This window comes from Callospermophilus lateralis, chromosome 12, assembly GCF_048772815.1.
Source record: "Callospermophilus lateralis isolate mCalLat2 chromosome 12, mCalLat2.hap1, whole genome shotgun sequence".
NCBI classification, from domain to species: domain Eukaryota; kingdom Metazoa; phylum Chordata; class Mammalia; order Rodentia; family Sciuridae; genus Callospermophilus; species Callospermophilus lateralis.
This window is the reverse complement of record NC_135316.1, coordinates 106,951,196-108,062,921: the sequence shown is the minus strand read 5'-3', so window position 1 is coordinate 108,062,921 and position 1,111,726 is coordinate 106,951,196. Positions and strand designations below refer to the sequence as shown.

General features: G+C 42.6%; 4 protein-coding genes across 6 annotated transcripts; 2 read left to right on the top strand and 2 right to left on the bottom strand.

Moving 5' to 3' along the window:
• Nucleotides 1-240,994: 240,994 nt before the first annotated feature.
• Nucleotides 240,995-274,801, bottom strand: Tnfsf13b (TNF superfamily member 13b). 3 transcript variants are annotated; one of them, XM_076872529.2, is made up of 6 exons: nucleotides 274,461-274,801; nucleotides 274,302-274,366; nucleotides 268,031-268,087; nucleotides 244,692-244,804; nucleotides 244,460-244,610; nucleotides 240,995-241,472 (listed from the first exon to the last, which is right to left on the bottom strand). In XM_076872529.2, the coding sequence occupies exons 1-6, from the start codon at nucleotides 274,799-274,801 to the stop codon at nucleotides 241,360-241,362; spliced, it is 840 nt and encodes a 279-aa protein (XP_076728644.2). In that variant the 3' UTR covers nucleotides 240,995-241,359. The 3 variants fall into 3 exon arrangements, with proteins under 3 accessions (XP_076728644.2, XP_076966809.1, XP_076728646.2); XM_077110694.1 differs by having other exon boundaries at nucleotides 274,302-274,389; nucleotides 274,481-274,801; XM_076872531.2 differs by lacking the exon at nucleotides 268,031-268,087.
• A 24,558-nt stretch (nucleotides 274,802-299,359) lies between these two features.
• Abhd13 (abhydrolase domain containing 13) lies at nucleotides 299,360-311,789 on the bottom strand. Its single transcript, XM_076872464.2, has 2 exons — nucleotides 311,533-311,789; nucleotides 299,360-300,536 (listed from the first exon to the last, which is right to left on the bottom strand). The coding sequence occupies exon 2, from the start codon at nucleotides 300,514-300,516 to the stop codon at nucleotides 299,503-299,505; it is 1,014 nt and encodes a 337-aa protein (XP_076728579.1). The 5' UTR covers nucleotides 300,517-300,536; nucleotides 311,533-311,789; the 3' UTR covers nucleotides 299,360-299,502.
• A 2,968-nt stretch (nucleotides 311,790-314,757) lies between these two features.
• Nucleotides 314,758-321,241, top strand: Lig4 (DNA ligase 4). The gene is made up of 2 exons (XM_076872139.2): nucleotides 314,758-314,804; nucleotides 317,823-321,241. The coding sequence occupies exon 2, from the start codon at nucleotides 317,848-317,850 to the stop codon at nucleotides 320,581-320,583; it is 2,736 nt and encodes a 911-aa protein (XP_076728254.2). The 5' UTR covers nucleotides 314,758-314,804; nucleotides 317,823-317,847; the 3' UTR covers nucleotides 320,584-321,241.
• Nucleotides 321,242-529,160: 207,919 nt separating this feature from the next.
• Nucleotides 529,161-1,086,784, top strand: Nalf1 (NALCN channel auxiliary factor 1). Its single transcript, XM_076872665.2, has 3 exons — nucleotides 529,161-530,096; nucleotides 1,063,967-1,064,138; nucleotides 1,086,495-1,086,784. The coding sequence occupies exons 1-3, from the start codon at nucleotides 529,161-529,163 to the stop codon at nucleotides 1,086,782-1,086,784; spliced, it is 1,398 nt and encodes a 465-aa protein (XP_076728780.1).
• Nucleotides 1,086,785-1,111,726: the final 24,942 nt, after the last annotated feature.

Sequence of the window (1,111,726 nt, the reverse complement as noted above, 5' to 3'; positions counted from 1 at the left end):
TCACTTCTCTCATTTTTAGAGAAAACAGATCTATTTTGCTGCCTTCTGTCTGCATTCTTTTTTCTTTGTGCTACGGGGAGAGTAGACGCTTAGATAATTGGAACAGAATGGAGCCAACAAATAGGAAGACACAAATCCCACACAAGTACAGCCACCAGATTGGTGACAAAATCCAAACAAGGACAGCCAGCAGATTGGTGACAAAATCCAAACAAGGACAGCCACCAGACTGGTGACAAAATCCAAACAAGGACAGCCAGCAGATTGGTGGCAGAGGTGTAACATAAACCATTGAAGAAGCATGGCCTTTTCCATAATGATGCTCAAGCAATAAAACATCTACAGGGAGAAAAGTTACCTGTACCTCAACCTTGAAGCCTTTATCACAACAATCCAAATGTATCAGATTTCAATGCAAAACAAAAGACTACAACATCTCCAGAAGATAACAAAAAATCTTTGAAACTCAGACTTCATCCAAAAACATGATTGAAAAAAAGAAAAGCTGATGAATTGGACTTCATCAAAACTAAAACCTTTTTCTGTGTGATAGACACCATTAAGAAGATGGAAATAAAAGAAAATCTTAGCAAATATAAAAAATGGAGATAATTCCCTGCATTCTATCAGCTCATAATGGAATGAAATTAGAAATCAATGATAGATAAGAAAATAAACCACTCTAATACTTGGAGATTAAATTATGCCCATTTGAATGATGAAGGGATAGCAGATGAAAATCAGTGGAGAAATAAAAGAAAATCTTAGAAGTTAATGAGAAACAACATATCAAAATCTCTGGGTCAGTATGAAGGCAGTTGTAAGAAGAAAGTTCATGGCATTGAGCTCATAAATTTAAAGAACTAAAAGACACCAAATAAATACTCTAAAATTACATCTCAAGGTGCTAGATAAAGAAGAACAAAATGACACCTAAATAGTAAGAGACAAAAAATAATTAAAATAAGAGCCAAAATCAATGAAATTGAGATTTTTTTGGTTTGTTTTTTTTTTTTTTGAGAAGATAAACAAAATTGGTAAATCTTTAGCCAAATGAATAAGAAAGAAATAGGGGGAAAATCAAATTATAAAATCTAAGATGACAAAGAAAATATCACCAGAACACTACTGAAATCAAGATGATTATCAGATGGTATTTTGAAAATTTTTACCTTAGTAAGCTAGAGATTCTTGAACATATTGACACATTCCTAGAAGCATATGACCTACTCAAATTGAGCTGTGAAGATGTAGAAAATATACATCAATTTCAAGTATCAAAAGCTTTCCACAAAACAAAAGCCCAGGACTGAATGGATTCTCAGCTGAGTTCTACAAGGATTTTTCAAGAACTAATATCAATCCTCCTCAAATTATTCCATGAAATACAAAAGAAGGAAACACTGCCAAACTCATTCTATGAAGCCAGTATCTCCCTGATGCCAAAACCAAACAAACAGACATCAAAGAAAGAAAACTTCAGACCAGCACGCTGGATGAAAATAGGTGAAAAAATTCTCAATAAAATGCTGGCAAACCAGATGTAAAAACACATTAAAAATAGTGCCCCATGATCAAGTGGGTTTCATCCCAGGGACGTAAAGTTGGTTGAACATACAGAAATCAGTAAATTTAATTCACAACATTAATAGACTTAAGAACAAGAATCATATGATTATCTCAAAAGATGCAGGAAAAGCATTTGACAAAGCATAGCACCCATTCATATTTAAAACACTAAAAATTTAGGGATAAAAGGAACTTATCTCAACATTGTAAAGTTATATATGAAAAATCTCAAGGTCAACGTTATTCTGAAAGGAGAAAAACTGGAAGCATCTCCTTGAAGAAACAGAAACAAGACAAGGATGTCCTTCTCACCACTCCTGTTCAACACAGTCCTTGAAACTGTAGCCAGAGCAATCGGGCAAGAGAAGGAAATGAAGGATGTGAATAGGAAAAGAAGAGCTCAAATTATCTCTGTTTGCTGATGACATGATTCTTTACTTAGAAGACCCCCCAAAAACACTTCACCAGAAGACTTCCAGAACTCATAAATGAATTCATCAAAGTAGCAGGATACAAGATCAACATTCAAAATAAATTGTGTTCCTCTACTCCAATGATGAATCTGCTGAAAAGGAAATTAGAAAAACTATCCATTCAAAATAGCCTCAAAAACATAAATAAATAAAATACTTAGGAATAAATCTAACAAAACAGGTGAAAGACCTCTACAATGAAAACTTTAGAATACTAAAAAAATAATAATAATAATTGAAGAAGACCTTAGAAGGTAGAAAGCTCTCCTATGTTCTTGGATGGGCAGGATTAATATTACCAAAAGCACTGCATGATTCAATGCAATTCCCATAAATTTCCAATTACGTTCTCCATAGATATAGAAAAGACAGTCATGAAATTCATCTGAAAAAATAAGAGGCCCAGAATAGCCAAAGCAATCCTTAGAAAGAAAAGTTAAGCAGGAGACATTACAATACCAGACCTCAGATTATACCACAGAGCTATAGTAACAAAAACCACATGGTATTGGCACCAAAACAGATATGAAGAACAATGGAACAGACTAGAAGATACTGAGAAAACCCCACATAAATACAGTTATCTCATGCTAGACAAAGGTGCCATAAAAGATAGACTCTTCAAAAAAATGGTGCTGGGAAAAGTGGAAATCTATATGCCACAGAATGAAATTTAACCCCTATCTCTCACCCTGCACAAAAGTCAACTCAAAGTGGATAAAAATTTAGGAATTAGACCACAGACCCTGAAACTGCTAGAGGAAAATACAGGCCAAACAGTCCAGCTCAGGAACTGACCAAGACTCCTTGTGCACAAGAAATAAACTAATCAATCAGTGGATGGCATCAAAATAAAAGAGTGTGAAGACTGGGCCTACAGGATGGGAGAAATCTTTGTCAGAATGGGCATTAATATCCAGGATATCCAAAGAAATCAACACCAAAAAACAAAATCAGCAAACGGTCAAAGATCCAAACAGACGCTTCTCAAAAGAAGAAATAAAAATGGCCAATAAATGTATGAAAAAATGTTCAACATCGTTAGCAATTAGAGAAATGCAAATCAAAACGACACTGAGATTCCATCTCACTAAAGTCAGAGTGGCAGTTATCAAGAATACAAGTAACAACCAATGTTGGGGAGGCTGTGGGAAAAGGGAACGCTCCCACATCACTGGTGACACTACACATTGGAGTAGAACTCTGGAACCCTGTGTGGAGATTCCTGAAAAAAAAAAAAAAAAAACTAGGAATGGAGCCTTCATACAACCCAGGTATCCCACTCCTCAGTATAAATCCAAAAGATTTAAAATCAGCATACTTCAGTGACACAATAAGCATCAGTGTTTATTGCAGCCCAATTCATAATAGCCAAATCATGAAGCCAAGCTAGGTGTCCTTCAGATGAATGGATATGAAAATGTGTACATTTATGCAATGGAATATTACTCAGGCATAAAGGATAATGACTGATGGCATTAGCTGGATGGAAATGGATGGGGTCAGGAGACTACCATGCTAAATGAAATTCCCCATATGTCAAATGTCAAGTGCTTTTTTTTTCTGATATATAGAAACTAATTCAAAATAAAGGGGGAGGAGTAAATAAAAAAGAACAGAAGAAAGATCAGTGGAGTAGACAAAGAGAAAGGAGGGAAGGCAGCAGGTAAGGGACAGGGAAAGACAGTGGAATGAATCTGACCTGACTCTCCTCCGTACATATGTGATATACCACAGGGATCCTCCCATCATGCACACCCACAAAACACGAGTTAGGAAAAACCTGTAAGTATGGAGCAGAAAGACCAGCAGATTAGGGGAAAGGGAAGGGGGAGGGAGGAGGGGAGTGAAAGGGGCAGTACTGGGGACTGAATTAGAACATTATGTTCCATGCTTTTATAATTATGTCAGGTGAATCCTATTATTATGTATCCTGTATGTTCCTTTTAGCTAAAAAGAAACTGTAAAAAAAAAAAAAAGAAAAAGAAAAAAGTTATAGGATATGAGGGAAAAGGTACATTGCTGGTGGGACTGCCAATTGGTGAACCAATACAGAAAGCAGTGTGGAGTTTCCTCAGAAAATTTGGAATGGAACCACCACTAGACTCAGCTATCTCATTCCTTGGTTTATACCCAGCATACTACAGTGACGCAGCCACATCCATATTTATAGCAGCTCAATTCACAATAATTAAACTATGGAACCAACATAGATGCCCTTCAACAGATGAACGGATAAAGAAAATGTGGTACATATACACAATGGAATACTACTCAGCCATAAAGAAGAATGAAATTATGGCATTTGCTGTAAATGGATGGAGCTGGAGAATATCATACTAAATAAAATAACCCAATCCCAAAAAGCCCAATGCCAATTCACAATGAGGGTGAGGTAGGGAAAAATAGAGGTACTTTGTATCAGGTAGCAGGGAAGGGGATATGGGGAGAAGAAGGTATAGTAGAATGAACCGGACATTGTCACCCTATGTGCATAGATGACTACATGACAGGTGTGATTCTATATCAGGTACAACCAGAAGACTGAGAAGTCATACTCCATTTATGTAGGATGCGTTAAAGTGCATTCTGCTGTCATGTACAGATAAAGTAGAATGAATAAAAATTGTAAAAAGAAGTTATAGACTGAGAAATATACTGGGAGTCCGTGTATCAAATCTCCTAGAACACATAAACCCTCAGAACTCAACAGTAAAATCTATCAATTAGAAAACTTAAAACGCACTGGAGAGACGATTCTCTGAGACCCAGGACAAGGGCACGAGGGGAGACGGCCATCGTCTCTGGCCCCCAGAGAGACGTGAGTGAAGCCCCAGGACCCGCACACACTCGGCTCCTGGGAGCTCAAATTAAAGGACAAATAGCAGCACTGCCCGAGGCTGCGGGCGGAGGGCCGCTGGACCACGCTGCAGATGCGGCTGGTGACCTGCTGCAGCCGCTCACAGAAGAGTCTGGCACTTTCCACACTGTGCGGTGACAGTTCTGATGAGATCCCACAGCTCGTGGGGACCACTTAGGACGGTTCTGGGCGCTGAGGCCTGGCCACCCCCCTGGGGGTCGGCAGGAGCCCCTTCCCCCCAGCTGGGCTGCGAGAGGGATCTGCGGGGAACAGCCACTGTCGGGGCTCAGCCCGCTGTGCCCTGCAGCCCCAGGACGGAGGCACGAGGGTCAGCGCCGGGGGCCAGCTGTCCTCTGCGCTGGTCAGTCTTGATGTTTTCTCCTTCCCGAGTGGAGCCCGCAAAGCGGAGACGAGTGCGCTCCGGCGGCAGGCCACCGTCTTCCCGCTACAGTCGGAATGGACAGCTCACTGACCAATGTTGCCCCGAAGAAAAGTGGACAATCAGAGGGAAATAAACACACAACAGTTTTCCTGGTGAAAGGGAAGAGAACTTGGAGGGAGACTCTGCAGATCGGGGAGGCTCGGTCAGGGCCTCAGACGTTCCGCGCAGTGAGCAGAGGCCGGGGCACCCCAGACCCCTGCGCTCCTGGTCACCCGTCCAGGCGGCTGCCCCTCGCCTGGCTCCTCAGGTCTGGGCAGCACAGGGACCGGAAGGCGTCACCTCCATCTCATTGGCCACCGCCACTGAGCCTACACAGGAACCAGAACCATGTCCTTTGACCGAAAAGGGAAACTGCATGGTGTGGTTCCGACTGGGTTGGCTGCAGGCGGCACCAGGACCACCTGGCTGTGGGGCCCTGGCTGCTCTACGCCCCCAGCCTTGCACCCCGGGGGTTTCTCTGATGAGAGTCCCTGGTGTACCCTGCACCTGGACCTTCCTCCCACGCCCTGATTCTGACATAGTTTAAGACAATGAGCTGTATCCTCTGGAGTTTTCTACTAATGTTCATAATGGACACTGAGAGAATTGAGTCGCTCCTAGATGCAAAATTTATACACCTTGAACACATCTACTGCTGTGAGCTTTCAAAAGTAGAAAATAATGTTTAAAGCACAAGAAATAATAAGACACACATGAAAAAGAATGACTTTGGACCTTTATTTTACACCATGTACAAAGATTAACTCAATGCGGATCATAGACTTGAGACCGCAAACTCTCTGAAGAAAATGTAAGGAAAGAGCTTCATGGAATCAGACTTGGCCATGATTTCTTGGGGTTGGCATGCAAAGCCCAGAAAACAAAGCAGTGACCAAATTTAAACATTTTGAGTATCAGAGGACACAAATAATTGAGTGAAAAGAAAATCTATGGAATGAGAGAAAATATTTGCAGGTCATATATCTGATAAGGAGTTAATATCCAGGATATGTAAAGAACTCTTACAACTCAACAACAAAAAACAAATAACAAGATTTTTTAAAATGGGCAAACCCTTGACAGACATTTCTCCAAAAACAAATGAGTAATCTGCACACAGAAAGATATCCACGATCCCTAATTATAGAAGAATGGGAAGGCAAAACCACAATGCAATAGAACCTCAAGTTCATGACAGTGACTGCTACTGAAGCAACCAAAGATGGGGGGCTGGTGAGGATGGAGACCCTGGGACCTCCTCGCTGTTGGAAGAATTGCAATAGGCGAGTCACTAGGGAAACATTTTGGAGTCCCCTCTAATACCAGCATATCATCTTAGACTTTTACTCCTGGGTATGGATCTAAGACAATCGAAAGCCAGGTCCTAAGCAGGTATTTCCCCACCCATGTTCCTAGCAGTGTTACAACAGCATGAGGTGCAGCCACCCAGTGTCCACAGCCCAGGGACCAACAGGACAGGTGCACACAGGCAATGTCACTCAGCCTTCCCAGGAAGTCCTGAGCCCTGCTCCAGCAGGGGTGGACCTGGGAGGCATCATGCTAGGTACAAGGAGCCTGTCACTCACAGACGCATACAGTAGGGCTCCACTTTCACTCCTCAGAGTGGCCAAACCCTTGGCACGGCAGCTCCAGGGACTGAGGGAACAGGGAGCTGTTCAGTTTAAGTGTTTATGAAAATGGAGCGGCCATCTCATCTTGTTTCCCACTTTATAAGAAGGTTTGTTACAAATGCTGACAGCCTAAGAGATGGCTGTCCGGGAAGGAAGCGCCCCTGCCCCGCACAGGTGCGGCTTTCACTCCCACAGGCCCTGTCTGCCCCCACCAAGGGGATCTTATTCTCAGAATCCTTTATTATAAAGAGCTTCCAGAGACTTCTTTTTTTACTGCATATACAATGATAATGAAACAAAAGAACATCGAGGACTCAAAGACAAGAGTGCAATCAGTTTCAGCACACTCCCCCAGAGCCCCAGAAAGCCCTCGTCAGCACTGGAGTCTTTGGAAAGAGCCAGATTTTAATGTCCTTGTAATCAAGCTGCACAAACATATCCCTCTCTATAGAGGCAAAAAGGTAGAATGGAATTCCATTTGGGCCTAGAGAAAAAATATCCCATGATTCAGTCCACGGTGCTTCCTTCACTGAAATGTTTCTCTGAAAGTGGAAGAAGCAAACAAACCATTTAAATTAACCTAAGGTTTAAATTCCTCTCAAGAAAATCTACAGTGTTTTTCATGTTGCTACTTTGCTGCTATCGTGAAATTTTAAAAAGATTTATGGACCTAGAGGCTCTGCCTCGCATTCCCATCCGATTATTTGAGCATGTTTTCCTAGTGGGAGGATATGATGAATGCCATCCTTTTAAGTTAAAATGAGAATAAAACACACATGACATAAACATTCCTGTGTACACATATAAAATCTATATCTTTGCATATCGATATATGCTCTTCTACATTGAATACTTCCCTTGCAATATTTTTTAATGACAAGTGACCTGATTATGATAAACAGCTCTTTCCTGGATATGGATTTACAGTCATCACACCTCCAGGATCAAGGCTTAACCTGGTGGGCACAGCAGCCACTGGCTGGGCAACCCCTCCACATCTGGGACCTGGGTGGCCACAGACCTGCAGCCCCACCCGTGGAGATCAACTGCGTGGTGTTGGGCCTTGCTCCATCACTGGCTGGGCACAAGGCTGACCGAGGGCTTCTCTTCCCCGAGTCTCAGTGACCTCATACGCATGAGGTGTGGCACAGGGCCTGCCTTAGCCCCGCACACCCGAGGAGGACTTCTCTCGAGAGGGTCAGCACATTCAGATCAGAACAGCAGGTGACAGCTGCTGGATCTCATGCCACACTGGACCTCGGGCCTTTCTTGTCCTGATGCCCCTGACAGCTGAAGGCCATGCTCCCTCCCGCATGGCTTAAGGATTTGGAAATGCAGATTGCTGCCTTGTTCCCTTCCAAAAGAAGATGAAGCATTGGATTAAAATAGCTTCCATCAAGCCCGGAGTCACGGCCCAGACAGGTTGTGATTCAAGGGTGTTCTCTTTGGGTTCATACTCAAGAGAATAAATTTAGATCTCTACCCCAAATATACATTTTTTGACTTTTTGGTGCTCTGAACTCAGGGATGCCTAACCACTGAGCTGCATTCCCAGCCCTTTTTTAGTTTGATTCTGAGGTAGGGTCTCACTAAGTTGCTTAGGCTGGCTTTGAACTTGGGGTCCTCCTGCCTCACCTCCGGGCTGCTGGGATTACAGGTGTGTGTCACCATGCCTGGCCCAAGTGGATACATCTTTGGATCCTCAACTATTGAATAACCTTGTGCTTTGAGTCCACATCTACCTGTGTCATCCTTCCTCGTCATCTTCAGCTCTGGTTAGATGAGACTCAGCTCCCTATTCCAGCCAGCCCAGGTATTGGATAGACCAGCTCCCCACGTGCACACCTCCCAGACGCACAGCCTCCAGATCAGCACCCTGCGTCCCCTGTAGCTGACTCCCGTCAGATGGCCCCAGGGACCTTCAGTCTGCATCCTGAAGCCACGTGGCAAAATGAACAGGGCCCGTCGCACACAGGGGACCAACAGCACAGGCTTTCCACTAGCAACTCCTCTTTAAATTCCTTCCTCTTGAGTCACAAGAGTGCACATGTCCACGCGACTCCAACTTCATGGCTGCAAGTAAGTATTTTGGAAGGCATCTCATCATCTTCCTGAGCCTTGGAACATTTTTATTTAACATCACTTTGATATAAAATATTTTCTGTCTTGAAAAGGATTGAGACAAAATTGAATTCTATAGTTAATATTTAATTTTAGCTTTATAATCTCTGCCTTTTCTCCCCTTTTTTGTTATAAATATATTTAGGTGTAAATAAGATGCTAAAATTTCTTTTTTTTTTCCTAGTTTATATAGCAAGAAGTCTCACCTGATTAATCATTACAGACTTTAAAACTTTATAGGAAATAAGGAAACACTATACTACAGGGTCACAGAAGGAGCTCATTTGATTATGTCTAAATAATATCAAATTCACCAGCATTATTTTGACAGATTATTCCTGTCACAGAACATTTTTGTAAGATAAGAGTCCACCACATCTTAAAGCTAATTAATAAATTCTACAGGACACCCTTAGTTGATCATGAGTTGAAGAGAGGCAGGGGGTTGACTTAATGTCCCATGGATTCTATTTTCACGATTTTAATGACTTCCATCTAACGTAACATCTTCATGGTTGGTTTTCAATCAAAAAGAACAAAACCGTTTATCAAAATATAAAATGAGGTTACGTAGCTTATCTGTGTGCCTCTGGAATCTTTGGAGAGATGTTCAAAATTAATTGACTCACGAGGGAAAACAGTGTGTTAAACTCTACAATAAGCACAGATGACACCTAAGTGGAACGGGTTGGGGGTCTCACATCCCACCAAAGAAGCAAAGCTTGAATAAGGAAGCCTCCCCCTTCATAAGAGGGGCGTCCTTCCTCTCATGGAAGGGCCACTCCTGAACCAGGCGGACTTGCAGACACACCCTGGGAACCAGGAAGAATGGGCTCCTGACCCAGCAGCAGGGCTACGGGCAGCAGTCTGAGCCTGGACAGGGCTGCGGCAGGGCAGCCTCACTGTGTCCTCACCTCTCAGCCCCGGGAAAGGCTCTCGTCACTCGCGCTCTGAGCCAGGAAGCTTCTTTCTCTACCCTCCAGATTCTGCCACTTGTCACAAGGAAAAAGAGGGTGTGCAAGCTGTCATGGGGGAGGGGGGCGGAGCGCTGGGCTGTGGTGCCCTCTGCTCTGCATCGCCATGAATTCCACCCCAGGTTGACCTGCCTCGTGTTCTGCGACGTGGTGTGTTCTGCAGCCACAGCCGGGAAGGAGGACAGCCGCTGCAGGTCTTCCCAGAGTCCTGAAGGGGAGCAAGACTGTAGCCCTTGTTTTGTGGGAGGAGGAAGGAGGCTGGTACGAGGGGATCTGAGGCAGGTAGTGGGCAAGTCCGAGATCCTGAATGTTCTAGCCACAGGAGGGTCTGTCTCAGGACACAGGATATGGCACGTTATTAAATCTCACAATGTTTGGGGGCCGTTTTCAACACTGAAAACTACTGTAGATAATATTAATTATTGGAGAATGATATCAGTCGAATTATATTGTTATGTTGTATACATGAACAAATATGTAACAATGAGCACCATTGTGTACCATTATAATGCACCAATCAGCATGGGGGGAACTATTAATTACCATTATGTGAACTGGTTACTTTTGATGATCATTTTTATTTATCAATATTATTGTGTCATTAACATGTCAGATCATATTAATGTAAATTTGGCTTTAACATCAAGTCAAGTTTATTGCACAATCAGCTTTCTTTGCCAGAGCAATAGCCCACCATGGATGAGAAACAGCAGAAGATCCGTGAGGGCCACAGTCCTCCGGTCCCCACTGAGCAGTCCCTGCCATCTGTTTTCTTGGGGTGCAGGAATGAGGCACAAAACTGCTTGACACTGTAGTGCAGAACCACACTTAGCACCTTCTAAGATTTTAGAAAACTGTAGTGAACGCACACCACTCATATTACTCTATTTATAGTCTAAATTGCTACTGTTATCTCCATCAGAAAGCGGGAGCTCAGAATCCCCGCAGTGTGTCTGCAGGGCTGAAATCCTACTGGATTGTTAGGCTCCCGTGTTCTGGCATGCTCCTGTATAAGAGCCTGACACTGATTGCTTTTCCTCAACAATGATAGATGGCCTGCTGAAGACCACCTGTGCAAGTATAGTTCGTAAATGTTCATTTATGTTTGAATCCATAGTTGAAGACAGAATTAAAACAAGGTAATAAAAAGTAGAAAGATATGTTAAAAGTAGCATGTTGTAGGCTATTGCTTACAAATAGCAACTCAAGTTCATTAAGAATTCCTTTTCTATAAAGCAATTTAAAATATAGACAGATTATGGGCCTTCCATTCAAAAGTAGCATAATAACTAGTTATTTAAAGAAAAATATCCTTCCCATGTGTTAATATTCTAAAGTATGAATAAATTTTAATATTTCAGCACATGGTTATAATCATTTAGATATGTGAGAGATACATCAATACATGAGTGGGTGGATGGATGCATACAGAGACAGACAGACACACGGACATATGTTCCAAACATTTGTGAGCAGGCACCTGCATGGGGAGTGGAACGGAGGGAGCACAGGAACCTGGGGTCAGAGTGGGGGGACCCCCAGCTTGACACTGTGGATGCCTCTGAGCTAACATTGCTGGACCGTATGCACCTGAAGGCCCATCCGCCATTCATTCCATATTGTCCTCTGCCCACTTCAATACACCCTCCTCCTCTTCTGCTAAGAGCCTGTGCAAAGAACAACGGCCACTTGACTTCCCAGAATCACGGGCTTCTGTCTCTGTCAGTCCTCATTCTAGACAACAAATAATTCAGGTCTCTTAATTCTCCTTATTTGGGGGACCCCTGAGCCTCTGGCATTTAATCACTCTTTTCCATACCTTAACTCTTTTTTTTTTTTTTTAAAGAGAGAGAGAGAGAGAGAGAGAGAGAGAGAGAGAGAATTTTTTTTTTTTTTTAATTTTAGTTTTCGGTGGACACGACATCTTTGTTTGTATGTGGTGCTGAGGATTGAACCCGGGATGCACGCATGCCAGGCGAATGCACTACCGCTTGAGCCACATCCCCAGCCCCATACCTTAACTCTTAGCAAAAGGCCTTTGCAGCCAAGTTAAAGCCGTGGCCAACAGGGAGTAAGTGGGTGTGGTGCTCACTGCTGACCACAGGACTAGCAATGTCTTCCTCCTGTGTTTAATCAGCTTGCTTCCCAGCACACAGAGCTTCTGATTTTGCTTTTTTACCACAACTATCTGTGGAGGTGACGCATTGCTTGAACTTACCCCAGTGACCTCCAGACAGTGCTCTGACTGCCTAAGTCAGTTTAAAACTTGAGAGTTGAAGAATTATTTAGATGGACCCTGTGGTTGCAGGACCCTTCTTTAGAAAGCAGCACCTGATCAGTCTGTGGTTTGGAAGAGATGCTTCAAAGCACTGCACAGGAGGGCCATTGTCACCAATCCATCACAGGACACCACGTGTCTCATTCAAGCATTCATTTATGACAATTTGTGAAAAACAGTTTCCCGTATGTCAAGCCTCCTCCAGATCTGTGTTGCTGTTGTTATTATCATTTTCACTTTTCAAGCAATCGGGAGATGCCAAAAGACCACAAAACACCGTCCCAACATGTAGCCCACCGTGATTTTTTTTTTCAGTCTTGTTGTAGATCGGACAAATTATGGAGGGCTTTCTGCACATGTGGAGGGAAAGATGGGTATGAGATTTCAAAGATGTGGAGGCAGATGCAGACACCACCCATAATCTACTTTGACACAGTGAATCAAAAACTACTCATGTATTTCCTGTCTTACAAAAGTGAAATCCTGTGCACCACCGTCTTCTCCACCAATTGCCCGATCCCTGCTTTTCTTTTCAGGAGCCAGAGCTTCCACGCGCTCAGAATGCTCATCGCCACCCGACTGGTGCTCAGCCACTGCAGTGTGAACTCCACCTCCACCTGTCCCCTGGCGCCACTCATGGCCACTTTCGCCAGTGACCTCCTTGTCTGCTGCGCCAGTGATCTCCCCAGGCACGGGCTGCAGTCCTGGCCCCACCTGCCGTGCTGCTCCGCACACCCTGCCAGTTGACACAGCATCCCTCCTGATCTCGCCTGGAGACCTCACACCTGCTTTCTGGACACTTTTCCCAGCTGCCTTTCTAAAGGAGCTGACCTGAGCCGTCCTGCCTTGATGGTTGTTCCGCTGCTAGAGCACCTTAATCAACGTCCCACGTCTGCTGCAAATAGACACCATCCTGAGCTTCAGATTGGTGCCCATGACTAAACACTGACAGGTCTCCTTGGACATCATGGAATTTGTCACGTCCCAACCTGTGTGCTTCACACCTGAAGGGGAGAGGTCACACCAAGGACACAGGTGCTTGAGCAAGAATCCAAGTGCTGGCATTATATATCTGCGTTGTTTCCTCCTCCGTGACTCCTAAATCTGTCCCAAGGCCTGGGGCTCGCGGTACTTGATTCTCACATTCACCCACTGTCCTCCATTCTCGGGTGGCTGGGGGTACCTTGAGAGCCACCCGACTGGCCTCCTGGACTCCGTGGCTGCTCCTGCCCAGGGTTCTCTGCCCTTCATCTCTCTAGCACAAATCTTTGCTGTCTGCTCTCAGGGTTAAAGTGTTTCAGAGGTGTGGGCCTGCTGTCAGGAGACGTCTAGGCTCCTGTTTCGGAGTTCCTCCGTGATGTGGACACTCGGATGGGGAGGGAAGACCACAGGCGCAGTCTGGACACCCCAGGCTGGCTGCGCTGGTTGGCAGCCCAAGTGGTCTGCTGGGCTCTGATGGCGTCAGTCTGACAAACAGCAGAGGCAGAGACATTTCTTGGGAATTCACAAATGAAGATGGCAGAGATGGAATGATTAACTTCAGCAGGACTCGGATAGAGGAGAGAAGACGAGCAAGATGGCACCCAGAGCTCTCACTGTGATGGTGAAACATGCCAATTCAGCCTTATAAAGCCTCTCCAGTCAGACCAGGCATGGGACCCCCCCCCTCCACCTTGACCGAATCTGTCACCTGGACAGTTTCCTGACTGCCCCCCCCAACCTCCCTCAAGTCCCACTCTCCAGGCTCTTGGAATGGCAGATCCAAACCCAGACCAGTCCCATGGCTTGCTCTTGAAGACCACTCAAGGAGCAGACCCCCGGCAGAGGGAAGCCAGAGACAGCATCGCGGTTGTCCGATGTCCCACTGTTCCTTTATCAGCACGTGGCAGGGCCTTTGCTGGCTGTTGGGGTAGTCCAAGCCTCAATGCTGGGCTGCACCCAGCCTTCTGTCCCCCGTGCTCACTGTGAATCCCCAAAGGCCTCGCGCTCACTCCCGGGAGCCGGTGCGCTGTGCGTGCTCTCCCGCAGAGCTGTTGCTCCTCCTGTCTCCTCCCAGCGCCGTCTCACGGAAAGGCATGGAGCTGCTTACTCACACCAACCTCCCTACAGACTGTGGTCCTCACAGAAAATAAGTCTATTTATACAAATCCATTGACTGCACAGAATCATGTCCGTCATGAGTGACAGGCACAACAACAACGGAGAACTGAGCCAGGAGCCCCGAGGAGCAGAAAAGTCCTGTTACAACAGGGGGGTTAGGAGGCTAGCCATGGTCACCAAGTCCACCATGCAGTGAGGTGAGACAGTGGGAATGACAAAGGGCGTGATGTCTCACTACAGTGATAGCAGGGAGCCAGACTGCAGGAACGGGGGACAGGTGCCCAGGAGCACAGGCGCAAGACTCTTTCAAGAAGTTTGGAAGCAAAGGTAAGTGGTGCTGAGACATCAGCTTGAGTAGGCGAGAACTTTGTAATAAAAAGCAGCATCGAGCTGTCCCTTTAAGAAGAATTAACCAAATGGGAGACAAAAACTTGAACTTTGAGAACCCTGATTTTGGAGTTAACAATCACGACGAGCTCACTCCCGCCTCGGGGCCTTTGCACTTGCTATTTCCTCTGCAGCAGCTTCTTCCTGAAGATCTGCGCTCCTCCGACTCCTCCCTCCCTTCATCAAACACTCAGAAATGATTAATGGAAAGAAAATCTTCCCCACAGTCTACTTAGAATAGTTTCTTACCCTTAGTCTGCTCCAGGACACTTATTAGCTCTTCAAACTCCTTCACTTCCTTCGTATCAGCTGCTGCTACACAGATTTTTTTTTTTTTTTTTTTGGTCATATCTGTTTATTTTCTTGCTCTTTGTCTCACGGGCATGGGGTTTCAAGACAACAGTGACATGAGCTGGCTTGTTTCTCAGGTACCTTAGTTCCAGCACTTGGAAGAGACCAGGCATTCAATAAGACTTTCCAAAGGAATTCACAAATATGTGAATGGATGAATGAATGGGTGGGGGATGAAACAGAAGGAGACGAGTCCACACAGCTCAGCTGGGTCACTGTGGCCTGTTACGGCCCTGAGTGACAGAGAGTGAGCCAAGATTGGCAGGGTATAGAGCCTCCTTCACCAAGCTGCCTCAGGGGACAGCATCACATTAGAATGACAGATGTCAAGGGATAACATGGGTGTGGGACCCTCCAGATACAATGACAGTCCTTTAATAATGCAACGTCAGCTCGTGATGCACCAAGATCCACAGCTAGACCCCGCCTCGCAAGCAGCCAGGGAAGTCTGCAGGAAGTCAAATGCACGAAAGCTGCACAAGTGCACGCGCAATTAAAATTTCATTATATCATGACCTATTCTTCAACTCTGCTTCTTGACTGGTGACACGGGAAGGAGATGTGTGTGTGCATAGTGCATATGTATACATAGTGCATATATAGACGCACACATTCATCATTTAAATGAGCACGTTATTTCATATATCTAAGGAGAGACAGGTCTAAATTTTGATATGGACAGAGACACAGGTATCTAAGATTCAGTGTTTTCCTTTAGCAGCACAGTTAATGATCTCTTTCTTTGTCTTTTTCAGCATTTGGGATTAAACCAGGGAGCCCTCTACCATTGAGCTACCCCAGTCTTTACCTTTGAGTCAGGGTTTCACTAAGTTGCTGAAGCTGGCTTTGAACTCATCCTCCTGCCTCAGCCTCCGGAGTCAGTGGGAACATAGGCATATGCCATTGTGTTTGGCTTGATTTATATTTTCTTCTCAACTGTGTTATATCTATTGTTCCAGACATATAACTAGTACAAAGACATCATTTATTGGAATAGAATTTAATAAACTAGTGTTGACATCATGTACAAGAATGGGAAGTTATACTCCACGTATGTATAATATGTCAAATATACTCTATGCCATGTTTATCTAAAAAGAACAAAGAAAAAGAGAAAAAAAACAGTGTTGATAAAATTAACAAAGGATTCTTTTATTATATATATAATGATATAAAGGTAAGTATCAGTTTGAAGCAGTTTTGTTGTGTGTTGAAACTAAATGTATTTAATAGACCATAAGAACTACAAATTAACAGATCTTATTCTGTTTTTTTTTTTAATTTTAAATTGCTGGATATGTTTTATAAAACACCCAACTTTGGATTTGTTTTTCTTTTAAGTATAGTTGAAATTCATTTAATATTGAATGGAAAAGAAAATATGTGAGATTACCTAGGAAAATCACGAGACTTTCAATCAGAGAGGATGGGCCTTATCATATGTCTGCAAAGTCAGAGGAACCAAAAGCTGCGCCTGGGACTAGACAAATGGATCGATGTGACTAACCAGAGCTAGAAGCAATTATATTTAAGAATTAAAAATGTGACAAAAATGGAATTTCAATGAAGGTTGTACTTGTAGAAACAGAAAGGGAATAAAAAGTAACCAAGCCTCACATCCAACATACATTTTCAAAGATAAAAATTATCTTTACAAAGATAAAATTAACTTTAAAAGATAAGAATTATCTACTTCAAAGAGAAAATTAATCATTTGGCCTTAGGAAAATAGATCACAGAAAGCAACAAGTACATCCAAAATCCACGAGAGAAGACAGTTTTCCCCACCATCAGTAGAAAGTTAGTGGCAAATAACCACCAGAAACACCAATAAAAGACTAAAACAGGAACTCTGCCTTCAGAACACACTGACCCAGAGAAACTGGAATGTTTCCTTACATGAAAGATTACATAACACCAATAAGAAAAAGAATTTTAAAAGTACAGTGTAAATAATGAAAGCAGATATGAGGAAATAGAGCTCTTCGAAAATGGGGAAAGCCTTAACACTAGGAAAACAAAGCCCAGATGTCCCTGGAAATCATCTTTCAGCCACGAAGCTGCATCCTCGGGACAGAGAGGCCTTCATGTTCCCACAGCTCACGCGACTCAAAATGCTGCAGCTTATTAGAAAGATGTCTAGCAGCTTCTACAAACCTAAGCAACACGTGCCATTTAATTCAGCATTCCTGCTTTTGTGAGTCAAATCTCTTCTATCAAAAGCCAAAATGTTTAGCTCTAATGTTTTAATACCTGTCAAAAAGGGAAGAATTTAATAAATGGTTTAATAAATGTGGTGGAATATTACACAGTTATCAAGTATCCGAAAAGAATATTTGGATATATTATTTTGGGCCTAAAAGGATGTCCATGATGTTGAGGGAGAAAGAGGGGCTGTAAGAGGGCCTCTGGGCCCACAGTACTGATGTGTGTAAGAAGACGCGGGTGGCGTCTGAAGCTGCCGGAGAGCATGGGGTCCTCGGGGGAGGGAGGTATGGAGGTCAGCCCTGAACGAGGAAAGGAGGCAGCAGTGGAGGCAAAGGAAGTCATCAATGAAGTCAGGGAACATCCAGAGCGCCAGGGAGCACGAGGCGTGGTCAGGTGGAGTCAGCTCAGGAGGTCTCCCGAGCACCGAGTCTTGCCACCTAAGGTGGTCTGAAGTGGGCACAGGGAGGCGTGAACGGTAGCAAGAACAGAGCCACAGGCAGAGATGGGAGCCGAGAGCTAAGGCACACATGCAGGCCACCTACACGTGGAGGCCATCTGTCCAGGCACACCCACGACGTCAAAGCAAAGGGTGGGACTGAAGGACTAGGGGACCCATGGAGTCAGCCGTCTGATTATGTGAAGATGGCATATGGGGTCACCTAGTCACCTGATGGAAATGCTGGAAGAGAGACTGGTGACACAGGAGAGAAAGGGGGTGGCAGAAGAAGGAGGGAAGCCTTTGGGGAGGCGAGAGTGGACAGGACCAAGGGCACGCTGGCTCTCGGTGGGTTTGGGGTGGGCCACTCACCAGGGCAGAAGAGCTTGGGCAAGGAAGGTGCATAGGCAGACGTCTGTGAGATCCAAGGCTCACCTCATCTGGATGTTTCTGTTTTGCACTGTGGGGAGCGAAGGGAAGGCAAGGACTCTGGGCAGCAGCACTTGTGCATGGTCAGCGTGCAGGAGAGCAGTGTCCACCTGCCTGCTGGAGACTTAGGATTCTGACTCTAAAAGGAAATCAGTTTGCTTTCCCTCCAATGACCTTCAAGATCATCCAGCTTCTTTGGTGTGAGGACAACACCCTGGCAGACTGGGTTCAGCCTGCGGCAGGCATTTGCCACTTGAGGGACGCGGAGGGCACTGGGATCAAGACCTGGTGACTTGGGGTTGACCCTGCCTGTGAACTGAGCAGAGTGCCAGTTACAGGGAAGGGAGGAGCAGAGGGTCTGTGCAAGTCCAGGGAATGCACAGCTGCTGCCCTGCAGGTGGACAGGTGCAGTGTAGGGCAGAGCAGAGCAGGAATTAGTGGAGGTAGCATCCTGAGAATCAGGGGCAAGAAGAAAAGAAGGGTGACCTGCTTACTATGGCATATATCAAGCTCTCTGTCACAGTTCCTTCTTGGTTGAATCAGCAGCCAGGAGAATACCCACTTCATCCTACTTTAACCTAAACCTATTGCAAATAGTGCTTCTCTGAACCCAGGTGCTCAGAGAGCTGAACCAGGAGAGAAAGGGCTGGGCAGAGTGGCAGCCGTGCTCTGCTCCTGGAGGCAACTGGAGCAAACTGAGCAGGTAGACTTCTAGCTTCTGCTCCTGTTTGCTAAGACAGAAACAGAAGCAGAGCTCCAAGGTCATACAGAGCAATACAATTAGGAGCCCATTACTTCCTGGAGTTCCATTTCTCATTCCTCCATGCACCACAGCTGAGCCATCTGGCCAAGTTCATGTTGCCTCTGACCAGGGCAGACGTGGTGTGGCCAAGGAGGAGTGCATACGCAGACACAGGCACAGGACTGAGGTGGGCTCTCACTACAGATCCACCTGAAGGTAGTCTTAGTCACAGAAATAAATGAAACATCTGTATTTTTGTAGAAGTGGTTTTAAATTATCTTGATATAGCCACAATAAATTTCTGGAGCTTAGCTTTTACATTCTATATAAAACATACTGAACCTAGAATTCAGTCCATCCCCTGCAATCAGAAATGATAAGGATCTAAGCCATTTATTTCTATGAATATCCTCTTACACTGCCTAAAAGTTTTCCTTCTATGACTGTGAAAGTAAAATATCTCCATTGTAGGCCATTTTGAAAATAGAGTGATTTCTGAAAATCACATAAACTCAAAAACAGGAGATACCTCAGGTAAATTGACAGGAGATCTTTCGCACACAGGTGATTTAACACTGAGTCCTGAGCACTCCCCAGGCTACTGAACGTTCCTGGTAAACAGTGATCTTGGTTGCCGGACATCACAGGAAGCCTTCCTTCCTCTGTCCCCTGTAGCACATGGGACACTGTGGCCACTCACTGCAGAAGTTCCTGCCCCTGCCCTGGAACTCAGCCACTCCCTGCTTTGCCTCCTGTACTCGGTGATAAGCCAGGGCCAGAAGGAAGAGAGGAGGTGATAGCAATGAGGTCAAGGGAGGTGGGAGAGAGGGGAAAGAGTGGGGCAGCTGGGCGTTGCCTGTGGATTAGCTTGGCAGGGACAAGGAGCCAGCCAGGGGTCTCGTGCACCAGGAGCAACCACTAACTCGCACACCATGGCGCTTATCAGTAAACCTTCTCAGACCACAAAGGCCTTGCTTTACCCTCATAGGAGAACCACCCTTTGGATCCAGCTGAAGACACATTCTGAGCACCCTATGGAATCCCTCAGCTGGCTCAGCACCAGGGACACTGACCTCTGGACTCCTGGGGGCCCATCTTGCCACCCTGCAGAGGGGCAAGCTGTAGGTGAGGCTCACGCTTCCTAGTGACTCACAGGCCTGCTACATACACTCAACTGGGAAGAGGAGAAGCCTTAGGCAGCAGTGCCTGACGGCCTGGATAAATCCATCAGGGATGTTTTATCAAAGCATTTGGAACATTTTCATGAACAAAAGTTATTAATTTTCATTAATGAAAAATTATTCATCCCTTAAACCATTAACTCAGATTTCATCTCTTATACTGATGATTCTAAGAATGACCTCAAAGGCTTCCATTGACTAAATAGCCTCACTTTTAGTTTCCTGTAATTCTGTACTCAAACAATCCAACTCAACAAAAAGTAAGATGAAGTGGGAAGGGTCACTTTACAGGTTGGATGACCACAGCCCCCACTCCCCCCACGTCCTTGTCACTCTGTCCCTTTTGCTTTGCCCAGCTTCCTCAGCTGCCGTCTGTCTGCCAGGTGTGTTCATTTTCCCAAGTGAGCACCCAGTTTCCTTGTGGGAATGATGCAGAGGGTTTTAGGAATTTCCTCTGCAGAGGCACAGACAGGAAAATAATGGCATTGAGTTGGTGCAGTAAAACATGAGAAGCGACATGAAAACCAGCCGAGAGCGCTGTCCAGTGTGTGCCACCCACATGATAACCCCAAGCTGCACGAGGTCAAACAAAGGACAGTACATGACGCTTAAATATACTGCATGTTCCCAATATTTAGTAATCAAAGAGCTCATCTACAAACTTACAAGCTGATCAGTGCATTCTTTTTGGAGTTAAAATTGTTCTGCCAGCTAAAAGCACTCTGCTTTTGGCAAGCTAAAGAGTAACATTTTATCTTCAGTAATTACAGAGTTGTAATTCCTATATTCATTCTCCTCCAAAGACAAGAGAAAGTCACATATTCTCTCTTTCTCAATCATTATTTAGTGTCCTCTAGGAGAACACTCAACATTCTTCTGAAACATGTGTTCCCTTCACATGTTACCTAGTTTAACATTGTGATGTCCTTTGCCAGCAAAACCTTAATCCTACCAGGAAACCATTTTCTAAAATTGTCATCTGTCACTTTAAGATCATCATATAAAGGTACAGAAGTTTTCAGAAGTGCTATAGAGGAAAGGAATTGAATCTAGTGAGCCACTTTTGCTCTAAATATGTCTTCCTTCTCATTACCATCCGGAGGGGTCTAGATGCAGGTATTAGCTAGCTCAGGAAACCCTGCTGATATTCAAGCCATGAAGAAATCCCCAATGAGCATATCAGAAAAGCCAGTGGCAAACTATTTTTTCACCAGATGAACATCAGGGGACAGCATTTGGTACAGAGTCACTGGAAGGTGCACAGCCCAAGGACAAAAGTTCACAGTCAAGGATAACCCTGAAGATCAAGCCCACCAGGCAGCATCAAATGCAGGCTGCATCGGGGAAACTCTAGAGGAAACATGTAACTACACGACTTCAGACATGCATTTATAACTGCATTCTGTGCACTTTATTAATATGCACTAATGCCCAGAAATATTTTATAGGATTTCTATGTCTTGCTCCCCCCACCCCTTTTTGTTGCTCTACATATCTTTAAAAATAAAGCTAAAGTTTTAAAGATATCTGTAGTATAGCAATTGGATGAATATGGAATTATTTCTAAATCAGAAATTAAAAGAAAATATATTCAGCCTGTATGGCTTCCGGAGTCACCATTCTCCGTCACTCATCCGGGGTGTGGTACTCCAAAAGACCAGCCTAAATTTTGGCATCTGCATAAAACAAATGCTTCAAGAAGACAAACGACCACAGGAGCAAATCATCAAGCTTACTTACAGCACTTGATAAAATGATAGTGAGACATCTTTCCGTCTCAGGCAGGAGGCTTGCTGCTATGGTTCCAGCATTCTCTTCTGCTACAACTGTCGTCCCCGGGAATGCATTATTCAGAGTCCTTACTCAGGTAACACTTCACCTCGGGATGCATTATTGAACCTAGGCTCTGTTCCATGATCCAGCAGAAAGCTCCCAACTCATTCTCATTCCGCAGCTGGAGTTCAGAGAAGCCTCTCGGGTGGGTTCTGAGCCACCGCGCTGCACGTGCTATTGTAGCACCCTTGATTGACACGCTCCTGGTGCCAGGATCCCGGGAAGAGTCAGCGCTAATTGGTGCTCTCCCGCGGCCACAGTCTGCCGCACGCACGCCCCGCGCGGAGGTGTGCTGCAGTGCGGCTCTCCGGTCCTGCCTGTTAATGGCTTTTCAATAGCTTTCGGATGGCAGCAAACTAAGCTGATGAACAGGCAGGAGGTAAGTAACCGAGCAAGAGATCCTCCATCTATTTGTGCTTATTGTCCATCATCCAAGCCTGACCAGATTCTTCGCTGCTGGCAAAGCTGATTATTTTTAGTTGCCACCAGTTGCTGTGTGTGAATAGGAAACTGACAGCAAGGGCTCAAAATAACCAGCTCTTAGAATCAGAGATCCTCCGATCTGCCTCTAGTGATGAAGAATCTGCATTATGCTTCACAACACATCCTTTTTGGTTATCTATGCAGAATGCAAAACTTAAATTATCCACGAAAAGCTTTTGGTCTTGCATGGCTTTAAAATTTAGAATTTTGCTACCTCTGCAGGCTGCAATGAATTTAACTGTACAACCTTAACGGGGTGAAAGAAGTCTGACTGAATTGGAATCAGAAAGAATGACTTTGTGACATTTGCCAGTCAATGGATGGATCTGGAGACTATCCTACTAAGTGAAATAAGCCAATCCCCCAAAACCAAAGGTTGAATGTTTTCTCTGATATGTGGAAAAGCTAACCCACAGTAAGGAGGTGGGAGGGGAAGAATACAATGAACTCAGAGGATTAGACAAAGGGGAATGAAGGGAAGGGAAGGGGGATAGGAAAAGAAAAGCGGTGGAATCTGACATAACTTCCCTAGTTACATACATGAGTACACCACAGTGAACCTTACCATGGTGTACATCCACAGACTGGGTCCTAATTAGAAGAGATACATTCCATGGTTGTATAATTATATCAAAATGGACTCTACTGCCATGTATAACTAAAAGGAACCAATAAAATATTTTTTTAAAATTTTTAAAAAGCACAATTTAAAAGTCATTTCAAGTAGTGCTGTTTGTCAAGTACATGTGTTTCCATGTTATCTGAAAATTACTGATGTCAAAGTAAATTACTCTATGTAACAGAAAAAAAAAGAAATACAGGTTCTCCAAAGGTCTACTGTAATAAATATAAATACCATATCACAATGTAATATAATGCAATAGGCATGTTAATCACACAAAAGGTCACACTTAAGTTGTAATGCAAAATTGTGAGGTTTTTTTTTTTTTTGCAGATTGACACGTTTTATGATAATCCTCTCTTAAAGCAAGTTAACATAGTCAAGAGTTTTTCAGAGTTTTAAGCCATTGAAAGGGTAAAAATGAATGGTTTGTCGAACATTCATATATTTTTGTAGTAGAAACATAAATCTTAGATTCCCTTACTAAGAAAAACCCAAAAGGCAATGCTTTCATTAAATAAGATTATAAAACTAAAATTAAAGGGTTATGATTATTCACTGAATTGCCTTCTGGGCATTTTAAAATGTGATGTAAAAGAAAAAGATGTAAGTTTCTATCAGAACAGTTCAAATCCAGGTTGTGCTGCTAACCAAGAGTCACATAGACCTCTTACCCAACCTCCTGGACCCTGGGTTTCCTCATCTGCACATATAAGTGTAATTTCTAATCCTCATTCTGTAGGTTGGAAATAAAGCATGGAGAAATTATAGTTTATATTGTTGGTGATCAATAAAAAGTTATCATTAAAGCTAACGGGAGAATTATGTGATCCTCAGTACACTGAACCTTGGTTTCTCAGGAACTAGGATGGGGATGCACAACCTTCTGCAGTAATGCCGACCCTTTTTTATTTATTCTTCCCACCATTAGTTATTGAGAGTTGTTGTCAGACAAGTCTCCATGTTGGGCACTATTCAGGAATAAATCTATGGCCTCAGCCTGTGCATAGTCTAAAACAGCCTTAAATCAGGGATACACAGCCCACTTTTTAAGGTTTTCTTTTGTGCTTTGTAACTCCAACAACCTGTAAGCAACAACAGAGTCTATCATGCCATGCGTTATCCTGTCATCCTCCTTAGTCAGCCCAGACCTTCACACATGTGACCTTCCCTGATGGGGTGCATGTGGCCCTGTCCAGGGTCTCTCTGAGGAAGGTCCTCCCTTCAGATGTCCCCACTCCTCCTATTAGCGCATGCTGTCTGCACACCTCCCTCCTCCCCAGCCGCTTCCGTTTCTGCATGGGTGCCCAGCACAGATCTCCACAGCTGAGTCCTGGGATACCAGTCACTCTTATTTTTTGTACCAGGGAATGAGCTCAGGGACATTTAACCATTGGAACACACCCACAGCTTTGTTTAACATTTTATTTATGTAAAATTGTATTTATGTAAAATCGCTAAATTGCTGAGGCTGACTTTGAACTCTTGATCTTCCTGCCTCAGCCTCCCCAGCGTCTGGGATTACAGGTGTGCACCATTGTGCCTGGCCACTCACTCTTTAAAGTGGAGGAGCATGGGGGACAAGAGGCAAAAAAAAAAAAAAAGTCATTGAAAATATGATTGATTTGAGCCCCAAAACCTGTTTTTAAATGACTTAACCACCTCTGGTAAGGATCCTAATAGTACCTGGGAGAGTAAACATCCCTTCCCATACTCCCAGGGCTCATCAGCAAATAACTTTGTTTTTCACTTAGTTGTTTATTCTGGAAACATTTGGCAAGTCATTGTTTTGGGCCTCATCCCTGCCCTCAAAGTGCTCATGCCTGGTGACATGCAGACACGGAATCAGATCAGATATGGAACTGGATGGCCCAGCGGCACATTCGAGGAATCACAAAATTGGAAATGCAGGCCCTGAAGCCACACGGGAGCAACACCTGATCCCCTGAGGCCTCCAAGAGGGATCCACCAGGAGCACTTGCAAAACATGCTTCACACGCATGACCTGTGTTCGCCTGGGCTTCTACACACAAAGAAGAGGCCCTGCTGTCTCCTGGTCTGTGGAAACCACACAGGCAGGTTCTGAACATGGGGTGAACTATGTTTGCCACATGGAACTACAGCTCCACTTTTTTTCATTGTTATAAAAGAAAAAATCTGTTTCTAATGTGGAAATTAATACTGAGGGAAAATAGAGTTGGCTCCATTAACTTTGCTTCCTTCATAAAAAAGGAAAAAAAACGGTAATTTTACATGTATTAAAATTTCTTGATCTATGCCCATCCCTAAGAAACTCAGCTCAACCACATGGATCATTTTGGAGCTCCTTGAAATCCTACATTTTAGATATAATATCAGTTAATGATGGCAGCAGTGAAAAGCTGAGGCTAGAGTAGACATATTGTTAGCAATTTATCCATTTTGAAGAATTGGTCATTAAGTACAAAATTAAATCCATACATTTGAAAAAAGGGGGTTGTTTTTCATTGCCAGAAAACTTACCAACAAATAAAACACAGATACTTTATTATTTTTAGGATTATTACAATACACTATTGTTCTCACTGAAATGTCACACATTTCAAAAGCAATTTTGAATTGTCAAGAATCTTCTTCTCTTTCATACACAAACAGCTGCTAACTATTCATACTACTTCTGATAAAAACATGATTTTTTCTTTCAAATGTTAGCATTATTATACACCAGATTTTTTTCAAATAAGGCGGAATCATTTCTCAACCAAAAAACCACCCATAAAACTGTAATGATTCTAGTCAGAGACAAGCACTTTAAAATTACATATTTGCTTAGTAAATATACATTCATATGCCTCAGGTGAGACACTATTCGACAGTCTCATTTATACACAGCCTGTTTGGAGTGTGTACAACACACAGGCCCATTATGCCAGTCTGTTGATGAATAATTCCTAAATCTAATTGTTTCCATATTTTATACCTTATTAAGTAATAGCATTAAAACTGAAGTCCTCAAACATTTCCATTAGTAGGGTGTATATGCAAGGTAGATTACAATAAAAATTCCAAATGAGGAAGAAGACTGCACATGAATTTTTCTATAAGGCAAATTCAAGCTCTGTGACAGGCATTCTAGCCTCTGCCCTGGGAACAGATTGCAGCTCAACACATTAGACGCTGATGAAGAAAATCCCATTACGTTTAGGAACCTCACCCAGGGGTGAACCCCTCACAATGGCTGCAAAGTACACGTGTAATATTCCCTGTCAGGAGAGTTGACCTCTTCCAGGTGGATGGTGTTGAGATCCCTCCTGAGAACATGACCCTTGTCTCATGATTCGGGGTCCCATGAGGCTTACAGAGTTCTTTTCTGAAAGCAGCAGAGAAGGCATGACCTGAGTTGTCAAGAAGAAAAATGCGAAAGGAAACTCAGCTCTTGCTGTAAAGCGGGTCTCACTGGTTAACCAAGTGCCTTTCCACCGGGATTCAGCCTGCCTTGCTTGATTGGCAGCTACCTGCCTTTCTGGTCACGTCCCTGTCCTTGGTGTGCCCACTACTGATGCTGACCTTGAGCTCAGCCAACCTGTTCAGCCACTGGCTGGCCCATGCAGGACTCCACAGGACGGTGTGCCCACGCCAGCCTCTCACATCTCCCTTGTCTCCAGCCAGAACAATGGTCATTAAGTTAGACTTGGGCAATCAGGGGGCCCAAAGAGGGGACTGACATTGCAGATCTGCATGGCAGGAGGAAAGCAGAGTGTCCTCTCTGAGTCAGCAGAGCACTCACCCAGCTCGCCTGCTTAAAGATGAACGTGCTATGTATGAGCCAGAAAACACTCATTACCATTGATTCTGGTAGTTTCATAAAATAGCAATAAAAATTTCATAGAACACAATTTTAAAAATTGCTCCACAAAAGACTAAAGATTGCTTTTCATGTCACATAATATAGAGCAATATAAAAAGATAAGCACATGTGTGCATTGGTATGGATACTGGGCAACACAGCCACATGCACGGGCTGTGATAGATGCTCTAATTGCTCCTTATGGGCATCTGCTCACCCACTTTCCTTTGGGGATATTTTCCCCTAATCAAAATGAAATGTTTTGAACTTTAGTGAACACCAATTAAATTGAGTATCTAGGAAAGAACATTTGTGAAGCATTTGTAAAGCGTTTCACTTGAATGCCAAAAACCATGTTGGAACCTCTCCGGCAAGTGTGACGACTACCAGGAAGCCCTTTCCATCTTCAGATGTGTCTCCCTCCCTGAACCCTGACCAGGAAGCGCGTTCACTGCTCTGAGCTGGGTCGGGTTGGCAGGGTTGGTTCAGGTGTGTGCGTGCGGAGCCCAGGCACGTGGAAGCGTGGGGACAAGTGCGTGTGCTCTGCCTTGCTCCCCATCACCCGGAGGCAGGCAGGAGCTTTCTGTGGGTGAGAGTGTGGACAATGCCGTGAGCAGGGCAGCCACGGCCCAGCCTATGCAGTCAGACCCCACCCACAGAGTGGCCCTCCAGATGCCCAGCTGAGCAACAGTGATCACCTGAGAACAATCTCACTTCTATTAAAGGAGTTCTCCAGCCATTATCTGTGCCGCTCCTCCTTGCTCCCTGATCCTTACACGTTGGTCTCACCCCCTCCCCACGCTGCTTTAGCTGACCCAGGTCCTCTCACCACCTCCGCACGCAGCACCCAGCGCCTCCCCACGTACACACAGGGTTGTGTATGTGGGTTGTTCAAATTCACTTCAAGCCCACCGGACCTACGACCTCCTCTCGGTGATTTTGGTGTAAGTCAGCCCTCTCTGAGGCCTCTGCTCACTTTCTCCATGGAGCCCTTTCACTCTTCACTTGCTTTGAGTGGCCGTGTTTTCCCAGAGGGTGACCAGTTATTTAAGGCTGAGACTGTCACCTCTCCCTATGTCCATGAGATCCACAGCATCAGTGAACACTCGGGCCACAGAGAAGAGCCAGAGAAGGCCCTCCAGCTTCCTCCGACCCTCGACGTGCCCAGGAGGGTGTTCCTAAAGGCAGGGCTCCAGCACCCTCGGCAAAGGCTCTGTTCTTGAGAGAGGGCAGAGGGAGTGGAAGGGGCCGTCTTCACGTATGCCGTGGATATGAGCAGAGGTCCTTTATGTCACTTTTCAAGGTTTCTTAGGTCAGCACTTTTAAAAGGACCAGAGGGGGACTTGGAGCAAGTTGACGTCCTTCTTTTAAGTGAACCCCGGGTTGCAGGTTCCCCTTTAGGCTAATATGGAAAAACTGGTCTCTAGAGAAGTTCCTAAAATTGAAAACAGTCTTCAAGTGATCTAGACAAAGAGCCTCATAGTGAAATGTCCAGATTCACAAATGATATTAGATTATTTCCTCAAATTAAAGTCCCAAGCCTTGTGGGTCAATTACAGTGGTACTCATTGCTGGGATTTAGTTATCCACACACATTTGCTCACATCTGTGCTGAGAGATCAAAGGCACCGGCCGCCTGGGCTGACTGCAGAGGAAAGAAGCCTTGGGAGACCAGCGAGCGCAGCTCTGCAGAGAGGCGGAGGGGCACCGCCCGGACCTGGCTGCAGGTCTGAGCCATGAAGCGGGTGAGTCTGCCCTCCGTCTCCCTCTCCTCCTCTCAGTGAGGGATGGCAGATGTGCCAACAGCCTGAGGGATCCTACAGTCCTCTACTTTGGTGGCTCCTCTCCCGTGTCTCCGTGGGTACTACCCGCAGGGCGATATCGGCTTTCCTGCCCAGTTCTGCAAGGCCCGGGGTGCCGGAGACAGAGCGGGGCCTTCTGCCCAGAGAGTGGCCCTTTCTCTGGCCCTCGACCCATGAGGTCCCATTGGCTGTCAGAATCTCTCCTGTCTCCTTTGCCATCCCTTCCTCTCCTTCCGCTCATCCTCTCCCCCACCCCATCGTCCTGCTCAAATGGACATCTGCAGGGACGGCACAAAATGGAGCTCCAAGGCCACTCCGCTCCCCTGAGTGAGTGGGGAATGGGCAGCTCTTCATCACCAAGGCTCCTCTGGGGTGGCCCTTCTGTACTTTCACTCCCGTGCCCATCGTGGGATGTCCGTCCCACCTCTGCCACTTTCTGAAGACAGACCACTGTCTGAATTTCAGACCCTCAGAGGAAGAAGAGACTCTGATGCCCCCACGCAGGGGTCTGCCCAGGGGCCAGGCACACAGCCAGGCAGCCCCGACATGGTGTCTAAACACCTGCACCCCAGATGTCTTGTTAAGCCAAGGTTTTCTTTATATTGTGATAAACGTGTCCTATTTTATTGAGCACATCAGCACCCCTTGGCCCAACTTCACAAGTGTCGACAGCTAGTAAAACCCACTCACAGTATTCATTCCCTGCTTATGATCAGGCAGGAGCTAAACAAGTAATCAAACAGTATGGGATTCTGTCAGGGCTGGAAGCTGGGTGAGATATATAGGATAGTAATTAATGAGACCTGACTCCACTGAGCTTACAAAGATCAGGCACCAGGAAACAGGAGGTATGCAAGACTGTGCTAGGAATGCCTGGCCTTGTGGTCTGGAGTGTTTCTGAAGAAGCAACCCCCAGGGGACACCTGAGGCGGGAAGAAATCGGGGACAGGAGGCTGCAGAGGCTGTGTGGGAGGGTTTGTGGTGTGCTCCGGGGAGGTTGGCATGGCTCAGGAAGCAAGTAAAATGGCCTTGTGAGAGGGGGCTCCCAGGGTAGCAGGAAGCCAGGCTCCATTATTCCTCCTGGTTCATAGAGGCTCAGAAGATTTTAACCAGGGAAGTGCTGTGACTAGATCCGCAAGTTCTCAGTGTCACTCTCACCACTGGAGTGACTAGAGCAGGAGAAGGAAGGGAGGCGTGTGGTTGGGTGCTGAGGCCATCCAGCGAGCAGGCGGCCTGAGAAGTGAGGGGAGGAGGAGCTCACCCCACCTCCACCAGACTCTCCTCCCCAGATCTCCTTCCTTCCACCTCTCCTTTCAGACTCTCCGTCCACAGGGCCCTCATAACCTGGATCTGGTGTGAGCCAAGGTACTGGTTTGTTGGTCCACCCAATGCCACCAATCTTGGAACTCTCTCTTCCCTTTGATGTCACTATCCTCAGCCTGGCTGCAGAAGGGTCATGCCAGGAAATCCCCAAACTGATGCTCCAGTCCTCTGCATCTCTGCTTCTCTCCTCCTCAATGTGCTTCAGCCTGAAACCTCAGAACAGCCCTGAAACTCAGATCCTCAAAACATAGACGTGTGCACTGTGATTCCCTTTAGCACTTTCAGACTAAATATCAGGTTCATTGTTTTTAAATGAGGAAATCATATATAAGCTTCCAAGTGAAAGGTTCTGGGAAGTGATTTCAAATTTTTCTTTATGTTTGAGTTTAAAGGGGAAACAGAAAGCACTTATTGCCACAGCCCACCCCCAAATCACTTGGTAGGTACCACTGACCCTCATAACGGAGTGGCCAGCAGCCACTGTTACCTTTATTAACAGTTGAGAGGACTGAGTCACAAACACTGAGCCAGACATCCAAGGTCATTCAGCCATGAAAGAGCAAGGCTGGACTCACCAGGACCTTCAGACTACAGAAGGCAGCATGGCCGTGGTCAGCCCACCTCCGCTCAATGGTGCAGCCGTGTCTTACAGTTAATTCTTGGATTCTGAGTGTGTCTTGCACCCCTAGCATGAGCTCTTCTTCTGACTGGAGGTTTCCTTTCTGCCGTCTCCAGCCTCTCCCTCCCGTGCATGAGGAGCGTCCACCCTACATGCCAGGCACATAGGGGAGGAGGGGCGAGAACAGGAAGTACACCCTGAAGAGGTCTGCAGAGAGGGGAAGGAGAGCTGGGGTCACTAAGAGGAGGTGGACCCAGCGTGTGAGGGCCAAGGATGGCCCACCACCTCCCCTTCCCCCCACCCCTTTCCTCTTGGGTTGTGGCAGCTGCCCTGACTTGCTGCAGCGATGCCTCCTGATTCTGCCTCCTACTGCGGGTTGTTCACGTCCCATGTGTTCTCCTCTCAAAATGCGGACCTGATGCTCATACCGATGCTCACTTCCTCACCCTGCGGCATCCACCAGGGCGGACTCGGCCACACACAGAGCTGGTCTACCCAGGAAGCGAGGAGAGGGAAAGTGCTGGTCAGGGTTTACAGATGGGAAGCAGGACTTTATCAAGGACAGAGTGGGACATTTTTATGCCTGGGATTTAAGGGATGGAATTTCAGATTCTGATAAGTAGCTAAGCCATAGCAATTCAATCACCATTTATCAGCATGTTAACATAGTATGACCACCAGCAATCATAACAGAGTTGTTAGAATCGTAAGAATCATTCCCAGACACCGAGGACACTGATGTACATCTCTGGATCCCAATGTATAGGTGTTAATTAAGTTACTTGAATCAGGATATAGTGTGATGAGTGTGAAGAAATACCACCAAAATAAAAATCTCACATGAACCTGATGGGGGATATTTTGAGAGTGTCAAATTTATGACTTCATACATTTACATGAAGTTCAAGAATAAGCAAAGATTTATGATGGTAGATGTTAGAAAAGTGGACTGTTGACAGGAAACAGTCTCGAGGGAGATTTCAGGAATAATGGAAATGGTTCTTATTCTGACCTGTGTGGTCATCAACAGGCATAAAGATAGAAATGGAAAGATTTATTAAGTTGCTCTTGTAAGATCTGTGCATTTTGTGTCATGCAAATCCCGTCTATTTTAAGTGCTACAGAAGGTGATGCTGTTGCTGGCACAGTAGCAACTGACACAGCAAAAATAAAAGATCATAAAAGAACCTCAGGTGTGTGCACCTTAAGAAACTCAGACGTATCAGCTCATTCTGCATTATTCACTCATGCAAGGGCCCCTGACGGACAGCCACTCTACGTAGGTCAATGCATACTTATAAATGCTCTTAGTGATGTCCCAGCATGTGCTCTAAGGCGGTGTGGCAAGGGCAAAGGTAAGCTCCAACCAGTGCATCATTGAAGCCCAGCTCTCCAGCCTGGGCCATCTTCACCTGTGCATCCCCCGCAGAGCTTGGGAGAGGCTCCCCAGCTTTCACGGGGCTTCCTGAACCCTGAAGTAAGGACCCCTCTTGTAGCGGAGCTGGCTAGCAGATTTTAAAGAGTCGCTAAATCTCAAGACTCAGTGAAGATTACATTCAAGGAAGACAAGATGGACAAGAGGAAAACAAAATAAATAAAAAAATTTGATTCTGATCCAAGCTGGAAATGATGTGGGCTTGAAGGAGTCACTGTGGTGAGTGTGGCACAGACAGGAGGACCTGAGCGAGTGGTGACTTGGAGATTGATGGGAGTGGGAAATGGGAATGTTCCCGAGAAGGGAGAGGAGCCTGGCCAGCGGCATCAGGAACCCACAGTTTGTAGACAGTAGAGCTCTGGGGCGGGGGAGATACCAGGGTTACAGGTACAGTTGTGACCCTGTTGAGCACACACAGAGATGCCTGCAGTGAGTCCCAGGAATGCAGACCCCACAGGCACATACTAGAAGGAAAACGCTGCCAGGCCAGGGAAGGCCAGAGATCCAAGCCTGTCCCCAGGGAGCTCAGTCTACTTACAGCGCATCACACAGACACCTGTTGATAATCAAGTTAGTCTTAATTTCTTCCTCCACAGGTGTGGACACAAACTCAGCCACATTCATCTTTGCACATGGCTCTTCAACCAGGGCATTAAGAAAATGGCTCATGTGGATACAAATCAATGTGCGAGAGAAGCAGCGGTTTTGTTAATAAGTCCACTGCACAGTATTCTCTCCTTCCTCCCCCTTCTCCTGCGTTCTCACATCCAGCAAAAACACAAGGAGAGAAACAGTCAGGTCCTAACTTCTTTCTCTTTGCATCATTCCCATACTTTGAGTTACTGCTGGACTCTGGCAAGTTTCTCAGAACAATAAGTAAGTCCTAGAATACCTGGCATTTAGTGGGCCTTCAACAGTGGGTAACAAATTCAGATCCTGCGCACAGAACTTTATGTGCCCTGAGAGAGAGCAGCTGACACGGGATCAAGAGAGAACCGGACAGCGGCCGTGGTTCAGTTCATAAAGCATGGTCACCCAGGACTCACCCCTGAGGGCCAAGACTGAGCCACATGAGGAAATGCAGCTGGACTGCCCACTGTACCCAGTGGACAAAAGCAGGTAGAACAGCACAAATCAGAGCCTCCAGGACCAACTGAAAGATTCCTCGCTAATCCTGTCACTGAGTATGTCAGTCAGCTTTTTGTTGCTGACTAAAACACCTACAAGACAACTTAAAGGAGGAAAAGTTTATTTCGGCTCATGATCAGTTGTCCCATGTCCCTGGGCTTGAGGTGAAGCATCGTGGTGGAGGGCATGGTGAAGGGAAGCAGCTCACGGCAGCCAGAAAGCAGAGAGAGAGAGGCCAGGGACAAGATATCAACCCCTAAGAGACACCCTGGTGACCTCCCCGCTCCAGCCACACCCTGGCTGCCTGCAGCCACCACCCAGTATAGTAGTCCTTTCCAAGTATCAATCCACTAAGTGGATTAATTCACAGGTTAGATCGTAGCTTTCATGATCTGCTCAAGTCACCTCTGAATATTCCTGTGTTGTCTCACACATGAGCTTTCAGAGAACACCTGGCCCAACCGTAACACAGCCGTAAATCCAGGGACCATGAACAGGTTTTCTTTTTAAATGGCTCGTACATAAAAGACTTTCATTTGAAAATGTTGCTCTTTTAGTATTCAATTTAATAAATAGTTACTGAAGGACTATTGGGTGCCAAGCCTTCTTCTAATGGCTGATTAGAGTAAGATGAAAAATGTTACGTCCCATCTCCAAGGCACTCACAAGTTGGGGGAAGGAGGACAGCGCTGAACACCTCCACCTAAACACAGAGCACAACTGGGTAGGCCACGTCACGGTGTGCACGTGAGCAACAGAGACAGCGTGATCGTCCTGCACAGGGACACAGAGGCTGCCTTTGAACTGAGCGAGGAGGGTGCACAGAGTGGCCCAGATTGCAGTATGGAGGGAGAAAGACACATGATTTGCTTTTATGATAAATGATTGTCCAGTGTCAAGGTAGACGGTTGCAGATGAGGCATTTGAAAATGAGACCCAGAACAATGTGAATGCTTCTGGCAACCACTGATCTGCTTTCTGCCTCTTCAGATTTACCAGCTCTGGACATGTCAAGAAAAGGGAATCACACCGTATGTGGCCTTTGGGGTCTCTTCTCATGAAGTATGATGCCCCCCGCCATATCACACTGTCTTCACCACTCCTGCTTTGGAGTTATCTTGAAATCAAGATGCTTTGGTTCTATAACTTCTTTCTTGGTACGTTTTACGTAGTTGGGGTACCTTACATTTACACGCTAATTTAAAATTAAAATTGCCAGTTTCTACAAAAAGACCAGCTGAAATTTTAGTAGGGATTGCTTTTCATCTCCAGAGTAACCTGAGCCTCACGGCCATCTCTCCAATATAAACTCTTTCAATCCATTAACATAGAATGGCTTTCCACTTACCCAGGACTTCTTTAATTTCTTCAATGACACAAACAAAATGTGTTTTGTTTGATCACATATCATGTAAACCAGCACAGTCCATCTGTCAGTCCTATTTTTTGGTGTGGATTCCTTTTTGTATATGCAAGGGCATGTCGTCCGAGAGCAGGTAATTCTCCTTCTTATTTTCCACTCTGAATCTCTTATATTTTCTTGCCTCAGTGCCTTGGCTCCAACCTCTAGTAAATTAGTGCACTGCAAAAGTGAGTGCAGACATCCTGGACTGATTCCGGGACTCAGGGTTAAAGATTTATCAGATTGAGGAAATGTCTCTGTATTCCTAGTTTATCAAGTGTCTTTAAATTATAAAAATGTATTAGTTTTGCCTTATGCTTTTCCTGAGTCCATTGAAATGATCGTGTTGCTTTTATATTTTCCCTATTGAGAGGATGCACTATGTTAATTGGTTTCATCTGTTGAGCCAACCTTGAACTCCCACGTGATTCCAACCTGGCTGAGGGAACAAACCTTCAGATCCTTCAGGATTTGATTGCTAGTGTTTGGGTTAATCCTTTCCTTTTTAGAATCCTAAGAAACACTGTCTCTAGTCTTCTTGGAATGCTTTTGTCTGGGTTGAGTGCTGGGGGGATGTTGGCAGCAGAGAATGGATTGGGAAGTGTTCCTGCCCCTCAAGTGACACGAGGTGGTGAAGGTGGCATTACACACCAGAATTAACTTCAAGCACATAGCCAGCAGGGCATGCTAACCAGTCAGATGTCAAGAATCCGAAAGAAGGAACAAACAAAATGAGTTTTTGAGCATCTCAAACATATCCAGAAATGAGGCCACATTTAGATGCAACCCCTCATTTACATATCCCCAATGTTTTTACAGGCAGAATGTCACACCCAGAAAGATTATGCAGATTTTTCCAGACATACAAATGTGCCCTACTATATTCAGAAAAAGCTAAAAACAATTATTTTAATCAACTCGAGTTTAATGTTAACCATCCTAAGACAATGTGTCCGCTCTGCTTTCTTGACCTTACAGGTGTTCACAAACAGTCACACCTGCCTAAGCCAAAAACATTGTTTCACACCTGCAGAGAGGCTGACTTGATCTCTCTTGCCTCGATACATAAATACTGCAACACTGTCAAATGCAAAGTGCTCTTTCTTGCTCAGAGTCTTTGTGTTGGAACAATTCCCCCTCCTCTTCCAGTTTAACTTCAAGAATTAGTTCAGATAAAAATTAGCCTTTCTTGGTTTCTTTTCTCACTTTGCAGGGGAGGCAGAATCCGCTGACAGAGGAGCAGGAAAACAGAACATGTACCATTCCTGGCCTGTTACATTGCTCACAGCCTGAAAGGAGAGCGGGAATGTAACTGGAGAACGCTGTCAAGGACAGGACCATGACTCTGCTCTCCACACAATGGACCCACAGCTTCACACCTGAGAGATGGTTCTCCTTCCTCTGAGCTCCCTGCACTTCCATCAAGGACTGTCCAAGAACCTGTCATTTTAAAACCCATGTATCCATTTGCTTAGTGTCTCCTATGACCTCCGATTGGGCAAAGAGCACGTCTCGTCTGACATTTTAACCTAGCTAGAGACTTGGCACGTGCTAAATGTCAAATCAATAAAGAGTCAGTGACTTGGTATCTTTAAAATGAAGTCATTTCTGCTGAGACTGTGCAGAGAGTAACCACAACTCTCCCGCTGATGTCCACGCCCGAACATGCTGCTCCCGCAGGATCTGACCGTTGCCCGCTGGACCTTGGTTCGAGCGGACTGCTAGTTTTGTTCCGGTCTCACTGTGTTGTCCCCTTCCCATTCTTCCCTCTGGAGGATCCCTTTCCTCCCGGGGGTCCATTCAGTCACCCAGCAGTACTGTGCAAGGCGGGGTACGGTGAAGAGGACGTTGCCATGCCCGTCCCCAGCAGGTCCAGGAGGTCTGACTGGACAGGCACTGAGACTTGAGCATTATGGTCTGCATCATCCACTGGAGGAAGCCTCCAGCTGACCAAACCAGAAGGCTGAGAGGTGCAGCTACACTCACGTCTCCCCACACAGGAGCCACTGTCAGGGTGCACACACGCACACAAGACAACAAAAGAGGAGTAGGGGTCACCCGTCTCCTGGGGAGCCCCTTATCATAAAGCTAGAACCCAAGAACTCGGCAGAGAGGATTCTTCTGTTTCCCGCTTCTTGCCTGTTTTTTTAAAACAAGTGTTATGTCCCAAACCAACATCATAGAGCCACAGTGTGACCCCAGCTCTTCTCCATTACAAGCTGGAGCCTGTGGCCACTGCAGGTCTGAGCGGCACTCAGCTGGGCAGAGGATAGAGGTTCAGGTGGATCTGGAGCCGCGGCAGGACCGTGGCAAGGCGTCTTTCCAGCAGCCGCTAATTACTACCTCTCTTCATGGACAGGCACCCATGGTATTTATTCTGGTTTTATGCTTTTAAAATGGCCCTAAAAAAGCTTTCCTCATATGTGGCTCTCCAAAGACAGTAGTATTCAAATTTTACAGGGCTCTTGGTGAGGCAGATGGTAAAACATAAAAGTTGTTCTGATTTTAAATTGAACCGAATCCAATCCTGGCTACGTGTCATTTTCCTAGTAGTTCCAAATTAATTCCCATCTCATTTGTTTCACTGTGACTTCCAGTTTAGGACTTTTAAAGATGATTAATCTGATTCATTGAAGAGGGGCTTTTTGTCCAGGTCCTTTTTTGCCTCTTTCTGTGGAGCCACAGACAGGAGCCTGAGCCAGGCGTTTCCCGGGAAGGCTCTCGGGGTGGTGTGCTCGGGGCTCAGATTCTCTTGATTGGGAAAAATTAAATTATGGCCCCAAATTTTGACACTCGAATTAATATCTCTGTACTGGCTGACCCTCACCAGTGGGGCTGCCAAGCCACCCGACGCTCAGATCTCGGAAATGATACTTCAAATTCAGAGATGACATGAAATTGTTTTCAAAAATGATATATATGATACTTAATGAACATCTTTAATTTTTAAAGTTCCCATAAGAATTCATCACTGAAAACATTATGGCTTTTTGTCCACTGGGGACTTTCCTATTATCTCTTTTATTAAGATGAATCAGCTTAATTTTTAATTAAAGTGTCTGAAAATGAACTTCCACTTGACTTTTATTTATCTGGAGGGGAAAGCACACCCTAATGCAGACAAGGCGAAAGTAAAGGCAAAAGCTCTTGTCTTTTCTTTTTAGCACCGGCCAGGTCTGCGCACACAGTTCTCTCTTACGCCTCAAGGTCACCTCTTCCCTGTCAAGGCAGCTCTTGGCCATTTGCTTATCAGGGCCTCTGCCAGGCCCAGTTGCACTGGAGCCCAGAGGAAAGGGAACATAAAAGAAGGATTTACTCTGAAGTGCAAACGCAGCTGGATGTAAAGGCTTGGATGGTTCCCACGTAGGGCACCGTTGTCAGCATCTTCCCTGCAAACTGGAAATATTCCTTAGAGGACCTGTGCTCCCTGCACCAGGGCTCTATCTTACTGTGTCACCAGATGAGCCAACATGTTGCAGGTTGCAAGAGAATGACAGAAAAAAACCTTCCCCACATGCACTCGAGGTCCCGAGTAGCTCTAAGGAGTCCAGCAACAAATTTGTATCCCAGACCCACCCTTGAAAGGAAGAGCACCGGCGGTGGCTGGAGCAGGGGCAGCTTTGAGAGGGTGCTGGAAGGGGGAGCCTCCAGCTTCAGGGAGCTGGTGCACTGAAGCTCTCTGTGCATGAGCCAGTTGTCCCCAGGTCCTCATGCGCATCCCCTCCTTTAGTCTGCACCAAATCCCTGTGGAATATGCCAGCTATTTCCACCATGGTGTGGATGAAGAATCAGTGCCCAGAGAGGTCTGTATTCCCAATGGAACTGAGTGCAAGCCCTGGACATGACGGTCCATCTCTGAACATCAGAGCAGCTTCATTCCATGCACTCCCCTAGTGTCCTGAATTGCGCTGAAGGCCTTCTTTGTTAGAACATGATGTGAATCCTTTCATTTAAGGTACACAGTGTTCCCTGACCATGGGTGTGAACTCCTGCTTGAAGACGGAGTGCAACCTCATGAGGCTTCTACTCAAATAAGTGCTGATCTCCGCAGAACGATCTTCCATGTTCCTATATATTTGCATAGAAGCCAGGGGCCATCAAGGCCTGTCTCAGGCACAGAAAGGATTCGTGTTGGACTCAGTTCAGATTTACACATGTACAGATTTTACAATGTAAGACAAGGAGGGGAGTGGAATTCCCATGCAGGCACACAGCTGGGTCTTGGCTTCTGCTGTGCCTTGTTAGTCCTTCTCTGATCTCCCTCTAGTGACTTCAGCTAGTACTGCATCTACTCGTCAGCTGAAGAAGGCTTCAAAATTGATCCTTCCTTCATTCCCTCAGCTGCCTCCAGTGAGCACCTTGGGCCTCACAGCTGGCTAGTGTCTGTGACTGTGAACAGGACACTCGGGGTTCCTGCCCCGGGTTCGGGGGTCAGGAGTTAGCAGGAAGAGATGAGCTACCCGCTGGCCCCAGAGCGTTTTCCTTTCTGTGCCCCCATCTGTGTGCCCACTCCAGTACCCTCTCCCCAGCAAAGCCCGCCCTGAGCTCCTGATGTTGCAGAGTCCCCGCCAGAGCCAGGCTAGGCAGGAAAAGTGCCCATGGACAAAGACCAGGAGGAAGGGGAAGCATCCTTCTGGGGTGACGAAGTCAGGCTGGGCTGCTGAACCGCTCTATGCAACACTGAGGCAGCAAGGCAGGGTCTGTGGGGAGGGTCACCTGTCACCAGGGCTCAGAGATGAGACCCTTTCAATGCTCTTCCATAATTGAAGATAAAAATTTCTTCAAACCGAAAGGACATCTTTCATACATCATTCTCTGCATAGAGTGGGCAGATCAATTCAGCCATTTATCCAAGTTGTGCATGGATATATATGAGTGCACAGAGCATTAGTGAAAATACTAATGAGTAGGGTGAGATGAGAGAAGGACAGGAAAGATGGTTTAATGTAGGGAGTGTTCTGGCCTGTTTGGAGGAAGTGGATTCAAGATGAGATGTACACAATGAAGAAGTATTAGTTACAGAGAGAAAAGGTAAGCCCAGAACACCACTGTAGCATGTGGGAGTAAACACTGCAAGATTAGCTGAATCACACATCACACGGGACTGCGAATCCCAGTAGGAGTCTAAGCATTTCAGTCAATAGAGGGTTGCAAGTCTAAACACTGCCCAAGGCTACCTTGCATGACAAAAATGTTAATGGGAACCTTCCAAAGCAGTGATGGAAATGAAAATTAGAGTTTCCAGAAACCTGCAAAACTGAAAGTGATAATTACCAACCCTTAGAATTGCAAAGTACTGTGGGAAAGACCTGACTGGCTGAGGAGCAGCCTGATCATGGAGACGGTGACCATACTTGACCTTCCGAGATGGCCATGAGGGACAGCACCTGAAGATCAGAGAGCCGCGGGGAGAAGAGAGAGGAAAGGGTGAGCCCCACTGGGAACAGCTGCAAGTTAAAATCTGCAGGGGCATCGAGGCTGTGGAGCTGTGGCCAGGTGTGTACTGCATTGAGCTACTGACTGGCTTTGAAGAACAGGTGAGTCAAGTTCAGTCCCCAAAAGTTGCATGGGTTACAGAGGGGGTGTGGAGGGTCTTCCTTCCCTCCAACACTGCTGTACAGACGTCAGCACAAGGGACATTGGCATGTCGGGTACTGGAACATGGAGTAGGTCAGGTGAGCAGTACTCCCACTGGATGAACAAGGAGAGATGACTAAGACAGTCCCCTTGAACAAAGGTAATTACTGGGGGCACCCAGGGCCCTATGTAGTATGATCCTTTCACAGCATCCACATTATCTATGAGCCAATCCTTTAAGAAATGAAATAAACATATAACTGTGACACAGGACTATGATGAAGGACACAAGGCCACAGCTGCCTGTGGCCGAAACTTGCCAGGAATGGCTAATTTTCGACAGCATAGTGCACTGGTAATTCTTGGAAATTCAGGAATTTTTCCAGGTGGATTGAATATTTCAAAACTGCATTATCCTGGTGGGACATTCCAAATCCACACAGCCCTCTAGACATGAGCCAGTCCATCAGCCCATCCATGCAGCTACCCATGCATTCAATACGAAGCTGAGATGCCACATATTAGGTAGAAGTTCCAGGTGGAGAGACAGACATTACACCTGCCCAGGCCACCCAGGTGGCAAAGGAAGAGAAACAGTTGCAATCATGTGTAATAAGTGCTTACTTAAAACCCTGCAATAAAAAAAGAGTCAGGCAATAGAAGATTCACCAAATGTCAGAAAAAGTGAGCCATTACCCTAGAATGGATTCCATCCATAGACAGCAGGCTCCATTCCTCGGGGCTCTAGGGAAGGCTGAACATCGCGGTGGAGTATGTGGCAGAGGGAAGCAGTTCACATGACAATCAGGAGCGGCAGAGCAGAGAGACTTCACTCACCAGATACAAATATACAGCCCAAGCCACACCCGCTAGCTACCACTCAGTTAATCCCATCAGGGGGTTGGTTCACTGATGGGTTAAGGTTGTCACAACCCAGGCATTTCTTCTCTGAACGTCCTTGCATTGTCTCGCACATGAGCTTTTGGGGGACACCTCCCATCCACACCATCACAGTTTGTTTCCCCAGTGAGTTTTGTGGGCTACCTCCACTGTTGTTCACTCACCTCTGTTTTTGTCTTTACTTCCCTAGATACAATGATTTCCTCACCCGTTTTACTGCATTTCTCCTCCAAACAAGGTAGTATTTTAGCTCCCAAGCTCCCCCAAGGGAGCCTCAGTTTCTTGATACAGGGTCATCTTTTCATCTAAATATCCCCAGCATTTCTTATTAGGCTACAGTATAGACATTCAACAAATGTATTGAGTGTTTGTTGTACCAGTTAAGCATCACTAGTTCTTAAGAAAAAAAAAATTGGAAAACGTATCTATTTAAGGTTTGTCTTAAAGAGAAGAAAATAGCTTCAGCACATCTGTGAAATGCAGGAGGACTCTTGATTAATGCTTTTGCCCATTACATCTGGTCTGATCACAGTCACCAAACCTCTAAATATAGCTAAATATACCCAGTGTCATGACAAATTGGGCAATCAAATGAACCCGCAGTGAGGGGAAACCAGCAAATTTATCCAAAGGAAGCTAAACAGGATTTAAAAGCACAGTAAGAGAGTATATTGCAGATTTTAAGACAGTGACCAATGCAAACATGGAAAGCTATCATCAGGCAAATTTTTTTGAATACTTTACATCAAAAAGAATGAACATCTACAAAGTCCAAAGTTGTAGATTCAGTAGATGAATAACATCCTGGATGGAGTCTGTGAATTTTTGCCACTATTGGCTTAATTTAGAAATAGAGTATAACTAATCTCAGAGCCAGTTAGCAATTCAGAACACATTGCTATGCCTATTAGGAAAAGCAGTCAATTTAATGCTTCAGAGATGGATTACAGCCTTTTAGGATGATGTAAATATGTCCAGGATTTCCTTAATGAGCAGAACTGGCTCTTCCCCTCCCCCGCCATCCGCAGCACAATCAGGACACAGAGCAAACCTTCTACCCTCAGCTACTCCTTAGGCAAGATCAGCATTTCACAGTGTTTCACAGTAGCCTCCAAGAATACACCTTTTATAACAAAGAGCAGATCCTCCAGGCGTTAGTTTAGACTCTGAGTGTAAATTCCCATTAGTGATGGTTTCTGGTGGGCCCTTCCTTTATTTTCAGAGTGTGCTTAGTCCATCAGGCTTTGGAAACAAGAAGAAAACCCAACAGGAGACTTCCCGCTTCTGTCTCTAGCTATGCTCCTGCAACTGAGGGTAGGGCTTTTCTACAACTGCTCCACCACTCAGCCCAAAGTGTCGCATTCTCTCTAATTTTGCTCTAGATTTAGGAGAAAATTTTTAGTCAATAAGAGAAGGATTCAAGAGAAGAGAGAGAAAGTGGTTTAAGAACAGAAGTTCTAAAAATAATGAATCACTTCAAGGAACAAAATATTTGTCCAGAATATTAGGAGGCTAAACCATCCATTTGTAATGTGGCCTTATTTAATATTACAAAGTCACATCAGAATGATTTCTCAAAACCTGACTCGAGGCCTAAGTTACAAATAACATGATTTTCACCACAGTTTTATGTTTCCACTTACTAGTAACATGTTCTATGATGATTTTATTTTTTTTTTTTTAATTAATGGGGCTGCCATTAATATAATGGTTGCTAAGGTTCAAAGTATTTTCACTTCAAAGTACTTGATGATGGTGTATAATTAAAACAGGTTTTAGGACATTTGTGTTGCATGGGTTTTAGAAAGCTTTCTAATCTTCTACTTTCTCATAGTCCAGAAATCTAACAATTTAGTTGCAGTGATACAAGAGACACAAATCTCCAAAAAGTACTCAGTGACTGGATGGAAGCCCACACAACTGTCTTTGACCCATCTGTCAAGAAAGTGGTACTCTTTTTATAAGGCTTTGGTGTGTGAACCCAGCCTGCTGAGTTCAAAGTCACACAGGAACCCTTCAAGCAGAAAAGATATGCATTCCATCTTTACCCTCTCCATATTTCTTTCCATAAAGGAAGGGGAAAAAATGATCATGGTGAAAATGTAGTAAAATATTACCATTTAATAAGACCTGCTAAAACTATAAAGTTGAGATAGTTGATTTACTTATTAAAAAAAACATTGTAAAATAAATAAATGGTGAAACTGTCAAGCAAGACTGATTTCACTATCAGGGCTCTGCCATGGGCTACATTTATGCAATTTCCCATAAGCAACTATAAATCGAAAGAAAACAGGGGCTGCCGTTAATATAATGGTTGCTAAGGTTCAAAGTATTTTCACTTCAAAGTACTTGAATTTCCAACAGAAAGTCAAATCACCCCGCCAGGACAGTAAGTCTAATGTAGTTTTTTCCCCTACTGTTCATTTACTTTTCCAGTTTTGCTTCTCTCCCAGGGAGCTATTTTTAAACATAGTAAATTCTATAGTAGCAAAAATTTCTAAAGATGATAGATGGAACTTAAAACAAAGGCTGAGCTTTCTGAGTGCATAAGGGTCAACAGCAGTAGTATTAATAGTACAACTTTAACAAAAGAAAGCCATTGGCTGCTTGCAAGGTGCTGGGCACTGTTCCGTGAACGCTTGGTATGCCAGGAGCAGAGAGAAGCATAATTACCCACATGTCCTACAGGAGGCTGTAGTCCAGATACATTCAGTACATTAAGCAATGCCAGAGATCACTAAGTATCAGAGCCAAAATATAAACTCAGCTCTGACTGATGTTTTTGCAAACCTTATTTCTATGCTTTTTTTATTGGTGCTTTATAATTGTAAATAACCATGGAATTTATTGTTCCATTTTCGCACATGGACACAATGTAACAATATAATTTGGTCAATATCACTCCCCAGCACTGTTCCCATCCCTCCTATCTCCACCCTCACCTGTCCATCTCCTCTGTTCCACTGATCCCCCTCTGATTTTCTTCAGATCCTCACCCAACCTTTCTTTTCCTTTTTCCTATCTTCCACATTTGAGAGAAAACATACAACACTTGACATTCTGAATTTGGCTTATTTTGCACAACATAATGGTGTCTAGTTCCATCAGTTTTTTTGCAAATTACATCATTTTATTTTTCTTCATGGATGAATGAAACTCCGTGGTGTATATATACCACATTTTCTTTATCCATTCACCCACTGATGGACACCTAGGTTGGTTCCATAGTTTGGCTGTTGTGAATTGTGGGCTACAAATATCGTTATGCATGTATCACTATATAGTATGATGACTTTAATTCTTTTGTGTAAATACCAGGGAGTGGTATAGCTGGGTCATATGGTGGTTCCGTGCCTAGTCTTTTGAGGTGCCTCCATACTGATTTCCATAGTATTTGTACTAATTTAAAATTCCATTTTTTTAAAAAATTTTATTCTTGGTTGTTCAAAACATTACATAGTTCTTGATATATCATATTTCACACTTTGATTCAAGTGGGTTATGAACTCCCATTTTTACCCCATATACAGATTGCAGCAACTGTATGAAAGTGTTCCTTTTTCTCCACATTCTCTTCAGCATTTATCATTGTATTCCTCATGACTGCCATTTGACTAGTGTAAAATGAAATCTCATTATAATTTTGATTTGAATTTCCCTAATTGCTAATGATGTTGAACATACTTTCATGTATTTGTTGGCCATTGGTATTTATTCTTTTGAGAATTATCTGTTTAATTCACTTATCCATTTATTACTTGGGTTGAATTTTTGGTGTAAAGTTTTTTGAGTTCTTTATATATTCTAGATATAGATCCTCTGTCAGAAGAGTAGCTAGCCAAGACTTTCTCCCATTCTGTAGGTTCTTCACATTCCTAACTCTTTCCTTTGCTGTGCAGAAGCTTTTTAATTTCATATCATTGCATGTATTAATACTCATTATTTCCTGAGCTTTGGGATCCTGTTGACAGAGTTGTTGCCTGGGCCTATATGCCATACTGATGATGACCTACGTTTTCTTCAAGGACTTGCATAGTTTCTGGTCTAACTCCTAGGTCCTTGATCCATTCTTAATTAAATTTTGTGCAGAGTGAGAGATAGGGTCTTGTTTCATTCTTCCACATGTGGATAACCAGTTTTCCCATCACCATTTGTTTATAAGGCTGTGTTTTCTCTGATGAATGTTTTTGGCAACCTTGTCAAGGATCAGATGACTCTGTCTGTTGAGTTTGTCTCTGAGTCTTCTAGTCTGTACCATTGATCTATGTGTCTGTTTTTAACTATACAGTTTTTGTTACTCTAGATTTAGTATAATGTAAAGTCAGGTATTATGATGCCTCCAGAATTTTTTTTTTTTTTGGCTTAGAATTCATTCCATTGGTTATTCTGGATCTTTAAATTGTCCAAATGAATTTAGGATTGTGTTTTCTAGTTCTGTGAAGAATGTCATGGGATTTTTATGGGGATTGCATTTGAATCTGTATATTACTTTTGGATATGAGTGATTAGTGGCTTCATAGAATGAATTTGGAAGTATTCCATCCCTTTCTACTTTATAGAATAATTTGAGGAGTGTTGGCACTAATTCCTTTTTAAATGTTTGGTAAAATTCAGCTGAGAATTTATCTGGTCTTGGGCTTTGGAAGTTTTTTTTTATTTTCCCTGCTTCAATTTCATTACAAATTATTGGTCTCTTTAGATTTTCTATGTCCCCTTGATTCAGTCTTGGCACATCATATTAGTCTAGAAATATGTTCATTTCTTCTAGGTCTTCCAACTTATTGGAGTATGTTTTCAAAATTGTCCCTAATGATCCACTGAATTTCTGTGTTTTCTATGGTGATTTCTCTTTTTTCATTCATGATTTTATTAATTTGGGTGTTCTATCTTTTTCTTTTAGTAGTTTGACTAAGGACTTATCAATCTTGTTTATCTTTTCAAAGGACCAATTCTTTGGTTTCCTTGACTCTTTGTATTTTCAAGCTCATTGATTTGGACTCTCATCTTAATTATTTCCTTCCTTCTACTGATTTTTGAATTGGTTTGTTCTTTTTCAAGAGTCATGCAATGCATCATTAAGTTGTTTATTTGGGATCTTTCTGATTTTTTGATGTAGCCCTCAGAGCTATAAACTTGCCTCTTAGACCTGCCTTTTTAGCAGCCCAAGAGGTTCTGGGTGTGGTATTCCTATACTCAGTTGAGCCTAAAAAATTTTAAATGTCCCTCTTGATTTCTTCTATGACAGATTCATCATTCAAAAGAGTATTGTTCAGTTTCCATGTGTTTATATAGTTTCTGTAGGGTTTTATCTTGTTAATTTCTATTTTTTTTCCATTTTGATCTTATAAGATGCAAGATACTAAATCATTTTTAAAAATATTTGTTAAAAATTGCTTTGTGGCATAATATATGGTCTATTTTGGAAAGGATTTCATGAGATGCTGAGAAGAATATCTCTTCAGCTATTTGGGGATGAAATATTCCATAGATTCTGTTCAGCTCATTTGATGTGTAATATTTTTCAGGTACAAGGAGTCTTTACTGAGTTTATGTCTGGATGACCTATTAAATGATGAGAAAGATGTGTTGAAATCACCCAGTATTATTGTATTATTTTCTATGTGAGTCTTAAATTTGAGTAGTGTCTCTTTTATGTACTTAATTGCACCTTCATCCAGGGCATAAATACTTATTATTCTTATAATTTCTAATTAGATGATTCCCTTCACAAGTGTTTCTTTGTTTCTTCTCATTGATTTTGGTGTGAAGTCCACTTGTCAGATATGCGAGTAGCTACTCCTGCTTGTTCTCAGGCTCCATTTGAATGATGTATCAATTACCATCCTTCACTTTCAGCCTGTGACCATCTTTGTCTCTAAGAAGTGTCTCTTGCAAACAACATATCATTGGTTCTTATTTTTTAGTTCATTCTTCCAACCTATGTCTTTTAATTGGAGATTTGAAATCATTTACATGTAATGTTATACTAGATGTTTATTACTCCCTGCCATTTTGATTTATTTTTAATATTTAATTTGGTCTTTTTTCTCATGTTCTTAGCTATTCTTCAAATGCAATCTGTTCATTTGAGAGCTCCAGGATTTGTTTTTTATTTCTTCTGTGTGAAGTGTTTAAGTTTTGTGGTGCTGGTTTAGTTGTCATGAATTCTCTTAGTTTCTGCTTGCCTTCAAAGGTTTTTATTTCATCTTTGATTTTGAAGGATATCTTTGCTGGATATAGTTGCCTTGGTTGACAGTTATTTCCCTTCAGGACTTGATATGCGTCATTCCAAGCCCAGAGCCTCCTAGCTTTTAGAATTTGTGCTGAGAAATCAGAAATGATTCTGTTTGGCTTGCCTCCAAATGTGACCTGAGATTTTTCTCTTGAGGCTTTTAAAATTCTATCTATCTTTGTTCTGTATTAGGCATTTAATTATAATATGTCATGTAGAAGTTTTTTTTTCCCCCAAATGATGTCTATTTGGTGTTCTGAATGATCTTTTGTCTGCATGACCATCTCATTTGGAAGGTTTAAAAGTTTTTGTTATTATCTCCCTGAAAATGTTGTCCATACAATGAGCTTACGTCTTATCACCTTCCTCGTTTACAATGATTCTTAAATTTGGTCTCTCAGTGTTGTCTCAGAGTTCTTGCATATTTTGATCATGGTTTTTCTTTTCTTTTCTTGTGATAATAGGGAAATTTTTGTTTGTTTGTTTGTGACAGGGATTGAACCCAGTGAGCCTTTACCACTGAGACATATCTCTAGTCCTTTTTGTTTTCATTTTGAGATAGGGTCTCACTAAGTTTCATAGGGCCTCACTAAGTTGCTGAGGCTGGCCTCAAATTTACAATCCTCCTGCCTCAGTCTCCTGAGTCACTGGGATTACAAGCATCCACCACCGTGCCCAGCTTCCTTATTTTCTTTTCTTTTATGTTGTCTGAATGTTCAGGCTAGCCACTTTGTCTTCTAATCCTGAGATTCGGTCTTCAGTATAGTCCACTCTATTAAAGAGACTTTCAACTGAACATTTCATTTGATTTATTGTCTTTCATTTCCAAGATTTCCGTTGGTTCTTTTTCAGTATTTCTATCTCCTTATTAAATTTCTCATTCATATACTGTACTGATTTCCATAATTCACTCAGTTTTTTTTCTGCATTCTCTTAGAATTCATCGTTAACTACTTTTATAATGATTCTTTTGAACTTTTTTATCTGACATTTCATCTCTTTCCATATGTTTGGGGTCATTTGAGTTAATTTGTCCCCTCACCAAGTCCAAACGTGAATGAGAACCTGCCATGTGTGCATGCTCTCCCACGTGCTCTGGTCTTGACCTGGGATGGCACTTGGCTGACAGATTCACAGCCTTGGTGGGCATGCCCCTGCCTTCCCAAGGCACTTATGGAGAAGAAATATTTATTCAAGGAGCAAATGAAGTGCAGATAATTTTCAACATTCCAGTTGTCTGTGACACCTGTTTTCTGCACTTGACCTTAAAGCAGTGGACCTGTCGACCAAGTGATATGGTCTTCCATTCCAGTGGGTCAGGACAGCATGAGTGTACACCACACGTGTCCTTGGCCACAAGCAAAGTCAACACGTGCGTGACCACTCCTCCCTATCCCACCCTTAGCGCCCTTCTCCCCTATGAAACAGCAGGTCCACCAGTGAAGGAGGGCCATTTTCAGCTCCCACATGACAGGATCAGTGAAGAACAACCCAGCAAACAGTCTCAGACCACCACTTGAACAAAAACCCTTACAAACATATTTTTCCACTGCGGAAGAGAATTTCACTTTTGGATCATTCTATAAATTTGGAATTTTTGAAAATTAGGAACATACAAAATCTTTTCAGACTACTTAACACAAATGAAAATTTTACTACTCCTTTGTCAGAGATGAGAAACTTGTACTTCAGTAAAACAAATTTATTTCTACTTTATCAGCATTTAGCAAAAATTCATAAAAAATCACAACTCAGAAAAATGTACATATATTCTAAAATTTCTGTGAGTTTGCACAGAATCCTGTTCTACCTTTGATCCTCTCTCCCTTCCCTCCGTCACTCCAGTGTTTGTTTTGTGGACTGCCTGATGCTCAGTCCCTTGGAGGCAGGGCTCTGTATTAATCGTTCCTTGCCTTACTCACGATGCCTGGTTTGTGGCAGGTGCTCAACACAGATTTGCAGAGTAAAATCTGACAGTAGCACTGTTGCTGACCACCACCAACAACCATCCTGAATGTGCTAATGACAGGTCACCCGCACAGAAGAGCCACCTACAGGCATTTCCAGGCGGACAGTGTGGTCCTGGGTCAGGGAGTAGCAGAGCTGCAGGGAGAAGCTTTCTAGGGCTGGCAGGAAGCACCATCTCTGGCTGTGCCTCCCTGTTTCTAAATACACCTATACGGTTTCCCGAATATAAATAGTATGGGCTGCTTTCCCATTTTGAAACCATTCCATAAATATGGGACCGTTAACTATCGTTACGCAACACAGTGTAAAGTTATCCATCTTGACCAGAACCACACAGAACGTGCATTTTTGCAAGTTCTAAAATAATAGCATATTGTCAACTCCAAGTGCTTCAAGCTGATCACAGAAAGGGAAGGTGGACGCAGGTGGGAAAGCAGAGCCGGATGGCAGGGCAAGAGAGGGCAGGAGAAATGACGGCCGCATTTTATAGAACAGGGCAACAGGAAGCATCATCTCTGGTTGGTAAAACGAGGTTAAGAGTTTTTTTTACTTTGTTTTATCTTGTATTAGTGAGTTATATATATATATAACTGTGGGTTCATTCTAACAAAATTATGCACTCACGGAACATGATCAACTCCGTTTCAGTCCCAGTAGCCCCTTTCCTCCCCTCCCCTCCTCCCTCTTCGTATCTCTCCTTCCTCTACTGACCTTCCTCTCACCCCATGGTTGGCTTATTTCTCACTGGTGTTCTACATACACATCGTGTGGACGCACCATGGTGTGCTCAGATCCACACGCAGCACGACTTTGTGAAACCCGCTCTGCATTTCCCTGCTTTCCTGGCCCTCCTCACTCTCTCCCCCTCTTCTTCTCCACTGAGCTTCCCCGATCTTCATGATATCCCATCCCCCTCCCCTTATTTTGCTCAAACTTCCACAAATGAGAGGAAGCATCCTACCCTTGATTTTCCCTTCTCTCTCACCCTGCACAAAAGTCAAATCAAAGTGAATCAAAGACTTTGAATTTAGACCATGAATGTTGCAACAGAGGGTCAGCTCTTCTTCATATTGGTGCAGGCACCAACTTCCTTAACAAGACCCTAGATTCAAGACATAAAACCAAAAGAAACAACAAGTGGGATGCCATTAAATTAAAAAGCTTTGGCACAGCAAAGGAGTGATTTATACTGTGAAGAGAGAGCCTGCAGAATGGGAGAAGATCTTTGCCAGCTACTCTTCTGACAAGGGATTAATATCCAAAATATATAAAGAACTAAAAAAACCCAATGCTAAAAAATGTCAATAAATGGGAAAAGAACTAAACAGACATTCTCAAAAGAAGAAACACAAATGGCCAGGAAATATATGAAAAATGTACAGCATCTCTAGCAATTAGGGAAATATTTGCAAATCAAAACTACACTAAGATTTTATCTCACTCCACTCAGAATGGCAATTATCAACAACATGAATAATAAAAGCTGGCAAGGATGTGGGGGGAAAGGCACACTAATACATTGTTAGTGGGACTGTGAATGAATATAACCACTGTGAAAATCAGAATGGAGATTCCTAAAAAATAAAATACAGACATATGACCCAGCTAACCCACTCCTCGGTATATATCCAAAAGAACCAAAGTCAGCATACTATAGTGACCCAGGCGTATGAACGATGACAGCAGTGTAATTCACAACAGATTATGGAATCAACCCTGATGCCCATCAACAGATGAATGGGTGAAGAAGATGGGTATATATACCCAAGGCATTTTACTCAGCAATACAGAAGAATGGAATGATGGCATTTGCTGGTAAGTGGGTGGATGGAACTGAGAACATCATGCTAAGTGAAATAAGTATCTGTTTTTGAAGTTCCAAAGGCAACAGGAAGGAGAAAAAGTAAAAGTCGTACGTATACTCCACAGAGGGGTGACGGAGATGGGGAGGAGCCTCAGTGGAGAAGCGGGAGGAGCTGTGCCTGAGGATAGGGTTTCAGCCCTGGTCTTGAGAAAGTGATTATACACTATTTAGGGATTTGGAGGAAAATCCTCATTGAAGATCTGGACACAGAATATTTTAAATGTTTTACCTCAGGTACAAATCTAGATGAGGATTTCACGGGGCAAAGAGATTGTAGGTTTTCATTAGGAACTTCAGCATCCTTTAGTTTAGTTCAACTGTGTATACCTATCACTTTGAAAGAAGCACATTTTTAAGTGAGCAACAAAAATGTCTAACTGATGAATTTGTTATAAGATGCAATGATCTGATGCATAAAAGAAGTAACAGTCTCACTTACAGGAAGCATGCATAAATGGTGACTTTTTTTTTTTAAGTCACCATCAAGGTTGAAAGACTTAGGCACTCTAAATACGATCCTACAAAGATTATACCATGTTTTGTTAAAATATGATATATGAGAAGACGTCATGTCTTGTAAGAAATGAGTGCAGATTTTCTATTGTGTTATGTACACTATTCTGTTTTTTTGTTCTTGATTTGTAAAAATTGTTATTTTCTACTATGAGCTTCAATCTTGGATCACACATAAGAATTTGCCTAAGCATTTATAACTGAGAAAGTCACCTTCTCTATTTGTCTTTCACAACTTTACCATTATTTACTCTTCATGAAAGAGTTCCAGAATTTGGAATTTTCTCATTTTGTTTTAATTTTTGCTTTAATTATATCTAAAAATTTGGGGGAGACAGGACCGGGGATTAAACTCAGGGGCCCTCTACCACTGAGCCTGTCCCGAACCCTATTTTATGTTTTAATTAGAAACAGGGTTTCACTGAGTTGCTCAGTGCCTTGCCATTGCTGAGGCTGGCTTTATACTCATGATCCTCCTGCCTCAGCCTGCTGAGCCACTGGGATTACAGGTGTGCACCACCATGCCTGGCTAGATATAAAATTTTAAATCAATTGATTGCATTAGGCTGAACCAAGTCTATAGGAAAGCAAAACAAACAAACAAACAAAACAACAACAAAGAAAAACATTCCATACTGAAATAGACACACGCTGAAGTTGAAGTAAGGGAATTAAAATTCACTTGCAGAATACGCAGGGTTAATTCTGCACGGGTTTCTCCTGCTGTCCTAGGAGGAAGCCTGGACTGGTGCTGACCCGCTTACCACAATGTGGGCCAGAGGCCCCACCGGGAGGGAGGTAGAAGCTTGGGAGTCTCTGCTGTCCCTAGGGCCCCTGCAAGCAGATCTGCCCATGCCAGCCACCCCTCCCCACACCCAGGCCCCTCCCTGTAAGTCAGTCTGACTTTAAAGCAGAGAAGCTCTGGTTGCTGAAAGGCAGCCCTGCCGCGGTTGCCACTGATCTTCTGTGACTGGAGTGCAGCTCTTTAATTAACAGGAGACTCCTCCCTCAGCTCAAGGTAGAAACAGAAGCTTGAATTTGTGCAGCGCTGACTCGGGCACCTCTTCCATGTGAGAAAGACCCGAAGAAGCCAGTGTGAGGAACTCAAAATCACTGCACTGAACACCATTGAAGGTTCACGGTAAGAGGACGTCACAGGGCACAGGGTGAACTGGGGAGGCGCAGGCAGAGGCAGGGGAGACTGGCAAGTACCAGCTTTGTGTAGCAGAAGGACCAGAGAACACTCGGGGCCAAGTCCTGGGTGTGGGTCAAGCTCTCCTGGCAGGTGCAGGGGCTGGAGGGCACAGTGGCTAGACTGCCAGGAGGCAGGGGCAGCCCGGCTAGTCACCAGTGCTGCGTCAGCTGTCTTGGCCAGCTAGGAATGTGATCTTCTAATATCAAACTGTCTGGGAGGCAAGCTCAAGGGCAAGCTCTGAGTTGGACTCCTCCTAAGACCCATCCGACCAGTGTTCCCCTAGTCACGTGGGGGAGGATTTCAACTGATTCCATTAATTCATTCAACTCTGTGGAATAAATTAAGTAAGCCTAATACTCCTATGAAAACTGGAGCAAAACTCATAAAGGCAATGTGGTTCCTGAACTTGCAATCTGGACATTCCATGCTCTGTTACTGGTCAATGAAACAAAAATCTACCTGTGAAACAATCAAAGCTGGTTTAAAATTAGGAGAGAAGGAGTACAGAAAGAACAAATTCTCAGCAGAAGTCAGAATTTTGACACTTTTATTTCTAAGAACCCTGCCAGCCAAAATCCCCATGAATTATACAGGCTGAATATATTTTAAGAAAGTTCAAAGACAGGAGAGGAATCAGTTAAATTTTTTAGATGTACAATCCAGAATTCACCGTACCTACCTTTCAGCAGAAGCAATTCATGACTGGTCATAAAGTAGCAAGAAAATTTCCCTCTCCCTCCACCTGGAACGCGCCCCAGCTCACAGCACCCTCAAGATCTCTATTGAGAAGAGCCCTCACTAGTGCTTCCCCTGCAGGCGCACGAGCTCCCGCCGGAATGCTCCTGGGGGCTCACCACCGTCCTGGATCAGGAGGGCTATGGCACAAGACCTGTCACTTGCTCAGCAGCACTGGCGGGAAGGGCTGAGAGAACTGATCCCGCTCCAGGGACTACAACAAAGGAGGCATTGAAGTGCCCATGGGTAGAGTTCTAGGGTTTTCTGAAAGTCCAGAGCCAAAGTGACCCTTCAGGGGAAGAGGAGCTTGGGGAATTCCAGGGTCAGCAAACTGGAGCCAATGCACCCACACAGCCTCCGAAATATTTGTTAGAAGATGGCAGAGAGCAAATCTCCTGGCCAGCGAGGAGAGCGGCTGCAGAGCTGGGACACCAGCGGGGCTCAGGATGAGCTCTGCTGGGGACGGCGGAGGGAATCTCACCCAGGCGGGAAAGAACGTCCATGTGTTGGCCAAGACCCCAGACACCTGAGGCGGAGCCTGGGAGGTCACAGGGCGAGAGGATGCTCTCCCCAGGCCACAGTGGGGCACCGCAGAATGGGTCCTGCAGGGCTCGGGCTTGTGTTGAGTGATTCAGGACTGGGTTCGAGGAAGCAGGGATTTCTGAAGACTGATGCCGTCAGTCTTGGACATTGGATTCATTCTCTGGGGGTTTTAAGGAGGATTACGTCTAAAGCAGGTAGACAAGAGCTGCTAAGGCTGTATTTCTCCCTTTAAAACATATAGGAAGGGGTACGGTGGTACATGCATCTTCAGAGGCTGAGACAGGAGGATCGCGAGTTCAAAGCCAGCCCCAGCAAAAGTGAGGCACTCAGCATTTCAGTCTCTAAATAAAATACAGAATATGGCTGGGAATGTGGCTGAGTGGTTGAGGGACCCTGAGTTCAATTCCTGGAACCCCCCACCACTAAAAAAAAACATTAAAAATTAAATAAAATATACAGGAAAATGATTTATCTATGGAGCTCCAGAGTGTGAAGACTAGATCGAACACTTTGCCATGAATGGAGTCTCAAGTGTGTCCAGGGCAAGGAGGCTGGAGCCTCTGCAGGCCACAGGCCCAGGCCTGCATCTCCCCGGGCACTCACTCCCAGGGCCCATACAGAGTGTATGTCAGCTCTGCCAGCCCAGCCTGCCCCCTGCGACTTTATGCAGGTGAAATTACACTAGCATGGAAACACACGTTGGATCTTTACCTGCTCTAGAACAGTCTCTTGTAGGTTTTAGCTCAGTGTGCTATGTTCACACTGCGTAACTCAGGATGAGTGCTCCTGTGAGAACTGCCAGCCCCTTTCCTAAGACTCGGAGTCTCCCCTCCTTAGCGACTCTCCCCGTGTTCACGGGCAGCAAGACAGACAACCCTGGGTCACAGGGACACTGAACCACTGGTGCCTTTGTGGTGTTCACAGGATCAGCCGCACAAGGTGCATCAGATAGGGCAGCTAAGGTGAGGACAGAGGGCATCTGATCTTCAAGGAATGTTGTAATTTTCATGGGAAAGAGTACAATGTCCTGTGAATTCTAAGAAATAAGGACATAAGCATTTCCACTTCCAGAGCAGCAAGGTGGCTTTGCTGTTTATTAGAAAGTAGCTGCTATCAAGTCCTATTGAGAAGGACCCCAGGCTGCCACCAAAGCATCCAAGGCCAGAGGAGTCCTAGGGACCGGCTGCACACACCCACACATGCACACCAGTGCTCACGCATGCACAAGCATACCTGCACACATGCTGTGGGCTCCCTGAAAAATGGGCCAGCGTCCTTTCTTTGTTTTCATTCTCCAGTCAAATGCTCTATTTATAGAGTGCAGATACTGGCCACTAGCTGCTCCCCTCAGACTGGAAAAGTTCACCCGAGTGAACCAGCAGAGAGAGGCACGCAGGGCAAGCTCTTTCTTTTCTTCCCTTCTCTCAGCCATGTTACATTCAAAGTCAGGACCTTTTCCAAATTTGCTAGAAAAAGACAGAATCAAGAGCCAAATAAAAGCCTATTTAACTTCTTTTTATTTGAAACTTCAAAGTAGGTCATTTACACAGTGAAAAGGACAAGGAAGAAAAAAGAGAAAACAGAAGAAAAAAATAAAAACTAAGGCTCAACAACCACAAAGCCTAAATCCAAACGCTTTTTCCCTAAAGCCCATTGTCCAGTATTGTCACAAGAAACTAAGTCATGAAATTGGTTTTTGTTGTGTTTCCTTCCAATCATTATGAAAGGCCTCTGACTGTAAAGAAAAATGGGAAGGTTTTTTTAAAAAAATAGCCTAGCGTTCAAGAGGCAAGCTTGGAGACATTAACCATTCACAAGCCTGAAAACGAAATCTTTCCTTTAAAAAGCTAATGAATCAGTATTTTCTGTTGAACTCAATTTTTGATTACATTTTCAAAGGCATCTGGATGTTCTTTTACATGCAGGAAAAGGTTGTGTGTGTTTTTACCAACTAGCTCCATTTACTGGAAGACTGCATTTTCTTTTCAGCTTAAACATGGTTTTCTTGGCTGCAGAAAGGAAGCCCACACTTCAGGGCATGTCTCTGTCCCCTCTGGACAGGGCTTCTCACACTGCAGGGTGCACACATTACCCCAGGGACCTTGGTGGCTGCAGAGTGGGATCCAGTGGGGACCTGAGACGCCCACCCAGGAACTGCAGGGGCCTAGAAGACCCCTGGGCAGCCTGGAGACCAGTTAGGCACAGGTGCTGGACCCTGAACTTCTTTATTGTAGGTAGATTCAAGAAAGGAGCACTATGCTCGGTCTTGTTTTCCAGGACACCATAACTAAGGACCACAATCTGCAGGTGGACGTCAGAAATCTGTGCTCGCCTGGGCTGGAGGTGTTGTCTCTGGAATCAGAGGGTCAAGGGGATGCTCCCTTCCAAGCCTCTGGGCAAGACTCCCTCCCTGCCTCCGTCTCCTGGTTTCTGGGTGCACAGCAATCCCGGGGTGCCTTGGCGGGCAGGTGCATGGCTCTGAGCTCTCCATGGGGACATGGCCCCTCCCTTCTGCGTCTCTTCTTCTTGGTGCTTCATGTGGTGTCCAGCTCTACCTGTCCTTATAAGGACACCTGTCATTGGATCAGGGCCCACCCAACTCCACTGTGGCCTCGGTTTTACTTGATAAGATCTGCTGGGACCCTATTTCCAAATAGGGTCATATCCACAGGTACCACAGGTTCAACGTGTCTTTGGGAGGGACACAATTCACCCCAAATGTGCACACCAAAGTTGGAGATCCTCTAAGGCTTCCATCACCACAATGCCTGCTCGTTAGCATCACCAGGGGAATTTATAAAATCCCACCACTGCAGCCAATCGAACCCAACTCCCTGGGGATGACACCAGGCGCTGCTCTTCTCTACATTTCCAAGTCACCCCAGGACAGAGAGACTTTTAGGGCCCCCTTCATTAGACTCAAGTTTTAGAGATGTCTATGAAAATGAGCAATGGTTTAGTGAAATGTTTTTTGATAGTATGCATTGGGAAAAAAATGCCAGAGATTTATACTGAAAATATATTGTTTAGGAAACAGGGTTTTGATATGGCCTGGAAGAACCTACAAGTTTCTCTTTGCTGTGAGAGTAAATATGAGATCATTTTAATGAGTATAATATGGATGATAGAATGTTTAGCCCTGTATATAATCATCACAGACATTTAGAAATACACGTAAAAGAATAAGGAAGAAGCACATATTGAAGGAACTGGTGCTAGGGAAGCTAATCTGAATAAATTTATGATATCATAACACCTTTTCAAGACTTTCCCATGGTGATAGATTTTTAATTTTGCTCCAAAGTGACTAGAATATTGAACTGTCTTTGAATTATTCTCTCCAGATTAACCCTAATTTTCCAGAGTCATGATTCCAGAAAACTCTTGGTAATGGTTTCTAAATGTCTCCAATAGATAAATGTAATTACTTGGCAGAGAGAGAGAGAGAGAGAGAGAGAGAGAGAGAGAGAGAGAGAGAGAGAGAGAGAAGGCTGGGGAGAGTTAGGATGAGGTTTAATATACACAGCCAGGCCTGGAGCCCTGGAAAATGCTTTGAAAAGAGGTCAATAAGTAACATTGGTGTCGTTTTCTTTTTTTGGATTGAAGATAATTCTTTTGGTATTTGCCTGGTGATTGTTACAGTGATTAATGCTAAACAGAAATTTCATGAAATAGTGAATCTCCCTGTGTTTTTACGAGACGATATAAAGTAAGGAACTAAAGAAAGAGCAGCAGAGTGCGATTCAGAGGAGAGTCAAGAGCATGTTCAGGAGAACCTCAGGGAGCAGTAAGCAGGGGCACCCGGGATACAACACGAATGTGGAATCAGACTGGACACACGCTCCAGGGTGACAGTGTAGGCTGTCATAGAGCTGCGCAGGAGGAACAGGGAAGGATAAAGCAGCCAACGCGTGCTTTGTGCAGAACCAGGACCTAGTCCATCACCCAAATCAGAACCCTGAGGAGGAAGATGCTATGGATTATTATGCAGGGACACTGGCCACCAGAGGACTGTCCTCCAAACCTGGAATGGCTCCTGAGGGTCACTCCACACCCCTGCTGGTGACTCAAAGCTGCCTGTGCCTTCCAAGCGACAATGGCCTTAGGCCTGAGCCTAAGCAACCCATTTTAAAAACTCCAGTTGGAGACCTGCAGTCTCACCAGGTACACCTAGGAGCCCTGCAGTGTGGCCCTAACCTGAGAAACAGAGAGTGAAGCCTCAGGCAGGCTGTCCTGGGCTGATGGGGGAGAGGCGGGAAAATCAGGTGGGGCCCACCAGACCAGAGGTTTCACCCCAGGGTAAATGATGTCACTGAGAGACCCAGTAGCAGCTGATAAGGATTGAAAGGGAGGTCAAAAGCCCCCAAATTTGGTATGAATAATAGAGCAAATGAACAGACTCTCAGCCAGCTGACACTGTTGCCCTCACGCTGAGAGTCTGATGAGGACCTGGACCCACATCCCAACACTTTTCATCATCTCTGCATCTTCCTCTCTGCTCTCGAACTCTACAGCCACATCTTGACCCTGGTGAGAGCCCGACTTCTCCCTAGGACTCTCTCCTCCACGGGTCGTCAGCTCCACCCCAGGAGAAGTCGGCTTTGGTTCCTGACCTGGTCACTGTGGTCTGAGTGAGGGTGCATCTGCTGGACTCAGAGCCTAAGGCCTGAGACGTTTGAACTGACACTTGAGCTTAGCACGCAGAGGGCGTGTCTGTCGTGAGCCGGTCATGATGGAGTGTGTTTGCAGGGCTCAGAATTAATCTAGAATTGTTCACTGTGGATTAATTAATTGAGAATTGCTTGCTGTGAATCGATGATGTCTATTGCAGTGCCTAGCGTTAAGGATTGCCGTTTTCTTGATTAAGAACCTATGGAGTGAAATTGTAGTGAGTGATTTGAGTGAATAAAGCATGGACTAGGGCAGAAGCATGTGGACGTTCTATATTTCTCCCCCACGACTGCGTACTTCACACTTGTTGCCCATCGTGACATCCCATCACCAGCCCAACCTGAGCAGGCCAGCAGCCTCTGCTCAGCATCAGCTTGAACGCAGCCAGTCACCATGCCCCAGGCCACGCAGCAACAGAGGACTGTCACACTAAGAAGTGACACATAGCATGTCCTCTCAGGTCTCATGGGCCCAGCGGGCCACCCAACTACAAAGAGGCTGAAATGGCAATCCTGCTTTGTTTCTGTCTAGAAAAGGAAAAGGAAACTCTGCAAAGAGACTGTCCCGAGTCAACATCTGGGAGTTTGTCCTTGTGGGGATCTTTCTTTTCTTTTTTGACAGGAGGGGGGGGGGGCTCCACTACCTTTCTTCTGTCCTTCAGTAGGATTTTCTCTCTGACTTCTGTCTTGCCTGGTTTTTACAACTTTCTAAAAACTGCAGTGTGTGCACCTACTACAGAACACGCTGCCACTCCAGCCACACGCAGGGCCTTCTCCCTCCTGCCTGGGCTTAGCACTCAGCATGTGATGGCACACAGCTTTACCCAGCCTCTGCGCTCTGCACAGCCCGGAGAGCAGCCACATTTGTCCAAACAAGGGAAACTTCTCTTTCCCAAACAGGCAAAGTGGTACCACCCAGATATTGCTCCTTTCAAGATGCGCAACTTGAGTGGATTGTATTTAATACCCTGAGGTTGCATTTAATGTCCCGGAGGACAGAGGCATGATTCCACCTGCTGGAGGGTCCCTAGAGTATGGGAACACGCAAGCACAATGTATAAGCTCTGCCAAACAGGCTTCAGGGCTGCTGTTCCCAGAAATGGCACCCAAGGCCATTGTTTACAGGGTAGCATCCTTCTTTTTAGATATTTTGTTTCCCTGATACTCTGCAGTATGTCTAGGTTACATTTATAAACAGGAATAATTTGTTATTTTAGAAAAAAAAGAACTGGAGTGCTTCGTACTGACTGAGGCCCCTTTCCTGGTCTTTTCTGGGGGCTGACCCAAGGCCCAGCTAGCAACTGCTTAGAGCTGTGCAGTGGCTGCAGGCTGCTCTCCAAACAGCAGTGAGCCCCCTGGTATTAGCAACCTGGTCTTCAGGGGCAGAGTCCGGCACAGTGGGGCGGCGTTCCCATTCCCACAGCGAATCTTCATGGAATAAACTGACGAGTCTGTGCGACGCAGCGTGGTGGACAAACTCTGCAGACAGACTTTTTTCTCAGTGGTTCCCCAAACCAGTAAATGCTGACGTCAGCTTATGCTCTTCCATGAAAAATACCTTTGAGTTCGGAAGACATTCTGAGTACACCAAGAAAACACTGAATTGTGCCCTTTGAAGTGTTTGAATTTTGTTATCTGAGTTTTATCTCAAAGGAAAATAAAAAGAATGAGGTGGTCTGTGAACCTCACTGCACGGGATTTAATCTGGCATGTGGGACTCTACTGGGAACAGAACTGACGGAGGCAATTTGAGAAGCACATTTTATACTGGGTTCTCAGCCGGGATGGGTGGGACAAAATGCAAGTCAGACACCTGCTGTGTCCTCCAGGTGCTCCTGCCACGCTGCAGGACTGCTCACGCCTCACTAGGAGACTCCAGCCTGGAGTCAGAGGGAGGGGTCGAGATGGCCCTATGGGAGCACTCGAGGAGGGGCTTATCCTGATGAAGGAATATGGGAAGCTCTTGCAGAAGAGGAGACAGTTGACGTGGGTTTTTGAGAATGAGCAAGGGCAGGCACACGGGACACTGGTGAAGGGCCTTCTAGGCAGCGGGATCCCCTTGAGCAGGGGCCTCAGGAGTGCAGAGCATTTTGAAGACTGTCACATGACTAGGTGGCATATTTGAACTATGGGCTCCCTCTCCTTCTAACTCTGCCAGTGGTTTCTATTAAACATCATAACTATTAAAAAAAATCCCTTTTAAATCTTAATTAAAATCCTATTTCTAACGTGTAGCATGTAGTGTGGGAACACATGTTAAAATTTGCTGTTGGGTCAAAGCGTATAATTTGAGACCCAAGTAACGCACAGAATTTAAGGTGCTAAGATATCATAGGTATCTTGCCAACGCAAAGAGCCCCAGGCTTGATTCTTCAGACATAGGCTTGCTATTACTTAAAGAATAAAAATAAAATGTAGACGGAGGATGTAGATGTCCTGCTGGAAGGGGATATTGGCAGTTTTATATTTGCCTCCAGGGAGAAGGAAATCCACGGCATAGGATCCAAATCTCCTGTTCCTATTACACTCCTTCTTCTGCCTCTGACCCTTGGCCAACCTGCTGAGTTCTGGCAGTGTCCAGCCCATTTTCAAATAATCATTCTGTCACAAAGATGAGGACAGTTTCCAAAGCAAAAAGATTTTTAAAAAATGCTAAATAAGGTTCCATGAAAAGGAAAATTACTTCTTCATATTTAGTGTAAACTTTTTTAAAAATTTAATTTGTTAATTTAAATTTAGCTCAGATGCAGCATTTCTGATCGAATTCCTAGGACTTTGATCCACTTTGAATTGACTTTTTTTTTATACCTTTATTTTATTTATCTGATGTGGTGCTGAGGATCCAACCAGGGCCACACACATGCCAGATGAGCCCTCTACCGCTGAGCCCCAGCCCCAGACCTGAACTGACTTTTGTGCAGGTTGAGACTTAGGGGTTAAAATTCATTCTACTACATATGGATTTCCAGTTTTCCCAGTACCATTAGTCTAAAAGGCTACCTTTTCTACAATGTGTGTTTTTGTCACCTTTGTCCAGTAGGAGATAGTGGTCTGTATGTGGGTCTATCTCTGTGTCTTGTGTTCTACTCCATTGGTTTCCGTGCCTGTTTGGGGCTGGTGCCATGCCGTCTCTGTTCCTATAGCTTTGCTTTTCTTGTTAAGGGTTGCTTTAGCTATTCTGCGTCTCTTATTTTTCCAAATGAATTTCAGAACTCCTTTTTCTGAATCTGTATAGCACTTTTGGTAGTATGGCCCAGGAACTGACTTCGTTAACAAGACTTCAAAAGTGCAAGAATTAAAATAGAAAATCAGTAACTGGGATGGCATCAAATTAAAAAGCTTGAGCACAGCAAAGGAAACAATCAAGAGCATGAAGAGAGAGCCCATGGAGTGGGAGAAGATGCTGGCCACCTGTTCCTCAGATGAGGCATTAATATCCAGGATACACAAAGAACTCAGAAGACTTGACATCCCCCCTAAATAAATAAATAAATAAATAACCCAACAATAAATGGAGAAAAGAACTAAACAGATACTTCTCAAAAGGAGAAATATATATGGTCAAAAAAAAATATTAAAAAATGTTCAACATCTCTAGCAATTAGGGAAATGAAAATCAAAACTTCATTGAGATTTCACCTCTGGTCAGAATGGTGATTATCAGGAATAAAAATAAATGTTGGTGAGGATGTGGGAAAAGAGTACACTCATACATTGTTGGCAGGACTGAAAATTAGGAAAGCAGTATGGAGAGTCCTTAAAAACATAGAAAAGAATTCATCATTTAACCCAGTTATCCCTTTCCTCAGCATATATCCAGAAGTTTTAAAATCAGTATACTACAGTGACAAGCCACATCAATGTCATAGCAACACAATTCACCAAAGTCAAGCTATGGAAACAATCTAGGTGTCCTTCAACAGATGAATGGATAAAGAAAATGTGGTACATATACACAATGGAATATTACTCAGACATAAAAAAGAGTGAAATTATGGCATTTGCTGGTAAATGGATGGAGCTGGAGAACATCATGTTGAGTGAAATAAGCCAGACCCCGAAGGTCAAGGGTTGAATGTTTTCTCTGATATGTGGAAACCAGATGAAAATAAGGGCTGGGGGCAGGATTAAAACATAAGAGAGGGAGAAAGGGAAAAAGAGAGAGGGAATTTCATCAAAATAGAGGAAAGAGTAATGGAGTAGACAAAGTGGTTGAGGAGGAGGAAGAAGGGACAGAAAAGGGAAGAACAAGAGTGATTCTGACCAAACTTTGGTCTGTGTGCCTAGATGTGGCACCAGGGGTCCCAGCAGTGGGGTACCCACAGGACACTATTTGTTTTTTAAATTATAAACTGTAAGTGGATTGGGGTGGAGTGGAGGGCGGGGTGGGGTGGGGATGAAGCTGGGGACTAAATTGGAGTGGGCCGGTTCCTCACCTTGGTGATGTGATGAGTCCTGGTGTTGTGCCCAACTAAAAGGAATAAAGAACAAATCATGTAAGGAGAGCCTGCCCCATTACAGTCTTGCCCCTAGTAACAGGGCAGTAGGAACCACACTATTATGTTAATTATGATGCTCTAATAAAATCATTTTTAAAAGAGAAAAATAAATCAGAGTGCAAAAAACGTTTAATTAATGATGCTGGAGAAGAACTTCCTAAGAGCTCATTATTAGCGTTTTCTTGTATTTATTGATTTTAAGTATGTTTTTCAATTATTCTCACTATATCTGGAAGGTGTGTGTGTGTGTGTATGTGTTGTATGTATGTATATCACAAATGGAAATATATATAACTTATGCATTTCATGAATATGATATCATTTAAAATAATTAGCACTATTGAAGGTTTACTCTGTGCCAAGATCAATCCTCAAAATATATTCTATATTAACAAATGGAATCCTAAGTAGCAACTAAATTATTTTTACATCCTTTAATTTACTGTACTTTTGGAAAAAACCTATTTAGATTTTTATCTACATAAAAATCAAAGTGCAAATAAATTCAATTAACGGTGATAGGGAAGAACTTCCTGTAAGCTCACCATTAGTCTCATCTGAATCCAAAGAAGAACCATAAGTTATCGCTTGTAACTGAATAACAAACTTGTTATAAGGCTAAAGGGGTAAAGTCATTGAATCGCAGACTTTGCTTTGACCCTGCTGATAAATTACACCTTTATTGGGTAAACCCTAGGATAGAATTCAATTTATAATTATTCCTTAAAAATAAAACTTTAGGGGCTGGGAATATGGCTCAAGTAATAGCACGCTCGCCTGGCATGTGTGAGGCACTGGGTTCAATCCTCAGCACCACATAAAAATAAAATAAAGTTATTGTGTCTACCTAAAGCTAAAAAATAAATACTAAAAAAAAATAAAAAATAAAAATAAAACTTTAAACATATTATAGCTAGTTACAAACTATAGCAATAATTATTGTTACACTATTTTGTCCCAAATTGCTCAAGAGATAGGCATGAACTTGATCTTAAACAATATTTGATCAGAAACCATAAACAATGGAAATTATTTTATCTAATTATAGATACTGAAATTGGTTCAAGAACAATTTTAATGGAAATAAATCTCAAAGTTTCACTCTTTGCTCTATACCCTTCCTTCTTAATCCTTTGTGGGTATCTTCTCAAAAGAATTTTAAATATCTTTAAATTCAAATCAAATAGCAAAGTATGCAAGCAAACAAGTTACTAAATAGCGTGGTTCTGTCTTTACATAAAATCATGCACATGTGATATCCACATATACTTCTATACACAACACCTACAGGGACAGGCATGAGAAGGTTAGTAGTTTTTGTTTCCTGACTAGCGATAGTGGATGTAATTCCTCCATTTTTCTTTTGTTTGTTTTACATTGTAACAGAATCAGCTTTGCAGTTTAGAAAAATTACAGAGGAGTACAAAATCCCAAAATGAGTAAATTATTGCCATTCATCATTCTAGCATTTTGTCAGTAGGTCCATTTGAAATTCATTAAATGCTCCTCCACATTTACTAATATGAATGTAATAATGCATGCCATGATTTTATTTTAAGTAATTCTAAAAGTATTCTCTGTTTAAGAAAAATAAGCCCTTCCAAACCATTGGAAAATAATAGGTGAATGGGTTTTAATATTCCAAATCCACTATGTATATTGTGGTGGTCATACTTTATACTATTAGTATACACTTCATATACTATTCAGATATGAAGTTTCAATCTGCAATGTACTAAAATGTTCAATTTTAGCAGCTGATAAGATCTTGGAATCATGTGCCACAAAAGCTTTCTGAACCAGTGTCTTCTAGAACCTCGGCATCTGCACGCAAGAATTCTGAGTGAACAATGCCGTCGATCCTGTCAGCTTGATGCATGAGACATTTCCCATGCCCAGGATGATTGACAAATGGCCCCAGAGAGCAGTTCTTATATTACATCCTGAGCACCTTCTTTGATCAAAATATGTAAAGAAAATAAACATGTACATATTACATGCACTTTCAAAAGCAGAAATGAAAGTCACTATTGTTCCTACTTTTTATGTAAACTGTAACTGTCAAAAGGCACGTGTAGTTTTATAAATGTTTAAATATTATTTCTCTTTGATAGATTGTATTCTTTAATATTCCAATATTTACTCATAAGCTTGATCTATAGAATTTTATGAGTGTTAAAGTCAAATAATACTATTGCCATTTGATGTTTTTCAGTGGATTTTCCAGACATGACTCCATTTGAGGTAGACGACCACATAACCCTAGGACATCATCAAAGCAGACGATATGTGCATGATTCGGCACCTTCCAGAACCACTCATAACCTAGGCACCAGCACTGCCAGCTCAAGACCCTGCCTCCCCCGTGAGAAGTCCTCCCCTTCACCCCAACCCACCTGTCTCTGGGGCACTCGCATTCTTCATCTGCCCTGTCCTGCTCATCACCCTGAGAGTCTCCTCAGTCTTCCCGTAGACACGGACTCCATCCCGAGGGAGCACAGGAGCTCCCGTGGGCGCCCTGCTGGCTGCCCCCACAGCACTGCCTCCTACTGTCCCCCCAGGAGTTGAGACAGTCACATGCATGCCTCTGGTTCCCCGGCCCGTCTGGCGTGCAAGGTGCTGAGCTGGGTGTGCCACCCGCCGCCTGGGGTGGGAACAATCCTACTTCTTTTGAAGAGCCTCCCGTCTGGAGGCTGTGCTCTTGAGAAGGCCTCATGTGGGGTGGGTGCAGCGGGTAAACGTGGGCTGGCAGAACTCAACCAAACCGGGTGCAACGACAAAAGAGAAACAAATGCCTCCGTGGTGTGAGTTCAACACACTCTGACCACTTTCCATTTTTCCTGGGTGTGAAACAGTCTCAACCATCAACAGAAGATCCCAAAGATAGAGCAAGAGGAGGATCACTGGGGGAACAATCAATTTCCAGAAAAATATTTCAGATTAGGAAAACATTCGGGTCTTCCTATAACCCCCAAATGGGCTCAACGGTACCCAGAAATACATTCTCCAATGTCCCTAAATAATCTACAGTGTCTCCCCGGAAAACGATGAATATGCATCGTTGATAAACACATTGCCGTGCTGAAGGGGTCTAAGGAGCCTCTGTGTTTCTACCTGTGCTGACAAACTGCACCCCTTCCTAACACTGCCCAGGACTGCCCCAGGAGAAAGAGGACACTAAACCCTCGTGGGAACACAAGGACAGGAGGTACAGGCACACCCAGAGGCAAGGGGCACAGAGCTACAGGAGAAAACACACTTCAAGTACTGGGGAACCCCCTTGAGTGAGAATTAGATGGCACCAACTGGAGTGCATGTTCAGTTTGGCTTGTGTATTATGTGTGTATGATTCAGAATTCTGACAGCCAAAAGGAATTGCAACCTGGAATCTCTAAGGAGAGCCACATTATTAAGATGTGCTTCCATATTCATAAATTCTGCATTCGTTTCATCCTTTTTGCTTTATGACTTTAGAAAATCATAAATAATCTTAATTTCTTGTGTCTCTTCACTTTTATAAAATAGATACTCAAAATATGAGCTCTAAACCATTTACACTCACCGTGTTGCTCATCTGTATCCACATGGCATTAGTATGCATCCAATGTGTCTCAAAGCTAATTGAATTAAAACACCATTCACATCTTCTGCCATGCAAAGCAAATTCTTTACATCTTGTGTAAAACATGCTTGCTGAAGGCTGATAAATTCAGATACTTTATTTTCCGCAATATTCTCATACTCTCTGTAGAATCTGAATGTTAAATATGTGTAGATTCCTTTTCAAATTGTCAAGCTGTGCAAAACAAGTAGACATTTTTCTTCCATAGTTTCTAACTGATGTCCCTTCCTTCTGCAAATTATCCTGCCCAGACACAAACTGCCACTGGGCTGGTTTCCACCCCACCCGGGAAATGGGAGTGTCCTAGGAGCACAGGCCCCTTGGTCCCTAACAGGTTGCCCTTGTGTGGCTGCATGGTTTACCTACACCGATGAGTTGAGTGCTGGAAGACAGCTGTTACCACGGAACTGAACTTATCACTTGGTAAACACAGGGATGCATAAGGGACTGGGCCAACCAGTTGGAAGATAAACAACTTTAGATATTTGAGGGGCGATTTTTAAAACTTACGCTTCGATTGGCATACACCTGTCTTTGGGTTTCAAGGTTCACTTGAAGGACTTAAAATGCAGAAGCCCCAGGTCTACTGCACGGGAGTGGGTTGGTGAATAGACACTAGACCAGCCTCGTGCCGCGCCTGCTCAGGAAAGCCCTGGACCTCGGCCATCGTGTACACTGCACCCGAGTATTTTGGGATGTGCATGTGGGGACCTGGAGTGGAACTCGTTTGTCGAGTCCATTTCCACGTTTTCTGATGGAGAGAATTGTTGCCACGGTAAAGAGGGCAGGCCAGGCGGAGGGAATGACATGCACAGCTGCTGTGGTCAGGTGAGGCAGGATTAGCACGTGACCGGCAGTGATGTGGGTGCAGAGTGCAGGGCCGGTGGGGAGAGCAGGGAGGGAAGGAGAGAGGCGGTGCAGGTGGGGAGCTCTGCATCAAAGCCCTCCGTGCTCACCCAGGCCAGTCTCTCAACAGGCGGCTTTCTGATGAAATTCACACTGTGTTCCTTATTCTTTCTCAAAAGAGAGAGAAAATAACACTAACCATCTAGTGATTCCCACTTGTGCCTATCCTTAGGCATCTCATTTTAATAATTAGCTTTATTTGTGTGACACGTTTCCTAGAATGTCTTCCTAAGCCTTTCGCATGTCTGTTGCCTTCTCTTCAAGAGTATCCACCATCCCTCACAGCACCGGCTAAGAACTTTAGGAACGTACCGGTGAAATCAATCTGAAATATTTGTTGCTAATCACTATTTATGTTTCATTTAGCTCCTAAGTTTTTGGTAATAAGTATTAAAGGGATAATTCCCAACAGACTTGAAATTTTATGCAAATTTATTATGATTGCAAGCTCTTAGATAGAAAAGAATACTTCTTTGTGAATTATAAACATGTACATTCACCAGAAAAATACTTCTATGCCTTTTTCTTTTTCTTTCTTTCTATTTTTTTTATTTTTGCAACATTGTCTATCTTGTGAACGTGCTGTTACGATGACTGACAACTGTGTATGGAACCAGAATCGAGAGAACTTAAGCGTAATGTTTGTTCTATTGGTCACTCTACCTCTCACCACGTGATGAAAACTGCTGTTTAAAGGACAAAAGTGTGTAAAGACAGATTCTTCTTCCTTTTTTCTTTCTTTTTTTTTTTTGCTTATGTTATTGGTATAGTATTACTATTACCATAATTCAGTAATATTGTACTTCATGTATTTATGAGCTGACATCATGTAAAACCTCTATAGTTTCCATAGGCCAATACTTTTTTGAGTTCACTTATTCAGCCCCAAAACATCAACAAGGAGCTGGAACGAGGCCTAGGGATCTAGAGTGCAAATTATAGACCTCACCCCTCTGGAGACTGTAGTCTAGCACAGAAAGATACAGTTGAGTGATAACAAATTTCTGGATTCTGCCTTGGAAAACTATCTTGAGAATTCAAATAGCTGCATGCATAGCGGCAGGCACAAGCTATCAGACTTTATATCCTCTAGATGACCAAGAGTCAAATGCTGACTTCTGGTGTTGCTATTATCACACAATTTTCCACTCCGAGAAATAGAGTCTGTTAGTGTTTACAGATCCCTGGATCTACAGGTTATTATAGATCTAATTAGACCTCTGATGGGAAACCACATAACTCCACATGGTTTCTTACGTATGGATTAGAGTCTCTGTAAATATTGGTTGGAAGTATTTGTCAGGAAATGACCATCTATAAGCATCAGTTAAGATGTCCAAAGAATAGGCATGACCCATAATTCCTCTATGGCATTCCTCTTTTTGATGTGCTCCACACTTGCCTTTGGCATTTATGGGAATTCAACTAGAAGCATGAATCCTACAGATGAACTGCATCCAAACAGCCTCCAGCCTACCGCTCTTTGGAATCATCCTCCTAATTGGTCATCCCTCAGTGTCTGCAGAGTTCCTCTCAGGATCCTCGGTGACACCCAACTCCATAGATGCTCAAGTTGCTAATGGGCAAGTTGTAGTATTTGCATTCAGTCTGTGCACATCTTCCCACTCTTTAATCATCTCCAGATCACTTACAAGTCATAACATAGTGTAGATGCTATGCAAATTGCTGTTATCATGCATAATTTAAAGAATAACAGCATGAAAAAAAATCCATGCATGTTCAGTATGAATGCAGATTTTTTCTTGGATATTTTGATGTGCAGCTGGTTGAGTCTGCAGGTGCAGAATGTGCAGATATGGACAGGACAGCCCTTCCTTTCTAAAAGCTTCTCATTTTAGTCATTGAGGTTGTCCCAAGGACAATGATCGACTCTGAGAGACCCAGGCAAAAGATATACCTGCACATTGAGATGGACACATAATCTGAACTGAAAATAAATTAGTGCATGGGTTTGGGCCACAATGATGTCCAACCCCCCTCCAGAGGCCCACAGTCTTTCTCCCTTGATGGGCATAATGGGTGGTGTGAAGGCCACTGCATTTTCCTCCAGCACCAAGTCCCCCATTGACCTCTGTATTCCTTGCTCTCCAAATGCAAGCCCCAGGCTGGTACAGCCATAGCACCTCCTGAACTTTTCCTACTGCTTCAGGCCATGAAGCCTCCATTCCCAGGTGGCGTGGCTATTGATGGTGGAAGCCAGGGCTTTGGGAAACATTCCAGAAATCAGCAGTAATTGACTCAGACTTTGCCTTGAATGACATTTGTGGCCCAGTTTTCTTTACCCATGAGCACCTTTCCTCTGATACGATTCCATCGCCAACCTTCTGGGTCCACACAGCTCAGCCCCTGGTGAACGAGTCTGGCCTTTCTCCTCTGCCCCTAACCCCACAGACCACAAGAATGTAAGAGATGTCACCGGCAAATACTCCTCTAAACCCCCGATGCCAACAGAGGGCACAGGCAAGAGTAGGTGGGCTGGTCGGTGTCTGCAGAAGACAGAGCTTCAGCAGTTACTGCTCTGCACAGAGACAACGGGATGCCAAAGGCGGAGAGGTAAGGAGGAAACACAGGCTGGCAGTGAGCTACACAGGAGCCGCATCTGCAGGGGCGGGTGGCCTCTGGGGCAGGAGGAGCCAGGCAGGGTCAGGGCTGGAATCAAGGCTGGTGCGTGTCCTGCAGGGAACTTGATGAAGCTGGTTCTTCAGGTACAGAGAAAACCCAAACCTGGAATAATTTACTATTATATGTGACTACTGGCAGAACTGCCAACGCCAAAAGTTCTGTTTTAAAATTAACCATGTAATTTTTAAAAGAGAACTATCACGTGCACTCTACGGCAGGCATCTACATAAAATTCTGCTGACCATCCCTACGAAATATCAAGTGTTTATCCCTTCATTTTGAATAGATCTTGCTAGTGCTATTTATAATACAAACAGAAGTATAGCAGAAATACACTTTCTTTGAGGCTTAGAGATATAAGTCATATTGCAGTTGGCAAATGATTTAAATTGATGCATAACACATAGATAATTATCTTTAGAGTTTTTGATGGAATGCTTATTCATGCCACACAGGTGGGTCTGATCATCTCCTTGCCCACAAAGTTCCACACGTGAGTACAAGGGAATGTGTGTGCCTCTCCTTTCTGTTCTTTAACACGGGAAACCTGAATCATTAACCCCTTTTAAATTTTTCCTTAATTATAAATGGAAAGTCTTCATAAGATTTTAAAGATGATTTTTCATTGATGATGTTTACAATTTTCGGATGTTACAATAACAAAATATATACCTGAGTGAGAAATGAATGCCAGGTAATTACTAGGACCCATACACCATCCGTAATCACAGACATGCCACAAACCTGAGAGAAGAGCAAGGATCTTGGGGTGTGGAGATGTTGTGGTGCTCTTGGGGACGTCTACTTGGAGCTGAACCTGAGAAACCTGTGGTCTCGGGGTGCCTGAGGCCTTGGTCCCACGGTCATCCTGGTGGGACAGATAGAGGCTGATGGAAGCAATCAGCCTGGGAAGAATCTGGACGCATTCTTAAAAAGGAGGCACCCGGGAATGCACGGGACCAACCAAGCAGAAAGACCTGGCATTGTGGGCTGGGGTCCCGCTTAGCACGTGTCTTTCCTGAGGGCTCATTTCCAGTCAGAGTCTTCCAATGGGCACCCAGTCCTGGAAACTCCCTTGATAGTTTATTTGTATAGTAATTCCTGTTTGATTTTAAAACGGGAACTGTGAAATGAATTGCAATTAGAAAATTTGTTATGTAAACATAGAAATAATTTTTCATTATCTACTTTTCAAATGACAGGTGACATAACATTTTTAGTATTTTTATTATTGAATTAAATATGGGGAAGCTACATAGTTCCCACAACTCTACTGTCATTTTAGACAAACTCCAACAACTTATGTCACCTGTCTGAATGTCAAACACCAAGTCATATTTACCTCAAAACCAGAGTAGCATTGTCAAATCCTCCTTAATTTAAGGAGGAGCACAACATGAAAGTCATTTCTTCTGGAGTTCACACTTTCTAGATGTGCTTAAAAACTTCAAGATATTCCCAGAAAAGCAGTGGGAAATCCATACTAGCTTAGCAAAGGGAAACCATGGGAGGGGACTAGCTGGAATATTTACCTCCTGTGTGACGCTACTGCAGTCAGCTCCTCATGCAGAATCAACAGAGTCAGATGATCAGAAGAGGATCATGGGGAGGTGGAGACACCAGAAATAGGTTTTAAAGTTGTGACAGGTACAGAATACATAGATTCCCTGGGAATGAATCATTAGATAAACTTTTGTTAAGTACTTTCTCAGCACATGGCCCTGTGATGGTGTGGAGGTGACGCGACACCCCGAGTCTCCTGTGTTAGTAATGCTCAGAGGTCAACTGATGACATTAGGAGAGCTGTCACCTGCCGTGGATCACTCAACCTGATGGATTAACCATCTCAGGTTATCATTAGTTAATAATCTGCAGTACTGGGCAGTAGCTGCAGGCAGGTGGCTGTGACTGGAGGAGGTGGGTCGCGGGGCTTCCCTTGGGGGCTAGATCTTGTCCCCTGGGCTCCTTCTCCCTCCCTCTCTGCTTCCTGCTGCCATGAGGTGGACTTTCCCTCTGCTGCGGTCTTTCTGCCATGGTGTCCTGCCTCACCTACTGACCCCGGACTGAACCTCTAAAGTCATGAGCCTAAAATCAAGGTTTCCCACTCTAAGGTGACCTCATGGGGCATTTGGCCACGTGATATGACTGCTTGGTCACCTCTAATGCCAGAACAGCTGCAGCCTCAACTGGACCACAAGACACAGCAGAGCCAAGGTGTCACAGCCTCCAGCAGCACGTGGCAGAGAGAGGACACCGATCTAGGAGGAGGTGCTATGAGTGATGAGGACGGCATACAACAGGGTTGGACGGGCCCACAGTGGACAGGGGACACAGCGAGACCGTGAGGCACAGGGAGAGTTAACCTTGGCAAGAGGGGTTGGAAACGGTGCTCCAGAGGAGGAAAGAAGAAGAGTTGAAGGCAAGGAGGTGGGTGGGTAAAAACGAGGGCCTCTGAGCCAGAGCCCCTGCAGGAAGCTCACTCACCTCCTGACAGCCCCACAACCATCTGCAGGTCCTAGCAACACCCAGGCCCACAGCCCACCCCCAAGACCCTCCCCTGTTCAGAGGGTCCACCTGGCCTGCTGTCCTGAGAGTCACCCAGAGAGCCTGTGGGTCACGTCCACGCGGCACTGTTGGCTCAGTTTTGTATGGACATCGAGAGGTGGCGCATAACCCCTCACCTGAGCTAGGAAGGCGGCCAAAAGCCTCCAGACAAAGACAATCCAAGAAGACTGTGCGGTGAGTGACTCCTTGGAAAACTGACTCAAACGAGAAGGCACCAGAAAGCTCCAAAACTCAAAATAAAACCTGACTTGGGGGCTGGCTGTGGCTGAGTGGTAGAGCCCTTGCTAGCTTGTGTGAGGCACTGGGTTCAATTCTCAGCACCACATATAATCAAATAAAAGTCCATCAACATGTAAAAGATATTTTTTAAAAAACTGATGCACCTCTGATATTAATAAAAGTATAAGTTCCAGTCAAGTTTTCAAAGACCATATGTTTGTATTGATAGCATAACCTAGATTATTATAACAATTAAAATAATTTTATAACTGAGTAATTGTTTCATGAATGAAAAACAATTAGCAAAAATTAACCTGCTTTCCAAACAACATAAATTCTTGCACTTTTTCATAAGGATAATGATTTTCCTAATTAATGTTGTTTTCCATCCCACATTTTGTCTTTCAGCAACTGAGTTCCTGGGATAACAACACACCAGTACTGACTAGCTGGGTTGCAACTTCCTGGACAGAAAGGCTGAGCAGAGAAAGGAGAAAGCACACCACAGGCAGTGGCCTGTCCTATACCTTTGCCAGCAGAGATATAAAGAGGCCTCCAATACCATCAGACAGTTCTGGAACTCACATCAAGGGACAAAAGGGTCATGGCATTGTCAACTAAGGCAGAGAACCTGTTGGGAGAGAATTTCTTTTGTTGGTGTGCTGGGGGCAAGCGCCTCTCCACCCTGGGAGAGGGACCACTTACGCAGCTTGGCACCCCTACATTATGGGTACAGTGGGCATGGGTGTGCCTCCCCCAGAAATCTAGGGTGTGTGAAAGGGCTGATGCCCACCCCATAGTGGAGCAAAGGCCCGTGGCCTGCAGCTCTGGGCCGTGGTGCGTGGTGTGGTCTGGGGACCTACCTGGGTCCTGCAGGAGACAGGAGGCTGCTGGCCAGCTTAGCTCCCATCCAGAGGCTGCCTGAGGCAACCAGCTCCAAGCAGATGGAGAGCTGGATCTGGGTCACCAGATCCTTGGGGGCTGCAGAAGTGGACCCTGGGACACAGGACATCCGGGACCTCGAGGTCCCCACCATCAGGGCCGTGAGCGTTTGCCACGTATGAGGCTGGCCCCCTGTAACAGAATCCGTCAGGTGGGGCCGCGGCTGTGTGCCTTCCTTCTTGCCCTACCCGCCTGTGAACCTGCAGTGACTGAAGATCACATTCAGCGAACCAGGAGGAGGAAAGGTGAGAAGAGGAGGAATCCGCCCCTCACCACCTTCTCTTGCCTCTCCGTCCCTCTTCCCAGCAGCAATTAGCAGGGCCTCAACGGTGGAAAAAGATCTCAACTTGAAATCAGCTTAGAAATGCCGAGGGCTTTCAGTCAGTGGCCAGGTCAAGTGGTTAAATGAGAAGCTGGAGAAGTCACGGAGGGCCTTCTGCTAGGTAAGAGCTGGCACAACTTTCTCAAATCTGTCAGAATCCCCTCCATGGTCAGGAGACCCTCAGTGTTCTCTGCACAAGCTTAACGGCTCGGGGGGAGGTAAAGCGACTGTAAAGCTCATCTGTGACTTCCCATCAAGAACCTGCACGCACACAGACCTCAGACCTCAAGGATGGCTCTGGCCACTGAGATTCCCCGCTCCCGGGGACAGCTGACAGGACCCTATGCTACTTCCTTTCTTCCCCTAACCATGGAGCTAGAGTGTCCTGAACTCCCCTAGAACTAGAGAGAGCTGGTGTCAATGCCAAGGGAAAGCAGAGGCCCAGGAGGACGCTGAGAGCAAGCCCCACCAGCGGCTGGGCCCTGGAAGGACATCAAACCTGGTCTCCCACGACTGTTGGCCACTCCGTGCTTACGGGTTGATAATAGAGAAAATGTGTATGGGTAGAGAACAGAACAGAATAGGAGGATCCTGGGGAGCTGATGAAGTCAGGTGCAGGCTCAGACATGTCACCTCCCTCCTGACTCCCTGTGCTCCCAGACCTCAAGGGGCACCTCTGTCAGAATCTACCAACATCTGTCCCTGGTCTGACTGAGGATTCCCATTTCTTACCTTGATAATTTAAAAGTGCGGTTAATGACTCAGTTACTAAACTATAAATATCAGAAGCATAAATGTTGCACATGTGAACTATGTCAGTTAATTTTTTAAATAGATATATTTGAGTTTAGCATTTTAAAATATGCCCCACTTCTAAAAATTATGTTTTAGGGGCTGGGGATGTGGCTCAAGCGGTAGCGCGCTCGCCTGGCATGCGTGTGGCCCGGGTTCGATCCTCAGCACCACATACAAACAAAGATGTTGTGTCCGCCGAAAACTAAAAAAATAAAAAATAAATAAATATTTAAAAATTCTTTCTCTCTCTCTCTTTAGAAAAAAATAAAATAAATAAAAATCATGTTTTAAAAATGCAACCTTTTTCTAATGAATAAAGTAACTGAAGTTTATTGCAAAAATATTACTAAAGTTGAGAAGGTAGGAGAAAAGCCACCATGATCTCAGGCCACGGTCTCGTGTCTGGCAGCTCACAGCCGTCACTCCCCCTTTGCAGCTGGGTTATGCATCCACATCCATCTGGCCTTTTGTGGCCTCACTCAGTACTGGGAAGCATTTTGGATGTGGCCCTGTGATTTGCGTTGACAGTGGACTCTGGGGGGAGGGACCAACAGGCTAGTATCAGATGATCTGAGAACTTCTGCTTTCTCATAGATGCTTCTGACTTGTTCCAAGCAGAGTGGCCCCAGGCAGCCTGGGTCTGAGGAGGGAAGACCAGTGCAGCTCCTCTTCAGCAGACCCTCACGCCCCGTGCCAGGTCACGCAGTGAAGGAGGCGTGTGATGGCCACACAGGGCTGTGTGCTGCTTGTGGCTGCAGCAAAAGCCAGTTAACAAGACCGCCCTTAACGTCCTTCTTGGTCTCACCTGCTACGACACAGCTTTTGATCTGATGTTCACAGTGTGCCCCTGGAGGTCATCCACTCTGACTAGGGAGGGCGATCAGTGGAAGAGTACCAGTCCAGCAGTACATCCCTCGGGACAGGAGGAGGAAGTGGGTGTTCTTCAAGTGGAGAGGAAAGACCTAAGGCTCAGGGACGTGGAAGAGCATCAACAATCTCAGCTGTGCTTCCCGGGACCCCACGCTTCACTCAGTACAGTCTTTCTGAAACTTGAAACTGTACTTTTCCTCTAAACAAAGTAAGTGTTGCTTCTATCTGAAGTTACTTAAGTGACACAGGTGACACCCAACACCTAGAGACAGCAGACTTCAGAATGCAGGCTGCTTCACTCAGCTCTTTTGCTTATGTGACCAAATGACCTAACAAGAGCAATTAGAGGAGGAAAAATTTGTTTGGGGGCTCATGGTCAGAGGCCTCAGTCCATAGATGACCAAGTGCATTGCTCTGGGCTCAATCATGGTGGCCCATCTTGGTGGGAGGACATGGCATAAGAGACTGGCTCCAGGAAGCATAGAGAGAAAGAGAGAGCTCCACTCAACGAGGTTATATAAATAGAAACCCCAAGGCGTGCCCCCAATGACCCACTAGCCCCGTCCTCTAGCCACACCCTCACTAAGCACCAGTTAAGTCACAACTGTACTGTATGTAAGTTTTTATCAGTCATTAGTCTCCTAATACGGAGTAATGCACTGATTACGTTAAGGCTCGCTTAACCCAATCCTTTCACCTGTCTCACACATGAGCTTCCAAGGGACACCTAATACCTGACCATAACCCAGGGCTTCCTCGTCAATAACTGACATAGGGTGGCGGCAGGAACCGCGTGGAAACGTTTCCTGAGTCAGCTCAATTCTGGGAGGACCTACATGGAAAAGAGGCCCGGGAACTCAGGGTTCCCAACTTTGCTTTTGAAACTGCAGAGCTCCTGACTCATTGCCTGGCTCTGTTCTGAGGTGCACGGGCGCTTCACAGGTACATAAAAATCATCTCAAAGGAGATCATGGTCCCAACTGTACAAGACCAAGCCATGAACTCTCTGGAGGGAAACAGGAGTCTCTTGGTGGCCTTGGGTCATGCAACTTTTTTTAGATATGATTTCAAAAGCACAAAGAAGCAAAAGGCAAAAAGAAGCAGGAAAATTGGAATGTATTCATCAATTTTTTTGTCACCGTGCCCTAAATTCCTGACATACACAAGGAGGAATGACTGATTTTGGCTCATGGTTTAGAGGTTGAGTCCATGGGTGGTTGGCTCCTCTGCTCTGTGGGGAGGCAGAACTTCAGAGCAGAAGGGACCACAGAGGAAAGCGGCCCATCTTGGGCGGTCAGGAAACGAGAGAGAGAGAGAGAGAGAGAGAGAGAGAGCTGCTGTGAGTGGACCACCTCCTCCAACCAGGTCTTACCTCCCAATAAACACTCCAATCACTACTCCATCAGGTGGATTAATCCACTGATGAGGTCAGAGTCCTCATTCTCCATGACTTCCTAAAAGACCTGTCTCGGAGCATTGCCACACAGGAGACCAAGACTCCAAGCACATGAGCCTCTGGGGGAAATGCCAGCCCATCCATAGCATGGACCATATCAAAATTGATAACTTTGGTCGTGCATTTGACATCATCAGTAATACACTCCATGTAATGGAAGAAATTATTTGCAAAACATATAAGTAATTGATTTCCAGAATACCTAAAGAATCTTTACAACTCAATGATAAGAAAACACAAGTAAATATTGGGCAAGGACTCTGAATAGACACTTCTCCCCGCCAAAAAAAAAAATTCACAAATGGCCAATAAGCACATGAAAAGATGCTCACCATAATTAGTCATTAGGAAAATGCAAACTGAAGCCATACTAAGGTACTACTTCACACCCACTTAGGATGACTATGATCAAAACTCAGGCAACAGTTGTTAGCATATGTAGCAATGATAACCCTGAGACTTTGCCAATGGGATTTTAAAGTGCTGCTGTACCTTTGGAAGACAGTTTGACACTCCTCAAAATGTTAAAATTGGAGTTACCACATGACCCAGTGATCAAGTTTCAGGTGCAAAAAGAATGAACGTCTGCATTCTTGAAAACTTGAATGTGGGTGTTTATCACCCCATTATTCACAATGACCAAAGGTGGAAGGAACACAAGTGTCAATCAACTGACAATTGGGAAACTCAAATGCAGTGTTTTTGAAAAATGGTACTGTACAGTGTCAAGAAGGAAATAAGTACTAATGCCTGCTACAACACAGATGGACTTCGAAGATATTATGCCAAGTGAACAAAGCCAATTACAAGGGGACACACATGTGAGATTCAATTTGTATAAAATGTTGAGAGTCGTGGGTGGTGGCCTAGAGCTGGGTCAGGGGTGTGGGATGGGATTCTCTGTAATAGGAGGGGATTTAGAGGTGGTGGCAGTAACATCTTCAATTAGTGATGGATGCGATGATATGACTCCGTGAACGTGCTAAAGTCAGGAGGGTGGCCCCCTGGTTTGTGACGCCATCTTGATGAAGAGGTACAAGCAAAGGTGCCCTCAGCTGTGCCCAGCTGTGGTTCAAAGTCTGCGGACACCAGTGCAGAAGCCAGGTCCTGTCAGCCCTCCTCATTTACCCAGAGCCCACGGGCACCCTGCACCCCTCGTGGCTCTCCTGGTGGTTGACAGGCGCCCTCCAGTCCCCCAGTCCCACCTCTGCCCGAGTTCCAGCAGTCTGCAGGTGACTTCCACTTGCTGGGTGTTGACACAGGGACTGGGTGCATCTTGCCACCTCAGCTAGTACCACTGCTGTCCCCTGTCAGCTCCCAAGTCGAGGGTCTTCTCCCCGGGGTCTGGGGCATCAAGTTTTGCCCATTCTTTTGGAGCCCCCTTTCCTGCCCTTCCTGGCTTCTCCGGCGCTTGGCTCCCCCTCCCTAGAATCTGCATCCAGTGTTGTCCAGAGTGCCCTCAAGGAGGCGTTTAAAATGAACACCTTTGTTCTATTCCTCCCTCCTCTTGTTTAGTTTTGAATATGCATTTTGTTCTGAAGTATGAGTGTCACAGCTCCAAGCAGGTTTACAGAAAAATAAAAATAGGCCATAGCTCTTGCTACAAATGTGTGTGATCGAGTGCAATATCAAACTTGATCTACAGCATCACTTGAATGTTCTAATGCCTTCAATTAAATATCAACCTATGATCAGAGTTTTAAGCCATGAAACAAAGGAGAACACATCTTACCCAACCCCAGATTTAGTTAAAATGTGTGTACTGTTCCATAAGCAACTTGAACGCTTTCACATGGAACTGCAGGAGAGACGTAGGCACACCGAGGAGCCCTGCTGTCCTTCAGTGAGTTCCATTTAGTCACCAAGAAGAAATGCATTGTTAGCAGGGTTTTTCTGGGATCTGGCAAACATTGCCCTTGGAAGTCTATGCCAAGAAAATAAAAGAGAGCAAATATTGGTTTCTGTTATGTAAACAAGTCATGCTCTTCTGCTCTACAAGTTGAACTAATGGGAAAGTCGACAGCCCTTCGTGTGTGTGGGTCCCCTGAGCTAGACAGGCTCTAATTCCAAACCGATTATGCCTGACAGATGTATTTTGTTAATATCAGCTGCACTTAATATCAGAGAGAGGCATTTCAGCAATTTACACATCACAAAAGACCCTGCTTTTTAGTGTTTTCAACAACGGATGGGGTAGACAAAGCACTGGGTTATGTGTTGAATAAGGGAAGGAAGAAAACAACATCCATTTTATCTGATTACTCAAAACAGACATAAAATTTATCATGAAGATTCCACTGAACAAGTTCAAGTCATGCTATTCCCAGAGTGAAAGTGTATAAAAACTAGATGATAAAAATGATTTCTGAATGCCATAAAATAATAATCATGGGAATAAACTTATTTTTGTGAAACCCAACCATGGGCTTCTTAAGTACTAAAATATTAAAAGTTGCTTCCTTTTCTCTGATTTGTCCTACTCAATATTTGGTACTATTCCATACAAAATGTAATTTACAATTGTCATCCAGAAGTAAACGTATGTACATATGGCAACTTTCATTCACATTCTCTAAAAAGCCATTTCTCCAAGCATGTGAATCTCAGATAAGCAGAGAAGCAATCTAACTTCAAAGGTACAGAACTTAAAATATTAATCTCAAGGGTAAAATTCTACATTAGTTTCCAAAATTAAATGAATGGAAACGAAATTAACGTTACCTGAAATAAGTGCAAAACAGACATTACATAATAAAGCATGAAATTTGCATAATACATTACATTTTCAAATGCTGTTTCACTGGAATAGCCAAAGCCAATATTTACTATCATATTCATAATATCTAAGTAATTAAAATGTGGTTTCCTGCCATAAATTTTTTCCTGACAAATTTGGCTTAAACGTATTCCTGGGTACCACTGAATCAATTTCACACTTACTCTTACAGCTCTGTCTCGGGGAGGGGTCCATTCATTGGTCCGCTGTTGCCATAGCAACTCTGCAGCATGGGAACATGCCCGCTCAGCCCTGCTGCTCAAGTCGTGCACAGGGTGAGCTGCATCATCTGAACAGACAGCACTGACTTCAAAGATACGGGGCCTCTGATGCTCACCCCAGCCTGACACTTGAATATAAGTGATGATGACTGATGAACACCAGAAAAGCAAGTCTAAGAGTTCTTGACGTTGAAAAGAACATTTTAGGTGTGTATCTAAAATTGTCTAAAACCCCTAAGAACATGAGCTAACTTGTGTCATCATTCTGAGAGATGCTAGAGGGCCTTTAGTTTGCTATAACAATTTTTAAGTAATAAACTTCCCGATTGCATATCTGGTGACGGTGGTGTACTTTCAAATAAAATGTTAATTGTCTCAAAGCTTCTGATTCCTAGTCACAGAAAATTTTGTCGTCAGCCACTTTGGTTTTCTTACAGGATCGCACTGGTATAGTGAATATGAGTTTGCATTCAGTTTTCTAAGGCTGCGCTAACAAAGTGCCACAAACTGGAGGCATGAAACACAGAAATTTAATCTCTCGGTTCCCCCGAGCTGCAAGTCCACTCAAGATGTCAGCAGGCTCACTCCAGCTCTGGGGCTCTCCGGGCAAATGTTCTGTTCCTGGGGTCCTGGGTTTGCCCGTGTGTCTTCACATCCCTCTCTCTGTGTCTGTCTCTGTGTCCCTGTGTCAGAACACCAGGGCTGATGGGTTGGGCCACTCTAATGACTTCATCGTAACCTGATCATCCACAAATACCTATTTCCAAGTGAGGTCCTTTGGGTTAGACACTCAGCACTTCACAGCCCCAAGTCAATCCTTTACAGTGCTATTGAGAAAACGTACAGAATAAAGAAAAACCAAACGTCTCATCAGTTTGCTGCTCCATTCATCTGCGAGGAGGGGCAGCCACAGGCACTAAACCTGCTCGCTGATTCGTGACTGATCTTTAGCACTCAGCGAGGGATGGGAGAGTACGCCTGCCTCAGAGCTCAAAACCTGAGCTCTCACAGGGCAGAGACCCAGGCCCTCTGTCCCCTGGGCAGGTACACACAGGACAACTGGGAGCAAGAGAGGGAAGGCAGCTCTGCCATGGTGCCTGAGGAACTTTGCAAATGGCACATGCATTCGTCACCCAGCTGTGGAACCTGGGGTGGGAGGAGGTCCCCTGGCATGGGACACGGAGAAGGCCTCCACGCTGCAGGTGCCCTCGGGCACAGTGGCTATGCAGTCTTAGAGAGCTCATCCTGAAGAACTGACGGAGCCGCGGTGCTCATGTCTCCCTCCCCCAGCTGCCGTGGGAGACCCTGAGGAGGTGCCCCTTCTCAGGATGGGAGGTCATCAGGTAGCACTGCCCTTGCCTCAGTGGGGACCGGGAGCAGCAGCACACAGCCCATGCCTCCTGGTCACTAGCAGGACGTGAAAGGGCAGGACGGCAGGGGGATTCAGGAAGCCAGCAGCAATCACAGAGCCAACCTGACTACAGCACCCAAGTGCCTCTCGGGGAAAGGGAGAATCCACGCCTGGGAAAGGCAGGCATCAGCCAGCATCTTTATCTTTGCTAGTAAAAGAATTTGATTGACTCTTGTTTCTGGAAAAGTGGACTCTAATTTTTTTTTCACTTTGCTCAAAGACTCCTAATATTTGAAATTTTTAAGAAAACAGCCAATGATATTTTAACTAATGATTACCCAGATTAATCTCAGCAGTTGCTTGACATTAATTGCTTGGTTGATTCCAATTATCGCTAGCCCTACTATGTAATAATGTATGTGTATGTATATAATCATATCTGCTTTATCATCATATGACAATCAGATCAAATAAGAAAGAAAACGCATGTGCAATACCAAGTTCTCTTCGGGTAACCTCTCTGCCTTTAACTAGTGTAGGATGTGTAAACATTTCAACTTTTGAATTAAATATTTGCTTTTTCCCACCCATTCTATACACCTTCCCTCTTTTCTAAGGTTTTATAATAAACATATCATTTCCCAATTTGGGGAAAGAAATCAATGGCCATCTTTCCTGCCACCAGGTAAACCCCAGCCGTCCAGTTCACATGAGGCTCAGGTACGAGAGCTGGCATTGTTTCTACACTGACAATGTCAGTCTGTCCCAAGGAGCAGGACAGATCTTGCTCTGTGAAACTTTTGTCTCCACTTTGCATGTGTGTTTGTGCATTCCTTCATGTACCACTGCCCTCCAGAGACCTGTGGCATTCTGCTGGCCCTGGTGACCCACCTGGGTCCAGCCCACATCACCCTCATTGGTAAGTTTCTCAGAGAACTTCAGCTCACTGCCTGCGGACAAGAGCACCCGACCAGGCTTGTCAGCACTTGGCTGAAGTGACGAACAGTGGCTTGAAGGACGATGCATGGATCCAACATTCAACCATCCTTTTTTTAAGAATAGTCAGTCAATTAACAACTATTCATTAAGGACTTGCAGACTGTCCAAAGCTAGCAAATAAAATTGAATTAACAGATAAACTGGGGCTATGTATGGCCCAAGAAGTTTGCATTCGTTAGAAAATATACGAATCTCTTTCCAAGTTTATGAAAAACTATTGCCAAAAGAAGAGTAGAGACAGGCATTTTCAGATGGGAGATGACTAACGCAGACCCCGGGATCCAGTGGAAACACATTAAAACTGCTGCAATGTAGATAATAATAAGAACATGACCAGGGCGGAATGAGACGCCCAAACTATGGGTTAGAACTGGGAGCCACAACAGGCCGCTAGTCAGGCCAAGAATGAAAGCCACACGGAGGCAGAAATCATGGAAAAGACGCGGTGGCCTGTGCTGACTCGGATCTGTGCCTGTAGCTGGAGACAGCACAAGAAAAAGGCCAGGGAAGGAAGCCCGAACCAGAAAATGCAATCAGAGTAACGTCAAATATGGAGTCGAAAACCTTCAGAAGGGCCACGCCACAGCGCTCCACCTCCTTAACTCGTGGGCGGGTGATGGCCACGCTGGCTTTGCTCCACGAATCAGAGGATTCAATATATATATATATATAGAGAGAGAGAGAGTGCCCCGAAGAGGAGAGGTCTCAGGAGCTCCACCTGGCACGTGGAGGAAGGTGGACCTGTAGCAGCCTGGCTTTGGACCTTGGAATGATGCGGAGATGAAGCACCTTGGTCTAGACCCAGCTCCCAGGGAGACGCACAGCACAGAGCCACCAACAGAGCCCTCCTCCTTTTCTCCCGTGGGCACTAGAGCTGTCAGCAGCAGACCACACGTGCAGAGAGGGGAAGAAGGCCCCTGGCCTGGCCCTGCAGAAGCTGAGAAGAGTGCGCTACGTGGGTCCCCTGGGGGCTTCCTAGGACACCTGGGGAAGGCCCATTCCTGGAGTGGAGCCAGACACTGTGCGACAGGGAGGGGAGGTGACCCCAGAGAAGAGCATCTGTTCCCAGCACCTAGCCTCAGGTCCCAACCGAGGGAATGTCTTAGCCAGGGGTGACTCAAAATACCAACAGACAGAAGGTTCTAGCAACATTCCTCCTCAAAGCTGTCTCCAGTGTGATGGGAGAGAACAAAACAGTGAGCATGAAATCACAGGGAAGAGTGAGTGGCACCAAGACGCAGCACACAGCGGACACCCTGTCTCTGTGGTTCTGATCCAGACTGGAGCTGACAAAGACACTTCCTGGGTGTGAAGGCCTGGGCCTTTAGGGGAGGGAAGCGGGTCTGTTAGAGGGAAGGCGGGCGACACTGCTCCTTCAAGCTCAGGCTGAAGTTCAACTGTCATTGCAACACCACAAGGAGGCAGGGCCTCCAGGAGGTAACTAGAACACAGGGCTCCGTCCTGTGGCCGCTGGTGCCTGGAAAGGTGAGGGCAACACTCGCTCTCTCTCCTGTTCTCTCCGCTTGGGCCATTGACAACAGCATGAAGACCCTCAACAGATGCCAGAGACCAGGCATGGGACCCCCAGGGCCGGAGCTCCAGTCCAACATGCTTCTGTTTGTTACAAATCATCCAAGCTCAGGTCTTCTGTTTTAGGAGCACAAAACAGCGAAGACAGGCACAGCAGGAGTGTGGTGACCAGCTAAACCAAGGTACACCTCATATCCAAACCATAGCAAGGAGGAAGGGCTGAGCCCCATGTGTGTGTCAGGGTGCACAACTACAATGTGCATCTGTGCTCAAGGACATATATCTGAGGATGTTTTGAGAATGATCAATTACTGTTACAACGACCAGATACAGTGATAAATGGGGTGAAGTCAAAAAGGGTGAATGTGGACGGCCCGTAAGCTGGTGGCATGTGAGGTTCAGGGAAGGTGCACAGGTGTTTTCCGCACAGGTAAGGTGCAGACAGGGAGCTACACGCCTCCGGCAGAACCGGGACCAGCTTTACCGAGCTGCGGGACATGCCGACATGCGGAAGTCAGAGGGCATAGATAAAAGTAAAATACATCTCCACAGACAAAAACGCGGCTCGTATAGAAAGTGAGGAAACTTCTGGGTGGTGGCTTTGTCATTCATACTTGGCCACCGGGGACACTGAGTATGTTCCTAGTCTGCCCCCACATGTCTTTGCCCAAGGAAGCCCAGGAGGCCGAGGCTGTTGAGGAGCCTCGAGAGCACAGCAGTGGGAACCCGCCCTGCAGTGGAGGAAGCTCGTGGTGCCACCGGCCAAGACACCTGGGCCCCTCTCCCACCTCACCAGGACCCTCATACCCATACACTGTCATCAGTCCCCCACACTCAGGCACAGCAGGCCCCCCTGCCTGCTTCACCTGCCCTGGGAAGGCTGGCTTATTCCTGCCCTCTCCTGCTCTTGCTGAGTCTTTAATTAATTGAGTTAAGAGAGTGATTCAGGCATATTGACACAGCGTGTGAGCTTTCCTGTTCTGAAACTTCTGGGACAGCCTGGTTGGTAGCGTATGCCCCTACTACATCAGGATTATGTCACAGATAATAGTGATCATGAGGAAGTCTGGTGTGCTTGGGATTTTAGAAGTCATTTGAAGAGTGATGAGGCTCAGGTTGATCAATAACATGCATCAGATCATAAAGGTCTTTCCTACCGAGCTTTGGGGTGAAGAATGTATCCCTGGGTAAGGCAGAATTCTTGGAGGGCTTTGCAAAGCAAACACACAATCGTGAATGGGACAGTCCTGATGACTGTGGGGAATGACCTGGAGGGGACCCTGGGAGAGGTGGAGGAGACAGTCGACAGAGCCCTGCTTATTTGAGAAGACAAAGAGACCAGGCCAGAGTCGGAACCGTGAGGTCGGTGAGAAGGAAACAGGCTCAGAGGCGGGGGAGAAAAGGGGGTGCCGTGAGCCCTGACGAGTGTCAGAGAGGTCCGACCAGCCAGCAGGAGCACGTGGGGACCCAGAGAGCGAGCTCAGGCAGGAGAGGGTCAGGAGGGTGAGTCTGCAACTTGCCAAAAGACAGGGCAAAAGATGCAGATGAAGATGTCACCAGGTACACTTGCAAGATGACAGTGCGGAGGTAGATGGGATTCCTCAGGGGGACAGTGTCCTGGGGAAGCAGATTCAGCGGGAACAAATGGGATTCACTGGAACCCTGATATTTAACAAGAGTGTGAATTAAAATGGGCACATGAAGGAAAGCCAGGAGGAGGTGCCATATCAAGGTCCCAGTCCAGGGAAGACGTGTTTGTAAAATAGCAGTGCTGCAAAGCCGGGGCTGACTCTGACACTGACACTTATCAAACACATAAAACACCAGGTGCATTTTTACCTGAGCATTGTGCCTGGGGCCCACCACTCCTCTTTAAGATACCTTCTCGGAGTAAGTTAACATTGCTGGCAAAAAAGGAATGAGAAGAACAGCATTGTGCTTTTCTCAAAGGGGCAATAATTCCCTTACAAAGCATTAGGAAGAAATTCAATAATTTTTTTTTTAATTGAAAAGGCAAATTCAGAGGTGAGGGGCAGCACTGGTAAGTCTAATAAAATACAGACAAACGACGGTCGTTACTTCCATCTTTCCAGTCAGTCTGTCTGTTGCGTATTGGCAGACCTCTCCCTGCGCTAGATCTCACAGCCCTGTAAATGAATCGCTATTGCTTGCCTGAGTTAAAAATCAGATGTGACACCAACACTCGGCCAGGGAGACCTACAGCCAGGAGGGCCTGTGCCCGAGCAGAACAAGAACGGCATGGTGACTAGAAAGAGTGTCCCTGCACCATGACCACGGCCCAGGCCCAGCACAAAGCAGCAGCGTGGTTTAGGTGTCTCCAGGAGTTAGGTGTGTCCTCAGACTGAGTTAAAAGACGCCACCGAGACCAGGGTTGATTCTTCAACAGAGAGCAGGCCTTAGGCATCGCCACAGACTGAGTTAGGCATCTCTACAAACTGTGAGTCAGATGTCATCACAGGAACTCAGAGGCGGACATCTCCGCTTTCCTAAGTTACCCAGCACATAAGAGGCAAACCCGAGTCTGACTGTGTCTCTTGTCCAGCTCTCTGTGCCTTCCACATCCGGCCCCAAGGGGACAGACCCTTCCCGCCCCTCCTCCACCTCCTCTCTCAGCGACTCCTCTCCCTGCTTGTCTACCGTCTAAGGTTCTCCACAACCAGACACATCTGGTGACATGTCCCCCATCAAAGGCAGATCGGTGGCAGGTGAGACCCCAACTCCACATCCTACCTCTAATAAACCAGGTCACAAGTGAGAGTGCTAACGTAAACATGTTAATACACAGAAGTGCTTAAAACACTAAGTGTTTAACATGAAGCACTATGGAATTTCAGAAGCAAAGATCGTTTTCTTCTAACAAATTATGTAATTCAGAGCATTAATTTTAAAAAAGTCAATTTGCCTAGTATATTTACTTTGTTAAGAAAGAGAATTTGGGGTTCTATTCTACCAAAATAAGATCTTTCATATTACCCTTAAAATATGTTAAATTATTATTGGATATTATTATACATTTTACAATCTCAATAAATATTCATTATTGTAATTAATTCTTCAACACTCGAAAATTTTTTTTCCTCAAGCAAACCATCCTGGGGAATTATTCTTTATTATCCTTCCCAAATATTCACTTGATATTTTCTATAGAGAAATGCTTACCATATCTAATATTGAAAAATGCTTTTTAATAAATCAAGTAAGTAGAATATTTAGGGTAGAATAAAATGACTGATTTACATGGAATGCAAAGCAATGTTTATCTGTCAATATCTGTCTTCAGGAAGACTCTGACACAGTCAATTGTAATAAAATGTCAAAACCATTACAAAGTAATAAAATCTTATTTTAAAAGTAATTCATATAAAAAATAACAATAGTCAGGGCTGGGGTTGTAGCTCACTGGCTCGCCTAGAGCACTCACCTAGCACGTGCGAGGCCCTGGGTTTGATCCTCAGCACCACATAAAAATAAATAAATAAAATAAAGATTTAAAAAAAGCTTTCATTTTAAAAAAAAAGTAACAATAGTATCAAATGCAGATGGGCCTTCCCCGATTTACATCTTTATTCCAGTTAAAGAAAACTGTTCCTCAACTATATTATTCAAAAATTATAAGAATAATCAAAATCACCCATAATTTTATTATGGGAAGTATTCCAGTACCTGGTCAGAATATCAGTAATAACATTTATACAAACTGCAGTGTATTTATTATTTCCTGGAGATTAGAATCTGTTATTGCTAATGAAGACTAATCCCAAAGATAAATTTGCATATTTAACTCACTTCAAGAAATGCTGCGGAATTGAAGACACTAAAATCATGGAACCCAAAACACCAACAAATCTTTAGTTAAAAAATAAATAGTAGTTTTTGCATGTACAGAATCTGAGAACTTATTAATTTACATTCTGTCAATTTTGTATGTTAAAATGTGAAAAGAAATATTGAACCCATGATATTTAAAGCATAAAACAAAAAGTATGAAATAAAACAGCCTGATAGCTAAGGTCAGATGTCTGTCAGGGTTGAATATCATGGTACATCAGAACCTTAAGTTACCTGGGAAGCTGAGGTAGAGGAACTACAGTTCAAGGCCTGCACAAGCAAGCGACTGTCTTAAAATGAAAAATTAAAAGGGTTGGGGATGTAGGTCAGAGGTAGACTGCCCCTATCTATCTATCAATCTCCAGTACCACAAAAAGAAACAAAAAGATAAATTCCTTATAGACCATTGCATACTTGTTTCTATTCTAATGTTAATACAAATACATGAATATGCAGATGTATGACATGTGTGTATATAGACACACACACACACACACACACACACACACACACAGGTCTTCAAAGCCACTTATATAAAATGTGTAACTCTTTTGTTTAAGTTACCCAATTTTACTTTAAGTAATATTGTGACAAATAGCCATGGTTAAGGGGTCATCCAAGGATATTGAGAAATTCTGAGTAACATGTATTCAGTAACAGCCAACTCTCCTTTGGAAATCTTTGGAAATTTCCCTTTGGAAATCTCTGAGGTCTTCCAGACAGCTCGTGTTTCAGGCCAGATGGAATGAAAACAATACCAATTTCATTGGGACAATTATCTCACCTAAGATAAATATTGCCACCTAGCGTGTAAGTTCTGATTGACAGAGTGATTTTTTTTTTACTAATACAATGAATGTTTTAACATCTCGAAAATTTAAATTTTGCTATATATCTACAAACCTTTTTTCCAAATTGATTTTGAGACTTGCCTCATAGTTCTTCGTATGGAAAACACAAAGCTTTGTATTTCTGATAGAACCAGGCTCTTTCAATGGTTCTTTCTAAAGTGAATCTTAGAAATCGATCCTGCAGCCTTCTTGTCATGATGAATGTGGAAACCAGGAAAGAAATGTGTATGTGGCACTCCTAGCTAAAGCAGCTGACTCTGACATGAAAACCACTATACTAGTTTTCAGTGAGTGACAAAAAAGATCTCCAATTTTTCTAGGCCTTAGTAGAATTGAACCTTGAAAATCACAGTCAAGAATCATGCAAATTGTAAATGATTCCGTCCTGTGGGACACTGCCAGTAGCCTGTTGACCATTCAGGTTGCTCCTGGTCATTCCAGGTTCACTGTTCTTAGATGACATCATCAAATGCCACTTTCAGTAAAATGAAGACTTTTTCCATGTCAGCAAAAAAGCCTCTTTAACAAATTGTGCTGGGGAAACTGGAAATCCATATACGGCAAAATGAAACTAACCCCCATCTCTCATCCTACATAAAACGCAACTCAGAGTGGATCAACAACTCAGGCATTATACCATAGACCCTGCACCTAACAGAGGATATTAGGCCTCAATCTACATCATGTTGACTTAGGAGCCAGCTTCCTTGTCATGACAATTCAAACACAGGAAGTAAAATCGAGAATCAATAAATGGAAGGAATCAAACTAAAAAGGTACTTCACAGAGAAGGAAACCATCAAGAAGGTATAGAGCAAGCCTACAGAATGGGAGAAAATCTTTACCACATGCACCTCAGACAAAGCATTAATCTCCAGGGTATATAAAGAACCCAAATAACTTAACACTAAAAACCCCCAAATAACCCAATTAATAAATGGGCAAAGGAACTGAACAGGCACTTCACAGAAGATAAATACAATTGGTCCACAAATATATGAAAAAATGTTCAACATCTCTAGCAGTTAGAGAAATGCAAATTAAAACTCCACTGAGATTTCATCTCACTCCAGTCAGAATGATAATAACCAAGAATACAAGTAACAATAAATGTTGGCAAGGATGTGGGGGAAAAGGCACACTCATACACTGCTGGTGGGACAGCAAATTGGTGCAATCACTATGGAAAGCAGTATGGAGATTCCTTAGAAAATTGGGAATAGAACCACCATTTGACCCAGTTATCCCATTCCTTTGTTTATACCCAAAGGACTTAAAATCAGCATACTACAGTGACACAGCCACATCAATATTTACAGCAGCTCAATTCACAACTAAGCTATGGAACCAACCTAAGTGCCCTCAACAGATGAATAGACAGAAAATGTGGTACATATACACAATGGAATACTACTCAGCCATAAACAAGAATGAAATTATGACATTTGCTGGTAAATGGATGGAATTGGAGAGTATGATGCTAAGTGAAATAAGCCAATCCCCAAAACACAAAGGCCAAAAGTTCTCTGTGATATGCAGATGCTGACTTACAATAAGAAGGGGCAAGGAAGAAAGAAGTACTTTGGATTAGACAAAGGGGAATGAAGGGAGAGGTAAGAAGGGAAGGGGAATAGGAATAGAAAAGATAGTAGAATGAATGGGACATCACTTTCCTGTGTTCTTATATGAATACATGACCAGGGTAACTGCACATCGTGTACAACCACAAGAATGGAAGGTTGTACTTCATGCATGTATAATATGCCAAAATGCATTCTACTATCATGCTAACTAATACAAACAAATAAAAGATAACTTATATTAAAAACATAATTTTTGCAGTTGTTTTGTTCAGAACAAGACCCTAACAAGAGCTCAAATGATCCATTATGTTAGTATATCTTAAATAATTTTTAATCCTAAGCCCCTCTCCCCACCTTTTTCTTGCAACTAATGTGAAAGAAACTAGGTCATTGTCCTAAAGAGTTTCCCATATAATTAATGTTTCTGATTACCTGTTTCCATTGTGTGTGCAACAGATCCCTCTCTTCTTTAAGCACTTAACTGTACAGCTGTTCGGTCCCATATGAAGCCACTGGCCACATGTGCCTACTGAGCTTGTGACATGTGACTGGTCTGTGCTGAGATGTGCTATTAAGAGTAAAACACATACCAGATTTCAATGAGATGGTTAAAAAAAACCCTCAATAATGTTTATAGTGATTATAAGTTGAAATAACATTCTTCTTATATTGGGTTGAATAAACTATATTTGGGGAGAGAGAGAGAGAGAGAGAGAGAGAGAGAGACTTCTCTAATACCCTTGTTTTGCACAAGAGCTATAGTTCTGTTAAGGTTCTGTGAAATACCAGCTTTGCTCAGAGTAAAATATGAAACAAAAGCCAGGCAAAATTCCCACTGGACACCCCTTGGTGTCTCTACCAACTGTTGACCGCAGCTTGGCTGCATGGATGATCATGACGCCAAATATGTGGCGGCTGTGTTCTTCACTGCAATCTGGTTTGTTCAGACTTGTTTGGTACTGGGGTCAGAAAAGGGATGGCTCTGGTCACAAATTACTGAAAGCAAGCTAATAATTATCCCTCGCTTTCTCTAATCCTTTTTTAAAGAAGGTTCTCTGATGTTGAGCATTTGTGTTGTAGATTTATTAATTTGGATTTTAACGATAGGCACAAGTTGAATAATCTTGACACACAACTGTCATCTTGCCATGAGATAAATGATTTATCACTCTCTCCAAGTCATACTTCCTCTGGACCTTTTGAAAATTATGCAAGTGTACAGCCAAAGAAAAAGCAAGGAAATGTGAGTCTCTTTCCTCCCAGTGGACCGAGTAACAAAAGACAAAATGAAATATTGATCTACTCTTTCAACAGAGACTGCTAAGGTTTGCAGCCAACCTCTTCTTAGCTGTGGACAGAGCAAAACCAAAAATTGATTATCGCTCACTTCTAGTCCTCGGTTTCATGGATCTTCAATGGTTGACTGATTAATTAAATACGGTAACAGAATTCCAGATCAGAGCTCCCTTCGTAAGCAGGCCATTAATAAACCCATTTTTCAATGTAGGAAACATCCGCACACAACCGCATAATATTCCTTCTTAACTACAGCATTTCATTTGGCATTTGACAGATCATACGTTATCTGATCCACAGGGAAAAGGATCATCAATTTGCAGTTCTTGTCTGGTTTCCTGGACAAACCGTGAAGTCTAATGCGTGTTTTCTGTCTTTCATGATTCATTCGCTAGAGGATAAAAGGCCAGCTCTCTAGGAACTGGAAACAGAACAGGGAGGAGTCTGCACATTGCCACTTGAACAACACCAGAGAGATGTGGCCCCACACTGCTGAGCAAATACGACGGGGGGAACTTCTTGGGTCACAAGGCAGCTGACTCTTCCACAAAACAGATATGAACATTCGATGTCTGTGCCCAATGCAAATTACTAATGCTAAGAAGGACAATTTCCAAAGGCAGAGTCTTTGCAAACACTGATCAAATCCATTTCTTCTGATTGAAAAACAGCTCATAAAACACTGGAAAGCAATTTTTCTGACAAATGATGTCCTGGGCACAATATATTTTTTAAAAATCTGCTAACGTAGCAAGAATGCTCCAGGTGAGGCATGTGGGCTGGGACACCCCCCAGCAGAAGGCAGAGTGGGAGAGGTGCAGGCTAGGACAGTGCACGTGGCTAACGGGGCACGCGGCTCACTGAGAGAGCACAGCACAGAGCCCAGCTGTGTGACAGGGGGTCCGACTGTTGATCCTTCCACACGTTGATTCTGAGTGTTCTAGCCATGGTGCTGAACGCGGGGACAAGGAAATCTGATCCTTTGGGCTCTCAGAATGGAGCCAAGGGAGACCAGATCAGCCCAGCAACAGACATTAGTCTTGACAGTCCTCTCCCAGTGGTAGACCCTGCATCACAGGCTTCTCTGGAGCAAACACACCCCACACTCCATGTCACTCACAGCTCAGCGCTTCAGGGAGGAACAGTCGACATTGCCTGTCTCCCCCGAACACTTTCACCCACCCACTGTCTGGATTCTGTCCCCCTTTCTGCACCCACACAGACCACTCATGAGATTTCTCTGGCCAGAGTCACCAGTAAGGAAGGACTGCCACTTCCCACCGAGGAGGCTTGCCACGTTGACTCTCTGATTCTTCTTCCCCCAGTGCTAGACCTTCCTGGTTCTCTTTCTAAATCTTTGACTACTTCTCATCCCCCTTGTAGTCTTTCTACCATCTCCAGCTTTTAAATAATGCTATTTCTCCTGCTCCTACTGCAGAACCTTACATGCTAAGACTTTCAATTATTGATACACGTAACAGAAAAAGCCATAATTAAGAAAAGTCCCCAAACCTAGACTTCCTTTCATTAATCCTCTTCAAAAGTAATTTTTTTCCAGTAGTCAAACTGGCCAATCCATTCCCCTTTCCAGATTTCCATCAGTAAACAACTGAGTTCACGGATATTCATCTTCCCTCTGTGAGGACAGTGTGCAACATGGGTGGGATCACAGTGCGCTTCTGTCGCTACTGGGATGCCGGCCTCACCAGACTCCAGAGTGTGTGGGACGTGGTTCAGGAAACAAAGATGGTCAGCACCGTTTATGTCCTAGGCTGCTCACCATCTCCTGGAACACTGTTTTCAAAACCCGTCTCTTCCCCAGCTTCAGTCATTTAATAAACCCCTCCTGTGGGGAATGCCAGGGCGGCAGCTGCTAAACCAGACTCTTGAGCTATAATGAGCTAGTTGTAAACTGTGGCTCTTTGATTATTGGCTAAAGAGATCCCATCAAGAGGAAGATTATTTCCCTCTTCTCCAAGTGACCTGGGCAAGCCGGGCTGGAGTATGTCACCAGGGAGTCAATAAATAGCTGCTCTTACTTGGCCTACATCAGAGGTTATGATGCTGTTAGTTCTTAGAAATTGCTGTGTCTAGCAAGCAACAAAAATGAGCATACATGTCTGTGTGTGTGTGCGTGCACACACACACACACACACACACACACACACACTAAGCAAGTTGTGTTCCACAAACATGATATTTCCTTGCCTGAGCTCAACAGCTCTGACAAGATTTCTGTTCCAGATTTTCTGGAGAGATGTTATCAGGGTCACTTAAACAGTTAGTCCAGCATTGAATAAAACCTCGGAATGTACTTAGTATTTTAGAATGAGCACCTGGTTCTATACAGAATGTACAAGGAGGCATGGCCGGCGCCTTCAAAAGCTAAAATTCTGGTGAAATAATACAACTCTTAAATACTGACTGGGCATGGGCTGCATCAGAAGAGTGTTCCTCCCATCATCTTTTGTAGCCACAGACTAAATTCTGCCCTGCAGAAAGAAAAGGAGAAATCAATGTGATTCTCAACAAGTTCCCAGGAAGGGCATACACTTCTCACCTTTTCTTCATCCTCAAAGTTGGAATGCCAGAATGCTCTCGGGAGCTGGAGCTACCATCTTGGCCCTGAGAAGTTTCCAGTTACAGGACCCTGGTCCAGGAGGGTTATGTGCATGTCAATAGACAATAGGGAAAAGCAACCATTCTCATTATCCAGGCCAGTTACTCTGGGTGGTTCCTGCCACCTCATCCCAGCCCATTCTCTGATAGCACAAAGAAGTCAACTGAGGTCTGTGGATGTTTGAGGAATTCTTTCCACACCCACTAGTTTCCTTTTATCTAAAGAAATAAGAAAAAAAAAATTATGACCTTCCCAGTGTTGCTTTCCCATATAGAGATTTGCTGGCTACAGCCACGAGCTGGTGGGTCAGAGAGCCCTCTCCGAGGTTCCCCCTGCAGCTGAGTGAGTGGAGGGGTTGTGCTTCACCCTCCTGCATGGAATTGGGGAAACAATTGTGATTCTTTCACAGGGTCAAGGCCACTCAAAGAAAGCACAAGGGGTCAGCCACCCTGAGGGCAGCATGGCTCACTTCTGCTCTACCTTCTTGCCACAGCAGACCATCACCAGACCCCAAACCTGTCTAAGAGCAACCAGCGGAGGTGCAGGATGTTCTGAGCACCGGGCTTCTTCTGGGGCCAATGAATATTTTATGGACATGATAGATATCCTTCTCCAGAAGTTTTAGGATAGTCGAGATAAAACTTTCCCCTTTCAATAACAATAAATGGAGATGTTTGTCCAAAGGACAGAAATGGTTTTGGAAAATGACCCTGAAAGATGATGGTACAATGATCATCTTGTGTGGAGAGTGTCTCCTGAATTTTTCATTGATGCAGTGAAGCAGTGAATGCAATTTTTAGACCTAAGAATGGTCCAAGGTAAAGAAAACATAAAACCAGAACTGACAGGCAAAAAGGAGCCCCTTAAAATCAGAACCAGCAACATTTCAGTCCTGCATGATGATGACAGTAATGAGCTTGAGTTCTAACACTCGCAATGATATCCCGCCTATCCAAGTCAATATCAATAAAATCTGCTCTAGCAACTGTACAAAAACAAGGGGTGAAGGAAGCCTTGTGAGACTCCAGTGGGGGAAAAGACTCAGTGCTGAGACAGGAGACTGGTCTGCAGCGTGCTGTGTGTATCCAGCTGAACACGCACAGATGAAAGCACTAGAAGACAACATGTGCAATTCTATGCGAGGCACCTGCTAACAGAGAAAAAGGATTCACTCAAAATGGGTGAAATGGAACCCAAATGGAAGAGCTCTGAATTTGTTTTTCTTTGTTTTTTTTTTTAATTGGAGCTTTAGAGTTATACATAGATTTTGTATTTTTGTAGTTGCTTTTTGGTAGGAAATGCAGTACTTTGGACCCAGCCTGTAAATAAATAGTATGGCCACCAGTCACGGCAAAGACCTCAGGATGAGAAGGGCTTGTACACAGGGGCTTGGTGCCACATGAGAGAACCATTTTATTATATGGTGGTTTCGTTTACCACAGTTATCAATGACAGAAAGGTTTTTCTTCACTTGTTGACGCTTGTTTTTCTTTCTTTCTTTTTTTTTTTTTTTTTCCTTTACTGACTCTTATTTTCACTGTCATGGAGGACCAGCATTCATTTTCCTAGACAGAAAACTCAGAAGCACATTTTAGATTTTTTCCAGGTTGCTAAGGCTTGGATCTGGAATGTGCACCCAAAGCTGACGTGTTGAAAGATGGTTCCCCAATGCAGCAAGGTTCAGCGGAGGGCTCTCTGGGGCAGCGGTTGGATCCTGAGGGCTCTGGCCACATCAGTGGTTTAGTCCATTTCATGAATTAACCCATTAACAGCAGGGTGGACTGTTGAGAAGTGGACCTAGTTGGAGGAAGGTGGTCACTGGGGGTGTGCCCGGGAAGGGTTTACCTTCTCCCCAGCTCCTCTCTCTCTGTCTCCTTCTGCTTTCCAGCTGCCATGAGCAGAGGAGCCTTCCTCCACCACACCTTCCACCATGATGCTCTCCTACCCTCAGGCCCAGAGCCATGGAGCCAGCCAACCATGGACTGAACCTCTGAAACCATAAACCTAAATGAATCTTTCCTCTTCCACGTTGTTCTTGCCAGATAGTTTGGTTTCAGTGATTAAAAACCTGATTTGAACACAGGGCATTCTTCATCCTGGATATTTAAAAAGTATATCATGACCCAGAGCCTCCAAATGTCGTGCCACAGAAAAGTCAGTTCTTCAGCATTGTTAGTTCTATCTTGAAAATCCCTCTGTTCCTGGGTCCCTCTTCACTTCTACCACTTACACAGTGTAGTGGGGGTGACTGTAATAGTCCACTACCTATACACGTCGACTGCAGTTGCCCCTAGCCCTTGATCATTCCTCTAACACATGACTAATTCACAATTTCTAAGGTATTGTTCTGATAATGTCAAATTTCAATTTCCCCAAATATTTAATGAGATGCATCTAAAATTAGACAAACTGAGTTGAAGGACACAATCCTCCACATTGTCAAATCTGCCCGGGCTTTACCCTCCACTGCAAGGGACTGAGGTCTGGCTGCAAAGTTAGAGGCAGTGTCCACTCAAGCGGTCCTCACTTAGGACATCAGCTGCAAGATTAGGGGGCTGTGCAAACCACCCTCAGGTTTGTTAACTCACTTGACCCACTCACAAAAACTCTCTGGAAAGTATCATGCCCGTAGTTACATTTATCAAAGGAGAACATACAAGGAACAAGTACCTACAGGGGAGTTAAGGAGGGCTGAGAAAAGGACACTCCCAGCATCCTTGAGTCCATGCCCACAGGGGACTGCCAACCCAGGACCTGCACCTGAGCTCTGGTTCCTTACAAAGCCATGGATGCCGACTCGTCACCCACTGGGTTGACTCAGCTTCTAGGCCCAGAGACTAACCCTGTGCAACCCAAAGCCCCCACCAGAGTTGCAGAGCATCTTACCAACATGGCCAACCCCCTGGGAGTCCCAGTGTGGTCCCAGGGGCTGGCACCACCAACAAAGACACCCTACATGAAAACTCCCAGAGTTCCGCGGCTCCCTCTCAGGATCGAGAACACAGACCAGACTTCTCCTGCACTGCAGCCCAGGCCCTACTGCCTGGACTGCCCACTGCCGCAGTCCGGCTGCAGCAAAATAACCGGGGGGTGACGAATAACTTGTGTACGTTGATGCAGCAGGAATAGGAGCCGTTTATTGTAGGATAACAGAGGTATTTATACATTTTGCACAGCTTATCTTAATTAGCATAAACTAGATACAGCAGTCAACCAATCAGGAATCTCCACACTTAATGGCTCGCTTTTGTTACTTTACAAACCACTCCCTCTGGCATTTTGCCAGGCGCCATCCAGACTTGTTTACAGACTCTAACAGCCCACATCTACAGAGACCCATGGGACAGCAGAAGGACCAACCGCTGCCCAGCTCCATCCCTCCCCACCAGCAGTCCCACCACACAACCTGCTCCATAATTTAAAAGGAAAATGGCAGTTACAGGAGGGGACCCCTCATCTTGCCGTCAGTGAGCCAGCATCTCAGCCTCACTTTTCCTTCCATTTACACGAGGCAAGTGTCGCTTCTCACAGCAAAGCCAGGGACCTCTGGTGCCCAGGAGTCACCTCTCCCACTCCTGGCCATCTCTGCCTGCTCCTCACTTCCCTGCGCCTCCTGCCACGGCCACTCCAGGTTTGTACAAATATTATGCCTCCTACCAGGAAGGTGAACCTTTCTGAGTGCTTTCTAAAATCAAGTGCAGTGAAAGAGATTACTAAAGAAAAGACCTAAGCTGTGGAGGCCATCACAGTAAGCGGTCCCTGGCACTGAACTGGACATGATGCTCAAAGGCATCCAAAACAAAAGTAACAAAATCTAGAAAATCTGGGCTAAATTTCTCACAGATAGTTAATAGAATCAGCTAAACCAATAAAAACTTTATGACTGAACTGATCATGGGTAAAGACAATTTTCTAAAACAGGATATATAAAAACAGTTGTTAGAAACATAAAAACCTCCCTATAAGTGTGTATAATATAATAAATAAATGATACAATTTTATTATAATTTGAAGATAAATACTAAAACTTAAGTTGTCACCATGAGCCAAGATCTTAGCTACATGTTGAGAACATCACATTGATCGAAATACATACATTTTCAGTCGGCACAGATCCCCTACTCCAGCAAGGCAGAGGCCCGTATATTAGGATGCTCACAACATAATGAAATTAAAAATCTGTTTTTAGAAATCTGCATCTATTATTACAGCAAATGAGGTAGCTTGATATCTGATCTCTGAAAACCCAATTCCACTAAAAGAAGTGATGTCAGAAATAAGGACTGGACCTATGGCTTTGACTTAGATAGGAGGTGTCCCCCAACTCATGTGCAAGACCATGCAAGAACGTTCAGAGGTGAAGTGATTGGGTTATGAGAACCTCACCTTAACCAGTGCGTTAACCTCCTGCTAGGAACTAACCAGGGGGTAACTGTAGGCAGGCGGGGTGAGGCTGGCGGAGTAGGTCACTGGGGGTATAGCTCTGGGGTGTGAATTGTGTTCCTGGTAAGCAGAGAGTGCTCTCTCCCTCCATCTCCCTCTCTTCCTCCCTCCCTCTCATTCCCTCTCCCTTCCTCTCCCTCCCTCTCCCTTCCTCTCCCACCCCCTCCCTCCCCCTCCCTCCCTCTCTCTCCTTCTCCCACCCCTCCCTCCCCCTCCCTCCCTCTCCTTCCCTCTCATTCCCTCTCCCTTCCTCTCCCACCCCCTCCCTCCCTCTCCCTCCCTCTCCCTCTCTCCCTCCTGGGGGCCATGTCCTGAGCTGCCCTTCCACCATGATATTTGCCTCACCTCAGACCCACAGCTATGGGGCCAGCTGTCTGGGAACTGAGACTTCTGAATCCATGAGCCAAATCAGCTTTTCCCCCTCTACGACTGTTCTTGTGGGGTCCTTAGGCCCATGTTGGGAAGGCTGGCTGAAGTGCCCACCCATAGGGCCGCCCCTCCCACATTCCAGCAATGGCTGCCTCCTCCTCCTCTGCAGCTTGGCACAGCCACCTTCTCTTTTCATCTCTTCTCATCTACCACCTTTCCCTGCGCCCCCATTTTGCTCCACTTCCCCCACTTCTCCCCTCACTCCCGGTGTGTGGTTGTCCTTAGAGCACGCTCAGTGGACTCGCTCTTCCTTCCTGGAACTGCCTCCCCAGAACTTGACAAGAGACCTAGGCAACTGCTGGACACTGCACAGGGGAACACAGATGCTCCCCCTCTGCACCGCTCCTCTGGGCAGCACTGAACTGGGACTGGAGGCCACCCGATCAGTTGGGAGGGTCCAGGGGTCCATAAAACCTTGGTAAGAGAGGAATCAAGGGAACACTCTTCAAAGACCAGCTCCTCCCCTATCACCATCTAATAGAGGGGGCCCAGGGGAACACAAGTGGCCCCCAAGTGGGTAACAGTCTGCTCCACTGAGCCAAAATCACCCCAAGACTGGTTCCAATGAACTAAGGAAAACCCACAAGAGGTGTGTGTGTTCCAGAGTTATAGATGAGAATGCTGGTGGTTAATCAGATCAGTGTTCATTAAAGAGATGTTATTCAAGATGAGGCTGCAACTTTTTTTTTCCAGAATCAATTGTAACAACGTACCTTCCACTCAGTTTTGCACTCCACGATTGTCCAGTTCAAGAGAAGACCCTGAAGTTGCCTTAGTTGGGAGACCCTACTCTTCCTAGTTAGGTGATCCATTTGATTTTATCCAACATCTCTAGCCCATGTGCACAGGGCACCCTGTTGTACCTGGTGGGACAAAGATTTGGCCCTGATGGCTTTTAATAGAGGAAATACAAATGCAAAACCCTGTAAAGGTTCTTTCTCTCTTCCCTGCTATACCAGCAGGCAGCACTTTATCAGGGTAGGAACCTTGGTTTAAAGGGAAACTATATAAGATATCCCGATTGACAGTTCAACAAATGAAGAGTTCAAGAATTCAATAAAAAGCAGTTTCTCTTGGGGGACCATTTCAGGTGACTGAACATTAAAAATATATATATACGAAACTTTCCCTGCCTTAAATACCCTAGCAATCCTAGTGATCTAGAGAAAGATGAAAATCACAGACCAGGGCAAACTGTATGAGAAAACATTCAAGAGCAGGGCTAGGTAGCGCACACCTGTGATCTCGGAGACTCGGAGCTGAGGCAGGAGGGTCACAAGATGGAGGACAGCCTCGGCAACTAAGTGAGACCCTGTCTCAAATTAAAAAAAAAAAAAACATAAAAAGGAGTTGTGGGTATAACTCAGGGTACATACCACTGCAATTCCCAGCACTGCAAAAGGTAAATAAGTAAGTAAAATCATGATAAAATGACACAAACACATGCAGCATGGAATTATTTGAAACAATAAGAGCAATTGGTGGATGGCCCTGCGATCTGGAAGTGAGGAGACTCCCCTAAACTGGAGAGGATGAGCGAGAAAGACCTTCTGAAGAAAACAGTGTTTGTGTTTTGAAGGATTTGGGAGCTGGAAGAGAAAACTGCAGAGGTTTAAAACGAAGGGCCATGTCTTGGACCTGAGGCTACTTCGGAGCCACCTCTGCTGCTCCGGGAAGCTTATCCCCAGCTGGCTGAAGTCCTGGCCTTGTCCTGCCCTCCCCACGACACCAAGTTATCAGTTTCTGTTCCGCTCGCACAGTCTTAGGAGAACCTCAGCAGCTGAAAGATCCGTTTGTTAGAAACAAAGCAAGAGAGCAAGAAGAAAGGCAGAGGACAAATGAGATGAAATAAAATCATGAAGCACAAGGAGATGACCCGCCCTCAGCCCCAGCGATCAGCATCGGGGAGCTGCGAGCCCCTGGTTAGTGGCTCCCGGGATTTACACATGCTGTATTGACCCAGGCCACACACGCCTCGGCTCCTCCCTGGGGTAGCGACTTGTCTCGCTCTTGGCATTGGACCTAAGTCTGTTGCTCCAGTTCTACCCTCCTGTCCTGATAAACAGCCTCAGGTTGTGCCATCTGGTGCCCTGTCTGCCGGACTGCCCTTTTGGGAGCTCTGTCCTTCTGCGTAGTCACAGGGGCTTTCACCTAATAAAACACCACTAAATAACGGTGTCTCAGGTGGTGACAGGGCACAGATCCCTTCCCACCGAGCCTGAGGCTTGTCCTCAGAACAAGCTATTGTCCCATTCACAGCAATGCCACTTCCTCCTGTTCCACTGGACGCTCGGCCACCCTGCGGGTACCAATTTTCTATATGTCAAACTAAATGGAATCAGGCCCAGAGAGGGAGCTGTCCCTGCAAAGTGTTCACAGCAGAGACACAGGGAAGCCATGTGTCATAAAATCAGAGACGGACTTGGGAAGTTTCTCTGTGCAGAAAAAACCAACACCCTCCCATTCACAGAGCGAGCTCATTGCCACCCTTGCCCACATTAAGGAACCTAAAATAAATTTCTTTTTAAAGCACAGTCTATCATAAAGTGGGCAAAGCAAACAGGATTAATGCTAAACTCAGATTTCTACATCAGCAGTCCTCACAGTGAAGTGTAGGTTATAAAACTAACCTCTCACCTTCAAAGAATCCTTTTTCTTGTTTTCCTGGAGTATACTACTACCCTTGGGGCGTTAGAAAGGCCACTGTACACAGAATGAGCACTTGCTGGCATTTATTCAAATTTCCAGGTAATTTCAAGCACCTACAGAAATCTGTGTGAAATAACTCCTTTAAGGAGAGTCTATAAAAATGAAAAATTACATATCCCTTATTTTTTGGTTCAGCTATCACTAAAAACTAAACCAAAGCTAAAGGTTACAAGCCTTGATCAACAGTTTAATAAGGAAGCATGTGAAGAATCAGTGGCTATAGACATAGAGAATATAAAATATCAAAGCATGCATCTGCCCAATGAACCTTATTAAAAAATAAGGAAAAGTTTGGCAAAATGTACTTAGCAATTTTCAGTTTTAAATTGATTCTACACTTAATCTGCATCTTGTCATTATAAATTGAATTTCTAGAGAAACACAATTTGTTTGCTCAGGGCAAAAAAAAAAAAAAAAGTCTTCCTGTAGATATTGAAAGATCAGTTTTAACAATGTAAAAAGTTCCAAGTACTATGTGTCTGATAGCTTACTGTAAAAAGGTACATTTGTTAGAAGTTCATCTTAGAGAGCTGAGCTTGTTCTCTTAGGTTACAAGCCATTTTGTTGTAGAAGTCTGCTTTTACATACCAACCTCATGATAATTAACTCACCATCTGTGGTCACACAGTGTTTTGCAACTTCATCCAAATCTAATGACTCGACCTCATTTGTCAGTGAAAGAACAAGATGGCAGCTTGCATTGGCTTTTCCAAGCTCGGCCAGTTACAGAACTGAGATTGGAGTCTGCATTTGTCTGTAAATCTGTGCCTTGCCCTGACGCTACTCTGCTTTCTCACAAAAGGCAAGTGAGATGACCAACAAAAGAAGGCAGAAACAAAACAGAATATTCACAGGAAAAGCCAACAGTTTTGTTAACGAAATACAAAGCTCAAATTCAGTGGGTTGAAAAGTAAGTGAGAAATTGGAGCTAACATATAAATTATATACTTAAGATTATTATCCTTTTAACTTTATCATTTAAGTTAAAATGATTTCATTTATAAAGATTAAAAACATAGCAATATTCGTTCAGTACCAATCCTGTTTGTTTTGCCTTCTTGTGGTTTTTGAAAAAGTTCTATTTCAACACAATTAAACAAAAAGTAGTGTCTACAGGGAAAGGCATCCCCACAAAATTGTTGCCATGAACAAATCATATTCAAGTTTCACTTGCGCTCAATTTTTTTCTAATCCAAAATAAACGGAAAGATCACTCTGTGCCTGTCTGAACATTTTCTACTTTTAAAGCTCATATGCTATAATTATAAGCTCACACTTTTTGAAATGTACCTATTTACTCACTTTTATTTAACAAAAATTCAAGTACTACCAAGTGAGGGAATTAACAAATGTCACAATGGATTTCTGAGATGACAGCATGTATATATTTTTCATCAAATACAACATCTCTAACAAAGCTTCTAGGGTGTCAATCTCTCAAAATTGCAACATACGCTTCCAAGAAAAAGAATAAAGTATCTATCCAGTTATTGGGAATCCTAAAAGGGTAGTGACGGCAGCCTTGTCATTAGAGGGTGGTCACCCGTGCGTGTGTTGAGGGAGACAATCTGTAATTAATTCTGCACTCACCAGCTGCTCTCTGCGGGCCCCCCTCCTCCCCCCTCAAAAAATCAAATGTGAAGAGATGAAAAGCAGAGCTTGCTGCCAGGCTTGAGAAACGCCCAGGAAGTGGTGTTGCTCACACAAGACAATTAGGCGATGCGTAAAGTGGGAAACTGATGAAGTCTCCAGCCCCTGCAGGCTGAGCACACTCACCTGAGGTCCAGAAATGTATGGAGCTAAAGTGAGGATCCTCATCAGCGTCTCCTAAGTGGACAAGCAGACGTGATGTGCTACACAGTCACACAGCAACACACTACACAAGTGTGGTCCATGAAGCTGTGGCCACGGGGGGACAAAACAGGATTACAGAGAGGGGGCTAAAGTCCACCCCAGTGATTTTCAACTCTGGGTGACTTTGCCCCCTAAACATTTTGGCAAGGGCTGAAAACATTCTCGGTGATCAAAACTGGGTTGGGGGCTTGCTTCTAGCATCTAGGGTAGAGCCAGAGACACAGGATAGACCACAACAGCCATAACCTTGTTCAAAACGTTGGCAGCAACGAGGTCAAGAAATCCTGACCTGCACATCGAGATGCTCATGAATGTCACCGGAGATTTCTCCAGTGACACCTGTAAAGAATCAGAAGCCTCCAGGTTGGCCCAAAGGCACAAAATGGCTACACCAGCTTGTGATTGCTCGCCAGGATTGGAGGCCCGGAGCAGAAACCACTTCTGCAGCGCCATGTGGTCAGAGGGAAAGTGGGGACCATGGAAGGCTACTGTGAAACCCAGAGGAAAGGCCAGCATGGGTTAAGAAATGCAGCCACCTTGCACACAGCCCCAGGGCTGCACTGGTGAGCTTCTCATGCCATGACGAAATGCCTGAGGAAGACAAACGAGAGGAACAAAGGTTTTAAGGGTTTCAGTCCACAGTCAGCTGGACCCATCACCCTGGGCTTGAAGTGAGGCAGATCCTGAGAGGGCCATGTTGGAACACAGCTGCTCATCTCATGGCAGTCGGTAAGCAGAAGTAAGGGAGGAAGGGCCAGGGGCAAGACATGTCCTCCCAGGGAATGCCCCAGTGACCTGCATCCCCCCACTAGGCCCCCACTACAGTTTCCATCACCTCCCAACAAGGCCACCAGCTTACTAATCCCTCAGTGGACTCATCCACTGCTGAGGTCAGGGCCCTCACAATCCAATCACTTCCAAAGGACCCACCACTGCTCTGGGGACCAAGTCCTCAACACAGGAGCCTTTGGGGGACAGTTTGATCCAAACCACAACAGACTGTGAGCAGAGCACAGTGTTCAGAGTTGGGGTGGATGGTATTCACATTCTCTACTTTAATTATCTCCGTTTGTTATGGTTTGTATGTGAGGTGTCCCCCGGAAGCTCATGTGGGAGACAATGCAAGGTTTAGAGGTTAAATGATTGAGTCACGAGAGCCTTAACCTAATTATTTAGTGAATTGGTCCCCTGATGGGAAAGTGAGTGGGGTGTAGCTGGAGGACGTGGGTCCCTGGGGGAAGCTTTTGGGGGTATATATTTTGTATCTGGGGAGTGCAATCTCTCTGCTGTCTGATCATCATGTAGGCTGCTCTTATCTCCAAACTCTTCCACCATGGTGCTGTGCCTCACCTCTAGCCCTCCGAAATGGAACCAGCCTTCCATGGACTGAGACCTTTGAAACTGTGAGCCCTCAAGCTTTTCCTGCTTCAAATTGTTCTTTTCAAGTCTTTCAGTCACAGCAACAAAAAAGCTGACTAAAACAGAAATTGTCACCGAGAAGTGGGGTTGTTGCTGTGACTAACCTGACAGTGTGGTTCAGAAGCTTTTTGGAATTGGTGGGAGAAATTTTGAGATGCTCAGCAGTGCTATCTGGAAATGCTTTATATTGTTGTAAGTGAAGTTTAATGATCAATTCTGGTGGGAGCTCAGAAGACCAGATAGGAACCGTGGACAATGGGACCACGGACAGTGAGGACAGGGCTCAAGAGGGTTCAGAGAGGGAGAATTTTACTGTAAATTGGACTAGAGGGCATTCATGTGATGCCGACTAAAATACCATTACAAACAGGAAATGTTTAATACCAATGAGCATGTGGAAGCTGGTAGACCCAAGAAGCATCGCCACCTCCTTTACTGCTTCCCAATGCACACACTAGTGATGTTTTCCTTGAAGCAGCTTCATAGCTCTGCTAAGTGGGAAAGGTTGGCTTTCCTCTCAGACCTCATTCACAGTGTGCAAGATGGTGCGGAGTGCTCCCTGTGAGAACTGCTCATGCATACATGAAGGACTACATCACAGGATCTTGAGAGTCCTGAGGCTATGCACAGTCTGAACTACTGGGGTGATGAGCTTGAATGAGTTGGCAGGTGGTGGGAAGGTACTGAAGGTTTGGGGTATGCAAAATAAGGACCAAATGGGTACCAAGGAAATGAATCAGGTAGTGATGTGAGATGGAAGATGAAGGGAAGGCACCCCGTCCTGGGCTCCTCTGACATTCTGTGGACTCTGGTTCCAGGGCAGATGGCTGTCTGGCAGCTGCAGCCCACCCAGCCCTGCGGCCTCACAGGCTCTTCTTCCCTCTCTCCAGTTACACTGTGCATTCCAGAGGCTCTGAGCACAGGCAGGTGTGCCTGGGTCTTTCTGGCATATGGACATAGATAAAAGGAGGAGGGAAGGAAAGAGAAAGTGGAGGAGGTGAAGGAGGGAGAGAGAAGAAAGAGGAGGAGGAGGGAGGGAGGGAGGGATAGAGAATGAGGGAAGAGGCACCTGAGGAAGAGGGAGATACTGACTGCACCCCCAAACCCTGATGGACGCCAGCCCCGCTGAGCAGTGGGGTGGTGGCGCAGGCGTGGTGGCTTGGCACGCAGGGCTGATCAGCGTGATCACTGCAGTATCTCCACTTCCGATAACGTATACTTGGATTCTTTGAAAACATTTCTCTCCTATGCTTCGTCCATCCTGCAGAATGTTAAATGCCCATTGATTTAAGTGTGTCTGAGACTGAAGGAAACTCAAACGTATATAATAACTTAATGAATTGTAAAAATGTTTCTGTTCCAGATTGTCAGGAGATATTCCCAGGCAATTTTCTCCCTGACAAATACAATTGTGCTCAAAGTGGCCTAATTTTCAAATTCAGATATCAAGATTACTTCTTCCTTCAAATGAGCAGTTTATTGACAAAGTGCTGAAACTGTAAGAAATTCAAATTAACAACGGTGATATTAAAAATAATTTCTAATACACAAATAAAAGGTATATTGCATTATATTTCAACCACATGTCTAAATTGGATTCTCCAAGTGAAATGACCTGTAGTTTCACTATAATTGCAATTGCATATTTACCCACAGAGGTACACAGGGTAATATGTATGCATGTGCATAGAATTCATATTAGAGTTTGTAAATAAATGGCTCTCAATGCATCATTTCACTTGATTCTCACTAAAACTGAAGCATACCAGACAGGTTTTATGATAACAATTTTACAATGATAACACTGTGACAGTAATATGAAATGACCTGCCCAGGTCACATTCCAGGAGAGAGGGGAGGGAGGACCCAGGGCAGCAGAGCAGGGGAAACCCAGAGAGACAAGATTCACTCTAAGTTCTATTCTCCCATTTCTTATTTTCTCAGTGACAGTATGTTTAAAAATTCTAGTCACTGCCACATAAACTGATGGCCCTAGGATTACAGTGTCCAGTCATAATGTAAGATTTCAAAACAAAGTAAAGAGAACCACTCTTTAGATTTTAAGAAAAATGTAAGATTCCTTGAAATATTCTTTGTTAAATGAAATTTTTCATAAAATAGATACAGTATTAAAATGTAAAAGTGTTTAAATTTTCAAACCTTTTATTTTCATTTACTTATATGATGCGGGTAACTCCAGGTCAATCTGTTAAAGTGAATGGGAAGTGGAAGGCATGTTTACCTCAAATCCTACAGGCAGACTTCCCACTGCTAGTTTTACCTAATGTCCATTCTTGAGGGAACTTTTGTAAGCTCTTGAGGGAACGTTTGGGCTTTCCGTGTTAGTCTGTTTTTTCGGGGGGGAGGGGTGGTTGTGTATGTGTGTGCGATTTTTTTGTATTGTTTTTTCTGGACAAGCAAAGCTTGCTTTTTCCATTATTTACATTGCACAGATTCATGTGTGATGGCAAAGCAACCAATGTGCTGACACAGGCAGTTCTTACAAGGGAAAGAATAACTAAGGGCGTTAAATCCACAGCATGAAAAGAGACAGAGAGACAATGGAGGCAGAGAGAGAAGGACTGACTTCTATCCTTCAGGAAAAGTCACCAGCCTGCCCTATTTTTAAAAGCAGGCTCTGCTCCACGGAGAACTGGCTTCTTTACGCTGCCGTTGGTGTGTCACAGATTGTTATTGGCCACTGACCTGAGCCATCTGCTCTGCAAGATTGAACCAGCCGCGCTCACCTGGGTGGAATCTGGACCTCTTGCCACTGGCAAAGTGATCAAGGTGTAGATGTAAGAAGTCGGTTAGGCTGCTGATCTCTGGAAAAGAGGAATGCATCTAAAGAGTGGGATTTATCTTTTCTATTCCTTCAGCACTCTCAAAACATCATTTATTCTAATATGCTTAAGATGAGTGTTTTGTATTTTTAGGGGCAAAAATTTGAGGGCAGTAAATTTTTGTGCATTCTTTGGCCTGATGGAGATTTTTTTATTCTATTCAATACTCTCAGGAAATTAAAATAATCATTGAACTTCTAAAACACAGGGTATCACTTAGATACCCCCTTCCTGCTGTATTGCCTGCTTGTATCAAAGGGTTTGGGGGCTAGAACACTGAAGCAGATCAGAGTGGAAGTTATCACTAGGGCAAGTGACCATGCCCAGTGTTCTTCTTTTTCAAGTATGCCTCCTTAATGGTTATTTTTTCCTTTGTTTTTGACTTTTTTCCTTTTATAAGTAGCAATTATTCATGTGGAAACACGTGTTTTTGTCTAAGATTTGCACATGGTGAATGGAAACTACAATTTAGAGCTAAGAAATAACTCTGTTCAATAAGTAGAGTAATGCATTGAGCAGAATACTTTACCAGGTTTTCCTTATTTGAGGATTGAATTTTTCCTGTCTCCCTGGAAAGGGAGGTAGACAAAAAGACCCTGAGAAGTTGTCCTTTAACCCAGAATCTTAGACACTGGGGCAGATCATCTCCCTGTTTGTCTCAAGGCTCTGAGGGAACACTCCTTGGGTTGCAAGATCGTCTCTTCCTTTCCTGGGAATTTTCAGTGTCTAATTTATCTTAAATTCTGAGTCGTGTGAAGTGTGCATTACTATACTCTTCCCTACCCGTCTGTGGTCTCAGGTCATCTACATAATGAAAGACATGACATCCCTTCTACACTTTTCCAGGCAAACCTTCCCAGGACAGCTTTCCCACACTGCTCTTTCTGGGCCTTAACTATTCTAGTTTATTTCTCTGTATCTATTCCTTTGTCTCAAATCTTAATGTTTGAAGATTCCCAAAATTGAATACATTATTCTAAATGCTAATCATTGGCTTAGGACGTTAGACACAATGCTTCAATTTTACGAGCACACAGCATGTGCTCTGGTGGTGCTGGGCTTAGAATGGTGAGCCGTAGTCAATGAACACCCACATATTTATCCCAACTGTTCTCTTGTCAAGACAGGTCCTTAACACTCTGAATTTATACCATTGGTATTTTGAATCAACCAACTGGGGCTTACAGTTCTCCCTAGTAAGTTTGCTTTTGCTATTCTTGGCCCCAAATATCAACCTATCCAGATCTTTCTAAATGTTGACTGTAGAGTATTCATTTTCATGACGCTGCCTGCACCACCTGGGTATATTCCTTACAGACGTGTATACAAATATGTACCTAGGAGGGAGGTCGGGACCTGACGGAGCAGCTACCCATGACACTCCACTGCAAGCCACATGCCTGAAGCCCAGTCCTGGTCCACTCACCGGAGGTGAAAATCAGGAAACAGGAAACTTGTGCAACCCACACAGATGATTCCATTCACATGAATTTCACAGTCACACTGAGCAACACTACTGCATCCAGAGGTGCAGATCAATAAATAGCAGAAAAGCAGGGATGGCGTGCGGGGGGCACTGGTTATAACAGTCTATTTCTGAATACAAATGTTTACCATACAGTAATGTGTTCAGTGCACGGCTATATTATGCACTTTGGCTACAGATGTTATAGTTTCCAATAAAATAACTGAGGCTAGATACAAAGACCTCACAGTCATGGCCGTTCTGCTGTGGCCCCCATTCCACGTCAGAGGGGCCGGGGGCTGAGGGAACACTTGGCCACTGCCTCCTCTCTCTCCACATCTGTGCATCTTGTAGTGTCTTCCCTAAGAGGGTGGCTCCTGTCAGGAAAGCGCAATGACTCAGCAGGACAATGTGGAGAGGGAGAGAGGGAGCCGAGCTCAATGATGGGATTCTCGTCCACACTTGATCAAGCCACACTTCTGCACCTGAAAAGCCACCTGAGGGGGACTCACCACGTCAAGCAGGATTCTGACCCACTGAAGTCAATCACCATGCACTTCCAGAGGCTGAGTCAGACAATTTCACTCAACCATATGGCTACCAAGCAACAGGGAAGACAGTGAAAGAAATCGTGATTCATTTGCACTCATTTGCACACACACACACACACACACACACAACCATTCACACCCATATAGACAATGTAAGGAAGAGTTATATACAAAGGCGTAAAGTGTAGACCTCCATAGAGTTGTGGGGTGTGAATGATTTCATTTTTCCTCTGATTTATTTCTCCTTTGTAAATGTCCCATGCCAGCCACAAAGCTTTAGCACATTCTACGTGAACGCAGCACCTGCTCCTGCAGTACCCTTCTGGTTGTACATACATTTGACTGTCTTGATATTTACCTAGGACTCCACTTGAGTTTGAATTGGCTCTTTATGATTCGTCCTTGATCAACCTTCTACTACATTCCTTCCTGAATTATGATATCTCTCTGCCTGTTTTTCATCTGTGTCTCACTGATGCTGATCTTTGATGGCTCAAGGCTGACACTGCCCCCATTAAACATCTGGTTTTAAAGAAACCTGGCTTGCCCCCACGCCTCTTGTCTTGCTCAGATTCTCCTGCACACAAAAGGAATCACAGCTGACTGGGCAGTGGAGTCATCGGCAAAATCCAAGAAAGTGGCAGAATGTGTTGTTACAATCAGACTAAACCCAGTCTGTGGAGTGATGTCGTCAAGGTGGCAAAAGGAGCATCCCCATACCTCATTCTTCCACAGAGGCAGGGATGAGTCAGCCTCTGTGTCTGATGTAAGCTAAAGTGTCTTTATGAGAACTCCAAAAACCAGTGAGAATTTTCCAGGACCCTGGGTGAATACGCACTCAAAACAGCTGCATTGAAATAGTTAAGAAAAATCTTTGCATTCTCAGAAGAGCACCACTGTCCACTGGGTACAGTTTAGCACAATTGGGAGTAAGTACACATGCACAGCTTCCTCCTCGGGAAGGAAAGAAAAGAGAGCAATGTGAGCTTACCCACATTTCAGGGATTACCCAAGGCAAGGCTTCTCTTTCTCCTGACTGGGAACAGTAATGAAACCAGCTTTCTTTGGATTCCTGGAGGTCACTGGGAACAAAAGACAGTTGACATGTGTTTTAGTCAGCATTTTCACCCCTATGACTAAAAGACTGGACCAGAACAATCATAGAGGAGGAAAAGTTTATTTGAGGGCTCATGGTTTCAGAGGTCTTAGTCCATAGAAGGCTGGCTCCGTTCCTCAGGGCTGGAGGGGAGACAGAAGATCATGGTAGAAAAGTGTGGCAGAAGGAAGCAGTTCACATGATGATCAGAAAGCAGAGAGAGACCCCACACTCCAGATACAAAATATACACCCCATAGCCATGCCCCCAGTGAACCATTTCCTCCAGCCAGACCCCACCTGCCTCCAGTCACCACTCAGTTAATCCCATCAGGATCCATTCTCCTCCAAATCTTCTTGCATTGTCTCACATGCAAGCTTTTGGAGGACACCTCATATCCACACCATAGAAACACGCTTGCTGCTGAACCACAAGGAAACCCACAGCACCGTAGACGAGGAATAGAAGGTAAGCAACAGGAAACACTCGGTAGTTAGGAAATCACACACACAAGCCTAGAGAGTACATTCCCAGAAAGTTTGAGAGTTCCAGAATCTGAAACCAGGATGATTGGTGAAAGTTTTTCCTGGCAGAAATCCTTACAAAATGTGCAGAGAAACAGGGAGACATAGATCAAACCAAAGAACAAAATTAATCTCCAGAAACCAACCCTAATGAAATTGAAATTTGTCAATTACCTGATAATGAATTCAAAGAACCATCTCAACAAAGCTCAATGAGCTTAAATAGAGCACCAATAACTATTAAGAAAAATCAGGGAAACAATGTATGAAACAAAATGAGACTATCAACAAACAGAATGAAACTATAACAAAAAGAACAAAAGAGAAATTCTGAAGCTAAATAATATAGAATCTGAGCTGAAAAAAATATCACTAGAAGGGTTCAATAGCAGACCAGGTCATTGAATTCAAAGAGAAATCACTTAATTCAAAGAGAGATCATTTTATTTATTTTTTAGTTGTAGTTGGACACAATACCCTTATTCCATTTATTTTTATATAGTGCTGAGGATTGAACCCAGGGTCCCCGTGCATGCTAGGCGAGCGCTCTGCCACTGAGCCACAAAACCAGCCCCAGAGAGAGATCATTTTAAATTATTGATTCAGGAGAGCTAAAAGAAAGAAACGAATGAAGAAAAATGAAGAGAGCTTAAGGACTTATATGAGATACCACTGCATAGAACAAGATGTATATCATGGATATCTCGGAGCCTCCCACAGAAATCAAAAAAAAAAAAAGGAGCAGAGAGATTACTTGAAGAAATGCTGGCTGAAAACTTGAAAACTTCTCAAATTGGAGAAGAGAAATGGACATCCGAATTCAAGAAACTCAACAGGCTCTGGCTCCGATGAGTCTAAGGTCTCCACACTGGGACACCTGTAATCACACTGTCCAAAGTCAAAGACAAAGAGCAGCAAGGACATGTAATTAACACACGGAAGGAAGCGCTCATGAGGTTATCAGAAGCCTTCTCAGAATCACCTTCCTCACAGAAGAGAATGGAATGATCTACTCAACTTGCTGGAAAGAACAAAGAGAGAATCCAAGCAACTACACTATGCATGGTTTAACTGCCTTTCAACAATGAAGATGAATCAAGACTTTCCCAGATAAGCCCAAGCTGAGGGGGTGCCTCCTCACTAGTGCTGCCCATGAGCAGTGGTGGAGAGTCCTTCAAGTTGGGAGGAAGGGTGGCAAATAGAGACAGAAGTCATGCAAGAATGGGAAGGCAGATGGAAATACAGAGACAAACGCAAAACTCTTCAGTGGTGTAAAGCGACTTTAATTCTGTTATCATATTTAAAAGTCCATAAGGTTAAAAAACTAAATATTTTGAAATACTGAAAATGGTATAGTATGAAGAATGAAATCACTGATATCTGAAAAAAATTAAAAGGCCTGAGCACAGAAATAGGGATAAGCTTGAAAATCTGCTAATGGATACACAGTGACAATAGGTCATTAGTGACACCAAGAACAGAAAGAAGAGGAACCATAAAGGAGAGAGGCCTTTTATGTGATGGAAGGTAAATTGTTACTGGGGTCACAACAGATGTAATGATAAGATGTGGCTGTGCTCCCCACAGCAACTACAAAGAAATGCCTATGGAAGGGACCCAAAAGAAGAGGGGAAAGCGCACAGACCATGTCCCTGCAAGAAACTCAAAGAAACAGAAAAGGAGGTAGCAAAAGAAAAGACCAAATCTGATGTAAGAACACAGTAAAGCTATCAAAATGGTGATACTGCGTCTTTCCTCATCAGTAACAATTGTGAAGGTAAACGGATCAAAGTTTCTGACCTAAAAACTTAAGAGTTAAGAAACAAGATCCAATTATATAAATACAGAGACTCACTTTTGGTGTAAACATACACATAGACTGGAAGTGAAAGACAGAAAGATATTCTATGCAAATACATCCAAAAGAAAGGATGGCTACACTCACATCAGACAGAATAGACTCCCCCCCCCCCGCCTCTTTTTTTTTTTTTTTTTTTTGGTATCAGGGATTGAACCCAGGGGCGCTTAACCACTGAGCCACATCCCCAACTCCCCAGACCTCTTGCCTATTTTTATATTTTATTTAGAAACAGGCTCTCACTGAGTTGTTTAGGGCCTTGCTAAATTGCTGAGGCTGGCTTTGAACTTGCAATCCTCCTGCCTCAGCCTCCGGAGCCACTGAGATTATAGGCGCACAAAAAACATGCCCAGCCAGAATGGATTTTTCAGTAAAATTGTCACAAGAGACAATCAAGGAAATATACAATGATAAAAGATTTGATTCAACAGGAAGAAATAGAAATTATAAATACATATGTACCCACCAAGAGTACACCCAAATAATGGAAGAATTTAAGGAGAAAAGAGGCAGCATTGCACTAACGTTAGATTTCAATGTCCTGTTTTAAGAATTGATAGAACAACCATATAGAAGATTACTAACAAGAAAGAGAGTTTGAACAAAACTATCGAGCAATTGGACTCAGCAGGCACTTACTTATAAAATACTCCGCCCAACAATAGCAGAACATATTTTTTCCTCAAGCACACACTGAACATTCTCCAAGACAGACTACAAGTTAGGACACAAATTAATTATTCATAAATTTTAGAAGTTTGAAATCACACCAAGTATCTTTTATGACCACAACAGAATGGAAGTAGAAATTAATATAGAAGGCCAACTGAGAAATCCACAAGTATGTGAAAATTAAATAACATAATCCTGAAAACTACTGGGTCAAAGAAGAAATCACAAAGGAAATTAGAAAATACCTTGAGGCAAATGAAAATGATGATATATTGCAAACTACAAAATGTTTCTGAAAGAAATCAAAGAAAATACAAATAAATGGAAATATATTCCATGTTCATGAATTGGAAGATTAGGTTGTTAAAACGTCCATCCTATATAAAGCGATATAGAGATACAACAAAAACTCTCTCAGAATCCCAGCAGCACTTGCACAAATAGAAAAGAAATTCTAAAATGCATATAGAAACTCAAAAGGTCCCAAATATCCAAAATAATCTTGGGAAAGAAGAACAAAGATAAACATCACACCCTTCCTGATCACATAACGTGTTAAAAGCTACAGTGAGCAAAACAGTATGGCAGCAGCTTCAACGCTGACATACAAGCCAATGAGTGAGTTGAGAACCTGGGGAAAAACCTTACGTATCGAGTCATGATCTTTCATAAGGAGGCCAAGACTACACAGTGGGGAAAGGAAAGGAAAACTGGATTTCCATGTGCAAAGGAATGATACTGGAACCTTACTTTACACCATGTACAAAAAACAAAGACCTATACAGAGGTTCCCAAGCTATAAACTCCTAGAAGAAAACACAATGGGGAATCTCCATGATGCTGATCTGGTGTTTTAAATATGACACCAAAAGCAGGAGCAACAAAGACAGGCAATGAGACTGTATCAAGCCAAAAGCCTTCTGTGCAGCAATTAGTCAGCACCCTGGAAAGAGCCTACAGAAAGGAAGAACAGTTTGCACACCATATATCTGATAAGAGGTTCAGAACCCCAACTCTTTAAGCCAATAACCAAAAGCAAAACACAAACTTGATATAAAATAGGCAAGGGACTTCAACAGACATTTCTCCAAAGAAGATATCCCAGATCCAACAGGTATACGAAGAAGTGCTCAACAACTTCACCAACCATCAGGAAACTGCAAATTCTCACCGTGACGAGGCATCCCTTCACACCTGTTAGGGTGGCTATTCTCAATACATAACCAGCTTTGGCAAGGATGTGGAGAAAATGGAACCCTCACCATCTGTTGGTGGGAATGCAACGCAGGAAGCCACAATGGAAACCGGGTTCCTCAGAAGATCAGAAGTAGAAATACTCTATGCCCCACATGAGATCCGAGCACAAGATCTTGAAGACCCATCTACAGCGCGCTCCCTGCAGAGTCATTCACAACCCACATTTGTGGGAGAAAACAACCCACATTTCCACCAATGGATGAATGGGTGAAGAAAATGTGGAGTATGTATGAATACATATAGTGTGTGTGTGTGTGTGTGTGTGTGTGTGTGTGTGTTTACACTGCTCACAAAACAGATGACCCTTGAGGAGGACATTGTGGTAGGTGAAACAGGTCAGTCACGAACAAATGAACACCACAGGATTCTTGCATGAGCTCCCCGGAGCAGACACCTCAGAGACAGAGGGCTGGGTGATAGAGCTGTTGTTCAATGGGTACAGATTTTTAGTTTAGCAACATAAAACATTCATAGAGATATGTAGCAAATAATGTTCATGAAGTTAAACACGACTGTACTGTTCAATTGAAAACTCTTAGGATGGCAAAGTTTATGTTATGTGTTTTTAAAGACAATTTTCAAAAATGACTCCAAGTAAAGCCCAAAACAACAACAATAACAAGAAATCAGTTAAACTTTACCATAAATTCTTAGAACACATGATCCTTAGAAATTAGCTCAGATCCAATTTTATAAATAAACAGACTGGAGCCTTAAATTTTTTATTCTCAGACTCAGTATTCAAGTAAGTTTGCAATCACTTGTTTTTATCAACTATTCTGCCTCCCCAGGTTGTAAAGGTTTAATAATTATTTGTGATGTGTGTGAAATATAATATGTATATTTCACTTTTTATGGGCATGTGCATACCAGTTCTAAGCTTCGTGGATGCTTCTTTGTGAACTGGGGGCATCTGATGTACCCCAGATCTCTGGTATTTTGAAACTCTGTCACGGACCAGAGATCACCGGGGCACTCACATTTGCATGTTTTTTTGTTTTGTTTCGTTGTACCAGGTATTGAACCCAGGAGAGTTCTACCACTGAGCCAAATCCCCACCCCTTTTTGTTTTCTATTTTGAGACAGAGTCTCACTAAGTCGCTGAGGCTGACCTTGAACTTGTGATCCTCCTGCCTCAGCCTCCCAAGCCACTGGGATGACAGGCTGTGCCACCACAGCAGTCTCACACTGGCAGTTCTTTCAGAGTCCTGGCCCAGGATGGATGCCAGCCTCATGTAAATTCACTTAAAAGGGCTGGATGCCTTTGTTTTCATTTTTCACCTATTTTGGGCTTTAATCCAAGATGATGATTTTTTAAGCTTTTTCTTGATGAAGAACATAGAAGACAAAATGACGATGAATGGTTTCAAATCACTTTTAAACCTTCTCTCCTTTTTATCCCACCAGTGCCAAGCAGAGGCTGGCCACTCTTCTGCTAAGCACGTGGGGTGAGCCTGGGTGTTGTCAAGGCCGTCACCCTCCAGCCACTGAGGTGCCGTCCTGACGTTCTGCTGAGCTCACACTACTGTTTCCATTTTTCGTGGAGGTTTTGCACCTGGGGCCCAACCAAATGTCACCTCACAGGTGGGCTCTGAGAGGGGGATGACATTGCTATGTGACTTTGCTGCTTCCTTTTAACAACCAGGAAGCCGTTATCTTGCCTTCAGTCTCTCCTGCTCCATTTGTGTCTGACTCTCCACCGTCTGCCCACTGGGCTGTGCTCATCTTATCCTTCTGAAATCCGCTCTCCTGTGACCTGCCACGCACCGAGCTGTCCCAGTGTGATACACTCTAAGCAGTTTTTTTGAACCTCCTTCTGCAGTGTTTTGCTTTCCATTTTTGCAGTCATCAGCAGGGCCTCAGGCACGGCAGGCAAGAGTGCCACCAATGAGCTTCGCTCCGGCCCATTACAGACTAGATGCTGGACCATGTTTTTCTAATATTTTTGTCATACACCTGTCAGCATCAATTTCTTACCTATTGATCAGAATGAAGCCTAGAGCAGTTATTTTTATTTTGGCTTCACATTGATAATCTTGTTAGAAGGTGACTCAAACTTCTGAATAACCCTTCAGAAGAAGTCTTTCGAGCCTACGGCCTCTCCACAGAGGTCGCCCTACCTGGCCTTTGTGGAGCTCCTGCTCAGCCACAAGGCTGGCAGTGTCCTATCACATGGTCCTACGGACACCCCTCCAAGCCACTGTGCCTGTCCCATTTCACAGACGAGGCCCCAAACAGCTTTTTCCTGCTCTCATCATCTTGGACTATGGTGGAGCCATCAAGAATTCCAGCAGCTTCTCCACCTCAACTGAGCGCTCTTACGCACCACATTAAACTAGACTGCCATTTTCACCTCGATGTGTGTTTAATAATGCGTATTAGGAAACGATCTCGCCTCCTTATCTGAGTATGCACACATCCATAGCTTCAGCAGTCTCCCTTCCTGAGAAATAACTTGTTTTGCGCTCACTCCAGAATTCGTTATTTGTTTTTGTACATTGTAAAATAAAACCCGCAAGCTTCACCATATAAAATCTATATCACCTATATAAAACATTTTCTAAGCACTCATTTATAAGTCTCCTCATTTCCTAGGCTCTATTTCTTTTGTCTGGCTCTCATATTCAGTTTTAAATCTCTGAAATAAATGTAAAGTTAATGGCTCTCTGTTCCAAATAATATAGATAAAAGGCATATTAATAGACTTTTTAAAGAAGATTTGGGAGCTCATGGAATCACTGCTACCCAGGACTCCCAGCCACATATTACTGAATGATTATAACTGGGAATCTAAATTGGAAAGAAAATGAGTATGCTGAATAAGACTTTATCATTCTTAAAGGAATTATTAAATATTTCAAATGTGTTCATTAAGGGCATACAGTACCACATGCTAGAGTTTTAACCTCCAAAGGTTTATGTTTAAAACACTAATTCCAGGAACAAAAATGAATTAAAAATGCTTTCTATGTTTTAGTTATAGAAAAAGAGGGATTCAAGGGCTGATTTTTATTCATAATTCAATGTAACTATTTAAAATTTGCACACCAAACTCATCCTTATCCACACCTTCAATATATGTTTTAACAAAAGTGCCACAATAATATTTATGAAGTAGTAACTGACTTAGTTTAATTACATTGCTTACCAGTTATTATTTCTGCCATGGTAACTATTTGTTGATAAATGATAAACATCAGAAACTTGGGAAATAGATACGACACCATCTCTGAGAATGGTATGAGCTATGACTTCTTCTTTTTTTCCATTTAGAAGCCTGTAAGTCCACAATTTATTTTTTATATATCCTTTTTCATCTGGTAGTACATTTTTTTGCCAAAGACCATATAAAGTATGCCAAATGTGAGCTTCAGTTCGCACTGTTGCTGGGGATCAGGGTTTGGCAAGCATCTCCTATAAAAGGGTCGCCTAGTAAATAGCTCACGCTCTGTGGGCCACGGGATGTGAGTTGTTCAACATTGTTTGGGCTGTTTTGCTTTAGCCATAATTTTAAACTCTAAAGCGCTGGCTTAGTTTACCGGCTGTCCACAGAGAGGCCACAGCTTGAATGTGGCCTGGTGGTATGGTTTGCCGCCCCCAGCTATAGATGGTCTTCCACATGGCACTTGTTAAAGAAGCAACCTCCTGTTTTCTTACAAAGTGACAGGTGTACAGGGCAAATAATCCTAGTATTATGCAAACCTGGGCACACCACAGGCTGGCAGTGTAACTGAGGGAGGCCCTCTGTCTCCCAGCGTCTTCTTTCCCTGCTTGTAAGATGAGCAGGTGACTGTAGAGGGAGGGCGAAGGAGAGAGAGTCGGGATGAGCAGGACAGGATTGGGATGATGGCACAGAAGAGAAAGGCAACAGAAAGGTGACAGGGGCTGCATCCATCCAGAGCTCAGGGAGCTGCGAGCTGCAGTCTCCAGTGATCCTGCTCAAGGTCCCAGGCAGCTTCCTTCTTCATGTGCATGTGACACCTCCTAGATGTCCGCAGAGATCAGAGAGTGGTGATCACGGTGCAGGGGGAAGGCAGGCATTCCAACAGAGGTTCAATGTGGGGGGAAACACCAGGATGTGCGGGCAGTAAGGAGGCGCCAAAGAGTACAATCACAGAGGGTGGGGAGATATTTGGGGAAGATGGTCTAGATTTGATTCCAGCTTAGCACAGCAAGAGGAGGGTCATGTCCAGAACCCAGGGGAATGCAGAAGGCCAGTGCCTGAAGAATTGCTATGTCCTATGTGGAGTAATACAAACCAGTCAATGTTGTCAAAAGTAAGCATATGACTCAGGAGAGAGGAGAGAGGAGGCAGGAGGTGGGCAGGAGGGGTCAGCAGGGGCCACAACATGTGTCATGCAGAGGAGAATGCACTTCACACTGTGGTAGCAGGAAATCATTTAAGTCCTTTAAGCAAGCAGTCTCACAGCTGAATTTGCATTTAAGATAAATCATTCTGGCAACTGTAAGCCTGGTTCAGAGGGGCACATACTGGAGCAGGAAGATGAATTAGGGATGGTCCCTGAGCCCTGGCTGCAGATGATGAAGCCTAGATCGGGGGCAGTCATAGAAGGTCAGAGGAGGGAAGACTAATTTGAGCAACATTCATGAGACAAACTGGAAAACCTTGATGATTGATGGAAATGAGAAGTGGGGGAGGGAAGGGGAAGAGCAGCGTGGCCAGGACACACAAGCAGGAACCTCAGAGCCTGGACGGAGCAGAGAGACTGGAACTCAAGCTGAGGCATCAGTATCCGGGTATGGAAGGGGCATCAGCAGCCAGGTATGGAAGGGGCATCCTCAGGGAAGGTGCCTACAGCCAGATGGAGGGGTGAAGGCAGAAAGCAGGTCAGCCTGGGAGTGCAGATGGGGAACTCAGGCACACACCCAGGGGAAGCTGAAGGCGATTCGCAAAGTGGGAGAAGCAGAGGCCAGAGAAGGAGCATGCAGGGCAGAGCTGAGGAGGTGAAGGGAGAAGGCCAGGCCAGGATCAGAGGAGCTGGACCACAAAGGCTGCAGAATGAACTTGACCAGGTGGAGAGAGTGAACATGGCAACGCTTCCAGCATCTTCCACATCCACCAAGATAAAAGCACGGGCAGAAATTAGAGAGACCAGATCATTTTAAATAGCTGTTTTAAAAACACAATTACAACTGGGCATAGTGGCACATGCCTATAATCTCAGCAATTTGGAAGGCAAGTTCAAGGCCAGCCTCAGCAACTTAGTGAGGCTCTAAATAACTTAAGTTGTTGTCTGTAATTCCCAGTACAAAAAAAATCAAAAACATAATTATATATAAAGTATTACAGTTCTGTGTAGAATATATCTGGCCATATAGCAAGGCTCTGTGTCAAACAAACAAAGAGGTTGAAAAGGTTCTGAGGCTGACAGTTGACAAGTGTGTGTGAAAATATCAACATTTAGATTATGTCTATTTTTAGTTACAGTTAGATACTGTTAATGTAAAGTTCCCTAGAACTGGCAGCCTGGTGCATTATTGGGTCTCTGGCTATTGTAATAACAAGAATAGCAAGTAAGAGGCTTGCTTACAGACTCCTACCTACTAGGAAAGAGAGGCGACTCCAGCTACATGGCGGAGATACACTTGAATCCTTGAATAACTATCACCCTGTGGTTCTCAGAGGCAACACTAATGACAATGGCCCAGGGTTTCACTAGGACCAGGGATAGTTGGAGACATGCTCTCCTTTTACCTCCAAAGAACCTAGAATTGAAGGCAAGGAGCACCCTGCCCGAGTCCTGCAAGATATAGACTATTCTTTTCAAAGTCAAATTATTGTACACTTGAAACACTGTCCATTTCTAGGAAATATCACAACAGAACTGCTGATCCATTTTTATCACTGTAGACTGTCCAAAAATCATTGTTTGTCACACTTCCTTGATAAAAGTCCATTCCTAAGAGAGGAAAGTTGAGTATAATAAATTCTTCACTTAAGGTGGCCCATTAGTTCTCTGTGGTCAAAAGCATTTCTTAAATCCCTAGGGAGCCTCTGCTAGCAAAGGCTTTGGGACATGAAGGTGGAGCAGCTATGGAGGCACGACACATGAGGCAAGAATCGGCCTGTGTAGCACAGCCCCAGCAGGACATCTCATTTGGCGGGGGGTTTATGAGAGCAAGAAGGACCAGGGTTACATGGTGGATACAGGGAAAGGGGAATGAACAACCTTACCTCCCCAGCATCTTTGGCAGGGCAGGTGTAATGATTAAAGAAGATATTAGATGGAGAAGTAAATGAGGAGAGGGAGAAGTGTCCTTGCCATGAGCATTTCAATGTTCCTGGGGTGAAGCCCGTTTACCCTATGACTGCCTCCTCCCCTCTGTGACTTCAGGTAAACAGCACCTGCTTTCACTGCATGGCTTTGATTTATTTTTAAGCCCATCTGGTCAATTCACATGCATTTTTTTTTTAAATCCAAATAAGGCTTCCTTATTCTGTTAACATGCTCAGTCTTTGCTCTCCAGAAATCTTACAGAACACTGTATTGTACCTGGCACAGAGTTCGATATAGAAATGAAGAGTCCCTAGGAGAAAGGCTGGGATGGAGAACTGCATGCAACAGCGGTAAGGAGAGGACAGAGAGCATCCACCCCTGGCAGGTCTCTAGGAGGCTGTCACCAGGTACCCCCATTCCCACTTCCCTGACACTCCAGGGTGGTGGGAACAGTGAGCCCAGTAACCCTGCCAATGTTTAGCCAGGAGATCATCAAAACATCACTCCAATTCTCTGGGCCTTGGTTCCTCACCCCGTAGTACTAGCAGCTTGAGCCAATCATTTTTCAAGTTCCTGTCCACCCTGGTATTTTCTTATTCTATGAACATGTGCTGTCACAGGCTTGGATTGCCCAGGTGATAAGATCTGGAAAGAGCAGATACATTGTTGAGGTGCTTAGCTGAGCACAGCCTCAAATTTTAAAAAGCATCTTTTCCAAAGAGCCCAGTTCCAATGCAATATCTTTTATCACAGGAATATTTTAACACATTTGTGACATATGGGTTGTGTACATACATAGAGACATATACCACATGTATACTTGGATCACATATACATTTTACATGTGGTTATTAGTTTTACCCAACAGATTTTACTTTCTGATCTCCTAAGGAGGATGAGATGTTTCTACTTCTATTTAGTTTCCTTCAAGAACATTCATGTCCCGCAATGGGCTCCTATTGAGTCAACACACTCCTTTATCTGCAGGAGTGCTGAACTGCCCCCAGAGCACATTGATGACCTGGAGTAGGAGCTACTGGAGCTTATATCTTCAAGCTTTTCAGCCCAAGGGAAGGGGATCTTTAGAGTATAAATTACACAAGTAAAATACTTCAGCTATTTAGTGTGTGCTAAACAAATCATTTCATTAAATCCTCCCCCATTCTCACAGGACAGAGATGAACTAAACCACGGAATTGTGCTCTCTAGATGACATTTTAGTGATTAAACTAATTTCTTTCCTTTGATAAATAAATATCACATCCAGATGATTTTCATAGCATGCAATTTAGTCTCTGGGACATATAACACTGACTCTACAGCAATGACATATATCCTGGTTTCCAAACAAGTCCACCAAACATAAACCTCATATGCTCACACAAGCTGACCACATGTGGCAAGAGACCAGCGATGTTAATGGTTAAGTACCTATCACAGGTGCATGTATAGCATCAGCAATCTAAAACAACTTCAAACACACATAGCCTGGATCTATGGATGGGATAAATTGCCTTCAAAGCTTTTAAGAACATCAAGGAAAAAATACAACTTATTCTGGCAGCTATGCAATAATCCCATGAGGAGGAATCTTGATGGTCCAGCTGGACCTCTGTTTGCCCCCTACTGAGTCAGTGGCTTGGATTCCAGGATCTCAAAGATGACTCGGGGTCCCTTGTCCTTCCTCTTGATTCTACATGAAAAGCTCTGGGAGAGCACTGGAGGGCTGCAGCAGCATCCTGCACAGCCCTAAGAATGCAAGCAAACAGTAACCATCACCCCTGTTTGGATCGCACAGGATTCCTGGGGTTCCCAGAGAAAGCCACACACAACTCCTGAGAGGTGGAGAGCTTCCCAAGCTCCCGCGCTAGGGAGAGCACAGACGTGGCTTTCCGCTCCTTCACTTCTCTTGGCCAATTTGGAGCAGCCAAGTTTGACTTGGTCCTGCTTAGCAATGGCTTTTCCTTCGACCGCTAAATAATTCTTCCAGGTGGCACAGGACTAGCACGCGCGGTGTTAATGCATTGGCTCACTGCCCCCAGGCAGCTCTGAGCTACAAGTGAGTGTTTACTGGATTTCTATAAAATCACAGAAATACTAAGAAAACTAAAAATCATCTCCATTTCCTCTCCGGTTGTACCAGGCACCCGATAAGCCGAGCACTTCCACCAACCTACTTGGCTTTACCTCGCCAGGAAAGAGGGGGCGAGGAACCCAGAGCCCCTAGTAGGTACCCTGCCGCCCGCGGACTTGCCCATCACTTAGTCGCCCGCCTCTAAGACAATAGAGCCGACATGGCCCAGTGGGGGTCGCGGTGAGGGGTCAGCAGGATCAGGGGAAGGGGCGACAGCTGGAGAGCCCTCCTTCTCTCATGCATCTTTGTTCTCCAACAGTCTCCCTTTCCATCCCCAAAGAAAAGGAGAAAGAGGAAGCACATCCCCCGCCGCCCCCAGGAGCGGTTGCATAGGTGACCGCGCCGCTTCTGCCATCTCCCTTAGCAACGCGAGGCTCCACGTCCCTCTCGGTTGCCAGCTTCGCCTCCTCCTCCTGGGCTAGGTCCAGAGTTCAGAGGGCTGCTTCTTTCAACCTCCGAAGTCACGCCCTAAGGGTTGCGGAGTGTCCGCGATCCCTTTCGCTGAACCCAACGGAGAAGCCTCCTCCCCACGCCCCACTGGCGAGCCCAGCCTGCTCCGCGCTGGGACTGGGCTGGGGACCCCGCGAGGCAGGTCGGACCCCCAGCGCCCTCCCTGGGACGCGAGCCCACCAACCTCCAGGCCCGGAGGCGAGGCTGCCCCGCCAGGCTCCCCGCGCCAGGGACCGCGCGCCCGGCGGCCGTCCCTACCTGCAGGGGAAGGGTCCGCGGGACTCGGGTGCCCGCCCCGCAGCGAAGGTCCGGACTCGGCTCGGGAGCAGCCCCGCGCGGCGGCCGCGGATGCGCACGGCCCGCGGCTGCAGACTGGAACCGCCGCCCCGCCGCCCCGCGGGCTGCCGCTCGCTCCGCCCGCCCCTCCGACCCGCAGCCGCGGCGTCGCGGCGACACTGCCCCCGCCGCCCCGCCCCTCCGCGGCGCCCCCCGCGCAGTGCCGGCCGCAGCCGGTCGTGGTCTCGGTTCCAGCGCCCAGGCGCCGCGCCCAGCTGCCGGCCTCGCGCGCGGCTCACTTTCCTGCCTCGCCCAGCACGCTGACCCGCCTCCCCGTCAGTCCCGCCCGGTGCCCCGCCAGGTCTCCCGCCCCTCCGTCTCACGCGTTCTCACGCGTGCGGGGAGACCGCGCCTCTCCCGGGGCTGGCTCCGCGATCCTCCCCGGGGCCTCTCCCACCCGACGGCGGCTGGGCTCCCGCTTCAAACTTTTCCGTCCTGACTTCTGCAGGAACCGAACCCTGCCTGGAGGGGTGATCCCCCTTGGGCAGTCGGACCAGAACAAAGGCCATCGCGGGGACTGTGGCAGTTGTCGCCAAGGGAGAGGAGTGACCCCTTTTAAAGCTACAGAGACCAGCACAGTCCTTCCCCTCTCTGGCATTCAGCAGCCTCCTGAAATCTGCTCCCAAATGTGAACTTCGGCGTGGGACAAGAGGAGCAAGTGCCAGACGAGCCTTTCCCTGGCGAACCGCTAGCCCTCTGCTGCGATTGTCAGAGCGTTGTAATGCATTCGCTGTGACAAAATGCAAGGTGTACCACCTCCAGTTTGGTTCTGTAAAATGACCCATTGTCCAAATTTTCCCATGAGGGATAGATATATGTATTTTAATTCTGGGGTTAATATGGTGTGCATGTGTGTGGGGGTGTGCGCGCTGGTGGCCACACATACCCACACCCACAATATTATACATGCACACACATATATAAAACAGCAGGGGGCCTTGTACATAATGCACACCCAATAACTATTCAAACGAGTTTGTAACCAATTCATTGTTAGATATATTTGGGTATATTATATGATACATGATTATATAAAATAGAATGGAGAGTTTTATGCATGGACTATCAATTTCATTCATTTATGGCATTACAACACTGCATTTTCAGGAATGGATTAAGTACTTGAGATACTTTCTAAATTGCCATTTATTTATCATACTTTAAGTGGTTTGAAATATATTCTGTGAATTTTAAGATACTGCCAATTAAACTAATTGACTTGTAATTACCATGAGACTGTATGTACATGTTTTCCATGTAGAAGGTGGCAAGGCTTGTTTCTCCAGTTGGAGTTAATTCTTCTAAATATAATTTGCAAGACTATCAAACTTATCAGAATGATTTAGTATATTACCAAGAGTAAGTAAGCTGGCAAGAATGGCTGTGAATTAGAAGTAAAATAGCTATTTCAGCATCTATTTGTTTTCCTGGTATTCAATTTATTTGGCACCAGAAAAACATAAATGTGGTGTGAGTGATATTAGCCATTTCTATGTTCATTCTGTTGCATAGTATTTGAAGTCATTCTTTTCTCTTTATACTGTAAGATTTCCATAGGAAAAGACACCATGCACAACTTTAGCTCCATAAAATCATTTCTAGGTACCAGAGTTTAAGACTCTACAGACATCAAATAAACAGTGCCCCTGAAATTCTAATATATGTTCAGCTTGAGCATGCATATTCTGTGATGCTAAAGAGTTCATATTTATAAATTATAGGTTACATTCTTTATATGTTTATATCTATCACATATCCAAGTTTCCAGGTCAGTGACTGAGTTATAAACCTAAGAGAAAACATGAAGATAAAACCATGAATCATAATTGCATGTATGTATCTCAGCTAGCTCCATCTCACTCTGCATCATGTGGTAACCTGAGTGGCATCAGATACACACCTGAATTTGATCAGTCTTTAAAAATGGTCATGCTTTCTAAACAAATGGGCAGCATCTTATTAAGAATGTCAATGTTGGGTCAGTTTCCAAAGGTGAGTTTTGTCTCTAGAATGATGTATAAGCACTGGTGTGTGTTGGTGATCTCTGCTCACACAGAGTCAGTCTGTCCCAGAATGGCCAGTCTTTGGCCAGCACAGAAGCATCATCCACTGTTATCTGTCCCAGCCCCAGCAGGTGCCCGGAGGATCTGCGTAAATAGAAGCCTAAGAACATAACTGTGGTTATACTCTGAATTGAAGTTTTAGCCACTTTCAGGACTACCATTATTAGTTTCATCTGGCAGAAAAGCATGTGAAGTGAATTATTTCATTATACTTATAGTCTACTGTGCCTTGTATATGCCTCTCTCAAATGAACAGGACACTGGAATGTGGAAATAAAACGATTGGCTAATTCTCAGCAGTTATTTAGGAAACAGACATTCACTCCCCATAAACCATCACATTGGCATTAAAGCTGTGTCCCTAATGGCATTGGATGTACCAGTAAATGGGAGACTTCATATATATTGTTAGGAAACAACACAATTTGATCAACACACAGTTAAGACTCCTGCCTTCAACTTCCTATGAAAGTCAGGCTTCTCCAAGTCCATTTTAAGTTCCCTGAAGATATGGACTAAGTTTGATGTCTCTTCAACCAGCAGAGACGGAAAGCAGTCATAACTGAGATTAGGCAAATATTAAATTCCACACAATAAAGACTGATATTTTATCATGTTGTTGTAGCTGTTCCTGAAACCATGTGCCAAAGTGAATTTTAAGAAGCACTGGGTAAAAGGACCAAATATTCAAAGAATTTTATATTTCTAGAATTTTATGTAAAATTAGAAAATCAGGAATGCACCTCTTCCTTTAAATGCAATTGTCTATATATGACTTCAAAGATTTTACTACTTTCTATTTACTCTTTCCCTTTACAGTTGAACATCCTGATGACTGGTTTCAGCAAAGAACATGACATTTTTTGTACATAATTTCTCACTTTGTCTTCCCTGTATATATTATCAGAACACATTTCCAGTCATCTATATACACATTTTATTTTTATTTTTCATCATTTTCTAAATATTCAAAAAATTGCATACTAGAGCAAAATGGCAGACTAAGAGTGACTGGTTTGTGCTCTGACCACTACAGGTGACTCTATGACAGTTCCAACTGTGTTTAGGCATCCACCTGTTACTAACATAAGTTGTTTATTTGGGGCTATTACATATAAATAAAGAGTGCTGTTCTGAATATCCATGTTACGTTTTTGTTTGGACATAGGCCTTCTTTTCTTCTGGGCAAATAGCTAGCTATCGAATGATGACTTTAGATAGATCGGATGATGGGAGTAAGCTTGATGTTTTGATATTTGCCTAACAGTTCTCCAGAATGGTTGCACTACTTGATCTTCAAACCTGCCATGCGTGAGAATTCTGGTTTCTATGTATCCTTGACAGCACTTGGTATGTTGTCTCTTTTAATTTAAGACATCCTAGTAAGTGTGTGATGGTACCGCATTGCAGTCTAATTCCATTTTCCTCAGGACTATGACACCGGCCACACTTGTACATGCTCAGTTGTCACCCACACATCTTTGGAGATTTGTCTATGCAGACCTATTGCCTGTTTTGCATTGGTGGTTTTTATTTCTTATTTTTGAAACTTGATAATCATTTACATGTTTGTAAATTCCTTCACCAGAAGTGTTTCTTACAAATATTTTCACCCAGAATGTGACATATGTTTTCACTCTTTTAACAGTGGATTTCAAAGAAGTTTTTAATTTTGATGAATTTGTCAACTTTTTCTATTGTGTAGTGGACTGTTTTGTCCAATCTCAGAAATCTTCGCCTGATCCAAGATTCCAAAGATTTTTCTCTTATTCTTTTTTTTCTAAATATTTTATAGATTTACATTTAGTTGTAAGATTATTTTAGAGTTTATCTGGTATGCACTACAAAGTATAGAATGAAGTTCCTTTTTAAAAAGTACTCAATTTTTGGACCTCTAATTATTCTTGTTTCATATCTTAATAAGACTATCCTATGTCTGCTAAGCTTATCTGCACCTTTATAAAAGATCCATTGACTACAGATGTGTGCATCTACTTCTGGACTTTATTCTATTGCTCTGATTGTATAAATTTACACTAGTAAGTTATCTAATAGTAAAGTCATCTAAATAGTAAAGTCATCTACATAGTAAAGTCATCTAGATAGTAAAGTCATCTAAATAGTAAAGTCATCTAGATAGTAAAGTCATCTAATCTAGATAGTAAAGTCATCTAAATAGTAAAGTCATCTAGATAGTAAAGTCATCTAATCTAGATAGTAAAGTCATCTAAATAGTAAAGTCATCTAAATAGTAAAGTCATCTAAATAGTAAAGTCATCTAGATAGTAAAGTCATCTAATCTAGATAGTAAAGTCATCTAAATAGTAAAGTCATCTAAATAGCAAAGTCATCTAAATAGTAAAGTCATCTAGATAGTAAAGTCATTTAAATAGTAAAGTTATCCAAATAGTAAAGTTATCCAAATAGTAAAGTTATCTAAATAGTAAAGTTATCCAAATAGTAAAGTTATCCAAATAGTAAAGTTATCTAAATAGTAAGTTATCTATATAGTAAAGTTATCTAAATAGTAAAGTTATCTAAATAGTAAAGTTTTCTAAATAGTAAAGTTTTCTAAATAGCAAAGTCATCTAAATTTTTCTTGGCAGTAATACTTTTACTGTAAGTTGAATTACTTTGATAGAGTACTTTACACATTGTTTCTTTGTGAAAGATTTAGTTGTTTATGTCTTTCCAATAATTTACCTATTTTATATAAGCTGACTGATTAATTGGCATAAATGTGTTCTATATAGTCCTTAATTATTCTTTTAGCATCTTTAGAATGTGTAATGAGGTTCCCTGTCTCATTTCTAGTATTGGTAATTCATAAGTTTTTTTTCTAGTGATTGTTAGGAATAGAATATTACCAATTTTATTGATCTTTTCAAAGAGTAACATCTGGTTCTATTGATTTATCTCTTGTTCTTCTTTTTTTAACATGTGACTTATTTGTATTATAACTGTGATCATTTTGTTTCCTAAGATTTGTTTTTATTTAATATTCTATTATTGTCTTTATTTTATATAGTAAAAATATGAAAATTAATTGGAAACCTCTCCTTTTTATATATGCATTGAGGGCTATAAATTCCTCCACTAAAGACTACTTTGGCTGCCTCCCCAAAATTTTGACATGGCTTTTCATTTCCACTGTCTTCAGCTATAATTTCCCTTTGGGCTTCTTCTTTTGAAATATGCATTATTTGGGTCAAATTATTATTTGATGTCCTAAGGTTTGGAGATTTCTGAGATATCGTCATGACATTATTAAATAATTTAATCCCATTGTGATCAGCAAAGTTATCTGTGATTACAATTGTTTTTGAGTCTTACTGAGTCTCATTTTGCAGTGCAGAATATGGTCTATCATGTTAACTGCTTCCAGTTGACTTGAAATAAGTACATATTCTGCTGTTCTTAGGTAAAGTGTCTAAAATATTAATTAGATCATGTAGTTGACAGAGTTGTTAAAGTCCTTTGTGGTCTATTTCATTAATTATTAAGAGATGAATGTTGTATCTACAAGTATAATAGTGGGTTTCTATATTTCTTCTTGTACTATCAGGTTTAAGTTTTTATTTAGAATTTCTATTTTTAGTGCATGAATATCTAGAATTGTCATATTCCTGATGAGTTGATCAATTTATCTTTAAGAAGTGATCCTCTTTATCCTTAGTACTGTTCCTTGATGAAAACTCTGCTCTCTGTCCTTGTTAACAGGGCCACTCAGCTTTCTGTTGATTGGGGTTAACCGGTATCTCACTTCTGGCTACTGTAACACAAGACATAGACAGGCCTGAACGAGGAATACTCACTTCTCACAGTGAAGCCTAGGAAGTCCAGGCTGGGGGGTCATCACCTGGGAAGGCCAGGCTGGAGGTGATCACCTGGGAAGGCCAGGCTGGAGGTGGTCACCTGGGAAGGCCAGGCTGGGGGTGGTCACCTGGGAAGGCCAGGCTGGGGGTGATCACCTGGGAAGGCCAGGCTGGGGGTGGTCACCTGGGAAGGCCAGGCTGGGGGTGGTCACCTGGGAAGGCCAGGCTGGGGGTGGTCACCTGGGAAGGCCAGGCTGGGGGTGGTCACCTGGGAAGGCCAGGCTGGGGGTGGTCACCTGGGAAGGCCAGGCTCGGGGTGGTCACCTGGGAAGGCCAGGCTGGGGGTGGTCACCTGGGAAGGCCAGGCTGGGGGTGGTCACCTGGGAAGGCCAGGCTGGGGGTGGTCACCTGGGAAGGCCAGGCTGGGGGTGGTCACCTGGGAAGGCCAGGCTGGGGGTGATCACCTGGGAAGGCCAGGCTGGAGGTGGTCACCTGGGAAGGCCAGGCTGGGGGTGGTCACTGTGCACATCTGTCCTTCTGCAGACACCAGTCCTCTTCTCATCACACAGGCAGGGAGACAGATCTCCTTTCTCTTCTTGTCTTTATAGGACATTATTCCCGTCACTAGGGTCTTGACCTCATGACTTAATCTAGCCCTAGTTACATCCCGAAGTCCCATGTTGAAGAGTAAGGATTTACTGTGGAATTTCTGAGGGGAAAGAGGAGCATAAACACTCAGGGAGTGACAGCTCGATGACATACCCTGTCCAATGATTTCAGTGTTCATAAAGTTTGTTTCTTGTAGGAAACATAGTTAGGTCCTATATTTTACAGAACCATACATGTCTGCACTTTCATCATTGAGCTGAGACCATTTACGCTTATCGTGTGCATACGTAAGTTACAATATTGTTACCAAAGCATGTTTTTAAATGTTCTATACAAGCACCAAAGTCACGGGGCAGAGGAAGAGGGCTGTGGCATAAAGACTCCCTGCATCTGATTGGCTCATCCAATTAGAAAGTATAACGAAAGTAATTTAACTATCTGTAAATCCTCTTAAGGACTTCCATCTATAAAACATGCCCCACTGTTACTCTGAGTGGGATCTCTATTAGAAAATATGCAAACCGCGTGAGACTTGTTGATCTTCTTCGTGTGTTTACGTCAGATCATCTATTTAACAATGTCAAAGCCACGAGATGTCTCAGTGATATTGTTAAGTCACTAGTCTCTTATGTGATATGATGAGTGAATGACACACAAGTGCAGGAAAATATTACACAGGTTGGCTAATTCTGAAAACAGAGAGACTGGTTTAGTTTAGCAGTCCCTTGATAGAGAAATGCCCTTCCTCCCTGAAGTCGGGCCACTTATTAGAGTCACCATTTCACGTTCATCTCTTACTCCACAGCTTCAGAGGCATAAAAACTACTTAGATCAAAGTCTTGAAAACATTAAATAGGTGTAAATTTGTGCATTCAAACATTCTGTGCTTTGCTTAAAATCAAATAATGCCTTGTCATTAAGAGAAGTGCTTCCAGAAGAAAATTGCTAATGAATGTGGAGAATGGGCATTAAATTTAGTTATTCTCCAATAAAGAAAATAGTTCATTAAAATAATTGTCCTTGAAACATAAACATTACTCTAACCTTCCATTCACATTTTTAATCTAAACACACATATGTGCTGAATAAGTGCTGCCACTTAATATGTTCAAAACTGATTGCCATGTCTTTTGAATTTAACTTGGGTTAAACATTTGCTTGGTATATATCCAACACATTTGATTCAATGTGTTTAAACAAGTGATTTAAAACATCGTCATGAGATAAGTTAAAATTCTACTGGTTAAAAGAATAGGCAGCTGGGCATAGTGGCGCATACCTGTAATCCCAGACTCGGGAGGCTGAGGCAGGAGGATTGCAAGTTTTCTTTTCTCTAGAAGTAGCAAGGTGCCTTAACTTCTCATTTTGACCCTGACACAGTTTTAATATCAAATTTCTGCAGGCCATCCGTGTGTCTTCAGGGGCACCATACATCTATGCAGTAGCGTGCATTTCAGGACTCCCAGAATCTTCCTGCGGCAGACAATGACAGCATGGCCCATAGAGAAGGCACAGTCCCTTGAGCCATTAGACCTAAGTCCACAGCTCCAGAAGCATTGTGTGGCTCTTGCCCACAAAATCCTTTAAATACATTATTATTGACATTATTGGTTGATTCTCATCATTGTTTCCCAGCTCACAGAACAGCCTTCTTGACCAGTTGAAGACAAGCTATGTGCAAGTGAGGGGGAAAACAAGAGAGGAAGGCCGCTGTGGCTTTCATTTTTCCCCCAAAACCAGAACTTGCTTGTAACTTTCATCTGCATCTTCCATCTCTAATCCTGCCATGAATTCCCGCATTCTGGTACCACCACAGATCAATTCAGAGGCAGCATAATCTGGATGGATGCCTCCTCTAGTATTGGGTGGAAACCATGAATTGATGAGTGTGGTAGACCTGTGGCTCCTCCACAGTAGCCCTGGCCCTCACCTCCCAGGGAGCCATGGCCCAGAGTCACTGGAAGTGTGGGGGACTGGCCCCTAGAAGCTGTTCCAATGTTTCTCCATAATTTTATTATCTTGGCTGGGTTTCAATTGACTTATATTCTCCTCATTATAGGCACCTTTCTTTCCTGCTTCTCCGCCTCCTACCTGGTTATTTTGATTGGACGTTGTACACCATAAGATCTTGGGGGTTTTGTTTGGGTTTTGCTTTTTTCTTGATTAATATTATTGCATTCTTACAAACAGTCTTGATCTTTGTTCTGTGACGTAATTAAGTGACTTGAAGATAGTTGATCCTTTTGGATTTTGATCTTAAGAGGTTGATCTGGACAAGACAAAGGTTTAGTCTGGGTCTAGTTTTCCCCATATTGTAGATAAAACACCTGTGATATATATCTACCACAATTCCAGGAATTATTATTATATATCTACCACTATTCCAGGATTTATTATTATATATCTACCACTATTCCAGGAACTATGAGATCCCCTACTGAGGCCAGTGTAAATGGTCCCCAACTCTGCCGGAACTTCACTGATTGTTTCTGGTGCCTCTTCTGAGTAGGGAATTCCTGGCTCAGGCACCTTCCTACTGTACCTGAGTTGATGGGCCCTCATGTGAAGAACTGAGGGACATCTGCAGGGATCTGAGACTCTCACCTCTGGTACTCCACCTTGGGAACTCCAGCCTACATGGTGACCCTCGGCCCGTGGCCAGCCCCAGGTTCCCCTTGGTATGTCTGCTGAGCGTGAGGGCTGGTGTAACCACACCCACACAGCCTGCTTCTCATCTCTCAGAGATCACTATCCTGTACTGATGATGTCCAGCATCTTGACAACAGGCATTTTACATATTTTGGTATTCCTTTTTATTTGTTAAGGCAGTGGAGTAAATGTGGTGCCTAAAGTCCTTCTTGACCAGAAGTGAAAATTCTTGCTGCGTGTTTTTTAATGCCATCATCAAATCGCCAGTAAGAATTTCCTTGAAAAATGATTCAAATATAAAAATCTCTGTAATGCCAAATTGCCTATATGTCATAAGGGGTGAATGAATCAGTTTAAAAACAAATTATCTCAAGTGTAGAGATACATTGGTTATGAAAATAAGAGAAGAAGATAAGAAAATATCCAGAGCAAATGATAAGAAAGAAAAAGTTTGATTATGTTGTAGATTATTAGTAAGGACATTCCACATTTTAATTCACACTATTCTCAAAACTGATATTTTTCTTCATAGTAGCCAATTTCTCAAGATTTATAGACAATCTTAAGTTTTTGTAGCTATTTCAAAGATAAGACTATGCCATAAATGAGTAAGAGATAAAAATCGAATTCTCTAACCCCAAAGTTATCTAGGCTATGTTATCTGTAGCTTTCATTTTCACCCAGATGGTAAGAATTTAGTTTCTTTAAAAAAAAAAAAAAGTACTAAATACTACTTCAAAGACTTTGTATCCATACACATTTTTACCTTTTCATCTTCAGTCTGATTCTGAGTTGTTTGCCTCTTTCTTTTGCCCATCAATGAACATAAGTTACCATGGATACGCTGATACCATTGTATATGCTAAGCTTACTGACGAGCAAGAGGTGGCTTGGGCAACTTAAGGCATGGTGTAGAGATTAGAGGGCTCTCCTACATGGTGTAAAATCTATTTCTGAACAGGATTTTCTCATGTTAACAATTTTATAAAATGTAGGAATGATCTGGAAACATTTTTAACTCAAAAATTAGATTCTTTTTAAAGACTTTCTTACTTTCTAAGGTGTACCTGCGTTTCTTTGTATGAAATATCTGTATTTGTGGTGTACCATCACTCACTGGGGTTGTTTCCTCATTTCAGCTTCCAGGGCTCAATGTTGATGATTAACAGTCCTGAAAACCCCGAGGTAAAAAAAGATCACTCCATGTCTCTGCTAAACCCTCTTATTGGAAGAACATGACCAAATGTGCAGATTTACATGGAAAATGTACGAGAGCATCCAAGACTCAGCAACTTCTCATTTGCTGAATAAGCGTCAGATTGCTGTCCCGTGTTTGTGTCTCGCTTTGCCAATGGTGACAGGTCTTTATTACGTGGTCTCTGAACCTCGGGTGTCTCAGAAGCATAGCTGGTCCCTTTCCTTCCCAGGACCCGTGTTCTGTCCCCTGTTCTAGTGTCCAGGGTCTCGTCTCCTTAGGCACAGTCCCCAGTAGGCTTTCTGGCTGCTTGGACTCTGATTCCGGTTTAATCACCCCTCACTCACCTTAGGTTCTCTTCGGGTAAACGCGTCACACCTGGATCTAAGACAAAAGGAGCTCCCAACCCTCGTCTGCGCCCACCTTCGTCTGCAGTAAGGCTCCCTCTCCAGATCCACACTGCCATGGTACAGCTGACTCTGCCCTCACCTGACCCCACAGGCTTACGCTAGAGCGCTGCGGTCCATTTCTGCTCTGTCACTCACCCTGACTAGTTATCATGTCACCAAGCTGGGCAGGATAGCTCATTAGTGATATCCGCATGTTTTCACAGATATGATCATGACCAACCTGAGTACTCAGATTTATTTTAATTCCAGCAACTCGTGAAGAAGATTGATATATGTGTATTGACTGTATTGTTGAAATAAGCCGAGTCTGACATATTTGGTCATGTACATAATTATTATTATGCTTTGCACTAATTAGATGAGAAAGGTGAGTCCTTATTTTAGACTGTTTTAACTAACATTATTTTCTGTGTCAAAACAGTTTCTACTTTTTCAATTTTTTTAAATCTCACATTTATAAAGAATTCCATAGGAGATGCTGTTAATATCTTATATTTAAAGTAATTTTTCCAGACATTAAGAAACCTCAGTCTTAGGTATTTGCTCTTTATATCCTTGGGTCCTCCTGTCCCAATCCACCTGTCAGAGCCTTGGGTGGTCCTAGTCATCTGTGGGAGTCTGGTTCATCTTCCTGCAGGTCCCCAGAACACATTGCTGACTCTCAAACTACTGTTTCTGGATGCTGTGGTCCTGCCAGGTGTCCCAGCAACTGCAGAAGCAGAGAGGGGACAAACGTTGTGCAAAATGACAGCACCGTCGCTCCACAGCCCGGAACAGAGCCTGCGAGGAACTGGCTTCAGAGCTGGGATCCAAGGAGCGGGACTTGCAAGGTGGGTACTTAAGGAATCCAGGAGGAAGAGGGAAGGAAAGGGAAGCCGTGGCCTGTCTCCATCAGGGGTGGCCTTTCTGATTCTGCTTCTCTGCTTTTTATGGAGCATGAAAATAAACAAGAAGTCTCAGCGTCATTCCTGGGCTCAGGTATGAGACCACCCCGAGGCTCCCCTTCTCCTCCTATTCAAAGAGCTTTGCCTAATACTCGCTGAAATTTTCCTTTTCTTCTGACAAAAGCAAAAGGGAAAACTTTTTAAAATAAAAAAATGTCACAGAGAGCTGGAGCTGAGCAATGGTAGGAGAAGCTCCCTCGCCATGGGCATCTGTGGGGGATACCGGGAAGCCTTATGGGGTGGGGAGGGGCAGAAGGCCCCGCAGGCCTGGGGGAAGCAGCTCTCCTGATTCGGTGGCTTACCTGATCTTCTCAATCAAGAAAACTGGGTGGAGAGATGCTCCTGGGAGGGTGCCAGAGGCCAGCTGGGCTCTCAACCACGGCTGGCCCCACTTTCCACACCCAGGTCTTCCATGGAAATGCGGGTTTGCAACTGAGACCCCATTTGTTTCAATGTTGAAATCTTAGAAATCAATCATTTTGCCTTGTTTCAAATAAATGGCCTACATGCCATTACCTCTGGGCGTTTTAGAAATTTCTTCATACCAGAATGCATTTGCCAGAGAAAATGAGTCACCATTTCCAATAAATCTTTAAAGGAAAACGTGGTATATTTTAGCCATTAGATTTTCATGTGGTTATTCTCATCCTTTTATTAGAATACTGTCAAGAATATATGCAAAAATATCATTAGTCTCTGAAAACACCATGTTCAAATCTTAAATCTTAACAACAACATCTTTTCTTTTTTAATAATAACAAGAATAATGGTGTGATTATTACCTGTGCCTCTTGAATTTGGTTCCATCATAATATGCATTTTTAAATCGACACAATGTATATATTATTCATGTATGTATTATATATATAATGTGTATATACAATGTCTACTGTTTCAAATAAAACTTGCTTATAAACAGTATCTGCAGTATCTACTTTTAAAAATTTATTCTTCCCCTCTTTCTGAAAGGATGTAAGACAGTTTACAAGGAGAGATGTGAAATTAATATGTTTAACAATAAAGGTCAAAGACAAAGAGAAACAGCAGCATGAGATGAGAGAAACACTTGGTACACAACAGTGTGTATGTCGTCTTACAAAATAGCACCTAAAATAAGTGATTGCTTAATAATACAGTGAGAAAGAATGCCTCTAAATTTGGACCTCACAGTTGTTTCAGAGATCCTAAGCAGGAAAAGTGATTGTAAATGTTTCAACATTCATGTCTTTTACAAAATAAGTGTGTATTCTTTCCTGTGGCAATGACACACTTTCTTTTCTTGTTATTTTGATCTGGAAAAAAATGTCCTCCACAGGGTATTATTTATTAATAGACATATATAACCAGGTTGTCTAAAACACAGTATTTCAAGAGTGATGGTGAGGAACCTTGCTGGTTGTAGTACACCTGTTCAGAAAATGCTAAGCAAACCACCACAGTATCTTAATCCTGTGTGGGCTCTAAAAAGATTGATCTCAGACGCAGGGAACAGAAGCCTGGTTTCCAGATGCTGGGGATTGCAGGAGGAGCATCGCAGACATGCGCAGGTCAAAGGGTATATAATTAGATAAGTAGGAGGAATACACAAAAAGATTTACACAGGGCACAGGGGTTTTGCATAATGACAATACATTGTATTCTTGAAAGTGCAAAGAAAGTGGACGTTCCATGTTTTTAACAAAGTGACAACACAGAAACAAAACAACTAATCACTTTTTGCAGTTCTATACAGCTTAAAAACTGCTTGTACATAAAATATAAAAAATGTATGAAATCCCTCTTTTCACTATAACATTCTCAAATTGAATACACCTTTGCTCCTATTTGATATTTGAGCCTATGGAACTTGTAACTCTTGAACAGCTTACCTAATTAGTCAGAAGACAAGTTCGGGACTCAAATTCAGATCTCCTGATTACAAGTATCACAGTCTCATTTGCCCCTCCTGAATTTGAGACAAGCTAGGCTTATATGCTAAACCTATCATTTATATTTGTATTTTATATTCAAAAGTTTTTCTTGACTAGAAATATGTTAATGCATTGAGAGAGTTTCACTGTTACCCAAACTCTACCCAGGGAATTCTCTGGAGTATGAAAGCAAGTAGAATTTCTGGTCTCCGCGGAGGTTCTATAAAACAAGGCTTCTTATCCTGTACTGCACAGGGATCACTTGGACATTCTGCTAACATTCACATTCTGACTCAGCAGGTGCAAGGGGCTGGTGCTGGCATCTTTGCATGTCCCACCACACCAAGTTCCCCTCTGGATGTCCCACTGTAGCTGTGTGGTTCTTTTCCATTTACAGATTTCAGCATGAAGTATCTCTTTGAGAATTTCACAGAAATTCCATGTAAGGTGTAGGCTATAGATTGCCATTATTGATCTTAGTTTACCTATAAAACCGAGTCTGTCAAAGAGGTCAGTGGGTGCTCAGAACTGTGCAGCTTGGTGGAAAGGCGATTAGAAACCAGGCAAAGGGCTGATTTTCTGATTGCAAAGCTCATTCCACCTTCCATCCACTGCCTCAAGACAGAGCCCTGGGACCACTGAGCACTGTCATGTGTGTCCACACCAAGACACTAAAGATGCACGAGCACAGGAGGTGGCTCATTTTGCAGCTGCAACTTAAAAAGCCCAGCAGCGGCTTAGAGCCCCACGACCCACTTACAGTCTAGCCCTTTACAAAGCAGGCTGCAAAGGTACCACTGGCCAGGGTGCTGCTCATAGTGTGTCTGCCCTGGGACCCAGGAACATGCTGGAATGGTGCAGAGCGATCCTCATGGTTGAAGCCACTTCTAGTTTATGGCCCAGAGCTGCCCTTTGCTCGACCCACCTCTCTTCAGCCCGTCTTTATTTAGCCTTCATGCATCCACATCTCTTCACTGGCTGCTGTTGAATGATAAGCAGTCCTTTCTCACCTCTTAATGTAACTTTGACTTAGCCTTCTTTTCTCTTCTATTAAAGATACATAAGAAAATAATTTCCTGTAGGATTAGCCAAGTGGTCAGAAATATATTGATTCTTTTGTTCCTTTTTCTTTCATTTCCTCATGAGAAAAATGTGGTATGTCCGGGTTTTGTAAAATGTGTTTGTTCTTTAATCTCTTGTTTCAATTTTTACCGCCTCTGTCACTTTCTTTGAAAACGGCCTTCATCTTGGTAGGGAGAATCTACGATGCTTGGATGATTGGCTCCTCAGCCAAGGGCAGCTCCTTGGGGTACTGTCTTCACACTGCAGGCCCAGAAATGTTGAATGATGGTCATAATGGTCCAAGCACCATTTCAGGGTAAGTTTAAAAGTTGTGGCTGGCATCTACTGGTAAAGGAAGCACCATAAACCTCTCCGAGAGAGATGGAAGTGCTTTCCATGACAGCAAGGTGGTCTTCCCGCACAGGGCGGTGCAGCTCTTCCCACAGTCCCCACTGTGGAGGCAGAGATGGCTCCTGATGTCCATAGTAACCTGATTAAAGAAACAGAGCTTACAAGCCAGGTCTGCCACCACCAAGGAAGATTTAGAAGGGAATATCGCAGACTGTACGACCGTCTTCCCCCAGCTATTTGTTCACACAGTCCATGCAGCAGGCCCTGAGAAGACAAAGGAGAACAAAAAACTCGCTGTTCAAAATAACTTAGCAATGTAATTTCATGAAAATGAAGAGCAACTCCATGTACTTCATGTATGTATATATACACTTACACTAACCTAGGCCTGTATATAATAGAACAACTATACATATAATCACGAGCACATATAGAAATAGATGTCATTTAAAATACAGGTTTCATCGTCATTCAGCTATGGTGACCAACAGACCAAGAGGTGTTATACTTACCTGCCCATGGAGAGGGATCCAGGTCCCCACAGGGGAGCACAAGGGTCAGGCCAGGGGCTGAACAACAAAGTGAGACTTCTGAAAAGAGACTTTGTTGTGGCTCTTCGGGAAGGAATGGATGACACAGGGTCCGCAGGCTTAGGACTGGTTGGTTGGAATCACTGCAACAGGCCCTGGAGCACAGGATCTGTCCCTAGTGTCTGGGACCTGGCCCTGGTATGCTCAGAACAGGGGGTGAGCCAGGCCAGAGTGTGATGGTTGGGAGTGTGGGCTCCAGGTCAACCTGTTCAGTATGAAAGGCATGTTCTAGGTCTGAGCTGTAGGATCTCTAGGAATTGGGTACCCTGGGAAGGCCCGTCTCCCCAGGGTCATTTGGGGCCCAAGAGTGCAGAAATTTTTTTAAAAAAAGCATGGTTAGTGTAATATATAATAAATTAAAACATTTACGTGAATAGTTCTCTTTGTTTGTATGTATCCTCCTTTAAAGTTGTTCTAAACTATGCTTATAAAGCATTTTTACAAACAATTTCTTGCTGGATTGACATGAGTTCCTGCCATGAAGATAAAGACGTGTTATCTGCATCTCACAGAAGGAAAGCAATCCATTTTCCTCTGGGGTGTAATTCCCCTTCTGCGACACATTTCAAATGGGTAGACATTTATTTAACTGTTAAAATGAAACCATAACATAACTAGAATAAAATACAGGGTGAGTTGTTATACAATATTTGTTTGAAAGACTTCTGAAGATAACCACAGTTTTAGTTATCTGTTGATGTGTAACAACGTTCTCCAAATATCAGCTGCATAAAACAGCAAACATATGTCATCTCAGAGTCTGTGGGTCACAACTGGGAGAGGTTTAGCTTGGTGGCTTTAATTCACATCCTTCAGGGCCATCTTTGGAGCTGCTCCATCTCATATGAAGAAAGCATACAGGAAAAGAGGACCCTGGTACTACTCAAGACCTCTGCATCAGCAGGTTAAAGCCCCAGAGCACACGACAGACTGAAGAAGAGCTGACAAAAGCTTGTCAAGGGTCTAAGGGTACGAAGATCCCTGTATGATCAGGACAGGGGATGAGCCAGGTAAGTGTACAAAATCAGTAAGAAGCCAGGCACAGTGGTGCAGGCCTGTAATCCCAGCAGCTTGGGAGGCTGAGCGAGGAGGATCGTGAGATCAAAAGACAGCTTCAGCAACAGCGAGGCACTAAGCAACTCAGTGAGACCCCATCTCTAAATAAAACACAAAATAGGGGTGGGGGTATGGCTCAGTGATTGAATGCCCCTGAGTTCAATCCCTGGTACACCCTGCCACGCACAAAATGAATAAGAAAAAAAAAAAAAAAGAAACAACTAAACTAAAAAGAACTTCTAGGAGGCTAAGGTCAATTCAGAAAAGAAAGAGACATATCCCCACCAAACATAAAAGAAAATATTCAGTAATATTAGCAATGAAAGAAACACCAATTAAAAACGGAGACCGTACACTCAAATATCAGAGAGGTAAAATCTGAGAAGCCTTACAGCACCTGAAGGAGACAGGGGACTACACATGCGCTGGTACTGTGTCCACGTTGGCTTAAGTTTTCCAGAAACAAGTTGCCCACTAGTGCGACAACCTTGAACGAGCATTTGCACATTCTGCAATTTGTACATTTGTACATTCGGAAGCGCACGTCCTCGGCAGGTGTGGTGAGGAGGTATAGAACACAGATGCAGACGAGCCGCCGAGGGGTCTATCATGCAACCACTCACACTGACAAAAGCACAGAAGTGTTGAGAATACCAAAAACCGGGGGAGTCACGACATATTCTTCTGGATGCAGACTGCCCTTCTCCCTCCTCCCACACAGAAATGCGCGGTTCTCCTCCGGGTGCAAGGACCTCAGGAAAGGGCCAGAGCTCAGCTCACAGCCCTGCGGAAGCTCAACTCTTCTCCAGAAGCAAAAGGGAAGCTTTCGGTTTTTCCCTGGAGAGAAAGGGGCAGAGCAGAGAGCAAACACGCAGAAGGACCGAGAAGCAGGGAGGGAGGGGAGTGCCCTCCACCAAGTGGGGACCCAGTGCCTTTAATGTCTGTCCCTCGACCCAGAAGCCTGTGAAGGGAGGTCTAAAGCCAGTTTCCAGCACTGAAAGCCCCCATCCCCTGAACCTTAGTCAGTCACACACAAATGTCTTCTGTGCTGCTTTTTTTAATTTAAGGAAAATAACTGAAATTTATATCTGGGTCAGTGTAGCACAGACAAGAAAATGTTATGTGTGACACTAAGAAGATTCTAAGAGATCTCATCTAATAGAAGGCTGAACATAGGACCCGGATTGACGGTGAGAAAATAACACCCCTAGTAATTTACAGAAATCCTGTTAAGGCCATTGAACTCTCTACAATCTATTACATGGGGATTTTGAGCCAATCTTATCTACAGCTCAGGAAGGAGGGTAACCCCAATTGCTATTTCCATTGTCCAAATCAGAGAATTCTTATGCAATTCTTCTCTTACAAGGTTTCCGAAGAATGTGTAATGGCAGGCGACGTCGAAGTTTATATCATCTTGAACAAGAGAGTGCAGAATTGCATAGCTGGTGTTACAATTTAATCGTCAACACATTTGTATACATAGAAAAGAGGACTAACAGAATATAAAAATGCTCACAGAGGCTGTCTGTGGGCAGAGGTGTTGGCAGTGATTTGCTTATCTCTAGTTTATATAATAAAAAGAAGCAAGGTTTTTGTTTGTTTGCTTTCCATGCTGGGGACGGAACCCGGGGTCTCGTGCACCCCAGGCAAGGCTCTGCCACTGAGCCACCTTCCCAGCCCAGTGGTGCTTTCTTCCTGAGGAAAGAGGATGTGTGACCCCTTCTTAGGGCTGTTGGTGTGTTTGTGGGTTTGGCTCAGGCTCCCAGGAAACAGGACCTGAAACAAGAATGCTCGTCACGGGGGAGGGATCCTGAGCCAGGGTGTTGGGTATCGCAGGCATCGGACAAACTCCTGTTCCCTTGGAAACTCGTCCTTCTGTGGCTGTTAGAAGTTTGGTTTACAAATTGAGTGTACACTCACAGTTGGTTCATAGCATTTGGGACGTTTATTCCTGAGCACGGTGACTGGAAGCCTCGCAGGTTACACAGCTCTCTTCTGGACGCCTGCTGTCCAGTGTGCGTGACTGCAGGGCGCAGGCTGAGCTACCTGTGCTTGAGAAAGCAGACTGAACTCCTCCACAGGGATCCAAAGGCCATGACTAAGTCGACCCTTGTTTGGAGACAAGGTGTCATCTCAAACTGCTTCTTACTGACCCTTTGCCCAACACCAATTGACGTCACTTACTGGAATGATCCATCCAATTTCAGGGCAGCTCTACTTTCTCATTTGCTTAGGCCCAAAACCTTCACCCTGCAGCCTTCCCTTTTTTTGAGTAATTCCTGAGCAAAATTCCGTTGGCAGTGCCTTCATGTTAGAGGCTGACTTCAATCCACGCGTCCCTGGGGCCAGCATCCTGGCTCAGCCATCGCCGACTGCAGCTTGGGCTGTGGGATTAGCTTCTGGGCTACTTCTGCCCTCACTCAGTGTCGTCTCGTAGTCCTTCTCCTCCTTCTCCTTGTCTTCCTCCTCCTCCTGCTCTTCCTCCTCCTTCCTCCTCCTTCTTCATGTGTTTTTCACACAGTAGCTACAGTGATCTTTGAAAATCCGCTGAGGTGTTGTTTCTCCTTTGCCCGGATCCCTCCAAGGCCCCCCACTTGCTCCCAGGTCCTGAGAGGGCCTTGGTGGCCCTCCTTCTGTGGTCATCTGCAGCTCCCCCTCCTGTGCTCACTTCCCCGAGGCTGGTTCCTGGAGCCCCATGCTCTGCCCTGCCACCATCTGCAGAGGGTACACCCCTCACTTCCTTTGGGTCCTTTACAAATGCAGCCTACCAGGGACACTTCCTGCCCAGTCCACTAAAATCCCGCTGCGCTGCCTCCCTCCTCTTCCCCGCTCTATTTGTTCCCAGGGAGAGTCCTCACCTATCATCTTGGTGGGTCTCGCTTCTTTGCTCCCCACCTCAGCAGGAGTCTGCTCTATAGAGGAGGAGCATGGTCCCTGTTAATTCCTCTGTCCTCTGTGAGCAGGGCACTCAGTTGCTGCTCAGCTGTGTCTTTGAATGGAGGAATGAGTCAACAGGGACTACTGTCCACATGTCTACGATTTGGGAGACATTAGCTGCAGTGCTCCTACTGCCCCACTGCCCCAGGGGAACACAGGGATGTCTTTTCTTTTCCTCCACATTTTTTAATTGGTGCCTCATAGTTGTATGTAAAGGTAGGATTTGTTGTTACACATTAGAACATCCACAATACTATTCCGTTCACTTGATCTGTTTTTTAAAGGAATAAGAGTAGATCCAAATCTAAGTGATTAACTACGAGAAGCGGACACCCGTGTCCCTCATGATCAATATTGGACAATTTTCAGCCTGGATGAAGTTTCAGTTACGTTCAGCAGCACTGGAATGTTCAGAATTCAATATCGCTCGTGTCAGATTTACAGAATCATGGATTTACTTTTTAAATTTGTAATCGAGTTTTCTTGTCAAACCATTAAACTCTGTGAGTTTCATTTCCCTCATGTAAGAATTTGCAAGAGGATAGCAGCACGGCCCCCCCCCCCCGGGGTGGGGGGGGCTTATGAAGACCAAATGCAAAGATAGATGCAAGAGTCCTTTGGCAGGCAGAGGTGGAATTAGTTGTACATCTGGTCACCTATATACCTTTACCTTGAGGGTCTGAAAATTGCACCTTGTCACTCAAATAAATACTCTCCTCCAGCTCCATGTATTTTGCTGCAAATGATGGGATTTCATTCTGCAAGCAGCTGAGTGGTATTCCTGTGTGCATGTCACCACATCTTGTTATCCTCCCATTCCCTGGTGGACACTTCTGCTGAGTGCATGTCTTTGCTGAACGTGTTGTGAAGAGTGTTACAATAACACGGAGGTGGAGGTGTCTCTGATGCACTGGTTCTGTTTCCTGTGGACATACACCAGCAGCGGGAGAGTAGAACCATGGCCGCTCACTCCTTTGTCCTATGAGGAGCCACCACCTTTTCTCCTTAAGGGTGATACCAATTTACTTTCCACCAACAGTGCCCAAGACTTTCCTTTTCTTTCCATCTTCACCATCATTTGTTAATCTGTCTTCTTAATAATTGCCACTCTGACTGGGGGAGGCCATGTCTCACTGTGTTTTAGATTTGTGGTTTTTTCCGCTGACCCGTGATGCTGGGCCAGTTTCATGGACTTGTTGGTCATTTGTGCATCTTCTTTTGAGAAAAGAGCCCAAATTCTCATTCATGGAGAAACTAAAAATGTTGGTCTCAAAGAAGAAGATAGTGATTATTAGAGTCCAGAAAGGGTGAGTGGGGGTGGGGAAAGAGGCTGGATAATTGGTACCAAAGTACTGCTATGCAGGAGGAGCAAGCCCTAGTGCTCTGCAGCAGGGCAACCCAGGTTAAAACGACCTATCATACATTCTGGGAAGAACTAGCAGAGAGGAAGGAGCCTGATGGCTCCAAACACAGAAATGGGCTTGGAAAAAAGAGCTTCCAACCCAGCTCCCTGCACTGAGCCCCAGGTGCAGGCTCCCTCCACAACCAAGGTGTCCAGGAAGCCAGGTACCGCAGGGGACCCTTGGAGATGCCCCGGTCTTCTTATCCTGATTTTTACAAAGCTGGCCTCCTTCCTCACAGAGAACCTGTTCCTTCCTGCCCCTCTGTGATCTTGCCCCACAAAGGTCTCTGTCTCCTCTGTCTTCCAATCTGTCTCTCTACTCTTGCTGTCTGCATAGACAGATGCTCCAGTAAGTCCACAGATGTTGTCTTCCAGTCTCTGACTGCATCTCCTGAGCTATGACTCTCTTCCATTTTCACGTGTCATAAATTACTCTCTGTACATCTCCTATTTCATTTTCTTTTCATTCCTCCGGGCACTGGAATATGGTTTTTGTCTCAACCATTTTATTACAACCACATTTCCCAAGGTCACCAATAATCTCTATGTTATCAAATCCTGCTTCTCTGTTTATGCGACCTCTGTTGTCCCGGGCCCGTGAGCCCTTCCTCCTCTCTGTAGTCTCCCTCCCCCGCTCTTGGCAACAGCCCCTCTCCTGGCCTGCATCTGAGGACTGTGAGAAGGTGGTAACTTTCAGGCAAGGAGCTGAGCCCTCACCAGGAACCAAGTTTTCTAATACTTTGACCTTGGACTCCCCACCTCCAGATTTGTGAGAGAATACATTTCTGTTGTTTAAGCCCCCCATCTGAGATACTTTGCCAGAGTCCTACCAGAGGAAGCCAGTGATGGGAACCTACTGAGCTGAGTCAGTGTGGTTTAACAGAGACCCCAGCTGTGCAGCATCCTGAGTGTCGATGGCACCCCCCACAGCCCTCGGCAGGGCTCTCGGTGGGCATTTGAGGACCCTGTGGGTGAACGGGTTAAGTAATGTTTAAGCAGTATGTATACTCAGTTCTTTTTATCTCCCTGAGACTTATTAGCACTCTGAGTATCAATTCACTAGGAATGAATAATACCTTGAATGACATCAGCTTCCGTCAACATGTAAGAGGTTACTATGGTAATGGGGCCAGTTTTCCAGAGCACAGAACAAGGACCATGCTTGATATATTAGTCAGCCAGGGAAAACAGTCACATACAAGCTACAGCATTCATTCAGTGAATAGTCATTTATACAGCATGCATGTCAGCAATTCCGCTGTGTCTTTTTGAATATCAAAACTTTGGCAGTTGTATTGAGAAACTTGGCAGATTTACAAAAGTGTTAACACTCATTTTCAGAGCCTAGTTTTTTTTTTTTATTATTCATTCTTTATTTCTTGGATCCCATATTTTCAACAGGTTCACAGGGCTTCCAGCTCCCATGCCAAAGGAAATGTTCTCTACTTGGCTCTGCTCTGCTTTTGACTGCAAATTCAGCAGATTTTTCTCTATCACTGAGAAATTACCTTTTGTTGTTGTTAATTATATTTGACATTTTCTAACACACTTCCATGACCTCTAGATATTCCTGTATGATTTTAAATGTACACAATTAAAATCCTTGGCTCCTACTAATTATTCTTCAGTTCTGCTTAATTGCTCTTTTTCAAAAAGTCTACAAAACAAAAGAAAAGAATGAAAGTCTATTAAAATACAATAACCAATCTGGCCTCCCATGGTGTGAAGTAGGCTTTATTTCAATATGTGAAAGAGAGTCAGCCCCTGGGAGCAGATTCCTGGAGAAGGGAGGTAGTCCATAGAAACCAGAACCATGGCAGTGGCAGGTGCTCTACAACCAAAGCACCCCGTGCCCTCCCCATCCTGCTCCAGAATGTCATTCTGAGAGTGCAGAACAAACATTTGCTAGTTTCAGCACAATTTTTTTCCCTGAAAGACTTTTACCAGTCACTTATACCATTTTATGGATAAAACTCTCAAATCCGTCTTTGGGTAGAACTTTCAGCAGGCTGAAGCCAAGTTCTGCAGGGCCCAGGCCACCTGGACAACTCCAGGTATTGCCCATGATACCTGACAGGTAGCACCAGACAGGCAGGTCTGCAGACGCAGAGCTGGATGAACAGGAAGGTTTCGGGGTCCCTGCGAGGGCCCGGACCCAGAAGTCCCTCTACTCCCTTCTCCACGGCTCCTGTGGACCACTGTGGGGGAGGCAGTCTTCCCCACCCCACTCCAGCTGAGGGTTTACTGGAGGAAATGGGCCTTGCAACACAGGCTTCTGAGCAGTATTTTAGGTCACTCTCATTGATACGGGTACTGCTGAGTCAGAGGGAACTGCACATCATGTTTTCCTTAGAAATTTATTCAGTTTTCTATGACCCACTTCAAACATTTTTTACCAGGGCTGAGGAAAGTTCAGGCCTTTCTTTTTTTCTTTTCTTTTTATTTATTTATTTTGGATGAGGAAAGCCCACAACGTTTTCGTTTTTCTTTGCTTTAGTCAGACACATAAAAATGTATGTTTAATGCAAGATTTCATGCCATTGTATGTTTGGACTTACCCATTCTTTTTACATGGAAATAGAATGACTTTCAGAAATTATGATGAACTTCAGCTAACATGAATGTCAGGCTAACATGCCCTTTCAACTCAGAGTCTCTCATACCGATTACTTAATTTTAATGTGAAACCATTTAAAAGTCCTGGAGTGACCCGATAACTCTGTTGTAGTTTCAGAATGACAGAGCTCCAGTGTCACACGTTTGTGCACCAATGTCGCGTGTGGAATGTTCAGGGGACTTTGAGACGGTGAGAACAAGTAGGCGATGCTCTCGGGAGTGGTGAGCGCTGTCTGCTGTGGACCTGCTGTGGCCTTCCCCGGGAGCATCCGTACCCTGCTCCGAGTGGGAATCTGGCTGTGACCTGAGTGAAGCTGGACCACACAGCCTGGCTGCAGTACAGGAACTGACAACAGCCTTCACTTGAACTTGGCTGTTGCCATTTCACCAAGCAACATTGTCAAACCTGTTAACATCTAATGCAAAGTGTCCCCAGGAGATGGGGACAGGTGGCACCTGGGGCCTCGTGGGGTCTCCCTGCCTCCTCGCACACTCTCGGCATATCCCCATCCTGGGTTCTCCAGCAGCAGGCCTGCCTCATCCAGGGTGCAGCCCCAGTAATCAGGGTAGGTGGCAGGTGGCTCAGCACCAAGGCATGTCCTGCTCACACGTGGGCATGACCTGGATCCCCCTGTGTCACTTCTCACTGAGCTTCAGTCCTGCTCTCAAGGCCAGAGAACAGGTCTTGCTGTGACCTGCCTTAGACATGACACTCTGAAAAATACTCCCAATTGCCATGAATTTAAAATCTGGGAGGTAGGTGCAAGGGCTCTTCGTGGGCCTGTCAGGGTGCCTCAGCAGGGCAGACCCTGCACAGGGAAACTGGTGGGACAGGGACAAGGGCTGCACTAGATTCCAACTGAGTTCAGGAAGAAAATCAAGGTAACACGGCATCCAGTAAATGCTGTGGTGCCTTGGAGGCAGTTCAAGCAGAGTCACCTGAGTTAACACCTTCTGAGAAGCTGTGGGTGTGCACGCCGTGGGCCTTGGTGTGCTGGCCACGGGCATGCACCATCCCCAGTTCTGTAATTCTGTTGCTGAAAGTCAGCGTGTCCCTGTGCACAGCTCAAATGCTCTGTCCTCAGTTTGCTCATCTGCAATATGGGAAATGTAGTACCAATAGCTCACGTGCCCTCTGAGCAGCCAGCCAGCTCTCGAGGTCGGTGGCAGCTGCCTATGGAGTCAAACGGCCTTAGTAACAAGGATGATGACCATGACAGTGACCATGTGGACAGAAGGACCTGGCACAAGGCCACCCAGATTCAAATGAGGGAGGGAGGGGTAAGAGCCATGTCCACACTCTTGAGCAGCACCCCAGACTGACTACCAGTGGACCCTGGAACCTGGAGACACAGCAGGAGGCTGAGAAGTCCTGGAGTCCTGCATGGAGGGCAAGCCTCAGGACACAGGGCTGCTCTCCTGTCCACTAGTTTCTATATAAGACATGACTCCGCGGGGGCACGAGCCTCACTGAGAAGCCACAGCTTCACTGTCATGCTTCAGTGTTTTCCATGAGAAGAAGAAAACAACAACCCCACACTCTGAGTCTAGAAGAGACTCCACGTCTCAGAGTAAGAACAGCTCACCCCACAATTCTGCTGCTCCATCCTGCTGACGTCAGGAGCGTGAGAAGACTTGAATTTCTGCATCATAAACTGTCCTGGTACCTAATGCAAAATTCCACCTGAGGATAAATGTAAGGTCCTTTGCCTTTAATTACTTTTGTTGTAGTGAAAAATGAAATGATATTAGGTCCCATACCTATAACAAATTTTCTTGGTTTTGAGACTGATTTCTATTTAAAGTATTAAAATAATGCAGTCATACACCTGGTCCTCTGCACAAACTTTAAATATCACTGAATAGGGGGCTGGGGTTGGGGCTCAGTGGTAGTGGGCTTGCTTAGCATGTGTGAGGTTCTGGGTTTGATTCTCAGCACCACATATAAATAAGTGAATAAAATAAAGATCCATCCACATCTAAAAAGGATATTTAAAATAAATAAAGAAATATTACTGATTATATAATTATTGTTCATGTCTTTGTCAAGTGGTTAAGTCCTGAGAACCTATAGGGTAGACAAGCTGCCCTCGTGGACTAAACATCTTAGTAGGGGGAGGAGAGAAAGAAATGAAAGAACAGGGGAAAGGAAAGAGAAGAAAAGGAGGAGGAAGAAGGAAGGAGGAAGGGGAGGAGGGAGGGAGGAAGAGAAAGAGACTGAGGAGAACACCACTCTCTGTGAGCACTCTGACGGGGAGGGCAGCTGTGGGGGGGACCCTGGGCACTGGCTGACCTGGGCAGGCTGGTTAGGAAAGGCCACCTGTGTTTGTGAATTAGCTTATGAAATAAATTCTACATATTTCTCCATGAGAAAGACAAATTTCATTTTTATGTTCTAGTTTCCGTTTACGGGAATAGCTCTCCAACATTAATTATTTCTAAATAGTCTCCACAAAAAGCACGGAAACACACTTGGCAGTTGGCTTTTCCTTCTCTTGTTTTTTCAGAATTCGGCACCACTAGAGATCTCAAAGAGGTGCCCCCGACCACACAGGTCTTCAAGAAGCACAGACCGACTCTCCCTTGGTGGCACGTTGGGCCTAGAATTCAGAGAGCAGTTTTAATTCCACCTTATACAGTTTCTGTCTGCTGAAGAGACAAACCTGGCCCAAGTCTAGGCCAGGTCCAACCTTACCCTAGATAATGTGGTCCGGGTGACCTCTGTGGCCAGGCTGAAGGCTTCTATTGTTTAGCAAACATTATTTTCAACTGTACCTAAGTGTGAGCGTGGAGGAGTACTTTGGGAAGTTAAATATTTGATGGCTCCTGGGATCTAGAAGATCTAAAGATTTTAAGTTCTGAACAAAACAGGTCACCAGCAGCTCTCCAGACAGCTCCTTCAAGCCACTTGCATGCCCCAAATGTCCACCCAGGGACCATGTATCCCTCCTATTGTAGGAAAATGTTTAGTCTTTTTTCCCTTTATAACTATAAAAGCAAGCCATGAATAATGTGAAGAATTTGAGGAAAAGGGTTATGAAGTAGGAATTCCTTAAATCTCCACCACTCAGAAATATGGCCATCATATTTTGGCATATATTCTGTAAATGATTCTCTTGCAAAATTAGAGACATCATATCCTACTAGATATTTTTTTGCTATTTTAGAAGATATCATGACACTTTTTCTTGGTCTTTAAATATTCTTCAAGGAAACAACTTTCAAGGGTTTAATGACTGTTTTTAGAATAAAAAGCATGGTTGTAGAATGTTCTCTCTCACAAATGCACCAAAACTGGTACTTAATTACTGCTCTTATTATCTGACCTTTTTGCTGGTTCCCAAATCGGGTAAGTAGAAATGGAATTGACATCCTCACACATAAAGCTCTTTGTGTATCTCTAATGATCTCCTTAGGATAAATTAGAAATGTGGTTGTAAAAGACATAAAATTTTTAAACGCATTTAAATGCATAATCAAATTGTTTTTTAGAAAAGGTCATCTGAACTCACACTCCCACAGGCAGGGGATGATATTGCTGACATCGTGACTTTCATAGGGACGGGTTTTTACTTTGCTGAAGTCTGAAGGACCTTGGAGCATTTGTAGAGGACAAGAAAGCACAGATATTTGACTGAATGACAGAAACCTAACATGAGGCCAAGGCAGGGCTCAGATAAAATTCATTGAACTAAATATTTATGACATTAGACGAGAATGAATTAAATCAGACCAAGACACTTCCTGGGAATTTAGTAAACTCAAGTCAAAATAAAACAAAGGAGAAGACAGCAGAAAAACTATTAATAAAAAAACCAAAAGAAGTACACGGTTGCCTTCTATATCCACAGATTCAACCAACTGTGGGTTAAAAGTATTTTGGAAAAAGATCACCTCTGTACTGAACATAAACAGACTTTCTCCCCCTTTTTATTAGTGCTTAAACAACATGGTATGGTGACTATTTCCAGAAAATTTACGTTGCATTAAGTATGATTAAAACATACAACAGGATTTAATAGTCTATTTGCAGATGCTTCATTTTATATAAGAGAGTTGAGTATCTGCAGATTTTGGTATCCTGGGGGAGTTGTGTCCTGGATCCAATCCTCTGTGGATACCAAGGGACACCTATCTTAGAAACTTGAAACTAAAAAGGGACAGAAAGCGTATCAGAGAAGGAGAGCTAAAAGTTGGTCCCGGGTCAGCCTGGAGTTGGCCCTGGTCTGCTCCAGCAGAACTCCCTCCATGTCCTGAAATCTTCTCCTCCTTGCAAAGAAGACTCTAAGGGATGCATTTCCGGGCCCCCTTTCCACGTAGGCATCCCTGGGAGCCCACCAGGAAGAGGTGTCACTCAAGACTAGACAGGCGGGGAGGAAGAGCAGGGACGCGGATTTCTACTGGAAATTGGTGGCCATACTCAGCAGATGGCCCTCTGGTACAGGTTTAAGTCAGCAGGAGATGAAAACATGGCAACTGTGAGTTTGGAACCCAGGGCCGTCTCAGGGATGATAACACCTTGCAAAAGAGATTGATTTCAGGAGGGTTATTATAGCTAGGGTTAAATAAACTAGGAATATAAATCAACTCAAAAATACTATCTTGTTTAATTTCTGAAGAAACAATATTTGAAAAATTCCAATACCATTTCTGATTAAAGGAAAGCATTTTTATAAAAAAGGAACATAAATATCCTGTCACTTGATGAAAAGGAAACATGCAAAGCAGACGCTGGGTGGTCTCCCAGGAGCAATCCCAGGAGCGGCTACATCTAGTCCACAGGGTTGGGGTCCATTACTAGTGCCTCCCTCGGGCATTCAATTTCCAGGTGTGCTGGTTGAAGCAAGGAAGGAAGGAACAGGTGCTTGTGAAATTAGAAGGGAGATGGCAAAATTATTATTGGCAGCTTTTAATAACCCTATACCTAAATTTAGCAAAATCAAATGAAAAATATAGTAAATAAGATTATTAAATAGAAGTTATAAAGAAGTTGGTTTCATTCATATGCCCCAGTAAAAAGAATGCTTACTATTTTTTTTCTTTATTTGAATGAAAATATCAGATTTATAATAATGTCCCCCAAAGGGAGGTGGAAATATGTTGACAAACTGAACCGGAACTCTGTCGCAGGGTTGGGAGAATGTTAAGACCTCAATGTGATGTAAGAAAGAAGACAAAGAGGACCAAATAAAGAAATATTTGCAACTCATGTGAGAAAATTGAACTTTCCTGAAAATGTGAAGTCACTTACAAATTGACTGCACACACCAATATAAATTAATAAGGCATATGATCAAAACTGTATAAAAAACAGAAATCCTGATTAATATATGGACATATTATTTGTCTTTACTAATTGTAAGGAAAATAAAAATAAAAGTGCCACTAAAATATCATTTTTCATTCTCAACAAAAATTTAAAATGTAACAAACAAAACCACATATTGGCAAAGTATAAAAAATCAGATACAACCCCACTATTGTTGCACCAGTGCATTAGGTTAAAAAAAAAAATCATAAAAACTGTAGGGAAAAACGTTTTAAAATAATGTGCCAAATTTTAAGCTGTATGCTCTTTGACCCCACCCTCCTTTTAGAAATGTCACAAAACGCACCATAAACCGCACACTGATCAAGTGTTTGCAACTCACAAACGTTTCAAAAATAGTTTGTTTGATTTATTTTAAAATATATATATAGTCGTTCCTGCTGCCTATGCCATTTTCTGCCTTTGGAAAAGTTGTTGGTAAGATCGGAGGACACTTGTGATCCCACTACTCTGTATAAAACCAGACAGAATGGGTGCTGAGCCTTTGAAAAGCTGAGTAGCTAAGATTTGCAAAAGCACCTTGCTGCATTCTCGGTGCCCCTGAGAGCTGGCTCTGAGAGCTTGGTGCCCCTGGGAGCTGTCCTGACCTCCACCAGGGCCCCCTAATGTGAAGGGATGGTGGCCTTTTTGCTTGAAGTATCCCTGGCCCCTCTGGTTCTTGCTGTCTTGGGGGTCTCAGGCCATCAGTTAACCCATCTGACCTGCTTTCCAATGGCTCAGCTCTCTACCCCCATCAGGATTTATGATTACTAAGGCCTCTCCCTTCTTATATCAATAAAGGAGTAAAGAAAGAAGTGTTGCAGTTTGGTTCCTGAATGTCCCCAAAGGCTCAGGGGTTGCTGTCTTGGTTGGGGGCCCGTTGGCAGGTGGTAGAACCTTTCGGAGGTTGGGCTGAGTGGAAGGGAGGGAGGTCGTGGGGAGCATGCCCTGAGGGTGAGTTCAGGACCCTGGCTCCTCCTGTCTCTCTCCTCAACTCCTGGCCACCACGAGGTGAGCAGCCCCACAGGTGGCCCTGCCTTGATGCCCTGCTTCCCCACAGGCTCAAAGCAACGGGCAGACCGACCATGGACTCAGACCTCTGCGGCCATGACCTCTCCTTTCCAGTGGCTCATCCCAGGTGTCCTATCAGCAATGGAAAGCTGACCAACACGAGAGAAAGGAGACCGTGGCCCTCTTCAACCCGGGGCACACAGTAGGTCGACTGGGAAACGCGCCTGCTCTCCCCTTCTGCCTCTGTCTCCGGGGTCCCCTCCATATACTGACACTCTTCAGTGGGGACTGTCTTGCCATATCCAGCTTGACGTCTTGACGTCTCTGTATCTTTTACTGCCGGTCAACTCACCTACTCTTCTGACCATGTCATCTTTCAACCCCACTTCCGGGTTCTAGAACGCTCCTCTTTGTGGCTCCTTCTTGCTCGACTTTATAGACTCCTTTCTTTCCGCTTTGACCCAGAAGTTCATTTCAGCCAGGTTTCTCCTTGGATGATCCCTTTGTGGGTTTCATACGTTCCGTTGGCTTCCGTATACACTGGTGAGTTGTAAACAGGTGAGGTGGCACATCTCCACCTACAGACCCCAACGTCTTCTAGTTCCTTCAATCTTAATACGTTTGAAACTTTCGGTTTTATTACCCCAAGCCTGTTCCTCCTCCTTCAGCGTCGCCTGTGTCCAAAGACAGGCTGGCACAGACTCTATGTGTTAGGTTGTGGGGTTTTTTGTTTGTTTTTCCCCTCAGAACAAAGGGAAAACATATCCCCCAGCCCTCCCTGCACCCAGAGGGGTCTTGTGGCTGAATCTGTGAGGGCTGAGGGCCTTTCCCTGACCTCCCACACTTCTCACATACTCAGCAACAGGGGGAAAGCTGCAGTTTGGGGGAGTCTGTCCAGTAGGGAGTGCTGGAGAAGTAAAACCGAGTAGTGCTGAGCCAGGGTGCTCTTGGGCTTGCTCGCTGAATAACACAGTCACCAAGCCCCGAACACCCAAGGGACACCTGCGAGTTTTCCCTCTGACACAAGAGCCAAGGAGCACTGAGTCCTCATCTGCCCTTTGTCCCAAAGCTGCCTTCCAGCCCAGACTCCATGCCTATCTGAACCCCACTGTCCCCCTCTTTAGACTTGAAGTCCTCAGCTTTGCCCCATGCTGTGGCCAGGTGGCCTTCCTAATTGCAGGGTTTATTCTGTTACCTAAAGTCTGTCCTCCATCTCTGCAGAGCAGACTCTATCTCCACAGCACTACATAACGGGCCCTGCTTACCTGCTCTGCACTTCCCGGCCAGCCCTAAGTCTCACCAGCCGGTCCTATTCCACACCTGCGCTTGCTGCTGTCTTGCCTCTGGCTTGTGGCTCCTGTGTCCACACCCGCTTCCCTCCCCGCTCTGAGTCCTACTTACTCTGCAAGATTGGGCCCAGTGCCGCTTCCAGACACTCCCCTGCCCTCCTTGCCGCTTCCCCCACAGTGAGCGCTCCCAGGGCCAGGGTGTCCTGCTGCCCTGTGGCACTGTAATGGCCTGTGCGCTGGCCCCCGTCCACTCACACTCCCTGAGAACAAAGTGTGCATTGTGACCTGCATTCTGAGTCCTGCTGCAGAGCCCAGCATCTCCAGGGTGCAACCTGAGTGCTAACTGAATGAGTGATGCCCAAGGAATGTGTTTGGGTCCACTGATCATGGGGTCTTCAACATCGGGGAAGACACTAAAACCAGCAAGTGTTGACACCTCAATAACCTTACTCTTTGCTTAATTGTAAAACCCATAAGTCATACGTACCAACAATAATGATGTCTTACAATTCATTTCTCAGGAGGCTTATTGGAGTTGAGGTATATGTGGAACTTGATTTTTCCAAATCCCCTACATCTGCTCTTGTGATTGCTCTGCCTGGATTTCTCTCTTCCTTGTCATCATTCAAAAGCCTTCTTTTCCCTGAAGAAAGGTCCAGTGCCCACCCTTCTCACAGGCGTCCTCCCTCCTCTGGCCAGTGACCTCATTTCTGTGTGGTTCTGTAGGTTTTGTTCCATTCTGCCATTTCAGGCTACCGTATCTTGTGCACACAGTGACAGCAACCTCTACTGTTCGTAAGTGACTTAAGTGCACGGTTCAGATGGCTTCACTTTTAGACCTCCAAAGTTTGGTAGAATTCTTTGCGCAGAGTAGGTACTTAATCAGTCTTTAAATGAGAGGTAGCAGGCTTTCAACTTCAAAACCAGCAAGTTAACAGTTCACAGAAGATTCTAGAGTATAACAGTCATTTCCAATGCAGAGTTGTAGGAATTGTGCTAAGCTTTTTATATATATGAGCTTAATTCTCATAACAACTATATGTACGAGCACAACGAATATCATCATTTTGTGATTTCTCTCTAAGGATCAGGGAGAAAAGTAATTTGCCACACTGTACACAACCAATAAACAGTGTGATCTCAACCCAATGCCACACCCTTTGGGGAGTTATGTATTGGCAATACATTCATCAATTAGAGAAAGAAAAGCTGTTTTCCTTTAAGCAATCTAGTTTAGTTAATTTACCCAAAACTTGAAAGAGACTTTTAAGAATCATGGTTAATTTGATCGAATATCAACCTATTCATACATACATATAAGACTTGTGATGGATAGCTAATGCTTTGAAATAATTAATTTCCAGGACTCAAAGTATGCAGAGTTCGATGGGAATCAGGCCTGCTGAACAGTGGTGACGATCTTGGAAGGCTTGTTTCCTTCAGGGCTGGACGTGGTCTGTCTAGGCGGGAGACGGCAGTCACCTCTGCTCTTCACAGGTAATCGGTCAGCGTGGCCTCCCCTCAGTGGTGAGGACGCATCTGCTGTTCCCACACAGAATCCTCTGCACGGCCCGCCACCCTCCATCACATGTGGGCTCATTGCATGTCCACAGACAGACAATAAGGGCCCCTCTCCACTAGGAAGCTCGTTGACTTTGGGGTGTCCTGGAAGAAATCTGTGTTACAGAGAAGAGGTTGTCCTACTTCTCCCAGGCTGGCCGCGAGCCTTCCTGTCACTGTCACCGCGTGCTCTGAGGATATCATGGATGAGGAGTCAGTGATAGGGATGCTTGCAGGGACCTTTCTGCCCACCCCCCACTCTCCGTGCCCAGCTGAGTCCACAGTTTGGGGCAGGCTGATGAGCAAAGAGGAAACCATCACCAAGCAGCGGATCGTCAGAACTCGGCGGGGAGACCTTGCAGCTTGAGTGAGAGACCTCAGGCTGTACCGAATACGGCAGGAACACACCAGGTCTCACCTGGATATTTAAGGACATCCTGTCATTTATAGCTTAAATGAAAACCCTTCTCCACTCTGGGGACTGATGGAGGAACCAAAGTGGTGGCCCGTGTTCTGCCGTTTACTGCTGGATCAGTGGCCTCAACGGTCCCATCTCCAGCCCTTGGCTATGTTCCCTCACAGTGCTGCCCACTCAGTCTCTGCTTGGCCACTTGACCCCTTTTGGCTAATGGTGTCCAGCACAGTAGTGCAGCAGAGGCTTGAAAGTTGGTTCTTGTTCACTTCTGCCACCACCATGAGTGAGTGCCCAGCTTAGACCACGGGATCATAAGTGACATGTAGACCAGAGCAGTCGGCCCACCAGAGCCATCCTGGACCCGCCACAGAGCAGAGCAAGGCAAGCGAACACCACAGGAGCCACCAGTTGAGACTAGCCTGTCCCCAGCCTTCAGGCTTAGGAGCTCAATGCATGTTGACTAAGTCATTAGGTTTTAGAGTCAAGGTTTCTGCTTTTCAATTTATCTCAATTTCAACACAGAGCAATGTCTCAATGCATTATTTTGCACATAAAGTGTATTTCCTTAAGCGTCTCACCAGATCAAAAACTAAGACATAGACTTTATCCAGTTCACCACTGTCACCTGGGTTCCTACACATACCGGAGATTTAATGTATTTTTGGCAAATAAATTAATTCAGAAATGTGTGGCACACAGGATACTTTTTGCAAGCTGGTAATGGGAAGAGAAAGGAGGGACAAGCTCATCACCATCCTTGGGCTGGGGTCAGGGGTACACCAGGTGCCTGCCCTTCTCTTTGATAAGAAGGCCTTCTTTCCACTGCAGAGGCCGCCCTCAGCCCTGAGACCGCTCTCTTTAACACTGCGCCCTGACTCCTGTCCCCACGGCTCTCTACTCTAGCTCTCTCTATTGATTTTTCTTCTGTGTATCTCTACGTTGGTTTTTCCTCCATGTCTCCCTTTCTATTTCAACAATCTATTTGGGGATTGTCTGACTGATTGGCCTGGGTTCTGCTCTCCTTCACCCTGCTTCTACTAGTGCTCTCGTTGACCCCAGAAATACGCCCATCAGCATGAGTCACGGTGATTAACCTCGTTCTGAAGCATGAAGCATCCAAAAAGCTGTTATCACAGGGAATGTGCTAGCACAGGAAATGGGCAGCAAAAACCAAAATGTGTCCAGGACAGCGATGTGGCTAGAGGAAAGAAGAGCCCACTAGGCCCCGACTCCAGGTAAGAGGAGAGGCCAAGACAGCAGAACCCTCATCCACAGCTCCAGACAGCACGGTGGGTCAGGATGTGCCAGTCAGAGCATTCCAGAACGCTACCTCTGGAGGGATCCAGGTGTTCCGTGGGGAGAAGGCACAAGAGGTGGGCCTGGCAGCTTTGAGAAATTAAGTGAGGCCAGGCAGGGGGCAGAGGCTGCACAACCTACCTGCAATGTGCAGTTTTCCATTTGATAGGGGGCAGTGACCTGAGATCCCAGAAATGTGTGTTGACTCTTTGGGGCTCATTTTTTACTCATATAGTTAGAGAGGAATGTTTAAGGGAGTGTCCTATAAGCAAGCTGGGGATTGCCTTGAAATAGTGACGTCTTCAGCCCTCTGGGAGCCTGGGGAGGCTCCGGCAGAAGCCAAAGGCTGGTTGGTCAGCCTCAGGGGCTTGGCCTGGGCCCCTTTCCTCAGTCAGAGCGTGAGAACTCAGTCTCACCTGGTGCTCCACTGTCTTGCTTCCAGCACACCAAGGCAGCTGCAGAGTGGCCTCCGCCCTTCACACAGAGGCAACAGAGCTCAGAGTGTTGGTATTCCTGGTTTCAAGATGTAAAGAGGAAACCTAAAGAGTGGTGGAGAAGGGTCCAGGGAGGCCAGGAGGGGGATCAGATCAGATCCCTAAATCAGATGCTGTGACATGGTGTCCACTAATGAGCCCACTTAGCAATGTCCAAGCTAAGTGGATGCTGCTAAGTGGGCTCATTTCTTCATCATTATTTCAAATTACTTAATTTGAAGGATGTTTTGGGTTTTAAGTCCATTTGCATTTCTACAATATAATTTCAACACGTGTACATTTTTGCATGGTTATAAAATATTTATTTAAAATTTTACTATTTCCTTGTATGAACAAGGTTTCTTGTTGAGTGACAGGAATTTAAGATCCATTTTTTTTTTCACTGCCTTGCTCAGACACTGAAATGTGGATATTTTGAAGGCGAAAAAACAAGCTGATATAAAAGTTAAGGACACAGAACCTAGTGTATCATGCAAATATCTGAAAAGTTATTTGAAAGGTTGGCATGAATTTAATACTTGACATTATCTTTAATGTTGGTATCTCAGTGTTTGTCAAATTACTGTTAAGAACTGTAAAGATTCTGGGATTTTAATCTACTTGTACTCTGCCAAAATTTCAAAGATAATGAGAGAAGACATGAGACTCATGGGTTGGAGACGAAAGAAAGCTGATCACTCGCAGTGACACTAGTATTCCCACTAACATTGTGCTATTTTTGCATCAGTTCTCAAGTGCTTCTAGGCAATGTAATCAGGGACAGGTAACACTGTATACACACTGGGTTGCATTACAGCACAGGAATCCTGAATTTAGGGAACTCACGTGTTTGATGCAGGACAGTTGGCATGCTTGCCCTTTGCCCCAGAGAACAATACTACTTATTTTCTGCAAACATCTGTGATTATGCTTGTAAGACATACACAATTGTGGAAGAATCATGGATAATTGTCTCTCAACAATTATAAAGTGTACTGAAAGAGTGATAATGTGTTTCTACAATGCTCCATATGACCATGCTGTCATATTTCCTCAAACTTACCCAGGGTGCCACAGAAATAATACACTTTTTATGTGTGTCATTATATGGTAAATGTAAGAAAATAATGAGTTTGCATGCTGGAAATCTTGATTCACTGGCTGCAGCATTAGGCTCCAAGGGCTTCCATGACAAAATAACACAAACTAGGTCATTTGAAATAACAACTACGTATTCTCCCATAGCTCTGCAGGGCAGAAGTCTGAGATCAAGCAGCTTGCAGCCTCACACTCTTCCTGAAGGCTCGGGAGGCCTTTACTGAGCCCTCCCTAATTCCTGTGGATTGGCAGCAGTCCTTGGACTTTCCTGGCTTGTAGATACCTCTGTCTCTGTTGTCACATAGGATCCTCCCATGTATCCCTGTGTCTCAACTTGAGTCATCTGCAAAGATTTTGGTCCCCAATAAGGTCACATTCAGAGGTACTGACAGCTAGGAATTCAACATTATCTTTTTAGAAGACACCATTCAACCCACAGACGATGCTTGAGGGACGAGCTCCAGGTTATAAATAATGCGTAACTCAAGGAACAAGCAGGTGGAGTCAATACTCTTTCCTTTCAACAACCTCGATGTCAAGAAAAATTTGAAAAGATAATTAGTTCACACTTGCTCTCTTCTTTTCACCTACAGAAAACTGGACATGGAGCCATCTGGGAACTGGGAAGAAATTTTTGTGTTTGAAAAGTTAAAGCAAGAAACAAATCGCTAGTAACCTCCCATCGTCTTCTGTCTCTGTCTTGGGGGAAATCATCCTAACCGCACATATACACTTACAATTACCGAAACGCTCCATTACCTGAGCTGATTTCAAAGAAAGGATCATATCAATACCTGAAAATTTCCCCTCCCAAGGAACATTAATAAGGCTCTGTTAAAACACCTCTTTCTTCAGGGGTCTTTTTCAAAGGCACCAAGCCCTGCTCTCCTCTGACACAGCCATTGGGGTCAGCTGAGTACCTGCCAATCTTTCCCCGTTGTTGAGAGCCACAGCCGAGTTGGGATGGGCATGGCATTTTGCCAGAAGGAGTGGTTGAGAGGTGAGCCAGCAAGCCATTAAGAGGATGATAATTAAGTTAAGCTGTGTATAATTGCTGTGACTGGATGATGCTGGATTGAAACAGGCTGTGTATTGAGTTGTATATAGACCCCTGCGGTCCAGCAATAGGGTGGCTCCACAGTGGGGTGGCTCCTGCTGCCTTGGTGCCCGCTACTTTGGAGTTCCCGTTGAGTTCTCATGAGGTTCCCCTTGAGTTCGTGTGGAGCCCGGTGGAGGGTGAGGGAGTTCCCGGGAAGTGCATGTGGAGTGCGGGTTTGAGTTCGGGCAATAAAGTTGTTCCTGTTTGAACCTACAAGTGCCTCGTAGCGGCTCGGTTATTTTGTGCCCAGCCAGACTGCGGCACCCCATTTTTAATTCTAAGCAGTTGCCCTCCCTCTGTTCACCTCCGCCATGGTATTGCCACTCTGCCTCCTGCTACTTTCCCTTTTGAGGCTGAACCATTCCCTCACCTCCAGCCCTGGAGTCCGCCATCACAGATGGATCACACATCCATGCCCCACCGTGCATGTCCATCCAATCCCTGCAGAACGGGTTTCCCATTGCTGCATCATGCCTGCAGGAGTGACCACCACGGCATAGGCTCAGGGTGGTGCCTGGGACCCAGTGTGGCCCCTGCCTGGGGCCCTGTCCTGCAGCTTGTCACTGTCCCAGTCCTAACTACTTGTGCCAGGTGGACTGATTTCTCATTGGCACCATCTCACTCCCTGTCAACTCAGCCTCCTCCACAGTTGGAGTTTAAGTCTCAAGGAGAGCTTAATTCTCTGAAAAGGGCTCCAGGTCCTTCCAATACACATACTATATTGCTGAAAAAGCTCATGAAATAGTCTATCTAGTAGATACACCCCACTCAGCCACACAAAATGGCCCCACGCTTCCCTTTTGTGCCCTCGTGACAAAGTAGGCCCCGTATCATTTCTCTGTATTTGTGTCCCTGAGAATATTTCTAATTAAGCTTGCCAAATACTAGTCAGCAACTTCAAGGCCAATTGTTGGAGAGCTTTTCCATTAGGAAAAAAAAAATCAGATTTATACAAAAGAGTAATCGCATTAAGATGAATTCCATATCCTCATCCTTCAGTTTGAACAACTAACATTTTTCCAATCTTGTTTTGTCTGCTCCTCACACAGAAAGCAAATGTCAGCTGTCATGTCAGTTAATCTCTGCTAACCTCGCCCTCTTCTTAATGCTCCAAATAAAATGGCTTTTTACAAACCTACATCACTGCAATGAGGGGCATGAAGAAGCCGAGTGGGGGTGTGAGGTTGGTGATGTGACCTGCACAGTTTCCACCTAGAACACAGCACAGTGGAGTTTTCCACCTCCACGGTCCTCAGAGATGACTGAAGCAAGCCAGGAGCTGCTCAGGGTAGGTCTTTTCATGTCACTGTGAACAGAGCAATTAACAAGCCTTTCTGCTTGGCCCTAACTGACCACATTGACTCTTATCTTAAAAAATTTAAACGGTAAAACTGTTTAACAGTAGGTCGAAACCCTAAAATAAAGGAAAACATGCTTAGTGAACTTCCAGAGAGCAAGTGCTGGAGTTGCCAGAGGCGGCACATGGCGCCAGCATCCTGGCCCAGGTCCCACCCAACTCAGCAATACCCAGGTGCCCGGCTCACTCCCTGGTGTCCACAGACTCTGTGGTTGAAACAACAGCCACTAGATTCCTCCCAGACCTGGAGCCCGAGATCCTGCCAGGCTTGGATTTTCCTGAGGCCTCCATTATGGTCTAGATGCTGTCTTCTCCGAATCCTCACGTGTTTTCCTCTGTGCGTGCTGACCTCTTCTTGCAGGAAAACCAGTCCTGCTGGATTCAGGCCCACTCCACTGACCTCATTTTCCCTCAGGCACCCTCCAAAGTCCTTGTCTCCAAGTACAGTCACGGGCAGAAGTACTGTGGGCCAGGACTTGAGCAAATGAGGGCTGGGGGAACCCAGTCCAGCCCTGAAGGATGGCTCAGCTGACCGAGGCATGAGGGTTAAATTAGGTAAAGTTTGCAAAAGTTGCTGGCAAACTATGAAGCACCTACAGTATATGCTTATGGTGTTGTTATGACCTATCTATCAACCTACCAGAGCTTAATTATGTGAATCAAATGCATTCTCTGAGGAGCCAGTGGTTGTTGAAGTCTTGGGTTTTAGGAATTCATCATTCTAAGGAGGAAAGAAGGTTAGCTTGGTTTATAAGTGGCACAGAAAGTGGCCAGATTTGAAATAGGTCAAACTCTAGAGACACCACCTGGGAAGGAGCCGTCACCGAGGTAGGTGGGCTTCGAAGGAGAGTCAGGGTGTTGGAATGGAGACGTTAGGACCTGTTGTCACACATTGTCCTCCTGGTGTAGAATGAAGCCTGGCTATACCACAGATTCTGCTAAAAGTGTGCAAAATGGGGTTAAGCAGGGAAGCCCAGCCAATTAAAGAGGATGTTAAAAGTCCGGTAGATGAGTTTTGGTGTAGTAAAGAAAGTTACATCCAAACGAAGGATATTATTTCCTCATCAATTTGAATATTCTTTAACTGTTTCCTAAAATACAGATGATCCTAAAAGAGGGAGTGTGGGGGTTGACTGTTGAGTATGAAAGGTGTATCTAGACATGGTCCCATCTCTCCAGTTTCGTATCAGGCAGTGTATTAATTACCTAACTGTTCTGTAACAAATCTCCCCAGAAACTCGGTAGCTTAAAGCAACAGATGTTTGTTTATTGAGTCGGTTTCTGAAGGTGGGGCCCTCCCAGGAGGTCACTATGGCTGACCTGGCAGTCTTCTGAGGCTGGCTGGGCTGGAGGCTCTGCTTCTGAGCTCCTCACGAGGCAGGGAGAGGCCGTGACTCCCTCTGGCTGTGGCTGCAGATCTGTTCCTTGCCTGCTTCCCTGTGAGCTACCAGGCCTGCAGCCACACACACAGTCACTGGCTTTGAGAGAGACCACATGGCTGTGCACCTTCTGGTCCACCCCAGCACCTCTGTCTCATTCTAATATCAGAAAGAAGTCCACCTGTGCAGCCCACACCCAGCGGGAGGCTGGGCAACAGAAGAGCTCTGCAGGCACACTGGCCGTCCAGAACCGGCCCGGCAGTGTGGTCTGAACGCCGGCCCTCCCACACTCAGCTGAGACTGGACTGCAGTAGTGATGGTGCGGACGGGGCCACAGGCGCTCATCCCTCACAGGAGTGACTGCTGCTTGGCCAGGACCAGTCCCACCCCTTTCTCCCTCTCTGCCCTTTCATCTACACCATCAGAGGAGCAAGAAGGCTCTCTTCAGAAGCCAGGGCCTTGACCTTGGACTTCAGCCTCAGAACTGGGAGAAATAAGATTCTATTCCTTATAGACCACCCTGTCTCTGGTAAGGGACTGAGATAGACAGTCAGCAAGCAATAGGGCATGCTTTTGCTTCTGAAAGTATCAGCTTTGGCCAACGTTGCATTAAAACCTGTCCTTCATGTTAGCAAGGTGAAACTGCCCTCACTTCTCTCTTTGAGTTACGAAAACAACAATGTTAAAATCATTTGGGGGGGGGGGGGTTGTTTGTTTTTTAAATATCTTTTTTGTGGAATGAGTTTCAAATTGAACATTTGAATTATCTTGAAGCTCATTAACCAAAATTAGTTAATTTTGTAGTTCTGTAAGCAAAATATCAGGCCTGGAATAAATAGGAAGATTAGGTTCCTACAGGTGTGAGGACAGGAAGTGTCCAGGAGGAACCAGGTGTAGCATGGATGATAGCAGAGGTGGGTGAAGAAAACTCTGGTAGTATTCTTGATGTTTTTACTTTAACAGAATGAGTGATAAGGCATTGTTTAAAGACCACTTCACATGCAAATTATGTTAGGAATCCTAAGCAAACAAGAACCCTTTTATAGTGCAGGTGAGATTTATTATTTTCAGTACTCCAGACAGGAGCAATCAAGCTGGATGGTAAGGGTTCGAGGTGATCCTGGCAGGAGGCTCCTGCAAGCTTCCTTCAAGGAGACAGATGGAGAATCCAGATCCTGTGAAATGAAGTGAAAGTGAAGAATCTGGAGCAATTGTCACTTTTAACTTCTTGGACTTGGGGTCCAAATTGGATGTCAGGCTCGAACAGCACCATCCCGAATAAATAAGATGAGCATTTTTCATGAGAAAAATTAGAAATCGTGTATCTCAAAATATAAAAAAACGAGAACAGAGTAAATCTGAAGTTCCTTGATTTGCAGAAAGTAGGAAATAAACAGGTATATAAAACCGTCAGTCCTCTGTCACTAGCGTTCCCCCCCAAAAACAAACTTTTGGAAACTCTGCAATAAATGCTTTGAGTTTAATGATTTTGTGATCTATCAATACTGGTGATTTATTAACATCATCTTTCTTAGAGAGGTGCCAATTTTCAAATTTAAGGAAAGTAGTATTGTATTTATTTTGATAACAGCGATATACATTGAGAGACGTGTGCGTGTGTGTGTGTGTGCTTGTGTGTGCATGTGTGTGTGCTTGTGCAGAGTGAAAGGATCAGCCACGGCAACTTCCAGGTTGCACATGGTCCCAGGGTATAGCATAGCCCTGAAGCCCAGTGTTACCTATTTAGCAAGTGTCTTTTGACTTGGGAAACATAGGCACTCCTTTCTCGTTGGTTAATGGCAGAACTGCAGTCGGGTTAGGAAGTGCCCAGCAGGGTCACGTCACTGACTGGGAGGGTTCCCATTGGCACTCGAGCCTTCTGGTGAGGAAACAAAGGCTCCTCAGCAGAGCTGGCCTCAGGTCAGGGACCACACCTTTGCCCAGGGCTCCCACCTAGAGGAATAGTATCCTTGTCTCATGGTCTGCTATCACTGCTGTGAAACGCTTCCTAAGGTTTGGTCAAGTAGGCCCTGATTTCATTTTGTTCTTGGCCCTGAAAATGAGGCAGGCAGGTCCTTCATATACAGCTGTGTAGTGTTAAAACAGGACCTGCAGGGCTGACGTCATTTAGTGCAGGACTTCCCACCTACGGCCTGTGCGCCTTGGGGAAGGATCTTCACCTCTCTGTCCCTCTGTTTGGTCACCTCTGTGGGGGTGGTAACAAGTCCACTCCTAGGATTCCCAGAAACAGTGCACAGAGCACCCACCACAGAGGTGGCCCAGGATGGCCCCATGAGTGGCAGCTGTAGTGGTCATTGCTGCTGTCGCCAGCTCTGCTGAATTGTTAGGGGGGTGGGTAGAGCCAGTCCCTGCCGTGAGCCCTGTCACCAACACTAACTCACCAAGTTGCATATGGAAAGTGACAAAATCGATACATCAAAGATCGAAGGCCACTTCTTACATCTTCAATGAAATGATTGATTTGGGACCCACTAGTTAATGCCCCCTAGATCAACTGTAGATACCCACATTATATTTAAGGCTGGAGAGAACTTCCAGTTTGTCTTATCAGTGGATTACAAATAGGTGCTTCTTTTGCTCAAAACAAACAAACAAACAAACAAACACGAATGATTGGTAATAAAGTCATTGATCCTGTTATGGGCTCTCCTAAATACAGAAGCAATTAGCTGGGGTGTCTGGAGGCATGGGGAGGTGACAGGATGTGGCAGGGGAACATGAGAGTATGGAGCACCAGGGTCAAAGGCGTGTGTTGGGGTGGATCCCAGGCTGCTCTCTGTTTCCTGCAGCAGGAGAATTTTTGTTCAATGAATCCATGGGCCCTTGTCCTATTAAAGATTCCCATGTGAATAACTGGGGTAGTCCTATGTCCTGTGGCTCTCAATTCCAAGGCAATAAGATGCACAGGAGTGACTACATTAAAACGGCGATGCTTTTTGCTCATGGCTGAGGGATACAGCACCTTTAGATTTTTGCCTTCTATGAATACATGAATTGTCAAGGCACAGACCGGTAAAGATTAATATGGTGATAAAATACACTATAATCCCATGTGTAGGGAATTGTGAGTTCAAATACTACACGAGACTTTTAAAAATGTGTTAATCAATGTGAATCCTAATGACAGCCCATTTGCACACCCAAAATGATTCTTCCTTGGCAGAGAATAACAACCAACTTACGGGAAAAGCTGCACAAAATGAAATTCGAGGAGGGTCATGAGTCCCCTGGGTGACAGGTGTTATTAAAATTTGAAAGGACATTATTGTTACAGTTGGGCAGGGAATTTTGAATGTTGGCATTGTGGGCCATTAGTGCCATCTGTCTTGCTCTATGGTCCTACTGATATTAAAGGGAATGGGAACAAGCTGCTACATACTGGAAGAAAGGCAGAATACGACAACCACTTAGCGCGACACCTACGTGTTCAGTGGTACCACTTCTGAATTTCAAACTCTGGTTCTGTCCATCTGTCTTTGAATCAACTTGTTTTTCTCCCTTCCTGTTCACATCTTTCCAGTTTCCAGTGCAGAGTGCAGGCCTCCCTGGAAGCCACATCAGTTCTGTGCCTGTGTCATGTGCATGGAATCACACGGTGATTCCCCTAACAACAGGCTCTTGGTCAGACATCCCCTACGATGTAGCCTGGCTTTTTCCTATCACAGTGGGGCTGCAGTGCCCTGCACACTCTGGTTGGCTGAAAATATCTTCTCAGCAAGTTCTTTTCCTCCCCCAATAGTGGCTCTCCTGCATCCCTTCAAGTTTTATCACATCCTGGTGTCATCCAGGTGCACTGAACGTCAGCCACACTGGATTTGTCTACTGCCGATTGCAAACCGTATCTTTTTGTAATCTAACAGTCTTTTCTAACACCATTTCCCCGGTTTCCACCGCAGTCACTGCTGGCTGCCTGCGATCCAGATTGCTGGGCTATGGATCCATTAACTCAAATTACCCAGGCTAAACATTACCTTGTTATTTCCCAGGTGCATTTTTAACTTCTATTGTTCTGCTTTAGATATTAGGTCTCTTTCCTTGGTGGTGCTTGTAGCATGTTCCAAATTGGGATTAGTTCAGAAAAAACAAAAGGAATTGCTCTTTGTCCTCATTTTTTGAGCCAAAAATAAAGATGCAGAGTGAATTTGGTTTAGTGTTTACTCTTGAGGGCCTCAAGCAGTAAGTCACTCTGCAATCAGAACATCCTAATTCTGCTAGGTTTATTCGTACTTGACTCTTCAGCTCTAAGTAATTATGGGCTAATTTCGTTTCTTCGGTCTTTCTTCCTACATATTATGGGCCACATCTTAGCGAGGTATTTTGAAATAATTTTATTTTTAACCTTGAGTGATACTTGGTGCCACGTGTTTGTGAGATAGAGTAAGTTCTAAGTGTTTGTAGATTCTTCTGTTAATTAACAAAGCGCTTCTGAGGAAAAAAAAAAAAAGTCTATGCCCCAAAGCACTACCTTGATTAGTCTTTGTGCTCATTTTTAGTGTTTTGCTTAGAAAACAGGTGCTGAAAAGGTATGAAACCAAGCAAAATATCAAATGACACATCTGAGCATCTGTGGCATAATCCTCGTACGAGGTTTTGTGGTTGAACCTACCTCGCCCAGTCTCCAGGCTGCAGAGCAGCTAAAGGAAGGAGTGTCCTGTGTGGGAGGGTGTGCAGATGGGGTTTACATGGAAGGACTGAAAGACACAGGAGTGACTGACTAGGAAATGAAGGCTGAAACGTGACAGCTGCCTTACCTGTGACCGTGGGTCGTGCTGGGGAAGAGGGATCATGCATATAATGGACTATTTCAGGATGAGGAGAGGAAACGGCCGAGGTTGCAGAAGAGTCTGGGAGATGACTGTTAAAGATGACCCTCGGGTGGACTCCCTGTCAGCCGTTGACTTGGGCCACCGTGACCCCCAGGGGCTGTGCCGTGACCTGTGCTCCTTTCACCCTGGGTTGGCAGGACTCCTCTTTGCCTTAGCTCTGGCGGGAAGTTCAGGGAATTAGGAGAAGACATGGAATGCCCCCACCTGGGAGCACGACCAGACGTGGGTAACAGCAGAGGGAAGGGAATCAGGTCACCCGCCATCTGCCCTGGGTCTGTGGGCATCCGGCCAGGGCCAGACCCAGAGGCAGCCTCCAGACTCCTGTGCCAGCCAGCAAGCTCCTTTCTTTCTGGTCCCTGCTTCCCCTGGGAACCAGCCCCAGGCTCTGGGGAGTTGGAGAGTGGACCTGAGTCTAGCTGGCCCTACACTGCTGGGCCTTGGGCCAGGATGGACGGCACCTGCTCAAACAGACGTGCGCTTACGTGGGTGCATCTGCGACTCTGACGTATGGATTTCCATCTGATGTGCTACTCATCCAGCATAATGAAGTCATCTGGTTATAAGAAAAATGTCTTAAAAACAAGTTTGAAAAGTGGTAGGTACTCTCACCTCCTCCCCAGCCAATGGAGATCCCTCCACAGATGTGTCAGTGGCCACACTTGGCGATATTTTCTCAGTGACACAAAGGGACCCCATAATTAGTCACCCCACTGGAATGGCCTGGACCTCAGCCTGTCACATGAGGCATCCTTAGCCAGGGTTAGATGGGGACAGCCTCAGAGGGCTCAGCTGCTATCCAAGCTGACTCAGTTACCCGGCTGGAGCCTGCGCAGCCTGAAGTCCTCAAACAGTATGTAAATAAGTGTCACTGTGGGTCTATAAAACTGTAGCTATGGACCAAAATCTGGATTTCATAATTTTTCATGTATCATGAAATTTTCTTCTTTTGATATTTTTCAAACCACTACTTTTTAACATCAGGACCATTCATAGTTTATGGAACAAAGTACGCATTGGGATTTGGCTTGTAGGCTACAGTTCGGTGGCCTCTGTTGTAGCATATTAAGAAACTAGTGCCATTTTGGAAAATAGATTTGGAAAGATATGCCGACTCTCACTAGTCAGGGCTAAGAAATGCTATCAGTGACTGGGCTCGCCATGGTGCATTCTTCTGAAAGGTGATTTTTCAAAGCACAGGGCAGTCATTGAAGATGGCCACGGTTCCTGTCTCTGTTCTTCAATGGTCAGGCCTGAGTGGGCGCTCTGGGAGCTCTGTCCTTACGGCAGCCTGCAGGGCTATCCCTTAGCTGCCGAGGCCCTGGGGGCTGCTTGTTGGCAGGAGCACTTGTATTCTGTTAAGGAAGAATGGAAATTTCAAATTATTAAAGTTCAGATTAATTAAAAGAGTTATTCTAACATACCTGTCAACAAAGAAGTCTTAGTGATAAATTTTGATCCCACCAAAAATCTGAGAATAGCTTATCAGTCTTGCTCAAATAGAACCTGTTAGCTGCTGAGGCATGCAATAATAACACAATTTGGTGTAGACACTGTTGATTTCCCTTACATTGGCATAACCCGGGAAGGACCACTGGGGCTCTCACTTATTCATAACTGTTTAGAATTAGGTAATGAAAAGTGACAAGGTTATCTAAATACAAATTCAATGTGGGCTTAATCTCATTCCATTTTAATAGAAATTTCAGCCAGAAGCTGATCTACTCTGAAAGACTCCTCTTACTAGAGGGCTGTGGTTTCTCCTCCCGTCTCTGATTCAAATATCAGAGACAGAAATGAATAACTAAATAGATCTGTGATAACACAGTTTATTTACAAATAAGATGTGCTGGTTTTAAAAAAAATGCAGAAACAGCAAAAACACAGAAGAGTTAGCATTTCCAAGCGATATAGAGAAACATGACACACTTGAAAGTCAGAGAGAGTGCGTTGCTTGAACACCGACAAATCCCTGCTGTCCATCACAGTTTCAGAACGAGGATAAAGACTGAATCCATCCAAAGACAATTTATTCTGTGGCAATTTGAACCCAGGATGATATAATTCTCGCTCAAACGATTCTAGTCTTCTCTACCAATGGCAGAAGTTCAAGGTGAGCAATATCCCATTTCTAATCATGAAACAGCCTGGTAGACATAAATTCATATTAGTTTTGTCCCAAATGCTTATATTCTTAGCTTTGCTAAACTCTTATCAGTATGTGTTGGCACTATTATATTCTCTCTTCACTGCATCATGTTGTTAAATTTTATGCATCTGTCTTACTTTCAGTTAAAATAGAAACATATGAGTCTCACTGATAAATGTAGATGTTTCTTTGTTTTGAGATGCGACACAATGCAGGGGTCGGGAGGCAACAGCTGAAGGGGCAGGAAGGGAAATGGGATTCCAGGAACAAGCAGGCTCTCTGTCTTCCAAGGAGACATGTGAGAAACGCTGAAGAGATACTCAGAGTCTGCAAGATTTAAATCCCACGTTCTGCTTTTTATTTTTGTAAGAAAAATATAGTTTCTCACCACTGACTGAGTCCAGTTCTAAGTTTAAATAACGGCACCAATCTAAGCTTATTTCAGTCTTGGGCCCCTACTGGATTCATTTTGAGCATCGGGTGGTAGGACAACCTACACGTGGACCAAACGTCCCATGTTTCTATGGCAGCAAAGTTGGGGGGAAAGTCTGTTTTATGTTTTTATACACATATTTTTTGGTAACTTTTTCATTTATAAAATTAACAAAATGTGGGCCTCTGGCTTCTTGTGTAGAAGGCATCTAACACCCATAAGCATAGGAACCCAGGGAAAGGCATTTCCTCCCAGGCCTGCCTCTGACCAGGTCTGGGGCATGCTCCTTGTTTAGACGGCAGGAGGTACTGTCCGGATCCCTAGCTCACCAGGGCTGCCTGCCCAGTAAGAACGTCCTTCCCCTCCTCTCCAACTCCACCAGGCCAGGGAGAACGGCAGAAGGCCAAGCAGGGTGAGCTCGGTGCTGCTGGGTGCCCGTCTTCCCGGGGTCCAGGGCTTTCCCTAGAGAGGAGAGACAAGTGTCACACTCCTCAAGCTTCCTGTGACTTCTCTCTTGGCTTTGATGACATGTGTGTCGCCTGGTATCCCAGATTCTCCGTGGATGGTGTAACTTGCTCCAGTCCCTGAAGCCAGGAAAGCAGCAGGATGTCTGCAACTTGCCTGTAGGTTTCAATTTTCAGAACTGTGTCATTTAGTTGGAGAGACTGAATGCCTTCTACTTGTCTTGCTGACAGAAATGAGTTTTGTGGGATTAAAACGTGTGAAGTGGGGCTAGCATTGGCCAGAGCAGGATATCATATTTGAAAGGAAGAGATAATACTACATTATGTATAGAAATAAAAAACAAAAATCCAATTAACCACAATTAAAATAAAGCCTGAGTTCAGCAAAAGGACTAGTCAAAAATTTATAAACACATAATAAATAATTTTAATATTACCAACAATAAGCATATTCACCAAGAGGCTAAGTTAAAATGGGGAAAATAGAAATTAGAAACCTTAGTAACATAAAAATATTTGAAATATGCATATTTTTCTAGTATAAAAATTTATTATAGGAATAAAATGATATAAAAAGAAAAGATACTTGTGTAGGCCTAACTAAAACCTAGATTTCCACCATTTCAATAAGCATGCTGGTGTGGTTTTATTCTGAAAATATTGTTTGATTCTAAAGCTATTTTAATACAGTCCCCATGAGAGAACAACTAACGAACAGATGTAAACAACAGAAAATATCAGAGGACATTATTAAAGTGCAATAATTAAAACCAGGAAGTATCGTTCCGATCCATAGGGAAAGGACATCATGGCCAGGGTGAGTGGGGGGCAGGGGAGGGGTCCTCATTTATTGCTGAAGAGACGCCATACCATCTGCTGTGCTTGCTTCTGATATTTGAGATAAAAGTTTTCCTTGACACACAGGCAAAACACACATGGGTCCAGGATTGTGACATAATTACATGTCAATATCATTATACATTTAAAGCTTTAAAATTATTTACTCTTTGAATAAGCCATTTATTTCACTTTTAGGAATTTACCCTGAGGAAATATGGTATTGTTCTGACAAGAGTGTTCATTGAAGCATTACTGAGCAAGAAAAAATTGGAAATTTAGAAATAACTATTAGGAATTAAAATAAAAACAATAAAAAAGGATAATAGTAAATAAATAAATAATCTGAAGTCACTAATGCTTTGAGCCTGTTCAGTTTGAACACTGGTTTAAGAAAACCCTTAGTCATATCTTGTCGTTCCTAAAATCAGACATTAAACCCATTAAGGCTTGGGGTGATTTCACACTTCCTAGATTAACTCAGCTGCGGTCCTGTAACTTCTACTTTTGTCAAGATTTTCAACATCCATCAAGATGTTGGTGCTTTCCCCTTTATACATTATTATATTATGTATTAATTTATTTGTAAGCAAGCTATTTCTCTACATTCTAAAACTTTTGATAAGTCCTTTTTTTCTATTTTAAATGTGATCTCAGTTCAAATTTGGACATGTTTTCCTAGATAATCATTTCATAAAATATTTACATTATTACCTTAGAATTTTGGCAATGTAATCCCATATAACTATTTTAGTTTCTTTACAGTTATTTTTATTTTATGTATTTTGGCTCATTTGTCTCGATTAAATTACTTCATTGCTGCTATGCAAAATCAGTTCTTAAGTTTACAACTCGGTTCTACAGTTTCTGGATTGGTAATTAACTGAAGCTTTTCAGGAAATGGACTGAAGCATCCATTTCCTTCCCCCCACCCCCACTCAACCTGTCCATGATGTCCTTTTCCTACGGATTGGAACAATACTTCCTGGTTTTAATTATTGCACTTTATTAGTGTCCTCTGATAGTTTCTGTTGTTTACATCTATTCAGTCAGTTGTCCTCTCATGGAAACTCTGTTAAAAGAGCTTTAGAATCAAACTATATTTTCAGAATAAAACCACACCAGCATGCTTACTGAAATGGTGGAAATGGAGGTTTTAGTTAGGCCTACACAAGTATCTTTTCTTTTTATATTATCTTATTCCTATAATAAATTCGTGTACTAGAAGAATATGCATATTTCAGATATCACGTTACTAAGGTTTCTAAGGTAGACTTTCCCCACTGTAGCGTAGCCTCTTGGTGAAGTTGGCCTCTTTCTCTTGCACTCTGTGGGATTATTGGAATTGCTGAGTCAGAGCCCATTCTGCTGTTGGGTCTCTCAGTTGTTTTCATTCTAAAATGACCTTACTCCTTGTGTTTTCTGGCTCTCCCTTGACTCAAGTCCCACCTTCCCTGCCGCAGCCCTCCAGGTCTGTTTTAAAGGTGTCTCCTCCCCAGGGGACTGTCATTGTCCCTCCAGGCCACGGGTTACCATCTCCTTGAAGTTCCTGAAGGGGAGTTGTCGGCAGTTTTCTGACCTGTGGGAAGGGTGAATTCCTGTTGCCAACTGCTCACCCCCTGGGCTGGGGTTGTGGATCATCCGGAGATGTCTGCCCCTCTCCACCTACAGCCACTGTGTGTCCCAGCCTTTGGCAGTTCCAGAGTTAGTGTATCTTTCCCATGGAATTGCCCCAGTGTGGAAGATTCTGTGGTCACTAAATGTTGAACTCCTGTCAGGCAAGTGTCCGCTCTGCCCCCCACCAATCCCTGGGGACAGATTAGTTTCCTGCCTTCCTTTATAGACACTGTGAACCCTTTGGGCCACGTTGACTCGGGGGCTCCTATCAGATTCCAGTGAGGACAGCCACAGCCCTTCTCCTGTCTTCCACCCCTCACTCTGCACAGTCGCCAAAATAAAATCTCACCAAGGCCAGAGCCCATGGTGCTTCCCTTGAAGGAAACATACACTAGGAACGTGGTGTTAGGATGGGCACAGTATTGGTGGCCCTGATTTGGGACAACTCTAATCCAGTGTCTTACGTTGACTGTTAATCATTACAAAGTATGCTTTTGTCTTTCAGCATTTTTGGCTTGAGTTCAGCCTAGTGTGACATATTTTATGATTCCTAGATTCTTTTTGTAGGCATTTGTTAATTATTTTCCTTTTCCATTTTTCCCAGATTTCTTTAAAAGCATGCGCTAGACCTCGTTGCGCTGTGTTCCTGGACTCCAGCTCCATTTCCACTTGAGAAGGCAGGTTGCATGCCGTGTGCATTTGCTGATACCTCAGGAAAGTTGCGGTCAGTCTCTTCCTTCATTTCTTTTCCTTTTCCACTTCCTTTTTAGTAATGCTTCTGTTTTTGACTGTCATCTCTGTGATGTTACTTTGGTGTGTGTGTGTGTGTGTGTGTGTGGTCTCTGGGTGTTTAGAAGAGCTGTGGTCTAGGTTTATCTCATCATAAAGATTCCTTTGAGGTTTGACAATGCAGTTTGTAGGCAAGTACTGGATGCTGGTGAGTGAGAGGGGGGCTCGGGGATATGTTCCTCTCTTTTCCTTTAATTCAGATGAGGAACATAAAGCATTACAAATTGTTCCCCCAATTTTTTCTCTTCGTCTTCTCTATGCCAATAACACAACTGATTATGTAGTTATAATTTGTTTTCTAAAGGATTTCTTTATGTTCCTAATCTTGAACTAAGCCATCGCTTGAGGTGGTCCTGTTGAGTCCATGAAAGAGGAGACAGTAGAAACGCTCCCCTTCCCTTCCATCTGCAGACCACGCAGCTGTGGAGGGGCGCCGTGGGAAGAAGGCTGAGGTGTCCGGGGAGACTCAGGACAGACAGGACTCAGGGCCTCACCTTTTCATCTCGCTTGAGCACAGAGGTGACTGGGGTCGGAGGCAGCCTCTCTAACAAACAAGTGACAAATACGTTTGATGACTGGATCAATGGGCTCTCTGGAAGTCCATCCCCATCATCTCCTATGTATAAAGAAGAGAAGGTGGAAATCACATTTCCCAGAATCACTTGTAGCTAACTAAGATCTGCATGCAAATCTGTCACCACCAACAGGACGCACATAAAAGAGTACCTTGAAGCTGGATTAGCAGATATTAAAAGCCAGCCTAATTAGAACCAATGATCCATTATGTACCTCAAAATAAGATGGCCATCTGGTTGCAACTGGAAGTAGATGTTAGGAGGCCACACACATCTTTATGTTCCTGCAGGATGATCTTCAGAAGGACGAACCATCCATTTATTTTTAAAACAATTAAAACAAATCATACTCAATATCTCTAAAAGGTACAATGGTGAAAATGGAATTTTGATTCCCTGCTGATTTTCCATGCACACAAAACCAGTTATTGAAGTGCTAAAAATAGTTTTTTTCCAAAACAGATTAGGATGAAATCATCTAAAAACAACACCATTTTCAGTAACAGTATTCTCAAACTGAAGAAAAATGTGGGCCACCATGAACAATTTTTCACATGAGCCTTAAGTGATCTTGAAACCACCTAAAGAATCATCAGATACACAAGTAAGAAAGAGCTCACAGAGAGTAGCAGAGTTTGGACAACACTTCTTACAAAGGAAATTTCAAAAGCAATTCTCATACTTTGAAGTATTCCATAATTTACTTAAATAATAGAAAGCTAAAGATAAATTGTTTTTTTCTAATTCAACTTTCCCAAAAATAGATGTCAATTCCACAAATACTTACTGAGCATCTAATATGTTCCAAATTCTTTTCAGGGCATTAAGGATATAGTGGTGAGTAAGAAAGACACACCATTCCTCAGAAACCTAGCATGCTTTTGGAGGAGGGTCTGAGCCCATGGCTTGCTGGTGTCTATGTGCTGACCCAGAGTGATGCTCTACTATTGCTTATGCAGAGACCCCCCACCATGGAGCAGGAGCCCCACCTGTCCTCAGCCTCCAGCTTAGTTCTTCAATGGCTTTCCTCAGTCTAGCAGTAGAAAATAAATATTATGCAAACAAATGTATAAACCAAAAAAGAATCTACCCTGGGCAGTCTTTTTACATAATTCAACACCTGCATAATGTGAGCAGGTAATTCTAGTATAAATAAAATCTTCAGTTTTTGATGCACATAGACAGGTAAAAAAAGTGACTATTTCAGGCAGTGAAAAGTCTTTTAAGCCTAAATTAATTACACAACTCACATAATTTTAGAATTGCTCAAATTGTAAGCTTCTACTGTAGAATTATCATTTAGACATTTTCTTTGAAGTATTTTTAGCAAGAATTTATCTATAGAAACTATGTTTGGATTCAGATTATTAAAAGGTGTGCTGGGCATCCAGGTTACACCTGGTTAGCAGCAGGCAAGTCCAGCAGGTTGGACATGTTCACTGGCTCATGTCCACCTGCCCCCTTCAAGGGCCAACAAGGCAGCATAAAAGATTTAGGGAGCTGGCAGTGGTATCATCAGGAGGAAGAGCCCGTGGCTTCCGCCCAGAGGCTTGCTGAAGCACATATATTACTATGATGATAAATTGTTTAGAATGAATTGCATGACATTTTCAAAAGTACCATATTTAGGAACTTTAATAAGCTAGGCATTTGAAATATTAACTATAGTAATATGTATATATTTTTTAAAATTTTAGATATTTTAAACCTTAATGTGTTCTTGGTTCTAGCTACAATATTTCTAGTTTCCTGTTCACTTTAAAATATATATAAACATTTGCATACCAAGACTAGCTACTTAAACAAAATCAGCTCCTTTTTCTATATAAACTGTTAAGGCTTTTGATGATTTAATGTACCTGCTGTCTACTGTGAATTATATTTTAGTTCGGCACACTTTATAAACTACAGGAAGAAATTAGGATTTTTTATCATCTATACTGTCTGTAACAATTAGTTTTTTGTAAACTTGGATCCAGAACTTAGCATATATTTTACTTCCTGGGTAAACATTTTTAAAGAACAGAAAATGAAATGTAAATTTGAGTTATTGTGTGAAAGCCAATTATTATTTTATTTTATAATGTATTCAAGTTCTGCAAGAAGAAGAAACTAATTTTAGCTGAATTCTTAAAAAAGAAACGGCACTAGCAAAGCTTCTTAAATTAGTAAAATCCAAAAATATACAACTTCCTTCTTTAATCCTGAATTTGTTAGACCTTACTTGGGTGTTAATTCCAACGTATGCTCTTAGTTAATATTTAAATACTCTTCTCATTTGTATATTTTTTACTCTTTTGTTCTGTTTATGGTTCTTTCTGAAATAAGGCAATAGCATAACTGAGACCGTGGTCAATTCCCACTGCTTTCCTACCTATAGAGGCTAATCATGAGTCAGTTTGTCCTAACAAAGCCAAGACATTGATTAATCTCAGACAGACAGTGTCAGCAGAACACAGGTCACCATGCCGTGTTTGCCCACCTGTGCCCGGGAGGTGGGAAGCAGGTTCCCCTTGCAGCAGGAGATTCAGAGATCAGCTCTGCTGGGAACCGGAACTGCAGGGAGGCAGAGGCTGGAGGAACATGCGATTGGCTGGTGAAATCCAAAATGCATTCAGGGACCAATGTCCTTAAGAGAAGCTACATGTCAAAGCTTTAATCAGTAAAAAAACTCCCATATCTGATAGTCCACGAATTCAAGAGATGATGTCAACTTGAAAAATTCACGTATCAGCCTCTCTCCAACTCAGCGCTGCCGCCCCAGTCCCTGGGAGCCACTGTTCACTCCCTGGCTCCCCAGGAGAGATCACGCCACATTCCTCTCTCCACGCTGGATATTTTACTCAGCAGAATGCCCTCCAGGCTCAGCCATGGCAGGATCTCCATCTCTTTCTGGTCAGATTGGTCACATGGTGACTACAGTTAACGATGATGTGTCATGTTCTTGAACATCGGACAGGGAGTGGATCTGAGTGTTCTCATCACAAAACGACGCTGTGGGAGGTCAGGCACACACTGACAGCTAGCTGTCCTCATCCTGCACGTGCGTGTGCACAGTGAATATACACAAGTGTATCTGTCAAGGAACAGCACTTCTCAGTGTTCCTCTTCCCAAAACAGTGGGCATCACCCGGAGGAAGAGCCCTGTGGCTTCCGCACGGAGGCTTGCTGAAGCACAGCGTGAGTCACACTGCGTCTACGGGTCATGTGTGGAGACACGATTCACACGCCAGAAAGCTCACCCTTCTGAAGTACATAATCCAGGAGATGCAGTCCTCGCCAGATCCTAGTCCCACAGCGTTCCCACCTCCCTACCCATTAACAGGCACTCCCCTTTCCGTCTCCCCTCAGCTCCATACCATCACTAATGACCCTTCTATCTCCACAGATTTACCCATCCTGGACATTTTACATAAAGTGCATCAGACATAGTGGCCAAATTCTGTTCTTTCAGGTACACTTAATCCTACATAGAGGAAAAGTAACATTTTGCTTTCATTCACTTAACATTTTAAAAGTTGTATAAGTGAGTTTGTGAATTAGAGAAGGGCAGATCCCTTAGCTAAAGCACACGTTATATGGTTGAAACCCTTTAAATTTCATAAGGGAAAAGATAACTGGTCATTGATGATCTTACTGTTTACTTTCTTTTAAAGTGCAGTACTCTAAGGCATCCCATGGGGACTCTAGTGAATCTGGAACAAAAAATTAGGTGAATTCATTTTCCCATAAAATTGATTCAGTTGTCAAATTATTTTTGAGGCTCTGCATGAATAATCAAAATCAGTGTTATGGTTTGGATGTGAGGTGTCCCCAAAAGCTCACGTGTGAAACAAGGCAAGAAGGGTCAGAGGAGAAATGATTGGGTTGTGAGAGTCCTGACCCAATCAGTGAGTTAATCCCCTGTTGGGTAACTGAGTGGTGACTGAAGACAGGTGGGCTGTGGCTGGAGGAGGTGGGCACTGGGGTGTGGCTTTGGGGGTCTCTATTTTATTACGGAGAGTGGAGTCTCTCCGGCTCTCTGATCATCAGGTGAGCTGCTTCCCCCAGCACACTCTCGCACCATGATGTCCTGCCTCGCCTCAAGCCCCGAGGAAGGGAGCCAGCTGTTAATGAACTGAGACCTCAAAACCACGAGCTCCACAGTGACCTTTTTCTCCCCTGAAATTGTTCTTTTTTACAGTAGTAGAAAAGCTGACTGAAACCATCGGTGAAGAACTAATTACTAACACATGTGAAGTTGCCATGCATTCTTTTTAAAGAATGTGTTTGTTCTGTCTCCACCGAGGCTAACTACTGGAAGAAAGGTCATTGTCCTGCCTGATCCTGTGGGGGAACCAATGAAGACCCTAGAGCAAAGGGAGGGAGGAAGCCATCGCGGGGACAGAGTAGCCCAACCCCATGGCAGACATCCCTGCTTTCCTGTGAGAGAAAGGTCTGTGGCCGCCGGGCTGGGTAGTTAGGACCAAAACCCCACCTAGTGATCTTAACTACAAGAACCCGTGCGGCAGTACCTCGTCAGCCAAGAGAGGAGGAAACCTCCTTTCAGAACTGCCTCCTCATCAAAAGTGCGGCTCTTCCTGCCTGGGGTGCTCAGACTCCTCACACCAGAGCCTACTGATGGGAGCAGAGACAAGAAACAAAGGAAATCCACAGGTGAACAGCAGGTGGCCCGTTTCTGCTCCATGCCATCCTTTCCTCTCCGCCCCCCCATGTCACCACTCAGTAAACTGCCCCCCCTGGGCCAGCTGGGTTTGAAGCCAAGGCTTGAGTTACACATGAGATTCCATCCCACTCTTGTGTCATTTCCAATGGTGCACTCTAATGTTGGGGTTCCCATCGTCTTCTTACATTAACATAGTGTCTCTAAGAGACAAACAAAGTATCCAAGACACATGGGGTGTTTTCACCAAGTGCCAGATGACAGCCCTACACATCTAGAGAGGAGGACAGCTCCGAGAGTGGCGCTGTGGAGATGAGGACCAATTAACTTTATTTTGCCTATATTTCAAGCTCCAGGGATCTTGGGATGCTCTGGGAATGCACTGGCGGGAGAACAAGAGCATTGGTGTTGAAGAACTGTCTGTGGAGAACGGCAACAACCGTCCTCAAAGATGGCCTAAAACCTAAGGTGCAGAGAGGTTTGTACGAAAAGCTAGGAGGCAGATTAGTTCATATGAATGTTGGCACAGACCCGAGTCCTGAAGAATGAGTTAGCATTTCGCAAGGAGAACCAAAGTCCTCTTGCAGAGAAGCAGTAACCTACAGTGCAAGGAAGAGAAAATGTCAAGGTGGGAGAAATGCGCCTGGCTCAGCGCGCCTGGAGCACAACAGTTGCACACAGGAGGCAAAAAGCAGGCAGGGGCTAGTTCATTAAGGGATTTTTTTCCCACTGATAAATGGAGTTTGTATGTTATCTAATAAGTGAAAGAGCCATTGGAAGAAAATATGGAGAAAGGCACGACAGCGTTGCTCTCCCCTAAAGAGTCATTTGGTAACAGCGGGAAACGGGCTGATGCTGCCAGAGGGCCCTGCCAGCGCGTCTGCACACCCCCTGCCAGCCGGCAGACCCTTTGCTCCAAGACACCAACGCCTCCCTCCAGTTGTAAGCCACTTCTTTACTGAGTGCAGCTTCATTTAGTTGATTTTCTTTTAAAAATACACTTTCTTGAAGAAGAGAGTAAGGCAATGATTTCCAGGCTGACTCCAGCGCCATCTCTCCCTGTGCGCCAGCTCCTGGGGCAGCCCTGCCAAGGGGATGGGCAGAGTCCCCCTCTGAGGAGGAGAGCAGGAAGGCTGCAGAGACCCTCACAAGTTAAGTCAACAGCTAAATCGGAACTTCCTGGGTGCGGCATGTTGGAGACCCGGAGTGAGGGCCAGGTGCTCATACAGTTGGGCCCAGGGGATGCGTGAAGGTGACAAGCTCCTAGACAGGGTACACAGAGAGGTGTCGCGGCTTGGATGACTTCAGCTGGTGTCGTCAGGCCAATCAGGAAATCACAAACGTGCAGCCTTGTCTGGCCAGAGAGGGGGGTTAGAGAGGCAGACCTGGAAGCCACCACCACACGCAGAGGGAGCAGGGAGGGTGCAACCCACGGAAAACAGACAGCGAACGGGGTGTGAGGAGAGCAGCCACACAGCACATGTGTGGATTTTTCCAGAATCAGAAAAATCATGGAGGAATGGTGTCCCCAAAGTAAAGGGTGGGGAGAATGTCAACAAGGGGAAATGGTAAGCAGCTGCCGATGTTCCTTACCCCAAGTTCAGGGCACTGGTTTTCCGTTGCTACATAGAACATAAAATTAAAGGCTTGTACCAGCCCTCATTGTTTCCATGGGTCAGGGGTCCACCCAGGACCTCGGGATGCTGTAACCCAGGTGGCAGCTGGGCACTTGACTCATGCGGAGGCTTGGCCAGGGGAGCCCCACTGGCAAGCCCACTCGGCTCATTGGTGTGTTCCCTTTACTTGGGTCTCGTGACCAAGGGCCTCACTTTTTGCTAGCTATTGACCAGGCCGCTCTGGTCCTACAGACCCTCACGGTTCTCCGCTGATTCCTCGGTGTGGCTTCTCATCTCATCAAGCAAGAACCCCAATCCAGTGTCCCAAGAAGGAATCTTGCCTACTGTGAGGTATGGTGCATGGAACAGCCTTTGCCGTAGCCTCTTGGTTAGAAGCAGGTCACAGCTGCTGCCCTCAGTCAAGGGAGGACTGACAGAAAGGTTTGAATTCCAGAAGGAGAGATCGGGGAGCGTTACAGCCGAGTTTGTGCACAACATTCAGATGGTCTAAAAGAACCAGGGGTTTGGTTTGTCTGTTAGGAAACCCCAGGCTCCCAGAAGCATCTCTGTGAGTCAGTGGGGGAGGGGGGGGCAGGAAACAAATCACACTGAGCAAAAGACAGACGGGCGATGAGGAAATGGAGACAGCAAGGATGAACAACCACTCCCAGATCCTGATCCACAGAGGGAAGGGAGAGGCAGTCCTCAGCGGGTGGGTAGCAGGAGGGAGAGACCATGTCGCATGTGTCTCTGATCCTTAGCATCAGCTTGGGTCTGGCAAAGAGCAGCTGTTGATGACCGCAGCCAAGGAGGTCACTGCAGCTGCTCCAGGTGGAGCCAACTTCAATACAGCACTGTGTGGAGGAGAAGCAGGCAAAGGAGGAGAAGGTCAAAGTCGTGGGAGAAAGCTTGGTCAAGGGGTCGAGGACCCTGGGAACAGGAGGCCTGGTGCCCAGGCAGTGCCAGAAACTAATCTCCCACTTTCTCACTGGCCTCTGGTGCACTTGCCCCCCATTCACAGGCTGAGAAGTGGCGAAGGGGCCGCCCCAGGACCTCCAGCCTCCTCCAGGGCCCAGGCTCTGTGGGGCTGTGTCCCTGTTGCCAGGACAGGCTGGCTGTGAACCTAGCTGAGGTCACCTGCTCTGCCAGCCCTCTAAAGATCCCGTGCCCTGCTCAGCACCACTCTGCCGTCTCTGCCTCTCCAACTTCCCTTTTAGCAGTCAGGCCCGTCGGCATGCACACACTTTTTATTTCTCCCCATGGGGGCCCCCCGGGCTCAAGACTGAAACCAACAGAAACCTCTGCTGGTCCCTTTCCCAACTCCAAGGACTTCAGCTTCCTGTTTCTCCTCAAAGAAAAACTTCGAGAGACATTTTCACTCCTTATCTCCAAAGATGCATATATGAATTCTTTTTGTTTGTTTGTTCACTTGGATTTTTTAATCAGGATGGTGACATGTGAAAGAGAGTCCTCCTGTGTGTTCCAGTTGACATTTTACCATGTGGGAAATGCAGGGTAAACATGATCACTCTTTTAGAAAATTAACTTGATTTAGAAGGCGATAACTGCTACTACCTGTTCCCTGTGAACCCAGAATCCTGAAGGGAACCAGGTCTATCTGCTGTAGCATCTCAGGGATGTGATCTCTTCAGGCAAGAGCCACACTCAGAGCTGGGACATGTCTTGCTGTCAGGGTAACAGTTTCATCCAGGGCTGAGCAAACAGATGGTGCTGTCCTGTGCACATTCTTGGGTGCAGAATTCGCAGTGAAGACCATCCTGAACAGGGATCATCTGCCCACACTGCTCCACTCAGAGAAAAGACCCTGATAAACTGCAGGCTTTGAGTTGTCAATCTTAGTTCACTTCTTTGTCTTCCAAAGACTTGTTGGCCTTTCTCTTTGAATTTGATGCCGCAGTTTTATTTAGACTGTGCTTTGGAACTAGAGAAAAAGTCTCTGATGTATTCTGGCCTTGAGCATTTTCACTGTGGTTTAAATTTGGCAAGCTTAAATCTTTCTTTATCCGGCCAAGATCCGTTATTGAAACAGTAAATAGTTTTTGTACTTCCAGTAATTTTTGCTTTCTCCTCATTTCCAGCAAGTAGCTGGGATTTGTAATTCTTTTCAAAATTCTTCCCCAGGGGGCTTTGGCTGGGATGAAAGCATGAGCGGCACCGCTCCCTGTGTGTTGCAGGAGCCCGCAGCTATCAGGAGCCCATTTGGCTGGTTCTGAGCGGGAGGAAAACCTTGGGAGACTGCAGAGGGGACCCAAGACACCCTGCAGGGAAGCAAGGCCCCTGGTTCCTGTAGGCAGGCTTTCCTGGACAGGGGCTCTGTCCTGTCCATGCCCCTGGGCTTGGGAAGTTCTAGAGCTCTTCAAGTAGAAAGCCTCAAATAGAAAATCACGTCCGTGTACTAAGGGTGGTAGAAGTGTGGTCCCCAGTTGTGCCCAGCAGGCTCCTGTGACTTCGGAATGTGCAGGGGGCAGGATTTGGGGCAGATGGAAGAGGAGGAAACTCCCCATTTTCTTATGATGTTTAATAAAACTCCATAGTTATAGCACTTCAGGCCCTGGGAATAACTAATGGTGAACTTTCTGGGCTCTCCTTGGGCTCAGAATGTTTGGCATACCACAGTTTGGGGGATACTCGTGCCTGCTGACTGAGTGTGGGGATCGGGACTCCCACCAACTTCTCTTAGAGGATGCCTTGGATCCTGTTGACTTTCGCACTCTTGTTCTCACGTGTATTATTTTATTTTAATGACATTTTCCTTTGGGGGCTGCAGACGCTTTCCCCAGAGTTATTTTCCTAAGTAGAATTTAACATTCAGTGCTTCTGTCTCAGAAAACAAAAGTGAGGACGAGCCGTAGGGGCACAGTGCTTTTCACTATGTATCTTGACTGACTTGAAGATTCAAATAAAATTTCAATTTGAATCACATTTTACTTAGTTATACTTAATTTCTTAGCTGCCATTATTTGTTGCATAAAAATAGTTGCTCAAGATCCTTATTAAAGGCTGATTCTCTCTCTCTCTCTCTCTCTCTCTCTCTCTAACCTTTAAAAACACCCCCAAGGAGATTTTGTGTGGGTGCTTATTGGAGTAGATAAATCTTGACGTGGCATTTCTGGATTACAGTTACACTTTTCATTTGATCATTTTTGCCAAATAAACTTCCACAAAGTTAGCACAGTTTATTCTCCCACAGGGAAAAAAACCAAAGCGTACGCGTGTCGTTCGAGCTCCACAGCAAGGGAGCTTACAACCCATGGCTGCAGGTGCGTTCCAGGAACGATTGATGTGTGTTTTCCCGACCAGCCAGGACCTTCATGAACGAGTGTCTCCCTGCAGTGTTCCCAGCACATGTTCTTGACAAGCGCATGGTCCCTGGGTCCCCGCCCTCCACCCAGATGCCCAGGCTGCTGGCCTGTGAGGGCTCCTCCCAGCAGCAAAAGCATCAGTGCTGCCTTCTATTTCTGAGTCCCATTCTTGCTCAATTTTGATAAAGAACTTTGCTGACTGACTTACCAGCTCAGTCATGCTTTAAGTTTGAAAATACTGACCAGCCTTTTGTCAGAGTCTTATAGTGAAAAGGTTTTTCATGATTGGCTCTACTGCCGGCTCAGGACTCTTCCTGCCACTATACGTTGTGTCTAAGGTCCCTTCTATTCATAAGGTGTAAACTCTTCTGCAGTCTAACTTGTCACACTTCCATTTTATGCAAAGGGAGGAGACATTTCTATGGACAATGTGATGCTTTGCATGAAGAAATTCTGTTGTCTAGAATATATACCTAGAATTTCTGGGTCCCATGGTAGTTTTATGTGTTCAATTTTTTAAGAAAATTCCAACCCATGTTCCAAAAAGGCTACACCATTTACATGCCACCAGTGATATATGGTGATTTCAATTTTTTCCCATCCTTGCCAAAGTTTTTCATTGTCTTTTTATTTAGCCATCCTAGTGGGTATGAAATAGTTTCTTCCTGTGTTTTGGTTTGAATTTACTTGGTAACTAATTTTATTATTGAATAAGCACATCTTTTCATGTGCTTATCCACCACTGGTATACCTTCCTTGAGTAAATGTCTATTCAAAGATCTTTGGTCATTTTTATTGGCCTATTTTTCTTTGTATTGCTGAATTGTACAATTCCCTTATACATTGTCTGTGTACATATCCTTTATCTGGTATGTAATTCGCAAATATTTCTTCTGTTCCATGGATTTTCTTTTCATTTTCATGTTGACAAATTTAGAAGACCAAATCCTCCTTAATATATATTTTAAATTAAAAATGGATGGTACATTTTACTATCTGATTTTTTATTGTTCAAAGATTATTTTATATAACATATGATGTCCAAATGCTGAGGTATGCTTGCGTTTTCAAAATGAATCTGAGTGGTCATGGGTACACACAAGCACACACACACATGTCAGCATGTAGGCATCATTGTTCTTTATTTTTTGTTTGTGCTTAGCTTCTTTGTTCTGCCAAATTGCCAATATTACATTTATAGCAGTTAAGTTTTTGTGTTTCTAACATTTTCAAAGAAGATTAAAGCATTCTTACTCAGTGCATGAGCAAGGTAATGTGTCAGCTCTCTGCACCTTATGTGACAAAAAGAAACTATTTTACTCTGGCACATACACTTCCATGAATGTTGGGACAGCTCCCATAGAAATTTAGAGCTTCAGCTAAATTTGAAAAACCTGGGTAGATGATACTGAGCTCCTGTCCCCATTCTGTAACAGTAGGAGCTGGGTCCTTGTATCCCCTTGAGACAGGGCAGTGCCACCTTTCAGAATGTTGATCACCATCCAGCCATTAACCTGGACTTCCTGTCCCTATAGATCTTCACAGTAAACTTATTCCTGTCTTGTCTGTTCTTATACTTTGTGGTATTTCTTTATGGACCATATTTATTGTGTGTGTGTGTGTGTGTGTGTGTGTGTTTGTGTGTGTGTGTATATGTGTGTGTGTGTGTATGTGTGTGTGTGTGTTTGTGTATGTATGTGTATGTATGTGTGTGTGTGTGTGTGTGTTTCCCTAGGTCTTAGGGAATAATGTTTAACAAATTGGGATGGACAATGAGGTCTTGGTCAGATTTCTGATTTCTGCCCAGTCCTGGTTGGAGCTTCTCATATCTGCTGCTGGAGAGCAGATCCACATACAAGCCCGGGTCCACCTCCAGGTCCAGCAGGAAAATGGCTTTGATATTGTATATCAGTGTCTCCTTCCTTCAGGATCCACAGGCTTCCAAGTCCACTTCTGGCACTGGAAACATATTGGTGCACAAATGGTGACTGACAGCCCCTCCCTTAATTGGATTTTGCCTGTCAGCTCTGCCTATTGTCTACTTGGAGGTTCTACACCCTACAGAATGCACCACACCGCTGGGTCCAACCTATTTTCTGTGTATTTTTTTTTAAAGATTTACAGTTTCTCTTACTCTATTTCTGGGACCAAGAACTTAATTATCTCCTTGTCAGGTCTTTGAGACACAGGTAAGATGTTAAATGATAGAAAATATCTTCTTCCCACCTTTTAAAAGATGTTTTCTGTTTCCTGAAGGGAATCTCAGATCTCACATGAGTGGAGTAGGTTTTTCTGCACGCCCCCCACCAACCTGATAATTAAAATTTGTTCTTCCTAGGGGCTGAGATTGTGGCTCAGCAGTAGAAAGTTCACCTAGCACACGCAGGGCCCTGGGTTTGATCCTCAGCACCACATAAAAATAATGAATGGAATAAAGGTATTGTGTTCAACTACAACTAAAAAATACGTATTTTAAAAAATTGTTTCTTCCCAGCTTCTGTCAGGAGTTGACAGCCTCCGTTCCAATTTCTGTGTCTTCTTCACATTTCTGTGTCTCCTGTAGCTACTGATGGGTGAATGGATGGTGCTCACACCCTGCAGTGGAGACAAGAGGGTGCTGGTGGTGAAGACGACATACAGTGTGCACTCCACACTGTCTCAGAGCCAGCACTCCCTTGTGGGCAGACATCTGCCACCTGCTCTGGGATCCAAAGCCGTGTCGCCAGTCTCTCTCACATGTTTACCTTTCTCTCTTTGTATCCACAGTGGATCTATGCTCATTTTGCTGGGAGAATTTTGCTTGGCCTGAAATCTGGTGGATGTTAGATCTGGTTATTTTGCAGATACACTCCACTTTGTGGAGCCCTAAACTGTGTTGAGCATTCTGCAGGCATTTGCATTAAGGAGTTCATGCAATCCACATCACCTCTAAGAAGAACCAATGCTTTTCATTTGGTGCTAATAAAAAAGAAAGTCAAAAATAGGCAAAGTCCCCTTGATTAATGCAGGAAATAAAGTAAGGGACTTGTCTTTGTTTGGAAACATCTGAATTGTGTGTGTTTTTGTTCACTCCTATGCACCGGAAGATATTTAACTAACTCTTCTATAATACATATCATAATCAAGATCTGAAAGAGAGAACACAGAAGATGGATGCTTCCATGGGTGCTTCCCAAAAGGGTGGCCTAGTTAAGGTATTGGAGTTTGGTTGTTCTGTTTTAAAGGAAACAGGTGCAGAGACATTAAAGAATTTGGCAAAAGCCACAGGGATATGAATGGATAGATATTATAGCTATTTTACAATTATTCAAGAGTTAGATTTTTATTTTTTAATATTCTTTTTAGTTGTAGGTGGACACAATATCTTTATTTCATTTTTATGTGGTACTGAGATTCGAACCCAGTGTGCCTCACACATGCTAGGCGAGTGCTCTACCACTGAGCCAAAACCAAGAGTCATTTTTTATCTTTTGTAATTCTGGATAGCAATTAACTCTTTTCCCAGTATTAATAAATCCCCAATCTATTTCAGGATATAAAACTCAACCTCTTCCAGGATATTTCACAAGCCATTTTGACTACTTTGTCTTTCCACTGGGATGCAAATAAAAACATGCAGCTCAGCTGACAAAGATCTGTTCCAATTTCTCAGATCACCAGCTATTCTAATGATCTGGGCCCCAGCACCAGCTACTTACCACCCTTCCTTGGGTTTGATAGAAGTCGTGTGTGTGTGTGTGTGTGTGTGTGTGTGTGTGTGTGTGTGTGTGTGAGAGAGAGAGAGAGAGAGAGAGAGAGAGAGAGAATGTATATCATATATGTAACATGTACACTTAACAAGACAACTTTTCCTTTGAACAGAATCCCACAGAGCTTTGCCAACCAGGCATCTTTCAGATATATGCACGCCACTGTCCTCAACACAAGTTAATGTATTTTTGAAATAGCATCCACCAATAATTTTAAGAATCTATATAAAATTTCTATAAATTGAGAATACAATAAATTATTTTTCACTCAGTTATAATGTTTCTTTAAAAAGTATGTGTTACATTTACATTCACATTTTAATGATTTATTATAGTAACCTTGTGACAGAGCAGGGTTTTTGTGCTTGGTATACATTCTATTAAAAACGGATATAAGGACTTGATTAACTTAAATAAATACAGTTAGTTAAATTCTATCTAATTTAACTAACTGTATTTCCTAAAATCCAGAGCACTTCATTGTAAAGCACCTATTTAATGCATGACGGAACTCATTTTGAACATCCCGGTGATGCAGGGAAAGGAGACCTGTGATGGAATCACCTCTCCACCTGGGTGTGGGTGGCGTGGCATGAGCAGAAGTAATGGCAGTTTGGATTTAATTTAAGTCGCTCAATTTCACTTTCATTAATCTAATTACCCAATAAAATCCTCACATTAATCTGTTCATGGCAGCTGCTTCTGATTTTAAAAGTTTTCTATTAAGAAGTCAAGCTTTGCGGATCACCCAGAAAGGGAGGACTCCCCAGGTGGTGTGGAGCTGGAGGGGCCACTTACTTCCAGGGAGGTGGCACTGGGTGGGCTATAGTGCTCCCAGAGGCTGCCAGGCCCCGCACACGGACACCGTGGAAATTCAGACTCCCAGGGAAGTAGGTCTGCCATAAGTGGTCCCCCATGGGTCCCACCAGAGCCCTTCCCCACAGGTGAGACCTCCCAGACGCCCAAGCAGAGCAAGAGGAGTGGATGGCATCCTGTTGGTTAGGTCAGCATACCCTGAAAGTGTCCTGCATGAACCCTCTGGAGTCACACCCAGATCACAAACCAGACCTTTGCATTCATGAACCATGTAGGTTTTCGTCCATGGTGAAAATCTTAAATGCCTTAATAATTTAAAATACCTTAAAAATAGTTTAAGGTTGCATAACTACCACTTGAGACATTATTTATATCTCTATTTAATTCTTAATATTCTTTTCACCAACTCTTGTACAACTCACAGAGATGTTGGTTTATGTGTCGCTATTTGATATTAAAATCCTTCATTACAGGACAAATGGAAACTCTAAGGAAGACACGGTTTTCATTTTTTTCCTATAAAGTATCTGTGCAATATGGTTTAATTAGTTACTGATTTAATTGACATACGAGTTTAGTATGTGGCTGGGTATATATTTTGTTTGATATTTTTGTCTTCAATAAACTTATCATAAGCACACAACTTTGCACAAACTTTCACAAAACTTTTAGAGCTTCAAAGAGGCATCAGAAATAATACACTAAATTTATCAGTGATATTTGGGAACAGTGACAAATGTTAAATTGAATCAAAGCAAGATAAAGTATCTACACGTTCATATAAGAAATACTTATTAAGCTCCGCTTTGTCTCAGTCACTAGAAATACAGAGGTGTGGGTGGTCTGGTTCACAAGAGGCCGATGGTGGGGAGGAGACTGGCAAAAACCACGCATTCAACCTTTATGAGGAGCGCTTTCCTGAGGACAGGACGGAACAACTTGTCGTGCAGTCTGGGTGGGAGCCTTGCAGGTCAGCTCCCGGCCTCCCGGAAAGACCCCAAAGAGCAAGCAGAGGCTCACCTGAATCTGAAGAGGGAAAGGAGGTTTCTGCACTGACGAGTTTCTGAGGCTCCTCAAGCCAAAGCAGCAGCCTCTGTAGGGTCAGAGGTGGGAGGGATCGTGGAGGACCCTGGTGTTGCGTTCTTCCCCATGGCTGCGTGAGTGGGAGGCTGTGTGAGCCAGGAAGCCAGACTGGACAGCACGTCCGAGGCCCGATCACTGAGGAAGTGTGAGTGTGGGCAATATTTTAGAGCCCATTGCAGAGAGGGCTACTGCTGTTTTCAACTTAAGCTTTTTTGTTTTTATATAATCATCTATTACATTCAGCTTTAGGAAGTAATCAAAAGGAATCTCCTATATTCTTTACCCAATTTCACCCCCATGTTACATCTTAAAAATTGACAGGAAACTTTTACGTTAGGACGTTGGTCTGTGGGTAACGTGAGACGGGTGGTGAGAGGTGCGAAGTGTCAGGGAGCTTTCTGGAAGGCTGAGCCGTGCCCAGCAGAGAGAAGGAAGACAGTGCCTAGGTTGGTGCCAGGATGGGTGGGCAGGAGGGCAGATTTGTAGCACCCCATCAGCATGAAAAGCCTTAAAGCCTGGGTAAGGGGCTGGATGTCAGGACTACAGAAAAAACAGACCTCCAGTGTTCCATCTTTGAAGTTGTGATGATTCCCCAAAGTAGAGCACAGGAGGGAATGGGCGGTGGTTCTGGTGCACGGTGGGAGAAGCACCCTCTCATGGAAGGATGCCTTTCAGCCCAGTGGAGCTTCCGCTGGCGCGTAGGCAGATGTCTTGGAAGACGGGCCTCTCCCAGTTCCTGGGCAGCAGAGCCGCACCTCCAGCAACCACCCTGTGCACGCTGGCCTCACCCCATTGCCCCCCGCCCCCAGGGCCTGGCACTAGCTCTCTCCAGGCTCCAGAAGCCTTTGGTCTCAGTGGCCTTGAGCCCATCCCCTCGTCCCCAGGTTGAATGGAGCCATGCCTACTGCTCAACCCCACGGGGCAATTGTTCTTAGACAGTTGTACTAAATAAAACAGAATCCTAGGGATTGTTTTTTTCTTTTTCATTTTAGGTAAATAAAATATTAATTTTAAAGCCTCAAGTCATGGGACCCAGAAGCACCAATAATGAGCAACACACAAACGCACACACACACCACAAACAAAAAAAACAGAGCAAAACGAAAACCTCCCCCAAGCCTAATAATAAATGTATCATGGCCAAAGGTCCAAACTCACTAAGTATTGTCCAGTATAAATTAGTGAGTGAAGTCATCACTTAAAATTTTAGGGATAGAGTGCTGGGCATGGTGGCTCTGCCTTAATCCAAGTGGCTCCAGAGGCTGAGGTAAGAGGCTCACAAGTTTGAGGCCAGCCTCAGCAACTTAGCAAGGCTCTAAGCAACTTAGTGAGACACTGTCTGAAAGTAAATAAATAAATAAATAAGGCTGAGGATATTGCTCAGTGGCTAAGCACCCTGGGTTCAATCCCTGGTACCAAAAAGAAAAAAAAAAAAAATAGGGATAGAGAACTCGGACGTTGAATGCCTGCTTGCAGCCATGTTGGACACAGGGTGCAGCACAGCTGGCTGCCGCAGCTCACTGACTACCTAGTCAACCAGGCCAGCGGCAGGCAACGTGCAAAACGTCAGGACACTGCTGAGACAGCAGGAAATAGGGCAGTCACTGGACCACAGTTTGTCTACCTTCTTGTGCCCACTCATCATCGGACGACCTGACAAAGATGCACCTCCTAATCCATATCTGGAGTGGGGGCTGTGGGTCTGCATTCCTAACAAGCCCCCAAGGGCAGGGCCCGGTCTCCATGCCAGGTATTGGCCACGGTGGGTCAGCTTATGCACTTTAGGAATGAAACGACCACTGTGTGCTGCGTCCTCGCAGGGCGTGCTCTCCTCACCTGGTTTGTGTTCCCTGTGCAGTGGGGTGGCCAGGGTTTGGTGTGTCCCCTATGCGGTGGGGTGACCAAGTTTTGAGTCTTCATTCGAAAACGAAGACCACCTCCCACACACACACATCCACACACACACAGAACTGAGGCAGTCACTGGACCACAGTTTGTCTACCTGTGGTCCAGTGACCCCGGCCCCTGAGGACATTGCAGCTCGTAGGACTTGTCCCAGACGCCAGACCTTCTCTCAGCAGTCCTGAATGAGGCCGAGGGTGGCCCACCAGAACTCAGGGGTGCTTCTGGGGGAGGGTACAGTGTCCTGTGGTGGGCAGAAAGGAGAAGCCCACTCTGAAGAGCTTCTAGTTGGTGGGAGAGAGCCCAGCAGGTACCAAAAGCAGATGTCCAGAAGAAGGCATCCCCTGGCTCCTGACCATCCACACAGTGACGTCCCTGGGCTGAGTGTCCCATCCTCAAGGGAGAGGATGGTCACAGCTCCCTCCTCCTTGACCTGTCTCAGGATGCCTTGGTCTTCAGAGGTGCCACTTTTCATTCTGACCCCCAGACCACATTGGATCCAGTTTGTGACATCATGACATTGAACAGGCCGCAACTCTGCACCCTGTGGTTGCTTCAGGAGCCACAGAAACCAGTCCACATGCGTGCAAAGATCCCACAGCGTGGGTGTGGATGCTGAATTTCATGCATCAGAGAAACACAAAAGTATAGAAATGGTTTCTGCGGTTCTATGGCTGTTGTCATGGGAACTTGATCTACAGTGGGGCTCCTAACACCTGGCCACCTTGAGGTAACAGGTGACACTCTACATGGTGCAGATATTATCTAATTTAGCCACGTAAGTGTGCTATGTGGTGGTGCTGTCTCCTTTATGCACATGTGGGAACCAAGCACAAAGATATTCCATAACTTCCCAAGGTCGCACAAGGTCGCACAGATGCCTGCATCAAGAGAGTGGTCTCCAGAAACAGTCTTTCAGTCACCATGACCTCATGCCCCACAATCATGGCTCAGCTCCTCCCCTGAAAGTCCAGCCATTTCCAAGGGAGTGTTGATCACATATTCAAACTGCTAGCAAGGGTAGTTCTTTCAATAGTGCATAACTGGAAGTTGATTGCAAACCTTGATTTGGTGTTTAGTCACTCTGCCTGGGACTTCGGAGAACATCAGTGCTTCAGTAACAGCTGCAGCTCCATATGTTAAGTGAATTCGGGTCGGATTGTTCTCGCATGAACACTGAGTGCTAAAAACAGTGTAATTAGAAGCTAGAGTTAATTACTAAGACTTGAAAATTTTTAGAAACAAATATGAGAAAAAAAATGTGCTATTTAAAAACAAAGACATTTGTGGGGGGGAAAAAGATATTTGGGTTTATTGCTTTTTGGCTTTAACTTAAGAATTTCTGATTGTCTCCAAGAAATAAATTCTGGGTAATAATGTGGTTTGCTTTATATATAAAATTGTAATAAATGATTTTCAAAAGCTAAAATAGTTTAGATCAATGTTCTATAGTCACATATGTGTCACAATAAGCAGTGAGGTATTCAAGTTCTCACAGAGAACCTGGTAATGTTCATTTTTCATGGTAGAATTATGAATTAGAAGAAGTATCAGATTTTATGTGTCCTGCCTTTCTTCTTCCAGTCTGGCAAATGGTAATAGAAATGAAAACATAAATCTCCTTTTATTTTACAGATGGAAAAGTCAAAACCTAAAGGCCAAGCAACTGCCCAAGACCATAGCACCAGAGACCATAGACCACAGGCCATAGACCATAGACCATAGGCCATAGACCACAGGCCATAGACCATAGGCCATAGGCCACAGGCCACAGAGCATAGGCCATAGACCATAGGCCATAGACCATAGGCCATAGCAGCAGGAACGAGGTAAAGACCATCACAGAGGGCTGGGGATGTGGCTCAGTTGGTAGGGTGCTTGCCTCGCATGCACAAGGCCCTGAGTTTAATCCCCAGCAACACCAAAACAAACAAACAAACAAACAAACAAACAAACAAACGCCACACAGAGGTTTCAAGTCGAGCCTCATCTATCTAAAATGGTAGTGGCTCCTTGGGGCTGCTGAATGTGGGGCCCTGGTGGGAGTCCTCTGACAGGCTGATGGACCGGCAAAGCCTGCCATGTGCTGGAGGGATGACTGGCCCACAGGCAGGCCATGTTCACTGACCCCTGTTGAGAGGAGGGCTTGTGGCCTGCTAACACGGAGTCCACATCCGGGTCAAAGGTGTGCTGCTACACAAAGTCAAACTGTAACTGTTTGCTTACACTGATTACAGGCCAATGTTCATTTAAAAAAGTGGCTATTAAAATAGATAAAATTTTATATTTTAAACATAATGAGACTGTATTGCAATGGTGAACACTTTTTTCAAATTATGAAAACATTTCTTATTACGACTGAATTGTCCAAGGTTTATCTCAGAGCAGGAATGTTGAATATGTGGTGTAAATGGCATTGCTCAAAATGTGTTGTTTCCTAACAAAAACTTACTCTGAAACAAATCATGCTATTACAGCCTTTCAGCCATACCCTTGAATCTGAAGTAGCTCCTATATGAATGAAAGAGTCTATGGGTTACGATCCCAAGTGAATAATTCTATTCTCCATTTAACATCCAACAAAAATCAGCATAATTTCACTTGTCACGTGATGGGGAGGGGACACAATTAGATCACTAGTCACTAGCCTTCTGCAGGGAAATGAACACAGTAACACAGAACGCGGTACACCATCGTGGTGATGGAAGCCCACTGTGAGCGGCTGAGATGGGTGAAAATGAGTTTAAGACACGATCAAAATAGATTCATTTCATAAGTGTGCTGCATAAAATGGCAGCACTGAGTGCGAAGATGTGTGATTCTAAAATAAAATGACTCGAGTATTTTTATGACTCCACAAATAGCTGCTCTATAATAGTGCACTGAATTCAGCATAAAATAGAGATATCCAACAGCCAGAAAGTTAGATTTATTTATGAAAGAAAAGTAAATATTTTATATAAAAAAATCACAGAAGTAAACAAATCTGACTGTACATGCAATACATGGTTTTAAAGTAATATTTGCTCCAAAGAGAGATTGAAGATTTGGGAAATTATACAGTATTACAAGTATTTTAATGGATAATTCAATATCAATGTTAGTGCATTTTAGGGCTCACCTGTATTATGATGATGTTTCTTTATACTGGGAATTGAACTTAAGGGTCCTTCACTACTGAGTTACCTTCCCAGTTCTTTTTATTTATTTATTTATTTTTATTTTGAGTCAGTGTCTTTCTAAGTTACTGAGGCTGGCCTCAAACTTACAATCCTCCTGCCTCTGTCCCCAGAGTCACTGGGGTTACAGGTGTGTGTCACCACACCCAGTTGATTTTTTTTTTTTACCCAGTTGATTTTAACACGATTTTTAAAAAATGTGATCTATTTTGTCTTTAGTTTTTAATGTAACGTTCTCTAAATTCACAAACACTGCACAAACATTGCTACTTGGGCTACTGTTTTCTAACTCGGTGGTTCTCAACTGGGCCACTGTACTCCCCCAGCCTCCAAGGTCTGTCAGCAATCCTTGTAGAGATTTTTGCCTGTTACGTCCAGGATGGAGGGGCAGGGGCATTTGCATCTACTAGTAGAGGCCAGGGATGCTGCTCACGACCTTAGGAGGCTGAGTACAGTTGAGATTATTCAACCCGCCCCCCAAAATGTCAATCTTATCATGCCATGGAAACCTTTTCTAACTGGATTACAGACTAGAATGACGCTATCTTTCAAATTTTTGAACTATCCTAGTTCAGAGGCTACACCATACCTAAAGACCTCTTCTAGTACACTGAGCAAGGGATACAGCACAGGTGTCAAGAGGGAAAGCTCTGGAGAAAGATGAGATGATTGGAGAAATAAAAATGTATGCATTTTATATCCAGCTGTCCAATTCATATCAACTAAGCACAGTGATTCCCAAGAAGGGAACTGGTCCCTATTGAAGTGATTGCTGTGGAAACAACTCAGTTGAGCAGAATAGAAGGACCCTTGTCCTTAGGCTCAGCGACACCGCCCAGGAGGCAAGCCCAGGCCTAGAGACAAATGGTTCCCAGGATGACTTCCCTTCTCAAGCAAATCAGCGGTGTTTCTGAGCTTGCAGAGGAGGACCGGCCGATTATCCATGTGGGTTTTCGAAAAGGCAGAGCTTCTCAGAAATGCCTGATTTTGATGATTCCCAACAGAGCCCTTAGTGCACTAGTCAGTTTAACAGAATATGATATATTCACACAATTTGGCTCTGAAACGGACACACTTTTCTCTGATGTGTTTGCCGTGGTGTGTTCGGTGGGGGCGCTTCACTCACGGAGAGGTCATCACCCCTCCCCTCCCCGGGAGCACAGAAAAAAAGAATCGACACTCAGCTTGGAAAACACAGATGACACCTCTCATTTCTCTAAATAAGGTTGGACTGGACATTGACACTTTGTCTCCCACACCCACAAGCATCGAATTCCTGGTCAAAATATCCATTTTCCACAGCTAGAGATGTCGCTCATTGGTAAAGCACCCGCCTAGTAGGTGCAAGGCCCCGAGGTACATCCCCAGCACCACACACACACAAATTCATTTTCCAGACTTCAAGTATCTCTGTAGTAGCTACTCTTAAAAAAAAAAAAAAAAAAAAAAAAAAAAAAAAAAAAAAAAAGCAGAGGCACAAATCCTAGACACTGATCCTTCTCCCTTAACAAATCGACAAGGAAAGCTGTGAGGCTTTGGGCTGGGGATGTGGCTCAAGTGGTAGCGCGCTCGCCTGGCATGCGTGTGGCCCGGGTTCGATCCTCAGCACCACATACAAAGATGTTGTATCCGCCGATAACTAAAAAATAAATATTAAAAATTCTCTCTCTCTCTCCTCTCTCACTCTCTCAAAAAAAAAAAAAAAAAAAAAAAAAGCTGTGAGGCTTTAATAATGACTAAGATAGATGTGGACACAGGAAATCCAGCAGTTTTAGACTTGATTTATATTAATAGCTTCTATTCCATTTTCTCCAAACCTTTCAGGAAATAAGCAAGCCTGAAGTTCAAGGGCCATGCCCCTGTGCCTGGGTGCCAAGCATTGAATTACTATTGGAAAAGGCCTCTCTTTTCAGATTGAACTTAATGAGAGTCATTAAGATATGAAAAATAATTTAGAAAACAAATTAAGGGTTGGGGATGTAGGGAAATGGTAGAGTCTTGGCTGGCATGTGTAAGGCCCTGGGATTGATTCCTACTACTTAAAGAGGAAAAAAAAAATAATATAAAATGCACAGCAGCCCAAAGAAGGCTAATGATTTAGTGACTTTAACTGTACAGTCTCTGCTTTGGCGATTCAGGATAATGGGAGAGTTGGTGTTTAGACAATGCCATTGAAGGCCACCCTGGGACTAAGATCTGAATTCTGGAGTCACTTTGTACCTATGGACAAGTTGATTTTAAAATTGAAACCAAAAAAATGCAAAGAAATTACAATAACCAAAACAACTTAAAAAAAAAAAAAAAGAATGAATTGAAGGCTCACAGTGCTCCCTTTTAACTTGTGTCGTACGGCTGCAGTAGCCCGGCGTCTTGGTGAAGGAGAGACACACATCAACCACCAGACACAGACACAGCACTTCAGCAGAGGAAGGATCATCTTGTCAACAAGAGGCAACTGAAGAATTATAAAACTATGCACAGACAAACAAGAGGAACCTCAACATAAACCTCACCCCGGCTAAGAAAAACAGCCTCAAAACTGATGATCCAACTAATGTAAAAAATAAAACTATTGTTTTTTTAGAAAAACAGAGAAAGACTTTATGACTTTGTGTTAAGCAAAGAATCCTTGAAGATAACATCAAAAGCACAACAGTAAAATAGAAAAAATAGATCGGGGTTGATAAAATTAAAAATATTTTCTCATAAGGACATGGTTAAATGAACAAAAAGACAGTCTATGGATTAGGAGAGAATATTTGCATATTACAAATATAACAAAGGACTTTTATTCAGAATATTTTTTAAAAAATTTCTAAACTTCAGAGTAAGAAAACAGTCCAATGAAAATGGGGAAATCTTTGAGTAGGCACTTACCTAATGAGTAGATGAACACACGCAAAGATGCTTAATGTCCCTAGCCGTAAGGTAAATGCTAGACAAAACCATAATGAGATAGCGCGACACGTCCATTAGGACGGCAAACACTTTAAACGGACGGATGGATAACAGATGATGACCCTAAATGCTGGAGGGGGTGCAGAGCAACTGCAAATCTTCAACCCTGCTGGGAACTCAAACCAGCTTGAGGGCTCTCTGGGGAAGTTTGCAGATTGCTATAAAATCAAACATAAACTTACCCTGTGACTAGAATATCACTCCGAGGGATTTATTTTAAAAAAATGAAGAATGATATTCACTGAAAAGCTTGGGCAAGAATGTTTTAACACTTCTATTCATAGTGGCCTCCCCCCAAAAGAACTCCCAATGTCTCCTAATCCTCAAATTAATGAAGGAATGGACAGACTGTGGTACGTCCCAAGTTAGAATAGCATTCTGCACCTAAAAGAAATCCACTACTGCTGTATTCAGCAACATAGTTGAATCCCAAAGACACACCCGAGGAAAGAGACCCAGCCCCAGAGATTCCATAGGGTTTCACTGATATGGCATGCCGGAAAAGGAACAAGACAGAACCGAAGGCAGACGAGAGGTCACCAGGCACTGGGGCAGCACTGGGTCTAAAAAGGGCAACGTCAGGGAGTGGGGGATGGTGGGACCGTTCAGTACCCTGACTCTGGTGGTGGCACAAGTCTACCTATGTGCTGAGGCTAACAGGACTGTATGCACAAAGAAGGTGCTTTTAGTTCAGTGTAAATAATATACATATATTTAATCTGCAAAACAAATTGCTTTGCTGGATTGTCTTTCTGATTTAGGAGGGGAATAACCGAGTGAAGTTTTCCAGGAAAAAAAATAACTTACTTAGGCAATACCCCATACGGCTGGCATTCAATATCCATTTATCACCAAGCTCTTATTACAATCATGAGAAAATGTAGAAGAAAAGTCTAAGCTGGATGTTAAACGGCATTAGAGGGGACTGGGGATATAGCTCAGTTGGTAGAGTGCTTGCCTCTCATGCACAAGGCCTTGGGTTCAATCCCCAGCACCACAATAAATAAATAATAAAATGCATTGGAATCTGCTGCCCCACCCCGAGTTGGTGTGTCAAGAGGCTAGTGTGCTGTGTTGGCCCCAGGGGATCCTACTGGCCGTGGGGCCTTGGGAGCCCTTGGATCACGATGGTGGAGACGGCAAGATATGATGAGTGTTCCTGAGAAGAGACTTGAAACAGATGGTCTCTCTCCACCATGTAAGGACACAGCAGGGGGTGGCTGTCTCCGAGCCAGAAAGAGAGCCCTCACCAGAACCCTGACCTTGGACTCACAGGCCCCAGAACTGTGAAAACAAAACCAAACCAAACTCTGTTGTTTAAGCCACCTCGTCTATGGCATTTTGGTGTAGCAGTCCAACCTGGCTCTTCTAGAATTCTGATCTGTTCTGCTACAAGAGGGAGGATTCAGAAGCAGAGCCTTGACTGATGACAGCACCCCAGCTGAATGGAGTGAAGCTACCTTAGGTGACACTTATGTGATGTTCAACAGTGCACTCAAGGCCACCTTGGAGGTTCACCTAGAGGCCAGACCTGGGAGCCAACCTTGGATTTGCCCTCTCCCAGGAAACACCTGTCAAACATGATACAAACCACACTTTTACAGCCACACTGATACTGAGCCCCACAAGAGGAGAGAGAGGGCTGACTGTCCAGTCCATCAGACCTTGCAATGAGCCTGGAAACCCCAGAACACCTCGGGGAACTCTAGCCCACATACTTTCCTTTAATAGCCAAGTGAAGTCGATATTCTGTCTACCACTCGACAACCTTTTGACTTTTCATCCATCTCACCTTCGATTGGCCTCCAAATGAGAAATGCCCTCTCCCAGATCAGGTAACAGGCTGAACTCCTGACACATGAAGAACACTGGCTCCTTTCTCAGAGTTGGAATAAGTGAAAGTGAAGGGAAAACTAGAAGCACTTAAGAGGTGTGTGCACGGACCCTCAGAGGATGGCTTGGTGGAGTTCGTGGAAGACAGGAAGTAGAGAGCGGACTGATGGGTCATAATGGAGAGGTCTCCCAGGGCACAGGAAGGAGCTGGATGGAAAGGGGAGGGTCTTTTTTTTTTTAACTGCAGAAGTTCCAGTGCTTTGCTAAACTTTCCTGAAGGCTGTGATTCTCCCCAAAGGGAGGTTCTAAGCAGAAGAGCTAGAGCGGAAGAATGGAGTCAACAGCCTCTCTACAAAACCACCTCCAGAGAGCACGTGTGTCCAGGTAACTCCTAAATGAGGTTATCCTCAGAGGCCCCTGTCAGGGGAGAACAAGGACACTGGAGGTCTGGAACCCCAAGGTGAAGCCCACTCTTTCTTCATATTCAGGGATGCACCAAATCACCTGCTGGTTCTTGCCTGCTCATGGCAGAGTTTACAAATTTCTATTCTTTGGCTTAAATGTGAATCGCCAAAGAAAAAATCATTTCAAGAGCCATTGTGATATAAAGGGGAAAGTCAAATAAACAAAATGACCCAGGAAAACAACTCAAGGAACAGAAAACAACAACAAATAAAAGGCAAAATATCAAGTGGGAGGGAGGGAGCTGCAAATTCAAGAAATGAAAGAGGAATACATAAATTGGCAAGAAGAGATCATATAACATTGACTGTCAATACAGCAGGTACGACTCGCAATTTATAGGAATTTTCAAAGCCAAAGGACACAAAATATTAAGGAATGATTCTTATAAATTACTAAGCTGATGGATAGGAGAGCTCGAATAGGAAGAAGCAATGGGGAATTCAGGAGGGCTTTGTAGTAGAGAAGACTGTAGAAGAGAAGGTGATTCCTCTTCTCCTGGGGCACACCAGGACACTGTGGGCACTTGTTGTTATTCCCCAGGCACTTTGGCACCTCTGCCATCTCCAGCTCCAGTTCCGCCTCATCTCTATATCTTGTCAACTCTCCATCTCCAATTTTTCTCCATGTCTATCATCTCCATCTCCATCTCTATATTCCTTTACTGCCTGAGTTCAGATGGCTTATTCAGATACCGAAAGCTGTAGAGACGGTGGAGGCGCCTGAAGGAGAGAACTGAGGTTCATGGATGGTCGATGTGTGAAGAGCCCTGGTCACCCACTGCTAAGCCAATACTGTGAAATGAGCAAGAGATAAGCTTTGTTGTAGGAAGCTGAGATTTGGGGACTTTTTATCATCAGCTCAAATACTCTGACTAAAATAGAAGTTGGTACCTTGCCTTGAGCTACAAATACAATAAAAATCTAAAATATGTGGCCTTGGTATTGCAATAGGGTTGGGTGGTCATCCAACCATTCTGCTGGGTCAATTCCAGGAAGTTCATGGTATGCGATGGGACACATCCAACTAGACTTCAGTGTGTACACTTGTGTAGCAGGGACATACGTTAAAGATGAAAAACAGAATGTAAAATGGGATGTTGGTCCAGTCGAGTGCATGTGTCCACACAGCGAAAGACAGAATGCAACACAGATGAGCCTGAAGGACATTGTGACAGGTGAAATAAGCCAGGCACAGAAAGCTAAGTATCCCAGGTTCTCATTCATATATTAAACCTTAAAAAAAAAAAAAAAAAGTGTTCTCATGGAAATAGAGAGGAGAATTGTGAATTGTGGTTACCAGAGCTGGGAAGGGCTGGTGGTGGGAGGGAGGACAGGGAGACATTGATTAATGAGTAAAAACTTTTAGATGGAGGATTGAGTTCTAATACCCAGAGCACAGTAGGGTGATTATAGTCACCATATATTTCAAAATAGCTAGAAGAATTTTGAATGTCCTCAACCCAAATGATCCATTTTTAAGATCATGAATATGTTAATTGCTATGATTCCATGGAAAATTCATGCACAGTACCCCATAAATATGTCCAATTTTCATGTCAAAAAGTGTCAGTTTTTAAAGGTTAAATATTAACAACAAAAGCATGTGTTCCTCCAGAACACAAGCAAAAGCAAGCAAGCAAGCAAGAAAGAGATCCTATGGAGAAATTGTAGAAACAAGAATAGTCTATAAAAATCATGGCCTTGAAGGGTCAGTGAAGCTTAGCTTTTTGAACCAAATAGCAGGAAGACAAAGAAAAAGGAAATGACCCCAAAGCCCACTGGTGGAAGGTGAGTAAATGAATCGGTGCACTCATCGGTGGGACGGGACCCTGGGGCTCTACAAGGATTCCTGCAAGGGCGGGCAGCAGAGGTCCAGGCCGCTGGTGTCAGGGTAAGTGCACTGTGAGCTGCACGTGAGTTAAGGTGTTTAGTAACCATACTGCATGAAGAAAACTCCAGATGAAACCACCTTCGTGCATTTTATCAACGCAACAAGAAATCGGCATGAAGCGCTTTGAGGTGTTTACATTCTCAGCTTGCCTCTACACCCACTTGCATTTCACTTTACAGCCCATCTAAGTTCAGACCCTAATGTTTCAACAAACTTCTCAATCAGTTTGACACATACAAAGCAGATTCACGTATTTGCTTCAAATATACCTAAAAATTTTCCAAGAAATATGCTAATTATGGCTTTCTATCAGGGCATCACGAGGGCTGACTGGCCACAGGCATTGGACATCCCAGTTCTTGTTTTGGGTGGTGCCGAGGGTGCAGCCTAGGATCTTGGGAAAACCAAACGCAGGCTCCACCTCTGAGCCACGCCCCAGCCCCTATGTCACGGTCTACAGCTTGACCCCGGTGGTTGACTGAATGAGTGTGTTCACCTTGCACACGCCCACCCTGTGCACCGGATTCTTCGATTACAAAAAGAACCCATCGCTTTGGTTCTTGGCTTATTCCCGAGAGCATGCACGTGGGGCCGGGACCTCGAGTTCTCATGTGTGGCACTATTTGCTCTCATGAACATCTGTATTTTGACATTCTCTTCATTATCTACAAAAAATTCAAGCCTTCAAATGTCGAGTTTTTGCTGTGTTCGGTGATCAGATGAATGCCATCCATTAGTGGAGGTTTACCCCAGGGGTGGCATTGCCAAGTTAACTCACCCAAGGAAGCAGGCCAGGATGGGAGAACTCCTAACGGACAGTTCAGTGGTTTTATGATGACAGATGTTTCGTCTTCTGTGTAAAAGGCTTTTGAGAACATAACAGCTGCTCTTGTTTTTAGGGCTTTTCTCAAGAACAGTTAATTCTCTCAACTCTATAAAGTCTAGCAATATGCCCCACTTTCCTCATGGATAAACTGAGGCAGAGAGAGGTCAAGGAATTGTCCAGCATCCTGAAGGAGCCTGCAGGATGCAGCCCAGGCACTGGCTTGAGCTGCTGCTATGGTGAAGGGAGGCCCCAGGCACACCTGCTGAACCCCTTCCTGGGCACCGTGATATTGTTCGAATGTGTGTCCTGAAATATTCATGGGCCCATCAACATCTTATCCACTTTCTGTAAATATTTAAGTGCAATGGACACAGGAGTAAAGTAAATAGGAACACAGTAATTCTGTTTCCCTGCCATGCTCTGCAATCAGTCAGTTCCAGAGAGACCTCACGGAAATTCAAACAACTCCTGTGCCTCAGCCCTGCCTGAGCACCCGGCCTCTGCTTTCTCTCCACCTGGCTCTCCTCTAGCGGTCAGGCTAGGCTGGGGTGGTCACCTCACTGAGCACGGCAGGTGCAAGACCTGGCCACACTCAGCCTCCTGCCCGTCCACCTCTCTCCATCGAGGCTGGCTGTGACCTGGCCTGGAGTCCAGGTCACTCTACTTCTTCCTTCTGTTGAAGAAGATGGTTGACCTGTTTGTGGCTGAACAAAGATTGCCTCACTCTGTTTTCAAACTAATTCCTAGAGAAGAGCCTAAAGCCTTTCTCCTGTCTGCTTTCACAGGGTGGGCAAAGCCAGGATTTCTGGACCCACCCTGTGACGGTCAGAACCAGTTCAGTCAAAGTGATAATAATCAGTGACAAATAAGAAATAAGAATAACCCCCCACCACCACCACCACACACACACACGCTCAAAAAACCAGTAGGACTCAGAAACCACTTATTCAATTACTATAATGTACATTCTCCAAATAATTTTCCTCTGGTTCCTTCAGGACAGAGAGGAGTTCCCCAGTGTGGGGATGAGACCTAAGCATAGGTTCTGGTGGGCCTGTTGGAGCCCATCCGCCGGCGCTGCCTGCTTTACTGGATGTGTGTGAACAGTCTCTGGCCCTCGGATTTGAGACTAAGATTACTTTTCAAAAATAAACTCAAAGACGGATGATAGATTCTGCCCAGTTCACATCCACCTTGCCACCCTGCTCTGGTCCCATCTGTCGTGCATTCACACTGTCCCTGAAGACTGGTGCTGGGACTGATGAGCCATGATGGGCAAAGTCCAAGTTGACGTGGGCCCTCCCAGACACCCCGACTGAACAGTGTCAGGGCAACATCGGTGACAGCAGCTGGGGGCTGGCTGTTGACTGCACCAGGGACGAATGAGTAGCTGCTGGCTGACTCCACAGAAGGAAATCCATCTCTTTCAAGCACATTTTCAAACAAATCCTGGATTACATGGATGCTTGAGAACTAGAAGTGAAAATACTTTTTTATTCTTGGGGGGAAATAAAATCGTCAAACTTCTAATGCAATAAAATTAGCTTGCCACATCCATCCAAAAATCATCGACTTGCCTCAGCAAGAGCACAATCTATAAGTTCCTGTCTGATGCCAGATTCTACGTTTTAATTAATGTCCTAACTATCTCCACTCTAAATTTGGGAATAATGTTTTAAAAGCCCTCCATGTTACACAAAATGGAAACTTCAGACGTGCATATGTGATTCAATAGATGGCTGTTTCTATTGTGGGTGAGAAACATTTTATTCCTTTTATCATTGGTATTTTGAACTGGGTCTTGGGGGAACAGATTTTAAGATACGTGGTGTTTGTTTCCAAAGCTTCTCTCCATGGGTCCTATAGACCTCACTTCCTTACATCTCAAACTGTCCATGACTGCAATCATGTTATTTTCTGATCTGTTCCCACTTATTAGAGGGAGGTGTGCTGTGTGGGTGTGAGAGGTAAGAGGTCTAAGCATGATGGGCAGCGTGGGAGGTACTGGAGATGGAGGAGGAAGCACTTTGTACACCCAGCACTCTGCTAACCACGCGGTTCTTAACCCACCCCATAGGAATCTGGGGGCTGCTCTAGAAAGTATCAATGCACTAAGGCCAGAGGCTTAGGCCAAGTTTCTGATTGAATTGCTCGGCACTGTGGCCTGGGCTTTGGAAATTTAACATGGCCTCCTCCACCCTCTGGTGATTCCAGTGTCTAGCCAGGCAGAGAGGTCCTGCCCCTGCACCACCAGCAGGGACCACAGTCGATTTTCCCAGTGTCCTGGAGAAGCAGTCAGAACAATTCACATTCTCTCTTTTTCAACAGTGGGAAGTGAGTATGGAAACTTCAGAGCTGGGCTCAAATCTTAGGACTCAAGGTCACCGTCTCCCCGTGGGTCTCACATGCCCTCTGGCCGGGTGCTGATGGGGAGGAAAGCACCTCTCAAGTGTTGATCCCGGCTCTAGCGTGCTGTGTGGAGTGAGCTGTGTTTCACTGATGGACTTGGTTTTGTAGTTTTCTTCACATTTGAAACCAGTGACACTAAGTCCCTAAAAGGTGGGGACAATGCAAAAGAAAGGAGGAACCTCAGAGAACCCCTGGTGAGGTTAAAGCACACCCCTCCCTCAGCCCAGCACAAAGCACTTAGCAAAATGGCACCAGCAGGAACTAACCCAGAGCAAACGCGTGGACACTCCAGAGCGCTGCGGCCCTTAGCGTTTTGCTGATGGTGACAGCAGCTTCTAGTTACATAATTTTATAGCTACAAAAACGGTTGTCTAATAACGTGTCACACCAGATGCCATGTCACTTCCACTCAGAGGTTAACAACAGTGACACCAGTCCATCTGTGGTTCTAAATCACTGTCTTCACCTTACAGTGCTGTCTTTCTGGAAGGAAGGTGACATCTCTGACCCCCTATGGGGAGGGCATGTCGGGAGCTTCTTCACTGTGTAGATGTGGGATCAACCCGTGGAACAGCCTTCCCTCCTCTACCCTCTGCTGGTTTTCAGTCTTGTACTTTGACTTTAAATCGAAACTCTTAATTTTATATTGTGAACCTACGAGGACTGATGAGTGGGTGATTTGTTAGTACTCTGTCACATGCGAGCCTTCGTCCTCACATTTAGAAAAATTTGAAAACAGCACGTGTTCCAAAGACTGTATGCAGTAAGGACTGCATGAGGTCGTTCAGGTGCACGCGCTCGGCAGGACAACCGCGGCCCAGGTCAACTCAGCCAGGCCCAGCGAGAAGGCCGTGGCTTGTGTCTGTCGAGTGCGTCACAGCAAACGCAGTTTATAAATCTCCCTGAGACTCTGCCGTGTTCCCCTGACTGTGCAGCAATCCCTCATCGTTCTGTGATTAGCTATGTGCCCAGGACTGTCCCGTTGGTCCTTCTAGTGGTACTCCATCCACTCACGTCATTTGCATGCTTCATTATATTGTGTCACTGTACTGGGGGGCTTTTAGAGGTACACCCTGCCCCATGAAAGGGACAATGCTCTGGAATATGCGAATTTTAAAAGGACCCTCTGCTATGGTAGGAATCAACAACTGCACAGATGACGTCCATCAGAAGTCTGCGCCCAAACAGCTGCGGTTTGATGAACTACAACCAGTTGTCCCAGATACTATTTCTAGCACCACACACTCTAAATAAGGAGGCAGTGATCCAAGTACAGCTAAAAGATCATGTGGAGATTCTCACAATATAACGGAGCTGCTTCTCGTTCTGTTTTCGTTTTCTGCAAATAACTAAGCCCTGATGGAGTTGACAAATGCACCTTCATGGTAGGATGGATGAATAATGATGGAGATAAATTGTCCTGAATGCAACTTCAGTGGTCTCATCGAATTCTGTAAGAATCCTGATTTCAGGATCACGACCATTTCTGGTAAAAGAGGAAAACAGATGATTATAAAATTGTTATTTCTTAACAAGAAAATATCTACTGAGTACTTGCCAGTGTCTAACCTTCTTATGAATTGTGCAAAACTGCACAAAGAATATCTTTTCCCTGTGCTCAAAACCCACAGCCTACTCTTTTCAATCTAAAATATCAATTTCATGATATAAGCATGTTATTCTTAGATATTGGAGTGGCTTCTTTCTAAAGGCTTGACAAGAGACCACATGAGCCAGAATTCCTCACACAGTTGCAGACGTCTCCTGCAGGCAGTGGGCCACACCTTGGCGACAGCAGGTAACTGCTCCTTTTCCACTGAAGTTCTCACTTATAGATACCTCCTTTTTTTCTACCAATACGCATATTTCTTATTCTGCATAGATTAAATCATATGTATCTCTGATGTTTTTATAAACTTTTGGGCATACTCCCTATTTTCAAAATTTGAAGTGAAGAAGCATATATTCTGCTTCTACTTCAATTTTATAAGCTATCAAGAATGCCTAGATGGAATGTTTACTTAGAAAATTAAGGGCCAAAACAGAATTTAAAACTGAAGAAAAATACAGATTTTAAAAATTATCTTTTATATTACAAATACTACATATAATTTCTCAGAGTTTACATTGGTGATTTGTAAATTATAGTATGCTGCCTCATATAATTATTTAAATTTTAATTTATTTCTTCATTCAAACATTAAACAGTTGTCATTCTAGTGATACCTAGTTAATGCTCTTACTGCTACATTCACCATTACTTTTCAATATATCTATTAACAATTTGAACTTTCTTAATTGTTTATACATAAACCACCATCTTCACAAATTATTGCACTTGATTTGGGCAATAATAAATATCTGACTATATTCAACAAAGAAATGCCCATGTATAAAAACATAAGAAATGCTCATGTCAAATTCGACCCACAGTAGTTTCTTTAAGGTAAACACTGACAATGTCTTAAGATACTAACAATATTCTGAGATATGCAATTATTTTAAAATCTTAAAATTATAGATGTTAACAATATTTTTAAATGGAATGCTAGTCTGATAAGTAACTGTAAAAGTCAACTCCAAGTTCTCACAATCATTGATACAGAAAATTTCATGTACACCAGATATAAATAATGGTGCAGATGTGGGAGCAATATTTTTGTTGAATAGGTAAGTATGTATGTATACACATATACACATGAAATATATGATTTCACACATTTTAATATATAAGTATATTAATTTCATATTGCAATAGGCTCAAGTGTATGTATTTACTTCTGTGACAATATTGTGCCAGCACAAGGGCTGTGACTGAACATCTTGTTCTCCCTGCCTCGCCCCTTCCCCTCTCTAAGCAGGGCAGGCATGGCTTCCACAGCGGCATGCAGTCCCCTCCAGTGCTGAGCTTCCCCAGCCAGGTGGCCCACTGTGTCTGAGAGAGCTGCTCCCAAGGTGGAGCCTGGTTTTCTCTGACACCCAGAGACTCCTGCTGACCTACGCTGTACCCTCTGACTGGCCACGCCTCTGCTCCAATCCCTGCCTTTGTCTCTTCTTATAAAGACTTTTGCAAAATCTAACTAATTCTCTTGAAGGTGCCATTCGGTTTGGTAGCTTGAAATAATGCCAGTTTGTTGGTGAGTTCCATATTTACCATGTTTATGTCCTCAGCTCAGACTGTCCCCCAGACTTCAGAAGCAGATGCTCAGGGTCCACTGGTCCTCCATGTGTAACTATGCCAGCATCAATAGCTTATGTCCAAAAGGAAGGGGCCGTGTGTGTCCCCCGCGGTCCCATGATGTCCAATCTCAGGTGACTGTGACTCTGGCCTACAACCATTCTAGGTGTCTCTTCCTCTGTGCCCCTCATCTCCAGGCTTCGTTAGAGACCTGTGCCGTCTCTTGTCACTGTCCTCAGGGCAACTACCCTGCACCCTGCCCCAGTGCATCTCTAACTCCTTCCCCCACTGCTGCCTCGGTTTCTCGGTGTTTCTATTTATTTCTCTGCGTGTTCTCACGTCACAGTCAGATCTCATTACTCCTCAACGAGAGATCCCATCTGAGAGCAAAGGCCAGGTTTCCTATCTGACTTCATCCTGAGGTTGTCACCTCCTGCCTGCCCTCTCCAGGCGTGTGGAGAGCCTCACCCTGACACTGTCCCTCTGCACACTGACAGGCACCCTGCACCCCAACACCTAGCCACTTGCTGATCCCCCGGCCTCCTCCTGCAGCCAAGGACCATGTCCCTCACTTCCTCCAATTTTCATTCAAAAGTCATGGCCTCCCTGAACCTCCCTCTCCTAAACCTCCCACTCACTCCTAACGCCCGCTCTGACGTTCCGTACACACGAGCCCTCATCTGCCCACATCTTCTGCTGAGCATCACTGTTTCACAGACTCCGTGTTTCATCTATCCAAGTTCTTTATTGTCTGCTCTCTACTGGGACATCAACGCCTTTGGCAGATGTTCCTGTCAGTTTCACCTCCTGTTTCATCTCTCCAAACCAGAACAGGGCCTGGCACCTACGAGGCTGTCAATTAAAATTTGGTTCACAATTGCACAGAGTCCTTTAGGATGAGTCTTAAAGATGTGGGACCTAGACAGCAGGACTTGGGTGCAGTCCTCAAACAGCTGGTCGAGAGAGTAAACTCAGCTAAAGAAATAAATAGTTTACCCTTGCATTGGAGTCAACTTGGGTGGTCAGTTAACTCCTAGCCAACAACTACAGACGCTATGTCCCTCCTCCTGCCTGAATCAACCTGCTTCTGTATAAAAAGCAACTGGAGCAAAAGGTTGCATGGTCTTGTCTCATGGAGTTGAGGACAGCTGGGTCATCGTCCCTCCTGGGTGAATTGTCCCTTCTACATGACCCTCTGTTTTCATCTGCAGCAAAAAACAATCAAAACAAAGAACATGATAGGAACGTGTGGGGATGGAAAAGACTGCAAAGCCGCTTTCTGGTCGCTGACCACTCACAAGGCAGAGCTGGATTAAAATTTAACAAATGTCTGCCTGCGTCCAGGGTCTGTTCTGCAGAGACGGGTCTAGCAACACTGCAGAGATTGTTCCTGGGGAGGGGCCGTGGTGCTTCCATCTTGAGCACTGTCAGGCTAACATCTCGCACTCACTCAGACATGAGGGTTGATGGAGTGAGACGTGAAGCTTTCAGAAAAGCTCTTGCATCCCAATTTTCTATTGAATATTTTAAATAAAAGCTGATGTGTCACCCAAGTGAACCATTAGATGAAAGCAAGGGACCAGGCCAGTGTGTCTGTCGGGCTTGCTTGTGAGTCTTCCCCCACCGTGGGCTGCTCCCTGCCCCGAGGAACCCCGAGGAACCCCGAGGAAGAGGACGCTGAGCCCATCTCCCTAGCTGCTCTCAGGCTCTTGTGGGTGGTTGTTCAATCACTGGGTCCCAGTGACAGGACCTTTTACCACCCTGTTTCCTATATACCGAATTTCAAACTGTGCCAGCGGCCTCCCACGTCCTCTTCTCTGACACCATGTAGTCTTGGACATTTGTGTCATCACTTTGGACAAAAGTGCCTTCCTCAGCTGGGAGACCTCTGAGAGTCTCTGGAGAGAGTGTAAATAAGTTCTGGCTCCATTTTGACTTTAAATAGCACAGCTCTGGGGGGATTATTGAAGAAAGAGGTAAACTTGACAAAGTCTTTGAGATGTATTTTCAGCCTAAGAAATCCCAGCAGCAGGATGACCCTCCTTTTCCTGTGGCAGCCAGGGGATTCCGGACTCCTTGAAGCACTGCAGAGGAGACTTGGGCTCTTCAGAAAAAGAGAGCTATCCCCAGGGGCAAGAGGAGGAGCTGGGGGTGGGCGATGCTCCAACTCCTGGCAGAGCCTGCTGCACCTAAAGAGAGAGTGGCAGGACTTCCCTCCAGACCAATCACCATGCCCCTGGTCCCTCCAGGGACACCATCCCAGCACTGCACCCTCTGCGAGTCTCTTGCCAACAGCTGAGAGAGCTGCCAGCACCTCTGCCTTGCCACCCAAGGTCGCGCCTCATCTTCACGCCAGCCCAGATGATCCACGTCCCCTGTGGCTGGGTTGACATCAGGCCAAGAGGATTAAGCAGTTATCATCAACACTACTCAGTAAGAATGGCAACATGAACCACTAAGAGTTCCCAAACTTGTTTTATCAGAATGGTTTATTTGACGACACATTTCCCATTTTTTCTCGCAGTGTTTTCATTCTAACTCTCCACGTGCTCCTCCTGCTCTTCCCCCCCAGGTGCGTCCTTCCTTCTTCACGGCACCCATCCATGGAGGCTAGTTAAAACTCAGATTGTCACAGGACTCGTTAAAGAAACAGATGCCAACTTGCTGAGGTCCAAGAGTGTTCCGAGAAGATCTCGCAACTCAAGAGTTCTTTTTCCCCTTTGTTTACTGTAATATAAAATCCCACTGTTAGATCCATGTTCTTTGGGTCAGTTGCCGTCTTCACCCAAGCATGTTGAAGGGCAACGTATAAGCTTCTAGGGATCTAAAAGCTCTACAGATCTGAGAGGTGAGTATGATGCAACCATCGTTAACTTCATAGTTGTTCTCTCTCTGTTTTTATCTATTTTTGTGTAATGTGTAGAACACACCAATTTAGAAGGGAATAAACTGAGGTTTAGAGAATTGAAGTGACTTGTCTTAAATAAGCACCTAATGACAATCAGATTCTAAATCTGGTCAGTAAGGGGCCAGGGAGAGACACCAAAGGCCAGCATCAATGTCCTCTGGTTCAGGACTCCTATCAAAATGCCTGGGTGACTCCTCCAATCCATCAAGACGACAGACCCAAGGCCTGGGTGTTAAAGGCTCATGCTTCCCACAGGGCTCCCTTCCAGCCAGCTGCCTGGGCCTGGTGAGCAGGAAGTCAAAGTACAAACTCTTCTCTGCCCCGCTCTGTGACTCCGGGAAAATCACTTCATCTTCCTGAATGCTCAGAGTCCTGATTCATAAAATAATTCTGAGAATAAACGACTTGGGAACGAAGCATAAAATAAGAATAAACATTCCTTTTAGAGCATTTGAAAAATCCAAAGTGAGAATAACACATTCACTCATAACAGTAGAGATGGTACCAAGAGAAAGCCTCAGGAGAGGCCCTGCCTCCTGGACCTCCCGTCTCCACAGAGCTTGCAGAAGAGAGGAGGGGGCCCCCTAAAACAGGAACACGGACGGGTACTGGTGCCAGGCCTTCGGATTTGCGTGTACTCTGGATTTTGCAGAGACATTTTGCAGGACACCGTCTGAATCGACTTTAAACCTAATCTGCTCTCTGACTTTACACCGGCCGTCCTGACCAAACAGTCCCCGCCTGGTGTGGCAGCTGCGCCCGCCTGCCATCTGACAGCAGCTGCACTAGAGCTGGGACGGAGCACCCACCACAGCTGCGCCCTGCTGCAGACCAGGGCAGGGCTTGGACTCGCCTCCCTCAGGCCCCGAGCGCTCTGGCTGGGCTTTGAACAGGCCATCTTCAGGGTCCCTGGGTGTGTCCCTTATTGGAGAGCACCCTCCAGGTTAGGTTAAGAGGAGTCCTGAAAAGAGAACTGGCTCTGGAAACCAGAAGGGCGCGTTGAAAGTAGGAGAAACCCAGGTGTGGAGGGAAAGGGCCATGGCAGCCCGACCTTGGAGCAGGAGGGAGGGGGGGGGGGGAGGGAGGGAGGGAGGGAGGGAGGGAGGGGGAGGGAGGGGGAGGGGGAGGAGGGGATCTGGGGAGCAGCACAGGACATCCACAGGGACTCAATGAGGCTGGGCACCTGAGGGGAGCTGGCAAGTTTGAGGGAGGGGTGTCGGCCCTCAGTGACTGAGGGCGGTGCCGGTTCTGGAACTCTGACTTCCCCCAGGTCTGCCCAAGCTCTGGCCCTGTCCCCTGCCACTTTCAGTCCCTCCCCTGCAGTAAGTCTCGGCATTTCTGCCCGCCTCCACTGGCACAGATATGGTTACTTTTCTTCTACTTAATACAAAAAGGGAGTCCCCACTTTTCCTCCAGGCTTGACTTCTGCTGCGCTGTGTGTGACCTGCTGGGCAGCCCCCCTGCGTCCCTCCTACCCGGGTCTCTGAGAAATGCCGAGACCCTCTCTTACCTATGGAAAGGCTGCCGCCGGCCAGCCCTGTTCAAGAGGCTCCTTCCCACAGAACTAAAAGGCCATTTTTATCTAATATTTTATCTCCTGGGTACTGGGGCCTGCTTCTGGATTCTACTCAGTTAAAACTGTTTGCTTTACTATGTGGTTAAACTAATCTATTTATCTGTCTTTGTGCCAGCACCATACTGAGCCGACCCCAGTGGCTGGATAGTGTTGACTGACATCTGTCAATTGGTTTTAAGAGTGCTTGGCTATTCCCAAAGGTTGGCATCTCATATAGACTTTGAAACCATTTAATTCAATTCCAAATTGGATACATTTTCTTGGCATTTTAATTATAATCTCACTAAATTTACATATTTATATTGAAAGAATCAACTATTGAGGAACAAATAATGTTTTCCAATGTAATTGGCTTTTTTTAAAAATGCCAAGTACATTCAGATTTCCTTGTTAAAGGCCTTATCCATTCTTCTCCAATAAGGACGTGACAAATCATAGTAGCCATTCTGAACACCTCAAAGCAATTTTGCCTAGAAAGGGAGATAAGTATCAAACAGAAATAGTGGTGGGGGGCTTCTGTGCAGCCGAGGTAATGGCAGTCACTAAATCTGAATCACGTAACGGTCTTTTAAAACACAGTATAGCTCGACATCAACAACAAACAAATAAAACCTTACAACACTGCCTTAGCAAAACGAAATAATGGAAAACACAGCAAATCGAACCAAACTAATGACCATTGAGACCTATCATATCAGCCAGATCAATATTATCAATTTATCTCACAAAACAAGATAAACAAGGGCCAGCCACAAGCCACACACAAGAGGGACACTCAAAACAAAGCGATTCAGAAGAGCTTATGGCCTACAAAGTGTGCAAGGAAAACAGCATCGATGGGAAAACTGGGATGGGGATCCGGACAGCAGACCAGCAGGAATCTGAGTCAAAAACATTCACTGAGATGAATTAAACATCATTTAGTCACCTTCCATATTTCATACTAAGATGTAGGAAGCGTAAATACTTATGCACCAAGTAACAAAACAGCTCCTGCATGAGGAAGAAGCCCTGGTGGACATGCAAAACAGAAATGCATCTCAGAGCAAGTGGTATCCATGGACTGGACATGAGTCAGGGTGTCAAAGACCCCAGTGTAGCTGAGGACAGTGGTCCACACGGGTAATCCCAGCGGCTTGGGAGGCTGAGGCAGGAGGATGGTGAGTTCAAAGCAAGCCTCAGCAATTTAGCCAGAACCTATCTCTAAATAAAAATATAAAAAGTGGCTCAGTGGTTAAACCCCCCTGGGTTCAATCCTTAATACAAAAAAAAAAAAAAAAGATCCCCATGTAATTTTAGGAGGCCTCCCCTTGGCAGACACTATTTCCAGACATATATACGAGAAAAAAGTGGATAGTGCACAGGTGCATGCCAGAAGAGTACAGAGACATCTAGCCACAGCTAGAATAATTTGAGCACTAAAATATAGTACTGGTTATAACCTAAAGTTTAAAGTAAATATCCATACAAAAAACTGACTGAAATAAATAAAAGTCTGAATAAATAAACAGAGGATATGAGGCAAATCTTCCATACAGAAGAATTCCAAATAATTTAAGTAGATACTCTGCCCTCCAAGAAGTGGAGCGGGACTTCCCTCTGCACAGGTGCTCAGGAAGGAGGCCAACCTCAGCAGCCCTAAGTCACACTGGCAATGTGTACGCTCCTGTGACCCCACAAGTGGCACTTCACCTGCAATCTTCGGCCCAGCAACCCAGGATTCCAGTTTTTTTATGAGAAAAACAAGACAACGCCCAACAGGGCACATGCTGCACAGCACCTGGGCAACGTCCTCACAACCCTCAAAGCCAGGATGCAGGAGCTGGCCAAGGGGGGCCAAAGGGGACACCGCAGCCTGGTGGGATGAGTTCCCAGGCTCCTGTGACCCCACGGATGGATGGGGCTGAGAGGAGAGCCTAAGAGGAGCTCAGGTCACTGGGGCTCTGCTCTCAGCGTGGGTCAGCCATGGCAGTGGGAATGGGTCACTCAGGGGCGGGTTCCCGCTGTAGGGGTGAGCTGGCCTCCTGCCCTCTCTCTAGCCATGTGATCCTCCCACCATGCTACCCCACAGCAAGAAGCCCCCCTCCAGAGGAGAAATGCCCTTCAGTCTTAGACTTCCCAGTCTCCGGAACCATGAGCAAATCCAACCCTGTTGATGATGAATTACCCAGGCTGGGATATTCCGTGAGAGCCGCACAAAGTGGATGAGGACCTGTCGATTCTAGTGGGGGTCCTGGCACAGAAAGCACAGTAAGTGAACACTAAGAAAAACACATCAGTGCTGGTTCATTAATTGTAGCACGTGGTGCGGAGTAGGTGAGGAACTCTGCACTATTTTCTTTTTTCTCCTGTAAATCAAGAGCTGTTCTAAAAAATATCAACATTTACTCAAAGAAAGAGAAAGCACAGTGAGTTTGAGCTACCCAAGGGTTCAGATTTCAGCATGGTGTTTCCAAGTTTCTACCAGGACACTTTTCAGGATTCGTTGCTGGCAAATCGTGCCAAGATTTTCTGTTCTTGGGGGGTTGGGGCGGCATGGGAGAGGAGGCAGAAGATGCACCTTGAAACATTCATGTACTTAAAAACCCAGCCTCAAGTAAGGTCGTGTTCTAAATAAGGAAAAAAAAAAAAAAAGTCATTGCTCATACATACGGATTTACCAATGGCGAGGAAGTCATTTGATGATTTTAAAAATACCTGGATGGAAAGTCAGGTTTATGAGCATTCATACTAAATCATGCAATCAATAGGTTTTATAACAAAGCATTAAAATAAAGAGCCATCCATCTACTGGAGCTAAAGAGCACTCCAGTTGACAAGATCGGGAGCATCTCTGTCCCGCCTCTGCCTTCCCTGTGCAGAGGAGCTCACGGAGCGGTAAACCCCTCCACTCCCACCTGGGACCCTCCACTCCCACCCGGGACCCTCCACTCACGTCCCATCCACTGCTTCAGCTCTGTACTCCTGGAGGATTAAAGCTACTCCCACCAGCCAGGGAGGTGGCGCACACCTGCCACCCCAGTGACTCCGGGATGGGGCAAGAGGATCACAAGTCTGAGGCCAGCCTCAGCAACTGAGCCAGACCCTGTCTCAAAACAAACAAACAAACAAACAAATACTACTAATAAAAAGGGCTGGGGGTGTTAGGACAAATGACACACAGTGACGAAGGGGCAGACGGAAAGCCAACCTCGGGTCAGCAAGCTGCTCTTTATTCAGGATTCAGCAGCAGAGTCGATTGGTGGAACCTGGTGTGGCGCGTTTTTCAGGGCAGAAAATGGCCACCCGCTGAAGCAAGGGTCTGGTTATACAGGCTTCATTTAGGGTGGGGCAGGCAGGTAATTCCCGGGGTGTCACGAGCCCTTGAGTTATGTGTGGACGATTGCACACAGTAGCCTCATGAAGGAACCAGTCTGGCACTGGGAACTCCCCGTGGCACCCCCACAGGGACCGACCACCGGATGCAGGTGAGCTTCCCCCTCATGCTCTGCCGCCAAGATGTCAATCAACCTGCTGACTGCCAGGCACCGGGAAGGAAGACTCTGCCCCTGAAACCTCATCCCTGCCTTTGATGGACCCCCTTAAATAAACACCACAGCCATCTTTTGTCTAGTTCCAGAACCCACGTGGACGAGATGTATCAGGGGCTTTGCATTCTGTAAATATATTTCTGAGTATTTGTGTTTGGTTACTTACTAATTCTCTAAGATTGTAAGTTTTAGGGGTGGCTTGGATGCCCCTGGGCAGAGAGAACCCCGCAAAGAGACGCTGGCCGTTACCCCCTCCTTCAATACTGGGGTTTGTTGTTGGGATCCCACTGATTCACTAGGGTGGGACAAGAATGTGAACAGGGAATATCCCGGGGCTTATTGCATGGGCGTCAGGGGCCAGTCCCTTTTGTGATCCTTCACTCTGGCTGAGGCCTGGGATTTGAAGATGGAAGCTTAGGGAAATGTCCTTGGACTGACTTTCCATATCCTTCAGGGGTGTAGCCCAGTGATAGAACTCCCTGGGTTCAATCCCAGCACCAGCCAGAGGACAGGTGGGCAAGAAGGGAAACTGGGAGAAGACAAAAGAACTCACACCTGACTATACTTGACTCCCCACCCTAAGGGATCAGCTGAACCCAATAAACCCCAAGAATTACCTTTCTGCCCACCCTATATAAGGCCTATAAAAGGCAGGCCCTGGCTTGGCCCCAGGCCCTTTCTGTCCTGAAGATGAGCCTGGGGGTGTTTGGCCGACTCCTCTGCTGACTGATGAAGACTTGCTAGTCCAGGGTGGCTTCCTGCCTTGGTCTTTGTGCTCCTGTTCTTGGGTTCCTAACCGGGAACCTCCTTAAAGCTCCTCTGTGCTCTCACGGGGTGGGCAGAAGCCAGGCTCCCACCTCCCTGGGTTCTCCAGGACTTTTCTCCCTTCTCTCTCCTGTACAAGATTTCAAGATCCTCTCGGCCTTAGAGAGGGAAAACCTTGGTCTCCCTTCCTGGGCCTTCAGGGTGGCAAGACGCCCTGCACGCCTTCTCCCTCCTCCTGCTTTCAGCCTGGCGGTCATTTTCTGCCGCCCTTGGGTTACACTTGGAAGGAACGCATAGCAGCACAAAGCAGGAGCCAGGAGCCAGCCAGGGCTACCCACAACAGCAGGTGCCACAGACGCAATCCCGCCTTTGACTAAGTGACCAGTTCCTGGTTTTCAGAGGACAATTGGCTGTTCTAAGAGGTCCCCAGCACAGCTTCCTTCTGTTGGCTACTTAAGAATGAAGAAGCAGGCCTTGTCAGTGTCCCCCACCTAGTGGCAGCCCTCAGGAAGACCTAGAGCAGCCTTCTGTGGGGGAAATGGAGAATCGGGATAGACTCCAAGTTTCCTGGGGCCTCAACAGCTCCCTATGATGGATTAAACCACCAGAAAGATTCCTGAATTTTTTTTTTAAGCAATGAGAATGAGACCGTGAGGCTCTAAGTCATGCTTAGTGAAGAAAAGCATTTCTTCTAATATTAAAGTTAGATGAAAGATCAACTTAAAATGCCTTCATACCGCACAACTACCTTAAGTAGATCATCGCTCACCTTTTATTGAGCCTTCTTTCTTCTCTGGAAAACAGAATCTTAATTTCCTGCTGCTGGAAGCTTGGTTTCTGGATAGTAATCTCTACTACCATGGGTTGCACCAAGCATCCCTTGTCTATGCAAGGTGCTGCCCAAGGCTTAGGATTTCATGTTTATTTCTTGTCTAGTCCTTCTTCAATACTGGGAGTCAAACCCAGGCCCTCCTCCTCACTAGGCACGTGCACTAGCACTGAGCTGCACCTGCCTCTGGCATTAGATGTTTAAACAAGCACAGATGTGGGTAATGTTCCGCACGTTGGAAACTATTTTTCCAGTCCTGACCTTTTCTTCTTACAAACTCCAAGCAAATGATCATCATCCCTAATGACAATCTCCCTAATGAAAAAGAACCTGTTAAGCTTACTTCAATTAATTGGAAGTAGTTACACCAGGCACTGGGTTAAGAAATAGCATATGATTAGGCTGAAAGCAATTTAGCCAAGTAATTTGGCTTACTGCAACCGAGTAAGATGTTCGACATAAAAGCTTAACAGAATGTTTTACAAATGATTTTTTTTTACATATAGAATGTCTTAAAAAGACTTGCTAAAATATCTAAGTGTTATTAAGAACTTGAGGAGAAAGATTTACACTTGTTGCTTAATTTATTTCTAAAATTTATATTGCTACTTTGTAACAAGAAGAGTGAAGAAAAACTAGAAATTGTGAAGCTTTGGGTCATTAGCTTTGAAAGTGGTTTTTTTTTTGAGGAGGGATAATATTTTTCTACTTCAGTCTGTTTAGAGAGTTAAAACAACTAAGAAAAGCATAAAAAGAAATTGAAGATTGATAAAGATCTGAAAATTTGATGAACATATTTTAAGAAAATGAAGATTTGTCACTTGCTGGACAATGGATGGAACTCGACTACCGTATATTAGGCAAAATAAACCAAACTCAGGAAGTCAGGGTCATGTTTTTTCATATGTGAAAGCTAGAGAGAAAAAGAAAAGGTAAGGTGTCCACAGTTACGGGCATGGCATTAGAGAAGCACGCAGAGGCGAGTATATGAAGCAGGTGTATTTAAAAGGGGTCGCATAGACCTCTCCCGGGAGGGAGAAGGAACCATACCTGGTACCATGGCATCCCAGAAAGTGAAGGTGTCTTGCCTCTTCATAGGTCCTAGGCTTCCTTCATCTCCTTATCCCTCTCCTTCCTGCCCACAGGATCAGCCCAGCAGATGTTGGTGGGATGGCCAAAAGGTAGAAGCAGATGGGCTGGAGGGGCCAAGGTAGAGCAATTCAGGGGCAGGAAGGGGACTTAATTAACTCCCTGTAGGGAGAGACCATCCCTGGGACAGGTGACCTTAGCAGCCAGTTGGAGCTGAGGCAGGTTATGACACGGGTGGAGGAAGGACTCTGAAGGCATCAGCATCTCAAATTTTTTTTGGTGGGTGGCGGGGTACCAAGAATTGAACTCGGGGGCACTCAACCACTGAACCACCTCCCCAGCCCTATTTTGTATTTTACTTAGGGGTGGGGTCTCAGTTGCTTAGTGCCTCACGATTGCCGAGGCTGGCTTTGAACTTGGGATTCTCCTGCCTTAGCCTCCCAAGCCCTGGAATTACAGGCGGTTGCCACTCTGCAGGCAAGTCATCAGCCTTTTAGTGTCTCCTCTGACCCTTGCCTAACTGCCCAATCCTGGCTTCACTCATGAAAATTGAAAGGGGGCCAGCGGGAGGGAGGAAGGGAAAGGAGAGATAGTAGGGATTGGATTAGCCAAGTTACGTAGTTATTTCATGTACACATACAGATACATAATAAGAATCCCACCATAATGTATAATTATAAGGTACCAATAAAACATGGAAAAAATATTTGAAGACAGAAAGTTACAAACTCAAATTCAAAACTACAAACTCAAGTTACAAAAGAACCAGTATTCAAAGATGAGATGCATGTGTTCTCCATTTTGACTACAGTGTTCTGGGGCCCAGTTGACTAAGCAATATTGGTCCCACTGCCCTGGGCAGGTGGGGACTGTTAGTTGCAGAGCAGGATAAACAAACGTTAGCTGCAGGGTGGGCTGAACACTCGATCCCCATCTGTCTGGTTCCTTCTCGCTTGGTTGCCTCAACGCTGAACGACCCCCACCCGTCTGGTGCAATGGAAACCCACATCTGACCCCTGCCCCATCTGCCTGAAGGCAGCAGATGACACCCTTAGCAACTACTGTAGGATCCAATCACTGTAGCCAACAAGGCAGCCTGCAGACCCGAAGACCCCATTTTGGCTATAAAAACTCTCCCTTCTCTTTCCTCCCCTCTCCCCTGACCTCATTCTCTCTTCCTCCCCTGTCAGACACCGCTGCAGTAAAGATCTCTTGGTCACAGCAAGCAGTTTCCAGCTACAGCCAGGAGCACTACCTGCCGCAGGCTTCCCCCACACGGATGGCCACTTGTCACAGGTCCTCAGGAAAGATGCTGGGCAGCAAGAAGCGTACCTTAAAAAATGATTCACATTTCCAAGAAAGAGTGGGCAGGTTATCTAAAGAAAATTACTTAAGAAGTGTGGCAGGGGCGGGTGGTGTCCTGCCTTCCCTCCCCTCTTTCTTAAAGGGAGAGGGTGGACTCCTATCTCTGCTCTTCAGTTTCCCTTCACTTCCTCCTGGCTGTCCTCTGAGCAGGACCAGGTCCCTCAGCTAACCCCTCCGAGCGCCGCACTACCTGGCACCCCTTCTCCACGGCATCCTCCACTGCTGCCTCAGGGGCTCTGCAACCAGGCTGCAGAGCCCCTGCCAAGCCCCAAGCGAGTGCTTTAACATCTCTTCTCAATAACTCACCTGATGATACCCAAGCTCTCCCGGATTTCCTCTGCACACTTGTGGGGTCAGTGGAAAGTCCATTCTTGGGGTGTTTCCTTTGAGGATTCCCTCTCTCCTCCACAGACCTGTGTTACCAGCTCTTGTTCCAGTTTCCTAGAACAGAAAGACCAGGTTATTCCCCACGTGCCACATGTGGAGAGAAAACCCTTGGAGTCTGTCTCTTTCCCCAGGGCACACACCACCTCTGGGCAGGTGCAAGTTTTTTTTTTTTCTCCTGGAGCTTTGTCCAATGAGATTAGTCCATGTCAGCAGAGACTGGACGGAACAGCTCTCCAGCTGTCACCCTGCCTTCAGCTCCCTCGTCAACACCAGTCCAAGGGAGAGAACACCCACTACAGGTGGGGAGGAAGTAAAGGGCATGCCCCCAGCTTCTCCTGCAACACCAGTAGGCAGGCGCTTGGGCTGCGACACTGAGCCCAAGAACAGGGGTGGAAGAAATGACTGCCGTTGTTAAAGGATTGGTTGTGTTATTAGGAAACAAACATTGTATTTCTATGTTAAAACATGTAACAATCTCTCACAAAGGCCATTTACCCATAAGGAATGAAAGAAATAACCTCTTCACTTCTAATCACTGTGATGTGAATTGTCTTACCTGGGGTCGAGATTAGCTCCTATGCTTGTTGACATCAAGTGCATGGAGCCACTGAGCTGATGTAATGGGAGCTGTGGACACAGAAAAGGTACTTAACAAATTCTTCACGGGCATTGCCATTCTCTGTTTACCTCATGTGTTCAAAAAGTACCTTATTCCTCTAGATAAGAGTCCAACAAAGCATATGAAAGGTCCTTTATCAAGCTACCAGCTGTATCATAGGTAGAAAGAAACTGATACAGGGCAGGAAAACAGAAATAAGAGCCTCCCAGATTTTCCTGTTAGAGTTTATAGGGGGTGGGGAGTAGGTTATTTCTTCAATAATTGATTTTTCTTAATCAAAACATATGAACATTAACTTCTATGAGTAAAACACTGTGAAGCAATGAGATTAAATGAAAGGGAACAAGACAGAAACAGCTCCACCCTGATCAGCTCCAGTCTCATGAAGGTGGACATGGAGATATGAATGATCACCATACCACCAAGCACAGGAACTGAGTGACATGTTTTCTAAACTTATCTCTAATTCTCACCTCAACGCTGCCACAGATCAGTATCCCTGCTTCACAGATCAGGAAACCAGGACCCAGGGAATGGAGACCTTGCTCAAGATGGACATCTAAAATGAAGACAGCTGGGATTCAAACCAGTTAGTCCCTGGGTCTCCAGTTCCCATGCTGCTGTCATGGCATTAGGATGCTTGTCAAGGACTTGTAATAAGACACATGGAGTTTATAGTGCTGTGCTGCTGCAGAGGCTTAAGCAATTCCAAACGGGGAGCTCTGTAAAACATTCCTGGCTGAGACGGTGAATTCCTGCACAAGCAGAAATGCTGGTATTCAGTTGTTCAATCAAACAAAATAGAAGGTATTCCACCCCCAGCTGCTGAGTTAGATAGAGGTACACCCTCCCGCACAATTGTTATTGCACAGTTTGCAGGTCAGAGGTGGTGGGGGTGAAGGCTACAGAATGCTTTTTCTGACTGAAGACTAAACTGCACTAAACTGCGTGTGCATGGCCCTTGAAATAACCAGTAGGCCCTGAATTGCTATATTGTTTTGGTTTGGGGCATTAATTCAAAAGAAAACCGATGATCTGGAACTCTGAGATACATGTGAATAATGCAATCATTAAAATTATAATATTTCCAGATATTGGTCGTATAATCTAAATTCTGCGATTTCTCTGGCACATTGTTGATGCAGTCCACAGCGTGGAGAAATGCTCTCACTCGGGTGCCCCTGGCCAGCCCAGCTCCAACAAAAGCAAGTGAATCTCCTAAAACTGCCTCCAGGGCCCAGGGCCTGTTGAACTTACCTCATTATTCGACTCAGAAGCTAATTAGAAACAAGAAAGCGAGAGGCAGGTGCACTCTTTACCATGAATTAAAGCAGCTTGGACTTAACAATGTGAAGGTTATGATAATTTAAGCTTGAATAGAGCTTCACGTCCAAGAATCTCAGTGAGACTGTAGGTATTCAATTTGAAGAGGATGTCTTACCACTGTACAAAGGCAAGAAAAGAAGCTCAGAAGCTGGCTCTGTCCACACGCAAATGGCAGCTCCCAGGAGAAGAGGGAGGGGTTTCAATGGTGGGCAGAGGGTGTGGGCCAGCTGCCCTCCACAACGCCTTTGGGTCATTTTCTTAATTGACATAACTGTGCATATTTATGGGGCACAGTGTCATATTTTGATACACGTATATAACATGCAATGACAAAATAGTAAACTGTATTCCCAGCACCTCAATGCTCATCACTTCAAAATCCTTTCTCCTAACTATAGCTCAGTTTATAGCTTCAAAGTGGCTCAGGTAAACTATTAAGTTACCTCTGGGCTGTAGATATAGTTCAGTTGCTTGCTCAAATGCACAAGGCCCTGGGTTCAATCCCCAACACCACACACACAAAAAATTACCTCATTCATTATTGACTTTTTTACACTGAAGACTAGAACCACCAAGTTCAGAATGGCGTAAGACATCGGACCTTTGGATTTTTGACACCCATTTGATGGGGGAAAAGTATTGAGAAAGAAGGCAAAAGAACCCAAGTCCTGCCTCACACTCAGTAAGTCCCAGCCCTCACTAGGTCCCCAAAGGAAAAGCAACGTGTGCCTTTCTTCATAGACCTACCTGATCAGCTGACCTGTGCTCCTGTCCACAGCACATCATGCAGGAAGAGCCCAGCAGAACAAAGGGGCTCATCTCATGGCACAGTTGGGAAGCAGAGAGACCAGGGAAGGGGCCACAGAAAAGATGCACCGTCCAGTGTAAGCCCTCAAAGACCCACCTCCCCCCAGACATGTCCCCCATGCCCACGTTTACCACTCAGTCCATTCAAACTAGGATGAACTGATTTGGTCACAGCTCTCATAATTTAATTCACCTCTGAATATTTCTGCATTAATACGGGAGTTGGGGGAGTTACTTTGTACCCAAACCATACATTGTCCTTTCTCAAATCTGTTTTTTTTTTTTTTTTTGGCATCTTTCTTAAATACTAATTGACTATAGATATGTGGATTCACTTTGGGGATCTCCAACCTGTTCCATTGGGTGGTATGTCAGGTTTAATGCCAGTACCAAGCTGCCTTGGTTACTATATCCCTGTAGTGAGATCAGGTATTGTGATGCCTCATGATTTGTTCTTTTTAAGATTGCTTGGGGTATCTAGGTTTTTTTTTCCATATGAATTTGGGGGTTTTTTTCCTAATTCTATAAAGAATAACTTTGGTATCTTTATGGGAATTACATTAAATCTCTAAATCACTTTGGGTAGTGTGAATGTTTTAACAATTTTAACTTTTCTAATGAACACAGGAAGTCTTTCCGTGTGTGTGTGGTGTATTTGTGTGTTTCATCAGTGTTTTGTAATTTCCATTGCAGATGTATTTCCTTTCCTCGCTTACATTTATTTCTGGGTAACTTAATTTTTGTACCCATTGCAAGTGGGATTGCTTTCTTGATTGCTTTTCAGCAATATCATTTCAGTGTATAATGCTTCTGGTTTTTGAATGTTGATTTTGTGCCCCTTGTTTTACTAGGATTATCAGTTCTAACAATCTTCTGGTAGAGTCTTTAGGTTTTCCTTTGGCTTCCCCCTTTCCTGTCTGCCTACCTCTTACCTTAATTTCTCTAGTTTCTACTTCCAATTCTACATCGGAACTGGAGCAGCGTGAGTGGAAACCTTGCCTAGCTCTGGATCTCGGAGGAAACGCTCCTCGTGATGCTCTCCGTAGGCTTGTTGTGACCTTTTTGAGGTGTGCTCCCTAGATTCATCATTTGTTGATGAGTTTTATCCTGAAGAGATGCTGGACTTCATTGACTCTCTTTTTGTAAATATTGAAATGATCACGTGGACTAGGGCCTTCATTGTGTGCATCTAGTGTATTGCCTGTCTTTACTTGTTTCTGTTAAACCCTTCTTGCATCCCTGCAATGGATCCCACTTGATCATCGTACATCGTCTTTGGGAGGTGCTGTTGGATTTGGTTTGCTAGCATTTTGTTGAAATTTTGCATCTGTTTTGAGCAGTATTGGTCTATTTTCTTTTATTGTTGTGTCCTTGTTTGGCTTTGGTGTGAGGGTAATGCTGACCTCGAAGGATAAGTGTGAAAAAGATCTTTTTCATTTGCCCCCCCCCAAAAAAACTTAAAGATGGCACTTAAGTTGTTCAAAGGTAACATTCTTGTCTGCTTCCATAAGCCTCCACCTCATTTCCTAGGTCCTTCCTTCCTCCCTCCCTCTCCCTCTGCTTTCTTCATTTCCTGACTAAAATATCTTAAACTACAGGACATCTAAGTTTAGCATCAAGGCTTATATCTTCAAATGTTCACTTACCATCTTGGGGAAAAAAGCCAATGTCAAACTCATTACCCAAGTGAAAACAGTTGAAAGTCTAGATAGCTTCAAAGAATCAGAAGAACAAATGAGCACTGGATCCACAATGTGCCATTAAAGACAACCATGGCAGTGGGCACCGACTCTTGATGCTCAAGTCCACCATGCAGCCAGCGCAATGGTTTCATTAATGAGGTTCTTGGCAGAAAAGTTAGCTAGCAGAGATCGAAATAAAACACAGACTCAGTTACCTTTTTCTATGACCAGGTCCGAGACGGCTACCCTCTCTGGTTCCCACCTCTAACCGCCCGGTAGGGCAGCAAGGATGACGCAGGGCTAGCAGGAGAGAGAGAGTGAGCACGCCAGGGAGTAGCCTTTTATTGGGGAACAAGAAATTCAGGGGAAAATTCCATCCAATGAAGGTTGAAGGGGGGCCGCACTCCAAGGTCAGGGTCAGTGATTGGGCCCCCAGGGTCAGTGGTCAGTCACGCCCCCACACGGACGGGTTCTCTCATCAGGAGAGGGCCGGGAAAGCTCCGACACAGCCAGAGCGCCTCAGACCCAAACCGGGAGTCGCCAGTCACGTGTGAGAATGGCTCCCCACACTCCTGGTTGAGTCTGGGAAGCCAGGAAACCTAGCCAGCACGTGGTGAGAGGAACCACTCTGAGCAGAGTGAGGGCCTACGTGGATGACCACACCGCGACGGCCTGAATCATGTCACCCAATTCATCTTTATGCCCAGCCCCCATGTGACTTTCTTGGAGCCACAACCTGTAAAGAGGTCAATAGGACAAATGGGGCCATGAGCATGGGTCTAATGCCACAGGATGAGGTCCTTCAAAGATGAGGGGACAGCAGATACACAGGTGCGAGGACTCATGCCTGTGTCTGCAGCTGAGGAGAAGCCTCAGAAAGTAGACTCTACTGCCCCCTGAGCCCCTCGCTGGCTCCAGAGCCCTGAGAAAGCGGCACCAACGGTGTTTAAGCTGTACCGATGGTGGCGATTGTCAGGCAGCCCACGGGCATGAACAAATCACTGTCACGGGTTGGTGCTCTCCAAAACACTCACAACCCCGGGAAACCAAGGACATGGATGGGAGGAAGGCAGACCTGTTTTCTTCCCACTTAATCTATGATGAACTCTGTCAAAATTGGGTAATTTCCCAGGACAGGGCTCACAGATAGGCTTGTCTGCAGCTTGCTAGCAAACATTTCTACAACTCGAGTGTCCTCTAGCCCCAGATTCCCCCGATTGGTGGAAATAACAGTAGGAAAGAAAAAAAAAAAATACCCAGGAGTGGCCAGTATTCTCAAAGAAGAGAGAAGACAGGCGGCGAGCTGAAGCGAGGAAGATGCCCTCCACCTCCTGGAGGTGCCTGTGTCCCCTCCCCAGGCAAGGCTTCACGCAGCACCGCCGTTCCCCAAAATAATTCCATAAACGGTTCAGGAGTCAGACTAACCAGCACCAAGGGTTAAGCTCCAGAGCAGCCATGAGGCTCAGAGCAGTAGGGACAACTGCGAGATGCCTGGGACCCTGAGGTGCCCGCGGTATGGCTTTGGGTTCCTCATAGTCCTGTCTAGTTGTGAATATCCAGGAGGTGACATCCCTTCACCTCCACCCCTTCACCCTACCATAGTCCCACACATAAATTCTTCTTTCTTAGCTGCTTTTATTTAATAAATAAAAGTTGTGCATGCTTATGAGGGACCATGTGACGATTTGATGCAGGCACTGTGATGTTCAGAGGGGGCACATACCTATCTGCTCAAACATTAGCATTTCTTTGTGTGAGAACACTTCAACTTTTCTTTCTAAAGTTTTTGAAATATGCAGTGCATTGTCATCATCTGCAGTCACCCTGCTGGACAAGAACACCCAGAACTCCTCACTCTGGTCTAACAGTACCTTAGCACCCAACAATCGACCTGCCCCATCTAATCTCCCTGCCTCTGGTTACCATTGGCCTACTCTTCACTTCTATGGGATCAACTACTTTAGATTCTACCAATGAGTGTGGCCATCCAGAAAAGTAATTCCTGTTTTTAAATAACTTGAGGCCATGGTAGGACAAATTTTTAACTATCACCAATATGAGGTTCCTGGGGTGTTTGGTTAAAATGGAAAGCTAAAAAGCACTTTAGATTTGGAGCTGTTCAATTTGTTTGAATTGGTCATAAGATGGATACTTACTATACTGGTTCTTAAAAGAATTAAGTATATAAGAAGTTATATTTATCTCAGCTTGACAATTTAAAAACACTCGCAAACTTTAAAAAAAAAAATTCTGTAATGTGTTATGAAGAATAGAGTGGGAATTTCCAGCAAATTTGTGAATAAGAAACCTCAGGGGAAAAGGAACAAGTAGTGAATGTCCTTGGTCACAGAATGGTCCTGCACAGCGCTGAGACACGGGTCTTTGGACAAGACTAGAGACCTGTTTCTCTGCTCTCACTTACGTGGTGATGCTTGCCTCTCTGAGGAACAATGGTCAGCTCTGTCAGGAAGTAGACGTGCCATCTTGGGGCAAGGCGGGACAATCACAAATGCCCTGGTGTTGATGTATCTGCTTCATTGTGGACATGACAGCCTTCCTTATGCAAAAGTGTCATTAATGTTTGCTCACAAGAGGGGGGGTGGAGGGAGAGAGAGAGAGAGAGAGAGAGAGAGAGAGAGAGAGAGAGAGAATATGTATGTTTTTGGTAGAATTACTGCTAGGAAGGAAAAAATTACTACTTTGGTGAAAATACATTGGTAAATCAAGAGTGAGACTCCTCAGAATGCCAGGATGTGGCAAAACTGTTCCATAGATAGAGGGGAGACATGATCCCCTGAGACTAGGAGGCCCTGGGAGAGAGAGCCGGACCCTGACAGAAAAAAGCAGGGAGGCACGGGTCACATGTTCACAGATCTGTCATCTGGGTTGTCATGGGTCCTCACGATCCTTCAAATCCTCTGGGGGAGAAAAGTTATGAAACACTTAAGAAGAATGGGCTTGAAATAGAACACAGTAAACAGGACCAAGGTCCTGCATCCAGGACCTTGCTAAAGCCTTCAGAATTTGAACCAGGCCAGACCTAAAAGATGTCATTGAATGTGACAGTTTTAAGATGTTGGTAATCTCGAAGAACATTTTGAGAAAGATTGGTATGTACCCACGATGCTACTTACCCATCTTTTATTCTATAGAAGTCTTTCAATTAAGGAAACATCCAAGCTCTCCCCCAGAACATTTCCAAGTCATAGCGATTAAGTAAGATTAGTTAACCCCTATGATCTTGCCCTCAAAGATGCATTTTCCTTTTCATAAAGGAAAAGGCTAAATTCCCTCTAGATTTCTGTGTGACCCTTGAAGGAATTGTTCCATGCTAGTAATAAGGAGCATCCAGGGCTTACTCGGGGCTGGTGGACAGGCACTACCACTTCAGAAGACAGTTGTGCAGTTTTTAAGCTAATCAGAGTCTCAGCTCATGACTGAGGACCATTCTAGAAGGCATTATTCAACTGCATTGAAAACTTGCATCCAACCAAAAACCTTTTACATGAGACTTTAAGCAGCTTTCTTAATTGCTCAAAATCAGGGGCAACCAAGATGTTGCGCGGTAGGTGAATAAGCTGGACCATCCATATAATAAAACGCTACTCAACAGTAAGGAGAATGAGATGTTAAACTATGAGAAGATGTGGAAGAACATTAAATGAAAACAGCTAAGTCAAAGAGCCCATCCAAAAAGGCTTCCATTGTGTGACCTTCTGGAAAAGGCAAAGTAAACGCATCTGTAAGTACCCTGGACTTGGGGGCAGAGGGAGGAAGAGATGGAGTGGTGGAGCTCCAGGGATATTAGAGCAATGACAGTCCTCTGTCATAGTGGGGTGACAGACACGTGACACTGTTTGTCTCACACAGAACTGGACAACTTAGAGTGAGCCCTAACATGAACCATGCACTGAAACTGTTCACTAAGGGTATAAATGTAGCACAATAATGTAAGATGGGAATCAGGGGAAACTGCAGGGTGGGAGAGAGCTCATGGAAGCCCTGGGCCTTCTGTTCAGTATTTCCCCAAACCCCGAAGCTGTGTTAAAAATTAAAAGTAACATAAAGGCTATCAATTTTTAAAAATTAGATAATAGATTAAATTGATTTAGAATAGTGACTGATAATTTAAAACATTAAAACAAAGGCAGTCAAGAATGCACTGCATGCAGGTGTCAGAATATCATTAATGTATTTAATTGACAGATATCATTTCACATTGGTCCAGAATGTGCATGCTTTCAGCTGAAGATAAAAAAGGATTGGTAATCTGAGAAGGGATTAGGAAGTCGAGATTTGAAGAATTGGGCGGGGGGGGGGGGGGGGGGGAGTCAGATCCAGGAAAAGTCCGTTACCTATTTTCTGGTAAATCCAGGTCCAATTACGCGAGGAGCTGTCCCCTGAGCTCCTTTGTGTCCTTCCTCCCCTCTGCCCAATGCAACACAGTCCCCAGGCATACAGCTGGACGTCCTGAGGACTGTGAGCAGTCGCTGTCCCCAGGCATACAGCTGGACGTCCTGAGGACTGTGAGCAGTCGCTGTCCTCAGGTATTCAGCTGGTTTTACGAAACTGAAGTGGAACTAAGGTTTCCAGCAGAAACAGACGGAAGCTGGATAGGGTTCCACGGTGTCATGGCTCTGTAGTGCGGCTGGCGCCTGCCTGGTCCCCGCCTTCTTCAAGTCCTGACCTCCAGGCTCTTACTGCTGCTCCCTTGGCCCAGTCCCAGGGGCCAGGTGGAGCGCCGCGGCTGCCGCCTGCTTCCCTCTAGTGGCCGCGCGTGGGAGCGCCCAGGCGAATGGGGAACCGGCGCAGCGCCCCACCTGGACTTTCGGATGCGTTTCCAAGTGAGCGCGCAGGACAGTCACCCGGTTTCACGACTAGACAAACATCTGAGTTTAGAAGTCATCCCCGGGGAACCTGCCACACGCCACCTGAGAGGTGATGGCGTGCCATGATTTGATGAGAAGGGCCCCAGTCCTGTGCGGCTTTGTTCCTCCAAAGCACCGGCCACTGAGTACCCGCTAACCGACTGCGCCACCGCAGCATCCAACACGGGGCACTTGGTGACATTGAGGGAAATACCTGGCAACCCCAGGTGAAGGGGCGCCAGAGGTCGCCGGCTACTCCTTAGGGCTGCCAAGGTCATGTAGCACAGGGAGGCAGGCTCCGCCGGGCCACAGAGGCGGGACAGCACCTGCTCCCAGGCGCACAGCCTTGCCTCCTGAACACCAGCAGGAGGGGCGCAAGCTCCAATAGAGTCGGTGAGTAAGGAGGGCAGGTCAGTGTCCAGCTGAGCCTCCGTGATGCAGTCCTGCTTCACAGGAAGGGCAACAGGGGAGGCCTCGGACGCTCTGCGCCTCTGACAGTCTAGAAATCCAAATCTGTTCAAAAGTCTAAGGACACTGGAATGCTCCCCCAAGAGTGCTTCAGGGCTTTCCTCGAGAAAGTTCTTTTATCACACCTACCTTCCCCTCAGTTTCTTCCTTCCCTGGACTCTAATTTCAAGTTCCTTATACTTAAGTGTATTCATATGGTGAACTTCCGCTCCCTGACCCCTCTCAGCAGGAACCTTGGTGGCAGCCCACACCCAGCCCCATGAGGGAGGCCAGGGGCAAAACTGGAACCTTCTGAATACAGCTCATCATGGTCTTCCACTTGAGCAAGTGCATGAGCTCACTTTCTCTCCCTCTCTCTCCCTCTCTCTCCCTCTCTCTCCCTCTCTCTCCCTCTCTCTCCCCTCTCTCCCCCTCTCTCCCCCTCTCTCCCCCTCTCTCCCCTCTCTCCCCCTCTCTCCCCCTCTCTCCCCCTCTCTCCCCCTCTCTCCCCCTCTCTCCCCCTCTCTCCCCCTCTCTCCCCCTCTCTCCCCCTCTCTCCCCCTCTCTCCCCCTCTCTCCCCCTCTCTCCCCCTCTCTCCCCCTCTCTCCCCCTCTCTCCCCCTCTCTCCCCCTCTCTCCCCCTCTCTCCCCCTCTCTCTCCCTCTCTCCCCCACCCCTTTTCTCTCCCTCTCTCCCCCACCCCTTTTCTCTCCCTCTCTCCCCCACCCCTTTTCTCTCCCTCTCTCCCCCACCCCTTTTCTCTCCCTCTCTCCCCCACCCCTTTTCTCTCCCTCTCTCCCCCACCCCTTTTCTCTCCCTCTGCAGTTAGAAATGATCACTACAGGAGATGCGGGTTTCAGACACTGAAGGGGCCCAGCTCCTTACAAGTCTCCGTGTGAAATCGGATGATCACCTTCTGTGGCTGGCCAAGGGGATGTGTTTAGAAACATCTGGTTCATTTTTACTGTGACATTTGGACTCTCATCTGGAAGCCTTTCAGTTTTCAGGCTTCCCCTTGAGAAAAAAAATTAAAGAATTTGTTTTAATTTTCAAGAGTCAAATTGCATGTATTTTGCAATAGTCTTATTGGAAAAGCAAATTAAACATGATTGTGTTTGCTTTTCATCCAACTCCCTAAACCAGCTCTGTCCACACTGAGTTATGCCCTCTATGCTGGAGGGCTATCTGGACACCACAGCATAGTTCTTCCTATGGAACACCCTCAGAAGAATTGGGGGTTCCCCATTTGGATGGAAGCATTGGGGGAGGTGTCCTGAGGGAAGCAGGCAGATATTGGTCACCACCTGAATATCCCACCTGAATATCCCATGTTTTCACTATCTTTTCTTTTTCTTTTTTTTTTTTTTTTTTTTTTTTTTTTTTTGACATCACTCTCCACTGAAGAATTGCCTGAAACATTGCTGGGATGAAGTGGGCATTCGATAAATACTTAAGTAAAAGCACAAATTCCTGGGCCCTTCAATCTAATGCAGTCTGGCCCTGATTACAGAAGAATTTTTTGCTTCATTCCATTGAAGTTTTCTTTATTCAGTTTGCTGAAAGTGTTTATCATAAATATCAAGTTGTACAAATATCTTTCTGGACCTACTGAAGTGATTTTTTTTTTCCTTTTAATATTTTATTGCCATCAATGATGTATTTTACTAAGAGCTGGAGTTTTAGTTCTCCAAGTTACTGAAATAATCCGCCCCTGAAGGCTTGGGAGAATTACATATCTTGACCTGACCACTTCTTTCTATGCAAATTGTAAACTGCTAGTGAAGTGTCCCTTGTCCTGTGTGCTTGGCACCAGAAGTCATTCAGAGTTCAGTTTTTCTTGAATTTTGAAGTGTTTACACAAAACGGATTAAGATCCTAGAGTAGACTCGGGTCCACACACAATCCACTCAGGTTTGACAGCACCTTTCCACCCAGCCTAGGGTAATCTGTGGCATCCCCAGCACGCACACTGGGCTGGTCACACGTGGCCAGGTGTGGGACTTTCCACTTGTGAATCTGCACTCTAAGCCTTTGGATTCTGAAACATTTTCAGTCTAGGGACGCTTAGTCTGTGCTAGAGATTCAGCACTCTAATGGCTATCTTAAAATATTCATTCTTGTCTATTTCTTTTTCTTTCTTTCTTTTTTTTTTTTTTTTAGTTGTCAATGGACTTTTGACTTATTTATGTGGTGCTGAGAATTGAACCCAGTGCCTCTCACATGCTAGGCAAGCAGTCTACCAATGAGCTACAACCCAGTCCCTCTTGTCTATTTCTTTATTAATTTTAGCAAATTTATTTTTAAAAATCTCTTTTGTGTATTACAGCTTATTACCAAAGTTTATTAACAAAGTTTGTTCATGATACTTTTCCTAGGCCATTTTATCTCTGCATCTACAGTTTTGTCCCCATTTTAATGTCTAATTAGGTATGTTACTGAATTTTTGTTTGAAAATATTGCCAATATATCATACTTTGTCTGTAGAAAAATTGTTTTTGGCCTTGATCTTTAGTTTTTAACCTTTTTTTCTGAATTTCTTATTTTTAATTCTTTTTGGGGGGTGGGGTGCCAGGTTTGAACTCGGGGGCACTCAACCACTGAGCCACATCCTCAGCCCTATTTTGTATTTAGAGGCAGGGTCTCACTGAGTTGCTTAGTGCCTTGTCATTGCTGAGGCTGGCTTTGAATTCGAGATCCTCCTTCCTCAGCCTCCTAAGCCACTGGGATTACAGGCCTGCACCCTGCATCTGGCACTGCTTATACTTCTATTGGTTTTGGTTTCTAGTTGGTTTGCTATCTTGCTCTTGTTTCTGTCTGGTTCTTGCTATGGATTCTTAGTTTCTTGCTATGGATTCTTAGTTTTTCAGCCATTCTTCTTCCCTAATATAAGCATTTAAGTTCATAACATTTCAAATATCTTATTAAATTTCAAGGATTTTTTTGGGATGTATTTCATTATCATGTAACTTTAAATATTTTCCCACTTCCATATCCTTTTTCTTTAACCCATAAGTTACTTAGAATGACTTTTTCTACTATAATTTCTCAATGCATATTTTTTGACTTTTTAATTAGTGTTTTCTATTCATGAAGAATGCTGTGATAAGATCATAACTGGCATAAAGGCAGCTACTTAATATTAAATTCTGCCTTACAACAGCCTGTGGTCGATTTCTATAAGGTCTCAACTTTATTTAAGGGATGGATCAGTGTTACTGTCCTGATTTTGATCCTGTACTGTAAGATGTTAACAATTGGTGAATGTAAAGAGGCTTCTTTGTGCTGTTTTAATTTTTTTCTAGACTTCTAAAAATCCAAAATTACCTCAAAATGAAGTCACAAAATCTTACAAACGTGTCAACCTATGAACTCGGAGGTCAAGAATCCCTGCCTTCTCCAGACCTGTGACGCTCCTGTCTTTTCAATGCCATCGTCCCATCTCAGATGATAACTAGTAACAGGCTGAATCTTCAGTTGTACCTGCTAATAACCAGAGAGCAGGGTCAGGCCTGATGTGATAGGACACTGACAAGACGGCCTCAGGGACCATGTCCAAGCCTGTCACCACCCCAGGTCATAATCGGCCCCTATGGAGAAGAATGTTTGGCGGGCTGTAAGACTTCCAATACCATGGACACACACATGCCTGCACACACACATACAAGCCGACGTAGAGACATGGGTAAAATCTCATAAGACATTTTGCTGCTATAAATACAACTCTAGAGATAATGGTATAACCATTATACCATGAAGAGTGTCTGCTAAATAGTTTAAAATGGATCTGGGTCTATGCATTCATTTGTGAAAGCAAACCATGGGAGCTCTTGTAGATGAAAGAAATGAGACAAAAAACTTCACCAACTGCTCTGCCATATACCAGGCACTTCAGTCTCTGTATTGTTATCGTGTATTTTTAGTCCTCTGAAATGGCAAATAGGCCACTGGCTATTCAGAATCACAACAGCACAACAATCACAACAGCACAACAAACAGGCCTTCACCAGGAAGCCACCCCTTCAGTCCTCTACTGGCTCCTGTCTTTGTGACTAGTTTTAAATACAATGTGTGATTGAGGCAAGACCTGGCAAAAACAAGATAAGAATTAAAATTAGATAAACAAAGCAAATTCCTAAAACATTTCACATGCATGAAATTTGGTGTGCAGGGGGGAAATGATCTATTCTGAACACATTCCAGATCATTCTGCACTGAGACAGTGAAATAGATGGGGGTGGGCAACCACACCAAGGGTTCACCGGTAAATAGCTCCTATTCTTATTGTAACTTTTAGAAAAGTAGTCATAAATACAATATCACCTCGTTTTTTAAATAACAGACAATCCACTGGGATATGGTGATGGAGAAGGTAAGAAAGTCAAGACGATCCCACTCCACCTCTGCTTCTTCCTCATCTGGGAGCAGATCAGCAGGGTCTCCTCAGTGACCAGAGCTGCTGGCTGTCCCTCTCCAGGCCCTCACACCTGGCCTTGACCATAGGAGAAGAACCCAAAGGAAGAAACTGCTCGGAGGGCCCGGGACTCTCTTCTTTCTTTCTTTTTTAAGATATTTTTTAGCTGTCAATGGATTTTTATTGTACTTAATGCAGAGAATCGAACCCAGAGCCTCACACATGCTAGGCAAGCACTCTACCACTGAGCCACAGCCCCGCCCTTGGGACCCTCTGCCTACCATGATTAATGTGTGACAGATTATCTAATTTATAAAGGCTTACAAAATTAACTTATAGGAGTGAATGTGTCTGTGGTAACCGGGAATAAATGCTGTTTTCCAATCCACTGTAGGCACTAGCACAAGGAGAGCCGAGTGAGGTCCCAGACAAAGAGGAGCGTGTTTGCCTGATCGAAGCAAGTGGCAGTCATGAGCCAAGTCAAGTGCTGCTTACCACAGCCTGGCTGTTGGATGTTCTGCAAACGGTTTACCACTGGGGCGGCATCTCCCGAAGCTGAGCATCTATTTTATGCAGCAAAAATTCCACTTTCAGATCCACATCCAGAAGACACAAGTGCATGGCTTCCTCAAAATATTTTAAGAAAACGTTCACAGAAATATTACTCAGATCAGCCACAACTGGAAATACTCCAAAGACCCTTCCATAGTGAAAGAGAAATGCACTGTGAGTTATCCTGGAGTGACAGTCTGTGGAGCTGTGAGCTGGAAAGAACAGCTACATGCAGCATCATGGCAAACGTCACAGTTAGAATGACGAGTAAGTGCCCGTGGACTCAGACGAGAACATCCCGTACCAACAGTTAGGATTTGTAAGCCGCCCCCTAAAGCCCAAGGGTCGCAGGCTTTGTCCCCAGCTCATGGCACTACTGGGAGGTGGTAGAACCTCTAGGAGGCAGGGCCTGGGAAAGAGGTGAGGTCCTGGGGCATTCTCTTGAAGGGGACATGGGGACCCAGCCTCTTCCTGACTGTCTTTGCCTCCTGGGGGCCATGAGGAGGCCAGTTTCCCTGCTGTGTGCTCCTAGCGGGATGCCCTGCCTTCCCACAGGCTCAAGGCCTGAAACCATGAGCCAAAGCAAACCTTTTCTCCTTAGAAGTCGTTCATCTCTGTTCCAGTAATGGAAAGCTCACCAGCACCCAGTGCGCCCTGCAGAGCTGGAGAGGGGAGACCGCGCCTGGCTAGCAGTCAGCAGGGCGGTAGTCACTGAGGACAGAGGAGCAGAAAGACAGGGTGTGGCAACGGCTGTGTTTAGAGCTGCACAGCATTCCCAGGATATGACCACTTTGTAAAGATGCACCCTTGTGTCTGTGCCTTTAATTCAATTGAGAATTCAAACAGATCTGTGCATTCTTCTATCAACGATAGAAACGTCCATAACGCACCACAGGGCAAGGACCTCTTCCCACAGTGACTCAGAGCATTTCTCCAAGTGCCATTGAGAGCTGCAAATTATTCCCTTGGGATGTTCTGCTAATTCACATAGTTCCCACACAAAGGAAGCTTCAAACAGGTGTTTGTTCTCACTGCTCTTGACTTAGGATTTAAGGCAAAAGGATATCTAGGTGGGGCCCATATACTTAAAAATGTTTTGTTATTAGGAAAACCTAGAATGAAATCATTTTTTTCCCCCTTAACTGAGTTAAGGAAGAAAGAAGGCAACTCGGCCAACTACGGCTGCAAGAGATTCCCACATGCACTGTTCACCTACTCTGGATCCCATTTCCTGTTTTTTGTTTGGGTACCAGGAATTGAACTGGGGGCACTCGACCACTGAGCCACACCCCCAGCTTTATTTTGTATTTTATTTAGAGATAGGGTCTGAGTTGCTTAGTGGCTTGCCATTGCTCAGGCTGGCTTTGAACTTGGGATCCTCCTGTGTTACCTCCCAAGCTGCTGGGATTACAGCTGTGTGCCACCACACCCAGTCTATTTCCTGGTTTTTAAATAAACTTTTACGTAACCACAGTGTTTTCCTCATAATACATACAAGGAAAACGGGATTCATATTTCAATAATGGTTTAAACTGAAAGGAAAACAAGTTAAAACTATTTTACATGGCCACATTCTGCATCCACTGACAAAATGTTAATCTTTTAAAGCTATAGATGCACATGTTGTAGACTGCAATAGTGTACAGTGTGAGCCTGTGACATGACTCCATGTTACCTCTTTAAACACCTGTTGCTCCAGGAGACAGGATAGTAAGTGGGTATAGAGGTGAGCAGACCTCTGCACATGTGGAACGTATTAGGGGTTCCAGACACTGTCACCCACTGGCACATGTCACTTTGCAATACTTCAGTGGTTCACCTGATTGTCAAGTGACAGCTACAGGAAACCAGACATGTTTCAGACAAATGCAGTTGGACAAGGAGACAGAGGTTCTGAGTCGTATTATTGGGCCATCAGTTAGCAGCCAGCAGGGGAGGGGACCAACCACTCCCGCAGCGTCAAAGCCCTCCTCCTCCTATGACTACTTCTTCCTTTTTTTTTTAAAGAAAATTTTTTTAATACTTATTTTTCAGTGGACACAACATCTTTTTTTTTTTTTTTTAATGTGGTGCTGAGGATCGAACCAGGGCTGCACGCAAGCCAGGCGAGCGCACTACTGCTTGAGCCACCTCCCCAGCCCTCACTTCTTTAAAAAAAAAACAAAACAAAACAAAATGAATTGCTAAATATATTTTATTTGAATCAACAAGGAAAAACTTAAGAACCAGAGATTTAAACAAAGTTTGGTTTTAGACACAAAATTTTAAATCACTTTCTTAGTTTTGAAAAGTCTTTAAAAACTTTCTACATGGAAAGTTGATGTAGACTGGGGCATTTTTTTCCCAAATACTATTTAAACAAACTACTTAGTGGAGTTTACTCTTAATGAGATAAGATGACAAAATACAAAGGAAGCAGCTGTTACAAAAATGTTAAGTACTAGGCATTGTCAAGTATGATTCCTGATAAAATTAGAATCACGATCATGTCTTCTGAGATGTTGGAGCTTTGCAAGAGTACATGCTCCTGACTCCAGGGTGCTAAGGCCTTCAGGGACACCTCCGCTTCCATAAAGCAAGTCCAGGTGTGTGTGAAAGGCTGGGTACGTGGACTACAATAGCAGCAGTTTGAAACAGAAAAACCAGAAATAAAGGGAAATTATATTACTTTATCATAAATGTCTTCATTCATTTCTCTTGGAGACTTTACTTTATATAAGTGCAACTAGTTATTTTTAATTAGTGCTTTATATGCATAAGGTGAAATTGCCCTATATCTAAATGTTTGAAGTGAAATTAATTATAAAAAATACATACATGCATATACAATGGAGAAAATTCTTTTCCTCCTGTGAAATTTCTGGGTAATAGATAATATTAGAGGTGAAAATTGCAAAGTTGAACCAAGCAAAAACTTAAGTGGTACATTTACCTCTTTTCAGTCCAATTGTTTAATATTTAAAATTGAACTTTTTACAATTGTTTGTTATTTTAACTGGAACCTAAAATCAAAACCACTAAACTTTCAATTATTTTTCTTGTACTTAATGCAAAACTTCTAGAGTTTTTTTTTAAACTTTCTATGACATTAACTTAAAGAGGGGCCTTTTTAAAAAAAAAAAAAAAAAAAAAAAAAAAAACAACAAAAAAAAAACTTATATGTGGTGCTGAGGATCGAACCCAGGGCCTTGCATGTGCGAGGCAAGAGCTCTACCGCTGAGCCATAACCCCAGGCCCAAGAGGGGCGTTTTTAACAAGAAAAAATGAAACCCGAGACTGTCCATAGATGTCTCCATGTCCTACAGATGTGGGCACAAGTTCCAGGGGACATGGTGGAAGATCACTTTTGGAGAAGTCACTACTGCTCTGTGAACCATGTCCTTCCTCTGAGAGAAGAAGCTGTGGTACATTGTTCAAGATAGAATTATACTGAAAAGTCTTTCTAATTCTATCTTTCTGAATACGGGCTCTATTTCTTGTAATTCACATGACACTCTTTGGCTGTGGTTGTCTGTTAAATTTCCTGTTTTGGGCCACTTTCAGCAAACCAAAATAAACAGCTCACAGAAAAGGCTATGGTAACTACTTTTCCCCTTTGGCATTTCCAGTTAAGTGATTTCCCCTTAGATGTGCAGAGGAAGAGGGGCAAAGAGCCACAGACACAGCATAAGTGGGTCACAGAAGTTTCAATGCCCCAAAAAAGGTGCCATCTCCGTCCCGTGAAATCTTTGCATCTTCTCGTGGTATTGCAAGTTGAAGTTCATCTCCTTCCTCCAGCTTCGCAATGCCTGGGGAAGAGTGATTTACAGGAATTTAAAATGGTTGTTTTGTGATAAAGGAAGAAAACAACTTAGAGCAAAATGTTTCAGGAAAAATTATTAAAATAAGGAATCACACTTCAGGGTGCACCAAGAGACCAGCTGCAACACTATTGGCCTTAAAAGTAAAATAAAATAAAGAAATATGCAGGAGGAGGTACAACAGATACAAATAGGCTTCTCATCTGTTTATAAAATGAAGACTCAGAAAAGGACCCAAAAATCAAATTTCAGAAACAAGTTAAATAAGTTATGTAGCATATCCCTTGATAGAATATTACATAGAGAAGGGTTTTGCTTAATTTTATTGAAAAAGGAAACCTTTTCTAATACTAAATAAAAATGCAAAAATAAAAATAAAAATACACAGAGGATGATCTTAATTATACTTTTAAATGTGCATATAGAAGTATAAATATTAAGAACTTTAAAAAAAAAAAAGCTATTGCTTAGTAAAGCACATTGGTTGGCACAGATTTCCTCTAGAGTTCCTGCTATGGTGTTAGGTGTCATTTTGGATCACTTTTTAAATTTTTTTTTTTTTTTTTTAGGGTTGATGGACCTTTATTTTATTCACTTATTTATATGTGGTGCTGAGAATTGAAGCCAGTACCTCACACACATGAGGCAAGTGCTCTACCACTGAGCCACTCTTTAGGGGAGAAGCCTTCCTTGTATTAGGTTTCCTTAAATAACCGTTTGCCTTATAATCAAAAGAAACAAAGAAATTAGCTCCTTAAAAATGACCAAGGTATCTGTGTGTCTAATTTACAATGATGTATCCAGTGAATTAAGAATACAAAGTATAATTCAAGAACTACAGTAAATATACAGGGTAATTGTTGGCTATCATGAACAAAAAAATATGGAGAACAGGGGCAAGGAGTTGAAGAACAAATACACCAAATAACTAGGCCCTAAATGGTCAAGACCTACACGTAACAAGTTAGAAAGTGGTGCCTTGTATCGTTAGCACACAGTGAAACTGACTCACATACACACCTCTACTCAACCTAAGGCTCAAAGCACCAGATCTCCTGGGTCCACACAGCCAGCGTTTGTCTATAGAATCTATTCTATGTGCTAGTCACCCTTCCAAGCAGGTAGGAGCAGTGATGGAGGATGGCAGCTTCCTGTCCCCAAGGTCTTGTTTTTATGGTAAGGGGCCAAGACAGAAACAGTGTCTGTTTTAGACATTGTTTAGGGTAGTGAATATACTTTCTAGAATCATTAAAGCATTTGAAAATTGACTATATTAAATAGTTAAATAAATCTTGATCTCTTTTCTGTTTTTCTCACTTATTAAATACACTTTTGCTTATCGTATAAAGGTAATAGCTCACAGAGCACTAATTAATAATAACTCAAGATTAAGAGTATATAAGTTTTATTTAAAGCTCTGACACTGTTTGGGACTATTTCTACTCTTCCAACTGTAACAGTTGGCTGTAAGTTTTTGTATAATAATTATATTCAATTTACTAATAGTGAGTAAGATTCAGCTTTAGGTACATTAGTGGTCCTTAGTAATTTGTTGGGCTTCTTAAGCTGTCCCTTTCAGTTTTTTCAGGTAACTATGGAAGTAGTTCATGCAATCATACACTATCATGCAGTTTTTAATGACTTTAAACAAATTCAATCTAAGACATTAAAATTCCAAGTCTTAAGATTGTTAGAGAATTGTTCTCCTATGTAACACTGAGTTATTAGTACTAAGAAATATCTTTAAAATCAAGGCAATTATTGTTTTAACAGGCACCCAGGCAATCTGGCAGCATACTCTCCAAGGAAATGAATGTGAGATGAGCAGATGATTAGAAAATTTTAAAGAGTTGTGAAACTCCAAGTACTAATGCATATAAATAAGACAGGAGTGGCCTTGACATTTATAAAGATTTTGCAATATCAAAATGCTAGTCAGCACTGGGCACAAAGAAAGTTGCCTGTATGAAAACTAGGGAATTCCAATTTCACAGACTTCCTCCTGCCCCCACTGTAGCTATTCACGTCCAGAATGATGCCACCTTCCTCACTATGCACCATTGTCCTATGTCCTGTGTCACTATGCATCCGATTCTAACTGATTGACTGGGTGTTTGTTTGGAACTGCCTTTAGAATAGTTCAAGTATTTCCCAATCCTGTGGCCACACTGTGTGCCCTTCCCAGGCACTGTCTGAGGCTGAAGACGTTCCTCGGGGCTCTGAACCGATGTGTCAAAATGTCCAAGGTGAGCATGTTTTTAAAAAACCAGCCTTGAAGAACATGAAATCAACCTCCCCAAATAAAACAGCCCTCCCAGGCTGTTACCAAGCCTGCTTCCCTGTGCCTCTGCTCTCTCCTGAGTTCAAAAGCAGGGTCACTCCTACACTCACATCCCAAAGTCACCTGCCAGGTGTCCCTTGACACCAGAGGCCACCTGTATGAAAGGAGAGATGGTGTGCACCCTGTCCTTTGTGCACTCATGCCCACCTAAGGCAATTCTTCCCAGAAGTTGGAAGTTCTGCTGGCTCCCACTGTGGACCAGACTAGCTGGTTTACTCCAAGTTCTGGAACTTTGCAGCTGTGCAACCTGGGAGAAGTTATGTTACCTCTCTGTGCCTCAGCTTCCTCCTCCCTTAAGTGGAAGACTCAGTGAGCTCCAGGGAGAGTACCTGGCAGATGGAGATCTGTGTTAGGTATTAGGGTAGTTGTTGTATTGTTGGAATTGCTGTCAATGTAGAGCTCTATGGAGTTGCTCTGCTTTCTAAATGTATATAAAAAATGTTCAACTATTAGTAGTGATTCCAACCATCTCAGCAGACGAGCTCATCCTTCGAGATAATAAAACACAATGTACTGAGGAACGTCTGCCTGTTTATATTTGCGGCCCGTCCTTTCTTTCCTGCCCTGGGCAGCTAGATTTTCAGCCCGGTCTGTCTGCATTCCACAACAAGCGGGTCTGAGAGCGGTCACTTACCAGCTGAATAACAGGAGTTGTTGGGTAGTGTTTCTGGCATATTCTGAATACATCGGAACAAAGTCACCAGACTCAACTCGTCCCCAAAGACGTGGACTTTTTTCCTCTGTATAAGGTGTCCCATGGCAAAGGTGCTATCGGTGTACAAAACCTGAGAACAAACCAAAAAACACTGCCAGACGAGTGCACGGATCAGGAGGCATCGGACTATAAACGGAGGCTGTGAACCTACCTGGCCATATATAAAGAAGTACCCGGTTTCTTTCACCACTATTTTATTCTCTTTTTCTTCCAGGGCTCTTCCTCTCTTAAAGCTGAGAAGCCATGGGACAAATGTGTAAGCTCCTATAAGGAAGAGAAGTATTCATAAGAAAGGAACCTGAGAAAAGTAGTTCCCCCCGCCCCGGCTTTTTTTTTTTTTTTTTTAATAAGTAGTTGTTTACCTGAATCTGAAACTTAACCTGAATTTCATCTACTTAAAAAAAAAAAAAATCATAAAAGAGGAAAAGAAGACGAATCACCGCACCCATTGGATTCTCTGGATTCTCTGATCTCTTATGCACTGACCCGGGCATCTGAGAGCCAGCGCCTTGGGCATGTCTGGGCTTCCTGTCATTGTGTCATGATACAGGCTGGTCTGGAGGGAAGCCTGCAGGGAAGGCTGGTCACAAGTCCTAACAGCACACTGGTAGAGACTGTCCTCTGAGCCTCAGGGAGTGAGTCATGTGGAGAGCTTAGCAGAAGCCACGAGAGGAAACCAGCCCGCTGTGCCCTGGCAGCAGAGCAGAGCCAAGCAGAGGGGAAGGTCACTGGGCTGCCACAGGCCTCCCAGGAAGGGAAGGAGCTCCAGTGACCTGAGCATCAAGTGCAGGTACTGCGTGTTCACTGCCCCGGGGGCATGTGAGGAGTGACCAGAGACAAACACTTGCTCAAGATCTGATGAAGGGGCCGGCAGGAAATGCAGCCACGGAGCAAGCAGGCAAGGGTCCAGAGTCGCTGAGCCAGAACAAGTCTGGGCATCAGACACCCACACCCAGTGACCAGCAGACGCTCCTCCCTGTGCTCCAGCTGATTCCCGGTTCCTCACAGCTCCATTATGCAAATACTGGTGTTAGGGGGACCTTACAACGTCTGCATACTGGGAGATCTGGTGAGGTGTCCATAAAATGCTGGCAACACAAGGAAACGGAAGGCTACAGAGATGGCAGTACAGGACAGCAAGATGAAGTGTGGAGGTTGGAAGCCGTGTTTACAGTGTTCCTGGATAACTGGCAAAGCTGAGCCTCGTGCGTCTCCAAACTCCACCTTGGTCATAGCAAAGGGAGGGTGAGATGAACGGCAGAATATGCCAGAAACTCAAGCAAAAAACAGCTTTTCCTGGATTTGAGGCCGAAGAGTTTCCACCCAGGGATCCTCAAAAGGGCTCAGAGTGACATGCAGCTGACAATTTGTAGAGTTCCCTCCCCCGAGCCTCTCATAGCTTTATTGAGGTAAAACTAAAGCACAATAAAATGCATATATCTGAAGTATGAAATTTGATCATTTTTGACATGTATATAACCAATACTATCAAAACAAAAAGTATTTCCACTACTTTTTTTAAAATTTGAAATCATGCAGACTTGTTTCCTGCATGATTTATTACAGTAGAAACCAATCACCTTAAGATATAGAACCCCACCCCCATCTGTCAACTACTTAAAAATTAAACGGCACACAACACATAAATATCTCAGGTCAAGGAAGACTCATTATAATGTGCCTTGGTGTGGGTCTACTAGGAGTCCTATAAGCCTCTTGTATTTGATTTTTTTTTTTCATTTCATTCTTCAAGTGTGGGATATTTCCTGATATTATTTCATTGAAAAGATTGTATATTTGGTTTGTATCTCCACATTCTCATCTATCCCGATAAATCTTAAATTTGATCTTTTCATGTGATCCCATCTTTCTGTTCTGTTCATGGTTTCTTAACATCTTCTCTCCATGGTCAACTCTATTTTCAAGATTATATACTTTGTCCTCATTGCCTGAGACTGTCTTCCAGGTGGTCTGGTCTGTTGGTGATGTTTTCTATTGAATTTTTAACTTAGTTTATTGTTTCCTCAATTTCAAGGATTTTTTTTTCAGAATCTCTTTATTGAACTGATCTTTTGTTATAATTGTATTTGCTCTCTTACATAATCCTTTACTTCACAGTCTAACTATGTACATTCTAAACTCTTCCTGACGTTTCTTCCACTTTGGCGCTGATGGATTCTGTAATTGGAGAATCTTGGTTTGCTTGGGGCAACTTGTTCCCTTGCTTTCTCATGTTGTGTGTCTACCCATCTAACAGTATGGATCTGAGGCAGGCGAGTTTCTACCCTGTGGACTTAGTCTTTTGAAGGCTTCTAGTACTCAATGTTGAGGGGGAGACAACAACCTAATCCAACAATTCACAGCATAAACAAAATATCTCCTACTATGATGTCTACAATGTTAATTATCACAACAGAGGATCAGTTATTGCCTATAATAAAAACAGCAAGTTGCAAAAAGGTTTATAATCTCAAATGGTAGACAGGGAGAGAACAGAAGTGATAACAGGATGTGATGATTATGAGGGAGGAGGAAGGAAGAAGCAGTAAAAGATTAAGAGTGAAAGAACAATAGAGATTGGCAGAGGAAAGGAATCAAGGAAAATGGGTAGGAAGAAAAATTATATGCAGTAAAAATCAAGATCAAATTAAAAATGAAAGAACACAAAACAAAATTAAAACATACTAATAAATAGTCTGGTTCACAAAAAACTAATCCATGAAAAATAACTGGCTTCAATAATGCTATACATGAGGAAAAACTCAAATATGAGTATGTATAAATGTCTATTGTTTTGTGTAAGTTTGTGGAGAGAAGACTCAAAACGTGCTCTTCGCATTTTTCAGGAAGGTGACATGTTACCACTGTAGTTACCATGCTGTAGACAGACCTCTGGAACCTCTTTGTCCTGTGAAATGGAAACTTTGCCCTCTATGACCCAGTTCTCCCCAATCTCCAGCCCCTGCCTCAGTAGCCACTATCCTACTGTGCAAGTTCAATGACTTTGAGTCCCATATACAAAAGAGACCATGTGGCGTTTGTCTTTCTGGGTCTGGCTGACTGCAGTTACACAGTCTTCCAGGTTCATTGTGTTGTGACAGATGACAGAACTCCCTTCTTTGCAATAGCTGCAGAGCATGCAGTTGTGTGTGGCACTCATCTTCATCCATCCATCTCCTGATGCACACTTAGGGGGGTCACATTCTGGCTACTGTGAATAATGCTGGGATCGGTGCAGAAGTGCAGAAGTGCTGATTCCACTCCTTTAGATAGATACACAATAGTGGGACTGCTAGGCCATACGGTTCTATTTTTATTTTTAAAAGGATCTCCACACTGTTTTCCATAATGGCTGTACGAATTTATATTCTCAATCCAAATAAGATTCTTGATGGAAGAATACAAAGAAAATATGTGGTTCTTATTTTACATTTCTAAGAAGTCAAAAAGCCGAAGATGCTGAAACAAAACCGACTGCGCTGTGATCTCAAGTAAAAACAAGCAACGGCTCCTTTGGGCATCTCTTCAAGTTCACATTTCACAGCTGTGGAGGGTGGTGCCAAGAAGACCAGGGCAGCAGGGGGCAGGAAGGCTGGAGCGCGGCTGGCTGTGCAGAGATGTGCTGCTGGTCTTCTTCGTGTGCTCACTCCCAGGAGCCACCTCCACCACTGTCACTGCGGGAGCCATAGAAGGGCGTAGGCAGCCAGGGCCAGATGGCAGTGAGGAGGTCAGGGCAGGGCCGGAACAAAGGAGCAGGAGAGGCTCTTCTGATGAGGTCAGCTTCCTGCTCGATGAAAGTGTCGTGGACACAGCGGGGACCCAAAAAGACTGACACTTCCTACTGGAGCCCCTCAGCAGGGGACCCAGTAGAGAAACAGATGGACAGAGGGGTGCGTGGACAGGGAGGAGACAAGGAGAGGAGGAAATTCCAGGGATCATAAAGAACAGGCACAAACTACCCACCAGAATCCCAGCTCAGGGGCCCCTTCTCAGAAGTGTGTCTGTCACTTTTGAGATAAACCTGCTGCTTGCTTGCTGTCCCTGTGTCCTGTTCCTCAGTTCTTGCTGAGCAGAGACAACAAACCCAGTGTACTTTCACAGTAACTTCATGTCCTCAGAGGGGAACATGATGTGGGGCGCATCTGGTTGCTCTTCCCAAACAAGGGCTCTGGAGAACCTTCGCCTCACCTGAAAACCCCCAGTGCCACACTGGAAGACAGCCGAAGAGTAACAAAGGCAACGTCCTCTCCACCTGTCTGGACCCCATGTACTTTGAGTGAAATGAGAGCAGTACATAGTATTCAGCTTTGTTTAAATGAGATGATTTGCCTGAGGCCCTTCAAATGTTAAGTGCTGAAAATCATAAGGAAGAATGCGTGGGATGCCTGGTGTGACAGCAAACACCAGGATGACAGGCTGTCTCCACCGTCTGGTAATAGGACTTGATGCTCTGACCAAGGACCGCTTTTTTCCCCTCACAGCACCTACCTTAGATCCTAACTCCCCTGGGCTCAAAGGACTGTTCACGTTTGGTTCCCTACTAATTCTTCAAGCTTAAAATGACGACCAGCCTACAGAAGACGTGCAGCAAATACTTACTAAACATGAACTAATTCAACTTTAAACGTAGAATACTAAATGACGACGTACTATGGCAACTAGACAAGCATTCTACTGTTCTTCTAGAAGGATTTTTGCTACTAGTTCCTGAAATCTGGAAAATGAAATGCCAGCCATCATAAAGCCAGGATGTCCTCATGAGAGCCCTTGTTACATTCTGGCTAGGGATATCATCTACTGAAATTCCTTTTGCAATGATTTAAATTTACTTCTTACCAGATATTTCTTTTGTCACTACATCATCTCTTTCTGGCAATATTCTTACTAAAAAGATGCAGCCCCTCTTTACTTGTTCTTATTTACTGTCTTAGTCCTTTTCCAGTCTACACCCTCAGCCACCCATGAACACAGGTGTGTGCATAAGCACACCCCCACACACGCTGTGCACGTAAACACAGAGATCATAATCTGTAAGATCAAAGAGTTAGTTGGCTGCAGTCCCAATCCTTGCCAGTGAGACAGCCTCACACAGTGTGCACTCTATGAATATGTGCCAGTGAATGAATTTCAGATCCTTTAAGAAAACAAACTAAACAATAAGTTAAACGCTAACTATAAGCATAAATATTATAACTGTTTATACATGTTTAAACACATCTAGATTTTTAACAAGAAAGTTGGACTATAGATCAATGCAAAGAAGAAAACATGCATTAAAACCCTCCCTGTAGAGTGCTTTTCTAAACCAATATGCCTCACTCCTTACAGCAGATGCTTAAGAATTTGGGGGGCTGGGGCTGTAGCAGAGTGGTAAAGCACTTGTCTCGCATGTATGAGGCACTGGGTTCAATCCTCAGCACCAAATACAAATAAAGATATTGTGCATCCATCTACAACTAAAAAAAATTATATTATAATCGAATATTTACATATATCTTATATTGGAAGTAAACTCCAAGAGCATTAATATTTATTATTACTAATCAATAGGTAAAATGCTGGTGTACCTTCATATATAAGGTATGAAATTTTCAGTTTTAAATCTTCAATGCATTTAAGTGTTTTCAAGCATTTTTACAATTAATATTTAATTTTACATGTTAATGTATATAAGAGTGACAAAGTAATATGTGAACACAATTTTCATGTATTTGTGAAAATGTCTGCCCTTCAAGAACACACCTTTCCTCCTCTAATACCATCAAAGAGTAGTAGATAAATTTTAGGATGCAAAATCTTATAGAAAACCTGTTCTTCACTAATGGTTGTTTTTATTCTATTTTCTGAAAGTTAAACTCCCAATATCGCACTTTTGGTATTGGCTCCCTGGGACCACAAAGGGCACCCAGTGTTTAACTGTCCACTGGTTTACTTCTCTTGATTTTTTTTTTCCATTTTATTACTTAAAACTGAAGGAAATAATAATTGTAAGATGGAAAACATAACACTTTTCAAAAGGTGGATGAAGTAAATCAATTCAAGAAGCAGGGTTTTGTTATGTAAAACAAACGTGGTTTGGTATGGTAACTTAGTCCTTGCAGCCAAGTCGTCCTATGCTGGTTCTGTGCACGTGGAGTGCTAGGAACGTAACAGAAAACAAAGCCAGGCGTGGTCACGTGGGCTGACCTGCCTAAGAGGCAGTGAGGCTACTGAGGGACTGTGAGGGGGAGAGAAGTGGGCACTTGTATATTCTAGAAATATCTGCTCTGTGGCTACCATGTAAGAAAAGGTGCACGTGATTCACACCAGGAGACAGATGTGAGCGGAGAGGAGGAGGCTAATTGAAAACGCATTTAGGAGACAGAGTTGACAGCTTTGGGTCACTGTGATTACAAGAGGCGGTGGAAAATAACACCGGGACTCTGAAGTGGACGAAGGCACACATGGTCCTGGAGAGTGGGCACTGGGGGCTGAAGAGAAGTGGGCAGAGTTCTGGAACTTGGACAGAGGCACCAGGATCTTCAAGATGCTCAGTAACAGAGGCTACGTAGGCTTGGGGCTCAGGACAGTGATGTGGACTAGGGACACACCTGTGGGCACCAGCACACAGCGTCAAATGACCTCAAGGAAGACTAGGGAATTCCAGGGGAACAAGGGGAATGGAGAGAGAACGGGACTCCTGGGAGGTCTGCAGGTCACCAATGTTCAGGAAGTACATCTAAAGCTAAAAAGAAGCGCCAAGCCTGCAGAAAAGGGGTAGAGAAACCTTCAGGGAATGAGATTCCTATGGAGAAGAGTCGCTGGCTATCAACCTCTACGGAGACACTAAAGACAGAGCTCATGAAACCTCCACGAAAAAATGAAGTCAAGATACTTCCACCACCAACGTGGGTGAAAAAGGTCTCCTTTTTCCCCTCCTGAGAGCAAAATGGGAGAAGCAGAGAGGCACATTCTCTCAGGTAACCCTAAGGGTGGGGAAAGCAACGGAGGCCACTCTGAGGCTGGGTGAAGGAAAGCCAGGAAGTGTGTACCTCGCCCAGGCCTGAGACAGCCCCAGGAGCCACGGAGGGCTCTCACACCTCAGAATCGCCCGCCCCACAACCCAGGAAGTCTCAGTGCTACCTAGAGGGACCTTGGGGAAGTCTAGGAGGGAACAAGACACTCCTTCAAACCAAGGTTAGGGAAAGTGAACTTGTACAAAGCAAAATGGGATGGAAATGTGTTTAGAATTTGAGAAGAAATAGAAAACTGAAAGACTCAAAAGGAGTAAAGGACTCCCGTGGTGCACAGGATGGAAGCTTGGAAACGAGGACTGGCACCGACTTTACAGTCTACAGGTGGCGGTATGCCAGGGAGGGTTGGAGTGCGGCTTCATTAATTTCCTATGGCTGCTACAACAAACTGCCCCAAACTGAGCGGCTTCAGACAACGCGGTTTTCAGAATTCTCATCCTGCAGGCTGTGTTCCCCATGAGGCTCCTGGGGAGAATCTATTTCCTGACCGTGTCCAGGTTCTAGAGCTGGCCCGTGCCCCTTGACCCTCGGCCCGTCCACCTTGACAACCTGCTTCCCAGCCACACTGCCTCCTCTGAGCCCAGCACTCCTGACCTGCTCTTACGGGGGCCTTTGTCCTTGGCCTGCACCTACCTGGCCATTGTGACAACCCCGGGAGCTAGAGCCGAGTCCCGTCTGTGAGCTCCTCTTTGCCATCCCAGCACTCGGGGACTAGGAGGCATTATTCTACGTATAGTCAACACTCTGAGCATCAAAAAAAGTGTGGAATTTTAAAGTTAATAAAATCTTCAGTATATTCAGGTGAGAAAGTCAAAGTCGCATAACAAGAAGAAAAACGATCCTTGCCTCACTTTTCTCATTGTGCCTAATAGCACCAAGAGACAATGGTGAAATTCCTAGGAAATACTCAAGTGAAGAGAGGGGAACAGAATTCTTTCTAGCCACCGACCCTTCAAGTATAATGACTGTAAAGAAATAGCTGTGATAATGCAAATGCTGGCTATGCACTGCCCCCAGGTGCTTTCAGTAAACCAGCACAGAAGAAAATTCAAGCAAACAATGCAAGGAGAGGGACAGCACCAGGATTTGCCAGGACAGCTGAACCCTGTCATCCAAGAGGCAAGACAAGAACACATGGGAAAGTGCGTCTGTGGAAAAGAGGAAAATGGCTTTACAACGTCCCAGTGTAGAAATCATATCAGTAACAAATATTGGCAAATAGAGGGCAAGATATACTAATGGTAAGTTCATCATCTGCCTCACTTACAGCAGCTGGGGCTCAACAAATATAATGTAAAGTGACAGATCAAGTCATGGAAATATAAATATTTTAAAAGTACATAAACACTGACAAATATCATAGTACTATCCAAAAAATCTTAAAAATGGTAGTAGACAAAAGGACAGAAGAAATAGAGAAGAACATGAATAATATTTTAGACCAGAGAAAAGAATCAATAGATATTTTCCAAAAATATAATTGTAGATGTCATACTAACGTGGGAAAATGGCAGAGTAGAAACTTCAAAGAATCAGTCCACTGAATCAACAACTAAACTGTTAAGAAAGGATGTACTCAACTTTGGGGGGTGTGCAATCTAATAAGAAACCTACACCAAACAAGGCAGACCTTAGTGCAGAAAGACGAGCAGTTTAGTGCAAAATTTCAGCAACTTGTGGTACTTTTTCTTGCCCACTTTCCATACCCAACTCTCCAGTTTGGCAGCATGCATGGAGATGGAGACCTGAATTCTGGGGGCAGTTTGCTTGTGTCTCTGACACAAGCATTTGCTTACAAAATATTACGACCATGCATTCAGAGCTGCCTGGGGCCTCCGTTCATGTAGAAACAGCTTCCCAGGCTGACATCAACCAAAAGCACTTTCAGAAATACCCAAGCCCCGCCAGCTGAAGCTTGGGACAGAAGACAGGTAAGCAACAGACTTATCGACAATACTATGAAAGAGGAGGCTAGGGAGAAAGACTTTGGAAAATACAGGCTTTGAAAGGACACTGCACAATCTCAGAGAATTTGGAGTGCAATTGAGCATGACAGGACCAGAGGCATCCTCAAAAATGGGCTCAGAGGACACCAGTCTTTCCTCTCAGGCTTATTTTTGGGCTCTGTGCCAGCAGGAGGTGAAGACCAAGGCAGAACTGCAGGCAACCTGACTAAGATTGTTGAAAGATCCGGGCAAAGACCCCAGCACAGAGTCAATCTGCAAATAAGAAACCTATTTAAACTTTATTTTTGGTTTCTATTGTTTTAAGAATCTTCATCAGGGTTGGTATAAAGAGAAAATCTCTATCAGACTGATTCAAATCTAAGGGCCGGCTTCCACGGCCACACAGGACAAGGAATAGTCTTTGTGTAAAATATTTTTAAAAAGTTAATAAACAAATGAACGACTTCAGCTCACAACAATAAACAACAGAAAACTCTGCAGATGTCAGGGGTGATGGTGTCTGAGTTCCAGAACTACCATGTTTGATGTTGAAGCGGATCGATTTTCAACAAGAGTTTAAAGCATATAAAGAAAGGAAAATTATGGAGCAATCACAGGATGAAAAATTGACAAACAATCCTTAAGAATGCCCACACATCAAACTCACAAGCTGAAGTCTTCAAATCTCTGAAACGGCTAAGGAAAACCATGGATAAACAACTTCAGAAAATGAGGATAATGATTTACAAATAACTGGATGATTTTGATTGAAAGGTCAAAAGTATTGAAAGGAGCCAAATAGAAATTTTGGAGGCTAATGTAAAACTACTGAAATAAAAGCCACCACTGAAGGGGTTAAACCAGACTTGAGCAGGCAATGCAAAATCAGAATTTAAGTTATCCAAGAGGAAGAAAGAAAAAGTAATGAAAACTCATGATTATATGAGTCCAGGATGTAGAATTAATTTTAAATTGTTTTCCTATATACCAGTCATGAACAAGTGGATGTGAAATAAAAAAAATGCAATTAACATTAGCACTCCAAAATGAAATCCTTGTGTGTAATATAAATGTATAAAACCAATATAAGTAAATCTACAAAACTGAAATGAGTCAAAGAGAAGCTAAATGCACAAATATTCTATGGTCATAGATAAGAGGACTCAGTATTGTCAAGATGTTGGTTCTTCCCAACATAATATATAAATTCAATCCCAATCAAAATTCTAGCTAAGCATTTTATGGGTATCAAGAGAGTCTAAAGAATAGGTGGAGATGCAAAACACCCCAAAAAGCCAATGCACTATTGAAGAGCAGAGATGGAGAACTAATACTACCTGACTTTAGGACTTACTGAAAAGCTGCAGTTATCAAGAGAGTATGGTGTTAGAGAACAAACAGATCAGAACCCAATATGAGCCCCAAAATAAACTCTCACAAATTCAACTGATTTTTTTTTTTTTGACAAAGGACAAGGTAGTACAATGGAAGAAAAATAAGCCTTTTTAAAAAGACTCCTGAACAACCGGACATTCATATGCAAAAAAAAAAAAAAAAAAAAAAATTAACCCAAACTTCGTATCTCATAAAAACTAACTCAAGATGGATCACAGACCAAAGTGTAAAACACAAAGCTACACAACTCTGAGAAGGTCTCATAAGAAAATATAGATGGTCTTGGGATTGGTGATGACTTTTTAGTTATGATACTAAAAATGCACACCAAAAAATAATAAACTGAAATTTATTAGTACTAAAATTTCGTGGTCTGCAAAAGAAAATGAAAATCATGTTTCACATAATTGGAGAAAATATTTCCAAAAAGATGTATCTGAGAGAGAACTCTTACCCAAGAAAATATGAAGAATTCTTAAAATTCAACCATAAGAAAGCAACTGGTAAGTCATGGGGATGAGTGGAGGAACTTTGGTTTGGGCAAAGGAGAGGGGAGGGCAGGGAGGGGACATGGGGGTAGGAAAGATGGTAAAATGAGATGAATATCATTATCTAGGTACATGTATGCTTGCATGAATGGTGTGACCCTACTTTTTGTACAACCAGAGAAGTGAAAAATTGTGCTCCATTTGAATAAAATGAATTGAAGAGCATGTTGCTGTCATGTACAACTGATTATTTGCTTTCTAAAATTTATTCTAATCTGATTTAGAAATGGGTCAAGCCCTTAGCAGACCCCTCACAAAAAAGATATACAGATGGCAAATAATGGTATAAAGAGGTACTCCATATGTCTTCAGAGAAATGAATATTTAAAACAATAATGAGATAGCATTATACACCTCTTAGAATGGCAAGAAACCAGAAATTGACACCAAAATCCAGCAAGGGAGTTGGCCAACAGGAGCTCTTCTTTGTTGCTTTTGGTAAAGAAAAATGGTGGATCTGTTATGCAAGTGTTTCTTACAAAATTGAAAGTATTTTTATCATAATCTAGCAAAAACACTTCCTGGTACTTAAAGAAGTTAAACTTTTGTTCATATAAAAATTTGCACTTCAATGTTCATAACAGCTTCAAAACTCATAATTACCAAACTTGGTACCACCCAAGATGTTCTTCAGTAGGTAAATGGATGAACTGTTGACCATCTAGACAATGAAATATTATCCAGCACCAAAAAAGAAATGAGTTTTCAGGCCATGAAAAGACATGGAGGAAAGTCAAATGCATATCACAAAGATAACAAGTGACTTCAAAAATGTTTATACCTTCCTCTCCATTTTTCTTTGAACCAAATTGGCTCTAACAATAAAGTCTGAAAAGAATGAAGAAAAATCAACACATCATTCTAAGATACCATTAAGCAGACTAACATATGCATTATGGTAGTTACAGAGGGGAAAAAAATATAGAGAAAAAATGGCTAAACTATTCCCAAATTTGAACAAAATCATAAATCTGCATTTGCTAGAAGCAGGATAAACATACACTCTAAGCAGGATAAACACAAAGGTATCCACACTAAGACTCATTATAATCATGCTATTGAAAGACAAAGAAGGGACAAAGGAGGGTATCTTGAAAGATACCAAAGAGAAGCAATCTTTCAAGCACAAGCTATGTTGAATTGACAGCTAAAGTCTCATAAAAAAACATGGAGACCAAAGGCAGCGAGAAAATGTAGTCACAGTGCTTCTGGAGCAACTGTCAGCCTAGTATTCTAGATCTGCAAAATATCCTTCAAATGTAAAGGATAAAAATGCTCCTTAATACATAAAAAGCATGGTAGCTCATCAGCAGTAGACCTACCCTAAAACAAATGTCAAACAGACGACTTCAGATTGAAATAAAAGGATGCTAGTTAGAAATCTGAAGATACATGAAGAAACAAGAACATAGATAAAGGTACTGTATGGATAAATATAAAAACCATTGTTGTGGTGGTTTTAGTTTGTAACTTCTCATTTTGTTATGTGGTTTAAAAGACAAATACATAGAACAATAATTATTATGTTAACACATAATATATAAGCATGGATTTTTGTGACAACGGTGACATAAAGAGAAGTTGTAACAAATTCAAACAAGGTTGTTATAAATTTAGGATGCTTATTAAAATTGCCCAGAGTAAGAACTAAGTAAGAAATGCAGGGAAGGTAATTAGGAAGAATACAAATGGCATAGATGTAAATGTCTATTAAACACTAAAAGTAATGAAGGAACTGAAAAGCAAAACATAAATATGAAACATCAGAATGACAAAATGATTCTTTCCTCATTAGTAATCACTTTAAATGGGTTAAATTTTCAATTAAAATGGATTGGTGAGATAGATTAAAGAAATTTGATCCATTACAAATGGATTACATGGGATTCACTTTAGATTCCAAAACACAAATAGGTCAAAAAATTAAACAATGGAAATTGTGCATTTTGCAAATAGTAGCCAATTATTTGTGGGGTAGCTATACTGATATCAAACAAGATACAAAGTAAGCCAAAAATTGTCATAAGAGACAAAGGTGCTGAAATAGCTATTTTACTCAATTGCCCATAGGATCACTATTCACAATAGTCAGAATAGCCATCAATGGATGGATGGACAAATTATGGTTCACCTATAATGGAACATCATTCATCCATTATTCATCAAGAGGAACAAAGTACAAATATGGACTACAACATGGACAAACCTGCAAACATCATTCTAAGCAAAAGAAGCCGATGCTAAAAGCCACCCATGCCATGATCACGATTATGTGGATAATCAGAGAGAGAGCTGAGTGTGGCTCCAGAGGGTGGAGAGGTGGAGAAATGGCACCCACGGCTGACAGATGCAGGGTTTTCTCCTGGACTGATGAAATGAGCAGGAGAGAGCTGGTCGCAAAACAGAGTGTGCTAAACGCTAATGAGTAGGCACCTTGGTTTTATATTATGTGTGTCTGGCTTCAGTAGACAGATATAGTTATAAATACTAGGGATCCACACTCAGAGGATCCACACTCAAAGATGGCAAATAGTCGACATAGTAGGCAACCGGTTCAAACCACAAAATAGAAATTCTCAAGGTGTAAAACCGCACAATTTATCAGCACTTGATGAATAAAATCAAACCAAATTTCTCAAATTAGTAAATGTGAATATGATTATATCACCCAGAAGATGAGCCTCATTTTAAGATGAGATCAAAAAGTAAACCCCAGCTGTGTTCTGTGAACATGGGCACACAGGAAACAAATTACTTCAAGATAGTTAAAAATAAAATTTTTGGAGAAAGTCATACTTGGGAAATATAAATGAAAAATAAAATATTTCAGACAGGGCCTCCTCCAGCTACCAGCGCACACCTGACAGAGCCCAGATCTGCCTCCCGACACCTGCATTGACCTGGGCCCAGGGTAGGCCCGGAACCATCCTACCACAGGCAGAAATTTGCTGGAGCTCAGGGTTCCAGAGCAGGACCACCTCCTCCAACCAGCAGAAAAAACACCAGAGCTCAGGCCCGGCCCAGATCCACCTCTGCCCATCTTCTCAGAACCTAGGTCCAGGTCAGGCCCAAGTCCATCACCATCCCCCAACCTGGGAGCCCAGGCCTAACCCACTTCCATCTTGGGACACTGCAGACATCGCCATAGTCTACCCATACAGCAGCCTCTACCTTTCAACAACAGACGGGGCAGAGAAGCAGCTGCATCTTGGAGCAGGCATCCCAAAGCCAGTGTGAGGCCCACCCTGTCAGCCCCATCTCGGAATGACCTTGCATCCATCTTGGGGCACCACACTGTTATCTCGAGTTACCTCCCCTCTTGCCACCACCACTTTTAGTTGCTGTAGCATCCATCATGGAAAACCTGCAGGGTCTGGAAGCCCAGCATCAAGGTGAGGTACAGATAATAATTCTACCCTATAATCTTATAGTATCTCAGATCCACACTGCTAGAAAGGAAGACACATAGACGACAGGAAAAATAAGGAGGAAAGTGCCCCAAATAAACCAGGATACGAAGATAACCGATCCCACGGATGGACAGTGAAGGTGAAGAAATGTCAGGAGTTCAGAAGGTTCATAATAAAAATGATCTGTGAAATAAAGAATGACCTAAATGATCAAATACAGGCAAAAATTGATCACTCCAACAAGGTAATAAGAGAACAAATACAGGTAGCAAAGATTACTTCAAGAAAGAGAGAGACTCTGGAAAAAAATCAGAAATCCTTGAAATGAAGCATATAATAAACCAAATAAAAAAAACTCAATAGAAAGTATCACCAACAGACTAGATCACTTGGGAGACAGAACATCAGACAATGAAGACAAGCATACAATCTGGAAAACAAAGATGATCACACAGTGAAGATAGTAAGAAACTATGAGCAGAACATCCAAGAATCATGGGACAGCATCAAAATACCAAATTTAAGAAGAGTTATTGTGATAGAGGAAGGCACAGTTTCAAACCAATGGAATGCACAATCTCTTCAATGAGATAATATCAGAAAATTTCCCAAGCATGAAGAACAAATTGGAAAACCAAATACAAGAAGCTTATAGGACACCAAATGTACAAAATTACAACAGATCTACACTAAGGCACATTATAATGAAAATTCCTAGCATATAGAATTATAGAATCTTAAAGGCTACAAGAGAGGAATAATATCAAATATAGGGGGAGACCAATGTGTATCTCTGCAGATTTTTCAACCCAGACCCTCAAAGCCAGGAGATCATGGAATAACATATACCAAGCTCTGAAAGAAAATGGATGCCAAGCAAGAATCTTATATCCAGCAAAAATTAAGCTTTAGATTTGATGAAATAACAACCTTTCGTGATAAACAAAAGTTAAAAGAATTTACAACTAGAAAGCTTGCACTACAGATCATCCTCAGCAAAATATTCCATGAAGAAGAAATGAAAAAGACAAGGAAGAAAATCGGCAGAGGGGGAGGTATTACACTAAAGGAAAAACTAATCAATGGAGAAACCGAGTCAAGTTAAATACAAAAAAAAAATACAAAAATGGCTGGGAATACAAATCATGTCTGAATAATAACCCTTAATGTTAATGGAGTAAACTCGCCAATTAAAAGACATAGACTGGCATATTGGATTTAAAAAAAATCCAATCATATGCTGCCTCCAAGAGACTCATGTCAGAGGAACAGATATCCACAGAATGATGGTAAAAGGTTGGGAAAAATCATACCACTCACATGGACTGAGGAAGCAAGCAGGGGTTTCCATCCTCATATCAAATAAAGTAGACTTCAAGCCAAAGTTTATCAAAAGGGATAAAGAAGGACACTACATACTGCTCAAGGAAACCAAACACCAATACTTGACAATTATAAATACATATGCTCTGAACAATGGAGCATCTACATTCATCAAATAAACTCTTCTCAAGTTCAAGAGTCAAGGAGACCACAACACAATAATTCCGGGTAACTTTTAACACGCACACCACTGGATAGATCTTCCAAACAATAGCTAAACAAAGAAACTATAGAACTCAATCATACAATCAATAACTTAGACTTAACCGACATATAGAATATTTCATCCTTCAACAGGCAAGTACACGTTCTGCTCAGCAGCACATGGATCCTTCTCTAGAAAAGACCATATACTATGCCACAAAGCAACTCTTTGCAAGATATTATCTCTGCAAATTTTTTTAAATTTGCTTTCTATCAGATCACAATGGAATGAGATTCGAAATCAATGATAAAATTAAAAAGCTACTCCAACACCTGGAGACTAAATAATATGCTACTTAATGAACAATGGGTTGCAGAAGACATCAAGGGAGGGGATTAAAAAAATTTTAGAGGTGAATGAGAACAGATACAGCATATCACAATCTCTGGGACACTATGAAGGCAGTCCTAAGAGGAAGGCTACTGCATGGAGTTCATTCCTTAAAAGAAGAAAAAGGTAACAAACAAACTACTTAACATTACTTCACAAAGCCCTAGAAAAAGAACAAATCAATACCAAAAGCAGTAGAAGAAGGAAATAATTTAAATCGGAGCTGAAATCAATGAAATGAAAACAGAAGAATCAAGTGGAAAAACTGACAAAACAAGTTGGTTCTTTGAAAAAAAATAAATAAATAAAACTCACAAATCCTTAGCTGTGCTAATGAAGAGAAGGAGAGAGAACTCAAATTACTAACATAGGTGGTGAAAAAGGAAATATTACAACAGACACTACGGAAATACAGAAGATAATTAGAAATTATTTTGAAAATTTGTGCTCAAATAAAAAAAAATATCGAAGGCATTGACAAACTTCTAGAGTCACTAGATTTGCACAATTTGAATCAGGATGATATATACAATTTAAACAGATCAATTTCAAGCAATGAAATAGAATACGCCATCAGAAACCTACTAACCAAGAAAAGCCCAGGACTGGATGGATACCCAGCTGAGTTCTACAAGACCTTTAAGGAAGAACTAATACCAACATTCTTCACATTTATTTCAGGAAATAGAAACAGAAGGAATACTTCCAAACTCATTCTGTGAGGCCAATACCACCCTGATTCCAAAACCTGACAAAGACACATCAAAGAAAGAGAACTTCAGACCAATACTTCTATTATCAAAGATGCAAAAATTCTCAATCTGGCAAATGAAATACAGAAACATATCAAAAAGATTGTGCACCATGATCAAGTGGGGTTCATCCCAGGGATGCAAGGTTGGTTCAACATATGGAAATCAATAAATGTAATCAACCATATCAATAGACTCAAAGAGAAGAATCATATGATTATCTCAATAGATGCAGAAAAAACAATCAACAAAATATATCACCCACTCATGTTCAAAACACTAGAAAAACTAGGGATAACAGGAACGTATCTCAACACTGTAAAAGCTATCTATGCTAAGCCCCAGGCCAACATCATTCTAAATGGAGAAAAATTGAAAGAATTTCCTCTAAAAACTGGGACAACAGAGGGATGGCCTCTTTATCTACTTCTACTTAACACAGTTCTTGAAACACTGGCCAGAGCAATTAGACAGATGAAAGAAATTAAAGGGATAAGGATATGAAAAGAATTCAAATTGGCACTATTTGCCAATTATTTGATTTTATACCTAGAAGACCCCAAAAATTCCCCCAGAAAACTTCTACAACTAATAAATGAATTCAGCAAAGTAGTTATAAATCAAAGGCAATTCTCTATATCAGTGACAAATCCTCTGAAAGGGAAACGAGGAAAAAACACTTTCAATAGCCTCAAAAAAAAAAAAAAATGCTTGGGAATCAACAAAAGAGATGAAAGACCTCTACAATGAAAACTACAGAACACTAAGGAAAGAAATTAAAGAAGACCTTAGAAGATGGAAAGATCTACCTTGTTTTTGGATAAGCAGAATTAATATTGTCAAAATGACCATACTACCAACAGCACTGTATAGATTTAATACAATTCCAATCAAAATCCCAATGACATTCCACATATAAATAGCAATAAGAGTGAAGCAGGTGGCATCAATATACAAGAGCTTAAACAATACACAGAGCAATAGTAATAAAAAGAGCATGGTATTGGCACCAAAATAGACTTGTAGACCAAAGGTACAGAATAGAGGACACAGAAGAATCCACATAACTACAGTTTTCTCATATTAGAAAAAGGTGCTAAAAATGTACAATGAAGAAAAGATAGCCTCTGGTATTGAAAAAACTGGAAATCCATCTGCAACAAAATGAAATTAAACCCCTGTATCTCACCATGCACAAAATTCAACTCGGAGTGGATCAAGGACCTAGGAATTACACCAGAGATACTGCACCTAATGGAGATTGGGGCCTACTTTTTCTCCTATTATGTCAGATTCGGCCCTGAATTCCTTAATAATACTCCTATAGCACAAGAATTTAAATCCATATCATTTATTGATTCTTGATTTTTTAACTAAAAAACTTCTTCTCAGCAAAAGAAACAGTGAGGTGAATAGAGAGCCTATATTTTGGGAGCAAACTTTTACCACACACACATTAGAACACTAATCTCTAGGATATATAAAGAACTCAAAAATCTTAACACACACACACAAAAAAAAATCAGTAAATAGACCAAGGAACTGAACAGACACTTCTCAGAAGAGGATATACAATCCATCAACAAATATATGAAAAAATGTTGAACATCTCTAGCAATTAGAGAAATGCATATCCAAACTACTCAAGATTTCATCTCACTCCAGTCAGATGGTAGCTACTACGAAGACAAACAACAATAAGTGTTGGCAAGGATGTGGGGGAAAAAGGTACACTCATATCCTGCTGGTGGGACTGCAAATTGGTGCAGCCAATATGGAAAGCGGTATGGAGAATTCTTGGAAAACTTAGAATGGAACCACCACTTGACCCAGATATCCCTCTCCTTGGTCTATACCCAAAGGACTTAAAAATGGCACAATACAGGGACACAGCCCCATCAATGTTTATAGCAGCACAATTCACAATAGCTAAACTGTGGGACCAACTTAGATGCCCTTCAGTAAAGGAATGGATAAAGAAACTGTGGTATATATACACAATGGAATACTATTCAGCATTGAAAGAGAATAAAATCATGGCATGGAATTGGAGAATACAATGCTAAATGAAATTAGCCAATCCCCAAAAATCAAATGATTTCTCTGATAGAAGGATACTGATTTATAATGGGATTTGTGGGGGGATCATGGTAGAATTAGATGAACTCTAGATAGGACAAAGGGGAGGGAGATGAAGGGAGCGGGCAAGGGGGTAGAAAAGATGGTGGAAATGAGATGGTAATGTCCATCTCATTACCCTAAGTACATGTATGAAGACATGAATAGTGTGACTCTTATTTTGTGTACTAGCAGAGATCTGAAAAATCGTGCTCTCTATGTACACTATGAATTGTAATGCATTCTGCTGTCATACCTACCAAATTAGAATATAAATAAAATGGAAGAATAACTCAAAAATATTATGTTGCCACTATGGCAGTTTTTCCTAGTTTTTTAAAAATCCCTTTACTCTTCAAATTGCTGAATATGTTCTGTAATGCTTGTGACATACTAATGTCAGCATCAAGAAATAAGGTGACAAGTGCATTAAAACAAAAACAACACTATCATTGGCTATTAATAGCCAGCCTGTATTGGTTAGTTGATGTTATTGTCTTAAATGATATTTAATTATTTTAAATTTTGTACACTTTATAACTCCCAAGCGCTCTAGAAATATGATAAGTAGCAAGTTCAGAATTACTTGCTCTTAAGAGACTTTGTCCACCTAAATGTCCTCCAGTTGACTCTCCCTACACATCCCACATTTTTCTATACTTCATAAAATCAAATGATTGTCAGTCTGCCCCACTAGACTATCAGGCTCTTCAGGGCAGGGACCAGTTCTAACATCTTCATTATTATGTCCCTAGAATTAAAGGGAACATAGTAAATGCCTAATGAATAAAGGAATAAATGTGACTTAGAAGTTTAAAAAAAATAAAGTATTTCAACTCTATATTGAAAAGACATAATGGAACTCTCAAAGTCTTTATAAAATAATCAGCTAGAAGACTGAATGAAAGAAAATACTCCCTGTCTGTAACAGAATCTTAAAGGATAAAACTGGCATGTAAAACTATTAACAAGATATATATAGCATCTACAAGAAGAAAATTCCAAACACAGTGAAGGAGATGGAAGAAGACTGAACAAATGTAAAAATATATCATGTTCTCTGGCAGGATTTGACTAGGAATCCTGTTATCATGACAGAATATTCCATAATTTATAAATATGAGACCCAACAAAAATATTAGACCTTTTCCTTTATAAACAGATAAGCTAATTCTACTGTTAATTAGAAATAAGAACAAGAAATTCTTAAAAATGAGGGGAAAAAATGACTCACCAGATGGCAATATAAAGTCCAAATAACACAAATTATATTTTTTGGGTCTTGAATAGACAGATAAATCAACATAATAGAAAAGTAAAATAAATGTTGAAATAAAACAAATTGACTCAAATATAGAAACTTAATATAAACTTAACATTGTTAAGCAATGTTAGAACAATGAGCTATTTAATATGAATTTCTGGCACAATGCATAGCTGTCTGGGTAAAAAAAACCACACTGGTTGCACACCTTACCTTTTATGCCAGGATAAAGATCAAATAGATGAAACATTACATTTTAAAAAATGAAATCATTAGAAGGAACTAGGGAGTCTTTGTGGGTGTCTCTGAAGAGTGGGATGCCTTTCAAATCGCAACTCTAACTCCAGACTCATTAAGAAAACATTGATAAATTCCATACACAAAATAATTCCACTGTTATAAAAAATCAGAGGACAAACGATATTAAGATAGAAAATGCTTGTAATTCATAATTTGAACAACTAGTGTTTAACAGATAAAGAGCCTATAGAAATCCACTTACAAATGACCAGCAGCCCAACAGAAAAATGGGAAGAATAGAAACAAGAAACTCACAGAAAAGGAAACTGAAATAAAATGAAAAATCACAAGAATATAAAGACAGAAATATCAATTGGTCTAAAAGTATACAAAAAGGGACCCATGTGTGTCATAGTAAAGGAAATCAAATTAAGAGATACTGATTCTTTAACAGAAGTTCTTCTGTTCCCTGTGGTAGCATAACACTCAGTAATCACTGGAAAATCAGAACCACTTGAAAATAACTGTGCAAACTCGAAGTATCTCATATATATACAGACTGACACAGGAGAATTGAGGCATGTACATAGTTATTCCTTGATGCATAATTATTGCAAAAGATTGCCACTATGTCTATTGGTAGGGAAATGGTTGAATACATTATCTTCATACAATGTCATACTGAGCAGCTTTTTTTAAACAGTGAAGAATATTGTCTCCTTATAGACATAATAACTGCAATATGCATTGCTAAGTAAAGAAAATTGGTTATAATTTTGTTTTCAAACGCTGTGTGTTACAAGTACAGAACATTATGTTTAGTTTACAGAATGGGGAATCAGAACTATATTCTAATTTCTTTGTTTACCTACAGAGAGGGTTGAAGTCTACACAAGAAAAAAAAAAAATGTGGTAAGTGGGAGTGCATGGAAACAGATTGAAAGAGGAGCAAGAATTTTCAATCCACACTTCTGTGATTTTTCATTTATTTGCATCACATGAATGTGCTAGGTATTTAGAAATTAAATTAAAATTCTGGGAAAAACAAACAAAAGACCTTGGTCTACACTACCCAGGCCCTCTTGCCTTTTGCTGATTTGTGCAGCCTCCTTTTCCCCTGAAAAGTATGGGGTGTTGTGGATGAGTGCTCCCCCAAAGTTTCATGAGCTGAAGACTTGGTCCCCTGTGTGACAGTGTTCTGGGGTGAAGCTCTGGGGAAGAGAGTGGACCATCGGGGCTCTCAACTAGTCATTGGATTAATCCATCTGATGACTCATAATTTAAGTGGAGACTGGAGGCTAGCTGAGGATGTGGGTCACTGGGGGCATGCAGGAAGGGTATGCCTTGTCCCTGATCCCTACCCCTACCCCTGCCTCCCAGCTGTCCTAAGCCCCTCCACCACACCCTTCTGCCAAGTTCTGCCAAAGCAACAAAGCTGCTGACCAGGGAAGGAAACCTCTGAAACCACTTTCTGCTTTCAAGTTGTTTTTTTCTTTTTTCTTTATTTCTTTGGGCGTAGGGAGGGGGGCTTATTTTGTCACAGCAATGCAATGCTAAGATAAAGACATAGCAATTATAAGAGATTCAAAGTAATAGATGAGAACAGCCCTTCTCCTGGCAACCTCCTTGCCTGTGGCCTGGGTAACATGGTCATCTGCAGATTTGAGATGCTATGTGACGCAGTAACTTAACAATAGACTATCTCTTCCAGAAAGTCTTGTGGGCCTGTGCACGGGGGACAGGTCACTGGGCACAGCGTTTCTTCACAAAATGCCTCTGGAAGGCCCTGCACACCCAGCCCCAGGCCCCCCGCAGAGGGGGGAAGTTCTGCGCTCTCCAGGATGGCCCTGGCATGCTGGAGCAGTGGGAAGCCACCAGCTCTCCAGCAAGGTCACCACACTCTAAAGGGCAGACTCACACCTGAGCACAGATACTGTGGCTTTCTGCAGGAGTGCAACTGGGTTTTGCTTTGCGTTTTGGGGGGTTTTGTGTTTTGTGTTTTTAGCCAAATGTGTAAATTTTTCTTTTTTTTTAATTGTACCTTTGGTCCTTTTCTCAGGAAACAGGAAATAGTTCATATCAGTGCAGCCAGGTCACAGGAGTGTGTGGCAAACTGGATTCCACAAGTCAGTTACTTTTCAGAGTAGGACTTCTTGGACTCGATGATTTGTTAATGTGCCTTGTGAATCCCAAAGGGAAATAAATACGGGATGCTATGTTTCCAAACTTACTGTAAAACCCTGTGTCGGGGACCACTTCTCTGGATTAGTATTCTGGGTCACACATTTTGGCAGATGATGCTAAAAGGTCATTCTCCATGACCTTGTTTTTGGCCATTATTACAAAACTACTTCTCTAGAATTAAAGCAAACAAAAACTTCAAATAAGTGAAAAAGTTTAAAACACTCTACACCTACGAGAAAATGGTAAACTATTAAGCATGTATTTGACATTAGAGAGTTTTCACAAAAATATATTTTATAGAATGTTAATCCTATTTCCATTTCATCTATTGGGATTTCCACTACCACATATAGTAAAATTATTATTTGTGAGCCTGGTCTTCCATCATTATAGAAGCTGAAGTGATTTCCAAATAATAAAGTTACTTTTGATTTTAATATTTACTTGTAGGATAGTCTAATGATTTACACCATCTAAGTATCAGTGCTTCTAAGGCATTCTGTTTACTAGATAATTACTAGTGCAAATATTATTCCCCATTCACTTTGAATGAATGTAAGTGAATTATATTATGTCTGACTATAAGAATTTCAAAGTGGCTGTCTTGAGATGCTGTTGAAATACAGTCTCTTAAGCTGGGAACTTTCAGGTGTGATTGTACTGGACTGAGTCACGGCAGATACTACTGGGCTATCCCTTTACCTTTACGAATCGTTGGTGTGTCGCTGTCTGCAATCAGTTGCAAGCAGTCTTGAGTAACTGAAAAGCAAAAGTTCATCATTTTAATTACTTGAGTAGGAATGACAAGAGAGCTAAGATGACTAAAAATACAAAGCCACAGACTCGGTCTCCCGGGGAGGCTAAATCAAACACACCTCTTACATGACTTGTGTGATCTTAGTCTTAAGTCACTTTATGAAATTGACCCATTTACTTTAATATCTGTGCTGGAAATTCATGACACTTTTGCAACGCTTCATACTGTGGAGGCACAGCAAGCGTGGCATTGTGGAGTGGAATCAAAGTTGCTTTGAAATAACAGCTACATAGAAAACACACTTGGTTATTTTGTTTTTCAAGTTAGTCAAATAAAAACAGCTAAACTTATCAGATCAGTTTGAAACTCATTTGTTGAAACATAAAACTAACATTAAATAATGACTCCCTGCTACTGGAAATACACTAAGGCTTAGCCTACTCTACATCCTTGTATCCTCCCAAGAACCCTAAAAACTAGGTATCTTAAACTAAGGTTTAGAAAGTGTACATGTCTTGTTCAGGACCTCAGAGATAGAAAGTGACCAGACAAGAATTTAAGTCCTGTTTGTTTAACTTGGGAGCCAAAGTCAAGTATTTTTGGCAAAATCCTTTGGACAGAAGAGAGAAAGAGGGAACACTGTTTAAAAATAAAAATGTAACGACTTTGTGACACTGAGTTGTCAGTGAGGCTTCTGGGGAATGTCAATTCACATCCCAAATCACAGGTGGACTATTTCAGATGACATTCGGAGCAGTAAATAATGACTGCCTTAAATGAAGAGAAAGGCCTTGGGTAAAGCCAAGGAAGAACAGGTTCTGTGGGTTGTATTGTGAGATAAAAGAAAAGCAGTAAGTATGCATGAAAAACCTGGACCCTAACCCTAAGCTTGCAGGTTTTAATTGAAGAAAATACTCTTCAGCAAAACCTTCATATTTTATAAACACATGCTTCTCCGTGTGCTTTCTACCAAGTGGATGTGATGGGGATGCCTGCCTTGGTATCAAGCTGAAAATTTCTGACATTTAAAACTCTGCATAATGGGGTTATACTTGTGTACTCCTCTGAGGCTGTTAAAGGAAACTCTTAAGGGTTGATAACATTAAAAACTCTGTTTAGGAATTTCCCTCCTAATTTAAAGGTGGAAATAAAACATCCAAAATTACAGCTTCCTTATACAGACGTGGAACTTCTCTGACTTATTTATATGCTTATCTAATCATTTTGATTGAAGCAGAGAATTTTGATCTCCTCTGTGGATTCTTTTACTGATTTTTGTGGAACAAAGGTCGCCACACCTGAGCCCTAGGGACAGTATGGTTCCTGTGGCTGACACTGCCCTATGACAGTCCTCAGGGGCATCACAATGGGCAGCCGAGTTGCACTAAGGAAGGCTTTCAGTCTCCAACTATAGTAGCTGGCTGAGAGGGAAGATTGACCTGCTCTGGGTTTCTGTGTTCTCCTCTGAAATGAAGACCACAGTATTCAGCAAGTCAGCTCTGAGGGGCAAGAGGCAAAAACACTTGGGAGCCTGGCACATGGTCAGCAGGTGGAAGTGCTGTACAACCTGGGTTCCTCCCTCCCTCCTTCTCCACGTGCTCTGGAGGGCCTGCACCCGACATTTGCTCAAACAGTGGGAATCTGTCTTGAGGAAATGCTGTCTCTAACTCTTCAGAACTGCAATGTCCCCCAAAACTCATGACAAAAATGCAGCTGCCCCAAAGCAGTTTAAGTAGGAGCTGAATTACAACAGCAATATTTAAATATTAAAGCTAATATTGTCCCTCTGTGTAAAATTATTAAGAACCATTTATCTTTCAACACTATGAATTCATATTTTATTTTGCAGACATGAATAGGTATTTAAAAAGAAGTTGAGAGTACAAAGAAGCATCGAACTTTATAACACTGTCTTAATGTTTTCACTTTTTCAATGTATTTGCCATTTTCTAGTGTTACAATTTACTCAACAATTATATGTATGGCTTATTTTTATCTGTCTCCACCTCACTGCAATATAAGAATCTGTGAGAGACTCAGTGTCTCATTTGGCTGCACTGATGGGCTTGTTTCCTGGATCTTCCCTTTCCCCAAACTTTAGGCTTAACAAGAACAGGGTTCAAAGGTTTGGTTATCAGGTCGCTCTTTTAAACACTACTTTGGAAATTGAACAGAAGCCAACTCTTGCAACACTGAAGAGAGGGAAAAAAAAAGTCTCACTATTGAAGAGGGGAGAAGAAAAATTACACTTAGGAAAGACTGCGGTCAAACACTGCCTGAGAGCAGCCAGCGGTTCTAGGAAGAGCGCGTCCTTGCTGGGTAGAGGCTCCAACTGGTCTGATTTTGCCAAGTTAGCAATGAACTTCTGCATTTCATACTTTAAACCCTCAGACCTGCCTCACAAGTCACAGTTCAGCCAGAAATACCAGTGAACAAGAAACACCGAGGACCTGCCAGGTAGCTCACCTTCCCTTGTGAATGAGTGGGGCTAGGAGTTCAAGAAAGGAGACTCAAAAATAGCACTGATACCTTCACTTTTCACCATTAAAAAAGCTGATCTGAGAGAAATGCTTATGTTACAATATTAGGTGTTCATTATGTGTACTATACTTGAAATTCTCACCTTAAAAAATGTTAACTGTAAAGTAGTATCCTTGATTCACCCTGAAACATTAAAAAAAGAAATCCATCCATGATGAATCCCAAAATCCAAAAAAGTTTAGTTTAGTTAGTTAGCAGTGGAGTCCCATATTGGTGCCTTCCTGTGCCATGGGGCCATGCTCATGGAAGCTGTAATGCTAGGGGAAGATGGATGCAGGTAAGCCCACTCTATAATGTTCATGCAAGGTCTCTGTAACTTGAAAATAACTGATCTAAGGTAAATATGGGGAAAAATAAATTTGGCTATCTTCCAAATAATTTTTGTAAAATTTTGAAATATGGGCAATCTTTTCACTTCTATTTCTTTGTATTATTCTTGTTATCTCAATTGTAACAGTAAAACATTGATGAAAACTATAAAAATGATAAAGACAAAATTATTTTTGTTTTATTTTATCTAAAATGCACATTTTCAATAGTTCTTAAATTTTCTATTGAATAATGAGGGAGGAAATGCAAATGTTACTTGCAACGTTACTGAGCAATAACTGTTATTATTCAGTAGCAACTTATTTGAAAGAATTCACTTTCTTAATGAAGTCTGAAGATGCTTATCCTTAGGATCCTAAAATGAAAATTGCCCTTAGGTGAGTTTTTAAACTCAGATTATCAAAACTCCATTTGTACAGAAATTGTATTATATAACGTTTTTGAAGCCAATTGCTTTATTTATTTATTTATTTTTGAATTGGGAATATCTCCAAACACATTTATGGGCTTAACAGTGATTGGCTAAGATGAGCTACTTGGACATTTTTTAAAAAAACCCCTGGATTTCCCCGCATTTCTGTTTGTTATACTATAATCAGAATGATCTTTTGAAGCACATTAAGCTTAATAAAACTTTAATATGGAACACACAATAATCAAGAAACAAAATTCAAGCCAAAATGCTAAGCTTTCCAGTTAAGCAAAAGCAGCAATTGTCCTTGGGAGGACCGGGAGGATGGGCCTGTGGGCTGACCATCACATCCACACCTACTGTTTCATAGACTTCAATAGAGGTGTCAGTGGTTCTGAAAAAACCTGGGGACAGTTGATAAACCAGGATAAGTGAACCCTCTGAAAGCCAAAAGGACAGCCCACACTTAGTCCTAAAGAAACCAGAACAACTGGAGTGGAGACAAAAATCAAAAAGAAGCACGGGTTTAAGCTGCATGCATCTTCTCAATTCCAAACCAAGACCTTTCTGAACAAACAACAAAAGCCCTTGTATTGTGCCCATTTCTCTTGGGCACAGAGACATTGATTCTGAACTGGTACTTCCTCTGAAAAAGCTTACTATGTGGAACAATGCAGGCCAAGTGCCCTGACAAGTGACAGCAGCTTTCACCTGTCCCCGAGAGTCTTGCCCTCAAACCCTCCACCTTGGCTCTATGAATGTTAGAAAAAGTCTAAGGTAAATCATGGTAATAGTGATGGTGACTGCATTTGGGCTGCAGAAATGGGGGTCATTTTTTTGGTTCACTTTGTTAGAGTCTTCTCTTATTTTCCAAACTTGCTACAAATTGCAAGTTATTCGGGGGTGGGGGAGCCCAAAACAAAAGACCAATACCACAACACTTTTCAACCTACAATATGGGGATGCCAAAAAAACAAATATGTAAAGATATGCAAATAGAAGGAAATCTTAAAGTCTAATATGATATATCTTGGCAAAGTGTGACTCAGGAAGCTATTTTTAAATCTATTATTCTTAAATATGTAGAAATGAGTATGTCCTCTTTAGAATGATAAATTTAGAAGCAGTGGAGTGGTAGCAGAGAAGATTAAAATGATTGAAGAATCCTGACCTTACTAGATATTGAAGCCCATTATAATACAAAATTACTCAACATGGTTTATTTATAGTAGATAAATAGAATAATAAATCAACGATAAAAAAGACTCAAAGTTTCAATTATAGGAGGAACTGAACACAATTCAGTAACTTTCCCAACACAAAGGAGTTAAATATAAACATCTACTACATTGGGATAAGGTAGCAGTGTGGAAGAGGAAAGAGGAGAGAGGAGGAAGTAAATGCCAGCATGAGATGATTCACCAAAATAAATGCCAGAAGGATTAATGTGTTAAAGCCAAAAAACCAAAACAAAACACTAAACTATGAACAAGTCCAAAGTAGCAGGAAATAGAGCAAAACAAGAGATTATGAACACATACACATTTAGCTTAGATTTTAGAGAAAATCAAAAGAACAGATGACCTCATTAACACAGATGCAAAATCTCATACATATGTTAAAAGAGCAGCAAAATTATGTGAAAATATTTACATCACAGTTTTGATCAATAGTGTCTCATTAGAAAGAGTTTATATTAAATCATAAAATATTAGGGTGGTGGGAAATTAGAATTAAAAATTAGCAAAAGATCTAGTTAGAAGTAATCAAAATATACAGAATGATATTCATTATTATAAATAAGCAACACATTAAAGTAAATTTGAGATTCCATGTTACAATTACTAAATTAGCCAAAATAAATATTTAAAGACAAAATGCTAGCAATAATGTGGAAAACTGGTACAGTACATTTTTGTATGCATACACTTATAACTCATTTTGGAAATGCTATGACAATAAGTAGCATGCCCAGTCTGTTGAGCTCAGAATTTCACATTGCAAAATTTATATTGAATATATAATTCCTCAAAATGAAAGATATGCACAAAATTTTACATGTTCTATTATAGCAAAAGAAAATGGTCATATTAAAATTATACAACTTAATACAGATGTGAGAATGACTAGAAATAGCTTAAATGCTTGTGAAGGTGAAAAAATCTATCATAGCATTACATGCTCTTATTTTATGTAAAAAGTATAGATGATAAATACAAAATACAAAAATAAGACGTTAAAACAATGAGTTTCCTAGTTTAAAAAAAAAAATGTTTAAAGCCAATTGTTAAATAGCCCAAAGATATGCTAATCAGATACAGAAAAGGATTATCTGAGATGAGGAAGAATTTCCAGTAAACATGGCACATGGTTAAAAACTGTTTCCCGTCGTGTGCGCAAGATACCTGTCCCCCTCTCCGGGGTCACAGGCTTCTCTTCTGAAGTAAAGTGCACACACAGGGGGACAGTGCTCTGTGGCCCCCAGACAGCTGCTCTGAAGGTGACGTGAAATCCGGTGAAAAGCCTATCCAGGGCCACACCTGCCTGGCACCTTCCAGGTGTTCAAATATGTTCCCTGGACACAGCAGGGGAGCGATGCACAGATCCGTGTCATGCGGATCAACCCAATGCCAGCACGTCCTACCGTCTTGGAAATGAAGAAACTGGAGCGGATCACCTGGACGGTCCACTTCAACTCTGTAAAAAGGATGCTTCTACCGCACAGCCGCCCTGCCAGGACCCGCAGGCTGTGCCGCCCAGGGCTGTGCCGCCCAGGCAGTCCGGGGTGCTGGCGCTCTGCCCCCAGCCCTCTGGCTTAGATGGCAAAGTTCCTAGTCTGTACTTGGAGGTTTAGAGAGGCTAGGCGCACCTGTAGCTCTGCAGGTGGGACGCTTTCTCCGCACCTGTGTGCACGCAGCCCGCCCACCACCTACCTGTTTCCTGGGACCCCTCAAGCGCACGCCGGTTCCTGCTGCCGGGGCTAGAGTGGCTTTCCCCCAGAGCGGCTGCGGCAAAGATGCCCTGTGAACAGAGAAGGGAGGTTACTGGCCGGGCGGCTGTGCGGGGCTGGGGGCAGCGGGGCTGGGGGCTGCGGTGCGGGCGCGGGACTCACTTTCAGTCCCGCTGGGGCCGCGGGAGCCGCGGCTGGGGCCTGGGTCGGGGTGGGCCTTGGTGCGTGGTGGCCCTGCAGTTCTGCGCGGAGGCTGTCCAGGTCCGCTTGCAGGGTGGCCACGCGGTAGAAAGAGATAAGCGTGAGGCCACTGGAAAGCAGGGCCAGCAGCAAGGTCAGGGCCAGCAGCTTTGCATCTCTGGAGGATCGGACCGAGGGGCTTTCCTTCTGTGGGAGGATGGGAACACACGCTAGTTTCATTTCTCCCCCTTTCTTGAGGCAAGAAGAAAGGCGTGCCTGCTCCCACTCCGTGGAGTCATCCATTCCCCGACTTGCACGTTGAAGGCTGGGGCCTTTACAATGAGTGACCACAGAGGACGGATCATTTCCTGTTATCTGTGCGCCTCGAGGTCCCGCACTGACTGCGAGGCAGCCCCGGGCTCTCCCCCTCCGGAGCGCTCTCCTGCTTTTCTTCTTTCTCCCCTTGTGCATCTTTGCCCCTCCTGGGCCTTGGCTTTACTGGCGTTTGCCCTTCTGTGGATTGCTCAATCTGTCTTCCTCATTTCACTTTCAGTTTTTGTAAGAATTTTAATGCCAATTCAAAGGACTCAGGCTCAAGGAGATGCGAGGCCCCTCACGCCCGCTGAGGAGACGGTTTAAGCTGGTGCTCTGGAAGAGAAGGCTTAAGACAAACTTAAGGAGATTCACCCCCAGGCTTTAGGGGAGAATGGGGTCTACTTGGAAGCACATGGCTTCTAGGGAAAGGGAAAGGGAACATTGAAAGCTCCCGCTGGTGTCATGACAACTATTGGAAGGTCGGATAAGCCAAGTGCTTTAGCACTGAGCTGTGTTTAGCTAGAGGGTGATTTATGAACAGTCCCCAAGGAGGAGACAAATGGCAAATCCTTAAAGGAGGCTTGGAAGTCCACTGGGGATTGTTCTTGTTATCTTAACAATGCAATAAAAAGAATGTGATGCAGCTTCTAAATAATTGAGTAGATAAGGGGACTTCTTTAAACATGCAGGATACATTTTCAGGGAAAGATGCATCATCTGTTTCCTTGCCAGGCGGGCTGCTAGTGAGCCAACTGCACCTCCCCCTTGCCACTGGGACTTCTGAAGCCTTGGTCCCTGCTCACTGTGAGGTTCCCTGGAGGAGTCTTAGCCTTATCTCCAGCTCCAAACTCCTCATTCCCACTTGACCCTGCCTGTCCAAAAGCTGCCGACGTACAAGGTCCTGAATCAACCCAATCACTTCATCTGGAAGTGAGGGTGGTGCACTGCAGGGAATGTTCACTCATCTGGATCCTGCCCTGTCTTGATGGTGGATTCCTGCACCAGCACCAGTTCCTGACTGCTTTGCCCCAGCATCCAAATGTTGATTCATCTTGTAACAAAGTTAGGGAGGACTTAGCAAGCCTGGGTGGGCACTACTTCATGTGCTGGGGGTATTGGGCAGTAGCTTTGTCTCACAGCCCCCTCTCCTTACAGCCTTAATAAGGTTACAGAAGTGATACAGCATAAAGGTAAGTACCTCAAGCTTCCAGGATTCTAATCTTGCGTCCACCCTTTGCCCTCCTTAAGCAATTTAATTTCCTCCTCTGTGAAATGGGGTGATAACAGGAACTGTGCTTGAGGTGCAGAACAAGGCTTACAGGAAGGTGCTAACAAACTACATTTTAAAAACTACTGTTTTTTTTTCCATTCACTATCCTTTGTTTATATTCAAAGGATGAATGAAATATTCTCACTATTATTGTGGTGCAAGAAGTACTTTTGTTCAGTTGCTCCTGTAACATCTGTAGGAATGTATCCAGCAAGTACCTGCTGGGAGTAGGTACATCTTCACTTTCACCAGGTGACACCAAGTCCCCTCTGATAAGTTCCCATTTCCTCTTGTCTTTCCAATGAGTTGAGGTCATCAAGCTATCCCTTTTTTCCTCTGCTCTTTTTAAAATGACTTGTCTATAAAACCCACAGTGACAAGTCTATAAAACCCACTCAACAGGCAGACACAAAGTGGCCTGAATCAAGCCAGAGTCACTTGGTCAGGGTGTGGTGAACTTGGCGTGCTGCAGGGCATGCCTCAGCCCTTCCAGTCCTATCTGATCTTGACGGCTCATCCTAGACCAACACCAACTTCCCTTCCCCCAAGCAAGCTGCTCTCTGCCTCTGCTTTCTCAGGTGGGAGTCTTGTCCTATAGGTTCGCATGCAGGGTCTGTGGTGTCAAACATCACACTACACAGTTCTTCTGTCAGGGTCCTTGCTGCAGGTGGATCAGGGTGAGGCATCCTGGACAAACTTGCAATGACAAATGGGGTTAGTTGGGGAGGTCCAAAGCCCTCCAGGCTGGCAGTGAACAGACAGAACTCATTCGGTGTGTGGTAATATTCCCTAAATACGTACAGAAATCCGTGTTCCAGTTGATCCTTACTTTCATGAGGACACCCTGGAGACCTCATTCCCCTGTGATTTAATGTTACTTCTGATGAGCCCCCTCTCCATGTGCTTGGGTCAAAGCTGTTAAGCAGAATGACCCAGCTGCTTTAGAGAATGGCCTCTGCCTTCGCTGCTCTAGAGGGCAGTGACCTTCATGCTGACCTCTGCAAGACAGAGTCCCTGGTCAGCCTATGTTCAGGCCATTCTGAAACAAGTATCTGCTGGTTGTTTGATGCCGAGGGTGACACTGTGCACAGAGGGGCTACTACTCCTTCCAGGGAAGGTGGCCAGCAGCCCCTATGACCCAGATGGGCAAGCAGGTGTTGCTGTCTGCATGCCCTTCTTAGGGGTCACACAACTAGATTTTCTCCAAAGAGTTAGAAATCTAAATGGCATCTATGGTTCTATGAGTTCTTATGAGCAAAAGGAAGTTATTTCTCCATAAATCAAAGACCTGTTTCCTGTAGAGGAAATGGTTTGATAATTTAACCGGAATTCTGTTAAACAAAGAGCACATTTGTATTCATTGAACAACACAGCACAGTCTATCCAGGGAGGAAAGCCACCATACCCGAGCCACGGAACTTGGTCGGGTGTCCACTGTCAGCATCCAGACACTTTCCCTATGTAATGTGGGTGATATATTCCATGTAACAAACACCATGATTGAGATGCCATGGCCTGGGATTGTCCAAATTGTCCCCTGCACTCAGGATGGGCAGGTAGGGTTGAAAAAAATGAGTTATCAGTTTAACCAAGGGGCAGAACCACAGGACAAAATACACATTCAGTCTTTGACAACTTGCTATTTTTACATTGGCTGCTTCAAAAATATTCAAAAAGCTGAATTATAAGTTTCTGGTTAAGAAAACTATTTAGAATTATAAAGTTCAGCAGATGTTGTCTTTTCCACTTTCTTTGAGGAGACGGCATCTCATGAGGACCAGCAGGGTGGTCACAGCAAGCGTGGTGACCACAGCTCTTCCAGATGTGAGGATGGCCTGAAAATACAGCTCAGCTGCTGGCTGAAAGGGCTCAGGCACAGAAAATGATCCCATACAAATGATTATGATTCAGAACAAAAAATCATTTTGTTTTTGGTAGAAAAACTTGCAGTCAGTGACTCTTATAGTTTTAGCTAAAGTTGACTTTAACCATGAAGTGGTGTGTGGGTTATTTATGGAGGTGACTGCAGACATTTCTTTTACAAAAGGGTGATGTGGCTGGGATGCTCATACCCATTTCCTGAAAGTTTTTCTGTAAAAAGGAGCATGCATACACTAATTGGGGCTGAATTTTTGTCACTTCTGGGAAAATCTACTTTTCTAAGAACTTGAACCCGGATCTTTCTGGTCTCTGGGTTAAGCCCACCTTCTCTTTGTTGTGCAATTGCTTTTGGATTTAATGCCCATGAATCAGTGTGTTATAAAGAAATTTGTTTATTTCAACACTATTTTCAATTAGAGTATAATTTAATCTGTCAGTCTTGACCATAAAGACAAGAGTGTTTTTGCTGATAATGAATGTCAGTTGATGTGAGAACATTCAGGAATGAATTTTTCTTTTTTCCACACACAGACACACTGCATATTGACACACATAGGCAAGTACACATATGATCATTTCAAAAACTTTGGGAGAAACGGTAAATTAGTTCTACCCATGCAGGAAAGATCATTTATGAAACTTATGTGATGTCCTCTGCTTTTAAAAATCAATAAAATAGATATTTTATTTGAAATTTTGCTTATTAAATGTTAGACATGAAAGGAGGGATAGGAGTCATGGACTCTGAGGGCAGACATGGCCACATTTCCAGTGTTGTTTTATCATCTTATCAGACATGTCCTGAGCCCAAATCCAGAGACTGGCTTTGTTCAGATGTACACCTTTGCAAGATGCCGACAGGATCCTACAAAGGGGAATCCTCATCCACTCCATCACATCACCACTGATTGCCAAGCCCGAAGGATGAGCTTATGTGTTGCTATACCCCTCATGTTTTATGAAGAAGCACGAGAAAGAGATACTCAGTCCACTGGACATGCATGTCTGCATGTCACTTCCTAGCCCTGCAGAGGCCATTCTGCAGCTGCTGTGATGACCAGGCTGAGGCCAGGAGGGCAGAATCCTGGAAGCATCTCCTCTGCTGCTGAATCCGTCTACTTTTTGAGTCCCACACAGGGTCCCGTTTTTTCCTTGTTGCTTCAGCCAACATGACACAAGATTTGACAGTAATGCATCCAAAGATATCCCAACTAATTCTGCTAGTTCAAGAATTGTATTTCTAATACCAAAGAACTTTGCATAACATAATTTTGTATGTTCTTTCAGAATTTTTCCAGATGTCCACATTTTTAAAAGTGCAATATGGAGATAAAGGTCAGGATCCATAGCTAGAAAAAACTATTTTTTTTAAGAAAAGTCTTATTTCCAGTTCTACCATAAAGTTATTGAATTATTTCACAATGTTAGGAAACATAAGAAAACAATGTCTTTTAAACTGCTATTATGTGAAGAGCTCTTTGATCAATCTGTCTTTTCTGCATAGAACCAGAATGTATACCTACTTGCCCCTCTCAGGAGGGAGGATACCAAACCAGAACTGTGGGGCTCCATGGAAGAACAAGACAGTCTCAAACTAAAGAGAAACCAGGGAGGACCCGCAGTTTGAGGAAACACAACAGGAATGTGCAGGAATGCTTTGTTCTTCTCCTCCAGTGTCAAGTTGGCTCTCTTCTGAGCCGAGGGCAGCTGGATGTCAGGGAGGCCTTTGGCTATCATTGGTTCTAGGTGGAGAAAAATGATGAGTTTTTTCCTCCACTATAAAAATTTACAAGACTATTTCTGAGATCAGAGTCTTTGCTGCTCATTCTATCAAAAATCCGCAATCTGTGGACCACCATCAGCCTCACATGAATGTGCCACTTCCTGGAGCCTCCAAGATTGGAGAATGAAAGGCTTGGGGCTAGTCCTCCATGTCCCTCCAGGGCTAAGAGACCTTGGGAGGGGCTCCCAGGAAACAAAAGCCACCATCAGGAGACCAGAAGTTTCCCTGCTGGCTGAAGGCTGACCCCATGTTGAGGACTTGAATTCCTACACCAGAGCCTGGACTGCACCACCGGGCAGAGGCTTGTGAGACCCAGCCTCCTAGGAGGAGAGCTTAGAACAAGCAACATGTGACAAAGCCAACCCGCTTTCTCAGGACTTGAAGTTGCAGGTGCAGGACAATTTTAGGAGCTAAACAATTGTCCAATTAAATGGTTTAATAATTTAAAACATGAGGGAATGAGTGAAATTAAAACCTCAAGTAGCAGAATGTTTTACACTTGACACACAAAATACAGGAAATGTAAAAGGAGGTGGCATAGATTAGAGAGGCAACGCCATCAAATATTGTAGGGAAAAGCCCTGCAGGTGCAGTTTGAAAGTGCTCTCGCAGGCCCAGGGTGGAGCACAGGCAGGGCTAGGTGAAACCCCAATGGAGCAAGATTTGTCAGACACGCGGCAAATTACGCGGCAAATAAAGCATATCAAAACTTGTGAAGTGCATCTACAGCTTTCTTATGAGGAAAAATGGCAGTTAACATTGAATATTTTAGAAAAGGGTAATAGAAAAATGATGTACTGAGCACATAGTTCATGAAGTCCTAAAAAGCTAAAAATGTGAAAGTAAATTAAGCTTGAAGATAAAAGAAATACAAAAAGAAAAATAAGTTTGTAAAACATAATAATTACACAACATACAGGACAGAAATGAAACAAAATGGTACACTTCTAGACCTATTTTACATGCTCAAAGAAGAAGGCATTATGAATAAAGTCATGCAGTAAAAAATAAGGGGAATTTGAAATACACTAGAATATCTCCTACACTCAAAAAAGAAACAAAACTCAAAAGAAAAAGAAAAATGGGAAAAGAAGTTACCAGAGGAGGGTTCTGGATACTGGGACACACACACACACAGTGAAAGACAAATTGAAATCTCCTGTTCCATGAAGCTCAAATTCTATTGTGCAGGATTATTTCAAACAATTTCAAATTTTATTTGATAAATTTGTGCAAAACTACTGTTTCTTATCTGGTTTTAAATTTCTTTTGTATCTTTAGTAATTGTATTTTTTAAAACTCCACATGTGACTTCTCTTTATTTCTTTAAAAAATAGCTAAAACTTGATCAGTTTTGTCATTTGTCGAGTCTCAGAGATGGTTTTATTTCATGGTTGTCTCTCACTACTTCTCTCTAGATTGCTCTTTGACTTCCTTAGTTTAAGTTTTTCTCATTCTCTTCCTTTCTTACTTCTTGACATAAACACATAGACTGTGAAACTTCCCAGGAAGGTTGCTTAGTGAAATTCATTGGTATCTGATATGTATTGCTTTTTATTGTTAACTCTTGTAGAAAATCTGAATTTGGTTTGGAGTCACATTTCAAGTTAAAAGTCATTTAAGAGATACTAATTTATTTTAATGTCCAGGAACTTTTTACAATTTTTTTTTTTTCTTACTAATTTCTGTATTGTGGTATTGCATTTAGGTATTTTACTACGTACTTCTACTTGTAAGGCTTAGCATTTCTTAGGGATTAACAATACTGACACTATTATGACTACAACAGGTATTTTAAAAGAAGGTACATCCTTGTTAATTTTCTTATTATAGTCTGAAATGTCATTTTTTGGTGGTAGTATTTATATGATCTATCACAGACTGAGAGAAAGTGTCCTACAACTCATGTCTCTCCTGTGTATTTCCAGTTGTTTTTCTGTGGCTTTATCCTCGTCATTATTGATGTATATTATTTCACATTGCATTATCTGATGCAAAGATCTTCAAAATCACAATAACAACTTATGGCTATCAGATATTTTTTCAAAATGTGCAAGGAAGGTAGCAATTTAATCAACATTATAAAAAGTTGAACTTCTGGTGGCGGAATACAACAGACAGTAGTATGGCAATAGGTAAATCAATGGATATGTAACCGATGTGATTCTGCAATCTGTATACAGGGTAGAGATGGGAGTTCATAGCCCACTTGAATCAAAGTGTGAAATATGATATATCAAGAACTATGTAATGTTTTGAACAACCAACAATAAAAATTAAAAAAAAAAAAAGATGGACTTCTAGCAGGCAACGTGGTGCACACCTGTAATCCCAAGGTGGTTACACCTGTTGCTCAGGCTGAGGCAAGTTGTGATCAGGAGGATCACAAGTTCAAAGCCAGCCTCAGCAACTTAGCAAGACCCTGTCTCAAAATAAAATATTAAAAGGGCTAAGGAGGGTGTGGTTCAGTGGTTAAACAACTCTGGGTTCAATCCACAATATCTTAAAAAAAAAAAAAAAAAAAAAAAAGCCTATGGGCTCCTAGGAAGGGTCACTTGCCAAGACTAGAACAGCCCTTCTGGTAGCTGCTTATTTGCAATGTGATTTTGTAGCTCTTGCCATAAAAAGGTCACTTGGTCTCCTTGCCTCATGATTCTGAATTAACCTTGCAAATGGCTTTGACCAGAAGAATTTAGCAGGCAGGACTTGACTTTCTTAAATACTCCTGGACTCCTTCCCCAAGACCACCAGGTAGGCAAGTTGGTCTGGCCTCCTGGGCGATGAGAACAGGAGGCAAGCCACCAGGCATGTGACTCGGCGACACCCAGCACTACAGCAAACATGTGAGTGAGGTTACTGGGACCCTCCAGCCTGCGTGGCTTCCAGAGACCCACCTGAAACCCACAGTGTCACAAACAATCTTCAAGACTGTGATAAGCCACTCAATTAGGATGGTGTGCTACTAGCAAGAGATGACTGATAATGTCACACTCAGTGTTCACAGTCTCAATAGAAATCACTATGATAAAAACAACAACAAAAAAAGACAAGACACATGCGCTACAGCAAAGAACACTCGTTGTAAAAGCACGATAGCATTGAAAACAAAGCTACCATAAAAACAAAATAGTATCCAAAGAAACTAGACACCCGTGAAGAAATCGCGAGTATCAGAACAGCCCAGGCTATGAAATACAATGATGATCGTTAACTATGACTAGAGCTTGATGATCAGCTATGTAGGGCCACTGAGGAGCTGTGTGGGGTGTGTGGCTGTCCTCTGTGTGCTCCTGTGTTGGGAGCTGGGCCCTCAGTGGTGGTGTGGGAGGTGATGGGTCTTTAAGAGGTGGGCCTAGTGGGCAGTCCTTAGGTCACTGGGCCACGCCCTCAGAGGGTGAGAAAGTAGCTCTCCAGGACCTGGAGGTTGCCCTGTTGAGAGTGAGCTGGACCCTCTCTGGCTTCCTGTCTGGCCCAGGCCTGCGCTCCTGCCACCCTGTGCCACCCACCCTGAGACCTCCACCAGAGCCAGTCAGTCAGGTGCCCATGAACCCCCAGAACCCCGAGAGTAAACACCTCTCTCTTCTGAAGATCACTGAGCCGCAGGGATTTTGCTCTGATAATGGAAAGACACACATCGTGAGCTCTGAGTACTCCTCAAAACTAATAAAGTTGTTTAGACACCAATTTAGAATACCAGAAGACACTGAAGCACTTTCACACGTCATCTCCAGAGCCTTGCTGTGGAGAATCTACCCACGGAGCGGGAGAACAGAAGAGGATACATGTATATAAAGACTATATATTATTGTTATTATTATTTATCTTTATTTTTTATGTGATGCTGAGGATCAAACCCAGGGCCTGGCATGTGCTAGGTGTGTGCTCTACTGCTGAGCCCAGCCCCAGCCCCAGAGAAAGACTATATATATTATCTCAAGTAAAATTAAATTCCATTTTGTTTTGTCCTATATCAGTAGCCAAAGACTTATTTTCCTACTACTAAAATAAAACACTGGAGACATTTGTTCTCAATGGCTTCATTACCAGGTCTGATTATTTACAGAAATACAATTTTATGTAAAATTTATAAAAGCTGTTTTAAGTACCTGTAGACATTCATAAAATGTGATATAGGAATTAGCAAAAAGTCATCATTAACTCATAATAGAAAATCAGTTCTGAACTTACTGAATTTAAAATGAACTTGCTGAATTTTTTCTTTTCCTTTTAAATATAAGCCTCTTTGTTCTAGCACTAGTATAAAAAAGGGGGGTGATTTCCAGAATTTTAGCCAAAAGCATAATCTGTTATCTCATGGCTACAGCTGTTTACATATTTTAAATTGAATAATGTGCTTCCAACAATTTCAAAAATCAAACAAAAGTCAGACCCTTGATATTTTCTCATTTAGAACAAGGAATCATGATCCAGTACAAAATTTATGTGAAATTCTCATGTATTATTCACAACATTAGCAATAATTAACCAAAGATAAAAAAGTAGATGTAAACTGTACCTTCTAGTGTCAATTAAAATCCTTCAACATGTACAGCAGTAATTTAAAGTTATAGACATTTTTGTCTTTAAATTGGGCCAAATGCAGTTATACAAAACTTACCATTTCAACCATTTCTAAGATCACTCTTCGATTTCTCTGTCGTGTCATTTACCTATGGATCTGTACTCCTCCCTGCCCCAGCTGAGGGTTCCCCATTTCATTCTGTAAACCTCTTCAGGTCAGGTGTTTTTCAGCTCAAACAGGATACACATTGCTATGGTTCAAGTACGGTTGGTCCCCACCAAAACTCATGTTGAAGTTTGATCATGAAGCTTGATCCCCAGTGTAACGGTATTAAAAGGGGTTGAACCTTTAGGAGGGACAAGGTATTAAAGGGGGATTCATGCCTTTCTTGTAGGAATGAGTTCTTGCTCTGGTGGACTGAGTCAGTGCCAGTGCCATGCTCTTGAACTTTCAGAACCGTGAGCCCAAATAGAATTCTTTCCTTTATAAGTTATCTAGTCTCCGGTATTCTGTAGCAGCAACAGAAAATGGAATAAGATATCTCCTCTAAGGCTGAAGGAGACATCAGAGTGTGTGCTATGGTCTGAACAAGATTGCCTAAAGCATTGTTGGAAACTTATTCCTCTATGCAACGTTGGCATAAGGTAGTAGTAGCAAATGTGAGGATGGATTGATAAAGGCAAGGCAATTTGAAACTAGGGGAGAGAGGAAAAAAATGAAGACAAGAGAACAGTACCTCAGAGAACTGCACCAATGTATGCATATTCAGAATTCCAGACAGTCAGGAGAGAAAGCAGAAAAAAAATATCCAAAGAAATAATGGCAAAAAGTGTACCAGTGCAGTGGTGGTGATGGATCAAAGGGGAGATGTTTGGGCTGGAGGGTGGGTCCTGTTGAGTGGATTGATGCCAGTTACAAATGGGCTTGAGGCTGGGTGTTCCAGCACTCACCCTCTTGTGCATGCTCTCATCCTCCGCCTTCTGCCATGGGATGATGTAGCTCACCATAGGCAGCCCACTGATCTTGGACTTCTCAGTCTCCAGAACTAGGAGCCGAGTTACTGCTTTTCTTTATAATTTATCCAGGTGTGGTACTCTATTGTAGCAGAACAGAAAGCACCAAGTAGGTGTGAAAAATAAGTCCTAGAGTTGCACTCAGAAAGATTGGGTCCTAGGTGAGTTGTATTACTACAACTATTTGTATTACTAAAACTTTACTTACTTATAGAGTTTACTATATTATCTGCTTACCCTTTTGAGTCCATTTTTTTTGTTTTGTTTTTGTGGATTCAAGTTACTGTATGGTGTCATTTCTGTACTCCAATAAATGTTTGCTTTCTTTGCTATAATCAAATATATTTGTTATATGTCAAACACAATAGAATACCAACAAATGGATTTTTAAATATGTTGAGAGAAGAAATATGTATTTATGTTGTCTTTTCTGATTGTATAATCATCAACCAATGCTCTTTGTGTGTGATTTGAATTACCATGCATGATTACCTGATCTCAGTGTGAATAACTTTATCTAGGATTTCCTGTGAGGTGGTTCTGATAACAACAACAACAACAAAAAACCTTGTGATTTCTAGAAGTGTCTTGTTTCATCTTCATTTCTGGAAGAGCTTTACAAATACTAGATTCCTGTTTGAAGTTCTCTTGAGCACTTGGACTGTATACTGCAGAGCTTTCCGATCTCCACTGTTCCTAATGTTTAGTCTGATGTCCATCTCACTGGGGTTTCCTTGTTTCTCCTGCTGTTTTCTCTTTGTCTTCCAGAATTTTTACCATGTGTTCCTAAGTGAGGACCACTTTATGCTTATCCTACCTGGAGCTCTTTTACCTTGAATGTGTAGATTGATATTTTTCACCAAATTTTGGAAGTTCTCAGCCCCTGTTTCTTTGAGTCTTGTTGTGCTTCTTTCTGGCTCTCTCCTTATGCACACTTTGCATCTCTCTGAGGCAGTTCTCTCTTTATCGTTTTTTCTCCTTTCAGGTTGCATTGTCTCCAGCAATCCGTCTCCAAGCTCTAATGCTGCATGTTTGACTACTTTAAGCCTGAAAAGTTTTTAATTTCAGTCATTGTGCATTTCCACTCTACAATTACCATTTGGCTCATTTAAAAAAAACAATTCTTTTTTTATATTCTCTAGTTGATGATACAGAAGCTGGTTTCTTATTATTCTAAAATGTTAACTATCTGATACTGGAAGCCATCTTTGTTTACCTCTGGACTGAAATCTGATATCAGATATCTCTTCTTCAAACATACTGGAAGCAGACCCTAAATATTTTAGTCCGAAAAAGTATAAATAGTGATATTTTTCCTAAAACAAATGCGTCACCTCTTCTGTGTAATAAATACATATATAGTTGTTATAGCTTGGGGAAAAAAATGTACTATGAAATTATTGTAAAGTTTTGCTGCCTGTGGCTTACACAATCTTAAGGAATGTTATTGATATGTTGACTTTCCCTTGTTTTTGCATAATCCTATCCCATGTCAGTGAAAAGATTTGTTCTCCAGCACGTAGAACAGTATTATGAGTAAAACTGGGTCTATCAGTCCAAGTTTAATGCAGCATAATTGATATTAATTAATGCACATATCGATGCGGTCATCAATCAATGAGAACCATCTGCTAATTTAAATATTCAATTTACCTGTGAAAATAGGAGTTATCATAGATCTTCCATGAATGAGGACCATAGCATTTAAATTGATCCAAAAATATATATATCTAAACATTGCATGAAAATTGTCTTCTATTCCATTTCACTGGATAAAGAACAGTTGAAACAACAATTGGACTGCATTTATTTATAATGCGTATAAATACAATCATGAGCTTCTCTTAGTCAAAGGAGACACATGTGTCTACAAAGCAGCTTTTGATCAATACCATGAAACTCTGAAGTGGCTTTAAAGGTTCACATCCTCAGAATCATATAAGGCCCTTTGAGCCCAACCGAGCCAAACTCTTAGTTTGCTATGAGGAAACTAAGACCCTAGACAGTGAAATATTATCCCTGAATCATAGAACTACTCATAATGGTAGGAGAATCACTTTAAACTCTATTTACAACCAGATTGAATAAAATGAGTTTTTAGAAGGAAATAAGCATTTGATAGAAACATAAACTGTACTTGTAGGCAAAAGAGAAACATTGCTTTATATCTCCAAACTGTGAACTGCATCATTATATAGAAAATTCTAAAAGATGGATGAAAATAGTTATAAAAGCTTGCTCTTGGACTAGGGTTGTAGCTCAGTGGTAGAAGTCTTGCCTAGCACATGTGAGGCACTGGGTTCTATCCTTAGCACCACCTATAAATAAATACATAAATAAAAGTATTGTGTCCATCTACAACTAAAAAAAATTTTTTAAAAGCTCCCTTTCCTCAAATTCTCTTTACATTTTTAATTCTTTATGTCAAACAACAGAGATTAAGTCATTGGGACCCTGAAATTAAAGACCTAAAGTCTTGTTGAAGACAGGGATGCCCTCTTTCATCACTTCTGTTCAACATGGCCATTGACATCCCAGCCAGAGCAATTAGACAAAGGAAATAAAAAAAAGGAATAGTAATAGGAAAAGAAGAGCTGAAAATATCCCTATTTGTCAACAACATGGTTCTGTTAAGAAGTCAAAAACCAACCAAACAAACAAACAAACAAAACCACCACCACTTCTAGAACTCATAAACAAATTTAGCAAAGTAGCAGGATATAAAATTAATACCCATAAACCAATTTCATTTCTGTATACCAATGATGAGTCTGATGAAAGAGAAATTAGAAAAGATACCAGTCACAATAGCCTTGGAGGAAAAACACTTGGGAATCAATCTAACAAAAGAGGTGAAAGACCTCTATAATGAAAACTACAGAACACTAAAAAAAGAAACTGAAGACCTTAGAAAATGAAAAGATCTCCCATGTTCTTATACTACCAAAAGTGCCATGCAAATTTAATGCAAGTCCTATTAAAATTCCAATGTTATTTTTCATAGAAATAGAAAAAGCAGTCATGAAATTCATTTGGAAAAATAAGAGACAAAGCAATAGTCAGCAAGAAAGGTGAAGTAGGAGGCATTACAATACCTAGACCTTAAATTTTACTACAGAGCTATAGTAATAAAAACAGCATGATGTTGGCACCAAACCAGGCAAGAAGACCAATGGAACAGAATAGAAGGCACAGAGACAAGACCACATGAATACAGTTACCTCATACTAGACAAAGGCACCAAAAACATACATTGGAGAAAAGATAGCCTATTCAACAAATGGTGCTTGGAAAAAATAGAAATCCATATCTAGCAGGATGAATCTAACCTCTAACTCTCACTCAACACAAAACTCAATTCAAAATGGATAAAGGAGTCGGGCATTAAACCAGAGACCCTGTGCCTACTAGAAGAAATGTAGGCCTGAATCTCTATCATGTTGGCTTAGGAACTGATTTCCTCAACAAGATTCCCAAAGTGCAAAAGGTAAAATTGAGAATCAATAAATGGAATGGCTTCAAACTAAAAAGTCTTTTCATAGCAAAAGAAACAATCAAGGATGTGAAGACAGCCTACAGAATGGGGGAAAATCTTTGCCACCTGTACCTCAAACAGAGCATTAACTTTCATGATATACAAAACTCGACAAACTTAATGCCAAAAGAACAAATAACCCAATCAGTGAATGGGTAAAGGAATGAACAGATGCTTCACAGAAGAAATGTGAACAGTTAACAAATATGTAAAAAAATGTATAACATCTCTAGCAACAAGAGAAATGCAAATCAAAACTACAGAGATTCCATCTCACTCCAGTCAAGATGGCAATTATCAAGAATACAAGTAACAACAAATGTTGGTGAGGATGTGGGGAAAAGGGTACACTCATACATTGCTGGTGGAATCCCAGCAAATTGGTGCAACTACTCTGGAAAACAGTATGTAGATTCCTTGGAAAACTTGGAATGGAACCACCATTTGACTCAGTTATCCTACTCCTTGGCATATACCCAACAGACTTAAAATTGGCATACTACAGTGATGCGCTACATCAATGTCTGTAGAAGTTCAATTCATAATAGCTAAGGTATGGAACCAACCTAGGTGCCCTTCAGTAGATGAAAGGATAAAGAAAACGTGATACATATATACAAAGGAATATTACTCAGCCATAAAGAACAGAGTTATGGTATTTGCTTGTAAAGTGGATGGAACTGAAGACTATTATGCTAAGTGAAATAAAACAGTCCCCCAAAATCAAAGATCAAATTTTCTCTCTGATATGTGGATGCTAACCTACAATAAAGTGGGAGAGGGAAGAATAGAAGTTCATTGGATTAGACAAAGGGGAATGAAGGGAAGGGAGGGAGGATAAGAATAGGAAAGGCAGTAGAACGAATCAGGTATAACTTTCCTATGTTCATATATGAATACATAAGCAGTAATACTCCACATTATTTAGCCACAAGAATGAGATCCTAAGTAGAATAAGTTATACCCCATGTATGTACAATATGTCAAAATAGGCTCTACTGTCATGTATATCTAAAAAGAACAGATAAAAAGTACTATTGTTGCTCTAAAAAGATTAGTTTAAAATTATCTAATATTCAATATTTATTAGAATTGATAAGTATAGTCTCTTTGGCAGAGTCCAGTGATAGACAAATTGAAGGGACCATATGTCGTCACTAGAACAACTGTAGGTCTAGCTCTCTCCAAATTGGTAACTGACCAGGTTTTCTCTGCGTGGATCAAGCCTATATAATAGCTTAACAATTTGGAGAATAGGTTAACGAACCTCATGTGCTAGTGCAAACTGCCCTGGGGGTGTGGGCATGCTTTTCTTAATATGTTCTTGCTTCCTTCCAAGTGCTCACCAGAAGCACCTCTATGACTATACTCCTACCACAAGTCTCATCTTTAAAGTAGTCTCCACTCCTTGTTCAATGTATCTTAATTCTCCCAGCCTCTATCCACTGTCCAACTGCAAGCTGCTTCTACATCTTTTAGGTTTTGTTACAAGTAGCACCCTATTTTCCTGTGCCAAAATCAATTTCAGTTCCATACATAGCTGTAAAACATTAGTCAAATCTCGAATTCAAACAAGAGAACCTCACTCTCAGTGTGGAGGTCTGAAGTCTGAAATTGGAGCACATCCCCTCCAGAGCAGCTTCGGGGAAAGTTGGTTCCTTGCCTAGCTCTTGGTGGCTGCTGGTGTTATGTGGGGGGCTTGGCTTGTGGGCTCATCACTACAATCTCTACCTCCATCTTCACAAATATTTCTCTAAGTGTCCCTCTGCTTCTTTGGGGACACTAATGATTAGATTAAAATAAACTCCCAAAGTCCATCTGCAAAGACTGACTTTCTCTATAAGGTAACATGCAGATGTCAGGATGGAATCTGCTGTTTGCAGCCATTGATCAGCCAACACCCAAGCTAAAGGCACCTGGTGAACTAATGCAGCATGTGGTCTGCAAGTGCATTCTCTTGCTGCCAAGAGCATTATTGGAATAATTGACAAGATTGGAAAGGGATTTGAACATTCAATGAAACAATGTATCTGTTCCTTTCTTGATTTCAGTGGTTGCATTCTGAGCATGTAAGAGAAGGTTTTCAGGAAATAATGAAATACTCATGGGTGTTGGTTCGTTAGGTTGGGAACTTACTGGAAAAATGATTCAAACATTGTCTTTACTTCCAACTTTTTTGTAAGTTCATGATTGTAAGGAAAAAAACAAGAACATCATAAAGAAGTAGATAGAGGAAAAGGAAGGGGAGGAGGTACAAACTGAGGACCTCCAGAGGAAGAAGTGAGTTCAAGTAGGAAGGGGAATTCAATAAAGTGCTAGAGCATCCTTTGGTCCCAAAGAAGATCAAGAAGCAATCTACTTTATGAGCCACATTGTAATGTAGGTGTGTACTCTCCTCCATTCCCACATTTTTTCTCCCTGGTAATTCTTTCTCGCCTCCCGATAGGAGATAAGAACATGCTTTGCTACCGTGACCTCAAGAGCACGTCCTCGGGTAGATTTGCTCTCAGCCCTCCTTCTCTTCCAGATTTAACCATTAATTAAGATAGAAAGGGTACTGAATCACTAAGTTTTCTTGAATTTAAGCCTCCATGCAGCAATAATTGTTGAGATAAGGGAAATCAATTGTACTATTAGAACACAAATGACTTATATTTTAGATTAGCTACTCCACTTAGAAATGGAATGCAAACAATCGAGGTGTGCAATATACAGGTACTACACAGAAGGCAAATTTACATCTGAAGAGTCTGAATTCACTCCTCCCCATGAAAGGCTTCTGTTTTTGTTTTTAATTAAAAAATGTATAAACATTGTTAGCCATCCTCGCCAACTATCTTGAATACTAGTAATGAAAATAATGCTATGTATGGTTCAGCTTTAATGATCATATTTTAACTATAAAAATGTTTTAATGGCATGGTTGCTTTAATAACTATCATTTATGCTGAGCTGTGACCCTTAAGGTCATCTTAGCTTTAACACCTGGATTACTTTGACCTGCATACTGTCGGCTTTACGGGCATAGGAGCATTTCCTGCTCCTACGTACATCTCTGGAGAGCAAAGGTACTCCATATTTCCTGTAGATGTCATCATGGAGGACAGGGAGTGCAGGACTTACCATGTAACATGGATTTTTTTCATCCATTGAATGTTTACTGAATCCCAGTTACATGTCCAACACATCGGTCTCTTCGTTGGGGAAAGAAATTTGTTCTCACATAAAATTTATATCTAGTGAGTGAAGCTGTGTACTTGGTGTTGGTGTCTAACTCAAGACGCTGTGACTAAGGTGCAGAAGACACAAATCATAAGGGTGAAAGACAGTGATAACCTGGGGGGATGGAGGACTTGGCATGAGTTCAGTTCTCTTTCACCTCCAAGGTCATCTCCAAGATCACTTGTAAGAAAGAATTAAAACTGTGCTGCCTGACTCCTGTGGGCTGCAGTAACAAGATGCCATAGACAACATAAATTTAGTTCTGCAGTTACGGAGAGTAGAAGGGTCCAAGACCCTCTGTCGGCAGAGCCTGTGTCTGGGGAGGGCCTTCTGCCTGGCTCTGCTCTTGCCACAGGACACGGATCCCAACATGACCCACCTCAGTACCTAATTATCTCCCAAAGAACCTTCTTTGTAATACCATCCCGTTGGGGGTTGGCGTTTCAACACATGCAACTTGGGGACACAGCATTCAGCCTGTAATGCCTGCTGACTTTGCCCTTCCCCAGCCACGATCCCTGGCCAGTCCACCACATGAGTTTAGCACCAAGGAGTCTTGAACTCGCACCTCTGGGAGTGAAGAAAAGAAAGGCCAAGGTATGCTAGTGGGTTACATTATCCCAAGGGTCACTCTTTGGTTTTAAGATTAATGATGATCAACTTTTATAAAGGGAATTGCAGGTACATGGTGTTTATTTAAAAAAAAAAAAATGACGTGAAAGCTGGTGGGTAGTTACTCTGAATAGGTGACACGAAAAGTGAGCTACCCTGGTGCTCTGGGCTTAAGGGCTCTCCACTGCCCTGCCCCACACACACCTCTGCTCTTTGCCCCTCTGTCTTCTGCTCAGCTTAAGCTAGACTCCTCTAGCTCAGCTTAAGCTAGACTCCCTCCTGTTACATGGGTAACTTCCAACATTTCAACTTCAGTGATTAATTTGTGATGTGTGTGCATTTAACTTCCAGGTTTGCTGCTTGTAGGTCTAGGTCAGGAGCCTTAAGAAATGTAAAATAGCGTAGTAATTACCTCAGTGCTTCATTTTTCTTCCTAAAGAGGGAAAAGTTTGGACTAACTCTATGATTGGTGGGTACAAGTTGCTTAGCACTGTGTCTGGTGCTATGTTAGATGGAAAGAAGTGACAGCCCTGTCAGATCTTGGCTTGTATAAACAAAAACAAGACAGTATGTAACAACTGAATTAAATATAATCAAGCATCAAAGTACAAAATGCTTTCAATGTAATGAGTATTTGGAAAGGGGAGGAAACCATTGCCTAGAGCTACCCAGGATTTGCGTCAGGGAACCAGAGGCCTTGAGAAGTGGGAGCACATTAGATCTAGAGGAAATCCCATTGGGCCTAAAGCAAAGCAGGGAGGAGGAGTGAGTCGATTCATGGAGGAGAAAGAACAGATTCCTTTGCACCAGGCTAAGCTGTGTATGCCAACTCTGCCCTACAGACAGAGAAGTCTAACTTTGATCTACTGAGAAATGCAGCCACAAAAACCCAAGGACAGGGAAGGGCATGGAATCCTCCCCAAGTGGGAGAAGAGCAGCGACGGCTGAGAAGTGGGACCTGTGAAGTTGGAAATGTTCAAAGACTACTAAGAATAAATGCCAAAGGAGTCGGAGCAATAGGTGGCACCCAACACGCACTCGAGGAAAGCGCCAGCTGTCACAGAAGGACTCCAGGGACTGGAACGGCAGCAGAGGGAAGTTTGGAAATAACTGCTACTTGAGAAAAAAAGCAAGATCCATTTCAAGACTCATGAGGCCTCTGTGAGGCTGGCTCCGAGTTCTCCAGCTGTGGTTACTTCCAAGGCTGAGGAAGGACGACAGTCCCAGGCTTGGCATCTTGATTTTCCTGTGGGAACATTTAATTACTTTGAAGAAAGTGTAGTTCACTGCTTGATACTTCCAATTTGCAGTTCATAGCAATTTTGGGAGTGATCCTGAACTGGTCCACTTCTGATTCCAGTTCAACATTTTGAACCTATTCCAACATGAGTAACTGGTATGAATTGCTTCATTGAGAAAATGACAAATATGGTTGGCTCCAGACTCAGAATTGGAGATCTGAGTGCAAATCTAGGTTCCTTTCTGCGTACACTGTCACTCAGCCCTTCGGAGCTCACTTTTATAAAACAGGCTAAAAGTTGCTGTTGTTGTTGACTTGGTGACATCAATAGTCAATATCTGGGCCCTGCAGTTAAGTATTAAAACATCTTCCACGTCCCTTTCCCTCAGTATGATGGGACTTGTCTTCTTCGAGATTTAACTCTATGCTTTTCAGGATGTAGCTGACTGAAGGAAGAGTTGGAGAGTAAAGTGAGAATGTGGAAACAACCCTTTGGGGGGGGGGGGTGCAGGAAGTGGTGTAAAATTACTTTGCCCTGGACAGGCTGGTGACCTCTCCAGCCAGTGTGTGAGATCCCACAGAAACAGTCTTCAGGAAATGCGTGCCTGCACATCTCTCTCAGGGACACTGAAGGCTTGTCTACACTTGTCAGTCAACTTGTGCAGAATCCATCCTCCTGAGGGAAGGCCGGTTACAGACCACACAGGGCTCTGCAAACATATCCATTTTGACAAAATAAAACCGTGAACTAAAATATCAATGGGAGAGAGAACTGACTTATTGAAGAAGCACTTCTCGAAGTCCGAAGGCACGTGCCTAGGAATAGGAAAACTTTCGTCCCCAATCATGTAACTAGGGGAGTGCTTTGGGGCCTAGTCATTTACCAGTGGTCCACTTAAGGGAAATACCTGTGGTATCAGTCGAAAGTTAATGTGTGCGGGAGGGTGATACTCTTGGAAGGAAATAGAAACCTTGCTTCTATCTTTTATCCACACCATTAATAGAATAAAATTAACTAATTTCGGTGCAAACTCAGGAATTTTATTTAACCATCAGAAGAAACTTAAATGTCCTATGATAGACTTTACATTAACAGAAACTCTAAAAAGACTGAATACAAACTAACTTGACATTAATCAAACTTTTAATGTATCAATTTATTGCATATGTCAGTACAGAAAAATAGAAAGTATATCTTAAAAGAAATTAAAAAAAAAAGTTTCCTAGGCATGGCTAGCACACAATGTACTATGACATTCAAATCTGAGTTATAAAATTTTATTACTACTTCAAACAAAATATGGTAAATAATAAAAATATGATTTACATTATGAAATTAGACTCACTTTATCCTGAATATACTTCAGTATGTTGAAAACAATTTGAATTTCCAATATATGCTGTACTGACAGAAATTGTTATAAATTAAGTTCAACACACACCCATTACATATGTATATATGGCACTTTTGTAAAAAAAAAAAAAAAAAAAAAAGTGTCGCTTAGTCTTATTTTTAAACTACATTTTTAAGATACAAAATATAAATGGAGGTATATTTGTGCCATTTGGCAAAAAAATGTGTTGACTGGAATTAGGATGATTATTTCTTTTGCCATACAAATGGACATATTATTTCTGATGAGCTAAGAGGAGGTGCATATTTGAGAATAAGAATAAACAGAAATATTTTTCATTTTCTACCTTTATCATTTAAAAAATAGATGTCTGTGCTCTGTCATTTCCAGCTTTACCTGAGTGATATGAAAATACATGAATTTAAGAGATAATCCAAAAGTTACTTATGACTAAATTTTCCTTTCACAGCTTTTATTTTTTTCCCATAATTTTCAAATATAATAGGAAAAAGGGACAGGGGAATATTGGAGGGTTTCAGGATCTTGATCATGACCTAAATGAAAGTGACTTCTCTGACACCCTTCTAAAGTTCACCTTACCCTAGCCTCAAGGAGGGGAGGGGCTCACGAATGTAAACCACTACTAGGCTGTCTGAGCTTACAAGATCATTTGTGTAAAATATGGCCTTCAAAGTTAATTGCCAAACCTATTCTGACCCAAGCCAATGGTGGCAAGAGATGAACAGGTGAGCATCAGAGGGCACAAACTCTCAGCAGTGATGACTGCAATATGGTCATTCCAGTGACTATTACCAGAGCTGTAATGTGTCTACAGAATTCAGAAAAGCATTTAAAGAAAATAAAAATTTAGTCAAAAACCTTTTGCAAAACTTAAGGTAGTGGCAATGTGAACTGTCCTCTTTGTCATTAGAACTGCTTTGCATTCAAATGTGGTTTTGCAGTTTTCAGTTCCTTAGTCTTAGTGTATCTTTTTTTTTTTTTTTTTGGTATTGGCGATTGAACTCGGGGGCATCAACCACTGAGCCACATGCCTAGCCATATTTTGAATTTTATTTAGTGACAGGGTCTCACTGAGTTGCTGAGTGCCTCACTTTTGCTGAGGCTGGCTTTGAACTTGTAATCCTCCTGCCTCAGCCTCCAGAGCTGCTGGGATTGTAGGTGTGTGCCATCACGCCTGGTTGCAGTGTATTTTCAGGATTTGTTTTTTAATCAATTTTTTCCTGATTTTTCTTTTCTTTTGCAAAGGAGAGGGTTAACAGAGATTGAACCCAAGGGCACTTAACTGCTGGGCTCTATCCCCAGTGCTTTTAAAAATTTTTAAATTGGGGCTGGGGATGTGGCTCATGCGGAAGCCCACTTGCCTGGCATGTGTGGGGCACTGGGTTCGATCCTCAGCACCACATAAAAATAAAGATGTTGTGTCCACCAAAAACTAAAAAATATATTTAAAAAAATTTAAAAAAATTTTTTTTGAGACAGGGTCTTCTTAAGTTGCTTAGTTGCCTTGGAAGTTATTGAAGCTGGCTTTGAACCTGCAATCCTCCTGCCTCAGCCTCCAGACTTGCTGAGATTACAGGGCCCTAATAATTTTTTTTTCTTTTTTTTAAAAAATATTTTTAGTTGTAGATAGCTACGATACTTTTTTTATTTTTATGTGGTACTGAGGATTGAACCCAGTGCTTCATATGTGCTAGGCAGTGCTCCACCACTAAGCTACAACCCCAGCCCAGGGTCCTAATAATCTTTAAAATAATAAATTTGATTTGTATTTCTAAATAAGTTTTATCTCTCCATACTTAAGATCATCTTAGTATTTCCAAATTTTTAGCTTAATAACTTAAAAGGGCAGCTAGGTAATTCACAAATGAATTTTATGAATGAGCCAGAAATGAACACACAAGATAATCTTACTTCATTTCCTTCAGAGATGGGGCCAAAACGAAGGCATGGCTCATGTACAAGTCACATTTTACTAAGACCAAGTGTTTCGACTACAATTTAGAAATATTTTAAAAAATAAATGCCATGGGCTTTGTGGACCCCTAGAAACACGAGCTTATCTTCCACCCTTTTCCACACAAGCAAGTGGCCTTGAATACAAAAGCTGGTACAGACAGACAGTACAATCCCACGTGGCCCTGCCCCTCACTGGAGAGAGGCTCTTTAGGAAGAGACAGGGCAGGAATGGTACACGAGAGCTCCGTAACATCTTAAGTCCTGGCTTAAAAACCCAGGAGGATTATAGGAAGTATACCCCCCCCCCAAAAAAAAAGGCAAAATAAAAAAGCACTGATGAAGATGAAGAAAACCTGACACTTCATCAGCATGTTTCCAACCAAGTCAATCAGCTCCTCCACAGTGCAGCCGAGGGATTATTACATGAATACTTAACAGCAGAGTGCCCAGGAAACCTTAAAGATACAGGCAGAGCTGTGCCGTGAGAGCTCAGGTCCAAAGACGACATTTTAATTTTCTCTTTCCAATACATTCCTACTCAGGATAGTCATTGTACGTAGCAGGATTTACAAGATGAAAGGCAGCCTGCAATTGTGGAGAACTGACACAAAATACACCTCCCGTAATATGTGCTACCAACTTTCAAAAGCAAGACTTCTTATAATTAAGAATGTAAAGAAACACATTATTCTTAGAAATCATATTTGCTATTATTTATCTTTTCTAAATCCTAGCATAAAGTCAATGATAAGAATGCTATTTAGCCCTATTTCCATGGAATATGTCTTTAAATTACAGTCAAGATTATTGACTCATTGTTTCTCTGTTCTAGCTGCTTTGTAGAAAGCAAAATATTCAAAATGTGCTCAACCTGACATCACAATGCACGGAGCTCAGTTACAATTAACTTTTAAGGACTGCTTGGAACAATCTGGCACAATGCTGTCTCACAGCTTATATATTTAATTAAGGTAAATCTTTTAAGTGTCAAGGGACTTAAGAAAAATTTCCCCTACTTTTCTATGTGTCTACACACTGCTCCCTGCATAAGCCATTCAATTGTGACACATGGTATCAGGCTGTGTCACAGAGCTCTAATTCCTCATGCTCACCTGTCCTCACGTATGAAATTTAAAAACTAAATTCCCCAAACTGTCTTTTGATACAGTTCTCTTTGACAGCAACTGGAATATTAAGTCAAGAACCTAGGTGTTTTTGCTTTTGCTTTATATATATTTTTTTTATTTTCAAAAACTCTAATAAATGATCATAACCCTTTGGTGGGGTTAGGTGTATCCTAGGTCCTGGGGCTTAAATATCCAATATGGAATTATGTAAAATGGTATGTACAATCATGTAATTGGACTTCCTAATTTAATTCTTAAGCAAGTTCTAATCTTCGCTATGACTGGTATTTGTGGTTCAGCTTAAGACTTACAAAATTGACAGAAGCTAAAATTCTCTTTGCCACCAAAATTACAAATATTAAAAAGTTCAAATATGCACAGAAAGCTGCAGTAAGACTCTAAATTTCTATCTGCATGCCATGATCCAGACTGTACCTAACAAAAACACGGTACATTTATATTGGAAAACAGGGTCCCATTTATTTGTAAGAAAAAGCTGGATCTCAGCGTCCACCAGAGCAAAGGTCAATGGCAACCTGCACACAGGCCTCAGTTCCAATTCTTGCCAGAAACAAAATAGAATTTACATAAAAATAGATATAACCCAGATAACCATATACACCAGTATATGGCCAGTGCTATTTACATTAAAAATGTTGCATTGCATAAGTCAAGGAATAAAATACCATCATGCATTTCATTTTAACTTTTAAGGTGAAAAATGCAGTTATAGAATTAAGTTTTCTTACCATGATTGTCCCAATATTTACTACAGGAATTACATCCAAAGGTTTCTTGCTCATGTGTCTCCTTTCATTCATTCCCAGCTATTAGCCTAAATGTGACACAGATTATATGTCACTTAAGCAACAAGAAACTTTTGAATAACCTCTATTATACTGATGTACTAAACTAAAGTTATGGATATATAACCACATTGAAAGTTTTGATGAACATGTGTGAAATAATCCCAATAATTATAGTTCTTCAAATGTAAAAAACATTTGGATCATTATAAAGGTACACTGAGGTCCTTTCAAAGTTTAATGTCATTCTTCAGACAAGTACAGACGTAACACACTTCTAAGAAATGAACATTCTTTATCATTTTGCACAAATTAAAATACAATGCATTAATCAAAAAGGGGAGCATCATATAATTGTTACACTAGATGACGTTTTTGTCATTTCTTCAGGAGAATGACTCTTTATCACTTCTTTGATGAACTGTTCCAGTGCAGGGAAGTAGCCCTGGCACTGCCACGTGTCGTTATGAGTTCCATCTGGAAAAATGGCTAGCCTCTTAGTCCGAGAGGGGGAGAGTTCATAAAGCTGCTTCATCATTACTGGTGGAATTAGTTGGTCGGAGAGTCCAGAGATGAAAAGTGAAGGCATTCTACACTGAGAGATTTTTCGGTAGGACAAAAATTTATTTTTGTAGCACCATAAAGGAAGGTAACGCATTGGAAAGAATGAAAATAAAGTGCTGGCCATATGCGGTATGCTTAAAAATGTGTTCTCCACCATAATGGCTGAAATCCTATGTGAATTTTCAGAAGCCAAATGAATGGCCACTGCTCCTCCCAAGGAACGGCCAAAAAGAAAAATTTTTGTCTTATCAAGGTCAGGTCTAGTCATCACGTAGTCTAGCACAGCTTCGGAATCTAAATAGAGCCCTTCTTCACTTGCTTCTCCTTCGCTTTTTCCATATCCTCGATAATCAACAAGCAAAAGATTAACTTTGAGGTTAACCAACATAAGCAATGCATTTGGTAACCTGTGACCTATGTTGCCTGCATTCCCATGAAAATAAATTATAGTTGGGGAATAGGGCGAATTGTCTCCAGTGTATCTTATTAAAATAAGATTTAGACGGACTCCATCTTTGGTTCTGATGAAAATGTTCTCATGTGGAATACCAGTGGGCATGGGAACATAAAGGCGTGAAGAGGACGGCTGTTCTGGAAAATAAAGCAATACATCCTGGAATTTATAGAGAATACCTGCTATTGATATGAAAATTAACAAAAGTAAGATAATGCCTCCATACAGATGAAAAGTCACTATTAAAGGTAAAAGAGAAATACGGCAGAGAGCCCAAGACCAGGAAGCCAAGGCTATTAGCCATCTTTCAACGAAGTTCCACAGCATCCAGGACTTTTCCATTGTAGCTCTCCGTAAGTATCCTAGAGAGAAAGATAAAGGATATCAATAATTCACCATATACCCATTACTTTTAAAGACCTATGAAATAATGCAGTTAGTATCCTTGGGAGCCTACATGACGCCACAAGAAACAAGCTGCTATAATTCTCATTGCCCCACTCCTTCACAACAATCTCCAATCTAATGTACCCTTCAGAGTTATACTTATGAAATGCAAATATTCACTGAAATTATTCAGTTTTTAAAAAGTGCTCATTTACTGCTAAGTACCTTTATTCATGTGTTTTCAATGATGTGACAGGAAAATGATGACGCCATTCCCAATTTTACAAAGAGGAGATGGAGGTTCAAGGGCTGAAGTGGATGTAGCCATAGTCCCACCTCTACAGGCAAAGGAGCAAAGGAGCAAAGATGCACGACCCCAAAGCTCACGGCACATCAGCTGCTAAGCTATGTCCATCTAGGGCAAGTTCTGCTAAAGAGGTAACTACCAGATTCTAACCCTGCCAAACCAAGCCAATAGAGTTTATTTTCAATATCTTTTTATATTTAAAATTATAAGTAAACCAGGGTAAAAAAACAAACAAAAAAACCCCAAGTATTTTCTTCTACTTGAAGGTTTTTAGTTAATAGAATACTAGAATATTGATCAATTTTAAGATTATTTTTGAGAAAAAGTTTAATAATGTGTCTTTCACACTAAACATAAGTTTAAGATTGCCAGTGTTTTGAGAGGTACAGGATCTCCTACAAAACACTTGTAGAAGTTTCATGATAAGGTGTTACCACTGATCGCTATAACATATTTTAATACCAATAAACACGTGGGGGATAATGTGGAACAAATGCACAGTAATTCTCTTGAGAACCAGAGGCAAACCCAAAAAAAAAAAAAAAAAGACTGAGAAAAACTTTAAAATATTACTGCAGCATATAACAGACATAAAAAAGTAAGAAACTATCAGACAGTTTTCTTTGTTACAAAATAGTAGTCTACACAAGCTATCTTAACCTGCCTGGAGTTCTTTTGCCATTTTATCAGGTTTCTCAGGTAATATTTATCTACTTAGGCTTATTTACTAAACTTTTGAAAACACTAAATCTCCCTTTATACTTTATTATACTACAATAAAGAAATTGCACTTATCTTCAATAAATAATTGTTATTGATTTTAAAAACTCATTGTGTGCCATGAGCAAAAAAAAAAAAAAAGCATTTCAGTACATATGAAATTTAAAACTGAAAGATCATCATAAAATCAAGTTAGACTGGTTATTAAGACAATGAGTTGAATGGTTTAAAGAACTTTATTTTCACTATTATTTCACTCAACAGACTTTCGTATTAGAATTCTTATTAAAATGAATCTCTCTAAACCCACAAGTGGAACTTTTCTGGATTCAGAGAAACCAACACTGCCACCCAGTTGCAGGAAGTTTTATTACAAGGGGTGCCATAAAGTCCAAGATTAAAAACTTATAAGCAATGCCCAAATGCTGCTGGTATTAAACCTGCCTACAATTAGATTCAAAGATGTAATAGACTGAATAATAAGCCTCCTGTGCTGAACTGAATTGTTTGTTTTAATGATCTGCCAAACTATTCATCAGCAGATTGGGCAGAGCTAATTTACACAACTTATCTGGGCACTTCAACATCCCTTATAACAGTTACTTCATTTTATCTTTTAAAGTGTAAGTGATATCTGAACGATTTTGTGCTTAAAAGTTTCATTAGGGATATCTAAAAACAAACTTCATACACGAAAATAAAATAATTTTAATTTTGGCACAATGATTTGAATCAAAATGTCTGGGATCATTTGTGTTTGTTTGTACGTTAAAGTCCTACAATGTATCATAAGATACTATTTGTTTCTTTCCAGGCATAGTGGCACACAACTGTAACCTTAGCAATTTAGGAAGGAGGTGATCTTAAATTCAAGGCCAGCTTCAGTAACTTAGTGAGACCCTGTCTGAAAATAAAAAGGGCTGAGTATGCAGATCAGCAGTTGAGCGCCTTAATACCCGCCATTGCCCCCATCCCCCAAAAAAGCTACGGTAAAAAATGTCAAATTTTTACTATTTTTTCTACAGCTAAACCAAAAAGTCATTTGTGAATTTATGACAGAGGTATCAAAATAAGTGATTCAAACATAATTTATTTGGTGATATAGTAGGTAACGGCATATTGACATTACATCACCCTTAAAATCTGTGCTGAATAACTTTCTATTTATCACCCATTTCCAATCTGAATGTTCAAGAGTGAAAATTTTTAAAATGCCTGCATATAAGGTTAGTCAGTAAAAAAATAAATAAATAAATAAATAAAGACATTTATAAATGCTATAGCTATGTTTCTCTTCTTTGCTTCTGTGATGAGCATTTCTGGCTTTACTGCTCCTGTCTGTTCTGTTCAAATCAATAACACCAGAATTTAGTGAGTAATTATAAGACAAGGAAGATTCAGAAATATGAGGAACACATTATCTGGATAATCAGGGATGGGGGGCCTTGGCTTTCAAATCAAAGTTTTAACTAAAGTCAGGTAACAACACCATAAATATAAAGCTCTAAATAAGTGGAAAAAGCATGCTTTAAAAAAAATTGTAGTTGTAGATGAACAGAATGTCTTCATTTGGTTTTTATTTTTATGTGGTGCTGAGGATTGAACCCAGTGCCTCATGCATGCTAGGCAAGTGCTCTGCTTGCTACAGCCCCAGCCCGATAAAGCATGTTTTGAAATTTAAAATACATTTACATCTGTTTAGATAAAAATCTATAGTTAAATTTTTCAGCTACTAAATTTTCAAAAGTTGTTTTTTCTAGCCTTTTTAATGTCTAATTTCAGTAAACAATACTGACTTTAAATCTTTAAGGCTAGGAACTGTTTTCCTTTTCATTACTGTATCCCTAAATGACTACAAATACCCAAGATCAAAATGTTTCATGCAAGAATAACCTAATAATTTATCTGAACTATTAGATTTCCAAGAAAACATAGTAATATTCTAAGCCACACGTATGTTTAAGACTTAAACATCCATGTTTAAGACTGGATGTCAGGAACAAATGGCACATTTGGTTAAGTCTTTTATTGGTTAGGAATAAGAAATTTGGGGGTTTTCCACAAAATGTTCCAGAAAGGTCACTCCAAGTGACTGGGAATGAACACCAAACCTTACAGTAGAAGTGGCCTCCACAGCAGGAATCCACTCTGAGGGCATGTGTCCTCTGACATGCTGCCACTGCAGGTGGGTCAGACTCACGGCTTGTGCTGTTTTCCTCACCCCATTTTTGTCCATTTCTCCTCCCTACTCTGAATCATATTTATACCTTGAAGATGCTATTCGAGGAACTGGATCAAGCACACTTCATATCAGGAAGGTTTTTTATTTACTAAACTAGCTGAAACCATGGCAAACACAATGACCAGCGCCATGTGTTAAGGGCCAACAGCCTTTCCCAGACTCGGCGTTCTGATGCCATGGACATGAAGGGACATGAACAGACTGCACAGGGGCCGCAGCCTACGTGGTGTGGGCCTGCTGTTTATTTTGTTAATAAATTATAGTGAAGGGTTAACAAAACCTTTCTCCTTTTCCAAATAAAAAATGGCCTTTGGTTAACCCTTCGGCAGTTTCCCTGGAAACGTAATAAAGGTGAGATATCAGCTGTGTTTCTACGCAACATTGTTTGTGGTTTTTTTTTTTTAAAAAAAAAAAAAAGGACTCCTACCGGTGAGCTCTTGTGGATGACAAAGACAGAGTCCCCAACCACATTGAAAGCTTAAACAGGGGTTTCTCTGAATGGAACATGATTTCTAATTGCCTTATCCTTTACTGACTCTTAGATGCAATATCCATGTGTTACAGAGGATGCTATTTCCTGATAAGCATGAAGAAGCTAAGTAAGGTCAGACCCACATCCATCCATGTGTTATCTTGCCACCAGATCTGAGCTATCACCTGGGGAATGCACACTTGATGGTAGCTGACATGCTGGCTTGTTAGCCCTTATCTTCCAACAAAGCAGAGGCTGAGGCTCACTATAATATTTGGATCTTGTGAATTGAGTGTCCAGTTGATCCCAAGACTTGATTATGCAGGATAAATGAGGTAATTGGTTGTCTCTTAAAGTCCTGTGTGGCAAAGCATCTATGAAATGTGTCATTGGAAGAGAATTATTTGACAAGCTCTGTTGCATACTAAAATGTATTCACTGGTAACACTTTAGCCTCATATACAATCAAAAGAAATCATGACTTTAACATGGTCAAAGTTAAATCAGAGTGTTTACCGAGTAGAAGGGTTGCACAGTGGGAAGAAACGCCAGACCTGTTCTCTGAAGACCACACGACAGTCAGCCTATCACCTCTCCACTTCCATCCATCTGTATGGTTATGTAATTTTAACCTTACCCCTGCATCTTAAACAGCTGACTGATCCCCATTTCTCAATTCTGCCTTTGCCCTGTTATCAGATCTTATCTCACATGGCAAATATCTCTAAAACCCATTAATATGGGGCTTTAACAACTCCCAGTTAACTCCTTCACCACTTGCTGAGAACCCAAGAAGCAAGCTCTTACCATGAATCTCAGAGTAAAGCTCACTTACTGCTGTATCTGAAGGATGTTTCTCTGTCCATGCTGTAAGACGCTGCCCTCCAACTGGTGATCACTGTGGACTCTTCCTCCAGCATCAATATGCTCCCATTCCTGCCTCTCTCTAACCTATCCCCAGAGACACTGGCATTTCCCAAGGTCCGTCCTTTCAGGTTCCTTTTACTGTTTGGATCTGGATTGTACCCACAAGTCTAATGTGTTCAAGGCTTGGCTGCCAAATTGTAGTGCTACAGGGAAGTAGTGGAACCTTTAGAAGGTAGGGACAACAGGAAGGAAGTGAGGTCACAGGAGGTGGCCTGGAAGGGGACACTGGGACCTGACTGGCCTTTCTCTTGCTTGCTTGCCATTCGGCATCAGGTGGGTGGTCTCCTCCACCATGTGCTCTGGGTCATCACATACTGCCCCTCCACAGGGCCAAGCAATGGGAACAAGCGACAATGGACTAAAACCTTTGAAACTTTAAGCCCCAAATAAATCTTTATTTAAGGTTATTCCTTCAGTTATTTTGGTTCAGGTAAAGAAGGCTAATTAACGCACTCGACTTTTCACTCAGGGACTTCACTTTCTCATGATTTCAATTTTCACACCTGTGTGTGAGTGAATCCCAGTCTCTTCATCTGCAATCTCAATTTATTTCTGAAGTATCTGACACTTCATTGACATCTCAAACTTCTCCAAACTCCTCTTCCTCCCAGCCGAAGTTCTGTATGCATTACATTAATTATGAACAAAAAACAGCCTATAAGCACTATGTCTAAAGTATAAATTCAATGAGTCAAGATAATATACACACTAAGAATTATGTGTTCGTGTCAAAAGTCACTACATATGTATTACAGAAGCAAAAAATAAGTATCTTATTATAATATGTACTGATATTATATTAGAATGAAAAAACCATAGAAATAATTTTGGTGCTTTCTAACTGATGTGTTTTGAGGGATCCTACTGATATCTGGCACCTCTCAAAATCTATTGAGGCATAACTGATCTTTATTATAATGCACAGGCAAACAGATACAATTATGATTCCTTCCCCCTTAATAGTTCTGACGTATGGAACTTCAAGTATCGGTGACATCCTATGTACTGTGCAGGAATCCTGATCATCACGTACCTTATAGAGGTGGTGATGGTTCCCTTGTGAATTTTATGGTCCTGATTAACTTGGTATGGTTAACTGAAATGCTCTGTATGCTTCCTGTCTTTAAATTCAAGTTTGGGTGGACAGTAACCCATACAAGACTGTAAATAAAAATAAAAATGTCACCATGTGGCCAGAAGTGCTAGCTGAATGAGAAGTCTACTATAATGGCCACAGTTGTCTGATATCCAGTGATAACCTCATGTGCTCACGCTCCTTCATGTTCTTGAAGATCACAAATGGCTCCATTTGAAAGAAAAAATATTTACGTTACTATTCTATAAACAGGTGCTTAAAAAAATAAAGCTGAAAACTGAATTTATGACCAACCCTAGATTCTGGGTACTCAGAATACCACTGTGTGCCCCAAGGAGCTGTCAAATCTGGTCTGGACCACTGGAAAACCCTACAAATGGCCTCCCTGTCTCTTCCCAAGCAATGGCCATCAGGTCCCAATACATCCTACTACACTATGTAAAGATAAAAGGCAATGCCACAAGTAACGTGTGTGAATACTGCTGTGCTGATCAGAGTGTGTGGATACTGTAGGCTATTTACAATGACAAATGCATTTCAGTCCTTACGCTCACATAGCTCAGGGTCCGCCAAATAATTCTCAAGCAACTCCTGAGTCACTCAGGAGACACACACATATAAACAAGACTGTATGTCTAACACAGATTCATTCAGTTACAGAGGAGACAAAAATCAAAGAACACAACTGTCCTGAAAACAGCTTAAGAAAATAAAAACTTTCACAATACCATCTACCTGGATCCCAAAAGCTTGTTTACTTACAGACACCAAGCGAAAACTTATGCTTTGTTTAGTTCTTAAGTTTGTCTGACTTCAGCGTTCAGAATCTTACTTTTTCTATCAAGCAGCTGTCTGTTATTTATTTTTAATCACTCAGCACAATTATTCTAAATACTGCTAGCTCTTTTGAATAATCCAAATAAATACTTGGAAAAGAGAGGACATTAGAGCAATTGAACTTGGTGAACTTTAAATGTTCCTATTAAATCCAAAATCTTTCTATGCTAGTGCTTCTCAAGAGGTCACTACAGACCCCTAGATGTCCTCAAGACACACTGTTGGGCCTCACAAGCTCAGAATTAAGCTCCTAATAACACTAAGACGTTCTTTACCTAGTGACTGACATCTCCACTAACAGTATACAAACAATGATGGGTAAAATTGCCAATGCCTTGGCAGGAATCAAAATAGTGGTGCTAATGCGTAGGATTATCACCCTAAGCTCATAGTAAAGAAGAGGGGGAAAAGTTCATTTCACTGAAGAATGGCACCAAAGAAGCAATAAGTTATTCATTTATTTGTATCTCAACCAATGAGTACAGTTTTCCAGCATGCTGTGTGATGTGTGTCGCAAAATGGCAAGCACACAGGAAGCACCTGTGCTGTATACTGAAGTACAACTGAACTGTAAGCTGCACTGGCTGCTTTTTTTAGATGGCAATATTTTCATTTGGAAACACAACTGACAAACCAATTATTCAGACTTAGGTGTTTGGCAGACACCTTCTGGAAACAGAAGCATGTTTCCAACTGCTCCCCAACACTTCCTTACTTTTCTAATGCCACTGTGGTGGTGTTGTTGACAAATGTGAATTCTGAATCTACTAAACATGCCACCATTTGGAAGAATCTGTCTTAACCAACAGATATAGCCTAAATGACCAATGAATGTCACAAATTTAGACATGAGTAAACATTTGTTGGAGGATAAACCAACAGATTCTAATACATCAAAACAAACACTATTTGATGCAGGTTCCAGAAGCCACTATGTAACTGACCTTAAGGACCCAACTCCTGTGAATGTTGGAGTAGCACCAAAGAACATTCACGATTCCTGAGAAAATCATTACAATATTTACAACCTGGCATGAGCCTGATTTCGGCCATGTTTCACCTCAAGGATCCTGAATGCAGAAACAAGAGAATCTGTCTTCTATTAAGCAGACATTAAAAATTATTTTAGAAAATGGTAAACGATGTCATAATCCTTTTGTCATTATAGTTGTTTTACATGAAACAAACATCATTTAGGTTAACATGTAATAGAAACTCCCAGTTATAATTTTTAACACTTATTTTTTAAAATAAAGGGTTCCTGAAACCAAAGGTTTGAGACCTGTACTGTACCTTCTAACTGCTTAACTTTATTGCCTTCCCTCCAAGAAACTTGCTTCCTTTAAATTATGAATGAAACAGTATGTTTATTTAAATTCTTTGTGCCTTATATCATAAATTATAAATTTATTTAAAGTTCTTTACCCAGTGATGTTTTAATAAAAATTGAAGACCAACAAGACATGTTTCAATAATCATTGCCTTAATAACTAGGAGAGTAAAAGAGACAGATCTACCATTCTATTGACTAAAAACTTTTTAAGACAAAATTGTATTTTAATGAAGGTCAGAACAATAAAACTCTAATTATTCAAATTATGTTTTAATTGCAGAAGTGAACAACATATTGCAAATATATATTTGACTTGCTGATTCCACCAATGGCAAAAGAACTTTGAAAACTACAAATGTTTTATGTGAATGAGTTCCCAAAAAGCAATTTTGCTATAAGACTAAACAATTATAAATAGAATTATAAAGTCCTAATTCACAAATACACGATTATGTTTTAAGGTCCTTCAGTTGGTCTTAAAATTGATAATGTTAGACGTTTGTATAAAAATAAAAATTGTTTACACATAAAAATGCACATCACTGACAAGGCAATGGTGCAGGTTCAAGTGAAGAATGCAAAGAGGAGAAAGTCAGTTCATGGGTCACTGTGACACCCACATCACAAGGATAGCAAGGACCTCATGGAGCTCACTGATGACTCTAGGGCAATTCACAGCTTCCAATCACAATCGCATGATAAGCAACACAGAACTGATTCAGCATTCCTACATCAATGTATCTTCTCTCCTGATAATCAGTGGAAAGTTAAGAAACTGTGCCAGCTGCATAGCTGAAATGGAAACACAAATAGCTGCTATCAGGGTGTTGGAGACACCACAGAATGAATTATCTATTTCCCTAATGGTTACCCACATGCCATCAATAATGAAAATGTGTGTATTAATAGTCCTATGGGACAAATGAACAGTAACCCTCTAAGGAGGTGGTGGAGGTCAATGAGTGGTTTAGAGAGCATTATGTACCTGTAAAAGTAGAAACCTCAAAAATTATACTATGTAGCAACTTAGTAACATTTTGTGCTTGCTTTCTTCTGAGGAAAACTAAAATGTCAGATTTTGTTACTAAGCAAAGCATTCATAATTTGCTCTGAGATTGTAATATCTCCAAGTAGGAAGATGGTAAGCAATAAGCAAAACCACAAGTCTCTAAATGTAAATACTGACGTTAGGTTAGGTTGATAGTGAAATTCAGGAATTCTGCAACTTATAAATGGGTAATGTTTTAAAATTTATGAACTAGAGGGATAAGCCTTGGAATTTATTTTTTCATATGAAACCAATGCTACAAAAAAAGCTGGATTCTCTGGCTAGCCTGTAAATGCATGCACTTCACATCCTGGAAATACTATACCCTTACAAGGAATTTCAGCAGAATGTACTATTTTAGGAGTTAAGACCTGTATGAAACAACAACATAAAATGTAATAACGTCTCATGAAGTTTGTCATTTGAAGAAAAATCCTTAATTGAAAGAAAAAGAACTAAAACGTTTTTAAAAATCTACTCCAAAATAGGGTATTTACAGGCTCCAACTTTTAGTCAACTAAACAAGAATTGGAACTTGGAATCTCTGAGTAATGGTTCAATGAGTTCTAAATTTATGAAAACAGAGAAATAGAAACAAATTCTCCCAAGATAAGTGACAACAGAGGTACAACCAGAGAAAAATGTGAGGTCCAACAGTTTCCTGTGCCCACACTACGTCATATTGTTGGCCCAGGACGACTGAGTTGAGTAAATCCTCGAACTCGGACAACAAGGGGACTACAGCATACCTGGAAAGAGAGCTGTGAGCCCAGCGCTCCCTGAAGGCACAAGGTGCAGAAGCTGGCTTGTCCTCATGGTTCCACACAGACTATCAGGAGTGTGCAGTGGAAGGAGTGGGTGTTTTTGGGTGTGGTCTGTCAATAGCTAGGTAACTTTTGCCAACTCAATTTAAATATGTGTTTCCTTGTATGTAAAAGGAAGATGAAACACCTAAGTCAAATACTGCTGGGATCAAATATAGTAGTGTTAATAAATGCAGCTACTTCTATTTAAACAAATTTAAACCATTTCATTACCTACTAGAGCTGCGTAAGTAAAAGTACGCACAACTAGGAGTCCTGCTAGATTTGGATTTAATACTGGAAATGACTCGTTGAAGACTGTGCCACCTGCACACAGAAAATAAGACAATGCCTCATTTTTCTGTCAAAATCGGCTCAGGTGGTAGATTCTCTAGCTCTCCTTGGGCCTCTACTGCCAACATTCTCCATTCTGCAGGTGGTGTAAACTCTGATGGTGAGACTTACAGCCGGTGTGAGCAGGTTTATTATACTATGTGAGTTCCTTGCTCACAGAGACTTCATCCTGCTGAACTCTGCAGCAGACATTGCTATGTACTAAAAATACAGAGTGAGCCCCTACTAACAATGATTGACTGGTTGATGAGCTAAGTAGGATAATATGACACAAAACATCAGACGGTCACATTCTCGTGCAGTAGAATGAAATTCAGTATTTTAGTCAAAGATGTGACCAATCTAAGCATGCAGGAAAATAACTTATTAATCTACGACAAAAGGGAGAAGGATCGATGAAAACCAAGCATGAAAACTTGGATCCCGCACTCGCCTTTCTCTTCAGTCGCTATTACTTAGGACGCACAAGTCAAGAGCTGCTGAACGGAAAGACTTATTTCTGGTCGTTATCTTGGCCAATCACACTAGTATGCACTTTGCTTAAGATGAACGATGACAGACATTTACAGCAAAAGTGGCTTCCCCTGTGTGGGCTGCCCCCAGATTTCTTAGAAGCCCCAGAACTTCTTGCAGAGGCACTGGCAGGCGGAGCTCGTCGCCGACGGTGGGGGAGCACACCTGCGCCGCGACCTGGCGGCGCTGGGCGAGCCCTCCGCGCTCCGGCGCAGGCGGGCGCCGGGCGGGCGAATCCAGGGTCCGCTGTGCGCACGTCCCGGCCCTGAGCCGACGGCGGGGGCCTGCGCCGCCCGCGCCGCGGTCCCGCTGCACTTACTCAGGCTTGCTGGCAGGTTGCGAGGTCGGCCGCGGGCACGAAACCGGGCGCCGCGCAGCAGCGTCGCCCCGCGCCGCTTCCGTCGCTCCTCATCGTCCTTCTCCAGCCGAAGGGCCGCCGCCGTCGCCACGGTCTAGCCCGGAGATCCAGCGGCGCGGCTCTTGGCGTCTCCACTTCCGGCCAGCGCTCGAGTGTCGCCGGCAAATGTCCCCGCCGGCTCCCACATAACCTGCTCTCCGCTGTCCTCCCGGGTGGGAACCGGGCCGCCCTTCCGAGCATGCGCGGAAACCGCGGACCGAGAGGCTTACGACGGTGGCCGACAGGGTAAAGATACCTCAGCGCCTCCTTGCGGCCAAGGTTGCGTGGCTAACGCTCGCGCGTCTCACAACCCTGGGCCTCGCGAAAGGCGCTAGCGATCACCACTCTCCCCCCGTCCTCACCCCGCAAAAGCCCATCAGACCTTGACCCCGGGGACCTCCACGACATCGCCTTTCTTTGTTTTGACAAAGAAATCCTGTCCGCCCATCACGAGCGGAGTGGCAGGGCGGAGGCACACTGGGAGGGTTCTTCAAAGGAAAAGAGGATTTATTTTTTCCAAGTTCCATAAAGCACAAGCCTGTGGGAACGTGTTAGGTCGCGTAGGTCATTGCTTCAGGTGGACCAGCATTGCACCCATGCAAGGAGCTGGTTTACCCCGGTTTACCCCGTCTGCCTCGCTTTCCCCCCAGGGCCAGTCCCATTCTGTAAGCTCTATTTTATATATAAAGCGGAAATCTCCTAAATTGTTGCTTTTGATACGCAACTGGGGCCTTCCAAGAAACTGAGGCGACACAACATACCCCCCAATACCCCCATTCAAATCCCGATTCTTGGGACCAAATCAGATTTTAGACCTGTTGACCTGAGTAACAGGTATGGGGAAGGCCACACTCAAAGGAGGGAGTGGGTCCTCTCAGATGAGAGAGGGATGCCCTGCTTCTCCTGCACCTCAGATTTGGAAATCCCTGCGAAATTTCCAGAGAATCCCACCTGAGGTCCACCTCTTGACTTTTGACAGCAGGGGGACTGTAAGACTCCCAAGTCCGCACTGTCATAGTAACTCTAGGTCACCTTGGCCCGTGCTGACTCCAGTGGATTCTTAACCATACATTCTTACAGATTTTATGGTTAGGAGGAACTACCCTTTCTCCCAGAGTTTCAGGATCTGGTCACAAAAGACTCCCAGGTTCTTCCAACAACATTATCTTGGGCCTGCATTTCTCCTGCAGTTAACAGGTAGTTTGCAAAGGAATGTGACATATCTTGTCCCATTAGGCCGGGCAGGGCTAGGTGAATTGACTCTTGGACCACACCGTGGGGGTCCACACCCATTTTATAGAATTATTCTCTTAACCTCATGTCCCTACGATGCTCATCTGTTTGTCCCCTGACAGTTTGGTTGGTTTTAACAAATGTATCTTGCTACTAGGTGAAAAGCTCCAGGAAAGTCTTAAAGTATGACTTACATAAATAAATTAACAGTCACAGCAACTCTAAAAGATACTATGAGAAACACAGTTACCTGTCCAAAACCAAAGAATGGACTAATATACACAAGGCAAGAGTGAAGGTTTACTTTAATGATGGTCTTGCAAGATCCGGGTGCCTGGTGGTCAGGATGCACAAACTGAGCATTACCAGTATTTTATGCCCTAGAACTCAAGATCCTGCCTTTGGTTCCTCATTGGCAGAGTACTATGGGGTGTTTTACTGTCTCCTATTGGGTTATTTAAAGAAATCTACCTTTAGTTGTCCCCATCTTCCTTTGTTCTCTTGTGGCTGAAAGTCTCCTTGGGTTGAGCACCTTTTGACACACTTTATCTCAGGTCAGCCCTTGCTTCTCACTTCCTGTTGGTGAAGGGACTATAAATTTGTACATTCCAGTGTTAACTGCTTTTAACTTCTTATTCTGCTGTACTTGAAACTGCCTATTTTATATCCCAAGTCATTTCAAATTTAAGGCTAAATACTGTATTCTGAAAATGGAACCCTGGACATTTTAGCGTGTGTGTGTGTGTGTGTGTGTGTGTGTGGTGGTGGGGATTGGACCCAGGGCCTTGTGCATGTGAGACAAGGACTCTACCAACTGAGCTATATCTCCAGCCTCTGGGCTTTTAATTTCTCACAATACTTTGTGGAAAAACCTTGGTTCTCTTTGAACCAAGCAGCAAAAATCACACCACAAATTGGGGACTGGGCTTAGAATCAATTTCTGGTTTGTCTAGTTAGGTAATTCATGATTCTCATTTCAGTAATACAAAGTCTAGTGCCTGAAATTGTAAGAACATTGTAAATACTGAACAAGACAAGTAGACAGACAAGAGCTCTTGCATGTAACCAGCAAATGGAACCTCTTCTAATTTAACATTGCTGGGTGTTTTCCAATGTAAATTGATACTTAAGTTGAATAGTGGGGGTGGGGGAATTATTGACAGAACAGTATCATGTGGCTTTACAACATCACAGATGATTTCTGACAAATATCCAGTAATTCCACTAAACTTAACATACAAAGAAAGTAACAATGTTGCTAACATGGAAGAAGCCATAGGATCTAGGTCCACTTCAAACTAGCATTGTGAACTAAGTTAAGTGAGAGTTTTGTAAAATGAGGATTTTGTCCATTAGATAATCCCACATGGTAGTTAAAACATTTTAGAATTATTATCAGAGCCCACTGCAGCAAAATCTCACTTTGATTTTAAATCAATATTATCCTAAAAGGAAATAATTCTAAGGTTTTCTCCCCCCACCTGTTATAAATAATTTCTCATTCTCCAAGGCGAAAGAGGAGAGATGACTGCAAAATTTCAATGCAAAGCAGCAGTTCCTGCAACATAAGGACTGAGTTTGTTTTTGTGCCTCAATACTAGATATCTAGCACCTCAATACTGGATATCTAGCACATCTACTATATCATAGCAGGTGCTTAATGACGGAATCCACAGTTGCGGGTAGTAGGCTAATTGCAAAGACCACTTTGAGTTCCTAGTCACAACCCTGGGCAATCACTCTCGGGTCCTCTCTCCCCAGGCCAAACAGGGGTTGGGGGATGGGGGCTGTTTCGAAATCCACTGCGCCTGCGCGCGCCGTCCTCTGACGCGACGGCTGGTCCTCGCGTTTGCACTGCGCCTGCGCGGCTCGCAACTGCAAGTGCCGTTCTTGCGGGCGGGGTTTCCGGTCTGGTGTCGGGTCTCGGCTCTGGACGTCCGGTAGGAGGGCGGCGGGCGCAGGTGAGGCTTCCGCGGCGGTGGGCGCGGTCGGGTCGAGGTCTGGGCGCGGCGGCGTACGGTCGGAGCCCCCATTCCTTTGTGCGTTTAGGACGGCGCGGATCCGCCCGTGCCAGCGGCTGGATCTGGGGGGTGCGCCCGGCCAGCCTGCCTGGGCGCCGGGCTCCTGGGTCCCGCGCTGGGGCTGGGCTCGGAGCGGGCGGAGGGCTGCTGCAGACCGCGCAGCAGGGCCGCCTGCAGAGGCTGCCGGCCTGGAGGGAGTCGCCCCGGGCGCGCCTGCCCTCGGCTGCGCGCACCAGGGGGTCCCGGAGCCTCAGCTGTTCGGTGCCGCTAGTTTCTTCTCCTTGAGATTCGCCCAGAGTGTCGCCAAGTGCCAGGGCAGGTGCGCTGGCTCCGCGAGTCCTCTGTCTCGGAGGGCAGCAGCTGGTCCGGGGCCGCACAGGGGGACTTCAGTTGTGCTGCCACTTCCTCTTTCTCCAATAAAACAGCGCTTGAACATCTTCTATGATCACTAATTAAAACGGGCCCTGGTTTTTGTGTTAATTACTGCTTCCAGTCTCTTGAAAGCTTCACTTTATTACTGTTAAAACTGAAGCATCCTCCTCCCCCCACCCATTCTTATTTGCTCAATATTTTGCACTACTAGATTTTAAGTGTTGTGAGGATCGGTAAACATTAAAGTAATGACAGTTTCAAGGATTTCCTAATAGGGCACTGTGTTGAGCACATATGTAAAAAATGATCTGATTTCATCCCCCTTCTAATTTCCAAAGGTTTTTTAATTTTTTTTTTATTTTTAAATTTCATTGTACTCTTAAGCTGAAACTTTAAGAAATTGTCCCATATTAATCATACAGCTATAGTCCACGTTTGAGTATTTGTTAGACTCCAGAACTGAGCATAACAACAAAGCTTTTTTGTCTCATTGCAAATGGAAAGAATTAGCTAAAAAGCTCAGAATCCAAAAAATAAAATTAGAGTGCATGTAAAAGAAAATTGAGATCCGAATATTTGACTTTTTATGCAATGGCAATAAGCAAAAATTGTCTGTTCTTTTTATAGTAATTTTGTAATTTCATTACCTGTACATATAGTTATTTTAAGATACATGTGTATTCACACCATTACCTAAATTTTGTCATTTTGTAAAGTAATTGAAGTCTTGAGTGAAATTTTGACTTTGAGACCATGTGGCATTTACAAACAGATCTATAAAAACTATATCAATGTTTGAATATTCAGAGAAGTATTTCTTAGTAAAGTTAATCTTATGTGTATTTTACATAAATTATAGATGCAGTGTGTGTGCTGTAGTCTATCCACTTGAGAGAACCAGGTGGTACAGTCAGTTATGCAAACCAGAGTATGAAAGGGAAGGCAGTTACTGTAATCAAAGTCTGAGGAAAGTGGTCTGTCTTGGGCTTATCTCTTGATCTAAACTGCTTAGTAGAAGTGGGGCTTGCTTTGTCAAAAATTAGACTGAGAGGGGCATGTTTTTTCTCTGCAGGCAGCCCAGTGGCAGTTGTGAACCATTGCCAGTACCATCAGAACCAGGCTGTACCCCACCAGTGGGTTGATGTGTACATATGTGACCAGCAGGACTTTCCCCATATGCTTTCCCAGGAACCAACTGTAGGGGTTTAGTAAGTGACAGGCAAACAAAGCTACTATGGGTTTGCCACTGGTAGCTGAAATTACAACATGGTTTCTGGCCTGTAGAGATGGTGTGTATCTGTTTTGTGTGCTGAAGTGGGAAATCCCATGGCTTTTACTCTATAATAGAGCTCTTTACTTCATAAAAAGCCTCTGGTTCCACTGCATGCTGGTGTGCCAGACAGGATCTGAGATGACAAGAGAAGCTGTGATCTTGAGAGAAGCTGTAGAGCACTCATTTTACTTGAAGTCTATTTTGGAAAAAAAATAACTTATTTTAATATTACATTAAGCCTTAATTAAAATAGCTCTGATATATTATAGATTCTAGAAAAACTAACATTAATATTTAAAACTTCAAAGGAATTTTACATGTTTGGTAACCATTGTAGGGAAATGTTCTAGCCCCTAACCCAACAAAGGATCTATTATTTGATTTTAGAAGACTTCAGTGAAAAAATTCTCAAGACATTTTACTTTGTTTTATTTTTGCTAAAGCACTTAACATTTTATTATAGTTAGCTCTGACTACACCCTTTTTTCTTTACAGAATGTAAACTCTTTCAAAGCAGAAACATGGTGTATCTGCCCTAGTGCAGTGCCTGGTGTGGGCGCGGTCACTGAGTACTTGGGGTAACTGGCATAGGGCGTGAGCCAAAGGGAGTGTGCTAATGAATTTGTGTTTATAAATCTGCAAGTACCTGTGATGAAATGGATAGTTAAAGTGAGGAATTTATGGGGAGAGAATTCTGAATTAGGTCTTGAATGCTGGAATGATTTTGCGTAGCTATCAGGAAGAAGTGAGAGTAGACAGATACAAGTGTTTTGTCAAAGACCTTACCTATGATTAGGGTTTCAAAATTTCTAGGAAGTCAAATTTCAATTCAGTGTGGGAGTTATGTGTTAAAGAACATCTGTTTTAGGCAGTGTAGTTTGAGAAAAAAGATACATGAAAAGGTAGACCTTACTTCATGACCTAGAAATGAAGTGTATTGTTTCTGGTTTTGTTTTTCTACCTTTATTATTAGCAGTGTTCTTTTGTATTGTGTGGTAAATAAGTAAGCAATGAAAGAATTAATTCAATGAATGTTGGCATTTAGGGAGAAAGATCAAAATTATTTTTCATTGTTATAATTTCAGGAAATGGAGAAAGTCATACTGTTGATAACATGCAAATTAGGTTTAAGTAAAATGATTATTATATGTAGAGGTTGAAACACATTTCATATGTCTTATATAGAGTTGATACATTTTCATTTACTAAACATTAATAAATATTCACTATGAAACAGGTGATCTCTGTAAGGCCATTATGTTAAATACTTAGCTGAATTTTACGTTTCTCTTATTCTCTTTTTGCATCATTAGTTAAACCAAAGGATCCAGTGCTTCCATGGCTGCCTCACAAACTCCACAGACTGTTGCATCTCATGTTCCCTTTGCAGATTTATGTTCAACTTTAGAGCGAATACAGAAAAGTAAAGGGCGTGTAGAAAAAATCAGACACTTCAAGGAATTTTTAGATTCTTGGAGAAAATTTCATGATGCACTTCATAAGAACCAAAAAAATGTTACAGATTCTTTTTATCCAGCAATGAGACTTATTCTTCCTCAGCTAGAACGAGAGAGAATGGCTTATGGAATCAAAGAAACTATGCTGGCCAAGCTTTATATTGAATTGCTTAATTTGCCAAGGGAAGGGAAAGATGCCCTTAAGCTCCTCAATTACAGGACCCCCACTGGGACACGTGGAGAGGCTGGGGACTTTGCAATGATTGCCTACTTTGTGCTGAAGCCCCGATGTTTGCAAAAAGGAAGTTTAACCATACAGCAAGTAAATGAACTTTTAGATTCTGTTGCCAGCAATAATTCTGCCCAAAGAAAAGACTTGGTGAAAAAGAGTCTTCTTCAGCTTATAACTCAGAGTTCAGCATTGGAACAAAAGTGGCTCATACGAATGATTGTGAAGGACTTAAAGCTTGGTGTTAGTCAGCAAACTATATTTTCTGTTTTTCACAGTGATGCTGTCGAGTTGCATAATGTTACCACAGATCTGGAAAAAGTCTGTACACAGCTGCATGATCCCTCTGTAGGACTCACTGACATTTCCATCACTTTGTTTTCTGCCTTCAAACCAATGTTAGCTGCAATAGCAAACATTGAGCACATCGAGAAGGACATGAGACACCAGAGTTTCTACATCGAAACCAAACTTGATGGTGAGCGGATGCAGATGCACAAAGATGGCGAAGTTTATCAGTACTTTTCCCGAAATGGCTATAACTACACTGAACAGTTTGGTGCCTCTCCGCAAGAGGGTTCTCTTACTCCATTCATTCATAATGCATTCCAGCCAGATGTGCAAACCTGTATCCTTGATGGAGAGATGATGGCCTACAACCCGAACACACAGACTTTTATGCAAAAGGGCAATAAGTTTGATATTAAAAGGATGGTGGAAGATTCTGATCTGCAGACTTGTTATTGTGTTTTTGACGTGTTGATGGTTAATAATAAAAAGCTAGGACGTGAGATCCTGAGAAAAAGGTATGAGATCCTTGGCAGTACCTTTACACCAATACCAGGTCGGGTGGAGATAGTGCAGAAAGCACAAGCTCATACCAAGAATGAAGTCATTGATGCATTGAATGAAGCAATAGATAAGAGAGAGGAGGGAATCATGATAAAACATCCCTTGTCCATTTACAAGCCAGACAAAAGAGGTGAAGGATGGTTAAAAATTAAGCCCGAGTATGTCACTGGACTAATGGATGAATTGGATATCTTAATTGTGGGAGGCTATTGGGGTAAAGGTTTGCGGGGTGGAATGATGTCTCACTTTTTGTGTGCAGTAGCAGAGAAGCCCCCTCCTGGTAAGAAGCCGTCTGTGTTTCATACTCTCTGTCGTGTTGGCTCAGGATACACCATGAAAGAACTGTATGATCTAGGTTTGAAACTGGCCAAGTACTGGAAAGCTTTTCATAGAAAAGCTCCACCAGGCAGCATTTTGTGTGGAACAGAGAAGCCAGAAGTGTATATCGAGCCTTGCAATTCTGTCATCGTTCAGGTTAAGGCCGCAGAGATTGTCCCCAGTGATATGTACAGAACTGGCTGCACGTTGCGTTTTCCGCGGATTGAGAAGATCAGGGATGACAAGGAGTGGCATGAGTGCATGACCCTGGAGGACTTAGAACAGCTGCGGGGGAAGGCCTCTGGAAAGCTCGCTTCAAAGCACTTTTACCCAGGTGGAGATGATGAACCACAAGAGAAAAAGCGGAGAGCTCCCCCAAAGGTGAAGAAGGCTATTGGAATTATTGAACACCTAAAGGCACCTAACCTTTCTAACGTTAGCAAAGTTTCCAATATATTTGAAGATGTCGAGTTTTGTGTTATGAGTGGAACAGACAGCCATCCAAAGCCTGACTTGGAGAATAGAATTGCAGAGTTCGGTGGCTATATTGTACAGAATCCAGGCCCAGACACATACTGTGTAATTGCAGGTTCTGAGAACATCAGAGTGAAAAACATTATTTCTTCTGATACACATGATGTTGTCAAGCCTGCGTGGCTTTTAGAATGTTTTGAGACCAAAAGCTGTGTTCCATGGCAGCCTCGCTTTATGATTCACATGTGCCCATCAACAAAACAGCATTTTGCCCGTGAATATGATCGCTATGGTGATAGTTATTTTGTTGATACAGATTTGAACCTACTGAAAGAAGTGTTCTCAGGAATTAAAAATTCTAATGAACAGACTCCTGAAGAAATGGCCTCTGTGATTGCTGATTTGGAGTATCGATACTCCTGGGACTGCTCTCCTCTCAGTATGTTTCGACACCACACCATTTATGTGGACATGTACACTGTTATTAATGACTCCAGTACCAGAATCGAGGGAACGAGATTAGCCATCAGAGCCTTGGAGCTCCGGTTCCATGGGGCAAAGGTGGCTGCTCACTTAGCTGAGGGAGTGTCCCATGTAATTGTTGGGGAGGATCGCAGTCGTGTTTCGGATTTTAAAGCTTTTAGAAGAACTCTTAAGAAGAAGTTTAAGATCCTTCAAGAACGCTGGGTAACTGACTCGGTAGACAAGTGTGAGTTACAGGAAGAAAATCGGTATTTGATATAAGCCAGCTTTCTTAGGAAGGCCTTGGATCTGGTAGACCCATTGCAATATGCAGTAATGAAGAAGTGGCAGACTGCGTTTTGCTTTTTTTAATCCATACTTAAAATTGTTTTACTGTATCGAATAATATTTTTTAACTTTTAAGAGGAAAGAAATGGAATGACCCAAAGCCAAGAAATTCTCTTAGTAGTATAGTATTTTATGATCCTCCTGCCTCAGCTTCCTGAGCACTGGGATTACAGGTGTGTGCCACTGCACCCGGTAAAAATTACAATTTTAAGAGCCTACATTTAATTTTTTATTCTAAAATTGAACAGGTTTTTAAATCAAGTAATTTTATGTGAATTTGTATTCCAGTATATAGTATTCACCAAGTAATTTTCTAGGTACAATCCATTGAGTAGGTGTCAAATGGCATGTGTGTCATAAGTTTCTTCAGAGGCCAGTAAATTGCTTTGGCTTTTTAAAATAGCTTTTGTAAATAGATTATTTAAAGTCAATGTGTATAATACACTTTATATCTATATTTATATATCAAATTTTGAAATGCAGCCTATATTTAAAAATATTCTTTTATGATTGTCGAAATGAATGGAATTTGGTACCCGAGATACTGTGTGTAGATAATGTGATATTAGAAGTTTTATGAAACAATAGAACAAATGTGTGATTTTTATACTTAATTTAAATAAAGTATTTAATATATTAAAATAATGTTTTATTTATGTGATATTTATTTTGAAAACTCCTTTGTCAGATTTTGTGCTGTCATTATAAGTTTTAACTGGTTTGAATCAAGTTCCTTTTCAAAGTACTTCGTGTGTCATGTTATGGAATGAGCTTTTATAAATTTAAAACTTGTACTTTTTTGTCTAATGGGAAAATTTTTTGAATACATGTAAGTGTGGTGAGGGTGGAAGCCCATTATTTTGCCACCAAAGATCATATTACCTGTGGAGGTTTTCATCGTAAGGGAAGTGCAGCTCCCAGACGCAAAGCCAGGCACAATGCTGTCACCTCTTGGGAGTCCTCAGGCTGTTTCTGGTCACCGGAACCTGCCTGCCTGCCTGCCTCCTGTTGGTGGCTGTGCGCATTCTTGGATGCACTGTGATGTATCTGGTTAGCCATTGTTGCTCGGGCTTTGATTGTTTCACAGCGCTTCCTCTATTTTTATTTTTCTTTCCCTTTTTTATTTCCTGTGAAGCAGTGTGATAAATCTTCATAGTATCATGAGTTTTTGGGATATAGTCCTTAGAAGTGGAAATGCTGTTTCTTAGGTATTTTTCAGTAACTCTAGATATGTGTTTAAAAACCCCAGTGAAAGTGATTTTCTTGCTTCCTCTCCTCTTCCCCATCTCCAAACGCGGGGAGGTTGGGTTTCTCTTTGCTGAACCTGTTATGTACTTAATTCCCTGTGTAGGTGTTCTGTCCCCGTGGCTTCCCGTGTACTGACAACTCCCACATTTCTTTAGCGCTCATTTCTTTGCTGAACTATAGTTCCTATACCTAACTATATGCATTTACATGTGACATCTAATAGGCCTCTCAACCCCAATGTTTGTGGTTTCTTTTACAAAGTTCCATTGAAGAAACATTTAAAAATGAGTGTAACGAACCTGCTGTGTACTCTTCCCAGTTTGAATAGTTATGGATGATCAATCTTTCCTTTTGCTTCTCCAAGGTGTTGTCATATTATTATCATCAGTATTGAGACTGAGCCCAGGGGTGCTCTATCACAGAGCGTCATTGCCAGCACTTTTTTTTTTTTTTTTTCATTCTGCAATAGGCTCCTGCCATGACCCCTGGGCTGGCCTCAGTCTTGGTGATCCTCCTGCCTCAACCTCCCTGCTGGGAATACATGTATGGGCCACCATGCCTGCCTAGATTATTTTTGAAGTAATCTAGATCACATGCTTTTATCTGCACATGTACCATAATTGAACGCTTGATATCTCAAATAGGGTGTGTTCTCTTCCAGTATTTTCTCTTTACTGCTCACCCTGCTCAAGGTAAAAACTGTGGAGTTGTCCCTGACAGCCCATCTGTCCTCATTCCTACAATGCGTAGCACATCTATTCAGAACAGGACCTCTTTCCCCTCACGCCAGTGGCCAGCACCTAACCATTCCCCCGGTTTGTTTCACTGGTGTCTTAACCAGCCTTCCTTCCATTCTCATTGTATTATGTTCTGTTCTCAGAACAAAGGTTTAAAGTTGCAGATCAGATCGTGTTACTCCTCTGTTAAAACCACTGACTTGCCATCAGTCAAAATATCCAGTCTATACCATGGCCTGGTTTGGGCTAGCTGGACCTGCTTTACCTGGCTTTGGTTAGCTGGCGTCATTGCCTACTCAGTACCCTCTGTGCCTCACGCCCCTCCATCACCCCGTTAGGCCCACCGCGCTGCTCGCACCACTGCACCGCAGTGCTCTCTAGATCTGCCCCACCCACACCCAGCCCGCACTGTCCCCCTCTCAAAGCACTGTTGCCCACCACCAGAGTGGGGCTTTCACGGACGAGGACAACTGTTGGTCTTGTTCGTTGTCACAGTCGTCATTCGGCTATTGATGGAATCAGTGTGCTGAAGCCGACGGAGAAAACGCTTGGCTCCTGTTCCCCAAGACCAGGCATCTTCTTTCAGGAAGCAGGACAGGATTTACCAGGAACTTGAGCCTCCTCTGAGTCACTGAAGACTTGGATCCAGGCTCGGTCACTCACTCCTCAGGCTGGAGTAGCTGCTCCCACGTGGCTTGGCCTGAGGTCTCAGTAACAGGATTACTTTGGGCCCTTGGACTCTTCGCTTTTGAGAAAATGGGTTGGGCTTGTCTAGTGTGGCATTCTTTAGCTCCAGAGCTATTCTGTAAAAACTGCTACAACTTATTTTCAACCAGTATAAGAAATTCCTTCTCTCTCTGGTAATCCTTATGGTAAAAAGATGAATAAGGCAGTCTCTGTCCTCAAGGAACTCGAGAGGTACCAAAGGATAGATAATTGGATGCCAAAGATGAGTGTTTTCCTACTGACGGGAGCAAAGCTTTGCCCTAAAAAGCCACGTGGAGTAGGGGAGAGGACACCTCTACAGCCAGGTCACCTGGGGCTCAATTCCAGTCCTGCTATCACTTGTGTATTATTTTGACCCACAACTACCTCTTTGAACCTTAGTTTCTTAATTTTCAAGTGAAAGGGACACCTGTCTCACCAAGGTTGGAGCACAGAGTTACAGCACAGCACATAGTAAGGTCTCTTGAGTTTCTATCTGTTACTCTTACCTAGGCCATCCGTGATGTGGTAAGTGAGTAGATTCAGAAAGAAGTAGAACGTCAGGCATCGTGGTATGGAAGGATTTTCTGCAGAGCCAAGATTACAGGTAAAGGCAGAGGCAATACAGAAGTGTGGGACTAGTGGTAGAGCACTCACTGTACCTACTTCTGTAGGTACAGAGGTTAGGGTAGATTTTGGAAGGTATGAAATGCCACAGTACAGAATGTGGATTGTATCTGGTGCTCCAGGAAAGTGAATTGAAGAGTTGCAGGCCAGCTATCAACCTCAGATCAGGTTGCTTATTTCATTTTGTTTTTTGTTTTTGTTTTTTCTGTTTCAGTTTTTAGACCACTTTATTGAGGTTTGATTGAAACAAGAGACTCCATGTATTTGATGTATCCAATTTGATGAGTTTGGAGATAAGCACACACCTGGGAGATCATTGTCACAATCAAGACCACAAACTTATTAACTCAAAAAGTCACCTCCTCTCACCTTGACTGATTCCTCTTACCTCTTCACCATCCACAGACGCAGTGCCTGCTGAGCTCCAGGCTCTGTTCTGGCTCCTGGTGAGACAGATGTCCCTGTCTGTATTGCATGCACTTCAGTTGGGAACAGGGGAAGACTGTTTCCTCTGCTCTGAAGCCTCGATTCACCCTCCTTAAAGTCTGTTTCCTTATCATTTTAATATCATTTTAATGGTACCACCTTTAAAAACTGGTAATTCTTTGCCATAGCCCGGCTGGCTGGGCAAAATAACTACACAAATAACTTGTGTAGATCCATACAGCAGGAATGGGAGCCGTTTATTGTAGGACAACAGAGGTATTTATACATTCCACACAGCTTATCTTAATTAACATAAAATAGATACAGCAGTCAGCCAATAAGGAATCTCCACACTTAATGACTCGCTGGCGTTACTTCACAAACCACTCCCTCTGGCAAAATGCCAGGTGCCATCCTGACTTATTTACAGACCCTAACAATTTTTAAAGTTGTAGATCTGTAATTCATCAAGTCTATACTGTCGCAAGAGAAGGAGAAAAAGCAGTCTACAAAATCATTGGTACAAGAATATTCAAAGAAGCTGTTTCCCCGGTAGCTGTAAACCAGAAAGCCACTCATCTTTCACTCGGAGAATGGATAAGTCAATCAATCCGTGTGCTCACAGCACAGAACTCTCCTCAGCAGCCTCTGAGTGCCAGCTGACGCCCACAGGAGTGAGCATTCCTGCTTGAGTGGCAGAAGCCAGATGCAAATAGCACCCGTGTGGTATGATTCCGTTATATGAAGTCCAGAAACGGATAAAACTAATCCCTAGTGATAGAAATCAGAGCCGACTTGTCTCTGGGAAGGAGGGTTAACTGAAAAGGAACAAAGAGATTTCTGAAATGATAGAAATTTAATTACCTTGATTGACATGTTGGTTACACAGATGTACATCCTTATCAGGGCTCTTAAGATTTTCTTATTTTACTGCTTGTAAATTATATTTTAATAATTTCCTTAAATATTAAAAGCAATTATTGATTTCATAGTCTCATAGAGACAAAATATCCCAGTATTTTTAAACGAATGCTGTAAGAACATCAATGAAATATTTTCAAACAATTTTCAATTTTAAGGAGTGTGAGGATGAACCAATATTAAGATCTATATTAGGCATGTAACTGTACTCATGGACTAAAAGCAGCAACAAAAGCTGGTTTAAGAAATTCAGTATTTTTCATAGAGAAATTAAATGAATGACATAAAATGGAGACTTATTAAATATAATACTGTTTAAAAAGAGCAAATCTTTGGCATTCTTGGGTGGCGGTAACAATCTAGCATGTTTTTTGAATCTCTCAAATTCCCACATAAAAACCAGACAGAATGATTAGGTAGCAAACAAAACCCCACAGACAGTATTTACGACAGTGAGTGATGAGGTATCCCCCAAACCCAGCTTACACCTAGGTGAGGGCAAGCAGGTGGACACCAAGATCAGCGTGGATTCCAGTGCACCAAAACACGTCAAAATAGAAGAAGAAAAGGAAAGTAGGAATGAAGAAACTCTGGAAAAAATGACACATTTCAGAAAAACTCAGAAATAAGGTGACAGAACTCAGGAATTAGATGTAAACTCTACATGTAATTAGTAATCTAAACCCATAAAAGAAGTGATTATATGTGTTATTTCACTTTCCACCACTTTAACAAATACATGAGACAATCAACTCGTAGAAGACAGTTGTGTTCTGAAGTTTCCAGTGTGTGACTGGTTGGTTCTGTTACTTTTGCTCTGGGGCCTGTGGCAAGAAAACACATCACGCTGGGCGTGGGTGGTGGAGGAAGACTGCTCACCTCGTGGTGGGAAGAGAAGGCAGAGCTGGGGTCCCACAGTCCCCCCGGAGGGCATGAGGTGACCTAAACACCTTCCAAACGCTCCACCTCTTAACAGTTCCAAGTCTCCTGATGGTGCCACCTCGGGAATCACACCTTCAGCTCCTGTGCCTTTGGGGTACACAGAATCCACACTCTAGCAATGTGTCTAACTACATACCACAACAGTCTACACAGAATCTTAAAGGTTTTGGTCTTTTTATCACTGTTAAGTCAGTTTGGGGGTAAAGGGGCACGGGTTGGCATTTTTTACTCCACAGCCTCGTTGACATCACTCTTCCTTATGTCTGACTCTTGAAAAGGCCAAATAGCCTCTGGTCCTTCTCGTTCAGTGGGTACAAATGTGATGACCTCTGAGGTGTCTTACAGTGTCCACATTCTGAAATTTAGGAGTCATTGTTTGTTGGCCTCAAGTTAATTTATTGGTATACCTTTTATTTTTATGAGGAGATCTTGAGCTAATATTGTTGATTTGGTTGATAAATCAACCTGAGAGGACAGCTGATGGACAGATCCAGAGGAGGCCAGGAATCCCCAAATATGGATCTAATGACGACTTTCCCAAGGAGCAAGTCTTCATTTTCATCACCCTTTTGATGTGGACATATGAAGTTCCTCTACTTATGTAAATAAAAAGATCCTTCACAGATGTGACACTCTCATTAGTCTTCAATATTAATATAAGTCTGGAAAACTTGTTCCCTTAAACAAATGCATCTTCGAGATAAAACGTCATGCAGTTGTCCCCACAGTACAAACACATATCCAATCAGACTGCTTTCTCTAAGCTCCTCCTTGTAGAAAGGAGGAGCCACAGAAACTCCCCCAACTCCTACCCAAATCAGCAGAGCATAGTGCACAAAAGGCCACCTTATCCTAAGTGGCATGTGACTGCTCTTCAGGACAGAGTGTTGGTTATCTGGCAGTGCTGGCATGCTTTTGGTCATGGGAAAAGGCAGGCAAATGAAGCACAATCGATGAATTCTGGAGTCGTGGTGAGTTTAATTTTGTCATTCCATGTTCGTTAATGATTGTAAAATGGCAAAGCTACTGGCAGTCTTCATAGACAGAATCATTGTTTCGTAGCTTTCTCTGCTTGCTGATGAAGGCTCCTGCTGAGCTTAAGGGGTACTCTTACAAAAAAATAAAGGAAGTTGAACTCAGGAATAATATAGGTCCTCAAATTCTTTAAAAAGTATATTATAGCATTCAAAGGCAAAAATGTCATCCAGCCAATGCATTCTCTAAATTCCATGCTTCCTGTAGTTCATGTCAATAAGGTACTTTTACCCCCTACAACTCTGGCTTTTACAAGGATTGGTGCAAGGTTCCAGAGTGTTCCAAAACTAATGTCCCCCAGAGTCAGAGTCATTCCATTCATGTTCCCGCTGCATCCTCTAAGTCACCCCCTCTGCTGCAGCGCTGGTGGGGTCAGGAGCTTTGAGACCCTGAGTGTCTGGCTTTTCAGCTGATTGTCCGGGGACCTCAGGGTTTACAAGGACATTTCCATCTAAAGTTTGTAATTGTTTCAATGTCTTTGGCTTTTTATGTGAATTGATAAATAAGATGTATACTGTTCCCTGTGAAATGGAGGGATTTGCAAGCCTCTGAAAATCAAGCAAGCACTTATAGTTGCTGAGTCTGACAAGTGGCTCTGTGACTCACTGGGTTCCTTGATCACTCAGCGGGACGTTGCTTGCCACCATGGAAGTTAGGGTCGTCACTCAGCGGGAAGTTGGATTTTTAAATTCTCTGTCACATAAATTAGTTTCTCAATATATATTTGACAAAAAAGGAAACCAAATGTGCATTAACTAAGATAAAGCAAGTTAATGAAGATCACATACCTAGGGACACTACAAGTGCAGATTGTCAGGCTGTGTCCCCCAGGTCCGAGTTCCCATCTATCATAGCAAGTTCCCTCTAGCAGTTCCAAAAGCAGTGTTGAACAAAACAATGATAAATCATTCTGATAATCCTATTGTTTTGCCTTTTATTTATTAGTAATTTAGCACTATTCATAGTCCTGATGTATTTATTTGTAGAACAGGTTTTTGCAAATAACTCCAGATGTTCCTTCTCTCTAGATTCTTAGAAAATGACCATTTAAAAAAAATAATCTGCTTGATTTTTTGAAGTCCAATTTCCAAAATTAGATATCAGGAAATTGTTTTTATATGTTCTTGATTTTTGAAGCAGTTAATTTTTAGCATATATTTTAATATTTAATAGGTTTCCAAATAGCATATACTGTGCTACTTTAAATTTTTTGCCAGCAATTCACAGCTACTTTTGTAATTCATTAAAAATTATTTATAAAACAGTATTTCATTCACATACTATGAATATTATTCCAGATATCGTGGCATCGCAAATCAATCCAAAGCTGGGGATTTAAAACATGGTCAGGAATTCGGATTGCACACCGCAGCAGCCACTCGTCTGGGTCCCCTTCTGTCTGGGGGTTCAGCTGGCAGTGGTCGCTCTGTCCTTGCTGACCCTGGGTTTCACAGTCTCAGGAAGCTGGATTCTGACAGGGGCTTCGACGGTGGGAAGTGACCATTCCCCAGTTTACCCTCCAGGTTTCAAAGCAGCCACAGCAAACCCAAGCAGGTGTTTGCCCCTGGAGGTGAGCTGCTTCACAAGCGTCTCCGAGGCTGATGCAGACACAGGGGTGGGCAGAATCTGGAGGGGAGTGAAGGACCCTGAGAGGAGGAGCCTAAATCACTGATTGGGCTTCAGCACAAGTGTGGGTCCCAGGGAGGCTGCTGGTGGGGTCTCAACGGAAGTGAGGAACATGTAGGAGGCCAGGGGATGTAGGGTCATTGTGGGAAGGAGCTTGGGGACCTCGCCTCCTGGGACAGGCAGAACCTCAGGTGATGAACACGGTCCTACAGATAAGGAGAGCATCAAGCAGTGTTGAGGGTGATCCCGGGCCTCCTGTGGCCTGTAGTCAAAAGTGGATGATCCACACAAATCCATTTTTTGTTTGTTAAACACAAAGGAATAGAAAATTGATGATTCTGAACATTCTCAGTATATCCAGAAGGCAAAAGCTGTCAAAATTAAGAATTTGCTTCCGGAAGTGTAAAGAGCAGAAAAAGCTAAGGTGTGACCCTGTGGCTCCGCTCTGCCTCAGACACTCCTGAGGGATCAGCCCACTGTCTCACAAGGGCCGGGATCCTCCCAGAGCCTCTCCATCAACAGAAGGGGCCTGCAGAGAGGTGAGGTCTGTAGTCCCTGCACCCTCTCGGCACGGGGGCAATTAGGGAGACACACTGCAAAGATCTGTGAGGAGGCCTTTGTCCAGTGAAGGCCACTGAGAAGATCATGGCAGCAGAAAACCCACCCATTTGGACAGAAAGAAACAGGCAGAGTATAGAGTGAAGGGAGGCTGAGGGGGCGCCTGAATTCCACGGGCAGGAAGCGGGCGCAGGATGCAGCCCAGCAGCAAACTGCCTGTTCCCTGGAAAAAGAGGGACGACTGGTGGGCAGAGGCCTGAGACCTGAGGGTGGACCACCGCACAGTGCTCTCTGGGAGCTTTGAGAGCTAACCCAGGAGGAGTGAGCCCATACCTGGGTTTCTAGAACTGCTGTGGACAGGGCACCCCTTTCACTCTCCGTTCCCTCCTCCCTTTTGAAGGGGAGTGTCCATGGCTGTCATCTCTGTGGGGGCCACCGCTGCTTGCTGGGTGTGCTGGAGGCAGGCGACATCTCGGCTCCGTCTGTGGAGATGGAGAGCCGTACCTAACCGTCTCATCCGCCGGAGCCTGGTCCAGCTGAGGAGTTTCATACTTTACTGTAGACTGCTGGAGGGAATACGCCTTGGGACTTTGGGGAGAGAATCTTGAAAGGGAGTAAATCATTGAGGGCCAGAGAAGACAGTGGATGGATTTTAAGGTGGACCCCATGATCTCTGCCTCCTGGCGTTCAGCGTTGGTAGGACCCCTTCCGTTTGTGGAGACCTGTGATCTTCATCTTTTCAGCAGAACCTGGTGGGGGTGATGGAGTGTCACTCTCCCAGCAGACTTACCCCCATCTCTCTTCTTCTCCCCACTCTCCCTCTCCATCTTCTCCTCTGCCCTCTCTCACCTTTCAGTAGATTGGATCCTGGATGTCTCCCAAGGGCCCACGTGCACCCAGAGGCTGGTGCCCAGAGTAGCACTAAGGGGAGTGTCAGAATCCTACAAGGTGGAACCTAGTGGGAGATCTTTGAGTCATAAGGAGGATATCCTTGAAGGGGGGGTGTGGGACCTCAAGCCCACCCGCTTCCTTTCTTTGTCTTGGTGGCTCACATGTGCTCTGCTATACAGTCCTGCCATGGTGTGCTGCCTCATCCCAGGCCCAAAGCCATAGGACCCATCAATCACCATGAGAACTTCCAAAATGGTGAGTTAAAATGAACCTTTTATCTCTATAAGCTGATCATCTCGGGTGTTTATTACAGTGGCGGAAAACTGAGGTTGAGCTTTACAGAAGAGAGTTGCTGCAGACCCACAGCTCCGAGGGAGAAAACCCTGAGAGTCAGGAAGCAGGTGTTCTCCCAACTGAGCTTGCAGATGGGGACTCCTCCTGCTCTCATCTTTCTGAGCCTTAGAATGATTAAATAAGGTAATTTTTGTCAAACTGTTCAGCAGTCTATGGAGCTCTGAAGAAATATTCCCCTTTTCCTGGCTGGCTATCCAAAGTTGGCTGGAAAGAAGTATAAATTGATGGTAATTCACTTATAATTGATCTCTAACTATTTTTTCCTTCTAATCTCTCTTGCTTTGCCAACTCTGGTCAAACTGACTTTCTATATTTCACACATCCTAACTCCATGTCTCTCCTGCTCCCTCTGTCTGAAAGGTCTCCGTGAGGATTGACATGGCAGTCTTCAAACTTCCAAATTTTATTATTCTCTAAAGACACAGGTCATATATCATTTTTATTCAGAAAGGAAGACCCTTCTTCCCAACACCTAAAAAGCCCCCAAATTTTGTGCTCTTTATTATTTTCTGCCTCATAATCTCTTTATATAACTTCACTTTCTGGTTTAGCTTTTTAGAGGATATGAATAATTGCATGTGAATCTTTTATGTTTCAGTGTTTTATCAATTTCTTTGGAGTACAATCATGCCACTAAGTTTTAGATTTAATATTGGTACATATGAAAATAACCATACCACCAATTAAAACCTCTCTGCTCGAATGAAAAAATAAACAACAAGAAAAACCTTCATATATGGCTCTGTGGCCAAGAGCAAGGACCTTGAATCAGATGATCCTGATTTGAAACCGGGTGTCCCTGCTTGGACATGTTAGGTAATATCCCATGCTTTAGCTTCCTGTTCTACAAAATAGGATAATTAGGGCATTTAGATTATAGAGTTGTTTTGTAGCTGAGTGTAGCTATAATGATGCTTATAAAGGTGTCCTCTAGAATGATGCTTATAAAGGTGTCCTCTATCAGTAAATTTTTGCACATGGTATGAGAATAAAATACTGGTACAGAGGTGCTGTGATAGACGCATAAAGGAAAACCTTACAAAATCACCAAGAACCTTTTCTGTCTTCCTTTGGACTGTGGTTCACATCTGGGGGTGTTTTTTGCCTCTCCAATTGATGACATTTGAAGACTGACCCTTAGGCTCAGGTTGGCACTGCCCGAGTCTGGTTAGTAAAGATGAGGACTTCTGTTAAATATCTCAAGAGGAATAGAGCAGCCCTACCTGGTGAGCAGTTATCCAGACTGAGGTGTTTACGGTGCTGAGGTCGAGAAAGCCATTTGGAATCATCTAAAGTGTGATGTGAAGAGATGTCTTGTCACCCTGAGCCTCACTTAAGTTGCACTGCAAGTCCGTTTTCCACCCATGAGACAGATGCTAATTCCTGCTTACTTCCTTTAAAAGGTTAGTAGGTGGATTAGTGTTTGCAAAGTCCTTTGAAGTTGTGAAGCCCTACCCACATGCTACTTACCATTAATTACCATTCTGGAAGACCTATGCTGTGAAAGCCAACCCTCAAAGACCTAAGCAAGATTGAATCATTTTTGGTAAGTTGGAACATTTTTAATGAGAAAGATAGGCATCGGGGACCTAAGTCAATTGTAGATGCTGGGATATGACTGTATATAAATGGGCTCATTAAGGTCAGGAAAAGTATAGATTCTGCTCTGGGATCTGCTGGTTATGGTGGAGCACATTTCCAATCATGCGATACTATAATGTATGAGAAGGTAGAAGCATGAATCTGCAATGCAAGTTTGAACGATCATAAAGACACAAATAATTCATGGAAGTGAATCTCTATTATATGTATAAACTGCCTTTCTTCCACCAATAAATCACCGTGTAATTTAGATTGTTCTGACAGATGAACACAATAAAATGATTTACAAACACTTTTTAAAAAACCTAAGATACTGGGTATGATAAAATGCTTTTTTCTTCTAGATGCAAAGTATAAATCACATCTTGTAAATGTAATTTTATACTTTGACACAGTATAAAAGTCTTCACGTTTTAAGGCAGCGCTTGGTTTTGTTTTCCTGGTTATGTCATTTTGCTGTTAGGAAACGGAGCCTAACCTCCCGGTTTGCACACTGATTGTACTGTATTCTGCTAAAATGTCTGTAGTGTTCTTCAGCTTGGCATTGACCTGCATAGAGCATTCCTCGCTGCAGGCCTGGGGTAGGTGCAGATTGAGTGTCCCTGTTGAGTTGTGAGATTCGGCTTTGTCAAATTCTAACGTTTGCACATGTGCATCGACTCAACGCAGCATCTATACTGGTGACATCCATTTCCTGGTACCTCACTGTGGGGGTGAAATTTAAAAACTTTCTGGATGAGGAAGATCATATCTTTGATCTCTCCCCAACCCTAGAAATAGTATAGTGTCAGAAAGAAGAAAGAGGCTTAAAAATCATGTTAGAATTTTTAGAATCTAGAAAATTGGACTCAAAATATTTATTGGAAAAATAAAATATCAAGAAACATTAAGGAAGAAAAATGGTGGGGGATGACTATACATAGGTTGTAACAATTGAGTTTCAGTGGTGGCAACTGTACAGGGTCGTATAAAGTAGTATGACGCTTTGGTCATAGACACAGTATGGCTCTCTTACAAGACAAAACAGCTTGGCCAGCACAGAATAGAGTCCACTGTGTGTGAATCTAGTGCATAGTGAAGGCCGGGATTCCTGTCCACAGGGAAACATGGCTTACTCCACATGTAGCTTGGGGACAATGGTACAGCCATCTGGAAGACAGACAGTAAATTTGGAATCTTCTCATTCCTTAAGGAAAAATGTATTTCAGATAAACCAGACATTTAAAAGAAAAAAAAGCCATACAAATAATATAAAATTAGGGGAGAATTATTATAAACAAAACAACAACAAAATGCTCCAAGAGACAGAAGAAAATAATGCTAAATTTAATGTATAAAAATGCTTTTCATAAAATTCACCATAAGTCAGTCAAAGGAGATGGATGGTACAGTAAGTAAAGTATTTGTAATGAAGTCCCAGAAAATGGCTTTTTTTAAAATTACACGAAGAGCTCCTATTAGAAAATCTAAGTAGATGGTCAAATGTTCAAAAACATAAAAATATGGGTCTAAGCAAGCAAACGGCTACAACACTGACAAAAGACACCTGTGGCGACTCTAACAAAATGTGACTGACCCAAGTCCCTGTTGCCCTGAGAGGGTTCTGATGTCTGTGTCTGTCACCTCTCGAAAAATGGGGGTGTTCCTGCCTCTGCTGTGATCATCCTTCTGTCTGTTTATTGAAGACACAGGCAACAAAGCCGCTTTGACCACAGTGAAATTTCACTGGGGTTGAGGGGTGCTCTACAGTTGACACAGCCTCCGTGGGGAAGGCTCTGCTGTATGCTGGACACATTTATAGAGATCAAAGTGACTTTGCATTCGTGGTGAGTGGTGTGGGGAAGAGCTCAACTGAAACCCTGCTTCGACTTTGTTTTTCAAGAAGCCATAATCCTAAGACGTTAGTGAAACAGAGCTGAGATTTGCTGCTCTTTCCTTAATGTCACTGCACTGAAGACAAACGCTTTGGGATGTTGGTGCAGTTGGGTCCTCTTGATTTGTCCAGTGTGGATCCTCTTCTAGACAGAGGGTGAGGTGGGAAGTCCTAGGTTCCACCCAACAGTGTTGTCTTTCTCAGTGTCTCCAGAATAACCCTGGGCTAAGAGTGTCCTCCTCCACAGACCTCAGAATGTATGTTCTCCAAGATGTGGTGGTTTTCCTTAATATACATTTATGAATTAAAGGAGTTTCCTCTTTTGTATGGGAAACCAAAGTAAAATCTGTTTAACTTTTCCATACAGAAACTTAGTGATGTTTTTCTTGTCTCCTAAGAATAAATTTATTGGAAGATAATCCACAAAGTGCTTTCTCAGACTGTTAACAGTCAGGCACAAATGCCAGCCTTGGTCCTAACAGCTGCCAGACTCATGATTCACTGAGCAGGACAGTACATTTCAACCTTACTTGATTTCGTTAATTAGTATAAATGAGATCACTGTAGGGGCAGTTGCTAATTATCAGTTACCTTCCAATACCTGATGGGAGAGGTGGAGATGATATGCAAATTTTAATTATATTCATTTATTTGGGCATGGTGAGAAGGGAGAGTCACAGTGTCATCATGTCCTTCTTAGTTAGTGTCAATCTTTAAAATGAAATCCCATATGCTTGGAAAGGAGCATATGCAAGGGCAGTTATCTTGGTACCCTTTGCAATAGACAGGGAACAGTTGGGAACAATCTAGATGCTGACTATAATAGCACGTGCTGAATTGTTGGGATTTTTAGTCCTCGTTCCCTCCTGACCTGCCCAACCAGGACGAGTCAAGAAAGGAGAGGGTCGACTGACCGCCCGCACCCAGCCCTCCCTCACCAGAGGACAATCAGAAGCGTCAGGGAGACCAGTCAAGGCTGGAGCTCATTTATTGAGGAAGCATACACAGCTAATATAAGGCCCAGGAGCCAATCAGGGTAAGGGTCAGCAAAGGGGGTAGAATTCACATGTGCACCCATCCTACAGGCAGTGAGGGGAGACACTAGCTGTCCACTAGGGCGGAAGGGTCCTGAGCCTATCCTAGTGGTGGCTGATTTTTCGTCATAACCCACGGTAACACCTTCTGGCTGATCGCCAGGCGCCATCCTAGCCGTGTGCAGCCCCAAGACCAGGAAGTGAGCATCAGTCTGCAAGTTAGGTTTCCTTTTCTCCATCATAGGTTTCTATTTCTCTGAAGTGATGTGCCCTACACTGAATCACACCCAGCCAGTGAGGAGTCTTGGTGACCTGAGATGTGGCTGAGTGGTAGACAACCTTTAAAAGCATATTTTGAATGCCTAAGAAAGTAAGACTTTGCAGACCATTATCAAAATGTGATCACTGATTTTATGTAGATGGAGTAATTATGGATGCTTTAATTTCTTTGGTTTTTCCGAACTTTTCTAGTAGCTTAGTACCAAAGGAAGAATTCTAATAAAATGCAATTGGAATGACCTTAAAAATGAGATACTGAGCTGACACTGAACACTGAATCAGAAATCTTATTTTATTCTCCAAATAGAATTCATAATATATTCCCATTTTATTCTCTTGAGTAATTTAAATTTTAAAAATATCTATTTCCCAACCAATGATCCCTTCATTTACCTCACAAGTTGTTTTTTTTTGAGAGAGAATTTTTTAATATTTTTTAGTTTTCGGTGGACACAACATGTTTATTTTTATGTGGTGCTGAGGATCGAACCCAGCAACCTGCGCGTGCCAGGTGAGCTACATCCCCAGCCCACCTCATAAGTTTTTACTAATGGCAAAGGAGAGTTGTGTTTTCATCCTTACTGTAAGTTTTCAGGTGTGATCTAGTTAGAATCCACTGATGGTCTTGCTGACTGTGAATGAAGACTGGGATGTCATGGAGCTGAGGAGGTGTGGGGAGGACTGGTACAATCTACTCAGCAGAACACAGCACTACAAGGTCCCCCCCACCCCACCCCACAATGTGGATACTTGCTTACTTTCTTTAAGCAAATAACTGACTTTGTAGCACAGTGCATCAAAATAAAGTAAAATAAGAAGTGACAATTCACCAGATGTCCTTTGTATGAATGATAGAAACTGAGCTGAGGAGCTGTGGCCACATCACGTGACTCTTGGCCCCTTTGGTCCTCCCAGAGTCTTTGGATGAGCTGAGCATAAATCTTGCTTGAAGATTATGCCTTTTAAAGACAACAGACAGAAAATCAAAGGATAGAGAGGGGGAAAGGGCATGTGATAAGAGGAGGGGACAATAAACAATCATGGCTTGGGCTGAATACCGGTGCGCCTGGCTCCCAGTGAGGCAGGGCACCCTGGTTTACCAATGCTCCCGTCCTCCACGCCCTGCCTCTTCTGCAGCGCTCTGAGTGTGCTTCAATTTCTTCACGTGATGCCTTTGTCCTAGTGATGGGGTGCCCACTGGCCCAGCTCTCATCAGTCTGTTGTAAATGACTTCTGGGAAAGTACAGGAGATGCACTGGCCCTACTGCCTGTGCTCTCCTGTGCTCACGGGGTTCCGGAGCAGCCACCTCTGCCTGTGAACGTCCTGTTCTCAGCTGCTCCATTCACCCCTCTGATCTTTACCTTCTCTCAAATCCTACTGTGCTTTCTGCCTGAACCCTCTGATCTGGTACTGAACTGCTCTGTTTTATTTAGGTACTCTCAATAGTTCTTTCAAAAAAAAAATATTTAGCCTCCTGCCTATATTTTTAGGATTTTCCCCACTTCAGTTATAATCTGTATAGGCATACCTTATATACTGATGGATTCCTTAGGTCCCATTGCACTGTCATATTTTATGCTTGCATTTTGTATTAGTAGTGTTTCAACCAAAATAGACAGTAACAGTGATGAAAAGCTGATAAGTAAAGGTTATTGTGTAGGTTTGCCAATGAATAAGTTGGGGGACTCATCACTTTAAATAGATGGTTACGGAAAAAAAAGCTTTGTGGTGGGGTAATAATGCCTAACTTAAAGGGAAAAATATATGGGTTAACATAGAATAGGTACCAGGAATCATTGAAGTGAACTCTGGAAAATGCACAAAACAGAATTATGCAGAAACTAGATGATTGGACACGTGTTTGGGGAGAGGCTTGGGGATCGTCAGTGGCAGGAAGCAGCGTCCTCAATTTTATGGTGTATAATGTAACAGTTAAGGCTGGGGCTCTGGAGTCAGTGTGTCCACAGTATCACCAGCTGAGGAACCTTGGACTGCAAACTTAATAGCTGTGGGCATCTGTCCACCCCTGAATCCATCGTGACAACAGGACCTCCAGTGAAGATGAGTCGGTACCTGGAAGGGGCCCTACTGCCTGGCCCCAGAGACAGAGACATTTTTCTGGGGCCTGAAACTCATACAATCTTCTGACCTTCAAACAAGAAAATTTGGAAAAAAAAAAAAGTTGAAAAGTAATGAGATCAGGTGACTATCTTAATTAAAAGGAACAGGTGATAGTTTTCGCTGATCTCATTGTGGGAAAGCCTTTGTTGGAGCTGCAAGTCCTGCTTATGTCCTCTTGGGTACCTCGCTGGCCATCCAGGTCCTGTGAGGTGCTGGCTGGCCATGGCTGCTGGCTGCTGGCTGCTGGCCCCAACTGGCCTGCAGCCCTCCTCCCTTCCGCAGCTCCCTTGACCACCCAGCCTCTCCTGTTGGGGCCTCACTGGCCCCAGGCCTTGCCTGCACAGAGGTGCCTGGGGTCGCCCTTTCCTCCTGACCTAGACACCCTCCTTTTGAGACCCTTACTGTGAAGTATGAGCACACTTATTTTTTTTTAAACTCTGTTTAAAAGTCTGTATATATCAGTACTTTCAGAGAAAGTTGTAGAAATGCTGATGACTTCTTCATGGTAATGGAAGCTTCCTTTCCCTTCCCTTTCCTAGGTTTTAGGAAGTAATCCAAAGCGTCACTGTTACCCATTTGTAGGGCAAGCCAGAGGTATGAGGTGCACAAAATTTTCTGATGCTCTAACTTTTTGAAATTATGGCTGCCAGAGAATATTGACAGGACGAATAGTAAGGTCAGAAGATAAGCAGCAATAATAACTTGGGCTGGGGGATATTTAAGATGAGCTTTAAAATTATGTTATATGAATGAACTTCATGGGCTCAAGTGAGCTATAATGTTTCTCTGAACATCTGAAGGATTTTTAAAGAGGGAGGCTGTCTATAATTAAAGTGGTAAATCTTTAAATAAGTGGTAGTTAAATTATGAAGAAGCTCTTGAAGACCTCGCTGGAAATAAAGATGAGGCAGGGAGCAGGGTGTAAACAGCTAATGATATAGTGAATCTGTCCAAATGCATGCACTATTTGGTTTGGTTTGGTATGCTTTTGAAACATTAAATAAATTAAATATTAAAAAATGAATTATAAGTATTTTACACAGGAAAGAACAGAATAGATTAAATACCTTGGAATCATGGGAAGCCCAGGGAACTTTGACATTGATTGAATAAGTAAGAAGACTGACACCTACAGAGATCAGATACATTTTACAATAGTGACAACATACTTGCAAACCTAAATGTGTTGTCGAAGCAACACTGCCACACTGCCCGTTGCATGCCCAGCCTGCAAGAGGGTTGGCAGCTTCCTTCATGGTCTTGGGATCAAAGTATTTTGTGAGATGGCCAGAGGCCCTGCTGAGCCCAGGCTTCCAGCTACTGTTCTCCAGACGTGTATATGAAGCCACCAGGCCCTTACAGACCACACTGGTGCCACCTGCATACTACTGGGTGACCTCACTCAATGAAGTTGTGAAATAGGATGAAATTATGGTCATTCAAAGCCACTGTATCTTGGGATCATTTGTTATGCAATAGTAGATAACTCAAAACCTAAACTTTGTATCAATTTAGAAAGAGGTATAATATTAATTTAAGGAAGTGACTTTAGAAAAGGTAACATAGTAACTCATCTAAGTATATTAAGTCAAAATAAGATTAACATGTATGTGTCAAAATGCATTCTACTGTCATGTACAACTAATCAGAACAAAAAAATAAGTAATAAGATTAATAAATAGCAGTACCAGTAAGAGTCAACAAAGCAGGGTATGGTGGTGCATGCCTATAATCCCAGTTGCTCAGGAGGCTGAGGCAAGCAGATTGCTAGTTCAAGTTCAGGCTCAACCACTTAGCGAGACCTGTCTCAAAATGAAAAGAAAAAAAAATGTCTAGGGAAGTGGCTCAGTGATAAGGTTCCCCTGGGTTCAATCCCTGGTACCCGCCCTTATCCCCCAAAAAAGTTGAACCAGAGGCCATCAGATACCCAGTAATTTAAGGCTGAGATCATTCCTTGTCCTTAAATTCTGGCACTATTATGCTCCAGGCCCTTGCTGCCTTAATGGTGGTCCATGGTCCAGCACTACCAGCCTCACCTGGGCACTGGTTAGAAGTGCTCTTCTGAGGCCCATCCCTGTCTCCCTGCACCAGGACCTGTACTTTAGCAAGTTCCCAGGGATTCACTGCACAGTAGACTTTGGTACCGTCTGGATGGTGTCATTAGGAGTGGGAGTTTATACAAGTATCTGTGGGAGGAGCATTCATTTTATTGCTGTCTCTTCTCGACTGTTTGTGGTTAGATCTACAGGTAGCATTGTCCACATGGGTTTTCCTCTTCTTTCCCCAGCATGCCTGGCTTCTAGTTTTGGACCACTTGCTTTTTCCCCAATATCGTGTCATAATTACAGACAGAAATTCTCTGAACCACAAATAGGGATGAATGCTTTCAAGCTGGGGCACGTGTTCCATGCATATTGAAATTACAGCTTAATTAGATGACTAAAATAAACAAACCCATTTTGTTCTTTGAAAATACATTTTTAATAATTTAGGTGAGTAGAAAGTAGGATCAACAGAAATGATACTAGCTGAAGAACCATTAATCCCACTCTTGTTTCTGGGGCTGGACGGGGGTTCTAGAGAAGAGGGAATCTGTTCACACAGCAAGGAGATTTCCCCTGAGAGCCGGTGGCCCAGCTGCACCCACACAGCCCCTCCTTCCCAGGCAGACTCCCAGGCCATTCCTCTGGAGCTCTCCAGTGCTGCCACCTCACAGTCAAGGGCCAGACGGAATCCAGGTCTCCTGCCTGCCTGCCAGGATGGTGCCCCACCTCCGAGCTATACCCTAGCCCTTGCCCTTTCTGTCTTAATATTGATTTTGCGTGTTCATCTTTAGATTAATAAAAGTGAATCTCTTGGACAGAATGATTGTCCCAGATTCTCGTGCATGGATTCCTGGTGGCACCGGAGGGAAGGAGGAGGGAGTGGGATAGACCCTGGGACACACACAGGCTGGCCTCCAGTGATGAGGGGAGAATGCTCTGGCAGACCTGTGGGGAGGTGGCTCTGCCCCAGGCCACTCAAAACTCTCTGTAAGCTGGGACTGCTGGGAAGGGAATGAGGAAGTCCACCCCGGTGGCACAGGTGACAGATTTGTGCTGTTGTGGGACAAGCGCACAGGGCTCTCCCTGCCAGCCCAGGTTCCTGGAAAGCGGGGAGGTTGCTCACTCTCCCCACGCTGCCTTCCACTGCCTGGAGATGGCACAGGGCTCCGTAAGTATCTGGCCTTTCACTGACCAACAGGAGGACTGGCACTCGCCAAATCACCAGGAAAGTCAAACCTGGAGCCCAAGCCAGAGAGGACCAGCCCCCACCCAGCGGGGAGCAGCCCTGCTGGGGAGGGTTCCAAGGGTGGGGGAGGCCGACCCAGGAGAGGGGAAGGTCTGAGCAGGGAGGGTCTGTGGGGGGAGAATTTGTGTGGCCAGCTTCTGTTTTTCTTTCACAGGACAAGAAACTCCAAGTCACAACTCGGCTTTATCTTACCTCAGCCTGCCATGTGGTGTGTCGTTCCTTCAGGCAGTGTCTGTATTCACGAAAGAAGGAAACTTGCTGTCTGATGCTCCAGCCAAGGGCCCAGCATTTGGGAACATAGTAATTTACATGGGTGGGTTTTTCTGTTATAATTTTTGTATTGATGTTTAAAACAAGCAATTTTTTTTGTTGTAAAAAGAAAAGGAGGAAAATATTGAAATCCCAAAAACCCATGGCTTATACATACTGTACATACCTATTGATCAAGGAACATTATTGTTTATAGGAAGCACACAAAAGAGGTAGTTTTAGTGTGGATCACAGAAGCACTTTTTAAGAAGATAAAAGAGCCTTTTCTTCACAAGAGTTAATTGAAATTGAGTAATACACATCCCTCACCAAATATAGTGGTGTGCTAGGAGGTGTGTAGCTGCTGGGGTTAAAAAGAGCCCCAAACAAGGAAAACACCTGTGCATTGTTCTTACAGATTTAGGGGAGAACACAGAGAACCAAAATGTGGAAACATGAAAGGTCCTTGGATCGGGGAAACATGCAGTTGGAAAAGGCTTCCTAGGGAGGTGGCATCCAGTGGGGAACTCTGGCCACAGAGAGCAGGACTTGGGGTGTGGAGAAGGGCGGGCACCCAGACACCACTGATCTCATTTCACTCTCAAGCAAGGGGCGTCCTTGAGGGATTCAGAAGTGGCTTTATAAGTTCAGTTTTACAAACTGAAGGTTCCATCTGGCTCCAGGGTGATGGATGGTCAAGGGAAGGAGTGAGAGTGGGTGCTGGGTACCTGTGTGTCCGTACCTGCGACTGTCCTCCAGAATCACACAGGCGTGCCTCAGATGATCCAAGCCTGGTGGTTGGCATCACCTGATTAATCAATATCCATTTTCCTTAGGTGTCACATTCGGTTTGCTGTGCTATCCCAACAGTTGACATTCTGTCCCATTTTCTAGATTTTCACCGGCCTTCATGAAATAGTCATGTCTGACATTTGTTGAGCACTTCTGTGTGCAAGGCATTCTCAATAATCCTTTGAAATAGGTGCTGTCGCCATGTTTCAGACGGGAAGTTGGAAGTTACAAAACTTGTACAAATTCACTCAAACAGTGGTGCTGAGGTACACATGGTCTTCCTGGGTCCGTTTTTGATGTTCTTTTCCAAGCAAGTGAAGGAGCTTTTGGGGTAGCACTGGGAAAGTGGCAGTGGGGAGACACCACTGTTTTGGGTGGAGCCACATCAGGGCCTCAGAGGCGGACCAGGACCTCTCTCTTTCCATTTCACAGGACACTGAGCACTCTCTGTGCACCATTCCAGGTGGTTAAAGGTTTGCTGGGTGGGGTAAAAGATCAGACTTGCCAACATAACTCTTTGCTCAGGGACAATTGTAGTTCCTCCTACAGATACTTGCCCTTAGAGAATGGTGGTCAGATGTGGGACTTCCTGTGCTGGTGTCCGAACACAATGGTTCTTCTTTGGAGCCATTACCATCTACATTCTGCCTGGTGTCTTTGGCAGGCTCCCTCTTTGATACTCCAGGTGTCTCCTTTGATCAGCTGCAGTGACATCACCTGGGAGCCTGATGAAAGTGCAGGCCCATCCCAGTTCTCTGAGCATCCTCCAGGCAGCAGGATCACATCCATATTAACGATGGACAAAGATGTAGCCTGAGAACATCAGTATTGCCTGATGTGCTGGTGAAATAAAATAAAGTTCTCAAGCTCTGTGAAACATACACTAAGTGAAATTTGAGACAAGACCTAGAACTTTGTCTTTTTAAGCTCCCTGTGCAATTCTGAAGCACAGCTGTAGGACAGGCCCAGGATGGCGTGCTGGGCTCCCTTATCAAGGCTTCCAGCTGGCTATGTTTAGAATGTAGCCAGGGCCATGAGCACCCCGATTCAGCTTCTCACTCAAGGTCACAGACATTTTCTTGTGAGCATGTGCCCACTGATATAACCTTGTGTGTGTGATGGACAAACAAGTCTCCTCATCCTAGATGCTTCCTGGGTATCTCTCAATCTTGTGAAATTGACAATCTAGAGGAGCTGCTGATAAAATCAACCTGGACCCTGAATTAGCACAATGGGGAAAGGCTAATGGCCGGAAACAACTGTGGTGTCGGGAAGATGAGATAAACCTGGGAGGCTAGGTAGATGGCCGATAGTTTACTTCCTGAGAAGTACAGCACAAATAGTACTTGCAGATATTTGCTAAGAAACTTACAAAAAGGCTGTTTTAAAATTGCAGATATTTGCTAAGAAACTTACAAAAAGGCTGTTTTAAAATTGGGACTTATGGGACTGGAATCCATGCCTCTCCAAAGAAGGAAATATGCCTGATTGATATTTTGATTGGGCTAAAATCTGCATGAATACCTTGTAGACATTGAGTGCCTTACCTAGGGTTGAGCAGGGCCTGACTTCCTTAAACCTAGAGATCTATATAAACCCCTAGACAATAGCCACTCTTTGGTATCCCTCTTTTGGGACCCCTCCCTCTTTGGGAGCCCTGCTTTCTTTATACTAATCTAATAAATCTTGTTACTTTGCTCTTACCCCTGTGTGCATGGATTTTATCCTTCAAATTTGTGAGGTGAAGAACCCAACCCCACACTCTGTGTTATACCTGTCCTGGAATCAATCTTTCTTTCTTCCTTCCTCCCTCCCTATCTCTCTCTCTCTTTCTTTCTTCATTTTTGATTGAGAAATAAATGACTGTGGAACTTTTCTTCTTTCATAAAAATCATTGCAGTTCAGCCTCTTTTAAAATGGGGATATGAGTTGGAAAGGAGGGCAAGGTGAAGAGGGGACGGTGGAGCTGGACACCCGCAGTTCATATTTACCCAAGGATCCTCCTCACTTTCACCAAGTGCTGTACTCTTACCTTGATGTTCTGTCCGTCTGTTATTTAAAATGTCAGTGGTGAACTTTTACTCACCCGTTTATTCAGAATAAAGCATTCTCTGAGCACTAACTGTGCACCGGGTCAGATGGGCTGGGGGTGAGAGAGAATGCCAATGCAGACAGCCCAATCTGTCCACGAGGCCCTTATGCTGAATGTCTGGGAAACGGAGCTGGAGAAGGGAACAGAGTTTGCGTAAAACATAGTTTTTTCCAGGTGTGGGGGCACACACTTGCCATCCCAGCTACTCGGGAGGCTGAGGCAGGAGAGCTACAAGTTCAAGGCCAGCCAGAGTAACTTAGTGAGAGACCCAGTTTCATAATGAAAATTAAAAATGAAACCAGTGATACATGCTGGCCTGGCTTAAATGAGGCCCTTGATTCAATCCCCAGTGCAGCCAAAAGCAAGGAGTTGCATCATTAGATCATTTTTACTAAGCAATAAAAATTTCAAAATCAGACAAAACTAGAATACTTAAAGTACTTACAAGTATTTTGTAAATTAGAATTAAAGAGTATTATTCCAGGGCTGGGGATGTGGCTCTTAAAAAGATTGAGCCACACCAAAAAATTCTGTGGTGCTATTATGACATGAAAATTTGATATCTTACCACCAAACAGTATGTGTCTGACATTAATAAATGAAGGTACCAATTAAACAGTTAATCTTTTTTGAAATGTCCTTTATCTTATTTTTTTTTTCTTATCTACTTGTACCTAACCATATAGAACAGTCATTTATCCTTTGTGGACTTCAATTCTCTCTCTGAAATGGTTATTTTCTTTTCTGCCCCTGCCATCCCTTCCTAGTCCCCAAAGTGTCAAGATGTCTCCAGCTCAATCCCTGGACAACTGAGGTCGCTCCTGGACTAACTACAGCAATGGCTCAATATTCAAATTCAGGAAAGTAGTCTTGCTAAGCTATGTAAACCAAAATTATGACTTAGTTATGTCAAGTTGTAGGTGCTTACTGGAAATCTACAAAGAGATGCCAAATAATGAGGTAATAATGTGGAATTGGAGTTTGGGAGAAACGTGAATTTAGACTTGGCAACATCTAAGAAACATGCATTTTGGACTTGGCTACATCTAAACGGTGTTTAAAACTAGGGTTTTGGATGTGGTCCTGTAGGGAGACATTGTTCAGGGATTGGACTGGAAACATTTTGACATTTTAGGGGGTAGGAAGGAGATGGAGGTGCAGAACAGAAAACAATGACTTCAGAAAGAAACGGAAGTCCAGAAAGGACCAGCAACTTGGCCACAGTGATGCCACAATTTGCACTGTGTCTAGCCAGAACTCCGACTCGCAGGATCTATTCTGTTTTGAGTCCTGGCTCCAATTTAACAGTGTAAGTTAAAGGAGCAATGCATGCCACTTTTCAAATGCTTTACTATAATTGGAATAGAGCCCACACATTTATCTGTTTCTGTATTATTGTTAATTTTATTATTCCATGTGTTTTTTTCATGGACAAAGAACTTGTTGGGTCACAGAGAAAACACGTCTTGTTTAGAGAGTTTGCTTACAACAGATCAATTCCTTTTTTTTTTTTTAAAATCTGGGAAATAAGATGGTGGTGCGGGGCACTGGGTTGCCGGGTATCGCTCCCCCAGAAGCTGAGGGATTCCCTGAGGACCCCAGAGGCCTCCAGGCTTGTGAAACCTGGAGCAGAGGTGCAGCAGTGTCCGTGGTTCTGCTCCTCCTGTGTCACGGGAAAACCATGATCCTAATACAGGAGGTAAGAATTCAAAGTGTCTAGGTACTCATTCATATCAGAAAGTCACTTATTCACAAAACTCTGGAGGCAACAGGGGCTCGGAGCACCACGGCATGGAGCGTGCCAGCAGGCACCGTGGCTCTCACAGCGCTCATAGCTTAATCTGAATTTTAAAGTTGTTTTCATTGCATGGATTTTATCATTCGAAGCCTGAGACACGCTGCATGAACAATCGCTCCATTTGCATCTGGGGTCATAATGGCAAAAGCAGCACACAGACCACTAAGACCCTTAAGGCCCTGGATTCTGCGGCATAAGGAGCCGGGTCTCGGGGAGTGAGAGCTGTACCTCGGAGCCTGTGCCTCTGAAGTCCCTGGGAGCCTGTGATTCAGCAGTTTTAAACCTGGAAAATAGTGATGATGTTGGAGCTGCCGGGAACATTGATTGTGAGCATTAACAAGCTAGGAAAAGAGCGTCTTTGGTGTTTTGGCAGATGTTTTTCCAAAATATGTGCTAAAAATGGAAAGTAAGAGCAAGGACGCAGTGTCGGCAGAAAAACAAATCAATCAAGTGCATTGTAAAGAATCATTTTGTTTGATATTTATATAACACCTTTCTTCTGATGAATTCAAATTAGTTGGCTTTTGATATTAAGTTCTATGCCTCACTGAAGCTGAATATCAACGATAGTAAGGGAAGACTCGACCCTACACACAAAGGTTGGCTGTAAGAGGGACACAATATTGGGGACCCCTAGTACCAGAGGCACCTGGATCACTGGCGCGACCCAGCAGTGTGCATGCATTTCACTCCGAATGTGAGCCTCGATTCCCTGAGCTCCAGTTGCTCACCTGCAGCGTCTCCCTCCAGGGTCGTCAGATTTTCAATGGCTTTGTGTGTAAATCTGTGTACCTATAAATCTTTCAATATGTGGCGTGGAAGACATGCTGAAGGCGATCCACGTATTGAGATCCGGTCACTCTGCCCTCCTCTGAGCGATCCTTCAGGGAAGCACAGGCCAGTGACCCCCAGAGCAGCGGCCCTGGCTGCCTGCCATCGCCCCCTCTGGGCCGAGCCAGGAGTTGTGCCACAGCTTTGGCTGCCATTCCCAGTAAAATAGCTCAACTTTGGTCTCTGTTGGCATTTCTGCCTGCAAGAGGGGGATGGCATCATAATCACAGCTGATTTGGTGACTCTTTCCTGTGTCTTCCCCTTTCTTCTCCCCTTTCCAGGTGGAAAAGCCCTGGATTGGAATTTAGAAGACGCATGCTGTACGTGTGAAGTCACATGTGTGAGCCCGGTTCTTTACACGTTATCACACCTACAACTGCCCGAGGTTTGTGTGCCTGTGCACACGGAGGGCACCGAGGCTTGGGGACCAAGGAAAGAGCGCAAGCAAATCCCAAGACCGAGTCTCCTGTATCGTGCCCCGTGCTTGGGGCAGAGGCAGGGCTTGGCCGAGCTCTGGGTTCCATTTGACCGACCAGTGGTGTTGTCAAAGAGATGACGGTGGACTGTGTGACTGGCACCCACAGAGACCCACCTTGCAAGGAAGACAGCGCCCTGTGTCTCAAGCAGGGGGCCGGTCTGGCATCTGGGGGGCTCTGAAGAGCTGTACAGCCACGTCACCTCCCTTTATCTTCCAAACCCGTGTTACCACGATCTTGAGTGATCTGAGCTTTCACGCTCCCTACCCTTTTGTTTTTTTTTTAATTTATTTTTTAGTTATAGATTGACACAATATCTTTATTTCATTTTTATGTGGAACTGAGGATCGAACCCTGTGCCTCACGCATGCTAGGCGAGCGCTCTACCACTGAGCCCCAGCCTCAACCCTCATTGCCGATTGTGAGGTACTCTGTGCTTTTAGAACTCCCTCAAAAGAGATGCTCCAAGGCCCCTGGCCACTCAGACAGCCAACCCTCTTGTGCAGGAGCTGCTGGGTGTCCCTAGGGTCCCTTCCCCCCACTATGACATGTGCTGACGTTTTGGGTGCCTCTCCTTCTGTCTCTGTACCACCTTCCTTCCAGGGGTCGATGGCTCCCCATGCCCAGGCTGCTCACAGGGCACCCCAGCTCTCCCAGCTCTGCCTGCTGGGCTGGGAATGCCGAGAGGGCACCCACCTCAGTGCCTCCGTCTTCATGGACTTGTTAGAATGTCCTGTGATACATAAGGCAGAAGTCTTGGAGTTGCTCTTGAGGCTCTCATGCTCTGGCCCAAAGAAGAGCAGGGTGGGCGTGAGTCACATCCTGAGTCTCTGACTGCACCATCAAGCATATGCCAAGGGTTAGGGTCTGCCTGGCATATCTGACAACACATGTAATTGCTCCTCAAATTTCTTCATGCTTTTTTTCCAATCAAAGACTAAATGTACTACTTGTAGTTCAGTATTAAAAAGTTCATGACTATTTCTCAAGAAAGAGTCAAGGGTTTAGTGCACACGAGTGTGTCTCTGTGTGTATATGCATCTGTCTGTTTGACAATCCAAATCTAGGGGTAATACATACAACAATTTGGAAAGATATTCATAGTTTTCCATTAATCTCAGTTGGGTCCCTGGAACCCAGCAGCTGAACATGATGCAGTACGATGACCACAGGTCATGGGTTAGGGTCCTGAGGGAGACAGAAGTGTGCTCCTCAGCAGAGACAAGACAGGAAATGCCATATTTTCTCACCTGTTTTGTGAGAAAATCCTCCCTTGTGCTCCTTCAAGAGAGAGAGCCAGTATTTAATGGTCTAGGGTCCTTCAAGAGACATGTGCTAATAACTGCTATAAATAACTCCTGGAAAATGGGCCCCCTGCTGCATGTTGTGGAGCAGGTCTGTAATTTCATTACAATACTCCCCGGGGTATAGATTATAACAACAGTAGTCCCCTGAAAAAGGGTATAGTACTGAACCCTGTATGTTCTTCCTTAAATATACATACCTATGATAAAGACTTATTTATATATTAGGAACAGTAAGAGATTAACAGAAATAATAAAATGGAATGACGATAGTGAAAATGGCTATTAAGTGACCAATGGGCAGGTAGAATATACAGCATGGATCCATTGGGCAGGGACGATGCCCTTTGTGGGCAGGGGGCAGAGGGGCTAAAGATAGTGCAAGTATCATCAGGCTACTCAAAATGACCTTCAATTTAGAAGTTAGAAATTGTCTGTTTCTGGAACTTTCTATTTACTATTGCAGCCTGTGTTTGACTGCAGGTAACTGAAACTATGGAAAACACACAGAAGGGAGGTGCTCCAAGGGACTGTATAGTCATTTACCTTAAATACCATGCAGGTCATCATGTAGTGGACTATGCAGCCTTTCCAACGGGGGTAAGGTCACATTAAGTCATTAGTATACCCACCCAGTGAGTGCAGTGCTACTAGTTGAAAGATCTGAGTAATACATTTGGTTTTTCTATTTTGTGTGATGTATTATGACATCAAGCAACATAGCAATTTTGATCCCCTCAAGAGATGGGAACGATTCCTCATTCTTCCAGCAGGTGGCAGCATGCCACGTCAGAAAAGCACGGAATGGCCTCAGAAAATCTGTGCCAACAGGCTCTTTTTAATGTGAAAGTAACATGTCACATGTAAAGGGAGAAATGACTTTTATGTACGGAGATAACATATTATCCTGAGGTTAGCAGTAATAAGAGCTAGGTTTCAATGAGGATGAATTCTGTTTCCACTGTTCTAAGTGCTTCTATATGTCATTAAATGCTGACATCTACCTGTGTTAATATTATTGTTGTGCCCATTTTACACACAAAATTGAACCACAGACTTTCCAAGTTTTCAGAGCTACTAAGTAGAGGAAGTGATTTTTAGACCAAGAGTCTGGCTCCAGTGGCCAGTGTTTGAATCACAGAACCAGAATAGTAGGAAATGTAACAACTGAATGAAGGTGAAAGTATTAGGAAGGACACAGGAAGTTTTCAGAAAAGAGACACTTATACTAATGATAATGAAAAACTCTGGAGAAATTACTAGTTTATTAAAAAGCCTGCAGTAATAAAGGAGTTATTGGTCAATCAGCAGCTCATTCAAGTGGGAGAGAAAGTGGGATTTAAATGGTATGTATTGGAGCAGCCTGGCTTATAGCAGGGTTGGGTAGTGACTCAGGGCAGGAGATCCAGAGAAGTCCATGCAGACACACAGGACCTGGAGGGTGCACAGGGGCAGTGAGGGGGAGCAATACTGAGCATTATTGTGATCTTCATCTTGTCTCTGGTCTTCTCTGGCTCCTCCAGTTCCAGAAGATTTCTTCATGTCAGCTCTACTGTGCTGAAACTGGATTACATAGCCCCACAACTGGGAATATCATAAGGTTCATGGAATATCTGCACCCATCCTTTTTTCTTTGTGTGAATATTAGGAGTAAGGAAATTTAAAGATGGTTTTTATTATTATTTTATTAAAATTTATTAAAATTTTTTAACAGATTCTAGAACTAATTTTTAGAATGTATTTAATGATTACTTAAACTGATATGTTAAAAGCACACAAACCCTACTTGTTCGTGGGGCACTGTGTGTGGCTTTGGTACATCCATACATAGTGTGATGCTCAAATCAGATTAACCATACCTTCTCCTCAAACGTCTATCTTTTATGGCAAAACATTAAGATCATCTTCTTCTTGCTTTTTGATGCGTGCAGCACATTACTGTTATGTGCAGCCACAACTCCTCGCTGCTCTTCTGTGTAACTGAGTTCCCACGGACCCCCTTCCCAGTCCACCCCTCCACGCTCCCCGACGTGATGGACGCCACATTCAAATTTGCCGATAGATAGATCTTGCCACACTGCCTCTCCTGGAGCCCTTGTTCTCACTCCCAGTCCTCGTCACTCTCTGAATTTAGCCCTCACTTCTGTCCCTGGAGGCGGCCCCCACCTCAGTAATGGTGATTGGGCTGATGCCAGCACTGGCCTGGAGAGGCGGAGAGTGGCAGCGAGCGGGGCATGAAGGAGCCGGCCTCATCACCAGGACGGCGCAGCTCGCTCTGCCTGCGCACCGGGTCCTTTTCGGCACTGTAAGTGCCCTTCTTAGAGAGGGCCCCCGCGACGTTTGGCTCAGGTGGCCCCTGGTTCATCCTGCCTGAGCCCACACAGGTTCCAGCAGCCATGGGCCAGGACCGAGGCCCAAGCAGCGCTGCTGCTCCTCACTTTGGGGAGAGAGCAAGTGGCTACAAAATAGGGCCCTGGAGAGGATGGTAAGGTGAGGTAAGTCAGGGTGTGCAAAATGAAGAATACGCCCAGAAGCGCTCTGCGGCCACCAGGGATCCAGGAGTGTACCCATGTACCCAGGACTGGAAGAGAAGGGAAGGCACACACCAGGGAGGGCCGCGCAAGGCGCAGCCTCTGCCTAAGCAGGAGCGGGAAGTCCGACGGGAGAGTCAGGCTGCTGGAGACGCTGCGCTAAAGTCCAGGAGTAGAAATCAGAGTCTCGGAACTGTACACTCCAAAGAGGTAGGCTGCTCTTCACCTTGGTGGATTCAATGCTCCCTGTTGATTAGAAATATTTTTACACACTCTTTCATGAGTGAAATGAAATTTAAAGAATGTAAACTACTATCTACATAGTTTTTGAAAAAATCAGTATGAACGCCTTACTTGTACTTATGTATGTATGTATGTATGTATTTAGTGCTGGGGTGGAACTCAGGGCCTTGAACTGCCAGGCACGTGCTCTACCACTGAGCTGCACCCTAACCTCTAAGTGGGAAAGTAGTGTGTCAGGTAACATCTACCTCAGCATAGAAGAAGTCCTCAGGGTCACCATATGGGGGACGTAGGAAGAGTCTGGTTATTGGCAGTGTCCAGCATGTTGCAGGACTTTCTCCTGGGGCCTCTTGTGAAATGGCAGTAGCGTGTCCACTTATTTTGACCAAATAAATAAATAAAAAACAAAAAGGCATATAATAAATTTGCAAAATGCCCAGCGAGGGTATTTTGAGCATCTCTGCTGCAAGTGTATTTCATCGTGGTTAAAGTTCTGTGACCAAGTCTTCTACACCATAGTTTTACTGAAGTTTGATTCTTTCCTTTCTATTTCTGTCAGTTCTTTGAGGGCAAACACACTTTCTCTAAAAGCAACTGAATATAGTGAGACAAACCTTTATGTCCTTTCAAACTTTTTAAATAAAAACCAAGCAAAGGATGCTAGAAAAATAAGAAAATGGAAGCCTTCATTGATACTTCCTGGGAAGAGCACCAATTACAAAATGAACCACATAGATATGCCTTTGACAATGTCCTGATTCCCCTAAAGTAGTTTATACCAATAACATCTGACCTGTATTAACGGAATAATTAAAGTAATAATAATTAAAACCATCTGAATACTCCAAAGTTGTCTTCTCAAAAACTTGAACAAGATCAGAAATATCTATATCTGACTTCCAACTAATAGGGTCCACGGGAATTCAACAATTAAGTGTCAAAAAAGAAGACACAACCAGCAAAATTGAAATACAGAGAAATTGACAGGAAAATGAACCACATTTCATTTTAAATAAGAGTGACATAATTGGAGGTGACTATAATAGATAAAAAGAGACAGCAGCATATTGCAATGTTGAACCTGTTTGAATTCAATTTCAGCCAAATAAACTATTGGAGACTTTTCCAGACAATTGGAAAGATTTGAGATAGACTTGATGTTAGGTTATATCATGTAATTATTATTTTTATGGCACAGAATGGTGTTAAGAAAACATACTTGTGACTAATAAATATTGAGGCATTTACAAACTGATATGGTAACTGAGATTTGCTTTAAAATACTCGAGTAGATATTTCTGTTCTAGCTACGATGGATTTGATTCCAGCAAAACAAACCTCCTTTATTCCACATACAGAATATGCAGGGTAAACGTTTTTCTAAGCTTCATGTAAAACAACTGTCCCCCCAGAAACAACAAACAACAAACAGGAACCCATTCAGAGACATCAGAAAGCAACCACAGCAGTGAGAAACTGAAGGTCAATGATGGCTGAGAAAATAAAACCACTGAGCTGAGCCCGACTTTCCACACACTATTTCCCCCTGAAGCATTTGGTGATTTTTAAATTAAGCTGGACAGGAGGCTGAGAAACCAGGGAGAAACTGGGACGGAAACAATAGGCTAAGCAGAGCTTTTGGCCCTCTTGCAGTACCTGGAAGCTGAAATTTAAATTCAAGCTATAAAGCCAGATAGGATTTGTGAGGCCAATTCCAAGAGAAAGAAGGTAGAGAGAAAAATGAGTGTGGCACCTGAGAGGCTTTCCACCTGAGAGATTCAGAGTCTGCTGAGAGGGGAAAGAAGGAATCTCCTCTTAGAGTCTGGGAAGTCAGCGGAGCTCTGCAGTTTCACAGGGGGAGGAACGGGCTGAGGTTCTGCATGCCCAGAGGCGGCACTGTGTTAGACTTGCCAGAGTCCACTTGGGACACCTGGGAGTCCAAAGGACCACGTCATAAGAAATATGTAAGCTAGAATCGAGCTCAACAGTAAAAGTCCCAAACCCAAGGCCAGTATCCAAATGAGGAGGTAGATTTCTGCAGCCAGAGGCTTAAGGAAAAGCCAAATTGTACCCAGGAGGGAGACAGATCCATGTTGCAAAACTTGATTCCCAATTGGCAGATGAGGACTTTTCTCTGTTCTAAATGATTATCAAAGCTAGGTTCTCTATCAAAGCCATCATCTCTCCAATTATTTGTGCTGATTATCCAACATTAAATCAATAATTACCAAGTAGGTCAACAAGCAAGAAAAGACAAAGACTAGAAGCAGAATTACAGCTGAATCAGGTATTGGATTTGTTAGATACACACTTACCAATAACAGATTTTTAGGTTCAGAAAAACCCATGACAACATGGGGAATTTAAGTGTATTAAAAGAGAATTCTAAGAAAATGTTCAGTTGAAAACACAGTACTGAAATAGATGGTTATATTGCAGATTATATTCAGTACCAAATGCTGGAAAGAATATGGGGCAAGAAGAACTCTCATTCATTGCTCATGGGAATGTGAAATGTGCAGCTATGTTGGAAGAACAAGTTGACCATTGCTCATAACTAAACCAGTCTTACTATATAATCTAGCAATTGCAATCCTACATACTTAGCTGGACTAAAAAGCATGCTCCCAAGAAAGCCTCCTTGCAAATATTTATGATAGCTTTATCAATATTTCCCAAACTGAAAGCAATGATGATATAATTCCACAAATAGGAGACTGGGAAAGCAAACGATGCTGCATATTGTGGCTAATACATATAGAAGCATTTTCAGACAAACAGATATGGTAACTGAGATTTGCTTTAAAATAATCTAGTAGATATTTCTGTTTCTAGCTATGATGGACTGGATTCCAGCAAACAAACCTCCTTTATTCCACATACAGAATATGCAGGGTAAATATTTTTCTAAGCTTCATGAAATATCAAACTTTACAATGAAACAGCATCCAGTGTAAAAGGAAATAAACTATCAGTATACAGAAGGACACAGAAGAATTTAAAATACATATTGTTAAGTGAAAGAAGCCAATCTGAAAAGACCAGATGAGATAAATCAAATGATATGATTCTAATAATATGATATTCTGAAAAAGATAAAATTGTAGAGGCAGAAAGATTAGTGGTTGCAGGGGCTTTGTGGTGGGGGTAGGGGATCCGAGGTGGGAGGGTGAGATTGTTGGAGCCCAGAGGATGTCCAAGGTGGTGTGACTGTGCTGTAACTGTAGATATACACCACTTTGCATTTGTCAACACCCATAGAACTTTATAGCACAAAGAGTGACTTTAATACATACAGATGGAAAAGGTATTGGAGAAGCAAGGGGATCCTGGAGACTGCAGACAATGGCAGAAAAATCCTAATATGTTGCAAATGCGTCAAACAACCTCATTAAAGGGGGCGAGGTGGAGGAAAGTTGATCTAACCAGCTGGAAATGAGGGAGAGCTGTAAGGTTGAGGGAGCGGGGATTCACAGCTAAGCAAGGGGAGGAGCCTAGAGTGATCCTTGTAGCAAAGTCAAAGATATCAGTAAAAACTCAGGTTTAACTCACTGTGAGTACAGGCATTTACATGTAGAAACATTCACAGACACGCGTGTATGCACAACTTCAGGACACATGCATATGCTTCTTTGCTCTGTCAACTTTTGGAGGATCTAAAAGAAAATTGACACAAAGCAGCAGGGAGCCTCACTAGGCTCAGATCTTGGGTTCTAAACCATTCTCCAACCAGGGTTCCTTGGAGCAATGGCTAGTTCCAGGATTGGGGCCAGAATAAGCCAGATGAACCTGGAGCACCTTAAAGTGCCAGAAAATAAGGAAGTACTTGAAACACACACTGAACTCCCAAAGTGACGGGGACATGACCCAGAGACACAGGAGGCATCTCAAAGAACTCCTGATGGCCAAGTCTCCAACCACTGTAGGATATGTAAAGTAGCGTTGCATTGCCCACAGCCTATACCACAGATATCCGTGAATCATGCTGCTATACGTAAGTGACTGAAGCCGTATATACCTAAGGGAAAAGGGATGCTTTTTGGTATGGAAGAATTCCAGATACCTTACAGGGGTACTCTGCTCTCAAGGAGTAGAGCATGCCTCCCCACTCCTAAGTGTGGCCTGCCTTCCAGCGCTACGGTACAGAGAGGGAGAGAGCACCATGGTAGAAAGACCTGGCAAGGAGTAGCTCAGCCAGGTGATCAAGGTGGACGTCAACAGTGACAAATCATGGTGATAGTATGGACCCTCGGTTTGCTATGACAAGAATGGCATTTTACTTTGGGGACTTCCTCCCCCACACCAATAGCTCCAACCCGATAATGAGATAAATATCTGACAAACCCTGGGTGCAGGTCATCCTGCCGAGCCACTGGTTAGTGCTCCTCAGAACCATCAAGATATTAAAATCAAGGAGAGTCTGAGAAATAGTCATAGCCAAAGAGGAGCCTGAGAACACAAGCAGGTGGCAATTGACTTCTTAACGCACACACAGTGTGTGCTCTATCATGAATCCTTTGGATTTTGTACACTCCACTTGCAAATCACTTTCTGGATATTCACTTTAAAAATTTTCCATTTTCACTTTTGCTTTTGCATGACACTACTCTCTTCTGGGTTCATTTCTCTGCCTTCGGAAGTATATTCTTTAATAATTCCTCCAGAACTGTTCTGTGGGTGACACAATTTCTGAGTCTCATGAGGGATAAATGTATAGGTCACAGTCAAACAATTCAACCAGAATATCCAGGGATAGGATGTGGATATTGGAGGACTTTGCTTTCCGTTTGACACTAGGAGAGTGGATAGAGTGTTCCAATAGTAATGTTGTTCAGTGATTTCTAAGCATGCCCACACAGACTTGTATATGTGCACAATCGTGTAACCATCAAGGGCTCCAGAATGGAAAATATTTCCACTAATTCAGTTTAATCTTGCCTTTTCTCAGTCTATACTCAAACTATGTAGATAAAATGGTTACTTTCATGATCATTTATTGATTTTCTTGTTCCTGCACTTCTTCTAAATATACTCTTTATTTGTTCACCAAAATGTCTATGATAGTCACAGTTATATTTGCACTTATTAGCAATTTTTTGGTTTCATTTTATTTTGTTTTGTTTTCCTACACACAGTGTTCCACTGTTTAAGTGTTCTAGTTTATATATTCTTCTATTGCTCATGGACATTTGGATGGTTTTGAGTTAACCTACTGTGAACATCCTTGTATATGATTTTTTGTGTGTATACCTGCTGATGTGTCTTGGGTCTGTTCTTGGAGCAGAACTGCTGATGTGTACGGTGGTACCTTGAAAGAGAACTGCCAGCGTTTCCCACAATGAACAATCCATCTCACCCTCTCGCCAATGACGCACCATAACACTTTCCCCCATTTGTTTTGAATTCTCACAAACAATTGGTACTTTCAGTATTAAATTTTAGACCTTCAAATTAGTGTGTATAGAGTATCTTCATTTAGTTTTAATTTGCATTTGATGGGCCATACCACTGAGCATATTCTCATGTTTATTGGCTATTCAGATATCTTCTTTTGTGAAATGTCTTTTAACGCCTCCATCATTTAAACACCTGGAAATAGCATCCCTGTGCTGTGGAGGTTGAGAACCACTGTGGCAGGGGACTGCCACTGCTTCAGGGCACAGTCTGACTTCTCACCACCCTGTGATGCTTTCTGGGAGACTCTGAGCTCCTTCTTTCAGCTCACTAAATCATCCTTTAGATTTGTGCTTTTCAGATCTCCTATTGAAGTATTAATTTCAACAATCAATTTAATTTTTTTTCAGTATGTTTAGTTGCTGGTACTTTGTGTGTACAATTCTACTTTGCTTCTCTCTGGCAGCAGAAAATATCCCTCACTGCAGTGTCAGCCTGCCAGTCAATTCTTTTGTTTTAAGACATTTGATCTCTTTTGTGATGTGTGTGTTTCTAAGTGCCTGGTGCTTTCCTCTGAGGCACGTGGCGGAGGTTCCTTGCTCGATGGCCTTCTGTGACTGGCTGCATAGCTTCCTGGAGCTTGGGCCTCTGACTAGGAGCTCTTGGCCTCAGCTGCGTTTACTTGGAGGCAAGGAGGCTAGACTTCATAAGGGCCACGGTATCTCCTCTGCTCCATGAACATTCCCTGTTCCACCTGGACACACCAGGTCTGGTCTGTCTCTCTTACCTGAGCTCTGTGTCCATCTCCTTTCCCTGCCTGCAGACATCCCACCATTGTTTACTGGCAGAGGAAGAAAGAGAGCCTGGTTGACAATGGGGATGGAAGAAATAAAAAAAAATGTTTGTTTTTAGAAGGGATTATGGATACTTAAAAGCCCAGCTCCACCTAGCCCTCCTGTGTGTTGAAACATACCATCACTTAACACTGGAAGATCTCCTTCTTGTGCCCCAACCTTTGAGTACCAATCCACATTTTCCAGCAACAGTCTCGTGGACACATTTTGGCTGGTGTACTTTCGATTTTTCAGCAAATTCTTAAATTATGGTCCTTCAAATTCATTTTAGTTTCTGAATGTGGTCATTATATTTTTACAACTATCTTTTCAATCCATCTAATACTCTGAGGTAATAGAGTGTGACTGTTTTTTGTTCTTGCTTCTTAATTTTGAAACAAGAATTCGAAAATGCCAATTGTGGCTTTCAGTGAACATTTTCCTAAAAACACATTGAAAAGCAAACTGGTCAACAAGAACCATTTGAAAATATTTAGGAAAACCCAACTTCCATATTTTATTCAGTTTACAGACTATTTGTGGGACGCCTATTTTGTTACAGACACCAAGCAATTCTCTAGGTAAGCGAGATGGGTAAGATGAGCAGGACACGGATCTGACCTCACATGTTTCACAGGTGGTGTGGGACAGAGGCATGACCTTGGAGGAGCACGTGACTTACTGGAGTGGCTGAGAAGTGGGAGAGACTAATGTGGGGGTAGTGGAGCAGATTTGGGAATTTTCACAGAGGAGATGACATCCAGATTGGGTGAATGCAGCTGTGTCAGGGGAGCAGATTGACAGAAGGATCGTGGGGTGCAGAGCACACTATCTTTCAAGTCAGAAAGACCTGCACATGGAAAGCACAGGTGGAGGGAAAGCATGGTTTGCTTACAAAATGTTAAGTAGCTCAGAATGACTGTTGCATAAAGTGCAGATATGGAGAAAAGGAAGATGGAGATGAAAAATTAGGCAACACGAGCTCTTTTGGATGTTCTTGTGTAAGTTACAAACATTTGCTCAAGACTCTTACATGGCATACTAGTGTGGGAATGCACCTTAGATTTATTCAAACAGTGCTGTGACAGATGATTGGGTGATAAAGTTTCAAGGAGAACATTAGATAGTGTCAAATTCCAGAGAAAAGTCAGATTACACAGGAACAAAACATTAACCATTCAATTTAGTGACCACTTAGATTAGTTTTGTTTCTGTTTTTGCTAATCTTAATATTATTTTAAAACATTCTAATACATACTCATGGAAGAAGTTCAACATATTTATCAAAAGTGTATTATCTAGGCTATACTTTATTGAAATGTAAGCTGACCTCTTTCTGCAGAAAGAGTAATTACTCAAGTTAAAAAAAAAAAAAGGCTAGTTTTGACTGTCACCTCATTAGTGCATGCCTCAAGCCAAAGTCATAAAGTATTAGATAAAATACAGAATATCTTAACCCACTATTACTAATGACTTTTAACTTCTGATGTACTCTCATTTCATAATATATATATATAACCTGTGTGTCTTCTAAAGGTCATAGTTAATATGGATGTGAAGTCTCTACAGAGAATAAAATTGATTTATTTCCTATCTAAGCTTCTTTCCTGTCTACCATTGCAAAAAATAACAAAATTGAAGTTAATTGAAGCGTTTTCTTCTTAAGCTTTTCTGAATTTTCTTATTAAAATTTGAAATGCATACCTTTGATTCTCCTCTGAAAACACTCTTCAATTGCCAATTCCCTTGCTGGCTTGATATGCACCAACAGTGACCAATGGGACCTCTCAGTAATGTCACATCAAGGAGCTAGGCAATTACAGATGCTGGAGCACCCTACAGCAATGTAATTATTTCCTCTGAGGATTTCATAATTCCAAAACAGAATACAGTCTATACAAATGGAATTGCCCTTTTCTTGTGAAAATATGACTTTCCTTGCTGCTATTATAACACTTTAGGTACTTATATTTAGATGGAGGAAAAAAAATCTGTCTTGCCAGATCTGAAAACTTTTGCTACAAATCATAGAAGGTTTATATAGAAAAATAATATTCACTTGCAATTACTTTATTCCAAGTGGAGAGATTTAGAAGGTGCATGAGAGTCAAGTGGTGATAACGGACTTATGTGTATCCAACCTTTGTTTTTCTTTGATCATCTGTCTCCCAAGTGGATGTGGTCAGCAAAGCATGGTGGGAAGGAGTTTTACATAATCTTCTCCCTTAAGTATTGGGCTGGTGTAAGCAAAAGTTAGAGATTGCTTCCTATACACTCATTACCATGTACAAACACATATCAAATGTAACTTAGCAATAGCAACATGATTTGCACTAGAGTGTATAAATCCACAACAGGTAGGTGAGCACACTGCTGCACTGCCAAGCAGAGCGCAGGATCTCAGGTGCCCAGGCAGGCAGCCTCTTTCCCGTCCTGGCTGGGCTGAATCTGCCTACTGCCTCAGTGTGAATAGTTCTCAATCCGTGGCCACATTGCAGCTGTTTAGAACAGTTCCTGGGAAGTTGAGCACTCAGGTGGCTGGTTCTCTTTCTCCTCTTCTTGTTTTTACAGTCATGATGCATTTGTCTTCTTAATACTTAAAACATACTTAGGAAGAGAACTGCAGGCTTAACACATGTGGAAATATCAAACAAATGTATCCGTTTCATTTGGAGGAACCACACTTTTCCAGGTAGCTTCCCATTTGTTGGTTTGCCTCCACTTCCTCGCAAGGGCAGCTTATTTCAAGAAAGGAAAGAGCATACAGTGGGGTGTGGGAATTCTCATTGTCTTTGCTGAACAGCCAACACTAGCATTTTATTCCTAGTCTACTTAAGGGATCTTCCTCCAACTTCAACTCTAGCTTCTTCAGGCTTTCTGAGCCAGGGAGTCCAGGAAGAGGCTTTCTGATCCTTCTGGTTGATGGCCACCAAGCATTTGTGGGGAGTAACTGAGCACCCAGCACTGGTGAACCTCAGAACAAACTGGGAGTAAAGCTTCTGTTTTCAGGAAACCCCTCAACCAGCCTCTCTCCATCACGCCCTCCTTTCCCCGCTCCCAGGCTCTGGTAACCACCCCTCTCTATTCTACTTCTGTGAGATCGACCCTTTTGGATTGGTCTCATTCAGTGTTCCTCTTTCCATGCCTGGCTTACTTCACCTGACATACATTCCAGCTTCATCCATATCAGGAAGGAAAGGGATTTTGGTTTTGGCTGAATGTATCAGTCAGGGTTCTCTAGAGGAACAGAATCAATGGTTATTTTATGCTTATAAAAAAGGGATTCTTTAGATGGGTTTACACAACCAGAGGCTGGACAGTTCACAATGACCGTTGCAGGCTGGAGAGCTGGAGGAACCATAGGTGTGCAGTCCAAAATGCTGACGCCTCGGAAAAAGCAGGATCAACGATGCTGCCCCAGTCCAAGACTGAGAGCTTCTGGAAACTTCCTGGACAACCACTGGCAAAACCTGCTTTATAAGAGTGAAGGAACCAGAGTCTGACGTCCTCAGGTGATCACAGCAGCAATCAAGAGCCTGTCCAAGGGGCTGGGGTTGTGGATCGGGGGAAAGCACTTGTCTGATATGTGTGATGCCCTGGGTTAGATCCTCAGCACTGCAAATAAACAAACAAACAAACAAACAAAGGTCCATCAACTAAAAAAAAAGTTTTAAAAATTCAAGGACCCCATCAAGAAGAATGGAGCTTGCATTTGCTGCTACTTCCTTGTTCTGCTGACTTTTACTGCATCCAAACCTCCCACCTATTGGTCAGTGCTGCCTTCGCTTAGGGAGGATCTCCACTTCAGTCCACTATTCCACATGCCAATTATTCCCAGACACACCCTCATTGATATATCCAGAAGCCTCTTAATCTTCGACATCTCTTAACCATGACACCGAACAATATATCATTTATGTGCCCTTTTATCCATCCATTCATTATCAGGTTGGTTCCATGTCATGGCTGTTGTGCGTGATGCTGAAATGATATGGAACTGCAGATGTATCTTCAACATACTCATAATTAGTGTTGTCAAATATTATTCCAAATACCTGTGGGCCATCTGCCAGTCCTCTCTTGAGAAATGTTTATTAAAGTCTTTTGTGTGCTATTTTTTAAGTTGGATGATTTTTTTTTTATTGTTGTAGAGCTATTAGTGTTCCTTATACATTTTGGATATTGATGCCTTATAGATATAGGGTCTACAGATATTTCCCCATTATCTATGTATTAGTCCTTCCCTTTGTTTTCTTTGCTCTGCACAAGCATTTGAGCTTAATACAATCCCACTTGTCTCCTTTTGCTTTCGTTGCCTGTCCTTTTGTAATCTTACCCCAAAATATCCTGGTCTAGTCTCATGCTGTCGTTTCCTGAAGTTTTCTTCTATTAGTCTATATCTAGGATCCAGTTGAGGCTGATTTTTTTAATATCATGAGAGATGAGATCAAGTTTCAATCATCTGCATGTGAACATCCAATTTTCCCAGCACCATCTATCAGAGATGCTGTCCCTTATCAGTTGGAATTAGACATGTGGATGTGTTTCGGGTCTATGTGTGTGTTTTTATATTAGTACCATAGCATTTGACAAAATTGAACTTTTCTTTATGTTAAAAATTCTCAACAAATTAAGTATGGAACATACATAGTATATATACCTGCAGACAATTAAGACCATAGAGGGCAAACTCATAGCTACATCACATTGGAATAAGGGAAGGATGTCCACATTTACCACTTCCATTCAACACAAAGTCCCAGTCAGAACAAGTAGGGAGAAAAAAAATGAGGCATCCAAATTTAAAAGGAAGAAGTCAAACTGCCCCTATTGGCAGACAACATGATCTTATAAATATCAAATCTTAAAGACTCCATCAAGCCAGGCGCGGTGGCACCCACCTACATACCTGTCATCCCAGTAGCTTGGGAGGCTAAGGCAGGAGGATTGTGAGTTCAAAGCCAGCCTCAGCAACTCAGTGTGGCCTAAGCAACTCAGTGAGACCTTGTCTCTAAATAAAATATAAAAAATATTTAAAAAATGAAGGGATGAGCCTCAGTGGTTAAGCGTCCCTGGGTTCAATTCCTGGTACAAAAAAAAAAAAAAAACCCCAAAAAACCAAAAACATAACAGCAAAATACCTCCACAATATTTCATCAAAATCCTCTTAAAATTAATAAATGAACTTAGTACAGTTGCAAGATACAAAATCCAAACTACAAAAATCAACAGCCTTTCTCCAAACTAATAGCTAGGAACAAATTTGACCCAGAGGTAAAAGCAATTGGTGATGACTAACAACGAATGTGAAAACATCTGATCTCCCAGGAACAAGAGGAGTCCTCGGGTGTTTGGGAGTTTTACTTCAATCCTGATGATCGTGATGGAGGAAGGGAGAGCGGGCTGGGGAGTCTGGACGAGTATCAGGTACTGACTGAGATGAAGTGTGTGGCTGGAACAGATTTTCCCTCTGTGACTAGAGATTTAAGTCAGTGAAAAGGCGGAGGTATGAGGTAGACAGAAGAGAAGGAGGGAGGGATTTTCCTCCCTGCCCGACTCCTTTCACTTTCCCGTAACTGACAGGCTGGGTGGCTGGCCCTTTCCCTCAATGAGCAGGGCAGCATGTGGAATCTGGCCTTTCTGCCTACTGCCTGGGAACCATCGGGCAGAGTGTGAAAACCCAGGGCGGTTCTCATGCAGGGATTGGACCACAGTAGGCCTGGGGGATATCCACTAGGTGGCTGGCAGTGGGAGCCTCCGTGTACCCTTTGGCCTTAGCTCTCTTCCTCACTGAGTCAGGGAGTGGAAGTAGCAGGAACGTCTCACCATGTCAGCTCATCAGTGAGGGTGACATGGGGCCACTTTTGGAAATAGGGGCCCTAGAGATGAAGTTGGAGGACAGCACTGAAACTGAGGAACACCCCTGGGACAGGCCCTCTTGGTCCTCCTGTTTCTATCAGGGCCAGATGACATCTCCATGGAACATCAGGGCCTTCTCTTTAAGATGGGTCTGTCCCGGGTTCCCATTTTATGGAGGCGCCCCAGAGGGGAGCCCTTTGGTGGGGCTGAGTGAGTTGTGCCCATACTGACAACTCTAAGGAGGAAGGGGACTGAACTGGGGCAGGAGAACATTTTCAGCTTGAAAGTTTGGAGGCGGCACATCCACCAAATTGAACTCAGAGAAACTTAGGGTTTCAGCAGAATCTCTGACAAGTCTCAGTGACAGAGAGAGGATGCATCCCCCCAGGCAGACCTCAACTAAGGTTGGAAATGACAGGTTGGAAATGACTCTTTCAGGAGAGGATTTAAGAAGTCAAGTTTTTCTATTGATCGGACGAGAGGTTGGGTCCCAGAGGTTGAGGTGAAGTAATTTCCCCTGTGGGCCACCAAGATGTTAGGACAACCTGGTCTATGAAGGTGCACAGGGAGTGAAAGGTTTCACAGTACCCAAACTGAGAGCAGAAGACAACACCGCATTCACTTTCCAGGGAGGAAAAGGGCCAGGCACCACCAGCAGTCCTGAGTGCTGGTGTCTGCCGTTTTCCCAGCAGAGCTGAGCAGGTGTTTTGGGCTTTTTGTTGGTTGGCGTGTTTGTGGTTTGGTCATTAGTTCAGACCCAGGGAGCTGAAGTCCTCAGGCCAGCAGTTGGGGGTATGTTGCTTTGCAGGATGTAGGTGGGCTTGTGGGTTTTCCTGGAAATGTTTGCAATTGGAACCGCCGACCTAGAAAAGAACACATGGGAGGGGCCCTCCTCCGAGAGACAAATGAGGTCAGGCTGAGCCGTGGAGTCACTTAGGCTGGGAGAGAGTGAGCTTGAGCTTACATTGTTCAGAGCGGAAGAAACCATCCCAAAACTTACGTGGAACCACAACAGGCCTTGAAAAGCCAGAGCAATCTTGAGAAACAACTAGCAAGAGGCCCCACCTCTGGAACATCAAATGTACAGCACAGCGCCAGGGTGTCCGAGTCCAGGGTGAGGGAGCACAGAGAGCCTCTGACAGAAGCTTCCCCACCCGAGTGGCAGGAGGCAGGGCCACAGCTCGGCGGAGCAAGGCCCTGAGGTAGGCCCCCCACCTTCAAGGGAAACACAGGGAGACGGCGTTCTGCTGAGCTTTGTGTTTCAAAAGATGGTTTCAAGGTCCCAAGAAATACAGTCCGTGGTTATAAAGGCCTGCCATCAGCTTTCAGAGAGATTTAAGTACATGGAGAAAGAATTCACAGAAGTTCCACAGTAAGAGGGCCAGCATCAAGTTCATTCCTGCTGAGGGAATGTCAGGCCCTGCAAGGCAGGAGTGGCAGCCCACAGCACTGGTACTCGGCAGGACACGGGGACATGGGCACAGAGTGGGAACAGGGTCCCAGCCATGGTGTGGAAACCCGATGTGGGATTCCCACTGTACCCTTTAGAAATGAGTAGTCATTGAAAGACTTTAAGCTTGGGAACAAAATGATCTAGCGTAGATTGGAGAAGGGACATTGCATGTTTTTATAACAGAAAAACTGAAGAAGATTGACAGGTCAAAGGAAAAATAAAAGAATGTAAAGAGAATTTCTTGCTTAGTAGTTAAAAAATCTGTGATGTGGGTGTTTATTGTTCCCACTTTAACATGATAAATCAAAGACTCAGGGTGTTTAAATATCCTTCCCAAATGTTATGTGCTTGGTAAATGTGGGCAGTTTCATGCTCAATCTGTCTCCCAATGAGCCCGAGAGCTTTCTCTTGGCAGTGAGGCTGTGGAACCAGGGGCCGTGGCACAGAAAGACTGTGGGTTTGCTTTGTAAGATGTGGGGTGACAGGTGAGTCGTGGGCACGGCTATTCTGGGTGCTTGGCACTGGTGCGACGACAGAACCCAGCAGAGAGAACCAGCGTCAGTGTCAGCCACATTGAGAGACGTCAGCTCCTCCTGAGAGTGTCCTCCTGGGAGCCTGGCCAACGGACGCTTCTTCTGGTTTCCTAGATTGAATGAGATAATGCACATAAAACAGCTTTACAAACTGTGAAATCCTAAGAGATGAAGGCTATTACTTTCACGTTAAAAGAATATAAATTGTTTATAACCAGCTTCCATTTTAAGTGTGCCTGGGTGGATTATATTCAGTGGAGTCCCTTCATGAATTATTTATTCAAAAAGGAATTTCTTCCTGTTGTGTAACTGGATTTTCATACTTTTTGAGCTGTCTGTGGATGACTCCAAAACCATCTTTGGAAAAAAAAAAAAAAACTGCCATAAAAAAAATGTCTGCTTCAATATGCATGATCTGGACTATTTGTGTTGGAAGTCATGGGAGACTCAAGTTGTTTTAAACAACCGAGTTAATGTGCTGGGTTTTCTAAGGGAAAGCCCGGCAGCGGAGAGTTCACGTCCACCAACTTCAGCAGAGTCCAGGGTCCAGCACTGGCTCCCAGTCTGCCCTGGGCCACCTGCTTGGTTTCATTCTAGCCCTGGAGTGCCACTGTACCTCCCACACTGCTCCTGCAACAACAGTGACTCTGATAGTTCCAGGCCTCGGTTCTTACATCACATGCTTTCAAAAGAGAGAGATCTCCTAGTGTGTTCCTAGGAAAAAGGAAGATACCTCTCTGTTCCAGAGGAAGACACCTCTCTGTTCCAGAAAACCTTAGCAAACATCTTCTCGCCGCTCATCCTTTGGGATGTACTCAACATTCCCTGTCCCCGCATTGTGACCAGGAAACGGGCCTCCCCACTCCCGACCCTGCTCTGGGGTGGCTTACCTCATCAGAACCACAGGCACAGTGGTCTCCCGAAGGACAGGAAGCAGACAATGGCCATCTCTGACAACACTCATGTCCAATACCTTTGGGAATGCGACAGTGGGTTCCACTGGAAATAACCAAACAGAAATTCATACTCCTTTACCATGTAGGTCTCTTTGTATTTCTCTCTCTCTCTCTCTCTCTCTCTCTGTGTGTGATACTGGGGCTTAAACCTGAGCACTTTACATCCCCAACCCTTTTTATCTTAGTTTTATTCAGTGACATGGTCTCACCGAGTTGCCTGGGCTGGCCTTGAACTTGTGACCCTCCTGCTCAGCCTCCCGGCACCTGGGACTCTGGGTGTGCACTGTCAAGCATAGCCTGGCATTTATTTTTGAATAGTCTTGAAATGCATTGGTTTATTAAAGGTTCATTTATATTTTCTTGAAATTATTTTATGGCTTAATTAACAGCCAAATGTTTGTTAAGTCTGAGATTTGGCTAGAATACATCTTACTATAAAGTGAAAGCAGGATTCAAGAAAGCCGTTTTTTTTTGGACAACTTGTTCTAAGTAAACATTACCCTTTGTATTATGCTTTCCCCTTAAGATGTAGATAAGTATTCTTGAGTATTTTTTTTGCTTTATTTATCTGTTGAGTATTCTTTTGTCATAAATAAAATTTCATTTTAAATATTTAAATATTAAAAATTTTACTTTTCTTTTTTACATAAATACAAGCTATTTACATGTTTATTTTTAAATCAAACATATACAAGCTGGCATCTCCTTTCTGTGCCTGAAACCCCACTTCATTTCCCAGAGATAGTAATTTGTTACATTTCTTTCTAGAAATGTTTGGTACATCATTTCATGCATGTATGAAAATAAACCAAGGAGAATGTACCTTGTGCACTGCTGTAAATGGCTTACGTTTATAAAATCTTTATGTTAACATTATCTGGAAACTATTTCCATAATGGCAAGTAAAAGTCTACTTTATTCTTTATGACTTTTATGAATGTGGCATAGATTATTTAACTGGAACTTTTAATGAATATTAAAAAAATTTAGTTGTAGATGGAAACAATACCGTATTTTATTAATGTATTTTAACATGGTGCCTCACATGTGCTAGGAAAGCCACAACCCCAGCCCTTTTAGTGGATATTTAAAAATGCATTGCTCATCTGCAATGATGCAGTGAGTATCCATGCTCTTAATATACTGTTTTTATTTAAGTGCCAGTAAATCGGCCAGATGAGTCCATTGAGGTAGGTAGCTGAGCCTAAGAATATGCACAGGACAGGTTTGGAGCTGCCTTGCTGGGAGCTCTGTGTCCACTGTTAGTTCTGTTCTTGGCCTGCTGTGTTGAAGGCACTTATTCTCCTACTATGTGCTTCCCTTTGCTTTTTTATGGTGAATCTTTCCTCATGATAGTTTTAAAATTTGTGCGTGTCCACATTTTCCACTACTTCCTTCCTGTCTTTGGTGGTTTGTTTCTTGAACTGCTCTAACCATCTCACTCTTGATTACTTCTCCATGATGGTATCTTTTAAAATAAACTCCCCCCATGACTTAGTTTTTGGAGATCTCCTGGCCATTTTGGCAACTTTCCTCTTCAGTCCGTCTTTGGAATCAGAATGTTTGGCTTGCCTCTCAGATACGGTTGGCACTTTTGGTGGGAATTTTCAAAAGCATACACGAGAAAGAGAAGGGTGGAGGGGGAGAGAGAAGCAAGAGGGGGCGACGCCAGCAAATGTTTGGGAGCTGGAAAGAAATGCAGAGGAGCAACCGATGCTGCTCCAGCAGGAAGAGTTATCTAGACTAGGGTTGGGAGCAGCTCAGAAGCAGCAACACAGCTCCACAGCTCGCCCACCAAAGGCTGGGGATGGAAGAAGAGTGGAGACTCAGACTGTGCTGGGAGAGCTGCTACCCACATAGGCAGACACAGCATCCTCACCTCCATCCTGCCAGGAAAGACACCCTTGGGAGGGATGACTTGCAGGACAGGGCAGAAATGACACACCGAGAGCTGCAAATCCAGCAGAGGGGGCTTATGTTAGGAGTGCCCCAGCGACCCTGGTCACCTTTGCTTTTACACTTTCTCACCCATTCCTTCTGACGCTATCATGGGGAGCTGTTGGGGAGGATATGGGGCCTGAAGCTTATAAAATTTAGAGACCTTGCTCTACAAAATGAATTTTCAGAATCAGATGACCATGTGAACACAGGGCCTGGGAAGGGACCTTGAGGGAGGAGACTGCAGCTTCACTGGTGCCCTCTGTCCCCTGTGCGCCAGTCTATGGGCTGTTAGTTCCCTTGCTCGTCTCTTCTGCTTTAGGGTCACTTAATCCATTGTCCTCACTAAGGTAGAGCCAATGTATTTGAGGCTTCTGTGGTAAGGCAGGCCTTACTGTTGGCACTGAGCTTTGTTATCTGTGCCCTTTTATTCCCACACCATTTGCCAGAGGAGGGGAGCAAATGCAGTTCTGATCAGCAGCTTCTCTACACTGTTTAAGACAGAATCTGTGAGAACCGTTTATAATGGTTTCTAACTCTAGGGATTGAAGGCAACTTTCCAATAAAATGATATCACGTCTCCAGGACAAAATACAATCAGGAAAACATCTAGGAGATAAGATTATTCCAAAAGGAAACAAAAGATGCACAAACCTTATAGAGTGGCAATCAATTCTTCAGAATTGCCTTTTAATAACTAGAGTACTTTTCCCATAGTATACTTTGTGCTGCAAAATTGTTGGGATGACTGTATGAATATTACCTGGCTCTTTCTGACTTAATGAAGCCTGAAAGCCTTCATTATTGTTATTGATGTCTTTGAATAGACTGAGAAATCTCTGAGGTAAAATGGAATTTGTAAATCACTCACTTATGTAAGGAACTTATACACCTCTCATTTAAGTGGAAGGCTTCCCGGCAGAATGTGCTGGGTACACATTACACTGTGGTCTGAAAGCTTATGTGCCCTAAAATTCACACGTTGAAACCTAATGCATCTTGGTATTAAGGGGGGGCCCTTGGAAGGATGGGGTCCTGGGACCTCTGCACTCTCAAGGAAGAGGTTGAGGGGGATGGCGGCTCCCGCTCCTGGGAAGGCGTCCTCACAAACGGCTGACCTACTGGTTGGTCCCCTGATCCTGGCCTCCAGGGCCTCGGGAACCTGGGGTCTGCTGCCTGTCCTCTGTGCATTGGCTGGTGCAAGGTGTTCTGCGGGAGCAGCCTGAGTGGACTGGAGCACGTCCTGGGTGCTGTCGTGGGGCTCTCTTGGCATGATCGCACACCTGTGTGCCCTAATCTGTAGGTACAGACCCACGTGGTTTTCCACCCCACCTGACCTCACTGAAATTCTTCATTCCTTCTCTTTTGTGGAACTTTAGCTTTTAAAGCATTTCTGTGCGTCTCCTCCTTTGTCCTGTTCAGCATCCTAGGTGGGTGCATTGAGCCTGCAGGGCCAGAAAGTTCCTTGTAGGTTCAAGCGGGTGAGGGCAAGCTGGCTGTGTGTAGGTGCCCAGGACACTTCACAGGGAGGTGGCCAGCAGGTGGCCCTGCAGGGTGCGCTGAGGAGCACAGGCCCAGAGGCAGTTGGGAAGCGTTCAGTTCTGTCCCGTGACCCGTGACAAAGTCATCTTTTATCTCTTTATAGGAATTAGAATGAACTTCTCGGAGCTTGTTCAGGGCATAAAACGAACAAAATTATTGACAAATTTTAAGAGTTGAACTTTAAGAGATGGCCTGTAAGGACAATGACTAGGTATGTTTTGAAGTATTTTATATGTGCACATTCATTTAGCCTTTTTTTAAAAAAATATTTATTTTTTTAGGTGTAGAGGGACACAACACAATGCCTTTATTTTTCTGAGGATCGAACCCGGGTCCTGCCCATGCTAGGCAAGCGCTCTACCACTGAGCCACAATCCCAGCCCCTCGTTTAGCCTTTTAATAACCTACTCCTACAGGATCATTTTACAGATGAGGAAAGGGGCTCTGCGGAGTTGAGTGTGTGCCCCAGCACAGCCCACGGTGCCCAACGCACCCCATCCAGGGGTTCTTGTTCCAAAGCTCATCTCTCAGTTACTCCACTCTGTTGCCAACACTTCATTTCAACAGTAAAAATTCATAAGCCACGAGGAAACGGAGGGAAGTTCATTTGAATCATCAGAATAATTCAATGACACTGTGTCTAAAATGAGAATGGGATCCTGCCGCATGAAATCTGGCCAATGGGGCCTCATTGGGTACTTATTTTTAGGGCATTTGCATTGTTGAAATGCTAGAGTGAAATTATATTAGGAATAGTGCATCCTGAGGCCCAGGAAATCAAGGCACCTTTAGTAGAACACCATAGTATTGGCCTTGCTGTGGAATAATGCCTTGGTAGAGATAGGAAATCAAACCAAAGTGGGATTTTAATAAGACTAAATTCCTAATAATATGGTCTTCCTCTAAATAAAAAATATTTTCCACAGCAATTCTGTGTGAGGCATAATTTAAAGTGTGCATTTGGGTGTGGGGACCTTCAGTTAGTTGTCAGCTTTGGGGAAATATATGTAGTTGAGGAGAGGTGGAAAGAAATCATGGAGTGAGAGAGGCCCATAGTGAAGGAAAAGAAAGAAAAATAACGAAAGAAGAAAGACAGACAGACACCCTGTGCCTGGCTAACAACATAGCATCAATGTCATCATGATAAAATGACATTCTCATAGTGGATTCTCTACAAATAAATCTCGAGTTCCACAAAGTGCCTTGTATTCACTTATAAGCAGAGAGCGTTGTTCTGCGGAGACCCAGAGGACACAAGAAGAAAATTTTGCCACCCAGATCCGTGCTTCAGGAGCTGGTCCCAATCTGTTTCCAATGTCAGCTATTTTAGTGATCTCACGTAACCCTTCACCATGATGATTATTATCTCAGACATTTCTTTTTAAGAGATGCTTTTCTCTCATCATCAGATTATTTCTCTTTAATGGAATTTAAGGGTCCTTAATTCAGGTTGGCAATTTCATGTATAGGCACAGTTTATTTGTTTTACAACTGCTTAATAGTTCTTTCTCCATAGGCAATTTGAGATATGTCTCCTGGGACTTCTCTGTGCCCCAAAGCTCCATATTTGTTGACCTTAGTCTCTAGTAGACAGGCAGCAAAGAAAAACATCAAATAAGAGGAAAATTGAGTTTTGTTAGCCAACATATTAAGTCCTAAAGTGACATACCATTAAAAGTAGGAGGCAGGGTGGATAGATGTTAATGGCCGTACTTTCTCTGAGACATTAATAGGCCTTTAATCTTGTCATTATCAAGGGCTTCCTGCCCTTTCCAAGGTGGGTGAAGCCTTGTTCTCTATCACAGGATTTGACTAAAAGTTTAATTATTTATACAATATGAGCCTATTATAGCAGAGCTCATTATTCATGTCAAGTGTATTAATATGTATTAAGTACCCATCTTCCACCAGAGCTAGGCAAGTTGCTCTGGGGACAAATAAAAAGACAAAAAGTCTCAATATTCGGGATTTTTATTGGGTCTAGATGTGTAATAGCCCAACTATTAGCCCCTACATATTAGACACATTTTCTAAAACTCTGAAATGATAGGGAGATCTTATACAGTCTAAGAGAAGACATGGAGGCACAAACCACTCATATGCACATACATAATGGTATGTCACTTTAGGACTTAATATGTTGGCTAACAAAACACTGTATTTTTTTTCTCAGATGACAAGGAACCACAAATCAGCAGTGCTCTAGGGCTCAGGAACCTATCCCTGGGCACCTGATGCTTTGTCAGTCTTGGGAGAGAGCATGAGGAAGCAATGAAGGTTTGCAGAACTTGAGGGAGCTGGGGGAATGTGACCAAGATGGGGAGAGCAGGTGTATGGATGAGGAACCTAGTTGTCTGATGTGGGATGGGGTGAAAATGTGTGTCGGTGAGGCTGGAAAGCTGAGCGTTAGAGGTTTCCTTTGAACCTAGACTATACATGAGGAAGAAGATGAAATCGGCTTTGCCACTGTAACACCCCAATACTGGTTACTGACCTGATGCACATTATTATTTTTTAAACTATCTTAATTTATTATTTTACTTTTATTGTCACCGTTAGCTGTACCTGTTAATGGGGTTCATTGTGATATTCCATACTTGCATCCAGCCTGCACTCTTGACCAGGCAGAGCCTCTGGCCATGCAGGCAGATCACAAGCGTCCTTCCTGCCATGACTACCTGGGCAGCTTGGAGCTCTCCTTTGCACCATGAGCCCTGCGCCTCCTTGTCTGTCTTGGGGACGGACGGGAGGATCTGGACAGCAAGACAGGGGCTTTCCCGCCCCACGCTGGACATGCACATGTGACTTCTGTTCTTACCTTCTGGGCCAGGACCAGCCACAGGCTCCCTGCTCATCTCCAGTACTGGGCATGATTGCCACTCTATGGACACTCAATCCAGGACAAAAGAGTACTGGATGGTGATGAAAATTTGCAGTATTATTCCCTCAGATTTGCATTTTCACGGATTTCTGTGACTATACAAATTAATTTGTTTTGTTTTGTTTTTGGCACTAGGGATTGAACCACTGAGCCACATCCCCAGCCTTTTTTATTTTTTATTTTGCTTAGGGCCTTACTAAGTTGCTGAGGCTGGCTTTAAACTTTCAACCCTCCTGCCTCAGCCCCCTGAGCTTCAGGAATCACAGGTGTGGGCCCCTGCTCCTGGCTAATATTTTTTCAGTTTATTTCTTCATTTCTTTTCATTTATTTATTTATTAAAAGATATTCTATTGTTTCTAAAATATGTTTTATTTTTTCTTTTTGGTTATATTTAGTCATTTATGAAATGAATTAGTTGAAAATGACTGGACCCATTCCTGAAGAGAATGAGTACATTCGACATTGTATGTTTTATACTTAGCCTAAAGTAATAAAACTGGAGCTTGATATCAGATTTGGGACTTTTCTCAGTGGGAACATGTGACATGTAACTAAGGACAGTAAAGCGGGGAATGACAAGACAGGAAAAGAAAATTGCTCTTCTTGATCATAAGTTCTCTTACTTCTAATTATAATTCCTGAAATTTATTTCTTGGCACAAATAGTGAGCTTTTCATCTTTAATGAAGTAAAAATCTCTGGATGGGACCAAAGCTTTGGTGTGAACGAATTTCTAAGATTGCTGCTTCCCTGGTGGGAGAGTGAGAGGCAGAGGGGTGCTAGTGTCCTGAGCAGGCTGGGGGGAGGTGGACCGTGGGTGTTAGGTACTGGGTGCCGTCAACACAGCACCAGGAATTCACTGTCCCACAGCTCTGGAGGGGGCGGTCCAACAGCAAGGTGCAGCTGGTGGGCTCCTTCTGCAGCTGGGCGGGAAGGGTTGCCCCAGGCTCTTCCCTGGGCTCACAGAGCCAGCTTCTCCCAACCTCTGTGCGGCTTCTTCCTCGGCATTCTCCTTCTCACAAGGACATTGATAACGTTGGTTATGGCTCGCCTAATGACCCCGTCTTAACTTGAACATCTTGTTTCCAAATTGGGCCTTTTCCTGAGGTCCTGGGGATTACAACTACTACATATATGGGGTCAAAGTTCACCCCAAACAGTTGAGTATTGATATAAAAATAAACTATTCCTACAATAAAATACCTTCTATGAAAACCCTTGATACTATTTGGATGAATTAATTTTCATAAAAGTGTGCTCAAAATTTAACAGAAAACCCAAAACAATCTTGACATTTGGCATTCTATTTCAAGGAAGGAAGGCAACATGAAACATCAAAGTCTTTGGAGAGTGAGGGAGTATTTTTCAGGGGTCTTGGATCTGGGATCAATTGATGCTTCTGGATTGTAAGAACGTGTATCTGTTCTTTGACCTTGGGCACAATAAACCCTGATGCTCGTTTGTGAACCTGGGAATGTGGGCACAAAGTTAAATGCATTCTAAAGATTGCTGTGAGATTTAGTCTTGCTGGTCTTTGCCAAACACTGAGGGCCTGGCATGCAACGAATGTTAGCTATTCATATTATTATTAATCATACTTTTCTTTGGAACTGTATGTCTGAAGTGTTACGATCTGGCCTCAAACTATAAAGAGAAAACCCCTGAGCACCAGAGTGATTTCAGAGCAGGTGTCAGGAATGGTGGGATTGTATGGTTGGAGCCATATTTCTCTAAGACTTCTTGTTTCTTCTTTGGGGCACAATGAACACATTTTAAAAATGCTTGACTTAGTTCTCCAGCTCACTCAAGTGATACCCTCTGGGGCTCCCGTGGGATTGCTGGTAGCATGTTCTGGGGTTTGCGATGGGTTTTAAGTCAATGGAACTTGTGCCGTAAAGGGCAGAGCCAGGCACGCGGGAGGCTCTTCACACGTGCTAGTTCCCTCCCTGCTCAACCACAGCAGGAGTGAGCTTGTGTTAGCTGGGAACTGGAGAGTGGCCGAAGGAGCCAGCAGGCCCTGTGTTTGGTCCTGTGGGTGATGCTTTCCTTTTAGAGAGGGTCACAATGGCCTTTACTCTTAAGCCTCATCAAGCCGTAAGTCCTTTTCACACCATTCTAACTGGCTGCACCCTATGATTGAGGTTCATGTTTTAATGTCTTCTTCCTCACCTTGTGGTAACTCCCTAAAGCCCAGGAGCCCTGGACTTTGTAGCTGCGCCTTTGAATTAATGGAGAGATGAAAAGTGTACTCCAGAGATCTCTGTGGATGAGGACAGTCATGTGTCAGAAGAGGCTTTTCAACTCACCTGTCATTTCAGGCACTAAGCATGTCTTCCTGTTCATCTTGGACCTACCTTTCTGTAATTCTATATAAGAACTTGGCCTTGATGTGAAGACAGTCTGGGGCCTCATGTGAGCTTAGCTCCTATTCTGAGCTTCAAGTGTTGTAGGGACAAACGAGGCAAGGCACCGACGAAGACAGCAGGAAACAGTTTTATTTGGCTGCAGCCAGGGCACAGCTTTTGCTGTAATCAATGAATCCCCTGAACCCCGAGTTCAGGGACTTTCAGAGTTTTATACCCAGTGTGTAAGGGGAGGGGCTCAGAAGTTTACAGTCTGCAGCAGTTTACGTAAAAGCAGCTTTTTCTTTCACTGTTCTGGGCAAGTTAACTCTTTAAGGACCACACCTGAGAAGGGGAGAGCTTCTTCTCCCCTCTCTCTCCTCCCCCTGCCAGCTGTTACCATGGAGCCCAATTGGTAACTTATCTTAAAAATGTAGACATCTCTGTGAAGCCCCAGCTCAAGGCCAGAGGCCTTGTTTGCACATTTCTACAAAGTACTATACTGGATATGTTTTGTGAAAAACTAGTAAGGGGTGTCCAGCACCTGGAGTGCTGGTATCTTCTTGACCAGTGGCCAAGTAAACATGGCGACATGAAAATAGGAAGTCTATCTACATTGAACTCTTTTTCAGAGACTCTTTTTGCTGACAGTCCTAAAATCAGCCATGGTGCAGAATGGGGGTGCCACTTCACAAGGGAGTGGGCAGAATTCACCTGTATTTTAATGGTGTTAGATGCTAAAAGGTGGTTAGGAAAGCAAGAAGGCCATTTCCAGCCTCATCAGGAATGGCCCTGAGACGTCACCCTGCCTGGGGCAGCCAGTTAGCATCAGGCAGAAGGAGCAGAGATCTCAAACAGGCCTCGACCTCATTAGAGAGCAAGAGCAGAGAGGAAATGATGTCAGGGGCAAACTGTGGGGCACAGGGTGAGCAAGCTCATGAGAACAAAGCCCAAGGGGACACTGAGCAGAAGGGCAGGAAGCGAGGTCCTCAGCAGGTGAGGCCGTGTCCTAATGCCCTGTGCTCTGGGTCTCACGGAACAAAGGTCGGTGGAATTAATCAACACTGAACGAGGGATGACTAAGGGATTCTTGGTGAACAGAATGAGAGCTGGCTTGGTGCATGCGCTGAATCATTCTTAACGGTCCCCTGTCTTTAGTTGGGAATAGGAAGCACAAGTAAGATTTAAATGTCTTGGAAATACCAAAGCAGCGACTCGCTCAAGTTTCCCTCCTAGGCGCAGGAAGATGTTCATGTCTGCTCCTCCTGCTTGCCAACTCCTTCCTCTAGGCCTCAGCCCAGATGGCACAGGGGCCAGGCCATCCTGGTTACACCAGAGCATGTGAGGAGCCTGCTTCTCCTGTCCCCAGAGTCCTCTAGCCCAGCACTGCAGTGAGATGGGTGTTTTTCCCGTGAGGCCTCCTTGGGTAGGAACCATGCCTAGTGGCTACTGTGGTGCATGAATAAGTTAAGAGCTAAAGGAGTAGAGATCAAAAGACCTGACAAGAATAATTTTAGGGGGGAAAAGTTTATATTGGGGCTCACGGTTTCAGAGGTCTCCGTCCATAGATGGCTGACTCCATTCCTTGCGGCTCAAGTTGAGGCAGAACATCATGGTGGAATGTGTGGCAGAGAAAAGCAGCTGGGAACATGGCACCAGGAAGTGGGGGACGCTCTGCTCAACAAGGACAAACTATATACCCCAAAGGCACACCCTCAGTGACCCACCTCCTCCAGCCACTCCCTACCTGCCTTCAGTCACCTCCCAGTTAATTCCTATCAGGGGATTAATTCACTGATTATGTTAAGACTTACACAACCCAATCATCCCACCTCTAGACCCTCTCGAATTGTCTCACATATGAGCTCTTGGGAGCACCTCACATCTAAACCATAATAGGAGCATCAGAGTGAGGAAGTCAGTCTCGAGACACAGAGATGCCTCACTAGAGGCAGACTCACAGGAGGACTGGCTTCAGATACTGACCCTGTGTCGGACTGGAGTCCTGAGGGCGTGGCTGAGCCCGTCAGCCCCTCCTTCCAGTGTCCAGGGTGGCAGGCAGGGAAGCTGTGTGGGCTCAGGAACCCTGGCTTTGTGGCAAGGCGGTGAAAAGACAGCTTTGGTGTGGTCCTCATGTCCTAGTGTGGTTTGTGTTCCTCTAACAAAGTCGCTGAGAGTGGATCATTGCCGGGTTTCTTCCCTGACCTGGAGGCTGGGAAGCCCTGGAGCCGGTGCTGATATCTGCTTGGCACTGGCTGAGTCCCCTTGCTGTGCCATAACATGCTGATCTCAGCCCAAAGATGCCATGAAGCAGACGGCACAGGACGAGACAGAGCAAGTGTGCCAGCCTGGGTCTGTGCTGCTTAGCACACCACTGATGCCATCACGGGGGGCCCGCCCCAGGACCTCATCTAACCCCTCCGCCTCCAAAAGCCTGTCATTGTGCGCTGGGCAATTACGTTTCTAGCCCAGAAACCTCTGGGGACACGTTCACACCGTAGCACTCTAGTCATTCAGGGCACGCACTCAGCAGGGAGACGGCAGGCTCCATTCCATTGGCCCCCTCCACAGTCCCTCTGCTCACAAAACCCCGCCAGGTCTCCACGGCTTCTTCTGCAAGGACCTGCTCATGGTTCTGGTCTCAGCTCAGGGGAGGATGCCGTGAAATAGGTGTTAGTTCAGTTCTGAATAAAGAACCAGAGCCACGAATGTAACATGGAAAATAAAGTGAACGTAATGGTAAGTAAAACTGAAGCAAAGATTAGGGAAACACAGATCAGACGGATTTGAAACAGTGATTCATGATGTCTCTCTATATAAGAAATTGGGGCAGCATTATAAATAGCCCCCTAATATGAATTGGCACGCCCTCCTGTCAACCCCTTCGACTTCTTTTATACTGGGATGTCCACTACATGTTCCGCCATCTCTTCCGGCTCACATGAGGTTTCGGCAGAATGTAGTCTAGTCCCAGTAGTTGTCATTCATCCCGTGAACTTCCCAGGGCCTCGGGGAAATCGCATTGTACGGCCAGGTTATGTTTCCCAGAGAACATTGAAAGTGTGCGCAGAAATATCACCACTGGAAGGAGAGTTTCTGGTGGGGGGGGGGGGGAGGCTTCCAATTCTGTGGCACTAGCCCCCAGCAGGGTCCACTTGGGTTCCAAATTTTATTGGTTTTTACAGACAAAAGAAAAAAAAAAGACTGCTCACTCTAGGATACTATGTACAGGCTCTAGAGCCAGTAAAATGGCTGCAACAGAGAGCTCGATGGTGGTGGGGGGGGACGGGCAGTGGCACCCTGCCAAGGCAGGGTGCAGGAACCTGGTAAGGGAAGAGCTCAGCCTGGTTACTGTGGTGCTGGTAAAATGACTACAGACGTTTGGAAGTTTCAACAAGTTGTTCACTTCTTGGTGATTTTCATTGTAGGTCATGGTGATATCTTATCTCAACAAAACTGAGAAAACTCCTTGACCAAGTTGGGTGCATTGTGAGCTACTAATCCAAGTCATCATCATTAAAACTTTTTAATATCTCAGTTGTGTTCTGAAGAAATGTAAAAACTCTTAGTGTTTCTTACTGTATCACATTCAATGTTTGGGGCTAAAATTAGACTAAAAAAAATCATACTTTACAGATTAAGTGATTGAAGATGGTGGGTGGGTGTAGATGATCAATAAGTGGCAGTTAGTACAAAGCTTGCCTTATTTTCCAGGAGAAAAACTTATGGTATTATTTGCACATTACTCTGGGTTGCCAAATTCCAAAGCTTTCTTCCTGCTTGGGTGGACTAACCCTTGATGAACCATAGTTTCTTTGTGTGTGAGTGTGTGTGTATGTGTGTGTGTGTGTGTGTGTGTGTGTGTGTGTGTATAAACACTGTGAGCATATATGCATGTGGTATGGTGGAAATAACATCAAAATTAGAACTCACTGGTTGTGTGACCTTGAACAAATCATTTAGCATTTCTGCACTTATGGAAATGGATGCAATAGAACTTTAACAATTTCCTTGATGCCCAATATTTGTGAGTGACTTAAATGACACAATTACCAGTTTCAATGGTAACAAAATATAGTACTTCCCATGGAGCTGGTGGTCTTGGCCGGGTGTTGGCCTTTGAAGTTTGTGGGTTCATTGTCTGTCAGGTTTTGTGGGATCCGCCGCTGTTACTCCAGCACAGTGACTCAGACACTGTCTGTCTTGCCATTCTCACATCCAGGGACTCATTTTAATAATCTATGCATGACTTCAGGTGGTGATCTTCCTGAAGTTACACTATCTTCACTCCTGTCCTTTTCAAATAAATAATTTGCTTTATAAAGGTTTATTTAAAATGTGTCTGTTTTGAACTCATTATCAGAATTACCATCTGAAAAACAGTTCTCAGAGGGTAGTACTGCAGTTTATGAATAAATAGACATAAGAATAAGCATAACTGTGAAACGACTGTTTCCATGTGTCAGCCTAACACTGCGCTGTTTTGACGCTTGCCCTCTCCTCCTCCTATTGTAAGTGGCCTGTGCTCCCAATAACTCAGTAGAATCTCTGCGCCTCACCCTGGCCCTGCCGCCCACCCTTGGCTCGCAGCCCACACTCCAGCAACTCCCTCTCCAAGCCTCCTCATGATGACGTAGGTACAAGTGTGCACCTGCTTACAGCCTTTGTTCACTTGGGTCTGTCTGACGCTTACTTGGGACCATTGCCTCTAACCTGGAGACAGTTCCTTGTGTCTTCCAGGCATTTCCATGGGTAAGCCATCTAATCCTCTCCATGACCCCGTGAGGTCGACAACATTGTCACCTCTCCTGTGTGAATAAGGAAATGGAAGCAAAGAGACATCAGTGTTTTTGCCACTATTCCGGTGTTAGCTTTTTGCCACTGTAACCATAAAACCTGACAAGAAATTTGAAGAGGCAAGATTTATTTTGGCTCACAGTTTCAGAGGATTTGGTCCATGGTCTCCAACTCCAGGGCAGAAGCATCGAGGCAGAAGGATGTGGCAGAGCTGCTCTGCTCATGGCAGCCAGGGAGCAGAGAGAGAGGAAGGGCCTGGGAGAAGATCACCCTTCCAAGGCACGCCCCAGTGACCTGGCTCCTCCAGCTAGGTCCACCCCAGGAGTTCATGTAGCCTCCAGGGATTAATGCACTGACGAGGTCCGATGATCCATGATCCAATCCCTTCCCCAAAGCCCACCTCTAAGCGTATGAGACTTTGGGGAACATTCTAGACCCCAACAGTCATAGTCACATAGAGAGTAAATGAAGAAAAGAATGTTCAAAGGATCAAACGGAAAGATCCTTTAAAAAAGGTTTGTAAGTCTGAAAATCTCTGCCCGTCGGTTGACTGTAAGTCCTCAGGGGGCTACAAGAATGGCTGTTCCTTACATCTCAAGGCTTGGCACAGACTTTACCATAGTGACCCCTTGGTGAGGTTTGTCGTGTGACTGAGTGGAAATGCAAATTTGCCAACTGTGATAGCCAAAACTTACTACTTTTTATCAGTGGGGGGAAATATATGTATATATTCATATATACAGCAAATCAACAAGGAATGATTAAATTAATTAAAATAATTATGACCATTTCCTGCTCACTTTCCCAGCAAATTGCAGGCTCTGTACCACTGAGACAGAGGACTGAGACTGGCCCACAGGAGCGGCTCGACAGGGCTGGAGGAAGAACACACACATCCATCAGCATTTCTTATCATCAGCAGTTCGTGGCTTATAGATCTCCTGTTAAGTGCTCTGACGGCACGGCAGTAAAACCCTGGGACACCTGCCAAGCAGTTCATGGTCTACAGACCCAGGGCGATGTGTGGCCCTGTGAGACCCTAGTGGTGCCGGGAAGGGAGTGGATTCCAGTGGGAAAGGCAGCTCTTCGAGGACACTTGGAGCCCCACAGCTGGATAGTCACAACACAGAAGGAACCGAGGGGGTGGGTAGGCATAAACAGCCAAGGTCCCTGTCCTGTCCCCTGTATAGTGCCCCTGATGGGCAGGCAGAGAAGGACAGGCCTGATCTTGTGAAATCTCTGGTCAGAGGCCAAGGAGGGGACCTGTTTTGGGACTCCTTGGTGGCCTAACCTCTTCCCCTGACTTCCAGGCAAAGCGCCTTTCAGCTTGAATTCATAATCAAGTCCAGACCTCTGTCTTGCTGTCATCTGTTAAAGTCTCCTTCAGGTGATGTAAAGAAAACTCACATTAGGAGACAAAAAGAACACAGTTCAAATCCTGTCTGTGCCACTTTACGACTGTAGATGGGACCATAGAGCACTGAAGATGTGTCTCTGGATGTGGCTGGTCTGGCAGCATCACGTGAAAAGAATCATACGATGTTGGTTGTTTCACATGGTTTATTTCAAATAGCACGATGTCTCCAGGTCCATCCCTGATGTTGATGTATTGAAATTTCCTTCCTTTGTAAGGCCGAATAATATTCCATTGTTTGATTACATCATGCTTGTTTACCATTCATCATTGGACACTGGGTTGCTCCTACCTTTGGGCTGTGGGGAAGAATGCTGCCATGGACGTGGGTGTGCAAATATCTGTTGAGTTCCTGCTTTTACTTCTTTTGGATATATGTATACATATATATCCAGAAGTGAAATTGCTGGATCATTTGATAATCCTATATTTAATTTTCTTGGGGATTCACTGCACTGTTTTTCACAAAGATTGCACCGTTTTACCTTCCCACCAATAGCATCTTTTAATTTTAGAAGAAAAAAAAATAAGCTATTTATAAAGGGGTTTCAATCTGTGAAACACTTTCTGGGAGTTCCCATCTTTGCATTGATTTAATCAGTCTTTTTTTTTTTTTTTTCTTTGAAGAGCTTTTCACGGCTAGTTTAGCGAGAACAAAGGATTCTAAAAGTTTATAAAACGCTACATACTAAAGATTCAAAACAAACATTAACATGAAAGCTCTAGTATGTGTATATGTATGTGTGTCTCAAATATGTGTTTAAAAGTGTAAAAACTTGTTACTTTATTATCCCTACAGAAAAATAGGATATTTGAAATTTGCATCCAGGAAAGATATGTCTAAGATTAGCATTATTTCCAAATCTTTGATTTTTTAACTTCAAAGGAGCACAAAAGTGGAAATATTATACTCGAATATGTAGTACATATTCTGCATAAATTTGCATAATTCATTGAATGCTTTAAAGAAATGACTGTTAATGGATTTGGTCCATGGTCACCAACTTCAGGGCAGAAGCATCATGGCAGAAGGATGTGGCAGGGATTTTGAAAATATTCTAAAGCTGGATTATGGTGTGCATTGATTCTATATGTCAGTTAATTTTATGGTGTGCAAATGATCTCTCTGTAAAGCTGTTACAATTATTACAATGCTTATAAAGCTGTGACACATATGGTTCCTAACCAAGTTGACTGCAGAGCAGTGGACACTCCATGAAGGATGGATTATTCCAGACAAGGTGTTAGAAACAGAGCTGGATCCCTACTTTTGAGTTTTTAATCCAAAAAAATTCTGAGAAATCAAAAACTTTAAAGTGACAAAATGAAACAAGAGAGTTGAAAGAAAAAATAAAATTTAGAGAATGTCAAAAGAAGTATAATGAAAAATAAATTTAAAACATATTCAATATCATAATAAATTAATGAAAGAAACTGTGACAAAATTTTTAATTGAAAATTAGATGTTGAACTACATTGGGAGAAAATTCTCTTGCAAATGCACAGCTGGGGACACAGACTACAATGCCACATCGGCTACAAGCCCCAGCTCTGTAACTTGTGGACACATGAGCAAGACAGGTAATATGCGTGGGCCTTGATATAGTCCTCTGTAAAATGGACCAGATGTCTTCCTTGTAAAATGGGGTAATGGTAGTGCTTTCTTCATAATGTAGTTGTGAAACTTGGATTGATGTCTGCAGAAATTTCAAATCATTTTCTGGCACAGAGAATGTTCCATAAATTCTTGTTACACAGAGATTCTGGTATATTCAGGAGAGAGATGAACACCATGTTGTTGTCAAGTCTGTTCTAGACATATTGTACGTATTAGTGCCATCTGAGCACTGAGGCCATTAGTATAAGCTCCATCTTACTGGTATTCTTGGTCTATCTGCTGTTACTATAACAGAATGCCTGAGGCTGGGTGATTTATAAAGGGATTGGTTAGCTCCCAGTTCTGGAAGTACAAGACATAGCAGCAACAAGTGCTCAGCTTTTAGTGGAGGTCTCATGGCTTAAGGTGTGGGAAGTGGGCTCAGACAGAATGGAGGTCCCAAGGCAGGAGAGAGTGGGGAGGAGCAAGGCTTGCGTAACGACCCCTGTTCGCTTGACGATAGTTAAAAGGTATTACAGGTGAGCCTTCCTTTGTCAAAGCTATTCAAAGCCATTTATAAAAATAATTTTCAGTGCAGAAAATAATTTTCATTTTGTATTTAACATTGAACATTTCACTTACTAATTAGTCATTGCTTAATCTAATATGACACCTAGCCTCATTCACTAACATGACACTCAGCTTGAATAAGTGGTCAGATTCTTGAAGTTAGAAACCTAAAATTTCATTTTTACTTCCACCCTACACATCACATAGTGTGATAGTAGGAGCAAATGTGACTCCATTTTGTTTTATGACTTCATCCTGTAAAACAACCGTGCCAAGTAGAAGAGTCATGACTGGGGCAAGATGTTCTTTTTCTTTTGCTAAAGAAACCTTTAAGAACACGGAACTACCTAATGGGGCATTATTTCTGTAACTAGGGTAACAGGGCTCTGTTTCTGTAACTGGGGTGACTGGGCTATCTGTGATTGGTTAGGCTTCCCTCTGCTTGACTGCACTGTCCTGCTTCTGTAACCTGGCTTGCTTGCATTGGCTAGACTCCCCGAATCCCTTTTGCGGTTTTCAGGCTTATAAGGTGTGCCCTTGCAATTGTTTGGGGCTGATCAGGGGAACAGCTTTATGTTCTGGTCAGCTTCCATTGGTGTGCTTCAATAAAGGCTTGATTCGATTATACGTGAGTGGTCTGGAAGTCAGTTTGTGAAACCCTGGGACGAAGCTTTCACTATAACAATAGTGCTTCATAAGACATGAAACTAACAGTATCTGAAGGAAAATGTATGGATTGAGTACCTAAAATAAGATTCTTACAATATATTTGGGTAAGATCTTCAGGATAAATCTAATGATGTGAATAAATTGGAGATATATGCCAAATGAAAGAGTCGAGATGTGACTTTAGAAGTTCGGAAACAATTTTTTTCCATGCTATTTAATGCTGGGTAGGTTTCTCTAAGTGACAATAACTTATTTTAATATCCACTTTCTGTTTTCTTTCTCTGAGATGCTGCAGTCGATCACACAGACCTTTTTTTCTGTTATAGTTTCCCAAGGTTGTTTTCGCTGGCTTACAACATTTTCAATGTTCTTTTCTCCTCATGGACCAAGCAGGTCTAGAAAAAAATGGTCTTAGATTTATTCATTTTTCGTTTTTACTTTTTCAGAAAATATTCCATGACATTAGACTCCAGCAGGTATGTGGCCCAGGGTGGAAGGAAAGGTAACAGCAGCTCCCTGTTGTCTCCTAAGTGTCAGGAGGTGTCATCTATAGAAGAGGACAATAAGGAGGCAGGTGTGATCACGGTGACAGCCAACAGTCAGAGTTCATACTCTTCAATTTGGAGAAGCTAAAATACCAGACCAAACAAAAGCAGGCAAGTCGGCGAAGACACCCAGAGGTCACGTCTGAGAGTGGACTGGGGAAGCAGGTGTCTGATACCATGCAGCGGGGGTGGGGATGGGGGGGTGGCACTGCTTGCTGAGGGCGTCCTTGCCAGGCCACATCCACAGATATGGTGGGGGAAGAGGGAGGCAGTGTTGAGGGCCACAGCCGAGTTGGGATGACGCATGGCATTTTTGCCAGAAGAAGTGGTTGAGAGGTGACGCTAGCGAGCCATTGAGATGATAATGGTTAAGTTAAGCTGTGTATTCAATTATAATATTAGACCCCTGATGTCTGCCTCGGCCTGCTACTTTGGAGTTCTCACGCTACTTTGGAGTTCTCGCGGGGATTACCAGAGAGTTCCCATTGGTTGGGGAAGTGTCGGAGGAGGGATATTTCCGGTTGCTGGTTCCTGGAGGAGCCGCATGGTGTTCGGGAGAATTCCCGGGGAGCGTGTGTGGAGTGTGCTGGTGGAGTTCAGAAATAAAGTTTGTTCCTGCTTCAGTGGCTCGTGATTTGTGCCCAGCCAGACTGCGGCAAGGCAGTGTGTTCTCTGCACCTGAGCATGCCAAGGCTTGGTGCTTCGGAGCCAAGAGGAGCATTGGGGATCCACATGTCTCAGAGCAGGAACATGAGACTTAGGGAGGAAGAGTCGTTTTCAAAATCATGTGGTTAGACAATAGCACCTCTGGAGCCGAGACAGAAAGATCAGGTATCTGACTGATGAATGTCATATCCTGCCCTGGGCCCCTAGACTCCATGGCTTTTTCACCATGTATTTATCTTTGCTTGCTGGTGTCTTTCTTTTTGGGCTGCTGCCCCGCCAACACCCCATCTCTTCCTTTATCCAACTGCTTTTCTTCTTACCATCAGATTTTGCTTTCAGTTCCTTGAAAATGGCATTATTCCTTGAGGGTTGAAGTACTGTTTCATGATATAATACCTGAAATTTAAAGTGAGTTTCAGAGACTAAGATCTCTCTCCTAATGAATGAAGCTGTGGATTAAAATGTCCAGGTGGTATAGGACTGCTATTTTAGAGACACTGGGGCAGCGCTGTCACCTGAAAGTATATGAAGGTATAAAATGTACCTCATTTACTGAAGGATTTAGCTGAGGAAATTTCCAACCAGGATGCTGCAGGTAGAACTTGGTTTCTCCCACCGTGTGTTATACAATACAAGGTCAGGGAAAGCACAGGTTCAGCACAGATAAGTCATGACTTGCCGGCTTGGAAGATCCTCATTTCTCTAGATGCCGGACAATGCTGAAGTTAAACAGTTGCTTCTGAGAAAACACCCAGAGCACCATCAAGAAATCAATGGCGCAATGTGGAAGCAATGATGTCATTGCAAAATCCTTAATTGAGACCTGAAAATGACTAGATGTGGCACTCCAGAGATCTCTGTGTCAGGCTACAGCCCTCTCAGGCAATTCAGCGGTGCTCACTATCCTCTCCAACACTGGACTCCCAGGAAATGAGAAGGACTGTCCCCTGGGCTCGTCATAAGGATCTGTGGGATTCCTTCTGGGGGTCTGGGTGAAGCAGTGCTACATTCGCTGCCTTGGTCCCAGGTAGAGTGTGATTAGTCAAGTTGCCAAACCTTGTGGAATTCTTGGCAGCACAGGAATCTATTTTTCTCTTAGGGATTCCACAGAGAGAAGGTGGGACCTGAAAGGAACAAGTCCCTCAGCTGTTCTGATTTTGTAAGTCGTCTTTCCATCGTTTCTTCTTCCAGTGCCCCTCTTCAAAAGTCCCTCTGAAATAAACGAGGCGACAGACTGTCACAGTGACATTCGCTCATGCTAACAGGCTCACAGTCATCAGACACAGCTGGCTCACTACAATTCACTTACCCCATCAACTGGGAGAAGACACCTGAGGATAAGGAGTGTTGTCATATAGAATGTCACAAATACATTGAAAGACCAAGAGAAAGAATTCTGTTTGACCCATAATCAAAATGTTGAATTGGGGAACCCATGGGTGAAGGGAACAAGAACACCTGTTGACTAAGGGCCCATGTACGGAACACTTGTTCTCTGTCACGATGACTTTGGGCTCTCCTTAGTCAGGCCAAGTTTGGGTCTAAGGGAGAGATGAGCCAACCTAGGGTTTAGGAATATTTTCATTGAGTTATTGACTTGAGCGTTGTGATTGCTCATGCCCTTGATCCAGCAGGCCCACAAGTATTCCCTGTCAGCTGGGTTTGTTAATCCTGCTAGCACGGGGAACAGGCAGCCATTGGAGATGTGGGGTGGAAGGACAGCATCAGGAGCCTCGGGTGTCAGTTGGGGCACCTCATTCTAATGTTAAAAATTCAGAGAAGACATAAGCCAGGCCACATAGGTAAGACCCATGGGGACTCAGACCCTGTGGAAATGGAAATTGGATCCTTTATCCACACAAGTGGGTAAAGAATCCATCCCTCTGGAGTGCAGAATGAAGCAATAAAACACAAAGTGGATAGTGTGAGAAGACACTTTCAGCTGTCAATCAATCACAAACTCTTGATAAAATACAGAAACAGTCTCTTTTAACTACCTCTTCTTCAGATTTGTTTTTGGAATATGTATATGTGAGTGAAAATTAAGCTATTACATTTTATTTACTTTTTATAGCATCAATAAAAGAATTGTAGATGGAAGCTAGCCATTTAATTAAAGCCTTATTTATAATAGGATAATAAAAAGAGATTGTGAATGACCTGGGAGAAGGAAGAATTATAATCTTACTATTATATGCTTGTATGCATATAAAATATGATAATTAATTTAGGATTTATAACATAGACATCAGTGTTGCTGGGTATTAGATCAACATGCAAAAGTCAGTTGTATTCTTGCTCACAAATAATAATCTCTTTGACTATGTAATTTTAAAAAAGGTAATATTTATAGTATCAAAGATTGTGAAATTAAAAAAATAAAGAAAAATTAAACATCATGACTAAATTATGAATAAAGTTATCAAATCTTATGAAAAATATTGAGGAGGAGGCAAAGAAGTAAAAGGCCAGACCATGTTCAAGGCCAGTTCAAGGGCAGCAGGTCTGACATGGTAAAGATGCCCACTTCCCCAGATGGATAACTTCAAGTCACCTCAGGACAAACCTAAACCAAGGCTGTCACAAAAGAGGACGAGCTAATTTTTCATGTTTTGGAAAAGCCACAAATGGTCAAGATAATTTTGAAAAAGGAAACAGTTGGGAGATCTGGTGTACAGAGGGACAGTGATAGAGGCTGCATGTGGCACAAGTGAGGCCCAGGGGCAGTTGAAGGAGAGCAGCAGACCCCGGAATCTGAGAAAGCCCAGGGACAGTGGAGCTGCTCTGTGGGAGCGGGAGGCAGAGGGTGAGTAGCTGGCGCTGAGCCCCCTGATATCCTCGTGCGAGTAAAGCAACGGGGTCCTTACCTGGTGCCACAGATAAGAGCAACACCGGGTGAATGAGGTACAAGATGATCAAGTGGTGTCTTCATTACAACAAAGTGGTGAAGGGTTTCCAAAGACAACACAGGAAACAAGGAAACCATAAGTAAGAAAAAATCAAAATTAAAATGTTTTGTTTTCTTTCTTGTCAATTGAAATACTAGGGGATGGCAGTGGCCAAATCATGTTGTTTATGGTGTGTGCATGTGTGAATATGTAACAGCAAACCCCACCATTATGGACAACCATAATGCACCAATAAAGATAGGGAAGCATTATTTAATTTTAAAAAATATTTTGTTTTTAAGAGATACTGAATTGAAAGGGGGAAAAGCCATGGAAAAAGAAAAGTATGATACACATGGGCTAGTAAGAGATCATTATGCAAAATAAGCAAATTACTTTGACTAATTAGTACTATCCAACTAAAAATGGTTAAAGAAACGAATAGTATTCCACAAAAAATTACAAGCTTTAAGTATATGAAAATAATATCTTTTAGTTTGAAAGTTAGAAATTGCCACAGCCCGGCTGGCTGGGCAAAATAACCCGGGGGTGACGAATAACTTGTGTACGTTGATGCAGCAGGAGTGAGAGCCGTTTATTGTAGGATCTGAGCGATATTTATACATTTTACATAGCTTATCTAATTAGCATAAAATAGATACAGCAGACAACCAATAAGGAATCTCCACACTTAATGGCTCGCTTTTGTTACTTCACAAACCACTCCCTCTGGCATTTTGCCAGGCGCCATCCAGACTTGTTTACAGACTCTAACATTTCTCTGGCAAAATAACAGGTGCCAATCTGACTTGTTTACAGACCTTAACAAGAAATCTCAATTGTTTCCCATGGATCAGATGGTCAGGTATTGAAATCTAACCATGTCAGCTAGTGCTGAGGATCCCCAGTGGACACTCATGGTAGGGGAGTAAGTGACCTTGAGCACATCCTGCCCCGGGTGATTCCCTGCAGAGTTCTCGGCCATGGATCCCAAAGTACATAAGGACATTGTTTGCTGCAATACAAAACTGACTTTAAAACCTACTTGAGCAGTTAGCATGCTCTATGTCAGTGTACCTTTTGCATAAGACAAATCCACCTGCTTCCGATTGAGTAGCCCTACTGCTGGAGAAAGGGTCTGTAGGTTTAGATGGAGTAGGAACCTTCTCCCACTTCAGTCAGCGGTCCCCATCCCAGTGTCACACGTTCTAGGTGAAATCTTCATCTACATTCAAATTTTGCTGTAAAGATTCATGGTTTTATCTTTTCTGACTAAAAACAACGCTTTGTTTGAGTTTATCTGGGATTCTGCCTGTCTATCCCCATTCAACTTGTTAATGTTTTTTTTCATCTTAAAATTCGTGCTGAGAATACAACATGACTTGCTAGGAATGATCCAAGCAGGACAAAAATTGAGAATGCTGATAATATTTTATTCACGATAATAACGTTTCTGTTAATTCACTCGTACTGTGAAAATCGGGATTGCAGAGGTGTGGTAGCCACGTTCCACGGATGACCCGTTCATCTGTTTTCAATCTCGCTAACCTTGCTATGCTGCAGGACCCAGTGAAAACATCCATGATACCTTAGTCCCACTTCCATCTGATCCCACGGCTTCGTCCCTGCATCTCCTGTCCTCAGTGGGGATCTCTCTGTCCTCCACTTCCTTGTTTCTATAGATGGCCAGCAGCCACCTCTCATCACCACCTCCCCTGGGTCTCCCAGCCTGTGACATGTCTCCCTGGACTGCTCTGTGCTCTTGTACTGTGCTGGAAATGAACTCCACTAACTCACTGTGCTGGGCTCCAGCAGCATGACCCTTGTCTCCATCGCTGATCTCCTTCTCTCCACGTGGGCTCGGGTATGGCCGGCCCTGCAGACCCTGGCAGGATCCAGTGCCACTGAAAGCGTCCACCAAAACTCAGGAACTGCTGCCTACCTGCCTGAGGCCCTCACTAGTGACAATCCCAGAACCCATCTCCCATGACCCGGTGGCCATTGTGACCTTCCTTCCCCATTCTGCTTACTCGGGAGGAGTAGCGCTCTGTGCACAGTGCAGGGCCTCGGGGTGGCTCACCTTGCTCCCGAGGCCTGCCTTGATTTTGCTCTTGGTCATTCCTCCATTTGACAGGCGCACCAACACCCAGCTCAGCTGTTTAGAGAGCAGCCTGCACGGCTGCATAAGCTTCCCAATGAGATGGCGTTCTTTTCCTTGGTAGGGCCAAATGTTGGAGCGTCTTTAGAGTTTTATTCTGAGAGCCTCCCATCAGTCTTGAGTCATTTTCCCTTTTCAAGCCACCTGCTGTCAGGACATACCATCATTTGCTCTTTAAAATTTAGAAAGACCCTGAATTCTTTCCATCCATTGGATTCAACCCAAATCACTGCTGATACAAAAATGAACGATACATTGTTCCTTTGAAGACTCATGACCCAGTTAGGTTAGGCAGACAACGCGAGACAGTGTCTTACAATACAAATTGGCGAGGGCTCTGTTAGACAGTCTTAGCAGCTATTTGAGGGTACAGAAGAAAGAGCAGAGCAATCTGCAGGGGCTTTGAAAAATGAGAAGGAATTTTTTTAGTCTTTCAGAAAGGTGATGGAGCGTTTGTGACCAGTGGCAGCAGCACATGCAAGGAGAGTGCCGTGGGAAGGAGCATGTGCGTCCAGCAGTAGAGAATGAATGTCTCTGAATGACCGTAGATGATGGGGTGTGAATAGAAACGGGGCAGGAGAAATGTTATGACGATGACACATTTTCCTTCTAGACTATTAGTCTTATCGTGTAGGGAGAAGGATCCATGTAAAACTCTTCAATAAAGAAATGCTGAAATCTGGGCTCACAAATAATCCTTAAAATATCATGATTTCTTTGGGAAATTCTAGAATTTTAGTTTTATAGGATTGACAGATTGAAATCACTCTTTAAGGATAGAACGGGATTCGCTGAAGTGGCTGTGGGGCAGCATTCCCTTGTGCTGGGACTGATGTGGGTGATTGATGAGGCTGACCCTTTTTATGATCTCCTGTTTCCATAGAGTATTGCACACGACCACAGCCGCGTTCCGCGTCAGCATCCAGGAGCTGTTTGAAGATCAGCAACTGGAACTGCGTTTTCAGACTTATCTAGCAAACATGGGAGAGATCATGCAGGATACTTTCTCAGCTTTGGGAGAGGAGTGGAGATTATCTTCTGTGTCCTGCTTATCCTACCAGACATGTCTGTGTGCATGAACATGAGGGCTCTGTGGTTCACCACTGTGTCACCAAGCGCTTTCCCATGGCCTAGAAAGTGCTAGGTGTTCAGAGGCACTCAGCAAACAAGTGAAAGAATGAAACCGGCCAGTGAGCCAGCAGGGGGACACAAGTCAGTCTCTTGACCACAGTGCCCCTCTGCCTGGGAGTTGGTGAGCCACAGTGGAATTGTTAGTTGGCATAAGGTCCTGAGAAGCTGTGTCAGGCTGATGTGTCATGGCATCTGAGCCACCCCCAAAGCTGATCTTGAGATATTGAGCTCCTCCTCTTGATGTGCTGTCAGAGACCAGAGGGACCATACCACAAAAGGAGAATTCGACTGACTTCACAAACTAATTTAAGGGATAAAGATTAAAACGTTTTGAGGAAGAAGTGAGTTTCCACTAATTGTATTGTTGATATCTTCTCTTCTTGATCATTCGATGATCACTGAATGATCCTGTGCTCTTAGAAGGTCGACTTATTTTTTTCTTCCCACAGACTACAGTGACTGGCCCTCAAGTTTTGCCTGTAGTTTTAGAGTGTACAAATAAGTTCTAGATCTTCTTGAGCTATGGAATGCATAAACAGCTGCAGTGACTGAGGCTGTATAAAAATCACGTGTCTGTAACTGAAACACAGTACCGGGAAGAAAGACAGGAATAGGTACCTGTCTCTGAATGTCTCCCTGCTTTCTGATTCTCATCCTCTTAAAGACAGGATTCTATCTCTTCTCCTTTTGCTTATGCATTCAACATGTTGAACTCGGGAACTAATATATGCCACAAGATTTGCTCAGCTTTGAATGAAGTTAGTTTTCTTCTTATAGGCATGTTTTTCCACTTTAAATTTGGATCTTGCACAGAACCCATCCCCTTAGTTCATCAGAAATGTTTCACAGTATTCTTTTATTGTTGACTGGTCCTGTTCTAGGCCACTAGAATGTCTGGGGGATGGTGAAGTCAAACTTTCCATCATTTCTTCAGTAGTGATTATAGCACGGTGTCAACCCAAGTGCACACTTTTGAACCTTCTCTTGTAAAAGGGTTGGGGGGGGCTCTGCATTTCATTGATAGGTTAATGAATGTCTAAAAAGGAATTTATTTGTCTTGACAAATGTATGTCCAGAAAGGCATCAGACAATATGTGGGCTTAGTTGATATTTTAATCGGAGGAAGCTCAGATTGAAAGAAGTTAGAACACATCCCAATCACTTCTGTGGTTGATGTCAAAGTCAGACAAGAACTCCAGAGTCTTGGTTTTAGTGCAGTTTGCTCTGCAATCATTTGTGATGGTTATTGTCACACAGGATAAGGACCTGGAGAACACAGCCCTCTGTGTCATGCACCCCCAGAATTACCACTGACCACACGGCTTCAGGCACTAACAACCCCAGCTGCCATTTATTAGGTACTTTTCGCACCTTGGTGCTTTGTGCTCAGATCTGGTCCCATCTTCACAGCAAGCCCACATGTCCATAGTGGATGCATAAAGCCGGAGGAAAGTGATATCTGTCCCCTGGCCGTGCTACTGTTGATCACATAACTGACTCCACACCCAACTTCTGTTGGATAAGAAATCCCAAGACCATAACAATGGAGCAACTCCCTGCATCAGGCTCAACTTTGAGATAAATAGGCAGGATCAGTCCATGCTGAGTTCCTTTTACCTCAATCACCAATGATTCCATTCCAGGTCTGGGTCTCAAAAACAATTATCAACTCTAGATTTAAAGAATGGTAATCCTGTGCTCTTAAAAGGCCGGCTTCCTTTTTCTTCCCACAAACCTCAGTGACTGGCCTTCAAGCTCTGCCTGTGATTTTAGAAGACTTTTGGGTATCCACAGAGCTTTGTCGCTGCCCCGTGGAGAACAAAAGCCTTCCGTAATGGCTTGGCCTGCAGCCGAGCCTGATCATTTGTCCATTAACGTTTTTACCTCTTTTAATTGAAAGGATGGTGCACCCACAATTTCCTTTTTATATGGTACAAGTGTCATGCGGACAGACATTGATCTTTCCCATAATACCGGAAATGTAAAACTTGAAAAACACTCTGCCTTATTATTGCAGAGGGGCAGCTAGGTCTCTTTGAGCGGAGCGGGGCACCCATTTAGCCCACTCTCCACCTCTTACTTCCGGCCTCCTCCTTGTTCTCTGCTCTCTGAACATGGTGTGCTCATTAGCATCACCGCCGCACACTGAGAAGGGCAGGATGGAGAGAGGGGTTTCCTCCTGCCTGTTTCAAAGAGGACGAGTGGACAAATAAGCCGAGCACAGCCAGGCTCTGAGGACGCGGCTGGGGCTTCTGCCGTGTCCTCATCGGCATCGGTTGTGGAAATCGCTAGCTGAATGTCACATCCTCTGCCAGTTCCAGTTTCCATTAGAAAATCAGAATTAGCATAAGATAATGGGATTATTTAGAACCTCAATAAAATATTTGGCTTCTTCCATTGGTTTCCTAGTTTTAAATTTCTCACTGGAAGAAATGCATTATGAGTATTCACTTATAAGGAATTTATTTTTATTGGCTATTCTGGCCAGAATTTACAATTTCTCAAACCATGATCTAAAATTCCTACCAGCTCAACATATTTTTAGAATCCTTTAGGTTTTCCATATTTACGTTGAAATTTTGATTTATCTTTAAACCTTTAATAAAAGTACACTGTGAATTGTCTGCATTGCAGCCTGTTACTGAACCAGGGCTCTGTTTCTGCTCCAGCAATTCCTTTGTATTTAGCTTCACTCCAGGTAAAGATCAAATGCAAATATTTCCAGCATATTGTAGGAATGAGGGTTTTACAATAATTTGAAATAAATTTTTGAGGGATTGAGCCTTGGGACATTACTCACTGGTAAGTGTGGGTGACCTCAAAATGACTTCAGCCACAATAGGCATTCACATGATCACACTGAAAGCAGGGGTACCACCTGGCTGCTTTTCTTTTAGGTATCAATTTGTAGCAGTTCGTTGTCAATGAAGACTCTTTCTCATCCATTAGCGACAGTGATTGCAATGTGTACCCATGAAATGCAAAATTTAGTAATGCAAATGTTATATTCAAGTAGACCAGACAATAATACAACATTAATAAGTGATTCCTAATTAAAACCAGCATTAGAAGCCTCTATGGCAGAGTTTCATCAAAGAAAGAACTCTGATTAGCTCACAGAGTCAAGTCTTAACATTAACATTTTATGAAACCTCTCTATGCATAAAAAGTATTTCTTTATCAGTACATTTAAATCGACATGGGAGAAAATGTGAAAATGAAATGGGTGTTAGGCTAAATCTTTCCTGTTACTAAATGTATATACTGTAATTATTATGGCCATGATTTGTAATTTAATTTCAATATAACAATATAAATAAATATTATTAATATGAAAGGAATGGGCTTTTCAAGCTTTGTGGTCATTTATTTTATATTTATTTTGATCTTATAGGTTATTTTAGTTAGCCTTGTCATTGATGTGACCAAAGGACCCCACAAGAACAATTTTAGAGGAGGCGAAGTTTAATAGAGTTTCACAGTTTCAGAGGTCTCAGTCCATAGATGGCTGACTCCATTCTTCAGGGCCAGATATGAGGCAGAACATCATGGCAGAAGTGTGTGGTGGAGAAAAGTATCTGGGAACATGGCAATGGGGAGAAGGGGGAGGAAAGTGTGCCACTGGCCAGGGACAAAATACATACCCCAAGGGCACACCCCAATGACCCACCTCCTCCAGCCACCCTACCTGCCTACAATTACCACTTAGTTAATCCCTATCAGGGGATTAACTCACTGACTGGGTTAAGGCTCTCCTAACCTAATCATTTCACTTTTAAACATTCTTGCATTGTCTCACACATGAGCTTTTGGGAAGCACTTCACATCTAAACCATAACATAGGTACACTGGAACTGTTAAGATTAAGGAATTGACCTGGTTGGGCAGGGTTAAGTGACTGATCAAGATACCAGGGAATGAATTTGCATTCCTTATAAAAGGAAAAACTGGACATCATAAAAGTTTGACTATAGGGCTGGGATTGTGGCTCAGTAGTAGAGCACTGGCCTTGCACATGTGGGGCATTGAGTTCGATGCTTAGCACCACATAAATAAATTAAATAAATAAAATAAAGGTATTGTGGTAAAGGTATTTTTAGATGTAGATGGCTACAACTAAAAATTTTAAAAAGTTAAGAAAAAGTTTGACAATAACTGCTGTAGGTAACACTTGGTAAACATTTTTTAATATATTGGGGTCACAGTAGTGGGAGTAATATCTAGTCTAATCCCCTTTTTGAGGCATGATGTGGACTCAGGTAGTTAAAACTGTTGCAGAGATCACACAGAGATTCAAACAGCAAATGTGTCTGTGTGCATGCTCCTAGTTTTTAAGAACAGAATGCATGCCCATGTTATTGACAGACCCACCTAGACCTCCACCATTTGTGGCCAAGGCCCACCTGGGTATAATTCACATAAGGCTGCAAGCCAGGATGGAGCTCAGGATGGAGCTCAGTGACTCATTCAGGGCGGAATCAGGTAAACAGAAGTGCCTCTTCTGCTCTGGGTTCCATTCCATTAACATCACTCATCATTTCGAAGTTAGCTTGGTAGACTGGTATTTTAGTCTTACTTACAGAGAACAGAGAGCAAGGGACAAATTACAGAAATTTTTACTGACCTCACACTAGCCACTCAAAAGGAATATAGCCCTTTCTTAACCAAAGGCGATATTTTATTGTTTTGATAAGGGAGACCCCAGCTTCATTTTCTTCCTTCTGCTTTTCCAACTGGGATGACAAGCAACAGAAATTAATGTGGAAATTTTGCAAACACTGAAGATGCCCATGTTATTTGTATTTGCTCAGTTTCTGGAAAATAATTGCAAGGTGAACGTAGTGTGTCAGAGGGCTTTTGGTACAAATATCAAGCTGTGCTTATTGTCAGTTCTTTATAAGCACTATTCTGACAGACAAACGGCCCTAGGCAGGCAAGACTAAAAACTGGCGTGAGCAGCCTGGCTCCTGAACATCTGTCTAGTTCGTTGGTTCAGAATAGTGAGTAAGCCCTGGCTTCACGGCAAAATCATTTAAATTGCACCAATGCAAAAAAAAAAAAAAAAAAAAAAAAGGAAAAGCCTCAGGGTATTAAATGAAGTACCTTAGGGGTGGAATTAATTGACAGATAATGATGCAAAGAAATGTCTTTCAAGTCTAAATCTGGCACCTGATATATAGGATGTGCAAAGAAATCTTGGAAATTAGCCATAAGTCAAACCTTCCTGATATAAGAGTGAGAAAAAGATATAAAGGGGGAATCTCTACAAGAAAAATAAAAACCACTAAAATGAGTTAACATAAAAGCCATCTGGGATAATTGATAAATATGCAAAAGAGAAACAAAAATGAAAATATTCATTTTGAAATCTTGGAAAGACAAATTTAATAAGTTGTATGTTGCTGAGGATGAGTGAGAATGAGAACACATAAACCTTCTTGACTGGCTATTGGGAGTAGGGACTGGTGAGGCAATTTGGAGAAGCAAACTGTCATTATTAAGCCAAATCATGCACACAGCACAGAAGCTCCATTCTTAGCTGCATACCCCAAAGATATACTCCAACGGGTCCCTTGGGGAACACGCTCAAGAATAGTCATTGCAGAGCTGTTTGTGTCTCTGTGAGTTGATTTTAAATTGACTGTCCATCCGAGTGAGAAAGGATAGCAGGATTTGGTGGATATACACCCAGAAGTGCCATGGAGCAGTTAGAAACAGCACTTAGAGGCAATGGATTGACAGTCTATGTGACATGTCCTTGGTGAAGGGAGAAATAGAATGGCATATTTGTGTGATACAGTAAGACCTTAAAATGCATGCGTACAATGAAAATGCACATTTTAAAAGAGAATGTATTAAACAGAAGGGTCTCCTATGGAGTAGGGGAGGCTAAGCAGAGCGTAATATAAAAGTAATAGTACAAAAAAACAAAGCAGAACCCCCCACTAATGAAAGTGCTTTACCCCAGAGCAATTACATGAGAAATCAGCACCTCCCCTGGCACCCCTCTTTCCCCTCTTTCCGCCTCTCCTTCCCTCCTCTCCTAGGGGCCCTCCTCTCCCTCTTCCTTCCACCCCCCCCTCCTCCTTTTTCTTCTCTTTCTCCTCTGTTGGGGGGGGGGTGTCAGGAGTTGCACAGGTATTTACAATGTTGCTTAAGAGATACTGTTGAACAAAATGTCAATTTTAAATAGTGTAAAATATGTCCAGTGGCCTTTGCCCCTTGTAAGACTCTGCAAGGGATTCCAGTTCCCAGGTGTGAGGACTCAGGCACCTCAGAAGGTGCTGGCTCCACTCCTGGTTCCTGAGACCAGAGCCAGCCTGATGTCACTGGGGAGGGCATCCACATTGCCTAGAGACAAGGTTCCCAGCAGAGGGCGCTGCAGAGCCCAGCACTAACCAGCAGACTGGGACAGACCCCTGAGCTCTCCGGCTCTGACTCAGCAGGATGAAGATGAATTCCTGTCTGGGCAATCCATCCCTATAAATTCAGAATTCAATTATTCAGAAAAAAATTAAGACTGTACTTGTACTACAGTGAGTGCAGAGGGTAAAAAATAAATATGTTCCCGATCTTGTGTAAGGAATTAGAGGTTAGATGGATTTTTCCTCTGCCCTTAGTGCTGCATAATGCTTTAGAATGAGATATTTATGAAGTTTTGGAAAATATTAGGAAAACCTACTTAAAAAAAATTATCACTGTGGGGATTTTAGGCCAAATCCTCAATTTTGCTCTGACCCTCCCTCCCTACAATGTTGAATTCCTAGTAGTGATGGTTCCCTCTGGTACCAAGTCAGACCATCTATTGACTATGACTTTGTGCCAAATACAACAACACACTTTCTAACAACAGATGCATCTTCAGATCTTAAGTGGTCTTTGTGTTCTTATGTCCACATTCTTGGTTTTGTAAAAATTAGAAACTAATTAAACCACCATATATGGGAGAGCTGATCTCATAGGTGTCTTTAGGTGCTCAGTCCCAGGCCAGGGCCATCCTGCCTAGTGAACACTGCCCTCCTGGTGCACTCATGGTGCCATGTGGCCAGTGCTTTGCTGGTGGCACCCCGACACTGACAGGCTTTCCCATTTTATTTCCACAGATTGGTTGTTTAAAATTTGTACCAAGAGAGCCAGTGCTTTTAGTCATGGGTATGTGGTACTACAGAGCTACCCAATGTGCTTTGTCTAATTTATGATAGGTATATTTGCACATGTGTTTATGTATGTGCTTGTGTGCTTTATCTATGTGTGTGTGTATGTGTGTGTGTGTGTGTGTGTGTGAGAGAGAGAGAGAGAGAGAGAGAGGGAGGGAGGGAGGGAGGGAGGGAGAAGGGGGGGTGTTAAGGAAGGAATGTGGAGTGGGGAATGGAAACTTCACATATGCTTTTGTCTTATAAGGATCTGGAAACTGGAAGACCATCTGCTGTTGGAGTGGACTATGTGACTCCTCCCTGGAGCACCTTCCAGCAGTGGGGGGTCCCTGGGCTCCTGCTATGCAGGCTGCACAGGGGCACCCTCTCCTCCTTCCAACGGCTCTCATCCTCATCCAGAGCCCAATTTACCAACTGAGTCTACTCACTTTGTATTTTATGAGCTTTTCCTTCTCCATTTTTCATATGAAAATATTTCCCAGTGTTTTCCAAATGTGTGAGTACTTTGTGTTTAAGCACAGGGAGTTTCGGTAAACTACAGCTTTCTGATTATAATATATTCTTTGGAGCACATTATACTCCACACACGAGAAAACTAATTGCTTAGTTGATTTTTCTCACTTGACTTCTCCCACGTTGTCCTCAAATCTCTTCTCCATTCTTCTTTGAACTGACACATCCCCGGGACTCTAACCAGCCCTTTATGCAAATCATTCCCACTTCCAAATTCTAAACCGTGAACCATTTCTGAGCATGAGTCCCACTTGCCCAGAGGGCTTACGAACATTTCCACTAGGCTGTTGCCCGGCAATATGTTTATATCCCTCAGAGGTCAACTGCCCGACTCTGTCTCTGTGCTATGGCATCCTTTTAGTCATTTGGGCTTAAGAACTTAAAAACATTTTAACTCTTCTTCACGTTTACTTCTTATATCCAGTTAATCAGTAGATATTTCTGATTCTCCCTTTACAGTCTTTCTTCCTGATATGCAGAATGAGTCAGGAAGTAATTCACAGAGCTAACCTAAGAAGGGATAGTAGGCAAAGGAGATGTGAAGGGAATACCATTAAAAAGGATTTGAGCTGAGATCGGTGGGAGTATTTTGCATGTTTTCTTCCAGTTATGGTTTTGGGACAGAGATTGGAAATCCAATCTTGCTTTTAGGTGATCTTCTGGGAAACATTTTTGAAGTTCCAAGCATGTGAATGCGTTTGGGATACTTTGCTATAAGTTAGTTGCTGATTTGAACTTTCTCTGAGCTGGCAGACATCTCTTTTTCTCATGGGCAAATGTGCACAGCTGAGAACTGTCTGCCACAGGGTATGAACGTGGAGGTACACACATGGCGGGCTGCTGGACCCACATTCAGGCAGTGACTCCCAGGAGCTCTGCTTCCCTGCCCAGGTTCTAAGGTCCTGCAGTAAGTGTGCAGAGAAGAGAGATGGAGACCTGCAGGGTGTTCTTGTCCCTCAGTCCAGGAAGCCCGATCCTTGATCCTGATCCTGGGAGCTGAGGAGGCCGTTCCTCCTCCCCCTGGGCAGCTCTGCTGTGGATCCGTTATGGACCTCTGTGTGCTGCTTTGAACCCTCTCCCTCTTCCCTGTGGATCAGTCACAAGAGACAGCAGCTGTTTCTACTAGGGCTGGAGGATCAGGGGGCAACGAGGTGTCACCCGAAACATGGTGGAGAGGGAACTCAGGACTTTGCCAGTCTGGGGTGCAGCTGGATGTTGGGGTAGATGTCCTGGTTCACCCTCCTGCTACTTGCCCCCTGTCAGGGCCTCTCTTCACCAACCTAGTGAGAAACCAGCTAGAGAAAGGGCCTGGGAAGTGTAATTCCCACACGCAGACCCCGGGGGCAGGCAGGCCTGGCCTCAGAGCCAGCAGGCCAAGAGCAGCCCAGGCAGAATACCGTCTGCATCTCGCAATTCCCCGAGGACCTTGGGTCTCATATGCGGATCTCGCCAGGCCTGGCTCTGGTCTCTTCAAAGTTGGCACCAGTGTTGCCTGCCCTCCAGCCACCAGGCATTTCCACAACGAACTCAATGTCGTTTTTATTCTTATCTTATTTTTCTGATCACAAAGTAGACAGTATCGTTTCTTCATTTTTAGGATCAGGAATCATATCAGATAAGTCCTAAAATTCTCCATGGGCTTTGGGGTGCCTTTCAAATCAGGGTCAGGGTGGCTTCTCACCTTGGGCTAATTTTCTGTGATGTTGGTCTCCTAGGACCCTCATTACTCATGACTTATCTCTCCAGTATCTTTCTTCTAGGCCGTGTTCATCATTTCCCTTATAATTTCCATTATTATGTTTTTGCCTTAGGGATTTTTCTACCTGGTTTTCAAAACCAGGGTTTCCTGTGAGGTTAAGATTTCTTGATATATTCAGAAACAATTCTTAGCTCATAGCAGATACTTAGCACATGTTTGTTACATAAAAGAGTATATGAGTTAGTTAATCATAATGATTTTCAGTTTTCAGATTTTAAAATATCTGGACATTAACATTGGTATATATCGAGATGATATGTGAATATAAATGTGGATGATTGCTCAAATATAAAAACAATGCTAGAGTCATACGTGCTTGGATTTCAAGGGTTACTTCACAACCCAGGGGGACTTCTCTACATAAAGGAAACTAAAGAATGATGTACAAAGACAGGGCTTCTAGTGTACTTTACTTTTAATTTCGTTCCTTTTTTATTCAAAACAGAAAGTTATCCAAAACATTTTTGAATATTGTACTTATAGAAATACATGTTTCATGCCTTGACTAATAGCAGGGAAAAGCCTTTTCATTTCTCTTTTATCCCATTTTTTTTTTCTTTTTTGCAGTGCTGGGCCTCAAACCCAGGGCTCACACGTGCCAGGAATGCTCTCCAGCACGGAGCCACACCCAGCCCAACCCATCTCACATCTGTTCTTTATTAAGCAATGTTTCCTCAACTCAGAATAATAATCTTATGCTAAGAAATAATTATGAACACTGAATATTCAAGACTAGAATTTTAAGAGGACCACATAATATTTTTACCATGTTAATATCAGGGCCAGTTTTATACAGCACCTGGCAACTTGAAATGAGTGAGGAAAACGAGAGTCATGACCTCAGTATTCGTTGTGATTTGGACAATTGTCCCTCAAAGACCATGTGCTGATGACTTGGCCCCCAGGACAGCCCTGCTGGGAGGTGTGGGAACCTGTAGGAGGGGGCATGAGGGAGGGCCTTAGTCATTAGGAGTGTGCCTTCAAGGGGGATGCTGGACCCTGCCCCTTCTTCTCTCTCTTTACTTCCTGGCTATGGGGTGGGCAGCTTACCACCACTGCCACCTGGAAGCCTGCTAGAGGCCCAAAGCAAGGAGTCCATCTGCTCTTGGACTGGAGCCTCCAAAAATGTGAGCCCAAATAAGCCTTTTCTCTCTATAAGTTAACTTATCAGGTATTTTGTTATAGTGGCAGAAACCTGGCCAATACACTATTACAGATACATTATTTGAATTTTAAATGCTTATGTGAATGGAATTATTAATTATTTATCTGTCAACTTTAAGCTAGAAATAAAAGATTTCGAAATAAACACAGATACTGTGTGTGTCTACTCCTTCTGAATTTCCTCTATCATTTAATGATTGGTAGATTGATTATAAATCGCATTTCCGCTATTGAAGATGGTTTAATTGTGTCACTGAGGCATTTCAAAAATGTGACTTATCTGGAATTTCTATGTTACAAACGCTTTCAGATCCATGAGGTGAGGAACTCTCCCCCAAACCAAGACGTAGGGCATTTCTGTTGGCCCGGGCAGAACCGGCACATGGAGAACCCGCACCCTGTCCCCTAGCTGGTGATGGGACCCAGGGGGCCAGCTGCATCCTGCCCGTCTGGAAACCCTTTGGAGACAGCCTCTGTGAGCAGTCGGGGTTCTGGGCTCAGCCACACTAATAATGCACGGGTTCCCAGACTCGGGCCTCTGAGTGGCCGGTGGTGTGGTCACAGGAGTGCAGGGCAAGGGACACTCTCCCTCCAGGGACAGGTCCCCCTGGCTCTACTCTGGAGGCGCCCAGAGGCTCTCACTGCAGGACGGCTGCCCCTTCCTCCACACTGAGGCCTCGGGCCCTGTGACACTTCACTTCCGGGGGACTTTCTCAAGTGATCCAACCTGCTGTGCCAAGGGGCAGCCAGAGGGCGGTGAGCAGGGTTCCCAAAGCTCGAGGAGCCGCCTCCAGCCTCGCCAAGCACTGTGATAACCAGTCAATTCTCGGTGGGGTAGTAGGCCTTCTTTCAGATTAAATCAACATATTTGAACTTTATATGATGAATTCATTATGTAATAATTTGGAATTAAAAAATATCTGGTTCAAGCTTATTTTTCCTTGCCTCATAATTGAATTTCCGATATTTTTTTGTCAAGTAAAACAGGTTGATCTGTTATCAGTGATCCCTGCAGGTTTCAATCTAAAGAAACACAGTTCTCTATTAAACCTCCTAAGGTAGTTGAAGTTTTCCGGCACTTGAAAATCCAACCATGTCACAAACTGGAGAATTTAAGTTTAAAGAACACAACTGGCTATTCAGAATGTGACAGCACTGGCACGTCAAGCAACCTTTTGCAAATGCCTTTGCTGTGTACAATGCCAACGGGAAGCTTGAGGCAGTGCTGGGGCACACTGGAGCTCTTTGGGGAGTAGCTCTTTTGTGGATCATGAAACTGAACCAGTGACTATCAACTGACGTCACCATGGTAAAGGGTCTCAGAGTTACTTATTGAAAATATAAAATGGACATGGAGCTCTATGTAAAAAGTAGAAAATAGAAAATGAGAACTTGAAAATAAATCATCTTTAATTTTATACTCTAGCTATCCAAATCTATAAGATCCATGGAAAGTCTGAATTCATGGCTTTCAAATTCTGCATGATTGAAAGACTGAAAACTTGGTTTTATCATAAGAGCAAAAGGATAAAGTCACTCTGCAGCAGGATTTCTAGCCAAGAATGACATCTGTGTAGTTCTGGGGAGGCCCGGAGCATGGCACTAATGATCCATTTGTGGGTGAGAGGCCAGGTTGAGGGAACTGTTAGGCTGGCAGCCTTGGGTAGCAGAGTTTCAGAGCTGGGAAAGGCACCTGTGGCTGGAGTAGACTAGGGAGTCCGTGGGCTAGGGATTGTGGAGCCAGGCTTGCCGAGGCTCAGTTAGGAGCTACTAGGGGAGCTGACAGCTACAGGGCTTCTTGACAGGGTCTTGCATTTCAAGCAGCTCACTTGCCTTCACTGGGCAGGAACTGCACCCCCATTTGAGCAATTGATTCCTGCATAAGAGACAGAAAATCTGACAGTAGTTATTGTTTAATTTGATTTTGATTGATAACTCATAAGCTTTTACATTTCAGAAAAACGTATTCTTGATCACTAAAGTAAATATCAGCTATGTGAAGATACTGCATCAGGAGTCCAATTACAACCAAGCTTCCTCACCTCATGGAAAGTTGGTCTACAGTCGACTTCTCAAGCAAATAATCAGAACAGCTTTTGTTCTTAAATAAATAAAAAGGAGATTTCATCCATATGCACTAACATGTTTTCCCCAAAGTTTTTCTTGAAACGTTGTACATAAGTCCAATGGGAATCTCATGGGGCTGCTCAAATATTGCACAGGAAAGTGATTCTAAACTACTACAGCACTGAATAAGGTCAATTATTGTTTCTATTAATACAGCTAATGAACATCAGTGGCTTTCCAGGTTTTGTTGCAATGTGCATTTTGAAAATCATATCATCACATCATCCTCCTGTCACTCATTTCCATTTCTTTTTTATTTTATTTTTTCAAGAAAGTTCCAATGTCAGCACCCGCTGCAGAGCACCCTGTATCCTCTAGTTGAAACTGGCTTCCCCATGGTGTGCTGCTGCTGCAGGGCTGTTTCATAGTCACCCTCCCTCAGACTAGAACGTTTCAGACTGAGAAAGTCTTAAAACAATCTGGAACTGTCTCAAAGAGTGGCCAGGGTGGATTGACTCTGCACCAGGCCTAAAAACTGACATGAAAAGAGTCATTTCTGGAAGAAAGAAGCCTGCAGAGGGTGCAGCTTTTCCAGCCCCTTCTCCTGAAACAACGGAGCAGATGGTCATGGCGGTTAAGACCCCAGGCCCATCCCAAGGTGTTCTTGGGAGCTACTAAAGGAGCTGGGATGGTACGGAAGCCATGAGAAGGCTCTGAAGCGAGTTAGAGGGGGACCTACAGTGTGAAAGGTAAGCAATGTCTCCCTTCTCAGAAAGTGCAGGCAAGAAGCCAGAATGCCACTATTCATTTTTCTAGTAGTGAGAGTCAAGCCCGAAACGGGCAGAACCAGAAGCAAGGGTTCTCCTGGACCCCGCTCAGGTTAGGGCTGCCCTGGAGACAGTCCCAGACCCACTCAAGCCGGGGTTCCTATTGGCAGCTGCTTTGATGGAGGTATTTCAGCGACATGGTGACTCCTGCTTCCCACCTGCTGCCCCTTCTCTGGGCATCTGTAGGGGAGCCCCAGGTTTGGGGAGGCCGACTTGTCTCAGGAGTAGCCACCACCTGAACAAAGACCAGGGGCTGTCACCCACCAATCGGAGAACCCACTCAGCCTCCAGGGAAGGGCCAGCACAGGACGGAGGGAAGCTCAGGGAGGATATTCACTTCGAAACCAAGAGAGTTGGATTTACTAATCCTGCAAGAATCATCACTATTCATATTTTGCTATATTATTTTATTGGCCTTAAAATCATCTAAGTCGATACATATGCACGCACGCGCGCGCGCGCGCGCACACACACACACACACAAATACACTTATATGGTAAAGTTTTTTTTTCTTAAATCACCGAAAATAAAGGGATTTACTATGTTTTATATATTACAGTCAAAATATGTTTATTTAGCCCACTTAATTTTCATCCAAACCCATCTGTATGGTAAAAATAAGTGAGGGTTAGGCAAGTTTTACTTATAGACATTATAACCAAGTGCCAACACCAAGATTGAGCCTTTGATTTCTGGCTGAGATGCTCTATGTCCACCCCCAAAACACACAAGTTTTTATTTTTTTCCCTTCTAAACTTTGAATTAATAGAAGTAAGGAGGATCTTGAAGATATTTTGCATGGAAATTAAGGTGCCAATATTATAAAACATACATTGTGTCACATACCATTAATATAGAAAATGCATTGCCATTTAAATTATGCGATATGTCTGTAATAGAATACATCTGATTATACAGAGGTTCAAATGTGCAAGTAATATATTATAATTGATGAAAATTTGTTATAATCAAGCTAAGAAAAAATTCAAATTTGATAGATTCCACTTCACATGCAAGAAAAATGATTGGTCTAGTCTTTTGGTAATAACTGCCCAAAGAATGAATAATTTATTGCTGATTGCTAATATATGGTGTGATTCAATTTGGTTAATACTGGGGAATAGGTAGGTCAGTTGTATTTATGTATGAGATGAAATAAAATTAAATAGTAAATGTAATCTCCTCATACCAATTATTCACTTCTAGACAGAGAATGGTTTTTACTGCCAGATCCTCACTCAATCAGCATATCTTAAAAATTTGCAATTCTTGACTTAGTTACTTTTAAGTTTTTTTTTTTTTTTTGGTTGACCAAGTTAATTTCATTCATTTTTATTTATAGCTTTCAGATAACCATAAAAGAGCCAGTGAGTGAGTCAATAATCGTGATCTTTATTAAAATAGCAAATATCAGAATCTTTTTCACTGTGAAAATGGGGTTGCTTTGTCTACTTTTTCATGATATCATCATGTAGGATAAAACTAGCTAGGAAAGTCAGCATTGCCATTTACATAATGTGTTGAATTCTTTGTACAATTATCTCATAAAGTGGGGAACATGTGTAGTGATACCCCCGATTTCTATTTTGATACAAAATATTTTTGCTAGTTGGCCTTTGATATTGTCCCCATGCCCTCCCTGTTTTTCCAAATAGCTTTTGTCCTTATCCCAGAGTTTTGAAAATGCAGTGTTTAAAGAAAACACTGTGAGAGATATTGGCCATGAAATAACAGCCAAAGAGAAAAAAAGAAAAAGAAAAAAAAATTAGCCACTTTCTTCTTCACTGTTCTCAGAACTACAGAAGGAAAGTTTATTTCCCTTTGTCCAAAAAAACCCAATCTTCACACTGTTTTCTGTGTCAGGGTAGGCTGAACTTTATCCTGGAGCATGTGCCATATGTCACCTTTGGCTTTCCTGTGAAGATAAACCCCTCCAAGGATGTATCTAAAGGACACTAAGTTGTTATGAGGTGGGTTCCAGAAACTGCTCTATGAAACAATGTATCACTCTGCTCTCTCATCCAGCCATATGCCCTGGGAGCCCTCTTCTCAGGAGAGTTGGTTTTCACCTAGATTAAACTGTGCACTAGAGTTTGTCGTATTTATGCTGTCTACTCTCATATTTAAAACTTCTTTTTCCCTGTCTTATGCACCTACACTCACTTTCATTCTGTTTCTCTGTGCGTGTCTGAGCAGTAGGGATGGTGGGCAGGGCCCACATTCCTTTTCTATAGGCTCTCCACACCCAAGTTAGATATGTGCACAGCTGTCATTGTGAAGTGACAGCAATAACAAGGAGATTTCCCAAGGATCAGCAGAGAAGAATCTCAAATGGATGCACCTTACATTTTAAGAGAGGAAAACAATTGACTTCTCCACTCGTTATTTCAATATATTTGCACACCCAGGCAGTTTTATAGAAGAGAGATGAAATACTCATTGAATGAACAACTTTTTCTTTTAAAGGGAAGTTTGGGAAAAGGGAAATAAGTCTTTGGTGCCTTATTTTCATTCCAAGAAGTAAGAAGAGCTTTATTGAATTCCTTGAAAAATCTGGAATTTTTTATAACCTAGATTCATATTTTATTTATCACAAGAATATTAACTATAAAAATTCACTCTATAACCTTAGTATCTGAGCATGGTACCAATGAAGTAAGTCCTAAAACTGGCCATGCAAGAGGGCACCTGCAGAGGCAAGGTGACTTGGCACCACTTGGCTGGCCATGGAGTGCCCTGCAAACTCTGCTACTGCTCAGTATGTTCAACTGGGACCCCAAATCCTAGGTTTCCTTTTTTATTTTCCGAAACAGCTGTATTGGATGGCTTTGAGAGACATTCCCTGCTTTATGTAGGTAAATCCCCAATGACTTCCCACCCTAGAGAACTGAGGTGAACTCCTTCTAAATTTTGGTCTCTTCATTTTTAGTTTAAAACATAGATCAGAATGTTAAATTTGCAAAATGTCAAAACCAGAGATCTTCCTTTGTGCCAGTTGGCTTCTGTTGGTTCTGGGAACCCTGACATAACGGGGTCTCTGGTCTACTTTGCACTCTGTGTCTGACGCTCTTCCTCACCAGTTCCCTGGAAGTCCTCCATGGAAAAAAATTCACTCCTCCAACCTGGCCTCCCTCAGAGGAAGCCACCACTGAGTCCCAACTCCTCTGACTCTTGGGTTCCCTGCTTATACGTGAAGGGGACAGTTGACACAATTCTCACACTCATACTCTTTTAAAAATATGACTATCTTTTTTTAGGGATGCAAACATACAGGGCATATTTGTATTCGAATACTCCATTAAATATCCTAAAATCTAGAGACAGAACACATTAGTGGCCCCAGGCATTAGGGCTCTCAAGGGAAGAGAGAGAAGACAGAAATCAGCCGTGGAGGAAAGGAAAAGCAGACTTCAGGGGAGAATGAAAAAGACGTGTGATAGTAACTCACCGAACATCCACCAGCGCAGGGCTCCTGCCCCAAGAATCTCAGGTTGGAATTTCAGTTGGAAGATGCTTCACCTGGAGGTTTAATAAACCCTCAATAGTCTCACATCCTGAGGGAATTTATCACTATTTGTGGCTATTTTTGAAAATTTGTGCATGCATATGAGAAAGATGGACTTCAGTAATTTTCATTTACTGTGGTTCTTGATTATGCGGATTTATTTTCACATTCTATTTTGTTTTTGCTATTTATTCCCTGTTTTCCCTTTTGGCCCCATTTCTTCTCTGTCTTCACCTCACCCTTGTTCCTACAAGATGCTTTCACAGAGTCTAGAACTTAGTGATTTTCTGTCTCACACTCCAGTCACTTTTCAGGTTGGCTTAGCAGACTCTCAGCACTGACCGTCCATTAATCACTGCAATCAGCCTTATTCCGTTCAGAGCTACTTAGGATGAAGGGCCTTTTTAACATCTTCCTAGGACTCAGGTAAAATGTTTGAAAATAAATAGCAGGTTATACACTTGGATAATCATAGTAAGTCCTTTTGCTATAATTCATGATTCCTGCCATTGCCAGCCCCCATAGGAAGTGATTTCGTTGTTTTATATAGCTTCCCATTGAAGATCCATCACCTGCTTAGAGATGTCTGTTGGTTTCCCAGGGCTGCTCTAATAAATTGCCACCAATTGGGAAGCTTCAAGCAATAGGTGTTGATTCTTCCACAGAAGTTCTGAAGCCAGAAGTTCCAGAGGAAGCAGGCAGCAGGTCCCCCAGGGAGAGCCCCCTGCAGCCTCTGGAGGCCCCCAGTGTTTTCTAGCTTCCTCTTGCTTCCTGAGGCTTCTCCCTGTGTCTTCTTTTCTGTGTTGTAAAGACCCACACTAATCCTGGGTGGCTTCATGTGAAGAGCCCTACTTTAATTATATCTGCAGAGACCCATGTTTGTAAAAAGGTCACATTCTGAGGTGTGGGGAAGGTTTGTCTTTTGGAACCACATTTAAAGCCATCCCTAGATAGAGCAGTTTGTGGGAAATATTCATAGAAAAACTGTGCTTCAAGAATTAAATACGAAAAAGAATTCTAAATGTCCTCTGGGAAAATCTAGACTTTTAACCAGTTTGCATGTATGTTCAGTTGCTTCTTAAGAAATTTATTAATGCTGTCAATGAAAGAGTGAAATTAGCAGTAGGTTGTGCCCACTGGTGGACCCAGCTGACACCAAGTGGCTGTCTCCCTGTCTGCTGGGCTTCCGGAATCGGCACTGAGGATGACATAGAAGCCACTGCTACATTTCTGTGATAATGACGTGTGTCAGGTATTGCGGGTTTGGCCTGGCGTCCAGATCTCCAGACCTCAAGATGGTTAAGAAGTAGCTGCACTTGCTGGAGAAGTTACGTTAAATGCAATTTCAAACATCCCATTTCTACAGAGGATCCCACGGAGAAATGGAATGAGGTGAGGATTGTGAAATGTGCTGGAGTCGGATTCTTGTGGCTCTCGGGACCTCCTATTACCAGGAATCCTGGGGGAGGCAGTCTGAGAGGCACAGGTGGGTTTGTCATAATGACAGCTTCTCTCTTCTGGGATTCCTCAGCAGGGCAAAGCCAACCTTAAATTCCAACATCCAAGGTCTCTTTTTATAGAGTTGAAACAATTATGGGGGGTGTATAAGCTTCGTAAGGTAGTATTGTCATATCCTGCGTGGTGTTGGACGTTTCCAGGTCGAAACCCCCTCTAAGAGTTGAAACCCCCTCGAAGAGAGCTGAGTGCCAGGGACTCAGGAAGGGCCCCGTGCTTTCCACGGGTCAGTGGAGACAGCATCTCTTACCCCAAAGGAACAAACGCCACAAGCTCCTGAAAATCACTCCTTCTTTTTGCTGACAATGTCATTTATAAAGTTCACGGGACACAGAACTCAAATGTTCTCGATGAATTCACACCTAAGACAGAGGCATGGGAAGAGTGGACTGTCAGGTTCAGAGGGCATGTTCAAAGGCTGTTGGCCACATGTGGTTGAACCAGGTGGCCCAGTGGACTCCCCTGAGTGTGGGCTGTCGTCTGAGGCCATCTTGGCACAGCCCCCTCTCCTTGGTGGCCCTCTGTATTAAGTGGAAACAGTCACCATCTTCCCCAGCTCCAGGATGCAGGCCCCGTTTCTAAGGAGGACGTTTCCAAGGTCGCCTCTCTGGAAGACCTCCCGCAGCGTTTCTCTGGGGGTCATTAACAGTGCTCTGAGATACCCCTGGGAGTGAGAAAAGCTGTAAAACTTAAAACCAGTCACTGCTGATTATCTCACCCTTCCAAGAATGGCAGAAATGATTCCCCCAGCAAGCCCATGAAGTCAGCCATGCTGCAGACCTCTGCACAGTGCCCCGTTGGCCCGGGAGTCGGGATCTAGGAAGAATAACTCCCGGGATAGTCTCTTCAGATCCAGAAAGACAGTGGACTCTGCAGGGCAGACTTGAACCATCCAGCGGTGGGCCTGTGGGTCAAGCACTAACCAGTGGGGGTTTGGGATAGAGTAATCCACCAGGGATTTGGAAAGGAGATGACAAGCCTCGATTTTGAGGTTGTCGTGTAACAGGGTGCAGGGGAGCAGGAGACTAAGCAGGAGGCTCTCTGCTTTCCTCAGTTAAAAGTCACCTGTGTGTTTTTAGAGAAAATAACCCTGAACCCTTTAGGATGCTGCAGAAAATGCTGCAGGGAACTCAAGTTAACAAACTTGACGTTGTCTCCAAGACACTTAAAGGTCCATTTACAAATGAGGAAATTGAAATTGATAAACAATGCAAAGTATTGTCAAAAGCTCTAAGTCCAAGGGACTCTGGCCTTTCTTGCAGAGGTAGCAAATCTCAACTGAGGATAGGAGCAAAGATTAGGATAAAATTGCCCAGAAAAACAGGGCTTGAATGCCCCACAGATCTGCCGGCTATCCCTAGTCAGGCTTCAGTTCTTTTGGAGCCTCTGTTGAAGGCCGTGTGCTCCAGGCTCTAAACCCTGGAAGCCTCCACAAGGTAAGAAGAGCGTGATGGTCAATGGAGGCTGCGGGTCCAGTGGACCATGGTCTCTCTCTTCTCCTAAAAGGTAATCCTATATAGAACTCACTTCACATGGCTTAGAAAGCCCTCTCCCTTTCTCAAACACCAGAATTGGGCATAATGAGGAAAAGTTCCTGAGAATCCTGTGTTCACCTGGTACAGAGATCAGCCGGCAGATTAGCTCTGACCCTGGTGGGGCCATGCTCATCTGCTGGAACAATCAGCAGAAATGTGATCTGGGTTTCTCTGGGCAGAGGACGCTGTAAGCAGGGATCCCCTGTCTCCATTTGGCCACCCTGCAAGGACCGTGTGCAGGGGATGAGACCGTGTAACCTCAGGGGTTGTCAGAGCGCTGGGACCGCCCAGCTGCACATCACTTTGCCTAGGCCAGTGTGTTGACTGATGTCACCTAAAACTAAAGAGCCCTAGTGCAGAAGGTCAGACCAGGCGTGATCACACGGGCTCCATCAACCGGCACACTTTCCTCCTGAATTTCATGACCCTCCCATCCTTTGGCGAGTGTTATCAGTTTTGAAGGTGGGATTCTGCTTTCCTCCTGTGGTCCTGCTCCTGCATCCTTTGGCCACGTCCCATATTCTATGTGTCAGTCTCTGTATCAAGCGGTTTCCATGTTCTTAGTGAAGGAGATGAACTCAGTCTTTATGAAGCTGACTCGGCAACATAAAAACATGAAGAAAGCAACATGGTCTCTTGGCCCTGTGAAGGGTTGGTCCACAAGTGTCCTGACCACACGCCACACAGGCCACATTCACCCTCTTGAGCTCCCGTGGTGCAGGAGCAAACGCATGTGTTGTCGATAACAGATAACACTAACTCCAGGAAAATTGGCGGGCAACCCAAGCACATTTTATAAAAGCACAAGGAGCATTCCAGAAGCAGAAAAGAACAACTTACCTCAGCTGCAAAATAGTGGAGAATAGTCTTAGAATAAAGGGTCACCTCTCTGGTGCGTACAAGAACACAGGAAGTGTAGACTGGTATTTTTTAGACACATTTCAGAGTAGGGGAAAAGGCAGAAATGTCTTGGCAGAGTGCGATGATCCAAATGTAAGAAGCTATTGAGACTGCAGGTGTATTTCTCCCGGTGTTTGCGTGTTCTCTTGCTGTGGAGACACTGAACAACAGTTAACATGAACGGGCTGGAGATGCGATGTGCAGCACAAGGCCACCCAGGGTCACCAGTGGCCTCTTCAACTGGGTCTCGCCAGACAGAATCTGGCCAGGACTGGCGATGAGGACAGAGGAGGAGTCCCACAGCAGCTCCTGTCACATTGGTTTGGAACAAATCATGTGCCAATCTTGGTGCCCTTTGCCATAGTTTTCCCTCATCCCTCATCACTATTGCTAGTCCCCAATCAGGGCTGTCATTGGCCAAATTTACAACCCACTTAATTTTGTGAAATATTTACCCTGAGGCTGTGCTGGACCTTCAGGACTTCATTAAGACTGTGCCATGACTAGAGGATTTAGAGTGCGGGACAGTTGTGTGATGGCATTTTATTACATTTCCTTTTGTTTTTGCCAAACTCAGACCTGCACACCTACCTGTCCCTCTGCAGGAGGCCTTGCCTGGGGGAGTCAGAAAGCTCTGAGCGCTAAGCGTGTAGCCGTTCCTCACAGGAAGCCTGTGGCTGGACCGTGAGGACGGACACCCGCTGCCGTGCCAGCTGCCGTCACAGCTGTCCTGCCCTTCATCTAAGGAAAACCTGACGCACTGTACGACTTCCCATGCAAATCCCCGTGTGCGGCCCCCCCGGCCTCCCCTGGTCAGGGAGGCTCGGAGCATAGGAGAAATCCCGAGTGTCCATCGGACATGCCCCTTCCTCTCAGGGTCACATTGCCCATGGCGTCCCAGCTACAGCAGTCACTCCGTTTCTTTAACCTGAGTGAACAGCTGGGGCCATTGTGGGGTTTGAGTGAGTCTCCCCAACTCAAGATCATGGCTGAAAGTAGGCTTGCATTTATTCCACCTTGTTTTCACAAAACTAGACGCAAGGAATCGACACAAAACCAGGGAGCTTCAAAATAGCAGCTTGTCGAATTGTTAGGAGGGTAAATTTGTGTTATGTGAGGTGTTTTCTTTTTTTTTTTTTTGTTTTTACTACAAATATAACATATCGCCCTGAGCACTGATAATTTTACACATTGGCAAATTATGTAGTTATTATTCACAGATGCCCCTAGACTGATGACAGGATGATGCCCTGGTAAGCCCACCACCATTGAAAATGTCCTAAGTAGAAAATACATTTAATACTGCTAGCCTACTGGACTGTACAGCTTAGCACCCTGGTCCTTAACAGAGGATCTCTTGACCTCCATGACCAGGTGGCTGACCACAAGCTGCTGTCACCTGGCATCACAAGAGGGCATTGTACTGCCCAGGAAGAGACTGCAGTTCCTCATTTGCAGTACGGTTTCTACTAAATGTATATCACCTTCACACCACCAGGAAGTCAAAAAATCATAAGTGGAATCATTATAAGTAGGTCCACATGTGTCCTGACGACATGCCACACAGGCTACTTTCACCCTCTTGAATGAATCTGTACTTACTTATTCACTTATATTGAATTGACAAGTAAAATCTATCTATATTCATGTCATACCACGTGATTTTTTGATGTGTGCTTACATTTCGAAATGCCTAAGTCAAGCTATCTAACCTAGGTATAAAGTATGACATCAGAAACATAAAAATGTGATATTGGAGTAGAACGAAACAGTTATGTGTTCAAATTTAAGTTTTTATCAGCCTAAAATAGCCTGTTGTAAGGTTTTATTTGAGCCTCCTGGTAACCACAAAGACAAAATTTCCTTTCTAACTGAGGGGACCCAATGAGCAGCCCCACCCCCACCTCAATCTTTTCTTTGTATCTAATAACTGGCCCCATGGAAAATGCTCTGCCGCTTGAAAAGTACAACACATGTGGTGTTTATCGGGCAACTCATGTCCTGGGATCCTTTGAAGCTCAAGGGATGATAATCAAAAGTTTGGTCAAGCATGAATTTCCTCTGCAAATAAGAATATTTCAATCCACATCCGCATGACTTGCTATGACGTCCTTCTTGCTGTGACGGCCCATGCTGGCAAGCAACAATTGTATTTTGTTCTTCAAACAAGTTTCTCAGAGCTGAAGTGACCATCGTCCTCTTGGCTTCATAGTGTACAACTTTCCTTTCAGTTTCTGGGTGGCCTAGGACCTCGGTTGCATGGCGAGTATCACCCGGGACCTCAAGGGGGAGGAGCCCACGTTTCCTGCCAAAGCCTGTGTTCCAGCCTGGGCACACATGTCTGTGACCCCACCATACATACCCGTCAGAATAAACACGAGGTCACCCTGAAGTCTGACTCCAGTCCTGAGCTGCAGTGTTCCTTCCTGCCTTCTCATTTAGCTTTTTTCTCCACCATTATGAAATCTGGGTCTCATCATCACGGTTGTTTTTAACCCATAGAAACTTAATGGGGCAAGTTCAAAGCTAGATCCACCACTTGGCAAGGTTCTGAGCAACTTAATGAAATCTTGTCCCCCCTTCCCCCCCCAAAAAAAAAGGCAAGGGGTGGGTGTTGGAGAACTCAGTGATTAAGCAACCCTGGGCTCAGTCACCAATATGAAAGAAAGAAAGAGAGAGAGAAAGAGTGTGTGTGTGAGAGAAGGAGAAACAATAAATACAATAAAGCTTAGGTTGTTTATCTAAACCCTGCTAATAATTTCAAAGAAGAGCTCATGGAGAGATTATTACCATCAAGCTATCTCTTCCAGGGCTGGTATCTCTTGCACTTTGCTGGAATGACATGGCAGCCATGTCCCTTATGTTATAATGGCATCCTGTCTAAGGCCCAACATGGAGAAAAACAACTGTGCTGAAACCTGATTCATTGTGGGTGTCTAATGACCTTGAGAAAGTTACTTCTCTAACACTCCAGGCCCTTATTTGTGAATTACAAATGAAATCACAGATGAAATTACCTAACACAAAGCCTGGCAAATACTTAACACACCTTTTATTCTACTCAAGTAGCTGGAATACTGATGCAGCAATATTTCTTATTGCTGATGCCATTATTTATTAAAATGAAACTCACAATAAACAAAAACATAATGTGGAAACCTTTAATAAATATTAGATGATCTTTAATAGTATTTGTTCCTTTCTCTGTACACATCCTGCACTTCTGCCCAGCAGTCCCCACTGTGTGGACCGGCAGAGAGGTGAGGTCCTTCAGGTTTGCATCCCTCTCTGAATCATCAGAGCAAACTTATGGGCTGCAGACTTGATAAAAGCCATTCCTGCAAACTGAGGACCTACAGGCAATGTACAAAAATTGTAGAGAGTCATGAGATATCTTCTACACAGAATCCTCGAACATTAGTATTTTACTGTTCCTTTTTCCCTAACTACCTCAGACTAAGTTCCGCACGTCATGTGTCTGTCTTTACTCCTAAATGTGCCAGTGGATAACTTATCGTGGTTGGTCTTGTTTTAATGGTTTGGGGTATGGGAAAGAATAGGAAATTCAGAGGCTGAAAAACTCTCTACTTGAACAACGAAAATGGCCATGACTATCAGCTTGGAAAAAACACAGGACCCATCACAAGTGAAAAGAAGTAGGTGGAGGTGGTCCATGAGTGTCCTTCCAAGACTAACAGAGGTCTAAAGCACTGGGTGGGGATTGTAATGGACAGGTGGGGTCATGTTATAAGACATTAACCCCAACCTCTTAACCAGAAGCCTCTGTGTACGTGGTCACCAGATCAAGGGAAGATCCATGCACATTATTTCTAGTTAATTAATGAAGAATAATGCATTGATGCTCGTCTTGTAAAGTAGGGATTATTACTTTTTATTGCCTTGAAGATGTTTACATACAGTCAATTGCCCAGTGCTTCTTGGTTTGGGTCACTCGCAGGCCAGTCAGCACCCTTCCCCAGCTGTCCTGCCTGTGCCCCCACTTCCATTCCTCCTCTCCCTATCAGTTGGGGTTTTAAAATGTTTGCTTGACATAATAAAATTCTTATGTAACTGCTACTGATGCAGCGGCACATTCTCGGCTCCCTGGCTAAAATGCTGAAATGTGAATTCCAATGTGCTAGCCGCTTAAGGCTCCTTCTTCTTCCAGAAGATATTAGCATTCTTGAATAGGGAACATATTAATCATGGCTTATCAACTTTGCTGTGTCAAATAGAGAGCAGTCTCTCATTTATAAAAGAACCAGCCACACACACACACACTCACACACATACACACGCGTGCACGCGCGTGCGGCCTGACACCTGGGTGGCTTGCCTGCTCATTTGCGAAGAGTGATTAGTGGTGGAGAGCCTGGCATTGTGAGCACTGACTGCTGTTCATTTTAAAGAAATTTGCCAGATTTTTAAAGGCTGGAAAATTTGCTGTGTTCTTACACAGTGGATCCAGGTATAAAAATGTCACCTGATCATAACTCACTTTAATGAGGCTCTTTGCTCCCTAAGGCCACAATTTCATGCTTTTCCCTTCAATCCAGGGTTTCAGGACAAATTATGGGTTTGTTATTGCAAATCTTTACAACTTGCTTAGGAGCTGAAATGCCTTAGTATTTTTGGTATATGTCCCCTTAGATAAAATTATAAATCTCTAAGCAATGGTACAGCCGTGATGTAAAATTATTTTTAAAAAACTATGTAAGAGCTATTTGTACTTTTCGACTTGTTCAGATTTCTATGCTTCTGCAAGTTTTCATCACTGCCATCAAGCAATTAGTTAAGATTGAGACAGATCGTTCATACATTGTTGGTCAAATTAGAATCAGTATAGAATGTCATAAGGGAGATATGGAGATACACACACACACACACACACACACACATTTATATATATACATATACATATATATATATATATATATATATATAAATTTTTTTGCATAAAAATATAATGCAGTCATCATGCATGATTTGGTTTATTTGAAAGGTACCAAAGTTATCTATTGTTGTGGTGTTTAAAGAGGATCAAATTTGAAAGGAAGTAGAACCAAGTTCAAATTCTGGTTCTGTCCTTCAAAGTTGAAATAATTCTATCACTACAAAATGTGGATAGTAATGCTTACTTGTGAAAATTAGCTTTAGTTACGAATAAGCATTTAGCATAGGATACTTGCCTTTTGGGGTTTTCCAAGGAGCCAGTTTCATGATGAGATTGAAAGAGCAAAAGAATCTACTAGAGAAAATGTCTATAAACAAGAAGGATTCCCTGAATATAGGCAAGGAATATCTTTTTTTAAATTTATTTTTTAAATTTTAAGTTGTTATATATGACAGCAGAATGCATTACAATTCACATTACACATATAGAGCACAATTTTTCATGTCTCTGGTTGTACACAAAGAATATTCATACCATTCATGTCTTCATACATCTACTTAGGATAGTGATGTTCATCTCATTCCACCGTCTTACCTACCCCCATATCCTCTCCCTTCCTGTCCTCCCCTTTGCCCTATCTAGAGTTTGTCTTATCCTCCCATGCTCCTGCCACCAACCCCATTATGAATCAGCATCCTTAAATTAGAGAAAATATTCAGCATTTGGTTTCTTGGGATTGACTAACTTCACTTAGCATTTTATTCTCTAATTCTATCCATCAATCTGCAAATGCCATAATTTTATTCTCTTTTAATGCTGAGTAATGTTCCATTGTGTATAAACACTACAGTTTCTTTGTCCATTCATCTACTGAAGGGATCTAGGTTGGTTCCACAGTTTAACTATTGTGAATTGTGCTGCTATCAACGTTGATGTGGCTGTGTCCCTGTAGTCTCCTGTTTTTAAGTCCTTTGGGTATAAACGGAGGAGTGGGATAGCTGGGTCAAATGGTGGTTCCATTTCCAGTTTTCCAAGGATTCTCCATACTGCTTTCCATATTGGCTGCACCAATTTTCAGTCTCATCAACAGTGTATGAGTGACAGTCAGGGAATATCTTGTCTGATGATGCACGTCAGAGAACTGGGGAAGGAGAGACGAATGGATCGAGTGCCGGGTAATGTCAGGGTGTAGGGGGGAATGAGAAAGCCCCCGGTCACTGGGGGATCCCCAAAGTCACTCCTGGAGGCAGAGGTGCACTGTGCTTGTCACTGACTGGCAGCACGCAGAGGGGTCATGATGGCAGCAGAATGTGGCATGGGATCAGTGTCAAGTCTGGAGCTGGTGAGTGATGCTCCCCACAGCCAGCTCTCTTGAAGGAGATCTGCCACACTGGGAAGGAGATTCAGTAACAAATTCCTAACATCGTGAGGTGCCATTGACCAGAAAGAGACTGTCGGATTTTGCAGGAAAAAACATGTATTCAAATTCATTAGTGTATTGAGGTCACATTAAGTCAGCACATTTCAAGAAAGTTACACTGTTGATTTCCAGTACCACAAAAGATGAGAAAAGAAAGAAAAGAATGCTATATCAGTCACCAAGGCAATGTAAAGAAACAGATTCAGAGTAAGAAGTTGTAAAATGTTCACATTTTGCAAAGGATTGAAGTGAGCCAATAATATGAAGCAAGCCTATGAAGGAAAAAAAATATAGTTGAATGAGATGAAGTTGCAGCTCTAATTGCTTGAGAACAAAGCATGGCCTCTGTCTTTATGATAAGGTTGCACCATGAGAATCGTCATGTGCAAATAATGCAACAGTCAGAACAGAGGAAAGCAATGGGACTCCTCTACTCTGCAGAAGATTCCACCTGGAGTGACACACAGTTTTACAAAGTCCCCCTGTAGTACTGCCTGCTCCGAGTGTGGAGCGAGCTCCTCGGGCCTGCCCCTCCTTCACCATTGCATATGCAGGAAGACGATGCGCTCCATGTTTTTCTACCAGACCAATTGCAAGATGATCCAATGGCATCATTGCAAGATGACCCATTGGTGGTATTCCCTCCCTTTGTTCCACTCCCAACAGTCCCTTCCCTCCTGGAGCTCCAAGCTTCCCGGTTCTGGCATCTTCCTTCAGCTTCACAGCCCTGAACTCCTCTTGTGGAGGGGGCTGCTGGCAGTGAACCCCTCAGCTTCAGCCCACCTGGAGAGCATTCTTTCCCTCTGTTCTCGGAGCACCTTATCGCTGGCTGTGGAACTCCAGGCCGGCTGCGTTCTTCCCGTGTTGTCCCGACATCAGCTGGTTGTCACGCAGGGTGCCTGGGCTCTCTTCTGGCTCCTCCTAGGAAGGGTGCGGTTCTCCTGGACTGCCTTCAAGATTCTCCTTGTCTCTGGTTTGGGGATTTGGTGTCTGTTATTAATTAGAGAAAATTCTGAGATTCTCAGCCACTGTTTCTTGGGATAGTTCTTCCATCCTGTTCTCACTTCCATCTCTTGGAATTCCAGGTACAATGGGGTAGGAGGTCTGGTGTGGTCCACAGCCCTTGTAGGCTCTGCTCTGTGTGCACCGTTGTTTTCTTTTGTGTTGAATTTGTGTCATTGCATTGACCTATCTTCAAGTGCACTCGCTATTTCCTCAGCTGCATCAACTGAGAGGTCAGTTGTTACCCTGACCCTTGCTGGTGTACCCATCTAACTATTTCTTACCCAGTCCTTCTCTTTCCAATCGCCCTCTGATCTGGCATGCTTTCTAACAGTTTCCAATGGGTACAGCATGAGATTCGTGACTGATTCTTACTCTCTGGGTGTTTCTCTTGCCAGTTGTTCTGTGTGGAAAGGTGACACGTGGTGAATGACAACAGAGAGTAAGGCATGTCTTTCTCATATTCCTTCTGCTCTGCTCTGGGGATGTTTCCACTGAGGACTGGGTTGGATTTGAAGTGCGTTGTTGCTCTAGTTACAGAGTTGTTGTCATGGACACAGCAGCCTGCAGTTTCTCTAGTGAAATCTCATTTTTATTTTTTGCTCCTGGCTTGTTTGTGTGGTTGTTGTGTTTAAGTGAGCTTTTTTCAATGCTGTGACCAAAAGATCTGAGAAGAACAAATTTAAGGAGGAAAAGTTCATCCGTGCCTAAGGTTTCAGAGGTCTCAGTCCATAGAGGGTCAATGACATTCTTTGGGGCTGATGAGGCAGAACATCATGGCAAAGAGTGTGACCAGGAAGAAGCTCACAGTATCCCAACATGGAAGCAGAGAGAGGCTGAGCTTAGCTCACAAAATATATGTCCCAGATGCACATCCCCAAGACACCAATGACCCACCTCCTCCAGCCACACCCTACCCACCTTCAGTTACCATCTAGTTAATCCAGTCGGGGGGTTGGTTCACTGATTGGGCTAAGGCTATCATAACCCAGTCGTTTACCTCTAGACCCTCTTGCATGGTCGCACATAGGTGCTTTTGGGGGACGACACGTAACTGGCCACACCATGGTATGTACTACAGTTATAATGTTCTGGTCTGACTGCAGACTGCGGGAATGTGGGTTTGGGCATGGAATTCTCAAGTGTTATGCTCCCTCCTGTGAGCAGTATCTTATCTCATCCTCTCCCTCCCACAGCTGGGGCCGTGCTTCTCTCGTTCCTCTTCTGCAATAGCCTCTTTATGCACGGAGGGGGCAGGAGCCCAGGACCACAGCTGTGCCTACTCTCAGTGCTGCCTCTTTGTCTGGTTTCTCCCTGATGGTCCCTGACTCCCGGAGTGGGTTTCCTATAGGAAAAAGAGGACACCTGAGGCCTTCTAGCAGCGTCCCCTGGGCTTTTCAGCCTGAGGCTCGTCCTCAGTTGGCCCTTGGTGGGGTGTTGAGAGTGACTTACCATATTGTATGAAATCCCGTGCTATCTGGCCTCAAGGAAGTCCTTGGCTCCTGTTTCTACTTATTACTCCACGTAATTCAAATTTGAGTTGGATGACAATGTGACTGCTCTAGAGCCCAGGCTTCCTTCTAATCTAAAGTCTACATTTCCCCTAAAAACTTTAAAAAAAAAAATTTGCACCCCTCAGTCAGATCTAAATACAAAGAAGTTAAAATGTAAACCTTAGGATATCTTTTAAATCTAAAACTAGCTCTAAGTTTTCATAGAGAGGACTTAGATAAGCATCTCATCAAAAGAGAGGTGCTGGGAATAATTAGGTTGATTTGATTGGCTATGTCACTATTATAGCTGCAGGATAATAACCGTTGAATGGAAAGGTCTGCTTTGGGCAGGGGAGACAAACGTGCCATTACATAAACATGTGGAAAGGGGTCGAGCTGTGGGCAGTTCCTGGAACGCTGTCAGTGTTCCTGCCCCCCCCCCAGTCTGACCCCAGTCCTGTTGGCACTCTATCTGACATCAAGGGACAGCAGTGGCATGCCATTAATTGTATATTTGCTTACTTCTAAAAATTCTTACTCGTCCACAATCACATTTAATTTGAATCCGACATCCTAAACACCTAGATCCTCAACTGCTGGAGCTCATCAGACTTATCCATAGAGTTTTATATCAATGTTGATAGTAGACCCCACTATAAACTTCTGGAATCTCTGAATGTTCTTTGAGTATTTTCTATACTGTGTGGCGAAGAACAATTAGAGGGGGAAAAGTTTATTTGGGGGCTCACGGTTTCAGAGTCTCAGACAGCTATAGACAGCCAGCTCCATTCTTTGGGGCTCGAGGTAAGGCTGAACATTATGGTGGAAGAGTGTGGTGGAGGGAAGCAGCTCACATGATGATCATGAAGCAGAGAAAGACCCCAATCTCCAGACACAAAATATATACCCCAAAGGCCATGCCTCCAATGACCCACTGCCTCCAGCCACACCCTACCTCCTTCACTACACTCAGTTGTAGATCCCCACTAGGAATTAATTCACTAATTAGGTTAAGGCTCCAATACCCCAATCATTTCACATCTGAAAGGTCTTGCATTGTCTCATACATGAGCTTTTGGGGGACACCTCACATAGCACTGTGTATATCAAGTGCAAGGTAATATAACCTATACATCAGAATTTTCTCAATAAAAGGTATGTTTCTCTGTTTTTATATATCAGATGTAAACTCCCTGCCTTTTTTTGAATAGTCTTGATAATTATGCTCATAAACAGTTTGTCTAATTTCTAGGAATGGGTTCACAACTTTTGTCTGCCATGCTCCTAGCAAACAGTTTTAAACCAACATCGGCCCCTGGAGCTCTGCTGCCGGCTCACTTCTGACATGGAGAGGCTGTGCGTGCTGCAAGCTGGCGATCCGATTTGTCCTATAGAGCGTGTCTGCCCTTTTCTTCCTGTCAAATGAGCTAATGAATGAGAAATGCTGTTGCGCAGAACCTGCCAACCTGCCGATTAAGTAGTGAAGCAGTGTCTATATCAGCAAGCCTCTTCCCACGGGTGGCGAGGATTTCCCCATTACTGCCTGTGTTACTTTCTCATTGAATTCTGTTCCAGTTCAAAATTCAGAAGTCATGGTCAACTTGTTGCTGGGGTTTGTGTCCCTGGGATGGTTTTAATTTCTCCACATCTTTGCCAATACTTATTTATTTATTTCAATACTAGAGATTGAATCCAGGGTCACTAAACCACTGAGCTGCATCCTGCCCTTTTAGTTTTTTATTTTTATTTTTTCTGAGATAGAACTTGTCGTCCTTCTGCCTCTGAATCCCCAGTTGGTGGGATAGCAGGCATGTGCCACCATGCCTGGCTCTGTTTTTAAAATTATTATAGCCCAACATACTAGGTATGAAGTGATACCTCATTATGGTTTTAATTTGCATTTATTGAACTAATAATTAGTTGGGCATCTTTTCATGTGCTCATTCATTATTTGTAGGTTTTTCTTCTAACAAATTGCTTTATATTTGGTCTAACATTTAAATGGAAAAATGTAAATTGCTTTTGACCCCAAATTACCAAATGTCAAATTTGTAACAGGTGTTTTTGGAGACTATTTAAGAAACACAAATGATTAAATCTTCCAAATTAACTTAGAGTATGAAGATTATTTTGATGGAAATTTCATTGCAATACTGTAAAGTGTGACATTAACATGCAAATAAGACCTGCTTATGTTTTAGTCAGCTTTTTCGCTTCTGTGAACAAAAGATCCAACAAGAACAATTTTAGAGGAAGAAAAGTTTATTGGTTTCCCAGGCTCCAGTCCGTAGATGGCCAAATTCATTGCTCTGGGCCTAAAAGAGGCATAACCTGGTGGAGGAAGAGTGTGGTGGAGGAAGGTAGTTCAGGACATGACAACCAGGAAGCAGAGAGAGAGAGAGACAGGAACAAAATATTAGTCCCCAAGGCAGGTCCCCAATGACCTGCCTTTTCCAGTCACATCCCGCCTGCCTCCCGTCGCCACCCAGCTCCTCTCCTCAAGTGGATCAATGCACCGATGAGGTGAATAATTCCCCAATATCCAATCATTTCTGCTTTAAACTTTCTTGCATTTTTTCACACATGAGCGTTTAGGGGACACTTAATATATAAACTGTAACAACTTATAATTCTACTAAAAAACAAATAAAATAATGCCCAATGAAGTATGACTGCAAATGACACACCTCTGAGAATTTCACTCAAATGAAACCTAATTACCTGTGACTTATAGCTTGGTCTAACCATCACTAGGGGATATTTACACTCTGCAGATAATAGCACCAAGTAACTGTAGTTCATGTCCACCAGGAATGAATTTGTCCTCAGAGTAGTTTTTTTGTTTGTATTTGGCCAAAGAATGTTTACACCATTTAAATTCTCATACCAACGAAATGGTAATATTTTAAGAAAAACAAGTTTTTCTTCCAAGGAGAATACACCATCCACAGGCAAATGTGCTCATTGTCCAACCTACTGAGGGTCCTGGGCAGGTCATATAAGGGGTGCTCGTGAGTACTGGTAGAGGACCTGTGGTCACCAGGACCTGGCAGGGTGGTGTGGGAGAGTCATCCTCAGGGAGCCCCTGTCCTCCTCTGTGCTCTGGAAGCTGCCTGCTCACAGCTCATGCTAAGGCCTGTCAGGCCTGACATCTTAGACCCACGTGCCTGCATTACTTAGGGATGGTGACCAGGTCAGGACCAGTTCCCATTTGTATCTGACTCCTCTGTGCCTGGGACAAATGAGATATTTCCATTTTAAGTTAATTCACAACAAATGCAAATTGCTATAAACAGGATAGGGAGAGCATATCAAAAACAATTGAGGAGGTTTCTTCCTAGATTCCTCCATACACAGGAATACACCTCTCTCTCTCTCTCTCTCTCTCTCTCTCACACACACACACACACACACACACACACACACAACACACACTCACTCCAGAACATCAGGGTTAAGACAGAATGGCCCTCTCCAACTCTGTAGCACCAGCGCAGGGTTGCTTGGCAAGTCCTCCCTGACCCCAGGGTGTCCGTGTTTGGAAGACCTGGCTGCCCATGCCAGCCCCTGCCAGCCCCTCCTCCTGTTCGGGCTACACCTGGTCACTGTGAACTGCTTGCAGCCTGGTAGACACACTCACACTTGGCCCTTTCTGTCCTGGTGTCTACCATCTGCTCTGTGCCGCCCGGTCCCCAGAGCTCCCTGGTGCTCCTCCTCCCAGACCTGCCCCTGCACTTCCACACTGTCCCGCGGTCCCGATCCACTCATCTCTTCCCCTGCTAGATACAGTCATCGTTTAGAGCAGAGGCTGTTTTATTTGACTCTGTGTCACCAGCACTTATTTTAGTTCCTAGCAGCAATATTTGTAGAATTAATGAATTATTTATGAGTGAATAAAAGCAAGTAAGAAGTAAATTTGACTTAGAAATCCCTTGCTCCCGTGTCTGGGAGGATAATAATAAGATTAGACAGGATAAGTGGGTGTAGAAACAGGCTTAGAGAAAGGAAAACTGAATTCAGTTCAGACTGCGTTCAACATGAGTAACCAGGGGGACATTTAAGCAGATAATATCATTTAACAAATATTCACACAGAACCTGCTAATCCGGAGACACCAGTGGGTGTGCTGAAGTGGGAGTCACCTGCCCTGGGCTCTGCCCTTGGTGCTCTCTCAGGCATACAGTCAAGGGAAGACTCAGGGAGCTGAAGACCAGGCCCCTTGCAGAAGAGTGGAGCAAGCCCTGGTGACCTGCGCTGGGCTCGGCCTGGCGCCAGCCTCGGGAAGACCACCTTCAGGCTTGGCTGGCTTCCTTGCCCTAAAGTCCTCCCCGCTGCACTTTTCCTAAGCAAGGTGCCTCCCCAGGGTTCAAATTCTAGGCTGGACCTGGGACAGGCTCCCTTCCAGAGGACTGCATCAGGGGCATCTGAGTTGGGAGCCATCCTGAGCGATGGTTCAATCAGAGCTGGCCCAGCCTCACTCTTGTCTGACTCTGGTGTGTCCATCCCAGGGAACAGGCGCTCCTCTTGCCTCTTGCGGTACCTCCTTGGATTTGTGGGTCAGGTGACCCCCTATGACTTCAGGCCTCTGATGGGTTAAAATTGAATTTGCAAAAAAAAAAAAAAAATGTTAGCAACAGAAGTTAAGTTTCTTTCAACTCTTCCCTATAATCCTGACTGAGCACAGCTGGAACTGCTTGCTTTTTAATTTTTTAATTTTTATATTTTTATGCATCACAGTATTTTTTATATTTTCATGGATCACAGTTGCACTTCATTCATTATATGTTCTATGTTCCTTATTTCCTGTTTCTTTTTATCATTAAAACGTGATTGTTAAAGAACATCATTACTTTACATTACCTAAAGAAATAACAAGCACTAGAAGTTTCTGATACTGGAATACATAAAAATAATAATGAAACTCATTACATTCTCCTCTGATCGACATCTACCCCTTTTTCAACAAACTTATTTTCCATGACAATGAATTCCCAACTAAAATCTGTATTCCCAAGTTTTTCCTTCCTTACATATGTCATGAACCGTCACCCTTCTCTGTTGGAAGAAACTTACCTTTGCCTCTCTTGGAATAAAACTGAGAATGTCCCAGAAGACTTTTGGTGATGTTCTCATAAATGCTATGACAAAGGAGGAGACCTTCTGTGTGCATCCTTATCCACCTGCTCCTGTCCAGCTGAGTGGAACGGCAATGCCCTCTTTTCAGCATATAATATTCTTCAACATTTAAATTCTTAGAACTAAGAACTAATTCACATTAAATAACATTTTTGAATTTTGAAGGTTATTATTTCAAAATAAAACTTTACTGTAGCTCTGACATTATAAAAATATCTACAAATTCACTTACCTTCAGTGTGAATCCTTCAGGGTTTTCCCTCCTCTGTAACTTGGTACAAATAACTAACTCTATGGAGGTCGGTTTCATCATCTACAGAGTATGTGTACTAATGTGTGCATTCAAGGATTGTCGTGAGGACAAACTGAATATGTAAAAGGGCCCAGCAGAGAGTGAGCCACCCGCAGTGTGCACCCGTCTCTAGTGATCTTGCTGTGGTTCCATTACTGCCTCTGGAAATGATTTTAAATTCTTTTTTTTTTTAAAGAGAGAGAAGTTTAATATTTATTTTTTAGTTATTGGCGGACACAACATCTTTGTTTGTATGTGGTGCTGAGGATCGAACCCGGGCCGCACGCATGCCAGGCGAGTGCGCTACCGCTTGAGCCACATCCCCAGCCCTGATTTTAAATTCTTGACAATAGCACATGTCATACAAATACTACCAAGTGTTAAATACTAAGGGCTTTATCACCACTGACTTAACCATTTAGTAGTAATACATTGGCTTTACGCTTATGTTCTTTTGGAATGGTACAAATACTAATAAATCAACAAAATAAACCATTTTCACAGGCTTGGTGATTATATTATTTTTAGGGGACTATGGGGGATGCTCCCGTGTAAACATTAAAAAATAGAATAAACAACAGGTCAATATTCTTCCTCTCCAGTTGGCTCTGTCCCTCCATTCCTCCCCACTGTGTTGAAGTTCTTGAGCAGATCATAGTAGACCAGTGGACTGACTACTAAAGAGATCAGTGGCATTTAATTCTGTTTTTTAAAGCAAAGACTTAGGTGGTTTATTTCAACTCTGCATTTATTTAGCACATTTACAAAAATAAATTCACATGAAACATTAGGGACAAAATTCACAAGTTTACAGGAAGAGAAGGAAGTTTCTTTTTGCCTTTCTCTCCAAAGGACTTGTAATTAGATTGTCTCTCATTTTATCTAGTTTCATTGCTGAATAGTTTCAATGCAAGTATTTTGAAGTGAGTATGATGTGTGGGAACTATAATAGGTCTCAAAGATGTTATCTGTTTTAACCAATATATCTATTAGTAATAGCTAGTTTTGTTTTGCTTTTAAAATTTTTATTATGATTTTAGATATAATTTTGATCTGAGACAAAATAGAAAAAAAGACAGTTTGACCCTCCTTCCCCAAACATTCATTAACATAGTTTTAAGTGGGGTTGTCTTGTGAATTTGAAGAATGAAATCCATGGACACAAGGCTGAGAGCAAAGTAGTAGGATTTATTAGAGTAATTGCAAGAAAGAAAACAGCTCCTGAAGGGAAGGGACCCCGAGAGAGGGGCACTGGAGGGAAGCTGTTGTCCAGGGGTATGTGGCCCTCCAGGGTTGGGGAAGCTGGCCCCACCTGACCCCAGGAAGGCGCTCACTGTCCACAGGCTCTCTGCACTCTTTGGTCTTATCAGGTTACCCCTGTTTTGCTCGGGATCCAAGTACCAGAGAGCAGGTGTCTCACAATCATTTCTTTGTCACCTGACTTGATGAGGCCCGGCTTGTGTCTGTGTTTTCTCAGTCCTGCTGCATGGAGGTTTCCTGCCTGCTCATTTTAACCCTTCCTCCTGCCTCATTTATATTGCTGTTGCTATGGACAGTCTTAACTATCATTCTAAGCATCATCATAACACCCCACTGAAAAGAAATAGTTTCCATTAATATTTCATATTATTGAATAATTTTGTTTCTGGTTTTTAATTATGTTAAAACAATGCAAACCCTTTTTACTGCTTATATGCATTTTCCATATTTAATAAAGTTTATTTTGAATTATTTATGAGATACGAGATACTAATCAAAGAATATGAAAATTATATTGTCTCCCTGCACTTAGCCTTAGTGTTTTAGCCTTAGTGGGCTTTTATGAGGTTCGACAAAGGTCAGGCCCACCATAATCATCACGTCCCTGGAAACACTAGGCACTTAAGCTTCTATGGACACCTGGCCAATGTGCCCAAAGTTACTTCTACTCAGTATAATTTACAGTTCTCTTACTAATGAGCTCTGTTTTCCCATATCTGTGTTTACATATTGTTTTTTCCTTTCATGTCAATCATATCATAAATCCGCAGCTGTCTCCTACTTGTGCACATGATTTCCTCCTGGTGTTTTCCTCCCTGCTAGGGTAACCGGCACCTGTTCCGTGTGCAAACACTTAGAAAATCTGTGCGTTGAGTTTGTTTCTTCTTCTGTGGCACCTACATTTTTAAAATGTTTTATAGTGGATTGGTAGGAATATAATATGGATTTCTTTTGTCAATCCCCTATTTAATAAATTTTAGTTTTTCTAATTTTAAATTGGTAACACGTTGACTAATACAATAGGTTTGAATTCCGAATTAAGGAAAGCAGAAATATTTTGAATTAATTTAAGAATATTCATTCTTTTTGTCTACCTCATCATTATATTTTCATTAAATAAAGGTACATTAGAAGTTTTTAATTAAAATCTATGAATTGTTCAACAAATGGGTGTTAAGTCTATTAGGAAATATTTTCAGTCCTTGAAAATTGAAGCCAGTATGTCTCAAAAAAACAAACAAACAACAACAAAACAAAACAAAAAACGCAACCAAACAGTTCTACAAATATGTAGATGATTTAATAACACTTTTGTATCTTTAAGTTGACAAGAGTCAGACTGGTTCAGTCTGTCATTGCAAAAGATTTTCTGAGGAGCATGTTTCCCCAATTAGACAGCTGGATTCAAAGATTTTTCTTCACCTACATTTTGATGTTGTAGATCATAAAATATTAAACAGAAGAAAAAAATAAAAAGAGGCTTAGAAAAATTTTACATGAAGAAACCAGCTGGCCAAATGTGGATTTACAGAAGAGTCAGGAGACATGGAATGCCACTCCTTAGATATCCATCTGTGCTAGGAAATACGGAACAATGAGCATTATAAAATATTTTGATCTCAGAAGAATGAAACGAAAAAGTTAAAGGCAGAGGAATCTGTCACTGATATACAGAAATGCCTTTGATTTATGGGTGTTGATTTTATAACCTGCTACTTTGATGAATTCATTCACTAGTTCCAGAAGTTTTCTGGTGGAATTTTGGGGTCTTCTAGGTATTAAAATTAGCCTTAAACTTGAGATCCTCTGGCCTTAGCCTCCTGAGTGGCTGGGATTACAGGTGTGTTGGGTTTTGTGGCTGCATTTCTAGCTGTGTTTCTGAAGATGTTATATAAATGGTTGACTGTGAGGTAATGCGTTTCTGGAGTTAACCATTATACAAAGTGTATGTACCTTGAAACATCATGTTGTACATGATAAATACATACGATGTCATCTGCCAAATAAAGAAAAGGAAAAAATAAGTACAAAAACATGAAATTAAGCTCTTGAAATGGACTTCACAGCGGTCTGAGTGCAATAAAATCAGTGTGCTTCTCTCTCAGCCGCAGCAAACCTTCATTCTTTGGGAACTGGCAACATGCAGTATACAGCTTGATTCATTTTTTTGTTAGCTAAAAACATGATTTTTCTTTAAGGGAAACTGAAGAAAGACCCATGAAGAGCTGCTTCTCTGCCTACAACCAGAAAATCTCCTGTATCAGGATGCTGCGGAGCCCTGGAAAGACCCCAGGCAGTCCCCTCGCTGCAGCTCTGCAGGACAGCGCTCCTGGCTGTGGGAGATGGGGTATTCTGCCGTCTCAGCACATTCTGGCTCAGGGCACCCTGCCTCTCTGATTTCCGCTGTGCACTCACTGTGTGCCAACACTGGGAAGGAAAAGCAGACTTGACTGGAAACATCCCTCAGTTATTCACAATTAATGAATAATAAACGCTACTTTTCTTTCTCTCTCAAATATTGGCTCTGGGGCAGCAAGCTATCTTCCAGGCCCAATGGGTTGAAAACGTTCCGAGAAGCTGTCAAGGCTCACTGTGGTGGGGGTGGGAAAGGGTGACCCCTTATCTTCCCCACTTTTGCATTTGCTTCTCTTTATACACAAGATCAGACTGGAGAAGTGTTCAGGGAAAAATTTCAAATAAAGGAGACTAAGCTAGTCTCCTATCTATTCTAAACTGCATTATTGAAGAACCACAAACCCGGGGAAAACAGGCATCACTGCGTGCCTATATCTCCAAACACATAAATATTTGTCAAGCCGTTGAAATTTGATTGAGTGCTTCCCAGTTACCAGGCTCCATTTTCCAAGTATTTGTTTCACAAAAGATTTATGGAGTAGATTCTGTTATTCCTCCTTATGTTAGACACTGAGACAATTGAGGATCAGAATAAGTCCAAGTCCTGGCACTCAACCTGTCTACCCCAGAGCAGGAACTACCTACCACCCAGCCAGGTGGCTTCTCCATGCCAAAGGTGATTGGCATTGTGACAGCAAAGCACACTAAGATTGAAAATGATAACTATTTTTACCTGGGGGAGGGGAGTAGGAAGAAATAGGGAAAAGCCAGAATCACTATTCGTTTTTTTAAATAGAAAATGGGTGGACAGTTATTTGTTAGCTACTTTCCTATTGAAATCATTATTTAATTGAACTTGTCCTGAACACATAAAATTGCCTGCACAAATACAAGCCAAAGAGCCATCTGTTTTCTTCCTTCTTAATGACATTGCCAGCATGTGTTTTTCCAACATTTGTGCAGAATTCCCGAGAGTCTTGTAGAGATATGCTAAGCAACCCCACGGGCCACATTTTGGAACACCAGGTAATATTTCATTTCTGATTACTGTGAAGAAAGCAAGATGCTTTTTAATTGTGTTAGAAAAAGACAAGATAAATATAAAATAAAACATGAGTTTTGGGAGCCTCCTGTAAAATCCCATCTACTTGACATTACGTGGTCCAAAATTGGGTGCAAACAGAAAGCCTTGCAATCTGGTTTCGACCATTAGGAAAATGTCAGGCAAAATGTTTGCTAAGCCTCTCAGTTTCTCTGGGGGAGGATGATTCTGTGCAGGTGGGCTGGTTTCTATGTGTTGGCTTCTTGCTGTGCTGCTCCTTACAGCACTTCTCACAGGCTTGTTCTCAGAAATCTGCATCAGAGAGGCGAGCTTTCACAGGGTGCCTGCCTGGAGGATGAAGTGCTTGGCTACTTGGACTAAACCCCTCTGTAAACACCCACAGAACTTCATACACAGAGGCAGGAAAATAAAACACCTGTGCTCGAGCTTCCCTTCAATGTCTTTGCATGCCTGTTTGTGCATCTACACAAGACTTTGAAGCACAGAAACCCAAGGAGCACCTGGCTTTAGGTAAGAACACCCAGAGCCACCCACAGGTAGGAGGCAGACTGGGCCCCGGGGCCTGTTCTCAGGGACATCTGGCTGTGTTCAGGCCCAAGTTAGCACCACTTGCCCTCCCATTGGCCCTGACAGAGGCGACTGAAGCAAGCCCCATTTCCCACTGTGTATGATGGAGACACATGTTTCGGTGTGTATGAGCACACCCTACAAACACAAATGCAGCCATTGTTAGAAGTGGGTGTGCAATCATTTATGTGGCACCTCTACAATGCAATCAATTTATATGATTGGCAGCTTATGAATTTTACTGCCAATGCAGAAAAGTCTGTTCAGTGACCAAAATAATCCACATGCCATTTAATAGTCTAGAGTGTAAACAAGGTTCCACAGCATGGGAAATAACAGATCAAGGGGGCTAAGAGTGTTGCTCAGGGGCAGAGTGTGTGCTTAGCAGAGCCAAGGCCCTGGTTCAATCCCAGGCATCAAAGAAAAGAGACATGAGTCGGAGAAAATCAGTCTGCATGGAATCAGTTTTTAAAAACCTACTAGACTTACGGATCATGGAGATTCTTTTCCTGGTTTAATAAAAGTACCCTACAAAGAAGGCGATGGTCAGGACGAAGCCCACTGTGTCCCCATCCTGGGAGGGTGAGTGCTAAGAGAGAGTCTGCTGGGGCTGAGCGGGTGACGCAGGCTCTGCTGTGAGCAAGGAGGCCTCTGTTTCGCTCACTCTTGTACAGTTAGCCGCAGTCACCTCCAGGTCACCTCACGGGTGTGGACTTCAGCACCTCACTCCTGTGTTGTTCCTGGTGTTTTCAATGTCCAGGAAGGGTCTCCGTCCATTCCAGACTCACACGTCCTTGTCCATCTCCTGTTTAGGTTGCTCGCTGTCATGGTAGCAGCCTGCATTCTGACATTATCATAATACTTTCCCCTTTTTGACTTCTATGTCCAGCACCTTTCTCTCAAGTCAGCTCTGCCAGGTAACCTGAATACCTCATCCTGACGTTTCTGCATCTCTCTGAGACCCTGAGCCACTGTTCCAGACCCACTGCAGCCCCGCATCCTCCCTCCTCCCGAGCTGCTGTTCTTCTCTCTTTCATGAGCATATTTTGCTACTCATTCTTTGACTGGAAAAATCCAAAGCGTGTTTACATTTTATGTCAATTGCTGGCACAAATGAGATTCCCTATGCGAATGTCAGTAGAAAACACACTTACAGTGAAATTCTTTAAATTTCTGACTGTTAATCTCTGGGAATTCTTAGGACACCAGCAGTCATGAACCATTTTCCAGGCCCACCCGCCCTGCCACTCTTCCTGATGACTGTGTGTGTGTGTGTGTGTGTGTGTGTGTGTGTGTAACAGATCATTTTATCCAAAGAGGGCAGCAACACTATCTCTCATCACATTTGCTTCTTGTAACCTGAATTTGAAATGCCTCCAACAGAAGTGGGGGACCTGCACCACTTTTCTTTGAACCTGGGTGGACTTTTGGGGCTGCTCTGACCCATTGACTGTGGGTGAATTCAGGCCACGTGACATCTGAGGCTAGACCGTAAAGTGATTCACTGGCTCATCCTGGAATGCTCTCTTACGGTCCAGCAGTTGCAGCTTGGAAAAACCCCAGCGACCCCTGGAGAGGCCACAGGGACGGGTCTGAGGCCTATGGTCCACCTTGTGGCTGGACTCCTGAGCCAGCCACTTACTATATGAGAGAGTGGCCTGGAACACCTGTGCTCGGGTCTCCAGACAAGCCCCCCGACTGGTCCCTGTTAGCAAAGCAGCTGCTTCTTAGCAATGCCCCTGGATTCTCAGGGTCTCTTAGGCAGCAACTTCTGACGATGCTCTATTTCACACTGAGTCCAGTTCTATTCAAACCTCCCAAGCTTCCTTCCCAATCTTGCTTCTTAGCTGATGCAGAAAGCAGAAAACAGTGACAGTGAGAGAGAATTTCCACTGATCCTCACCTCAATCCACAGAGGTATCCGGCCCCTCCTGGATGGACAGCTGGCCTTCCTCAAGGGAAGCCCTCTCACCTCCACCCACCGCCCACCCACTTCCAGGTCAACTTTCTCAAGTTTCCACAGGTGAGAGAACATGTGGGTTCGTCTTTCTGTGTGGTTTGTTTCCCTTAATAGCGTGTCCTGCAGTCCACCTGCTTTCTGACAGTGGCTCAGAGAAACCTGGAAGTCCCCCTGGCAACTCTTTCGGTCCCATCCTGTAGGCAAGCTCCGTGGGCTCCTCCAACACGTCCACTCATTCTGTTCCGGTCACCCACATCCCACCTGCATTATTGCCACAGCCTCTGAACTGCTCTTGGCCCCTCCTCAGAACAGGACAGCCTGACCCCACCTCTCCTCAAAGACTCCAGGAGTCACGTCTGGGATGGAATTGAAGCCCCATGGACAGAGACAAAGGGGTCCTGAGCTAGATGTGGAGGTGTTCGGCCCGCTCTATCCTCATCCTGTGGCTCTTCCCCTCAAAAGTGGGGGGTCACCCCACACTGAAGCCTGAGGCCCCTGCTCCACTGCGGCTGCCGTCCCACCTCCTGGGAGAGGCTCGCTTTCCTGATGGAATACACACGAGGAAGGGACTGATGACATTATGGAGCATCCCTGCAGAGAAGCTGGATTAGTGGGAAAAGGGTTTGCAGGCAGATACACAGCCCGCTGTGCTGACCTGGGCGCCCTCTCCAGCCCTGCCCTTCGGGGCTATTTCTCCTGCTGCATGCCCCCAGAAGACACTCCTGTAAAGACACAGAAACGTGTGAATCACTTTGGCTCTGCTGTTGGCTCCCTAGCACGCTGCTATTGCCTGAGAAGACGCTCTAGGGAGCGAGGAGGAGAGTTAGCTATCAAAATAGATATCTTTTTGAATTGTTGAGTAAACAGAGAAGAATCCAACTGGGATGTATGGAAAAATATTGCCACAAAAAGGAATGAGAGCATATGTCAAGAACAGATGAGAAATGCATATTTTTGAAGTTGAGGTTTTGCAAACAATGTAATTTCTTCATGCTCACCATAAGAAACATCTAAGACAAAAGTACAGGTCATTATAATGAAAATCAAGAATAGCAGCATGAGAAATGTTATGCTAAAAACAAAAAGCAAAGAAAAAAATGAATGTGGTACTTTAAAGAATAGGTTTTATGTATCAGAAATGTACAGTTATTTAAAGAACATCTGTGTGAACCAACCATAGGACAGAAAAAAAGAAAAGTAGACGACTATTGTAAAGTGGGATAAAAACCTAATGATATGGCATCTTGGCATGACATATAAGAAAAAATAGAACTGCTGAAGGAAAAATATCAAACATATAGAGAAAAATGGTTTTTATAATGACAAAAATATTATCGCTTTTTTTTTTTTTTTAGAAGAAAGAATTATATGTAGGTTGAAGACTGAATGAAGAAAGGATGCTACCTGGTTGCAATCAGATGACCTTTTTATTGACATTCATACCTTAAAAAGTAACAGATTGTTTACAAAGCAGTACAAATTAAAGTGGCCCCAGGCCTCTTCATAGTTATTGAACTTTTCAGAAAATGGGGTGATACCCACAATTTCTGGGAGAAGCAATGTAGGCAGTGTGTCCATGTCTATCACCGAGGCCTGGGACTCATCAGACTCATCTCCTATGTGCACCTGCTGAGAAAAATTACCTGAAGTCTGAGCTGAAAGAATGACCGGACAAGGCTCCTTGGAGAAGTTCCTGTTTATTGAGGAACATCTCTGCATATTTATAGAGCCGGGCAGTTTGACAGTTATGACAGTTTTGCAGGGGGTGCTTTCTGATTGGTGGGTCAGGATCAGGAGCGTCAGCAGGGCTAGTCTGATTGGTGGGTAAGGATCATGTGAGTCAGCAGGGCTCACCACTGGACAGCTCTTCTTCCGGGATGGGGAAGTTAGTCTTTGGAGCCAGGTCGACTCCCAACATGAGCTAATGAAAAATGTCAAAACTATTAAAATAATCGGAGGAAACACACCTGACATAACTGTGGAAATCTTGAAAAATAAGTGTTTTTTGTCACTATGAAAAACATATGGAATGTTAAGAGAATATGATCTTTAAAAAATTATTTATACTCTTGTCAAAATAGTGTGATTTACAATCCTACATGAAACAATAAATCCCATTTACGATGTAGGTTTAAGAAAAGAAGGGGAGGAAGGTCACGTTCAGGCTGACAGCAGGTCGGCTTTGATCCTGCGATTGTTTTGGAATGCTCAAGGGGGTAGCATCAGCTGAGGTGTAGGCACCAGGGGACTTCAACAACAACCAGGACACAACCGACCATGGCGTCAGTTGGAGAAGTGCCAGGAAGGCTTCACACAGACGCTAACCCGGGACAACTCTGGGACGCTCTCTCTGTGTCTGCGCTCTGTCACCGAGTAATTACCTGTACTCTCCTGCTCACAATTCATTGTGTGTTTTGAATCTGTGACTTAAAAAGTTCTGGAAAACTCTCAAATTTTGTCTTTTCAAATATTTCCGCTGGCCCTTTTGCGTTTTGGGACCTTTGGAATTCCAGTTTGACAGTGTCACTCTTTCTTCTACGTACCCTAATCTCTCTTTTGTATTCCCTATTTTTGTCCATGTGTTCTATATTCTTGATAATTTACTCAGATCCATCTTCACTCTTTCTTTTTAACATGATTTGTTTAAATTCCTGTTGATCATTGAACAACATTGTTTCATAATGCAAACAAAACCCAGAATTTTGGTATAATGATCTTTTGTCTTTGTCTGTTTGACCATCTTTAAAATGAACTGCTTCTTGGACTGCTGTGTGTCATTCCCCTGACATTGTAGGGTGTCTGGTGTGTGCATGCTCATCGCCCTGGGAAGCAGCACCCTTGGGAGGCACCTGCCTGAGGAGGTGTAGGAACTGGCTCACGCACCATCACGGCTAGATCCCATGATGGGCATTCTGGTTGCTGGAGACCCAGGAGGGCTACTGGTGTAATTTAGTCCAAACACAAAGGCCTGATGACCAGTGGAGCAATGCCCTGGGCAGGAAGAGCCCAGATCCCAGCTCAGGAGAGCATTAGCCTTCCCTTCTCTTTTGTTCTATCCTTGCTCTCCAAGGGGCTATGAACATGGTCTTTACTTGGGTTATGGCTGTAGATGTAAATATATTTTTTAAATTCTTTTAATTTATTTATTTATTTTGTGGTGCTGGGGATGGAACCTATGACCTTGTGCATGCAACTGACATATATAATCAATCAACAAGTATATGAAAAAATGTTCATCATCTCTAGCAATTAGAGAATTTCAAATCAAAACTACTCTAAGATTTCATTTCACTCCAGTCAGAATGGCAGCTATTGAGAATATAAAGAACAATAAGTGTTGGTGAGGATGTGGGGAGAAAGGCACACTCATAGACTGCTGGTGGGACTGCAAATTGGTGCAGCCAATCTGGAAAGCAGTATGGAGATTCCTTGGAAAACTGGGAATAGAACTACCATTTGACCCAGCTATCCCACTCCTCAGTCTATACCCAAAGGACTTAAAATCAGCATACTACAGGGACACAGCCACATCAATGTTTACAGCAGCACAGTTCACAATAGCTAAACTGTGGAACCAACCTAGATGCCCTTCAATAGATGAATGGATAAAAAAAAAGTGACATATGTACACAATGGAATATTACTCAGCAAAAAAAGTGGTTGCCCCAATTTGTAGTCCCATCAGCAATTTGTGTGTGTACCTTTTACCCCACATCCTCATCAAGATTTATTATTTGTATTCTTGATAATTGTGAGATAATAGAGATGGAACCTCTATGTAGTTTTTACTGAATTTCTCTAATTGCTAGAGATGTTGAACTTTTTTTTTACATGTTTGTTGACCATTCATATTTCTTCTTCTATGAAGTGTCTATTTAATTCCTTTACCCATGTATTGTTTGGGATATTTTTGTGTATATGTGTTAGGTATTTTGAGTTTTTTCTATATCTTGGAGATTAATTCTCTGAGGTGCAGGTGGCAAAGATTTTCTCCCATTCTGTGGGCTCTCTCTTCACACTCTTGATTTTTTTCTTTGCTGTCAAGAAGCTTTTTAGCTTGATACCATCCCACTTATTGATTTTTGATTTTACTTCTGTGGGGACAGGTGCCTGGAGTACTGCATATGGGGCTTACATGGCTTACATTAAGGGCGTCTGAGTGGCAGGCCACTCCCCTCCTGCTAGGCGCTGAGCGGCAGGCCGTTTACCCTGTAGCACAGCCCTGGGCCTGAGGCCATGTGTTGCAGTCCCTGTGCCTGCTCCACGGCCCAGTCCTCGATTGGTCGCTGCCAGAAACTGCATTGGTGGCTGCCTGTAACCTGCTTAGCTGCTGTCTGAGGATGCATACATGGTAACTGCACAGTAAAATCAGACCTGCTTCCTGCTTGGTCCCCCGAGGTCTTGATTGGCGACTCCGCAGCCACACTCTACCCTGTTCCGTGGACCTCCTTGCTGGAGGAGAGCGCGTCCACACATGCTTCTTGAGTTTGAGGAGTCTTTTTAATGACTATTAAAGTTATTACATTTTTGATCTTGTTTTTCATTTTTTAGCTTCTTTATCCATATAGCCTCATACTTGTTCCTTGGGCATCTCAAACAGCTGATTGATAGTCCACCTTGGGTACATCCAACATCTTGATTTTGTTTACTCAGTTTTCTGTCCCACTCACCAGGCTTTGCTTCTGGGGGCCTCTTTTCCTTCTGCTCAGTTACTTTCAGATCTGGGTTGAATGTTTCTCTGACTTTCTGTTTGTAGGGACAGCAGCAGGGCTGGGGATGAGAACGTTTCCCAGGAGGTTCTTCCTTTGCATTGAACAGGGTTGTGGAGAACAGGGTCTCCGCCCTGCTCCAAGTGGCACTCCCGGTTTTACTTAGCATGGATTCTAGAGTCCACCCAGGAATGCGAGTGTGGCCCTTTGTTCTTGGACCAGTGCTTCTCTCCACAGAGCCTTAGGTGATGCTCTCGCTTTCCTGGGGTGTGTGATCAGTGCTAATTCTTGTAGAGGTTTACTCTGATGAAGTTGGGCATGGGGGCCCAGATTATGGGGGAAGAATCTCCATTATATTCCTGACTGTGTGGGTCCTGGTGTCCATCTGATCCCAGAACCCCGTGAATCTCTCAAACTTCCCCCCTTTGGCAAATTTCTGCCCAGTAAATACCAGGTTCTGTGCTCAGTTCACCTCCCTGTGCTCCCATGTTGTCAGATCCCACCTTTCTGCTCAGGAGGAGGGTGGATTCAAGCCCCAGCCCATCACGTTTCTCCCAGTAGAGACACAACCCTCTTCTTGGAGCAACTGAGTACTTCCCGAGACCCACTGTCCGCTTCTTTCCCCCTTGGAGAAGGCCCAGAGGGTTCATTATTGCTAGGTAAAATGGATGTCATCAGAACAGGTGATGGGAACAAAGTTACGGTTTATTTCACCCTTTTTCCACAGGGATGTAGCTGCAGGGGAGTCCACAGCAGGACGGGCAGCACTACTGGGCCAGGTGGGAGGGGCTCTGGAGTCCTTTCTTTCCTTACTGTCTAAGGAGATTCCCCTCCCGTCCCCTGTCATAGCTGGTTGGTGTCTACTCTTAATCCTTTCTTCCTTTTCCACCTTCATCAAAGGATTTCTGAAATTCCAATCCCTTCATTATTTTTTTTCCTGAAAACTGTTTATTCCTGTTCAAATGCAGAGTGATAAGAATCAAATGCCCTTCCCAATCCCTCCCAACTGATGTAAATGTTCACAAACTGCAGTGTTCCCTGTGCTACCTCGGTGTTTTCCAAAGGGGTGCCCCCCGGGGTTTGCACGGGAGATGCCACCTCTGGTTTCCAGCCACCATCACAAAACAACTGGTCACAACTTGAAAGTGCTGTTGAAAAACAACAAGCAATCTCCCCTAAACAAATGGTCAGCACCGTCCCTGCTGGAGTCAGTGTGGTCAAAGGCTTCAGCGTCCGCTTGACTTGGCAGAGCCGTGGCCCAGTCCAGGAGTGGCTGGTGGGCACACGCCTGCACCTGACTGGGCTCCAGGGGGCCGGAGGCATATTGGGAAGCAGGAAGAAACCGAGGAAGAGCCCCTGGACTTTGAGAAGGAGTGTGGAGGGAGAACCCAGAGGAAGCTGCTGTCCTGCGAAGAGAGTGAGCTGCTTGCAGAAGAGGAGTTGGGCTGTTTCCCAGCCTCCAGCAGACACTCTTCCCTCCACAGGGGCCCTAAGGCAGAATATGAGTGAAAGGCTGAACTGTCTGTCACAGCCCTTTGATTGACACGTGTAATGTGTGTCTGGAGGAGAGCTGCCCTCGGCCTCACCCTTGAGGATGATCCTAAGCAAGTACTATTGACACACGAACGCTGCTTTCACTAGAATTATTATGTTATTGAAATAATATAAATATAATGTGATATATTATTATGTAAAATAAATATTATAATAATATAAAGTATATTATTATATTTTGGAGAAAATGTCTTTGAGATCTAGAAAAATCTCATATTAAGGGGATGCTTTTGTTTTATTTCCAACTTCATTTGTTCAATGAATTCAATTGCAAACCCATCAGAAAAACTTCATTTGAGCATCGTCTATGCAGACAATGTAATACACAGTTTGGGCAGGATAATTATTATTAAGCATTTGAAACCTGTGGAAGAGACTGTGACATTAGCTTGACCATTTCAGAAAAACAATAACTTGACATCTCCTGAAATGAAGCATTCTTATTGTGAGCCTTTTCCTATGTGATGTGTTATAAATATCTCATTTATATGATGCAGAAACAAACATTTAAGAATATGACATAGTGTTCGGCAAGGTATAAGCAGACATTACATTAACATAAAATGCTCAGAAATATTGCTTGACTCATGCCTTAGTATTTTTATGAACATTTAAAATATTCCTTTTCTTTTCTTCTGTATATTAAGGTTCTGGGCTTTGGTCTCTCACTGTGTGTCGTGATTGATTTAGTGACATGCATGGAAATAACACTAACAATTCCTGTGGCTTATTTCAAAATGTGTTGTATTTATGTAGCTGTGGAGTGGAAAGGCTTCAGCCAGCTTGTCTTGAACATGAACCTGTCAGTTTACAAGCTAGTTGGTATTAAAATCTCTACCTCTGTTTCCTTTACACTATTGAAATGTAACTGAAAATGTATAATTGAAAAAGCAAACTTCATCCTCCTTGACCAGATGTTGCTGTTAGGGACATGTGTAGCATTTCTCAAATGTTGGAACTGGGATGTGACGTGAAGAAGTAAAGGGACTTTTGAGTTCGGATATAAATGTGGGATTCAGTGATGCATTTGTGGGATTGTAAAAAGGGACGCATCTTTTTTTTTTTTTTTTTTCACTTGTTTTTTTTAGTTGTAGATGGACACAATATCTTCATTTATTTATTTTTATGTAGTGCTGAGGATTGTACCCAGAACCTCACGCGTGCGAGGTTAGTGCTCTGCCACTGAGCCACAACTCCAGCCCAGGACTTGTCTTTTAATCCGTGTGACATTGCTGAGCCCTCAACAGTGCTTCCCTTATTAGGTGGCACCTGTCAGAGCAGGTCCCTGAATCACTGGGCAGCAGCAGGCCAGGGTGAGCGGCAGGCAAGTGGTTTTGCGACAGTGAAATTCTCTCTTTTCTCTAAACTTTCCTCACAGATTCTGGCAGGGAATGGAGGGGTAGAGCAGGGTGTTGCCTGCTGCTGTGAAAAGCGCTGAAGAGAGAAAGGGAAAATGACCATTATCAACTCACTACATGGTGGGGACATCCAGCCGCCACCACTTGCCCACATGTGGGCCATCAGGACAGAGGTGACCAGACCTATGGAAAGTGCACGCGAGATGTGAAAATAAGAGAGCTGCTCGGGCCACTTCTAGCCACTCGCCTAAGAAGCAGACTCACTTGGGACACCCCTGTGCTGTATCAGGGGTCCATTTATTGCCGTGGGAGAAGTGGACTGCTAAACCTCACCTCCAGGTGAAGCAAACAAACTAGGCTGTCTGGAAATAGGAGAGCTACTGCAAGTCTGCTAAAAACATGTTTTCAACTTGCTTAAAGATTTTCCTCAAACACCAACAAGTGACTATCAAATTTTTGATGCTGATGTCATCCACTTTATATAATAAAAAATACACATTGTATACCAAGACTAACTAAAAATTGTAGTTACCTACGTATGTCTCTCTTTACCCATCTAACTGTATTATTTGGTATCAGGTATTGAACCCACGGTTGCTTAACCACTGAGCCACATCCCCAGCCGTCTTTTTATATTTTATGTGAGACAGGGTCTCACTAAGTCCTTAGTGCCTTGCTAACTTGCTGCGGTTGGTCTCAAACTTGCCATCCTCCTGCCTCAGTCTCTTGAGTTGCTGGGATTACGGTTATGTACCACTGTGGCCATCTGTGGTTATATTTTGAGAAGTAAAACCAATGACATATGCTCCGAAGCCAAAATTGTACATTAAATTAGCAAGTCCAATAACTTTTAAACTGCAGACCCTTCTAATGTAGTAAACATAAGAAAATAAAGTTTATTTCCATAAAGTTTAAATCTGGACTCTTAAAGGTAATTACCAAAAAATAACAGACTGCTGTTGAATTATGTGTTGTGTGTTATGACCAGGACATACAATCCAATAGTATTTAATCCAGCTCCGTGTATTTCACAGGTGAGGAAATAGAAAGCCACTGTTAACAAGCAAAGAAGAGGAAAGGGAGGAAACCGTAGCACCTTCTTGGAAAACAATAAAATGATTAAAATGTTAGTTTAAGTAAGAAAACATGACGAATCCATTATATTGGGGCTGAATGTGTTCTACTGGATTATATTGGGTCAGACCCTAACCAGAGTTCTGATGAACCTTCATGTATTTGTGTGGAAGAAAATTAGACTGCCAGGGTGGGAGACAGGATCACAGGTGTGTGAACAAGGGGAAGGAAGTGGATGGTTTACCTGTTTAAGTTGATTAGCTTCTCACTGAGAGCTTGGTTTGCCAGTCATCCCAGTTCACGGGCCAGTCCTTGCTGAGGGTGCGACCCTCAGCACCACACCTTGCAGAGACCCAGGGTGGTCCAGTTCCAGCCGCAGCCAGGCACCCAATGACCTGGGAGGCGTCCAACGGGTAAGAGCTTCAGTGCTGGATCCAACATCAGAGTGGCTCTGGCCCAGCACACTGCGGTCCCTGGTCTCCGTCCTGGACAGGCAGCTAGCCCCAGACACTCGTGCAAGGTCCAGAACAGACAGTGTTGGTACCCAAGGATGGGTCCAGTCAGTGGTGGGTTTTATTTCCACTCTGCAGCCCTGCATTTACACAAAAAGTCCCTGAGGAGTCAGAGAGGGGGAGGGGAGAGTCTTAATGCTCGCTGTTGTCCTGATGTTTTCAAATCCTGTAAGACCTGAGGCATTTCTCAGCCATTATTTTTGTAACTATAAATTGTTAAATGGGTTGTGATCTAAAAAACCAAGCCTCTAAAGTTGCATAGTGGAAATTAGTTTGTGGGTTTTCAAGAACAACGATTCTCTATGACAATATACATTAGAAAGCCTGATTTCAGTTGACAGGGGCTTGGGGGGTCATTTGGTTAGTGCTGTGCATTGTTAAGTAAGACATCTTGAATTCACATCCCTTTTCAATCTTTTAGATAGTAGGAACAAACACAACATTTCTCTTTTAATAAAATCTTTTTTGATTTTTTTTTCCTTTGATCAGCTCTTCAAAATGAAGTAATTTAAAATAGCAAACTCATGTATTGAAACTAAAATAAAACAATGGTGACAAACATAATAATAATTGCAAACACAGACCCTGAGGTCTCATGCAGTTTTCAGGAATCCAGATCAACATGCTTTAATGATCATTCAAATGACAGTAAAACAAAACAAAACAGAAAATTAAATAACTGATGCTGAATTCCTCCGGCTGAGGAAGCACTCCTCCGGGTCGCAGTCTCCCACAGCAGAGATTTGTTATTTAAAGCTGCATCAGTATCACAAACAATTGAAGATCTTGATGGAATGAAATAAGTTTCTTGGCCCTTATAACCTTGATGATCTAGGAAACAGAACATTTTGAAGGACATTTCACACAAACAGTGACATTTCAAAGACTGCCCAGACAAAAAATAAAGCCATCCTTCCAAGCTAGGGAGCAGCCAGGAGCAGCCTCTCTGTAGGACCCCAGAACAGAGGGAACCTGCTGCCTGGTCTGAACAGAGCCATGGAAAGGAAGCTCGTCCAGCTAAATGCCCAGTGGGATGACCAGGGAGCCTCTCTCTCCTCACTAAAGGCCTCTGACCCGAGAGCATCATGGGGCTTCAATAGGCTGCACCTCCAGACACTGAGTCAGGCCCTGGTCATCTGTGGACCAGCAGTTGAGCACCACACCATTGCCTGCCCTGTCCTGGCAGGATATATGACCTCTGAACTGTGTCCAAGCCATGGACAGGGACCAAGAATCCTGAAGCTGGAGCCAAAGATCACGTTGAGTTATAGAGAGTAAAAGGGGGTGGCTGGGGTGGCGTGTGTCCAGAGCTGTATGTGGAGCCCTGTGCACTGAGGTGGGACACTGCCTGGCTGGTGCTGCCCATCCAGAGCTGCGAGAAGCGCGGCTGAACTTGGACCCGGCTGCTGCTGCCCAGCTTCCTGTGAGAGTGTCACACCACACACAGCTGTCGCAGGAATGGCTGAAATTCAAAACTCAATTAGTTATTGCTTTGTCCTTGTGAGATGAAAACGGCAAGTTCAACCGTCATACCTGTGGAAATGGGACCACCTGCTACTAAAAGCCCAAACTGCTGCCTCAGGGAAGGGTTATTCTTGGGGCAAACTAGACGGAAAAGTAACCCCCAAACAGCTCTCTTATTTTCACTTCCTCTGTGCACTCTCTCTAGAAATTTATCTATTCTTCTACAGACAATTGGTCAGTATTTCTAACGTGGAGGTAGAGGAGCTAGACTTATTTTTAGGCAGTCACCAAGAACATAGCTTGGCTTCAGCAGCTGCTTCTACTGCCTGGGTTGCTGCCAGGGTCGCAGGGGCACCAGCCTCCTGACCCAATGGCTTTGCCAGCAGTGTCATAGTTATGACTTAGACATGAGGGGAAAATAATGAAATGTGGGAGGATATGAAGATTTCTGGCCCATGATAAAATTGGCTGAAAAATAAAAGTCATGTAAATTTTAGTTATTCAGTGTGACATTTTTCTATAATATTTTTTAATCCCCCAAACAGAATTAATCACAGATTTTACTCATTACTCACACGTCAGCCGGCACAATGTATATGCACAGTTCTCATGGAAAGTTTGTCAATAAAAATGCACACCTCACATCCTAATCAGTATTCAGTTATTTTCCTTCTGTATAGTATATCTGCAAAGTGGTTATTATAGCATTCATCTTGTGAAAGGTCATATTTGCTATTTTTCAAGCATTATTTTTCTATCTCTATTAGTTATTTTGGTCTCCTTCATACATATTTCCTCATTTCCTTCCAGACAAAATATATTACTGCTTCCTCAAGAGCTAGAAACACTTGATTGGCAGAAATAGCTATTACTTGAACAGAAGTTAAGAAAATAAAATTCTTCAGAGATAAAAGCAAGTTTTACTGAGAATTGCAAAAACCGAAATCTAGAAAATCTGAAAATATTTTGCTCAATTATCTGTTAAAATGAAACATGGTTTTGTGGTTTTGATACATCAGAAATTTCATGATAATCTCAGGTCAACATTTTCATGAATATTTTTGATTATTCAAACTCCTGTTTGCATTGTTAGCTAAGGAACAGTACTTGGTGATGCAACTTTCTCCAGTTTGCAATCACTCTGATGCAAGGTAGTAAAAGCTTCACCAGCTAGAATTTGAAAATAAGTTCAACAGGTAGGCTCTGAGTGCATGGATTATCTAACAAATTCTAGGTAATGTTTTTAAAATTCATAAGAAAGTGAATTATGTGAGAGGAAGAGTATATGCTACTTTGGCCTTTGCAGTCTCCCCGGAACTTACCAGGGTCTCTGTTGCCTGGAGAGATCCCAGTTGTATACAATGAATACAGAAAAGAATTTGCTGCACTTCAAGGAAGCAAATCTTCAGCTGTGTCTACCTGATGTCACAGTTTTTAAATGGCAGGAAAATGAATTTTTCTGCTTTTATACACATTCTTAGATTGACGTGAAGCCTGCCTCAGTCTGCTTCCCTGAACTGTTTGAATTTTTAAAAATCAACTTCCATAATCCATTTCTCTATGTAAATATCTAGAATAAAATGAATTTTAAGTTTTATACTTCACCAATTGGGTAAATTAACATATAATCATACTCTACCTATCTATAAGTGGGCTGTATTTTTTCCAAGCCAAGAATCAAGAATTAAAATATTTAGTCTCACATTTGTGTGTTCTATGTGTGTTCAAATAGCAAACTGAAATAAAGACTGCTTGTGAAAACCAAGGTTTTTATCTATCTACACAGGGCTTCTCTTTTGTGTTTGTGTTAATTATTACCTTGGGTAAACTTAATATTCTAGGCGAACAGTTACCAAATGCTGGTTAAATAGTATTGTCCTAACATTCCCCCGAGAGTCCTCAGCTGGCTGCAGAACAGGAGGGTCCAAGACAACAAAAGGCTGAAGAATTTACTTAAGTTATTTTGGGACTAAACAGTTTTCCAAAGGCAAAAGTACTAAAAAGAAGATAAAGTCATAAATATGTAGAAGATTTTTGTAGATTGAGTTCCCCAAATTCTAAGGAGTCAGGAGTGTCCCCTGCAACTTTACATAATCTCATTATTATGTATAGTTATAATTCACCTGGTGAGGGTCATGGATTTATATTTCCTTCAATGCTTGAAAATGACCTTACACTTTCTATATATTCAACTTCGCATATCAGGTAATCTTTGATCCTCATTTGTCATGAGGTTTGGTTTTTTCAGAATAAAACAGGACACTTTTAAAGACTGAGTAGACAGATAAATCTGCAGAAGGTATCCAGAAAAGAGATGATTTTTTTTTTGTCTTCATTTATAATAACTATAAATAAAAGCTCTGCAATGAAGAAATATGTTAACATTTTGCCAAAGTTGATCCATTATTTAAAAGAAACAAAACATGTATGAAAATTTTGCTACCAAATATATTATTAATGTAAACTCAGAATTTAGTTTTATCTCTGTTAAAACTATAAACAAAGCAAAGAGATTTCAACAATGGGTGATAAAAGTTATTAATTAAGATCTGTGTAGCAGAGCTTCCATATCTGACTGGAATACCTTGTTTAGTGTTGACTTTATCATGTCACTGATTATTTAAATGAAGATAAAATTGCGTGCTTTCTCACTTTTGAATGCACTAAATAAAGCACCTTGTAATCATGTCATCTGTTTCTCTGTGACTTTCCATTGCCAGTGGTCCTCGGTTGGATGGTTGGTCCCTGCCCTGGTTACCCATTCACCTGCTGAAGAACATCTGAGTTGGGTCAGGTTTGTTGGCAATTAGGAAGAAAGCTTCTCCAAACATTCATTTAACTATATAAAAATAAATATGTAGAAGGAGGATTGGACTTATATGGTATATTTTTTTTCTATTGCTGCTATACAGCTGAATGCAACTTGGCTGTTCAATAATGCACATCAATTGTCTTAGATTCCTCTACATTAGAAGTCTGATGTGGCTGTCTCTGAACTAAACCTATGAGTCAACGGATGCACTTTTTGCTGGCAGACCTAGAAGGCAATCTGCTGCCTTGTCTGTCTGAGTTGTAGGCAGAGTCCTGCTCCTTGCAATGATGGGGCTGAGATGCTATTGTTCTTTCTGGGAGATAGTGGAGGGTCATGCCCAGCTTCTAGAGACTGCCAGCTGTCCTTGGCTTGTGGAGGATTTCTCTGCCAACCACAGATGTAAGGTCTCTCAGCCTTAAAAGGAACAGCCAAACTGTTTTCCAAAGCAAATGCATGACTTATTCAGGAGTACATGAGAGTTTAAGCTGCGCCACGTGGAAATCAGAGCTTGGTATGTTCATATATATTAATTCTATAGCCACTCTAGTAAAAAGTATGTAGCTATTAATTAGACTGATTTAATTTTATTTATATTTTTTACTTCTCCGAAGTCTAATGATGTTGAGCATCCTCTCACATGCTTATTTCCCTCTGTGTCTTCTCTGGTGAGACTTTACTCAGATTGTTTACTCATTTTTTATTTGGTTGTTGAACACTTCCTTAATTTTGAGTCTTGTTAATTATTTAAATATTCTGAACAAACTAATTTATCATATATATAATTTGGAAATATTTTTCTAGCCCATAGCTTTCTCTTTATTAACCCTGTATTACAAAGAACAAAAGTTATCGATTCTGAAGAACTCCAACATAGCAATGTCTTCTCTAAGACATTTTCCCTTTGATCACAAATGTTTTTGGTCCAAGGTCACAATACTTTCTCTTTTCTTTCCTTCTGTAAGTATTATAGCTTTAGGTAGTGTACTTAGGTCCATGATTCACTTTAGTTAACTTTGTGCTTATATGAAGTATTGATTGAAGTTAATTTTATATGGACATTGTATTGTTCCAGTATCCGTTATTGACAAGTCATCAAATAAATGAACAGCAAATTCTGACAAGGACAAGGGGAACTTACACTCTGGGTTGCTGGTGGCAGTGGTGCTCCTCCAGAGCTTGCCCAGAAGTGTCCTACCATCCAGGCATGCTGCTGCTGACTCTGTCCCACAGAACAGAGAGGAGGTCCCCAACAGGCCTTTCACACCCTGTTCACAATAGCAAATTCACATTAGCTGAAATGCAGGAAAACCCCAAGTGTCCATCAGTGAATGATGGCAAAAACACACTGTGGCTGATAAATCCTTTGGAAGTATTATGTCTTAAAAATGAATGGAAATTTGATCCATGCTACCATGCAGATGGACTTTGAAGCCACTGTTAGTACAATAAGCTAGACACAAAGGACAAATGCTATTACACTGAAGTGAGGTACCCAGAAGAGTCAGAAAGCAAAACAGAGGCTCAAGGGCAGTTATTGTGTCAGTGATCCCGAGCTTCAGCTGGGATGATTACAAAGTTAGAATGAGCAGAAGTGATGGCTCCTGAACGGTGCGAGGGGTTGATGTCACTCAACTGTGCACTGGGAAATGGTAAAATGTTTAAAGAAGTTTTTTCTACGTTTCACTTTGGATAGGTTCTATTGCTGGCTAAGTTCTCTAATCTTTTTGTTTATGATACTTAATCTGCCTTTAATATGATGCTATGCATTTTGAATCTTAGACACTGCATAGGAAAAAGGTTTGTTTTTTTCGTAGCTCTTCTCTCTCCACTCATAATTTTTTATACATATAATACAGTTATAGTAGCTGTTTTAATATATGTTAATTTTCACAGCTATCACTGAGAGAATCGCTCCTCATTTTGGACCATATTTTTCTGCTTTTTGGAACATCTAGTAATTATTATCAAATTTCAGAAATTATGGATTTCACTCTGTCAGTGCTGGGTGATTTTATATTATTTTAAGTACCATTGAGCTGTGTTCTTGAGCATAGTCAATCTACTTGAGAACAGCTCCATCCCTTCAGACACTGGCTGAACATCTGTTAGCAGGACCAGGGCCAGCTTTCCTCCCCTGCTGAGCCACATCCCTTCTGCACACGTCGCCCAGTGTTCCATGAGCCCTGGGGACTTCTAGCATGGCTGCTGGGAACTGCCACTGTTCCTGGCCCTGAGTAACTGCAGAACAGCACTGCCTGCTTACTTTTCTGGTGGTCTTCTGTGACCCTGTGTTCTTTCCACTCATACATTTGTTGATCAGACGAATACTCAAGGGAGACCCTCTGCAGACCTCTGTATTCTTTTTCCACTTAGCACTTTCTTTTCCATAAAGTCTGTGGCTCCTGTTCTCCTTGGTCCCAGTCCTCTCTCCTCAACTCAGCGTGATTGCTGGTTTCCCCTTCCTGCACTGCAGCCTGCAAACTCTTAAGACAGAAATCAGGACATAATGGAACTCCTTTTGCTTGTTTCCTGTCTCCTACCAGAGTCCTTTGCTCTCTGCTGTCCAAGGTGCTGATATCTGTCATTCCATCTGGACTCAAAGAGGAAGTCTGGATCAATTCATTCTGAGCCTGTGAATGCACAGCAGAACACCCAGATCTCCCACCTCTGCCGTTAAAGTTTGTTTATTAGTTGCTTATACTCCCACATCTTCTTTCTTAAGGGAGAAAGAAACTTAACTTTCTCCCTTAAGTTCATCAGTCAATTTTGGACAAGTCAAATATTTCTAAACAACCTGGGACTCTGTTTCTATAATACTCCCTGGAAATAACTCCCTGGACACATACTTGCTTTGAAGCTCACAGTAATGAGGAGCTGCAGGTGACTTTTTTGTTTGACACATCAATGTGCTTCTTCTGAAAAGATAGATTTAATTTAATCCTTTGGATAACAACAAAGTTGAATTTATTTCTTATTTAATTAATCAGGAAAATTAATTGATAATCAAACAACAGCTTTCAGAAAAAACAAATAAAGCAAACAAAAAATATCCACCAGCTACCAGGAACCAGGAATGGATTTCTTTTTCTTAGTGAAAGAAGAGGTTGTGGAAAGCTGTTTTATTTTCAGCTTTCCCTAAAGCACAGAGCCCTAAAAATGCATTTTAAAATGTCTAGATTTTTTTTTACCAGTTCACTTTACTGGAGGAAAACCCTACCATCAATTGAAATAAATTAGAGTCTAAGATGAATGGCATTTTACCAATTCATAATTCATTTCCCTCCCCAGGACTTGGTCCTGTTAACAGCCAATAAATGAAACATGGCAGAATCTCTCCATGTAGTTTTTGTCTCTACTGAATAGAAGATCAGTAATGTTTAATTCACAAATGCAAAATCCTCGCTGACAGGGAAATAAATGAATGATTTCTGGGAAGGTATCACAGAGGAGCAAGAGAAGACTTCCAGGAAGGTCCCCTGAGTCCAGGGCTGACAGCAAGCATCTGATATTTGGCACATAATTTGGAAAGCTCATTTTTACATGGGAATATTTCTTTCAACTCCATTCATATTTAAAAGACCTCATATCTTAATGCATATATAAAAGGATTGTGAAGACTAATATAAATAAAAAAGGCAATGAAATTGTTTCTTTTTTTAATGTTGGAGGAATGAAACTCAAAGGGATGCTTCAGAGTGTTCAATGGGACCCCTGCTGACCAGGCCAGCAACCTCTGACTGTGATGTGGCATCCCAGCAGGCATCTGCCTGAAATCACAACTCATACCTGCCATGGCTTGTTCCTTGTTATGGATTCACTTTTGATGCAGTTAGTTTGGTTACCACCTGTTACACAACACATAAATTAAATGCAACTTTGTTTTTTTTTCCTGGAAAATTAAATTTTTTAAAAATGAGATTTTTGAAAATTTTTATAATAGTTTTAGATTTACAGAAAAGCTGCAAAAACACTTCTGTGAATTTCTATATGCCATCATTTCAACAGTTATTAACATCTTTTTTAGGGCAATGCACTTGTCACAGTTAATGAACCAATACTGATACATTCTTATATAATAATTGATTACTAAATGACTAGTATTATTACTTTAATTTGGCACAGAGATAATTATTTTGAAATATGTTTTACACAGTACATTACATAGTTATTTGACTCTTTAAAATATTGTGGATGTCTCTAAAGCAGAACTGAATAAAGTAAGGGTCAGAGAAAGATTGATGGAGATCATCCCAAGTCCTCAAAAGCAGAGATGGTTCATGTGCTCCAGGGACCGAGCAGAAAGGTTCTGGTGATGAATGAGCAAGGAGAGAAAAGCAGGTGATGTCTCTTCAGATGCCAACTGGGTCCTGACATTGGGTCCTAGACCTCCCTCCCACATGCCCCCCATCTTGTCCCGGCATTGGGAGACAAGCCCAGCTTCGGGGGTTGTGCCACTTCAGATGCTAGAGTTGTGGGTTAGTGTATGGGAGGGACACATTTTCCCTGGTGATGGAATTCCAGTCCATCTGACCTCCATCAGAGTTCAGAGCACAAGTCTTAACCGTTATAGCATCTTCTTTGTTTATGGTGAGGTAAATGAATGAGTGCACAAAACAGCCCTTCTCATGGCCACAAATTGACTTTGATTCATGTTCTTTTTTCAAAGTTTCTCTCACCATTATGTGAAAAGGCTTTCTTAATTTACAGACTCTTTTAATATGATGTATTCGTTCTGGAGAATGAACTCACCACTAGGAAGGGAGAAAAATGAGTGAGAGCATGTAAGGATGAAAGATAGAGGAAAGATTAAGAACAAAATTCAGCAAGGTGTATATGGTATAGGTAGGAAAATAGTATATTTTTACCTTTCCAACGGGACACAGAGTCTAACAGATAAACTGACATCACAGTGTCCATTGAGCTTCATATGGCACAGGGGCCCAGGCTTGACAAATGGATGCAAAAATGAACACAGGAAAGAGACTTGTCTGCAAAGTGCAGATGACTTACACTTCTACATTAAATTGTCCTTTTCTCAAGGAAAATCATAAGCAAAGAGAGCAAAGTATAGGACAAAGCCAACTGCTATATTTAAATGAATTATTGACTTTATATAAATGAAAGATTGCTTACAAAAGTTTATTTACACATTGTACGAATCTTCATGTGGCTTGGATCAGAGAAGACTAATAATGTCTTTAAACCTTGCAAAGTACTTTTGGTTGAGAGCATTGTTTTCTATGAAAAAAAAGTTTGGAAAATAATTTTATCTACTATCATATGTGAATCCAGGATTTATAGGATCTGAAGCTTATATAATCTGGACATTCAACTTTTAGGAGGAAAAAAAGAACCTCAATTTAGAAATACAAAATGGATAAAGAGACTAGAAGAGAACTGCTCATATATACGTGTGGCCCTAGAGCTCAAAGACATGAGCCTTTGACTCAGACATACACAGACATTTATTGAAAACATTTGTGAATTGTCTTAGTTCATTTACAAGTAAAAACCCTGTAATAGCCAGATTTTCACTCTGCCTGGCTTTGTCTGCAGCCTTTGTTGTTCCAGGATGTTGAAAACTTAGATTTATCGACTACAGTCAGCAATTGCACTGTGGCGTCATGGTGAAATCTTCAATTCATCAGCTGGGGATGACAGCACCCATGGAATGATTTAACATTCCTGGCTTGGGATTGTATGAAAAGCCATCTATCAAAACAAACTGTATTGCAAATGGTATGAGTTACATAATGCTTTTTAAACATTTTCAAGATGGTTTACACTGCATAATGTCAATAAATAAAATGTGTCTCTATAGTTTAATACTTGAGATCTATTTCATTGTGTTTTTTTCTCTCCATTCTATTTTTTAGATTTTAATTTTAACTTACTGGTTTTTCATATTTTTTAAATACTGTTCAACAATCAGGCACTAAAATTTTATAAATAGAAAATTTACTTTATTATGGAAACAATAGTCAAGTGTTAAATGTCGAAATCCATTATCTCCAAATAAATCAAAGATAGTTTTTCTAGTGAAATGGCACTAATAGAGTACATGGTGGAGTCGACTGTGAATGGACATCTAGCTTCCCCAAGAGAATCGAGTGGTTGAATCTCCTGCTGAAACAAAGACATTGTCTGCTCTGGGAAGGCATCTCACACTCTTGGGGTGAAAAGCACTACAATGCCTTATGTTTATTGCTCCTTCTTTGCAATAAAAATAAAACCTTTCTTTAACTTTCAGCACACTGCATGCTGGAAAGGGGAGATGATGTCAGGATTCATTCTGCTCTCATCCCAGGTACATCCCACAGTTACCTACTCCACAGGTAGGACTTCGAATGGATACTCAAATTTTAAAATACTCTTTTTCTTAAACCATGCCACCTCAGTTTTATGCTCAGCAATCTGTTCCATGAATTTCTAGTTTTGTACAGTAGTCAAATTTGTATAAAAATAAGACCACAGTTTGTTCATGATGTCTGGTCCATCCTAGTGCCAAGGAGACAGACGTGAGAGATAATCAAGCCCTGGGCATCCCTGTCCCAGTCAGGGTTCCCACTGAAATCCTGGCCCATCACTCTTGTTCTTGTCTTTAGTGAAGGGAGCCAGACACAAATTGCCAACATAGGCAGACGGGCACCCTGGTTTTGGGAATAATGGAACAAATCAAAAAGAGACATTGGAAAACTAAGGCTTTTATTAAATAGGAACTATTGAAATACAAAGAGAAGTTTGAAAACACACGGTATTTGGTTAAAGGAACTATCTGCACAGCTAAGTAGTTTAACTGGTGGACTTATGTGACTCTTAAATTAAAGTTAAAAATTCAAGCCAAGTTAAAATTTGTTTTCGCAGTCATAGCTGCTCTGTTTCAAGAGACTATTCCTACCTCTGGAGATAGAACTGAGGATTGCTGCTCTATATTCCCAGGGTACAGAGGATCAAAAGCCAATCGACAATAAGAAAACAAACAAAAATCAAAAACAAAATTGATTAATAGTTTAGGACACTCATTACAGTCACATAGAGTATCACCTTAAGGTCACCAACTGACAGAACTGGAGCATGTGCATATATACGTGATAATCTGACCATGTAAAAAATTTAATGACTACATATCAGATTGTTCATTTTGCTAAGATGCTTGGGAGGTGAATATGGATATAAGCTGATAAAAGGTGGAGACAGTGAATCATAAAGTATGTAAAACGATGAGCGATTTGATAATTCATGCAAGTAGATAAAACTACATATGCCTGTGTTTAATCACTAAGACATTAAAGTAATTCAAAAGAAAATTCACACTTTTTAAATACAAAGAAAATTTAAATTAAATTCAGCTTAATTTTCTTTAGCCAAAAAATTTAGGCACATTTCTATTTCATAAAATCAAACAAGATTTTTCTTGCTGCACATTGCTTAATTGCTATATTTACATAGCAGTTGTTTTTTTGTTTACTTAAAATATTACTCAACAAATCTAGGCAAAAGCACTTGTTGAAGAAACATGATTACAAGTATTTAAAATACGACAGCAGAACTATCTGATAGAAATATAATGCAAGTTGAAATGAGGGTCACATGTGTAATCTTAAATTTTCTGAAAAAAGAATTAAAATAGTAATAGAAACAAGTAAAATTAATTTTAGTAATATTTTATTTAATCACAAATAATAAAACATTAACATTTAAAATGTATGAATTATTGAAATATTCTACATGATTTTTTTCATGCTAAGCCTTGAAAACCATGTTATATTCCACATTTTCAGTACTCCTCAGTTCAGACTGGGCGTATTACGGTGCTCAGTAGTCACTGTGTTGGACAGAGCAGTACTGCACTACTGATAAGAGGTGTGCTGGAAAGTTGGAGTAGTAAAAAATCCGCTCCTAGAACCCTGAGTAATACAGACACGGGTTGTGTGTTTTCTCCCATGTGTGGAAGCTAGAGAGGGAAAAGGAAAAGAAAGTAGGGGATCTCATGGAGATAAGAGGGGATTAATGGTGTAGAGAGGAGGGGGACCAGGAGGGAGGAGGGGAGGTGAAGAGGAAGTACTGGGGAGGGATATTGAGCAAACCATATTGTTACATTGTTTGCATAAAACAATATGTACCAGCCAATCCCACATTATGAACAAAAAAACAAAAAAAGGAATAAACAATGAATCATCTAATCTTTTTTCTCCCCTTTGGCTCACTACCTGTAGGTGATACACAGTATCTTCAGAATAAAAATTACCCAGTGTCTTGCAAATTCTTAATTTTATAAGGACAGGTGGGGACATTTTCCTTATTTCCAGACAAAACTGTGCTTCTCTCAGATGAGGTATATGTTGAGGAGTGAGGTGTCATGAAGCGATACACTTAAGTGCTTTGCTTAGACTGAATTTTTTCCTTTAAGTGATCACTGCAAACAACTATATAACTTTTTTTTTTCTTAAAAGTCTGGATCTCGGGCCAATCTGAACCCACAGAATTGGAATTCCTGTGGGGGAGATGAGCACCCATGGTCTCATTTTACAAACACGTGGCCCTGCAATTCCAAGATGGTCATCTGAGGATGACATTTGGATGAATCCTGTTCTCGAGCTCCTGTTACTGTCTCTGGCTCACAAGCATCTTGGTGCCTAAGTTACCAAAACAAAACAAAACAAAAAACCAAAAACAAACAAATGACAACAAACAAACAAAAAACTCCTGTTTCACAATTCACCTTTTTTTATAACATTTTTTACTCTTCACCTTGAATATGAACTTTCCTAACATAAGACTGACCAACAGCAGATTCTTTCTTTCTAGTATTCTTTTTCCTCCATTTTTTATTTATTTGTTCTAATTAGTTATACATGGCAGTAGAATGCATTTTGATACATCATACATAAATGGAATACAACTTCTCATTCTTCTGGTTGTACATGATGTAAAATCACACCAGTTGTGTAGTCACGTACACTCATAAGGATAATGTCCAATTCATTTTACTATCCTTCCTACCCCTGTTCGACCTCCCCTCCCTTCACTTGGTACAAGTTATTCAATGGAGGAAAAAAACAGAGAAGTATTAATGTGTTTTTGCAAATGTCTTTCCTAATGTTTCATGCTAAGCACAGTTGCCCCAGGCGGTTCATTTGCCTGCAGAGAAGATTAGTCATGTTACAGAAGGAATACAAATTAAACACTTCTGCTCTGCAAAATAGGATCGGCTGCAAAGCCATTAGCTGTGCAAGCCCATTCATTGTGTGAATAACGACTATCATTTTCCTTTGCTTTTTCATCAGCTTTGGGCATCAATAACCGAGATGATTGATGCACACTCTTGCACATCTCCCACAGTGGGCAAGGGTGAGCTTGTCTGCCTAGGACAGTATGGATTAGCAGGTGTGGCACAGGTAGGCTGGAAGAAAAGCTGAGGAGCCATGGAAAGGATCCGAGGGAGGAGGTGGATGGATCAGCTCAATATCCTGGTGCCTAGAGAGGAGTGTGTTTGAGAACTGACGTCACCGCCATCAATGAGCTCTCATGAGTGGTGTCCTTTGAGCCTACTACCTGCCAGCCTGGCAGGAGGACCTGCAGCAGGGGTAGCACACACAGATTTGTGGTGGCTCTTCCTTCCCGACTGGCTGTCACGTGCTATGTCCTTACTCATAGGCAAGTGCAGCTAGGTGACCCAGGCAGGAATGGAGATGGAGCTACTAGGACAGGGACAGAAGGGGATTTGAGGCGAGATGAGGAGCCGCACCTGGAGCATTCCCCAAACTGAGAGCAGGAGGTGATAAAGTGGCTCCAACCACAAATATGGCCACCATGACGTCTGAGCAAGCCACACCCAGGGGACAGGAGGAGTGTCTGGATGCTTTACTTAACCAACAAAACATGACCAAAGAAGGCTGGGTGGTAGTGAAGAACCTATTGTAAAAGACCTTATACTGTCAGTCACCACTCAGTTTCTTACCATCTCACTGGAGAAAATCAGAGGACAAGGGTTTTCCATCCAACAGCAAGCAGGTCCTGAATATCAGATGGAATATGCTTCATACCACATTTGACATTTAATTAATTTTTATCTGTTCTAGAGAAGATCAGCTCCCTTCCTTTCCCAGCTTCTTGGAGCCGCCTACCTTCCTGGGCTCCCGACTCCTTCCTTCATCTTCAACACACCAGCCACATGACATCTTCAAGATTTTTCTTTTTCTTTTCTTTTCTTTTGACTCTGCCGTCGATTCTCTGCCTTCATCTTTCACTTAAAAAGATCTCAGGGATTTCATGAAGCTCATGCCTTCGACACAGATCACCTTCACACCTCAAGGTCAGAGGATCAGCAGTCTTTATTCCATCAGCCTCCTGAGTTTTCTCTTGCCATTCCTTCTTGGAAATTCATTTGAGAAAAACAAAAGCATGGGTTCACAGGTTCACCCAAAAACCTGTGCACAGATGTTAATAGTGGCTTAATTCATGTTTGTCAAAGATCAGAAAGAACCTAGGTCTCCTTCAATAAGAGCCTGGTTAATGAAGTGTGGTCCTGCACTGGGCACTCCTTCCATGGAGCTCAACTCAATAAGACCGCAGGATGAGCTCTCGATGCACGGACCGAGGGTGCACCTACAGGTCATCATGCTGGGCCAAAAAAGCCAATTCAAAAGGTTGCATGCAGGCCACATGATCCCAATTATATAACATTCTTGGAATGATAGAATTTTAGGAGTTGAGAAAAGATTCATGGTTGCTAAAGCTTAAGGAGGGGGTGGGGGCAAGTGGGAATCAGATGTGGTTATAAAAAGCAGCATGAATATTCCATGTGTTAAAATGCCTTCCTTGTGATGCTGTAGTATGTATTTTTACCAGCATGCTACCATTGGGGGAAATTTGATAAAGAATACATGGAATAACTTTGTATTCTTTTTTGCTTATGCATGTGAATCTGTAGGGAATTAAAATTAAAATTTAATTAAGAAGGAAAACACTATATATCTGGAACTGTACAACATTTAATATCTATGATATAAAGTATCACCACAAATCATGAAGGAAAAATAAGTTAGATAAGGGAGTAAAGATATACATAAACATTTGACTATCATCAAAAATAAGAAAAGAACATGAAAAGATTTTTTAAAACTATTTAATTTCAATAACATAAAATATGCAAAACAGTATGATACATTATTTCACACCCACAAGATTAGTATATTATAAGAAGTCTTTCATAACCAAGTGTTTGTGGGAATATGAAATAAATAGAATTCTTTTTCTGTTTCTGAGATTTTTAAATTTGTTTGTGCATTTCTTTATAAGTTATTTCACATTAGGATGTGATTAAAGTCGTACACATCAATGACCTGGCAATTCCAATTAAACTTGAATTTACCAAAAAAGCAGTTATAGATGTGCATAAGATAACAAATACTGGACCATCTTTTCTTTATCCATTCATCTGCTGAAGGGCATCTAGGTTGATTCCACAGTTTAGCTGTTGTGAATTGTGCTGCTTAAACATTGATGTGGCTGTGTCCCTGTAGTATGATGATTTTAAGTTCTTAGGTTATAAACCAAGGAGTGGGAGAGCTGGGCCAAATGGTGGTTCCATTCCCAGTTTTCCGGGGAATCTCCATGCTGGTGAGTGTCTTTCCTCCACTGGGCCCTTCCACCATGATGGTTGCTTCAACCTGAGCCCAGAGCAATAGAGTCAGCAATCTATGGATCGAGACCACCTACACCTTGACACCGCGTCAACATTTTCTCCTCTAAGTGTTTCTTGTTGGGTGTCTGGGCCACAGAGCTGATAAAGTCAATTGAAACACAGGCTTAGGCCATTGTCCCCAGCCTCACAAATATACTTGTGTGTGCGTGCGTGCGTTGCTGGGAACTAAACCAGGTGTTGAATGTGCTGGAGGAGCACCCTGAAAACACACCTCCCATCCCGGGGACTGCAGCCTCATGGCCTGACCGCCTCCTCATGGAGTGGCTCCCCACTAGACGTGCCCTGTGTGAGGGGAGTCCTTCAGGTTGACCCGAAGGACATTGGATTAGGTACTCAGATCTCGATGAAGACAGAAAGATCTCTGGTAAAGCAAATTCATGACAGTGATAAAAGCTAGTACCTCTTTGTTTTCTTTAAGAAGTAAGAGAATTATATGGCAAAAATCCCAGTTTACTCTGTAACATTGAGCATGCCGCGTGGACACATGTAACATTGTGGCGTCACTGGCTGAGGGAGGGGGATGGAGAGGCAGAGCAGCAGCATTCTCTACGCTAGTGAAGTTGCCCTGCCACAGAGTCCCATCAAGTTGTATCTGTTTTGTGTATTAAGTGGAATCCCCGTGGGGATTTGTTTTAAATTTTCTTTTATTTTCAAAATTTACTTTATAAAACAAAGCAAAACAAAAAAAATTGGGAACATCAATTTTATTATACAATTTGCAAGAAACAGAAATTTATTAAGAACCATCTCTGCTATGGCAGAGAAGAGCAGGGGGAGGTGTCTGACGCCCTGGGCCTTGGGCATGTCAGGAAAGTGCTGTAGCACTGGGGTACTCCCACTGGAGAAGGTTTGCAAACTCCTCAGGATGGCCCTGAATGTCTGGTCCTCCTGCCTTGGTGTCCAGTGCAGAGGGGATTAGCGCCTGTTATTTTCGGTTGTGAGGTGTCCCCTGCACAGGCTCCTATGCTATTGCAGGGATATTCAGAAGTGAAGTGATTGGATTGGAAGAGCTGTGAGCTTCAGCATCCTTCCTGGGTTGAATGGATCACTTGCTGGTTATTGAAGGCAGGAGGGACTTGGATGGTTACTGGGCAATGGGCCACTGGGGCCTGGTCCTCAAAGTGTCCTTTAACTACCATTCTTATAACTCTCTACATATATGTTTATGTATGCCATATACGTTTGATATGTATGTGTGACATTTTGTTACAATAAATAAACTTTTTAATATTTAAAAAATAGAAAACAAAGAGATTGCAAGCTTTGCATCATTACAAATCTGACCTTGACTTTCAGTTCTGCCACATCCCAGGTGTATGATCCTGAGCACTTTTGTGAGTCTTTTTTTCCCCTAAACTTCTAAATGGGAAAGATACTTAATTCAAAACATAAAAAAAAGTGAAAAAGATTCGTACTCACAAGATAAATATTAATTTTTTTCTCCAGTCTCATTTACTGTGCCAATAATTCCTGGGGGGAAGTTTAGTGAGTAGAAAATCGTCAATTAAACATTTTTCTTTTCCAACACTTGCTTTTCCTTAACATTTGGCAACATGAAGACCAGGCAGTGCAGCCCCTGGTAGACCCCCGGGGGTCACCTCTGTCCTTCTGCCTCTTGTGGGAGTAAGAACAGATCCACACAGTTGGCTACTGGGGCACCATGGCAGGTCCCAGCTCCAAAATAGTTCTCCCCAGGACTTTATAATCAAGCTATTGTTCCTTTGTGGTAATTTAAGCTTTGTTCTTGCTGTTATTATGAAAGGAAATTAATTTAGATGGAAATTTACTCTTTTGAGTGATTTGCTTTATGTGAGCCCCCAAAGTAGGAACTTTGAAGGAGTCTTTTTGGGTTCAAACTGCACTTAATATTTTCACTACATTATCTTCAGCAATCTGTTCGTTAAAAGCTTCAAATAAAATCTGTTAGAGGCAGTGCACTTGCCAAAGTGAAGCTTTAAAAGTTCGATCCTGTTCACTTACAGAATTTAAAGACATTTCTTAGTAGATTATCATATTTAAGTGGGACCCATGCTTGAGGCTTTCTGTGATTCATTGGATATTAAATTATCCTTTATGCCTACATGACAGAGCCACGTGCATTTATATGTGTAACAGAAATCAGCCAGCATCAGTTCTCTTCTTTCATGACATGGCAGCGTTGGGGAGCTTACAGATATGGGCTCTATTTATAAAATGGTATTTTGCAGTGACTGTACTTCTTGAAAGCCATTAATAGGGAAACCACTCTAAAGACCAATAGTATATTGGTTGCAAATTCATCACCAAGAAAGAAAGTGACTATTTAACCAAACACCAAAAATTTATGGTGGCAAGGAGACATCATTTGATTATGTAATTGTTAGAGTCTGTAAACAAGTTGGGATGGTGCCTGGCATTTTGCCAGAGGCAGTGGTTTGTGAAGTAAAGCCAGCGAGCCATTAAGTGTGAAGATTCCTTATTGGTTGACTGCTGTATCTAGTTTATGTTAATTAAGATAAGCTGTGTGTAATGTATATATACCCCTCCTGTCCTACAATAAACGGCTCCCACTCCTGCTGTATCAGTCTACACAAGTTGTTCGTCACCCCCCAGTTATTTTGCTGCAGCCGGACTGCGGCAGTAATCACTAAAGAACTCATCTTCATAAGGTCATATGGTCATTGACAAATTCTGGACTGAGGTAATTCACCTTTTTAATAGTCTAAGTAGACCATTTAATGTCAGCCTGCATTTTCCCCCTGACTGAGCATGCTTCCTGTCCGGGGTCTTGGTCTCAACCTGTTTTTGTGTGTCATCGGCACACTGCAGTCTGTCAACTGTGTAAACATACATCAATTTCACTCAGAAAAATATTCAAAGGAACTTATGATTAAGGTGTTAAAAGTGGTTTTGTGCTTGGGCACCTATTTCAGTGCAATGCATTAACATAGTTATTTAAAGTTAATTAAGTTTCAATAAGAAAGAGAATGAGTTTAGCACTTCAAAATACCCAGACTGGGAATTGTATTAGTGCTCATAATATTGCAAACACTGTCAAAAAGCAAGAATGCTAAGGGCAGTCTATGAAATTATAATAATATCATTAATGCTGGCACAAAAATAAAATCTACCTTACATATCAGAGAATACCATCCCCTTTCCTCAAGGAAAAAAATGAAGAAATTGCAACTGAGGGAAACATCTTATTGTGTTAGTAATGGTGTAGTCAGAAAAGCTTCCAAGACAGGTACTTTGACAATGAAACATCAATGAAAGTTTAATAGACAGAAACACTTATGCATGTGTTAGGGACCGAACAGAAAAGCAAAAGCAACCATGAGACCCTATATTCACTTCTTAGTTAATCATGTAAGACAGAAACCCAAACTTTTAGGGTGTTTTTGTCCTAGCTGTGGATAAAACTGGTGGTCTCACTAACTCATCGGGACAGGGATTTCTATCGATGGGGTATAAAGCAAGACTAGAGAATTTCAAAACCCAAACCTACTGCCTGCCACACTTCCTGTTTGTTAGGAAGTCATGGTGGTACGCCACAGCCACAGCACTTAATTCAGCACTTCCAAGCCCACTGGGTGCTTTGATGTAATCACTGGACCCAGAAAAGCTAATTCATCTCTACATAAGATACAGACTTATTCTAATGAGGACTAAAGGCTGCCTCCTCTGTGATGGGAGGAACCCAAATATCAACCTGCTTAGAGGTTGACGGCCAGCCTTTCTGGGCATGGTGTGAGTAGTGAGGTCAGGATTAGTCTCTGCTGGACCCGGTCTCTTGCCTGTATATCTATAGGGATGTTAGTATCCTTTATTGATTTGTCAGCACTCTTTATATATTAGACATTAACCCTGTTGTGTCTTCTTAAAACATTAGACATTTCTTTATATAGCCATTGCACCATATTTGTACATTTATACCTTCCTCTGTCATTGCTGTCAGTTATTGTGAATGGAACCACTTTTCCAAGTATATGTTCTAAAAGTTCTTTTGTGTTAATGAAGGCTATTGAATATTAATTACTATTCTCACCCAGACCATTGACTGAATCTTTCCTAATGATTATAATGGGTTTGATGCTGCTTTCCAGTATAAAGTCATGCTCTCTGAGGATAATGATCATCTTGCCTCTTTTTTCACAGCTGCATACTTGTAATTTGTCCCCCTCTCCAGCTTGCACTGGGAGTGAGCAGATCATACTAGCCAGAACACATTTAGCCTTTTCCTGAGGCATTTAGTGTTTCTCAATTAAACTTGACTTATTGCTTTTACTTTTATCATATTATAAACATATTAATTTACTTATACTTTACCATTCTTTTTTTTTTTTTTTTTTTTTTTTTAACCAGGAACAGTCTTTGAATCTTAAAAAGGTATTTCAGCATTTGCGAAGATCTTTTCTTTTTCACTTTAGATCTATGGCTATGATAAATTTTATCAATACATTCCTTGAATCTGAATAAGTACTTAGGTTGGATTCACCATATTTTAATCGACTTTATCATCCTGTTAAAGGTGTTTCTGAATTCTATGTGCTGATAGGATACTTATTTACTATTCATTAAGGAATTGGTCTGAAAATGTCTTCTGGGGCCAATCTTTTCATTTTTATTATTTTATTTCTTCAAATAAGTCATCAGCTTTCCTTCTCATGTATAGTTTGGAATAATGTGATTTCCACTGAAATGATATTTTTTTGAAGATTTTATGGAATATACCTTGGAACCAAGTAGGCCCAATTCTCTTGGTTAAGAAGTCATTAAGGAAACTCTTCCAATTTTTCTATGGAAATTGAACTACTTAAGTTTTCTAACTTGTCTGGAGTCTCTCAGGTGGACGGTGCTATTGTAGAAACACCCTCCACTCCTGGCTGCAAACTTGCTGCTTGTGCCGGGGTCTCCTGTGCATATGCAGTGGAGCGCCCCAGGAGCCTTCTCACCCCCCCTGCCTAGGACCCTGCCTGCATGAGTCAAGTGGCCCTGGTGGACTTTGTCTCTCTCCTGACGTGGACAGGAGAGGTTTCCTGTGTTAGCTGGGGCTTTTTATAGTTAACTTCTAGCAAAGGCCAGGATGAAGCCCAGGTGTGTCCGGCTTCACATACACCTGTCTTTTGACACTAGTTCATCCGTCCAGTGTCTGGGAAACAGCTGAACAAGTCTAGGGGATGTCTCTGTGGACACTGCTATTTCTACCAAGTGGCTATTCTTCCGTAATACATAGAATACCTTGCTCAAAGGTAAGTGAAAGCAGATTGCAGTATCAACACTATCAATATTAGAGGCAGCTTACCGTGTATAGTATTCATAGGGCTGACCAAATTTTGAGCTGGGCTTCATAAAGCCCTTTGGTTACAGTTGATTTTCTCTCATTTAATCTTATATGTAATAAAAATCAACATTATTTCTCTAAATCACATAGGGAATCATGGAAAAATCTTATGCTTACCATGTGACACATGAGGCAAAAATGCTATGTCTGGAGTGGGTCATGTGACTTTGTAAGACTCAGAAGAAAGGAAATTCTGGGGAAGGGGCTTGCTTAGAAATCATTAGAAGCTGTGAAGAGAGCAGCAGAGGATAGCAGTGAGCACGCTGCTCTTCCAAGTGCCCTGCAGTCCTGAGCCTTCCTGACTCAGTTTCTGGGCTCGACCCTGCCAGGTTGAATTTTGCCAGGTTTGCCTGTGGTCTCAGATGGAGCACACTGGTGACTGACTTTCGAGCCCTTGGATGAGATGGCTGGACAGTTGCTCTGTTCCTGGCGCTACACTAACTTAGAGCGTGTTCATGTTCTCTTCCCACTGGAGCTGTTGATACATTCTTGATAACTCATTTACTCTCATTCCATATGACTCTCAGTGTTGGCACTAGCTATCATTGTTACAAGTCCCCATCTAGCTGCTCCTAGAAGTAGGTAGCATAACAACCTCAACTCTTCCCTTTTCAAATGATTTCCAGGCACATCAGTAGTCAAAGCAAATCAATGCAAAGGCAGTTTTAAAAGAGAGCCTTGTAACAGCATTTAACTCCTGAGCTAGAGACGGAAGATACTACAAAAATGAAAAATTGCATTACTCCTTTCGCAAGGATGGGTGGCCCTGGGAGGCATGCTCACTACGTGACACGCGAGGCCGCAAGTCAAGACTGAGGTCATTGAGGAACGCTTTAATCCCTTCCTCGGGCAGCTCCAAACCCTCGGAGCCAACTCAACCTCTTTCTACTCTAAGTGGTGTTAAGACACTTTGTCCTTGATGAGTAGCCACCGGTTGAGTTCTGAAATCATTTTAAATCACTAAACACATGAAACTGCCTTCGAGGAATAACTAGAAATTATTCTTCTATTGGAAAAGATGGAGAAATTGTGATATAAACCCAGTAAACACTCTCTGAATCCAAAATCAAGGACCAGCATCCCAAGGAACCTCACGGGTCTTCTTTTAATCTGCCATAGAAATGATCTATGATATTAAAAAAATTTTCACAGTTTAGATTTTTAGCTTACATTTATAATACCACGGTCTGAGTGTTTTTTGCGCCCATGGGGGTAAGATCATCCTGACCCACTGTTAGGGAATTTGACTTGGACTGCATTTATTCTCCTTCAAGGTGCAGATGACATTTTCAGCTTAGGTTTGCATGAAATTAGAGCAAGCACATCTATTTCAGGAATCTGTAGAGTATGGGACAAATGGGATCTTAAATCTAATTAAAATAACCTCTTATTTTAGAGGAAAGCAAAGCCCCCAAAGTGAAGTTACTTGCTTACAGAGATGTCATTAGGACTGGAGAAGAGATTCCTGCCTTTGGTACCTTCTACAGCATGGTGCCATCTTGGTAAAATGCAAACCATGGTAAATCAAAGTAGCTCCTTCAAATTATTCACTTATTTATTTGGGCTTACTTTTGCCGCAGTCTGGCTGGGCACAAATCACGAGTCACTCAAGAGGAACAAACTTTATTTCTGAACTCCACCAGCACACTCCACACACGCTCCCCAGGAACTCTCCCAAATGCCACACGGCTCCTCCAGGAACCACCAACTAGAAAAATCCCCCCTCCGGCACTTCCCCAACCAATGTGAACTCTTCAGGAATCCCCATGAGAGCTCAACTGGAACTCAACGGGAACTCTGCGAGAACTCAAAAGTCATCATCTTAATGGCTCGCTGGCATCACCTCTCAACCACTGCTTCTGGCAAAAATGCCATGCGTCATCCCAACTCGGCTGTGGCCCTCAACATACTTTAGTATAATTAAATAATTTCATTACTTTAGCCATAACTCAGAGTGAGCCTCAAGCATCCCACATACATGTTATATCTGAAAAATTTAAAACCCTATGTGTTAGTCAGCGTTCTGTCACTGTGAACAAGACACCCACCAAGAAGGACTTAGAGAAGGAAAAGATTTTATGGCTCATGGTTTCATAGGTTCAGTCCATGGCTGCCCAGTTCTATTTCTCTGGCTGGAGGAGAGGCAGAAGGAGTGGAAGAAAGAAGCTGCTCCGGTCATTGCAGCTGGGAAGCAGGGGATTGGGGGATTCGAGGGAGACAAGATGGAATTCCAAGGTTTCCTCTCCAGAGACCTACTTCTCACCATCTCCACCTGCCTATAGTTACTACTAGTTAAAATTGTTAATCCATCAAATGAACTAATCCACTGATGGGTGATGAGGTTATAGCTGTCATAACCTGACCATTTCGCTCTGAGCCCTCCTGCATTGTCCGTCATGTGAATTACTGGGACACACCTCCTATCCACACCATAACACCATATGAAAAGGAAATAATGTCGAATATCATAAAACTGGTGTTGAACTCTGGGTAACTAAAATACAGGTGTTTTGTTTCCTTTTGGTTATTTTATGGATTTTTAAAGTTCCTATGTGTCTTTGGTCAGAATTTCCTAAGTGTTAGAGAAGCGCTTGTGCTTGGCACAATTTCTCCACCTGAGAGGGGTGTGGGTGAGATGGTGCACTCTGCAGGGGTCGCCTGGGGATTATGGGCTGTTCCAGGTGAATGGAGATTAGCAAGGAAGCTGCCAAACTGAATGTGATTCCTGATGCAAGCTTTGCTCTTTGTCTTCTGAATCTTCATGGAGGTTATCACGTTTTTGAAGACGTGAGTGTGAGTGGATTTTAACAGAGTGAATAGTAAAGGGACCCAGATCTCCACATGCATCAGCGTGAAGCAGCCTTAGGCCTGGCACTCAGATGCAGAAGTGTAGATCAGACCACAAACTCAGAGAAAATAGTGTGTGTGTGTGTGTGGGGGGGGTTAATGCTATCACTAAACCTGGGCTCAACTTCCCCAACTCGCATATGGGTTATGAAGAGGTTGGGGGAGAGGGAGACCAGAGACACATTGGAGAGAACAGAGATTGACTGCGGGGGACAATACTTGTCCTAGGAATTCTCTCTCCAGATTAGAGTAAGAAGGTAAAGCTGTCTGAGGTTGGCATCACAGGGTTTGATGGGATGCACTTCTCAGGAGCAGCAAGTTCAGAGGGAGAATATGATACAAACCACTGGGTTGATGAGATCAGGCAGGGAGGGAAGGATGGAGCAAGAAGAAGACAGAGGCAGGAGGGAATAACAAAGATTGCTATCACCCCAGTCACAAGGGCGGGAACAGGAGTGACTAGGGGCTGACAACCCCTGGAGGTCTCACAACATGGGCAGAAACTAAGATCTAGCTCTTCAGCCTGTCCAGGAGGAAGAATCTGGAATTGGCATGTACTACTGTGGTCACAGATGTGACTCGTCTGCTTTATTTTTGCAGCTCCCAGTGACCCCAATATTATCACTATCTCTTCCACAGTCAGTATTTATAAAGAAAAGAGATATACAGTTTGGCTTGTTTTTAATTTCAAAAGATGTGCATGTATGATACATTAATGTACTTGGATAATAAGTTTATCCAACCATTTTTCCCTTTGAATTTTTCCTTATTTCCTCCATGTACATAGCCTGGTCTTTTTGTTCTTCTTTGTTTCAGGTAAATAACAAATATAACATATGCTTATGAGCAATGAAATATCAAATTAAGGATTAAATTTCATTCACAATAGCATCAGAAAAAATACAAATGAATAAGTTTAAGAGAAAGAAGAGAATACTTCTATGTTAAAAATCATAAAGCTTTTCTGAAAGAAATCAAAGAAAATATCCATTAACAAACTGATATACACCATTTCTTTGTGGATGGAGAGACTCGGAATTGTTTAAAGGGCATTTCTGCCCATTTCAATTCAATCCCTATCAAAATTCCGTCAGGCTTTTTGTTCCCAGAAATTAATAAACAAATTTAAAAATTTACATTGAGATCCATAGAAGGGCCAAACATCTGGGAAAAGACAAAGCTGGGGGTTTTCACTTACCAACCTCAGCACTCAATATGAACCTCCAGTTCTGAAGACACTGCACACCGACCCGTGGACAGACGGAACAGAATTGAGAGTCTAGAAATAAATATTTATATTTATAGTCGATTTATTTCTGACTCTGTTGCCAAAAATATTCACTGGGGGAAGGAGAGTCTGCCCAACAGATGGTGCTGGGACAACTGGATGGCAATATGCAAAGATGAGCTCAGCCTGCACCTCACTCCACCCCAAATTAGCTCTGAAGGGATCCCAGACTTCAGTGAAGTAGCCAAAACAATGACTGAGGAGGAAAACAGACGAGAAAATGGAGATAACAGGCCAGGTGGAAATTTCTTAGATATGACACTAAAAACACAGCTCATAAAAGGAAAAAATATATAAGTTGAACCTCCCCAACATTCAAAATTCAAAATTCACATTTCAAATAAGACCATTGAGGAAATGAGAAGATAAGAACCAGATGAAAGAAAATATTTCCATAATGTTTACCCAATAAAGAATTTACAAACAACATTTACAACTTAAAAATAAGATAAACCAATAAAAAATTGGGCGAAAGACATGTTTTAATACCAAGGGCTAGTAAATATGTGAAATGATGTTCAAAATCATTAATCATTAGGAAAAGGCGAATTAAAACCACAATACCGACACAATGGAATATTACTCAGCATTAAAGGAGAATAAAATTATGGTATTTACAGGTGAATGGATAGAGTTGGAGAATGTCAGGCTAAGCAAAGCTATCCAATCCCCAAAACCAAAGGCTATGTTTTCTCTGATAAATGGATGCTGATCCAATGGGTGGGGGCATGGGGAGAATGGAGGAATTCTGGATTGGGCAAAGGGGAGGTAGTGGTGGGGATGGGGGCAGGAAGGATGGTGGAATGAGATGGACATCGTTACCCTAGGTACATGTGCAATTGCACAAATGTTGTGACTCTGCATCGTTTACAGTCAGAGAAATGAAAAGTTGTGCTTCATTTGTGTGTAATGAATTGAAATGCATTCTGCTGTCACGTACAACTAATTAGAACGAATTTAAAAAACCACAATGCCATACCACTTTATGCCCACAGAATGGTTGTAACAAAGGGGACAGACTAAAAGGAAAACTGGCAAGAACATGACGGGATGGCCACCCTCACACAAGTTCTTTGGTGAGCATGAAGTGGTATAGCTACTCTGGAAAACAGTTTAGCAAATTACCAAAAAATCGAAGGTGAAACTACCATGTGACCCAGAGATTCTCCTGATAGGTGTCTACACAGAGAAATGAAAATACATGTCTGCCTGAAGACTTGCATGTGAATCTTCATGGCACCTTATTAATGGCACTCCCAACCTGGAAATAACCTGACGCTCACCAACGGGAGCCATTGGTCAGACCTGTAGCACGGCTCCACAGCAGAGTGCCTCTCAGCAGGCCGGCAGTCTACTGAGGTCCTCACACACTGGATGAACCTCAGAAGCTTCCAAGTGAAAAAGCCCAAAACAAGAAAACATGAAGTGCATGTTTACCTTTACATGCAAAGTCCAAGAAAAGTAAATCGATAGAGACAGGAAGAGGATTGGTGGCTTCCTGGGGCTGAGGGTGTGAGTAGGCATGAGGGGTGTCATTCAGTGTGTGAAAGCATTCTAAAATGGATTTTTAATGATGGTTTCATCCTGGGCCAAAGTTCTAAATATTATCAAAAGGTATGTATGAAATAGGTGAATTTTGTAATATGTAAAACATACCTGAGGAAAGCTATTAAGGAAAGCTACATATGCATGTCAGGTTAAATGATTTGGATACTTGCTGTCTCTCAATAAAGAATAAAACAGAGTCAATGGGTTCTTCAAGTCACAAAACAGAGGAGTGGGATTGGATCCATAGGCCCACAAGCCACGTGTCAACTAGCACAGAGCTGATCTGTGGAGATATGTTTGGTTTCTGAAATTTCACTGCCTGTGTTCTTAATATTTTGAATATTTTTAAAAAGTGGGGATATTGTTCCCTTACTCAGCAGCACTGAGTTCAGAATGACAGATCAGTGAAAAATACACACACAAAAAATTGGAGTTTCACAGAAGGTCATTTCTAATTACTGTTTAATAGATTATTACTAAAAGCTATGATCTAAGCATGATGGTTATTAATTTTCAGGTACTCAGAATCATGAATTTATTTTAGTGATCCTCAATTTAGGCCTGGAAAGAATTTGATAATCTGTTAATAGTGGAGAAAACAAAAAACTGCAGACATTTACTTTGTAACTTTCGGGTAAGACTATTGACAAGTGAAAGTGGAATTCATTCACTGTAAGTTTCAAGCACAGGATGGATCAGGTTGGATGGAAAGTCTGGATCCAATAGTGTGGAATAGCCCTGAATAGGGCTGAGTCAACCCACCTCAAAGGGCTCACCTGGCAGCCACAGGGGCGGGTGGAGAGGCCCACACTTGGCCCAGCACTCTGGCGCTGCAGTCCTGCTGTTCTTAAGAATTTCCTAGGAGGGTGGCTCCACATTTTTGTCTTCACGGGTCCCTGGTATCAGGCAGCCGGTGTCTGCAGAAAGCAGGTATCTGTCAGAGGGGCGCTCCACCGGGCTGGTTTCACCTTTGCTGTCCTCCTACCAGGAAGTGCGACCTCTCTGCGTGCTTAGAGTTAGAGCAGCCAAATCGTGCACCTTCCTGTGGTTGAACCCAAGCCAGGGAAATTTCGTGAGCCTGCTACCTCAGAATCACCATTCTGTTCAATGTGATGAGTTCTGTGCAGCCAGCAAAGTACCCCCACCAGTGACCCCCGGAGAGGCGTGGTCCAAACTGCATTGCCTCCGCTGTGCCAGGGAGCACACTGCAGGGACAGGCACCTGTCAGCCTCAGGGGCCTGGGGAGGGAAGGGCAGCCGCTGGTGGTCTCACTGCTGGAGGCTACTCCACTCACAGTGACACTGTGGATAGAGGAGGAGGAGGAGGAGGAAGAGGTGTCAGACGGGATAAGCCATGCTTATCCATAAAGTCCATGAATCATGCTCTATCAGACGCACTGTGAAGGCAGGCTGGTGCCTTCTGCTGGGATGGCTAGCTGCTGGCTTCACAGGAAGGCGGAGCTCTGTAGAGAGAGAGCATGCACATTCTGGGAAGTAAAAATGTCACTTCTCTCCGCTTCACTTAAAACAATGCTTCTTTTCTCTTTTCCGTCTTTCTCCTCCTTGACGCCCTCACCCAATCCTCCTTCGCCCCCACTGAAGGAATCCTGTTGCAAGGCTTCCAAGGACACTTTTCATGCGCCTATGCTACCGCAGTGAGCAGACCATGCTGCCCGCGCTGCCCCAGGACACGTTGCTGCTCCCTTGTCAGCAGGAAGGCGGGTCCACCAGTCTTCCTGCAGGCGGGGGGTCTGCAGGGTGACCTGCGGGGCCTAAGGAAGCGTTTGCCTCCCTGTCTTCACATAGCTGTCTTCCTGGAGTAGGCACCCCCGGCTGCATGGTGTTCTCAGTTAACATCTGCAAGATCCTGCTGCCAAAGCAGGCCACATTCTGAGGTCGCAGGGGTTAGGATTTTGACAGACTTTTATTTAATTATTATTATTATTTTTTATCTTGAGAGCATCATGTAACTCATAACTAACACTTGTTTGTGTGATTATATTCATCTGTGTACTATTTCTAAAATACTTCCTACTTCTGTCCAAGAGCATACTTTAAATTCTAAATGGAAGATTTAAAAATATTAATGAAAACCTCTAACTTGGTTATATGCAGAGAAAATGATCTGGTTTTATTAATTTTTCTTTTACTTGGAAAAAAAGGCTAGATTTTACTAACATTTAATGGATTTACCATGCACATTGTAAATCAGAACAGTTTTGTGTAACTTTTCAGAGATTACACATTTTTCCAATTCTTTTTGTGTAAAGTTCTTTTAAAGGTAATCTTAGTTTGCTGATTGCAGCAAGATCCGACATTTGGGCAATATTCAAGTACCATATAATAAGAAAACCATGACATAGGCAATGGATATTAATAAAATAAAAATAAATGTTTCAAATAGATTAAAATGTACTCATGAATGTGCTTTCAATGGTTTGCATATTACATTGCTTTGCTTCCATTTTCTAAATATTTACCTTGGTTTCCATTTAATATTTTGCATATACTTATAGCAGTACATTTTTCAATAACAAAATTCTACTAGAAAGTATTGCTTTACTTTGCATTTTTCAAGATTTCTGAGCCTAAGAAATGCTCAAAGTCGAAGATCCATCATTGAAATAGCAGCATCGTATTAGCTTGAATGATTCTGATGACTGTCCATGCTGGCCTCACGGGCGCCCTTCACGGAGGGCTGATGAGAACGCACCATCCGTTGTATGGGCAACACAAAAATGAAGAGTGAGGGTGGGTATGCCCCAGGTGGCAGGGCACCTAAGTACTTCTGTTCCCTTCTCATGGACAGGAGGTGAGATTTTAATTTAAGACCCGAGTGGCCAACTCCAACAATGGGATCAAGTGTGACGGGGGCAGGGTAGCTTCTTTCTCGAGGTGCATCTTCCATGCCAGCACACTCATTCCTAAGGAACCACACTCCAAATGTAAGCACGGGTCTAGAGGAATTACCATCCATTTCCCAAACAGTGCTTCAATACAGGGGACGAAGTTGGAATGAAGGGTGCTTTTATTATTTGGGTGCTGTTACACCTTTGAGATCTTGTGACTTTGAGCTGGAAAGCCTGTAATGATCGTCATCATCATGATGATAGTTACCATAGGGAAGATGGTAGCCAAGACCAGCTGGGTACCAGTGTTCAGAGTTTAAAATCAGTATCTGAGAGTTCCATCACTGCCCTTTCAAATGCCTCAGTACGTGAGCACACCCTCTTCTGAAATGTCATTATGTCTTCTTGCACGTGAGTCTGCCATCCCTGCCCCACGTGGATGGATACATGAAAGCCATCTATCCCAGGCAATTGCCACCGCCACCCTAGAGGACTGGTGCATGGGCCCTGGAGAAGACAGGCTGACAGAGCTCACCAGAAACTCAGATTTAAATTGGAGAAAATGGACATGTGGTGGTAACTAGATGAGAGGCCATAAAAACAGATATGGAGGGTGGCAGATTCCACTTACAGCAGGATCCTAGTGTGGGAAGCAGAAGACACCTTCTGTGGAGGCAAATGGTGTCATTCTCATTGTGTCCATATACACACTGCATTTGGAGAAATTCTGGCTCATCTGTGTGGTGCTTCCTGTTCTTTATTTATTCTTTATATGACTTTAAATAGACTTCCTTAACTCGATCTTTGGAGTGGACACCTTGTTGTGTGACTTACATGTCACAATATGTCACCATAGCCAGCAACATCAGAAGAGTTGAGTATCTATATTTTTTTTGAGAATGAAGATGAATTCTAAGATGCCTATATTAGAACATTTCCAAATTGCCATGTTTACATTATCTTTACCATTTGAGTATTGTCTTCCAAAGTTCTAACACAGGTGGTAGAAGGAAATAAGAGTTCCTGAGAAAGTTGAATTCTGGAAAGAACACATCAATTTCTAAATAAGTATATTTAACAACAAATGCATTGGTTACAATTGAGTAATTATAAGAAGAAAATAAGTGTAGATCTATTTTTAAAAGCTTTTTAGTTCCAATTAAAAATGATACTTTACCAAAATTACATTTGTTTTTCAAAATGATATTATGTCTTCATGCTTGAAAATTTCTAGTAATGTATTTTCTCTATAGGATCCTCTCAAGTATGCGTCAGAGCATGGGAACTGTTTTCCCATGGAGCATACAGTATAAAATAGCACTATTGACTTACTTCATTCTTAGTCCCCAAACAATTCATGGGTCAGCCAATGTTTAGGACTCATTTTACAGTGGTTGAAATGTACTGAGCAAATCATAAGACTGGTTGCAATCTTTTTTTCTGCCAAAATTACATGTAGAATGTTGGTTAAGTTTTAAAATTAAAAGGAAGTTCCTGAAGTTGTAGAGCCATTATATGATTCTGATTCGATTGTTACTAAAACTTGAAGAGCATTTAGAGCTTTTGATTCTACTATTTAAGCTGGTCTAGTAAGCATTTGTATAAGTAGTTTCTTCACACTTGTTAGATTACTGTGAGGCTAGGATTTCTGCTTCATTATGTCATCAAAACGTTACTAATCACCCTATAAATTACAAGTTGATGGATTTCAAGGCACCCATGGCATACTCGATGAGGTCCCATCAACGTTCTCTGATCTTGGTGTGATTTCATGAGCGTTCCAAGAGCTCGGAGTCTTCTGCAGTTCTGTGCAGCCCTGGTTCTGTAGCTCTGTGGCAGTGCAGTCCTTCATGTCTGCTGCTTCTCAGTATAACACCGCCGCCGGCCCGGCTCAGCAGATTGTAAGGTTTCTGCAGCAGCCTTGGTAACAGGGCAGCCAATCCAGAATGTGTGGCGTTGTCTCAGCATTTCATTCCAGTTTGAAGAAAACAGTCACTTGCTCAAGTGCCTTGTGAGATCTAGACCTGATCAGTTACGCTGACACCACCAGGTAGCACTGCCTTGTTCAGCATGCGAAGCGCACCCCAGGTCCCCCCACATAGCTTACTCTTGCTCAGTTGATGCATTTTATAAAGAAGTCACTGCCTCTCAGTGAGGTCACTAGAGAGAACAACTAAATTTGTTTTATTTTTAAATAAATGCATTATGATTTAAAATAAACTCACTAAGAATTAAAGCCTTTAGCATTCAGACATAGAAATGATGTTTTGTTTTATATAATCGAGTAGCTAAGACTTCATCTTCCCCCCAATATAATATCAAGTGAAATTTCGTATTATCCAGAAAAAATACTGGGATCCCATTCATTAAATGTAATATGTTCATCTATTGCTTTACTTCTTGGACTCATTAACTACTACTTTATCTCAAGAAAAGCCAACGACATAAGGTTCTTATTCAATTTGAAGATTCACTTTCAAGTTCCAATATGGGAGTGTTGGATCCTACCTGGATCATGAAACGACGCTCACATAGCAATAATCAACACACCTGCGTGACGCCTCCAGCCTCTTTGACATCATTTTTAGAACAGTATTGTGCTTCTTCACCATTTAATAATGTGTAAATGATAAGTATTTCAGGAAAATTGGCCCTTGCCTTAGCAGTGGGGGACACCTGTTTCCTGAGGAGGCTTGGCCATTGGAAAGTGCTCAGGGGACAACCTGCAAGAGCAGGATCCTACAAGAGCAGGGTCAGGGGTCACAGGAGCTGGGGCATTGGTTAGACTTCTTTTTTCCTTGCCTATAAAGTAGAAATGATGACTTCTGTTTTGGCCATTTCCCATGGCTACTCCCAAAGTCCAATGAAATAATAGATTTCAAATCAATTTGAAAATGTGGGAGTGAACTACATGTTCAAAAATCAAAGGAAAATACACAGAGAAAGATCAGACATCACTATGCTTTTCAGAATTATTTTAGAATAAAAATCACTCCATGAGGATAAGATCAAGCAAATAATTTCTTAACTAAATTAAATGAAAAAAAAGAACACTGGTTTATGGGAATGTTTGTTTTATTAATATTACTGGCTATTTTTGCCTTTGAAGGGCTTGAAAGTAAGGCCGGGGTGTTTCAGAAACTCCAGTGAACTGAGTCCACCGGGTCATTGTCCTGAGCCTACACTGTTCCTGACATAATTGTCTCAGTGACTCACACAAGGGCATCTTTGGGGGAAGCTGTTTTTCTGCTTCTTCATGCATCAGACTTTGACTATAAGATCCCTGGGCTTAAAGATCAAGATATTAGGTTAAGACCAAGAAGGGCAATTTATATAATCTTTTATTTCTGAATGTCATGGGTTTCCAGTCATGTAAAGGGTGTTTCCTACAGCTTGGTTGTGGGATGAAGAAGCTCTTGGGCTGAACTCACCAAGAGCAGGTTGGGGAATCCTGTGGTTCAGCTCAGCTGTGACTCTCCAGGTGCCAGTGGCTACGCAGTCTGGTCCAGACTACTCAATTTGAAGATTCACTTTCAAGTTCCAATATGGGAGTGTTGGATCCTACCTGGATCATGAAACGACTCTCACACAGCAATAATCAACACACCTGCACAACACCTTCAGCCTCTTTGACCACATTTTTAGAACAGCATTGTGCTTCTTCACCATTTAATAATGTATAAATGAGGGAAGAGGGAAAACAGGTCCATTTCTTGATACCCCTGGACTGGGATCCTGCAATAGTTGATCCTTCTGTACCATGACTACACATCTTGGCATTTCCTGTCTTCCTCCTTCAATTTCATTATGAATTATGCTTTATAGCTGGGCCTTTTCAGAACTGGTTCCTAATATACTGTACTAAGTCCCAAAGAGTGCACACCTTGGAGCTGTTAATTAAAAGGGCCTGCTGGTATAAATAAACACATATGCTGCTGATTAGCCACCCTTTAGGGGGTCAACAGTGGGGAACTCCTGCTGCGCTTCTGTTAATTGTTGTCCAAAATTTCAACAGGAACTGTCTAATGATCTCGTCTGGTCTTGGCCATCTGGCCCTCTGAGTTTACTTGCCAGTAAATAGTCACCCTTTAGAGACAGAGGAGTTTCTCTTATAAGAAGCATATCTTTTAAGATATAACCTGGTCATCCGTGTGTGTGTGTGTGTGTGTGTGTGTGTGTGTGTGTGTGTGTGTGTAGGAACTGATTTGCCTGAGTTCACTAGTCAAACCCTGCACTTAATTTTACATTATTCTTTAGATGTAATCTGATGTCATCTGCTTTAAAAATTAGTTGCAAAATGGGTAGGTTTTTTCTTTGATTATATTAATAGTGTTAGATGAAATTAGGAGCTATTAGAATGCTTATTTTGGTCATAAATAATGAGCAGTCCTTCTAATAATTAATATTTATGATTCATACTGGACAATGCGATGTGTCTTATTCTCCCAGTGAGGCACTGGGGAATGGATGTCAGGTGTGAAGCCTCTTCTTCACATATTCTAAAACAGATTGAGGATTTTTGCTGTCATTAGTCTTCTAAATATCACAAGGCTACCCTCTTAGCTTGCTTTCACTACATCATTACATGTTTAGCCGAATGTTACATAACAGAAATAATGGCCTAATAGGAGCTAAAGTGAGGAGAGAGGTCATTCACAGCAAGGCACTGTTTTGCAGGATTCTCTGTTTGATTTGTCTCATTTTCCAGGAGATGTGGAAGTCGGAATGGACAGGGGGAAAAAGGTCTTTCCCTGGGGTGCTTATGCACATAGTTTTTCTTAGATAATCATGTGCTGAAGAGGAGAACATAATTGGCCATAATCCACCTGCTCATGTGTGCAACCTGCTGATGGGCTGTGGAGGAGGCCTGATGCAGCCCCAGTCCTTCCTAAGCAGGGGCAGTGGGAGCTAGAGGGGCAGCACCCACGCTCTGCACCGTATTGTGTTACCTTCTATCAAACACACCCTATTCTTTCTAGATTTTCAAGCTACTCTTTTTTTCCAGATGATACATTTTTCCCATAGGGCTTTAATTAATTGTCAAACAGTATTTTACAGAATGTAAGCACTAACAGAAGGGTATGTATGGAAGGGCTCACGCTGGCAAGTGCCTGCCCAGTAGAGTGTCATGTAGGGGGCATGCCACCCTTGACACTCGTCTGCAAGAGATGCAGCGATTGCTGTTTAGGGAAGTGGCCTGATGCCAGGTTCTCACAAAGACCACGAGTGAGAAGACGTCGAGGTCTTTAACCCTCCTGTTGTTCTGCCCCCTCCTCCACGGCACTGGTACCCATCTGAGGCCAGAGAGGAGAAAGAAGAAGCAAAACTGACCTCCGGATTTCTCTAGAATTCTTTTCACCCTGAAATGCTTCTGTCAGAGACTTCACAACTGCAGAATCAAGCACGTGCATCTAGATAGGCCTGGAAATCAAAGAAAAACCAAAGGGACTCTCAGGCAATGGGGACCCTCCAGCCTCAGCCTCCCACCAACAACCGGAGAATGGCACCAGCTGCCACTGTCCTTGGTATGGCCTGTTACATTCTGATGGTTGTCACTGCAGTCTTCAAGGAAGACCAGGAAGACAGAGAATCATCTCATGATTGCCCCTCACTGAATCTCCATGGACAATCCTTGAATCGCTTCATGGTCCCGCCCACACACATCACTGGGACAGGTGGTGTCTCCAGAGTCCGTCACACACTGATTGTCCAGGGGACTATCTTCACAGAAACTCGATGGGTCCTCTCATGCTTTCCCCCACATTGCTGTGACTCTTAGTGATTTTCAGTGTCATCTAAATAGTTAGGATTTTTCCTTTCATCTAGATATTTTGCCCTGATCAACAATATAGAAAGAGATAAAATTCAGTGTTCAGGATGCAGAGTTCTTTTCTTTCTTTTTTTTCATTGCTGGGAATTGAACCCAGAGTCTTGGACGTGCCAGAAAAGCGCTCTGCCAAGGAGTCACACCCGCAGCCTCCACGGTACAGAATTCTTGAAAAATATTTGCTCACTCATTTAAAAAAAATATGTCTGATGAATAGAGTTCTGTGAAAAGTAATCAACAAAATTGTTTTCAATGATTTTTTTGTTGTGGTTGCTGAAGTTACAGATTAATATATGTGTGTAGAGAACCTGAAAACTGATGGTTCTCAATCTTTGAGCAATACTTCAAGTGTGCAAAATGGGTGAAGTTATTATGTAGACTAATATTAATTTATATTACTTTTACGTAAATGACCAAAAAAATGTGTTAAATGGAAGGAAAAATACTTAGATGATGTAGAAAACCACCTCTAATCAGGTTTTAATTAAGTAAAAGGAGATGGCATTAATATAATTCTGGAGGATCTCTGTTGTACATTCCAGATGCTGATCTTTTCCCTTTTCAGTTGAGGGAAAATTTATGGAACATACATTCATAATGGACGCCTTTCAGGACCCAGCTCTATGAGATCCAGGACATCCACCACACTGTGCAGACTTCCCCACCCTCTAATTTCCCAATGTTTACTTCATTTGATAAGCACTTGAACCCCATTCCTGCCCACCCTCATCTCTGGCAGCCACTCATCCTGTGTTGTCTGTCCCTAAGGATTTCCCTGTTCTGGACACTTTACATACAAGGCATCTTGGCCTGTGAGTGTGAGTGTGTGTGTTTGTGTGTGTGTGTGTAGGTGTGTCTAACTTCTTTCCCAGAGCACGCTGTTTCCAAGGTTCACCATGCTGCAGTGTGTATCAGAGCTTCATTCCTTTTCAGATCAAGTAATATCCCACTGTGGGGATAGACCACTTTCTGTAGATCTGTTCATCATCTGCTGGGTATCTGAGAAGTTTCTATTTTTTGGTTAATATGAATATTCATGCCTAAGTTTTTGTATTTGTAGTCGATTTTCTTGGATATGTTTCTAAGAGTGAAAGTGGTGAGTCATATGGATATTCTGTTTAACCTTTTGAGAGCCTTGAAACTTCTATTCCACAGTTTTCTCGCTGTTTTATATTCCTACAACTGACATAGAAAGGGTCTTCTAATGTCTTCACAGCTTTGCCAACACTGGTGATTTTTCTTCTTTTCTTTACCATAACAATCAAATACATGTGAATTAGTATCTCAATGTGGTTTTGATTTGTTTTTTTTCATAATGATTAATGACATTGAGAATGTTTTTATGTGATTATTGGCTATGTGTGTATCTTTAGAGAAATCTATTCATATTCTTGTGCATTTTACATTTTTTAATTTAATTTTATTGCATTACACAATTATTTATGTATCCTAGTCTTTGATATTTTTAAGAAATATGATTTGCAAATATGTCCTCCCATTTGGTGAGTTGGATTTGATTCTCTTGAAATTCAAACATCTTCAATTTTGATGAAATCCAACGTATCGTCTTTTGTTGTTTAAATGTTTGGTGTCATAGTTGAGAAAGTACAGCTTAATGAAAAGTCAGAAAAATTTTTACCTAGTTTTCTTCTAAGGGTTTGATAGTTTTAGCTCTTTTGAGGCATATGTTCAAATTTATCTCAAGACCACTTGTAAAACTAACTACTCTTTCTCTACGGATTGGTCGTCTGATTATTATTATTTCTTTTGTTTCTTGGTAGTTCATAGTAATCCCACTTTCATTTTGAAGAGAGAGGTATGACACCCAAGGCCGAGACTGACTAGCCGAGTGCCAGCAGCTGCAAGCCGAGGGTTATCAAAGTTTGCTGACAAGCTACCTAAGTTAGGAAGAGGCACAGAAAGTGTCCCGAGGAGACCACCCTGCCAAAGCCCTGACTTCAGCTGTGAGACAATAAATTCCTTTATTTATTCAGTTGGTATCTATCAGAGACTGTCAGGATTTGCTTCAGCCTTCACAGTTTCTGCTCATAACTTATGATGCAATTAACACAGATACAACCATGAAAAAGGACATCTTTACAGGACACAGATTTTGTTGTGTAGGCAAGAGGAGAGCTGGAGAAGGATGAGCTACATTTCTGATGGAGTCAGAGAAATCTGAGCAGTGGAAAAGCAATTCAGTTGGGAGCAAAGTGGTGATAAGTGTTTAATTAGGCTGAAAAGCAATGGGACAGAGTTCTAGATGAGGGCTCTTGTGCCAAGCCATGAATGTGTGAAAAAACAGAGCTGCTTTAGAAAGCACTAGAATTTCAGCATTGCAGCATGTCCTTGTTCAAAGTATAATGGAAGAATATCCTATTAATGACTTTATCACTTAAGAAGATAAATTTGCCTCAACTAAACTTAAGGAGAAATAAGAAAGCCTGTACTTATCTACTTGAAAGAATATGGACTCTAGGCCTTCACATTTCGCCATCTTGACTTTTTGTCTCCATCTTGGCCTTGGTTCCCGTGTGACAGGTGCATCCTCCGTGAGCTGAGAAAAGGATCATCCTACGGGTTGAAAGTCCCCACAAAAACTCAGGCTGAATCAGTCCTTATTCTGAGTTGTTAATCTGGCTATGGAACTTGGAGGTGGGAGGAAATTAAGATGAACTGAGGCCGTCAGGGTTGGGGCTACTCCAGTGGGGTTGAGGCTCTGACACAGAGGCTTGGCTGGGGCGTGTGTCTTGTCACGCGATGCCTGCAGCACGTTGGGCTGATGAGACGTGAACACCCAGGCTTGGACATCCCAGCCTTCAGATCCAGGTGCAGAGTTAACGTTTCCCTTGTACAGCAGTCTCCATTGGTGGCATTGGGTCACAGCGACAGAACCAGACATCTCAGGAGCCAACCTAGCTCCTTCCTACCATCTGGCTGCCCTACAGTCTGAGTGTCTTTGTTGAGGGTACCATTGCCACTATTATCTTCCAAACACACAAGCAAAAGTTCTGGCACATTTGGGGCCATTTTCTCTTTCCTGGAGCACTCTGACTCGCTAAGGTTGATTCCCATGACCTGCTCCAGGGAGGGCAGAGGGCATGCTCAGCTCCCTGAGCAGTTAAAGTGGACGGAGTGACTGCAGCGCCACTGGGAGATGCCTCCAGAACAGATGGTTATGAGCAGAAGGAAAAAGGAAGAAAACCCCAAACTCAAACACACAGAACAAGCAGGGGTCCTGAGGATACGGAGAGCCAACCATGAGGGGGCAGAACTGGACCACGGTATTGAAAGAGCGACGTGGACCACACTGGGAAAGGACAGTGCCAGAGCTGTCTTCATGCTAGAAAAACACCCCAAGGATGGCGATGGCCGCCTGGAGCCAGGAAGTGGTGCACCTGGAGCTCCGGACTCCTCATACGGCTGGATTTCCTAATGTTCTTCTCAGTCCTCAGGGGCCTCTGTGCAGGACACACCAACAGCAGGCTGTGCTCGAGCCAGTTATCCAGGTCTGATGCAACGGTGGGATATAACGTGTGTGAACAGCATTCCATAACACTAGTTGGTCCTTTTAGACAAATGTGATCGCCTTTCTTCTGAACTAAAGCTGTCTTCCTCTAGAATATCCTTATTTCCTGTATACATGCATGTGATTGTGCATACATAATGACAGCTGTACTATTTTGGTGTACATGCTTTTTATGTAAGCATTGTGAATTCTAGAGAAGTATTTTGAAGTCAAAGCAAAATACTTCTGAAATAATTTGGTTTAGAAAATAGTACAAACAGAATAACTGAATATTCATTACAACTTGTATGTGCTAACATCATAGATCATTTATTAAACTTAATTTCTTGATTATTTCTCTTTCTGTGAGGGTGTATTGGACATTAGTCTACAGCACTAGCTGATGCCCTTTACATAATAAAGGTCACCCATACTCATGCAGGCGATCACAAATATTTATATTTATTTTGGATCAGTACTCTCATGTGAGTTTCGTGTTAATACACACCAGAGGAAAAAGGAAAAGAAAAAAGAAAAAAACCTTCCAACTCAGACATCTTGCAACAGAGAATAAACACAAAGAGCAGAACTTTGAGATTCCTTTTTAAACAGAAGACTTTTATTCCTGAACCACAAAATATGTCAAGAGACTGCTCTTGCTCATTTGCTTTTCTGTTACATATTGTGTTGGGCCTTTCCTGAGTTTGGATTTGCATAGAGTTAGGAGTGCAGAAGAGAATGTTTGTTTGTGTCTCTAGCATTCGGTGTCTTTGGTGTAAATGAAGGCAGGCCGTCTGCCCTGCTCGTTCCTCAGTACACTGCTTGCCTTGCAAACATCTCCCTGGTGATTCACTTCGTGGTGTGCAGAATAAGTCAGAATGTTACTGAGACAAGCTGCAGACATCAGTTAAGAACTTGGGCTCCTTGTTAAATTTACAACTCAAATGTGATTTTAAAAAACGCTCACATGTGCACTCCTGTCTCAGACACCCCTCAACCACCCCCGACCACCTGATGAGCTCCCGATACCCGCTTTGCACTCACTCAGATAGCAGCTTCTAACCTGGAGGAATGACATCACTTGGAATCACAGAGTGGGTTAATAATAGGTTGGTTCAGTTAAACAAATCCTCGGATGCATGGATAGTCTGAATGCAAACAGGAGAAACAGCCAAACAAATAGCCGAGGATTGTTCTGGAAACAGCAGCCAGCAGTAGGAATTCAGCTGCAATTCATCTCTGTTACCCAAAGGCAGTGGGGACCTAGAGGCTGCCAAGAAGAGGCTCACATCTATCTTCTGCTTATTTCTTGGATGAATTTTGGTCAATTTCTAATTTATGCTTTCGTTTTCAATCACGAATAATATTTTCAATAAATACTTAAAAGAACCTTTAATGCACACAGAACCTACCTCACCGAATCTCACGTTATTATGTAAATCTCATACATATTGCATGAAAATGACGTACTGAACTGCTCAGCACCTAGTGTGGTAAATTGTAAAGACAGGGATCTGATACATACCAGGGGGATGAATGTCTGGATTGGACAGCATTAGCCAAATATCATGAGGATAATTTGAAAATAAAATAATATTTTCTAAACACACGAGATGATCTCTTTATTTGATAACATATCAGATTGCATAGGGCTATCTAGAGTCCAAAGGGGCATTTAGATGGTGTCAATAAAACATCAAAAAAGCATGGCATGAGCACCTCACAGGCTAAAGACCTGACAAGGTTCCCTGTAAGTTATGGTTATTGGAAACCATGAAACGTTTTCTTTGGCATGTAATTTGTTATTTATGGAAATTTGTGATTGTTGATACACACCAAGCAGAGAAATCTCAGAAATTTTAATAATTATCATGGTCAGAATATATTGGGAAAAATTGCATATAATGTATGAATAACATTTATGTAAAATGAAAGAATAGAAATACAATGACCCTCGTGAGCCAACCCTGCACTAAAAGAAATAAATACATCAGTCTTTTGGCGAGCCGGTGGGTCATATCCAGACTCGTTCCCATCTCTCACTCATGATAGTAACCCTCATTTAAATTTGATGAAGACAACTTACTCTTATTTTTGTGTAAACCTGTCAGCATGTGCAGACAAGTACCAAAATAATGTATGCATTCTTTAGTTTTGCTTCTTTATGAGCTTTTGAAAAGGGGATGATACTGCTAAACATGCTCTTTCCCCCATACTATTGTTTGAGACTCTCCAGTGGGGACGCTGTGACTTGTTTCAATCATTTTTGTTGTTCCAAAGTAGTGGTTCTTGGATTTTTGATCTCAGGGCACCCTTTCCTTCTGTCCTTTCAGTTGTCACCGCCCCTTTCCCCTGGCACAGCGAGCTTGTTGCCCGCCTTCATGTTCAGGGTCCTTTCTCCACTCCTGCAGGCTGCAGACCTCAGCCAATGTGTGACAGTAACATCCAGAACTGCAGAACTGAGTTGTTATGGATGGGCGTCCATTGATTGCTTCGCAGGTTTTATGTGCCTTGTTTGTGGGAAAACACGAAATTTTGTTGTTACGTGAATCCTATCCCTCCCTTGACTCCTGTCCTCTAAATTCTGTGGCCTTCTTGCTGGAGTTCTGTGTTTACAAATCAGATCAAGAATGGCAAACCATCCGCTGCCTTGAAAATCTGAAAATCTCTATAACTACTTAATCCAATGATAATTCAGTTGGATACAAAACTCATTTTAAAGTCATTTTATTTAAACACTTGAAAATACTCATTTTCTTCTTCTATTAGAATTGCTGTTGACAACTTTGAAAGTGATCTGGTGAATTTGTTTTCTTTCTGTGAAAGATTTCTTTCCTCTCTGGAGGTTTTGAAACAAATCTCTTTGTTATTTGTTTACTTAAATGTCAAAAAAAATGTTGCTAGGTGTGATTTTTTTCCCCCAGTATTCTGAAGATTTGAATTAAGCCAATGATACTTTTTGTTTTATCCTTGGACCCTCTCAGACGATGTTTCCTTTTATTTTTTCCGTCCTTGAGTGCTTCTTTATATCGTGCTGATGTGTTTCTTCTGACCCCAGCTCTTTCAAACTTCCTTTTGCATTACCTGCCTCACATCTCTTCCTGACACCTCCAGGAAAGTATCAGTCTAAAGTTCAAGTTCATGATCGTCCAGTAAGTTTATTCTGCTATTCCTTGGTCTGTTTAGTTTTTCATTTCCCCCTTGTCCATTAAATAATTAATTTAAAATAAACGCAAAACGACACAGACCCGTGGTTCCCCTTCATGAGCACATGTTCTCTTATCTCCTGAAGAATACTGAATGGGACTGATTTTATATTCTTCAGTTATCTGTTCCACTATTTACTAGCCCTGTCGTTAGTGACCGTTTTTCAGTTACATAAGCTGTGCTCTTAAAACGCCTCTCAGTTTCCCTTGGTGACATGTGCCGCACTGGGTTTTGCTAAAGGCTGTGGCTCTTGGTGCCCTGGTGGTGAGCTTAGGGGTGGGAGCAAGCCTCAGGACATGGTCTCTGGCACCATGACATTGCACATATTTCCTTGTGTTGCTGTTTTTCAAAGGTGATCTTTCACATCATCTTGCCTTTGAGGTGTGGGAGAAAAATAGGACAGAGGATGTGTCCAGAGGTCTGCCAGTCAATGTGTGCCTATTGATCACTTCTCTGCATCCTGAATGCTGCCTTAATATCCTGCAGCTTTCAGAGAGTGACACTGTGCAGAGAAAGGCACCCACCCAATGTCCCCTGTACCCATGCCCTCTCTCCTGCCAGTCTGCACCCTCCCCCATGGCACCCAGACCCAGGGCTTGCTGTGGCCAGCTCCTGTCTCACAGGCCTCGTCAGCTGGCCCTCCCAGCGCTCTCCCTCCAGCTCTCTGGTGTGGGTAGGAATCCCTGCTGAAGAGCGCTGTGCCCACTGCTTGATGAGCTGGAGATAAGTGGACCTTGTGCCTTTGACATCCCGTCTCCGTGACTGATGGGTGAAGACGGGAAGGCAGGCTGGTAGGGCGTGGGTGCTGTCTCTCAGGAGCTATTTTTATCTCATTTCTGCAGTAAGAAGATGTCTATGTGCCATTCATCCAGCATGTTAGGCACTCCGACATTCCAGGAAGGAGATGATCCCATGTCAAGGAGCACAGCGACTCCAGAGGAACCCTCCAGACAGAGAGGCCCTTTAAGAGCTTGGGAGGACACCCTGCCATCAGCCAGAGACCAGAAAGGAATTAGCCGGAAGTCAGCACTGGCCCTGGTACAGGATGGATCAGCAGACAATAGATAACTTCAATGGAGAGTTATAAAAGTAAATTTCTGATGAAGAGAAAGAACATTATTCTGAAAGCTCCAATAAAGAGTTCAAAATCTGTTTCTTAGGAGCTTTGAATTTTTTTTTTTTTTTTGAAAACTAAGTGAAAAGATAAAATGTAATTAAGAGTGAGTGTGGGAATGAACTGAAGAGGTCAGGGACAGGATGACGGCAGGGATCCACCCTTCCTGGACTGATGTCGACATTGAGGTACCCTTGACAAGAGGCCTTGATTGGCAGCGCTTCTCTTCTGAGTCAAGAGGGCGCTGAGGGCAAAAATGTTTTGACGACATAAATGTGGAGGTGGCACCAATTGTTCATTAAGTACAACACAAAGGTCCAGAAGTGGCCGGTGCTTGCACCCACACACACCTGTGCACACGTGCACGCGCGCGCGCACACACACACGTGTATAAAGGACCAGAAGAAAACAACAAAAAGTTCCCTCCTGACAGTAGGAAAAATGGAAAGGATTATTTTTCTGATTTCTACAATGAGCAGTTATTACACTTATTATTGTAAGAATATTATTTTAGCAGAAAGCATATAAATTAACCTATAATCATTCTTTCTACTTTCCTATAAGCTGTCAGAAATAACTTGCTATGATTTCTTCCTGAAGGTAATATTTCTTATATCATTAAGGCTAATTTTCAAAATGAACTGCATTTATAAGGTATATGTATGCTACTTTATAATAAAATAACCAAGGGCAGGGTTGGATCGCACCTCGGTGAAAGGGCCTTGTGATGCAGAGAACACGGTATCGGGCCTTTTCTGATAGGTGTTCAGTGTGGTCCAAATTTGGTTGACCCTTTTGCCTGTGCTCCAATGCCAAGGGACTGGGTCTTGACATATGAGTGTGCTGTTGGTAGCTTCCACTTCAGATCTGACCCCATCTTTTAAGTACTGACCATTCTGGTAATCCATGAGTCATGAAGGTGGGCTGCTGGGAGGGAGGTGTGGGGACAAACAGGAGCTTAAAAGAACACTGAAATAGCCCACACCATGACTTTGCCCCGTGGGAACTGGTTAGCAGGAGTCATGCAATGGTCTCATTAAGAGGTAGCGCTCTGAAACTTTTTTTTCCCACTAAAAACTATCAGTAAAATGAAAAAAATCATAATAATTTCACAATTGTTGGGTTAAAACTCTTCCATGTCTCCTATATCTTAACTTGCGATTTCCTGATTACATTAATTTTAAGGCCAAAAAATACACTGTAGGTAGTTTGATGGTCTGAGCTGATGCCAAACTCAGGGCTCAAGATGGATTTTGAGGTATGTGGGGAAATTTCTTGACAACAAAATATATTTTGGGACCATGTGAGCCTGGCATGATGTGGATAACCAGAATTCACAGAGGCAATACCAGGGGAGTTCTGTCTTTGCAAACAAGATTGGTCTTGTTTATGAGACGCACCACCTTTAAGCTGCTGCAAGAGAGCGAATTGTTGTGAAGCTGTGCTGTTTCATTTGCCAGTGTTTTCTTTCACATAGAAAACAACTTTTCTCTTCCACTGCCTCCTTGGGATGACACCAAAGGTCCACAAAAGGAAAGAGAAATGAGGAGCAAGAAGCAAGCAACTCCACAGGAAGCACGACCGAGAGTGGACACAGGCACACACACACACATCACGGGTGAGCTGAGGGGCTCCAGGTGAGAAGAACACAGCACAGGTGGTTATTGATTCCATACTTAGGACCAAAAATAGACCTAGGGGTGGACAGGCAAGTGGTGTGGTTCCCTGAACACAGACAGAAAACAACTTCCTGTGTTTACTGAACCAAAATCACTATTTCTCTAAACTTAAAATGTATGTTCAACTTTTAGAATTTGCAAAAAGTAAAATGAACCTGCATATTATACTCAAAGATAGTTACTGTGCAATATTGGGATGAGTGTCTGTTTCCCTTGAGTAAATATAAGATAATAACATTTGAATATATATATATATATATATATATATATATATATATATATATATGCATGCATAATACATATAATACATATGGTACTGTCTTATGCATATGATAATATCATTTACACACCCACAAATACATACATACACCTAATTCTACCTTTATGGCCTGACATTACGTTAGCAGCATAGCCATATTTTAATATTTGTTTTAAGAAAACATACTGTGGATTCATGGCATCCTCTTGAGTGTTGACATCAACTATTTCCCAGTATTTAGACATTAGGATTATTTATTAAAGATAATATTCAGCTGGGTTGAGCACATGCCTCTAATGCCAACTACTTGGCTGAGGTTGGAGGACATCAAATGCAGAGATCTTGGACAACCTGTCGGACTGGAGTAGCTCACACAGAAGCACTTGCCCAGCTTCCCCCTCTGCAGACCATCCGCCAGCACTGAGTCATGTTCCCATGCAGATCTCAGCAATGACTAAGCCTCCCACAGATCCCCACTTTCTCAGTCCCCTTTGGGGGCCCGGTGGTATTGGGGATCTAAGGCACATGGGAACCCAGAGAAACCTAAAGTTTAAAAAAAAAGTTAGGTTTGGAAATATCCCAAATTGGAATGTAAATGTCAAAAACATGGGCCACTCAAAATTAGCCAAGTGGAGAATAGACCAGAGTTGGGTGTCACAGCAGAGTACTCAATAATGTATCTAGGGGAAACCAGATTCCCTCTTCTCTCCAGCCTGTCCTGCTTAGGGGGGAGCGGAGTAGGGCCCAGGAGACCAGGATTCTCTACCCCCATTCCTGCCCCTCATTAACATGCTAGTCTCACTTTGACCTTAAGAATTAGCTGATGCCAGGCTGGGCATGGTGGCTCTAGCCTGTAATCCCCAGAGACTCAGGAGAGACTGCAGGAGGACCACAGCCATTCCAGGCCAGCCTGGACAACGTAGCCAGACCTATCTGTAAAGGGCTGGGATGTGCCTCAGTGGTTAACGCCCCAGGGTTCAATCCCAGGAACCAAGGAAAAAGCATTAGCTTACTATGTGGGCATGGAGTGCCGAGGGGCCTGCCCTTCCAGCATCGACTGTGGGGAGCTTGAGGGCGTGGAGAAGCCCCTCTGGAGATGGTTTCAGAGAACTGCGTCTGCTTTATAGCTCAGCAAAAACAGCTTTTGTAGTGGGTATGGGCTATTTACATATAACAGTCACGATAGGCCAGAGGCGATACCCAACGTGTCATCTTACAGAGTCCAGACACCAAGAATTCAGAAACCACCACGTAGGCTGACCTGGCACCAACAGGGGAATGACTCCTTGTCAAAGGAGCAAGGAAATGCTGCTGGCCAGTGATCTGACAGCACTCTGTCCCCAAACCCAGCGTTCTATGTTAGGCCTTCTCTGCTGCACAATGAGCAAGACAAGCATCCCTCCAGAGGGGCCCAGGGTAGCCCTGCAACAACGGAGTCTTAGTTTTGCAGGACTGGACAGCAGTGCCAATGTTGAGGAAATCCAGAAGTGTGGCTGTTGCAGGTCAAAGGTACACAGGCTCCCAGGACGTCTCCTTGAACAGCGCCAACGCTAATCTTCATAAACAGTAGAAAACAGAAAGATTGAGCCCCTGCCCAAAGGCACATGGTTGGGCTTATTCTCTGAGTGGTCAGTGGGCACAGGAAAACTGTCCATGGAGAAGAAAGCTTTTGTTGGGATTATAGCAAAGTGACTTGGCTGTAAATTTTCAGATCCTAATACTAGTTCACATTAATTATTTACTCTAAGTATTTTATATAAAAATATATTTAATCTTTACAATAACCATTTCCGGTAGGTATGCTCATATAATTTTATTTTAAGGTGAGGAAAATGAAGCACAAAAATCTAATGTACCTGCCCAAGGTCAGTCGGTTGCTGGGCAGAAGAGTCAGGAGCTGGAACAGTCCGGCTGGGAGCTCCACCCAAGCTGCCCGCCTGCCCATGTCTGTGCTGAGCTGTCCAGCGTGTCCCTGCTTCAGCAAGTGGACCCTGAGCCACAGCGTCAGAATTCTTATTTGCAGACCTGGAAACTAAAGGCGGTGGAACAATGTTTGCAGATTATTGGGTTAGAGCACAGCACTCCCACAGAGCATGCACACTCCCAATGCACAGTCCTGTAGAGGCAAAAGAAGGAAATGCAGGAGCCCCATGTGCAATGCTCAGTGTGTCCTCCTTCAGGACATCGTTCTGAGGAAATGGACCAAGTGCCTTCTCTAAACAAGGAAATGACATCCAAGCAAGGTGAAAAGTAAATTAGACAAAGGCAAGGAGGAAAAGTGTCCAGGGAGTTTCATGTCATGAGTTGACTTTAAGTGGGCAGAAGTTGCTCCCAGCCATGGAGGAGGGACAAGGACCAGAGTTAACCCTCATCTCCTGTCATTTAAAACAGTCTATGTAGGGCTCAATACTGTCCCTGGCTTCGGGGATGCACTACTGGTCTTGGAACCAGGGTCCCGAGGGTCAAGGGGGCCTACTGTATAAAGCATTAGGTTACCACTCAATGACATGAAACACTGTCGTATTTCACAGTAAGTGAAAAAGTACTAAGAAAGAATATATCATTGTAATATAAATGTTTAATATTTATCTGTTTTCGTATTAGTAAACAAGGTAAAAATTATTTAAGTCTTCAAAAGGCCATGTCATATTTATGACACACATTCCTTGGGGTATTATTAGCATTTGATTGTATTGAATCAATCAATGGATGAATAAATGAATAAAAATTTTGTTGTGAAAAATTTTTCAGATACGTTATTTTTCTTCTAATTAAGCAACACTGTACCAAATATTCTAAAGTAATGCTTTATAAAGCTTGGGAGTTATCTTTTGTTCTTTGCTTAGACATTAAAATTAACTCTTTTTCCTTACATTTATATGCAAAAATTTCAAAACCTCTGATGCTCCCCAGATGCTTCATTAGGCTTAAATGTTTCAGTGGTATTAATTGTTGTTTGAGAGTCAGATTCTGATCCTGAGCATGTTGTGAGTATCTAGGGTCCTCTACTTTGTCTTCAGATGCTACAGGTTTCATCGCATTATCATTATAATGTTCAGTTGAAGAGTGATGGGCATTTTAAGTTAATAAGTTAACCGGAAGTCAGCGCATGGTGGGGAGGCAAGACGGGTGGGGCGGGGGGACAGGCTACCACACTCTGGGTTTAATTTAGTAAGGAACATGATGGGGTATTAGCAAGAAAATAAGCAAGAAGCCAGGCTCTGAGGGGAAACTGTCTCATGGAGAACACCTCTGTCTGCAAACAAGTCATGCTCCCTACGTCACTTTCACTCAAATCTGTGTGTCTCATGGTATCGGAGTTCAGTGCGTCCCCGCCTGTGATCTCCAGCCTCCTGAGTCTATTCCAGCTCAACACACCTGAGGACCGATGAGAGAAACAGCCACAGAACACACCCCAACCCTGGAGTGCCAGCAAAATTTAGAACCAAGAGAGAATTTCCATGTAGGAAGAGTTAAAACCTAAAGTCACTAAGTACCTCTAAGTAAGTACTATTGAGGATCGTCACTAATTCCACATTTACTTACAAAAAATTTCTGGTGTTCATTTTGACTTACAAAATTAATTGCTAAAAGCCAGAGAAAAGGAAATTGGAGAATTCACACAACATAAAGTTGTTATTCAAAAACAAAATTTCAAACCTTCAGAGCAGTCAGAAGGAAAAATACAAACACAAACAATAACACAGACCATAAGTGGAAATACTTAAAAAAACAAAAAGTGTAACGCATAAATACAAATGTAAGAACAACCACATTGACCTCTAGAGACTTTAATTGTTTTAAATATATGAAAACAAAAACAATTCCAGATGGGTGGATGGAATAAAATGTAATTTTTCATTGCACATAAGTCACAAAAACAGTGACTCACAAGAATCAATGGTTAAAACTTTCCAGGTCCAAACTGAAATCAAAACTCATACTATCCAACTTAAATGTGGACTTCCTAACACCAGAGGACAAAAAGAAGAACAATGTGTATTGATTAAGTGTGAAATCTACAACCCACATCTAACAGGAATGTCTATGCATGTCCTAACTCAAATATTCACAGAACCCAAACAGCAAGTAAAGCTAGGAGACCCAGAGAGCAGGTATCAGGAGAATTTATTCTTACCTTTCTTTTGGCACAGTATATGGACAAAATGTTTATATAAGACCCAGGTATTTTGATCAGTAAAAAGATCTATTCAATTTAGTGCATTTTACTCCTTGAAAATAAGGACAAACCCTTCAACCTAAGTCTGAGTGTGATGGTTGGGACTTTGTGGTGGCACTGCTGCCCCTCAGGAGTAAGCTGTCTGTGGCCTCCTGGGGTTGAGGAATCTCGTCTTGCCCACGCAGATGTTCCCAGGCTCAGGTTCAGCTCTGGCCACTAGCAGGATGGCCACAGCTTGAACCATACCACACAGGACATGTCATCTGTCACTTGGTTGTCTCCACGGAGGAATGTTAGGGCTAACCATCCCAACTGCGAAACCATTGCTGATCTCTTAGCTACCGGCCACTGTTGGGCTGATATTTCTGGATTCTTTGGATAATTAAACCACGCTGGATTCATACAGAGACTCTTATTTTTGACAGCTCTTGCTTACTATGGACCCTTGTCAACAAAACAGACATTCATCCTGAAATAACTGCCAAGAAATTACACAGGAAAACTCAACTCATCCCCAAATGAAGAAAAGACATTAGTTTCTTAAACTAAAGCAAAAATGAAGAAAGAAAACTCATAATTAAAATATCGCACTATCTAGAAGTTAAACCTTCTCCTCAAAAGACTTCCAATGGAAGCTGCAGGGAACAGGTCGGGCCAGGAAGAAGAGCTGTGAAGAGCATCTCTAAAATGGTCACAATAGGATGCCCTGTGACATCACCAGAGCCAAACACCCGTGAGGAAGAATCACAGCCACAACTAGCTGATTTATCAATTACCAAGAAACAGCCAAGTTTCCAACCCAAGGAATTAGAAAAATAACAGCAAGATAAACCTAAAATAGAAAAAAGGTGGGCAGAGGTAAAAAACTCAATAAAGATAAATGCAGAAATTAGTAAAATTGTCAAAAGAAATATATCCAAGGGCTTATCTTTGAAGAAAAGAAACAGAATAAAGCACAATAATCATCAGCTAACTTTTTTCAGAGAAAAATGGGGAGCCGGGAGACAAAGCATAAGTTTAAGAACATGTCAAGATGGGAAAAATGATCGCAGAGCGAATTTAGATCCATGAGCCTTTGGGTGCAACTCTGAGAAAACAATTTTTAAAATATGGGTCACAGAAATAATTTTCCAGGAAATTAGAAGTAACCAAACTTAATCAGTGAAAATAGAGAAATTCTAAACATCAACTAAAAGAATTTAAAGGAGGCATCTCACAAAGCAGGGGTCACAGTCCTGAGGACTCAGTCCAGCAGGAAGCAGTGAAATCTGCCCCATATGATACGGATATCGCTGTCTGATATTTCCCCAGGTGGAAATGACACATGGTAGGAGGGAAGGAGGTGGCTCCCACGTGGCATTGTGTTCTGGGGTTTCTGACTAACCTTCTCTGTAAAGTAGTTGGTCAGAGCCACTCCCTGGGCGTCCTGCTGGCAATTCTGCTAAATACTCCAACATGGAGCCAGTTTCCTTTCAGCTTGGGGAAAGCCAGGTCACCTCCGAAGCCGACACTGCCCACCTTGCTTCTTGCTGGTCCCTGAGTTGCCTCTCGCCTTTCTCCTTTTCTGATGAGGGTCCCTGGTAGCACAGGAGCTGTTGTCAAGTTGTCACCTTGACCTGTTGTCACCCTTCTCGTCAACAGCCCAGAACCTCTAAGAACTGAATATGGCTACCTACCTTATCAGCAGAGCCAGGAACTTCTGGGGTCAGCCCACACCAAGCAGGGAGAGAGATGGCTTGGGAACACCAAGCTCTTACCTGACAGAAGAGTCACTCTGCATGACCACATTTATTTCACTTTAGAGAGTGCCAGAGTGAAGTGAATATGGTTATAAGAAGTGACTCTTTGGGCAGTGGGGCGGGGGTGGGGGAAAGGAGGGAGAAGAGCACATCCAGAATGTGGAGTTCTTTATTTCCTCTCCCTTTCTGGAGCTCCCCCAAATCTGGCCCAGCATGCCTGAGTCCACGCAGTTTCCACACCAGGCTACTTCCTCTGCAGGAAATCACCGGCGGGTGCACAGTAGACATCCTGTCCTGCTCCATTCCCTACAGTCTTTGGAGTGATGTGGTAAAATCTGTTACATGTAAAATATGTTACATGTCTATTTTCCTGCTTCCCCAGGACAAGTTGCTTCTGTGAGTGTCTCCCTTGGCCAGATAAGCCCAGCCCAACACAGGCTGCCTCCCTGCAGAGGGGCAGTAGCCCCGGGGGCCATGCTCCCTGCTGCAGCTCTGCCTCCCTGAGCCCTGTGCATGCCATTCCACAGTGAAAAGGCCGTGCGCCTCCCTATCTGTCCAAGAGGTGTCTGGCAGGGAGGAATCTGGTCACAGCCTAGATCACTGCAGCTAAGGCCAGTGACAGAACCAATATCAGGGATCCTGCTGGAGTTGCTCCTACCCATCTGAGAGAGAGATTGCTGCAGTTTAAAAACAGCCCTCGATTATAAATCAAACTATAGAAGCATAATTAAGTGAATTATATTAGAACAAAATAATAAACAGGTGAGACTCACTGCTCTCTGCTCTCATTTTCTTCCTGTGTCTACGCTCTTGAGGTTACTTATGAGATGGAAAATCCAACCCACAGCACACAACTGTGCCTTTCTTCCCCCTCCGCTTTCCTTCTGTGTGTCCATCGCCTGATTTTGGTCATGGTAATTGGAAATTCACCATGGAAACTGGCAAGTACCACAACACCGGCTTTGTCTTCTTATAGAAAACTGACTGTTAAACATTTGATAATACCCCACGGATCCACTTCTCCCCGAATGGAGACTGCTTTTATCTCACCTTAGGAGACAAGAGCAGAGTACACATCAAAGGGTCATCAGACTCCGATGGTAAGAAATGCTCTCTCCCTCACCAGAACCGTGGTCACCCGGCGCTCACCAATTCCTTACAGGATGCCATAGGCCTCAGATACCTGCAAAACAAGGGCTAGTCTGAGAAACGGAAGGCATCGTCGTTCAGTGTGCCTTTGTAATTCTTTGCCCATCTTCTGTGGCGATGCGATTACTTTCCTAAAATCTGTTTGGCTTAATTCCTGTAGGCATCTACCCTCTGAATAAATAGTGTTTAACAGAAGGGCTCTGCAACTTGTCCTGGGGAAGGAGGAACATAGACATGCAACATATTTTACCAGAAATGATAATCAGGACAGTTGTAACTGAGAGTCCCTTTCATGCCAAGACTTATGAAGTGGTCTGAAGTTAACTGTTCCTTAATCTATACCCTTTTCTTTACTTTTTAAATGAAAATCTTAATTTGTTCTTTTATCCAACACACACTTAAAGTGGCTGATGCAGGGTCAGGGATGGCAATGGAACAGTCCTGGCCTCCTGAAAGCCATGATCTAGCTAGGGAAGACGGCCAGGCCCACAGGAAATTCCCAACAGCTCAGCGAGTGCTGTCCTTGAAACATGGCTTGTGGTGGCGCGTGAGGGGCCACGTCCACCTTCCGGCCCGCAGAGGGCTGCACCCCTCCTCCCCGCCCTTGCTTTCCCTTTTGCTCTTTGCTCTCCTTGTGGTCGACCCTCGCGGCTCCTGCTGGGCCTCCGTCTGAATGTAGAGTGAGACCCCTATCCCTCCGTCACTTCGTGTGATACTGTGAAAACAGACCAATTTTAGCACTGAAGGATATTTTCAAGTATTTTTCTTCACTAAGCAAGCTGTAAGACTCTTCAGCTGTTTTGTTGCCATGGTGAGTAGAGTTGAAGTGATATTTCTAGTCAGAGACAAAAAATCTATAAAATGAATGCTAATATGAAATACACTTGCAGTCATTAGCCTCTAAGGAGCAGATCTGGATGTGAGGGGGAGCTCCCTCCCCTCTGTGCCGAGCAGCAGGTTGGGGCTCCAGGCGGGGGGGGGGGAAATCACCCACTCCTCCTCTTGACAAATTCACTTTTGAATATACCCAAAGTTAAAAAATTGTATTTTATTTCAAGAATGGGCTTGGAGTACAATTTTAAGATAAAAAGACTTTAGAGTTAAAAGGCTTTGTTTTCTTGGGACAGAGGAATGAGGTTGGGTTGGTCCTACAGAAATCATTGTCTATCTCTTGATAGTGAAATTCATAAATGTGCAGTGGCTCAATTTTTCACCTCTAGAAAAGAAAAAGGAAAACTGATGATCTTTTTCTTACAGAATTGTTATAGGAATAAATAAGGCATATAATTATTACTTACAAAATAAGCCCTATAATGTGTCCTCTGTGGATGCCAAGGCACCAAACATTTAACTGGAAGGGCATCATGCATCCACTCAACACACAGATGATCTCTTACCGATTGTGACACTTGCACAGTAAACACCACACTCAGCTGGTCCATGCCCCCTCTCCACTTCAGTCAACCCATCCTGGCCCTTCTTTACAAGGTGTGGGAGAAGCAGTGGTTTTTTCAGGGTCTGTCTGTCTATCTATGGCTTCAGGCCTCTTCCAATGGTGAGTGGTTTCCCATGAAATTATACTATATCTTATTTTTTGGTACTGGGGATTGAGCTCAGGGGCACTCAACCACTGAGCCACATCCCCAGCCCTATTTTGTATTTTATTTAGAGACAGGGTCTCACTGAGTTGCTTAGTGCCTTGCTGTTGCTGAGGCTGGCTTTGAACTGTGATCCTCCTGCCCCATGAAGTTGTACTTGAGATAACCATGCCATTGCTCCAACATGAGAGCTAGAAAAGAGAGTGATGAGCAGATTAAATAGGACTACTTTAGCCAGGCTTTCTGTGTTGCTGTGACAAAGACCTGACAAGAACAAGACAGAACAGCAAAAGTTAATTTTGCCCCACAGTTTCAGAGGTCTCAATCCAAGGATGGCCAACGCCATCACTGTGGGCCACAGCTGAGACAGATGATCATGGCAGAAGGAGGGCATGGCAGAGAAAATCAGCCCAGGACGTGGCAATCGGGAAGCACGGAGAGAGACCTCTGCTCACCAGGGACAAACTATAAACTCCAAAGGCAGCTCTACACCACCCCTACACACACAACTACCCACCTACTGCTACCACCAGTTAAACCAGATCAGTGGTGTAATCCACTGATTTGGTTAAGGCTCCCATACCCCAATCATTTCCCCTCTGAAAATCCTAGCACTTTGTAACACACAAGCGTTTGTGGGACACCTCATATTTAAACCATAACAATGACAAGTAGAGTAATATCTAGGAAAAGTGGTGTAATGGGAGGACCATCCTTTAAGTCCTCTAGTGGGGAAAGAGCCAATGGGTTCTGTCCAGGGCAGAGTTGGGTGTGAGGACGAGACAAGGTACAGAGGTCCCAGAGGATGATCCCTCTGCGTCCTTAGGGGAGGGAAACCTCACTCTCCTGGGCTTCTTCTCGGGAAGTGGAGAGACCCTAAGAAGTGGGGAGTAAAACAGTGGGCTTTGAATGGCTGTCCACCCAGCCCTGGATCACTAGGTCTTGGAAGATTGCCATCTTGCAAGGAGCACCTGAGCTATTTGTCTTCAAAAGACTTTTTCAGTTATGAAAACTCCAGAATCCAAACGAGGAGTAGCAACAGCAGGGCCAGGATAAGAAGTAACAGTGGGTTCCAGATCCTGGGACCTCATGCTGTGGTAGTTTCCCTAAAATGAGTGAGGTTGGATCACCACCAGCTCAGTGGTTTGAGAGCTCGGATTAGAATTTGATTAGTTGTAAAGGACTTTTAAGAATTATTCTTGGTTTTTTGACTTAATGTTTGCAACTTAACCATCACCATGTTAGAAATGTAATTTAGAAGGTGGGGGAATATATGACAAATGCATCTTTCTTCTGTTTGAAAATTCACGTGGAATGGAGAACAGGTGGTGTGGCCATGAAAGAAGTGGGTTTGATGGTGAAGGTGGAATTTTATTGAAGACCTGCTCTTCCCACATGATTATAATTAATGCCCAACCAACAATGCAACTCCAACCCATGACCACTTCCCATTCTCAACTGCTAACCTTTCTACTCATGGAAATGGAAATTGGGGCTTCTCCCAATTCCCAACATTAGATTATTTTCTAACTGTGTCAATGATGGTGTGCTCTGCTTTACTTATTGTGACAATAATTATCCCTCTGTACGTCTAGCTAATTGTACTCCCTTTGTTTATGCACTGAATATCACCTACTCTTGCTCACAGTTGTGTTATTTTACCATTTTATAGCACATGTATTCCTGTCTATATATGTGACTTCTGAAGCTAAGTCATAAGAAGCCTTCAGTTTTCTTGAATACCAGCTCTGGGCCAAGCAGCTACCATATACAACTGCATGAGATGCCATCTGTCAGGAAGCCCCATCTGTACATGTGGGAATCAAGAGCAACCAGCCAGTGCCCAGCTTTTTCAGTGACCACCACGTGAACCACAGTCCCATACTGCAGGAGACACCTTGGATAATCCATCTTCATGGTGCATGCAGACATGTCCCAGACACGTGGGTCAGCCAAGTTTTGCAGCCATCTCACCCCAGGTGAGTCACCCCAACTGAGCCAGGCGCAGAGTCAGATTGTTCTTACTGTGTCCAAATCAAACTTCTGACTCATGAAATCATGGACATTAAACAATGCTGTTGCTTATGCCAGTAACCCTGGGGGGTTTGTTAGGCAGAAGTAGACAGCAGAACATCAGTCTAGACTTGTTTCAACCAATGCGCTGAAGCTGCTGTGGTCAAGATCATCGGCAAAATGGCCTGTCTCTCCCTCTATCCCTCACTTTGTCTGTCTTCACTTAGCTTCTGAGATGCTCTTCTGATTTCCTCCTAGGTTTCGGTGGTCTCTCTCGAGCTGATGCGCAGGGTACCTCTTCTCCCTCCCCTCTACTTTCTCCACCTTCCCCTCCTGCCCCTCTCTTTCCCCCCTCCATCCTCTCCTGTTCTCTCTAGATGGGTTTGCGTTTACAACACACCTCCAGACTCAGTACTTGCATTTCTTCTTCACTCTGCTCTATTCAGTCTTAAGTTCTGCTATTAGGATTCGGGGTGTTAGAATCAATTCATCCTCGTTACCTGTGAAGATTCATCTTGCGACCACATGGCTGCCTTAATGAGTAGATTCCAGTCACCACAGAGGGGAAATGCTGAGAACAGAGCTGCCCATTTCAAGGTACCAATCCAAATATTAAACATGTCATTCCTGTGGCTATTCTTTTGGCCAAAACTTTGTTATCCAGTATTCTAGAAAGACTAAGAATTTAGGGTTGGGATAGGGACTAAACATTCTGTTCCATGCAAAAAGATTAATACTGGAAAGAAACTAGTGATTTAGCAACTTAATTTCCATATATATTTTTTACTTACATTGAATTGGCTTTCCTTTCAAGAGAGAAAACTCCAAAATCCAAAGTCTTTCTGAAACTAGCTCAAAATTCCAGATCTTGGGGTGAGAACTGTTTTCTGTACAAGTCCAGTAGCAGCCCTCATGATCCGGTGACTTTAAAAGCATGGGATATTTTCTAGTCTTTCCCCTGACATAAAGTGGTAGACAAAGATCAAGATAACCAAAATAAACGCTTCCTTGGAGAAAATGGGGAAAATAAGAAGCATCCAGAATGAATATCAACACTTGTAGAGAGAAAATGAAAAAAATAATCATGCTTTTTATAACCAAAACCAACCCAATTTCCTATTTCTGTGTTGGACGATAATGACTGAGAGGAATCGGAAGCAACCTCCCGTGTTGCTGGTGTGTGAACCTGTGGACGAAATTAAGAGCAGCAGCTCCTTCCCCCAAACCTGGGTAAGGACTTCACACTGCTGAGCTTGCTCACCTCAACACCTGTTCCACAGTGTTTGCACTCAGTTCTCCACCTTGCAAGACCCACAGTAAACCCCACATCCCAGATCCTAATATCCTAGCCTTACCCCTTTGGTAGGTGTTATTGGGTCTCACCAAGATTGCTCTCTCATTTGCTATAATGAGTTTAACTCAGCTTCCTTTGATTAACGTGTCTCTTGGAAGGATTTATGGGGGAGTTTTACAGTCCTGGGGTCTCAATAAGAATCAGATGAATATATTTGCTATAGCTCAGATTGTCAATCTAAAAATAGGTTGTTCCCATAAGGTGCCAGGAGCTCCTGTGAGGAGATTTCTCTGGCCTCGTGATGTTGAGCTGATTTCACGTGTAAGTCCCAATACTGAGTTTATATTGCCTACCGGGAATGAGAACTATCCGTAAGGGAACTTTTTGATGACCTGGTTAGATGAAGTTAAATCTTGAAAAATGTCAAAACTATAAAATATCAGTTCCAAATGGGGTTTACCTTTGAAATGAAGGTTTATTCAGCACTCTAAATTTAATCCACAGCATGCACCATTTTCATGATACAGTTGGCATGGTACTTCCTGGTGAAACGATGAATAATTTATCCCTAAGAAAACAGCAAGGAAATGATATCCATTCTTACAAATTCTAAAGATTTTGAAGATCTTACCGGGGCAGCTAAGTGAGAAGTAAAGACACAGATATTGTAAAAGAGAAAAAAAATTTGCATCTAATTGCAGAAGACTTATTGTCTCCCTTGAAAATGCAAAGGATGCTGCCAAAGAACTACTAGAATAAGATTAGCAAGATTGAAGGATACAGAGTGAATATATGAAATTCAAATGCATTTCTATATACTGACAATAAAAATTTGGTAAATTTAGAATGATTCCATTTTTAATAGCCTAATATATGTAAAACTTGGGGAAAATTAACAAACAAAGTAAGTACATTTTGAGAGAAATGAAATAAGACCTAAATAAATAGAAGCAACCTGTCCATGGACTGGGAGGCATAATAATATTAAGCCCATTGCCCCAAATTAACTTTGAGATCTGCAGAGTCCTAAGCAAAATTCCAGCAACCATTTTTTTCTGATAGAAACTGACAAGTTGGCTCTAGAGAAAAGATGGAAAGGCAAAAGCATAGAATATTCAAAAAAAAATTTTTTAAAAGGAGAATTTATCCTCCCACACTTCAAAGTTCATTCTAATACTAGAATATAAAAGATGGGTTGGTCTTACTATAAATATATACATATAGTTAATTAGCTAAAGGGTCCATAATTAGATTTAATCTCAATTGATATGCAAAACAATTTCAACATAATTCAATGAGTAAAAGTCATTCAAACAGGCTTGCAACAATAGATGTTGTGTGGAGGAAAATTAACCTTGACTGATATGTTACATCATATAAAAATTTGTTTGATATGTATCAGAGACAAATATAGAGCTAAAGTTATAAAATTTCTAGAAAAAAATAGAAAATAATTTCATCCTTGAGGTTGTCAAAAATCTCTTAGAAGCAAAATTATACTCATCTTTACAACAAGAGACGAATGACTTCATCAAAATTTAAAACTTCTGCTCTTCAAAAGCAACCATTAACAAAATGAAAATTCCAGGCACAAACTACAAGAAAACACTTGCAATATGTTTGTTTGGTAAAGAGCTGCTACCCGGGAATTAACCATCTCTTGCAACCTAATAAAAAGAATATGAAACCTACACAAAAACAACGGGCAGAAGTCTTGTTTGGGCATTATACAAACGGACATGGCAGTACACAATAAGCCCAAGGCTGGGCTCCAATGCTTTAGAGACTAGGGAAATTTGGCAGCCACAAAAGGGAAGAGAGAGCATCGTGAAGAGTTCCGGCTAGAACATGAAGCAAGCCAGAATGTGTAGGGTAAAATGGTGCCACAACTTTGGGGAATTTTACTGAAGTTTCTTTAATATTAAAAATACCCTTACCATGGGAGCAAGAAATTCCCTTTTAAGATATTTTCCCACAAAGGAAATAAAAATATACTTCCATAAAAGTTTGATATACACATGCCACTTTAATCATAATAACCCCAAATGGTCAAAATGTCTTTCTTCCATTTATGTGATGCTACAGAGCAGGGAAAATAATATAGTCATAGAAACTGGATATGTTTGGGTGAGAAGTTGGCTGGGATTGGGTTCAAAGCAGAGGAGGAAACTTCCTGGAAGGTTGGAAAGATCTGCACCTTGAGTGGTGTGGTGGTTATGTGGTTGCACACATCTGCCCATATACTTAAACTTAATCCATTTCATGTAAAGTATGATTTATAAAGTTAACTTTAAATAAAGAATTGAAATAAAAAGATTTTTCAGATTAAAAAAAAAATCTTAAGACAATGTATTCTGACATACTGAAAGGAAGTTTTTCAGGTAGAAAGAAACAGCCACGCAGCATCATAGCTCCCAGGAAGGGGGAAGAGCAGGGGAAGCGGCAGGTGTGGGGAACCTGAACCACTGTACACAAATCAGACACTGAGCATGAGGCAGGGGAGATGAGGGACGTGCAGACGGCCAGGTTAGGAAGGGGGGTGCGTCTGGTAATTCTGTTTTCAGTTAATTAGTCTTCATTTTAAACTGTTTCCTCTAGTCCGTGTCCTGCCTTTCCATCTTCTTAATAGTATTTTTGTAATCAAAGTTTAATTTTGGAGAAATCAACTCAACATTTTTAAAATTTTACGAGGGGCACCATTTGTGTCTTCTTTGTCCCCTCCAATGTCGTGGAGTCATCAGGTTTTCTGTGATTGCCTCTAGATCCTTCTTAGCTTTAGATTTAGCATTTGTTTCAATAGACATCTGAAATTAATGGGGCAAAGTGGTCATCAGTATAGTCCCACTTCTTCATGAAGATACCCACTTGTTAGAGGGCTGTTCATCTTGCACTTCTCCTTCCTCTATGAAGAGCCTGGGCTCCCAAACCTCTTCTTGAAAGTCGATCATCAGCCTGTGCACATTCTGTTACATTGTGTCAATACCACTCTGCCCTAATCATTGTGGCTTTTGAAGAGGTCTTGTGATTTAAGTCTTTCTTTAATACTTTAACACTTTCTTGATCACATGGTATGTCAATTTGTTAGGACTACCACAAAAAAAAAAAAAAAAAAAAAAGATTTGCAACATTAAATCCCCCAAATCATTTTGACCTTAATATGCAGGAAAACCACAGGACTTTGCTTGAAGTAGACATTTAAATGTTGCCTACATGAATCAAATTGACACAGTTACCTGTTCCATTATGATTCCTTATACAAATAATCCTCACTGCACACATTTTATTACACAATCAACTTGCTAAAACAGGATCCAGTCTACTCGGCCTTGTACTTGCCAAGTTCGGGTCCACAATATGCTTCCCACAAAGCTGTGGCCCTGCTTTCAACCCCACCTGCACAGACATCTGGGATGTCCTCAAGGGCTTTGAAAGCATGGCTGGGCATTTACTAGTGACCCATCTTGGTCTAGTTCACCCTCTGTTCTGCATAAACTGATCTTGCTCCCTGCACGTTCCTGAGATAAGGAGCCTTCACAACAGCATGTGATCATGTCACCTATTCAGAGTCCTGACCAAAATAAGCTTCTGGGTTACTTAACCTGATTAAAAAAGGAAAAAAAAAAATAAATAAAACCTCTTAAGCCAGCATGTATGTGCACAGAAATGAAAGACCGTAATCGTTTATAGATTTGTCACCAAATACTGAGTGTGGCGTACCTTGACGGGAAACCTCTACTAGGCTGGCTTAATGCAGTGACAGAGGCACATATTGCTAAGTGCGCCTCTGGAGGCTCAGGTGCCCATGCTTTCCTGACCCCCTGGAGTGCCTTCCAACAGTGAGTCACAGCCCACTCGTGCTGTGAGTTACTGAGTGGTGCAAGAGAAGTACAACTCAGGATATGATTTCAGTTGTGTAAAAGATATAAGCCATCTCTATCATTCAACTTGATAGTTAATTCAAAGTTTTTATTCTGCTCACACACAGTATTCTTAAAAATGTCCTTGTATTACTGGGACATAGCTGAATGGTTTACAACTTGCCAAGAACTGGGGACCAGGAGAGCATGAAGATAAAATAGAATGTTTCTTACTAATTTTTCTCCACTTGTGTTTGGAAATTTCCTTCCTTGAAGAGTAAGGAATTGCTCACTGTGCGAAGGATACAGAGGAAACAGTAAAACAGAAAATCAAATCAAAACACAATCACTGCCCAATAGGTAACCGGAAACTTCCTGCTGAATACAGTGAATTGTTTCTTTTCCAATAAATATAAAATATTAAATCAGATGTGAGTTTTTCTTCAAATCCCAACACTCTCACCAACTTGCATGTGGAGTTGCTATTTTGAATGGGAAAGAAAGAAATGGTTTACAGTACATTCGGAAAAAATACGTGCATAAATTAATCAAACTATGTGGTCAGTTAATGCTAATGAAAACATGTCCCCTTTGGATTTGTGGAAGAAGTTACAGATGGATTTTCCAGCACAATTAGTAATTGGGTGTCTAGTGAATCCAGAAATATCATAGAAATGTGTGGTGGGTCAGGATGTCTTCACTGATGTGTGGGAACTGCTATTTCATTGAGTAAAATGTAACAGGGCAGGGACAGATTGATGTCCACCAGTCTGTAATGAAATTTTAGTTAAGGTTTTAACTAGTTTCATTCAGAAAGTTTTCAGAAAATAAATGAACAGATATAAAACAGATGTTGGTTGTCTTTCAATTAAATATATCCATTCAATCCTCTACTCTATGCATTCATGAAAAACATGCTTTTAATGCCTATTATGAATCAAGAATGGTGCTAGTGAGAGGACACAAAGTATGTAAGTAAATTTCTTGGAGTAAGAAGCTAATAGAAACCCCATTTGGGGGTCAAATATGTGGAACAGGCTGGTTTAAATAAAGTAAACATTGATGGGATGTTTTGGCAGTTTGGGCAGGTGAGTGGGCAATCTGAGTCTTGAGGAATGTGCTTTGATAGTCCACGTTTCCCAAGGTTCTTAGTCCACAGAACTTTTTCTTCCCTCTTGGGTTATCACTTGAAATTCTAAACTGAAATATTGCACCAACAAGTTAAAATATTTGGTCTATGGGATAGTCAGAGACAGAAGCACCTTGAATTTAAGTTTTTCAAACTTCTTTGAAACACAAAACTTTTCATGGCTCTATATTTCTCATTTGGCCACAAGAAGAGGGTGCACCCTGAGTACTATTGGGAAGTGCAGTGATGAGCAGTCGGGCCTGATTCTGTCCCAGACATCTTGTGAAGGAGAAGGGAAGGGGGTGGGAGACTCAGAAGCCAGGGCCTGGTGTTGGAGAGCTGGGCTCAGCAGGGAGGCTGACTCCTCCAGCAAAACCTCTTTTCTTCTCTTGCTTTGCCTAAGCCAATTGTCAGAGAAAGGGTTGGAGCTATCAAAAAGCAAGGGAGCAGGCAGACAGACAGACCAACCCAGACAGTAACAGCACCAGATATGCTCTCTGTGTGCTCCTGTGTGTTCCCATTTTGGGAAATAGTAGATTCTGGAAGTAGTTAATGTAGACATTGACCAACTTGGTCATGAAAGGCGTTTTTTTTTTTTTTTTTTTATTCAAGTATTCTGTGATATCTCCTGAGTGGGAATCATCTTTGGGGAATGGCAAGGAGGGTCTGAGGAAGCTCCCAACCCACTGAGCAGGGTGGAAACGTTTGTCTGAATTCTGATGTGAAAGATGTGGGAAGGGAGCAGGGATAGCTGCCCGACTCAGGAATACAGTAAATACTTATTTTTCATAAGGTGGCATTATGGTGAGAAAAACTGTTTCTTTGGGCCCAGAATGAGCTTCAGAAGGAGCTATGTTTACAAGCTGCAGCCACACAGACACCTAGGAATACCTGCCACCAGGTCATCCAGGGAGCTCTCCTCCTGTGGGTACATGTGCGCTGGAAGGTGACGTGGACACGTGGGTCCATGTAGACCTTCTCTGTGAACTCCAGCTTGGCCAAACCTGCTGCATGTGACTTATCCAGACAATTACCAGCCAATTCATCTGGGAAAGGAGAAGGGAAATATTCCTTTTAGAATAATTACTCCTTCATATTATTATTATTAAAATAAATAATTATTATTTCAGCAATTATAAAAAACAATTTAGTAGAAGTAAAGCGATGTTCAGCTCCAGAGACCAGGCATGACACCTCTCCCCCTGATTTTTCTTAAGACCAAAGACCTGGGTATGGAGTAACTACAGGCCTGGCCCTGTGTGCTTCCGTCAGGTGGATGATGCTTTTCTCCCACGTCAGCTCACAGTCCTACAAGAGTGGCAACCTTCTAGATTCTTATTTATGCAACAGTCTGATCCAGATTGCTATCAGGTCGGAGCCCCAGATGCCATTTCCAGTCAAATACCCCAACTCATTAAAATCAAAGCTCTAATTTACCAGGGATGAGACCTCAACCCAGATAACTACAAACAGGTTTCAAGGTACTTAAGTGCTAACCACGTTATGCACTCATAGTTATTATTTTCTTTCTTTCTTTCTTTCTTTCTTTCTTTTTTTTTTTTTTTGAGAGAGAGAGAGAGAGAGAGAGAGAGAGAGAGAGAGAGAATGTTTATATTTATTTTTAGTTTTCGGCGGACACAACATCTTTGTTTGTATGTGGTGCTGAGGATCGAACCCAGGACGCCAGGCGAGTGCGCTACTGCTTGAGCTACATCCCCAGCCCCCATAGTTATTATTTTCTGCATCTATTAATTTTTCCCTTTTATACTTTTAGTGAAAAGATTTACATTTACTCATTTCAAATATCTCCTAGTTTTACATTTCTGAAATAATGGAGGAAGACCTGAATGTGTGCTTGCTCGTGTTTGTATTTGTTGTGTTACATTAATTACATTTTATGAAATTTTATTTAGAGCATTCTGTATCTCTAAATAAGAGATACAGTAATGGGCAGTTTTCTTTTCTTATAATATTCTAGCTAGGTATTTATATCCAGACTATGTAGGCTCCATAAAATGGGTTGGAACACTTTTCATGTTACTCTTTTCTGGAAAATTTTGTGTTTTATTTCCTTAATTTCATACTTGAAAGAATTTCCAAAAGAAGACACTTGGACCTATACTTCTCAGTTGTACATCATTTCATCTATTTTGTCAGTATGATTTCTTCATTTTCTTTCTTTAATATTTTCATGGTCAAGTTGTCTACTAACTCCAGTGTCTTAATCACCTCTGTGTCTGCTTCTCTCCTCTCCTTAATCTGTAACCCCATATTTAATGCCCCTTGCTTTTGTTGTACCCTTGTTTACAATGGCATATCAGCCAGTCTGGATGATTTCCTGGGGAATCTCTGGATGAGATTCTTCTTAAAAGGGGTTTCATTCATCCATACCTTTGCTTATGGCAATTAAAGATTAGCAATTTGTGTGGTGACTCCCAGTTCTTGGTTATAGGTTTTATTGGTGGACTGGGGTCTGTTTCAGTTTTGCCTCATTTCCAGATTGTGTCATAGCTCCTAGGGCATGGTATTTTTATTACTCGAGGTTACCTGGGATTTCTGTGGTTTCCCTTGCCGTTGCTTAGAGAACTTTGGACTGATCCTCTGTCAGGTATGTCCTCTGACCTTCGTCCACACTGAACTAACATTTACACTTGAATCTTTCATCGTTTGCATTTTATTATGCCATCTATTTCCCAGCACCATAATCATAAAACAGCTTAATTTTTGCCTTTACTTGGAAGAGTTCACTAAGATTTCTAGGCAAAATTTTTGCTTTCAAAAGACAACATAAGCCTTAACAGTGAAGTACTCCAGGTGTAGATTTTTCAGCCAAAGTTCCTAGCTTTAAATTCTGGCTCTGACTCTGGGTTATCTTTGTGACCATGCCTATAAAACTTTCTGGAATTCCATCTTCTTATCTGCAAAAGGGGATCATAACTATTTACATATAGGGTTTTGTACAGAGTAAATGGTTTTTATCCACCTCAGATATCTATCTAGAGGGATTCCCAGCCCTTGCGAAGGAAGGCTTGATTGGCTTGCTTGCTATCATGGGAGTGGTTCTCTCTAACCATTCATTGTTTTTTGTTCAAGATTCAAAATACAAGACCACACTCAACTGCTTAAGTTGGAGTCTTATGTGTCTGCTGATTATGCCCTATGGGAAACTGAGGATTAAGACTTCTTGGTTTCTTTGGAGGAAGGCAGCTGGCATGTCCCCAGAGTAGCCATCATATAAACAGACAGGAGACTGGACACTGGTTATGCAGAATATAAAACCCTCTACACTGGATCACACAAAAATGCAAGATTGGAAAGTACATCGAAAAATTGATCAAAATCAATTCTGCTGCAGATGTATTAATTATAATTTCAGTCATTCTTTTTTGATAGATATTTAGACCATTCCTTTTCTTTTCCTGTACTTAACACTACTAGTTTTGATGTTCAAAAGAACATCCTGTAGTCAATTTTATTCCTCCTTTAGGCTGTCTCATGAAAGTAACCACTTCTGAATCACATGTTGTAGGCACTTTATATTTTGAAATTAGATCTTCGGACAGGTCTCGAGGAAGCCTCTTCCAATTTATGCAACCACCTATTGTGCCTGAGAGAAACCCTCTGTACTCACTGTTGGAACACTCTGGCAAGAGCAGGTAATATCTGAAGGAGGAGAGAAAGCAGTGGAAATTCAAGCAGAGGGGCTGGAATTATCCATGCTTATTTTGGTTTTCTTTGTAGCATATGGTCCTTTGCTGACCGGCATTAGAAGTTGAAGTAGAGAAATTAAAATGTAGGATACCTTTGTGTGAGCTTTGTGATTGATAGCGGATCAGGATGAATACAATAGCTAAACATGGTAGAAAAGGCAAAATTAAATTTGGAAAGTTTGAGTCTGTGAGACCAGCCAACATGATTCTACATCTTCCTCTGCAAACTACAAACACCAGAGGGAAGGGATAGTTGCAGGTCAGCAAGGGCTGGGAGGTCTAGGGAGTTCACTGTGGCGTGAGCTCACTGACCATGCTGGGTAGAGGGAGGTGAGAATAGGATTCTAGGGGAATGGAGGAGGCCCCCTTGAAATAGCTGATAAGGGCATCTGAGAGTCCACAGTGCAGCCAACGGTGCAATGACTGTGTTTGGGAAATCAGGGTAGCCAAAGAAGGAGCACCTGATCTCAGTTGGAAAGAAAATTTCCAAGTGAGTCTGACACAGTGCCCACAAGGGAACTCGCATATTTGGTTGTCAACAAGTCAATGAGCAATAGTTTCATCAACAAAATTCTAGAAGGATGACTGGGAAGGTGGGTCAGGCACCTATCAGGGAGCCCTCACTTGCCAAGATTTTGACACAGAGACTTGGTTTGGAAGTGCAGCAGGTGGGGTGGGGGGCCGAGAGGTGGTAAGCTGTGCCTGTTCCATCAGGCCCTGTTTGGAAAGTTCTGCCTCTCCAAGGACTGGCAGTGTCTCAGTGTGGATTGTTGTAGGATGGATACCTTCACTGAGACCTGCTTACACAGATCAAAAAAGCAGACACAGAAAGAAGGTAGATACAAAGATAAAAACGAAGATAAACAGAGGAAACAGCTACGAGTTTCAAAGAGCTTAGAGCTGAGTGTTTCCTAACCCTGCAGTAGCTGGCGTTCTTCCATGATGTGTAGATTTCCACATAGGAGTTTTCTACTAAGAAGGGATACGTCTTTGATTAATCCATCTCTCAGGATGAGATTGAGAATGGACCTCACACCTGTGTGTGGGGGGATCAGCACTCGAGGTGGAGCAGCAGCCAGCATCTGTGAGGGTCCTTGCTCAAGCCCTGCCTCAGAGTCAGCATGTCACCAAAACTCCTCTGAGATCTCAACTGTGCCAGGGCTCCAGAGAAAAACTGAGAAACCAAGTGAACACAGGAAAAGTGGAGAAGAGGTGCAGCCGCGCTGTGGGGGGGACAGCTGTGGCCTAGGCATGGGAAGGGTGTCCATGGCAGGGGCAGCAGGAGGAGAGGCCCCTGGGCTGGGAGCTACAGCGGAGCTGTCCAGCACCCGCGGTTCTGAACTCCTGGTGTTAGCAAAAACAATGGTAGGAGAACGTGTCAGAACCAGGAGTGGAGAATTGTGAGTAGGCGTTACAATATGCCACTGCATTTTTAGAGAAATGACGGGCCTCAGAGAGAAGTGACAGATATAAATGGCAAGTTTTCTGGGCCTGGCATTAGAAATTACATCAGGTCTCATACCTTCAAATTCCCGGGTCTCAGCGCTGAGTGAGGCGCAGTGCACTGGAGCGAGTGGGTAGGAAGTGGAGAGCTGCGAGAACTTTGATGTCCATTCTCTTCCGTGAGGCCCAGGAAGCAGAAGGGCCTACGCACTGGCACCAGGGGCTGCAGTGTGATGCTGGGGAAAAAAGCCCTGTGTAGACAAAACTGGCACAAAGCAAGCTCACCACACACTGAATAAACCTCACTTAAAAACAGTGACAAAATTAAAGTCCTCCATGAAAGGCTGGAAATACCTCTAAGTTCATGTAATTGATGCAGGGGAAGTAAGTGGAACGTGGCATGGGATGGTAGCAGATGAGCCTTGCCAATCACGTTGGCATTGGAAGCACTGACCTAAGATCCCAAAGCTGGGGCTGACGCCTGTTTGGCTGAGCCCCAGGTGGGCACTCTGAAAACCTGGCAGGCCCTTGCTGCTGCTTAGACCACTCAGGCCTCTGCAAAGACCCGTGCTTTGCTTTTGACGAAAGAGCTGGTCAAACACAGGCAGGCTTGACCTCATATGAACTTAGTATGTGACTTTGGATATAACAAATACCACAGACTGGCTGGATAATAAACAATGAAAGTATTTCTCACATTTCTGGAGGACGAACGTCTGAGGTCAGAGTGCTCCTGGCTGGGCTGTCCTGAGGGCTCCTATGGGTCGCAGACAACTGAAATGCCCCATGCTTGCACTCTGAGAGTTCACTGCCGTCCATCACATAAGGACATTAAGCCCACACGGGAGCGCCGCAGCCTGGTGACCTCATCACTTCCAAAGGCCCCACCTCTTCATGCATCCCACCAGGTTGGGGTTCCAACATAAGAATTTGGGTGTGACACAGACATTCGTCCCTAGTGTCATCTGGCTCCTGGAGGACTTTAGAAACATGAAGGTAAGTCCTGAAGTGAAGGAAGAGCTCTGTAGAGGGTCTCCTGAGGAAGGTGCCTGTGCACACCTAGTGTTGCCTCTTCTGTTTGTGCTGCCAGCCCAGGATCTGCACACTTCCTGGCCTCTCACCTTCCACCTGCGGGAACTAGGTTTCCCAGATGCTGATTTAAAGGCTATATCTGATGGAGAAAAATCACGCAAATATCAACTTTTTGGATTTTCCTTTTTAGGAAAATTTAGGGATGTATTCAATGTGAAGACTTTTCTTCTCATATTATTAGGAGAGCCAAACATCTGTGCCACGTTATGTTAGGTGCACATTTCCCTTCTGGCTACCCTTAAGTATTTAAGTCTTGTTTAATATTTTTCCATCTAACTGTTTGTATATGCAATAAAACTCATACTATTAAGTCCTTTGATTAAATCTATGATTCTTTGAATGTCTTACATTTATAAGCTGGAAAATCATGGACTCTTTCTGTTTCATTCTGTTCCAGGCAGAACATAAATTTATCGAATTAAAATAGAAAGTTCATCAAAAATTCTTCTCACAATCCAAGATATTCCAAATCACACTTACAGAACTTCAGAATTAAATTCTGTGCACCATCTGAGCCCTCACTCTTCGATTTGCTCAGTTCCTCCCTTGCTTTTGTCAAGATAATTTTCAATGTCTTTTTGCTTGCAAGGTCTATTTTCAATAATTATGGTTCATCCAGTTATTCAAATGCTGAAGTTTCTTAACACTCTAGTCACTGAATACTTGGATTGAAGATTTCCAACCAATCTGGAACAAAACTGAACCAATTTTTTGAAAATGCATTTACAAAATAATTCAATAATACCATTATAGGTTTGACTTAGTCACACCTTTCTGGATTTTTCATTGGTTATTTCAAAGATATGACCATTTTCTTAATTCTCTGGGTCAATGTGAAATGCTAGACTCCATTCGCTCCCTTTCTTGCCACGTGTTTCTGTGTTTTCATTGTCCGTCATGAGATTCCTAGGATTACATCCATCTTTCTCCTCACAATAGCTTCTTGGGACCAGATCACATTATCACATTACTTTTTTGTCATAGGATTGCTTGAGGTAATGAGCAAGGGTTGATCTAGGAAGGTCTAGACCTTCTCAGCTGGTTTTGGGCTCCCTTGTTGGTTGTTTTCCTGAGGGATTCACAATACAGAGCCTCACTTTTCTCTGAGAAGCCACTCCTTGGGCAATCTAAATGGAGTCTTTATTCTTTCATCTTCTTCTTCCTCTCTCCTCCGTCTTGTTGCATTGCTGGGGACAGAATCTATGCCTTGCGCATGCCAGTACCCATGTGCTCTACCACTGACCTACATGCTCAGCCCTAAATGAAGTTTTAACCAGTGTGATGGCTAATTCTGTGCAACAACTTAACTGGGCTAAGGGATGCCCAGATAGTTAGTGAAACATTATGTCTGGCTGTGTCTTCCAGGATGCTTCCAGGACAGATTGCATTTGAATCCAGAGACTAAAAGAAGCAGATTGCAAGCTCCAAAGTGTGCAGGTATCATCTAATCTGTGGAGGACCTGAAAGGAAGAAAAGATGGAGAATGTGCAAGTTGTTCCTCTCTCCCTAGGCTGTGATGTGCACCTTCTCCTGCCCTCAGACACCAGAGTTCCTGATTCTAGGGCCTCCTGACTCTGGGACTCACAGCATGAGCTTTCTGCTCCATGGGCCCTTGAATCAGACTGAGTCACCCTGGCTTTCCTGAATTTCCTGTCTTCAGGAGGCACACCTTGGGTCTTCTGGGTTTCCATACTAAATCCCCTACATATTGGTACACATTCCACTGGTTCTGTTTTTGTGCAGAATCCCAACTCATACACTTGGGATGATTTCTTCTCTCCTGCTCTGTGACCCCGCCCCAGAGCTGTTGGGCCTAGCTGTCCCCATGCATCCTGTGATCCTCATGGCACATCTTGGATCTGCTCCTGCTGTGCATCTCTCCTTTGAACCATCTGAACCTTTTCTTTGCTCTTGCCCTCAGTCTTTGTCCTCTGACTGTGGCAGAGAGTATTGGCTGGTGTTTCTGAGGTTCTTTGAGGTTCTTTCTATTATGGAATTGTTTGGGGACCCCCGCCTCCTGGTCTTGAGTGTTCACCAGCCACCCGCAGACAGGACTTTCCAGTTCTGCTGGTGGCTCTTTGTCCTCCTGACCTTGCAAACTCGACATCTGGTCCTGTCCTCTGAGGTGGGCACAGGCCAGCAATGCACTGGTTTCTGCAGGACGGGTAGCATGTGGGGTTCCCCTTCATTCCCACCACTCTCACTCTCACCTGAGCCTCCTCTAGTGTTGTTGGGGACTGTCTGACACCTTGTTTTGTGGACTGTACCATCATAATGTTTTTTTCAATATCCGGATTGGTTTTTTGTTTTGATTAGTTCTTTAGGAAAATTATCCTGAATATTCTAAAAGTGTGCTGCCAAAATGATCCCATCACTAGAATTATGCAAGAATTTTAATTATATGATACGAAATCAAAGTTCTCACTGCCTTTCCACCTCGCCTATCAAGGTGAACCACTACTAAGTTTTTATTGGATTTTTCAACACTTCTTAAAAACTTAAATGATGTTTGCTCCCTGCAGTTACCGAATTGTGTTTTCCCAAAATCTTTATTTGATGCTCTAATGCCCAAGGTGATGGTGTTTGGAGATGGGGTCATTGGGAGACATTCAGGTTTAGATGGGACTGTGAAGGTAGGGCTCTCTTACTGCAAACAAACAGCTCTTTGCCAGTCAGGGAAACCATTCTTCACAGGAACCAACCAGCACCTTGATCTGGAACTGACAGCCTCCAGGACCATGAGAAATAAACCCCTGCTAACCCTCCAGTCTGTGGGATATTGTTATGGCAGTCTAAGCTAACTAATGCTCTGGTGTTATTTTGTATATTTATAAAAGACATATATATATATATATGTGTATATATATATATACATATATATATATATATACATATAAATGCACATACATTCAATATAATTGGTATGTTATTGTGTATTAAATCACATAATTGGCCTCTTTTACAAATTTATGGATTTTTAGAGACTTCTAAAAGAAATAAAAATTTTTAATTTTAATCAATAGTATTATATTACTTTGCAAAGCAGTTGTATCGGTTGACCTTCTTACTATCAACTTACCAAGAATGAGTTCATTTCATACATGACATCCAGTATTGAATTCACTTAATCACAGCTATAAGACACGAGGATCTTTGTTTAGATGTTGTTTGAAAATTTTATTTGAACATTGTTTTGAATTTGTAAGGGGATTGTTTTAAAATTTTCTTCAGATGTGTCAGTTGCTCAGTTATTATGTTTCTGATGCTTGCTGATCTTTTTATATGTTTTAGAACCTGCTCCTTTTAGGACTTTCTTTCTTGAGATCCTCCTTGGCCTTGGTCTCAAGAATATTTGACAAGCTTTGTATTTGTACCTTAAGCAATTCCCTCAGCGGAGTCTGTGAATGATTCAGCACCACACAATACAGACTGTCACAACTGATGAGGGTGGGTCTCACCTAGCATACCATGGTCTATCTGCATGCATCAGCTTCTGTGTCTGGGAGGACCTACAACAGAAAAGAGCCCTCTGGAAACCTTAACTGAAGAAATACCAGGCTGTCTGGCTGAGCGATCATCCCTAAATTGCCTCAAAATAGAAAACCAAGCCAACAATTGAGGAATGCGTGTTGATCAGCTTGCGAGATGAACAAGTGGGCAGCAGATGACATCTTTCATATTTGTGAGTTAAAGGTATTGAACAGCCGGGAATTGGCCATCTCTGCTCTCCTCTGTGCTCTGACACTGTCCCTGATTAGATACAGAGTGCAGAAGTCACACATGTATATGGGGCAATAATGTCCATCTCATTCCACCATTCATTCTGCCTCCTACCCCCTCCTCCCCTCATTCCCCTCTATACAATCCAAAGTTCTTTTCATTCTTTCCCCTCCTCTCCCCCCCCCAACTATGGATCAGCATCTGCTTATCAGAGAAAATATTCGGCCTTTGTTTTTTTGGGTTTGGCTTATTTTGCTTAGCATGAGATTCTCCAGCTCCATTCACTTACCTGCAAATGCCATAATTTCATTCTTCTTTTAAGCTGAGTAATATTTCATTGTATATATATATATATATATATATATATATATATATATATATCACAGTTTCTTTATGCATTCATCTGTTGAAGGGCATGTAGTTTGGTTCCATAGTTAGCTATTGTGAATTGGGCTTCTATAAACATTAATGTGGCCGTGTCACTGTAATATACTGATTTTAATCCTTTGGGAATAAACCAAGGAGTGAAATAGCTGAGTTGAATGGTGGTTCCATTCCAAGTTTTCTGAGGAATCATCATACTGCTTTCCAGAGTGGTTGAACCAATTCAGTGCCACTAGCAATGTATGAATGTGCCTCCCCCCCCACACACACATTCTCACCAAGACTTACTGTTGCTTGTTTTCTTGATAATTGCAATTCTGACTGGAGTGAGATGAAATCTCAGGGTAGTTTTGATTTACATTCCTCTAATTGTTAGAGGTGATGAACATTTTTTCATAAGTTTATTGATCTATTGTATTTCTTCTTCTGTGAAGTGTCTGTTCAGTTCCCTAACCCATTTACTGATTGAGCTATTTATTTATTTATTTGGTGTTAAGTGTTTTGAGACTTTATAAACCCTAGAGATTAGGGTTCTATCTGAGGTGCATGTGATAAAGATTTTCTCTCATTCTGTAGGCTCTCTCTTCATGTTATTTATTGTTTCCTTTGCTGAGAAGAAGCTTTTTAGTTTTAATTCCTCTCATTTATTGATTCTCAATTTTACTTCTTGTACTTTCGAAGTCTTGTTAAGGAAACTGTGCCCTAAGCGGACATGATGAAGATTTGGACCTATTTTTCTTCTATTAGGCACAGACTCTCTGTCTTTGATCCACTTTGAGTTGGTTTTTGTGCAGGGTATTTAATTTAATTTTGCTATATATGTATTTACAGTTTTCCCAGCACCATTTATTGAATAGGCTATCTTTTCTCCGATGAATGTTTTTGGCATCTTTGTCTAGTATGAGGTAACTGTATTTATGTGGGTTTGTCTCTTGTACCATTGGTCTACATATCTATTGTGGTGCCAATGGCCATACTACCAAAAGTATTTGTTAGTATGGCCATAGGCACCAAAATAGATTTAATGCAATTCCTATAAAAATCCCAATGACATTCTTCATAGAACTAGAAAAAGTGATCATAAAATTCATTTGGAAAAAAAAAAAAAAGACCCAGAATAGCCAAAGCAATCCTTAGCAAGAAGAGTGAAGTAGGAGGCATTGTAATAGCAGACCTTAAACTACACTACGTAGCAATAGTAACAATAATGGCTTGGCTTTCTTTCTTTGATTCTCTGTGTTTCTAACTATAAATATTCAGGATGCTTTGTGTTCTCTATTTCATTAGATTATGAAAGCTAAAGCTAGACCATTGCAAAAATAAAATTGGCAAAGTGAATTAGAAACATGAGATTTCAATATTTTAGATAAATACATATTATCGCAAATGTTTTCTTTCATTATCAATTCACAAACTGCTGTCTGTCACCGCTTTATAAAACTTTTCTTTTTAAGCAAATCTGGAAAAGTAGTATGTGACACATCCTAAGTGATTTTTAAAAATTAGGAAACAAAGAAAGGAAAAATCTTAGTTACCTTTGGATTCCATGCATGTGAGGTCCTACGTCATCAAGGTCCTAGAGACAGAGCAGGGGGTGGCTGCCAGGGGTTGGGGAGGGGACGTGGAAGTGGCTGTTCAGCAGGAGCAGAGGTCCAGTCCTGCAGGATGAAGAGTGGTGGGTGGTGGTGGGGACGGCTGCAGGGGAGTGTGGCTAGCACCAACTGCAGTCTTGGAGATGATTAAGAGTGTAACCGTTACGTTTTGTATATTTTACCACAATATGAACAATGAAAAGGTGAATCTGTTCCCTCCCGTTACTTCCTTCTGCCCGTTGCTCCCTCACCCTCAACCCACGGGTGCCCACGGAGCTCCTTAGCCTCACTCGGTAAGTTCCATCTCTAAGCTTCCCTGTGTACACATGCGAGGTGGACTATAGTGTTGTGTTAACTCAATTTGAATCAATTTATCTGACTGGGATTGAGTTTTGTTCCTTCAAGAATATGTTCTAAAAATCTCCCCGATGGGCATTTGCATGGCCCAAGCTTGTTTATTTAATAGGCATTCTCTATAAAAAGAGCAATAATGATTATTTGTTTTCTGTTGAAGGAAAATTAATTTTCCCCTCTTTTGGTATCAATTAAATAAAATATTTATACACTTTATACAGGCTATTTTGATCATATATAAAAGTATTTCTCAAAGATTCAGCCCTAGTGGTAGAATTTGGGTCAAAGACACAGATACTTCAAATTTTGATAGATACTGTCAAATACGTTTCCAAAAATCTACACTGAGTTAAAATCCATGCACGTACTGCTGGGGTTCGGCCTGTGTGTCTTCTTCACAAGCGTGCCCGCTGCTTTGGCCCGTGGGTCTTTTCAGCTTGTGCCCACTGCTCTGGGCCTTGGGATTTCCTGTGTCCTCAGAGAGTAGGCCTCTGTCCCTTCCAGGCCTCCGAGATCCATCATGGCAGCACCTCAGAACTTGCCAAGGATCTTGCCATGGTGTTTCCTGGACCCCCAGGAGAGCATTTCCGTCTTAACGGACCTTCCCTTACACAGCTTCACTTCCCATCCGTCCCCTCTGGTCAGTCCCCAGCTCCTGCCCGCCTCTCTGACATCCCTTTGGTTCTTTAACTCCCTTTCCCCCCTTGGAAGCCCAGCAAGTCCCCTGTTAGAATATATTGATGTTTGCCCTCAACTATGGGGCTGGTGGCCAGGAGGAACGGGGTATAAATTCTAGGGAGGTCACTGAGCATCTTCCAAAGCAGAGTCCTGTGGGCCAGCTTCAACCGGGAGGAGCAGTGGTCTTGAGCAGAGAGCCTTGGGCTCGTTCTTCAGCCTCCGAGGGTCAGAAGAATCCAGGGATTCAGGGTTTTCTAGAGCACTGGCCCAGGCACCATCCTCCAGGACGTCAGGGCTCCATTTCTTCTCACCTGATGTCGGATTTGTTTGGCGGATCTGCTGGAGTTGAGCTTAATCTTCTCAGCAGAGTCTCTAGCTCTGTAATTAAAAACACTTCCACGCAGCCAGCGGGATGCTTCACCTGTTGTTGGCAGGAGATGGAATTCTCTATGTGCTGCCTGGGGGGCCTCTGTCTTCCACACTGCTTTGAATTTTGCATTCTTCGCCCTTGGTCTTTGAGCCATGCAAGTTCATGGTCTTTATACCTACCACTTCCCCCATGGCTCCAACATGACTGAGATATTTCATCAGTGAGTTTCTCTCCACAGCTGTCCCCTTGAGGGTTACCATCAGTAAATCTTTTAAGAGCTGCACTGCTACAGTGGACAACACCCACCACCACTGAGGGGGTTCTCATTGCCAAGCAGCTGGTAAGGAACCTTTTGTTAGACCACTTTTGGTACCACTTGTCTTAGGCTGAGACCCTGGAAATAAACTTGGCAGGGGTGTGTGTGTGTGTGTGTGTGTGTGTGTGTGTGTGTGCACAGGAGGTTTATTGGGAATATACTCTGAAACAGAACCAAGTGGATGATGGAAGCAGGATGGGGCTGAGGGGAAGGAGAAGCGCCCTCGGATGATCCTATGGGAGGACTTGGGCAAGACTCTTTTCCAGAAGTTCCCCTATGGAGGCCCTGGGTGGTGCCTTCATTCCTTCACACCAGCCCCTTATTTTTGGGGTGTCCTTGAGGACAGGCAGCTCCCTTTGCTGAGGACAATTATAGATGAGGAACTCAGCTGCATATTGAAATAAAACCCTAACACCAGCAGCCGGGAGAATCAGGCCCGGGCTGTCAGAGGTGCATACCGCACATTCCAGAGGTTCTGGGGTGGCGCTCCTGTGGGCACAACTCCAGGGTCTTCTGGAATGGATTTCTATATTGCTCTTCCGCAAATACCTCCAGCTGTGAACTCGACAGACTGGACTCTCACACATCCACCAAAATGAGCCTGGTGAGTGCGCTCCTGCTGGTGGTTACGGAAGCCCTCTCAGGTCGGGTGACGCGCTGATGGAGGACATGCAGCCCAGTGTCTACTCTCTGTTCGCCACAGCTGTGCTTTGGGGAAACCTGGTCTTTTAGCCCCCGATGACTAGGACTTTGTGATAGCTCTAGTAAATGAGAAAACTTTACTCCTGTCTCCAGAGCAAGGTCCAGAGATGGACATTCAATCACATCAGCATCCGTGCAGCATGGTACAGCTCTGGCCAGGATGCCTGGAACCTGAGCAATGTGAGGCTCAGGAGCTGCGATCATCAGGAGTCTGTCTGAGAACCAACCCAGCTAGCCAAGGGCCCAGACAGGCAGCAGATGGTGAGGGAAGCTGTCACCTGAACCTAAACCAATCTGCCACCACTGCCATTCTTGACTCCTGGTTACCTGAACCAAAGAACCCTTACTAATGGAGACTTCTAAATGGAGAACAGGGTTTTGCATTGAGGGTAGTGATCTCATAAAAGCTAAGTATGACTCCCTAAGTCACTAAATCAGTTGAGCCCAAGTCCCAAGGTAGACAATATCCTAAACTGAAAGCTGGTTGGCATTAAAGGGACAAAAGGGAGTTAAGCACTCACCTTGCAAATACCAAGATTTATCCTTGGAAGCAGGAAGGGGGGTCATCACCAAAAAGTTGGAAAAACAAGGAAGTGAACAGGAAGGAAATCCTCACAAGCTGAGGCTGAGACTACACTGTCAGACACAGAGAGAGCTCTGCGTCCAGCCTGCAATTGAAAAGACGTTGGGAACTGCCCATGGTTCCAAAGACCAAAGCCCCAGTTCTGAGCTCAGAAGAAAATATACCCAAAAAGAATGCACATCTGTTTCTATTTTTCACTTTTCCTCCTGAAATTCTGTCATGCTATCTTCTGATATGGTTGGCCACTTTTGCTGTATTTCGGATACTGGTATGAGCCCTTAAGCAGATAACTTGAGCACCTGGCTGATGTTTCTCAGACGATGTTGACTGTTGCACACTTAGGGTAGACAGCACCATTGGGATTACACTGCTCCAGACCTGGGCCTCGGGCCTCATGTGGACTGGTCTTATTTCTAATTCTTTTTTCCTTCCAGCTTTTCCGTGTTAGAGGCTCCCACCCAATAGCACAAGGGCTTACTGTGGTCCTTCCTCCTGGGTGGACCCAAATCCCCTGACCTGCCCTCAGCCCCAGGGCTTTTCCTGTCAGCCTAACTGGGAAGCCCCCAGGGTAGCTCATCAACTGACAGATCCCTAAGGGGAAATTACACAATGTTGGGCCTGCTCTCCCCATTCTGGATGCCACCCAGGTGCATTTTATGATTGTCCAGTTTTCCTAGTAGAAGCAAGCCCTGTAGTGGAAGTGGACCTTTCTCCTCAACTGGCAGATCACTCCCCGCAAAGTGGCGTTGGTGTGCGTGGGAGAGGTGGGACTATTATTTATCCTTGAGAAGCCACGTATGTGTCCAGTATTATGGGGTATCAGCCAGGGATCTGGGGTTTGGACTCAGATTCGGGGTCTCCACGATGGGAAAGTAGGCTCTATTATTCAAGATCATTCTTTCTTCTGGTAATCAGAGCACTCTGACTTCATGGGGGGAATGTCTTCTGAGTCCAGGTGGTTCCTGAAAAATCACCCCCACTCCTGGGTTTCCAAATGTAACACATGCTGCATACTCTGCCCCCTCCTGGACTGTCCTCTTGTCCACACTGCCAGGTTCAAGGATGGGCTACAGGGCCAGGCTGGGTCAAGCAGGAGGATGATGTCTCAATTCTGGGGTCTTATTTTTGCCCTGAGACTACATTGTGAACCTTGATAATGAAGCCAACGTAGTGGATGGCAGAGAACTAGAGAGGCTCAGAGAACTAGGGAGGCTGAGACTTCCGCTGTTGGCTGAGTGGAACCCAGATGCACATCAAGCCAGCTGGGCTCCTGGAGATGCTGATAGTAAAAGCCAACGTATTCCTTTCTCTTTACTCAGATTCATTTTAAGTAGGTTTTCTCCATCTTGCAAACAAACAACCTAACTGACAGCAGCCATCTTACTTGTGCCAGGAAAACAGCAGCTTAGTGTGACTGTGTCCTGTGAAGGGAGCTATGTGGAAGTGTTAGAGAGATATGTCAAGAGCTCTTCAGTCATGTCTTTTCCTATATCCACCTTTACTCAATAAGTATTGATAGTTGCTGTCACTCTGCTAGTTACTGTAAACATGAAAAGACATGCTGTTCAAGAGGAGCCCACAACATAGGGAGGAAAATGAGGGGGAAGGCAGATGTATAAACAAATAGAGACAAAACTTCAGAGCCTGCCAAGATGGAAGGGTCGACAGTGGGTCCTGCTAACCTGATGTGAATGACTTTGATGGAATTTGAAGAAGTCTGTGAGCCTGTACAGTTACAGAAAAATACTGAGTGATGAGCCCATTAACTCCCTTCCCAGAGAATGTGCAGAGGTGTCATCAGAAAAGCAGAAGTCCGTCACTTCAATGGTTAAGAATCGTCCTGCCCATGTTGCAACTAGGTACAATACCTAATACAATGTGTAATACAACTGTGTTCAAAACATGTTTGCAGATACTCATATTTTCCCTCCAGAATGGTACTCAGTATATATTGGTTAAATGAATTAATGTCTGGCTGACTAGCTCTGTCTGGAATAATCCAGGAAGGCATCAGGGGAAAATAATATATGAACTGAGACTTAATGAGTGATGAGAAGTTCCAGAGGAAGACTGGATTGGTGACACACTTTTTTTTTTTTTTTTTGGCACTGAGTTTATTTAGTCTCACATCAATTTTCTTTAAACATCTCCAGAGTATAAGCAGCATGTGGCCAGAGGAGCATATATACATGTTCTTTTCGAGCTGAGCAGACCATGACATTTACCAACATCCATCATTGTGTAATAAATAATGTTTTATCATGACTGGACACAAGCCATTGTACTTTGGAACCCAACCTGATGTGCTTTAAGCTTGTGCAGGATATGTGTCTCAGGATGCAGAAATCAATCTGCAATCAGCTTCTAAAACCCTTGAATAGGGAAGAGTTTCTTTTCCATCTTAAAGCCAGAGCAAGGCCCAATGAGGATAGAGGCCGAGGGTAACAACTGTAGGCTGTCTGAGGAGCCCATTCAGGGAGGCTCCTGAGACCTATGTGTGAGGTTCTAAGATCTCTGTGTGGTTCTAGATAAAATCTATAATTCATCAGTGTCAACAAAAATAATTCCTATTATAACTGAAATTGTATTAAGCAACCATCTTCTTGGTCTGAATATAAAGCAAACCCAATTATACTCCGTCCAAACTCATCCATTTGTGTGAATCAGAAGCTCGCCCCAGAAAGGCTTCAGTATGTTTGTATTTATCAAATCTAAGAATGAAATAAAACTGAATACCCCAACGTCCACCCATAATATTTTATGCACCGATTTAGATACAAGCCTTTTTAAATCAGCACATAAAGTAATATATTAAATTTTAAATGCTCTTTTTATACTCTCAAATGTCAGGAAATCATGTCATTCCAAGTCTTTACTTGTGCAACTGGCATCAGAACCTCTGTCATCACTAGAGCCACAGTGACGCCATGGGACTGTCATCATTGATGTCACTCTTGTGTCTGCTTGTCAGCTGTCATCTGGATTCCTCTTGATGAGACCACTGGAAAACTTGGTGCCAAACCAGAGAATCCATGTGTTCAATGGATTCTCTGTGGAACTACTCTGTCTATATATATATATATATCTCCCTGAAAATGTATTTTATTAATGTATTTTATTATATGCACTTTGTATTTTGCTTTTTCCCATGATCTTTCCAATCCTTATTGAAATAATAGCTAGTGTTTGCTATCACAAAATCATTAGCCTCAAAATCATTAGTAAAATTGCCTATTTTTTAAAGAAATTACCTTTTGTTACTGGCTCTGTCAGGCATCTGCCACAGGAATCTAAAACCAGCACTGGTAGATGTTATTTAGAAAGTGCATCTTCCTAAAAAGAAGTTTGGAATAACATAGAGATGCCTCAGAATGTGGGACTAAGGACTCCCCTGGAGGGCACGCCCCTTTTCCTATAACTTCTCTCAGGAATATTATTACACCTGTGTTCAGACTCTAAGTTGATGAGGGAAAATTTCCATTTTTGAAATAGCCGTTTTCCCTTTAGACTCAGACAGATCTTTCCTAATGTTCAAATTTCCTATTTCTCAGTGAGTACTGCTTGTTCCTCTGTGAGGCTTGATATGTGTGTCTTGAAGGAAATGCATCCCTTGGTTGCTTTTCTACTTACAAAAGTTTTGTATGTACACATGTTCTCAGAAAAATATTAGCAAAATACTTAGCAATTTCTGTAACCATAGAAATTGGTTACCATAGTGGTTGATTCTTCATGATATATGTGGTGTACCATGCAAAGCGTTTACGAACTACTTATGTACACCCTGGCTCTTACTTATAAATGATATTAACACCACATTCTCTTGCAGAGGAATCTTGACACTGGATTGTTATTTCAGGCATGCTCCTTCAGTGGTTGACAATAACCACCCTATCCAGCAAGTCTCTTCCTGGCACAGAAGGATTCATTGGTTATACAAAGTTGCCAAGGCAATTGTCAAAGAGTTTCTTCAGACTACCCGCTAGTTCTACTGAAGCAGATTTCAGAGAAGTTTACTAAGTCCCAACTTGATTTCCTGTCCACCAGAATTTGAAAATCACTGAACTATATTGTGGAACAGAGAGGACATTATAGCTCTATCAAATTAGGTCAATCAAGTCTAGGTGGAAACTTTGTTGTACAGATCTGGGCATATTTGCCATCTTAGGGAACAACTGAATCTCTCAGGTCTCTGCTGGTGCAAGAATCTGCTTTTATCTTAAAGAGAGGTTTACATTAGCAGACTATAGGGTGTTCATAAGCTTATAAATAAGTGTAGACTATTCTCTATTACTCTTTATATTTAATCCCTTAAAAATGTAAACAAGCTGATCACGTTACTTGTGAATTATGAAAACACAAAATTCCATTACTAGATCAATATGAATGAAATAAAAATCTAGTGTCACTTGTGTGGAACACAAATATTGTATAGGCACATCCTCTAGGTTGTTCTTATCTTTGTGAACCAGCGAGTCATTCAGAGTGAACAAAGAAAATATCAATTTCATTTATTGAGTGGCCATATATAAGTAATTGCTTTTATTGAAAAGAAGATGTTTCTTCTTGATTTTAATGCTTTTCTATTATAAAATTTGTTGAGAAAGACATTAAGAGGTAAGGAACAAAGTTTGAAAAAATTACAATTATTTGTATCATTTTATTATTTTATAATATGAATGCAGAATAAGCAGCCCATCTCCCCTCTAATGTGTCACAAATTCAACCACTTAAATAGGAATAAAAATACAGATTCTTATGAAAATAGGCATTATCAAAAAACTTAAGACTTTGAATCTTTGAAGGATGTATGCACTACTGTCTGAACAGTAAACATGGAGCCATGATATATATGCAGATCATTTCTGCAATGTTCTCTAGTACAAAGAACATCCTGGCACCAGATCCCTCAATATAATGTATTTGCAACTGTCTGCTATTCAGCAGCCTCCTGAAATACGCCAGCGCTATTAAACTTCTCTGTGCCATTAGTCACACTCCCAGGCAAAACCTACGCAGGAGTTCTAGACTCCACAGCCTCCGTCTCCTGATAAATGAGACCTACATCCAGCAAGCCATTTGCTCTTCTTTTCCACTGTGCAATATTTTAGTTGATAAACTAACAAGAATCAACATTTTCTAATCTAGATAGCACCTCCTTTGAACATATTTCTCATTTTGATTGTAGCGAACAGTGTTGTTAATCAAAATGAACATTCAAATCACAATTGCAATGTCCTTAATGAATCCCAATTCTTTCAGTAGAAAAGCCATTCTCCTTTGCTTACTATGTGGCATCCTTTGGTCTCCTCCCTGACTCCTTCCCAGGTATGTGGCTCACTCTAACAGACAGCTTATCTGAATACCCTCTAGGGCCCTGACTCCATGAGCATTGTTTTTCTTCCAAAATTCCTTTTCTGTTTTCTAAAATAATTCTTCCTGATCCCCATCAGTACCTCCAGCACCTCCCCATCCCTGGGTCCCTTCAAGATCCAGTTGGAGGTCAGTTGTAGTTCCTCTGATTGATCCAGGGAAGTCATTGCCTTATGGTTGCTGGCCCTGCTTGGTTCCCCACCCCAGCCTTGGCTTCTGAAGTAGCACAGCTCTGTCACCTCAGTCTCCCCACTGGTCACTCCAGAACCATCAAGCAAGCCGAGGAGGAGTGGGTGTGGACAGTTCACTCTCCATGGTCTGTGCCTGTTCTAGAAGGTGCCAAGTCATGAGAGGCATTGGAGGTAGGCAAGGCCCAGGTTACTTAAAACAAAGCATTAACACAAGTCTGTTACAGATATCAGAAATCGCATTAAACACTGTTATTTCAATGCAGCATAAGTATCATTAAAATATTTTCTAAGCCATTATTTAGCTAGATTAGCATAATAATGAGATAAAATAACAGAGCCCTGCTTTGCTTCTTTCCCTTGTTTGGGAATTGTACACTTTGAATTTTACACATTGTTCACTTATTTCTCCCATTTCTAGTTCTCTTTCTAAGTGTTAGGGTCACTTAAGTTTTCTTTTCTGAGGGGATCTGGCCATTTTTGCCCAGGCTGGCCCTCAACTCCTAGGCTCAAGGGATCCTCTGCCTCAGCCTCAGCCTCAGCCTCCAGGAGTTTGGATCACAGGATGGTGCCACTGTATCTTGCTCAGGTGTGACCTCTCAAATTGCTCGTTTGCTTTTTATAATATTCTACAATTTGTATACACTTCTTGTATAATGACAATAATTATGTGTGCATATATATATGCACATACGCGAGATATGGTTCTCATGTAACAAATGCAGTTGCTGGATAAATAAAAAGCTGGTTAATAATTAGTACTTTTGTTTGAATTATGGAGAAAAATTCTGATATTAACCAGAAATTCAACACATTGTAGTTCAAAGTACTAGGATGGCATACTTACACAAATGGTCTTTTAGAACATTACCTGGCATTTCTATATAAATCAGCGGAGGAACTGAACCTAGCTTTTCAATAGTCAGTACATATAGTTTTTAGGAGTTTACAATTTACTTGGGTAAAATTTAGTATATAATTTACTAGGTGCCGGGGAAGTGACCAGGTGGTTGAATCCTGCCCATTTACGTTCCATTTTAAGAAATACCCACATCTCCATCCCAACACCCATGGCGCTTCCAAAAGGAAAATGTATACACAGGACCAGTCTTTTTGGTTTCTCAGGTAACTTAGAACTAGGGAACCAGAAAAAGCTAGTGCGAATGCGCAACCCGCTGTGGTTAGGGTCCTTGGAAAGAAGGGAAGGGGGCGACCCTGAGAGTGCCGGGTAGAGCACACCTCGGTCCTGCGCCTGGAAGCGCTGCTAAGGTGCGCCGCGCCTCTCTGGTCCCAGTGCGGCCTCTGCTCGCGCGGCGGCTCCGGTGGCGACCGGGGCAGTGGGCAGAGAATCTTCAGATCCAAGTAGTCTGCTGCTAGCTCGCACCGTCCACCCTTATGAGCCGGAAACGGGGGGACCCCAGTTTTTCCAGCGCATCTGTCACTTTCCCTTCTCCGAACTCCGAGAGCCGACGCTAAGGGGCACCAGAGCCTCGGACTGCAGCGCTTGCAGCCGGCAGCCCGCGCGCCGCTGCGGAAGTCCTGGGCGGCGGAGGAGCCCACTGCGTGGGGGCTGGGCGCACGGGGGCGGGGTGCGGGGGCGGCCGCCCGAGCCGGGCTGCTCCCAGGTGAAGGAATCCTCAGAGATTAAGACGTTGACCGCCCGGGTCCAGGTGGTGCAGGTATTTCTGCGTTTTCCCAAGTCTCCGAGTCCACTTCTAATCCTTTACTTTGGAACTGGAAAACGTGGGCCAATATGGAACTATAATACATACATATGCATACATACACATATGCAGTACATATGTGGCTGCCAACATGTGACCACCTGCACAGATACAGACAGACACACACCGTCCCTTCCCTGTAATAAAATCAACGGAGAATATCTATCGCAGTGGGGGCTGTTGGTCTTCGGTTGTCCAGGGACCGCGAGGCACCTTCACAGTCAGCAAATGTCACTTGTCCCTCCTCCACCAACCATCCATTAGAAGGAGACCATTCCCCAGTGGAGATGACAACACCCGGACCCTGACCCCGCAGGGATCTCCGACCTCCGGCCCGCAGCTCGGACTTTTCTCAGAGGCCGAGGGTGGTCGATGCTGGAGACAGACCGCAGCCTCGGCCGCGCACTCTGCATTCTGACTTTCTTCAGTGACAAAAGAAAATAAAAAGTGGGGAGGGGACGGAAAGGAAAGGCGAGCGCGGCCGGGAGCCGGGCGGGGGCCTCGGCGTCGGCCCTCACCCCCGCCGCCCCGCGCGCCTTCGCCCTCTTCCCTGGGCCGGGCCGCCGCCAATGCGCCAGGATGGCGAGACCTCGGCGCGGGAGGAGATGACGCAAAATTCAGCGCTCCCCCCCAAAAAGTGTTTCTCCAGGACGAAGATGGCGGCAACTTAGCCCGGGGACTGAAGATGACTGCGGTCTCGGGAGGCCCAGCCCAGGCGATTCGGCCCCGAGGTCCGGGGGAGGCGGCGTCAGCAGTCGGAGCCCCGGCGGCGGCGGCGCCCGCGGGCAGACCTGCGGCAGCGGCGGCGGCAGTCGGAGCGCGGGGTGGGGGGTGGGGGGGAGGGAGAGCCTTGCCGGCGGCGGCTGCCCAGGCTCGGGACTCGGGCAGAGGCAGCGCGAAGTAGGAGCGGGAGGCGGAGGAGACGCGAACCGAGAAGGAGAGGAAGGAGGAGGAAGAGGAGGAGAAGAGGAGGAGGAGGAGAAGAGGAGGAGGGGAGGCGCTCTGGTCGCCGTCAGTGGGCAGCGGAGACGCGGCATGCCCCTGGCAGGGGAGAGCGGGTTGTCCTCAGCAGAGCCATGGGGACCCGCGCTGTGACCATGCCGGGGTGAGAGGAGCAGCGCCAGCCAGCCACCCTGCCACCTCCACCATCACCTCCAGTACTCAGCCTCGCCACCGGCCAGCACCAGCTCAGCCTCCTCCGCCTCTCCCTCTCCCCCTCTCTCTCCCTCTCTCTCTCCCTCTCTGCATTATTGTCTCCCACTCCACAGAGGATGGGGTCGGCAGATGATTAGGTCGGAAGCAAGTCAGATCTTCCTCCAAAGCCTGGTAATATTTATGTAGGCAAAGAGAGAGAGGGAGAGAGAGAAAAGAGAGGGAGAGAGAGAGAGAAAGGGAGGGAGAGAAAGAGGGAGAGGGGAGAGAGAGAGAGAGAGAGAGAGAAGAAACGGGAGGAGGGGATAAGGAAATTAAACCCTTTAAGTCAATGCATATTGTGGTGACACCCGCACAGGAGCCCTCACGGTGGAGTCGGCCAGGGCTGTGCGTTCCCAAAATATGACCAGGGGTGCTTGGATGTGTCGACAGTATGACGACGGCTTAAAAATCTGGTTGGCAGCACCCCGGGAGAACGAGAAACCGTTCATCGATTCCGAGAGGGCTCAGAAATGGCGACTGTCTCTGGCATCTCTCTTGTTTTTCACAGTCCTGCTCTCTGATCACTTGTGGTTCTGCGCCGAGGCCAAACTGACCCGGACCCGGGACAAGGAGCATCACCAACAGCAGCAGCAGCAGCGGCAGCAGCAGCAGCAGCAGCAGCAGCAGCGGCAGCGGCAGCAGCAGCAACAGCAGCAGCAGCGGCAGCGACAGCAGGAGCCCTCCTGGCCCGCGCTCCTGGCCAGCATGGGGGAGTCCTCGCCCGCCGCCCAGGCACACAGACTCCTCTCCGCCTCCTCGTCCCCCACCCTGCCCCCCTCCCCGGGAGGCGGCGGCGGCGGCGGCGGCAAAGGCAATCGAGGCAAAAATAACCGGAGCAAGGCTCTTTTTCTAGGAAACTCTGCCAGACCCGTGTGGCGCCTGGAGACTTGTTACCCCCAGGGCGCCTCCTCGGGCCAGTGCTTCACCGTGGAGAGCGCGGACGCTGTGTGCGCCAGGAACTGGAGTCGGGGGGCGGCGGCCCGCGGGGAGGAGCAGCAGGCGAGGGGCGAGCATCCAACTCCGCTCTGGAACTTGTCAGATTTTTACCTTTCGTTTTGTAATTCCTACACACTTTGGGAGTTGTTCTCGGGGCTGTCCAGTCCCAACACTTTGAACTGCAGTCTGGATGTGGTGCTCACGGAGGGCGGAGAGAGGACCACTTGCAGACAGTGCGTCGCGGCTTACCAAGACTACGACCACCACGCTCAGGAGAAGTACGAAGAGTTTGAAAGTGTGCTCCATAAGTACTTGCAATCGGAGGAGTACTCGGTGAAGTCGTGTCCCGAAGACTGTAAGGTAGGAACACTGGGCTTATTTATTTTTTTAACCTCCTTTTCTGTCCCTTTCTATCTCTGTTCACTCAGTGGATGTGTCAGAGTTTTGAAATATTTTCTGGCTCTGGCTTTGTTGCTCCAGTCGTTGTTTTACTGGTTAAAAGAGCTTGATTTGCTGCTCAGTTGAGAATTTCTGATGAATTTCTGGTGGCCTGGTGTCTTCCTCGGGGGATCCTTGGAGGATCAGGGAAGTCCCTGGTCTTTTGAGGTTATACACCCGTTGCTTTAACTATTTCGGTTACATATTTTAAAAAATAGAATTTGAATAAGGCTTACCACGAAGACTGGACTGCACACTGGTGACCACAGGTAGTCAGAAGAGTCAGAGACTGCCATGCTTGGCTTGGCCTGTGGACCTGCACATTGAACCCTAGTGCAGTGACGTCATGAAGTTGGTTGACCAGAGGAGCAAGAGAAAGTGTGGTTGTTCATGTAGGACAAGCAACAAAAACATTTACTGCTTTTACAGGGCATTTTTTCTTCATCTTTGGAAAGTCTGGGGCCTAGTTAACTCTATTTAAGTTTCCTATCTTTTCTTAACATTTGCATAACATTGATGTGACATTCACTAGGCATGGAAAGTTGTAATTAAGTATCTAGTGGTTGATTAACAATGTTAGGTTATCAATCAGACACATTATGTAATTACTTTGGATTTTCCAGGGTACTAGTCTTCATAAGTGTTAAGTGGCAAATCTTTGGTGCCATGAATTAAAAATAGACTGAAATATTTAGTAACCTATATTCAAGCCCTTCCTATTGAATACCACAAGGATTGTAACCTTTGCTGATGACAAAGAAGTTTGTGCAAGTTGCATTGGTCTGGGCAAGCCTAGGCCAGAGGTGTTGCTGTCCCTGGTGCTGAAACGAGATTTTCCAGGGGAAGTGTTAAGATGAAGATACTGCAGTGACCTCTGGTAGGGTAGAAATGATGACAGAATCTCTACAAGTCTCAGTGTTTTCCATTAGGGTAATTTATTGAACAACACAGTAAATATCATTACCTTTAAAAAGAAGTGAGACAGCACTGTCTGTCTCTCTTTCTTTCTTACCCTACTTTCTGAGCCTTACACACAAAGGGAACAATTGTCCTTCTTTACCTCTAGCCTGCTATGCACCTGGAAATTATATCCATGATAATATAGATAAAGGATTTGCATTGCTTTGCCAAGAGAAGACTTATTTCAGTAATAGATATTTGATACCTATTTTAAATAAATATGGGTCAAGGGCTGCATTTTACTTTGGCTTGACAAATTAAGCTAACTTCAATCTGACCTGGCTTTGGGATCATTTCTTAAGACCAGAAGCATACATGTTAGGAAATAGTAATTCTGAGTTTATAGCATTAACTGAGAATGCTATCTTGCTAGATAAGTGGGTCTCAATTTTCTATAATACCATTATTACTCATGCCTAGGACTTAACCTCAATCTTAATGACAGAAATTAATAATGAATGCTTAGTGTATTAACTGTGGAGCTTTTTATTTTGACAAGATGTGTTGCACTGAAAATATGAAAGGGAAGGAAACTGCTGTGTGTGAGTAATTCTATTCCTAATCACAAGGTTGCAGAGGTTTCAATATTGATAGATTGAAGAAGTTTGTGGTAATAATTTGAACATGCCTGTTCCCTTGAATGTAAGCCCTCATAGAAATTTCTAGCACTTTAAATTTGCATAGTTCACTATTTCAAAGATGTTCTGTGTTGTCAAGAGACTGCAGATATTTTTCTATACGTATGTCAGATTTATCTTTGTTCAAATGTCCACACAAATATTTTAAAATGCTTATTTTCCTCCTTGCCTAAATTATTTCACAACTTGATGTTTAAATTGTGATAGCTATAAGACATAGGATGAGTTAGATTTGTAATGTTATGAACTACTTCAGCATCATGTTTATGTAGGAAGTAAGAGTCGTTAGCTGTATACACAAAGGCACATTACCTTTAAAATCTTAAATTCTTTAAAAAATTCTTCATGTTGAAAAGTAAAATATAAATTTTTTGAATTTTCTCCTCACTATGGCACAGAATTTATTGCCTGTGTGTGATGTCTTGTAGGTATTTCTTTGCTGTAGAGGTTTTTGTGGATTTTTGTTTGTTTGTTTGTTTTGTTATTATTGTTGCCGGTCATTTGTAAATATTTATTTATTGCATGGTAGCCATTTAAAATACATGATTTTAAATTTAAAGTGTTAGTGTTCTTGGATTAAGGCTCACAAATTAGTTGATTTTATGTAGAAATGAGATAGAAGCATGATTTCTTAGTTTAATGCATAGTTAATCTAATCTATGATTCTGAAAAAGCCACAAATGTGTCTGCACCCAAACTCTGTCACGTGGGTTAAAATGTTACTTGTCGTCTTTGAAGATTGTGTCTGAGTTTCTTTCAGAACTTTTACTTATTTCAAACATAATCGTAATTATAAAATGACTATCAAACAGAGCTTCATTACAGATAAAAGTTCTGGGACAAGCATGTACCTCAGTGGTAGAGTGCTTGAGTGGCCTGTCATGGGCAAGGACCTGGGTTCCATCCCCAGCAATACGCCCCTGCCTCCCACCAAAAAAAGATTATTTCTATGAAAATTTTTCCATTTTTAAGGAAGCTACAAAGTCATGGAATACATTAAAAGTAAATGCATTATATTTCTGTAATTGGTAACAAATTCATTAAAAATTCAATAGTTTATAAATACATTGATTAAAATTGTGGATAAGATATGTAAAATTACATTAGCACTACAAAATAGTATGGTTAATATTTTAGGAAAATATATTAATGTTTTATGCCCATATATAACCAAATAATCGATTAGTTGCTGTGGTTTCTAACATTTTAGGGCTAGAATGTATTTTACTTTCTGTTTTTATATTCTCTCTCTCTTCACTAAAACTTACCATATTCCACATATGTATCAAAGGAAAATGGATTAAATTTACTTTTGATTTAAATTGTTTTAAATAGTTTCTGACCATTTTTTCTTAAAAAAAAATCACCTTAAAATATATCTAACAGAATCATGGTATCTGAATTGCTAGTAATTTGAGCTCCAATAGAGCTTATTTACCATGGTAATCCTTTATATTATACCACATTATAGGAATAATTCACAATCAAGAATACTTGTAGTAATGTAAGAAATAACTGGTTTAATTTTTTTTTAAATAAAAATTTTCATTTATGAAGACATAAAGAACAAAAATATCTGTTGCATATATCACTTATACTATAGATTTTAACTTGCTGCATTTTATAATGGATAGCAAAAATTATAACAATAATTTTTCTTTTTGGTTGCAGTGTTATTCAAAACAATGTTTTGGTATATAATAAGAATCTGACAAATCTGTCAAAATCTTCAAGTTGGCAGGCAATGTTAAAAATGTAATATTTTAAGCTTCAAAATTACAAATGTATATTATTTTTAGGCTTGATTTTTACTTAAATAAGGATTTTTTTTCTTACATATGTTAAGCTCCTGAGGAGAATTACAAATAAATGTTGTAAAACATGGCATTTATGAACATTCTTTTTTGTATTATGGGTAAACTTTTGTAGTTACTGAGGTTTTCCTTACGGACTGTACCCTCGGATACGTGGTGAGAGAACATGGATTTTTAAGGTTAAACTTTTACATAGGTCATTGTATCCTCTATAGCTTCCCTATATCAGCAAAAACTCTAGTCTTTATGCTCCATAAAAGTATTTCTATAGCCTCATCTCAAAGAAGGTTTTATTGCTTATTTATATTTAACAGACACTGACCACAAGGATATGATGTGAATGTTAGGCCTCTGTAACTCTTCTGATACTTGCGACATTCTGTCTTTTGGTAGGTACTGTTCACAATGTTACCTGATCTGAGAATGCAGAGTTTGGGTTACATAATGTGCAATTAAAAAAAAAATCTTAGTTCTTATTTATTTAAGTGTTATGAACTTTAGATTCCATATTTTTATATGAAAAATAAAATTATTCACATTTCTTTTTATTTAAATTTTGAAATAAATATTTTATTTTGCTGCTTATTTTGTACTATTGTACATATTAGATCACTGCCCAGAAGTATGAAGAACACATCTATAGAAATCTCTTTCAAATTCTGCCACTTGATTATTTTCAAATTGTTTGCAGTTGAATGGTTCTCTACAGAAGGCAATGGTCTGATCATGCAGATGATTAATTAATCACTAATAAGGTTATTTGTAAGACCAAAGACAATAACATATTTTTATGACCAAGATTTATATCTCTCATATTTTTTGCTCAATATGTAACTGCTAATTTGTGATCTGTGCTTTGCTTTTATAGAGAAACACCCCAAATTTTGTATTAATAGTAGATTTCTGTTGCATTACAGATCAAAGAATGATATTTTTACTTTGGACTTGTAACTGGGTCAAATTAGTAGCTATGTAGGGCACAACCTACTTATTCAAACCTAAGGTTTGAAAGCTTGCAGATATATGTTGGTTTTAATCACCTGTATTAGATGAGGTCAGCGTGTGCCTATGCAAGGTGAATTAAAGCATAGAGGAAAGATAATCAATCCAGCTCTCAGTCTCAGTCTATTTACATCCAAATCATAATCCACTTTCTTGTTAGGTTTAACATGTGAGAACAAATATACAGAAAACTGTCTCAAATAAAGGACCATTTGGGTTTGAATTTTCTGAGGTATTGCTTTTATTTTATCTCTCAGTTTGAAAAACCTTCATCTGTGTCAATCTCACAATGACTAAGCACCAACTCTCTTGTTTTTTGTATTAATTCATATCATGAAGCGATTCCTCAAAATAGGGAACTCTAGAACAGTGGTCCTTGGGGTCACAGTGGAATATCCTGAGGAGTCTTGGAAACAGCAAGGCCTGGGTATCCCCAAACCCAGAGATTCTGATGTCATTGATCTGGCTTGAGTCTTGGGCCTGAGCTCTTTCAAAGTCGTCCCAGTGATTCCAAGGTGCAGCCAAAGTTGAGAACCACTTTCCGGTTGATAGTGACAACCATTGTGGACAGACCATTTAGGTCCCGTGTCTCAGTTTTACATAATATTCCGTGTGCCAAGCAGATGAGAATAGAACGCAGACATTTTGGAAGAGTGGAGACAGCAATTAGACAGGCAGAGGGCTTGGGGCAAGTAAGGAGAGACCAGAAGTGCTGAGGAGGTGCTACCTGGGCACCAGCAGGATGTGCAGGCAGAAAATTTGAGCACGAGGAGATGCATGTGTGGAGGACTAGAGGTTTGAATGTTTGAAGGTGGGTCTGTTGGCTGGGTTTTCTGTTTCTAGCAGGACCCAGCCATGACACTGTGTCCACATATTATCCCAAGCCCATGAGCACAGAAATGGGATGTTTCCTTGAGACAGTCAACTATTTGATGAGGTACCCTGCCTTGCTATTTTTTAAATCTATGACTTTATCCTATTTGAAGAGATAAAATTTAAATGTTTCAAAATTGTCTATTTTTAAGAGAAAACCTGTTGTTTTTTCATGGTTTCACCTGATTCAAGTCTAGTCCTTCTTCATGTATTCATTTCATTAAACCTTCTCAATTTTTTTTATTGTATAGATAAACTATGTTTCTTATAGTTTTGTTTTTAATTATCTCTATAATACTGGAACCACAAGTTGACTTACAGGTTTTTGAAGTTTCAGGGTGCTAACTAGTCATGGATTATTACTGATCAATTCAGGAGTGATTTTAATAGGACATTAGTGGTCTTTTTGGAAATCGATGTAAACAAAACCTCTCTTTTTAAAAGAATTATGTCACAAGATACTATGAAAACTAAGTTTCATATAGTAAGACATTAACTATAGTCCACGTAGTAGAATTTTCTTCATGAAATTCATTCTAATTCTTTGGCATTCAAAACAAGAGATGGTTAACGTGTTCTTTTTTCTTTCTTTCTTTTTTTTTTTTGATAAGTGGTGAATGATTATACTGTGCTTTGTACTAGAATGAATGCAAATATCTAACTCTTGGGTATTTAAAATCTTAAATATAGTGGTTATTTTTCCTCCTTGGTGGTTTTCATGTTCAGTCATTTATAAATAAAATGTCCACGAATGATAAAAATCCAGAAGACTGTAGATGCTCCTATCTTTTTAAATACCAGTATTGATCTTGGTACCAGCTCATCACCTCATTTTTGTGACCAGTGAGTACAGTAAGCACTTCCATGCAGACACATGAGCATAGTGTGCCGGCTGCTCCATCCTGCACAGGAGAGTGAATCCCATCTGAGTGTGAAGTGGATGACGTTCCCCCTCTTCACCTGCTTCCTCTCCTCCCTGTCAGTGTGCCTTGCTGTCATCTGGCTGTGTCCTTCCCTGCCACTTAGAGGGGGCATTTCCAGAGCCTCTGTCCCATGGGAAACCCACAGTTCAGGATTCTTTGCTGCATCTCCACTCCCATCAAAAATAAAGTTTTTTTCTTATGAACTATTGCCAACTTCATTTATTTAAAATCGAACTAATAGGCAAATGGGTGATCAGAACACAGTATTGACTCAGAAAATTACTTGAAGTTTTCAGTAACAGAAGTAACTTCTGCAGCAAGCCAAACCTTCAGAATATTTTAGAAGTCAGAACTCCTCTCATTCATTAACTCCTCATGCCAACCCCATGGATGAGCATCATCACAGATTTCATAGAGGAGGAAAGCAAGGACATACAGCTAAATATCCCAAGGATGAACATCTGGGTCATGTTAAATATGAAGTTCATTTCATTACCTTAAATATTTTTCTCTTTCCTTTGTTTATGAGCATTCACAACATCCCAAAGAATTAAAAGATTAGTATACTAATCCACATCTATCTTTCACATAGATTAGCAATTGTTAAACATTTTGCAATATTGCTGCTTCTGCTTATTTTGAACTTATTATTGAAAACTATTTGCAGATGATATGGCCAGCTAAGAAGGCAGAGCTTTGAGAGCCCTGACAGCTGGATGGATGGCCAAATCCATCCCTTCAAAGGCGCAGGGACAGAATAAATGAATGGCCTTAAGATCAGAAGAACACTGGGGTGTCTGATTTCACATCAAGAGCCAATTAGAGAAAGAGTGGGTATGAAAGTTTGGAGGAGAGGAAGTCAACTTTGGAGATCTGTGATTATTCTTAGCACTGAGTTCTTAAGTTCCATGTGGCTGGGAATATTGGTCTGCTCAGGCTCCTTGACAAAATAGCACAAACTGAATGGCTTAACAGCAGATGTTCATTTATCACAGGTCCAGAGCAAGAAGTCTGTGACGGAGGTGACCGCCAGACTGGTTCTGGGGAGGCTCCTCCTGACAGGCACAGAGTACCTCCTCGCTCCATCCTCACATGGCCTCTGCTCTGTGCACCTGCCCTGGGAGAACTCTGGTGCCTGTTCCTCCTCATCAGAGACATTAGTCATCTTGGGTTAGGGCCCCTCTTTTCAAACCTCAATTAAGCGTTCCTGCACTTGCAGACCCAATTTTCAAGTATGGTCACATAGGGAGTTGGGGCTTCAATGTTGATTTGGGGGGGAGAGGGGACACAATTCATCCATAATCCTGTGTACAGTATGTGTAAAAGTGTGTAGGAAATGCCACTTGAGAGATATCTGTGCTTAGGCGTATCATTTATCCTACAAGAAAGCCTTTGTTTTGCATTATCTATAAGTTAAAATGTAAGAGAAGAATTCTCTCTAAGTGACTCATTTGGGATGATTTAATTTACTTAAAAATTTGCTCTGGCAACCAGGTAGCATGGGCTTGGAACAGGTCAAGTGGTGACAGAGAGGTCAGTGCAGAGCCGTGGTGGAGTCTTCTGAACCAGCAGTCTGCAGTGGGACTTCCAATGGCCAGGGAACCTTTTCCTTCTCTACCCTGTCCAGTGAGTATGCACTTACTGAACACTTAAAATGTGGCTAGGGAAAGGGGAATTTTCAGGTTTAGTTATTCTAAATTTAAGCTGACATGGGTGGTGGTGACCAAGTTGCACAGAAATTCTGAGTGATTTCAGTAGCTATGGAAGTGGAAAAGAAAACACAGATTCAGGAGACTTCTGAACTTTAGCACATGGTGAACCATTTTATGTAGAGGGAGGATATAAAACGGGTTTCATAAAGTGTGAAGCAAGGTCTATGTTGGCACCACTGAATGAGACAGGAAATACAAGAGGAAGAATAGGTTGGGATGAATTTGGTGAAAGAAGGAAGGAGTTCATTTTTGGACATAATACTAGAAGATGCCCAGTGAATAATAAATATATCATGGGACTAGCCAGTGTGGGAATAGTGAGTGTGGGTGTGGAGTCCACCCTCTTGTAGACTTGATCTGGAAGCTGTGAGCATGGACTAGGTGATTTTAAAAAGTACATAATGTGAAGAGAATGTGCAAGTTGAATTTTTTTTTTTTTTAAATATGACCATTTAATTTACTTCCAAGTCTGTAGGTCAAGAACTCAGACAGGACCCAGTGAATGTGGCTTGTTTCTGCTCCATGTGGTATGTGCTGAGGTTGGGAGGTCCAGGAAGGTTCCGTCACTCACCGGTCTGGCGTAGCCTGCTGGGGTTTCTGGATAGTTTGGGGATGGCTGCAGTGACACACAAAGGCAGGTGACTGGGCCGTGGCTCATCCTGTTGGCTGGGTTCAGAAAGGAGACCAGGGGAAAAGACTGTGAAGAGAGAGGGTGGAGGAGTGGGAATGGGGGCAAGAGTTAGAGTGTGTGTATCTGTGTGTGTGTGTGTGTGTGTGTGTGTGTGTGTGAGAGAGAGAGGGGGGGGGGAGGAAGGGAGGAGAGACTGATGGTCTGAAAGGTGCAGGTTTGTTAGTCAGCAGAGAGGATGTCTCTTTTGGCTCCCGATTCTGGAGGCTTCAGTCCGTGAGGAGTCGGCCCAGTTGCTCTTGGGCCGTAGAGAGGCAGCACATCATGGCGGCATGTACAAATTCCTGACCTCATGACTTGGAAAGGAAGAAGGGAGGGAGGAGGAGAGGCTGGGGTCCCCCTGTCTCTGTCATGACACACCCCTAATGACCACAAGACTTCCCACTGGGCCTCCCCTCTTAAATTTGCCACCACCTCTTACCAGTGCCAAGCTGGGAGTAACCCTTGAACCCATGGATTAGGGGCGGCATTCTGAATCCAAACGGCAGCACTGCAGAAGTAATATGTGGAACGAAGCCTTTAAATAGGTCATTGAATTTGGCAATTAAGTCTTGGGGACCTTACAAGAGTAGTCTCAGTGGAATGGCGGGAAGAGATGTCAAAATGCGAAGGTTTAAGGAATGAGTTGGAGTTGAGGAAAGAAAGGCAAGCCCCCGGCCACTCTTCACTAAGTGTGACAGTGGAGAGAAAAGGGGACAGAAAGCTTGCGAAGGTGGCTGTGAGTTTAGAAGAGTGGATGCTTTGTGATGAAATGCATTTTAGATCAAATGTAGCTTTTGATCTAAGCCCTAGATGAGAGAGGCAGGTTGGAGAATCACACTCAGGAAATGTTGGTGCTGGCACTAGATCCCGAAGGCACGATGGGCCCCTCCATTTCTTAGCTTTGAGTGAAAAGGAGGCCGAATCTTGAACATGCTGTTGTACATCCCAGATCCTTTATTTTGTTGTTTGTATTTTAAAAAGGAATAATGATTTACTTTCAGGATTTTAGAAAATAAATCAAACATCAAGTTGAATATGCTTAAATCAAAAAGAAAACTCATTTTCAAATAATAAAAAATGCTGCCTTAAAATATGAAATTATCAGCAACTGCTGATAATAGTTTAAATATATTATGTTTAATATATTTAATACTATTGAACAGTAGTATGTATTGCTAAAAATATTTTATTAAAAAATGACTTTCCCCGAGACTCCATAGTATAATTTACAGGACCAACAGAATGGAATATAAAGTGGGTCAAATTTTTGAACAACGCTAAGTAAAATGGAAAATGAGAGTTTAGCTGGAGTAGAAACTTTTTGTTCCTACAGCTCCATGTTTCTGCAGTTATTTCAGATTAACAGCACACATGTGCTGTGCCTCCTGCTGAAGCACCATGCTGGGTTACTTGAGGAGGGGAAGTTGAGCACTTTTGCCCATAGTCTTCCTGTGAGGACAATGGAGAAGCCATTGTCACCATATCTCCTCTTCTTTAAACCTACTGTTATAAATAGTGTTGGGGAAATTGGGGAACATATAGTTTGTTAAGCACTGGAAATTCTGGCACCTTCAAATCCTGTTTGTAGAGGTGTGAAATTTGTCCTGCATTTTAGTTTCTTGGCTTTGCAATATTTCTGTTGTGCTCTGTCCAACTCCACCTTTACCCACTCTTATTAGTATTTTTATTGATTGGAGAGGCAGAGCAAGTAAGATAGCCTTGGCACTGAACTAGGTGCCTTGCCAACGTGGCAGGCGTTAGGGCACGGGAGAGGGAGTGGTAGAAGACAAGACTGCAGGCTGGAATGGGGAGAGGGAACTGCTCTTCCTGAAAACAGAGCCCAGGGAGGCACAGGAAGACCGGTCACCACATGGGAGGAGAGGGCTTCCTGACTCTAGGGGTGGGAATTAGGCTCTGGGTGCAGGTGTGGAAGCAGGAAGAATGTTCTGGTAAAGGAGCCATCACTGTCCTACAACAGAAAAGCTTGTCCGGGGAGATCAGGAGCACACAGCTGTAGAAGATGTGCAGAGGGACGGGAGTTTCAGTCACGGGCCTGGAGGGTCTTTCCTAGGGTTGCAGTTTAGACCTGACGAGTTTAAACACTGCATCATCCATCTTCCTTTGGCACCAGCACCAGAAGTGAGGATGTGCACAGTGTACTCACCGCTGCTCTGGTGGGAGGGAACATTTCTCTACATGGAAATCATAACTACTTTCTTAGTAATAGCACTTTGCTCTTAAAAGACAAAGTCATGTTAACTTCAACTTTAAATTGTTTCTCTGGTTACTCTTCATGTTCTTATCCATGTGAATAATTTAAAAATAAAGAATTAAATATATGTGCTTATTCTGGTGATAGGTAGGAGCTGAGAATGATGTGTAAGTATTTTTTTTTTTTATTGTGAATTTCAAGAACACATACTCTTTCACCTCTTGTGTGTCAATCACTATCGTAACTTCTCAAACAAATGGCTCGAGCACAGCGGGACCCCATGACACAATGGCACTGGGAGAGACAAGTTGCACAGGACTTTCCTCCATTGGTCTCAGAGTATTTCTTCCATATTAATCTTCCACAACAGTTCTTTGGGGCTATTGTCAACAGGACAGAAGCCATTGTGTAAAATCTCCTTTGGAGTCCCACTCTTGTATCTCATTCTTACTGTGAAAATTTGAATATTCTTATCTTTTTCATCCTGTGCACAATCCCACCTCCTGGGTCAAGTTCACTTTCTTCAGTGATCAGGGTAACTGAGACTTAGAGAAGTTAAGAAATGTGCCAGAGCCCTCACAATCAAGCGTGGCATGGCCAGAATTCTAACCTTGTAACACCTGCCTCTTATCATCATGGTCTTGACTAGAGTACATTCCACTCAGGGTCCAATTTTTGAACATGTGTAGTTTTAGGATTGCGTGGCTTGTTTTGATTTTGCTTTAGGGGGAAGGAGAGTGATGGGGGACTCATGAGTGGTTAGAATATAAAATCACTTGCACATAATAAGCACCATAATTTGCTTTACCTGTAACCTTTACTGTTGCCACAACTTGTTGCTAAGATGGGTGTGGGCTTCCTGTCCAAGGTCCTGGTCCCAGGGCTGTTCCACCACCTACTGTAAAATGGGGTGTGTCAGTCCAGGTTGAGAGTCTCTGGGAGAAGAGCAGAGCAAGCGCGTTAGAGAACCCAGCTAGTGATGGTCCTCCTCCCAATGACCCGGATGGCACAGCCTGCTGCTCTGCCCAGTCAGGCTCTCCTCCCAGCTGTGGATAGCATGGTGAGCCTCTCTCTTCAATATCGGTATTTCTAATCAAAGTTGTCCTTTTTCTAGTCTGTATAGAGATCTTGAACGTGGTTTCCAGATAGACATTTTTTTTTTTAAAGGCACTTATGATAAATTCAACATCAAGGATCAGACTGCAATAGTCTGTCTGGAGAAAAACAAATTTTTTATAAAGGTCACTCTGAATCTTAAACCATTTAAAAACAGGTTTCCTCCTGTCCCATGGTGAATGCTGGTCTGGTTGCTATGGGCCATTTAGCAAGGACTTGTCAGGCAGAGGAACTTTCTGGGGCAATGGCTTCATGCCCAACTTGAAGTAAAACAGTGGGAAAAAAACCCATAAGGCCACTTGTCCATGCCGATGATCTTGCTGTCCTCATGACTGTGGTCTTTACATCTGATCTGCTTTGCAGGTTTGGCAAATTGTGACAGGTTTCACATATATTCTATTTATTCCAGGAAGTTTCTAAATATGTATTGAAAATTGAAAAGCCACTTATAAAACATGAATCCTTTCATATCATTTTCAGTTTTGACTTTTCAAACTGAATGCTCATCTTTATTCAATGTGTCTGAAAATTTCAGTGAAGAGGAGGGATTCTAGTGTGGGTGAGCACAGGTCCATCCACAGAGGCTAGCTTTGCTCATGGATATATGGAGTATTTTTTTTTTTTAATTTTTGCAGTTGTTAGCTGTTCAGCTGTGGTTTTGATTTCTACATTTAATAAATTTTAATGACTTGGGTCTTTGAAATGATTAAAATGATTGATCTAGTCTTTAGGTGTTTTGATATTTCTTTGTTCTTTGGAATTGGAGACTAGACAGCCATGCACATGCTTTCTCACCTACAAGGATGTGAAGGGTCTCTCTCCCTCTCTCTCAGCAAAACCAAACTTTAAAATAGAATACCTAATCTCTTTATGTATTTCTCTCCAAATAACTTTAAAATCTGTGGAACATTAAGAAAGTTCATGGATTATTATATCTCAAATTTTAAATGGTGCATTTGAATTAACTTACATGTATCAATTGCTTTAAAGTTTAATTTGTGATATTAAGATATTATGGTATTAAGAACTAGAATTTTTCATAGTAAACTTTCTGATGTTTCCTTAAAGCTTTGGGGACTCATCTTTGGTGTTCCTCCGTTGTTTCATATTTTTTTAAAAGGTCAGTCTGAACCTTCAAGCATTTCAAAACGTAGGAATTTTAAAATAGGTTGTAGCCAAAGAAGAAGTTTTGATGCTGTCAGCCTTTCCAAATTCCCTTTTTATTGTGTCCACACAGGAAATGAAAATGAAGACCAATAGTCAACTACCATAGAGACCATTACAAATATGCACACATTGGATACACTGTTGTGTTAATCAACGTTTTTTGGCTAATAGCCTGTCAGAAACGCATGAATCACTATTTCAGAAATGGTGCAGAGTTTTTCAATATTATACTTTAATTAGATGTATGTTTGAGTTTCTCACAATATTCACTTTAAGTGCAAAAGCTGAGTAGTGCAAATTTGCATTTTTTCACAATTTGGTAATATTCATAATACAAAATCAGTGTAGCTAATGATGTTGTGATACATTCCAAAGTTTTTTTTCTCAGTATATCAAGTTTACAGTTGACGACTTGTAGAAAAGGAATCCATAGTAGATATTGTTTAGGGAAAAACCATATCTTCATCCAAGTATATTAATTTATGTAAATGTGCTAACACTGAATTACAGTGGGCAAGAAGAAGCAACTGTGCAGGTATTGCAAGGGACTGGGATTCCAGACTGCCCAGGTCCTACCCTTGATTGGTTGGAACAGTTTAGTTGTAGTTAATGTTAATGTAACGCTTTCTCCCTTTTGGGGTATTTCATATGACCCTGAGCCTATTCTTCTTCTTCTTCTTCTTTTTTTTTTTTTTGGTACTAGAGAGTGAATCTAGGGGTGCTTTGCCACTGAGCCACATCTGCAGCCCTTCTTTATATTTTATTCAGAGACAGAATCTCACTGAATTGCTCAGGGACTTGCTGAGTTGCTGAGGCTGGCTTTGAACTCACACTCCTCTTACCTCAGCCTCCCAAGCCATGGTGCCTGGCTCCTTGAGCCTATCTTAACTTATGGTGTGTGTGTATGTGTGTGTGTGTGTGTGTATGTGTGTGTGTGTGTGTGTTAAATACCATGACAATATGTATTGCATTTAATATAGTGATTTTTAAAGAGAATCTTCCAAGGGGCTGTTCTGCCAAGTGGCCCTGACTTCCCAGTCGATGGGAAGGTGACCTTCAAAGACTGCTTATGCCTCTTGTGCAATGAGCAGGCAAGGCAGAGGGACCAAGACGTCAGCACTGGAGAGAACACAGGCTTTTTCTCAGAGATCTCACACTGACTCTTTGCGAAGGGCGTGATAACTGTTGGCCAGAGGCACTAGGGGTCCTTATAAAGAACATTCTAATATCTTAATTTGCCATCATTTCCTCTGGGAATGCATTTTGCTATATAATTTTGGCATCCTACATGGAAACAGAGGCAGTATAGGGACAAATGAATATTGCTCTTTAAAAATAGATCTTCAGTGGAAACTGTTCGTGGACAATTTGAGCACTGTTATTATATGGCAATAGTAATTTAGTCACTGAGATAAAAGATATCCCACAGTGCACCTAGTTAAAAAAGGAATAAATAATCAGGCACTTGATCATGCGTGACTCACATGTGGACATGGAAAATGTAGGAATGCCATATTCAAATGAGGCGACTGTTAAAGCAAGGGTGGAAGGAAAAGGAGGGAAACCTTAGGAGAATGTTTGCTTTTCTTTTTTGATATGGATGTAAATCTTTTAAGGCAAAAGCTGTTGTGCTCGGAATCTGTTACTGAAAAAAATCTTGATGGCAACTTTTCCTTTTCAAGTGGTCTTAGTTTTAACCTTTCAGTGGAAAGGAGATTTAATTGAGATCCCTGAAATCAGGACAGAACTGCAATTTCAACCTGAACCTGTTCCTTCTTGCCTGTTTGTGGAAGGTTCATTGTTTTCCCCACAAAATACAGTGGGCTCCAAGTCAGATAATTGCAAAATACCAGCTTTATAAAATATGGTGTTTGATATCTTTGTTGTTGAACAACAGAGCTTTTTATATGGGAAATATAAACGCAGTATTTTATTTGTACATGCTTCTTTATGGCTAATTATGGGTTTCAAAATAATAAACAGCAGTATAATTACTCCATAGCTTGCAGTAGGGATGTGTGTTTCCTTAATCTGGCCACTTAAAGAAAGAAATAACTGTTCATCTGTGAACCTTTCCAGAGAAGCAATTTTAAATCTAATGTTATTTGTGTTCTAAATTTAGAAGATTATAGAAAAATATGTTGCTGTTTGGTTCTGTTGATTAGTTTATGCATTTGAAGAAACTGGAAAATATGATAACATTACCATGTTGGATACCAAAATTAAAGAGAGATTGAAAGATAAGAGATTCCACATAAACAGAAGAAAACAGAAGCCTATGAGACAGCATAATTGAAATTTTTTGATTGATCCAACCATGGGGGTGAAACTATAGATATCTTCTTTAGTATGAAATTCTGTTCTAAAAATTTACTGATGATGTTCACAGCTGCACCACAGAACTGTTGTAGCTACAAAATCACCTGACAGATCCCACATTTCCAGGAAATCAGACAACTTAGTTTTTTTTCCCAAACATTTTTCTGTATTATTTCACTTTGAAGAGTGAGTTGAAGAGGCTGAATCCCTACTAATAGTGTGTGTGTGTGTGTGTGTGTGTGTGTGTGTGTAAGAAAAGCCCTTTACTAATATAAAATAAACATACATAGTGAACACTTTGACATCTGATTCGAAGACAATTTAATTATCATGCGATAATATGAGTATAGAGAAAATAACTGATGTCAACAATTTCTCTGATTTTGTTAATATAAGTGATTCACTTTATTTTATTTTTGAGTTTTAATTTGACTTATAGAAAGGAAGCAAAATTATGCCCAAAGCTGGAGGACTGTTCTTTTCTCTGGTGAAGTAGTGGTAGTTAGCAGCACTTAGTGAGGGTTCTGAAGTAGGTCTGATGATAATCCCATTTTGTAGGTAAGGAGCCTAAGATCTAAGGGACAGGACTCTTAACTAAGGTTTTTAACAACCATTTTATGTATTTTACAACTCATTGCTATAGTAGTATATAAGCAATACTGATTTTCAAATATTACAACTTATTGAGCAAGAATAAATCATTAAAATATTAGCATAAAGACAATTTCTTGGAACATGTGTGAATAAACATGACAAAACTATAAAATGAGATCTCTTCCTATATACCAGCCTCTTTGCTTCTCCTACTACGTTTTGAGAATATTCTTAAGGATAGAAGTCATATGTGATTCATTTTTGTCTAAATTTCTTGCAAAGAAGAAAAGAAAAAGAAAGAAAGAAAGAAAAGAAAGAAAGAAAGAAAACAACAAGTTTGTGGTGATTATAAAGCATGGCAGCAGGTTCTTCCATGATCCTTCAATTCATAGCATGCCATGGCTTTGCTTCTGAGCATGCTGGTGCCTGTCTCCACCAAAAAAAAAAAAAAAGAGTTGAAGTGGTGCTCTGGGACTCCCCAGGCAGGTGACAAAAGCCCATGCAGTTTGGTTTTTGTTGAGACATGTTTTCTTGAGACTCCAAGCTGTCCTGTGGTGGGTTCAGTTAACCCTAGGTCGCCATATTGTGGGGAAGCCCAAGCTGAGGCACAGGCAGACTTTCTTATGGACTGCCTCACTTCAGCCTAGCTTCTGAATCTTTCCAGATCAGGCACAAATATGAGTGAACCTCCAGAGGAGTCTAATTCCAGTCATTCCAATCACCCTGAGCCTTAAAATTGTCCCAGAGCCTCATATATTCTATAGGAAAGAAAATCTACCTCCATTATGTGCTGAATTCCCAGTCTGCAAAAACCCACAATGCAATGAATTATGGTTGTTTTAAGCTACATTTTGGGGTGGTTTGTTATGTAGCAATAACTAGCTGGAATAGTGTCAAATAATAATGTGTTGAATTATTTTTCACTGCGTGAAAGGTTCTATTCAGTAAAATAAATGAAAATTTAAATAAAAAATATTTAAGTGGTCATATGTATTTTACTGAATTCTTCTCCTCTGGTTAGCAAGGCTGGTTAGGTTATTGAAGCTATAGTTAGGATGTTTCCCCGTTTGAGTTCATTTAAATCATGTAGAGAAAGTACTCATAGGTAAACTTGTGCACATTTCACCATTTGAAGAGTTATGATACATATTATGTTTACCAGACATGATGCTTTTAGCCATTTGTGTACAGTATCACTGAAAAGATAGTTTTAGGCAAATATAAACAGTGCCCTGAAGAGAGACAGCACAATGCCCTGGAAATTGAGGTTAGCCACCCGTTTTTCTTCTTTCATTGATTATACTAATGTGCTTCTCTCATGTCCATAGGTGACAAACAGAATGGAAATTCACTGTCCTAATCATTAAAGCATCATTTTTAAGGGAAAAGTAATTTTAAGACTGCATTATCTAGGAAATTCTGTTCAAACCTCATGTTTTGATGTTGTTACAGTTAAATGAAGAAACTATGGTGAACTAGTCCTCTGGAACTTGATTCACTTCCTCTGCATTTATAATATCAAGCATTTCAATTAGACAATGATCATGATATTCTCTTGTAGCCCAAGTTTCTGCTGTTCTTTTGGAGCAAGCAGTAGCATTCTCATGCTTGTATTAAAATTATCACCTCTTTGATCATGTACCCAGAAGCTACACTTTTGAATATTGTAAAAATTAGTTCTGCAAATTTTCATGTTTGATTTATTTTAAATATTTTGGGAATAATTAAAGGTTAATATTCACAAAAATCACCAAGGAAAACCTGATGAGCAAGGGGCACTATCTAATGTCGAGTAGATCACAAAGAGGTTGACAAAGAGGAAAGCACCATCAGGTTTCTCAGTAGAGTGGTTGCTCTTTTTCACAATAATTTTAAAAAACTAGAATAATTTTATATTTAATTGTTTCTCAATGAGTGGACCTAAGTGAGGTAGCTTGTGTTTATTTTTCTTGCTTTGTGAAAAACGAGTAGAGAATTTCACTGTGTTAGTTATCTACTATTGTGTAACAACTTGCTCCAACTTAGACTCTCTCGCACCTTCCGTGAACTGGAAGTCCTGGCAAGACTTAATGTGTCTCCGGCCATAGTGAAGGTACCAGCCAAGGCAAGGTCATCTCAAGGTCTCCCAGCGAGAGATCAGGCTCCAAGCTCCCCTGGTCTTCAGTGGAGCTCTGCTCCCTGCATCTGTTGACCGAGGCCGTCACTCCTTCTGTCTGTTGGCTGGAGGTGGCCCTGACCTCCTGGCCACAGGGCCCTCTCTGAGGTAGCTCACAATCTGGCAGTTTGTTCTTTAAAGACAGCTAGGGGAAAAGTTTCTGAGACAGATGTGACAGTCTTACATAAGGTAACTGTGAAAGTGACATCCCTCACCTTTGCTCTCTTCTATTTATTAGAAGAGACTCTCAGGTCCTGACCACATTCAAGGGAGGGCGTTGCACAAGGGCATGAACACCAGGAGAAGAAATCACGGGCCACTCGGGAGACTGAATTGCTTTCCAAGATCCCTTGCCTACATTGTTCTTTAGGTAATCAGAGACAATTTCATATGGTTTCAAAACATCTCAGGAAAAATGCACAGTTAGTTTGTTTTATGTTGTCCATAAATCCAGAAATAATTGATGAATATTCAGCTATAAATGTGGGAGACCATCATCATGTTTTAATGCAAAGGACTTTTACCACAAGAGCATAGGTAAATAAAATTTTATTAGGCATTATTCTGCATAGGGAAAATGCAATTTCAATTAATGATATTGAAAAGTCATTTTCAAGTTTCCTTTTTACTTCCAAAATTGTTTATATTTAAGGTAAATTTGAAAGTTTGCCTTGAGCATTTTTAATTTAAAAAAGTGCCATATTATGAAATGGTAAATGTCAAACAAATACCTGATGATAATTTAATGTTTCCTAAACTTGTATTTTTTGATAAATTAGTGCATCTCTAGAAATTACAGTTTCTGAGTGGCAAATGAAAATTTTCATGATAAGATCAATGTTTTTAGCCCCTCATCATAATCTCATATGACTATTTAGCCAGACATACAAATCTCATTTGCCTGGAATGCTGCCCATAATACTAAATTCAGATTAACTGTTTCAGCAATAGGATTTGAAACAAAGACGAAGGCACTTTAGGGCAACTGCCTTCATGAACAGAGGTCTGGAAACTCTCTCTTCAACTACTTTGGCCCTGCTAGCAGAAGTGTGTGTGTGTGTGTGTGTGTGTGTGTGTGTGTGTTTAGTAATTCTAGAATGCCAGATATTTTGGGGGAGTTCCATCTTTTGTCTTGATTCCTTGATCCTCATGAAAGTACAAATTTTATTTGCCTATGCTTGTTATACATTCACTTTTAACTAAAATAACTTCCCAAATTCTTGCTTACTTTATATAGTTTTATTAGGAAGAGAGCTAAAGCATCCCTAGGGGTAGAAATGAGTGCACCACAGTGAGATGAGAGTCAGAAGGGTGTATCAGTCAGGAAAGATCAGGTTATGCTGAGTTAATAGGCATCCCCACAGGCTTAGGGCTTACCACAACTTTTACCAAAGCTTGGTTTCTTGTGACTATCCTATGCCTTTTGTGGGTTGGAGAACTTTTTCTGTATGTTTTCATCGTAGGCTTCTGTCTGACAAAACAGCCTCTTTCCAGAGTACAACAGAAGGAAAAGAAACTGAGTGCCATATTTCAGTTGTGAAAAGTCCAGCTCAATGGCAGTGCATGACATTGTAGCCATTCCCCCGACTGAATCAAGGCACATGGCCACTCTTGTGTTCACAGAGCAGGGAGGGATCCTGAATGTTTGGCAAGCAGCAGTGTAATATGACAGAGGGTAAAGATAACAGGCAGAGGACCTGGGCTCAAAGAAATAGGCTGATATTAAGTGCTTGGCTTATCATTTGCACTGTTTTCCTAGAAGAAAAGTACGTGTGTGTGTGTGTGTGTGTGTGTGTGAGTGAAAATTAAATCTAAGTTAACCATTATATTCCAGCTTTAAAGCTGATATTCTGTGCGAGTGTGTTCCAAAGAATACTTGATTAGTGTCATTCTTTTGGATAGTGTTTTAACAGTTATAAAACTGATAGAGCTGATATAGGAGACTTCTCCACCTGTAGTCTATAAATGTTAGTAGTTTGAAAGTAAACTATGACTTCCCTGGGAGAGGGAGAGATATCACAGAAATCAATATCATACATCTATCTCTCTATGAATCATTTATCTATATTATCTCACAACATTTGAAGTCCTCTATCAAAAAACACAAAAGTTAAAGAGTTCTGGGATTTGAAAGATTGATCTTAATTGCATTATCCACTTTTCACCTTCTGAGTTAAAATTATCTAAATAAATGGAGAGCAAACAAGTGGTTTGTATTGAAAATAGAAAACAAGGTGGGGAATGTGATGTTCAAAGTCTGGATTCGTCCTTGATGGGCAAGTGGTATGGTTGCTTATGGAGAAGGAGTGTTGGGCGACAAAGTTAGGCTAAGGTTGCCACCATCCCGCCCCCTGGGCGGCCCCCATTTCTTGTCGTGAGTAGCTCCATTCCACAGCACTGACTGAGCACTCTGGTTGTAGAGGAGGAGGGGGATGAATCTCTGCAGATGCATCCTTACTCCCTGATAGGTGGTCCATGCCTAGTCTCCCTAGTAGAGTCACCTTGGTATCTGAAGGACAGAATGGGCTTAGTGACCTTTCATCTGGACCTGGGTCACACCCAAGTCAAAAAGTAAAATAAAACAAGATAAAAATAAGAAGGAGATGGAGAAGGAGAAATGAGGGCATCCAACCAAAATTAAGAATCCAAAGCATGTTTCTGGATTTCCCCTTTGGCCATAGGTAGAAGCTCTGTCTTCCTGAACGTTTTTAGACGACTGATAAGCGACCCCTACGTTGTTTTGCTTCCCTGTGCGTGATTATTGACTTGAGGTCACTGTGCTATGCAAAAGGGTCTTGAAGTCACTGATTCTTGCATTATACACAGTACACAGGTGTTCCCTAAATATTTGTTGAGTAGTTTTCATTTAAAATATCTAGTTTGAGTTCTACAAATTAAAAAAACAAAAAAAAAAAAAAAAACTGTTGGGTAGCCAGGTGTGCTGTGACTGTTGAGGACATCTGAGCCCATTGGGCTATGCTCTCGAGGACTCAGGGCTGAAGTCAGCCACGGTCCTTTTCTGTGGTTTTAGTGAAAATCTTGCTGAATCACAGTGTCAAAATCTTGTTTGAATTGGAGGAAAAGAATTTAAATGAACCCATCTCTTCATTTGAAAATGTATTCATTCCATTGTCAGACTATCAGTAGTTGTTGGATTTCTTCAAATCAAAGCATGATTCACATAATTACTGTATTATGATTAGCTTTATTAAAGGACTGAAGATATTTTAGTGGTTTACGATGAATGAAAGAAGATGAAGTGAGAAGGGCAAGTCTGAGAACTGCTGGGTGTAGAATTCAGTTATAGTTATTGTAGAATATTCCTTTAATATGATTGAATCTGAGGGAAGACATTTTGTTCCTTAAAACCTCATTGAAGTATATTTTAAGAATGACCTATATAATAATGAATTTTCAACTTCTTATTAGCATACTATAAAAAAAAGCAGCCTGGCCTAACGACGTGGCTTTTCATTTTAAATTCAGAGTTCTTATTATCAGTTTTCATCTGACCATTCCAAAGGATTGTCCTGAATAGTTACTGGTTTTCTAGATCTTCCTTATCTGTGTTTTATTTGTGGCTACTCACAACTGCTACTCAGCAGACTGTCCTTATTTCTAGTCATAAATATTAGAAAAGAGTAGGCTAGGTTATTCCAATTATTCTAATCAAGTGTCTTTAAAACCCTTCAAAACAGAGGCTGCTCTAGAGAGTGGGCAGGAGGGATCTCTTCTGCCCTTGGCAAGCCGTCATCAGACTTTGTCACACAGAAGGTAGCGGCCATACCTGTTCAGATGCTTCAGAGCTTGGGTGGAACGTAACTCAATGAAATACACTTTTACAGCAGTTTGTCTCCTTAGAAACTTAGAATTTGCCGTTAGAAGAATGCCTACTTCACAAAACAGGATTTTGACCATTACTTAATATCTAGTTTCCTTCCAAACTCTTTAAAATGCTGTTAAACTTATTCTCAACGTATCTTTCAGCTTCATTCCATTTGCGGATGGCTTACCTTTCTGCTGGCTCTTCTTTCCTTAATGGAGTGTGGGTCAGTCTGGCCTCCATTCCAGGGAAAGGGATTTTCCATGTGCATGTTAGAAATTTCAGGATGTAACTGATGGAAAAACAAAACAAAAACAAGTAGTAGAAGTGACAAGGTCCGTTTAGCAGTGGATGTTGTTTACCTTTGCCAGCTCCACCACCTGATGATCTTGTTGAAATGCGGAGCCTGATTCTGTTGGTCTGGGACGGAACCTGAGGTTCTGAACTTCCAAGTTTCCAGGTCCTGAGCAGGTGCCAGTATGCAGAGGTGGAACATGCTTTGTGCTGCCATCCTGTGGGGTTGGAGGTTGTCACCCCATTGAGACTTTCTCACATCCAGTGTATCTTTTCTTTACAGACCGTTGGCATTTATTATTTAACATCTGAAATTTACAAGTCCATTAGCTATAGACAGATCTAATTTACCTATTACTCAGATAAATTTTTTGCATATTTTAAGTCAGTCATCAGTTAAGTGAATTGGTACTGATACCCTACTTTGTGTAAGTGTTTTCTTGGGTGCTGGGTGGCAAAGGCAAACAAGTAACTTAGTAATTACACCTTGGTGTGGTCACTACTTATCTAGGGGTCATTTGGTACCATGTGTGGGTTTGGAAGTCTACCTAGAGGAAAAGATATCTAAGCAGAAACCTGAAGCATCAGGAATGTTTGTGGGAGGGGCTGTGGGCACAAAAGAGAAGAAGGGTCCCAGATTCATTGCTCCCAGAACTCTGGTCCTTAGAACACAGTACAGACATGATGGGAGGCATGTTAGAAACACTCTCGGGCCTCTGGATCCTCTGCCTCCCTGCCTTGGAACATGCATTTAAACAAAACCTCCAGTGATTTGTGTGCACATTAAGAAGATCCCCAGATAACTCAGTGAAGGAAAGGACTGACTATGTGAGAGAGCAACATTCAATATACATCCAAAACTTATTTCACTGGAAAAGACAGCTGAGCAAGCCTCAAAGAGCCGATATCCTGAAGGCCAGTCTGTAAAAAGGTGCCTTCTGGGATTCTTTGTCAGGTTAGCAAGAAGCCTATGTGCTTCGTGTGAATTTTAATTGTTAAAAACATGTACAAATTAGAATAGGTGTAGGCCATCTCTTGCTCAGAGCTCTGTCACTCTGTGGGATGGAGCTTGTATTTATTGGGGTTGATCTTCTCCTGCTTCTATTGCTGACTGAAGTCCTCCTGCCAGGCCCTGCAGGGACCACATCTGTTTAAAACCTTCCTTTCTTATTCTGCCACCATAAAGCAGAGTGCTTCTCTCAGTCTCCTCTCGGAAGGCTGCTTTTCTTGCGACCCTCACTCCTAACCATGTGGCATGGGGATTATTCCCCACTACTCAGCTAAGCTGTGTCTTCTCTCTACGGATTGCTTTCCTACTTCTTTGCAATTAATTATTCAACAAAACAGAATTGGCAAGTGAAAGCACAAAATATATACCTGCTGGCCCCAACACAGTCATGCTTGTTGGCTGCCTACTGCAAGAATAGGTATTTGCTTGAAGATGTATATATTGAACTTTTCACAAAACCCTCCAATTTAGTTTTGTGCCTTGGAATCATAATTGATACATTAAAAGGTGCCATCTTTTTTATTAGATTCACTTGAAGGTTTTTATTAATGCATTATCCATCAAAGGTGAATACAAGAAAGAAAAAAATCTTACATGTAGTAATAAAAAAAGTAAATTTGATAAGTTGTGAAATTCATCATTAAGAATGCATTTTAATTCTACTGAATTTTTAGCTTGTCAACTTGAGGCTCCTGAGAATTTTGTTTTCAATTAATGAGATAGTGAGCTCTTTTTTTTAACCTTATGCTATTTAAAAAATAGATTATATTCTACTTATTCCACTTATTTCACCTCATGATCTGAAATGCTCATTATTAGCACAATTTTGAGATATCAATGTCAGAAGCATTATTTGTTTAATAAATCATCCACAGTTTCTTCAGCTCTATTGGTATGTCAGATAAGCCCCCACATTTTAAAGGAAGAGTGTGGTCCTTTTTCATGTCAATTTAAGCTTTCTTATGGGGTTGGAGTTTGCTGGATTCCTTGAATATCATGTGTTTAAAGTCCAGTGTGGGGATCTGGAACATGACCAATCAGAGGTCCCGAGCTGTCAGGCATCGGATCATGACCTTGGGAGAGAGCGTTAGACTCGGCCTTAACTTGGGATGATCTTTATTTTTGGTACATTATCAAGCAACTCAAAGACAGAGAAATCAGGTAAGGGTACAGGGTGAGACCAGGACAATTGGGTTCTCATCTGTCTCTGTAGATACAGGAAATATATGTGCCTCAGCGAGGGGCTTATGCCTTTTCTATCCCCAGCCCCACTGGCTCAGAGAAGACTTAGACTTCATCACGTGTGGCTTTCATATTACTCATTATAGGCAGGTCTTTCTGGGAGTTGGAGCTCAGCGAGCAAGCACCAATGCTCCTTCTCCTCCACTGCTGTGTGCAGACCTTGGACTTCCTTTCTCTGCCCTCTGGACCTTCTGTGAGCATGCTGGCCACAGCCTACAACTCACATAATATCTATCTCATATATTGAGGAAATTGCTAATCAGCTGTAGAGATTCTGGGCAAAAGACAATGAAACCAGTCAAATGAAACAGCCTATAGCTGCAAAATTAGAATATTATAAGTATATAGGCAATTATTCAAGTGCTTAAAAACATCAAATAGAAGTTGAACAAATAACATAGCTTTCATTTTTAGACTGTTTCAGAATATAAATAATTCCACAAAACCACATTTTTATAATAAAATATTAGTACACTTTTTTACCTAAATGTAAAGTGGACCTTCAAAGTTTATTTGAAAGAGACTAAGAGTTCTTTATTTATGGTGACTTGCTGTCTCCACTATTTTGCTTCCGGAGCGGCAGCACTGAGCCATACTTTCCCTATGGTTATTCAAGAGTAGTATTATTCAGTAGATTCTTTCTTGAAAATAGAAATGTTTCCTATATATATTTGTTGTCCAGTACAATGGCGACTAATCACATGTGCCTATTGACCATGTGGAATGTGACTAGTAAACTGAGGAACTGAACCTTTTGTTTTATTTACATTTAATTAGTTTAAATTTTAATTTCCATGTCCACGGTGGTGACTGCATTGGGCAGCACAACTCTAGAGGACAGTAGTGATGCATAAATACATGTTAACTGAATCACATTTATATCTGCATGGCCATATCAAGGTAGCTTGTGTGAACCCTGCACCCTGTGATTAATGAGGTGAGGTGAAATTAAATTTACCATGTACTAACCATTCCCAAAGCCCTTTTTAATGTACACAAAAATCAGAAGTTACAAGCTGAGCAGGAAGTTCTCAGTTGATAGTCTATTCTTTTGAGAGTCAAATGAGCTTGCTCCATTTGTAAGATCTACTGTCATATGATTTTGATTCACACCAGGAGTCATAATGCTTGACCATTGGTCAGGGAACATTTGAAGAGACCACGTCATACCACATATCTCTTTGGTGGAGTGACGTATCTCATAGATGAATCTCTAAGTGGGCCCTGAGCGTTAGTAGTCAGACTGTCTAAATTCAGGCTGCAGTCCAGCTCTTCTCAAGCTGCGAGACACCCAGCCATTTACTGAATGTTTTTGTTTCTTCATCTGCAATAAGTGGAAAAAAACCAGCAACTACCTCTTGGGGCTGTTGTAACGATTAAATAAATTCAGGTTAGCAAAGCACTTACCATGGTGTTGGAGCAAGCTAAGTACCATAAAGTATTTGTTAGATGAATAAACTGTGCTTTGCATGCAAAGCCCTAGCCAGCCATCAGTCTTCAAGCTGTCTGCTGGCGTTAAGAAGTGCGTGTCTAGTACCTGGCAAGTGTTAGTAGCCAGGATGATGTACCCAGGACCACGGAGCCTGAGGGCTTCCAGCTTTACCTAAATCCAAAACCAGACGATAAATATACTGATAAATGTCCTCTTCCTAAATATTTGCCAAAATTGCACTAAGTCTCTCTCAAGGTGTTCCCAAGAATATGCTAGGGAACAACTGATTACATAGTATAAGTTAAGAGATGCTAAAAGATAAAGGATTTTGTGCTCCAGTATATCTGAGAATTATTAGCATTTCTTTTTTTTCTGGTACTGCAGGTTGAACCCAAGAGTGCTCTGCATGGAGCTACACCCCCAGCCATTTGTTGAAATTATTTATTTGAGAAAAGGTTGCCGTAAGTTTCCCAGGCTGGCCCCAAACTTGCAGTCCTCCTGTCTCACTCTTCCCGGTTGTTGGAATTACAGGATTACAGCACTGTACCTGGCTAAAAATTATTAGCTATAAAAAGAAGTGAATTAGTACAACAATTTTGGAAAGCAGGATGGAGATTTCTCAAAAGACTAGTAATGAAAGCACCGTATGACCCAGCTATCCCACTCTTGGTGTTTATCCCAAAGAACTAAAATCAGCGTGGTGTAGTGACACATGCAAACCAATATTTACAGCAGCACAATTCGCAATAGTCAAGTTACAGAACCAGTCTAAGTGTCCATCAGTAGATGAATGGATAAAGAAAATGGAACACACACACACACACACACACACACACACACACACACACACACATAGGTTTACTCAGCCATAAAGAAGAATGAAATGATGGCATTTGCTGGTAGGATGATGGAACTAGAGAACACCATACTAAGTGAAATGCTCCAGACTCAGCAAGCCGGGGGTGGAATGTTTTATCTCATGTGTGCAAGCTAGCGAGGAACAAAACAGAATGTCACGAGGGGAGACCACCTGAGTAGACCAACGGAGTAGAAGAAGAGGGCGGGCGTGGGGAAGTACAGAGGAACAAAGCCTGCTGCCTTGTGCTATGCCCACCCGAGAACCCACCACGGTGAATCCCACTTTTACATGCAGCAATGATGCACTAGTTAAAATAATAACGAGGGTAACAATAGAAGAAGTGAGGCCAGGAGGGTGGAGCTAGCAGACGGCGGGGAGGAGGGTAAGGGTCAGAGAGGTAGTGCGGAAAGAGATGGATCAAATCCTGGTATGTGCATGGACAGACAGATGTGGTCTAAGGAGTCCCACTAGTGTAAATGATTATAATGTGCCAATAAAAAGGGACTAAAGGGGAACTAAACTGCATTTCATCAGAGCAGTCTGTTCAGTGTGAGCATCACTTGCTGCTGCAATCCTTTCAAACCATGAATTCTTTTAAGAGACATTGTGAGGAATTTAGGTCCAGAGTAATTTGAAACACTAATATAAACCAAATAACCCTAAAGGCCCTTTACCACAAATACCATTATTTGTTAGTAAATGTACAAATTTTTACCTTCAATTTTTACGTGTAATTTAATTTACACATTGGATCTTAAAAGCAGTCATTACCTTGTATCTGAATAGCCACCACTTAAGGAATTTTAAAGGCAATATAGTAAAGTTCTATAATAGTTGTATTGATTCTTTGTGATTTGCACAAATGATTTGATCTTTCTTGGTTTTTATTTTATTATCTATAAAATAGGGATAACTCATTTTCATCCAAGTAAATGATCAAATAGAGTATTTATATATTTTCTTCAATTCCAGTGTCTACAAGTATATGAATTTTGGACCATGTTTACATCAGTGATATACTGAATATCTTGAAGAAAATATTTATCCTTTGTCTTATAAGTATAGAAAGTAAATGGCTAAAATGTTTCAAAATGGGGTCAACATTTAAAAAATTTTATCCTGAATATATAAAAAGAATAGGATATTTTACCAAGTAATACATTTTAAAAAGTTTTATAAATATAAGAAAGGAATTCATGTTCATTTTTATAAGTATTCATTAATATTGATATGTGTTTGTTTTATGTGTATTCATTAATAGTCATGCTGACTACTTCTGAAGTGATAGTAATTTATACAGAGTAATTTATACATAAATGATTTGTGAAAGTCATTATTTTACAAGAATATTTAGCATTTCGATGATATTTCAAGCATACAGAAAATATTGTGAAAAGGAAAACAGGCACCTAACTGACTTCTTTGCAGAACTTACGCAAACAATATGCCTTCCCTCCCGGCAGTGTGAGAACAGTCTCTGTGAAATGTGGTGTGTAAAAACAAAACAAAGCAAAACAGAGTGCAATAAAAAAAAAAAAAAAAAAAAATTGAAAGCATGTTGTGTTTTTCTAGTGTGAATTTTTTTTACAGAAGACTCAGCTTTTCTTCCATTGGTCCCTTACATGGGCAGTAGACTCCCTGAGTGGGCTTCTGGGGAAGAGCGGTGAGCAGGGAAGGAGAGAGCTCCTCTGGGCTGTCGCTTCCGTGGGTGGCTTGGGGGCTGACCTTCTCTTCCCCCTTGAGAATTACAGTACCTGTTTTTTTCTCTGTGAAAGAAAATGACCCTGAACTTCCTCATGTCTGGGCTTCCTGGTGTCATCGGCTTGCTCCAAATCTGCTTTGTCCTTGAGCTTGGAGATAGCGGTAGGCGGGGTGCTGGAGAGGGCTGGGGCTCCAGGGCCCACTTCTTACAGACAGTGGTTTGGCACTGTCAGATGGAGGCCCAGGCAGTCGCTGACCTTGACCCCTCACTGGATTGCAGAACCTAAAGTTCTCTTCAGATTTCATTTGAAGTGACTTTCCATAATTTAACAACTGCTTATTGAATATTTTCCTTATGGAAAACATGGGGTGGAGGGAATCAATAATAGTCGTGTTTGTTGAATAAATGAATGAATGCCCTGATGACCCTGCCCCTCCAGGGCAGATTGTGTAATGGAGAAACAGAGTTGTTTAAAACTGTCTATATTCCAAGCCAGAATGCTGTGCATCACTAGGAAAGGTCATGTTCAGCGGGGAAGGATTAGGAAAGATTTGAGATAGGAAGTGCTTCTAGATTGAACAATAAGGATCAGCAGAACCTTACCATACTGAGGAAGAGAAGGACTTCCTTGGTCAACAGAATACCAGGAACAAATACCCAGAGACCAGAAAGAGGAGGTGAGCTAGGCAGTGGGCGTGATGTGTCTGATGTTCTGATGCCTCAAATAGATTGTTTTTCTGTGTTTGTCCTTCGATCCTCATGTACTAGAGATGGATAGTTACTTCTCAATAGTCATTCTACTGTTTTGCCAGTAGATACCCAATATTCTGAACTCACTTGTAGATAGATATGTGTGCATTATGACCACGTATTCACCAATAAAATGTGTACAGAAAATCAGCGTGATCCTTCACTGACCACAGAGGGTGAATTCATTACTCTATGAAAAGTCCTTGTATTGTGCCTGACACTGACAAACAGTCTCAAGCAAGCAGTGATTATTACAGTGCAGAGCCTTTTGTTAGAAGCCACAGGGTTTAGAGTTATCCCCAAATAAATCAGTAGGTGATTTAAATTGGAAGCAGAAGTATACTAGATGAGAAAACTGGGGTTTCAGGTAGGTGGAAAGAGACTGGGGTCTGCAGGATGGATTGGATGAACATCAGAGATTAGTCTCAGCTAAGTTTTACATAAAATGACCAGAATAAGAGCAGAATAGGTTTACTTTCATCTGCACAGTGTAAGAATTAAATGCTAAAGTAGTTAGACCAACTAAATGCCAACCTCTTACCCTTGGTCTCATGACATAGCAAATATTTTTTCTTCCAAGAGGATGGAGATTATTAGCCTAATCCAGGGTGGGGAAGGTCATCTTGAGTCCTCACTCTCTGGGAGGGCAAGACCCAGATGCAGACCCAGAACTGAGTCAGTATTTTGCAGCTAGAGATAAGGCACCTGCAGACTCAGGGGGGAAACACCCGCTGAGCTCTTTCCCTGCAAGGCAGAGCGTGAATCCTTCACTTGCTAGAACATAATAGTTACTCACCAATGAAATGTAATAGAAGAGGATTTGTTTTCCTATGATGACTTTCATCCTCCGACTTCTTGCAGATGAATGATTGAAGAGCTCCACATCCCCCTCCCACCCGCCCAGGAATAAGTGGAACCCCCAGTAGTGCATTTTTTTTAAGCCTAGTGAGATCACTAGGGGGAAAGACTAGCGTGGAGGTGTGTCTGGCATGAATTTAAATGATAGCTCAGGTAAAACAGATCGCTAGAGCACCTTTTATACTGTTGCTGTCATTGTTGTTTCTGCTGAGATCTCTCATCAGGGCTGTTGTCTGGATGTGGATTCAAGAAGCACATTTTCCACCAATCAGCTCTTAAGGGCTGCACAGTTTTAAATGCCTCAGGGCAGGCTTCCCCAAGACCCCTGTGAACAGGAAAACTGATTTCCAAATCTAGGATGCTCTGTACAGGATAAGCAATTACAGAAAAAAAGTACTGTTTCTGAAAAGGAACAATAAAAACATTCAGTTCTATTTCCATTTGTTGTTTAAAGAAAAGCAATGAATAGGGATCATTTTCAAATTTTATTCCATGGGTGAATCACGTGCAGGTCCCATTAAAATGCAGAATCTGATTTGGTCAGATGGGGTAGGGTATGAAAGTGCATTTTTAAAATTCAATTTATTTTTAACTGGTACAAAAAAGAACCATAAAAATTTTACATGCTAATGAGGGTAACACGGTGTTTCCATATGTGAGTACATTGTGCATAACGTTTCCATCAGGGTGAAAAAATATATCTCTTCAAACCTACCTAGCAAGTTCCCAGGTGGTGCTGAGGATGGTTTTGTTTTTTGTTTTATTTTTGACACCTTCAGAGCAACCAGTCCACAGCTGAAGGTGTGACCTCCTGGCAGGTGTGGGGAAGGGTCACACAGCCTCCTCAGCACTCTTCCCATTGCTTCTCGGGCTCTGTTGACAGTGCTTCCAGCACCTTCTTCATATTAACACCTGCTTGGTATTGACGCCAAACCAGAGCGCACGTCTGGAGCAGCCCCAGTCTATCCTGAGTCATCCCACCTTTCTCCAGAAACTCTCCACCATAGTGACCGGGGCTCCCTGGGAAGCCAGCATGGTCATGTTCCTGCAGGGAAACCTTTGTGGAATGGTCCCGGAGGATTTCAGGCTGTTCTGCAGACAGAGCTGGCGACTGTCGCCCACTCAGCATCCTCATCCAGGGTCTTCTCCTCCTGGGTGGCTCTGTGAAGCCCTGATGTGGAGTGGCAGATGCAGAGGCTGTGCTCAGCCCAGAGAGTGTGCGCAGCTGGGCTCAGTCCCCACGGCCCCAGCCTGTTGAAGTCACCTGTGTCGCTGTGCTCCGGCTTCTCTCTGTTTCTCAGCTCCGCCCCATCTTTCTAGGGACTCTGGGCACATGGGGTCCTCTGTGCCCTGGAACACACCTGAGAACCTCTACTAGGAGATGCCTGGGGAAAGCTGCAGAGGTTTGTTGATGGTGGGAAGGGGAACAAACGGAGGCCCTGAATGGCAAGAAACGGAATAAAAGCGGGAAAGACCTTGTGTGGATTGGATTTTCATCCACAGAGTCAGAACCCGGGGCTTGGGAGTGGGTCTTCCTCAGCGTCTTCTCCTCCCAAGCACCTGCCAGGCTGCGTTCCACCTGTCTGTTTTTTTGAGTCTGAGGAGGTCCTGGGAAGACAGGCTGACCGCCTCTCCCAGTGCGTTAATGTTCAAGAGCACTTTTCACACAAATTCCCTCAATGCTGAATGTAGGTGGGTGTCACCTGAGGTCACTTGGCCACTCAATATCTTAAAGAATCTTTTGAAGCCAGGCCAAGACTTTCACTGCTGGAAAAATGCTGTTAAATACTCTTCAAATACAGAGTAATATTCAATGCAGAATTGTAGGATTCTGATTTTCTTTTTTTAATGTTATGATATTTTCCTATTGCTCTACCAATTAAGCCACAATTCTATAAAGTCTAAAACTCCCATCTCACGTGCAAATGGTCTAATCCATTGTTCAGTGAGAAATTTCTCATTTTTGATGATGTCTCATTGGCATGTTTTAACCAGAAACGAGTAGCATATGGATGTTAACGTTCAGCTACCTTAGTTTCAAGACATGTAGCCTTCCAAGCTCTTTGTATACCAGACGCAAATCACCTAGGGTAGTTTTGCCAGTGAAGTGCTTTCTGACATTACAGAATTTGCTGCAGCGTGGCTCTGATGCTGTCTCCAGGTTGGCTGGTTCTTCCTGGTTTTCTAGCTGTGGGAGGGCACGGATCATCTCAGGCTCTTGTCCTCACCTGTGAGACAGGAGGCCCAGCAACACGTGTCCTTGTAGGACAGTTGTCATGAAGAAAATAGGAACATAAAGCCCTCAGCGTAGCAGAGTAGGCACTGGGTAGAGCTGGCTCTTGGGGTTCTTCTGGTCACGTTAGGTATTCAATGTCACTCTTACTCAACACTTGGTGAACATGCTCATCCTGAGCTGTGTTACCTGCCGTCACACCCTCTGGAGTGACTGGCCATGTGGTCTGTGCTTCCTCTTGTCTCAAGTAGGTGACACAAAAGGCTCATGTGACAAAAGTCCTGTTTTTCTTATTTTCAGAGCAGAATTGTTGAGAGGAAGGACAATCCCAGGATGTAGTCCATGCTATGACCTCAGAGAGTGGGTAGACAGGTGGGTTGGGCCTGATTAGCTCAGGTGAGCCCAGCTTCCATGTCAGAGCTTACTGGGGCAGGAAGTCAGGAGGGGAGCAGGAGGCCCCCCTCCTTTCACCATTTGGGGAGGGGGAGGTATTGGCCACATGGGTAAAGAAAGGCTTTTCTGAGATCTGAGAACAAGCCTTCTTGTTGCCAATTTTCAGGTTAACCCATGCTCTTCTAAGCTGTTGTGACCTCCATCTTTAGCCCACAGGACAATAGGTCTTTTTTCTTTTTCCTGGTACTGGGAATAGAACTCAGGGCCTTTGCATGCCAAGTGAGAACTGTACCACTGAGGCACATGCCCAGCCAGGATACTATACCTTGACAGTCCTCTTGCAAATCAATATCATGCTGAGTCAGAGGGAAAAAAAAATAGGTAACTAACTGGTACAACACCCTGTAGCAGACAGAGTGGACAATGTCCTGTGCATTTTCACAGAAGGACAAAAAGGAAAAGAAAGAAAGATGCTAGACACACGGAGCTGCTGTGTTCCTCACTCAGCGCTCCTGACCATGGTCCTCCTCCCCCTCTGCGCGATTGCTTCAGATGAAACCTGGAATTAGTTCGCTGTCTCTGTCGGAAACTTTCTGAAGAATTGGTTCTACAGGAAATTGTCATCCCACAGATAGGAAAGCAATGCTATAGATGAATAATGTTTTGACAGAATTTTCAAGATTACATTGCACCCCATACCTTAGCAGAGTTGAAATGTCTTGATGTACATGTTTCTGAGAGAGCTGTCTTTACCATCCAAATAGGGAGTATAGGAATGGAAATTGATTCCATTTTCTTTATTAAGAATTGTGGAGCAGAGTTTTCTCAAGGCAGATGATCCAGATGTCTGGGGTAGCATTTAGATGTGAGATTTACAATCTCTTTAATTACACTAGTTAATTGTTTACTCAGTTATGCATCATTAATTGCCAACCTTGTTGGGCAGGACCCTGGTGACTGGTGTGGCCCAGTGTGACTGACAGGCAGGGACATGGTCCACTGCATATTTTCCTCCCTCTTGATATTTATGGTATAAGAGTCTCATTATCATTAAACAATTTGTTCTTTCATTCCAACACAAAATTTAGTATTAATTAAGCATAGGTTTCAATTTTTCCTCCAAGTTGCTATAGTTACTTTATATGTTAGTGAATGGCATTATTAAAAATAAAATACAACTGGTCCTAAGTTTGCAAAACACTGGGGACTTCAACACTGTTGTGAGAAGAAAGCAAAGGGCTTATGGGGTTGCCCCTTTGCACAGGAAGCTCTGTGATGGGAGAAGACAGGGGCCAGAAGTCGTGGTTGTTATTCACTTTCATTAACTGGTCAAAGACTTAGCTCATCACTTAATGTTCTGCTCTGTCATTGCTTTTCTATGCTGTGGGTCTTATTTTTAGCATCTTTCCAGTGGAGAGGATTGAGTGCAGGTGGGAGGTTATCACTGAACAGGAGGGAAAAGTGAATCAAAACATAACCCAGAAATTTTAGACATATCTCATAATTCACCATGATAAATTGGAATGCAGAAGCTTAGTTTTAAGAGATAGAAGTAATGGTGTCGTAAGAAAAATAGCAAGAATAATTTTACCAAAACATCCTGTACATGGAGAAAAAGTGAGGAAGGGGTGGCTGCTCATCCAGCGAAGGCCCAGGGCATAGCAGAGAGCTTATGCAACATTGTACCAATAGCATTTATATCTGTATCCAACGCCCTTTAACTCAATGTGTGGCTTGCGAACATAGTGTAAGTCAGGTCTACGCTGGTGAGCAGCAGTTCTTGTTCTGGAAGCCTTTAGAATAATTTCAGATATGTCTTCACATGTTCAAAGTGGCACCTTGGAGGAAGGGCATGTGGGATGCTCATGAACATTACAATAGCTTCACCCAGCGCTGAGCTCTGCACAGAGAGTGGAGGACAGACAGGAGTTAGCCAGGATGTGAGGTGTGTAGTGTGTAGAGAGGCCAGGGCCCATTTGAGGATCAGGCAAAAACTGCAAGGGCAGGGCTGAGGGATCTGAGCACCTCAAGGCCGCAGACAGCAGCGGGCCTCGAGGCTGACGGGCTGAAGAGACTGGATCCCATCCAGAGGCAGTGGGACAGCTACTGAGGGACCTTGGGAGGGCAGTGGGGAGTTGTCCTGTTGGTTTTGCAAGCTTCCTCTTCTACAGCCTCTGTTAGGGACTGGAAATCACAACCCGGTGGGAAGGAAGGCTTTGTAATACGCCCTGCATGGGATGGAGAAGTCAAGCCAGACATTCTGTTTTAACATATTCTTTCCTTAAGCTCTGGATTATTGCTATTTGATCATTGTGAAGCCAAGTTTTTAGTATTTTACTAAATCTAGTGATTTCATTTTTCTTAAAGTAGTTTCTCAGGACACAAAGGACACTGAAGACAAAGTTCGTTGTTAGCAACGGTCATGTAAGTTCAGAATTCAAACCGCCTTCTCAGTCATTGGACTGCTGAAACTGTCTGTGGAGTGGATCTGGACGGCCTGTCTTGGTTTTTATCTAGGATTGTGGATCAGAAACAAAAAACAAACAACACCTTTTTGGAGTAGGAAGAGAGCCCAGGACTTCTATTTCCTTGTCAACTACACATTTACATTTACAGGTCTAACTCCAATCCCAGTTTCTTTGCAGGAATCTTTTGAAACTCTAGTTGTCAGGAGATAGTTTAATCTGAACACCCAGAATAGGGTCAACAGTGTCCATCCCCCACCTGTGCAAGGTCCTATGCCTCTGGATGCTCTTTTTCCATGTAGGGCCTGGGGTCACTTGGAATGAGGATGGAGTGAGGTGTCACCTTAAAGTCCAAATATTTTATTAGTAAAGCTTGAATTCATTCATAGTTCAGTGTAGCAGTACAAAGAAAAGTCCTCATAAACTCTTGGCACAGACTGTCTTGGGCAGTGTGGGCTGCTGTCCCTCCCCTTGGAGACCTGCAGTCAGAAGGAACTTCAGTCTATGGCGATGGATGAGATCACACAGTGAGAATATTTGGGGAGAAGAGAATGGAGTGTGGGGACACAACAACCAACAGGATGAAAATGGACAAAGGCGTGAGCAGGCATCTCTCCAAAGAAGACGAAGAGAGGGCAGAAGCACCGGAAGGCGCTGTGCAGCACTCACCGCAGGGAACTCAAAGCAAAGCCCCTCTGCCCACACCCACCAGTCGGTTAGTCTCAGAGAACGAGAAGATAACGAGTGCTGGCAGAGACCTTTCCTACTGTCAGTGCTACTGCAGAAGATCGGATAGTGGGTCCCCAAAAGTTTACACGCCAAATTACCATATGGTCCAGCAATTGAGAGAGCCAATGTGCTCTATTCCTATGATGGGATGTCATTCTGCCTTCAGAAGGTGCACACCACATCTGGGCTTGGTGCTTCCCAATTATATGTGAATTAAAAGTTCCTAGTTTTCTCTGGGTCCTACTGGGTTTTATGTATGTTTCTATTTCCTGTCTTCCGGTGTATCAGGATAGGTGATGAGATTTGTGTTTGGAAAACCAACAGAAACTTATGAAAACATGGAAATTCATCTGAACAGATTAAACACTGTAAGAGCAATCATTATGAAGGAGAGTTAAAAAAACAACAACAACAACAAAAAAAAAAAAACAAAAAAAGTAGAAGGAATCCTCCATGAAGCAGGTCTCCCAGAACAGAAAAGTGTGGGTGATAAAATTTGCTACTCCCCATTGTCTGCTACCAGCCTTGACTAAAGCACTTGCCAGAATGCCTAGAGCATTCCTGCTGTAGACCTGCAGGGCAGGAGCATCAGTGGAAAAGAATACTATCAAAGCAGCAGCCGCCAGTGTCATCCTTGAAGTGCTCAGTGAGAGGGTCTTGGGAGCCCATTTCACGGAAGAAGAAATCAAGACTCAAGGAGCTGGTAAAGCAAGCCGGAGTTGGAACCGGGTGCGCCTGATTCCTTGTGTGGATTCTCATTCCCTGCCCAGCTTGCCCTGGCCTGCAGACGCGCACAGAGGGAGAGCAGCAAGGCCTGGGTGTCCCCTTGCCTCCAGGTGCCAGACTTCTGAAAGAAAATTTAATTACTTAGAATTACTCCAAGATTTTGGTCATATGTAGAAACGAGGCATTCCCTAAGGAAAATGTATTTTTAAAAATCAAAGTAGAAGAAGGCGATTTTGTGTGAATATCAGTGATGACAGGTTTTCAATAATTTTAGAAAGAACTATTTCTTCTCATGAGCTCTCAAAGTAGAATGCCAAAAGAAGTCAAAATAAAAGGCATGTTTTTTATTATGAAGTAACAAGTGATGGAAATGCTTAGAGATAAGGATTTATCAAGTAAAAACCCTCTAAGGGTCACAGGGATTGGAAAATAATGAAATCATGTGGGTAAGTAAGATTAAAAGCTTAGTGAAGAGAAGGAGAGATGAGGCCTAATGTGTTGTATCTAGGGTAAATTAGCTTGGTATCATTTTAGTGTATTTAAATAAATAAAATTCTTAAAGGAATGAAGCGAACAGAGGGTTTTACTGTAGGAAAAGAGACATTTTGGTTCATGCAGTGCAAATGGGTCATTTTATCAATTTGCTGACCACTCAGGAGTCGGCCCGTGTTGTCTACCCAAGAGCACGTAGATGGGGACAGACCAGGCAGGAGGGCCGTGTCACGGTCTGCGTAGCTTCCTGCTGACGTGAAGAGGGTCCTGAGGGTCAGGATGGTCCCCATGGCATCATGTGCTGGACTGTCCTGGGCAGAGTTGGTATGTGCTGTCCACTACCACCTGGCCCCTGCCCACCAGGTGTGGTGTGGCTCAATGTCCATGCAGCACAGAGGCGCTGTAGACTAAAGTGCAGATCGTACCTCACTGGCACTGATGAAGATGAATGGAGAGAGACTGTTTTCTCAATCCAATGTACCCGTCTATTACAATATAAAATGTAAAGGATACAGAGAATTTGTAATTTCAAAAAGTGCGTATATGCCGATTTCCCTGATGGGGAAAATGTGCACGCCTGTCGGTAGGTATACTTTCCCAAACTTACCTCTTTTTACCCTAAATGACTCTGAAGTACCAATAGTATTTTGAGGTGCAGTCAGTGAGGTTGCCTTCAACTTTGACACAGTTCACAGTAATATGAAAATGTCGAAAGGAGGCTCCGTGATTATTGTGGCTCCTTAAATGTCAGCACTTTCATTTGAAAGAATTTAAAAATTGAAACCTCATTTTATTCAATGAAAACACGCGCCCTGAGTTTTAGACGTGATTCCATTTCTACGGTGGGTGCGTGTGTCAAGGGCGCCACAGTCTTTTTGGTCTAGCAGTTTTCTGAGTGTGCAAGTGTAGTGTGCGCCATCACAGCTGCGGGTGTCAAGTGACCCGCACGGTGAGACACAGATTAGCCTGGCTCCGTCTTCGTGCCCCCTGCATGCTGTGTGGAAGGAACACACAGGCTGGATGTAGGGGGTGGGTGTTTCACTTCTGAGCCTCTCCGGCCTCCTCCAAAGACCATTCCTCACTTGAACACCCAGTGATGGCGTGTAGTAGGGCTCATCCTCAGGGCCACGTCTTCATTTTCATTCATTTGGGCTAACTACGATTTTATGTGCAGAATAAAGGGGGCAGTTTCATGGCCCGCCATTTTTGGAAGCCCTCCTAAGTGGAAGTGATAGATAAAGGTTTTACTGAAATTGGGGCCAAGAAAAAAAAAAGAAAGTGCATATAATCTGCTTATAGAAATGTCCTCGTCCAGGCAATGATGAACATAACAACCAAAGGATATTGTCTGCAGGGTCCCCCACACTGATCAGAAACCACACCCACATTCATATTGATTGAGTTGCAGCTTATCAAGGGGAATTAGGAATTCACATCTGTCTTGTGCAGTTTTTGAATTGGAGACCAATTGTTGGGTCATTATGCTTTTATCTGCTTCTCCAAGCAGACATACCTCTTCTCTGAAAAGAGATATTGGGTTGGGAAGCATTAGAAATGGAATAATTTTTGTTGTTAGGGGGGAGTGTGTGTGTGTGTATGTGTGTGTGTGTGTGTGTGTGTGTGTGTAAATATTCATGTTCTGATGGAATTTAACATGATTTACTACATATTCGAAATTTCTTTATAATTTTTTTTTTAAGAATAAAAGAGCTTTCTGGCTAAACTCTCAAAAATCCCTACTGTCTGTTTGATTTAATCAAATTAGATGAAAAGCCTTATAGAGAAATGTACAGCCTTGGGGAGCCTCTTCTGTGCTTGGGTGTCCTGTTCCTCTGCCTGCTGCAGAGATGGCAGGTGGAACCACACAGGGGCATGAATACAGCCACATAGTCACAGTGGAGACTCAGGATGGCCGCAGTACCAAGGAGGGCTTTAATTCTAATTACTCATAAAAGTCTTTCCAAAAGGAAAATGAAGATTGTGTCATTTAATAAAAATGCTATCAGCATTTTAAGACTAAGCTGAAAATTGCCCAAATTAAAAATGGGATAAGCTGGAATTCATGGTGGGCTTTGGTTTGTCAGAAACTCAGGTGCCCTTCTGTGAATGTAGACGGCACTGCCACCAAAGGGCAGAGTGGAGATTCAGGACTTACTGACTGCAGGCTGCTACTGGTTTGTTCAAATAAAAATGCAAAAGCATGATATTCCCAGAAGAGTTTATCTTTTCTTCTCAGAGCTAAAAGCCATGTTTTTAACTGCCCTTACTGAAACTTCCCCAACTCCAACCCCCTTAAAATATTTTTTTTTATATTCATTACCCCACTGACAAAGCATGAAGCAGTGATGTTTCCTGTTCGTATGTCCTGGGGAAATAACATAGTGATCTTACAATAGAATGCTTTTTGAATGTATTTGTTGGAATAAAATTATTGATCTGCAGGGCAAAGATTATATCAGCAACTAAAATATAAAGACAAACAGAAATGGACAGTAGTTAATTAAAAGCAAATGGCAGAGTTGCTCTAGAGGTTTCCCGGGGCTTGCTGGCCTGGGGAAGGGGTCTGTGTGTAGCATGGCCTGAGGCCAGATCCACACAGGACCTCAGAAGCCATGGGTTTCCTTCCCGGAGAAGCTCTGTCCTCAGCAATTCTGCAGCCAAGCCTCTGAATCCCAGGGCTGCTCCTGGATTCCTGGGTGAAGCAATCCTAAAGGAAAGACATCAGTCAGTAAAAACAAGCCTTTATGGTCTGTCAGGTCAGTTAAATCCTGGGCTAGGAGAAGAGAAAATTTGAAAAAAAAAAAAAAAAAAAAAAGGTTGCAAATGCAGCAAGAGGCCTGCTCTGAGCTGTTCCTGGAATCACCAGGAGAGCACCTGAGCTTTTGGTCTGTGCTGCACACACTTTTTTTTTTTTTTTTTTTTTTTTTGCATTTCTAAGATGACTCAAATAGTATTTGGCTTGGTGGTTTAAAACAGGTATATTGCAACGTGTGTCATTCTGGGAGCCCACATGAGTAAATCCTAAGGCAGGCCAGAAACAGTTCTCAGGATCAGGTTTTGCTTCCCATGTGCAGCAGGTTTAAATCTTGCAAATAAATGAATTTACGTGGATCCGAAGTCTGGGGAGTGCTGACCTACTTTGATGTGCACACTTGCCTTCTCCGTCTATTATTTTCTATCATGTGTGCACGGTCTTGTTTTCCTCATAAGTTAAGGAGACCAGGCACCTGCCATGTGCCAGGCAGGGGCAGAAGCCACTGTTCTAAATGTTATCAGCCATCCTTTCAAGACCATGATGCCTCTTATTCTAGGGAGAAACCCAAGGCCCAAGGGTTCCCCTGTGGCCTCAAGGTCGCAGGAAGAATGAGGTGGAGCAGGATTTTAATTGGAATGCTTCTGAACCCACAGCCTGCCCCTCTGCAGGGGGAGAGGTCCTCCTGTGGCTTGGCTTTGTCCCTCCACTGTCTAAAGCAAGCAAACTTTTCTCTGCACAAGGCTGGCTCTGATGGCCAAGGGCCTCTCCACTTGGGCTGGCTCCTGTTTGTAACCTGCTTCTCTTCGCCTGAAAGACCCTGTTCTGCTTTGTACTGCACTGTTCAGGAGCCCTGGCTTCTTTCTGTTCTCATTGCACTGCTGTGTATAGAGCTTTTTCTCTTCTTCTCTTTCTCGGCCACACTCTTCTGATTTATTATTCCTGCTCTCAATTGTGCACTGTCCTCAGGCTGTGTGTGACAGCTTTTCCCCTGCAGGCATTCCCCAAGGTGCACTCTCTCAGATCTCACCATTGGTCGAGTGCTTTTGACCCATGGTATGAGCCGCATACCCAAATGCACTTGTGCACTCAGTGACACAAGAAATCTGGCACCTATGTAGAAATAACTGGTTCAGTGACTTTTCTCATATCAATCTCTCTTTGTGTCTAAAATGCTCTGCAGGCTTCAGCAAAGTTGCTACATTTGAAAGAAAACCACCTGGATACTTGTTTTCTTTAATGAGTAATACTATTGTATTCAAAACGCAGATTCAGTTTGGACTTTATTCAATAATTGCTCATTTAAAAATTTTATTACCTTCCTTCCCTCCTCCCTCCCTCCCTTCCTTCCTTCCTTCCTTCCTTTCTTCCTTCCTTCCTTCCTTCCTTCCTTTTTTTTTCTTTCTTCGTACCAGGGATTAAACCCGAGGGTGCTTAACTATTCAGCCACATCCCCAGCCCTTTTAGTATTTTATTTAGAGACAGGGTCTCGCTGATTTGTTTAGGTCCTTGCTAAATTGCTGAGGCTGGCTTTGTACTTGTGAACCTCTTTCCTCAGCCTCCTGAGCCACTGGTATGACAGATGTGCACCATCGTGCCCTGCATGACATTTCTATTTATGGGTTTTTTTTTTTTTTTTAAGAGCTACGGTAATGAGTGATAAACACTGTTGATTATTTTTTACAAGGTACTAGAATTTATTTCTTCTTTAAATATTTTAGATTATTGAGTTAATGCTCTCTGTTAGATGCTTTTTAAATATGGTACATAAGAATTGAAACCTAATTATGAATTGAGGCAAGAGTCCAGATCAAGGAAATGAGGTTCTGACAAATGAGTGTCTAAATGTTTTTTAAATTCAAGGAGCACCAACATTTTTTTTTCCTGTCACATGACATTTGATATTGAAAAATGACATTTTACCAATTAAGTAGCATGCTCCTCTATAGGTTAGGTTAGAGGTAAAATGTTAACTAGTCAGAATCCTAGAGATCATAGTGACAGATCCTGTTAGTTCCTCTAAATTAAACCAATATCCTCATTTTACACCTGCAGCAATTTCTGGAAGAAGCATTTAAAGGTACTTATCACAGAACACCAAAGCTGATTACTAACATCGGCCAGGACTCCCAACATCTCCTCCGCAGCCTGGGTTTGATTACTGCGGTGTGTTTGGGGACTGAGAGTCGTGTTTTACTCTTGTGAACACAGGTTTGCTGTCGTTGGTGCTGCCTTTCCTTCCTAGACACCCAGAGCGCCCCTGGAGTGTCAGCTCACCAGTGAATGGCAGCAGGAGAGCAGCCGCTCCTGCCTCTGTGGCTCCGACGGTGCTAGGATTCATCAGAGGTGGGAGCCTTTCACACTTCTGACCTTGGTGGAGGAAAGGGTGACCTGGAGTGCTTGTGGAATGGTGCAGAGCGAGGGGGGCTTCTCCTGGGCCGTCACGCCAGGCCCCACCTGCTCACACTCATATCAGAACCCTCACCAGAAGAGAGCTTCGGTACGACCATGGCCTCTACCCAGAAGTCTGCAGTTAGCTCCGTTTAAGTCTGCGGCCTGGAAGGATCTGCCTCTCATGGGAATGGTATAGGGTACAAGCAATTCTCTGTCTCAGTTATTTTTATCCTCTAATCTGGATTGCTATAGGCTGGAATTTCCTGTCCAGAGTATGAGACTCACGACTTCTGTTCCCCCCTTTATCTTACTGTGTCCTCAAATCTGGACAATGCTCCCTGAATTTATTTTCATGGAGAAAAGAGTTCAGCCTTTTCAGCTCAGTGACTGTCACCTCAAATACAAGCAATTAAGGAAATCATGGAAGAAGATAGCTTTAAGAAAAGTTGTCAGTTCATATCTTTAACCCATTTATTTCCCAATTTTACTTATCACATGCCAAGTTCTATATTATGTATCAACTACAATTAAAGTGAGTAGGGTCCCAATTATTAATAGATCATCCAGGGGAAAAACATAACTATGCACTTATCATAATTATCTTATGTTTTAAGTATAGGAATGAAGATAATAATTTATCTATTCAACATTTATTGAAAGCCAACCATATACCAAAAGTATTTTACACAGGACAAGAACCAGAAACCACCCTTGTCTGTAAAGCAAGGAAGAGATTTGGTAGGGAATGTTGATAATCATTAACAATAGCATCAATAATCATACTAAGCATTTTCTAGATGCCAGCACCATAGGAAACACTTCACATCTATTGAATCATTGATTTCTCACAGTAGTACTATGAAATGAGCATTTCTATCATTCCCACTTTTAGACAAGAGAACTGAGAAGGTGCAGGTTAGGTACTGACTCCGTATCACAGAGCTAGTCAGTAGCATAACCAGTATTCAAACTCAGGTCATTTGTTCCAAACCTATATACTTATTGCACACATTTATGTCAACTTGTTTTGAAGAAGGAGCTTGAAGGGTCTCTGGAAGTTTCTTCTGAAAAACTAAACTCTGAAGAATTATAGGGAATAACTTGGTGAAGAAGGGAGGGAAAGTCCAAAGGCTGTCTCAAGAGGAGGCCCAGGTTGTGGAATATGAGACCAGGGCACAGCAAAGTGGGAATGGAGGGTAGGCAGGGCAGGTCCAAGTGTGGGATTCTTGACTGTTGTAAGGAGATGTGCTAGCCAGCCTTCTGTTGCTGAGACAAAATACCTGAGACTGTCAACTTAAAAGGCGGAAAGGTTTGTTTCGGCTTTGGCATCAGAGGTTTCTGTGATGATAGCTTGACCCTATTGCTTTGGGCCTGTGGCAGGAAAGGTGGAGAACAAGGCCTGTTCACCTCATGGCAGCTGGGATCCAAAAAGAGAGATAAGGAAGGGGCCAGGGTCCCAATATCCTCTTCAGTGTGATGCTCCAGATGACCCAGCTTGCATCTCTGGCCCCCCTCTCCTAAGAGTTCTCTCCCCTCCCAGGAGCACCATGGGCTGCTGACCCAGCCTCCCGTCTGTGGGCCTTTGGGGTGATTCAAGGTTCAAACTCCAGCAGGAGGGTTGTTTTCATCCAAACTACACCGAGAAGCCATGGAGTGGCCGGGCCCTCGAGGAGAATGGCTGCAGGTAGGGGTAGAGGGCTCCCGGAGGACAGAGCAGTGATCCTTGCACTTCCTGGGTGTGAGATGGTCATGGTGGGAACAGAGGTGAGAGGTGGCCAGGGCAGTCAGGTGACCCCAACAGGACACAGTTTTAATGCATTAGGATTTTCTACTGAGGACACTGGATGGAGAGGTAAGAGCTACTGGGGGCCAGGTGGCAGGGCAGACCGGAGGGTGGCTGGCGGTTCTAGGTGGAGTCGAGAGACAGACTTTGATAGAGGAGGTTTGGGGGATTGAATTGTTACAGTAAAACCAAATAAAGGCTTTCGAATGCTGCCCTTCCTTGGTCAGCCCCATCCCAGCCGTTTCCAGAGGTTCTCATGCGGAGCGGACCACAGTAGTGCTCCATTATCTGTTATGGCCGCTGGCAGGCACTTTTTAAAGACCCAATTTGAAGAGAGCAGACCTCTGCAGAAAGATGAATTCATATTCACGCTCTGTAAATTTTTGGTTTACATTTAACTGACCATTTCAATCTTTAGGTTTGTCTTTCTAAGCCAGATTTTTCCATTTTTTTTTTTCTTTTTAGATTTAGAAATTTCACAGCCTCTTCCAGAACCTTAATACAGTTGGCCCCATAACTATAGTACCCAGACTCTGAAACATTTTCAGTCACCTTCATGCTAAAATTTAAAGAAAGAAGGAGGCAGGTTAACAAAGGAGCCCGCACTTCAGTTTGTCAGGTGCATTCATGAGACTGCGTGTTGTTGACTCCGTCTCAAGGGCAGCACATTGAATTGCTCTAGTGGTGCTGGGGTGGCCCTTGCTTTTGGGTGTGGGGTGCAGTGGAATCACCTCTAGGGCTCGTTGGACCACCCGCTGCTGTGCCTGAGCCACCGGAACACCTCTCAGGAGTTCCTGGAACCACTGGTCAAAGCAAAGGGGACTTCAAATGCAAGTGTTTAATGACCTCAAGTACCTGGGTGGGTGGGAGGACAGCAGAGGGCCACCCCAGGGCACTTACAGCTAACAGATGGCAGGAAAGCGGGCAGGACCAGCCTGCATTCTAGCTGCCTGGGCATCTGAGTCGCGGGACTCTGCTGTGAAGTCAAGCGGTTCTTCTAACTGGTGCACACCCGCGTTCCCTAACAGAGACATACTTGTAATTGATTTTATGTCCACACGTGTATCCACACCATCTTTCTCCACCTCTGTTGTTTTAGGGTTATGTGGAGAATTACTATGTGCTATGGTCATTTGGTTCATATAATTATTTAGTCATTCTAAAATACTGGAGGGAAACATCAATTACAATATGAAAATACAAGTTGGGTAAAGATTTGAGGAAGGATGAGGAGAATGACACTTTATTTTACAAATAAATTTAACGATTAGTTGAAAATTTTCTTTTTCTCTTAACATGATCAATGACATGACTTTTTTAAGATTTCACCCGTCACCCCCATACATTCGCTTTCTTTTCTCAGATCAAATCAAAATAACACCTTGTGTTTGGTTGTCACATCTCCCCTGTGTCTACTGCTCTGTGACATTTTCTTAATATTTGTTTGCTTTTCGTTCTTGACATTTTGAAACGTACTGGTTTGGTATCCTGCAGAACATCTCCCAATTTAAATTTGTCTGTGTTTTTCTCAGGATCAGACCTGGGTGATGGTGTGGGAAAGAATTCCACACAGCAGAGTCTGTCTCATGGCATCATGTTAGAGGGCGCATCATATCCTTGTGATTTTTCGGTATCTGCTATTTGTAAATTTGTGCCTGTATTTAAATGACCCCAGGCTTATTAACTGATGTTAAGTCACAGTAAATGCATGAGAGTAAACACTAAAGCAAATTCATATTTCAAAGTTGTGGTGTGCAGCTATTGAAAATCAGGTACAGAACTCTTTCTTATAAATATTGTTATAACCAATCAAAACTTCTTAAAGTCTATAAATAAAATCACAAATTATGCTTAGACACAGAAATAGTGTAGTCTTTAAAGAAATGTTTATTTTCATCTCTGGAGGCTTTTTTTACATCACAGAACCTAGGCAGTGACACTCAATGAGTGTACTCCGAGCTCATCAACCTGTTTTGGGAGGAATAGCTATGGGGGGAGTGTGGAAACAACATTGCTCTGCGTTTTGTCCCCTGAGAGGAGAGTGCGGATAACGTCGGGTGGGTTTTGTGAAAATGTGGCAGGAGGATTTGCTGCCAGGTTCCCACTATCGATCAGGACTCGATCATGAACTCCTACGTATTTTGCCAAATCAGTGTCCCCTATGGTTATTAAGCTACAGACTAGAACTGGAAAATCACTGTAAACAGCAGGCAGTGTGACAGACATACCAATGCAGTCAGGATGAGAAACATGCGTTTCCATTAAAATGTGAAACCCTTGAGCAAGAAGGAGAGATCTACAGGGTGGACGGGAAGTGGATTATCTCCCGCAGCGTTCATTGGGAAATTGTCACGTCATGTAGCCTTTTGGACTCCCTGAGTCCTGGGAGCTCTGCTGGAGGGCATGGAGTCACCGAGTCTACAGCTCAGCACCCTGACAGGGCCGGCAGAGAGCTGAGGGTGCGGGGCTGAGGGCAGTTCCACTCTGCTTGTCTCATGTGCTGTGAACAGTTCAGAATAATCCTCCCAAAGTAAATGTCAGCTGTGTGTGTGCATTCAGCTCAAAGTGTGAGTGCAATTCGGGCTACTGGAGACGGCCATGCTCAGGATAGGATCTGGCTAGCAGTGAGTCCAGCTGACCAGCACATTCTTACCTTCACACACATCACACAGTACCTCACTCCTGAGACAGGTGTTTATTGCCCTCTTACCTTGTGCAAAACAGTGTCTGTGGCACTGCAGAGGATACCAATGGGAGATGGTGCCAAGTGTTTACTGCCAAGCTGCCCTAGAAGCATGTAGGTGCTGGAATTCTTTCTGAAGCAGAGGGGGAACCTGGGCTCTACGAAGCAGGGTGGCAGGGAACGTGGCTAGTGGGAAACAGGAAGCACCGGCTGTCACCTGCAGTTTAGTGTTAGCTCCCAGACTTCCTAATGGATTCATCACTGGGATGATGGTAAGCTAGAACCAGTGTCTAAGCAAGCAACTGCAAATCAGAAACCTCCAGAAACGAAGCCCACAGCCCTACAGGAGGGTCCCCAAAGTGAAACGTGTTTCAGAGAATAGGAGAAGGAAAAGGGGGGGGGAGGGGAAGGAAGGGAGAGAAAGAGAGAGAGAGAGAGAGAGAGAGAGAGAGAGAGAGAGATTGAATTGCCTGGAGATAACAGATTCATCTTGTGCAAATATAGTATCGGAGAAGAATTAAAATCAATATGCTCCTGCAGTCATTGATGTCCACACCTCACTCAGTGGTCTGACTCCACCATCTCTAGCTCAACATAGTTCCCAGCGAGGACAGCTGGACAGTAAGGACAACAGGTTGGCTGGTAGTTTTGATTTCACTCATGGTGATGGACCCCAGCAATTCTGAAACACATAACCCCCGCCCCCCCCCCCGCCCAACACACACACCATTGTCTACCCAGTGTCTGTTATAGAGATGGAGGGTCTGGTGGATTTAAATTAAATTAATATTTTCATCATCTTCTTGTTGGAACTCAGAAGCCTCATCTCAATACCATAATAGAAAATGTTCTTTGTTTCCTTCATATAGTTTTTAGAATTTTCAGTAGAAAATTTCCATTATTTACAGCCAATTGAATTCAGTATGTACATACAGTAATAAGATATATTGCATGTAGTGTATATGTGTGTATATAAACACATATAGATGAGTACATACAAACACTCATACACATGTATGAGTGTTTGTATGTATGAGTATGTACATATAAATAATAAGCTGTACCTAGTATGTAATTAACCTTATGAGAAATATGGAACCACACAAATAAATGTTGAAACAAGATTGAGTTTTCAAAACTTTACTTTTGAACTTTCCACACTGCCAGTGTGGTGTCCAGCACTCTTTCTCTAGGTGACTCATGAGATTCACGTGCTGCTGTTTATGTAGGAAGCCTATGTTTCTACACCAGTCACCGTGGGGACCTATAATGTGCATGCAGAATATAATAGTCATTTTCTATCAACTTAATTATAGCTTTGGTTTCATTGTTCACTGTGATAATTTGCTTTGGGCAAAGGAAACATACAAATACACATATTTATTCAAAGCTCAGTTACTCATAGTTTTTGAAAATTTCACCAAGCCTGTGCCCAAGAGATAATTTATCAAGAAAATTGCTAATGTTATTCCATTGGAGCAAGGTAGAATGAGTTTTTTAAAATCTCCTAACAACATAGATATAAATAATGTAGCATTATTTAGACATCTTCAGAAACAAGCTATGGCTTGGGAAAAATACAAATTTTCGCCACTTTAAACTATGAAAAAATTTTACACACTAAATTTTTTGTCAAGGCTCAAAATATATTTTAGACTTTAGGCAGCTATGAGAGTTGGTAGGATGACTTTTCAGTCCTCTGTGTATTCACATTTAATAGAGGGGACGTTTGTGTCATAGATATGCATGTGTAATGCCAATCAACAAAACATGAACTATGCAACACAGAGACTAAAAGATATATTGTCAGAAAGAAAGGAGCAATTATTTCAGGTTCAGGAATCAGGGATAGTTACAGGCAGTGGCATTTACACTGGGGTTTCATGGGTTGGTAAATTTCATAAGTGGACAAAAGGGAAATACCATTCCCCCTGAGGACACAGCATGAGTCAAGCAAGTGTGGCACTGAGCACTGCTTCAGTAGCAATTAATTGTCCCATGTGATTGCAGCTCAGCCAGGGTTCAGTAGGAAACAGAGTTGATTTAAGAAGATTGCCACCTCTAAAACCCCACCTAGTAGAAGCTCTTGAATATCATATATAGGAATTTGAATTGTACTCTATAGATAATTATTTCCTAGTAAAGTTGTGTATTGCAGAAAACATTTGGGCATTAATTTACATACTGAATTACACCTCTGCAGGTAGTCCCTGGTGTCGCTGAACAGTACCTGTGGAGAATCGGGCAGGAGTTAATCTGGCTGCAGAGTGAAGGCGAAGAGGGTAGTGTGGGAGATGGGGGGATTTGTCCAGACGCTGGGGAAACAACTCTGTGGAGACACTGAGATCACAGAGCTACAGAATGACATTGGCTATGGGGGGATTTGGCAATGGATTTAGAAATGAATGGAGAAGGCAGTAGAACGTGAATATGAGGTTTTGCTTAAGTCCTGAGAAGTCCTGCCAGAGCCCCAGGGATGCAGGGAGAGGGGTCTTTCTTTAGATGCGCTTTGTGCATTTGAGATGCTGTTAGGACATCCAGGTATCAGATTAAAAATAAAACATGAGGACCAAAATATGGATTTAGGTATTACCTGCAGAGAGGTGATGAAGTTGAACTATGGAAGTGGATATCTGGAGCAAGAAGAGAAGGAAATAGTGCTAGAAACTGGTGACAGGCTGAGTTTGAGATGACTGATCACAGAAAGAAGAATATAGAGACTCTGAGGGAAAGCGGCTGTGAATTATCATAGAGGGCCAGGTAGGAGACGACCCACGACTGCTCGGTAGTGTGAACTCTGGAGATACCGACTCACATCTAGACTATGGGTTTGCCCCTGGGAAGTGGTTATTGGCTTGGAAACGTAGTCCATGCAGAAATGGAGGAATGGAGAAGAAACCAGTTTGGTCATTCAGAAGGAGAAGAAATGGTATTGAAGTGGAGGTTGAAGATGTGATCACTGTTTAGAAACATTGGTCTGTGAGGAGAGTGGGCTGGAGTACTAAGTTGTCAGATGTGGTCCTAGCCCTTGCTTAGCTCAAGGGGAAGGAGCTGGACAGCAAGAGAGAAGAGGAAGGAAGAGAGAGGGAGAGAGGGAGAGAGGGAGTGGGCAGCAGGGGCGGATCTGAAGTAGGATGGAATGGCTGGCCTGGAAGGAGTGTCCCATGACTTCCTGAGAGAGCCCTGGGCTGAGTGGGACTGAGAGGTCTACAGGCCCTTCCCATGGGTGTGGATGCTGTTCTCTTAGCCATCTGTGTGGTGGACGCGGGCTGAGAGCCAGTGCCATGAAGTGGAGCTTTCCTGACTGTGGAGAGACTCCCTTCTGGGTAAATCACTAGGAGAACATCACAGCAGGCGTGAGATTCAGACCAGGATGCGACAGTGGATAACAGCAAGAAGGGTCTTTCAGAACCTGAGGGCATATCTCATGATTCTCCAAGAGGATCACAGACCACCCGCCAAAGACCACGAAGGCCAAAGTTAGCTTGTTCTGTTTGTTTCTGAGAGTGGAGCACACCCCGTGTGAACAGGGAGTGTCTTGGTTGGAGGGATAGAAGAGAGTGATTTTAGAGCTTGAAATTTTGCTGAATAACAAACAATATGCTCTAAGGAAAGCAGGGATCGGCTTCGAGTCAGATCCTGTAAAGAGTCTGTGCAGGACTCACCGATCCTGGAGACTGCTCAGGAGTGGGGAGGGGCCAGGAGGGGCAGGGGGTCTTTGGAAAGGACGACAGATTGTGTGGCTTAGGCAGAAACGTGGTCTGTGTGGCCTTGTGATGGGTGGTTGGAAACATCACTTTATGTTCTTGGGAAACCCGTGGCCTGCCTAACTGCAGCACTGAAAAGTGTGACTGTTATTGAGGTCCTGTTCCTTGACAGGTCACATGATGAAGGTCAGTGTGGGATGCTGAATCCCCAAATTCCCTGTCTGAAGCTCTGCGCCGTATTCTGAACTCAAGTCTCCTTCTTGTATGAAAGCAACCCGGGTGGCTCGGACGCCCTGAGGAGATGGCCCGTCTCTCCCTGGAATCTAGATCTGTGAGCTCCGAAGGCAAGGCTGCTGATCCCTTCTTGAACTGGGTTAACATAAGCAGGTCCCATGTTCACAGGCCTGTCAGTCTGTCGTTCCCAGGGTGGGCACGGGGCCCAGCGGGACAGTCTCCACCAAGGCACATGGACGTGGGTGTGCCTTATCCAGTGATGGCTAATGTTAGGAGCAGAAGCAGGAAGACGCGCTTTGAGCCATTCAGGAAGGAACCTTCCAGATTGCCTTTCCTTTTATTGCCTAGTGTTTTGCTTCTTTCTCCTACTCTACCCAAGGCGTCTATTTTTGGAGTGGGAACTCAGTCACAACTAGAAGTGAAGTAGGACTTGGGAGTCTGCCCCTTCTGCCAGCGGAGCTTCCTTTTCTCCTTCGTCACCCTGTTTCTCGGAGAGCCTGTTTCCACACGGAGCTGTAGCAAGCTGAGGTGACTGTCATACAGGAAGTCCCGAGAAGGAGAGGCTCCATCCAGCACAAAGAATCTTGGAAGAATTTTGCAAAAGTCTCAGTGAAATTTATTTTGTTTTTTGAGATAAAAAGAAAAAAAAAGACAAAGGATTCCTTTAGGTAGGAAAATCTAAATAAATATAAAAAACACTTCCTTGTAAACATTGTTTGCTGTAATCATTTATATGCTCGTCCTTAGAAGGCATTCCCTGTGGGTACGTATCTGGGCTGCAGAAGCACTTGGGTTCCACAATACCCTTGCAAATTAGGAGATCATTATGGTCCCCTTTGATAAATAAATTAAATGAGGCCTGAAGAGAAAAAGTCATTTTCCTAAATCAGACAGCCTGTTAATTAGGGAGGCCTAGAACTCACCAGATAACATTTGCTTCCGGCATGAATTATTGTGTGTAGAAGGAACCACATTGAAGTCTCCCGAGTTCATTTATCATTAAAGCACTTTTCCTTTCATCCCCAAATTTAGGTAATGCGACAGGGAGAGAACAGAATCTACAGGCTGCTCTGGTGGGGACCCCCCTGGTTCCCATTCATGTACACTCGTTGGTATTGGGGATTCTCACACCAGCATGTGGTGTTTTAGACATCTGTAGATGGTTTCCCGGAAACATTAGGAAGTGTTAGACTTTTGTTTCCCTGCTTTGACTGCGTCAATCTTTGCAGAATCATTCAGGTGTGTAATGTCCCAGTGGATACTTATATATGGTGAGAGTTCGTAGTTTGGATTCACATAATGGACATTCGATACTGAGAAAAACATCTTTTCATAATACCAATTGTTTTATGAAGCTGAATCAGTGAGTCTCAGATCAGTCAGATATACTCACATATTGAATATTTGATAAGATAATTTTCAAAGAATAGATTAATAATGAAAGGAACTAAGTATATTATTCTTTTGAAAGTATGTATCAGTTTTAGGTACTTTAGTGAGTGTCTGGTTAGTGGCTTAATATTTAGAGTTTCAAATGCATATTAGAATTCAGCAAAATAGGAAATAAGATGAACCTGCCAGTTTTTTTTTTTAACTTAGAGAACTATGGTGTGTACTAGCAAAGGTAATTAAATTTATAAGGCTGATTTTGAAAGAAATAATTCATATAAAGTACAGTGCCCATGAGTCAGGGATTTTCAAACGGGTATATTGATTTCCTGCATTGAAACTCCTGGGGTTTAAAACAAGAGCTGTTAAAAAGTCTTGATTTTCAATTTCTTGTCCTTGGAAGGAGACATAGAAAATAAAATGCAGACATTGTAAGAGGGTCAGGGAATAGAAGTGATATTTATGATATTCTGCAAAGGTTTTTAAATTCTCCATCTACTCAGTGGATGAAGTCAACCCCACACACTGACGTTTTTCTTTTCTAACAAGATGTCACATTTGGACATCATATTTAATCATAAATAACAATTCTTTGGTGCTTCAAATGCATAAAATTATCTATTCTCATAATTTCTAAATTCTGTGAAACATTAAGGGGTGAGCACAACATAGAACTGATTCTTAGAAAAGCAGTCGTGCCCCAAGCTCATTCCTTTTTAATGGTTCTTCACTGAAATGATTTTGTTAATTTCACTGAAAGCATTTTAACATTTTTACAGGAAAAGCATGAAATATTCTATTTTATGGGGGTCCTTTAAATCAGAAAGGTCAATATTCCAGCCTCATCCTTACAGGCTGTAGTAACAGATCTCTGAAGACACAGAGCAGCTGGCCTCTGTCCCTATGGCCACCCAGGAACAGCGTGTTTTTAGTGCTGTCCCTCTCCACCTGTGTGTGCTTTCTAAATCCACTGGTTTTCTAAGTCTCTGTGAGGTTTCCGTGTGTAATTCAAACACTCATGGTCTGGAGCTAGATAAGGGGTGAGCCTTCTGAAGTCTTCTCCGTGTCTCTTTCTGTATAATTCTACAAAATCTTGCTTGGAGTTCTGAATAACAGGAAAACTGTACTTAGGCAGTCAGCCTGTGTTCATTTGTCCCTTAATCCAGCTGTTTGGATTGGCCCTTTTAATTTGGGGCATGATATTTTCCCCATGACTTTAAGAGCAGCAACTGTAACTGCCTTGGGGACCTGGGTAGGAAGCGGCCACAGTGCCTGGTACTATCAGGAGACAGAATCATTGGTGTGCATTAAAGAGATACCTGCAGAATGCTTACCCAAGACTTCCAAAAGGACAGGAAATCATTTATTTGTATATAAATCTGCACCTATGTCCACTAAATATGAGGGCTAATTGCATATAAGTATAAATGAAACATCATTTCCCAAATTAATATTTATTTATTCATATAATTTAGAACTTAAAACCATGCCTTTTCTTTTCCTGCTGGTGGAAGTAAAGCAAGAGTTAGAAGAATGGAAATAGACCGTCATCTATTTTAGCTAACCCTCTTCTAACCCTCTCTTATCCCTCTGTAAGAATAAGAGAACCTCTGATTATTTCATATTTATCAAAGAGTAAACCTAGCTCAGACATTCTAAAATATCATCTTTGATTCTACTATAAATTTTAGCATAGAAGTGACACGGTGCATAGAAAAGTGTCTGAAAGTACAAATATTGGTGGCACTGCTAAGTTTTGGCTCACATGAGTGGGAAGTGAATGGGGACATGCACATATAGAAGAGGCTGCAGGGCTTGGGTGGAGTGCTTGTCTAGCACCAGGGAGGCTCAGGGTTCAGTCTCCATCATGGCCCCAAACAAACCAGCAAACCAGCGAGCAGATGAAACAAGGAGACTGCACGTGAGCTCTAACAGGAAGCTCTCGGGAATCTGCAGGATGGGGAGGGACCTGGAGGCATCACTGACAACCCACGTACTTTGTGTCTTTTTGACACTAAATTTCACAGGTGGACCCATGAAATCTTAAAGCAAGGGCAACTACCTTTTAGCTGCTCTCCTGGAGAGTGATCACTTTCCCTCATTTATCTGGGGCCACCCACCAAGTCAGTGAAAGATACTTGCTGATTTAAATCGTACTACATTTATAGTATATAAATGATCATGCAAATTCTGTTTCTGTATGTCATTGTATTTAATTCCTTAAGTGTTTTTAAATGTCCTTAGAAGCAAAATTATTATGATTGACTATATAAGAGATACCTGCAGAACACTTACCCAAGACTTCCAAGAGGACAGGAAATCATTTATTTGTATATAAATCTGCACCTATGTCCACTATGAACAAATCTGTTTATATTGACAAATGAGCATTTTATTTCCTATTCATTCCTTAGTCCAGGCAACATATCCAGCTTGTACATGTTTTTTTTAGACAACAAACTCTGTGAACTTAAGATACTGTGACTGTCATTAAACCTTAATTTTTCATTGTGAACTAAATGCGAGGAGTTATAACATAGACGTGTGGTCGCCTTTAAGACGACTGTATGTGCCGACCTTCAGAGTGACCTCTGCGGACACCAGTGCAGCAGTACTCCTGTAATGGTCCTGCCCTGAAAGAAGAAATGTGTTCAGTCCAACAAACACGGTTTCAGGGCGGTGCTGAGCACACTGGAAGCAGAGGAGACCTGGTCCTTTCCTCCAGGGGCTCAGGAACCAGCAGAGGTCAGTGGGCTGAGGGAGCCAGGGAGTGTGCAGGAGGACACCAAGTAGGCTTAGAGGGGCAGACACAAGACAGGCTTCACAGGGACAGGAAAGGCCCCTTGATCCTGGAGGAAGGGGCCTTGGAAAGGAGTAAGGGGATCAGCTGGTCCACATTTTCGTGTCTGTGTCCCTAGTTGCAAAACGGTGCCTTGGGCACTTGTCTTTCCTACGGTGGGATTTGCGATACGTATTGTACACAATGCACCCTGTGGTTTAGCCAGTTCCCTTCCCCTCCTCCTGCCTCTTCCTGCCTCCTTCCCTCTGCTCTACTAATCTTCCTCCAGTGTGCAGACACTCCCCACCTTTGTGTCCCTTTCCCTCTCTGGCTGACACGACTGAGCCTTCACTTTGTGATTTGGGCTTATTTCACTTACTCTGATGCTCTCCAGTTCCATCCATCTTCCTGCAAATGACATCATTTTATTTCTCTTGATGGCTGAATAAAACTCCATTGTGTATAAACACCACATTTTATTTATCCATTCCTTCACTGGTGGACACACAGGCTGGTTCCACACTTGGGCGATGGGAATTGTGCTGCCTTGGACATTTTTAATGACAGTCAAGGAGCACAGCAGAAGGTCAGTGCTGGAGTCCTGAGGCCGAGAGCCAAGCACTGGGAGCTAAGCTAGCCTGGACGAGGGAGAGGTGCCAGAGGTGGGCGGGCCCTTCAGGCAGGGTCCACCTGCACTGTGTTCAGCCCAGCAGCCTGGGCCCTGGGCCTAGAGGAAGGGACTTGCAGACTTGCATTGCTGTTTAGAAAAGTGAGCTCCAGGAAGATGCACACCAGACCCACGGAGACATTGGGATGGGTACCAGCAGGGCTTGGCACTGGGTACGGAGAAGGCCAGGGAGGGCCACCTTTCTGAAGGAGGCAGGTCACTGCTGTTGGGACAGCAAGAGCTGCATGAAGCATGGACAGAGCAGGGACTGCCCTGGGGTAGAGTTGAAGGAGCCCAGCCCCTTCCACCTGAAAGTCCTCAGGCAGAGCTCTGCCCCCCCATGTGGAACCAGTCTTGCTCTGAGGACCTTCTAATTAATCCTTGCAGATACAAGTGTCTGCTTTATAATGACCCTCATTAGAAACTTACTACATTTGTTGTTTTGAGAATCATTTATTTCCAGTTCATTTAAAAAACACAAATGAAAGCTCCATATATTTGAGGAAACTTTTCTACAGGAAATTTTTTACTTCAGAGAGTTCGGCACTTGTCTGGGGTAGAGGATCACTCACTCTTCATCAGAAAATGAGCCAGAATCATTCAAAAATGCTCAACAAAGGGAAAATGTGGTGATTTTGAAATACATATTTAGAGAATGCAGAGTTTTCATCAACTCTTTGTCAGTCCTTCTTACCTACCTGCTTATTTTGAAGCCGCCTTAAAGGTTCTTAATTCAGACTGGGTCACAGTATAGAAACTCAGCCTCATGAAGTAGGTGACAGTTACCAGAGCTCCCATTCCCGGGTTCTAGAAACCAGCGAGGAACTTACTGAAAAGTTAACCACATTGTGTTGAACTTAGAACCATCTATCATTGGATATACATTTATAAGTTTCTTTTAATATCACACCAACGTACCCGAGAAGTTGGATCCAGACTCCCCAGTTGTCTAGGCCCATGTTTGCCCATCCCTTTTGGCAGGTGCCGCCCGTTCCCATGAATCTGAGACGGCAGGTGCCATTCCTGTCCTGTCTGTGGGTTATCGTGCCCTCAGCACAATGGCAGAACCAGGGAGTGCATAGTACATGCGTTTTCAGTAATTGTGCACATGGATGAGTGACACCAAATAGATTACCCGGGCAGCTCCATGTCAGAGGTCCTTCCACTGCTGCCCAAAGGGTGCTGACCAAAGCTTAACCCACTCGCAGAACTGAGTTTACTGCACTGAGGCAGGAGTTATTTGAAACCAACTATCAGGGAAATGATGATCCTCAATCTTAAACCAACAGGGCAGAAAGCATTCTACCACGTGATGATATAAAGTCATTTTTTTTTCTCGTTCTCTCCAGCATTCTCATCAGCCTTGCTATTACCCACCTGTCATGCACAGTCTGCATTTTATTAAGTGTATACTTTCTGCTAAGCCTTGTGTCAGGTACTGCAAATCTTTATAAGAGGAACTTGGTACTTTTTATCAAGAAATTTGTGTTTTTCATGTGTACATGAGTCAAGTCATCACTTGGTACCCCTTAAATATGTACAGTTTTCATTTTTTGTGTATTCATTAAAAAAATAAGCAAGCGCCAAAAAACAATCTTTGTTTTTGCGCATCTCTTTCGCATTTGGTAAAATATATGTGCACAGTGGAATGTGCTTGAATGAAATCTAGATGACTGGTGGAAAACTGAAAATTCAAAAGAGAGAAAAATAAATATAAACTATTTTAATTATTCAAAAATTTATAGAATCATAAATTATGACTAGAAAAGCTACATTAAACAGGTCTGGAAAGATATATTTTATAAACAAATGATTTCAGTATTGTTTGTAATTGTTTTGCCATCTGAAAAAAAAATATATATAATATATATTAGGCAGAAGCATAAAAAAACAAATAAAAATATCCCAAAGGCAGGTTTGGAAAGACTGGTTTTGTCATTCCCGTCTGTGGTAAAAGGATGTTTTTCTTGGGTACCTTCACAGCATCCTAATTTGTAATATGATAAGTTAATGCTCAGTTTACCCCAGTGCAAAAATATGGAGACCCCTATAAGCTGAAGCAAAACAGTTGTTACAAATATGTTGCAAATGACTGATATTTAAATTTATCTATGACACATGTCTTGATCTGAGAGGACACACATCCAGCATCAATTTTTTGATAATAGAGCTCAATATTTTTCCTGTAAAGAGATTTTCATATTGAAGTGTTTGCCTAAGACAAGATTTTATGTAAATTTGCTTTTTGTTTTGAAATTCCTAAAATACATTTTCAACCTAAAATTTAGGCAAAAGAGATGGCTCTCCAATCCACTGATTCACAAGAGGTTCTGGAATTTAGAAGGGAAGGCCTGCAAAGGGAACTGGGTAATCCCTGCGCCCATCCTTGAGCCAGGAAGTGCCCCACTGGAAGAGGAAGGAGGGGAGGACGCAGCCCAGCGCCTGATAGAAATATTCATGGCCAATTTTAGAGAGTGTCGGAGTAGACTTGGTTCTTCCTTGTGAAACATTTTTGAAATTGCTCTCTATCAATGTTAATTAGGATATGAAATTAAAATCTGTTCACATCCAACTGAATATTATGTTAGCTATATAGGGCACACATTTAGTTGGCCCCTGACAAGATTTTAATTTTCTGCAGTCAGTTTCTAGGAAAAGCTTGCAAGCGGTGGATGCACTAATCTATATTTTCTATTGACAGCTGCCAAGGCCCCGCCAAAACCATCTGTCTTATTATTCTTTCCCTTTACTGGATTTCCTTGAAATCCCCTGAACATGAACACAGTCACCAAGCATCACCTATGACTGGATTATAATTGCACCACCTGCTTTCAGTAATTGCTCAGCTATTCAAAATCTTTCTTGCAAACATTTTCAAACAAGTTTACATCTCTTTAGTCCACCAGTTAATCTAGTATTTTTAAATTTCCGGGAGATGTCTTTATATGCATGGGTAGCTGTGAAAGCAGATCACAATAGAGGCCAGGAAAAATGACCTATAGCAAGGTAAATTATGCAAATGCAGTACCTCAATATGTGACTAAGGAACGTTAGTCAGTAGAAGAAAGTTGGTTGACACAAGTTGTGTTCCTTTGTTTGACACCAGCATGGCCGTGCCAGTACACTGTTGACAGACCCCAAAGAAAGAACGTGGAGGACAGACTCAAGGGAAAGAGTCTGGGCACTTTTTCACTCACCTCCTCCTAGGCAGTGGGCCAGGAGCCAGTGGAGGACCGCAGGGCAGCTGCAGGCGGGGGCAGGATATAGGATGGGTGGCATGCCACCATGCAGGTGGGCTCCCCAGGGGTCCACAAGTGCATTCTTTCTTTGACAATCAAGGTCACTCTGATCTCACCTGAAGAGCAGAGAGGAGGGAGGTGGCCAGCCCCCTCCTTTTCCCTTATTGTGACATGTTTTCAGGTTTCTTCTTGTTTCACTGCCCCCTGCCCCAGGCACTGGTCCACATTTAACCTGTAAAAAGTCTTTGTCCCAAGGAATCTAGAGGTTATTATTTTAGAGATGAACATAATATTCTAACTCAATCAAAGTAGTGCTAAGAGGAAGAGTGGGATGTTATTTCACTTGCAATTTGGAAATTATTTTTGCTATTTTTAAATACTTTGATTGTAAGTGTATCCATGATAGAGCCTCTGAAGAAATAATATGAATAGTAATCAACACAACAAAATAATTCAAGTGGGTTTTCTACAAAAGATCAAGCCTGAGTGTGAAGTATTTTGAATAATCTAATTTCTTAGATTTTTACTTTCCTACAAAAGTTAAGGACAATTCAAAATTTCTCCCAAGAGAAGACTTTTGTTTCATGGTACAACTCTTTTATTTTTATCTTTCTTTCCTTTCTGGCTTAGTTTTATATTGTATCAGCCCACAAATACCAACTGTGTGCGCCAAGTGTGGGGTTGCAAGGAAGTGGCAGGCAACGTGGCAATGTGGGTCCAAGGTGAGTCAGAGAACAGAGTCTGACCTGGGTGGCAGGATTAGGACTTGAGTAGGAGAGTGACAGCAGTTAGGAACAGGCAGATAACGAGCCACAGTAGATGACCAAGTGCAGCTTCCAGGTTGTCAGATTTACACCACATTAGACTCTGATTTCCCTCTAAAATGAGACCATGAAAGAGTTATTAGGAGTTTGAAAGAGAAAACATAAAGATATTGACTTACATAAGAAGTGCAAAATGCCACAATTTATGCTTTTTTGTTTGTTTGTTTCTCATTTGAATAAGATGAATTTTGTTCTGCAGTATCTGGGGGGAAGATTATTTTTTATGGCCAAGACTTCACGGACGGTGGATGCAATTCAAAGACATATCAGCCAGAAAGACTTAGGGTGCAAAAGTAGTATTGTTCTATGGCACATGGACAAATGATCTCACAGTGCTTCCAAGGGAACTGTGAGGCCATCCCATGCTGAGCTCACTCTCTCCTGGGACACGGCGACTCTCCTCATTTCCATGGTTCTGTCTCTTGATTTATCTGCTTTTGGAGTATATTTCAAAATTCAAAAGAAAAGAGAAAGGAGCACAAATAATTGAATTTAAAAAGGGATACGTAGAATTCGAAGTAAAGAAAAGAAAGCCCTGAAAATAATCATGTCTTTTCAAAACAATGTTCTATTAAGTCATCACCATGGAGTGCTGGACGTCTCCGTGAGCCTAATATGGAAGTTGTGCTATTAATTTTGAAAATAGTATTTCAACTCTGGAAAATATAGTAACTTCTAGAGACAAGAAGTGAGCAGATTCAACTAGCAACATACATTTACCATGCATTTTACTGATTGTCTCCTCTAAAAAAGAGTTCTGCATTCAAAGGACAAGCAAGTGCACAAACTGAAACAGGCTGCAATTGGTAATTGATGATCTGTTTGGTGAGTGGACAGATGCCAAGGCATCCCAGGATAAAGGCAGGAAGTACAGGCCGTGGAGAAAATCATGAATCCTTCCTTATACATGAGCATGTCCCTGTGGCCAAGAATGTTGTTTTCCAAAGCAGAGCAAAATGCTATGTGCAATCTGCTTAGCCCAAGCTGAGGAAAAGGGGGTGTTATTTATCTTGCTAAAAATAGCTTTCAAACCTTTTAAGCACAGGGGGAAAATAGCCATCTTGTGCCATTTACATTAAAATGAATTTCATCTGTTTTATTAAAAATACTTTATGTGAAAAATAGAAAAACCACAGAGGAAGCATGTTCATATATATCTTTCAAATATTAGAGTATCTCTTTGTATTTTAAAATATTTTCTTTCAATTTTTCATCTTCCCTAAATTTAGATATTGAGGGGGAAATTAAGCAAAATTCACCCATGAATGTAAAATCTGAAAATCAGTCCCATTTCATTCCTTCTTCTGCCAGAGTATAGATCCCATGTGCTTTGTTTTGTGACCTATCCCAGTACACCCAGGGCTCTGATATCCCATCTCTGTGTGTCACAGATACTCCATAAGCACGTATGGATTGTTTGCTAAGCAAATGTGGGTGCAGACTTGTTTCAAGAAAGGAGAGGTGATGAGGAACACAAATATAAATGTAGAAAAACAAGCTGATTTCTCAGAGTGAGGAGATTAAGAAAGTCTGGTGGCCGGAAACACTGTTACTTACTGGTCAGGAGGCCCCTGGGTGGAGGAATCTTTGGGCCAAGTGTGAGCTCATGGGCTTCCCAAGCTGCAAGAGGGCAGTGTGAAGTGCTTTTCAAGGGTGGTCAAATAGTGTGCATGTGGCTACATTCCATATTTCCTGATAAGGAGTGTTCTTCATTCTGAAACTAGAAGGATGTCTTGAGTAACTTTATTATGCAAGTCTAAGTGCAAATCAGATGGCTGTTTTAGAATGATAACTTGGGTGGTTTCATGGAAAGCAGGTGGCAGTGGGCTGGTGTTTTATGCTGGGCAAGGGCCAGGGGGGGACTGCATAAAAGTATAAAGGAGTGAAACTAGCCTTTAGGAAGGGACACCAATTAAAAATATTTTTGTTTGTTTGTTTCTCAAACAAACAAAATATACAAAGGAATACATCCAGAATTATTAACGATTATTAGGAGAAATACATGTTTCACAGAAATTCCAGATGGAGTTGAAATAGCCAAGAATCAGTAAGTGCTGGCCAGCAATATATAGATTAAACATGTCGCCATCACCTGCTCATGTCAAGTAAGAGGAAAATACCTGGAAAATAATAATAGCAAAGAAAAACTCTTAAAGCAAAGCACTAAAAAAACATATTGCATTAAGACCAGGATGTTGGGGTAGAATCAAGAAAGGTTAGTAAGCAGTCTCAGAGAGGGGGCACATTAGATATTTAATTTGAACAAAAACTACTATGAGCTTATCATAGGGCTCAAAAATTATAAGAAGCAAAGTACTTAGATAAATAAAAAGAAATCCAATCGTCATGGCTTTGCATTTTAAGAAGAAAATACATTCAAAAAGAATTATGAGTCTGCACAATAAGATTATCTTATATTAGCATTAAGAGTTTTTTGATGTTAAAAACAATGTAACCATTTAAAAGCAATAGTAATGGTTACATTGTTTTTAACATCAAGTAATAGGACCTGGGAATATATGAAGATACCAGCATTAACAGAGGCATGCTGCAGCCTGGCAGTGATCAGTCTGATGTGACATTTAGCACGGAAGACCCAGGGTGGTGTTTAAGAACGCTCAAACAGAAGAAGCAAAAAGGATTAACCCTGTAGGAGAACGGTGCTTCAGGATTCTTTCCCCACATATTGACCCAGGACAAGACTCCTGATGAAACTAGAGAAGAACACTTCCTTTCACACTGGAGGGTACTGTGGTCAGTGGAGTCGTGGGAATGTTGACTCTTCATTCCTCGTTAACGCAGGACGTGTTTGCAAATTGCAGAGGCATTCCTAGGATGACCAGTGCTGACTTGTGTGAGTGTTGTGCTGTGATGCGGGAATACCTAGAGATCCTGGAAGGACCCACCTCTGCTTCTGACTCTGGAGCGCCTCGTGGAGCGCGGCTTCGGGTGGGGGGATGGACAGTCCTTAGCCGTCCTGTAGCCCTCGTATGCTGAAAGGTCAGACCCCAGGGCCCCACAGAGGACAGCCTGAGCTGCGGTGGGCTAGTTGGTGAGCGTCCTTTCCTTCTCCGTGTCCCTACACAGTGCCTAGGAAAGGGCCCCCGACTCGGTCACTATGAGTGTCGACCCTTGTCAAGCCTCTGTCCTCCCCGGATTAGCGACGTTCCCCCCTTTTTCACAAGATGTGTACTGATTTTTTTTTTTGATTGTTGTTGCCTGAGAATGAGCAAATTAAATTGGCCTAAATATGACTCCGTTGCATTTTATCTAGAAACATATGCATGTATTAATTACCCCTTAGCTGATTTTTTGCCCTTTTGTTTGATGTGTATTATTATTATTTGGTAGATGGATACAATACCTTTATTTAATTTATTTATATGTGGTGCCAAGGATGGAACCCAGGGCCTCACACATGCCAGGCAAGCACCCTACCACTGAGCCACAGCCCCACCCCCGTTGATGTGTATTCTTGTTTTGCAATTATTTATATATGCAAATAGATACTTTATGAAAGTAATGTTCATGTTCATTTTGTCTCTTTTATTTATTTTTTCTTTTTATCCTCATTACACTATCAATAAATAAGGTAGGTGGGGGCTGGGGCTGTGGCTCAGTGGTAGAGTGCTCGCCTAGCAAGCATGAGGCACTGGGTTCGATCTTCAGCACCACATAAAAAAAAAAGAGATGTATTGTGTCCACCAACAACTAAAAATGCAAATGAATAAATAAATAAATAAGTAGGTGATTGGAAATCAGAGAATCAGAACTTTTTCTTGTGTCTTCAATGTTAGAAGAACTTGTTTAGAAAACTATTTTCCTACTAAAAACTTTAACCAATTATTTGATGTGAATATATTATTTAGGTATGAATATATTTCACACACAATCAAAATATAACTCAAAAAGTATGGATAAAAATAATTTTGTAGTGCTTTTTCTCTGGCAAAGTTGGCTTTAAAGTGTCTTTAATTCTTATAGTGACCCGGTACTGGGGTTACATTATCCCCGATGACCTATAGGTAAGAAATTTGAATAGGAGACTTTTTTAAAATTCCATCCTGTGAATTCCAAGATACTAGTGGAAACTTATATACCATGTCAGGTAGTATCAGGGATACTTACTTACTTACTTTATCTATCTATCTATCTATCTATTTATTTTTGGTGAGTGAAGAAAAGCTTTGGAAAAAATGACCTATGTTGGCGTATTTTGTGCTAAGCATGATAACACTTGCAGTGAAATAAGAAAACAACTCAGAATGAAGATTCTTTTCTTCTTGTCATTACTTTTCTCAGGCCCTGTGTGTCTCTTTCCAATTCAGAGTTTGAGCAACTGAAATAGAACTGGGAAAAAGGAGCATAAAAATCATTTGAGAAAAGAGAAATCAAAAGCTCACAAACATCAAAGGCTTGATTGGATAAGGAAAGGCCAATTGGCCACATCCCGGGGTCTCCAGGTTGAGGGAAGAGGCGAGAGGTGCAGAATGACTGTGCGGCAGGCAGTGGACACTGGCTAACGGAAAACTGGTTGTGGGAAAAATTAAGTTAGGGAAGATATTGAACTATTTTTTCCTGGATATAATTTAAAATAGTGGAGTTTCTCTCACCTGTTTGGGATGAGTTAGGTGTCACCTTGCTTAAAAATAAGAGTGAATAGGATGAGGTAATGAAATTTATATTCATGCTCCTCTTTTTTCCAGATGATTGCAAATAACTTTCAAACACTTAAAGGAAAAAAAAAAAAAACTTTTAATGATTCATTGCCAATTTAGACTAAAGAAGACAGTGGAGTTGAAGTGGGTTTATTTATGTCTGGATACCAGGATTTATAATAGGCTATGTAGGTGGGAGATACTTTATAACCTAAAATCACAGGGGAAATTGATTCAGATTAACTAGGTCTGACTCAAACTTATGACATGTTAATGGCAGAAACTTGGAAGCTGATATATTTAAAAAATACTAAAATTTTGACATTAACGTACTTCTTAATAGAAGCAGAACCAGGTGTCACTGTGCTTTGGCATCAAATAGTACAGTTTGGAAATATTATAAAAATAGATTAACATGTTCACTACGGAGTTCTGCGTAATCTTTGACAGTCATGTTATTTGATAAATATGTTCAGACACACTGATGAATTCCAAGTTCATATCCTGACTTATGCTTAGGACCGTTCTTAATCATGGTCGCCTATAGTGTTGGCAGTGTGACTCTGTCATTGCTGTAGAAAGAGCTTTTTCAGCCAAGAGATAGTCGACCCAGGTTTCTTCTAACAGCAGCACGCGTAAGGAGGAGGTGCTGAAAACAGCCTGCCCGCCCCACTGCAGGAGTCTGGCTGACTTCTAGTCTAAAGGGAGCAGAACAAAGTTCTTCACTGCATTTGCGCTTCTCCCAAGGCCTCTTATGAATGTCACACTGTAGATGTTTTCACAAAAACATGATACCTTCATGGTATTAAACAATTTTTTTTTGTTTTTGATTGTATGTAGAAGTCTCACTCATGTCCACAAATATGAAAAAAAGCCAGATATTGAAGCTAAAGAATGAGGTTTAATTTCATAGTAATGTGGAGTGATGTCACCCAAGCCTGCAGTTGGTGTGATTGTTGCATAAATATCACTTTTATGGACACAAACTGACATGCATTTATATTGTGTAAAGATCTGTTTTGGGGCAAGGTGTCAACCCCTGAGCCTTGCTGGGTGATACCTATATGTTTAGTCTGTATTTCTTCTGGAAAGTGGCATAAACTTGAAGAAAAATCGGTTGCAATTATACCAAAATGTGGTATCTACATGACGTTGAAATAATCTATGTGCAGGATTACATTTGTAAATTTTTAAAATTGCAGATCCTGATAGGTTAGCATTAGTAGTGCCACTTGAGAGAGAAGTGAGAAGGTTGTGGTCACTCAGAGGAGGTGGGTTCTATTCCAGAGGCTCCTGGGAGCTCCTTGGTCCTGGAGCCTAGTAAGCCCTGCTTCTCCAGCCCTTTGGCTCAGCCTGGCTACTCATGGCCCAGAAGGGATAAAAATGAACTTCCTAAAGATGTGTGTCTTTTATGAAATAAAAAGAGTGTCGATAGGATTTTCTTTAAGTCATTATACATTTTAAAATTCCACATACATGTCCTTTGTTGCTTATCTATAAGAAAAGAAATTAAAAACTGGAACAAGACAGGGATGCCCTCTTTCACCACTTCTATTTAACATAGTTCTTGAAACACTGGGCAGAGCAATTAGACAAAATGAAAGAAATTAAAGGGATACGGATAGGTAAAGAAGAACTCAAATTAGCACTATTTTCTGACAATATGATTCTATACCTAGGAGACCCGAAAAACTCCACCAGAAAACTTCTACAACTAGTAAATGAACTCAGCAAAGTAGCAGAATACAAGACCAACACCCATAAATCAAACACATTTCTGTACATCAGTGACAAATCCTCTGAAAGGGAAACAAGGAAAACCACCCCATTTACAATAGCATTAAGGAAAAAAAAACTTGGGAATCAACTTAACAAAAGAGGTGAAAGATCTCTATAATGAAAACTACAGAATTCTAAAGAAATAAATTATAGAAGACCTTAGAAGATGGAAAGATCTCCCGTGTTCTTGGATAGGCAGAATTAATATTGTCAAAATGACCATACTACCCACAGTACTATACAGATTTAATGCAATTCCAATCAAGATCCCAATGACATTCCTCATAGAGATAGAAAAAGCAGTCATGAAATCCATCTGGAAAAATAAGAGACCCAGAATAGTTAAAGCAATCCTTAGCAAGGAGAGTGAAGCAGGTGGCATCACTATACCAGACCTTAAAGTATACTACAGAGCAATAGTAACAAAAACAGCATGGTATTGGCTCCAAAATAGACTTGTAGACCAAAGGTACAGATCAGAGGACACAGAGACCAACCCACATAATTACAGCCTATCTTATATTTGACAAAGGTGCCAAAAATGTACATTGGAGAAAAGATAGCCTCTTCAACAAATGGTGCTGGGAAAACTGGAAATCCATATGCAACAAAATGAAATTAAACCCCTCACCATGCACAAAACTCAAAGTGGACCAAGGACATAGGAATTAAACCAGAGATACTGTGTCTATTAGAAGAAAAAGTAGGCCCAAATCTCCATCATGTTGGATTAGGTCCTAACTTCCTTAATAAGACTCCTCTAGCACAAGAATTAATATCAAGAATCAATTAATGGGATGGATTCAAGCTAAAAAGCTTCTTCTCAGCAAAAGAAACAATCAGTGAGGTGAACAGAAAGTCTACATTTTGGGAACAAATTCTTACCATACACATGTCAGATAGAGTACTAATCTCTAGAATATATAAAGAACTCAAAAATCTTAACACCAAAAAAACAAATAACCCAATTAATAAATTGGCCAAGGAATTGAACAGACACTTCTCAGAAGATGATATACAATCAATCAACAAATATATGAAAACATGTTCACCATCTCTAGAATTAGACAAATGCAAATCAAAAGTACTCTAAGATTTCATCTCACTCTGGTCAGAATGCAGCTATTATTAAGACTAACAACAATAAGTGTTGGCGAGAATGTAGGGGAAAAGGCACACTTATATGTTGCTGGTGGAACTGCAAATTGGTGTAGCCAATATGGAAAGCAGTATGGAGAATCCTTGGAAAACTGGGAATGGAACCACCATTTGACCCAGCTATCCCTCTCCTCAGTCTTATTCACAGGACTTAAAAACAGCATACTACAGGGACACAGCCCCATCAATGTTTATAGCAGCACAATTCACAATAGCTAAACTGTGGAACCAACCTAGATGCCCTTCAGTAGATGTATGGATAAAGAAAATGTACACAATGGAGTATTTCAGCATTAAAAGGGAATGAAATCATGGCATTGCAGGTAAATGGATGGAGCTGGAAAATATAATGCTAAGAGAAATTAGCCAATACCAAAAAACAAATGCCAAATGATTTCTCTGATTTAAGGATGCTGATCCATAATATGCTGCGGGTTGCGGGGGTATGGAAGGATTAAATGAGCTCTAGATAGGGCAAAGGGGAAAAGGGAGACAGGAGAGGCTGTGGGGGGCATAGGGGTAGGAAAGATGATGGAATGAGCTGGTCATCATTACCCTAAGTACGTGTATGAAGACATGAAGGATGTGACTCTACTTTGTGTACAACCAGAGATATGAAAAATTGTGCTCTATATGTGTAACATGAATTGTAATGCATTCTGTCATCATATGTAACAAATTAAAATTATAGAAAAAATAAAAAAGAAAAGAAATAAAAAATGTAGTTCAACTCCTGATCAAAATTTAAAACTTAGCAACTTTGTAAGGTCTGTGTTGAATGTGCTTTAAAGTTAAGGAGTCCTGGTAAATTGGTTATTCCCTTTTTCACATCTTTTTTTTTTTTTAATCTTTGCAAATGCTGAGAATAGCATATTTTTTAATGACTTGCTGCAAAAGGAATTTTAAAAAGAAAATAACCATGAGCGAAACCAAAGGTTTATAATGCAAATTGAAGTAACTTTTTTTTTCTTTTTTTGTATTATGACAATAGTAAAGGCCTTTATGGAAATTGTGAAAAAAAACCAAACACCCCAAACCCTTAAGGTTTAAAACAATAATCTCTTACTCCCAGGAAAAGTCACTGTGGGATAGGAGATAGATAGCTAGGTAGGTAAAATGATAGGTATGTAGGTAAGTAATCAGGTAGGTAGATAAATAAGTAGGTAGACAAACACACAGAAATAATAGGTACAGTTTTTAAAAAAATTAGGGTATAGCATAGATGCTACTTTCAGTTTTGTTCTTTTCTTTAATATAATAACCATTTTTGCATTGTTTGTTAATAGTAAATGGATGGTATAAATTGCTAAACTTGATGCAAAAGATTTTTACCATTTTATAGCCCCATCAATACCATATCTTCAGCAAACCTGAAGGTCAGTAACTTTCTATATTAAATATTATTTCTATAATAAATATAATCAGCCAACTACACAGAGGAAGTGGATCTTATTTCTGTGGTTAGCAGGATTTTCTTCATGTGAGACTGGTCATGTTTTCCGGTTTCCAGCAGTTTCCATGTTCTCCTTGGGTTATTATCTGAGGCCTCACATGACATTCTGTCATATTGTCTTATGTCATTTCCTTATAGAACAAGAATCCCAGGATTTTTTATAATATATATTATATTTTCATAAATTTAAATTTGCTGATTTCATTTATCCTTATATATCAAATAACCACAGGACCCCTAAATTAAGATCCTAAGCATAACACATTTCCTCCAACTCTGTAGGGTCCTCTCACTGGGCTAGCAATGAACCGTCCTTCTTCCCCACGATGGCAGTGAGGCAGCTGCATCTGCTCTCACATAAACATGGGCAGCATAGCCATGCTCCTTTAGAGGTCATCTGGCTGTGACTGTGGTGCTGCTAGTGATTTCCTGCGACTCTGCTTCAGCCCTGTTTGACCCAGTTCATCATCATCATTATCAAAGGAGCCCATTCAGGCAGGAGTTGATCAGTGGATGATTATTTACTAAACAGATTCAGATCCTAATGCAGTGAATAATTTGGTTAGGGTGGAGAGCTAGAATGTCCCCCAGAAGATCACACGTGGGAGACTTGGTCTCTGGTCATCAGTGCCCTGAAGTGAGCTTTGCAGAAGTGATGGGATCCTGAGGCCTCTGACCTCAGGAGTAAATTAATCCATTTGATGATTTAATGGACTCCTGAAAAGAGACGGGAACTGTAGGCAGGAGGTCCGCGTTTGGAGGAAGTAGGTCACTGGGGTGGAGCTCTTGGGGACTGTATCTAGCCCTGGCCCCTCTTGCTCTTCCTGTCTGCCCCTGGCTTCCGTGATCTGTGAGCCAGAAGGAATCTTTCCTTCTTTACTCTAGACCTACTTCCACAGAAGCTTTCAAAATAAAATTAGTCTTTTCATATTTCAATATTATCCTGCTATGCATTCTTCAAATGGCTGCCTATTGACGCGTTAGGTAGTTTGGGCCTGTTCTATGTATTACTCCACCTTTTTTCTGTTAATCCTTATTTGTCATGTGCTGTTTGGAACTGTTCATTTTATTTCAACCCGCTCATGTACATAAGTGCACATGACGAACTCTGAACAGTGCTTACAGTACGAAGTGCTCAGTGAATATGGATGGTTGCTATTAAATGTTTTAGGAGTCTTCTTGAATATTATGTCGGATTGATCCTGATTTCCCCAACTAGCCGTTGGCTTGTAAGTCTTACTGGCTTTGCAATGTGATCGAGCAGTGATTTTACCGAGATGAAACCACAACCTGTACTACTGAATGTTCCAAATATGATGAGCAAAGTACAACCAGGGTGTGGAGAAGCCCTGAGCAGCGCATTCACATGTTTTTATTTTCTTCAGAAAATGCTCAGCTGTCTTTGTCCATGTTTGCTTATCTGTGCCACTCAGTAAAAAAGGATGGGTGGATAGAGCTTTAGCCAGATATTACAATTTACCAAGAATGTAGGGCGAGCTAACCAACTTCCTCCAGCTTTGTACTGTGGCTGGGAAAGTGTGGCCCTTAGATTCAGAGAGGCCTAGGTGCAAGTTCAGGCTCTGCCCCACTCCAGCTGTTTGACCCTGGAAAAGAATCCCCTCTGAGCCCCAGTTCTTTTAACCTCTGAAATGAGGGGAAAAAGATTACTGCAATTTCAGCATGATTTTGAGTCTTTTTTAAGAAGAAAGTGTTGGGCATGGAGCCTGTTTTCATGGTATTTTATTTATCATTCTTGTTTCTCTTGCTCCTTTCCCATCCTGTATACTTCTTGAAAGGATGGACAGAGACATCGTGTTAAAGATGGAGTGAGCACACTGTCTGAGCAGTGATCTACCTTGTGCATAGCCTTGGCCCTGTGGGTGGAACCAGATGTCATCACACCAGGACAACATGAATGGCCGTTGCCACCTACACTCATGGATTTCTAAATTCAGAATTTCTTAAAGCAGAAAATAGCTTTATGCACTTATTGTCATAAAGAAACTGTAGGGTTAAAAATTCACGGTCTCAAAAAAGTTTAATTCCAGTAAATTCAAGCCAAACCACTAGCATGTTTAATTTCAATATTACAAAATCTGCTTTCCTGATGTGCGTGTCTGCGGGCACACAGGTGCACTCTTCTCCCCGTTACGCCACCACGCGTCCTCATTTTCACGGCTTCTGGTCTGGTGCAGATAAGCTGTGATCCACTCAACACAACTCAGGCAGCAGCCCCTCACCACAGTCACAAGGCCATTTGTGGCAGACACGTGGGTTTCTCTTGGATCTAATTAAGCTTCCATTAACTCAGCCTAAACGTGCTTGCTCTCTGTTATGATGCACCTGCAGTCCTGTGTCTTTAATAATTATAACATGTTGCTGAGTTTTTTAATCATCTCTTTCCAACTGCTGCTGTGCTTGAACAACTTGACAAAATCTTCCCTTGACTTGCAGAACGACAAACACACACTCAGATTGCATTTATCAAAGGGTGATTGTGCTCTCGTCACTGAACTAGGTTCTGGGGTTCCTAGGATAGGCTCTGCTTTCTGACCTCGTCTTGCAGAGAGTGGCGTGGACCAGCCAATCAGAGTTGTGTGGCCACTGGTATCACAGGCAGCTGTGGTCCAGGGACAGCATTGGTGCATAGTGGGGGTGACAGCTGAGAACAACTGGCACCCAGGGAAGACTCATGGAAGGGGAGAGTGTGACTGTATTAGCGTCTTCAAATGGAGGAGCTATGGGAAGGAAGTGCAGGAGGAGGGTGCTGCAGGAGACTCTGGGAGAGGCGCTTCATTTAGCAAGGTCCATAGGAGGATGGAGGATGGAGGATGGAGGGTGAGTTGATGTCAGGCCACGCATGGCCCAAGCAGAGGGCTGGAAGGGGGAATGTCTCCCGAGTGGGTTGGAATTAAAACATGGTATTCAGGCCCAAGTGTGGAGAACAGATCTTCAGGGCAAAGTTAGAGGCCTGGATAGTAATTAGCACTTCAGTTGAGAAACAAAGACGGGAAACTAACTTGGTGGTGATGGGAGGGAGGGAAACAGAAAACTCAGGAGGGGGAAGTACAGGGTTCCAAAGTGGAAGGTGAAGAAGATACTCCTGCTGAGGGCAGAGTACAGATTGTCCAGGATGTTCACATGGTGGTCCCCCAGGCGAGCCCAACAGTGAGGAACGGGGCTCCACCCCGGCTTTGAGGTAACCATGGGCTGATTAGCCAAGACAGCTGGCTGGCAGGTGCACATCTAATCTGGAGATAAGGATGTAAACATGAGTTACAGTTTCATAAATCACAGTAATGGATGAAACCACCAGGGTCTAAGAAAATGAATTATATCATCTAGGAAGATTTGATTAGCAGATACACTGATTAATAATTTAAGCACATACACCACAGTCTTCAGGAAAGAATGGTTTTAATGCTTCTCATGAGCTGCATGTACTTTGAAAGATGTCAGACAAGCAGCTTTTTTTTTTTTTACTCAAGGAAATGACTTTAAAAATATATTATTTTACCTATAAGTATATTGGAATAAAAGATACACTAGCTGAAGGGAGGTACAGAGAGACAGATAGCTGTGAATCACAGTCCCTAAAACTCCTAAGACATAGAAACATTGGCAAGAGCTAATTAGTTGCTTTATTATGAGATTCATTACAGTAGTTATGGTATCACTGGTTGTAAAACTAAAGTCACATAAACTGTGAATCATTAAAAAAATAAAAAGTCACATCCAGGACTCAACTCCTTGAATTTGCAATACTTTTGAGCCTCTAATGAAGTTTGCAACTTTGAACAAATCTAGTTACACAGATATTCTCTTCATCTAATTGTGATGGTAATGTTCTCTGACATATGCAGATATCACTGGAACAGTTTAAGGCTAGAGTTTCAGATTGTTAAAAATAATTGGAGTGTGTATACTTATGTATAGACTTCTCACCAACATAAAAATCTTTTCTGAATGTACACAGAGTTGGTTAAAGGGATTTTTAAATCCTTAGTAGTGTGGGGTGAAGACAATTTAATAGAATAGTCAGTGAGTAATAGCAGAAGAATATAATACACCACATACTTTCATGTAGATTCTCAGTGCGCCTCAGTAGTAATCACTTACGGGAGACAGATAGTATGAAAAGGTGACAGTGATACCCGGAGATCTCTGCCGCTAGGTCCATGTGTCAAACTCTCTGACGTTTGTGCTCTTATCCCTGAAAGGAAGGCACACCTGGCCTCTAATCATCCCAGAAGATCCTCTGTGACATCCTGTTCTTTACTCTGCTCCCAGCCCCCATAGGCATCTGTAGAGTCAATGCTCGGAGCTCTATTTCAGTGAGTTCCGGAACACTTGGGCCAGGCAGGTGGTTGCCTCTGCAGGTGAGGTAGAGGGAGGAGCCTCAGGCCATGTGTGCACACCCTTGGTTTCTTTCCTGTGATTGTGCTCAGTGCCCACTGGGTCCTCAAGGCCCTTGATTTTCCAAAGAGACCATCTCTGGGAACTCTCTCCCTCTTGGCCCTCTCCCTCCCTTGGTCATTAGGGTCTTGGTCTTAGAAGTAGCTGAGACACAGCCCATGGCTCTCACAGGCCACTCATCCTCTCCCTACCTCCTGCCCACACCTACGTGTCTAAGTAGCTCCTATGCTAGCCCAACTTGGGTGCCATCTGTGTCCCATCAGATCCTAATTGACACAGCGATCTCTACATTTCTAGAAGGTCCTTCTCTGTGTCTCTAGGTTTTGAAAACTGCTGTCATCAAAATAGGAACATTAAAAACTCAGTAAAGGAGAGAGAGTATTATCTCATGGGAACCACGTTTCTCAACCCCACTTTAAATACCATTGGAACAGGCCTCAGAAGGGCTCATTGTGACCTTTGTAGATAATCTCAGTAGGTTTCTGTTCTCTGTAAAGAAGGGAAAGAGTGAATAATTTGTAGGAAAGTTTTCCTGAGCTGGCACATGCAGCAGCTGTGTGGCATTTGTGGGGGTGACCGCACAGCTAAGGAGGACCTGATGCCACAGTGACCCCTCCTAGCCTGAGGCATTGCAGTGTCCAGCTCCACCTCTTGTCTTAGCTGCCCAGGCCACAATCTCTATCTGAGAGCCATCACTCAAAGTCTGCAGGGCAATATTATTGAGGCCATCCACTGCATACCTTTATAGAATCCTCCTTTCCAAAACAAACACACGTCTGTACTGCACAGTGCAGACACAGGGTCCTATCAGGCCATGTGCCTTGTCTAGAACACAGTCTAAGATGTCACTCTTAAGATTCTTGGCAACTTCTGGAAGGAGGTTCTCTCCATCACTCAGCCTAGCTCTGGGAGCCTCAGCCTGGATCCCCTGCCTCCCAGGATGGCAGCCGGACTTCCTATGGGTGACAGAGGAAGACATTCGTCTCTTACCACTGAAGGGGGTTTAGAGGATGTTCTTACAAAATAGATTCAAAGAAAAGAAACTTAGGCTTACTACCCAATTTTTATCACCTGCTAAAGAGTAAGACAAAGCACAAAAACAAAATAAAACAGACCAAACCCCCAAACTGTCCAGTTTATTGTAAGTCAGTTTTGTGCAGTAAATAAACACAGATATGACCATATCTTTTTGGTTCTTTTACTCATTCAACAAATTCTACTGAGATAGGCAGTGGAGCTATAATGAATTATAAATATATATGTTGTCCACATAGTAATCACAGCCAATGAAAGCACTGCACAATCAATAACTAATTAAGTCAAGGCACAGAGCCTTCAAGGCTTACAGAAGAGGCATCTAATTCAGAATAATGCTTTCAGATGAAGGGCTGCAAAACAGAGGTTAGAGGGTGCTGTGTGCTTCAGATATTCTGGTCAGCCAGCACATTTTGTGACTGCATCAATTAGTGGAGCTACTAATACGTGTTAAGTGATTAGACCAAACATCACACTCTCAAACACAGTTCAAACGTGTAATGTTATTAGGAAGGGAAGAACAGACATGAAGAGACTGAAATGACTCTTGGGGTTAGAAAAAGGGCAGAGATTACAGGTGGGGTGGGAGCAAGCGGAATTAGGGTTTTGCACAGATCCAGAATATAGGTTAGATAAGAACCATCCATAAAGGCCTGAGACTGTGTCTTCAAGGGAATGAGGATTTCTCCACCTCCTGAGGATCTTCCAACTTGGTTTTCATGGACACCCACATAAAGCAGCCTATTTGGTCTTAGAATGATTAACATGGGGAGGGGCAGTGAATTAGTGACAAATGTTCTCTTTTGCAGAGGTATCTCTGGTTTCAGAAAATATAGAAATGAAATGGAATATTTGATATGAGAATATTAGCATAGACAATATTTGTTATTTTTCTCCTTGCACAAGAAGAAATTTGCAATACCATCACCAGTAAAAAAGTGATATAAATCCACTATAAATTTGGTAAATGTCTGATGTTCCTTCTATGTTTTGGTTTATTGATCTGATAAAATACTTAGCAAACCTTGATTAATTTAATAAACAAGCTTCTAAAATTTGACCAGCAATAGATTAAATATCATGAACGTAATCATTTTGAAAACTGGGTCTCATCCTCCAAAAATGCACACGCTACAGGAGATTTAGCCAAAGTGCTGAAGTCCTTTGGGGTCTCTGTGCAAGGGCTACACCACAAGAGTAATCTACAAAAATTTTGACTCATCTCCAAAGCATTAAATCACTTGATAATTGCACCACCTGTGAGAAATAACTACCATTTTTATCACTCCATATCATGCATCCAAAAATTAAGTTTAAACAGTGAGATTTTTTTTTCTAAAGCATGGAAAGACTATGCTGGATGTTGGTGTTGGCGATGAGGGGAAACTTGGAGTAAGCAGAGAAACCCGAGTCAAAATTAAAATATGCAGATGGGTTGAAGAAGAAGACATGCAAACTAAAGGGGAAAGATGAAGAACGCCAGGGTAAAGGATCCTACCTGTGAGTACAAGGTCGAGCTTGGCTGGCTGCCAGGAGACTTTTGAAGGAAGAGCAGCAGCTTCTGTGGAGGATCCTCAAGGACACAGCGCTGCTCCAACGGGAACAGGAACAGAACAGCAGCAGCAAATGCAGGGCCCAAGCAGGGCGGGCAGAGGCGTTGCCCAGATACACAGAGCAAATGATGGAGCTCCTTTGTACAAAGACTGAAATCCCCGTTAACCTCGGGCAGTACAGCTTCATTTTCCAAAAGGGTCGGGGCCACCAACCACGCTTTGAGTTTCATAACAGACCTTGTCCACCTCCGAGGTCCCAGCGTGAAATGGAAGAGGCATATTGGGATATTATTGTCGGCTTCCATAAGGGAAAGGGGGGTTTCCTGAGGTTTTAGAAGAAGGTGGTAAGAAAAGGAGGAACAAGAAGAATTCCAAAGGCCACTTGGAAGGAATAATGAGATCTCCCAAGAGCGAGAGTTCTCAGCCTAATGTGTGAACATGTCACGTAAAACCTAGTCCACAAGGCAGAGCAGCAAGGGTGAGCCTCTGGCATGCTGGACTCTCTGTGCCTTTGGTGGCTGTGCGTGGTCAACTGAGAGGTGACAGGGGGACAGCGTTTCCAGTGGAGGGGGAAGGCAGGCTCCTTGCCCTGCTCACCTGGGAATGTAACTTGAACGTCACTGGATCTCATTGGTAAGCAGTCCCTTTAAGTTTCCAGACCATTCGACAGGAGAGAATCTGAGGTTAGAGAGCACTGAATCTCCGCAGGCACGGCTTCCACGAAACAGCGAGAGAAAACAGTTCAAAATGTGCCTTTCCACACGCAGCACTGAGGGGCACACATGGCCTTTTCTGGTCCTGAACAAATGCAGACAGAGTTGAAATGATCCAAGAGGAAACCTAAAAACTCAGATATTTGAGTTGTTATAAGAAGGCAGGGGGAAGATGACCCCCCCTTGTTTAGATGGGAATGATCGGATGATGGAACACACAGCAAGGCCAGTGAGGTTCATGGATGGAAAGAACGCACAGAGCTGTGGAAATGGTGTCTCTGTTTTCAGTAATCTAGCCAAAATATTCCAGATATAAAATAACAAGGTCCTTATAAATCCTAGGATCTTAAAACAAAAAAGAGCAGCAGAACCTGGTGACAAGGTTACTGCAAGGGACGTCACCCCAGGAACAGTTAAATAATACTATTTTTAAGTAAAAATATTGGTACTGGAAAATGTGAGTGGTGATGGACACACAGGGACTTTGAAGGTGATGGCTGGCCAGCGGAGCTGGAGCCAAGCCACAGTGGCAGCCCTCTTGAGCCTGCGGGCAGAGGAAGGGAGGAAGAGGCTGTGGAAGAAGACTGAGTCCTGGGTCTGCGCTGGCCTGGGACCTGCTCTGCTGTGCGGGGAGCTCAGGTCCTTCCGGGAGCAGGTGGGCCTCTCTGCTCACTCACCCCAGTCCTCTTCCTACCCTGGTCCCAAGTCTTCCTTCAGCCCACCTCAGCCATCAGCTGCAACAGGAGCGGGGTGTGTGCGGCGGGGAGGGGGCAACCCCTTCTCACAGGGCCTGGGGTCCACTGTTCCTGTCCATCTTCAGCAGGCTCCTTGCTAGTTCCTGCTCCAGCCCCATTTCCCAGCCTCGGTAGCCACTCCCCACGTCAGCAGCCTGCCCCCCAGTTCCCTCCGCTGGGCACACTCTAGTTAAGCACCTTCTTCAAACACAGTGCCACATATGAGCATCATGCCACAAATACAGTCCCCACCAAGTTACAGAAGCCAGGCGTTTCCTCTGCTTACAGTCCTGGGCTGGTCTCCGGCGGGCCCAGTTTGCAGGCAGTTCTGGCAGCCTCGCCTCTGCTCACTCCTGGAAGTCCGGCATGTTTCGCTCAAGTTCTTGCATTTACCCAGGTCTCCTTTCTCTTGGGCTTTGGAATCAATCTATTAAACACTAAAATGTGCAGCTTAATCTACCTTATTAAGTTGTATTTTTAATTATTTGGGAAATAAACCAGCAGGAAACTTGAGCAAGATAAAAAGAAGGCACAGTGCCCCAAAGTGAAAGGAAGAATATTTGGGGTAATGGGTTGTAAAGACGCATTTGCCACTTTTGAGCCTATACATTATATAAGGTCTAGATAACAAAGGAGTCTGTGAAGTTGATTCTCTCAAAGGTCTGTAATGCCCGCCTTCTGCTCCTTTTCTGTAATTTGCATGAGACTACATCTCTTCTCTGGGAAGGCACTGATGGATGTGTGGCCCTTGCTGGGTTCCTCTCCCCCAGGCCTGCACAGCTCAGCAGGCAGCTCCTGGCTGGGCCTCTTACAGTTGTGTGCCTGGGGCACATTTTAAACTTCCCTTAATGTCCTCATCTGTGGCATGAGATCAATGGTTATGACTTCCTCATAAGCTGGCAGTGACTGTCGGGACCCTCATGACATGAGCGCATTGACGGGCGGGTCAGAAAGTTTGCCAGGCAGGGAAAGTCATCAGAGCATTTCCGTTAGGCCACCAGGATTCCGGTGGCTTCGTTGGGCAGCACCTTCCTCAAGGCGCCTTTCAGGTGTGCCTCAAGTTTGCATTTCCGCCTGTCCCAGGGTCTGTCAAGGGAATCGTTTCCTACTCGATTTTGAATCCATGAACGTCTGTCCTGACTTCCGGAACACGGGGGCACTCAGTAGATACTTGTGGAAGTCATGTCGTCAGTGGGCTAGTGCAGACGCGATGCCGTGTGAGAGCTCATCGGTCACAGTGCTTAGAACATTGGTCGGTGACACACCGAGGAAGATGTAACGCCAGGAAAAACCATGGCCTGACCTCGGTGTGGTTGCAGTGTTACCATTATCATCAAGAGCTTGCCACGCGCCAGACGTTATTTAGGTACAGTTCCTCCTTTAGTCCTTACTGCAACCCTCATGACGAGTTCGACCACTAGTCTCTGTCACAGATGAGGAAACTGAGGGTCCTAGAGGATAAGAAGCTTTTAGGAGGTCGGTCACTCCGGGTGAGTGACACTACACACTTAAGATCCTGGCTGGCTGACCCCTGACTCCTTGCTGCCCTCCCTTGCCGCCCACCCTGCTACATGGCTCAGGTTCAGGGCTGCTAATGATGATGATAACGCCTTTTAAAAACAACAACAACAACAAAAAAAATGGCTCCAGATGTAGGCCGGTTTGTGCATTTGTTTTGTCCTTTCTTGATTATTTCAGAAGCCTCAGCTGAGGGCCCACCACAGCATTTCCTCCTTTTCCTCTGGCTACCAGGCCAGGGACTGTGCACTGGATGTGCGAGAAAAATAAGAGCCACTTTTCCTTTAGGCCAGTTTTACCAAGTCAGGGCCCTAAGACGTCACATTCATCTGAGGCGGGCCAAGGGCACGAGAGCCAGCCTAGCCATGGAATCATGCCATGACACTTTCTGACCAACCTCTGTCCCCTTATCTTGACCCGAGTTGCCTCATGCTTTTCCACATTGTCACAAAGAGTCAGTGGAATAAAAGGTCAAGGTAAAAGGCCAAGGTGCCGGTCATGTTGTCTGGCCTAGAGTGGAGCCTGCTTTTCACTGCAGTGACTGTCACAATCTAAAGGCAAACAGGAAAGCAGCGATGACTGCGGTGTCCCGCGGTCTCCGGGATGCTGGGCTGAACATAAACCTCGTATGGAGAAATCAGGAGGAAGAATCCCTGGAAGAGGGGGGAGGAAGGCCCTCTGTAGCTGGGGTGTGGGCTGGTTCCTGAAGATGGTTCCCCTCCCCTGAGCACTACTGCAGTAGTGATATGTTTCTATGGAATCCATGAGGAGAAAACAGGGCTGCCGACCCAGTTCTGCACCCCTACAGCCTAGCAAGGGTGCCCTGCACACCGTATCTATTCAATAGATCACCATTGGATGAGTTATCAAACAATAAAGATGTGACAACCAGAGCTATTACATTGGTGTTAGGTAAGATGCATTTTTAAATCCATTTTGCTAATGAAAATCTTAGGTCATAATTTAGCCAAAAAGTTTATCTCTTATCGATAGAAAAGAGGAAGGAAGTTAGAATTGTGACTCTAAAATATGTGTCTATAGTTTCTTAGGATATAGTCCTCATAATTTGCAAAGAAATGCCATACAAAATCAAGAGTTCTAACTGGGAATCCTGGTGGTGGTTGCATGTAGACTCCATTTTCCTAGTGGATTCAAATGTCCCTTGAATCAGTTGAGGGCCTCTAGTAAGGCTGGGAGGTGCCTCTAGTACTTGCAAATCATTCAGGGAACAGTGCAGCATGACGTAGGCCCCTGGAACTCTGTAACACGCATGAGCACAGAAACACAAGTGCCAACATTTGATTGGACCCAGATTAGGGCTTCTGCAATTCAGACTTCTTAAATTCACAGGGTGTCAAGAGAAATGATTGAAGTGAGCAACTGTTTCTCTTGCATTTTCAAGGAGTAAATATTCTAGTGGAATCTGGAGCACAGTAGACAATTAATGATTGATGAATAGAAACAAAATAGGCTAGCTTATTTAGTAATTAGTTTAAAATATTTGGACTTGACCACTTAAGGGGAGGGGGGGAGACTACCTTCAGCAGAATTGGAAGCATAAAGTGACTTTACAACTTAGCAGATTTATTTATTTATTTATTTATTTTGGGGGTGGGGTAATGATAAGGAAATCAAAGCTCCCTGTACACATGCTGTTATTAAACAGGAAATTTTTTTTGTATGATGATTTTGTTTTGTTCTGTTTTAGAAACTTTATTGACAAATAGGGGTTATGAATAGGACCAGAAGAATAAATAGGGTTTTTTTTTTTTGAGATTATTTTACCAATTTTGTAGCTTGTTCCATCCAGGTCAAAGTAGTCCCAAGATTATTCCATGAATGACTTCAAGTTGCAGCCATATGGCAGAGCCAAACAAAGGCATTGCCTGTCTCCATTTGTGTTATTTTGAACTTGATTATCTGGGCGTGATTTATAATCCTGAAGTATGATTTATCATGTACATCTGGGGAATTTCTTATTTTCTAGTGCTATCTTTGTTTCAGTTCATGTTTCTGATGAGAAAATTGAAAATAATCAATCAAACTGGAACATGACTAAGCTGAAATGTGTCAAAGTCTGCAAATGAAAACATATTTCACAATTCAAATAGATTTTGCAGATGCATTGCCAGTCTAGTTTACCTTAATTAAGAACTAGTGCCTTTGTTTTATCCTCTGATGAAATTGTAAAAGTAAGGCCTGTAAATTATTCAACCTTCATTACTTGTGCTCAACAAGATGTTCTTGATACTCATTTAGTCTTTATTTAGTGAAGCAAATCCAAGTATTAGGAACCATTTTAAATGTGATCAGTAATAAAGACTTATCCTAAAATTTTACATCATATAAAATTCAGACATTAATTTTTAACTAGGAATAATCACATATGGTAGAAATTTTATTCAGAAATTTTAAATGTAGCCTTTTGTCAAAGTGTGTTCCAAAGGACACTACTTTCAGAGACTGTGAGTAGGTCTTTATAGAACATAGGAATCTAAGGTCCTTAGAATTTTTAAGATGCTAGGCTGAGTGCATGGCTGTGACTCTCTCTCTCTCTCTCTCTCTCTCTCTCTCTCTCTCTCTCTCTATATATATATATATATATATATATATATATATATATATATTTTTTTTATTTTTTTAACTGCATTATCCACAATTATCTCACCCTCTGAGTTTTTTTCTCATTGAACATATTTTCGGAAATTCTTCTATAAAGGATGTTGCAAATTTCACATTAGTTAATTTTGCCTGTGCTAACACATTTCCTAAATTGTTAAAAAAGGATTTTTCCCCCACTTAACAGTTCATGTAACTCCTCGAAGACCTCACTGAATGAATGTATGCATTAAATTTATCTTGGGAAATCAAGACATACTCTCTAAGTTGTACCAGGAGAGGATTTTTTTTTCCATATCAAACATAGAGACTTTCCGCAATGAATAATAGATCTTCCAACTATCAATAATTTTTTACTTTCACTACTAACATAAGATTTTATGTTATATTATATATTTATATTTCATAAACACATATACACTTATGAAATTAAAAAAAAACTAATATGTGAATATAAAATAGCAATTGATCTAGTTGATTGTCATTAGTTATGTATTAATAATGATAATTATAGATATTCTAAAATCTCTATTTTCATTTGTGAAACAATTTAAAAATACAATTCCAAGTGATATCCTATAGTGAAGAAAATAAAAAATAAAAAATACTTTTCATTAGAATATTATCTCAAACCAATGTAGAAATTTGGGATTTGGAGACATTCAGAAAATAAAATTTAAAGATTTTGTCAGCTTTGCATTTGAATTATTGTTTTTTTTAAAATTTTAGTCACTAACATAATGTAAATCTATACTGCAAGAAAATTGTATTTTGTGTACATTCAAGTGAAATTGGAAAAAATGTTAGGGGACTTTAATAAGGAAGCTCAATCTCCCTTATTCCTCAGATGGAAGAAGACAAGGGACCCAGGAGGACCACTCGGGTCTAAGGTTGTCTCCACCCAAAGGAAGAAGGTCACTAGAGAATTGCCAGAAGCCATTAAATAGTGAAATAGCAAGTCAGCAAGTTCTTCCCAAAGTGAAGAGAAAGTGAAGTTAGGTCACTGGGGGTCTGTGGCCTGGTCAAGGCACAGGGGGCACAGCAACCGGAGACCGCAGGCTGGCCCTCAGCCTGTCCTCCCCGCCACACCAGCAACTCAGGGACATCCAGTAAATCCCGCACTTAGGATCGCTGGATAACGGCTTGGAAGCAGCTGAGGGACCATTGGATAAGAGAGTTTATGTTATTTATTTGTGAAACCACAGTACTTGAAGTCTATTTCAAAAGTTAAAGCCCAATTATTCAAAGAAAAATGTCTTTCCTTAAAGAGCAATAGACAGATTAACTATTCTGCATCTATGAACAATTTCCTATGCACAAATAATATTAAACAACCTGTTGACATTTAAGATTGTAGGAATTTAAAAGCTACACAAAGTTGTCCATCCATCCTTTATCTACACTTACAATGCAAGATTATGTGGCTTATCAGAACTAAACAACTACTTGTGATATTAGGTAACGCCAAACAGTAGAAATACTCAAATGAATGTCTTAGGTGACTTTTGCTAATGTTGGAAATTATTGCAATTCTACAAAATGAAAGTGAAGTTTGAAGTTTGTAGTACATTGATGGAATCATTCAAGTGGTGATTGTAACCCGTTATGGTAGACATGCTTAGCTAGGGATTTAATAGATTATACTAAGGTTAATGTAACTGTTTTTAAAGTTAGTAAGCATATTTCTTTGTAAACTCTGAAAAAAATATGTCTGCCAATCACTTGCTTTGTTCATTGATTTTTTAAAAAAAATGTTTAGTTTTAGTTGTAGTTGGACATAATACCTTTATTTTATTTATTTATTTTTATATGGTCTGAGGGAGGATCAAACCCAGCATCTCAAATGTGCTAGACTAGCATTCTACTGCTGAGCCACATCCCTAGCCCATTTTGATTAATTTTTATTGGTAATATCACTTTTAAGAATTTATAGTCATACTTCAAAAAAGACTTGACTCCCTTTTCTTCTACCTGCTTCTCGATGTTAATGATGGATACAGGCTTATTCAGAGAATGTATCAAAATTATCCTTACCTGTTCTTAGCGATTGCTTTTTGGAGATCTCAGTAGAAGAAAATAAGTCTAATAATAATTTTTTTCGGCATCTCATCTTTTAAAAACTATTACATAATATTCTTTATTGCATCCCTTATTGTTAGCATGTTTCCATATATCAATTAGTGTTCCCTAATTGTTAAAAACGTCAGTTGTAGGTAGACATTTATCTTTATTTTGTGGAAGAGAAACCCAGGGATCACAGTGCCACTGTCATACAGTATTCAGCATGTCAGAGCACTGTTTTAGAGATAGGTCATTATCCAGTTATGGAGAGCTGGTGTGGGCCAGGTACTGCTCAGAGCGCGATGGAGGTATTATCTCACTTTATTTTCACAGTAACCTTTGAGGGATGTTCATTGATACCATTTTCCTCTCAGGAAGCTGAGGCTCCTGCAGGTGAAATGACTGGTCATGGCACACATGCTGACCACAGAGCTGGCTCCTCTCCTGTCATCCAGCCACTCTGCTTTCCTCCCTGTGCCTGGGTCTGCTGTGGCAGACCAGGGGTAGTCCTTGGTGGGCCTTGCTTTCTCATTCTGTCCCTCCTTTATGCATGTCTCCTGCCCTTTAAATGCATTTCTTATTACATAGAGCATGGACATGAGAAAAATGGTCGGCAAAGTCATAGCGCGGACTTGAAGCCCGTGCGAGCACAGGTGTGCTGTACTTCAGAAACCGAGACTCCCCAGCTCACCCAGGGCACGAGGAAGGAGTAATGGGTGTGACGTCAGGCCAGAGGCCGTGTGGGTTCTTGGCATCCACTAACAGTGCTACTTCCGACGGAATGTGTCTAAATGGAGGGGTGTTCGGCAGAGCTCTCCCGCGGAGTGCTGCTACAGACGCACCTGCTGCAGGTGAAAACTCCCCCTCAACTTTCAGATGCCAGTTCTCTGATTCTCTGATTCTTTTCATAAGAATGTGATTTCCTCCCAGTTCCCATAGAGACCTGGGACCTCCTAAGCATCTGATGTGAACTAACAAGCTGCATCTTTGTAAGGCTTTCTGTTGTGTTTTGTGACTTTGGAATTGTGTTCATCAACCAATTACTGCTATAGGATACCATGGAGGGCTGCAGGGCCTTCTACACCCGTCCTACTCGGAGGCCTGGCAGAAGAGGGAGGGACTCCTGGGCCGTGGAGGCTGAGCCCACCTGAACTTTCACTCCAGAGCGCACTGTGGCTTCACCTGTAGACACACTGCCACTAACGGTCACATGCTGTGGCTCTCCCCTGCTACGGTTCCTGTTTCTGCACGTGTGGCGGACAGTATGCCTCTCTCTGAGCAGTCCACCTGGGTTACATCCTCTTTGTCTTCTGCACCTCAGCCTCTCCTTCTCTGTATGTTTTCCTCTTGGATGGTGTTTTCTGACTCTGCCTTACTCTTTTTAAAATTTTTAAAATTGGTTTAAATTAGTTATACCTGACAGTAGAATGCATTTATGCATATATCATACATAGATGGGATATAATTTCTCACTTTTCTGAGAGTACATGTTGCAGAATCTTATTGGTCATGCAGTCACATATGTACATACAGTAATAATGTCTGCTTCATTCTACTATCTTTCCTATCCCCACCTCTCCTCCCATCACTTCCCTCTACCTAATATAAAGTAACGCTGTTCTTCCCTAATGCCCCTACCCTAGTGTGAATTAGCATCTGCATATTAGAGAAAACATTCGGCCTCTGGTTCTGTGGGATTGGCTTATTTCTCTTAGCATGATATTCTCCAACTCCAATCATTTACTGGAAAATTCCATGATTTTATTCTTCTTTAAAGCTGAGTAATATTTCATATACCACATTTTCTTTATCCATTCATCTATTGAGGGACACCTAGATTGGTTTCATAGTCTAGCTATTGTGAATTAAGCTGCTATAAACATTGATGTGGCTGCATCACTATAGTATGCTGATTTTAAGTTCTTTGGGTATAAACCAAGGAGTGGAATAAATTGGTCAAATGGTAGTTTCATTCCTAATTTTCTGAGGAATCTCCATATTGCTTTCCATAGTGGTTGCACCAATTTGCAGTCCCACCAGCAATGTACGAGTGTGCCTTTTTCACCACACCATCACCTGCATTTATTGTTGCCTGTATTCTTGATGATTGCCATTCTGACAGGAGTGAGATGGAATCTTAGAGTAGTTTCAGCATTTCTCTAACTGCTAGAAGTGTTGAACATTTTTTTCATATATTTGTTGATTGTATTTTTTCTGTGAAGTGTCTGTTCAGTTCCTTACCCACTTATTGATTGGGTTATCTATTTATTTATTTATGGGTGTTAATTTTTTTGAATTCTTTATATATCTTAGAGATTAATGCTTTATTGGAGGGGGATGTGGTAAAGATTTTCTCCCAATCAGTGGGCTCTCTCCTCTCATTATTAATTGTTTCCTTTGCTGAGAAAAAAGCTTTTTTAATTTGAACCCATCCCATTTATTAATTATTGATTTTACTTCTTGAACTTTAGGAGTCCTTTTAAGGAAGTCAGATCCTAGGCCAACGTGGTGAAGATTTGGGCCTATTTTTCTCCTGTTAGGTGCAGGGTCTCTGTTCTAGTGCCTGAGTCTCTGATCTGCCTTACTCTTGTTTGTTCCCCCCAGCCCCGTCCCTGCATCTCCAATTCTTTCTGTTCGCAGTTGCCTACTTCCTTCAGCCACCACACAGAATGAGAGGAGAGCTAAGGAGCTCTGCGAGGTTCTGCACTCTGTCTTTCATACACAGGTGTAAAAAAGCTTGCTTTCACTTTGCCAGCTTGGGTCCTGCAGGGCCGATGCCGTGGAGACAAAGAATGGGCCTGCGTCTGCCTTCTCCATCTTTCCATCAAGTACTTTCAACAGATGAAATTCAAGTATATGACAACATGGGTTTTAGAAATTTTGCTGCTTAATTTGTTTTAGTGGAACTTGTGTTTTAAACTGGATCAGCATTCTGAGTATGACTTTGAGGCAAAATATCAGTATGTTCATAAGATGAGGGAATAGTTTTTTATTTTTTACATACACAGATCAAAATTATCTCATAAGTTGAAACCAATTCCAAAATATCCTGCTTGACACTTAACCCATCTGCTTAAATCTGTATAATTACATCACTGAGAAATTCAAGACAATAGATGCATACAGATTTTAACGAGTATATTTCTTCTGTCATCAATGCTAATGATTCTGCATTTCAATGGATATTGTAGTAGAATGTGAAAGAAATTTTATTTTTAGTGACCTAATGTTAATTGCTTTACATTTGATTTTCATTCCATATATGAAAAGCATTTTGGAGAGCACATTGCTATATACTATTTATACTTTTGCCAAGCAGTATTTCCAACAATTCTGCCAAGTCACTGGTTGTTTCAGTTTGGTATCTAAAGTGAAAGAAATCTATTTTATTTACTTGATCACTAGGGAAGGTACAGTCTTATTCCACAAAAGCTGTCCTCAGAGAGATGTGCTGAGGTTCTAAGGTGACCACAGCCCCTGGTGGTCTGGAGGGGACGAGCCTGCTGCAGGGCCCGTGCTGCTGGTCATGAATTCTTCCTGACGCAACGTGAGGGGTCATCGCAGAGGCAAACAGCAGCGGCCTCTGAAGGAGCTTTGCAGGTCATTTTCCCATTCTTTATGCCTTTTATTTTTACAATGAGCAAAGAAAAAACATCCAGTTAAATTTATAGCTATTTTTATAAAAGAGAGCAATGTGACCTAGAAAAAGAAGAATTTAAAACAGCTGGTTGATCAGAACCTAAAGAATGCAACTTGTCATGGACATAATATGTTCCTCAAATATTTACAAAGGCTTAATAAGAGGGCATTCTCTACACACTTCATTTCTTTTTAAGTCCCCCACATCTAAAAAGTGGCCCTTATTACTAATATCTTTGTATAGCAGGCTTAAAAAAACAAAGACAGTACTCTCATCCTACTTGATGAGACCAGATTTTATAATCATGAGAATAAAGTATCTATTTCATTTATTAAGAATATCAAGAGTTGGTGGGCGGAGTCCTATTTCATGAGAGATGAAAACTCAAATCTCATTTCTAAGTCTGTCCCTAAATAGGGTGTATGCATGTGCACATACATTTTTATACATGTACTCATAACTAGAACTAAACAAGTGTGTTGTATGCCAGTGGATTTGCATTTACATGGAAGATAAAATCGCACGTCACACGCCATTTCTTACATACATTCCCACTGGGTATCATCCCAGCCACTTTGACTTGATATGGAGCCTTGAAATTTTGTGGCTGGATAAATATTTTAAGAAGAAAATTAGAAACCCGTAGGACTGGATTCACCCAGAGCAGTTTCCGATGACGCCCAGCTCTTTGGAAATGGTTATTTATGGCTTGCTGAACATTTGTGGTGACGGAAAATCTGTAAATTGCAATTAACACGACAGGCTAAAAAACGAAGGAAGTTGTGAGACTTCAGTATCTCTGCGGCTGAGCTGTCGGGGGTCTCCGGGAAACCCAATCCTAGCAACAGATCCTCTTTTCATTCAGTTGGAACTGTCATCCAGAGAAGTGACAGATATGTCTACTAGACATCTCTTTCAGTGGGTGAGCAGCTCTCGTCAGAGAACCCTGCCTGGACGTGGTGATGTGCACTGTCCTGAAGGACAGGGACCAGCCTCCTCCAGGACTAGGGTCATCCCAGATGGTCAGATGCCCAGTACAGTCTGCACGTCTCTCTCAGTCCAAGGCCTGGAAAATTACCAGTGGGAAGCAGCCTTCCAAAGGGCTTTGCTTGAGGTCAGGTGGTCGCCTTGAACACAGAGAAGATCTTTCTGGAGAAATGGTAAACTCCACTGAAGCAAAGCCAGCCCTGCGCTGGGTCTCCTGCACTGCTTGCATGGCTTGTGCTGGTCAAGGTCATCTGATGGGCACGTTGGTGAGCAGAGAATTCTCAGGATTAGCTATCAACGTTACGTGTCTGAGAGCATCAGAAAGGCCAGTCGGACAGAGTCACAGAAAAGTCTGGGGAGTCAGATTTCCCTTTGTTGACTTTTCTCACATGGGTGTCACCTGGATGAGATGCAGTGCCTCCATCAGAACGCTGTCCTAGAGAGTGGTGCATTGACATCAAGGTAGGGGTGTGTGTGTGTCAATGCACTGTGCATATCACCTGTTCAGGTCTGCAAGAAGTACTGAGCCTTCGCTGCCTGCTTTCTTGCCTAACATGCTCAGTTTCCATAATATTCCACCCCAGTGGAGAGAAGTGAAAAGGGGAACTGAAGGGTTAGGGCCGACCAGAGGGAAATTTCCTTGATGTTCTGGGGCTTCCATGTGCCCTGCCTGGGGACAGAGGCCATGAGACAGAAAGGCTCTCAGATCCAAGTCAGGAGACCTGATGACTGAGGCAGTGAAGTCAATTTAAATGTTCAGTGCAAAGGAAGAGGATGGGGTAGGGAGGTGACGCACATAGGACAGGGTGACAGCAGGTGGGATGGTGACGCTAAAGGGAGGGGGACTCTCAGCCAGGGCTCGGGATCTGGCGGCTTATCTTTATGTAACTCTGGGTGACATGGATGGACTAATTCAATCCTTCAAAACAGCATGTCTTCCTGGAAGGACACGTGCGTCCTGCTCCCTGTCACCACAAGTGCACCCATCAGTTTGGCAAGTCAGGTCACTTTTAAGTTGACTGCTGATATCTCTGTGTACTTTTTAAGACTATGTTTTTTTTTTTTTTTTCAGACAGTCAAAAACAGGCTTTCAGAAACATCTTTGAAGGACTTGTAATATGGGAGCAGCCGTATCTATTATTTTTCCTCCCCTGGTGAACCTGAAAGACTGCTTTTCTTTTTTTCTTTAAGTTTTTAAGATTTCAGTAGGGAATACCCCAATATAAATCCCAGATGTTCAGAAAGTACATAATTTGAGAACCAGTGATTTACTCTGAAGAAATTAATAACAGGACATCCAAATAGCTATCTTAAGCCTGGAAGTGGACATTCTGTGGAGGATGGCTCTAGTGGCTCTTAATTGACCTGAGTGCTATTTTTATCCACGGAGGGCTGACCGGTGACTAATTCTTGGGAGGAGGAGGAAGATTAAAAAGCACTTAAACTGTGTATCCTTTATTTGTGTAGATACAGATTTTCTAATCCTTATAATTTCTTTTGTATTATGTTTATTTTAGATGATTTTTTAAATATATGAAAGAGTTATAAATATTTTTTTTGGATCCCAGAGAAAGAATTACTTTGTTTTTCTTTCTTTAAGCTAAAATCTGAGGCCTGTTAGGAAAAAGAAATCCACACAGAGCTGCCCGTGGCCCTTCTTACGCATCCCCAGAGCCGACATCCAGTGGCTGGGAGTGGGTGACTGTTTTTCTGCGTCTGCTCTCACCCTCTGAGTGTGTGATCGCTTCTCATTGCAAGTCAGGCTAAATCAAAACCCCCTAACACAATTTTTAGACTTTCTTTTCTTTCTAACACTGTAAAAAGTAATGGAAGTGAGAAACACGTAGCCTAGAGTTTACCATGCTGGTGGCACGGAGAAGGGCTACTCGTGAGCACCACAGACTCGCAGAACCTCCTCGACACAGCCCCTGGGAACAGTGCCCTCTCCTCTCTGCTGCTGCCGGTCAGCCTTCAGTAGTACTTCCCCTTTCTGGTTCCTGCCAACCGGGTCAGTAGTCCCAAGCCCATCTGTTCATCACAGCCATGGACAGAGTCTTTGGCCTCTGGTGTCCCAGCCCCATTTCTGAGCCTTCTCTGTCCTTCTCATTGGCTGGGATGCACCCCCATCCTTCTGTGGTTAGCTTCTGACTCACCTTTCAGATGTAGACTTAAGAGGCATCCCTAAATGGGAGATGTGTACCTACTATGTGCTTTTATACATTGCTTTGTATTTCCAGCTGTCACAATAAGTTTTTTTTTTTTTTTTTTTTAGAACTAGCTATTCTGATAGAATTTGAGCCCTTTGATCTAAACCAACCGCAACATGGATATGGAGTCCCAGTCCTGCTCTAGGTTTTATTCCCACACCACAGCACGCACTGGGGTCTTTGTTGTCTGGTTAAGTGGGCCCATGTTCCAAAGGCTGAGATTGAATATTGTCACCACCCTTGGGCACATAAGGTAATAGTGATAATGACAACAATATTCGTTAAAACACAGTCATTCACGGTCACAGCGGCAGCCATCTCTGTGTTGACGAGCACCTGCCCCAGGCCAGGTGTGTTCCGACCCTCTCTTGGGTGAATTCATTTCATCCTCACAGCAGTTCTTCACGGTAGGCCCATGACTGTGCCCCTGTCAGGTGAGCAGAGAGGACAGGGATGGTAGAGATCTGTCCCCGGCCACTTCCTTCTTCAGAAGCCAGGCTGTGAACTGTCACCCGTGACGTGTCCCACCGTTCCCTTATTCTGTTGAAGGACCGCAGCCCGCTCAGGGATGGGTGGTCAGCGTCAAGTGGCCTAGGAGTGAGCAGGTAGCATGAGCCTGGTGCACAGTGAGGTCCCACACCTTCCAGCCGCCCCGTGCCCTCTGTGTCAGGTGCTGAAGACCAGGTTACCTCTTCCTCCAGGTTATCCCTTCTCTCCCCTTTTTTCTTTCTTAATTAGAGCAAGTCAGAGGCCACCCCCCTGAGAGAATTAGGTCAGGGAGACGTTGTGATGGCCACCAGGAAGTATAATCAATACAAGCTTGAGAGGAACAGCCCAGATCTAAGAAGAACCCAGCCCGGGCGGACTTAACTGTCCTGTGTACACATAGGAATTCACCCCAGTGAATCTCCACGTCATGCACAGCCACAGACCAGGATTCTAATTAGAATAAGATGTTTGTATACCTATATCAAAATATATTCTACTCATGTATAATTAAAAAGAACAAATAAAAATATTCAAAAGAGAAGAAGGAGGAGGAGAACACAGACATTTGTATCTGGGTCTGAGACTTTGGTGGGGCTGTGATGCTGGTGTTTGAGTGACACTTGTAGCTTCAAAGCTTTGCTCACACACATCACATTTCACTGCTGACCTTGAGATTCGGAAGGACACCGTATCACAATTCCAGGTCGTCAGGAGCCCTCGGTGTCTGGAGAAGCTAACAGCTTGGGCCCAAAAAAGAATAAGAAACTTTATTTTCAGATTGCTTGTTCTTTGAAATATAACTCATCGTCTCACCAGGACCGCTGTGAGAGGGGCAGGGCGGACAGTGCCACTGAGCTGTCCAGGGCCGTGGTGGAGGTGCATTATGCCCTCATTGCCTACGCTCCTTCCAGTCCACCCACCTTTTCTCTTTCCCCAAGCACCCGGGAGAGAGACTGGAAAGTGGTGGAAACACCATGAATGTATTATCTCCCAGTTCTAAGGTTCATCCAAACCCACGTGTCCTGGGAGTGGCTCTGCCTGAGCACCCGAGGGAGACTGCTCTATGTCCCTCCTGTCCTAGGGCTTGGCTCTGCCTGAGGACCCCAGGGAGGCTGCTCTGAGTCCCTCCTGTCTTAGGGAGCACCATGCCAATCCACCATCTTCACCTGTTGTCCTCACTGAATATCCATGACTTCATATTGCCATCATTTAGGGACCCTGGTCACATGGGAGTAGGAACCCACCCTGCTGCAATATAACCTGTGTTAATTAGTTACATTTGCGTAACCTTCTTTCCAGAAGGGTCACAGTCTGAGGCGTTGGCAGTCAGACATTAAGCATATTTCATAATTAAACACATAATAAATGGTAATGGTAACCAGCTCCAATCATCCTGTAGTAGGATTCAGAATGTTCCTCAGTCCGTTTTGAAGTCTTTCACATTAGCTAGTGCCTCAGCAAATAAAGAAATATAGAAATAAATTGTGTCTGCTGATGATATGCCCTCAAGATGACTGTCCCTTTTGATGGAATAGAAGATGATAACTGGACTTAATTTTTTATCCTTATAAATTTTTTATTTATATATGATAGTGGAATGCATTACAATTCTTATTACACACATAGAACACAATTTTTCATATCTCTGGTTGTATACATAGTATATTCACACCAATTCATGTCTTCATACCTGTACTTTGGATAATACTGATCATCACATTCCACCATCATTAATAACCCCATGCCCCCCCCCTTCCCCTCCAGCCCCTCTGCCCTATCTAGAGTTCGTCTATTCCCCCCATGCTCCCCATCCCTACCCAACTGTAGGGAGGGCTTACAAACAATTGTTACAGTGTTTTAAAAAATGTGGAACATATTTTCTAATTTAGTTTTCTAAAAATTATTGTTTCTTGATAGTTTTACATTGATTGTACATATTTTATAATTCTATCCTAATCATGTGTGGATTTTGGTTGGAATAGGAAATTATGTTTTTGTAGAAGTACAGATCATTGCTGTTCAATGGATGATTCATGCTGTGGAACGTTGGCCTGTATCAGGAATCTGCAGTTCTCATGGACTGAATCACATGGTGCCATCTCTACGGCTTCTTCACTGCAGTCCTTAGGATTAGGGAAAATATTCTGCAAGAATGACTGGTTCCGTGGGAAGAAGTCTGCAGTTCCAAGCAACTAAGTTGTAGAGAGAGGAGCAAAATGCCATTTGAAGATAGTTCATTAAGGCTGCAAACAGAGGATGGACGGAGGTGGTGCACAGGTAGGGCACAGTGGACACGGGTGAAGATGGGTGATGCTTTAGCTTCTACTCAGGCAGAACCAGCAGTGCTGGGCAGTTCCCTGGGACTAGCTGGAATTCAGGCCTGGACACATGAGAAGCAGACTGTTAAGCGAGAAATGAGGTACACATGGTCCCACTTGCTCTACCTATTTCTACCAAGATAGAGGCGCATCCTTCAGACAGAGACAGCTATTTTTCCTGACTTCCTGTTCATTGGTTCTTTGATATAAGAGGACGGGAGTCCATCACAAACCCACAAGCACCTTACATGCTACTGCCCTGAGACCTTGCTTACTCTGGGCAGCTGGAAGAGAATTGATCCTTCTCAGACTCTCTCAGTCAAGGTAATCCAGCATGCCTTCACCACAGTCTTGCAGTTTGGTTATAGGGATTTTTAATTTTTTTTTTCTTATTTTTGGGGTTTTGATTTTGGTGCTGGGGACTGAACCCTATTAAGTATGTACTCTACCACTAAGCTATGTCCCCAACCCATATGTAGGTTTTAATTGGTCTTTTTTGGAAGTCTGTATTGAGATTCTTAATAAAAATATACCTGAACATTTTCCCTATAATGCATTGGGAATTGTTCTAAGCCTGCATTTTGTGGAAAAACCAAAACTATGGCAAGTATAATGTGTTTTTTGTTGACTCAGCAAAGGAGCTGCAATAAGATACTACACAGTGTTTTTATGTAAAAACAAAATCAAATTGCTTAATCAGTCCCTGAACAAGGTAGAGTGAAAAATCCTTTAACACCATCCAGAATGTTCAAGGTAAGATGTTCTTGCTGATGTGTTACCGTTAAGGATGCAGTATCATTTCCAAACTGTCCTAAGCATCTCAACATCAAGTTTGATCAACTTCAAATTGGTCTAGTGATTTATTTGACAGATGTTTTATTGTATCAATAATCAATAAAAGTAAGAGTGTATCTTAATGTCTGATAATAGATATAAGCCTCAGGGACCAACAAAGAATATAATAAATGTGTGTTTGCGTGTAAGTATATACATATAAACACATATTCACCTGAATTTTTTGAAATAAATGAAAGAGATAGTGGAGGATTCATGATATTATATCTGTTTATAACTAAAATAACTCCTTATTGCTTATTAAACTAAATTCAGTTTTCAGCGTGAGTGCCTGTTTGGTAGATTTCTAACTCCCCACGGCTCACTAGCCTTGGGACAGCGCACCCCTGCACTGTCCACCTATCCTGCAGTTTCCCACCTCTGTGCCGATGGGCGCAGGCCTGTAGATGCTGCTTCCAGGGCCGCCTCACTCTGCTTAAGGGAGAGAAACCTGCTCATCTCATCAGAAGCTTTATAGGGCAAGCTTGTGCGTGGACAAGGTCTTCCATCCGGTGTCCCATCATCATAGAATTTTTTTTCCTTTTCAAAGTATCTTTGAAATTTTATAAAAGGAAGTTAGGACACACGTCAGATGGTAGCCTTTAATATGAGCTTCTTAGCAAAACGCAGTAACCATGCATCCAAGAGCCATGAGACAAGGGTGAAGATCGATGTGATAAACAGACCTGATGTCATTACGTGACCACACAGTGAGTCTCACCTTGGGGGTTGGCTTCATCCTTGTTTATCTCCTGAAAAGTACCTGCTGACGGCCGACTGCTGCTCTCCTGAGGACCCCCTCCCCCTCCCTCGCACCCCTGTATGGCTGCTCCTGACCATGACATACTTGTGAAAATTGATATTCACAGTTTATGGGCCACAGGAATAAATTAAGTGGTGACAAATCCCTGGAGTGTTCAGATGTTAAAAAGGCATATTTAATAAAGGACAAAAAGCTTCAGATGACAGTTGTAAGGACATAAAAGCTGCGTGAGTCCTGCCTGGGCCAACATTTATTTTATGTTGAAATGTGGAGCCTCCACCGTCATCTACGTGCTTGTGTTGAGGTGTGGTCCGTCCTGTGTGTACCATGCCTATGCATAGCCATTGGACTTACTTAATAAGGATTTGTGATGGATCAGCACAGCTCCTTACTGTGTGCTGCTTCTCACGTGCAGTCTGTGGACTAGCGACGTTGGTGTCACTGAGGAGCTTGCTAAAATTGCAGAACTCAGGCGCCACCCCAAACTGAAGCAATGACTGAATTTTAACGAGACCCCCTCTTCCAGTGTTTTCTGAGCACATTGAAGCCCGAGTGCTGGCCTGTATCTGTGTAAATCATACTCTCTGTAGACATGAATCCGTATTTAGTCTTGAAACATTACCATTGATTTGGTGATGCAAGAGCCCTCAGAATCAATAGTTTAATATTTTTTCCTGAAAATGTCTTCTTTTCTACTTCCTGATTCCAGACAGGGATTGTACTCAGGAGTTGCACCAAAACAACAGCAACACACATACACAAAAACTGTTACTAGATACTGTGTGGACAGTGGGTCTGTAGATCACTAAAAGTAGCTTCTTTTTAATTTTTTTTAGTAACCCCTGTGTCCTCAGTTATCAATCTGTATTTTATGAAGGGTTCTATAGGACTGTTAAAGGGTTATTTATAAATAAAACATTTGGCCAAATGAATTTGCAGAATTTGATTTCTATTGCTTCTTAAGTCACTGGGTGCTCAATACAACATTTATGGTCTAAGCTGAATGCGACAAAGAGCTGACACTCTGGTCATCTCCCAGTCTGCAGTCAAGTGTAGCTTTCCTCTCTGGGTACACATGTAGCTGTGTGTACTCATGTGCTCTCAAGCATACTTAAAATTAATTTTGATCAGCTCTCATAGTTTTGTATATCAACATATGTTCATTACGAGAGCCGTCATCGTTGCAAGATAAGCAGAGAACAAACAGTTCCTGGCTTCTGGGCATTTATAATCTAGTCTGCAGAATAAGCTGAGCAGAAGTCATTTGGGTGTAAAAATGGGACAAAAGAGCCTCAGATAATAGCTGTGCCCAGGGTGATCTACAAGACAGTTTGGAGTGAACTGATCTTTAACTGCACCTTGAGATGCAGGTAGCTGTCCAGCAAGTAGAAGGCCAGGGCCGTGGAGCCGGGAGAAGGAGGCCAGCGTTGTAAGACAGGAGCACGAGAAATCACGACTGTGGAGGAAAACTAGTTCCCGGGGAAGTCGTGGAGCCTGGTGTGGAAAGCCGTGGGGCAGGGAGGACAGCTTGGAAAGAGCTGCCACAGACGGGACAGTTTGAAGCTAGAGCCTGCGAGTGTCACTTGCTGCCCTGCCAACCTCAAGTTCTATTTAGAAGATAGAGGGGGCCATTGCAAGGCTGTGTGTGCAGGGTCATGCCATCTAAACCGAGCCCCAAGCAGAGTAATCTGACAAGAAAAGAAAGGCTTTTGTTGTTTTACAAGTTTTATTTATGAAATTTTCATCTTTACCTTCCACGTACATATTGTGCCTACTCATGGGCCACCTTGTGAGGGTTCCAGACGTGTGTGCACATTATGCAGTGTTCAAGTCAGGACAAGTGTGGCGATCTCCTCAACCCACGATCCTTTCTTTGTGGTGAAAATATTCAAAATCCCTTCTTGTAGCTTTTTGTAAGAATGAAGTAAGGTGGAATGTTCCATTCCTTGAGAGTTATCTCCCATGAGGTGACAACTACGGTGATATTTCCGTGACCTCATTGTTCTTGTACCCAACTAGCTGCTTTGTCAATAAAGACATTCGTGACAAAATGAAGTTCTGTGACATCTTCAACCCTTTATCCCTCTATAGTAGATCACAATTTATCAGCAGTTTTAGAGCTGAGCTTTGAGATGACATTAAACGTGACTAGAGGAGATGCACAAGATCAAAGTGACATATCCATTATCAGAAGACCTTGACTAGCACATAGTAAAATCTCTATGAAAAAAAAAACCAGAAAGAAAATGGAGACAGTTTAACACATACCAAAAGTAAAGAAAGCGAACCATACTCACCACGGCCCAAGGCATTTATGCCTGCTTCTCTGCCTCCTGATAACTCAAGTACAGAAAGAAATTATTCTGGTTAATATGGTAGCTGGAAATGCTCAAATAAATTTGGGAGCTAAATGTGAAAATACTTTTCAGACTTGTTGCCTGCAGTCACGTGGTGGTGGAACGGCAGCCCAAGAATCATTTTCTCCAGGTCTCACGTGGAGGAAAGCCACCCTTCTGCCTCCTTCTATTCAGATTTGTTGGAACTCACAAACTCACAGTTTCCTCATTGCTTCAAGGAAGGTTTTGGAAAGCTCTCTTCTTGGGGTCGGGGAAGAAATCCATCTGATAATCTGCTTGTTGTCTGTGCCTCCTGCCCACAACAGCTCTCCTTCCATGAGACCTTGAAAGACAATTACCAAGTCTCTCTGTGGAACTCTTTTTTAACCTAGACCTGCTTAGATTTTCCTGTGTCCCATACAGGTGTGCGAGCACGCACACGCACACACACACACACCCCCAAATGAAATTAAACAAAAGGTTCATCAACCTGCACTTTAAACAATCAGTACCATCTAATTCATCCTTATATACAAATACAAAAGTATTTTTTGCTTAAAAGTAAGGAAGTAATCTCAGAATGAAGAGTCCCTATGTGACAGCTGAATTCTGTGATGACCTAGCCAGTTAACGCATGAGGTGTCCCCTAGTTTTCCCCTTTTTCCTGAGGATCATAGAAAGTCTCTAAGGTGAGCAGACCAACTTTTGGGAAGCCTTTTGTCAATACTGCTGTTTAAAACTTCCTGTTATAACTGAACAGGATTCCCTCAGACCACCCTCTGCTGCTTGTCAATGTATCTCTGTTGGCCATCCTCCATCAAGGGGGACTCAGTTCTGCCCCGACACATCTTCTTTGTGCAATTTACTTTGAATTCACTGAACACATACCTTAGCTTAACATTTTCTTCTGTATTGCATTCTTCTGAGAACTTTAAGATTAATGATGATGTATTGTATCTATGAATTTGCTTTTGATGACTTGGGGCTGTTAAAAAAATTGAGCAGGAAAATTATATAAATCTGCTTGAAGAAAGTATTCAGCCAGTCAATAGTGTGTCATGTTTCTTTACTTTGCCATAAATAAAAATCAGATCTGTTTTTGTCTACTTAAAAGAATGGTCTCCTGGCTTGAAGGTTTGTATTTGTCTCCTTAACATAAACAAAGGCTACATTTGTTTGATCAACCACATTGTTTAAATCACAACAACAAGAAAGAGGATTTATTATTTTGTTTCCAAGATATTAAACAACTAATTTGGGGTCAGGTAAAAGCTGTGGTCTCCAAATAACCTATGTGCGTTCTCCTATATAGTTTAAATCAGATCTAGATTACCTGTGATACTTATCATAAATAAAGTGCAGAAAATTCATTTTCATCAGGAAACCTGTAGAATCTAGGCCCTATTGTAAAATTAATGACAGAGCTTCTCAGCATAATTAGATTGGAAATGAAGAGATTGACTATAAATGCTTAGCAAAGTGCGGACTTGGAGCAGGGAGAAATCTGCCATAACACTAAGAAAGGTTTGGGGGAGAGTGAATAAATAACTAAACAAAGGCAGACAGTATTGGGGAGATCTAGGGCTACAAGCAGCAGTGCAAAAGGGAGCAGGTGGCACCCCGAGATTGTGCCCTATCTGGACTTGCTCCTGTGCACTCAGACACAACCGTGGTGCTCAAGGACACTGTGTGCTTATCTGACTGAACGTTGGTGCTGAGAACAGAAGAATGTATAACAGCAGAATTTGTGGCCAGATTCTACTTAGACTTTTACCATGTTGCTATTGGAGGGGAAGGAGATGCCTTCTTGCGCTCATCTTTTATTTAGCAGGTGTCAGGTTGACTAGCTGACTATGAATGCATTGTTAGGAGTTGATACTCTTTTTGGAGGGGTTTAGGGATTAACTGATTTGACTTTGAGAAGCAGCATCTTTAGACCATTTGATATTGTCTTCCGGGCCTGGCTCACTTAGCAGAACGTCCAGCTCCTTCATCTCTGTGGTCACGAAGGGCAGCATTTACTGCTTTTTAATGGCTTTATAATATTCAATCATGTGCAGACACCCAGTGTCCCCTTGGCATTTGTGAGAGATTGGTGCCAGGGCATCCAGACTGCCACAATTCCGGCCCACTCCTATCCCTTGTATAAAATGGCTTAGTACTGCATGTAGCCCAAGGGCATCCTCCCTGAGGGTTAAACCACCTCTAGATCACTGACACCACCTGACATGATACAAAGGCTGAGGATATACGGTGGTGTTGTTAAGAAACAAGGACAAGGAAAATTGTTCATTACAGACACGTTTCTTCATTTCAGATATTTTCTGTCTGTGGTTGGCTGAATCCACAGGTGTGAAACTCGAGGGCATGGAGTGCTTGCTGCACACACACACACACACACACCTATACCCCTCACTTTCTTTATCCACGGACACCACAGATGGTAAGGACGGAGTTAATCCATCTATCGTGACATTCACTATACAATGGCTATGTTTATTGAATCGTGACTTGCCCTTATTATATATATATATATATATATATATATATATATATATATATCAATAAAATATTTTAGAATTGAAAACAGCAATTATAAAACTCAGAAAAGAACTGATTTTACCTCCATAAGTCATCTTATTGACAGGATTTCCCAAATCTAAATCTTGGCCAATAGAATGATGAAAAACAATTAGGAAACCAATAGAGTGACCATCTATTATGGAAGAAAGGAAGAAAGAGAACGCTACAGTCTGTGTGGGGGCACCGCCACTGAGTGGAGGTTCAGGCATGGGACGTGCCAGGCAGCATGTCCCCCCGCCCCCATGAAATGTCTTTTGTTTCATTGTGTACCAAATGAAAATGAAATCAGCCCTCCATATCAATGTTTTTAAATTTAGCCTTTAAATTTTAAATTTGGCTACATTACCAAATTTGAAATTTATATTTTATTTTCATATGCAGAGTTAAATTCTAAACACCTTAATTACATGAATTTGACTGAATGTTTAAAAATTATGAATATATATGATTGTGTGATATATATAATCTCTCACACACACACACACACACACACACACACACACATATATATATATATATATATATATATAAATAATATGGTAGTTGCCAATAACAGAACATTGACTAAGTTTGGGCATCTTAAGTCTGTTTTTTGGGGTGAACAGCTATTTAGCCTCTATGGTTCTATGAATTTCTGTGTTATACTCCTGATTATGCTTTAGCATTTCCAATGTAACTGTTTCGCAGGGTAGTGTCTTATTAGGATCCAGTTCATTCATGTTCACTACCATTCTGCAGATCATATCTATATGGAATAGAAAAGTCCCTAGTCGCTAACACTGACTAGGACTGATTGAGGGAATGCCTACTTATGTGAAGTCAATAGACTGCAGAAGTATGAGGGTTCAGAGGCCAGTCGTCCGGCGTCATGTAGCTGTAGCTGTTTTGCTTGAACAGTGTTCTCTCTGACTATGGAAACTGTACCTTCTTCCAGGCCAGGGTCCTGTTATCCTGAACCCTGAGAGAAGGCTGCCATGATCACACACATTCACAGCAATGTGAATGTTCCTGGAACCTACCTGCTGTTCTGCAGTGTGCCTGAGGTGGCTCACGCACTCCAGAGCAGTTAGGTCGGCCCTCCAGCGGAAACCTTCTGAGCCTATGAAATGGATCATTGTGTGGTGAAGCAGCTCTGCTTCCTAAGAGTGGTTTGCCCTGAAAGGAATGAAGTTGTCAATTTAGAGTGTTTAATGGTACCTTCCTCCCAGCTTTGCAGTTCAGAGATTAACCAATCTCTTCCTGTTTGATCGCTCTGTTGAGAGGCTTCAAATGAAGGTGTTCTCCTGACGAGCTGTCCCTTGGGTCCCCCAGGATGGAGTCATTAAACTGGGCTTTTTTAAAAAAGAATCCTGCTTTACAGAGCACACTAAAGGATTGTTATTTCCAATTTAACCCCTCTTAGCTTTCTATGAAAAGAAATTATTTTTCCTTCAAGAAGTTTATTTTCTAATCCTTAAAATAACGTTTTTGATATTTTGGTGTAAGGGACTTCCATGGTAACATTCTAGAAAAGCTCATGTTGGGAGCCTGGTGTGGTGGTGTCACCTGCAATCTCAGCTGCTCAGGAGGCTGAGGTAGGAGGATGGCAATTTAGTCCGACCTGGTCTGAAAATAAAATAAAAAGGGGTAGAATGGCCCTGGGTTCCATTCCCAGTACCAAAAAACAAAAAGAGCAAGTCATTTGTATCTGCTTTTCTCCACTAGAATTTTCCAGGAAGTAACTACAGTGCTGTTATTATTTTGATAGAAAACTAGTATCTCCTTCAAAATGTTGTTACCTGTTACTGACACGTAGCTTTTGTAGGTTTGTTTTATTTGTTGACTATTTTTTGTTTCCTTCTGATTTTCACATTAGTAAAGCCAGTATAAATTTTGGAAGTAAGGAATTTGCCCCCAATATTATTATTTATTATTTTCTCTTTTTCTTTCCCAACCTTCATTTTACCTAAAGTATAGGAGTTCATATATCCGATTTCATTCCAAAACATCCACATACAAAATAGTAAGCGAAATGTGACGTGTTAAAAGTTAAAAATTACGATGCAGCTCATCTTGCTACAAGTTAACTATTGGTGAGATAATTTCCTTCCCCGAGGTGTTTTTGTGCAAGGCCAAGTTGAAGCCCTGTTGGACAGCTCGTGGGTCTTGTGGTGTGGCCTGGTGTTGGTGGGTGATGTTTGAGCTCCTCTGCTGGTGCTGATGGAGAGCTCAGTCTCCCCAGGAAGCACTGCCTGGGCCTGGGATGCGGGTTCCACAGCCTTTGAAATGGGGCCATTGAGATCCAGGAAGTTATTTGTTTTGGTTTTGTTCAATGTCTAACCTTCATCAATTTTAATTTAAAAAGTCATGCAGTGTAATTTCACTTCAAGTACACCTTATTGACTATGTTTATCTTACACTGAAAATTTAGCATCAGAATAAGATAGATTGGAAATGCAAAATGTAAGAGTTTGAAGATATAGTATGAAAGGGGGTGCAAAATAGCTGGGGATAATTTGTATAGGAATGATATGCCAGGATGATGATTTTGCATATTCTGGAGGAAATAAAATACAGTATTAAAGTTGACCTTATCTGTTCCATTTTTAATTTTTTAACTTGGCTACTGGAATATTTAAAATGCCTGTTTGGCTTCCATTGTTCAGTGCTGCTCTGTGGTTCAGATGCAGGGAGAAGGTCCTGGTTCCCCAGAGACAGGAGCTCAGCACCACAGTCACACAGGACCTACGTTCCTCAGGTCCCTTCTCTCATTCTTCCCTTAATTTTTGAACTCATCCTTTGTGGGTAAAATAAAAATAGATCATTAAAGTCAGATGATGTGTGCAAAATCCCTACTGCAGCATTCTGTCCATGTATTTTCATGTACTAAAGATTTCTAATTCTTACCACTAACTTCAATTACATATTCAAGACATTAAGTTAAATACCAGAAGACATTCAATGTTAACGATTCAAAATTTATTCCTGAATAATGAGTATTAATTAACTCTCAGGTCACTTAACAAATAATTATTGAAAGTTTACACTGTGCAAGGAACTATGCCATGGACCCTGAAGAGGCACAAGGAACAGACGCACTTGGACCGTAATAACCTGACCTCATGGAGAGTGACTGTTAGCAGTAAATAAATAGCATGCATTTGGCAAAAACAGTCCATGCCAGTAAGTTTAGTATGAAGATTTGTTGATTTTTTATTAAATTTGCTTCTTGATCCTTCTGTTAAACAAAGCACCTAATGTAGATCTGTAAAGCAACCATTTGTACATAATAAATGTAAAATAAAAATGAATTACTCTTTCTTATAAAAGCACCATCTGCAGCCAAGGTATCTTTATGTACTTCAGATTTAAAAAGAGCACAGAATTAGCTGCTGAGAGAGCAGATTGACCCTGACTTGATGTGGCTTCTCTGCTCCTGCTGTTCCGTCCCCTGACTCCTTTCAGTGTGCTTTGAGGGGTAAGGTCCTATTTCATTCTTGAGGAGAAGTAGTAAAGGGATGACTTTGACAAGGAAGAGCGGATTCCTGTGTGGAGGTTGGATGTCTCCTTGTCATTAGAATGGACAGCCTTGGCTGTGGCAGAACCAAGGGCTCCTCCAGTTGACGGCTCATTCACTTCAGATGTTCTTTGTGAGTAATCAGACCAGGAAAGCTTGGAAGAATTAGCATCAACCTAAGATCATCTCATGAAGTGTACTGCTGACCGCACACAGGAAACACAGCAGAAATAATTAAATTTCTGCTTACCTCATCTTGCGTTTTTTTATTTGTGCCTGTGTTTTGCACTCTCAGTAGGGAGTCATGCATACCTTTTGAGTTTGAGTCACCAGACTAAAGAAGGTCTACCACTCTTAAGCAAACGCGATTCTTCTTTGAAGTGTTATTTCCTAACATAGGAGTTCATTGCATGCCAAGGTTTTAGTTGTCTGTAGTCATCAGAATTGGACTGTGCAGCGGGGTCTGTGTGGCTGGGCTCGTTTCTGTCCCTACAGGCTCTGGAACTCTTTTGTGAATCTAGTTGGACGATCCTGGCATGGGCCACAAGCTGCCCTGCCCTTCTGTCTTTGTCTCCCATGTCATAGGCGGTGAGCCTCTTGACTCACCTTGGAGTCAAAGGGGTCCTCATGGGGACCCTGGAAGTGGGCACTGGTGAGGAGGCCATGGGCTTGTGCATTGCCTGTTTTTGCACATTCTTGGGCAGAAATGCAGTGACTTCTTGTTTGGATCTTAGCATGTACCTCCAGACTTTTTGACAGGGTGTAGAGGCAACCATAGACTTTTACCTAGAATAGAATAGAAACTTTTAACAGGACAGAGAACTTGTCTCTCTGAGGATAGTCAAGCACCCGCAGGCAGAGTGGAAGGCTCAGTCTTCATTCCATCTGCTTACTGGAAAGACCCCCTTTCTTCCCAGCTTTATCAAGGTGTGTGGGCAAATAGAAATTGTGTGTATTTGCAGTGTAAATGATTAAATAGGCTAATGAGCCTATCCCTCACCTTGCAGACCTATTGCTGTTTTGTGGTGAGAAGCTTTACAATCTAATGTCTTGGAAATGCTGAGCTGTACATCTGATATCCTTAAGCAAGGCCACCACATTGCAGCTAGATCTCCAGAGCTTGCTCACCCCTCTACCTGAAATACCTTGCCCATACCCCCCTGCTTCCCTGGAAGTTCCTCTCTGTTCCAGTGCAGAAGCTTTGTAGTTGGATGCAATTCTATCTGTGTGTTTCTGCTTCTGTGCCTGTGCTATTGAGACCATTGCCAGAGGCCACTGAGCTGAATGATGCCAAGAAACTTTCCCAACACCTTTACCCCAGGACCACGCTTTGCTCATGGTGTGTTCCTGGAACAAAACGGAGAGCCTGGAAATACATCTACTCTTTGCAGCCAGTCAAAGGCCTTCTTTAAAGTGCTACCACACCACCTATTCCTTTCTCACTCTCAGTGAAAAGAAGCTTCTGAATCCAGTGCATCTCAAGCAGAGATATGGAAAATAACTGCTTAAAAATACAAATGTTTCATGGTACTGAAATTCCCATGTAAGATGAATGCTGCCTATTATGTGTTAATGTTCAGGATAGATTAAAGGACAGTTGGTCTCTAAAAAGCCTGTGCTAAAACCAAATGGCAAACAGTGAAGAACCAGGTTCAGCCACGGACTCTTCCCCACAACACCTTCCAAGGATCTTGATTTTTTTCTTCTTCACCAGCGTCTGCGTTTCTTTTGCACACAAAGCTATTCATCAATATTTATCAAGCTCCTCTGGGTGAGCCCTAGATCTATGGTTTTGCTCTACCTTGCTGGCAGTAATAAATAATAAATATAGTGGTGTGTGTGAGAAAAGGAATTCCCTGGTTTGAGTTTCCTTGCATCAGAAAAAAACAATATCAATATTTTAGTGTTTTAAAATTATTTATCTATTTTAACCCCACAAAAAAGGAAGGAAGAGAGTATCAGCCCTGTGTTGGCCAAGGAGCAATAGCAGTTTGAGGTAACACATTAGAATTTCTGAAGATGTTCTACGTATTTAACCCAATCTTTGGACATTTATTGAAACTGAGGGTGGGAAGCATCTATCATCTGACTGACCTCATATAGCTAGTATATTTCAGAAGTCAGCAATCTCTGTTTTTCAGTGCATTATTTGGCCTACTGTTTACGGGAGATGGTGCCTACTTCTGGCCCTAACTGTGAAAGTCCTGCTTCAGAATTCATTTAAAAATAATAAAATCTCCAGGCTGTCTCTCTTAGGTTTGGTTTAATTAAAAACCAGTGCTTGTATCCCTGGCTCCAGTCTATGGGCCAGGATGCCACTCAGCCTCTCTGTCACCTCCTGGAATGAATGTCTTGTGGTTGGCGAATGGCCTCTGACTAGAGTTGATAATAGGAATTAAGACAAGGGATCAACAAATCCCTTGTTGCCCTGCTGACTGGACAGGGGTGGGACAGAGAGTCAGTTGGTTGAATTTTTCATTCTCAGATGTCAAGGGTCAGCAATGAGGCAGGTGAGATGAAGAACATACATAAATGTCCTCATGTTAGCAAATCCTGTTTGGCTTAGAGTCTGTTCTGGCATAGATGTGAGGAGTCCCCCAAAAGCTCATGTGGGAGACAATGCAAGAAAGTTTAGAGGCAACATGATTGGGTTATGAGCTGCTGCTTCTTTTTTAAAAATAGTGTTCTATGTATTCCTTAATTTAAAAAATATATAGTCTCCTATATATTCCTCAATTAAAAAATTATTCTAATTTGATATATATGGCAGCAGAATGCATTTTAATTCATATTTCATAAATACAGCACAATTTTTCATGTTTCTGGTAGTATACAAAGTAGAGTCACACCATTCGTATCTTCATACATGTACTTAGGATAATGATGTCCATCTCATTCCACTGCCTTTCCTACCCCAATCACCCCTCCCATACCCTCCCTCCCCTTTACCCTATCTAAAGTTCCTCCATTCCTCCCATACTCATGCAATTAGAGAAATGTAAATCCATCCGCATTATGGATCAGCATCCACATATCAAATAAAACATTCAGCCTTTGGTTTTTTGGGATTGGCTTACTTCGCTTAGCATAATATTCTCCAGCTCCATCCATTTACCTGCAAATGTGATGATTTTATTCTCTTTTAATGCTGACTGACATTCAATTGTGTACATAAACCACAGTTTCTTTATCCATTCATCTACTGAAGGTCATGTAGATTGGTTCCACAACTTAGCTATTGTGAATTGTTCTGCTATAAACATTGATGTGGCTATGTCCCTATAGGATGCTGTTTTTTAGTCCTTTGGGTAAAAACTGAGGAGTGGGATAGCTGGGTCACATGGTGGTTCCATTTCCAGTTTTCCAAGGAATCTCCATACTGCTTCCCATACTGGCTGTACCAATTTGCAGTCCTACCAGCAGTGTATGAGTGTGCCTCTTTCCCCACATTCTCACCAACACTTATTGTTGTTTGTATTCATAGTAGCTGCCATTCTGACTGGAGTGAGATGAAATCTTAGAGTAGTTTTGATTTGCATTTCTCTAATTACTAAAGATGTTGGGCATTTTTTCATATGTCTTTTGACTGATTGTATATCCTCTTCTGAGAAGGGTCTGATCAGTTCCTTGGTCCATTTACTGGTTGGGTTATTTGTTCTTTTGGTGTTAAGTTTTTTGAGTTCTTTATGTATTCTAGAGATTAGTGCTCTGTCTTAGTAACCTGGTCTGCACATTGATCCCCTGATAAGCAGGAAGGGTGTGGTCTGAGGAGCTGTGTTGATGGGGGTGTGGCCTTGGGGTTTGAATTTGTCCTTGGTGAGGGGACCTCTCTCTGCTTCCTGGTTTGTGTCCTCAACTATATTCCTTCACTATTCTTCCACCATGATGTTCTGCCTCAAATGAAGGAAGTAATGCAGTCCGTAGTCGATGGATTGAAATCTCTGAAACTCTGGGCCCCACAAAAAACTTTTCCTTCTTTAATTGTTCTTGTCATATCTTTTGGCAGAAAAAAAGACTAAGTTAAACATAGTCTAATCTTAAAGTTTTTACTTATAGAAACTTTGATTTGTCTGATGTGGAAATATAATCATGCTAAACCATGTCATAAGAGACACATATAAATTTAAAATGAGAATTTATCAAATTCATAAAAGGCAGAAATCTCAAATTGTCCTGGACAGCAGCTTGTGTCCTTGTATTCAGGCCTAATTGGAAAACTACCTTATTATTTCAAGGTGGTTTCAGGGTCACAGAGCAGAGCAAGGAACATAAATCACATTGTTCACATAGACGAGCCTGCTGGACTCCAGTGCAGCGGTGCACCTGTCTGCCTTTTGCCCTCTCTCTTTCATAGTCCACTCTGGGCTGATGAGCACACTCCTGTTCCGATGGATCAGTTCTTTATTTTAAAATGTCAACACTCTGTCAATTATCTGCATTCCTAGTGTTCTCTGGGCACTCTGCTAGACTTGCATTATCTGTTTGGAGCATCAAAAGTTGTATTTTCACTGTCTTTCAAGTGAAAACCTTCCCATTCTAGACGGTTAAGCAGCCTGCAATCTCTCACTGGATTAAACCCAGCCTGTAGGGCTCCAAACTCACTCACAGACTTTTTGCTCCACAGCCAACTAGGCTGAGCCTTATACATATTTGTGTCTTTCCTTTGCCATTCCATTGCTGTATCCTCTGTACCAAGCATCACTCTATGCTATCAGACTTTTGGATTAGCCTTCTTCAAATATTTCACAACCTCCCCTTCCTAATTGTAATAAATTTGATGCAACTGAAAAGTCAATTTTCTAAGGCGCATTCTGATCATGTCACTTTCCTAGGTAGTGTTGAGCCTCCCTGTGGTTCATAAGGCGCAATCAAAGTTTATGGACAGACACAGAACACTCCATGTCTGTACTCACAGGCCATTTGCAGGCCTTCCTTGTACTGACCCTCCTCACAGAGCCAGTGGTCTAGGCAGACAAAGCACCTAATAGGTTCTATGTATAATTTTTTTTTTCTTCTTTAAGTGCCATCTGGTAGTTAGCTTTCTGTGACTGTAGCAAATACCTAGGATGATCAACTTATAAAGAGAAAGGGTTTATTTCAGGTTCCCAGTTTGGAAGTTCCAAACCAAGATCCAGTGGCACCATTGCTTTGGGCCTGAATTGAAGCAGTATATTGTGGTGGGACATGATCAATACCTCATTGATCCCATGGAGAAGAGAGGATAGAGAAGTGGCCAGGCTCCCACAGTCCCTTTCCAGGGCACACCCCAATGACAAGGCCCTGCTTCCTTAAGGTTTCACCATCTACCATGGGTGCCACCCTGGGTGAACAGCTGGGGCTTTGGAAAACATGAAGATTCTCATTATCGCACTGCCCTTCCCTGGCTCTTCTCCCGTGAACTCTCATAGGCTTGATCAGCACCCAGTCAAGGCCCTTCCTCCCTCTCCTGTTCCCCAGGGTGGCCTCTGCTTGCCTTTTCCCAAAGCAGTAAAGGCCCATGCCACAGGTGGGCTCTCTCAGGAGCTAAGACTGAAGCAAGGTTTGAGGACAAGTGACTGTTTTGATCCTAGGAAGAATCACGGGAGAACAGGATGGGGTGAGACGGAGGGTGTCCATGAGCAGGTTTATGCTCTGGGAACTGAGACTCGGTCCTTTTGGGAATCTCCCAGTGCACCCGAGGGGAAGAAGCTGGGTATTTACTTGTCGGGTGCCCTGTGGCACTGGTGGAGGGTCACACCCTGATACCCCACACTCCCCACGTCTGCCAGCCTGGCCCGTGAGGGCGGACATGTCAGGCAGCAGAGGAAGTGCCAGATAGGCAGGCACTCGGTGGGTGCGTGGAATGTGTGGGCAAGGAGGAGGCAGCTGGGTGTGGTTGGCGGTGTCGTCCCTCCTTTCCCAGTGCAGAACCTCAGGGACTGGCCTCTGTGTCTAATCCCATCATGGCCCCTTCACTCTTTTGCTCATTCCTTTAAAACTCAGCCTATTAGGGGCCAGTCCTTCTGCTAGGGGCTGTGAACTCACTCATGAATAAGATGCACATAGCAGGTGCTCACAATGAGCCTGCACTCCAGGGACCCCTGAGGTGTATACACTCCAAGGACCATTGGGGGGCAAGGGAGGATGCTCAGTGTAGGTGGGGCAGCTGGCTTACAGCAAGTGATGCTCAGGTGAGACCTGTAGAAGAAGCGGTGTGACTCCTCAGGGCAGTGGCTGTCCATAAGTGGGAAAGGCATGCGGGCAGGCTGTCCAGGGGCCTGAGTCCTTTCCAACAGGGAGTTCCCTGTGGAATGCTGAGGAGGGAAAAACAAAGTCCAGTCACTCTCTCCTGCAGGTCCTGGAGACTTGGAGCGCCATCTCATGAAGACAGATCCTTGTGTCATAAACGTGTCCAGCGGGTATCTCTGGTGAGAACTTCATGTTTGCATCTATTGTTATTGTGACTAGCCGTCTTCCCAGAGAGACCCTCCTCTGTGGGGGCGCAGTGGAGAGCTGTTCCTTGCATCCTGCTGATTCTCATGGCTACCTGTGTTCATATCTTTCAAGAAGCTTTTGGTTTTACTTTTCATTCATAAAGTAAGATACAGCCTAAATTCCAGACCGTGAATCCTTTTGCCTTTACTATAACCTCTGTCCTTAAGACATTACATGCACCAAATTACCTTCAACATAGTCACATCCATTTCTTCTTCTTCTCCTTCTCCTTCTCCTCCTCCTCCTCCTTCTCCTTCTCCTCCTCCTCCTCCTCCTCCTCCTCCTCCTCCTCCTCCTCCTCCTCCTTCTTCTTCTTCTTCTTCTTCTTCTCCTTCTCCTTCTCCTCCTCCTCCTCCTCCTTCTTTCTTCTTTCTTCTTCTTCTTCTTCTTCTTCTTCTTCTTCTTCTTCTTCTTCTTCTTCTCCTTCTCCTTCTCCTTCTCCTTCTCCTTCTCCTTCTCCTTCTCCTTCTCCTTCTCCTTCTCCTTCTCCTTCTCCTTCTCCTTCTCCTTCTCCTTCTCCTTCTCCTTCTCCTCCTCCTCCTCCTCCTCCTCCTCCTCCTCCTCCTCCTTTTTTCTTCTTCTTTCTTCTTCTTCTTCTCCTTCTCCTTCTCCTTCTCCTTCTTTTTGGTACTGGGGATTGAACTCAGGGGCTCTGGACCACTGAGCCACACCCCCAGCCCTATTTTGTATTTTATTTAGAGACAGCGTCTCACTGAGTGGCTTAGTGCCTCTCCATTGCTGAGGCTGACTTTGAACCTGCAATCCTCCTGCCTCAGCCTACAAGCTACTGGGATCACAGGCCTGCAACACTGCGCCTGGCTCACATCCATTACTTCTAATTACGCCAAGTCATAATCTCTCCCTGGAGTTCATGTAGCCTTACACAGGACAATTCCAAGTAGACAGTCCACCAGCTCCTGTACTCAGTGATTCAGAAATTAACTCATAAGGGCTCTGGTACTGTTGCAAGATGCTTCTGTCCCTGACCGTAGTAACATGATTTCTCAGTGACTCAGGTGGAAATATGTGTTGTCATTCTAGATTTTTCAACTTCTCTCAACCCTGTCATAGCACCGACGACACCCTAAGACCTTTTCAAATTGTTTCTTTTCATTAATTTTCATAGAATGCTAATTCTAGAATGTTCTTGTTCAAAATCCTGAAGGCTTCACCAACTAACTTGGGTGAAAACTCCCAATATCCTCCATTCATGGCCCTTGAAGTCCAACTTGTACTCCCCTTTAATCCCTGTTCCCTTTCCCCTCAGGATCGCTCCCTTTGCTGCTCAGGCTCCTCCTTGGGCCTGCACAGTCTGGTCTTGCCTTGCGCTGTTCATGCGGGAAACGCCTCTGCTGAGTTCCTGTTTTCTTTGTGTGTGACTGCTCCTTCAGAGGCCCCCTCCTCCATAGGATGTGAACTGTGTCTCTTGGACAAAAGGAAAATCTGGTGACTGCATCTTTTGCCAGAGGTTTTTCTGGTTGGTCAGTAGGCCTGGCCAGTGACTTCCAACCACCTTTATCAATTCCAAATCCACAGATCCAACAGAGGAGACCACAACCCTCTGCTGTCACAAATATCCAGCTTTTCACTTAGAGCTTTGTGACTTGACTTAAAGAGATAGTTTGTTATCAAGGGCGAACGTGATGCAGACGTCCATCAGGTGAACCACCAGATAGAGTTCCCTGCAGAAAGGCTGCTACAGGATGCATTTAAACAAAACTGCCTCCCGTCAGCACTGTACCTGAGCTTGCTGTTAGTACACATGGAAGAACCGGAGATGCAGAGTCAGGAGCTGATGGAGAAGGAAATGTCTCAAGACCCCGCTCGGCGCGCCGCACTTAGGGAAGTTTTGTAAGCAGAGAAGTGTTTGCCTACTGCTAAGCTAAAGAATCAAGACCACATTGAGGACAGGCAGCTCTGCCTCGTGACTGAGAAATGTGACAGCAGTCAGCATTCAATGTGGCTGTTTTCTTGAATTAAAAAAAAATCATAGGGATGTATGTGAGGCGTTTTTCAGTTATTATATAATGTTTTAGGTATATGGATTCAATCCAATAGATTGCCTCACAAAAAACTGTAAATCTGTTAAGGTAGATACTCAATAAATGTTTTCTTATCAACCATGAAAGCATTTATCTTTCTTCGTATCTTCACTTTACCCACAAAACTGTACATGAATGATATAAAGATCATTTCATTGACCAATGTATGCTTTTGCAAATAATTCTCCTAGGATCAGCTGAATTTTTTTTTAAAGTAAGTACAAAAACATTCTTTTAGTTTTTTTATTAGTTGAAAAAACAATATTCAGGGAAATTCACAATGGTTAGTGGGATTCTAGAATTTACTTAGAACCGGAACAAAATGTGAATCTTGAAATTCTGTATCAAATAGACCACCAATGAACAATTGCTACAAATAAATCATCTTAACACCAATTTTATTTTGTTATAACTGCAAACTATTACAGTAAAAAGGAAAACCACTGTTAAGCCGTGTATATAGTAAGGACCACAGTAATGGATGGATGGACAGATGAATGGACAGACATTTGGGTGGATGAACACAGGGCTCACTGCCACCCTAGCTCTTGAATTTAATACCATTTGAAGATAACGTTTTCTTATTGCCTTCATTCCCTCCACCTGTTATCCGGTAGAAGTACTTCACACTTCTCTTATTTACATTCTGAATCATGTATTTAGCTCCCTCCCAATGGGGGATCTAGAGGGATTTTGGTTTTCTGATCCCTGGGAAAGCTGCAGGAGTTGGCAGAGTGCGCCACCCTTTTGACAAGCCATTGTGGGCCAGGGGTGCGTGCGAATGTCACCTACTCAAAGAATTTTCCTGTGAATAAAGTGAGTATGTTTAGCAATATCTGGGGTAACCTGGATAAGATTAATATGTGAATATTTTAAATTTTCCAATTACTTTTATTCATTTTATCATAGTTTGTATGAGCCTAAGGACAATGATTAATGATGTAATTTCCAGGTATTCAGTCTAAATTACATATAATTGATTTTTTGGCACAAAATATAAATTGTGCAAAGTCTGGTTTGAGTTATAGTGGTTTGGATGCACTGTAGACTAAAGTCCCTTCAGGTCCTAATAAATAATACAGCTTATTGTAAGGGTGGGTGGGTCGTGTCAGTGGAATGATGTATTAGGGCCCGTTTCCCACCATATGCTCCTGATGATTCAATTAGTTCAATATGAGCAGGTGAGACCACCTATCCAGTGGATCAACAGAAGCCCCTGCCGCCAGAGTTTTGTCCTTTGATCATAAAATTTAATTGTTTTTCTTTGTAAATAGTATACAGGTCTTTTGAAAGGTCTTGACATCATTCCACTACCTTTTATGGAGCAATTTTAAGGTTTTTGGAGAAGTTCCTCGGAGCCTGCTGCTGCCACCTGCACGATCTCTAGCCCTGACTTCTCTGACCCGCGTTGACTATTAGGAGACCGAGAAAGCGAAGGGGACGAGGTGAGGGGGAGGAAAAGGGTGAATGGGCCAAGTGCCGTCCTATGATCAGACGCCATGAGACTGATGCGGATATTGATCAAGTGAAGAAACAGGTGCTGTCCATCAAGACCACAGGTCCACGGGATGCGCAAGAGTCCGTTAGAACAGGAAGCAGGCCTCTCATCCAGGGCAAGCTCCTCGCATGGAGGAACAAGTAGCACATGGAGAATATTCTAGAAATTGTTTCCCATTCCCATTTTTTGGCCACAAGATATAAAATAACTGTGTGTGTGTGTTACTTTTAATGAGGATTTTCAGAAATCTTATCTAGCTTTCCTTAGAAACTTATCAGTGAGTCCCATAAGTAACTAAAGCTGACTTAGTTTCATTTTTTTGCCCTCCATGGTAAAATAGTGCTGACTTCAGAGACCTGTGTTTTTAGATATTTTACTGCTGTGTCCTGACTGAACTGTACCCATTGTTACCGCTGTATTTTTGGACTTCATGTTCTAATGCACTCCTGCCCGAGGTCCTACCTAGTTCCATCTTTTAGTTCCTCAGAAAGACTCTTCTGATTCTCCACTGAGAGGAAGGAAGAATCCGTTCCTTTCCTTTAGGTGTACAGGATCCCAGGCAGCAGGGTACTCTATGAAGTCATTGATCACTGCAGTGATCATACATGACTGATGTGGTTACACAAAGCGCAAACAGCAATCTACAGGTATTTAGCACATTTGTTGGTTTCTACTTGAGTTCCTCTATTTCCTCAGGAAGTTATTAATGCAACATTTAGAGTTCTGTTTTGGCTCCTCCCCCATCCCCAGGAATCAGAAAAATTTGAGGGGTAAGAAAAAGTGAGAATAAAATAGAAAACATGTAGGGCTAGTGCATGTGGGAGATTATCACCTATCATTATCAAAGTCATAGAAGTCGTAGTGATGATGATCTTCCCATTCTTCCCTTAATTTGTTTTAAAATCCATTGATTTGGAGGAGATAATCTGTTACTATTTAAGACTTAGTGAATTGGAATTCTGCATCATTCTGAGATGTTGATAAAACCTATTTAAAAAATATTTCAACTTACCAAGTTCATGAATATTCATCACTTTTGACGGAGGTTATTCATTTACGGTTAGCTGCAATATATACACAATGAACCGTTAATAATGGCTTCATGAAATGATTAATAATAATCATAAAAACTGGAAATTACACAATGACTAATAAAAGGACGGTACGCCGTGCACTCTTATGCATCTACTAACAATGTTATTTACAAAGACTTCATATTGTTTCAGTGTTTGGAATCAAAGAAAAGCCAGTGGTGCTCAGTTGGCTTCCTAATTGGTTGAGCAGATAAAACTCGGGGTTATAATTCATGGAAATATGTGTAATTAGAAATGCAGATCTGCTCCAGTGGCTGGCAGGCCATTAGGATTTCCTCCCTGTGTGGGATTCCCTCCAAGTTAGTCTAGGAAAAACCATGTCGATATGGTAGAGCGGCTTTCGTTTTTGTTGAGTCTTAAATTTTGGGGAAGGCTGTTGGCCTCTGTTTTGGTTTCCTCCTCAGCCTCCAGTTTCCTCCTGCGTCAGTGCCTCTCTGCACACCAAATCAGCCCTAGGTCTTTGACTTCTTCTGGCTTTTTCCACAGCTTGTTAACTAAAAGCAGTAACTGTAAATGGCTAGAATTTATAGGCAGCTGAGCAGAAAGACCATTTAAAACCTAACGTTTGAATCTAAGAGCACCCCAGGTTGAGGGGTGGGAGGGCAGCAGCAGGTGGGTGCTGTGCCGGTGCTTTGGTTCCCCGGGGTCGACAGTGCTGCTTCTGAAGGGGCTTCTTAACCAAGTGTTGAGAGCACAAGGCAGTGTGCTCTCCACTTATTTGTGCTGATTTATTCCTGACTGCTGACCTGCAGCATCTTATTTTCGGGAAAACCTACTGACAGCAGCAGCAACAGGGCTGTGATCAACCTGGAGAACAGTTCAACAAGCTGACTCTAGCAAGGAGGAAGTGACACAGCTGAGGATCCCTGCTGCCACCTGCCACCAGCGTCACACACACGTCTCTTACAGGCACAGCATACCAGCATACCTGTCAGATGTGCTAGCTGGCATGCGTGTGTGTGTGTATGTGTGTGTGTGTGTGTCTGTGTGTCTGAGTGTCTTGGGGCACCTGTCAGAGATTCTTTTCTCTTCTGTGGTTCTTGTTCAAGTCACATCATGAGAACGTTGATCCAGTCTGTGCAAGTGTGTTTATTGTCCCAGCCCTCAGAGTCCTTAGAGTCTCATAAGGAATGCAAATTAACATAAAATAGCTCAGTCAGGATAAAAGGAGATACATGCCACAGGAAGGGCCTATAGGTCAGAGGACAGAGTTACTGAAAACACTTGGCAGCTGTTTGAGAACGCATGCCGCTTCTGACCTGTTAGGCAGGTGGTGTAGCCTGCAGGTGTCCAGGGAGAGTTGCATTTCTGCCTTCTCCCTATACCAGGGGGACACTGTGGATAGGGGTAGATGGAAGAGGGCTGCCTCCTTTACCTGCTAATGATGTACACTCAAATGTAGGTGGCGCACCTGTTCAGTAGGTCCTGTTTCTAAAGCATGATCAGAACTTTCCATCAAAATTGATTAGATGGTTCTGGCTTCCACAGGGCTGGCTTTGAAGCATTGCAGTTTTCACATTTTTTCCGTCCTTGCCACTTCCCCCTCTCCAAAGTAACCTAAGAGGAAAGAGTAATTAACCATTCATACATTCAGGTAGGGAATGTGGAGGTGAGGGTTTCTGATTTTGCAGTTTCTTCCTGGATAAAGAACTAGACAGCAGTGAAGCCAGCAGAATCAGGCAAGCTGCCAAAACTCAAAAATTGGCTGAAAACATTTGGCCATTCTCTACAAATTAATTATTTTATTCATCCAACCATGTTGTGTTCCTGATCACTTGGAATTGAGAAATTTCCATTATTTAGTCCACCATGAAGGCCGGCTGGCTTCAGCGTGCCCTTTGAACATAAGTCCAGGTGTCATATGTGCAGCTAACACTTGATAGAACCAACCCTGTGATCAGACTCTTCCTCCCACTGCACTCTGAGAACGCTAAAACCCTAACGAAGAACATGCTGCTGCATTGCTGCTTTCCTCAGGGGCCCCTGCAGGTGAGCCAGCTTCTTAGTGGGTGTTTCTGGGCTCACAGCCCACCAGGTTTCCTGGTGGAGAACTCTTCATGGTGGAAAGGCAAGCTCTCCAAGGTACAGCTGTAATTTTGCTTCCAGGAGTGAAAGTCTTTGACTCCACAGACAGAGGGAGTTGGCTCACCTTCACTGAGAGAGGAGGGTTGAGAGCGATGTCTGAGCTTCAGACTGGAGCCCAGAGGAGGAGGAGCAGAGGGCACCCCTAGTGTAGTGGTATTTGTACACACTGCCTGCGTAGAGTGAGCACCGTATCAATGGCAATACCCATTGTTACCATGGACGTGAGCACGTTGCCTATGTCATCTTACAGCATCTTCACAGTGTTCTTCTGAGATGAGCTTCTTCACCTGTATCTTATCAAGGAGAAAGCTGAGGCTCCAACCCACTACCAAATAAAAGCTGGGTTTGAAACTGCATCTTCCCACAACCAAAGCTGTATGCCATGGCCTTTGCAGTGCACCACAGCTCACCATTAAGAATGGCCATAAGGACAATGGGTGAGAATACTGGTCCGGCCGAGGAAAGCAAACGCATTTCCCTAACTGCACTCAGCTCTCTGTTCCTCCCTGAATTCCACTCTGATGCTTTTTTAAGGAAGGAAAATTGATGGATCTTCTCTTGACTTGCAGTGCAATTATCATAGATGCCCCCTATTGGTGCTTCCCTAGGTCAATGGTGGGCTTCCCCACTGCCAGACACTGTCACGTGAATTGGCTTGATAGGTACCATGGTGCCAAGACCAGACTCCTCTTCAAATATCAGCTCATCTTTTGCCCACCTCTTCTGGGAGGTAGATATACACAAATTGTACCCTCAGAACAGATCCTGGCTTCTCATTATATCTAAAGGTAGCTGGGGAAATGAAGTGTCACTGATGGATCTAGTGTCTTTTAATGCCATGATATTTCTACTAGTTTTTTTGGGGTCATTGATGTATTTTCATTTTGTAGATTAGGAATTAATAAAAATAATTTCTTTCATATTAATACAGACATCCCTGTTTTAGTCTAATAGTAACATTTACCTTTTGCTTTTGGCAAAAAAAAAATAATAGATATATGTCACTGTCTATTTGCATGTTTTCGATTTTTAAAGACACATCTAGATCAACTACTATTGTAAGCTGTTGAAATCCTCCGTATGATCACACTTTTGGCACTGCCTATAGAAATTCAACTGTAAGACAAAATAGCTAAGGTGTAAGTAAACAGAAGGCTTCACAATGGGTATAGTATGAATTTGCTGTTGGTTTGGTGACACAGGAGGATGCATAGTAGAACAGGTTTGTTTTACAGAAGGAGACAGAATGAAAGGGGTTGAACCACCTTTGGCTGGTTTGGCTGTGGCCTCTGGCCTCATGCTAGGTCATAAGCTGACGGAGATCAGTTTAAGAAATTGGTATAAGGCATGATCCTAATGGATTAATGCTTCTGGTATTAGGAAATGTAATTGACTTAAAGAACTATATACAACCAGAGATATGAAAATTGTGCTCCGTATGTGCAGTAAGAAATATAATGCATTCCACTGTCATTTTTTTAAAAAATCAATAAAAAATAAAAAACTATTACTCAAAAAAAGAACTACCTGATGGTTCTAGAAAATTGGAGTGAACATGCTTCTAGTTTACATACCCCTTCTCTTTTCCACGGGGCTGGCTTCCCCCGTGACTTTCCACACTAATCCTGGAATCAGCATGCTGTGTTTGTGGTGCATCACCCCCTACCTTGTGTCTTTCTCTGAACTCTTGGAAAAGCAACTAACTGAGGACACTCGGGCTCCTTCTGAGTGAGTGAGCCGGGTGCAGATTCGCACACACACACCTCTTTGGAGGAAGAAGGAAGGATGACGACAACTCTGAAGTCAGGACCTGCTGCCCGTGTCCCTCTAGGGACATGTTTTCTGTCATGGATTGGTCTAACTCTCCTACCGGTTTCCCTGGGCAACATAGTAAGTAAAAGACAAGAGGAAGCTTGCAATCTCACGACTGAGAAAAGCAGTTAGAATAGAAGGTACTAGAAGGCAGAGATTCTGCTGTCTCTGCAGCCCCATGTGAGCCTAGGAGAAGCTGCCTTCCCTCTCATGGAGTCTGTGTCCTGAGTACATGGTGAATGACCGTGTGGCGAGCTTCAGAGGAAAGAGAGTGGCCTTGTTCCTGCACAGTGGGGACAGTGCAGCAGCTCTCGCACACTGAGGACTGGGAAGGGGGCAACTCTCCTTCAGGGCAGGTAACTGCTTCTAGTGGGAGGGCCCCAGCACCAGAAGGTTTGGCTTTTGTCTAAGGTATTGCTTCCCGTGACTGTGGTACCAGAGCACTACTAGGTGTGAAGACGGCACTCTGTGTACTTGCACACGAGCCAGACATCAAGTCACCTGGAACTGAAATCCCTGCACACCAAATATGTGTGTCAGTGTGCAACATGTATACAGTATACCATGAGCACATTGTTGCTCTGTGTAGGTGTTCATAGTGCATCGTACAGTTTACACAGCACGGTGTTCGAAGTCATGTGAAAGGGATCCAGAAAGGCCCCATGAAGACAGGGAGAAGGCCGAGGGTCACTACTGTCCACAGGGCTGAGAAAGAGTCGCAGGTAGAAATGCGGTGGTGACACGAGGACCCGGTGGACCAGGGGGAATAAGTCTCTTTACGGCAGCAGCCCCCATAAAGGTTCCCAGTTCCTGGTTCCTCTTGTTTTCCTTTGTTGTACCAACTCCTGCAGTGCTGAACCTCGACGGCCCTGTGCAGGATTCTGTAGGACAGAGGAAGAGTTTTAAATATCCACCGCAGCCTCAGTTACTATCCAGATCCTCAAGGGCACTTCCTCAGTGCTTGTGCCCAAGGCATGAGGTTTCCTAACGATTCACAGATCTAATTCAGGCCACAGTTGGGAGGGAGTCGTGGTCTTGCTGCTCTGTTAACTCCGGGGTGCATCTCCTCGGGGTGCACAGGGGTATAATCCACACAGACTCTTTGGGGACACAGGACCTTCCACACCTGTGTGCAAAGGCTCCTTCTGTAGCTTATTTCTGGAAAGTCAGTCGGCACAGTAACTGCTGGAGGAGAAACTCTAGCCCTCCCAGCACCTCTGCCACAGGTCCTTCCTCCGGATTGTCATTTCACCCCCATAAAAGTGGAGAATGTCACTCAGCCCTCATCACTGCCTCTTAACCCACAGTGGTGGACAGTGTTTGCGTGCGGTCATGTTCCCATTTGTGCATCGACTCTGAAACCCAGGGCTCCAGTGCAGTCAGGCCACACAGGGGGCTGCTGCCCTGTTCCTGCAGGGCCGCTGGCCCTTGTTTTAGACTGAATAACTCATCCACGGAATCACAGCCAAAGGTAAACCGTGCTATTCTATCCAAGATGATCACCTGAATTTAGGCAAAAAGATCAGGTCTCCCCATAGCGTTAAAGAAATAAGACACATTTTACTGAAAACCTCAATGAAAGTAACTTCTGTGTGACATTTTAAAAATTGCTTCTGAGACGACAATAAATGAGTACAAGGTGATACTGAATGTCTTCCAGCTTTGATTTCCTTTAAATCCAGAGTTAGCTTGTAATGCTAGAAATTATTGTTCTCAAATCCAGCCAATAAAGTAAATTGACCAACGCAGAAGAATTCATAAGTATTAATTCAAAGCTTCACATCATTTATTTTTTGAAAAAACAATTAATGTCACTCATCACAAAAGCCATAATAAATTCAGGGCTGGGGCTTAGCTCCATGGTACTTGGTTAGCATGTGTAAAGCCTCTGAGTTCAATGCTTAGAACCTCAGATACTAAAAGAAATTTAAAAGTGCAGGAAGCAGACTCCTATTTAATTTTCATATTGAGGAGGATACAACTAGGTCATTAGGTCAGTGTTGACGGAGCCTGAATGCCACTGTGATGTGCAGAACACAGGACATGCACTCATGTGTCAGCAACATCTTCAACACTCTGTGGAAAGAAATATTTCTACTTGAAGCAAAATAGTAATAACGAGAAGACTCCTGACAGTGCTATTCTGCATGTAGAAGCCTACTTTATTGATATGCCTTCTCATCTCTCATGCCACAGAGAGTGTTTGATCTTTCCTGTCTGCTGGCAAACTTACTAGCAGACTTACAACACAAGAGCTACAGAGATTACGTTACTGGCAATCAACAGGAAGGACTTTTGTTATACTGGCCAAGAGTTTGTAGATTTAGCCTGTTTTGCCAGCATTGTTTTGGGTAGAAGGTCTTCACCTAGTCATGAATCAGTTGAGTCAGCTCTCTGAAATCCATGTCCTCCAAAATCTGTTCAGAGGAGACCGCGGGCACCTGGTAAAGATGGTTGCATAGTCCAGGGTAGTTCCTTCATTTAAAATCATTTTTATAATTAAAAATGCAATGATACATAGCATTTCAAGATCATCTTTATACATTCTATGTGAGCTATAAAGGCCAAATTTTTAAAGAGTTTCATCAGGCTTCATTGATTCCGAGGTTTGAGAGTATTTTCTTTCCCTGCATTTGTGAGGAACAATTTAATATGGGTTTCTGGTAGATAGTGGAGAAGCTTGAGTGTTGAACATTTCCTAAGAAATTGGGAAGACAGTGTGATATATATCAATGTATTATACAATGTAGCACATATTTACACTTAGTATAGCATCCATTTGTATAACACGTAATGTATATAAAACTCTAACCATGTATTTCATATTAGATAATATATATTAGATATGTTATTTTCTATATACATGTTACACATGTTGAATCATAGTAACTGAAATCAGTAATAAATTGTTAGGTGCTAATGACTTAACTTCATTTGACTTAAATTAAAAAACAGTGCCCTCATGTTCCCATGGCCAGGGACCTCATCAGCCTTTATAAGTGGTAATTGCAAAAATCCATTTGTAAAGCATCCCTTGATTTGTAGAAGAAAACTCTATAAAACAGACATTGCGTCATTTTTGGTAGTTTTCTGGTAATCCCTGCTCACCCTCTCATCCCAAGCTTCTTTTTGTCAGCTGTGTGTTAAGTCATTTCCCAAGTGTTGGTTAGAACAGATTCTTGCTAGGGCACTTTTATTCCAGTGAAGAACTCTAAGGGTCACTAACTGGGATGGCTGTGGTGGTTCTCAACAGCTGGGCCTGCCCCCTTCTCCAGCCTGCCCTGTTCTGCAGGGCACAACACAGGGTCCGAGCGTTGACTGAGCCTGAATGCCACTGTGAGGTGCAGAACAAGGGGTGTGGCTGTGCATTCTCCCTTCATGTGTATTTTCAGGGTCTGTGAGTGGGTTCTTCAAGGTCATTGTGTTTCAGACTCTCATCTGAAAATAGTAAGACACATAATTGATAAACTTAATTAACTAGTTCCCAAACAGCAAAGAAACTGGTTGAGATCAGTCAATTTCAGGGAATATAATTTAATTTCATATAAATAGAAATTGAATATGATTTTGACTGTGATTTTACTTTGAAAAACCCCTATATAACCCTTTCTATTTTCTATAATTTAAGCATGCAAAATTAAGGCTTACTTAATTAAAGTAAATAAGCACCCCCTTCATACTATAAACCACATCTGCTGTTTGCAGCCATGTAGCTGTGGGGATTGAACCAAGGTGTTGAGGGTAATTAACTGCAATGTGACTGCACACACATTAGGCTAGTTAGCATTACTAATAGTAGCTGCTGTTGTTTTTGGAACACCCAACATCAAAAAACTATATGGGATACATAGACATATAGGTGTCTTTAATTGTTCTTTTTCTTTAATAATAAAAAACACACTGATTTCAGAAGTACTTGGGCATCGCACAAGTTAAATGACTTTGAGGTGTTGGCATAGGTATGGAAAAGAGACACAGTGTCATGATTAGCATCACTGCCTGCTTCACATAGATATGAAGGATATTATCATTCTATCAGAACACTGAGATTTCTTTGGTTTTAAATATGAAGATCAATTATAAGATTTCATTTTAGAGCCCTGAGATAGGACATCAGAAGAATAAGGTACGCCAGATGTATCATTGTTCTGGATGGCATGTATCACTCGAAATGTCACCATGGGCATGAAATCGTATTTGTAAGCATGATTCGAACTAGCCCTAGCTCTGAGCTACAGACAGGAAGTGATTCTGTATGCATAAGAGAGCTGGTGGTTACCTGCATCTCTCCACTACTTACTACCTGGGGAGAGAGCACTTTGACAAACAGCAGGGATAAGAAAAATTGCCCTAAAATGCAAAGTAGATAATACTTATTTTTCTTCAAATTGTCCAACTCATTAACTAGCTATTTCTCATAAGCACACATGAAAAAAGAGAAAGTCAGGGGGAGGGGAGAGCATCTGTGGACAGGAACTAGTGGAATGATGGACTGAGTTCACAAATGCACTGCCCTTGCGAGACCCCTGGCTCTGCTCCTCGGTGTCTTTTTCTGAGTTAGGCCAGTTGGACTATTTTGCAGGGTGTGAAATGGTAGCAGGTGCCCCACCGAGTAGCAGGAACCTGCATCTGGGGCTAGCTGTGGGGAATCCGCCTGAGCTTCCATTAGGGCTGTTTCACTTTCAGTTCAGCCTCATTTAGGATCCCAGCTTTCATAGGGATCCTTAAAGAAAATTCTAGCATCTTCCATTTTGGAAACATGGAAAACATGGCTTTTTGTTTTTCTTGTTCACTCAAAGAAGGGCCTTTCCTGCCTCCTGTGCAGTTTGCCTGTGTCTCCTTGTGCAGTGAGGCCCGGGAAGCTCAGAGGCTGACTGTCCAGTGCAGTTGTGTTCCTGTGATTTTTTTCGGGTAGCTATCTATTCTGATCACACACTGCATGTGTGTTTCAGTGAGAACAGAAGTTTTTGTCCATTTTACCTGCTACATATTGGGCATTCAGTGATATTCAAAATGTCTCAAACCCAGGGTAAAAGTTTCCCTAGTGGGTTGGGGGCCAATGAAGGGGAGAAGAGAAGCTGATAAGGAAGAGTCAGGCCAGTTGGGGCACACACACGCAGGAACAGGAAGTGGCTGTGTCGGTGGGAGGTCTGCATAGGAGTTTCCCCTCGAAGGTGCCCCAGGAGCAGTGTGTCCAGAGGTCCTAGGATCTTGAAACTACTGGGTGCATTAAATGCCAGGAAGAATTCCTGCGCACTTCAAGATTCAAAATCTGGCTGGGTTTGTAGGTTTAATTTATTTTAACTCTTACCTGCCTTCCTGTTATGTGTCATCAGATTTGATTTATACACTACCCACGTCCAAAAGCGTTTCAGCAGGCTGTTGGGTGAGAGTCAGGGGCAGCCTGGCTCCTGTTAGAGTGGCCTGCACCCCCACAGCTCCTGATGCAAAGCCAGGCATGCTGGAGAGGTGGTGTTTCCATCTCCCAGAACTTCTGAGCATCTTTCTTTCCAGATTTGAAGTCATCGCTAAGAAATAAGAATCTAATGTTTATACATCAAAGACCTTACAGAAAATAGAAGTGTTTTCTTTTCTTTTTTTTTTTTTTTTTTGCTAGTGTACTAGACTCTTTTGAGTTTTTGGGTCCAGAGGACACTTACACATCTAAAAATATGAATTATAGGACAAAAGATATGTAGAACATTTGGTAATCACAGAACCAGCAGACACTCTGGTCCTGGGACACTGTATAGCAGCAGTCCAGGAATCACATGTCCAGTTTCACACTTTTTATCCTCTTGCGACCCGGCCCATGACTTAGTGCTATGAACTAAGGTAACAGTGAGTCAGGGTTATTGCACAAGGACGTCCAGATTTGGAGGGAAGGATTCTAATGAGATAGTTTGTACAATACTGTTTTTCAGTTTGAGGGTTGGTGACAAACACATGGAGAATGAATTCTGAGAGCCCGCGTAGGGTCCACGCAGGCCCTGTGCATGGAGCTGCCAACTGCAGTCAAACCCTACACAGAGAGGCCAGGGTAGGGCTGAAACCCATCCTCACTGTGACAGTCTGAGCCAAGGGGACCTAAAGCTTCCTGCACAATTGTTGAGACTTCAACCTTGATGTAGCTTTTGGTTTCTTACCTTTACAGATGAAAATGAGAGTTTGGCTTTACAAAGTTTGGCTTTATGTTTTCTAAGGTAGATTTAATGAGTTCAAAAATTTCTGTCTCTCTTTTAATTTAAGTCAGTGTCTGCCTATAATCCCACCTGAATGTCTCTATTTCTAAAATGGCTGTCTGCTTTGTCCTGATTTTGTAATTGTCTTAAAACCCAAAGATGTGGGTATGGGGGCCCCTAAGTGGTGATTTCCATAACCCATCACTAGCCAGAGCACGTGGATAAGCAGCTTGCAAAAGGCCTCAGTTGAGGAAGGTCAACCATTCCTGAGGCCTCTGCTCTTCAATGCCTGGTCCTACGGGAGAGAACAGGGAGGACCAGGTACATTCTGCTTGATACCACGAGGAGTAGGATGATTATAAGGAGAAGTGGTGCCGCTGGAGAATATGCCCAGCATCCAGCACTTCTGGGGACTTGGGAGAGGGACTGTGCTGGAGAAGAAGTAGTGCATATCCTGGGTGGAGTCCTGGGGAGGGAAATCCCTTCAAAGGGGATGGAGGCCCCTATGTGCACCTTCCTGCCCGTGGTTCCAGCACATGGAGAGAAGGGCAGCAGGATTTGCACCTCACGGTGGAGAGAGCTGGATTCTGCAATTTTTTTTTCAGGAATGCATAGAACTTGGAATTTTTTTATCTGCTCCATTTGAAATGCAGTGCAACATTGGAAATTAAGGAGTCTGTAGATACCAATTCAGCCTCCGCACACTGCTTACTCATCTAGTGCCAGGTTGGGTTTGCACCCTGTTCTGGAAGGACTGTCACAGCAGCTGGTCTACACTATGAGGAGTGAATTTCCTCTGGATTAGGTGCTTGGTGGAGGTGCCACAGGGCCAGCTTGCTTCTGGAGATGACTGGCAGCAACAGAAGTATCTGCAAGGTCACCTTGGCTTTGTACAGTGTCTTCTAAGTACCTAGATTATTTTAACATGCATTGCTAGTTCATGATATAAAGGTCTTCACAATACTGTCCTTGAATTAATTCAAAAATTCAAAGTTAAGTTTATTTTATTATATGTCATTTTATAGACTTTGAGATCCAATGGCAATATTGATTTCATAGTTAATGTTGACTTTGGCGTATATCATGCAATTCTCAAATTCCCATGAGACGCACACACACACAAATATCTGTAGGGTTACTCTCTCCCCCTTTTTGGAAAAAAATACATACCTGTGCAGCCTTTGGTGTGAACAGATGTGATCCAGCCTGTGTTTACCCAGAAGGCAGGAGTAATCACTAGCCTCAGCCCAGCATGGCTTTGCTCTAAAGTGATCTGTCATTAGAAGGACATGGACTACAACCGCAGTGCAGCAGGTGGGTAATGCTTGGGAAATAACATGCTCTCTGATTCTCCAGCTAAGTTCCTTCTGTCATTTGATTTAGCTAATGTGCTTCCACAGTCTCTCAGGTGGTCTCATGCAGCACCTGAAAATCCAATTCAACAGGAGTCACCAGGCTCTTAATGCTTCCTGCGCACCATGTTGGGAACTGTGGCCACTGTAACACTGAGCAGCGCACATTATTGTCTTCAAGGAAATTTAATAGAGCAGAGAGGCCTGTAAAGATTTCAGAATGTGTTGCTTCTTTATGCAGAGGGTGAAGAGGAAGCAGGTTGCCCAACCAACTTGTCTTCAGGTGCAGGTTCTCTCCCATATCAGCCATGACCCTAGAGAACTGAGACCAGGAAGGAGAGTGAGTCCAGCTGTCCTCTCTCTGTGCTCAGCATGGGACACTCTTGAAGGCTTTGCCATGAGGAAAGGAGGAGAGCTGCTGCACTCCCGGGCGGGTGTCACACTTGTCCTTAGGGGGGGAGCACAGGTGCTTGAGTGAAGGTACTCTGTCTCAAAGGTGAAGATTTCTCATGAACTTGGTGCTCTCGTATCCCTGGTAACTGTTCCAATAAGATGTGCAAATGAGTCTGATGCTTGGCGAATGTCTGCCTGGTCCTGATGGAAACATGAAGGAGATGATCTGAGATATTAAGGGTGCCTCCAAGAGGGACTGGAGGGCATTTGAGTTGCTGCCTGAGATGGACATTCTAAATCTCATTGCCTCAGTTTCTGCTTTATCTTCCCAGGGTAACTGTTCCCTGCCTTGAACTTGACAAGTCCTGTGAGGCAAAGTCAGAGAAAACAGCCAGCAGGCTGGGTCCTTTGCTTTTACTTTGTGTCTGGTTCTATTTATTTCCTTCTCTCTAGAATGACATTTATAATTACAGGAAGAAAATTCCATGTGCCATTTAGCATCCGTGTATCCCCATCCTTTGGGTTTTTGTTATACGTTTTTAGAAACTTCAAAGAAGGTTACTCACAAAAATCCATCATAAATTTTCTCCAGACTCTCTCAATGGTGTAAGGTGTGCTTGCTGTGCGTAGTCATTGGTGGTCACAGATGGCAAAGCTCTGCTCTTTGTAGAAGGAACTGGTTAATGGGTCCTCTGTTTCCTAACGTGGATCGTGTGTACAGAAGCTGCACCTGAGGAACAGCGCAACAGACACGGTCCCTGGTTTCTTGTAATTAAATGTTGGAGATGAATAATATGGGCAGAGATCTGTCTATAGCACACTCCTCATGGAAGGTAAATTGAAATAGAGATAATGCTCTAAACCTAAGAGATAATGCTCTGTGTAGATGGAGGAGCGGCCCAATCTGGTGGGGAAAGGATGATGAAGGACAATTCCACGGTGCACAGATGCTGGGAAGGGAGACCTCTGGGAGGGTCCAGGAGGAAAGCTTTGGACCTTCCTAATGCTGGACTTCATGTGAATGAACTCACCAGTGTTCCTGTGATCTACAGTAAATGGAATTTTGCCATGAGAAGAACTCCTTACATTAAAACTCATCATGCAGAACTGAAACGTGCAAGCAGCTTTAGAAGTTCTCTCTTCTGCTGATCTCCTCGAGTGGTGGAGTCCACTCAGATACGGACAGCTGAAGGGTGCATGTGAGGCTTCACTGGTGCCATCCAGGGCTTCTGACTCGAGACACGAGACCTTTTCTTTGGCCCTGCTCTGTCTCTGCATCTTTTTTTTGACGCCTTCTGCATAATTGTTTAGGAACCCTCCTCCCCTGTGGTCTGCACACGTTCTTCCCACTGTACAATGGGTTTTACAGGGTTGACATCTGTTTCTTATCATGCAGGACTATACTTTGCACCGGGAAGGGAGAGGGTATGGATGGTGATGTTGCTCTCCCCGTTCTTTAGACATCATACGGAGAAAGTCCCTGATAAGAATGTAAAACACCTGTTTCCTGTGCTGAATCTCAGTTCACGGTGTTATCCTTCTCTCCATACTATGTTGGTCACTAAATATACCAGGGACTGAGTTGCCAAAGGAGGGACGACTGTCAAGGACACGGGCTTATTCAAGCACTCCTAGATAGAGTCATGTGACCTCCCGTTGGTCATCCATCACCTCATCTATAGGATGTAGGTAAGGACAGAGCCTCCCTGGGGAGCCTCTTAAAGAGGTCATGGCTACCTGTGGGGTGGCAGTAGACAAGCCACGAGTGTGCCCTTGTCATTGCATGTGGGTGTTGAGTATCTTCAATATAAAAATGTCTTTAAAAGTGCACGGAGAGAAAAAATACCACATAATCAATCCTACAAGAGCAGAACACTATCCAGTGAAATTTTTGTGCTCTGAAGGAGTAAATCCATTTGTTTGTTCTCATTTCCCTCAAAGGATAATCAACATGTGATCTGTTCTGCATTATCAAGGGAGAGGGACCTAGAACAATGTTACTGGGCTCTCAAAATACATGTAAGAGAGCTCGTTCTAGGGAAACTTGGAGCGGCCTTGCAGCTGCTGTGCTGGTGTGTGGACATGATACTGACCAGCAGATCCGGGTCAGCACCATTCTCTGGAGCTGCAGCCGTGCCTGGGCTGGGCCTGCCTGCTCCTCCTGGGTAAGGTCTGCCTGGTGGGCACAGCCCATCCGCACGCGGATGGAAGCGCAGCTCAGCGGACCCTCAGGCCCAGTGTCAGGGTTGTTTGTGGGTTAGCAAAGTCAGCTCTGTCTTTGATAGCATACAAGAGAAAGCCTTTTGAATTTAAGGAATCAAACCCGTGCAGCTGTTACGAGGCAACGATTTGAAAAGCCTTTGTAGACCGTCTGCTGAAAGACAGGCCTGCACCTTCCATACAAGCCTTCACACTGCGTGACATTTCTGGGCTCTCCGTTTTTTTCATCCTTCTAGCACATGCCACAGTGAAATCACAAGCAGAGCAGTCCACCATCTGGCAAGACTCGTTCCGCCTGACGCGGAGCCCAGCGGTGCAAGATGCTTTGTGGTTTCCAATTCCGCATTGCCCTCTGCTGTCTCTTCTACCTTTTTAATCAGATCTTGAAAAAAGAACCTTCAAAATCAATTTCTATGCTTCCTAAGGCCTCTTGGGTCATCCTGGATCTCAGCTTAATTCAGAAGCTGGATGTGGTTTGTTTTTATGGCTCACATCTAACATGATTTTTAGCCTGTGCCTTGCCCCAGTCTCTCTTCTATTGCTGTTATTACTGTCTTCTGCTTTGGGTTCATTCCTTCCTGTTTTTTAATCCTTCTTGGGAATGTCACTGTGGGTTAATGTTCTCTTCTAGGGAAGAACACAGGCTTTAGAAATTCCCAAGTTCACACATAAACATCCATGTTTAATGGAGTCATGGGTTCATTGGACAATTTGTCTAGTTCCTTGTTGCCAAGTTGGGGACACAGTTCACAGAGTAGAGTGTTTATTTTATGGCTTCAATGTAACTTGACTAAGTTAATTAAGGTAAAAATTCAGAGATTTGTAAATATGTTTTGGTGTGGAGGAAATTTATATGATTAAGGTCTCATATGTTGGGGCTTTTGGGTGCCATTTTAGGTAGTTCAAGATGCCTGTCACTAGCTCTAAAGCCACTTGAAGTTCCCTTTTAGCAGTATCTCCTTATTCTGTGCAGCAGCTATCACATACTGCCTTCATTAGGAATTACCTGTTGTTATTCCTAATAACTAAGAACAAATGTCATGATCAATAGCTACAAAAAAAATACACTCTTTTACATGTCTGTCTTCTTTTTTTTTATTTCTGTAGGAGGTAGTATTTAAAAGTAGTGCTGAAAAGGCTATTTGAAATTCCTGCTAGATACCCTATGGTTTGTCATACATTAATGGTCTTTCCTTACAAGAAGTTTTCACACCAATGTTTAGGGGTTGTAGGTGTCGCCAAGGTGATAGGCAAGTGATTTACCCAACTGCTTTCTCTTTTGTGAATACACCCACTTCATACTAGCATAATAGCTCCATAAAAGACTGACCCCCATGGACCTTGGTGTGGCCTCATTGAATAATACATAATTCAATCTCACACCCATTTCTGGAGCATCCAATGGAAGAAGGAAACTCTTTTCATCCATGGAGGTAGCACAGTGACATGCAAAATACATCCTGTTTCCTCTGGTTTCTTATAACATCGTGGCTTTAAAACATGTCTTCAAGTGGCACAAAACAACGTTTCAAAAAAGAAAGAAGGGAAAACCAAATAAAATAGATTTTCCTAAGGTGGTCTTTCATAAAATAATTACTAACATCTGGATTGTACCATTCCCAAGCAAATAAGATACAAAAAGCTATAAAAACTTGGTAAGTCTTCTGCAAATACTTCTAATCCATGGGATATCCCAAAAGAAGTAGCCATATTGCTTTTTATAGAACCAAAATGATAACATGTGTTTACATTTGAACTTTATACACAATAAATTAAATTTGGGTTTTCTACAAAGAAGCTTGGAATAATTGACATCCTGTCGTCATCAGAGGCCCTTTTGCATGCAATGCCAGTGCCTGCTCTATTGGCCAGACACTTGCATCCCAACAAATGTGTCAAATAGGAACCATCATCAAATTAACACTGAAGATTCCATATATGCTTATAAACTCCCTTCGGTAGGATTGTCTATAAACCAAATAGTAGGAGTTGATGAGAAAAAATAAAACGCGTTGCTCATTTTCTGATGGTAGTGCTCCAACTGTATCATCATGAAAAAGGGATTTATAAAAGGAACATTTTTTGATATTGCGAATACCAAATATTGGAAAAGGGAGAAATGAAAAAGTGAGAATATTTTGCGATGCTCTCAAAACCCACCACTTTAGCAATAGTCCACCAAGTCTGCATTGTTCAAAACAATTAACCATGTTAGACTATTTAAATTTTAATTTAACTTAATTAACATTGAATAAAGTTGACATTTTATTTCTCTGGGACCTCGCCACATTTCAAGTCCTGAAGGTCATGCACAGTTAGTGGCTTCCTTGTGGGATGGTGCAGACACTGAGAACTTCTGTTGCTGGAGATAGTTTTTTTGCATAGTACCATCTTTAGACTCACCGGGACAGAGCCTTAAGTTTTCATTGCTTAGGAGACTAAATAGTAACATTGTGTTGAGTGGTTAGTTGAGAGTCTTCATTGGTAACTTTCTGTCTCCTGGAGATCCTTTCTGGGCTTTGTAAAGTCTATGTCTTTAATAAATATAAGGATTAGGCCATGATGATGATGGTACAGATGCTGGTGACCATATTGATGGCAGGGCTTCTGATACACACAAACACATGCCTTGAGGCAGTTTAATTGCCATCCTAGTCCAAATACAAATGACAGTGAGCAAGTGGAAGTAGTATTTGTGGACTCTGTTTTTAATATTCATAAAGCAAATGAAATCTTTCTTCAATAAAATGGAAAGAGATAATCTTAAGGATTATGGGGCTTTTAAACTTTAGTTATTTTGGGCCTAAATTATCTTTTGTAGTATTTTATTGTAGTGTTAGTTGTTTTTAATAGGAATTTTATTTTATGTGGCCCTATAAGCTGTTTATTGTGAATCTGATGAAACTAAATGGAAAAGTGTTAAAATTAAGACTTTTAAAAATGGATAACAAGAGGGAAAGATATAAGATAATTTGTTGGTGGTGAAATTGTGGGATCAAATTGGTGGTTGAGATTGTTTCGACAGCATGTGGCTAACTCTAACTGTAATGTACTCAGAATCCCTCCTGTGATTTCCAAAACTAGTAAGAAATTCTTCCTTTAAATCACAGTGACACTCAGTCTATAGCTCTCTTAAGAGGATAGCTTACAGAGGCCATTGTAGTCTAAAAGAAGAGTCACTGTTTCCCCTGTGAAAACCCCAAATGTTCTGGAAAAGATGTGAGCAACACAACTGTAGCTACGGGCAGGAAGGCTCTTCTGCAGAAGCGTGACTTACCATGACTTCCAAGGCCCTTGCTGTTATCTTTTTGTTGTTGTTGTAATTAGTTATACATGACAATAGAATCGTTATGACACATCATATATAAATGGAGCATAACTTCTCATTTTTCTGGTTATACATGAAGTAGGATTACGCTGGTTGTGTAATCGTGTATACACATGGGGGGTAATGATATCTGATTCATTCTACTAACCTTCCTACTCTGACACACCCTCCCCTCCTTTTGTTCCCCTCTGTATAATCCAAAGTACCTCTGTTTTTCTCTAGCTCCCCTTTATTGTGAATTAACATCCACATATCAGAGAAAACATTTGGCCTTTCATTTTTGAGTTTGGTTTATTTTGCTTAGCATGATATTCTCCAGCTCCATCCATTTACCAGCAAATGCCATAATTTCATTCTTTTTAAAGGCTGCACAATATTCCATTGTGTGTGTGTGTGTGTATAAATAAAAAATATAATATTTTCTTTATCCATTCTTTTGTTGAAGGTTACCTAAGTGGGTTCCATAGTTTAGCTGTTATAAAATAAGCTACTATAAACATTGATGTGGCTTTACCACTGTAGTATGCTGATTTAAAGTCCTTTGGGTAAAAACTGAGGGGTGGGATAATTGGGTCAAATGGTGGTTCCATCCAAGGTTTCTGAGGAATCTCCATACTGCTTTCCATAGTGGTTGCACTAATTTGCAGTCCCGACAGCGATCTATGAGTGTGCCTTTCCCCCCACATCTTTGCCAACATTTATTGTTACTTTTATTCTTGATAATTGCCATTCTTACAGGAATGAGATGAAATCTTAGAGTAGTTTTGATTTGCATTTCTCTAATTGCTGGAGATGCTTACCATTTTTCATATATTTGTTGACTGATTTTATTTCTTCTTTTTTAAATTTTTAAAAATTTACATATGACGGAATGCATTACAATTCATATTATACATGTAGAGCACAATTGTTCATATCTCTGGTTGTACACAAAGTATATTCATAGCAATTTGTGTCTTCATACATGTACTTTGGATTATGATGGCCATCTCATTCCACCATCATTTCTAACCTCATGCCCCCTCTCTTCCCCTCCCACTTCTCTGCCCTATCTAGAGTTCATCTTTTCCTCCCTTGTTTCCCCTCCCTACCCCACTATGGGTCAGCCTCTTTATATCAGAGAGAACATTTGGCATTTGGTTTTTTGGGATTGGTTAACTTCACTTATCATTATATTCTCCAGCTCCATCCATTTATCTGCAAATGCCATGATTTTATTCTCTTTTATTGCTGAGTAATATTCCATTGTGTATATATACCACATTTTTTATCTACTCATCCACTGAAGGGCATCTAGGTTGGTTCTACAATTTAGCTACTGTGAATTATGCTTCTATAAACATTGATGTTTCTGTGTTCCTGTAGTATACTTTTTTAAGTCCTTTGGGTATAGACCGAGAAATGGGATAGCTGGGTCAAATGATGGTTCCATTCCCAGTTTTCCAAGGAATCATTAAAGGCCAACATAATTCTAAATGGAGAAAAATTGAAGGCATTCCCTCTAAAAACTGGAACAAGACAGGGATACCCTCTTTCACCACTTCTATTTAACATAGTTCTTGAAACACTGACCAGAGCAATTAGATTGATGAAAGAAATTAAAGTGATACACATAGCAAAAGAAGAACTTAAATTAGCACTATTTGCTGATGATATAATTCTATACCTAGAAGACCCAAAAAGTTCCACCAGAAAACTTCTATAACTAATAAGTTAATTCATCAATGTAGCAGGATATAAAATCAACACCAATAAATCAAATGCATTTCTGTGTATCAGTGACAAATCCTCAGAAATGGAAATGAGGAAAACAACCCCATTTACAATAGCCTAAAAAAATAAATAAAATAAAATACTTGGGTATCAATTTAACAAAAGAGGTGAAAGATCCATATTTCTATGAACTGTCTATTTAGTTACTTAGCACTTTTATCTTGATAAAAATTTTATATGAGCATTTCATAGGTAATAAATTAATCATTTATCTTTTCTCTCTTGCCCTAGAGAAAACATATATGTCTATCCTCAGAAACAATGAGGGCATCATAATTGTTTGTATAAGGAAAACATTTCCAGTGCCAGGGGTCACTGTGTGTCTTCTGGGTCAAGATGTCCCAAAACGGAAACGGTGGAGAATGCAGAAGGCAGAGTGTCAGTGAGAGTTCTCATTAGTAAGTAAAAACCATCAGCTAATTTAATCAGATGTGCTTGAGCGTGCTGGGCAGCAGGCGACATGCTAGGAAAGCAAGCTGACCTGGCAAGAGGCAGTGTGCTCTGGAGAATGCGTCTGTCCGTCACATCTAGCCTGGCAGAGACACCATTCCCATCCCCACACGCCAGGACAAACTCCATCCAGAGCTGGTCCTTGTGTTCTGTTCTGCGTTGCATCTCTGACTTCCTGTCCAGTGCAGGAAGTGGGCGCTCGTGGTTGCCAGGAAGGACGGAGGCCCATCCCTGTGCCCTAGCAGGGGAGCAAGAGGGGAAAAGGAGTATCAGGAAGTCTCATTCTAGTTGTGAGAAGTGGGTCTGCAAGAGGTAGGACACTTCACGAACATGAATAGGGGTTCCAGAGAGAAGCAAACTCAAATAATGAAAAAGACCTCTTATACCCCAAATCCAATCAGATCCTTTTATTGCTGGGATTAGATACATCATTTTTATGCCTTGAGGAAGAAATTAAAATTTTCCAGATTATTAGATTTACTTCAGCCTGCCTGAATGGACAAGTAACACACTATGATGTGAAAGTCCTTAATAGGAACTGGAGGGCATGATTTTATCCCCACTTATGTTAAAAATGAAGGAATTGTATTCAACTGCTAATGAGATTAGAGCTATTGAGAGAAAAATATTTTCTAGTTGATGTTTTCCATTAGAAGATAGGAAATTTTTAGGTCAAAGAACAGGGACCATTGGTGTTTTCATCGTGTAGCTAGCCTAGGACATCTGTTTATTCTAGAGAATTCCTTCCTGGGACAGTGAGGACCTGAGTCACATTCTCTCTGATTACAAAATTATTTTGCCTTTCTGGATAACATTGTTTGCTCCGGACTGATCCTGCTTTCAAATGAAACATACTGCATTTAATGCTTAATTTAAATTTGCATTGAGAACAGTTCCAGAGAGTGGGGAGCAGGCAGATGAGGCTTGAGGAAATAAATATGCCCATGAATTTTGAGGATCAACCTCAGCTACTTAAAAGAAATGCATGTGAGAAATCTAAATATAATGTGAATCCTTATTAGGCTTAGTGCAGTAACTGCCAATATAATCCATCTTTCTGAGCAGCCTGCCCATGTGTTCTACAGAACATGTATTTCAATTTCCTAGGAAATCGAAAGATAGGGCAAGAGAAGAAATTGATGATGTCTGGAAGGGAGCGGAGTTCTGTCCGTATTTCTGACTTCTAATCGACCTTCCCCTCAGTGGGGGAGTCTGGAGCAAGCATTGTTCCCATATTTTATGTACACCAAAGACAGAATCTTACTGTTCCAGAATACTGCAGGCCTCCAATGCTTCCTTTCTCTGCAGTTCAGCAGGATGTTGATGATGTGTTCTTCAACCGAATAACTTCATGCCTTGTCTATATCTGGACGTCCGGGTACAGTCTTTGGTGTCACCAGAGTTAAGACTCTGACTCTCTGTTGACTTCAGCTTTTGACAGTCCTTCAGTTTTTCAGCTACTGCACCACTGAGAACCCCCACCCCCATATCTGCAGTATGTCAGTTGGAGAAATAAACAACCAACTACTCTCTCAGCACTACATATCTATTACCAAACTTAAGACCTCAATATAAAAAAATTACAATAAGTGTAGAAGCTCCCAAGTCCTGTACCGTTGCATTCACTGAAGCATTTGTGTTTTTGTACACTGAAAGGCAAAATTATTTTTGTGTTGCCCTCGGCAGAGGCTGGTAGCTAATTAAACTTTGTTTATGTTATAGCCCTGGTTTTGGAATAAATCATACACATAATCATATTCCTTTTTCACTTTGTTTCTTTCCAAGCCAGTATTTTATTTATGGTTGATAATACTCTTATTATAATCAAGGACAAATTCAGTTGTTTTATACTTAATGCACCACTGTGTAAAGGTGGTCTGATTTGGATTATAACTGAGAATATGTGTATGTTACTGGACGTGGCGTGTGGCTCTTCCACAGCTCACTGCATCAGGTTTCATAATCTTCCAGTATTGCAATTCCAAGGGTGTACTGTGCATATGCCCCTCACAAGAAATTCCTGCCAAATGCAGTAAATTCTCTGAATTTATGTAGATCCAAGTTTCCTTAAAAAATAACCTGCAATACTGAAACATGTGAGTTTGTTCCTGGAGACCCATCTGCCCTGCATCCCTGTGGGGGAGGTGGTGCCCCCTGAAGGTTGACGGCATAAACTTAATGTTTGGACAAAGCTGGGTTTGGCTCTCACCCCCAGCATCTTATAGTGTCTCAGACTAGGAAATACCCTGCCCTGGCCCATAAAAAGAGCCATGTGTGCACATCTTTCATATGCCTAATGCACAAGTCAAAGGAGAGAACGAACTTAAAGCCTGGCATATAATACAGACAAGGAGGCTCAGTCGTGGAGGGGAACCATCTCCACACTCCACACAGGCAGAGGCACAGGTGCGGACCATGCGGCAGAGAGCATTCCTCCCCCCACCATGACAGAAAATCAGTTAGAAAATCAAAATATAAAATATATTAAAGAATAATATATTCAAGAATTAATTACATAAGAGCTCTTTTTTAGACATGTAAATTTAAACATTAATAGAAACAACCAAAGCAGGTGACAGCAGTTGCTTCTGAGAAGCAAGAATGGAGAGTCAGAGGCAGAGGGGCACTTTCCATAATAAGCTTTGGAGTAGAAATTGGTATTTCAAACTTTTCGTTGTTCCTGTCAATGATAGCAGTTGCTATTCCCAACAATTTTTTTTTTTTCCAGAGTGAAACTAAAAGTCAAGGAAAGGGATTAACTCTGCTGATGTCATTCAGATAGCAAGTGAAAGAACCATACTTAAAGTCAGATTGTTCTCTGCTAGGATGCTAGCTCTCAGTGTCCCATGTCGTCAATGAGGCTTTAGATACCTAGAACCACCGCTCTTGCTGTTTAGTGAACTGGGCGGCATGACTCCTTTCAAACGGGCATTAGACTGTGGGGCTTGGTCGGTGTGTGCCTTGGTTACTGTGCAGCCAGCTGTGATTTTCTTTCTTCTTGCTCCTGACGGATGCTGGTTGCAGAAGCCAGCATGAGCCCACTGAAAGGAGCTCTCTGCTCACCCTTCTCAGTTGGACGTGGAGAGCATTCCCCTAGTCTCCCTCCCCTACCAGAACACATACTCGCACAGTCCTGGGGAGCTCCTGCCTTACCTAGGCGTGACTCGAGGGAGCCTGACTTTCAGTTGCTTGTTTGAGGAAGGTTGTTCATGGAAACAGAATTTTCCAAGGTAATTCAGAGTAGTTGAGTCTCTTACTGCAGACTCAATGTCTGACCAAGGTGCAGCCCTCTGATGTTCCCCCACCCCGACTCCCTCTACCAAAACAGAATCCAGTTCTCAGAAATGCATCTTCTTCAAGTAGCTTCTCGCCCTTTATACACTGAATGTAATGGTCTATTCTTTTGGGGGGCAGGGGTCAATGATTTTTGGCTTCTGAAGACAAAAATCAGTGATATTACGAACTAAACAGTTCACCTTGACATTACTCTCATGAAATATCAACCATAATTTATGAGTTGCTAATTGAATGAACAAAGTATTCCTTTGCTTACACCAAGGAAGGCAGAATAGCTGTGACCAGCTCATGCCTGAGCGGTGAGTACCTCTACCTGGCAAACACTTAGATAACACAGAATTGTTTTCTTCCTCTTGTCAAAGTCTGAGATGTTGAGGCAACTACTTCAGAGATGGCCAGGATCCTGAGTCCTCATGATCCTAGATGTCACCTCTGACAGGTGACAACTAGGAGGGACAAAGCAGGGTGGCAACCCTTCCCCTGAAGGAAGCTCCCAAACTTAAAGACAGTTCGGCTTCTCTCAGGAGGCTCAGGGCCCTTCTGGACTGGACAGGCCTCCAGGAAATACAGTTCTTATTCTGAATACTCCTTTGACTAATTAAAATCTTAACCACCGAGGATAAAAGGGGAGTTAATTTTTAGTTTTGATCTCGGAGAATGATTTTTTACATTTTTTATGATTTTAGAAATATTTTAATCGTGAAGCACATGTATACACATTTAGTTAAAAGTATATGCTGCTTTTTAAAATGAGTGTTTTTTTTGAGTAATGTCATGGGTGATTCCCAGAATAGGCAGGAGATGGCTGAATGTAAAGGACCTTGAAAGCAGAAAAGTACCTATTGGGCACTGCCGTGACCAGATGGAGAAACTCTGCCTTCTGGAGCAGGGACAGGAGATGGAGGTGGATGGGAGGAGGGTGAGCTGGGATTGTAGATGGACACAGGCTTCAGGGCCCATAGGGCGCACCCGGGTTCACGACACACGTCCCTCTTCCAACCGTGCAGACATACTCTCACGTCTGAGAATTATGTATGTCCAAGGACATGTTACTTTTTTGTAATAATGAAAGATAAGGAACAAACTGGAGTTCTCTCACCAGTAATCTGTAAAATAAATTGATATGTTGGAGAAGAGTAAGCCATTGCTGTTAAAGACCATCCTCATTCTGTTTTTTTTTTTTTTTTTTTAAATGTGTGGACATGAAAAGATTTTCACAAAAAATCATCAGAAATCAGAATTAATAGACAGATGGAAAGCCACAGAGCTCGTACTGGGCTGGCATAATTGATACAAAAGGACAGGGACAGACGTGAAACTGTGCATCACCCTCTGGAGCTGGAAATGGTGGATAGGCATCAGAGACAGGGAGAACTTTCCGCATATTTTTGTTTGAGACTTTTAATTTGCTACTGTGTTAAGGAGTGTGGAGAAGAGTGGGGTCGTTTGCTCCGAGGAAGGTAAAATCATGTAAGTGTCAAGTGTGAGAGGCGAGAACCACCTGCAAAGGAAGGCAGCACTTTGAGTTGAGGGCTCCTTCAGTCTGCACTGGTCCCTGCCTGCTGACTCTTCTGCTTTACCCTTGTGTGTAGATATGGTCCCACTGTTTCACCCTCAGTAGACACTTGCAACACTTACTTAATAAATGAAAGTCATGTAAAACCAGTGAGATAGGACAGAAGATGCCAAGTTTTAATTGGGAGTATTTAACTGAAGCTAAAAAGTGGAAATGGCCAAGGTAAGAAAGCATTACAGGTGTAAAGAGTGGCCGATGTGGTACAGTCAGCTTCTGCAGTGTTCAGGCAGCGGTTTCTGGATAGAGACATCTGTCTTAATAGATGAAGGCCAGACTGCAGATCAATGTATTTGTATTACAAATTGCCAGTCCCAGAACTCAGGACTGATCCTTTTTCACCTAAATGAGATATTTGGCAAATCAGTTAGTGTCTTCATACAACATTCTTCACAAATCCAGTGCTATTAAAAATCATCTGGTGGACCCAAATATATCAGGAGTCTTATAAGTATGTGTTCTGTGAAATAGTAATTTTACTGAAGTGGTAGGCACTTATAAATTAGGCATATTCATTTTTTTTTAATTTCCTATTTTAGTCTAAATAGCCTTGAAAAATGTCATTAGGCAGAAATTTGTATTCTATGTCACCATTATGCTCCCAAACTCACAAATATCCTCCTTAGGTATCAAATTCTTTACCTCTTATTTATTCCTTGTTATTGATCACTGTACATACTGACTTCTTGCCCATATAAATAAGAAGAATTAAAAAAAAAGAAAAGAAGTTATAGAGGAGGGGAAAGAATAAAGAAGAGAAAGAACAGGTAGAGCAAGCATTTAGGGGTAGGATCCGGGCAGCTGTGAGATGTACAGCACATAAAAGCCACAGAGGCCAGGCTAGTGTTGCTACTCCAAGTCTGGCTAGCAACAGTAAATGACAACTGCTACTTACAGAGCCCCTGAGGTATACCGACACTACAGGCTCTTTTACATATATGTAGTCTGATTTAATTCTTTTCATACACATCATCTAATCTAATTGTCTAACATTTCTATGCAAAATTATTAATTTTGTATTTCCATGTTAGATCTGCATGCATGAAGATGAGAAGGATTTTGTTCACAAACCCTGAACTAGGAGGTAGTAGTGCTGTGAGCAAATGTGACTCCAATGTCATCTATAATCCTGTCTTTTCCCTGTGTGCATCTGTTTCTTGTATGTGTGAGCTTCTCAGTGGTGAAATGGGAATGAGAGTTTTCATGAACCCTTATCCAATGGATGTCCACCATGAAGAAACCGTAGGAGATGCTGCGATGTTCAAGGTATCAATTCCACATAAAGCATCTTTTAGCAGCGGCACTCCTGTGAGGCTCACTGCTTTAGACTCAAGGATGCCTGCCTAATAAGGACTTATAGTCAAAAGCAATGACGGATGAGCACATCTGTCTCATGTTTCCACCTAGAATGACACCTATTCATTGAGTAAAAAATGTTATTGAACCATGCAGTGTGTTAAAAATTGTATCTTATCTGTGCTTTTGATAAAGGGGTATCTAATTGTATAGGTTCCCTAAGTAAAAGATACATCATGTAATCATGACAAGCCAAGGCTCCAAGATGTATCCAGTCAGCTGGAAACTTGGAGAGCCTTATCCTTTGCTCATCACTGTTGACTTGCATTATTTTTAGTCTCTAAGCCCCCAGTTCTTTCATCTATAATTTGAGTTGGATACAAACCTCTGTATTTAAAATAAAAGCTCATTCTGGGCTTTGAACAGGCAAACAAATTAAATGAGACAGGCATCTTAGTAGTAAGGAATAAGCAAAATTATATTTGTACAGAGTCATGAATCTGCCACCAACGTGATATATTAACTTGTTGAGAAATAGACGAGAGGAGAGTCACTGATGGCTGGCCTGGGCCAAGGTGACCATCACCTGCTGTGCCCATTTGTTTTAATGCCTATGGGTTTCTTCAGAGAGAAAATGGTTTAAAAAGCACTGGGGCCTGTCACACGTGCACATTCATGGTGGGTCCCTCTTGCTATCTCTCCAGCATATACTTGTTTATCTTGGACCTTAAAGCCTATAGGACATACTTTACTTTTTGCACCTTCATTTCCTTCCATCTTAAATGTAGTGCATCCCATGGTGGGATTAAGCAGGGTGGGTACCTCACCATTACTCAATTAACATGTGACTTGGCCCTCAGTTTCCTCCCCTGCAAAACCATGGTGATAACTGTAACCTAAGGAGATCCTGCAAGGATTCAGGAGATTCAGGTGTGGGATACCACAGCCTGGTTACTTAGGAAAGACCTTGGCTGTTAAATTCAAGAGTGACATCTTAGCAAGTGTGAAATCGATGTGCCTGCTATTCAAGGTGGACACTGGGATTTTTTTCCCCAGGGAAAAATATTATGTTACATTAGTGAAGTATAGTTCAGAGGTAATTAGGTGATAGGTGAAGAATACTCAGGAAGCATGAAATGAACCACCTGCCACTAATCCCCCTGTTCTCATTATAAAGAAAACAGAAAAAAAAATTGCCTTTCTAAAAGAGCATCTCACATGTAAGCATTAAGGAGGATTCTGTCAAGGACAGTTGTCTCTCTCATTTTGCTGATTCCAGAATGGTACTGTTCTTTACGTGAACTCAGAAATACAAAAAGCCACTTAGAACTTCTGGGGCTGGAGCTATGCAGGCCCGGGCCCTGGGCTGCCTTCCTGCCACACCCATGCATGTAGACCTGGTCACTGGGCATGGCCGTAAGTAATGAGGCAGTGGGGTCATTTTAAACACACCAGTTGCACACCTCTTTCTCAAGGCTTGTGAGGACACGTTGACTTATGCTCGATTGACTTTTGACTCACATTTTTTATTTGGTGCTGAGACCCTGCAGGAACCAATGGGAACCATGTGGTATGGATTGCTTCTGCTGCAAGTCTAACTCTTTAATCCACCAATGGCTAGAGTGAAGGTACTTTCTGGATGGCTACAAGCTGGGTCACACTGGCATTAAAAAAAAAAAAAAATCTAGATTGGATTTCTCAAGAAAATTAAGACTTTAAATGAAAGAAAAAATTGTTTGTCTATATTGTATATTTGAATCAACATGCAACGCTAAAAGGATTGCTTTACCAAATTTCTTTTTTCACATGACATCAGAAAACTCATGTTTTTTTTTTTTTAAAAGCAACAACATTGTATTTTATATGTAATAAATTTAGGCATTCCTTGTGGGTAGTGGTCAAAGGAGGGTAGCAAAATATTGGGCTGATTGCACCCCATTCTCACTAGAGCCTAATTAGGCCTGTTATTCATTTATTTAAAGAGAGAGAGAGAGAGAGAGAATTTTTTAATATTTATTTTTTAGTTTTTGGTGGACACAACATCTTTATTTTATTTTTATGTGGTGCTGAGGATCGAACCCAGCGCCCTGTGCATGCCAGGCGAGCGCGCTACTGCTTGAGCCACATCCCCAGCCCCAATTATTTTTATTCTTAATGATCTTTTTGTTATCTTCACATTAATCAATTAGTGGCATATATTACAAAACTCCTGAAAAGAAACATAACATTTATATACCATATTTGATAATAAATTGTACAGAACAGTACACATGGATTTAGATACCAGACTTTTAAAATATTCAGTTGCCAATTTGTTGCTGCACTTATATTGCACTTTGAAAAAGTTGTGCTGAGAGACACTGGGCTGTGTTCTGATGAGGCGGATGATCTCTTAGTTCCTGATTTCCAAGGCAAAGGGTGTAGAGGTCATGTCTTGACAGTGTGTGACTAATCAGATGTGAACACGTCCTGGGACACTGGACTCATTCCTAGGGCTGCCATAACAAAGTGCCACAACCAAGTGGCTTGCACAACAGGAGTGCGTTATCTCACAGTCCTGGAGGCCAGAGTCCAAGGTTGGGACTGTTTTGTCCCTCTCTCGGCTCCTGGTTGCTTGCCAGCAATCTTTGGTGTTGCCTAGCTTGTAGAAGCATCATGCTGATCTTGGCCTTCATCTGAACTTGGCATCCTTCCTCTGTGTGAGCCTGAGTCAGCGTCCCTTTTGGTAATGACCTGTCCTATTGAATGGGGGCCCACTGACTCTAGTAAGACCTCATCCTCACTTGACTATTGCACTTGCAAAACATCTTCTTATTCTCGGGTACTTCAGCATATGAATGGAGGCGGAGGGATTCACTTCACCCATGAGGGATAAGAAATTACAGCTGAAATGTAGGTAAACGCTAAGTGTGTTTCTATCTTGCTACAAGAATAAGGGAATGATCTATATTCTTACCACCCTTTTGTGAGTGAACCTTCTTCACCTCTGTTAGAATTTCTCCACAAGCATTCATCCCATGAATAATTAAATTTCTACTTTTCATTCTTTCTTCATCTCCCACCTGCAGTATTCAGTCCTTGGTGAAGCTGCGCTCTGAGCACATCGGTCCCCCAGCTTCCACGGTCTTCCTAAGTATGTGTTCTGCCCAAATGTGGTAAAAAGACATTTTTATTTTCACTGCCATGGTACCCTGTCTGTGACAACACCATCCTACCTATTTAGTTTTATTTCCTAAATTTTAAGATGAGCATCCTAGTGTACACCGTTGATCTGTTCCACATGATCAAAATACCTTTCAATTTGAATGCTTTCTTTAGTTCAGATCACTCCCTAATTCCCCAAGAGACAATATGGAAACCTCTTTAGCTTCTTGGAACAAATGTACGTAAAACCTGTCATTCCGGATGTCCTACATCGAATCCTCCCAGGGACATCAAGTCCTGGAAAGTTTCAGATGCGCCTGAATCTTCCCATTGTGTTATTAAGAACATGACGTTCCCTGCTTACGTCCTTCTTCCTCTCTTGATGATGCTCCCTCTCATGCTTTCTCTGCCATTGGGAACATCTTCTCTGAGCTTTGATTGCCTTGACCCCTAAAGTCTTGCCTTCTGGGCCCACCATGGGCTTGGAAGGAAGCGGACCCAGTGGGCACCCAGCTCAGTGCCTACTCTCTGCGACATTTCCATGAATCCCCCCCACTCTCAGATTCTTCATAACTAAAACATGGAACAACAACTTTTAAAGATGTCAGCCACTTAGAACTGCTGGGGCTGGAGCCATGCCGGCCCAGGCCCCGGGGCTGCCTTCCCACCACATGCCATGCATATAGACCTGGTCACTGGCATGGCCATACGTAGTGAGGGAGTGGGGTCATTTTAAGTACACCAGCTGCACACCTCTTTCTCAAGGCTTGTGAGGACACGTTGACTTATGCTCGATTGACTTTGACTCACATTTTTTATTTGGTTCTGAGACCCAGCAGGGGTCATGCTTTCTCTGCCATTGGGAATGCTCTCTGAGCTTTGATCGCATTGACCCCTAAAGTCTGAGTTCGCACAAAGAACAGTACCAGTCTAGAATCAGCAAAACGAGGGAGACGACTGTCCTTAACAGTTGTCTGGAAGAAATTAATACATGGCTAGCACCTTTCTTAAACTTTCCTTTGTACGATTTCTCACTTTGTCTTACTGAAATGCTAACCCTAAACTATAAGTGCATCCAAAAGGTGCAAGACCTGGGGCCTGGTGGTGCATGCCTGTAATCCCAGCAACTCAGGAGGCTGAGACAGGAGGATCGCAAGTTCACAGGGAAGCCTCAGCAACTTAGTGAGGCCCAAAGCAACTTAACAAGATCTTGTCTCAAAATGAAAATAAAAACAGATGAGTGTCAGTGGTTAAGCACCCCTGGGTTCAATTCCCAGTACCCCCCCCCCAAAAAAAAAGTGCAAGTTAAGATTTAGTTATATCTTAGGGAGCTATATTGTTTCATTTCTCAAATGACAAAATACAAATCATCTTTATGAGATGTTACTTTGATGGTGTCTTCAATTTGTCAAAAGAAATGAAGGCAAATTAATAAACAAAACCAAATTAAGAGGCAGAATCTAGAACATTTTCATAATTGCTCTAACTTATGCACTGACACGTTCCAAGAGTCTGAATGTTCTTTATATGAGAAAAGAATCTCCTATTCTCAGATTCATATGGAAAATTTGAAGTCCCCAAAATAAATCCATTAAAAAAAATCTGCCATGACTCTTCAATTTCTGATTTGTTTGATTGAATCCTTCAATATTATTATTTTGAGTGCTCCAATTTAGCTCCAACAGTTTCCGAAATTCCTTTTTGATGGAAGTTCATAGGATGAAGGTAGATGTCTTTTAGTTGTCATTTTCTAGATAAGGTGCTTTAATTTTACTTCTCAAAAAACACCTGAAAACAATTTAACTCCAGGGTGATTATTTATTTACTGGGATTCCAAAAGAAAGAAAAGTCGATCGTATGGATTATAAAAATATCGTCACCATGAAGCCAGGTGCAGTGGCATCCACCCATCACTCCAGGGACTGGGGAGGCTGAGGCAGGAAGAGAGCAAGTTCAAGGACACCCTCACCAAATGAGTGGGGCAGTATCTCAAAGCAAAAACTTAAAAAAGGGCTGGGGTGTCGGTCTGTGGCAGAGATTTATGGGATCAATCCCCAGTATACCCCCTGCCAAATAAAAGAGAAATTTTTATCATGAAATGTAAGTGGTAAACCCCTTGTAAGGGGGGAAGGAGAGAAGGGGGAAGAGAGAACCTAGAGGGAGGACAAGGGGAGGGGGGTAGACAAGGACAGAGGAGAAGGACAGGGGAGCTGGCACTGGGGGGTGAGCGGAAGCCCTGGCCCCGGGAGCAGCTGCAGATGCCGGCCTGCCTTGCATCCTGCAGGGTGACTTCTCTCAGATGCTGTCAGGAGGACTAGAGAGAAAGTGTCCCCAGGGAAGCAGGCTGCCCGATCCACAACCTTCCTGTCCAAGGCTGAGCAGAATGCCCAGCTGTTCTGGCTGGGTCTTTCTGTTCCGTGTCACTCTGTCCTTGTGCCTTGCTCAGATGGGTGCTCCTGCTTGTCCCCACGGCCCCCTCCACTGACCTCCACTTCAAGACTTGTCTGCCTCACTCTAGTGACATTTTCCTGGGGAAAACAGTTCTGCCGCCGGAGCCAAGGGCCAGTCTCTGCCAACCTGACTCTAGTTCCCTGTTGTGAGCGGACTCTGTCCTGGGTTGGAATTTCTCCTGCTGTTCTCTGGCAACAAGTCCATGGCCTTTGGCGGTGGGTGGCCTGAATCAGAGCGATGAAATGATGTGGGGATGCTGCCCTGGACTCTGTCCAGGGGTCTTTCCCTGGAAAATATTTCTTATGCAGAAAAAAAATAAATGCTTTCATTTCATTGACATAACCATCCACGTCATTCTTCTCTTTTTGTTGAACTCTGACAGCAAGTAAACAGCGCTGCGGAGCACATCTCCAGCTTATGCCGTTCAAAGCAGGTGTGGTCTTCTGCAGCAGGTATTTGGGTGGTCATTTAGCACTCATCCAACTTAACGGAAATTGCATTTACTTTCAACTTCCTTGATGCTCAGCTTGTCAGGAGGCCAGTCCAACCTCCTTCTGCCTTAAAAGTTCTTTGAACTCTCAGGAGGTGAGGTGAGGGAGCAGTTCAGAACGAGGGCTGGTGTCCACAGTCTGGGCACTGACACTTGGGGCCATATTTGGTATCTCTGCTGCCGCAGGGCCTTGACTGAAGAACGCTGAGCCGCGGTTTCACAGCCACAGGGCAGATGATAATAGTGCCTGGATCATTAGACTTCAGTGGAAATAATATGAGAATACGGCTGAGATATTCAGTAGTCTTTTCCACATCTAATCAATCCATAATTGTCAACTATGACTGTTACACTTCTTAACAGTGTTAGTAGTGGTATTGGGCATGATCTTGTTACTATTGTACATTCTATTTCAAACTGTAAAAAGGCTGTACCAAGATCTTGAACAGGACCTTCTTCCTTCTGATGTTGTATTTCTTCTCTGTTCATCTTTGGTCCAGGGTCTCAGGTGCTGGCCCCAGTGCTGTCCGGTGGAGCTCTCTGCAGTGACCGAGCAGCTCTCTGTCTGCAATAGCCACGGACTTCATGTGGCTACAGAGTGCCTGACATTTGGCTAGTGCATCTGACAATCTGAATTTCTAATTTCATTTCATTTCATTTCATTTTAATTTAAATAGCCTGGGGTGGCTATATTTAGCACATGAAAATTCAGAGCATTCAGTTTAATTTTGCCTCTAGATAAATCACAAATACACTTGTCAGTATAAGTACATCCAAATATTGCATGGGCCATACTCATACTAAATATTTTATCTGCCAGACTGAAATAGCCTTATGGAATGGATGCTTACAGGACTGGATAGAGAAATTCAGTTTTCAAGGAGATAAAATGAACACACCCAGCTCAACAAGGAAATATAAGGCTGAGCACTATGATTAACCCCACCGCATTTTGTAGCCCAGTTTCTGAACTTAAAATATGTAGTTTCTTGAAGATATGATGGGACGATTTGGGGACTTTAAATAATGCCAAATTGGATTTTATCTGCTTATTAAGAGAAGATAAATAAGTGAAATAGGAATATTGGCTTTTTGGAGTCACACGGAACACACAGGTGTCTGAGGAGTGTGAGTGTGAGTGTGGGAAAAGCTGGGCCACCGGGGGAAGACTGAATGAGCCAGGCTGTGTTCCAACCAGGTACTGTTGGTGCCTCGGATTCTGCCGGTGTGCATCTGGGGAACAAGCCAGGGGAGGAGGTCCCCTTCCCACCACCCTCCTCTGCCAAGGGCCTTCTGTATGTCTTCATCATTAGGGAAAAGTCACTGAATGATCATCATCACCATCTTCAAATTCATAACTATTTGAAGTCTAATACTCTTTAAGTTCTCAGAAATGCAAATTGATTTCTTTTTCTTGCAAATCAAAGCAAGAAAAAGGGAAATTTGCTGGATTATGGACCAGGCCAACCACAATGGTTGATGGAAACAGGAATGATAAAGCCAAACTTTGTAGAATGATCCTGTATTTTGTAAACATTCAAACCTATAGAGGTGTAAGACACCTGAGATTTATTTCACGCATGCCTGTGGCTTTGGAGTACTTCCTTGGTACCACCCTTTCCCGGTCCACCAGCTCTCCTTGCATAGCTGCCGGTCTTCCTGCTCCACATCTCAGCCAGCCAACCTTGAAAAGCTGTGTGTTCAGCCTGCGTTCATCATTATGCAATGGGCAGAGTGAACTTGGTAAGAGACAAGCCTGCCTGCTGCCCATGTGGCTCCATTGTGGTTCACCTAACACTCTTCTCTGGGTTGCTCCCACCCACTGTGCCCAGTCCTGGCCCAGGGCGGCCTCTCCTGCATTCCGAGCTACTTTCCCTTTATCTGTAAGAGACTGCTCTAAAGGACTTTCCCAGGCCTTCCCATGGCCTTATGTAGACCTGGTTCACCGCGTCCTCTCAGAGGCCTGCCCCACCACCCCGGGCCACATCTTCACCTCTTCTCCGTACATCAGCCTGTTTTCCACTCTTCATAGCACCATCCTGGGTAGCTAGAAAGTCAGTCCTTGAGACAGAAGCCATATCTAACTTACTTACTATTAAATATTAAGAACTCAGCGTCAATAGAGAACTAGAGCTTAAAATGTGTCGGTTAGATAACTCCAACAGTGAGGCCCTGGTTTGCATTCTTGGAGCAATCAGCCATTTCCTTCTGTGCCGTCATCTCCCGTTAGATGCGAGTTCAGTACAGAGAGCCACCAATCCACTAACCCGTTCAGCATTTACACAGATGCTGCTGAAACAAAACTGAGCCCTGTGAAGATAAAAATTTTCCCTTTAAAAATAATACATTCCCTATTGTAGAAGAATAAAGACAAGCTAGGTGTGGGGGTGCACACCGGTAATCCCACCTACTCAAAAGGCTGAGGGAGAAGGACCACAAGTTGGAAGCCAACCTTGTCAGTATAGTGAGACCTTGCTCAAAAACAGAAAAACACTGGGTTGAGGGTGTAGCTTAGTAGTAGAGCACTTGCCCAGCACCCACAAGGCTCTGGGTTCACTCCCCTGCCCCCCCCACCCACACAAATAAAAGAAATAAATATATATTAAATGAATTTATAACATTTTTGCCAAACCCCATAAACATTAAAATGTACCTTTGGAAAATAATATAATGCTATTTCTTCTCCCTCTTTCTTCTTCTGAACTTTGCATACGAACACATCAATAAATAATCCATACTAGTATGGAATGGTGTCTTTTGGTATTCTGTTTGGTCTTTTGATCAGTTTTTAAAGATAATGTCTGACAAAATCCCTCATGCCTTCATCTTACCTTTAAAGCAGTACTCTGAAAATTAAAATGTTAAAGTGGGCATTTGTGTCCTTGAGAGTTCTCTGTCTGTTTTTAACTGGCGGGGGGGGGGGGGTGTATGCACACATATGACCACAGCACGTGGCATGTTCCCAGACTCACAAGAGTACTGGGGAAGTGAAGGTCTGATCAGCAAAGAGAGAGAAGAGGTCCGGGAGAGGAATCTGTGACCTTAGGAGACCTCGGAGACTGAGATGCACTCATACCAGCTGTTCAAAGAGAAGATAAATGCTCCTTGAGTGAGGAACTTTGCACCATGTTGAAGACGTGTGCCCACATCAGTGTGCATGGATGGCTGTGCTAAATATTTCTGACGCCCGCATTTGGAGCAGCGAAGGAATTCTCTGGAGATGGCTGAACAACTCTGTTTTGTCACACCTTGCCCGTTAAAGGTGTTAAGCTCCCTAGAATCTGCTTACATACTCTATTTTAGAAACCTGTTTTCAGCGTTGAACCCTAGGCAGGGAACGTGTCCTGGACCAACTCTTCCTGGTGTCTCCCTAGGGACTTTCTGGTACCACCTGAGACTTGTCCCATTCCAAGCAAGTACTATGTATCTTGAGTTGTTGAGGGATAGAATGTTAATATGCAGTTGCTGTCTTCCAAGGATCATAAAGAAATGTTATCATGGATATATTTCCCAATCAGGGTCCCAAGACATCAACGTATACTTGCCAATGTGAGTGTGATGCCCACTGCCTCCCTAAGGGAGTCAGCTTTCTGACACTAAAACAAAATACTTGAGATGATGAATTTAGAAAGAGAAAAGGTTCATTTTGGCTCATGGTTCTGGAGGTTTCAGTCCCTGATCAATGGCCCCCATTGCTTTGGACCTGTGGCAGAACCGTGTGGCAGAGTAAACCCACCTACCTCATGACTGGGGAGCAAAGAGAGAAAGAAGAAAAGATCATCCCCTTGTGGGCATACCCCAATGACCTAAGGCACTTTCACTAGGTGCCACCTCTCAAAGTTTCCTGTATCCCAATAGCACGGCCCTGGGGACCAGCCTTCAACACATGGTGACTAATATTAGTGTCCTAAGGATAGCTCCCTGCTTTGCACATTTATAGCACACCTATCCCTCAGTAGCTGTTGTCAAAGTCTTTAGCAAGGTCAAGAAGGAAATGATTCAGAAGGGAGCAGGGTCCCTCCCTCTGTGAGGTCATGTGCTCGGGCTGATGCTCTTCATCACAGACACGCTGTGGCTGGGGGGGGCAGTAGAATAATTGGGGGGCTGAGGGGTGTGTTCTGCACTTGAGACTTAAGAGTCTTATTTTGTGTCTTGACCTTAGCTGGACAGCTGAGGATGGCTATGACAGGAGGTGGAATGCCCTAGAGTCGGGGTGTCCAGCGCAGCCCAGATGGGCAGCAAATGGCTGAGTGGGTGCTTTGGGAGGTGGCACCAGGATTGGACTGATGTCAAGGTTTCTGGAGCAAGGACTCATGAGTTCTTTGGTGCAAGAAATGTGGACCAGGAAGTGGGAGCCAGCTCTGGGTGTATGTGGCTCCTGCTGCCCGGGTGTCCAGGAGGCCTCCACAGGACATGCTGCACTGAAGTCCAAAGGCTGAGGAAGGAATGGAAAGTGACCATTCAGAGCTGAAATGGATCAGTGCAGAACCAGAAGGTCAGGGGAGGAGCTGCAGGCAAGCCCTGAAGAGGCCTCTGCACCAAGTGAGCCTCAGTTCTGTGGAGGCCTCTCTGGGGAGGCCAGCACTTCAGGTCAGAAGTGCTGAGAGAGGACAATACCAGGCAGCCACAGGAGCAAAGGTATGGAGTGAGAGACTGACTTCTCCTGCCCCATGGCAGGCCTGCGGGCATGTGTGTGGGGAGAGGGAGATCTGCTAGGCTAACACTGGGGTTTGGACAGCACTTTGTACTTGTATTCCAGTATAGAATCAAGAGTATGTTATGCCATGAAATGACCCTCGGCCTTTCTTTCGACCACATATGAGCATGTATGGCACACAGGTTCTGAAAAGGTCTAATCCAGTGTCAGGGACAGACTACTCCACCAAATATGCTTTAAAGAGACGGTGGCAAAGCAGACTCAAATTGGGCTTTCTTATGTGTCTGGTGGTTTATTCAACTTACCTTTTATACTTGGGTGATCAATTTTAAAAATTTGAAAAGAATAAATGCCCTGTTGCTAATATTTGTTAGCGAACATTATGCAAACGAGCCCCTATTATAATTCAATTTTAAATTTATTATTCAGAAACAATATAAGATTTTGAAACAGTTTGGGGCCATCCAGGGATAGCGGGCCATTGGAAGCCATGCTGGGCTTGGTCAGGTGTCTTCAGGGGAACCCAGACATACTTGCTCTCTCCAGTGCAGCACACTGGTTGGGAGCCCTGCTGAGCACTCCTGCAGACCTGCCCAGGCTGACAGGGACTGGCCACAAGGAGTTGATAGTTCAGTGTGAGTAGCAGATAACAAGTGGACGGGTCAGGAGATTATACACTAAAAACAGAAACAGCGTGCTGGGCGTCCCGGAGGGCCCAGTGGTGCTGTTGACTGGGAGGCCCTGGGTCCTTGTTAGGGGTGGGATGTTTGGGCTGAGCACTGGCAGAGCACAGGCAGGTCAGTGGTGTACTGGGTGCTCATTAGGGGCAGCTGAGTCATGTGGATTGAGCCTCTGCTGGGCCTGTGAGCTCTCCTGCCGGCCTCTTCCCCAGTGCATTTCCAGTGCACTGTTTATTCATCTCTATCAGCGGGATGAATGGCAGGAGGTCATGTAGGTGTTCCCTGGTGGCAGAATTTCGGCTAGACTTTAGGATTCACATCCTCTTGGGGGACAGTGAGAGAAGCAGGCTGGGAAGCTTGATCGGCGTCCGGGGAAAGGAGGAGGGTAACTGGGCCAGGCTGAGCTTTAGGCTCACTCTCACCGCTTCCCGGCCTCTGCGTCTATAAATAGTTGAGACTTCTGGGACAAGCCAAGTGCCAAAGAGAGACGCAGAGGGGGGACTTGTAGCACTTTGGGTTCCCTGGGAAAGATGGGCTTCCAGGAGGCACCCACAGCAGCCAGGCAAGAGCAGGATCCAGGTGACAATGTGAAGTGCCCCAGAGTGGACCTGGGCGGAGATGGGCAGCCCGTTCCCCTCATTTGCTCTGACTTGTTCTACCTGGCTCACCCCAGTGACGGTCCTGGTTCTGCTTCTGCCTTCAGGATGGCATGTGAATTTAAAAAAAGAAAATAGAGGTTAGCAGGGCATAAAGATTATGTAAAATAATGATTTTTCAAAAAAAAAAATTTTTCCCCAGAAAACAAGGTTCCTGCATGACCCAGAGCCACTGGGGAGTGGGAGGGGAATGGTCAGGCTCAGCCACCAGCTGCCCCACCTCACTCTTGCGGAGGCTTTGTCCTCTTTTCCACTTGAAGTCTGCATGGTCAGTCTTCCCACAAACAAACAAGCAGATGCTCTGGGCTCCCGACTGGGTCGTGATGGAGAAACATGGAAAGGCACATCTCCAGGGTTAGAGGGACTCTCTCTCTAACTTCACCTGTCATGCTTCTATTTCATTTGCTGTGTCACGTAGGGCCGAGCTCAGTGTCAAGGAAAAGACCACTAGAGGGGCAGCAATGTTATTGACAATGACCATTTAAACATTCAAGTTTTAGCCAGGCACGTGGCATCCTCCTGTAATCCCAGTGGCTCAGGAGGCTAAGACAGGAGGATTGTGAGTTCATAGCCAGCCTCAGCAACTCAGCGAGGCGCTAAGCAACTCAGTGAGACCCTGTCTCTAAACAGAATACAAAAAAAGGGAAAGACTGGGGATGTAGCTCAGTGGTTCAGTGCCCCTGGGTTCAATATCTGGTACCAAAGTAAATATTCAAGTTTTTAAACATGCACTCATCCTTAGTGAAATCTGAAATGTGTACTTCCAAAAGGCTTTAAAAACTCCCCAATAAAGTGGACTGTGCTGTGTGTGTGCGCGCGTGCACACGGACGGACACACACACCCACACCCACACACACACACACACACACTGGGCAGAGTTGAGGCTTCCTCGGGACCAGCTGGTCATCATGGTCCCAGAGGTATTTGTGCAGAGAGGACATGGCCTTTGTGGAAGTCAGAGTCAGACAGAAATTCACAGGAAAAGGGCAGTGGGTAGCAGCGCTCCTCCTGAAGGCCCTGGGCAGTGCCGTCTTGGGGATGCTGCTGGGCCCTGACAAAGCCGTCTCTGGGACATCTCCTGGGCCATCCAGGAGACACGCAGAAGCACTCGGCTGTCCGGGGGAGGGACGGATGTCTCCTCTCTAAAGGAAGAGGGACAAAGTGGAGCCCTGAAAAATGTGTTCTTGCTTCTCAGAAATGAAAATCCACAGCCACTAGCTGCAAATACAGCTCCTGCAGAGCAGAAGGTCCCGTGAGTGGGTAACCGTGAGCTGGGTGGGCTTCAGGCGTCTGTCTTCTCCACCGAGAGGCCACTGGCTGTCACAGAAACTCAGAGAAACCAGGGCGCCCTAGTTCAGAGTCAGGTGGTCACGGGAACCATGGACTGCCTCAGCGGGGGTGGCACACAGGAGCAGGACCCTGTCACCCTGGGAGAGGCGCTGGCAGGTCCAGAGGGGGGCGAGCACATTCCACCAGCGCACAGAGTCCCTCCACTCAGAGGGGTCGCCCATCCCCACCACTGCGTTTCACACTGCGTGTCATGATTGTAATCTACTTTCACTGCTTAAAACCAATCACCTGAATAGTGACACCTGGCTCTACAAGTACCCCCACACACACACACACCCTCAGCCCCAGAGTCTGACATTTATTCTGAAGCAAATATTTATTATGCAATTATTCTATGCTAAGCACTAAATGTACCAAGGGGGAATCAATAAAAGCACCGTGGCTCCTATCCTAAGAATACTTACTGCTAAAACTCCAGTTTTTCTAAATAAAACTTTAGAATGTATTTTCTGAACAGGGCATTATTTTTCTACTCAAAGGTTAATGATGTGAAAAGACTGAAAAGCTATGAAAAATTAAACTTTAAATTCTAGGCCTAATAATTGATCATTTTCAAACAGTTTTTAAAGCCACATGGAACAGAGACTATCTCAGAATAGAGCAAACGGATGGGCTGAGAGGCAAAGGTCAGGGAAATAGAATACGGGGGGAAACCACTGCTTGCAGACTTCATTCAGCTGTCGTAAAGAACCTTCCAGAAAAGGGAAAGAATATGCACCAAACATCGATTATTTCCAAACACTGCATGCAAAGCCTCATGAGGCACATCAGAGGAAAGCAGTGTTCTAAGAGGGGGAGAGGGTCCGCCACAGGACAGCAGAGGGGCTGCCCTGTCGGGCTCACATCTCGGGTCCATGTCTGTGGAGACTGACGGACTTAGCAGTAGAGTCCACACGCGGTAGATGGGTCTTCCCAGAATTTTTGTACAGTTAAAACCTGAGCTCCTGGTGGCCTCTCTCTCATCCCTTCCCACCGACCCTCTGCTGAACCCCCTCCACCCCCCAGGTGGGTACATGATCTGCGGAGTCTCCTGGAAGACAAGAAAAAGCCTGTTCAGGTGCGAGCCCCCACAAGGTGGCTGGCTCCCCAGAGATCCGGCCAGCATTGCTTTCCATTCTGCCACCCACGGAAAGCCTGGGCTTCTGTGGCTGGCATGATCGTTTGTGGCCTGGTTATTAAGATCCCAAAGACAGCAGTTCAACTGAAAAATAGGTCATTTATGTGTGTAGACATTTTCATATATACAACCACAGAAACGCATGTGTTATAAAACAGGAAGCTAAATTTGAATACATAAAAATTCCAAAAAGTCCCACCAAAGCCTCCTTAAACCTTCTGCACCAAAGGTCTCCGTGTTTCTGCTCTGTTCTGTGGCTTGCCTGTGTTCGTTTCAGGTCTCTCTCTTTTCACAGCTTAGTTCTGCAGGATGAAATCACGGACTGCAGACGCTGGAGACCTACGTGGCTTAGACGCAGCCGGTGAATAACAGGACAAAATAGCTTTGGGGACAATATTTTGATGGTGCTTTATGCTGTTTTGTGCCTTACATTTTTCACCTGACAGTTCATTATTAAATGCATATTCTTATAAGAAGTGAGTTTAATGTTTATGTAATCAACACCCCATTATGTGAATTTGCCACACGGTAGGATGATTCCTGATTTTGAACATTCAATGATTTATCTTTGATTTTTAAGCGTTGTAAATGATAATGCTGTTGGCAACACATCTTCCCGTCTGTCTGTGTGTCCAACTCTATTTTATGACACACTTTTAGGAGGGGGAGCTACAAAATGGGGTGAATAGCCTTATTAAGGGTCTTGATGACTATCTCTGTATTTTCCTCCCTCGTCATTATACAAATTTAGACATCAGGGGCTTCGGAATTCCCTTGGCCATGTGAGATCCGGATCTCAAATAAAGAGAGTGTTTCATTAAAGCCTTAAATCTATAGGGTGTTTTAATAGGTAGCTATTTTGTATCTAATGGGACTTTCTTTTTTCCTGTTGGCATTTTATAATTCTTTGTCCTTCATTTTTATGTTGCTTTATTGAGATTATTTGTATGATTTTAAAAGTTAAATGGTTATAGACACATAGCCAAAAATAGGTGTAAGCCTATTTTATACCATTTTTTAAAGGGTATATATGCACTTAAATGTGACATGTCTATATTTCAAAGATGAATCTTTTCCCTGTGATCCTGTAAACTAGCTAGAATTGCATTCTTAAGTCTATATTTTCATATAGTCCCCCCCTTTTTTTTAAAGAGAGAGTGAGAAAGAGGGAGAGAGAGAGAATTTTAATATTTATTTTTTAGTATTTGGCGGACACAACATCTTTGTCTGTATGTGGTGCTGAGGATCGAACCCGGGCGGCACACATGCCAGGCGAGCGCGCCACCACTTGAGCCACATCCCCAGCCCCCGCCCCTTTTTAAACTGCTGCATTAACAACATCTTGCTTTTATGACAAAGTGCCAGGTCACTTCAGTGGGGCTGGTAGCCTTGTAAGCTGGCCCTCTACCCGGCCTCGAAAACAGATAATTTTACATTTTCCAAATACCTCACATATTTTTTTTGTCTCCCATGCTTAAAGAAAGCGTGCTCTGCATTTTTTTCTTTCCACTGTTTCTCCAGTTGAATATCAAAGACAATAAAGGTCAAATCCTGCCGTTGAGTTTCCAGGTTGTTGACTGACACATCTCTGTCTCCAGGGGCTGGATCCCTCTCAGTCTATATCACTATTGGTAGAATAATAAGTATTTTTACAGCAAATGTACTGGGCCATTTAGAAGGTCTGAGTGTTATTGGATTGCATGGTTAATTGTGATTGCTTTCTGTTTAGGGAGGGAGGAGTCAATAACACCAACCCCTTAAGCAGATCTGTTTCTTCAGGGCCCTGGCTTTGGTGGGTGAACATCCAGGAAGGTGTGGGGAGAAGTCATCAAATGGGACCAGGCAGACCTGCACCTCCCCAAACCTGGCCATGCTACTCGTGGCTGGCAGTTTCCAGTTAAGTTGTCTGGAAATGGCTGGGAGGTGGCTCCCACTCTGAGAAGAAAAGTCTTGCTTTTCTCCCACACCAGGAAACCGGCTGTCAGTGCCAAGAGGAGGGTGGGACAAAGGCATGGCTTTCAGTCTCTGTCTGGGGGTGACACTCTTGGCCTCACGTGAAAGTGGCTCCCTCCTCAGGAGTGCTGGTAGCATGACTGTTTGCTTCCTACAGTAACTCAGAGCTGGGCAAGGTGAAAACTGGCTTGCGGCACTGCCCACATTCCAAGGCCAACGTTGACAGCAGCTTAAATGCAGTAAGTCCAGGGTTTGGCGTGAGAAAGTAGAGGCTGACTCCCCTGAGAGAACTGTTCTGCCTTTCCATGTCCAACAGGAGTATTTCCAGGACATGTTCAGCACAATCAGCTGAAGCACAAAACCAGACCCAGGGTCTGCAGGTTCCACTTTGAACCAGACTGGGTGTGCAGGGGGTGGTAGGCAGACACAAACCACATGACATGAAATGTAAGTTCACATAAACGGGCCAGAGCACTGGTGGGACCGGGGAGGGCTCCCCGGAAAGCACCAGCATTGGACTGCACAGGTGAGAAGCCCTCCCCCACCCTGGGCACTGCCTGTGCTCCCCATTCTTTATGCTGCAGCACCCAGAACACCACTTCACTGTCCAATTTTTGTTTCCTTCAGTTTTTAGAAGGGATGCACCTTGCCTCTTTACCTTGCTGAGAGCATGATTATATTTGCCATAAAAACGAAGGTCAAAATTGTAGTTTGATTTTATTTGGTTAATCGAAGTTATTTGGTCTCGGCAGTCATCAGCATGCCCCCGTGGGAAAGGCAGGTGACGCAGAAGTGTAGCAGAGGATCCCAGTGGCTTGGGAGGCCGAGGCAGGAGGACTGCAAGTTCAAAGCCAGCCTCAGAAAATGGTGAGGGACTAAGCAACTCAGTGAGACCCTGTCTCTAAATAAAAAATATACAGAAGAGGGCTGGGGATGTGGCTCATTGGTCGAGTGCAACTAAGTTCAATCTCTGGTCCCCTAACCTCCAAAAAAGTGCAGCAGAGGCAAGAAACTGCCTCAGGCTCTAGACTGGCCAGGCAGTGATCAGAGAGGACTGTGTTGGGGACAGGTGTGGGAGGCAGCAAGAGAACCCATGTGCAGGTGACGTGTGAAGCCTGTGTGATAACCCAAGGGCGTGCGGGGAAGGGGGCAGCGTGGACACAAGAACTGGAACCCTGGGAAACACTGACACTGCAGAGGCTGGTGACAGAAACCAAGTAGCAGCGCTAGGGAGACCAGAGGACAGGCGACGGGCTTTGGGACACAATAGGGTCAGCGTGCTCAAGTCCACGTGATATACAAGAAACCATTTATCCAGACAAAACATTAGATAAGAATTTTTTATATTCTTTAGGTGATACTAGATCTAATGACAGTGAAGTTGTTTTATTGTCTCGGATCAGCGGACTGTTCTGCAGTGACCTTAGGTATACAGTGACTTCCTGGTAGGCTTTCTCCAGTCTGAACTTAAACACCAGGTTACGTTAACTTCCAGGCCTACTTTGAGTTGTCTAGAGGGTTAACATCAGAGAGCACAGGATGAGCCAGATAAAGGTTTTGGGAAGTGTATTATAGTATGTAATTTTTATTCCTAAAAATTGGAATACTAGACAGAACCATCTGAAATTGCTCTAAAAAGTGGATTTTAAAATGAATGTACAGATACAAAACGAACAAACAAACAAAAAAACTGGACTCAGGTGCTGTGTTGCTCCTCTGATCTCTCCCCACCCCGCCAACAGCGTCTGGCTTCCCTAGGGCAGTTCTCAGGCTCCGGTCCCCAGCACCAGGCCTTGCAGTCAGGGGATCTCTCCTTGTCTGTTCAGTGGCTCTGCTTATGTAACTGACAACTGATGTGTGACTTTCTTGCTGACTAAGGCTGCATTGGTGCCTGCATTGCACAGTCGCCAGGCTCTTGTCTCCCGCCTAAACATTAGTCATTGGTCCAGGGCAAAGCTTGTCTTAAATATACTGCATGCTCTTGTCGGATCACTTGGGATGGATCTCTGGCCACATCAGTTTGCTTCTGCGGGGTGAAGGAAGGTGGGAATAGTGCGTGCATACATGAGGCTCGAACTGTTGTGACACATTTTCCATTTGAGAAATGGGTACGCAGTGTAATTGTAACTCTGAAAATCCTTCCTTGTTGGGCAAGAATGCCGTGGTCAGCACTGACTTTAGGACTTCAGTGTGATTAATGATTCTGCTTCCGATTTCCAGAGAAAGAAACAAGGGATGAAGAAGTTGTAATGCAATATGATAAAGATGCTCTGAACATTTCTCAACAGATACATAAAGGTGCAGGGACCAGTAACATGGGTGCAGAACAGAAGGATGAACACGTTGTCATGGCAACAGTACACAGACCATCAGTTTTCTCCTAGAAGGAAAAATTTAACATGAAAGATGATATTTGAGTTGAACCTTTATAAAAAACAGGAGCAATGTCTGTCCTATTCTCCATGCTTCCGCTTGTTGGCTGATGCTAGTTTACAGCTCCTTATCTGTTGCTGTCGATGCTGCAGCAGGCTGTGACCTGTCCACCTCAGGGCTGTCCTTCCCGTGTCCACCTCCTCCTTAGACTGGTAGAAAAATGTCCTCATGACTGAGCTGCAGGCTTCTGATAGCACCTGACTCTTGAGCAGTGGGGAAGGAGAAGGCTTCAAGATGCGGTCCTGCTCTGACAGTAGCTCTGCAGGGCTGGGCCCTCCCTCCTGCCCCCTGCACCTGTCCCTGTGTGCGGGCTGGGAAGGCCTTCACCCCCAGATGCTTTCTGCACGTGCGATCATTGGACATGGTGTTCCATGGTCTCATGTGCAAAGTGATGCTTTGGTTACCCTTCCAGGCCTCTGCCTTCCTCCAGGACTGCGCTGCTATCAGAAGTCAAAGTGTTGATTTGTAGGTTTTCTTTATCAGTTTGGCCACTGCCTGGAGGTTTAACCCTGGAGGACAGGTGTGGCCTGTGAAAGGACCCACTAAGGGCTATTTGGGGAAAAAAACAAGCAATGAATGTAGAAATGGTGGTTATTTAAACAGAAGAACACTGGAAAGAGAGCACCAAGTCCAGTGGGAACGGCCTGAGTGGACGCCTCACTGAACCCCGCAGTGAGAATTCATTTTCTCCTTTTCCTTTTTAATGTAACCTCATCATATGGAAATGTCTCCCTGTACAGCTCATCCTGTTTCTGCCACCTCTGTTTCTGTATCATGGATCTTTTTGCTCACTTATTTGCTAGGGTCAATATTCATTCTTGTAACTTGACGTGATATATTACTACCTTAAGGTAAAAGCTCCTTTCCTCAAACTCTCTTTGCTATTTTAGTTCTTAGCATTAAAATCTTGCAAAAAAAAAATGTAAAATTTGAATGAAAACCCAATTTATTTTTTCTATTGAAATTGAGTTGGATACATATCCACCTATTGTTATGCTTGAAAAGGAACATTAAAATCTGAGAGATTCAGAATTGATATCAAAGTGACAAAATTAAAGATTGAGGGCTGGGAATGGATCCAAGGTGTATCTTCCTTAAAAATGCTTGAAAGTGTGAACAAGCGTCTAGACAACAGATCAGAGAAAGGAAGCATCTCTGCTGCCTGCAGACCCCAGACCCCACCTCCACTTTCCCACCCTCCTAGCACAGGTGCTCCTGGAGGCACAGTGGCTTCACATAACACCCCGAGGTAGTGGCTGAGGGCTTTTGGACTGCCGTGTCCCCATGGGCAGCAGTGAACCTGGCTCCCCCTGGCCCATGAGCCCCGTAGCCTCAGAGCTGCAGAGCCCTTGAGCGTGATAATCGTGCAGAAGTCGACCATGGACTATGACTGTGAGAGTGAGGATCCTGGAAACAGTAGCACAGCCATCGCCAGCCACCATGCCTAGTATCACGCAGCGCCGTCACTATGTCCCATGAGGACATGGAGGCCCACAGAGGTCAGAGCCAGCCTGTCTTCCTTGGAGATCCTGTTTCTGACTCTTGCTTCAAGTTCAACTGTAAGAAAATGAAGTGACAAATGAGGCAGGTGCTGCTTCCTGTGTTCTGTGGTCTGTGCATGTGTGATGTGTGTGATGTTGTGTGTGTGCATACGTGTAGGAGGGATGTTGTGAATGATTTTACTAGTTCCTAAGACCATGTTTAAGTTCCACTTGTGAATGCCTGTCTCAGTGCATTCTCCAGTAGAACAGATCCACCTCTGTGCAAACCAGAAAATTATCTTGAGATGGCCTTGTATTTATTAAATCTTTTGAGCCATTTTAATGCGTGACTCTAAATCAGAAGCTTAAACTTACCACTGTGCACCAGTATATGGGGAAGTCCAAACAATAGTTCATTTTATTTTTAATTTTTTAAAAAATCGTTCTTTTTAGATATACATGACAGTAGAGTATATTTTGAGATATTATACAAACACAGAGTATGAATGATTCAAATTAGGATACCATTCTTGTGGTTGTACATGATGTGGAGTTACCCTGTTCAGGGATTCATATGTAAATATGGGAAAGTTATGTCTGATTCATTCTATTGCCTTAGCGATTCCCATCCCTCCTCCCTTCCCCTAATTCCCCTTTGTGGAATCCAATGAACTCCTATTCTTCCTCGTCCCTGCCTTATTGTATGTTAGTATCCACATATCAGAGAGAACATTTGACCTTTGGGTTTTGGCGACTGACTTATTTCACTTAGCATAATAGTCCCCAGTTCCATCCATTTACCAGAAAATGCCATAATTTCATTCTCCTTTAAAGCTGCATAATATTCCATTCTGTATATATACCAGGTTTTCTTTGTAAGTTTGTTACACAGTTTTGCTATTGTGAATTGAGCTTCTATAATTGATGTTGCTGCATCACTGTAGTAGGCTGATTTTAAGTCCTTTGGTTATACACTGAGGAGTTGGATAACTGGGTCAAATTGTGGTTCCATTCCAAGTTTTCTGAGGAATCTCCATACTGCTTTCCGAGTGGTGCCCCAATCTGCAGTGCCCCCAGCAATGTGTGAGTGTGCCTTTCCCTACCTACTCACCAACATGCACTGCTACTTGTATTCTTGACAATGGTCATTCTTACTGCAGTAAGATGAAATCTCGGTGTGGTTTCAATTTGTATTTCTCTAATTGCTAGAGATGTTGAACACTTTTTCATACATTTGTTGACTGTATTTTTTCTTCTGTGATGTGGCTGTTTAGTTCTTTTGTCCACTTACTGATTGGGTTATTTGATTTTTTGGTGGTAAAGTTTTGGAGATTCGTGTTCTATTGGCAAAGATTTTCTCACTTTCTGTAGATTCTCTCTTCACATTCTTGATTCCAACAACTAATTTTTAAATAAATGATTTAAAGAAACCGTTTTGAGTTTTCTATAATTCATTAAAAACCATAGTGTGAAACCTGATGATTCCAAATATCATTTTGGCAGAGTCCAGTTTCCAAAACTGACTATTTGCAGCTTCACAATCTGGCACACCTGGGACTGGCGAGTAGGCGACGGGTGCTGAAGGCCCCTCCTGGGTTGTTCGTGTGTGTTCTGACTCGCATTGTGTCCCAAAGCACCCCCACTTTTCCTTGCTAGATTTCTCCCAAAATGAGCCATGATCGCTTCCTTGGTTTTTGGTTGGGACCCTGAGCTCAGGCCCACTAACAGAAAACACGACAGGAAGTGGGGAGGGGGATATGCTTGTAAGCCGTTCATCTCCCCAAAATGGGGTCGTGTGGGTAAGCCTCTTGATGAGCTCACACCCGCTCTGCTTGTAAACCTGTTGTTAATAACAGATGTTGGACTGTCCATGCCGCAGCCTGGCGCTCCTTTAGGGAGTCCAGGGCTTTCCGCAGCCTGTGACCCACTGAAGGTTCTGAAGCCCTGTGCCCTGGGAGCCTTATGCCCATGGTCACATGTTCCTGTTTGTAGTTTCCTTGAATTTAAGGTGGCTCCAGCAACAGTGGATACAGCAGTTGGAGAAAAGCATCCAGGTTTTGCATTTCCTAGTTTTCATAAGTTTTCTGCAAATTCTGAGCAATATTTTACATATCGACTATAAAAAGTAATTTTTCATTAATTTTCATGACTTGACAAATTTTTTCCATATGCAAAAATTTGTTTAAGAAAAGCTATCCCTAGCATTTTCTAATCTTATTATCTCCTGAAAATTAAAGTAAGAGTTTTCCTCTTTCTCTCTCTCTTTTTTTTTTTTTTTTTTTTTGTGTGTGTGTTAGACCTTGGATGGTGCCTAAAATATAATAGATTATTACTAATTTTTGTTGATTGTATAAATGACTATATAAATAAAAATGCACAAAAAGTCAAGATTAATACCTTGGTTTAAAAAGAAACTATTTTGTGTATAAACATGAAAAGCAAAGCATCAAAATAAAAAGGTTTTTGTATGAGTTAGTGATTTGTGACTCTCAAACTATCAATGCTTTAAAAAGAAAATTGATACCCGAAAGTGGAGGCTCAGGAGAGCGTTCTCGTATTTAGTGTACTATTTATGAGCTCTCGGTCTTCCTGGAAGCTCATAGCATACCCTGGACCTGATCTCATTAAATTTCATACTATTCCTCTGAGGTAGGTGATGAGCCATGGCTAAATTATAAATGAAAAGCTGTTAGATTTATAATAGAGTATTTCATGCCTGGAGTCTCCCAGGGCAGAGAGGCCTGGACTCTACCCCAGCACATCTCAGATATCACAGGGCAGACTTGCTCCTGATTTCAGCGTGGGCACTTGTATACGTTCTAGACTAGGGAAAAGAGATATAATTAATTGCCATGATTAACTCAGAAGCTGCTAACAAATATAATCCCTGATCATGAATATTGCAGCACCAATTCTGAAAGTTGAAAGAAACAAGCAGGTAGATTTATCTAGGTTTCAGAGAAGCAGAAGAGCCAGCTCTCTGCAGGGCCCACCACTTGCCGGAGAGCGTAGGGAGGTGGGTCCTGGGTGACTCTCTGGACAGGAAGGTGAGAAGAAGCCGTTCTGGGGCAGCTCAGGCCCTCCTCATCCCAAGGCCAGCCCGAGTGGATGGCAGCAGCACAGCTGCCTGGGTGTTGAGAGGCAGGGGGAGGACCTGCAGACCTGAGACGCAAGCTAGTGCTTGAGATGGAGGGAACAGCACCACAGAGAAGGTGAACCACAGTGTTTCTTTAAGCCCCTCATGCTACTTCTTTGGGAAGACAAATGTCTATTTTTAGTTTATTTGTTGGATTGTTCAGCAATGTACTATGGTTTACCAACCTCCAGTAACTTTTCAAAGGGCTGATTGATTTCAAAATAAATTGGAAACTACTGGAAGGACCAATGTAAGTTTTCAGTTAAATATGTGGTTCACCATTTATGCTTGAAAGTAACACTCCTTCAAATGTCCCCGTGGTGAGAGTCAAGATGGTGACTTCGAGGCACCAGGCATGTGCCTGCTTCTCCGTGAGAGAGTCAGAACAGCTGGAGAGCAGTGCCATGTGGAGGTGGGTGCTTGTCAGAACACGTGACAATAGTGGGCAGGCAGAGACTTGGGGGCACCCAGAGACTTTGAGTAGTGGGAGAGAGGGCGAGGCCGCGTGCCCCAGCCAGCAGTGTGGCAAAGCGCAGGGTAGAGGTGAGCGAAGGGGGTCTCAGTGAGCCCCCAGCACAGGAGTCACCCCTGCTGACACACTGTCAAACAGACCCTAGCCTGGGTTCTGAGGCGTCTGGCCTGGAGAAGTCCTCTGCACTTCCCGCCGATTCTCAGCAGGGTAACAGGGAGTGGGTTGAGAAGGTCCTGTGGCTCACTGCTGGGCAGGCAAAGGCCCCTGCGTTTCCCTGTCCCTGGGTCTCTGAGACCCAATGACTCCACTCACTCAGCTGGTGGCTGCCTTCAGAGTTAACTTGGCCCAGGGAGAGCCTCAGTCAGAAACCTGCTAAGTCTCCGTGGCAGGAAACCCAGTGCAACCTGGAAAGGAAGGAAGGAGCCTCCCTTCCAAACCGGCCATTGGGAAGCCAGCTGCAGGAATCTGGGGAAGGACTGGGGTCTCCCTCGGAAGCCAAGCCTCAGCCAGCACAGAGAGCTCTGGCTCCATGGCCGGTCCCCGCCCTGGGACCCTGCAGCATAAATGGCACTGGAAGCCTTGTCAGCTGCAGAGCCTGTGTCAGCCCTGCCCTTGGAGTGTGGCACAATGGCACAGAGGGAGTCCATGTCCCCAGCTCCCGACTCTGCCTGAGCTTGGTGACACACTGCAGCAGGGGAGTTGGCCAGACTCTTCAGTGCGCAGCCTGGGGTTGGCAGGGCATGCAGGGAAGCTGAGGGCCAGCCAGGAGAGGTCCTGAACACTCCCTCTGCAGGACAGATGCGGGAAAGAGGAGGGAGCTCAAGGCCCTGTGCATCCATCTCTCCAAGGTATGCAGGACCTGAGAGCAGGGAAAGTGGCGAGTGTCCACTCCGTGAGGGACCTCAGACCACGTGTTGTGGACGAGACTGGAGGAGTGACCCAGGAAGGTGCTGCCCTGTGTTCCGCTCCCTACACCAGGCCTGCCAGAACTGCAGAGGAACCCCAGTCCCGCAAGACCTGGAGAGGAAGCAGGTCCCCAAGGCTTTGGCACAGTATCTGTCAGAATCTGTCTACTCATGACAGTCAAACAGTTACAGGAAAACTACGTTATGAAGTTCAGCTGGAATTGAGCATGACACCACAGAACACAGGGAGATCGCAGGGCAGCAGGAGAAGGCTGCTTATTAACAGGCCCTCACATGAAAGTGGAAGAGATGTCCGTTCCACCAGATGCACAGATCTCAAGATGGAAACACAAGAAATATTAAAAAATCAAGGCAACATGATTCCTCTTAAAGTTTTAAACTTTTATTCCAAAGATGTCAACTTAGATGGCCAAGGAATACAAAACAATATTTTTTTTTTAACTCAGTGAATTCCAAAAGTATACAAATAAATAGCTGAAGGCAGACAAAACTAGGTAAGAATGAGCAATTCTAAAAAGGGATGGAGATTTTGAAAAAGAACCAGGTAAATATTATAAATAAAATACTTAATAAGTCAGATTAAAAACTCAGTTAACAGCATCACCAATAGACTAGATCAAGTGGAAGAAAGAATGTCGGGGCTTGAAGGAAAGTTTAAGGAATTTAACATTCAGATGTTAATAGAAAAATAAAAATAAGAAAGATTAAGAGAAAATGTGGGCTCTCTGAAACACTCTTTAAAAACCAGACATCTGTACGATCTTAGTAGTTAAAGAGATGAACTACAGTCTGAAGGAATAGAAAACCTATCTAGCAAAATAAAAGCAGAAAAATTCTGAAATCTCTGGAAAGACATGACCATCCAAGTACAGAAAACATTTAGAACCAAGTAGATATAACTAGAAAAGTACCTCTCTAAGACAAATTATAGTTGAACTTTCAATGAAAGAATATTAAAAGCTGCAAGACAGAAATGCCAAGTCATGTATCAGGGAAAATCAATTAGAACACCAGCAGATTTCTCAGAAGAAACTCTGCAGGCCACGAGAGCATGGAATACTGTGTTTGAAGTCCTGGAAAAAATAACTGACAACCTCTATTCCTGTACCAGGAAATTATTTTGTATTTGATTTAGAGACAGGGTCTCTCTGAACTGCTTAGCACCTTGCTATTGCTGAGGCTATGAACTTGTGACTCTCCTGCCTCAGCCTCCTGAGCTGCTGGGAAGCAGCAGGAGACTCTTAAAACTGATAAACACTCAGCAAAATAGGAGGAACAAAATCGAACTGAAAATTGCTAGTTCTTTTTTTTTTTTTTTTAATGCTCCAATAAAAAGCTTAGGAACAGATTTAACAAGGAGATGAAAGACCTCTCCAAGGAAAATTCAAAAATCTGGCATGAGGAAACTGGAAAAGACGCCCACCGGAGGACGGAAGGACCTCCCGCCTTGGTGGATTGGGGGGATCAGCTTTCTAAAAACAGCCCTGAAGGAGAATGAAATCGGGCCTTTTTCAAGGATGGATGAACTGGAGGACCGCTCGATAAGCAAAACAAGCCAGACGGAGAGTAGCGGGAGTGCTTTCTCTAGATGTGAGAATTAATTCTACTACTAATAAGTAAATAACCTGCAAGGAGAAGAGGGATTGAGGGAAGGGGCACTAGGGAAGGGAGGGAGGGGAGAGAGGAAAGAGAGGGTGGCCGGAGGGAGGACGTGATCAACAATGTGCACGTGTGTGGAAATGTCACCCAAACCCATGAATTTACACAAATCATAGGCATTGATCATTATAATAGAAATGTTCTTATATTCACATAGTTTTATGATTTTCAACATGCTATTTAAATGAGGCACAAGCTTATATGATTTAGAGATAAATATGTAAGAGAAAAAGAGGTATATCTACTTTTTCCCCTCACAAAAAGTAAGAAAATGTTTTCGATTACATAAAGGAAATTGGTAACTCAGATTTTCTTGTATAATCTTTTAGTGTTTTAGTTGAGTGTCTTTCTGTTAAATACAGTACCCCACATTTTCTTAAGGATCTTATTTCTGAGCTGTGTAATTATACAAATCAACTTTGTTTTTAATAGGTGTCATTTTTTTTTTCTGAAAAGTAAAAGAATTGAGTTTTAAAAATAGACCTTCAACAGTGAAATGGTGTCTGTTGAACGAGTCCTCTATCTCACTCTACTTTGTGCTACTTCTCCTCCTTCAGATCTGCTTCGAGAATCTTAGAGGCCACTAGATTTAAATCCTCACCAAGGCCTAGCCTGTGGAGTGAAATAGGTAAATGAAATGCAAATCTCCCTCTCCCTTCAGGCACCAGTGTTGGGGTGCCCTTTCCTGTTGACTTGGATTTAAGTCTTGGAACGCCCCTGGAGAGAAGTCTCTGAACAGCACAAAGAACAGTGTTTCCTGGGGAGGAGGGCCATGATGGCGTCCCCTGCCACTGCCACACTGGGATTGTGTGGATACTCATTCTTCAGGACTTCACATGTCTTTAGTGGGTTGGAATGTTCTCAAAGATTGTTTATGAGTCTCAAATGAGGAATATTCTTTTTGGTAATTAAATGTTAAAAGTAATTATTCTGGGGCTGGGTTTGTGGCTCAGTGGTACAGCACTTGCCTAGCATGTGGAGGCATTGGGTTGGATCCTCAGCACCACATAAAAACAAATAAATAAAATAAAGGTATTCTGCCCACCTACAACTAAAAAAAATCTAATGCTTTTTTTTTTTTAAAAAAGTAATTATGCGGTTGAGTGTCTATGAATTAGTTGAAACTGCATTTATTCATAATGTAAGTGAAGGGAGAATGGGGATGGAGATGACCTGTAGCAATCCTTGAAAATGCCTACGTACAGTCACTTCTCCATTTGAAATGGTTTTCTAGTTTTTATTATTCAATGTTTCTTCACATATTTTTTTATAAATTATTTTGGGGGATACCAAGGGTTGAACCCAGTGTTTAACCACTGAGTCACATCCCCAGCACTTTGTATTTATTTACTTGTTCATTTATTTACTTACTTTATTTTATTTTGAGACCTGGTCTCGCTAAGTTGCCTAGAGCCTCACTAAGTTGCTGAGGCTGGCTTTGAACTTATGATCGTCCAGCGTCAGCCTCCCAAGTGGCTGGAATTACTGGTGTGTGCCACCATACCCAGCCTAAATATCTTTCTTTGTTATTAATATTTCAAAGTATTTAAGGAAACTTGTGGATCACAAATAACATGAGAGGATGTGGCAAAATAGAAATCAATATAGAAGTTGATTCATAGGAAGCACCCAAGATGTCTTAACCAGTAACAATAGAGCATCCGACTGTAGAACTTTGAGCTAAAACTGGCCAGGGGGATACGTTTTCTAGCATCCTAGGAAATATTATCTCTCTCTCAGTCTCTATCTCTATCTATCTCTATCTCTATATCTTACTGAATATATACTATTCGCTTGGTAGAAACATCCTCAAACTTGTCTTCAAGCTTTACTGCAGTCAAAGCTAGTATAGAATCGGTCAGTTACAGCATCATCAAAGCCCATCTGGTAAAAGGAAAAACCATTGCTTGGGAAGCTGTCTCATGATACCCACAATGGAAGTCTTCTATTCTCTGATGTCTTTAAATATTCTCAATAATCTTGGAGTAAATTTCATGGGATGCTAGCCATGATAACTCTTCCTATGTGACATGCAGAAAATGAGTGTATTGTGGAAAAATAACCCTGGAATAGAGCTGAATTTTCTACAGTCAGAAATTAAATGGGTAAAATCATCAGTCTTGTCAAGTCCCAGGGAGGGAGAGGTGACATACGTCAGCCTATCTGAGCAGCTGCCACATGTCTGGCTCAGAGCACTGTCTTTCAGTGGCACTTTGGTGTCTCTACTTCCTGTGTACCTGTGCCCCCGCTCTTCTTCTTTGTCCTCAGAGGACTCTGGGACCGCCCCGGGCACCACAGAGCCAGTTAGGGTGTGGGAAAGGGAAACAAAATGCCTGAGCAAAGAAACCCCACATTCAAGGTGCCCTTGGCACCGTGCACGCTCAGGGCAAGTTAAGCAAGGCTGAGTGCAGAATGTCACACACATAAAATAATATGATGCAAGAAATAAAAACCTTTGGAGTTCTGTATCTTCATCAAATGCATAGGGAACTATTTTATTGAGTTTATATTTACAGCAAAAGTGTATGAATTCAGCTGTGGATCACAGATGCATGGAGTAGAAAAGACTGATTTCCCAGGTTTAGTAAGAAGACTTCATAGACAGGTTGGGGAGTGACGGTGAAGGTGCTGTCAGAGCGGCCTTGCAGGGCATCAGGTTGGTGTTGGCTTCCTCTGCAGGAAATAGGAGCAATGGAGGGCTTTGTCTGGAAGACGGGAATGACAACCTGTCAGCTACTGTGTTGACAATAGACCAAGGGAAGGGCCTGCAAGGGGCCAAGTAGAGATGGGTTAGAAGCTGATGTGGCCACCCAGGTGCAACATGAGAGCTGGCGGGCAGAGACCAGGGCTGGGGTGGGAGTCCAGGTGGAAGGTGGAGCCCACAGTCCATGTGTGGCAGGATGGTCTCCAAGAGTGACAGCACACACAGAAACAGAGGCGACTGGAAAGACTTGGTGGGCAGGCTTGGTGGGGAAGAGGCCAGGAGGCTTTCCTTCGGCGTCTGTGAGAAGCCCATTTGGAAGTGTCGGGTGGAAGCTGCACCTGTGGACATGAATGCTGTGGAGGGTTCTGAGCTGGAGATGTCTGTGACTCCCAAAGCCATGGCCGTGGATGCAATCACCAAGGAGGGAGCAGAGGTGGACGGGTCCAAGGACAGAGCCTTGGCTACTGCCACATTAAAAGTGCAGGAGGTGAGGAGAACCAGTAGGGGAGAGGGCAGAGGTGCCCAGGGACCTGGCGGGGAAGAGGACTCTGATGTCCAGGAGGTTACCAGGAGAAAGTGCATGAGAAGAGGAGGGATCCGTGTGACAGAAGATGACTGAGGATTCACTATTACACTTGGTGACGAGGAGGTGGCATTGTCAAGAGCAGTTTTTGCAACAGGGAAAGGACAAGGGGCTGGTGGCAGGTGATGTCACAGAGAATTTTAAAAATAAGCCAAACTTTTATATTTCCTATAATAGAACATTGTATTATTTCCTAAGTGTTTGAAACAGGTGGTGATGTGTTTCTTAAGAACAGATTAACTGTGGTATGAGGTACTAAATCTACATTTAAAAAAAAGCAAATATTTTTTATCTTGAAAGATTTCTTTAGGGTTTTTTGCTTTGACGATCTTTTAAAAGGAACCGGTGAGCGAACTTAATGTGCTACATCATGAAAAGAGGAACTAGAGTTCATCTTCTCCAAATGCAGGAGAACTTTCTTCCTCAGAATGAAATATCACAGTAAATTTTACCTAAGTCTTGTTAGCATGTAGCTATGGCATGATACCTGAAGCACCAAAAATTTTGCTTTGGAGTGAAAAAGGAAATAGTCAAAGTAAATGTTTACTTTCACTTTCAACGTAGTATGGGAGGGAGACATACTTTGTTAATGGAGATGAATTGATTCATTTAAGTTTGCATAGGAGATACAAAGGAGTGAACTGCGCGTCAGCATCCCAAAATTTAAAAATTAAGTTAATTTCAATGATTCAACTTACATTCCCAAAATCTCTAAATTGTACTTATCCTGAAAAAGCGTATTCTCAGTTTTGTTCAACTGTGTTCATTCGGCAAAGTGAGCCTATCTTTTTACAACTAATAATAGAATCATTATCACTTAATTAGAATATGCATATCAGTGCAGTTGGTTCCCTTTTTTCCATTTTGTACTTATTGTTAATTTGCTGAAAATATTCAACTACTTAAAAACTTTAAAATCCTGAAACATAGCAAAAGGAGACTTACGCACAATTCTTTCTGTTTTCAAATTGTTTTTAATGGATGAGGTGTTTGAGCACTGCACAAAACACACAGGTATGAATGACGCTTGCTTCTGAACACAAGTACAAGTTTAAAGAACTGTCACTCCCCTGTTTTTCCTAAGGTGGCTGTACCTGATAGCTAATGGGGTTGAGGCCCAGACTCAGAGCTGGGAGAGTCGGCTTACGCTCTCAATTCTTTTCCAAGTCTACTAAGTTAAATGGAGATTTCCTAGCTCATCTACTTGATTGGCTGCTCTGCATTTCATGCAGGAGAAGGGTTCCACTGCCATCTGGCTGACCCGTGCCTAGGAGGCCCTGTGGATGTTTGCTACAGTAACCTATGACCTCATTACCTCTGGCACATTCGGCCAGGTAGTGCTGAGTAGGTGCCGGGACATCAACCCAATCAGAGGAGTAGATGCCAAGGCGGGAGAGAAAACAGATGCCAGAAGATCTCCACAGCCCCAAATATTGGAAGAAAGGATTTGATTCCATTTGAACGGAGACATTTATCCTGTATCACTCCTCCCCTTTGTATCTGCCACCACAACCACTGTGAATTCTGATGGGGATTCACAAATTTAGTTCTTTTTTTGTTCGTTTGTTTTATTTTTAAAATTTGTTCTAATAAGTTCTACATGGCAGTAGAATGCATTCTGACACATCATATATAAATGGAGAATAACTTCTCATTTTTATGGTTGTGCATGATGTAGGATCACACTGGTCATGTAGTCATATATGCACATAGTGAATTAATGTCCAACTCATTCCACTATCCTTCCTGCCCCCATACTCGCTCCCCTCCCTTCACCCCCTCTGTCTAATCCAAGGTATCTCTGTTCTTCCCTTGTCCGCTCTTATTGTGAGTTAGCATCTGCATATCAGAGAAAACATTCAGCCTTTGGTTTTCTGGGGATTGGTTTATTTCACTTAGCATGGTAATGAATTTAGTCCTTCTTGAAGCAGATGCAAATACTCACAGCTTCTTCATAGATTTTTTTTTGAAAGACTAACCACAAAAATAATCCACAGGAATTATGAAATTACTGATTGGGTTTAAGAGTAGAAAAAGATGTAAGAAACATATGTAGATCTGTTGTTTGTCTTTTCCTCATTGCCTTTGTCTTTTTTTTTTCTAGATAGGACTGTGTAACACATTTAAATATCAGGCTTAAAATATGTACAAAATTAGTGTTGTAGAATATATTTATTCCTTGACATCTCTTATTAGTGAGGCATAATTACCTTGATGTGAATTGGGCTGGGGAACCCATGATTTTCCCAGTGATGATAGATGACAGGATGTTATCTCAAACTGTGAGATGGGAGGTAATTCAGTTTTCAGGGAACATTTATGTAATGCTAATTGAATTAATCTTTGGGTTATGTGGCATGTCTTGTTTAAGGTATTCTATTTCTTATTGATTTTGTTAGGAAGCTTCTCCATCATGTATCTCGTGTTTCAGTATCTGTGCTCTTAGTGCAATTGGTCATTTGCAAGTCATAACTACAATTTGTTTTGAAGACATTGTATGGGGCAGTTTCCTTTATGTCCTTGAATGTTATGAACAGCAGATGTGGAAGTGAAAACAGGCTGTCAAAGTGCTTTCTTGGGGCTGGGGTTGTGGCTCAGCAGCAGAGCGCTCGCCTAGCATGTGCCAGGCGCTGGGTTCGATCCTCAGCACCACATAAATGTAAATAAATAAAATAAAGGTTTTGTGTCCAACTACATCTTAAAAAAAAAAAAAGTGCTTTCTCAAAGTGACAAACAGATTACATTTTAGAGATGAAATTGGAAATATCTGGTGTGGTCTGATGGAATATGGTTGCTACGATCCGCTGCTAACAGTGAAAAGGGATTCGTTTCATGCTGAGGTTTGGAGAGCAGAGGGTAGGAAGCTGCTGAGTCTGGGTGAATGAGAAACTCAAGTCTACGCAAAGTTGCTTCATGTACCTCTTCTGAGGATGGATGAAAACTTTTTTGAATGTCCATAGAACTAGAAGCTCATAGTACTGAGGACAGGCCTTGGAATGTTCTCTCCTTCCTCTCCTGGTGGTCAGGGAGAGAAAGCAGAACCAAGGGTCATAGCAGAGATGCTGTTAATAACACCGGCAAGAAAGAGTATAGCAGGTCAAGAGTAAGAAAACTGCAGTGAGGTGAAGAAATGGTAGAGCTGGAGCAAGGTGCCCTGAGTTTAGTCCAGACAGGCCAAGGCTGTGAGAAGCTTGAGAACTCTGGGGTGTCGTTCAGAAAGAGGATGATTTCAAGTGATGACAAGAAGCAGAGTTTGAAAACTGCACTAAGCTTTTTTTTATTTGTTTATTTTTATTTCTTACATACATGACAATAGTGGAATGCATTGCAATCATAATTATCCATTCACAGCAAAATTTTTCGTAACTCTGTATATAAAGTATGTTCACGCCAAATTATGCCATTATAATGAGTTTTTTTATTTTTTATTTTTGCGTTACAATTCTTAATACACCTTTATACCACAATTTATCATATCTCTGTTTGTATATAAGGTATGTTGACACCAAATTCACATCTTTATACATGTATTTTGTATAATGATGAGGGTTTAAAACTTGCAGAGATGGAGGTGAAGGGACCAGTTCATCTAACTATAGCATAAGGAAACATCAGTATTCAGCATGGAAACAGTTTGAGGTGTACTGTTAATAAATGATGTGAAATGACCTGAAAATTGTAGATGCTATTAAGAAAGGTGATAGAAACCAGGTGGATTTTAAATCAGGCAAGGAGATGAAGAGCATGCGAAGTAGATCAAGAGGCATGGGGCACCAACAGACAAGCTTCTCTCAAGCAAGTGACAGAGACAAGATGAGGTGCCAGAATTCAAAGATGGATGAGAATTTTTCAGAATTCATAAAATTCACTCCTCCTCCTATTTCAGGAGTGTCACCAAATCCCAATAAACATAAATAAAAAGAAATCAACACCCAAAGTCATCATAATATATATGCCAAATAACAAAGAGAAATGTCTTAGGAGTAACGTAGAGTGGGACACTGTCCAGTATAACATCAGTGGGCTCCAGGGGACAGGTGCCCAGGAAAAACACCTAACAGGTTTCTGAAAGTGACACCCAGTAAAATCCTGTTTCAAGGAGGAGGGTGAGATAAAAATGGTTTTATTTTAAAAAACTGAGAGTTTGTCATCAAAAAGCAACACTCAATTAAAGGAATCCTATCACATGACATTCACATAGGTCTGATATGTCAAAGGAAACTGTGAACCAGGAAAATGCAAACTAGGTGAGAAATGTAAATAAAGTTGCACACGGTGTTGATATTTTAGTAGTTGGCATATGGAGAGGTATAAAGTTCTTTGGAAAACAGAAGTGGATGGCCATTCTCAGAGGCCATGAGAAGCAGGCAGGAGGCTCCTGTTGAACAACGCCCAGCCCCCAGGAACTGAGTCGGCCCACTGGTCAGCAGTGTGGATGTAGCAGCCCCAGAAGGACTGGTGAACACACGGTCTCCGCAGTGTGGAAGTCAGAGCCCAGGAAACTGTGACTCTCCTCCCACAATGCTCCTTGCAAACTTTCTTGTCTCACTATGATTTTATATATATTTGTTTTCATTTGTTTGAGTTACTGGGGATTGAGCCCAGGGGAGCTCTACCACTGAGTCACATCCCCAGCCCTTTATTTTTTATTTTGAGACTGTCTTAGGTCTTGATAAATTGCCAAGCCTGGCTGCCGCATTCCGGCTGCAGCAAAATAAGCGGGGGGTGACAAACAACTTGTGAAGGTTGATGCAGCAGAAGTGGGAGCCGTTTATTGTAGGACAGGAGGGGTAGATATACATTCCACACAGCTTATCTGAATTAACATAAACCAGATACAGCAGTCAACCAATAAGGGATCTCCACACTTAATGGCTCGCTGACGTTACTTCACAAACCACTCTCCCTGGCAAAATGCCGGGTGCCATCCTGACTTGTTTACAGACCCTAACGCCTGGCCTCAAACTTGCCATTCTCCTACCTCAGCCTACCCAGAAGCTGAGATTACACAACTGCAGCCTCTTTATGATTACGGATCAGACCCTTAACCTCATACACACACACACACCTTACACAAATGCACACATATTCATACATGCACACATAAACACTCATACTCACGAAACACCTGCAAGACTTATTGGTGGGGTTCCAGCCTGAAGAGTGGCTAATTGTGCATGCTTTGGGGTATATTGAAGTAGGAGAAACGAGTGATTTAATTTTGGAAAATGTTTCTAATACCTGTGGAATCTCACAATATTTATATAATGAAGATTAGGAAACACACATCTGGGGCTCAGAACAAAGTTTGCAACTGAAAACATAATTTTACAAAGATTTTATTTCTAAAAAGTGATAGGCATACAAAAATTTATGGGCTTCAATGGATCCATGTATATAATTAACCAACTCAGAATCAACACTCTTTTTTTTTTTTAATTGAGAGAAAGTAATGGACCGACTTTACCAGCAACTGCTTATTTGATATTATTATAAGTTCACTTTAATCTCAAACAATTAAAATAATGTGTTAGAGTTTAATGGTAAAAATAAGCATGTGTTTTGACATTTACAAAGACAGAACAGAGAGCTGAGCGCTGAGCTCAGCAGAGCTTGTCTTCTCCTTTTTTCCTCCTCCTCCTGCTCCTCCTCCTCCTTATTTTTCTTTACCTTTTTTAATCTTTGGAAATATGGTGTAAAGGTCAATGCAAATGTCACCTTATTTTCAATTACCTGCATGTTCCATTGATTTTATTCCTTGCTCTGTGAACCAGCTTCGTAGCCCTCTCTCCAACAGCATTTCCTACCTGCTTAATTTATAGACAATACTTTAATTACTCAGTAGTGATTCTGTCACTTTTGGCCTTTGCTCGGTCTGTGTAGTCCACAGATGAGGGAGGGAGGCCTGCCTTCCTTTGAAGAGCTCATAATTCCCTTGAATAGAAAAAGACTATATTCAATTTAAACCGCCTCTATAAATACACTGTGCCGCGTTTATAAGAAACTGGGACTTGGGGGACTGCATTCCACACAGGATGGAAATGGCTTTGTAAATGCTCCCACAACTTGAGGGGTAAACTGTCAGCCACGGGCGCCACCTGAAGAGCTGCCTTGAGCAGAGGGAATCCGGCGAGGGTCCTTGTGTCCTTGATGGAGAGCATGCGCAGACTGACCCTGGAGGCCTCTCTGCGCCTCACTTGTGCTTTTGGGTGGGATGGAGACCCGCAGGGGCACCCAGGTGGATAGCGCCCCGACTCCTGGGGTGCGTGTTGATTTAGCTTCACACCAATATCATACGTCCCCCTCTACCCCGCCCCCACTTTTCTTCTCTTCAGTTCAGGGGAGGATAGAAATTCTGTTTCTAATTGCAAATGGAAGAAGCCATTTTTAAGAAACTTGATGTCTTATTTTTCCTCCCTTCTGCTACACAGGCATTTGGGATCCTATAGTGCCTCCCCGACGTGAGAGCACCTGCAGATGGGCACGGCACCGTCCCCATTGGCTGCCAGGCACTGCGTCCATTTCCTTTGCTTGATGTGACACATCCCTGCAGGGTCTAGGTGAAGCCCTGGTGGCCCAGCAGGTGAACAGGGACGCCCCCAGGGGGAGAAATCATCCTTCCCTGCTGCTTTACCCTCCGACCACCCTTCGCAGCTGCTGCCCACAGGTGACCACCAAGCCCTGCAGCGTCTATCTGCAGGTCCATCCCCGGCAGCAGGAGCGATTAGGCCCACAGAGTCTGCAGTGAGAACTCCGGTTTGCACTTACTTGAACCGCTATTTTTGTTTACCATTTCCCTCCTTTTGTGTGTGTGTGTGTGTGTGTGTGTGTGTGTTGGGGGTGAAGGGCCCTAAAAGCACTGGACAAATTGAACTTGAAAACACCCACAGGGTTGTTTCTAGGTGAGAAGTTGCCGCAGCCTCTGGGAGTCTGTGCTGGAAGGTGGTCTTTCAGGGACCCCAGCTCCTCCTTGTTGTAGGTAGAAGTCGTGGGGACAGATTTGTACGTGGGGATGGCCTGATCATGTGAAAAGTTGGACATTTCATTGGAAAGTTTTAAAAAATGGAGCTGGTGGACAGTTGACACGTTCCAACACTTCTACATGCTTATTTAATTTTTTAAAAGGAGAGACAATAGTGCTATGATAAGAACACCACTGACTTGATTGTATTTCCTGGTGTTAGAAGATTCAGGATTGATGAAATGGTGCCCCAGTATAACAATCCCCCACCTAATTTTCTCTTTCATTGGTAAGGAAACATTCAATGAATTGGGCCCCGATGGTTAATTCCCAATTACCTTCCCCCATGAAAAACATACATGGAAAAATAAGGAATATGGGTTTATTGAGCTAACATCAAAACACACACGCAGAAGACAACTTTGCACATTGTAATGTGGTAAAATTACAGACAATAGATTGTTTTCCTTGAAATGTCATGTTCTTACTAATGCTCAAAATTGCCCACTTTTGTTTACAGTTTCCATTTTAATCTCACAGGAGACATTCAATTTTTTGATAAACCTATGATAAATATTTCTTTTTGGCAAGTCAAAAACCTCATTTTCTGCAGTGCAAACCCCTAGTGTATCCTTTCCCTGCGTACCCCCTCTGGGTTTTTCTGTTAGTGTGCGCTGGTGGCGGGCACTATGGAACCCTGTGCATGTGTGATTGATTTACTAGGAGTCAGGACACAATAACACAAAAAGACATAGTCTTCTCCTTACCATTGTTAGTCTACAGCAAAATAAATCACTAAATAAACAGCAACACGAGGACAGTGATTGTCACGGTGGAGGACACACTGCCATCGTCAAGTGCCGACCTCAGCTGCCAGCTGAGGGAATGTGCACTCATCCTTGTCCTGAGTGTGACAGCACATGGCAGGTTTTATACAAACTTTTGCACAGTGCAAGCAATTTGTTCCCTGGAAAAAAACAAAACAAAACAAAAATATGTAGGGTCAAGGTGCTTAATTTATATTAGCTAAAGCATATTTGTTGATACTTATTTACATTTTAATATTTGCTTTAAAGCAGAGTGCTTATTTTTAATTATATAGAACAGTAGCATCATGATCAATGTCATTGTTTATATATACCAATGTTTATTCCTTTTAAGATACATTTACAGACTCCAACATCTATTTGACTCCAAATATTACATTGCCACTAGCATCCCTCTCATGTTTATGGCAAAAGTAGAAATGAAAATAAACCAGAGGGTTGCTACATATATATGCAATAATTTTGCAATTTAAATTTAACTGATGTAATCTAAGAGATGCTGTGGAAATGAAATACTATTTTAGAACAACATTGATCCTCTGACTAGATATTCAAATTGGACTGTTTTTATCTAGGAGGGCTTCGTCTATTTTAAAGGCTCACATAAGTACTTGGATTTTCTAAATTATAATCTTCAAGAAATTGATGACTGATATTGAGATATTTGGATGAAGAAATTTAATAAAGCAGCTATAATAACATTGTATGTATGTAGTGTTAGAACTCTGACTTTAATATTAAGTATGCTTATAGATTTCACCAAAGTGCTATATATTTGAATCGTTGTCAACACCTAAGTTTTTATTTTAACATTGACAAAATTAGATTTGACAAAGGGATACAATTCAATCACACAAATATTTGTCTCTTTGATTTTTACCAAGCCTTTTTTTTTTTTTTAATTCTAATTTCTACTTTACTCCATCCACCTCCTTTCCTTTGGCAACATACATTTTGGTAAAGTTTGAGGTTAGATGTAGATTGTCTTCTAGTAATGTGAATGTTGTGTTGAAGAATATATTGAAGAGATGAATTTGCATTTGTCTATCATAGCCTGCCCCTTTCACTTTGCTACTGTCTGATCCCTACCACGTATTGAGTCCCTCACACGTAACACAATAAACAGGAGAACCGACTAGCACCAAGTCTATGCCAAGGGTATACAGAGTGTATTCAGGTGTTCACGTATAAAAACCAGCACTATATCATCAGCTTTCTGGCTTTCACAAAGGTAACAGCAGAAAATAGACAAAGGTCTATTAAGTAATATGATGTCATCATCAAAAAAGTACTAATTTTTTTTATGTAATCTGCTTTTCTTATCTTATGTAGTCAGGTACATGGACACAATTTTAGCCATGCATTAGCTCCAGAAAAAAATTACAACATGAATCTGATAAGGGGTTTCTTTTAAAATAGTAAGTTATTTTCTGATAAAGAATTTCTTTTGAAATAGTAAATTATTTTCCAACTTCTGAGGTAGGTTTTTGCTAACTTCTTATCATTTATGTGATTTGTTGACTGGCTGAAAGCATTTGGGGTGAAGACGAAATCAAAGCTCGTGATGGAGAATCAGCGACATCAGGTTGCTTCACATTGCCTTGATCAATCTGTTTCCCAAATGAAATGGTGCCTCTTACTGTAATTGGAGATAAATGAAATTTATTCTTTAATGCCGTTCCTTTTCAAGGAAAGGCCTTTTAAAAATGAGAATGAATTTCATCCAACATTTTTCCTCCTAGAAATTATACAAAATAATCATTAACAATATAGAAAAAAAATCACAGCACAAGAATCTTTCTAAATGTCAAGAAAAAAATGCTCTGTAGAAGTTTTCCACTAGCATAAAAAGGAGATTTAGGGATTACCCACAGGACATGAATGATTTCTGAATCAGTGGGTGACTTTTATCAGAGTTACCCAGCTTGAACCTTATATTTTAATGCTCCCTTTTCAAATATTGCTAGTTTTGATTGAAAAATTCTCTTTCCCTTTTCATTTAACTCTTTCAACTGTGGCTACAGTATTTAAGACTCAGATGGGAAGACGAAACGTTAAGTGTGGCTCATTCTTTAGTCAGTCCAATAACATCTTTCAAAATTTTGAGTTTCTATACAAATGACAAAAACATATCATACAGGACTCCATGGAATTGTTTCAGGGGCCCATGATGTAGACCTTCTCAACTCCAGATGCAAACCAAGAGCCCCGTGTAGAGACCAGGAGGACGAGCCTGTTTTTTTTTTTTTTTTTTTCTGCCATAGTTTACAATGATCTTTTTTAGTCACATTCACGTGAGCATTTTATTTGAGACAAATAATAATATTGTAATATTGGAATTTTATTTGAGACAAACTGGCCATAGTCACAATTATTCTCCGTCTGTAATTCATAGAAAATAAGCGTCCTCATGTGACTCTGTTGAAATGTCATTGCCTGAAACCATGAAAGAAAAGGTAACGCCAACCCAAGGGTCTGGTGCAAACTAGAGAGATTCTAGCTGCAATTCCAAGACCTGGAGTCGTGTGAGGTTCTAATCGTTGGTGTTTTCCATTCTGTGAAAAGTGAAAAATTGATAAAGCAATTCCAAGGATAAATGTATTGACAAGATAAGAATGGTAAATTCATCAGAATAGGGACAGGCAAGAAGGCCGAAATACAATAATACTCAGTCCTGAAAGCTTACGAGGGATATGGCTGCGAAAGTCTAAAACATAGAAAGAAACCCAAGAATGGAAAAAAATGACTTTGAAAAATTCATGCTCCCTATACCCATGTATGGATTTTGGGAGGAATTTTAAAAATCTGTAATGCAGTCATTGATTTAATGATACTAACAAATATGGTTAACATTTTCCATCTGATACCTAGTTCCAAATATTTTTCTCTTAACCTACTCTGATAACAATACCCTTCCTCATAGATTCCCCAGATTGATGCTGAAGTCAGCACAAAGTAGTAACATATTCTCCCTATCATGTGTAAGGACTGCTTCTTCCTGAAATGGAAGGTCCCAGGCTCACTTATAGCGTCCACGTAGACCCAAGGAGCTCCACACAGACAATTCTAATCATCTCTTTAGTTTGGAAATACAGGGGATTCCCATCTCCTTGCCTGACAAAAACTGTAACTTCTAGTCCAAGTTAGCATTTTTTAAGTTTTTGAAAATAATGATGAGAAGTATGACTGGAAGTTTTGAGAGTAAAAAGACTTCAAAATTTCAGTCATCAAAGCAACTTAGTGCTGCACCAACATGGCTATGGAGGAAAGTTAACCTGGACCTCAACACACATGGACCCTGCTTCCTCCAGGCTCCATATTACTTATCCAGCTTAACTGAAGCATAGACTCTGTCCACCAAACAGGTTCTGAGCATCTGCGCATCTAGTATGAATTCACCTATGATGTGGTGTTGTGTCTAGTGTATGGTAGAGAGCCCTAAGGCTTCGCCCAGATCCTCCTTTATCTTCAGGAGTTGAACTTCTGGCTGAGAATGGATGGCTCTGAGTTGGGAAGTCTAGGGGAGGAGTCATGTCAACTTTACCTGATATGATGGAGCATACTGATTGATGGTAGCATCCGCATTCTCTTTATAGCATTCTTGAAGTCTGTCTTCATAATCTCAAAATATGTTGTTGATTGGGAGCAATCTCCTCAGTAGGAATTTTTTTTTCACCAAGTGATGGTTTATGTCCTAGGGTACACGAGGGCTGGGGCCTCAAGTCCCAGAGCATGGATATCTGTGTTCTGAAATATGGATTTCAAGTCAAGTGGGGCCGCTGACTCCTTGATCTTCCAAACTGTGTTTTGAACTGAACTGTCAAAGTATTATCCTAGGGTTCACCTTAGATTGGACTGTGGGGGCATAACGTTTCTTTTCTCGCTTGCCAGAGCTCACATAGGGGCAGCAGTTGGGCTCTGGGGTGGGTGACACTCAGCCTCACCCATGCCCGATGCAGATGGCCTGGAGCATGAAACAGACTTCCACGCTGATGGGCTTTAGGATTTGGACTTGTTGATGTGACGGGTTGAGACGTGGGGTGTGTTAGAATGAGGTTGAGTGCATTTCCAGTGTGAGATGAGCATGGTCTTTGGGGGGCGAGGATGCATAGCGCCATTTATTACTAATAAACACCCAGAGATGTCTGCATTCTATTGCCCAGAGTGTGTGACTGCTGTTTTAGCGGGGAGGGACTTGGCAGGCATATTGTGAATTGTGTATACTTTTAAGAAGCCTGAAATCCATTAACTTGTAACAATATTATATATATAATTTTCTTCAATTTAAAGAGTCATAACTATTTCTCTAATGGGTACATTTAAAGATTTTAAAATTTAAACACCGTGAACTTTGCAACAAGCTTTGTGACAAAGGCCAGAATCTCAAATACAGCAGCGCCATTACAGACAACTTGGAATCCAGACAATCTAAGTGGGAAGATTCTTTAGTCCTTAGGGAACCTGAGCACTTGTTGCATACATGAGAAGAGGGTGCCATAGCAGTCTTTTTTTAAGTGTCAAAATCAGAAGTCAAGTCAGTTCTGCATCATAACCCAAAGAACTTTTCAGAAAACTATAATAAAACTCTTTGTCAAGTTGATGAGACTATATAAGATTTAGAAAATCAGGCCTTCTAGTTTATGATCCCACATTTGTTAAGATGGAAAACTTTGACGATTAAAATGGCTTTGACCCTTCCAAGGGTGGTCTCCAGGACACCTGGGCATTGGGACGTGACACTCATCCTTTCTTCTCATCATCCTGCAATCTACACTGAAGTCCTACTTTTATTAGACTAAATCTTTCTACTTGAAGCTTAATAATGCTCAAACGGATGTTGTTGAGACACAACTCTGTGGAGTGTTTCTCAGGACCTTGTGCAAGGAGTTGATACCTCTGCTGTATCCAGAGTTGTGGGAAGTCCTAGGAAATGGGCTGTGAGTGGGCATTTCTTTCCTCTCCACAAGAAGAGAAAAGCATACTGAAATGTCTGCTCCATTTTGTAGGCAATTAATACACAATTCCATTGAGAAAGCCAGTTTTCAAATCTCCATTTAATACTTGTTTGCACATAATTTTTTTGTTATTTTAACTGCATGTGAGTCTTAAGACTTTTACATATATAGTTTGCTTATTTCAGGGCATTGCCTATTCCTGCCCACAGAAGCAACTTGAGTACTAGAACATGAGATTGCTGATGGAAGGTTCGGATATTCATTCAAACAAGATAATAAAAAAAATTGAGCTTTGTGGCTTGACCTTTTGACACTGTCCAGTTAGAATAGTGCAGTGTTTTAAAGTGACCTCCATATCACCAACCACCATCCCTTCCTGAGTGTTTCTCCTTGCAAATAAAGAACACAGACTAAGAAGAGACCAGGATAAGTACCAAAAGCCAAAGATAACTTACCCACCAGGCGGGTCCTAGATGGCCAGGCGGAGCTTGGCCTGCCCGGAGGCTGTGCCATCTCAACTCCAGTAGCCTTCTGTAGGGCCGTACTAACTTGGGAGCATCTACTCATCCTTCCAGATAGAGCAAGACCATTATCAATGGCAGCGTAGGATACACCACGAGGAATACAACTCCATCTTCAAACTCAACAGGCAGTTTTAAAGTAGACATTTTGAAAAGCAGATTGAATCTCTTTAAAACTTAGAAGAAATTATCAGGTATTTTCTCTTTTAGTCTGTAGTGGTTCTCCTTTTAAGTTCTAGAATTAGTGGCGGAAGTCATTTATACATCAGCAGCTGTCTATGTGGAATTGTACGTTCAGACTATAGGCCGGCTTTTATGAGCTCAGCTCTGACCCACGGATACATTTTTGTGGTTGTGGCTGTGGTTGGAGCCATTGTTCGTTGTGGCCTGTGGGACCCTGCCTGATACCAAGTGCAGTTTCCCACTAGACAGTCTGCAGTACCTTCTCAGTTGTGTTGGCTTTTCCCCTTTTAGTTGCCATTTAACTGGGCCGTGGCCTTTAAAAAAAATTCTTAATAATCTGCTATGTTTTTCTTCTATAACTGCTACTTTTTCCATGAAAACAGGAATGTATAAAGATGAATACATGCAGTATTCAGTCAACAGCCTTATGGGACAAGTCATTTATAAGAAATAATCAAATCTAAAACCCAGGACTGAAATGTAAATGCGTGATGAAATAACATCTGATTTATTCAATTTAAACAAAACAAAAATGTAGCTGGGAAAAACCAGGACTTCACGGTCAGCACACTAAAATGCTTCAGGAGCTCTGTCAGTGGAAGTGGAAGAGTTCCTGTCCTCAGTGTTTCTTGATGTTCTGATCTCTGTTCTGATGTTTACTTCAGGATGTCCCAGTCCCTAGTGAGGATGTGCGTATCCACACCAGCTGTGGGAATTGAGCTTGCCATGCAGAGGGTCCTGGGCATGGGAAGTGGCGGTCACTTGAACCATTGAATCAGGGCTATGAAGAGATTGAAAAAACAAGGCCGAGTTGTGGAGGAATTTGAACAAAAACACATATCCACTGAAGGACTTGTATTCAAAATGAACAAAGAGCTTTCCAAACCCAACACCAGGGAAACAAGCATTCTAACATAAAATGACAAAGGATCTGAATGGACGCTTCTTCAAAGACAGATCTTTCAGGTAGCTGGTGATCATTTGAAAAGATGCTAAAAAAGAAAAAGACGCTCACAGTCACGTGGAATTAGAGAAATGCTAATTAAAACAAGAAACATCGAGTAGAAAGGCTAAAACCATCACCCTGACAGCGCCAGATGCTGGCAGGGATGGGGAGCGACAGGAACTGTCATTCACTGCTAGTGGGAGTGCAAATCGGCCCGGCCACTTCAGATCACACTTTGTCAGTTTCTTACAAAACTGAACCTATTCTTACCATATGATTCAGCATTCATTCCCCTGGATATTTACTCAAATCAACCAAAAGCTTAAAAACCTGCACATGAATGTTTATTGCAGGCTTATTGAAAGTTGCCAAAACTAAGGTGCTCTCCTATAGGTGAATGAAGTAGCCTTGGTACAGCCACACCAACCATGCAGCGATACTCAGTGATAAGAAGAAAGGGTCCTTCAGCTGCAAAGACAATGGAGGGTCATGAAGGGTACAGTGCTAAGTGAAAGAAGCCGGGGGAGGCACGTTTCCAACTATATGACATTCAAGAAAAGGCATGGGGGTGTGGGCAACTTTGCAGTTCCGCCTTTGTGGAAGCAATACATGTCCATTAGTAGGAGAATGTTTAATTCACTTGTTCAAACACTCCACAGAATGCCATGGACAACACAAAAGGAATAAAGCTGAGCTTCATGTCAACATAATGTGGTTCTTTTCTTTTTAAACAGAAAATTTTTAGTAACCTACCCATATGGTCAAAAATAAAAAAGTACAAGAGCACATAATATGTAAAAGTGAGTCTCACTGTGGGGCTGGTGTGGGGGTGGAGATGTGGGGTCTGTTCACAGTTTCTTGTCTGCTTTTCCAGAGAGCATCCTAATCCTATAAATTCTCTGCATTTCATTTAACTTCTTTTGCTTCCTATACCACTATATTTCTGTCATGGTTCACATCACTTATTGAGCAATTCCACTTTTTTGTGCAGTGAATCCGTGGATATGTGGGACATCATTTGTCTAGCCAGTCACTATCGATGGGTCCTGAGGACATCTCCATGTTGTGATTTGTAAATAACAATAGGCAGTCCAGTATGTGTCTTTGTTCACATGTGTGAATTTGTCTGCAGAGCAGATCTCTGTGAGTGAACAGCTTGGTCATCACACTGGGTACATTTCAGTTTTCAACAGGTATTGCAAATCTTTAGAAAGGAATTGTGTATGTACATGTCATTATCCTTGGAAAATGATAAAAATTGCCACATGGAATTATTTTATAAGGATACCATTCCAATTCACACTAATAAGTTCTTGAGTGAACCTCAAGAATTTTGCTGACAAGGTCGTAAAATGATAGGTGCCAATGTAAAATGATTTACATGTCATGATTCAATGAAGCTAAATGAAGGAATCTCATCCAATTAGTTGATATATAATATTACTTTATTGTGGAAATTAAACACATTATTATGCCAATTATGTTAATAGAGAAGTAATTCATGTAAAAAGAAAAAAAATATTTTACTCAATAATTAAATATAAGGAAATCATCTGGTCAACAAGACATCAGCCACTTTAACTGTGAAGAACCCAGCACAGGATGAAAAGCAACAGAAAAGAAGGGTCTGTGCTGAAAGAGGGCAGAAAGGAGAAAAATAAAGTGGGACGGGCAGGACGGTAGGATATAAATAGCAACACAGCAGACATCAGCCCCAACATTCCAGAACAGCTGACTTGATTCACAAAACATAGGGTCAAAATATTCCACTTGAAAAATAATGCTCAAATGGAATTTCTAAAATAGACCCATATGACAATTACAGAGATACAGCTTGATTTAGGGGCAATGAAGACCAAGGTGAAGGAGTGGGAAACTATATCTTAAACTTTAAACAAGTGAGACTGCTTTTACCTATGCTGGCATAAATCAAGAGACTATGCAGATGGAGAATAACACCTTATACTTTTGAAATGATTATTTCACAGGAAGATGCAACAATTCTAATGTCCAGGTAGAAGTTACATAAAGTTACATTCTAGCTTCAAAATCATTATGCTCAAATTAAAAGGAAAACAAAACAACTTTGCAAACTGAGAGGAAAACTAAAATGGACCACTCTCATAAACAGAACAAGAAGAAAAAAGTTGAATAGGACTTTAAGAGTTTGAGCAGCATGAAGGATAATCAACCCAATTTACTCTGCCATCAGTAATTAGAGTTTCCAGTTCTTCCCTCATGCACATAAGATTGTACAAAATTAACCACTGCTGCGAATCCCCATTGCTATATAACAGTACATCCTCAGTCCTGGGACTAGACTGTGAAGGTCTTTAGCAGAGTCATAGCTCTGCCTTCCACAGTCATCAAAGAAACATAGACTAAAGACATTGAGAACTCTATATCCATCAGACTGGCTAAAATGAAAAGGACAATCCTAAGTGTTGGTGAGGATATGGGCAACTCATCCGTGGGACTGTAAACTAGAACAATCACTCTGCACAACTATTTGGTAGTATTTACTAAAGCTAAGTACACACATACCTTAAGATTCAGCAATTCTCTTCCTAGGCACACCATCAAAATGCTTAAGTATTTATAGCAGCACTGCTTATAATAGCCTAAAGCCATAAAGTCTGAATGCCATCAGTGGCACAAAAAAAAAATAGCCAAATTGTCGTGCATTCATATGATGGAATAAAGCGAGGAGTTAAATGCTCTCTCACTATTCACAATGACAAGACAGATGCCACAAGACCAAGTTGAGTACAACTGTGTAAGGTTCAAAACCAGGTAAAATAAATCTACAATAGTGGTTACTTTTGTTGTCAAACAGAATGAAGCAAGCATAGTGCCTGAGCTGGCCCATAGAGCGCAAAGGTTTTGTCTTTTTCCATTATATATTGTTAAAAAAAAGTTTTAAAAATGAAACTTAACATGGAAATATTTAAGACAACATTTTAGGCCTATGTCTTCTCAGACAAATAGAACCTTCTCTGAATTGCAACTTAAGAACCAACAGTCACATACTCTAAGTTCCTTTCATAAAGCTATTTTTTTTCCTGTGATGCTGAAATAGCCAAAATCATTCCAATAGTTAAGTACATGTCATAGAATGGAGGAAGCCAATGATTTGAAGTTCATTAGACTTGGGTGCAAATAATCCTCCAGCCCGTATTGGCTCTTTATCCCTAGACAGTTTTGGGCTTAGCTTCTGTGTGTGCAATCAGAGGGAAATGATGCCCACCCAGGTAGGCCATGGTGAGGGTAAGAAGTAGCTGGGTGCTGTTTAGAGCAGTGGCACTGCGCCTTGCACAGGTAGAAGCTGGTTCACAGCCATGCAGACCTGTGGTTTAAGTGCATCTGAAAGCCAACGGTAGGGCTATTGCCTTCTGCTGATCTGACCTTCCTTTTCTCCAGTATGGGCAGGATTGGTTATAAAATGTTTCTTGGCCACAGGCAGAGTGTAACTTTCTCTGTGGTTCAAAAAGTGGCTTCATTTTAGAAATTGAAGGCATATTTTTTCTCATTATATCAAGTAATTATTTGAAAATTGGATATAATATTGGACAGGAGAAAATAAAATTACACATGGTCCTAACTAATCCTCCTCCTTTATTGATTCCCTTTGCCCCCAAAGCCATGTGTAAGCTGTGTGCATTTCCTTCCTTCTCCTCCCTCCATGGCCCACAGGGTACATGGGAATCGCACTGTACTTCTATTTCCACGTCCTGAGTTTTTCTTCTTTCTTCTTTTTTTCCTTCTTTGAAGTGGGGATTGGAAACCAGAGGTACTTAACCACTGAGTTACATCCCCAGTCTTTGTTTTAATAATCATTAAGTATGGAGACATAGCCTTAATTCAGTTGCTGAGGTTGGCCTGCCTCAGCCTCCTGAGTCACTGGGATTACAGGCGTGTGCCACTGCACCTGGCCTATCTTGAGTTTTTCTTTTCTCATTCTGTTTGAAAGTCTGACCCACAAATTTTACCTATTTTTGAAAAACTACTTATGAGTAGCTATCATATTTATTTTTGAATGACCTGTTGGTTTGTTCACCCCGGTTTCTGACACTTTTCTTTTTAATTGTGCACATACATTAAAATTTTCTCATCTTTGATTTCAAGCAGCTGACTGCCTCCCCTAGGGACACAACCATTTCAATAGACATGTTTATTCATGTTTTTCAATTGATTTTTTTAAATAAATGACAGTGGGATGCATTATAATTCTTATTACACATATACAGCACACATTTTCATATCTCTTGTTGTATATAAAGTATGTTGACAACAATTCGTGTCTTCATACATGTACTTTGGATAATGATGTCTATCACATTCCACCATCATTTCTAACCCCCTGCCCCCTCCCTTTCCCTCCCACCCCTCTTTCCTATCTGGAATTCATCTATTCCTCCAATGCTCCCCCCTCTCTACCCCACTATGGGTCAGCTTCCTTATATCAGAGAAAACATTCAGCATTTTTTTTTTGGGGGGGGAATTGGCTAACTTCACTTATCTTCTCCAACTCCATCCATTTACCTGCAAATGCCATGATTTTATTGTCTTTTACTGCCAAGTAATATTCCATTGTGTATATATGCCACAGTTTTATCCATTCTTATACTGAAGGGTGTTTAGGTTGGCTCCACAGTTTAGCTATTGTGAGTTGTGCTACTATAAACATTAAAATCAGCATACTACAGGGCACAGCCACATCAATGTTTATTCAGGTTTTGTAACATTCATGGTACTCTGTTCTCAGGACAGTCATGACTAGCTGTAAATCACGTCTCTATGCGGGGGGACCACATTGATGCCAGGGTGTGGATCAGTGAATCAGCCCTACTGCCCTGTGGGGGGTGACAGCCACTGCCAAAACTGGCTGCAGGACTCTGCTCTTGAGCCAAGGATCAGCTGTGATAGACCCATCTTATGCTTTCTGCATTGTGGGCAGATTCTCATCTGTGTGGCACATGACAAGGTGGGAGCTCCAACACCAGGTCTGTGCATAAACTCCTCTTCCTGAGCCAATCTTCTTTGAGGGCAGAGCAGAAGAGCTGTCTTAAGGTGAAAAGGGCCCTTCTGACACATGAGATGATTAAATAAGTCCTTGGTCAGTGGTGACCTTTATCTTGTCGCTGTGTCGAATCCCAGACCCTCACTCGTCTTCCCTTTGAACAACCTTCTGTCTCTGGACCTGTGGTCTTTGGACCTACATGAGCAGGTGTGCTCGTCCACGGAGACAGTACGTGCTTCTGAAATGGATCACTAGGGATTCAGCTGGAAAAGCTCTGAGACCTCGTTTCAGGAAATGCAAGTGGTCCACGTGTTCATTGTGAGGGAATGCACAAGCAGTGTGTGCAACAATCGCTTTCTTGTTACACTGATCCTGTAAATCTGTTTTTTTTATTTCTCATAAATCCATACTCAGCAGTGTCTGGTACAGTGCTGAGCACAAGGTATTGACTTTAAAAAACAGTTTATTGGATAAATGGATAAATTATGACTTTAATTCAGCTACTTTCTTTTTGTGCAAACAGGGCTAGTATTGTCACTCAGTTAACTGATTCATAGAGAAATATGGGTAAAAATAGGATTCTGTAAGTTATGGCAGCCACTGTTGACCAGATCCCCCACACACTTAAACTATGCTTCTTGGCTTTAAAGCATAAGAATCTTTTGAAGGTTGTGTAAAAGTTCAGACTCTGACCCTATAGGCCAGGCAGACCACCTCCCCAACGTGCTGCTGGCAAGGTGGCTGCTGCTCGCTGGAGGGTCTCAGCTGCTCTCAGCACGGGCTTGTCACTCTGGGAAGCACTTTGGAGTCACCTGAAGTTATTGAAGCTCTGAAAGCTGAATGCCCCCCCAAGATATTTGGATTTCAAGAGTGTGGCATGAGATTCATGTCTGGTTTGTAAAGTTCCCCAGGAGGGTGTAGGGAGTCCTGGGTGGAGAACCGGGTGATGGCTGGCCTCCTTTCCCCTGCGGGGCTGGCTCTGAGCCTGAGTCCAGGCTGTAGTGCTCATTCAGGGCCACTATCCTGCAGCCGGCAAAAATCAAGACTGTCCGCATGACTGTTCCTCACAATGAGACGGAGTCAGGTAAATCCGGGTAGCTGCTGCTCTCTGACACTTGAGAAGCAGGAGCCGCACCTGAGTAGAAACTGAAGAATGAAATCCTACTAGCTTGGAGGAGATCTTGGGGCGTTGGGGCTTAGCCCCTGTCTTTTGAGGTTCAGCTTCCCTAACTGCCCTTAGTATCCATGAAACATTTCTATGTCTTTGAAAAGACTACTCTCTTAGGGTCAGCTAGTTTCTTTCTTAGCTGTTATCGAATGATATTTGACTCGTACAATAACTGATCGATTTAAGCATCAGGGTTTTAAACTCCCATTGATTATTAAATTATAAATGAGTATGTGGTTCACTTTCTTCATAGAAATAACTGTAAAAATACTATTTTTGCTGAATGAAAATAGAAGAGTGCATGCTAAGGAAAGGAGCAGCCACATGCCTCCTGTTGACACCTGACTTTGACTCCCCTACAGAGAGTGATTCTCAGGTTTGGTGACAGACCTAATGGGCAGGGAAACGGTATTTGAGAACAAGGAAGGGAGTTTGCATGGTTTATTTAGTTCTCATGCTAGAAGGTGGAATTACGTGGACAGAAAGTCGGTTGATGCCAAAGTAACTGGGGTTTCTGGAATGTTCCGACGATGATGGAATGTGGTGATACTGACCTGTCTTCACATAAGAGTACTTTTCCCAATTTTAACTCCATGGTGAATATTTAGCAGAGGCACAGAGACTCCCTGGGTACAGCCCCTTCCTTTGAGGCGGGCCTGTGAAGCATCTGTGACGTGTGCATCGTTTCCTGAGTGCTGATGTCATGGACCAGGACTCGGGACCCCTCAGATCCTGGGTGTCTTCATTCAATTCCCAGCTCTGCCACTTTTTATGTCAGGTCCTGGCAAGCTGTCCGGGGGCTCTGAGCTTCCATTTGTGAAATGGGAATAATAAAGGTTTCTGTGCCGTAGTATGAATATTGAGAGGATTAGATGATTTTAGCTCAAGGGCCCCACCAGAACCTTGCCTACGGTGATAAGTCACCAGTCATTTTTAGCTATCATCCTTCTTATTGCTGTCACTATTTCAGTATCTCAAAACAAAAACAAAACAAAAAAAACCCTGTAGTTGCTTCCCCAGAGCAAATGCTCACACTCATACAGTTTTATGGCTCTCTTAACTGCAGGCCTCATGCGGGTCTGAAGACCAAGGAGGAGCCCCGTGAAGGTGGCTGTCTCCATTTACCTTTGGGGTCTTTCATCATCATTGTTCTTACACTTCTCACAGAAAGGCATGACCCAAATGCTAGATGCATTTCTTCCACTAAAGGATTCTTCTTAGGAAAGCATTCATGGAAATGAAGGCTTCAAGGAAAGGATGCTCTCTATTTCCACAAGCCTGAGACTTGCTAATGCATTTCCATGAAGTAAGAGAGGACAGGTAGCTCCGAACCAGGAGTGATGTGTGGGTCGCTTCCATAGATGCTTATCTTCACTTTCATATTTGTTAATGCCAAACCTCATAAAGTAACTATGCCAGACGTGTAGTTAACTGAAGATTTCATACCAGGAAAGTTGGCCTCAGCAGTTTGAATGCATTCTCACAGTACCATAAAAATATTACTATACACTAAAATTAAACAAAATAAGATGATACACTTAGGGATATTTCACTTTTAAATTACATTCTGAAATCCCTGGCTTGACTTTTTAATGCTACAAATACATGCATCACTTCATTGGTGACCCGTGTTCTTCTCGGGGTAGCTGTTGAATCTGTCATTGAGGACATGTTATGATTTTTATTGTGTTCCTCTGACTAATGCCGTGGTGCTTAGTGGTTGAGACATGGAATTTGTTTATAACCTTCCACACTGTGTAAATTTGTTTTCTTCTTTGGCAGAAGGATCTTTTAATTATAATTTTAAATGATTTTCTTTTCACTCACCAAAGCAATTCCATAATAAAAGAAGGCAAGGTAAATCATAAATATTTAAAATATTCAACAATTCCAATCCTTCTGAAGATGAGATATGCCATTATTTTATCAGGTATTTGCTGGAATGATGTTTGGTTATCAAGATTGGTTCAAAACAACCATAATATCAAAAAGTTGAGTAATACTTGTCAAATGTTTATATATTCAACAAACATTTATTAGGCAATAACTGCCTTTCTCTGGTATTAGGAATCCCAGCAGGAGTAGAACACAATCCCAGTCTAAATAATTTATATACATTGTTCTAGAAATGAAAACTAAAGAATGCAACAAGCACCATAGAGATGCAAAGCTGGCAGGGTCATCTCTACCTGGGATATCAAGCAGAGTTTTGCAATCAGGGAAGTTTCTTAGGAAATTTCAAAAGCACAAACTTAGCTGACTTTTAAGGCAAAAGTTGGATATATACAGCAAGGATACTCGGGTTGGAGTAAATACTATCAGCAAATGTAGAGGGCCCACTGTGCATGTACGGAACTATAAATTGTATTTGGCTGGTCCACTGAGGACCAAGGAAGGTGAGTTGGTTAATAAGTGTGCAAACTGGACAGGTTCTTAGATCACACCAGGCCCTGTGTTCCATGAAAGAGCAGAAGATAAGAGTCTTGGAGACCCTGCCTTGCACAACCAGGAAGCCACCTCTGGGGATGGATTGGAAGCAATGCATTTGATCTCCAGAGAAACACAAAGCTCATATTAGGTAAATAATCCCCTCCACAGGAGCATCCCCCCCCCCCCCCCGGTCTCTCTCTCTCTCATATTTATTTCTCTCAGGAACAGTTTCCTTTGGCTGGAGTTTACTCTGATCCATGCTCTAGCAGAGATGCCCCGGCAGCTGTCGTCTGGCTCCTGCTGGTGGCAAGCCTGGCTCTGTGTGCACCTGGGGGCCTCGGCCCCCCCTGCCCCGGGGGCTTTCATCCAGGTTGGGCCTGGCCCTGCCTGTGCCTGGGATTTCACCACCGGTTCCTGCCCCTGGAGCCCGCTGTCCTCCAGCTCCCCAGCCTTCTCTTGTCAGTTTCCAGCTTGCGCCAGGGCTCTTCCCTTCCTCGCCCCTCTGCCCAGAGCGGGTTTCTCCAGAATCTTCAGAGGCCTGCCTTTTGACTCATTCCAGTTCTGGTTCCCCAGAGAGGTCTTCCCTGACTCTGCAGAAGCTGCCTCCGCTACCCTCTTACCTCACTGCCATCTTTCTCTTTTCATAGTTTGTATCATCACTTAAATTTGTCTCATGCAGCAATCATTTTGTGACTACCTGTTGAGCCTCACTAAAGCAAAGGGGGACAGTAAAACACCATGTCCCTGAATGCTCCCTTTCTCTTCCCAAAAGTCTAGCCAAGGTAAGGGAACAGTGAGAGCGCGCTGGGCCAGAACGTCCAGATCCACGTTATCTTCAAGGACACGGGCTGGCTGTGCACACTGGAGATCAGGGCCAGCCAGTGCCATCTGCAGAAAGCGACTTTCTTGCTTGTGCACCAGGACAATTGCTCGCTGGGACCTGGTCATAGAAGAAAGCTAAACAGGCTAATGCTGGTGGTGTCACTGCTTCTGTAATCTCACTTGTGAAACCCCTCTGTGAGCAGGATTGGGCAGAACTGAGGGCACTGGGGAAAGGGTATGTGTCACTCATCCAGCTGGCTGCCACTGGATGAAGCACTGTGAGGGACAGAGGTGGTCTCTGTCAGTTTGTCACCACTGAACTCTGCTTGGAGCAATCGTGATCTCTTCTCAGCTTTCCCCAGTAAACCACATGATGCCATGCTGACTCTGGGCACGTTCTTGGCCTCTCCACATCCTACTCTACTGGCCTGGCGCAACTGGAATAAAGGACGAAGCAGCCTGTGGTCCTGTTCTCCCTGTGACCTCTCGCAGGTTAGAAGGCTCGGTTCAGAGAGAGCTTCTCCTGCCTCATTCACGGTGTGCCCTGGCACTTTGAGCAGTGTCTGGAACATAGTTAGCATTCAATCAATGCTTTTTGAATTATGATCGTGTGAATGAGGGAATGAAACTTCCCCATCTAGGCCGCAGGGTTGGAGTGCTCCACTCATGTAAACAAACAGATCATAATGTTTTGTTAGACCAAAGAATCAATTTCTAGGGCAAAATCATGCCATTTCTATGGGTGTTAAAAGCACTCTGTCAGCATTACTCTTAAATAGCATATTTTCTCCAAGTGATATAGACAGATATTTTTTTGCAGTAGTTTACATTCATATGGTACTGTCATAGATGAGTTTCTTGCTACCTTTGATTTTCCTAACAATCCTAGCAGGAGTAGATGATGTGGTTTGAAGATGCCACATATGGGAAAAATGGTCTGTGGTCACAGAGGCACTCTGGCAAGGTCTCCTAAGACCACACCTGTTGAGTGTCTGCACTCAGCATGCTGTTTGCTGTTGTGGTGCTGGAGATGAACGGGGGGCCAGTGCAATGCTGGGCAAGTAGTCTACCACTGAACTGTCCTCCATCCTGAAAGTGCTGACCCTTGAAACCTGATTCGGCTCCCCAAGCAGGAGTTCCTGCTGAAGGAGGAGGAGTGGGAGAGGTTGAGGCTGACTCCCTGTGGGGTCCTACAGAATGTGCAAGATTTCTGTACCACCCCCAGTGTCTTCTCAACAGCCTGCATCTCCATGTGTGTCACCCCTCTGTGGCTTACCTGTGGCTGGCCTAGCGCTCCTCTGTATACGGTCAATGCCCACTGGAAGGACAACTGAATGAAAGAACAAAGAGATCCAGTAGAATGCAGCACGGCCCTGTGCAGCAGACCCCTCCAGTGCACCATGGACGGGGTGTTCTGGGGGGAAGGGTGTTGGAGGCTTGCCCCTGTCCCACCCCAGCTCCAGGTAAATACTGACAGCAGTAATCACACACTGAGGACAGAGATGGACTCAGTCTGCACACCTGGGCCCAGCCTGTGGCAGCACTGCCTCCACACCTGCGTGGAGCATGCTTGGGGAAGCCTTTTTCTCTTAGAAGGAAACTCTTTAAGATTCTTATGATTAGGGTATGGGTTGTGGCTTGGCTTAAGTTGAAATATAAGGGAAAAATAGCTATATTCTCAAAGATAGAACAATTACATAATGACCCCCAGTCACTTAAGAAGTGATCTTCTACCTTAAGAAAGTACAAATGTATATAGGTTTATGTGTGTGTACATGCACATGCACATATGTAAGTTCTTACAAGAAGAAAACAAAGTTATATCAGTGGATCAGTTTTCTACCTTGATTATTTATTTTTAAGTGTAAGGAAAGGTGAGATATAAATCTAATACAATCCTGGGAAGTATTAAGAAAAATAGGAAATAACTTTGGAATAATGAAAAAAAATGTACAAGGGCTAATAATCAGTCACTATAACATTAGGGCCAACCTAAATGTTACTCTCATTTCCTACTTTAAAACCTATTTTACCTCATCCTACAAAAGCAAGTAAGAAGAATTAAAAACTAAGAAGCTCCCATTGCTTCAAAAAGCAATCAGAAAGCAAGACAACTCTGCGTGACGAAAACACCCACAGAGTGTCCCTGGGTGGGAGGCGGTTCTTAAAGCTGGAGTTGGAAATGGTGGAAATATTTTACCTGTAGCTTCTTTTCCCAAAAATAAACTGTCACAGGAGGACTCCTAGATCATTGTCTATTTTTGGCAACCGCAAATCAATTGTTTAAATAACACGGGGTGAAGAAGTGTTTGGTTCCCTCTTGCAGGTTCTATAGAACTGGCAGAAACAATTCCAAACAATTGCGTGTCTGTTTAAGAGCTTTCAACAGGGACGCTTGGGCAAACTCATCCATATTTCATTCCCGTTTATTTTCTTGTTTGGCAACTTTGACTTTTGGATTGAGTTATTCTAGATAATAAATTCAATAATTCAACTGTGTGGTGTCCTGGCAGTTTGTGCTTCTCATCCTTGTAGGAGGGACTCAATTGATCTTCTGCTTTGTGCTCCCTTTGGTCCAGATCCAAACCACCCTGATTAAGACACCCAGTCCTTGAATCGAGAGAGACTCCTGCTTATCTTTCCTTCCCTACCTCCAGAAAAAGCTTCCTTCTTCAGCTCACAAAAGTGGATTTCCTTCCTAAACACTTCCCAATCTAGTGCAGGTTTATAGGCTTAATAATAAATGAGTAAAGCCAGAGGAAGCCAGATCATCCTTGTAGATTTGTATAAACAGGCTCCTGTTTCCCATTTAAACCCATCCACTCTGTAATGGAGAGGTCTCGCTTTGATTTGAGCTGCGACTAAGAATCGCAACTCATGTAAATCGAGTCATGTGCTCATCACAGTGTTAACTTCATTATTATCAGAAACCCATTTCATGGATGGAATGGAGATTCAGAGAGTTAGGTGAATGGTCCAAGGATGAGCATTCAGTAAGTAGAGGGTTAAATACAGAGAACACGTTAGAAACTTGGCCCAGCCTCCAAGGGCAAGCATCAGTCCATGAAGGAGTTCACTTTGCAGGTTTGAAGGTCAAGAGCTCAGTAGTTTGTAGGAGGTTAGTTGTTAAGACTTCACACATTCTAATCAGGCCAAACATTTCAGGGACGTTCATGTGTTCTAATAGCCATGACCTGGATAAACGGGACGCAGAAAACAAGCCAACTCACAACAGCTACTCTCCGTCTTGTTTGTAGCACAGAATCTCAAACTCTCCCTTCTGGGGGGCTTTCCCAGCTCTTCCCTGAAACAGAGGCCTTTCAAGTTAACCATGCTTCCTTTGCCAGATCGCTGGCCATGAGCCTTTTTTTTTTTTTTTTTTTTTGATCCATAATAATTCTGTAACATTTTGTGAACACGTCAGAGACCAATCCGTGTTCTGATGTATCCACATGTGTTCGTTCCATTGGTCCCAGGCCTATGAATCTGTGGAAGGGAGGGGATCGGTCCCGGTTCACCCCCCCCCACCCTCACCTTTGTTTTCAGGGGGACTTCACTGAATGACCTGTGGGTGGAGAGTGGAGGCCTGCTGTCTGGACACTTGGCAGTCTCTACCTGTAATCAGCCCTCTCATTCTAAACAATTTCATAAACAAAATAAAGGATTCATCATCAGTGGACTTCAATTTTTTTTTAATATCATGTAAAATTGTATTTGGGATTCATAGTTCCCGAGGTTTGGTTTGTGGGAACTTGCTCCAGGGCCAAGGTGAGGCAGAGCATCCTGGTGGATGGGCATGGCAGAGGGAAGTTGCTCAGCAGGTGACAGTCAGAAACAGAGTGGGAGCCAGGAGCCAGGGACAAGACACAGTCCTCAATGGCATCCCTTCAATGACCTCCTTCCTCCAGCCTCGCCCACCTGCCTACACTTACCATCCAGTAGTACATTCAAATTATTAGCCCATCAAACAGATTAATCCACTGATAAAGGTGTAGTTCTCATAGTCTACTCTTTTTACCTTGAATATCACTGTGTTGCCTAATACAGGAACTTTTAAAAGTCATTTTTAGATTCAAACCATAACAACATCATAGCATTTAGGACAAAAATATGAGACCAATTGTGAAAATTAAAATAGGGTATATATAAATACACGCAAAATATAAAATGCCAGGCAGATATCTGGTCTATTTAAAAGGAAACTCTCTAAAATTGTTTCTATACTTTTCTTAATAAACACGAAATATAAAAGAGGGTTAGGACAGTATGATGTGACAGTTATGAAGTGTAGCCCTTGGGCATTACCACACTCCAGGGAGGGAGGAGGATGGGTAGGAGTCTAGCTAGTGGCAGGCTGGTGTTTTAGCATTAGGAAAGAAGCAGTCATCCACAAAGAGAATCTTTAAAAAGTGAATCATGGTGGGACATGGAGCCAGAAGCCACCAATTCTGGCCACTCATATTCTGGGTGAGGTTACCCAGGAGTGCAGGGCCCACACAGGGCTCATGATTGCCTAAGTCTCCTATCCAATTTCCTTTGTATCACACATTATTGATTTTAGAACTTATATCTTTTATCTTCTTACATACATGGGAAGCTTTAAACATTTACTTTTTAAAAAGCCACCAAATTTCCCACAAAAAAAAAGAAAAAGAAAAAGTGTTGTGAGGCACATCCAGAAAGGTCACCAGCTCTTGTTGTTGCTGCCTTTATATGGAATACATACATCTGTACATCCAAATTTGCTATTCAGACATTATTTCACTTGTGTTTTAATGGAGTCCATTTCCAAAGAAGTAAAACACTTAAAGAAGGAAATATTAATTTGGGGTCACCACACTGATTATTCTCTTCCTAAAAATGCAGGCATGCCTAATTTCCCATGCTAATCCTTGCTGAAGACAGGTGCCAGTTTTAAAAAGACCTGCTCTATTTGTGATCTGTCAGTGAAATTTATACACCTTGACTTTCTTTTTTATATTTGGGGAATGTGTTCTAGAAATTATTGCTTTAATTTTCACTTTCTTGGGTTGTCTTTCTCGAAAAATACTTATGATAAAATCATCACATACTATTTATTCTTTCATTCATTTTAATGGTATGTTTACCTTCAATTTTTCAAAAAGTTATTGACATAAATAAATGTATAAATATGTATACATAAATATATGCATGTTTAACTATGTGCTTACATTATAAGTTCATTAAGTAGAAATTCTGTAGAATTTAGAGTTCGAGACTTCTGGATGGAGTTAGCCAAAAGTGGGGTCTTTCCACTCGGTGTTGGTTTGGTGAGGAATGGAGACACGTGACATTGCCTGGAGAAGGAGCTACAGACATGACAAAGGAAAGGTGAGGAGAAGGAATGAAGCATGGGGGTCAGATTGGAGGCTGCCCACCTGTGGAAAGTCATGTGGTTTGGAGTGGCATTACAGGTTCCTTGTGTTACTCCAGGAAGGGAGGGAGAAAGAGAGGAGAGAGCAAGAGCAAGGCAAAGAGAACCCAGACCGGAATGTGCAGTCAGCCACAGGCAGGGCCTTCAACCCACCCTGCTACATACCTCCTGCCCCAGGGAGCAGCACCCAGAGAGTCACAGAGAGGTCTGGATAACTCAAGGAGACACAGGCAGAGCTGAGCCAATCAGGGGTGTGTGTGTGTGTGTAAGGAAAGACAGACAGATGGACATATGACAGACTCAAATGCATGTACTGCCTGTTACCAGAGCATTTGAAGTATTTATATTCTGTTATGGGCCACTGTTGTGGTGGATTAGACCCAGTTTACAGTATGTAAAGAGATGTTTTGTGAACCCTAAATTCCTTAGCAAATGTAGCTTTAATTTATAGTTATTAACATAGACATTTTATATGAGATCTATAGGATAAGAACATGGGCATTGTTGTTTTCAAGGCCAGTAGAAGTTTTGTTTTTCCTAATTCTTTAGTGGAAGAGTTGTAGAAGATAGATAGACAGACAGACAGACAGATAGAGATAGATAAATAGATAGATAGATAGATGGATAGATAGATAGTTGAAGACAGAATATTACTTATTGTTCTGGACTGCTTTTGAAAACTAGAACTCATATGAATTATTTCTAATATTTGTGGCTATATGTTACCTGAATCAAGCAAGATAAATTTGCCCTCTGTTGCATGTCAGCAAGGACATGTGAGGGACTAGCATAAAGAAAGCAAACTGTTTTATACTTCAGTCTTAGTCAGTCAGCCCATGACTAGCACCAGTGGAGGGGCCAGCCCAGGCTTTGCAGGACCACGTCTTGCTGAGAGTGCTCATTGTTGATAGGTAGCCTCTCTCTGCAATACAAAATTCTGGAAAGGGATTTACATTTTGCATTGTGGAAAAATAACATTGTTTCTGCTGTGTTTACCCATTTTGAAAAAAAAAGATTTTCTCATATTTTGACTAGTTAAAACTCAAAAGCAAGATGACTAGCTATGGTTTTAAGACATAATAAAATTTTTCTCATTGTTGGAGTATTATATGCTCAGATTCTGGCTCTCATTTATTAAGTAATGAGAGCAACACCCACATGGAGTAGGAGAGGGCATGCGTAAGCCCCAACACAGGCTGCCATCTAGACAAGTCTTATTAAACACACATAATAGAATATTTGAAACTATGGCAAAAGAAAAAGTAAGAAGTATTTTATTTAGCCAACAAAGTATTTCCAAAACACTGTCATGCTTACACATTTATAAAGGTTGAGAAGCTTGGGAGGTTTGAGTTGAGTTACTGAGGTTCTTTCCCAGATGCCAAAAGGGATGAGCAGGAATCTTCATCTTTCCTGTCAATCATCCCAGACACAGGAGTATGAAACGAGCTACATAGCAAACAGTATGTGCCTTACAAATCACATCTCACAACTTCTTTTTGTCTTGAAACATTTGTCTTATTTTTTAAAAATTTTTTAACTTGTCAAAGAAACATAAAAGTCTACATTTTAATGGGTGTTTTGATGCACATATACATTGTTTAATGTTTAAATTGGGTTAGATAGATCTATCTTCTAAACATTTATCATTCCTTTATGGTGAAAACTTTCAAAATGCTTTCTTATAGCTTTTGAAGCATATAAACATTATTTAACTGTCTTCAGCCTACTGTGCAACAGCTCACCAGCGCTTAGTACCTGTTGATAACCTTTCCCCATCCTCTTCCCACCCACCCTCAACTTCTACCAGATCAACTGTGTTAGATTCTACACATGAGTGAGAGGAGATGGCATTTGTCTTTCTGTGCTCACTGGTGTCACTGGACATAATGTCCTCCACGTCCACGATACCACAAATGGCAGGATTTCATCTTTTTGTGACTGAATAGTATTCCATTATGTCTGTGTTCCACCATTTCTTCATCCATTCATCTATTGATGGACGATACTTAGATTGATTACTTACTTTGACTCTGTTAGCTACCTTGATTTGATCATTACACAATGAATACATGGATCAAAACATCACATGATACTCCATTGATATATATGATCATTAGAAATGTCAAAAATAAAGAAGAGTAGTTTAGTCAGAATTATGTAATCATTAAAATCTCAATATCAATTTTCATGATATAATTTTATGTTACAGAAATCAAATATTATAAATTCCTTATAGACAATCTAAAGATATAATTCAAAGATTTTGTTTATGTTGACCTGAATACATGTGTATGTAATGAGCAAGAGAAAGATAGTCTTTTGATGATCGGAAACTATGTTAGTATTGTTTTTACCAATAGCAACTTAGAGTCACTGGACAGATAAATGCAATTGTAATATTGATATAAATTTATTAGTTTCATGAAATTCATTTGGCCTTTAATTTTAAGTCCAGAAATTAGACCTTGTTATTTTAAGAAATTTAATTCTGCTGTCTGCCTGTTTTTTGGGGTATATATGGGAATGGGATGAATGAGAAAGTGTAAAATGCAAGTCCAGTGAACTTTCATGAGCTAGAGATAGAGTCAGGCACACTGCCACTTACGACATAGTGAAGGGGTGGCCCAAGGGATTGAGCATGGGTGGGGGTCGCACAGAAAGGGGAAGCACCACAGAGAGAGAACACACCCCATCACTGCCAAACTCACCGTTAAATGCACTTCTCACAGATGTGGGTGCTCTGTAATCTAAAATTGCGCGTAAGATTTTTTCTAATATATAAAAATTATTTCAAATTAAAACATGAATATCAATTTTAAAAGATACTTTATTTTGCATTCTATATTAAAGATTATCAGGGTTTTGTTTGTTTTATTGTCTTGTTTAGTTTTTAGTAACAGTTGCAAATCATCAGTACCATTTTACATAACAGCTTCTTTCCTGAATGAAGAAAAGACAGCTGAAATCATGTCCGGGATGTTCCTTAAAACTCATAGTCTTTCATTTTAAAAGAACATTGAGGATTACTTCCAGCACTTGAAAACCATGTTACCTTTTGATATGCAAAATACTTTGACAAACTTCTTTTAGCTAATTATCTTCTCCATTTGCTGTATAGTTGCCTTGTGAACACATTGAATCGATACCTTTTAATAACATTATCGTATTTTGTGAAATGTAAAAATGCCGAGGCATTTCTCAGACATTTGCATGCACAAAAGGAGGTGCAGCAAGGGTATGTTGAATTGAATGAAAACCTGTTAACTAATAATTTTGCTTGGTTTCTAATTGAGGCTAGCAGAACAGCAAGAAGTCCATGAGTGTATCCGTTGACCTCCTCCTTGAAAGAAAGGAAGCCCTGAAGAGGCTAGCCAGAGAGTGGGCAGGAGACAGACAATACCATTACCTAAACAGGGTTCTGGGTTTGGCCCTAAATCAGCTAACATGTGCCCTACAGATGCAAAGTGCAATGGTAGACGTGGCAAAAGCCTGAGTCTTGACTATTTTATAAAATGAAACTCCTTGCTCTGGACAATTCAAGTGTGTGTTAGGAGACTGGGCAGCCGCTGTGATGGTTGAACAACAGACTCTGAGCACGTGGCTGAAGATGAGTTATGGGCAAGAGAAAGAAAGGGGCTTGGCCGTGGATGGGGTGAAGGACTGGGAGGCTACCTGTCCACGTTCAGATGTTATTTTATCACACTTATAGATGTAAGTGTGTAGACATAATCCGTAAATGAAAGTAGAGTGGCTGTGATTCGTTTTGGGTTTTGTTTTTCTTCCCTGAAGGCAGGAGAAACCTTTAAAATTGTGTTCCTTTGTCCTGTGCGCTGGGTTTGAGAACAACTGGAGGCGGCACCTGCTCCCAGGCTTAGGGAAGGGATTCCTATGGGACGTGTGCCAACCCTGCGTCCTCTGGGAAGAGATGCTGACGTCCCAGTAGTAACAGGAGGGAGAGACGCAGAGGACCCCTGGTTGCTGCACCTGTCCGGTGGTGCCATTCGCTGCGCTCTCCGCTCCAAGTAGCCTTCTGAGTGGCGTTTTTCAGCCTCGTGTGTAGGCTCTAAATGCAGGATTTATAGGATATAGGACGCCCACGATGAGTCGCGGGAGCTGGCATTCACTCAGCTCCCATGCAGAGAAAATAAGTCACCTCCATCAAGGCTTCAGTGGCACCTATTAAACCACAGCCCCCTTCGCCCATGGAAAATGACACTGAAAACGATGTGGCTTTCAGTGAAGTCGGGGACTCCATTATAGGGTTTTCTAATAATAACTATCAGGAGAAAAAGGCCTCAAGAAATCTGTTCTTTTGAATACTACAGGTTCTGATGAATTGCTGGGATAGAATCAAGCAGTGCCATGCTTCATCTTGCAAGGTACTTATTTCCTTTCATACCTTTTTTTGAAAATCACTCTCTAATTACCATATCTTGGGGGAAATAATAATATAGTTTCTATATGATTAAACTTTCCTGAGTTCACTGGAACATGGAATGACAGCTAAGTCAATTGGATTAGAAATATTTCAATGGGGTACAAAAATCACCTGAGTCTGGAGGGTTCAATTCCATTTGGGCTGTGCTGTGCCATTTTGAAATCAACTCACCTTTGAGAATTGCTCCTTTGAGAGTTGCAGCAGGCCTTAAGGAAGAGGGTTGGGCCCTCTTAGAGCTCAGCTCAGCTCCAGAATTCATCATCAGGATGGATGGCAGACAAGAAATAAGTCTGCCTTAACTTCATTTGCCACTTTCTTATTGCACTTATTTGTTTGTTTCCATCATTCCAGTTATGAATAATAATAAATAATAAAATAATAAAAGCAGCACATTTAACTCTCTTTACTTACCTGATTGTGCACATTTACCCAAGTGGGAAATCTGAGTAAGTTTTGAAGACTTTGATGGGACCATCATCTTCTCAGTTTTTAAGGATATCTATTAAACAATCATTGCTAATGTTTTGATGCTGGGAGCCATCAGCCAAGTAGGTATGACAAATTCCTTGCCAGCTTACTCCCATGCTGTCTAGTGGAAGGACTTCTGAAAGGTGACCTTGCTCAAGGACCAGGGCAGGATCCGTGTTTAGGGTGTTCCCCCTTTAGAATAGGGCAGTTTAGCATAATAGGAGATTAGGGTGTTCCCCCTTTAGAATAGGGCAGTTTAGCATAATAGGAGATTAGGGTGTTACCCCTTTAGAATAGGGCGCATCCTGCTGCTGAGTTCCTCTTGAGTGCTTAGGGTCAGACAGTATATTTTGGGAGACAGAAGCCCATGCGGAGTGGATTTGGGCAGAGTAGTGAATTTGGGAGAGAGTGGATTTGGGCAGAGAACGGGGATTCCCCCAGAGCGTGTTTGTAGACGGCCGGTGTGAGTTCGGGAATAAAGAATTGCTGTTTGAATCTACAGGCTGTGTGGAGACTCGTGATTTGTGCCCATCCAGAGACTGCGGCATTTTCCCATTTTTTTGTGTGGTGCTTAAGATTAACAGGTTTTTAAAAAGCCGTTTATAATCTTCACAAAAAATCTACTCTAAAATAGGTGCTACTGAGTCAAACAGACACCCCAAATACTCAGTGAACAACTGTAAAATTTTTCTGCTTGGAAAATGGGACCCTTTATGTATCATTCATGCATGAACTGAGTAAGCTTGCATCCACGTTGCCAAAACAACCTGTCAGCTCAGAGGAAATAATCAGTCAAAACAGTTATTTGGTATCAGGTAGGAAGGAATCTTCGCCTTTCAACAGGTTTTGTTGGTGTCATCTACAGACTAGAAAGCACATTCATTCCCAAAGTATCTCTCTTTGGAAACTGTAGCGTCCTCCTGGCCTAGAAGACAGATCACAGGCTGCACCAGGGACTGTTGAAGACCAAGTAGACATTGGGACTGAATGGGCATTGGGGCGAACAGGACGTGGGTATTTATGTCTTTAAGCGTGTCATTTATACCTTTCGATATCCCAGTGCCTCAGGTGAAATGCAGCACTAGGATCTGCAGGCGTGAAAGGGGAGGCACAGTGTGGTTCTGTCCCAGAGGTACTTTAGACACACCCTGATCTATAGCACTTTAAATCACTTTAAATGGCAGCGTCTGCATTAAACGGCTTTGTCACTTTGGAAGTCGGGCAACACTTGCAGTAGGTAGCTCATAGCTATGTGCTATTTTCTATTAGGATGCTGTCCATTTAGCCCTGTTTTATCAAAACATTGAACTGCCTTCACGGCTGTTCCTTCCTTGCTTTTTATTTTTTCAAGTTGCATTGCCTCTGGGTAGAGATGAATTTAATTCTGTGTCTACATAAAGCTGCAAGCAGAGATAGGTTAGAATCAAATTATCAGGCACTAGTGAAATTTAATCTTTAAAGGCAAGAAAAGTGATCCTGTGTATGGGAGTTCTCTGTCTGCCCCTGATGGTTGGTAATTCCTCAAAGCAAATGATGCAGGGCCGGGGTGGGCAGTCAGAATCGGGTTCACAGGTAGACTGAGGCACGCCTGAGGAAACCCGGGCTGTGCAGAACAAATCCATGAGCAACAAGAGAGCTGCTGGTGTCTGTGGGTTGGCGTGTTTGAATGTGGACCTGTGAATTTGGCCTGATAATCCAGCATTTCCCTCCAGGATTTGGAACTTGCTCTTCTTTTTCGTAATGCCACCCTGCCTTCCTCTGCCCCTTTATTATGAAGAGGATCAGGTGAGCAAATTGTGAGCATGCCTGCTGAGGCAAAGAGGCGTTGAGTGGGATTAGGGGCTAACAGTCAAGGCTGCAGGCACAGGTCAATCAATATCTCAGCCGTGTCTGTTGTGCAGTGCAGTATTCAAAGTTTTACAGCAAAAGTTTTACAGTTCCTTGGAAGGAACTCAACCACCCTGCCATGTGCACCTACATATTGAAATGCCCTCCAGCTGTTAAAACATGGGGTTCTCTACATATTGATAATGCAAGGTTTCAGGATGTGTTCACTTAAAAACCCATGAAGATTCATGTATCCCTAGCATTCTGTCTTTTAAGTAATGAAGAAGTGTGTGTGTGTGTGTGTGTGTGTGTGAGAGAGAGAGAGAGAGAGAGAGAGAGAGAGAGAGAGAGACAGAGAGAGAGGGAGACAGAGAGAGACAGAGAGAGACAGAAAGAAAGAGAGAGAGAGAGAGAGAGAGAGAGAGAGAGAGACCAAAAGAGAGAGAGACAGGCAGACAAATACTGGAAGGTAGGGTAGGCTGATGCATAGGGGTAAGGAAACCAATAGAAACCATAGTAGGACTAAGACTTTTTAATATGTAATTTAAAAAAATAATTTGGGGCTGGCTGTGGTAGGGTATGCCTGTAATCCCCATGACTCAGGAGGCTGAGGCAGTGGGAAGTACAAGTTCAAAGCCAGTGTAAGCAATTTAGCTAGGCCCTAAACAACTTAACGAGTCTCTGTCTCAAAATACAATACCAACAGGGCAGGGGATGTGGCTCAGTGGTTAAGCACCCCTGAGTTCAATCTCTGGTACCAATAATAATAATAATTATAACTTAGTAATAATTTTTGTTTCTAAGATGTATAAATGAATTTTTTAAAATTTTGTTTTAGAGAAGTGAAGCCTTATGCTGTCTTTAAATACGCATATTATCCATCTCAAAACAAATCAATACTTGCTTGAAGAGAGATCTGTCAGAATGACATCCTGTGGTATTTTCCAGGGGTAAAGATGGAGAATTTTCTGATTTTTTAAGTTTTTTTGCCCAGATATTTCAATTCACATGAACACAAAAGTTACTGTAAACAGAGTTTTAAGGGCTCCTGAAATCATCTTGAATTTTCTTGCCATCCTTCCTCCCCACTAGCATGTAATGTGTACTTACGTGTATATAAACTACACTGTGGAGTAACAGAATGGGAACTTTAGCAGGTTAAGAGCTGATAGGCTGTGGTTTTGCACATGGACACACAGCAGCTGCATACTGACTCTAACCCTAGAGGCTTGCAGTGGCGCAGGTACCTGTAAAAGATAAGCAGAGCAGCGGAAACAGAAAAACAATGCAATAGGGCAGAGCCACCTCCTCTAGGTCTAGTGCAGTAGAGTCCCTAAGCTGTAGAGCTAAGAGCTCCGGGGCTGTGGACAAGTTTGTACCATACAGGGAACATGGAGTACCCCTCCAACAGAATTGCACCAACTCCCTTGCCTTGATGTACCTAGAACTTGATTATGTTTAAAAGTAAAAGCCCTGCTGTGCTTGGGGCTCAGACTTTGGGAATAATCCCTCTGGTCCATGGCACCACGAATACAGTGTTGCTTCCAACTCTCGGTGTCCTGACCCTCATTTCTTGCCCACTGCAATACAGAGGCTTGAGAAGGAGCATGGACATGAAGTCAGAAGAGCTGTGAAGGAGACTTTCACTCCTTTCTTGGAGGAAGCTGTAGGTCGTTTATTAACAACTCTGAGCCTTGGTTTCCTCTTTTGTAAAATGGGGATGACTTTCCTCCTGCTGAGCTATTCTCTGTCAAAGACTTAATGCTTATAACATTCCAGAAGATTTCCACGGACGGGAAGCACTGTGCAAGTGCATGGTATTCGGATCCTCTGTCACACTGGATGCTACCTGTGCTCTGTCGCCGGTCCTCATGCTGGCGTGCTGTGTACCTGCGTCTCTCAATACCTTCGCATCCTCTACCTTACTTCAAAAGGCTTTTGTGCATCATTTCCTTTCCATCTAGAAAACCTGTCTAGATAATCTTTTGGTCCAAACCAGTTTTCCTTCTTCTATCTCTTAACTAAATATTACCCCATAAAGACTTCCTTAATTAATCTTCCCATAGGGCCATTTCCTGTGCTTATTTGACAAGTAGACACTTGTGACCATGACCTGTGTCTGGGCCTTCTCAGGCGCTGTTAGGGCAACAGAGAGCCAAACCCCCTCCCTTCCCCTTAGTTGGTGGCAGACCTGCCACACCTCCACTTTCCAGTTGTTCTGTGAAATTCTCTTAAACTGTACAGAAAGCCGAAAGAAACCGTCATGCTGAGAGTGCAATTCACTTTGGGGTGGTTTTGAATGTAAAGTTTTTAAGGTCTTAAATTAATTCTAAGAGTCGCTTTAGAGATATGGCTCAGGGGGAGGTTTTTCATGTGTTCTGTTTTGGTTGTTAATTTCTTCAGTCTGTTCCCAAGCTTGAGAACATTTTCTTTTCGGTGACGGAACCATCACTTTAAACATCCTGATCTTGCACGAAAGCAATACGTCCATGAGAAAAATGCTTATGACGAGAAAGTGGTACATGTTTGTTTCTTTACTCTGAATATAAGCTATATAACAGAGAAATCACGATGGGAGAGATCCAAACAGTGGGAGACACATAAACCCTCCACCTTAATTTTAGTATTAGAAACTTGAGATCAAGGCTTCTCACAGTGAGATGGAATTGCCTCTGCAGAGGTGTTTTATAACCAATGTCATCCCTGTACCTCATGAGAGAGCTCAAGGCCCTCCCGCCCTGTGCCAAGCCGAGTCTGGGCAGTGCCCCCAGCCTCTCTAGAGACTGCCCACGGCATCAGGCAGCCCCTCACAGGAGCTCCCGGGAGAGTGAACTGCTTGCATTTTGCTTGTCAAATCAAGGTTGCTTGACAATTTCTAGAATTTTATATGTGGCTATGAATTTTATATGGGGCTAGAATCTGTTTTTCAGCTATATGTGGTCACATATAAGTGTATTTGTCTCACTGTAATAGAAAACCCTATGGATGGTGTCAGTCACGCTCACCACTTCTGCTGTGAGTAGTTTCTGTAGCAGTTCCTGAGCACCATCCTGGGTAGGGTCCACTGTCTATAGAGAGGAGGAAAATCAAGGAATTGGCTTAACCTGAATGGGATCTGAGTTCAAATGGGTTTATTGGCGAACAGAGATTTGTGTGTTGACAAATATTAGGAGTTCCACCTAGGCAGACTGACCTGCAGACCTCCAGGGTGAAATCAACCCTGGGTGTGGCAGGGCATATGCTTCTGATTTCAGTATTTTACCTCTCAGATAGGCAGGCAGAAACCTGCTGACCCAGAGGATCAGTGGAACGGACTCCTGCTTCTTAGAGAAAGCCTGTCATGGGCACGTTCCAGGAATCGATCTGCACAGCATCTCTGTCATCAGGAGAAGGATCCTGTGACCCACTGTACATGGTAGAACTGATGCTGGTGCAAAAAAGGAAGCCTTGGCCTGCAGGCCTGGTCACGCCTGGGGAAGCTTGGATGGGAGCCCGTGGGACTGGGTAGAGCATGATTTCTGTTCCCATGGTCACAGCCTGGCCAGATCAGTGCAGCCCAGCAGAGTATCAGGCCTCGGATTCTCATGTGGGTTTTAGACATGCGTGAGGAGTGGGGCAGCTCCATCCCACGTTCAGGCCTTCCCAGGATCAATACATATTGTCCCTGAGGAACAGGAGCTCATAGGTGCACAGAGTAATGTTCTAACAGGCACAATAGAGGAGAGTAATGTACTCCTTGGAAAGCAGAGCTTCCCACAGGGGGACCACACAAGACTGGCACAAAGGGCACGAGAAGGCCCTGCAGTGGCTGGGACTGCTCTTCTGTTGGCTCCACACTCCTCCCTGCCATCCTGTCTGCTCGGCTTAGTTGACAAGTTCAGATGCAGTGTTCTTCAATGTGTTGTTTCTCATGGTTCACAGATTCGGAAGCTCAACATTGCTGTTAATCAAAGTTGACCCCCCTCATCATGTACAATTCTTTTAACCTTCAGGAACATTTATACTAAAAATATTTATCAAATGAAAAATATAATAATAAGCATCCTTATTGACCCTGACATATACAAACTACTGGTCAGTGAACTGCAGGGTTAACTCTAATCCAGAGCAGGAAGAATCTGAGGGAATGGCAATGAGTGTTTAAGCAGTCAGAGTGTGACCCCTGACGTAAAGGTCATCCAGCACATGCCATCCCAAGGATGGGTCGACAGCAAGACTGCCAAGGCCCTGATCCTTCTGTCCTAATCTCATGCTCTGCTTGTAGAAGGATGGTCTCAGGGTTATCAGTCATATGCACCCTGTATTTGAGTTCCTAATAAGATAAATATCAGGAATGACCAGAAGATGTAGATAGCATGGTTCCTTTCTTGGTGAAGGACATGAGTGAACATACATGCAGAGAGAGAGAGAGAGAGAGAGAGAGAGAGAGAACACTAGAAAGGACTGTTTATACTGTTGAGGACTAAAGTTTCTCCTCAAATAATCGAAAGACAATTTGCAAAATTCAGAAATGCTCAGAGATGACAGCAGATCAGGATGAGAAGCCTTGGGCCAGAAGGATATAGAAGCTTCTGCTGTCTGCACAGACAGTTCCAGACGTCTCTGCCTTGTTGTCCTATGAGAATAGAACCCTAAAAGACAAATGTGGCTAGCTGGGAGAACGCCTAATATTAGGGCCATGCATATCTGCACACTGAGGGCATTTTTGTCTGAACTGTCTGAAGGGGTGCCGGTGGAATAGACAGCACAGGTGCCGGGGTCTCTCTGTTTTGACAAAGCCCTGTGGGTAGAGTCAGAGCCTCTGTCCTACAGCCAGGGAACCCACAGATGGGGAAGACATCCCCTGGTTGGTAAGGGAAAGAATGAGTTTCGCCAACAAGGAATCCTATAGAAGATCTGTGAGCATCCCATTATAGAGACAAAAGGCTGGGGCCTCCTCTGCTCCTCTTAGAACTTCCACACATGCACTATGAGATAATCCTGTCCTGCTGAAACAGTGGCACGTAATTCCTAGGGATTGTCTCCATGGGTGTAGGATGGGTCCCTTTAACACTCAGGTCTTCGTAGCTTTAACTACCAAGCAGACCCTCACTCAGCGAAGTCAGCCCCACTCCTTGAAATCTCTCCCTGGATCACCATCAAATGTAGCTCAGGTGGGTCCTTTTAAACCTCAGTGACAAGCTTCCTGCCTGGAGAGATTTATTTTTTTAAATTTTTAAAAAATTTTTTTTGTTGTTGTTTGAAACAGGTTTCTCACATCCCAATTAAGGATTATTCAGTTTTAAACACGCTATGAAAACCAGTTGGAAAATACCAGGAAAGAAAATGTTGAGTTGATGTGTGCCAGAAGACTTAACAATGACCACAAGGAGAGGGACACCTGTTCCTCCCATGCTCCTCATCTATGGGAAATTGGACAGAAAAACAGAATGTCCAGGCATTTAAGCTCCTGAAATTTTTATATTGGCCTCCTCTGGAAAAAGAAATATAGCTTCCACTCTGTTGTTTGTGCAAATCTTATCATCTAACAGTCATGAAAGTCTCACCTGGATGTGCAGAGAATAAGGAGCCCTGTGCCCCTCGCTGTTCCGCTGGTACCTGGCTGTCTGCCTGGAGTAAGTGTGCAGCTCTCTGAGCTAGCATCGCCTGCAGGTCAGGGGTCAGACTCTGGGACCTCTCACTACCTCCCCTTACCAGTAGTCAGAGATTTTCTCTAAAACAATAGTCCATCTTACAATTGATACCTTTTCTTATCTGTACAAGTTAGAGTTTGGCAAACAACTATATGGTGGCTGTTGTCTAATAAAGTAAAAGACAGTGTGCAGAGGATTCGGTTATCAATCTGTGGCAGCCAGTCTGAGCTTTGTCACTAAGTTTTAATTTTTCCAAAATCCACTGATTGTCAGCGTGCAGTGGGGGCATGGTGTGAGGCCACGGGATGCTCCTATGGCTGGGCTTTACTCCTAATCAATATGGAAGATTCTTGATTGATGAGAAAATGATTACCCTGATCACGGGTCCCTCCTTTCCTTCCTTTTCTCTCCCCGAGTGCTTCCACTATAACGGGGGTCAGAAATGATGGCTCCCCCACATGTACCTATGGGAGCAAAGACACATTTCCACCTGCTAGACATGGCATGCCTAAGGAGCCCGCACACCCTGCATGTGCTCAGAGCACAAATTCAGGAGGTCTTCACCCCAGGAAGTCCCACTGGGCACTACTGTCCCTGATCCCAGGAGTTGCAGACCTTGGTCAGTGGCAATACTTGGAATGTAGGGGTGGGCAGAGGAGAGAAATAGTGAGAAGTGTGTGGGCCTCGTGAGCCTTTGCCTCCTGTGCCTCTCCAGACCCTGCTCTTGCTAACTTCCCCCTCCACACACTGATCTCAAGTCCTCCGCCCCCAATTTCCAGTCCATTCCCAACATCCCCCATGTCCCTAAGTGGCCCCTACAGTGGTGGCATTGAAGTGCTTCATTCTCTCATTTCCTTCACAGCCTTCCTGCAGCCCTGAAACTTGCAAGAGGTCACAGGCAAGTTCTGCATCAAGCCTCTTCAATCCAGGGCCTCCTCCCCACTGGGCAGCTGCAGGCGCACTCAGGGTGGGCTCTGGCTCTCCACCCTCATTGAGATTCAAATTGACTTAACATACAACGGCCATGTGATTTAAAAAAAAAATTATTTTATTGTTTCTTCTTAGTTATCCATGACAGAATAATCCATTTTGATAAAATTATACAAGCACAGGATGTATGTTATTCTAATTAGGACCGATTCTTGTGGTGGGCACGATGGTGGAGTCCACACAGATAATTTCCTATGTGCACATAGGAAAATTATGTGAGATTTATTCAAATCTCTTTCCTATTTCTATTCCCCTCTTCCTTCCCCCCCCATGTATCTAATCTACTGAACTTCTCTTCTTCCCCTTTCCCTCTTGATTGTGATGTAGCTTCCACATATTAGCATAAACATTCAACCTTTGTTTTTTTGAGATTGGCTGCTTATTTCACTCAGCATGATAATCTCCAGATCCATCTATTTACTGACAAAGTCATAAAGTCATTTTTCTTTATGGCTGAGTAATATTCATATATATATATATATATATATATATCAATCAACTTCTTCATTCATTCATCTGTTAATGGACATCTAGGCTGGTTCCATAGCTTTGCTATGTGAATTGTTCTACTCTAAACATTGATGTGGCTGTGTCACTATAGTATGCTGATTTTAAAATCCTTTGGATATATGACAAGGGGTGGGATAACTGGGTGAAATTGTGGTTTTATTCCTAGTTTTTTGAGGAATCTCCATCCTGCTTTCCATAGTGGCTGCACCAGTTTGCAGTCCCACCAGCAACGTGGGAGTGTACTTTTGTCCCCACATCCTCACCAACATTTGTTGTTACTTGTTTTCTTGATAATTGCCGTTCTCTCTCAAGTGAGGTGAAATCTCAGTGTAGTTTTAGTTTGTATTTCTCTATTTGCTAGAGAAGTTGACCGTTTTTTTTTTTCCATATATTTGGTGACCATTCATATTTCTTCTTCTGTGATGTGTGTGTTCAGTTCCTTTGCCCATTTAGCAACTGGATTATTTGTTTTGCTGGCATTGAGTTTTTGAGTTATTTATACATCCTGGAGATTAATGCTCTATCTGAGTGCAGGTGGCAAAGGTTTCCTCCCATTCTGTGGGCTCTCTTTTCACATTCTTGACTGTAGAGAAGCTTTTTATTTTGATGTCATCACATTTATTGATTGTTGAACTTATTCCTGTGCTTTAGGATTCTTGTTCAGAAAGTCAGTTCATATGTCAAAGTGTTAGGTCTACCTTTCCTTATAGAAGGTACAGGTTTTCTGGCTTAATTCCTAGGTCTTTGGTCCCCTTAGAGTTGATGTTTGTGCAGGTCAAGAGATGGGGATTTACTTTCATTCTATTACATATGCATTTCCAGTTTTACCAGTATTATTTGTTGAAGAGGCAATCTTTTCCCTGGTGTGTGAATTTGGTGCCTTTGTCTAGAAGGAGCTAAGTGCATTTGTGTCTTCTATTCTGTGTCATTGGCCTTTGGGTCTATTTTGGTGCCAATACCATGCTGTTTTTGTTACTATAGCTCTAGTATATTTTAAGGTCTGATATTGTGATGTCTCCTGCTTTCCTTTTCTCACTGGTCATTCTAGGTCTCTTAGTTTTCCAAATGAATTTCATGACTGCCTTTTCTATTTCAATGAAGAACATTATTGGAATTTCAATGGGAATTTCATTGAATCTGTATAGCAGTTTTGGTAATATATCCATTTTTACAATATTGATTCTGCCTATCCAAGAACATGGGTTTTCTTTCCATCTTCTAAGGTCTTCCTCAATTTCTTTTTTCAGCATTCTGTAGTTTTCATTGCAGAGATCCATCACCTCTTTTATTAGATTGATTCCAAATATTTTATTTTATTTTATTTTTGCGACTATTGTGAATGAGATGGTTTTTCTAATTACTCTTTCAACCAATTCACCATTTGACAAAATACAGCATCCATTCATGTTTAAAACATTGGAAAAACTAGGGGTAGTAAGAACATACCTCAACATTGTAAAAACTATATAAGACAAACCAAAGGCCGATATTATTCTAAATGGAGAAAAAACTGAAGGCATTCCCTCTAAAAACAGGAACAAGACAAGGATGCCCTCTTTCACCACTTCTATTCAATATCATCCTTGATATTCTAACCTGAGTAATGAGGTAAAAGAAAGAAATTTAAGGGATACAAATGGGAAAAGAAGAGTTAAACTATTTATGTTTGCCTACAACATTTATTATTATTTAGAAGACCCAAAAAACTCCACCAGTAAACTTCTAGAACTCATAAACAAATTCAGCAAAGTAGCAGGATACAAAATTAACACCCATAAATCAATTGCTTTCCTATACTCCAGTGATGAATTGACCACATGATCTTTTCAAGGCATAAATTAGAATGCATACTTTATTAAAAACTCCTGGGTCTTTCCTTTGCACTTAAGCTAAAACATTGACCATGTGCCCCATGGTACTGCAGCCCATCTCCCTCTATAGCCTATTGGACTGCACCTTTTGCACACTCCAGCCACAGTGCCCTTCTGCTGTCTCGTTCCACTTGCCTCAATCTCTTTCCTACCTTGGAAAATTTGTTAATTTCTCTGTGCTCTATGGGGACTTTATATCCATACAGTGGATGGCTGGTTTCTTCAGGCTTCTTTCAGTCTCTACTAGTATCTCCTGATCTTCAAAGAGGTTTTCCTGACCCTCTTATTTTGGCACCCCCTCTACAGCCCAGCTCAGCTCCTGTTAGATGCTCCATGGCACTTTTCACAATGCAGATGGCTTTAATGCACTTGTTTTCTTTTGTGTTATGTATTAGGTGAGAGTAAGGCGTGTGTTATTTTATTTGCTGTGGAGAGACTAGTAAATAAATGTTAGTGAATTAATAACCGACAGAACAAAGTGCACTTAGTTACCTGTTATCTGTTCCAAGCACTTCTAAGAATGATCCAGAGCCAGATTCCAACAAGGGAAAGTGACTGCAAAATTCTAGAGCATGATGGTTAGTCACAAATTATGGTCAGTCAGGAGCCAGCATGAAAATGCCTGGCGCTGGACTTGAGTGCTTGTAGGAATGCTAAAGAGAAAAACAAAGAAGAATGGAAAACTAAATTAAGAATATCTGAAAAGAGTGATCCCCCCATACCTTTGACCTCGGATGACCCTCTTCTTTCCATCTGTCACTCATCTGTCACTCATGTGTCCTGCAGGCCTTCCTGCTGCAGTGGGGTTGTCATTAGTGGGGGGCCCTCCGCTGTAGCCCTGAGTCCCCAGGTGCCTTCCACAAGGCACATTTTCACTGAGCTGCTTGGTGTGGGGCCATGCACTGCCCACTGTGGTCTTGGCCAGGCATCTGTTAATTCTTCAGAATTGCTGCTTCTTGTTTCACACAGAGGTATTTAAGTCTAAACCTCTCTTAAGCTGTTAGTAAGTTGCTGTGTCAACAAGTGGCTACAAGAACACCATATTCTTCTTCACCAATGTTAAAAGGAAAGCTGTAGAATCTTTTCCCAGGTTGATTGCAGCTAAGATTGTGGTAAGGTGGTTAGATGCAATCAATGAATGACTAAATAAGCAAATCTTTCCCTGAGGATTCGCCACAAAGGCTCCTTGCCATCCTGGATTGCTTCCTAGAGCACAAGTAAGGCTCTGACTTTTTCGTTGACTGTGGTTAAAATTTAAAAATATGAAGATTTTCAAATCCAAGGTCTCAAGATTTGAAGTATAAAATGCCTAATTTCCTTCATTTGGATAATTAAATCCCGTAACAAATGGAATGGATCTGTCATGAATTTCACTTGATAAATGAGAAATTTCTGTATGTATAAGCCCTGACATTTCTTTATGAAAAATAATTCTTAAAAATCGTCACATTTTATACTATATGTGGAAAATTAATCTATGTGAGCTTTTTATTTTCCATGTATGGCTGTTGTTCCGTCTTTCTATCCATGCCCTGACCACAGACGGAGTCTGGGAGTCCTTCAGAATCTGAATGCGGCAGAGCGTTGTTGGGGGCTTTGCTGGTCAGGTTACTTGGTGCTGGGGAGAATCCTGGGCGTCTTCAGGACCGGCTCCTCCTTTTCCTTCTACCCTGTTCCTGACGACCTTGGTCCCTGTGCACCTGCTCACACCTCCACTGGACTGGCATTTGTTCTACAAAGGATGAAACAGCCGTTGCTGATATTCGCTTTTGACTGAAAGAAGGAAGAGTAAGGATCTTGTTTTCTGAGTTCAGTTGTGTAACAGGAGTGTTCTCAGAAGGCTTCCCTGAATCCTGTTTCAAACCCAAATCTGTATTTCATTTTCAGTTTTAAAATGTTTACATATCCTATATGGCAAAAAAAGAAAGTTTAACATTTATTGATGTAAAACTGGTATGATGTCCTTGGACTACTATCGAATGTGATGGCATCTGTGGTGACAGGGAGTATTCTCATGGAGATTAGGCTGTTGGCAAAGCACATTGACAGAAATCAGTTACTAGGGATCAGGTGCCAATGTAAACCTAAGCCCTGTGCATGTGTGTGTGCACAAGTGTGTCCATGCAGTGGAATTTAATGTTAATATCTAAATTTCCATTTTCTATGCTGATGAACTTTTATTTTTGACTTTTCTCTTTTCTACAAAGCTTCCGTGCTGCTGATACAGATATTGATATTGTGCCCCCTCCTGTCTTTGGCAGCAGTCTGGAAGTCACTAAGAAAGCAGCTGTCTCTGAGCATCTGCTGGGTGGCAGGCACCTTAGAGCCCTTTGTAATCTAATCCTCACAACAGCCCTATGCGGAGCTCACAACTGCACCCATTTTGCAGATGGGGACTCTACAGATTGACATTATAAATATCCATGAGATCACAGAGCTTTTAAATGGAAAAACAGGGATTTTAACCCAGGCCATAGGAGACTTGGTTTAGAGACATGCCTCACCAAGCAGCTACCATATGTGTAAGTGAGGATATTCATCAGTCTTAAGAGGGCTTGCAGTTTAACAGAGCAGAATGCACTCCACATTAACAAAATAGTCAAGGAAATGGTTTCCAAGTGCCTCCCAGAGTTTTTACACTACAGCATACAAAGCTTGTGTTCAGGCAAAGTCAAAGAGACTGGTTCAGAAGGAAGCAGCTGATCCCTGGGCTCCAGCCACTCCTGAAGGAGGGGGATTGTTATTGTGCCTTACTGCGCCTGTTCCCTGCCCCATGACATGAAGAGGGCCACTGTATCTTATGTCCTGGAAACTGAAGGAGAGAGGGCTGCAGAGAGCTCAGTGTTTTATGGATTCATGCAGGGTTTGTGAAGTAAGGGTGGAATTCAGACAGGAAGAGTTGTGGGGGAAATAATTACACAGTAAGAACAGGAAGAGGAAGTCGAAGCCAGCAGACCCGCACCCCTGGGTGCCAGGACGACAGAGCAGGAAAGAGGCTGAGCCCTGCAGAGTGCACTGCAGACAGACTGCTGCAGTCCTACAGAGACACGTGGTTCCTGTCCTTACTAGGGAGAACACGAACGCACAGTCTCACTGAAGTGAAGGAGGAGATGAAGCAGTGTGCTGTTGACTGATGCTGAAATGATGACTTCGTATTTAGGTGTCTGTCATTAGAAATAAAAGGAATACAGAGTGTAAATAAAAGAAAAAACAAAGTTCCAGAAAGGGGTAGTTACATTCCAATATTTCAGAGTAGCAAAGAGAGTCTTTGTAGTCCTTGGACAAACTCCCACCTTTATCCAGAGAAGAGATGGCCAACCAGTTAATTCATGGGCTTTTCCTTGAAGATCACTGTTACCAAGCATGATTTTAAGTTCTTCCTAAATATTGATTCATCCAATCCTCAAAAAATCCTTGTGAGTTTTATACCATGTTTGTTCCCATTTTATGCAGGTGAAATGAGACAGGGATTGGGTAATGGCCTAGGATAGCACAGGAAGCAGGGTGCCCTGCAGAGGCTGTTGCTCGGGTAGTGGGGTGAGGAGGAGGGGAGTCGCAGAAGCAGCTGACCCATCCACTAAGAACCTGAGTCCCCATGAGAAGCGCCCATGCAGAGACGCTGTCCTCAGTCCTTGGTGATGTTAGAGGAGGTGGAACTTCTAATGTTGCATCAGGCCATTTAAAAAGGTCACTTTTAGAGAAGAGAGTGTATGTTTCCAGGTTTGAAAGATTTAGAATTTGGTTTGACCTTTCCTTTCCCTGTCCCTTCCACAAAGCCATCTGACACCCAGCACTGGATTCTGACTCTCACATCTGAAGAGGAAAATCATGCAAGCAGGAAATATCCTGGAATGACATGGCCGAGGGCTTGTAAGACAGTCCTTTCCTCTTTTATCTTTTTATCTTTAAAAAGGATGTGGCTCCCCTCCTTGGGGCTGCAGTGAGGAAGCCAGGGGCAGAGCCCGCTCCCCATGGTCACTTTGTCAATGTAGTTGCTTTTTTCTTTGTCTTTTTCCGCTTAACAAGAAATAGGGCTAAATTTTCATTCCTGATTAAATCCAACATCATTCCTTAGAAAACCTATTTCAGTTTGACTTAAAAATATTTATTGAATGTCTACTTTCGGCTAACATTTACTCTCAGTTAACTGAGTTGATTCATTAAACCATTTGGGAAGAGTTACAGGCACGCGGGTCAAGCAGGGCTTCCCTTCTGGTGCCACGGGATGGGGTAGGGCTCAGAAGGGAGAAGTCAAGGTGCTTCCAAGGACAGGTAGGCTGATGTCCAAGATGCATAGAGCTCTTTGGGGAAAATTATACGTTCATGTCAGGCACTCTGACTTTGACAGAGTAAATTGGTTGTTATCTCCCTTTGACACGATAGGAAACCCAGGGGATATCCTTGCCATCAGCCATTCTGCACGCCAAGAAGGGAGCGGACACCTGGCTGGGAGGGAGAGTTTCAGGATTAGGTTGATGGACAGCTGCCCACCTGTCACTTTTGTCACTTAATATGCCCCAATAAGGAGAAAAGATGGGATGACAGTAGTCACCCCTGAAAATAACTTTCTTCCCTTTATTCAAGGTTGAATGTAGCAGAAGATTTCAAATTTTGATTGGGGACAAGCTCCAAAATTAATACCTACAGTAAAAATAAGCAAGAAACAAAACAAAGTAGCAAATTTGAAAACTCTCCTGGGAGTGTCCTCCTTTCCCTCCGAGCAGAGGCTTCTCCTTCAGCCCAACTTTGCGCCCCTGACTTCCCCTGCAGAGGTGGGGGGCTTTGTTCAAACTGTGATAAAGTCTCTACTCTCTGTGTCATCCAGCGTTCTCCAGAGAATAACTCCACCCCTCCTCAGATAAAAGCCTTAGAACTTGGGGTCCCTGGCAACCAACATGGAGGTGGCCTTGCCTGTGGGCCCATCTCTGCTTTATTCTCACTTAGATGATATGTGTCTCTGATTAATTTTATTATAACAAAATGATGTTTGTCAAAAACATCATTTGTTTAAAAAAAATCAAAAATCAAAATCTTCAGGTCTTCTTCAGCCTATGGGCAGCCCAGACTCAGGCAGACCACCGTTTGACAAGCGACTAACTTTGACCTACTAACTCAAATACTTCTTTTAAGTATTTGCATATATTTTATTTTCATAAATCACACATACATGGTTATAAGTATATTGATGGCTTATGAATGAAAAATTTATGTATATAGCATCTAATTATTTTCTCTTAAAATCGTACTTTAGATATCTTTTCGTTATAATATCGTATAAACGGAGGTTGAGGGTGTTCTGAAATTTGTCACTTGACTGTATGTTGATGCAGTGGACACCTCGTCTGTCTCCACAGTGTGACAGTGTGAGCAGCCGTGTGACGTGGGACAGGGCGAATGTGGTGAGGGTCTTGTGACACCCAACACTGCCTCCATGCCTGTGGAGGGCTGCCCCACTGACTCACCCCTGCGTTGCCTGGGAGCTCATTTCTCCCATTTACTGATCAAAACTTACTTTTTCAAACCATTTACATTTGTGTGAATCTAAGGACAGAAAGGATCTCGGTGAGAGCTGAGCCTGTCTCCCTTGACACCTAGCAGGCTCTTCTCTTGTGCTTCCCGTGTTCTCTTGGGTTTCCTTCTGTTATTTTTTGGATGGATTTGGAATATTTATCATTTGTCAGCCTTGTATATGAAAATATTTTCTCCATGTATGTTACTTGGCTTTCCATTTTGATTTTTTTTAAACAAATGATGTTTTTGACAATTGTTGCTAAAATTACTTTTTTTTAAGGAGTGGGAGTTATCTTGAAATCTTTTCTTAATCAATTTGTAGTATCGTATGATTTCGTCTCCTTTAATTTTTAAATGTGCTTAATTACATTTTTATAGACCAAACATTGTGCAATCCTGGCTTATGTATCTACAATTAGCTGTGTGTCACCAGGGATGACTCCAGCCACCAATCGTTCTTAGAGCTGCCGACACATGCTGTAGGGTTTAAAACCTGGCAACACCACGTTCAGTGACAACGTCTGCCTGGCTATGCACATCCTGGGTGGAAACAACAGGAACATTTATTTCATCCTAGGTCTGCAGATCGGGCAGAGACTTGTAGACTCCGTTCATCCTGCTCCATGTGGCATCAGCTGGGCCCACTTGAAGGAGCTGGGTCACCTGTGGACTTGCTCATCATGTGGCTTTGTTGAAACTGGCTTTTGTTTGGCATGTTTCCGGGCTGCTGGCTGGAAGGACGTCATGTGACTGTGTGACTTCTCTCTGGGGTCCTAGGTTCCTCTGCACATTGTGCCTGGATTCCAAGGGCACGTGTCCCAGGACAGCCAGAAGTGGCTGTGCAGTGTTTTGTGACCCAGTCTAAGAAGCCACCGAGCATCCTTTCCAACCCTCTGTTCATTTAATGAAATATGAAGTTGGAACCCTGCAGAGAAGGGGAGAAATTGCATGTTACCTTTGAAGGAAGAGAAGCCAAGGAACCTGCAGACATGTTTTAGAACAATATGGGATAGAAATGTCAAAGAGGATGGAGTTTCACCCACAGTGGTGCTTAGAGTCCAGCAATTCAGTGGAGATGGGAAAGCACCGAGCTTCTGTAGAGAAACGATGAGGGAGCTGACCTACTAACTCAATCTGCTGTCTGGACACAGGTTCTGCTGAGATCCTCACAGACCTTCAGGGGAAGCTTCTATGATTATTCCCCATTTTAAGAAGAGGAAAATGAGACCAGGATGGTTAAGTGAATTGCCCAGGGTCACACAGCTGTAAGTGAGAGAAAAGAGCTGCAGCCCACTTGCTCTGACTCTGGAGCCCAGGCTCTGATCACACATTTCTTTTGCAGGAGACACTGGGCAGGTGCAGAGGAGTAGATGGGATGCAAGAGGGCCGAATCTGTTCCTCGGGAGAAAAGAAAATCGAATGAACCTCCTCTTTCTTTTTTTTAAAAAACGTTTATTTATCTTTTAGTTGTAGTTGCACACAGTACCTTTATTTATATGTGGTGCTGAGGATGGAGCCCAGGGTCTCACACATGCTAGGCGAGCGCTCCACCACTGAGCCACATCCCCAGCCCCATGAACCTCCTCTTTCATTTGTCCATTTTGGATCTCTTCTCTTGAAAAAACAAAAAAGCTAGCTGAAGTTTTTATATTTTTACTAGTTTCAAAGAAGCCATCACCAGTTTTTTTTTTTTTTTTAAATTTAGCCACGTTTATTTTTAGCCTTTAGAATAAAATTCCCAGCTTATCTCTTTCCAGTACCCATTCACATCACGGATGTGTAAGTCGAGTGAAGCTGACTTGCTCTCGTTTAGTGTGGAATTCTTGTTGTTCCATTCTGAATACTCCCCAGGGTCGTTAAGGCTTCCTCTTGGCCATCTTTTTAGATGAAATGCCTTGGATATCTTCAGCCTGGGTTTAGGATCCTTACAGACCCTCCAAGTGTTTTCTAGGAAGTATTTTCAAGCATCTTGTAGGAAGTGCAGCCGCGTGTTCTAAACCTGACGAGAATCAGTCTTCCTAACAGCAGAGAGGAGTGGCCATCAGTCCAAAGGGGCGGGGGCAGAGTTCATAGGGCATCTTCATTAACTAAGCAAAGTGATATGCCGCAGTCCGGCTGCAGCAGAATAACCGGGGGGGTGACGAATGACTTGTGTACGTTGATGCAGCAGGAGTGGAAGCCGTTTATTGTAGGATCTGACCGATATTTATACATTTTACACAGCTTATCTAATTAGCATAAAATAGATACAGCAGTCAACCAATAAGGAATCTCCACACTTAATGGTTCGCTTTTGTTACTTCACAAACCATTCCCTCTGGCATTTGGCCAGGCGCCATCCAGACTTGTTTACAGACTCTAACATTTCTCTGGCAAAATACCAGGTGCCATCCTGACTTGTTTACAGACCTTAACAGTGATAGACTGTGAAATGACACCAAGTCATGATCAATATATTATTTCACTTTGTAGGACACACAAAAAAATTATTTTAATGAAATCCAAATCACTGACTCCTCAGAGGGACAATATTGTAAAAGAAGATTTCCAGCTAACCAACTGACTAATTATCTAGACTGAAAACATTAAGAAATTAGCATTATTTAAATTGGATTTTGTTCTCACTTGTCATTGCATATACTTTATTTGTACTAATTTATTGTTTTGACTTTTGCCTTGCATGGCTTGAACATAGAGCACCATGCATGCCAGATAAGTGCTCTACTCCTGAGCTACACATCCTGTCCCACCACATACACTTTATTTCCTCTCAAAAATGTCAATGAATGCAGAATTGACAGAGAGCTAGAGAATGTCTCCTGGGGGGACAGTAGATTCACATCTACTCTTGGCTGTGGCCAGTGTGAACACCAGTGTCCTCGTCTTAGTAATTACTATAGCAAAGAACACAGAGCGTTCATGTTGAGACTAATTTAATGTACATGTGGGTTTAAGATGAAAGCACATTATTTTGCCTGCAGTGTGTACATATACGAAGAATTGCCTCCTCTAGGGTATTTTGGGAGATTTGAGTCCTGAATACCAAGATTCAAGCATCCCTAGATTTGTGTCCCAGGGTGGGTTACGGCTTCAGTGACACGTCCTGGCTGGCTCGACATGTGTTTGGAATGGATTGACTGGCGCCTAAGAGGCGCGGCATTAGCTTCTCAGCATGGAAACAGGTCGCCTGCTAGAAAGCATTCCAGAAAATGTTTCCTTCCGCTAATATGTCTCACTGCGTGGAGGGCATGTTTCCCAGCAGCAGTGACCGGAGCCACTCTGTGTCATCTGGGTATCCTTGTCTGGCTCTCCGTAAGCACACCATATGGAAAAACGGGCCACACTGCCAGGCCAGGCCAACAGATGGGAATTTCCAAGAAGGACAAAGTAAGGATTCTTCCTTTTGGAGGAATTAAGGCCTATTTTCTCTGGTAAGTCATTAGTTGGCAAAAACCTAAAAATAATACCCATGGCAAAACCCAGAAGATCAGAAGTAAGAAACAGGAGAAGCTCAGTGAGACACGAAGAAGTAAGTTCCTCATTCAGCTTGTACACCTCAAAAAGCAAGTCCTGAATCACTTCCTAGCAAGTGGGGGAAAGCCCTTCCTTCTGTAGGACCAGGGGTCCTGAGCTGCGGTGCTGGGGAGGGAGGAGGAGGGTGCAGGATACGCTTGGTGCTGGGAACAGCGGCAGCTCAACCGGTTTCCCTGGCAGAGAGCACATCGAGGTCTTAGGACATGATTTAAGGAGAACATGGGACTTCCTATTTGTGGCTGTATGAATGACGTCCTTGCAGAAATGGAAGCTGGGCTTGGACCAGCACCTTACTTCAATCATCCTTCAGTGTGTGCTAGGACAGAGCAGCAAAGGGCACCTCCCGGAGTCCCTCTGCACCAGACTCCACAGCCCAGTCATTCTGTGACCTTGAACATGTTGTGACACCTCCAATTCTGTTTTATCATCTATAAACATAAACAATACTGTGTTAAGTTTAGAATGTGCTTTATTTTTATTTCCTAACAGGAAACTGTATATAACATGCTTAGCAGAGGGCCTGGCACATGGTAAGCCCTCAGACTGATGGGAGCTCTCACCACTGCCGTTCATGCCGTTCCCCACCTCCTAGCTAGCAGGGGCTGAAGGGGACATGCCCACGTCTGTTCCATGCAAGACCCAGCTGGGACACTAAGGGTGCAGGGGCCTCATGGAAGTCATACTGTCGGCCACTGTCATTGGAATTGTGGATTGGCTGAGAAAGGCTTCCGAGATGAATTTCATGCTGGGAACTGAAATCTCTGAAATCAAAGTATTATGGGATATTAATGAGGTAATTTGCCATATTTGGATTCTTTTCTCAAACCGTGTTTTGTTCCCCAGCCTTAATTACAGAGAATAAAGTTGTCTTTTCAACTGAGTCTTGAATATTAAGCATGTAAACTAGATAGCGTGTTACACTTTCCTGAAATCAGCAGTGTTTTGTTCAGATATGCTTACTAAGAAAGGAAAAAATCTACTAATTCAGGTTGGAGCTTACACTGCTTGGAGCATTTTCATTTTGATTCTGAGTCTTCTAAAATGTCTAATTATATAAATGAGAAAAATGGTTTCTAAATTCCTTAGAAAGAGGGAAAAACCCACTGAATTCTAAGTGTGGATTTTCTAAACATGGATTTTCATTTTCTAAAAATATGAGAAAATAATTAAAAACCAAAAGTTTCAATGCAGTCCCTCAAGTTCCTAAACAGCCAAAGAAGCACTTTCAGTGTGTCTTCATCCGAGGGGTGGTGATCACCACTGCTGACAGGCGGCACGTGTAAGGACGACACTCATTTCCGATCTGAAGGCCACTGATAGAGCAAACCTTGGTGGTAGAATGCTATTGGTATTTTTCTTCTGTGTGCTTGGATGCACTTTCTGAAGATGTAGACATAGCTACATGAATCCTTTTGGTCTTCAGATACAGAGGATAAATTATTTCTGGAAAAATCCCAAAAATGAAAATTACTTTTCTCTCAATTCAAAAGCCATTCTTTGTCTGTTCAGGATGGCATATGCCTGTAATCCCAGTGGCTCAGGAAACTGAGACAGGAGGAGAGTAAGTTGGAGGGCAGCCCCAGCAACTTTGTAAGGCCCTCAGCAATTTAGCAAGATCCTGTCTCAGAATAAAAAAAAATAAAAAGGGCTGGGATGTGACTCAGTGTTTAAGGGTCCCTGGATTCCATCCCCTGTGCCGGAACAAATAAATCCATTCTTTGGGTTGAAGCCCATTGTCCAGCCTGTGAGGGGTGGGTGTGGCCTCTTGCTGCACTGGCCCTTTTGGGTAACACCATGGCCCACTCCCCCAGAGCACTGTCGGACCTAGAGGTTGCCAGTGTCCAAACCTGCAATAAGCACAGTGTTCTCAAAATAGGGGCCTTATTCCACAGAATCCCACTGGCCTTGGGCATCCCCAATGGAAGCAGAAAATGGAGCTTCAGACAGGCCTATGGTGGCTGATGGTTTGATCTTAGTTTCTGTGTCTTCTTCAGTTTAGTCCTGCCAGGTTTTCCGTTGGCTCTGGGTCTGTGGTGTTCATTACCCGTATGTGTCAAAGGAGAGGTGGGTACTTCTACATGATATCGGCTGATCCATTTTTCTCTTTTATCTACAGATTGGCATTTTAATAAGTAACCCTGTATCATTGATTACCTGCTCTCATCTTTACATAGTTGATGACTTGGACCTTTTAAAAGTAACTTATTATTGCTTCAAAATCAAACAGAACCACCTTTGTATTTGGCCTACTCTCCCAACCGAGAGTACATTCTGAATTCTGAACAACTGTGGGTAGAACATGTCATCTTTCTTATTAAGAAGTGAAGTGACCCCTCTGTATTTTTGTCAGAAAATGGAGTCTCAGGTCCATTCAACACCTGGAAAAGTGAACAGAAAGAACATTATAGTTACAAATGCATTTGTAGAAGCATTTCAGTAGCATTTAAATTTTATAACTAATTATCAAATTGTATGTATAAAACAAAAAAAAAATGATCACTTTCATTAATTTTAACATGGCTTTATAAAACAAGGATTAAGTTTTTAAAAAGCAGTTTTGATTTGATCAGAATTTATTTTCCTAGACAGGACTTTGAGCAGAGAATCTGTATTAAGAGAGCTGCGAACCTGCCTTGTCCCTTCTGCTGCTAACTAGGCCTCTTTGCCATGTCATTTATCAAGCAGAGGAAGATTTTCTGCTCAATTACTAAAGAAGAGAAGATGTGAAATATGCTAGTATTGATAAGTTAATAGGAAATATGAACAGTTACTAAAGAGCGGAACCTGAACTCGACTGCTTCGCAATATCCTCTTTCCCCTGTCCGTCTTCTGCGAGGACTTGTCCAGAGCCCTCCTGGAGAGGGCAGACCCTCTACATTCCACTAAGATAACTCCCACTCATACTTCAAGACCCTGCCTGCGCATAGTTTTGCCCATTTGCTCAACAAATGCTGCTGAAATTAAATTGTGTTTCAGGAGTATTTCCAAGTACCCTGACACAACCATCATGGTCTGAGGGAGTCAGATGCTGCTTCATTATTATTATTTTTAATCCTTGACTTGCCAATATGCTCCTAAAGTCAGAGTCTATGTGTCACCCTTGACCCCTCTACAGAGGCATGATCTGACGCCTCTCTGTAAACAGCAGCTGCCGGTGATGGTGAGCACTTGTGAGGCAAGAAACGCATGGAGGAGTTTGTAGACTAAGTGAGCTGTTAGCCAAAGTGTTGAAGTATTTTGGTTTTGATGAATATTATACTAAAACAATATTAATTGAAATAACAGATTTTTATTGGAATGTCTGGCCCATCATCTGAGAAGACATTAATCTGTTTGATAGTGTGGGGCAGTCCATGTCTGTGAACTTCCTGTACAAATGGCATCTTTCCTTGTGGGATGAAAATCATCCACCTTGCTAACTCTGCTTGCAACTCCAGGGAACAATGGAAAGTCCCCATTGTTCTGTCCTCAGGCTGTGGGTGCAGCTCAGGGGCAGAAGGCTGGCCCGCATCTGCTGGCCCTGGGTCTTACCCCTGCTACCACACACACGCAATGGAAGCATTCTTCTGCTTTACTTGCTATCTATAGGAGGTCCATGAGTTTCCTGTACAACACTGTCATATTCTCTAGATAAACTTAATTGTATGTGTCTGTTTTCATTTGTTGAAACTCATAACTTCATACTTAAACCTTAAAAGCCATATTTTTATTTATAATATCTCTAGCCACCAGAAGTATAGCAAATGATATATTTATCTATGGTTTTGTGATCATATTTATAAGTTATGATGGTATCACTCCAATAATAATGACATATTATGTCCATGTTCAGCTATATAATGGGGAAATATTTAAACTTATTTAAATTTGCCTCTTTGCAAAAAGACTAGATATTTTTATGATGTGTTTATTTAGGGAATTGCCAAATTCCTTCAGCTAGGTGGGTATAATTACCCTAAACTTCCTCAGGCAACTTATTTAAATAAAAGAAACAAGTGATATTTGTTCATTGGATTTCTTTTTTAATCATTGCATTTCTTAGCTTCCTTTTCCTGTGACCTAGTTAAAATACACATGTGAAGTTAGACTACCTAGAGAATAAAAAAATAAAAAAGAAATGATATGATATTCAACTTCACTAGTAACTCAGATAAACTATTTTAAACTAAAAATAAATAAGTGGAATTTTATACTCATTGGATTTTTTTTTAAAAAAATACTATTTAGCAATAGCAAGTTATTAGCTGGGACCTGAAAATAATTGGAAATCAGGTGCTACTGGTGGAGATGCAGAACATATGTATCTACTTTGGAGAGCAACCTAGCAACTTTTTAAAAAGAAGACACTGGTTGTATGTAGTATGTCCTAGGTATACCCCAGGACATATCGCATGTGCACAGATCATGTCTGACATGTTCTGTGAAGATTTGAAACAGCACAAGCATTCATCAGAAAAAGAAATTGTTGCCAACTCATGCTGTAGATACTATAAAATGAGTAAAATGAATTGATTTCTTTTTGACAAGTACTTATTGAGCATCATGTGGTCTTCTAGTCTTGGAAGACAGATGAGCAAAAACAAGCAATAGCACAAATTTTGGCTTAGATGACTTTCTATGCAGAGAAGACTGTGTCAGCTCATGATCAATGGGAGGAAATGTAAGGAATGGTAAGTGAATAACCGTCCCAGGAGGCCAAGCCAGGCCTCCGTGAGCCAGTGGTACCTGAGAGAGACCTGAATCAAGCAAACGTGCAAAGCAGGCAACTGCAGGGAGAAAGACGTTTCCTCAGAGGAACAGGTCCAAAGTGTGGAAGTTAGAGGGTCATAGAGTGGGGGACAGAGGAGGTGGAATAATGGAATTCCCACTGCTTATTTGGGCAAGAGTGAGAATGGAGCATTCTGGGGATGGGAACAGTAAAACACCTGTTTTATTACTTTACATTTGGTATGCTCATCAGACATCTGATCAATGATGTCGTCTTGCCAACAATAAAGCTAGCATTCAAGCAGGAAATTTCAGGACTTGCAGGTGTGTGCTTGAAAATCTTCCTTGTATAAACTGATTCAAAAAATAACCGTGAGACTGACTGTAGCTGGGGAAATGTAGGTGAGTGGAAGAGTGTTGCTTTCTGTCATGCAGGAGGCCCGAGGTTCAATCACTAGCACAAAAGAAAGAAAGAAAAAGAAGAGAAAACGATCCTTGGGTTGTTAGAATATTTAGAGATTAGAGAACAAGTATTTAGAGATTAGACAATGTAAGTATTCATCCAAGAAAATAGGAAGCAATTACCAAAGATAAAGATGGTGAATCAAGAAAAATTTGTGACCATAATACAAAACTAAATAAAGACAAAATCACATACTGATGAGAAATTAGGGTTGCGTGTGTGTGTGTGTTTATTGTGTGATTGTATAAACTTGGGTGTTTGTGTGTCCATAGAGAAAATTCTGGAAATATACACCAAAACATTCACCATCAAGTTGAGATGCTTAAGGTTTTGGATGGATTTTAATTATCTGTTATTCCTTACTCTATTGATTGAATATTTTTCAATAGTTATGCATTATGTTTACAATTAGTGAAAGTTGTTATCTTTTTAAAAAATCAGACATTTATTACCATTGTTTTAGGTAAAGTTTCTAATTCATATTTATGATTCTATTGAACTATCTAATATTGGCAACTTTTCTTTTGTCAACTTTGTTATTTCCCTAGAAACAAGCCATTTGCACGGTCCAATAGCCTTATGTTATTTGTGTTATTTGTAAGAACATAATAACTGGGAAAAAATCATTTCAATAGGTGTGAGATTGATAGTCTCAGGTGGACCTTACTGCACATGTTAAAACCCATGCACTATCACTGACCTTATTATAGAACAGAAAAGTGTGTGGGAGTGAGGTACTCAGTAGGAGAACCTACTGGAGACGCTTTCTAAAGCCAGAACAAAAGCATCATTGATCCAACTTTGCCTTAATTTACCTCCTGTATGTGTCCGCGAGGCCAGGAGTATGTGAATATGTGTGTGTGCATGTGTGTACCTTAGTTACATAAGCCACAAGTCTTTAAGACAAGACACCTGCTGCTTCTTGCTAATGTCTTTGATAATTATAACCTCTTATGAAGATCCACTTGAAAAGTCTCTTCTCCTTGTCTGCAAATGCACTTCTGATATTCTTAAAGGACATATGTCAGAAGCAGCCCCCTTCATATAGGCAAAATATCAGATCTCAATTAAAAAGGTTTATCTCAATTAAAAATATATCAAACTATGTCAAACAAATGTCAAACTGAAACAGGAAAAAAGTCACATACCTAGAGGATCCGATTGTTATTTTAAGTGATTTGTAATAACTTTAAGAAGTTCTCCTTCCTAAAAGAATAAGCCCAATGCCTTTCTCTGGGGTAAGCTTAACATTGAGTGTATTGCCTTTTCCTATAAGAAGACTCTTAAACTTCTTCAAAGAACTTGACACATCAAGGCTAACTTCCTAGCGAGACTGATAGAGATTTTGATTTTGCCAGAAACCTGCTACCCTGCATCTGCTTGCCTTCCCCTTGGTCCATCCCATCTCCACTGAAGAAGTTTTCCTCCTATTCCACTCAGGACTGTGTCCCCCACACACCACAAAGCTATGGTTGAGTTCTGGCAGTTTCCATCTTAGAATTTTAGCTAATGCCTTTCTATCTCAACCAGAACCCTAGCGTTTCCAAAAACTAAGCAGAAAAGCCCCATGGCGTGCTGTACTAGAATAAGGTGACACACTGACCATGTGGCTGTCTGTGGGGTAGCACCTTCCCACTCCTGTGCTAAAATGGGTGGAGTTCTCTGAGCCTTAGTTTTGCAGTTACTTGGAATGGTTGAGTTTTGCTCACAGGTTGCTCCTGGACAAAGAGGAAGCATGTGACAGCACAGTCAAATCAGACGAGACCTGGTAGAAAGAGCTCTGCATTTCTCTAAGAAATGCCTATCTGGAAAATATGACAGTTTGAAAGCATGCGTTGGGAACATTCTTGCTATTATGAAAATAAACTCAGCTGTAAAGCATAACTGGTTGAGCCTTCTCTGTTTCTGCTCCTTAAGAAATGGAGTGCATGCAGATGAGGGCCATGAAAGCATAAATACCCAGACAATATCAGAAAAACATCCCTGAGTAATCCACTCCTTTTTTTTTTTTTTTTTCAGTGCTATCAGTAGACAATCTGAGACCGCTTCAGTCGGCAGTTTCAATACACTGAAGTCTGTGGACTGGGACGGTACATACAAGGATAATTTTTTAGGGCCCACATCATGTTCTCATTATGTGCTAGATTTGGTATACTCCAATTGAATGATCACTGTCCCCTGTTAGGAGCAGGCTCATGATTTCCAGATGACCGGGTGGCTTGTTTTAGTACAAAGAGGCCAAAGGGCTTTCCTGTCCCCTTCTCTATGACACTGAAACACCTCTGGAACACCGTGGCTGGCATGTTCCTGGAGTGCTTCCTGACCACATGTGTGAGCGAGTGTGCCCAAGGATGGCAGTGGCTAACTAGTGTGACATCTGCTGATGGGAGCGTGGACAAGAGGTTCCTGGATGGGAGTTTGGGGCCAGGGTTTTTCAAACTTCCAACAGAGCTGTCTTTGTGAATCCACCCTTTCAAAGTTGCCCTTAAGGGGAAACAATTTTCCAGTTTATAGAGACACAATTGGTGTTGATTTTTGACTCAACCAGAAACTATTGAGCGTAATTTTATGATTTAAACATAACTTGTGTGAACGTGTGAAATTATTTTGGCGATGTTTTTTTGTCATTTCTTGTTCTCATGCATTGAGCACTACTAGGTAGAAAGTTTGGGGGTGAGATTCTTTGAAGGACAGTAAATAAATATACAGTGCTTCATAATAGACCATTCCAATCTAGCAGAAGAAATGCACAGATATACACCCAGACACAGAGGGGCCAGAGAGAGAAGAAAAGAGAGACAGAGGTAGAAGGAGAAAGGGAGAGCAAGGAAAGGAAGAGCGGTGGTGGGTGCATGACTGACTCCATATTTTACTATTCAAATTCATGCAAATAATTATGTATTCATTATTCATAAATTAAGTCATCAAATATTTATTGGGAGCCTAATTTCCCTGGCAATAAAGTACAGGAGAGTGTATTGAGGAGAAGATTGACATAGTAGGCTGTATGCTTTCGGTCTGTCAGGCTGTCAACTCTGAGACAGCACAGAACCAGAGCCTGGACATAACGTAGATTACAGACACTCTCAACCCAGTCTCAGTGAGCTGGAGAGCAAATGGATGGGCTTTGACTGTCAGTTTCAGAGAATGTGGAAATGAAGAAAGTGAGATGGATTTTTATCTAGAAGGTGGATATAATGTCATATTTTAGAATAAAAACAGATTGGTTAATTGGCTGATTTTTTAAAAGTTTTGTACTAATGCAGATGATATAGTTATGGTTCTATTTAAGTCATATTATCTGAGGGCAAGAGGCTCAGTATTCTAGAGTTGCCACTGCATGTCACAGTCTCCCTTATCATTGCTGAAAAGACACTCCAAGTGCCGGAGCCTTAGCAATCTGTCCAGGAACGCCCGCTCTTGTTTCTGTTCTCTGCATTCTTAACCTGGTCTTTGTTCATCCGGAGGTCTTTTTCTGGATCTAGACTTATGGCATCGAGTGATTATTAATCACTGGTCATTGATTATTAACCATTCCCATGGTGAACCTGATCTCAAGTAAAGGATGTCCCCCAGCCTTGGTGGAGCTCAGTGTTGGCACTTACTGAAGATACAAGGTCAAAGTTTGGGGAAATGCACTTTGGTTTCTCATAGCTCCTAAATCCTATGTGCCTATAATTTCTCTTATAATTTACCAACTAAATTTATTTAAAACTTTTACTCATGCTGGGAATTGCTAGTGACCATACCTATTTCTAGGTAAAAATCAATTCGGTAAACATTTTTTCATCACAATATGTCTTAAGCATAATAATAAAATTGGGTGATTAGAAAGTTACCATAAACCCGGTGCACTTATGTGGGCTGCAATTCCACCAACTTTGGAGGCTGAGGAAGGAGGACCTCAACACGGAGGATGATTTTTTTTTTTTTAGGGCCCACATCATGTTCTCATTATGGGCTAGATTTGGTATACTCCAATTAAATGATCACTGTCTCCTGTTAGGAGCAGGCTGATGATTTCTCAACAATTTAGCAAGATCCTGTCTCAAAATAAAAAATAAAAAGAGCTGATGTTGCTCACTGGTTAAGCACCACTGTGATTAATCTCCAGTACCAATATAAAGAACTAGATGAAAAATAAATGAATAAATAAAATAATCACAAATACAAAAGATTCCATAGGCAAATATTTGAGAAAATAGTAAATATCATTTTCATCAGGTAAAAAGTTTCAGTGTATTCGAAGTTCACTTATATACATGAAATAAAATGATTCAGAATAATATAATGAATGTTTTTAAGCTGTAGCTTCCTAGGTTAAATTTATGACTCTAAACATGTCAAGAATGCTTTTCTATTTGGAATCTGTTGTTTTGATAATTAATGAAAAATTTAGCAAAATATGTGCTCTGTCTAGGAGGCACAGATTATTAAAATTGCCTTTAATAAATTTAGAGTCAGCTCCGTTAAGTGATGACACTTGCTGAAGAGATCAATAGTGTTAACTTCAGATAATTTTTACATATCTATAGAAGGTAAATGCTTGATTCTCTTTCTTTAGAGTGGTATACCCAAATGCCAAGTATATTATTTTTCATTTGGATGAAAGGAAGTAAAGACTAGGCAAGGATAGTAAGTGAGGCAGATGGTTTGCAGTATGACAGGGTTTCATTTCTTACATATATATATATATTTAGAATTTGCCACTAACTACAAAAGCTGTTAAAAATCATGCAAAGACAGTTTTTCTGAAATCTGTGAAATATCTGTCTGGACCTTAATATGTACTGAATTCCAGAGGTTGCCTATGCTAATTAAAAACTGAGTGTATGTCTTTTGTACAGAATTTAAAGTCCCAGTACATTAAGATGAGCCTAGGTCAGTGCAAATTAAGACATCCTTTACATTTTTTCCAGGAAATGTAATTGTCTCTTCTTTTTCTTTCTCTTAATAAATATTACTGGTGTTATATGGCATGGAAATTTTACTCTAGCACTTTCTATTTTTGGAATATATAAATTATGATTTTAAAATAGCTATGGTATAAATAACATCAAAGGGCAAAACATACTTTTAATGAAATTATTTACTATAATAAAAATAGTTGAGTTGATATTTTTAAATAAATTTTTTTCTTATTGCTAGGAAAGGATCTAGATTTTATGATGATGATTATCATGGGATTTTCATAGCCATAGATTGACTAGTTTTCCATGTAGTCAAGGGATTTGTAAAATGTCTATAAATTAACTGTTTTTTTACAGCATTCTGTCTATCTTAGTCATAATAGTAAATATAACATTTTCAAGTACTTTAAAAATAATTTAAACTTCTTCAAACAAATTCCTAGCAATTTATTACTATATCTTTACTACATATAGACAAAAGCTTGGGAATGGTTTATATACTTTATTTGACATTTTTACAAAAACATACTGCTGTTTACACACATTCTTTCTCTCTCTCTCTCTCTCTCTCTCTCTCTCTCTCTCTCTCTCTCTCTCTCTTTCCCAGAAAGAAATGAAATATTATGGTATGCCAGATTTTCCAAAAACACCAAATAAAAGAACTAAAAAGTTTCATCTGAGGGAATGAATGGGCTCCTTGCCTTGAGTTAGGTTCCTATTTGAAAGTAGGGGACAAATATCAGTTTTCTACCAGTATCTCAAGGGCTATAGACTCCCCATCTACAATCAGCAGCGGTAGAAACCATGGTTATGGTTTGCATATGAGGTATCCCCAAAAGTTCACGTGTGAGACAATGCAAGACAGTTCGGAGGAGAAATGACTGGATCATGAGCGCCGTAATCCACCCAGTGAGTTAATCACCTGATGGGATCAACAGAATGGTGACTGGAGCAGGTGGGGTGTGGCTGGAGGAGGTGGGCCTTGGGGCGTGGCTTTGGAGTATACATTTGTATCTGGAGAGTGGAGTCTTTTTGCTCTCTGATCATCATGTGAGCTGCTTCCCTCTGCCACACTCTCCCTCCATGATGTCCTGCCTCACCTTGAGTCCAAAGAATGGAGCCAGGCTCTAGTGGACTGAGACCTCTGAAATTGTGAGCCCCAAACTACACTTTTCCTCCCCTACAGTTGTTCTGGTCTGGTCTTTTGGTCCACAGCAGCCAGAAAGTTGATTTATACAGTCTTCTAAAAGAAATTGTTGTGGGGAAGATGTTTAGACCAAGTGTGTTTTTAGAAACTATTTTCACAAGTGTTTTAATATGATAAAATACATCTTCACATTTAAAAATCTATGTTATGTGTACACACACACACACACACACACACACACACACACACACACATACACGCACATCTACTAAGACTCCATGAAAAGTTTCCTTCAATTTTGATTTCCCAGAATGAAACAGGTGGTCCCTGGCCTTTTAAAGCCCCACATGTGTGAAGAAGGAGCAATGGCTCCCTGCTTTCCCTTAACCAAATGGGAAGAGACAGACACCAACGAAGCCAGAGTCCAGTTACACTTCACCCGTTTGGAAATAAAGTCAACCCTATAATAAAAATTGAAAGAAAATGATTATGAATTATTCTTTATGCTGCACTTGGCATTTAATAGACATGTATGATAAAGTACATAAAGTGCTCTGACCAAATTTAGCCTTTGCCTACTCAAATTTCTCTGAAAGGTAGATTCAGATGTACTCAAATATGTTAATTATTCTCTAAAGAATTCTGAAATAAGGCTGTATTTTCTTACGTCTATTTTGGTGCAAAGTCAGCCTTAATCTTGGTCACTGAAATGAGAACTGTTACCAAGTGTCACTGCAGTAACTTAATGCATGTCTCTACCCAGACACCATCTTATGCTTATTCCCATTTTATACCCATTTGACTTTTTGACTTGTCTTTGCAGATTCAGTGCTTAAACAAAACTTTATCAGGATGTGTGTGTGTGTGTGTGTGTGTGTGTGTGTGTGTGTGTGTATTTATCATAAAAATACTTGGGAAGCACTGAAATATTGAGTTACTTTGATAGGAATTCTCTGGTCACTCTCATCTCTCGTAATCCTCTCAGGCGTTTGGCCCACTGGATGGTCTCTTTCTTCTTTATTGTCTGTCAGTTTCACATTGATACATTCTTTCTGTCAATAGGTTCATAATAGTTTTAAAAATTATGTGTTAAAATTTATAATAGTGTGTTTAGAAAACAGTCACAGAATCCTATGATGAGCCTAGGTCAGTGCAAATTAAGACGTCCAGTTAACTTAAGTCAATATTTTATCAGTTAACTGGTAAATATTTGGGGATTTCAGCAGTCTATAATCAGGCACATGGTAGAAGATAGCATTGTGGGTTGGCTATTGCATTGGAGCAGGGCACTTGGCGGTTACCCAAACTCTACATGCAGAAAGAACTGGGTTTCCTGGGAGTTACCAGGACGACACAGCACATGCTGGCTTAGCTCACTACTGAAACAACCTGAAGTGAATCCCACTGCTACCAAGACATCTTGGACAAATTCACACACGATAGATGAGCGAATGGATAAAGACAGGAATTAGGGATATTGAAAGCCTGTTGTAATCTCTGAGAAGTATCCACTGTTTTAAAGAGCAACCTTCACTTTATTCTAAAAGTATTTGGTATTGACAAATACAGAAAGCCTTCTGATGCTGGGGACGCCACTCAGGAGTAGAATGCTCACATAACATGGTTCAGGCCCAGGGTCAAGGCCCAGGGTTAAGACACAGAGCCACAAAACAAGAGAATCACAAATAAACCACAAAATATTCCATTGTACTGGATACTGTCATAAATCAAAATGACATTTTTCTTCTGATGATCAGTAGAAATGAAGATTTCTCTTTATATAATGAATAATCTATCATTCAAAAAATTTTATTTTCTTTCAATCAATGAGCAAACTTGTTAGCACATGATATTTGAGGCAATAAAATGTCGCACAACATAGTAATTATCCTAAATGTCATATGCTGCATTTTTTTTTCTGGAATTACTCTAAACTTTTGGGGAATTGAGAGGTTAATGATTTCATTTGTTTCTTAAAAGAATAACTTAAATAGGTAAAATTCTCATCTTGTATCCCAGATGTTGAGTGTTATAATTTTATGAAAGTATTTATATTCACTTAACATTTTTAAATCAATTTATTTTTACATGGCAAATAAAGATTAAACATTTTCTAACTAATGGTGATTTTTTGTGATAAGAACATTTATCAAAATAGTACTGTGACTTTTGTAATTACAGTCTTGATTTAACTCTAGTGTCTTTCCTGACAACAAAGAACAGGAGTAGAAACATAATTTAATTCCATTCAAATAAGATGAAAGAATCTAAAGCCTTAGCTACTGGAGTGGTGTGAGTTCTGAGCCGCCCACTGACCACCTCCCTTTGCATGAGGGGAGGGTGATGCTGTTTGGATACTTATCTGTTAGGTCATGCTGCCTGACATCACAAGTTATTTGTCAATGTTGAAAGTGCAATCATAAGATTTAATCACTGAGAATTTCCACAAACCAGCCAATTAAAGAAGATACTAGCAAACTTTCCAAACATCAGCCAATAATAAAAAAAAAAATCCTAGTTTAGTGCCTTACACCCTTAATCAGGATCTAATTGTGTCATTGTCACTATGTTTCAAAAATAGTACACTTCCATGTGTTGTATCACAATTGCAGCCTAATTACACATCATTCTGAAAAATTTATATGAGACGTTCTGAAAATGAGCATCAGCAGGTGGGCACTTATACGATTAATGGACTGGCTAGGGACAAACATAACTTAATGTAACTTAATGTACAGGGGCAAACTCTTGAATGGACCTTTATACTCCAGTTGTAGATACCTGTTTGACTATTAATAACAAATTCATCAAATGAAAGTTAAGTCTTCTAAAAGCTTAACTAAATATGCCACTGATGATGATGATTCAGTGAACTTATAAAACCACCAAATGTTTCAGGGATAATTTTTCTGTGTAAATTTTTTTTACATAAGAAAGTAATTCCTATTTAGTAAAAATCTACCAAAATTCAAACAGTTGGAATTTGCTTTTGGCTTCACTTATGACCTGGCAAAGTAACTAAATTTTTAATTGTGGTGAAAATAGAACATTTAAATTTATCTTCTTGGTTTTCCTAACCACCCTAGTGAGCCAATACTCATGAAAATGTTGAAAGGCAGAAAAAGGAAAGACACAGATAAACAACAATTTGTATAATTCATGAATTTGGCATTGACTATTGATTTCTTGAGGATGCATCATATACACTATCCCATGAAACTGAGAAAAACGATGAACACAAACTGTGGTCCAAAATATCTTGGCAGTATCATGTTTACTATTCTCTGTACTGAATATTTTAGGCAAATTTCCAATTAGAATGAATTGTAATTCAATTATTTTGGGTAGAATGTGTGTTAACCTTTGATTAAGTTGATCATTTCAGCATTTTTAAATGCTTAAGTATCTCTTAAAAATGACATCAAATTGCAACTTTGCTATTTGTGGAGTTTCACGTACTCTGGGTACCTTCAAAGATTGGGCTTCTTTCTTTTGTATGATTCCTGGCAAATATGTTCAATTCAGTTCTATACACGGACAGGATACCATTGACATGGTACTGAGTATTCGCCATTCAGAAAAGACGAAAGTCAAATGGGTATTTCTTTTTTCTGTGTAGTCATAATTATGCAGTTATAGATTTAAAAGAAGGTATACCAGAAAAAAAAGTCAAGTAAAATCTACTTGTACTGTTTTTTCCTTTTCCATTCATAAATAACAGATTTATATATTATTTATTTGTGTATTTAAATAAATACAGGGATTGAACTCAAGGGTGCTTAAGTCACATCCCCAACCCTTTTTTTGTTTTTATATTAAGGGAGCATCTCCCTGTGTTGCTGGGGCTGGCTCTGAACTTGTGATCCTCCTGCTTCAGGCTCCAAGTCACTGGGGTTACAGGAATGTGCCACTGCACCCCCATCACACATGACAGATTTATGAATACCAACACCCCTCGTCACAACAAGGAAATGGCCACAGTGGTTCCAGGATGACTCCATCCTGTCTCCCCCTCAGGCCTTTTCTGTGGCCAGTTCCATGGGGCCTGTCTGCTTCCCTGGCATACCTGCTGTTTCCATGTCCTGGGGCTGGTGTGTTGGGCACAGACGTCTCTGCTTATCATGATCATGTTCCTCAGCTCCTTGCCTGCAGACCTTGCACCCATTCCATGTGCAATTACATTGCACAGAGACAGATTCAGAAGTGCCTAAAGCAATGTGGGCTGCAAACTTAGCTGGTGAATTAATTTCTGTGCAGCATCTTTGGGCCTCACTCTCAGCCAAGATGTGTGTGCGTCAGTAGGAATTTCTGTGGACACTGCCTCTGCAGGCTCCCAGGTGCCATCCCTGGGGAAGAGTAAGGGAGGATGTTCATGAGTGTCCCCGCTTCACGCAAGAATTGTGCAAACAGCCCTTGATGGACCGGCAGTGTTAGCTTAACGGAAGGTGTCTCTGGGAATAGATCTCTTGGTAAAATGTACAACAGTGTCTCGGCCGGCTGGCCACCCTTCCATTCCTCGGTGGTTCGTGCACTCAGCACCTTTCCTTGTCTAGGCCCTGGGAGGGGAGGAACATGGGGTTTGTAGTTCAGAGAGGCTGAGCTAGTAACAGAGACCTATGCTTGGCTTCTCTTCTGCTCTCCCCTCGCCAGCTGTAATGCTCATGAAAGCACTGGTAAAAGTCACAATGAGAGGGCTGCATCCATGCCTGCATCTCTCATTTGTTCTTAGACAAAGCTGAGAAGAGTTAAGAATCTCAGCCTGAAATTCTCTTCACTCTTTTTCATACTGATAGACTCTTCCTCTTCATTTGAGGTGCAAATAGATCACCTAGATCCTTGTCCCACTGGCTGCCCTTACTCTACTGTTCCCTCCTTTCCTTGTTCCCCTCTGCCTGTGGCAATTTTTTTTTTTTTTTTAACCAGAGATTGAGCCCAGGGCACATAACCACTGAGCCACGTCCCTATACCTACCCACTTCATAAATTTTGAGACAGGGTCTTGCTAAGTTGCTTAAGGCCTTGGTAAGTTGCAGAGGCTAGCCTCAAAACTGCAATCCTCCTGCCTCAGCCTCTAGAGCCTCTAGGATTATAGGGGTACACCACTATGCCCAGCTGGTGAAACAAATTGAACTGAGCATTGGGTGGGAATTACAATCTCTAAAGTGACATTTGTATTTTAGATTTTATTTTCTTTACAGGGAAACCTAGGTTAGAAACAAAACAGCTGAGTGAGTGACGACCGGCCCTTAAAAACAGTGTAGCAGTGTGTGTGTTTTGCATGTTGTAAATCGATTTCTGAAGAGTCTGGTCACTGATGTTCACACTGCCTGATGTTTGAAGCCTTTGCTCCTAAAGAATCCACACACGACACTGTGAAAATCCATGTGTGACACAGAAACCTGTATCAGCCTCTAGCAGGTCTGTGCTCCCTCTGGGTCCCTCCCGGCTCTAGAACCTCAGGGCCCCTGCGGAAGCATCTTGACTTTCACCAGCTTCAGTTGAACAGATGCCACGTGATAGACCAGATGCAGCCCTGAGGAGTGGCACCATTCACATCTTGAGGCGAGGATCAAATAGAGTCACCCACCTGGGGGTCCATGACATTCAAGAAAGCTTTACATCTGTGTGGAGGATGCACTGACGTCTTCTTGTTATGATTTCCTAGACATTTATAGTGCTTAAGTTTTATTAGTTGTTACGACTGATCTAGAGATGATGTGAAGTACAGGAAAGTATAGCTCATGTGTAATCCTACTCTAAGGGACATGACTACCTGTGGATTGTGGGGGAATCCTGAAACCCACCCTCCAGAGATGTGGGAAGGAAACTGCACTCATGAGCAAAGTCTGAAAATGAATGACAGTTTAAGATGTTTTATTTTTCCCAAGTGGAGAAACTCATGAGCGTTATCCAATCTACAACTAAGTTACAAATTTGTAGAAGCTCCTTAGCATCGTAGATTAATCAAGGCAAACGGTTCTCCTACCATGATGCCTTTGTTCATTCATTTTAATCCGTATGCAATTTTTCTTCACTGTATAAAAATCTTAGAGCCCACAGAGAACCCATGAGGAATGCTGAGAAAAGCAGGACATAAAAAGGAGGAGCATTTTGCTGCCTGGTGGCCCTTGAGCCACAGTGCTCATAGGTGTCTCTTCTGTTGGCTTGGATGCACTTTATAAAGTTGTCCCCAGCAAAAACCCAGGGAAGTTCTGAATAAAGGAGTGATCTCCGAGGATTTCCATCTGAAAATACATGATGAGTAGCTGCTCCCCTAAATAAATATAGCAACTCATTTAAATAGCTCATAAAACAACTTGACAAAGAGTAGTATTCTAAGAGCGCATTGGATCCAGTGTCTGGTGTTTGGCGCCACAGGGCACGGAGGGTATGACTTGAGGCACACGTGTCTTTGAGCCCCCTGAGCTGGCCAGCGCCTCACAGGCTGTGCTCTCTTGCCCCGGGAGCCTGGACTCCCCTTCGTCTCCTTCCCCTTCCTCCCCGTGATGCTTCTTGCTGGTAGGTGTGACCTGAAGGCTCTGCTGCCATCCTGGTGGGTGGCCCCCCGAGGGGAGGGTTTCCTGCAGTCCTCCACGTCCACATGAGAGGTCCCACCGTGCTGCCTGGGAATCCCACCTCTGTCATGAGAAAGTGTCCCAGCACTAAACACGTGGTCAGAAGTAAATAAATCCACTCTTTGCGTGAGACTTCAGAGAATTGATGATTTTCCCCAGCAGAAAGGACTGCGAAACCAGTGATTAAATTAATTGATGCCATTCCGTGTGCTCATGAGGTTGGTATGTGGTAATGGCAGAAAAACAAACCCAGAGAGTGATGCTTTGGACTCTGAGGTATTTGCTGTCCTTGACTCCTCTCCAAGAGCAGATGGCAGCGGCCGTCTGGCGGGTTACGTGGCTGCTGCAGCAGGAAGTAGGTGATGGGCAGTGGTCGGTGGTTCCCCAGAGCAGGGCAGAGGCCAGGCTGGGGTGCAGAGACACAGGCTCCACCTCATCTGTGAACTCCTATCCAATAATGTATTTTTTTTTTCCACTAAGCAAAGAAAACACAGGAGCCTTTCCTTTGCCTCTGTGAAATCTTCAGAAAAAGACACTAATTGGTGTGCACTTGAAATGAGATCAGCAGCTCTCCGGCAGGCAAGGCCCCTTCTTCCAAGGCTGGTCGGAGTTTCCTTCTCCCTATTTGGCCCTTGGGCTTACTGAGGATTTCCTGTTTGCTCTCTGCTGGGAGGGTATGGACTGGTTGTGATTAAAGGCGTGTTCTAATAATTCCCCTGGTTTATTTACCTGTGTTTTCAGGTAAAAAAAGGCAGAAGTGAATTTTTATTTGGTTTATTGAACAATTGATGATTAAGAATCTATTTTGGAGAAAACACTAGGTTGGAAACAAAGATGCAAAAGCCATGTTTGGTATGTTGTTCAAAAGAGACTGGTGCTTTAATGGAATAGAAAAGTTAAGCCTCTGAAGTCAGAGTGAAATTTAATTAGTTTTCTCACATTTTATCTGGGCATGTACAGTCAATAGGTTTATCTTTCCAGGCCTCTGTTTTAATTACCCACAAAATGAGAATAATCTCTCCTTATACGACATCGTCAGGACCAATTATGCTTTATTATTGGATTTATATTCGTGTATATTTTGTTTATTAATTTATTTAATCTCATTGCTGATTAAACCCAGGGGTGTTCCACCACCGAACTGCACCCCTAGCCCTTTTTTGTTTTTTTTTTGTTTTGAGAGCAGGTCTCCTTAAATTGCTGAGACTGGCTTCGGCCTTCCAATCTTTCTGCCTCAACCTCTTGAGTCGATGGAGTCACAAACAAGCACCATCTCACCTGGCTCTTAAGTTATCTTTAAAAACCAGCGCTGTACAGTCAGTAACAGGCACCAAGAAGTGGTAGCTGATATTAAATAGTGGTGATAGTAAAGGTGATAATGCTTGTCCTCGTCATCGTCGTTGTGACATTGCCATGAGTAGAAGAAACAGGGTCTGAAGAAGTCCAGAGGAATGAATCAGGAGGCCCGTGGGAGCAAGAAAGGGTCACCCCACCTGTGGGCTTCCCATGGTGAATCACGTGACACTGAGAATTGCAATGGAGCAGCCACAGAAACGACAGCGAGACCTGCTGTCAGAATGAGCTGATGCACTGTCACAAGCAAAAAGAACAAGCCAGCTTAGAAGCTGGTGCTCAGCTAACACCACCCTTTGGCTTAGTGTTACTTAATGCAGTGATGAGGAATGAGCAGTAAGAAGGAGTAGCATTAGAGCCTCTTCTAACTGATGATGTCCCCATCCAGGACACTCATGGCTGCTTCTTTGAAGTCTCATTTATGATGTTAAAGTGCAGGTATGAATTGATTGCAGACAAAGATGGGGTTTGCAAACCCAAGGTGTAGAAGGATATAGCGTCTTTGCTTAAACAGCCATGCATTAAACTATTTCTGTGATTCTACTGGCTTACAACTGTTGACGTTAGACAATCTCACACCCAAATCACAGTTCTGATTAAACCACTCATGTAACTATAGTATGTATCTAATTTTCTTTTATATATGATGCATATTAACCTTGTATTCACAAGTGATTATTGGACTCTCTTATTCCTGTGTCATTGATTCAAGAAAATGCATTTGGTCTTTTCAAAAACAGGAAAGGGAGAGTGTTTATTGGAGAATCCCTGGGTTATGAAATTTATAATTGGTAATAATTTACAACTGACTTTTAAACAATTTTTTATGCATTATAACCATATGTTCTACAACTCAGCAACAAGGGACCTTTCTGAATTGAACACTGTGTCCCACCTTGTGGTTAGGTCTTGTTGAATACTCCTCTATGAAGACTGAAGGAAGGTTTTCTTCTTGGGACTGGGGCATAGGAAACCTCTCTCCCTAACCTGGAGTGAGGGAGGAAGGGGGCTCAGGAAGCACTGCCTGGAGGGGAAGCCCTGTGGGTGCACAGGTCCAGAGGCTCCTTGGGCATTTTGATGAATAGTAGTAACTCTGAGGGACGCAGGCTCTTTGAATATAGGTTGGAGCCACATATTAGCACCCCTGTACAACATATGTGCACACAGCACTCTGTGCAATTTCCTGGAGTCCCAGGGTTCCCACAGTGTGCTCCAGTGCTATCAGATGAAGAGTCAGGCCTGTTGAGGTTAGAGCCTGTGGGCAGCCCTGCCCCTCCCTTCCTGCTCCAGCCCAGGCAGCCCAGGGCTCAGACAGCCTGTCTCTTCCCCAAGGATCAAGGTTTCATGCTAAACTTAAAGTCCGAGGAACTTCTTTAACTTTTCCCTTTCCATGGTACATTTTGTCATCACTGGCCACACAAACAATGCAAAGGATTGATTACCCAGAAACAGAGATCATGGGTGCTTTACCAAATTATATTTCATAATTTATGATTGACCTGATATAAATTAGCTTTGTAAAGATTTTCTTATTTGGAGATGTAAAAATACTGATTCTGTTATTTGAAAACTTATTCATTTGGTCATTTACTTTCACAGATGCTAAAGGCTGAGAAGGGTCACCAGAGTGACTCTTAGAAAGATGCCTACATGTTGTAAAAAGGAGACAAAGTGCATGTTTTAGGAACAGATGTTCTGTTTTATAAATGCTGTTCAATATACATGTATGCTTTCTAAATCGAATTTGGAATCTTGATTTCCTTCTGTATCACAGACTGGGTGATTCTGTAAAGGAGACACAGATAAGAGGGAGAAAATCACAATGACGCAGCCCTAGAAATGTCCCTGGAAATGATGAAGACGCTTCTACTCTAGATGCATTATGGGAACTGTTAAGCCACTAATGATGAAAAGATGATTCTAAAAGCTTTCAGAGAGGGGAACAAATGGCATCTGAGTGTCAGGAATCAGAAGGGCTTTGCATTTCCTGGCAGCAAAACCCAAGCGGAAGAGCAGTTGTAGGGAGGGCCAGGGCAGATGCTCCGTGGCGACACCTAGGTGGCAGAAGAAGGTTCCAGACTGCTGCATTGTACGGAGTGCATTTTTTTTATTATTATTATTTAAGTATAAAACTCATAATCCAAGTGTTGCTGTTTGGATTCTTTCTTCTTAAATATAAACTTCTCCACATTTGGGTCACATACATATGCTTACACATAAAAGAAATATTTTACATATGTCATTTTGAATTTATTTTGATTCTTTTCCTAAATAAAATCTTAAGAAGAAACAACTTACAGTCACAGGCTGAAGTTCATTCTTACCAGTGGAGTTCAAGCTGTGCTTCCTCACCTGCCTCCTGTGCTTGGCTGAGGGTGTTGCCAGCTTTGCCGGGTCCTGATGGCTCTGGTGGGGACGGCTCCCAGGCTTCGGACTGTGCCTGTCTGGATCCTCTCCTGCTCAGCTGGCAGCACAGGGCCCTTCCCAGCACCATGTTCCCAGACTCACTGTCCAGCTTGTCATGCTCTATGGTGTCCGTGTGTTCCCCGGGTGTCATGTCCTCTCCGCCAATCGGGACCCTTGTCTCATCCAGGCCCCCGGTGTCTTAGTATCCATTCATAATAGGGCTTACTGCCTTTGGAAATGATTCTGTTTCTCAAGGATTCATGTCATTTTTAGTAACTTTAATCACCATCACTCAACAAAATTGTTCTTATATTTTTAATTTCTTATGCAATGTAGATTTATTCCAGATCCAGGGTTTGGGGCTAAGCAACCTATGACATTAGAGAGTTCAAAAATTGTCGAGATGAAACACTGAGGTTTCTAGAAAAAAAGCTTTGACATTGCATAGCAAAAAGTAAGTCACAAGAGAAATGAGTGTCCCTGGGGGTGGGGCTGTTATATCAAAGAAAGGACCATCCTCACAGACGGCCTGAGAAGATGGCCGGGAACAGTCACTGAGAACACGGGAGCTACCTGTGAATTGATGAGGCTCTGGTATGGGCTGTTATTCAGATGTTTATTGAAATGAATATTCATTTTGTCTTGTTAAAGCTTAGGTCTAAGTGAATTATAGTCTACTTCCTTTGTTCGTAGTTTGGGTATCTGTCTTTCTACACAAGATTTTTGTATTACACAAGGATTTAGGTGTTGGTTTTTAATTAAATTAGCAAGATCAATGACTTTTAAAGTGTGTTGACACGGTGTGATTGTGATTGCTTGATTCTGGACAGAGTGGTTAAGTGCAACATCAAGCCTCCAAGACGTATATACGGTGGTCAACATAAGTGCCAAGTAGGAAGCTCACGAGGTCTGAATTAGCTGACAAAGTAACAGACCAAGTGTCAGAGCTTTGTTTGTGAATTTGGTGCCCCTCTACTAAGTCTTTAATTGTTTTGCTTCTTTTTTGTAAAAATATATCATATGTTCGTATTCAATATCAAGAAGAAACAATATTGGAGCAATTACCCCGCCTTTGACAAACACCTCCCGAAGCAGTGGTGAGTGAGCCAACTTGGCCTAACTGAAATGCCTCTAGGAATGCAGAGGAGCCCTGGGCACAGCAGTAGCTGCACCCTGCTTCCCTTGGAAAACATCACTTCCTTCTTTGGTTTTTACAGACAGAGCCTTTGACGTCACCCTCATCTGGTCCCACCGTGCTTTGGCCATTTTTCTCTGATCTCCAGTGCATTCTGTGTCTCTTCTGGCTCATGTTGGGGTTGGTGCAGGGAAGGGCCACACTTCTCTCCGTTTGTTCCTCTGCTACTTATTTTGGACTCCTGAATGGCCTTCAAACTGCCCTTCACCAGGGGTCAAACCCCCAGGGCGCCTTCTCCCTGTTGCTAGAGTGCTTATTTACAGTTCAGGAAGAGGAGCTGTGTGTGCATTAAACCCGATCCCCCACAAGCACAGGGCGTACAGTTTTATTTATTAGGTGATTATTTACTGAATTACCTTCCATCTGTCAGACATGATTTCAGGCCACAGAAATATAGCAACAAGCAGGTAAAGTCCCTCTGTCATGCCACCAATGTTCTTTTTCTTTTTTTAATTAGGTATATATGATAGCAGAATGCATTTTGATTCATTGCACCCAATTGCTTGCACAACTTTACATTTCTCTGGTTGTACACGGTGTAGTGTTGCACCGTATGTGCAGTCATAATGTACCTAGGGTAATGATGTCCATCTCATTTCACCATCTTTCCAGCCACCATGCCCCTCCCTCCCGTTCTCCCCCTTTGCCCCATCAAAATTCTTCCATTTGGATCACCATCCACTTATCAGAGAGAACATTCTGCCTTTATTTTGGTGGGGGATTGGCTTACTTCACTTAACATGATATCCTCCAACTTCATCCATTTGCCTGCAAATGCCACAATTTTATCTTCTTTGAATGCTGAGTAATAGTCCATTGTGTATATATACCACAGTTTCTTTATCCATTCATCTGTTGAAGGGTATGTAGGATACTTCCACAGTTTAGATATATGCAAATCAAAACTGCTCTAAGATTTCATCTCATGCCAGTCAGAGTGGCAGTTATCAAGAATACAGACAACAATAAACGTTGGCGAGAATGTGGGGGAAAGGGCACACTCATACAGTGCTGGTGGGACTGCTAATTGGTATAACCAATTAGGAAAGCAGTATGGGGGTTCCTTAGAAAACTTGGAATGGAACCACCATTTGACCCAGCTATTCTACTCCTTGGTCTATACCCAAGGGGCTTAAAATCAGCGTACTACAGTGATGCGGCCACATCATTGTTTATAGCAGCTTAATCCACCGATGTTCTTAAGTGAAGATACACAGCAGTGAAATACTGGGGCAGTAAAACAGAAAAGACAGCGGGAGGGAGAGGCTGTGATCCAGAGGGGCTGGGAAGGACTGAATCTGAGAGATCTGCCAGGACAGGTCTCTTGGAGAGGTGTCATTACAACCGGGAAATGGATGACATAAAGAATCAAGTACACAGAACAGAGGCAAATGTGGCAGGTGATGAGAAGGCAGGGACAATAGCCCTGAGGGCCAAGCAGTCTTGGGGTGGGAGGCCAAGGTAGCATGTGGAAGGCCTGGAGGGGGAGCCGCTGCTTCTGGGCAAGGCAGGAGGAGCACCCAGGGCCCTGTGGAGGTGCAGTGAAGCATTAGTGCATTTAACCCAGGAGACTCGCACCTGGCAGGGAACTGGTTCTGTGCTGGGGTAGAAGTAACTAGAGGAAAGAAAATCCACTGATTTAGGGCTTATTTGAAAAGAAAAAGATCGTAGAATGTGTCAAAAAATTCAAATGAGATCAGAGACTTGGCTTTTCACCTTGCTGTGTCTCCAATACCTAAACAATGCCTGGCACAGAGTAAGCACCCAGGAAATACTGACTGAACACTGGCAAAACAGATGTCTATTGAAATAGCTACGTCGTGACAGGGAGTTAGCACAGGAGCCTGGAGAACAATTTTGTAGCCATTCAGGATGTATAATGAAGGCTTGGACCACAGAGATGGACGTTAAGGAGTTTGGTAGCGATCATAGGTTGAGGATTTAGATAGGGAAGATGGGGGAAGAGGAAAATTTAAGGAGAGGCTTATTTTTGGTTTGGGGAACATACAAAGCAGCCTATTTAAGAAATGAAGTAAAAATCAGTTCTGAATCAATGACTATTAACAGATGGCATGGCTGTAAATACCTGCACACCTGTTTCCTCCCCCCAGAATCCAGGTACACTTAGACAACAAGCAAATATGTATGAGGTATATGATAATTTTACAGAACTGAGAAAGATAAAAACCACCAGATCTAAGTCAGAATGGTGTAGCAATCTAGTTGATAGTTAGCATACATTTTTGCATTTATTACAGGTGTGAAGGAAATGAATGATGAGTATAAATTGAAAGTCAGAATGTTTACCTGGGCTAAGGTGGTTTTGGAAGAGAACAGAAGAAGTTCTACAGTAGACTTCAAAACATGCATTGCATTCAAGTAAGTGGAGGAAAATGTATATGGTACGTGAAAACATCACAGAAAAGGATGAAAATTACTCTGTTGGAATGTCAGGTGAACTGAAAAGTTATAAGAACCTAAGGACTCGTCCAAGTCAACTCAACAGGCATGACTGATGTAGGAGCACCCAGTTGGGAGCGACTGTGCTAGGGTAGAAAGAATTACAAGGTTTGCAAATTGACTGATTTAGGATGTGCTTGAAAAGAAATGTTGGTGGGATGTGTAAAAAAAATTATAAAAAAAAAAAAGAGCCAATAAGTGGAAGGAGTCAGAGACCCAGATTTTCAGTTCCAGGTCTGGAGAAGAAGGATCACCCAAGAATGAGGGGACAAGCACCCGGAAGGCTACAGCAGCAACTCTACTTGGATTTTCAAAATTTAGGTCTCGATGAGATCAATGGGAGACTTTTAAGTGAACAGAGATGGAAAGATCGTAGCCCGGGAATGTGCATCTATAAGGAATTAGCAGTGACACTTGAAGTCTTCCATTGTCTTACAACCGGCAAGACAATCCCCACCGAGCCTGGGAATGCTCATTTCCACACCCCTGAACTTGCACACTCCTCCTCATGCGTCGTTTTTAATATGTGACACCCCGTTCAGACCTCCCTCTATTGTGTAGGCATCCTTTCTCCCTAGAACGGTTTTCCTACCCTTTGCCTGGCTTATGCCGCCCAATTCTGAAATATCCAGATGAAGAGGCCTTCCCCGAATCAGCCAGACAATTAGCCCTTTCTTTTTGTGACCTACATAGAGGTGACCCACATGCAGGGCTTCGTGCCGTGCAGTAGTTGGTCTATTCCGCATCAGTCTTTTCTGCACTCTGCACTGCTTAGCACTTTTTAGAATTCCTGATACCTAATATGCAGTAAATGTAGCCCAGTAAAGAATTCTCAAGAGAAGAGGAAAAGGAAAACCCTCTCTTCTTTGGGATAATGATTGTTTCACTACTAAGAATTTTAAAAGCAGAAAGGAAGGATGTTAGTGAATGTGCACACATTACTAATTCAGTGTTTCTTCTCTGAAATGGAGCTTTTTCGCACATTTGAATCTGGTGTAACAAGACCATATTCATTATCTGCAATGATGAGACCTGCCAGAGAGATTCGCTTTCATCGGGCAGCATGAAGAGCATGGTGGGTGGCAGGCTCAATTCCTGATTCAAGTAGGAAGGGGACCTGAAACAGGTTGGATCCCGCCACTATTTAATTTATATTGGTGCTCTCCATCACAATTGAAACTGAACGTGTTAAACCTCCGTGCGCACACATGGGCACCTCTTTCCAAAGACACTAGCATGTGTTTTCTTTTATACCCATTCGATGTTCTGTGTCACTCTCAAACTAGAAACCAGAGTCCAAGGTTATGTTACAGATAGAATACAATGACCTTAACATGAAATCTGATCTTTTCACAAACCTTCGCTCTTGCAGACTGATGGCTTGAAAGTGACAATCAGCCATCCTCATCAGAGGAAAGAGAGACAGAAAAGGGAGAGTAAGGCATGCAGCGGGGTGGAGAGGTAGGCCATGTCCAGGAGGGACAGTGGTGTCACGTGGGTGGAACAGCAAACTGTTCTTGTTGAGACTCCTGGTTTGGACTTCCCCAGTCACAGAGCTATTGACTTTAGTATTTTGTGGTGATGTTTTGCTCACAGGATTTAGAGAAGATAGAGAATCAGGGGATCTAGGCTAATCTCTTCTCATAGAATAGGGCTCATGGGACCGTGCCATGTAGAGACCGAGCCATCCCGGACTGGGTTCTCTGTGACCAGACCGACCCTGGGCTGCTCTCCCACCTCTGTACTCAGTCTTTTTAAATGCAGTGAGTGTGTCAAGTGCAGTGGCGCAGGCTTGTCATCCCAGAGGCTCCAGAGGCTGAGGCAGGAGGATCGTGAGTTCAAAGCCAGCCTCAGCAAAAGTGAGGTGCAAAGCAACTCAGTGAGACCCTGTCTCTAAATAAAATACACAATAGGGCTGGGGATGTGGCTCGGTGGTTGAGTGCCCCTGAGTTTAATTCCCAGTACCCATTAGAAGAAGAAGGAGGAGGAGGAGGAGGAGGAGGAGGAGGAGGAGGAGACAACAGTGGTACAGTGGCAGATTTAAATGCAGTGGGTACATTCTATCAGATGCATTGATGTCCCTCGGAGATCAAGATTTTGCTATATTTCCCCCCCAACATTCCACTAATTTTGATAATGTGAAATATTTACCAAGGTCCTAAGGCTCAGTTGTATTAAAAAACGACTTATCAGTACCTGTATTGTTATCTCAGTTTTACATTGTTAGTACAAAATAGAATTTCACAGTGAGCCTTGTCCACTTAGGTCTCAATTATGATCCCTGTTCTGACACAATGAAGAGTTACACTTCCTTACTAAGCCTCAAGGAAAAAATTGATGGCATGTTCTCAGGAGCTTGTTAGCAGAGGACAGTATTCTCAGAGTATCCCTACCAGGTACTGCAAGCACACAGATTGTGGTCCAGAGAGCTCAGGTGCCTGATCTAGACTGTAGGCACTTTCTTTTCCACATTCCCTTGCTCTTGGAGTCAAGTTCCCATTTGTAATTCAAAGAGAACATCTTTGCTAAAGGAAGACTGTTCACTGATATGCAGGTGGAAGGATCAGCTGGTCCTTTAGGAGTTTCAAGCTGTGGAATCAACCAGAGGTCTGCAGAATAATAGGACCATGGAGCCTTTCATGGTTTGGGGGCTTTGATTTGCTACCAACAAGTCACTAGGCTTTATCAGTGAGCCTTACTTAGCATTATAAAAAAAAAAAAAAGCAAAGCATGATTTCCAGTGAATGTTTTTCATGTAGAAGTGATGGTCTTGGTGTCAATTAAGTGTTTCACTGTAGATCCATAGCACAAGATCACTTGCAAACCTCGGGTGAAGCATTCATTCATTCACTTACCTCACATTTCCTGAGAGCCTGTTTTCTAGTGCTAGGAATATTCCAGCCTTCTAAGTGTGCCTCTGCTCTCTGAAGCTTATATTCCTAGTTAGGGCAGGGAGGGAAGAAACAGGCAAGAGACAAACACAGGATCCATGATTAAAGCATCCTTGGAGGTCAATGGAAAGTGATCCAGTAAACTGGCATAGCACAAGGCCCAGAGAGGGACTGGGCCGTCACATTTGTCCATTCACCACATCTCTTCAGGCACCTTATCACTCAGGATCACACGTTGTTTCCCAAAATAGAACCCCCCCCAAATAACCCTGGCTTAAGCAGGATAGACATTTGTTTCACCTTAATGTGTAACAGGTACAGGGGGTCTGCCTTTCTAAGGAGTCACCTGTGTCTCCACTGCAGCAGGAAGGAGAAGAGGGTGAAGGACTAGCTCAGGTTCCTTGAGTATGTCATGGGTTAAGGGAAATTCCCTCCCTCTCTGGTGTTTCCCAGAGACGAACCGACAACGGGCAGGTGGGTGGGAGGAAAAGACATACATGTGCATTCTGTCATTTCTTCACATGGCGTGGAGCCTCAGATGCAGACCCAGAGACCCAGGGGACATCCAGTTTTCATGCTTAGATTCAGTGAGTCACGGACAGCTGTGTAGAAATAAGATTGGACATAAAGGGTTTGACCAAAGAGCAATGGAGGGTGAGAAACCCAGAAAGCCGGTCCAGAAACGCCCCGTTCTCCCCAGCCAGTCCACGCAGCAGTCCTTCCTCTGAAACGTGGGGCGGGCACCTTAGAATGGGGGTCTTGAGACCTCCTGTCAGACAAGGTAGGCCAGAGAATTTGTGGACAACTCATCTGAAGACAAGCCAAGAAAGTTCGAGGGATGTAATTGGGCTTTATGGCTGCTCTGAAGGAGAGGGGTTGTCCTCTATGCCTTTCCTCGGGGGAGAACGAAGGGTGAATGACAGGAGGGCAGGGGGGCTGCAGGAGAAGCGGGTTCTGAGAACTGCCCTCTGTGGTACTGCTTTCTGAGCCCCAACATCGTCATTCTGTGATGTCACCTGCAAGTTCTCAGACCTCACTGCCTGGAACCTGGACACATTTCCACACCAGGATACAGGAACAACTAGAGGCGGAGGTCTTGTACCTGGAGCTATTGACACAGAGAGGAAAGGTGGAGGAGCAGCAGGTCCCTGCCCGACACCAGTTCTATTGCCAGGTGCTGCCGTGTGCTGACTCCCGGGGCCAGTTATTTTTCTTTTCCAATACCCTGGCAAAATTAAGCAGTGCAAGGAAATCCAAAATTAGGTCACAGCCTAACAGAGATCTACACCAAAGTGCACCAAATAAAAACAAATTGAATAAGGGCAGAAACACGTTAGGAAAATATTAAAATTGTTTGCTCTGCTTCTTCACCTCTGTGGCAATTCTATTTCAGGAGTACTTCTGTGGCTCATTTCCTGCAGTGGTCGTTGGGTCTAGAGCAATACTGGGGTCCTGGACAGAAAAATGGGGCATGTGTTGAAGAAAAGGGAAACATAGGCCCTCAGCAGGTGTATGTTGCGTGTGTGAAGTCCAGCTCAGGGGGCAGTGTGTTTGTAGCATGCCCAGGGATGCTGACTCCTTATAATTTCAGGAACATATCCCAAAGGGTCTCATAGGCTTATGAAACTTTGGATTGCACTGAGTGGGATGGGGAAGTCAGTGGCATGTTTTGAGGAAGGAAGTGACATGATTTGACATATGCTTTAGGAGAAAAGTATTTCTTGTGTGAATTATTTTTAAAAATAGAAAAATTAAAATCAAAGTGAATGATGAATTTAGTTCTCAGACATAGATACACTATTACATGAATTTCCATTTTCTAGGGAATTCAATAATGCCATTTGTCTGTCATCATGAAGATTCTATTTACTAATTATTGCACTCAAAGTATGGCTAACCATCATATATCTGTCAAAACAATGCAGGGCTTAGACTACCCTGCTTGCAAACTGGTGAGTTAAACCCTGCCCACCATAGTTTCAGGAATGTTGGTGGAAATAATGAAAATCCTATATCAGAGCAAAGGGAGGTTTCTCACAGCCCAGCAGCAGCTGGAGTATCTCATTTTTGTGTTAATATGCTGAGTCCCAAACCCACAAAGCAACACAGAGAGGACCAGGTGACACTCATGCACCTCTGGTAAGTTTCCTTTTGGAAGAAGGAGCTTGAACTTAGGGAAACCAAATCTTTTATAATGGGTCTTCATTAAGAATGCTCCTGCCCTTGGTTCCATGGAGCGATACTCTGTCTTCCAAGGTTGTTAATTACACAAATATTCTTGGGCAGATAGCCCATAACCAAAGGGAGTCAGTGCCTTCTTAGAACCATGCATATATGGAACAGAGCTCTGGGAGACTGCTTCCCATAAATGCAATGTCAGTAGCATCAGTTGAAAGTGTTTCTGCAAGATATGCCAATTGTACCAGTTTTAAATTATCATTTTAATGTGAATAAAGTTTGTTGTGCACTATTTCAGGATACAAATAAAATGTGCTATTTATATTGACAGAAGAAATGTTAAGATACCTTAGAGGCATTGAGAATTGGTTGTAATGTGCTAAACACAAGTTTCAAAATATGATTCCTACAAATCAATGATTTGGAACATCTTGGATTTAAAAAGGGCAGTTAAAGAATAAAAGCTCCTCCTCTTCTACTCACACAGAGCTATTCTAACATTGGATATCCTTTTCCCCCCACACTAAGCAATTACCCAATACTCTGCCTGCACAACTGGGTGTCCTACAGTTTAATTCTGACGCCATCTGGAGTTGGTGCACAGCACACACTGTGTTCCACAGTGCTGTCCTATTTCAGACATTCGTTGTCTGAAAGTCCTAGGTTTTTAGTTATATTTCCAGCTGACCAGCTGCAAATTGGTATCCCCATGACCCCTTATTCAGCTTCCATAATTTGCTATAATGGCTCAAAGAACTCAGAGGATCTCACTAGTACTAGTTTGTTATAAAAGACCCAACTCAGAAACAACCAAATGGAAGAGAAACCTGGGGCAAGGTATGGGGAACAGTTTGGGGAGCCTCCATGCCCCCTTAGGTACACCACCCACCTAGCACCTCATGGTGCTCACTGAGCCCGAAGATCTTCAAACCTGGTTATTCAGAGTTTTAGGGAAATGTCATTACTAGTCATGATTGATTTCACCATTGGTCAATTGCAATTAATTCTGTCTCAAAGGCCTTCTTCCTTCCTGTGCGAGGTTCAGGGTGGGATTGAAATTCCCACCCTCTAATCTTGCCTTGTTCTTTTAGACAACTACTCCCCATCCTCTATCCTCCAAGGATCACTTCTGTAGCATCAGCTCAGCTATAATTGAAAAGGGTATATCATGAGCAACACAAGACATTCCATCACCTTAAACTTTAACAAGAAACTAAGAGATTTTTCAAATATTAGTCCCTATGAATTACAGCAACACAACCCTAAAATTACAGCAATGATAGATGGCAAAACTTAATGTGAATGCCCATTTACAAGCATCAATGTTTAAGACAAGAAATGAACAATTCCACAAAAACGTATCCAAAAGATACGTTGTCAGCATTTGTCTTAATATGTGTCCATTACTTGATATTAAACACAAACTTAATATTAAGTACTAATTATTTCTTCTGTGTAATTAATTGATTATTTTTAAAATATCTGACATACATGGTAATGAACATTTTTTGCTTTTAAAAATAAAAATGAATCAAATGAGATTTACTTTAGGTATGCTGGGTCATTCTGATATCTAAACACCAATCTTGTAATACACCATATCAACAGATTAAAGAAGAAAAATCTTGATCACATCAATTTACACAAAAAAAGGCATTTTAAAAATTCAATGCTTGCTTATGATTAAAAACTGTCAGCATGCAAGGAATACAGGAGACCTCCCTCACCTCAGTAAGGAGCATTTGCGGCGACGTCCTACCTGGTGGGGCAAGATTCAGGCTAAGCCTCTGAGGTCAGGGAGTGCCGAAGATGTACACTGCCATCATCACTGGTATAGATTTGGCAGATCCAATCAGTGCTTTAGGCAGGGAGAAGAGCAAGAAGGGAGCAAAGAGAAATGAAAGGCATGGGACTGGAAAGGAGGGCATGAAACAATTGGTGCTTGTAGATGACATGATTATCCACACAGAGAGCACCTCGGGTCTAAGGACAATGGCCACAAAACGCCTTTCTAGAGATGGCAAGTGAGTCTGTTGCTGGAGTGCCAGGCAGAGTCCTGGCTGTGGGGATTAGACAGTGCAGGTGTAGCCTCCCTCCTCAGAACCAGCCAGGAAAGCACTTAAGTCCACGTGGTTCCATCCAGGCAACCAGACCCCTGTCCTCAGCCCCATATTCCAGGGGCTGACAGCGACGTGGAGATTTTACAGAAGGTGGAATCAAAGCAGTGTTGGGGGTTTGGACAGCTGTAGGGTTTTCACACCTGGCAGAGTGGTGATCTTCGTGACCTAAATCGAGGCAAATAGAACAGATGCTGCAAACATGATCAGCAGAGAAACATTCAAAAAATGTACTTCAAAATAAAAATATAGGGGCTAGGGCTGTAGCTCAGTGGTAGAACGCTGTCTAGCATGCAGGAGGCACTGGGTTTGGTCCTCAGTACCACATAAAAATAAATAAATAAATAAAATGAAGATAGTATGTCCATGAAAAAAATAAATAAATATGTATCTCTCTCTCTCTCTCTCTCTCTCTCTCTCTCTCTCTATATATATATATATATATATATATATATATATTTTTTTTTTTTTTTTCCTGCAAAAAAATATATATGTATGTATATTTTCTGCAAAAGACCATTTAAAAGATAGAGGGCTGGGGATGCAACTCAGTGGTAGAATACTTGCCTAATGTGAATGATGTCCTGGGTTCCAATGTATAAATAAATATTAAAAAATTAAAAAGAAAATTACTGACTAGGAGAAACTATTTTCAAATTGTAGAATTAACAATGGCCTTGTGTCTAGAACACAAAAAGAACTCTGAAAACTCAAACTTAGAAAAAAAAATTGAATTTGAAAATGTGTGCAACACACACAGAGCCATTTTACTGAAGAGCATGTACAGATGGCAGATGCCTAAAAAGATGTGCAGCTTCATAAACCAGTAGAGAAAATTCCATTACAACCACGTCAAGAAGTGGCTCTGTACCTGTCAGAATGACCAACATAAGAAATGGCAATAGCATCCTTGTTGAAGAGGACATAGAAATCTGAATCACTCCTGTCTTGCTAACGGGGATAGAGTGGAAGATACCGCTGCTCTGTGGATACCTGGGTATCTTTTACAACTGAAAGTGGACTCCTCTTACATCCCAGCAACTGCACTCTCCAGAACTTAACATCCGCTAATAAAGACTTATTTTATGTATGAATTTGTACATGAATGTTCACAGCAGCTTTATTTGTAATTGCCCCAAACTGGAAAGTACCCAAATGTCCTTTAGTAGGTGAATGCCCTAGGGTATACCTATAACTTCAAGGAAAACTAGTCAGAAATAGGAAAGAACAAGCTATCGATAACCCACAGGGACTTGGATGATCTTCAAAATTGATATAGGTTTAAACAAGCCAGTTTCAAAAGGATATGACTGTGTGACTCTGTTTATGTCACAATTTGCATCTGAGGCATCACAATGGTGGAGAGCAACTTTGTGATTGGCAGGAGTTTCAAACAGGGATGCGAGGTTTGGGCTATGATAGGGTAATTGAGAGAGAGGCCTGTTGATGCTGCTTTCGTTGTTCAAAATTGTGCCCCACACATTATGTAATAACCTTGTGTAGAGCTACAATGTTCCCACCCACAACTACCACCATGTATAGAAGCATGCACAGGCAATGGAGACATCTTAGCAAATTCTATCATTTTAAGAATGTCAATTTCTTGACTTTCATATTTTTCTTAGTTGTCCAAGATAATATATAGATGATTTTCCTGTAGAGTTGTTTGAAAACTTCTGTGTGTTTATTAATTATTTAAAAATAAAATTAACAAAACATAAAGTTGGATATAATTTTGAGTAGACAATTAAATGAAACTTTGTTTGCTGAACTTAATGTCTAACTCAAAATTACTTTGAATTTTAATGGATTTTATTTTTTTATAAAGATACTGAATTTAGTGTTAATGCTAGCTAAGATTTTTATAAGTTCATTGATTTAAATTTTCCTATAAATGAAAAATATATCTAATGTATGTTGGTGAGCATGGGGAAGAAGGTATTGCAATGTTTATATATGCACATACTACATAGAGAACCCCTTTCTGCTTTTACGAATAACTGACTTTTTAAAAAAAAAAAATTAACAATATGTTAATATATGTATAGATGAAACTGGAAGAATGTACATTGAATTGTCAAAGATAGTTATCTCAGGATTATAAGTTTATTTTGCTTCCTACACTAGGTATTTAATCTTTGTCATTTGTGTGTGTTAGTGCCGCAGTCTCTGGCTGGGCACAAATCACGAGTCTCCACACAGCTTGTAGATTCAAACAGCAATTCTTTATTCCCGAACTCACACCGGCCGTCTACAAACACGCTCTGGGGGAATCCACGTTCTCTGCCCAAATCCACTCCGCATGGGCTTCTGTCTCCCAAAATATACTGTCTGACCCTAAGCACTCAAGAGGAACTCAGCAGCAGGATACGCCCTATTCTAAAGGGGGAACACCCTAATCTCCTATTATGCTAAACCGCCCTATTCTAAAGGGGGAACACCCTAAACACGGATCCTGCCCTGGTCCTTGAGCAAGGTCACCTTTCAGAAGTCCTTCCACTAGACAGCATGGGAGTAAGCTGGCAAGGAATTTGTCATACCTACTTGGCTGATGGCTCCCAGCATGTTAGTAACACTCTTTTAAAGAAATCACAGGAGAAAACCCAAAGGGAAGTCTGACATCAACCCATAGAGCAAACCACAGACTGAGTTTTCTACTCAATTTGGAATTGGAGAAAATATAGCAAAAGTCATGTTAGAAAGGATTGGCAGACTCGTGCCGTGAACGGAGCCACCGCGTGAGAGCAGCCTCCGAGACAGTCATGGTGGTGGGGTGTCAGTGTTCCGTCCCTCTGGTGATGTCGGCCAGACCAGCTACGGTGGCCTGGTCCTGCTCTCCCACACGTTCTGTTTGGCTGCTTGGTTGGTGGCATGTTCTGCAGTAGCTCCTGCCCATGAACCTTTCCAGCGCTGGATGCTCCCGGTGACCTCTGCTAATGCCCCAGTGACCTTTGCTTTCCTGCATTTGATCCCAGTGCAGTCTTTAAAGTACAGAGATGCTCCTGTACCAGGAGCCTGCCTCTGTCAAGATAGCTGTTTATGCTCGTATTTTGTTATGGTGGAAATCTGTAGCATATGGAGAAAGTCCCCTGGAATGTGCTCTACCCAAGCCGTGGATAAATCCCGACAATTTATCGTTGATAAATTGCCTGTACAATGGGGAATATCTTTTTGAAATGCCCCTCATAACACCCTCCCTGTCACTGTGTCTGAATGTGTTTATAGTGATTCAGGTGAGAGAAGGGGGCTTCTTGGCTTAGCGCTGCTAGGGAAGTTCTCCTGTCATCGCTTCCCTCTCAGGGGTCAATGACAAGCTATGGCCATAATGCTTTCTTTATCTGGAAAGACAGAATCATCTTTAATTGAAAACCTAGGCCCGAGTCATATACTCGGTTCCTTTGGGGACTAAGAACATTTTTTGTTCCAAAGAGAAATTTTGATGATCCAAATGGTTTCCTGTGAGAGAATGATAGAAGCTGTCAGTGAAATCATTGCAAATTTTCATAGAGAAATTAAAATCTGGTCAGCATAAATAAGTATAGACTCATAAATTTCAAGGACAGTTAGATTAGGGAGAAAGCTCTGAGCCTCAAGAGATTATGTTACAGGGAAGAAAATAAAGCAGATGCTCTCCTCATACTGGCACACACATGCACACACACATTTATGTATAGGTGCATGCACACACATGTACACACGCACACACGTACTCATGCAAAGCACATGCATGCACACGTGCAGGCGCACATTATCTAGACTCACAGTGGCTGTCTTGTTTTACAGATGGGAAACTGGGGCCTCCTGGGAATGTGCACTGGAGTCCGAGTGGGTTATGACTGAGTCAGGCCAGGAAAGGTGGTGTCCTAACCTTAGGGTGCATTTTATTGAGAATAACTTTGTGTTTCTTCTCTGGTCCATGGGAAGGAGGGCTTCTATTTCATTTTGTTTTGACCGGGGCCTGCTATCTTGGGGCGTATTCATTTCTTACATTCCTGCAGTTCCTGTATTATACCCTAAACTTGGGTAATGTCTGTCTTTGGTCCTTTTCTCCGGGGAGCTCTGGACTTCTATTTCCTGTTCTTGTGTGACACTGTTTCCATTTTATGTTGCTTGTCTTTGGTTCTCTCTTTCCTTTGCCTTTGACTTATCTGTTTTCCAGCTATTGCTCATTTCCACTTTTCCATTTCTATACCCATCCTTTGCTGCTACCTGTACCCTCCCCCAGCTTGTATTTCACAGTTCCACAATTTGTCTGTATCTTTTCCTTGATTCTATTTCATTCATTTTATTTCTGCCCCTTCCTTTTCCAATTGTGCTCTTTAAAAAAACATATTTATTTTTTAGCTATAGGTGGATACAATATATTTGGTGCTGAGGATCAAACCCAGTGCCTCATGGATGGCAGGCGAGTGCTCTACCTCTGAGCCACAGTGCAAGCCTTCCAATTGTTTTCTTAATTCATCATATGACATATTTTCTGTCACATTTTTTTCTCTCATTATAACCAGTTTCAACTTCCTGGTTTTCCCTGGCTTAGATATGACATATTAAAATCAAAGAAAATATCTATGGTAGGCATGTGCGTTCGTGTTTAGTTGGGCTGGTCAGTGTGAACTTTTAAATTACATTTATGCTTGTGTGCATAATAAAATGTATCCGTGAGATTCCTTTAGTTTAGGGAAGACTGGGAAGTTCTCATGGTAGGTGCTCACCTGTGGCCCCCAACGTTCCCTTCTAAACTTTGCCACAGCCTTTCTTCTGTGGGGAGACTGGGGCTCAGAATCCTAAAACCTCTGTCTTAGGTGCAAGGAGTCCCTGCTGCTGCGAGCTGGCCAGCCTCTGGGAAGCAAACCATAAGGCAACGCTCCTGGTGCTTCTCCCTGCACCAACCCAACAGCAAAACCAGCTCCAGGTCCCTTCAGACCCAGACAGAGGGAGGAAAGAGGTGCAGAGGGCCCAGCAGTTGGATTTTGCAGTGTTCAGGAGGCAGCCAGGTTCTCTATGTGCATATTTAACTTAAAGGGAAGCAGGGTTTCTCCTCCAGGAAGAAAGTTCCAGGGATGAGGTGCCTGGACCCTGGGGATGAGGAGGAGCAAGTGGGCGAACCCGCCCTGCTGTGGGGTGTCTCTGGTCTTTACCAGGATGGGTCTCCAGTCAATGAAGACCCTGGAAGGTGACATTTACTCAGCTTCCCAACTAGAGAAAAGGGACTGTGTGGTGTCTCTGTCTGACTCCTCCAAAACACACAGCGTTCACGCACGAGTGCTGCTCTGTGTTCTAAGTGCAGGTTTCCAAAGCCCTCAAAGTCATAGGAAAACAAAGTCATAGAAAAACAAAATTTTAGAGCTCAAAGGCCTTGGGATTGATGACAGGCATATTGGAACTTGAGAAGGAATCCTCAGATTGCAGAGAGAGGAAGTCCCCGTCCCCATGCTCTGGTAGAATGGGGCATCTCCATTCCCCCAACAGCTCCTTCTTTCCAGGCCGTCTGTCCTGATAGCTCCTGTATTCCAACGCACGCTGAGGATTGTGAAAGTTCAGAAAAGACTGTCCTTCTGAACAATAACAGGCCAAATGTCAGACAGACACTGAGTGTGTACAGGTCTTCAGAAAGGTATTTTTGTAAGATGATAAAGTATTTGTAAACAACATTCAGTTCTCTCATATTCTTAAATGGTTATCTGCCTGACATGTTCATAGTGGATTAATTTATGCTTTTTATTTGGCCCCGGATGGATAAACTCAATAGAATTAAAATTATACAAGTAAATGTTATTCCAAACCCTCCAGTAGCAGGAAATAGCCTTATAACAGAATTACATAACAGCTGCTGCTGCCACCAGTGACCAGACGGTGATGTTTTCTTCTGATTCCCTTGTGACTGCATAGGGCTATTTAGCTGCTCTGTCTTCAAAGACATTCAGCAAAAAGGGACAGAGCTAAAGGACACTAGGGCTTCATAGGAATAAATAAATAATATGTTGCAGCCTAAAGTGCAATCTCCTCTCAGATGAAATCAACTTTGGAGTTTATGTCACTATTTGAAATGCAAATGGAAGAATAAAATTGCTGTACCAGCGCGTCTCCAATATTAATGTGTACCCAGATCACTTGAGAAACTCGTTACAATGCAGATTCTGACTCTAAGTTCTCAGCGGGAGGCCTGAGATTTTGCTCTTCGGAGAAGCTGTCTGCTCACCCTGGTTCTGGATGGTTCTGGATGGTTCTGGATGGTTCTGGAACCAGCTTTCAGCAGGGGGCATCTGCACACCCGATCCTGTTTGTTGAGGATGATCAGTGCCCTCTGGCCTGTCTTTAAGCCCATGGGTCTGGGAGAGGTGATCTTGACCCGGGGCTTGTGATTTTAACCAACAGCTGTGATTTCTCAAGAGCTGCCATCTTCTGCACAGGCTGCAGTTCCCTGAAGGCAAGAGCTATATCTCATTCCTTTATTTCCATCTTTGAATATCAAATCGTGTGCCTTAAACTCTGCGCTCTGTGGATATTTTTTGATCTGACTGGGGTGAGCAGTTATTAAAAGTCATCCAACATATCATCACTCACCTTATTAACCTGTTTGAAGAATCCTTTTCAACTGAGTTCAAACATCCAACTGGTTGGAGTTCTAAGGAGTGAGCTCCTCAAGTTCAAAAGTAGGCTCTGGCAGTTTTGAATCAGATGGAGAAGAAACTAGAAATGGAAGCCGGGAAGGCTTTGGCTGGCTGGAAGGTCGTTTTCTCTTTGAAGTGAAGGCAAGACTCTAGCACCCAGCTTCTCTGATGGTCGCACAGAAATCTCGGGGGGAAGGGGCCGCATTCAGTGATGCTTGTAGACTGATGTATGATAGATGGTCCAAGGCGAGCCGAGCCAAAGAATGAGTGGTTGGCCTTGGAAACAAAGAGCCTTGTCTGGCATTGTAAGATTCTGAGGTTGGCATTTATACGCCAATACTGGGGACGCTAGAGGGGCAGGTTTTGCCTTAAAGGTCCACAACCATCCATTACAATTACCAACTGATATTTTTCAGAGCAGAATAAAATGGGCACTTTTGAGTTTACATCAGATATCAATCATCACAAGCTCTGGTGCTGTAGCTGTGCTGGGATACATAGAGAGTGCAGGAGGCCAGGGTGGGACGGCGCGAAAGCAGGGCCTGCTGAGGTGAAGTCTGCTATCTTCCTGGACACTCAGCGCTGGGAATTGAGCGGCAGGTAAGAGTAGCATACACACATTACAAATACGCCTCTGACTGTCATTTCTCTTAGAAATAAAAGTGCACAGATGCTAGCATAAGGACTCCTTCAGAGTAGCATGTGCTGCAGAATGACAGCGAAGGCTCAGTCTGTGCCAACAAATCCTAATCCCATGGCTGAGGCCTTTGAAGGCAGACATGAGAACGCACAACACACTGAGCTGTGGGCCCTGCAGTGAAAGGTGGTATTTTCTTCCTTGTTATGTCAAGGTCGTTCGAAACAGCAATGTCTCCTTGTCAATTTCTCATATTCCATTAGACAGGCATATTTAGGTACTATGGATACAACTTTACTGAATATGCTTAAATCCCAAGGTTATAAAATGGGCTCCTTCTTGCCCATAGTTTCGTGCATCTATAGTGGGAAACCTAAGAAGATGTCTTTAAAAGAAAGGAAGTCAGTTCATAAATAACCAATTCACAAGCTTGAAAATATTAAGTGCTACCAATATGTTGTTTGTGAGAGTGAACAGTCAGCAGGGAAAGAGATTTTTACCTAAACACATAAAAACGAGCCCTGCAAAGGGACCCACACAGGCTTTGCTGGAAGAGGCAAGGCTAAACATCTTGCCATGCGCCAGGGCTGTGAGTGTTTCACACACACAAAGAGGACAAAGGAATAGGCAGGAAGTCAGAGAGTGACAAGATGGGTGAGGAGGAAGCTAGCAAGGGCCCTCCCTGCCTGTTATAGGAAGTGGAGGGAGGAGAAACTGCATTTGGAAATCTCAGGCGACATCTTGGCAGAGTATCAGAATAACCTTGCCAATCAGAATAGAGACAGTGGAATCATTCAACATGATTCTAGAGAAATCACCCGAATCTCATCACGAGGAACTATCAGGCAAGCCCCAGTGAGGAACCTTCTGTAAAAGGTTTGTCATTCATATGTCAATATCATGAAAGACCAAGTAAAGCTGAGAAGATGTTAGGGACTCAAAGAAGCCTAAAGAGACCTGGCACCTGAGAGAATAAGTGATCCTGGGGTGGAATCCCAGTTAGAATGGGGGAAGTTATCAGGGACCTTATTGGGACATTTGTCAGATTTGCATATTAGATGAAAGTGTTTCAATGTGTGTCAACTGATTTTGACAGGAGCACTCCTGTGAGTAGGAGACCATCCTTACTCTTAGGCAACAGGAACTTAGCTGAGTATTTAGGGACAAATGATTCAGAAAAAAAAAATTGTCAAAGGCATTCAACACTTAGAACATTTGAATAATGACACAAAATAATGAAATGACATAAAATACCACCCCCCCTCCCCCGAATTAAAAAGCTGTGTGACAAAAACGTGACATTAGTGGTGAGAGGTGTCAGGAGGCTGAAGCAGCGCTGCTGAAGCCGTGTAGCTCGTCCTGTTTTCCCTGGGGGGACTTGCCCTGTGCTCAATGAAGACTCTCTAACTACGTTTTTAAGGAAATTGTTTCTATGCTCTATATAAAAATATGTTTCTAGCCAATATAAAGATGACAATTTAAAAATGAAAGGCTCTGGCCACTGGAGGAACAGAGGGCACATACGTGTGTGTGTGTGTGTGTGTGTGTGTGTGTGTGTGTGTGCCATCAGATGAAAGCAGAACAGGGAGAAAGCAAGGGCAGTCAAATACAGTAGTCTTCCTTTGTCTGTGACTACACTTTCAACGTTCCAGTCACTCATGGCCAACTGTGTTCTCAAAATATTAAATGATAAATTTTTAAAATTAACAATCTGGAAGTTTTATTTGGCATGCCATTCTAAGCAGCATGATGAAATTTCACTTAATTTTTATTCACCCTGCCCAGGATGTGACTCATCCATTTTTCTAGAGTATCCATGTTGTATATGCTACCTACCTGTTGGTTACTTGGAAGCTGCTTCAGACCCTATTTTACTTAATAATGGCTCCAAAGTAGTAAGGCTAGCAATTTTATTAGAGCATATTATTATAATTGTTCTATTTTATCTTTAGTTATTGGTATTAATAGCTGATTGTTCTTAATTTATATATTAAATTTTATTATAGGTATGTATGTATAGGAAAAAATCATAGTCTATGCAGAGATTAGTAACATTAGTGGTTTTAGGCATCCACTGATGGTCTTGGAAGCGCCCCTGAGGTTTAGGGAGGAATACTAGAACTTGAGGAAATTGTTTATATTAAATAAAAAGCACAAATTCTAACTTTACTTCATACCATCTTAAGAAAGCATTTCAGATCACTTAAAAATGAAATGTAAAAGATGAAATTTTAAATCACTAAAAGAAATATAAAATATACTCATTCTTGGAGTAAGCGGCATCTTTCTGAGTGCTACGGAATATAATTGCAGCCCTTATTTTGATTTCTTATTTGCAATGTTTTTGAAAGAAAATCACCAGACCAGTCCTTGAGTGACCTGTCCTCATCAGTACTCCTCTTTCCTCTACCACATCCCCAAGTCTCCACCTGGTCCCCTGTTGTCAACCTTGCAGAAGACCCACCTCGATTTCTGTCCCCTCTCAGTCCACCTTGGGCTTTGTCTTCTCTAGCAGTTTCTTTGCCAGTTCCAAAGGCATCCACTAGAAGCCTGCAGATTTGATCATGTCAGCTTAAAAATCCTACTGGCTTTTCAAATTCAACATTTCAAGACCAAATATTTCACCCAATTTCTCTACTTACCCCAATTCCAAAAACCATCAGTCATCTTCCTGGTGCTCCTTAGCCTGCTAACAGTGTCGTCTTCATTCCTCTTTACAGAAAGAAACTTGGGGACGGTCTTCAGCTTGCCTGTCTGGCTCCTCTACTCCTTCAGCCAATATACACTAGCCCCCCTTGACTCCAACTCTTTCCTGTTTCTGTCAACATCAGTCTATTTCCAACCATTACCACCCCTGTCTCTAATATAAAAGCAGTCACAGTAAAAAATTTCAGTTTTTAATTTAATAGTTCACCATTGGTGAGCATTAAAAGTGAAAGGACGGGGCCGGGGGGTGGCTTAGTAAGCATGAGGCACTGGCTGGATCCTAAGCACCACATAAAAATAAATAAATGAAATAAAGGTTAAAAAAAAAAGTGAAGGACTGGCTGCTTTCTTGATCTTGTCTCATTGTTGCTGTTTATACGTTGATTTAGTGCTGAGCATAAAGTCCATGGTCTTTATGGCCCTGATAAGACCCAGAGGAGAAATTTCTGTCCTAATGAGCAGCCTTTCCCGCTGCAGGACCCGGTGATTCATGGACCCTGTGCCTCGCTGCCGTAGGACGCCTCGGCTCCACGTCTGACCCTGTCTCCCCGCTTGGCTCTGGACCTCGGAAGCTCAGGGGAAAGGGGCGCTCACCAGTGCAGCTCTTCCTTCATCTTGATCCGTCTCATTTCCCTTCCCTGACATTTCTTCATTTTACTGCCCCGCTTCATTTGGTCAGTTGCCTTATGTCATTGTCATTGTTGGTTTGGTCCCTTTGTTTTGGTGGGGCATGAGGTACTTAAGCAGCTGAAGCATTTCTCCTTAGCAGGATGGTGCCCTGTGCATAGATGTGGGGAGTCAAAAGCTCTCCGGCCACCCCTTCCTCGCTTGGCAGATTTCAGACACACCCTGCCCTCTGCCCACCTGCAAGTGCTCCTGTGGTCTCCTTCCAGGCTTGCCTCCTCCACGGGGGTATGTGTTTGGCTCCACGGAGAAACAGAGCCATGGCATATGTATATAGAGACAGAGAGCTTTATTTGAGGGGTGGAATTATGGAGCTGGAGAAGCCTAGCAGTCTGCTGTCTACAAGCCGCAGACGCAAGAGAGCCAGAGATCTGGTTCCAGTGCGAGTCCGTTGGCCTCAAAGCACTGGAGTCCTCCCAGTCTGAGTCTGGAAGCCAGCAGTGCCAATTTCCAGGGTCAGGAGAGAATGGATGCCCCAGCTCAGGAGAAGAAGATTGGTGCCTACTCTCCCTCTATTCTACAGGTTCTACTTGAGCCTCTGGGTTGGATCATGGTACTGACTCTGGCAAGGGCCACCTTTTTCTCAGGCTACCTGTTCAAACCCCAATCTTTTCTGAACACACCCTTAGACACCCCCAGAAACAATGTCGCTGGTTGTGTGAGCACCAGCCCAGCAAACTGACACATATATTTAGCCACCTCAGGTGCCTTCCTCAACTTCCCCGCCCAACCTCCTGCTCAAACCACCAGCAAATCATCTGTAAGAGCAGGGGGTGACTTGGACTCTCACTGTGGAAACAGCAGAAGCAACCAAGTGGCTCTTTGCATTTTATTTCGTGTGATTATATTAGTATTTTCTCTCAAGAAGTATGCAATACGTTGGAGATGAATTTGAGCATATGGAAATGCTGTACTAAGAGAGAAGAGATCCGAGTTTTATTCATGGATCACCACTCATTTTCTGCAATATTTGGGTGCAATGAACATATTTCTCCAGGTCCCATCTTCACCAACTTTTGAATAACAGTGTTCTAGAAGATTTTCAGGAAGATCTCAGAGTTACCCTGCACGTACTGGGACTGGTGTGGCCCGGGTTGTGGTTCTGTCTCCTCTCTGCAGTCTATTAATGACACAACTCCCCAAAGCATAGACACACAGCTAGAGCACAAAGACATGATATTGATTGTGGGCATGTTTGATAAAATTTGGGTTATTTTTTCAGGTCCAGTGTAAGCCCACTGTCCCCAAAGCACTGGAGTAGTACCAGTCTGAGTGTAGAGGCTCCCAAACCAGGAATCCCAGTACCCAGTGGATGTCCTAGCTCAGGAGAAAGAGTATATCACCCCTCCTCTGCCTTCTTGTTCAAATTTTTATGTTTGATTATTTGCTTATTGTTAGAAAATTTCCTTATGTAATGCGGCATGTAGAAAACATAAAGAAATGAAATTTGGGATCCACAGATTTTATGCCTTAGGAAAATGTTTGGTGCCCAAGCATTCTGTACTATAAGATGTGTTTTCTTCCATCTCAAAAGGCCATGCTTCTGAGAAACCAAAATAATTAGAGGAGAATAACCAACAAATATTTCCTGGGCAAGGTCTGGGAGACAGTGGCCTCTCTGACGTTTGCAGCAGAAGCACCCGCGTCCCTGGTGTTGGAAGCACTGTCCTCGGAGGGTTGGCTCTGCAACAGGACTTGGGCTGCACGGTGTCACACTCCCTACGTCTGGTTCTCCAGGCCTTGAGAATTTAAACCATTTATATCGTTCTGTAATCGATCAAGTCTGGTTCTGTGTTTGGAAGTTAGAACTCTGCCCTGTGTGGTCAATTTACATGGTTCATAGTCACAGGGATCCACATAGAGTGAGAACAAGCCCAGGGAAAAACAGAGCTGATAACTTCGTGGAAGGTGAAAATGATGGAGGTGGCAGGTGAGGATGGTGCTGCTGATGAGGACGGTGACCCTGGGAGGGAAAGAATCCTGCTGTAAGGGGGTTTGTCTGAAGTGGCCTCGGTAGGGGCCTATCTCTGGTGCACCTCAGAGGGGAAGGCTAACACAAGGTAAAGCCAGAGAGAGTGGGGTTGGTCTCAGCCCCCCAGCTGCAAGCAGACCTTTGCCCCCACCAATACCCTTTCCAAAGCTTCTGTCCTTTCCTGGCCTGGAACTTGTTGGGGCTCTGTGAAGCTCTCTACCCCGTGTGAGTTGCTTCTGGAACCCAAGGTAGACTGTACTTGTCCCCACGTGGCTGGCTGGGCTTAGAAGCCTTCCAAGGGATGGTAAGCACTAAAATTTTGGTACATGAATGAATGAGTGTTCTTCAAACAAACAAATAAATAATAGCAAAACTATATTCCTATTGAGAACCTAGCCACTGGCCATAAATAAAAAATGATTGAAGAACAGATGTTACTCACTTTTTTTTTTGCAATATTTAAAAATCTAGTTAAACCATTCCTGTATTTTTGGAAAGGTAAACTGTTGTACACTAAATCATAACACATGCAGTACTTCAGAAGCTGGAGAATTGCATTATACAATTGTGTACTATGGAATGTTCTGGCTTCTCTTCCATCTGTTAGCAGATTATTTTTTCTCTCGTCCTCCTCTCCCTCCCCCTCCTCCTCTTTCTTCTTCTACCAAACACTGGCAGATAAGCACAGCCTGGTTCCAAGGAGTTGTTGAACAATGAAACACAGATGAATTAGCTTGGTTAATTAGGCTTCTTGGGTTGTGATGTTAAAGAAAAATGGGGAAATTTCTAATGCAAATCTTAGTCCCCAAAGTTTTCCCACATGGATGCAGAAGAAGAATGTCTAAAGATAAACAAAAGAACTATTGACATCCTGATATCTGTGCACAGTATAACCTCATCCTCCCCATCCCTCTCTGCCCCTAACTTGTTCATTAATCAATTGACATATATCTCAGAGACTGCACATGTGTAAGAATTGAGTTGAATTCTCTGAAACAAATTAAACCAAAATGATAACTTACAAGGAAAGAATGCATGCCATTTAGTGTACTCTTGGAATAAATATATAAAATTTACTGATTTAGAATTTAAGAATATCCAAATGCAATTTGAGTTAAGCAATCATTTTAAAATATTTTTAAGGACTAGGGACATAGCTCAGTGATAGAGAAGTTGCTTCACATGCAAGAGGCCATGGGTTCCATCCCTAGTAAACCCCCCCCACCAACACACACACACACACACACACACAATGATTTATAATACTTTAAAGGTAAATGATTTTAAATAACATTAAGGTACTTGTCTGATTTAAGCAATATTTTAAACATACATCATCATTCTTATCTAGTCATTGAAACCACCCTGAGTAAGTATATTTAATAATGCATTCTGTTAGTTGTTAATTTATAACCTTGTAAACTTATAGGTGGTAAAATTGGCTTTATTCTAAAATTTTTCTATAAAGCTTATTTTTTTTCTAATTTAAGAGGCTTACCCCAATGTATCCACAATTATCTTTTGTTACGCTTTGGAAGGACAACTGGAGAATGATACCAATTAAGATCAAGTCACTTTGAGTAAGCAGAGAAACGTGAATGATTGTTACTCAAAGTGAATTAGGGTTTCTAGAGGGCTTCCCAAGTTTGTTTTATGACAATCAAACATTTTCGTCCAACACAAAATAAATTTTGAGTGATGATTTTCATGAAGACGTGTCTCATCCCGTTAACAGCCCAAGTCTCTCTGGTCAGAGGCTGCAAAACACAACACAATTATGCAGCCTGCTACATAAATGATCAATTGGGTTACTTTTATTTTCTGCCAACTGGAACCATTAGAAAGCCAGAAAAGTCACTCAGATTAAAGTGATTGTTTTAGAGCTCAAACTGTCTTTTCTTCCTGTACTTAAGAGAGAAGAGGAAATTGCTAGGTAGGAGCTTCCCCAGGTGGCTGAGGCTGAACTTCCACACTGTGGTCTTGAGCCAGGACTCCTGATGCATCCTGCAGATCCAGGCATCCTGCTGCCTGGATCCACTGATCCCCAACCTGAGCATTCGGTACTCTGGTGCGCCCACCCGCCAGTCAGTCCATTCATACATTCTGCAGAGGCTAAGACATTCCCTCTGCCAAAGGCATGGCAATATATTTGATTGTGCCAGAGTGGAAGCTGGAGAGGAATGGAAACTACACAGACCCAATTTAAACCATGGACAGCCAATATGCATGGGAATCACTTGTCAGAGCTCACTAGAAAGAAAGGGTTTCATTTCCAACCTGGAAGCGAAAATGCCTGCTGATTTGAGGGGGTCAAACCTGCTGTAGTGACTCCCGTCCAGCTCACATCCTGGTCTGTGCTCTTTCTGAGCCTCTGGGCCTGCTGCTGCGCCCTGGGTATTGCATGGGGTGGCTTGCTGACATGGTAGAGGGCTTTCCAAGCTGTGAGGCCTTCAGGGACCATGGGCACAGCTTTGCTCCAGTGTTCCCTTGGCCAGAGGCAGTGCATTCTGTGCAGAAGCCATCAGCTCTACGTGGTGCGTCCTTAGCAGCTCTGAAGTAGCAGGTCTTCTGACTCGGCTCCCCCGGACTCTCCTAGGAGAAGGGTACTTTCATCTCTTCTTGTAGCCTTTTCCCAGAACCTCTGGTCTAGATCACAGAACTGGACAGAAGAACAGACACAGTTATGTCCTCCAACTTATCTACCGAATTCTGAAAATGAAACTTCTTGCAAACAAAAGCCCGACTCCTTCTGATGCAGTCTGACCTTGGCCTTGAGTTTGGCTCAACCCAGACTGTGTGCCATACATCAGGACCCCCCCGCCCAGGATGTCGAGTGCTCACTGTAATGTCACCCCTTTATCTGTACAGCCACACAAGGTCACAGGATTACCTGTCCACTTGCAGATGAGGTACTCCTGAGTCTCTGAGTCTGGTCAGCACCAGGACATACGGGGGCAGCTGCCAAGGGAGTGGGAAGCTCAGAATTACATCGAGGACTTTCTGAGTGGACGTGCTCTTCTGAAGTAGACCTGGATCCTGCCAGGAACTTCTTTGAGGAAGGTAGAGCCACTGTAGGTTTAGGGCCAAGACCGACCTTGAGTGACTGCAGGGAGGGGAAACACCAGGGCTCCTGGCAGTGCAGGACTCAGGTCCCGCCTTTTCCTAAGGACCCTAGTCACCTCTGCTTGGCACAACTTTAGTGACTTATGACTGCTTGTTCTAAGTATATTGACAAGATACATATAGATTAATGAAGCTTCTTAACTCTTTTATATTAAACTAAGTGTCAGGTAGATCTGTGAATATCTTGATTGGGGAATTTTAATTGACTTGGCAGTTCAACTAGGACATTAAGAAAAGCAAATCATAAATATTGGCAAGTCCATCTCAAATAAGAATAACCCAGAGTAACTGTAATATTAAGTTCAGAAGAAACTGCAAGCTTCTTTTAAAGACCAAATCATGTATGTAAGGGGTCTCAAGGAATTTCTGGAGTGATATATATTTTATGAATATTAACTTAAAATTAATCTTTTTAATAAATTCTTCTTATCTCTGTATTCTTAGTGCAGTGCAGCCTCCAAGCCATCTAATATCAAGAATGTAGGTACCATGGACATAGTCTACTAAACTGTGAGTGTGTCACAGAGTGTGGGCTTGATAGTTGCTCAAGGCATGAGAACAAAATGTTATTTTTGAAAAGTGAAGTGCTTTAGTTAAAATAACGCTTCTTGTATGTTCTAAAACAGCTGTAGGAAAAGATTTACTAGGGCACTCCATGCCTGCATAAGACGGAAAACACCTCTTACCCTTCAACATCATGCAGACTCTCATCTGAGAATCTTCCCCATCCCTTCATCTTGCCACCACTGTTTCCACTCACTGCACCCCTGGATGAGTGTGTGTGTGTGTGTGTGTGTGTGTGTGTAATGGAGCCGCCAAGCCAGACAAATTTTTAAAGAATTCCTAACGATGGGACATAACTCTGTCAAACATATTCTAAGTGCCCTAAGATTGAAGAACGAGCCGAACCCTTGCGCTGTTTTATGCAAAGCTACAGTTGTGGCATTCTCCCCTGTTCTGCACGTGGGTAGAATGAACAGAGTCGTCCTCACCACACACTGTGGTGCTCTGATGTTGCACTGTGAAGTGGCGGGGAACCTGGGAGGGACGGAGCACTCTGTGGCCACCTGTAGGGAGCGATCCCGACACCTGCTGTTGACTAGAAAGTAATACCCACCCGTGAGGGCAGTTGATGCCTGCAGAGTCAGGGAGCTGGGATGCTCTTAGATTTTGGAGTGGCATTTAAGATCACTAAATCCTGTCCTATGAAGGAGAAATTCTGTTTAATGATGCACATATTTTCCTAATGTAATTTAATCTGCAAATGCACACTTTGCTTGGTGCATTAATTAAATAATCTAACAGGCACATTTTGGGACTAAACAGTAAGCATGTATCATATTTATTGCTCATACATTGCATTTCTGTATATTTCCTTGCTCAGTGAAATCTGTGGAGTATGTGAACAATGGCTGACATAAACCCAAGTGCTAGGGTATACTCAGAAAAGATAGATAGGCCTCTTTCCCCCTAAAATCTACAATCCGTGTGTTTTATCGTAAATGAGGTAATGTGTGGGCTTCAGGATTTAGTCTCTCTCTTGTAGTGTAGCCTGAAGGGGTCAGTCTGTTTATCAATTTAAAATGTATTTTCTGTTAAAATATCTCTGGAGGCAACACAGACCTGTCCGGGAGATTCCTGATTTAGTTGCATAATTTTAGTTCTTAACACTTACAAGAAGATGTTTATGAATCTTTGTCTTCATGATTGCATCTTGTTTTCTTACCTTGCATTTAGCAAGAAAACTGAAGTAGATTCTGATCCTCTCACGGACCCTGGTTGCTCTTGGGTGAGGGGATCCAGGGACTGCAGCGCAGCCGGAGCTGGAGACCGGCATGGTCAGTGCATCTCCTGGCGAGAAACATGCTCTTCGGTCACCAGAGACAAGTAGAGGAGGTGACTAGAGAAATAATGCAAGATTTGTGGAGATCAGTTTAAGGAAACCGGAGGCTGGTGAGAGTGTGCTGCTCAGTCTCCATACAGAGGCTGAGAGGTGTATCATGAGGAAATGCAGCTAGTGATGCAGGGGCCATTAGAACAGGCCCTCGGGCCATCACTGTAGGCATGAAGGCCACACAGTCCCAGACCTGGCAGGTGACAGTGTGCTGAGGGGCAACAGGAGGGCCCTGGAAATAGTGACTGTGCTCCGTGTGGCACTCTATCCAGTGAAGTGAAATCAAGCCTGGCACTTGCATCTGAGTTCTTGCACACGTGCGAACCGCATCACAAGGTGCAGGTACTTTGTCTCCTCGTTCACAGCGCTGGGCAGGAGGGGTTCCCAGGTGCTTGCTTTCTAATTAGCCACACACTATTGTCCTGGTTGACAAAAACATGGCCATTGCTCTCCAAAATTCATGAAACGCAGATGATAAAAAACAAGTAAATGATATGTTACATAAAGAAGACACAAGTACATGGCGTGGTACGTAAATCTGGGGGAATCTGATGTAAAGTAGGGTCCCAATACCTGGGGACTCTTCCTTCAGAAAAGACACACCTGAAGGTGGACAGGTGCTTCACACTGTGCCAAGGTCAGAGACTGAATGAGCTGATGCTGTGGTGAGAGAGAAGGTGGCACTGTGGAGCGATGGGGACCCACTTGTGCAGGACCACGGAGAAGCAGTGTGCAAAGGTGTGTGCTTTTGCATGGGAAGAATGAGATGTAAGGACAAGAAAGAAAAGGGGGAAATAGCCAGACAGCCGCCTTCCCTTAAAATCCACAGAGAGTTAAATAACCTCCAGTTACGGAAAAGCTTCAGATCTAGACCAGGAAATTTGAATTTTTATCTCAGATCTCTTGAGCCGAAAGTAGGGTCTCAGATTCCTGGTCTAGCTGTCCACGCTGGGGTGGCAAAACCCAACACTCAGGTATATTTTAGCTCTTCACATTCTTAATCAAAGGGATGTCTAAAGAAGACTAATACTTACCTCATAAACACTTCTCAGATGATGCCCTCAATCAATCAACAAATATATGAAAAAATGTTCATCATCTCTAGCAATTAGAGAAATGCAAATCAAAACTACTCTAAGATTTCATCTCACTCCAGTCAGAATGGCAGCTATTATGAAGACAAACAACAATAAGCATCGGTGAGGTTATGGGGAAAAAGGCACACTCATACACTGTGATGGGACTGCAAATTGGTGCAGCCAATATGGCAAACGATATGGAGATTTCTTGGAAAATTGGGAATGGAACCACCATTTGACCCAGCTATCCCTCTCCTTGGTCTATACCCAAAGGACTTAAAAACAGCATCCTACAGGACACAGCCACATCAATGTTTACAGGAGCACAATTCACAATAGCTAAACTGTGGAACCAACCTAGATGCCCTTCAGTAGATGAATGGATTAAAAAACATGGCATATATACAAAATGGAATATTACTCAACAATAAAAGAGAATAAAATCATGGTATTTGCAGGTAAATGGATGGAATTAGAGAAGATAATGCTAAGTGAACTTAGCCAATCCCAAAAAACCAAATGCCAAATGTTTTCTCTGATATAAGGAGGCTGATTCATAGTGGGGTAGGGAGGGGGAGCATGAGAGGAATAGAGGAACTCTAGATAAGGCAGAGGGGTTGGAGGGGAAGGGAGGGGGCAGGGGGTTAGAAATGATGGTAGACTGTGATGGACATTATTATCTAAAGTACATGTATGAAGACACGGATGGTGTGAATATACTTTGTATACAACCAGAGATATAAAAAATTGCGCTCTATATGTGTAATAAGAATTGTAATGCATCTGCTGTCACATGTAAATAAAAAATAATTTTAAAAAGAAGACTAATATTTAGAAAATGGTCAGAAACTGGAATAACTAAGACTTGGAAACCCCTTTAAGAGGATTTGATAAAAGGTCTGAAGCCAAGATGGAGACTCTTGAATAATGAGGAGGAGAGATCCATAAGGGAGTGAAACCGGTGGACAGGGATCTTCGGTGGTGAACGAACACTGGGAGTGTAAGCGTGGACAGAGATCAGCTGTTACTCCAAGGCAATCCAGTGTTAGCCAGAAAATGATAAATTGCTCCATGTATTGAACATGGTGAGAAATCTCAAAGCTTCATTATTCGATGAGTTTATATTTGTTTTAACAAAGAGGATGAATGGACTCTTGAAGAACAAATCAATAGCTGCTCTAATGGTCCCAAGAAGTCCTCAGCTAACTGCAGATTCAGAGACAGACAGCTTATGGCATGGCAGGGTGCTGGCCTTGGAGATGAATTTAAATGAACTGTTAGAAATCAGACAGAAGGTTGATTATTTTTTATGTTTTTACTTGTTCTTTTTAGATATACATGACAGTAGAGTGTATTTTGACATATGAGAAACTCATGGAGTGTAACATATTTTAATTAGGATCTCATTCTTGTGGTTGTACATGATATGGGGTTCCACTGTCGTGTATTCATTGGAAAGTTTCTGTCTTTCCTATTCCCATTCTCCCTCCCTCCCCTTCATTCCCCTTTGTTTACACCACTGACCTTCTATTCTTCCCTCCCACCACTTATCATGTATGAGCATCCATATGTCAGAGAGAGCATTTGGCCTTTGGTTTGGGGGGATTGGCTTATTTCACTTAGTGTGATAATCTCCAGATTCACCCATTTAACTCAAAAGCCATAAAGTCATTCTTTCTTATAACTTAATAATATCCCACTATATACATGTACCACATTTTCTTTAGCCATTCTTCTATTGAAGAGCACCTAGGTTAGTTCCATAGCTTAGTTACTGTAATTCCAGCTTCTATAAATATTGATGAGGCTGTGTCTTTAAGTCTTTTAGGTATATACTGAGGAGAAGGATGAGTATTTCAAATAAAAGTGAGTACTGGGTGTGGTGACACTCAGCTATAATCCCAGTCACCAGGAAGTTGAGCCACAAGGATTGCCATTTTGAAGCCAGACTGGGCAACTTGTTGAGAACCTGTGTCAAATTAAGAGCAGTGGGGTGGTTGCTTAGTGGAAGAGCACTTGCTTTGCATGTGCAAGGCCCTGGGTGCAATCCTTAGCACCTCAAAATAATATAGCAATGCGATGAAATAAAGGAGTAATAGATATCCCAGGAAGTTGTAAAGCTATCTGCAGAGGAAAGACCCGGAGCATATCTGGGATGGTTTTGGTGATGTCATGGTTCAGCTGCTGCTTAAGCTGGTAATCGTATTAAAATGATTGAAGATCACCATGAGGAAGCATCAAACAAACTGCAAAAGAGAGTTTCTAAGTATTGAATGCTCTGTGCCTTCAGAAATGCCAGGGTCGGGAACAGCAAGTAAAGCAAGACTTGGAAAGTGTTCCAGAAGGAAAGACTCTGAAGAGTCTTCACATGAAGTACAGTGTGGGAACCTGGTTTGCATCCGAAGCCAGGAAAAAGTGGAAAAATTGCTGTGAAGAATGCTAGAGGGACCCCTTTCAAATTCCAGTAATTTCTGTGAGTTAGAGGGCAACTCCATACCAAGATCAATTTCCTAATTTTGATAATTATATTCATTTTAGTCAACTTTTTCATCACTGCGACAAAAGACCTGACAAGAACAAGGTACTGGACGAACAATTTGTTTTGGTCATGGTTTCAAAAGTTTCCATCTGTAGACGTCCAACTCCACAGCTCTGGCCTGAAGTGTGACAGAAACTTCATGGTGCAAGAGTATGGCGGAGGAAAGCTGCTCAGGACATGGCCACAGGAAGCTGCCAGAATCCCCTCACCCTGGACAAGATATAAACCCAAAGGCACACTCCCAGTGACCCACCCGCCTGCCTTCAGTTACTGCCCTGTTAAACCACAACAGTGGATTCATGCACTGATGAGGTCACAGCTCTCATAATCCAATCGTTTTACTTCTGAACCTTCTTGCATTGTCTCACACATGAACCTCTGGGGGGAACCTCCCATCTAAACCCTAACAGCGCCACTCTGAAGAAGAAGGTGCTTATTCAAATACACATTGGAGTATGCAGAGGAAAAGTGCCACTGTCTCAACGAGAGCAGGAAAAGATGATGACACCAGCCACATAGACACAGAATAAAAAGGTACCTGTGCTAAACCACAGCACCTGGGGATCCTGGGAGTCAGTGTGTGAGCATTATTTATATTATTTCTGCAACTGTTTTGGAAGAATAAGACCATTCATGGCCCCCACTTATTAAATGTTCTCCAAGGGTCAGACATGGAGCAAAGATATCCACTAATAAGTTAGCATTTACTTACTTGTTATCGTTTTTCCTTAACAAAACAATGAGGCAAGGATTATCATCCCCATTTGCAGACAAATACCCTAAGATGGTAAGAGACGTCCAGTGACAGAGTCATGGCCCACAGAGGTTTGAGTTGGCTTCAGCAAACCAGGTGTGTTAATGTTGCTCTGCAGATTGTTCTGCCACATTCCCTCCTTGTACAGTAAAATGTTATTTATGATGTTAGTGCTCTGTGGTGCTGAGGGCTGCAGCAAGGGCTGCTTGAATGTAGCAAGCGGCACACGCACAACCTGGACGCCATCTGTCTCAGAGTTTTCCGGCTTTTCTAGGAGGCAATTTTATTTGTACACCAGAATCTTTCAAATTCACTATTGTTCTTCAGTGTTTTGTTTAGGCATAGATAGAAAAGAGAGAAAGAGAGAGAGAGAGAGAGAGAGAGAGAGAGAGAGAGAGAGAGAGAGAGAAAAAAATAATTAAAGTGCCCTCACAGTGCAGCATTATTGATCTGTAGGAGCCATGCTTGGGGTTGTGGATAGAGGTCTTTTGTCCCTGGAGATGCAAATAGAAAGGTCAGTATAACAGAGGATCTATAAATGGATGCAGTATTTTGGAGTGCAGACCACAGTTTAAAATGAAATAATTCAGATCATTAGATTCAGATCCTCATTACCCATGAGGTCAATTGAGCACAGAAATGTCCAGGGCAAGCCCAGGACAGAGGCTGAAAGACCTCGGGGCAGGTGTGTGCTCACTGGAGATTCCTCTTACCTGAGGGCTTCACAGTAGGAACCTATGCAGAGCGCCAAGTTCAAGTGGCAACCTTCCCTGCCTGCCTGGGGCCAGTCTGCAGAGCACAGGACCAGAGAGCTGCAGTGGATTGGTGGCATATGGGCCCTGTGAGGCAGAGGCCAAGCAGGTATTTACAAACTTCGCTGGGGTGGGTGGCTGCAACTCCCTGGGGAGAAGAAAGTCCTGGCGGTGTCAGGTGACCTGTGGGGGATTCTGGGGAAAACTAAAGCACAGCTACAATATGTTGCTGGTTGCCTGGCCCAGAACCCAGGATCACTTCAGTGTAAAGTTCACTCTTGTTTTGATTAAGTGACTAGAAACTCGGGAGGAAAAGGTCACCGAAGACATCTGTATAGTAAGAGCCCTTGCCTGTGTCTAAGGCAGTGTCGTTTTCCAGCGGACTTCCATGCATTAGGACTTACAGGAGAAGAGCCATTTGCCTGGCCTTCACACCCTGCTCCACCCTGAGCTCCATGAAGGTTTCTCTCTCATTCCCGAGCCCGCCATGATCACGCCCTGCCTCTCTGTCTAGACCCACTGGACCCCACAGGGTGCACAGCCTCACACCCCACCTCTTCCCCCGGGAAATTCAGCAGTGTGGACCTGCCTCCCTGGGCTCACTGCTGCCCCTGCCCCTCGGGCCTCTCCTGTTAACCTTGCCCACCTCACTCATGCCTTAGCTCTCGGGATCCCCTTCCTGAACAGTGTGTCTCCCTTCCTCCTTTCTCCTCCTCCCTGGGAGATGGACTCAGCACCCCACTATCCCCTCTGCAATCTCATAGTCTCCTGGGGCTGCACAAACTAGGGGGTGGGTTAAACCACAGATTTAGTTCCTTGTACCTGTAGAGGCTGGAGGTCTCGGCTATGGCATCCTCAGAGCCAGATCCTCCAAGGCTGAGGGGAGAATCCAACCAGGCCCCCTCTGGCTTCTGAGGCTGCAGGTCGTGAGTGTGGCTTGGCTGGCAGGGGTCTCCCTGTTCTCCCCTCTGTGGGCAGCTCTGTCCTGAGCCCCTTCACCATACCCTCCTCGTGTGTGCTGCCCCTCTGTCTCGTCTGCTCCATTTAAGGACAGCAGTCACGTAGATCAGGGCCTGGCCAAAGGATGGAATCTCAGCCTGACTGCATCTGCAATGACCTAGGCCAGATCAGTGGCATGCACAGGTGCCAGGGTTGAGGGGACACCACTCAACCCTCCTGGCAGAGCAGGCCACGTGATTCCTCAGAGCTCAGCACAGAGAGCTGTGGCAGATGCTTCCTGCTCCAAGCCTGTCCCCCACAGCTCTCAGGGACCTCCATGGTCCCTGCCTCCAGCTCCGGCGCCTCACACAGTGACAGGCCCAGGACTCACCTGCAAAAAACATCACCAGTGAATCTTTCCTACTTCTCAGCCTGTCTGCAGAAGGTTCCCCAGCCTCTTCTATCCCAAGGCAGCGGGGAAGTCCTGCCACCCACAGTGAGGCTCCTCCCTGCACCTGAGTAGGAAATAGGAAGCTGCTCCAAAGAGGGGCTTGTAGGTCCAAAGGCCATGCAGGGGCCTTGGAGCCCAATGCCCGGGTTGACATTCTGGCCACTTAAAAATGAGTGCTGCTGAGAGATTCCAGGCTTGCCCAAGTTCAGCAGCACAAGGGCTGAGAAGTGCCCGGCGTTCTGACTGCGTGTTCTTCAGGCTTCTCTTTTGCCTCAGAGACAGAATTCGCTTCTTTTAGTGGGAAAGTTTGAGCAAGATTGCAGTTTTTGTTTCGAATACTTAACACATCTATTTTATAGGTAGACTCATTTGAAATAAAGTAGTCTCTGGGCTGGGAATGAAGCATGCTAAAATGTAGCAGCTTCCAGACCTGAATGCCTTGGAGGGGTCGGAGTGCTCCATTCTCTCTGGACATCCTGTGGGATGCATTGGAGCTTTGTGAGGCACGTAGCTAAAAGCATGGGTCAGCCCTCCTCCTTCACGTCTCAGGATTAGAGAGTTTGCCTGGAGTAAGTTTTCATATTGGGACTGCTGTACAGATACCATGCCATTACCATGTCTGCATACTCTAATCACCTTGTTAATTTTGGTAGAATGTCATACTCTGATAGATTAGAGAATCAAATTACTTTGTTTATATTTCAGCTTATAGATTATTCTTCACTGACTGGAAATGTCACCCCCATGTGCCCCACTGCTATATTTTGTTAAAAAAATGGCTATATATATTAGCAATAAAAACATTTTATGAGCCATGGATATTTTAACACTAAACTGCCACTCTTATTCTTCCGGTTTCTCTGCCCCTCTGAATTGCTCTTCAGGCTGCAAGCCCCAAAACTTGTCATATACATAAGGAAGATTGACTCTCGTCTTTATTTTTTTAAATGTTTTAGTTGTAGATGGACACAATACTTTTATTTTGTTTATTTTTTTTAATGTGGTGCTGATGATTGAACCCAGGGTCTCACATGTGCTAGGCAAATGCTCTACCACTGAGCCACAACCCCAAGCCGAGACTGTCTTTCTTTAGGAACCTATAATAAGTGAAGGGCTTTGAGGGTGGACCCCTGACTGCCTCTTGGTGTAAAGAACAGGACGTTCTGGGATCGTTGTCCCTGTCGGGAAGCCTGCAGAACCCTGTAAAGTTAATCACCACTAATTCACGTTATGTGGTTTGGTTTGTGGTTGTTGCTATTTTATATAAAACAAAATGAAGTGAAATTATAATGTAGCATTAGTTGTAGATGCTAGTTTGCTGATCCATAACATTTAGAAACTGGGAGGCTGTTTTCTGAAGTGGCTGTGCCCTTATATGTCCCCCCCGCCCCCCACAGTGTAGGACGGTTCCATTTCTCCTCGTCCCTACCAGTAACTCTTACTCTCTGGGTATGTGTGTATGTGGGTGCCAGGCTGGTTTTGATTCGCATTTCGCTGATGACCGATAATATTGAGAATATTTCCATTTCCTGGAAAGGCATCTGTATTCCTTGGAGAACTGTCTATCCATACCCTTTACACATTTATTTATTGGGTTGGTCCAACTTATTTTTGGCCTTGGTACTTTCAACTCTTTCCTATAACTGAATCTCAACAGTAGGCTTTTTCTGCCAAGGAAAGTGAGGAAACTGTCCTTCTCGGTCATTCTTCTGAAGAGGCACCTGCCTCTTCCTCCTCCCTGTCGCTCAGGTCTCTGCCCTGACCTCCGCAGCAGTTGTTCAGCAGGTCCTGCGGGACCTTGTGCCACGTGCTCTGTGGCATTTTCTTGTTCCATCTTTTGACTTTGAAGCTAATGAACTTTTCCAAGAGCTTACGGCTCTCAAATGATGACCAGGATTCAAACTCGGATACTGATTTCAGAACGGGAGCTCTTTGTCCGCAGCACTTCTGGCTCATTCGAACTCTAATTACTGTAAGTCTTCGGCTTGGTGTGATGTCATCTGCCCAGAGAAGACCCCAGGTCTGCCTCACTATGGGGCTGCAAACCTCGCCCCAGAGCAGGGCTCAGGAGCCTGTGGGACTCCCCGCCGCCCCCCACTTTCTGCCCTCATTCCCTGATGCCCCTCATTTTCTGCCTTGTTCATCTTGAAAAACAAACCAGCCACTCCGTCTCTGGGAGCTGACCCTTGTCGGCCAGTCCCACGCCTGCGAGCACGTGAGATTACCCGTGCCTCCCCAGAGCATCAGGTCCTCATGGTGGGCTGAACTCTTGCCTGGCCTGACCCCATCATGGGGGAGTCCTTTGGGTGCAGGGCTACAGGGAGGAATGTGTTCTCCGTACCTGGGGTGCTTAGCCACCCTACGTTTTTGCTGAATGGACTCTTCCCAGCTCTGCCATGGACAGGTACAGGTCCACAAGTCTCTGTAGTTGCATTCAGGTAAATGTTTGCAATTGGCTTTATGGAATTAATAGACCCATATATGATAATTTTCTTCAATAATACTGTCTGTAGGCCCAGAAGTAAATTTTCAATAACATGTCAATGGCTTTCACAGTGGAGTTCCTGATTCATCTCTGTGGGGGCAAAGTTCCATCCTTCACAGTCATAAGGTGGCCTTCTTCATTCTCTTGAGGGGACAATTCAAATTCACACTCACTGAGGCCACCTGGGCCCAACAGACGGTGTCACACGAAATCTCTCACCCAATTCTGCTTTAATTTCTTTTTATCTTCCTCTTCATGCAGATATATCTATATGGCAGGGAGAAAGGCATTATATATAGAAATGTGTCCATCATAGCCAGCTTGGGGTGTCCTTCTTCTTTGATATCCAGGGACCCTTCTGATTTCATGGTGAGGTGCCCACAACACTGCAGGTGCCACCCAGTTTTTTGAGTCTCACTTAACATCCTGTTGAAATAAGGAGAGTAGAGGTTCCATCCGTGAGCACCGCTGACAGCTGCGTCTCTTTGTCCTGGGAGAACTCTGACCACCCTTGCCTGTCTTTACCTATGGCCCCATGTCTGTGTTAGGAGACCGCCAGGTTACCCCTGTCAAAGGCTGTTTTGGGGATCAGGAGGCACTGCCCACCCGAGCAGCTCAGCACTGTCAGGTCATTTATTTGAATAAGAGCACCTCTGTTCTTCTACTTCGTCTTTCATTTGTGACATTTAGATTACTTATACACAGCATCAAAATAAAAATGAGCTACACAGTGCCTGCATCAAGCCCTATATCGAAGGCCAGCTCAGATCTTAAGAGTCTTGGCGTGGTCCACAGGGGAGAATCTTGTCACTTCTTCCCTTCCTTCCTGTTGTCTTTTAAAATTCAAAGACATTTTGTCATTCAGAAGTCCTGCGTTTGGAATTAAACTTCTCCTTGCTTTTAAATAAACACCCTTCTCTTTAGAAAATACACCAAGAACAAGGGTGCATCTGCAGGGGCAGATCCTAAATTCACGTCCTTTAGCAATAACGGTATTAGGATGACCCAACATCCAGGCCGGGGCAGGTTCTCCAAGAGCACAGCTACATCAGCAGCCTCAGCCATGGCCCCATCCGGGCACTGACAAAAGTGCCTTCTTCAGACAGGCAATGATCCGAGCTTTTTACTCTTTGACAGCTGAATAATTAATTGCAGTGCTTCTGTAAGGTTATTAAAAGCTCTGGATTGGGTGGGGAAAAGTAAGGAGCATAAATCTTCATTTTCATTTTTTGTTTATTACAAGTGGCTGTCAGTGCTGTTTTTAATTCATTTAATATTCTTGTTAATAACAAGTCTAATTAAGAAATCCATTAGAAGTCTGTAAAGTTAATTTAACAGGGGGAATCCTAATGGAGTGTTATTGGAATCGTCTTTATACAGAGAACGCCATGGGCTTTCATGGGTCCTTAATCAGAGTCTCCTACCTCCTAAATGAATTCACATGCTCAAGCTTGTGTGTTTCAGAGTGGGCATTGTTTGCCCATATCTGAAAACATTGCCTAATTGTGTACACGTCACCAAGTGCATGCCCTGACTTTTATGGTTGCTATGTTGGCAGGAGTTTAGAAATCAGATGAGTTGAATTCGTATAAAATGTTTAGAGTGTGGAAGAAGATGAAATATTCTCTACCCCTAATGAATCCAACATTTTAAAATTCAGGCAGCACCAGAGACCAGCCTTCACTATGGAAACTGACACCAGAGCTTGCAGTCAATTGTGCATTTCAAAAGGAAATTATTTTCCTAGAAGGTCTGAATTTTATGCAACCTGGGGGTATATATGTGTGTGTGTGGGGGGGGTGTATATACACACACATATAAATGCTCATGGTAGAGAAGTTACAATTTCGAATATTATTTATGTGGTTCAAATATACTAAAAATGTGCTTAAGTCAAAACTCAAAGTCAGTCTCATCAGGTTTGTGAATAAACCTGCTCTCATAGGCTATGTTCTCCAGCTCTGCAGAGGAGGGGATTTGGACTGGCTTTGCCTCTCCATGTGCTGGAGCCATGTGAGAGGAAGAGGAGAGTTTCAGGAAATCCTACCCTGGCTGTGCTCCGAGAGCAGGCCCTTCTCTCCTGCCCAAGTACAGGGCACCATGGCACCTTCAGGGCACCCCCTGTTACTATGCAGGCATTGTCTACAGAACCATCCTGCTTTCAAAAGGAGCCATTGTTATTAAAAATCTTAGGGCCACTGTATATTTCAGTAGGCCTAAAATAAGTGGGTGGCTACCTTGAGTTTTTTGTTTGTTTGTTTCTAAATCTTATTTTAAGAAATCATACAATCAGAAGTTGTTAAAATCATGCTATCTCTAGGAAGGAAAGACAAAACATTTTGTACATCTGTACGTCTCGGTAACCTGGAGCTGCGTCAAGTGGATGGTAGTTCAGGTTGATGCTATGAAGGCACAGGGAATTGGGTCTGAGTCTCAGCCTCACCAGTTGTGACATCCAACCAAAATCACAACCACTGAGAGCAAAAACATATGTCACGTGACTTAGAACATTCCACAGAGCCATTGTACCTCGATAAATAACCCAGGTAAAGGTAACACAGCCATTCCCTTCACTCTATGTAACATAAATTTTGAATTTTATACTATTTCATGATATTAATGTTATTTTATGATAGTCAAATAAGACAGGGTAAAACCTGTCTTATTTTTGCTGTTCTATAGATGAAGAAGTAAGTTTGGGAGAATTAAATTGTATCGAGCAAACATTCATTGCATGTGGACCCTACATATGGGCTGCTTTGAAACTTGGGAGGGCACAAAGCATAGAGATTCCCTTGAAGCGCACTGCCTGGTGAGGAAGAGGTCAAGTGCTGAAATTCTAGAGATAATCAACAGTAAGTCCACACTTGTCATATGAATACTAATATACATTGAGGGCTTAGCAACATTTATTGGGTTGTTATTATTATTATTATTATTAATACCTGTTTGAGTAGAAAAATGAATGAACAATAACAATAATAATAAGATGGTATTTTTCAATTATTTCTATATTGTTTTCTTAAAAGACACCCGATATTGACCATTGACTTTATTTCTAGACTATGCTAGCCTTTTACCAATATTATCTATAATAATTATTACAACAACCTTGTGGACTACATATGATCCCCTTCCTACCAATAAGGAGTCATCAGTAGCTTTTCCCATACTTACTGTAGCTCTATTCTCGATAGCCAAGACGCGGAATCAACCTAAGTGTTCATCAACAAATGAATGAAGAAAGGAAACGGAAGCGTGTTACAGAATATTCTCAAAGTCAGAATTTGAACTAAGGTCTGATTTCAGTGACTGAGTCTTGAATGATACTGTCAAGGAGAGACAGGATCTGAATTTGAGATCCTGTGTTTAGAACTTCAAATAGGCTCTTTACTAACTAGGCTTCCTGGGAAAACAATTTAACCTGAATTCCAGAGGCTCTGTCTTTAATGTAAGAAATATGATAGGTTTCTTTCTCCCAGGATCAGATCTATCAAATATCTTACATATGAAAATGTTTCACCAAATACATTTATGGGGATTCAAAGGAAAGCAGTTCAAGACGACTGCTGCTTCAGGGATCCATGAGAGAATTTTAGATGAGGTAGCACTTGAAGGATGGAAGGAAATTCCCCGAATAAAGAAAACAAAGTGTGGAGTGCATTTATTAAATGACTTGGTTGGACCATAAGTCACAGATCCATCAGAGGTGGAGAGTGGATGAATCGTGGTCCTCAGGCAACATTTCATTGGGACTGGAAGTTCTTCAAGTATCAGACAGTTTTGTAGATAAGTTGAGATTGTTGGTTGCTCTGGAAAGGCTGGAGAATTGGAGGCATTTTGTGCACTGGGCACGGCCATATGGGTGCTAAAGACAAGAGACGTGGGTAGCCCAGCTCACCAGAATCCTCAAGGTCTCTGTGGATCCCAGGCTTTCTGCCCTCATTCACATTGCCTGGCTGGGCTCTGGAGGCCTCAGTGTTCGACATCCCTATGTGGGATACCAATCACTTCTTCTTCCATGTGACCTTGAAAAACCTCTATAGTGAAAAGCAGTCCCCAGGTATAGCCATAATTACATGGTCAAAGAATGCAAGCCCTTCCACATCCTCAAGTGGAATGGTGAAAACTGTATTCCAGTCACTATGAGCAAGTTCTATCAAGAAAGTGATCACTCACATTAATGTCATTCATTATAAAACAAGTGGCACATATAAAACTATAAGTTCAACTCAGTTTCCAAATCAGGCTAACAAGTCATATATAAAACACTCCTGTAGAATTGGTTCACGTGGTGCCCGAGGCTGTAAAAAGTAACGTGCCAGCCAGCCAGCGGCAGACCTTTTAGCATGGTGTTGTGTTTGGGTCAGGAGAGAAGGTGCTTCACACAGGATGCTCTGTACTTTAACACACAATCAACAGGGTAATTATCTTGCTCTTGTGAAGAGAAAGCTTGGTTCAGCACACTGTCAGAGAAGGCCTGCTTGTCGATGGTCACCACCACCCTAGAGACTTAAATCTGCCAGAGAGGAGAATCGAAAGTCTCAGCTGCACATTTGGACTTAATTTGTTTTTATATAATCTTTAATATTTTTGTGTGTCATTTTTATGTAATTTTCCTAATTGTTCTCCTACTGACTTTAATGTAATATTTGAAGCATGTCTAGGGGCCGACATTTTGTCTCTGGTTAATGTAATTGCAATTTTATGTTAGAGACCCGCAAAAAAATATGATTATAATCCTAAATTAATTTCAAAATTGCTAACTTTTCAGGAATGTATATTTTCTCCAAACTTAAATTCTCAAGAATTTTATTAATATCCAAGGCTAGTCCTACAACTGAACCAGGAATATGAGATAGAAAAATCAAAGCTGAAATGAGGTCAATGGGAAATAGTCAAACATTTTAAATGACTTATGTCAAAAGCTACAGATATATAAAAGGTTCTTATGATACATTGTAATTGATTTTCCAGTAGTTTCTGAATCATGAAAGTTGGCTTACACTTAAAGCCCGATGCTTTCAATCACCTGAACTCTCCACGTGTGATAAATTTCATGTCTGTGGATGAGGGAGCACACACCCTCCACTGAGCGTCTTACCAAAATCCCTGATCACTGAGAAAACAATGGCGATGTGTTTCATTCCTTGAGAAAGTAAGTAGCAAAAACTTTTCAGGAAGAAGAAGAAAATATGATGCAAACAAATATTTGTGAATAAGAATGTTTAGTAAAGTTGTTTTTATTTTTAACGCTAGAATGCAGAGGACAGAATTCCTTTTCAGAGTTTTTACACCACTAAAATTTTCAGTGAAAATAATCGTAAAAAAGTGGCAGTGTCCTTGGCACACTGGTGGCAGTTCTGAAGATTTCCATACTGTTGAGAGCAGGGTAAAGTCATTCACAGTTCATAGACAGGTTCTTGTTTTTTTCTTTCCACTTGTTAGCTGCTTTCCATCGATGCTTAGCCTTAGAGTTCTGGGAAGACTCCACTCTGGATAGTTCCGTATAATGGTTGTTACATTTCCCGTGGCCTCAGTGGTGTGCCATATTGTTTTGCCTCCTGTTTTTTTGGAGTAACTGCTGGGTTGCACCAGCAGATGGTCTTCTGCCATGACACATTTTTGTGGAATAAGTCCATATGAAGCATGTGTGCATATGCTAAGAGTATACTAAAATAATCATAGCTCATGCATTCAAACCTTATGTCATTTTTAACCTTAGAAGTATCAAAAGAAATCTCCAAAATTATGTGGCACTTGATATGGATGTATTTCATTCATTTGATAATTATTTGTACCAGGTTCTTCATGACTTTGGGGATAGAGTAGTAATCAAGAAGATTCCATGCCATTGGGGTCCAGATGGTAAATGGGAAAATAAATGTGGAAATAGTTGTCAACTGTAGACGTATGTTAGGAAGTAAGCAACAGGAGAGCACCTGTGTGGGGTGCAGCTTTGGAGAGTTGTTGGGCCTCTTTGGACAGGTGCATATGATATCAAGAGTAAGTCAGGGTGCCTGCGATATCAAGAGTGTAGGAGAAGTTCCCGAAGCAGGGATTTGAGTTGAGAGTTTGGGGTGAACTAGAGGACAAGCTCTGGCTAAATGAGAGTGGGTCGTGGGGAATGGTGGGAGGTGGGGGGCTGGCAGGGCAGTTGAGGCAAATATGAGTCAGGCTTTGATTCTTTATGGGAAGTTACTGTGGAACCTTGTGGCCCCCAGATGAAGCCACATGAAGCCTGGTGAGGAGCCCACTACACCACTCTTTTGGATGGTCTCTGAATGCTCTCACTCTGAACCTCCCCAATTCCTGGTCATCTTAGGGCCCAGAAGCCGTAAGTAATCTCTCAGCCATACAGCTCGTTAGTGGCCGACTGTGGACTCTTTCTTTTGTTCTTCAAGGATTCTTCACTCCTGCAATTACTCACTCATTGCACCAAATACAGAGACTCCACTCGCCATGTGCTAAGCCCTGAGAAAACAGGTCATAGTCCCCGGCATTGGCTCCTCCCTGACTAGTTGGCTCACTGAATGAAACGGAATATAAATCAATGGACAGGGCTCTGTGGAAGTGCTGTGGTGGATGGAGTCCCTGGACATCAGGGAAGGGGCACAGAGTCGGCTTAACTGCAAGCCTGTCGGGTTGGTCAGGGGAGGAGGCTTCCTGGGCCAAGGCCACCAGGCCTGTGCACAAAACTCCTGCCTCGAGGTACCATGTCCTATCTTCACTCATTAAGACAGGCAGCCAGAGTTTGGTTTCTTCTGTTGTTTGACTGAGTCCTTAAATTTTGAACAACATGGCAATAAGAGTTTCATTACCAGTAATCTACTCTTGTCCTTAGCTGTACATACTAACAAATCATCTCTATAAAAAGCAGTATCATATCTGACTCCTACAGAAGTTGGGCCTGCTGACATGAGCCTGGTCATGGGGCTCCTATGCGGTTCTCATCAGATGGGGTCATTCTAGGGCCTGGTCTGTGACCCATGTTGACTCGGATTGCCTCAGCTGGGTCCACACACCTGGCGACGGGGCCTGTTCCTTGCTGCCTCCAGATCTGGACAAGTGGAGACTGGGAGGTGAACCTGGAGCCTGTGGAAGGAGGACGTGGGTGCCTCAGAGGACTCAAAGAACACGTAGCATGGAAAAAGTAACCGAGTCTCCTGGGACTCAGAGAATCCCTCTGTAATTGGACAGACTTCTGTTAATCTTTTTAAAGAATATAAGTAATTAAGGCCAGTTTTTTTTTTTTTTTTTTTAGCCAGAGTTCATGCCTTTAAATTATTTTATTATCATATAAAATTTCTATTTATTACTTACTTGATCAAATTGGCCCCAGTGTGAGAACTGGTTTTTTTTCCTAATCAGTAAAAGATGTTGAGTTTTAAAATTGCAATTACTAACATGCAAATTAAAATATCATGTTTAGATTAATTATAGAGACAATTTAGAGATATCTTTATTAAATAATCCACTAGTAATTTGAGGATATTTATATTTATATAAATATAAATTGAACTTTTAAGTAGGTGCTTGTTGTTTCGGGCATATTTGTAAACACTTTAACCATTGTGATGTATTAGTTGTGTTTATATTTCATTTTATTAAACTGCTTTTGAAATATTGGAAACTTATGTAAGTAATAGAAGTTCAAGTAGATTTAAACTGCTAGGTTTTTCAGTTAAGGGGAAAAGTCTGTATTTGATTATAAACTGTGAAAAACGTGTGCATGTGTGTGTGTGTGTGTGTGTGTGTATACCCATGCATGTATGTGATTTAAAGTCACTGTCTTAACTGTTTTAAAAATCAAAGCTTTAAACTTCCAAAGTCAGACATGCCTGTGCCCCTTCAGAGTGTCTTCTTTCTTCCTGGACCATGAGAGTCCCCTGCTTGTGTCTGTGTGTGCAAAGCTGTCCTCTACACCCTTTTGCATATGACCACAATATATCATGAAGAAACTGAGTTGTGCAGGGACGTGGACCCGTGCCAATCTGCCCGTCCTTCTGTGCACAGCTACTCCGCAGTGAAGCAGTCAGCAGCTTGGACTTCCCAGGTAAAACTAGCACACTCCGGGGTTGTCTGACACCTAAGGTTGTCTGACACAGAAAAATCACATTTGAAATTTCTCTGGGGTTAATTAGAAAGCTCCAAAAGATACATTGCAAACATCTATGGCTCATGCGAATCCTGCCTGTCCTGATCTTTAGTGCTCCTGTTGGAGAGGCTCAGCCGATCTTCAGCAGATGGTCAGCCGGGTCCCAGCTAGGTCAGACCACACTTGCTCTCAATTTAATTTCATTCCTCCATTTTGTAGACAAACACTGTCAAAGCTGTCTCTTGCCTGCAAGTGTGTTCTGGGCTCATTTTTTTTCTGGGCAGCAGATGCTGTTCCTTCATTGTCAGGGTTCTTCAAAAGTCGGATTGCTTTGCACTGGTTTGCACATCTTAAGCTTAGTGCCCTCCAAACACAGAGGCATCAGCTGCATCTCTACCTACGGCTAATTCCAGCCTGGAGTACCAGACTCTCTTTTGCTGTGGTGACCTTTAAGTCATATCAATTCTAGTAACACAGCTATTTTTTTTATCACTTTTTAAGGTCCTCTTGTTAAACAATAATTTTCCACTGTTTATCCTACTACAACAATCTAATTTGTCATTAGAATGAAAAGTCTCAAAAACTGTCGGGTTTACTTTATTGCCTTGGAAAATAATGCATGAGATGAACAATACACAATGAATTATCCACATGAATAACCACCTTGTTGTACAAGGGCTCATTGTTTTGCAGCTAGGGGACTCCCAGATATTATAAAACAATGGAAACAGGGTTCAGGGATAAGCCCCTCAGCGACAGGTATGACAGATGCCTCTAGGAAGAGCTCTCCACGGTGGACAGAGGAAGAAGTGGTTTCAGGTATGGCTAGGGTCCTGCTCTCTCAGGAGCACACTTCAGTTTATCTGAGCGCCTGGACAGTGGTGACACTAACATGGAGAATAGGGAGCTCTCACCATAGAAACTACCTGAGAATTGAGAAGACAGAGAAGAGAACTGAAGGTCAAAGTCAGGGATAGGGCATTTGCCTACCATATGCAAAGTCCTCAGTTCCCTCCCCAGCGAGAAGAGAAAGAAGTTGAGGAAGAGAGAGTGAGGGGGGGGGGGGGGGGCGGGGGGGGATAAATTAAAATTTTGCTCGGTGAAAGACAGTTAAAAAGTAAAACCACAAACTATAAACTAGGGAGGGATTATTTACAAAGTCTACATCTGACAAAAAAAGAGAAAAAAAACATCTATCCAGAATAAAAAAAGCATGTTTATAATTCAGGAGAAAGAAAGAAAAGAAGCAACTTATGTAAAAATTGGAAAGAAAACATTTGTAGATAGACATTTTCCCAAGAAGATATATAGATAGCTAGTGGACAAACAATGAGAAGATCAACATCCTTACCCCTTATGGGAGTGCGAATTAAAATCACAATAAGATGCCATGATCCTTTAGAATTACTCAAATTAAATGTAGACCAAACGTATACAGTGTAGACAAAAACAAGTTCTGATAAGTGCACAGAGCGGTTGCTGCAGCAAAATATTGCAAAAACAGCCCCCAAAAGTACAGCTACTTAGGAAAATAGTTCATCAATTTCTTATAAAATTAAACATTTTTCTTATCACGTGACCCAGAAGTCCTACTCCTGGGTATTTACCCTTGTCTGACCATAAACATGTATTTGTACATAAATGCAGATTCTCTCTGTGATGGTCCCAAACTGAAGTCTTCCATGTCAGGGTTTATTGAGTGAGAGGAATCATCTTCTAAAGAGCACTCTCTGTGACTCTCTGGAACTCCAAAGCTGAGGGAAGTGTGTGGGCTGAGGGACCAGGGGACCACAGGGACACTGTGAAGGAGTTTTTTGTGGTGGAAGAATGGTTTCCTGATTTCATGAGCAGTGGTCATTGCATGAACCTGTGTTAAAGTCCACAGAAGCAAACCCATGGCAGATGGATGGAATTACATCTCATATTTCAATGCAGTTTTAAGGGGTTTACAACACTCAGGATTCCCAGGATCTACTTCAGGCCAGTCCACCCACAGCCCCACATGGACCAGTCAGAAATGGTGGGTGAATTGTGCAGCGTGGAAACTGCCTGGGCCTCCTGGGGTTTTTCCTCCCCGAGAATCAGCTCCTCAGCTGTTACACTGACATGTTTAAATCACAGCTCAGAGCTTGCAGCTGCTGAACTATGGCTCTGGAAATCATCTGAAGCTGAGAATGTGTAAATATTATATATACAGTAATTTAGCACAGAGTCAACATTTTTTTTTTTCTGAACCCAAGGTTTTGAGTTCCTGAAATTGTCAAGGTCGAGGAACTTTTAAGCCATCCATCTTACCTCTTTTTATCCAAGTTTTTCTGCTGAATTACTACCTCTGTACCAAGGGTATTCTAAAATTCAAACCATTAGCCTGCAAAGTGCTTGGAGACTTTGGGATACAGAATGATTCAAGTGCTAATTATTATTATGTGGTATTCTAATTCCATCTTAAAAATAACCCTGTCCACTTTGCCTTCGATATCCTGCCCTTTTCCTGCCTGCTTGACCCTTGTCTGATCATTTTATTCCAACTTTTTCTGTGGCTCTTTCTTCCACCAGCTAAATGGGGGAGATGCTGACATTTTGTTAAGGTAGAAACTTGGAAATGCTGACATGTGTTAGGATAGGAACTTGGAGCTATCAATTCTTTTCCTTCATACACACTTTTCTTTGACATATAAAATTAATCATTCTGGAGTCTTCTTCCCTCACCAGAGGAGTAACTTCTAAACCTATACTCTTTGATCTGGCCTCTTTCCTGAACTTCATCCATTTCAATCAACTGGGTCAATTCTTCCTGGCTTTTCTGACAATTCAAACTTTTTGAAAGGTCATATTCCTGCTGAAGACAGGACTAGAAATTTTGATGTGTCTTTGGAAGAAAATTTTGAGGACATGTAGTTGCCTCTTTTCGGAATAAGAAACGTGTACAGAGATGTACCATCAAGATGGATCATTATTTTATAGCCCAAACATTAAAAACACCTCCACATAAATTAAAGATAATTCCATATAATGTAATTTAATATGGCTTTTGTAGGTTTACACTTATTGATATAAAATATGCCTTTATTATATTTTTTTAAAAAATTAAGAGGTTATAACAAAATATATTATTGCTTCTTTTCAATATTAAGATATTGTTTTTGTGATTGGAAACTCGTCTTCATTTGGGGATAAAGTTTAAACAAAAACTGTCTTGGTATCTCATTCTGCTTGCCTTAGCTCCACTGACAGGGAGCCCCACCCCTCCAGACACCCAGCCGGGCACCTGGGGTACCACCCTGGAATGCAGTTGCCTGCTCTAGCTTTCATGTGGCTAGGAGTCCTAGCACCTGGAACCCCATGCCAAAGGTGCTGAGCAGAGGCCAGGGCTGGCTCTGGACATCCAGGTCTCCTCTGTGCACTGGTGTGCAGAGGCCACTTGAACTAGCTGTGAGCACCTCACCTGGGCCACTTGAGAAGCGCTGCACCTGTGGAGACTGCAGCTGGCCACTAAGTTACCGACAGGCAATGTCCCACAGCAGTGGCACGTGCTGAGGAACACGGCTCTAAAGCCATTCCTGCCCTGCTACTGTTTCCTGGGTAGTTTTATGAAGGGCCTCTCTGGTTCCACTCCTTTTTTCTCTGACAACCTTCTCTGTTTTCAAACACCAACCAGGTTGTCTGCTATTACCAAGCCACAGTTTGAGAAGGTAAAAGAGAAGATGGATCCAGAAGATGGTTATGATGCACTGGGCTTAATTCCTGCATATTCCTACACATTTTTTTCCGTATTTCTATATCTCTCCAACTTCTCTTCAGCAGGAATTCTTTTGAAAGAATTTGAACACTATAAATCTAGGGAACGTGACATTACGTGCCATTCCCTAACTAGAGAGAGGTAGCCTGACAGAGAAAGTTTATCTAAAAAGTAACCCTAGTTGTGCTCAATAGAGAGGAACCCAATACACACAAATAGCTCCTGGGAAAGACAAGAGATTTGTGATGGAGACTTAGGGAGAAGCTAAAGCCATCATAAAAAGAAACTCTGACTTTCAGAGGTGACAGAACAAAGAGTCAGTAAGAGAGATGGAGAAAGAGTTGAAGAAACAGAAGGAAAATCCTGTTCTTGCTTGTTTCACCGGTGTGCAGGAGAGAAGCAGGACACAAGAAAGATCCAACAAGTTGAAGGAGGAAAAAGAGTCCTGACTTCTGGAAATGAGGTTTTCCTTGTTGTCGACCAGTTGATCTATTTTTCCCCCTTTGAGTGGCAGAGGATTTGTGGTGCAGTCAAAGGAGACTTGTCCTCCTCTTGGCCAAACCAGTAGTTCTAATCGTCCGTTCTTTTGCACCTTGGGAGATTTATCCCTTGATAAAAGACACATAGTACCTGGGAAGTGTGTGTGTACATATGCACATTGCCTGGGTATGTGGATGTGTGAACGTGATGTGGAGAAGGGTCTGTGGAGATGGGAGAGGATGAGAAAGTTTGGACTGACTTCAGGCAGACTGGATCAGGGTCTCCTGATACCCTGCTCCGGCTACCAGGTGTGAGCCCCAGCGCCCAGGCTGTACCCTGATGAAAACTACCTTGCTGGCTGCAGGGCTTGTGTGTCTGGGTGGACTCGGGGCCTTGTTCCCAGTGTGCAACCCAGGTGGACGGTTGGTTCATTTTTCATTTTTCAATTTTAATAGCAGAAAATCTGGCTCATTGGTCATACAGCCCTGGGAGCTGTTCTCAGAACATCAACCCTGGGGGTGGGAGGAGGCTCTGCAGCCCAACAGCCTGGTGGAACCCTGCCCTGTGCTCCCCAGCTGCATTCTGAGCAGTGAGTGACCCCTTGCGCCTCAGCTCTTCATCTGTAAGTAGACACATTGTCAGAGCTCCTCACAGCGGTATCCTGGCAGGTGACATACCTAAGGAGCTTCCACCGTGCTGCCCATGGGGGATGATGGCTTTGTTCCTGCTGCCCGGCTGACCTGTGGGTCTCCCGTGGGACCTAGCATGAAGCTTGGGCAGTGTGGAATCTCAACTGGATCCTAAGTGTAAGACGATGGGAAGAAACAGAGTGCTTGTCTCCTGTCTCTGTCTTGCCACCGTCACATCCTTCAGCCATTTCAGGAGATGCTGGTCAGGTTGTGTCTGTGAAAGGGCAGAGTGATCCATTTCTCTGCTTTACCGTGTATTGTCCTGACTACTTTTGACAGTGCCCACCACAGGCTGAGCTTAATGTGCCACGCGAAGGGGCTACCAGCTCTGGGCAGGGCTGGGACCAGTGAAAGGGCCCGAGGGAAACTACAGTGAAGGCCCCACTGGAAGTCTAAGCTTACAGATCCCGGTTAAAAGAGGAAAGCCCGGCTTGGTTTAATTATGAACTGTGGGGCTACCAGCACTGTGACTTCAGGACACAATAATACATTTGACTGTGATACTCAAACTGGTAATGCTTAATAGTCAACCCAATACAACCATTTTGTATATAACTACAATGTCAGAAAGAATTTCCTTAGGAATCACAAATTAATTTTACTAGGAAGCTCTTAAGTTTTAGGCAGAAATTAGGGGGAAAGGTCTCTAAATGATCTGTCTCATTAAGAAATGAATCCTAGAAAGGTAAATGGTGTTCCTTCTTTGAATCTGTGAAATATCGGGGGTTTATGATTTGTTTTAATGTAGTGTAAAGAACCATAATTCTGACATCCCTTAAAGAATTTTACAATGCAAGTGAAATCCTAACTTGGTAAATTCAGGTGAGTTGGGATAGGCCATCGTGGTCAGCAGGATGCGCCACTTTATATTAGAGTCCGTCTTACCTGAAAAGTCACAACTGCTGACACTATCAAGGGAGCTCACAGACTTCCAGTCACACTGTGTGCCAAACCACTCGTGACAAAGCTTCATTTAGGAATTCCTTTTCATTTTCATAATGTTAATTGTATGACTTGATGGCTTAGACACAGGACGTGAATTCATCTTAAGACACAGTGCAAACCATACGTCACGGGGCATGCCTTTCTTGACAGCACACGCAGTGCTGGGAGAGGGGCTCTGTGTCCCTGAGCTCCTAGAAGAGCTCTCTCAGGCAGGGGTTTACCACCAAGGTTGGTATTGCTTTGACATGTGTTTAGAAATGTGGGGGAAAGCATTTTGGCTGTGCACCAGGGATGGGGAACCCATCAGCTTTCCATGGTTTGTGTGCATCTGTTCTGCAATGCCTCTGGTTATGTGCAGTAAAAAAATTGTCCCACCAATTGGCAAGAGCAGACCCTCTGCAGAGGCTTGCATGTAGTGAGAGGGTGGTAAATTGTTGATTGAATGAACAAATTCAATCATGAGGAACTGAATGCAAAAAATATTCACTGGAGAGTTGAGTACCACGTACCTCTGTAGTCAGCTCCTGTGGTAACTTTTGATACAACATCATAAATATCCCCGAGCTCTCAGACTTAGGTCAAGAGACCTTGCACAATCTTTGAGCTCTGTTTCTCCAGGTGTATCTTGGTCCCCTCTTCTTCCTTTCTATTGTTTGTTTTCTAATCTTATTTTTTTCTTATTTGTTACTTCTAGACAGTCACATGAAGTACATTGAATGAAGAGAAGTAAATCACATAGGGCGTCCTGAAACTCATTTGCACCGATTCAATCACAGGCTTAGACTAGGAAATCCTCATCCCAACAAAACCCAGTGAGACCAGCAGCTCTAAATGATCATTTCTGTTTTTATTTGCATTTCCCCTAATACATGTTTGAAAAGTTATATTTATTTGACTCCCAAAAGTTGTTTCACAGGTATGACTTCAGCCACCACAAAAGAACTTCGGTTTCCTCCCATAAAATTTATGATTGATCTTTACTGTGCTGACACTGGTGGACATAAGACACAGAAGAATATGCTGAGTCACTAAAAGTCTAATAATAATGCCCATTTTACTTCTTGAATTTTAATATTCAAATGACATTCTGTATATGTTGATGTAGGATATGACTGACAGGCAATTCCAACCAGAATTTTTGTGCTTCCATTTATATTTGTTAAAATGTCCATTTTCTAACTATGCTTTGGGATAGTTCCTATCTCTATAACTAGCTGCTAGGTAATTCGAACTGAAAAACACCTGATGAGAATCTTATAAGCTACTTCTTCTTCTTCATCTCTTTCTATTGGTAATATAAAAGACTGAACTGACAGAAAGAAAAGTATGACTTTGGCTGGAATGGAGCATTGATGGTTATAAGTCATGTAGATTTCATCTTATTTGATATTTTGTTTTTATATATTGTCTTTTGAAACATCACTTACCCTAGGAAAGAGTTATAATAGGGTCCTTTAGTCAGCAACTTTCCCTGTCCCAGGCCAAAGCAGCTACAGTCTGACCCCTTATGCTGCCCTCTGTCATGGGCATAGGACTGCTCTTTGGGGGGACACTGTAAGGAGCCTCTACTTGTGGGATGCCAATACTGCTCATGCTGCTAGAATCTTTATAAGTTATAACAGTTTGGCTGGGTGCAGTGCTATGCACTAGTAATCCCAGCAGCTCAGGAGGCTGAGGTAGGAGGATCGTGAGTTTAAAGTCAGCCTCAGCAACTTTGTGAGGCACTCAAAAATTCAATAAGACCCTATCTCTAAATAAAGTATAAAAAAGGTAGGGATGTGTCTCAGTTGAGCAACCCTGGGTTCAGTCCTCAATACCAAAATAAAAAGGTGGGAAGGTTATAGCAGTTTCAATGATTCTAGTAGTTCTGTCCATCAAGGAGTCCTCTTTCAAAGTTCTCTTTCTTGACCCAGATCCCCTTATGTAGGATCAGTTAGAATCTCTTTGTGTGTATCATGCATCAATATAACTAAGAAATCAGACTTCAGTGCCTAGGAAAGTTTTCTAAATATTCTGGCCGGCGACCTAAAATACCAGGGGCAGGGGGCCACACAGGCATTCAGGCGCGTGCACCCAACATGCACACGGGCGTGCATACCACTTTAAAGAAAGAAATGCAGGACTTGTAAGGACTCTGTTTCTCATACTAACTGAAGGAATGCTTCCAACGACAGCCAGACACCATTCTCATCTTCCTGGTAAATGTCAGCAAAGTAAGTTCTCTATTTGTCCAAAATACTGAAATTTGGAAGTTTTGAATTTGGTGTTTATTAAAGAAGCCATATTCATGTTTGCAACTAGACAAGCAGGACTGTCCTCTTTATCTGGGTATCACCAGTGAATGTCCCTATCCTTAGCAAAACCTTCCTCAGATGGTCAGTAATCATAGTGGGAGGCACTCAATTCAAGAGTTGGGGTGCAACTAGGTCCTCCCCAGTGTGTGCGTGCACAACGGAGATCTTAAGACGGTCGTCCCCATCACGCAGGGTCTTTCCAAAGGGTTGTCTACAACCACAAGATTTCCCAAACTGTTCTGTTACTTCGTGGGATCTGAAGGCTGGTGATGAATTGTGACAGCAGGCGACACTTGTGAAACTGAGAAAAGTTAAACCGAGCCGTCAAGTTAAATGAGGCCCCTCCTCTCACTTAAGGGCGTTGGGTCTATACTTTACATAATTTTAGTAATCCTTGATCCCATGCAATTAGTGGGCGTGGAATCACAACCAAATAAGAGCTGTGTCCTTTGTCTTCATTAAGTTCTACTGTATGAATGGGTCGGCTCCTGTGGCTGCATTCTGGATCCTCCCCTTTATTTCTTCACATTCGAGTTCTCAGGCCCTGACTCTGCACCTTGCCTTTGTTACCTTCTCTGGCTTTAGAGAACTAGTTGGAAATTCTTATTGCTTGTGGATCATTATCAGCGTTTTTATCCTCAAAATTCTTCTGGTCATGCCCACTAGCTCCCAGCCCAGAGTGAATATTTTCACTTTATTTTCAGAATCATCCTGAAAGTGTGTCACTCTCTTGTCACATTCTGCTAGCCCAGAATAGCACATTCATTGTCCTCTTTGTGAGATTGTCTCAGTTCCTTTCATGCCATAGTCAATGCCCTGAGAAACAATTTCCTTCTAAATCAATGGACCTACCTCCTCTTTCAACCTCCATGACCTGAAATCATTCCTTCTTCCTGAATCTGTGTTAACACAGTGAGAATAACAGTCATTTCCACTGCAGCCCAAGTCTAGAGAGCTGACAGGAGGTGACCAGGAGCTGGAAAAGGGAAGCAGGAGGTACAGGAGGTGAGGGAGGAAAGAGGGGAGTGCAGGCCTCTGACGCCCCTCCAGCGCTCACCATCCACCTGTGCTCTCTCAGCCTGGCTGCTGGTCCACCTGGGTCTTCTCATCTGCCCAGTGTCTCAGCCAAACTGGAGTCCATGGGTAAGTGGGCAGAATGTGGGCTTTGGATTATCAGACGAGGGTCTGAATTCAGGTTCAGTGATTTACTTGCTATGCAACTATAGGCAAATTCTTTAAACTTTCTCAGCAAAGTACGGCAGGATTCGGTACATAAAAGCAGTGTATATTATTTTAGTCCACATTTCCACGTGGAAGGTATAAATACTCATCCATCAAAAACAAGCAAACAAAACAAACACATTCTATCCATCAGTGTCCCTTGAGGTCTGGTGTCACAGACCTTCCATATTGCCTTTAACTATAAAGGAAGAACTTTAATTTTTTTTCATCCCCCAGGTTCTTAGTTGGACGAGATCCCTGTAACTAAAACATACTAATGAGAGAACATCAGGACCCTGCTAATCTGTATATATATTACATATTCGTGGCAGACACTCAGGGAATGGGTAGTTCTCCAAGAGGTGCGTTTGGATTCTGGCTTATATAGTATCTTGGACAAAAGCAGTACATTTTTTAGAGTAGCAACGAGACAAAGGAAAAGGACTTTGAGTCGCTCAGGGCTGGCACCTCATGGGAAAGCAAATCAATGGCTTATAACAACTGTTTAATAAAGCCGGTTAATTCTGATGCCTTTGGTAGCATCTGCAGACGTCAAGGTCTGAGGCTGTCTTCACAGGTGACCTCCGTTCTGCCTTAGAGAGTGGTGCAGGGCACCTTCTGTCTTTATTGATCTGTGTCCTGCTCTTAGGCAGGCAGCAGGAGGGAAGAGAGCTTTCTGCACCTGCTTCTCCTGAATCGCCCTCGCTCAGGGGCCCTCTAGCCTCTGCAGGCTGCTCCTCCTCCTGGGTGCATACCCTCCCGTGCCTTCAGCCGTTCTACTAGACATCTGCCACCTGCCGAAGCAGGGACAATGTGAAGAAGGCAACCCTCACCTCCTCTGCTCACAGATCCCCCCATTTGTCCAGGCCTATGGCAATAGTCTTGCTTTCTGTTCTTGCCTCTACCTTCCCTTTTTCCCCCAAAGGCACATCCATTCTCAATTATAAGAGCTGTAGACTTAATTAGCTCAGATGTCAGAAAAATATTAAAAAGACTAAGTGAACTTGTGGTGAACAAGGGCTTAGGCCACCTCAGGAGCCTCCTCCTAGGCAGCGAGAGGCAGAAGCCTTGTTGACAGCTAGGACAGGGAGAGAGAGACCCATGCCCGAGAACACGGAAATAGACACTAGGCAACATTGCTGTAGATTGACATATTTTTTCCGTAAATAAAGAAATAAAAGGAATAATGTCCAATAGTTCAATAAACTATTTGCCAGAAAATATCTTGGGCAGGGATATATGGTAACAATGCAGCGATCATAACTGCTTTGTAACCAAATTGTCAAGGAGACCTTTATTTTTCTCAACAGTTAAGTCTCAAAAAAGGTCTCATTAGACTTATGAGTTCTTGTCAAGTCCTCACACTATAGTGTGTTCTTCTGAACATGTGTTTTGAGAGTGATCTTATGGGAAATTGTGCTGGCTAGAAGTGAATTCAAATAATATTGTTTGGGTTTTTAATTAATAGGTCACCTAAAGAATATTTAAAATCAAGACATTTAACATAGAATTACTGTTTGCTTCTGGCAGATAAACGATCTTATTATGGTACGTTTCAGAGCTGGAAGGAAATGAGGTTTTTGCTTAAGGTGATGTCATCAATGCCTTATATGGGGTTCAGCTCCAGGTCCAGAGAGCGACGCAGAAATACCCACACACTCACCTTACCCAAAACCGACCTGGATTTCAGTAAAGTCATCAAAAAGAGCAAAAATGCCACTACTCAAACATCTAGATGTGACAGTGGCTCAAGTGTCAGTCAACAATGAAGGTACCTGGGCAGGTGAACAGAGGGATAATTTTGTTTTCCTTGAAACACGTATGGAAATAGCCATACTTACGAACCACTACATTATTTTCTCCAACTTTGGACATAGAAAGGAAAGTTAATAAATGTTTTAAGTGGATGTAATAGTTACTTTGTGTATTGTTCTTTAAGTCTGAATCTGGTGCTGCCATTTACCACTTGCGTGAAACCTTAACTCCTTGATGTCTCAATTTACCCACTTGTAAATGTGAATAAAAATTGTTGTCCTGCTCATAATGTTATTAAAACCATGCTATTTCATATATGGCCCAGAATTTGTGTGCTGTAATAGGCTTACTATTACTATTGCATCCGCATTGACCTGTCTTCAGACAAGAAAGCGTTATTCTAACATTTCTTATCCTTCCTCCCTCTGCACGTTAGCAAATGCCTTCCCTCCTTTGTTTATTTGCTTGCCAACTCCTTCCACCAGCTCTCTGTGACCTTTCTACTCAGAATGCCTGAAAAACCTGCATTTTAAGTTCTTATGACCCCAATTCCATGCCATGTACTCTAAGGTCATCATGGTAAATGTCGGGCCACAGTAGGTTCTAGTCACAAGGTACAGACACTAGGAGACTAGGGCTGAAGACTTGCTTCTGCTAATCGACATATTGTCACCTGAGCAATCACGGAAATCTGCTTGTGTATTGCCATGTCAGTGTCATCCAGCCAGCACAAGTCCAGGGTGGGTTGCTACTTGCAATGTGGGAGGGGTTCAGAGTGCAGCTCTGCCCTGGCTAGAACGCTGTCAGGAAGAAGACACTGCTGAGGACGGGGAGTTCTGTGCCTGTGAATCTGTCTGAATTTCAACGTAGAAAAGACTAGAGTGAGATGAAGGCTACCGTCTAGGAGAAAACAGGATCACTCCTCCGGGCCAGGAGAGAGGTTCCGCCAGCTCTGGACGTGTTTGTGATTTTGTTGGTAGTCAGGCAGGAGTACAGAGAGCCTTTGATCCTCACGGTCAGGGAGTGGCCTTGTCTGGTGCTGACGTTCTGCGGAATTGTATGGAAGAGCAGACTGCCAGGGCTTCACCAGGAGTTCCTGCCAGAACCCAGGTTGCCCAGGTTGGTGGCTGCTCTCCTTCTCAAAGGTTTTGCTATCCATAAATTGGGCACCACAGTAGTGATGTTGCAGGACTAAATCAGACAGGTTTTAAAGTGTTTGACATGGTATCTGCAAGGTGTGAGGTGCCTGATAAACTTCAGTTTATTTTGGTGCCACCTTGGGAATTCACAGAATACAAAGCACATTTCACCTCCATCCTGTTCTGATCTTGGTTTTCCTATTTAAAAACAATAAAATAAGATCCTCTGCTATAGTTTCAAGTGGAATAAACTTCCTCTTCTATTTTGCTTCCAACATCAATGGGCGGCCATTCTATGAGAATCAAGGAATGAGCCAGGTTCCACTGCTGATTCTCCCCTAGAGGTCCTGAAAGCAAGAGGGGGGAGTCGGGCAGAAACCCTCAGTGGGCCGGAAGGTGTTGTTCTAACAGCACCACCGCCACCATAGATGTGTTCAGGCTCTGATTAGATGCTATTCAGGGATTCAATTAAAGGAAAATATAGTAAGCTTAAATGTTGGTTAAACCAATTATTCTTTTGAGAATCTCAAAGGAAAGTCAGTTAAAATTCATTTTCCTGATAGCTAGAAGAACGTTTTTTGAAATGGCAAATGGTGACTTGTTCCTTCTTATGGCTAGTGGCTGAAGTCAACAGATAAAACCACATCTAAAAAGTCATACTCCGTGTATGTGTAATATGTCAAACACACTCTACTGTCATGCATATCTAAAAAGAACAAATTAAAAATCACATCTAAAAAGAAAGATTGAAATCTTGAAAAGCAAACTCTGAACTATTGCAAAGAGACATTTTTGGAAGTCCATATAGCTCAGGGCCAAACTGATGCATTTGGAAAGTGAATTTCCCCAAATCAGAACACCTGTTCTTGTAACCCCTGTATTTCCATTTCAAACACGTTTCTTTTAATCTTAAATATTTAATCATAATCTCACAAACTTTAAACTCAAATATTTTTTTGCGAAGGTTTGGTGAGAGGAGATTTATTCCACAGTTCTTTAATGTTAGTCTGCTTCATAATCTTGGCTTAGATTTTCTGGGGGTAACACACTGTTTAAAAATAAAGTCTCTAGGAGTGCTTTTGATGTTTGTATGTGCATATGTGTGTTTGTGTATAGTCTTATGAAACAGAACATATTATATGGATATGATATTGCTAAATACACATATATGCACTAATGGCCTATTCTGCATAGATCAATTATTCATAAACAGCATGCTGAATTTGTACATTTGAACCAATTTGGAGGGAGAAGGTACTGGGGATTGAACCCAGGGGTGCTTTAATGCTGAGCTATATCCCAGTTTTTTGATTTTTTGAGATTCTTAGTGCCTTGTTAGGTTGCTGAGGCTGGCCTCGAACTTGCAATTCTCCTGTTTCAGCCTCCCAGATTGCTGGAGAGGCATGCACCACATGGCTGAACCATTTTTTTTTTTTTTTTTTGAAACAAAGAATCCAATTTTTAGAAAATAAAAATATGTATGACTAAAAATTATAATGACCTTGTAAGATACTAAAATATAGTTAAGATATGATCTGCAAATAACAATTTAGGTGTTAGACTTATTTTTGATAAATCAAGTGTTCTTTAGCAGAAGATAAATAAATTTCCTGAATACAAGTTTTCAACTAAGCTTGGAAAGTGTCTTATTTTTTGTGTTCTATTTGTTTTCCTCTCTGCCTGTTCCTGCTGCTGATCTGGTTGGCGTTTTCTGTCAGACTGACAGGTTGGGGTCTGTGTGTAACCACAACCCCACAGGGGGGCTTTTCCTCTGGATGTTTACCTGTGGTGTGGTTTTCTTTTAATTATTATTTATTTATTTATTTTCAAATTACTGTAGGAAAACGGGAATGAATTTGCAAGATGGTGAAATAAAAAACTACATTTCATTGTCAAGTGTGAAAGTTAATTTTGTCCTGCCCTTTATATAGCACTAATAAAAATGTGAAGTTTAAAAGAGATTAAATGGTTGCTAAAGTGTCACATCAGGCTATTGACATAACTTCTGCCAGGTTAGCATTCTATCCATATTAATTAGTATTTTTTGTCAGTGATTCAAAGTGTTTTAAACTAATACATGATATGGAATATGTTATGTAATTAACATACCAATAATTAATATGTGCATATATTGATATTCACTAGTATGTTGTAGACCAGTAATTTCCTTATGTTACTTATTTGCCTGAAGTATTTCTGATAGAACCCTAGAGATCCAAATATTTGTTATTATACAAAGTGAGACAAAGAGATGAATGAATGGACTTCAGAAGCCAAGCACAGCTTTCCCTAGTGTTTATGACTCCATGCATTAGGAAGCAGTGAAAATATATAATGCTTTTCATACTTTTATTAGGAGCCAAATATTCCTATGGCTATTCCAATTGTTGGAAGTCATAATAGTTGCATTTTCAAATAGCATGTAACAGTATAATAGACTGCCATTTTTTTTTCTAATTACTAAGGCTGGTCTGATCACATGCATAAGGAGAGATTTCAGAAGAGAAAGTGCCATCCAGTGAAGGTTGTGTGTGAGAAAGGCGGAGCCCCATTCTGCACTGGGGCATCCGGTCTATTTGAACAGCATTTTGGATTTCCAGCTGACTTTGTCTTTGGCTCTTTGATTGTTTGCTCAGCAATGAGTGCTAATTATTCTTTACTATTTTCAATAAATACAGAAGTATCTAATTTAAAAGAATCCAGCATCAAGTTACTGAGACAATTTAAGAACCAAAAAATTTGATCTTAACAGCAGTTTCTCCACACTAGAAAAGTGGCTGTGTGACCCGTCCTGTGACCTGTGTTGTCCTGAGTGTGTCTGCCCTGCCTTTCTTTATGGAGGGTGAAACATTCACACATTGTAACAACTTTTAAACAACAAAACAAGGAGGTGAAAGTGGGCATGGAAACCTGTACCAATGGGCGCCTTCACCCTAGGTGGCCTCATGTGCTTCTTTCCCAGTCTCCACCAAGGGTCATAAATAATTGCTCTACCTTCCAAGTAAATGAAGGAAAGCACATTTGGAGAAGCCCTAGCTTCCTGCTAGATAATGCTGCCATTTTCATAGTAAAAATCTGTAATTACCCTAGAACCTGCTGACTCCCCAGAAACTCCTAATAAGATGCTCAAGATCACATGAGGCCTTAGTTTTGGACCAAGTCCCTGCCTTAGGCCCCAAGGGAGCACACCAGGCTGAATACTGATTTTTACCTTGGAAAATAGCTTAGTGTCTTCATGTGCATCAATTTAACATTGAATGAGGATACTTGTATTTTTTACCTGTCCCCCATAAGAACCACCTATTCAGTTGGAAGCTGGCTATATCCAACTCATTCAGTATCCATTGTCTCTCATATTTTACCAGTAAAAGAAGGTGACTTTCCTGATGAAGTTTCTAAAATGCACAATGTTTTTTTGAATGTACAAAAATGCAATTGCCCAACCATTCTAAATGCAAGTATATACCCAATAAAAACAAAGATAAAACATGTCCATTAAAAAACTGTACATGGATGTTCCTAGCAACATTATTCCATAAAAGTGGGAACAGCACAAATGCCCTTCTATTGATCAATGAATACACCAAGAGGCATGTACACAGAATGGCATATTATTCAGGAAGAAAGGGAAAGAAATTCTAATACCTGTTACCACATGAATGGAAATATTATCTTAATTGAGAGAAGCCAATCACAGGAAACCCATGTTTGTCATGCTGTGTGCATCAAGTTTCTGAAGTGCAAGGTGGAACAAAAGTAGGAGAGGGGGCTCCCTTGGGGTGGGGTGCCGGTGGGTGTCAGACTTCTGTTGGGAATGCTAAGAACTTTCTGTAATTACAGTGCGTGAGGGTGGCGCGACTCTACAGCCCTGAAGTGCACACTTTAAATAGGTGATCTGCACTCTGTGTGATTAAATGTCAACAAGTACATCTAGTATTTACTAAGAATACTATTTTATATTTAATCTAGTATAGTTTTAGGAACATGCCAGTGAGGGATAGAGTAGAAATAAATACTAGTGGCTTGAATTCAGAGGAAAAATTTAGGTAGGACTACAATTTCTGAAGCTAGTGCTACGTAACTGTCTTTCTGGACGAATTTAAGCCTTTACTTTCTCACATATGCTGATGTAACAAATTAACAACCAAGAAGGCTTTCCATGTCTGGTAGCTGTATCGTTAAGGTGTTTTACATCATAATTTTAAGTAACTAAGACTGACAGAGCAATATCAAATATGCATTAGTGACTTCAGAATTGATTTTCAGAAAAAAAATAATTGTGTAGTGTGTAAACTACCTGCAAAGAAAATAAGCTCAGTCAACCCTTCCCAAGCCTTTGCTGTGACAACCACTTGTGTTTATCTGTCACTATGCAAACCACTCAAAAGATGACCTTCTCTTTCCATTGAGGTTTTATATGGTGGCCACACATAACTGAGACTCTTAAGACTGCCGTAACTCTCAGGATGGTGTGGATTGCTGAACAGAGATCACAGGAGGCCTTTGTCTTGGACCAAGTCCCTGCATTAGGCCCCAAGGGAGCACACCAAGTGGAAATAACATCTTGGATGCTAAATGCCCCATAATCAAATTAGAACTTTAAGGAAAAATCCCACAGCAGATCACTTTTCCCCCGGAGACAAAGCTTTAGGCTACCTGAGTCAGCGTAATAAGGAAATCCCCTATGCTTTATCCCTTTCAAAATTGTCCCCTGATGCTCCGCATTCTTCCTGTTGCCCCCTCTCCTTGTTCCACCTGACAAACACCATTGTTCAGCCACTGCCCAGGGGAGCCTTCACTCTGTTTGGTAGAATGGAGTCTGCCTGATTAATGAATTGCAAATAAAAGTCAATTAGATCTATAACTGAATTTGCTGCAATTTTGTCCTTTGGCAGGATAGAATCAAGGCTGATAACTCCCAAAGTTAAGTTCCCAGCCCTGGGATTCAAGGCCCACAGATGCACTGACCTACTAAAATGCCAGCTGGCCCCATTTCTAGTGTATGGGGCACTTGAAGCTCCACAGGCTCTCCAGGGAGCTTTGTACCTCTACTGCCCACCAGCTCTCTCTTCATGTCCTCTAGATCTGCCCACTCCTATTGCCAGCCCATACACTCCAGGTCATCTTTGACTTTCTTTTTCTCTGCCCTGATCTCATCTATTGCACCCCTGGCAGATCCTCCATCCTTCCTTCCACAAGAAGAGGCCTCCACCAGCTCTCACCTCCATCCCAGCTATCCTCATCTCTCACCTGAACCACTGTGATGAGCCCTCTGAGCTCCCTGCTTCTGTGGTGAACCTCCTGCACTGTGGCTTGAGGGTCCTCTATGCCACAACCCCCACTGTGCTATTCCCAGGTCCAGACCTCCGCCAGCACCCCCTCCCCACTCCTTGCCCTGACCCTCACAGCCTGCGCCTGCTGTTCTCCTCTGTGCTCTTTGCACACCAGCTGCCCTAAGCCCTCATATCCCAAAGAGAAGCTCTGTCCTTCCCAAGGACCTCCCGACTTGCTGCACTCTCTGCCCGGAAGATCCTTCCATGTGTCACCATGGTGCTGACCTTTCTCCAGCCAGGCTCTGCTCTGCTCTCTCCTCCCCAACCCCTGCTCAGAGGATTCTCTGCCTTCCAGTCATCTTTAACCCCGCTTCCTGCTTCCTGCAATTATGTCAACCACTGGTTTGTCTGTATTGTGTTTCTCCTAAGGAAAGATCTTCCTGGAGAGCAGGGCCTTTGATTTGTGTGACACTGCATCTGCACAGCAGGCAACAGGGCCTGCCCTGCGGTAGACATTCCCTAGAGAGGTGTTGAATATGCAATGTGCTGGGGGAAGTCACAGCCCTGGGGGCTCAGGGCAGCTTTAGTCAGGAGGAGCTTGTCTGCTCCTGACTTGAAGAACACACAAGGAAGTTCAGGTGGCACCAGATGGGATGACGGTAACTGAAGGCAGTAGAGGATGGTGGCCTTGGCAAGTAGACATCTTGGCCAATAAAGATAGGACTCTGAGGTTAGTATGCAGTATAAAATCAAAAAGTCCAGCTGAGGTCATCTGCAGGGGCATCTTCTACATCAGTATCCAGACCTTTGACCTTTATATTGGAAAAGATATCGAAATGCCTAAAAGGAGTTTGAAACTGAAGAGTGATGTAATCATACCTTTGGGTAATAAATTGTTTCTTAAAAACACTGAGCAATAATAGTCACTGCAAGATCTATTAAAAAGTTGGTCTGTTTTGTCTTTTCTGTCTTCTCATCCACAGTTTCAAGTGCCTGTGAGGATGATGTGGCAGGAAACAATGGATGGGTGAGCTGTCTGGGTGGACTTGCTAGGGAGGTGGGGCTGGAGAGGGCTTTCACTGGAGCAGTTTTATGTTCTGAACCTGATGTAACAAAAGCAGCCTGCTGGTGGGACTGAGCCTGAGGGAGCCCAGCCTCATGCTGGGCTGCCTCAGGCAGCTTGCCCAGCCCCTGGGGGCTGCCCTCAGTGGAACTGTCACCAGAGAACCTGAAAGGGCTGTTTTCCCAATTCAGAAGCAAACCAGCTCCGTCTCCATTTTTATAGATATTTTTGAAAGGAAAAAAGAATACCAAATGACAATATCAGTATCAAATTAACTATATTTCCTGAAAGTCTCTAGGAACTTAAATTTCACACACTCAAAAGCTTCAACTGGGGACTAAATCTAAAGGTCACCATGCGTCTGCTTTCACTTCTCTCTTTGATAAAATGTCTGACAACCAGAATGTGTAGTTTAAGTGGTTCCAAAAAGCACAATACCCTACGAAGCTTCTTCGGAGTAGAAGTGCATCCGGAGTCCCCAGGCAGTAGGTGAGGGAGGCTCCCAGGGAAGGTTCCAGGACCAGGGGAGGTACCCTGCAGTCATGGCAGGCAGCGGGGTGGAAGCAGGTGGACCCCAGGAGAACCTTGTCATCAAGGTCATGATAGTTCTCATTTGATTGATGACCTTAGTAGCATAGCTTCTGTGGCGCTTCCTCTTCTGACCAATAACAATTGGGCTAAACAATAATGATCTTTTTAAGTAGACATCTACCAAGAGATTTAAGTCACAGGACTCCAGAGAAGATTGAGGTGGCTTGTGTGCTCAAAGTTGGGGTGCTTGAGGGCCGGGCAAAGGCTGCAAAGCAAACCTCCTTTCACATTCTCTTCTGGGGAAAAAAAAAGTTGAAATTCACTGTATCTTAAAAATTTTCACACTAGCAATATAAAGCATTTTCAAACTGAGTTTTCCTATTTTTATTTTTGTAAGAATTTGCAAAAGACTGAACAGGGAGAGGACAGTTTCTTCTGTAACTCAAAACTGGACAGACTTTGGAACATTGACCTTGCAAAGCAGGTACCCAGCCGTAGAAACAGTTTGTTCTGCTCCAAGATTGGCCTAGAAAGAATCTTCATGTTGTTCTCAGCCAAATATCGTCTACAAATGACTAAAGATTCATTCTGTTCTTTCCAATTCAAGGGGTACTTTCTGTCCCCTCTGAGCGAGCCCCCAGCTGATCCTTTTACCCTTATTCATGGGGAAAACAAGGGAATTCCCCTCAGGAAATCCATCCTTTCAGAAAGTTAAGTTGTTGATTGTTCTTATTTTTTTAATATATATGCATTAAAAGTTCTCACATTAGGGGAAAACACCTGAAATCACATATTTATCCTGATGGAAGATTGCAAAACAATTCCTCTCTTATTTTCTAGCAACTCACTGTTTTATTCATCCTCCTGAAACCATGTTCTTTCAGTAAAAGTACAGCTCTGATCCCATCGGTGACAGCTTAAATAATTCACACAGCGATGTTTAATATTCTGTGAGGACCTTGACTTGGTAAAGGCATGAATCACATCCACCTGATGTGTCTGACACTGAAAATGCAGCTTCTCTTTAAATACTTTAGGTTATTGAGACTCTGTTCAAAATATTTGCCATTTCAGCAGCCTAGTTCTTAACAGACATCTTTATGCAGGATACTATACGATAAGCATTTAAAAATATTGGACAAAATGAGAAAAGTAAGAGTTACAGCAAAGTCGAATTAAGAGTTATAAGCAGGCCATGGTCTTAGTGCTTCCCCACATGGAAGTGCGGAAACTGGTCCCCCTGCTGTTCTTTATAAACCACCCAGTCTCAGGTGTTCTGTTATAGCAGCTCACAGTAGCCTAGGAAAGGCATAAATGATGTTTCAAGATATAACCTTTTTTATAGCATAAACAAAGTAGCGAGGTGTTTTTGTATTCCCGTCCACATTTGAATTAGTGTGTGTGAGAGTGCCAAGACTTCCGTGATTCTGCACCTGACAGACCCAACTGGGAACATCCAGCCTTGTGCACAATAATTGATGTGGATGACCTGTGAGTATAGGTAATTTTGTTGCTACTTTTATATTTGACCTTTTAAAATGAATGTTAGAATGCAATTCAAAGATAACAAGCTGCCTCAGAGAAACAATAGAGTTGTTATCAGCATGTTATTTGAAAATAAACAACAAAATCATATTAGATAATACACCCAGAAGGGAAAGTCCCAAAGTAATTTGTATGTGAAAGAAAAGAGAAAATGTACACACATAAAAGAGATTTAGAATAATTAAAGAATATGAATAAAAATAAGGAAAAGCAAATCACAGCCAAGTCCTGGTTGGAGATCTTTTCCTTTGGTCCCCACGTCTCAGACTTGTTTTCAGTCTCCTCAATTTGAATCAATTCTGTAAAAAAAAATCACATGATTGACATTGTAATCGGTAGTGACCTAAGTAAGATCATAGGTGTGGCATGGAGCCCAGAATTCCTAATCAAAAGTAGGATTTCCACAGCTTTAGAGACAAAGTAACTTTGAGCAGACTTTATTGTATAGTTGAATTTAAAAGACAGGGATGTAATTCTAATGGTTTATGAACTTCATGCATCTAGAATTCTCAAAATGTCTTAAAAAGCACACTTTTGTTTGTGAAGAATTGTCCTTCCAGTGGCCTATATTGATAAGTTTTCCAAGGAGACCATATGTTTCTTCTTTTTTGTTTTTTACTTCTAGAATCAATCTATTGGCTGAAATGATTGAAACACTCAGAGTCAGCCTTCCTCTGTGAGCGTGTTGATCTGCTCTCCTTCCTGAGTGTGAGGTCCACAGTGCTGCGCCCTGGCTGTGTGTGGTGGTACCCACTGTGCATGCACACTTGTGACAGAGCCCCAGTGACATTGAATGTGGCTACTGCTCTCTGCCATGCTTCCTGCATTCTCCCTATGCATGTCCTCAATGAAAACTGTGTCTGCCTATTCCTCCAGTATTTGAGGTTCACCTGAACAATTCCCTTTCACACTCTTAGCTCATGGCAGTTCTCAGGATTGGTGCTTTCATTCCTCTTGTTGAAGAAACTTGAATTTGTTGTTGAAACAATAATCGCAACATAGATGAAAACCAAATTCCCGTTCCATTTTCCATAGTCTGCACATGCTCATCCCTTTTCCTGCCCTCCATAATTGAGGAGGGCTCTCTTGCCAGTCTCCCAGTTCCAAAATCCCTTCTCAGTTCCGCATTGTTCTCCTTCTGTCTTCCTTCCGCCTTTCTCTCTTCTTACAATTACAGCAATAAATCTTGCTTTTTGATCGTTAGTCTTCATCCCCTCATATCTCTTTCTGCACAAAACTTGTTTACCTCCCAAATCACTGCTCAAATCCAATTGACTTTTAGAAGCCGAAGCCATTTTTAACAGTGGCCAGGAAGCAGACATCTCCAGGGCTCTTTTGTTTTCCCAACACAAACTGCTCCTGCTTCACCACGGTTGTCTCTGGAGCCCTTCGTATTCCTTACCACTGCTTGTTCCGTCAGAGGCCTCACAACAGGAAGGAGTCTGTTTGAACTTCCTGTAGTTTGACTCATGTCATCTGCCTGACTCTCTTTGCCATGTGATAATATTTTCCCAGCTCTTTCCTTTTCAAAGAAGCCAATTTCCAGATATTGCTTCCTGACTTCTTTTTCTTTGTTTGCACATATATTCTGTGGCTCAGATTTTTTATGTGACCTCTCTTTATTAAATAATCAATATCACATCTACCCTTACATCAGGTTGGTAATACCTCTGATTGGCTTCATCTTATTTGTCTGGCTAAAATGAGAATATAGGTGAGGTGGTCAAGCAATGTTGCTATGTTTCATAAAACTATTCTATTCTTACAAAAATTCATGAAACAGATAAGGTTTGCAATTATTGACTTTATCTTCATGAATATGGCAGATTTCACTGTTGTGTTGGTTGAATTTTCAGAACAGCAAACATACACTTAGCCGTCATTAACTGAAGCCCCCTCCACGGGAGGTGCTGCAGGAGGAGCAGTCACGGGAGGCCCGCTCCTGACCTTGGACTGTCTGTGCTTGATGAGGATTTGCATGCACACAAGCATCCATGATACCAATCTAATTACAAGGATGCTGCATTCAACATTCTGTGGAGCAGAGAAGATTATTAATTTTGATGGCATTGATCAAAAAGGCTTTTACTGAATATCATTGGATGTGGGTTGAAAATCATCTTGGAAAATGTAATAGAAGAACATGCACATCAGTCGGAGGGAGAGAGTTTAGTGGTCAGAGTGACCACAATAGAACAGAGAACTCACAATGCAGTCACTCCAGGTAAAACAGAAACAGAATACTGTTATACAACATCAAGACAAAAGAGCTTTGGCTCTGACAAAAATATACAGAATAGTGTTTGCTTGAAATTATATTATTTAATTTTCTGTTACTTAAATGCTATTATTTAAATGAAACAACTGTGAGACTGTTTATCAGTATCAATTAATAGTAATTAGAAGTGAAGCTAACCAAATAACATGTATGGTAAAAACAGAACAATGTTTTAATAACATTTCTTGCTGTTTTCAAATTCAGACTTGATTTTTCTTAAAATTTTATTAGATTCTTAGATTCATAAGCTGTACATATTATGTATTTCTAAAATGCTAAAATGTAAGAATTTTAGGATGGAAAACACATAAAAACAGGCCTAGCTAAGCATATATTACCACTATTCAAAAAAATAAATTGGTGTGCTGCTTTCTGTTCCACAATAGAGCAGGATATTTTAAATCTTTTCTTCTTTCCCCAGTAATTCTTTTCTGGAATTTGTTTAAGCCTTAGGACTTTATCTTTTTTAAAAAAATCTTTTTGCAAAACTGAATAGAGCCAAGCATGTTTCCCTTTGCCTTTGCCACTCTGCATCCCTGACCCCAGCGGATGGCATCAAGTTGCCACCCTCTCAATGAACGCTCCAGGGCACAGGGTGCCTGGGTTTTGCTGAGGAGCTGCAGCATGGTTTGGACTGCAGAACTGTTTCCTGTTCTCCAAACAGGGCTGCCCCCTTTGTCCCCAGCTTGCCATGTGGACCAGCTTCTGTCAGTCATGTCCTATGCATCCGCCTGCCTGATCCTAAAGCATCAGACAGTTTTACACACTACAAAACACGTTGGATGGTGTCACGTCTTAAACTACTCTTTATCAGGGAAAACATCTTTAAGGCACAGAGGTAATTTGAACTTGGGAAATGAAACTTGGTTCACAAGTAACAATTTTACAAAAGAAATTAAGATTGCTTAATACGTTTGCCACCTATGGGAACATTTTTTTTTTTTTTTCCCAGTTCTGAAGCAGTCTTAAGAAAGCATGCGTCCTTCCTGAACTGTGTGAGTTCTCATTGCAGTCTACCCGGGTGCGACCCACCCAGGTGCAATCAGTGCATCCTTTGCTAAGGACCCTTCTGGCCTCTCCCAAGGTCATCCATCTGTTTTGCAGAAGCAGCACACACACATCTGCCTTACTGGGGTCATCGTCTCCATTTACTTCCAAGTCAGGGAAGGGCATCCTCCTTGCCCCACATTGGAAAGTAGGATCTTATGGCAGTTCATCTTTTTAGCATCTCTGCTGTCTCCTATGGCTGCCAATAGCAATCACTGTCAGATCTACAGAACTATCTCCTTTTGATCTATGAATTTTTAAATTTCATGAAGCCTTTCTACATGTTTCAAGAAAGTGAACAGTGACTAAGCTTTCATCACCAAAGTCTCAACCTCACAGGGAAGTAAATCAGATGCCATTTTGGCAGCATGGTGCAAGAGGTATACAGGACATTAAGAAGGTCATTAATTTTGGAGGGGGGAGAAGAGGGCATTTAGGTCATGTATATTCTGAGTGGAATTTACAATTTATATTTGCTTTCTTCTGGACTTGCAGATAGATAATCTGCATCTACTTTGCAATGGATGAGATATCAACTAGCATTTTTTAAAATTTTAAATTTTATAGAATTTCACTAAAATCATCACAGAAATCAAGAAGACAGTTTTAAACTCCATTTTCCAAACCAAAGTACATGCTTGAGCACTAGGAAGAACACTTTGGGTATTGTTGTTGTTGTGACTGGATGGTCTCTCTGTTCTACCGAAAGCACAGCTATTGTAGGATCTTATGAAATCTGATCCCTAAGGGCCAACACATCTGTTGCCAAAATCCTCCATTTTGTTCAGGCATGGACCATTTTAATTTCCACCTCTGGTTCCGGAAGTTCGCCTTTCCTCGGTTTCATCAATCAATCAGGAGAACGATGGGGTGACGTCCATGTTTTGTGCTGTGCCCCACCTAATTCTGCATCCTGTACGTCTGTTGGTGCAGTGGTGTTTTGGGAATCAGACCCTTTTGATCGATGAGGAAGCCCTGGCCCGTCTTACACTGCACTGGTGAGATTCATCTCCTCCTTCCCTCGTCCCTTCCCACATGCCCAGTCAACATCCTGCTCTGTTTTGGCTGTTCACCTCCCTAGTCCTGTTACCTGGGCATGCTCCTCCTCTGTCTTAATCACAGCCATGCCATGCCGCTGACTTTCTCAAGGATACCTGGGTCATGCGGGTGTGATGGAGTTGTTCTTGCTCTCACTGCCTGAGTGCTTGGGAAGCTCGGCCATGATTACTGTAATATGGAAAATTAAACTGGTACCAGTGTAATACAAAGCCAGTAGGTCAGCCACAGGCCAGGCAGGCGGCCTGTTATGGCTCATGACCACAGTGCACTTGAGTCTCTTCTCCCAGAGAGACGGGCAAGACGTGATCCATCATCTTGGACCAAGAGAAGTTGTTGTCCTCAGGGTTTGGGGAAAAACAGTGGCAGCAATCATAAGAGGTGCTGTGCACATTGAGGCCACTTCACTTGAAACGGAAAGCAGGGTTGCTTTTCACCCCCCCTGCCATTTGGTTCTTGCATGTTCCCCCTAAAGTGCAGTCCTCCTTGTCCAAGCCTGTCCTCCAGACCTTTTTCATTCTGAGAGCATTTCCTGGTCAAGCCACTTCCTTTGTTTGATCAACTAAACTACTTGTGCATCACAATTTCTAACAGTTTGAAATCTTACAAATTTAGATGAAATGGGGAGGTTACTAGCTACTTGCTGCTGCTCTGAGTGAGTGTGCAGAGAATGAAGCAGGAGATTCGAGAGCTCTCTGAGTGGACTGGCTTAGGGAATCAATGCACAAATCCTCTGCAACTCCACACAGGAAAGCTGGGGCTAATTTAGATAAAACCTCTTCAGCTCCAAAAGGTGCCTATGGTTCCCTCCCTGCCAAGGGAACTCAGTGTCTTCTGCATTGGTTTATTTTTACGTTTTTGAGGGAAATGTTAGCAGGAAGAATGGACTAGGGCATCTTGCCCAAAGAGCAGCTGGCCTTCGGATTGGGGATGAAGCTGTTTAAGTTGTGTGAGTCAGGGATGATCCACACGTATAAAGTCAAAATTAAGATTTGTCCTGTAGCTTACAGTCCACTGTGGGGAAGGAAATGTCACTCACAGAGCCCCTCACAGAGCATTCGAAAATCCAACTGTAATACATGCTGCAGAGGAAGAGGGCATGGGGTTGGGATGCAGGACAAAGGACCTGGTCAGGAAGGTCAAGGAAGGCTTGAAGAGACCATGTGACCAGTGTCTGAGGAAGAGCAGACAATGCTCAAGCCAGAGGAAAGGATTCAGGCAACAGGAGCAGTATACGCAAAGGCCCTGAGATTGGCAGCAGCAGCATGCTGTCTGTGCCAGTGAGAAAAGACTAGCCTGGTGACATCCGAGACACTGGGACTAGTGCCATGCAAACAAAGTGGGCCTGCCGAGGTCCGTCTCCCATGCTTAATGGAGATGCATCCTTTGATTCTGTTTTTTCATTTCCCCTTCAGCAACAAAGCCACAGGCTTTGTTCTTTTTCTCTTTGGGGATAGTAAAGAGCATGACCACACCACCGACCCTAGGGTCCACCTACCTGTTCGTGCTGGCCGCGCTGGCTGCTCTGCCGATTGTCAAAACCAGATTCCTTGTGCCTGCACAGAAGCTCGTCGCAGCCCTGCTCCATCCGTCTAACAGTGGCGGTGGTAAGCGCTGGTCCTCATGAGTACATTTCAAAAATGTCTGCGGCAGGTTCCCCTCGATAATCGGCACTGCTAACTGACGAGTCTCAAGTCCTATTACTTTTCAGAATGACACTTATAAATTCCAAGATAAATAAGTGTTGTTGTTCTAAAATAAAAGCACTGCACAGATTTGTAGGAAGATTAAATACTGAAAAGAGACAATGTGTCTTCTACACAGTGCATCATTTCCTCCAGAATTTTATTTTATTTAATGTTTTGACTGTTCTTCTGTGCACGCCTCCCTCAGACCACTCTCTTATCCCTGTACCTGCTGCAGGCCATGTCAGTGCAGTGGGACAAAGGTGCAGTTCCTACTGCAAACAGTAGGTGATGCATTTTGCATTCTGCACTCTCCTCTGGAGCCTGGAAATCAGCCCTGCAGACTGCAGCCCTGTGGGCACTGCTCCTGCTCTTTGGAGCCTGGGAGGCGGCGGCACAGCTTGCAGCAAATGTCACCGTGCAGGGTTTCTGTCTAGGGTTATTTCTTGCTGCACGTTTTTTCCCAGATAACTCCATATCCAGCCCATTTGTTGCCATTTCTATTTCTTCCAACAGCACTGGGCCTTGGCGAGGGAAAGTCTCCTGGCCACTGTGATTTTTATTTTCCACATAGAGCTGTCATGACAAGCTAAAGCCAGGAAGCTAAAATAATGGTTGTGAAAGTACCTTGAACAATTCTCAAGATTATGAAATGGTGGATAATCCAAGTTACAAAAATGCCAGTGATAAGTTCTTATTCAGTCACACTTGTTCTTAATAACAGATTGCTGTGCTTTTCATAATTATTCCACATATTAATATCACTGTGAAGTCATTACAACAGCTGGCTCTTTTTGGTCGCAGATGTTTTACCCTCAAAAAAAAAATTGTGTACTCTTTTTTTTTTTTTTTTTTTTGAGTTTTGATTCAACCAGTTTTGAATCTAAAGAACTACAGAAATATTTATTGTTGGCTATTTATGGTGTACATCCATGAACAGTGTCTTATACATTACTCGTTTTCTGTAGAGTTTGTTGCTTTGGTATCTAAGGAAATATCCTGTTTGCTGACAATAAAGACTTGTCAGAGAAGTAGGGAGAGAGATGAATAGCCAGTTTGAGTGGCCCTGGAGTCCTAGACAACATTTCAGCAAGTGGTAAGGCAGGGATGGTATCTTGGAGGAGGAGGGCCATGCAGGGAACCCTCATGAAAGGACCACAGAGAGGTGTTGCTGCAGGGGACCATTCAGAACCTGGGGGGGGGGGCGCATGATGAGTTTCAGTCCATCAGTTGGTATTGTTTCTGCTGCCGCCAGTTCTCTGTGTCATGGGTAAGCTGAAGACAAGTCTGCAAAAATGAGATACAAATACCTCTGGAGTCTTCCAGAGAGCCTCAGGGTTATGTGTGCTCAGGTATCTGTCAGCAGGGTAATAACGACCTTGTTATTATCGATATTTCCATTTAAAATCATAGATTCTATCATTCCTTCCCCATGGCTCATTTAGCATGTTCAATTTTTTTCTCCATTTTTTTTCCTTCTACGCTAATTTCTACGAGAATTAAATATGTACGACAACCCTTATCATTTCATATTTGCAAAAACCTCATGAAGTGTTGCAAAGAGAACCTGTGCATCAGGGACAGGAATAGGTGAGGACGGGGACAAAGAGGACATTGGCTAGGGACTGAGCTGGGGGTTTTGGAGCAGTGGGCTCTGCTGTGCTCAGTGTCCCCTCTCACATTCAGTTCTGATTTCTGCTTTGTTTAGTCGGTGCAGGAGCAGGTAGAGGCGGTGCCACTGGGAACTGGATCAGAGATCCCCTTCTAGCTCCACCCCTGTGTGGCTGGTATCCTCTGCCTCTGGCTGTGGTGGCAGGGTGGCAGGGCGTCCGTGGAGCCTCCAGGCCCACACAGCTGCACAGTGGGTCTTCTCTGCCGACCTCATTCACCCTTTCCTCATGTTCCCTTGCCTGGCCCAGTCACCTACAGGGATTTCTTGAAGTGTCTGAGAAGCTCCTTAAGCATTAGGAGTACTCTGGAGCCCAGGTCCTAGTTGGCCACGCCCCCTGTCAGCCCCTCACTGGGTTCCATCCCAGCCAGGTGCCCAGTTTCTCTGAGCACCAACTCAGGGCATATCTTTCTTTCCTAATGGAACCGACATCTCCAGCTGTAGATCCCTGGCCTGTTAGACTCTAAGGAGGTCCCTACATGCCTTAGAAGAAGAGAGTTACGTGGAGCTAGGATGGCCAATGCCAGGCGAGGACATAGCCCAAGCATCTCTGTCCCAAGGTCCCTGGCCAGCCTGTCTTCTCAGAGACATGGAGGTAGTGGGAATAGGGCTATTGTGCTATAATTCAACAAAAAAGCCATTTCTTGGGGGAATTTCTGGGATCTCGTCACCCCGTTCTATTCTGCTATCGCTAAGTTCTTCCTAGAATCTTTCCTTTAATAATTCCTTTCTACTTGTTTTGTATTGTATTAATGGTATAACAGCTAAAAGATAAAAAGTAAAAATAAAACAACTTCTTTTCTCTTTACCAGTTTCGAATCATGAGGTGAGTCTTGCTGGCTGCTACATCCTGGATCAAGTGTCAGTTAGAATCTCATTTTGACCAGTTAGGTCAGCAGATCTGGTCCTCGAGGGCAAGGTGTGCAGTCCTGGCCAGGAGGGAACTGAGCTTTCCTACAACTGACCAGCATGTGGACACTCAACACTGAGTTGTGTGCTAGAGACACACGGGGCAGTAAAAACCAGGGGTTCTGATCAAGGGCGGGAGATAAAGGAAGAGAAATGCCTGGGACGGACAGGCTCACAAACTTACAGAAAATAATAAGAGATGTGCTAAGAGAAGGGACAGCAAGGACACCTGTCCTGGTGCAGGGATTTGGAATTTCTTCTTGCAGATGCATTTACCTTGGAATTAACTAGAGATATGATGCAGAAGCAGGGTGAGGCCATCTGAATATACGATGCCATCTCAACAAAGCCTCCAGGTGTATGAAAAAGGATTTTGATTTTTGCTGGGAGTTGCCCTGGCTCCAAAGACTAACTTTCCCACCCCCCAAGAAGATCTGTCCAATGGTGAGGCCTGCTGACTCACATGATCCTTACCCACCAATCAGACTATCCCTGCTGACTCACATGATCCTTACCCACCAATCAGAAAGCACCCATGCCAACTGTCAAACCCTTCAACCGTTAAACTGTCATAATTGTCAAACCACCCCCCCCACATAAATATACAGAGCTGTTCCTCAATAACCGGGCATTTTCTCCGACTAGGAGCCTTGTTCGTTCTTTCAACTTTAACCAGATTTAGTGGGCAAATTCTACAAAATGTTTTAGGCAAATGTGTAGAGATGCGTCTGTGCTTCTTGTCCAGCTGTTTGTTTGTTCATTCCCTGAATAGCTTTGAACAGTGCATACCGACTTCTGTCTCTTCTGAGTACAGAAATACAGAAATGAACAAGATAGAAGCTCCATTGCTCCCAAGCAGCTCAGTCTCCACCTACATCGATCTTCATCATTAAGGACCTGACTGTTCACAAGAAGTGGGGAATGTCCTGCAGCTAATGAGGAGGAAGATACGGTCCCTGCTTGAATGGTCCTGCCATCCATTTCCATGTTTAACTGCGGGGTAGCTTGCCAGGCAGGCCCCTTGTGGTTGCAGATGTCAGGAGCCTTCGAACCCTGGGAAATGGAAAAGGAACACCTGAGACGTGAGGCTTGCCCTCGCAGCAAGCAGTGCCAGCAGAAGTGTCAGGGGAGAGTCGTGCATCTTTCCTAACTGGCTCCACTGAGAGGCAGGCGTGGGAGGGAGAGCCTCCCCAGCCCCGTGGCACTGCCAGGGGAGCCTGTTGGGTTGGGAGGACAGTGATTGCCTAGGAAACCTGCAGCAGATTTGGAAATCTGCTGAGAAACAAGACTTGTTAATCGCTCTGTGAGTTAACCAGCATTCATGAGCCTGGAAAGCCCTGTGAGGGGACAAACGTCTTCAGAACCTGACATCCCATCAGGTTCCAGTGGTCTCCTACTTTGGTCACTGGAAATACCCCCAACGACCAATAGCAACAGTTTCTCTCTGAGAAGCTTTCTACTGAGGTTAGATCATCTTGGCTAAGAGCCTGGTTTCTCTGCAGACTTTCCCTGCTAATGTCTGTGAAGTTCTGATTCAAACAGTAAATACTTCTTTTCTCCACCAAGGAGCTGTTCTCAGGGACTTTGATGGACCTTTTTCTATCATTTAGTCTCCATCCAGATTCAAGGATGCTTTCCTCATTCAAAGATGACCTCTCGGCATCTTCTCCTGCTGCCTGTTACGACAGACTTAGGGTGTTGCATGCGAGATGTTGGTAAAGGCTGCCAATCACTTAGGAGCATGGGTTCATATGGTCAATAATTGTGGGGGGGGGGGCATCCTTGCACGTGATTTGAGTTCCCTCCCTGGCTGGGTGAGAGGTGCTTAGACACAGCTGTGTTAGAACCATTCCCCACCCTTTCCCAGGTCCGAGGGCTTGTCCATGCAGAGGCGTGCCTGACCACTGCCCTGAAGACCCAATCATGGCCCCTGACCTTGGGATGCTGTCCCCCTTAACCTTCATTGGTTGGGATTTTCCCTGGAATTTTTTGTTCCCCAATAAAAGCCCACTCCCTGGCATGTTCTCTCTCTCTCGCTGGTCTCTTCTGTGAACCTCGCCACCGCATTAGGTGGCCAGAGGCAGGAGCTAGGAGAAGCCGTCTAGGAGCTGATGTTGAAGGTAATGAGAGTCTGTCTCTTTAATTGAAAACTCCCTAGTAATTTCTTATGAACCGAACCTTCTTTCATGAAGCCAGCGCTGGTCGTGTGGCAGAAATAATGTTTGGGCTTCATGTGTCCCCTGAAAGACCGTGTGTTAAGGCACATTCCTCAAGATGATACTGCAGAAAGGTGGCGGAAACTTCAAGAGGCAGGGCCTACTTTGGAGGCCGTTAGGTCAATGGGAATAAGTTATCAAAGGGAATAGCAGGACCTCTGTTCCTTCCTTTTTCTCCCTTTCTTTCTTCTTTTTGTTCTCCCTGGCCCCCACGTGAATGAATTTTCTCTGTCACATGCTCCTGCCATGACACACTGTCTCCCAACAGGCCCCAAAGAAGTGGGACCAACAGTTCACAGGCTAGAATTTCCAAAACCTTGAGCCTACATAAACCCTTTTTCTTTAGAAGGGAATTACCTCAGGTGCTGTGTTACACTAATGGAAGCTGACTAATGCAACATTTGTTCAAAAAAAATATATCGGATAGATAAGCACAGGTCCAAAAATATATCCGACAGACAAGCACAGGCCCTATAGAGTCTTGACTGTTTCTCACTTAATCTCGATGAAGGAGAAGAAGAAGGAAAAACAAAACAAACAAACAAACAAACAAAAAAAACAAGTCCTCTCACTCCAGAGCATAAACCCTTCTGCCAAATGTTTGTCCTTCCCAAGGTCTAACGGGGATTTCAAAACTGAAAGAATAATTGAAATTTTGGATGCCTGATGTTTTCTTATGATTGGAAATATGACTATTCCCTAAAGTAATTTTTTGGAAAGTGTTTAAAAAGCAAAAAAGTCATTAACTGACACAAAACTACCTCAGTTCTATGTTGAATAGAGAATATGTAGGAACAGCAAATAATTCATTTTTTTCTAGAAATAATGTACTATAAAGGAAAATTGGACACATGTTACTTTGTTTCAAGTACCTTTCTTGTGTCAGCTAGATACAATGAATGATGAATTTCTCATTCTTTTTTTGGCCTTCTAAACTATACCAGAATAATTTGGTGAGAAAAAGAGTACAATTTTAGATTTATGCAATTGCCTTTAGTGCTTTTTCCATTTACTTGCTATGGGGCTATAAATACAGCAACATTCACAATTGTCAAGAATTATGAAAAGAGAATAATAAGAAGAACACTGGTAATATCTACCCCTTAAAATTCTTGTGAGAATTTTGCAAATTTTATGAAATGTATATTTGTGCTTCAAATTAGCATTTTAACTCTAAAGCTTTTTCAACTCTAATATTTATATAACCTATTTATTTATATGTATAAGATTGCTGACTTTTTAAAACTAGTTTTAATCCAGAGTGTTATAGTGGTACCATGTAAGGGATTAAAAATTAAGCTTGAAGTTGAAGCTCTAGTTCATTTCCATGTAAGTTTCATTGTCACCTCATATAATAATAACCATTGCTTCAAAGCTTCTTGAACCGAAATTGCATGGTTTAAAATGTCATTCCTTACTCTGAAATGATCTGAAGCCTATTTTTACTAATGGGTTCTTTCTTAGAATACCCATATCTGTGTGTATGGATAAAATGGCAAGAAATACCCTTCACAGATCATTGCTTTAATAGATTAAAATTTCTATATGTTTCAGTTGGAAATGTACATACAGTACATTTCATGAAATCTAATAAACTATCAATTTTAATATTATGAAAGCAAAACCAGAAAATTAAATAGAACAAACCATTCATTTTATTGTATTTCTGGATTTCAGGAATGCAAATTAACTTCTATAATTAAAGAAATTTGGGACTTAGATTAATGTTTGTGTGTGTCCCCAAGTTGACTTGGAACACTCAATATACCAGACAGATATGTTAACTCATCTGCTCATTAACTGTCCACGCTGAGTTCTTCCTATGTGCAGATAAGATGTTGGGTGAATGGAAAAAGATTCTGTGCGCCGTGCTTCTTTCTATACAGGGGCACAACCAGATGATCCCACCCTTAAAGTGGGACCCCAACACTCTATAGCACAGGCTACATGGCTCTTGGGGGCCTTGGGCAGGGAGCCTGGGCTTGGAGCTGGGGCAGCACCCCCTGGTAGGGCTACTTGGAACTGAAGGCAGGAGAACAGGGAGTGTGAAGGGGAAGAGGGAGGAGACTGTGGCTATGTTTTGACTTTATTATGCATAGGGAACTCTGCAGTCTGGCTGGGGAACTGCTTTGGGACTGTTTTGCTCTTATTCTTGTCCTTGAATGACAAAGCTCCACGGTTTCTCCCCCACACATAACCTCTCTCCATTCTCCAAGCTGATCTGGGTGGAAATACACTGGTTTTCTCAGGACAAATATTCAAGGCCACTTCTCATGCTCTTGCATAAAATTGACCTAAGGTAAAGTTTATATTAATTATGAAGCTTAAACCTTTGTATGTCTCTCATACCTGCCTGCACTGCCTAAATGGTACTAGATGCAGTTTCTCTCTTTCTGATTTTCTTCATCTTATTCAAATGCACTGGGTACTCTATTTCAGTCACTTTCTGCACCATAGATGGAGAAAAGTGTTATAAACTTTCCATATGGAGCAGCAGCACATCCACGGGGTCCCTGACTGTACTGGCCATGGACCTACTGGGGGCTGGCAAGTGCACACCGTGCAGAGCAGGCCAATGGGCTGGAAATGAGGGGGACAAGTCCCAAGGCACCTGGAGGTAGAGTTTCTTCTTCCTCCTTGGGGGCAAAAGTCCCCTCTTAAGGTCTTCACTGATTGGATGAGGCTCACTAATGCTATGAACAGGAAGAGGCTGTGCTCAGAGTCTATGACTCACAGGTTAATCACAGAGTCACCTAGACTAGTGTTTGACTCAATATTTGTGTACCATGGCTTACCCACGTTGATGCATGAAATTGGTCATCACACTGAGATAATCAGTTTCATGCAGATAACAGAAATAAGGGGACCAGACTTCTCTCCTAATGATGGAAGTCAATGTCCTACACTTGCACCAAAGCTCCTGGAATCTATGCCTTTATCATCAAGGGCACTTAAAAACTACCAGGAAATGGGCAGAGGAGCTTCGCAAAGTGACCTGTCCTCCCATGGTCTCGCCTTTGCCAGGAGATTTGCTGGTGCTGACTAGTTGCAGTCTGTCCCTGAGCCCTCCCACCTGCACCCCCTTGGAGTTTCTCTTTTCCTCACCCAGACACAGGCTAGAGGCAGAAGCATCGGTCATCCTCTGTCCTTCCAGAGCAGGACTTTTGACTTAGTAGGTGCTAGGTGCTTTGTAGGTCATTTTAATCTGAACTGTAAAATCAACTAGAGAGTCAAATCCAGAGTATCTGCTTACATATTTTGAAGAATAATAACAACAACTAAAGATCTCAGTTCAATGTAATTGCTTTTGTATGATAATAAATTATTTTAAATATAAAAGCAAACACAACTAGGTTTTCTTTTTCTGTTAAAGTTTGAAAGAATTTTAATCTGTAAAATCCCTTGAGATAGACCATTGTGATCAAGAATTATTTGTAGCTGCATCATTATATGCTGATTTTAAGTCCTTTGGGTATAAACCAAGGAATGGGATAGCTGGGTCAAATGGTGGTTCCATTCCCAGTTTTCTGAGTAATCTCCAAACTGCTTTCCATAGTGGTTGCACCAATTTGCAGACCCACCAGCAATGTATGAGTGTACCTTTTTTACCACATTCTTATCAACATTTGTTGTTGCCTGTATCCTTGATGATTGCCCTTCTGACAGGAGTGAGATGAAATATTAGAGTAGTTTTGATTTACATTTCTCTAATTTCTAGAGATGTTGAACATTTTTTCATATATTTGTTGATCAATTCTATTCCTTCTTCTATGAAGTGCCTGTAGCTCAGTTCACAGTAACTAGATTATGGAACCAACCTAGGTTTCCCTCAATAGATGAATGGATAAAGAAAATAACTCAGCTTTAAAGAAGAGTGAAATTATGGCATTTGCCAGTAAAGGGTTGGAGTTGGAAAAATGGGGATACTGTTTTTAGCAAATGCGTTTCATTAAAGTTGACCTGGCCGCATATTGTCTCTAGTCATGCTAAGCAAACTAACCAATCCTATAAAACAAAAGGCCAAATGTTTTCTCTAATATGCAGATGCTAATTGTCAGTAAGCTGGGGGATACTAGGGGAAGACTAGGGTTACCTTAGATTAGGTAATGGGAAGTGATGGAAGGGGAGTGCAGAGGATGTGGGCATAGGAAAGATAGTAGAATGAAACAGACATTGTTACTGTATGCATATATGTGACTGCATGACCCATATGATTCTGCAACATGTGCACTCAGAAAAATGAGAAATTATATCCCATCTATGTATGACATATCAAAGTACATAAATGCATTCTACTGTCAGGTATAACTAATTTAAACAAATAAAAAATTTAAAAATGAGAAAAATATAATTATTTATAGTAAAACATTTGAAGATAACATCTTATTTATTAGGGACTTAGGGCTGGGCACTCGTGAAGAGGTCTCATGTGGAATCCTGCAGTGGCTTTCCCTTGATCTTAATGAGAATGTATCTGCTCCCAAATCACACCAAACTCTTAGAATCGATTCTGCCATGATAGCTCAGGCTGGGTTAAAATTAATTCATAAAATACAAAATCTTCAGGCTCAGAGAGCAGAAGGACTCCGGCTTCGGAACCCTTTGTGTGGTCAAGGGTGCCCGCGCTCGGGTCCTCATCTTTCCAGAAGCTCACAGGGTGGTGGCCGCATGAAGCCATGACCCATGCTGCCCCATGAGTCTGCTTTGTCTTGAGCTGTTTTTTGTTTTTTTCAGAATATAGTAGGATTGGTGGAAATACTAACCAGCAGCTATGAGAAAGATTCTACAGCGCATTTGCTTGAAATTGGGGACTTAATGGGAGTACTGTTTTTAGCAAATGCATTTCATTAAAGCTTGGAGTTGACCTGGCCGCATATTGTCTCTAGTCGTGCTCTGAAATATTGCATTTTAGACCAGAAGAAAAGTTGAACAGACATTTAGTATTAAGCATATTAAGGTATTTTACAGAGATCCCAAACAAGCATGGCATGTAGTTATTTGGACTTTTACTAATGAACAAATTTGGGTTAAAATACTGTGGGGCAGCTATACTACAATGTTTTAGACAGTGAATGACTTGGTAGAAGAGTGACTTGAGAGGGAACATCAGTGTTGTTATTAAGAGGTTTAGGGTGCCTCCTTCCACCTCAACCCCTCACTTACTAGCTGGGTGACCTTGGTCCATGTGCCTAATCTTGCTGGGCTCGGTGTCCTCACATAGAAAGGGATTTCATACCAGTGGGAGTGGTGCCCAAACAAGCCAGCTGCTAATAAACTTGTTTGGTTATTAGGCTTGTCTCCATGTTATAGAAAATAATCCCTTCCACTGATTGGGTCCTTTGAAGCATGTGTTTCCCTCCCCTATATTAAGCTAGAAATTTCTTAAGTGACCTGTCTGCCTGAGAACCGCTCAGGGCATCTGAAGCACTTTTTATGGAGGCAAAACTTCCAGAGAGGAGAAACATTAGAATAGAAAGAATTATGGGATTTTCAAAACACAGTTTATATCTTTTTTATGTTTTGCTAATTTTCTCCTCTGAGTTCTTGAAAAATAATCCTCTTCAATTTAAAAACAGTGACAGACAAGTTCCTAATACATGGCTGTCACCTTTCATGGTCTGACCTTGTTTTGCCGTAGTCTGAGACCATGGGAGCCTAATGGCCACCTGAGAGCCCAGGTGAGGACTGGACTGGAGATGGGTTCCATCAGAGATCATCTGCTCCACCGCGTCCAAGTTGTCTGGATCTTCCCAGGAGACCTCACTTAAAACTCGACCTAGCACTTTAATTCAGTTTAGAAATGAACCGTTTAACAGCTCTGATCACCAAATGCAAGTAGTCATGATAATGAAAGGGGACACCCAGAGTATGTGCCAGTGACAAATGTATCTATAGAAAACCGTCCCTGGGAAGAAGGGAGGCTCTGGAGAAAAACGAGTCTTCTTGGTCGGTGGGTTAACATGGTGACGATATCTGAAGATAGAGGAGGTGCATGTAGCATTGGTGTGTCGTTAGTGACAGTAAAAGGACTATAACCGAGGGAGACAAGGGGGAAAGATCACCGTAAAAAGCTAACAGACACGGGGCCAGGAGTTCTGGTTTTCAAAAGTCATGTCGTGGGTTTTTGTTAGTTGTCTTGAAACTTCGAGTTGCTGGTGCAGATACTTCAAATGTCCAGGAGGCTTTGAAGTAATGGGGACCTGGGTAGGGAGAGAGGAGCCAGGGGGGCCAGTTCTCACCTGGTGCAAGGGACAGATGTGGACAGCTCCTTCTGAGGGAGGCTGAGCAGCATGGCAAGTCTGCCCGTTGGCACTAGTAACTCATTTGAATTAAAAAGTGACTTTCATGTGAAGAAGTTTTAATTCTCCTGCTTTCTCAGCTGCTCTGCATGATGAAGCTCTGAAGATACTTCTGAACTGTAATTCTGATGAAAAGAGTCAGAAATTATTTTATTTTAGGATTTGAACACATTAGTTTCTAAAGATCCTGTGTATTTCTCAAGTACATAATTTTAATACTTAATAACTGTAGAATGGAGTTATATAACAGTGACTTTTTTTGCAACAAAATGGTACCAGTCTGAGATTTTAGTGAAAACATAAACAGGCTGAGTTTTTAAATATTTCTCAGTCAAGCAAAAGGAAAGCCTAATCAAATATAAAAAATAAACAGAAGCATCTAGCTATAAGGGAAAAAAGTGAAGAAAGTATGTGAATTGAACAGACTAGAAAGTCAAACTCTGTTGGACTCTTTCATATGACCTTGTGAAAGTCCTGTTTCCTCTTTGATTATTTTATCTTGTTTTGGTTTTTTAAAGACTGTATTATGAAATCACAGTTCCACCACCCTCCTACTATTTTGTGAACATTAAATTAATTAATACAAGGATGGTACCTGTATTTTAATAAGCACCTTATAAATAATAGCAAATAATTTAAATTAGCCAATGATTTTATCACATATAGAATCACACCTCTGCTCTTTACCTTGCTAGAGATGTTATATTGCATCTGTAAATAATTTTATTCAAAATATCTGTGTTTCAAATTATTTCCAAATGTTTGCTTATCAGATTATGTAATTAATTAGATTTTGTAGAATTCCCTAAGGGAAAACAAAAAGCTCCAACTAGAAATAAAAGCCACATTTTAGAACCCCAATGTTCATTTCAGTGAGCACATTTCAGTTTTCCAGAAAGTGTTTGTGTCTATTAAAACGTTCATTTTTCGTGTGAGAAAGTGCATGTCAACTGACAGTTCCCTGATAGACAGTGACACAGGAAAACTGCACCCGATGAGGTGGAAGAGCTGGGATGAAGTGATTCAGGGCTGCTGCTGGAGGGACAAGGGTCGAGGCCAGCACCCACTGGGAGGTCACCTCAGCCGCCAGGAGGGCGGGAACCGGGAGCTGGTGAGGAAGACAGCACCCGTCCTCCTCAGCCTGTGACTGTCCTTCCCTAAGGGAAGGTAAATTTCAGGACTTGGAGCAAGTTGCCTCCTGAAGAGAGGCCTCGCCCCACAGAGGAACTGGGAGCGAGGGGCCTCGTCTTCTCAGAGGAAGGACGTCCCTGGCTAGAGGCTGGTGGGGGGAAGAGGTCCATCTCTAACAGGTAGAGAAAGGAATTACAACCACAGGTTTTCCAATCAAATGTTCTAAAAGAGGAAGTCCAGGGGCCTAGGAACCAGGAGGGGCCTGTCCAGACGTCAGTCACCCTGAGGGGAGCATTAGGGTCCATGTGGTCAGACTCCTGGAGTCTGCTGCTGCTGGCCGCAGCTCCGCTTACCGCCTCCAGGAAGGCAGAGCCCACAGCCCAGTCCTGCCGTCCTTCAGAAAGGAGGTCCAGGGGCAGCATGGGTTTCTGTGGGCTTTTGAGATCTGGGCTGCAATGATTTCAGATGGAGATCCAAGGAGATCAGGCCAAGTCTGTGATTCTGTCCTTTAGGATTTCAGGACCCAGAGAAGCAAAAGCCTGGGAGCAAGTATCAATACACAAACACTAGATTGGGAAGAGAGCAATTTGTTGAGAGGGCTCTGGGTGGTCTGATGGTTTGGAATCATTCCTGAAGGAAACCTTGAAGCTATTACTTTGTAACCTGACTTTTCTGAGCAAGAATCTGTTGGAGCACATACCGAAGTGATGTCAACGTAAAGAACTTTATTCTTGGTCCAGGTAGTGGAACAATGGGATGGGTTGAGTGATAAATTTCACTAATATTTTTTACTCAGTTTCCCTTGCAGAAATGCCATTAATGAGACCCCCAACATTGCATAGACATACTTTTTGAGTTTGCCTGGATCTGATTTGTATTCTAAAAGGAATCACTGTCCACTTACATGCTCTAGTTACTGACCTAAATTGTTTGTTGACTAACAAATTAATTGATCCCCGAGCTTCTAAATACCTCTTGACTCATTAGAGGAACACTGGTATAAATTGACCCAGCAGAGGGTCTCGGTGGTTGTCTCTGTTGCCAGTGGATTTCTTCTAGGTGAGTCCATTTAAGGATTCCAATATAAATCTATAAGCCTGACCTGATGATATTGAATGCAGAATTCCCAACTCCACAGGTTTCAAGTGGAGAATCAATACCATGCCCAGAATTGCCTGAACTCTATTCACTGCTGTAGGAAAGATCATTCTAAATGTGTTAGATGGTTTGATGCTGCTCAGATATCAAAGGAATATTTTAGAGTTCTTACTCTTTGAATGATCAACTTGCTTATAATATACTAAAATTTATTTGATTAATTTAATAATACATCTATTTTTAAGGCAGGATAATACACATTTGCAGCTTTTAATCTAATTTAATTTCCTCTTTACATTTTCCTGCATGGAAAAAAATACACTTATATGTTGAAGGCTGTGGTCGACAGGTGGAGGGAAACGAGGAGGTGCACACCTGTGTGTGGTAGTTCCATGCCACAGAGAGTGCAAGTCCAGAATAGTTTATTTTATCATCCACTCCTTCACAGCTTTGATGGCCCAGGCAATTTGTATCCATGAAAGGGAGGATTATACTCAGTAGACCATCGTCCACAAAGACGGGACGTTTCTATCTCTCCTAGGCTCCACCACCACCCCCAAAGTAATTTATGAGTCCTAAAATATTTAATTTTTCAAATATCTATTTTTCATAAATTAAATGTTTCAACTGAGCACAGATTCATTTCCCAAAAGAACATATCTTCCTGCAGACCCAGACCTTCTTCAGTGTGGCAGTGCACTGATTGAATGGCTTTCTTTCCCATCCACCCCACCAAGTTCTCTCTCTCCTTCATCTACCACAAAGAAAAATGGGGGGAAACTCTGTCTGAATACTGATGAAGGTGTGGGGTGTGTGTTTTCTGTCTTGGTTGGTTGAACAAGTCAGGAAAGAACAACTCTTGAAGGGAATCAATCTCCATTATTTTCTGGTTAATTTCGGTCCATTTTATTGCATTAAAGGAGACAGTATTTCCCTTCAGAAATTTTTCAACAGTTTCTTTTTTTCTTTCTTTTTTTTTTTTTTAGCAGTTTCTAAAATAAAATGAGGTTATAATTATGCTTGTTTTCTTCAGCTCCTCCCTGGGCTTTTTAAGAGCATCTCTTCAACACTGATCAGAAGAGTGCATTTTGATTGCTCTAAAACATCTCCAACAAAGCCATTGTTAAAAACATGAAAATGTCAGGCTCCTTGTAGGAATGAGCACCTTAGGTACAAGATGAAATGCCAGCCGGATATGGATGCCGGTCCCAGTGCTGAACTTGAAATGTTGGGGCCAGAAACTTATTCCCTACTCTCGTTCAACTCTTCCAATCTCTCCTCTTACAGTCTCGAGTCCCTCTTGAGCTCTACTGAGAACATCCTTCACCATGTTCCCGGATGGTTCCAAGTTCAAATATTGTGCCCACAGGGCCTTTATCAGATAATTTGTTTTAATTTGTATTTCAGAAAAGTGTGACAACCCTCACTAAATAAAACACAAAATTTCCAATTTGGTGAGATAAAAAGGACTCTAATGGAGGGAGAAGATAAGCAAACATATTTGCTTGTTAACTTTCTGTGAAGAATGCCTTATACTTCTGACGGAGGAACCCTGCCTAGGAAGTAGTCATTGCATTTCTAAATATCAACTTTGCATAACAGAAGTGCTTCCATGTTGAAATCTTAGATGATGTCGTCCATCCCTTCTGATGAGTGTGGCATATTTTAGTTAATTTATGAACCTGCAGTTGTAATCTAGTGAACAGGTGTGGGTATGGAAGAAGATGAGACCTGCCCAGCTGATTCTAGGAGCAGCAGAGGCAGCTGCTAAAAACTCACTAAGATCACAGAGTCCACACTCTAGATCTCAGTGTGGACACAGTCTTGCCACTTTGTTTTTGGACCAAAGTATTTTGTTCTGTCCTAAATGCCATCAGAGAAAGATATCCATGAACTTGAGCGTGTCTCCAAAGGGGCAGCACTGGAGAGCAGGATGCGCATGATGCCTTCCCTCTCTGTCTCAACTGGGCTGCTGTATTTTCTGAGGCATGAGTCAAGGAACAATGACTATTTGTTAAATTCATATTGCAACATAAACGTACCTTGGTTGACTTAGTAAGTGATTAAAAATGTTTGCTTTGTCATTTTAAAAATATTGACGAAGAAGAACGAGAACAGTAGCTCCACAGTAAGTAGGAACAAAGCACAGTTTCTAAGTAGCATATCAAAATTAAAGTCAGTAAAGAAAACAAAGTTGTCATGAAGGTGCAGGCCTGTCCAACCCCCTGATGCTGGATGTTGTGAGTGGGAGATACCTCCTAACTTCAAGGAATTTGGGGCTGAGGAAGCCAGACCTACACACACACACCTACCCCATGATGTGGACATGAGAAGTCTGTGGCATAAGGGTGAAGCCAATGGCAGAGACTGGCCTCCCAGAGGCAGAGAACTGGGCAAGGTGGGTTGAAGCGAAAGAAAGCTGGATGGAGATATTTGACGTGAGTTCTTCCTTGGAGAGGAATATATGCTTATTGATAAAGCAAAAAAGAAAAGAAAATACGAGGGCATTTCAAGGAAAGTGGAAAATGAGCACTGCTTGGGGATGTAGGACGTGAATTCCTGTTATGAAGGGAGAACTGCAGGACTCCTTTTGTCCAGAGCCCTGCTTCCCCTGGTGCCATCTGAAGGGTTCACTCACTTTTTGGAGCTTCTGTTTCAATCTGGGATCCAGATCAACTTAATAAGTTATTTTTTCCTTGACCAGCGTTTTAAATTTGACAGCAACGATGTATTCCTCTCTCTCCTTTGCTCCATTGTTCTAGAAGAGCTAAACATGTCAGGAGGAGCTGTCGTTAGTGATTTTAATAATTACAAAGGGCTGTAGGGACAACCCCTTTTTAGGATGCGGCAGGGGACTTGTGTTGTCTGCTCCGTCCCCTCTGCAAGGAGATGCAGTTCTTCACACAGCAATGGAAACAGACGGATGTCAGAACACACATTTCTCAAACAAGATGACAGAACACACATTTTTAACAGGTATGTTAAAAATGCTCGACATCACTGCTCATGAGGGAAATTAAAATGAAAACCACAATGAGATACTGTCTCACTACTGAGAGTTATTATTAACAAAACAACAAGAAATTACAAATGCTAGCAAGGATGGGGTAACAGGAAAATTCTTGAACTGTTCATCCTTGGAGAGGAATAAACGCTTATTGATAAAGCAAAAAATGTAATTTAGTACAACCATCATGGAAGGCATTATGGAGGGGCCTCAGAAAACTAAAAATAGAATTAACATGATCCAGCAATACAGATGCCAGGCATATAACTAAAGGATATGAAATCGGTTTGCACTACTATGATTATTACAGCTCTAGTCATGGTAGCCAAAAATTAATCTCAGTGTCAACTGATGGATGAGGATGAGTAAAGAAAATCTGGTACACACACACATACACACACACAAATACTATTCAGCCATAAAAACAATGAAACTGTTCTTTACAGCAACATAGATATTCCTCTAGCATATAATGCTGAGTGGAAAAAACTAGGCCAGAAAGACAAATACTGCATGATCTCACTAATCTGTGAAATCTGAGAAGTTGATCCCATAGAGGTGGAGAGTTGAATGGTGGGAAGAGGGATGAGAGGGGTAAGGGGGAGGGGGATGACAGGTGCGAAGCTACGGAAAGAGTGAATTCTAGTGCTCTCGCACACAGTAGGGAGACTGTGGTTAAGATATCTATTGAAAAAAAAAATAGAAGAGGGTTTTTGAATGTTCTCATCAGAAAGAAATAATAAATGTTTGGGTTTATGGACATGTTAATTACTCAAATCTGATCATTACACATTGTATATCAAAATACCACACTGTACCCCATATATATCCACAATTATTGTGTGTCAATTATAAATAAATAAGAAATAGTTTAGGTAAGCAATATGCAAAAGCAAGGGAAGAAATTGAGTTATTGATCACTAGACATTTGCAACCAAGCCTCAATGATTCTAGCTTGTATTGAAATAATTTGTTTTATTTTTTGACCATTGCTATGAGATCCAAAACAGTTTTAAATATTAATTTATACCCTCTAAAAAGTTTTTCATAAATTCATCTTGATTACAAAGATATACTTTACATTCATATAGTAGATATTTCCAACTTTTTCTGATACCACAGTTGGACATATAGAAAGCATGTGTCGTATTTTGTAAGCTTAAAAATATATTTGAGCCGGGCATGCTGGCACACGCCTGTTATCCCAGCAACTTCGGAGGCTGAGGCAAGAGAACTGTGAGTTCAAAGCCAGCCTCAGCAATGGCGAAGCACTAAGCAACTCAATGATAACCTGTCTCTAAATAAAATACAAAAAAACAAAAAACAAGAGCTAAGGATGTGGCTTAGTGGTAGAGTGCCCCTGAGTTCAATCCCTTGTACTAAAAATAAAAAAGTTACATATATATATGTGTGTGTGTGTGTGTGTGTGTGAGTGTGTGTGTGTGTGAGTGTGTGTGTGTGTGTGTGTGTGTGTGTGTGTATTTGAAGTATGATATTTAAAGTTCAAGAGCACAGAGGCAGGACTTACTGCTCCTCTTGTGTCCGATGTCAATGTGTGTCGATTGGAATCAAACTTTCTGCTGTGGTGACTTTCATTTCCCCTTCAGAAAATTATGCAAGTAAAATTTTAAAAGTTAAGGTTGAATTAAACTAAAACAAAATCATTACAGTTTACCAGAGTTTTTAGCACTTTTCTTTCTTGAGTTGTAAAGCACATCAGAAATTTGAAACTCCTTCACCTCAAGTGCATTTCTATAGTGTAAGCCATCACCCCACCTCAGCTGGTTCCTGATTGTAAGAGTTCTGGAATGTTGACTTCTAAACCATTTAAGATTATAACCATCCCATTAATGATCTATATGAAGGAAACCAAAATGCTTAGGAAACCAGGAAAACCAAAAATTGCTTAATAAACCAAGACATTTATTGCAGGTCATTTCCCCTTTGTATTTTAAGAAATCTAAAATGACATCATCTATGATGTTACCAAAGTCCCACAAACTTTTAATGATAAAAGCTTTACACTTTTAAAAATCATAAATCAGACATGCTATTTTGGGGTATAATTAAAATTAATAGTAAAACTTAAAAGTAAGGCAATATATATAGTGAAACTCATGGGGTCCATCACTGAAAAATACAGTCCAATTCATAATGACTGTAGAAAAAAGTACAGATAATTCCTAGATTATTACCCACTCAAAAATCATCATTATCCATTATTATTATCCATTCAAAATTTTATCCCATTGTGTATGTGAAACGTGTAGCTTTTGGTATTGTGGTCATGCCTCAGCAAAATGGTTTAGAAATTCATATTGCATTTATTGTATAATGGCATAATTTCTCAAAACAGAAAAGAAATGCAAAGTAAAAGTTAAGAGTTCAGAATTCCTGGCATGGCATGTTCTCTCCCAGGACCCTCAGTGGGATCCTCCATTGTAACTGTGACGCTTCTCTCCCCACAACATGTACCTTCTATCCCTTTGTCAAATATTTAGATTTTACTTAAATTTTGATTTTTTTATGTAACCATAACAACAATAACCTATATGCCAGCTACTATCATATAACAGGTTTTTAAATGTGAAATGGTAAATAACAGTTTTTCTATTTTACAAATGAGAAAATAGACCTTCCTAAGATAAGTCCTCCCCGATGATAGCTTTGTAAATGGCAGGGCTGGAAATCTAACCCTCCTGCCCTTGAGCCTGAGCTGCGGGTCAGACACCTGGTGGGACCCAGATAGACTTCCTTGATTTCCTGCCTAATCAGTAGTGTCTTTTCCCAAAGTTTCCAGCCCTCCCTTCCCAGCTCTTTTCCCACAGGGATCCACGTTGAGTGGTTCTTCTCGGTACCAGTCTTCCGCAGCCCGAGGAAGAGCTCCCCAAGGGCAAGAGACTGAGCCTTCCCTGTCTCATGCCCAAGGACAAGCACAGTTTCTGGCTTTATGTTGAGGTCAGCCTCCGTGCCTGCTTTGGGACACCTGGTCCTTTACTGTCCCCCACCACGTCACTGCTCCTTACTTCCATGCCCCCTTGCTGAGTGCTCCCTATCTGCAGGAGCTCTCTCCGCAGCTCATGTCCCCTTCTGAACCTCTGCAACGATGCTTCTGTCCTGTCCTGAGCATCTCACTCTCAGTTACGTCACATTATTAGACACTTATCTTTTTTGCTTCTCAGTTTATAGAAGATTCTTGAAGAGGAAAAGAAGAATTCTTGCTCTTTCACCATCGATGTTCCTGCATCACTAACAGAGGGAAGTGGAAACTTCACAATGTGACAATTATTTCTTTTTCCAACAGCATCTTCTCCTGCCATGCTGTTCTGTACCCTGTCCTAGATGTTTACAGTGTCCTAATAGGTCACATAAGATCATGCCCCTGGGCCTGGGGCTAATGGGCAGAGCTTGGAATCTCCTTTCCACTCCTTCAATCTCTGTGAATTCTCAATAGTAATTGGAGGTACATCATAGCCCCCATATCCAAGAATCCTTAGGAAGACTAAATGACATGATGGATATGACAGGTGAAGCACCCTCTTTGTCATTGTACATACTCAGGACTGAGGGCCCCTTGCCTTCTTCTTCAAGGTCCACCACACATCTTCTCTGGGACATCTTCCCTCAGTGTCTCCTTGTGTGGCCCCTGCCTGTCCTCATGCATGTCCCTATGTTTTGGGGCCCCCAGGACTCCCCTCAGGCTCTAGGACTCTGTGCTGGATTCTCAGTACGCAGAGGAGCTACTGTATACGTGGCTGTGGCCCAGGTGTAGTTTAAAGGGCGCAGCAAAGAGAAGGGCACATATGGCAAAGCCCAGGACTTCCCGTTGCCCTCTCAACTAGAGTCCTACAAACGGCACCTGATTGACTCAGCAATGAAGTGAGACAGCACCCATGATGTCTTGCCAATCAAGAAAGCTCACCCAAGCATTGGTGTCCATCATTTCCTTGGAAATTAGTTACCTGGGTGTTTGGCAGTGGACACCTGTCCACAGCTAGTCCAATCGCTGAAAGGCTGAGCTGATGCAGTAGGGCCCGGGCCTCATGCATACAGCCAGACATGTGCCAAAAGCTGCCCCGGTATCGTACATTATCTGGTAGAGCGTGGTCAGGCCTTGGGCCCCAGACCAACACTCACATCAGGCAGAATGTTTCGAGAACTGAGAGGCCTCCTCCCAGGACGCAGGGAGGAGGGGCCTTCCTTTGTCACACATAGAACTTTGACGGTCAGTCTGTGAGTCTGCCCTGGCCCCACGGTGTGTGACAGAACCTAACTGTTCTCTTACACATATGTAATATGCATTGTGAGTTTATCAGTTGGTAATTAGATAATGCTAAAAATTCAAAGAGATGGTTCCCTTTGTTGTTTTCTTTTGTTTTATGGAACCAGGCGAAAGACAAACTTTGTGTTTGTTTAAACTTTAGACTTTGCATTTCTCTGGGTCATCAGAGAGCCTTCAGCAGCTTGCGGATGATTTTCAGTTACAGCAGAAAGCAAAGAAACTCAGCCTTGATCTTTACTTTAACTTGAAGTCATGAACTCGCAAAATTGACCTGTTGGATAGACCTTGGATGGGTTCAGCTGCACAGAAAACACTGAAAAGCCAGGGTCAAAGCCCATATTTGCCAGGCTAAGGAAAACATCTAAATGTGAAATAAGAGAGGAGCTGGGCAGTTACTGCCTGATTTCTAACTGAGGTGTTGGGAAGAGCCTGGGGGCGGAGGCGGGGAGGGAGGGGCAGGCAGGAGGGGAACAGGTGTGAGAGCCATGTTTCCTTCGATCTCACAGGCATCCTTTAAACTGTGTTTTCAAAATGTGTAGAATATACCCAGTAAACACTGGGCAGTAGATAGAGCAAATAAAAAGGAAAAAAAAAAAGCACACATTATTCCTTAGAAATAGGTTTTACCTAGTTGGCAACAAAATTTGCATGTAAAGGAGTGGAAGGTTTCTCCACCTTTCTACCTCCTGAGCATGGGCAGTGTTTTTCTATAGAACAGAGATTTGGAAGTTCAATATAAAGGTAAAGAAGTATTTCTTGAAGCTTTTTTAAAAACTCTCTTTTCTGCATCTGAGCAATGAGTTTATTTTCTTTTATAATAGTCTGATTCACACATGACATTAGATGTGAATATTTATGCAAATCAGCATGATCTCACCCAAGTTTAATTACTTCATGTCAATGATAGTTTTGATTAATACAATGGCATTTCCAATTCATATATAATTATTTTCTTCTATTTAAAGAGAAGACTATAATTTTACAGAAACTAATTTGGTTAAATCTAATTTTTAAAAAAAAAGAAAAAAAATATTTCTACTTGTAAAGATGTTAACAATTAATATGACACTCTGGGCCCAATCCAGTGCTTTGGTCTTTATTTTGCAGCAAGCTTTTTTGTTTTGATCCCTTTGAACAAAAAACATCCTCTGAGTTTTGGTCTTTTAGGTGGAGAGTTGAACACAAGGCAGCATATTTTAACTTTGTGCTCTGCATTTTAAAGGTGGTCTGGAGGCCCATACTGCAGTATTAAAAGATGGCCCTTCATGTGCCAAATGATTCCTTTTTTAAAAATAAGATTATGTTGAGAAAACCTCGGGGTCATATATTTCTCTCTATTACCCATGATTAGATTATACTGCCATTACTCAGAGATGTTCTTACATTTAAAGGCAAAATTTAATACAGTCTGTAAGAAATCTTTAAAAGAAAAATATTAAGAATAATTTTGCCTTGAGAAATAGGAGGAAAGAGAAGAATCAAAATCACATTAAAAACTTCCAGTGAATTTTCATCATCAGTTTCTAGTTTACTATATATATGTTCATACCACATACAGTTAGCTTTAGACCCATAACATGTGCTTGCAAAAGAGTGCACATGTCAAAATCTAAGGTGGGTTTTTCTAGGTGAAGAATAGATTAATGCTTTCCTTAACCACAGAATTTGGTGTTTCTCTGGCAGAAACTGAAGTTGATGCCCGGAAACACCTTTTATAGAACAAAAGGCCTAAAAAAAAAAAAAAAGTAAGCATGTTAGGCCTGAGCTCACCTACGCCTAGCACAGATAATATCTTGGATGTCAATTGCTAGCCTATAACATGAGAGGTAGGTGCCAGGCCTCAGAATTTTGAGATGTGTGTTAAATTTGGAAAATAATTGGATGTTACGTAAAGAGCCGATAACCCGGGTGGCTGTATCCCATCTGCAGTCCCTCTGTAGGCCTCTGGGGAGGGGTACACAGATGAGCTGCTGGGGGGTAAGTGTGGGGGTTGTGGATCCCTGGAGATGTCTGGGCTTCTTGCTTTTTAATTTATCATCTTGTCACCCTCCCACTCCTGCCTCTTTGGGCTTGGGATGAAAGAAGTGAGATATAAAGGAATATTCATTTCACTTTTTAATTAAACATTTGGTTTGGTTCCAAAATACAAGACTTCAGTTCACATGTAAAGAAAGGATGTCAGAGAAATGGCAGAAATGGTTTGGGAAGGATTTTCTTAAGCACAAGGGACTTATACTTACTTTTGCTTCAACGGAAAAAAATCTGCTTGTAGAACTCTGCAGGTCTTCCCACACCACAGCCTTGGAGCCCAGTTACCACTGGGGCAAGGACTAGAATAGTAATGTGTTCTCTGATGAAAGTGGTTTTTTTTCCTTCTAAATTGTTATCAATCTTTTGCTTTATTATGTATTCTTTCATGTTTAGGTTCAAAAAGACTTTTCTCTGGGCACAAACAAAACAACTCTTCTTCTCTTTTTATATTTACATTTTAATTTTAAAGTTTTCTATCAAATTTATAATTCATTGTTTCTAGATGTTAAAGAGCTCAAGTTTAAAAATAATTCACGTTTGCTTCCCCATCTGCATATCTTCTTTGGAGAAGCATCTATTAAGATCTTAGTTGCCCAGATCGTAATTGAGGACTTGTTTACATACCTCTGGGGTGTTATATACCGTCCTTTATTGGCTATGTGTTTGGCAAATATTTTTCTCAGTCGGAGACCTGCCTTTTAATTCGTTAAGAGTATCTTGGCAGAGCAGAAGTTTTAATTCTAATGAAATCCAACCTACCATATTTCTCTTCCCTGGATTATGTTTTGGGTTTTCTGTCTGAACAACCATCATCCAGACTCCAGGTCATCGATTATCACCATGCACTAGTCTAATAAGGATGTCACTGATGGGGGAGCTGGGCTGGCAAGCACAAGTCACATACCCACAGGAACTCTGCAGTTTCTGCTCAGTGTTTCCCCCAAATGCTCTAAAAGTATTATGTAATTTACAGGAACAATGGATTGGCCTAGCAGCCAGTATTCCATAGCCCCTTCCTTTGCAGTGAAGCACCACTTACGTCATACACCAAAATTTAAAATTGAACCCTGGGCTTTTATTTTTCTCCGTGTATATATTTTTGCACTGTTTGAATAACTTGTGAATTTTTAATTTATAAGTTCCAGAGAGGATTCCTCAAAACAGCTGCTCCTTATGAACTGCCCTCGGTTCAAGGGAGCTCTCCAAAGTGGGGTCTTCCTGCTTAGCTTCCCCTCCTGCTCTCTTCCTCCTCTGTCCAACTTTCCTGTCATTCCCCTGGGACTAGAGGAACCTGGTGCTTCTCAGGATGCATTTCCTGAAGGTCAGGGGCGCTTGTGTCCACCCAGCCTCAGCCTGTATCCTCTCCACTCCCAATGGAAGCAGATTTGGAGGCAGCCCTGGTCTCTGGGGTCTGCTTGACCTGGGGACTACTTGTCCTGGGGCTGCATTCTGGTCACACTTGCTGAGTGGAGACTCAGCTCAAGCTCTGCCTCTGCAGAAGCTGTGTCTGGTCCCCTCAGGCCCAGAAAAGTGCCCTTTCTGTCTCCCTTAGCTGCTCTAAAACTGGCAACAGGCCACCAGAGAAGGATGGTCAGTATCTGCTTTTTCACTCAAAACTGGGTTGTTTTTCTGACATAGGATGTGCTTTTTATCTGTTTTCCTGACATTGTGTCTAGTAGGAAATCAACATTAGATTTTTTTTTTTCTTATAAATGCACAACATTTTCCTTGGCCAGATCTTTTCCCATTGCTTTGGCTTTTGAGTTTGTACAATAGGGCAGGGAGTCGGAGAGACCCAGAAAGAGTGGTAGAGCATTTGCCACGTTGAGAATGTGGTGGGGACAACCTGAAAAATAATTCTCAACACAAATAGGAATATGGAAACATCATCTCTGTGCTTGGAAATGTCCTCTTAAGAGGAACAAACCTTGATGTTGAACCAAGGTCAAAATAAATATGAACAGAGGTCACTGAAAAGAAGTAAGCAAAAAAGACTACAAAGCGATGCGTGGAAAGTGCTTGTGAGGTTTTCTTAACCAAAACAAATGTTAAAACTTTTTCTTAAAAGACTATCTTAAATTTCTCTTTTCTGCTTTCTTGTTCCTTGATTGGTCACTTAGCCTTGGGCAATAAATAAATCCCAGTGACTTCAAAAACACTCTCATATTCTTTTAGTCTGTCTTCACCTCAGAAGATGCAGTTACCATTTTGCAAATTAAGTAATAGTGGGCATCCTCTAGGGAATCTCAGTGCTGAGGCTCATTCTCCTTGGCATCTGAGCTCAGGGCCAGTGTGACTTCCTGTCCTGCTGCAGCCTGTGACATGCATTTAGGCCTCAGCACTGTTCCTAGATGTCAGTCACTAAACGAATTGGAGGGATGTTGATATTAGTTATGCATGTTGGGAAATCTCAACAGAAGCTCTTCCACAGTCTTTGGATTTGCATCAAGTATCATCAGTGAGAACATGAGCTGTGTCCCTGGCTTTCATGGTTAAAAGGTGACTGGGTCAAAGCCCCTCATTTCCTGGGGTTCAGGTTCCTCACCAGTAAATAAAGGCTTTTGATGTCCCGCCCACTGCAGATCTGTGAGAGGGTGTACTTAGATTAGACCATCAACTGTTGGAATGTAAACTTCTTTACAATTATGACAGTATTTATTCAACTTAGAGTAAAAGCTAAATAATGAAACACTCTTTCCCAAGATTTTATCTAAGCATTGGAATTTTCTACCTGTCGGCTTCCTTCTGAGAATGCCAAGATTCTGACACCAACAGAAGCCATATAAATTTCATCATTTTAAGTGAAGACAGGGCAATGTGTACAAATCCTCAGAGATGATGGGAAATATAGCTACTCTTTGTTTTTATCAGGACTGTAGGTAAAACTTCCTACTATCAGATCTCAGCTCTTTAATGAGGTACTTTGTGTTCCTAGAGCTTATCAGGATTTTAATACCATTTTAAAACATATCAGCATGAGACTTATCAGGTGCCATCAGATACACTCTTCCTAGAACTAAACATCCATTAAAGTCCTCTGTCGTTTTCAGAAATCTAACCAATAAGAAACCTGAGCGTATGAAGGGAGGGCAAAGAGTAGCCACAATTGCTGAAAGGAAAACTTTGCTGTGAGACCAAAAATGGAGGAAAGGGCTTCCCGACGTGCCACTAGGTAGTAAAGGAAACACAGGACGAGGAATCATTGCTTAGAAACCTTCACGTTTTATAAAGGCAAAAATGGGCCAAGTAGAGAGTCTCACTTAGATGTGGGATGATTCATTTGCCTGATTCCTTCTGGTCCCAAGCAGTGACTCCTTAGGTTGTCAACAAGGAGATTATTGAAATAAGAAATTAATTTTTAAAAATTAATGATGACTGTCATTGAACACACCAGTCTGAAGTTTCACCAGCACTTTCACTTTTATGCTTTGCATTTTAGCAGAAAAATCCATTGTGTTCTTGCTGTGAAGGATGCCGTGTGAGGGAGACATTCTCTCCTCAGGCCACCTCCCTCCCTCTGCTGTAGGTTCCTTTTTACCACCAGGAAGACACCATAGCTCCTCTCCTGCTGCTTGCCCTTCCACAGCTTGTGGACAAAAGGAAAACAAGGAAAATTCAGCAATTGTGTTCTCCAGTATTTATTCAAATGGGTGGAAAATATATACCCACACAAAAACCTATAAACAATCGTCTCTGTCGGCTTAACTCACAATTGTCAAAACCTTGGAAACAACCACAGCGTCTTTCGGTAGGTAAATGGCTAAACAAACTGTGTGTATCCTGATAATGTACCATCATTCATGCTAAAAGGAAATGAGTTTCCCAGTCATGAAAAGACACCAAGGAAGAATAAATGCATATTACTAAGTGAGACAGTCAGTCTGAAAAGACATCTTGCTGTGTGATTCTAACTTTATAATGTTGTGCAAAGGCAAAACTATGCAGACAGTAAAGGCAACAGTGGTTGCTAAATGTTAGGAGGGAAGAAGGATGAACAGGCTGGGTCCCCAGGATTTTTAGGGCAGTAAAACTATTTTGAATGACTCTGTAATAGTGAGTCCATATATTCGTCCAAACTCATAGTATAAACAGCACCAGGGGTGAGCCTTACTGTATGGTATGGACTTTGGATGAAAAGGCTGTGTCCATGTGGGGTCATCAGTTGTGGCAAATGGACCACTCTGGTGGGCCATGTCCATGTGGGGAGCCCATGGGGTGTATGGGATTTCTATATACTTCTACTGCATTTTGCCATGGGCCTAAAATTGCTCTAAAAATAAATTATTTTATTAAAGTCAAAAGTCATGTTCAAATAGGGTTTTTGAAATATCTCATATTGCTTACGATTCTTGATAAAGTCACCATTTTTGTATTTAACTAGAGAAATGATACGTTGCACTGCTCAATAAAGGAAAAAAGGATCGTTGGAACATTCTGCTTCGTTCTAATTTAATAACAATTTTCGCTAGCCAGACCTGATATATTATTCATCACACATAAATTTCTTTTAAGTGTCTGATGACAAGGATTTGATTCTGAGCCAGCCCTGGCCACAATGGTAGTGGTGCAGGCTGTGTGGGGCCCAGTTCCAGTGCTCACAGATGGGGCCCTCAGTGGGGAACCGTCGGGGAGCCAGTCCATGACCCAACCAGAAGGGAGCCCTTCAACAGGTGCAGGTAGAAGTGCGGCCCGGAATTTCTAGAAACTCAAATTTTTCATAAAGGCCTCTCAATTTAAAAATGGTGTCACTGTTAGGGAAACTTGGATGGGACCGACCAAGAGACCCCTCAGGAGCAGCGCGGGCCATGGGCTGCTGTGGCATTCCCTTCCAGAGCACAGGATGCTCGCTGGGCTGGGGAAAGATGCCACCCGGGTGGAAGGAGGAGGAAGCACTCCTCGAATGTAGGGAAGACAGGACAGAGGGGGGTGGAAGGAGGGAACTGGAGCAGGAAGTCAGTCGGTGAAGCAGGGGCCAAGCGGGCGGGGCGGGAGCGCCACGCAAAACACGCCCCCTCCTCTGGGGGTGTCCCCAAATCTCAGGGAAGCCAGGCCGCCGGGTTGGGCCAGCCAAGGCACGTCTGCGCCTCGACAGGACTGTGACAGTGGCAGGGCAGAGGGTCAGGCATGCGGTGGGAGAGGGAAGGGGTGGGGTGGGGGGGGCACTGGGTGGAGAGGTCCAGGAGGGGAAGCCAGCGCCGCCAGGAAGACCAGTCCTCGGAGCTGGACTCTTCTTCGGGGAAAGGGAGGTTTCCTCAAGGGCGCAGCAGAGGGAGAAACCAGCCCAGGGGACAGTGACTCAAGATGCTGAGGCGGAGCGGGGAGCCGGGCAGCGCAGCGCTGATGCCTGTCTTAGCTGACGGCCCGTCCTCGCAGCTCGGGAGCCAACTCTCCGCCCCGCACTCTTGACTTCAGACGCTGTTCGTCGTGGGGACTGCGACTCCAAGGGGCTCGTCTGATCTAGCACATGTGCTGCCAAAGGGGAAACAAGGAAAAGGTGGGGGAGCCGGGGAACCCGCGGCATGGACAGCACCCCCCCCACCACCCCCGCGGAGGAGTCCGCAGTGACATCAGTGTCGCTTTTGGTCTTTGTCTGTGGCAGCCGCGTCCTGGCGGGGAGGGGCACATTTCCGCTCCCGCTGCTGTCAGGCTCCTGGATCCTGCGCAGGGGCTCCTGCAGGAGCGCGGGCCGGCTTCTGCTCCGAGCTGGGTCTGCTCAGCAGAGCACAGCCGGCCTAATTGCCTCCCTTTGGGTTTTGGTTTCGTGCACACGGTGACTGGTTTCAAGAGGTCCGTATCCTTTGTGTAAGCAGAATAATTTGAAATCCAGTGTCATTTCCTGTGCTGTGACTCACACCCCATCTGGCAAATCAGGATTTGAAACATCGTCTCCAGGGCACAGAGGATTTAAAATTTTAACTCATTTGAGATATCCACAGCCAATTCAGAACCTATATTTTTCATTAGTTAAATATTTAGTATTGGCAACATGAATTTGGATTCTTTCATCTCCTTGCAAATTATCTGTTTATAACGATTAGTGGTGCTAATGAGGTTGGCAATAAATAGGGTTCCTCTCCCTGCCCAGCCCCACTTCATTTCTCCATTTTAAACCAGCTCGGGTCACAAAGGCTGGGGAATTCATCTCCAGCAGCCCTGGGGGCCTCTCTTCCCCCTGCCTGCACTGCCAATGCTCTGTGTCCTAAGCATGCCCACTTCCAGAATTAGTCCAGGAAAGTCTTCACTTCCTGCCCCTGCTTTCTTAACTGCACCAGGGCTTCCTCCTTGCAGTAGGCTTTCCTGATTCACTCAGCACAAATCACTCTGATGACATCTGGGCCTTCAGTCCCTCTGCCCCTTCCCAACTCCTGTTCAGGACCTTGCTGCTGCCACACCCTTCTTTCATCTCCCAACAACACTGGCTGGTGAAGCCACCTCTCCTGCTGGGCCATCTCAGTCCCTGGGATGCAGGGTAAACACTTTTCTGAGGATGTATTTCCTTTCCTTCTCACTCATTCCTTGTGCTCTCCCCAGTCATCCAACATGAGTGTTCCATAAGGCCCACCCTGACCTTTTATGTTCTCCTCTCTCCTGCTAGCTCCAACTCAGCACTTTCTCCTGTACAGGATACACCAACAGGAATGGAGCAACTCCGCTGGGTTTCCACAGGCTGCAGAGGGTAGAAAGCACATCACTCTAGAAGTTTGGGGAGAAATTGCTGGTGCCAAAATTGGCTTGTGTGCCATAGTGCCCAAGAGCGTGCTTAGGATCACGGTCACCTCTGCCTATCTATGAGAATGGGATTCTAGGCCAGGCACTCGGGCTCACGTGTCTCTTGTTATTGGTAAATTTACCATGTTAATAAGACCTGCTTCATAGACTACTGTGATAACAAAATCAGTTACCATGTTTAAGGAAACAAGAATCGTGTCTTACACACAGGAAGTGCTGTGCAAATAATGATCATAGTTACTGAGCTCTACTTTGCTCCCTGATCCACATTTCCAGCTCCAGTCTCTCCTCTAAGCCCCAGGGCCAGAATGATGTCTTGCGTTCCCCAAGGTGGTCACAATAGACTCAAAATAAAGTTTCTCTTTACTTACTTCTGCAAATCTGCTGTGTATTATATTCCTAGAGGTTTTTTTTTCTTCTTCTTTTTTTAATCATTGTTACAGCTTAGCAGGCTTCTTGCTTGAAGCCCCTTGGCCACTCTTGGTCCCTTTATCTCTTTGCCCTACAAACAAACCATTTGTGATTCTACCTCTCGCTTCTTCTCCCAGTTCGTCCTTTACACTTCTTTTATCAAGAATCTGGGTCAGGCTAACCCTCCCTAGCTTGGACCATCAGGAAGCCTCCCAGCCAGTGTGTCCTGTCCCAGTTACATTCCTCCCAGCTCAGCCTCTGGGTCCTGCCTGCTACAGCCCAGGTGATGTGCACAGCACAGCCCTGCTCTGCAGGGTGGGTACCGGGCATTGCAGAACAGAGCACAGCCAGGAATAGCCTCATCACCTCTTATCAAATTCACCTTAAAAATAGCACATTTCCTTGGGAACCACATGTCTTAAGCCACTTTCAGATGCCTACATTCCAAAAACAATGGCGGGCCTCTTCTGTACACGAAATGTGGGCTGATTGCACAGTCCTAAGGCTTTGTCACCTACAAGCTCCTGGCTGAAAGTTTCAGGTGCTCACTGGGTGCTTCTCATTGGGTGAACAAGTCGTTTGATAAAATGACCATATGCTGAAAAGCCCAGAAAGGAAATGCAGAAATGTGTGAAATGCATAAGGTCACCCACCTGGCCACCATTGCTCTCGAACGTCATCCTTCCCCATGCTTGTGCGTGTGATGTAAGGAGACTGCTCTGCACATCCAGGCACCAGGCTCACTCTGTGCTAAGGAACTGTGAGAATGGTCCAGTGTCAGCTTGTCAAAATCGTCCCACCTGCTTCCATTCAAGGGCATTAAAATTCCTAATTTGGAGATTTCTCCTTAGGTTTAAAGAATTAGAAACATAGCCTTTATGACATATTCAAACTATGACTCTAATATATCTGCATGAAAAATAATTCTTTTTGTTTAAGTTAGCTTAGTCATCGTCATACAGTGAGTGGGTATAGCTTGAAAGAGACAAGGTCCGATGCCGAGCCACAGCTGGGATCTGAGGGTCCAAGTGTGCCATGTGGGGCCAGGACACAAGGTGGATGTGGAATTGAAGAGACAGAGAGAGCCTGACTGAGGGCAGGGCTAGGGCTAGGGGAGGGGCAGTTCAAGTCCAGCAGTGCTGTCCAGCTGTGCACAGAAGGCGCCAGGGTCAAAGTGGCACCTCTGTGTTTCAAAGAGCAAACCAAGAGGTGCATGGGAGCCCCCTAACTGTCCCTGGGTGTGGCAGGAGTCTGCAGACACTTCTCAGGTACAGCCCCGTCAAGGCCATTGTGCAGAGAGCCCACACCGATGGCAGCCAGTGATGGGCTCCTCCGGTAGAAAAACGAGTCACAGCTTTGATCCCAGATGTCTGGCTTCTAGCATGGACAAGTGGACCTGACTCTGGATGGTTCGGGATAGCAATCGCCAAGCAGACCCTGGAACCTGATTAGCCATCCCAGTCTATTTTCTTCTACTTTTCGTCTGTATCCTCACTGTGCAACTGTACATTGAAAAAAAATTTTTGTAGTGTTTATTACAGATTTTTATTTGTTCTTTTTAGTTACACATTACAGTAGAATACATTTGGACATATTATATATATATATATATATATATATATATATATATATATATATATATGGTGTATAATTTCCCATTTTTGTGGTTGTAGTTGATGTGGAGTTACACTGGTCATATATTCATATATGAACATTGAAAATTGTGACTAATTCATTCTATAGTCTTTCCTATTTCCATCCTCCTCCCTTCTCCCAATTCCCCCTTCCAAACCAGTGAATTTCCACTCCTCCTCCCGCCCCCCATTTACTGTAGTTCAACATCCACATATGAGGGAACATTCAGCCTTTGTTTTTTGGGGATGGCTTATTTCACTTAATATGATATTCTCCAGTTCCATCCATTTTCCAGCAAATGCCATAATTTGATTCTCCTTCATGGCTGAATAATATTCCACTGTGTATATACACAACATTTTCTTTATCCATTCATTTGTTGAAGGGCATCTAGGTTGAGCTCCAGAGTTTAGCTATTGTGAATTGAACATGCTATAAGTATTGAAGTGGCTGCATCACTGTAGTATATTGATTTTAAATCCTTTGGATATATGCTAAAGAGTAGGATAACTGAGTCAAATTGTGGTTCAATTAAAGGTTTTCTGAGGAATCTCCAAGTTGCTTCTCATAATGGTTGCACTAATTTGCAGTCCCACCAGCAATGTATGAGTGTACCTTTTCCCCACATCCTCACCAACATTTATTGTTACTTGTATTCTAGTTAATTGCCATTCTGACTGGAATGAGATGAAATGTCAGTGTAGTTTTGATTTGTGTTTCTCTTATTGCTAGTGGTGTTGAACATTTTTTCATATATTTGTTGACTGATAGTATTTTTTCTGTGAAGTGTCTGTTCAGTTCCTTTGCCCATTTATTGATTGGGTCATTTTTTTTATTGTTAAGCTTTCTGAGTTCTTTATATACCCTGGAGATTGATGCTGTATCTGAGGCGCAGGTGGCAAAAACTTTCTCCGATTCTGTAGGCTCTCTTTACATTCTTGATCATTTCCTTTGCTGCAAAGAAGCTTTTTAGTTTGACATCATCCCATTTATTTACTCGTGATTTTCCTTCTTGTGCTTCAGGAGTCTCGTTGAGGAAGTCAGTTCCTAAGCTGATGGAGATTTGGGCTCTGACTTTTCTTCTAGTGGGTGCAGGGTCTCTGTCTAATGTCTAGCCTTTGGTCCACTTTGAGTTGAGTTTCATGCAGGGTGAGAGATAGGAGTCTAATTTCATTCTCTTACATGTGGATTTCCAGTTTTCCCAGAATCATTTGTTGAACAGGTTATCTTTTCTCCCGTGAATGTTTCTGGTACCTTTATCTAATATGAGATAACTGTACTTATGTGGGTTTGTCTCTGTGTCTTCTATTCTGTACCATTGGTCTACTTCTGTTTTGGTGCCTGCCTATACCATGCTGCTGTTATTTTAGCTCTGGGGTATAATTTAACGTCGGGAATTGTGTTCCCTCCTGCTTCACTTTTCTCACTGAACATTGCTTTGGCTGGGACTCTCCTTTTTTCAAATGAATTTCATAATGCAGTGGAAATCTTAATAACAATCTTCTGCAAAAATTAGAAAAAGAAAGAAAACACGTGAAGCATTGAGAACAGTACATAGCATCCCACCACCGTTCAGTGTGAGCTAATTATTAATATGAGTAGTGGAGAAATACATCCAGGAGGTCCTACCCGTCAGCAGACTCTCACCTCACCTCTGGAAGAAGGGCACTCTGAATGGTGAGTTTGTCAGGGTGAGAGGGATGGAATGCAATCTGAAGACTCCTTTAGATGGGCAGCTCAGGTGAGTCCTCAGAAGAAGGACCAAGGCCACAGCGGAGCCCTGAGGGATCTTGCCAAGGGAAATGCAAAATGATAATAAGGAAACCTGAAAAGCAAAAATTTGCCATTAGCTCCCAGGCCTTCTGGCTGGCCTTGACCAGCTTAGCAAAGTTTAATTTTAAAAAGCAGTGGGCAAAGGATCATGTACAGTATGATTTCAATTTTGGGAGAGTAAATATGTGTGGGAGTTTGCCTATGGGATTATTTCTGGAAGATGAAATTTCAAACATGATTTTTTGCTGTTCCTTCTTTTCTTCTTTCTCCAGCCATTGTACGTTTTTCTTCATGAAATTTACATCACTTTCTAATCAGAAATGTAGGAAAACACCAAAATATTTCACAAATAAATACATAATATACAAATAAATAGAATTATACAAAAGAATTACCTGAACTTCCTGTCGATGATGAATAATAATCTATCCCAAATGGAACGGTGTTAGTCACCTCTGCATTGCTGTGACCAACATACGTGACAAGAATAACTTGGAGTAGGAAAGGTTCATTTTGGCTCACAGTATTAGAAGTCTCCGTCTCTAGAAGGCCAAATCCATTGCTCTGGGCCTGAGATGGGGAAGAAGATCATGGCGAAGAGCCCCCCCAGAGGAAAGGCACTCCCATTGTGGCAGCCATGGTGGCAAGGACGCAGAGATATGGGGGCAGGGTGCGCAGGGAAGGTAGCCCTTCCACCACACCCAGTGGCCCGGTCCCCTAGCCATGTCCTCTGCCTGTAGTTACCACTGAGTGGGTCCCAGCCCTCACAGCACCGTCACTCCAACTCTGCACCTTCCTGCATTAACACAGGAGATCGGGAGACACCCCACAGGCAAACCATAACATGATTAATTTTTGAGAGCAGCATTATAAAAAATTCCAATTTAAAGATCAGGGATGAATTGGGTGGGGTCATTCAAATTAAAAAAAAAAATGAAATTTTCAGCTCACCACCAATAGAATGTTGGAGAGTAAAAACTGAGAGGACACATCACTGCACACCTGTCAGAATGACTGCAATGGAAAACGGTGATAGTGAATGCTGATGAGGCGCCCACTGTTGATGGGCTGCAGAACACCACTGCCATGTTGGAAAAGACTTCAATAGCTTCTTTTAAAACTAAATACAAGCTTACTGCGTGATTCATCAAGTGCAGGCTTGAGCATTTGTGCCAGAAAAAGAAAGTCATGTGCTCATATAAACAACTGCATGAGATCGGTTTTGTGAGCTCTGTTTGCTGTAGCCAAACACTGAAGCTGGCCAAGTATCCCTCAGTGAGTAGCTGGTTTTTTTCACTTAACTAAGTGGGGAAAAAAGTATATCCCATGACTATTTGTATCAAACCATAGAGATGAAGAACGGAATAGAGGTTCGAGGGTTGAGAACTGTTGACCAGGGAGAAGAGCGAGGCCACCCGGCTGCTGTAAGGGGGAACAGAGTAGTTTGCATTGTGGTGCTGGTAAAAGAGCCCCAAGCACCCACATGCACACTCACAAAGAAGTTGAGAAATTGGTGGAAACTAAAAACTCTCTTGGCCATGTAAATTCTCTGATTTTGAGAGTTAACTGTAATCATGCAAAATATTTCTATTGCTCATAGGATCTCTTTGTATTCTAGGGGCTTTGGTTTTAAAACTTCTGGTGAGTCTATAATTATTTCAAAAAAAATAAAATAAAAGCATCTGTTTTAAAGTGCTTGTAAGAGTAGGTGAAATAAGTTTGGCCTAATATTGACAATATTGTATCTACGATATCTAATATTATAGAAGCTGCCTAAGGGATAGGTCAGGGTGATTTTACCATTATTTTATTTTTACATATGTTTAGAAGTTTCCACAACAAAACACTAAAGAAAAGCAATTTTTGAAATGAAGTATTGATTTTTCAAAAGGCTTTGTGAGAAACTGGTGATCTCCTTGTTTTAGAGGGTGAGGAAAAGAACTCTGTCTGCACCATGAGGCAAAACCCTGCATAAATGTTTCATGACAATCAAGATAAATTTCTGAGTGAGCATGTTAAGACCTAGAAAATTCAGGTTAATTCTGGTTTCCTGGATTTGTAGTTGCCCCTGGTTCTCGATGGAAAAGCTAATGCAATCTTCCAATATCTATGGGGAACAGAAATTTGCCTCATTAAATTATAAACTGGAATCCATCAATCATTTAAGTCTGCTAAGGGGTGATGGGATCAATCATAGGCTGTTCCACTAGATATTTATCCTTCTAAATAATCAAAATCTTTGTGGAAATCCATATTACCATTGCATAAAATAATACTACTTGGTTAAAATGCTCAGTTAAAGTAGGATATAAGTAAAAGTCTTTTATCTTAGCATAATAAACTGAAAATTTTCATTATATTCTTGTAAAATATTTTGAAGATGTATATTATAAGAGTAAAGAAAATCCTAATTTTATAATCAGTTTTTGTGTTAGACATATCAAAGTGTATGTAAGAAAAACTGGAAGAATATAATTACAGAAAACTAAAATTAAAATGAGTATCATTCTGGGTGGTTAATATGAATACTAAAATGAAATGCTTCATGTCACTAAAAAAAATCAGATGCTGCTAATTTAAATATATTATTAGTTTGTTCAAATTATGCTTAACACATTAAAATAAGCACATTTGCAAACAAATTAAATATCGTAATCTAAATAGTTTTCTAGGACTCCTTCTCTTGAATTTAGAAATATCAACCTCCTACCACATATTCATCTAAAGCATGGTCACTGAACACTTATCAAGCACTGCCATAGTTTAATCACAAATATGCTAAGATAACCTTTTGTAGACACACGTTTTCACAAATAGATGACTCCAAGCCTTTATTCAGAGCCTATTTTGGATATTTTTTATCCAAGCCTATTTTCATAACTGAAAATTTAAAAGATAGTTTATAAAGTTTTCTCTGTATTTGTTCTTATTTATAAATAAGTTGTTTTTTTCCCACAAGTAGGCATTGACTTTTAAATTCATAGAGTAATTTTTCTAATGCCTTTGTAATAAATTTTTTTACTTGACAAAATTACTGCACACTCTATCACATTTTAAATGACCAGGAGTGCTGCCTCTTTATATAAATTATCATTTGTGACCTGTGAAATTTATTTTTGCATTTAATTTTTTAATTATTTTGTTCATTGATTATGAAGTGCTGCAAAAAGTTAATTTTCTATACTATATCATTAAACACGGAATTTCAAAATACCTCTGTTTGTATATAAGGTATGTTGACACCAAATTATTGTCATGTATGAAATAAATAAATTAATTTAAAAAAAAAAGAATTCCAAAATACCTTCATTTGCACTACATGAGTCCACAGTTTTCACTTGGTTTATTCTTAGAATTTTAGCTATTATCTCAATATAAAGAGAACTAAAAACGAAATGCTTCATGTCACTAAAAAAAATCAGATGCTGCTAATTTAAATATATTATCAGTTTGTTCAAATTATGCTTAACACATTAAAATAAGCACACTTGCAGACAAATTAATATCATATTTTCTTATGTTATGTCTGATTGCATCCCTGTGACCAAAAGACCTGGCAAGAACAGTTGGAGGAGAACACACTGAGGGGAGAGGCTCACAGTGTCAGAGATCCCGGCCCTCAGACAGCCGACGCGGAAGCTCTGGGCTCCAGGTGGAGCAGGACATCATGGCAGGGGACTATGGTAGAGGAACGCAGCTCAGAACTTGGCCACCAGAAAGCAGAGAGAGCTCCTTCTCCCGGAACAAAATATGAACTCCAAGGCACATCCCTGTGACCCACCTCCTCCAGCCACACCTACCAGCCTGCAGTCACCATCAGGGATTAATGCACCCATTAGGTTAGGGCTCTCCGGACCCATCATTTCACCTCTAAACTTTCTCACATTGTCTCACACATGAGGTTTTTGGGGGACACCTCAGATCCAAACCACAACAAAACAATTTAAAATCAGTGTGTTAAAAATATTTAAATATGAGACGGTCTTATTTTAAGTGGATAAAATACTAGTTTATTTTATCTCCTAAAAAAGTAAAAAATAAACTAAAATATATGGTACTTTTCCAAAAGATCGCATTCCTAACAGTTGTGAGAAATACCAGGAGACATCATGACCTATTTCAGGTCAGTTAGAGCAATAAGTGTGACTTCCTCTCTTTATCATGCTTTTCTATAGCCAGACAACAGGCCAGGCCCCTCTATAATATCTTGTTGTTTACCTTCTTGAATCACTAGGTTACCCATGTTAATCTACCACCTAAATAAGTGATAGAGATAGTGAGAACTGTTTAGAACTTTTAGAAAATAAAGAAAGTATCTAAAGGCCATTGTTTTAATTCATGGAGCAATTTAAGATATTTAAATAACTTGCTACTCACTAGGAATAAGACTCCTAAACTTTAAAAGATGTCAAAGATACTTTTATGTAGGCTCTTTCCATGGAAAGGACATAAAAACTTAAATTTTGCTAATTTGAAAGCAATATCTATTTCAGAAAATAGATTTTATTCATTGTAACTTTTACACACACATAATAAAAATATGTGAAAAATATAGATGTTCAAATTCAGAATTATTTATTTCTTTTTTAATTGTTTTATTTATTAAATACATGATAGCGGAATGCATCACAATTCTTATTACACATATAGAACACAATTTTTATATCTCTGTATATAAAGTACGTTCACACCAATTCGTATCTTCATACATGTACTTTGGATAATGATGTCCATCACATTCCACCATCATTGCTAACCCCCTTCCCCCAATGCCAAGTGAAGTTAGCCAATCCCAAAAAAACAAATAGCAAATGTTTTCTCTGATATAAGGTGACTGACTCATAGTGGGGTAGGGACGGGGAGCATGGGAGGAAGAGACGAACTCAGAATTACTTATTTTCTTGACTCAGGAATCTTCCCTTTAGCTGAAATCAGTTGGGTTGGCCGTGTGCTCATGGTCTGAAGCCTTCCTCCTGAACTTTGTCCAGGAGCCAAGACTCTTCCCGGGATCATACTGGGTATGCCCGAGTCGGAGAGTGGAACTGTCTTTGTGTGCATTTGGATTATTGGACCACAAGCAGTACCATTTGTCAGGTATATGGTTTTGGAAAGTTGGCTTACATTGTGGGACATTTGGCTCTTTATCATGTGTTCTAGGTACTTCATTTAATCCCTCACTTGCTGAAGTACTATTTTCCCATAAAACACCTCTGTGCTGGCAGCCATGAAACATTTTCACACAATGTGAAATAAAATACAGATGATCCCTGACTTACACTGGTGTTCTATCCAGAAAAACCTGTCATGTGAGAAAATGCACGTGACTCACCTGGCCTACTAAGCAGCCAGGTGAGTGCCACACAGCACCGCGGAGTGTGGAACATGGGTTGGTCCCCTCATGCTCTGTGGCCGAAGAAATCTGTAGCTTGCTGCTGCCCAGCATGGAGAGTGTTAAGACCCATGTCACTTGTCTGGCCAAAGATCAAAATCCAAAATTTCAATCAAAGCTTCTACTGAATGCGAGTTGTTTTCATATGACTGTCAGGTCAAGTCATTGCGTCTGGCCATCATAACTTGGGAACCACCTGTGTGGGGTGGTGTGTGACATCATAGTAGCTAAACTGTCCTGGGGGATCTGTGTGCTGTGATGACAATGATCAGCCAGGAACTGTCCTGGTAGAGAGAGTGGGGGAGGAGTGACTCAGGCACAAGTGTCTGTAGAGGTGGTGACCACAGGATGTGGCAGCTGATTTCTCCTAGTCCTCCAAAAACCCAGGGAGTAGAACGGAATACCATGTGTGAGGCCTTGCAGTGCTGAGATGGAAAACCACTTGCCATCTGCATTTCTGCTCTCTCCCGCCTTCTGCTGTCCAAACCACAGGAGCTGTGTGCTATAACTGTGGCTTGTTGGGTCTCCTAAGGCTGCCACCGGGGCCCTTCAAACAGCAAAACACAACTCACACATAAAGGAGTGTGTCCCAGGACTGAACCAGACCCTCTGGCTCCCGGCCTGCTGCCCATGAGTGCCTCTCCATTCTCTCTGCTGTGGTCAGTGTTAAGCCATTTCCATAGGAGGCAGGTACATTGAAACAGCATTTGGCTGGTGTTCTGTGCCCTCTGACCTCCAACCCTCTAGCCAAGAAGCCGAAAGCAAACCCAGGAAAAGAGAGCCCCTCCCCATCCTTCTCCTCCGCACAGGACCACATATGTGCGCCATGTGCATGCACGTGCATACGCATTGCATTTTCTCCTGACTCCAGTGGTAGACTCCTTCCTTCTAATAAACCTTCAACTGAGGCCCAATAATTAAAACAGATAAAAAGCAGAGCTGATGAATTAACATATGACTAAAACTGCACAGAGAGCAATAATTTCAAAAAGAAAAAAAAAAAGAACATTATCATCAGACCCATGAAAAGATGGTTTCCTAAAGCCAGGCCTGGATCCAGAACAGTCTCAAAATCACTGAAGCTGCTCCATGGTCACCTCTCTCTGGGAACCTGGACCCACAGCTGTCATTCATAATTAAACTACAGATAACAGCAACATATAATTCACCAGAACAGAGACTGGCAAAGTTGCCCTGAAAAAAATGTCCCCAAGACAATGATTTTGTTACCAAATTCGAAAACCAGCATATTTTTAAATGAACATATTAATTAGAGAAGGAATTTATCAGCCAAGAAACTTGTAAAAAGAAAATCACAGTAAAAACAAAACAAAAACCATAGGCAGTGTCCATCTCAGCCTGGCCAGAACTGAAGGTGTCCAGAATTACCAAACCATAATCACAGCATTACTAGTAAGAACAGTGAAAGCTGTGAGCACAGATTTTTACTTGGGTATACTACATATTTAGGCATATTATCTTCTTCGATCTTCCTAACAACCTTAATAAGTAAATTATGGTCCCCAATTCACACATGAGAAAACAGGTGCACAGAGATGTTGCATAGATTAATCAGTGTCACACAGAGCGGACCCACAATTTTATAAGTTATCTGACCTTGAATCTCTGTTCTACCTGGGCAGCACTGTGGTTGCTAAGCATTAAATATGCATAATATAAAGTACAAGGATCTGTAAGTCTTAGAAATATATATGCTTTTTAGTTAATGGGTTGTGTGAATTCTTTTTCTCTCAACTTTTATTTCTAATAGATGACTTCTCTGAATTTAAATACACATGCCACACACATAACAAAATCACCTTCAAATGAATGTGCCTATGACAAGTCTAAGCTTATGTTGCTGCTCTGTGTTATCAAGTGGTCTTTCTTACAAATGGAACAGAGGCACTCTTCATGCTGTCTCAAATTCTTCTCCAAAAATTCTAAAGAACCAATTAGGCTGTAGCATAAGATATTTCTCTGCCTGCTTCTGTTTCTAAAACAATGTGAGAAAGTGTTGTAGAAGTCATTCTTTAATAAGGTTTCTAATCCCTTTAACATGACATTAAGCTAACAGGTCTCCACTTCAGTCAGGTCATATGCTCTCTAAATGTCCTTGTCCAGCAAATAAAAAGGATGCATTTCCTTCCCCGTGAAAGGCCGACTTAGATCAACCTTGGTGAAAATTGCTAGGACCCCAGTTCAGTAGGAAATTCATACGATTCAAAATAACTTTCAAGGTTTATGCTTTTGAAAATATATTCAGATCATGCAGAATAATTTTCAACCCTGCGGGAGAGTTGGAGAGCTCCATGGCATCCATACGCCCATCTAGGTCACGTGATGAACCTGCCCCTGTAGGTGGTCTCACGAGCCTTCAAGAGGCACTCCCCTCCCATAATGCCCTTCAAGTCATCACCCACCACTCACCAGTGCGCCCCTCCATGTGCCCATCCGTGAAGAAATGTGCAGGTCTGCTTTCCTTTTTCTCTCTCCTCACCATTTTGTGGTACGACCTACCTTAAATGAGTTTGGTGCCTCTTGGCAAGTTTTGACAAAGGTACCTTCCCACGTAATGCACACCCTGTCTGGTTTCAGGGTACCACTAACCCTGAGAAGGACATCATCCTGCCCTCTCTGGACAGTCCCATTCCTACTCCCGCCCAGTCCAGTACCCACTCACATGGATGGTTCTGGCCATTTCTCTAAGTCGATTTACAGAGCAGGTGCTGTTCCCTGCAGAGCCTCTCACTGGCCAGGGGCCTGAGCTGCTGTCATGTTGCCCCCCCATTAAAACTCCCCTTCCTTCCTCCCCTCCTCCCTGCCTTCCTCCCCTCTGTCCCTCCCTCCCCCTCCTCCTCTCTATCTTGCCATCTGCTGTACTGAGGATCAAACCCAGGGCCTCACTCTATCACAGCCCTTTTCATTTTGAGACAGGGTCTTGCTAAGTTTTTTAGGCTGGCCTTGAACTTGTGATCCTCCTGCCTCCACCTCCAGAGGAGCTGGAATTTCAGGAGTGTGCCGCTGTGCCTGGCACTTCCTCCCCTTAATTTCTGAAGAATATCTCTGCACCATGTAGCACGTCTGGTCAGTCCTTCTGTTAATGGACACCTGGGCACTTTCTAGTTCTTGATGATAATAAATAACATGAAGAAACACTCTGAGCATTCAGGTACCCATTTCCTTGTGGTTCTTTCTTATCCCTTGGATAAAATAGTGAGGTGTGGAAAAGCTGTCATAGGACAGTGAGCTCCATGTGGTTTTCTGAGAAGTCAGTAGATATTCCCTGGAGGCATTGGGCCATTCCATTCTTCTTGTCACAGAGTAGGAGTGGGTCTGCTCCTTGCTGTGCAGCAGGGGTGGCTCTGTCAAGTTCTTGTCGTTGTTTTTCTTCTTTTTATATATAGCCTTCTGGCAAGTGCGTGGTAGCATTTCACTGTGCTTTTAATCGACAGTTCTTTAATAACTAATGACATGCGGCTCTTTTTCCATATGCTCCCTGGCACATCTCTTCTTTAATAAATGTTTGAATTTTTAGATCTTACCTTGTTGTTGTTGTTGTTTTTTAACCCAGGGTTGCTTTTACCATGGAGTCACATCCTTGGCCCATTTTTGTTTTTGTTTTTGTTGTTGTTGTTTTAATTTTGAGACAGAGTCTTGCTTAGGCCCCCCGACTTGCCGAGGCTGGCTTAGAACTTGCAATCATCCTGCCTCAGCTCCCAAGCTGCACCACTGCACCCAGCTAGACTTTTCTTTTTAAAACCGAGTTGCTTACATTCTTCCTATTGACTTCCAGAAATTCTACTATATATCCTAGATGCTAGATATTTGTCAAATATATGTTTTTGAATACTTTTGCCAAGCTGCATCTGAGGTCATACTTTTAAGGAAGTCTTCTGAAGTGTAAATTGCTCAGGTTTTCTACATAAACAATCATGCTACTTGCAAATAAAAACAGTTTGACTTTTTCCTCCTGAACTTCATGATTTTTTTTTCTTACCTTATTACATTAGTTAGGAATTCTAGCAAAATATGAAATAGAGAGTGGACTTCTTCATCTGTTCCTTATCTCAGAAGGAAGAATCTGGCATTTTACTATTGCTGTGAGGTAGCTACTAAATTTTTTCATAGACACATATCATGAGCTATAGAAAGTTCCTTTTATCCTTTGTTGACAGTTTATTTTTATTGTGAATGGATATTGAATTTTGTCAAATACTTTTAAGCCATTGGTCAAAATAATCATGAACTTTTTGTTCCTAAATATTGTTCTGTCCTATTCTGTTTGGTTTTGTGTTGATATAGTGAATGATATGGATTTATTTTCAAATACTAAGCCTGTCACATAAACTGGAATAATCCCTACTTGGTCACAATGGTTAATGTTTTTATATATCCCTTGGTTCTGACTTTTAAAACAATTTATAGATTCACAAAGATTTTTTAAAAAATCATCTACTTTTAGTTTTTCAATAGACCTGATTTCCTTTTCCTATAGAATTCTGAGCTGTGAGTTGTAACTGCAAATACGGTTTCCTAGAATGTGCTTAAGCAGTTATTTTGAATTGCATTAGACACTGCAAATGGCAGAAAAATGTATTAATCAGTGCACAAGCTTATTGGCCATAATTACACTGCTTATTGTTGTCATTAGTGTTTCTTCCCTTCTAAAAAAGTTTGATCTAGTGGTTTCTAAAAGGTGAACTCCTGCCCCAGCTGTGTAGTGACAATCTGGTTACTTGTTATTGATGGACAGTTCTGTAGCACTGTCCAAGGGCTGTGGAGACACACATCAGCTGGAACTGAGAGGAAACTCAGCCATAGTGGAGTGAAGCAGGCTGCACTTGGGTCTTTCTGAGAGTCAGTGATTCCTGGACCCTACAAGCAAAGCTTTTGGAGAACAAGTATCTGTTGTCTCGTCTGATTGTTGTTCTGTAGACACAAGCTCTGCTTCTGTCTCTTCCTCTCTGTTTCTGTCCCTCTCAACACTCTTTAGTTACTCCGTGGAGTTGTGAATATTTATCAAAACCTTCCACATCTCAGACATCAAGTTGTTTCCTATTTCAAGTGATTTCTTTTCATCATCAGGACCCTGTACTCTCAGCCTCTTGGGTTAAAGCTGAGTATTATCATAACTTTTCTCAGGTAGCAAATGTCTAGGTTAAAAACTATGTGGAAACTGCTGGATTTGTCAGCAAGTTAAAACAAAATGCAATCATTTCCTGAATGGAAAATAAGACTATATGTCCCTATATAACCAAGCAGTAGACACTGAAGGAGCTAATAGTTTCATCACTCAGAGAAGCAGGAAAACACCTGCATGCATTTATTCATTTAATGAAGGAAAACACCTAAAATGGGTCTGTTAACATCATTTTGAGCTAACTTGACTTCTGATATTTTTTTTTCTAATCAACCTCTAATGTGCTGTTATTTTTAATATCTTCTCAGCTGCACAGCTGGGAAAGATTTTCAGAAACCATGCAGCATCTCACCAATTTGATTGAGGACCAGAGCTCTGGGAACACCTATTTTATCATTCCCAGCAGGAAGAGTTCTCCTCAACCTATTGGACTTTTGGTTCAAGTCACCAAGGTAGTGCCCATGAATGTTCTTAACCCTCACACAACTGAAGCAAGGACACCACAGAGAAAAGCACCTTTCAACACACAAACTGACCCCAAATCCATCTGTCATTTGGTCACATGGTCACTTGGTCATTTGGTCATTTGGTCATTCTGAAGCTTGAGGTAAAGATGAAAAGACCCAAGTGACAGGAGAAAGGACAGAGCCAGGCAGAGTCAGGCTCCATCGTGCCATCCGCAGGCCACTTGCATAGGAAGATCCATAGCAGGTTTTTACTGATTGCTGTCCACACTCTCAACCTCAGCTGGGCTCTTTATATTCATTATCCTAAAGAAATTTTGCAAGAATTCCTTGGCACATAATATACTCTATATTTGCAAAGAGGGGAAAATGTACTTGGAGAGAACATTCTAGTCCCTAAGGTCCTTACTGGTGGGCAGCAGAGCTAGACATTAGGGGAAGATGGGTCCACTCCAGCTCTGTTCTCTACAGCGAGGCTGCCTGTGAGCTCCATCCCCTCCCGTCGGTCAGCTCCCAGGGTGCTAGTTACTGTATCTGAGAGTTTTAATTGTTGTTTAGTTTTAGGAAAAGATAATTCATTCTGTGATTCTAGAGCCAACTGACAGAAAGATGTAGGGCAAATGGGTTGGAAAATAGAGAGAGCGCAAAATCCAGCCAAGCATCTCAATTGTCTAGTCTCCACTCACAATTCTGCTGGGTGTAAATTTCACCATCACCGTGATCCTATTTCTCTTCACCTACTGGGAACAAAGTAAAAGTGAGCACTAATTTTAAGTGTGCTGGTAATCTGGCTGTGGTCCGTTGGTATGCAGTTCCTAACTTCATCGATGCAGAGGTTGGAGCTATGGTGTCTACTCACTGCTCTCAGACCTCTTCATGTTAAGAGAATAATGTCCGACTCAACATAGAAAGGGATCATGCAGTACTGAAAACAGATGGCTTATGCAGAAAATGAGAGTTTGGACTTCTACAGTTGGTATGCAATCGGCCAGTTTCCTTCCTCTTCTAGTAGCACTGGGCAGCAGTATGCAGGAACTGTTCTGGGCTCTAAGGCTGGACTGGGGCTGAGGACTGGCCTCCTCACACAATCAATTACTTCTTCATAGCAGGTATTCTCCACCTTGACTGTATATTGGGGTAACCTTGGGGTACAGCTAACACCTCTAATGCCTGGGCCCTAGCCCAGAGATTCTGAAGTCTTTTTTTTTTTTTAAGGGAATCTGAGAGAGCATCATTTCAAAGCTCCCACACAATTCTAGCAGCCAAGATTGAGAAGCGCCGATGTTGAGCTCATTGTGCCAAGAAACTGTGACGACAGAAAAATTTAGTGATGAAAATACCATACAACCAGGGGTTTTGGAATGGCTCGTGTTCTCAAAAGAGGTTCCTCATTTTAACCATAGAACATCAAAAACAATTTTAGCAATGTATTTCTCCAGTTTCTCCAAGCATTTGTGTAACTATTCCAGATCAACACGAGAGAAGTTAGCCTATGAACGTACAACGGCTTACAGTTTATGGCTCAATTTTTACACACAATCCCAGTTAAGAAAACCTGGGAGAAAAGGAGGGCAAGGGCATTTGGGAGCATGAAACCTACACATGCAGAGGCGTCAGTGTGTGGGGTACATTGCCTGGTCCTAATGTAATGCAAGAGTTGTGTGCCTACACCAGGACAGGTCAGTATCCTGGGCACCACTGAGGATATGGCTAAGGGGTCCTGGCATTCTTGCAACTTGTACTGAAGCTCCTTTACAGCCCCACTTTACCCCGGCCCTGTGGGAAGCAAACACCAAATCAATCCCGGTTAGGTATGTATTGAAATTTAATGATATCATGGTGGTAGGCAAGGGGACCAATGGTATCATGGTGGTGGCCAAGATTTCTTGTCCAAACTGTGTCTGACTGAGCATGTGGCCTGGTAGCATCACTAATTCTGAAACTCAGGCATCAATGGCGACTTCCTCCAGCAAACAGAGGGTCATACTCAGGTAGTGCCACACACTGGGTGTCACTAGAAGGGAGAGTAGGTATGGATTCCCATGGCCACCACCAAGAGGCCAAATTATGAGAAGCCAAGTAGCATAGTGGCTGGACTGTGTACACTGGAGTCAGGCTAGATTAGGAACGACAATGTCTCATAGCTCTGTGTCCACACCCTGTCCAGGGCTGGCTACTTTAATATTCTGCTGGGTCCATTATTGTGTTCTGGCTGCTTGCTATGGAATAGTTTTTCAGTAAATATGTGCAAATGTATACACAAATGAATGAGTAAGTCTCTATGTAATTTTCCCATACTGTGAATATGTTCTTCCAACACTGATGTCCCTCCTGAGACTAGGACTCAGGACTGAACACCTAAATCTAAATAGGATCTATCATCCTTAGAAGGAAAGTAAAGCAGTCTCTGGTTATATCTTTAATAGTTTCATCAAACTTTGTTCTTATTAAGCTAGGGCATAAAAAAATCCCAGATCTTTATAAAACAAATTGCTTTAATAATGCCTCAAAAATATATGTGCATATTGACTAATGGAACTTTGGACTTTTGCATTTGTCTGTATTAAATCTACCTTGAATATTGAATTCTGCATTTCCCCTGCATCTGATTGCTTTTCATTTTGATTCTAACTTCACCATCTTGTTTCTTACTGATTTCAATGCACTAGAAATTAGCAAGTGGTTCTGAGTGATTGACAGCAGCTCTGAATACGAGGGAGAGCTGTGTCCTGCTCTGTGACATGATCTAGTTTATCAGCACCGGTGAGTGTGGTTCCCGGAGAAGCAGAACAACCCCAGTACAGTGACCATGCTCCAGAGTTACTGCTTTGCTAAGCATGGACGCCCCTGCAGTCCCCTCAATTATTTTAGATCTTTGCTCTCCCTAGGAAGGACAATAATTTATATTTGACAGGTAAGCATAATAAACACACAGAAATGTTCTGATGGCTTTATAATCCTTTTCTTCCAAAGATTTGAACAATCCAGATTACAAGCATTTCAGAGACATGGTTGTTTGATTAGGACCTGAGAAAACACCTGGTCTGCGTTAAACATTCAATAGCCATACCAAAGAGCTTGTTTTCAAGTGTCAGTGGATGTACTGGGTTGGGTATGAGGAGGGGTCTTCAAATATGGAAAAGAGTGGGAGGTTAATATTAGCCAAATTGATATTAGTTGGCAGCAAAACATAAATAGCTAATAATATGAGAAACCAAGGTTCATTCAATGAACCATTGATTAACAATGACGTGCTTATCTTTTTATCTAAAAACTTCCTAGAAAGCACTAAAGTTCAATTGGCTAAAGATCCTTTTTTTTTTTTCTTTTCCTAAATACTTGCTCAGATATTTTAGACTGCAAAATTGGGCAGTATGCCCCTAAGTCTCTTCATCCTAACATCCCTGTTATTTTGTTGCTCAGTCTCCATTCTTGGGCTGTTTCCTGATACTGGGAGTCCCTGTCCTCAGAATTTCAGAGCTGGAAGTTAACCTAAAAGTAGTACAGTCTTATATAAGTCTCAAATTATAAGTAATAAAAGTGAATTCTGGAGAACGATGGTGTACAGGAGCTGCCAGTCGATGCCCATCTCTCACTTCCAGAAGGCAGCGCTGATCCTGGTGAAGAGCCCAGATTCTGGGTCCAGTTCACCAGAGTTCAGTCCACGTGTCACTTGGGAACCTCAGTTTTCTTGTCTGTGAACAGGATGATAATCTCCCTGACCTCCCAGGGCATTTGCAGGCTGACCTTGAGTCAGCAGACATGAAGGGCTTTGAAGAGGGCCCCACCCCTGCAAGGTCACACACACCTGCTGGAGGCAGCTCTGCCGCAGAAGAGGGGACCTTGGGGCAGTTTGCCAACGGATTTCAATGATCTCTTCCCCAGGAATTCTGTTTTGCTGATGACATCATGTCACTCCAAATAACGACTTGTCTTTCTCCCTAAGCAAGGTTGTTTGTCCCTATAGGCCCAAAAGAATATTTCAAATTAAACACGTGTTTGTGGAATAAGTGACATTGTCCTTTAGGATACTGAGTTCTGAGATAGTTTTATCATTTTTCCATTCAAAATACTATTTAGATGGAAGCTTCCTATTCTTGGAACCCAGCTCTTAGACGGCTTATGGACAACTCCTATAAGGCCACTCACGGAGGAAGCTTGGCAATTAGATTTGAAAATAAAATCCCATTTTCTGGGCAGAGTAGCTACCGCCCCGAGCGACCCTGAAGAGAAAGCACTTGCAGGTTTTCTTCACTGTTTGTTCAGGAAGCAGGCGTGCAGGGAACCATCCCCGAATTCTCTGCTTTTTGTCATTTTGTTATCATCATTTCTTTTCTTTCTTCCCATCCCAAAGTTTACTCATCTGAAGAAAGATCAAAGAACATTATCCAAAGCTGACAGACATGTTTTCCTTTCCTGAATATTCATTTTCCTCCTTTTAAGAAGTGGAATTCAAAGAAATGTGCATTTTTGTTCTTTTGGAAATATCTGTCCTAGAAACATAAAATAAGATTCCCCCAAACTCAAAGCAACTGGCAAGGAATTACTTGCCACATTGTTTTGGACCACTTTTTTTTTTTTTTAATTTAAAATAATGTTCTGTTGTTACCCTCAAGAGCTAAAAATTAGTTTGGATGAAATGTAGGAAGAGTATTTAAAACATGAGCAATATAGCATTTAGATCTGAAATTGTTTTGAAAACCAATGGAAAATATGGTAGTTATGTATGTGAAATGGAATAAAATAATTATTTAACAAAAGGGGAAATTCTACCACCTCATTTGTACATATTTTCCTACTAGAAATATCAGCATTCTTATTTTTAAAATTATAGTAACATTTCCCATTAACACATCATGCTGAGATCATCACACAATTTTTAGTTTTTATATTAATTTCCTCTACATAAAAACATAGAATATATAAAAATAACTTAGGTAATTGACTCACATTATTTTGGGTGTACATTGTTCTCAATACTTGTTTCATTTAATGTGAGATGAGTAATATCATCCTAGATTTCTAATCTTTACAAAGATCCATTTTAATAAGTATATTATTTTTCATTGTTATCTAAACAGACTGAAATCTAAATTATTTTATGACTCAAGGTAGGATAGCATTGAGCAAGTATTTCCCAGAAGTATATGACAGTGGGGAGAGGAAAGAGGAGCTTTGGGGGAAATTTCTGGAGTCAATCAGATGAAAATCTTGAGGTATTCCAAATGCTGCTTACTTGGTTGAGAACAAAAATTCTGAAAATGTTGAGGCGAGGGTGAGACCACCAGGTCAGAACCTGGTTACCTGCATACCTGGGGCCACCCCTTGGGTTTTTCTCATGGCACATGGGACTTGGCTTGGACAAGCCCCTGTTTGTTGATATTTTTACTTTGTTTTTTCTTGTTTCTGTATATTCAATCATCCATTGTGAAAAGATGAGGAAAAGATCCCAAATACACTCACGCCCTTCTCAGCAGGTGCAGTAACTGGTGCAGTCAAAAGAAATAACCTCCTGTTCACTGGGGCCCATCACAGGGAGGCCCAAGCATGTGTCCTGTCCAGGGGTTTCTGGAACTTTCTATTTGTTGCGGCAAACATGTTCATCTTTGTGACAATGCCTGTTCTCTTGGAGTGTGTTGTCAAGCACAGGTGACGGATGTCAGTCAAGTAATTACAACAAGGAGCAAATAAAGGAAGGGCCTCCACCTGTATGTAAGACAGCCCCTGCCCTGGCACCGGCTATTTTTTGAGGAAGGGATTTCAGAACTGGACGGAGTGATGGAGTAAAGCTGCAGGTGAGGGATGGACGTGAGCCAGTGGAGAGCCTTTGTGCAGAAGGAACAGCCAGCACCTAGGTGCCAGAGCTGGGGGACCGCGCTTCCTCAAGGAGCAGGAGCAGGCTGTGTGCTTTACAGGACTGAGTAGGTAGAGAGTGGACAGGTGCCCAGGAGGTTCTGCAATACAGATACCCAATGTGCCCTCGAGAAAATGACAAATAAAAACAACATAAGTAAAGGTAGGAGTCAAAGGAAGTCCACTTTTTCCAGAGACGTTGGAGGCTAGCAAGCTTCTGTAGGCGTCGGTGTTCCTGTGTCTGCCTCACGGTTGCTGAGGTAGTCCAGCTCCAGGTCCGGAATGAGTCGCGGGACCAAGTGCTTCTCTCTCTAGCTTTTCAACCCCCTCTAGACCTCATCATAAACCTTCAGAGAAAATGCTTGTTGGTCAGAACGGAAAAGTGATTATGAACAGGTTCTGGAACAAGTGAGCCCGGGAGTATGTCCTGGTTAGACCACAGGAGTTGATTTTGATACTTTGGCAGTCACCGGGTGGCTGTAAGCACGTGGGCATTTGCTAAGTGGAGATGACCTAGGTGTCCACTTGGCAGGGCTGCTGTGAGGGCTCAGGATTCCCAGGGGCTTTTTACTAAATAACTTGCAAGGTAGTTTGCTCCTGGGACACGTGGAAAAGCAACTCAGTCCTCTTTGGATAATTTAAATATTCTGTGCAGGTGGCAAATGCTTAAAGAGTACCAGGACGACATTGTCTTCTCCTCTGACAGTGGGTGTGGGTTAGTGCATTTTGAATTGTGTTGACTTTTTTGCTTTGCCTGGCCTTTTGTGGAATCCTGAAACTCTGGTTGACTTGGTATCTTTCTCGTGCAGTGGGGTAATTGTAATGTGTCTTTCTCACGCTGTTATTGGGAAGCTTAAATGAAATGCTGTCCACACAGCCAGGACAGCATTCTTGGAATGCTGTGGGCATCTGCTACCTGTTAGCTGTTATGCCTGCAGTGAAATCATGTCAGACAAGAGAGAGAAAGCCACCAGGCCGACTGTGTACTGTGCATGGATGGAGATTATTAGTGTGATTAACTAGCAAGCTAAGCCTGTTGGGGTTCTCATCCAGTGAAACAAAACAGGCAGATTCAAATTTTTTTTCTCATTTTAAGGGAAAATTTTCCTCTTGTTTTTCAGCAGTGGAAGAGCAAGAGAATCCAGCCTTGCTAACATTTTATATCTGCATCAGCAAGCGGGGATCACAGGAGGCTGGAATGATATGGATAGCCGTGAGAGAGCAGGCGAATAGGACCCATGGTGCAGCATTTGTAGGAAAAGCAGGTTCAGGTCTTGGCCTCTCCCAGGCCTTCTGCTTCTCAACTAGGAAACCGGAATGCATCCATCTTGCAAATGGATATGTTGCTCTTCTTCCTCCTCTCTTTCTTCTCCTTTCCTTATCCTGTCTTCTACTCATGTGCAGTGTATGATTTGTAACAGCAGTTACCTGTGTCTGGGTACTATCTTGGGAAATAAAAATGCCATTTTGTCCATCACCCTGACTTACCACCTCACAGTGATTACAAGGGGTATTAGTGGCTGTTCTTCATCACAGCAGAAATGCACATTTTAAATACAGAAGGACGCTTGAAACAGGAAATTACTACTGAGGATACATGCCAGTCATAGTCATTTCAGACAGTGAGCATCATGGGTGACAAATCTAGTAGTCTACACTGTGACAAGAAAGAAGATGTTTGCATTACCTCCCAGTATCCTCCAGAAAGTATTTATTAATTATGAAAATAAACAGTAACTTACAATGGAGAAACGTGCCAGTCCCCAGGTTAAACAAGGGACCAAAGTTAGCACCCTTAGCACAAGCAGCCCCTGACATAAGCACTGGGAAAGTAGAGTGCCACTTTTGAGGTGTATACCCTGGATTTAATCACAGTGAGAACTTAGACATGCTCAAATTGCAGGATATTCTCAAAGTAAAAATAATTGCATAGGAGACTATGCAAACAAATCATTCTGAGCATATGATACAATCTTGTATTGCCATAAAAACATCTTATAAGTAAATAATTTGAAGATTAATCTTTAGTATACAGAATTATTCTAAAGCTTTGCCAGATGTACAGGATTATACGTATGTCTTAAATAAACTCATAATAATAATTTATGACTTTTCCAGAGCAATTTTGAAGCTCAAAATGCTATTAGGATTCCAGGATTTATTTTTCACATGATCTGAAAATCTTTAGCATAAGATTATTACAGATTTTCAGTCAAAAGCACCTATGGTGAGGCATGCCAATCAAGCTTATTGCAGGATTTATGTTCACATTTCTATCTGCTGTGATTTTCCTCTCCTATCGTTTGAGAGGAAACACTTAGAAGATTCTAAAGAAAAATGTGTTTTTAAGCACTCAAGTTGTTCGTCTTTTTTTGAAACAATATTTATTTGTGAAAGAGACTTCTGTTTGGGAGCACTGGTTTTCCCCACCAGAGAAGATGTAAATGCTGCAAAGTCCCACAGGAGGCGACACCCATGGCAGCAGGGCACAATTGCACGGTTTTTGTGGAGCTTCTTGCCTGCGTCCTGCTCTTGTCTCTGCTCATGCATCGCATCTCGCTTTCCTGCATTAGGCCTCCAAGCGCTCTCTTCCTTCTCATCATTCCTGATGATCCTAAGCGTTGCCCTTGGGACTCTGCTCTCCAGTATCTACATTACTTGCTCCAACTTGGGTTCCTTCATTGGGTCCATGGTGATCAGAGGGGCAGGGTCCACATATCCACCTCCTGGACAGGAGCACTACGAGGACAGTACATCCTCCGAGTTCGTTTCCCATGGACACTATGACAAACCACAGCAAAGTTAATGGCTTAACCCAGTTCTGTTTTCTTAGGGTTCCAGAGGTCAGAAGACCAACGTAAGCGTCATTGAGCTCACATGTTGAAGTCTCCAGGATGCATTTCTCCTGGGGCCTCCAGAGAGCAACTGCCCCCCCCCATCCTCTGCCCGCAGCTACTCTTGTTCCCTGGCTGGTGGACCCTGTGGGCAGTAACTTCCATAGCACACGTCCTCCTTAAACCTCTTGCCCCTCTCTTGGCCTTATAAAGATTTTTGTAATTACATAGTCCTGCCAAGATAATCCAAGACGGTCCTCCATCTCAAGATCCCTTTCTTAAACTCTTCTGCAGAACTCATTTGCCCAGAGGGTGGGGATAGAGACGCGGACCTTTGGGGAGCTCCCACGTGCCTTCATCCTAGACTTGCTGTGGTTATACAGGAAGGATGATGGAAAGCAGGACTTGGAGGACATGGAAACACCCACCCTTAAGGTGTTGAACGAGTACCATTAGAACCCCAAAGAGACACAAGGACATAGTAGCAGTCATCTCCCAAGAGACAGCCATTCGGAGCTCATTTGTCAGCTGTGACTTCTCTAGGAGTAGCGCCCAACACATGTGAACTTGAACAGAATTCCTGTTTGTTAGTTAGAGATGTATAAGATACCACTTCATCATAAAAAGCTGAAACATATTATATTTGCTTTTCCTTTAAAAAAATAGCACAATTATTATTTATTTTCCTCAAGACAGGAAAGAATATACTTTTTATAATGTCAGATGAGCAATGAAGGAGAAATTTAGGTTTGGGAAACTGAATAAATAAAATAAATATGGGTTTAAAATAGTTCAATGACTGTATTCATTTATGGTTCTTTTCTCAAAGTTAAAAAAAAAAAAAAAAAAGTCTTGTTGCCTTTGCTGATTGTAGAACGTATGAGAAACTCAAAGCAGTATCAGCTCAAACTGGAGTTCTCTTTGGGAATATTGAAATTGAATTCTGTAATTATAGTATCCTAATAGCAGTTGAGAATACAAATAGAAAGTAAGAGGCAAACACCTTTCTTGAGTTTAAACCCAGAGTCTATTTCCTTATTTGTCCTTTTAATTTTGAACTTCTTTTGTAAGTCTGGCTGAGGGCCTCCCGAGAACCAGATGTGGGACATGTGGGTAACTTATTACCCCAGCACTCCATGGCAAACTGACTTCTGATTTCTTCAGATGGGTTCACAATTCATTAGAAAAGCAATTGCACATACAAATAACAGCACACTATATTTTTCATTACCATAAAGACATATTGGCAATAATTTGCTTATTCCATTTGCCAATGTGATTGATCACCTCTAAAACGTTTAATAATTTTGCCTCTTTTTTCTTAATGAAATAATTATATATACACTTATTAAGTATATTGAAAGAAATGACTTTAGATAAATTAAATAAATTAAAATCATGGCATCACTTAATTATTTTGTATTTAATTCTTTAAGTTGGAGGGATTACCAAGTTCAACCACCCAAAGAGGCTAACATCTCTGCTGCCACAGCCTCACCAGCCACTTTCCAACCTTTGCAGGAATCTCTTGGTCAATGTGAAATCTCTCCAAGAGCCAATTCCATTTTTGGTTAATTCTGTTCTTTCTTTACAAAACTTACATCTCTTTTCCTGTTCACTCTAGAATAGCTTTATAGCAATATTATATGAGTCACGTCCTGAATGGAGAAAGATGCCTAGTTTTCAAACTAGGCCCATATGGCACACCAAATACCTAGTGCTGCATTGGCACAGTCTCATTACCAAATGTGATGTCCAAGCATCTTCAAAATTCTGGAAATTATATAGCTTTGTTTCCATTTCATTAGTTTTGAATTGAGGAATTACTCTTACAAGCACCATACAGAAAACTACAAACTAAATTTACAAAAAAAACCTGTAAGCTCTTATGAAGAAAAAAATCTTGTTGGCACATGTGCTGTTTAAGGAACTGGACTTTGGGGACTCAGTGGCCTTTCCTCTTGAAGGCAAGACTGAGGCTGTCACAGTGTTTGTTTATTGGGTTTGAATAGAATTATAATTTTATACTTCCAGCCTAATCCATCAGGTCACCCTTGCTATCTTCTTTTTCTCTTTGTCCTAGGCAATGAATGATACAACTTAACATCTGTCAAATGATCTTTTGGAACAAAGTTAAGAATTCTCAAGTGAGATCACTTATTTTAACTTTGGAGTATGTGTAATTGATTTTTATTTCAGTGGTTTTGCGTGGATGCGTGTAAGAAATGGATTGCATTGTCTATTGCTGCATAAAAATTACCCCCAAACTTCAAGTAGAATGTTTCTGCTGTCAGATTCTGAAGTCCCTGCATTCTAGATGTGTGTCCAAGGCAGATTTCTCAGAGATGAGGTCAAGAGAGAGAAGCAGGACAATACTGAAATATGCAACCTGGGTGCCTCTGTCCAGGAGTGTCTCAGGTGATTTTAAATGGAAAGTAAAAGCTCAAGGAGGCTGTCTAATTCCGTCTCTATTTACAGCTGGAGGAAAGGTAAACGGAGATGCCACGTGATGGGATTGGGCTATTTCATTCCCATTTAATTCTCATATTTTCAGAGTGAGGCAACTGTTCTGGCAGTAGGGATTATTTTAGGTGCAATGTCATAAATATTTTATTTGCCTCTTGCTTTGGAAAGTTTCAAGGGGCCCCTCCCCCAGGATAAAGAGATCTGCAGTGTTGTTAGCAAGATTCATGTGGAGGAAAATTCGCCAGTTTTCGCCCACTGCTGATCTTAAATCTGTTTCAGACACAGTGGTGCAGTTTGTACTGCTGTTTCTAAGCGAACTTGTCTTTGTTTCACATGGAGAGAAATTCTCTCATTTTGTCCTTCAATTGTCTGTAGGATGCTGGGTATTTTGAGGTGGATAGAAAATTCAATAAAGTCATCCCCATTTCAAGGATTATATAGTCTTTGATTAACCATTTGTTTTTTTACTTTTTTTGGTACAAGGTTGGGGGGTATAGGACCCAGGGGTGCTTTACTCCTAAGCTGTGTCCCCAGAACCTTTTTATTTAGACAGGGCTTTGCTAAATTGCTGAGGCTGCCCTCAAATTTATGATCCTCCTGCCGGAGCCTCCCAAGTCTCTGGAATTACAGCATGGGTTACCATGCCCAGCAACCACTTTATTCTTCTAATGTGTTAGTTCTCATGTCATAACAGTGGAAATTAAGGCAGTTGTCATATAGGAAGATAGGTTATATGCTACACAGGGAATTTTAATAATTCTCTATTTACAAATACGTAGTAAAAATTTTGTGTTCCCATTTAACAATCAAAAACATGTTTAGAAAACAAGCTTATAAAGCGAAGTTTACAAAATTACATCATGCTGTACTTAGTAAAATGTCTTGTAATGTCTATTTTGAAAATGCCAATATTGCATGGCTATTATTTTCCTGTGCAGTTTTTAAGTTAAACGTCAAAATTTATCATTTGCATCTTCATTTGGCATTGACAGTTTTGATTTTCTCTTTATATATGCTGAAGTTATGAAACACGTGTGTGGTATTGTGCGAGGGTAAACATTCCTGCATATATTAATTCAAATGAAAGCTTAGAGTGAGACTAATTTTTTTTTCATTTTTTAACTTTAATGTTTTTATTTATTGTTTTGTACAGGATATGGAGCCCACGGTCTTCTACAGGGGAGGGAAATACTGTACCACTGAGCTACGTGCTCAGGCCCAAATACTTTTATTTTATTACAGTCTGAGTGTTTATGATTTGTACTTCTGGGGACTGATTTAAAAATGAAGAAAAAAAAAACTTTACACATTTAAACCCCTGGTTTTATCAAAACCTTTATGGCCAAGATGGAGAAATAAGTTTAAGACAATAAGCTGTATGCTAATACCTGACTGGTCTGAGGGCCATTCCCTGGTAGGTAGGTTGCATGGTTGATCTGAGGATTTGGCTAGCCAGGCAGGGGTCTCCATCCCCCCTCCCAGGCCTTGAGAAAGACCTTGCTGGGTGATAAAATTGACACAGGGTGAGCTGAGGAAAACTCATCTTCTCTTCAGAAGGATTTGCCTGCACTTTCTAAAGGAGAAAGGCTCACAAATCATCTGAGGCAGATAGATGCTCTGAGAAACTGGAGGAGAGAGAAGAACGGTCTTCCTCACCTTCACCAGGGAGAATTCAGCATCAGATTTTCAATTTGCATTTGTCCTCACAAATGGAAATGTATGATCCAGTTTTGCAGTGGGCTCAGGGGAGAAAACAGGCAGTTCTCCAAAATAACACGCCAAAACTAAGTCAGTACAGACAATTGACAAAAGACTCAAATGGCCCAATCACTAAACCGTGGATTCTTAACCACTTACACAGTGGACTTTGAGACCGGCTGGATAGTTTGGTTACAATAGTTTTAGGTGCTTCCTACAAAGCTTTGTTCGGCAGTTTTCAATTTGCCATCATAGCAATTCTTAAAGAAGTCTTTCATTTTTTGGAACCCAAGGGTCATAGTTTGGTCTTCAAATAAATAAGACTATCTTCAATATTTTCAGTGCATTTTATTAAAGTCTAATTGTTAATTTTTTTTCTATACACATTCCTTGGACATACTTAATAAATTTATCCTTATTGTACTATAGTAAAATTTTCGGTATAACTGAGTTTTTCAGTTTTTTTCCAAATTCTTCTAATGTCATTTTATTTCATTTTTCCCCCATAATATATCACTTTAAGATTCTTTGGCCATTTCTGGAAAATTTTCTTAATTTACAAAAAATCTTATTATTTTTCAATATATATATTTATGTACTATTTTTGATAGAATGACTTTAACATGTTCTGTACATTTGTTGAGAAGTTTAATTGAACATTTTCATTTTGTCTCCATATTATTTTTTTCAACATTAATTGTCTCCTTCCTTTTCCCTGCTGATACAGCTAGAGACAGCTAAGAATGAAACAGGAAATGTGCTGGGGAGAGGCAGGGGAGGTGGAGGGACATCTGGGAGCAGAGTCAGGTTCTGAGGAAAGAGGATGAGGAGGCCCCAGGGCCCCTGGGCTCCGGCTCCACAAAATCCTCCAGGACTCCATCAAGAAACAGCGCTCTGGGGCTGGGGATGTGGGTCAAGCGGTAGCGCGCTCGCCTGGCGTGTGTGGGGCCCAGGTTCCATCCTCAGCACCACATACAAACAAAGATGTTGTGTCCGCCGAATACTAAAAAATAAATATTAAAAAATTCTCTCTCTCGCTCCTCTAAAAAAAAAAAAAAAAGAAAGAAAGAAAGAAACAGCGCTCATCCTTCAGTGGCTTCTGACAGTGCTGGCTTCACAGTCTAGGGTGATGCTGGCATGGGGAGTGGCGGGCAGATCACCAAGGAGAGTTCATGAAAACAGCTGAGGGTGTGTGTGTGTGTGTGTGTGTGTGTGTGTGTGTGAAACCAGGTGTGTGTGTTGGTGTATGTGTGTGAGACCCGTGTGTGTGTTCTAATCTATCTGTGTGCATGTGTGGCCAGGTGTGCATAGGTGCGTGTGTGAGAGAGAGATATCAGGGTTGGGATGATGGCAAATTCATGTGCAATAAAAATTGAAAGGAAGAAAGGAAGGAAGCAAGTGAGAGAGGAAGGAGGGAGGGAGGAAGCTAAACCACTACTCTGTACTTTTTATTGAATAATTTCCAGGGGAAAAAGACACTTTAATATTAACATTATAAAAGTAATGAAATATATGCATATGTTTCATAAATAATTTTCAATGAAACTTTTAAGGCAGATAATTACAACAAATTATTTTATAATTTTTATTATGTAACTTTTAAAAATAGAATATTGAAATGTTTCTATTTAACAACATTTCCTTTAAAAAATTAAAAGTTGAATCAAAAATTTAAGAAAAGGTTTTGAAACACACATGACCACCTTTATTTTTTAATGTGTAATATAATTGTATGATTAATGGGAAGGAAAAGAGCTTCAAATAGAAAATCTTTGAATATATGAAGCATTACTTCAGAAAAAGAAGAAAAGTGGCCAATACAAGACTATTTGCTTTATCACCCATCATGCCATTCAGCTTACATTAACCCGCATCCACAATTCCATTATATCACTCTTGTTTATTTCAAATACATTGATCTAAGAATTTTTAGAGGGTATATGAGGAGATGGGTGGATTTACTTTCTCTATTTTCCTCTTATGACCACATTATAGTATGCACATGGGGCTTATTAATGGATGAAGTTTAAATGTAGCAATTTTGTTTCTTATATTCAAAGACTTTTAGCACTTAACCTTTTCTTTATTGAAAATCACAGCACTTAAAATTATGTAGTTATTAATTATTCTTCTAAAGTTTTGTTTTTTCTGAACCCTTAGCTAAGGTATATTAGCGCACAAACATAAATTGTATAATCATAAATGTTAAATATTTCATGGAAAAGTCAACGACTACTTTCTAATTTGGCAGAGAATAAAAATTGGATTATTCTTTTATTACATCGCGTTCCCTTCCGACTGGTTCTGGAAATGATATTCCTGCTTTTGGCAAGATGATTAATTTTAATATATTCAACAATTCCAGGCTAAACTTTTTAAATGTTATATGGTTTTCATATATGACTCTCAATGTGAAATTCTTCTCATTGTATTTCCCTACCAAGAAAATCGCATTTTTCCTCTTAAACAAAGTAATAACTTGCCTCTGCAAAACACGCTCTCACTTTACTTCTGCAAGTGCCATGAATTCTTAGCTTCCTCTTTGAGACAGCTTCCTCCTTTCAGGACTCTCTGCTGGTGCGGAGATCGCTGCCATCACAGCAGGCTGCCCAGGTTCATGTGGTAATGGGAGAATTGGAATATTTTGATACTGTAGCATGGTAAATATTCTTGCACAACATCTAACTGAACGATTTTCTTATGCCGTCACAGTCTCAGGGTTGTGTGACAGTGACTTGCAAAGCATGTTAGATCCACATGAACTCAGCAGCTGTGACTTGCTGCAGGGACACAGACGTGGTCAGCCATGTACTACTGCCGTCCCTCAGAAGCTTTGAGTGCTGGGGGGAGAGGGCATTTAGCATCTCTCCTGTGGTGACGGTGGCAGTCAGTGTCATGCAGAAGATGATCTATGCCACAACCCTGGAGATGGAAGAAGGAGTGGTAGCAAAGCAGCATGGCTACTAGATATTTGTTTTCCATTTTGGCAAGACTTTTTTTTAAAAAAAATATATATCACTAATATTATTTTTTGTTTCATTAGATGAAAGCGCTAGTAGTGAATGATTCACAGAAATTTTGACTGTGATAGTTCAATGAGGCCATTTCTGTGACATGTTTAGCCTGATGCATGATATCAAAAACTGTTCAATAACCATTGGCCATTAGTCTGGTTATTTCAGATTAAACCAAGGTTCTTCTAGAAAACTCTATTTAAATGTGTGCCACTTGGAGTCACAGCTCATTTAGCAATGGAACTGTGAGCTGAGCACCCTCATAATCTGAGGAGACCCCCAGTGGCTTCCTGATTTCCTAGAATAGCCAGGACAGAGAAGCAGCCTTCACCCCATAAGGTGAGGGCACCCCAGCTGCTCCCCACTTGCCAGGCCATCACCCTCACCTGTTCTTCAGACAATTCTGCTCTTCTGTCTGCTCCACATACAGCTTCTGGCTGCTGTGAATCACACCCACGCTCTTCTCTCTCCTTGGAGGGGCTTCTCCTTGCAGTGTCCCACTTACCTGGGGCTGTTCTCCTGTGAAGTTCCTCAGGGAAGGCAGTTCCTAACCCTGCCTGATTTCCAACTTAAGGTTGTGTGTGTGTGTATGTGTGTGTGTGTGTGTGTGTGTGTGTGTGTGTGTGCACGTGCTCAGGTGCTCTAGGATGAGCAAACTTCTGGCACGGCAATGCTTTCTTTCTAATACCCTGCCGTTCTGGGTGACTACAATTGCAACAGCTTGCCCAGTGCCTGCCTTTCTGGCTGGAATGAAGCATGGCAGAGGGCCAATGGTGGAGGTCTCTCATTACCTCTCTGCAGCGCCCCACACCACCCGTGAGGTGCTGCGAGCTCCACGTCACTCTCGAATATCTATTGAGCAATAAACCTTGATTCCAGGTCAGTGTGAGACTTCACATTTCACCCCCAGCAAGTGGACAGGCTTCAGCTCACCATCCCAGAGAAAACCTGTGCTCTGAACTCTTCCCTAGGAACTTCCATAGGAACTCTTCCATAGGAGTCCCCGACCCTCCTTAAAAGCCCTTAGGGTTCCTGAATTTCACACTCCTCTCCAGCAGAGTCCAAGACAGCAGCTCAAGCCAGCTCTGAGCTGAGCTCCGGCCTTTCTGTTAAAAGAAGTGTATGCCTTGCCCATTCCCAATATGCAGACTGAACAAGCCCAACGACCCATTTCTGGACTTTCTGGTGCTGGCTGTTGACTCTGGATTCCCTCTACCTCAACTGGCCCCCAATCTTACCATTACTGAAAATCTATTGGTTGGGAATTTCCTTTAGCCTGGGCATTTTAGTTTCTCCCAAAACAAATTTCTATAGTTCTGTAATGTAGAAATAACATTCGGGAAGAAGTTTCAAATCTGCATGGGTGTTTTTTCAGAATATATGCAGAATTCCCATGACTTTCTCTATTTTTGTGCCCACAGTTTCTAATTTAAAATGAGGTATGGAGTACCTCTGAAATAAAGCTTTGGAAATTTGTTGGCATTTGGTCCAGGTTGTCTAAATGCCACTCAGGATCAGGTCAATTGTTCTTCCTGAGATATTTGGTCTTTCTCCCCATTTTCCTGAGGAAAATTTCTAGTATTTAATAGCTTTGGTGTGTGTGTGTGTGTGTTTGTGTGTGTGTGTGTGTGTTAGCCCTTGATACTTTTCAAGTTCCTCCATATGTAATTGCTCTAATTCTTAAGAGCCAGGTCCACATAAGTGACCATCAGAGCTGGTGGACATTGACAATGTCTTCACAATGGAATATATGTGCTCTTGGTTGGACAAATCAATGTTTCTTAAAACATTGGTGTGTCAGAGGTCAGAGATATGGGACCCACAATACGAGATGAGGAAACCCTCAGGAAGCATGGATAAGTAAGAGAAAACCAGCAGAACACAGTGCCCTAGAAGACAGGGGAAGGAGGTATTTAATGGAGAGGACTGACCATCTTGGAGAATTTAAATGAGTTGAGAAATTAAAATTGACCTTTGTGGCTTCATCATCCCAATTAAAATAAATAAATAAGTTCTTTCTTGAACCCACTTGCATTTTAAGTATTTAGCACATTTTCAACATGTACCAAGCATTAATATTTTACATATACACATGTATTTTCAGGAATTTGTCATACACTGTATCCTTGAAAGCTCCTAATTCTAGTAGTTTGGAATTTATAGAAAGTAAAGGACACCTTTCATTATCACATATACCTCCACTAGATTTCCTTTCCTTATCTGCTATGACTGAGATATTTGGTCTTTCTCCCCAGTTTCCTGAGGATGTCGCATTCCCAACATGGGAAGATGCAAAATAAAAAGGCATTGCACTCTGGGAAAGCAGCAGAGAGGCAGAGATTGGCTGTTGGCAGTGATTGGGTTTGCTCGGGAGGAGTGTGTGTAGGAGTGGGCACTAAAAGAGCACACAGCCCTTGAGACTTGAGGGTGAGGGTGGAAGCCCCAGTCCAGGGGTGGGATGAGGTTATGCGCCCACAGTGACTGGTGCTATCTGATCCAGATCTGTAATTTACTTTTAGGAAAACTGTGGGTAAGCAGCTTAGACTCCCTATTATAATCCTTGCTTTCCATTGGTATGTACTGCAAATCATATTAATGCCAATTTGACTGGTATTTGTGATTGCTAACTGAGACACAGCATGCAAAACAGGAGCTTAGAGTCCCCTAATCTCATTTACCACCACTTACATCATTTAGTAGGAAAGAACCCAAGTCATCTCTCACTTGAGGCCTTGGCACACACAGGCCTGAGCCCAAGCATGAGCATCTGTCTACGTAGATATGGTGTCGACCTCGTTTCTCCCTCCATGGTCCAAGAGGCCTCAAAACGTCCTATTAGAATGGGTGTGTTTTTCCAAAACGTTCTTTTAATGCACAAACAGCACTGTGCTCTGAATTTCTAGTGTGAATTGCACAAATTTTAAGCAGTGAACTCAATTAGCTCAGATTAACAGCTGAGAAGAAACAGGAATTGGGGCACAGTTGGAGGGAGGTGAAGGAGCACGGAGAACACTACCACGGGCTCTAGACTGGGGAGACGTAGAGACTTATGGGTTTGGAGAGTACATCCATCAGGCAAAAAATGAAATTTAGTGAGGCAGATAGAGAGTAGATCATTTTTTGGCCCTTTTCACATTCTGCATGAATTTAAGAGCCTTTCTAAAGGTATTTTATGGAGACTGCACCTTTTTATTTATAGTCTTACTTTCATGTTAAGATGTTGAGATTTATTGGACTTGATCCTTCTCTCTTTTTAAAGAACTGAGTATCTACCATGTACCAGAGCCTGGCAGTACATTTTTCTCAAGTTATCACCACAACCGGGTAAGAAGGAAGGGAGGATCCATGTGCCCTTTAGAACTGCCACTTAAGATTATTATAAAGTTTTATATTTATTAGCAAAATAAGAAAAGAATAATGATGATTAATGAATACCTACCTTTTGTAACATTTTCCTCCTGACTAAAACTTGATCCTTAATAATTGATGGAATCCGGTTCTGTCATTGTGCAATTTACAACTTGGCAGGAGCCATGTTGTCCTGTGGGACAACAAGAGGCACGTGCGTCATCCACTGCTGCAGGTGAATTGTCACACACTCACGGACTTGGATCAGCACTCGCTGATCTGCAGTGACAATGGACAGGAGTCCAGGCAGGCCTCGGTCACCTCCCCACTGGGTCTCCCCAAGACAGCATTCAAGGTTCTGGCAGGGCTCGTTAGTAACCCCAAGTCGAGATGGGTTTTCTTGGGATTTTGTTGCTATCCTAAATCCGCAGCCATATGCCACTGGAGCTGATAGACAACCACAAGGCAGCAGAAAAAGCAGTTTAACGTTGTTGTTGAAGCTAGCAACTGTTTCAGTTGGGTGGGGATCATTAACAAATGGTCTATTTATTTTAGAGAACACAATATTTTTCTTTGACATGGAAATGAGCTACTCTAGAGAAAAGCCTGTCATACAAAATCCATTTGACAAAATAATAATTTGCTTTCATGTATCTCCAGTGTTTGTTGTGATAACAATATTCAGAATAGATTTTAAAAGAGGGTCCAATGTTATGAGTGGGCAAGAAAATGAAATCATTCTGGCACTGTAGGTTTGACCTTGGCTTCCCTACGTGGCCTATGTCATAACACCCATCCACCCAGCCCAGACTTCCTTGGGCTGCAGAGCCCTTAGTGCCTGTCCAGTGGGGTCTCGTCAAGCCGGTCTTCCCTGGAGTGTCCACGTGGAGCCTCTCAAAACTGGCCCAGTGGTTCACTTTTGAACACAGTAATACAGCAAGATTTGTTTTACAAACTGTCTTTACAAAAGATACGGGATATTCTTAAGACTGAAAACTAAAGATTACTGTTCAGGCAAGCTAGGAAAAAGCAAAATCATGATTGACTGCCTTCATTTGTAATTCAGTTCTAAGAAAGGACAGTTCAGAGAGGACCTGAACCACACATTATAAGGAAACTGAAGAGTGGTGTGGTAAAAATTGATGAACCACATGATTTATCTCCCAATTGGAAACAATGTTGAGAGTAAATGAGAATGTTGGAAACATATAAATAAAAAAAGTATTTATTGACCAAGAAGTTTTTTATTGTATCAGTGGATTTACAAAGGTTATCTATAAAATAATTAATGATAAAATGTATTTCAAAAGTAAAAAATAAGAAAATCAATATGTATTGAAATAAAAGAATACTATAAACATTATATGAATTATTTCAACAGTAGGCAGTAACATAGATTAATTATTCTTTTTATAATTTCATTTATTTTTAATTTGGCCATCTCTCTCTCAAGCAGTATGTCCCTCTTATTTTGCTGAGGAATGTTTCTTAATTTGAAAAAAATATCATCATAGAATTGAAAAAATATAGTCAAATTCAATTTACTCCATCCATGATATGTCACTTTTATTGGGAAAGAAAGTCTTTACAAGTGCTGAGATATGTGGAAAATACAGAGCAAATTTTGCTCCATTGGAAGCTATTCTCAATATATCTGTGCCTATATTTCAGTGTTAAAATATTTCAGTGCAAACATTATCAGCTTTTTCATTATTCAATTCATACTATCCTTGTATGAAAATATTTTTGTGCCAACCATATCAATTTGTTATTGTTATCCTTTTAAATATTTTACCAATTTTAAATGCCTCAAAACTGCAGACTCTTCAAATTTTGTGGAATTTTGGTAGAGATTATAAATGCATCTGGTAAAAATAATTTCTACAACAGATTTCTCCCATGAATTGATAGACTTAAAGATGCACTGCTAGAATACCGTGGTCTGTGTTTTTACCAGCCTTCAAACTGCTCTGGGCATGCTCCAGGTGGAGAACCACTGCCAAGAGCATGGTTGAAGGCCATCTTCTCTTTGTTCATGTCTATTCTCTAAATGCAAATTATTCTTAAGGTTTGCCTATGGTAAGCATAATTACACAGGGGGAAAAACTACCAAGTAAAACATCCACTTAAAAAAAAAACAACTGAGCTACTCTATTGAAAACCCATGCCTAAATTTGCATAAATAATTGATAATAAGTCAAATTCATATATGTTAATATGCCTAATTATATTTGAAAAGCTAAAAATCAGAGGATTGTTGAATCATTTATTAAACAATCAAATGCATGGGACTAGCATACAATTCTGAGGCTGAGGTTTAAAGTAAACAGCATTAAATGAATATTTTGACAGACAATTAGCCAAATTTTGATTCTAAAGTCATTTTTATTGTATGCTATGGTCTTTCCAGAGCATTTAAACTGAAACATTATGGTCTTCTTAGAAGAGCATTATTAATTAAAGATTTCAGTTGATAGTTCGTTTGATATAAATAATTCACCTTGGCAATAATAGGATTCACAAAATGTTATAATTATTACACACCTCATTTTCTTTTTGTTTAGTCTTTTTAAAATTCTTTCTTTCTTTTATTTTTCCTGCCTGTTTGTAAAGGAAGCAGCAAAACAGCCAGTGAGATAATTAGCAGAAATAGATGGTGGAGTTGGGGTGTTTTGCTCCTTGTTTTCTTCCTGGTGATCGACCTCAGGGCTTTTGCTATTACTTGGGTCTCAGAGGGTGTTGTTGGTGTGTGCAGATTGGAACTCTTCCAGGAAGTGGGAAACCAAGGAAGCATGGCAAACACAGGTATTGCCATACAAGGCTCAGGATGCGTGTGTCAGGATGGTGAGCTGGCAGGGTCTCAGAACTGGGCGGACACTGGGAGGGCCAGTGTCCAGCAGGGGCAGGGGCTGGGAACCTTGCTTCTCTCTTAATCATTGTGTATGTTGTGGGGAGCATAAGTGTGTGTACTTTTTGTTTTAGTTTTGAAGCACATTGTAATCAGGTGAGTTAGGAACACTGCACATCTCACTGTATCTTGAGTGTCCCAGGGTTACCAAGGTAAGTGCTCCTTTGAATGGACACACACATCCATGTTGGTATACAGTACATATAACTTGGCCTTAGTTCTATTCAACACATAAGGCTACGTACCTCCTTTGTTTCTCAATAAGCAGAGGCAAGAGAGCTGCCCCTGAAGATTTTGCCTGGCTCTCTTCTGCTGAGCCAGGGTCACAGAATGACACAGCGGTGTTTCCTACACCCCGTGACAGGTGTGGGAATGGATGTTTGCACGTTCTTCTATGACTTTCTGCTCTAAACATGATGCTTCTTACCACCCCAACACATACCAAAAAGCCTGGGGCATCAGCGAGGAAGGCTGCTTTCTACTTGTGAAATAATCGAGGAGGAGAACTTTGTTTCCCTGACCTCTGGCATTTGGACAAATATATAGCTTGTTTTCCTAACCATCGATTCATTCTTGTACTCACAACTGATATCTGTTAAATGCCAAGGATGGACAGTCATTGTACTGTGTGTTGAGAGCAACGCCAACAATCAGACGCTCATAGTTTTTAATTTTTTATTCTGAATTGAGGCCAACTTTGCTTATCATTAATAACTTGTGGACAAAATTTGCATAGGGAAGAGCAGCAAATAATTGATTTCCATCCTATCAAAACCTACAGTAATATTTATGTATTTATTCCACACAAGACAAATAATAACAAGAACCCCAATTTTAAAATGCTTCTTTTCAACTTCCAGAAGTATTTACCGAGGGGATATACATTCCTGAAGATGAATGTACCTGTTGACCTTTTATTTTATGTTGTTCAGTATTTTTGGTATGTTTATGGGTAAATCAGTCACAACTGTCCACATGTAAGATTCTGTGTCCCCTATTCTGTATTAAGGAAAAAGGTCTTTTTTTTCTGAATTCATTGGCTAAACTGGGAGAATTCTGAACTTTGACAGTGATAAGGTTTTGGGATTATTGTTCTGGATAGCTAAAATAGTAAGAAAAACTATTAAAAAAATGATCATTTCTCAAGGAGTCACATTCAATATTTCCTTCTTCAAAATGGATTTTTAAAGGTAGTGTATGTGCCCTTTGCCACAAAGTTTAGAAAAATACATCAAATTCATATTTTGAAAAGAACAGCACAGATGAAGTATAAGTTGCCCATTTGTTTCCTCTGCTTCTGGAACATTATCATGCTGGTGGAGGGAGGAAGAATAAATATCAGGCAAGCTCGTCGTAATGGAATCAACTGTGTGAGAGCCTATCAAGGACTTTCAACATGGCTGTCCTCAGTCTGACACGCTAGGCCCTGGGTCATTTTTACCATGTTAGAATTGCCTATTTGTAGGAAGACATGTTAATATTAAACCCTCCTTCTTTCTATGACCACTGGTTACTTTAGCTAGTGTCAGGGCTCAGGTTGCTGAGCATAACTTTGGCAACAGTAACCGGTTTCTCGGCTTGATGAACACTGGTCAAGGAGAGCAACTCAAGGCCACGTCTCTGGGGAGCTCAAAAATCAAAGTGTTAGGATGGTAGTGGGTACAACCACCTTTGAAATATGGACATCAACTCAGGCTGAGTAGAGAACATGGTAGACACAGTAAAACAGGGATCCTGGGTGCTTGCCTCTAAGGACAAAGTGGGGCCTGGTAACTGTTTTGTTGGTTGACGTCACATGCAATCCGAAGGCAGGCTGATCTAAGTCAGAAGCAGCCTGTGAGTGCAGTGAGCTCGCCAACACTTCAGAGTCTCGCCAGGGTTCCTCCGCGACCCAGGACCTACAAGTCAACCTTGATGTCAGGAACACACAGAGCCAAAGGAGAGGGCTGGAGAGTCCGTAAGGACTTTCCCCATTGGTCACCTCTCAGCCTACAGAAGAGAAGGGCGTGCAACAGCAGGAAGAAGGCACCCTGCTATGGGCCCTGCAGAGTTGGCAGGAGCAAACTCTCCTGAAGGACTCTAAGCCGCAGTCTCAGGAACGGTCCTTCCCAGGCTTTCCTAGTGGGATGGCTGGCTCAGCGCTCAGAGCTTGTCAGTGGATGTGCACAGCTGGAGGCAAGTGGGTGAGATGCAATCCAGAACCTTGATCCCTAGTCCCAGATGTTAGACCTTCCACCAACAGTGGGGTTCTGACCTCCAGTGTGCCCCCAGGGTCTCCTTGCTTCCTTTGGCTTCTGCCACAATCAGAAGTGATTTCATATGTATTTATATGTCTATTTTACATGTATTTATATGCACACACATTTAATCTGACTCATATCCATCAATCAGTACTGATGATTTCCTACTTCATTACCTTCAGCCACATACGCTAACAGCCTATGGTCACATCTGCAGATCCCAAAGGCTCAGCCTGAAGTACTTGGAGCTTCCACGGTGAGCACTGGGAGGCGCTGTGTTTCCTGCATCTCTCTGGGATGTTCTGAGTAGATGTCAGGAGGCTCACCATCTCTGTCCCCCGATGTCTAGGCCTTCAACTGGCTCTTACCCCCCTTAGTTTTGGGAAGATCCTCTAGAGCGACCCAGTGTTGACCAAGTGAACAGGAGTCAATATCAAGCAGCACAGGAGGCAAATGTATAACCAGGGGAATCAGTTCAGTCAGTGGGAGCTGCAGGAAGATGTCAGGTTTAAAAACTCATGTTTCAACGGATCGTTGCCATGAACAGAAAAGCAACAGATATTTACTAGTAAAATTCGTTTTCTGGTCATAAAAGAAACTTGATTATTCTCATTTCCAATGTAGTTCTTCAAAAGTCCATTAATGTCTTCAGTGTAGAGAACTAGGCCTTATATTTTTTATACATCCTAGCATCTAGAACAGAATAGGAGAATAAAAATATGTTTTTTCACCTAATGAAGCAGGGCATTGTTGGATGCCCCCGTTGGAGGTTCCACTCGTCACATCATCTCCTGCCACTCTTCCTGGTGGTTCTTCTTGTTGTCTTCCTCCTGACCTGTTGACCTTCTGTTTCTGCTCTCGCTGCTCCTTCTGGGCTAGCAGTTGGCCACCAGCGACCATCCCTCAGGATCATACATTTCCTGACCATGCCTCTGGTCCATAATTATCTTATTCTCTTTTCTTCTGTGAAAATCTCACAGTACTTGTAGGGACTTTTATGAAAAAAAAAAGGGGGGGGGCTCCACCAGTGGAATTTGCCCTGAAGGTTCAATAAGGTTTGCAATATACATAGGCAGGTACAAAAAAGAGATTGTTTAAAGAAACCGACTCCTAATGAAATCAGACCATGTGGTCTCCCCAGTCTCGCTACTGGTAATGAGACAGACGGCCTGCAGGTGGCCTCAGAGGACCCTGCACACCACTGCCCTTAGCTTGACCAGTGATAGCTCCCTCTTCCACTCAATGTGTCCCATTTAAATGATCTTCTGTGTGTTCACACCACACATAGGCCACACATTTGCAAGGGCACTTTTGACTTCAGAAAAGGCCCCAATTATTTCAGGTCATATTTGTTTTAAGTTTTTGAGCTTTTCTCAGGTGCATTAGCTATTCGCTGCCAGAGGTTGTCTGAAAGCTGTGGAAATATTTCTCAGTATTATTTTAATAAGTTACTGAACTAATGACTTCTAGTAAAATGGAGATTACAATTTTAATTAATACCTTCCCGTGAGCACCCACGAAAATAGTAACTTATTAGGTTGAGTGATAATAAGGAAAAAAAGGTGATACCGTTTATTAAAGTGGTTATTACCGACCCGAGAAGTCTCTTTGGGTCATGCCCAGGCTGCTGTATGTTGGCACAAGATTTCCTCTGCTCAGGGATGTGGCTACTCACTCAATCTCCTGTTGACACTGCTTTCTCTTCAAGTCTTATGTAGTCATTGACTTCCATTGCTTTGGTCAAATACCTTGGAAAAGGCCACATCTTCCTTTCTTTGTCATTTTTGAGAGTCAAAACTCTAGTGGGACTAATATTTTATCTATTTAAAAAATCACCAACTTTGATTGGAATTGCACACACTTTGATGGAGAAATAAGTTTTTACCTTGAAAATGGAAAAATCCTACCAAGTTACCTTGGCCGGGTCCCCTTGTGGACTCCTCTGAGGGAACTCCCAGAGAACTGTTTTCCTTACTGTGGCTGATAAGTGTTGCTGACTGACGTAAGCTTCAGCATGGTTCCCACACTTTGTTTAACTGAGCTCTTTTATTATAATCTTCTCTGCCGTTTCCCGACCATTGGGGAGGAGGCCAGGGACACCTGGAGATTAGACCCCCTCTCCTTCTCCTGGAGGTAGGGACCCCTCGCCAGTGGACATTTGCTTCAGGTCACAGCATGCTCTCACTCCAGCCTCATAGCAAAGACCCCTATTTTCTCACTGCCTGCACCAAGTACTGAGAAGGTGGGAAATTTTTATAAAATATTGGTAATTTCTCATGAAGAAAATGACCAAGATGATCTAGAATACTAGAAATGTAGTCACCGCTACCTGTTCTTCCTCCACTTTCTTCTGAACAAAAATGCTCACATTTGAATTTCTGAAATACAAATTCTAGAATTTTTGACAGCAGAATGAGAAATAAATCAAAGTTAAGGGCTCTTTTTTTCCCTTATATACATTTATGATACCTAGAGTATTGGAAGAAACTTAAGCCTCTTTAAAGGATTATATGAGAGTCAGCTTTCCATCTCCATAACAAAATTGCTGAAATAATTGACTTGTAAAAATAAAAAGTGTTTTTTGGCTCACTGTTTTGGAGGTTCCAGTCCATGACTGGTGGCCTTCTGGGGAGGCAGCACATCATGGCGGGAGGGAGGGAGTGAAAAACTGCACATCTCAAGACCAGGAAGCAAAAGAGAGAGTGAGGAAGAGGCTGGGGTCTCTCACCCTCCAAGGGCAGGCCCCAAATGACCCGACGTCTAGTTCCCTGCCTTTTGAAGGCTCCACCAAACCCTCAACAGGTGGGCCTTTCAAGGACATTTAAGATTCCAAGTCCAGCAGGTTGCTTAGTCATGGTGAATAGGAATTCCCACTCCCTTTCTCTCTCTGCTCCTCTGGACTTTGCCACATGCTAGCATTCTTTCAGTTCTTAAAATGAGCCACTGTTTGTTCCTTCAATCCCGTCCTTGCCTCCCCTCCTTCCTAGGGCCGTTGGTTCCTCCTGGCCTCCTCTGAGGTCTGGGACCCTGCCAAGGGCCAAAGGCAACAGATGACCTCATCCAAACTGAGGTTGTGAACCAAACACCTAGAATCAAGAGGAGGTAGGCCCTGCTGGGTCTTGAATGCTGGTTGCCAGTCATCTCCATTCTGAATAAGAGGGTAGTACGACCAGCTTATTCCTGGGGATCTCTCTCTCTCTCTCTCTCTCTCTCTCTCTCTCTCTCTCTCTCCTCTCTCTCCTCTCTTTCTCTCTATCTCTTGCACACACACACACACACACACACACACACACACACACTCTCTCACAGGATTGAAGACTGAATCTTTTTTGTGCACTCTATTTTCTAAGGGGTACTGGGGTTGGTCAAACTCAGGGTCTCATGCGTGCTAAGCTCACACCCTGTCATTGGGCTACCCCTCCTAGCCCTTTTGGCTTAAGGTGGTAGGTTCTAAATCCCACTCTCACTCCCAAGGTCTCTGCCCTTAAATGTAGGAAAAGGAGACTTTAGAGAGATGACACAGAAACATAGAGACAGAGTATCCTCCTTACCCTGGGAAAATTCTTATCATGAGAACACGTCTGACCGCTTCTGAAAACAGAGCCAGGAGACCTTGCTGCACAGGGAGACTGTAACCACTGTCACTTTTTCAGAGAAAAGGAAGCAAGTATGTTTAGCATGAGTCTGTCTAGCAGATGGTGTTATCTCTGAAATACAGCCACTGAAGGGCAGAGTGTGAAGAAGCCGCAGGTGTGTCTAGGCGCCTGGGACTGAGCCCCTCATCCACTGGCCAGGGTGAAGGGTCCCACGGGGCGCGTCTCCACAGACAGGGAGGAGAAGGTCTTGAGATCCCACACAGCCCCAGGAAGGGGCGCCTCACTCCCGCCAGCCCGCCCAGCTTGGGGCTCCATGCTGGAGACAAGCAAGAAGAGCAGGAGAGCGGGGAAAGGGAGAAGCCTCCAGGCTCAGGAGGCAGGGAGATGCTTCTCTCTACGGATGTCTGCCACTTGTCACTGTCACCCTGGACTGGGAACTTCAGCTCCTGAGCTAGGACCTTGACTTGAAGTGATACAGTGAGTGGAGCACGTTTTTGTCACCTGAGATGGAATCCATGCTGGCTGTCATCTCCAGAAGTGGGAGAGAACCACACATGGAGTTGGAAAAGGGCAGAGAAGGAAAAGAATTCCTTTCCAGGGATGTCCCCAAATATGTGACTTTTCCCAGGTGGTGGGTGCACCTGTGTTAGTGGACCTCCCACCACTCATTATTCCCCGAGCCGATCGTGGTGCCTGGAGAAATGCTGAACAGAGCAATCAGTCTCTCCTTCCATTCTCAAAAGATCCTCGTTATTGTGGTTGTTATCACTGAGACCTTCGGACTGCAGATCTGTCATGGCTCCTGCGTTTTAGATGTAAACTGGGGTTTTTCCATGTGCCCTGTTGCTCTCAGACGCCCACTGAAGTTCTGGCTTCCCTTTTCTTATGAATTTGAAAGCTTGTAAGCTCTTTGGTGTCCAATTCTGGTCTAAAGAGAAAAGCTATTCTGAATTTTCTACAAAGGAATATGTTTTACTGCCCAAATGGTCCAACAGTAATTTTTACCCAGAATTTATGAAATAAGTACAGATACATTTACAAGAAAAATTAAACCTAAGAGTCTTATTCTCATGTTTAAACATCTGACAAGACATGTTTTAGAGACAACAATTAAGTAATAATTGAGCTGTTTAATCCAAGTTCTTTAATTTTTTGCAGCAACTGTTGGAGCCAATTACATATATATTATAAATTTAATTTCTTAAAATAACTCATTTTTTTCAATAGTTTTAATTGAGCAGCACTGGATGCCAGGCACTGTTCTAGGCAGGTAGGCAGACACATGCAACCCCACTTCTAGCTTCTGTGCTGGTATGTCTGTGGGTGGCTGTGCAACAGGCCATGAAACAACACACAGCTAAATAAGTCAGGCCCAACCACAAAGTACCGCACCTGGTGCTTTGAACAGAAATGTCCTGTCTCATGTTTCTGGAGGCCAGAAGTTTGAGACCCAAGGGCCAGCAGATGGTCTCCCTTGCAGGACTCACAGACCCTCTCTGTGGCCTGTGGCTGTCCCAGCTTCTTTCTCGTGACTTCATATCGTCCTTCTCCCACGCACATGTCCAGCTTTCCTCTGCTTTGTCAGGACGCCCTGGACTGGGGTGTACCCTAATGACTCCATCTGAACTTGCGACCCTCTGCACAGACTCTGTCTGCAACTCAGGGCACATTCTCAGGGACTGGGATTAAGACGCCAACATGTCCTCTTTGGGGCACATGAGTCAACCCCTACCTGTCTGTCAGAACCGTGACAAGTGCTTTGGACGTGTTTCTCCAGTGCTAGCGGGGAGCCTGGGGCTACCTGCCACGGAACCACCTTTGATGTGGTGAGTGGGGCATTTCCCAGCTCCCTCTGCCTCTGCCTGTCTCTGCGTGTTCAGGGCAGAAAAGCCAGCAGCCTCCCTGGAGGTGGGGCGGTAGCTGTCTCAACTCAGCAGAGTTGGCTCCCTGAAGCTGAAGCGCTGTGTCTGTTGACAGTTCCCTGTGTCACGGAGAGGCGATGTTTTAAATGTACGTACAGTTATAACAGGCTGGGGAAGAGTGGGCATGAATGTTTAATGCAGGAGGCAGTAAGTACATCCTTGCACTTCTTGCTCAACAACAACTCTTGAATACTTTTTCCTATGGATTGGAGAGATCATGAAGGTCCTTGCCATAGGAGGTTAGGGCACAGTTGCTTCAAGAATTGTAGCTTTTGATAGGCTCTGATCTCTGGCCTCTTTCTTTCTTCTTCAGAATTCTGTGTCTTTTGCAGAAGCTCTGAGAAGGCGGGTTCCTGTCTTCTAAATACTCTTGGCTTTACCCCATGGAGAGCACTATGTACAAGGGTTTATTACATAACATGCTAAGCTTTTTCCTCACAGTTATAAAGCCTAGGTTCGACTGTACACAATCTGTTTTGAGTGATGCTAAAGTCTTGTTTATTATAAAATGTATATAGGGTCATTCTTCCCCATGATTAAGTACGTGAGTGAGTCGGTCAGGACCAACTCTGAAAGGAATAGAGATTTACGCCTCGGCATGGCTCCCCAGTCCTCTGTCACTTTGCAGTGTTCAAAGGAGTTGAGAACAGAGCTCTTGGCATAGAGCTTTTGAAAAATAGAGATGTCTGAGCTTTTGTAACTCGGTTCAGTACCCTGGTCAATAGACATAAAGTATTCTGGGTAATAAAATATACATGATGGCTTTTCTCTCGCATGAGATCAGAGTTTCAAGAAATTCTATTTTGAGTGTATTTCAAATGATCTATGCTATAAATGATTAAATACGATAAGAGAAGTTCCGAGAGCATTACATTATGCCTCTGATCCCTTAATGACTAGAGGAAAGATGAGCAGTCTGTGTGTTTCTGGGAGTCGGAGGGGGAGGTGGGTGTTGCTGCTGTGCACTGACATTCCCAGGGGAAGGAGAGCAAGACAGCGTGCCGGCAGGGCTGTGGGATCAGCCTGCGATGGTGCTGCTTCAGGAGGCGGAGTGAAGACCGCAGGCAAAGAGGCAGGAAGGAGATGAGCTACTGGAGGAAGGCCACTGCCTTCGCCGTGAGCCACTCAAGGGCACCAAGACTTCCTTTTTCCTTTTCTCATTATTTTTATTTGTATATTTTTGAGGTTCTAAGGGTTGCGCCCAAGAGCTATATCACCAGCCTCTGGCCAAGTCAGGGTCTTGCTACGAACCCCAGGTTAACCTTAAACTTGGGGTCATCCTGCCTCAACCTCTTCAGTAGGTGGGATTCCAGGTTTGACTCACCACACCCAGCCAAGAGTTCCCTTTTAATTGGAATGAGGCACAACCTGCTTTGAAAAAGTACAAATAGTTATGAATTTCCGCCAGTTTGTACCAAGACTAGAACCCCTGCCTAACCAGCTGTTTCCTGTGCAAGCTTGCCATTGGGGCCATTTCCTCCGGCACACAGCCTGAGTCTAAGATTGCGCTGCCGAGTGTTGGGACCCTCTGACCCCTGAAGACCCAGTGGATATCTAAGTCCCATCTCAGATCAGACAGACTGGGTCTTTGAAACGGTCTCATTGTCTACAGTGGGAGGCCATTTTCAAACACGGAACAGGTCCCCTACACCCTCCCCAAGAGCTGCCTTCTAAGCTGGGGCATGTTCTCAGTTGGACAAGATAGCACTTGACAGGCTGGTACCAAAACCCAATCAGCTGCAGGTGACAGTGGCCCATTAGACGTGTGAAGATAAGTCATGTTTGATTTGGCAGCTTCAGCTTTGAGAATTACGCAGGGACCTGCTGCCTGGTGCTGCGAGATGGGGGTTGAACTGGAGGCAGAAACTGTCTGTCAGACACTATCTCACCTGCGGTCACCAAACGGAACAAATCAATTCATACAGGGAGTAATGGAGCTTTGTGAAACATCTCTGAGTTTTAAAAGTTCACATTTGGTTCACTTCCAGAAACTATCTTAATTTCCTTCAGATGTGCCCAAGTCTCTGAGCCATTTTAAAAATGGCCAAAATGCTTTGATGCACGCAGTCTTTCCCTTCTCTCGGCCCAGGGAGGTATCCACCCATCATTGTCCTCTTCATGGGAAGCAGCTGCTGAAGCCATTCTGAAGGTTTTCTTTTTCTTTCTTTTTTTTTTTTTTCAGTGAGTAGATAATACATGAACTGCAGCATCTTCCAGGTGGAGAAAAGGTTGAGATGCCAGATACCCAGGAGTGGCTGCTTACAGTTTTTTCTCTAACTTGTCACTGCTACTTTAAAGATCCCCTTTTTCTACTCCTTTCTGGGGGATCCGTCACCCTCTATTGCTTTCTAAGCTCTCCACGTGGAAATCTAGGCCTTCTGGGGGCAAGAGAACCTGCGCAGAGCACTGCAGATCAATGCAGGAAGTGGCCCTTGGAGCTGCCGGGGCAGCCTTCAGCACTCCATTAGAATATTAAAGCTTGGGGTCATCAGGCCATTTCTTCCTGGGGCGGAGTTCAGGGGTCAAGGGTCCCACAGTTAGCACAACAGTTCAAGGAATAGAGGACTTATCTCAAATCCAGAAATAGCTAGACTTAAGGACTGAGAAAAATATTCTCAGGAGAGGACGTAAGAGACTTTCCAAGCAATGGAAACGGTGTGGACAAGTCCAGTTAGAGGAGAGATTTGACGGCATACCAACCTAAAGGAAATGTGACTTCCGCGCCGTCTCCTTCAGACATGGCTAGATGACATTGACTGTGAATCATCTGCAAATTGCATTAATGTAACTTTGAGGATGGTACATTTTGAGTGAAGTTATATATCTTTGATTTTGTTTTTCTCTCCCCTACCAGACTACATGTCAAGTCTTCCAAGCACGTTCTCCCTGAGAACAGCACATAAAGGAACAATAAGGTCATGTTCAATAGTGTTCAAGAAAAATTGTGATTTAAGTGACTTTGAGGTGGATATTCTTCTCTATGGCAAAACTTAAACTTGTAAAGGATCCGGTTTTTACAGAAGCTAAGGTGTCCTTACCTATTTCAAGGTTTCATATCGTACAGACCACTTTTAAGCTTGAAATTGTGACTAATAGACTATTAGTATTACAAAAATTATTTTTTTTTTCTAATTCTAAGATCTGGATCTAACTAAGAAAAGTCCTTTCTGTTCAATTTCAATATCATTACTAAGTGATAAAAAAAATTTAAAAATAAACTATGAAATAGCACTTTCTAAAATTGACTCCAGAATGTAGAAATATGGAATTTGCTCCTCTTAACACTATTTTCTAAGAATTGACATATACAGATTGCAAACTATTGAGCAAACAGAATCTTGTTCTTCAAATAGCCTTAGACATGTTATTTTAAGAAGATTTCTGAGTAATTAATTTCCAAGAACTTAAAAATATTGCCTTTACCTTTCCTCCTTATAGACATGCCTTTGAGTTAAATTAAGGAATTCTGAATTTAGAAAGGAAAGAGAAAAAGAAAAGACAAAACAACGGGGGAATACTTACACGCTTAACATTAAAAGAGATGCACTTATTTTTAACTTTAGAGGTTTTAAAAATAATAACGGTGGAGATAGCTAACATTTAATTAGCCCTTCATGTGGACCAGAGCTATCGCTAACTGCTTTCCTTTGATTATATAATTTCACTTATGGAGTCATATGAAGTAGGTATGGATATTGTCGTCGGCTCCTGCAGATGGAGAGGCAGATTTGCAGGGAGAGATCCGCCTGCTTGACCTCCCAGCTGAGTGGCAGCATTCAGCTTCCCCTGTGGTCTCACTCCCAGTCCTACCGGGGTAGTCAGTAGGAAATAGACTACTTCCTGCACCCTGCCTTATCAGGCAGCTTTCTACAAATGTGCGGGGTTTATTTTTCTTTTTGTATCAGACGGGATCGCAGTCAGCTCCTTCTTGCCTCTTCTCTCTCAGTGCCAATTCAGCTTGTTATCATTATGCTTACACTTAAAGGGGAGAGACTTAATTGAAAATGAAGATAGAATATTCATAAACAATAGTTCAAATATGATCTCTATCTAATTAGGAAAAAATGTTTTTTCCTGGTTTCACTTATTTAACTTGTAATTTAGTCCTTTCTAATTTGGGAAAAATTATAATTTTCATTTTAATTGCTATATAAGGGATCTAAACTATTGGGGAAAAAGAAAAAAAAAAAACAAAAACAAGAAATTACACTCCAGATGATACAACTTCAGAGGAGTAATTTGCTTCTTCAAGTATAGGTTCCCAGACTCTCTGAAAAACAAAAGGAAGGCCAATTCTACTTTTCTGTGAAGGGCATTGTGGGTAGGAATGTAAGTGTTCTAATTCTGTGATATAATTTAAAAATTGCTTTTACCTGAATTGTAAGGCTGTTTTTACCTACTTGCACAGATAAAGTGAATTAAAAATAAACCAATCCATTTACCTTTCATGCAAGTAAATAATCTATTTGTAATTTTACAGTTGCTTCTCAAATTTTTAAGTTACTGATTTTTCAAAGGCTTTTTAAATTTTCAACTGGACTATGCTAAGTATAAATTGGTTATTCAGGAAAAATGAACAAATGTTATAAGGAAAATTGTTCTCCTTTAGCAAGAAAATAGGAATTTTATACCCCATATCTGATTTCTCTCCACTCAAAATATTTTTTAAGCATGACAAGGAAATAAACATCAATTATTTTTCACAAAGTAAAACATCACTTTGTTTTCAAAATGTGTAGCGTATTTTAGTATGTTTTGATAGTTTTGGAGAATTAAAATTAAAAACCCAACAGTAACTGTTCCTGTCAAATACACAAAGTGAGGCTGGGTTTGGTGGTCCCTGCATGTATGCCCACTTCTTCAGGAGGCCGAGGCAGAAGCAGCCCACATTCCAACTCAGCCTCAGCAACTTAGTGAGGCCCTGTCTCAAACAATAAAAGGGCTAGGAATCTAACTCAGGAGTACAGCACCCCTGGGTTCAAGCACCAATAGGGTAAAAGAAAAAAAAAAAAACCTGAAATATACAAAGTGAATATGGCTACTGTGATTCAGTGGTTGATATTTATGTAAATTTAATAAGTGTAGTTTAATCAGGTCAGCAGAATGCCACCAGTGAGTTTTAGTTTACAAATGAGGTGAAATCATGCAATAGGTACTATAAATAGACTAACTTTGACTGACTTAATTGCATGTTATAAAAGCAATGATTGTGTTTTCAGAAGAGGTCACAAAATCATTTCATTCCTAAACTTAGCTGTTGGCAGTAACCACATAATACTGTCGGCCATTGTTGCTTTTTCTTGCAGTAGGTGAAGGCTTTGGAGCTGCATGTACCCTCAGCCTTGCTAGAAACAACACTTGTCATTTAATGAGGTCATTGAATGTGCAAAATGTGCACAGAGATGAACGTGGAGTACTTAAACCAGGGGTAAACCTGGGAGGGCGAACGTGTACCGCATGCTTTGGGCTGCCAGGGGCCACCGTCGGGGCTGCCCGGCTGACCTTTCTGGGTACCTCAGAATCAGTTCTCGGTGCTGCTGCCTCTGCCCGCTGTCTGTTTATTCCTAAAGCTGAGCTGACACCAGTCACTCATTCAGAAGACAATGGACCACAGGAAAGTAGAGCAGTTCAGTGGGGGAAGACTGAACTCAACCTCAGTCAGCGTTGCTCTGGATCCTTCTGTATAACAACCGTGCTTTCCGAATGTGTGGCCACCAAGACTGAGGTGCTGCCAGGTTGGGGGAGACGAAGGAGGCCTGCAGCTAAAAACAGCATGGGGGTCTGGAGTTAGCTCTTGACACAGACATTGGGAGAACCTGAGGAATGCCTAGTCAGGGACATTATGTGCATGCTTATTTCTTAGTTCTGGCAAATTATCATACGATTTTATTATGTTGTTTAGAAGAAAATGGGGGAAGGACACCATTTCTCCAACTCTTTTGTAGTCTAAAATTAATCTAAAATAAAAAGTAGGAAAAAATTAAGCAAAACACATGAAAGACAGGGCTACAGCTGCATGACTTCAGAACATTCATGAGGAGGGTTAGCTAAGACTTCTTTTGTACTGAGCTGTCAATATAAGCATTTAAAACAATTTTACTTTTCACCATTATTTGCTGCCAGTATCTGCTGTCATGCATGCACTATATGCAAATCCTGCACATCACCAACCTTGGTGATAATTGTACAATACTTTTATACTTCTGCACATGAAATGTCACAAATTTCAAAATCATTCTTAGTAAATGACCTATTTCAAATCTATAATACTGTCCCTTTTGCTGGGAGCATGTAGTTATATGCTCAGACAGCATATAACTCTCTACATATGTGTATATACATATACATGTACACACACACACACACACACACACACACACACGCATGTATGTATATTCCTACTTTGGTCTAAGTACTGTTCTGGATCCCGAGTATATTCTTGGAAAAATGATATGCCTCCTGCCTTTGTAGATTTGATATTCTATTGAGAGAGATTGACACTTATTACATGAACTAATATCCAGCATAATTTAAAAGAGTGATAAGAGCTATGAATGCAGTAGTGTAGGCAGTCAGTAGTGAAGAGGAGCTGACCATCTTGGTACAGTGGACAAGAGGGCCTCTCTGAGGAACTGACTTTTTCCATAAAGAGTGAAATGTGAAAATATTTTTTTAGGTTATAGAAAAGGCAAGTATAGCAACCTCCAGTCAGAAAGGAATCAGTTGGAACTGCCAAGACCCCTATGCATACAAGGGACTGAAGAAGGCAGAGATTAATTGGAGATACTGCAGAAGAATCAGAAAGGGTCCAAATTCCTTATAACTTTTGATGAGGAGGCCGCAGTAGCTCTGTCTGTACAGTGAGACCTTACAGGGGTTGGGATGCAGTGTTACAGGATCTGTCTAATGTCGACTTTGAATAGGGGCCTCAGGCCATGGGAAGATGAGACCCCAGAATAAACAGAGTGGACACAGGGACTAGAAGGAGGGGCAATCTCGGAAGCCCAGCCAGAGATGATAGTGTCTTGAGATATGTTGGTAGCAGTACTGTTGGGAAAACCCAAAAGGTCCCGGTAATGGATTGAGAGATAGAAGAAAAACAAAAATGCGCAGATGACTCTCATCTGTGGAGCAGGCCAGAGGCTGATACCACCTTCTAGGAGGAACAATGCCAGGGGATGAGCAGCAGAGGAGGCTAAGAAGGCCGTTCAAACAGAGGCTGTGGCAATGGGAAGAATGAGAGGGTGGAGCTCAAATGGAGCTCAGAAGTGACCAGGTGAGGAGACTGGGTACTGAGTTTATGAACACAAAAAACTAGCCCATGAGGAGAAGAGTGACTGTTCTCCTGATGCCTACTGTGTCTGCTGTCACCACAGCAACCTGGCTGATGACAACCTGGCAAGTCCTCTTCCCTTAGATAGTCTGAGACCAAGCGGGAATCCCAACACCTGTCACAACAGCCTTCTAGTCAAGACTTGGTCTCCCAGAGAGGGTGGGGGACAGTCAGAGAGGGCTGAGGGAGACACCTTCTCCTGTGTCTTCTTATTCTCCAAGTCCTACTCTCCTCTGTAATCAGTCCTTGATGGTAATACTAATCATATGAGAGGAAAGAAAAGAGGTCTACTAAAACACATCCACTCTCAATCCTCATCCTTTAAAAATCCTTTCTCCTTTTCCCAAAATGGGTTATTTTCTGTTTTCTTTGTTTCTGAAAAATACTCTCTTTTGAAAGTAACAGCCCCGATTATCTTGTAGTTCAAGTGGTGTAAGGAGACTTCAGAGGACATCAGAATGCATATCCCTGGTTGATGTCTGAGCACCGTCTTAGGTGAACTTGTTTCTCTGCTGCACAAGTAAATACCCACCATTTGCCTTTCCTTGGTAAAGATCGAGTCATACTCCTTCTGCCTCTGTCCCCGTGAGAGTTTCCCAAGATGATTAGTTCATAGGGCTTTAGTAGTTTTTGCTTTTTGCTTTTATAACTACTATATACAAACAAACAACCAGGATGATGTGTGTGTGTGGGGTGGGTGGGGGTGGGGAGGTGGGTGTGTGTGCCTCAGAAAGAAAACCTTCCAAGTGTGCAAAGTTCTGGTAAAGGCTGAGAAATTTGAAATTTCTCAGGCTATGTTGATTTAAATTGTAGAACTAGGATCAATAAAAATACTAATGCTTTTTAAGAATTGCTAACTTGTAGGTATATTCAATTAATGAGTCAGATGCATCACAAATAATGACAACAAATTGGCACTGTTAGGTGACATGACTATTAAAAAAAACTATTATTTCTCCATTATCATAAACAAGGGCCAAATATGCCATAAAAATGGCATGTGTACGACATCGTTTCCTTGAAATGCAAAAGATGTTTATAATAAATTCCCAGGTAAGTCCAGGACTTCAGAAGGGAGCATGTACTTCTGTCTCGACGTTTCTGCTGTCTCCATGTCATATTGATCTAGCAGAGAGACTTTTCAGTCTCAGCCTTGAGTGTAAATCCCATGTGACCCGCTCAGTCTATCATTCGTCTCTAAATAGAAACTGTTCTGTGATAGGTTGTCTTAGGGCATGTCATTTGTCTGAAGCCTGATTAGCTCTGAACAGGTGTTGAATAGAGAAGTGATCAGGCGGGGATGTAATTAATCAGACAGGTTTTTGGATGAGGAGAGGTGAGGAGGAGGAGGCAAATCTCCAGGTGATCGCAGCCCAGTGGCAGGACGGGGAAGGGCTGGGTGGAGACTGTGGCCAGATGGTGAGGCTGTGCTGGCAGTTCTCCCTGGGAGAGGGCAGGGCTTCCTGGGGCACGTGGTGTGGGCACAGCTCCCACCACCCTCTGTATTCTGTGTTCTCTCCGCTCTCCTCCAACTTGCTTTAGACCTGAGCTTCTCAGAGCTTGTCATGTGCTCTGAGATAAATTTAAGGAGTGGGCAACATTATCTCAGCAAATTATCATTGCAGCCTTGGGGAAACAAATTCTAGAGCGTTCTGAGCAACTAATGGATAGTTACTATAGCAATAACAAAATCAGCCGGGTTTCGGACTAGGACACTGGAAGTCATTGTTATTTGTTGTTGGTTGTTCCCTTGGTGATAAGAGAAGTTATAATTAATTAGCAGCCCACTACTATGGTTATTTCTGGGTTATCACTCAAGAGAACATAAAGTGATTTTTTTTTTTTTTTTGGAACTACACAAGAAGCCGAGTCTTCCAACTGTATTTGAAATCATTTGTAACTTGCAAGGTGGTCTATAAAGATAAAAGAATCCTCTATGGCAAGGGGCCCTGCAAATGACCTTGCAAAAGCCCTTATTCTTCCAAGATACAATGAGGAGTAGTGTTAGCAATGATTTATCAACCCACAGTGCTTATCAGTAGCTTGTTCAAATTGCTGCTCAGAACAAAAACATCCAAATTAATGAGGTCTCAATTTTATATTTCATTTAAAATATTAAGCCCTGAGTTTTCTGTGTTTCAGGTTAATTAATGTACCGTTTGTTTTTTGGCCAATGAAAATTCATCAGAACAATAGTAAAAACCTTTATGTCTAATTTTTCAATACTAATATTACATATTTTAGAGAAATAAGATTTCCTGCAAAACCTTTCTTACCTGTAGTTTTCACCATGAGCACTGACAATAATTCAAATTAATTTGGGGATTTTGAAATACTAAGTTAAATGTTCTAAAACTGAACAAGAATTTGTAATAAATTCTCTTAGTGTTGATGGCTAGAAAAAGAAAAGCAGTTCTCGGAAATAGATTTTCATCTTATGACAGCCAAAAACTCCGAGGATGGGACGTCTGGACGTGGCCATCAGCACTGGTCCTGTTAGCTGCCTCCCCTGGGATGAATGGCACCCTGTGCATGACCATAAGCCATGCTCTCTGATGAGTCCAGGTCCACTGGGGTTCAAGCATGGACTTGGGACAGCAGGCCCCAGATCCAGTCAACCCCAGTCAGAGCAAGTGTCACTGAGCTGGGTGATTCACAATCTGGCAACAACTCCTTTGACGGGGCTGGCTGCACTTGGTTAGTATGAGGTATGTTACGCTCCTCTGCAGTGACTACTTCCTATAACAGTTTGTTTCAAACACTAGATGCATAGCAATTTTTTTTTTTTTTTTGTAGGACGTAAAATGGGAGATGGAGAAAAAAGTTTAAGTTACATGGAAATGAAAATATATTTTCTGTGGCCATGAAAACAAATAACATTTTCCATAGTGTTTGCACAAATTTTCACACAAATATATCAATGTGTAGTCATCTAAAAATATCAACATTGTCTTATGTTTCTAGAAATTTTGGAGTTTTCTTTAAAAATTGGGTACTCTACGCATGAATGAATTTTTTTTTGAGTTTAATAAATTTCCTACAGAAGAACATTTCTCACTTTTCATATTTTCTTAGTTTTGCCATCTTTAACCGGGAAATCCCAAGAGAATAGTCATTTACTCAAGCAGTAACATCTCAGATTATGCCTGTTTGATACCGTTGCTGTATCTGAAAATTAGTATTCCACCTTTCATAAGAAAATGTGTAATTGGAAATGAAATTTAGGAAAATAATGAAATAAGTCGTTTTTGTGGTCTAAAAAATTAGTTACATTAGAAATGTATTATATATTATATGTATGTGTATGTGTGTGTGTATGTCTCTGTGTGTAACAGAGGTCTCTACTCTATGCTTTACCCATATGTACATACATACATAGTTCACCTGCTAAGTCACAGTCACATAATAGCTACCATTCACTCAGGTTTCCAAAGCCAACATTCCTGGACATCACTGATAGTTTTCTAGGAACCAAACTTAAGAGAATGTACTGTTGGTAATTGTAAGAACGTCTTGGTTTATACTTGGGAGAAAGTGTCATCGCTTCCCTTAGCACCATGGAAAATGTAAAGCAAAAGGTATTGTAATGCTGAGATGTTAGGCATCTGTGTGTAACAACCCAGAACTTATCACCTGCTACTTATCAAATTCTTTATAATCTGGGGGACCACAGAAGGAAAGCAGGAAGCATGAGGAGATGGGGTCCCCAAAAGAAGTCCTGTCTGGTCAGAAGCCCAGAGAGGAGAATGAGGAGGGAAAGGAAGAAGCTGCTTTGGAAAATGATTTTCATGGGCACTTTGCCTACCTGCCTGCAAGTGTCTCTCCCATTTGGAGTCATAAATGTTTCTGCATTCAACCAAACCTTTATTATTAAAAGATGTAGTCCAAACTGCTAGACTATTTTGAAAACAAATAGAATCCTGTATCTCAGGTCTCTCTGCGCTTTGTCTGTATATCAGGAATGGCCAATCTGGTCAGGGCTAGGGACCTGGGTTAGAGGGGACGGCTCTTGCCCAGTCTCTTTTTACTTCCTCCTTCCCTAACTTTGCGAACCTCTGAGATTCTTTTCAAGATGCATTCCTTAGATTCTCTGTCCTCCTTGCTGATGCAGGTCCTAGTTGAGGCACCAAGGACTAAAAATAAACGAAAACTCATTCACTGAACTTCATCCCAGGGCCAGACCCAACGTGGCAGCCGGGTGTTCTTCCCTCCAGCGTCCAGTCCATGACTTCCGACCTGGTGCTGGTTCAGGGCTCATCTCAGCCTCCAGGAGCAAGAACACACCTTAGGGCAGGCGAACAGCTCCTCCTCTGTGTCTGACCTGAGCCAGCCCTACAAAGAGTCAGGGAGAAAGCTCGAGTCCCGACAGAGGCTGTTCCCCATCAGTGGAGGAGGAGGACTCTTGGTGGGTTGCCTTCAGAGGGCTTTTGTCCTCTCTGGGAAAGAAGAGGTGAGGCAAGGCAATCTGATTGGCTGGCACAGAGGGAAACAGAGGAACTGGGTGGCATTAAAGGTTCTGTCATTGAGCTGCACAGGAGCAAGCTGAAGAGAGAGAGACAAGACTGGCTAGGTGGCTGAGGCCAGGGACCCTGAAAGCCATCTTTGCAGTCCTTTCCCCTTTCACCTGGACAACTTTGATGGAGGATGGGAATTTCCATTCTCTTTTCTCTGCAGCTGGTGTGGGTTTAACTTTATCCCTGGTAAATGGACTCTCTTCAACAGGTTGTTAAAATCTTTAATGAACGTATAGCCCACTGTTGCAGATCAGAGATGAGGTGCTTTGGAAAAGTTAGGTATGATTTGTGGACTGCACAATGTTACAGTCTTCAGTGACTCCCTGGAAGGGGAAGTTGGCAGATCACGTGCGGTCTTCTGGTCATTTTCCTATGTGACATGTGGCATAATCATAATTTAGAGCAGTTATTGAATCTCGTCCACAACACTTACTGAGAACCAATTTCAAGCCAGGCATGAGGGAGCAGAGGAAACCAAGACACACAGCCACTGCTCTCTGGTGCTCACCTGGACTGGTGATGGTCGTCTATAAAACAGAAGTGCATTCACAAGAGAGGTAAAAGCTCCCCTTGACCTCACCAACCAGCTGTCAATCACTTCCTATACAATTGCCCAAAGGCAATAGCTAGAACCACAGTCTTCGTCTGTTAGCTCAAAGAGGGCTGGGGTCAGGCCTCCTGAGGTCAATTTGCTGGGAGGCTCTATGGGTCCTCTGAATAGGACAAGGCCCTGGATGCAGGCGTCAGGAGGACTGACTAGGGCTGGGGACTGGGTTGCAGGGAGAGACCCCCTCGCAGTGCTTGTGCTGCAAGAGGCCTCCAGGTCTCCCCGTTTGGCCTCCTGAGGGCTGCTCGCATGTCCCCATGACAGCTTCTCCAGCACTGGCCGTGAAGTCACGCTGCTCTGCAGTTCCCTACTGGTTCACGGGGGTCCCTGCTTGGTCTGTGTGCGTGGGGGTAGGGACCTCACGAGGCGTGAAGGTCAGGAATGGGACACCTTGGAGGCTGGCTCCCCGAAGCACTGCCTTCCCCAGGACCGTTCCCTCCTCCTAGTTGGTGCCTTTTTCTGAACCTTGTCTAGAACATTGTTTTCTTTTTATCCATGAAGTTTTATCAAGATGAGAATGTTAATGTGTCCCTCAAACTTGGAGCCACTTTTGTTCTTTCATTGTTTTCTATGCAGGATTCTCATCTAAGTAAAAAATATGTTAAACTATAAAAGAAATCAAAACTGAGGCTAAAATAACTTTTCATATATTCTTATTATTATGGTGGGATTTTTCCCTCAATTTATGATGGAAAATATGCAATGTATCATTACAAGAAGCAGCAGTTACTAAAAATGGAAGTTGGACAAGGCGGAGAAACGAGGCATTGCATAATTATCTACATGATAGATGTTTTCTGGAAGGCTTTTTCTTCTTTAATGTAAATTTTCAAAATTAATGGTATTTTTGCAGAATGCAATCAAGTATCTCCTAGAGTTACCTTTTGAGAATATGAAAAATAGTAAATGAATCTCTAGTTCATCTTCATTGGCTTGGTCAAATACAAAATGTCAACAGCAGGTTTCAAAACTTTAATAGACATCAATAGATAGGAAAGGATGTGGATTTAAAACCACATAGTTGGAAGCTACACACATACACACGCACACGTACACATGACATCACAGCCCATGTCTTTTATAAAATTTCATTCATTTATATTCTTTAAATCACAGTCATTCAAATTATAAATGTGCTCTATTTATTATATTTAAATGAATGCAATTGAATTTATATACCTATTTGTTTTTCTATGAAACTATTGAAAACATATTTGAGCCATTTGTATAATTAGAAGCAATGTTGAAAACCAGTGGAAAGTACCATTTTGGGATTTCTTCATGAAGCCCAACAACTATCAGATGTCACTTCTCATCTCATCAAAATAGGTTGTCAGTCAGATCATGTCAGGGAATAAGTTAGCAAATTCTTAAAAAAAAAAAAAAAAAAAAAAGAAATACCCTTGCTCTTTGCTTCTCCTATTGAAACTGGAGCAGAGACTGTAATCTGTGCCATAAGACAGGGCCAGTCTTGGCATCTCAGTATGTCTGTGAACAATGCCCTGGATGATTAGAAAATACTTATTTCAAGTGATAGCTGCTTGATAATACTTGAGTCTTCAAACTTAACATACAGTTTAGCTTGTATATAAAACCAGAAATAGGCCATGGTGGTACACACCCAACACCACGCACCTTGTCCAAAGTAAAGTTAGTAGGGCTGGTGATGTAGCCAGTGGTAGAGTATTTGCCTAGCATATGCAAGGCCCTGGGTCTCGTCCTCTGCACTGCAAAAAAATAGACAGATAGATAGAAACCTATTCCAAAACCTGATACTCAAGGCTTTTTAATGAATTCCTATGGGATTGAAAGGGAATTCAGTAGAAATGGCCTAATGTGGCCATGTGCTGAGTCAGAGCATATAAACTCTTCTCTGAAGATAATTCCATGTTCTTGATGGTGAATTGAGAGGGAGGTCTCAGCGCAGCATATTGCGGAAGGGGGATCTGTTTGGGGAAGGTCCTGGGTGTAGCTGGACTAGAGCCCAGGGATGGAACAGGAGCCTACAATATAAATACTTTACAGTTACAAAGTTACATGGAAAACATGCTATTTAAAGAACCATTGACAAGCTTCAGAAGAGTGAATATCTGAATATTCCTTAGTAATTTTCACTAAGAGGAAATCTTCCTAAATATATATTTTAGGTGACAAGAGGAAAAAAATATGTTTCACAGTAATGAATACTGAGTATGACGTTAAGACTATTGACTGTCATCTGCAACCTATTTTTCACCATATTTTAATAAATGGAAGTTGCTATAAGTCATATTTCTAATTTTTTTTTTCCCTGATAGTATTAACTTCCCACTGTGTTCAGCCAGGTTTTTTTGGTTTCTATAAAATGAAATGATGTGATCTTCGCCCAGGGAGTCAGACCAAGTCTCCTGTTCAGGAACAAGAGGACAGTGTTGCCCCCTTGTGGCTCTCTCAGAGACCAGGCTGAGGCCTAGAAAGGCCCAAGGGGAGCGGGCCTTCATTTTCAAGCTTTCGCCCTGGAAATGTGGAGAGCCCTTTTTATTTGGTCTGTTTATGAAAGCCACTGGGCCAGGTGGTTCCTTTGAGTTTCCATCTTCCATCAGCCTCAGCCGTAGGAGATGCAAAGTAATGCCCCAAAGGAGTCCAGAGTCGGGGGCCAGCACCCCAGTTCTCATAGCAATAAAGAGTAACTAGACAGTCTCAAATCGAGAGTCTCAAAAGTCAGAAATTCATTTCACCCACTCCAGTCCCCTCCGTCACACATCCTCAGTCCCTGCACGAGACACCCCCATCTATTGGTCACGGTGTCCTCCTTCTCCAGAACCCCAAGCCAGGTGTCAAGGGAACTAACTGGGTGCTGCACACGCTGACTTCCCTAACACGGATACTAAAGCTCAAGAAATAGAACCAAGGATCAATAAGTGGGATGGCATCAAATTCAAAAGCTTCTGCACAGCAAAGGAAACAATTAAGTGTGTGAAGAGAGAACCTGCAGAAGGGGAGGAGATCTTTGCCACCTGCTCCTCAGATAAGGGATTAATCCAGAATGTATAAAGGACTCCAAAAACTCAAGACCAAGCCCCCTCCCCCAGCAAGTGACCCAATTAATAAAAGGGCAAAAGAACTACAGAGACATTTCTCAAAAGAAGAAATATGAGTGGTTAGTGAGTATGTGAAAAAAAAAAAAAAGTTCAACATCTCTAGCAGTCAGGGAAATACTAACCAAAACTACACTGAGATTTTATCTCACTTCAGTCAGAATGGCAATTATCAAGAGTACAAATAATAATTATTGTTGGAGAGGATGTGGGACAAAGGCACACTTATACATTGTTAGTGGGACTGCAGATCCGTGCAACCACTCTGGAAAGCATATTAAGATTCCTCAAAAGATTAGGGCTGAAACCAACAGATGACCCAGGTATTCCCCCACTTGGTATTTATCCAAAAGATCTAAAATCAGTACCCTTTCAGGATGCAGTTACATCAATGTTTATAGCAGTACAGATTATAATAACCAAGGTATGGAAGAAGTCTAGGTGCCTGTCAACTGATGAATGAATCAACAAAATTTGGTCTGTATTCACAGTGGCGTCTTCCTCAGTCATAAAGAAGAAGAGAATTATGGCATTTTCTATTAAATGGGGGGAACTAGACAACATCATGTTGGGTGAAATAAACCAGACCCAGAAAGTCAAGGGTGGAGTGTTTTCTCTCATCTGTGGAGGGTAGATCAAAATAAAGGGGGAAGAGAATAAAGGAAAAGAATAGAAGAGAATCCCATGAGGTAGAAAAGAGACCAGTAGAATAAAGGAAGAGGTTGAGGGCGAGGAAGGAGGGAGAGGAAAAGGACAAAATGGTAGAAGGAATCTGCCCTCACTGTCCTACCTCCTTATCTGAATACACCTCAGTGACTCACTCCTTCATGGACACCTGTAATGTACTGATTTAAAGAACTGTAAACAGAGCACAGATCAGGAAAAGGAAAGGATGGGGAAATCCGATGGGGAGGGAAGGACTAGGGGCTGAATTGGAGCAAATCATTTCCATGTTTGTGTAACTATGTCAGGATGAACCCAACCATAATGTGTATCTACAATGAACTAATAACAAAAAGAGACCGGTTGCTAATCTCTATTTTTCATTTGAAATGCTTAAAATTTGCTCTTCTGGAGCAATTCGTCTTTGATGAAGAGTAAAAGGAAGGAAGAAGGGAAACCAGCCTTCAGTGAACTACTAAGAGTGGTCTCCAGGGGTGGAGGCCCACATACATCTTAGGAATGCATTAGCACTCATCTAATGATTGTGTAACTCACCTAATTATGTGAACAGTCCCCAAGGCATCAGCTTATGCATTGTTAACTCATGGCAAGGCTCAGGGAGGGGAAGTCAATGTCTTCATTAAGTTAACAAGGCCATCAATGGGGAGGTCCAACCCAGATGGATTTGTGGATGTCACTTAGGAAGACAGACTGGTGGTCATCTTTGCTGAGCTGAACAACTGTCTGAGACCTATGACTTTCTCTGGCCCTTTGACGTCTCTGTGCCCTGTAGCCCTACACAATTGTGCCTTTCCAGATATCTTTGATACCACCTTGGCACTCTAGGGTACATGCAAATGCACCCACCCATCCAAAGCCTGGAGGTCTTCCCTGATAACTGACTGCAGCTCTCAGAGCTTCCATCTGAACTGAGGCTTCTTTCTATGGCTGTCTTTTGCAATGCAACTCTATTGTTGTGTTTTCATTACATATTAACTTTGCTGAATTTCAAATGCCTAGAGAACACATAGAGAGAAGTCCAGTGCCTTTCAATAAAAGATGTGCTGGAAATAGCTTGGAATGTCAGACTAAAATGATGTGGTGATATGCAGATTGCAGTTTAGATTTAAGTGCACCTGGGATGCCCATGTGTGTTGTATATCCTAGAAGAATTTTAATGGTTTTGGCAGAAGCATTACATATCTTAGCCCCAAAGACACAGAAATTAGAAGTCTCAGACTTCACAGTATTGTCAGAGGGCCTGATTCCAAGGAGACTTCAAGACCCTTGATGTTACATCCTCATTGTTAAAAGTTCAGTGTTTGAAGGGATTTATACAGGTCTGAAAGACAAAGAAATTGGGCTTTAGTTTGTCATTAACAACTTTTCCCCACACCTCACTACCCTGTGGCAGCACACACTGAGACTTCCCTGCAGACAGAGCCAATAAACTGGAGTTCCCAAAAAGCACCCTTCAGACAAAAGAAGAAATGCATTTCAGGCTGAAAGAACTCCAAAAATCATCTGACTAGCTTATTTGCAAACTATGTAGGCTCCTGAAATGGGAATGTTCCGGAAAAAATATGGTCAAACTTTTATTTCAAAATATATGTTTAAATATTTCTAAAATGGTAATGACATTTTAACTCGTCAGATACAGCATTTTCCCTGACTAGTAATACAAGTTAAACTCCTGCTATTTCTCTATGGTTGAAGAATAGCCTGAAGTGGAAGATTAATTACTCATCTTTGGGATTATGGTTTCTCAGAATCTCTACAACCACAAGAAAATGAATGGGACGTTGGAGCCCAGGTAGAACCTGATCTGCCGACATGCCTGCTGATTTCAAAATGGCATCTTTGACAACAGTTTTTTTGAGTTGATGGATTTAATCCTGACAGAAGGTGTAAGGGTGACCTGATGAAAAATGTTTACTCCAATGAAGCCTCACCATTGTCATTTGTTTTGGGGGATTTTCCGGCAATGGCAGCTCATAATACTTACTTCAGAATTTTCTCCAATGCACAGTTAAGGGAACCCTGGCTCAGAGAACAAGAACTAAAATCGGGATGTCTTAACTCAAATTTTGCTGTTTTGATTTAAAATGTGCTCTGTGATTAAAGCCAAATCCTAGCATGAGTCAGTGTGTGAGGGAGATGCAAGTGGCTTAATAAATGAAAATTAAAAATTTATGAAGCTTTGCATTTTTTTACATGAATTCACTTTTGGATTTACCCAGAGAACAACCTAACCCTGATTAATCAACGTCTGTGTTGCCCTTAGTTAACTGTGAGCCCTGAGAATAGGCCTGTGGCTGAACTGTGGCCCACGGTCTACTGCTTGGGACTAAGTTTTAAGATTCCACATTGTGAGAACACAGGATGAAAGTCAGACTTGGCAAGAACATACTGGAACTCTCTGGGAACTGCTGCACCCACTGAGCTGGAAGCAGCCTGCTTTGGGGAGACAAGGCCATGTGCCTCTGGCCGGAGCTGCTCCATGTCACCACCCATGCTGTGCATGGAACCACAGCACTCAGCCACCTCCCAGACCCCCATTTCCCTGTATAGGAGGCAGCCAGTGGAAGGCAGGTTGTCTTTGTTGCTTTTTGTCTTTTCCTGTCAACTTCACTGATATGCACTTTCTGTGCCTGGGGCCAACAGACAGGTAGCTCTTCCAGGGGAAAATCTGCATGTTTCAGTAGAACAGCAAACAGCACATACTTTCTGTGACCCTTTTTGTGGCTGGTGGCGGTGTTCTGCGGACAATTCATGTTAATTGAAATTCATAAAAAACAAAAATCCATGGCAGCCTATGTTTTTTGGTGTAGGAAATGGATGAAGTAGACATTTATAACAAGACTCCAATTAGTACATTCTCACGTTTGTCCCAAGAGCATCTTAGGGAAGTCAGCAAGGCTAAGGATGTGAAGGAAGCATGTGAACTATCATTTATTATTTCTTAGCACATCAGAAAAAAAAATGGGTGCTTTCAAGAATAAACTCCATTATGATGTTCACTACCTAGATCGATTCTTCTACTGTGTTCTTTAAACTGTCTACAACAAGGCTATGACCCTAACATCAAATTCTTGGGAAACCCAATTTGCACCAAGGTAGCTACTTCTCCAATTCTTTTATTTGGGATCATGTTAGTCTTCCTTAGAGGGTAGCTTTTATTCTTCAAACTTGATTAAACAAAATTTATTAGTATATACTGTGTTTCAGGAGGACACAGAATGTATAAAATTGTTTGATTTTAGTAACTTGGTACATACACAAATGTACACACAATGAAGAACATAAATATTGGGAAGATACACATAAATTAATGTTTCCTGCTTTAGACTCTTGATGACAAGGTTATAGAGATTTCAATTTTTTTATTTTTTGTTTATTTAAATTGTCTAAATTATTCGTAACAAGAAAAATGGTTGGAAAACATTATAAATCACCTAGTAAAAGCTATTATATTCCAGATATTAAAACATAAATACAAAGATGAATTCAGACATGAATCTTGAAATTTTGTAGCGGAGGTACCATAGTCTATGAGAACACTTGGAATAAATCTTAGAGTGCCTCTTGACAAGCATTTTAATATCATCATGCCTAGGTACCATGGAAGTTTAGAAGTGGACTCCTCCATTTTCCTTTGAAGAAAGGAACATGGAGCAATAATTGAGAATTTTTGACAGGTAACGAGTAGGAGTTTGCAAGTTAGCAAGAAAGGGAATTACATTTCACAAAGGGGGAACAGAATGTGCAAAGGCACAAAGCTATGAACAAATGACACTGTTGCTAATGCTGGGTTGCCCTCAGCCTCCAGAAGCCAAAAGCCACAGAGAGTGAGCTCTCTCCAAGAGGGGTGCAGGAAATGTGGCCTTGGTTTTGAACTTCTGGCCTCCAGAACTTTTTATTGTTTTAAGCCACCAAGTGAGTGATCAAATGTTACAGCAGCCACAAGAAACTGACAGTATAAACCCTATAAAGTGTATCACATGCCATATAAAGAAAAGCCTTACCTGGGATTGTTTGGGAACAGTTCCGCCACACTCATGTTAACAGCTGATTAGAAGAAGCAGCACTTTGTGACCTAGATTCAAAGGCTCCTTGATTTTTTTTCCTAAGAAATATAATGAATAATAAAGAGCCTCATTATGTCAATTTATTTATGTACTTTAAGTTCACAACCATATATTTTATATATGCAAGATCAAAGTGGTCAAATATTAACATCATTTGTTTTTTATCATAAGGAACCACAGTGCTCAGTATAATGTGTGCATATTAATGCACTTTTAAAAATGCAATGAACCCAATTTCCTTAGGCTCAATCTTGATTGATTGCTTATCCTACTGGGATATTGGCCTAGTAGTTTGTCAATACATGATATCCCCACCTCTTTGTCTGTGAAGATAGTTGTGAAAGATGAAATGCTGTATTACCTTGCACAAGGGGTTATGAAGCTGGACGTCCATATGTCTCGTGTCAGTACTATCCTGCCCAAGAGCCCTTGACCACCACGTGCACTTTGGGAATGTGCTTGACCTACAAGCCCAAGGAAGCGAAAGGCTTGGCAGTGGTCCTGTTTCCTCCCACCTGGAGCAAAGCCCAAGCCACTTTTGTTGTGAAATCCTCCCCCGGGCTGGATTCTCCTCTGTCAGCCAGGAGAGATGCTAATCAAGTAGGAAATTCAAGACCAATCCATCCACTTAAGTAGGAGGTGAGGATTAGACTGCTCCAGCTTCTCAGCCTGAGATCGGAAATGGGGAGAGGAGCTCTGAGATGGGCTTCAGTCAGGTGACCTCTGCCACAACACCTGTATGTGCTCAGGACAGGGCCCTGGTGCAGCGCAGCCCACTGACAGCTCTTGCGGGCACACTCAGGACGGCCACACTCAATCTGTCATCCTGCTGATGAATTTGTGAATCAGATTTTCATAACAGACTTGGAGTGTGTGGTAGGAGTTGTCCCTCGGTTGTTATTTAAAACCAGTTAAAGTTCAAGCACACAGAACTCAGTGAATGGCATTGTCTCTTTCCAGGGCTCCATGGCTTGCCCATTCCTGCCTCTTCACTTTCTTCCAGGAGCAGTGGACTGGTGGTCATCGGTGTCCTCTCCTCTCTTTTTCCTCTCAAAAGCTGTGCACAGGGACACTCAGAATAAAGACTTTATCTCCATTATCAACGTTCTGACCAATGGGATACAAGTAAAGTGCCTGTGGAATATCCTGAACTATCCTAAGTTGGTACGAGTTTCTCCCTTTCTTCATCCCTTTAGGCATTTATGGAAGCAGCTTGGAAATCCAAGCCATGAATTCAGGGCAACAGATGAACCACGGGGGCAAAGCTGGGGTCCATGATAATGCCAGACTTCGGACCAGCCCTAGTCAGTTTCTAACAAACTGAGAGAAAAAGTAACTTCTGTATTCCTACAGCCACTATTTTGGATTTTCTATTAGCTGCAACTTTATTTCCCTTTGTAAAAAGAACTACTTTGGCAGAGTGGAAGGTGTGGTCCATGTTGGTTGCATGGGTAAACTAAATGCTACTGAAGGAATAAAACATTGGGGAAATAACAGGGCATGGTGGTGCACACCTATAATCCCAGTGGCTCAGGAGGCTGAGGCAGGATAGTGAGTTCAAAGCCAGCCTCAGCAAAAGCAAGGCACTAAGCAACTCGGTGCAACTCAGAGGAACTCTGTCATCCTGCTGATGAATTTGTGAATCCTGTCTCTAAATAAAACACAAAATAGGGCTGAGGATGTGGCTCAGTGGTTGAGTGCCCCTGAGTTCATGAGTTCAATCTCTGGTACCAAAAAAAAAAAAGGAAAGAAAAATGGGGGAAGTAATAACTAGCAGAAATTTGAGCGCCTTCCCCACCTGCATCTACTTTCCTGCCACATCCCTGGTCTTCAGCTCTCCCCTGAGCATGAGAGCCTAACGCCCAACCCTCTGCCACCTGCTAATCCTGGAGCCATCCAGCTTGGTCCCTTCCATGGCTGTATTTCCCTCATTTTTTTGTGCATTATAATTGTACATGTTGATGGGATTTGCTGTTACATATTCATGCATGTGCACAATGTAATACTATAACTTGGCCCTTATCTCTCCCCTCCATGGACTCTTTACAGCAGCCTCCACTAGAAGACTTCAAGGCTTGCAGAAGTCACTTCCTTTAATAAGTATTCTCTCAATTCCTCCAGTTTACTAATATTTGATATTTAAGCAATTACTGGCTTCTTGTTCACCTGTGTAAGCACATATTCATTGATATTAGAGGTCCGGGCAATTAATCAGTAAGTGACAGATGCAACACACTGCTCATCGTCAAAGTAAAATGTTTCTATGTATGTAAGGTTTGGCTGAAAAAAAAAAGGAACAAGAAACCAGTGGGGCCTATAGATGTAACAGCCAATTTGCAGGAAACGTGGGAGAGAGGACATGCAGGACAGCACCTCTGACATGCTGGCGAGTTTAAGGAACCAGTTGGGAGGAGGCATGCTTTATTGAACATTGTGAGCAAAAGAGACATGGAAAGGGTGAGGGAGAGTGAAGGCAGACAGGGTGGGAGAGTGGAGGGGGAAAGACAGAAGAGACTAAAATCAACCTATTACGACTGTTGCATTCTGATTTGAATAAATTATTAAAATCATGATGTAATACAAATTTGATGTTTTATAGTACATTTAAATTTTAGGAGTGACAAATAAGGAATACAGGAGTTATATTTTTAAAAGTATGTTTTAAATATTTTTTACACAGTAAACATATTGATGTAATATTTGATATTTACTCCAAAGTAACCGAGAGTGTGAAAAAGTGGTAGGGTATTGATTAACTATGAATCCAATATGAATGCCATATGAATTGGAGCTGGATGGTGATGTGGGAGGGCTCAACCTTACACTGTTTTCTTTTCATGTTTGAAAATTTCCATAATTTAAAAGACAAAAGTGTGTCTGAACTTGGTAAATGACAGGTAAGTCTCCAGCAAGGTTCATGCTGTGAAAGGGCGTGATGTTTGTTTCATTATCAGTTCACCCTCAAGTGGGTTCTGATGGGTTTTGTATGGAAGTGAAAAATAAAAGAATTTGAGGCCAGAATTCCTTTGGGACCTGAGCACTCTAGCTTAGTGGAGATGGTGCTGCAATTCAAATCTAGTTTAGACTCCAGGATGCTATTGCATCAGAAATGACTAGTGACTCAAAGCAATTTTCCTTTGACTCTGACTCATTTGTTTTCAATGTAATTTGTTGACTTATGAATGCATACAAGTGCCTACTTTTATTGTCTCTTTATTAGCGCCATAGCAGCCATCATCAAGGTAATTATGTCTGTTGCCATGCATCTAATTGTAACTTGGCTGCGGCATGTTGCCACAAGTCCTTTGCAGATCCTCACATCTAGGCAATAGCATAACCGTGTTTGTTGTCTTCCACTTTAAAAATCAATTTCTCCCTTGTGCCCACAGTGAAAATGATTACACACTATATAAATGCAAGTTTTATCATGACAGCGAGCAGGACTGATGTGGCATACTAATTTACTCATTGAAGTGCAAATGAACAAGTTAAAAATGAAGGTGGTCGCCGGTCCCTTCTGGCGCTGTGGTCTGGGTGCTTATGCTCCATTTCCAAGGGAGACTGACAAAGACGTTTTAGAATCCTGAAGGGCACTTTGATTTAAAAGCCACTTAAAAAGTGATTAAATTGTCTCACCCTAGAGGGGGCAATATTTTTTGGTTTTATTTGGTTCCTAAAAAAAAGAGAGAAATTGCTACTGCAGAAAAAATAAATACCAACAGAAAGAAGGAAAAGGAAGGAGGCAGGGAGAGAAGGAAAAGAGGGAAGAGGAAGAAAACAGGAAAACAAAACTCTCAGGGAGTAGAACCTCATGATCTTTTTTTGGTCACAAATATGACATAAATCCTAAGTGTTTACTAAACTAGTAATCTGTAAAGGCTGATTGTATTTTTATCTTTTATACACTGACCTCTCTGCAGTTATTCAATCTTTAGTTGTAAGTATCCCTGGACAAAGCATTATTCCACTTTTAACTTTGAGAGTGAGAAGGCAGAGCCCATACTCACGTGGACCTCGGGAGACTGAAACAGGATCCCGTCAGGGAGCAGCTCACAGCAGTCTCTGGTACAAGGCCAGCACATCCGAGAGGAATGCTCACGGGTAGTCAGCTGTCCGGGGAGAAGTCCCAGGGGAGAAGCAGGAACAAGAGAGGAAGATGAGTACAATTCCATTGGGAAGGAAAGAGAAGAATAGACCACAGGAGTGGCAGCACAGTGGACAGGTCCCGGGAGGGTGCCCAGGACATGATGTAGGCAGCTCTGGGACCTGCTGAATGTAGAGACGTCCAGCTGAAAGAAAGACTCAGCCAAACAGTTCAGTGCCTCCAAAACCCTCCAGGACTTTTAGCCAGTTTTAAAATCAAGAATTAACCCAAAGTGACATTTTGAGAATGTCATTTTGTGCTTTTGTGGTTGAACTGTTCTTAAGGGACAGAAGTGGCCAATGGCAGTCACTTCCCCTGGCTGCTTTGTCACTGCATCTAGTCCTAAAGATCCTGTGTATAAATAGAAGTGTATGTTACACACCTACTGTCACACTCTCAACCTCCGAGGTGACACAGGCTCCCTGTGGGGCTGCTGGACACTGGCTTGCATAACACATTGGTGATGTAGGGGCCAAAGAAGACCTTGGGCCTGAAATTTCTGACACTATTTCTATAGCTATTGCCAAGGGTATGTTTCTAGAAGTGTCTCCTTCAGACTTCCTCCAGCAGTAAGGTCGATGGCTTCTGACAGTTTAGTTACCTGTCCACACCACTTATCCTGAGGTCAGCCAACCACATAACCAATATCTAAGGGTACAGATATTTTGGAGAGGAGTCTATTTCTGAGCATTTACTAACTGCACACACAGCGCAGGTAGTTATTGTCTGTGTCTCACTGAAGCTCAAATTCCTTGTGTGACAGATTCCATTATTTTCTTCTCTTGGTAACTGGGGACCCTGAGGTGCAGAAATGTCCAATCATTTTCTGAAGGTAACACAGTAAGCAGGAACCAAATCTAAGCTGTCTGCTTCAGTGTCACCACCTACAACAAGTATAGTTTATGTCTCTCTCTCTCTCTCTCTCTCTCTCTCTCTCTCTCTCTCTCTCTCTCTATATATATATATATATATATATATATATATATACACACACACACACACACACACACCTATACATATATATTATACATTTAGGTATGTAAGATAAGTAGGTGCATGCAAAGATGCACACGTATATAATATACCTGCACACATATATTTTTGTGCACAGACCAAATGGTATCCTGAAATCAGTATCTACCTAACCTTCATAGTGTCCATGCAGATAACAGGCTGGGGAGAGCCTCCGTAGTGGCCGCTAAAGTATCAGTGAGCCATCCTGAGCTGTTTATTTGAAAACCCCTGGAAAGTGATCCATTAAGCATAATTTATGCCTGCATATTATTGCATTGTTCTTTGAAGGAAACATATGGAATTATTTGCCATTATTAGCTCCAATTTATGAGTCCGCTCTTTGGTGGTAACGTTTATGTTTTATAGGATTGAATGAAGTACTGTGGAGAAAATAAAAGGGATCCCGCACTTGAAATGCCCTTCCTCTCCATTTATCTATCCAAACGCTTCAAAGCTGTTCCCTGGTCCCTCAACTAGGAGTCGTCTCTCTGAAGACTTGCTACGCTTTTGTTTTTTTTAACAAAATGTCTCTTAAGGTGGCGATTACATTTCTGCCTCCTGTTCTATCTCTTACATGCTAAATTGAATTTCAGGCCACTCTATGTCTGATTCATCCCCTGCCCCTCACGGTGCACACTCTCAGGAGGACACTGTGGCATTCTCTCAATTTCTGTCCTAGCAGCGGGAGAGGAGAACTGCAAGGCCTGAGTAAAGTAGAATCTGTGGATTTTGCATGCCTGACATTTGTTTACCAATTTTTTTGTTCAAAGGCCACTGCAATTTCTCATGGTGAGTTTGACAACTTGATTGAGATTTGCTGGCTCTTGTGGATTTGACCACAGTGTCCACATCCTTATCCACTCTTGTTAACAAGAGAACTTTTATGAGTTTTATTTGCTTTTGTTTTCAGTCAAACCATGAACTTCAAATAACACTGAGGCCCATTGCTATTGGAAGTTATTGGATCCCCACAGCTCTGTCCTGGGGAGTTAAGTGCATGGTCATGTCTCAGCAAGGAGCACTGGGTTATGATAAATAGAGGGAGGTGCAGGGTGTTAGCACAAATGCATTCTAGGAAGACCCTGCAGAGTGGCTAATTCCCAATTAATAAAGAATGCACAGATGGTAATTCTACTTTCCAAGCAATTTAAAGTTCCTAAATAGGTATATGATAATCTAAACCAAACTAAGTTTTAGCAAACTACTTGATTACTGAGCACACTATGGAACTGAACTTCTCTTCCAAGGGTATGTTTCTAGAAGTGTTCTGTTTTGTTGTATACCTTCAATAGTTTGATAATTTAATTAATTGAACATCTTGGCAGCATGATAAGTAGATTCAGGAATAAATGAGGAGGCTAATGTAGATCATCTTTAAAAACTAAGTTATAAACCTGAACCAATCTTACAACAGTGACTTTTTGAGCATCTATAGTTTCAGAGAAAATTTTTCTAATTGTTCCTGGATGATGCAAAGATGAGTCTGCTTGTGGGCTTGTTAAGGAGTGGGCACCTGGATCCCACCTCACAGGCTCTTAGAAGGGCGATAACTTGACGTAACCAGCAGTCTTTTCAACAAAGGTCAAGCAACCAGCAATCCTAGGTTTCCATTGAGTTTTGTAAGGACAAGCAACCCTAAAATGATTAAATGCATTAGTATACCTGGCTTCAGAAACAAAACCCTACGATATTAAAATCTTTCACGTTTTACTCTTCTTAATGCCCAGTCAACATTTTCTGCACTGGCATCTTTAGAAATTTTCAGAGTCAATACTTTCTAGAAACTGTCATTGTTTTGCCAAAATTAATTTACACCAAGACCAGTATTTCTCAGACTGGAGTTAGAGACTGACCCACCCAGCCTTCCTGGGACACCTTGTGGCTTAGCTGTCAACCACGCCTTCTGCTTCAAAGCCCCCTTTTCTGTGCTCTTTACTCTTTGTCTCCCAGGCTGGCCTCCTGTTCATTAGAGCTGACAAACCTAGGCAAGTGAGGACAGTTGCTGTGAGACCTGTCACTTCACTGTGATCTTCCCCAGGTCCCCCAGGGCCCTGGTTCACACATGTGGCTCTGCCTCACCCCAAGCCCACCAGGCCTCCTGCAGCAGACAGGTGGAGGTTCTCTCTGCTGTGGCCTCCCCAAGCCCTGGGTCCTCTCCTGCACACCACGGAATCTGGGGTGGGGGGAAGCTGGGTGGGGATTAGGTTCTCTGCCCTCTGCTTTCTGGAATCTTCTTTCTCCAGAGGAGTTGCTGCTGGGCCCGTGCCATTGCAGAGGTGAAGCCTGAACTCTGGCGGCTTCCACACAGGCCAACACCTACTCTCACAGTCGCTTGCAAGAACCCCGAGGATGGATCCCAAAGTCTCAGGATGAGCCATAGAGAGGAATCCCGGTCCCCACACTCCTTCCCAGCGGCCTTACTTGCGAGTGGCCCTGAGGGTCAAGCTCCCAGCAGTTCTGAGTTCCAGCCTTCTTCTCTTCCCTCCCTCCCCTGCCCCCCTGCTCTTCTTGCTCTCTCGTGGCTCAGGAATCCAAAGCACGCCCCTCATATTGGACAGAGCACATCGCTCCCTCATCACAGGGTCCCCTTCTCCCTGTCACTGTCCTTGCTGGCCACTCTCTATGAGTTACAGCTATAAATAAACAGCTCCTTAGGTAAGTCAACAGAACAAAAATTACATTCATACCACTTCACGGCTACTAACACTTCTTTTAATTAAGTAGTGGTTGAAAATTAATAGGAGACCCAGGTTCTGATTTCCATCTGAATTTGAACAGAAATTCCTCCGTTTCACGTGGGATTGAACCTGGGGCCTTTTGCACTCCAGGCAAGCACTCCACCTCGGTGCCCCATCCCTATTTATTTTTTTTCAATTTTATGATAGGGTCTCCCTTAATTGCCTCAAACTTGTTGTCCTCCTGCCTCAACCTCCTGAGTAGATGAAAATGCAGGCACGGGCTACTACTTGCCGCAGTCCAGCTGCAGAATAACTGGGGGGGGGGGGGGGGGGTGAGGAGCAACTTGTGTAGATCAATACAGCAGGAGTGGGAGCTGTTTATTGTAGGACAGGAGGGGTGTATATACATTCCACACAGCTTATCTTAATAGCTCGCTGGGCGTTACTTCACAAACCACTCCCTCTGGCAAAATGCCAGGCGCCATCTTGACTTGTTTACAGACCCTAACTTTTCCCCCTTTTGTTTGATTTAAATAACAACCATAGTGGTTTTTACACAAACACCATAAATAATCTGCTACAAGCAATACTAAGCCAATTGATGGCTCCATGCAAGAAGCCCTTAGAAAAATTATACCAGCAATGACACCGTTTGCAAAGATACAGAGTTACAATTTGTTGTAGATTACAGTTTGTTGTCTCAGTCCAGGTAAAGCAGTGTCTCAATAGATTAACTCACAGTCCAGGTAAATCACAGTCCAGGTAAGTTCTGCAGGCAGCTAGCTTGATCGGAAGTCTCCTCCGTTTCTCAGCAATACTGGCAATTCTTCCATTTTCATCTTCACTGGCACTGGAACAAAGGCAGGAACTCCTGCATCGATGGCTAAAGAAAATCCTGTAGCATTCCACTAAGAAAACAACCTTCTGGACAATTTAGTACATTATCTCAAGGTTTTTTACATTTGAAATAAGCCTTAATAGTGCTCATTATTCATCAGCCTCCAGGTGTGGGAGACCCATAGTAGCTTAGTTATTGGCATTGAAAATGACCAAACATCAGGGGGCCATGTGCGTCCTCTGCCTGGCTGCAGTGTCTTCTGGCAGCCCCAGACAGGAGTGTTCTGGACTCAAACTGCCACTGGGCACAGGGAGCAAGAGCCTATGAGACTGTGCCTCTGGGGCAGGTCTGGATTTGGGCTCCAGCAGTGGCATTCTGCTCCCCGGGCGGGGGGCAGGGAAGAGCTGGCTGCTGCTGCTTGGAAAACCCTTGCTGCGCCATGACAGCTCACGCACGTGGCAGCCAATGTGCCGAATCATGCATCCTCCGGTAACGAAAAGTATTCAATAATAGCCTTTTGCTGCAACTTTTTTCCTGATAATCCTTCCTCTTCTGAACTTTCTTTATCTTTCTGACTAGAGTTCCTGGGCTTCCATCAACACATGCCCTAACTGCTCTTGGTGCCTCCTTCCCTTAGTAATTTACTTCTCACCCCTTCCATATTCTCATCACAAAGACAATACAACATTTCAAGACAAAACAAGACACAAACATACTGCATCAATCTTCTCCATTTTTCCTCTCGCCCTATCTGCCTAGGGACGAGCAGATTTGCTCCCATCCTATCTATGGACAGGCAGCTTTTTTTTATTCCGTCACTTACCCCCGAGTGTCCTGGGGCTCCCCGTAAGGGGCCACCATCTGCAGTAGTCAGGCTGCAGCAAAATAACAGGGGGGGGGGGGGTAAACAAGCAACTTGTGTAGATGGATACAGCAGGAGTGGGAGCCGTTTATTGTAGGACAGGAGAGGTATAGATACACGCCACACAGCTTATCTTAATTAACATAAACTAGATACAGCAGTCAACCAATAAGAAATCTCCACACTTAAAGGCTCGCTGGCACAGCCTCACAAACCACTCCCCCTGGCATGGTGCCAGGCGCCATCCTGACTTGTTTACAGACTCTAACAACTACTCATGGTTAATATTGTCCCATTTTTTAAAGTATAATAAACTAACTAATATTTATCAATTTACCAATGAATTTACATACTATTCCTATTTGACAGGTTAGTCCACCCTATCATATCAACACAGTTGCTGGTCAGTGTGGGCATGCCAACATCTCCAACATTTGGATTCAGTCTCTGTTGCTGTCAAATGAAATCACCACAAATTTGTAATGTAAAACAATAAAAATGTATTATCTCACAGTTCTGGAGGTTGGAAATCCTCATTGACTCAGTTGATAGTGAGCACATCCTTATTCTCTTCTGATCATTTCAACATTAATCTGAACAGAGCACAAGTGCTTTTTTTTTTTTTCTCTCTCTCCAAAGGCTTTAAATAGAAAGATTTTGACTAGATCCCCTTGCCGGATCTCAGGTGGGAGTTCAACTGCTAACATGTGCAGGTGTCAGAGGACAATGTCCATCTGCAAGGAGTTGAATGCTTGTGCCCTTTCCAACTCTGAATGTGGAAACCCCAGATCCCATGTAGTGATAGGGGGCTTTCAAAGGGGGATGAGGACGTGAGGGTGGGACACTTGTGAATGGATTTAGTGTCCTTACAGGATGACACACCAGAGCTGTCTTTTTGCCACGTGAGGACACAAGGAGAAGTTGGCAGCTGAACCCAGATGAGGAACCTCACTAGAACCCAACCCTGCAAGCACCCTGACCTTGGACTTTCAACCTTCAGATTATGAAAAATAAATGTGTATTGTTAAAGCCACAAACCTATGGAACTTGTGTGGCCGCCCAAATGGACTAAATTCCCATCCTCACAATCTCCTTCATGTTTTTTGTTTGTTTGTTTATTGTGATAAGAACACTTAACATGAGACCTTCCCTGCTTGGTAGGTTTCTAAACGCAAAATTCAATATTGCCAACTGTGGGCCCAGCGGATCTGCAGAGCAGATCTCTAGGACTGAGTCATCTGTACAACTGAAGCTTGACCCATTGAACACCAACTCCCCAGTGGTCCCTTTCTGTAGCATAAATTCCTAAAATAAATCAGCATGAATAAAGGTTTACTGGCAACTAATAGCTGTTTCCACAACAAAGAAGAGTTTGACAGTTACTGATATTTTAGCGTTCAAGAATATTTTCAAGCCAAGTATAATGGTGTACGCATGTAATCCCAGCTACTCAGGAGGCTAAGGCAGGAGGATCCCAATTTAGCAAGACCCTACCTCAAAATAAAAATAAAAAGGTCTGGGCTGTTGCTCAGTGGTAGCATGCCCATCCCCAATGCAGAGGGCAGTGTTTGCATGCAGCACAGGGTCACTTAATGGACTGCAAATGGGCAGAGTAGTGTGCTTGGGAGCAGTTCCTGGGGGAGTCTACAGTTCATCCTTCAGCATGGTGCCAGGATCAAAGCACCAGTATCACCTGCGGTCACTTGGGATCTCAGTTGAAATGCAGTTTTCACCTCATGCCCACAACTACACAGTCAGCAAGCCCAGGCCCTCTGAGTGACTCTGATGTAGCTGAGAACCTCAGCCACAGCCTCACAATTCCACTCCAAGTAATGCCTTCCCTAAGGAGCACCCAGGAAAAAGAAAGCAGTACAGATTATTTCAATCTGCTTTTTCCACTGTGGAGGAGGAAAAGTTTACTTGGATCTCCTGGTTTCAGAGGTCTCAGTCCAAAGATGGCCAACTCCATTCCTCAGGGCCCGAGGTGAGACAGAACATCATGGCCAAGAGTGTATGTGTAGAGGAAAGTGTCTCAGGACATGGCACCAGGAAGCCACTGACAAAATGTATACCGTAAAGGACCTTGCTGGCTGTGGAGGACTGTGGAGGACTCCTCGATGTCAACAGCAGGCAGAAGAGGCTTTGCCTGCAGAGCCTCAGAGATGGGCCGCAGGGCTGGGAACCACGGGTTGGATATTTGGAGCCGGCTGGGTATGTTTCTGATGAGTTTGTCAAAGAAGCCTTGTGAGGAAGGAAGGAGGTGACGAAGCAGCTGCTTTTCTGTTTTGAAATATCTGACACAGGCTAATGGGAACATCCCCATGAAATCCCAGTTCAGAGTTTTGATTCCCAGATGTCTAAAACGTTCCTTTTAGGCCACTGTCCGCTGTGGTCAGTATACACTATTGGAGAGACTGTGTCACCTAGGACATGTAGCTTGCTTTCCCGTTTACCAAGGAACAGTACAAAAGCTCTCCCTGGAAGAGTGAGTAGGATCTCGGGGGCCCCGAAGCTTTGCCCTCACAACCTACAAAGGCATTATGGGGGAAATGGCAATGAGTAAGCAATCAAGGACGTACTGTAGCAAACTTCCTTGATTTTTTAGGCATTATTGAATGATGTAAAATGTCATCCTGCACATATTTACAAAAACCATCATTAAGATATTGAGTTCTCACTTCTGAAAATGCCTGACCTATCACTAAATGAAATAAAGAAAAATCCTTCATCAATGGTTAAGAAAAAAAAAATGCCACATGCATGTAATTTTTTTCCAAGAAATTGAACACATTCAGTGATATTTATTGAAGTACTAAAGTTGACTCTGAGTAAACTTACATTTCCAAGGCCACTGAAATATGCCTTTGAAAGTACAATGATTCATAACTTATGAGTTAAATCAGATGATATGATCGATAAACCCCCCTGAGTATTGAGCCATCCAACCAAGTTTCATGAAGCTCTAGGATGACTCCTTCAGAGGTGAAGTAAAGGAAACAGGTTCAAAGCTAGCTCTAGACTTAAGGCCATTGAGAAAGGCTTCCAGATAATTAAGTGCAGCCAATAAAATTGCTGGAGCTTCCTAGGATGGATATCTAGGGAAGAGTGTCAGCCATGCTTGACACTTCTTGGAATGGGGAGTGCTTCTGCCTTTCCTCCTGCCCTGGGGTGTGGAGGTGGGATCCAGCCTGGGCTCCCTGGTTGCCACCTGCAGGAGTGCGCTTTCTGCAGCACTTGCGTCACAGCCACTGTGCATCTTAGGAGCTTGGAACATTCTGTGGACAACCAATAATTAACTCTTATCATCACACACGCTCAGTGGACTTGTTGAAGTTTTACATTTGTACGTTGTTATTAGCGTGAGTACAATATTTGCAGCCGCTTACCGAGGTATGGCTAATAATTAGAACGTCTTTCTGCTTTCAACTGACTCAACACACACTTTGTATCTGTATTTGTGCTCTGCACTATTAAACAAGAGCCCAGGAAAGACAGGCCCATGACTCACCGCTGGGTGTTTCATGCTCAAGGTTGCTTGATGTAGCTAGGTGGCCTGCGCTGTGAAAGAGGAGGAGACAGAATTTGACCATGGGTTGTGCTGGATAAGTAGACTGACTTGGCTTGCAATAATTACTCAGGCTATTGTGCGCCCTGGTTTTAACTCAAAACATGCCTGGTATGTGTGCTGTGCTGGAGAGGCATGAAGTTTAGACTTGGCCACTTGATTTATAGCAAAGGAGGACAAAGGTATGTGATTTCATCGGTGTGTGATTTCAAGAAAACGAAAGAAATGCAATGGGACAGCCGAGATCCCCTAGAGGCAAATGGGTTGCATCTGATATCCCACACAGAGTGACGGGGTGACCCCACAGGCTGCCCTAGATATCAGAGAAGTCACCTGGAGAGTCACTTCTCTCCATCCTTGGATAGGAATCTGGCAGAACTCAAGTGCCCAAAGCCAGGGCTACATAGGGTTTTCATGGATTCCTCTCCATGAAATAAAAATTGTGTCATGACTGCATGGGTGTAGAGATGAGTGTGATCCTGGAGAGATTACCGCCACCAGCTTGTGATTAAAAAGGAAGTGGAACCCTAAATGAGAAGGATTTAAGAAGACAACTCCCCTAACCCTGAAGGTAAGCTCACTGTGACACTTCTGGCCCTGGGCTGGGATGCAGGAAGGGGCACTGCCTGCCGCCCCTGGTGTAGCGCTCAGCCGAGGCGGCCCTGGGACACTGCCGTGCGCCTGGCAGGGAGATGCCCAGAGGAGACCAGGCCCCAGGGGGACACCCACGGCCACACTGCCCACGGGGAGCAGAGCGATCCGAAGGCTCAGTGCTTCTGAGTGCAGGCTGCCACCCACTCTCCTTGCTCCTAAGCTACAGACACACAATGATTCACTTCTCCCTGAAGACGGGAACTTGGTCATTTTTCACGTCAGCAATGTTTTCTTATTAGGGTCTGGCTGAAGGCCTTCTTCAGACACTGCTACATGATGGATGGATTTGAGAAAGTCCCTGTCTTTTATTCCACCCCTCCTGTTTCCCTTCTTCACCTTTTCCCACAGAGCACACAGTCCATAGAAAAAATGGCCTCCGCTGGAGAAGCCTGGCGGAGAGGACAGCCTTCTGCGCAGAAGGAGTCTGCCAAGAGGGGCTGCCCCAGCCACTGCTCTTGGTTTTCTATTTCATGGGAGATGCCACAGTTCAATTTCTATGCGTGCTTTCACTGGGATGTTAGATTCTCTACTTTTACAATTCTGTTTCTGGGCTAACTGTAAAGTACCAACTTAGATTGCTCTCATGTGCCTGTGGGTAACAGTTCCATCTCTTTAGTTGTTAGTTACAAAATAAATGAGTTTTTTAAAATTCATTTTGATAAAAAAGCAAATAATATGAATTACTGTCTTAACAACTTAAGAGCATAGTACATTATTTTAAAATTATATGCACATTATTGTTCAGCACATCTCTAGAAACCTTTCACCCTGCAAGACTGGAGCTCTACACCTACAGAGCACCAAATGCCCACCCACCCCCGCTCCAGCCCCTGGCTATCAACATTATTTTCTGATTTTTCGTTAGTTTGATTACTTTATATTCATCTGCCATACATATGTGAAATATGTAATGATTAGTCTTTCTGTAATTGGTATATTTCGTCAGTATAATATCCTCAAGGCTTATCCATGTTGTAGAAAATGACAAGATTTTCTTTTCTCTGGTTGTATAATGTCCCATTTGGGGTATATACCATGTTTTCTCGATCCCTTTGTCTGTGGACATTTAGATTGCTTCTACTTCTTAACTATTTTGAATCATGCTATAATGATCGTTGGAGTATACCGTTGGAGTATAAAGATCTCCTTAAGATTCTATTTTCAGTTATTTTTTATATACGTGTATACACACACACACACATACACACACACACAGAAGTGGAATTCCTGAATCACATGGTAGTTCTATTGATTAATTGATTGATTGACTGCAATACTGAGAATTGAGCCCAGGACTCCACACATGCTAAGTGAATACTCCACTACTGACCTTCATTCCCAGGTCTTTTTTTTTTTTTTTTCCACTTTAAGACAGGGTCTCTTTAATTTGCCAGACTTTTTCTGCCTCCAGAGAAACTGAGATTCCAGGCATGTGCCACCATGCCTGGCTCATTTTTAATTTTTTGAAGACCTTGCCTACTGTTTTCCGTAATGATAGTAGCAATTCACAGTCCCACCACCCCAATGCAAAATGTTTCCAATTTTTCCTCACCCTTGCCCACATTAGTGTTTTAGTGCTCTTTGTTCATTTTAGCTTGTGTGGTGGTGTCTATTAAGGAATATGAAGTGGTATCTCACTGTGGTCTTGACTGGCATTAAGTATGCTTTCAGGGGCTTGTTTGGCCACTGGTGTATCTTCTTTAGAGAAATGTGCATTCCACTCTGTTGTCCACATGTTCATTGGGTTTGTTTTGTTGTTGCTGTGATTGATGGGTAGGATTTTAAAACCATGTTCAAGAATGAACTCTCATGCAACAAAGCATTTGCAAATATTCTCCCCCATGCCATGGGTTGCCTTTTCAGTGTGGATTTTTCTCCCCAGTGAAGTAAGAAGGTTTTAAGATTAGTGTAGCTGCATTTATCTATTTTTGTTTTGTTGCCTGTGCTTTTGGGCAATATCCAAGAAATTGTTGCCCACTCAAATGTGATAAAGTCTTCCCCTATATTGTCTTCTTGGAGTTTTATAGTTCCAGTCTTGATGTTTAGGACTTCAATCCATCATGAGTTAAATTTTACACGTCGGGGCAGGGGTGGGGGCATGTTCTTCCTATTGCAGGTGGATAGACAGTTTTCCCAGCACCATTAATTGAAGAGATGATTCTTTCCCTGTGGTGAAGTGCTGGCCTGCTGGTTGGAGATCATCTGATTGCATATGTGAGGATGGATTTCTAGGCTTTCTGTTCTGTTCCTGTGGTCTACATGTCTATCTGTACGCCAACACCACAGTCTCAGTTTATGGACCTTTGAAATAGCTTTTGAAATAAGAGAGTATGAGGCAGCTGGCTTTCTCCTTTTTTTTTCTCAAATTGTTTTGACTATTTTAGGGCCCTTTGAGATTCCATATGAATTTTAGGATTTTTTTTTCTATTTCTGTAAAATTGCCATCAGGGTTTTGATAGAAATTTCATTGCATCTGTGGACTGCTTTGAGGAATATGAATATTTTAACAAGGCAAGTCTACCAATCCACAGACCAGGGATATCTTTCCATTTACTGATGTCTTCTTTCATTACTTTCTGCAGTGTTCTGAGGTTCTCAGTGTACAAGTCTTTTACCTCCTTGTTAAATTTATTCCTGAGTGTGTGTGTGTGTGTGTGTGTGTGTGTGCGCGCGCGTGTGTACATGCATGCACAGGGTAAGGAGTGTGCATTACTTTAAAAGGAAAATAAAATTTTCCTTTTAATTTCCTTTTCAGGTTGTTACAGCAGAGAAACACAACTTACTTCTAGGAGTTGGTTTTGTACCCGTAAACTTTGCTGTATTCGTTGACTAGTTCTAACAAATTTTTTGGAATCTTCAGGGTCGTTTTGCGTGTAAGATCGTGTATGTGTGAATGGAGATGATTTTACTCCTTCATTTCCAGTTTGTCTGATTCTTATTTCTTTTTCTTGCCTGAGTCTTCTGTCAGGGCTCCCAGTCCTGTGTGAAGTAGAAGAGAGAATGGGCTCCCTTGGCTTCTTCCAGGTCTTCGAGGAGAGCATTCAGGATTTCACCCTAGTGGATGAATCACCTGCAGGTTTTTCAGGTGTGACCTTTATCACATTGTGGCATTTTATTCTATTCTTAGATTGTTGGGCATTTTGTCTTTGTCATGAATGTGTGTCGAATTTTGTCAGATGCTTTTTCTGCATCAGTTGAGGTGATAATGCGATTTTTGCCCTTTCTTCTGTTAATGTGGTAAATAACATTTATTGAAGTCTGTATGTTAAGCCATCCGTGTGTGTCAGGAATAAAGCCGGGTCGGCCATGCTTTATGATCTTTTTAACATACTTTGAATCTGACTTGTGATTATTTCATTGAGAATATCTGCATCAGTATTCATCAGTAATGTGGCCTCTAATTTTCCATCCTTACCCTATCTTTGTATGATTTTCAAATTAGAATAATGCTGGCCTCATAAAATAAATCTGAAAGATTCCCTTTCTCTTTACATTTTTGAGCAATTTGAGAAGTATTGACAATTCTTTAAATACTTCATAGAATTCCTCAATGAAGCCATCTAGTCCTGGACTTTTATCTGATAGGAAATTCTTGGTTACTGATGTAGCCTCCTTACTTATTATGGGGCCTGTTAAGATTTTCTGCTTTTTCACAGTTCAGGCTTGGTACCCCGTGTATTTAAGAATCTGTCCATGTCTTTAGGTTTCCAACCCTGGTGACACATACTGATGACAGACTCTTCTCATTTCTTTTATTTCTGGGGCGCTAGTTGTCATGTCGCCTCTTCCATTTCTGATTATAGTCACTCGAATCTTCTTGTTAATCGATGTAGCAGTGTTTTTTAATTGTAGCTATAAAACATCAATTTTTTATTCATGTTTTCCTCTTGTTTTTCTATTCTCTACTTTGGAAGTTTCTGCTCTAAGCCTTATTCCTCCCTTCTGCTAACTTTGTGTTTAATTTGCTCTTCTCTTCCTAGTTCCTTGAAATGTGAAGTTCGATTGCTCAATTGGGATCTTTCTTCTTTCTTACTCTCTACACTGAATTGCACTCTGTGCTCTTGATTTCACTCCTTGTACTGTTTTGCAGCATCTCATACATTTCAGTATGTTGTCTTTCCCTTTTCATTTCTAATTTCCCTTTTAATTTTTATTTAATTCATTTATTGCTTAAGTGTGTGTAGTATTATTTTCAAATATTTGTGAATTTCTGTTGACTTCAACTCTTATTCCATTGTGGTTAATAGTTGGTAGGATTCCAACTGTCTTGAATTTCTCAGGGCTTGTTTTGTGGCCTAACATGGTCTGGAGAACATCCTGTGCCCTTGAGGAAAGGTGCACCCGATTACCATTTGGTTGAGAGCTCTGAATGCACCTGTGGGGTCCATGGGTTGGTTTCCCTGGCCTGTCTCCTTGTCTGATTGTCCTATCCATTGTTGACAGGGGGGTGTTGACATCGCTTACTATCTCTGTGCTACTGACCATTGCCCCTTTAATTCTGCCAATGTCTGCAGCTGACATTTGGGTGATCTAATGTTAGATGCATATGCATTTCTAATCATTTCGTTTTCCTGTTGAATTGAGCTGTTCCATCATATACTGCCCCTCTTGGTCACTTGCAAGTTTCTGGCTACCGTGAGTGGTATAGGCACGGCCATCCTGCCCTCTTGTTCCCCGTGTGCGTGGAAGAACTCTTTCCCTCCCTCCTTGCACCATCAGCCCATGTTCTCTGCGTCTAAGATGAATCTATCGACAACGTAGAATTGTGTCTTTTATTCTTATCAGCTGCTCTGTCTTTTGATGTGTGAGTTTAATTCATTTACATTTAACACAATTATTGGTAGAAAGGAATGTATTATTAACATTTTTAATTGTTTTCTGTCTTGGCTTGTAGCTATTTTTTCCCTCTTTTCATCTCTTGTTGCTTTTCTTTGTTTCATTGCTTTTTCTATGTTGACCTGCCCGATGCCTTTTACATTGCCTTTTCTGTATTTATAACTTCCATTATTTTAAACATCGCTCTTCTCTGACATCTCCCCAGCCTTACTTTAGCTTCCCTAGGCCATGCATGGCATCTTTGAGGCTGTGCATCTCTTCCACATGGCTGGTCTCTCTGTGCCTGCCCAGCGTCCCGCACCTCATCTGCTCTCTGGGGTTCTCACAGAGGTGTTTGGTTTGCTATATTATTATGGGAACAAGGACTAGGAATTCCTTTTCTCACATCCTACTCACATCCTGAGGGCTTTTAAATATTTTATAACATTTTAATAGAGGACTCACCCAATTAAGATACTTAACAACATGCTTATTACTATTTGATTCTTTTGTTGATTTTCTTTTCTTTTTTCTTGGCCTAAAACAAACAGTACTTAATGTACTGTATTTATTATTATTTTTTTGGGTTTTTGTTTGTTTGTTTTTCTCTTTCTGCACTTTGTACATTTTATATAAAGGACATGAACATCCATGGATTCTGTTATCTGTGGGTGTTCCTAGAAACAACTCTTCATGGATACCAAGAAATGATGGCATAAACTCTATTTAATGTGTATATCATATGTACATTTATAGACCTGCATATATATACATATATACAAAATTATGCAGATAATATATAAAAAATTATATATAAATTTATATATATATATATGCATATTCACTATAGATAATAAATCTTCTCCACACCCACATATTATTTCAACCATTATGCATATAAGTAAAAGAGAGCACAGATAAGCTAAGTAAGTTTCCCATGGCCACAAAGCTATAAGTAAGAAGACTCTGAACTCAGGAACTCTAGCTCTAGATTCCACATTCTTAACAGGACATAGTACATTAAGTGGTTGAATTATTTATACATGTGCACACAAACACACAGAAGCGCACACAGTTCATCTCACTCTGCAGAAGCTATTTATTATGCAACTGAATTGTGTCCTATGTTGTCAACCATGAAAGTGAAACTCTCCACTGCACAGGAGCTCGGCTCTCTTGGTTAAGGGTTCGTGCCAAGGGAGGCTCACGCACAACACCTTCATCAGTTCAGAAGCCTCTGTGTTTCTCAGTTGACACAGTTAGGCCTGCTATCCTCAGCCCCGATGCTGCTGGCGTCATTGCTGATATCTAGCGTGAATGGGCGTTTGAGGAAAGGTCACATTGGAAGAAGGAAAAACTGGACAGTAGCAATAATTTCCTGAAACTTTCCAACTAACGTTCACTCACCCAGTAATAGAAAATGTGAAAGAATTGAGAGGGAAATATTATTTTTTAAGCATTAAGATAAAATGTATAGTGCAACACAATTTGGAAATGTTTGCATACATATATAAATACATATTTATATACATATATATGTATTATTGACACATGTATATGTGTGCGTATATGTGCAAACAGCAGATCCATGGAATAATATTCCTATTGATTACAAACTAAGATATATTCTGACAAGAGTGTGAACCTATTTAGGGAGGAAGGAGACAACTAATTCTCTATAACTGATGTTCACCTTAGCAGAGAGCTGAGAAACGGCTTGTGATAGAATCACATTTGGCTAAAAAATGGCTTGTTCAAGGCCACTAAACCCTCCAGTTTCCCCAAATTTACATGTGTCACCCTATGTCATGACTACCATCAAACACCCATTTCTTTGTTTCCTTTGACTCTGATTTTTATACAGCATCTTTGGAGATTCTGAGGCCAGTATTTCTCAGAGTGTGGTCCACAAGCCAGCAGCATGAGTATTGAATCAGGGTTGATACAGTGCAGATGCTCAGACCCCATGTCGCACAGTATTCTGTATTGATCCAACTCTCCAGGTGACCCATATGCACCTAAGGTGTGAGGACCGTTGCCACGCAGGTGGGCTAGGGCACCACCACATTCCACCTTCTCCCTCAGTGACCAGTGAGAGGTCTGTGGACACAAACAAGATAAAAACTTATGACATAAACTGCAAATCATTTCATTCTGGTTCCTAGATGCCTCACCCAGTTAAGATATACTTATGATACACACATTAAATATAGTGAATTTAAAACCCAATTCTGTTCTCTACTTATATTTTTCCAAAATGACATGCCGTCAAAGAGGTCCTGCACTGCACAGCGTCAGATAGTTTCCTTTTATTTTTTTGTTTTTCTCAGTTTCTTTGTTTTTGCTTTGCTGGACCTTGAATTCAGGGCCTTGCCTAGTCTAGACAAGCTCTCTGCCACTGACTTTTGTCCCCAGCCTGCATCAGATACATTTTTAACAAATTTTTCTTTAAACCTTAAAAACATATTATTTAGTCATGATAGTAGCTAATCTTAAGCAAGGCTTAGTAAGTGACAGAGAGAGCTTTGCACAATATTAATATATCTAATCCTTACAACATACTGGGAGGTGTTCAATTATTATCTTCACTTTGCAGGTGGGAAAATCAAAACCAAAAGATATTAGGTCAATACCCAAGGTTGCATATGTAGCAAGTAACAAAGTCAATATTCTAAGGCAGGCAGGCTGGCAGCAGAGGTTATGTCTTAATCTCAAAGCACAAGCTCAGTGATTTTGTGGAAAAAAATATATTTCTATTATTTCACTGGAGGAAGGTGAAAGGTTAAACATTTTCCTAAGATGGCATTCTACCTCACATGTACTTGGACTCTAGCTCTATCTCTACATACCCACCATGTCAAATGTATTCAGCCTCTTATATAAAGGGATTCTACTCTTTAGTTATTGAGAGAATTAGGTCAAATGATCCAGGCAAATAAATACCCAACACTTACCACATAGTAAGAGTTCAAATTTAGCAAAGATTTTTCATTATTATCTTAAATGGAGTAAAAGAGGATTATACTGTATGTCTTTGAATTCGGGCAGCTGTTTTCGCTAAGAAGCATCTCAATTTAAGAGATGTTAAAATATGCAAATGCATGCACCATATAATGGATGAAATATGGCATGCTATACTTAATAGGTTTTCAATCACTGGTGAATGTCAGGCTTTCCCAGGAAACCATAACCAGGACATTTTTTCAGAAGTTCCTATTATGTGCATGACAGGGCAGAAAGTGCATACATTTATTTTTAGATTTTGCAACCATCTGCAGAGACAGTATTATTATTTCATTGCACAGATAAGGCAGTTGAGGCTGAGAGAAGTGAAGCAATTTCAAAACCAAACTATTAAGTGGTGCTCTGAGGACTGCTGCCCAGGTTCCTCAGACCCTGAGTCTCCTCCCTGCCATGCTGGGTGCATCAGTGATCACAAATCCCTCAACAGTTTTTTTCTTGACTCTTTTCTCTGTGCAAGTTGGTCAGCTCTCAGATCTTGGCTTTTCTACAGAGGAAATAGCTATAATAATGGCCTCAAGTAGCTTTCCCAGGATTAAGGACGGAAAGGGATAGGAGGGTAAGTGGAGGACCAGACATGAGGCAAGAGCTCAGCATTGGCTTCTTCATATTCTCCAGTGTCCCTTGCACTCAGGTAGTGTGTCACACACCAAGGACTCAGACCCTCAGATGCTGAGAGCCATGGCTGAGTCTGTATGGCCTCGGGCATTTTGCCAGGCGCCATCCAGACTCGTTTACAGACTCTAACACTCAGTAACCCACAGGGAGTCCCAGAGGTCACCTTCACTCCCTTAAGAATTGCATAGAAAAAAATTTAAAAGATAGAGACTAACTTAAAATAAAAAGAAAGAAGTTACATTCAAAAGCAATATGGCTATAGCAGTGAGTCTCAGTCCTGACAAACATACACAGTAAATTTTGGCTTTGCTGCAAAATAGTCTACCACCATAAGACTGGCCAGTGTCACTTTCTATGGTGCTCCAGGGGTAAGACCTAGCACACCAGCACCTGGCATTTTGAAGGTTGGTCCTAGGCTTTCTGACCTATCAGAAATGCCTGGCCACTCAGTGACATTTCCAAGGCTAGGCCACACCATGATGGGCATCCTGCCCAGCACCAACTCTGTCCCTCTGTTCATCTGATGTGTATGTTAGTGAAAGGGAACATTTTCTTTTCAGAAAGACCAATAATTTGGAATAAAAAAAACAGTGCTGATTTCTAGAGATTCCTGTCTTATTTTCCTTGAGGGATCTCTTTCACTTTAACTGGTCATTGGGTATGAATTGCTTAATATTAATTAGAATCTACAAAAGGTGTCCCTGATTTTCTGACTGGATTCTATTGTTCCTATAAAGTAAAGGGAAACAAAAGAGCTTGGAGACACATCAAACCAAGCTCACTTATAAACTTAACTTGTTTTTCTCCCTTTCAAAGAGTCTCAGATGGTTGGGGAAACATGTCATCCTGTTCATTTTATTTTATTCAGCATTGTTTCATAATAAGGAAAAAAAAGTACTGCTACTGATAATGGGATTGACTCATAGCTCTGTGCTGCATGATATGAACATCCAGATGCTCCTGATATAGAAGAGGAGAACACAGTGGGTGAGGTCACCCAATTTGTCACCTACTAGGGAGCCAGGAAACACAACATGCTCTCCTGGGCATGGCTTGGGCACATTACTCTAAAACATCAGTGGCTGTTGCTCTGGGAGCAGCCAAAAAAGTTATTATTTGATTTTTAAATAGTAAGAAGACACTAATTCTGCAAGACAGAGGAAAGCTATAAAAATTAATCAACAGTTACTGGTTTAATTGAAAGATGCATTTTCTAAAAGCAAAAGCAAAAAGCTTTAAAATTGGAAAGATGTAATTTATAAAACTAAAAAGGGGAACTAGTTAAAATCTTGAAGATATGCCTCAAATTGTGCCTTACTCCATAAAGTAAATGTATCCCCATATCTCACTTGGAAAAAGCATTGAAAGCTAGGTACAGAAAACCAAGGTAAATGCTACTTACCATCTCTGCATCCAGCTGTCCGCCATGCTTGGTACCCATTCAGAGCAAGACACCACATCATGGTGGACCAGAGGATTTAAAAAAAAAAAAAAAAACATAGTGATCTTGCTTGAGGTTAAAAAAAAAAAGATTGCAAACAATTATATTCTAAAGGCTACGGATTTGGACATAGCCAGGAACAAGTCATAAACATGCCTCACAACTGAGATTTTTAAATTACTTTTAAAGTGGTAGAAAATTAAAAGGAAATGCTCCATTTTAGATGAAAGAAAGGAAAAGGTCATTGCTCTGTGAGATTTAATAGGTCTCATGTGCACTTCCTCTAGCTCCTCTGAAGACTGCAGATTAGTTACAGCTTCACAACACTTGATCAGCTCTAATAGGAGGGATTCGGGTGCTGCTGTTACAGTGACAGTGCACAACAGCCGTGGTCGAGTGTCACTTATTAAAGGTCTGAGGAACTGAATGTTCTCATAGAGTCTGGGCCACTGATCTTAACTTCCTGGGGTTTTCCAGTGGCGTCCTGGAAATTACTGTTAAGCCACTTCTCATTGCTCTTTAGCAGAATAACAGTCTGCTTTTCTGATATGCCAGAACATGGATGTGGGATTTATGACAGATGGGAGAACAGCCTTTTCCCCAAATCCATCCTCTGACTTCATCTTGACTTGGTGCAGAGGAGATCTGCAAGGACTCCAAGCATCTCTGGATGGCCCTATCCTCTCCTCATTTGGGACAGCAGCTCTCAAAATCGCAAATCCAACCCCTGCCCCCACTGCCAAAATTCACCACCTATGATTAGCAGTAAGCCTCCATCCGAAACCTGAGCTGGGGAGGAGTGCTAGAAAATGCAACTGGGAGGCTCAATTACAGCCAAGCCCTTTGTCCTCAGTCACGTGTTCAGGTCGCTTCATTATTTCGCTTCCAAAATAGAAGGAAAATAATTGCATGGGATTTATGTAAGCATTTGAAGAAGTTAAAATAAAAATTAAAAAAAAAAAAAAACACACATAGCACCAGCCTAAGCCAAAGCTTCTTTGTGAATAAGAAAAAGCTGTTTGCAAATTTTAAATACAGTTTTTCCCCAGTTTTTACTTTTGAAGTTGGAAAAATAACCTCACCACATGTGAGCTCCTGAAGGCTGTTCCTCAGAGAATCTTCTGGTGGCACAGGCCTGTAATCCACCTCCTTGAGGGACTGGAGCAGGAGGATCCCAAATTTAAGTCCAGCCTGGGCAACTTAGTGAGGCCCTGTCTCAATACAAGAAATTAAAGGGTCTGGGGATGTAGCTCAGTGGTATTGTGCCCCTGGGATCAGCTCCATCCTGATACCAAAACAAAACAAGACAACAGAAAGCAAGCCAGTCCAAGGAGATGTGAAGGAATATTGCAGAGAACCATTGCTTATGAAGGAGGGGCTGGAAAAGGCTCAGAATGCAAAGAAGAAAGTAGAGACAAGAATAAGGCCTCTGTCCTTGATCACATGGGCTGGTTGTTTTCAACTCAAAGAGCACATCAGATGATCAGATTCCCCCAGAAAGCATTTGTTTTCATAATATGAATACTCTAAGGTTCCTATTTGAGGAAGATCCTCCAAAGAAATAATATTACCCTTCTATGCAAATTGTATGTTATTAGTACTATATTCAATAAAGATGTTGAAAAAATATGAATAACTTGAATTTGATCTGCCATCATTTTAATTAAAATATAACAGGAATAGATCATGTATGTTTAATTTCTTTTAAGACGTGTATTTCTAAATTCGCAGAGGCACTCTTTGACTTTCACACATAACTTCATGAATGAATCAGTGGCATGAATGAACAGAACACATTCCCTTTATTTAAGGGAACTTGCAGGAAAATAAATACACAAAAATAAAGATAACATTCTTTCTCTGAATTATTCATCGGTGAGAAATTCTGAAACTTGCAAACACAGTAAGTTCTTGAATAGCAAGGAAAATACCATCCGTGTCAGCCAACAGGAAGCATCTTGTCTAGGGACGGGGAGCCCTTGCTGACCACAAGGGAGCAGGGAGCAGCCCACACTGACACTGGCTCAGCATTGGAGCATCTGTGCACCAGCAAGCTTTCTAATGGAGCAACCCCTTGAAGTCACCTGCAGTACATGAGTTTCTGATAGACTTGCCCCAGACACAGCCAGTCCACACTTTTTGCCGATTCTGTAGCTGTGCATTCACCTGCTTGCTAAGATGTATTTGTAACCCCCAAATCACTGCTCAGAGCACTTTCACAGTCACTAGAGACATGCCCAGAGCAAGGGAAATTTGAGTCCCTGGCCATGTACACGGCCAGCCCAGGTTGCCCAAAGTGGCGCTCTGCCTCTCGTAAACAGCTCTCCTGTTGTGGGCAAGTGTCCTTTCATTGTTTGGTGGCCCTGGGGTGTACTGCTGAGGTGCTGTCTAATGTTCCTGGGGCGAGAAGCCTGGGGTGTGCCTCCTGGGAAAAGAGTAAGATGAGCTTCATTCAGGGTGAGTCCCAGACTGCTGCTCCTGGGTCCAGTGTTAAGGAGTCAAGGTCATGTGAAAGGAGGGGTCTGTGAGCAGACAGGCAGGAAGCAGGGCTAGGTGCTGGCTGGCTGATGTGGGTGTGACCAGGGCTGGGGGGCTTAACCCTACATTTCCCTCTGAGCAGTGACTCAGCATTGGCTACCTAGTCCCACCAGAAAGGAGAGTCTACTCCTTGGGTTTTCACCTTTTATTTCACATTTTTGTCAAAAATAGAATTACACTAACGTCTTATTGGTTTTAAATTATTTTTGAGTGCGAGGGAATTCAGCTTGAGCAGCAGGTTTTGGCAGCCTTGTATTCACACCCAGGTCCTGCTTGTGCCCTGGGGAGTGTCCACTGCGTTCCAAGCCCAGCCAGGCCTCTCCACCCTGGAACTGCTCCTCTGCTGGTGTGAGCTCCTACCAGGTGACCCCTCACCCCAGGAAAACGTTACCTTCTCCTGTTTGCTCCGCCTGCTGCCCTTCCACAGAATTTCCTTTTTGTCTTTGTTTAAACAGTTTTGATTGAATTCCCTTCCTGCTTAGATTCTCCATCTGTATGCCAGGTGGCACAGTGGTTGAATATAGCCATTTTGTCCCTTCTGCAAACTGGGTGATTTGAATAGGGTGGGAAGGATCATTGCAAAGTTGTTATGGAGCCAGTAAATGAATGCTTTTGAAAGTGTGCTCTTTATTGCTACTTTAACAAAATCTATGTATTCAAAAGCTAATTGTCTTATGTACAGAAGTGTGGCTATTTGAAAGGCTCAATTCCAGGAACTGAGCGTTAATGTCCTTATCTAAGAATTACTCTTTTATTGAAATTTAATTTAAATTTACTGGCAATTTTCTTTCTAAGGGAAACACTTTATGAGTAATTTTCTTTTAAAAAATACATAATAGACATGGAGTGCTTAATGACTTTTGCTCTTGCTTTTTTGTTGACTATTTTGATGTCCTTTGGGATCTGTGTTCTTTAGGGAACTAGAAGTTAATATTCTGAGTTATAGGAAATGGCAATGTTTTACGAAAATATTTTTGAAGCATTTTGATTCTAAATATCTGATCCTTTTTGAGTCTTTAAAACTATTCATAATAATCTCCCCTAATTATTAGTTGAAAGAAAAGTATTTCTATTATATATAAACTGTTCCACATCCTGATCATAACTATCTAAAAGTCTTTGTATTAGAATCAAGTGTTGAGAGAGTACCTGGATAGACTGTCGGAAGGGGGACTCCAGTGCTGGCCCTGTTACTAGTGAACTATATGAACTTCTATAAGTTACTTGATTTTTCTGGGCCTCGGTTTCCTGAATGTAAAATGAGATGGTGATTCTGGTTTCCTCTGTGGCTCCTGTCATCTTGGAAAACTAAGACCATATAAACAAGGTAGACCATCCCCTCTGAAGGACTTAGCCTTTATCTATTTTATAAATAAATTGTCTCAGCCTTCCCAGTCTTCAAAATATCACATTCCTGAAAAGGGTGTCAGAAGACAAACCAAAAAACAGGCTAAGTTGGAAATGTCTTCAAACAGGTATCAAATATAAAATCAGCGTACAATTGTCAACTTCAGTTTCATTCAGTATTATAAAACTAAGACTTCTAGCTTTCATTCAGTATTGTTTCTTGAAGTCGATTTGAAACACTGTAGAAAACATGACTATTTACAACTGTGTCTTCTTCTCTTTTCATATTATTCAATGAATATTGTAATTACTACAAGTCTTTTCCAAATTCTGGGCCTCTGTACATTTCTTTAATTCATACTACAGGTTATATAGTCAGCCATTAAAATTATTCATTGGCAGGTCAACAAAGTATCATCAGAGAAGCAGTAAAAGGAGGTAGTACAAGGGGATACAATGATAGAAATAGTTTCATGTTTTTTGAAAGAATTTCATTAGCATAAATCTTCATTTCTGTTCTTGTTTGAACATTCTATGATGTTCTTCATGACAGAGCTTGAATTCTGACTGATCACATTTAAAATTGAAAAATTCAGTTCAGCTGTTTGTACACAAATATGAAACAATTATTTCTAGGAGCACACTTATTCCAGCATCCCTCTGTAACTATGGCGACATAGCCCCACGGCTTGAAAACACAGGAATCTCGTGCCCAGGAAAGGCGCCTGGTGTGGGAAGCCATTCAAGACAAAGGGGGTGGAGCATGATGCATTCAAAGCACAAAACATACAGGGCCTCCTTTTTTGTATATTCTAATTTTGTGTTATAAATGTAACCCATTTCTCTAATAGTTACCTTGATATATTTTCATTCTAATTGAGAATCAAATGAGAGTTAGTTTGATTTGGAATGTTATTCCCCATAATATCATAATATCATCATAATATCAAATACGTACATAAAATGTGAATATTCAATTATGTCAGAATTTATAAATAGTATCAGACTTCACGCAGATGAGGTGTCCATGTATTTCTTACTGTCTTTCCCCTTTGACATCAAATAGACAGTCTCAAATTCCTCCTTGTCAGAGCCAGGATGACCAGATGAGCTCTGGCATCTGGGGCTGCAGCCCTCTCATGTTTGCGCGATGGCCATATTCCAGTCAGATGCACTGGAGTTTGAGGGCTGCACCTTGCAGTGCCTCCCTGGGACTTTGGTCAACACAGCAAATCCCAGCATCCTTCCGGGGGCAAAGCCGGAGCACAGAGTCCACCTGGGCAACATCTGGGTGCTCTTATCCAAGATTCCCTCCTCAGTTTCTTTAGAACGAAAGATGTCTCTGGAGCAAAAAGCAAATTCCTTGCTCCCAAACTTCACTTGTTCAACTCCTGTGCCCCAAAGTGACAAGGAGGAATGAAACAAGTCTAAAATTTTACAAGATAAAGTTATGCAATAAGACCTGTGAGGACAGTGTCTTTCCTTGATGCAATAGTCAAGCTGGGAGGGTGATAATTAGACAAAACATGTACCTGTATCAGGACATGGCAATTCTTGGTACGTGACATCAAGTTGTCATTACTTCTGCAAAATGTTCCTTTCTATGCCATTTGGCTATTAAGTCATTACATGGATTTCTAGAAAAATGTTTCCAATTTCCATGCATTAGGATTAATCTCTTTTATTCAAATCAAATTAAGCGTCCCTTATATTTTCATTCTTATTATGTGTTTGCTTAAAGTTCACAAGGCTTGTTTTCAGCTCCTAACTAACTTAGATTAAGTAAATGGTCACATTATATTTATGGTACACTTTCTTCCTTGAATATCACACATCTTGTGACCTTGATAACATAACTCTACTGTGAAGCTCTGCTACATTTCATTACAATAGCTAATATGCTAAAATCACATATTGGTGAGACATGCCTCTAGTTTAAAATGATATTTTTGGTAGACATGTTGGCTGCATGTTTCGTCCCTGAAAATCTTTTTGATTTGCATTGGAATCATGATTGTTCAAGGTTCTCAAAACAGATAAATGTTTGATTTTTTAAGAAGCCACATGTGTCTGAGTCCAGAACACATGAGTGCCACCGTGGTCATGTGTGACCGTGAATGGAGGGGCTGAGGCTGTGGACTGCAAGGTTTTCCTCTATTTCCTCTTTTAAGAAAACAAGATTCAAACCTTGTTTTCCCAGGATTGGGTAAAGGGCTTGCGAGGTGTGTGTCGTTTGTTTGTTTAGCAATGACAGTGCAACCGTTCTTCTTGCATTGTGTACCCAAGAAAGCAAGGAGGTCAGCTGACACCAAAGGTGTGCATAGCCTTCCTCAGTGTCCCATGGCTCCTGACAGGGAAGATGATCTATGCACAGGCTTCTGATGCTGGGTGGGACTTTTGAGTTTAAATTAAAATAATTTAGATATGATTTTTCTAATTATGTACCTAACTGTAGAGGCTTAGAAAACATGACATGAACTACACAGTGCCTATGGTAAGCCAGGCATTGAATACAGAGTGTGATACTTCTAGAAGAGAACTCTGCAGGCAGCCAGGAGTGAATGTAACAGTGTAAAACAGCAATGTGTGTGTGTGTGTGTGTTTGTGTGCACGTGTGCACATTTGAGTGTGTATGTGTTGAGGGGATGGGGAGGTGGAAGAAGAACAAGGGTGTTTAGGAAAGAGAGAAATCACTTTTGAGTTAATCAGGAGGATGACTAGGATTTGAGGGATGCCGAGTGGCACCCTCTATAGAGAGATAATGTCAAGGCATAGGTGTGTACAAAGTCACCTACATGGAGTCACCAAAATACCTTCACTATCTGAGGCTGTTGAGGTCAATAATCTAGAACTGAAGGAAACCATTAACCACTTGCATGCTGGTATTGCAATCCCAAATAGGTCAAGGGAAGAAAAAGTGCATCAATGTAGTAAAATGCATTTGAAGTTCCAAGAATCAAGTCAGTAAAAAGTCTTAACAGTGTGGCTATCGCCATGTTTCATCAACCTGAAATTATTCACAAGCCTGATATATTACAATATCCAGGACACTTGGCGACATTTGATTAAGTGGTAATTACACCCAAAGCCTGATAATAGAAAAGAATGTATTAAAATATGTGAATGACAACCTATTAGAAAATTCCCCGTTATAAATGGTTTGGACACAGGATCTCATTTATACTGCATTGACTTCAGAAAATGATCTCTTTTGAAATAAGTATAGTCTCGATGGAGCTGCACTTTGGAAGAATGAAGCATCTGATACCTTCCTCCTTTGAGTCATCCTGTCAAAGAGTGTGGGTGTGCTGCCAATCCCATTGTAAGCTGATGGTCCTAAGCTAGTTTTAGAAGACCCTTTTGATAGAATTTGGTGGCTGCTGGTATTTACAGTCAAGCAAAAGCTGTAGTCCTTGCTGGCAACTTTGCTATTTGGTAGTATATTACAGTGAAATTAAATTTCTCTCTAAACAAATATTGATTGGCAATGGGACATCAAGAGAACCATATTCTGTAAGCTCAGGAGAGTCCCAGATCTCTGGCCTGATTCTCATTGGTGACAAAATCCTTCAATGAGAGCTGGTTATGGGGTAAGAATTCTAGTGGCAGGATCCAGCCAGCCCTGATTAAGGCTACATCTGGGATCTGATGGAGGTGCAGGCCTAGGGCACCATGCTACAGAGCACAAATTCTGAGCTTGTGATTTCCTGGTGTCCTGTTCCTGCCCCGTCTGCAGCATACCTACACTATTACATACGTAGCAACTGACAAGCTATCAACACTCATTTCAGGGGTAAATCATTACAACACCCAAGCTACTCAATTCTTTGAAGATGTTCTGACACACACACAAAAAATCCCAGTCTGAACTCTTCTACTTGCAGAGATAATCTGGTCTCAGTTTTCATTTCTATAAAATGGGCAAGACAGATTTATTGGAATAATTAATTGAAACAATGCATATAAATCACATAACATGATGGGTAGGAAGTGGGTTCATCACTAATGAAGGTAGGAATTTGTATTCCCAGCCAGTGATTGGCCCTGTTGTCTAGATCAGGTGGCCCTGTGAAGCCCACACCCTCTCCTTCCACTGAGTGGAAGAAAGCATTCCTGCTGAGGTCTGTCTGTCCATCAAACCTTACTTCTGGTCCACTGTTAAGATGACTTGTGCTGATTCCCAGACACATGCCACACTAACATCTCAACCCCCTGTTTCTGCTTACTAGCATTTCAACATTCAAAATTGTTTTAACTAACGCAGAGATTTTTTAAAAAATTGTTTGAAAATTTGCATACTATTTTTGTTTAATGACTTGATTCTAAAGAAATGATTTGATGAAAAATAAAATTATATTTTTTTAAAAAATAACAATTAGGCTAAGATATAGGTCAGTGATTAAAAGCATTAGTACACACAGGATCCAGTTTCAATTCCCAGTGAACACACGTGGGCGCACACACACAAGCCAAGAAACTAAATTCTTTCTGTCTGTAAAATAAAATGCTAGAGGTCAAAGGAGAGAAATCAAGCCTTCTACCCTGCTTGCTGGTTGTAGCTCTGAAACTGACTAGTTTTGGACAACTCAACTATATTCCATTAATTATTCTGTAATTAAATTAGAATTACTACATATGTCTCTCAAAACTGTTGGAGGACTGTTTTTAAGATCTATGTAAAAGAACTGTAAATAAATGTAAATACTTGGAAAAGATAACCATGGTGCATTCCATTAATAGGCCATTATACAATATTGTTATTTATTATTTATTTTTATGTATATTATACTGTATAATGCCATTTTGTATCATAATATCTATACTATGCTTTTCAAAAATACAGTAAATTTCCTTAAAAATATTTTAGAATATGAAAAATAAATCATATGTTAACAGGCTACTTTAAAGAAACGGCTATTTCAGGATGGCAATTGATAGAACAGACTATCTTTGGGAGGGTGGGGTGGCCCACAGCAGTCCTCTTTATAACTGATTCAGTTGCTTCTGCTAATCAGTTTGGTGGGTGTAGAAAGAACTCATTTTAGATGAATAAAGTGAATACATCAGCCCATCTGGATTTGGCCGAATTGTAGTGCGGAGGGTCTTTGTGGCTTTAGACGGAGTAGCCTGAGGGAATTCAAAGTAGATATTTGATCCATTTAATAATCAACTCTTCTGTAGCAGATAACTGTTTCTTTAGAAGTTATATAAACTCTTAAAAAGAGGAAAATGCTTCGGGAACATTCATGGCTGCTTCCTGTACTGTTCCTCTACCCTACAAGCACAGCATCCCAGGAGCTAATGTGTGGTGAAGAGAAGGAGACTTTGCCACTACAGTCTGAGGCAAGGACGTCACTCTGCAGGAGGACGTGAAGGACATTGTCTTTGGATTTAGGGGTCTTCCTCTAGAATGTCACCTCTGAGTATAGAGAGTGCCCTGTATCTTGTTTTAACCAGAAGGGTCCCCAATCCCCACTCTCCCCTCTCAGAACCACAGTACTTTAATCTGCTAACCAGAAAGTTAGCTTCAAGGTTATGTAGTTCAAAAGAGACCTCAGAAATGCAAACTTGAACTTGTCTCTGGTGACTTCAAGTAAGCATATTATACCTAGAGGGAGGAAACGACAAAATGGGGTTTAAAAGAGCATTTCATGGATGAAAAGCAAATTATTTAAAAAATGATAGTTCTTTTGAAATAATCTTTTATTACAAATATAAAATACTTTGATTTAGAAAAATAATAGGAAATACTGGAAAATACTGCCAAAGTGTTAAGACAATGATAAAAATGAAAATTCTCTAAAGCCACTTTTTTTTCCCTCCTACTGTTTAAAAAAAAAACAAATCCTGTAGGAAACAAAGAGTGGATATATCCTAATAGTCTCTCTGATGAGCTACAATCTAAAAGGAAAAAAAATGAGGCAGCAAAATAAAGACAAGACCAAAGAAACACATTCTGAGATGTTGGGGGGTTAGTTACTCTGCATGTTTACAACAAGCGTCTCTTGCTGCTGACCCTAACACAGGAGCTGGAGCGGGTCAGGCTGAGAGGACATGCTTGCCTTCATCCCACGATACCACGTTGGAGAGGACTGTAATGTGGGAGCTGGGGAAGGTGTTTCACCAGGAACAGCGATCAGATTCGTATTTCATACAGAATCTCTCTTTGGACAAAGTAGGAAAAGAAATCGGGTGAGGCCAAATCAGAAACCAACTCAGACGCTGATGAACCCGCCCTGCGCCATGGAGAGTGGCAGTGACTTGGGCCTGAGAATGAGGCAGTGCAGGTGAATTTCCCCAGAATATTTTAAAGCAGGGATTTGAAGATTAAAGCACAAAATGAAGCAAGACTGTTGAGTGTCTGAAAAGCAGGGAGCGGCTCTCAGAGCTGTTCTGGAGACGTTGTGTATCTGCAGCCAGGAGAATCTTTAGGGGAACTGCTTCAAAGCTGATCTGGGGCACAGAGGCCTCTGTGCTTGTGTCAAGGTCTGGATTTGGATCCCAGGGCTGGAAACCCAGGAGGTGAAAGTCATAGTTCAGCAGGAGTCTCCCAATAGTCATGGCTCCTCAGTATTCCCAGGGACCAAGGAAGTGGAAAGAACTCCCTTCGTTAAAAGCTAAGTGCCCTGCAAATCAAAAAAAAAAAACAACTAGTTCCAATATTAGTTGAAAAGAGAAAGAAAATCAAAACTCTGGCTGTATCAAAGTGTGGCCAGTGACATTCAGAGTCATCTGGTGCGTGGAGTGATGGGGACCCTGTTGGCTGTGGCTGGGAGGGCACGTGCTACTGTTGGAGCAGGCAGTGAGCCCTCTGAGGATGGTTTTCTGGGGAGGTAATCTGTGGCTGAACATCTTGACCTCCACTTTGCCGCTCTCCTCCCTCCCAGAGAAATTTGTGCTACGAAAGAGTCAACAGAGTAGGTTTAGGAAATTGGGAACTTGACCTGGCAAGAAGGAGGATGCTGGCCAAGGCTGTTGAGAGCCCTTGCAGCTCCCTGGGGCAGGAGACCCCGGGAGGCCTGAGGCGGAGGGAAGTTCTTCTTCCGAGTCGGATCCCACTTTGCTCCTGGTGTTCATCCAAGACCAGACACATAGGGTAAGGGAGGAAGGAATGCAACAGGGCTTCTTTTCTAAATTCAAAAAAAGGGAGAACAAAAGAAATTAGATAACAGCTGGCAGAATGAGGGTCCAGGTTGATATCCACCGTTGGAGACTGAGCGTATGTAGTTGATCAGCGTGGAAGCAAGTGGTCATGAGGATCCAGAATGAGCAGCTCACTCAGTCCAGTGGCTTACATCATTTTTATTTTCCAAGTTTTCTTTGTTTCTGGTGACAGAGCCTTTGACAAGTGTCTAATGCCAGCCTGTTGATGAAAAGAGAAAGATGAGGTTTATTCACAGTGTGCATAGGTTGGTGATGTTTAAACCAAGAGGGAAATAACAATCCAAAGGGAGTCAGGAGCTCCAGGCTTACAGAAAGACGGCTGGGGCAAGACCCTCCATGGACAGGGCAGTTATCCTGAGGTGGACATGGGTTCACGCTGAGGCTCGGGGACAACCTCATGGACTCCAGACAGGAGACTGGGCTTCCCCAGGGCTCTCTGAGGAGTGGAAGGCAAGTGTGGGCTGGGCCTACAAGACATGTACAACAAATCAAGGCCTTGGGCTCCGATAATGGGGAAGGTAGGTGAAAACCGCGCTCTTCTGTGCTGGGATGCCGCAGATAGCAAGTGTGCTTGTTTTTAGGGTTGGGAAGTCTCACGTAAAGCAGGGATATCAACAGCATGATCCCAAAGTGGGGACAGCAGAAAGTCTCAAAACAAAACCAGGTGGCAGCACTTGGAAGTGACTTTCAGAGATGTCACCTAGGGAGGGCTTGAACGCTTCCAATGCCCTGTAAGTGCCCTGAAGGAGGCCAGTGACAGAATCTGCTCAGTTCTGGAGGCAGGGTCAGTCCAGGCAGCCACTTCCTTTGTCTAGGCATCTGACAAAGGAAGGCACTGCTTCTTCACAGAGAAAGTCCAGCCAAACGACCAGGTCCTCAGAAAGGTCATCATGCTAATTATTCCTGAAACCGGCATTTAAGGGCTCTGAACAAACTTGCCAAGTGCAGTTTTTCTCCAGCTCACAAAGCAAATGTAGCGTTTCCAGTGGAGTTCGAGATGTTCCTCTAGCAGGGAAAATGGCCCAGTCTACAGGGAAAGAGATTAACACTCGTTTTCAATCGCTGGCAATGTTCTCACATTTTTTTTGTCTCAATATTCAAAAAAATTAAATTGCTTGTTCTGTTCTTTTGGCCAGGACGTTCCTTTCAACTCTTTAATTTATCTCAGAAACTCCACTTTTCAAATTTAAAGGCCCATAATTAGATGTTTAATATTGACAAAAAAAAAAAATAGAATAAGTCCATTACTAACAAAAATAAAAACATCTGTCACCCTTTTTAATTAGTAGCCTCTAGATTTGCCTTATCCACCTCAATTTTTTCTGTGCATCTTAAAATCCAGTGTGCAAAATGTTGTAAATTCCTCCAAAGTTTTAAACCTTCTTGGCCCATTTTAAGTTTTTTTTTTTTTTGGCAAGTATTAATAGGAAATTATATTTTTAATGATATAATAGCTTAACGATATAATAAGGCTATCTTATTAATAAAAATTTGTAGCCATTGATAGGCAGGAAGCAAATTACAGATCACCGAACCTACAAATTAAAGCCTGTGATCAGTTAGGTGGCATAAGTAGTTTGTCCTCTAGATTTCTATCCTAGTAACATGAGTAAATAGTCACTAAACCGTGGTTTTGGACTCAGGGAACTGATTCTTCTTACTGGGAAGATTGTAGTAAGTATCCAGTTATTCCAATACTTGTTTTGGCCTACTGATTGTTTGTATCCACCCAGGTTCTTCCTGACTGATTCTGTTGAGGTCCCTTGACCCCATTCTCTGTAACTGGCTGCTGATGTGAGGAGGGAGGAAGAGAAGTCCACTGCAGTTGTGGGCTCTCCTGACTAGCAGTGAGCAGGTCACAGAAAGGCAGTTTGTTTCGTTGGCTGTGTTTGGGTTTCCATGTTGGCGATGGGAGACAAATTCCAAGGGAAGACCAGGGCTGAGCTGTGGCTCACCTGCAGCTGTCAGGCTTATCTCGCAGGATGGAGGTGAGCAGCCTTCCCTCCTGTGCCGGTGGCTGCTTGCCTTCTCCCTGCACTGTGAGAGACGCACCCTAGTAAAGCAGAGACCCGAGGAGGCCTCAGCACACAGGAAGCTGGGACCCTTCCTGAAAGCCACTTCTCCACCTGTGTCTTCACACACCAGGCGTTTGCCAGCAGGCTGTAGGTTTCTCCTGCCACCCGTTGGCTTCCCCAACATCTGCCAAACGTCCCCTGTGCTTCACATTTGAACCCCTTAAGCTGACTCCTGGGCTTTCCCTCCTTGAATGAGTGGTGCCTCTTCTCACTTCTTCACCAGAATTGAAATCTGACCCTCCTTTGAGCAGCTCAGCCTCTGCAGGGAGCCCGAGAGCAGTGGAGTACGGTGGTGACATGCGAACATGATGGTGCCAGGCTGCCCAGGCTCCTAATTCCGAGCCCACCGCGTACTGGCTGCTGGACTTTGATCAGGTGATTTAAATATAGCGGTGCTGCTGGTCACCAACCTGCTAAACAAGGATGACAATATCAGGACCTATCTTGCACAGCAGTTATTGGGATTGAATGAATCAATAACCAGGGATTGGTATTTTATATTTATAACCGCTTAAGGATAAGGCAGCTCATTGGTGCCTTCTCCTCATATCTAATTAATCATGAATTTTTAACAAGCATATGTGCTACATTTCTTCTTTATCTATCCCATTGTGTCTATCCAGAGATTTTGGATGTCCTGTCATCTCTCCCTGAAATTCTGCGGCTGTCATTTTATTAATCTTCCCACCTTTGGTCTCGTTCTAAATACACCCTGCTGGTTCCTGGCAGAGTGATCTTCCAACATGGATATCTGCTCACCACATTCTCTGATCCAGGTACATTACCTCAGTGTCCTTCTCTGACTCACAGTCTCATCATTAGACATCCTGGTGGTCAGCCTGCCACGTGGTCCAGATTTATCTTTTGGCACTGTCTCTCTCACATCTTTCACTCAAACAGTACTGCACAATGCCCTGTCTCTCTGTTAGAGCACCTTGCTAGGATTTTAGAACTCTGACAGCTTAGCAAATTAAACTCCCCGAATAGATTGCTCAATCCATTTCATCTAGACAAACACCAGTCTACATAGGAACCTGCAAGCACGTGTCTAGGGAATATGCATTCATTTAATTTACTTTAAAAATATCTGTGCAAATGGGAGCAATTATACATATGCTGTACTCCACCTTACCTTTGCAATTTACCCTACAAGTGGGTGTTGTTCCACAGGTAATGTGTGCATTTCCTTATTAATTATAGTTCTATAAATCTTCTTTGAGCCATGTTCTATTAGTGAAGCCTTAGTTTGCTCCTACATTTCTACTCTATAACAATGTTCCATACACATCCCCATGCCTAGTCGTTGCTTACCTGTGCAAGAACATCCACTGGGAAAATTACTACAGGTTGAACTGTTAAGACAAAGGGCGCAGAAATTCTAAACTTTGTGTTTCCAAGTTCTCCTCCAAAGGTCATCCCAAGTTTTACCCTTACCACAACACAGGAGAGTTCCTGATATTCCTCTTCCTCCTCTAACACTCATTGACTTTTTAGTCTACTCTGTAAATTCTATCTTATCTGAAAGTCATGCTATAGAAACACTGCCCCTCCCCTCAGATATTTTTAAGATTTGAAAGAATTTGTAAAATTAGTATTCTAAAGTGAATACACCATGATTCAGGGTTTGCATGCATTCAACATCCCAATAGCTGAAAGAGCCTGGTTAAAGCAGAGACAAGTTTTGTGCAAGAAGGACAAACAGGAGTCCTGGCTTATATCTCTTTAAAGCAGGAATTTTGCAGTCAATAACAAAAAGGTAAAAAACTCCAAAACATTTACTATTTTGTAAATGATGTTGATTTGACTCACATATTTGTCAGATGACTGTCATTCATAAAAGATTCTTTAGGATGTAAATGCTTTATCCTAATAAAATAAAATGAATATTAAGAGGCCAAAGGTCACCTGCATCCTCTGTTTTGTTCCTGGCAGAGCTGCGCTTCAGTCTCACCTCTGCACTGTGCGTGCTGCCTATAGAGGGGAATCCTGGAATCCTAGTGCTGGACCCCTGGTCAGTTCTAGTAACACAGGCTATTGGAGTGTGTGTGTGTGAGTGTGTGTGTGTGTGTGTGTTCTACACACTTGTCATTCCAAAAATTTTATGTTTTCAAAGTTCTACTCAGTTTGTTAGTCTTTGCTTCTTTTCTGTTTATACCTTGAAGAACTTCTGTGACTTCTTTATTTTTAGAGTATTCTAGATTTCATTTTTTATTGTTTTATTTATCTCTTGGTTTCATCTCAGTTATGCTAGACAGCTCTGAACTCTCCTAGTAAAATCATATCCTTGGTATGAATTTGGTGGTTTCATATATTGATTTCTTATTTTTCAAAAGTTTTTTTCACATTTTATAAACATTCATACATCATATGCTACTATATCCTACAATAGACTATTATATGTTCTTTATAAAAATTTAGAGCTAAATCAAACTAGAATTATAATCTGTTCAGCACATGATATGTCCTACCACATCCAAACTAACATTATGGGTTTCTAATAACAGAGTGTAGGAGATGGAACTCACATTAAAACTTTAAAACTTGAGTCTAGAGATGATTCCCAGGATTATACATTTTAAGTACTCTAATTTGTTTCAACTTCAAAAATTAAAAAGTCCATCAATATCATGGGTAAAATGGATAAAAATTGTATCTCAATAAAATTTATGAAAGGTTGAGTTAAACTCTGATTGGTGCCAAGTACATACAGAATGTAATGATGTTTTTTTAGACTTGCATTAAAATATATTCTTCAAGAATTCTTGCCTCAGCAAATGATTTTATGCATGGACTAACTGAAAAATAGTTACATTGTAATCTTGATCACTAGGTTATCTGTCACAATCACAATCTATTTCAAGATAATCATTTATCTTGTCAAGTTTTGTCATGGATGATAAATAATTAAATGCAAAACTAAGTGTTATTTAAGTGCTTATGAAGTCAGAATTATAGTCTTGGTTACTAATATTTTTCCAATAATGTTAGACAAATTCCACATCTACTAAATAGCAATCTTTTTTTCCTCTTCCTAAAAATATCTTTCACAAACCTTTCTAATTCTATAAAAAAAATGTTTCCTTTTCAAATGCTCCAGTGCTTCTCATTTATCACTTGAGATGGTTGCAATGAGGATTCAACTAAAGATTTAGAAGCTATTCTTTGGATATAGTGTACGTATGGAAAATGATGTAATCCATTGCAAATAGGTCAGCAACATCAAAGAAAGCAAAATTGTTAAAGTAGATAAGTCCAGGTTTAAGTCCTAAGATTTTAAGTTATTTTGGCTTTAATTTCATTTATTATTTTTACTGGAAAGAGAATATGCTCATTTCTACTACTTTGGGAAGAAGAAGCCAAAAGCAAAGATAATTTTAAGCAAGGAAAGATGCTGAACACTTTTTAAAACACTGCTAAGTAAAAATAGAGACTTCGGCTAAACACTTGAAAGGATTGCAAAGACATTCATGGTTAGTTCTTGATAAGGTTGAAGACCTATAGGATTGGATTTCAATTTCTCAAATAGAAAACACTTATTTAAAAGTAAATCTGGAAAAAAATGAAAAACCACATTGGAAATTGCATTTGTTCTGAACCAGCATGAAATTGCCTTCGGTTCTTATTTTCCATTTTGTGACAAAATGAGTATCCAGGGGAAGGTAATAGAGTGAGCTTATGTCAGGTCAGACAGAGGAAGTGAGAGGAGAAAGGGGAGATTTTATCCCCAAAGCTCCAGGGAACACTGGCTCAAGAAGCAAATTGAGCAGCTTCTTTCCCATGGTGCATGGAGGGCAACTGAAGGTAGCAGATGTCAAGAGAGTCTGCCTTTGAGGGATGGCCCTGACACTGGGTTTTTGGGTCAGATTTTTTCTACTGTAAGCAAAGGACCTGACAAGAGCAATTAAAGAAGAAAAAGTTTAGTTAGGGGCTCGGGTTTCAGAGGTCTCAGTCCACAAACAGCAGAACACTTTCCTCTGGGATGGAGGGGATTCAGAACATCATGGTGGAAGCGTGTGGTAGAGAGAAACGGCTCACATGATGATCAGGAGGCAGACAGGGAGACTCCACTCTCCAGGTATAACATATGAACCACAAAGTCACACCCCCAGGGACCCACCTCTTCCAGCAACACTCTCTGCGCCTTCAGTTACCAGTTAATTAATCCCACCGGTCGATTAATTCACTGATTTAGGTAAGGTTTATAACCCGATCATTTCACCTGTGAATGTTTTTGTAGTGTTTCACACTTGAGCTTTTGAGGGACATCTTATTTCCAAAGCATAATACTTGTCAAATCAGACACTTCTAAGATACAGGAGGAACTTATTACTGAGTATGTTCACAAGCAAAACCCCAAATTCCTTAATTCTTTCACATTTAACAAAAAAATTGTTATAAATAGGAGCATTGAGAGGGAAAAGATCATAATTTTCTTTTTGTTCCTGTTGAACTTACGATGAGGGCCGGGAATTCTCAGGGAAATGTCTAGTTAGCTGTTGGAGAGAGTTGTGGCAATCCAGAAAGGACACCCACAGGACTATCTGTCTTGATAACATCATGGAAAACTGAAGAAGCACAGTGGAACACTTTGACTTTCTGTACTAGATTCTAAGGCTTCACAACTGTATTGCTTTGATTCCATTATTTAAATTTCATGAACATTTATTCATTGTGCAGTCAATGTTTTTCACGTCTATAGAGTGTTTTGCATTTCTCTATACACTGGATATGATGATACACATTCCTTCAGTTTGGGGGGTGGACAGCCTAATGGGGACATATGCAAGTCACCCAGTAAGCCCTCACGGGCAGAGAGAAGAGGATGGGAGGAGGCTTTCAAGAGAACATGATGTTAGTGCCGAGAAGCAGGATGAGACTTGGTGCGGTTAGGCATGAAGAGCACATTATATTCAAAGGGGATGGGAGCGGGACAGGGGAACAGTGTCCAGTGTGGGATCTAGAGGAAAAGCAGTCTTTCCTTGTGTAGAGTCTGGGTGAGGGTGTAGCCAGGAGGAAGAGACAGGGCCTTCAGAGAATGGTGCAGAATAAGACAAACAGGGCCAAGTAGGGGCACATGGGGCAGGGCCTCAGGAAGGAAGGAATATTCTCATTGTGGGAGAGGAAGGGGTGTGCCCTCCAGGAGACCACAGGCAGAGCCGGGACAGCTGGAGGCTGAGGCCTCGGGAGAAAGTGCCCCTTCCCAGTGCCCTGGAACAGGAGGGCGGGGCTTCGCTGGGTGGCCGGTGTGGGCCAAGAGCCACCTCGAAGACTCAGTGCTGCGTGGAAGATGGCCAGACCCGCCCCCTGCCATGCTGCAGAGCTGCTGCGGGCTGTCCCTTGCCTTGCTCCAGCTTGGCTTCTGAGTTAGTTAGCCTGTGTGGACGATCCGACTCTTTCTGATCTGGAACCTCATGCCTTGAGCCGTGGCCAATGCATTGCATTACCGTCCTTTTCTTTCTTTTTAAATTTCCTGTTCCTCATTAACTGTGTTTTATTTTGGCAAATTTCAATATTTATTATTTTTTAAATCTCTTCTTCTTGATCTTGATTTTGGCCATAAAAAAAAAAAGGTCTCCTTTCTTTTTTTTTTTTTTTTTTTTCTCATCTTTGTTAGTTTCTGGATGTTTCTTTATTTCATCTTCCAAACATTCTTTTTATAAACTCTAGCTGCTACATTTTAAATTTGCAAGAGGTCTTTCTTCTCCAGTTTCTATTCATAGTTCTCAGTCCTTATGTTATAAAGGCAGTTTTTCTTGTATTTCTTAAGAAAAACAATTTTTGTGGTGTTGGCATTTTCCTCAGCTCCCTGTAACATGGAAACTCCTCGGAGTTTTCCCTTGTTATGTGCTTCATCTTTTCCAAGGAGGGCAGTAGGGAGCGTTCACATGTATCTTTGGTAGAAACTTAATTTTTCTAAGTGAGGAGTACGAGTCTCCCCTGGACCTTCGGATCATCTCCTGTTGGCAGCTGTGGACTCCTGGGCTCCTCACAGTTCCCCGGGGAAAATTCCTCAGTGTGGACACCAATCTGAGTGAAGCTCTCTTCCTCTGCTTGGTTAATTAACCCTCCTCTATGGGCTTTCATTTCTTTAAGTGTTATGATTCTGGGGTTTTTAAGTGATTCTACTCTGATTCTCCTTGATTTCATCTTTGTCATTTCTGAGTACACAGAGCAACTTTACAAATATCTGAGTTTCTCTATCTTGAAAACAGAAGTCTAATATTTAATAAATTTCAGGATTATACTGAGTACTTCTTTGGAAAGCAATTGTGATTTTGTTCAGAGGTTATCTCATAATTTAATAAACCATATAACACAGTTTAGTTGTAAGGAAACTCCTTTTTCTAAGGAGTTCCAGTCTTTGTATCTGAGCCAGTAAACCAATACCAAAGAAATAGATGATTTATTAATTAGAAAGTTCATAAATTCTGAGATATCATATGTTTGAAGAGCTGACAGTTTTCAGAGTAAAAAAGCAACATCAAGCCTCAGATTTCAGAAAGCTCTAAAATTGACATGTGACTTTAATTGTTTAAACTTGGATGGCAAACATGTTTATCTTTACCAAAAGCATGCTGTGAGGGAATAGGAATTATCTCTGTGTACTAGACACTCTTTAGTGTTCCTTCTTGCACGGAGACTGTAGATGAAGTACCTCTAAGCAAAAATAATACAAACAGTACAGATAGTGGAGATGGGAACGGCTGAAGAGCTATCTGACTTCTCAGAAAAAAGCGTGTCATGACGTCAGGCAGGATATTTGGCCAGCTCCGAGTTGTATCTTATCAGATTGAAGCCTGTTTTTTTTTTTTTTCCTCTCAGCCATATTTTCTAATTTTTCACTTTCCTAGGGTTTTTAATAATCACAGGTGACTTCACTGGGTTTTATGATAAGGTGGCTCATATATTTATATAATTCAATGTACAGGAGAGCTACCTGTAGACTTAATGTTTACAAAATGAAATTCATGGTGATGCTTTGATGCAAAAACATCACTGATGGGGAAAAAAGGGAAAAATTCACTTATTTTCTGAATGTTTTAAGAGAAATCACATCATGATACCTGAAGCATCAAGGCCTTAAAACCAAAAAGCAAATAGCAAAAACCCATCTCCACATCTGTGCTCTGACTTGCTGGTAGCCCCGATTCAAAGCATCCTGTGGAACTGACATCTGGGATGTTTGAGATAATCCGTCAGAGTGCTCTGCTTTTGAAATGAAGAAATAAAATGGCTATAAGTGATGGCTTAAGAGGAATCCTCGCTGCTCTAAAACTCGGAGGATGAATCTAATTGCAAAAGAAAAACACTCCGCACCACAGTAAACATGAGGCTGAAATTTGAGCCACATGCTAACCAAATTTGTTAAATAAGCAGTGTGCTTCTGAAGAGGAATTTGCTGTGTGTTCCAACTACATTATAATCAGGGCTCTGACGAGCAAAATGTTAACTGAGACTCAGTACTGGGAACAATCCCACGAAACCCGCTGCTGCCGTGCCCGGAGCGCCAGCCTCTGCTCTGTGCAAGCCTCCTGGCTGTGCAGGAACGTGTTTTTCAGATCGACCTTTATGGCACCTGGTCTTCCTGGGACCTTTGTGTTGACCTCTTATCAAGGTGACGCTGGTTTATTAAATGTCAGCTCATGCTTTCCTGAGCCAAGTAATAAACTCTGCCTTTTCTTGTCAATGTACGAGTCCTATTTGCTTTGGGATTTCTCTCTGAATTTTGAGAAAAGCAAAATAATGGTGATCATGCTCTTTGGCATTTAGAAGCAGGAATGTTTCTGGCCATAATTCCGGCGGTCAGGAATCCTGCCTGCCATGCCAGTGAATGCCAAATGAGAATTAGAAGGGCTGAATGGCATGGTTCTGAAAGGCACCATTCAGGTCTGTTGTTCCAGCCTTTTCTAGGTACGAAGAAAACTTTCCAAATAGATAGGTGGGTTGGCTGAGCTGTTCATTTGTCAACATTCCTGACAGTACTAAAAACGAATAAGACTCTGTCCTCATCATTAACAGGCTCCCTCGTTAGTTCAGAGGAGCTAAATAAATAGACACTTTTCCACTGGAATGGTGTTATCGTAAAGGAGAAATACACAGGCCGACCAAACATATTTGGTTTGGAGCCTAAGTACATTCAATTGAATTAGAAATCAAATACATTTAGGAATCAAAAGTTTGAAGAGGCTGCCCACTAAAGAGTGTCTAGTACACAGCTTGGGTACCTTGGCCAGCGCTCAGGTACCCAGTATTTGAACAAGCCACTGGTAATGTCTGACACTGGTAATGTCTCAGAAAAAAAAAAAAAAAAATTCTTGTCTAATAAAAATTTTTCACATTCAAGATTGACATTTAGGAGAGGTTTTCAGAAGTAGAATTAGTGGATCAAATAAATATGAGCATTACAATTTCCCTGTAGGGTAAGAATGTTGCTGTAGTCCACGGGAGTAGGCTCCAGTTCTGGTGTGGGAGGGTCCTGATAGAGGAGACTCAGCCATTCATCCCAATATGTAAATCAAACAGATCATCAGTGGTGACGGAAAAGAGCTTTAATCAGCTGAGGAGAACAAATGTTGGGTGGGGGGCACGGACGACTCGGCTGTGCAGGTACCAAAGGCCCGTCTTCAGGAAGGGTCAAAACACTGAAGTTCTATAAAGAAGGAAACGAAGGCAGGGCCCAGTGGCCTGCACGGTGTGTGTGTGTGTGCGGGGGGGGGGGGGGGGTGTTGCATAGATGGAACAGTAGGTCATCTTGGTCAGGACATGGTCTGATTAATCCCAGGACTGGTTCTGGGAGGCAGATGGACAGAAGTCCTTTATCTCTTGGGGAGCAATCTATTTCTTATGAAAGAACTACTCCTAAGGCGGGCAGCCTCAGTGCCCCTCATGGGGTACTTACTCCCCTTTGGGGCACAGTCTCATCACAGGGTCATCTGTCTGTGAGGTTTGCTGTTCTTGGAATCCAAGGCCACTGCAGGTTTAGGACAATGATTGGAGACCTCTCGGTGCCAGGCCAGGGGTCTGGATCAGGAGGCTGTGGTACCTTAGTTACTCTTCTCTTCCTGTCCTTGGTCTTAAAGGAGAGGAGGTCGTTAGGTAGATTCAGGGCTAATAAACTTGGCATGAAACTCCTTCAGTGATTGCTGTGGCTTTGTGCAGACCTGTACAGGGACTGGACCAAAAGTTCAAGGTCATTGAGTGAGCAGGTGCAGATGATAGCAGAGAATTTCACTGTGAGGAGCTGGCTGACCTCAGGATGGTGGGTCCTGAAGGGCTCATTCTAAAAGACCATATCAGATCCCAACCATAAGTGAAGAGCCCATGGAGCTACCCTGCCTTTCGTTACCCACCGGGCATCTGCAGACCCAGGTGAAGGGTCAGTGCTTTTAACACAAGCACCTTGTAACCCTCCATTATAGGAGGAAATAGGTGGAAATATAGTGGGGTGACCCAGACAGAAAAGTAGCCCTGCCCCTACCCCATCTCTCCCCACAGGAAGCTCTTGCCCCCAGGTGTAACCTAGCATCTATCTAGTGTTAGTGGTTCTTTAGAAGACAATTAGAACATCATTACTGAGCATTTCGAATGACGTCACAGATTGCAGTACATCACTCCTAATAATCAACCGCCCAAAGGTCATAAATCCATTTTAAAAATGTTATAAAGTATGTGAGGGTTTTGTTTTTCTAAATATATCCCAAGTGCTCTTTGGCGGTTTTTCCTGTAACTGTTCTGTGTGAGAGTACCCCAGTCCTCCTTTGTTCCAGAGTGAGTCAACTATCTGTGCAGCACTTATGGCCCAAAGGATGGCAGCGATCAGTAGGGCCCCAGCACTGATTCCATTGGCCTGCTGAATCTTCTTTCATATAATCCAGTGTCTGTGACCAGAGCACCAACCACTTTTTTTTTTTTTAAGTTAAAAAAAGAATCATGGAAGTCTGATTTGAGAAATCAGTGGCAGCAGGGAACCTGGCCTTCTTTTTTCGACCTGGTTCAAGAGTTCCACCTTGTGATCTTAGTGCGAAGGGCAACTTAACCCACCACAGCTTTCTTCTTCCTCTGTCCCAGGTAATGTGCATGCCTTCACGTAGGCAACGGCGTTGTCGTCAGACAGACACAACAGGAAACTACGCATTCTGCTTCAGTAGGGGGAAGTGGAGTACAGGCTTGGCAGGAGATCATTTGGGGAGCTTAAAAACTGCTCCCACCCCGAGCTTCTGATTTGCTAGTTCATCAGTGATGGGTGCAGCCTGGGTATGGGGGTTTCTGAGTCCCTGTGATTCTGATAGCAGCAAAGGCTGTGAAGAGCTGGTCCCAACCTCCACCACACAGCCACTCACGGGTGGTGTCGTACAACGATTAAGAGCCCCAGATGTCACATGGCTTTCGTTAGGGGAGTTCCTGCTGACACCGAAGAACCCAATTGACTTCTAAACACAAAAGCATCATCTTGTGCCATTAAGAGAAGAACATCAAGTCAGGCCTTCAGATAAGATTCAGCATGGCAGGCTGCAGAGACGGGCATTTTTAAGGTAGATGTTATTCTTTTTTAATTTTTATTTTTTAGTTGTAGTTGGACACAATCTTTATTTAATTTTTTTTATGTGGTGCTGAGGATCGAACCCAGGGCCTCGCATATGCTAGGCGAGCACTCTGCCACTGAGCCACAGCCCCAGCCCCCTCATAGACGTTATTCTCAACTTCACTGATGAAAACGTCAGGTAGCATAGTTTTTCCCATCAGTTCTTGATGGGGAATAAAATGTCAGTGAGGTTCCTTGTAGTGATTGTGCTTGTAGTTTCCTTTATTGACAAGATGTGATCTGAGTCTTTTCCCTCAGATCCCGGACGGTGAAGACAATCCATTCCACATTGAGGGCTAGAAGTCATGATGGTACTGTGACCTTACCCAGGCCTGCTCAGTGGGCTTGCGGCCCCAGGACATTGTCAGTTAGTCCCGAGGCAGGGATCAGGCAGGAAAAGATCTTTATTATGCCAAGAGGGCTGATCAGAAGATGGCAGATGGGACCGTCCTAAAGCACCATCTCAGCTACCAACTGCAAGCCAGAAGCTTACGTAAGAAATCTAAGGAAGTGTGCTTTCAGCCACAGGTGGGTGGGCACCAGAGTAGCCATTAATCTTCCCCCATCCATTTCTTTGATGCATATTCTGGTGTTATCTGAAGGTCACCAGGTATTCTGGGTTCGGTGAATCTAAGAAAAATGACTAACTAGGAGTTCTTTTCCCTGGAATGGCTGAGTCCAGCAAGCGTGGCTTTCCTTTAGGAATTAGAATGCCAGGAAAAGGAAAGATGAGAAAAAGCAGGTGGGCAAAGGACAAGTTAACCCCTCAGACAGCTCCACTGACAGACCCCACCACTGGTACCCAGTCATCCTGAGACCAAAGGACAGCAAACTCATTGCCAGAGCTCACACATAGAAGTGGCTGTGGGAAGAGGTAGGGGACTTTGACTGTTGGTACCCAATCTTTAAGACTGGTACCCCTGCCACAGATGGGCGATGGAGGACATCTTGGTGCTTTCCTTTGATAACCGCCACCTAATATCTGCACTACGTGGATGTGCGAAGTCATGTATTGATTTCTGTTGTCATAGTGTGGTAGTGTTCTATTTGTCCAACTGGTAGTTTCTCTTTGTTTTCAAAAAAAGTTAATCAAGAAAAAGAAAAAAAAACTCTTGGATATAATAAATATTTACTATGGGACACTTTTGAATTTATAAATTTGGGAAGTCTCAAACATATACCAAAAAGAGGAGAGCCAATGGATTCCTGTGCACATATCACCCAAGTTCAATGGCCTCCGCATCCTGCCATGGCTCTCCCATCACTCCTCTGCCCACTCCCCGCACCCCTGTGTGGTCTCCTATTGTTTGCACAGGGTCTGAAGTGAAAACTGTATCCATCATTGAAACATGTACATCTTAAGTGTCCATTTTGATGTGTGGATATGCTGCTGTGAGCTGCACCTTGGCACAGCATAGGGCATTGTCTCTTCTAGAATGATGTCATCTTGGTACTTTCCCATCAGTCACCAACCTTCCAGTCAACAATCACTGTCCTTTTGTTTGTCAATTCTGTTTTCAATTTCTAGAATTTAACATGTTAAAATGCATATATATATATATATATATAGTGCAAACATACATACATGTAATATTCTTTTGCTCTGGCTTCTCTTACTCTACATAAAGCCTGTAAGAGCCATGCAAGTTCCTCAGTGGGTCAATATTTCACATCTTTTCCCTCTTTGTTTTCCCCTGTGGTGCTGGGGACAGAACCAGGGCCTTGGGCATACAAGACAGATTTCCTGCCCCTCACTTCTTACCCAGTGAGAAGACACCATTGGGCGTGGCAACCCCAGTTCTTTTCCTCCAGCCTCACTATGTGTGATTTTGTGGGCACAAGCCTCATTCTCTAATGACCACACATAAAGCCTGAGAAGAGGGTAGACTCAAAGACTTTGAGATCTTTAACTGAATGTGAGTAAATAAAATTGGCTCTTTGGAAATAAAAAGAACTTCTGGATAGAACGCTGCCACCATTTTAGGAATCCTATTAATGTGGAGGCAAACAATAGTACGAACTTTATTTTTACACCCAAGCAATTGGTGCGCTGAAGTTCTTTTCTGACAAGAAACCGACGAACATGAGACATTTGAGTTATTATGTTCTTGTCTTTAATCTGATTGTCCTAAAGGCAGTGAGCAAAAGCAATTTTTTCTTCTGCTCCTTGTTCCCTAAAGCATGCTGCTGGGTATACCTAGACAGTGAGTGTCCCCCAGGCACTAAGAGGTGGTGGGATTGATGACAGGACCAACTCACTGGGGACATTGAGGCTCTGTCCTGGAGGCACAGGTACAAGGTTGAAAGGAAATGGGCACTTTGTTCAAACAAATGAAAACTGGTGGTCACATGCATTTTTAGCAGCTTGTACCAGTGTGCACGCTGAATAACCTCATTTGGCCCTTATCACTTTGTATTCAGAAAAGGACTCCAACAAGACCTTCGAAGACTTTTGCATTTATTTGCCTGGCGTTTGCCTGTGCTTGTAATTACCTAATGGTCTTTAGTGCATTTTTGGAATAATAACAACAGTAATAAATAATAGATAGCATTTGCAGGGGCTGTGAAGTTGACGAGGCCCCGACCTCTCTCCAGCATTGACATTCTTTTCACTGCCATCTCCTTGACACTGGGTTCCCCCCTTACTAGTGTCTTGTGGATCCTGTCTCTTAACTCTGTCTCCTCTAATTAGAATTTTGTCCTGCTCTTAGGTGTAATTATTATTCAAGTTTCCTAAGGAGAAGTGGCTTGGAAATGAAACAATGAGAATTCTCATCTTGAATCCACCTTTTAAACATTTATAGTAGATGTCACTTTGCCTCCCAAGCTGTCTTTCAGCTCTAAAAAGAGCACCTTCATATTTTCCTGGTTAATTTTGCAGATTGCTGTGACCCCCATGAAGATAGCATGTGCCCAATACCCTGAACACTGAAAGTTCTTTACAGCACAGTGGAAATCTAAGGCCCTCTGCTCCCCCCTGCTCTTTGAAGAGTTTGACAAATCCATCTAAGCATGTCGAGGTGGCCAGAGGGGAGTTAGATGCCACCATGGAAGGATGAAGCTCCCAGGTGTGTAGCTGCAGTACCCAGTTACTGGCAGAGCCCACCTGGATTCCTAAGTTCAAGATACCCATTTCCATCTATCTTGTGTCCTTTGCATGAATGTTGTGGCTTAGAAATGATACAGTCAGAAGAAATTGTGACTATGTCTCTAATGATCTGTATATTTTAAAGATACACAAAAAACAAATCCAGAGAAAGGAAGTTGTGGTTTTATTTATTTAAAAAGACTCTACCAGTGAAAAATGAAATAAGGAAACAATTTAAGACTTAGTCCCTAAAAATATAATAGCCCTGGGACTATTCAACTATCTGGATTTATTTTCTATAAAAGCCCCTCAGCCTGTTAGAAGAGGGCATCTGCTGCTTATCAGCATTGCCTTCTCTCAATCCAGTTGTTCAGAAAGAAAGGAGAATGTACAGGAGAGGCCAGCTAGACCTTCCTGCATCTGACGTCCCAGGGCAGGGTCAGCACATCATTGTTTCTGTGATCACATAGCAAAGACAGGGCCTGTGGGAAAAAGAGTTGTAGTTTTAGGTCTTGCACAGGAAGTAGTGGCAAATTCAAGAGTATCATGGTTTTCAGGAACTTGAAAAATCTGATTTAAATGATTCAGAAAACTTTGACTCAATAAATATAATAAATATAATAAAAAGTTTTGGAAGGATGAAAGGGGATGAAGTAACAAAGGGGATAGAAATAAAAAAAAATTCCACTTGCAGCATAAATATTCTAAAGGTTTTACTTACTAGACTCTAGGATTTTCAGTATAAAATTATACTCTAAAATTGATGTATAATACAACTACAGAAAAATGTATATAAAAATACATGGGTATATAACCCATTGAGGGTTTTTTCCTAGTTTTTTGGTCATTTGATCTGGTCAGTAATTTTATTTTTGAGTTTTGTGATAAAGGTTTAATATCAAGAATACATAAAGAACTTCTATAGCTCAACAACAACAAGAAAAAAGATAAACAAAAATGGGCAAAGGACTTAGACATTTCTTCAAAGAAAGCACACAACTGCACAGCAAACATGGGGAGAAAGTTATATTATCAGTGAAAAGGGAAAACACCCCTGTGAGGTGCCCTCACACAGAGCAGAACAGCCACAAGAAAAGAAAAGCATAACAAAACTATACCGAAAGCCACAGTGTTGATGAGGCTCTGAGCAGGTGATGTCAAGTCAGAGCAGTGAATTCCGATCAGTACGAGGAGGAGGAGGAGGGAGAGGGGACTATTTGAGGCTCAGGAACAGAAGTTAGTGAACTACAATGTGGGTCCTCAAATTAGGAACATTTTTTACATGTTTAAAGTGTGTGTACACGTGTGTGTGTGTGTGTGTGTGTGTGTGCGTGTGTGTGTTAAAATCCACATGTGGCCCCCAAAACTTTAATTACTGTTTGAGCCTGAATTTTGCCTGAGAGGCAAATGGGTTACAAGGGGACCTTAATCTGTGTAGTTTAGATTGCTTTGTGCCTGTTCCTTTGTTTTTGAGGTGCTGGGATTGAACCCAGGGCTTCTCTACCACTGAGCTGCATCCATTCCTCTTTTTATGTTTTAAGACAGGGTCTCCCCAAGTTGCCCAGGCTGACCTTGAACTTGCAATCCCCCCACCCCCTGCCCCAGTAACTAGGACGAGAGGCCTCTGACTCCACCCCTGGCTGCACTGCTTTGCACCGGGCTTCAGGTTTATTTATTAATAGCATCATCATCTCTATTTTCCCTGCTTTGAATGAGGTACTCACAGGTCCCCTTTTCTTCGAGGAACCCTGCCCTGATCCTTGTCTCTCAGCTGTATGGACTCCTTCTTTCTCATCTTCTTGGATGCTGGTCATTGCCCATGTGTCCACTGCGTCTCACAGCTGGAACTAAGTGCTTCAAAACATAAAGCTCTTCCAGGCCCTCATCAGCCTGGCTCTCTACAACTATGGGCAGACACCCCAGGTTTCCCAGTTATTCCTGCTGCAGGGCTGGTCTCTCTCAAGCTGTTCTGCCCAGCTGAGAGGAAGGGAAGTCCTGCCCAGAGGTCTTTCCTTCTGTTGTTATATGAATTTAGACTATAAGAAGTGTAGTCTAGGCCTGTTAATTCAGGAATAAATTACAGGACTAAAATATTATAAAATAACCTGTAGGAAATAACTACATTCTAACAAAATATTATATGGGATAGGTACATAAGCTCTTAAAATACAATCCTGCATAAAATTTTCGTTTTTAGATGAGAAAAAAAGGCAGGTAAGACCAAAGCCCTTGGAGTCCGTTTTTCCTGTGGCACTGATTTGTCTGTTCTTGGAGGGCAAGGCTTCACACTGCTGATTACATGTCAGTAATTTTCACATCTGCCTCATATTTCCTACCAGATGGAAAGCCACTGCCTTATCTGTCTTTCCGTTTTCCACCTCTTCTCATGAGCGAGTCTGGCTCTGCTCTGCTTATTCTGTGCACCGGTGAACAAGGAGACGAGGGAGCGCACAGATGAATCTTGGACAGCATGCCCGTGGAAGTGGGCAGCCCAGGGGGTGACAGTTTAGGGAGAGGGTGGGGCTAAGCCTCAGAGCCTTGGCTGAATGGTAGAGACATCATCTGGATAATCAATTCACAACACCACATACACAAGGAAGAAGAGGTTTGCAGGGAAGCCCGCAAACACGGCCGTCTCCCACACTGAGCTGCAGCGTCCCTTTGGGTATTTTAACCAGATATTTAAGGTTGCCTGAGAAAGACCTGTTACATAACGTGGACTGAATGTATTCAACATGCAGCTGTGTAGATGGCTCTGGGTAGTTGCCCTTCTAACTTTAGGAGATTAACTGAAATAACCTTAAAACTAGAACAGCTAATCCATTCCCCTTGTTATGACCACATTTTAGCTAATACATCTTAAAACTTCAGTGGAAGGTGAACATCATGAACAGAAGACATCTGAGCAGCTATTGATTAAGTAAATTGCACGGCCTGTCATCACCCCAGAGAGTCAATCCTCCACTGCATCATCCATGATCCATGAAGAAGGAAGAGGTGACGGTTAAAATACTTAAATAAAATGAAATTTTACTTCACAGTTAAAATTTGAGATGAAGGTAACATCTTTAAAATTTTTTATTATGATGAACCAAGTGTGGATACTTTGGAGATGGTACTAAATGAAGCAAGGATACTTGTGAAGTATGATCATTTCCTGTCGTTTAGAAATAATGCAAATATTAGTATGAATCATTCTAATTGCCCAAATGAGCTAAATTAAAGCAACAGTGTGAATGATAATACACCTTGTTTAATGAAACTACAAGCACATTTGATTAAAATTTGGGCCTGAGGCTGCAAATGCAGGAAAAATATTCATATTGTGGAGATTTTTTAGATCAGTTTTTAAACCTGGCTGTCTCTCTCCCAGTGGAGATGGTAAAAAGGGCTGCAGCCTAAATACTCATGAAGACAGGAACTTCGGGCATTCTATTTTTAATGATTTACAGCCGTAGCCTTTGGTGCTGTCGCCTAAGGGCCCTCAAACCCTTCCTGGCACTGGGTAAAAATGAATGCCATTGGTATCTATGTGCAAACTTTGAGAATTCATAACCCTATACTGTCCCAAGAGGATCCCAGTCCCTTTGAATATTTTAGAAGAATTCTAGGAGTATCTTAGGTGGGCTAAGAAATCAAACTTTATTCCTGCAAAGGGTAAGAGTCCTCCCATATGGCTCTGCCCAGCAAGGCTCTCTGGATCCCTCGGACAGAACTGGGACTTCTCAGCACCTTTGACAGAAGAAAATTGCAAGAATTTGGAGAAACTCTTACAAAGATCACAGGCCTCCTTCCGCTCACAGGGAACGTCACAGGGGTGCAGTCGAATGGAGCTCCCATTCTGGGACTAGAACTTCTCTGCACGGGGGGATGGCAATTTTGTCTGCCCCTTGTCACCTGAGCCTTTCCTAGGAGAGGTCCCAGCCCTCCCTCAGACTCCCTGCTTCCCTCACGAACACACAAAACACATATTGGTCCCATCCTTAAAACACTGAAAGTAGAACCAAGTTATGGAATCAGCCTCGGTGTCTGTGAATGGATGAATAAATAAGGAAATATGGTAATACGAAGGAGTATTATTCAGCCATTAAAAAAATAAAGCATGTCATTTGCAAGAAAATGGCTGGAACTCAAGATCATTGTGTTAAGCAAAATAAGCCCAGACTCAGAAAGACAGACATCACATGTTTTTTTCTCATTTGTGAAATCTAGAAAAAAGAATATGACAGGGAATTAGACAGTAGATGGTTAAGAGCACAGGGGTCAGGGTGAGGGGAAGAGGCCAGCAACCTGGGTGTGATTCAGGTATGTTAGAGGCATGTGTGAATAGGGCACATGAAACTAATTATTCTGTATAATGAACATGAACTAATTCAAGATAATAAAGTACCATTTGCCAAACTCAAGCACCTGAGCTCTTCAGAGAAAGGACTGGTTCCAGGATGAAGCAGAAACAATACAAGATGAATCTGCATTGTTCGGAGTCTTCTTATGACTCCAGAAAATAAAGAAGTGTTCAAAAAAGGAGAGGGAGTCTTTTGAAGGGGTTAATTGAAATAAATGTTCTAAAGCCAAAGATAGGACAATTTGGGCAATAAAAAATAATATATCATATTTTAATTCATAAAACAACAATAAAATCCATGACAACATTGAGATACAGATAAATAATTGAGTAAATAAATATGTAAGGAGGTACAGAGGGACAGCTCTTCTTTACAGAAGTGTTCCAGTTAATGTAGAGAATTAAATGAAATGCAACACCATTATTTATCAATGCCTCAATAATAATTGCTACAGAGGGACTCACAGATGGATTCTAAAACCAGGTGGTAAAAGTTTGAGGGGAAATCAGATATTAGCATAGGAATCTATCCCTAGATATTTGAAAGTTATTAAAGAAAGAAGAGTTCTGCCAGTCCACACCACTGTCACATGACCAAGATCAAGGTCACCAGGAAGGAGACAGGCACATCACGGACCTGGACAACATGTACTGGGAAGCACTTCACATCATTTCTGTGGTGGTTTTGCCAAATGTCAACCTAGGCAGGGAAAAATATCACGTGTACCCAAATCAGCCATTCTACGAAATATCTGACCAATACTCATAAAAACTGTCAAGATCACACAAGATAAAGAATAAAAACCTTCGCAGACTGAGGGAGAACATAAAACATAATAACTAAATGCTGCCTGTGTTGTTGGATCGGATCCTGGAGCTGAGCAAGGGTGCTAGAATGGTAAATAATGAAATTTGAATAAACTCTAATATTTATTTAAGAGCAGGACACCAGGGCTAATTTCCTGGCTCTGAAGATTGTACTATTGTTATATAAGTTATTATCGTTAAGGAAAATTGGAGGAACCGGACATGGGAAATCTCTGAACTAATTTTGTAAATTTCTGTAACTCTAAAATCATTTCAAAAGAAAAAGTAAAATAAGTAAACATGCATATGTTATGTGTGTATGTGTGTTGCTTGATTCGTTACAACCACAATTTGAGCTGTTAAATTTGCCCAAGCCTCAGCTCATAAATACAGACTGATTTTGACAACAGTTTGAGACATATTTGGGTGCAGAACAACTGGCTTTCACTGCAGTGTGTGCTCCTTTAATTGTTCAAGAATCCTTCAGGGGCTGGGCATGGTCACCCATGCCTGTAATCCCAGCAACTAGGAAGGTTGAAGAAGGAGGACTGCAAGTTCAAGACCAACCTCAGCAACTTAGAGAGACACTCCTCTCAAAATAAAACATAAAAGGGGCTGGGGATGTAGTTCAGTGGTAAAGCATCCCTAGGTTCAATCCCCAGTACCCAAAAAGCCAAAAACAATCCCTTACAGTATCAGATGTCATTATCTGACACATCTGGGTTCATGGAAATATTTATCAATGTGTCCTGTTTCCCATTTTATGTATCATGGGTGCCCAGTGAGCCCCTGAGGCCATAATCTACTTAATAATGATCCATTCAGTATGCCCCACGTTGCCCCTGGTTAAACAACGTCAGAAGTCATCATTAAGATGTAGAAACAAGGGCTGGGGTTGTTGCTCAGTGGCAGCAGAGTAATTGTCTGGCACGTGTGAGGCACTGGGTTCAATCCTCAGCACCACATCAAAATGAATAAACAAAATAAAGAAAAAAATGGAAGATATGTGATTTAAAAAAAAGATGTGAAAACAAGCCTATTTATTAAACCAGGAAGCTATTCATACGGGGTTTAACTGAAGTTTGAGTCCCATCCGCCAGGTTGGACCTGCTTTTAAATTCTCCATCAGTCCCTCTGGTTACCCACCGCTTTCCCCAGAAGTCCTGAAGTCCTTGGACCCTTTCTCCCTGTGAGTCACATTTCCAGGAATACCCCCTGCTGCCTTCCTGGGGAAAACGAAAGCTTTCCCCCTTCCCTTCTTTTTAATATCCTGATGGCAGCTCTCCTCCTCCTCTGTCTTAGAGAGGAAGTGACCCCATTGATACTCCTCATTTAGAGAGAGTCGTGAGACTCAGGTAGAGGAATTGCAGAAGATCTCCAACTAGTGGTTAGCACACTTGGCAAGCATTCGGGTGGTGTTTACTGGGTCCTCAACACTGGAAGAAGGCTCCACTTCTCCTGCAGCACCCACCCGCCGGCTGCATGAGGAGGAAGTTGACAGCTACACTGGAGCCCAGGAAGCCACCTGAGAGCGTGCAGTCCCGAGTGCAGGCTGAGGCCCAGGCATGCTGCCCTGGGGCAGCCTCTGCGTTTCCCACTGTAGCTTTAATAACCAAGGAAAAGAAACAAGACAAATTCTGATCCATGTCTGTCCAAGTGGCCACAGACAACGCTGCTTTAAGCTTTTAACTCTCCTCCTGACCCCTGTAGCCCAAGTGTGACCTCAAACCACTTCTGCCCCGGACACTATGGGGGTGTCTACCTTCACCCCCAGCCTGGCTCTGTGCTCAACTCCCTTGGGACCTACTCTGCAAATACCGGGATCACGACACCTTGCCTCTATCAGCTCTTGCCACTCTGAACTTAGGGACTTTTTTTTTTTTTTTCCTGGTAACTTCTCTGTCTCCCAGTAAAGACTTTCCCATTTGTAAGCTGCTCCACTCAGATTGCTCAATGAGTAACTCCTTAATAAATATCTGTTAAAAAACAAAATCTAGGAATCGGCTCATATTGATTGTTTACCAATTTAAAGTAAAATTCCACATTGCCAAAAATTCCCTCCGTGTAGCTGAAACCAACAACTGAACTTGAACAAAATGGTGTTCTCTAAGGCAGTGCTGGTTCTGAAGAGACAAGTGCAAGCCCACTTCATTTTGCCCCATCCCAATCATCCCTGCAGGGAGCATTTTCCACTTCCACAGATTTTTGGATTTTTCTTACATAATGACTATTTGCTAGATATTCTTTAAAAGGTTACCCCCACAAAAATAAGCTGTGAACAAATTTAACTATAACTATTCTTAATGCCACTATGTTAGTGCATCTTATAGCTAATTTTCAGACACATTTTCAAAAAAAGTTAAACCATCAAAATGGATTAAATCTGAAAACATAATTGGATGAATTACAAGTATTGATTTAGCATTTTTTTGGGGCAAAGAAAATACAATTTGGTGGCTGCTATTAATTTGATATTGTTGCAGTTTTTGTCATTAATTCATGCCTTATTAAATTAGATAAGGAAATGTATGTGAAATGGAAATGGAGCCAAATTGGTAATAGTTTGTTTAAAAGAAGTATTGACTCCTTTGTGTGTTTTGCTGAACAATTTTTCAGAATGTCTTTTGGCAAGAGTTCCTTTCAGCCCTCTAAACTATTGCATTTTAAAGGAATTTGGTCAGTCTCTTTCAAAATTCACACTGACAGTTCACAATTCCACCTCGCAAGAGCAGAGACAGGCTATAGTTTCTGGGAGCACTTTTCAGAGGCTTTCAAGACAGGGTTTCTTAAATAATCCAATTTTGACAGATGAGGGTGAATCTCATGTCCATAAGGGCTCAGTTCAAAAATGCAATAAAAGAGATGAGTTTAAAAATCAATATTGAGTTCAAAATCACAGAAATTCAGTGCTTCTACCTTAAAACCAAGCAGGTCCTCGGCTCATCTTTCCCGCCTGGTCCTAGCTGTCCTCCTCCTCCAAGTCCTTCTCCTCCCCTTCCGTCCCCTCTTCCCCACTCCTCCTTCTGTTTCAGTTTCTGGGAGAAGCTGCAGGCAGTGAGAGCATGAGCCAGCCACAGGAACACTGGCTGCCACCTCTCACTAGGGTGGACGGTGCAGTTGGCCAGGTGAGGCAGACCCTGAGCAGGCGAGGTGCCTGGGAGGAGAATCTGTAAACAAGGCAGTGCAGGGGCACTGCACCCCGGCCAATGCCTGTGCGGCTCAGCCTAAAGGCCTGCTTCCCTGGCCTTCTTCCTCAGCAAACTGTCCTTGAATTTTGTGCATTGGCTCACTTCAATGACTTCAGATGTTTGGGGTGCATGACCCTGGCCTGGCCACAGAGTCTGGGCTTCTAAGGAGCAGCACTAAGAAACTGAGCAAGTTGATACTTCAGAGGGATGGACAGCTGAGGTGTGGATTCTCAGCTTGCTCACCAACTGGCTTTCCAATTTTAGACAGTCCAAGTCATTAAGGTGGGGGTGATATGAGTACCCACCTCACAGCCCTGCTGGGATGATGTAGATGGGAACACACGGTGGAGACCCTGTGAATGACTATTGGTGAAGTGAATGAACTTTTTTGATTTTTTTTAAATTAAAGGGGTGCTGAGCTACATTTCTGGCCCTTTTTTACTTTTTTTTTTTTATATTTTTACCATTTTATTTTGAGACAGGGTCTTGCTGAATTTCCCAGGCTGACCTAGAAATTGCGGTCCTGCTTCAGTCCCCTGAGTCGCAGGGAGCACAGGCCTGCACCACCCCACCCAGCCAATGAACTCCTTAGTACACTTTAGCTATTTTTTTTTTTTTTTGATTGTGTGGTTACTTATGACTGAGAAGCTTCTCCAGTGCTCTAGGACAGGTGCATGAAGAGATCTGTGTTTGAATTTTGAACCTGACATTCACTAACTCTGCAGTTTGACTGGAATTAATGGGGAAAACCACCCTGCCCTTAAAGTTTGTTACATTTAATTTATAAAATTTAATAAAATAGCAGAAGAGGAAAGGGAGAAACGCTGGGATTGAATGAGTTCTCAGTAGCATTTCGGCATGACTTCTTGGCTCCTTCCTTGCTCACCGACGGCTTTCTGATCTTAGGTTTGTGGGTTGACTGCGCAACACTTCAGATCAGGAGCTCTCAAATTTGTAGTGAGAGTGCCTTGGGTTTCCAACATTTTCACCAGGTCTAGCTCTCAAGTAAAGGGAGCAAAGCAGCCTCCTGGGCCCCCGGAGACAGCAAAGATCTAGGACAAGGGCAAGTCTCCATGTTTCCTAAGACTTACGCTGAATGTGCCATGAAACACCTGTGCATATTCCAATATAAAATAATAATGCTCTTTCTTCCAAATCTTGAAATAAAACTGCCTTTCTTATGGGATGCTTTTTATAGAACACATCTAAGTATTTCGATTTGGATTCCCCGGGGGCATTAAGGCTTAAATCAACCTGGGTACTTCTTCCAAATGCACATTCCTAGGCTCAATTCTGAGCACCAGGGCCAGGAAATGACACTTTTCACAAAGTCCAAGAAGAATCCTGCATTCTGACGGACACTGGCTTGTCTCTAAAAGCCCAACCCCATGGTGTCTAAGATCAGGGTGACTTAGTATTAATTACCATAGGAGGCACACTGCTGAGATCTTCCTTCCCAAAGGCTTTTACTAATCCTAGTAAGTGAGGATCCTGGAAATGAGGCCTTGGGGCCAGGAAAGCATTCTATAGCCTCTTGTTTATTATTGAAGATAACATTTGCTAGTCTTGGAAAAGCTAAACAAATAAATTAGTTAATGCATGCTTTTCATTTCAAGGGTCATATTACTTTAGTAGGAGCAGAATGGCTATGGTAGGATATTGCATTTTATTTATAAATTTGAATGCTCTCACTGAATGATATGAGAAGTTAAAATGTTTCATATGTACTAACCATAAAAGTAAAATGCCTGGAATGTTTAAGATAGATAAAAATTGCATTTGGAAGATCTTTCCCATTAAAAGTAATTTCTGTATATCTCCAGAAGTGACTAATTCTGAATCTTTGGTTTGGGAGCTACTTGCTGGCTATCTTTCACAGTATCACCCATGTTAGGGAGGAGTTTACTTCTTGTCACTTAGTGCCGAAGCACGTGAACCAGAAAACACTAAATCAGAACACAATTTGTCATTTGTTGTTTATCTCAATATAGCTAATGGGAAAAGAATTGGCTTCCAGAATAAAGAAATACGTTTGGGAAGAGGATTTTGCATATTTGATTGCATATTTGAAACATTTATTAAGCATAATCAAACTACAAAATATGGCAAACTAGATAATCTGCCCAAGGAGAGACAAATGATAGAGGTACAATGTGGTTAATTAAGAGTAAGTTTTACCCAACTAAGAGCAATCAAAAGCCTTTGTTTTTAGAAATTTGCCTCACAGTCTTACATGACGACTTCAGGATGTTCTAAATCTTCAATTAATAACTGTTTTCCAAATGTGTCAGTTAAGGGTGGCACTATGTTTCCCTTTATTCAATGACATGCAGATTTGAACATAAACTTAGATGTTTCTGCCAGCCCATTAAACACTATAGATCGTATATGCATAAATTTATATAAGTAGGACATATAATCATGCCTCAGTGTGAGTTTATTTAAAATGCATTAAATTTATTGCAAAATAAAATATTGATAATCAAAAAGTACATCTCTCTTTTTTTTCTCCTTTTACTTGTATTTTGTAAGAGATGAGGAAGCTGCATGAGCTACTTAAATCACTAAAATTAATTTCATGATGAAATCATCCAACTCTTTGGACACGATTTATAGCAGCATACATTCAGTTTCCCTGCTGGTGTGTGTAGAGGGTGGGGATATGCTGAGCAGGGGTACCAAAGAAATTCAGAAGCTTCACAAAGTAACTTTACCAATGAAGGCCACTGAACATGATTTAAGTTTGCCATCACCAAGCAGAACATAGAGGCACCAGCGCCTGCCCCCCGACCCCCGCACACACAAGTCTCAACCCTCCTGCATTGACACAGGTTCCTTCCTGTGGCTGCTGGGCCTAGGAAAGGCTTGTCTTTCAAATTCACGTTTTCTTCAGTGTCTCTTCATTTACTCTTTGTGAGTCATATGAATGGCCATATTTTTTAATGTTCTTTTAGTCATTGAAACATCTCTATTCCAAGCTATTCTGGTGGAGGGTTGGTGACGAATCCATCCAGGAAATAGCTCGTTTTATCCCCAAATGGCTCTCAGCTGGATGGCTGCAGATGGAGGCTAATGGATGTGGGTGAGCACACTCGGATATCTACCCTCTGAAAGGCCCACTCAGATTGGAGCTGATCATTCATTCTCCAGTTCACTGGTCTCTGAACCACCCGTAAGCAGCTTTGAGGTCCTCGATGTATGCATGTGTGCACATAACTACACACACACACACACACACACACACACACACACACAGAACGTATACCATATGTATGTTACAGAGGAACACCTCTACAATGTACCACGGGTGCTATAACAGAAATGCAGAAGGTACAATAGTTACAGAAAACACTCACTGGCTCTATCCATTGAGCACCTGTTTTGTGCCAGGTACTAATTTGTGTTGTGGGAGTTCAACAGTGAACAGACCAGCTTTAATACTTCACGGAGAATCTATTTTAGTGATAACACAATCGGTAAATATTTAGACATATAACACTGTGCCTGTGATAAGGTTTTATGATGATTCGTGTCGGTTTGGGGAATACCCAGGATTGAATCCAGGGATCCTTTACCTCCTCGGGCCTTTTTATTTTTTATTTTGAGATGGTCTCACTAAGTTACTGAGGCTGGATGGAACTTTAAGTCCTCTTGTCTCAGCCTCCAGAGTAGCTGGAATTGTAGGCTTGTGCCATTGCTCCTCCCTCAGGGATAAGTTGCAGGAGGAAAAAGAAGGGCCTGTGTTCACGTGATGGGAACTGAAGAGGTGTTTTTTCAGAGAGCGTGTCAGGAGCACTTGGGCAAAGACCTCAGCAAGGACAGAGGCTGGAGAAAAGGCTCTGATGCGAAGGGCAAGTCTCCGGGACAATGGCAGATGCAAAGAGACAGTTAATGAGAGGCCATGAAGGGGAACCGTGACTGCGTTTCACATGGTCTTCTTCATACTTTCAAGTATTTTTTCTCTGACTGCTTACTTTATCTGATGGGCTTGTCCTTGTATTAATTTCAAAATGTAGCTCTAATGACTATGTACCGGGAATCCACCTGAGTGCCAGGTGTGACGTTCTTTCTTTTTTATTCATACTGAAAATATGTGAACATCACATATTTTTCCTACCAAGACACAAGACTGGTCTCCTATTAAATATGACTTATACTAGTCAATTAAAATATGCCTTCAAATATTTTAAATGATGACCAAGAATTTTGAAAAGGCAGGGTTATTTTAGGATTAAGATATAGAGTTAGATAATAAAATTTTATATTCATCATTTTATTATCCAATGTTAATAGAGAAGGACCTAGAAGACAGGGATGGAGCCCCCTCTTGAAATATCCCACACCCTGAAAACAGAACCAAATGACAGCTTAAATATATGACTAATGACATTATAAAATGGAAACAAATTTTAGAAGATCATTTAGACTAGGATACAAACCTCATCTTGGGTAATCAGATTCCCTAGAAGGTGATAAACCTGTATTGAAAAATGCTATGCAAATTCTAGAAGGAATCTGAATATGCTTACCATTTCTTTAGCATATTCAGAGTCTCAGAGAGTCCCAGGGAAATTAAACACAACCCAAGCTCCCAAGAGAGAGGTCAAGACGGGCAATGTGTGGTTTGTGCGTGTCACTGCTGAAGGGGACAATCAGGTGGTAAATGGAGTGGGCCAGACTGATCCCACGGAGGCTGGACATCCTGAAGCAGAGCCACTGCCTCTGTGTGAACACTGGTTTGACCAAGATAAGACCAATCAGGGTATGTTTCTAGTCACAAACAGCTCTTGTCAATTCCACAGCAAGAAATCCATTGTGCATCCTCCTAGGAATGTTATTCCTGTGTCTGTCCATTTGGGAAGCAGTTAGTTTCACTGGAATGTGAATAACACAAAGTTAGCCATTTTAAAGTACACAGTACTTTAAACATAATAGAACATAATGCTCACAACCAGACCCTCTGTGCGGGTCCACACACTTTAATCTCTTCAGAGTGACCACTTTGTATATCAATCCATTTCTCCTGGCCACTCTCCTCCCAGTCCCTTGGAACCAACCAGTGTGTGTTCTCTCTCTGCGGAAGCATGTAGATCAGAACTTGATGTGTGTGGAGCCCTTTACCATCCATCTCTGGGGCCTGCCTTGTCTCACTTAGGCGGATCTTTTCAAGGTTCATTCGTCATGTGCATACATTGCAGTTTGTCCATTCCCAGGTGGGAGAGCTCTTCCACCTCAAGGCTGTACTGACCAGAGCTGGTATGATTCAGTGTGTGCATGTATTTGCTTGAGCACCTATTTTCCCCATCTTTGGGGGCATACACTGAGTGTGGAATGCAGGGACAGATGGTGATTCTATGTTTAACATTTTCAGGAGTGCCCAAACATTTCCACGGCAGCCAAACTGTTTTACATTCCCACCAGCAATGTACAAGATTGTCCTCCATCTTTGACTTTTAGTAATTTGATTATAAAGTGTCTCAGTGACGGGCTCTTTCCGTTTATCCTGCTTAGAATTCATAGAGCTTCTTGCATATGTGGGTTCCATTTTCAATGAGCTTGGGAAGTTTCCCCAATATGTCTTAAACACTCTTCCTGCCCTAGGTTCTCTTTCTTTAGATACTGTTTCTGCCTTTTATTTATTTATTTTTTTTTTTATTTTTTTCTGTTCTCTTTCTGCTTTCCAGGCTGGATACTTTCAACTGCTCTATCTTTAAATTTGTTGATCATTTATTTCTTCCACCTGCTCAAAAGTTCTATTGAGCTTCTCGAAGGAATTTTTCACCTATTGCCAAATTCAGCTTCAGAATTTGCATTTGCTACTGCCTCCGTCAGCTCAGGCTGCCATAACAACATGCTACAGGCTGGGGGGTGTGAACCTCAAAAATTTGCTTCTCACAGCATGGAAGCTGAGGTCCATGGCCAAGGTGAAGGTGGCTTCCTTCTGTGGTTTCTCTGACATAGCAGATGTCCTTCTCACCCTGTTCCTCTAACCTCTTCTTCACGCACCTGCTAAGAAGCACAGTGAACAGGCTCGGGTGCCTATCTGTATGTCACACCACCATGAAGTCCCCAGCTTCACAACTGCATATCAGCCCAGTCACCTCCCAAGGCCCCATCTCCAAATGCCATCATATTTGGATTTGGAGCTCCAACACATAAAGTTTGAAATGACAAAATTCAGCCCCAGAAGTTACCTTTTATGGCTCCCATTTCTTCACCAATAGTCCCACCTTATTCATACATTTTTCCTGGTTTCCTTGTCCATGATTTCCTTTAATTCTTTCAGTACATTTAAGCAATTTTATTTAAAAATATTTTTTAGTAAGTGCAATGAGACCTGATAATTTTGTTTTCTTCCTTTGAATGAGCCATACTTTCCTGTTTATTTTATGCTTTGTCATTTTTTGTGGTTGAAAACTGGACATTGAATATTAAATGTGGTAACTGTAAATAAGAGTCTTTCCTTCCAAGTACTTGTTGTTTTGGATATTGAAGACTAGAGTCATTCATTGGTTTAGTAACACTCCAAATTCTTCTTGGAAAGACTGAACTCTGTCACGAACAGTTAGTAAAGTCTCTGTTCATTTAGCTGTTCAAATGCTTTGAAAGAGATTTATTTGCAATCCATCAGCTAACATTTCTTTTTTAAAAACAAAAAGGAAAATAAAAAGAAAGAAACCCCTTCCCAGTGCTTGTGTGTTGGCTTTGTGCTGGGCCCCCTCACACTTACCCAGATGCTCTACAACTCTGCCTTAGCCCTCACTTCCTGCTTGCATTAAGCCTGAGAACCGACAGGCTTGCCCCATGCAATGTCAGGCATGCACCTGCCAGGTAAGCTTTCAACCCCTGCAGCAAGTGCGACCCTGATTCTCCTCTTCTGTCATCCTGGTGTCCTTCAGTGGTCAGCCAGGTGCACACTGCAGATGAAAAGACTCTGAGTCAGGTTTAAGGTGGTCAGGACTACAGACTCCCACCTGCATAAACTCAGGCCACAGGGGAAACCTCACTTCTCAAGTGCCAGATGACGATCCATTTTGGCAGTCCTGTGCCTCTGTGATCTTTTTCTTTCTGCATCATGAAGCCCATAGCAGGCCAGGTACCCCTGAAATGACCTCATTGCCTCTTCTCACTGAAATACTTTGTCTAGCTGAAATACTTTTTCTTTAATGTTCAAATTATACAAATTATTGCAGGATCAGTTCCAGTTTCCACATTTTCCTTTCTTGTTTGCTTCTAATTATTTCAAAAACTCCCATGGCATTTCATCTTTGCTGTAGTGCTCCTGTGGGACTTACCACTGTCACCCTTGAACAGGAATTATGTGTATTTTTTTTGTTTCCCATTATATTACAAGTCCCTTACAAGTAAGATTTTTGTCTAATTCATTTTTATATCCCCAAACCACTTAGCAGTAACTTGTACCTATCGAGCTCTCAATAGATATTTTGAAATACATTAAAATGCCAGCGATGAGTAAGGTTAGGGATACAGCCACTGCATAGATACAGAACTTTGCATCTGAATGTCACATTGAAATACAGAAAGGTGACATATGGGGCTGGGGTTGTGGCTTAGAGGTGGAGCACTCAGCTGGCACATGTGGGGTCCTAGGTTCAATTCTTAGCACCACAATAAAATAAAGGTATTGTGTCCAACTACAAAACTAAAAAATAAATACTAAAAACAAATAAAAGTGGACATACGTATGAAATATTTCAGAGAAAAGATTAAATAAATTAAGTAAAGATATGGATTTATTGTGCTAAAGTGGGAATACAAAGGGCTACAATATACCTTCTTTCAGCCTTTTAGAAAAACTAGGGACATAGTCCCTAGTTGTGGAACTTTCAAGCTTGAAACAAAGGTTTTGTCTGAGTTTCATAGAAAAGTAGCACAGAAGACAGACGTGAAAACTACTCCTTAATAAACACAGGTACTTGAGTTTGAGCTTGCTGGTCATAACTTGGTTAAAGGTGGCCTTTCAGAGTATAAGGATTCATAGGTTTCCTCAGTTTACATCAAAATAAGGACGATGAGCCTCTGACAAATTTTGTGCTGAGAATTAACGTTAATCATTGGCATCCAGTTTTTACCACTGTCCTACATTCTGGTTGTGCCTCCTGTGATTAATATTTTAGAAGTTAATAAACATGTGTTTATCATTCAGCCAATCAACAGCTGCACAGTGATTGAACATGGAGCAGTGCTGAGGACTTGTGTGAATCTAAATCATCACACTATTGGTAGAATATTTAAAAGATAAATAAAACGTAACAACCCTCAAGCAGTTCACTAAGTGAAAAGAGATAAAGTGATACACAGGTAACTGATACTACAATTAAATTCTTAAAGACAGATAAAACTAAGAGCCTTGAAATTTCAGAGTAGTGAGATCATGTTTGTGGAAAAGAGCATCTGAGCAGACACTGGGTGGCGAAGAGGGAAACTGAGTCAGAGGTTGCTGGAGGGGAGGCCCAGCTTCAGAGGTGTGAACCCTGCACTGACCACGGGATGGTTCATTGCATCTGGAGAGTGGAGAATTTAGAGAGGGGAGGTAGTTCAGTTGCTGTGGAAGGCAGCAGAATAGGAATTGAGAAAATGCCACCCAACTGGCATTCAGAAGGTATCTGGAGACCTTGGGAGGGCAACTTCTATTAACATGTAGAAGGCCATTACAAGTCATTGTAGAGCAGATGGCAAGGAGCAAAGGGGGCCATGGAAATGGTGTTGAAGCAGGAAGGGGAAGAGATGAAACTGCTTGTTGCACAGAACCAAGATCAAGAACAGGACATGCTTAGGACAAGGAGGCATTGTGTGGGCAGCCGAGTGCCCAGGGAGGAGAGACTGAAGACAGATGCAGAATGGTGGGCCCTGGGAAGGAGGACCAAGGACATCTCTGTAGTGTTTCACCTTAGCAAAGCCTTGAGGGGTAGGACAGCCATCCTCTCCTCATAGCTTGAGGGGAGTCTAAGGGTGAATGTGTGAGAACAAGAAGAAAGTTGAGAGCTTGCTAATCCAGATGACCTTGACCTCTGGTCAGTAAGAGGTGATTCGGAAATCAGGACTCTGAGAGAGTACAAATGAGTGAAATTGCCCTGAGGGAACAAATAGTATAGGTGACTTTAATCCTCCTTGAATCCAACCAGCTGTACCTTCTGGCTTTGTCTAGAAACTTCGCTGGAATTTGGAAGAGGAAATTTTGTATAGGAGAAAATTTGTTTTTGGTAATAAAGTTCAATGTGTCATGGAAAACATCTTCCAAATTATGTGATGCCCTTGTATGAATATGGGACAATGAATCATATATATATATGTGTGTGTGTGTGTGTGTGTGTGTGTGTACACATATATATAAAATCATAATGCATTAATTAAAATAGCAATAATGATAATAGAAGGGAGTTCAGTTCAACAGAGCCAGGTGATGAAGGGGAAGAAAAGGGGAGATACTGGGGAATGAAATTTACCAAATTATTTCATGTGCATGTACAGATATGGTATAATGAATCCCACTATTAAGTATAATTATAATATACCAGTAAAATTATGAAATAACTAATGGTCATTTTCTAGTATGTTCTTTAAACTCTTAGGCTTTACAGTCAGTCACTTCACAAATTTGTAGCTTAATAGGATCAGGCAAAAGTACCATCATTATCAGATTTTTGAAAAACCAACAGCTCATGTCTCTTAATTAGCTGGCTTCATTTTCTGTAAACAAGCTTCCTTATTGAGCATCTAACATTAGCAAACATATTAGGAAAGTGCAATGCTGTTTTCCTCTCTGGGCTCTTGGGTGATGAAAATGTGATGTACTTATTCACTCATCACAAGGTAGTGACCCTGAGTGTCCAGGACCATGACAGAGTTGGAGACAGAGCAAGAAAAGTAATCTATAGCCCACTTAATTCCAAGAAGTTAGAGATGATGTGGTACTACGTTTAATGTAATCTTTTTATATTTACTGTATAAGCAAATATCAAATAGCATAGGTATTAGAGTTTATTCTGATTATGTAAAATTCTGCTTTGGCAGAGCATAAACAAAAGAAAGTGAGACCCTGAGTTTAGAAAAGGAAAAAAATCAACCATCAGTTCCCTCCTATTCTGAGTACAAATGGGGCTGAAACATCCTAGAAAACAATCAAATCAGTGAATCATCCTTCCATGAAAGACCTTTAAAACCACAGATTTAGCTGGATGCAGTGACACACACCTGTAATCCCCACCATGCAAGAGGCTGAGGCAGAAGCATTGCAAGTTCAAGGCCAGCCTCAGTTATGTAGCAAAATCCTGTCTCAAAATGAAAACTGAAAAGGGCTGAGGAGGTAGAGTACCTCTGGGTTTAATGCCCAGTACCTCAAAACAAAACAGCCAGGAAAGAACCCCCAAATGCATCTGGTAGATGACTTGATGATCACTATGACCTATGATTAACAAGGTGATCAATATCTCATAACCTGTTCTTAAACATGCTGTGAAAACCATTCTTAATCATAAATGGTGTTATTAAATGGAAATCCATATTTACTTTTGATCAATTTCCCTGCACAAATATCAGAACCTCAATGCCAAAGGAACAGAGTTAATAATAAATAGGATGAACATCTACCTGGCAGTATTTGTTGAGAGACCCTGGGAAGACTGTGCAGGACAGCATATGTAAAGTGTTTACCCATTCCCGTGCATCCATCCCAGAGGCTGAACGCTCACCAGCTTGCTTGTTCGTTGAAGCTGGGTTGACCAGATGATGTTTCTGGTATGTTCTAATGTTCTCGTTTGTTTAAGTGTTGATTGGATGATGACAGTTCAGAATCATCCCTATACACTGTCACAGATGCTTTGTGGAATAACAGGTAGTAAAAGGAGCACTAGGAGCTGGTTTGTGAGGACCAGGGTAGGAGTTAGGGACTTGGAGAGCCCAAAGAGCCCAAAATAGGACACATTGTCACATCTTTCAGGCACTGGCTTTAGAAGCCAGTTTCATTAGTAGGACAAGTGACTTCAAGTAGCCATTTTCCGAAGCATGCTAATGAGAACCTGACAGCTAGGATCCAAATTTAGACACTGTCAAGGGCTCTTCCTGGCCTGTGGATATCTTAAAGCAGCTGACTGTGGATGGAGAGAGGGATAGAAAGCTTTCCTCCAGGGCAGTTGACTTTTTAGAAGAAATTGCCCAAAGTGGAAGAGAATATGTCATGCTTTCTTTTGGAAGAGAAAGAAATTGAGGCAAAGCTAAAAATAATAACCCATTATCTAACTCTTAGAGTTATTTGGTGTTTGCTAACCAAAATCTTAGCTGTATGAATAATCAGGATTTTTTTGTGTAAAGAAGAAGATTTGCACAAATAGTTAAGATATTTTTAACTATAGTGCTCAAAAAGATTCTCAGACATGAAGGGGAAAAATGACATTATAATTTTAAAGTAATAAATTGAAAGTTTTCTGGCAGAAACCCGGTACACATTATTTCTAAATCAAAGTTGAAGAAAACAATTATCTTAAATTATCAGAAAGGTCAAATAATTTCAAAAACCCAGTGGAAAACTAGAATGTGGATGTAACATTCTGTATCATGCATAACTTACTTAGGAGAAAGTTAATTTTACTAATTTGGAAACGTTGCTTGAGGGATTTTCTTTTATGTTTTTCTCTTCCATTATAGCTTTTGATTAAATATACTTGCTGGGTCCACCAGACAGGCATAACACATGCAGTTAAAAAAAGAATTTTATATTTACTAAATTTAAAGTATGGCTTTCAGATTGTGAAATGTTTTAATTTTGAACCTAAATGCATATTTTTAAAAACTTTTTAGAATTAATGATGTGTTTATTTCTTGTCATAGCAGGAAAAAACATTTATATTCTTGTATGATTTATATAAAGGTAAAATGGAATACACTGAAGTCATTTTTCCATCATCAAAAGAGCAGACATATGAGTAGCTACCTACATCGAGTTGAGTTTGAAGGAAGGTAGTGTTAAGGTTCCCTGCACTGGACCCAGAGTTTGTGAGTGGGAGTGCCAGCGTCAATCATGCCGAGCGCTCTGCTTCCTCAGTCTATGAAATGCAGTGAGCTGAGTGTGTGCTAGACTGGCTAGGCCACACAGCCTGCCGCTTCTTGCTTGGACTATGTTCTGAGGGGAGAGGGGAAGAACCTCGGAGCAGGACGGAATGTGTGTTTGTAGCTGTTCTGAACAGGATTCACAAAAGTCTAATTTACAAGGAATCCGTGTTACTAGGCAGCCTCTGAGAATCCCCTGCTGATGCCCGCCCCCTCATGTTCACGTCCTCCTATAACCCCAGGCTCCGTGTGGACTGAGCCTGTTGGTCCGTTTCTACTGAGTACAATGTTGCAGAAGGGATGGGATGTCACATCTGGGAATCTAAAAGACAGGGACTGGCAGGTTAGGCTGTTTCTCTCTTAGCACTCTGGGGCCAGCGGGCTGTGACCAGTCGTGTGGTGGGTGAAGAGCAGAGACCTCCAGTCCATGCGCAGTCAGGGAACTCGGGGTTTTAGTTCAATAGCCCATAAGAGAGGAGTCCTTGCTCTCAACCAGCGAGTGGGCATGGAAGTGGCATTGTAGGGCTTGAGCCAATGAACACACAGCCACCATCTTACTGCCACCTCCCCAGTAAGGTGGTCGGGATCAGCACATGAGATGCAAGGTGAATGAACAGAGAGAATCTTTAAAGTGTGAGTATGTCCCACGCAATGCTTGAGACATACTTATGCCAATACATTAGTTTTACTTGCTCTGACACTTAAATCGTGTCTGTATTTTGTCTGGAAGCCCTAGGCACGAGGTACTTGGGGCTGGAGCCACAGCTAAGCCTCCTCTCAGCTTCCTGACCCACTGGGACATTTTGAAGTAACTTGTTATGGAGCAGCACATTACTAATACATTATTCAAAATTAGATGACAGTCTGCACAGCCCTTGTGATTGACTAAATAAATCGGGATGTGTTTTAATTGGTCTCTCAAGTGCAAAGCCAATGATTCTGATTTTATATTAGCCATCTCACTAGGATACAACACAGTTGGTTAGTTTTACAGATGAGAGAGAGATGTAATCTACATTTAAACACTATTAATTGAGAAAAAAAACTTTGGATATTCATAGTCCCACTAGAGAGAGATGTCTGGGAGAAACCATAGGTAATTTTGAAATTTTAATTTCTAAAAATAATTTACCTCTTTAAAAAATCTTTAGTAAACAAAGATAATCATAAGGGATGGCAATAGCTATTTTGAAGCAAAGAAAGGTATTTTAAAAACACTTTTGAAACTATATGCATAGTTTCAATGCATTCCTCGTTGCAGTCAAAAATTTTAATATTGAGATCTTACAATGACCCACGAGATTCCCAGGTTTAATAGAGGAGTAGCATTGTGGAATCCTTTCCCTTCCTTTAAACCTAACCAATCACTAAATACCACGTGCCATTCTGGGGAACGTTTCTAATCCCCTCCCTGCTTTTCCCTTCAATTACCGCCCTCCAGCAGGTGAGACTCCTGGCAACGCTGCCTGTTCCTGATCACACTTCACTGGCTGATCTCCCTGCCGACATTTGCTCACATACCCAGCACTGCCATGGGACATCCCCTGGCTCTTGGATGTCCCCATACCCTGGAAGCTCTAGTTACTTTCCCTAACCCAGAGAGAAAGGAAAGGAAGCTCATGGACCCTCCGTGATGACCTGGATGAACCTGTTCTCTGGCATGTCTTGTCACATTGTCTCAGTCCATGAAATCAGCATGACAGAACCATTCCCTGGTGCACTGGGAGCTCTGGGTGTTCCCTGGAAGGGAGGTTTCTCTACACGCCGAGGGTGTGAGCTGTAGCACACCCTGGAAACTCGGTAATGTGCGGCATCACAGGTGAACCTGGGCTCTGTGGGGACTTATTTAAAAAATTCAAATTCACTAATATAAACTGAAGATGAAGCATTGATAAAACATAGGGGGGGAATGCCAGTAGGTGGTTGAACCTCTGCAGTGTCCTGTCCTTCTTTGGAGGCTTCCTGGGGTGGTGGCTCTGACACTTTTGGTGTTGTGGGCTCTGTGGAGAAGCCATGGGCATGATGGTTTTCTCTGAACAAGATGCAGAGTATTCTTAGAGCACTTCCCCTGCCTCTGATCCCTGGAGGTAGGAGGTACCCGGCCCAGCACCTCAGCTTGGAAATCGCCCTGTTCTCCCTCAGAACTTCTGGGTGGATCCTGTTCCACGGATCCACCCAGAAGTTATTTCACCAGGAAAGGACCTTGCCAGTTTTCTTTATTCTTCTTTCTTTTTTATTTTATTTTTTTATTTATTTTTTTATTGGTTGTTCAAAATATTACAAAGCTCTTGACATATCATATTTCATACATTAGATTCAAGTGGATTATGAACTCCTATTTTTCAAGGAGGGAAATGAATTACTTCTTTCTTTTCCTAATGCAATTTTTCTTTCTTCTGGGCCTTGTCACTTTGCACCCCAAAGAAATACATTTGTGTCTCAGCTCAAAATTTCAACTCTAATTTTTAGCCAAAATGGATGTCTATCTTCATAACATCATATCAGTTTTTCAGGTGAAAACCAAACATTTTGATTTCGTATGATGTGAAAACAAATCCTTCCTCTACAGGAAGATAGGCATGCCAGGGCCTTCTTTTCTCTTTCCTAGTTGGTAAAAATAAACAAATGGTAATATCATCTAATCATATTTTTATTTCATGTGATGCTGTATGATTGATCTATCTGCCTAATGGTCAAGATTTTAGATCTTATATAACTGTCTGGTTAAATAGCCCTCTGCACAAATAAAAAGAGACTCTAGGACCACTGAAAATAAAGAAATCCTACTTATTCTAAAAGGCCTTTCCATCCATCAGTTGCTTTCCTTCCAGCCACACATGCGCCAGCATCAGAGGTCCCATCTATGAAGAGGAATTGGCTGCAAGGAACCAAGACCGAAGCAGGAGGGTCCTAACCACCAGAGGAACTTGTTATCTTCTTGGTTCAATAAAGTGGAAACAGTCAATGAGGGACTGGTAGGGCAGCTCCATGGCACTGGAACTCCCCCTGTGTACAGTCTGCCCTGACAAAGGAGGCACAAAGACACAGCTGCCTTCCAGAAGAAAATCCCCACTGCCTGTCTGTGCCTCACTGGGAAAAACGGGTCCATGGTCCATGCAGGCGAAGAAATGACAAGGAGTGTAATCCTTCAGCTGGAAGAGAAGATTCCCGTCCAAACTGTGGTATTGTGCACATGCAGGAAGGGAGGGAGGAAGGGAGTGCTCTGGTCAGTTCTGACGAGGACACTGATCTCATCCTGAGGAAGGACCCCCCCCAACCCTGCCATGACAGCTCAAGCCAATCGTTTCCCACCATAGTTCCTAACTCCATCAAATGGCAATAGACTCCAGCATACAAATTTGGGGACACAGTATTCCATCCCCAGCACTGTCCAAAACACAATGCTGTCTACGGGAGGTGCTGCCGTCAGCGACTGCTGCACTGTGCCGCAGGGGGCTGTCACTGAATCTTTGCCTTTGGATAAGAGGGCAGTGGGCAGTCTGCCAGGTCTCCCACTTCTCCAGATGTGTCCTGTGGGATGCTCAGGATGCAGGGTGGCCCCGTCGTCTACAGAGGGCAGTGTTTTCCAGTGGCTCCTCCAGGTCTGCCGGCTTCCTCTGCTTCACCTGCCACCTCCCCATCAAGGCGGCCCCTGGTGTGCTGGGTGTGCTCAGTGTTTCTCTCATCCGTCTTCTCTTGACACATGTATTCCAAGACCGTTACTCAAGCCTCAGGAACAATGAGGACAATCTGTTCTGAGCATTGCTCTCGGGCGGGCCAGGCTCCCGTGAGGGGCTGATTCCTGCTGCAGTGTCTGATAGTCTTGGCCACTGTTGAAAAGAAGTGAAATTTGAGGGTAACATTAATAAATTGCTGTCACCTCAACAGAGACTTACATAAACACTCCAAAGCTTCTTAAGAAAGCAGGTTGCTTCACAGCATGAGCACAGAACTGCAGGGGAGGAGTACCACCTCTCCCCCATCCCAGGCACCCCCTGAGGCCCCCCGCAGAAGAAGGACCAGCCAGAGAACAGCATGCAAATTTACTTAATGCAAGTCATGAGCCACAGTCTCCTTCACAAGGAAATCAAAACCCAAGAACAGAGGTGAAACAGAATGTCACTATGCCAGGTTCATAAAGGGTAGATGGCCGTGGAGACCTGTGTTTGGAGGACAAAGCTTGTAACCTAATGGCAGCAACTCAGACTTAGCAAAGCCTGTTTCTTACTGACCTTAACATCTCTGCAACTTGACTAAAGCAGGAAGTTTATTACATCGAAATAATTTAATTTTACATTGCAACCTACACTTAAAAAAGTACTACATTTAAACTTAAAATCATAGCAATTTTTTTTGAAGGATCAAAAAAACTATTCTTTTTTTTTTCATTCATCTCTCCAAAGCATGTCACATCTATACTAAGTCCAGAAGGTGCAAGCATGGCCAAGAAGTGCCTTTCTCTGTTTTCATAGTGTGAAAGAAGATAAATTAATTGGTAGATAGATTAGATAGATAGTGGGAAAGAAGATAAATTAATTGGTAGGTAGATAGATTGGAAGGATAAATAATAAGCAGAGGTTGATAGAGTTGGATCCTATGGTAAATGCAATGAAAACATTCAACTGCAGCTGACTTAATTTGCTAGAATAGGATTGCAGTCAGCAAAGTCATATGGTTGGAGGCCTGAAGGAATGAGGGACTGCCTTGGAAGGAGAAGGTCAAAGGCAGGAAAGGCTTCAGCAGCCAAGGAGCTGAAGGAGCTCAGGGTGCCTGAGAGGGCAAGAGGGGCAGGAAAGAGGTGATTCCTGGAAATCAACCCTACAGACCTCTAAGACCATGATGGGAAATTCTAACTTCATGGCTACCTTGTAAACCCCAAATAAAGTATGTGCAGTTGCACGTAGAGGGATGAACAATGTCTTCTAATTATTTAAAAGCTCATAATAAGAGAACCGATAACTTTGGATGAACATTTATCAAAATAGATGCAATATTTCGTGAAAGTGCTGAAAGTTATGATTTTTGTATCTTGAGTCCCACTTAAATATTAACATGGTGTATAGTGCATGTTTTGCCTCAAGAAATGAAATTGCAATAAAATCACCCCCTTGAGAAATTGTTCTTGGAACCCATCAATAATTCAGTTGAAGGAATGACCCGATGGTTGAGATAGAAAGAAATTAAAATTTCAATATTCTGAAAAAAAACTTGATTATTCCTAGAATAGGAACATTAAAACTTTTATGGCTTCATATAGCTGGCTATTTTTAAATAACCATACATCATTCACAATTTAAAGTGACATTATAAGAGACATATGTCTTTGTCATATTACAAAGTAGAGTTTCTAGTAGCATCGCATCTAGTAGCATCTAGGAGCTTTCCACCACGGCTCCCTCTGCAGATGCGTCCTCCCTCCTGCGGTTGCCATCAGACATGCAGCCCCAATCTACCTGCTCTTACATAGTGACTGTGTAGGACACAGTGCAGAGGGAGAGAAGAAAGATGCTGTCCGTTATGACATTTCTGGACATGATCTGAGAACCATGGGATGGTCCACCATGCAGAAATTGACCTACCAGATTAGAAAATCCAAACTTTTATGCAGAGACTTATTCAAAAATACTATAATCATACTGCCCTCCAGAGCTTATTCAAAATCCACCTTACTGTCCGATGCCTTGATCCCTGTGATTTTTTTTAGGTGATTTCTGGTTTCAGTAGCAAACATTACTGTCCACTAAGCAAGAGATACATTTATCTAGTCATTCAAAGTCCATTTCTTTTGCTCCCTAAGTACCTCCCCAATCCACTCATTTTTCTCTAGTCACATTGCTGTCATTTTGCTTGGGTCTCATGGTCTCCCTTGACTATTGCTGCAGCTTCTAAAGTGTTCTCCTCCCACCCACAATTCCCTGATTTCTAATCCAATCTCCACTCCACAGCCAGAGAGAGAATAGAAAAACACTCATCTAATCGTATCACTCCTCTCCTTAAAATGAATTATCCTTGGAGAAACATTAAGCAAAATATATATTCTGGCTTCAGTGACTTCCAATGCCTGGCTCCTGGCCTTGGAGACTTCCCTCTTGCTCTCTGTACTTTGAAGTCTCCAGCCAGCTGCCTTCCCTGCCCCTGGGCTTTTGAGTGCTCTGCTTCTTTACCATCCCCTTTGCCCACTTTTTCTAATCCACACCATTTGTAATCTGGGTCTCAGTTTAAATACAACTTCTTCAAGAATGTTCCCAGATTCACCAGACTACTTTAGAGCACTCTCATTTGTCATTGAACTTTTTATTGAGGTGACCATAGATGCAATTGCAATTGTAACGCAGAATGATCCCATGTAGCCTATGCACAGTTTCCTAAATGGAGTCATCTGCAAACTTCAATACAGTGCCGTAACCAGGATGTGACAGCACAGTCCATAGATGTGGGTCTTGTTTCCCGGGTGTGCTTGGGCTCATTTGGGTATGCAGAGTGTTTCTTTATTTGTATACAGTGTTATCATGCGCACAGTTCTGTGTGCACCATCCCCATCAAAACCCAATTCCACCCCAAGAGTGTCCCGTGTTTTTAACAGCCAGCCCCACATTCTGCACATTTCTTCCTGACCCTGACAGCCACCCAGCTGTTCTCCAGTTCTCTTTTGTTAGTTTATACTTCTGACATCACTTTTCCTGACTGGGCCTGGTCACCTTTTGTTCAACATTCATAGTCCCAGTAGACTGCATTCTTTGTTGCTGCTGCATTTCCCCAGTGTATGCCATACTACTGGGCACGAAGACGATCAATAAGCAGTTGCTTGATGACTGATGGACTATAGGGAAAGCAGAATAGATGCATGGTGGGCAGAGCCATGTCCAGGAACAAGGAATACTTGACTGTGGAATACTTGACTCATGGACCTCAATTAATGCAGGTGTAAAATTAAACCAATTAGGACATCAAGTGGCACTCACGCAGTAACATCTCAGTTTAGAAATTTGAATTGGCCGAGTTCCAAGGTCTCCACCAGCCAGGTTGTACCTTGCATATGCCAGAAACAGAGCTTTGGTGGAGGGGCCCAGCCTAACGTTGCAGCTGTGTGTCTCAGAGAGGTAATGTTTGGTGTGAGTCTAACTTGAAAATAAAAGGTGGTATTATTGGACAATAGAAGGGAATTATGTTAATTAGCTGCACAGGTTGATTTTGTGAATAATCTTGCTTCATTTTCTTTTGGGCAGGGGGCCTAGAAATTGTTTCACGTTCCTCTATGATTCTGGTCAACTTTTGTGATGCACTTTCCCTATATCTCTGTGTTCACAGTTTAGACACATAAGTCTATAGGTGTCCCACATGCATAGTTACAGGTCTTTAGTCTCCCACAAGAAGAGGCCCCAAAGCAAGAGGGTGGGAAACTTGGGGGCACTGGAAGGAAGGCTGAGTGGCGGGCACTAATGCCACACAGGGCCAGTCTGTGCCTGGTGAGAACCCTTCTCAGCAACCGAGGTGGCCTTCTCCTTGCCAGGGCAGGTGTGGACACAGTGCTATGCTACCTTTAATGAACAACCTTTCATCCTTCAACACAAAAAAGGTAATTTCTTTCGTTTTAGGAGAATAAAGTAATAGAGACAGGTTTTCACTTAAAAACATGGGAGTATTTTGTACCATGCCAGAGTAAACCAGAGACTAGCCAGGTGGCTGTTGTCTGTCAGTGTGACAGACGGGAGCATGAAGTGGCAGAAGAAGGTTTGTACTGCCTTGGCTTGTGGTTTGTATGTGACATGACGTGGTCTCCCAGCCTCTCCCTTTTGCTGGGCTGCTTTGTCAGAAGGTTTATGGTTTCTGTGTCTTACTTGCTAATCTTAGACATAGATGGAAACACTTGCTACCACCTCCATGAGGCTAGGGAAGACCAATGAGAAAGTGTGGGAAACACAGATCTCTTCCTCAAGAGCAAGCCCACATCATGGCCAGGCCAGAGCTCAAGCCCCTGGGCTAACACAGCACTTCTGATCTCCTTATCAAGGCGAATTTTAGAAACACAAAAATGGCATAGTCTACGTATGTATCATTTCTTATGAATGAAAGAACAAGATTTTCAAGATCACATGGGAAAATTGCCTCAAATTCATAAACCAAAGTAATTGGGATTATTTCTCTAAATGTGTTTCAGTTTATGAAATGTTATGTACCATACCTTAAAATCTCTGCTTAGGGACAGTTTTGACATTTAGCAACTGAATTAATATTTTTAAAAGCATGGAATAAAGAGGATTGAGCATCATGTTAAACTTAATAATAACTGGATTTGGCAATCTGGATAGATGGGAGAATAATATAGAAAGAAATTTTAAAAATCAATGAGGAAAAGACAAGCAACTCAATAAAAGTTTGGAAAGATATTTATGCATGCACAAGTTCATGGAAGAAAATAATTGTTCAGAAAAGTATAAAAATATTTAATCTCATAATAATCAGGGAGATAGTGACCTGCTCTTACATTGGAGGATTGAATATCATGAAAGGGAAGACAATGTGAAGGTTCCTTTTTTCCCTCAAATCTATTTCATATGTGAATTTGTCAAATGTATTTTTTTTGGCATTCATTAAATCAAAGCTGGCCACAATTGCATAAGGACAGTCAACTGTCTTCTTAACACAAACGATTTTCCTCAGTCAGTGCTGGGAGGTGACTGGAGTTAGGCAGAAGGGGAAGATTTCAGCTCTTTGCATACGACTCTAATTCAGGCAAAGGAATTGGAGCAGTTTTACAGTAGAGAGATATAATAGGGTATATTCTATGAACCATGAATAAACAAATGGAGAAATAGAGTATAGCATCCAGAAGATACCAGGAACCTCCATGCACCAAGATGGAGAGTCCATTGGGCTGTGTGTGTGTGTGTGTGTGTGTGTGTACACACGTGTGCAGTTATTATCATTTTGTGGAGAGTCGGGAGCCTAAACTTTATCACACAAAATATAGAACTTAACAGGTAGGCTAAGGAGAGTCTTCCTGTGGTGACAAATTATTGTAGTCTGCCATGGACCGAAGTATTCCCAGAGATGTAAGAGTTTCCTAACATCCCTGGAGAGTCCAGAAAACCAGGACTGATAGCCACCCCAACCCTCCTGGCCTGTCCTCCCCTCCGATACCTATTAGCGGGTACCACTCTTATAGTAATCATTTAATGGGGGGTCTTTGAATCACCCCTATATAAGCATCAAATTTGTGATTTTCTTCATTTACTGAATACTCATGTACTTTGGGTGCCATATGTATGCATTATAGTTATGGCAGACAACATAAGTGACTTGTCACTTTGATTTCCATGATGTATTGAAGCCATCCATATACAGTGAAGTGATCTTGCCTGAGAATGAGGGAGAGCCTGTGAGCTGTGCAACTTTGTAGAGTTCTGTGCTATATATTTTTGCTCTGATAATATTGGAAAATTGCAAGATGGGAGCATCCACCTACTCAGGTAGCCTAAGTGATATATTTTTATAAGCAGGGCTTCCTCTTATTATAATGAAAATTTCTGCATGTAAATAAATCATGTTTACTAGAAGGAGCAACTGTTTCCTGTGCCTGTATCAAATACCCATTGAAAGTGAATGAATTCCTCAGGGAAAAGAGATACATGGAAGAGACTCTTGTTTTGATTTTATGTGCAGTGTGGAGAGTACAAATATCATCTGAAAAATACTGCTGCTTTCAGGTTCTTTGTATGGCAGCTGGTTTTACCTGTTAAAATTGTATGTACAACTTTGTTCAGTTTATTTATCTTTTAACATGAGTCTTAGACATGTAAGCAAATAAGGAAATAACAAATTAATTAATAAATATGATTTTTTGTTAGGTTACATTATTATTGCACAAAAACAAAGAAATATTATTTATTATTTTATTTTATTATAAAATCTAAAGCCGGATCTGATACTGTGAGTTTGAAATTTGGAGAGCATTAATCTAACTTTCAGAAGGTAATGAGTCTAGCTGGGTGCTGTGGTACACATGGAGAACTGTGAAGAGCTACAGTTAAGAAATCTTCACAAAGGCCAAGAGATCTGCTGAGCTCTGTGGTTGCACTGTCACCTTTTATCCAGAACCCTAGACAATCAACTGTCATTCTGTCCCTACCCACAGGAGGTGAAAGTGGTGCATGCCTGTAATCACCACTTGGGAGGCTGAGGCTGGAAGATTGCAAGTTTAAAACCAGCCTCAACAACTTAGCAAGGCCCTAAGCAATTTAGGGAGATCCTGTCTCTAAATAAAAATTAAAAAGAGCTGGGATGTGGCTCAGTGGTAAAATGCCCCTGAGTTCAATGCCCAGTCTCAAAATAAAATTAAACCAACAAACAAATAAATAAAATTAAAGAGAGAGAGACAAATATTCAAATATTTAAGAAACACTGATCAAGTACAAGCAGCATAGATCCTTTTTAGTGTAACTACCGAAAAAAAAAAATCCAAATTTTTAGTAGCTTAACACAATGAAATTTCTTTACTATTCTTGCTACCATCCAGTGCAGGTCAGGTGAATTTCCTCCAAGAAATCATCTGGGACCCATGGTCCATGCATCTCTTGGAGAAGACCATATTCAATCACCATAGAAGAGGACAGAGCAGGGGGCTGGGTCTAGGAGACACATGTGGACCTCACTGGAAAGAGAAGGCAACAGTGACAGTGACACTCCACTGGCAGAGCTGGGCCCACAGTCCTCCTCCCTCAAAGCCTGGCTAGGAAGGGCGGTGAAGGGGCGCCAGGAAGAGGTGGGGGGAGTCGGCCTCACAAGTGTGGTTTTGGTGTGTTCAGAATATAGGGGCTGTCCAGCTCCTCTGGATTCAGACTCTGCAGTGAGAAGAGGAGGACATCAACACACCCATAAGCTGTCCTGAAACAAGCCACCAGGAGCTCAGTCAGCTCTGCTTGTGCTCTTAAGGTTGGGAGTGTCCGAGAAGGACTGGACCATCAGAACGGGGAGGCTCAGGAGAGCTCTGCAAACCAGAAATCTGCAAGAAAGTTGCAAAGTCCATGGTTTTTGTTCGTTTGTTTGTTTGTTTTTTTAACAGAATACTGTTCCTATCAAACGCCCTCATCAGATTTCCAAGTGTAACAGGACTCTATTTCCGACCTATGAGTCCATAGCAAGTGAGGTGACACATCCCAGAACGAGTATCTTCTTGAACTTCTGTCTTCAGCTAGTAGGTGTCACCGTCCTTGGACTGCTTTGCAGAGTAGTTATTGCATGCAGGTGGTGTCTTCAGCAATGACTTTACCCAGGATCCCTTACCTGATCACAGCTTACCTGGAGATCATGGGACAAAAGAGTCCAAGTTTAGTTATGAACACCAGTAAAGCCCACTTCATCTTAGCATTTACCTGAGCATAGTGCACATGTGTAAGACAGAGTATGAAGGTCCCAATGCAGTCCCATCTTCTCCATGAAACTTCCCGTGTCTCTTCTGTGTCTTAGAACTATGTCTATTCTCTGGACCACTGATTCATTCAGGGGAAAATGTTTACCGTGCGCCAATTGATCCCAGGCAACAGTGCTAGGGCAGGGAGCAATGCAGGCACAGTCCTTGTTTTCTGGGAGCTGGAGACCATTGTCATGTACATGTTTTATGTGCAGATTTTGCTTTCTTACATCCTGAAGATAGTAAGTGTTGTCACCTTTCTAGAAGGCTTTGTGTGTCAACATTAACCCCCTGCTAATCACAGGTGCTAAATGAGAAACTAATTAATTAGTTATCAAATCAAGATAATTCTACATGCTTCCTCTGCCTTAATGAAAACATAAACCATGGAAAGCAAGAAATTACACCACTAATTCTTGCTTCTGGACCAACCAGCTCTGGTTCTCAACATTGATTTCAATACCTGATCTCCTATGTTTTATCAGAGCCTCATCTTCTTTCCCTGGTCCCCACCCACTTTTTCTCTGTATGTGTTTTGCAGCCTTTCCCTATTGGCTTCCTAATCTCAGCTTTCTTAGAACTCAACACTCTTACCAGGATTATTTCTGGGTCTTGACACTGGAGTAGGATTTAATGGAATGGCAGACTTAATATTTGGAAAGGACAAATACTTCTACTCAAATCTGTGGGCTTTAAACTCTTCAAGGTGATCTCCTAGTTTCTGCTTGGTTGCTTTAAAGATGTAGAATGCACAGCCCAGTGTGGAAGCCCATTCTACCTCAACAGCTTGGCCATGTGCTCCCTCCCACTTGGAGCTGGACCATGTCTGCAAATCACACCCATTTTAAAAGTGTGGTGCTGGTCCATGTTCCTGCTTCCCCATGAGCATCCTTCAAGTGTGTGCAGCAGCTGAGTTCCTTCTGTCTGTGCTGCCCTACATCTGCACGGCCCTGAGCCTTCCATTAGCATGATTCCTCTATACCATCTGTCACTCTTGTCCCCTGGCTTTAGGAGCTTTTCCTTTTGCAGTGCAGGGTGAGGTTCCTTGTGTGGTGCCACTTGTGCAGAGGGAGTCTGGACGACTGTCTGCTAATGCCGGAAGTGTCTGCCTCTGCAGTCACCCCCAGGTCATGCCGGCACACTGACCTCCCTGTCATCCTGATGGATCAAAGTAGGAGGTGCCATTACCTGTGGGTGAAGACACTCATGCGCTCACACAGTTAGGCTGAGGGCTTGGGAAGGGACTTTACCTTTATCCTAATTAAATTTCACCACTGTAGCTTTCTAGCTAATTATGACCTTTTGACTTGGTGGCATCTATCAGCTCTGTCTTTGGGTAGAGGAATGAGGCATGTTGATGTAAACATTTCGTTTTACCTTGGCTTTCAAACACGTTGGTGACAATGAGAGTGGGATCCTAAAGTGTAAAGACAGAAACCAATGAAAGACAAAGTTCATTTTGCTTGAAATGCAGATTTAACAGGTTGATATTTTTAAAAACCTAAAATATAAAAAAGCAATGCTCATATTTAATTCAGTAGAAGTTATTAAAATATTTCATTTCTATTGATTTTACCTAAGATAAGAACCAAAACTTTTTTGCAGTCTTTGCTCTAACCAAATGCTGGGTTAGCCTATTTCTCAAAAAATATCCTCTTGGGTGAAGAAAATCATCTTCCCCCAAACTCACCCAGTACAGTATAAACTAGACTCCCTCATATATTTTCTGCTTATGTAAACTGGCCCCTTCACTATGGATTAGCTCCTGAAAAATCCCATGTCACTATGAAAGGGAGCTCAGCCAGCAGCTCCATGCTCCCAGCAAGGTGTGTGTTGCTGAGTGACCTGTCCCTGTCCAGCCAAGGAAAAGGAAGGACTTCCAAAAGCCACCAGAAGGCTTTGGCGCTCCATACAGTGTCACATTACCCCATGCACAGTCCCCAGAGCTGGAATTCTATAGTCACACAACTCAGCTGCATGCTTGCTCTGCAGAGACGGGGCCATGCAGAAGCATCCAGCCACCTCAGGGGTTGGAGTGACAAGTGGGTCTCTGTCCCCTCCACAGACAAGAGCACTCCCTGATGCAGTTTCTCCAGATCAAAGGGAAATCCCATCTCGATGGTTCTCTGAGGCCCCTGGTGACTATCCAGTGCCTTCTATTAGAGCCTCCAGGAGGTTGGATTTGAAGCAGAAACACGTGGAGATTAGCTGTGGACTCTCTTAGTGCCCCTGACTGCTGCTGTGCCCACTTGCACGTTCTCCAAACACCCCACATTTTAAGTTTCCTGTTAGTAGTTGAGTGACTCCATGCTCCAGGAGAGGAGCCCAGGATGGTCTTACCACGCCCAGCTTCCGTGGTTTACTGGTGAAGTGGCGAACAATGGGTGTACCAGCAAAAGGCAGGTGTGTGTGAACCTAAGTTTGTTATCTATTTCATTACTAAAGGGTGTTGCTATGATGTTGAAGAAGTTTTGCTCCCAAGGGTCCATGTGTTGGGGACTTGGCCTTTTGTGTGACGGTGCTGAGATAGTGGGCCCTTTAAAAGGCAGTGCCTAGTGCGTCCTTGAGTTACTGCCTTTGTAAGGGAATGATGCTGGCCTCCAGGTGTGACTTCATTGTTTCTTACGAGAAAAGATTGAGCCTGGTCCCGTAGCCTTTTACGTTACTGTCTCACCATGTGATTCTCTCCCCTGGGCTCCTACCATGATGCCTTCATCATGTGGCCCTTACTGGAGGCCAAACAAATGGAGCTGTCTGAATTCTCGGCCTCCCAAACTGTGAGGCGATTAAACCCCTTTACTCTCTGCATTATCCAGGCTCAGGTAACTTTTATGGCAATAGCAGAGGGACTAACACAGATGTGCAATACACGCACTATAAAAAAATACAAATAGTTGTTGCCATAAATTCCATATAACCAAGTGATTTTCACAAATGGTTTTACTGATTTTTTTTTTTTTTGCAAAGTCTTGTACCTGTAGACAAATGGTTGCAGCTGACAAATGAGTATAATCCCTACGTGAGTATAAAACCAACATGTTGGTTGATGATTTTAGTTACATTAACAAATAACAAGGAAATGATACAGTGAAACATGTATTTAAACTGTCCTCATTTGTCAAGCAATCCTATGAGCCACTACTCTACTGGGCTGGATGTGTCTGAACGCTGGCTGACAGATTACCTCCACTGTTGTGCTCCTCAAAATGTAGCAGTTATGGACAGGAACCACTTGTGGTTTAATTCAATTTAATAACATTTCCTCATCATGTTATTAAAATCATACAATAAACCAAACCCTGGTTTGCTTTGCTTGCTGCATTCTGTGTTAGAAACACTCCTATCATGGTGGCCTCCAGGTGACTGACTTTATGTCACTCAGAGGCATCAAAGGCCTGTAGTAGCACACTGTCATGTGGATTCCACCACGTAGAAAAACTCCAGGTAAACAGTCTTAAGGGCACAGATAACAGCCAACCATGGCAGAATAATTCAGAAGCAGAGTATTTTGAGTCTTCATTTTTTTTCAAATACAATTTTATTTTATTGTAAATTTGTCTAATTTAATTCTTAGTGATGTCTCTTTTGAGCAATTGCTTTAGGAAATTCCTCAAAATTTAACAGAGGGCTTTCCTGAGCCAGTATGAGTTGGCTATACATGAATGTTCTTGTTGTTTAATAACCATAATTTGGCACTGAATATATACTGTAAAATAATGCTTATTATCACTGTCTGTGCTGATATAAGATCTCTCCAACTGCTTGTTCTGTTGATAATACTTCCCTATATTAAATGACCAATGAAGGTGTCAATCAACTGAGAAGATTCTACATCTCCTTTATTTGAAGGCAGTAGAGAAAAGTGGGTAAAGAGACAACTCCAGACATAGACAAAACTGAGTTCAAATCTTGGCTCTGCCACTTGGTTATGCACAAAAAATTGAGTATCCCAAGTTATACAACAACAGCAATAACAATAACAACATTAAAGGTTGCTGTAAGCATTACATGAAACATTGTATGCAATGTATGTGCTACACACATATAAAGAACTTGATGAATGTTAGTTTTTGCAAATTTTTGTAAATTTTTGATTAGTCTTTTTCAAAGAAATAAGACAGGTTGGTCAGCCTTGCCACTCCCAGAGCTGGTAGGTGTGTCAACCAATGACATGAAGGGGTTGAGAATATCACTCTGGACTCTGGTAAGGGGGCCAGCCATCCCTCACTGTGGGGAAACAAAAACTAAATACTGACCCAGGCTGTAATTTGAAAGAGATTGCTTCAGCTTTGGGAGATATTAAAATTTGAAGGAATACCCAGGAAAAAAGAAAGAACTGTCTTGCAGAAAGAAGGACAGACAAAGGCCTTCTTGCAATGAGAGAGTGAAGAGCACGGAGTGGAATGGCCAGTCTGAGGAGCAGCCCACTACTGCCCAGCCGGAGACAGTGCAGTATCCACATCTGTGTCTCTTCCTGCTTTAAAATCAGAATGGTAGCTCTGTGAATGAAAGGGTCAGGCATTTCCCAGGCACCACCATAGTCCTCTTTCCTATGGGGCCGGAGATCAGAAGGGGTTTGTGAAATGCCTGTAACAAGACAACTGAGATGGACTGAATATGTCCTGACTTCATCCATCTTACAGCGACTATGAAATAAGCTGATTCTGAAGAGGTGAAGGTGAGATTACCCCGGCCTTCCGCAGGTCCAGTGGGATCTATTACCTGCACCCACCTGTGTTTCCCTTGACTTAGGGTAACCTGACTGGACACCTGAGCCTTGTAAGCCAATAGGCTAACAACTGTAATTATAGTACTGGTTTGATTTTGTTATGTAAGACCGCAATATAATCCCTCCCCCCCAAAATTCTGGATGTATTTGGAGAGAACCAGATAAGTAATAATGCAGCACTCAGCCAGGGACAAAGCACCTCCAAAAGTCACCTCCTGCCTGCTGCACCCCATCACATGCCTGGGGACAAGTCCATGAGTATCTGTAAGCCCAAGAGTGGTAACGGGGGCTGTGGGTGTCACCTTGCCCCCCCAGCATAGCCTACAGAATCCGGCTTAGCGTCCGTTCACTTGGCCTTTGCTACCCTTGTCTGTGCTCCTGTCCCTAGGCCTCTGTCTCTTGAGGGGGAAATGCCCTGCCCCCCGCCCCCCGACTCTGCTGTTTCTTCAGGTCAGACTCAACAGCCAATTTAAAGAGAAGATGCTTTCCAGTACCGTGGAGGCCAGATCAGTCATGGATCGATAGCCTTCACTTATCCAGGCGACATAGCTAGGAAAGAACTTGGACTTTCAACCCAAGAACAAGACTCCAAGTTCTGACTCTTTATTCCTGGCTGCATCACCTGGATAAGTGGAGGTTATAATTTTATGAGCCTTGAAATGAGGATCCAGGCAACCCCTCGCAGCCAAGAGGACTAATGGTTTGAATCCCAGCGAGGTCCAAGGCCTCCCTCTGTCTAGTTGTCATCCGGTGACTGTCTACTTGTTTTAAACACGATTAGGATTTCATCATTTAGCCACCTGTCACATGTGGGGAGCCTGGGGCACTGGGATCCAGGTCAGTCAACCTGCTGTCCCAAAGCTTACGTTTGAGCAGGAGACACAGGAAGGACTGTAGACCTGTACGCAGAGTACAGTGAGGGGGGCATTTAGGCTCTAAAGGATCCCATGACCCTCTGAGACTGGACAGGGAAGGTCCCTCAGAAGAGGAGTCAATTGGCAGACATTAAATGGCACAGGAAGATCTTGGGAAGGAAGAGAAGAGGCAAAGGGAGTTGAGTGCCCAGAGCCTGGGTCAGGAGTGAGTTTGGTGCATTCAAGGCCAATCCCGAGAGGAAAAGCCAGGGCAGGCAGCCCAAGTAGCCCGCTGACTGCGAGGAAGAATCCCAGGGTGCGCAGGCATTCGCAGCCCACGCTGCAGAGAAAGGACGGAAGGGTGGCTGATCTGGGTCCCCTCATGTGAATGAGCGTTAGAGATGCTGATGACACCGAACTAGTAGTGGAGGGGCGTGGCGCAGGAGACTGGCCCTGTGTCTGTGTGGAGCTTACTGAAGACGGTAAGGTGAGAGCGTGAGCAGACAGAGGCACCAGAGAAACACACATGTGACATCGCTGTGAGCAAGGGAAGAGCTGCCATCAGTCACTTGGTGTCGCTTTGATTTATGGGCATGCGGATTTAGAATCTGCCTGCTGGGTGTCTAACTTGTTGCTAAGCAGATGTGCTTCAGTGCTTCAGAAACGAAGTTACCACTTGCTAAGAGGAGGTAAGAAATAACTCTTAGAGAAGAAGGAAAGATCAAAGAAGGAAAGAAAGGATTGGTGCAAAAAAGATTCATTATTCCAAAGGCCTTTGTAAATGAATTGATTCAAATCTGCTTTTTTAAAAATTTGAGCATTATTTTAGATTTGCATTTCATCATTAATATTTTACAGACTATTTCTGTTCATAACTTAAAGGTTAAACAATAGAGACTTAAAAATGAAAAAAAAAAATTAAAGTAACCAATTGAGTTTGATGTGGACAATGAGTGAAGTATGACATTGTATAATTACAGTGGAATTTAAATGATGATACTAAAGTGTTAATAAAGTCCAATGACAACCTTTCATACCATGCTTTCTCTTATGCTAGCTAACAGGCATTTTACTGCTTAGACACACATCTTTTGGGCTTTGAGACAAGTATCTGTAAGGAACTTCAGTTATCTTTAGACAAGAATATTGTCACATTGTTAATAATTGGAAGTAAACATTACAGTAGCAACAATAATCCTTAACTGTGGCTCCTCCTGACATTTTCCCCTCCTCTAATCTCCAGCGGTGAGTAAGAACCGCCTTAAGGCTCCAGTGTTCAGCAACGAACATACAGCACAAGCAGTGCGGTGCTGCTCCTTCCTAGATGAGGGTGCTCCCCCCGTCCTCTTTCTCCTCCTTCTGTCCCACCCCGTCACTCATTGGGAGAAGCCAGATGCCATGCTATGAGCATCCCTAAGAAGAAGTCTTGTGCCATGGCTGGGACTGAAGCCCTGTGCCAGGAGCTCACAGGATCGAGGCCCTCCATCCAGCAACCTGTGACAAACTGACACCTTCCCACAACCACACCATGCAACTAAGCTTGGAGCGGGTCTGGTTTCCATGCAGAGACAAGCCCAACTTGCCACCACCTGTCTCAGCTCTGAAGTGTAGCGGGGGCAGTGGGATTGGAGTCCCCACACACCTCCTCCCAAGACAATCTCCCTTCTCTCCGCCTCTCATGCTGCTCCTGTAAGCATCCTGAGACTGTGCGCAATCCCCCTCTGTATGAAGGAGGACCTTGGGAAGGCACGCTCCCAGAGACCCAGGGGTATTCCTCTGCCTTCTGTAACATGCTTCTTCAGCTCTTTGTATGTACTGGTTTTGGAAAACAGACAATTAAAAGAATTAGGATGTTTCTAGGAAATCAGAATCTATACATTCCATTCACCACTCTTTAATAAGTGTATACAATCTCTCTTTTCTTTCAAAATCCACCTATGCAGCTCCCAATTAAATGTGGCTACCAAAAATCCACCTGGTAGCAAAATCCCTGTATACTCTCTGTACAGTTTAACTTGCATGCATCAATCACCATGCCTTCTTGGACCTGCCATAATAAAATCCAGGTGCGTTCAGCTTCAGTTCTTTTGCTGCCACTGGAAAGTTTGCAATCTCCTTCTCCAGGGCAAAGCCTGAGGCTGCTGCCCATTGGCTGGGCTGCAGCAGGTACCCGACTTTAATGAAGGTCCTGGGCCATCCTTGCTAAAGGCGAAGTCTCCTTCAGTGTCAAATCTTATGTTCAGCCTCACCAAATCTGTGTCTTTTAAATTTAAGACGAAATAGAGAATACTGTTCTTCTCATTCTGTGACTCCTTTTCCCATCTGCCAAAAATCTGACTTTGGTGGCCTTCCGGCTTTTGCTGCTTTCTGAACTTACAAGCTCTGTGTAAAAAGGTTGAAATGGAGGCCCATGGCGACAAAGACTGCTTTTAACTGCTTTTGGGGGAAAAGTTACTTACTTTTTTTCTGATCTACATAGTTGAGTATACAGTGTTTTGGTTTGTTTACTTTTGGATAATGTCACCATACAATCTGCAACTTGTAACTACGTGGGCATGCCAGATGTTAGCATGCCAGGGTGTAGTTATGAGAGAGCTTAATTCCATGCTGTTCACAGGAGAGAAAACTCAGTTCAACCCGTGCACCCAAACCATTAAGGATTACATTGTGCATTTTCCAATTTTTTTCTGAAAGTGATAATACAGGAAGAGAGTAAAAATGAAAGTATCTGAGTAATATTTCTATTACATAAGTCTACCTTTCCTCAATAAAAAATAAGATTCTCAATAAACTCTATTTAATTAAACTTTCTTGCCATGATTCATCACAATTTCTGAATATAAACTATGACAAAATAAAACTACCTCGCTATTATATCTTTATTAAAATCCCAAAGCACAAATTCTGCTTTGATAGCGATCTGAATACTTTTCTGCCTTCTTGTACCCACAATATTGAGTAGAATCCTACTCTGAGTATGCTGCACAATATGGGCAAAAATGCACAGTCTGGAGTTTGGGGATGTTCTGAGATTTCAATTAGCAACACATTGTTAAAAAAAACAAAAACAAAAACAAAAACAAAAACAAAAAAAACATGTATTAGAGTTTGTATCTAAGTGTTGTTTTTCATCTTAAATTAGCTTTCCAGATTTTTTTTTAAAAAATCCTGTATTGCAGTGTCTTTGTCCATATTCATCAATATGAACTTCCTTCACTTATCAGTCACCTGCTTCTGCATTCTATATTGTGATTAGACTGTGCATTAATCTGTACACTCAAAGTTTCCATATCATCAAAATTTTCCATTAAGCAACAGCAATGTCCACTAGAACATCCTGCAGGATAGTTGTGCTTTCTGTTCATGCTCCCCAATGTGAACATAAAATGTGCTAGCACCACCAAGGAACTGGATTTGGGATTTAAATTAATCTGTTTAAAATTTAAAAGCCACATGTAACTGGTGGCTACCACACTGGATCATGCACTCCAGGAAAAAAAAAATAGTTAAAAAAAGAGAGAGAGATTTTTATTAACTTAAGTTTTTCTGTTAACTCTTCTGTACGCCACAGAGATTTTTGAAAGCCTTGACTTACTCAACTTTTGAAGGAATTTAAACTTATGAATAGATTATTTTCAATGACTGCCTGCAGTACCTCAGAGTAAGCCATAATCAACTGCCTAACGGAACTAGCAGGACCTCAGCAGGAAATGATGGGATTTTGCCTGAATTCTAAGACAGTGTTCTTGCAGAAGGAGCACCTGGATGTGGTACAGTAAAAGTGTTTGCACAGAAATTCCTTCCAAATTCCTCTGAATATTCAAGTCTTTTTTCCCTTTTTTTGTTTGATGACAGCCCCCCCACCCCCTGGCCACCCCTTTGAAGAGCCCACATTCTATTGTCTTTGGACCCTGTTTTTATCTTTACCTTTTAAAATGATTGTCCTCCCCTAGTCATCACTGCTACAGCAAAGTGGTTGTAATAGCAACAATAAGGATCCTACCCTTGGGAGGGGATCTTTTTTTCTGATGTGCTTAAAACTCTCCTGTTAAAAGTGACTATCCTCCAAGATGCTGGATAATGGTTGGGCTCTTTGCTACTTCTTTCCCTTTCCTCACTGAGCCTCTGCAATGTGCTAAACCTGAGCAAGACGCCCGGTGTGACCTCCGCAGACCTTGCGTCTTATTGATATTCAGATCATTGCGTGTTACACAAGTCAGGCAGCCTGAGCCTGGGGAGGCTTCTGCTGTCATTATGTATTCCTGCTTCTGTGGATTCAAAACCCCAAAGTCATTTCTTAATATCCATGCTTTCCCTTCTACTATCTAATCTCATTCCATCATCATTACTTTTTGTTTTCTACATTGAATTAATTAAATTCCCTTTCAGTCCAAATAACTGATATTCCCACGAGTCCCTTGGGAAGCAGCTCTTTCAAGTATGTGTGATTCAGCTGTGCATTTAACTCATCACCTGAGTGTACAATACTCTTTTTCTACCAGTATTTGAGGCAGCTCTTTCATTTTTTGCCCATTGAACACATCTTCTCCGGGGATTTTTAAAAGATGCTTTTAATCTTCTTCTTTTTTTGCTGAGAGTGAAATCTTTGCTGAGAGTGAAATCAGGACCCTCACATGCTGGGGAAGTGCTCCCTGTACCTCCCCGACCCCTGAGCTGCACACCTGCCACTTATTTTAGAGTTTTTGAAGATTTAAGTACATTGTTTTTTTTGTTTGTTTGTTTGTTTTTTGTTTTTTTTTTTTTTTTTTGCTTTGGTCTCATCTAGAGAACAACTCATTTGGGGTTTATCACCAAGACCTTTGATTATCCATATCCACCACAACATTGTGAGTAAACAGATTTTATCTGTTGTCATCTTCCCTGGATTTTATTTGAATGGATGATGCTAGATATATTTTAAAGATTAATGAAATCTTAATTCTTGACTTAAAATTTGCCCAGTCATCACTGCTACAACAAAGTGGTTGTAATAGCAATAACAATGATCCTACACTTGGTAGGGGATCTTTATTTCTGATGTGCTTTAAACTCTCCCGTTAAAAGTGAATATCCTGTTAAAAGTTAATATAAAATAAGGGGAAAGCCATATGTTTAGTATGATTCATATAATATCTTGCAATTACAAAACTCAACCAAGATATTATTTTTCACTGTAGCATTTCTAACTATTTCTTTTTTCTCATTTCTATTAATTCAAGCAGATAAAAGGCCAAACTAATTAAAAATTAAATTAGCTTAGAACTTATTCCTTGGCTAGGAAATATTCAGTTGCAACTCTGACTAAATATTACAGATGAGAAATAAATCCTTACAAATAGGCTTATAAGGAAACTCTCCGATGTGTTAACTAGAATACTCCAATAGATTCTTTGTAAGTGTGTGGAACAATTGTGATAGAAATGCATTCTTTAACTAGAAAGTTGCCACTTCATGAGTAGTTTATTATAATTTTGGAAAGTAACTTTGGAAGATGGGCTTGTCTCATTCCCTCTTTTCTACATCTAAACATGAGCATGATATTTAGTAACTTATCATAAAGAATAATTTCCAATGTTGCAAATAGCTTTGAGAGCAAATGCAAACTACAATTTTGTTTTGTTTGAATAGTCTTATTCGGTTTTCATTTTATCAGTGGCAAGACTGGCAAACCCATTCTAAATTGGAAATTGTGATAATCAGATCATCACAATCTTTGATGATACTCCTAGGGAGTCCAAGTGCATAAACATGGTTGACCTATGTCTTTGAGAGGTGCACCTTTATCCCCAGGAGAATTCTAGATGACCTCTCTCCTGCTCTGAAAAACAAACCAAGGATTTTTAAGAAAACAAATTGATCTTTGAAGGAGGGAGTAAAGAAGATGAAAGAATAACTATACCCTCCATTCTCTAACAGGATTGGAGCTTGAACATACCATCTTCTGGCAGAATCTCACTTTAATTACATTGTTCTCTTTTTAAAAAATGGTTACATGTAACAAACCCCCAAATAATGTGAAAAACAGTTCCCTGACATGCACTAAAGAAAATTATTTTTTGTTGTTGTAAGGAACACTTATGCTTGAAAATTCTCACAAAAAAATTTTTATGTTGCTTCCTGCTTATCTTAGTATCAGGTAAAAAAAATGCATAGATGAAGGAATGTGGAATGGTCTGAGTTTTGGAGAGGTAGAATACCACTGTTGGTGAAGGATGTGACTGCAAGTGGGTACAGACAGTGAAAGGAGGAGAAGGTGAGCACAGCTGGGTAGGGAGGCAGAGACCAATTGTACCTTAGATGTGCTGAGCTCTAGTTGAAGGTGATGCTTCAGAGGACACATGTATGCTCCATGCCAGATCCATTGTGGGCTAGATCTCAGGAGAAAGACAAGGCTAGACAAGACCTCTGAATATGAGGTCATTCATATTTAAGTGACATATCTATGAATGCAGGGAATGGGCGGCTTAATTTGGACTGAATGTCAAAGAAATAAATCTCTATTTTAAATTTGTGAGAGGAAATTATTCTGGAAAAAAATATTCCTATGTGAATGATTAGTAGGCAGTATATTTTTCTCTATTGGATATGAAATTCTGCCTTTTATAGCAAATATTCTAGGGAAAAAAGTCATCAAGGAGAAAAATAAGCAAAAGGAATATAAGATACTGGCATAAAACAAATAGTTTCTTTTACAGAAATGATTTATTATTTAAAAAATAATTATTAAAATGTATTGACTTGGACTTGGAAATCAGAGTTGCTGCTTGGTGATATACGAATCTAAGATATACTTCCATGTGACAAAAATTCTGATCCATGGTGCAAGCATTTTTTTGAGCATGAATCTTACAAAATGAGTTAGAATTTTAAGCTGGATTTTACCCTGGACTAAAAACATAATGAAAAGTAAATTTTAAAATTTTGCGAATTTGTGACTTCCAACTGATTATCATAAAACACACACACACACACACACACACACATATATGCAACTCAAGTGAAAATTTATTTATTTTACAAAGCATCAACAGATGCTTTGTAAATGCCTTTCAAATTTAAAAATAGTCTCCTCATATTACAGAGCCATATTGAGGGAATTGTCCCACAATGGCATCTTTGATGCATCTTTTTGATTCTTTATCTCAAAATTGAATGACCTATCTCCAACTATTATAACTTAAAAGTAGTATTAAATTGAAAAATGATGGTATTTTTATACATAAACACAATGGCTCTTGGTGAAGCCACTGAATCTAAGTGGGGAAGAGGAAAAGTCTTTTGGCTTTATAACAAATTCTTATATTTTGAAATGGATTTATAATTTGTAAAATGGTTTTCCAAACACAAACCATATCTGTCTCAGTTTTTTCCTCATGACACAGTATAAGGAAAGGGGACAGATATTATTTTCCTTGGGGGAATGAACCTCAAAAGCTAATTAGGAACCAGATCATGCACTTTCCAAAAATACTGGCTGCGATTGACCCCTGACTTGGAGGGTCCCTGTCAGAAGAATAGAGACACCTACCCAAAGGGAAAACAAATCAGTCGTCTTGAGACTCACATTCACACACCACTTTCCCTGTGGGTCAGATGGAAAACAGGCCTCCTCTCACACACGCCTGGTCACCAGGAGAAAGCTCACACAGCGCTTGAATAATAAAAAGGCAGTAGATTTCGTCTTAGCACACGGTCCTTAAAGCTGATACGCTATCAGTCCTGTGCTTCTTTGCCTATAAGATCATCAGAAAATTACAAGGATGTCCCCAGCGAAATCCCCATGGCAACTGGTGTTTATTTTAATGCCCCTAACTTTGTTCTGGCCCAGGCTTTGCAGTGCCATTGTAAGAGTCAATTTGCACAGAGGAGTAATTTATTGTAGAATTTGAAATGACATCCAGTTGTAGGAGAATTATAGAGCTAATTTTGACACCAAATGGCACACAGATTGTTGCTAAGGCCTTGATATGCCTTTTAACGAAGAGCTCAACACTAATGCCACCTTCTCATGGTCCAAGAGGCTGACCTGGGTTTTGTGACTTGGGGAGCTCTTGTACTGCTTTATCCAGTATTTCCCTTCAGAATTAGGGAAATGGTGGAGGGGACGTGTGGAAAATACCCACAGCCTGGCTTTGACAAAATCAAATGGCTCATAACTCACAGCGGGAGATCACGCTGCTACCCTGCTCCCAGATGCCTCCTGTGGCCACAACAGAGAGTGTCCCTCTGCTCAGGGTCCCTTGACATCAGCTCTGCTTGCCTCCACAGCAATGCTCTTCTAGTGCTATAGGTAGAAGAAATAAAAGGGACGCTTTAAAAGTCACTAGAGGGGCTGGGGCTGTGGACGTAGCGCACTTACCTGGCCTGTGTGAGCACTGGGTCTGTTTCTCAGCACCGCATATAAATAAATAAAATAGAGGTCTATCAACAACTAAAAAAAATATTTTTAAAAAAGTCACTAGGAGACTAGAAGAGGAGGTAAAACTAAATATGGAAAGAGTCTTCGTCCTCTCTTTCTGCGTGCACGGACACGTAGCCCCTTCACCACCCGTTCTTCCTCTCAGCTGTACCTGCTGAGGGCCTACCACGTTCCAGGGCCCAGGATCAAGGCTTGACAACAGCTGAAGACAGACATGGCCTTGACGTACACCTGGTCCTGCAGAATTAGGGTTAGGGTGAGAACAGGGAGTCACCAAGAAGTCATCAAAGGCACACCATCCAGGAAACCAGGAGGGACGGGGACAGGGAGCCAAGGGAGCTGAGATTGCAGACATGCAGCAGAAATCAAGTGTGCGGTCCAGGAAGCGGGGACTGTCTCCCCGGAGTTGACATTTCAGCTGTGATCTGAAAAAGGAGAAGGAAGGGGTGGGAGACAAGGCCAGTGGCATTCCAGCACACTCGATGTTTAAGATGCAGAGCGAGCTCAGCCTGTTTGAAACACGGAACACAGAGGGCATGGCTTTAGGGAAAGAGATTCCAGAGAACAGTGGAAGCCAGGCAGTGGGCAGATCCTGTCCGGGCCTCAGAGGGGAGAGAGTTGGTGCAACTGCAGGAGCAGTGAGAGTCAGTGGAGCACCAGAGGAGACAGAGTCCTGTGTGCCATGCTCTTGCTGCCGTGCAGAGATGGCTGCTGAGGCGACTGGCCTGGCCTGAAATTGCAGCAGTGGCAATGGCAGAGCCACCTGGGGATGTCCGCATGGTTCTTTGGGACATGATTAAAAGCCATGAGTATTGGTTTATTTGCTCACAGAGCAAAGGTGTAAGGTGGTTGAGAGGCCTCCTGCCCAGCACACTGAATCCACTGAGAAGACCCCGAGGGCTGTTAGAACCCACTGAGAATCTCATCTAAGGAGAGCAGAGGCTCCACCCCGGTCCTCTTCTCAGGGTCTTGTTTCCATGCACTATGCCACGCCACGCTGCAAAATAGATCTTTAGATAAACACAGAGAAACAAACAACGAGCACACAGCTATCACTTTGAATTATTTATAAATTCTGTGTTAATTAATGTTGCTCAATTAATTAAAATGAATGTAAATGAATTCAAAACATATCATTCATAACTTGTTCAAATATTATGTAAGGAAAGTAATTTACCACTGGAAAAAACCAACATGTTGCTTTATTCTGTAAAATAAATAAGAGAAAGGCCCTCAGGCTGAGGGCCCCAGGCTGCTTGCAGGAGAGTGTGGACAGGGAGAGGAGGAGACCACTTCGGTGGCAGCCAGTTCTTGCTCAAGGATCACATGCTGATGGTAGGAGATGAGTTGCATGCTTCTTGGTGAGTGTGGGAGAGGGGATGGGCTCTCAGGCCAATGTGGACCTATTGAGAAGGTAGGGGGGAGTGAATTATGCCCTGTTCCTCCAAAGCTACAATCAATTGGGGGTTTTCGCCCAATGGCAGCAACCGTGCTGATTGGAAAACAATGTTTCTCCCCATCTTCCAGGGGCAGCAGGCCCTTCTAAGTGCCTCTCCCAGGGCGCTTTAATACTCTCTGCCCTGGATGGCCAACAGTTCCTGACGGAGGGAGGGACCTGCTCTCACCAATTCCTCTGACCCCCACTTCACAGCTGTGTGTTTCCTAAAGGCAGAGTCAGTCAGCCCACAAAACAGGAGCTCCCCACTTCCAGGCAGAGAGACTTGGGGCAATCCTCCAGAGTGGGTGCCCGAGCAGACATCTGCTCAGCTCTCCAAACAACCAGGTGTGAGGGATGCCGGACGGCAACGTGAGGACTCCACCTGTGTTAATCCCCACATCCTCATGGCCACCAGGAGCTCAGGGCCACCATCCAGCCAGGGCTACCTCGGCACGCTCCCAGCTACCCTGCTGATAGCTGGCCAGAGCTGAAGAGAGCTGCGTTCTTGTCCAGCAGCTTCACTGACTTGAGCCAAATTGAGGGGAATTGCTTAGAACCAATATCCAGCTCCTGCTCATCTCTTCCTCCTGTGTCCCGGAGATGATGGAACTGCATGGTGATCGCAGGGAACACGGCGGCACTTTTTGCTTCCACAGTCTTCATCTCCTATCAGGAATATTGAGAAGTACCAAGGCCTGAAACGGTGCCTTTGGCTCTGTGGGCAGCCTCAGAGCTGGAGGACCCAAGGCAGCAGGGGCCATAATACCTTTGTGGCTGGTGCAAAGTCCAAGTGCATTAAACAAGGTGCTCTGTCTGGAATGGAAAGTAAATGTCAGTGTCTGCAGCCTCAAGATAGAAAGGCACAGGATCTAACCCTGCCGTTCTCTAAGGCCATGCCCCTCCATCTCCACACACCTGTAGCCCCATGCTCTGCAGGGGAGAGACCAGCAAGGAAAGGAGAACCATTCAGTAAAATGCCAAGATAGTAAATAGGAGGAAGCTTAGAATCTAATAAGCTGAGGAAATCAGGCTGGCCCCATAAAACCATACTTAAATTGGATTTAGCTACCATTCAGGTTCATTTTTCAGCTTCAAGGTGAAGTCCATTAGCCAACCTTTTGTTTTCTCGTGCCAAACAAACATTTGTGTGTATGCATGGTTGGAGTCTTCTCCATGAGGATTCCTAGGTAACAAAGCTCATGAACAAATCCTTTCCCGTTATTTCTACGTAAGATGGTTATATCGCTTACTTAGATGATTAAAACCTATAGTTCCACGTTTAATTTATAACAGGTTATCTGATAATAGTGATTGAATAAGTCTAGATAGACAATATCAGTTGCTGATAAAAATGAAGGAACTACCCATAAAGAATTTCTGCCTTGAGTCAGGTTCACAAGTAGGTGAGATAATCGAAAGGCAACAGGGGTGGGTGGGAATAGGGCCTTTGTACATGTAATCAAATTAAAGTGACATCATTGGGATGGGCCTAGTCCAGATGACTGGCATCCTTTTAAGAACAGAGCCATGTGAGGACATGGAGAAGTTGAGAAGGATTTTGATGACAGAGGAGGAGATTGGATCAGGCGGCTGCCAGCCAGGGAGCTATAGCACCGGCTGCTAAGCGAGGCCTGGGATGCAGTTTCCCCCAGCCTTGGCCAGCAGGCCCCTGGCAACACCTGTGTCTCTCAGTTACTCTGAGAGACTAACTCCAGGCTGTCCTCAGTCACCCAGTGTGTGGACAACAGACCCCAAACTTGACCTGACACCATATGTTTCCCTTTTGTCCCCCACAGCCAATCAGTTCCCTCCCGTGCTTACTTGACCTTGTGTGAGTCCTCAAACCACCTCCCCCTCGCTGACGTTGCCCCTGCCACGGCTCAGGCCTCCATGGTTCCCTTTCTAAATACTGCATGCTATTTCTTCTATAATCATGCAAAATTAAAATCTGTCCCCCACCCAGCTGTTCAAGTAATCTAACTAAAATATCTCTGAATAAGGTTCCCCTTCCTAAAATCCTGTATTATTCTGGCTCCTCTTGAAACACAAGGGAAAGTCCAAGTTTCTTGGAATGAATTACCAGGCCCTGTTTCCATGACCGCGGGGCTTCATCACACCCGCTGCCTGCCCTGTAATTTACCAGAACAGTAAATTGCTTGATCTTCTCTGCCTACAGGAGAGCACCGTGTTCCGCCTTCTCCCTGTGCTCCACTGTCTGGAAAACCCTGTCCCTGCATATCCCCCGGGAGCCCCTGCTGACCATGCCTGACTCAGAACGGAGCCCTGCCCTCATCAGCCACCTGCTCTGTCCACACCTGGCCATGTGTGTGTGACAGAGCCTCTGGTCTCAGGTGGTAGTGATGACCGTCCTGGTCTCGCTCCCTGGTGGGCTGAGTTTCCTGAGGCAGGACTTCCTCAGCAGCATGTCGTGCTGCAGAGCCACATCCCATGCTGTCCAACTAGCATGCTCTGCTGAGCCCCCACCTCAGGAATACCTACACCCACCTTGGAGAGAAGCCAGGGCCCTGGAATTCCCCCTCACCCCCGCCGCCCAGCACTTCCCAGGGGATGCTGCTGGGTCCTTCAACTCCTCCTGACTGGAAGATGAGGTCTCAGCAGCTGGTGGCTGGTCTGTGAGCCCATGGTGGCTCAGCAGTGGTTCATACCCTCAACATCCTGCACCAGGCTTCACTGACCACAAGTGACAGCTCTCTAATATGTAGAGACCCTCTTGACACTGTCACCTCCATCCTACAAAGTGAGCCTTAATATACTCTTAGCCTGTGCATTCTGTAGCCCTTTGGACCAGAGATAAGGCACCAGTTCATCAGGGTTTCTATGCATCCTGTGGGAGGTTTCACTCAGGCACAGACACATATAGGCTCTGTCTCTGTACCTGTCTCCCCACCTACCTAGGTGCCTACCTGTCTCCTGGTATGTGCATGTTCATGACTCTGGGAATTTTACCTTGAACACCAAAGTCTATCCTAAGCCCCGAATCCTTATGTTTAAATGCATATTTACATGCTCTATTAAACACAAGGATCATTATCTATCACATAGATGTCATTTTAGGAAAAAATTGAGATGACTGAATCAAAATTGAGAAGTTAGAATATTTAGTGCCGCTGCCTGGCTGGCTGGGCAAAATAACTGGGGAGTGACGAATAACTTGTGACGAATAACTTGTGTACGTTGATGCAGCAGGAATAGGAGCCATTTATTGTAGGATAACAGAGGTATTTATACATTTTGCACAGCTTATCTTAATTAGCATAAACTAGATACAGCAGTCAACCAATAAGGAATCTCCACACTTAATGGCTCGATTTTGTTACTTCACAAACCACTTCCTCTGGCATTTGGCCAGGCGCCATCCAGACTTGTTTACAGACTTTAACATTTCTCTGGCAAAATAACAGGTGCCAATCTGACTTGTTTACAGACCTTAACAATTTAGCACTTCTAAATGTTTTTTTAAATTTTTTTCTTGCTTAGTCCTTTAATTCTTCTTAAAATTTTTAAATTTGTTTTAATTAATTATATATGACAATAGAATGCACTTTGATATATCAGATATAATGGAATATAATTTCTCATTCTTCTGGTTTACATGATGTAGAACCCACCAGTCGTATATTTATATATGTACATAGGGCAATAATCCTGATTCATTCCTACCTTCATTCCAATCCTTCCTACCTTCATACCCCCTCCCCTCCCTTCACTCCCCTGTATCTAAAGTAACTCTATTCCTCCCATCCCCCACCCATTTGGTCTCTTGGGATTGGATTATTTTGCTTAGCATGATATTCTCCAGCTCTGTCCATTTACCAGTAAATGCCATAATTTCATTCTTCTTTTAGGCTGAGTAATATTCCATCATATATATTTATATACATATATTATATATATATATATATATATATATATATATATATATATATATATCCCATCATGATCATATATTTCCATCATATATATGTATATATATACATCATATATGATAGAAATATGTGATGAAATATGTGTATATATGTGTGTGTGTATGTATATGTGTGTGTGTGTGTGTGTGTGTGTATATATATATATTTATATCACTTTTTTAACCCATTTATCTGGCTAGTTGGTTGGTTCCATAGTTAAGCTATTGTGAAATTGTGAATTGAGCTGCTACAAACATTGATGTGGCTGCATCACTGTAATATGCTGACTTAAAGTCCTTTGTCTTATATTCTAATATAATAATACTTATATTCTAAACACATGTTTCAGAACTCACTATCCACAGAGGTAAACTTTCTCCTGGTCTATCCCCATCTGTTCTAATTAAATATTACTAGTTCTACAATTCAAAGTATTTAAGTTGCTAATAAATTTACTTATAATTTGTAAATTCTGTATTTTTGTGTTTATAGTAATCTCCTATGAAACAATAAAGGATTAAAAACAGAAAATAAAAGATATATAGTGTCAGGAACATAATTGTCCAAATTTGTCAAATATACTTACACCACTGAATGGAGAGATGAGGTTTGATTGTTAACAGTGGTTAACAATCTGGTTGATTGTTAACAGTGAGAAACATTCCCACTTAAATCTGTAGTCTAATTTTCAAAACTGGAAACACATGGACTCCTGTAACGTGGACGTTGCAGTTTGGGTCTCATTAGGTCTTGCAGGGCAAGGAGGCATTCGCCTTTTCTTCATCCTGAGCAGAAAAGACTGGCTTCCAGCCCAATGCATCTACCAGGAATGTCAGCAAGCGACTCTAGAGATGTTTGAGGGTCCCTGCTTCACAAGGCTGAGAAATTCTGAGACTTCTCTGGCTCTTCCTCCCTACACCATGCCCCCTCCATGTGTCCTTGGTATGGATGGCATGTCTGAGATCAGACAGGACGTGATGACCTACAAACTCCAGCGCGAGCCGGAGAAGAGCCAGCAGCATCAGGCCGGGGGCTCTAGTGCCTGCTGCACCAGCCTTTCCTGCCATCTTGGGCAGATGGACAGGGGACAGAAGTCGGAGCAGGAGGAGGTGGCAGAGGGGCAGGCATGCCTGCTGCAGATTGCTCCTAATGCCCTTAGGAGACAGGGAGAAGCGGAGCTCAAATGAGACATGGCTGTTCTTGGGAATTTCTTCTCTTCTCAGAGCGACTTCATTCTTCACGACAGGGTCACTACTGAAGGAACCTGAACCTCTGAACCCAGAGGTGATGATAGGACACACGCCTTTCAGGTCCTACACTCACAGGGAGCGCTGATTGAGCTGGGTGGAATAGTGTCCGTCTCTACCACTGTGACTGTATGTCATTGTCACCATTATCTCAGAAACACATGACTGAATGTACACTTGAAGATGGTGTCTCTTGGAATCATAAAAGCAAAAAGAGAATACATTTCACTGAATGCATTGGCTTTTGAAAAAACATCAGTGTTTACAAACTGGGCTTATTTTTATATCCCTGGTTAGGCAGGAGAAAATTTCAATAGAGCAAAATTATTAGCAAATATATAATAATTAACTTGCGACTTTCAGGGATCCTTTGAATAATAAGACAGTGCATTCTGATAATGATTTTTACTTGTTTTATTGATTTCTACAGAGATTTCAAATAAGTTGTAAAATGATTAATGGTATCACAGAACATTAGTCAATTAACGTAGTTAAAAACAGAATCGTACAGAAAAGGAATATAAAAGCTAAGAGGTGGATGGATGCGTTGTGTTTTTTCAGCCTGGTGCGTTCAGAGGAAGGCTGAGTGGGGATTAATTTTCTGTGAGAATCATTAGGATGAAGGAAGTGGAAAGGGGGGCGGAGGAGATGGGCCGTGGTGCTGCTCGTTAGCATTCGGGAAGGGAGAGTGTTAGGATGTTCATGTCATCCAGTCTTCCTGAAATCTAAGGAAGGGATTCTGAGCGTCGATCAGTCAAACTGTGATCACCAAAAATAGAGATGTCATAGGCCAGCACTTAGGAATAACCACGGCAGGAGAGGAAGAGCTGAGCGTGTTCCTATTTTATTTTTCCTTACTAGGCTGGTCCTGGCTACAGTGTGGGGTGGGGAGTTCACCTGAGGTAACTCTCAGCACAGCTCTGCAACCCTGGGCTTGTTTGTTTCCTGTCCACCTGACCCAGTGTGCTGCTGGGCCCAGAGACAGTGGACGGCCAGGGCTGGGAGGGACCTGGAGGCCCTGCCAGGACTGGCTGTCCAGCCTGACTGTGATGCTGATAAGTGGCATCCTCATTAAAGCCGAGAACATGAAATCATTCCACCTCAAGGACACGTGCTCCTTGGTGACAGGATAATCAGCTCATCTTTGTCATGGACTCTGCTGCACAGGTTGCTGTCTGCCCGAGAAAGCAGGCAGTGCCTGCGCTGCCCTGGCCAGGAGCGACCAGAGCTGTGGGGAAGGCCTCCCTAGCCCTTTGATTCCCACCAGATGTACGCTTGTCTCGTCTAAAAGCAAGGAGGAAAGAGTGCAATTGGAAGAACATGTCGATTCCTCGCTCTTTGCAAACCCAAAGCCTCCATTTAACTGTGCTGGCTCCATTTAAAATGTAACATTGGCCCTAATGTTTAGTTTCTCGGTCGAAACTCTCAATGCCAGAAGGTAGAGTCAGAAAGCACTACTGGAAAATTAGGATTTTTCATGAGTATACTTCTTTATTTCTACTGCTGTTCTGTTTCTCATGCCATTTGTACAGTAATGTAATAATTCAAATAATAATGTAATAAAAGCAGTCTGGTAATAGAATAAGCCCACGTGGTACAATGTAGATAATAATATATCATCGGCAATTCTTTTTCCATGTTTTCTTCACATAGACTGTAGATATGAATCAGTTTTTTCGTTGTATTTGAAGATGAATAACTTTAAAAAGTGATTAAAAGCTAGGTCTTAATGCACATGTCTTACACTGTGCTCTTTAGAGTTACCATGAGTTGGTTCAGTCTAGTACCTAAAGGTACCTATTCAAAACATCTCCTTTGACCTTAAAAAAGTATACTTCCTTAAATGACCATTTTTAAACAAAGGCTTTAAAAAAATAAGATGGGAAAGAAATGATTATTTTTTCCTCTGTTGGTTAAAGAGTTGTGTGCAAAATTATTTTCAAAATTAAGACTCTGATTCTTTGTTTCTGCAACAATAGCAAATTATATTTTTTAATATAAGGGGATAAAATTGTTGCTGACGTCATTACTTGATAATTAATGTTGGGAATCAGGAAGACTCTGTTATTTCAAGCTTTTCCTCTTTCTGTGGACCTGGGTGGTAAATGTAGCTGTTCAGGCACCGAATTCAATTTAGCTCATATTGATTGGTGCCCTGCTCCTCCTGCTTGAGATCTGCTTATGTAACGTGAAGCACAACAGGGCAGAAATCAGCCTTCAGAACTCTGTAAGCAGTTTACTGGCATATGTTTTTGTCCTCTTCATTACCCCAAATCTTGGCTGCAATTGTCTCTTGGGGGTACTTTCCCCTCGGTTATCTTTCAATACCCAAAGAGGTCCATGAACTAAAGATTTTATAAAGAATGAAAGGGACAGAGAATCGATGGGCCCACGCTCTAGACCATGACACTTTTAACCTTTTATTGAATGGATAGTTTATGTTTTCATGTAGATTCAAACTGAAAATGCTTCTGGTTTTAGCTTGAAAACTTTTCTCATTAGGAGGTGACCATGACCATGACCCCTCCCTTGCTGTCTCTTGGCTGGGTTCTGTGGCGTCATGGGTACCACCTCCCTGTGCTCCTCCGTCTAGACTTTTGGCTGCCATGTGCCATCTTCCGGATACCTTGCCCTGGGAGGTGACTGTTTTTGCAGATGCACTTGCTCAAAATTCTGAATTAAAGCTTTACTATTTTAGTGATCTATGTCAATTCTTAACTGGAAAAAAAAAAAAAAAGAAAGAAAGAAAGAAAAAGCTTCCCTCTGAATGTAGCACACTTTCCCAGAGAGCAGTACAGCACAACAGAGGACCATGGGGTCTGGAGCCAATGGGTCTCAGTCCTGCTCTGAGACTAACTACCATGCGATCATGGGAAACTGTTAAGGACTAGGTGAGATGATGGTGACCAGGACAGTGGATTCAGGTGACTTTAGGGCTGTTGGCTGTGCCAGGTGAATTTGCATAGAATCTTAGCAACAGAAGAGGTCTGCAGAGAGGCATCGTGGCTTCCTGGTCTCCTTATTGAAACTCTGGTACTTTCCATGAGCTCCTGGGTGACACCTAGTGCCTTAGACTCTTGGGCCTGGAGCAAGCTGTCCATCATCAGATGCCCGATAATGAGCTCCATTGTTCCCCTCACTTTGAACTGCCCGCTGGTTCCCTCTCTCAAGTAGATGCCAGGCACCATGGCTGGGATAATCAGGCATGCCCTTTATTACCATGGCTTTAATTCCAAGTGCTTACGTCACGGTGACTGTGGAGGAGGAAATTGCTGTGATCTGCAGGACTGACGTTCGTTCCGTCTCTCCATTGCTCCCAGAACTCATTTGTGAGCATTTAAATTTAGACCCAAGGGCTGATCAAGGAGTGTTTATTGTAAGTGCCCTCGCTCTCAGAGTAGTTCCAACACATCTCCTTTGACACCCAGCCATTTTGAAGTCTATTATTAGAAAATAAAAAAAAATTAGAAGTACTTAAAAATTCTAGACTACTTTCACGAGATGAAGCCTCAGAGCTTTCCTGCTGCTCAGGATGCTGTCTGCAGCGCCCACAGTCCTCGGCTGGAAGAAGGCTTAAGAGTGTTCTGCAGGCACCTCCTGCTCTCAGCTCTGCCCAGCCACTTCACGCCACAGTTGTTGGTTCTGAGTTGCTGTTAGAAATGCACAAATCAGTTCTGATACACAAAATCATAAAAATTAATAGCCCTCTCAAGGAAAAAGATAATGGCTTCCCAACTTTAAAAAAACCTGCTTCTTTCTGTGTTTTAGTCAGTAGGCCTTCAAGAAGAGATCCCCGTGAAACCAAAATGTAGTCGGTCAACAAAAGGGCTAAGAAGCAAGAGGAGAAGGACACGCAACACAGATTTGTTATGTGCAGGTTTTCCATGTTAAGGCATGTTTTTGTTTTTTTTATTTTTTTGTTTTTTTTTCCTGGTCTGAAGACAATTCACCACATAGATTTCCAATTACTCATAGCACAGGGGAACAAATCACTGCTCATGTTGAGCCTCTGAGAGCCCCATGATGTGGAAACCTTTATTCTCCAATGCATTTTACCCACATAAGATTTAAAACTATTTATCCTGTAGAAGACATTTGAGATAACAAAGAAAAAAAATATGCCAATACCTGAGAAATGTGAAATTTTTTATTTAAAGATCTTCGTGTCACATGGACATTTTATGCTTCCTATTTGTTCATCTATTTCCCCCTTTCACCCTACACTGGATACAATTGTAAAAACCATGACCAGTTTTCCATTTCAGATGCTATTTGGCTTTCCTTTGTTAAACTGCCAACCTCCCGGTGCTCAGGGACCCACCCCAGGGCTGTGGCTGGTTTTCCATCTCCACATCTGGGCCCCGGCTGGCTGACTTCCCTCCTGCCTGGCCCACAGTCTTCTTTTCTCTCTTATCCCTTCCCCATCTCCTTTTGGATCTCTTCCATTTATCTCTTCTTTGTTTTCTTCATAATCCCTACTAGACAAGCAATAAATATTTATAACCTTGAAGTTTGTAATTTTCCTACATAATTCCACTGTTTTATACTTCTTGAGAAACAACAAAAAATGTAGGTGGCTTCATGGGGTAAATATAATAGTGCCGGTACATTCACACACTCACAAAAAGACCTCCAGACGTTCTTGTCCCAACAGGCTGCTGAAGATAAAGTCATTGACCTTATTCTCTGCTTGTGGATTGTAATTCTTATTTTCTTCTCCAGAGCAAAACCATATGAGAAAGGACTTCTTCATACTTTGCCAAATCTTCTATCCCAGTGTGCAGTGGGATTCCTTGTAGGCAGGCACTGGAAGGTTCCTTTGGAATCAAAAAGAAAAAGAAAAAAATGGTTCACGGAGGAAGCAATGGAAAGAGATGTGGACCTGGAAACCCCACCTGGCAGATGAACTTCTTTGAGCCCAGGGAGACTTTAATTAATGTTAGTGGAGAAACCTCCTTCAAAACCCAATTAAGCACTTAAATCTTCTTAATGATCTCTGCTCCCTGAGTCCGGGGGCAGAGAGAGGAATTGATTTAACACCAGGGATAAAAATAAAATGTTCCTGGGTATGGCGGCTGACTTCCCCAGGCACGGAGCTCCCCCCCAAATTTCCCATCCACTCTGCATCTCCCATGGACTCCTCTCCTGCACTCTTGAACTCTGCTATGAAAGGTTAGCAGCTGAGCCCAAGGCATCCCCTGATGCATAATAACTGTTATATAAAGCACTTTTAAAATGCTCACAGATTTTGAGTACCTAATTATGCTGCAGGTGTTGTGCGTCCCCCAGCATGAGAAATGATCCCCGACTCGCTCTTTATCACTGGCCTGACATAATGAAAACTTCTCTGTGCTCAGGGAGACCAGGTCCGCCCCAGAGTGCCTCTCCCCAGCAGTCCGCAGTCCCCATCATCATGATTGGTATTGATTTTAGATTAGCATGTATTTCCTGGATGTACTTTCCCATTAAAATGTTTTTAATGAAATCCAAAATGAATATGTTCACCAAGCTCTAGTATTACTTGAATATAGTTGAGTGTGTGTGTGTCTAAAATATGGTTTATGTTTTATCTGAGATCTCTTTAGTTCCACTAGCATTATTCTGGGAGATAAAAGAAAAACAATATTAGAAAATTTTATAAAGCATTCCAATGACATAGCTTCTGTGGAGCATTGGCTTAAACCATAAAGGACAATCAATCTTCAGAAGAGACTTTAATATTTGAAATGGAGGGCTTGGCACACAGACAACAAGAATCACCCAAGCCCTTCAACTTGCATATGTGTTTGGTGCTGTTCCCAATAACAACATAAACAGCTCAAAAGGACTGAATTACTTTGGGGGCATATACTTGAGATAAATGTGGCAAGAGAACATACTGAGTGATATGTATCACAGTTTCTGCTCCCAGGAAGAGGTGTGCACTGTACTTTGAGGGTTGGATTTTGATGAACCAGACTCTACTTGGCAGTAAGGAGACCAGCTCAGCGGAATGGCAGGTTCTATGTTCATAATTCCATGCACCTCGTGACCTTTCACTATATATTTTTCCAAATAGGGTTTAATGGGTTGCAGCTTCCATTTACCCTTGTTGGGATGCATCCCTGATGACACTACTGTTGATCTAAGTTACCTGGTAAATATGGCTTGGCCAACAGTGGGTCCTCTGCTTTCACCAATGTTGCTGGCTTCTGGGTTTCACATGATAGACCCTTGGGGGATGTAGGTAGAATTAATTAGTTAATCAAAAACCTGATTCCATTAATTCTGCTCTTAGGTATTATACACAAAGAGCTCATGTTTTGAAATAGGGGCCTTTGGCAATTCCTGCCGTTAGCAGTCTTGTAGGATTTGATTCTACAAGATTTGATGCAGGTATGGTTCTCCCACCTTCCTAACATCCGGAGCGGGGTGTTGCTGGCTGCAATCCAAGGCAATAAGCTGAACACTGACATGAATACTCCCCCGGCACATGGTAGGCTGTCCCACTTGAGAGCTCGTTCCCTTCTCCATTTCACTGTCAATCATCATGTAAGACTGGCACCTGTGGGGGTGTTGCTGGTCTTCGCCACAAGGCTTTCTTGTCTCCCACACAACCTTGCAAAAATTCTACCTCCATGAAACTCCAGCAAACCATCAAGATGGTCTGCTCAGAAGGTCTGGATCACTCATGATCACCGTGTAGATGCTTTAAAAGTACTTCCACAGACCTAGTATTTACACATCTGCCTCAGGAGTTGTACACATACTATTCAGGACAGGATGAGATTAAGGCATAGTGCTGCACAGGAAGTACCCAGTGTCCTTCTCTCAGGAAGTCTAGAGGAGAGAAACCATAATGTGATCATAGTCAAAGGGAAAGCGGCAGAGCTTCTCTGCCACCAGCACAGGGTTCAGAGGTACTGAATGGGCCTGCATTGGGGCAGCTGAGGATGGTCATACTGTCCTTTCTACAAAAAAAAAAGAAAGAAAGAAAGAAAAGAAAAAGATTTTACATACATGTGATACTCAAAGTAGAAGCACACACAAAGTGTTCAAGTTTCCTAAGACAGAAGATGGGTAGAGGGGGATCAGAGCACTGACTTCAACAGGAAGAGAATGAGTGATAATCACACAGGGTCTCAAAGAGTTTGCCTTTACCCTGATGGCACCTTGAGTTGCTTAGTCTATACTTTTAATGTATTTTGCAAAAAGAGATTTCCTGGAATGATAGAGCATGAGACTGTCTCCTACAACATGCCCAGTGACATAATGGCTATGCTGGTACAATATGTAGCCACAGCACACTTCCATGAATGCAAAATATCTAGCAGTCATGTCATTGTGGCCAAATATCTGAGGCCACTAGACAGTCTGGGTTTAAAACTGGCTCTGCAGCTTAGCTTGGCCACTTGGGTCAAGGCCCTAAATTCTCCGGGCTCATGTTTCCATATTCTTAGGAAAAGGAGGTGTATTACTATTCAGGAAGGCGATACTTTCAACGACCGTTTCTGCTAGCATCTCCTCTGGCTCACATGTCCACCGTGAGGGTCAAAGTTGGCTGTTTGCTGCGACCGTCACTCTCATTGCTTCAGGTGGATAAGGATTAGGAAGGAAGTCAGGAAACCCCGAGGTGCATGCTTTCCCCTAGAGATCTGGGAAGGCCAAGCCTCAGGGTCCCCTGTCCTGCGCCTGCTCACTTACTCTGCTTTGAGTGAGAATCTGTCTTTAGTCATTTCTGACATTTATACTGTAGGAGGGACACAGTCTATTGGTTAATTTTCCAAGAAAAGAGTTTTCATCAAAGTATTTATATATTCCAATAAACAAATACATGCTTAGCACTATTTTACTCTTCTGTTAGAAAATGTAGAGGATATTTCCTGGCTCACACCAATTTTAAATAGAGATTTCTAAGTTCCAAGGATTAAATCAAACTGCATCGCTGTGGATGTTCTCAGATCCTCCCCTGGTCGCTGTCTGGACTCAGGGGGCTCAGACCCCACATGCCAGATCAGACAGTCACTGTGGTCAGTTGTTTGCTTGCAGGTCAGTGACTCTCAGGAAAACGGCCTCCATCAGTCATGATTCAACCCAGGGGACGAGTTTAGGAATGTGCATGTTTATGGCAGGTGTTCACGGCACATAGTAAGTTTTGTTTGTCCCTTTGTTTTCACATTTAAAGAGTATCTCAGTTTCGGTTCCAGAAAGAGAACAGGCAGAGGGGTTTTTGATAAGATGCCTCTGGTAAGAGGAAGTTGAATGATAAGTTCCCTTTGTGGTTGGGGTCTTTGTATACCTTACATCTATTCCATTTCCATACTCGATTGTCCTCCCCCTCCCCATTCATTGATCAGTATTAGGGTTTAAATGCTGCCTGAATCTTCCCATTTTTATTTAGAATGTTTTATTTCCATTTGTTTTTTTATTATTATTGTTTTCCAATGAGAAAGCATAAAGAAATCAATATCTTAACTATAGATACTGCCTTATTTATAGGGATAATCTTTTAATTCCTAATATTTGGTCTGGGTTTTAGCCCACATTTAACTTCAGATCTGTATATTAGCAAGCAGTTTTTATCACTGCCAGTACTAAGTAGTAAACCTTTATCATTGCTATTGTTTTTCATTTATGATGATTTTTTGAACCCCAATATTATCTTCAATTGCTCAATTCAGGGTGCATGGTGGTCAGCATAGCCACACACAGTGTGGAGGCAGAGCGCTGGCTCCATGTGAAGCATTGGGCAGACCTACACTTAGGAGCTTTTTATCCTTCAGCATTGCTTTGGGCTACTAATGCAATCTAATGTCAAAACATGGAAGTAGCATTGGTATATTCAGTGGCATATCTTAATTATGAATATAAACATGCATTTTCAAAACAGAAAAATCTTAAAATTCAATGTCCAGATTTTATGCTACCAGTTTTACATAATGATGTAAATACTTTCTTAGTTTAATTCAGGCATGCTTCAGCATCGTTATGCAATTTGTAGACTTTACTGTGAGCATAAAATGATACTGCCTTGCCATCCAAACATCAGCACTGTTGCCATCTGCTCGGAAGCTGCACCTTCCATGGTCACCACTAGCTTTTTTTTACTAATCATTACTAATATTCCATTGATAATAGATTTCAATAATGGTGATTTTAGTATTATCTTGAACAGCATTTTATGTCAAATATATTTTTGATGGATACTAAGCTCAGGGTGACACAGACAGATTGAAGTAAGAGGCACATGTTTTCTGTTTATGCAGAAGTGGGAACAAAAGCATCCTCTGCCTGGTTTGCACTCCTGAGCACACTGGCAGGATGTCCACCCTGGCTCTGTGGAAAGCCTGACACCTACTTCTCCCTCGTATGCATCACACACTTCTTAAACAGGACATGCCTTTTATTTCACTGATTTCACCAGCATACGACAGTAGAAAATGAATGGAACGCAGAGAAGAAGTGATTAAAAATTGTCTTTAGAAATGTTTTAGGGAATACATCAAGTCCTGCCTTTGGACTTAACCTTTTGTCCCAGTTTGCATGAGTGAAATTTATTTCTGTCTTACACGAAACATCTTGATCCTATCATTGGGAGAAATGTGGTTTAATTTCTTAGCAAGTTGCATGCTCTAAGATGTCAGAAGAATGTTTTCCTTAATTTCAGTATTTACTGAGGAAATTTCACATTTCCCTTTTCTGCTGTACCCAAAACTGGTGAAACATTCAAGAATGCATGAAATGAGTAAACACTGCATTGTGACTGAATTCAACTAATCATCTGATCAGATATAAAATATGATATACACATATATTATTGTGATCATATCTAACATCATTTGAATACAATACCAATAAGTTTTGTGTCAGCAATTACATACTTAAATATTACTGTGGTTCTAGAAAGTGCTAAGTCATACTAACCAGGACAAAAAAAAAAAAAAAAAAACTGTAGTCATCACCAGTATCATTGCTACTATGTCAGCAATGAACCTCAATATTATCTTCAATTGAAGAAAAATGTTACAGTGTATCCAAAATTATACTTATTTGCCAGTGTCACCATTATTTCCTACATCAGAAGAAGAACAGGAGGAGGACAAAGGGGAGGACAGGGACGAATCTGCGTAAGCCTGTGCTAGCCCCCTTCAGTTAGTGTCTGGATGCCTTCATTCATCCATTCATCCATTCATTCAGGAAACAATGGCGGAGCCCTGCCCAAGGCCAGGCCCCCACTCTGTGATATTCACTGCTGAGTTAAGATAGACTAGGTTCTTGCCTTCTTTGTGATTTTTGGTTGTTATTTAGTCAGATAAAATTCATTAAACTTGACTTTCATAATCCAAGCAACTGCTCAGTTTTAAGTGTTTGTGCAACATAATTGGGCAAATTGCATGACGTCATTCAGCACTTAGAAGTTGAGAATTGCCATTTAACTTAAGGCAGGCTTCCAAGTGGAGTGTGGTCATCCAGGACGGGCACCATACCATCACATTTACTCCATCACTCACATGTGCAAACACTTACAGTTTGTGTGTGTGTTACAATGTATCCATAATAGTTTGTATATGTGCTTTATAAATACCTATTTATGTAAGGGAAATGTGTCAAAAGCTTTATATTCATGGAGTGAGTATTAAAAGTGTTTGGAGCATCCTATTTAAAACAAACATAATTTAGTGTCATTTCTACATAATTTAATGGTTTGGTAAATGTTTGTGGGAGAAATAGCCAGAGTTGGGGGTGCTGACTTAGGATCGGGACCAGAAAAATAAGCTGCTTAGTTGGAGGAGGCTGTTCATTGTAGTAGCAGGCAATTCTTTTTTTTCCAGGTAAAATTCTTGATCTTTCCTCACTAACAATAGCATTGCTTATGCCAGGGTTTAAAGCATTTCAAGCCTGTGTTAAGAAAAAACACAGGCAAGAATCCTTAGCTATATTTTACATATTTCATTATGGAAAGGTGCCTGTAACAGTTGCAGAAGTGTCTTATTAAGCTGTGGAGAGTAGACAGAGAGTGGTCGATCTCCAAAGCCCAACCTGAGAAGAGGGGTTTCCTGGGACCCACAAACACCTGTATTGAGAGTATCCTGCGTTAACACCTGCTCACTCCTGGCTGGTGTCGACGTGGGGTGTGGGCAGGGTAATGGGCTCATCCTCCTCATTCAGACCATGTGTGTACACTGAGAGTGAGAGCCCCATGTCACATGATGAAGTGCTGAACCCACCTGGTACAATGACCGGGGGCGGGAAGCATCTACCACTCCTTCCTTGCTAGTGTCACCTCTTCCCTCCCCAGTCCTCAGTGAACTATCCCTCCCGCCCGGCTTTCCCTGTCTCATGCCCAGGACGCTCCCTCCCTCCTGTGGGATGCCTCTTCTCCTAAACCTGCAGGCCCCTGCTGCTGTGCACCTCGCTCTCTCCCCAGCATGCTCGCCCTGACGTGGCTCACCTGCTTCCTTTAATTGAGCTATTTTTCGAGTCAGGGAAAATGTCTTATAATGATTCCGGGAGGGGAGATTTGTGGGGGTTGACCTCAGCAGCACTTTACCAGTGAGCCACCTCCCCAGCCCTTTTCATTTTTTATTTTGAAACAGGGTCTCCTAGGTTGCCCTGGCAGGACTTGAGCTTGCGACCCTCCTGCCTCAGCCTCGTGCATACTTCCTCTCTCCGTGGAGGCGACAGTCTCCTTTGCTCTGCACCTCTGGCCTCAGCATGGGTCTGAGACTCACTTCCATCTCCTCTTCTTCACAAGCCAGATTTTCACCGCTTTTTAAACCCTCTTCAACAAGCTCAGCTAGCCCGAGCCGCGGAGCCTGGAACAGGGTGTGCGTGGGCATGTTCCCTCGCGGTCCTTTCAAATCGCAGCAGGCCCCTGCCACCTTCGTGACAGTCAGCAGACTGGGTTCACAGGGAGTGTGGGCAGAGGGCCCTGCATTGCCGCCACGTCCCCCAGGTGCCCACGGCAGGCCATCTACAGAAGGAGCTGCGCATTTCCTGCTGCCTTGTCCCATCTTCGGAAAAGGCTGTGGAGAAACCGCAGCTACCCTGGATGGCCAGGGTGCCACGGCAGCCTCCATGAAGGGACATCCTTCCTCTCAGATGCCCACCATGTTGTCTCAGTCACGGGGACCAGGGGAGGGCAGCCCCCTCAGAGTCCTTACCCCGAAAGGAAAGAGCTAAACTTAGGTTACTACCACTGCAAACACTTCTTGTTGGAGGTCTGGCAGAATTACTTTGGAAGGTATGAATTAGAGCAACGATCCTGTTTTGCCATAATTCCAACCAAATCTTTGTGCTCATTTAAAGAGCAAGCTCAAGCTCATCTCTGCTCTCTGAGGTTCTGCTAGGCCCTGTGAGCACTGGGTGCCAACCTACCTCACCTCTGCTGTGTGGGACATTCTCAGATTGCAGCTGGGCCCACCCTGCACTGGGTACCTGCACCACGGCATCTTTTTGGAAGAGAGACTCACTATATAAAGTGGGCTTTTGAAATTCTATTTCTTTAACATTTATTTGACCTTCAATTAAGGCTGGAGCCTTGGGTCTGCATGTCCTCAGAATCTTGGCCTGGCAGTCCCTCACCAATTACAGGACTCTGTCCGCAAACCCGAAGGCACACAGCTAATTCCCAGTGAGAAGTCCCCTGAAGGTAAACTTCAATTAGGCACATCCAGAGCACCAGGGATACAAAAAGGTACAAGGCTCTGATGGTTGCCAGAGTGTCCACTCCAGAAAGGAAGCGCAAGAGGGGGGCCAGTGAACGTCCACTGGAATGCCATTCAGGGGCTTGAAATGGGGACTGAGGAGGGCATCCAGAAGGGCTTCACAGGACATGAGATTTTAGCAGGCCAAACTGGAGGGAGGTGCCTTCAGGCAGGAGCTACCAAGGCACACTTAGTGACCTGCCCGTCAGTTGTCACAGTCTGAGAGCTCACTGAAAGGATGGGAATGGCGTGATGCGGCTGAAGTGCAGAGCAGGACAAAGATCATTAAGCTTCTGAGGCTGTTGAGGGCTTTGCACTTTTCCCTGGTGCCGTCAGGGATGGATGACACCTGGAGTGGCGAGATCAATGAACTAGGCCAACATCCCTCCAGCTGCAGCTGAGGACGAGCTCACAGGGCAGGGCACAAAGGCAGAGCGCACAGGGCGGGGAGAGGCAGTGACGGTGTCAGCGGAAAGCAGAGGAGGTGTCCAGGTATCAGGGGGATCGAGGGGTGGCCCCACAGAGGGGGATGGAGTCCCTGTGGAGAGTGCAGAAGAGGCTCAGGGCAGCTCCCAGGTTCCTCACCTCTTGCTTTTCTCTGAAAAGATGCTGATTTCGACTTGGTATTGTCCTGAACTTGAGATGTTGAAGAGTGTAACTGAAACAGATCAGATGAGGGAAAGAGAGAGAGAGATGGCACTGGACATAGATGTAGCTCTCACTGTCTCCCAGATAACAAAGGAATCATGAGGGCGGACTGCGGACCAGATCTGGGGCCTAAGGGATACAGACATTTTGTGGAGGAAAACAGACAAGAACCCAAGACAACAGCACACAGAGGAAGGCTGAGGCCGGCGGGAGGAGGAGGAGGGAAGACAGGGTACTGCAAGCCACCAAGTCGGGGGGCTCCGACTCTGGGCCCACTGCGGTCAGTGCTGGCCAGAGGTCAGATGGGGAATGGCTGACTCAGCAGCTGGGTCAGGGAGCTTGGAATGGAGAGGCCCCTACCAGAGCCCAACCACGGTGAGATCAAGAGAGAGAGATTAAAGAACAGAAGGTGGGGGGGACAGAAGAGGTGGATTAAGGAGGGCCAGAGGGAGCAAGCCTGCTGGGATCCTAAGTAGGACACACTCTCTCCTGAGCGTGCTGAGGGGCTGGCAGACTCTTCTAGGTCTCCCTTCTCCCCTGGGCGCAGGTTCGGCCTTGGACCACGCCGCCTCTCCTTGGGAAAGCACAGGCTGCGCGTTGCTGGGCACCTTCTCTGCAGTCAGCTTCTGTGGCCTCCACGTGGCCGTGCCCTGGGCAGCAGGCCGGCTGAGGTTGGCGCAGTGTGGCCACACCAGCTCTGTCCCTGTGTGAGTGGACACCGGCGGCCACAGGCAGCACAGGGCCTCAGCCTGGTGCTGGGAAGGGCGTGGGCACACCTGGGAATGTGGGGCCGCGGCAGGGGCTCAGGGAGCTCTGCGGCACCAGGGAAAAGCCCAAGCCTAACAGCAGGATCCGAAAAGTGGGTCATGGCCGAGAGCAGGGAGGCCCTCGCGGCCTTCTTCAGGGAAGGGGGCCAGAAATATGGTTTGCTGCCCTTGTCTGCCTCTGGTGGCCCAGGGCCTCAGCACTCGGCCTCCCTGCAGATCCTCCCAGACGTGGCCGGGCCTCAGGCTTTGGTTTCACGTCTCCCCCTCAGGAAGTACCACACTTGCCAGCTTCTGGGTGCACGTGCTGTCAGCAGACACCGACACAGGCAGAGCGGCAGCAGGCGTTCAGGTCCGCGAAAGGGAGCGTGATTTTGAGCTCCACACCTGCTCAAAACTGTCGCAGGTGTTAAGCACCTAACTGCAGCAGCCCGGGGCAGGTGCCAGAGCAGACCAGAGCTTATAAATGTGTGGCCCCAGACACAGACCAGCACAGCAGTGCATCAACAAAGTGGCAGATCAGAAAAGGACCGGGGACAAGAGAAAGGGACCTCTTGGTTTGAAGATGACAACCATTGTCAATATCTGATGTTTTTCTTAGTACTAAAAATTTGTAGCCAGTATGATATTTTTCTCAGCAGACTAACACACATTTGCAATGTAAATCTGCCACTTAACTCTAAGACATAGGTATGGATTTGGAGAGGGAAACAAAGTATATTTAAAAAGTAAAGATAATCTGGCCTCCTATTGGAAAAAAAAAAAAAAAAAAAAAAGCTAATTGTAGGCATTTTGTGAAAGGTTCTCAAAGGATGAGCCTTCAGAAGGCATGTCCAGAGCCTTCCCGTAGGGGAAGGCTGAGCTGTGGTCGAGAAGGTCTTTTACCTCCTTGTACTAAATAGTTCCAATGATATGAAGCATTGTTTGTCAAACCCTAGGCAGGGGCATCATGAGTGCAAAGCCAGCCTCAGCAACTTAGCAAGACCGTATCTCTAAGTAAAATATAGAAAGGGCTGGGGAAGTGGCTCAGTGGTTAAACACCCTGGGGTTCAATCTCCAGTACCCCCCCACAAAAAAAAAAGAAAAGAAAAAAGTGTTTTCCTTTTAGCTCCATGCCACCACAAAACATCCAATTTTATCAACCTCCCTCCTTCAGAAACTTCTAGAAACGTGTTAGAAGTATCTTGGAGCCACTCATTTCTCTCAACTTCCTCACCCAAGAATCCTCCTGGAGGTTTGGTTTTCTGACCAGAAATTTCAAGTCAGTTTGAGTTCTTCCAGTTAAAGAGAGCTTAGTGCCTCAGCAGAGAGACCATTTCATTCCAACACATCTCTTCTGGCAAGAAAGCGCTTCTTTATGTTGTGCCAATATTTACCTATTTGTTTTCACTCTTACCTTCTGTTTCTACACTTAAAAAAAAAAAAAAAAAAAGCCACCGTCATTAGCACCCAGCAGCTCCCTAGATACTGAGGCATCTGCAGGTAGCCGCCCCTCTTCTCTTCCAGTTACTGCGCATCCTCAGCCGTTTCTGTTATCCACATGACAGTCTCCAGATGTCTTGCTAATCCAGTATTTCACGTTTCAAGTAATCTTTGTCTAGAGAAGAATTTTCTTACTTCTCTGGCAAAGCTTTTCCAGTTACCTCTGGAATGTTTTAGCAAATATCTGTATGTGTGCCTTGTCTCTTTTATCAGAAACATGTCTACACAGAGAAAAGATGAATCCCCATATATAGAAGAATTATTTCTCAGACTTAGTCTCTCTCTTTTTTAAAAAAAATATTTATTTTTTTAGTTTTAGTTGGACACAACACCTTTATTTCACTTGTTTATTTTTGTATGTGGTGCTGAGGATCGAACCCAGGGTCTCGCATGTGTGAGGCGAGCACTCTACCACTGAGCCACAACCCCAGCCCAGACTTAGTCTCTTAAGTAGCAATAAAATATTTCTCCCCTGTCTTTATTTTGTTTTGATTCTCACTGTTTCTTCCAATTGCTTTCTGACATGTCTTGTGCCTAGAACTCAAATTTTAGAAAATGTTTAATACTCAGATGACAACTCTTGGCAGCGTGTTCAAATGTCGCTATGTGGATGATCAGGAGCTGACGTGCAGGGGACCTGGCTGGATACTGTGCGAGGCCTGAGTGCCCCAGACAGCTGTGTAGCAGTGGCCGCTTTCTGGCAGGCCATCTACCTTCTGCTTATAATATCTGCTTTGATCCCTTATGCATTTTTTGAGTGAAAAATCTCCACCCAAATTTCAGTTGAACTAGAAGAACAATGGTTCTGTTCCAAGAGGGCCATGCAGAGGAAAAGACTGGGAAAGAGGATTAGTCTGTGTCCCCAGAGACCTTGTCTGTCCCTATTGCTCATGAGAGGCCACTGGGACACCATCCTGACTCTGTCAAAGCCCATGGGGAGCAAGAGTGGGGACATGCACCCCAAGGCCCATGAAAATACATGGAATTGTCTGGAATTACATAGGTATACTCGTTAAAAGAAAAATCTTATCTTAGAACAATGTAACTCTAGGTTTTAGAGTTTCAGAAATATGCTCTCTTGGCTGGGAATCCCTTTAAAATTCCCAGAATGTGAGCTTTTCTTACAGTGGAACTTTATTGTTAGGATGTCGATAGAACCATTCCCAAACCCCTCCGGGACCTGGTAGGTAATTAGAACCAGGATTCACACGGTGAATACAGACCAGTCTTAGATCACCTCGGTTTATATCATATATTCATATTTCACATTATATCACACGCATATCAAGTGGTATTTTGCAAAGTATCTTCAATTCAAACTTTAATCCCAAAGAATGGTTAAAACCCATTTCATTTTCTCTTCTTCTGAAACAGATGCTTCCAGCCCCTTTCTGATGATGCAGGGGTACCACTTCCACCTGTCACACAGTGCCTGGGCACACACCCACCACCTTCCCAGCTGAAATTTAAGGACTCTTAAAGGGATTCCCAGCCAAGAGAGCATTTTTTTCTCTGGTGAAAATTTTCATTGTATACTTTTACATTTAGGACTCACTCAAAAGACCTATAAGAATAGGAATTATTTGTCTGTTTTTGGTTATATGGGTAACTATGGACCACTGACAATGACTTAGCAAATAAGAATTACTTTGGCTATCTAAAATTGGATCTGAAATTGACATTTATCCCATCTTACTCTTGTGGAGGCATCTTGACCAGAGAACATAACTTCATGTTGATGGAATTAATTAGAAGTTAAGAATTAATTAGAAGTTAAGAACAGAAATTCCTCCTTCTAGCAAGTGCCTTTTGAAAAGGAGCACACATGTTGCTTCGGGGTATATCCAAAAACTCCCTGTGATTGCCTAAGTTCTTTGGGAAAGTTTTCAAATTAAACATAGACAAATTATTAAGAACATGACCTTGAGAGTCCTCTAGAATATAAATTTAAATCGTGGGTTTTCCACTTATCCCCTTTAGCAAAGGGGCTAATAGCTACACTTTAACTATATGCCAAAAATTACATGCTAATTGTAACATGCTTAGAACACAGAATAAACATGAGAAATGATTGATTATTTTTGCTACTGTTATCTAGAACTTTTAATCTCTTAGTGTCCATGGAACTCTAAACCATTGATGTTTCCCTAGCACACAATGGGCAAAATGTTATCCGAGTAACAGAAAAACTTAGGAACAACAACAACAACAAAAAAAGCCATCACTGCCAAGGACCCAAGACAAGGCTGAATTTCAGTGATTCACCCCTTTGGTGGATACTGTGCCAATGTTTATTCCAATTTAAATTGGGGTTATTTTATGTAAGGAAAAAGTCATCTTTCCCAGTTAATATTTCTCTGAATAGCTACCAAAAAACAAAGAAAAATGAAGACAGACTCCTTTCACATCACATTCAATTAAATAAACACCAAACAGCCAAGGGCGTGGTGTCACACGCCTTTAATCCCAGTGACTCCGACTCCGGAGGGAGGCTGAGGCAGGAGGAGCGCAAATTCCAGGCCAGTTTCAACAATTTAGCAAGCAACTAAAAGAAGCCCTGTCTCAAAACACACACACACACACACACACACACACACACACAAATAAAAAGGGCTAGGGATGTGGCTCAGTGGTGTGGCACCCCTGGGTTTGATCCCTAGGACCCAAACCAAAACAAAACACAGAACCAAGATTGACGTGGATGACATAACCTCTAACAGGTGACGCTGTGGCTCTGACGAGGGTTCCCTCCTCCTAACCTCACCACGGCATGTCATTTCTGATCTATGTTGAGTGTTTCCGGTCTTCCAAGGAGGTTTTTTCTGCATCTGATGTGAGTCATCCATGTAAATGCCCCTGTCTTCCTGTTCTGCGCCTCAGAGGTGCGAGCCAGGCCAGCAGACAGTGCTTCTGCAGCCGGAGCCCTTCTTTAAGGACCTTGGCGCCATCTAGTGTCCGATTGAGGCGTCAGCGGTATGTCGCGGTCCAGGGAATCACTAGCCACCTTGCTCACTGCAGTAAATAGCTACAGTTCATCCACAGGGTCATTCTGCCTTTTCCCCTATATATCCCTGGGTTCAAAAACTTCACTAAATCCACTGTTGTCCAAAGACACGCATCTGGTAAACCAAATGCCAGAATTCGCCTTGCACATTAGTAAGTTAGTAAGTGCTCAATCACCGACTGTTTTCTCCTACTGCAGAAATTTGTTGCTACGCTCTTATTGCATGCAGCTGCCACTGTGTAAATATGCTTTCTGGAAATGAGGTTTCCTTATGATCCACTTGAAACCACAGCGTGCTGCTTGCAGTACAGCATGTCGTTTACTGTAGGCAGAGCTCTTGTCACCCCGCCATATTTTTTATTCTTTTTTTTTTTTTTTTTTTCAGATTGTCTACAAAGCCTGGCTCTGTTCCCAGTATTTTGAAGTCACACAGTTTAACTGCAGAAAGACAATTCCTTGCAAGCAATACTGTTTGGAGGTTCAGACAAGGTGTCCGTTTATACTGCCCGACAATGATGAAGTCATCTACGGAGGCCTCTCCAGTTTCATCTGCACAGGTAGGCGCGGGCCTGCTCTGCCCGGCGTCTCTCGGGGTTCATTCTTTTGTGATGTTTCCTTGCTTTGCTGCTTCCTCCCACTCATACAGCCTTGAAGATGCAGCTGGTAATTTTCCATGCTTGCCCAGGTAGAGGCACAGAAAGCACCCCCCCCCCATGATCTGAACGCTGTTCAGTGTTTATGCTCCACTGTCTACGCTACTACTGAGTCCACAGTCAGGAACTCTGTGAGAGGATAATTCTGTGGGGAACATGTTAGCAATAGTGAGACACTTACATGTGACTAGGAGTGGGCTGGATTCTGCCTGCATTTTCTCTACATTATGTAAGAACAGATGATGGGGAAAGACCGTTAAAGTGATGCTTCTCCAAATTAGCATGTTTATGTCTCCGTGTCTATTTTCTGAGAACTTTATGTTATCTTAAGTATCAATAGCATAACATATCTACATAAGTTATCATGTATGTCGGTTTGTGTGTTAGAGCTGCACAAGTGCCAGATACAATTTGAGTTTATATTTCCCATTAACAATGTTTACTTGTTTCCGTGGAGGGCTGAGAGGAGGAGAAACACCAGCAATTGCATGCATTTTCTGGATATTTATAAGCATTATATAACTTAGAGTAAGATACAAAGGACAAAAGTGGTTCATTTTTGACAATAAATGATGACTCTGCATTGAGAACGAGATATTTGGCCAGAGTGAAGTGAAAATCCAAGTTGTTTCTCTGTATTCTCTTACAGTTGGAAAACATAATATCCTTGTAACTACATGTCTTGACTCATACTATGTCTAGTCTTCAAGTTTTAAGGATAAAACACTATCTTTAAGTGTAGACAAACATGAAAACTCTATTCTTATCTTAGATTTTAGGAAACTCCTCTTAAACACAGTGACATATTGAGATGCAAATGTGAAATCCATCAAATTATTTCCAGATCTCTTGTGCATTAGCCATATTGTTCTAAGTGCGAGTGACAAGCCAGCAAGAGACAGCCCTGCAGTTCTCCTCCTAAGACCTGCCTGGAGGAATGGATGGGTGTCTCATGTCACCCCTGGGGGGAAGGACCCCTGGCTGCAGGTGAGGAGGTGTGGGCTGCCCTTTCTCCCATGCATTCTTCCTGTGACACTACCCTTCCTAGCACATCAGCAAGAGCAATAGCCCTTCCCAACCCATGCCAGTTTGCTCTAAGGGTCACAGATGAGAAGAGCACCCAACAACACAGACTGGCAAATGCCCTTGTACCCAAGATGGTGATCTTTGAAATGTCAAATGGTTTAGCAGTTGTTCTTGTTATTCTACGGATTTGACGCTTAGATCATTTTTTATGTTCCTTCTCTCTTGGGGAGAAAATGAGAAAAGAGAGAGAGGGGAGAGAGAAGGAGAGGGAGGGAGGGAGGGAGGGAGGAAGAAGAAGGAAACCAACATCTTTCCTTCCCCCCGCCCCTTACAATATTATCTTCTCGCCTTTGGAGATAAATTTCACCAGGCACAGGCAATTTTCAATTTACTTGAGGTTTACATAGAACTTCCTATTAACAACAGTCAAAATTTGTGGCCCTCAGTTTTTGACTATGGGCCAGGGAGGTGTCAGTGGTGCTAGGACTTTGGGGAAAGGCACAGTGTCTTGTGGAATGGTGTCTGCTGTCACAGGCACGCGAGTGGCTTTCTCCTGCAGAAGGTCGGCAGCCTGCACCTGGTTCTTAATGTGGACACGAAACCAGGCAGGGGCGTAGGTGATGCTGTTTATCCTCCATTGTCTCCTCATCTCCATCCATATCTGTGACTCTCAAAGATGCACTTGGACCTTAACCTCCTTTCTCAGACTTTCAAGGCCACCAGAAAGGGAAAGTCAGGATTGCATTTCCCTCCACACAACGTGGGCCAGAGCACACCTAGTATTTGTAATTGTTTTTAAGTTTTGTAAAAACTTCCTCTCCACAATCCCATTGTTAAGGAACCCCACAGGAAGAGAGAGCTGTGTGGCTGGCTCAGGACACAGTGCCTCCTTCATCTCCGTGGGAGGCCACCAGGGCTCTGCCTCTAGCAGCCTCTGGGACCTTGCTGTTCTTCCTCCACTCTCCATGTGGCTTCATTACTGAGCCATTGGAGCTGCACGGTCAAGGCCGCATGCATATTGCCCTGAAGTTCTGTGAAAGTCTTGGACAGGAAAGATCATGTTTTCAGACTGGTCTTCTTTCCTGGAGATGGCCAGGCCCCTGGAGATTCTGTGACCGCACAGGATCATATCGTCTCCCCAGGGTCCGGGGGTGTCCCTGATGAGTGCTCCTCTGTGCACTGCTACCTTGCCAAATGCATGAGGGTCCCCAGAGAACAGGCTTCAGCTGGAAGAAGTCAGCTCAGAGATGCAGCAGGGCTGGCTGGAGGAGCCTGTGGAGCCGGGGCTGCCAGGCTTATGGGCACCCTGTGCTCAGCATTCGGTCCCAAACTCCAAGTCGCACATTTTTCAGAGGTTCCTCTTCCTAGTGTGCTCAAAGGCTGGACTACCTGGTCTTCTAAGTATGTGTGGAGGGAGCATGAGCCATTGTAGGCTCCTTAGTGCACATTGAGGGAATCATCTTCCATACCGACCAACGAGCAGACTCAACACCGGGGAACGATTTTCCCCACTCCCAGCTGGCTGCTGACATCCCAGGCCACCTGGATGGCGGCTCATGGCATCATGGCCTACGCACCAGCAGTAGCCCCTTCACTAAACCAGGCTCTGTGGCAGCCATCAAACACGTCCCACACATCCCAGGAGGAGGAGTGCGTCAAGCTGATCTTAATCTTTGCCTCTGGTAATTTTTTTTTTAATAACACAAAAAAGTAAGTGAGGTATTATACTGAAAATTATCATTTATCATCAAGGATTGAAGGCATAGTTGCAGTTTTCTTCAAATTCAACTCATTCACTTCAGCCGTTTCCTCACTATCTAAAATGCACAGGATTGGCAGCTCCTGGGAGAGACAGTGCCCTCTTTGATGCTGAGGATTCTCAACTTACTACTTTTGTCAATGTCCCCGCTATTGAGTGAGTGCATAATTGTAAGTGTCACTGTCAGGTACAAGTGATGAACAATCTTGTTCAAGGTGCTTCTCCTTTGTGACAAACCAGTGGTATTGTGACCACTTCTCCTCAAAGTACTCTGTACCCAGCCTTTTAGGGATATGTAATTGGAGGGACCCCAAGTTCTTCTTCATGTTGTTTTATGAAACATACTGATACTGGAAATTTCTATCATTTACAAAAGTGAATCTCAGCAACTGCTATTAGTGAACTAGAAGATTCAGACCAGATAAAATTTCTCTAAATAAACAAGTTTTATTCATAATTTTGGTACCTGTTATTAAATTCAACATTCAGTGTACCATTTCTTTATAATGTGTATGTGACAGACCCATGTGCTAAATGTCGAAGTTTGAAATTATTTTGATCATCCACTACTATATGTGACTGTGATCCTCAGTAAACCCATAACTTATTAAGAAGGAACCTCTGAGGATGCACAGTGTCTTTGACCCAGGGTGTTACAGAAGGTCATGACCAATCCCAGGTGGCAAGGGCACAGCCTCCTATGCTTAATTCTGATTCTGTTTTAGGAGAAAAAGGAAAGATACTGTACCTGCCATCTCTATGGTTTCTCAGTTAAAGAACAAAACCTACACATCATAAAGGAGGGGTTGAAGGTTAATCAGGGGAAAGTTCTGGGTGGTGGGGGGCAGGACCCCTGAGTCGGTGTGGGGCCAGCTGCAGGGCTCCAGGTGGGTGGGCTCAGCTCCGGCCCCAGCTCACCAGGCACCGCTGTTGCAGCTCTGTCTCCCTCTGCAGAGCGAGGGGGTGGGTGGCTCTGGGCTCAGCCGTCACGGGGGTAATTACGTGGGTTTCCCTCTCCAACCTCCTCGCCTCCATCTAGAGTCCCCAGAGGACTCCTTGATTGCTTACCTGTAATAGGGAGCCGAGATTAAGAAAACAGAGGCAGCCGAGGATCGCAGGCTGTAGGTGCTATGGCAACAAACATCGGAAATTACCCTTTGATTGACGGATAGAATAGACCTGGCGCGATCTGTTCCTAGGGAAATTAGTGAAAGAACAAACGTAAAAGTTGGTCCGCTGAGGGTTACTGACAACGGAGATAAAACATATTTTCAGACTTCTACGTAAATTCTGCATCCCATTTTTTAGCTGTGACAAGAACGAGGTTCTGTTTCTGCCTCTCGGGAAAACACCGTGGGCTGCTGCGGTTCCCCCCGTGACAGGCAGGGTGAGCGCGGGGACGGCGCCCCCTCGCGGCCGCGCCGCGCCACTGCACCGCCGCCGAGAGACTGGAGGAAATAGAAGGGCATGCGGATCTCACCACAGAGGAGTTTCCAAAGTGTCTCCTGTCTTAAAGTTCACGTTTGAGAGAGTTTACAAGAGAGAAAGACTAAACGATCCCCAAATCCCATTCAAAGTGGCCAGCGAGCTGAGCAGGATTTTAAAAGAATAGATTTTTCTCATTAAAGGAGGATTTGGGCAGGAAAAAAAAAATCTGCTTCCCAGAGATTTTCAAAATAGTCACCCATACTATGTTCCATTTATGAATTTTCCCTAGCGTGTTTCTATGTTTAATTGATTTTTAAAAAAGTTTTTTTCTAAAAAAAAAGAAAAGAAATGCCACTTTAGTTATAGGATCATTTGATCCTATACAAAATTTATCAAAGTTTGGGCCAAAGAAGAAATGTGAAGAGAGATGCTATGTCTAGAATAAAATTTTTAAAATAAGAGAATAAGTTATAAAAATAAATGAAATTTAGTAACTGTGTATGATTGCGATATCTTCCATTGGAATCCTGTGCTTCTTTTGTGGTGCTGGGCATCAAACCTAGGGCCTCTTGCATGCTAGGTAAAACTCTACCACTGAGCTACATCCCATTTTATTTTGAAACAGGGTCTTCTTGCTGAGGCTGGCCAGCCTCTGCACCAGCCTCTGGAGTAGCTAGGATTACAGGCATGTGGCAACACACCTGGCTTAGAATACTTGTGAGGTTTATTCCAGTTAATATCTGTAGCTCTGCATTCAGATCCTTCACACTTAAGATTGCTCTTCCTGACTTCTACCTTCATGTGTATTCCCAACAGCTCATTTGCCTCTGCAAGGAAACAGAATGTGTGTGTGTGGGGGGGGGGGAGCTGGAGTAGATGTAAAGATGCCTGGATTCTGCCAGTAGTTTTGCAAAGTCAGGCCCCCCAAACATCCCCTCCTCTCTATAGGCAACTAACGCTGCGGAGCCCATCAAACACCCAATGGGAGGGAGACAGCTGGTCCAGCCAGGAGGCTGAGGAAACCAGCTCAGCATTTGCATGAACTGGGGGAACCAGTCCGCAGAGGTTTCCTGGCAGTGAGCACTGAGCTCGCTGCTCCAGGGACCATTGAGGTCTAGACTGTGGCTGCACAAGGAGACTCAGCAGAGAACAGGGTAGTTGGCTTTTTGAGGTCCCTGAGGGAAGATCTTAGTGACACCAGCCAACAATTGCCCATTGACCTTCCAGCAGAAGTGACATGGCATCTGGCAGTCGCATGCAGTCTTCTCTGACCCCCTTGTCCAGTTGGACTACTGGATGCCACCCTAAGGTAAGGCAGTGCCAGGTGCCTAGAGTCGAGTAGGTTGGTGCACCCTGGGTGGAAAGGAATCAGTCCATTCAGAGACACTCCCGCCCCCTGCCCAGCACAGGAGGTGACGGTGCCCATAGCAGCATGGCTTCCTGAACCCCACGACAGAGAGGAGACTCAGGCATCCGTGACAGCAAAATCTTATTCAATGAGGTTGTTCACCTACAAAAAAAAAAAAAAAAAAAGAACATTTTTTTATGAAGAACCAACCCCTCTGCAGCTGCTCTGGACACCAAATTGCTTTGAATAGCGCCATCACGCCACATGGCTGTAAGATCAAGGCAGGAACGCCCTGGCTCACTGACCCCCTGGGATCTGGTGCTACTTTGGCCCAGGTTTAACCCCTGCTACTGAAGAAGCAGGAAGAGCTCCACATTTCCCAGCTAAGAGTCCAGTGTGTGTATCTCCAGTGGAACAAGAAATGGCCAGCCAGTCCATCCTGGAATCAGTGTGTGAGTAAAGGTTTCCCTACTCTGGTGGAGCTGGGGAAAGCCAGTCGGTGGCTTCCGCAGAAGAGGGAGGAGCCACAGCTTGCAGTCCCTGCATGCTTAAGTGGTTCCACAAACATGCCCTGGCTTCTTAACAGCATATATCCCATTAAAAATGAATGCTACAAGCATTTTGCAACCCAGACCATTTTTTTTTCTGGTTAAATAAGAGAACAGTCTGTCTCACTGTTCTTGAAAAAAAAGAAATTGTGCTTAGACGGCTAACATTGTCAGTCGGGTTGGTGAGGGAGGTTTTCAGTTTGTACATGAACACACCAAAACTGTGCTGATGTAAAGGGGAAAGACAGACCACGGTCTAAGGTACTCATCTGAATCTAAATAACCTCAGTCTAATTTGTGTTATAGGTACCACATAATAGATAATGTCTGTAGTATAGATCAATGTATAGCATATTTACATGTGAAATTCACATTTATTGTTTATATATGCATGTAAAACTTGGAGACATGTATTATTACATGCATATGTAAATGCATGAAATACTTATGAAATGGTTGAATTTCCCAAGAAACATTAGGTAACTGAAAGAGGAAATATTTTAGATTTAAAGGTTGAAGTTCAATTTTTTAAGCGTGGGCTTTAAAAATAGCTTTAAAGTCAATGCTATGAGAAGAAGATTTGGGGACAATTTCAATAGGGCAGCTCTGATGGAAATGTGGGGCCTCCCTAAGGAGAAAATTGAAAGCCCCAGGCTTTCTTGAAAATGAATCTTTCAGAATGCTCTTTAAAGACTTTAGTTTGACCTTTGTTACCCTGTTGGGACCTCAAGCAAGGCACATTTTAAGTGGGTTCCCCAAACTGAGCATTACAGGTTGAGTGGTGTCTCCCCCAATGCATAAACTGCATCCTGATTCCTGCATCTCGGATGGTGATGGGTGGTGTCTCTGAGGTCTGAATGGAGTCTGTTTGGTCAGACTGTGGCCAAGAGGCTGGGCTCTCTTCCTGTGTGATGGTGTAGAGATCTGCTAGGCTGGAGGCACCACCGGCTGCGAGGCTGATATAGAGGAAAGGAGCTCTCACAGTGCTGAGGCTGTAGGTCCAAGAGGGAGGTGTGGGCAAGTTTGACTTCTCCGGGGGCCTCCGCTTGGCCTGTGGATGGCTTCCTCCCCCTCCACATGCAGTGCTTCCTCTGTCAGAGCTCCTGGTGTCTCTCTGTGTGTCCCAATTCCCTTTTCTCCTAAGGCCACCAGTCATGCTGGATTAGGGCTCACCCCAAAGATCTGCTTCTCACAGAACCATTTCTTTAAAGGTCATTTCTCCAAAAACAGTACATTTCCCGGGACTAGGATTTAACAGTGTGAAATTGGGGAGAAAAAATTCATCCCATAACAGGGTTCTTGTAAGAAAGGAAAGTTTGGACACATGGATGCACTGTGGGCAAAGAAAGTGAAAAAGACAACTTTGTCTGCAGCCCTGGCAGAGCCAAGCCCAGAGAAGTGGCTTGCAATGGTGGAGAGAAACAGATGAGTTCAATGTTGGTCTGTGAATAAATTGTAACTTTCACATGGAGACATTTTTTTAATTTCAAAATTTCTACAGGATTAGAGGTCAGGAAGCAATAAAAAGGGATTTTAAAGAGGACAAGGGCCCAGTCCAGAAGTCTTAGAGGATAATCATCGTATGGAGAGCCGGCATTAGCATTATGGATCATCTTGATTTGTAAAATGAAACCATTTTTGTTAATTTCACAAATCTTCCTTTGAAGGAACATAGCAGTGTGAATCTGTGACACCGTTGTGCATGCTGCGTCCAATTTTTCATGTTTAAATAATTGGAAGATTTTAGACCTGAGACTGAAAAACCCTTCATCTCAGGAGAAAACTATACTCAGTGACTTTTCCCTTTGAAAAATATCTAGACACTCTGAACTTCTGCTCAATATTGCTGAAACCCTGAAACTGCTCTAAATAATAAAGCCTGTTTAAAAGGGAAAAAAAAAGAAATATATATATAAAGTCTAGCAGAATAAGCTTTTTGTCTCTAGGGAAAATTCCTTTGTTTGTTCTATCATTTTCAACTTGATTTTATGAGCTTCTCTTGTGGTTTTGAAAAGAGATAAAGACAAATTGCTTTATGGAACAGTTTGACCAATTCCTCATTGGCTTTTAGATTCTCAATCTTTTAAAAATTTGATTTATTTATTTTCAGTACTGAGGATTGAATCAAAGGGTGCTGTACCACTGAACTACATCCCCAGATTTATTTATTTATTTATTTGAGGCAGGTCTTGCTGACTTGCCAAGGCTGCCCTCAGATTTGCAGTCTGCCTGCTGTCCATTCGAATCCATTCTGCATCCCTTCAAAATAAACGACTTCTCTCTTCATTCCTTTTGTAATTCTTTTTTACACAGAGAGATAAATAACTTTTAATCACATGGAGAATTACCATCAGTAAAAGCATCAAATTTATTATAAATCATGAGCTCCATCAAATGACATAAGAAGTGAATGGGAGTCTATGAGAGAAGGTCCAAATGCAAAGAGCTGTAGGCGCTGGGCTGTGGCAGCCTGACAGTGGGTTTCGTGTTGGTTGCCCCACACAGAAGGAGAATTGAGACTGAGTCCTCAAGAAGAGACGGCCTGATCAATGAGGAAGGTCTTCCAGAAGGGCAGAGAGATGCCGCCTTGTCTCCTTGGTTCACAGTTTACTGCATGGTCCATTGCACTTTCCTATTCTTTCCTTTCCCCAGTTCTTTAGATTGTAATTGGAATAGCTGAAATTCTTCTAATAGTGACTTTCTTGTTATGAGCTTGGCTCCAGAGGGTTATTTCCCTGCTTTTATTGTAAAATACTTGTTAGGCTTACTGTGCTAGGGAGAAATGCAAATGAGTAATTGCACTGAATACATCTAAGCTGATTTTCTCCTCCTTCACACTTTTCCAATGGAGAAGTACACCCTGCTTCTTTGCCCCTAAGTATCTCCTCTTGCATTTTCAGTCCTTCTCTTGCCTCTTCATTCATTCGATGATCATTTCCTAAAAACTCTTGTGACTGAACTTGCCACGTGGTTCTGTAGGTCAGAAGCTCCTCCTGGGGCTGAATCACGGGTCTGCAGGCTGGCTCCCCTGCACAGGTGTGATCTCTCAGACAGTTGGCAGAATGCAGTTTCTTGCTGTTGTGACACTCAGGCCCTGTTGCTTTGCTGCCTGTCAGCTGACGGTTGCTCTCAGTTTCCAGAAGCCACCATGTTCCTTGACTCCCTCCTCCATCTTCAAAGGGAACAGTGGTTGAGAGTCCTTCATAGGCCATCTCTTTCTTATCCACCCTCTGCCTTCTTTCCACTTTGAGAGCTCTTGTGATTGCATTAGTCCTGCATGGATGATCCAGAAAAATCACCTTATTTTAAGGTCTTCCAGCAAGCTAACTTAATTCCTTCTGCATCCTCCATTCTTTTTGCCATGTTCCATAAATTATGCACACTTCTGAAGATTGAAAGAAGGTGGACCTTCTTTCTAATAGTGATCCATCATTCTTTCTACAATATCTGTAATGCACCAATCTTGTGCCGGATGTTGTTAATACAAAAGGGATCAATAGACCTGGTCATGACCTAAGAAACACATGTTCATCTGCAGAAGTAAGCAATTAAACACATTCCAGCCTAGAAGCTTTGCATGTTCAGTTTTAAGCATGGATAGAGGAGGAAAGAAACTAAGGATAGAGAAGGCTGGTTTTGAAAATTTACAGAAGTGGAAAGGGAAGACAGAGAAACTATTTCCTTGGTCCTTTTTATTTCCTTTTACATTATTTCTTAATATCTAAATCTTAAATGAATGCACAAGACTTTGTCTCTCTCCCTCCCTTTCTTCTTCCATTCTTCCTTCATTACCAGGTGGCCTCTCCTTTTCCTCGTCTCTGTTTATGCAGGAAACAGAACTATAAACAATGCTGTCCCACTGGGGTCGAATGGAATGAGAGGCGTCAGACACTGCAGATGACCAGGGCAGAGGGGCCCAGGAGCCAGCTCCTGCCTGGCTCACACTGCACTGCCTCTAGGAGACAGGGACTCGAAAATGACATTATTTTTCTTTATGTTTTTTCCTTTAATAGGTCTTTTAATTCTTCTAAAAAATGTGTTTTTGAAAAAAAGTAATCTTCAGAAAGACATGTAAACTATTGTAAAAGTGTCTATCTTGGTCATTTTGAAGAATAGATATTCTAGGTATCCTAATTAAGAATTGCAATTGGATATTAAATCCTGCTGTTTATAAAAGAAAGAGAAAAGGATGATTCCCTGGCATTATACCTCTACCACTTTAAATTCATTCTTTGACTAGTTAGTGATAATGGTCAGATCCTTTGCAATGTGCTAAAACTTCAGAGACTTTTGTCTTCAATCATATATGTACACCAGCTGAACGTGGTGGCACACGCCTGGAATCCCAGGCTCAGGAGGCTGAGGCAGGAGGATCACAAGTCCAAAGCCAACCTCAGCAACTTAGCAAGGCCTAAGCAGTTTAGCAAGACCCTGCCCCAAAATAAAAAATAAAAAGGTCTGGGATTGTGGCTCAGTAATTAATCACCCTAGGTTCAATCTCTGATGCAAAATAATAATAATAACAACATGTAAACCAATGACCCAAAAGGGCTGCGCTTGGGAAGCAAAACAGAAAAGATCCAAGATGCCATTGGGTGCAGTGAGTTATAATTTTATTTCCCTATCTGACGCTGTAACTAGGGGAATAAAAACTATCATTCTGCCAGAGACATTCTGTTTGGCAACTGGCATACCAGAGTCTGAACTAGATGATTATTCCCTATCACTCTGCAGAAAGTGTGCAACTCCAAGATAACAGTCTAATTTTTGATGGAAGAAAGCAGTTCCGTGGAGTGGTGTCCAGGCCCACAGAACCGAGGCTCCACCCCCAGCCCTGCCTGCTGCCAGCCCTACATTGCTTCCCAAGTGCTTAAGACTCCTTTTAGAGAATTACTCTCATGTTATTTTTATTTGAATGTTCTATTTCAAATGGTGAAAGTACTGCAAGTCGATTCAATTCAAATCTGAAAATATAAAGGTGGTTAATTATTGTAGATAATGTTTTTGTCAGATTTAAAATCGACTCAAAAATATTGAGTCTCGTTTTCAGACCTGCTCTATGGATTGCTATCTTGTATTTTCTTTAAAAGAACATTGCTTCCTCTTAGAGTCCAGGTCTTGCCAACTTTATCTTTAGCATTTGTTTTGAGTAAAAAGTTTTCTTTAAAATCACAACTGATTTCTTTTTTAACATTTAATATTTCAAAAACTAGTGAATCAAATCAGAAAAATAATTCCCTCCTAACTCATTGAAAAACAACCACATTTCTGAAATCAGGACCTATTTACGAGGTGTTTGTATGCCTTAAACCTTTGCCTCATGTAGAGTAGACCTAACTGTATGCATGCAGACAGTGGGGTAGTTGCATGTGTACTCTGTGATTACACAAAATGCCTGGTTTTCTTAAAAAAAAAAAAAAAAAAAAGGAAATGTTGTTTGTACTCTAAATATGCTGATGGATCAAAGCATTAACAATACTGTCTTTTCCATTACAGCTCATGACTTAAGATATTGCAGTCTCAGAATTATTTGTGTAGTTTCCTATTACAAGAATATTTTCTTTACAGCATTGTAGTTTTGTAGTTACCAGGATTTCCAATTTAAAAAGGTCTGTTAGCAATCACTAAGCAATGATACTGGTCCACAGCATGTTATCCAGACAGTACCGTTTCACAGAGAAAAATGATGAAAAATAAATAAAAATAGAGAGCAATGAATAATGTTCTCAATGAGGAACATGCAGTTTTCTTTAAGTGGCTTCTTGGGCATCCAAGGGAACAAAAGCAGCACTCAGCAGGAAGCAGGGTGACATCCTGAAGGAGATCCAGCTCCTTCACATCCACCTGAAATTCAGGCTTCTAGGCAAAGCTGGAATTATCTGAGCTCTTTAAGGCACTTTGTGAGATTCCTTTAATGCACTTCCATTTGAGAGAGCCAATCCAATCTGCAAAGTGAATGCATTTTGAAGAACATTGGGTTCACCACCACGGAAGAGAAAGAACTGCTGGTTTACTCCTGGCCACGGTAACTCCCGCCGTCTCCACCTGATAATCCTGGTACTTGGTAACTTCTCAGGGTAGGGACAAGGGACAAAGGCCGTATTACCCTGGAACTGCCCCTGCCATGACCCCTCCTTTGCTCTAATACTCAGGGCAGACACAGACAGTTGTCCTGCAGTGTGCTGGCCCTTCCCTGGAATCCCTGGGGTGCCCTATGCAGGGTGCCATCAAGTCCAGTGATCAACAGGCAAACCTCAAAGGATTTGTTAGGGGTGGGGTGGGAAATTCAATGTGTTTGGTGCATGTTCATTTTCTTTGTCCATTTTTTCTCTCTTATTTTCTCAGAACACATTTTTCATAATTAAAAAAAATCACTGTAACCATTTTAGGAAAAATAACAATGTGAAATGTGATATTTAACAGCGTGTGTTAGGTTTCTGTTTAGACTATATTCTCTCTGGCTGCAGACAGTCTGTTCTCTTAGTAAAATGCTCAAAGATGTTGGGAACACCAGTTGAGGAAATTCTCTGCTTAGTTTCAAGACATTTCGAATGCCCAATTTATTCCCAAATTTAGCTTATGGTCTTAATGAATAAGTAAATTCTCTGTAAAACTTCTCTGCCATTTCAGTGTGGGCCTTTGATTTTAATTTCATATAGTATCATTTTTCAATTTTTTGAGTAATCTATACTCTATCTTATGTGCAGTTAACTTTCAGCTCTGAGTGGCCTTTACATAATCAGGTCCATATGGGCCTTTTTAAAGAGTCTGTGATTTTTCTTCCTTATCCAGGACAGTTGTTGGGATTGGAGTATTGGGCCCAGGACCCCCCAGGGATACCAAAATCGGTGAAATGATCAGGTTCCTTAGATGAAATGGCATAGAATTTGCCTGTAACCTATGCCCATGCTCCCATACATATTCAATCATCTCTTGGCCAGTTGTAATACCATACAATGTAAATGCTATGTCAGGAGTTGTTACACTGTATTGTTTAGTTTAATGATGGGAAAAAACTTCATAGATTTTCATTAAAGATGCATTTTTTTCCTAATATTTTCGACCTGCAGTTGATTAAGTCCACGGACGCTGAGCCTGTGGACTCAGAGGGTTGCCGTTGCTTGTGTAGCATTTCTATGTAACACAAGAGGCTACTGTGCGGCTACATCTTGGTGGTTTGTGGTGTAGCACATTCAGTTCTGTGTGGCATTCTCTTACAGCAAAAGCTGTATTATTCCTTGGCTCCCTCTCTCATTAAATCAATGTTCATTTTTCTTTCATAGACAAATAACCTGCTAGGTGTCGATAATTCTGAAATGGAGTGGAGGAATAATCTTCACTCTCAACAATGTCAACCACAAGAAAAATAGTATATTTTACTCATATCTGTTAGCTGTAGTAATGTGAAACTTCATTCACCATTAACCATCTGATATGCCCACCCTGACTCGCCCCTCAAATACTCATTTACAAATGAATGACTTAGTTACTAAAATTTGTTCATGCTTAAAAGATTTGATAAAAATTATAAACATATAGTTTATAATTTAATTATATAATAGTTATATAAACAGAGAACTATTCCAAAGTCTGATTTTTTTTCATTTCTCAGATAGTCGCTACAATTTGGAATTTTTTCTAGATTTCTTAGATACCACTCTCATTTTATATGGTTTTACTTGTCCAGTTATAAAAGAACCCTGAAAGCCAGGAGCTAATGGCACACAGCTGCGATCCTCAGGAGGATGAGGTAGGAGGATTGCAATTTCTTCAGCTTCAGCAACTTAGCTAAATCATAGGAAAACAAAATAAATAAAGTGGCTGGGATGTAACTCAGAGGTAGAACAGTCCTGGGTTCAATACCAACTACTGCTAAATAAAGAAGTACCCTTGAAAAAGCAGCAAATTCTGTACATATTATTTAACCTTCTATTTTTTAATGTTTAGAGGCAAAAAGTAGCAGCATTTGAGTAACACTGAAAGTGGGTTTATTTATTCATTTTGGTAAGTTATTTTTAAGTAACCCTTAGTTTATACGTGAAATCACCATTGTGCAAATATAAAATGAACAGATATTAATGTGAAAACACCAATTTCCAAAAAAAACATTTTCTGACAAACACTGTCTTGGTAATAATAAAATCCCTGCATTTAAGAATGGGTATGATTTCTGGTTCAAGCTGGCAGGCTGAAGCCAAAACCTGACCTCCCGTCTGTTCCTAAATCCTACTGAAATTGAAGTAAAAACGACAGAGTAGGATGTGTTCGCAGAAGCAATGAAACCTGAAAGGGGGACCCAATCAGAACCGAGAGTGCCCGCAAGGATGTGTGCTGAGGTCCCGGGGCTGCCGAGGAGCCGAGCCAGTCTCCAGCAGACCTGGAGGGATCCGCCTTTGGCTTTCTATTCTTTGCCTGAATTAGCTCCAGTAGGTTTCTGTTGCTTATAACCAAATAGCCCAGGGTTATGACAGAAATCATAATACAGAAATAATATGGAACTAGTGTTAAAATTACTGGGAGGGAAGATATAAAATGTTAATAATTTGAGGCTAAATAAACACTCCAAAAATGATGAGGAATGAGTTAAAGAAAGTAAGAATTTGTTACTCATTCATAAACACTAGTAACTAGATAAGCATAGATTCAAGTGTGTATAATTATTGTTTTAAAAAGGTATAATAAAATCAATAAAAATGAATTTCACAAACAGAAAAAAATATGCAGTGAATGCTCACATAACCAATGACAGGGTGCAGAGAGAGGTAAGGGAACATTTAGTATCAAATGGCGGAAGCCATACTGTGCAGTCAGGACACCACAGTCAACGCCGCGGACCTGCCTGGCAATAGACATACAAAGTGTTAAGTTCTCCTTTGCAGTCACTGTGAGGCCAGACGGGGACACAGCACAGAGAAACATGCAGGCCAGCCAGAAGCACTGAGGTCAAAAGGTGGAACAGAAAGATGCGCTCTGGGGGGTAGAGATGACCCTGACAGAATGTATGCAAGGTCACCCCCAAAGCAACTACAATGATAAAACCCCAATAAACAGATGAAATATAATTTTTTGGTTAAAGAGTGCCCTTTTTTTCTGTTAATAGTAAATGTTTATTTAAACATAGATGTTTATTTTAAGATTACATAATGAAGACAAAGAAACAATCAGAAAAAGAGCTAATTTATTATTGTTGTTATTATTGTTATTATTTGTACAGGGGATTGAACTCAGGGGCACTTAACCACTGAGCTGCATCCACAGATTCTTTTTTTTTTTTTTTTTTCTTTTTAGACACAGCACCTCGTCAAGTTGCTTAGGGCCTCGATAAGTTGCTGAGGCTGGCTTTGAACTTGCAATCCTCCTGCCTCAGCCTTCTGAGCCACTGGGATTACAGGCATGTACCATCCGGCCTGGCACACTTAAATGCCCAATTCTTTAATAAAAATAAATTCTTTAATATAAATAAAACTTGAAGTTAGTTACAAAATAGTCCTAAAATGTGTTAATTAAAATTGTAGCAAAAAGACTCAAAGACATTTAAATAGATAAGGAAATATAAATTGCAATTAAAAATATGTAAAATCACTGAATATGAATAAGAGAATTATCTAATGCCATCATTAGGTAAGAATTTAGAGGAAAACGTTTTTTATACTTTAAAATAAACTTTAATGAGTAAAGTGGCATTCAGTTCAATGCAGTTACAGGGAAATGATAAAAGGAAATGGAACAAAAGACAGAGTCATACTAAGCACAAATGAAGAAATAAATGTGTGGACAAACAGTTTGTGGACAAACATGCCGTCCAGAGCTGTATCTTTATTGATAAAACAGACATTAAAAAATAAAGCTTTTCATGTTATATCATAGACAACAAAAGAATAAAGTGGAATAAAATATTAACAATAGGGAAGAGATATAGACACTTTTAGAGTTTTTAAATTAGAGATTATGAACAACTCTGTTAATAAGTGTAAAATGTTCTATAAAATGATATATATTTTAGAGAAGTATAATCAAGAGTGACACAAAACAATCTTGATAGATTAATAACCATTGGAAAAAAAATGAAAATCATGAAATTTTATTTGCATAGTTTATAAATTATATGTCATATAAGGTTTTCTAGAGTATAAAATAAATTTTTTGCTAATGTAAGTAGCAAAAAATTTATTTTATACTCTAGAAAAGAGTTCTTTTAATGATTAAATAAGTAAAAATTATTGATTTTAAATACATATTATACATAATCTCTCTTGCTAACATACATGCATAAAAGAAAATAAATATTCTAGAATCAAATAATATTGTGAAACAAATCTCACATTAAATACATTTTTATGTCTGAAATCTATAAATTATATGCATCTTTGTGTGTGTGTGTGTGTGTGTGTGTGTGTGTTACAGGTGTGTGTATCTTCATTGATTAAAAAAAAGGACTAGGGGAAAATATCTAGTAATTTCTCATTTTTTGTTTTTTCATGCTAAAAAATTATAATTGAGGGTGATTTTTTCTCTGTCCTTTAATATTAAAGTGTTCCAAGCTTTCATAATTAAAAATATTTCAAAGTATTTTTAAATGTATTATTAGTTCAAATATTTGAAAAGTTATCCTTATATATTCCTAGGTGCAAATATCCTAAAAGGTAAATACCTGAGATAAGTAAGAATTCTATTTAACTATGATCATGTGTTTATTATAAGGATTTCATTAGATATTTGACTAACGTGTTCTTAGACAATACTTATTAAAATCACATTATAATATTGTTGAGCTGTTTAAAAAATGAGGTTCTTCTGTGACTTAGTCTAATTGAAACAGAGAAATAAAGTGAATTTAATGTTATTTAAAACTCTTCCTAATAATAAATTCTGATTCTACTGTTTATCCCAACTCATAACAGAAATAGTTAATATCATGTGAGATTTTGCTGTCTGTTTTAGTCACTTTTCGTATCCCTGTTACCAAATTCCCCGCAAGAACAACTGAAGGGAAAGAAAGTGTACTTGGGGCTCATGGTTTCAGACGTCTCCTTCTCCATCCACAGAGGGAGGACTCATTGCTCTGGGCCCAAAGTGAGGCAGCACATCATAGGGGAAGGGCCAGAGAAGAAGGCTGCTCAGCTCAGAGTAGGATGGAGAGACCACAGACAGACAGACACAGATATGGAGGAGCAGGAGCGAGGATGGGAGGAAAGGAGGAAGGGGTAGAAGGAATAGCAGCCTTTTCAGAGCACCCCCCAGTGACCCACTTCCTCCAGGCTCACCCCTCCGCCCACAGTTCCCACCCAGCCAGTCCACTCAAACTAGAGTGGGCTGATTGGGTCACAGCTCTCACAATCCAGCGGGCAGCACCTGCGGGACACTCAGAAGACAAAACCATCAGCAATCATCATTCCCCACCTGAAGAAGCAAGTGTCCCCAGGTTTCAGGGAACCCTAGGGTAACCCTTTCATCTCTACCACACATGGCAAAGGAGTGACACCCTTAGAGGGCTGTAGTCCTTGTTTATTTGGAAATGATGTCCTCAGATGGCTGTATGTCCTTGCTTACTGGGAAGTGTCCAGCAGAAACCGCAGCATCTGTCAGGATTTAGGACAGGCCACACTGACATGAATAAAAAGAGCAGCAGCATTTTCCACACAGTCCAAACCAAAAGACATGTTTTAAGGCATAAATCAAAAAGCAAAACAAAACAGTGGATAAGAAGACACCAACCAAAACCCCTCGGAAATCAGGAAGGAAAGAGACGTGTGTTAAAGGTTGCTGAAGCAGCTGAAGGCACAGCCAATCTGTTTCCACCCCAGACTCTGCTGACAGAGCTCCTTGTAAGGTCTGCAGGAGGAGATGACCAAGTGAGCTGTGCCAGGCCTGCTCTCCACACCTGTCCCCCACCCTGGAGGAAGACTGGTGGCACTATTGTTTCAGGAGGAGACCAGAATTTGGAGATGAGAATGAGTTGTGGATCTAGGAAACCCAGGGGGAAGGTAAGGCAGGAGGGCCCCATGGAGCACAGATCCCTGAACCCACTCTGCATGTGTGACTTCTCCCTCAGCTCCTCCTCCCACGTCATGCTCAGAAAACAAACAGCCTTCCTGGCCAATATTGGACAGAGTTTTCTGGGAAACTTAACCTGAAGACAGAATGTTATAAGTTTATGCCTCTACATCCTATACCCCATCGTCAACAGCTCTCCCTAGCTGCCGGACTCCGGTGCTTTCCAATATGGAGGACAACCAAGAAGGTACAGCCTTCCCCTGAGGAAAAAGGAGGAAAATATGTCAACACTATGTGTGCGCTCTATTGACTGAAATCATGAAACGAGAACAATCCCTTCAAAAAAGCAACCTCAGATGACAAGAAAATCTCCTAGGAATATCATAAATAAAACTCATGAATATAATTACACACTAAACCCAGCCAGTATTCTAGAAAACAGAACAAAAAGATAAAGCAACACGAAATAGGAGAGAGAGAAAAATTAAAGGACAGGTTCTGGAAATACAGCGACCAAATATGAGAACAATGTTAGAAAAAAATCAGAAGGATAACAATTTCTAGATTAGAATTCCAGACCCAGTCAAAGAACCAAATAAATACTAAATAGAAAAAAAAAAACACATTTTTAGGCATACAGTGTCTTGGACATTTGCCATGAGGTTTTCCTCCTGAAAGCACTAGATGTTAAGGCCCTCCAAAATGAGAAAGCACAGAATACAAGAAACAGAAAGTCCACCGTAGGAGAGAGGTGACAACAATCTTCAGGAGAAATGCAAATCAAAACACCAGATATCACTCCAGGTAGAGTGTCGCCCAAAAGATAGCAAGTGCTGAAGGACATGGATAAATGGGTGGTGGACAGTCCTGCTGGTGGTGGGATTATAAATTAGCATCACCATTATGGAAAACCATGGGAAGTTCTTCAGAAATTTATAGCAGAACCACCATAAGATCCAGCAATCCCACTTCTTGGTCTCTATCCAAAGGAAATGACAACATTGTGTCAGAGACACTTGTACTCCTGTGTTTGTTACAGAACCATTCACATTGGCCAAGAAGTGAAATCCTGTCATCCGCAATAAAATGGATGGGACTGGGGAGCATTATGTTAAGGGAAATGTGCAAGACAAGCATCACATAACCTCACAAGTGGAATCTGAAAAAGCAGATCTCATGGAGTTGAGTGTAGAATGGCAGTTACTGAGGCAGGGGAAAGAGGAGAGGGAGGGAAGGCTGATTGATGGGTCTAGGTGGCAGCTAACAGTAGTTCTGGTGTGCTATTGTATGGGTGACTCTAGGTCATAGTAATGTACTCTGTACTTGAGAAATCTAGAAGAAAAGATTTTTGAATATTTTTGACATAAAGAAATGATAAATGTTGGAGAAGGTAGACATGTTCAACCTGATTTTAACATGGTACAGTGTATATGCATATTGAAATGTCACCTGGGGACCCATACATATGTATGGCTTTTAAATATTCTGTGAAAAGTAAATTTAATTTTTAAAAAATGATCCCAAGACAATATTGCCGGACAGTTTCCAGGGGGTGCCTGTGCCTGTACAGACTGGCCGAGGTCCAACAGGCACTTCCTTGGGAGGACGAGCAGGGGAACACCCTGATGCATGGAAAGAACCAACTGCTTGTTTGGGGCAGAATTAGTCAGTACACAGAATGAGGAGCTCCAGGAGGAGCAGGGGGCCTGGGAGTAGAGAGCGAGTGCACTGCATGGCGGGTGGAGGACCGGCTGGTGGCATCCTTAGGAAGGAAGGGAACACAGAGCATGCGACTTGACTTGCTCCTTCGGGAAGAGGGGATGGCTGGGGGGGAGGCTACTTCCTGGAGGAAGGAAAGGACCATATGTATTACCCCACATCTCCTAAGGAGGAGTCTACAGAGGGTGCGAAAAGCAAGGGAAATGTAAAACATTCCAAATTGGAGCTAAAAAACTTGCTGATATTTTCCTTTGAGAAGGAAACATCTGAGATAAGGAATGGGAAGATCTTTTTTTTTTTTTTTTTTATTTTGTAACATACCCTGTGGCATTGTTTGAACTTTAGTATGTATGCATGTATAACTTAATAAAAAAAAACAAAACTCTTGTTTAAAAGATGGGCAGGGGGAAAAGAAAGAATATCAATTGGGCCCCTCAAAGAGAAGTGTTCCTTTATTGGCCTGCATGCACTGCATTCTTTGTGAAATGACTTTTGTTGGATTAGCAGGCCAGCTTCTGAAAGACTTCCAAAGAACTTCTTCCTCACACGACATTGTTAAATATGTTCTATTAATATTCTAAAATGTTGATCTACATGACCTTTAGATTCCTGTTTTTATTATCTCAGTATGAACTCTTTTCATTGTAGAATATAGTACTGGAAAACATACTTCAATAAATGATTAGCCTACCAGTGAGGTATCTTATATGAAAAAAAGAAAATATCATACAGTAAAAATGTCGCAGCTGCAGATCTCATTAATTCAGTTTTTTTTTCCATATTCTTCCTAGGCGAAGGTGAAGTTTACCTTTGAATGCCTAAGAAGAAATGAATATTGTAAGCATCGATATAAGGATATCTTGGTCATTTCTTTAAAAGAAACTGAAGATTGAAACGTATCTTATTAAAGGATTCTTTTAAATTAAGTAACCAGATGCACTTAGTGTATTCATGTGATAAATGCTGATTGAATATTTTATCTAGGCATTCTGCTACTTATTGGGAATGCAATGCTGAAACTGTGTAGTTCATGTTTCAAGTTGACAGATGAGTAAGGAAATTGTTGAGAGAACGGGCAATTGTAATTAAAAGAAAAAATAATAATTGCTCTATTAAATAGTGAGGCAAAGTGCACTCGCAGCCTGGGAGTCTGAGCAGAGACATCACAAGCAGTTCCACTTGAGCTACACCTAAGAGATGAATGAGAGTTAGGCAGATGGTGACACGGGACATGGTAGGAAGGAACAGCAGCCAGGCGAGTGGTACAGACTCCACGGATGGGCAACCCCAGCAGCCCAGGCTTGCCAAGACTTCAAACACCTCATCTGGAGAGAAAGGAAGGGTCTTTAGATGTTACCATATGGGTAGAAGCAATGAAATGCTGTAGGTAACTATCATTATTAACAGGAGTCAGATTTTTCAAGTTACTTCTACGTGCTAGGCCCTGAGCCAAGCACCTTACATGAGAAATCTCATTTAATCATTACAACTACTCTATTATTATCCTTATTTTTTTTCCAAGTCTGAGAGTATTATGACAAAAATGTGCCTAGAAAATTCATTCTAACACCCATGGGGGAATGATTCAATCAGACAAAAAAAAAAAATAGGAGCACAGTGGCTTACACAGCTAGATAAAAGTGTTAGGCATGACACAGCAATGCACAAGATTGGTACGATTACAGACAAGCAGTTTTTTTATTCTTTTCATCAATCCCAAAGTTTCAAAATATGTATTTATCAATTTCAAAATAAGAATAACATGTATTTTCAGAGGAAAAAGGGGAAAAAAGAAGATATTCAGCAAGGAAGAAAAAAAGAGCAAGAGAGGGAACAAGAGAATGAGAGACAGATACTCTTGAAAGGCGAAGTGAGAGGGTGGATGGGAAGGGGGCTCGGCTGCAGCCCTCCAGTGCAGGCAAGGTCCTCCGTAGCGTAGGGAATGCAAACGTGGGGAGACACCACACCACACCACGAGATAATCAAAGCACCCGAGCACCATTTAGCCGCACGGATGGCTCTGCTCGTACAAGGCAAGAGGAAGTTCGTGAGCACAAACCGCTGGCCTCCGTGTTTCCTGGAAGCGCACCATGACCACTGGTGGTGGCCTCCCTTAGCGCAGCCAGCGTTCGCCCACGCGTGGCATTCAGGGGTGCAGGGGAAAGGGCAGCCGAGTGTCTTTGCTCTCCAAGTCAGTCCAGAACCACAGGTTCGGACTGCGACCTGATGACATCTTTTTTCGGTATTCAGGACCCACCAGCACTTGGTACAAGTGGCAGGAATACCCAGGAACACCCTGAGCTCGAGGCCAGGACCGGCTCTGGGCTGCTGAGGTGCCGCCCTTACCCAGCTCAGCGTTAGGATGTGGATGGGGTGCCGACGTAGCCCGCGCTCCGGCCGCCCGTGCCCTGCGCTAACCTGTGCGCTTCTCCCCGCAGGGCTCTACGAAACCTTCCTCACCAGTGACGAACCAGAATGCTGTGACGTCCGGAGGGGGGAGCAGTCCGACCTCCCCCGCAGAGGGAGGCCCCAGCGAAGTGACGCCTGCCACAGGACGTCGCTCACCGTGTCCTCGGCGACCAGACTGTGCAGTGGCAGACTCAAGCTGTGTGTCCTGGTACTGATTCTCCTGCACACAGTGCTCACCGCCTCGGCGGCGCACAACGCCGCGGGCCTGGGCCTGGGCGGCATCACCTCGCTGGAGGAAAACGCCACCAACGAGGACTAGGGGACGGCGACCCCAGCCAGCGGCCCACCAGAGCAACGACTGCTGCCCCACCCACCAGAAACTGGGTGCTTTTACCCTGGATCACTTCTTGCAAGGCCTGAAGGGTAAAATTCAGGAGATGGGCCTGATTCCAAAAAGGACACCCCGCAGCGTTTTATGGACTAAAAAGGCTGTGAAGTGACTTTCAATTTCTCACACCATTTTATACACTGTGTTTTAATGTTTGGAGGTTTTATTTGCTTTCGTTTCGGTCTGGGTTTGTTTGTTTGTTTATTTCTCTGCACTTGTTAATACAGGACTTATTTTTTCGGGATGGTTTCTCCGAGGTGAACGAAGTCTTTTCGCTGTCTCGATTTCTAGTCATCGTGTGTGTCCATCAGGTAGTTCTGTCTTCATGTCCTGTCAGTTTCTATTAGAGGATGATGCTATGACCTCATGGTATAGCAAAAAACAACTACAACAACAACAACAAAAAAAAAAAAGAATAAAAAAAAGAAAAAAGACAAAAAAAAGAAAACAACAAAAAATAAAAATAAAAAAATTCCCTAAGTCTCCCTCTACCCATGAATCCCACACCCTTCCCAGCCCTTCCTCCCCTCCCTCTTCTCGTCCCCTAAGCAGACAACATCCGCTTGCTTCTGTCTGTGTAACTACAGTGATGGGTGTGCACACTCTGGCACAGCCCGACGGGAGCAGAGCCCAGGGGGCCGGTGGGGGTTCCCTTCCAGCTGAACAAGCAGTGTGTTCCACCAGAGTGGAATCCGGCAGTAACACATATTTACGTTGAAAACAAAACAAAGAAACAAAAGTTATCATGAACTGAGTTGCTCCAGTTCCCATTCTCAAGCAATCCAGTCCTTTCTTGCTGGTCAGTTGGACAGGAGCAGCGTCCAGCACTGCAGCAGGGAGCGGGCAGGGCCTTCCCTTGACCATGGAGGAGGCTCTCACTGAGTTCAGCTCCGTAATCTACGAGCACATTTGGGCCATTGTGATGGTGTCAGAGAGACCAAGGAGGGCACAAACAGGACTTTTCCTCCTTTATCTTGGTGGAAGAGATTCTAGAAATGCTCCAACATCTGCAGTATACACATTATATACAGTTGTATCCCAGTATGTCCCCAACATAGGGTTTTGAATTATTCCAGGTATAAAGTGTATGCAATTCTGCATTATCACAGAGGAACAACTACTTTTTTTTTTTTTAAAGAAAATAAATAGGTCAGCCATTTTTATTACAGTGCAAAAACTTTATCACTCCAACATGCTCTAGGGACTTGAGGAAGAGAGAAGTCTGATCACTCTGTTTGTATTTTTTTTTTTCTTTGTGGGAACATTTCACCTGCTGAGTGTATATGAATTTGCTTTCTAAAAATGGCTTTTATGAGTTTACAGTAGAATCACTGGAAGGAAGAGTTAATAAGGGCTGTTTTTAAAAAACAAACAAACAAACAAAACAAATAATTTAAAAAAAAAACACTTTACATTCCTTCCTATTCTCTAAGTATACTTGGGAAGTGCACTTTGGGAGTTTCTGTGTGGCTGGGAGATGAAGGAAATCCATAGAAAAGGTCCTCTTAGCGAACAAAATTTAGTTATTGACTTTATAGCTATGAAATCCCCCAGGCATTTGTTTTGTTCAAACAGACTTTACCCTCTGCATCATACTAACCCCTGCAACATGCGTACAGTATGCATATTTTGTTTTGAATAAAAAATGTTTTGTTCCAGTCTGTTAAGAATATTCAAAAAATAATAAAGGTATTGCTTAATAAAATTGCTAGAATTGTTTAGCAGTACATGCACAAATATTTTACTAGATTCTTTGTTTTAAATAGTGTTTTGTTGAGACTGAAAAATCCTAAAATGGTCTGCGCAAATACAAGGAAAAAAAACACCAAAAATGCAAAATTCTCCAGTTTTTGTTCCTTTTTTTGAAACTGTTTTTTCCCCCACACATGCATTCACGTGTGTGTACACAAATGCACAGGCACTGCATTTTAATTAAACACGGAGCTCTTCTGGGGACAGGAGTGGGTGAGTTGGGTGACTCTGGAGGGACATGCTAACTGCACTGAGTTGTTGATTGTCAAACATTTGTGGAAGTGAGTGTTTTGATAGCCTCTGTCCCGGTGGGTTAGAGATTTCAGTGGTGCTGGAGGTGAGATGCTGGGGGAATGGGCAGGACAGAGGTCAACTGCTGGGGAAGAACTCAAGGGGCCAGCTGTTATTCAAATGGCCTTTTCAGGATCTTAAGTAAATGACCAGGGAAACAGTTATTAGGACTTGGACTTTCCCTTTCTCTGCTGTGGAAAGACCTCTGCACACTCCATCTCTTCAACATTCCTCCTGCTGCTCCTGTGGGTACCTCAGGCATTTCCCTTCTCAAGGAAAATGATGCATGGGTAGACGCAAGAGCCCCCCACTTTCCCTGGTGAGACAAGAAGTTCCTATTTCTAAACACTATCCAAATGATGGCGAACAGTATCCTTGAAAAAACAGGTTTTCCTCTTAATATCTTTTGCAATTGATTAAAGTCCTTTTCAAACATAATGGATCAGAAGCTTCCATTTGCCCATGTTTTGGGTTTTTTGTTTTTTGTTTTTTGTTTTTTGTTTTTTTTTTAGAGAGAATGGCAACCAAAAGAAAAAGAAAAGAAATCACCATTGGCTTACATGAGAGGTGAGCTCCCAAAAGGCAGTTTCAAAAGCCGTGGGAAACAATCCAGCATTAGATATGGACACAAAACTGAACAGAGTGGAAGAGGGCAGAGGGCGGGGACCAATCCTCACTCTTCCTCTCTGAGGAAGTGCCAAGTAGCCTGTCCTCCCCTCAGGAAGCTTTTGTTGTCATATTCGCTTGCTCCTACTACAAGAGAATCATCTCAGTGTCCAGTATTTATTATTGCGAGTGTGTGACCCTTTGCAAAGCTGAGCACCACACAGGACGATGCCTTTCCCTCCATCTGCTTGCTCTCGTGGCTTTCTTCCTGTCACACACGTGAGCATTCAGGACATTGTGCACAGATTGATTTCACAAGATAAATTCAGTCTCTGGTCCTTTACAATCAGCATCTTGTTCCATTTTGCTTGTAGTAGAGGTCTTCTGCTGAATATCAGATAATGAACTATAATAGTAAAACGACTTCTGCAAGGAAGTTAAAAACCAAAAATTGTTTTCCCAGATACACAGAACACGTAGCCCATGTTAATGATTGTCTTTTTTCCTGCATAGAGAAATTCTTCAATCTGTGGAATATGTTGGTTCTGCTAGGTAAGCTAAATGTCAAATAACACAATAGAGGAAAAAGTCATCCCTTATGCCATTTCTATTCTGGTGATTCATTAGATTGACTTTTCTGTCATTAAAAAGATAGTATTGTTACCTTGTTCCACTACACACTACGTGGAAGTTATTCTTTTTCTTACCAATGAATCGAATACTTTACTCATGGTTCTTAAAATAAAAGAAGGTAGGCAAGGAAAGAAAACAGGAAGGAAAGAAAACTGAGGTATTAAATGAATGAGTAAGAACCTCATTGTTGTCAATTGAAACAAAATAAACGGATGATGTAGCTGGAAATCAGATTCCTATGCCAAATGCCTGAATTAGCAGATGACATCTGAGATCTGAGCAACACTACAACATTAGTAGGTATGAAATGTGACTTTTATCCTTTCTGGGTAAGAACTGGATTTACAGAACTTTTGCCACTGGAGATATTGTACCAGCACAGAAGTGAAAGGTGTCTCTTGCTTCTGCGAGGGCTGCAGCCCAGGACTTCACTTCATGTGCACACCCATGTATGTAAGGAGAAGCACTGATATACGCCAAGCATAGAGTCGTGGAACTAGGAAGGAATACAATAGGTTCGCATACACAGGACCTGCAAGTAAAACTTGAGGCACAGAAGAATTCAGTCCAGGACAGCTACAGCACAGGCACAGCATTCTGATGAATGGTTCTTGTTTCTTAATGTTTGAGCAGCATGCTCATTTAAAAACCATACCTCCTTTGACATGGAAAACAGACTCTCAAAATGTCTCCATTAGTGAAGGGAAAACAATTCTGACAAAACCAGAATCTCTCACCATCTTTCAAGCTTTAATGATGTTTAGAGAAAACTGTTTATGGCTTGTAAGAATGGGGCCAAGAGGAATAACAAGACCTCAAGCGGGAGGAGGGGAAAGCCAGAGGGCAGTTTAAAGCAAGATCTCTACATTTATAAGAGCTACAAAACTTTGCTAAAAATTCTAGAAAATTCTCTCCATCATAAAATGTATGCATACTCTTCTCAGCCTTGGAATAAAACTTAAGGCATGATTCGAGATGTGAAACACGTCCTTTGTTCTTGAGATATTTCAAGGCTCTTTTACTGACACAAGACATTCAGATTAAAGTTGAAAAACACCCATGTGTTGTGGCAGGCCACCAGGGGGGTGGGGCAAAGGTGGGACTCCGGCAACACTGGAGTGCAGATTGTGGGTGCCGCTCTGGAGCACAGTGGTTGCTCAGGGCTTCACACACTTTGGCAGTTGAGTGTCTTTTCTCACCAAAACTTTGAATATGAAAGGTGCAAAACCATCTGAAAGAGCCATTTCCCCAAGTCATATTTTGCTTCACTTTTTTGCCATCTATTACTCAATATTTTGGAAGAAACAGAGAAGGGGTCTCTGGAAGCATCTGGATGGAACACCTAGGTAGGAGGAGGTGGCGTCAGAGCTTCAAAGCAACTGTTAGTGTGAGAGCAGACCAGGATCTAGGCAAAGCCAGGTCTAGGGAGCACCCCAGCCCCTCACCATGTGACCCTGGGAGATCCACGGCAGATTTCACCTCAGGGGATGAAACATCTCACAGAAGCTTTCACAAGAGAGCAGTGAGGCCATGTTCTTGGGCACAGTGAGTCCCATTAGCCGTTACCAGGAGGGCTCACAGTCACCAACAATCTCTCTGATTGCAGGGGCTGGTCCTGGAAGTCTTTCGGGGTTTCTGACTTGCATTGTTTATCTCCTAATTATGTATTTTTAGAAACTTCTCACATCTTTAGTCAAGCAAACTGACCATTGGTGTATTTCTAACATGGTTTGAAGGAGTTTCCAAGTATTGCAGAATTTCAGGGAGCTCTGGTGACTTGTAATGCAAACAGTTTTGTACCTTTAGATGTCTTCTCCCCGGAAATGTTGTTGAGGAGCCTCGTTCCATAAATACATGCTTCTAGGTCTAGGGGAGTAGTGGGAATAGGGATGTAGCCTCAAAGTGGGATTTAAATTACAAGTGATTTTAAATGTACATGTTGGATGTCTCTGGATTCTTTAAACAACCAATTCTATAGTAAATTTGAACTCACTCAACATAAATGTACTCCTGAATTGAAAATCTCCTTTGTCTTAAATGAATACTGTAATTTCCATAGGATGAAATCACAGTGAAGAAAAAAATTAAGCCATCTATGAATTTTTGATAAAGTATACATAAATGGGTTAGGCAGCCTTCTTGATTAAGTTTTCTTATCTCTTCCAGTTCCACCCACCTAATAGATATTTTTATGTTTTGGCACATATCTTTCCTGCTCTGTATTTCTGGCTAAAACCAACATCTTCAAATGCTTCTGGATTTACAAGTTTGGCCATTGATCTGTGGATAAAGACTTTCTTCAGTATCTCTCCTGAAGCTCACAGCTCACCGCAGCGCTGGTTGCTTCTGGATCCTCGGTGTCTGCGCACTACCTAACTAAAGCACTGGTTTTGAGACACAGGTTTCAACTGTGGTCCCTTCCCACGGACCACCTCATTGCAAAATGGACCATATCACTAGGAGTGGAAACGGTAGTGCTGCGCAGGTGTGCATGGTGTGTGAGCTGGAGCTCAGGTGCAGGTCGCTCCTGCTTCCCTGCCGGCCTTCCTCCTCCATGTGCCTCTCATTTCCACACCATGAAGAGCATCAGAGTGTTTGCACTTACACTTAATTTTTCATTTCTCTTGGATTTGTTGATGATGTGTGATATATCAAGAATAGGAACAAATACAAACACATACTACTTTTAAATTGTTTTTCTGAATGCATGCAAATACAATTTTTAGGTGAATGGAAGGAAACAGAACAAGAGTACGAAGGCCAATCGATTCTGCAGGACTGAGAAGAATGTGGAGCAAAACAGGTGGAAACGTGTGGCCTGCTCGTAACAAGAGAAATGCCAGATTTCTTCAATATTATATTCTGATCTCATTAAAATAAAAGTCCTAAGAGGGCTTGGAGGCCACTGCTAAGGTTGCTTTATACCCTAATTTTTGGTCACTGATTGATTTACACAATTTAGGTGCATTTTTTTTTTCTGTCATTATTGTCGAGTGTTTGACCCAACTGGTGCATCCCACAACAAGAATTGGCCAAACGTCCTTATGCAAATATTTCTATTAGGGCTGTTGGTTTTGCTGATTTAGTTTTAAAGAAAAGGCATCTGCACAGTTGTGAATGGTCAGGGCTGCACTTGGCTCTCTTTGCTCTTTTGTCTGACTCTCATCTTTCCTTCTTGGTCTGTGTATGTGTGGTGTGAGATGATGGGCAGCACAGCTAACATGGCCATTGCTGTCGACTTGATGGTTTATGGGCTCAACAAGAGGAGCAGTGAACCTCTCACTGAAGGCAGCCTGGATCACTGGGACTCTCTGCTGGAAGCTTGGCCCAAGAGTCCGGCATCTACCTTCCTGATGGCACAGTTAGACCATGGGATGGTTTAATGATATAAACCTGGTACCACTGAAGCACTTGCCAAGGATTTCATTATCAGAAAAACCAAAATTAATATTTGGGTGCATATCTTCCTTCCCTTTATTCTAAAAGGCATGTTACAGTATCAGTAAATGAAATCAAGTAGGATAAAAACCTGGCTTCTAAACCTTTAAATGGTGATTCAGTACTGGTGAAAATAGTGAAACTTTTGCTACAGCTTAATGTCAAAAATCAGAGGCCCTGGCACATGCCCTATAATCCCAGTAGCTCAGGAAGCTCAGGCAAGAGGATCACAAGTTCAAAGCCAGCCTCAGCAACTTAGCAAAGCACTAAGCAACTCATTGAGACCCTGTCTGTAAATAAAATATTAAAAAGGGCTAGGGATGTGGCTCAGTGGTTAAGCACCCCAGGTTCAATCCCTGCTAACAAAACAAACAAACAAAAAGCAAAAAACTCAAATTGAGCCAGAGTATTTCCATTTAATGCAATTTTCTTTTTTTCTGAAATGTGATACAGTGAAATGAGGTTTTGAATATCAAACCTAGGCACAGTAATCCCCATGGGCTGGGGAGGCTAAGGCAGGAGGATTACAAGGTCAAAGCCATCCTCAGCATAAAGTTTAGCAAGGCCCTAAACAACTTAGGGAGCCTTGTTTTAAAAAAAAAAAAAAATTAAAAAGGGCTGGGAATGAGGCTTAGTGATTAAGTGCCCCTGGGCTCAATCTCCAGTACAGAAAACAAAACCAACCAAAACAAAGGAAATCAATAAAGATTATTTTATTTATATGTAAAATATTTTCAGATACTTTTACCACTGCCAGTCTAAAATTTTATAGGTCTTATTGCATTTCTCCTTTCCCCTGAAGAAAACATAGCTTTTTATATAATTCATGTGTGTGTGTGTGTGTGTGTGTGTGTGTGTGTGTGTGTTAAAATAGCTTTCTGGGTCTCTTCAAATTTCATTTGGAACTATACAGTCATACTTCTGTTAAGTAAAACATGAAACTAAAATTTCTCTCCTCATCTGTTACCCCCAACATGTGCCAACTTAATTACTTGCATTTACCTGTTTCCTTTCCTTCTTCTTCCTACTCCTTCCCTCGCTCTCTGCTCTCTGATGGTTTTCCTGCTCCTCTCGACTCCAGGAAAGATGTAATCTGAAATGAATGGACAGAATCAGGATGTGGCTGAGTCCACTATGCTGTCCAGGACTCTCAGAAAGGAAAAGAAGACTAAAAGAGCCTTTTAGAAAATGTATTAAGCATGTGCAATATATCAGCTATTGTATTCTTAGAATAAGTGAGGTCTAGTAATCAAGACCCTTTAATTGTCTACTAAAAACCTCAATGCACTAATTTGTTATCAATGACTTTGAAAAAAATATTCTTTCCAATATGACTTAGGGAAATTAGTAGAGTCTGCAAAATATACTAGTAAAGTATCCTCATAAAAATAAATTTAAAATTGCAAAATGATATCTTTGACCTTTTCAGGGTTAGAAATTTGAATTTATATTCTAATAGAAATATAGAAAATTTAGTTCCAAATTTTGATTTTAAAAAAAATCATGTTTCAATCAAAATAAAATGTAACCTCCACAAAAATCCAGTTTTGCCGTTTATATTACTAATAGAATTCTTAGGAAACTATTTATCTTAACATTTTTGTGGAAAATTAACACTTTAATATGAGTCTACCTTCCTTTTTAAGACTCAAAACACCCCTGACGATGCCCCTGGCCTTGTAGTTATTTTTTTTGCAAACTATATAGTATTTTAAGATTGTTGCTTTACAGACACAGATATATTTTAAAAGATACAAAGTTAATAAACATGTATGAGCAATTTTTCCTTTAAAGAAAAATATACTGGAATTTTTACTCCTGTGCAATTACAAGTGACAGCTAAACCCTATAAGTTATGTATTTAATGTACCAATTTCATGATTTTATTCAGAGAAACAGATAAACTCCAGGTTTTTTCCCCCATTATTACCTGAAAACTTTGCAAATTAATCTTGTGTTTTTTTCCTCAAGCTTTTCTGGAGAGTGAGAAGCAGCTCTGAAGGTGTGGTCAGATTCCAGCAGAACTGGAGTTGAAGATGAGGGTGATAACTATTAAATTACATCAAAAATACTCGTCAAATGTGTGGGTAATGGACATCTGGGTTTTGCTACTCAAAGTTAGCATTATATATCTTATATAGCTTCTCCATGTTGTTTATTTTATTGGTTCCAGAAAAGTGGGGGAGGGGGAGTACCAAAGGTTAAAATTAATACCTAGCACTTTTCAGTTTGAGAGCAGCATGTCATTTGACACTTCTCTGTACAGTTTATGAGACATAGACATCAACCGTCAACACTCACAGCTTTCACAAAGGCATCAGGCAGCTAGACTTTGGAGGAACGGGTGTGAAAAGTGCATTTTGATGTTCTAGGTAGGAAAGAAGGACATTATAATGCATAAGCTGTCACAAACATGGCCAACTGAGAGTCCTCTAGAAGCATTTAACTCTGATTGGCAGAAGCTAAGTTTCATAGATACACAGACATCTTGGTAATCAACTGGGATGTGGCAAGTTGAGAACAGATAGAAGTTGTCGTCATGTGCAAAGGCACAGAAAACCTGAGGGCACAGTAAGCACAAAGGAGCAGTGTTGACTTGAAGTCCTGACTTCTGCAAATCAGGGACCAACAATGTGGGTGTGGAAATCCGCTGGGCCAAGTGGGCGTCCCTCTCTTGCATCTTCCCTCAGAGATGGGCAGAGGATTTGGAAAGAGCTCATCTTAGAGAAGCATGTGGGGACGTGTGGGCTCCAGCAGGCCCACTGGAAAGCCGACTCACCCACCTGAGGTCCCAGAATAAGAGAGGAACCCAGTTGACACCAGTACTTCTCATCCTTCTGCTAGGGCTCTGCTGCCAGCAATCACACTTATCAACCTCCAACCAAAGTTTCCATTATTGCATTTAATGCTGCAATAACCACTCTCATGCATCTTTAAGGTCTTTAAAGGTGCCATTTTTTTCTAAAGAAAGTTTATGGACTACTGTATCATCAATATCTGAATATGTGTTTCCGATTTGTCCTACCCACGTGTTTTAGTCAGCCTTTTCACTGCTGTGACTGAAAGACCTGACAGTGGTAGAGGAGGAAACGTTTATCTGAAGGCTCACAGTTTCAGAGGTCTAAGTCCATAGACAGCAGGCTCCATTCCTATGGGGCTCAAGGTGAGGCTGAACACCATGGCGGAAAAGTGTGATACAGGGAAGCAGCTCACAAGATGATCAGAACGCAGAGACTCCACCTGCCAGATACAAAATATGTATCCCCAAAGCATATCCCCCAGGCCCACCTCCTCCAGCTATATCCTGCCTGCCATCAGTTACCACTCAGTTAATTCCATTAGGGGAATTAATTCACTGACTGGGTTAAGGCTCTCATAACCCTATCATTTCTCCTGTAAACCTTCTTTCATTGTCTCACACATGAGCTTTTGAGGGACACCTCTCGTCCAAACCATAACACCACATTTCTACCAATGTAGGCAGATGCTCACCTGCTGGCCTACTGCATCTGCACTCAAAGTATTGTCCACAATGGAAACAGGTCTTTGATTCTTCTCTGAACTATGGATTTGATGTTGGAGGCGAACACACATGGTGGTTATAATCTTGTTTTTCATTGGGACTTCATTATTGAGTAAAGAGATGCCAAAAAAGAATAAGAGATTTTGGGTCTCCAAACCACAGATGTGACAAATAAGAAGAAATTGGACAAGGACAGTCATTTTCAAGTGATATTACTTTTTAAATTTCAAAATCTAGGTTCTATACAACTTTATCCTCAATCAAAAATCAAACAACCAAACCTGATGGAATGACCTGATTCCTCTTTGCTCTGAGAAAGTCTTTTTGATATAAATCACCTAGAAGATCCTCTCATTGTGTCACCAGTAAAAATTTTCGTTTTTATTAATCAAAAATATATAATATAAAATATCATATTGTACAATCCTTCAACTACATAATATTAATTTACATGTGAATCAAAATATTTTCCATATGTATTTTTAAAAATACATTTAACATGAAGCCATTGCCTGCCTTATCCCAACGGAATATGCTCCAAAGGTTGAAAAATAGTTTTCTAGATTATGTTATCGTTGTAGGGGAAACATTTAAAGGGTAGAAATCATAGTTTTTCTTTGTTCCAACAGTGCACATCAAATCTTTGGATGTTCATGTTCAATTTCAGACTTCAGCTTCTAGGATCCCTGTCCTATAAGAACATGAAAAGATTATAAGAACATTAAAAGATTCCAAAGAATCAGCCCTGGGGGAGCAGTGAACCCCTGGGTATCGCTCAGAGAAGAAAGGGCAGGCTGACAGGAGACGTGACTCTGTCTTTCAGCATCTGTCAGGTCAGCCCCCCTTTTGTAATTCATTTATGGCTCTATTGACACATCTGCATACAACAGTTTTTTTAACCTAAACTTTGGAGGACCTACAAGTGAGGTTTGCACCAGCAGTGAGTGAACATCTGTGTTTCTCTCTGGTGGACTTTCCCACAGTGAGCCCCCCTTCTGCTTACGGCACACTCTATACAGCCCTGCTCTTCTAAATATGAGAAAAGGAAATAATAAGTGAAGTTATTTAAAACTCAACATTATCCTCAATTAAAAAAATGCATTGTTTGATTGCTGAAGATGTGGGAGGAACAGTGAAGATTATTTCGTGGAATGAATTCCCCATTTCTCCATTCCTGCCCTTTAGTCCTCAGAGTCAGTGAATTTATCAAATTTTCTATCCTTAGATTTATAATTGTCAAACATTGAATCTCAGAATTCAGAATCAGGGTCAATATTGACCAAGTATGACCATATTCCATTTCTATAGAATTGCTTAGAAAATCGGTCAGCACTAATTGAAGTATCATAACAGCATGTCCAGAGTGCTTGCTGGTCAAAATGAATAATAGACCTTACCTTCTATTTTGACAAGCTTAAAAATTAGCTAACGCCACAGGCCAATGACTTCAATAGAACTGGCAAGCACAATATTCATCTTATATCCTAGGCCTATTGGCAGGTAACCAAACAATCTTTGTGTCCAAAGACCTAATGACTGTAATTCATTCCTTCCAACATAGTAGAGTCAATAATTGCTCTCTAGAAGGAAATATATTAAAAGAGAGAATATCAGAGATACCAATGTGGACTTAAAAACTTAAGGAAAGTCTCATTATATACCTAATACCATACCCAGTTCAGAGTCAATATAATATCTCCTGGAGGGATATGAATTCTTGAAATCTACCCACACCTGGGAAAATTCCTACCATGCATTTTTTTCAAGGAAGCATTCAATTAAGTGACTTTTAGTTTAATTTTTACTTGGTTTTCAGAAAAAAAATACAGTATTATATGTAATTTCAAAAATATGTGTTCTGGGATTGCTTTGATCTTGAGAGCATTGGGTAATGGCTTTTCCAATTGATGGTTGGCTGAATGGGTGGTGCTCTGGCTCAGTGTAATGATGCCAGTGGATAAAATCCATCCTGTGAGTGCCAAGGGGATTCTGGGCAGAATAGACTGTTGGCTTTGGTCCTACTTTCTGAATGCAAGCCAAAATTATATTTTATGCTAGATTTTATGTACAAAAATTCTAAATTATTTGCATTATGTAATATACTAATGGTACTATTATGAAAATGTCAGGCTTATTTGTGAGCCAACACAGTCAACAACAGCTCACTTAAAAGTTAACGGACCTCCATGTTGGTATCATAGGGATGTTGTTCAATATAAATCTAGTTGAGGAACAATAAGCTTGGGAATGGTCTAATAAACCTGTATTTGGGTTGTTTGCAATTATCTTTGCAAAGGTTAAAACTCAATTCCCAGGTTAATATGAATACATTTCCACTTTATAGAAGGTCTCCATTTTAGTGTAGGCTTAAGAGACCAGGGGCTTTGCTAATGGCAATTTAATTGAATTTAGTGAGGTTTAAAGTAAATTAATGGAAATCTATTTCAATATTACTTACCATTAGAGAACTGATCATTTAAAACAATTGCACCTACCTACTTATCACATTAGTAACCAAATGATAACCCCATACCTGTTACTGAGCAGCACAAATGCCACATTTGCATAGTCAAATTCTTATTTTATTATCAAATGAAAATAAGAGAAAACCATGCCACATTGTAGCTAATCAAAACATTCAAAATTCACTCAAATTCATGATATAATACTTCTAAACATAATAATCTAGTGAATTTTTAACCAACTATAACCTTTTAATATAGGGCTCCAATTGCTTTAATAAAATTGATTTTTTTTATTATGGAAAATGTTTTAGAGATTTTTTTTGATGCTTTTGTCACTTAAACACAATTACCAAAATATGGAAGAGTTTCAAGAACAGTAAAGCAGATTTTACTTCTATTTTCCCAAACTATTTGATAATAAATTGCTGACCTGAAGCCTCATCTATGAAAGTTGTGTGTGTTTCCTAGATTAAAAACATTCTCCTTCATAACTACTTTCCAGAAAGTTCAGCTGAAATGGACTGCAGTCTAATCCTTAAATCCTATGCAAGTTTCACCCTCATCCCCAAACTAACCTTTGGAACAAATACGTCCAACTCAAGATTGTATGTGGGCATTGAGTTCCCATGCCTCTTTATGCCCTCAGTCCAAAACTGTTCCTCAGGATGTCCCTGAACCTCATGACCTTGACCTTTGTGTGGTTGGAAAGGAGGTTCGGATTGAGCCCAGGGGTGCTGCACCACTCAGCTTCATCCCCAGCACTTTTTATTTTTTGTTTTGAGACAGGGTCTCACTAAGTTGCTGAGAGTCTGACGAACTCACCCAGGCAGGCCCACGGCTGGGATCCTCCTGCCTGAGTTGCTAGGATTACATGACCTTGATACTTTTGAAAGTTATAAGCCAGTTATTTTAACTTTTTAAAAAATTTGTTCTTTTTAGATATACATGACATAGAGTGCATTTTTATGCATTTATACAAACATGGAGTATAACTTATTCTAATCATGGTACCATTCTTGTAGTTGTACACAATGTGGAGTCTCAATGTGGTATGTTCATATACGAACATAGGAGCGTTATGCCTGATTCATTATGGTGTCTTTCCTGTTCTTATCTCCCCTCCCTTCCCTTCATTCACCTTTGTCTAATCCACTGAACTTCTATTCTTTCCCACCCACCCCTACTTTGTTGTGAGTTGGCATTCACAAGTCAGAGAGGACATTCGGCCTTTGATTTTTGGGGGATAGTCTCTAGACACATCTATTTATGGGCAATAGTCATAAGTCATTCTTTTTTATGGCTGGGTAATATTCCATTGTGTGTGTATACCACATATTCTTTATCCAGTCATCTGTTGAAGGGTACCTAGGTTGGTTCCATAGCTTAACTATTGGGAGTTGAGCTGCTGTAAACCTTGATGTGGCTGCATCATGCTGAGGAGTGGCCAGTTATTTTTAAAGTCCCTGGGTAAAGTTTGTCTTTCCACATTACCAGCTTGAGGCTCTTGATCTTCTGGCATGGCAGGAAAGTCCATCCCATCACGTCCCCATCACTGACTGCGTGAATGGAGAGGTGGGCCCATGCCTGAGGCACCATCAGAACAGACGAACAGGGAAGGGAAACAGAAAAAACAATTGTGAATGCAGAGAAAAATCCCCCAAGCAGCCAAACACAGAGGCACCTTCTTCACGGGCAGAAGGAACAAAGGAGAAAGAACTGTCCATCCAAACTCGAGCCGGGGAGCCCAGCCCTCAGGAGCTAAGGCTGAACAAAAATAGGGTCCACTGACATCAGAGAGAAGCACCTCGAGAAATGCAGAAAGGAAGGCTTCAGGCTGAAGGAGAGTCGAACCAGAGCGGGCTGAAGGGCTGCTCGCGAGCTTTAGAAAAGGTGCACATGTGGGTGGAGGTAAAACACGACTTTGTTCTTAATGTCACCCAGATAAATATTACTGTTTAAAACTATATATATATATATATATATATATATATATATATATATATATACACAAAAAAAAAATGGGTTGGAATTTGTAAAACAAACCATGAACACTATATCCAGAGAAACTTCTGAAATAAGAGCAAAATAAAGATTTTCTCAGATAGATTAATGATTCCCAGATAAAGGAAAATTGATGGAATTTATCACCCTGGACTGAGGTGGAAGAGATGCTCAGGGCAGCCTCCGGGTGCAGCAGAAAGGGCTGGGGCCCGCTCACGGAGAGAGCACCTCTGTGCAAGATCCTGGGTTCAGTCACAAAACCTGCAAAAATGAAAACCTCTTAGATAATGGTAAATAAAATGTATGGTAGAAAATTCTGTAATACCTTATGAAGATGCACAGATTACCATGGCTACCAGAGCCGATAGGCCCTCCTTCCCCATCTGTCTCTAAGACACTCTGTCTTCCCTCCTCTCTGGAAGTTTCCACTTGGTCATTTCCTAGGTTTTCCTGTGATTCCTCTGGTCTCCTCTCTCCGTCCACACTCACCATGTGGGTGAGCCACGAAGTCCCAATCCTCCTGCCAGCTCCACCCCTCGTCTCCTGGCCTCGTCTCCTGTCTCCACCTGCCCTTCTGAAGTGCTCGCTGCCATCTCCACCTTAGCAAGTCAAAAAAGTAAAAGCCACACCGATATTTATCTATCTCCAACTTACTGAACCAGCTCTTCTGTCATTCTTCCTGACCCTGGCGGTACTGCTGCGGTTCCCTGTGTGTGGCCCATCACAGGTGACAGGTCCCTTCTCTGCCCACTACACACTCAACCCATCAACAGGTTCCTTTTTCAGGTTTATCTGAAAATATGTCCTTAAAATAAATCCTGTTAATTAGGACTGGGTTGGCAACAATTAAAATACACCTAATTACTGTGACTTCAGTCCACATTACATATATATTTCTTCTAATGAAGGACTTTGGCTACCACCCCTGGCTGGGCAGATCCGTGTCGTCAGCAGAACCCCGGGCCCCTCTGCCTTTCTGCTGTGGCCCCGCTGTCCTGCCCTGCTCATCTCACTAGGGCGTCTGACTCTGCCCTCACCTCAGGCACCAGCAGGGAGGGAGAGAAGGCTGAAGGGAAGCCGTACCTCGCACAGCAACCGTGGTGAGAGGAGGTGACCTACCCAGGACTGCGAGTGCCCTGAACTTGGTACACTGCTCACTTTGTAGTAGCCCAACACAGTTTCCTGCTCCTTTCCTTTGTCCAATCTGATAGGTGGACGTCAGCAATTCCAAGGTAGCTGACCTTTTTTGTTTGAATTGATTTTTCTTTGAAATTTGAAGTCCTATTGGCAATGTCACTATGTGTATAAAATTTTTTAATTTAATTGCATTCACATTGGATTTTGTGTGTTTTAGATAGAAAAATATGAAATACGAATTATAAGAGTCTTTTTTACCATATTGGTAAATACCATACTGTCTCAAAAATCTCCAACCGGAGGCTGAGGAAGTAGTTCAGGGGAGAGCACTTGCTAACAGGTGTGGGCACTGGGTTTAACGCCCAGCATTGAGATAAGCAAATACCCTAAAAATAAAGGGCAACTAACAAAACCATGTGCTTTTCTTTGCCTTAGTGAATAATGGCCAGTGGGTCAATACTGATCGATACTTCCTCTTACAGCATCCCCCTAAAGACCAAATAAGCCAGACAGGATTCTGTGGAATTGTTATTAATACATGCATAAACAAACATGGGTTGCATGTACTTCCTATGCTCAGTCAGTAAAGTGACCTTACTAAATACACATAAAGTGTATTACCAGCATTTAAATATTTGTGTGCATTGCTTTTGCATTCCCTAGGTTATTTCATATGAATACAGTATAAGCTCATCTAGTCGTAAACATTAACTTATATTGTTTCTTTGGAAAATGGTGGTACTAATTGTGAACCCAATGCAGGCTCTTTCATATATCTATAGATTTGCGAGACTGTGTCTCAACATGCAAATTAACCTGAAACTACTTGAGTGAAATAGTCTTTGAATTAAACACTTTACTGACTACTGAACAAGCAGTTAACAGTTTATTTTTTATTTTTTTGAGCTTGAAATATTATGCACTAGTTGAATTTTTAGTTCTTTTTCATGAGAAACTATGATTGTGCTTCCCTTTCTGTCCTGGAGTGTGGTCTTCTAAGTCCTTTTTCTTTCTCTTTTGTGTTGCAGCTGCTCGGGTGCTTGCCCTGTCCCCCTGGAAGACCACACATGCCTTGAACTGAGCAGCTGCTCACTAAATGTTCCTTTTATCCCTGCAAGCAAGGAAAGTGCTTTTGCATCAGGTGGAGTAATTAAGGCGGCTGCCCAGGATTGTGCCGTGAGTCCCCAAGAGTGTCCTTAGATCATCCCGCACAGGAGAGAAAATTACTGAGCTATTTATTTTCACAATTAGATAATTTTCTTTTTCAGGAAAGGACCCCCTAACACACACACACACATGCACACACATTTCACATAAATAAATCTCTACTCTTTTCCTGGAGTTGCCAAAATGAAATACCAGAAACTAAATGGTTTAAAACCACAGTTCGTTCTCTCAGAGCCGAGTAGGTCAGAATCCCACATCAAGGTGTTGATGATGAAGGTCCTGCTGACCTTCCTGAGCAGGGTGCTTCTTGCCTGCTGCAGCTTTGGTGGCCACGAAGGTCCCTCAGCTGGTGGACGCATGGCTCTGATCTCTGTCTTCATGAGGGATCTCCCCCCATACCTCAGTTGGCGGGCTCCTTTGGGTCTCTCTCCTTTCCCTGTGAGTTGTACTGAGGAACCCACTCTAATGGTCTCATCTTAGTGACAGTATGTCTGCAGTAGCCCAACTTCCAAACAGGCCTGAGTTAGGACTTTCGCATAGCTTTTGGGGGAACATAATTTCGACCCAGAAAAATAGCATTTTCCCTGGGGGATAAGTTCTGGTCACTGTCAACAGTAGGTCCAACACTGTGTTAATTCTTCATAAAAGAATTCCATTTGCTCTACTTTCTTCTCCATTCTTTTGGGCAAGTTTGTTCATTGGCCAATTGTTCTCTGAAGCTGACCATAAACCCTAATTTGTAACTGTGCAGAATTCAACAAGGCCTGCTTTTGTACGAAAGAAAAATATCCACAAATTCGTTCTCATTAGGAATGTAACTTAGTACTAATTGGCCAGTTCATGTTCAAATATTCGAGTTCAACTGAGTTGTGTCTGAGGAGCAATGCTAACTGTCTGGGATGGCCTTGTCCCAACAGACCAAAGGGACTCAGCACTTTGCCCAACCAGGACAAGAGGCCACTCTGGATCCCCACCCCTTATGCTGACTGTCACCTAAACATGAATCGACTTTCTGAGAAAACTGTTTGCAGACTATTTGTTCCTTCCAGGTTCCACTTGACCTTTAAAATGAGTCTTCTTCCGGGTTACTCAGGTTCCTGATATTCTCCTTTCTAGGTTCAGATTTCAGGCCCTTCCAAGGACTCGTGCCGTCACCAGGTTTGGTGATGCTTTGTACAACAGAGAACAAGTATCCCCATGGTCCCTTTTCTTGATGAAGTCTTTATTCAACAGTCCCAATGTCCCCTGTCCCTGCCTCTTCCTACCAGATGCCATAGAACTCATCCTCTCAGCTCCTTGTGACAATCACACGTGTCTGCAGACTTGCCACATCTGCTAGAAGCAAGATCTTCCCTGCCTGAGAGCTGCAGCCCGGCCGGGGTCATAAGGCCATTAAAGGAACTGGTGCAACTCTTATCCATGTCCATGAAAACTCTTCACGGCATCCGGCTGCAGCTGGAGCCCAGGTCTTCTGATTTACACACCTCAGTCAGGGAGTGGAGTGTCACTTGAAACATGAAGCCTCAGTTCTAGTAAGCACATGAAGGCTTCCTGCTAGCAGACTCAGCAGGAACCGGTACAAAATGGAAGCATCAACAGCAATTTACAACTGAGAGAGGAATGTCAGAGAAATGGGATAGAAAAAGCAGTCACCTAGAACTAAAAAAATAAATATGAAAAAAAAAAAAAAGCAGTCAGGGCATTATGGCATCCTACAGATGTGAACCCAAAGCGGCTGAAACAAGAACTAAATCACAGGCTGAAAAGTGAACAATATGCCCAAGCGGTTTCACATGTCGTCACCCTGCTATGCACAAAAAGATTTTACCTAACCTAAAATATTAAAATCTCAGTTTTTGATTCTTTGAAAAAATAGCATTTGTCTAAAGGGTAATTTTAAATAAGATAATGGAGATTTTTGAAAATGTGCTTTTCAATGAGTGAACGTGCTCTCCCCACAAAGATGATATGATGCCTATCCTTGGTATCCTTGGTGGATACGTGCCTGGAAGCTTGTCACCAAGGATTACTCTGGAGGTCCTGTGCCATCCCTCTCCAATGCTGGGGACCCTTGCAGGTCTGTGCTGGGACGATGGCTTTAACAACACAGCAACAAACAGCTTCCTACTGTCTGTGTTCCTACACGTACAATTTTAAGTGTTGAATCTGGCATTCAGTTTATTAGGAAAGGAAATTCATAGGGTTACGTAAAAACCCATCACATCCAGAACAACCCATGGGCTCAGCTCATCCGTGGCCTGGCTTCCAACACTGCACGTCTCTGAGGAAGCACCTTCCAAACATCACAAGGACGCATTGCAAGAAGAAAGCGAGTGTCTGCCCTGGGGCGGAGGGAGCCTCAGACCAGCACCCGGGAGGGCCCAGGACCGGGTCAGGAGAAGCCAATGCTTAGGCAGAGACAGGTAAAGACTTGGGAGGTAGAGAGAACAGTTTTCCTGAACCATGTTTCCATTCTGCAGAATATGGTGTTCTTCCATCTTATGGAAGATGCCAAGGCCCTTTCTACACTACTCAAAGGACCAGAGAAACTCTGGCCTAAGAGACAGAAAGAATAAACAAGACAGTTATTTAATGAAATGGAACTGCTGGATGAAAGAAATCAATGGAAACTTGAAAAACTTAAGAGCATGCAAGGATTTTAAGGTACATAAGAAAGCAGATGGCTGGAACATTTTTAAAAATCTGATTTCTGAATCAAATAGGTGCCAACTTGAATGTTGTAAAGGCTTGAATTTGTGGCCCAGAAAACCACAGGAAAATGTCTCCAAGACGTTAAAAAAAAAAAAAAAGATAGAAATCATGATTACAGCCAGGGGTCTTTAAGAATAAAGCCATAAAACTTAAGATAACAAACAAGCAGATAATACTTTAATATAGATCAACTTATGATGTGGTAGAAAAGTGGAGATGTTGGGAGTCAGGCAAATATGACCTCAGTCACCTTTTAGCCTCTAGTAGAATGTCATCTTATTGAGGCCCCAGGTTACTTGTCCATAGATGAAGATACTTACATTGCACTAAGAGATTAAGCATTAAGAGATTGCTTTATTCTCAGTGCACATTTATGGAGCCTACTGGACACAAAGCAGAGTATTAAACCCCGGGCTCACAGCAGCTCACGGCTCAGCACAGTCTCTGCAGACTGGAGAGCAGGGCCACAACTGCACAGCCAAACTTGCGGCTGGTGCTTTATCATAGTGGTGATGAGAGCTTCCAGGGCACCGTGGAAGCCGCTGTGGCAAGGACAGAGATGGAGCAGGTGTTGGGTTCCCGGTGTGACTCCTCAAGAAAGTGGTGACCGAAGGGAGTCCTGGACGTGGTGGGGCTGAGGCACAAAGGCTTTGGTGGAATGAAGGGAGAAAGAAAGAGGAGGGGGAAAATGTGGAGCTGACCAGTTGAGGGACAGGCAGGGACCTAGCATGAACATAAGAGTGGCATCCAAGGTCTGAAGGAAAGCAGGTGTGCCCCAGCTAAGGCTCTGGGGCAAGATAGGCTGCTGCGTGTTTGTCTAGCTGGGGGTTAGGAAGATTTTCACATTTTAAAATTAAGGTAAAGAAGATAAATCACATTTTGTGACAGATGAAAATGACGTGAAATTTAAGTTTCCGTGCCCCTGATATAAAAGTTTAGGAAATATAGCTATCTTGACTTACGTATGTCTACGCACACCGTGGCATGTCAGTGCTGGCTTTGGGTTGTGACGGACACACAGGCCTGTAAGGCCCACAGTCTGCATTGCCTGGTGATGACAGAGACTGCCAACCTCTACAACAGATGAAGCAGAAATTTGGGGAAGAGAGGAACAGTGGCACAGTGATGTGAGGCAGGCTAGAGACAAATCATGATTACTCCACCAGAAATCCAGGCATAATTTGAAGCATTGCATTTATGGGAAAATGCATTAAATCCTGCAGACAAAGTATACCAACTTTTGGATCAATCTAGTCTTCCTTCCAAAAACTTAGGAATTCCTTTGCTTTAAAAGAAAGTTCTAGGTCAAAGTAAGCTTATAAAGTTAACAAATACCTCTTTACTTTTCTGGGTCTACCTGGAGGATACTCAGCAGTCCCGTGGTGAGAGAGAGTCATTGGCAGATGTTGGCAGAGCAGTTTCCATCCTCTGATTGTGAAGCCTGGTGTACTGTTCTGTAGGAGTTTTTGAGCCAAACGGAAGAGAAAGCTGAGCCAGATGGGCCACTTTGTTTCAGGTTACTCAAATCGTAAGGGACGTGTCTTGGAATGGTAACAAAGCAAATTAGTTAAGAGGATATTTGTAAAGCAGGAAACTATCAGATGTTATGAGTTGGATGGCCGTCTAACACAGATGCTGCTCTCAAGTTCCAATAAACTGTTAATTATCTATGCTAATGAGAAGAGAAGAAGCCGAGATGTCCCAAAAGCATGAATAACCTCAAGTCGCAAATGCTTGGCTTTGGTACGTACTCTGTATTCTTGGCATCTGATTCACCCTAACAATTATATTTGCTTACTTCTAAAAATTGTATTTCCTGGGCATTAACAAATGATGGCAGGATGAAGTCATTTAGAAACAGACCACTTGAGAGAAGCTGTCCTTGAATTAAAAAATGTGTTGTCATATTGTACAGAGTGGATATGCCTAGAAATATTGAGGGAACAAATGTGGGGCTGGCGATGTGGCTTCTCTAGCATGCCTGAGGCCTTGGGTTCAATCCCCAGGACGGCCAGAGGAAAACAAAAGAGGAAAGAAAAGAAGCAGCTGCCATCATTTGCCCTATGGAGGGGACAGACTGGGGCAGGGAGGAGACCCTTCTGGGTTCCTCTGGCAAGTTATTTTTGCTGAGCGTGAAATTTTAATGTATCCTGGATCCCCCAAGGGGAACTCCATTGTATGGACCCTTATCTGATTTTTCTGCCTCCTCACTCCGTTTTTTGCATCTAGAGCTGAGGCAGAAAGTTTGGGGCAGTAGAGAGGAGGTAAGGGGACACAGCAAAGAGGAAGTACATGTATTTTTAAAATCTCGCCTATTGAGCTGGCGATGATGTAATCACATCTACCTGTATTCTTCTCTGAAGGAACCAGGTGGCAGCAAACCTAATATTCTGGCCTATGTCATACCCAGAAGCCTAATCATTTTCCCCCAAGTGAGGTAATTAACAGGCTGTGACCGGAGAGAAACAAAAGGCCATTCAAAAGCGGGAAGTGTGGCAGACAGACTCTTAGGGGGCCACCTACAATCCCTGTCCCCTGGTATTCACTGTTCTGGGAAATCCCCTGGCTCAAATGTGAGCATGTGTAGGGGCCACTGTTGCAGGACTTCCTCCTGACCATAGAATAGAGGGAGGGTGGTGGAGACAGAAGGGTTTACATTTTCATTACCAAGATGGTAGTAGCCTATATAGCCTATGTAAACCCTTCTGTCTCCACCACCCATTATGTAAAAATGTGAGTGTGTAACTGATGTGATTCTGCAATATGTATTTGGGGTAAAAATGGGAGTTTATAACCCAAATGAGTCAAATGTATGAAAGATGATATATAATGAGCTTTGTAATGTTTTGAACAACCAATTAAAAAAAAAAAAAAAGATGGTAGTAGCCATTGTATTTGCATTCCCTGCTCCCAGGGCGGCTTCCAGGAGCAAGCTGCATGCTGGCCTGCCCGTGGTGGGGGATGCTCACAGCAAGGAACTGGGCACAGGCTCCGTAGCTGAGGGCGAAGGCCAGTGTCAGCAGAGTCAGAGGCTTTATCTATGATGCCCAGGCCGACTCCTCCAGCTCCTGGACCTTTGCCGGTTGGGTCTCATGGAACTGCAGCCCCAGCCAGTCCTTGACTATCCCCCACTGAGAGCTGCAGTGCCAAGTCCAGCTGAGCCACTTTGGGGCTCCTAACACAGAGACGGGGGAGATGTGGGGCTTTCGGCCGTTGTATTTGTGGTAATTTGTTACATAGCAACAGAAAAGTAGTGCAAGAAGAAATCCCAAGCCTTTTACACCAGGAAAGTGGAAGGAGCTAGATGAGGCTGTGGGACATATAGCAGCCTTTCCTAAGCACGTCCTCAAGAATATACTTCAGTAAGATCAGCTGGGGACAAAGATCTGTCCCATGCGTTGTGCTTTACTATAGGAAAGTTCAGAGAACCTTTGCAGTAAACAAATCACTTAGAATTTGAGGTTTATAGCTTCTAATTTACTATTTTTAAAAAGTGATTTTTAATTTTTTTGTTAGAAATTATTTTTTTCATATATTTATTTATTTTATTTTATTTTTTTATGTGGATCGAACCCAGGGCCTTGCACGTGCTAGGCGAGTGCTCTACCTCTAAGCCACAATCCTAGCCCCTGTTAGAAATTAAATTATTTAAAACATATGGATATATCTCATGTGTGCAAATATGTTTTAATTATAAATTTATTCAAATTTATTTATTCAAAACACTAAAATATTAGTCTGTACTAATATATCAAGTGACATAAGAATTAATATGCAAGAGACAATATAACCAGAAATGAAGTGCAGGCACTGAGGTATGACATGGTGCTACACCTGTCATAGCATGTGTGCATGCAGGGTGTCTGCAGGGACCATGGCCTGGGGTTCATTCTGACTGCAGTGGAGACCATACGGGCTCTGCCTTGCCTACTCAGCTTCAGCTTATAGTCAGAGAGTGAGAGGTTTTCCTTAGTGACTCTGCAAATGTCTTATCACTTACAGCCACCAAGTAGTATATTAAGACATCAACCAAATGTCACATAATGCAGGCTGTGCATTTATGGAGCAAGCTGAAGTTGTACCTTGGCCAAATTTCTTAGGTGAGGCTAGAAAAACAACTAGAAGGGAGTAAGATCACTTAAAAAATACATAAATAGAAGGAAGATCAGTAGTATAGGAAGGGGGTATGGGGAGGACAGAAAGAGTAAGTACTGGGGACTGCAATGGAGCAGATTATCTGTGCATGGATAACTATGTCAAAATGATCCCTGCCACTATGTATAAATGGAATGCACTAACAAAAACATTAAAAAATAAAAGAAAGAGAAGAAGTAGGACCATAGGTTGAAAATGAAAATCCTGAAAACCAATCCCACTGAGATTCCTTAGCCATCAGATGTGCCTGTCTCTCCCCATCCAAGGAGACTAATATCCACTCACTTAAAAGCACGAGAAATCTCATCTGAGAGTGTATGGAGTTAACCTAACTCTCTTTGTTCCAGATTCTCAAATGCAATCATCTTCTGGCATATGCATTCGGGTGGGGAAACTGCAACATTTCATCTGGGAAGAGACAATTTGTACACACAAATCATTGCTAAGTCATGCCAACATAAACTGGCAGAGAATTAGAAAATATGTGTGAGAATTTATTCTAAGATAGCTAGACCAATGAGATCAATATGATGTTGGATCAGACCAAATATAATGGTTTGAGCACACTTCTCTGAAAAAATCTGAATTTAGTGTGGATGAAGCAGAAAGTGGATGAAACTGGGTTTTTTGCTTGACTAACTGAACCGTGGATTTGGTAGTATACTGAATTAAATATGACTGAAGTGCTGAAACTGAAACTATGTGGAGAAAGAATCTAATGTCTGAGAGGAATGCCGAGTTGTGGTAGGTCACTGCAAGAAATCTTTCAGCTCTTCCTTTACTGTTAACTGGCAGGGCCAAGAAGACGCTTTGAGAAAGCTCATAGGTGGGAGAAGCACCCACTTGGGGAGCTCCTTGGCAACTGCTCGGAGGCTGAGATAACAGTAGGAGATGCGTCCATGGAAACAGGGTCTTTAATTTTGGCGGAAATGTTGAAAGCTGAGTGACAGAAGCCATATGGCTGTTTTTAAATGACAAAGACACAAAGTGATT

Excerpts from the sequence above, each read along its gene's own strand:
- Tnfsf13b (XM_077110694.1), bottom strand. The coding sequence starts at position 274,801 with ATGGATGACTCCACGGAGTGGGAGCAGGCACGCCTTTCTTCTTGCCTC. Across the intron at positions 244,805-268,030 it reads CACACCAACGATTCGTAAAG|GAGCTTACACATTTGTCCCA; the intron begins GTAAAGGGATAG and ends TCTTCCTTATAG. Across the intron at positions 241,473-244,459 it reads CAACTCCTGTTATTCAGCTG|GCATTGCGAAGCTGGAGGAA; the intron begins GTAAGTGACCGC and ends ACTCTTCCCCAG.
- Abhd13 (XM_076872464.2), bottom strand. The coding sequence starts at position 300,516 with ATGGAAAAGTCCTGGATGCTGTGGAACTTCGTTGAAAGATGGCTAATA.
- Lig4 (XM_076872139.2), top strand. The coding sequence starts at position 317,848 with ATGGCTGCCTCACAAACTCCACAGACTGTTGCATCTCATGTTCCCTTT.
- Nalf1 (XM_076872665.2), top strand. The coding sequence starts at position 529,161 with ATGACCAGGGGTGCTTGGATGTGTCGACAGTATGACGACGGCTTAAAA. Across the intron at positions 530,097-1,063,966 it reads CGTGTCCCGAAGACTGTAAG|ATTGTCTACAAAGCCTGGCT; the intron begins GTAGGAACACTG and ends TTTTTTTTTCAG. Across the intron at positions 1,064,139-1,086,494 it reads CTCCAGTTTCATCTGCACAG|GGCTCTACGAAACCTTCCTC; the intron begins GTAGGCGCGGGC and ends TTCTCCCCGCAG.